Raw genomic sequence first — 866874 nt, 5'->3', positions numbered from 1 at the left:
AGTTACTAGTAATCTCTGAAAATTACTTATTATATTTATAAATTAGAATTAATATATTTAAATATTAATATATAAATTTATATCTAGTTCTTATTCTTATAATTCTTATATTTAAGATAAAATAATTAATAAGATTATTAGACTAGCTAGTATATAATTTTAGTTATAAAATTAGCTTATAATTCTTATATAATAATAATATTAGCTTATAAGATCTTAGAATCCTGTAAAAAAATTATTAAAGTTTTTTTATAAGTCTTATATATATTATATTAGATAATTTATATAATTTTAGATATTATTATTAATATTATCTAGATATTAGTATATTTGTTCTTATAAGACTTTATAATCTTAATAAAAAGTTATTAATTTATTAATTTTTTTTTAAATATTTATATCTACTTTTTATAATAGAGAGTCTAGTAATTTAAATAATTTATATAATTCTAGAGTCTCTAGTACTAGAGCCTAGTAAATATTAAATTATATTATAAGTTTATAATATTATTTACGTAGAGATTCCTTATTTAAATAAGTTTTTTTATACTAAATTCTTTTTAGAGACTTTCCTGTGATTCTAAAAGAGTTTTAAATTTATTTTCAAAAAATATTATATATAATTTACTTAAAATTTAATATTTATATAATCAAGGGCCCTAAGTAAGTTAATTAAGTTAATTAAAATTAATTAATATTAATAATAAAATTTATATAAATAAATTATTATACTAGCTCTAGCAGGCCTCTTTTGAAAATAATTATATTTAGTAATTTATTTAAAAATATTATTATTTTCTAATATAAAATTATTATATCAAGTAACTAATTTAAAGTTAGAAATAATAGTATTAAAATATTTAATAAAGCTTTTAATAAGATTATAAAATTTAAGATTAGTAATTATTTAATTAAATACTTAATTATTAAGAATTAACTTTTTATAATCTATATTTACTTAAAAGAATTAACTTTTATTAAATATATAATTTCTTATAAAAATTACTTAATTTTTTAATAATACTTATATTTACTAGATATTTTATATAATATATTTAATTAAGTAACTAATTATAACTTGTAATTATAATTTAATTAATTATATAATATTAATAATCTAAATATAGATTTATAGCTTTACTTTTTTAAGTTTAAAATACTTAATTTTTATATTATATAATTAAGATACTTAAAAATTCTCTTATAAAGTATTTTATAAGAGACTTTCTAATTAAATAAATAAATAATAATATTAATAATTTCTAGTTAATACAAGATCAGGATTCATAAGACTTTTTAAAAAAGATATATTTTTATAATAATTATACTTTTTAATCTTTTTATAAAAAGATTTTACTTAGATTAATATAATAGTAATTAATTATATTAAAAATCTTTTTTATTATGAAATTTATTGAATTTATTTAATAGAATAATATTATTATTAGAGTAAATAATCTTTAAATAAATATTAAAATAATTTTCAAGAAGATTAATAATTACTTTAATTAAGTAAATAATCTCTAATTTCTATTAAATATTAATTTTATAATAGTATTTAGTAACTAGGTAATATATATAACAATATATTACTTATTATTATATACTTTAATTATATAAATAAGATCCTAATAAAGTATTTTAAATAGTTAATTATTAATATTAATTAATAATCTTAATATTTAATATTTTAGTTAGAAATTAAATATATAAAATAATATTTAATTTCTTTAATCTTTTTTAAAAAAATTTAGTTACAGTACTTCTATTACTTTAGGAAAATAATTAATAATTTATTTAAATATCTTATTGAGTGATATTAAAAATATATAAAAGTATCTAATTAATTAGATTAGACTTTAAAATAATAATTAAAAGAATTTTTTAGTAATAGCTAAAATATAAAGATTTTTTATTATAATTAAAACTATTATTTAAGCTATAATTAAAAAGAATAAATAATTATTAAGTAACTAGTTTACAGGTAAGTTTTATTTTATTAAAATAATTTTATATAATTATTTAATTATATAAATAGCTTTAAAATTATATATTTTAAGATAATTAAAATATTAATTAAAGAAAATATCTACTTATTTATCCCTGCTTATAAATATAATATTAATATAAAAATTAAATATATAAATATCTAAATTAACTTAATAATATTATAAAAATATTAATAAGTTAAGATTGTCTTAATAATACTAAAATCTTTAATTATTAAGATTATATTACTAATATAAATAATAAGATTTAAATTATTTACTAGATAGTATTTAGTAAATAAATTTAAGTTATTATAAATATAAATAGTAAATATAATATTATAAGCTTATATATAACTTAAAATCTTTACTTATAATTAGTTTATAAAGAATATAATAATTATAATAATATTTTCTATCTTTTTCAGCTTTTAGAATTTATTTAAAACAATTATATATAACTTTAAACTTCTTATAATTTTAGGCTTTATTAAAATAATTAATTATCTTCTAATTTTTAATAAAACTAGTTACTTTATTAAGTAATTTATTAATATAATAATAGTTTTTAAATATATAATAATTAGTATTAGATTCTTTTTTATAAAAATATTATTGATTCAAGAAGAAAGTTAAGAAATTAAATTATATTTTTAATAATTATAAATTATTTAATAAATTAAGTTTAAGTAAATTTTAAAAATACTTACATAGGAAATAAAAAAACAATATTAGTTTATTATATAATTATAAAGTACTTCAAAATATAATTAATTAAATTAATAAAGTTAATAAGTAATCTAATTAAAATCCTATATTTTAATTATATCTAGCTCAATAATCTTTATATAAATATTTTCTTATTAACTAATCTATATATCTAGTAACTAATTATAATTATAATTCTATAATAAATAATATTTAATAATAATATTATATTTTTAAGCTTTATTAATAAGTACTAGCTTGTCTTAAAGAATTTAAAGAATTTAATAAGTAAATTTAATATAAATAATTTACTATTAATTATTAATTAAAAATAACTAAGATATATATATAATAATATATAATATTCTAGTCTAAATTTACTTATACTTTTTTATTTTAAACTTATAATCTTTTATTATATCTTATTATATTTTATAATAATTAGCTAATAAATTCTTGATAATAATTATCTTTTTATTAAATAATATAATATTAAGATACATAGATTTAATAAATATAATATATAATATAATTACTATAGGATTAATATAATCTTATATTTTTTATTCTTAATAATAAGTTAAATATAATTAATCTAGAATAACTAATTCTTTAATAAATTTAAAATAATATTTAATTTAGGAATACTTATAGTTATTTTAATAATTTAATAATTAATAAGTAAATAAAAAGATAAGAGTAATAAGTAGAATAATTATTAATAAGAAAATTAATAATTCTAGGAAAAATATATCTTATAAATTAAGTAAAAAAGAATTTTTAAAAAAAGATAGTAAAGTAAATAGCTAGACTTATAATTATCAGATCTTATAATAAATAAAATCTATAAGAAATAAATCTTTTTAGACTAGATTTAAAAAGAATATAACTTAACTTAATTTAAGTAAATAAATTAAGTCAAGTAATAAGAATAAGACTAGATAATTTTAACTAAATTAAGAAGAATAAAAGAATATTTAAAAAAAGAAAAAGAGCTCTAATTTTTTATTTTTAGGAAGCTAGTAATTATATATTTAAGAAATAATTAGATATTAGTAAATAATTAAATAATAATTAAATAATTTGTCATATAAATTCAGGAATAGAAAGAAATAATTATTAAGAGATCAAGTCCTCTGATAAGCTTGTTTAGATTAGTCATCACAGGGAATTCCAATAATTATTTAAATATTAAAAATACTATCTAGAGTGATATAAGTATCTAGTTATTATAAATTTTAATTTAATTATATTAACCTATAAGAATTTATAAAACTTATCTTAAAATATCTTAATAAATATCAGGCTAGATAGATTAAGCTACTTAGTATATATAATTTTATAATAAAATACTATCTAGAAATAAAGAATCTTATAAATATATTAAGTAAATAACTAGATTATCTCTTTATATGGAAAGAGGTAGAGTAGAATAATATATTACTAATTCTATAAAATAAGCTATATATAATTATAAGAAATTAGACTAATATATCTAAAAAAATAAAATTACTAGTTACTAGGTTCCTATTTCAATCTATTATTAGAAGATTTATAATAAAATTATTAATTATAAGCTTTATAAGAGCATAAAATAAAAATTCTTAAAAAAATAAAAAGAAAAAAGAGAAAGAAAGCTCTATAAATTCTTATATAATTAATACATTTATAAATAAGAGCTATACTACTAGTATTACTAGGATTCTAGATACTTAAATACTGTAAATCTATACTTATAAAATTATAAAGTCTAAAATAGCTTATTTTAACATGTAAGAGTTTATAATAGACTTTATATATGAATTATACTAGAGTTATAAAGACATATAAAAGATAAAAGCTAAAATTAGCTAAAACTTAGAAAAATATAATAATTTAACTTAAAGAATAAATATAAATAGTCTTCTTAGATATAAAGACTATATATATATTCTTAAGAAATAGGTAATATATTATAAAATTATATAAAAGAATTATAATAACTCCTAGAAGAGATACTTTAAGACAAAATATATATATAATAATATCTAGGCTAAGTATTATTAACATAATATTACTTATAATATAAAAGAATATATAAAAATATATAATATATATTAAAGAATCTAGATATATAGGTATATATCTTATAAGATACTTAAATTATCACTAATTCTGAAGCTATCTAAAAAAATATTAATTATAGATTTTATTACTAGTTTATTCCTGAGCCTGTGGCAAGAGTAAGTATATAATATTATTCTAATAATAATAAATATATTAACTAAGTATATATAATATATTTCTTATTAAAAAGATATAAATATATTTATATTAGCAAATATCTTTTATCATAAGATTATACTAATATTTAGAATATCTATATATATAATAAGTAATAAAAACTTATTATTTACTAGTTAATATTAATTAATACTCTACTATTACTTAGGATTAAAAAGAAAAGTATTTACTATATTTTATTTATAAATAAATAATTAAATAAAATATTAAAATTAAATTCTTAAGTATTATTCACAGGTATATTATAACTTCTTATAAAATAATTAAATAAGATAACTTTTAATAATATAAATTATATATAGTATTATAATATATTTTTTAATAAAGATTAAGCCTGCTGAAGTACTAATAAGATTAATTTAAATTTATAAGTAAATATTAATCTAGATAATATAAATATAGTTTTAATTATAATAAATTATATAAAGAAGCTTGATAAATAGTAAGAATACTTAAAGATTATATTAAAAAAGACTAGAAATATAATAATAAGATAATATAATAAGTCCTGGGTAGAGTAATAATTAAAATTAGTAATAAAAATATTCTTATAAAGAGATATCTAGTCTAGATATTCTTTATTTATAAGAATATTTTTATTACTAATTTTAATTATTACTTATACTTTAGTCTTCCTAGAAGAATCTTATAAATAATTCTAATCTCTTTCTATCTAGTTATCTAGATATATTATAAGTAAATAGAATAAGCAGGAGGGTTAGAATTATTAGAAAACTTGCTAAAAAAGGACCTGGGGTCTAAAGAACCCACAGGAGTAATAATAATAATAATAATAATAATCATAGTAGTAATTATAATAATAATAATTATTATAATAATAGTAGTATAACTAGCACAAGTTTTAGCTGCAAGGGCCTGGTAAATAAGAATAGTCTAAGAAATATATAATATTTAAAGTGAATTATAAATTAGTAAATTAGAATAAAGTACTTAGTCTGATAAAAAAATAATTAAAAAAGAGCTGAAAGAAGTATAACTTAAGTATAAGAATTAAAAAAAGTATACTTAAGAGTAACTAGTAGGTAAAAATAATTAACTAATAATTAATTAGTCTCTTTATAAATTGAAATATTATAAAATTATTTAATTATAAGTCTAAAAACTTTAATAACCTGAATATAATAAGTATAAAATTATTTATAACTTTTATTTTAAGAAAAAAGATATACAGGATATCTAGAACTAGAAGTAAGATTATACTTATTATAAATAATTATAAGAGAGAGAATTATAAAAGAAAAAAAAATTCATAAAAAAAAGATCTTATAAAATCTCTTATAAAAACTTATTATTTACTTGATATAACTTTAAATAAGTAATTAAATATTATTACTAGTAAAAGGCTAAAGTAATCTAGCTATTTTTAATAAAGAAGACTTTCTAGATAGATTACATATAATTTTATATAATAAAATATTATAAGTATATCTTATAAAAAAATAATTAGCTAATATAAGATTCTAGAATCTAGAGTCCTAAAGAAGAAAGATAATTATTAAATATAATTTTAAGATTTAAATAAGTAATGAAAATATAATAGTCTCAGGTAACATAGGAATCTTAGATATTAAATAATAAATTAGAGGTATGAAGTCTTCTTGTATATATAACTATTATAGCCTGCAGAGTTTACAGGGCTAGTAATTAGTTCTTTAATAACATACTCTTATATATTCTCTTATATAATCTTATACTATTAAAATAGAAGTATTATTTACTTATATATACTTATACTTCTTTTTTTAATATTATTTATATTTTAGTCTTTTTAAAAGAATTTTATAAATAATTCTAATCTCTTTCTATCTAATTATCTATATATTATAAGTAAATAAGACAGGCAAGAAGATTAAAATTATTAAAAGTCTTTTTTAAAAGAACTCAGGGCTTAATTAAAGAACTCACAGGAGTAATAATAATAATAATAATAATAATAATAATATTATTATTATTATTTATATTGATAATAATATAACTAGTACAGGTGTTAGCTACAAGAGTCTAATAAATAAGAATAATCTAGAAAATATATAATATCTAGAATTAATTATAATATAAATTAACTAATTAAAATAAAGTATTTAATCTTATAAGACACATAAAAATATATATAAAAAAATAATTAAAAAAGAGTTAAAAAAATATAATTTAAGTATAAGAATTAAAAGAAATATACTAGAGAGTAACTAGTAAGTAAAGATAATTAATTAATAACTACTTAATCTCTCTACAGTCTAAAATATTATAAAATTATTTAATTATAAGTTTGATTTAATTATAAGTTTAAAAATTCTAAAAACTTAAATATAATAAGTATAAAGTTATTTATAACTTTTGTCTTCATAAAAAAAATATATAAATTATCTAGGACTAGGAGTAAGATTATACTTATTTTAAATAATTATAAAGCAAATAATTATTAAAAAAAAAAGAGAAAAGAGATTTATAAAGAGATTTTATAAAAATCTCTTATATAAACTTATTATCTAACTTAGATCTAATTATTATCTTTATAATCTCTATATTTATAATTAAATATTTAATAAGATTACTAGACTAGCTAGTACATAATTTTAGTTATAAAATTAGTTTATCATTTTTATATAATTATATATAAAAGCTTAAGATCTTATAACAAAGTTATTATAAATTTTTTAAAAGTTTTATATATATTATACTAGATAGTTTATATAATTTCAGATATTAATATTATTTAATTATTAATATATCTCTTTTTATAAGATGTTATACTGATAATAAAAAGTTAAAGACTTATTTCATTTTTTTGTAATTTTTTCTTTTGAAAGATAAATATAAATAATTTTAAAATCTTTAAGATTCTTAATACTAGAAGATACTATATATTAAATTATTTTATAAGCTTAAAATATTATTTAAGACTTCTTATAGTTAACTAGATATTAGGGGCAGCCTCAGGATATAGGCAAGAAACTAAGATATAGTAATCTCTGGTAATATAAGAGCTTCGGGTGTTAACAGGAGCTTCAGGTATTAAATAATAAGTCAGGAGTATCAAGCTATTATATAATATTCTTGAATACCATACCTAAGGGATAGTTAGGTAACATGCTAGATATATATAAATAAGATTATATAAAAGAATATATAAGAATATATTATTCAAAAACTAATTACTAGCCCTGTAAACTCTACAGGTTATAATAATTATATATAAAAGAAGCTTAATACTTTTAAATTATTATTTAATATCTAAGTCTCTTATATTACCTAAGATTACTATATTTTAGTTTCTTATTTAGATCCTAAAATTATACTTAATAATTATCTCTCTTTTTAAGACTCTAGACCCCTAGAATCTTATATTAATTAATTATTTTTTATAGAGTATGCCTGTAGTACTTTATTATATAGAATCATATATAATTTATTTTTAGTCTTTTTTAGAAATAATTATATTTTTTTAGTCTTTTACTAGTAGTAATATTTATTTATTTAGAATTATATTAGCTACTATAATAATAATTAAGAAATATAAATGTATTAAATAAAGAAAATAAATAATATAAATAAAAACTTTAATAAGACTTTATCCTGTATCCTATATCTTATATTTGTTATAAAAATAATTTTAATTATTATACTAGCTCTTATAGCTCTTAAGATGTTATAATTTTATATAATTCCATATCTTATTATTATTCTTATAATTATTATTTTTAATTTTAGTATAATTTTTATATTATTGATTTATTTCTTTATATTAGACTTATATCTTATGATATAATTATATAATTTATACTTATTGATTTATATTAATATTTATAAGAAATCTAGTCCTATAATTATTACTAGATATATTTTTTAATTTTTATTATACTTATTATTCTTTATTTATCTTTATTTTATAATCTTTAGTATAATAAAATTTATTATATGAAATTATTTAAGGAGGCCTGTCTTAATTATAAACTTTATTATTAATATAATTATTTTTAAATTATTAATTAGTTTCTAGAATTATATATTAGTAAAGTCTTATAATTAATTAAGCTTATAATATATCTTAATTTAAGATCTAATTGAAGATAAATAATTTATAAGAGTATATTATAAGATTTAATTTTTTAAGTTATATTTATATTATATAATATCTTATATTTCTATTTAAAAAATGATATTAATTTAATCTAAATCTTCTAGTATAAAATTATATAAGTATAAGGAATATTATTTTTTAATATTTCTTTTATTATTTAAGTATTTAAGTTACTTAATTGATTAATTAATTTTTATTCTATTTTATTCTATTTCATAGATCTTATATCTTTGTATAAATTTTTTATTTAATTATAATTTTAAGTTATTTTAATTTCTAGTAATTTTTTTTACTTTAAATCTTATTTTTTATTTTTATATACTAGTATAGCTTTATATTAGAATAAATTTTTATAAAATAACTTATTTAATAAGCTTATTTATTTTCTTATTTCTAGAAATCTTCTTATAAATAAGAGTCTATTATAAGATTACTTAAATTTTCTACATCTAGTATTAATATAGCTTATTTAAATATATTTATGAAATTATCTAGCTAGATATTATATAAGATTTAAGTAAGATTTTTAATGTTATCTAGTTATTTAATTATTTATTCATATCTTTTATTAAATAATACTAAAATAATATTTAATTATACTTAAGATTATATTATTACTTAAAGTTTTATTATATAAATTATTATAGTTGTCTTTAATTTTAAGTAAATCTTAATATAAATTATAAAATAAGAGATTATAATTATAATTTTTATATAATTATAATATTTATTCTTATATATATAACTAGTTATCTCTTTTTTTTAGTCTTCTTAAGAGCTTTTTAAATTTTTTTTTATTATTTGTAATGATTATTATTATAAGAGCTAGAGAAATACTTACTTATTTTTTATTATTTAATCTAGAAATTTGAAAAAGCTTTAAGTATTTTTTTATTTTTATAAATTTTATTTTTATAAGAATTATATTTATTAATTATTAATTATTCTAGAATTAATTTTGTTATTTAAAATAAGAAAAAGCTAATATTAATTTTATTTAAATATAAATCAAAATTTTCTTAATAATCTATTATATTTAAATATATATAAATAATAAATATTATTATATATTAAATAATTTAATTAGTTTAAAAGATTCTATTAATAATATATATTATATATTTTTAGATAAAGATAAACTAGTAAATTATTTATTTGTAATTTTTAATAATTATAAATTCTAGTTAATATTATATAATTATTTTTATAAAATATTTATAAAATTATTATTACTTAGTGAATTTATTATATAATTATAAAAAAAGATTTCTTATAAAAATCTAATAAGATTTTATAAAGTTATTAGACTAGTTCTTAATTATAATTTTAATCTAGTATTTATAAAATATAAGCTTTAAATTAAGTTATAAGTCTAGATATTACTTTATTCTAGTATAAATATATATAATAATTCTAGCTAGTTATAATAAGGTAAATTTAAAAATTATATTTACTTATAAATGAATAAAATATAAAAACTTACACTTAAATCTAGTATAAATATTAAGATATATTATATAATTTATAAATTTATTTTAATATAAGTAGCTTATAACTTTCTAAATATTTTTAACTTAATTTAATTTATAATTATTATAATAATAATATTTTTTAAGCAGGTTATTACTAGATATATATTATAAAATAAATTTAAATTGAAGAAAAAAGAAGATTTTTATAAGATTTTTATTAATATTAATATTTTGTTAAAAATTCTCTTCAGTATATATATATAAATACTTTATTTAATCAATAATAACTAAATTTATAAAACTAAAGTTATAACTTATATTATTATATATTCTTATAATATTAAGTAAATAATATATTAATTAATTAAATTATTTTTATTTTATATCTTATAAATAAAGTCAAGCAGGATTTACATAATATAATCAATAAAAATATCTTAATAATTACTAACAAAAATTAAGAAGAAAAACATATTTCTTAATTATATAACTAATTTAATATATAATAATAACTTCTAGTATCTTTTTTAAAGTATTTAAAAATATAACTAAATAATAGGATTTAAGCTACTAGTAATCCTATTTCTTTCTTTTCTTATAAAATATTATAATAATAAAGGGAAAGAAGTATTTATAGTTATATAATATATATATATATATTGAATATATTCTTAAATCTATTTTCTATTTTTAGAATATTAATAATTTTATATTATAAGTTATTTAAAATATTATTATTTCTTAATTTTTTATTTATTATTATAAAAATAATTATAATAATCATTTTATAATATATAATAGATAAGAATTCTATAAATATAAGATATAATTCAATATTAATATTAAATAAGTCTACTAGCAGGAATTTAAAAAAAAAAATCTTAATAAAACTTAATTTTTTTTATTAAGATTTTTATTAGGATTTTATCTAAATTATAAACTAAAAAAATAATCTTTGATTTATAAATATTCTTTTATTATTATATTTACTTAGCTAAGTATTATATATTATAATTATAAATCTTTTTATCTTTTATTATTATTATTTCTTTTTAATAAAAATTCTACTTAATTCAGTATTTTTAAATTAGTATTTTATTACATAAATGTTATAAATATATATTTAACTAATATATTAAATATATATATATCTAGATTTTTAATACTTATAATACAGCTCAAATTATATCTTTTTATAAAAATAATTAGTATCTAGAACTTGAGACTCCTAGAAAATCTTTTAATTAACAATTTGATTATTAAAATTAATTATTATTAAGTCCTTTTACATATTATCTTATAACTTAACTAGTTATTTTATCTAAATAATCTTTATATTTAATTCTTATATATTCTAGTTTATTTTAATTTTAATATCCAGAACAATTAAGTTTTTAAAATAAATTATAATTTCGTAAGTTATTATATTTTATATAAATATATAAATAAATATCTTAGGTCTATAAGTCTTTATTTAATTTTTTATATATTATTTGATAATTTTTATTTTAATATGGCCCTAGATCTAGTAATAGAGATTACTTAAGAATAATTAATTAATTATATTAAAAATAATTAAGACTAATATTATACTTATAATCTTAATAATTATAATCTTAATAATTATAATCTTTTAAAATTTTAAAATTTTTATTTTTTATTAAATATTTTAATTTATAAAACTAGTCTTAAATTTTTTAATCTTAAAGCTTAATTATTATATTATAATTTCTAACAAGTTTTTAAACTAGTATTCTAAAGATAAAAACATAATCAAAGAATTTTGATGCAAAAAGAATTATAATATATAACCAATTTTAATATTCTTAAATAATCTAAAAGCGTTATTACTAAGTTATTATAATTAATAAGAAGAATAATATATCTAATTATTAAATATTTTACTTAATATTAGTTTTAATAGACTTTATAAATTTTTTTATAATAATATAATAATTATATAAACTAGTATTATTTATTAAGATTTATTCTAAAATAATAAAAACTTTATTTATAATTATATAATCATCTTAATAAATAATTTTAAAAATATTATAAAAGAATTCTGGACTAAAATCATCTAAAATTATTACTAAATTACTTATATTAATATAAAGTAGTTATTTAGCTATTATATCTAGTTTTTTTAATATAATAAAATGATAATATAACTCTTTAAGTACTCTTGCAAGTAATTCTTAAGTTATAATCTAAAAAAATTAATTAAGCTTATTATTATCATAATTAAATAATTTAATAAATTAGTATTAAATATTAGTAAATAAAAATATAAGTAACTATTATTATTATTATTGTTATTATATTCATACTCGCGTCTGTTAGTCTAAAGCTGAGTAGTAGAGGTTGTCTATTTAGCAGCCAGGCTACTGCTGATATGGCTACTAATATACAAAATAATAAAGTTAATCTTAAGATGTTATAAGAGATAATTAATATATTAATTATTTATATAATTAATAAACCTAATCTTTAATTACTTATAATTCTTTAAGAATCTTAAGAATCTCTTAATCTCTTAAGACTAAAAGAAGAACTATATTTTAATAGAAATATAATTAATTACTAAAAAACTAAGAATATTAGTTATTTCTAGTTTAACTAGTCTAAGAAGTTAGACAATATTACTAAAGATAGAATATATTATTAAAATATATATATCTTTATTAAGTAATTTCAAGATATTATTATATATAAGAACAAGAAAATTATCAAGATAAATTTTTATAATTATTTATATAATAAGATCTTAGAATAATTTATTACTAAGTTAATATTATTAAAAAAAACTAAATTATATATCTTTTTTCTAGAAAATTAATATTTCCTATTATTAATTAAATAATTCAAATTATATATTTTAAAGATATTAGAAGATATTATGAGAATAATATATAATTAAAAGAATATTTAAAATCAAAAGATATTATAACTTTTTATGTAATAAATATTATAATATTATTATATTACTAATATTAAAGAAGTATATAATTAATTAATTATAACTTAAATCTAGTTAGATATATATTTATTTTTTTATTCTTAGAAATTCTTTTATAAGTAAGAATTTATTATAAGATTATCTAAATATCTTATATCTTATATTATTATAGCTTATTTAAATATACTTATAAAAAGACTTAGCTAAATATTATATAAGATCTAAGTAAGACTTTTAGTCTTATCTAATTATCTAAGAATATAATAATCTTTTTATTTACTCTTACTTTTTACTAAATAATATATTAATATTACTTAATCATGCTTAGGGCTATATTAATTACTTAAAACTTAATTATATAAATTATTATAACTATCTCTAGCTTTAAATAAATCTTAATATAAATTATAAGATAAGAGATTATAATTATAATTCTTATATAATCTTAATAATTACTCTTATTTATATATATAATTAATTAATTATTTTTTTTAGTCTCTTTAGAGGCTTCCTGTACTTTATTTTATTTTTTAATAATTATTTCTAATAATAATTATTATAAGAACTAGAGAAATACTTATATACTTTTTTATTATTTAATTAAAAATTCTAAAGAAGCTTATAAGTATTCTCTTACTTCTATTATTTTTATTTTTATAAGAATTATACTTTCTAGTTATTATTTACTATATAATTAATTCTTTTATATAAAATAAAAAAAAAGCTAGTACTAGTCTTATTTAGATATAAATAAAAGTTTTCTTAATAATATATTATATCTAGATATATATAAGTTAGTATTTAGTACTTTAGCTAAAATTATTTAAAAGACTTTATTAATATGATATATAATATATTTTTTGATAAAGATAAATTAATAAATTACTTAATTATAATTCTTAGTAATTATAAATTCTAGCTAGTATTATATAATTATCTTATAAAATATTTATAAGATTATTATTACTTAATAAATCTGCTATATAATTATAAGAGAGATTTTTTATATAAACTTAGTAAGACTTTATCAAGCTATTAGATTAGTATCTACTTTAATTATAGTCTTACCCTAATACTTATAAAATATAAGCTTTAAATCTAGTTATAAGCCTAGATATTATTTTATTCTAGTAAAAACAGGTATAATAATCTTAATTATAAAAAGCTAAATTTAAAAATTATATTTATTCTAGGATTAATAGAATATAAGAGATTATACTTAACTAGTATAAATACTAAAATATATTATATAATTTATATATTTATTTTAATATAAGTAGTCTGTAGCTTCCTAAGTATTTCTTATTTAATTTATCTTATAATTATTATAGCTATATTATTTATCTAGCTAAATATATTAGTATTACTCTTTAAGTAAGTTATTACTAGATATATATTATAAAATAAGTATAAGATTAAAGAGAGAAGAGACTCTTATAAGATTCTTATTAATATTAATATTTTATTAAAGATATCCTCAGGTATATATATATATATACTTTATTTAATTAGAAATAACTTTATTTATAAGACTAGCTATTTAAGTTATAACTTATATAAATTATTTAGTAAATACTAGTAAGCTATATTATTATATATTCTTATAATATTAAGAAGTAAAATATTAATTATTAGATTATTATTATCTTATATCATGTAAATAAAGTTAAGTAAAATTTATATAATATAATTAATAAAAATACCCTGATAGTTACTAAGATAAATTAGAAATAAAAAAGAGTATTTCTTAGCTATATAACTAATTTAGTAAGTAATAATAACTTCTAGTATTTTTTTAAAAGTATTTAAAAATATAATTAAATAATAAGACTTAAGCTACTAGTAGTCTTATTTCTTTTTTTTTATAAAGTATTATAATAATAAAATACTAGAAATACTTAAGATTATGTCTTATATAAATATATATATTAAATATATACTTAAGCATGTCTTATATCTCTAATAAATTAATAATCTTATATTATAAATTATTTAGAATATTATTATTCTCTAGTACTTTATCTACTATTATAAAGATAATTATAATAATAATTTTATAATATATAATAAGTAGGAATTCTATAAGTATAAAATATAATTTAATATTAATATTAGATAAATCTACTAGTAGAAGCTTTAGAAAGAAGATATTTTAATAAAACTCAATTTTTTTTATTAAGATTTTTATTAGGATTTTATCTAGTCTATAAAATAAGAAAATAACTTTTTATTTATAATAATTTTCTTATTATTATATTTATTTAATTAAGTATTATATATTATAAGATCTATTCTTAGTAATCTCTTATATTTAATAATAGTAATTTTATTATAAGATCTTATTAATTATCCTTTTTTTATAATTTTAAGTTATAATATATTATTATTATATAATTAATATATAAAAATAAGTATATTTCTTATAGAGCCTATATACCTACTTTATTACTTTTTTATAATTCTTATTAAAATTAAGATTAGATTAATTATAAAAGCTAGCTTATAAGATAGATATATTAATAATAATCTATATTATAATTATAAATACTATGATTTTAAGCTTAATTTAGTATTTTAAACTTTTTATATAATTATTAGTCCTTATACTTAGTAAGACTATATATAATTAGAGTCTTATTAAGATTCTAAGTTATATCTAATAAAGAAAGATTAAAAAATATTAAATTAATTATAAGATACTTAATTAGGGTCTCCTATAAAAGCTTATTATTAATAATTTTTTAATTATAATATTTTAAGATCTAGCTTAGAAGTACTTAGATATTAAGTATTATATATATTAATTAATAGTTTAAATTATATTATATATTATTAACTTGCTATATATAAATAAGTTAATTAAAGAATATATTAAATATATATATAAGATTAATTATAAAGTTCTACTAATTTTTCTTTTATATTATTATATTTTTATTTATAATAAGTATAAGATTAAACTTATTTATAATTTTTAATAATCTCTTTATATTATAATTAATCCTGATTTTAAGATCTTTTTATATAAGATAATAAATATTTATATTCCTAATAATTATATAATTAATAATTAAAGAGTAATCTTAATTCTAAGATATATATAAGATTATAAGCTTGGTCTAGAACTAGTTAATTATAAGACTTTATAATTAATTATATATATTATATATTTATTTCTTTATATTATATTAATAAATAAGTTTAAGTTATTAGTAGTTCTTTAAGATTACCTACTATATCTAGAAACTAGAATTATTATACTTAAATATAAGTATATATATATATATCTTATTATTACTTTTATAATCCCTGTATTTAAGATAAAGTAGTTAATAAAATTACTAGGCTAGCTAGTTTATAATTTTTATAAAATAATAATATTTACAGGATCTTGGGATTTTATAAAAAAATTATTATAATTTTTTTATAAGTTTTATATATATTATACTAGATAATTTATATAATTTTAGATATTATTATTATTTAATTATTAGTATATTTCTTTTTATAAGATCCTGTGATTCTAGTAAAAAATTAATAACTTATTAATTTTTTTCTAGGTATTTATATCTACTTTTTATAATAAGAAGTCTAGTAATTTAGATATCTTAGATAATTTCTAGATCTTTATTACTAGAAGCTAGTAAATATTAAATTATATTATAAGCTTATAATATTATTTACTTAGGAGCTATTTATCTAGCTAGATTTTTTTATATTAGATTCTTTTTAAGAATTCTCTTATAATTCTAGAGAAGGTTTAAGTCTACTTCTAGAAGATCTTATATATAACTTATTTAAGATCTAATATTTATATAGCCAGAAGTCTAGAGCAGGTTAATTAGATTAATTAAGATTAATTAATACTAGTAATAAACTTTATATAAATAAGTTATTATATAAATTCTAGTAGGCCTCTCTTAGAGATAATTATACTTTTTAATTTTAATAATTATTTATAAGACTTAAAAGTAAGTATAATAATTATAATTATAAGTTTTTTTATTTTTTATTATATTATTATCTCTTTTATAGCCTGGTTTATAAGAGATTCTAAATCTAGATTTATAATAAGTCTATAATTTTAAGTCTCTTCTAGTATAAGCTCAGATCCTGTTATCTCAGGTTTTACTAACTTAAGTTTTACTAAGTTAAGTTTTACTAGCTCAGGTTCTATTTATATATATCCTACTAATTTAAGACTAGTTAAAATATAATTACTAGTAAGATTCTTAGGTTCCAGGCTCTTAATTCTATTTATATAATTATAATCTTTAAAAATTAGTAATATTAATTCTTATTAAAAGACCAGAATTACTTTAGCTAGAATCTTTTTTCTTAATTTTAGGCTCTTTAATTTTATAAAGCTTTTAGAACTTTAGATAATACTTAGTCTAAGATCTTAATTAATTACAGGAGCCTAATAGAACCAAGCTTTAAACTAGATTAATATTTTATAATAAGAAGAATTAAGACAGAGAATCTTTTTTATTTTTTTTATTATAATCTTATATACAGGATACTTCAGGCTAGTAATTTAATATATTTTCTTATAATTTATATATTTTTTTATTATTACTTCTTTTTAATTAAGATCTTACTTAATTAGATATTTTTAAATTAAATATCCTGTCACACAAGTCCTGTAAATATATATTTAATTAAAATATTAAGTATAAATATATCTAGATTTCTAATACTTATAATAAAGCTTAGATTATATCTTCTTATAAAAGTAACTAGTACTTAAAGCCTGGGACTTCTAGATAATCTTTTAATTAATAATCTAGTTAGTAATTATAAGATTAGTAAATTTAATTATTATTAAACTTTCTTACTTATTATCTTATAACTTAACTAGCTATCTTATATAAATAATCTTTATATCTAATTTTTATATATCCTAGTTTACTTATAATAGTTTTATAATTATTTTAGTTATAATATCTAGGATAATTAAGTTTATATAATAAATTAGAACTTTATAAGTTATTATATTTTATATAAATATATAAATAAAGACTTCTAGCTTATAAGTCTTTATTTAGTTATATATTATTTAATAATTTTTATCTTAGTTAAGCTCTGGATTTAAAACTAAAAATTACTTAATAATAATTACTTAATAATTATAAAAACTATTAATATTAGTATTATACTAATATTAGTCCTAGTTATAATCTTTTAGACTTATCTTATTTTTTATAAAATATTAATTACTTATAACTTATAAAATTAGTCTTAGTTTTCTTAATTTTAAAGCTTAATTATTATTTTATAATTCTTAATAAATTTCTAGATTAATATTCCAAAAATAAAGATATAACTAGAGAATTCTTATAAGAAAAGAATTATAATATATAACTAGTTTTAGTATTATTAATTAGTCTAGAAGCTTTATTACTAAGTTACTAATTTTAATAAGAATAATAAGTTTACTTATTAAGTACTTTACTTAATATTAGTTTTAATATATTTTATAAACTTTTTTATAATAGTAATATAATTATATAAACTAATATTATTTATTAAGACTTATTCTAGAGCTATAAAAACTTTATTTATAATTATATTATTATTTTAATAAGTAATTTCTTATATATTACAAAGAAACTCTAGACTAAAATTATCTAGGATTATTATTAGATTATTTATACTAGTTTAAAATAGCTATTTAGTTATTATATCTAGGTTCTTTAATATAATAAAATAATATTATAATCTATCAAGCACCCTGGCAAGTAGTCTATAAGTTATATTCTAGGAGGTAATTACTATATTTACTATTATTATTACTAAATAGTTTAATAAAATTAGTATTAAATAGAAGCAAATAGAGCTACAAGTAACTAATAAGAAGTTAAGCTAAAAAGGGCTTGATTTAGGCAAGAAATTTCAAGAATTTAATTAGTGATTAAAGAGATGTTTGTTTTCTCAAGATTATAGTATATCTAATTAATAACTCAAAAATTAAGTTATTAATTAATAATAATATTATAGTCTTATATAATTTTATTCTTAATTTTAATATATATACTATTCTTATAACTAGTTATTATAGTTTAATATTTCTAGTTATTATATAAGTTAAACTAGATTATATAAAGAGCCTGCTAGTTTATATTATAATTAAAATGAAATTTTTTTTATAAAGTAAGATATAAATATTTATTTAAGTATATAAAAAACTATATAATTAAGATTTTATATTTAAATTAAAAAATCTAGTTATAATTAAAAAGTTACAGGCAGTATTTTATATTTATTTAATAAATAAAAAATTATCTTTTATTAATTATATTAATAAGTCTCTCTAGTTTATTATTATTAAAAAAAAAGACTTATTTAGAAACTCTAGATAAGATTAATATAATAAATTTATATTAAGTAGACCTAGTTATAATAAAGCTTATATAAATAGTCTATTTATTTAAGATGGATAAGATATATAATCTATAATTCCTAGAGAAGAAATATCTAGTAATAAAAAGTTATAATATTATTATGAAATATATTTTATTAAATAAATAACTATTTATAGTCTTATAGATATATCTTAATAATTATAATAAATAATTAAGAAATATCTTATTTAAAGTAAGTATCTTAATATAATTGATATATTTAAAAATAAATATATACATATCTTACTAGTTAAGAACTAGAAAGATAAGATTTCTAAATCCTAAGTTTATAAGCTTAGGAAGTATAATAAAAATTATACAAATTATATATATAATTACTTATATAAATATAAGTATTTATATTAAATAAATTAATATATTTTAATTATATCTCTTATTTTTATAACTTACTATGCCTGTAATCTTATTTTTAATAATCTAGTAATTAATCCTAATTACCTAGTAGTTAATCTATAAATAATAAATTATATTACTTAACTAAATATATACTTTTTATATATCTAGAACAAAATTATCTAGTATATATATAAAAAATAATTTATTAATATTATTAAGTTTTCCTTTTAATAGTAAATCCACCTGTAAGATTAGAATAAGATTATTATTATATCTTATAAAAAATAAGAATCTTTTAATTAATATTATATTTATAAGATTTATTAATTTTAAATCTTATATATAATATTAAATAAAAAATATACTATAAAAGTATAGGTAATAATATATAATTTATATTAATAATATAATAATTATATCTAAGATCTTAAGAAAGTATTTATAATATTTATATATAATATTCAGGACTTTTACTAATTATAATATATTAATTAATTTTAAGAAATCTTATATTAGTTTCTTCTTAATCTAATTATTAAAATAATATATTGATACTTATAATCTCTTTATAATAAAAGAATATCTTAAAATTATCTAAGTACTAAAATTCTTAAATATATTAAGATTTTTAGAATAATATCTTAGTATTACTACTAGCTATATATAATATTAGATTAAGTTTATATATAAAAAAATTCTTTATTATAAAATATTAAGATATAATTATTAAAAAATATTTTTAATTAAGGATAAGCATGTAAGACCTGAGTAATAAAAATAATAATATTAGATAATCTAAAGATATATATAATCGAAGAAATCTTATAATAAGTTTTAATAAGAATTATTTCTTTATTATTATAATCTTAAATAATAGTTATATATAGATCTTGATATATAAAAGAATACTAGTCTTATTATTATAATTTATTATCTTAATACTAAATATTATTATATAAATTTTTTAATAATATTATTATAAATTATAATTTATCTAGTTCTTTTTCTTAGCTATCTCCTGACTTTTATCAAATCTTATTATTAATTAATAAAACTTAAGTTATTAATATTTATCTAGATATTATAAAAAATATAATATCTTATAAAATCTATTTATAATTCTTTTATTATATATATAGATTATTAATTAATTATAAATATTATAAAGTAGTAATTACTTAAAATAATCTCTTTAATTAAACTAAATCTCTAAGTAATATAGATATTTATCTATATCTAATAATTTAAAATCTATATCTTTTATTAGTCTAGAAAAAGTAATATAATTATTAATATATTATTTAACTTATCTTATTATTAATTTAAGCTAGTAATATTCTTTATATTTAACTTAAACTTAATAAATAATATTATAAATAATTAAAAAAAGTCTTATCCAGAAAATTCTAAGATAAGAATATTAATTATAATTAATAAATTATTATTTATTCTTTATACTATAAAAGTCCTTTATATAATATTTATCTTTATTATATTTATAATCTGCTTAATAAATAAGTTTAAAAATTATTTATAATAAGCTTATTAAGAGAGTACTTATTCCTATATAATTTTTTAATATATAAAATGATTATCTAGGTCTCTATATAAGATTAAAAATAATATATTATTTATATATTATAATATGAATAATTATAAGAATTACAAAGATTTTAAGATATTAAATTAAGCTTAAAACTATAATATTTATAATTATAATATAAATTATTATTAATATATTTATTTCTTACTAATTTTTATAATTAATTTAATTTTAATTTAAAAATTATAAGAAGATAATAAAGTAAATATATAAGTATTATAAAAAATATACTTATTTGTATATATTAATTATATAATAATAATAAATTATAACTTAGAATTATAAGAAGAGAATAATTAATAAGATCTTATAATAAAATTATTATTATTAGATTTAAAAAATTACTAAGAATAGGATCTATAATATATAATACTTAATTAAATAAATATAATAACAAGAAAGTATTTATAAATAAGAGATTACTTTCTTACTTTATAATCTAAATGAAATCTTAATAAAGATTCTAGTAAAAAAGATTAAGTTTTATTAAAATATCTTTTTTTTAAAGCCCCTGCTAGTAAACTTATTTAATATTAATATTATATTATATTTTATATTTATAAAATTATTATTATAATTATTTTTATAATAATAAATAAAATATGAGGAAATACTAATATTTCTAATAATTTATAATATAAGATTATTATTATATTAAAAATATAAGACATGCTTAAGAATATATCTAATATATATATTTATATAAAGTATAATCTCGTACTTCTAACTATTATTTATTATTATTATTATTATTATTATTATTATTTATTCATACTCGCATCTGTCAGCCTATTGCCGAGTGGCGGAGGTCGTCCGTTGACGGCCAGGCTACCGCCGTTATGGTTCGCTAAATACATGAAGCCTTTAGGTCCCATATTCTTCCATCCCGGCCAACGCAGCTCGCTCCCTCGCAGATCCCGTTAGTAGGGGGATACCTACCAGCTTACCTTCACCTGGGTTTTCACGAGATCTAGCTGCATTAGCACCGGACTTCCACCTCCCTGCCGAGCTCGCCCGTTGCCTTGTACGGGCCCGAGATATCCCTCACTGCTGTCCTGCACCGCCGACCCCGAAGGGCCTGCGGCTCTGCCGGTCCCTTTGTGAATATAATCTCCGATTGCTCGGTAAGCCCCCCTACCCTCCTTGTGGGGCATCTACTATGTCCTCCGCTTGGTGGCCCATACTGCGGGCCTGCATGAAAACCGTGTCTTCGAGGCCCCTGAATTGGCCGAAGTACCTCTAGTATTTTATTATTATAATATTTTATAAAATTAAGAAGTAGAATTATTAATAATTTTAATCTTATTATTTAATTATACTTTTAAATATCAAATAAAATTTTTAAAATTATTGTAATTTATTAAATTAGTTATATAATTAAAAAATTGCTTTTTTTATTCTTAACTTATCTTAGTAATTACTAGAGTATTTTTATTAATTATATTATATAAATCTTACTTAATTTTATCTATCAAAATAATAATAATCTAATAATTAATAGTCTTTTCTTTAATATTATAAATATATATAATATAATAATCTATTAATGTTGGACTCTCGTGGTCCATAGGAAAGTGAATAAACTTATATTCACTGAATATATTTACTAGCTTATGTAGTAAATAAAGATCAAATTACATGAAGAGATCAGGTGATAAAGAAAGACAACTAAGATATATATATATAAAGTTAATATATATATATAAATGATCAGACTATAGTAAATAATTAAATAATAATATTTAAAGATATATAAAAGGATAATCTAGAAAAAGTTTTAGAATAGACTTAATTATTATATTTATATATAATTTATTATTCTAGAATCTTTATCTTTTTACTATATAAAAATAAGTAGAAATATAAAATATATTCTAAGATAAATAAAATAATTTTATAAATAAAAAATTTTATATCTTTTTTATAAAATAATAAGAGATTATTCTAATATACTCTCTTAATCTTAAATATATTTATATATTTAAGACTAAATAAGCTTTTTAATAATATCTATTATATTAAGATATTTTGGAAATTTTTAGTAATTTTAATAAGTTATAAACTTAATAAGACTATTTATAAGTATCTGATTAGTTAAAATTTATTTAATTTTAATATTCCTTTTTTTAATCTCTTATTAAATCTAGTAATAGTAAATATTAATATATTTTAGCTTAATAATATAAATTAAGTTCTTCTTAGTAAGTAGGTTAATAATCTAATTATTATTATATAAAATAGTTAGTTTTTATTTAGAATTAAATTAAATAGTTCTAAAAAGATATTTTTATTAATAAATTTATTTTATAATATTTAATAGGCTTAATAATTTAGTCTTAATAATAAAAATAATACTTATTTTTTACTTTCTTACTAATTAATTAATAAAATTATTAAATAATTTATATAAGTAAGCTTTAGTACTTTTTCTCTAGTAATTATTTATAAAAATTATATTATTTATTAATATAAATACTAGAATTAATATATTCTTATTAACTAAGTATTTAATTATATAATTTTTAATCTTATTTAAGTAAGTAATTATATATTTAATAATTCTTATATATTTCTTATAAGATTTATAAAGAAACTCTAAGAGAATTTAAATTACTTTTAATATATTAAGTTAAGAAATAATTATAGAATATAAGATTAATCTTATCTTTTATTAATATTTATTAATAAAAAAATTATATAATTTTTTATTTATTATTTTAAGTAATTTATTTTCTAGTAATAAATAAAGATTTTTATTAGAGAGAGGTATTCTTAGTAATTTTTTATAAATATAAATTTTATAAGTAATTTTCTTAATATAAGTATCTTAATAAATCTAAATCTTCTTATTTAAGTAGTTTCTGATTATTTTTATATTTAGGAATTAATTTAATTTATTTATATTTTTTATTAAATATTTAATAAATAATTTATATTTTAACTTCTAAGCTTATTTTTTATAATTTTTATAATATAAAAAAATTATATTATTAATAAAGATAATTAAGATTAGATAATTATTATTAAATAAGTAAGAATTCTTAGATATTATATATAATTTAAATATATTTAGAGTTTTAGTAATCTTATCTTATTATAAATAAGATACTTATTAAAATTTATATAAGACTTATTATAAAAGAAGGACTTAGTATTTTTAATTATATCTAATTAAGTAATAAATATAAACTAGCTTATTTAAATAATTATTTAAGAATATATTTATTATATTATATTAATAGGCTTCAAGATTAAATATAGTTATTAGAACTAGAATAATTTAAAGAATTTAAGTAACTAGAGTAATAATTCTAGTTTCTTAATTATTTATAATTTATAAATTATCTTTAATATAAATTTAAGCTTTAAACTTGCTTAAGTAATCTTAATTATTAAATTTATAAATAAATACTTATTTTAATAATAATATTTCTTAATTTAGAGAAATTAAGTTCTTTTTAATTAAAATAAAGATTTCTATCTTAAGTAATTATTAAAATTTAATATTTATAATTTATAGGAATCTCTTTAAAAAAGAATAACTTATTATTTTCTTTTAATTTATTAGTAAAAAAAAAATTTATTTTAATAAATCTTCTTTTAATTATTAAATAATATATTTAATAAAGCTAAATAAAAGACTTTATATATTTTTAATATATTTTTATAATTAGATAAATAGTTATAATTAGGTAATTTAGATTAATTATACTTAATTTTATAATATTAAGAATTATTAATTACTATTATTAATAATAAAAGAATTTACTTAATTTTATTTTTAATTAATTTTAAATCTATTTTTTCTGACTCTTTTAAATTTATAAAAATTATTAATTAATTTTTAAAGATTTTATCTTGATATTTAGATTTAAAATTAAATAAAATATATATAATAAATTAATTATTATAATTATATAACTTTTCTAATTCTTTTTTAATTATTTTATTAAGATAATTAGATAACTCTAAATTAGATATATTACTTATAAATTTAATAATATTCTTAAGAACTTAATTAAATTTAGTCTAGGTAAGTTATTTATATAACTTTTAATTATTAATAATTAATTTATATTATAACTTATTTTTTTTAAAGAACTAATTTTTATTAAAAATATAGTTATATATAGTAATTACTTTATTTTTAAAGAGTATTTATATTTTTTATATATTTTTTAATATATATCTAACTAAGTAACTAATAAAAGCTTATAATTAAAGATTAGCTAATTTTAATATATTAGTAACTTAAGTATAGATCTTATATCTATATTTTCTTAAGTAATTAATATAAGACTTCTTAATTATATATCCTAGTTAATTATTTTTAGAAATCTTCTTATATAAAGCTTTATAAGAGGTTTTCTATTAAAGTTACTTATTTAAGATTTAGTTAAGTAAATATATAATAATATTTATAATTTCTAGCTAATAAGAATAAGATATATTTAATAAATTACTAAGTAATTATATTTTTATAATTATTATACCCCCTGATCTCTTTATAAAAAGATTTTACTTAAACTAATAAGATAATATAATTTTATAACTAATCCTCTTTTTCTTATAATATTAATTAAATATATAAAAAAGGTTTTAGTTATTATCTAAGTAAATTTTCTTTAGGTAAATATAAAATTAATTATTAATAAAATTAATAATCTTCTTAATTAAGTAAAAAATCTCTAATTTCTTTAATAAATTTACTTTAAAATAGTATTTAGTAACTAGATAATATATATAACTAATATATTTATTACTATTAAATATAATAATTATATAAATAAGATCTTAATATAATAATTTAAATAGTTAATCTCTTATATTAATTAATTTATAAGAGATTTAATATTTTAAATTAAAAATTAAATATATTAGATAATAAGAGATTTCTTTAACTTTTCTTTTTAAAATATTTAGATTATTCACTATATCTTATAAATAACTAATAATTTACTTATTTAGATAATCTAGTTAATAATATTAGAGATATATAATTAAATTATTTAATTTTTTTAACTTGGGTAAATTTATTAAATTAATTAAAAATAATAATTTTAATAAATTTAATTAATTAGTTAAGTCATTTAATTAATAAGATTTTATATAGCTATTTAATTTTATACACTACTTTATAAACTATTATTTTTAATTAGTTAAGTTATTAATTATAGAATATATTTATTTTTTTTACTTTTTCTATAAATATAATATTTAAGTAAAAATTAGATATATAAGTAATCTTAATTAGCTTAAAGTCTTTAATATAATTAAGTTAATTAATTAGTTATATAATTATAGTTCTAAATCCTTTTATATAAGTAATTATATTATTTATATTTACTTTAAATTTCAAGTTATTTATCTTCTTATATTTAGTAAATAATTTAAGATTATTATAAATATAAATATTTAAAATAATATTATAAGCTTATAAATATAATAGTAATAAGTTATATAATTTAATTAAATAAGATTTCTTAATTATTATAGTAACTAAAGTTAATTTCTTAAATTTATTTAAAGCTCTTTTATAAATAATCTTAAATTTCTTATTTTTAATTATATTTTTAAATCTTTTAATAACTTCTTGCTTTTTAATAAAATTCTATAATTTTTTAAATAAATTATTAATATAATAATATTTACTAAATAAGTAATAGTTATTATTTAATTTTTCTTAATATAAATATTATTTCTTTAAAAAAATTAAAGTTAACTTTTAATAATTCTTTATGATTCTTAATTAATTAATTTTCTTATCTTATCTCTTAAAGATTATATATAAAATATTTTTTATTTTTTATCTTAATAAATAATCTAATTTTATACTCTCTTATTTTAAGAGATAAGCTTAATATTACTAATCTAAAGTAACTAATTATTAAATAAGTTTAAAATAGTAATTATATTTATATTTATCTTTAATTTTTTAAAAATAATAATTTTTTAGAAAAATATTTTTCTAGCCAGGTAATAATTCAGGTCTTTTTAATTAAGTATTAACTAGTAAATTTTTAGTAATAATTAGTACATCTTTTAGATATAAAGCTTCTAGAAGATACAGGCTAGGTTTATAATTATTAGATTCTTGTAATTTATAAGAAAATAAATAAACTTATATTTATTAAATATATTTACTAGCTTGTGTAGTAAATAAAGATTAAATTATATAAAAAGATTAGATAATAAAAAAAGATAATTAAGATATATATATATAAAGTTAATTTATATATATAAATAATCAGACTATAATAAATAATTAAATAGTAATATTCAAAGATATATAAAAGGATAATCTAGAAAAGGTTTTAAAATAGACTTTATTACTAAATTTATATATAATTTACTATTCTAGAATCTTTATCTTTTTACTATATAGAAACAGGTAGAAATATAGAGAATATTTTGAGGCAAATAAAATAATGTTATAAATATAAACTTTTATACCTTTTCCATGAAATAATAAGGGATTATTCCAACAATTAATATTTATTAAATAACTTATATAAATTATAGCTTAGATAGTTAGTCTTATAAATAAAGTTATTTTTAATTAAATAAAATATATATATATACATACCTGAAAGTATCTTAAATAAAATATTAATATTAATAAAAGTTTTATGAGTTCTTTCTCTTTTTAATTTTATATTTATTTTATAATATATACCTAATAATAGCCTACTTAGAAAATAATAATACTATATTTAATTAGATTAATAATATTATATAATAATTATATTATAAAATAAATAAAAAATACTTGGAAAGCTACAGGCTACTTATATTAAAATAAATATATAAATTATATAATATATCTTAATATTTATACTAGTTAAGTATAAGCTTTTATTTTTTATTAATTTAAGAGTAAATATAACCTTTTAAGCTTGAATTTTCATAATTAAATAAAATTATTATATTTATTTTTACTAAAATAAAGTAATATCTAGATTTATAACTTAATTTAAAGCCTATATTTTATAAATACTAGATTAAGACTATAACTAAAATAGCAACTAGTCTAGTAATTTTATAAGATCTTATTAAGTTTATATAAGAAATCTTTTTTTTAATTATATAATAAATTTACTAGATAATAATAATTATATAAATATTTTATAAAATAATTATATAATATTAGTTAAAGTTTATAATTATTAAAGAATATAATTAAGTAATTTACTAGTTTATTTTTATTTAGAAATATATTATATATCTTATTAATAAAATCTTTTAAATTATTATAATTAAAGTACTGTTATAGAAACCTAATGAGATTAATACCTTATAAAGATAGTATAGTCAGGCAGAAGCCTGATACTAATTAATTAATATAAGAATTAGAACTCTTGCACAAAGAGGACTATAAGTTATATAATATAATTATCTATTCTTAATATAAGATAAGAGAGTAGTTATATAATATAATTACTTACTTTATATCTACCCCCAGGGAGTAGCTAGAGGAATAAATATTAAGAGAAATATATAATTAAAGTAATTCTAGAAGTAATTATAAAGAAGTTATTACAGGAGTAACTAAAAAAATATATATAAAAATACTTATTTACTTATATTTATAATTTAATTAGTTATATTTAATATATAATTCAAGTCTGAGTATATATTTAATCTAGTTTCTACTTATTTATACTTTACTAAGTATTAAGTATATATATTTAATATATCTTATTTCTCTTCTTACTTATTAATTATCTTTAGATTATTAGATTATCTTATTAATTAGTATAATTAGTATAACTATTATATGAGATCTTAGGTTAGTCTAATCTATTATTAATAATTAATAGGAAGATCACAGGGTACTCTTTATCTTAAATAATTTAAATTATTTATACTAGTATAATAAAAACTTAAAGGAATCCTAGGGTCTTAATATATTAAATACTAGTTAATATAAGTAAAATTTTAGATTAACTTAAAATAATTTAAAATATTATTATATTAAATAATAATAAAATAGTTATACTAATCTCTAGAACTAGTAATAAAAGTAATTAAAAAGATACTAGTATAAGACTAACTTTAATAAATATTATTAATATAATTAAGTAACTACAGGTGTATATTATAATCTTAAAAAAATAACTTATAATCTATATTATTAAGATTAAATTACTAGAGATATTTAATAATACTTGTTTTAAGTTTTATATATTCCTAATATAAATAAATATATATATATAAAGATAAATAGAGAGAGACTTACTACTAAATCTAATAAAATTATATTTATTATTATATATCTAAAGAATCTAGTATTTAATTAATTTAAATCTTATATTAAGAACTTCTAGAATAATATTAAAAATAATTAAGATAATAAAACTAAGAAAGTATTTAAAAATCATAATAATTTTAAGAAATAACTCTATATAATATTTAGAGATATTAATATAATTTAAAATATAAAATAAAAATTATAATAATTATAATAATTTAAATTAATTAGCTAGTATGCTTTAGAATTTTAGTAGATTATATTTTAATTAAATTAAAATAATAATATTTATATTATAAGATTCAAGAAAGAGCTTAAACTAGAGATTTAAAAAAAACTAATTTAAATAAAATAACTAGAAACTCTTAGTAAAATAATTAAATAAGTAATTAAGATTAATGATAAATTATTTAACTTTAATATTAAGTATAAGAATTAGTTAGATAATAGATATTAAGATAACTAGAGAATAAGCTAGTATAATATTAATAATAAATAATAAGTATAGCTAAAAAGCTAAGGATATAATAATTCTTATAAATTATAATTAATAAAACTAGATATAGCTTAATATTAAGAAATCCCTAAGAAAGAAAGAGAAAGATACTAAAATAATAAAGTATATTATAATTATAATAAATAAGATTATATAATAAGAGAATACTAATTAGACTAATAATAGAAAAATAATAATAAAGAATTATAGAAGTAGTTGAAAGTTATTTATAAAAAAGCTAGAGATATTTAGACTAGTAATAAAAGTAAGAGACTTAAGATAAATCTACTAGCTAAGAAATTATATATAACCTATAAAATTAATTAGTTAAATAAACCTATAAATCTAAGTAATTATTAGTAGAATAATAATAATAATTATAATATAAAGAATCAAAGCTATTTTAATAAAAAAAAAAAGATAATAAAGTCTAATAATAAAAGTAATAAATTTTATATAAGAATAAATAGATCTAATAAAGCTATTAATATAAATAAGCTAGTTAAAAAAAATAAATTTTCTAGTATAATCTAGAATAATATTAATTTACTTAATAAAGAATTTAATACTTAAGTAAGAGACTTAAGATTAAGCTTAAAGACTAATATATCTTAAAATTCTTTAAAATTAGAGAAAACTATAAAAAAATATTATAAAGAAGCTAATATATAAGATATTATATAAATATTAATTAAGCTAAGAAAATAATTAATTATAATTAATAGAATTAAAGAATTTAATAAAATTATTAAAGTAAATATTTATAGCAGGATCAGGGATTATATTTATTAAAATCTAAAATACTAGGAAAAAACTAATAAATTATAAGAGATATACTAGTAAAAGTATAAATACTATTTAGAAATATAATATATATTATATTAAAAAAATAATATTAAGTATTATAATAAACTTGTAAAACTTAAGTATAAATAATATTTTAATTTATATAAATACTATAATTATAAATAATACTTATATACCTATTTTCGAACATACTTATAGCATAAGAAACTATTATAAATAATATACTATAATAAATATTACTAACTATATAATATAAAAAAAGTAGTATTAAAATACTTATTAAAGATATTAAAAAGTATAAATAAATAAGAAATAATATATCTATATTAGAATCTATAATATTCTTATAAAAATTACTTATATTACTTATATTATAAATATATAATATAAATATAATACTATAATAATAAGTATAAGATATACTATAATAATAAGTTTATTAATATTTATTTATTATAATTATTATTATATAAGCAAGTATTAAATTAATAAAACAAGAAACAGATTATAATAATAGAATAGAAAACTTATATTAAGTTTATTATATAAATATATAAATAAGTAACTAAAGTAATACTTAACTTTAAAGTAATAGGTAACTTTATAAACTCTTAATTATAATAAAAACTAGGTATTAAAGATATTAAAAAAACTAATCTAAAACTTATTATAAGATTAAATAATAAGAACTTAAGAAATTATCTTATAATTAAATTAGGATTAATTCTTATAATTATATTTAGTTATTTTAAATAAATAAATTTTAATATAATATAACTAGAATAATATAATATAATATTAAGAATCCTATAGCTCAGGAATTATAATCTAAAAATTAATTAAAAAATAAATAATCTTTAATTTATAAATTATAATTATTTAAAACAAGAATAAATAATAAGAATATTTAAGTTTTAATAATATACTTAAGAATAAGAGACTTAAGTATTAGCTAAGAGATTTAAAGATAAATCTAATAATAATTATATAATATAAGTATTAGTAGTAACAAAGCTAAGTTACTAAGATTAATTAATAATATTATTAAAGTAAATACTAGATATAATAATAAATTATTATAAAATTATAATACTAGAAGAAGTTACTAAGAGACTTATAAATAAAAAACTTAATACTAGTAATATTAAAATATAAATACTAGTAATAATTAAATAGATTATAATATTATAAGATTATAAGAGATTTAAGGAATTATTTAAGTAATCTAAAAACTCTAAATTATTAGTATATAGATTATATAATTATATTATTCTAATTAAAGAAGAAAAATAAGTAATATATAAAAAAATCTATTTAATATTAAAAAAAGAGTTATAAATACTACAAGTATATATTAAGAAATAACTAGTAAAAGAAATAATTTAATTATTAAAATTATTAATAGAATATAATATTCTATTTATATTAAAGAAAGATAAAAGCCTATAATTATATATAAACTATAAATTACTTAACCAAGTTATAATTAAAGATAAATATATATTATTATTAATTATAAAAATATAAGATAAGCTTAAGAGAGCTAAGATTTTTATAAAACTTAATATTATAAATATATATAACAGGTTATATATTATTAAAGAAGATAAATAAAAAATAATATTTAGATTAAAATATAATTACTATAAATATTTAATTATATTATTTAGTCTTATTAATATACTAGTATTATTTTAGAGATTTATTAATAAAGTACTAGAAGAATTATTAGATATATTTATTATTATATATATAAACTAGATTTACTTTTTAACCTGATAAAAAAGACAGAGAACTTTAACTAAATAGATAATTATTAAAAAGTATTTAAAAATATTAAATATTAACTTATTATTATACTAGTCTTAATATAATATAATTTAAAGAAAAAAATAATAATTAAAATAAATACTTTAGATTATATTATTAAAATAAGAATAACTTAATTAGGAGATAATAATAAGCTAAAACTAGTTATATTTTATTTAAGAAAATTAATCTAAGTAAAATTAAACTATAATATTTATAATAAGAAATTATTAGTAATTATTATTATATTTAAAATATAAAAAATCTATCTTAAAAAAGTAAAATAATAAGTTATTATTAAAATAGATTACAAGAATCTTATCTTTTTTATAATAATTAAAAAATTAATATAAAAATAAGTAAGATAATTAAAAATATTATTATAATATAATTTTAAAATCTAATATTATAAGAGTAATAAGAACAGCTAAGCTAATATATTAAGTTAATAATTAAATTATAAGCTAAAGAATAAAATTATTAAACCTGTAATTCTCAAGTAATATAAAAATAAATTATTAATATATAATTATTAATAACTAGCAGAAATCATGAAAATTAAGAACAATTTATTAATTAAATTAATTTATAAAATAAAGAAAGATAAAATTATTCAAGAGATATTAAATAACTTAATAAATAATAATAAATTAGTTATAAATAAAAATAGATTAGTTTATATATATAAACTTATTTATATATTCTACTATATAAGACAAGAGATTATTAGAATATATTATAATAAACTACTTTAAGAATACTTTAAAACTAAGAAAATATATAAATAAATTACTTAGAACTATTATTAGCCTAATATATAAAAAACTATATAAAATTATATTTAAAATTATAATACCTATATATAGGACAAGCCTATAAGATACTAATCTGATAAAAAGATATAATTACTAGACATACTAAAATAACTATAAGAATAGATTATAATAGACTTTATTAGATCACTACTAGAATCTTAAGGATAGGATATAATCACTATTATTATAAATCGATTAATAAAATATATCTAGCTTATATTAATAAAGAGCATAATAATAATATAAGATATAGCTTATATACTATTATACTATATTATTACTAATCATGAGATGCTGCAGAAAATTATATCAGATAAAGATAAGCTCTTTATATCAAAATTTTAGAAATCATTAACAGATATCATGAGGATTGATCACTGCTTGACAACAGCATATCACCCACAAGCAAACAGTCAATACCACAAGAAGAACAGGATTTGCAAGGAATATCAATAACAGGGCCAGTAGCAAGAATAGAGTTATATTGACAAAGGCAATTATGCTTTCAGGTATTATTATTTACTAGTATAATAATATTAGCACAAGAAAAGGATTAATAAATTTCAGAAAACTATAATTAAGAGGGAATATATTTTTATAAGTTTCAAGAATAAAATACTAGAAGAGAAAAGAGTAATATTATAGAAATCTAATAAGATTAATATCTTATAAAGGCAGCACAGCCAGGCAAAAGTCTAATACTAATTAATTAATATAAGAATCAGAATCCTTGTATAAAAAGAATTATAAGTTATATAATATAATTACCTACTTCTAATATGAGATAGGGGAGTAGCTATATAATATAATTATTTACTTTATACCTATCTCTAGAGAGTAACCAGAGAAGTAGATATTAAGAGAAATATATAATTAGAATAACTCTAGAAGTAATTATAAAGAAGTTATTATAAGAATAACTAAGAAAGAATATATAAGAATACTTATTTATCTATATTTATAATTTAATTAATTATATTTAATATATAATTCAAGTCTGAGTATATATTTAGTCTAGTTTCTATTTATCTATACTTTACTAAGTATTAAGTATATATATTTAATATACCTTACTTCTCTTCTTACTTATTAATTATCTTTAGATTATTAGATTATCTTATTAATTAGTATAGTTAGTATAACTATTATATAAGGCCTTAGATTAGTCTAATCTATTATTAATAGCTAATAGGAAGATTATAGGACGCTCTTTATCTTAAATAACCCAAGCCACCCATACTAGTACAGCAGAAGCTTGAAGGGATCCTAGGGTCTTGATAAGTACTTAATATAAAGTTATATTTATTACTTATATATATCTAGATATAATAAATAATTAAGAAAACTTTAATTTATATCTAAATAAAACTAGTATTAGTTTTTTCTTATTTTATATAAGAAAACCAATCCTAGAGTAAGTAATAGCTAGAATATATAATTCTTATAAAAATAAAAAATATAAAAATAAGAGAATATTCATAAGTTTTTTTAAGATTTTTAATTAAGTAATAAAAAAGTAAATATTTCTTTAATCTTTATAATAATTATTATTAAGAATAATTATTAAGAACTAGAAGAATATATAAAGCTTTTATAAAAATTAAAATAGAGAAATAATTAGTTATATATATAAAAGTAGTTATTAAAATTATATAAAAATTAGAATTATAATATCTTATCTCATAATTTATACTAAGATTTATTTAAGACTAGAGATAATTATAATAATTTATATAATAAAACTCTAAGTAATTAATATAATTTTAAATATAATTAAGTAATACTAAAATATTATTTAGTAAAAGATATGAATAAACTAGAAAATTATTATCTTTTTAAATAATTAAACAAAATTAAAAACCTTAATTAAATATTATATAAGAATTAAGTAAGTCTTTCTATAAATATATTTAAATAAATTATAATAATATATTATATAAGATATTTAAGTAATCTTATAATAAATTCTTACTTATGAAAAAATTCTTAAAAATAAGAAAATAAATAATCTTATTAAATAAATTATTCTATAAAAAATAATCTTAATATAAAGTCATACTAGTATATAAAAGTAAAGAATAAGATTTGAAATAAAAAGACTTATTAAGAACTAATTATAACTTAGAGTTCTAATTAAATATAAACTTTATATAAAGATATAAGATTTATAAGAGAGTATACAAGAGAAGAAATAAACTAACTAGTTAATTAAGTAAATACTTAAATACTAAAAGAAATCATAAAAAATAATATTTTTTATACTTATGTAACTTTATATAAAATAAGTTAAATTAATATCTCTCCTAGATAAAAATATAAAATATTATATAATATAAATATAATCTTAAGAACTAAATCTTATAATATATTCTTATAATATACTATTTTTAATTAAGTTTTATATTAAATTATAATATTAGCTTAACTAGCTCTAAGTTCTTATTAATATATAGTTTTAAAAGTTAATTATTAACTTAAAAATAATTATATTAATAATAAAGTTTATAATTAAGATAAGCCTGTTTCAGTAATTTTATATAATAAATCTTATAATAATAAGAATTATAAAATAAAAATAAGTAAAAAATAATAAATATAATAAAAATTAAAAAAATATATTTAATAATAATTACAGGGCTAGATTCTCTATAAGTATTAATATAAATTAATAAATATAAATATTATAATTATATAATAAGGCGCAGGTCTAATATAAAAAAATAAAACTAATAATATAAGAATTATAATAAGAAATAAAAATAATAAATATAAAAATAAGAATAAGATTATAAGTAAGAGTAAGAATAAGAATAAGAATAATATATAAGAATATATAAAATTATAATAATTATAATATCTTAAAAACTACAGGAGCTAGTATAATAATTAAAATTTATTTTTATAAGAAATATAGAATAAAATCTTATTAGAGTTTTTATTTATATTATTTATTACCTTTATTTAATATATTTATATTTCTTGATTATTATAGTAATTACCTCCTTATACAGGCCATGGGTTTCTCTAAGTAGAGCTATACTCTACTTAACCCTGCATGATAGTGTTACAGAAACCTAATAAGATTAATACCCTATAAAGATAGCACAGCCAGGCAGAAGCCTAACACTAATTAATTAATATAAGAATCAGAACCCTTATATAAAGAGAACTATAAGTTATATAATATAATCACTTACTCCTAATATAAGATAGAAAAGTAATTATATAATATAATTATTTACTTTATGTCTACTCCTAGGGAGTAGCTAGAGGAGTAGATACTAAGAAAAATATATAATTAAAGTAACTCTAAAAGTAATTATAAAGAAATTATTATAAAAGTAGCCAGGAAAGAATATATAAGAATATTTATTTATTTATATTTATAATTTAATTAATTATATTTAATATATAATTTAATTAATTATATTTAATATATAATTTAATTAATTATATTTAATATATAATTTAAGTCTGAGTATATATTTAGTCTAGTTTCTACTTATCTATACTTTATTAAGTATTAAGTATATATACTTAATATATCTTACTTCTCTTCTTACTTATTAGTTACTTTTAGACTATCAGGTTATCTTATTAATTAATATAATTAGTATAATTACTATGTGAGACCTCAGGTTAATCTAATCTATTACTAATAGCTAATAAGAAGATTACAGGGTGCTCTTTATCTCAAATAACCTAAGCCACCCACACTAGTATAGCAGAAGCTTGAAGGGATCCTAGGGTCTTAACAGATAGCCAGTTAGGTAGACAAGCTAGGACAGGATAATAAGGACTATAACTACTACTACTACTACTATTATATATTCTTATATTTATTTCTTAATTATCTTTAATTAATTATTTATAATAAATTATTTATATCAAATCTATTTATTAAATTTTTTAAACTTTTTAAGATAAACTAGCTTCTATTAATAGAATTTAAAAATATAATATTATTATTAAATATCATTTATAACAGAGTTATAATTATAATTAGTTACTAAGTGTATAGATTAATTAATAAGAAAATATTTATATAAAGATTATTAAGCTAAAAATAATTAAGATACAGGATCTAATTAGACTACTTTATAATTTTATTAATTTAACTAATTATATCTCTAAGTATTTTATAATTATATAATAAAATAAATTACTTAAGATTAAAAAAAAAAAAAAAATTAAATTTATCTTTTTATTTCCTGATTAAGTATTTTTAAAATTTATTTAAACTTAATTTATTAAGTAATTTATAATTACTAAAGATTATAAATATAGGTTTAAAAAGTTAATTTAACTTCTTAACTTTCTTCTTAAATTAGTAATATTCTTATAAAGAAATTCTAATGATGATTATTATATATTTAAGGACTATTATTATATTAATAAATTAATTAATAAACTAACTAGTTTTTATTAAAAATTAAGAAAGAACTAATTATTTTAAAAAAGCTTAACATTATAAGAAGTTTAGAATTATATATAATTAAGTCTTAAAAAAGTTCTAGAAACCAAAAAAGACTCTAAAAAAGAATATTATTATAATTTTTATAATTTTTATAGACTAACCAAAATTAGATATTCTAAATTATATATAGACTTATAATATTACTTCTAATATTTATATTTATAATAACTTGAATTTATTTATTAAATATAACCTAATAAATAATCTAACTCTTATTATTCATATTAGTAATATAAGCTTAGTATTTAAAGATTTCAATATTATTAAAATAATTCTGATTTATTAGTACTTTTATAATATTATCAACCTAACTTAAATTACATATACTAGATTTTTATATTAATATTATATCTGCAAGCAGAGCTAGATAAGCAGGTATTTTCTTTAATTAATATCTTGACTAGGTCTCAAAGGGATCTGTTCTAATCTGGATCTAGATCTATCCTGATCTATTTTTAGGGTAGATCTAGATCTAAATCTTGGATTTATAAGATAATTCTATAAATTATTAATTTATCTTATCTAGAGTAGATTAATCTATTAGATTAATAAATAAAATAAATATCTAGGATCTTATATTATATATATTTTATTAATTTTATTAATTTTAGATTATATTTTATTAATATTTAATTTATAGCTTTTTAATAATTTTAATAATATTTTTATTATATATTCTTTAAAGTAGTCTAGAAACCTCTTTTTTAATTTATTTTAATAAAGATAAATAAATTAATAATTAATCAATTTTTTTAATTAATTATAACTAAGATTCTATATAGTCTTATTTATTATTATCTTATCTTAAATATTTTAGTATTTATTTTAATATATGTTTTAAGAAAAACTCTTATTTTATAAATTTATATTATTAAATAATAAGATTTCTTTCTCTTTATTCTTATTATTAAGATTAATTAAAATTTTATTTTAAATATCTTAAATAAGTCTTTTTTTTTAAATATAATCTTACTTAAAGTTTAAGTTTATAATAATTAAAAATTGTGTAAAAAAAAAATTTTAATATTATTAATTAGATTAAATATATTCTTTTTTATTTTATTAATTTTATTAAATTTTTTCTTATTACTTATATCTCTTATATTATAAGATTTTAGATTATTATTAATTTAAGACTTTTAAAAATAATAATAATTAATATAATTAATATTAAAAAGTTATTTAATACTAGAATTAATTATTAAAATAAAAAGAATATCTTATATAAGACTAGTCAGAACTAAAAATTTAAATTAATTTTTTTTTTAAAAAAATATATAAATTAATTTTATAAGTAACTAGTAAAATATGAATAAGAAAAAATAAAAAATAATAATAAGTTATTTATAACCTTTCTTTAAGATATTAAATTAATTTAATATTACAATTAATCTAAGACTTCTAAGTATTTTATTAATTAATTATTTAATTTACAATAAAAGATTATTTATATAACTTAAGATATTTCTTAAGATTTTAATAATATTATTAATAATAAAACTTATTCTAATTCTTTTTTTTAAAAAAAAAGTTAAGCTTATTTTCTAATATTAAAATTATAATAATTATATAAAAATAATTATAAGTCTTATTAATCATTATATAATAATTTTATAATTTTTATATTATATATTTAAGAATAATTTATATAATTATTTATTATTTTTGTTTTATTAAAACTAGATAATTTTTTAAAAATAATTATAACTTAATAATTAAAAAGATTATATCCTTATTAAAGCTCTTATAAGTAAAAGTTTTAAAATAAAAATTATAAAATATTTAAGAAAAATAATTTTAGTTAGACTTAAATAAAAAAAAAACTTTTAAATATCTTATAATAATTAATATTTTCTTATATATATTTATTTAAAAAAAAAGTTTTATAATTTTTATATATTAAATAAATAATAATTTAATTATATATTTTATATATAGCTTTTAAAGTCTTATTTTTAATAATAATAACTTAAAAAATATTTTTAATAATTTATTGGTATTATTTCTTAAAGACATTTCTTTATATCTTATTTTTATATTTTATTATTAATTATTATCTATAAAACTTATTATTTATCTTCTTTATTTAGAGTATAAAAAACTTTTACATATTATAAAATTAATATATTCTAGAATTAGTAAAATAAGAGATAATATAGATAATTAAGTAAATTAATTATTATATAAAAAGATAAATATCTATTAAAATAAAGTATTAAAAGTAATAAATAATACTTTATTAAAAAAATATATAAAAAATTATTCTTAAAAAAAAAGAGTAAAAAATAAATATTTAAAAACTAGAATATTTAATTTTATAATATAATAAATAAATAAGACTTTTTATAAACTTAAGAAAATAAAAAAATAAAAACTTATAAAATTTTAAGATATAACTAATTAAGAATATAAGGTAAAAAAATTATAATAATCTAGACTAAAAATCTATTATTATTATATAATTAATATTAATGATTATAAAAATCTTATAATAAAATAAATCGAAATAAATCAATTTTAATTTATTTTAAAGAAATCTATTTTAATTTATTTTAATTTATTTTTAATATTCTTTATAAGATAATCCAAAAATCTTTTCTAGTAATTTTAATAAATATAATTTAAGATTGATATATATAACTAGATTAAAAGAAATCTATAATAAATTAAAAAAATACTTAGCTTTTAATAATTAAGAAGCTTTAAGTTTTTAATAATTAAAAAAAATCTTTATTCTAGTCTCTAATAAAAATATATATTATATAACTAAAAATAATTAGAAAGAAAAAGACAGTAAATTTTATATAAATTAATATAAAATAAATTAGGATAATTTATCTTATATCAATTTATAGAATAGATCTAGATTAAATTCTTTAATCTAGAAATCCAGCAGATCAGGATCTAGATCTAAAAATTAGATCTAGATCCACCTTATTGGGAGGTCTACTTATAATACTCTTGTTTAGTATTAAGATCTATATTTATGTCAAGACCCTAGGATCCCTTCTCGCTTCTGCCGTCCTAGCGTTGGTGACTTGGGTTATTCGGGGTGAAGAGCGCCCTGCGGTCTTCCTATCAGTTATCGACGAGGGGTTCTGTACTAACCCGAGGCCTCACACAGTGGCCGTGCTACTGTATCGATCGACGAGTGACCCGATGGTCCAAAGGTGACTAATAAGCGATAAGAGAAGTAAGGTGTGTCAGGTACGAAAACCTGATCACTTAGGTTGAGTGTGGGCGAGTAGAAGCTAGACTTGAAATGTATACTCAGACTTGAGAGTGTTATTGAACGCGACTAACTAAACTGTAGATACAGGCGAATGAGTGTTCTTATATATCCTTCCTTGGCTACTCCCGTGGTGACTCCTTTGTGGTCACTTCCGGAGTCGCTCCAATTATGTGTTTCCCTTGGTGCCTACTCCTCCGGCTACTCCCTGGGGGTAGGCGTGGAGTAGGTGATCGCATCACGTAGCTACTCCTCTATCTCACGTTAGGAGTAGGTGATCGTATCACGTGACTCGTAGTCATCTTTGTGCAAGGGTTCCGATCCTTATGTCAATCGATTGGCGTCGGGCTTCTGCCTGGCTGTGCCGCCTTTCGTGGGGTATTAACCTCGTTGGGTTTCCGTAACATCACTCCCCCCTCTTCTAGCGTTTCGTCCTCGAAACTCATAAAGGTGCGTTTCCCCCTTGATCGTAGTTTCCGAAATCCATCGATCCTTTTCTTGTGCTGATGTCGTCATGCCAGTAGATAACGATACCCGAAAGCGTAACCGCCTTCGTCAATACAACTCTATTCTTGCCACTGGCTCCGTTATCGATATTCCTTGCGAATCCTGTTCTTCTCGTGGTGTTGACTGTGTCATGGACTCGAAGAGCAAGAACTGTGCCGAATGTACGCGTCGTGGACGGAAGTGTGTGAAGCAGTTGCATAGTGAACGAGAGTGGGAATCCCTCGAGAGGGATAGGAAGCGTCTGGCCGATGATTTGGTTAAAGCCGAAAAGCAATGGCTCGAATATTCTCAAAAAATGTCGCAAGTTATGTCCAAGATCCTCCGTTTGAGGAAGCAAGAACAATTTCTAAAAGATCGTGGTGGCCGGATGCTTGGCCATGACTCCTTTGTTATGGAGCAGCTTGATGATGAGGATCCTCTAAGTGCTGAGGATCTCCAAGAGCTGGATCGTCTGGCCGATGCCCAAGACGGTGCTCAACTTGCCGCGGTATCGGACATCCCTAGTTTTTCTCAGGCGATGAACGATCCTTCTTTCTGGGCGAGTGTCGATTTGTTTGCTGGTGGTATTGCCGAACCAGCTGGTGGCAGCCCGTCAAATTCTCGATAGGCTCCCATGTGTTTTCCGAGGTATCGTAACCTTTCCATTTGACCAAGTAAAGTGGTTTTCCGCTGACTCGTTTGTCTCTTAGGATTTTCTCGACTTCGTACTCTTGTTCGATGCTTTCGTCGATTTCCACATTTGTCGCGATTTGGCTTTCTTTCGGCGCTGGTTCCAATAATGAGACATGAAAGACTGGGTGTATGCGGCGCATTGATTCTGGTAGCTTTAGCCGATAATTGACTGTTCCCAATTTCTTTTCGATGATGAATGGTCCCAATTTTTGGTGGTCAAGTTTCTGACTTGGTCGTTTGGTTTTAATATTTCTGCGGAGCAGGAATACCTTTTCCCCCTCTTTTAGGTCAGGCCCTTCCTTGTGGTGTTTGTCGTAGTAAATCGCTGCCTTCATATTCATGAAGTCGATGTCTCTTGCCAATTGCTGGTGCAGTGTTTTGAGCGCCTTTGTTACTCCTTCCGCTTGTTCCGATACGGTTTCCTTGTTCCTGGGTTCGCCGTACATCTTTGGGTGGTAACCATGATTTGCATAGAATGGTGTCTCCTGCGTGGTTGCGTGTGCTGCGTTGTTGTACGCGAATTGTGCCATTGGTAGGTATTGTTCCCAATCGTTTTGTTCGTAGTTGATGTAATGTCGAAGGTACTGCTCAATGGTCTGGTTGGTTCTTTCTGTTTGACCGTTTGCTTGTGGGTGATATGCTGTTGTCAAGCGGTGATCAATCCCCATGATGTCTGTCAACGATTTCCAAAATTTTGACGTAAAGAGCTTATCTCTGTCCGACGTGATCTTCTGCGGCATCCCATGATTGGCGATGATGTGGTGCAGTAGCACGTAAGCCATGTCTTGTGCCGTCATTGTGCTCTTCGTTGGTACGAGCTGGATGTATTTTGTCAATCTGTCCGTGATGACAGTGATCATATCCCATCCTCGGGATTCTGGTAGTGGTCCAACAAAGTCCACCGTTATCCATTCCCATGGTCGTTTTGGTGCGTCCGGTGACTGCATCTTCCCATAGGGTTGGTGCCTCGCAGGCTTGTCCCGTATACAGGTATCACAATTTCGAATGTAACCCTGTACGGTTTTTCGCATGTTAGGCCAATAATAGTTCCGAGTGATTTGTTCACATGTTTTCTCGGTTCCGAAGTGTCCTTGAAGTGGTTCGTCGTGGTGCATTCTGATGATCTCTTGTCTCATACAGTAAGGTATGTAGATGAGTCCATGCATGTAGACTAATCCGTCTTCGTCTGTGACCAATTTGTCGCTGTCTGCTGAGTTGTTCAGCATCTCTTGAATGGTTTTGTCTTGTTTTGTTTCGTGGATCAACTTGTCCAATAGATCGTCCTTGATCTCCATGGTTCCTGCCAGTTGTTGATGGTTGTATGTCAATGATCCATCTTTATGTTGCTTGAGGATCGCAGGTTCGATGATTTTGTTCTTTAGCTCATAGTCCGGTCGTCGACTCAGCGCGTCGGCTTGGCCGTTCTCACTGCCTTTGCAATGTTGGATTCTGAAATCATACTGCGATAGTGTTTCTGACCATCTTGCCTGTCTCCGCGTCAACTCTTTGGTTGTCGTAAAGAAGGTAAGGTTCTTGTGGTCCGTTCTGACGATGACTTGTTGCTTTGCTCCTTCGAGGTAGACTCTCCATGTTTTGAATGCGGTGACGATTGCCAATAGTTCCTTGTCGTGGATGTCGTAGTTTAGTTCCGCTTGGATCAATTTCCTTGAATGGAACGCGACTGGTTTTGGCTTGCCGTCGTCTCCTGGTTGAGTCATTCTCATCCCGATAGCGTAGTCTGAAGCGTCTGTCTCAATCGTTGTTTCTTTCTCTGGGTCGTGTTGCATCAAGACTGGTGCAATGGTGAGTTGGTGTTTGATGTCTTCAAATGCTTTCTGACAGTCGTCTGTCCAGTTGAAGTCCTCTGTTTTCTTCATCAGGTTGAAGAGTGGTCCTAGCTTGTGCACGTAGTGATAGACAAATCTTCTGTAGTAGTTTACTAATCCCATGAATTGTTGTAGTTCTTTGAGATTTCTTGGTCGTGGCCAGTCCCTGACTGCCTGAACTTTGTTTTTGTCGGTATGGATTCCCTCCGTGGATATCCAATGTCCTAGAAAGTCTGTTTCTGTGACGTGGAACTCGCACTTCTTCAATTTGCATCGTAGTTTGGCGATTCGTAGCTTCCGTAGCACTTGTTTGACGTGTATCTTGTGTTCTTCGAGATTCTTCGAGAAGATAAGGATGTCGTCGAGGTATGCGATGACGAACGTATCCAGTAGTTCTCCTAGTACTTCATTGATGAATCTCTGAAATGATGCTGGTGCGTTGGTGAGACCGAATGGCATGACCAAATATTCATAGTGGCCATATTTTGATCTGAATGCCGTTTTCCATTCGTCTCCTTTAGCGATGCGTAGCCTATTGTATGCGTCGGTGATGTCGAGTTTCGTGAAGATCTTAGCTCCTTTGAGTTTGTCTTGTATTTCCGTGATTAATGGTAACGCGTGTCTGTCTTTGATCGTGACTTGGTTGAGTGGTCTGTAGTCCACACATAGTCGTAGGCTTCCATCTTTCTTTGGTACAAACAGGACGCCGTGTCCTGCCGGTGATTTTGATGGTCGAATTGTTCCTTTCGCTAGTTGTTCCTCAATGTACGCTCGTAGCGTTTGTGATTCCCTTTCTGACATTGGGTAGATTTTCCTGCATGCCACTTGCTTTCCTTCTTCGATTGGAATAGTGTGGTCGTGTGGCCCATGCTCTGGTAGTTCGGGGTTTTCGGGTTGCTCGAATAGTTCCCTGAATCTTCCGTAATCCTGCGGTACGACAATCTGTTCTGTTGCCGCTAATACTTGCACTTCGATGTTGCTGGTGTTGAGTCCCTCACCCGTAGGTCTCTCGGTGACTTCTCCCAGTGTCGTGATTTCACAATAGTTTGTCGCTGTGTCCGGTGCCCACCCCGGTAGTGTTATTAACCAATCTCGGTGACTTGGCTTTGTCGCTGCCAACACTCGTGTCGCATGGTCGTCGTTAGGTTCACCTCTAAACCTCTTAGCCGATACTCGGGCTCCTTGCTCCTGAGTATGCCGTTGGGACTCAGACACCCCTGTCGTCTGTCCTTGTTTTGGGCAATTGCAATTCGTAAACTGAAGACTGCCTGTCTTCCAGTTGATTTCTGGGTTGTGATCCCTGAGCCATGGGATCCCCAATACTATATCGTACCGTCCTAACCGTGTCACGTCGAAGTTTATTCGTTCGAAATGACCGAATACAACCATAGGAGTCGGTCCCGATTCGACTGTAAGGTGGTTTCCTAAGTTTTCACCGTTCAGTCCTGCGATAGGTTCTGGGTTGGCTTTTCTGATGCCTTCGATGCCCAGTTTCTGTTGGAATTGAGGGTCCATGAAGTTGCCCGTTGCTCCGGAGTCAAGCATCACTTTGGCTGCCTGTCCGTGCACTCGTGCAATAAACTTGATATGGGTTCCCCATCCTGTTGCTGCGATCTGTTTTTTGTTTCGCCAATTTGGTGCTCGCTCGTATGGCGGTAGTTGTGGTAGGTAAGTGCTGATGAACTTGTCGTCGTAGTGCGTCCTGCACTTGTCATCGTAGCACTGCATCCATGCCATGTATTTGTGGTGTGGGTGATGCGGGTAACTCCTACAAGAACACTGTAGGTCCCAACATGGGCACGTTGTTCCCCATCCATCCACGCTCTTTGGCATTTTTGGCGAGTATCCTGACGCTGCCTTTTCTGCGTCATGCAGTCGGCAATGTTTGTCGTAGCACACTATCCATGGTAGTTCCTTGTGCCGTGGGTGCGTCCTAAAATGGGCACATAAGCACCATTCATAGTCGCAGTATCCATGTGGGTTGGAACGTCGTTTGTGCTCGAGTTTCGCGAGTTCGTCATGGTACCAGGTGTTGTCTTTCTGACACTGCGCGCACCATGTTCCTGAATGTTGCGCGTGCTTCCATCGGTGTGTTTCCCATGATTCGTTGGTTTTTTCCCAGCATTCTAGGTTCCAGTGGGTGCAATCCCTGACCCTGCTGCGGATGTTTGCCTCGATGGCTCCGTTGAGCTCTTTGATTCTGTTGGTCACAATTGATTGCTTCCTTAGCTTGACCAATGCTCGTGCGACGTCCCGTGCGTCGGCTTCTTCGCAATATCCTTCTGCGGTTTTCTCTGGTTCTAGGGGATTTTGAGGTGTATCAGTCTCTAAGCTCAGCCTTGGGCCTCTCGCTTGAGTACCGAATTCTTCGTCGAGCGGATCGATATCGTCCCAGACTATACTAGGAAATTCGTCCTTTTCGACTGGCTCATTTGTGCTGATGGCTTTATCGGACCCATCCGTTCTTGCGTGGAATTTGTCGCTTCCGCTGTTGGACTCCACCGTCCCTTTCTCTTCGTTAGGATGGCTTTGATCCTCTATGTCGTAGTCGTTGTCGTCGCTCCACCAATGATCGCTTAGATCCGTGGGTTCGTTTGACCAATCGATTTCGTAGGTTGCGCATAATTTCTTGGCTGGTGGGTCCGCCTTGGACCTTTTGCCCTTATCGCTGTTCTGAGCACCTTTGGCTCCTTCACGGGTAGCCTTCAACTGCTTCCTTGGTTCCCTATTGTTGTTTTTCTGTTGTTGGCCCGATCGGCATTCCCTTGCCATGTGGCCTTGTTTTCCGCAATTGTAGCATGCTCTGTCGTTTCGACGTCGTTCCCTTTCTTCCTTAGGGATTTCTCGGTGTTGAGCTGCGTCTAGCTCCATTGGTTGTAGCCCATAAGGATCGCTGTATCCTTGGCTCTTTGGCTGCGCTTGTCGTTTATCATTGGCGTTGTACTGACTTGTTCTCTGGTTGCCTTGGTACCTGTTGCCTGACTGATTTTTGCGCCTAATGTTGAAGTCGAATAACTTGTTGTCGATCTTAACTGCTTGTTCGATCATCTTGCTGAGGGTTCCTGGCCGTTCCATCCAGATCAGTTTCTCTTGAACTTCTGGTTTGAGCCCTTCCTCGAATCGTGCAATATAGGTGTCGTCATCCCAATCCAACTGAGATATGACCTGCTGAAATTCTGAAGCATACTGGCTGACTGATTTGAACTGTCGTAGTCGCCACAATCTTCGTTCTGCGTTTCGAACCGCATCGATGTCCCCGAATGTCGTACGGAGTCGTTCCTTGAAGTTGTTATAGCTCTTGAACACTTCTTTGGTTTCGTCGCCTCGATCGTTTTCGGTGTTGTCCTGGAAGTCCCTGATGTAGGGTTCGAACCAATCGAACGCTGGACCCTTCAGGTACGTGGCGGCGAATACAATTTTGTCGGATTCGGCGGCGAGTCTCTCTCCGTTCATCTTCATGTACATGTCCATTTGCGTTAGGAATGCACGAAGCTTAGAACGAGTGCCGTCGAATGCCTCTGGTGGTTTAACCTTGACAGTGCGGGTCGCAAGTCGCCCCTCTAAGGTTGCGATATGCGCCTGCAGTTGCTCGATCATGCCAACGACATCTGCTGGGGTTGGTCCTGCGCTGGCGTCTCCCTGACTGCTTCCACTGCTAGTCCTAGGGGTTGGCGCGGCCGTTCTGTTGTTGTTTGACATGATGGTGTTTCGATTTGTTTTTAAGTTAACCCAAGACTCTACTCGTGCTAACTGGCGTTCAATGTGTCAAGACCCTAGGATCCCTTCTCGCTTCTGCCGTCCTAGCGTTGGTGACTTGGGTTATTCGGGGTGAAGAGCGCCCTGCGGTCTTCCTATCAGTTATCGACGAGGGGTTCTGTACTAACCCGAGGCCTCACACAGTGGCCGTGCTACTGTATCGATCGACGAGTGACCCGATGGTCCAAAGGTGACTAATAAGCGATAAGAGAAGTAAGGTGTGTCAGGTACGAAAACCTGATCACTTAGGTTGAGTGTGGGCGAGTAGAAGCTAGACTTGAAATGTATACTCAGACTTGAGAGTGTTATTGAACGCGACTAACTAAACTGTAGATACAGGCGAATGAGTGTTCTTATATATCCTTCCTTGGCTACTCCCGTGGTGACTCCTTTGTGGTCACTTCCGGAGTCGCTCCAATTATGTGTTTCCCTTGGTGCCTACTCCTCCGGCTACTCCCTGGGGGTAGGCGTGGAGTAGGTGATCGCATCACGTAGCTACTCCTCTATCTCACGTTAGGAGTAGGTGATCGTATCACGTGACTCGTAGTCATCTTTGTGCAAGGGTTCCGATCCTTATGTCAATCGATTGGCGTCGGGCTTCTGCCTGGCTGTGCCGCCTTTCGTGGGGTATTAACCTCGTTGGGTTTCCGTAACAATTTATATATAAGACCAAAATATAAAGCTGTACTTAAGAAGGTACTATATTTTAAGAGTTGAATAAGAATTTTTATAAATATACTAAGTATAATAGATATAAATAATAATATTTTATCTAAATAAATTAGTATCTTATATAAGTATAACTAAAAAAATAGTTAAAAAAGAAAAGTCTTAAAAATATTATATAAATTAGAATTAAAATAAATTAATTCTAATCTATTTTATCTTCAATTATAAGATAGATTAAGATGAAATTCTTTAATCTAGAATTCTAGTAGATCAGGATCAGGATCTAAAAGTTAGATCTAGGTCTGCCCTATTTTAAGGTCTAATTAAGATTATAAAAATTATTTCTATATATATATATATATATATTATAAGATATATATTTTAATATATATATATATATATATTATAAGATATATATTTTAATATATATAAGACTTATCTTTCTAAATAAGTAATAAATATATTTAATTATTAAAACAAGTTTTAGTGCGGATTCAGATTCTTTTCAAGATAAATTATATAATACTTTATAATATCAGGTATTTTACTTTTCTAAATAAATAATTTAAGATTTTCTAATCATATCTAGATTATATATAGAGTAAGCAACATCCAGGGTAGGCTAGGTTAAGGATCCTTATCTTAACCTGACTACTGGTATATAATCAGGTTAAGCCCTAGGGCTTAATCACTAGGTTATAGCCTGTGATTAACTCTTCTTAATAACTAAACTTATTTAAGTAAGGATTTATAAATAAAATCACGAATATCTTACTTTATATAAGGTTTTAGGTCTTGTGTTTAGAATATATATATATATATCTCTTATATTATCTATTTATATAATTTTAAAGTAGATTTAAAATATTTAATTCTACCTCTCTAGACCACCTGTTTAATTAAGTAGTTATTTAACTTATTTAGGCCTAGTATAGGTATAATAGTTAACCATGGTTAACCAGTCTACTGGCGGTTAATAGAGAATCTATATCTTAATCTGACTAGTGGTGGATGATCAGGTTATGGTTAAGGTATAACAGTCAGGTTAACCCACTCTAATTATATATATAATTGTCTACTTAATTTTATTATTAATACTTACTATTACAGTTAATTATATATTTAAATCTACTAAACAAAAGTAGTGTAATATAACCAGTTTGGTTCCAAAATGCCACTCTAATTCCTACCATGTTATCTCTTTGAGTCTTTGGTGTGGTATCTAGAGTACCGCATAACATTTCCTTTTATATTACAAAATTTATAAACCAATAGGCTAGGGGATCCTCGGGGTTACTTGGCAGTTTCATCAGGATATCATGTGGTATATGTGGCATCATTTCCAACAGCCACAGCCATGCATACCAGAGTCTTAATGTGATGCGAGAGCAGAATAAAACCAGTTTGTAATCAAATGACTAACCAACCCCATTCCAGTACCCCATGCCGGCAAGTTAAATGGGAGCGAAAGAGGGTGACCAGCACCCTCGGCTCGGACTTGAGCGAGGTCCCATGTAAACTACTCCGTAGTACGGAGTACTACCGCGGTTACTGCAACGTCTTACTACTACAGAGTACTTTACTACTTACTACCCATCATCTTTTCTCCTCCCACAGATAGTGTTGTAATTGAAATTCCCGCTCAGCAGTTGGGTGCTGTTGGAAATTACGTCCTAATTGCTACTCGCTCAAACTACTTGTTATCCTTTATCATCACTGTCAACATTGTTATTATTGTGATTACCTCTTTGTCATTGCTTTTTACTTTTTCCCTTTTTCACGTGGTCAAGTGCAATATCGCAATCAATACCAAGGAATCAATCAGCGCACGAGTGACAAATAATTTTAAACATTCAATTGATTCTATCACACAATTGCAAGCAGAAGAATGTCTTTCTCCAACTTGGTCTCCGATTTGGCCTTTAAGGATGCCCGGGATGATCGGAGCTCCCAGATTTCCCACGTACGATCGCAAGCCACTGCTCGGTCGCACACAAGTACAGCTGCAACCAGTGTTAGTATATCCGGTGACATCTCGAGCCAACTTCATGCTGGATATAGTCATCCACTGAGCAGGTCATGGCAAGCGGAGCGGCAACTGACAAAGGTATCTATCCCACATATGGGCCTCGGTAACATGTGTATCATCTGTGTCTACTTGTGCATCTAACTCGTGTATAGGAAATGCTTATCTATCCTCTATTTATCACTGATAATCCCGAAGAAGAGACACCGATACCTTCACTCCCCAATCAATACCGCCGGGGTGTAAATCGCATAGTACCTTTTCTGAAGCCTCTTATCCACAAGGGGTTGCGGTCCGTCATCCTGTTTGGAGTTCCCCTCGATCCTTCGGCAAAAGATGCGCTGGGGACTGCTGCGGATGATCCATCCGGACCAGTCATACAGACTATTCGGCTCCTGAGGTCGCGGTTCCCTCAGCTTTATATTGTCACCGATGTTTGTCTCTGCGAGTACACGTCGCACGGTCATTGTGGAATCTTGAGGGACGATGGGACACTTGACAATGCCCAATCTGTTGACCGGATCTCCGACGTTGCACTGGCTTATGCTGCTGCGGGGGCGCATTGTGTTGCTCCCTCTGACATGAATGATGGCAGAGTCCGCGCTATCAAACTGAAGCTGATCGAGGCTGGCATGGCACACCGGGTCCTTTTGATGTCTTACAGCGCTAAGTTCAGTGGCTGTTTGTACGGGCCCTTCCGTGATGCCGCCGGTTCGTGTCCCTCGTTCGGGGATCGCAGATGCTATCAGCTACCCCCCGGGGGCCGAGGACTGGCTAGACGCGCGATACAACGAGATATCGCCGAGGGTGCTGATATAATCATGGTGAAACCTGCGAGCAGTTACTTGGATATCATCAGAGACGCAAAAGACCTCGCCACAGATCTTCCAGTCGCAGCCTACCAAGTCAGCGGGGAATACGCAATGATACACGCTGCTGCGAAAGCTGGCGTCTTTGATCTCAAAGCAATGGCCTTCGAGAGCACCGAAGGGATTTTAAGAGCTGGTGCCGGGATTGTGGTAACCTATTTTGTGCCGGAGTTTCTTGACTGGCTCTCATAGTCATCTGTCTACATCGCGATTGCTTTCACACAACAAGCGGATTTTGCGCCATAAGGTATCGTGAGAATGTACCTTTGCACTTGTTACCCCTTACCAATTTGTAGCCCGTGCAATATCGTGATTTGGAGCTGCCGATTGACATGTTACTACGGTTTCCAAACCATCCAACCTTGTTCCATACCCTTGGGAACCTCTATTCCATGATGAGAGATACTCGACAATCTATCTAGACAATTTTTTGTATTTGACGTTATCGACACCACTGATGTCGGTTCTGGTCTTGATGTGGGTGACAGGATGAGGTGGAGAATTGAAACGATAATCTACACAAAAAGAGAGAGAGGACCCTGAATTCCATATAGAAAGCACACCGCATCCCAGGTTGTCCAACGAAGAAACAAACTAGAGCCCATGGGGCAGACAGGAATGATAGTAGGAATAATGATATTTGCAAAGTCATGGGATACATAAACAAGAGCAAGTTCTCTCACATATAACTCGGTTTGAGGCCTTGGAATCCATATGCCACAATGTCGGATTTCACCACCTCTCCTGGGGCCACATAGGCGCCCCGCCGAAGACGAACACCGGGGTAGATTGTACAGCCGGCACCGACATAGCAATCTTCTTCTATTGCAACTGTGCGACCCTGATAGCGACTCTGAGAGCCTTTCCGTTCCTGCATGTTGGCATGGGCCATTGAGGTGAGGATGGTAACCCTGGGGCCAATCCACGTATGGGCACCGATGGTTATAGGGCAGTCATCGACAAAGAGACACTCCTCGGATATCATAGTATCCTCTCCAATATGGATATTGTACCCATAATGGCATCGGAAAGGGGCCTCAACAATGGCGCCTTGTCCAATGGATCCTGTGGAACGAGGGGTGACGCCTGAAGGTGAATTGACACCCCCATTCAAGAGCCCAAGTACTTCTCTTAACAAACGACCCTGTTCCTTGATACTGAGACCGGAGATGGGGTTGCAAGAATTGTTGAAGCGCCATAAAGCTGCTTTGCATCGTTGCCTTTCTTCCACAAGGTGAATATCAAAGGGCCTATATAGTTCGCCCAGAGTCATTTTATCCTTTTCCGTTTCTTCGTTCGAAGACGTGCGTGTAGATAGCTGATGCTCAATGCTAAGGGCCATCCGCGCCTGGGCTTGGGGGCTACTGGTGTCCACGGCACCTGGATGAGCTGGCCGCTGATCGATACCTGGTTGGAAGAGTGGTACGCTTGGTTTCCCATGCGGTCCGTGAGAGAATTCTCGTATCGGGGGTACTATCTGGTAATCTGTCTTGGGATGCCCTTCCCGAGATAGTTCATGTATTGGCGGCACTTCCCTAAGCTCCGACTTTGCCAGATGATCCGATGGATAGCTAGAATGGGCAGTATTCGGCCAAGATCGCTTCGACCATGACCCGCAATTAGAACCAGCCCCCGTGGGACTTGAGTTGAACTGTGCACTTCCGGCACGTTCATTTTCATCTATAACGATCGGTTTCATTTTGGCCGTTTCAAGCTCGGCGAGAATTTGCTGGCGTTCATGTCCCGAACCTACATCATGTACATATTGACCAGTGATATCAGTGTAGCCTTCTTTTGATTGCAGAGGGACTGGGGCTTTTGCACTCGACGGCTTCTGCCACGTGCTCCGCGACGAATAGCCTTCGCACAAAAAGCCTCCCCTAATACAGTTGTTGCCTAGTGTAAAGTTGTCAGTCAACGAATAAGGTGTATATAGCTATCCGCTTGCGTTGAAGTGTTGATCAGCTGGTACGTTGGGATTTACTCACACGCGGGATGTTGCTCGTCACATTTTTTCTTTCTCTTGCGGCAGGTCATGCATCCGGTTTTCGTTCTGTTGCTGAAAACACGCTTTCTCTTTGGGGCGACTTGAACGGTGCCAGGCGCCCGTTCTTGATGGAAAGCAGTCAACGGCGGTGACTGTTCACTCTCCGCGGACCCATCGACCGGGCGATCCATCGTTCCCCAGCTCTTTTGAGTCGCCTCATGGCCTTGGGCCTCGCGCTGGAGTGCTTCTGCTAACTGGGCGTCAGAAGGATCTATTTGTTGCGCACGTTGCGCTTGGCTAATCAATTGAGTGTCGTATTCTTGCCAAGGAGAATTTGGGTGTGCAGTTCGGGAGTCCTCACTCTCGTCCGGTCGTGTATGCAATGGCGGAGAGGGATGTGTCGCGTGCTTTACTTCATGATCATTGTGGGCTAAAGTAGGGCCATTTGAACTGGGCGGCTGTGTGAGAGTATCCGGAGCATCCTCTGCTTGAGATGACGTGGTCTTGGTGCCTTTATTGAACAAGCGTGTTTCTTCTGTATCAACTGATTCCGACCTTTTTCGCTTGCTTCTGTTTGTGACCATAGACCCATATTGCGATGGCGACCGGCGCGACTCATGATCTTCATAATCATTTCTGGCGGCCCCGTTTTCCAACATTGGTCCCTCCGACCGCGATGGGGTGTCATGTCTACTTCTCCCCGAGCTTTCTGATGGGTTTCGATGTTCTTCATTGTTCGGGGCAGCAGTGGCGGTAGCTGGTGGTACCGGAACGAGCGGATCTCTCCCGTTCACCGCCGTGAACCGGGAGGGACTATGCTCTGTCCTGATTTCCTTTTCAGGCTCGTGATCGTTCATTGTGGAGGAGAGATCGGGGAGGCCAACGATTGAACAACAATAGAACGGTTTTTCCGGCGAACGGAAACTCGGGTTAGATTAGTTTATCGATTTCGAGTCCACTGTCCCCAGAGCTGTTGTGCTATGGCGCTAGACAAGTGACCTTTCAGGGCAACGTTTGCAACCAATCGCCACAGGCTAGTTCCATTGAAAATATCAAGACAAAGGTAAGTTAGTTGACTCAGTACAATGTCCCTGAGGCAAAAACTAGAAAGAATGATTCGATTGCCGACACAGGGGGGGTTAGATGCCACTCGAGCCCATGGGCGTGATATATGGAAATAGCGTGGGCCTCACGGGCCAGGACAATTGAGCCCAACGACCTCACTCCCTGATTGTAAGGCGACTTCCAATCTATCCCACTGAACGGCGCCGGTCACGTGCTTCGCCGTATGAACGAGGAAAGAGTGCAGATGGATTCAGGGAGGATGTGTTAAGAGTAAGACCTCTCTAGATTTTCGAAGAAGATGGACTCGGAAGCATCCGACGTACAACCTGAGGTCAAATTATTAGGACGGTACACGTAAATTGAAAGTCGGCGGGCATCTGTAATTGAGCCACAAGTAGAATCCCACTTGGCCAATGGTGGGTAGCGCTCAGAAATAAATGGGAAAGATTTATCAGTTCCAGCAATAGTTAACTATGCTGGAGGATGACAGCTCCGGGGCCGAACCATGGGGTAACCATGAATAGATTAGGAAGAAAATCTCGGGTGGTTTAAAAGGGATACCACAGGAAAACCCCAGTGGTAAATCCTGCAAATGATAGATATCAACAGTACTCAAGGAGTGCGCGGGGGAGCAAGTAATTGCAGTGGAGATTGCAAAGTAATACACTCTGTATAGAGTGTGTTGGAGGGGGGGAAGCTAGAAGGGAAACTAAATCCAACAAGAAGCATGCCAGTAAGGGACATTAACATTAATATGGCGTCTTCGCCCGCCTGGGACAAGAAAGCACGAAAATAGGCTCAAGAGCAACCTAATCGTAATCATCTTGCAAAAGGACCGACCCCTCAGTCCTTCAAAATTCCAACAAAACACTAATCCAAAACTAGGAAAACAAAAGTGCCTGGAACGCTCAATTGTATCGTTATTATTATTATTATTCTTGTCATCGTCATCATTATTTATTTATCAGTTTTTCCTCCTTTCTTTCTTTTTTTTTTCCGTGTTTTTCTTCTTCTTCTTCTTCTTCTTCTTCTTCTTCTTCTTCTTTGTCTCTTTCCTTTTTTAATTTATTTTTATTTTTGTATTTTTTTGCTTTCATTTTTTCTATGATGAAAGATAATGAAAAAAAGGGGGGGAAAGGGGATGTGCTAAACAGAGAAAAGTAGAGCGGGGAAGAGGAAACGGATGTGGGTGGAACAGGCAGGTACAACTGAGGTTTTGACCGGGGGGTTTTGAGACTCCAGAAGAGATGATAACTTTCTTGATAGGTCCTTGACCATCGGTTGGCACGACGCGGCTGCCAGCTGGCTAAATTGGCGCGCGATCGGCCATCGCCGCGCTGACACGGCTTGGTGACTGGTTGGTCCCTCTATCTAGCGTCTCCGAGACATGGAGACTTGCTGGCACTAGCATAACATCAAGCTGGAGGTGTGGCGCGCTCAGGCGACCCGCCACTCTTGGAAAGGAGGGTCAGCACTCAGCAGAGTGATGCCTTGGTTCAGGTCTTTCCCACAGCTGTTTGCTCCACCCGTGAGGGAAGCGCGACGCCGTGGGAGATGATTGGTGAGTTGGACACGACTTGATTGTGAGGTGGAGTGACAACCACCCGCCGAGTTGGACTGATACATTATTTGCCGTTGGCGCTAGGTTGGACGCCCAGGCGCGGTTGCGAATGGTTGGTGGTAAGTGGTAACTTGTAATCCTGGCACGGGCGGACCTGCTGGGATCGTGCACCCGTATTGTTATACGTTATAGGGAGCCTAAGTCGTGGTCAGGAAAAGTTATGTTGGTTTTGGGACTTTTTTGCAAATTAGTAGAAGGTATAATGGATCAACCCGAGGCACACTTGTGTTAGTTAGGACAGAGGTACGGAGTACCTTGCGTGTTTGTTTTTACATCTCTAGTCACCATCTGGTGCTCCTATCCAGTATTCCTCCATGACCACGCCCTGTTGATAATATAATATGATAGTTCTATTGTCATATTAACCCACGCAGGCGTGTTCATGCCACAGCTTATGATTTTCCTGATGCTGTCTGCCAAGGGACAAAATACCACTATTTCTAATTGGACTCTTGGGTTTGACAATAGTTAATCACCTAGTGGTTTGTATAACCGCCATTGTTACCCAACTTAAATTTAGGATGCTAATTTTTATGCTCCCAATATCCAAGGAATTCAGCTCTCCAATTATCTTCAGTATATGCCTACTTAGGTAGTATGTAATTAATTGTTATGCCAGCATATCAGGCGTCTGCCTGGCGCTACGGGATATTCATCTCTCGAGTCTACCATGCATGTCATGGGCTTGTGTTGGTTTGGAGCATCAGCCCATGCTAGACAAGGATATTTTGCTGATAATCCCAGGATTGAAAGTAAATTGTCTTGTCCCGGTATTCATCCATATGGATAACATGGATTCTAAGCAAAAAGGATGAGTTGATTCACACAAAGGATCCATAAAATTAGTGTACGGTACATAGCAATTTTACGCTGAGATATTGGGTACTATTTCAGCTGCTAAGGTGATATGATAGCAGCTGCCCGGCACGGAGTACATAAAAAACTTATCCTTTACTCCCCACCTTGATACCCTATGCTATCCAGATTAGTTACAACTAACCAAGTCATTAGAGCACTGATGACTAATATAGTACACAGTGAGGTACATAGTAGTAGTGCACTAGTTGACTGTCCACGGCAGTATTCTGACCCAGTGGACTTTTCAACACTTCAAATACTCTCCTCACCGCCAGTAGCAGACCTCTGTTCATACTGTGGTTCCTGAGAATACTACCCATGTCCTAAACTAAACATCCACTTACCAAGTTACAACAGCCCGCCGCACAGTACCATCTGGAAACCTGGAATACAGTCAAGTCATACCTACTGGGCTCTGGGAAGCTTACCTCTACCTAACATTGGCGAGCCCCTCCAGCAGATTCCCTACCCCACCAACCATTTCACTTTCTTCCCGTGCGCCTCGGACTCTAGGGGATATCATTCAGCAGTAAAATATCCTCGAGCTACTCCATCATTCCATTGCCACAGTTCATCTTGGGTTCTTTCATTGTACGCCAAGCTGAGGCCCAAAACCCATCGCCAGCCCGTGGAGCGGAATGTCTGTTTCCATACAGGAGCTGGACAATACTGTCCGCGCCTTTTACGAAGGAAAAGGTGACCTGGTGAGTCTCGAAGCCCAACAAGATTGGTTTACCCTACCCTTAAATGGCCCTCGATCTTGTATACAATGGATTGCTAATTCTACCGGAACATCAGCAAAAGCAAGCACAACAGACTCTGACGGAGGTGAGCTTATTGCAATCAGTAGTATATGACCGCTTTTCGAACGCGATGCACCTAACGCTTGTCCAATAAACAGTTCAAACAGAACCCAGATGCTTGGTTGATTGTAGGAAATATTCTCCAAGAATCGACCTATCCGCAGACCAAATGTGCGATACCCGTTCCCACGCGATTCACTCAACATATTCTGATGGTGTGCAGATCTCGCCCTTCAAGTCCTCGACGATGTGATCATGACGCGATGGAAAGTCCTGCCGAGGGAGCAGTGCCTGGGTAAATTCTTCTTGATCTTCGACCCCTCGCCATCCACTTCTTTCGTCGTACCTTTGATCTGACGCTTGTTATCGGTTCATGCAGGTATCCGAAATTTTATCGTCAATTTCATCATTGAGAGCTCGCGATCGGAAGAGAAGCTACGAGGCGAGCGGGCCTTTCTAAACAAACTCAATCTGGTTCTTGTCTCTATCCTGAAACAGGAATGGCCGCACAACTGGGAGACGTTCATCAACGAGATCATTTCGTCTTGCCATACCAGTCTTTCGATCTGTGAGAATAATATGGCTATCCTCCGTCTCCTATCCGAAGAGGTGTTCGATTTCTCTCAGGACCAAATGACCTCGGTCAAAGCCAGGAGTCTGAAGACTTCCATGACACAAGAATTCTCGTCAATCTTTCAGTTGTGCTCTGAAGTTCTAAATACGGCAAACCAACCGACTCTAGTCAAGGCAACATTAGAAACGCTACTCCGCTTCCTGAACTGGATCCCGTTGGGGTATATATTCGAGACGCCTATCATCAACACCCTTCTGACGCGGTTTTTGGAAGTCCCCGAGTTTCGTAATGTGACACTCAAGTGCCTCACGGAAATCGGAGGGTTGCAAATCGGAGCTCCGTATAATTACGACGAGAAGCTTGTTCACATGTTCACGGAAACTCTGACTATTGTTTCGAAGACTATCCCACTGTCGATGGACCTGAAGCCGGTATTTGCGAAGAGCAACTCCAGGGATCAGGAATTCGTACTGAATCTCGCGCTTTTCCTCAGCTCTTTCTTTAGCGCCCACCTGAATGTAAGTCTCGACTTCCGTGGCAGAGACGGCGTTGAAAATGTGGTCGCGCTATATCTAACTTGAATAGCTCATTGAAAAACTACCGAATCGGGATTATTTGACACACGCGCACTTTTATCTTATCAGAATCAGTCAGATCGATGATAGGGAGGTCTTCAAGATCTGTCTGGAATACTGGACGAGATTGGTGCAAGAGCTGTATGAAGAAATGCAGCAACTCCCGATTACTGACATAAATCCCTTGGTGAACATGGGCGTTAGTGGCCTGTCAAATGGAGGTGCGCCTCACCCCAGCACATTAGTCAACTATCCCCTTCGCAAGCACAAATACGAAGAGGTCCTTTCGAGCCTGCGCACTGTGATGATCGAGAAAATGGTACGCCCAGAAGAAGTCTTGATTGTCGAGAATGACGAAGGCGAGATCGTTCGGGAGTTTGTCAAAGAAAGCGATACAATCCAGCTTTACAAGACGATACGCGAATGCTTGGTTTACCTTACCCATCTCGATGTTGTTGACACGGAGAACATCATGATCGAGAAGCTAGCCAAGCAGGTTGACGGATCCGAATGGTCATGGGTTAACTGCAACACCCTTTGTTGGGCAATTGGATCGATCTCGGGTGCCATGAATGAAGAGACTGAAAAGCGTTTCCTCGTCACTGTCATCAAAGACCTGCTTGGTCTCACGGAGATGAAACGTGGGAAGGACAATAAAGCTGTTGTGGCGAGCAATATCATGTACATCGTCGGGCAATACCCTCGGTTCTTGAAAGCCCACTGGAAGTTCTTGAAGACAGTGGTCAACAAATTGTTCGAATTCATGCACGAGACACATGAAGGTCGGTTTTTTGGATCATCTCAATGAGTATATATATATGTTGCTGACTTCCACTAGGTGTTCAGGATATGGCTTGCGACACGTTTATCAAGATTGCCAACAAATGCAGACGCCACTTTGTCGCACTCCAGCCGGGAGAGAACGAACCCTTCATTGAAGAAATTGTGCGCAATATGAGAAAAATCACTTGTGATCTTTCGCCTCAGCAAGTCCATACGTTTTACGAAGCGTGCGGATACATGATATCTGCTCAGGGCCAGAAGGGCCTCCAAGATCGGTTGATCGAGAATTTGATGTCATTACCGAACTCAGCCTGGGATGCCATCATTGCCCAGGCGAACCAAGATCCCTCGATTCTACAAGATGGCGAAACGATCAAAATCATTGGCAATATCATGAAAACCAATGTCGCTGCCTGTTCGTCGATTGGCACTTATTTCTATTCTCAGCTTGGGCGCATCTACCATGATATGTTGAACATGTTCCGGGCATCCAGTCAGCTTATCAGCGACGCCGTCATGCACGATGGTAATACACCCATTTCCTTTTGACCTGTGTCGCAGATTCTAACGTGCCATTCATAGGGGAAATTGCAACCAAGACTCCGAAAGTGAGGGGGCTGAGAACTATCAAGAAAGAAATTCTTAAGCTTATCGACATCTACGTGCAAAAGGCGGATGATCTGGAGATGGTCAACGCAAACATGGTACCGCCGCTTCTTGAAGCAGTCCTCGTGGATTATAACCGCAATGTCCCTGATGCACGAGAAGCGGAGGTGCTGAATGTGATGACTACCATCATTCACAAGTTACATGTAGGTTATATATCCTGCTATGTGGTTCTTCTAGGGCCCCCAGGATGAATGAATATTGCTTTTCCAGAACTTGCTGCTAACAGATCTACAGAACTTGATGGAAGACAAGGTTCCGCTAATCATGGAGAGTGTCTTCGAAAGCACTTTGGAGATGATCAACAAGGATTTCCATGAATACCCGGAACACCGCGTGCAATTTTTCAAGTTGCTCCAGGCTATCAACCTTTACTGCTTCCCGGCATTGCTCAAACTTGACGCCTCTCAATTCAAGTTTGTGATCGACTCTTGCATGTGGGCTAGTAAGCACGACAACCGCGAAGTCGAAAACACTGGCCTCACAATGTGCCTCGAACTCATGAATAATATGGCCGAAACTGATGCTCAAACATCTAACATCTTCTTCCGTCAATTCTACATCCCCATATTACAGGATGTGTTCTTCGTGCTCACTGATAATGATCACAAAGCTGGTATGTACCAGTCATATATCACATGAGCGCGAATGCTAATAGTCTTTCTATAGGTTTCAAGTCCCAAGCAATGCTCCTGTCGCGAATGTTCTATTTCATCGAGTCCGGCAAAGTGCAAGATCCTATTTATGCACCCGAGCAAGCCCCGCTGGGGACGTCCAACAAGGAGTTTCTGCAGGAATACGTTGCAAATCTTTTGCAGACTGCGTTCAAAAACCTACAAGAGTATTTATTTCTCATCCTACGAGTCTCATAGTTGGTCAGAGATGCTAATGATGCTTCAGGGTTCAAATCAAGCAGTTTGTCGTCGGACTATTCAGCTTCAATGACGACTTCAATAAATTCAAAACTCATTTGCGGGACTTCCTGATCTCGTTGAAGGAGTTTGCAGGCGACCACGCGGAGCTTTATGCGGAAGAGAGGGAGCAAGCCCTGCGTGACGCCAAAGCCGTGGAGCGTGACCGTGCCATGAAGGTCGGAGGTCTCTTGAAACCGTCTGAAATGGACCAAGAAGACGAGCTGTGACTAGAGCAGGAATTGCGCAATGAAGTTGCTCCGCCCCCTTCCGATGAACCGTCGGGGCGTTTGAAAGCGTCCGGGTCGCAGAGTCAAGATCCTCTCGACGGCTGGTCCTTCTACAGCTTGTGAATTGAGAAAAGAAAAAAGAAAAAAATGATTCTTTCCCATCGCTCGCTCCATCTACGATGTATATTTGACAGCGGTGGCAGGCTAGCTTGTTTGCGTCTCCCACTTTGTTCTATTAGTATCTGGATCATATATGAAACCGTCTCTGGATCTTTCTGGATCTTTGAGGCAGCCAATGCGACCCAACTTGAATTTGTTCAACAAGTTACATCACCGACACATGGTTCCTTAAGCTCTTGATGGCGAAGGTAGATAGGACCTGTGGCCTATATCATAACGGTGCTAGTGCTACAGTGCTCATGGTACATTACTACAGACGCCATATTAGATGCTAGTCTTCGTACACTTTCCTGCCTTTGATGCCATGGTTATTCAGTCTTCAAGGAGAATCAACAAGCCTCAGATAGTTGCATGTATTACTCGATTGAGGTCACGTAGTCGTTTATACAATTTGCTTTCTTTGAACATTCGCAACACTTCGCCATAGATGCTTTGTTGTGGATCATTTGGAAAGGCGGGCGGTGAGGCTCCCGGGCCGTGGCCACGCCTAGATAGGGACGAAGACGACGTAAGGTATAAGCCACATGGAATACTCCGTACAACCTCTCCCATTCCTTCCTGCTTCTCCACACAGGGCCTCACCGATTGCCACATTGTTCAGAACTACATTGAACTAACTAATGAAACTGTATTTCACCGATTGCCGGATATTCCTGGACGGGCTTCCATGGTAGAGCGCAATGTCTCACCACCGACAATTACCGCAAAATGCGACTTCCGGATCTCAAACTGAGTCGTCTCATTCCCACGATCGGAATGGCTCTTCTACGCCCTCAAATTTTGGCATGCTAAGGTTGCGAGCGGAAAACGCGTCCAACGAGGTAGAGGCGGAGAACGCAAGTTCAGCCAGACACATTCGGTGGAGTGAGGATGTTATCGATAATGAAGGAATGGGCAAGAAGAGCTCCAAAGGTATGTTACATATATACGGCTGCATCATCCACCCTTGGTCAATTTCTCTTGCCCTTGTTATCAATTAAGTATAAGATAAGCTAACACGGGTGCAATCTTCCACAACCCTAGTCTGCTGCATTTACCACAAAGCTCGACCTGTTGGCGAAAGCAGCTCTGAATCGGATTCCTCCGACTCCAGCTCCTCTGAGTCAGATAGTGATAGCGAAGTAGATAGTGCCCGGAGAAGCTCGAATGCTCAGCGCAGCACAAACTCACAGGACGGTCCTTCGAATCAAATACGAAGGGAGCACACCTGCTCTGCAGACCACCGCCATAAGCGGCCCAGCAAGCGGAGAAAACCGAGTCCCAACGCCTATGAGAAAATGCCCCGGACTTCTAAATAGCGATGAAGAAGAGTCATTCCCTTTTTCACGGCATGGTATTGTTGAATGACTGATGATGAGATTTTGTAATATATCTGAAATGCGCCCCATACATTTTTGCTGTACATTTTTTAAAAACGCGCACCAGTGCATCTCACCTTTGATCCTCCTTATTCTAAGTTATCTAATTATTTTCAAGACATGTTTGGCTTGGACGAAAGTCCTGACACTTGTGAGAGGACTACTGAGAAATAAAATTCGGTATCTATATCATGCCTCTCAAGTTGAATCCACCGAACAATGCATAAGAAAAAACAATTTCAACGCCTTGCCCAAGAAAGTGCTCAAGTACTCTACACCTCATAATAACATGCTTCTCCTTCTAGCAGCAGCTCTTTGTCCGCGTTTCATTTGTCTCGTCTCCGCTGCTGTGGGTAAAGTGGACTGTGAATAGATGGTCTCGTCGTGAATCTGCTTGCCGTCTTCGAACTCAGCATATCTACCCTCTAGGGTGCTGATAGCATCCAGTGCGGATGTATAGGAACCAGCCTGCATTCCCGAATTGGCCATTGATGTGTCGCTTTCATCGATAGGGTCTTGTCGAGCCGATCTAGGGTTCGAGGAATGTCGTCGAAACTGCCTCGCCCCGTCTTGAAGTTCAAAGTTGGTCTCTGACAAAGTATTGCGTTTCCTCTGAGAAACCATGCTCGAAGGTTGGGCTTGCTGAAAGGAACCGTTGTCCAAATGGTCAATTGCAAGCATTTCACGGTCATTAGAGTTTGAGTCGCGCGGTTTGCGCTTATTGCCATTGTCTTGTTTTGACGTCTCGTCCTCATCGCCCATGCTTGCTCGCGAAGCTAGGGAATTGGAGGATCGTCTAGACTGATCACTGACTGCAGCTATCAGGCCCTTTGTCGGGCGCCGCATTTTGTCTCTCAAATTTGGTTCCGCGTAGCTTACTACTGCCCTTTGCCTTCTTGTCGGCCGTGCCGGAGCGTTCGATGCCATGTCCATTGAATTGTAACCAGACAATTCCAATGATATTGAAGGGGCTTGTAATAATGAGCTTGCGTCGTCTTGAACCAAACTGGGTTCGGTTCCGCAACGCTCATGTTCGTATAGGATTTCGGCATTCTTCTGCTGGTGGCCTTTGCTCTCTTTTGCGTATATGTCATTTGCAATCTGATTCTCGTCGCTCTTGGCGTCCCCAGGAAGGGCGTTATTGTAGCTCCGGTTTGGAAAATCCGTGGCTCGACGTTTCTTCGGTGAGATAACATTTGAATTTGCGCTTTCTATTGCGTGGTCAGTCAGTGCACATTGGCATAATTGCCGATTTGACATACTTGGTTCAAGCATCTTCCTCTTTGGATGCCCCTGGCTTTTCTCCCCTAGTATCGATTGAGTTCGCTGTTTACTTGGAGAAGACTTTGGTTGAGGTGATTGAAAGCTGTCGTCCGCAGGTTTCTGGGGACAGGCGGCTCTACTGAACTGGAAACCGTCGTCATCGGGCGAGCCTACTTCAGGCTCTTCGTTTTCCTCCATCATGAATTTGCGCTTGGACTTTGCATTGGCGACACATCCTTTCTGCTCTGAAATAGAAGCGGGGCCCAGTTTATGTGATGGCCCGACGGTGGTGATTGGCTTCTTCTTTTTCCTTCTTTCGAGAGTTGGAGGGAGAGGCTCTTCATCTTGCTCCTCTGTAACATTCAGACCTACCACCTCTACGGGATCCTCTGGATGCTCTTGGCAGAGATCCTCGTGTTCCAAGTCAGGCTGAGGGGTGGAAGCCTCTAGCTCTGGTGAATCTGGGGCATCAGAGTCGTTATTGACCATTTGCTGCAACTCCTCGGGACTGATCATCCTTGCGTTAGCACTCCGAATAAAGCATATGGACACGAGATGGAACTTACTCCAAGGTCTGTCTCGGGTAGTACTTGTCCTCTAAGATGACAGGCAGTTTTCCTCCATCAATTATTGAATTCCTTTCGATATTCATAGGTCCATCGGCTGATTTCGACGACGTCACTGTTGGTTTCTCAAACGCCGTTTCATCCGAGAGATCACTGGAACGCTTAAACTTGCGCGGAAGGGCCCCCAAATCAGAGACCAAACCGTTCAATTCCAGCAATTTATTCTCCAGCTTTGTTTTCACTTCATTGACACCATCGTGGAGCAACCTTGCCGCATCAAGTCTCTCGATTTCCTGGTTGAGGGTAATGACCTTCTCTCGAAGCGATACATTCTCTGAAAGGAGGTGGGAAACTTCGGCTTCAAGACTGCGTATTCGGAGGGATTGGATTGAATTGACGCGGGCAATTTCACGGTTCTGTCGCACGAATCGTCGCTTCACTAGGGGGAGGAAGCGATACACGTTAATTCCTTGATTCTCTGGATTTTGATGAGGAAGTAAAGGGAGATATCTCAACATAGAGAGGGAGAAAAAGGGCAGCGACAAGGATCACCATATAAACTCACAAATTTCAAAAGACTCGGTCGCGGCCGTTGATTCATTCAACCGAGCCATATCTCAACACCGACGCGAGTTCTGGTGTCGCGTCCCCTTCCTTTCTTTTCTTACTAGCAAGTAAATCGGCGACGTAAATTGGTTCAATGGAAATCTCTTTATATTGTGTGCTAGAGGTTTCATAGCATGACGTGCATACTCAGCAATGCCCTGCACGGAGAGGATGTAAACAGAACCTTAGCTGGGTGTCAATAATGGCCTAGGTTGTTGACAATTATCTGGATTCGAGTTAGCGTGCCGCTAAGGCCGAAATGGGTGTAGGCTCGGGAGGGGTACTGCTATCAGTATCTACCAAGTACCAACCCATCTTTATCCATACACGCGATTGTTAACTATCAGGATAAGTGCAGCGTCACCGTCCTGCTTCGAGCCCAGCAGTGGGCCTACTGTACTGAGTTGAGCAGTAGAGATATATTCCCCCAGAGGGTGAACGATGAAAGATACGGATTTGACATGATGGCATATCCTTCGCGCCCTACCTCAATGTTTGCGCCGGGGACATCGGCAGCAGCATCCCTTCGCCAACCCAGCGGTCACCATAATATTTCTCAACAACAGTCCACTGCGCTAGCTTCTCGTATTGCTGCCAAGCAGGCCGAATTGGACAACCTGAAACAGTTACGAGACATGAGTGCCTCGCTCGCGGTGCAAATGCAGACCCTCGAAAGCAAGCTGGGCACATTAAAAGATGGCACGGAAGGTTTGTTAATAGACCATGAACAGGCCTGTCGCATTCCCAGGGCGGGCGGAGAATGAAGTGCCACTAACCTCTGCCGCTCCTTTAGCCGTCGCGTGTGTGCTTGCAAATTGGGATAATGTTTTACGGGCAATTGGGATGGCTTCCAGTAAGTTTCAACTCTTGGCTGGCCTTAAAGAAAGCTATCCATCCTTCCTTGGACCTGCCTTTGTCCTCAGATTTGCTGACTCCGTCTTCCCACCCTACAGCAAATGTTGCACATACGAAGGGGACAACGGGGCAGGCATCGGGGGCTGGGCCCAAAGATGGCACTTCCGACGGTCCTATGCCAGCCACGTTGGTCCGAATACCGGAAGCGCAACAGAACGCTTCTAACAAGCGATGAATCAGACGAATTTTTTTACCTAAACTTGTTTCCATTCATGGCCGAGTCACTTTGACTTGTTGCGATGCTAGTACACATCACACCATCTGTCGCGCACTTGAACCACGTTGGAGAAGATGGCTGGATCTATTTACACTGGACTATGCGTCTACATGTCGGCTTATTCGTCCCGTTAAAGGCGTTACCCTGGTTATATTTGACGATCATATTCAATATGCAACACAGTTTGTATATTGTATAGAGTCACTTGTCAGGTGTGGGAGCCACACAGCCTACATGTATCTTACTTCACTCGAGAATGGCGTCTTAGAGGGTGAAAAGTTTCCACGAAGACGGCTCTCTTATCCGGGGCTTTATCTCGTTGCCGATCCGCTTTTTCTGTTTGTCTTTTGCACTGAGTGGGGCGGAAACAAAGTGGGCATATGGCGTGTGTAAACCACGTATTGCCATCATACAGGGGGAATACTATCTATCATTCTATTGGTGTGGATGGCTCGGGGTAAGATACCCAAAACTGTGAGATGACCAGCGACAAGATAGGTCAGGCAACAAGTATCAAATTAAGTCCGGAGACCTGACACCCCTATCGTTCGCCTCTTGACTTTCAGTATGAATGGGGTTCCTGTACAGACGTGAATCACAGATTACATAATTAGTCAGTCTCGTTTCAGCGCAGTTATATATACAACCCAGGACTGTTTAAACAACTATTCTAATAATCGCACCTTATTATTGGATTCTCTGTTCAAGCAGGTTCTATTCATATGTCGATCTCAAGGTTGAGTGTCATTGATCCTGAGCATCCCTGTCCCCTACTTTGAAATAATCTATATGTCTACTGGTCAATGCCGATATTCTCATCAACCCAAGTTGCTACCTCCCTTAACTCAAGTTATGCAAATTGCATTATCGAATTGCGTAACACCGTGGCACTTCATGAACAGGAGGCAAATATGCGCTGGAAGACAACAGGTATGCTGACGTATCCATCCCAAAGAGAAAGGGAGGAAGAGAGGGAGCATGATGTGAGCGCCAAGTTAGGTTTCATCATGCATGATGCAGGCTGCCACTCTCAGAACCCCGCTGCCGTACTGTCCAACTATCAGGGGAGGTACTTGACCCAGGGCGCAAGAACCTGTCTCAGCCAGTAGCCGCCCATATCGATGGAAATGATCACTAACTATTCCGTACTAGTACCATGTGTGCATGACTGGAGCGCCAGGATGACCATGACCCCGCTGGAACCCTGCACTTCCCATAAAGTGGCAGGCAAAAAAAAAAAAGACTAGGCCAATGCGCTATTAATTGCATTCGAACAGTACTTAAGTCCGTTAGAAACCAAGACAACAACAAAAGTCCATCGTCCTCATCACCGTCGATGCTCTACCATCACAGTTATCAACCCACCTCCTCGCCAATCGGCCCCAAAGAGATATTGACGCTCTGTGGTCCTCTGTAACTGTCCAAGTTTTGAGTGCTACATGGTATGGGCTCCAAATGTATCAATTGGGACTGATCGTACCCGTGCTCGCTAGACCTTGCACTTGGTCCCGTACAGTCCCTTTTTGTTCGCAATGACTCGGCCGTTGGACCCCATCTTTCCTCTTCTTTTAACACAAAACCAGGTCAAATACCATGAGAAAATGACGACCCAATGGTCCCTTGACTTTTGCCTGGTCTGCGACCGACAAACCATGGGAGCTCCTTACTGCACTCAGTCATGCAGGATGGCCGAGCTAGATATCACCGTCCCTAAGTCCGGGGAATCCTCTGGCCCAAAGACACACGGCGGGTCAACAGGTGCACGGGCGAATTCAACAGCGACGAGTCTGTCAAATGCACCCGATCAACATGGTAAGGTAGTTTTCATCATACTTCTACCTCTGAGAGCTCCATGTATAAGATGTCTCTCGTCATATGATAATCTCCTGACCCTCAAATCCAACCCTTCCAAAGCACTGACAATATCAGCTCCTTTTGAAAACGAATTACGCCACTATGCAGGATGCTTTGACCAACTTCGCCATTCAAGAAGGCCCTAGCACTCCCAGATACCTGATCTTGATATCATGTTGATTTCTCGCGATCCGAATCACTATCCGAGGTGTGACTGGTTGGAAAAACACCGCTGAATTGATGCATTTTGAATGTGTTGCAAATCTATACCTCGTGCTGTATAGTTACCACCTGCCGTGGTTTCTGTCTACCCGCTATATGATGTATTGTCTTTATATATATGACTGTGGGTGCTTGTGACGGCCATGTTTGCGAATGGCCGCATACCCAGAAGAGCCTGCGGGCTGCCATGACTATGTGAGAAGGAAATTCAAGCAAGTGTGGTGAGAATTTCCAAGGAATGTGTCTGCTGTACTTGATATAGGCGAGTGTCAAGCCGTAGACATATCATTTACTTTTCACATAATTTGAGTCATTTACTTTGCTGGCGGACTAAATTTTCCGTGAGGACGTCCATTTGAATCCTCTGAAGAAGGACAGCTTATCCATCATAGAATCGGACGTCACGTCATTAGGCCAACGTATTCCTTGAAAAAAAAAAAGAAAAAAGAAAACAAGGCATGAACATCGTAATTCTGTCCTCTCGAGACACCTGACGCTATCCGAGACTCTTTGATGGTAGATATCAGTTTGCATAACTAGAAATGGCTTCGCATTCAGATAACAAGATGCCAACAGCATAAAAACCCAATATATGCCAGCGCCATCAAAGAGTTTGAGCGACGCATTCCCCCAGGTCACCAAGATCCAACGACAAATATCAAGCCAAAGCCTCAGCAAGAGCCTTTTCGTTCCTCGGAACAAACCGGACCTTGTATTTCTTGGGGATCGCCACCAAGCTGGTGGGATCCGAATTGCCCTCAATAGGGTGCCAATCAGGCTGGTCGTGTGGTTCAATTTTGAAGCTGTTCAGAGTCCGCATGAAGACGAGGTATAGTTCACGGTTGGCAAGAAGGGAGCCGGCACACATGCGGTAGCCCATTCCGTAGGTGAACATGGGTGCATCGGGCTGTTCGAACCATCTTTCTGGTCGGAATTCTTCGGGGTCGCTCCAGACTTCGGGGTCTAGGGTGAAGAAAGATTAGTATCGGAGAGTTGCTGTGTTGCTGTATCCGAGGAGGACTGGGGTTTTCGGAACAGCAAGGAATTGACTGCGACTCACCCATGTTACACGCCCAGGAATTCAGGAAGAAGACTGTCCCTTTCGGGATCAAAAGGCCGTTGTATGTGATGTCTCTGATGGATGTCCTAGGCAGCGCGAGACGAAGGACAGTATAGAACCTATATTCCATGATTAACATTCTGGTGTCTTGAAAGGCCGCACTCGAGTAACCAACCTCAAACACTCTCTCACCAAGGCAGCGACGTAAGCGCATTTTTGATCATCCCCCGAGTCGCACATCGGTTGGCCCGTACTGTACATTTCCTGAATAGCTTTGACTGCCTTGTCCTGGACATCTGGGCGCCGTGAGAGAAGACCGATGCTCCAGGCGACGAGTGTCGTAACTGTATCAAGGCCTCCTGAAAGCATAGTCAAGCTGATAGAGGTGAGCTCTTCTTTGTTGAGCTTCGCTTCCTTGTCAAGGATGACGTTCGCTTGAATGCAGGGCTTGTGGGTGCCCTTTGCCATTCGGTCGTCCAGATCACCATTGAGATCGCCGAGGTATTTGTCGCGGCGGTTTCTCATCTCCTTTGCCTTTGTCGAATTGGTGTTAAACGGGTTCAGTCGCAAGATAGGGACGTAATCTTGCAGATTTCCCGTGGTGCTCCTGAATCTGCTGATCTCCTCCTCCACTTCGGTGATCTCGTCGAACAAGTCCTCTTCCTGAGAGGCGACCCGGACCCCCCAGTTCAGGGTTAGGGCTAGGCTCAGACTGAGACGTTGTATCATTGCCATGGGATCTACCGGCGTCTTGCCACTGTTCCCATACTTTAATAGCTCTGCAACGAATGCCTTTGACTCGACGTCCAGATGCGAGACGTAGCTGTCAACCGACGGCCGGTTAAGGGCCGACGCGGCGCCCTTTCTGCGTCGCTTCAATGATTCGCTGTAAGGAGATGTGCCAATCGTGGTACCGGCCGTATTCGAGACGATCTGCGGTACGCTGTTAGAGGTATAAAGGAAAGCAAAGCCGCCTAGAAGAAGACACCGACCTTGTGAAAAGTATAGAGCTCAGGCCGTGAGCTCAGAGCCTGCGCATTCTGACCAAAGAGGACTTTCGCAGCGGCCGCAGAGTTCACGACGATAACGGGGATATTTCCCAGCTGGATCTGGTAGACGGGCCCGTATGTCTTGGACCATATGCGGTACTGTTCGGCGGCATTTTTGCGAATTTGCGCCAGGTTGCCGATGAGAGGTAGGCCACGGGGACCTCCAAATCCGGGGACGCGGGCTGAGGCGCGAATGAACTCATTCCAGATGACATAGAGTATGGGAGTAAGGAGGGTAGCTACAGCGAGGGAGTGCAATGGCGACTGAAGCAGCACCTGCTGTAGAGAGGATATAGCTGCGGAGATGGCCATGTTGTCTCTGCAGTGGTTCCTCTCGATTTAGAAAAGGATCAGAATCTCACCACCAGGGTGATTGAGAATTAACGAAGGGCCATGCATGCCTTTGTATTGGTTGAAATAAGCTGGTTCATGTGTCTTGTTTTCTCTACACTCCGTCCTTATTCCAGGCAGAGGAACATTTCCGTTCTGCGAGAGGCGCGAATAGTGGTAATTTCACGAGGTCGGCGTCAACCCCACATTTAGATTACATCCTAGGAAGAGGAAAGCCGGGGTAAGGTCAGCTAGGTATTAGATTGGAGGAATACGCGGTCCATCATTTGGTGCAGCAAGGGTACAGAGGTCGAGAGAGCAGCCGAGGAGGTTCCGCACCCGGAATAATTCCGCTTTCCATTCAACAACCTCCGCATACCTAGGCAAGCTAGGTGCCTTGGGTAGTCACTCGTTCAACTTCTTCCCTACGCTCAACATAATGAGATGCTTCTATAGTCAATTGTCATCGGTATATTGCATGAGATCCCGTGCACGCTTGGTACAGCCATCCGAAGAGAATCGGAAAAGGCGGGCCATGCGCCCGGTAATGGTTCTAATGCCATTGTACAGGATGAGTTCATGTTGTAAGATATATAAAATATATGACACGATAAGTATAGTCACGATAGATTGTACTCTATACTCCTAGCGCCTTGACCAGATCAGGGTTCTTAATGTGGGGATACGATATACACTGTGAAGTCATGTACCAGATAGTCTGCTATGACATTGGTGGAGGCCCTGAGGATAATGACGATGGGAGTCCTGGTGGCAAGGGATCTGCTGAGTCAAGGTTACAAGGACAAGGTTGTGCAGGTACGGGTACGTCACCTCCATGATTGTTTACTCCAGCAGGGCTATCAGGTCCAGATATACAAAACGTCGCGTCTCGGTAAATGACATTGTAGAATAAATATTAAAAGGTCCTTTATGCATTTGGAGATCAATGTTGACATGTTTCATCGAGTGGAAGATATCCAGCAACAAAACCGGGTTCTATGGCCACATCATCGAATTCTCTGGCCCTGCGGGTGGTAAATTGGAGCGTTGACCCACTCGTGATCTGTGCCATGATTTGAATATGGCCGCGTAATTCTTATGAATGTTCCATGGATTTACCTTCATCTATCATATAAAGTAAATCATATAAGAGAATGAATAGATAAGGGTATATAAGGATTGGCTGAGAAACTTGTATGATAGGTTATTGTTATCGTTTTACATGGAGCTAAATCAATTGAATATTAATAGTATCATACTAGATAAAAAAGAGCAAAAAAGGGAGAAAGGGAGAAGGAAGGAAAAAAAGAAAAGAAAAAGAAAACCAAAAATCTCTTCGCATTCACATGAGTACTTTAGTGGAGGCATCCTAAAAAAGAATGCATGGCAGGAAGTGGAACTCAGAGCTAAGACAGACCATACACATTCTCTGGAGGAGGAGATAGTCGGTCTCATCCAGGCCTGGACAAGTGGGTCGTCCCTCTGAGAAGTTTGACCCAAGAGCAGCGAGAAGGGGTAGGGAATCCATCCCAGGGGAAGCCCAGGGCCCCACTTGGGATGGAAAAGAAAAAGAAGGAAAATGATCTACTGCGCTTACTTTCTAGTGATCATCTCTTAGGAGTATTCACTATTGAGAATCATGGAAGGGTTTAAATGCCCTGTCACCCATTCAATTCAACCAGTCAATTGAGATACTGGTTATGACGGGTTTAAGTATCCGCACTGAGAACTGAATCAGTTATGAAGAAAGAGGACAAATCCACTCGAATAGGAAGCTCCAGCGTGGTCAGGTGATCCACTTGATTCACGTCTAGCTTGAATATTCATGTACTCGGACGGAGTATATAGATAAGGCCTTTCCCTAGGTAAGGGTTTATTTAGGAGTTTTGATTATTACCGAACTACTAGGCCTGGACTGAGTCTCTTTAATAAGGAAAGCAGAGGATACATAGTAGCGACAAAGTACCTCACTAGTACCTCTATCAGTCTAAGCCCCACTTCTAGCAAAGTTTGCTGGTCACATGCGGGCACGGAGTTCGGGGACACGACAGCGTCTGGATGAAGCATCTCCACCCACGCCCGTCGCTCCCGAGTTCATCATTGGCGGGACGCGACTAGTCTACACTGCGGATACCGTCATCGTGACCTCTTAGTAGGCTCTAGCCTGCCTCCAAATTTATTCCCGGATTCCTGTCCTGAGGAGCTCATGACGCATGAAATTTTCAGGTCGTACGTGGTACCACGGAAGTCGCATCAAGGTACCTCCTCCGTTAGGGAAGAGGCGCTGCTGCGGCTTACAGATTGGAGAAGGTTTTCCGGCATATGCATTGACTCATTGAGTAGGAGATTGGAGGAGAATTTTATTTATTACCTAGCTGGTCGCCCTATATTCCAACCAGATTCACGTCCATCAATTGGTCTTTCCAGGATCCTCACGCCCTTTTTTCCCCTCCCTTTTAATTCTCCATCCTGATCCCGACTTTCGCATCCTCTCCCACTCGATCAGATTTTAGTCCACCCCCTCCCACTTTCCCCTCTCTCCCTCGTATTCATCCCAGCTACCTGTCTACTTCTTACTTCCCCTCCCCTTCTTGTTCTCCCTCTCTCTCTCTCTTCAACCTTCATACTCCAGTCCTGCCCAGGTATGTTATCTATATCTTACGATGTCCGCTTTCGGGATGCCGCCACCAGAATGCGCCTCCGGTTTGGTAACGGTTGTCTGACTAAGAGTCGCTGGTTTAGATTTCTTGGATTTTCTTGGATTTACAGTGTTGTATTCCTGGCCCTAGGATTCCAATCTTTGGCGCAGCTCAAAATTTGCCGGCTGAGAATCTGCCGTCCTATTCGTCCTTTTCTCTGGTAATCTGAGATTTTCGCAAACACAATGGCCGCTCGTCATTCTCGTAGGTTACTACGACCTCTGCTTTACACCTCCGCCGCCGCCGCAGCAGGTGCTGGTGTCCTCTATGTTTCCTACCGTCCGCGCAATATCCCGGGATCCGAGGCTCCTGCAGTCCCGCCGCCAGGCTACCATAATGGCAAACTCGTGCCTCCGAGTTTCCCCAACATCAAATCTCGCCTCGAACAGATCCAAGACCTGAAGCGCAGTGCTGCAGGTGGTCAAGAAGAATATGATTTACTGGTCATCGGTGGTGGCGCGACCGGTTCCGGCATTGCACTCGATGCCGCGACACGAGGGTTGAAGGTGGCGCTGGTGGAGCGCGACGATTTCAGCGCCGGCACCAGCAGTAAGAGCACGAAGCTCGTCCACGGCGGTGTCCGCTATCTCGAGAAGGCCGTATGGGAGCTTGATTACAACCAGTCAGTTCCCCCGTGATCCTCGAATCTTTCTGTTCGGTCAGCCTCGAAAATGTGACGCTGACATGCAACTCGGTCTTCGACAGGTACAAACTGGTGAAGGAGGCACTGAGAGAGCGCAAGTACTTCTTGAACACCGCACCGCATCTGTCCAACTGGCTCCCTATCATGGTCCCCGTGCAGAAGTGGTGGGAGGCGCCCTACTTCTGGGTCGGCACCAAGTGTTATGACTATTTGGCTGGCGCAGAGGGCATCGAGAGCTCCTACTTCCTCCCCAAGAGCAAGGTCATCGATGTCTTCCCGATGCTGCGGAAAGATAACCTCTTCGGCGCCATGGTGTACTACGGTATGGACACAAGATCACTTTGCGCGTAACGAGCGTGCTTAACTGACTTCCTACGCAGATGGCGCCCACAACGACTCCCGAATGAACGTTTCGCTTGCGATGACTGGTGCTTTGTATGGCGCTACGGTGGTCAACCACATGCAGGTCACCGGCCTCACGAAGAACGCGTCCGGCAAGCTGGATGGTGCTTATGTCCAGGATATGGTCCCTGGGCTGGATGGCAAAGAGGCCCAGTCTTTCCCCATCCGCGCCAAGGGTATCATCAACGCCACCGGTCCTTTCACCGATTCGATCAGAAAGCTGGACGAGCCTACCGTGCAGGAGATTGTCGCCCCCAGCTCCGGTGTTCACGTGATCCTCCCCGGATATTACAGCCCCTCCGACATGGGTCTCATCGACCCCGCCACGTCCGATGGCCGTGTCATCTTCTTCCTTCCCTGGCAGGGAAACACAATCGCCGGTACGACGGACCAGCCGACGGAGATCTCGACGCAGCCCCTGCCGTCCGAGCAGGATATCAACTGGATCCTGTCCGAGATCCGCAACTACCTGGCCCCGGATATCAACGTGGACCGAAGCGACGTGCTGGCCGCGTGGTCTGGAATCCGCCCCCTGGTCCGCGATCCCAAGGTGAAGACCTCGCAGGCTTTGGTTCGCAACCACCTGATCACCGTGTCCGCGTCTGGGCTTCTGACGTGTGCCGGCGGGAAGTGGACGACTTATCGCCAAATGGCCGAGGAATGTGTTGATGAGGCGATTGAGCAGTTTGGCTTGAAACCCCAGAATGTGCTGCATGCTCCGGACATCAGTGGTGTCGGAGGCAGCGGGCTGGTCGCCGACGGAGCTGTCCTTGATGGCTCTTGCCAGACGCACCAGGTCCGCCTGATCGGTGCCCACGGATTCTCCAAGACCCTCTTCATCAACCTGATCCAGCATTTCGGCCTGGAGACGGAGGTGGCGCAGCATCTCACTCAGTCTTACGGTGATCGGGCCTGGCAGGTGGCCGCTTTGTCTGCCCCGACCAACTCCCGCTTCCCCATGCGAGGCCAGCGTCTCAACCCGCTCTATCCCTTCATCGATGGTGAAATCCGCTATGCCGTCCGTCACGAGTACGCCCAGACTGCCGTCGACGTGGTTGCCCGCCGAACCCGCCTGGCGTTCCTCAACGCCGAAGCGGCGCTCGAGGCGCTCCCCAACATCATCGACCTGATGGCTGAGGAGCTGAAATGGAGCGCGGCCCGAAAAGACGTCGAGTTCCAGTCCGGTATCGAATTCCTGAAGTCCATGGGCCTCCCTCAGGCCTTGACTGGCCTGACGAGGGCCGAGGTTGAGGCTGGCAAGGTCAAGGCCGCGGAGATTGCCACGCAGCAATTTGCCCGTACTGGTAAGCTTACAAGATCGTGACATGTGTCGTTCAGGAGACTAACATGTTTCTCTAGATCCCCCGGCCGACATGCTCAGCGGGGATATGAAGTCTGTGGCTTCTCCCCAGATGCGCGCCGATTCCCCCGCGAACAAGTAGGGTTATATAAATATATATATATATATATATGTACATTGTATTAGAGGATTATGTATGACTATAGAGTAATTCAAAGACATGGCACAATTTCTCTTCTTTGCTGCGGATTGTCAGGGAATCTGCAATATAATGGTCCACTACATGGATTTGAAAACACTCAGTAAAGTATCATGAAACCGCTGTCAGGAGATATGTGTATTTAATCCAATATAATAGCCACATATACATATGATAATCCAATCCAGAAGACATTCTGCGCCATTCGCAACACCCAACCACCCAACGCCCAAAACGCCCCATATCATCATTTTTTTTGGAATACGATTGCCGTGGCTAGTCGTTGACTCGGGCATGGCGCAGCAGGAAGATGTTTGTTTGTATGAGACGAGCGTCTAGACGTGTCTCCGCCATGGTTTGCGTGATTTGCGACAGCTGATTGATATCTCCTTCGACCTTCCGTGTCTTTGTCCCAGATATGCGCGTGGGGTTAGGCACCGGAGACTAGAAGCTTGTCGTTGCCTTTCGAGCTAGTATAGAATATCGAGATCCTAGCTCCTGTCTTTGATATACAAGGAGCCTGACCTAGTCGGGTGCTCTCATGCGCTCGCTCGCTCTGTTTTCAACAATCTGAGGGTGGGTGGGTATCGAAGTTATCGAAGGATTCGGTCTGGCGCGTTCAAAGCGAGCGAAGTAGCCAAGAGAAAGCAAAATCAAAGTTCATTGATTAAGTCTTCTGGCTAGGACTATCCCGTCGATAATTATCCCAGAACCGCGCGACAGCCCTCTGGGCGATGACGGAGCCTCGAAAGCGCTCGCGGTGGTAGTTGAACAAGGCGAACTCGTCGCGATCGAGCACGTAGCTGTCCGGCTGGCTCTGGACTCTCGACCACAGCTCGTCGATGGCGGTTTCGAGGACTTTCTTGATGTGGGGTGGGATGTTTTCGTCGTCGCGGTCTCGGGCTTCTTCTAGTGCTTGTCGGAAGCCCATTTGATTAGTTGAGTTGGGCATTCTGTGTAGGCTGTACTTTGGTACTGAGTTTGAGAGGGTGTGGTTGTTTGGGGGATTTTGTTTTCTTATTTTTTCTTGTTGAGAATGCAAATGAGAGTGAAAATCAATCCCTGGTGATATGCATCAATTGGAGCTTTCATAAATCGGAGTTGTCGATTTTGATGGGAAGAGTCGAACGGTCATGATAATGATCCATTTCCAGGAGAGAAGGGAGAGGGGATATATATAATTACACACACAGAGAGAGAGATATATATATATATGTATTATATTATTTTTAGAGACCCCAGTAGGAAGAAGGGGAAAGGGAGAATAAAGAAAGAAAGAAAGAAAGAAAAAAAAAAAATTAAATAAATTGTAATCTGAACTTGACCAGCTCCGAACCCTTTGAAATTAGTCTCGTCCGAGTGGAGCAAAGAGGGGTGATGGAGCACAATGATGAAGGACGACGAGGGATGTATGCATATAATAACCGATTTCAATTACTCAGGTAATGGGGATACTATGAGATACTACCTGACTAGGACTTTGTATTCTGGATATTAATAGTTCTGTACCCTGGAGCCTGTAGTAACCTGATAGGATGCTAGGTACTAATGATACCTGATGGCCCTTATCTTTTTCCTGCCAAACGCATTTCGGCTGTGATCGATTCAAAATATTATACTTGTCTATTCCATTAATGACCTGAGTCTATTGTATACATCTTCATATCTAGTGCAGTGGTTAGTACTCCGTACGAGAAAGCAAGAGAATCCAAGTATACACCTATATACACTAAAAATACCCGACAAGGAATCCAAAAATTCACCCCTTCTTTCCCGGACCCTCTTAAGGGGCAGTCATTCTTGATTCCGGCGTCCTTGCGAGTCACAGAGTAGGATGATGGATAGACGGTGGGGCGGTTGGACGGGCTCATCCGCCGTACGAAGTATACGCAGGGAGCCTAGAGGGTTAAGTGTAACGGTTTTTCTCTCCTGGTCATCTCGGGGGACCACTGTTAACTGTTAAGAGTATACAATCCCGGTGTCATGACCCACTCTGGAGAACCACTTGAAACATGAAACAATGATGGCCCGATAACTGACTGTTGGATCGGGGTTTAATACTAGGCTGTCTGTCTGTAATGCCAAGAGGTTGTACCTCGGAGGCAGAGGATCCGGTTGGTACATGATAGTACAGGGTATTACCTGTTTTGTGAACACTGTAAGTTTTTTCGATCTCTCAATGATACCCCCCTGTACATGAGGTCAGATCAGACGTTGAAACACATCGGTTATGACCAGGGATTGCTGGTCTTGAGACACAGCATCATGGTATTCCCCGAGGTCATTCGTTTTGTTAAGGATATGCCAGGCGTTCAACTGCTTGTTTCAGAGGCACATACCCGCTTACCCATGTCGATAACATACCCTACCTCTCGAGTCCTCGATCAATCAAAGAGTACCTACTCGTAGTACTACCCCGTAGGTAGTTGAGTTGCTAAGGTACTTTATTGGATGGATGTTGGGTGTTCCAGCATAATGACTAATCAGTTCATTGAAAACGAGGTTAGGATGAGATTGGCACAGATTAAATCCCCACATAGTGTCCCTCCCCACCATCGAAATGCTGCAGTTAGTGACCTGGAGCTCAAATTTTTCCTGGGTTGCACACTCAACAGGTTGACCCGAGGCGATTGATGCTGTTTGGTTGAGTTACAACCGAGGAATACAAGCACAGAGAAGATGGTGTATTATTTCACATCAAAGGTCGTTGAACCTTCCGCGTTCATCTACGTCGGCAAGGACAAATTCGAGAGTATGGTTACCAACATTTCATCCAAAGGTCTATGGTATTGACCTAACATTACTTTGCCAGATGAGGATCTCATAAAACATGGGTTGGAGAAGGATGTTTGGTATTTCACTCCTCCGTCGCTTTACCACTGAACGAGTCTTAACGATGGCGCCTGTATTGATTCCTTAGGGTTCGTTGCCTTTTCCTTCGCGCGACGGAAGAAACAAAACCATCTAACACCATCCTCAGTTCCACGTCGACAACTTATCCAGTGCCCACGTCTACCTCCGCATGCGCGAAGGGGAGACATGGGATAATATCCCGGAGCCGCTGCTAGAGGATTGCGCTCAATTGACCAAAGCGAATTCCATAGACGGTAGAGCTCGCCTGTCGCACTCCTCGGAGGGAATGCCCCGCGGCTAAACAACTCGATAGGCAACAAACGCGATAACATCACAATCATCTATACGCCATGGTCGAATCTCAAGAAGGACGGCTCCATGGCGACTGGACAGGTCTCATTCCATAACCAGAAGCTGGTCAAAAAGGTCCTTGTCCAGGAACGAGAGAACGCCATCGTCAACAGACTTAACAAGACCCGAGACGAGAAGTTCCCGGACCTCAAGGCGGAGAAAGAAGAGTATCTGGCGAAGAAGCGGAAAGACGAGAGGAAGACGAGGGATCAGCAGATGGCTAGGGAGAAGCAGGAAAAGAGAGAACGGCAGCAACTGAAGTGGCAGAAGGACCACGCCTATGATGATCTGATGACTGAGGAGAATCTCGAAGCAAGTAGCAACCAAGACCGGGATCCTGATTTCCTCGACGATTTCATGTGATGTCCCCCGTGGAAAGCTTCGGTCTGCTTTGCTACTGCAAGAAATTACCATGGTATATGGTTGTCAGCAATACGCGGCAGGACGAGTGTGACATTTCATCGTTGACTTGACGGATGAGGTCAGTCACATTCAAGCGGTGAAAAGCTGATAGTGCTCCCGACGTTCTACAATTAAGTAATGATGAATAATGAAAGAAGTTATATTCTCAATCTCATGGAATAATATGAAAAATGAGTCCAGAAATGGAAGTTGTACTCTTGATGGCGCGCCTTGGAAGATAGGGCAGTGACAACAACACCAAGGTCTGTATAAACACATTAGACCAGCAACCTTTACTAAGAACTTATATTTGAAGAAAGAGAGAAGTCTCAGAACCCCCAGTAGTTGATTGAATCAAATGGTGCTGCGTAGTTGCATTTATTTAGTTGACCAAATGAATTTGCGTACTAAGCAAGGAAATCAACCCAACGAATGCAAACAGCGCTAGTGTTGTTGACAACTATGGACTTGAACCTACCACCCGCTAGCTAACTCCGGACAATAACCATCATCGTTAATTTACGCGCGAACAACCTCTAGTCGTATCCAATCAAAAATATGCCTGAAGGTGGGCAATGCTGCAATCCTACGATACGTCAACAAGACCTTGTCTTTGCTGATCATTCTTGAGCAGGCGGGAAACCAAAGAGCAAGAAAAAGGGCAAGGCTGTCACGAAGGCCGGACCTCCCGATGATAAGGATTCCAAGTCACCCGGAAAGCCAACAGATGATACAACCCTGGACTCCGGAGTAAGTGACTCTCACGGGGTTCAATCGCGTTCCATACTAAATGATTAACAACAGGCCGCCCAGGCAAATCCGGACGAGACGAAAGCGCCCGAGTCCTCGGACAACACAGCGGAGAAACAGGGACAGAACAACACAGATGGCGGTTCACCGGATAAGCAAGGCGACGAGGAAAAGACGCCCCCGCATCCTGATGGCACCGCGCCCGTGAACGACGGGGCCGATGCGTCCTCCCCCGATAATCTTCAATCCCAAGAAAAGTTTGACGCGCTTGTCCGAGACCGAGATTCTCTCCGCGCCGAGGTCACAGATATGCGCAAATCGCTGGAGGAAATACAATCGAAGCACCGTGCGGACATGGAAGCCCTGCAGCACAAGCTGGATGACACCGAAAGCAAGAAAGAGCAAGCAGAGACACAGTTCCAGAAACTTTTGGAGAGGGTGAATGTCATAAAGTCACAACTAGGCGAAAGACTTAAAGAGGATGCTGTTCGTGCTGCATATACCCGACTTCAATCCAGAATATCAGCTAATTATTGTACAGGAGGAGCTTGCTCAAGCGCGGTCGAAAATCGAGGAGCTAGAAGAACAGAACGTGGCCCTAAACGAAGAGCTACAGGGTAGTAAATCCGAGATGGAAGGGTTGTCAAACGAAAATGAAGAGCAGTCGAAGGAGCTTGCTACCTTACGAGATCGGACGAACTTGTCGCAGCAGAATTGGCTGAAGGAAAAGGAAGAGCTCCTCGAGCAGGAATCATACCTCCAGTCAGAATTCGATCAAGCGAAGGAAGCCATGCACAATTGGGAGATCCTTGCAATGGAAGAGCGGTCTATCAGAGAGAACCTCGGCGAGAAGGTGATAGATCTGGAGGAACAGCTCGGCAGTCTTAAAGATGCTTACGAAAAAGCTTCCGCCGAACGCGATTCAGAGCTGGCCACTGTGGATGGACTGCAACGGGCTCTACAGGAGATACAAACAGGTAAATTCGCCTACCTCACTGTGTCCTGGGATTCATCAAAGCTGACTGGACCTAGAACGGAAACGAGAACTCCGTGAGCTTGTGGAGAGTTCTGATGCCCAACTTGAGGAACTGAAACGGTCGTTGAATGGCGCGGAAGCAAAGGCATCACAGGCCGATAAAGATCTCGCGAACGCCCAAAGTGAGCTAGAGAGAGTCCGACCGTTTGAGAAAGAAGTTAGGGAGAAGAATCTCTTGATAGGGAAGCTTAGACACGAGGCAGTGACCTTGAACGATCATCTGACAAAGGCTCTGCGGTTCCTCAAAAAAGGGAAACCGGAGGACAATGTTGACAGGTATGTATAAATTTGGACATACTTCCGCTCCTGTGTTCATTACCGGCACTTCTACCTCTCCCATCTCGTCTTATGGCTAACCATATACACAGGCATATTGTCACAAATCATCTACTGCATTTCCTTGCCCTTGATCGGTCCGATCCCAAGAAATTCCAGATCCTCCAACTTATTGCAGCGCTTTTAGGATGGAATGATGGTGAGTGATATGTACCTTACCTATTTTCATAGTACCCGACACTGACAACATATAACAGAGCAACGTGAACAGGCAGGATTGGCACGCCCAGGAACATCGAGTTCTTCTGGAAAACTGCGTATCCCAGGATCAGTCCATCGCACCCCTAGCACGTCGACACTGGCCACAGAATTTATGGACAACGGGAACACAAGTAAAGAGTCGCTGGCGGAGTTATGGTCCAACTTCCTCGAACAGGAGTCACAAGCCGCACATGAGGATCCACCATCAAAGCAATAACCACAGACTAGCGATATATAGGCGATCGTTACGTTACGTCGTTCATTCATTCATCCTGTCTGTGCGATTTGACCGAGCAGATCATTTTAGAAGCCGCATGATAAGCAGGACCTTATCAACAACTATAATCCATCCATTTAAATAGAAAGACCCTGCGGGTGTCTTCTTGCATCTGATTCTTTTCCTACTGCAATAGACTACAAGTACTCCTTAAACAGACAGAAGGCATCAGGTGGGTTAGGACTCGCCTATACGGTTTATACCTTCCATATATGGAGTAATACATGTATATTCTTCCCATTTCTCAGTCACGATGGACACGAGAGGGTATTCCAACACCACGCAAGCGATAGTATATAGATATCTCAGAGAGTTTAGTGGGATTCCTCGTCGCATTTGAATAATATATTCCCCTAACAGACGAGAATTAGGGAGATTAAGTACATGGAAAAAGTCACACCAGGATTCTGCCGCTAGTTTCGCTTTGGATTGTGTGATAAGGATATATCATGTCGAGGCGAGGCAAGCCCAAATCACTCCCGAACTAGGAGAGAATAAGATGAAATCAAACGAGGACAAAAAAAGACTAGAACGAAAAAGAAACCAGAAGTTAAAAGGATATATGTAAGAACGTGCTGGTATGAACTTGGTGGTAAAGAGGCAATAAAAAAAAAGGGAAAATAATGGGTCTCCAAGGCTATTTTTCACTGGTTTCTCCATGAAGAAACAGCCTGTACCTAACGCTCGCTTCGCTCGGTACTGCAACGCATTCTCCGCAGCTCATTTGCTTTTTTTGTGTGTGGTCTAATAGCCATTCATGGTCATCCGTTGCGAGTTGCGGCTGAGCTCCCGGTCGGCAGAGGGGCTGATGGGACGGCTTCCAGCACTGTGGCCGCCAGCGGCACTGCTCTCCTTCAGAGCCAGCAGCTGCTTAGCACGGAACGTCTCGTAGTGGATCTGGCTGGTGGTTTCGATAAGATCCTGGAGGTGAGTGCGGGTGAGGAAGTTCCTCAGGTAGACGAATTCGCAATGGTTCTCGTCCTCGACGTTGATCACACCCCAACGGTTTTGGCGACCGCGAACCTGCTGGCCGTTGACAACAATGGTTTTCTCGCTACCCACCACGGCGAAGGGGATGATGTCCTGGAGGAAGTTAGAAGCGGCCCACGGCGAGCATAGACGCAAACGGTACCTTGATCTGGACGTTGACTGCACGCTCCTCATCGTCGAGCTCCTCATTGTCGTAGGGATACATCTTCAGGTTGTGGAAGGAGAATTCCTCCTTGATTCTTTCCTTGAATGCCTGGCGCTCCTCGAAAGTAAGCGAGTCGGCCTTGGCGATCACCGGGACGACGTTGACGACGTCAGACAGCTTTTTGAGGACGACGATGTCGATCGGCTTGAGACTAAGGTATCAAAACACAGTCAGCGTTGCCCTGGATGACACAATGTTGACATCCATCGACTTACGCATGGCCTGAGGGTTGAATGAAGAACAAGCAGCAATGGATGCGGGTATCTTGGATATAGCGATCGCGCTGAGCCGTAAGCTCCTTCCGAAGGTAGGCGGAGTGTTGGTCCTTGATATATTTCACGATTGGGTCCCAGCTGAAAACCGATCGTTAGCCTGGAGGACATAGGTCTTCGTGGTGCTCGCGGTGTTCATTACCATCTGTCATTGTTGACCTGATCACCGTACCCCGGAGTGTCGACGATGTTCAGTCTAAGGCGGACACCGTTCTCCTCGATGACTGTATAATCTAGTCAGTAAAGCTCGGGAGCAGGGGCCACAACAGTCGCGTACTATGGGAAACGGTTTGGATTTCGGTGGTCGAGCGCACGGGATCGTTGGGGGTGAGGCGGCCCTTGGAGTCGATCAGATGCGACGCGAAGATGGTGTTGATCAGAGTCGATTTTCCCAGACCGGTTTGTCCTAGATGCGTCTGTGTCAATGATGCTGGCCCATGCAACCCGATGATCATGAGTCAACTTACCAACGCACATGACGTTGAACTGGAAGCCACGCTTGAGGAGTTTCCGCTCGATCTGAGAGGTGATGCTATCGAAACCAACATGGCTATGGGGAAAAACCGGGGCGGCCGTGGCCGAAGTCGAGCTTGCTGCAGCAGCCATCGTGGAGCACAAGAATCAATGCCTTGATGGGGTTTGTTTAGATCTGTCGGAAGTGGAGTGGTGGGAACGATTGACTGATGATGGTGGACAGTGGACAAAAACCGGGAATCGAAGAGGAGAGATAGATACGAGACAGGCTACCGAGACAGCGTTAGGGTTTGAAATGGAGACCTGCTGTCTATGTCTACCCCAGGGAAGTTCGGATTGTCTAACAGAAGAGGAGAGATTGCAGTTCATCGATCGCTCATCTGGACCCCTTTAATGGAGGCTGTCGCGACTCAGGGGGACGCTAACCGGTTGGGGCGTAGCGCCATCTCTCCAGACCCAAATAGCAGCAAAACCGCAGATTCGGTGCAAAAAGCTTCATTGAGTGATGCCCATTTCCCCCAACTCCGACGCTGTGACGAGACTATCACCCGTCTGTCTTTGATTACCCCCCGCCCAGGAAGATTTCCATATCCCGAAAATCTATATCACCGCCCTGCGACCCATCTCCCCCCACCGCAATGGCTTTGCGTCTTTTCCGCAGTTCGGCCTCTATCCCAGGCCAATGGTCGCAACTTCTCCAGAATGCCTCGATCGCCCCACACGCCTTTTTACGCCCTGCGATCTCATTACAAATCCCGGGAATCTTGAGCGACATCTGGGAATCGGTTTTGCGGGCTGTCCCCAAGAAGAAGACTTCCCACATGAAGAAGCGTCACAGGCAGATGGCCGGAAAAGCCTTGAAGGATGTCAAGAACCTCAACACTTGCTCCGGATGTGGCCAGATCAAGCGTGCCCACACGTTATGTCCCCATTGCGTTGAAAGTATGCAGACCTATGGCATGGAGTCCCTGGTGATCATGTTTCGTCCACTAACAATCGTTTCCTCGACAGGTATCAAGAAACAGTGGGGGAAGACCCAAACAGCCTAAAGGGAAAAAACAAGACTCTACTCTGAGTAGAACCTCGGCATATAAATGAACGAAAGCAACAGAGAGAGGGATCAACACCGCAGGAAAAAGGTCGCTGGCTCGGTTTTGGCTCAGAGTTGTATCTTTCACTGGGTTGTAAGTGTAGAATATATATGGAGCATGAACTTGGGCGTTTGGTTCTGGCGGGAAGCTTTTGTGCCTGGATATTTGTATTGGAACCTTTGATTTCCAAATTAAATGATAGAATAAAATGAGGCCATGTGTATTACTACATTCTCTGGGAGTATTATTCAATATCTTGTGCTTTTGCTGCTAGAAGCACGGAGCTTTCGCATTGGGTTGGATTGGCTGCCCTTCGGCCCCATAGATGATCTCACTCTCCAATTCGTCCCGCCATCCTTCCCCTCCTCCGCGGCGGAACAACATCACCAAAAACCACCGGGTTGGGACGCAACTAGCCATTGGAAGCATACGGTATACAGAGATGGTAAGACGCAGGGTTATCGGAGGTAAAATAAGGCTACTGGTAGGAGACTAATCTGGCAATTCAATTGATTCTAGTCGAAACAATACCTCTCTTGCGGCTCTTCGGACGATGGTACGTGCTGGTCGCCCAGCTGCCTTCCAGTCAAATTCTCCTTCCGATCTACCTGAGTGGCACTGACACCTTTTGCAGCCCATCCGTCTGATATTTTTTCGCTTGCCGTCACCGAGAATCAAATCCTGTCTGTCTCGGGAGCCTCCGCGATCAAGGTGCACTCAACCAAAAACCCCGATTTTCCACTGGTGCAGTCCATAGATGGAGCACATAGAGCCGGGTGTCATCATGTAGTGACGGACCGGAAAGGGTCGAGGGCCGTGAGTGTTGGCTTTGGGGGAGAAATTCTGGTGTGGTCTTGCCAGGAAGGAACCTGGTCCAAAGATGACAACGTCCCAGGTAATTCATGCTTTACACATCAACAAAGGCAAAGATTTTCTGACTCTTTATTTCTTAGCCGTCGATGGGAGAGGGCTATCCGATACTTGGGCGGTTGCCTTGTCCGAAGACGGCCAATATCTTGCTGGAGTCAGCCAAGACGGACACATTAGGGTATGGGATTTAAATGGCCATGCTGAGCAGATCCGTGACTACGAAACCAAAGGGAGCTTTGGAACTTGTATAGATTTGGTAAGCAGTTCCAAACCCCTCGAGACTCTTAATCGACCTACTAAGTGCCTCTAGTCTTTGGACGGCCGCTTTATTGCCAGCGGGCACGAGAATGGTAGTGTGCACATTTTCAGCACCGAATCTGGTCGCATGCCGTTCAGTCTATCAGGTACATTTCCCTTCCCACTCTCGTAATCGATGGGTAAAGGTGTGTCTGACTCTCAATATAGGACTGGTGAAACCCGTGCGAGCGGTTACGTTCTCTCCTGGAGGGAAATTCCTCGCCGCTGCGGGTGATTCCAAAGTCATCGTACTGTACGACACTTCTTCCGGCGAGCAGGTCGCAAGCCTTACGGGCCATTCCGCTTGGATCCTGTCTCTGTCTTGGAGCTATACTGGAGAGTATCTCCTCAGCAGGTGAGTCTCTTGCTTATATTTTACTACCCCTTCCCCATGGTCTCCCGGGACCCATGCCTTGACGAGACTGACAGCCTGGAAGTTCTTTTGATGGGAAAGTCAAAGTGTGGTCAATTGACACCAAAACTTGTGTTGCAACCCACTCCGAGACCGAGAAAGCCGTATGGAGTGTCAAATGGTTACCGAAAGTCGGGAGATCAGAAGGATTCGCCACGGGCGGAGCAAGCCGTAGCATATCGTTCTATCGGGAGGCCACCGGTGGCTGAGTTGGCGATCAAGTCTTGCCTTTGAAGGTGTAATGAATTATAGAAAATAATCCACTAGACTATCGATTCGGACATCAACAGAACTACTTGTCTGTGCTACTATGAAACATGCCTTTCAAAGGGCGGGTGTGAGTCTTCTGCCGTAACTGCATGTCGTGATTATTCCTATTTCAATGCCTCAACGAACAATTTGCGCATCCTTTTGAGAAATGCACCAAAATCACGATCCTCGTTCACAAGGTCGAGTTCCCGATTTAACGCGTCCCGGTCGACCTTTGGCCGTGTATGAAACACCTCATAGTCGCGGTTGGCAGTTCCAAGCTCGAACCAGGCCTCGGCCTCCCAATCCTTTTCCAGTAAATGGGTATACACAAACTTCAAGCGATCTTCTCTCCCAGCACCTTCTATGCGCATGCACAAATAGTCCTGCCAAAAGTCAAGCTCCGGTACGTTCAAACGCGACTGCGCATCTAGATAACGAGAATGAGCCTTCTGCGCTTCTGTCTTTTGGGCGATAGCCTTTTGGGTTTCGTCGATTTGTTGCTTGAGGCGGTCGCGCTTTGCAAGGCGAGCAGCACGCTCCATTTCCACGGACGCAATAGCGGCATGCATTTCAGCGGCTTCGGCGGCTTCCTTTTGCAATGTTTGTTCGTGGGTCTGCGCCTTGAGATTGAGGATTTCGATATCCCTTTGCCGCATGCGTTCGTCCTCTGTCAAACCAATTAGCCGTGGCTCTTTTTATAATCGTATGGGGGTGTCCTATCGCGTACCCTGCATCTCCACCAATCCTATCTTGAACTGGTTTCTCTCCTCCAGCACCTGCTTTCTCCCCCGCTCGATAAATGCATCAAATCGCGCGGTGAACTGCGCCATGCGACTGCGCAAGTCCTCGAATCCGAAATTAATACTGGGGAGCGAATCAGCCATGGAGGGGGCGTCGGCTGAAGTCAGTGGTGGTCGCATGCCACTTGTTGAAAGTGAGGGTTCGAAGGCACTCATGGTGAAGAGACCCTGTTGTTTCTGAATGAGGAAATCTCAAGTTTTTAGATGTTGCGCGTGTTCAGGTATGTGTGAGAGAAAGAGTTTCATGGGACACAGGCTCGAATTGAATTGCGATAAGGCTGTACTGTGTTGAAGTTGTTGTCGAAGTTCGTACCCCAAAACCAACCTTTGTTGCGCCGCAACCCGGAGGTGACTAAAAGTCTTGGCATCTGTTCTTCAAAAGTGCTTTTCTCCGGCGGAACTATACACCACCGCATCTTGAAATCAAATTCTTGCGCCTACATATGTATCGTCATATCGGGCTTCTAAAAAGCACCTGGATCTGCAGGGAGACGATTTGATCCTCTACTGCGCTTATCGTCCTTGTCTTCTCCGACCGAATTGCTTCAATTTAACCCGGAAGCATACTAGCACTTATCGCTCTCGACATGCTAAAAAGGAAGGGTTTAGTCGATCATTTCACAAGGCGTAAAGGCAGCCCCAATGGGTGAATATCTTTCAAATTCTCTGCAGTATGGGCACTTGGGAAGAGTCATCTATCAACCAGAGAGTCGGACATGGACATTTTCTCGAGTCCTGGGTCACCGTATGTTTTTGCCCGCAAAGCCGCGGGGCATCACAATTGAAAAGAAAGTGTGTACTGACGACAACAATTTTCTTCTCTAGGGCCTTCGATCTACTACTCTGGGAACACGACCACCACTGTGAAGTCGCCTCTTACCGCTCCCCAATCTTCATTGATCGAGAACAAAAATATACTACCGAAAGTATATCCCGAACTTTCCGCCTGTTGGCCATTGGCTAGCAACGAGTCCCTCTCTCATATCATCACATCTACGAGTGAGATTTGCGATCCTTTGGTTTCCTCACTTCTCGACTTTGGATATGCAGTGGATCTTGACAATGATGATTCGGGAAATCGAGTTGTTCCCATCGCCGTTATGGCGTCCGGAGAATGCGGCAATGCCATTTCCTTCCGGAGAATGGACGACTGTACCACGCAGCTGAGCTTAGACAAGACGACTTCGCTGCGGGTCCCAACAATTGGCCAGGCGGATTCTATCGAATGGTTAGCAGGGGGCGCGCCTGTTCGCCAGGTCCGTTTTGCACGTCCGGTGGAAGAAAAGGCTACTTGGGTGGCAGCCCGTTTCCACCAGTCAACTGTGGTGTTTCGACCAATCTATCACAGAAAACCGACACCCGTGCGCCTCTCCAATGACCAAATGCACATGAGACGCGCTCAGAATTCCCGCCTCGAAGCGAATCCGTTGGTAGAGATATCAAATTCACAGACCGGAGGGTTTGCTCATGCAGATGTCGCCTTTAATCCGTGGTACCAAAAACAGCTTGCCATTGTCGACCAGAGAGGAAACTGGAGCCTTTGGGAAATAACGGGACGTCACAGACAAAATAGGAACAATTGGACTGCGGCATGCGTCAGATCCGGCTCATTGCCGTCGGTTGATCCTGAGGTTGGTCATGATATGATTAATCATGCTCGTTATGACGGCTGGGCCGTCATTGAATGGGTTGGAGACTTCAACACTTTTATAGTTTCTGACCGACGCTGTCCCATGCTGTACAGGGTAGAGGATGGGCAGACATGCACATATCCAATAGAACTGGGTTTAAAACGAAAATCAGAGTGGATCTTGGATGTCAAACGAAGTACTTCCAACGTGTCACACGCCTTCATCCTTACGACGTCTCGGATTTTTTGGCTGGAGATCCCAGGCCCATCCCCAGCAAAGGGTGAAGAACGATCTTCTCTTTATCCCCTGCTTTCTTGGCAGCACTATCGAGATCCAGAGGACATAACATTGCAATTGTCGCCTCTATCTTTCCAAGAAGGTATGGAATTGACATTTATATCGGTATCCAGTTACCCAAATTGACAAGGTGTTATCCAGACTTCTATATTGTATTGTACTCTCGCCTCAGTCATCTTGCATTGGTGTTTGATATCTCTGCTCGACAACAAACCAACACGGCAAGCCTTCCGGACCCCTTCGTCATTGAAGTTCCATTGGCGTCCGATGAACCCGGGGAGGCTCAAGTCCCTTCCGATCTCACGCAGTTTGTGTCACTTGCCTTCAGGGAAATCGTTCATTCTCCGTCATCTATGAGCAAGGAGAATTATGAACCTACTTTGAGACTCGTGAAACTTTTCACCTTAGATTCTCGCCTTTCTGTCTGTGAATCAATATACGTTGCATCCCCAACTAATAGTGCGGCGAGCGAGCCGGAACCTGGAAAGGATGCTATTCATGTGAAAAAGAGATATACCGGACTTCACACACCTCAAGGAACTAGTTCCCGAGACGATTTTATAGTCGACGACGGGGACGAATCCGCCCTTGGCCCCGGTTCATTGGTGGCACCGGACTCCGGGATATCTCTTCTCGCCCCTCTTGCAATCCCTCGATGGGCCATTGATTACACACAGGTTTATGCAATTGCTGCAGGGAAATCAACTAGGGTGCCGGAAGAATTTGGAAATGAACTTTTTGAAAGGGGCTTTCAAGATTCTCTTATAGTCCTGAGGGATAAAACGGTGAACCAGTCTTCCACTCGTCATTCAACAAGTCCCACGTTGTACGAATGCCCCCCATTCTCGTCGAGGGATCAATTACTGACATATCGCAGGTTTGAGATCCTTGGAAGTGGCTCGTTGTTGGGCGATATTGACCAAAATGAACGGAGCCTTGAGGATTTGCTTTCAGAACTCGAATGCGACTCTCCTGGTAGCAAATGCCGACTAGTTTCTCAACTACAAGCCGTGACCGGCTTTCAGTCCAATGCTAAACAGCCACCTAATACTTTGCAGTGGAACTTGATAGCAACCTACGACCGCTTGGTGAACACTTGGCTAAGTGCTTTGCCCCACGACATACCAGGCCGAACTAGAATCATGAAAGAAAAAACAATTCGACGCATTACAGGTGATCTCGCTTTAACACGAGTTATCATGGCGCGTGAATCAGGTTATGGCTTGGATGAGTCCGACCCAAGGCGCGCATCGAACCAAAGAGGCGACTCGTTGGTATTTGATGGCACCGTAGGGAATCCAAGCAGTGAACCTATCAGTGGCACTGCGCCACAAAGCAGCGCAAGAACGGAAATGGGTGGGACGGCAACTCATGAGACTAGTGGTATCTATACCAGCTTATCGGCTCATACAAATTCTATCGACAGACGGACACCCCCTCAAAGTGTGGCGAGCATACTCGGCCACTGGCCCACCGGCGCCGACCCAGCCACTTATGACTGGCAGAAGATAGCATCAACGCTGGACGTCGAAGAGCCGCACCGGGCTGCTAGATCGACGACCCCAAAAGCGACGCCGCGGCCGAAGAAGATTCAAGGACAAGGGGTTGGTTTGGAATCGTCCGCAACAAACGAGCCTCCGGCTACGTTTACACCTCGGGTTTGGGGTAGTCAGACCCAAGCAGGCGAGAGCTCCAGGGCCATTCAAAGTAGTCAAGTCATGGAGGAAGATCTCCCAATGACTCAAATGGAACGCGGTATATTTGGGGGTCGCGACGCTGAAAGAAGGGGTGCTGCAAAGGCGCGCAAGAAAAAGAGAGCTGCTGGATTCTAGGGTTGACTCCAAGAGGGACATGATGATGTGATTGATGTATTATAAGACATAATAAGACTGCGCATCACCCACTGTTAACTGTATTCTTCGCTCTGATTGATAAGCACAAGCGACAAGGAATGTCAAGACAAGCATAAAATTTCAATTATCAGACATTATAAAACTAAAAACAATGCGTGATTTGCGCGCGGTATATCATCCCCTAGCAGGGGTGAGAGATTAATGCGTAGTTTCCAAAGGTATAAGTAACAGCCCGAGAAGGCCCCACATCCCCATCAACCATATCATATCATATCAGCACCTCCCCGCTCCCCTCCGCTCCCCCTCCAAATACACCCCCCTCCGTTCCTTACCCTCTTGCGCCCACAACCACCCCACCTCTCACAATGTCCGACCACACATACAATTTCAACATCTCCATGAGCTGCGGCGGCTGCTCCGGCGCCGTGGAGCGAGTTCTCAAGAAGCTGGAAGGTGCGTTGCTGTCTAGTAGTATTCTGAACTCATTGATGATTCACACCACCGGGCGGTCAGTCAGCTCACTGATAACTAATGAATGTCTCCAAAACCGCAGGTGTCAAATCCCTCGACGTCAATCTAGAATCCCAAACCGCCAACGTCGTCACCGAGCCTTCTGTCTCCTATGACACCGTCCTCGCTACGATCAAGAAGACCGGAAAGACTGTCAACAGCGGGGAGGCAGATGGTGAACCCAAGGATGTATAGATATATGGATGGATGGATATGCATGCGCCGATGACAACAGCCTACTATTACCCACTGTGCTCGCGAGTTGCTTTTATCCTCTAGAGAAGGTAGTGGGGATACCTACTACCGTGTGTTGTGTCCCGCGCGGGGAGTCGCAGCTTGAGTTTGGGCTGGGCGGGGCTCACGTATAATGAGGGGTCTGTTTGGCATGGATGGTGACCCAGACGGAGGTTGGTGAGGGATCGATCGATCGGGTTGTTCTAGTTGGGCTGCTTGGGACGACATCTCTTGTTTATATGTTCTCTATCTTCTTCTTCGTTTTTTTTTGGTCTTATCTTTGCAAACCCTGGCGGTTCAACCGACTTGTCTCACTGCATCTAGTGCATGCACCTGCCCTTATGCCGGTATGGACTGGAGGGTCTTGATTCTACACCATAGCTAGTCCACATCCTCTGCGCCGAATTGCATATACTAGGGCATTGTTGAAAGCGTTGATATTCGTGATTATCAACTGAAGTGAACAAATGCGGTTGCATAGACTATTGTCATCTAACTACGTATTGACGGACCTTGCATACATCACTAGATATGAATAGACTGTTGGGCCATTATATGTCCCAAATACTGTATATCTTGGCGATACCACAGAATCCGGGACACGCTGAAGTGGGGATGCAAGAAGTTTGTATTTCTCACTTCTATGTATGTGCGTGCATATGAGATACGCCTCCTTCACAATCCGTACCGATACGATGACATTAAGAATGTGCTCATCATCTCCTTAGAATGCCACCCCCAAGGCCATTTAGATGTAGCTAATCGACAATGACAACCGATGGATCTCGGACCAAAAGCCTCCGTGTAGGATGCTCGCTTGCCCTTGAGTAAAAATGCGGAAGTTGATCTCTTCCAGACGGCGGTTGCGGTTGCTCGTGAGTTGGCCTATGTCACATCAGCAGAGATCCGGGGATATATAGCGTTCAACAAGGGTTGGGGGTGGGGATGTGGCTGAAGGACTAAAACTAATTGTGGGCATGACCATACCGTACAGGTTGAAGAGGAGGCCCGCCTCTTCTCTCGTGGTAGTGACCTGCAGGAGACGCCTCGAAAGACCTGAGGCCACGATTATTTGCATCTCGTTCATGTACAACAGTATATGCATGACCAGCATGCCTAAGGTGGGAATCCGAATAGGTCCGCTCTTGAGGCGGCCTTGATGCTGTATTATCCGGGGGGATATTTATTTGACGTTCTTCCACAAATTGAACGTGAACCGGTTGATGATGAGTTTCAGTGTTGCTAAGCGGGAAACGATGCTGGGGGATGTATCTAGATGAGGCTGAGTCTCGCAGGTCAACGCCGCGGACGAAATCGTCGGCGTAGTGTCTTCTTCTTTCATGGACTTCGGGCGACATAGAGGTAGGAACGTTGGCCCTGATGTGCTGGGCTCGTTCATATGGTTGTGGCTTTTCAGGCGCTTCGACGGCGCCGACTTCATAACGAAGATCACTTCGGTAAAATGTGTGTTTCCCAGACTTCGGAGACCGAATAGAAATGTATCGATCGTGGGCATTATTTGCAGGAACAGGATGTCTAGCTTCAGGCAAGACGCGGGGAGGTTCTGGAATTCTGTGATAGGGATGAAGATCAGGGCGCCGTTCTTGTGTGATCGACTGGCCCCCAACATCTTCCCGTTGGGTCCGGGGTAATACGACTTCCCGCTGTGCATAAGAGTCTTGAAGGAAGGGTTCTCGGCCACTTTCTAAAGACTGCCCCATGACGTAGGATGGTGGCGCCTGAGGAACGCGCCTCTGATGGTGGATAGGGTCATCTCGGTAGGAGACCTGGCCCCGAGGGACATAGGACGGCGGAACATGATGCTCTCCTGCGCGGGTAGTCACAACAGGAAGAGTATCAACATCCTGTCGGCTGTTGTCGAGGTATAAAGGCTCACAATAAGCCACACGCCTACGCTTAGGGGCATGATCCTGGATATTGTACTCCATGGGCTGACGTGGCTTGTCATGAATAACCCAGTGCGGCGTTTCTGAGCGGATAGAGAATTCTCCAGACATCTTTCGGGTCAGTTGTTCTATTTGGCCAGTCTGTGCGCGCTGATACTCCGCAGAATAGGGGGGTTCGATAGATGGTAATACATGATCCTGGGGGTCCATATTTGTCCTGGTGCGTGAGAGACCTGGAGCTCTTGCATTATGACCGATGAAGTCACCACGTTCCTGAAGCTGTCTTGGGCCGCTAACAAACACAGGGGCATCCGGAGCACCACCTTGGTGGATAGTATATTTCTCTGGTCGTGATGCAAGGGACTTATCTGTGGTAGTGATGCTGGCGGCTGGGAACACCTCCCTCATTTGCCTGTACGGCTCAACCAATGGATGTTGTTGATCGGCCTGAGTCAATGTGGGCGGAATTTCATACCTCCCCTTTTCATCCATGGGTCTTGGTTTTGGCCAGGATGGCTGGTAGGAGGACATTCCCCGGACATTTACATAACGCTCGACTGGTGGACTGGGTACGGAGCTTCCGAGACCGGAATTGGAAATCCTGGAATGAGGCATAGAATGCGCAATGGACACATGATGGGGTTGTGTAGTCCGGCTTGAAGAACACTGTGACTCAAGATTGATATTACCGCGTGCATGTTCCTGCACGGGGTCCAAGGGTCTGCGGGGGCCCGTCGGGCCATTTCCCACTCTGCGCTGGCTGGCCTCGTTGGCTATACCCCTATACCGATTGATGGCACGATCCCAGGCTTGGTATCTGCTGAAGCCTCGGCGATCGATCCTGTCCTTCCTGGAAATTTCTGGGACAAACCGATAGCCTGGTGGCGGCTCATCCTCCTGGAGATCCAGCTGGGATTCCTGAGTGTGGGTGGCATAATTAACAGATTTTGTCCGAAGCTCCTCGGCTCGCGGGTGGCTCGAAACAACTTCCACACTATAATCTCGATCATCAGACCGGAGAGCTTCCTCTGCCTCACTCTCTTCATCGTCGGATATGACAATAACCTCACGAAAAACATCTTCGAGAACTGTCTTCCCGTTTTCATCGTCTCCCCTCCACTCTACTAATTTGGCCAGAGTGGATTCTTCGACGAGGCTTCTCGCTTCATGGAACGAGGTGGTTTTCAGAAGACGATCGTAATCCGTGTAGATATGTCGGATATGTGCTACGACCGCTAGTTGCGCACGACGGGCCAAGGGCAATTCCACGGCCGTGCCAACTTTGCGTTGACCCTAGTCAAACGTACTTGAGTTCGGTTCCCAGGTTTTTCGCTAATCCACGTACCTTTTGAAATGCTGTTTTAATTATCTGATTCAAATCATGATCTGGTATGTTGGGGAAAAGATCCCTTAGCACATCCGTCGCTTCGCTGTCAATGGTCATCTGCGAAATCCCAGAAAGATTTCGGGCATGGCGTTTCACATCACCAAACCCTTGAAACGGAATCGCTTTCCCCATCGATGTGAGGTATAGACCCAAATCCATACAGACGGAGGCTACAACAGCGCTAGGGAAATGATACCCTATCCTATGCACATGCTGAGAAAGATTGTGTGTGTTCATGTGCGGGGTCGTCTTATGTGGGAGAGAGAATCATGTATATCAGTGATACGATAGTCTGAGACGGTGGCCGATCAGGTCGAACGAGAACATAGCCAAGGATTAGCCTACCGTAACCGCAAAAACCTTCAATCCATCCTTCCGGCAAGACTCCTTGCACGCCGTTGTAAGCTGGGGATTGCCTGCGGGAATAAATGTGTATCCAGGTGGGGCATTTGCTTCGAACGAGATCTACCGTCACCGTTAATGCAGTCCATATGTAGATAGAGTCCTAAAAGACATACAACACTCCGAAGCTTCCTTTTCTCCTGGGTCACAGACTCCAAAACGACCTTATGTTTCCCAGTGTTTCTTCGAGCCGCTCGACTATGAGCCCGACTGCCAAAGGCCGAGACGGGCCTTCGAGATACCCTGGCCATAGTTTTGAAATAGTTGCACCCCTTTAGGTCACACTGTCGAGACAGCGACTGCTCATTTTCGAAGAAACAGTTCGCAGCAGATCACTAGCTCTCCCAAGCAAGATTTATGCCGATGATGACGAAGGGAGAGGGGCAAAGAAAAGGCGAATCAATGATATACCATGATTCTAAGGCGGTCAGTTCGCATGCAGGTTCTACACAGAGGACGCATAAGCTTGTTAGTCGAAAGCAGAGTTCAGACGAAGAACGACAGGGCAAGATGATATCAGCCGACTTTGGACCCAGCAGCTTCCGTGGAGAATTTAGAGGCCGGACTATTTTGTCGGCATCCAGAGAACAAATCAATAAGATGGAACCGCAAAGGCAAGCAGCTTCTAAATGGCGAATCGATTAGAGCATGAAAGAGAACCAGAGCTGTGTTGATGGAAAGATGGGAGGGCACCAAAGGCGGGTTGATCATTTGCGGCCTAACGCATGGGCTACGGAGGTTAATTTACTCCTCGTGGGAGGAGTTAAGGTGGAGTCGATGAAAGGAAGGAAGTGATGAGGAGTGTGGAGCTGACTCATGGTCCGCCAAGCCCTTTTTTCTCCGGAGATAACTTCGGGAGAGAAGAGTACTCTGTACAGTGTATGCGACTGTTTACTACCCCCAATGATTGCCTTGCTTTAGACTAACTATCCAGTTCCGAATGGCTCTCAACTAGAAACGAACTCACCCTCTTTTTGATTGATCGCCCAGGTGGTCTTTAACCTCTATTATCAAGATGAGCGCTGTCTCTCAAGTCAAGTCGCTGGCCCCGCAACAAGTTATCCACGCCTACCGTCATCTCTACCGACAAGGATTAAAAGCAATCAATTATTCGACTCCTTCGCGACATGTCCTTCTTCGGAACTTGCGCAAGTCCTTTCGCACTTCGTATCGGCAGGATTATGACCCTCAGAAAATAGAGAACACCGTGCGCTTTCTCCAACGAGCATCGGACGTGGCGGGCATGGAGCATAAGATTGTGAAGAACTTGATGATTGTTCGATATTGGGACCAGCCTCTATTGAGGAAAGACCTGCGACTGTATGTTCCCCAGCAACCAGGAAAGCATGCTACTGGAGCCAAACTGACTTTTGCATTAGTCTGAAGGGTTTAGGAGTTGATCAACGATCACCTTCTCTTCGCAGAGATATTATCCGGCAATTCAATTCAACGCTAGTCTTTCTCAATGAAAGTCTAGGGACATGTTTAAAATGAAACAAGGGAGAAGAATGATGGAGATATGATGAACAGTAGCTGGGCTAGGTACACATATCCTAAGTAGAATTTGCGGGCAAATATTCTCCCAAACCACCTTCATCAGGATCAAAAATAATGACAATGACAATGATAATTTATAGAAGAAAGGAAAACCTGAGAATCACAGTCACATCTGACAATCTATAACATGGTTTCTTGTTACATAGTTGCATAACACCAGCTATATACTCCGTATAATCTAGTAACGGTGAATCACGCAAGGTGGATTTCATTGCAGAAATCAACAAATCTCCCTAATCTAAGACGATTACCTGTGCCATCTTTGCAGAAATCCCTGGATACCCCTATTCCAGATAGCATCACCATGTGCTTTAACGAGCTTGACCATGAGAGAGTCCTGCGAATAGCAAGCGGCAGAGCAATTACGCTGACAGCACCTAGATTTCCGGTCGAATACATATTTTCCATCCCCTAAAAGAAACCATTGATACCCAAGATGACACTCTCATAATTTTCCGCTAACCTCTCAGCTGTCGAGGCCGTAATCGAAGCGCAAGTTGTCTTTGCCGACCTGGTCTTGTAGAGCATTTTGTCAATACAGGAAAATGCAAATCTCAAACATCGTTGGCTGATAGGGTCTCATCTTCCTTAGGGGGAGCATTCTCTTTCTCGAATTCCAGTAGATTGGGGGCGTGCTTGGGGACCTGGGCAGGTGCATCTGTCTCCTTGCTGGATCCGGTCACAGGGGAAACATACTCGAGCGCCTGCGGGTATACAAATTCACCCTCATCGTCAAAAAACTCTATATTTGGCCCATCGCGAGGCTCACAGGCATGGTATCGTAGAAAAAGGTTCCAAGGCGCCTCGTCCTTGCGCACGAAACTGTAGATAGGCGAGGCCCTGACCTTCAAGATACCAGACTTGTTAAATCTAGCCTGGATGAGACGTCCGTGTCGCGGTCCAAATAGCGAGATAATCAACACCTGTCGAGTTCAACAGCGCACTGGGTTAGTATGTATGCAAAAGCTCGGTAGGACCTGTGATGTCATACCGGGAAAAGCGAGGTCTTTTCGAATTCCTTCTGTTGTAAACGATTGTGAATCACCTGCGCGATACATCCTAGCTCGCAAAAAAGCAGTTCTCCTTCGATAGCAACTGCACCAGTGTACATAACGAGCATCATGTGCGGGCAAATCGTTTCTGGGCTACGGTAGTCATCTTGCCACTCGTAATCAGCCCTGACGGCCCAAGGTGGGATCTGGTTAGTCAAGGAATAGCCCCCGAGTAGTCCCAATGGGATATCTGAGAATGAGTTGCCATCCCTAACTTGGCCCCACTTCGAGGTTTTAGCAAGAGACTCGGGGTAGCGCTTGGTCTTCTTATACGAGCTCTGGTAGTGTCTGTTCAGGTAAAGGAAAGTGATTTCTGTGTTGTAGTCCATAATATCGGAAAGATGACGGCCTATCGCACCCGTGGGATATTGATACAGCTCGTCATAATTGTTGCATAAGTCGCGAGCGCCTTGAGCTTGTTTCGACACGTCTAGAGAGTACTCCATGATCTGCTCAGAAGACATAGGTTTAAAGAGGCAGGTATTCGATGTGAGAAAATTTTGATCCTCAGGATCGAAGGATCCAAGGGTAACCCGGAGCTTTGTGAGATGATTGCTTGAGTACGTGAGCTTTGGGTCGGAGCGGAGTGCCTTGAGGAGGTCCGAGACAGCTTTCTCGTACTTGGCCCTCAGGGAGGCACGGGTTGCTGCGGGGTCGTCAGGCAGTGGCTCCATCGTTGAGAGCAGAAGAGAAGCTGTGGAAATTGACTGAAGAGAGGAATCGAGTTAGGATTGAGGGCAGAGGTGAAGTGTGAAAGAGCGGACAGTTCGGGTAATTACCTAGGTCGTAAATAGAGTTAACTGTGACAGCGGGAGCTAGTCCATTCCTGGATTAGCCCTGTGGACCACAACCTCATCAAGTTAGAAGGTGCAAACAATGCCTGGTCTATACAAAAGCTTGATGGATAGGACTCGAACTTGGGCTCTGCCGCTTCACCTTGGATCTTGATATAGGCCAGTCATCTCAATGTTTTGGTGGAGGCTGGGATATTGATTCACATGGAGATAATATGGCCCTACTAATATGTTTGACTTCTATTATGTTTATGTTTTATTTTGCAGCCATCTTTTAAAGAAATGATGTTAGATCAAGAGATCTAATTAGATATCAAGAACTGTAGTGTAACAAGTTAGCCCTGCTCCTGCCAAGAGGGGGCAAGTGATTCTTGTCTTGATACCTAAGATAGTACTGTAATATCTTTTGCCTCCTTTCAAAACACCAATTTTTCCCTTTTCTTCTCAACCTACCACGGTTTTTTCTCTCTCCAGGGCGTCAGTTCACAGCTGAAATTGCACTCATCCTTCATGCCCCCCAAAAAGAAAACCCTCAAGCTAGATGAGGCGGTCCCACAGACATGGGAACAATGGGATCTGGAGGCCCAAAAGCTCCGGATAGCAACACACTCAATTCTCCAGCGAGCAAGGTTGCTCTCGGGATCTAAGATTGATCGCAACCAGTATCTTCTACTGAAGGTTCTCTGGGATGTGGAACTTCCTTGCGCTTGGGCTGTGAATGAACTCAATCTTGGCCAGTTTTATCATCAGGCTGCCAACTGGCTGGCTGCATTTGTCCCATTTCAAACATATGTAGACCACTTAGAGGACTTGACCCTGCCCAGCCCCGAAATGGGGATTTTCGAGATTCCCTACTACCAACAGCGCGAGGTAAGGAGGTTTTTTTCCGATGCACCCAAGCGTGTTGGCCTGAAGAGAATCAACGAGGAAGTCGTCAATGCCTCGCTCGTTTCCTTTCTCATGGCAATCTGCATGAAGCACCCAAAAGTGCAAGCCACATGGACGCCCCGGCGTGCCAGCCTCCTTGCAGAGTTCCGGAAAGCCACCATGGAGTGCAAGCTGGATGGGTTCCTGTACTCGAATTTGACATCCCAGACACAAGTGATCTTGGAAGCGAAGGCCAAACGCCGTGATAATCATGCCCCCGATGTATTCTGGCAGGAGGCTGCGGTGTTGGTCGCTGCTCTCCGCACGCCGCCCCCGAAGGGCCTAAAAAAGAGCCGGTAATTTGATTTACTTTGCAATCCTACATCTCTACTATAAGAAAGAGATCAAGTGCTTATTTGTAGCTTAGGGCGTTCTTAATATCCCAGGATGGTGACCTGTTATATTTCGCGGCGACCGTCCCGAATGACCAATACCATGAATTTCTGCTTGACAAGAAAGAGCCAAGTAACGAGGAGAACTTTCTTCGGATTAAGCAGTGGGGACCATGGATGATCAGTAGACGCAAGGATGTTGAGGACTTCGCAAGGCTGATTTTGGCAGTGGTCCTTCAGGCTAGTGCTGAAGAAGTGTCAGCCCAGAGTTGAGACTATTCTTCCTGATTTACTTCACGGTAGTGCCTTCAAAGAAAAGCCGTGGTCTTGATACTATGAGAGTATAGTTGATGAAAGCGGTGGTCTGAGCTTCTGATGATAGTTGCGGTCATAGTGATGAGATTGATGAATAAAGAGCCAGCGAATATAATACTGGGCTCGCGTAAAACTCGCCTGAAGACTGTGCTGAATGATTATATGGGAGCAGGTCGCTACATGTAGTAAACTATGGGTGAAGACGTGTGCCTACTTTCCATATTAGCTAGTGAGAAGCAAGGTGAGAGCTGGGCAAGGATCACTCTCGAACGCATAATCGATGTCAACTCAAAGCAGATGTAGACGCTGAATGTCTCTAGAAAATTGATACTGTGGGAGATGTCACTGCCTCTATCCGCGCCAAATTATAGATACGGTATCTTTCCACAGCCTTGACATCTTTCTCTATGCGGATTTTGCCTCTGTCCGGGTATGTGAGATATAGTCACTATTCTTAGCGAGTACTCCTTTGTGAAATACAAGTCTTGCACACCAAGAAGTGGCTCTCTTGACATGAGAATTTTGTTCATGTCAAGATACCAGTATCAACCCCAGGATGACTGATGTACAACCATGATTGGGATGATAATACCATGATGAAATAGCAATTGTTATACCGAGAGTTCCCGGTCTCCTTCATAGTGCAGGTGGAGTTTTCGACGCTAAAGACCGGATTTCTATAAACAATATTCAACGAATCACTAGGCGTACTACTAGAGAAAGAGACATCAAGATTAGGGCTTTCATATATCTTCCTAGAATAGTTATGCATGATAAAATTATATTTCATTCTTTAATTCATTTAATACTCAAGATATCTGAATTGTAATTGAAACAATTTTGAATAAGAGAATTAGACTAGTTTCCAAACACTTCCACACTAGGTTACAGAATAACATGCTTTGGTGTTGTAGAGAAGATAGTTTGTTTAGAACTTAATTTAGTTTTCTTTCATGTAAGGATGTAAAATTCAGCTCTGGTTATCTATGTATAGAGTAAATAGATTTCCAAGCTTTGAACCAATGCATGTTTACTACAAAGTCTTCCAGACTTCCCAGACTTCCCGGGCTTTCTATCGCTTACCATAGAATTTTAAATGTAAATTCCAATCCCACCGCTGTACCTATGCCTATAAAAATTAGAAGTGCAATACAGCTCTAGCTCAATCGTTTGAAGTTGCGTGTGTGCCCCCTACCTGTCCCCAAGTGAACGGTTCTGATACTACGATAGACCGCTGCCTGGGTATCCAACATATACCATTGGGTATCCAATGGATATCGGCAGTTGGCCTTGGGTACCGGGACGATTATCGACATCCGCAAATTGCGGACGTGGTTGCGGTACCCACATCCAAGTCGTTCGATATGCCGCAGCCTAGTACTACCCCTTAGCCTCACTTTGACGCTTACCCTATTTTGAGGGGCATGATCTCAGTGCTCCGTGCCCCTCTGCAACACGTCACGTTTTACTTCTTATATCACATATGCTCTCAAGACCACTAGACCAAAACGTTGACCAACGCTTGGTATAGGGCTTAACCTGACTGATATACCCAACATATGCTCTGGAAGGCCTGTTGAGCATGCATCGTCTTTTGGGTGCAGCAGATGTTATCGTACTTGTCTAATTATCGGAACCATCGCACAAATATTCAGGGGTTTAATGGCACCGTGATGCCGAGTAGACCAAGGGAGGACACGGTAAATGTAGGAAAAAAAAGGTACGACCTAAAACCAAAGATGCATTTAATCTGAAATACATATAAGAGAGAAAAACAAACATGGAGAATGCCCGCCATCTCTCGAGTGTCAGCGCCCAAACCGAAGGCACGACATGTAACATATCCGTGGAGGAACTCAAACCTTCGTCCGCTCGATAGCATGTCATGGACTAGATTTTGAGGGGTTTCGATACACAATCAAACCAGTCTTTTTGCCCCGTTTCATTTGAATAAGACTCGGCCTCGACGAGAGCTTGACATAGGAGTGCTTCCGTTAATGGAACCCCGTTGTATTCGTCGGCCACGGGCAGTCCACTGCTATAACATTGGGAGGTAGGGACTGAACAATCACTCTGACCACACGATGTGCCTGCTTCTGCATACGCCTGACTCATGACATCCGAAGTCCACCTTGGAACACAAGGGCACAGCACAACTAATCTAGTCTGAACTGCAGGGAAAAGTCGGTAGCCGTAGGTATCTATCAAACGGACCAATCGCTGGCGTTGTTCATGATCAAGAACTCTCGCTGCCAACCGAGCCGTGCCAACAGAGACCATAAACAACTGTGCTTGGTAGCCGTCAAATTGGCACTCAGAACACATTCGGGGCTGGCAGTCCCATTCCTTCTCTCCAAGGTCGATGTAGGAATCGTCGAGTTGGATGCCACACAAGGCGAGCAGTTTGGTGACGATGATCGGGACGTTATCACCGGCCACGATGGGAGCGCAGTACGGAGTGATCTGCCTGGCCGGTTTATGATATGCTAGGTCGGTGCTTTTCTCTAGGAGGTTGTCTACCCGACGTGCGAACCCGTGATGTCGCATAGCAACAAAGAAATAAGTCTGTGGACCCCAGGCATACCGCATAATAGTATCATCTCGGGTGGCTCTGGCGTTGGCGGGACCCAAGGCCTCGCTTGTCAGAGCCGTCGAGCAGTCTTTGCATACCCAGTTCAGCGAGTTGTGCTCCCTGATTGAAGCTTCTGAATCGTGGTCGACGGCCCAGCCGCGTACCATCGCACCAATGAATGCGCAAACCAGTTCGGTGTAGTCGTCAAACGTCAAGGGCCGAGGGGTGGGCCAGAACTGCCAGGATCCGTACGCAACACTTGCCACGAGCACCTTCCGAACCAAAGTATTTGTGGTACAGAGGACACCCGTGTGAAGCAGTGAGGGATCAGTGGATTCTTTGACCACTTCGTCCATCTTGGCCAGCCAGTGGGTAAATTCATTTCCGATTTCATTGCGAACTCTCCAAGAAAGCTCGAGTCCTTGGGTGGGGATCGATTCTTGATATGAGAGGTCCCCGTTATTAGCCGTAGGAGGGCTGGTGGAGTTCGAGTCGACAATGGTATTGAGTTTGGCCAGGATATCTTTGTCTTCACGGTGGGCTAGCGCCCAGTCGACCAACCAGCACAAATTTTCTTTGTACGAGACAAAGGCCAGCTTGGGATGCATCGCAGTATCAAAACACATGGCAGCATTGCATGTTATGATCTGATGATGTCCGAGGATCGGGCCCTTGACTGTCCGCAGCACGTCTTGTTTTACATCGTCTTTGGGATAGCGGACAGGCTCGACTCCATGCGGATAATCAGCGGAGGCGAGTTCACTCTGTTTGGCCCCGATATAACCCTCGGACAGAGCGTGCGCAGCGATGAGGCACCGATGGACAATCAAATCATCGCTGTCGTGGTGGAAGGCTGACACCTGCACCAGCCCAGTAACCACAGAGGCGTAATAATCGAATGCATTCAGCTTCTGTAGATAGTCTGTGGCCACATCGATCATGGGGACGAGTTCTTGCAACCCTTGTTTCTTGTCCGCTGGCCCATGAGGCTCCCTGTTCCCTCGACAAGGACGATACATCCCAGTATCGTGGAAAGCCCCTCTAGACTGGCTAGCTGGCTGCTCGAGTAGACGATCAATTGACTGGCATACCAGCTCAGTAACCCGAAGAGCTACCATCAAAGCCACGTGAACTCCCGATCTGGTGGGCGTTGGCTGTTCGGGTAGGGCATGTTTCACAACTGACCGCACTGAATCCAGATCCTGAGCGGCACAGAGTTGGGTTTGTAAAGTAGGGAAAAAACTGTCAGGCCAAGTCATACTGCTTCTTCGGGTGAATGGAATCTTGTGTTTGAGGAAGGTCAAAGATAGAGAGAATAGGGTTAGGGATTTTTGGGAGTTCGAAGCCCTCAATTTATGTAGAAATTCGGGGCCATCGAGACACTACATCCGAGTGCTACAAGAACCAACTGAAAATCCATTTCCTCAAAAGGGAATTGCCCGTGGACACTGCAGAAAGGTAACTATCCCCATGAGTCGACGTATATCGTCACCCTTCCAGCCAGGACCCCACTGTATATACAGTTCATGAGGTAATAGTACGATCCTAGTACAAGAAATGGATCTATAGTGGGGTAGCAATATTCCTCAATATGTAGAACTATACTAAAATGACCGTCTTCCTATTTAGTACTAGATTACAGTACCTAAATCTCTCATACCTAATGTTTTGTATACTAGCCTTTCGCAGTGCGGCCCACCTGAAGACGATGAGGCACGTCATTTGATAGAATCTGCAGAACCCGTTCATTCATAGCTAAGGGGCCTTCTTTGCTGCCTCTACCAAGCAATCCAAGGTTTCCTGTGTATCAGACGCCCGCTCAACCCCAGGTGAGCGTGTGTAAATTATTGCTGTCATAAGTGCCCAAAGATTCTTGACAGGATCAAGATCAGGCGACTATGGAGGTCTTACTATTACCTCTATACCCATCTTATCAAGTACATATATATTAAGACATGTAGTATGGACAGAAGTCCTAACGTGTAGAAGTATATCACTTGATCCCACTAGCCCTGGGAGCCATGTCTCATATACATGAGCGATAACCCATGTAGTAACTTCTCCACGTGCAGATTCAGGATCTCTCTCTAAAGGAATAAGTTTTAGACACTTATCAAACCCTAATTGCTTAACACCTTTTCCACAGTGTGTAGCATGGATATCATGCTTGATTGTTTGGCGACAAGGATTGTTGAAAGTATAGATGACTTGCGCGCCTTTACCGCATTTAAATGAACATTTATCAGTCTACTGGACATAATTTAATCTTCAGGTGTGAAATAAGCATACTCTGGAGCAATTAGAAAATATGAAGCCAACCGTGCCCACGTGATTTCATCTGGCAACATTATAAGTGGTGTAATTAGCGTGGTCTTGCGTGTTCGAAACATATGCATCCTTACTATAGATCCTTCCACTAACTTGTACTAAGATCGCGCTATTGCCTCGTGGACTATCTACAGTGGGACTACTTTTAGCCCTACTTCCGCCATCGGTAATCGGTCCAACTTGGTGAGAGCCGACTAGTTCAACCGGTTTACTATTGCGCGCCCCGGTTTCAAAAGCGAAGAGCAAAATGTCGTTCAAGTTCCTGCGGGATGATGTCTCCCAATTTGTCGGGTGGCCAGCGGCAGTGTATACGGACAACGGTACCTATATATTTTACAGGTACCTGGTTCCAGAATCAACTCCATAAGCTCGACGTGAAGCATGTCAAGGCCCCTGTCACGGCCGCATGGTCCAACGGTTTGGCTGAAAGGTTGGTTCAGTGTTTAGTTCCTTCGGCATTTACGAGAAGCCGCCACTGACGCACCCGAGGCTTAGGCTGGAATGGGTCGGGTTTTGCGGTCCAGGCTATGTCATCGGGCTTTAGTTCTTTCGAAATCTTGCTGGGTCTCCAACTTCGCCATGTGGAGCAGTCTCCGGTCCAAGATCTGCTCGGAGGCGCCCTACCAGGCAGCGACGAAGCACCATCGGTCACAGCGGCATGTATCAGGACTACTCGAGTCGACGAGGCACCCCTAAAATGCTAAATTATTTCCAGCGATCCAACAGTCGCAAAAAGTTGAGCCCCAACTGCTCGACATATGTGCCAACATGACGTGAATTAGCGACCTCATTACTACGGGGCGAGTCATGCGGGGGCGGGGGGGGGGGGGGGGTTAGCTGACCTGCACCCACATACGCAGTGGGGTCCTGACAGAGATATACTCCACAGGGGCAGAAGTGTCGGTGTGGTAATTACAAGATATTAGGCATGGAAGGCTTAGATACTGTTACTCTGTACTGAAGAGGAAGATGGGTATCTTAGCATGGTTTTACACGTTATTGAGATAGGGCTAGTAAGCAGGACTGTTGCGCTGCCGGCGATAGCCCCCACGATCATAGATTCAACCGTCGTAAGTTTCTTCAGACGCAACCAGCCTTGGCAACTGCCCCTTCGAACGCCGAACACATCCGTTCATATTCAAAACTTTTGCAACCTCACTATGGATCCTTGATCTGGTACTATACTCACACTAGTGCCTCGTGGACTATACATGCAGTGGGGTCCTGACCAGGAGCTGAAGACATGCTCCATAGTGGCTGAAATGTCGCTGTGGGGCCCTCACCAACAGGGAAGTTGGATCTGCAGCATAGAAGAAGGGAAAGAAAAGGCTAGGTGAGATGCTACTGTGAGACACTTTCAATACTAAACGTTGAAATCAGATATAAAAGAAACATGGCCAAAGATGATCGTCCTAAACAAGGCCAGGACTGGTGCCAAAACCAACAACATCACCCGCATTACTCATGGATATGTTCAATATCGGTATATCCGATAATCCAGCGGATTCCCCAGGCCTGGTGTCTGGTCTTGTGAAAGATACCTCGCGCTCCTCGCTGTATCTTTTGTCGCTGTGCGCATGTCTCTTCCTGGGTGGATTATATCTCCGCAAGGCAGCCAACAAACCACTCCCCCCCGGCCCGTGTCCGCTTCCGATCATTGGAAACATCCATCAGCTTCTCTCAAAGCCTCTACCCGACGCATTATCTGAATGGCACCAAAAATATGGGCCCCTGGTCAGATTCCAATCCGGCAACAGACTCATGATCAGCATCGCCTCGGACGATGTTTGCCAGGATCTGATGGTGCGGAAAGGTCCTCTCTACAACAGCCGTCCCGACATTGTGGTTGCGGGTAGGTACGCCACTAAAGGCCTACACATCGCGTTGATGCCCTCTGGCAAGCAATGGCAGGCCCACAGACGCATCCTCGCATCCCTGACCACGGAAAATGCCTCCCGCAAGTACTGACCGCTAGAGGAGGTTGAAAGCCTCCAGGTGATGATCGATTTCCTCTCATCGGACGACTTCTCAGCGAGCTTCCGCCGGTACGGCGCCAGCGTGACCAATGCCCTAGGCTACGGGCGTCGACTTACCCACGATGACGAGGCCGAGTTCCATGAAGCTGAACAACTGGCCTACCGGCTGGTGGACGTGATTGTGGCAGATTTCCACTTTGCACTGGTCGAGATCTTCCCGATCCTCGACTACATTTTGGGATTCCTTGCACCCTGGAAGGCCTTCGGCAAAAAATACTACACTGAAGCAACCTCATTCTACTCCAGAAACCTACTCAAAGCCCAGTCCACCTCATCATGGAACTGGGTCAAACACAGTCTCACTCGTCCTCAAGCAAAGAACATGTCGACTGACGGGCTCTCCATGCTCTTTGGAACCGCTCTGCAAGCCGCTGTCGAAACTATTCCTTCCATCCTACGTGTCTTCGTGAAAGCCATGCTCCTCCACCCGGAAAGCTTGGCCAAGGCACAAGCCGAAATTGATCAAGTCGTCGGCTCCGACCGTCTTCCCTCCTTTTCCGATAAGCCTTCCCTCCCCTATATCAACGGTATCGTGAATGAATGCTGCCGCTGGCAAGCCGTGCTAGCTCTCGGTTTTCCACACAGCACCACCGATGACGATGAGTACTGTGGCTATCGCATTCCCAAGGGCACGATGCTATTCGCCAATGCATGGGCCATCGGCTTCGATGAGGGCATCTATCAAAATGCCCGCGACTTCCTTCCGGAGCGGTGGCTGGAGAACCCGGAGCTTCCCAATAGTGCGGCCTTTGGTTATGGCCCGCGCGTATGCCCGGGTAAGTTCATCGGTATGGATAGTTTGTTCATCAACATTGCCCGAATGCTATGGGGGTATGAATTTGCACATGGTGAGCGGAAGGTGACACTTTGGGATATCGATCACGCTTTCACCTCTAGCCCGCGTGATTTCGATGCCAAGTTGAGTATTCGAAGTGTCAAGCATCGCGAGACGCTGGAACATGCGCAGTCAGTTACGGAAACTGATGTTGATGGGATTCTTGCAAAGATCGGGGAGGATTTTCGGGCTTGAGGAGTTACAAGTACATTGACAAGAGTAGATTGCCCGGCGGTGCAAATCAAGTATATAAAATTAAAGATGCATCACAGCTAGTATAAAGAAGGAGTGTTTAGTCAAAAGTAATAGACTCTTGTAGCCGCCATGTCAATAGTTTATCACGACAATTTGGACTATGAGTAGACGGTGCGCATCGTTATACCGAGACTTCCCGGCTTCCTCCACGGTGCAGGCGGAGTTCTTGACGCCGATCACCAAATTCCCATAATCGATACTCGAAGAATCTCTAGGTGTATCACTAGAGGAAGGGACATCGGGGTTGTTGTCTGTGGAAAAGGATACCACTCGGCTATAAAAGATATCTAGGCGCTTCTGAGCTCTGTGGGTACCCTTTTATGCACTTCTTATATTGTGACATGATTTTATTCTAGGAGGCTTACTGCTTGCAAAATATTAGAATAAGAATTAGATTATCAGATAACATTCTGACCACTACAAAGTACAAACACCAGAACTTGATGAACATCATTGACTCATGGGAAATAGACAGTAAAGAACCCATAGTCTCATTTATTCACTGAATTATCCCACCTTGTAATATCACAGAGCCACCATCAGTGCTAGTAACTTGTAAGTGGTAACATCAGACATGGATAAACAGGATAAAACAGTTAACTAGTTATCGCTTGCTCTAAGTAAACCATCTGCTATATAACTATATGTACGGAGTATTATATATATATACCAGTACCACTTCAAAGCACCCCTTGAGTCTTGACTATTATGATTATTCTGCAGTATTCAGCTAACTTTTATTCTGTTTGCCAGAGTTTTTATCATGAGGTTTATTATTCATCTCTTGCTCTTCTGGGTATGGTCTAGCGCTTCACTGCAATCTTCTGTTTCTCTTTACGAAGACTATCTATCTACTAGACTCACCATCCCTCATCTGCAAGATTGCAACCACAGACTCCTACTTGATTATCATCTTCTCATGTACTCTCATGAGTCATATCTTTTACCCTCTTCCTATGGATTCTTTTTCTGGCGTGTGTCTGTAGGCGTTTGCTAGATTTTGTCGGAGATATCTAAAACCTACAAGAGCAAAGTCACAAGCGGATTATGATCTTCTAATGATCCCTATATGATCTCACTTCTAAATGTCATATGATTACATTCCAAAACTTTCACACCAAGTCCGCCTCTATCGTGCCTTCCACCTTTGTATATCATGATTATTGACTGTCATGTCTCTTCCCAAGTCCACATTGTCACGCTGTTTATCAGCACCACCCAATATGTCGGTTACTTCAAGATCTCGAGCTTTGGCGTCCAAAGCACCTATAATTGTTACTGGACCACACAAACCCGACAGCGAAGGCCAACAGGAGCTGGACGAGACCATCAGAATAATCAAGGCCCATCTCTTAAGCCGACATCGTGAATCCAGTATAGGAATCAAAGTCGATCATAAATCGAGACACTTCGGACAGGTCACCCAGTTTCTTGACAGGACTGGTGTGAGATACGACATCGACGACCAAGATATCCTGTTTATCTATGCAATGCCCAGTTCCATTCATCAGAGCTTGGGTATATTTGCAGTTTCATGTCTCAACCATTTGAAAAATGAGATCCTGATACCAGAAGAAGCAAGAAATCTCGAAGTCGGGGTTACCTCACTTCGTCTTAGCGGCAAAATCAAAGGTAAGGGTACCAAGCGGCAAGCATCAAAGAAGACCCCCGATCAGACTTTTTTTTTCCGTGATCCACAAACCCACTGCCGCTATCGTACCGTCATTTTCGAAGCGGGCTTCAGTGAAACACATGACGATCTGGTACGGGATATGAAACAATGGCTCTTACATAGTCGTGGCGAAGTCCAGCTTGTCATCCTGGCGGATATCAACGAAGACAAGAAACAGCTTTTGAAACAACAGAAGAGCGAAACCTTCAGAGACCATGCTGCTAAAGTCCTGAAAGATTTCGGGAATCCGCTTGGAAGAAGGAAACATACCGAGATTCTGATGGCGGATAATCGTGTTTATCAGGGAGACCGAGCCAGGGATATTTCCGCCCTGGTTGAAAGACTGCATCATGAGATTGATGATGTGGTGCAAGTGGAGGATTGGATTGGTCCAATTACTGCTGATTTGGAACTTTGGGTTCTGAAGGACTCTGAACCTTATAGAAGAGGCCGTGCTGTGAGTATTTCACCCATTATGATTTCCCTATGACTGCAAGCAAAGCTGACTATAATAACATTAGCGTGTGTTCCCTGGGCTGACCGGACGTTTGCCTCCTATTTATACTGGCGATATAATCCCTCTATCCTGCCAGGGTAGCTTTCCGAATTTCGATGCGTCACGGAAGCTCTATTTGGACCTTGAGGAGTTTCGATGTTGTTTACTTGATGGTATTCGTGATGACGCTGTTGAGCGCGCATATGATTTCGCATGCCCAAACAGCGAGGATGACGAAGAAGAAGATCATCAGGAGTAGCCGCGGGCGTGTATTACTCCCTATTTTTAAAATATTACTTAACCTTAATGATGGACAGCTGGGATGGTGTTTTCCCGTATGTTGAAAATAGGCCGGGTGTGGTTATTGCTAGTCGCCCGAGGAATGCTTGATTGGCTTTCTAGCAGTTGAATCCATCAATCAATTAATGTTCTCTTAACCAGTTGGAGCCCGTCTGTTAGGGCGATAAGACTTCGATTATAGTGCATAGTCAATTTCAGATTGGTTCATAATTAGTAGCAGCCAATGCCTTATAATCACGACCTTATAATTCATTAAAGACATTATGATGGAAGTAATCGCAAATCCTCGGGCTCGCCAAGGCCGGAGGGTCTGATCGAGTCACATGTCGAGGGTTCAGTGTTCCCATTCCGGCCCTTTGGTGGGCTTCCGATCATCCCACCCATCGGTTTCACTCTCTCCTATTTATAGTTGGGAAGTCTTCTCGACCAGTTTCAACCCCTCGGTGCCCCTTTCCCCGTCAAATGTGCACCCTAGCTGTCCATGCGCGAGCCCAGTAACTCGTTGCTAGTCGAACCTGCTGTTCGATCGAACCCAACAGATTCCCCGCGGCCTTTGGAACATGATCAAACCGACGCCCATTCGAGCATCGATACCGACCACTCCTCGGCGCATATCTATGATAACAATGAGGCTAAGGACATGACTGACATGGCCTCGAACACCAGACAAGAGGAGATCCCGATCATAGGCCAGCGCCAAGGTGATGCGGGATCCGAAGATGGCGCTTACCGCTTGGTCACCTCGCCGCGGTTCAATCCGAACAACCGACCGGATCATGACACCGAAAGGTCTTCGGCATTTACAAATACCGAGGGTGTGTTTGACCATGCGTCTGCTCAACCTTTTGACGGCTTTTCAGATGCGACACACCCGAATGTTTCGACAAGACTAGACCATGACATCGATATCCCCGCCTCCATGCGAAATGCGCCCCGACAGACCGATGCAACGATGGAAAGAGCGGGGACTCGGTCAGACGGTCGTTATGGAGATAGCAACAACAGTGGCCATTATCTTCTTCCAGAGGATGATGGGATGGGTGCTTTGAGAAGCAGAATACACGCCATTCGAGACCTACACTCCAGCAGCGCTGCGAAAGCACGTATGGTCCACGAACTAATGACGGAGAATTATAATGCTGTTCGAGATTTTGATGGGGATGAACAGTCGCAAAGGGCGCAGTCACCATATGGTCTACGGAGCGCAGCGTATCCCGGTGTTACGCACTCTTGTGGGAGCCACCAACCCTTCGATCAACCGTCTCTACACCCAGCCCTTAAAGCTTCGGACGCTCCACAGGATATAATATACCATTTGACAGCAGAAGACTTGAAGCCGACTTTTTATCCTAAGGTGGAAACGGCCTATCCCCTGGACGATGCCGATGATGCCGATACCGAAGAACTCGAAGATGCCTCCCTAGGCTGTCAACATTATAAGAGAAACGTTAAGCTTCAATGCTACACTTGCAAGAAATGGTACCCCTGTCGATTTTGCCACGATAGTCTCGAAGATCACCATCTCGACCGACCCAAAACAGAAAATATGTTATGCATGCTGTGTGGACACCCCCAGCCTGCCGCCCAGGATTGCACAAAATGTGGCGTACAAGCTGCACTGTACTACTGCAGTACCTGCAAACTTTGGGATAACGACTGCAGCAAGAGCATATACCACTGCAATGACTGCGGGATCTGCCGCATTGGACAAGGCCTGGGAAAGGATTTCTTCCATTGCAAGGTGAGTTGTCAAGCAAAGGATCAAGAAATGGGAAATTGGTTTGAAGCTGACAGAACCTTAGAGGTGCAGTGTCTGTTTACCAATATCGATTGAAAATACTCACCGATGCATTGAGCGCTCAACCCAATGTGACTGTCCAATTTGTGGAGATTACATGTTTACGTCTCCCGAGACGGTGGTCTTCATGCGATGCGGCCATAGCATTCATCAGAAATGTCTCTCTGAGCACTCGAAATCTTCCTACCGTTGCCCGATATGCAGCAAAACAATCACCAACATGGAGTCCACGTTTCGGAATCTAGACCGCACGATTGAAAGCCAGCCGATGCCTGCCGAGTTCAAAGACACGAGCGCCATCATATATTGCAATGACTGCAGTGCGAAATCTGTCGTGAAGTATCATTGGTTGGGTCTCAAGTGTGATATGTAAGTCAACTTTGACATCCTTAGGCATTGAACCTGGCTGACGAGTGTTTAGGTGTGAATCTTACAACACCGCCCAAATTCGACTATTACATGGAGACGCCCTTGAGTCTTCTGAACAGGAAGTCGAGAGTGCCAATCTATCAAATTTGCAAGCCAGTTCCCCGGTCGATGCCGGTCAAGCCGGTTCACCAAGCTTGACACCGTCCCGGCTTAGTACTAGCCCTGTCCCTGGAGCTAGTCCGGAACAACGATCCAGTGCTCCCTTATCCGCTGAGCCGAGTGGGCAGTTCGCCTCTTATAGCCTTACCCGGGACCGAGCCGTTTCGCCCGTAATCAGCAACTACTTTGGCATCCCTCCCGAACGTGAATCAGAGAGACCAAAATCAGCGTCCATCTTTGGGAGACGATCTTCCAACGACGCCGAGAAAGACGACACCGGTGAGCTCCGTTTCTGGGGCACGAGATTCAAATACAAATATGGATTCCTCAGTCGAGATGAGACAGCCGACAGAACTTCGGAAGTCGATAGCGACGGGGGGAGAGAGGAGACCGATATATCCGAGGCAAGTGATACTGAAGATGACAAAGCCGTGGACGACGACGATGACGACGACGACGACGAGAGTATTGATATCTTTGGACACCGGTAACCGAGCAGATTGTACTTGATGGAAGCCTGCGTGCTGATAATCAGGCGCAAGAAAACCTCTCCTGCACGGATTCCTCACTCGATCCTTCAGATGGTCTCGAGGGCATTAACTGTCGTCCATCACCGGCCGGTGATGACCAGACATGAAATGGGGGAAAGTGAAAGCTTTCGAAAACATAACTTGCATCCAGCCCAAGGGCCGGCACACTTGGAACTACAATGATACCCACGGCCAGGAGAAGCGAGGCTGACAGGTTCAGCCCGAGATACTGCCTGTGTGGTGCTTATGTGTTCATGGACCATCCATCATTCTAGACTTATGGCATTGGCATGTAACTTTGGACGAATCCGTGGTCCATGTCGACAGGAACGCCTCTAGCGTCACCGCAGAGCTAAGCAAGACATTCTCACGACTTTATTCTTACAGACTCCCCTCATCTTCGGTTGATCTTGTTCCTCCAGGTCTCCACCTTTGTATAACGGGATCCCTCATATAAGGTTAAGGATGGCTTAAGTGGTTGCCTCATAAGTCAGACCGTCTGGGCCGTGGCTTGTTGGATTGGACAGATAGGATAAAATAAAATAAAAATAAGAATAACAAACCTAAAAACCAGACAACTGAAAAAGAGTATATATTGACCTAGTCCGGAGTACGAATGTGAATACTTTCTATACTGATCAAGTACATGCTGATCAACGCTTATCTAAGCGTCTCTCCGGTTGCGGGTTTTCCCTTTTCTTTCTCATTCTTTGGACCTTCGATTACCTTCTTCGGAGATTAGTCGGAAGGGAAGGGGAAGGTCGATCTCTGGTTGCGTTGATGGAACCCATATATCTACAATAGAAGACATTCCCGAGAAGAAAGAACCCGTTGGGGATCTTGTGTGGCCTTACTCTTACTTCCTACCTATCACTTTCCACCTCTTTCTTCTGAAACGAAGCACGGATCTCCCCGCCGACCCTATGATTCAATCCTCGTCCTCTTACTGAAGGAGTTGCCTGCGCCCCTTCATCCCCCACCACACATTCATGGATGCGAAGCTAGGTCACTAATATAGAAGAGACCCGTTCGTTCGTTTGATTGGAATTCGCCTACTCGATCTTCTCCCGCCCCCTGAACAATACGTATATTCTGGCTTTCGCGGTAGTGACACCATCGCGAACTTCCCCTCCTTTGTCCGAAACCCCTTACGCTGGGCGCCCGCCACAACAAGAAAGCACCTCCAGAACGCTAGACTATGATCCGTCGCAACTCAGACATTGAGATCCAGCTGCCCGATGCTGGTCCGGCCATCGCGACCGATCCCTTGACGGAACCAGACGTGGAAATGCTGTCGGATGAACCGACTCTGCCTCTCAGCCTACCAGTCCACCTAGCCGCCCGTTTCTCGCGCAAGTCGAGTGTCGCCCGGCGATCCTCTGCTGCATCCTCTCGTCGCAGCTCGATTTCATCCCTGCATTCCCATCATTCGAACGCGTCTTCCCATGGCGCGTCCCCTACCGACCACATCGCGCAACACCTCCGGCGGACCTCCATCTTGGAAAGCCGGAAAGCGAGGTTTGCTGACCGTGCCTTGCATGCCGAGAAGGTGAGGTTGCGCGCTGCCCTCACAAAGGCTGCTACGAAGAACCTACAGCGGGAAGAGAGAGCATTGGCGGCCCACCAAGCTCGGGAGCGATTACTGGCAGAGATTACTGCCAAGTGCGAGGAGGAAGTCCGTCGGGCGAAGCAGAAAGCCGAGGATAATCGGGAGAAAAAGGCAGCGGAACACGCTCGCCTGCGCCTGGAGATGGCGGAGAAGTTCGCCGAAGCCGAGAAGAGGCGTGTGCTTTACCACCAGAGCCACCGTCGTACCCGCACCAGTAGTCTGCCGGCTACCGAGGAGAAGAAGATGACCAAGGCGGTGACCAGGTCACTCACCCAGGATGCGGCCGCCAGGACGATCCAGAGAGTGTGGAGGGCGCACTACGCCAGGATGGTCATGGGGCAGTTCCGGGGTCTGAACTTGACGCTGGACCGAATCCGTGACATGTCATTTGAGGATGTAGGAGCTCTCCTTTCCGATGAAGGAGTCCTGGCCACCACCGCCCGGGTCCTCCAGCTTTGCGGGCTGCAGGATATGGAAAGCGGGACCATGGGCGGGAGGGGTGCCGTCCGGACATTCCTCAGCAGCTATTTGATTGTCACGCACCCCACCGAAGTTCTGAGTAGCAACGGCGAACAGGAGCAGGACCTGATCGCCAAGGCTCGCGAGTTGCTTGGAGCATTTGAGCAAGTCATGCCGTTGCTCACGTCCGGCCACTACCAATCCGTGGCCGTCTCGACCGAGCTCCAGACGCTTGGGGAGGCTTACAATGTCTTCTTTTCTGCTTTTCACGCCTGGAAGACTCATGACTCTAGCGTCTTGGTGGAGATCATGTTAGCGCAGTTCGTCGAACTGGAGCTCATCTGGCAAACGGTCAAAGATGACCGGGCCGGTGGCGCGGCCGATGATTATTGGCAAGGTATCCGACAGAACCAGATCCTGCTTTTGGCCCGGTTGAAACGGCTGGCCGGCTCCGACCGTGCGATGCAAATGGTCCGGGGCGCTCTGAAGAAAGCCAAGCGAGAGAAGAAGCGCAATGCTTCCAAACGGGCGATTCCACGATCCGCGGAAGTTGCCCCGGCGTCGACCGAGGCGCTGACCGACAGCGTGGCCTCGCCGATCAGCGAAACATTCAATAATGTGGATAGTGCTGCGTTGCAAGAGCTGGACCGACAGCGGATATCCCCACACGAGCGGTTCACCCGTATACTGACTGCTCTTCCGGAAAACAGAGCGTTGGTCCATGAACTTCTCATCAACAAGGAGTTCAAGCTCGAAGAAACGCAATACACGGAGCCACGCAAGCAGGTCATGTCGCACATATGCGACATGATGCGGAGGGATGTCGATGCTGGCATGGGGACCAATTGGACTGTGGCGATGGCCACTGTAATCCAGGATCGATTGCTACGCTCACTTCGCCCCGGGAATTCCCTCTACATCCTGATCAGCGAAGTACTTGATCCGAAGCTGGTGGAGAGCCAATGCAGGGCTGGCGCCTTTTCCTATGAGAGTTTCTACGATTTCATGAACACCATCCTCCCGAAGCTTTGCGCGCCTTACCGCGACCCCGTGCTCAAAGAGTTTGCCGAGGACCAATCCGGAGACGCCATCGACCGGCTGGCAAGGCTCATGGGGATTATTGACCTTCTGTCGCTGGATCACACGAACTTCATGATCCAGGTCGCTGCGCCCCAACTCATCCAGGAGGCGCCTGGCTACGAACAGAGGACATTCGAAAAGGGTCTCCAAGATGGATCGATGACCCTGGGGAAGAGCCGACGCTTTTGGCGGACGCATCGCAAAATCATTGTGGACGAGTTGCGCAAACGGGACCCAGAAAATATCAACGGGGAGCCTCAACCGCCTGCGGCGAAGATCTATGCCCACGGCCTTGTGGATCTCGTCCTGAGCAATGCACCGGTGTCTGACGATCTCATCCCCGAGACCCTCGAGCTGGATCGCATGCGCTTGCGGCAGCTGCACGCGCAGGCATACCGGATTGTTGCCACGGCCTCCATTCTTCTGACCGCCAAGAACCTGCTCAAGAGGGATGTGCGGTCACACTGGAAGGCCGAGGCTGACCGGATATTATCCCTGGATTTCAACGATGTCCGACCCGACCGTATCCAGTCGATCTTGGAGTCCACCCATCCGATGCCACCGAGCGCGAGTGCTCAACTTGCGGCGACCATCCGGCGAGTTTTAGCGCCCGTTGCCGCGGCTTGTGCCGTGACCGACCCCTCCACGGCCGCGCAGGTTTCTGTCGAGGTGCCGAGTGAAGGGGCTAGGCAAGATCCAGCGTCGGCGGATCCGAGCAGCCATGCCGGCCCGAGTGCCTTTGCGGGGAACGCTTCCAGCTTCAATGACCCCGTTGCACGACTCATCCTGTCCCGTCTGCGCACGCATGTCCTGTCTCGACTCAACGCGTCGAGTGCCAGCGAACGGGTGCGAGCGACAACCACTGCCAGTCAGAGCTTGGCAGGAGCAGGGATGCCAGAATTCGTCAGTGAGGTTGGGAAGCTGACTGAGCAGTTGGAGAAAGTGCGCGAAGTAGACTGGCTCTGCCATGGCATGGTGTATGGGCGGGTGCTGGGTGATGGAGTTTCCCCGGCGCCTGGTGCGTGATGTGGTTGGTGGACTCTTAGGTACTTAGGGAGGCTTTTTAATTACTATACTAGCATATATCATGTTGGCTTATTGTTTATAACGGTGTTGTGTCTGTCTCTGATTGTTTGAAGATACAGCCAACGTATCGCGTGTATGGGATCAGGTTGTTTCAATTTGCGACGCCATTGAGTACTTCCGCTGAATAATGCCAATGGTAGTTTTGAGTTCCTTACAGCCAAAGCTGCATTTCTCCAATCGTCTCATCTGTAATATCACCACCTATAAGTATAGGTGAATGTACCTGCATGATGTCATCGTACCTTTCCTCATTACTCAGTTCCGCACCAGCTCCGGAATTTCTTTCCCCCTCCCACAACCCCACCAGATAGAGTGAGCACCGCAATTCTTTCAATTCAAGAGATAAGCGTCCAACAAGAAAAGAGCATATCTAGACAACCCTTATCCTCCCTTTTCTCTTCCTCTACTTCTTTCCCTCTCCAATTTCCCTAAGCGGAAGAAGACCAATCCACCACCATGGCACCAAGAACCAACTTAACCCTCTTATCAAACGTGACACCTCCCTCCCTCGAACGCGCCTGGCTAACAGCCCCGCACCCGACCCTCCCGATCATCGCAACCTGCAGCAGCGACAAGACCGTGCACGTGTACTCGCTCACGAACTTCCGTCTCCTGTCGACCATCTCCGGCGGACACAAGCGCAGCGTCCGGACCAGCGCGTGGAAACCGCACGTTAGCGGCGAGTCTGTGCTCGCTACGGGGAGTTTCGACGCGACGGTTGGGATCTGGAGACGGTGGGATGCGTATGGACAGGCTGGGGGTGACGGTGATGCTGGGTCGGAGACGCCCAATGGTGATGGAGATGATGGAGTGGAGAAGAAGCCCGAGGGAGCAGACGACGACGAAGAAGAATGGCGCTTCGCGGTCCTCCTCGACGGCCACGACAGCGAAGTCAAATCCGTGTCGTGGTCCCCGTCCGGGATGTTGCTTGCTACATGTTCGCGCGACAAGTCGATCTGGATCTGGGAGGACCTGGACGACGGGGACAACAATTTCGAGACGGTGGCTGTGATGCAGGAGCACGAGGGGGACGTGAAGTGCGTGGCGTGGCATCCTGCAGAGGAGTGTCTTGCGAGCGCTAGCTACGACGACACGATCCGGTTGTGGAGGGAGGATATCGACGATTGGGGCCAGGTGGCTTGTATTCGGGGGCATGAGGGGACGGTGTGGTTTTTGGACTGGGAGGCTGTGGAGAATGTGCCGCGGGGGGCGGACGATGCGCTGGCCGCGCAGTGGAAAGAGAGACACGCGCTGTCCGGGCCCCGTCTTGCTTCTTGCTCCGATGACCGCACGGTCCGTATCTGGCGCCGCCAGCCGAAAGAATCGCAGCAGCAAGCTCCGTTCGGCGGGACGGGCGTGCCTAGCATTCTGCGCCCGACGGGGACAGACGAGACGTGGGAGGCGGACACGGTGCTTCCGCGGATGCACGATCTCTCTGTGTACGCCGTGGCGTGGAGCAAGCGGACTGGTCTGTTGGCGTCGGCTGGCGCGGACGGCCGTATCGTCGTCTACGAAGAGCGGTTTGTGACTGATGCGCCGACATCCGATGATGCCGGTACTGCTCCCAGCGATGGAGTTGCCCCTGGGCCTCGCACGGAGTGGACGGCGATTGTGATCCAGGACGGCGCGCACGGCGTCTACGAGATCAACCATGTTGCGTGGGCGAAGCGCGCTGACCGAGGCCGTGCGGAGGGTCAAGATGAAGAGGTTTTGATTTCTACGGCTGATGATGGGAGCGTTAAGATTTGGGCATTGGGTGAATGAACCTAGAACACCAGGATATAGAAGTATCTGTTGAGTAACACGATTGATATGAGCTATATACGCAGGTCTATGGAGATTCATGCTTACCGCAGATAGAATGGGGTGGCTGTCTTCTTTTCTTATTCTACATTTATGGGATGGTGTTGGATTACTCTACTCAATCTCCGCCCGAGTGCATAGTATATAACCAAGAAGCGTTTGAAGGTTGTTGTTACGCAAGTCTCGAATCGTGCAAGATACGATGAGATGAGTGGGCGGGCCTACTCAATGCAAAATCCGACCCCGAAAATGAAGAAGGCTAAAATAAAAGTAATCGAGGCATGCAGCTAGTAAGCCTATGATTAATGACATGTACTATATAAAAATCATCCGCCGCCCCGCGAGCGTTGCCGAGAATGCTGTCTGTGAGCATCATCCTCGTCGCTGTCGTCGCCCACCGCGTAATGTTCCCTTTCGATCCCGGGGGAGTCGAGGTGGTCTAACTCGGCTTCGTCAAAGTCTCTCGCCTCGACATCGTGTCCCGAGCGTTTGTGTTGGAATCGCTCGAGGAAGGAGCTCCCGCTGATATCTTTGTGCCACACGCCCTTGTAGCCCTGGGGGTGCTGCCGGCTGCGCCAGATGAAGAATCCCCAGACCAAGACGCCGATGATCACGACTACGAGGGCCGCCTCGCCGGACTTGGCGTATGCCTTCCATTCTGTTTCCTTGATCTTCTCTTTCGCTTGTTCCTCAGCGGCCGTGCTGTTGGGATGGCCGCCGACGGAGGTCTGGGTCAGCTTCTCCCCGTCGATGCGCGAATCCGCGGGCTTGCCGCCGATGCTGGCGATGTCGACCTTCATGAACCGATCTAACATGTCCCGACTCTGCCGGGGGAGGTCGTAAGGAACCATGTGGCTGGCGTTGTAGAACAGCACGTAGGTGAGGTTCCGCGCGTACTGGTAAATGCCAGCTGGCTCGTCTTCGAAGGTCCAATCATGACGGGGCGCCCACACGCCGGACGAGGTCTCGAATCCGGTCCCGCCGTTCCAATGCATATTGTTGATCAGATGTTCCGTGCCGATGTGGTTGCAGATGAGGTCCTTATCGCCACTGAAGAGAAGGACGGGGATGCCGGACTCAAGGAGTCCGGGAAGGAGGTTCACGGCGGGCACGGAGTTTTCTGCCAGGAAGGTCCTGGAGACCGCGCCTGAGCATTCTTGCCAGCCCGACTTCTTGTCCGGATTGATATTCAGTGCTTGGACGACGTCTGAGCGCTGCAAGTAAGGCCCCACGTCCTCCAGATCGGTCGGCCAATTCATGCCGCAAGACTCCGCATCGTCACGGAGACGAACGTCATACATGTTGTAGCACTGCTGGTCAGAGTCCAGGGTCTTCCCAAGCAGCTCCGTCAGAACCGTTTCGCAGTCATCATAGTGGATCTTGTTCTTCTTGGCCTCCATGCGGGACTGACAAACGGAATCAAGGACTTCGAGGTTCTTTGCGACCCGACTGCCTTCTGTGATCAACCCTTCCTCGTACGCGAAGGTCAGGTAGGAAGGGTATTGCTCGGCGGGAGAAATCCACCCGTTTCCGATGAGGAGACCTTTGACATTCCATGGAGCGGAGGAGCGGGCATTTTTGTTGCGCTCTTGGATGGCCCTGGCGATATAAGGGATATGTTGACCGGCGTAAGACTCGCCCGACAAGTAAATCTGTCACGAAGTCAGAGATCGGTAGTATAGAGGGGAAGGTAGGAGGGAGGGCAGGATGACATACGTCGTCGCGTTCATACTCCGGAAACAGCTCAAAGAACGTGGTCAGGAAGGTGACGAAATGGGCGGCCATCTCATCCAACTCGTGGAGATAGGCGTTGGTGTTGGCATAGCTGAAACCCGTCCCGACGGGCTGATCGACAAACAGCAGGTTGGCGAACTCGTTCCACGAACCGTTGTTGTACGTCAGGGTATGGTTGTCCTCTAGTCGATACGGACCGACTTCCATCAACGCGCCATCCATCGAGCTGCACCCCGGGCCTCCATTCAACCAGATGACGGTGCGCTGACGATTGGCGATATGACGGTTCTGGAAATGCCAGAAGAAAAGGTCCCCGTTGTTCTCCGGATCTACCTCAATGTGCCTTCAGGCGTTCATGTCAGCGACGAGGTTCCGAGGACGGGGAGGGGCCATGTTGTTCTTACCCAGCATGCATCTTCAACAGGGGCCCTTCGGGGGCACCTGGCAGTGAGCGAACATAGTAGTCGGCCGCCGACTTAGCCGACTTGGCGGCGACCACGCTCGGGATTGACAAGAGGAGTAGTAATGACGCCGTCCAGGACAATAGGCCGGCCGAGGGAAAAGAGGATGTAGAGGTCTTTTGTTTCCGCGAAGCCCCGCGGAACGGTACGGGGAACATTTTCCTAACCATCACCACAATGCGGCCCAAGGAAGAGGCCGGAAGTAGAGTGTAAACGAAGGAGGTGAGGTAGGAGTCGGCGGAAGAGAAGGGAGGGTTGAAAGAGGAGAGAGAGTCGAGAAGGGGTCCTGGGAGATGCTCAAGGACACATTGATTATGTCGATCCTGGTCCAGAATTGTGCCGATCGGGAAGTGGATTTGAAACGCGACAGTCCGTGACTAAAGGGATAAACCAGATTGAATCAACCACGAGACAGCAATCAAGACAGTCAAGTCAGTCATGAGGAGAACTTCCCATCGAAGAGACTGCGAAGAAGAAGGAGAAGGAGAAGAGAGGAAAGAAACCCCTTGCGGACAATAAGGATGAATAAGGATGAATTAGTGATGGATCTCCCTAATTAATGATGGCGTGGCCCATGTACCGTGTACGGTATGGTCACCAGCCGAGATCTGTGAGGACTCTCGGCAATACTCCTGCAGACTGGGCGGTATTGTATTGAAATCGTCTCCTGAGGCGGCTCATCCTTGCCGATTCGGGGTATCTATAGCGCTTTTACGGACATCTTCATGGATGGGATTGATTGATCTAGGTCTTGCGGTGGATCTTCTTTGTTTTCTATTCAGGTCTCCTTTCATTCAGTATCATGACTCGAACAACTGGGATAGATCCGTGGCATACTGCAGCTTCCTCTAATGCCACGGAGACCATACGCACTCAATCTGCGATATCACTAGAACAGATCGTCAATGCTCTTTTCGGCGTCCTTTTTGATCAGATCCACCATCCCCTAGAGCTTGTCAGCGAGTGTTCATGACCCAATACGGAGATCTAGCAAAACACACCGTTGGCATGATGGGCTGTCCATCGTCTCCCCGGACATAGCGGAACGGCATCTCGGTGCGTTCATGCTCGTTGATGTGGATCTCAGGATAATCGACATATTGGATTTCCTCGAGGGGCACTATAGCTTGTCAGTCGCAACCATAAAAGTTTGAATTGGACACTCTGGGACCTTTTTCATGGACCACCATGCGCGTCACTCGCACGGCGGTGTCGGTCGTCATCTGTTTGGGGCCTAATCGCCTTCCTGCGTAGCCCTTTTTCCGCAATTCCGATGTGCGGTCTAAGATGTACTCCAGTCAATGATTGCACTGCAATTGGAAACATGCGCCTGCGTGATACTTACCGCGGGGAGGATCGTCGCCTTCAAACAGTCAGATCAGTTTTTTATATGTAAGCGTCAAGGGCTGAGGTTACATACCAAGAATGCCTCCGAACAGAAACACCTCGAAGTTATCCCCATCCGCAGGGCTCAGCTCAGTGTCTGCGGACGGGTCCAGCAGGCAGACCTTGGACTTACGGTCCGCAAAAATCTCCTCGACACTACGGTGTTCGATCCCAAATCCTTGGGTCGCCGCCAGGTCGGCCGGCACCTGCAAGGAAGACGGAACGGAGCTGAGAAGAAACCGGCTACCAGAGGCGTGGGCCTCGCGAGCAATACACCCATATTCCAGGGCCGACCAGATACCCAACTCGGGATCCAGGTGCTCGACCACGATGGTCACGGGCTCCTGAGCAACCATGACGCAATGGGGGTTGAACTGAATGGAGGAACAATACAGAGAGCCTTTTACAGGTAAATCAATATCCACCCAAATCACAAGTCAATCTAAACTATGATTCCAATGGTGCTGTTAGATTGTTGGGAGACCTGATATAACCCGAGGGAAAGACTTCCTGGGTAGGTCCCACGAGGAAGAAAAAAATGGCTAAAAAAGAAGAAGAAAAAGAAAGACCAACCGACTTGATAATTCTCAATACCGGTCCCTAGCAATAAGAAACGAGCAATAGACAGAGAAATAAAGGGGGGAGGGCTTCAAATCAACCGTCAAGAATTTGAAGCTTCAAGGTTTCAAGACGAAGTGATTTTATACAATGTTGGAGACTTGAATATGATGTGTGACGGATGGAGTTTTAGATGCGGTATCAGACCGTACGTGTATTGGACCCGGTCATATATGTTTCATGCGTATCAGATCTAACAGGGAATCAGAATACAGAGAATTGGTAAGAGGAAAACCAACCAGTAATTAATATAGGATTCGTAGTATCCATAATTCCTGCATATCGACTAAAAAGGATAGAATACAATACAGGTCGGTAATGAAAGTATAATTACCGTATTCTATCATGCGTCACTCCTCTTACGTACCAATAGTTACAGATCATGAGCCCAACTTCGCCTTCTTCTCTTCTTCCTCTTGCAACCTCATTCTTTTCTCGAATCATCATTTGCTATTTACCTAGTACTATCTCCACAAAATATCCAGCTGTGAACGGTCTCTGGTTGAAGGCTGTGATCCTATTGCTGTATTACCCTCGGATATCTTGACTGGTGCCCCTCGCCCTTGGTGGGGTTCTCTGACGACACCCAATTTCAACCTCTCCCCGCCTTGTCTATTACTATTATTATTGTTATTATTATCACATCAAGTGGGACTACAACCTCTCGATCTCCCTTGGTCTTTCTAGCACCCTTTTGTTTTCTCATATCCTATTTCTTGGCTTCTCCCATTACACGCTCTCGTCAATACTGCCGCTTGACGACTACTCGCAATGAATCCTCACCAGCAAAATAAAGTTGACACCAGCGTACGTTCTGTCCTGATCATGGTCTTCGCCTCGAACCACCTGGATTAACATCAGACCAATACGTCTAGTCTCTGAGCCCAGATGAGCAACGGCTCCTGCGCATGTATGGCAAGATGCCGAACAAGAAGGACCTCCTTCAGAACAAGTTGAAGGTGGGTGATCCGCCTCCTCCATCCTCCACTTCTCTAACATACGTTGGTCATTAGGAGCGTAAATACTTCGACTCCGGCGATTATGCCTTGAGCAAAGCCGGCAAAGCCTCCGACGTCGGCGTCACCAACATCGGTTCCCAGCATCCTGTCCCCGAGAACATCCCTCATTTGACCGCCACCTCGCCCGGTGCCAACAACCCCGCTGCGGCCAGCAATGGTTCGTGTACCAGTGCCCAAGGACAGCAGATCCCTGGCAGCATTAGCGGTCATCCGGGCTCCGTGGGATTCCAGAGCAGAAGCCCCGCCAAGGAGGGCAGCTATTTGCAGCGTGAGACGAGCGCCGAAGGATTTGAGAGCGATAACAAGGACAAGGACGCAGAGGATCCCAGTGTGAGCCCGCCGCCTGCTCGTGGTGGCGTTCCCATTCGACGATAGCGAGTCCAGGAGAACCCTCCCAAAATAACCTTCTCCTATCTTCATTTGGTCGTGTGTTTTCGTTTTCTTCATTGTGGGAGTCTTTTTCTTTTCTCTTCTCTTCTATTGTGTTTCTTCTCTTCTATCTCGTTTTTTCTATCTCGCTTTTCCATTCGATCTGTGAATTTGTCTTGCCGCTTCATCCGGTGGTTAGTGGCGTCCAAACAGCCCGGCGCTCTGAATCTATCTCTTCCTTTCTTATTCCGGGGAAGGTGTTCTGCAGGACGGAGCAAACCAAGATAACAACCGAGATCAACTGCTTGCGCTTGACAACAATCCAAGCGATTCCGAGCCGCTTCTGGGCTGAACCAAACCATCAATCCTTTAGCCAAGTCTGTCTTGAGTCAGATCATGTGTTTATGCTTATTTCCATATGTTGTGGTTATGTAGTTTCTCTTCCTTTACCTTCTGTGGTCATATTCAAGTCCTCTATCGTTTTTCATCAAGATTCCATCATCTCCCAGAATGCCTTTTATGGGAAAAAAACACGTCAATTATCTCGAACCGTGCAAACCGTCTCTTTCTTTGTTTTATAGTCACGATCCAACTTGACTTTGACTTTAATGTGTGATGCCCCAATTCTTACGAGCTTGCAATTTGACTTTATATATATTTATTTACCTATTGTTCATGGTTTATGATATGTGAATCTTGTATTTATGGAAGTACATTAACCACTACGTATATGCATTTACATATCTTAACTATCTTTCGTATGGCTTGAGTTTCGAAAATGGTGAGGGGAGGAGCTAGGCTAGGTGTATTGTACTTAGTTGATGATTGCCAGACGTTTACTCACGGAGGTTATGTATATCCTTCACTCAAACAAGCCCACATACATCACCAGGAGCGTTTTACAAAGCATAGCTACATCCACAGCAAAGGTGCAATTATTACCGACTTAGTATTGCGAATCCTCGTCCCCACCCCTCATTAATCCGGTATTAGATCCAAATACAACTAAATAGAAAGACAGCAATCACGAACGACTGGGTATTATAGTAACTGGCAGGCACGGATAGATGGATGCAAGGGCGTAGGCTGGTAAAGTAGATGGTAAACATCGGTATTGTAAATTGAACTCGGCAAAATCAATGTACGGCTAAGGGTATAACAGCGAGTTTGGGATCGCTGGATCAAATAAGTGGGGGTGAAAAAGGAAAGAAAAGGAAAAGTGAAAGACAGGCAAAGTGATGGATGTGTCCATCTGTCAAGTAAGTCATTGTAAACAAGCAAGAAAGCACAAAAAGGAGATTTTGATGTTAGACTTGGTCAAACTGGGGTTAAAGCGAGCATAAGGGAGTAGCCAGATGATGTAGGGTTGAATATATGGTCCGTTGATGCAGATCGTATCGTGATTAGATTATGGCACCTGGGATTCATATTTGTCTGGGGTTGGAGATGATAGACTGTCCTAACGTAGATTGTCCACGAGTCAATCCATTCGAGTGACGGGTAATCGACCGCACTGGTCTCCAAATGGCAGTCGATGGGAACGAGCTGGATTATAAGGCGTGTGGAGAGGTTGCCGGATGCCGGACGAGCGTAATGGCAGGACAAGAATTCGTGGACAGCAAAGGGTCGATACTGTGCTGGGTTCAGAGCGAGGGCACTGGAAGGTTATGATGATGCCTTGTTTACGATTGGCACACCGGCGTGAAGGCTGAGTATCCAACCAACCACTCGCAATGATAGGCAAATTGGCCCCACCAAGGGCATCTTCTCTGGCAGGCTAGACGGAGTATAGGGTGCCTTCCATCCTGAGCCATGGCGACAGTTTCGCGCAGCTGAGACACAGCTGGTGCCGCCATATAATAAAGGTCTTGCCACGGCGTTCAATCTGATTTCCAATGGCCAGCTAGGCCCGAATCCAGATCGTCGTTTTCACCGAGCCACAGCTCGACCGCATATAAAGCCATCGTGCAAGCGAGGTTGACCCAGCGCCAGAGGTTCCCCTCTCCACCTCCCTGGCTGCTCCACCATTCCCCACTGCCGCCCATTGCTTGCGATGTCGTCGCGAAATGCTGCATCAGGAGGCTCGTGTACACGGAGATGAGGATGGACGGAGCGAAGTAGCTCAGGAGGCCGAGCAGCTGACCGGCTGCATCAGAGTCATCGAGTGAAGCTTCCTGGGAAAGAGCGCGCGCGCCAGATTCTCGGACAGCCGGGATGATGCGAGTAGACGCATAGAGGACGCAGATACGGTATACGAGCGAGATGAGGACGGATGACGTCACGGCACTAAAGACCGCGGTGATCACATTGAACAGCGCGTGGATCATGGAGGGCAGCAGAGATAGGACATGCAACAGCGTGCCATAGGACGCCATGATGATTGGTGGCAGTGGAGGGAAATCCCCCGCTTGGGAAGGGGATGGGACCTGTTCTATCGGATGCGATGGCTTATAATCGGTGAAGATCTGGTAAAGACACAGCACGACGTATGCAAACAGTAGAGAACTCTCTACCGGATTGCCACGGCCGCTGCCAATGCCCCATGCGCAAAGAATCACCGCACATGTCACGGACACGCCAATCAGAGCAGCGTCCACATTGGAGATCTCGGGGAACTGCAGAACCCTCCACAGGAAGTATACCGAGCTCGAGATGACGGAGGCAGATAATACCAGGAGACCGATCTAATGAAAACATATGATTAGCTGGTTGAGCGCACGCAACGTGTTCATATTGTAATGGCCTGTACATACCATCCAACTATCACTGCGCCCACCGCGATTGACAAGCCAGCGAGTGATCTGTCCCGCAGCTTGAATGACCAACAAGCTGCAAAACCCCTCGACCAGCTGGAAGACCGGAGTCGACCATCTCAACAACTTATCCCAGTTCCCCAGCGTGACGGACTCCACCAACCCATCGGGACCAAACACCCAGTCCTGGATCGATGAATCGTGCGCTCTCTTCCCGCTAAACGTACGCTCCACCCACCCACTGTTGTTCTCCGCATCGACCGAAAAGCGGTTCAGCGACCAGATGAGGAGGATCGGGACCAAGACCCATTGCGTGGACTGAACGAGGAACACGAAGGAGGAGCGGAACCATGAGCGCGTCGGCGTGGTGAGTTTCAGGACGGACAGCAGAAAATAGAAGGTCGCTAGCGATAGTGAAAAGGCCAGACCGCATGTCTTTCCACCCACATCAAAGGCCAAAGGGATGGAAGAAACGGTGACGGTCAGAAAAAGGGCCGAGGAAAGGGCCCGTAAGAGCCACATTGGGCGATATGAGCGCGGAAAAGCTGGGCACGGAGAAGACGCGAGAGAACTTCGTAGAGAATCGGGCGGCGCAGCAGAAAACGGCCAAGATGGTCGTGGGAGGTTCAAGAGAGATCGATCGGTGAAGAAAACAGGGTTGACTCAATAAGGATAATCAGGGCGCATGGGAAGTCCAGGTCGGTAGGTAAGAAGGAAGATAAAAAGTAGACAGGAAAACCAACTTCTGTTGTGGAGAAAAGAGGGTGGGGGTGAAATATGAAAATTTAATAGAGCTTTGACTTGCTCTGCCGCTTCTTAGACTTTGAATTTGTTGAAAATTTCGTGTCTTGGAGGGGGAGGATGGAAGGGGAAGAAGAGAAGAGTGAGTTGAGATCTTATCTCAGTCTGTCTTTCTCTCTTTTCAGCGGTGGGACGCGATGCGATTTTCACGTGTTCTCTACTCTCACAGGCTATTCTTTGTCGATCAGAACCCCGATCAACAGTTCAGGTCGACCTCAACTGGAATGACCAAGTTACAGGAACAACAGTGGACCAGACCAAATAAACACAATGACATCAAGGAATAAAACAGGGTCTCAAGGAAGAAGGGAATGGATCAGGAACGTCCAAAGGTGGCTACTTTTCTTGACCCTATCCTCTTCTTTTGCCCTTTCTACTTGATACATGATTTGATTACTGCTATATATCATGGTCATCATTGAAACCCCTCATCGTCATTCCACAGCCATTGTTTTGGTCCACAATAAACAAATCCGAGGCGGTGAAACACGTCGGTTCCAGAGGTCAACATGCGGTCAGCCTTGACTTACGCGATTCCTATTGATCTCTATATATACGCCACACTACTGCTTTGAACTTGGATAATGGATGTCTTCCTACCACTCTATCGATTGTAGTTAGGGTGTCTTGGCGACGGATGAGCCTTGCACCAGCCATTGCGCAAGAGGCTGACAACGGTGGCAAAGACCGTGATTCCACTCGAACGCGTCCAACACTCCTATCCCTCAGAGGAATCACACTACCTAGTACACTCGAACAAGACAAGGAAATAAGCAGGACTATCGATTAGCTTCAAATCCGGAGCCCTTTCTTCTACTGACCCTAACAGTAAAAAGTCCCAGAAGCATCAGCTATGCCGATGATGGATGTCCCTGGTTGCGGCCGCGTCGGCGAGTATGCATATGTACTCGCGGACCAGTGATCGTCCGATGTGTTGTGGCTGAATCGTAGATCGTGAGTGCGCCAGAAGATTGAGCTATCTTTGGCAGCCTTGCTCGAGATTGCTCCACGGACGTGCAGGGAATGCCCCACGCTGGAGATCTTGAACAGACTTTGCAATCGAGATTGGGCACGTGTTTCTCCAGCTTTTCGAAAAGGAAGGGGAAAATGATCGTCCAAGGAAATCCTCAATGGCGAATGTTCAGCGCGCTAATGTCTTCAATGCTCCCCGTTCCATCACCAGATGTCTTTGCTTCTTTTGCATCGGGATGGAGATCGGAAACATCTTCCCGCTCGCCCAAAGCGCGCTGGATCAGTTTCGCCTTGATTATAGCACCTTTCAAGCGTTCATCCACATCTGTGACCGCTTCTTCTGTGTTCTGCATGGGCAAGGACGCAGGGTCGACCAGTTCGAGGAGCGTGTCGATATTTTTAGCTAGTCTTGAACTGGGCGGGAAGTTCGCCATGCTCGCGCAGACAGAGGGATCGAGTGAAATCGCATCCTCCTGTCCACCGGCCGGCGTAGATCGAGTTTGTGTCTCCGTGGTCTTGTGGTCCGGTTTGCCCTTCTTCGATTCCGCGAGTCGTTGAGCCCAGACGAGGGCTTTGCCATAGAGTCTTCCCAGCTCGACGAATTTTTCGAAGCCCTTTTCGACCGCAAAGACACTACCCTCCGTGTACCCTGTTTGAGCCCCGTCCACGGAGCCCAGATCATATCCTTCTTTGTAGAATTGTTCCTCCAAGTCGAGGAGACTTTCAAGTAGATTACTGTCCATGACCGGAGAGTTTCGACGTAGATCACGGCTGTCAATGGAGGGGGAGAGGAGAAGAAATCAAATCGTTTGCTCGGAGAGATCTATCTCATGACACAAAGACGAGCCTGTACTATGCAATGAGGCTGGAGGAAGATCGGGGTGATCGTGGGGGAGAGTAGAAATCCATGCGGACGTAGCGTTGAAGCGGGACCGCCGAGCGATGAATCATCCGGGCCTTTTGTTAAGGAACTCAATAGTAAAAAAAAGACACTCCGCACCCAACCATCTTCCTGCCCCTCCATAACCCCGCCATCTCGAATCGACCACCATGGCTTCCGAACAGAAGATCCTGCCCAAGGATGGCGAGCGCAATGTTCTCGTGACCAGTGCTCTGCCATACGTCAACAACGTCCCCCATTTGGGCAACATCGTCGGATCGGTTCTCAGTGCCGATGTTTTCGCCAGGTGGGCTGCGACCGTTCCTGATCGCAGAGTGCGGTATGCTAACGGACCATCTTCAATAGGTATCACAAGGCCTGTGGGCGACGGACATTGTATATCTGCGGTACGGATGAGTACGGAACGGCGACGGAGACGAAAGCCTTGGAGGAGAAGATGAGCCCGGAGGAGCTGTGTTCCAAATACAACAAAATCCACCAGGAGGTCTACGAGTGGTTCAACATCGGGTTTGACCATTTCGGACGCACGCCTACGGCGAAGCACACGGAGATCTCGCAGGCGCTCTTCAAGCGGCTCTACGACAATGGCTACCTAACGGAGAAGACTGCGGAGCAGCCTTTCTGCGAAGCCCACGGGTCCTTCTTGGCCGACCGTTACGTGGAGGGCGAGTGCCCCCGTTGCCATTACGATGACGCCCGTGGTGACCAGTGCGACAAGTGCGGTCATCTTCTCGATCCCTTTGATCTCATCAAGCCGAGGTGCAAGCTGGATGGTGCGACCCCGGTTCGCCGCGAGACGAAACATATCCACCTCCTCCTTGACAAGTTACAGCCGGAAATTGACAAGTTCTTCCGCGAGTCATCCGAAAAGGGCAACTGGCCCAAGAACTCGCGGGTCATCACCGAGTCGTGGTTGAAGGAGGGTCTCAGGGACCGAGGCATCACCAGAGATCTCAAGTGGGGCGTCCCGGTTCCTTTGCCTGACTTCGAGAACAAGGTTCTTTATGTGTGGTTTGAGGCCTGTATCGGATACCCGTCGATCACGGCGAACTACACGCCTGATTGGGAACTCTGGTGGCGTAACCCGGAGAATGTCCAGTTGTACCAGTTCCTGGGCAAGGACAATGTGCCTTTCCACAGTGTCATCTTCCCCGGCTGCCAAATCGGGTCCGAGGAGAAGTGGACTAAGCTCCACCATCTCAGCACGACCGAGTATCTGAACTACGAGGGCGGCAAGTTCAGCAAGTCCCGCGGGGTTGGTGTCTTCGGAAACAACGCCAGAGAGACGGGCGTGTCTCCCGACGTGTGGCGGTACTTCCTTCTGAAAAACCGTCCCGAGACCGGCGACACCCAATTCGAGTGGCGTCCGTTCGTCGAGGCTAACAACAGCGAGCTGCTGGCCAAACTGGGCAACCTGGTGAACCGCGTGGTGAAGCTCGTGACCGCTTCCTACGGCTCGACCATCCCCGAATTCACCGTCCCCGAGAGCTTCCAGCCCAACCTCGACGACATCACCACCCACCTCCGCCAGTACATCGAAGAGATGGAAAGCGTGCACCTGCGCGCGGGCGTCAACACCGCGATGAAACTCGCGGAGGACGGCAACCTCCTGATCCAGGCCAACCGCCTGGACAACTCGCTCATCGCCAACGAGCCCGAACGCGCCGCGGCCGTCGTCGGCACCGTGCTCAACCTCATCTACCTCCTCGCCAGCGTCTTCTCCCCTTACCTCCCCGCCACCTCCAAGGCCATCAACGAGCAGCTCAACGCGCCGTTCGCCTACATCCCGACCCTCGACGACATCAAGGACGGCTGGAAGCCGCAGGCCCTCAAGCCGGGCCACAAGATCGGCAAGGCCAAGTACCTGTTCTCGCGCATCGACCCCAAGAAGGCCGAGGAATGGCGCGAGCTGTTCGGCGGCTCCCAGGCCGACCGGATCAAGAAGGCGGAAGAGACCGCCCGGAAGAAGGCCGCCAAGCAGAAGAAGAAGGACAAGAAGGCCAACAAGGGCGCCGACGCAGCCGCATCGTCGACCGGCACTTCCACCGAGGTCCCGACCCCGACCCCGAGCGACGAAGCGATCAAGAACGTCACCGACGGTGTTGCTCAAGTCACTCTCCCGAAGGACTAGACAGCTACACAGTTGGGAAAGATGAACCTTGGGGGCCGGAGATCTACTAGACCCGATACCAGAGCGATGTGATGACTTATTTTATTTTCTTCTCTTTTCTTTTCTCTTCTCATATTTCGGTTATCCTATTTTGTTGTGTTGTTTTTTGGTATTCTTTGGATTACGGTTGTTTATGTTATGCATACAAGGGGCGGGCATGAGATACGACCGACGTAGGTGCGATAGACCGATAAATGAAGTTACAAGTGACGATTATGCCTTATCCAGGGTTCATCATCGTATTGTCAAGAACGTACTTAACAGAAGAACCTGACAAAGATAACAGTTTAGAAATACTGCACATACAACAGCTACTCCAGACCCTGCATCGTTGATTCTAATCTAACATTGGAGAAAGGAAACAACCCGAAGAAGTTGACTGATTCATGAGCTACTACCTACTTTCTCTATTGATAACAGTGGTTCAGATTTGCCGTGTTCCAAGTATTTGTTCTTGACTTGGGAAATATCCATCATTCTCAGTATTTTCCCCCTCCTCGTTCCCATCCATAGGCTTGCAGAAACATAGAGACTCCGGTTACAAACGAATTCGCTCATATGCATTCCCAAGGTGATAGATAATATGTATTACAAAAGACAAGTCAAGTTCATGAGAAGGAAGCCCCATTCACAGTGGGCACGGTGAAATAGAGTGGAAGTCCCATCTTGATCAGTTTTAAAAAGACCGTTCTCATAAATTTGTCAAATTCGTGTTGAATTGGGTGAAAAGCTTCCCCCGTCACAAAGCCCATACCGTCCATTTCTGCGCCAGTGTTTTGAATTTCCCCCATCTGCTTGGTGTAATCTACCTCTTTCGGGTGCCTGGTCGGGGCTTCACTTCCTCCTGGGCCACGGGGTGGAGCATCACCTTGTTGGGCAGTTGCGGGGTGTTGGCGGAGTAGCCCTTGCTCCAGTCGTAGCTCACGGCGTAGGCGAAAATGCTGCCAGTGCGGTTGAAGGCGGTGGCGGAGATGGTGTCCCCGACGGAGGGGTAACCCTTCAGACGGTGCTTCGCGTCCTTGTCCCAGAAGTGGAAGGTGCCGTCGCTGCCGGATGTGCTGAAGGTGCCGTGGACGGGGTGGAAGGAGATGGCGTTGACGGAGTAGATGTTGTTGATGTCGCGTTGGTTTGCGGGGTCTCGCGGTGGCATTTGAAGCTGAAGTTCGAGCTGGAGTCTTTCTCCTCGACGTATTGGATCGCACAGCGGCCCTCGATGCTGCCGACGGCAAAGCCCGTGGCGTCAGCGAAGCAGCTGACTACCCGCGTCTGCCACTTGAGGGGGGACTGCATGGTCTTGTAGAATTTGGTCGGGTTATCGAGGTTGATGATGTTGATGTACCGGTCCGCGGTTCCGACCACTAACAACTTATTCTTCACGTCCATGGTGTACACGCGCTCCTGGCATTCTACCGTCGCGATGGGGGTCGACTGTCGCAGATCCCAGTACTTGACCGTCTTGTCCCACGAGCCGGTGATGAGAAGGGGGCTGTTTCCGGCCGGGTTGGGGATCATGTCGCAGCATCTGATGGGGGCATCGTGAGCGGCAACCTGCACGGGCGCGGTCGCGCCGGCGCCGAGGTCGAGCATGCGGGCGGCCTTGTCGGCGCCAACTCCTACCACTTTCGTGCCATCCTAGAGAGCGAGACGATCAGCAACCCGGGTCAAGCCGGAGCAAGGCGACTGACTGAAAGGTGGACAGCGCATCACATTATGGGGGATGAACTCACCGGAGACCAACAGCAGTTGAGGACAGGAGCCTCATGCTCGAACAGCGCCTTCCCTTCACTCTGACCTTGGTCGTTGATTTCATAGATGCGAACTTTCTTATCCCACGAGGCGACGGCGAGATGATCACTGGCGGGGGAGAATCGGAGGTCGGAGATGCTATCATCGGGAGGCGTGTTGAGGGCGACATCTTTGGAGATGTCGCCGGTGGTGTTCGTCTGACCGGCTGTCGTGGACGCGGCGCCGACGGAGCCGAAGAGACCGGACATTGAAATGGAAGCTCTTGGGCTATCTGTGACGGTGGTTGGCTAGAAGACGCAACAGCCGGGAGGGATATGATAAGGTGGGATTCAGGGCGAATCCGAGAGGAAAAAATGAGGCGGGAAAAAGGCAACTGGTAGGGGAGAAGGAAGGGGGAAAGAGGAAGCGAAATACGAAAGGGGAATGATTGGATTGAAGGGAACACTCGCTCGGACAGAACGAGAGACGCGAGAAGTGAAGGGATTCCCAGCGACAGCGAGAGAAAGGCACGCGGCTCGAGAAATGCAGGCACCACTTGGAGCCTCAGCACATTTTAGCACATTTATTATGAACTCTCTATCCTATCTTGGCTCTGAAACCCTTAGGATTCAGGCATCAACCCTCACCGCTTGCAAACCAGACAAACCAGACAAACACCATCATCTCCATCAGTGCCTGTCTCGAGGTCTGCTTATCGATTCCATACAGAGTGTTTTGTCTATAAAGAAGTGATCTTGGCTATGAAGGGTTATGAACAGATATAAATGAATAATACATAACTACTGATAAAATAAATAAAAAAGGCCATCCTCCATCCATCAACCCCTTTGACCATGGTCGGTTAATAATTCTCTACACATAGTATCACACCACGAACAGGCCATTTTGAGGGGTTCCTCACACGGGAGGGTCGATTGCAGGAGAGCGGACATGACATGGTCTGATAGGAGAGAGCAGGGATCGCACAAGCATCTCATGTATGGCATGACAGACATGACGTGTTCCCCAGTCACGTGTGGACATACATAGGTGCAAGGAGGGAGGGGCACGTGAGATGATGCCTTTGCACGCCAATCAGTGGGAGGAATTCCATCCAGGGCTATGATATCATCACTATCGTTCTATCTAACACAATCCTTCAATCAAAAAGGAAAAGAAGGAGAGTATAAGATTGACCGGAACCAGATAGCTTGAAAGCAATTTATTAGGGTTCTCAACATGTTAAATACTCCGTCATAGCAACCATGCTGGGTAGAGGTTGGTATGATCTGATCCAGAGACGGAAGCCCCAAGGTGGATCCGGGTGGGAATGCGGGGTGCAGCGTTAGTGAGTGCCACTGAGTGGGCCGCCTAGAAGCAAGTTCCCCATTGTACTTCTCCTAGTGCCAACAGGAAGCACCTCCTTCGACGTCAATCTTCTCGTGTGATCGGTTCGGTTCCCCATCCGGCTGTCCCGGATGGAATGTTTGCCTCTCAGACTAAACCCATCTTGGTCTGGACTAATGAGCTTCCTCCGATGTAGACCTGTAGCTGGAGAAGTGACATGGGGTTGAAACATTTGGTGATGTCAACTTGTCAATTCGATGTGATGTGAATGCGGAGATCCCACCCTACCTACCCTCCATCACGGTGCCTCTCCAGTGAGACAAGGCGGATCACCCAATGCGTCCTTTCCGGAAGTATTACATCGGTTGGATGATCGCAGTCTGGCCTTGTCCAATCAACAAAATGGTCCATGCATGAGGTCTCAACCCCGCCCTAGGTACGTTTGTCCTATATGAACATCAGGAGGTGTTGAACTGTATACTTTTATGGGTTGATGGAGATGGATTCAATCAATATAGTAGACAGATGACTTGATTCTTGAGCAAATCTAAATACCTAGTTAGTAAACCTCAGAGATGTAGCAGATCTAGTGGTAACAATAGACAGTGACAGTGGTAGAGTGATGATAGTAGGTAAGGAAGCAGAGGTGGTACCGCGCATGGAATGATTATTGAACCATTGATGGATGGACTGGTTGTCCCATTCAGACCAGGTCACCTGCCCACCCCCTTCCCCTCCTCTCTTCTCCTCCTCCTCCTCCTCCTCTTCTTCTTCTTCTTCTTCTTCTTTTTCTTCTTCTTCTCTCCTCTCTTCTCTTCCTCTTCATCATTCTCTTCATCTTCATTTCACTTCTCTACTTCTGAATCCATCTCCATTCGTACCACCACTTGCTATCCATCACTGTCTAAACCAGTAAGCTTCATCTACCATCTCCTGTCCTGTATTGTCTTCATCACCATCTACCTATCTATCTCTCACCTAGCTCTCTGACATCAACCCCTTTCCTCTATCCTTCCATCTATCTATCTCTTTCTGGTTCTATCTCGGTCTATCATTCATCTCCTAGTTGCTGTAGTACTCACATCTTGAACGCAGACCCATCAACTCATCCAACCATGTCTGCTGAACTCACAAAAGTCGATTCCGCCATCGCTGGCTTGTCGATATCCCCCAAGGACGAAAAAGCCCCAGACAAGGTAGAAAAGAAGTCTCATCGACGTACCTCTTCGGCTGCCGCGGGGGGTATCTGGAACATCAAGGACTTAGGTTAGTCCATTCTTCTTGGCCAGCGAATCCCTACTAATGCGAGTCTGGCTTGTAGAAGAGAAGAAGATCGAGTTGACCTTGCCGATCGAGACACAAAAGACAGGATGGTAAGCTCACCTTCTCAATGGGTTGAAGGCACCTACTGACGGCCCAATTCCAGGAAGCTCAACACATCTCCCAGCACAATTGAGGACAGGGACATTCTCAAACTGTATCTTGTCAACCCGCCAGTCAAGAAGATCGACCTGCACTTCCCGTTAGGGCTGTCCGTAGTGGCTCGTAACATGAAAGGTGTCACCGTCAAAGACGCGCTGGACGCGATCTACAAGCAATACAAGAAGAAGGTATGCCTTAGCCCATAGCCCGTTGTCTTCTAATTGATCATCACTAACACGCTTCCAACAGGCCGATGACGAAATGGAAAAGCCCTACCTCGCTGGTTTCGAGTGGGACAAGGATGAGTCCTGGACAAGCCTGATCGTTCATCAGACCAAGCAAGGTCCGCCTCAGCAGACGAGCAGCAAGAAGTCCAAGAAGAAGAAGAGTGACGCATAGAAGCAGCGCTTCCTCTCACTGGCATCCGAGATATCGGACTATCGCTTTCAAGCTGTCATTACTTTATTCATACGCCTGACTATGCCTTTCCTACCTGGCTACGGCCTTACGTCAGGGGAAGCATAGCATGGAGCGGATGCTGGTGTTGTTTTCGTCTTGCCTGTCATTTCTTCTCCGGAGTTTTTCTGTTCTTTTCAGTTCTACCACCTTCTGGCCGGTTCGAACAGAACGCAGGCTCTTCTGCAGTCATCTGTTCCTGGTTTATCCCACTAGTATCCTGGAGGTTCACTTGTCAGTGGTGGACTCTATCTTCCAGGTGTATTTCCACTCACTCTAATATGTACCCAGCATTCAAGAAACCACATTCCAATATGGTAACCGTACCTAGTATCAAGCATGTAGATACTCTGGGGCCAATATAGTTCCATCGAACCTATCAACAAAGAGGTAGGCAATAAATGCAAGGGATTGTCCTGTACAGAATTCTACACTATTCAGATCAAGCGGGCGTGTTGACTACATAATTCACATAATTCATACATGGCCCCGTGCCCCCGCCCCCATAGTTCAAAAATCTCCAGTCACAGACCACTCGAACACCCCCATCAACTAATAATCACAACCTCCCCCTCCCCCCCTCCCCAAACAAAACCAACACAATCTCATCCAAGATCGTAAACACCAAATGCGTATTCAACCGGCGGTTATTCAACGTCGCGAAGATCCTCCTCGCAGCGCCCTGCGCATTCGCCCGTCCAACAACATTCCCCGCCATCTCCGGCACAAGCGTCGCCAGCACGAGGCTCGCTTCCGTGCGGCTCTTGAGACGCTCGGAGACACTGCGGGTCTTATTCTCCCGCAGCAGGCCGTCTGGCCAGAGGGTGTCTTTTGCGAGGGAGATGTAGCGGAGGAGGGAGTCGTCTTGGATGAGGAGGCGGGCGCCGTCGCGGACTTTGCGCTCGATGGTGCCGCCTAGGAGTTGGTGGAGGACGACAACTACGGCGCGGCCGCGGAGCCAGTTGTTGCCTTTGTTGAGGTCGAAGGTTTCGAGGAAGAGGTCGCAGATGGGTTTGATGAAGGGTTCGAGTTCGCGGTCTTCGAAGGCGCTGAGCTCTGCTTCGGCTTCGGCGGCTGTGACGGCGTCTTCGGTGGTGAAGCCCGAGGTGGAAGGGACGGTGGTGGTTGTGGTTGTGGTTGCGGTGGGGATGGGGTTTTGGTGGCTAGTGGCGGCGGATATGAGATTTTGTCCCGCCGTGGAGAGCTGATCGAGGACACCGAAGTTGCCGAGAAAGTCGTCCATGCCGTCTGCGACGGAGTTGTAGATTCGGGTTACGAGATCTTTGGTGTCGCCTTCGCGAGGGGCTGTCTCGTCGCGTGGGATGATGGCCCGTTGGGAGAGGAAAGCACGGAGATCACGACTCCGGCATACTTCGGGTAGAAGCAGTAGCTTTTGTACGTAGGCTTCTAGCCCCTGTCGTCGTTTCTGGAGGAACTCCTTCTGCAGTTTCATCACTACCCGCCGGCGGGGAAATTCGAGGTGACGGACGGACGGATATCGCATGCGCAGCTTTTGGTGGAGTTCGTGGAACTCGCTGTACCGGCGGGCTACCGCCCAGGAGGCAGCGGGCATCTGCTCTCCAGCGTCTCGGTGCACTTCAACCACATCTAAAGGGAGAAAATTAGTCGGCCGTAAATCGAAGATTCAGGGGGAAGTCACGTACACATGGCAAACTCCCGGCCGTCCTCCTCCTTGCCCACCACGATGGATTGGATTCGAATAGACGACCGTCCGTACAAGCTGTTGTCACTCTCCTGGATAATGTACTGCTGGCGTTGCATTTCTTTGCGATGGATTTCCCGCTGGATGCTGGCCTTTGACTTCCGGAGAATCCTCAGTTCCGCTGTATTGTTCGTGAGCTCCGCCTTTCGAGTCAGCGTGTCCACTACCGCATCCTGGGATCCAAGCTTTTCGATCTCCACATTAAGTGCTTCTACGGCCTCCGTCAAGCCAAGGTCGCCAGGGGCCGCTTCGTGTACTTCGTCAGCCGGGTCCCTGTCGCCGATACCGACGGGTTCTTCGTATTCATCCTCGATGAACTTCTGCTGGTCTGCGAAGAGATCGTCGTCGAATACACCAAGACGCGATTGGTGATCGACCAACCCTAGCGAGGCGATACTCGGCTTGGACTTATCGTCCATGCGAGCGCCAACGCGGGCCGACTCCCCTGAGCTGCGTGCAGACGTGGGATTGCGTTCATTGCCTGGGGACGTGGGTGCATTGCTGTCCCCCCCTTTCAAGTCTTCGATTCTCCCGTTTTTCGGGACGTTGACGATGATGTCGTTCAATGCAGCCTCCATGTTCTCGATGATTTGGTTCTGATTCGGGTCGTTTTCGCTACTCTGCAAGTCTCGATCGAGACTCTGTGTTGACGCCGCCAGGGGTTCAGCATCATAGTCGTCATCGAACAAGGGACCGGATCGATCTGAATCGAAAGAGCGTCGAGGCGATTCATCGTCGTCAAGGAGATTGCCCATGCTCCGTACATCACTTGACGAGACCGCCGCGCGCCGCAGGTCCTTAGATTTGGTGACGGGTTGCGAGCGCGTGCGACTCATCAAGGGAGGTAGCGGCCGTCTTTCAGGCACCTCCGTGGGAACTGGGGGCCCATCCTGGGAGGCTGCGGATGGAAGTGATGACGAATAGGACACATGGTCGGACGCGAGGTATTTATAGTATAGGTCTGACTGTTTGAATTTGGGATAGTAGACTCCCTGGAGCTCCTCCAGTACTGCAGACTGGGTGGTCAAGACCACGGTACGAGCCTTGCGATACTGGTCCGACGTGGCTCGGCTCCCTGCGCTGAGAAATGCCCGCACTGTTCGGCGGGATTCCTCCGAGACCTTGAGTTCTGCCTGTGAGAGATAGGTTTCGCTTATGAGGGCTATGTCGTTGCGGTCCGTTTCCGTCCAGGTGATGGCACTCGGAGAGGCCTCATCGCCAAAGTCATCTTCCAGAGGGTTGCGGAAACCATCGACCACGATCCAGAACTGGACCAGGGACATGAGCTTCTGGCGATCCATAAATTCCATGAAGTAGGAGAGGCCAGCGGTGTCGTGCATGACGTCCACCAATGAGCCTTCGTGGGGTGGGGAAGAGTTCGTACGACGGAAGTGGGACACGACCGCCGAAGCGTGCGACGCATGATCGCCACTCGGTGCGGAGAGCTTCGTCACTTTTTGATCCAAAACCCTCTTTCCGGTTTCGAGCCGTCGCAGGTACGTCGGGTCCTGTCCCTCCACCATTGTCTCCCGTTTTAGCTGACTCGCAACGAGGGCGCGGAAGCGTCTAGCGTCGGACAGGTTGCTACAGCGCCGGATCGCGCGTACAAACCGTTCAAAGGCTCTTTCTGAATCATTCGGTGCGAGATGAGGGAAATAGCTGCCGCGTTTCGACCTGGGGACTGGCGAGGTGTGCTGATCCAGGGCTGCTCGAAGCTTCCGCACCGTTTTGCGATCTTGGAGGGCGGTTCGGCCGTAAGCTTCCATCAACTGATTCCAAGTATCCGGGTCCGAGAGCAGGGACACGATCGGGAAAAGTACGGCGCAGGACACGATCTCTCTGATCAGCACAGAGACGATGCGACTGTTCAGCACGCTCTCCGGGAACAACTGGGGCAGCAGGCCCATTGACATCTTCCGGAGGTATTCCTGCTCGACGAGTCGCGGGTCGGACAAGGAGAGAGCTGCGGCCGGGTGCAAGCGACCATCGCGGTATTTGGCGGCGATGGCCAGATCCAGCTCTTCAGACTCGGTCACATTTCGGGTGAGATTGCGGCCCCGGACGGAGCGCTCCGCGATGTCAAACTCATTGAGGTGCGTCGTCACGATGGGGAAGATACGAGACACGATGAGAGAGATGAGGTCCTCGGTGAGGATTCGGTCGCGAAGATTGCCGACAGCCGTCCGGATCACGCGATCCACCTCATTCACAAAGACGGGATTCGGACTGATGCTCCGATACCAAGTAGAGATGAAGTCGCGGGTGACCAGCATCAGCAGTTCATCAATACCTTCCGATACAACAAAGGATTGCGGATAGAGCGAAGAGGGGTTGTACGAGGCACGTTCCACCACCCCGCGAGCCTCATCAGGCCACCGACTGGGGGCGACGAACGCGATAGGGAGGTTCTTTGGACGAGGGAAACCGGGGCCATGGTCGTTCGCCGAGCGGATACTGAAGACGACCACCGCCAGGAACGTCGCGGAAGAGAGCGACACTCCGAGAACGAGGGCCCAGCCGAGATATCGAAGGATGGGGAGCCAGCTGACGGCCAAGCCCCACGAGATGAAAGCACCAGTGCCCAGGAGGACGAGATCGCGACGTTTCAAGGCCATTCTCCCCGGGGCATTCGCAGTGTGGGGAAGACGGACGGGTCCATGACCATCAATGAGATTCCAAGTGGCATATAACAGTGGTCAAGGGGAGCACCAAGAAACACATGATGTGATTTATATTTTTTCCCTTTCTGACAGCAGGTCCATGCAGACGAAGATCCGACCTGAGCTAGGTTAGAGGTGAGAGGAGAAGAGATAGGCGAGTGGGTTAGTTTATGTCGAGATACCAAGATGGGAAGCTGGAGAGGGGAGGATCGTCTGGGGATGCGGGCGGTGAGCCGCATTGGGGTAGTAATGACGGTACTGAAAGGTATACAACACGGCTGTAATTAACGGCTTGTAATAAACAGAGCAATAAACACAGTCCTGTACTGTATGATACTCGTTTTCTGCCGGTGGAGAAGAGGAAGACGTCATGCCGGATTCTCTCTTAGTGTCTTCACCTGTTTTGTTGTTGTTTTTCCTTCTCTCTCTTCCTCTTTCTCTCTTCAACCTCACTTCCTTCTCCTCTTCCACCTCCTCGACATCTTCCCTTCGTCCTCTCCAGCCATGGCCACTATTACGGATTTTGTGGATCTGTCACAGCCATCTTTGAAATGTACACATTTCCATCGTCATTTTCTGATCTGATTTAATTACCCATATCTTTTCCCCGCATGTGAATCTTGGACTTCCACTAATCCTCTCTCTTCCTTTTTCTGCAGTATGTGTGCTGTCGATTGCATTCAATCCCATCTTCTGGAAGTAAGTAATGGGTTCGAAACTCTTTTGGAACCAGTATATCTGTCCTGACAAGTCCCTGGCTAACCGTCCCCCCGCGAGCGGGGCTTCTAGCATTGTTGCCCGCACCGGTTGGTCTCCACTCTATCTCATTTCCCAACGCACCAAAAAGCCTCCGGATGACCGCCCTTTACCCGGTCAATGGCGATTCAATATAAGAAGGCTCATACCAGGAACCGACGGTATCGTCTTGTAGAATATCGGAATCACTTCCTGACTCGTATCTTCGGTAACAACCCTTACTACGGATGCTACTTCCTCGCATTCACCATCTTCACTCTGGGCATCGTTCGCGACCATATCTACCAACTGGCCCTCGAAGACCAACCCTACTATGACCCTGTGCACCAACCGATCCTAGGCGGCGCCCTGTTCGCCGTCGGCTCCGTCCTCGTACTCTCCAGCATGTGGGCCCTCGGCGTCACCGGCACCTACCTGGGTGACTACTTTGGCATCTTGATGGATGCCCCGGTTACCGGGTTTCCTTTCAACGTCACCGGTTCTCCCATGTACTGGGGAAGCACCTTGAACTTTTTGGGCGTCGCTCTGTACAGGGGCAAGGTCGCCGGTGTGCTTCTGTCCGCTGGGGTCTTTGTCCTGTACTGGTTCGCCCTGAAGTGGGAGGAGTAAGTTTCCTCATGCCCATGCCCATGCTTTATGCTTTATGCCCTATGCACCAATTCTCTTCCGACGAGATCAGCGATATATATACATATATATATATGTATGTATATATTTGTCATTCATAGCTGATACGAATGACACTCCCAGCCCCTTCACCGCCGAAATCTACGCCAAGCGTGAGCGCGAACGCGCAAAGTCCAAGCGGGGCGGCAAGGCCCAGTAAGCGACATTGGTCAGATTTCCCTTCTGCGCTCTGCTCGGGGCCACACGTGGTCTGTGCGAGCATGAGAAGCAGCGCCTTTTGGCACTGGAGACCTGGACTTTCAACATCCACGTGATCCGTCGGACCCATTCGGTTGATGGACAGATGTCATCCGACCCGAAGACTGGGACAGAGGGTGGTTAGTAAAGAAAAGGGGAGGAGAGGATATGAGAATAGCTGGTAGCCTTTGATTGATTGACATTCAACAAGAATTAGTAGGGAGAAGGAGGTGTGTCTGCGTGGCTTGATAGCCCAGTGGTATTCATATTGTGTTGGGTGTGAAACATGAACATGAAATATACATAAGAAACATTGACTGTTGTCTGCTACGTACTCAAGACGTTTATGCAAAGATGACTTTTATTTTCCCTCTATTTTATAATTTCGCAGGTTTGTGGGACATATCTTCTGTACAACAATACTGAAAAAGTAGATAAAAAGATATATTGGACCTGCCGAGCTAAAATACATACATACTCCCACTACATACATCCAAGAAGCCTGCACATATAACCAAACACCGCCAACTCCGCGCTGCGCTGTGGACCAAACGTGAGAAAGCTAATAAATAGGCTTCAAATATGAACAAAGACATGGGCGGGCAACAGAAAAAAGAAAAAGAAAAAAAAAAGCAAGAGAGAGAGGGAGAGTTGAAATAATGTCTTGTCCACCACATCATGCCCGTCGTCTGCCTCTTTTGTTGGCCGCCCGGCTTTCCTCGACCGTCTCGATCTCGTCTTCGTCTGCGCCCTTCTTGAGGTCTTCGTCTTCGCCGAGGCCCAGGGCCTCGCGGTCGTACCAGTCTTCTCCGTCGCTCATCTCGCCCACGTGGCCTTCGGCTTTGCACCACTCGTAGACATCTTCCTTCATGCGCGAGGCGCGGAGGAGGGAGTTCAGCATGTGTTCGAATCCGCGCACGGTCTCTTCTTGTTTCTGCACGTAGGACCAGAGCAGTCGACGGGTTTCTTCAGCTTCGTTGGGAGGGAGGCCGAAGTTGGGGTCGGGTCGGATAGAGTCCGGCACGAGGAAGAGAGGATGGGGTGTTGGAAGGCTGTTCAGTGTGTCGGACGAAGGTGACGGTGACCCGTTCTCTTGATGCGGGTTCACGGCGTTGGCTTGTGCGCGAGTCGTCATGCGCCGTGGGGGTTCCAAGGGAGATCCATCCTGCGCCTCACCGTCCAGGTCCATTTCGTCCCCTTGCGCACTGATCGGGTGCTCGGCGCCCGCATTCTCCACGCCACGTTCTCCATTGGCCTCCTCCTTTGCGTCTCCGCCGACAGTCTGATCCGGTTCTGGGACCTTATCCTGCGCAAAGTGTGGATTCTCCATCATAGTGTCACTGTTTTGTGGCGCCGAATCTCCAATTTCTCGGTGCGAAAGAAGGTCCGCCACCGGGGTATCGACTTCTTCGGACTTGGGGGCTTTCTCCAGTTCTACAGTGTCATGGTTCGCGAGTACAGTGTTGTCGTTAGAGGCATCGGTCATGTTGACATCTTTCTCCGCAGCTAGCCGCCCCTCTTGTTGGGCCGGCCGAGGTTCGCGTTCAGAGTCGGCAACCGACTTCGTCTCCTGGATCCCGTTTTCCGATGCATTCGGGCCTTCTGTGACCAACTTGGAGGCTTCTCTGTTTTGTTCATACTGACTTCTTGGTGAGGTGGACCCGATATGTGGCCACCGAGGCTCAAAGATCCGCCGGTCTTGATCGGTTTCCACGGCGCCACAGGGCATCCACGGCTCATCGCCGAGGAATTGCCTATGAAGGTTTCTGGCACGCCATAAAAGCACTCGTTCCTGACGAAGTTTGTCCTCTATTGCTTGTGCCATGTTGAAGAGGGCCTTGGATTTATAAGCGTGGGATAGCGAAGGATGGACGGGAAGTTCTGATGGGTGTTTTAAAGGGCACATGAAGTCTGTAGCAAGCCATAATCCATTAGTCACCGAGTTCCAGGCGCATACACACATGAAGATGAATCCCCGGAAAGAAGTGAGGGAGGTCGGGGAACGGAACAGGTTGGAACGGGGGAATGGAACACTCACTTTCCAGCGCAATCTCAGAAAACGGGTTTTCCTCCGCAGCCGCCGCATCGGCCTCTGAATGTTCATCATCCTCGTCAAGTTCATCACCTTCAGAATCGTATCGTACAGGATTGGGTTGGAGAATGTAACGAGTGTAGCCAGCATGTTCGATTTTCTGCAGTGCAAATATTGCCGTTAGCGCTCATTTCAACCAGCGTGTTCATGCCCAGCGCAGACAGTGATCTTGTCAAAAGAAATGGGAAAATGAAATGAGGCGAGGGAACAGAAAGGAAAGGAAAAGATTACCTGTTTAAAAAGCTCTTCCGGATGTATGTAACCAAGAGCCCCTTCCCGCACATATTTTGCATTGGCTCGCATTTTATTGCCCCGATTCGTCGGTTGCGTGATAGGGTCATCGGGTCCCGAATCTGATAAGAGAAGTAAATGTAAGGACGCATGCTCGACAGACGCAACGACAGACGCGAGTAGAGCGTAAGGTAAGGGTAGACAAGACATACAGTCATTCTCTTTTCGGAGAGCCCGTTTCATGCCGACAATCGTGTCGGCTATCAAGGCTGCCTGCGCCGCCATGATTGAAATTGGAACAGCACCAGCTAAGATAGATGTGGGGTATAGTGGCCGATGGGATGGGCAATTGGAAGTTGGTATAGTGGTTCGATGGAGGACAAGATGATGGCCGCAAAGGTTTATTTTCCGGGGGCAATTTGATTTCTCTTGATTTCAGCGGTAAGTCATTTAATCAGGTTGGAGATTCGGATCATAGGCTTGTCCACATAAGATGAAGAGTGTGTAGGGACAAGGGAAGAACACGCAGGTGGAAACGAGAGAAAGAGAGGGAATGAATCTGCGCAACGCAGCATGAACGCCGTAGAGTTACTCAGTTGATTGTCTCTCCGCTTAACGGAACGAGGAGCTGCGGGCGGCGATCGGAGTCCGACTAGTCCTCTTTGGGCCACTGTGATAAGGTCTGTCACGTGATGATGCGGGCATTGGACGGGCAGACTACTGTCGATGGACCAGTACTCTACGTCGCGTATATATGATGAGTATGAGTAGTCCTTGCAATTAATTAGGTGCATAGATCTTCTATCTAGTCATCAGCGTCAACCCACACCATGGGTCCCTTCTTGTCGGACTGCATATCTTCCGTAGGGAGGACCCTCAGCGTTTTGTTGAAGTAGGTATCCATGACGAGGAGCTGCGGTTGGATCCACAACCCTCTCTTGGACGCCAGCAGATTGTATCGGACGGTGTGTCTGCTGAGTGGGACCAGCTGCACGACCACGGTCTTCGGTCCACTGAAGGCAAAATTCTCGTTGGCCTCCATGGCAAGGTTGAAGGTGAGGAAATGCATGGATGGGTTTTCGAGAGTGTAGTCCAGGTGGATCAGTCCAGGAAGGTTCTTAGAGGCGGTCGACGAAGCGAGCACACGAGGCTCGCCCACTGGGACGACAAACCGAGGGACTGCCAGGGTAGAAGTCGCCGTAACCTGGTCGTCTGACGAATCCGCGGCATCACTAGTGCCGCCAGTTTGACTACGACGCCACTGGATTTCCAATTGCAGACTCACTGCGGTCGCTCGGCGGTCGCCTAGGATTGTCTTGTGAAGGTCCATCTGAAAATTCGACTCCCGAAGCTCCTCCGGTTGGATCTCCGATGCCTCCGGGCTGACAAGCGCCTCAGGCCCAATATCACAGACGGCACCGCCACCCACACCAAGTAACACCAACGTCATCTTCTCGATAACCAGGGGCTCTAGGGCAAAAGAGACCACTTTCGAATTGAGACACCACCGTTGCTGTAGACCAGCGGGGTCCGATCCCGACTTCGGATCCTCACTCGCAGTGAAAAAGTCCGGCCACGGCTGCGGGTGGATGCGGGGGAGGAAGTCATAATTGGCTTCAAAGGGTCGGATGATGCTCAACTTGACACGTGTAGTCGCAATGACAGGTGTCTGTACATCGGATACAAGGTTGTACACCGCCGATATTTCAAGCTCATGGTCCGATGCATCGTCGGTGTCGCCAAGTACAACCGCCAATTCCCGTTGGGTCGAGCGCTCCATGACGCCAATGGGCCGCTGAACAAGGTGCGAGAGGCTATCGGATAGGGTTCTCTTCTCCGAATCCTCGCTCTCCGAGGACGGCTCCTCATCAAGCCAGGTGATTTTAGCCGCAGACTCAGGGGGACCAAATAATCTTGCCTCGGCTTGAACATTGGCGGCCTCCTCCTCTTCGTTGTAGATGCCGATTTTCAGCACAACCCGTTCGTTGGTATAGTAAGTGGCCTTCAAATTCGGCGTCGTGATTTGGATCTTAGGCGGTTTAGGGTTTACTTTGCACCGATCAATCTCACGCTCCTGGCCCACCCTTCGTCGACTTGGACCTTTGGAGGTCTGCTGCCACCAGTAGGATTCACTCAGGGCGAGATCAGTGATCGCACACGCAAGATCAAATTTATCTTCCTCAATGGATAAAGTGACGGATGCAACACTGCAGTCCCCAGCTTCTCGGGGGATGCACCGAAGGTCGAACACTTTCGTTTGAGATGGACCAATGCTTAGATCTGCCATTCCCACTAATGGCGTTAACCAACTGGTGGGTGATTGTAAAGGCCCGTCATGCGTGGTGCTAGAATCCCGCAATGTGGGTGAAGAAATTGTGCAGGGGGTCGCTGTGTCGGCTTCTGTATTCTGATCCGACTGGAGTTTGATGGGGCGAAGGCACCCCTCAAAGACGACTTTAACCTCGGAGAATCGAATGGGTTTAGAAGACGCTTGGGTATGAGAAGTGACGGTGAGCTGGCCCTGTAGAGGCTCGCCAACATTTCCTTCGGACTTTGAAAACACAAATGATGCGGTGACTAGTAAGGTGTATTAGCCAATTATCTCCAGGGGCAAAGAGTTGGATCGAGGGTGCCTACCGCTTGGAATGACATCGTTTGCGTTGAGGACAATGGATGGCTTCGGCTTTACCGATGGAAGATCCCCAAGACTCTTGTGGATATCATACTGCCAATCAGGCTTTTCATGGAAAGCTAAATATCGTCAGCCAAACTCGGTACATGATGTTGGTGGTTGTGTTGCCAGGGAGAAAGGAGAGAAAGCAAGCGAAGCGAGATGTGCGTCTGGTGGAATGAGGTACACATGTACCAACACATGGATGATACGTACCTCGGTTGAGTAATTCCCAGTCCACCTGCAGGATTGTTCCGCTATCATGCACTCTGAATGCGCATTCTCGGAGGGCCCAGCCGAACTTTTCCATCAGCTGCCACCAGCCTGAGCGTCGCCATGTTAGGGTCGGCCATAAAGGCCGCAGGATATCGTATGCTTCGACCCATGAACCAGCACGCATGTATTCTTCCGCAATCTCCAAGCTGATCATTTCCGTCTTCCGCACCTGGCCACGCTTTAAAAACTCCTCCAACGCTGCCTTCAAAGCATCCAATATCAACGGCGAGTGATCAAATCCAGTTGCGCCTGCCTGGGGTGCCTCGATGTGGGTCTCTGGCACCAGATATGTGTCGTAGAGGTAGGATTTGCTCGCTATTTGGGAAGCTGGAGACTGCCCCGGCGGTATCCGATCTTCGACCGGGATCTTCTCGGCAAGCTCCCGTCTGTACATGGTGTGCTTCGCCGACCGGCATAGCCAGTATCCTTCGTGGTGTAGATGCTCCCAGGGCGATATTATGCCATGCTGGGGTTGGGCTTTCTCGCGTGGTACGTAGATCGAGTACTGTTCGCTGGACTGGTCCTGAGATGGACCAAGTCTAAAGTAAGAGATCTCGGCCTGGTGGATGAGCTGTGCCATCACCATTGACCATCGAGCCTCCCAAGCCTCCCACCCATAGTTATTGGTTCCTTTCCCTCGTCGATTGATTACGCCTTGCGAGTGTCTGCGGTGGTTGTTCCACGACCGTACCGCTGCGGCGGGTTGGCCACAGCGGAGCAAACAGCGAATGATTCTTAGGGCCAGAGAGTCGGCCAGCAGGCGCGCATCGTTGAACCTTGGACTCCACCCGGGTATGTTTTCGAAAACCTCCTGGCCAAACAAAGTCTCGTATGCGCTTTCATAATTCCTCAGGGCGGCATCTGTCTCCTGGCGGAATTCGGCAAATACACCTAGCTTGAACTCGTACCGGACGTTCCACCCTTGGAGTGACAACGTTTGCGACGTTCCGCTTGTCGGCGGCGCTGTTGGGGGTGGGATGGCGCTTCGGTTTCGTTTCCGTCTAGCGTGTTTTGACAGATCTCGGTAATAGTCCATCACCACTGGTTGCAATAGGGACTCGAGAGACGTCACAAATTCCTTCAGCTCCGTCGGGGTGGCATCGGCCGGCAGAAGGAAGATAGACTTCTGGTCCAAGTTTGTTGCCCTCCGTATACTCGCTATCCGCTCCTCGGCTTCCTCGACGACGGCACCGCTGTTTTCTTCCGACAAGAGGACGACAAGGAACCGCGTCTTGTACCCGGACGAAGACCATTGCTTCTTCAACCCATTGATCTCGATCTTCAGTTGATTGTCTCGCAACGAATTCATATTCGGATCCTGGCAGAACGGAAAGAAATTGATCACCACAGCAGGAACAAGGCCCTGGTGTTTCGTGACCCAAAGCGGGGTGAGAAGCCCATCTGGGAAGGTCGGGGAGCTGGGAGTCAACGGGGAGATTGGCGAGTGGAGGACAAAGTGTGGTCCATGGCCACCACCATTGTCGGGGCTAGCATTGGGGCTCGTCGGGGGCGATACAGGGGGCGGGTCAGCTTTGCGCGGGGGGAGTCTGTAGGACTATCCAGGCGTTAGCACTCGAGTCCACGCCAGGGATCGCATTCTGGACAGTCAAAGCCAAATGGTGGCTAAGAAAAGGGACGTCGGCCTTCCCCGATACCTATCACGACCAACGAACAAGATGTTGAGGGCATGAAGGGTGAGGGGCAATGTGTTTGGGAGACCTATGTATGCAACACCACGTACCCGTCCAACACTCTTGATCTTATATCCCACCCCCGCCGACGGCGCCCGTTTCTCATTCCGTCGTTCCCATGGGGCTCGAGATGCGTCCTCCTCCAAAAAGGCCTGTCGCAATTGTTCCGCGGTCGGTCCGGTCAAGGGCGGGAAGTCCGAATCGATCGTGGGGTCTCCCCTGTGGAGAAGAGGATAGTCGGAGTGCTGGTCCCCATCGGAACCGGCGTCGAGACCCGAAAGGAGAATGAAAGGGAGATTGTGGACGACATAGTCCTCGGGATATGCGTCCATAGCGGACCAATGTTCCTTGGTGGGGGGTAGCAAGTCACCGCATACCTAGGTATCGATCGGGGGGACGTATTAGCTCCGAAGTCACCGCAGGGTGACGGAAGCCGGTCGAGACACGTTATGAAAGGGCTGTAATTGGTAATATCAAAGGCAGTAGGCTTCCTGGGGTGCGCGGGGCAATTCCTGAAGATTCAGCGGTGGTGTTGAAGGTGCTTGGTTGCCAAGTCACACACCCAAATTAGTTGAAGACAGATCGATCGTGGTGGTTGGGCGATTATCCTTAGTTTAGCTTCCATGCTGCTATCACCAAACACGCCAAGACTGGTATCAGTGGATCCCTCAGACGGTCGGAATGCCGTTCGAGACTTGTCCATCTTTATATTTCTGGCGGCTTCCTACTGATGAAGTGTTGGTAGCACATGGCTATATTCAGGTCTTACAGAGATATACATCGTGCCAGCAAGACTTATATTTGCATTCTGGTGGGATCCCGCCGTATATTAATGCTCCTTCTTGACAACAATGTCACCCAAGGACGAAAGAAAAGGACAATGCTTACACTTATATATACCCTTTCGCTTCTTCATAAACTTCAACTTTGAGTTTTCACGATTGGGTAACCTCTCAGAGACTGAACTCGTGGTCTTCAGATATGACCCATCCACGTAATCATACATGCCCCATGCCACTTACGTGTATGGCCCAGAATTCTTTGAAACACGGAGATATCGAAGAAACAAAGCCCTACCTGAGAGCGCTCATTGGACAATGGGTCCATCAGTCTACGCCCTACCGATCGAATTGTAGTCGGTATTCCAACTTTCCGAGTTTTAGATAGAGCGGGTGGGTCGGCGTGGAATCGGATTCTGTCCCTCTACCATAATACCATTTGTGGTTTCGAGTCTGTTACCTATCTGGGTAATATCAGTTGTCGAGTCCATCTGGTGTAGTTTGTACACACTTCAATGCTCTGAGCGAGCAATGTATCAATTGATCACAAGACATCCTTGGGTCAACTCTTGCCACTCCCTTTTCCCAGCAGATTGGTGATATACAGTCATGGGATAGTCACCTCATCCGTGATGACCTACTTTCGACCCAAACCAAACGAACCTTGCCTTCGAAAGGCATCAAAGGCAGACTGGTTTCACCATATCCCTGGTGGAAATTGGCATCGGAAGCTTGGATGTGTCCGTGCCGTGAGTAAGATTAATTCAACCTGAGTCCTTGGGATTTGGATCTGCGAACCGTGCGGAGGGAAGTTCTTGTCAGACTTTGGGTCTGAGATCGATGAGTGGATGCAAATGCAGAGAACCGCCAGACACTAAGGCAGGGAAGCCCACCGTGACCCATATCTGACCTACATATCAAGCAATGACTGGCCCCTTTTGAACCTTTTTCGGTTTTTTTTTTTTTTTTTTTTTTTTCTCTCTCTCTCTCTCTTCTACGGAGTATTTTCCTTCTTCTTTCCATTCCACTGGCATCCAGGTCTCCCTGGTTGGAAGAGTCCAATATGAATATATATATCCCAGGTGGATCGCGTATAAGACGGCTGTACAGATGTGGATAGAGGATAATTGGAGACCAACTAAACCTCGGTAGTTTCAACGCAGCAGGTTAGATATAATATTGATTTATGTGATTCTCTCTTCCTTTTATGTATCCTGTTAGATTGTCTTTCTTTTCGCTCTCTTTTCCCATTGAATTATCGGATTCAAGGGCTTCTGGAGGTTATTTAGTCTCTCCTCCTTGCCCCTCACTCTATAGTCCTACTAACTATCTCTGTTTGACTGAGTCGGCCGATCTTGGATTAGAACCCTCCTTTTCTGTTGTTCCTTTTCCTTTTTCGATTTTATCCGTTTGGTTTTATCCTATTTTATTCAATCAATTTTTTCCCTCTTTTCGTTACGCTCTTTTAGTCCCTCCAAATGCGCGATCCCTTCCTACACGGACCACCCTCTTTTTCTCTCCCTGCCCCCCTCGTTCCTTTCTTCAGTGAAGATATTACCTGCAAGGGAGTCCCGTTCCATATCGCAAGGGGCTCAACAGGATTGGATCCTGGTTTCAATATTTTGCTTTCCTTAATTGGCACATGCAGGAAGCCCCCTCGACCCTCTATAGATTAACCACCACTCAAGGACGAACGGCCCTGCAACCTCCCGATTTCCGCTCGCCCCCCCCCCCAATCCTGACTGGACTGGACCATGCAAATGTCCAGTAAAAGCGCCTGCGCATACTGTCTGTGATTAATTGGATTCCGGCCGGAGCGCCAGCTTTCGCGACAGGGCTTGAGCATCCCACCCTTGTCAAGGGTTTTACCCCATGGATTACGCGGAGAGTTCGTCGGCGTCTAGGCTCGATGCCCCTTTCCAGGCATCTTCCGCCCTCCTGTCGCGTCGTCGCAAGGGCAACCCGTCCCGAAAACCCTCGATCAGTCCGGTGACCGACCAGGGCTCCCCCGAAGTGATATCCTCGTTGATCTCTTCGCTGTCGACCATCTCTGCCCCTCTCCAATCGCATTTCGACAGTGGCCCGCGCATTGATTCGGAAACCGACCCCACAACCCCCATCTATATCCCTCCCGAACCACATTCCATTCCCGACCAACAACGGCCACCGAGCGAGCATGGATTTGGCGTGACCTACACCACGACCCCAGTGGCGGTCGACTTCCCGCATAGTCCGTTTCTGCACCCCGACGATGCTGCGGCTGCCCCTATCATTCGCATGGCCCGGGCGCCGCCCCCTCCGAAGTCTCCCAAGTCGCCCAAATCGCCCAGATTCAAATCAGCCTTCTCCGCGCCCCCGTCCCCGGGAAGGCCGACGTCCAGGGGTTCCTACACCTCGTTCAAGGCGGGCTATGAAGACACCGCGTTTGGCATGATCTCAACGGAGCCAGGCCATCGCGCATCCACCGCCGCTAGTATCGCCTCGACAGGATCTAGGAAAAGCTTGAAAACCCCGCTGGGCTTGTTCAAAAAGCCATCGCGTGAATTCTTGTGCGGCGGCAAAGATAAAGAGGCGGAGAAACCACGGAAGTCGAATAGCTACAACGATAGCCTGAGGCAGAACATCCCGCGGAATCGCGCGAGTTTGCGCTCCATGCACTCCATGGCGAACGTGGCAGAGGAAGGACGGCAGACTTACTCCACGGAATCATCGCGGCAGCCTCCCCCTAGCTCACCTAACAGAGAGCGTTCTTCGTTCCAGAGCTTATGCGACAGTGCGCCAAGCACCCCCGGGGGCGTGGGCAGTGGGAGGGCAGCCATCCCCGCACGTGAATCGTCGCTGCGGCACAGCTTTTCCTCCGGCTCCAGGCAACGCAAAGGTTCCCGTCATGGTCGACTGCCGTCCGCAGGCAGCAACCGGGAGGCCAAAGTCGATAGCGGAATAGCTGGCGTCGGAAGCGAAGCCGAACAGGTGACGAAGAGGATCCAAGAACTGAAAAATCAACAGCAGAAAATCAAGACTGAGCTGGAAATGGACGATAGTCCTGAAATCACCGCAAAGCACCTCCCGTCTCCGAAACCGGTTCGACCGCCGCAAAACCCCGGCGGTCTTGGTGCTGGCGTCGGTCCAGCCGAGGCGCGACGGAATCGTTCATACACATTCGACGAGAGCGCTCCAGCGCCAGCAGTCATGACTGGTAAATGCAGATCCATGACGAGAACTAGCTCCCCACTTGTCTCGAAACCAACCAACGTGCCGTTTGCGACGAGGGGGTCCTTTGATAAATGCGACCAGGCTAGTATGATTCGCGCCCGACAGTCCGTGGAGTCGTCTACACCTCCACGAAACCACAGGCGCTCGCCGTCTGGACCGACTCCCGCCGGCCAGAGTGTGGCTGGGGATTATCGTCCGTCGAGCGCCGATTCCATCGACCACTTGGTGTTCGACTACATACAATCTCCCAAACTGACTCAACGTGTCCCCCATCCCACGACGGGCCGTACAATCGCATTCTCCGAGGTGGGAGATCCTAGGGGGCACGTAGTTCTGTGCTGCCTTGGAATGGGATTAACCAGATATTTGATGGCCTTTTACGACGAACTGGCGCGTTCCCTCAAGCTTCGAATGATCACTTTGGATCGCCCCGGAGTTGGTGAAAGTGGGCCTTGTGTGGATGAGTCGGGGAACCCTCTCAGTTGGCCAGGTAAGAACCCTGTTTTCTTTCTTCTTCTCCCACCTTCTCTTTGGTCCATCCTCCGAATTGACTAACGGGGACAGACGATGTTGCTATTGTATGTAACTACCTCAAAGTAACTAAATTTTCGATCTTGGCGCACTCTGCTGGTGCCATCTACGCGTTGGCAACGGCTTTGAGGATCCCACAGCATATCCGCGGCCGTATCCATCTCCTTGCGCCTTGGATCCCTCCGTCGCAGCTGTCGAGCATTGGCTCGCAGAAATCTCCCGCCCCTACCAATGCCGTGCCATACTCTCAGCGAATTCTCCGTGCGCTACCGACCTCTTTCTTAAAGGTAGCCAATTCCAGCTTCATGAGCGCGACGAGCGCAAGTATAACGACCAGTCTTCCCAAATCACCCCGGCGTTCAAAGCGCAAAGGGACTGCGAAAGATGCCTCTGCCTCGGCGGCTCCCGAAGTCAATGGACCCCAGAAACTCCAGTCGAAGATCCATCAACAGGGCGCCGACCTCCAGGCCCTACAAAACGTCCGAACCCCAAATATACCCAGCGAGGCCCGCGACAAGGAAGGTGACGCCTTCGGCCAGAATGCAGACGTCTCCGACGAGCGTGAGCGCCAATCCGATTATGACAATCGCCTGACGCACAAGATCTGGGAATTGGCCACTAGCAATGCCAACCCGGCAGTTGACTTGCTCGTGTGCCTGGAACGTCACCAGCCGATTGGGTTCCGCTACGTGGACATCACACGAAACGTTGTCATCCACCACGGGAGCAGGGATACCCGCGTCCCGGTGGACAACGTCAGATGGCTTGGCCAAACCATGCGACGCTGTGAGGTCCGGGTTCTCGAGGACGAGGGCCACGGATTGATGGCGTCTGCGTCTGTGATGGGCAATGTGATGATGGAAATTGCCAAGGAGTGGGAAGATTGGATGATTGTCGTCCAGGGCAGACGCCGAGGGACCACCGGGATGCGACCCGGCCTTATGATTCAAACATAGGGACAACCGCATAACCTTGGACTCGATACAGAATGGCAGGCTGCGCAGACGCTGCGCTCCACCGCTGCTGGTTCTGCGGATTCTTTCTCTTTTTCTTTCTTTCTGGGGAAGTCTGGCATGGATTCGATGCTATGGACGGTGGCTCCAAGCAAAACATGTGGTCCCTGGGCTAAATCCTGCATTGAACCATGACAACTCCCGCGTTATTAGTGTCATTTCATTTTAGCAATACCCGATTAGAGCATCATTTGTTTAGTATAACCCATAATCAAGATTTTTTTCATATCTCTCTTGGGACTAGAGTAGTTAAATTTGTCCGGCATGATCAAACTGAGGAAGAATACTCAGTAGCCGAAGTTGTATTCCTTTGATTAAGTAGGTGGGTATCACTGCATCCCATCTCCATAGTTGACCTTGGCAGGAGTAAATAAATCCATGGCGTAACCAATTACGGAGCAAACCTCCTGGCCGAGCTAGGCGCGCACACGCGGGCCGCTCCTTTTAGGATCATTGGCTCCCCGGGGTTGTCCAGTGTCCACCCCCACGCGCGACCATCATTCAATCAATGATTCAATCTCTCCCAACCTTCAAAAGCGGGAGTACCGCTGAGGCATCACGATAGTTGTCGATCTATCTATCTATATATATATTATAATTCTTTGTTTCCATCCTGTTTTCGCATCTGCGCAATCCCATGTCCGGTTGTGATTGGTGTTCCGCCTGCGCCGATGATCTGTCGACCCCACGAGGCTGCGACTTCGATGCGTGAAACAACCAGGTAGGTATTGTCTTTTGGGCCCAAGCGTGCATGGTATATAAGGAGGGATGACGCACTCTAACCGTTTTGTCTGAATCTCTAGGAAATCTGACCACTATACACCGTCCTCGGCAAATACCCGTTCATCATGCTGTCCCAACGGCGCATGAGGCTGCTGGCCGTCGTCGTCTTTACGTTGATCGTGATCGCGCTGTATTACTCGGTGAGCCGGCCCCCTCATTTAAATACGTCGTTGAAACCGGCCGTCTAATGTGATTCCCACTCTCAGAGAGACAGTCACCAGGAGCAGAACCAGAAGTTTTACAAATCCACTGTAGCCGCCATCGAGGCGCAAAAGGAGGCGGCGGAGTTGGAGAAGACGGCAGCGAAACAGCGACCGGCGCACAGAAAGCCCGCTGAAAAGCCGCCGCCGATCGATGACGATACGATGAGACCTGCTACGCCTAAGAACCCGGATGATACCGAGGAGATCTCCATCGCGGGGAGGACGAAGATAACTGTTCCCAAGAACAGGGACGACCCGGTACAGCAAGGATCGGAATCGCCTAGTAATCCTCAGGCGGATGACAAGACTCAGGCGGACCACAAGACTCCTCAGGCGGACGATACTCCCAAGACGGACGACGCGCCTGAGGGCGACGCGAAGACCGAGCTCAATTCTATTCTGAAGCGAGCACCCAGTACGTCACGTCCCCGTCGCATTACTATTCTAGACCGCTAACAATGCAATCTACGCAGTTATCATCTTTTCCAAATCCTATTGTCCGTTTAGCGCACGCGCCAAATTCCTTCTCCTGAACAGATATTCGATTGTGCCTGCGCCGTTCGTGGTGGAGCTTGACAAACACCCGCTAGGACCACAGCTGCAGACTATTGTGGCTGAAAAGACCGGTCGTCGCACTGTGCCTAATGTGCTGGTCAACGGGAAGAGCATCGGAGGCGGCGACGATGTGACTGCGCTCGACGAGAGCGACGAGTTGGTAACCACGCTGAAGGACTTGGGTGGGAAGTGGATTCAGGAGGTCACTCGACACGAAGCAGGGCCTTGACCTCTCAAAGACAGTTGGAGTCGTAGGCTCCCTTCGAAACTTACTTACCCCTATGGATAGTCGGCGTTTTCATTTCTTTCGATTCTAGGTAGTTGAGCTTTGTTTGTGTATATATTATACCTGAGGGGTTGGGTAGATAAGCACGATTAGTTGGATATACATGAAGGACCGATATTTTCGTTCGTCTTCTTCTTCTCTTCCTTTTTGTTTCTTTCCCCATATGCCTCATGCATATCTTATCGAACATATCTTGACTCCAAGAATAAGTCACGTGGTCCAACACTGGTGCCAAGACATTCGAGGAAGAGGCATAGCAAGCCTGGAGGGGACAGACACCTCCTTTCTCGAGAAGCAATATTCGATCGGCTCAATAGAATAAATCCAAGAGTCTTCCCTATCTGTAACTCTGTAGTATAAGTCAATGTCATCTCATAATAAAACAAACCATACTCCGAACCAACGACGCTAAACCCAATCGGTGTCAACCCTAGGCGGATAACGCTAACCCAATCCGTCGCTAAGCGACGCACAACCGGCGGGTTTCGCTCCACCACCGGAGCGGAACAGACAAGACTGGCTTTTGACGAATTTCGTTCCCTTTGAACGACCGACCGCACGACGACATCGACAATCTTCCCCTCGGACAATCCACAGCCCACGCAGTCAAGATGCGGTACATTCACTCCGAGGAACGGCTGCCCATCCCCGACAATGGTGAGCTTTCATCCGATTTAAATTCCTGGTCTTTTGAGATGGTGGCCTCGTGGTGGTCGATTTGGTGGTGATCCGGCGCGACGACGTGATGTGCGTTTGGGAACGGGGTGATACGGTGCAAAGACGTCGCGCCTGTTGCAGGATGGATTACTCGAAGGAATGAGAGCGCTGGGTGGAAAAAACAGAACAAGAGGGGGGAATCAGGGAGCGCATTGGGGAGAGGCCATTGTCAATGGACTATGTTGAATATGCTTCGACAGGACTTCATGCTAATTCGAATTTTGCTTCTAGTGAACGTTCACATTCGTTCGCGGATTGTTACCGTCGAGGGCCCCCGAGGTATGCAACACTGTCTACCTTTTTTTTCCTCTGTTAGAGGACAAGAAAAAAATTCCAAACCCCGGGCATGACTTTTGGCTACGGACAACGAAGAGTGTCCGGCTATCGTCTGTTCGGCTCGTTATTCGGCATCGTGTAACTAACATGGGTTGTCCTCGACTTTAGGCAAGCTTGTTAAGGACCTTTCTCACATCGCCGTCACCTTCGGCCGCCCCGAGAAGGATGTCATCTCCATCGAGCTGCACCACGGTGCTCGCAAGGGCGTTGCCACCCTGCGTACCGTCCGCACCCTCATCAACAACCTGATCATCGGTGTCACCCGCGGCTTCCTCTACAAGATGCGCTACGTCTACGCGCATTTCCCCATCAACGTCAACCTTGAGAAGAACGCCGAGACCGGTCTTACCGAGATTGAGATCAGGTAAGCCGGAAGCACCATGTTACGAGGCACTGGAAATTACGTTTTTTTTTTTTTTTTTTTTTTGGAAGCGTGGTTGTGGACCTATTATATGTTCGAGGTTACTGATGGATGAATCTTCATAGGAACTTCCTGGGCGAGAAGTACGTCCGTCGTCTGACTGCTCAGCCCGGCGTTGAGATCATCACCTCCCCCAACGTTAAGGATGAGCTCCAGCTCTCCGGTAACTCCCTGGAGAACGTCTCCCAGAGCGCCGCCGATATCCAGCAGATCTGCCGAGTCCGTAACAAGGATATCCGAAAGGTGAGATCTCCGCATTCGAGTGGCATCAACAATCGCTAACAATATATTTCAGTTCCTGGACGGTCTGTACGTGTCTGAGCGAACTAACATCATTGAGGAATAAACGGTTTCTGGGATTGCGTCTGGTGGGTAGCTAGGATGTCAGGGGAATATAATCTTGACCTCTTTGCATTAGGAAAACAATGCGAAGTTCAACCTAAAACAAAAAAGAATCAGAGAACCATGAAATTCAATGCCCCTTTACGTGTCTACGGGTTTGGCATGGTGTTTTCGCCAAGGGACATGGACTGTAGGAAACCAAAAATCCGGCTTCTATGAATTTACTTTTTTCTTCTTCATTTGAACATATCTTCATTTTTTATGGGTTAAGATTTGGCTAGGGGGATCGTAGAGCCGAGTATATAAGGGATCGTCCAACCTTATCGTCAGATTTCCCCTACGGAGTATATGCAAGATCGGATTCCAGGGCTCTGGTCTCCGCCTTTGCTTTGATCGCTGACAGTGGTAAGATCATTGATTGATAACGACCTGTTTGATAAATACTGGTATTCATAGTAGTAATAGTAGTACGGAGTAGTAGTCAGGGTAGTCAGGTACGATGAGATCGGAATTATATCATTGTTGCGGGAGCATGTGATTATGCCGTCCCCTCCAAAAGAAACCTCCCTTGTGATTGTTCCTCTCTGCATCATCTCCCTCTCCCATCAGTCAGATTACAAGATGCCCCTTGGGGTAATTGCCAGGGTCTTCACTATATTAGTGAAGGTATTGCAATTCTTCAGAGATGTATGTCCTCCCCATTGTCCATCGGCCCAGTCAGAATGACATGTATTAACAACGTTACACTAGGCACTACTGTCATGGTGGAGGTCGGAATCTCCGCAGTCCCAACTATTGCGCAAAATATCTACGGCTCAATCGTTCGAGGAGTGGAACGATGCTGCGATCGACTTGGATGAACTCCTGGGCGCCAATCTATGGTGAGTGGACAGACTACGACCATGACTTCGACGAATACTAGAGCTGAACATATCTAGGCGGCAGGACCCCACGAGTCCTCACTATGACTATCTCCTCATTCTAGGAAGGATGCAGGCTATCATGAACGCCCGAGAAAATGACGACATCCTGACACTGACCAGCCTGCTCCGATCGGGTCTGGTCCGCAACCTCGGCAACATAACCGCGATCCATCTCTTTCTTCATTCGTACGCAGGGACGAAGCATCTGGTGGACGACTATATCACTCAGGTGGCACTCTCCATTCAATATGTCTCAGCCCTGCCGGCGGTCCCGGGTTATAATACTGGCTTTACTGCGCAGTCAAAGCTGGAGCTATTGCACGATACGCGCCAGGCGTTCGGAAGAACGACATTGCTCTTACAAGGCGGGTCGATCTTCGGGCTATGTCACCTAGGCGTGGTGAAGACCCTCCACCTCCAGGGCGTCTTGCCTCGCATCATCACCGGAACGGCGACGGGTGCGCTTATCGCCGCGCTGGTCGGCGTACATACCGAGGCCGAACTGTTGACATTCCTCGACAGCGACGCCATAGATTTAACTGCTTTTGACCGTGTGCGTAAGAGGGACAGCAACCCGCGGTTGCCATTTGGTCTGGGAAGCACTTGGCTGGGCGTGTTGAGTCGACGAGTCAACCGGTTTATGTCCCGCGGTCATTTTCTCGATATCGGGGTGCTTGCGGAGTGCGTACGGGCCAATATTGGGGATATCACCTTTGAGGAAGCGTTCGCGCGCTCGAAGCGTGTCCTGAACATCACTGTCGCAACCTCGAATACCGGTGGGACGCCGGATTTGTTAAACTACTTGACTGCCCCCAATGTGGTACGTGCCAACCTCCAACCTCTATCCAACTTCTCAGAGCTAACCACGTGCAGTTGATCTGGTCTGCGGCTGTGGCGTCGAATGCATCATCCTCATCATTGTACCAATCGGTACCGATCTACTGCAAGGACGAGTCAGGCAAAATCGTCCCCTGGTGGGACGACCAAGACGCAGCCTCCAAGGCAGCACGTCGCACTCGTCGATACAAAGCCGGAGAATCGCCGCTAGCGCGCATCGCAGAGCTATTCAACGTCAACCACTTCATCGTCTCCCAAGCCCGACCCTATCTCATCCCATTCTTCCGCTCCGAGATGCACCTGCTTGACCGGCGTCCAACAGGCCGGTTCACCGTAACGCGCGCCATCAAAGGCCTCGTCGCGTCGGAAATCCGCCACCGACTGCGCCAACTAGATTACTTCGGCTACCTTCCGCAGGTCCTCGCGCGGCTTCTCATTGAGGAGACCATCCCGGGACCCAGCCTGACCCTCGTCCCAGACCTCTCCATGATGGACTTCACCAAGCTCCTGGAGAACCCAACTAAAGAGAACCTGAAGCACTGGATCCAGAAGGGCGAGAAGGGCGTGTGGCCTGCGCTCAGTGCGCTCAGAGTTCGGTGTGCGATTGAGTTCGAGCTCGATAAGCATTACCGGTATGTGCGACGACGGTGTCGACCCGCTGAGAGTCCCGTGTCGCCTGTTTTGCATAGTCCTTTCTTGCAGGGGACTGGACATTTTGAGTCGGTGGATACGGTGGATACGGTGGATACTAGGTGATGGCATTCTGGCCTGGACGGGAACGTCTGCAGACGTCAACAAGTGTCCAACTGTAGGAGCGGGAGGGCAAGTTTGATGCTACATACGAACTCAAGGAGTATCGAATGTTCGATCCTGGAAATATCCGATCCATTCCTCCAACTTTTGATAGAAGATCAGGGAATGGCCTGTCTACACGGAGATTGGACAGACAGCGGCACCGATCTTGGTTCGGATCAGAAGCGAAAAGACTATGGAAGTCATATATTCCAGCATCCATCTGTTATAATATACATCGAACCAACACCCTAAGGCTGACCGACCCTCCACCGATTCCACCCACCAACAACACTCTTAACACGGAAGAAAGAAAGAAAGAAAGAAAGAAACACATAGATCAATAAAGGTACACATTATCAGTATAAAGTCATGTTTCAAAATACTCTACATAATCAATAGCAATAGTAGAAGTCAAATCATAAATATGGAGGATCCTCCCTCCCCTCAACCAATATCAAAACAAACCATGCACGGATATATTCAAAACCACAACAATTGGTATAATATAATATCCAACAAACCCCACCTTGCATATAATCAGATATTACAACCCCCATCCATCCCCTATCAACCCACGAAATAAAAAATAATCAAATAGGAATCCCCTCGGACCACCAAGTCACCGGATCAAAGACAAGTTTCTGCTGCTGCTGCTGCTGTTGCTGATGTTGTTTATTTTGTTGTTCTTTTGTTTTTTCCAGCCAAGTGGTGGGTCAAGTTAGCTAGTTGATCGATGTCGACGGTCGAGGAGGATCATTATTACCCGACTGGGGACGGGAGTGGCGGCCGTGAAGCGAGTGCGAGCGCCATGAGTGAGGGCGTTTCTTGTCTGATTCGGACGGGATGTATTCCAGGGGGGGGACTGGTTGTGTTATTAATATTGTTTTCTTGGAAGGGAGATATATTCGATGTGGAGAGGGAAAGGAAGGAAGATACGTACTACTGAATGCGTAACCGTCGGCGGCACCCTCCTTGTTCTGCGGGTCGATTTCCACCCGGATAGCCACGTCCAGACCACCTGGCATGACGCCGTCGGAGCCGAACCCGTCCGCGGCGGAATTTTCAGCCCCCGCGGTGGCTTCGCCGTTGTGGAGCGGCGAGTGGCCGTCCTTGGGGATCTGGTCGATGGTGCCGCCTTCGAGACCGGTGGGGCCGTCGCCGTTGGTGAACGGGGTGTCGACCTCTGTTAGGCAGGCGTAGTTGCGGGACGGCATGGTGACCATGTTCCAGGTGGCGCTCTTCTCGATACCCCCGGGCTGGCGATCGAATATGTTCATCAGGGTCTCGTCGGTGTCGTGGTCGAGGTGGTGGATCTTGTTGCGGCGGGCGAGCAGGTTGGCGACGGCCTTGGGGGGCGGCTTGTTGGTGATGGCGGAGCTGACGACGTTGACCATGTAGCGGGGGTCGTGGCGGGTCTGGACGCCCAGCTTGGGGTTGGAGTAGAAGCGGCCGATGGCGGCGAGGTGGACGTCGCCGCCGAGGAAGGTGACGCGGGCGGAGTGGGTCTTGGAGAAGTCCTGCAGGCGCTGGATGAAGAGGCGGCGCTCGCGCTTGTGCTGGCGGGCGGTGTAGTGGTCGTCGAGGTCGTCGAGGAGATCGACCTGGCCGTCGAACTGGTTGAAGAGGCCGCCGGCGAAGCCGAAGCGCTTGTTGAGGAGGCGGATGGGCGCGATGACGGGCGAGCTGAGGATGTTCTCGAGCCAGGCGAGACGCGGGTAGGCGATGGGGACGCCGAGGAGGACGATCAGGTGCTTGATGTCGCCGTTGGCGGCGGCGACTTCCTGCTCGAGTCGCTTGAAGATGAGGTCGTAGGTGTCGTTGTAGTTGACCTGGTGGCGGGTGCGCTCGGTCCGGGCGTCGACGCCGACGAAGGCGATGCGCTTGCCGAGGCGCATGTATAGGTTGCGACTCTTCTCCTCGACGTAGGGGCCCGGGCGTTTGCCGACGATCCAGCTGTCGTCCTCGGGCTGGTTCTCGAGGACGTAGGTGTTTTCGAGCTGGCGCGGGTCGGCGCCGGCGGTGCCGTTGACGGCCTGCATGGTCTGGGGCGCGTCGGTGGTGTAGGTGGAGCGCGGGGGTGCGATGTGGTGCTGGAAGAGGCAGTAGTACTTGAAGGCGACGCCGCCGATGCCGCGGAAGACGGAGCAGCGCATGAAGTGGTCGGTGTAGGAGCCGAAGCCGTCGATGATGTCGTGGTCGTCCCAGATGTTGATCTGGGGGATACGGCCGTTGGCCTCCTTGAAGGGCTCGGTGGAGTACCAGCGGATGTAGTTGGCGTAGTAGTACTCGTCGCAGCGCTCGCGCATGGAGTTGTCGAAATTGTGGGCGCGACGCTTGTGGGGGTTGCCGATGGCGGTCCATTCGGCCAGGGGCCCGTCGACGCGGATGCCGTCGTTGTAGATCTGATCGCCGCCGCCGATCATGACATGAAAGGGCTTTTCGGCGTGGACGCGCAGGACATCGTGCCACAGGTTGGGGCCGAGCCAGGCGTCCATGTCAGTGCCGACGGAGAAGCCATTGCAGGAGTGGAACATCATGCGCATGGACTGGTTGACGGAGGGGACAACAAAGTCCCAGGAGGCGCGGCCGAGGTCGCCCTGAGTGTAGTGGAAGCCATCGATGGCATATTCCCAGCGAGCCTCGTAGGAGTCCAGGGGGAGGGCGAGGGAGAAGCGCCAGAAGGCCTTCTCGGGATCTTCGTAGAGGCGCAAACCGTCGATGGGGGAGCCGTGGTTGCCATAGAGGGGCGCATCGGCCGAGGCATCGGGGGCGGCTGGGCCAGCCTTGCGCAAAACAAGCCGCGGCTGAGGAGAGTTGGGTTTGGTCACGATCAACACACTACCACGCCAGGTGGACTCGGAGGCATTGATGTCCATGTTTTTGAAGTTGAGCAAGGGCCCGCAGATAACATCGATCTGGGGGGTGGCCACGGGTTGGCCATTGGAAGGTAGGCCATTGGGGGGTAGGCCATTGGGGGGTATTCCATTGGGGGGGTCTATGCGATCCGATCGGTTAGTATTAAACATGAGGTAGGAGGGAGATCGAGAAACCAAGGCGCACCGTATTGTTGGGCCATGATGGGACTATGGCCTGCGACTCAGAATACTATCCAAAAGAAGGAATATAACAGGATCAATCAAGGATGGTGGGGAGGCGTATATAGACGGAATGAAGTCACAACAAAAGGGGTATCAATGCACGCAGGGAGAAGATCAAGGGATCGAGTATACGACTCGAATAAAGGTAATAATACGAGAAGAATAAGAAAAGGAGAGGACGAGAAGCAGAAGAAGGGGGTTGTAGATTAAAGAGAAGTAGAGTTTTCGACCCAGAGAAAGGGAGGTTAAGAGGGGAGAATGATAACAGAACGAACATAACCCAGATAATAAGCATTATAAGGCTACCCAGACTGCTGGCCAAGAAGGAACTAAGAACTAGTCCGAATAACCTGGGTTCTGCTGCTCATGAATCGTGGATTTGCTGATCGTAATCTGTGGTATGTGGCTGCCTAGCTTTACAGGCATCTCTCTTCTTTTCTTTGATATAACTTCATTTTATCTTCATCATGACTTCTTTAACTTCTTCAACTTCATCTTGATCTTGCTTATTCCTCCTTTCTCTTCATTCATTCTCTTTCTTTCCCTTTACCTTTCCTCCTATCCATTCATTCTCCTATTCATCGGATCTCAGGGGTAGACTGTCCAATATGACCATGATCTTCACTCCAGTGATGAACAGCCCAAGTGGATCCATCTCCCCATGTCCATCATCCCATACCATCCCTGATAACTCCATCGTCCCATACCATCCCTGATAGCATCCATAAAACCATGAAGAACCATATTGGAATGTACTCTCACAAGAAGGATCCATAATCCCAACTCAAACATCCAGTTGACAAAGAAGATGCAATATAAAACATCCATGAAAATGAAGAAAAAATAGTCGAGAATCCACACTTAATCAAAAGCCGGGCTAGGAAGAAGTCGACGAACCGGTGGCGCCTCAGCTCCCGATGCCAAACTCCAGTCGTCATGCAAATATCCCATCGGGCTGACGTTAGCAAACACATCCCTCGGTGCGCGATCAATCCCCACCCCAAGCTCCAACAGCATCCTGGCAAACCCTCCTCGATTCTCTACCGTGTCCAGCTCGGGCTGCGCGTCCACGAGATCCGCCGCACGCCGGAGGAGCAGGGACAGCGGGATCCGGTCGTACTCAGTCACAGCCGACCCCTCCTCGAATCCCTCCGTCGCAGGCGCCACAATGCCCGGTGACATGGGACTCCAAGCTCGTGCGGACGCCCCCGGGCTGCTGGGAAGTGGCCGGGGAGATGGAGTCCGGGGAGGGTCCGGGGGGAACGTGGACTCCAAGACTTGGCGACTGGCCTCGGACCGCTCCCTCATCTCTTCGAACGCCTCCGCCGCCGCCGCCTCGGGAGAGCTCTCTGTCTCGGGGATCGCGAACAGTTCCTCCAGTCGCCCTTCAGTCCGCTTCCGTTTCAGGTTCCGGTCCTCGCTGCGAAGCCGGTCGCACGTCTCCAGCCCCGGAGCCCGCCAAGGCCTCCCCGCCAAGCTGCCGTCGTGCATGGACTTCTCATAGTTGTACAGATCGTTGATGTACTTGTTGACCTCCGACTTGCGCTTGTATCCGCCCGTCGACAGGTCCCTATTGGATGCAAACCACGCCCGGAACGACGCCCGCTGCAGCACCATGCGGAGCTCCTCCACGTAATGCGTGATCTCCTGCTTGAGCATGTCCATCGCGTCGTGCTGCTCTTCGAAGATCACCTCGGCAAAGTCCAGCAGCCACTGGCACAGCGAAATCGCAATGACGATCTCCATCCCGGGGTCGTCCTCCCCGCACAGCGCCACGCAGAATGGGCTCGAGCTGAGCACTCCAATCCCCACGTGCACCTCGTCGCGGAAGCTGGACTGCAGCAGCAGGAGCAGGTCCGGCACGCTGAGCTGGTACATATCGAGCCCGTCGTCCCACACCGTCCACAGATCGTCGATGTTTTCCGTGATATAGTCGAAGTGGCGCGCAAAGAACATTCGTTCCGTGCAGTTGAATCCCACGACGTAGTGTCGGCTCCGGACCGTCGTGTCATGATCCGGGATGGGGAGCGCGCAGATCAAGAATCGCGCCTCATTACCGCCATCGCCAGGAAATAGGGTCTTGGGATCCAGAAGCTCGCGGTAGGAAATGCGCCGGCATTCCATGCCATCGTACAGATACATACCGTTCCGCCTGCACCAGGTGTCTTTGTCTTTTTCCACGGCACGCAGGTACAAGTGGTAGTCGACGATCTTCGACGGGTGACTGATGACACACGTCGGGTCGTCGGCCGTCTTGCTCTTCTTGCTCGTCGGTCCGTCGGGGCCTTCATCGGAGGCTGCAGACGCCGTATCAGACCAGGAAGGCGCAGACGTCTCCTCCGGATGGTCGACCACGTCAAACGCGGTGGATGCCGTGTCCGACCAGGGTGGAGCGGACGGTGCAGCCTCAGGCGAACCCTCCGGATCGTCGCCCCCGTCGAGTTGGTCCGGGAATTCTTCTAGCTCATCCACCATGTCTCTCTGAACGAACAAGCGGGTCATCACAAAGTGTTCATCTTCGGGAACCTGTGGGCTAAGATCTTGGTATATCTGTGACAGGCTCCTCCTCATTTTGAACATGGGAGGCGGGCTCTGCCCATCCTCGAAATCTACCATATCCGACATGTTGCTCAGATATGATGGAAACTGCGTGAGAGACAGATATTCAAGTGAGTGGCAGAGATGGCGAGATGCCAGTGGAAGGTAGCCAGGATGACCGCCGAGAATGAGAGCGGACTTCTCGAATCAGACTCTCGAAGACCGATTCACGGCTGATTCCGGACTGTCTTGAAGACTGACGTGAACTAAAATCAACAGCACTGATCTACTAAACTGACTTTGATGACAGACGACGCGTTTGATATCAAAAGGATCAAAGATGATAAAAAACGATACTGGAAGGATGCAGGATAATGAAGACAATGAGAGAAGAAGAGAAGGGAGAAAGCAAGCACCAACAACAGCAGAAAGAAAAGCCTTTTCAAACCCAGAGCAACAACACGACATGACATGAGCAGTTATTGTGCTCTCCCAGACTCACTCGCCTCAAAATCAGCAAACCTGGCTTCATGTCTACTCTACAATCTACAACTGAGGCTTCACACCATCCATTCTTGGGTATAAAACCACGACGACTAACAATCCGGGGTAGACCCATGCGATGCAGTGCGTCGAGCGATGAACCGCGGGTCTACTTACGAAGCGTAACCTTCTAGAAGAGCAGATCTGGACGTGTTTTGTTGTTTTGGGGGTGTTGGTTGCTCGGCCAAATTAGGAAAGTCAGTGTTGAGCTGTGGACTACATTCACTGGTGGTAACCCTGACAAATATGGATGAATATTTACGTCATACTGGGGGGCTTGGAGTATCTCACTGATAGTAGACCTTATTTGAAAGACAAGAAAGATGTCTGTTGAAAGCATAGTGGAAGAACTGAGTATCAAAAAAGAAGTCAATTTGTCAATTAGGCAGGTTGAGACTTCTGTGGGTAGTCTAGATTTACGTCCTTCTTTCGTGATCAGATATTTACCATATTTCCACGTTATGAATAATAATAAATACAAAGCAGCACACAAACAACAGTGCCTACCTAACAAAAAGCGCCAGCTAGTAAAACAAGAGTAGAGAATGAAAACAACAACCACCAAACACATCACACCCAAACCAACAAAATCAAAAAGCAAAGTCTACTCCAGAAAAGCCCTCTTGAACCAAGGCATCTCCTCCCTCTTCCTCCTCTGCTGATCCTTATAAGCCAGGGCGAAGATAGTCCCAGTGAGATACCCGCCCAGATGAGCATAGTTGTCGACTCTGAAGAAGCGGAAGGCGGGGATGAGGTTGAGGAATTCGAGGGCCACGATGCCGGTCAGGAAGACCCAGCCGTTGGCGGACATGGTGTGTTGCCATTCCTGGGGGAGGAAAGCAATGGTGAGTTTTTGGCTATATCATTAAAGTCCGTTGGTTAGTGATGATGGTCTTGAATGGGCTTTTATTGTGGGGAAAGGAAGGGAGGATGGGGGGCGTACTCGGCGTTGAGCACGCAGAATGCGGCTATCAGGCCTGCGATGGCGCCGCTGGCTCCGAGGGATGTCACGGCTAGTTGGCCGGTTAGGGCGTGCGCTGCTAGCGAGGTGAACGAGCCCATGACACCGGCGACCATGTACAGAGAGAGGAAGTTGCCTCGGCCGATTTCATCGTGGACTTAATAGAGTCAATGATGTGGAAATAGCTGGAAGGAGGTTTTGGGAAACATACGCTTCGTGCCACTATAGTACAGAACAAGCATGTTCATACCGAGGTGCTTGAGGCTCTGGTGGCTGAACACGGCGCCGACATTGCTCAACGGGCGGGGACACGCGGCGACGCTGATGAAATAGCGGTTGAGAAGTCGCCATGCGGGCGGGACTTTCCACAGGGCCCAGATCCCCAGGTTGATGCCGATGATGGCCGCGACGGTCGCTGCCGCCGGGGGGGTATCGGGCCACATGCGATCCGCTCTCGCGGGCGGTTCGTACGTCTGGGCGAAGACGTAGCCCGCGCCGATTGTGAGGAGGACAACTGCGAGGGAAGGGAAAATTCGTCGGCTCTGTCAATTTGCTCGAGATGTCAGCAAGCTTGATCCCCTCAAACATAGCCTATGCGACTACGCCCAATATGTGTAACTCACGGTAGTGATCTTGGTCGCATCAATGGTGGTGTCCATGGCCTGTAAATGGTGCTTCTGCACCCAAGCCAGGAGAGGACGCTCAGTGGGATCCGCGCGTTGCTGAACTATAAGCCAGTTAGTGGACGCATATACATATATATACGTCAAGGCATCTTACCTCCATAAGCCGGCTCGCCGTCGGATTTCTGCAACGCCGTATGCTTTTGAACCTGCTGCTCGTACATTTGACGCTGGCGCTCTTCGCCCTCCAGCCACTCCTGTCGTTTCCGTTCCTGCTCTGCCAGCAGTCGCTTTTCGTTATACTTGCGCGCTTCCTGTAAGACACTTTTTCCCGACGGGTCCTGGGACTCGCCCAGCTCGGCCTCGTAAGAGCCACTCTGCGGCTTGTAGAGACCCAGGTCCTCGGCGCGGCGAATCAGCTTGGCTTCCTCCTCTCGTTCTTCGCGCTCCACGCGCGCCAGGATCGCGGCATCCTCGTCCATGGGGTGGTTGTTTCTCAACCATGTCAAAGCCTTATCGAGTGTCGCGGGGCGGGCGGAACGGGTGATATCGGCCGGGAGGTCCAGATCCAAAGTGCCCGCTTCGCGTCTGCCCTGAAGGACTGCCAAAACACGGTTTCCCATCTGGGGTGTCAACTTCGTGCGGGCGCCGAAGATCGCCTTGATCTCGGCCTCGCTGAAGGGCTCGGGGCGCACTGGGACGCCATGTTCCGGCGGCGGAGGGGTCGGTCGGGAGTGGAGGCATCGGACAAGAGCCGGGGGTGTGAATGGTTGTGTCGCGGTTAGGCGCGGAAGCGATAGCGGTTTGGGGACAGACGAGGAGACGGTGGTGAATAATTTTCCGGCGGGAATTCTATACAAGGACGTTGAAGAGGCGCGAAGGGCGGAGCGCACCGGCGAGAGCAAGCCTAGATGATGGCGCCCCGCGCACGGGTTCCGCCATGCTGCGCAGAAAACATTGCTCATCTCCTCCGACTGAGGGTCTGGGACCCTACTGCACGAGCGTGTCAATTAGTCAGGAGTTGGGGAGAAACAGCAGTGGGAGTAGAGCAAGTAGAGCAAGTGGTGGTTGGAGATCCAAACGTGGAGAAATTCAGGCATCCCGAAAATCAGGCCGACCTCCGGAGCGGAGAAGTTGTTCCGATGCCTCCATGCTTGGTTTCATTACATTGTTTAAATGGGAATTATTATATCTATATAGGTTTTTGTATTGGTATGCTAGATTGGTATAATAGACATAATGAGTACTACGAAATCCTCAAGTAAATGTAGTGTTGAAGTTGTTAGTCTGCATGGTCAGATGTATATATAATGGGCGGAGGAGTGGCACATTGCACATGCAACCCCTACATCACCACCACACCAAACACACCTTCGACAAGAACTGGACGTAACCACGAAAAGATCACTACACTCAAGTTATCCCTCTTCTTACTCTTACTATATTACCAGATCTGGGCCAATATCAACAGCTCCAACTCCACGTGTACAGTCACGTGCTGATAAAGCACACAGCACCGATAACGCCGACGACGTCAAAACGAGCATCATCCACGCAACCATAATTAGTTCATCCACACAGCACACAATATCCCACTACCCTTAAGCCAAACCCGTTTCAAATATCTCCCGTCCGAAAAGTATTCATCCAAAATGTCCTCAGAAGCCCTCCCCATCAGCCCCGCAGCCTTCACAGAAGCCATCAAAGAGCTACCCCTCGCCGTCGTCTACGCCAAGGCCTCCGAACTGCAAAACTCCATCGCCCACCTCCAGCGCTCCAACAGTGAACTGAAGACGTTCGTGGCCGAGTCTGCAGACACCCTGCAGGAGAAACAGGAGCTGGAAAACTACATCGCGGAGAATGAGGGCGTGATGGGCTCTATGAATGAGCGGATTGGATTGCTAAAAGCCGAGGTTGAAGGGCGCGGTCAGAAGTGGATTGAGTTGGATGAGTTGGCGCCTGATGCGAAGACGGGTTCTCCGGGGGCTAATGGGGCTGGGGCTGCTAATGGTCATGGATCAAGTGCGCCGCAGGGATCGTCGTCGGCGGCGGATAGATCGGGTGATGCGCAGGATGGGGAGGGGGAGGATGGAGTTTACCTATGAGGTTTCTCAAAGAGACACAATTCCAAAGCAACAGAGAAAAAAGGAAGAAAAGGATTCAGGAAAAAAGGAATGGTGCCAAACACAGAGGTATCCTCGTTGAGAACTGTCCGTCATCTCTTGTCTTGTCTTGTGTTTTGTTTTGGGTACTTCCATACTGCATCGTCTACATGGCGCTCTTGATTTACGATTTACGATCCCAAGACTAGGACTCACCAGCCGCGCAAGCCTTTCACACAATCTGAAACTCTGTGGTGATCTTCCTCAGCCCAGCCGTTGGCATGAAAGCCACCGTGATACTTGATGTGGGGATACTGGGTCATATCCACTGACTACTTCATACCGCATGCGCAGGGGATTGGGAACGGCATATTTCATGTCTTGTTTAATCGTCGTTCATATTCAACCACGTTTATGGAAGATCGGTATCCCCAACACAGATGGAACATCAAATAAAGATGAGAAATCAGGCGAGGAGAAAAAAGAAAGAAAATACCGAGGCTTTGAAGCCTTGCCCGCGGCAGGTGCTCCGTATCTATTCAACTACAATGACTGCGTGCAAAACATCTCGACGAGACAGAATACCAAGAGGGTATGCATCAATACAGGAAAAGTTCAAGAAAAGGAGAACAAAACGGGAAATCACAATATGCAGATCGCATGCTAAATGCTCAAGGTTTCACAGCAGTAAATGTCATGATGTGTTGCCTTGACCTTGCACAGTAATCAAAGGTAATTGGACAAACTCGGGGGGCCAAAACAAATTGAACCAAAGAAGCCAGCTCCAACGCCAGGTCACGAAGACACATTATGTGGTCGAATGCACGTAGCCATAAGGACCCACCGTCTAGCTCAGCTAGAGGCCTGCGGAGCCCAGTGGCCACCCGAGAGCGCCTCGGGAGGAATCCGTTGCTGCTTGATGAACAGGTCGATCAGAGGCTGCATGGGCTCCATCTCCTTGTCGGAGACGAGGTTGTAGTATTTGGCCACGGTGGCGAAGTGGACGAAGCACATGTTGAGCACGTCGTGTTTCGAGATGTGCCAGAACAGGATCCAGTGCGCGTGGTAGAGGTGCGCATAGCAGCGGAACATCTGCTTCATGATGCCTTGGCAGTCCTTGTAGAACGTCTGCGGGAAGCCACTGGACTTGCCGATCCACTCGTCGCCCGCCCCCGCCGACGACGGGTGAGAGGGGTCCGTCGCGGCGATCTCATTGAGCGCGAAGGTGTCGGGGTTCCCGGTGACTTTCCCCGTGGGAAACATCAGGTTGTCATGGATCTTGGCGACGACCCATTTCTCCACGCGGTTGATGAATTTCGGGGCGGGGATCTTGGCGGCACGGCCGTCCACGAGCCACGTGTAGGTCAGCCTGGACAAGACGAGAACTTAGCATGCGAACTCTTTTTTTTTTTTTTTCTTTTTGGGACCGGGCGCGGGGGGAAAGGGGGCTTACCGGCCAGCAGACATGGTCGGACAGGAGCTTTCATTGCAGATGGGAAGACCGGTCACTCCATTGACTTCCTGAATCACCTGGAGCATGCCATGCAGCAAACGGTATTGTTCGACGACTGTGGGGAATCGGGGGTATCAGCACCACACGTCCGGAAGCGCTTGCGCGGTGGGGGCACTGGAGTCGATCGCTTACTCTGGTGGGCCAGCCACTCGCCCAGTTCAACATTCTTGGGACAGGCACAGAGCGTCAAGAAATTGCCCTTGACATTCAACGGAGCATACTTCTCCTGGAAAAAGTATTTGGGGGCGTCGGGGTCGACGGGGGCGGGGTTGTCCATGTTGGGGGCCAACGCCGGGGAGTTGGGACCCGAGCCGATGTGCGGAGGCACCTGAGAAACCGGGGACGAGGCCGGACTTCCGTTGTTCATCTTCGGGGCGCTATTGTTGTTTTTATTATTGCCACCTCGGCCAAAACCCTGGCGGCTGCAGTTGATCTCATACACCAATCAGTAACCGATGCGTTGAGGAGTTTCAGGTAAAGGTGGGGGGAGTGATGAAGACGAGAGATGCACAACAGAGAGAATCGAGAGAACGAAGACGAAGAAAACAAGAGGAGCTCGATCTTGACAGAAGAAATTCAAGACGACAAAAGAAAGAACAAAGAACCAAGTGACGATGGGGTTGGTCGAGGGGAGGAGGTTGCATTTAGGGGGCTGTCCATATTTATGGTTTGCGGCGCCCAGACTATCAAAAGACCGTCTTGGACAGGCGATCCTTTTCCTTTCCTTTTCCTCTTCCTCTTCTTCTTCTTCCGCCTCTTGGCTTGATTCGAGAATTATTTTGATATTTTTAACCAATTTCTTGACCACGCCAGGGGACACGATAGAGGAGGTGTATGGGGTGTGACCGGGGATTATAGGAGATCGAAGGATGCAGGGAGCCGGAGATTGGGATGGGATTCGTTACTTACACACTTTGCAAGAAAGTCGCCATGATGACAAGTCTCACTGGGATCCAAAAGTGTCAACAAGTCGAATCGGTGGACGAGAACGAAGCGGATTGAAGGCAGGACGTAGTGGGAGAAGAGGGGAGGAAAAGGTGGAGAGGGAGAAGTGAAGATGGCGGAGGGGGAAATAGTACGGAGTTACGGAGTATCAAACTAGTCAGGAATCTGGATCTTGTTATTACTACTCTACTCTCTACACTGTATCCGGCTAGATAGCAGTCTCAGGTCCACTGGATTTGAACAATCCAGCCCAGTCCCTCCAGGAAATAATTCCCTTCTGATCTGTATCTGTATATCTTTTTCTTTCTTCGTTCTCGTCCTGGCCTTGTTGGCCTTGTTGGCCTTGTTGGTCTTGTTGGTCTTGTTTGTCCTGTTTGTCTGTGCTAATGACGCTAAACCATATCGAGACCGGAAAGGATTAACTTCCCCCCATTCCATCCGAGATTCATCTTCATCTTCATACTCGGAGACTCGACTGGACCGTGTCTTCCTTTTGCTTTGCTTCTACTCCCTCAACCTTTATTGCACTTGATCGGTGTGTATAACTGTGTGGATTAGGTTGACCGCAGCACTCTCGAACTCAACACCCTTCTTTCGCCGTTAAGACGACCACGGACAGATCCCGGCCCGTTCACCGAATTCGTTGCGCTTCCCCCGGTTTGCCAGCTCCCCTGGCCTAGGGTTACCCATCATGTCTTCATCCGATGAGGATGTGGTTCGCCGTCCGGCGCGTGGCCCAGGTGCTGGTCACCAACCCCCCAGTCCGTCCGGAAGTGAACGCAGCAATGGTCCCGCCGCTCGGGATCAAAGCCCCATGGGCTCGGACGCGCCGAACATGATTGGCGATGACGATGATGCGGACCTGTTCGGCTCGGAAGGATCAGACGCGGGAATGGATGACGAGTATGATTGATTCGGGCAAGGGATGCCGTTTACACCGACTATATGGATACTGACTCTTCTATCAGTCGACCTCAACGATCACTCGACGATCAGGAATTGGATTCGGCCGATGACGAGGATCGTTATGACCGCGCGGGAGATCGCATGGACTACGAGGGAGCGGAAGATGAGTACCAGGAGACGGTGAACATTATGGATCTGAGCCTAGGCCGCGCGCCGGAACCGCTCACTTCCAAGGATGAGGTAGGTCCGGGGAGAACGGGTGAATCGAGTCCGGATATCTCAGCCGCTTACCATGGCACACTCTAGGTCTACACCATGCCGGTACCTGGCTTTCTGTCCGTGGAGACCGAAGAATTCAACCCCGAGACCTATGTCGCACCCCCATACGCTACCGCGGCGACTTCGCTTTGCTGGCGCCACGACCCTAACGACGACTCACTCCTGCAGTCGAACGCTCGTCTTGTGCGCTGGGAGGACGGATCCATGACCCTGCAACTGGCGTCCGCGCCCAAAGAGCAATACCGGATCTCGACCAAGCCATTGGCTCCCCTCAACAAGTCCGGAGATTATGACACGAAGCTGGATTCCCACGTATACCTGGGAGCCGCCGCCGAAGCGTCATCGGTCTTCCGATTGACCTCGCACTTAACCCACGGCCTCACCGTGAACCCGACCACGATGGAGACCGACGACGCGGTGCAACGTCTCCAAGAATCGTTGGCCGCGGCCACCCGCGGCGGCAAGAAGACGGTGGACGGGTCCGCACCCGTCATCGACGTAAAGGAGGACCCCGAGCTGGCCAAACGACAGGCCGAGATGGCGGAGCGCGAGAAGCTGAAGGCTGCCCGGCGGCGCCAGCAGCTCGCCGATCGAGAGCTGGACCGCGGTCGTCGCGTGGGCGTCTCTCACCGATCCGGCGGGGCCGGTCTGACGGTGGGCGGCCTGGAAGACGACGACGGGCTTATGACGACGCGGGCAAAGAAGACACGGCGGCCCAACCGTCGGGGCGAAATCTACACGGACGACGAAGAAGATTACGACCGGCGGGGTCGCACGCGGGAAGACGAATACGACGAGGACGACGGGTTCTTGGTCGGCAGCGACGAGGAGCCAGAAGTGGCGGACGATGACGACGATGAAGACGTGCTGGAGGATGACGATATGGATGCGGAAGGCGAAGAGGAACGTGCCCCTGCTGCCCGTCCCAAACAGAAGGCATCCCCCGAGGGTGCGGCTGGAACCCCCCCGGCCCGGAAGAAGCACCGCTACATTGTGGACGACGACGATGAAGAGTAATTCCGTTGCCACTTGATTTTTCCTACGACCGTTCTACCTACCTACCTTCTTCCTCCTCGCCATCGCCATCTTCCACGTGTATTGTTGACTCCATTTCCTACACCCCGAACGATGCCATTTTGCATCAGGGTCTGGGTGTTTAATATTGGCGAAAAATTGGTCCCTAAGTTCAGGTAGGGGAATCAGAAATGAAATAGATTGAGCGCCGAAATATGCGTGTTCATCAACCATCTCTTTGACGTACATAATTCCAAATTAAAATCAGACTCCCTCCAACGCTTTTAACTTCCAAGCGGATAACCGACTCCCCCCCACCGCTCCAAGTGAAACAATATAAAATAAAGCAACAAAAAGACTCCTTCCTTGTGAGATGAATCAAACGCTTTGAAGCAAGTCGTGAGTGGGAAACTCCATAGCATTGTCCGGATGCTCAAGCTAGGCCAGCTGCGGTTGAAGCAAATGCAAGGATATCGATATTGCATAGTAGTGTAGTAGATTATATAGATAGACGAATGAGCTGCGATACGCACTCAAGCCACCACACCGTTGGGGTACTCATGTGGCTCGAAGCCGAACTTGGCGATCACTTCTCTGGCGCTCCGAGCCACTCGTATGCAGAGGAGGTTCTCCTCCTCCACCTGACAGTCCAAGTCCGCTTGATTGGGAGAATCCGAGGGAGAGAGCGGATGAGATTGGTGCCAGCTTCGTTGGCGGTTTTCCATCTCAATGATGCAGGAGAGTAAACTCGGGACCTGGGAGCATTTCACGCTGCCGGCCTCATCGCTGGGTGTGCCGAGTAAACTGGACCGCACCGTCTGTCGGAGCCAGTCCGCCCAAGCTTCTGTCGGGTTCGGGGAGTTCTGCAGCGCAGATACGTAAGCTGGGGGTGCGGCCTGCCTTCCCAGTTCTACTGGGTCGGTCTTTGATACGCGGAGCCAGGCGTCGGCGATGACGTTGAGTAGGGTCCCCGTGAACATGACGTTCTGCATGCCTGTGGCGAACCGTGTGGGACAGACCCGGCAGCGGATGACGGCCTGCGCCGTCCGCGACGCGATGAACAGCGAACACAGGGTATGCTGGGAGATGGGGAACGAGGCGAGGGAGGATAGATGGCTGAGGCAGAGATAGAGATAAGATAGACATGTACACTGCCCGCTGGGGGTCTGGGAGTGAGAGAACGGCACGGGGGGCGATTGGAGCTGTGGTAGGCCCGGCGGCGTCGTGAACGGATTCGGCATTGCTGCCGTCACGCTCGTAAAGTCAGGCCACGGGCTTGTGGTCTCTGGAACGGAGCTGAACGATTGGCCCTGTTCCAGTTGCCACGAATGATTGTGATTCTCGTCGGTCGAGAGGAGTTGATGCGACGCACTCGTCACCGGCAACGGACACCATTCTGGAAAGACACCGTGGGATGCGTTCACAGGGCCTGTTGCTCCTGGTGGTGTAAGGTTCGCGGGAGGGAAATCGGCGGGGTTGACATTCAGCCATGCGTCGTCGCCAGAGAACTCAAACGGCGGCAATTCATCATCATCTTCTCTCGCCCGTTTCTTCGGCGGTCGTCCCATTTGCTTTTGTACAGAATAATGGCACGACAGGGACTGCTTGACACAGCGACTACAGCCATTGGGCTCCCCCGAGCATTTGAGTTTCCGTTTCCCTATCCCGGGATAAGCCCATCAGCACCCAACCATGACATATCGTCATCCGCTTGAGATTGAACAGAGCACATACTACACTCGTCGCATGCCGCATGCCGCTTCAGCGGCTGGGACGTCGGAGCAGCATCCTGGCTTTGGGAATCATCAGAAGGCGTGGGGAGCGATGTGCCCCACTCAGTCTGGTTGTCCCACATCTGCCGGAGGAAGTATCGATAGCTACCTTGCTGCACGTTTTGGTAGCCTGCAATTTAGATATGTTGACGATTCAAGATTCAAGTTGATCTGATGATAGCCAGATGGTAGAGAAATGAGCCTGACAAGCAAGCATGCATTTCTCAGAGTAAAATCAGCAAAGCAACGAGGACAATAAAACAAGATGAAGGTCGAACTAATAAAAAAAAGGCCAAAAATGGATCGCGATAAGATCCGCCCAGAAGGCGGTGTGTCACGTGGGCGGTCAGCCTCGAGGCTCGGCAAGGAAGAAAAAAAAAAAAAGTTCCCCGGAAAACTTCCTGCATCAAGACTGGAAAAAAGAGGAAATCTCGACAACATCGGGGCATTTTCTTCACCATGAATCCCTCGAAAGTCTCGAAGAAGCGCAAGGCTGTGACTCGCGATGTGGAGGAAGATGCGGGGGTGTTTTCTGGCGAGGAATTGACCGCTGAGGGTCTGGATCTGTCTGATAATGCGAACGACTTGTCGAGTGACGAAGACAGTGATTCGGAGGTTGAGTTGGTGGATGAGTTCAGCGATGAGGAGGAGGATGATGAGGAGGAACTTGATAGTGACGAGATCCCGTCTGATGGGGAAGATCTGAAGAAGGCTCCTGAGTTGGATATGCCGACGATGGACAAGGAGGAGACGTCCGACGAGGAGGAGGAACTCAACTATCGCATCGAGAAGGACGCCAATGGGAATGATCGTTTCATCTACGATGAGATCAACCCGGACGACAACTCGGACCTTTCCGACGTGGATGAGGAAGCAAACACCATCGGCAACATCCCTCTGTCTTTCTACGATCAGTACCCCCACATTGGTTATGATATCAATGGCAAGAAGATCATGCGTCCGGCCAAGGGCGAGGCTCTGGACTCTCTGCTGGATAGTATCGAGGTTCCCAAGGGCTGGACGGGCCTGACCGACCCTGACACTGGCAAGCCATTGGAATTGAGCCAAGACGAACTCGAGCTCCTGCGCAGGGTGCAGATGAACGAGATTACCGCGGATGGCTACGACCAGTACGAGCCTCTGCTCGAGTGGTTCACCAACAAGAAGGAAGTCATGCCCTTGAGTGCTGCGCCGGAGCCCAAGCGCCGATTCGTGCCGTCCAAGCACGAGGCCAAGCGGGTCATGAAGATTGCCAAGGCGATCAAACAGGGCCGCATTCTGCCCTACAAGCCTCCCGCGGAGCGAGAAGAGGTGGATGAGAATGTGATGTCCTACGATATCTGGGCCGACGAAGCCGAGCGACCCGATCACATCATGAACGTTCCCGCCCCCAAACTGCCGCCTCCTGGCTACGAAGAGAGTTACCACCCTCCCCCGGAGTACCTCCCCGATAACAAGGAACGCAAGGCCTGGGAGGAAGCCGATCCCGAGGACCGGGAGCAAGAGTACCTGCCTCAGGACTTTGGTTCCCTTCGCAAGGTCCCTGGTTTTGAGAATTTCGTCAAAGAGAAGTTTGAGCGCTGCCTGGACCTTTACCTGGCGCCTCGTGTCCGGAGGAGCAAGCTGAACATCGACCCGGAGAGCCTTCTCCCCAAGCTGCCCAGCCCAGAGGAGTTGAAGCCATTCCCCACCGCCTGCGCCACGTTGTTCCGGGGACACAAGGGCCGTGTCCGCTCCCTGGCTGTTGACCCCTCGGGTGTGTGGCTCGCCACCGGTGGTGACGATGGCACTGCTCGGGTCTGGGAGTTGCTCACTGGTCGCCAGCTGTGGAGCGTGAAGCTGAGCGAAGATGAGGCTGTCAACGTGGTTCGTTGGAGACCGACCAAGGATGCGGTGGTTCTGGCCATCGCCACCGGCGACGATGTCTACCTCGCGGTTCCTCCGATTGTGGATCCCGAGGTTGAGAAGGCCAGCCTGGAACTTCTGGACGCTGGCTGGGGTTTCGCGGCGACGCGGCCTGCCCCCAACGCCGCAGAGGCAAACAAGAAGAACAATCCTCCCACTTGGATCCGCCCGTCTCCAGCCCTCGCGGATGCTGGTGTCTGCGCGGTCATTCCCCTCCGCTACATGGTCAAGTCCATCTCGTGGCATCGCCGCGGTGACTACTTCGTCACCGTGTGCCCCGGATCTTCGACCCCGGCTTCTGTCGCCATCGCGATTCACACCCTGTCCAAGCACCTGACTCAGTACCCCTTCCGCCGGCGCCTCAAGGGTGGTGGTCCTCCGCAAACCGCGCACTTCCACCCCTCGAAACCGATCCTCTTCGTGGCTAACCAGCGCACCATCCGCGCCTACGACTTGTCCCGCCAGCTCCTCGTCAAGATCATCCAGCCCGGTGCTCGCTGGATCTCGTCGTTCGACATCCACCCGACGTCCTCCACGGCCGCCGGAGGAGACAACCTCATTGTCGGATCCTACGATCGCCGCCTCCTGTGGCACGATCTCGAGTTGTCCCAGCGCCCCTACAAGACCCTCCGCTACCACCGCAAGGCCATCCGGTCCGTCCGTTTCCACCCCGGCGGGCGCTATCCCCTCTTCGCCGACGCCAGTGACGACGGCTCGCTCCAGATCTTCCACGGCAGCGTCACCGGCGACATGCTCAGCAACGCCAGCATCGTTCCCCTCAAGGTCCTCAAGGGCCACAAGGTCACCGGCGAACTGGGCGTCCTCGATCTCGACTGGCACCCCAAGGAGCCGTGGTGTGTTAGTGCCGGTGCGGATGGTACTTGTCGGTTGTGGATGTAATTGCATGTCGACATTCCAGCGTTCATCGATCACTTCCTCCGCTCCCATTGTACCCTTTATATCATGTAGGGGGCGTTTGGTGTTTATAATTAGTCTTAGATATCCATCAAAAGTTTTGATAATAATCACGTGCGTAGATTTCCTCATAACTTAGTAGGCCGAAGCAATACTTGTCGACTGGCCACAACTAGGGAGCCTGAACAGACCGGCCATTATATGGATTGAAGGGCTTTGCGCGCAAATAAGTCATGTCTCATTAACATGAAGCCGTCTAAATTTTATAACCCCCCTTCTATACAAAGCAACGAAAAACACTGGTATAAACAAGATAAAGAAGAAGAAATATATACATCTAAACAACACCACCGCTCCAATCCCTCCGCAGCTTTTCGTACTTCTTGAGGTCCGTAACACTGGGTCGGATAAAAGGTTTAGCAGTGACGAAGTCTTCGAACTTGATAGTATCCCGTCTCTTAATGGCGCAGTAACCAGCACGACGCAGTAGACTGCCCAAGTCGGCACCGCTGAACCCTTCGCACTCCTCCGCCAACCGCCTAAGATCCTCGGAGAACTCGATGGACAGGTTGCGGACGAGCGTCTGCAGGATATCAACCCGTTCGAGAGGACTCGGCAGGTTGACGAAGAGGAGGGTCTCCAGACGGCCGGGACGCAGCATCGCGGGATCGATGATGTCAGGCCGGTTGGTGGCCGCTATCACGTAGATGCCTTGACGGTCACTGCCCAGGCCGTCGAGCTCCGTGAGCAAGGTGTTCACGACACGGGCGGAGGCCTCGGAGAGGGTATCGTCGCGACGGGGGACGAGCGCGTCCAGCTCGTCGAAGAAGATAACGCAGGGGACGGACGAGCGGGCGCGCACGAAGACTTGTCGCACGGCGCGCTCGGACTCGCCCACGAACTTGTTGAGCAGCTCTGGCCCCTTGACGCTGATGAAGTTCGCGCGCGACTCGTTCGCCACGGCCTTGGCCAGGAGCGTCTTACCGCAGCCTGGAGGACCCCAGAGGAGGACGCCTGTCGGGGCTGTGATGCCGACGCGGGCGTACATGTCGGGTTCTTGGATCGGCTCGACGATCGCGGTCGACAGCTCGTCGCGGACGCCGCCTAGGGCTCCGATGTCTGCCCAGGTGGTGTCGGGGATGGTCGCGAAGCCTTCGCGCTTGGACGACGGCTGGATCTTGGGGAGTGCGACGAAGAAGTCTGCGTTCGAGACGAAGACGACCTCTGCCTCTGCTCCGATTGGGGTTTCCTTGGCGTGCGTGATGAGGCGACGCAGCTCTTTGACCTTGGGGCTCACACCATCATCTGACTCCTCGAGGTCCATTTCTTCACCGGTGTTGGCTTTGAGTATTTCCAGATATCTTTTGATCGCCGTGGAGCCGGCGGTAGAAACCAGATCGTTGAGATCAGCACCCACGAATCCAGGCGTCCGTTTGGCCAGGGTTTTGAAGTCCAAGTCGTCTGCTAGGCGCATCTTGCGCGTCAGGGCTCGCAGAATCTGCTCTCTGACCGGTTCCGAAGGCACCGTCATGTTGATCTCTTTGTCGAACCGGCCTCCCCGGCGCAAGGCTGCGTCCAAGCTGTCTGGCCGGTTGGTAGCCGCAAGAACAATCACCGGTTTCCCGTCCGTCTTCTCCAAGGCCAAGTCATCCATGCATGTGAGCAGCTGTGCGACGATTCGCTTCTCCATCTCCCTCTGCGCACTCTCTCGCTTAGGGGTGATCGCATCGATCTCATCAATAAAGATCAGACACGGTGCTATCCGCTTCGCCTCATCAAAGTGCTCGCGCAACGCCTTCTCCGACTCGCCTGACATCCCGGAAACGATCGAGGGGGCAGAGATCGAGATAAACGGCACGCCCAGCTCCGCTGCAAACGCATTTGCTATCATCGTTTTACCGCACCCGGGCGGACCGTGCAGCAACACACCGCGGGGAGGCTGCACATTGGAAGCCAAATAGACCTGTGGCCGAGTCATCGGCAGAATCACCAGATCACCCAAATCCTGGACGACATCCTCCAGTCCGCCCAAGTCGCTGAGGCTCACGTGGGTCGGAGGGGATCGATCAATCGCAGTGTCAGCCTTGCGCCGCTTGGACGAGTGGGACTCGTCGCCCTTTTGACGCCGTTTGCTCGAGGATGGGGCCGATGCGGGAGGCGCGTCGGCGCTGTTGTTTTCATTTGATTTTTGGGTCTTGGAGCCCGTGTTCCACATGCCGACAATGCTTCTGTTGAGAGAGTTGGTTTCCTGTCTCCGTCAGCGCCCTCCTAAACCTCCGTAATCCGCTTGTGACAATAACAGCGCCCTCATTTCAGAAAGAAAAGATGTTTCATACCACTGCAGCTGGATGATCCAATTGATCCTCCAGGCCCTCAAAATCACCATTCACGGAATCGTTTTCATCGTCGCCCATGTCGGCTTTCATAACATCCACCACTCGCTCAATGCTGTCTTCCAGCATTTTCTTAGGCTTCCTATTCAAGCTGGAGTTGGACCGCTTGATCGCATCAAGGATCACCGGGACCGAAAGACGGAACTGGGTATCGTCGGCATGGTCGTCGACGATTTTGCGCACAATTTGGTAGATCTGCATATAAAGCGATCAGTGAGATGAAGCGCGACGGGTCCAAAATAATCAAGAAAAGCTCACCTCTTTATCGAGGCCTTGCCTCAAGGTCGTCCTGCCCCCGCGACGCATTTCCAAGTCTCAAAGTCCCGCTTTCCTGCTGTGGATATTGAGGCCGTTGACTTACTTCCGACTCGGTCGATTTCTACAAATTTGGGCGGGACCGGAGAATTGATGAACCGACAATCATTTGCGGTCAGGACTCCACTCCTATTGGCTGGTGCGGAGGCGGTCTGATAATCCTCTGTATTATATATATTGTATGAAACCATACGTTACATACAGAATTACATGACATACTACCCCGGAGTTATCGACTTATCGATCAGTCTACCTCCGGAGTCACGTCGACTCCATACGGACTCTTGCCAGGATGCGATGCGATGGGGAACACCTCCAGCTCTCATAAGATCTCGGCTCAGGACCGGTAAGCGTCTATCATTGACTTGATCTCCACGTCTTACCTTTTGTTCCTCCCCTACGATCAAATGCAACAGCAACAGCGACCTCAAGCAGACCAGCCCGCTAATCAAACGTCTCTTCCCCAGAGCAATCCTCGACCTAAAAAACCAGCGCGACAAACTCCGCCAATACCAAAGACGCATCACCGGTCTAACAGACCGTGAAACAGAGATCGCCAAGAAATGTCTAGCCCAGAATGATCGGAGGCGAGCGCTGCTCGCCCTGCGCCGCAAGAAGTACCAAGAATCGCTCCTGGCCAAGACAGACAGCCAGCTGGAGACCCTGGAGAAACTAGTCAATGATGTCGAGTTTGCACTCGTTCAGAAGAGCGTCTTGCTTGGCTTGCAGCAGGGGACTGAAGTGCTCCAGGCGATTCACAAGGAGATGGGTGGTATCGAAGGTGTTGAGAAGCTGATGGGTGAGACGGATGATGCGAGGGCTTATCAAGAGGTATGGGATGTCTTTGTCTTATGTGAGATTGTACTAGAAACTGACTACATGGGGTGCAGGAAATCACCGAGATGCTTGCGGGTCGCCTGTCGGCGCAGGATGAGGATGAGGTCGAGGATGAATTGGCCAGCTTACAGCGCGAGAGGCAGCGCCCCGTTGATTTACCGAATGCTCCCGTGGGACAACCGGTAAGAGGGCCAGAGGAGGATGAACCTCCGGTCGAAGAAAGGGCGAGGATCGAGCCACAGGGCCCAATGCTCGCCTCATGATCGATATACATTCGTTGCGCGATTGAAAGCTTGGAAACTATAAACACCCGGTATAGATCATCAGAGCAAAGCATTTCTGGCGTTGGTTGTTTCTCCTCGATTGCGGCCTTTTGGTTTTCCTTCCTACATTTGTATACACTGGCAATTGGAGACTTGTCTGTCAATTCACCAATCACCTAGCTAGACGTCCGACTCTGCAATCCGACTATTGATATGTATTCCCTCATTCCCTTCGCTATGATATTCTCTCTCTGTCTCCCTTTCTTTCACTTTCCTTTTTGTAATTATCGGGCTTGAAAAAAATGCACCGTGCTAAAACATGATAAAAACCAGGGTATTCCATCCGGGCCTTCCCACCATTCCCTCATTGACCAGGCATAATCCTCCCCCCAATATCATTGACGCCCTGGATAGAGACATGGTCACCGGGATTCGCTGCAGCCTCATAAAGAAAGCTAATAGGTTCCCGACTCAAGGCCATGAACTGGCCCTTGAAACCAATGTAGCCGACCTTCGTTACATCCTCCTCGCCATCACTCCAGTTGTCCTCGAAGAACAGGGTCATCGAGGTGGTGGCGTTCCAATGGGCACGGTTCAGCGGTAGTTCGAAGACATCTGCCCCCGGGACAGGCTGTGGGACCTCGACGGTCTGTACGGGTTTGAGATCGGATGCCGTTGAGAAATCGAGGTCATCGCGGTTTTTGAAGAGCTTTACCGTCTTGGGGGCGGAGGATGTCGGCGCGGTGTACATGAGAAGAGAGTGGACTTTGACTTGGCCTGCAAACCTGCGGGGAGGAATTAGTGACTACTTCATTTGACAAAGGTCAGGAGCCTGTGTGCAGCCATTCTTCGATAGGATGATGTTCTTGGAATGACAGTCCCGCGGGGACAAATGAGGGGCATTTGGCGGGGCGATCCAGCATTCGCGGGCAGAAAGAACAACGCAAAGACTGATCCACAGAGGGACAGAAAAGGTATCAACATACGGGATGTACATCAGAAGCTGCTCGTCGGCATCGCTCTCGAGCTCCGGCTCATCGTTGAGCCGTTCGTTCCACGTTTTTTGTACGATCTTAGCCCCAGAATTCGGAGCGGCCTCTGCGACCTTGTTAGCAGTGTCCTTGGCGCAAAATCCGCACGTACAGGTAATGGAATTAAGTCATATGAGTGGCAGTACCATTGAGCGTGGTGATAGAATCGAACTGAATCTGTGAGTAAAGAAGCGATTGAACTGCAGGTGTGATATCATTGGAATGGTCATGGCCTTCCGCGTGGCAATGGCCGCCGTGGCCGTGATCGTGGTTGTGCCCAGACATTTGGGTTTACTTTAATAGACTTGAAGATAAATATGGATTGCAGCTCGGCCTCGAATGGATGAGCAGAAGCCTCCGAGTCTTGAGGATAGAGTGATAGTTTATAGACTGGGGGTGGAGAAATCAGTAAGATGTTCTCCGCGCCGAGAGAAAAACAATGGGTGCCCGCCAGGACCATGACGTCGGCGCTTTCTCTATCACCACTCTGTCTTCCTCCTTCCTCAATTTCACTTCTACCGACGACATCTTAGGTATCGCACTGGATAGAGTTGCTTATGAAAGCCAAGACTACCATGCTATATTCTGTAACCGAGTGGTAATTCTTCTTTCATTAGAACACACGTCAAATCGACTCTACAACAGCAGCAACGGCAATAAGGCAATTCTACAGTGCCGATTCATAGTGCATATATTTGGTGAAATTGGGGAGACTCTATCTATCGTCTTTTAATAAACGCTGGAAGTGGCTAACGTCGCAGCTCATAAACATTTAGCTGGCCAATCAAGCCGTTCTAGAGATGAAAACGATCTATAGTAAAACGCCTGCTTGCTCATCGCCTGCCAATAAGCACCCCTTGCAAAGTCAGATTAATTCACTTTATAATAGTTTGGAGCATATTCGAGTAGATAGCCCTTTTCGATCTTCGTGACATCTCGGATGAAAGTCTTCTCGCCTGTTTGCAGGATCTCGTGGAAAATGACCCAGTCGGCTTTTCGATTCTGGAAACTATTAGCAAAAAGCGGGACACACGAGCAGTGAATATATAGAAAACATACAAACATCAATGAGCTAGGGTGCGCATAGAGAGTAAGACCACCCGTGACTGTCTTGAAAGTGCCGTCGGGCTGCATCTTTGCTGCATGGGCGAAATAGCCAGTGGTAAGACATCGCTGGATCTGCTCGGATGGTTTCCCCAGATCCTTTTGCGACTGTCGGGAGAGCGTTTCGTCGACCTGGATGCCGAAGCGTTCCAGGTACCGTTTCAGCTGAGCCCTGATGCTCACTGCCCGCTGCAGAGACCGATAGTTCAGAAGATTATCCCGACACCACTTGGAGTCTTTCTTCCCTTTGGTGACGAATGCTTGATACACGTTGAGATACGTCAGGTGATCCCCTTCTTCGACTGCGAATTTCCGACGACAGCTTTCTGATGATTTTCGGTCGCCTTCATGCTGGACCCAAACGGTCCCTTGAAGGCTGACCATGGCTGCAATTGTGAGGATCTCGCTCAAGCAGCCGAAGGTTTGTGCCGAGAGGAGGACCTTGGCCATCATCGGATCAACCGCTAATTCTGCCATCCGCATCCCCAGGGGCTTGGTGAGCTTGGCATGGTCATCGACCGCACCCAGGGAGTACAGGAGCTCAAACGCGCGGATCACAAGGTGGGACGGCGGCGGCGTCAAGAAGTCGAAGCGGACTATGTTGTCTATCCCGAGGGCTTTGAGCTGCATGACCACGGGAGCCAGATTGGATCGCTGAATTTCAGGGATTGTCGCGTCTGGAAGCTGCTCGTATGCCTGCTGCGTATAAAGGCGAAAGCATTTTCCAGGCTTGGTTCTGCCCGCTCGCCCGGCACGTTGGACAGCCGCGGCCTTCGATATAGGTACGCCTGTCAAGGTCTCGATGCCTGTCGTGGGGTTGTAGGCTCGTAATTTGGCAAATCCGCAATCAACAACGTACACGATGCCGTTGATTGTCACTGATGCTTCGGCGATGTTCGTAGACACGATGACCTTGCGTGTGTTCTCCGGGGCCGGTTCAAACACGTACATTTGTTGGTCTGTCGTAAGGCCGGCATAAAGTGGCAGAGGGAGTATTGATTGCGCCTTTGGATGAAGCGTCGCCGCACGTTCCGAAATCAACTGGATGGCAGTGTCGATCTCTTCGCGGCCTGTTAAGAATAACAAGACATCGCCTTCGACTTCTTGCAGATGAATATCAAACACCGTTTTGACGGCCCGTTCCACGTAGTCTTCTGCAGGAGACTCGAGAAACAGTATATCCACTGGATACATTCGACCTTCCAAGCTGATGATGCGTCCAACGCTCCCTCCAAGGTCCTCAGAGTCCGCGTCATTTTGAAACTCGTCGCCGGCGAAGAAGCGTAGAAAATCCTCAGCTTGGAGGGTCGCACTACTGACCACGATTCTCAGCTCTGGGCGCCTCTTTATGATCTTTTTGAGGATACCCAGGAGGATGTCAGTACTGAGGGATCTTTCATGCGCCTCATCCACCATGATCACCGAATACCGTGACAACAGAGGATCCACGAGAGCCTCTCGAAGTAGCATTCCGTCCGTCAGAAATTTGATTCTGGTCGAAGCAGAAGTAAGGTCCTCGAAGCGAATCGAATAGCCCACCTCTTCACCAAGCTTGCATCGCATTTCCTCAGCCACCCTTGCTGCCACAGTGGTGGCAGCGACTCTGCGCGGCTGCGTTCATTTAGCTTGAGCTTCAATGCGCGATAGAAAAAGGGAGATAGTGGGACGAAGGAAGGGGACAGCTGACCTGCGTCACCGCAATGGATTTTCCATCTGCACACCATCCTGCCTGCTCGAGATACTGTGGTAACTGTGTCGTTTTTCCACTCCCCGTCTGCCCAACAACTATAGTGACAGGGTAGGTCTCCACCAGATAAAGTAGGCCTTTTCTATGTCTTGCTATCGGCAACAAAGCTGCAGGCTTGTATAGTGATGGGATAAAAGTAGACGAGAGGTCCATTTCGGAAGCCATTTTCTAATACCTAGCATCGGAATGCACGACAGCAGAGGTAGTATTGATCTTCCGATTCCACACGGCAATGCTAACAATCGCTTAATTTTCAACCGAGATATAATCCGTCGTCAATTAGCAGGTGCAATTGATCCATCTTGAACGCAGAGTCGACACCTGCGTCAAATCAACCGTACGCCAGAATCATGGAAGAACAGACGAAGCTCTATATCAAATGTTTCCATCCGAATATCAATCGTACTCAAATCCCGCTGAGGTAAGCACCGTTCGACATCACGTGGGCCCCAACGTCACTGCGCATCGAGAGTGGCTGAGCAGCACTAACTAGTTGGAGCTTCCCGTCACTCTGTATGGAACGGACTACTTGTTACTGATCTTCCGCCTAGATTGCCGTCTGCCTGTGAGGCTCATTTACAACCCCCACTCTGTCCTTATAGCTGGGATCTTTTTTTTTTTTACCTTTTACAACTAGGTTCAGTACTTTCTGAATACTTTCCTTTTTCAGATCCTCTTCGTTATTGTTCCGCGCTCACCATGTCGGAGGAAGATAGGAGTGTATGTTCAACCCCCTCTTTACCCCACAGCGGTCGTAATGTGGTTGCTGATTTGGAGATGATAGACCCCCAGCAAGCCTTCCGGACCGATCAGCCCTAAGCCGGAATCTCCGACCACGGCACGGCCTTTGGACTTCGACGATGAACCCCAGGAATCAGGCGTGACGTCGGGCGCTACTTCTCAGCAGAATGCCCCTCCGAAGCCACCTCGCCCATTGAGTCCCCAACAACAGGCTGAAAATACCCTCAAAGAGGCATTCCCATCTATCGAGGGGTCCGTCGTGAAGGCCGTCCTGGTGGCGAGTGGTTGGGATGTGGAACGAGCCTTCCATGCTCTACTCGGTTGGTGGTTACTTGAGCGTCAAGCCTGGGTCTTCAGTTAGATTGACCATACGCTTCTAGGGATGACCGATCCGAGTGCCGCGGATACTGCCCCTCCGAAACCCCCGCGCCCTACTGCAGCCCAAAGACAACTGGAGGCCGATGAATTGTATGCCCGTCAATTGGCTGAGCATTACAACCGCCGTGCGCCGCCGGCTCAGCAGCCATACTCCGAGAGACCGAGAAGGGGGAGTGACCTGTCGGACGAGAGAGAATACAGCTTCTTCGATGGTACTTCAATTTCCTTGCCCGTGGCCCTTCCTAGCTAACTGAACCGTCGATAGATGACCTTCCTGTGATTCGTGATAACCTCCGCAAAGGTTTCCTTGATACCCAAACAAAAGTCTCTGGCTGGTTTCAAGATCTGAAAAAGCGAATCGATGGTGAAGAGGAAGATGGCCCACAGCCTTCGCACAATTATCGCGAAGCAGAGTACAGCCGCGCGAGACGCAGTGGAGACATGGGCCGTCGCAGCGGGGACCGCGAACGTTATGATGCCGATCCGCAACTGTTGAGTGATGACTTCTCTGCGCTCGAGCTGAGAGATGGAGAAGGTATGTAGATCCTGTGGATTTGTCTTCTGTCCTCTTATGCGCCACGTGTATTGACCTCGGTTGTAGCACCTCCGCCCCGGCCCCCAAGACCGCTGGCGGGTTCGAACCTGTCCAAGCGTTCGTCGCCGTCGCCAGACAGGCGTAAGGTCTCTTTCCAGGAGGGACCCCCTACTGAGATCAATGATTGCTACAGCGCACCCGCATCGTCAAAGCAGAACCCTTCCGCTGGAGGAGGCAAATCAAGCAAATGGCAACCTCTCTCCACCGTGGAACCGTCCCCTGTTGCGGACAACGATCCGTTCAGCCTAGGCGACAGCGATGATGAAAAAGACACCAAGCCCAAGGAAAACTCTCCTGCGGACGAGGGCAGTCGTACCAAGAAGGATAACACCGAGGCCACGACCGGCGACGCTGCATCAAAGGACAATAAGACCGAAGATGCTAGCAAGTCGTAGGTCAAAACCTCCTGACCTTGTCTTTTGCTTGGCCTTCTGCGTATCGCTAGTGGATGGCTATCGGTCCCTTTTCCTTTCATATAGTCTTGATATTGATGATACCAGATAATTATGCGAGGAGGCACTGAAAGTGTGCAGCCGTTTGTTTTCAGCATGTGCTAGTAATTCAGTAAAGATTTTATAATAATTCATTTCTTTTCTTTTTTTCTTTCCTTTTTCATTATATCATCAGCGACGCATAACAGTGGGTATCTATAGAAACATTCCCAATGGCGAAAGAAGGCCCACTGGGTCTTGAAAGTGTTACGGGAACGAATGTAGGCAAGAGAAGACGACAAAACAAGATCAGTCCTGCTCATTCGGAAATCCACGGGGAGTAGGAACCGACTCCTTTCGTAGGTCCTTGATCACTGTCTACAAGATCCGGTCAACCCAGTTAGTTCCACGACTCGAGAAACCGGCCAGCATAAGAAAACCCACAGCGAGCGCATCCGGATTAACACCATTCTCAATCAAAGAGACACACAGGGAGAGCTCAGTGCGATCCAGATCGGTGTTCTATATCCGAAGTTAGCCAAGTGAAGGTATGGAGACAGCGCGCGAATCGGGAATGGGGCCGTCACGCACCAGGAGCGTTGAGATCTCGTGAAGAATGTCAATCACCTCTCGAGCGGCCTGACGCTTGTCGTCAGACTGCGGTGGCATTTTATTCTATCTTTCAGGCGGTCTATTCCAGGCCTTTCGAACTAAGAATGTTTAGAAGACGTCAATCCAGGATGGATTACAACGCGCATGAACAAATCAGACATAAGTTGGTTTGAAGGGCGGTGGATTGTGTTGCTTATGTAAGATAGTTATTCCTAGATTCATAGTATTGCGCTAAGACGGATACGGTAAGGGCAATAGCGCGCGGCATCGGAGCATAATTTATTCATTTTTGAGGTTTAATATTCATCCAGAATTCCATCGCCATTCAGTTTACCAGACCCATTCCGGAGTACTGGTTCAGACTTTTTTCCTTGCCTCCCAGACAGATCCCGTCTTGAATGTAGACCCTAGAGGGGCTCGCAGGAATGTGTGAGAACTTAATCATTTCAGACATCCATTCTTTGGACAAGGGCCAAGCATGCACGATCCTTGCTCAGATTGCACGCGTCGAGAAAAAGACCTTTCCCACGAATGAGGCGTTTCCATTTGGTGAGGAGCTCTGGAGGAAGAAGCCTAACACGAGGGTATTGTACGTGACCAACGGACCATTAGGTACTGGCCCGTCGTTGCTCGCCTATGCGGTCTACGTTCGACAAAAGGGAGCGGCTTTGCTGCACAAAATCTGTGTTGCGGAGTCATATCGCCGGAAAGGTGTTGGGATGCAGCTCATGAAGTATATCCAAGAGCGACTGCAGAAAGAGGGCTGCCAGTTCATCCAGTTGTGGGTCGATAAGGCCAGGGACCCTGCTCGATCTCTGTATGTGCGGAATGGGTTTGAGGAACGCGAAGAAATCCCCGACTACTACGCGCCTGGGCGCTCCGGAATTCGAATGATTCTCGAGCTCGAAGGTGGCTCCTGAATGGTTACCTAATATAACTCCTATGCGCCTCCTTGGGCCCTTCTGGTCCCTTTTGGTCCCTTTACACCAAGGGGGGAGGGAGGAGGGGAAGGATTCTTCCCACTGGGTGGTAAAAAGGGACTTTTCAATTTCGTACCTGTCAAGTCCTCCTTAATTGTCCCGGGGCTGAAATCCTCAGTTGTGGTTGGGCACGCGTTCTCCTTGGTTCCTGCGAGGCATCCCTTGCAGGGCCGTGCATTTCGCAGCGTGGGCTTTATCGCGTCGGAACATAGCTTCTTCAACCACGCGCTACATACTTCCCCGACGTCAAACATATCCAGGAATGGCTCCGTTGAAGGGGCTTGCACGCCTTCGTGCCGCTCCTGGGACCGGTCTCCCTATGGCGCAACCACCCTTGAGGGCGATGCACTCCTCTTTCTACGGGTCATGCCCGTTTCTTGAACCTCTGTTCAACTTCCTCTCTCCAATTTTCCCTTCTCTTCTGAAACTATCCTTTGATTTCGGCGGACCTCGTATGATCAAGAAGACAAGCGATGTGGGCGTGTCGACTTTCCTCGACTCGTTCTTCATATTCTGAAGACATGGCACGCATCGCGCTGGTAATCCTCGGTCTTCTTTTCGTGGGTGTCAACGCGAGCTTGGACCTAAGTTATCCGGTAAATGCACAACTACCTCCGGTGGCACGAGTGTCAAAACCATTCCAGTTCGTCTTCTCTCAAGGCACCTTTGGTGGAAGCGACTCGGACACTACATACGCCCTCTCCAAGGCCCCATCGTGGCTTCATGTGAACAGCAAAACCCGGACTTTATTCGGAACGCCCAAAAAAGACGATACTGGGACCGTGAAATTCGGCCTGACAGCTTCAAATGGACCAAATCACTCCGACGTCATGGAGGTCACTCTCATTGTAACGGCGGAGGATGGGCCACAACCTGGGAAGCCCTTGCTTCCACAGCTTGAAAAACTCGGTCCTACCTCTGCGCCCTCCCGGTTCCTCCTACACTCAGGCGATTCCTTTTCGATATCGTTTGACTCCGAAACATTCTCCAACACACGCTCTTCAACTGTATATTACGGAACGTCACCAGAGAATGCACCATTGCCATCCTGGATTATATTTGATGAGGCGGCGCTTAGGTTTACAGGGTCCACCCCTAATGTCGGGCCTCAGACGTTCACGTTCAACCTGGTCGCCTCGGATGTGGCTGGATTCAGCGCCGCAACAATGACTTTCGAGATGACCGCCAGCCCACATGTTCTCGCATTCAACCACAGTGCGCAGACTTTCTTTGTCACCAGGGGCAAGGAATTTACGAGTCCGGAGTTCATCGAAACCTTGAAGCTGGACGGCCATGCGCTAGCTCCCGCCGATCTATCCAATCTCGATGTGGATTTACCAGACTGGCTCTCGCTTAACAGGAAAACGTTGTCTTTCCACGGGACCCCTCCCGCAGATTCTACCGACCAGAATGTGACGATCACTGTTACAGACACCTATCAGAATGTGGCCACTATGATTGTTAGCCTGCAGCATTCCCAGTTCTTTCACGATGACCTGAAAGACTGTGACGCCGTTATCGGAGATTTTTTCGAATTCACTTTCGATCAATCTGTGCTCACCAATGACTCCGTTCATGTTGACGTTGAGATGGACCACCAAGAGCTTCCATGGCTACATTATAGCTCTGCCAACAAGTCCCTCTACGGTCAGGTCCCATCCGACGTAAGCCCGAGTAAAGATGCTATTCAAGTGATTGCTCGTGAAGGGACTGCCGAGGATAGCCGGGAGCTAGCTATCAATACCGTCGTGGAGAAGAGCTCGCATGACGAGGGCAACAGCAGCAGTGGTATCCGCGGGAAGAAGGCTGGCATAATTGCTATCTCGGTCGTGATTCCCGTGGCTTTTGTGATCAGCGTGGTGCTTCTCTTCTGCTGCTGGCGTCGCAGACGGACCCCAACGAACCCCGAGGAAGGGCAGTTACCGGACGAGAAGGGCGGGCCATTGTATGATCCGGACTTACCGCACTCCCAGCCTTTTGAAGGGACCGCCCAAGGCCAGCCTCCCGTAGTAGGAAGTAATTCACCGTCCTCGAGACCGCCGAAGTTGGAACTGGGGCCGCTGTGGAATTCGGACTCGTTTGATGACACCGCACCGCTGCGTAACCGACAGGGCAAAAAAACCACCCTTTCCGGCTCTACTATTGAGTGGGATTTCGCCCCTCTGAGGGATCCAGAACCCGAAGATGGGAAACAGGCAGACAGTACCCACGCTCAACCGAAACGCTTATCCTTCCAAGGCAGCCCGCCCATGCGCGGGCGAACCAATACGAGTACCAGACGACGGGAACCATTGAAGTCAATTCAACCTAGGAGGTCGTTGAAGCGAAATTCCGTCACGTCTTCCAAATCGAAGAGACACTCTAGACGCTCTAGCGGGTTGTCCTCGGTAGCTTCGGGGCTCCCAGTGAGACTCAGCGGCGCTGGCCATGGTGCCGGTGGATTTGGCCCACCCGGGCACGGGGTCGTTCGAAAATCGTGGCAGAATGCGCACGATTCGTTACAGAGTGACGAAAACAGCGTCGGGAACCTGGCCCCGTTGTTCCCACGACCCCCACCTCGGGCATGGGATAACCTCGACTACCCAGCGCGCATGAGCCTCCGAACCGTGGAGGCGGATAATATGACGAAATCCGAGTTCGACTCGCTGGAGGCATTCGTGCACGGTCGAGCCAAAAGCCGAAACGCCTCGAACCCCATGTTTTCGGGCCAGGTCAGCCGTCGAAACTCGTCGGGTATCCGCGCGTTAGAGAGAGCTCGCAGCAACGCCAGCCGCACAGATACCCTTGCCAGCTCGATCTACACGGACGACCATCGACGATCCGTCCACGACCGACCCTGGTCCACCGCGATGTCAGCGTCCATCTACACCGACGACCACCGGCAGTCGACCTGCCTACAGGCCCTGTCGGAGGAGTCGCCCGTCATCCGACCCCTAGGCCCAGTCCCGACAGAGCAGAGCCAGTCGAGCCTCGCCCAGAACTACTCCAAGATGATCGCGCCGCTTCCGCGGTTCCAGAGCCAGTTGAGTCTGGGTAGTGCCCGGCCTGGAGACACCCCTAGCGGGACCGACGACCCCATGAACCCGTTCTTCCACGACAGCCACCGCTACTGGTACCGGGATAGTTCTCATGTGCAGAAATTTACGGGTGAGATGGGCTCGAAACTGATGCGAAAGAGCCCCTCAGACTCGTCGATCCCGTTGGATAGACGGCTGTCTCGGGCGAGTTTGATGCGGGTGGCGGAGAGGGACCTGAGCGAGCGGCGTGGGATGCAGCGCGACTTGACAGGGGGCAGTCGGAGTGATATTGCGTTTGTCTAATATCAATGCGTGTGTTATATCCATGGTTTGGCGTATGAGACGGTCTTGCATCTTGCATCATGATATCCTCAACGGGTTACTTGGTTTGGTTGGTTTGGTTGGTTTTGTTTTGTTTTGCTATATCTTCTACTGTCAACTGCGAATATCCTCTACTACTAATACTATCGTGACGGTATACAATTACACATATCTAAGATGGCTCGTGCTTTATTCTCTAGTAAGGGCTAGATCAGAGTGTATCGTAACTTACATAGGCCTTACTAAGTCAGTAGGGTACAGTGGCTAAATACCTAGTTACCTACTACCGGGTAAGTTTAGACTACTAAAACCTAGCAAGATTGCCATTGGAAGCGCCCCGCGATTTCTTTCTTTCCAATCCTTCCTCCTTCTCAATCTTTCACCCCCAGCCATGGGTTGAGATCCCAAGGAACTCCCACCCCACGAGCCAAGGAAATGATTGGATAACCGAGGGAGGGCTTTCTCGGCGCTCTTTGACACAATACCTTGCCTACCGAAGGAACCTTGCTTTAGGATGCATTCGAGAAGAGGCAGGGTGTGGCTAGCTGACTGACTGAATGAATTTAGGTCAAGCAAGGGTGCATGTAGGTACCTACAGGTACCTAGGTACTACCTAGTACCTACCAGGCTGACGGTGAGACGGTGATGCCTACATCAGGCGGTAGATATAGATCAGATGGGTGGCTGCCTGGGTGCCTGATCGGCGGGCTGTATGTACGGTACGTGACCATACCAGGCCGAGGTCAACCCGATCTGGTTTCCATCCATGATGGAGAATGGACTGATCTTGCAAGTAACATGTTGTTGGATGGATCAGATCTCATGTCCAATATGTCTACCAGTTGAGAGGGAACCGGTCCTGCAATCTTTAGATGTAGAAGGAGTAGGGAAGATCTCATCGACCATACTGAAAACTCTGCCTGGTTGAGGCTCGTGACTGGTTTCGGTAACTCAGATCCAACCTCAGGCTCAATCTTAATCCCCTCGATCTGGGTTGATCTTTGTTCCAACCTTCTACACGGTAGGTAAGGTAATTACCAAGGCTGGGTGGTAAGTAGGAGGAGGCAGGTAATAGTGATTAAATCATCTACAGTAATCCAAGATATTCACATAGGTCTGTTGAAGAGAATGACTCGTACCATCCAAACAGGTGTAGCTCGTCATTGATTCGTTCTCTCGCTTTATCTCTTTTCGTCGCACGTTTTTCCCTCGGCCCCTCCATTTTCAAGCATGATTCTTCTGGTTCTTATTCATTCTGAGTAGTGAGTACATAGAAATGTGGACTCAAAAAATAGAAAATAGATAATTTAATAATTCCTCCTTTATAAAACAGAAAATAAAAAAGAAAAAGTCCAAGGGATCGACCGCCTGGAGAGGGAGGGATCACGCCGCCTAAACCTGCGCTGGGCCTTGTTCTCATTCTGCCCTTCTCTCCTCCCACCTGACTTGGCTTCGCTCATTCTCTTCTTTCTCCCTCTCTCTCTCTCTCTCTCTCTTCCTCTTCTCCCCCTCTTTCCTTCTTCCTCTCTCTATCCAAACCCAAACATCTCAAAGCTTTTTACTCCTGTGGACCCTCATTCCGGTCTTCTACCCTTCGTCTTCTTCTTCTTTTTCCAACTCCTCTCCTACATCCCTTCTTCCCACTTCCCCCTCCCCCACCTCGTCTCTCTTCATCCTTGGTCTCTCGAGACTCCTCAATTTCCTCACTCTCCCTCTCTCCTATACCCTCTGCGGTATATGCGCGTCGCTGGCTTGTCGTCTTGCCCTTTTTGACACTTAATTGCCATCCTTAGAAATCATGGGTCAGACCTTGTCCGAGCCCGTAGTCGATAAGGTGAGTTGTGTCCTACAAAACAATCACCCATGACAAGGGAGGAAAGAAGACGAAGAAGCATGGAAGAGGGGAGGAAGAAAGACAAAAGAAAAACAAAATCGGCGAAATGATGTCTCTGCTGCCTTCCGAATCCTTTCCTCCCCCACATTGTCGATATCAGATCCTTCCCTGCCTATCTCGCGTAGGCAGGATGTGATTTTTTCCCCTCCCTTTTTACTTCCCTCTCTTCCCAAAGATCTTTTTATTTTCTACTCTGCTATATTCCAATTCTTGTTATCCTGGTCGATTTCCCCCGAAATGCATTGTCGGATCCCACGTTGTGTCGTCGTCTCTCCCCCTCTTCTCTGAGGGGCCGCTGCGTGGTGATCCCGACCTGCGGGGTCCTCCTCCACAGGAAGAAAATTTCCCGCTCACGGCTGCGCACCGCGTGATCTGTCACCTCCAACGTGCTCACACCCACCTTTGGACTCCACCCTAGCTAACCAATCGCTTTTTGTCGGTAGACTTCCTCCGAGGGTCAAGATGAATGCTGCATCTATGGTGTTTCGGCCATGCAGGGCTGGCGGATTAGTATGGAAGACGCCCATGCCGCTGTCCTCGACCTGCAAGCGAAGTTCTCGGAGAACCAACAACAGTCCGACCCCGATAAACGCCTGGCCTTCTTCGGTGTATACGATGGGCATGGTGGCGACAAGGTAGCCTTGTTCGCGGGAGATAATGTCCATAAGATTGTCGCAAAGCAGAAGGCGTTTGAATCCGGCGATATCGAACAGGCTCTGAAGGACGGCTTTTTGGCGACCGATCGTGCCATTCTGGAAGGTTCGTTGATCGCTATCTCTGGAGTCCCCGGGGACCTTCTTTCTCCGACCATCCCACCCCTCCCTCGTGTCTTGATCCCGTATCCCGAAGCGCTCCCGAACTGACCCGGCTAGATCCGAAATATGAGGAGGAAGTGTCCGGCTGCACTGCGGCCGTCAGCGTCATCTCCAAGCACAAGATCTGGGTGGTGCGTATCCTCTTCCCGGCCTTTCTTCCCCGTCGCGGGCTGTCGCTAATTCCTCACAGGCCAACGCTGGTGACTCCCGATCGGTCCTCGGTGTCAAGGGTCGCGCAAAGCCCCTGTCCTTCGACCACAAGCCGCAGAATGAGGGTAAGCTTTGTCCTTTCTTTGGGGAGCGATTTCCCTGTCGTGTGTGGGTTTGCGATCTGACAGTGTGACTACAGGCGAAAAGGCCCGCATCAGTGCCGCCGGAGGCTTCGTCGACTTTGGTCGCGTGAACGGCAACCTGGCCCTGTCCCGAGCCATCGGTGATTTCGAATTCAAGAAGAGCGCGGAGCTGTCGCCGGAGCAGCAGATCGTGACGGCCTATCCGGATGTGACCGTCCACGAACTCACCGACGACGATGAGTTCCTGGTCATTGCTTGTGACGGTTTGTGCCTCAAGATGGAAACATGAAACTTTCTTGCTGGTGCGGTTTTGCTAACTGGTTGGTTATAGGGATTTGGGACTGCCAATCCTCGCAGGCAGTGGTCGAGTTCGTCCGTCGCGGTATTGCCGCCAAGCAAGACCTGTACCGGATCTGCGAGAACATGATGGACAACTGTCTCGCGTCCAACAGCGAAACGGGTGGTGTCGGGTGTGATAACATGACCATGGTCGTGATCGGTCTGCTGAACGGCCGCACCAAAGAGGAGTGGTACAATCAGATCGCCGAGCGGGTGGCGAAGGGGGATGGGCCTTGTGCCCCGCCCGAGTACGGCAAGTCTCTCGAGGACCCTCCGGCCTCTAGCCCCTACTGACAGAAACGGGGATGCAGCTGAATTCCGTGGCCCCGGCATCCGGAACCAGTTTGAGGAGAACCCTGATGACTACGACATGGAGAATGACCGTGCGCGTGGCTTCAGTGTTCGCTCGGGGCGGATCATCCTGTTGGGCGACGGCACCGAGCTGGTCCCGGAGCAGAATGACGAGGAGCTGTTTGACCAGACCGACGAGGACCGGGATATGTCCAACCAAGTAGACCGGCAGTCGCCCGACTCGACTCGGAACGAGCGCGAGGGCACCCCCGGGCCGCAGTCGAAGAACAATCCCGCGTCCAAATCCGAAGGTGCATCTGCCTCTGCCAGTTCCGAAGCTCCTGCTGCCAATCCGGCGTCGGGTTCCTCGGAGAAGTCTACCTCGTAGTGGAGAAGGATATCCTTTCTTTTTTTCTTTTTGCATGATTTGTTTTTTTTGCATCGTATCCTGTGTTTTTTTTTTCCTTATTCCCGTGTTCTTTCCTAATCTTTTGTCACCCCCTTCATGCCTCCTCCGCGTCTTTTTCCATTTCCTCTCTCGACCTTTGATTGGAAATGAGACCGGTGTGTTTCTTTGACTGTTCCCGCCCTGTCCGTGTTTGTTTATCTTATCTGGTTCTTTTCCCCACGACCCTGTCCTGAAGCGCCATGTTTTGTCTGTCGGATATCATTTTTTATTCCTATTTTCTTTTTCTTTCTAACTTTTCCATCTTCCTCCTGCTTTTCCCCCTTGATGATTGCAACACCTTGGGCAATGATGAAATTGGCCGACCAGAAACGAAGGCGAGGGAGGGGTGGCATCGGCGCTCCATGGCGGGGTGATGATGACTCGTCTCTTCTGCAGCGGGACGGGACGGGGTAATTGGGAGGGGTGTCTGGAGGGGGGGGAGTTCGTCTTAGGATAGGAGGGTTGTTTGTTGCTTGTTCTCTTTTTTTTCTTCATTTTGTCCCTTTTTTCTCTTGATACTCTGTTTCCTCATTACAAGCCGCGAGCGGCAGGCCTCACGAGAGTACGTCTGTTCATGCCTTCTCAGAAGATACCGCACCAAACGACCACAGTTGGTGAATCTTGCTATCTCTATCCTATTCCACGCGAAGTGTCTTCGTTCGGTTCCTGACGTCTCGTATCGGTTCTTTCTTTTTTTCTTCCCTACTATTTTCTCATCATTTTTCTATCGTTCCTTACTATATGATTAAGTTTTGTTCTGGGTCATCGGCACTGATTCCCCCGGCGGGGCAAGGGGAGGGTGGCCGCCGGGGAAATCGGGGCCGGGAGGGGCGGAAACGACCCGGACGACAGCCAGGCTGAGCTAGCCCTAAAGGTCCTTTTCTCGGGGATGGACATGGTGGACATGGTGGACATGGTGGACATGGTGGACATGGTGGGCTTGGTAGACTTGGTGGACTGAGGGGGGATGGAGGGGCAACCAGGTGGCAAGAAGCATGGGCAGCGGAGTTTCTGGAAATGTGAGCTGGATGCTAATCCTTCGAAATTCTCATGGATCACGATAGAAAATCCTCCATCAAAAGGGGAAGCTATAATCCCAAGTGATCCTTTTGAAAGCGTTGGGGTCCAGATGATCGTCATCTCGAAGCGATAGGGCGCCCTGGATAGGGGTGGACATGGTACGGGGTATGTCCGATACAATTGTATTGTGTGGATTAGAGGGGAGGGAGGGGGGAAGAACGGGGGATAGAGTGTAATGATACATACGAATACGGTATTACAGAACAAGCATTGGAGGGAGCCTTGGTACGTCTAGTACCTTACAGTAGTCACTTTCGTAAGTGTTCTTGGGATTCTCCACTGGGGTCACGATGGTGACATTTCCAGCGATGTGCCCCTTTTTTTGGATTTTCCTTATTACTATTATACTTTGTTCTTGTTTTTGTTTTTGTTTTTTTCTTTTCTATGTGTGCAGTGTTTGATCTAAAGAGGGAGACCACTGCGATTGGTGGGAGAGATAGGATCATCAGTGACCAAGTTGACACCATCATTTTCAGGTACCAGGCCGACCTCCCAGGTACGTAAGAATCCAGACGGAGTCAGGACGGAGTTGTGAGGGGTGGAGCCCTTATTGACCACTCAGTGATACTGATTCCAAAATTCATTATTGTAATCCCTAGTCAAAGCAAATCAAAAAAGAAAGAAAAAAAAAGAATAATTATTGTCGTCGTAATAATAATAATAAAAAATAAAAACCAGGAAGGATTTCAAGGCAGAGCTCGATCCTGAGAATTAATTAAATCAATCAGTCAGAAAATAGAGTAAAATCTCCCCGTGTCTTTTTTCCCCTTCCATCCATCTCTCTCTCTCTCTCTCTCCTTCTTTCTCCCCTTCAGGGCCAACATTCACTTGACTTTACCCACTTCCTTATCTTGTACTACTATCGTCTTCTTCTTTTCTTCTCTTCTTCTTCTTCTTCTTCTTCTTCTTCTCCTCCTGCTTCCTCTTTCTTCTTCTTCCTCTCCCTCCCCACATCCCCCTCCCTTTATTCATACCGCCCACTAGTCTTCCCACCTCTTATCTCTCGTTAACCATTACTCTTTTGTCTCACCCCCCCCCCCTTTTTTCCTTTTTCCCTATTTCCTGCCTTATCTCAGACAGTAGTTGAGCAGTGCTCCTCCAGTCACACACGATGGCCTCTCACTCCAACGCCGGCAAGCGGAAGCGCGCTGCCGCCCAACAATCTCCCGCTAATGCCGCCAAATCCGCCAAATCCACCACCGCAGAGACCCTACAACCCTCCTCTCGCGATGCATCCGGTGAGGATGGCGATGATTCCACCGACGTTAACACCCCCTCCTCCACCAAGCACAACATGAACCCTCCCGTTGACGTCACCTCCGCCGGAAATGCCCCCGCCTCCAAGCGCGCCCGCAAGAGCACCTCCAGCGACAACCATGTGAATGGCAACAAGGAAGACCCTGGTGAACCCTCCGAGACCACCGTCGCCAGCAGTGATATCGAGGAGGCCCGTCGGGGCCGACCGGAATTGCACGTCGAGACCCTCGATCCCGAAGAGGAGGAGGATGAGGAGTTGATGGAACCCCCTGAGCGGGCCGGCCTGCAACACCCCGTGGGCTATCGCACCAACGACCCCCCGGTCGGTCGACCAATTCGCATCTACGCCGATGGTGTTTTTGATCTCTTCCATCTGGGGTACGCTCTCCCTCTCTCCTTCTCTCTGCCACGACCCGTGGGAAATTCAGAATACTAATGGTCGATTAGTCACATGCGTCAACTCGAACAGGCCAAGAAGGCTTTCCCCGATGTCCATCTCATGGTCGGTGTCACCGGCAATGCCGAGACCCATCTGCGCAAGGGTTTGACCGTCCTCAGTGGCGCCGAACGCGCCGAGAGCATCCGCCACTGCAAGTGGGTGGATGAGGTCATCCCGGATTGCCCCTGGATCGTCACCCCCGAGTTCATCGACGAGCACCAGATCGACTACGTCGCCCACGACGATATCCCCTACGGCGCCGATGAGGGGGATGATATCTACGCCCCCATCAAGGCGCAGGGCAGGTTCCTCGTCACCCAGCGCACGGAGGGTGTCAGCACGACGGGGATCATCACACGGTATGTCGATCTCCACCAGTTGATTTCCAGCGACAGCCTCTCCCAGAATGCAGACTAATAGAAACAGGGTCGTCCGCGATTACGATCAATACATCTCCCGACAGTTCAAGCGGGGCGCGTCGCGGCAGGAGTTGAACGTGTCGTGGATCAAGAAGAACGAGTTGGAGATCAAGCGTCACGTGGGTGAGATCCGGGACACCATCCGGACCAACTGGACGACCACCGGTCAGGAGCTGGGCCGCGAACTGCGCCAGTTCTGGAACAGCCGTCCCGGCAGCCCGGCCCCGAGCGCCCGGAACAGCATGGACTATGGCAACGGCCGGAGTGGCCTGATCAGCCCGACGGGCATCAAATCGCATCTGTCCCGTGTGGAGTCACGGGGCCGACCCGAGAGCCCTGGACCGAGTGGACGCAACGAGCCTGATTTTGCGACGGGATACAGTTTGGGATTGTTCGGTGGTGTACGATCTTGGGTATGCCTCCTATCTTTTCGTTCTTTTTTTTTTTTTTTTTTTTTTTTTCCGACCCGCTAATATGAAATAGATGCGCAGCCGCCGCTCGTTGGTGGACAGCCGTGGCCACTCGCCGGCCAGCGAGGAAGAGCGGGAATCCGACCAGGAACACCGTAACGGACATGCCAGCCCGTCGGCGAAGCCGCAAGCCTCTGCGACGACAGTCTAAGAAGCTTTCCTGTTGACCCTTTGTCATCACTACGACCTTTCTCTTTTCTTTTCTTTTTCTTCTTTTTGGCTTTCTCACCCGTGTCTTAACCCATATTTCCTCGTATCACCTTTATTTTTACATTTGGTTTTCTTTCCTTTTCTTCTTTGATTTATCATTCTCCGTTGATATTATTACTCTTCCCCGTACCTATAATATATGATGTGAATTGGACGGGGGAATTGGACGCGTCGCGAAAAGAGGATGGACGGACAGAACGAAACGGAAAACGGGAACGATGACCTCAGTTGGATGGTCAAATGGATGGAGCGAACGAGGGTATATCTTTATTATGGAATTGTCGATTGTCGATTGTCGCTTCTGATTTTGTTTCTGGTGAATGGGTATGAATAGATTGATTTACCTCCAATTACTTTTATATATAGGTATGCCAATATCGGTATAGGTAGGTACCTACTGTGGAGTATCTATGTGTGTGCAGGAGGTAGGATTGATTCTGTATGGTACGTATGTAGGAAGATAGGATTATGAGATTGGAGATGCTGTAGTAGTGTGATATGATATAATATGTAGTGTAGTCAGTGTAGATGCAGTATAGTATGCAGTATGCAATGGAAACAAGACACGACGAGACGAATCAGAACGCTGAATAAATGCTAAATGAAAGAACCCCAGAAATAAGGAAGAAAGAAACAAAGAGACAAAGGGTATCGGTCGTTGATCGTGTAGGTAGTAGGTTAGTAGGTAGGTAGATAGGTAGATAACCAAGATGAGGTAGTATGTTAGGGAACGAGTCCGCTCTGCATCTTCACCTTCTCTTCCACGCACACCCGTATCAAAAGAAGTGAAGTAAAACAAGAAAGAAGAAGAAGAAGAAGAAGAAGAAGAAGCATATCAAGCAGCAGTAATAGCCAACCTCCTCCTCCCCATCTTCCCCTCCCCCCTCCTCCCATCCCTCCCCGCCCAAGAAGAAGCCCCAGCCCCAGCCCCAGCCTCAGCCGCAGCCGCAGCCTCAAGAATCTCCCTCACAGCCTTCGGCAACGTCTGGAAAAGAGGAAGCGGATCCGGATCCGGCTCAGCACAAAGCACAGCACGTAAATGATCGCGCAGCGTCCCCGCCTCTTTACACAACTCCGGTTCCAGCAGGCGCTTCGCGACGGGGTCACACCGCGCGGTGATGGCTAGATCGAAGTGTTGGATGCCGCGGATGGCGAGGAGGGGCGTTACCCAGGGTTCGTCGATGGAGAGGCGGAGGCGGGGGGTGAGGAGGGTGCCTCCTGCGGTAGCGGGTGTTGTAGGGGTGGTAGTAGTAGTGGTTGTTGTTGGGGGAAGGGGATGGGTGAAGTTCGCAGCGGTAAACCGGCCGAGGTCGATTGCCAGGAGGAGTTCCTTTATATTCGGAAGTGAGGCAACGCGCGACCAGAACAGTGACCAGAGGTGGTCATTATGCGTGTGCGTGAAGATAGAGGCTGATGCTGCTGCGGAGGCGGGATTATCTGGGTTCATCAACGGAGGAAAGATAGGCATCCAGTGGACGGTTAGACGGTTGATGGCGCGCCGGCTGGACGGGCTGATTGCGCGGGAGAACGCGATAAAGGTGTGCAGGTCATCGACGTCGAAGACGCGATCGCGGTAGAGCAGGTCGGCTGCTTCGGCGTAGATGGCGCGACAGGTGCGGAGGAGGGCGGGGGAGGAGTTGCTTAGGTTGTTGGGGAGTTGGGCGTGGGAGTGCGGGTAGAGGACTGCGTCTGTGCGATGCGCCCCTGGTTGAGGGGGTTTCCCTTGCGATAGTCGACTGTGTGGGGATGGTGATAATGAAGATGAGGCAGGCTGGTCGTGAATGCGCCAGCGCGCAGGTGTTACCGGACAACAGCGCCGGTTGCGAGCGAGCGACGAGCGGGTCTCGTGACAGCGCACGTGGCGGATCTGGCCCTTGAGCTGGACGAGATGGACGACGACGTCTTGGCCGAAGACGTATTGGTAGATGAGGAGGCGGATCTCGAGGGGTAGGCGCTGCAGGAAGGCACAGGTGGATTGGGGATGGAGGGGGCGGGCGTATGGGTCGATAGTAGCATCGTCGTTCTCCCCTGGAGACGGGGGGGAACAGATCTTGCGCTCTTGGATTAGGTCGCGGACGGTCTCTTGCCAGCGTCGGCCGGTGGAGTAGTAGTGGAAGATGGAGTAGGGGTCGCGGAGGAGCCAGGCGTCGAAGTGGCGCATTTTACTGATTGGGGGGGGTGTATATAGGATATAGGATATACTATGATGTCGATCAAAGGAGTGGAGAGAAGTGGAGCGACATACAGATCTATATATCTATCATCTATCATCTCCTGTATAGCAAGTCGGAGGACTCTTCTCCATTCAACGATCTGCTGCTCCTCTGGTTGGCTCGTGTTGGCCTGAGGTCTCGCCAGGCCCCGCCAGGCACCCAGGCGGCCAATCAGCGCCGCCTCAGGCCCCGCTCGGCACGATCCGTCATCCATTTGCGCTCTTTCTTTCTCCCTTCCTCCTCCCTCTCGTCGTCTTTTTTGTCTCTCCTCGGGTCGTTCCGGTTCGTCGAAGTAACCGTCTGACGTCGACGGCGTCCTCGTGCATCTGGCCTGATTTATTTTGCTTATTTCCCTCACCGGGGCCCCCTCTCTCGCGCCACGGCGACATACAGGGCACTCCCGATGATCAACCCCGATCCGATCCAGCTCACGATCGACAGTGTACTCCCCCACACCATCTTGTCATACAACACCGCAAACACCATCTGCGTGTACAACATTGATGTCGCTCGGGATCCGGACGAAGTCGCCGACCGTTCCTGCGGCCGGTCATCATCATCATCATCGGTCTCATCACCATCCTCCTCCCCAGCAGTTTTCTCCGATGCCCGCGACGGCGGCACGTAAGCCAACCCGGCCGTCAACAGAAACTGCAGCAAGAATCCACACACTCCCAACCCCACCAGCAGCGACCATTCCATCGGCGTCCCCGGCAGCTCCAGCGGCACCGACGGCAGCGTCAGCATGGCCACCAGCGACACTATTGTCGTGAACGACGAAAAGTACGTCACCGACACCAACGGATGGCAGCGTTGCCCGATCATCCGGATCGCCGTGTAGGCGCACGAAGCGCCCATCACCCCGACGAGGGCCATGATAGTGGCGGCCACGTGGTCCGCCTCGCTCCCTCTGTGGCTGTTCTCGATGCCGGGTCCCGCCGGCGGGGTTTGCGGCGGCGATGCGGCGGAGAACGGCCGGGCGATGAGGACGACCCCGCCCAGGGACACCAGACCGGCTACCTGCTGTTTCCATGTAAACGTCTCATTAGGGATGAAGAACGAGCAGGCGTAGCAGCTGAGGATGGGTGCCAGGAAGGTCAACACGGTCGCTTCGGACAGAGCGAGATACTGAACCGAGTAGTAGAGTCCGTAGACGCCCCAGAACCCGCCGGCAGCACGGAGCATTAGCAGGCCGAAGACGGGGCGCGTGCCGAAGGGATGCGGGACCCCCGCATACCACATGTAGAGGTAGCTCACCACGACAGTGATGGACATACGGGCGAACAGGATCTACATAGTAGTTGTGTAGTTAGTACGGGGTTATAGTCAGTATATAGCACATATAGGCAGTCCTATATGTTAATTGTGTGTAAGTGTAGGTGTGGGAATACCTGGAACGGATGCAACCCCTCACCATTCTTCCCCTTCCACTCCAACATCTGCGTCATAACATTCATCGAAGCCCCGAAGAACTGCGACAGCATCACCAACACCATGCCCTTGCTCTGGGCCCAGACGGTACTCCACGGAGCAGCCGGGGGTCGTCCCTCTCTGGGCTCTCCCAGCAGCGGTGTACGCTCATCATATTGATTCCCCGGATCGATGATGGGCGTGCTCCTGCCTGATCGATCTCGATCCTGATTGGGGGCTGAGACAGACATATCTATCTCTTCTATTGTGTACCTTAGTAGAGGCACATATGTAAACACAGGTACAAACGTATAATCCGGGGACGGGACAAAGTGGGGATGAGGAGAAACTTAAGTAAAGGCAAGGAGAAATGACTAATCCGATCGTCAGCTGGATATGACTCTTTTTTCCTTTTTCTTTTCTATTGATTATATATCTTATTACATCATATTAGGTTTGATCTTCTGATATAGGAATTAGTTTCCCATTCGTGGATCTGGGTTTGGATGGGATAATGGGAATACCTGGTTGATTCCGCTATATCACTGGATAGTATATCTACTATAGTCTAAGTATCTCCCTCATCAACATATGAACAGCTCAGGATTGTCCAGGTTGTCTAACTATCATACGCAACGTTGCAAGTAGAAAGTTGATAGAGATTATTGAAACTCGCGTGGCAATATCAGAGTGAAGCTCACATTGAGGGTAACTGTAAGATGAAGGTAGTCAATCGGCCCTTTGACTTTGATGAAAATATCAGTAGTGACTACATTTCAAGCCATATATTGAAGGTTCATTCATTCTGTTTGTGTACTGGTTGCTTTGAGATTGGGTCAATATAGAAACAATTCCTGGGATTGAACCCATAGTCCACGATTTCAAATCCTCGTGCCATTCCAATTGAGTCATGGAACTAGGAATAGTTCTCAAACTCGACAGCATTTTCATCGGTCAGTTTCAGACTGAACCGCCCCGAGTTCCCGTAGATATCAAAGATCTCAAACCACGGCTTGAACGTAAAATTGTACGGGTATTTATTCCGGACAGGATGCGTGAAACTGAGAAGTGTCACACGCAACGCGTTTGCAGCCTGATTGACCGTCATCGTTTGAGGGCGGTCCATGTAGTAACACCCAAAAGGCGCTTCCCGTCTCTGGCTGCATTCCCAGACGTAAGCGATCTGCAGGGAGTTGGCTTCCATCTTCATCCGCCAGGCGTTTCTCAGCTTTTTATCCCCAAGCTTAAGCTGCAAGTCATCCGGCGAAAAGTCGTGCAGCTCTACCTGCTTTGTCGGATGGGCTGTAGTCGAGAAGTACCAGTTATATTGTGTCCAGTCTCCCCTGTGTACGTCGGGGTGCTTCTCGCCCGTCCAGCTTCCTTTCGCCACCTCATTCTTGCGGTATTCGATGTTGTGACTCTCCGAAACCCTGTACCTGATAGGATACACCGCAGTCAGGGCGATGGAGTTCTTGGTGGTCTGCCAAGTGCCCTGACCGTTTGGAATCGTGGCCTGGATGTGCTTGAGTCCGTTTTCAGTCGTGCTAATCCACAGTATATAACTCTGACTGTCGTCCTCACGCGGCGCGCTCTCTTCGGGGGCGCTCGCGTTGGGGAATGTATCAGACCAGTCTCCGCTCTTGTGGTCGGTCTCTTGCCATGCGCTGGGCAATGGTCCATTCGTATGGTGATCCTTGAGCCTGATCCGGTCCAGCTCGTCTGGAGACAACTTGTAGGGGACTAGCTCTCCGCTTGCACTCTGGGCGGCGGCTTTGATGTTGATTCTCAGCGGCACTTGCATGCGGCCGTTGGCAAACAATTGGTCGGAGACCCTGTCACGGCCCTGCGTCAGGATCTCGAAGCTGGTAGCCTCCCACTTTGAAGATGAAGACATGCTTTCTAGTTGCAGTCGGAATAGAAGAGGACTCGGTTGGGGACAAGGCTGAAAAGGAGCTCAATCGGGATACAGGATTGATAGAAACTCGGTTGGGGATACAGGATGCAATTTCTAGATACAGAGTAGAAAAGTCTGCTCATATATCTTTGACGCTCTATTATGCAATCCTTGTACTGGCTTGGAGAACGTGTCAGGCTTCGGAGGTACAAGAGCTGAGCTTCATAGAACGGGTGGGGGCGTGGTGTTGTATTCTGGGACAGCTGCAGAAAGGTAACCCCCGATGGAATCTGCTCTCGGTCTTGATGTTGTAGATACAGGTCATATAACTCAACAAGTATATGCAGGTAATGGTTGGCAGTTGATACGGCGTGTTGAAATCGAGCACCGAAAAGGTTACGCGGGCAGAGGGGAAACAGGAATCCGTCCGCTTCAAGGCACCAGTGCGGATGAACACGATATGTGCGTATGTAGCATTTTCTTGCTCGTTGACTCCTCTGATTCAATATCTGGATATCTTCTTTTCGTCACGTAATGTAGGTGTCGATCAATGACGCGTGGATGGAGGATAATGAGTATACATATCGGACTGATGAATGGGCCCAGCAAGCCACAGTATCATTGCACCAGCAGAAGAAATGCTTTCAAGGTCCAATCAAAACATCAAAAATGGCTTACCATCGGTTGATGTATCTCCAGTGAGCTCTGATAGCCATAGAAGTGCATACTTTCTGGTCAAATAGGATAAGCCACAGAGTCACACCTCTGCCCACTTACTCCCATATGTCTAATGTAGAAAGACAATGCCTCACTTGTGATGTATTATACCGCTACACATGCTTGATGTGATGTAAAGAAACTGTCTCGTGTGTGACGCATTATGCAGTGATAGTGTGCAGAGCCTCCGTGCTTGGTGCCGAACAGGAGTAGCAAAGAACAGCCGGAAGTGCATTTCTTCCAAAGAGAGAAAGTTTACGAAATTGTTCTGAAAGGAGTGGACAATGAAAGGATACCTTCTTCCTGTCTCCTTCTACTCTAGTTCCTCATACACTGTTTACTCGATCAAGACATTCGCTTTTTATTGCCAGACCAGCCATGCCGTCTGATATCCCAATCTACACGCAGAGCTCCAACTTTGGTAGTCTTCTGGAGAAAGGTGTGGACCCTCGAACCGGTCAATACACCTGCGCAATCGACGTGTGGGGGGCCCCCGAAGAGGCTCGAAACTGTCCCTCGTTGAAATTGACCTTGAGCTTCAGCCCCATGAATTTCTTCGATTTTGGTCTGGGGAAAGGGTGGTCTTTCAATCTCACGAACTATGACAATGAGAGTAAAACGCTCTATCTCTCCACTGGCGAGCACTTCAAGGTCATCGAACTGGCCGGGAGCGTGTCCGTTCCCGACCAAAAGCTGAAGAGTTTCAACTTTACGAAATTCCAGAAGGAAGAGAATGGCAGAAAAGTCACATCTTACCAGGTGGTGTATAAGTCGGGACAGGTCGAAATCCTCAAGAATAGCAGTGGTATCTTTGACCGATTCGTTCCCTTTCAGATAGTCGCCCCCAATGGACGCCATCTGAGACTCATTTGGGAAGTCCTCAAATCGACTGGGTACCCTCTGTTGACCAAGATCGAGGAGGATTCTCAGGACCTGCTTGAGGTTGACTACAAGTCAATCGTGAAGAAGATTATTCGGTCTCCGAACACCCCGGAAAAAAGCACCCTCTCCCTTGGAGTGAGAGACAACTACCTCAAGAAGCTGGTATTGCCTCTGGCAAGCGCGCCGTCATGGACCTTCGACTATGAGCTGCATGGTCCATCATTGTGTATCACCAAAACCACCAGTCCCAGTGGCCTGCAGGAGCAACTGGAGTACAAGTTGGACGGACACAGACTACCCCCCAAAGCGCCTTACCTTTACATCCCCCATGTTGAATGGCATACAGTCTGGCCGGGCAATTTCCCACCTAAGATAAAGACCAAGTACGAGTTTTCTCCACGGGACGGACACAATTCCTATGGTTACAATGCCGGTTTGGAGTGGAATGACGGCGAAGACAACTTGTATCGTACTCGAGACGAGTACACATATAGTTCGATTGTCACGGTTCAAGGAGGTACCAAGACGACGAACACCTACAATCACTTTCATCTTTTGGTCAGCTCGCAGCAGGAGAAGGGCTCCTGCGTCACAACAGAGTCCATTTCCTACCACAGCAAGCCCTACGAGAAGTTCGAAAAGCAACCTGCCTATTGTCAGTTGCCACATACGACCATCAAGATGTACAAGGACAATAGTGGCCGCTCTCCTCGTTCCGAAACGACTAAGCAGACATACGACGAATGGGGCAACCCAACCCTGGAGATCCGACCGGACGGCGTGGAGATTCACCGCACATATTACCCAGAAGAAGGAGAGGACACTTCAGACTCAAATAACCTGGGCTGTCCTCGCGATCCTCACGGGTTTCGGCGATATATGAAGACAGAAACTGTTGTGCCTGGGCCCGGTGATTATCCGGCACCAACGCGCACGGAGAAGTACCGATATGTCAAAATACCCACAGCCCATGGCGCAGAAGCTGCATACTTTGTGGGTGCTCAGCAGCACATAACCTCTACCGGCAACCATGTTCTTTCCAGGACGACTTTCGCATACCTAGACAACCCTACAGCGACATATCACGGCTGCCTTGAACAACAGGTGACATCTCACTTAGACAAGTCTCCCACCACCAAAAAGCTGAGCTACAGTCGGAACGGCGATCTGATGACTCTCAAAGCATGCACCACAACCTTTGACGGTTCTGTGGTTGAGGAGGAGACGGTTTACTCCGCGTTGCGCGGGTTGACCATGGCACACAAAGATCAAGCCGGAGTGGAGGACTGCTTCCTGTATAATACGCTGGGGCAGATTACCAAGGCAATCACATCTGCAGGCACACCGCAAGAAGCAGTACGACAATGGGAGTACGCAGCCCTTGAGCAAAACTACGGCACGGAAACCATAGTTACTGATGCGACGGGGGTGAAAACCCGCTATGTCACTGATGGACTGGAGAGGCCCTGTCGCACCGAGAAACAGGACCATGACAGGGAGGCATATGCTGCAGGTAACACCTCAGCAGAGTTCCATCTTGCCGAAAAGCGCAACTATGATGCTCAAGGCCAATGCATCGAGGTTACCGAGGTTGACTGGTTGCGGGGCGAGAACGGGCAGCTCACGTCCCTGGAGACTAGCAAACAGCTCGAGTATGATAATTGGGGAGGAGTCTGCAAGACAACGGAAAAGTCTGGCCTGGTCACTATATCGAAATCCGATCCAGTCGATCTCACCGAAACTACAGGGATTGAAGGGGAAGGATATACGAAAACCTACCATGACGTTTCCGGTAACCCAACACTGATACATCTATGCAAAACAGACAAGACCCTTTACAGCTCTGTCAAGTACCGGTATGACGGCTTGGGGCGTCTGGTCGAAGAAGAGGACCAAGTTGGCCGAATCATCAAGTATGAGTCCGACAGCTTTGACCGGATCACCAAGACGACGTGGTCGGATTCTCGAACAGTGACAGCCGACTATGCAGAACATGGTGAGGCTGCATTGCCGGCGAAAGTCAGCCTCAACGGCGTCACCATTGGAGGGCAGTCATTCGATGGGCTAGGGCGCGTTATGCATCGGAAGGTCGGTCCACGCACCACCCGGCAGATCTACGAGGGCCATGCACCCGAGCCAAAACGAATCACGAATGCAAAAGGTCAGGAATGCGAGATTACCTATGAGCCCGCACTGCAGTACGCCCCCAAGAGCCTCACTACCAGCGATGCAAACTCCGACATTTACGAATATGATCCTCAGACTGCTTTGCCAACTAAAATGAAGGGATCGTACAGTACGCAGATCCGAGAATACACACCCTCGTCTCTCCTCAAGAAAGAGACCATTCAAGTAAAAGGGGGGGAGTCATTTTCGTCTGAATATCAGTATTCCATGGCAGGTCTACTGCAGCACTATGTCAATCCCCACCAACAGAGGCAATCGATCGAGTATGACACTTACGGTAGACCGGCATCTTTGATTCAGAGCAAGATGAGAGTTTCGTTTATATATTGCAGCAGGTCAGGTCGACTGTCTGAGTACAGTCTTGAGGATCAGGAGGATGGTGTCAAATTAACATTTCTGTTGAGCTATGATGACATTGGCCGCGAGACCAAGCGGATGGTCAAGAAAAAAGGACAGGTCATGTATTCACTCAGTCAGACCTATGGCGAAACGAGTCTTGTCGCTACGCGGGCCCTGGAGGATAATGAAGGCGTCACTATTCGAGATGAAAGGCTCACATATGACAATCAGAACCGCCTGAAAAGATACGAGTGCGATGGAAGTCGAGCTCCAGCTGATCAGCAAGGAAATGAAATCAAGGAGCAAACCTTTGAATTCGACGAATACGACAACATTGTTAAACAGACAATGACTTTTCACAATCAAGATTCCAATGCAGCAAGCTATACTTTCAGCAAAGATGATCCCACCCAGCTGATTTCGATCACCAACACAAACAACGCCTACCCTGCAAGTGTTGTTCTCGAGTACGACGCCAACGGGAGTCTGACCAGGGATGAGCAGGGCCGTAAATTAGAGTATGACAGCTTAGGTCGCTTGATCAGAGTGCGCGCTGCGGACGACAAGCAGCTTTGCGAGTACCACTATGATGCATCTGGAAAGCTGGCTTGCCAAAGTGTGCCAGACCAGCCAGACACCAGCCTCTTCTACCGGGAGGACTCCCTCATCGCCACCAAGAGCGGCGACCGTCGCGTCAGCTATGTCTCTGACGGAAAGGCCTACTGGGGCCAAATCATCCAAGACGATGGATCCGACAAACCGCAAAACAACCTGTGGGCATCTGACAGCTGTGGATCCATCCTCGCTAGCCTGGACAGTCACAGGCCAGAAGACATGCATTCTCAATCATACACGCCCTACGGATTCGGCGGCGAGTCAGACATAGCCTTCAACGGACAATGGAAAGACCCCGTTACCGGATGGTATCACTTGGGAAACGGCTACCGTGTTTACAACCCGGTTCTGATGCGCTTCCACGCGGCAGATCCGTGGAGCCCGTTCACCTCAGGGGAGATCAATCCCTACACCTACTGCCTCGGAGACCCCGTCAATCGCGCGGACCCGAGCGGCCATTTCAGCCTGTTCGGCGTCAATTTCGGCTGGAAGCGGCTCATCACTGCCGTTATTGGGATCGCAGCTAGCATCGCCGTTGGGGTCCTCACGGGCGGCGCGAGCCTAGCGGTTCAGGTCGCTCTGGGGGCTGTGGTGGGTGCTATAACTGCGCCGGTCGCAGGAGCCCTGGGCGATCTGGCAGAAGGCCGGAGCCCGACGTGGGGCAGCATGGGGAAGGACGCTCTCGTTGGGTTTGTGGGTGGCGCTATCGGACCTGCGCTAGGAAAGTTTGCTCGCCCTTATATGGATAAATATCTTGGATTCCTCACGAAGTCTGGCAGTTATAGTGTTACCAAGAGTGTCAATAACTCCATCTGGAGACTGGGTCTGCAGAAACACATCGCAGGCTACGGCATGAAGGATATTGTGCGGACGGCAACCAAAAGTACAGTGGTGTCTTTCGTGACGAAGCAACCCTTGGCTATAGGTCTTTGACGCGAATGTTCTGCACAAGGACAAACCACAGACAGCTCCACAATCCAGCTCAGGGGGTACTCGAGCAGCACAGGTTGATGTACCCTACGCCAGAACAGGATCTGCCCTCCCGAGAGATAGCATCCGGCCTCTGCTCAAGGAGGGAAGCAGTGTCTTCTCTGGCTATTCTTTGCGGGCCACCAGTTCTGCCATGTCTTCCGGTGGGCAATCTATTGCTGAGTCTCTGAATTTGAGTTACAGGTGTTCGTATGGTCTGTCGCGGAAAGGTCAGGGGGATTCTGGTGGCTCTGGGGGGTATGGTAGTCTCAGAAGCACCTTGCGCGCTTCTCCAGGTCGGCAGCATTAGGCATTGGGCAGCTTGCCAGCAAGGCTTACTTCTTTTGGGGGTTATTGGATTTAGGTCCTAGGTATCTGGCAGCAGGTCATCCTTTGTTTAACAGTTTCTTCCATTTCTTGTGCAGAGGCGTATGCGTTTGGCCAGAGTGCATTAGCCATTGCGCCAGTCAGGCTTGAATCTCTTCCTCGAGCCAGGGAGGTATTCTATGAATGATATTGTGATCCTGACAAGTATGTAAAACAAAATACTATCAAGAGATTTGACAAGTAGAACGCAACAGCGAGGTATAAAGATAATCAGAGCCTGACCTAGTGGTCAAATGGTCAGGTATATTAAAGAAAACCTCTTAACCGAAATAGGATCTAGTGTCTCATATCATCTCTCTTCTGGTATTAGTGGATCTGGGGACAGTAGAGTAGATTAAGTACTAACTAGGTACGGATACAGTAGAGAGTGGGATGGGGCTTACTTGAGGAATGATTAATCTGATCGTTAGCTGGATATGATCGTATCTCTTTCTTTCTTTTCCCTTTCTTTCTTTGGGTATGACATTATACTATACTTGATTTTATCCTATCTTTGATCTTAGTGGAACTGGTTTCCGGTTCGTGGGTCTTGTTGATTGATACTGGGCTCTGAGTTGAGTGTTCCGCTATCACAGTATAATATATCACTTATATATATCCAGTATACTCCGTACAAATACATTAATCAATCTAGCTATACAAATCCAAAGAGCTATACAGATGTAAAGGCTGCGCATTATAAAGTACTATACAATATAAATCTATAAAATAAACTATACAGTAAACTATACAAAAGTAAAAGTATCCCCCCCCTTATCCCGCAACATGTTCCCAACCCGACTACTCCCCACAACGCGCTCCAGCTTCAGCGCATCCCACCGCGAGAACAGCGCCCTCACACCACCCGCCTCAGCAGCCTCCACCACCGTCGACGGATCCGCCCCCAGGAAGCCCACCACCTCACCCCAGAACGACGGATTCTCCGGAACCCCGTACATCACAACCCGCTTGACGCCGCGGATCGGGAACCGCCGGAAGTGGTGCATACGCTCCGTGTACAGCAGCACCGAGTGTCGGCCGTTCGTGAAGTGCGATCGCGCTCGCGCTACGTCCCGCGGCTCCGTGTATTCCGAGATGGCTCCGAACGAGAGATGCTCTGTCTGGGTTGATGTCGCCATGTAGTTGCGCACGCGCACAAAGTCTAGATACGACGGGATGAAGACCAGCGTGCCGCCGCCGTTTGCTCCGCGGCCGGATGTGGCGTGTCGCACGATAGACGATAGCACTGTTGTCGTGAAGTGCTTGAATCGCGCGTCGGGGTCCTTGGCTGGGGAGACGCAGTCGAAGCGCGAGAAGGTTTGCTTGACGGGTACTGCGAGCGGGACTTCTGAGATGGCTCCCGGGTACACGCGTGTCAGCTTGACTTTGCCGGACACGTTCTGCATCTGCGATGAGAAGACCGAGTTGATCTCGGGGGTGATGAACGAGGCGGTCATGATTAGCTGCCGCACGTACCGCGCCTGGTTGTCGAGGTACCAGGTGCGCACTCGGCTGAAGTCGCATCCGTGTCCGTCTTTGGGCTGCAGGTTGAGGTGTTGCAGGATGTAGTCGACGTGGTCCCAGTTCTGCATCTGGAGTGCGTCGGCTTGGTCGACAATCACCACCTCGATCGAGGACAGGAAGTCCGAGTCACGTTTTTTGGCACTGCGAGGTCAGTCTCTATTTGTTTCTTTTTGGGCTGACATGTACTCACTCAGCCTGATCCATGATCGTGCGCAGCCCCAAAGGACTCGCCAGGATCATATCAGACGTGTAGAACGGAGCAAAGAACTTGAGGGTCTTGCGCGTAAATTTGAGCCCCAAACGGAACATGTCGTCATTGTTGCCCGCGAACAGCTCCCGGAAATCCGCCGGCTTGTTCTCCCAGGAATCATCGGTGCTGCCCGAAAAGCTGTCCATGAAGCGCTTCTTGTTCTCCTGCTGGTCCGGCTGGAAAAACCGCGTGATGGAGTCGACCGCGCGCACGCACGCTTGCTTGGTGGGTAGGAGATACAGAACCTTGGGCCGCGTGAATCCCTGGTCACGCAGCTCCAGATCCGTGTCGGGTTCCCGCGCCAGGCGCGTGTTGTTCTTCAGCACGCGATCTCGGGTTTTGAGGACGTGGTTGGCGGCGTGCACGGCGAGGATGTCCCGCATAACGCCCGCCTGAGAGACGTCGCGGGCCCCGTAGAGAACATCTTGATAGTCGAAGATGTAAGGCGCCACATGCTGGAGTTGCTTGGGAATACTCCGGATATGCTCTTTGGCCGGGGCAATCAACCTCTTCTTAAGCTATATCACGGTTAGTCATTGATAGTTATGCGATGTACACAGATAGAACCTACCTTGACATGCGACATGTTCCTCATGGGTGGAAGGACAGCCACATCCCCCTTCCCAGTGGCCGGGATCGCGCGGACAAGCTTGAGCTGGCCGTCGATCTCCTTCTTCGCATTGTTCCACTGTTTCGCTTCGACAGCTTTGACCTTCGGGGAGAGTTGGCCCTCCTTCGGCAGGGAGAAATGGGCCTCAAACGGATCGGTGCCTGTACATATTAGAATTTGCTAGATGGGGTGTAACTGAAAAGGAGAATACCATCGTCATCGTCGCTGTCCGCCTGGGCATCGATTTCCGCCTCATCCAATTTCTCGTCGGCATCCTCGCCTCCAGAAAGCTCCTGCTCCGCGAGATCGTCGCCTGAATCCGCCTCCAGATCAGCGGTCGGAGCCTCATCCATCTGCACATCTTGGTCCTTCTCTTTTCTCTTGTGATCCACCTTTCTCTTCTTCCGGGCGGGAGCCTTGGTTTCGGTAGTTGTCTGGAGTAGTTGCAGCAATTCGTTGTATGACTGTCCTCGCTTCTGGTCTTCATCTTCTTCTTCGTCACTTGACGCCGCATCGTCCGTGGGAACTGCGTGATCCAATTCGTCGTCTAGCGGCTCGATTGGAGCTCCATCCTCTGCACCGGACGATTCCTCCGACGATAATTCATCCAGTCGAGAAGTTTCAAAGTTTGATCTCTGGGCTGGTCTCTTCGCGCCACGGCCACCACGGCCACCACGGCCACCTCTGCCGCCTCTGCCACCTCTGCCGCCTCGACCGCGGAATGGAGGCATATCGTTGTAAAGTAGGAATACAGATAGACCTCTTGTCAATATCTGTAAAGACAAAAGAGAAAGATATCCAGTCGTGCAATGGTTTGTTGTTGGGCGTATTTTCTCCCCTCTGGCGGAAGAGAAAAAAGAAGTGGCTTATCTTATCTTAGCGCGTCCGTCCGCACACACAATTTGGAGCCTCGAACAAAGTCGGTTTAACCTCCGCAAGAGTCAGTCAGATTTGAGCCAGACGAACCAGAACCCAAAGAAAAATCCATCTCTGCTAATCAACCATTACCCCCACCCGCCACTCCTCCAGTCCACCACCGGGATCCTTTCGTTCTCCCCTGTGTGCGCCAATTCCTATCTGAGGAGGAAAATTTCATCGAGAAAAAGTGTCCGAGAATGGCTGATACCGATTCCTTCCTTCACCTCGCCCGCCCTCTGGGCCCCGTGGCAGTGGGGGCTCCGACGACCGCCCCTCTGAGTGTGGTTATTCAGCCTCAGGTACGATACGATATTGCTTGGATATGACTGCCTGTGCAGGGAGGCAATAGGAGGAGGGAAAGAAGGAGGGGCATGTGCTAACGAATGCCCATATTAGGCTCTTTTCTCGATCCTGGACCACTCGCTGCGTCGCAATGCCGACCAGGAACGTGTGATCGGTACCCTGCTGGGAACCCGGTCGGAGGATGGCACCGAGGTGGAGATTCGCACCACCTTCGCCGTGGGACATACCGAGACGACCGATCAGGTGGAGGTGGACATGGAGTACCAGAAACAGATGCTGGCGCTGCATCTCAAGGCCAACCCCAAGGAATTCCTGGTGGGGTGGTACGCTACCTCCCCTGAACTGAACACCTTCTCCGCCTTGATCCAGAACTTCTACAGCGGCCAGGGTGACGGCACGTGGCCTCACCCGGCCGTCCACCTGACCGTGTCGACCGAGGCCGGCAAGGACATCGAGACTCGCGCCTACATCTCCGCCCCCGTCGGTGTGACCGCCGAGCGCGCCGCCGACAGCGCCGCCTTCATCCCCGTCCCCTATGAGATCCGCTACGGCGAGGCCGAGAAGAGCGGCCTGGAGGCCGTCGCCTCCGCCCGCGACGCCGAGGAGCGGGCCACCGCCACCTTCACCGACATTGAGGCTCTCGAGCGGGCGATCGAGGAAGTGCTGGGCATGATCGACCGCGTCTCGCGCTATGTTGAGTCCGTGATCGATGAGGAAGCCCCCGCGTCGACCGCTCTTGGCCAGTACCTGCTCAACACTCTTGCCTTGGCACCCAAGGTTGAACCCGCCGACATCGAGCGTGACTTGTACGTTCCTCCCCTTTCCCGCCTTATCTTGCCTCTGTTCTTCCTTTCTTTCTTCGAAACCCGTTGTACATGATACTGACCATCACAGCAACAACCACATCCAGGACGTCCTGGTGGTGTCCTACCTGGCCAACACCATCCGGACACAGATGGAGTTGTCCAACCGACTAGCCACGGCCCAGCTCACCCTGGGCGGCGAGGGCGCCAACGCCGAGACCGGCGGTGGCCAGCGCGGCGGCCAGCGCGGCAAGGGTGGCCGTGGAGGGCAGCAGCAGCGGAACCAAGAAAGACCCACGGAAGAGGCTCGTGCTTGAAGAGAACGAGGTTCGAAACGAAACGAAAAGAAAACATGAAAAATGAAAAAAAGCGCCAAAAGAACGAGACGAGACGTAAATAAAGAAATGAATTGCGTTGGGGTTGGAAAAAAGCGGGGGGAAACCTATGAAGAGAATTGAAGATAGATTATACCTTTCTTTCCTTCTCTCTACCTGTCGTCTTGTTGACCTTTTGATCTTTTTTTTTTCTACTTCTTCTCTTGACGGTTGCTCTCAGACGTATCTCCTTTTGTTGCCCAGACCCCTCTTGCTGCTCTCTTACCTTTTCTTTACTTCTTCCTATTTGATACGTGTCTATGGTCCTATCATTGTCTGTCATCTATTTCATTTAGTTTTGTGGAAAGAAGGATTTCCTTGAGTTACCATGGTTTTCTTTTCCTTTTCCTTTTTGCCTGGTCATCATCTATGAAGGACAAAAGAATGACCAGTGTAATCACTAGTATCTACAAAGTATGGGCGTAGTATAGTAGGTATATAGAACCTAGACTGGATAAGGCAGTAGGATAAGTTCATTTACTATGGAAAGACTAACCTTCTGTTCAAGTATACTATTACTGAAGCAGTAACCATGGAACTGGAGCAGTAACTCAGCGGTAGAGTGGTAGATTGCAATGGTGTAACAACTAGCAATTATCTATAGGTCCCGTGTTCGATCCACGGCTGTTCCTTTCTTTTTTCTTTTTTTCTTTTTTATATCTATATACTTGTTTCCTTTTTGGTTCTACCTTGTATCTTGTGCTTCTTCGCGATTATATTGATTATAGATATCAATTAACTTTTACTACCTTACTCCTACTTATATTGAGTGACTTCATTTAATTTATATAGGGTTAACGGTGTATATGCCTTAAGAGACAACTATGGTACCCTCGACCATTCCATAAGCTATTTCAATATGACTGAATTCATTAACCTAGACGAACTATATCATAACGCCTCCATGCAAATAGATAGGGGTATGTAGTATGTATTTATAACGACCATCTCCCAATCCCCAACGCCAAACAAACAAAAAACAAAAACAACCAAATCCAACCCAATCAACCAGTCTTCCTCTTCTTCGGCGCCATATCATCCGTAACATCCGAGTCCCTCCTCGCCCCGCGCTTCCCCTTCCCTTTACTCTTCTTCCCATCAGCACCACCACCACCCTCCCCCACATCCTCCATCCCCTTCTTCGCATCCTTCAGATTCGCCACCTGGTCATCATTCTGATCGAACGCCTTGCGCGCCTCCTTCAGCTCGCGCTCCATGCGCAGCAGCTCCTGCACACGGCCCAGCTTGTTCGGGTCGCGGCGCAGCGCGAACCGGAAGTCGTCAACTTTGATCTTCTGACGCCGTGAGTAGCTCGCGTATTGCGCGGCGCCGTGACACATTTCCAGCACGAAGTCTGTGACGATTTCGTCGAGGACGCGCACCGTTTCGGGGAGGGGCTCGGATGGGAAGGAGGGGTGCGGGCTGGGGTCGCCGTAGGCGAGGAGGAGGAGGCGGACTGTTTGCTGTTAGCATTTCTTGAGAGGAGAGAGGAGAGAGGAGAGAGGGTTCAACTGGGTTGACGTACGCTCGGAGGAGAAGTTCATTTGGCCCTTGTGGCGGGCCATACGCGCACGGGGTTCCGCCATTTTGGCAGGTTTCTTCGGCGCAGCGGCGGATGTAGCTGTACTCGTACACTTCCCGGGGGTAGTTGCGGTGCTGCCGGCGGGAGCAGCTGTTGTATTCTGCGGCGCAGGCGCAAAAGCAGGTTTGTATCCGGCGCGGATTAGGTTCGTTTCGTGGGGATTCCACGGCCAGGCAGGAGCGATCAGACTCGACACATGGCCTGTACTAGGCTGACGGGGGGATATGGAGGACGGCTGGGATGCTCGAGGGATGTGGTTGTGGTGAGGTTGGAGCCGGTGTTGGAGATGGCGAGAGAATGGGACGGCGGGTGGGCGGTGAGGGGCGATTCTGCCGGTGGAATTGGAAGGCGGGCGGGATGGGGGAGTGGCTTTATTGCGGTGGTGGTTCATGGTGATGATCCTCAGCTGCTAGCTACCTGGTTGTTTCCGAGTTGAGCGCTTGAAGCAGTTCCACAATCAGTCAATATGGTAAGTGTTTCTAATGAGAGAGTAGGAATACTCCTGGTGGAGTGAGAGTGAAGCAGAAGTAGAAGCAAGAGGATAAAGGAGAAAGAGAGGATTGAGCTGAGCTGTCTTCAATAGAGCTCACTCACTCGACGTTCTATTGTTGAGCTGCAGTATACTTGAAAATGTCACTAACACTTGACAGTCAGCCTTGTTCAACTTCCAGTCCCTCCTCCTGGTGATCCTCCTGATCATCTGCACAAGCACCTACGCCCACTCCATGATGCCCGGGATCATGGATCGCAACCAAAACGGGTACGTGCCTCTTTCCACTCCCAGGCTCCTCTCTCGCGCCGCAAATGGTGTAGGACTATACGGTAGGACTAGACTAATGCGAACAGCTTCTTCGGGGTCTTCTGGAAGTGTGCTCGAATCGGGGAGCGGCTGAGCCCATACGTCAGTCTTTGCTGCATCTTGATGGCGGTGAGTTCCACCTCATATAACTAAACCAGGGAGAAGAGCATATCGCTGACAATGGTGTTATGCTGTGTCTAGGTTTCGATCTTCCTCGGTGGTTGATGGGGTCCTTTATCGTCGACTCTTATCTTGGCAATTGGAGTTTATCAGTATTCTAGCCGGGACTATATTTTATTTAGATCACGTTCTGTGGAGTTTATGTCATTGCCATGGTTTCTTGTTCATTGTCTTTCATATTGTACATAAGTTTGTGGTTTACACAGCAATCTGCTGGGGTGTCGAAATCTATTCTATCAGTACATGTAAAGCCCCTACCAATACCTAAAGCGAAGAGAGGTGGGAAATAAAAGTAATATAGCCAACCAGAAGAGAAGAAGAGAAGAAGAGAATAAAGATGTCAAAAAACACAGGGGTATCATAACTTGGTCGCCTGGCTCTCCTGCAAACGTCGCAGTCCTTGGTCCAGTAAATCGTCCGCTCCGCTGAGATACTCCTCGTGATCATGCAGCGGAGCAGCCACTGAGGACAAGTCCGTCGCAGGTCCGGCGGAAAGCTCGTCCAGCTCCTTTACCACCTCCCAGAGTTGCTCCGGGTCATGCAGGTAGCGCAGGCTTTTCATGGTGTACGCGTCGATGGACAGGCCCTGGGCTTCCATGGCCTTGATGGCCTTGGCGACCTCGGGGACGTTCTGCGCGTTCGCGTACCCGCTGATGATGGTGTTCCAGGTGACCATGTTGAACTCGACCCCGTATTTGGCCATCATGTCTTTCACTCTCTCTGCGGCCATTGGTTGCCGGTTGTAGGTGAAGGAGCTCAGGAGGAGCGTCCAGGTCCGTACGGTTGGTTTGGCGCGGGTCATTGGTAAGACTCCGTCGCTGTGAGTGGTGGGCTGCAGCATGTCTTCGACGAGCCGCACGGATGGCCGAATACCCTGCGGGTCTTTCCGGAAGGCGACGAGGAACTCGTTATATGTGTGGTCGGTGGCGGCCAGGGGCGCGATGATCTCGTGGCCCCTGAGAACCATAGAGTGGAAGTATTTGTAGATGCGGAGAACGTGGGGCATGCGTTTGTGGCACCGGAGGTAGCTTGCGATTATGAGGTACAACGCGATCACCGATGGGGGCTCGTTTGCGCCCCCTGGTGGGGGGGTATATTCCGGCGGAAGGATGGTGAGTTCCTTCAAGGGCGTGATGTCGTGGAACTTGGTGTACAGGTTCAACAGCGAGTAGAAGGTCGCACTGGGGTCAGCATCCTCCTCGATGTTTTTGGCCGTGAAGACAAAGTGAGCGTGGAAAGTCTTGTTCGCAATCCAGGGATTCTTCGACATCTCCTCCTGGGGCTCGATCTCCTCGATCAACGAGTCCACCAGGTGCCGGTCTCCCCGAGACACGGCATCCGTGAGCAGGGTCAAGTAGGTATAAGAGTCCGGCTTCATGTTCTGGTTCCGCATGAAATTCAACATGTCGAGCCCCAACTGCGGGTCCCCCGTCCGGAACGCGTTCCGCAATACCACGTTCATCATGTCCCGGTCCGGCCGTACGCCCATCTGGAGAAGACTGGGAAGGATGCGAAAGTTGCGTCCGTTTGAATCGTCGATCACGGAGTCGAGCGTCAGAAGTTTACAACAGTGATGCATGACGGCCGCGGAATCGATCAGAAACTCATGCTGGCTCAATCTACGAATCCGCTCGAGCACGTCAAGTGCCTTATCGACGTCTTCGAAATCCGTGAAGCGGCGCATGAAGCACAGATAGGTCTCCGCTGTGACGTACACGTTCTTGTCGATAACGTGGTCATAAGCCGCATGCAGACGGTCACGGTCGGCGACCATCAAGTACTGACGGACGCCCTTTTGAGACACCACAATGATGGGCCAATTGCTGGGGTCCAGACAGGTTTGCAGCGCCGAATCGTACGTATGCGTGCCTCGCTCCCACTGCTTCAATCGATCATCATAGAACGCACGCAAGAAGGATAGGCAATCCGCCATCATGAGGAACACCGGCCTGTGCGCGCTCTGGGAGGTCACCAGAAAGAATTCCAGGGCCAGCTCCGGAGAATCTTGCAGCAACCACAGCGACATACGCTTCCAATGCCCAGCTTTCGACTTCTTGTCTAGGCCCTCCCATGCCTCGCGAAACTGGCCCTGCCCGTCTGTTTCTAACAGACCACGTAGTTTTGCGTCCTCTCCGTTCGGCTTAAACTGTTCTGGTAATCCCCGCCGGGCGTCTCTGGCGAAATGTTTTGCCTTGAAAATTTCGGTCAAGGCCGCTCGCCATCGTCGAACATCCAGCCCACTGTCGAACCAAGTCCTCGCCATAATTTCATTTTCAAGATCCCGCGTACTTTGATCGACAAATCGTGTTCGGTACGATAATTCACCGTCGGAAACCGTCATGGTGTTGTAGGTGACGCGTGTTTTGAAACCCTTCCGGTAGGGTTTCTTTGGCCCGCCGCCATGCTCTTGTGGCGACGGTTGAGCCGGCGGCACCGGGGGGTATGATGTTCGGTTTTCAGCGACGGGGTCGGAGGTATTCGAGGCATAGGAAGTGGCAGCGGGCTTGTTGCCCAGCAGATTCGATCGGGGAATGGCGGATGATTTTAGGTCTGAGTCTCCAACCCCAGGGCCGACAGAAGACACGACACTCGCACTGGCGGCATCATTGCCAATGTATCTGGCCGCGCGAGGACTGCCTGGTCTCTGGCGAAACCAATGCCCAAAGCGCAAGCGGTGCTGCGGAACGCAGGACGGCAGTCCAGCGCTGAAGCGGGAGCGCACAAGGGATGGACCAAATGACATTCAGAATTCTGATAGAGTCTGCATTGAATGGAGGAAAGAGGACTAAAACGTGAAAGTGGAAGGAGAAAAGTGGTTAGATTGGCGGATTCAGGAGCGGACACTGAAGTCTATAGATGGGAAAAAGGCCTGGAAGAAATCCGCCCGCTCGATATTTTGCTTCGGCGCAGAGTGTGGCTGGTGGATCCGCCCGACTGTGGCGCACCTCTCCAAACTTCGGTCATGATGGATCTTGCCGGTCAATTTCACCCCGAATCAATCGGATCGCCCTGTACATACGTATACGTCTTTGATTTACTGTCGTGGGCGCTAGCTTCGAGGCTTTCTTTATTTCCTCCTCCTTCTTTTTCTACCTTTCCCCCCCATTCAAAGTCCAGTCATGTCGTCCAACCATGCCACTCTCGATGCGGCTGCCACCGACCGCAAAGCTCGTCTGGCGAAGCTGGCCGCGTTGAAGCGGAAACAACCCGAGCCGGAGACCATGGACGAGTCCAGTGCGCCGAACGATGAAGCGCAAGATAGCACCCCCGACATCTCAACGAAGTACCTCTCCGGAAGGAACTATGATCCCGAAACCCGTGGTCCGAAGCTGGGATTTGACCAGGATCCGTTAGATGGGAGGGATACCCTGGAGGCCCAAGCCGCGGAGATCGCCCAGGCCACGGCGGAGCAAGCGAAGAAGGACGAGCAAGCAGACCAACCGATCGATCTCTTCAAGCTGCAGCCGAAAAAGCCCAACTGGGACCTCAAGCGGGACCTGGATGAGAAGATGAATGTGTTGAATGTGAGAACGCAGAATGCCATTGCACGGCTGGTGCGCCAACGGATAGAGAACGCTCAGCGCGCGGCAAAGGGGAAGCAGGGCGAGGACGTTGGCATTGAGGGAGAGATGTTGGTGGAGGGCATCCACGTCCGTGAACAGGAGGGAGCGGATGAGATGGACGAAGACTGAATTACTGGACTTGTGATACCCCGGAGGTGGATAGTTGTGGGAATTGGTGTCTTTCTATCATCGCATTGTTTCTTTTCTTTTTTTCTTTTTTCTTTTTCTTTTTATTTTTTTTTTTAACATTTTTCTTTCGTCCTCAGGCGCTTATTGTTGGGATTTAGGTACATGCTAGGCGTTGATGGGATTTGCATTGTGATTCTACGGTACCAAGACCAATTTTTCATGTCATTCATAGCCGTATCATACAGATTAGGATCCAAATCATTGTCATACCAGCTTACATGGACGAGCCTTGGGGATTGACCTCTTGGGCAAAAAACGAAGAAAAAGAAAAAGGAGCAAAAGACCATCCTCGTAAAAGACCATCCTCGTACACCGGTGCGCCCAACCGCTTTTCGTGCCTTGTCTGATTAATATTATTCCTTTCCAACGTTCCAGTGCCTAACGGCTCATATTCATAGCCTGAGTCAGAGCTAGTCGCTTGCTGAAGGGGCTCAGGCTGCGTTCTCTCGGGGGTTGAGGAGGGCCAGGATCTCGACCACCGCTCTGTCGGTCCGGCCGCCCCCCGTAGCTTCTCGATGGCCCGCCGGAATATGCCCGATCGTCCATTGCGTTCGGACTGCCAGACCGTCCGCCTCGTGTCCCGCGGAACCTGTCCCCGCTGTGGCTTCGCATCCGATCTGGTCGATCACCGCCCCGAGGGATATCTCTCGCTCGACCGCGAGCATCCGGACTCGATTCCCGGCGGCGTCGTCGCGTATTCCGCTCTCCTGTCCACCCTCGGTCACGTGACCGGTTGTCCTCGCCGGACGAGTAGGATGAATACCCGGACGAGGAGTCGCTGTACCGTCTTTTCCTCGGCTTCGAGTGACGCGAGGTGGTCGATTCTGCACGCGGCTCCTGGCTTCGCGAAGAGTAATCGTCACGGCGAGGGGGGGAACGAGAGCGCGAGCGGTTGGTCGAGATGGTCGAGACGGAGCTCACTGAATGCGACGAGATAGATCTGCTCCGTTTCGACGAACTTTCCACTGGGTCCAGGCTATCGAGTTCCTTTTGCCGACCCCGTCCCTCTTCGCGCTTGGCCAGGATCTCGTCCGCCACGCCTTTCCTGCGAACCATTAACCATCGCTCGATAACTCACTACAGTAGCATCGATGCGCCAGCGCGTGCCAGTACCACCGGGTATGACTGGACTTACGAGTTCAAGAGATCATTGGGGACATCACTGGACAGTTGCGGACGTAGCCTCGGGTTCTGTAATTGCTGGGTGCGCGATGGGCGTGAGATATACGGCCGGTCCTGCGCAGACGCCTTACACTCGTAGCTATAGTGCCGTGCAGAGCAAAAGTCAGCATGGCGACATTCGAGGAGCTCAGAGATTCCGGCACATATCTCGTTTCAAGCATTTCTGGCACAGAGTACTGGCGGAGGCTTTGGTCGCGGGGGCGCGCAGCCCGGGGGCATTTCGGTAACGATTCATCCGTAAACTGTCTAGTACGGGGATACGGAAATTAAAGATCCTGGAAAATATAGTGGTAAACCTACTAAAAGATGATCGGAGGAGCGAACACTTGATTTGATATCAATCTGGTTGACTGACTGGCGGCTGTTTGGAGAGTGTGGGTCGGGCCGACCGGTCTCTCTCTCTGTCTTTCTTTCACCCGCGCGTTTAGAATTAAAAAAAAAAACGAACAAGCGAATCCCGCTTCTTCTCTCTCTTTCTTTACGCCTACTCGTTCCTTCTCCGACTCCATCCAGACATCTTCCTCTCCACCCAATTCATTTCTTCTTGGTCGTCGCCTCTGACGGCGTCGTCTAGCCTTTCCGGACGATTCGGATGCTCTTCGATCTTCGATTTCCTACTTCTTTATTCGATTGTTAAGTAGGAGACCCCTCATTCCTCTCAGCTTCCCCCTCCCCATCCCCGACTGTTCAGCGACAAGAAAGAAAGAAAGAAAGAACTGCGCCTATGGAAATCATGAACCATTTGTTCTGACCATCGTGTAAGATCAGATCACTATCTCCTTTGCCTTACCCTTCCTTGCGCTGTTCCAGCTTTGATCCTCCGCTCCGGGTACTATTACTATCACCCGGGACTTCCTCCGCCGTATCTCTCGATCCTAACGTCAACCAGCTTTCCTTATGGCGCATTACGTTTACCAGAGATATGTTGTCTTTCTTTTTGGGATTGTGTGAAGTGGGATCTTTGAGTGGCTTTATTTTCTCGATTTGAACCTCGGTTTCCGTCCTTTTTTGAGCACCCTCGCAACGCGTTGAGTTCGACCGTCCAGTTCCTCTCGCCCGGGTATCAACTTCTGCCATCCTCCTTCGTACGTGGACGATAGCGTGGGAAAAGGACGAACGTCAAGCAACAAACCGGCACTTGACTATCCTTGTGATCTTTTTCTATTTTACACCTTCTTTCTTTTTTATTCCCCTTCCCCTGAGTGGAAAGGGTACTGCGTCACGATGACATCCAAGGGTTCCGCCATCGACGAGAACCGTCCTTCCTTTGCAAAGGTACGTTTGGCTTGCACGCATCCCCGCGTGTGGTACATGCCCCCCACCCTTCTTACATGCGCACAAGATCGCCGCCATGGCCCCGCAAAGACAACCAACGGCTTCGGTCCCATCTGATACACAAGCTCGTTCACAGTTTAGCGAGGAACCGTCCTCTGTCGCGCAACAAACCTCGAATGCCGCCCCCGATGAAACCCCGAACGTGATCGACCGAAACATCGATGGTCTATCGCAAGCCGTACAGGATGCTCACATCTCCGGGAAGAAGGGGCCGGAGAGCCCCGAGCTCTCCACCGACGGCCAAGAGAATGGAGCCCTGAAACGGGAGATCTCATTTGAAGATGATCGGACGCATCTCTCGGGCTCCTCTACGAAAATGACCAGTTTCGACTCGAAGAGCATGGCATCGGTCACCACTTTCGCGATGGACGAAAAGGACTCGCTCCGCCCAGACGATAGTGCGAGTGTCCAAGCGATTGACGAAGAGGATTGCTTCTCGGGTCCTGCCTCGGGGGCTCCCAATTCCCTCACGGGCTCCGAATCGGGGGCTCGCGGTTTCAGGGATATCCAGCGGCCCCGAGCCATCCTCCATGGAGGCCCGAGCTTCGGTGATGCTGGGGGACCACGGGTCAACGGGGGCATGATCCCCGATTCGGTGTCCAACAATTTCGTCGTTCCCAACCCAGAAGGGTTCCCGGGTGGTCAACAACCGATACCGATCCAGCCATTCCCTCTGGATCCGGATGAGAAGCTCCTCGAGGCTATGAAGTCCCCGAAGGATCGTCTCCTGATTCTGCAGCTGGAGGAGAAGGTCCGGTATTTCATCCAGAACTCCAAGTAAGTCGATCATGTTTCTTCAGCTTCAATAGCCGACGTGAGTCTGACCGATTCATCAGGGAACAATCGTTGGAGCTACCCCCTTCGAATGCCTTTGGCCGACTCCTTGCCCATAAGCTGGGTGATTACTATCATTTGACCCATTTTGTTGATAACAATGTCACATCGGTCCGACTACACAGAACACCATTTTGTCGACTGTACGTGATCAACCCCCGCTTTTGGATCTCCTTTGCCTTTGGGTGACTGTTGATGTTAACTTTATGCAGACCAACGCCCCTCTCTGTCCTACATGCCACAACCAGCACCACCCCACCCCCAGCGATGCCGGCCATGAAGATCATGCGCCGTAACGATGGTGATAAGTCCGCAACCGATGACGGCATGGGCGCCGGTTCGTCGGTCCCCTCGAAGACCGGTTCGGAGGCCGGTGAAAGCGGACACGACGGAGAGCGCGGAGGCTCCTCGACCGGCACCCCCGCCAAAGACCGGTTGACCTTAACCCGAGAGGAGCGAGAGGCCAAATACCAGGCGGCCAGGGAGCGGATCTTCCGGGACTTCCCCGAGTCCAAGTCCTCGGAGAACGGCGGGAACAGTGATCCAGGTGCCATGTCGCGCTCGAGCTCGACCAGTGGGCGCAAAAAGATGCAGAGGCAGAAAACCCCGCACGACGACAGTTTTGAGGGACGGTCTCAGTTCAATGCCTACTACCCGGGCATGAACTACGCGCAAGGATCGGCGCCTTACAACAACGTCGCCATGAATGATCCGTCCGTGGCGGGACCGCCCTGCATGCTTGGCCCGGGCGTCGCACCGCCCGGCATGGGGTACATTCAGAACAGCCAAAATGGCACCATGTATCCCGCCCAGATGAGTGTGAACTCGATGTCCCAATATCCAATGCCGGTCTCGCCCCAGATGACCACCAGCAGTCCGTGGCAGAATGGTGCGATCCCTCCGCAATCGCCTTACTCGGGGTATGCATCTATCAATCAGTCGCCGGGGATGCCGTCGGCCAAACCATCACCGGCGATGGGCAGCTATCCGATGCCCAATGGGATGCCCTATCAGCCCACGCCTCCGAGCTGGCCCTCTTCTCATTTTCCGGGGGGCTATCAGCAGCCCACGGCCCGAAATCAGCCGCCCGCCCCGTGGACTAGTTACCCGTCTCAGCCTCAGCCGGTGAACCCCGCATACCCGTACACGCAATATCCTGGACAGCATCTGAACCCGGGAATGCAAGGCCCGGCTGGCTCCCACCCGATGCCCGGTAGTTACAACCGGTCTGCCTTCAACCCGCAAACCCGATCGTTCGTGCCGGGTGGAGCTCCGCTGGGACGGCATCCAAGCCGGGGCGGCCCACCTGGTGTGGGCGCATACCCTAGCATGCCGGGCGGCGTGTCGCCTCAATGGGCCGGCTACCCCGACCCCGGTCCCAATAGCCACGATCTGATGGGCCGTGCCATGCCCGCTGGTGGTCGGGGAGACTCGATTGCGAAATGGGGCACCCCGTCTCATCTTCCGCCGAAGCCGCCACCGTCGGAAGTTTCCTCCGAGTTTGACCGCAAACCTCGCAACGTGGCCCCGCCGGCGCACCCGTACGCAGGCAATAACCCGCTGCCGAATCCCACGAATGGCCCACTGGTGGTCTCGGGCGGCACGGTCGGCACGGGCGCGCCCCGTACGAACTAGGCTCATATAGTTTGGACGAATATATTTCGTAACGCAACTGCATGGATGGGCATGGGATGACGAGTGGTGTGGTATAATTTCTTTTTCCTTGTCATGTTATCTCTGGTAGATAGAAGGGGGAAGATGGGGTTGGCCAGGCCAATAATAAAAGCAACCTATGACTTGATGATATCAGCATTTGCTAGTGTAATTCATCTGCCGCTGTTGCGGGCATACATCCCCACTGATGTTACTCCATATCGCAGGGGGGCAGATTATAGACCACCCAGACTCACAATCGATCAGTCTAATCGCCATACAACTATGAAAAACTCAGTTCAACCATGTAGATAGATAGACAAATAGTTACAGTCAAAAAAGGCTATAGCAGAACTCCAGGCCATCACATCCATATCCATCTCAATCATCTCCGATGAGAATTGATAACATATGATCCGACCAACACTAGATAAAAGTACAGCGAGCATGTTGACATGCGATACAATACACCCAACAGACAGTCTCAAGTCTCAAGTAGACGACAAGGTCAAGCCTGGTGTAGGGCTTTCTTTCCCTCCCATCGAGACCTCATTCGAAGCACGTGTAGTGTCGTACAAAGAGACCTCTCATCAGACGGGGGCAAAGAAACAAGAAAATGGGGGGGGGGGAAGGAGAAATCAAACCAAACGGTATAAATAAAACAAAAGAAGTACATCTATTGACCCGCACCGGCCCCATTCCTCTTCGCAAACGCAGCCGCCTTCCCACTCTCAAGCTCCAACTTCTTAATCGCCCGCTCAAGATCATCAACGCCCTCCTTACGGTACCGGGTAACCTTGCGCACATTAAGAGTCGTCAGCTCGTTGAGCCCCTCAAAACCCTGCGAGCGACTCCGCGCAACGGTCCGAGCAGTCATCGCGAAGCGCATGTCCTTGGGCCCGTCGACGAGTTCCAGGATGGCGCTCGCGGCCTGATCGTCCTTCTTGGGCTCGACGCGCAGCACGCGCGTGTAGCCTCCTGGGCGGGTGGCGTAGCGTTCGCGGAGGGAGCCGAAGAGTTTGGGGAGGAGTTCGTGGGGGGTCTGTCGTCGTTTATTGTGTTAGTTTCTTTCTCCCTCTTTTTTTTCGCCTTTTTTTTGGCGGTGTTCCTTGGGGGATGGAAACATACGTAGAAGACAGACAGCGCTTGTTGTCGGCTCGCTCCCGTGTTCTTCTTGCCCAGGGTGATGAGCTTCTCGGCTAGTCGTTGGGCTTCCTTGGCCTTGGGCCATGTGGTGGTGATGGATTCGTGGGTGAAGAGCGAGGTGACGAGGTTGCGGAGCAGGGCCTGCCTGTGCGAGGACTTACGGCTGAGATGGCGGTACTTTGTGGCGCCCCCTGCCATTTTGAACAATCTTTATTAGAAGAGAAGAGGTATAGGCGGAGGGAAATAGAAGTGGCGGAGAGAGAGAGGGGGTGAATGCGTGAGGAGTGAAGGCGTGGTGAAAGTTGAAGGTATCCAAACGGTGCATCAATCCAAAGTTCCAGAGAGGAAGATTCGATTCTCCGGCGGCCAATCGGAGCCCGGAGTCGACCGCCGTCTCGGTCCGCAACTTATCGATGGTTGATCTTTCTTTCTTTTGCTTCTTCGTTCTTTACTTGTGTTTAAGGTAAATAAAAACCTAGTTCAATCATTGACCGTGGTTTATCTATATCGTCTCCTGGTTAATTGACGTTCCTTCTATTGGATGGTACATTCCCCGTCTAGCAGCATCCATCCCCGACCGAGCAACCCTTCCTTCGCAATTCAACCAACTTCCCCGCCAGCTCCTCATTAACCCACCAAATCTGTCCTGATCAATCGCAAAGAGACAGAAACAGCAGCATGGGCTTCTTCTCAGGCTTCGTACGCTCCCACTCCACCCCCCTCCCAACCCTCCAAACAACCACTAACAAAACCCAGTTCAGCGGCTTCGCCCTCACAACCACCGTCCTCTACCTCTCCGTCCAAGTCCACCGATCCAACCGCCTCGACCAGCGCAATACCATTCGCGAACACACGCGGATTCTCAACGAACTGGCCTCGCCCGTAGGCGCTTACGATCGCCGGTTAGCCCCGAAAGACAGAGACCTACGCGCAGTCACAGACCAGCCGGCGCAGACCCCGCCGTCCAGGCCCACGGTGCAGGCGATGTTCAAGCACCGGTGGAACCAGGAGGTGGAGAAGTTGGCGCGCAGGGCTTATGAGAGTCGGTGGGAGGATGCGCGGGATGCTGCTGCTGAGGGGTGGAAGAATGTGGTGAGGTTGGTTAAGAAGGAGTGAACTTGTGGTGAAAATTGTTGGTTTGGTTTGGTTTGGTTTGTTTTTGTGTTTGGCTCTGCTGTGTGTGTATATTGCGAGCGGATTGGCTCTGATACCCTTGTTATTATTATTATTATTATTATCATTATGTATTTCTATGACTGTTTTGATGTTCAACTCTTTGTCTTTGCCTATATTGGCTTGCTCGGTCATGGGTATACTCCACGATGTGACTAGTATGTACATGTTTCACCGCTTCTACCTCATGAATATTCCCATGTCGCGTGTCTTTGAATCGCGGGGATGCGACAATAGGTTGCCCGGGAGGACTGGTTTCTTCCGGGCTGGAGTGCTCTGCCTGGCATAATATGCTCTCTAGTAGGGGCATAGCATGCTCTCCAGCAACCTAGAGCATCGACGCGTATGCGGTTCGACCATGCGAGATATTGATAACGACCATGTCGTAGGATAGGACTGTAAGTTCAATCGGTCATCCGACTCCAAACAAACCATCAACCCGCCCCCGCATTGGTAGCAGTAGACTCCGTCGGCGTACTCGACGAGTCACTATCACTCCAAACATCCATACTCTCGCGCTCCACCGCCCGCATAGCCAGCGCAACCTCCTCCAGCCGCGCAACAACATCCAACACCCCATTATTCACCCGGTCAAAGTACCGATCATTCGCCTCGCGACGCTCCCGCGCCAGAAGAATATCCTTCTCCGTCTCCTCGTCCAGATTCCTCGGCGCGGCGCCAGCATCCGCAGTAGCCACCCCCGCCGCCGCCCCCGCCGCCGCCGCAGCAGCAGCAGCAGCAGTAGTAGCAGGCTCGGCATCTTTCCTCGACAAATCCTTAACGGCATCAGCCTTAGGTTCAACGACCTCGTCGTCCGCCTCGCTGCGAGCCCACGCCTGCGCCAACTTCAACTGCTGGGTGCGCAAGTCCTCCAGAGCCTCGGAGTGGCGTTCACCGAAGACGTGTTCGCTGGTGACGGCGCTCAGCTCGACCTCCGACAGGGCGTTCTGCATCTCCTGCCAGATGGCGTCCGTGCGGTCCAATTCGCCTCTGGACTGGGTGCGCGAGCGCGAGACGAACGGTGATAGGGAGGGTGCATCGAGGGAGCCGTAGGTTGGGGTCCGGGCCCGGGTTGGGCGGGGTTGTGGAAGCGGTGGTGGTTGCGCTCCTCCTGGTACGGGGCCGTTGGAGGTCACTGCTGCTGCTGCTGCTGCTGCTGCGGTGGGTGGCTGGAGAGAGAGATTGGAGGCGCTGTGGGAGGGGGGGCCTTGGAAGAGAACCGGGGGTGGGAGACGCTGCGTGCTGATCTTGCGCAGCTGGTCCATTTTGGGGTCTGATTTGATGTCCATGTTGGATGACTGGGGGGGTAGGTAGTTACTATAGACGGTGTAAGGGGAAGAGGACGATGCTATCATGGATAGAGCACAGAGCAGATAAGATAAGATAAGCTATCTTATCTGACGGAGAAAAGGTAATCCGACCCTCGCTTAACCGCCCAATGTGGACTAGCGCACACGACAACCGCACACTCAATTGCCCTGAAAGTCTTAGCGAGCCCGCCCGAGACCGCCTGAGAGAACGCCAGAGTCAGCCGGAAAGTGAAGTTGAGCCTTCGACTTCGCCCTCGCCCTCCTTCGACAACCATCCCCAGCCCTCCGTCCAGGCAGTTTATCTTCAGTCGGTAGGTCACACCTTTTTCCTAGTCTCGTGGATATCGATATCGCATTTTGGACCGGTCATCATTTTTGTCGACGTCCGACTATCTCGAATTCGATATCCAACCTCATTATCATTATCCGTCTATCACCCCACGAACACCGCTACTCGAAAAAAAGACGAACAAGAAAGGAACAATCAATCTAATTAATATCTTTCACAGACTCGAATAATCCGCCAAGATGGGTAAAGGAAAGCCCCGTGGACTCAACGCCGCGCGCAAGCTGGCCACCACCCGCCGTGACAACCGGTGGGCTGACCTGCACTACAAGAAGCGTCTGCTCGGTACCGCCTACAAGTCGTCTCCCTTCGGTGGTGCTTCCCACGCCAAGGGTATCGTCCTTGAGAAGGTCGGTGTTGAGGCCAAGCAGCCCAACTCCGCCATTCGCAAGTGTGTCAAGGTCCAGCTGATCAAGAACGGCAAGAAGGTCACTGCTTTCGGTGAGTTTCCTCTCTCTCTATTCGACACGCCATTGCTACGGTGAAGTTGGATATGCAGATACCATGGTATCTGCGCACCGTGCGATATATACTAATACCGTGATAGTCCCCAATGACGGTTGCTTGAACTTCATCGACGAGAACGACGAGGTCCTCCTGGCCGGTTTCGGTCGCAAGGGCAAGGCCAAGGGTGATATTCCCGGTGTCCGTTTCAAGGTCGTCAAGGTCTCCGGTGTCGGTCTCATGGCCCTCTGGAAGGAGAAGAAGGAGAAGCCCCGCTCGTAAACAACTCAACCCACCAAACGAACCGGGACGGAAAAAAATGAGGACGAAAGCGATGGAGTGGCGTTTTTGACTGGATCTTTCGAGATGGCGGTTTCGGGGTCCTGCCCTAGATGGATTGATTGAATTGAATGCATTTGGGACGGTGGGAAATCACGTCTGTGGTCTAGATGGATTTTTCATGCCCGACTCGAGAAACAGATTTGGGACGCATGACCCTGCAAATTGATATGATCTTGCAGCTACTATACGATTGTGATACTCCGAATTTCTCTTTTTCTTTTTTCTCCTCTTCTTCTTTTACTTTTCTTATTCCTCCCCATCAACAAAAGAAATAAAATACAAAAGAAAAGAAAGAAAGAAGAAAGAATGCCGCCATGATTGATTCTGGGATGGCCCCTCCAATTCAAGTCCTTCCAAAATCATCCCCTGCCTGTATTCGTATTCCGTAGACTTACGTAGTAGTACATACAGCATCCGTCATGCCATCTGTGGGGTGTATGCACTAGCTTCTAAGGCTACTTACTAGTTGCTACGGAGTACTGGTCTGTATGACATGTATTGAACTTTGATTTTATATCAATTATGTAGGTCCTCATACCATGATCCTCGTGGGTATCGTTCCTTTATTGCGTGATGACAGACCTTACGCCACTCCAGTCCACTTTTATCTCAAAACCTCTGCATCCTTTTTTTCTCTCTCTTTTTTGAATCAGCTGGTATATCGTTTTTTTCATTGTTAACTTTATTTCATTTTTTTTCTTCCATATCTTAGAAGCTAATGTCTTCCTTGCGGTAGTGGTCCGATACAATCCGGTAAAGGTATGATGGTGCATGGCCGCCCCTATATCCAGTTAGTACGGTCAAATAAAAAGCAGGAGGGAGAAAAAGAAGACATACAAATTGGTAATGTAGAGATCCACCAACTCTGCCGGCACATAGTCGTACAGCGGATTTTGCACGTCCAGCTGGTCGACAAGATCGCCGTCCTCGTAGGGGATGACCTTGCTGGCGTCGCCGTATTCGATCAACGACTCAAAGTCGAACGGGTACACGGGACTGAGCTTGTAGACGCCGCTGGCAACCACCACGGGCGTCTGATGCAGCTTGGCGGCGCGGGCGATCACCCGGGTGCCGGCCGCGGCCACCAGGCCGCCGTTGGCCAGGACCGAGTGCGTGCCCAGGATGACCTTGTTGACGCGCGACATCAGCGCAAAGACGGCCGAGTCGGGGATCAGGATGACCGTGATCCCGAGCGCGATGAGCGGTTTTTGGAACGATTCGGTGCTCATGATCTCCTCGTCGCCCGTTTCCTTGCCGCTGACGGTGGCATGGGTGGCCTCGTGGTTGTTGGGGTAGGATTCGGCGTGGATCACGGTGAACTTTCGCTTGGCGGCGGCCTTGAGCAGGAACCGTTGAACCGTCGTGGACGAGGTGTGCGTAAGGATGATCTCGTTCGAGTGGATGTGGTCGAGCGCATACGCCGCAATCTGGTCATCGACCTGACCCAGTTCATCGATGATTTCTCCAATCCCCTCCAGCACTTCGGCCCGGATGTCTTTGGTCGGCGCGTAAGGCGGGAATCTTCCGGAAGGCGAGGCGGACACGGGCGTCCCGGGGAGAGACGGCTGGGGCTCCGGATGTGAAAGCAGGTTGAACATAGAGATCGGAGTCGTGTTGATGGTGGGGAAAGGAGGGCGAGACAAGGATCGATCGGAGCCTTCGTGGACCGATGGGTCTGCAGTTCAGCGTCAGCATTGGTTACTTCGGCATATGGGCTCAAATGCGCGGGAGACTGACCATCAGTGGCACGGGGAGTCTGCGGCTGGCTTTCGGAGCCCGCCTCGCTCAAGGTAAAATCGCCTTCCCGGTCATCTTCAGCTTCATCACGAATCAAACCCAAGACCCGTCGCACAATGTTCCCGACCACCATCTCCCGCGGTTGAGCGGCGATCAACCGCCGTCCCACGCTCTGCACCCGCTCAATCAGCTTGCCGGCATCGCTGGTCCTACAGGCCGAGATCACTCGAAGAAGAAGGTAAGCCGTAGCAGTCGCGCAGGACCGAGAATGGCGAATCTGTCTCCGCTTGAGAAGTCTAAATTGGGTCAGCACTGCGATTGAGATAATTTCCTTATGTAGAGCCTCAGACGCACGAGATCAGATTATCAATGGAGGTGTCGATCGGGTTGGTCTTGAGTGATTTGAGATAGGACGACAGGCCCGGTGTCAGGGCCGCGGAGGAAGGCATTGATTCTTTCTTCTCTCTTCTTCTTGTTATAATGGGCAAGATACTATTCAGGTCTGAAGACGGAAGTAAAGTCCGCTGTTAGCAGTTGAGTCACCACAGGACAATTTCTTTTCTCGTACCTAGATGGTGTGTGTATAGACACTAATCTTCCAAAGAAGAATTTCCTATGCAGATAGACTCCAATCAAACACCCCAACTGTGAGGAAATCGGCAGAGAGGAGGAGGATACGGCTGCGATATAGGTGATGGTGGTGGAAGAAAGATCAAAGTGGGATGACAAGGCGGAGAGAAAGCGGCTTTGGCCCGCCTTAAACTGCCGTTGGGATTCTGGTATGGAGAACAACTCACTCCTCTGCTTCATCCTCCGCTTTCGCCTCGTTCCTCTCTCTCCCTCGCGATCTGGTTGATTGGATTTGTTTGTTGTCGTTTTATTCTCCTTCCCCATACTTTTATAATTTCTTCTTCCCTTCCTCTCACGTCCTCGACTCTTTTATCCGCCCACGAGAGGGCTCTTCCCTCTCTCCACCCTATCTCCCCGGCCCATTTCTTCGCATACTCCGCCCTCATCCCCGGACGGAGAGAGGTGTTCGAGTCGCTTCTGTGAAGCCTAACTCTGTTTGCATCTCATCTAGTCAGAAGAGTCGGGTAATTGACTGGCGCATTGAGGTCGGTTGCCTTTCACCCTCTCAGATGGATCTACTCGGTCGGGGACTCGAGTCGTCCTGGTGCCCCTTGGTCCCCGGGACTGACATTTTGGACTGAGTCGGAAAAGACAAGTGGTTGCTGACTTGTATGGCATGGCTCTCTAGACATCTGCGCCAGCCCGGACCCGACCGTGGCTAGAGGTGGAAGATGAACTCGCTGAACCTCTTGTCGTCTCGAGTCATTGGTCAATCTTCCAATCCGAGCCGGAACCGCCAGCGATCCCGTTCGCAGGACGAGACTCCTCCGTCGAGTTCCGCCGCCGATCTTGCCAATCTTCGCTCGTACAGTGGAAATGACTTTCCCGCTGCCTTTTCCCGCGAAAAGAGTGGTGTCGATGACGACCCCGGGGACGAGCATGCCACGGACTCCCCGTTCGATGAGAAGACCCCACTGGTTCGGGGCCTCCACAAGGACGGTTCCCTGGCGACGAGAAGCTCTTACGGATTAGTGACGAGGCGGTTCTTTGACGCGATTGCGGAAACTATCAAATTCATTCTCTCTACGTTGGCTGCGCCGGGCATCTATGTCGCCCAGCTGTTTCGCGATGATGACGGTTACTATACTCCCATGGCCCCAGTGAGGAAACTCCGGCGGTCGCTCTTTGGTCCTCCGACAAATGGTACAAGCCCTTCGAATAGGGGTGCGAAAGCAGGTGGGCGGCGAAGGCCGGGCTCGGCGCGAAAGCTGAAGGGCCATGCCTCGCGCGATTCCATCGTCTCCAGTACCTCCGAGTCCGAAGGAGACCATCGTCGGGGCATTCAGGGTCTCACCAGCAGCAAACACCGTCCGTCGAAATCAAAACCGTCAAATACTGAACAAGTGTCCGAAGAGAATACCCCTCGACGTTCCATTCGCATCAAGTTACATAATGAAGAAGCTCTGAAGCAGCAGCGGCAACGTCGGACCCAGAGCGCGGATCTCGGCCGGGCATCACATAGCCGGCAAGGGTCGCTGGACCCCGACAGTCTGAAATCGCCCACCTCCTCAGCTTCCGTCCATCGTGTCACCCGGTATCCGCACGCGTCTCCGGTCCCGCCGCGGCCGTTGATCCCTCCGCGGATCCCATCGTACCGGGCCGCTTCGCGCTCTACACCCGCTCCCCAGAAGACCCTGGTCCTAGACTTAGACGAGACCCTCATCCACTCCTTGGCCAAGGGCGGTCGCATGTCCAGCGGCCACATGGTCGAAGTCAAGCTGGCTGCCCCGATGACGACGGCCCTCACGCCCGGAGCCCCGCCCACGACGCTGGGACCGCAACATCCCATCCTATACTACGTGCACAAACGGCCGCACTGCGACGACTTCCTGCGCAAAATCTGCAAATGGTACAAGCTGGTGGTCTTCACCGCCAGCGTGCAGGAATATGCCGACCCAGTCATTGACTGGCTGGAGCAAGAGCGGAAGTACTTCCACGCGCGGTTATACCGGCAGCACTGCACATTCCGCAACGGCGCGTACATCAAGGATCTGAGTTCGGTCGAGCCGGACCTGAGCAAGGTTATGATTTTAGACAACAGCCCCATGAGCTATATTTTTCACGAGGGTAAGTCTCGCTGATCTCATCTGTTAGGCAAAAAGCTGACCGTGCTAGATAATGCTATTCCCATCGAGGGGTGGATCAGTGATCCCACCGATAATGGACTCCTCCACATCATCCCAATGTTGGAAGCCCTGCAGCATGTAACCGACGTGCGGGCATTCCTAGCCCTACGACGTGGCGAAGCCGAGTCGTAGCGTGGAATGAGGACGTGACGTACTAGAACGGATGGAATGAAGCAAACGAAGATTAGAAAGAAAAGAAAAACTGAAAAAAAAAAAAAGTCAAAAAGGAAAACGAAAACCCAAACCCATACATACATACACAGGCCCGGCTTTCAATCACCAATGTGTCTCCCCTGAAAGATGATTCAACCTCTAATAAACGCATTTCTCTCCTCCATCATCATACCAAGTGAGCTTGAGCTGTGCGTGTGTGTTTCAAGAAAGCATGAACGAAGTGCCTGTCTACTCTAGCATTCCTTCATCGTCATACCCCCCTCTATTCTATATCATATTTTCTATTACTTGCGATTATTGACTCATTCTTACTTATCTATTATCCCAGCCGGTTGGGGTATTCTTGTAATTGATTTTTCTCTTTTTCCTCTTATTCACCTATCTATCTACACTATCGCCGCTGTTTGAGCTCCACTCTTGTGAATCAGAATCAGAATCATGTTATTACGCTACACTTACTTATCGTTACCATATACTTTGGATGGAGACAGAGACGGAGATGGAGACTATGAATTGGGGTGATCCCTTTACCTTACTTCTTTCCTCTTCTTTTTTGTCCTTTAGAGAATACTGAATATATGTAGATTTTCTGTGGCTTTTACTGTTTATTTTGTATTTTTGCTTCTCTGTTTCAATGGTTTCAATGGTTTCTCTTGTTTATTGTGATTGGGACTCGTTGACATGGGTTATATACTATAGTAGGGGGGAGAGAAAACGATATTTGTATGGAGGAATGTATATATATATACCTGAGGTGGTTATAGCTATATATTAACAAAACCACAAATATAGATAGTTTTGTTAAACAAGAGTATGAATATGTAGACGTTGAATAACTAGTTATCCTAAGGATATATATATATATATACATCTATCCAGATCTGCATATATCAACTGTTGATATCCTACTACGTGGCTGATGTTACATCGCCAACCCTACGGAAGTTACGAATTCTAATAATTGCTTACTTGCTGACTCAATCTAAAGTCAGAATTAACAAAGCGGAGTACCAAGTCAATGCGTGATATTTCATAGTAAGATACAGTCCATTAATCCATTACAGTCCCTTAGCCTGCTTAGCATCGGTCAAAGCCTCCTTCAGCGCAGCGAGGGCATTGTCAATGTCCTTGCGGGCGGGGTCCGTGACGCTGACGCCCATGTGGCCGAAGCGGATGTACTTGGTGGGGCACTCCTTGTGCAGACCGGCTGCGAAGATGACCCCGCGCTTGAGCAGACCGGGCAGGACGTCGGGGGCAGCGATGCCCTCGGGCAGCCAGATGGCGGTCATGGCGTGGGCCTGGTTCTCGGGGGTAGCGGCGAGCTGCTTGAGGCCGAGGTCGGCGACGGCGGCCTTGACGCGGGCGGAGGCCTCGGCATGGACGGCGAAGCGCTCGGGCATGGGGCGGGCGGTGATCTGGCTGAGGGTGGTGTGGAGGGCGTGGACGAGCTGGGTGGCGGGGGTGGCGAAGTAGGAGGGCTTGAAGCTCTCGTAGTTCTTCATGATGGGCAGCCAGTTGGTGAGGGAGGCGTAGTAGGCGGCGGGGGGCGTCTTGCGGTTCTGGAAGACGTCGACGGCGCGGCCGGAGAGCATGAGGATGCTGAGACCCGGGGGGCAGCCGATAGCCTTTTGGCTGGCGGTGAGGACGACGTCGATGTCCCAGGCGTCGAAGGCGATCTCTTCACAGCCGACGCTGCAGACGCCGTCGACGACGACGAGGGTCTCGGGGCTGACGCGGCGGACGACCTCGGCGACGCGCTTGATGTCGGAGAGGACGCCGGTGGAGGTGTCGACGTGGGTGACGGTGACGACCTTGTAGGGCTTCTCCTTGAGGGCCTGCTCGAGCTGCTCGAAGGAGGGGCGCTCGCCGATGGGGGCCTTGATCTGCGTGGCGTTGGCGCCGTAGGTCTCGAGGCACGTGGCGAAGGAGTCGGCGAAGTAGCCGGTGTGCAGGACGAGGGCATTCTCGCCCTTCTCGACCAAGTTGGAGGCGACGATGTCCCAACCGAGGGTACCACTGCCGGAGACGACGATGGGCTGGGCGGCGGGGTTGGTGGATTGGAAGAGCTTCCGCACCATGCTCAAGGTCTCGCCGAAGGTCTTGACGAAGCCGGGGCCGACATGGCTCTCACTGTGAATTATTAGTATTTGACAATTTTATTAAATTATATTTCATTCTCCAATTGATTGGAGTTGTATGAAGCTTCTCATAACTGTGGTGGTGGGGATGTGGTGATGGAGGGGTACGGAGAGGGGTCGTTATCGGGGTGAGGGGTTGAGGAACTCACGCATAGTGCGACATAGACTGCAGGACGGCATCATCAAATTCAATGGGACCCGGGATGAGCAGGGTCGAATGCGGTGCTTGAGCAGACATGATGGTGGATATGGAAGTGTTCGGGGAGGAGAAGAAGGGAGGAGGAAGAGGAGTGGTGATGGTGGTGGAACGGTTGAGCGGGTTATATTCCAGGTCGTCGGAGGGGAGCGAATTCCTTTCGGTCGAGAATGGAGTGTTCAACTCGGGCAAAGGCAGCCGCTGATCCAGGTGTCTGGAGATCAGACTGAGCCGCTGCGTCGCCTGTTTGGTCGCCACGGTTCCGATTCCTCGGGGCTCTCACAAGGGGAGCCTCTCAAATCCACATCCACCGGGTGGGAAAAGTCGGGGATCGCCGGAGACCAACAGGGAATTGATTGGCAGAGAGTGATGACGCTTTGGTGGAGTAGATCTGGATTCTACAGAGTAGCAGAGTAGTAGAGGGGAATTGAAGATGGAGATGAAGAATTGAATGGGTTGTGAATCTGGAGAGAAAGATCGATTCGATTTTATATCTGTTTTTCTTTTTGTGTCTCCGATTTTATTCCTTTTTTTATTCGTTTTATCCTTTTTATCCTTATTTATTCTGTTATCCCTTACGATGCAGTTCGTCCATTAAACCGGATTAGGTAACCCGGTCGGTTCCTGGCGGTCCGCATCCGTGTATTTTACGCGTCCATACACGGTCTACCATAATGATTAATACGTCATGTATTGAGTATTACTCCGTATCTTGATGACCTGTCATCATGTATTTGTATAGACCATGATTGTACTCCGGATTAGACTCCATTGTATTCAGTAGATGCTCTATGGTATAGAAGAAGAAGAAGGATAAGAAGAAAGCAGAAAGAAAGTATTGTCTGAGCTATAGCTAGGGTTTAGGGTTGAGCGATAAGGCAGCCTGAGGAATGAACTACTTACTACCAGGTAAGTAGCCAGGACGGTAAGCTTCCCCCGCGAAGCTCCATCCAAGTAATTCCACCATCTAGATTCAACCTCATCCCGCTACTCCAACCCTGGTTTCGCCGACTTGTCCCCGAACGGAAGAAGACAAAGAAGAAGAGAACAAGAAGAAAGTTTGGAATGCACCATTGAGTCTTCCCGACTCATCACGACCTCCCTATCAGGATGACCTCGCGTTTGGTCCTGGTCATCGGTGACCTCTTCATTCCCGATCGAGCTCCCGTAAGTTGGATATTGTTGGAGATATGACATATATCCCACCGGAAATACCTCACGCTAATACGAGACCTTACCCTTTGTTAGGACCTCCCAGCCAAGGTACGCGCGCCGTCCGCTTCCTCGTCATCCTTTGCGATAACCCCTCCGATTGACACATACTCGTGCAGTTCCAAAAGCTCTTGACCCCCGGTAAAATCGGCCAGATCCTGTGTTTAGGCAACTTAACCGACCGGAGTACTTTTGAATATTTCCGTCGGGTCGCCCCCGATCTCCAAGTCGTCAAAGGCGATTTCGATGTCGATTCCCCGAACCTACCCCTCTCCAAGGTCGTCACCCACGGCAGCCTCCGCATCGGCTTTACCCATGGCCACACCATTGTCCCCCCGGGCGACGCCGACGCCCTTCTCATTGCCGCCCGCCAGATGGATGTCGATATCTTGCTGTGGGGCGGCACCCACCGATTCGAGGCGTTCGAGATGGAGGGCCGGTTCTTCGTGAACCCGGGCAGTGCCACCGGCGCCTTGAGTACCAGCTATTGGCCGGAGGGCGAGGAGCCGACCCCGAGCTTTTGCTTGATGGATGTAAGTACCTGTCGGAGCCCTTTGGTGACCTCAACCGGCAGATGACTGACTCGGACGGTTGCCCCTCTCCAGATCCAAGGCGATGTGCTCGTGCTGTACGTGTATCAGCTCAAGACCGATGCGGAGGGAGTCGAAAGCGTCAAGGTTGAGAAGATCTCCTATCGCAAGAATTCCGCCCCTTCGTCATGAATGATGTCTCTTCTTTTTGTTCTTGCTGTCGTATATAAGCCATAGATACTCCTGTTGTTGACTTTACCGGTGCGATCTGACGTTTACTGTTCTACTCTATTTATGAGATCATTATCATGACTATTTCTTTAATTATCAAACATCGACCGGTTCCTTTTATATCAGCTCCCTGTCAGGCCTGTAGTTGTTGGGGATTTCCCGTACCCTACTGAAATCGCTATCTGTTGTAAGACAGAATATCAACAGACTGCTACTTATCAAAACAGTATAAGTCAGCGACGTCAAGTGCTTCAAGTCATAATGAGCTGGTGGATGTTGTATCAATCGATCGATATGGATGACAAAGTGAACTAGCCGGAAAGAGAGGACAGCAACCTCAGGCCTCAAAGAGCTTCCCTCACAATCACCGTCGACCCTCGCACTCAGTCCCCGGTCGCATTCATTGAACATCAACCGTAACCTCTCAGACAGGTTCCACATATCTTTCAATCTCTCAAATTTACACCTGATCTAATTTCAATCCATCCCTCGCGATATTCTTATCCAGAAGAAAAAAACCCCTTGTCGCCCCCGACCCACCGGATTTTAGATTTTCCTAGGGGAGCTATCTTCGTAGCCCACCTGACCCGAACAGGCGGAAAGTGGCCGTTGCTCTTTGACTCGTCTCGTCATTTGTGTCCTACCATTGACGCCGGTCCGAAAACAAGACGAGGGGGAAACTCGTCGTTTGCATCACATCGATTATCATGGCTTCGGAAGGGCAGGAAATCAAGGATGAGCAGATGGAGCAGCAGCAGCATGAGCAGGAGCAGGACCACCAGCAGCAGGAGCAGCAGCAGCAGCCGCCTGTGGAGGGGGGAGACGACGAGGTATGTATGAGCCGTCCGTTGCGGTCTTGCATTTCTTTTTCTTGTGTTGCTTCTCTGGGGAAAATTTTTTTCTTTTCGTCTTTTCCCGCGAGGCCCAAGCTAACGCGACGTCCGTCTACTTTAGGAAGAGATCGCGGCGATGAAGAAGCGGGTAGCCGAGATGGAATCCGAAGCGGCCAAGCTGCGTGAGATGCAGGCCACGCTGGACCAGCAGAACGAGAACCTACGGGAAGACAAGGAAGAGATCGATGCGCGGAGTATCTTCGTCGGGAACGTGGACTACGGCGCTTCGCCGGAGGAGATCCAGGCGCATTTCCAGAGCTGCGGCTCGATCAACCGGGTGACGATCCTTTTGGACAAGTTCAGCGGTCAACCGAAGGGGTAGGTTATCTTGCGGGGGGTCAGAAATGGAGAAATTGAATGATACTGATTGCGTTGGGGTTAGGTATGCCTATGTTGAGTTTGCGGAACCGAGTCTGGTGGCTCAGGCTCTGGTGTTGAACGAGAGTGTGTTCCGTGGCCGGAATCTCAAGGTGAGCATCTCATTTACTTGCACTTCCGTTGATGTTCAGTACTGACTACGGACAGGTCGTTCCGAAGCGTACCAACCTGCCTGGCATGACCCGGGGCCGTGGCCGCGGCGCATTCCGCGGGGGTCGCGGATTCCGAGGCGCCCCTCGTGGCTATCGCGGAGGCTATCGCGGCCGGGGTCGAGGCTACGCACCCTACTAGATACCTTGTCTTTTTTCTTCATTTTCATTCCACTCGGGGGCCGAGGGTAGCACTGCGAGTGACCTAATGTGCCGACGGACGGGCGAAGCTGGTTGATTGCCCCAAGGACGTGTGGCAATCCAGGTCGATCAAAGGATCAAATCTGAGGAGAGGATCAGCCCGGTTTGATTTTCGAGGCCGACCGCTTTGGAGTTGGGGAGGGAACGGGCTGGGATGGATGGATGTATTGCTGTATGATAACCAACTGGCGCATCAGACTGGGTCAGGATGGACACCACGCGCTTGTGACTGATATCGATATATCTATGGTCTCTATCTTTGTCTCCTGTTCTATTCTACTTTTCCTTTCCCGACTTCCGTACCTCGCTATTTGTGGTATCAGATCCATCGACCGTGTCGACTGACTCGTACGGGAATGGATATAGATGCTTCTAGGGTATTCCTGTAGTATACATATATACTACACACTACCTAGGAAGTCACTGAGGATGATCTCGTCAATCCTATACACTGTCGTAGTAGTCTTTCTCCTGTACTCCGTATAGTGGTAGTAGACAGTATGCCAAGTCGGGCATGGAATGGTGCTGCCTTGTCTGGGATCATCTATTCTAGATTAAAGTTGTGACATAATCCTCCTTTTCTTTCTTCTTTCTGTCTTTCTTCTCCTTATTTCCTGTGGAGATTATAGTCAATGTTACCTCGTAGTCATACACCCAGGGTCTATCTCTCTTCTCCTATCTAGAGATTATTGAGAACCAACATGTAAAGATACAATGGTGGACTATTCCTGATTAGGATAATCATGGTATTGGAGCCTTACTAACTGCGCCTAGTAGTGTATCCTCGTACTGGACTTGATCATACGCCATGACAGCCTTGCTCGTAGGATTTGGACTGGATACTCCGTAGTCTGGTCTGCCTTGTCATTGAGAGAGATTCTGTCCTCAATTTACCAATGATCAGAATGGATAAATCCTGATCCAGCAGGGATCTTCTGACTGGTTAGATCGGGCGATGGGTGCAGTTCTGTCCACAACATCACTTCTGTGTGTTCTACTCCATACACTATAGTCATTGAGAACTCCAGAATGAATCGGTTCTACTCTGGATATACTCAGAAACTATCATACACACTATAATACCTATGTATAGATTATATAAGAATACATGACTAAGCACACGTCAAGACTAGCCAATGCTCAGTCATGCTCAGCCCCCGCCATTCTCTCTCCTACTGAACCGCCTCGAGCTACTCCCGTCCGGGTATTATACCATGAGTCCATGACCGACTCTCGCATCCTCCATCTCTCTCCATCTCCATCCCTCCATCACTCTCCCATCCCCCACTCCGCCGACTTCCTCTTTCTTTCCCCGCTAATCCATTCAAATCTTGAATTCTGGTTTCTTCTGTTCAGCCTCGCTCACTTCCCACCCTTTCCCTCTCTCCCCCCTCCCTCTCCGCCCCTCTCCCTCTCCCTCTCTCTCCCTCTCCCTCTCCCTCTCCCTCCATCATCCTCTCTTCCTATCTCTCCCCCCCGTCTCTCATTTCCTTCCTGGTCCTCCTTACTCGGCCTGGATCTGTTCGATACCGCCCCTCGGTCGGGTGCGTCCCCCAGTGGTCCTCTTGCTTTGCGGTTCATGCGGTCGTCGCGAATTCCCTCCTAGGCTTGCCTTGATCGGCCTTTTGCCTCCCTCTTCCTCAGGCCTGGTCTGCCTGTTCCGTCCTCCCTCCTCAACTCCAATATGGGTTCCAATCTGCCCGCGTAAGTCTCCCTCGGTGATTTCTGACCGTGTCTGATCGGGTCGGGTGAGATCATTGAAGAAAAGTGAACTAACCAATGTCGTTCGGGGATGATAGTCAGCCAAATCTCAGGATCACAAGTAAGGAAATGATCCGACTATCGGGGATTCCTCGAGAACCCCGTCATCCTACCTATATCCTTCGAACTTAACTAACCTCTTCTCTTCTCTTCTTCTTCCACAGTCATCGCCGCCGATGGTCTATATAAGCGCGATGTCTTCCGTATGAACCACCTCCCCATCCCACGCGGATCCTATCCCGTCCGATTCCGCCATGCTAACCACCCGGGTCCGTAGGTTTCCCCGATCCTTTCGCGGTGGCAACGGTTGGTGGTGAACAGACAAAAACGACGTCGGTCATCAAGAAGACCTTGAACCCATACTGGAATGAGATGTTCGATCTGTAAGTCGCCGGCGCGATGGAGCTTGAATTTATGGACGCTGATGGGTTCCGCGGCTAGGCGAGTCAACGAAGATAGCATTCTGGCCATCCAAATTTTCGACCAGAAGAAATTCAAGAAGAAGGATCAGGGCTTTCTCGGTGTGATCAACGTGCGCGTCGGAGATGTCATCGACCTCCAGATGGGTGGCGATGGTGCGTATCATCCGCCTTATCATGTCCACCTCGTACGGCGTATTGGACAGCTTGCTTACTCCCTGCAGAAATGCTCACCAGGGACCTGAAGAAATCCAACGATAATCTGGTCGTTCATGGAAAACTCATCGTCAACCTGTCCACCAACCTCACGGCCCCCGCCACCAACCAAGCGAACGGGATGCCTCGTTCCCACAACGCGCCGCCCCCCGCCGGCGGCTTGGTCCCGCAAGTGAACGCCCCGCACGCGCCCGGTCATGCGGACCCCCCGCCCCCGATCACGAATCCGTCCGCGAACCCCCAGCGCGTACCCTCGTCCACCCGACCGCCCACTACGATCGTCCCCGTCAACGGGGCCGCGACGGCCGCCAACAACCAACACGGCTCCCGGACCAACCTCAGCTCGTTCGAGGACAGTCAAGGCCGTCTGCCGGCCGGATGGGAGCGACGGGAGGACAACCTGGGCCGGACCTATTACGTCGACCACAACACGCGGACCACCACGTGGACCCGCCCGCCGTCGAACTACAACGAACACACGCAGCGAACGCAGCGCGAGGCCAACATGCAGCTGGAGCGGAGGGCGCACCAGAGTCGGATGCTGCCCGAGGACCGCACGGGCGCCAGTTCCCCGAATCCGCAGGATCAGCCCCCGCAGGCCTCGACCCCGCCGGCGGGTGGCAGCGCCAACGCGGTGTCCATGATGGCCACGGGAGCGACCACGGCAGGCACTGGGGAGCTCCCGCCCGGGTGGGAGCAGCGGACCACCCCTGAAGGCCGGCCGTATTTCGTCGATCACAACACCCGCACCACCACCTGGGTCGATCCGCGCCGACAGCAGTACATCCGCATGTACGGCCAGAATGCCGGCACCACCAACAACACGACGATCCAGCAGCAGCCCGTCTCGCAGCTGGGCCCGCTGCCCAGCGGCTGGGAGATGCGCCTGACCAACACGGCCCGCGTGTACTTTGTCGACCACAACACCAAGACCACCACTTGGGATGACCCGCGCCTGCCGTCGTCGCTGGACCAGGGCGTGCCGCAGTACAAGCGGGACTTCCGACGGAAGTTGATCTACTTCCGCTCCCAGCCGGCCCTGCGCATCATGTCCGGACAGTGTCACGTCAAGGTGCGCCGAAACAACATCTTCGAGGACTCCTACGCCGAGATCATGCGACAAAGTGCGTCCGACCTGAAGAAGCGACTGATGATCAAGTTTGACGGGGAGGACGGTCTCGACTATGGTGGTCTATCTCGGTATTTCTTTCTCCCCTAGTTTCTCTTTATAAACAGTTTGTGCTAATCCTCGCAGTGAATTCTTCTTCCTTCTCTCTCATGAAATGTTCAACCCCTTCTACTGTCTGTTCGAGTACTCGGCCCACGATAATTATACCCTGCAAATCAACCCGCACTCGGGTGTCAACCCGGAGCATCTGAACTACTTCAAGTTCATCGGACGCGTGGTCGGGTTGGCCATCTTCCACCGCCGTTTCCTGGATTCCTTCTTTATCGGGGCGTTCTACAAGATGATGCTGCGGAAGAAGGTGTCGCTGCAGGACATGGAGGGTGTGGACGAGGATTTGCACCGCAATCTGGCGTGGACTTTGTACGTGTTTTTCTTGTGTTTCTTGGTGGCGCGGATTGTTGACTGACTTTGACAGGGAAAATGACATCGAGGGCATCATTGAGATGAACTTTGCGGTGGATGACGAGAAGTTTGGCGAGCGTCGCACGATCGATCTGAAGCCGGGTGGACGGGACGAGCCTGTCACCAACGAGAACAAGGGCGAATATGTCGAGTACGTTTGAACCATTATGGAATGATCCGAATGTGTCGAGCTAACAGAAATAGGCTGGTGACTGAGTGGAAGATCGTCAAGCGGGTGGAGGAGCAATTCAACGCGTTCATGTCGGGCTTCAACGAGCTGATCCCCGCGGATCTGGTCAACGTGTTCGACGAGCGGGAACTGGAGTTGCTGATCGGAGGTATCGCGGACATCGACGTGGACGACTGGAAGAAGCACACCGACTACCGCGGGTACCAGGAGCAGGACGAGGTGATCCAGAACTTCTGGAAGATCGTGCGCACCTGGGATGCGGAGCAGAAGTCTCGACTGCTGCAGTTCACGACGGGTACCTCGCGAATTCCGGTCAACGGGTTCAAGGATCTGCAAGGATCAGACGGGCCTCGACGATTCACGATCGAGAAGTCGGGGGATCCATCAGCGCTCCCCAAGTCGCACACCTGGTATGTCCTTCTCTCCCTATCTTTCAGATGATCGTTCTAACGTATCTAGTTTCAACCGGCTGGATCTGCCTCCTTACAAGACGCACGACGCATTGGAGCACAAGATGTCGATCGCAGTGGAGGAGACGTTGGGTTTCGGACAGGAGTAGAACATTTTCATATAGTAATATTGCCGTAGAGCGTCCCATCGAGGATCTGTTTTGTCATTGTCATTGGACTTGATGGAGGTATCATTTATCCATTGGACTACGGAACGGATACGGATATGGATACGGAAATATCGATATATTCCCCTCTTCTTTCTTTTTTTTTCCCCCTCGCATCATATCATATCATCTTCATTCCATCTTCATTCCATCTTCATATTCACTTTCTCGGTACATGCGTGGTCAGTCGGTCGAACAGGACAAATCGTCGCGCGAGTTTGGTCTGCTTGTTTCTTTCTTTCTTTCTTTCTTCTATTTCCTCTTTTTTCTGCGTTTCTCGAATGTCTTCCATTTCATTGTGAAGGAGGAGGATTTGTATATACTCTGTATTATTGCCTACGATAACGTGACGGACTGATTGTACCGAGTTTTCTTCTTCTTCTTCCTTCTCATGACTTTGTCTGTTGACTTTCGACTTTGTTGTTTGTTATGTTAATTGGGATGGTGCGTTGAGTAGGATGGGATAGTTTCGTGTTAAATAGACAGACAGATAGTCTATCACTTAGATTATTGATGTTTCAGTGGAAGACCATATATATACCTCTAGATAGATGGCTAGATGGCTAGATGGCTAGATGAATAGATAGATAGACAGAGCATCGTCAGTACATACTAACTTCTCTAAACCCAGTATCTAAATCAACTATCATAAGCCTGTATATGGAGCTGTACTTATATTATAATATAGTTAGTACTCCGTACTAGAACAGAGAAAAAGAGAAAAAGAGAAAAAGAGAGAGAAAAGAAAGCGCCTAGACAGTCGACCCACTCCATCTACGTATAGTAAAGTACACAGCCCAGCAGCCCAGCCAGCATTCCAGTCCAGCCAGCCAGCAGCCCAAAGGTCAAAGCCAAACCCAAAGCCACCCAGTAGCCCAAAGCCAAGCACCCAGCCAAGCACCCAGCCAAAACGCCCCACCGCGTGGGTGGCGGGCGGGTGGCGGATGCGATATATACATCAAGAGTCTCGACTCTTATCTGGCAGGGATGGATGATAAAATTACGGTTTATATTTATAATAGTGGGGTGTGGGTGGGGGGAGGGGGGCAGGGACTATCCATGTTTGCTACGGGTCTTTTTTTTTCTGTGTGGCGGTAGTAGTATACTATTGTACCTATTGGTACCTACCTATTGTGCCTAGGTGTGTATGGTTTAGGTTGAACGGTGGGATTCTCGTATTGTGCAAGGGGGTGGCTGCTGTTGTTGTTGTACAGGTTTGAGGCTGGGTTCGATGGGTTGGGTCTTAGGTTTGAGTGGGCTGGGTCTGTGTCTGTGTGTCTGTATACCTTGTAGTTTTGAGTGTTTTTTAAATAGATGTTTCAATATTGTTATGATTATTTTGATATGATATGATATGATATGATATTGTATTGTTGATGTTATCTTGTGTATGTGTGATGTAATGATGATGTAAGATTGATTACATACATACCTATCGATAACTGACTATGCGATACTCGTATCTACAGTACCTTGGGTAAGTCAGTGATAGTGCAGTGCTAGTTAGGTTGAGTGAGTGGGGATGTTTGCTGGATCCCTGTACTTACATTAGTACTACATACTAGTAAATACTAAGTGTGAAAGATAAGATGTATAGATACGAAGTATGATACCATACACTGGTATAGTAGGTTGGGTAGGCAACCTGTAAACAGGACCCTATATTTATAGATTCATAACACCGTTAGTCTAGTGTACAGTATAACGCTGACTCATATAAAGGATATCGTTTATATAGGTTCGTTAGGTTCGTGGTTCGTAGCGTAGTTCGTAGTTTGGCTCGTCAGGTTCGTAGTTCGTTTTTATAGTTCGTTCGTAGTTCGGTCGTAGTTCGTAGCACATCGTATCTCATCACGTTTATCTCTACCGTTCGCTAGAACAAAGCGAAAAGGAGGAATCCAACTAGGTAATGGAGACACCCCGGCTGTATACCCGAAGCAGACGAGGTCTTCCCACAGCAGTGTCCCTCGTACGTCACATTGTTCAACCGGGCGGCGACCTCGAAGACCGACCCATTAGGCTTCCCGTAGTTGTAGTAGTCTACTAGGAGGAAGTTGGGCGGGTAGTGCCATTGCGCTGGGAAGTTAGAACCTTTGGATCCGAGGAGAGATGAACGGAGGGGACTCACTGGTACATTGGTTTGCCATTAAGCCGAGACTACTCGGCCCATCCACCGCGTTGGTCTCGACCAGGGAGGCAGTGTTAGGGATTAGCAGGTTGAGACTAGCCAGGTTGACGTTCAAGTTGAGATTATGATTAGCCATGTACAACCGGGCATCCATATCCGGCGGCGACAGACCCGGAGGACGCTGGAGTGTACAAGGGAAGGTAGGGTCCGTAGGCGAGAAAGGCGTTTCCCAGACATGGGCAAATTCCTCAATAAGCCACGGGTAAGCCGTCTGATTCGCCTCGTAGTCCATGAAGACGACAACGCGCTTGCCGGAAAAGATGATGCCGGACAGGGTGGGCCAGTCCTCGCGGGTCATGGGGATCTTGGACGGGGTGAAGACCAGATCCATGAGGCCGGAGCGCTTGACGGGGTCGACGAATTTCCCGGGGGGAATGTAGTCCGGGTTGCCGATCATGATGGTCACGATGTCGTAGGGGTGGGTGCGGACCCATTGGGCGACGCGGGTGAGGTAGGTCTCTAGCGGGCCGACGTTGAAGATGTCGCAGTTGGTGTGGCAGAGGTAGACGGTGTTGTTGACCAGGTGGGTTTGGAACTGGACTGATTTGGTCAGCTTCTGTCTTTTCGAGATGAAAATGTATATATAGATATACATACGCATGCGGATCCCATCGTCCAGCTGACTCTCCACATCGAGCGCCTGGTTGGCAGCGACATTTCCCGGTTTGACAAAGGGGCTATTGTGGGCGGCGACAATAGAGACGTTGGAGTATTTGCGAGCGCAGAACTCGGGATGGCCATTGCAGGGCTGGGTATTGATGATCGGGGAGGGGGAGGGGGAGGGAGTCGGCGTGCGAGTGGAATTGGCGGTGACATTGGTGAGGAGCTTGGTGTGCTGGCCGCCGATGAGCAGCGTCATCGTCACCGAGTCGGAGACGGACGTGACTGTGGAGGCATTGTCGGGATTGGGAGAGACGGGGTCGACTACTGTGGGTGCTGACTTGTTGGCTTCATCGTGGGATAGGGTCTTGGTAGAGGAGTAGGAGGGATGGTCTGCGGTAGGGACCTCATGGTCTGCGTGGGTGGCGGTGATGGTGCCGTCGATGGTGATGTCGTCCAGGGCGGCCACGAGGGGGAGTAGAAGGGCCAGGGCCGGGGCTAGGGCTAGGGCCAGGGCCAGGGGCCACTTCATGTTCTATCTTATATATAGTAAATAGAGAGGGAGAGAAGAATAAGAAGAAGAAGAAGAGGAAGAAGAAGAGAAAAGAAGAGAAGAAAGAGACGAAGAGTAGAGGTATAAGAAGAGAAGTATAAGTAGTCGAAGTAAAAGAATCAAGAAATGATATGTATTGATCGGTATCGATCGGGTACGGGCCCGGTATGGTATCGGTATCGGTTCGGTACGTGTTTATGACGTTTTATTTTCTTTATTATTATTTTTATGATCTTGATTATTTCTTGATTCTCTTCGATTCTTCTTCTCTTCTTATCGTTTTCTTCTCTTTTGGATCAGCGTCACCACTCCTTTTGGTCTGTGTTCTGGTGTTCCTAGTTTGTCTGAATTAATATAACTTAGCAGCCCTGCGGATCATTAAACAAGCAGGGATCGCCCTGATCGACCGGCTTTGCCTGAATCGTGTCAAGCGGAACACGCTATGAATCAATTATGGAGTAATCGATCGCTGACGCTGCTCTAGTCTAGTCAACCAGATTCTTCCCCTATAATTCCTTTCTCCCCAATCCTTCTGGATCTCTTTCATTCGAGATCTGCTTTTATGATCTCTGCTATACATCTATGATCCTACTTGAATATGGGAAAACTGCCCACCTTTTCACGGTCTCCGTCGCCCGAGTACGGCCGGCGACCGGCCACCGTGCTCTCCCATCGCGTCCTGCGCTCTCTTCTCTATTTTCTCGCTTGGATCTTTCTCCTCCTGGTCTGCATCGCCAACACATCCAATAAACCCGTCCTACGAAACACCTATTTTCTCAAAATTGATCTCTCCAACATCATCCCGCTCTCCGTCCCCAATGCCGTCCTCATCAACTCTATCGCCCGCTCTATCGGGCTGCACGATTTCTACCAGGTCGGCCTGTGGAATTTCTGTGAGGGCTACAACAGTGAGGGCATCACCCACTGCTCTCGTCCCAAGACACTCTACTGGTTTAATCCTGTCGAAATTATCCTGAGCGAACTCCTCGCCGGGGCTAGTAGTATGTTCCTCTCCCCTCTCCCCTCTCTCCCCTGGTCCAATTGGAAATCAGTAGAGAAGAGAACAGAAGAAGAAAAAAGGAAACAACTGACAATCCTAGTCGCCCTCCCCGCCGACATCAGCGATGCCCTCCAGATCGCCCGCATCGCCTCCTACTGGATGTTCGGTCTCTTCATCACCGCCACCGTCCTGACCTTTGTGCTCATCTTCCTGTCCCCGCTGGCCGTCTCGTCCCGGCCCCCGCAGAGCATCTCCCCCTCGGTCGAGACCAACGCCGCGCACCCCCCGCACCGCCGCCGCACGTTTGTCCTCCTGCGCAGCAGCCCCTTCCTCTTCCTCACCTTCATCACCGCCCTCTTCACCATCGTCGCCTCCGTCGTCGCCACCGTCATGTTCCTCATCTTCCGCAACGTCTTCACCAACTCCTCCTACGAGCTGAACATCGAGGCCGAAATCGGCACCCGCATGCTGGCCTTCATGTGGATCGCCAGTGCCTTGAACCTCATCGCCTTCATCTGGCAGTCTGGGTCGTGCTGTGCCGCCTGCTGCGGGGGGCGGAAGGCCCGAAAACAGCTAAAGGAGCATGGGTCCTCCGACTCCAACGGCTCCAATGGGTCCGATATGCGCGAGAAGCCCCAATCCCACCACCAGAGTCCGACAGGAACGACTCCGACAGAAACTGAGTAATTGGACTCAAGGCCCAAATTATAATAGCTCCTATATAGACTGCGATCTATATGCATTGTCAAGCGTGTTTTGGTGATTGGTACCTCTAGACCTGACCTTTATCTCTTTCCTTCTACTTACTTTCTTCTATTATTCCCTTTACTTATTTCCCATTTTTATTTCCCATTTTTATTTCCCATTTTTATTTCCCATTTTTATTTCCCTTCTTTATCTCCTTTATTTATTCCCTTCTTGTCATCTTGGTTCTTCCATTCTGATTGGATGTGATTGGATTATTCTTTTATTTATTTTATTCTATTTTCTGGTCTACCAGCAAACAGCGCGGTGTGCGTTGATTCCATCCAAAGCCGCAGGTTGAACTTTACGATTTCCACGATTAATGATATGATCGATAGATAGGTAGATCGTTAACAGCTGTATATCGATATAAGCTGTTCAATCTATATATTCGACATCTAATTTGAACTATCATGGAGGTTTGGCTAGTTGTATAGGTCAGTTGAGTAGGAGTAGTAGGAGTAGTAGGAGTAGTAGGAGTAGTAGGAGTAGTAGGAGTAGTAGGAGTAGTAGGAGTAGTAGGAGTAGTAGGAGTAGTAGTAGTATTTATATAGACAATCAGTCCCCCCATCAACAACCCCAATACTCACATAAAGAAAATCACAATACCCATTCGAAATGCCAGCAATATACCATACCGTATTTTACACCCCGCCCCCCGCCCCCCTCTCTCTCCCAACCATCACATCGAACATCGAACATTGAAGGAGAGGAAACGAGGGAAGAGGAAAGAAAGGAAATCAAGATGGCGGTGTCGGGAGGTAAGGGCGACTTGCATTCTTACCACCACCACCACCACCACCCAATTACCTTCGGAAGTTAATGTATGTTTCTTAGTTGAGTTTGCCAAGGGGCGGGGGACAGTGTCTGCCTGGTGAGTGTATGAATGTATGAGTGTGGTGTAGTGGTGGTTGGGTTGGAGGTTACATATAGAATATTCTTGAAATGTGTTTATTTGGATTTTTTTTTATTGTCGAGTTCTATCTGTACTTCTCGATTGAATGGTTCATTCATGAACCTACATACCTATCTGTGGTCATCCTGCCTCTGTCCAGTGTCCATCCAGTCCAGTCCACCCTAGACAAGAATATCATACAGTATGCGCCCGCTAATCATACACAATAAACAAATAAAATCAAACGCCGATCCATTCTAATGCATGTATCGTGTAAAGGGTATCATAAGACCACTAGTGTCGCCAGATCTGATCAGCCCTGTGCTAATTCTTTTTCCATTGCACGGACCATTTCGTCGTTTTCGCTGTCGGTGCGAGCATCGCTTCCATGATCCGGGGGATAACTGTGGCTTCGTTCGGGGATTGCCGTTGTACCGGATTGGAAAGTCCTGGGGGTGGACGTCGCGCGGTGATGGTCGCTGTGGTCTGTGTCTTTGAGCCACCCGTACTCCTTGTTTTGCAGCGATCGTAGCAGATCGTTGCGGCGTTGCTGTTGCTCTGGTGAAGGGGTCGGAGCGGGAACGGAATTGGGCGCCTTGATCTCTGGCTCGTCTGTCAAGTCGATGGTGACCGGGCGAGACTCGCGGGGAGCCGGATTCGCAGGCGCGGGCTGTGTGGATTGGGGAGGCGGCCCCATCGCAGGTTGCCCCCGGGATACCGGTCGACTGTGGCCCTGCGACTGTGGTTGTGAGGACGGTCCAGATGCAGTTTGTGGGCCCGAAACAGCCTGCGGCGTACCCTGCGGCCGGTATCCCTGCGGGGTCGGCGCAACCGCTGGCATGGTGCGTTGCACGTTGATCTCGTAGAGAAGATTGTTGTAGACCGTGCTGAGGTCGTAAAAGCGTTGCTTCCACTCTTCAGCCTCTTTCCGGTGCTGTTCCGCCTTCGACTGGCGCTGGGAAGACAAGCGTCGATGCAGGGCCGTCTCGTCACGCAACGCTTGCTCCCTAGTCTTGCCGGTTTTAGTGTCGGTCGTATTCCACCGAAACCAGGCGTTTCTGTACTTGGTCCGTTCATATGACAGTTGCCGCACTCGATGGTTGAGGGTAAGGAATCGATCATTGACTTGATCTTCGGCAACTTCAAGGTACTTGACATGGATCCCTGGTGCCGATGGAAGATAGCCCAGAGGCCCTTGGTAGACTGGATAAGGCGACGTGTACTCCTGCTGCGGACAAACCCGCTGGAGAACCTCACGGTTGGCATTATTGGCCAGATCTGGTGTCTTCAAGGAGAATCTCTGTTTCGTGGCTTCACTGGTAGAAGATATTTCCGGAAGTTTCTCCGTGGCGTTATCTATAATAGACTGTACCGTGTGATCTGCTATGTCGACCGGGTTTGCGTTCTCATTTTCACATTTACCCTCCGCGGGCTTATCCTCATGTGCCAAATGTGGGGCGAGCTCAAAGTCTAGCGGCAGCTCATCGTCGATATTCCCGAAATCGAAGTCTGGATCGTCGAATAAAGGATCGTAGGCATTGAATAAGGAAGACGGAGAATGTGGCGCTTCCCCGGCCGGGGTGTGGGGAGCGGTTTCACCCTGGTCGGGACGAAGGAACGACTCGGGAGAGGATAGGGAGGGTGTTTCAAGCGGTGGTTCGGTGTCTTGATGTTGTGGCAGTTCTATGTGGCGTCTCTTTCCGGAGACGCCCCAACATCCAAACTCTTCATCGAAAGCATCGTCACCGGTCCGCTTCCGGGACTCGAAGGCTGCATTGAGTTCTTGGAGGGCAGACTCGGAATCGAAGAATTGCCGTAATAGTTCCTGGCTGTTGTCCACCACGTCATCATGACTTACAGGACGAAGATCCCAATCTGGTGGCTCTAGTTGGCTTGTCCGAGATTCGCTGGCCTTGGCCGAGACGCCTACACCAACGTCTGGCAAACCACGTTCATCATCTCGTGGAGAAGCTGCGAATTCGTCGGCAGACCGCTGCTGGGACCCAGGGAGAGGTGTAAGCCCCAGATCATTCAGACGCAAGTCAGGGATAGATGGGGGAGATGGAAGATCCGCAAGGGCAAAGAGCTCCTGAGGGTCGAAAGGGCAGGTCTCAAGAGAGGTAGAAATACCTTCAACCGTGCTTCCATCCATCCCGACAGACTGGCCAGCTCAACCGGATGGCCTACTGCGATGCCCTAGGCTCCGGACCACTGTCAAGCGAACGACTAAGGGGACGTACGACGTCCACCACGTCAGAGAGTAGCAGGCGGCATGAACACAATAGAAGCTGTAGGGAGGCCAAATGAGAAACAGATCAACTAGCTTGATGCGGAGTGCTGTGTACCTTTCAGGCCGTAGTGGCTGTTTGAGATTTTTGATTTTTGATTTTTGAGTTCGGATGTTGAGGAGGTAAGATAGCAGATCGGAGGAAAATGAGGCAACTTGATAGAGAGAGCTTCCAGTACCGTCCTTCAGTCGTATCGTCCAGGTGGCAGCGTGCAGTTGTAAGTCCAAGCAAGGCTGAAGCAGATCTTCGCGATGTCGTAGTATAGTCCACCTTTGACGATGGTAAGGACAGTAACCACTAAGAATATCTCCAATAGCAAGGAGGACAAGTACAGGGATATAGACTTCTGTTCATAAAACCAAGAGAACCGAAACAACGATTCCTTGACGAGACAGGAAGGAGATCAAAAAATCCCACTCGGAGAAAACGCAAGGAAAATCAGTCATTTGATCGGAGATCATCTTTCCGCCTTTGAGACCGCCTACCACACCGCTCACGTGCGGGAAGCAGCGGGCGGAGATAAAACCGGCAGATCTACACTCCGGAGTCAGTCTTGAGTTGTTTGTCCGACGAGGTTTAATCATCTTCGGCTGCATCCTCACTTGCGATTCTCCTTTCTCAAACCTCCCCGCCAACCTCGTTCGCTCCCGTTTCCCATCGCTGACTGTATCTTCAAGATGAGCGTTATTCTCTGTACTGGTGAGTATCCCCACTACCATCTCCCGTAATCAAATCCACGGTTACTCCCGAGCACTGCTGAGTCGCTCCATGTTGAACGATTGCGATTATAGCCGGATATGACCATACAATTCGGTAAGAGCCCCGACCCAGAAAATAGTATCTAAGCGCTCATCAAGCGATGCAGCTTCTGGGAGGCGTTGTCGGGGATCTGTTCGCGCACCATCCAACATCCAGATTCCCAAGTAAACCGTCTATGCATCACCCCCGACAAGCGGTATTTGGCCGCAGCGGGGCATAACAACATCAAACTGTATGACATCAAGTCATCCAACCCGAATCCGATCATGTCGTTCGATGGCCACACGAGCAACATCACCGGCGTTGCTTTCCACTGCGAGGGAAAGTGGATGGTGACCAGTTCCGAGGACAACACGGTTAAAGTTTGGGACACGCGCACTGGCAGTCTGCAGCGCAATTATGCCCACAAGGCTCCTGTTAACGACGTCGTGATTCATCCTAATCAGGGCGAGCTCATCAGCGGCGATCGCGCTGGCATCGTCCGTGTCTGGGACTTGGGGGAGAGTGTTTGCACCCACCAGTTGATTCCGGAAGATGACGTTGCCGTGCACAGTGTGAGCGTCGCCAGCGACGGGTCTCTCTTGTGTGCGGGGAATAAAAAGGTAGACTCATAGACTGGCATCAGAATCGCATAGCACAACTAACAGTCCCAGGGGAACGTCTATATCTGGCGCATGATCCAAGACGCCGAGATCACACGCATCGTCCCGATCTGTACCTTCCAGGCCCACAAGGACTACCTCACGCGGGTTCTCCTCTCCCCCGACGTCAAGCATCTCGCGACCTGCTCCGCCGACCACACAGCCAAGGTGTGGAACCTAGACCTCGACTACCAGCCAGCCAAGCTAGCCGCAGCCGCAGCCGCTCGCGCCAAGGCCAAAGGCCTGCTCTCCCCAGAGAAAGCAGCGTCCCCCGCAGCGACCACACCAGAATTCCAGCTCCGCCTGACACCCAACGGCCGAGCCGCCGACGAACTGAACCCATTCAGTCTAATCGACGGCGCCACGCCAAGCACACCCAGCAACGAGCCCCAGCAGAGCTTCCCCGTGCAACCCGACGGGCCCCCCATGGACCCAAACACAGGAACACTGTATCTGGAGACCACACTGGCGAACCACCAACGCTGGGTTTGGGACTGCGCCTTCTCAGCCGACTCAGCCTACCTCGTTACCGTCTCCAGCGACCACTACGCCCGTCTGTGGGAGCTCTCTTCGGGGCAGATCATCCGCCAGTATAGCGGCCACCACCGCGGCGCTGTATGCGTTGCCCTCAACGATTACTCCGAGCCTCGATAGGTAGCCAGATATACCTGGTGGGATTGTCGTCACTGTGATTGTTGTTTCTTCTTCCTTTTTAATTCCTTCATTTATATGGGCTAGCATGGCGCTTCGGATTGGGCGGGAGGCACTTATATGCTTCCTTGTTTTTTTTTCCTGGTGTTCAGGGTTGTTATTACAGCTGTTTGGGGTTTGATTTTGTTTGCTGTTAGTATTTATCTACCGAGTAGGGAGTATCATATAGGGTTACACGTTCCATTTTACATTACCCGATCAACCGTTTATATATACCATCCAAGTTGTCAGACTGCTCGAACTGTTAAAGTAGTATGTCTTGACTGAATCATATCAATCATACAATCAGACGCAAGGACAAAGAAGACAAACAAAGGGTCTATTATGTATAACTCTTTCAGGAGATACACCGAAAGTAAAGTGACATATGCCGAATATCCCAATAAAAGTAACAGCGGGAACTGAAATAACAATAATACAGTAACAATATCAAAGAAAAGCCGCAACTATGCAAACCAGCTCAACACACAGCGCATATATGCACGCTTCTGACAACACAGATAGACAGATAGATACAGACGCAACAAACAATATACGACAAAGTAAACAGCGTCAACCAAGAAGCCTAGATATCAACCCTCAACCCAGCGCAAACCACGTAACGCTAATAACCACATCCAGCCCCCGCTCCTCAGCACCAGGGTACTTGAAGGTCCACATGCCGTCGCGGTTGACGTCCCAGTAGGCGCCCGAGGCGGAGTGCATGCCGCGCTTGCCGGTGTTGGAGGGGTTGCCGTCTGCGGCGGCGGACTTGTCGATGAGGCCTTGTTGGACGATGGTGCTGTTTACCGTGAAGCGGAAGGGAGGGGCGGTGTCGGCGGAGGGGGTTGTAGCTGTGATGAGGGCTTTAAGGATGGTGTTCTGGGGGTGTTAGTTTGATGTACTCTTTCTTAGGTGGAAGGGAGGAGGACTCACAATGATCTGGGAGTTCCAGTCGCCGACTTTGGCGTGCTCGTAGCCTTCTACGGCGTTGAGAGCGGTCTCGCATGCCTACGGTTAGGGAGGAGTCAGTCTGAGTCAGGGGTTCTGGCTAGGATCAGCAGGTATATAGATTGGACATACCTCCGTCGCGATACTGGTGAGCTTCTCGACGGGAATGGGCTATGATGAGAAACCGAGTCAGCGATTGAGCCCATTGGCGGATTCCCATTGGCGATTGGGAATGCGGGAATGACGTTCACCGCACGCGAGCGGTACTCACCGAGGTGGAGGAGGTTTCGGCGGACATTGTGTAGTATGGATGGGGTTCAGGTATTAATAACTGAAGCTTAGTTTAAAAAGTTAGTGTTTGCATTGGAGGCGGGGGAAGGTCTGGTGGGATTGAGTCCGGTAAACACAACCATGGACCGCCCCCGATGCGATTGAGAGGGAATGGGTGGTTGTGGGACTTGGAGAGACAGTAGGAATGGGGGAGCGGGGGAGGATAGAGCTTGTCAAGCTTACATGCAGTCAATTCGAGGATGGTAAGCGAGAGGTCAATGTGAACAATGAATGGCTACCGGGGGAATGTAGTTGAGATGTTTGGGCCGTGGCATCACCATTCGGGGGTGACAGAGCGGCGCCGCGTGTGGCTTACAGCTATTTTGGGACTAGCTCAGTAAATAGCACAGCCACCGCCACAGTAGTCCGTCAAACGGTAAAATAATGATCCGTAGACGCCTCAGGCAATAGCCTGAACACGTGGGTCATCATCATTACCTAATCCGCATACTTGAGATTAAGTTGACGAGCTAGCTCTGGTTGGAGAAATTACACTGGTTCTTATTCTCTAGTTTTTAATTCCTTCCTTAGTACTATCTGTGAGAAATCTTTAGTTTAGTTGATTGCCAAGGACCAGTCATATTTCGAGCTCTGGGCATGCACCCTTTTGACTGAGTTCTGCAGCATCCACCCGAATCCCGGAACTCAAGTCACGCCCTCGGTTCGTTACATCAACGGCTCGAGAGCTCATCCTTACTTCTCAGAGCTCTGTCTTCTATCTTTCTTTTGCACTCGATCGATATTACTATATTATCGATCAATATTTTACCTTCGAGCTGCTACAGCTTCTGATCTCCCCCCCTCCCTCTTTTCCCCACCTTCTCTATTCTCCCCACGTCAAAATGTCGAGTCAACCTCTCCTCCAAACCGCCCCAGGTAAGTCCTCCACGAAATCAATCCAATCCAAACAAACCAACAAACTAACCTTCAAAAAAGGCAAACGCATCGCACTCCCCACACGAGTCGAACCCAAAGTCTTCTTCGCCAACGAGCGCACATTCCTCTCCTGGCTGAATTTCACCGTCATCCTGGGCGGTCTGGCCGTCGGCCTGCTGAACTTCGGAGACCGCGTCGGGCGCATCTCCGCCGGCCTGTTCACCATCATCGCCATGGGGTCGATGATCTACGCGCTGGTGACGTTTCACTGGCGGGCGCAGAGTATTCGCAAACGCGGACAGACGGGGATTGACGATCGGTTTGGGCCGACCGTGTTGGCGTTGTCGTTGTTGGCGGCGGTGATTGTGAACTTTGTGCTGCGGATGAAGGAGATGTAATTTCATTCTCTCTCTCTTTTTTTCCTCCCCTTGGTTGTTTTGTTTCTTCCCGGTCTGGAACATCTCTTTTGTGACCGACCGGTGGCTGCTACGACTGTTTTTATACGACTGCCCTCTACGACTTCTCTATACATGGACAATGTACTCCACGGTCGATGCTGGCACAGGCCCACGAATGTACGCCAGCGGTCTTTGTGATTTTTGTTTGGTGCATGTTGGGAGTGGATAGACCATACGTTCTGGGGATGGGGTTGGCGATATAGATGCTCATTCTTCTTCATTGTTTTTTTATCCATTCGTTCATTCCAATGTTAAGCATGCTGTGATGTGTTTTCGATCAGATTGTACGGGACAAAATATCAACTTATCCTTGGGCTGTGGTCAGTAGAGATATTTATTTCTCTTATATAAGAGTTGAGACCATCATGTGATCGATAACGTAAGAACTTGGCATATCACACACGTGATATATATAGGATGGATAGCGGTAAGTGGCGAGTGGAGCGTCACTCCACTCTCTATCTACACCAGCGATCCACGACCTCCATTGATAGGCAAGTGGAGTCGGTGTTTCACGGGATAGATGGTGTGTTGAACATTGGTAGACTTGTTTGATCTATCCTGTATAGGAGGATACTATTGGGTTTGAGTACTGTTCCTGTCCTGTATCTTATCCACATTCGATACTAGTGAGTACTGTAAGTACTGTAAGTAAATAGTATGTATGGTACTTTCGGTCTAGAAGATAGATAATCAGTGGAAGATGATGGAGGATTGACGAAAGGTTGGGCGGGAGGTGGAGCTGTGTGCCGATCGTGTGTTATGATGTAATCAATATATGGACACTGGAGGGATTGAGACGGGGGAAGAGGGAGAGAATTAGAGGGATCTTCCCATGAGTTCTCTTTATATTTATAGTCTTGAGGATAGATAATAGAGAATGTAGAATGTAGGGAGAGTGTGTATGAGAGAAGAGAATGAAGAGAATGAAGAGAATGAAGAGAATGAAGAGAATGAAGAGAATGAAGAGCAAGAAGACAGAGAGAGTACCATGGATGAGTCCAGGCCCATGGCATCAGTGCATCACCGAAAGGGAGAAACCAGAGAATGGACCCACTTGGATACATCGGATGCATTCAGTGCTCCGGCATTGATTTGACGTGTCATCCTGGAACTTTTGGAATGGGACTGCCTAAAGCAGAGAGAAGGACAAAGAGAATCAGTCTCTTCTCTCTTCTCCCTTCTTCCTATCCCTCCTTTCTTCTCTTCTTCCTCTTCCATCTCTCCTATACGATACTCAAGAGCACTCTGTACACAGAAGTCTGATATCTGCCCAGAATAAGTTCCGATCGATTAATAATAGATTACGCCACCTGTTGACCTGTTTTGCCTCCCAAACATCCCCGCTCTTTCGGTCTCTCGCTCTCTAATCGATGAGTCTGAGACTGGTTTGACTTCCATTCCCCTCAAACCTTGTTCTTATTCCGTTATTTATTTATTTACCTTGGAATCTGATCTTACCTTTCCTTGGATCTCTAGTTGATTATTATTATTATTTTATTCTAGTTGATTGCTCTATCTATTCCATCTGTTTATCGGTCGATCGTTTCACGGTCATTCCTGTTTGTGATTGATTATTCCATTGTCTTTCAATCCATCCTTGGTTCTCTCTCTCTCTCTCCCTGTTCTTCCTCTTCCTCTACTTTCTTCTTCCTTCTTCTCCTCCTCCCTCTCCCTCTCCCTCTCCCTCCCCCTTCTCCCTTCTTTGTCTCTCCCTCTCTAACAACTTCCCCCCTACACCACCTACACCACTCCCCCAACACACTCCCCCAACACACTTCCACCTAACCTAATACATCTAATACACTGGTTTCTTCCTCGCAAACCCCTGGGTCCGATCGGCAACACCTACTCCCCCCCCCTAATTTCCCTCGACTCTCCACCTCCACACCCCATCGCTCTTCCCCGTTTCCTCAGATCCATTCCCTCACATCCGTGCCCAGATCGCTTTACATGCCCCAGTCCTCCTTCCTCCCCTAGTTGCCCCCTCCGACGTCAGAGCGCCCGGTTCCCCGTGGCTTCTAATCTCTCCGTCGTCTCTCCCAACAATATTCCTCATCCCGAATCTTACTCCCCCCTCTCGCATGGCATGTTTCGTCTGCTCCCTTGGTACTCTACGATCGGGGTCAACAAGGTGAGGCCCGAGGATTTCAAGATGTTCGCCACCTCGCCGCCCTGCGCCAACAACCTTCCCTTGCCGCCCTTGAAGCGCAAGCGCTCGGATTCCACCCACGACGCCACCGGTCGCGACGCCCCGGTCGCATCCAAGCTGCGCGTCGACAACTCACCCCCAGACCCCGCCCTCGTCACGCATTGCGCCCCCTCCCCCTCCCCCTCCCCCACTAGCGACCCAACCGCCCCCGTGCAGACCCCGCCGTCTCCCACCCATCGCCCCTCCCAGTCGCTCGCCACGGAACAGGCGCCCCGATCGGGCCAGGTCGACGTCGACCGACTGCGCGACACCCTGGGCGCGCAGCTCAGTCTCGAGGTCCTCTTGAAGCATAACGAGCTACGGTTGATTGACCAGGAGATCGCCAAGTGTCAAGTCGCGTTGGAGCAGTTGCGCCGATGCGCTGAGATCCCCTACCCCAGCGCGCAACTCGGGGGTTTGTCGCAGTCCGTCAGCAGTGGGACGGGGATGGCGGTCTATGCGCCTGGAAATGGTCCCGCGCCGCTGTCCCCGGCCCCCTGGGGCGTCACCGACGGTCCCTACACCCGACACTACGCGCGATGGCTCCTGCCCGATGCCCGCTTCGACGGAGGGGAACCCGATCCCGCCACGCCGCTGCTGTCCGCCAGTGCCGCCGGGGCCACGCCGGTGGAGGGTCGCTCCACCCGTGGCAACCCGGGCGACCTGGGCGCCCTGGCCGGCAAGTCGCGCCCCCAGCGCGGCTCCAGCATCTCGAAACTCCAGTCGCTGCCGAATGGCTATCCCGCCCCCAAGGAGAAAGCGGGACCCATGATCATCCGCCGGAAGTCGGACGGTATCATGGTCAAGCTCGTCTGCCTAGACTGTCGGCGCGACAACTTCTCGAGCACGCAAGGCTTCATCAACCACTGCCGCATCGCCCACGGCCGGAACTTTGCCAGCCACGACGCGGCCGCCATGGCGTCCGGCGAGACGGTCGAGGTGGATGAGGCGGGTGCCGCGGTGGGGGTCAAGAGCGAGACGCCTACTACTACTGCCCCTACTACAACGCCGGGGTACGTCCATCCGTTGATTCGGTCGGCCCATGGTATCGAGCCCCTCACGCCGGGTCGTTCGATGTCGTCGGCGGTGGAAACACCGCGGCCGACGGGTCCGTCTGTTCCGGCCAAATCGACGACGCCGGCCACCACGGAGGGGCTGTCACCGCACACGTTCTTGGGATCGCCCGACACCCCTCACCTGTCGTCTTTGATGCGCCATCGGGGCGTGGGGCTGGACCTCGATCGATTGGTGGGGGAGGCCAAGACTACGGTCGATTTGAGCGTCTATCCATCGGACGAGGGCGAGTCCGACAGCGAACCCGAACAATCCACCCCTCACACGGTCGGGAATTCCGGCCCGCCGCCGCCGGGCGCCGGGGTCGGCCGCCAGCCGATGCGCACGACGGTCTCGCAGACGATGTCCCGACGGCCCGGCAGCCGGAAAGGCGTCGATCCGCCCAGCCATCCGACTCCGCTGGAAACCCTCACCCCGACGCGACCCGGACCCTCCTATCCGTCGTATGGGCCCCCGCCGCTGGCGAACCCGGGCCCGGGCGATGCGCTGCGGGACGCGGACAGCATGGATCGGACGGCGAACCTGAGTCCCAACACGATGGAGTCGACGCAGGCCCCCAGTCTCGTCAGCGACGATGACGATTACGGGGTGGCGTCCGACTCGGAGAGTCCGGGGCCTAGTTCGTCGGAGGCAGGCGACCACGACGACGAGTTCAGTCACGTGGACGTGGAGGACGAGGAGGCGGCTACGTCGACCGCGACGACAGACCCGCCCAAGACGGATCCCATGGCCAGTGCCGCCGCGCATCCCCCTGCATCGCTGTCCCGATCGTTAGCGCGGGGTGGCTCGCGGGGGAAAGGCCGACTGGTGCCATCCTCCCTCGTCCCGATGCAGCGGAACAAGGACGAGAAACGGGTGAGCTTCGTCAGTCCAGACACGAGTCCGAGCAAGGGCAAAAAGGAGGACCGTCGCAAGCCGGACCAGTCATAACTTAGATTTTCTCCGTCTTTTTCATTCTTCATTCTTCACTCTTCATTCATCATTCTCCCCTCTTGAATCGAGGGCTAGACGCCTCTGTTGTAATGTGGTACTCTCTCTTCTCTTCTTCTCTTTGCGACCCACGGAGCACCTGGAACCGGTGATCTTGAGGGTCAATGTTTCGGATGGTTCTTTTTTATTCATTATTTGTACTGGCGAGCGATTCGGGATGGCTTTATTTTTATTTTATTCTATGGATATGGTTATGGATATGGATTGAGGCAATGAAGTACATGATGCGCTGTACCTGTTATGACACTGCATATTATATGTAGTCATTGATTTGTACGTAGTAGGAAGTATGGAGTAATAGGTATTTTTTACGAAGTACTTTGTATGTGTGCATGTATGTGTGTATGTTAGCGGCGGAGCATAACGGCATTACTGCCAAGCTAAATACAGATATTAATTACTTACCTAGATTGCGGACCCTTCCACCTTAATTCGCGACGACTCAGTACACACAGATACCTACTCTATCCATCCATCCATCCAATCAACCAACAACAGAATGGCGGTAACGAGACGATCGACCACGGCCTTATCTTCCACGCGCCAGAAGAGCCAGAAAGAAAGCCAAAAGGAGGAACACAAAGAGGATGATCACAAGTTACAAGAAGCGATTGAAAAAGAACCAGGTGATGAAGATAGAGATGGGGATGGGGATGGGGATGGCAGTGAGGAAGAAGAAGAAGAAGAAGAAGAAGAAGAATCACCCTATACCCCCCAAAGCATAACCCTGGAAACGTTCACGCGCCTCCTTAGTTTGTACCCTATGACGTGGGAAGCTGCTACGCGTCAGAAGCTTGCTGAGGGTGGGAGGAGGGGAGGGAAGAAGACGAAGAGTATCTCTATGGAGGAAGAGCAGGAGAGTAAGTGTAAGGGTAAGGATCAGGGTAAGGGTAAGGAAGAGCAGAACCATTTGATTGAGGGTATCATGGAGGGGTTGGGGGAGTTGGATCGGTGGAGGTATGAGCTTGTTGGTGTTGATGTATCTGGGTCTGGGTGGATGGATGATGTTGGTGATGGTGATGTTGATTTGGGTGAGGATCCGGAGGATGAGATGGTGAAGGGGAGGGTGAAGAAGGCGAAGATGAATGATTTGAAGAAGGAGAAGAAGAAGAAGGGACCTGAGGGGAGGTGTCTGACCAAGGATGATCTTGTGAGGTTGATGGAGTGGAAATTGTATGTTCCTTTCCCCTTATTCCCCTTCATCCCCTTTGGAACTGTTCGATTTATACATGCTATATACATGAATCTATTGATATGTTTGTATGTATGTATGTGCGATGCGATACCTAACAACTACACAGACAACGGGGCGTCCACCGACCCGCTCTACTAGGCATGATCAAAAGCAACCCCGACAAAACAGTCGAGCAAGCCACGAGAGCAGCACTAGCTGCATTACCTGGAAAAAACCTCTCTCAACAAAACAAACCCGCACACGGCAGCAAAAACCCAAATCCAGAAGGACAATTCCCCCAAACAAGCCTAACAGAGTTAATAAACCCCCTCCGCGGGGTGGGCATCGCAACGGCCTCACTCATACTCTCTGCCGTGACGGCCCACAATAAAGGAGGGGGAATCCCATTTTTCAGCGATGATGTGTATCTGTGGTTGTGTATGGGGGAGGTTCCTCGTTTGAGGAGTGAATTGGCGAGAGAGAGTAAGGAGAGAGTGCAGAGGCGGAAGAGCTGTTATAAGCGTCTTGGAGGGGAGTTGGCGCTGAAGTATAATGTTAAGGAGTATGAGGGGTTGTGGGAGGCTGTGCAGTTTTTAAGGGGGAGGTTGCTTTGGGGGGTTGAGGATGGGAAAGAAGAGGTGGTGTTGTGTACAAATATTGAGAAGGTGGCGTTTGTGTTAAGGCATATTGAGCTTTCTGGGTTTGTGAGTGAGGGAGGGGAGGGGTTGGTTTCTGTTGATAGGGGGTGTTTGGGTGAGGAGAAGAAGGGGGACATGAAAGAGGAGAAGCAGAAGAGAGGGAGAGTTGAGGAGAGTGTAAAGGAGGAGGTTGGAGGGAGGAAGAAGAGGTCGAGGAAGGGTTAGCTTTGTATATACTTCATATATCCATCTACTACAGAGTATGTAGTACATACTGTACACGATATCCCGTCATGTAGTATGAGATCAGTTTTGAGAGTTGTGAATCTAATCAGCGCATGCAGATCAGATCTACTATAATCTTTAGAGTCCAGGCTAGAAATTATCAATCCATCTAAAGTACTTGTAGTATACTGTATACTGTATACTAGTGAAGCCAAAAGATGTATAAGGATAATTAGCTAATCACACTAACTTGGTTCGACTTCATCTCCACTTCTCTCCATTTTCCGCTCCACTTCCTCCTCCACTTTCTCCCCCTTCCTGCTCGGCACATCCTTTGATTGTCCCGACTCTGGCTGACCCAGAATCATTCTGACCATGGAAGATCCCATTACCATGGATATCCTGCACAATGGCAGAACAGACACGCCTTCAAGACATCCCATACCTCCAGCACATCCGCATATACAACCATCGGGATAAATAAGGGATGCCAATGTATATCAAGCGCTCGCTCTCCACCGATCGTCAGGTTAATCAACTTATGTGGACGGCTTGATTGGCCTTCTTCCTAGCCCTCCCCACGTGTGTGGTTTCCACCCTCTTGGCACTTCGTCACCTTTTCCTGCCCTGTCATATCCGCCCATGGATTTGGGATAGATGGGACTCTGGTTTACGGTAGAGCTATGCAGGAACTGCTGTCACGATGTGGGCTATCTCCACTGTACTCGCCGGCACTTTGCCCCTCGAGTCCTCAGATAGGGTCGTTCCCCCGTCCTTCTCTGTGCTTCCATGCTAATGGGTAATAAAATCGGTCCTGTATATCCTGTTTTATGGAACCACTCCGTCCCGTCTCCTGAACTCCTGGGTTCGTTTTCCGTCTTAATTCTTTAATTCTAATTCTTATCTTACGTTATTTTATCTCTTCGGAAAATCTTTCTTTCCCTTTCTACTTTTACCCACCTATCCTCTACCCCATTCATTGTCTCCTTCGGCATACTTCTTAACGTCATCTCGATGGGCTGGTTGTTCCTATCGAGTCTCGTGCGTTCCCCCTCCTAAATGGCCCATATCCTCCTCTACTGGGCCTTTCTGCCGCTGCTGGCTTCGGCGTTCTCATGGCATAGCTGGTGGTATGAGATGGGCGTCTTTGGCGCCCACCCCACCCTGAAGCATGTCTCGTTTGATCAACAGGCTCCTGAGGTCAACGTGCTCCAGTGGGATCCCCGCTGCGAAGATGGCTATGTGCTGTTGAGTCCGCGGGGGCGTTTCTACCCCGAACCGGGGCCGTTGATCTATGATAACCGGGGGAATCTGGTCTGGATTGATAATAAGTTCGGAATGGTGATGGATTTGAATGTGCAGCATTACAAGGGTCAGAATTATTTGACCTTTTTCACTGGTGATGATGATGGGACGCGGGGCATTGGTTCATACTATATGGTTTGTTTTCATTTTTTTTCTCTTTTTTAGCACGTTTGGTTTCCAAATCTAACATCACAGCTCAATTCCTCCTACGAGGTGGCTCACGTCGTCTCCGCCGCCAATGGCTACTCCGGTGATGTCCACGATTTCAAAATCACCGACCAAGGAACCGCCCTCATGACGATCTACGAAATCTGTCCCATGGACTTATCTGCTGTGGGCGGCCCCGAAGATGGATGGGTGTACGACGGCCTCTTCCAGGAGATCAACATCGAAACCGGCGAGCTCCTGTTTGAATGGCGCGCACGCGACCACTACGCCGTCGAGGAAACGTACTTTGAACGCGCCGAGGAGAAAGGCACGGGCCCGACGGCCGGCAAAGCCTTCGACTACTTTCACATCAACAGCATCGCCAAGGACGCTCACGGGAATTATCTCGTGTCCTCGCGATACATACACACGGTGACGTGCATCAGCCCGTCAGGGGATGTTCTCTGGATCCTAGGTGGCAAGCGCAACATGTTCAAAGACCTATCGGACGGTTCCGCCACCGAATTCACCTGGCAGCACGACGCCCGGTGGCTGTCAGACAATGTCATCACGTTGCTGGACAACGGGGCACACGAGCACCTTCAGACAGCCGACTTCTCGCGGGCCTACATGATCGAGCTGGACTTCGAGAACTGGACCGCCAGGACCCTCCACACCTACGAGAGCCCAGGCCACTTCAGCAGCCACTCGCAGGGCAACGTGCAGGTCTTACCCCGCACAGGGAACGTGTTCGTCGGCTGGGGCAAGCCCTCGGCGTACACCGAGTTCAGCGCCGACGGCGAAGTGCTGTGCGATGCGCACTGGGGGCCATCCATGTTCTTCTGGTTCGGCTGGATCAAGTCCTACCGCGCGCAGAAAGCGATGTGGGTGGGACGGCCGTCCACGCCGCCGGACGTGGTGATGGACGGGCAGAGTCGGACGGTGTACGTGAGCTGGAACGGGGCGACGGACGTGATCGGCTGGGTGATGCAGCGGGCGAGCCGCAGCGATGCCGCGAGTGGGGAGTTTGAGTTGGTGGGATATACCTCCAAGGAGGGGTTTGAGACGAGTATCGTGGTGCCCGATGAAGCCGAGGGACACTATCTTCGCATGGTAGCGGTAGACCAGGAGGGGGAGACATTGGGAATGACACGGGTGTTCAATACTGCAGACGAGGTAAGTCCCTGTACTATTGTGAGTATTGAAGAAATACTAACTGGATAGACACCACACGTTACGTTCAGCGGTCCATCGCAGGCGAACCTGCAGCACACATTGCTGGCAGCATGTGGATTGGGGGTAGTGCTGGCTGCAGTCTGGAAGGCAAAGCGACGAATATTGATCCTGGGGACGAGGTGTGGACGATCTGTGTATGATAGAGTTTGATACCCTCCATTAGTACTGTACTATATTATTCAGTAACTACCGTCTATAACTAGTACTATATCTATAGTACTATACCATATTCTATAGTACTATACTATCCTATAGTATACCATATCCTTATCTAAGTATAGCCCAGATCAGTAAATGATGTAGTCCAGACAATCTCACTAACCCGATCGGGAGTTATGCACCGATACACCGAGCATAACACCAAAACAGTTAGCGGCTGATTACCACATCACATCATACACATGGAATTTCACCACACCATACCACCATACCTACTGTCTCGACAGTTGACACTCATATTCGACAATTGAGTCAACCACGACACCGACTCGAGCCTACAGAAACGAACCAAACACAACCCCCAAACACTCCTCCAAACATCTCCCCCGGAAACCCCCCCAAAAAGAAAGAAAAATGGTCGACATCGTCCCCCTAACCTCCTACCCCTCCTACATCGACCTCCTCCCCTCCATCCAAACCTGCAACATCACCAACCTCCCCGAGAACTACTTCCTAAAATACTACCTCTACCACGCCCTCACCTGGCCGCAGCTGAGCTTCGTCGCTGTCGTCCGCCCCAAGAATGGCTACACCCGGACTACCGGCAGCGGGGCTAGCGGCCAACCCGACCTCTCAGGCCAATACCCCAAGGTCGTAGGCTACGTGCTTGCTAAAATGGAGGAGGAGCCCACGGACGGGAAGCAGCATGGGCATATTACGAGTTTGAGTGTGATGAGGACGCATAGACGGCTGGGGATCGCGGAGAGGTTGATGAGGATGGCTCGTTAGTTCCCCCTCCCTTCTTCTTCCCTTCGTTTTTGTTCCTTCGGAACATGAGCATATAACACACAGTGAAACATGTTACTAATGTGATGGTGATGGTGATATATAGAAAGAGCAATGTCCGAATCCCACCGCGCAAGCTACGTCTCGCTGCACGTGCGCGTCTCCAACACCGCTGCGCTGCGCCTGTACCGCGACACGCTGGGCTTCCAGGTTGAAGACGTCGAGAACAAGTACTATGCGGACGGGGAGGACGCCTACGCGATGCGCATGGATCTGTCGGGCCAGTGGCTTGATTGGGAGGAGATCGAGAGGCAGGATCGGTTGCGGGCGCAGAGTGATGAGAAGGAGGGGGATGAGGGCGGGGAGGTGGGCGAGTTGGGGAAGAAGGAGGATGGGAAGGAGGAGGAGAAGATGGTTAAGGTTAAGGTTGGGAGGGGGTTGGGGGTGGGGGATTTGGTGGAGAAGAATGAGAGTCAGGCTGTTTGATTTTTCTGTCTTATTTTATCAAATCTACTCCATTCATGGTTTACTCGTTTCTTTTCAATTGCTATGTCTGGGTAGGATGTCTATGATGTACATGAGACTACGGAGTAGACGGAGTAGATATACAAGTAACAACAGAGCTATGTCTTTCGTCATTCAAAACACGCTGTAATCAACCTAATAAATAGTAAAAACCAATCCCTAAACCTAGCTAATACATGCATCCGAATCTCTAACACCGTGAGCCAATTGCTCAAACACCATGAGTTAGTGGTTAAAACAAGCAATGTGCTAACCCATAACAAGCAAAAACAGGACCCCTCCAACTACCCCCTCTGCTTCTTGTCCCGCTGCTGCTCAGTCGGGTGCTGGTTTTCTTTATTCCCCGACTTGACATCTGTGCTGCTCTCCTTGACTTCCGTACTGCCTACAGCATGAGACACCGTGCCCTCAACACGAGAAGACCTCGTACTGCCCTCCACATGAGAAGACCCCGAACTAGGCGTATCCACCGAACTGATATCACTAACCTCCGACTCCGCCCCGGACCGTCTCGACGGAAACGATGCAAACGACTGCACTGTAGACCTGCTCTCGCGGTTCGTATCCAGCTCAAGGTTCTGCACCCGCTGGTCGAGCGGGACTTCTCCCTCGTCTTTTGCTTGAGAACGGCGCTCCTGACGTCGTCGCGCGTGCTTCATCCTCCGTCGTTCGCGCTGCTCTGTCCTTGCGCGTCGGAGTACGTCCCGGAAGGCTTTCCGTGTCGCTCGTGTCTCTTCTTTTATTGCTCGTCTGTCTGCGGCGCTGCGCTGGTGTTGCTCGGGCGAGTCCCATCTGCGCCAGTGGTTGCGAGGTGGAGGTTGTCGGGTTTGTTGTCGGGACTGGCGGAGGGTGTCGAGCTGCCGGCGGAGGTCGACGGCTGCGTCGTGGAGATCGCGGCCGTGGTGCTCGTCGAGGGAGAGGAGCTGTGCGCGCACGGTTGCGAGGTCGGAGCTGCTTAGGTCGGAGGTCGTGGAGAAGGAGTCGATGGATGAGAGGGATGTATCTGATGAGGTGGAGTCTGTGGAGTTGCGACGAGGGCGTTCTAGTGGTGATGCTGGTGGTGGTGCGGTTATGGCTCGCTGGCTAGGGGTGCTTTCTACAGGGGTCTCGACAGCGATGGCTTCCGCCGGTTCAGCGGGAGCTACGGTGGCGCGCCCTGGCTCAGGATACCGGTAGCCGTAGAGGCTGGCATAGTATGCCTGGAGGCGAGCGTCGTAGTCGGACTGCGGGTAGTTATACCCCGGGTACGGATTATCCACCTTTCGACCCTGAAGCCCAGCTTGCTCCTCGATCCAGCGACCGTGCGCCATGGCCTGCTCTTCGACCTGTCGGCCGTAGTGCTGCGCCTGCGCGCTGATATGGTCGCCGTATTGCGCCGCCTGCTCGCCGATGCGTTCGCCGTACTTCTGCGCCTGGGATACGAGCGACGTCATCCAGCCTAGCGGGCCTTTCTTGGAGTCTTCCTTCGACTGCTGAGGAGAAGGCCAGTTGTATGGATACGGCTGTGGCCGCTGCGGCTGGTAGGGATACCCATGCATGGGCGCGGCGGGGGCGTTCGCGTACCCGTAAAACGCGGGGCCACTGTATGGCGCATACGGCGATGGAGGCATCCGTGGATGCGGGTAGGCATGAGCATGGGGAAAATTGCCGACCGGAGAAAATGCGGGGAGCTGTCTGGGGATCGTGTACGGCCCGGGGCTGGAAGGAGGACGACCGCGCCCAGCCTGCGGGACCAGAGCCGTCCGGTTCTCCTGAGATGCCCTCGTGGCCGCGGGATAGCACTTCGGACAGAGGGGAGAGACCGGGCCGGATTGAGGGTCAGTCACGTAGATATAAACAAGACGAGCCGCTCGCGGCTCGAAGAAGTAGTGGTTCCACTCCGTCACGACCGCTGATATTCGCATCCGTCGCTGCTCGTCCGTCTCCTGCGGCCGGTCCTTTCGATCGCGCTGGATCTCCGCCCGTAACTGTCGCGGCAGCTGGCCGGACACGGAGGCAGGCCCAAGGTGCGGCGGGAACAGGTATCTGAGGAACATGTCCCAGTCCTGCTGGGCGATGTCATCCGATCGCGTATTCCAGCATCGCGGTCGACGGGGAAAGTCCTTGGCCTGACTCCGAGGGTAAATGGTTAAATGGTGCTCCAGGACCGGCTTCTCCTCATCCACCGTGGGGACGGGTCGTTCTACAAAGTAATCCGCCGCGGAGGAGAAGTTCGCGGGCCGATGACGTGCGGTCGCGGCGGAGCCAGTCCCGACCCCAGGACTGGATAGAGAGGGTGGCGAGGGGAGATTTCCACCACGCAGACGAAGCGGATTCACCTCCGCCAATGCAGACGGAGTTCGACGGGGTTGGGCTAGTAACGGGTCAACGGCGGAGTATGGCGGCGGCGGAGCCTCCTCGGGATCCATCGCGGGAGGAAGGGGTATCCGTGGTGTTGGGGATATGACAATATAGAGTGGCGGAAATGGCAACCTAGGGTAATCAACGGTCGTCCACCGTGCTTATGACGAGGACATCACATCCGTTTCCCGGATGCACGCACGCACGCACCCACGCGCTGATCGGAAGGCAACAGGATTATGGGGAATCCACCCAAATGGGTTCGTCAGTGGTCAGGCACGAGAACGGTGGAGACTAAACTAAGGTACCGAGTCTTGGGCGTTAAGCAGTCGACGAGCAGCAAATTGCGTCAGGATGGAGAACGAAGAGCGTCAGCAGAGGCGGAGATGAAGTTGAAGATGAAGCTGAGCCCGCGGGTGCCTCAGGCGGCGGTGGCTTTGTCAGAGGGCGGCTGTCTGATTGGTTGGTGGCTGATAAGCTATTGTTATGTCAGGTGATTTCATTACTACATACGACAGGTATACGTATATCAGTATACATGCATAATATTCAATATATATAAATCAGGATCTATTGATATCAATTAGGGGGTATATACTATTCTACAGTGAGAGACTAACGAGGCTGTTCAAGCGTCCTCTCAAGACTCAATGCGACACCTTAGGCATAGTCCCAGTCCGGTTAGCGCGATCCAACAGACTAACAAACTACTCAAATCGTCTCCATCTCCATCTCCATCTCTATCAGAATATCCTCACCCATACAACCTGGCAACTCATGCGTCTGCCACATCCACCACAGATCTCACTTCACTATACCAATATTTAGCTGACTCTCGAGCACTAATACAACCCCACAGAATACACAGGCAAGTCCCATCCCATCCATCCCACTACACCCCTCACCTCCCCTCCAACCTCTCCAAAGATGCCAAACCTGGTAAAAGGTCAGACAGCAAAGACCAAGAAACCACACTTCCCACAAAGCCGAAGGTACTACTCACATCATACACAACTCAAACGTCAACAAACCCAACAACCCAACAACCCCAAACCGACCGTTCTTCAAACCCCTTCCAGAATCCCTTCTCCACACGCACCGCAACGCAACGCAGCGCAACGCGCCGCTCTCCCAAAACCACTATCCAGTCGAGAATGAACCGCCCTTGTTACTTTGTCTTCATATCTTCTTTCCGGAGTCCTCTCTTCTCGATACTTTTCTTTTTCTCTACTCTCTATACTCACTCTCAACTGTCAATCTCTCTCCCGAAAAAAAGGAAAAATTCCAAACACATGCTTAACGTAAAAGGCAAAGGACACAACCTACAAGACCACCGGTCCCGTCCTGGGAAGATCCATGTGTACAAAAAAAGTGAACTGTTCTCCCTTCTTACCCGTTCAGCCCTTTCTCCCTCCGCCTGTCCTTCTCCCTCATCATCTATCCATCTCTGGGTTGGTGGACGGATGAATGATAGAATTGATAGACGAGGATTAGTCAGACGTTCGGAACGAGAAGCACGAACAGACCAGCCACATACTGGAGTTTTCGGTCCGCTTTTTCTATGAGGAATTTCGGAAACTAATGGCTGTGGCGGACATTTTCGTGGGTTGTTTTGTTGGGTTTGGGAGAGAGAGAGATAGTGTGAGAGAGTGGGTGAGAGAAAGAGAGATTGAGAGGTGGAGAGAGGAGAGTTGGATGGAAAGAGGAGCAAGGATGAGGTAGTGAGGGTAGGGGAAGATGACATTGGATGGATGGTTCCTTTATCTCCTGTGGGGTAAGGGGAGGGGGAGGGGTGTTGTTTTGTTGTCGTTGTCGTTGTCGTCTTGCGGAGATGTGGAATCTGGGGTCGGTTTTGGGGAGTGCAGGTTTGGTTTGCTGGGGGGTTGTTGACGGGGCTGTGAGTGTGATAGTACCGCGGTGGGATGGCGTGGGTCTTGGTTTGGATGATGACCCATATTGAAACTGAAAAGACCTGAGGAGACCCCCCTTCACTTTATCGTCATTTGCACCTTGACTGTTTTGTCATTGGCTAACTTGGGAAATAGTGTTTTATTGGTGTGATCCCATCCATAGATAGATACATAGATAGCTAGGGAGAAAGTTGTTATACATCACGTTTACAGTATAGCACCCTAAATCAAATCATTCCATTCCTGTCGAGATTGCTAGCAACACATCGCTCTGACTCCCCATAGCGTAAGGTTACCCTCAATACCATCCCCACACTCCAGGTACACGTTTCACTGCCACAGCCACTGTCCACCACTCCGGCAAGTCAGCCTCAGTCTCTGCCATCCAGCCCATCCGCCTCAAGCCCGTCGCCCACTGTGCATCGTAGCGATAGAAAACAAATACAAAGATCAAAGCAAGTAACTCGTGATAGCACATGGAAGCATGCACTAATTCTGCCATACATCACTCCCAAAAGTTTGAGATCGACCGATGTGCTGGCACTCGTCTCCCGGGAAAGACCTGTAGAAGCGGACGCATGAACGGCGGGACCGCATGTCAGTCACGCCCCGGTAGCCATTCCATTCGGATCCCTCAATTCCACTGCGTAATTCTGACCGATCCGACGGTCTCATAAGAATAGCCTATACTCGATAAGCTTTTGAATCAATAAAAGAAAAAAGAAAAAAACTGACCAGTCGGATGGTAAACCTGCTGGTAGGTAGATTGTACAGATGTGGCGCGCCAACCAGTGAAAAGAGAAAAAGCAAACAAGCCAGGTCATACCCGGAAGGAAGAAACCTCGGCCGGTGGCAAGATGGGAGGTACCAAAAAGGATCAAGGATCGAGGTCACGCCGGAGCGGGTCTCGGGTTGAACCACGTGCGTCAGACTGCTGAATCAGGGAGGAATGCCGCTCGTGGCGCACCCCCTCCGCCGGAGCAGTTCATTTGGTATCATCCGTACCCTCCGACGGCGGAGGGCCCGAAGAGGCCGCGGGGGGAGCCTGCGAAGGCGCTTGAGGCCCCTGGGGCATGGCGTTGTAGCCGTTGCTGGGCGTGCGGTGCTGATGGGGCGGATACTGGTGCACCTGGTGCGGACTGGACTGGAAGTGCTGCTGCTGCTGCTGCTGCTGCGGGTAGTTGCCACGGGCCGGGGGACCTGTCAAGGGTCAGTGATGAGTGCGGGGACGTCGCATGGAAATTACGTACCGTGACCGGGCTGCTGGCCCGCGTACAAGGGCTGTCCGTGCTGCACCGGGGACATGAACATGACCGGCTGCGGCGGCTGACCGGATTGAGATCCCTGATGCATCATCATCGGGGCACCCCGGCTGGGACTGGGATAGCTGCTGTGCGGCTGGGGGGCCCATGTTGCGGATAGACCTGGGCCGGGTTGGGGGAATACATCTGCATCTGCGGCGTGTACGGAGCCATGCCCTGGGGCGCGCCCATGTAGGGTCCACTGGACGGTTGCTGGACCATCATGGGGGCCCCGCCCATGGCGCCTTGGGGCCCCAGGAATTGAGGCGCGCCCGGATATTGTCTCATGTGCGCCGCTTGCGGGCCACCCTGGTTCATGTACATCTGGGGCATCGTCTGCCCGAAGGCAATCTGCGCGTGCGGCATCATCGGCGACGGGTAGCCTTGTTGCATCCGGGGCGACGGGAACATCTGCGACGTGGACGCCGACATCTGCATCCGATGGGGGTCATCGAAATGCGGCGGACCGGACCCGTGGTGCTGCTGGGGATGGAGATGAGGCCCGTGCGGGGGTCCCGAGACAGGGGGCATCCCGGGCGTCTGGGGAAACGGGAAGGGCATGGGGGCCGGTTGGGGCGCCTGCGGGTTGGATGCAGACCGGTGCGGGGAGAGGATGGGCATGGCCGGCGCCTTGAACATCTGCTGGTAGGTCTTCTCCTCGTTGCCCGCGGGGACGTTCCACGTGGGCAGGGTCTTATAGGCCGGGGGGATGCCGCCGTTGAAATTATAGTGATCTTTCGTGTCCGGATTCTCGGCCACTTCCTTTTTGGCGCGCTTGATGGGGTTGAACTGGTCTTTCAGCGACGGCCGCTCGGCGATGGGGCGCGGCTTCTTGGCACCGAAGAAGGCGGCCGGGCTGGTGGCACGCGACACGGAGCGGCCCCGGGTAAACGGCGAGGAATTGGACGAGGCCGCCGGAGTGAAGGTACTCGCCGTGGGGTTCGGCTTGAATTCGAGTGCGCGCACGTTGAACTTGGTCGACGCGGCGGAGGTGGGGGTGTGCGTCTTGCTCGGGCTGGCCGCACCGGCGAGGTCCCCCGCCGGGCCCGTGGGCGGCAGGCGTGCCTCGTTGATGGGCAGGGGTGCGGGAACAGGACCCGGGGCCGTCCCTTTCCGCTGTTGCAGATTGTCGGCCAACCGGTGGCTCAGCATCCCCGTCGCCGGGCGGCCGAGGTGCATGTTCTGGTGCGGCGGTCGGCCGCCCGCATGGGGGCCCGTCGGCGGGAGCATCTGGCGACCGCGAGGAAAGCCAGGGCGGTCGGCCTGGGGGGCGGTGGCGGCGGGAGCAGCAGCAGCGACGGGAGGCACCGTCGCCCCGTTGTCGTGGCGCCCCGGCCCCGGGGTGCGGTTCGCAGGTTTCCGATCGGTGGGGACGGGGGAGCTCTTGGATGAGGCGGGGTTCTTCGCACCGGTCTGGGCACGCTGGAGGATCTCTTCCTGCTTGTGCGGATCCTTGGCCAGGATCGGCACCAGATCTTTCGGGATGGGCGCGTTGAGTTTGAAGCTCTTGGAAAAGACCAGGAGTTCTTTCAATTTCATCGAGCGGTCTTGGGAGGCCTGGTTTCGGCGGCGTTCTTGCAATTTCATCTTCTCCGAGTTGGCGAATTGGCGGAAGTGGTCCAGCACCTCCGTCTCCACGTTGGCCGATGCATTTTCAGCGCCAGCACGTTTGGGAGCCCCCGCTGCCGTGGGCAGGACCTTTGCCGGCGCTGATTTCTGTTCCGCCTCGGGGGCCGCACTCGGGCCGGTCGTGGATGGCGCCACCGGTGTGGGGAGTTGGGCGGCATCCCTGGACGGTCCGCTGCTTGGGGCGGCATCCTTGGGGGTGCTCACCGGTTGCTGCGCCGGGGCCACGGGCGCATTGGCATTCGCGGACGGCTGCGTCCCAGCTTGTCGGCGCGCAGGTGGGGTATACTTGTTCGGCTGTCCCGACAGCAGGGGCGGGAAATCCTTCTCGTCACGGCGCACACCGCTGTACTTGTCTTCCTCGTCACCACCAGCCTCCGCGGCGATAACCCCTCTTTCCTCTCTGACGTGCGCGTTATCGACATCGGTTCCTTCAATTTCACGGGCGATGCGAGCGGCTTCGGCTTCCTTCTCCTTATACGCGGGGTCCGAGCGGTCAATGCGGGTGGTGTATATGTTTTCGTCGTAGCTACTGGTGGCTCCGAACAGTCGAGCGTTCGTTTCGAATTGGTCCCAGCCGGCCGAATGCGAGGCGCTCTCCAACGATAGATCGACGTCCGTGTCGGCCGCGGGTTCCCACTTTTGTAAGGTCCGTTCGCGCATCGCCAGGTTTCCGGAAATGTCGGCATCGGTTCTGAAGCCAGCAGACGCGCCTGAAGTCTGTTAGAAGAAGAAAGAAAAAGAAAAATGAGATGATCGAGCCGAGCGGATGGACGGTACTCACCACTTGGGGCCTTTGCCGTGACGTCGGAAGTAGAAACATTCGGTACAGATATCTCGACAATATCCCTGGCATCGAGTGATACGCTGTGATCGGGCGCCGACCCTAGGAAGGGGGTCGCGGGCTCACTGGCCCCGTTCGTCTTGCCTTGTTCCTGCTTTGGCAAGCGCTGGACCATCTTGAAGACGAAGGAGGTCTCGCTGGGTTCAAGGGAGGAGGAAGAGAAAATCCCGGAGAATCTCTCGCCATTTTTCATGGTGATGGTGGCATGAAGTCCCTGGGTAGGATTAGCTCCGTTGACTTTCCCCTGGGATCGATGCTGGCAGAGTGTCCGCTTACAATGCAGCTGGTGACCAAGAAGACCAGACGATCATGGGCGTGAGCGTCAGCCGTATTGGACTCCTTGGACGACATTTTCCCTCTCTGTGACATATTTCCGTTCTGTTGAGAGTACGAGGCTCGTTGAGTGATTGGGTTGGTGCCCTGAGTCCAGGCCTTTTGCGAGTTGCTACGCCTGTGGGACGACCCGAATTAGTTAACGTATGGAAAGAGAGAGAGAACAGACACTGTCGGAATGATAGGAGCCAATTCGTGGATCGAGAAGAGGAGGGTGTTGGCGGTGCAAGCACCATAGTGGGACAAATGAGAGGCAGAGGGGACCCCACAAGGGACTACAAGGCCAGGCGACCTAGCCGCTCGATTGATCGCAGGGAAGGAAGGAGTGGCCAGGTCATGCTCCTGCACGGCGACCGGGGAGCCAACCAGCAGTCACGAATGGAACCCAGTGAGTTCCCAGTGCATCCCCCATGAGTACCACGCGAATCAGGAAGGGTAGACCGGGGAAGGTTATGGGAAATTGTAACCAGAATAGTAGGTAGGTAGTAGAGACAAGACGACATACCGTTGGCCAGTTTCCAGCGGGCTCCCGGACTGTCGACGGCTATCGGAGGCCTTGGGCCTCAGCGACGACCGACCGGAATTCTGCGAGGACGGGTTGCCTGACGCATTGTTGGTCGGCACAGAGTTGACGGTGGAAGCCATCTAGCTCGATGGACCGGAATCGATTGACGCACACGTCGTGGGAAAGGTGGATGAGCAACTGCCAAGCTGTAGAGGAACGATGGGAGAGGGAGGCTCCAAGCCACAACAGACACACCGCCTACGCTAGCAGAACCAGAGAAACCGGACGGGCAAGAGGGAGGGAGGGGTAGGAAACAGTGGGAAATAAAGAGGAAAGTGGGGGTAGGGAAAAGGGAATTGGGGGGGAAAGTAAATTGGGGAATTTGGAACCAGAAGATCTGTGAACCACGGCGGAGAGAGGAGGAAGAGGAGGAGGAGGGGGGAGGTCACGGGACCGGGGGGGAGCAGACACCAAAAGAGTGGAAGAATGAAGCGAGGGAGGGAAAGAGAAGAAGAGAGGAATGATCCACAGGCGAATGGAAAAGAAGAAGAACAAGAGGGAAGAAAAGGGAGGAGGAACTCAAGGGAGAGAAGAGAGTTAAGATGAAAAAGCAGAAGTAGGAAGAAGCAGTAGAAGGAGAGGAGGAGGAATGAGGGAAGTTGTGTTATACTGTCAAACCAATGGTCGGTCAGGCCATTACTGACCGTACGGGAGGAATACACAGTGGTAACGATGGCTTCTTTGACCTTTCCTTTCGACATCTCCCTTCTTTAGACTGATTCTTCTCTTTTTTCTTTCTAAAGACTGATAGAAACTCAGTTGAATCTTGACAATAATATCCCTCCATTCTTCTGCAACCAATAGGCTGGTCAATATTGATCAATGTGGCTATATAACAGGATGGATATAGTCAATATAAATAACAGATATCAAATGAAACCTCCAGTGACAATACAGTGCCTGGACCATCAACCTCTCTCTCTCCCCTTACTGAGGATTCTACTATGCATGGTGTCCAAACAGCCAGTCCACCGCCACAATCATCATGACTTGAACATGGATCATCCCTTTCATCCTGGTAGGAATGTATTATTTTATATTATACGGAGTATATTATATGTTATATACGGAGTACATATATAATATAACCCTAAGATACGACTAAAACATGCCGAATTCTCCAGCAAGGAGCTTCATCCTGCCAACACATCCCCCCCATACGACTCATCTTATCCGTGATCAGGCTGACCTGGAATGGCCGAACAGGCTGAGTAGGTGAGACAACACACTTGCTAACAATGGAAAGAGAAGGTCCCTCTCTAGGCGTCCACAGGAAATTCGAAGAGAGAATCTCATTCGGCTCCGAAGAAATTCATCGCCTCAAACTGACAGCAGTCAGACCGGGTCATTGACAAATCACAGCCATCAACCCCATCTCGAGATTACAGGGATCATCGGCGGTCTATGCCAAGGCGCGCAGGGTTGGGATCTTCTATGACTGGCCCACCCGGGATTCTGTTCCCCAGTCCCCACAGGGAAAAGATACGGTTGGATCATGGATGATGTGACAGTCAAAAACAACGACAATAACAAATTGATACAGCCTGATCGTTATGGATTTAACCCAATGGACTGATGACGTTCATCGAGATATGCATACCGGATTATTCAGAAACACGGAAGGTTATGTCAAAGTATAGAGATAGTCATCTGTCGGACATTTGTTAACCTTATTGATCAGCTTCAATTACAACGATCATCTAATTACCATTTCTCGTAACCCGACTGTTGATAAAGGGGACACTATGAGAGAGAGACATATTATTACTAACGGAATCAACCAGTGGAAGATCTGGTTACTACAGACGAGTCGGTCCCGTGGATGACTGGCACTGCAGACAAAGCAGTCCAATACCTGACAAATGGGGCTGAACCCTGCTGCCAGCCGATCTTATCCTCCCGAGTCTCACGAGTCTAACCCAGTCGCATGACAAATTGGTGGTTTATCTATGCGCAGAAGAATGAAAGAAGGCCGACTTTATGCGTGATGTTGAATTATTCGAACTATTGCGCATTGATCACCATTCTAAGCATTCTGTTGCCCCGGCATAATACAATGACCAAGAGTAGATCACTCTCAGTGAACCAGCAATCTACCTATTCCTGACTGGTACCTTTTCGTCTTCCATGGCAATGTCTATGGGATAGTAACCGTCCGGTTATCTAAGACTTACCCTGGATTTTGACGCGCCTGTCAGCTCTGATAACGTGGAATTTTATGCAAATTAGCCTCATCGATCTGACTTTCGCAACTCCCATGTGATCGATTGTCTCTCACCCTAGACATGTACATGGACCTTTCCTATATATCGCTAATCCAATAGACTAACCAACCGAGATCTATGTAGAGAGAGAAACCAAGGCATCCAAGGTATTGCGGGGTGTTAAAGATCTATGTGTTCAGACTAACCCAGATAGGCAAAGCTAACCCGAACAGGAAACGCCAAGTGACAACCTCAGGCACTGCATCCAAAGACAGGCAGAGCGCGGCCTCAGGCCAGTCGTCCTTTGGCTCCACGTTTGTTTCAGCGTCAACTTTCCTATCTTGTCTCGCTCTCTTCTTCTTCCTCTGCCGATCCCTCTCTCCCTCTTCTGCCTTCTCTTCCCCCGTCACTCTCCACTTCATCCTCATCCTCATCTCTCGACTCCCCAAACCCCCCTTACCTCCCAGCCATACGACAACCGTCAGCCCCAACCCCCTTGGTGGTTTCACTATTTTCCCGCCTCCCGCAATCATCTCCCTAACCCGACCCTACTGCTCCGTATTGCGGACTATTATTAGCGTTGACCCTCCCACGAGTTCCATCACCTCGTGCTCGACTGTTTTTAATTTAAAAAAAAGAGAACAAAAAAAAAGAAGACCAAGAAAGGCAAAGGAAGGGACAGGGAAAGGAGAAAAAAAAAGAATACGAGAGTCCTGAGTTGACTCGACACATGCATTCCTCCTCTCGCTCCCAGCGCAGCCCGTCAGCCCAACACTTCTCATCCGCCTCGGGCAGCAGTGTCGATTCCACCATGACTTCCTTATCTTCTGCGCCACGCAGTTCCTCGAGTTCGGCCAGGTCGCAGCCGTCGAGAAGTACCGTGGTGAGTGAACCCCCTCGGATACCCTTCTGACGCTGGTTTTCCAGCCACTCCTCCCGACGCGTGCTGACCTCGAGCTAATCCTCCGGTCCTTGGCACAGCCCGATAAACAAATCTCGCAGATCGAAAAGAGCGTCACCCACCTGCTGGTCGCGACGAAGCAATTGCTCGAAACGTTGACCCAGTGGTCTCGGAGACAAGCGTCGGAGAACGATGTTTCGGATATCTACGTGCGCCTAGGCTACGAATTTAATCTCGCCTGCCGTTCATTCAACGCCATCGGGGTCGATACATCCGACCTCGGCCCCGTCCCGGATCTTCTCCGGAGCATTCTCGAAGACACCCTGAGTCAGGACGCGTCCCCCCAAAGTCTGGACCGGTTCCTCCCCCGCATTCGCGATATCATCATCAACCTGCTGCATGGCCTCAAGAAGAAGCAGGCGCGTTTGCGCTCGCGGCAACAGAGGGAGGACGGTCGCCCGCTGCCCGGTCGCCAGGCCAGTGCGGGAAGTGGACAAGCCGCCATGAACCAGGCCTATGAGGAGACCGCTTCCACCGTGACGTCGCCAAAACGCTCCGTACGTCGCTATGGAAGTAGTGGCTCTGCAGAGGACTCGCCCGGGCGGCCCGAACGTCGCCGACCGCCCAACTGGGCGATCCGAGGGGATCCAGCTATTCGGAAAGGGAGGCGTTGAGGCGGGAGACCCAGAACATTCTGTCGCAACCGTCTCCGCTCGAGAGTGAATTTTCCGCCAAAGCATCGACCCCCGGCAGCGTGTCCGGCTATCCAACACCGCCGCCGCCGCCGCCCCCAAAACAAGACGATGCGCTCGGTGCCTTGCAACGGAGTGGGGAGTTGGAAAGACGCGCGTCTCGGCGATTTTCCGCGTATCAGATCCAGAAGCACCTCGGCACCTCCTCCAACGGGGTCCCCGTGCTTCCGACCCAGAACTCTCCCATCCCTAATCGAGGTCGGGACGTGCGTGAATCCCTCAACGCGGTGCGGCTCCGCGGCCCGACCACTCACGGTCGGCAGCGTTCAACCAACCGTGCCAATGACACTTCCAGCGCAAAATCCGCACCACCACCACCAGCTCCGCCGGCCGTTCCCAGCGTTGACGCGACGGCGGTGAAATCACGGAATGACTCGGTCTCCGAGCTCCCGGCCAACGGTGTCCCCGTCGCTGACGACCAGCCTCAGCCGCGCCCGGGGGGTGATGACGAGGGCAGTCCTTCCCTCAAGAAGGCACCGACCTTGCCTCGTCCGGAGGAGCCGTCCCTGGGCGAGGCGTTCGAGCCGACGAAGGAGAGCCCCTCAGAATCAGGGGCCTCCCCGACGACCCCAAAGTCCGAGCAACGACGGCCTTCTACTGAAGCCTCCACACCTCCCCCGATATCCCAATTCCCGGCCGACCAGCCGTCTCCCGGCAAGGAACTCACCCTGTTTCTCCAGTACAAGAGCAAGATCAAGAAGTACGTCCTTCCCGAAGGCTATAATGGTTTGACCATCGGCCGACTCCAGCTGGCCTTCATCGAGAAGTTCAACTGGAACACGCACAGCAACGGAGCGGATCTCCCGGAGCTCTACGTCCAAGATCCGATCTCCGGGATCCGCCATGAACTGGAAGATCTGAACGACGTCAAGGACCGGTCGGTCCTCGTGCTGAACGTCGACATGATCGATGAAGTGAAGAAACACTTTGATGACGAGTTCGGCGGAGTGCGCCGCATGATCGAAACCATCAAGGGTGCGCTGGAAGGCCAGGAAGGGATGATGCAACGGGTTTCGGACCGCCAACTGGAAGCCGCAAAGGAAATGGCCCGTCTCGCTGCTACGCCGCCCGCGCCGGTGGCGGGCGCAGCGCCGGCGGGTGCAACGACGAAGCACCGCCCCATCACGGGCAGTGATGGCCAGCTGGCGGAGCTGCAAAGCCTGCGACGGGACCTTGCGGTGCTGCGGCAGACGTATTCAAGCTTCTCGTCCGACATTGCTGGCTCGATGAGCGCCATCCGCACAAAGGCGAGCGGGATCAAGTCCGTCGCGGCAGATGTCGCCGTTCCCACCTTCGAAGGCGACGCGGGTCGTGCCCGCGTCAACTCAGGCAAGAAAGGGCTCGCCGAGGAGTCCGAGCGGCTGGTGGCCCGCGTCGATGATCTGCAGGATCTCGTCGAGGACCTCCGTAAGGACGTGGTCACTCGTGGCGTGCGGCCGCTGCCCCGCCAGCTGGAGAGTGTCAGCAAAGACATCAGTACCGTGACGAAGGAGATTCGCAAGATGTTAGACTTCCTGAAGAAGGAGAAACCTATCTGGACTAAGATCTGGGAGAAAGAGCTCCAGCTCGTCTGCGAGGAGCGCGACCAACTTACCATGCAGGAAGATCTCGCGGCCGATCTCGAGGACGACCTGGAGAAAGCATCCCAGACCTTCGCGCTGGTCGAGCAGGCCACGAAGCAACAGGCCACACAGAACAACACCACTCCCGGGCCAGGCGGGGTGGTCTTGCGCAGCACTTCCCGCAACGTGGTGATCGACCCGGCCGTGGACCCCGTCAAGGCCAAAGACGGCGTCCTCGGAGAGGTACGCGCCCTGCAGCCCAACCACGAATCCCGCCTGGAAGCCATCGAGCGGGCGGAGAAGGCGCGCCAGAAGGAGCTCGAGAACCGCCGCATCGGGCTCTTCCAGAAAGAGCTGGGGACGTTTGTCGAGGAAGGCAAGCTGAAGAAGAGCGGCGGCGTGGAAGAAATCGAACGGCTGCGGAAAACCAAGGATGACCGGATCCGCAAAGAAGTCTGGGAGCGGCAGCAAGCTCGAGCGGTGGAGATGGAGAAGATTGCCGCTGAACGGGCGGCCGCCAAAGCAGCGGCCGCACAGGCCGAGACGGACAATCCGGCGTCTGGCGACGAGGCTCCCGATGCGAAGGCCGACGAAAGTGACGACGGACCTGCGGAGAGCAAGGGCGAAGACGAAGACGACACACGGGAGAAGACATCGTCTCCTGATGAGGCCGAAAAGAAAGAAGGCGACAAGGATGAGGAATCCACGAAGAAAGACACCAACGCTGCGGACTCTGAATCTACGTGATGCTTCACTGGAATGGTGTCTGTAATCCTTCTTTCCTTACCCGCTGCCTTACCCGCTGCCTTCTTCGTTCTCGTCTTTCTTATGTTTTGGTCCTCCACGTCTTGCATAGACGAATCCCTCTCATTCATCCTTATATTACCCTTCGACTCAGTGTTTTCTTTCTCCTTTTCTTTTTTGACCTTTTCCCTTCCTCCCCGATCCAAACCCACAGCTATATTGCTATTGTTATTGCTATTGTTCTTGTTTTTGTCATTGTCATTGTTATTGTTGTTACCTTGTTTTCGATATCCCCGTTTGTCCATTTTTTTCCTGCCAACGATACCCCGCCGCCTTATGGCCTGTTATGATAACACTGTGATGACACCTTAGGGGGGTTTGTCTTTATTTACCTATTTTTTTATTTATACCTATATCGTATGACCTTATTTGCTAAAAAATTAAATTCTGTGTTGGTTTCTCTTTTTTGATAATAATTATTAATTGACTTGTCGTATTTCTTCACAGTCAGTCAGCTAACTTACAAACCCTTTTCTGTGTTTTTATCTTTCCTTTAAATCCTAAAGCCTCTTTAGTCACTGAGTCACTTTAAGGTCATCAAATTTATCATCCTCTTGACTGATTTCATCAGTCATTCCACAGGGTTCAGTCAACTTGGATATCCTCGAGGTGCAGGGCATCTTAATGCTCCCCGGCCCATATGGCTGAATAGGTCTCGGCGAGCATTTCGGCAGACATGAATTTAGAAACCAGATCAAGCGCGTCATCTCAAACTACAATGATGTCGTCAAATGTTTACAAATTTTGTACACGACTGACAGATTCATGCCTTTGGTTGAGGCCCTCTTGACTATCTAAGATAGAGATAGTTTTGTATGCATGAGATGAGTGTTCTTGTTAATGAGAAGAAGTTGCTTTTGGGAAGAGGCTGTCTGCATGAAGAAGATATTGCCTAACAACCAGAAGCTAAATATTACCTGCAAGAAGGAGAGAGTTCGGTGTTTGCGGACTGAAAGCCATCCGAGGATAGAACACTAGATACTTTATGATCTTGGATAGCTTCATGTTTGCCTGATTGACAGAGTATATGGACTTATAAGATATATAATTAGCTAGGCATTAACTGACATGCAGTGTTTTTGCTATATGAAACCAGTCCTTAGACTTTTCATATCTTTATAATCTTTTGCAATCAAATATATAATTTGAAGTTATCAATATCATCACTATTTTCCACTGCCTTGTCTTTGAACCCACAATTCTGACTCTTCATGTCAAGACAGGCAGGTGAAGCCTGAGGTCTGACAATCCTTCCTAATACAATGAATATCCTATCTGCTTTCCTTTGCTCCTGCCTCTAGATCATGAACAGCGGAATTGACTCTCTGGGTAGTGCATATAGATCACGATCTGGAATGGCACTTCCATCATGCTTTAATAATGTGCACTTATCTATCAGAGAAATCATTACTATCAGCTTTCTCATCACACACGCTTCACAAGATATAATACTTAAGTTATCCGTTCAACGCCTTTTGCCTTCCCATGAGACCAACTCACCTCGATATCCGTCGGGTTCAGAGAATATACTCAAACGACCCGGAGCCATCGGGTTGGGCAGAACTTAGAGCCCGCCTCACCAATTATACATCAAAAATATCCGCGCGAGAGAGAATCCCTCAGTATGAGAGATTAGTGAGAGCGATCGAAGAAACCTACACTGCAGGCGTCAATCCACATACACCAGAAGCTCTCAAAACCACCACTGGTTTGCTCCTACAGGTTGATACCCTGTTGGAGTCGCGTTCTATAGAGGTGGCTCTCGGCCTGCCGATCAGACTCTCGAGTGCAACTCTAGGGTCGCTTGAATGCCCGACCATCACCTGCGGCTGGAGATTGAAGGAGCAAGCCAGAGACGGAGGCTCGCCCGGGAACGGGGGGGCTTAGCCTGGGGGGAGAGCGTGTTCGGGGTCGTCGATCCTATACCAGGGTGTCCTCGGCTCGTGCTCCCGTTCCTGGCGGCCACCATTACCAGCGAGCCTGCTGACGGGACATACCAAAATCTCCTGCGTGAATCCATGTGTTATGGGGCCTACATGATCGCCAACATGCTAGAAGTCAAAAAAGCCGTCAAGATCAACGCTCCAGAGATGCCCGATCTAGTCGTGGATAGCGATTGCATCCGCGCCTTGACGCTGACAATAACCGGTCGCCGTATCGTCCTGGCTGCTCACTGGGCTGTCGAGATTGGGACTGCGCCACCAGTCTACTTTTCCCGCATCGCCAAGGCATGGGAGGCTCACAGGGCGTATGGTTTTCCAATAAGGGACGCGCTCTCGTCTATACACCTAGCCAGGGAGTGGATCATGGAAGTGAATACCGAGCGATACCACAACATAATACGGAAGATTTATGGATTCTTCGAGACTACGTGCTGCATCTGCAGCCACCAGGAATTGAGCCAGGGTCATTGCACCGCCTGTATGCACACGAGTTGTCTAGATTGTCGCATGGAATGGCAGGAACCAAACTATTGAAGCAGCCGAAGCGCTGGGGTTGTTGATATTTCGATATCGGGACTGACTGTCGCTTACTACAGCATGGTAAATAGGAGTAATGGTATTTATCAATATCCTGGTGGCATACACCGCGGCCTTGTTACCTCTAGTGAAGCATAAGAACGTGTCAACCTTATTGAGTTATATATAGTGTAAGTCTGTAAGAGATGACTCTTTAAACGTAGTACCAGACTGTTTTACCAGTTGATTATTAACTACGCTTCACTAGTCGTTGTCTTGTCATACGTTTACACAGGTCTTATATTACTTGAAGAAAGATCTAAGCCCTTGCAACTATTCAGAAGCTTTGCACAGTCCTTTATCTTGTCAATATATTGACCCTATCATCGTTCCCACATACACATGGTTTAGTCAAATTATCTATTTGGAAGTTAATATTAACTATTTTTCATGAATATAATAGTTAAAAGTCGCTAATAATTGTGTATGTAATTTTAAAAGAATGATATATAAGACGTTATGGGGAATCGAAGCCATCGTGCTAGAGGAGGCTAAGGCAGCTGACCAGGGCTGCCTTAGCAGGGCTGCCTTATTTACTCCATCTACTCCTTCCTCCTCTTCTCTGTCTCTCACCTTTCTCCTACTCTTCCTCTCACCCAACTCTGTTTCACCACTCCACCCTCGCATGAGAGAAAACACAGAGGATGGACAGTTCTATTGCACCATCCAACTAAGCATGGTTTTCTCCACCAACTACCCCACCAGCGATGGCAATGTCGTCGATTGCTGGAGGCGAGCCTCGTCTGGCTGGCCTCTTGGCCCGCCGAGCACACATCTATTTACAACATCATCTCCAACATGGTCAAATTGATGAGCTTGATCAGGCGATAGCAAATTTACAATCCGCGGTCGATCTCGCGAAATCTGGCCCCCAGAGGGAACATCTCGGATCGATGCTGAATATGCTGGGAGTCCTGTCCCTGAGACGGTACGCACGCAATGCGAATGAGGCAGTCCTGGACGACGCGCTTCATCGCTTTTCGTGGGCTTTAGAGTGCTTCTCCGTGTCTCATTCCCAGCGGGTAATTTCCTTGGCTGGGATAGCTCAGACGCGCGCAAATCGATACGACCGCACAGGCGCCATGTTGGACCTCGAAGAGGCCATCTCGCAGATACGGACTGCGATTGACATTCAGCGGCACTTCAATGACACCGACCTGCTGGCAACGATCCTCAGCAACTTGGGTTGCATCCTCTGGCGGCGGTATCAGCGCACTGGGAGTAGCGAGAATCTGCATGAGGCATTTACTGCCATAACCAAGGCGGCCGCCGCTGTCTCCCCAGATAATGCGGGACTGCTAGGCAGTATCTGGACAAATCTTGCGGGGCTGTTGGCAAGGCAGTACGAAATCACGGGGATGTTAGACCACCTGAGAAACGCCGTCTTTGAAGCACGCGAGGTTGCCCATGCGGCCCCCGAGAGCCCAGAGCTTGATTCACTGCTTAGTCTCCTTGGTAAACTGGCACGGTGTGAGCATGCCAGGAGAGACTCTGCATCAGAGAAGACCACGCCTTCGTTACTGTCCTTTTACAGTGGGACACTGATCCTATCCACCGTTGTGATCCTTTCTGTGGTAACTTATAGCCATTCCAGGACACCACTCTATCCAGTCGTGTTTCTCATTGGGGTTTGCTGCAGTGGAGTCACCAGCCAGCTGTATCGGGAAAGTAAGGAAGAAACTAGGCTATCACGGTATCTGGGTTACACACCTGAACCGTCAAACACACTTTCTGAAGCCATACCGAAGATTCTCGACCTACCACTGTTTGACGACCGTTTGTTTGAGACTATTCAAGGCGACTCGCGTTTTGAGAAAGATGTTCCCATAATTAAGCACCCCGTCAATGTTGCCCAGACAGATGACTGCACTATCACTGAGCGCGAAGATGTTTATGGGAACAATGAAAAAAATCACCACACAGGAAACACTCATCACGCAGGGAACACTCGGCACGCTCTGAATAAGAGCAATGGTCCCTCGTTCCACGACAGAGAGGCGGTTCAAAGCCTCCTAATCAAAAAGCAAAATCCCAGAATTGCAGTCTCGAAGCCAGCTCAGAAAAATCAAGCGCAGATATTGAATACAGTCCCAGCCCATATCAATATTGAGCAGACCTCGAAAGCAGACACCGCCAAAGTTATAACAGAGTCAAAATTCAACCAAACTCCAGAGCGCGTACATAATGTGAATGTAACTGGCAAATTGTCGACTGATCCATCGAGCTATATAGCCCCAGAGCAACTGAGCAGTATCCGTCTTCCTTCCGGTTCTCCAAGTAAGCAAACCGCTGGTGGAGGTGCACGGAACATAACCAGCACGAAGAAAATGCCCCATGCACCAGCTGCGTTGCGAGATGCCGAGAAGAAAGAGGTTGACAAAAAGCTTCGAAACTTTGATCTTCCGAACCTTGAGTCACAGCAAGACGCACGAGGGGAAGACCAGGAACTTATAGCTGCGAACCAAGGATATACAACTCATGATATCCACAAGAATGAGGGCAATGCAATGGGTAATCTGTTCAGTCGGAGGGCCAATGTTGTTGGTGAGTAGCACAAGGGTGCTACGCCTCTCAAGTACGTATAATCTGACACATCCGACAGGCCATATCAGCCGACACTACGGTGACAAATACGGTAATACCTCGCCTTACCTTTGAGCCCCACGAGGGAAAAAACTGATCTGTATGTCATAGAGGTGAACCACTACACGGTCTCCGGAGACTCAACAAACGCCACAGGAGCAAAGATACCGACAGCACTTTCGTCACAATTGCCACCCTCCGAGTCTTCATCTAAAGTCCCTTCTAAACCGTCTATCATCGACTATACTTCGTTGGCGCCCTCTGACCCTCTCTCCAAAGCACTGGTCCCATTCCCCGAGAGGGATGAAGAGCTCTTGGACAAATTGTCCCGCGCCGGACCTCCTCGAAAAAAGGACGCTGCCGTCTCTCCTAATGCAGAGAGGAGTTCAAAGGAGAGACCTCCGTTTGATCAAGAAAGGGAGTGGTCTTCACATGTTCGTGATAGATCACGGCCACGAAATCCCAAAAAGTGGGATCCTATGAAAAGGGATCCTGTCGACGAGTCTGCCGATTTTATATATTCTCGCATGAAATACAATGCCAGGAGAAAAGATACGGAATCCCCGACATTTCAAGCTTCTATTGTGCCTCAAGCTGGGTGCACAGAGGAGTCAGACTCGTCTATTGCCCGACACAAGCGTGTTCCTCCGCCTCCACCTCGTGATGGGAACGAGAAACTGACTAGACCTCTTGTCATTGAAAACCCGGTTGTTCGGCCGCACAGATTGAGAAGCATATCAAGGAGACCCTCCGATCATGCTGGTCCATTGGGACTATTCACGGACAGCAGCAGTCAATATGACTATGCCGAGTCCCCTGTTCGCGTTGCCCTTGAATATATCGAACTGAGCAAGGCAGCGACAAACGAGAATAGGCCGGTTCTCGGGCGACGATAAGGTAGATATTTTCGAGATCTTACAGTAACAATGCCATGAGGGTGAGGGGCTGATTCATCTTTTCATCTTTTCTTTTCACCTATTTTTTGCTTGTTGTGGTTGTTGTAGAATTGTGAGGCATGCAATCAGCCAAACGTTAACTGACTTTCGTTGTTTTCCCACATAATTTGTTGTTCTAGCTCTTCCTGTTCTTGCAATCTTTCGCAACTGTTTCGCACCTTTTTATAACTATCGATATCATCATTCTTTCGACCGTTTTCATCCCGACATTAGTCGGCCCAAAGATAGAACCATATGTTCGCGCGGATATACAATTCCATCCGAGACCTGAGGCAAAGAATATCATTGTATAATAAGAAAAAGAACACAGGGACGAACGTAGCAATCCAACGTAGCAATCCAACGCTCTACAATAAACATACTACATGTGGAAAATAATTACCCCTAGGCTACAAAAGATACCATGTCGTTTGTGCGCTTCATAAGTAATCTTATATCGCGGACACTACAATATAACCCCAGCCCCACGATGTACTAATCAATGTGGATACGAGTCGAACATCAACAAGCTTGATACCCAAGATCTCACTAAATACTATAATAAAGAAATAAATACACCATCAGCCCCATATTCTCCCATCAGATTTCAAGCACGGGAGGTTGAATTAGAAGAATAAGAACAAGAAGAGCCCTGGATGCAAACGCCCTCCGTTCCTCCACTGGAGTTGATGATCCCCATGATGACACCCGAGTCGTTTCGGATGGGACCGCTGAACTTGGAGTCATTTCGGTAGATGTAGCTTTTCTTCTGCGAGGAAAGACTTCTTGGACCATTGGCCTGGAATGTATAGAAGTCTGAGTAGTATCAACCTGGATTTACTGAGCCCGCAATCTCCTTCTATTATACTGTCCAGATGGTGTCCATGTCCATACGAAATACCTACATTTCCAATCCCAGGGACTCCATGTATGCCCGCACCGAATCGTCCACCAGGGCCTTTTTGGCTTCATCTTCTGCGTCGCCCTCTTCAGCACTCAGGGAATAGCGATCCAGCTCTCTGACCGGAGCTTTATTTCCAAAACGATCATGTTCACTGTATTTATCCCACTGCTCGTTATCTCTCCTTTCTTCATGAATGTAGTCGTTCCCGTATTCACTTTCCTCGTTCTCTTCTACCAAGGTCTTAGGAGATACATCGAGGTGTACAGGCCGAAGTATTCTCTCTGGTTGATCTTCCTTCTCATCGACATCGCTGTCTATACCCTCCATGTCGGATATACATACCCGTGGTGGGGAGTTGATGTCATCCTCCGACATCGACTCTTGGAATGGAGAGGAGTTGATACTAGTGTATGAACATCCCCCAGAAGACTTCGAAAGGGTACTGCTGGTGTCGTGGTTGGGCTCTGTAGGTTCGGTTCTGTCCACACCATATAGACCCTTGTGCACACATCGGGTGTCTAGTAAACCTTATTAGATTCTGATCAATAGAGGGTAATGTACCGTAAATATAGCTCACCGCCGTAGCTGGAATGGCCTATAAAACGTACTTTGTTAGCCTAAGGTTCTTCGCCCTTCACAAGATATCATGATGAACACACCCACAACCTCCGTTCGTTTGCCAGACACATTTCCCATAGCCAGACCTTTGTTGGTAGCCATCTTGTGTGTAGTGTCCCCCTGGTAGAGGATGTTGGTCCGTCGAAAGCTCGCCCTCTCTGTCCCGGAAGACGGAACGTCGTGCCATATCCTGTGTTCCGGATAATCGCTCTCTTGAAGAGGCTGCGTTTTCTCCTTGGGGCTTGAAGAGGACTCATCTCGCTTTCCAAGGATATCCACCGGCGCCGGATCCTTGGTGTCCCTTTGCGGTGGCTCAGGGACTTGAACCTGAGATAATAGCTGTGGCTGGTCTTCCTCATGATCTGACTCGTAGGCCTTTCCAACGGTGGGATTAGATTACTAGATAAGGAAAATTTAGGGCCCAGAGACGTACGGTATTTGCCTCCTGTGGACTGGTACTGAAGTCGCTGGGTTCCTGCGAGGGAACAAGACGCTGAGGGAGCAGACCCGCTTCTATCGTAGACAGACAAGGCTCGCGGCGCGCGGTTTCGAGGACTCCCTGGCCGGTTTCTACATGCTCACCAGCGAAGGTAATATCCGTCCTCGAATTGCGGCGCAATATCCGATGCGTGGATGTAGAATGGGATTCAGGATAGAGATATCTTCGGTCGCCTATACCCTGCATCAGCAAACACAATCAACGTGACCTTTGGAGTGATGAATTTTCATTACTATAGGTCCCCCGGCTATCTCGACAACCTTGGTCAATTCTGGTCACATTCAGGCTTCGCCAGTGCTTCGTCAAACGGTTCTGATGCTTTTGCGCTGGACGCTGTTCGAGTGACTGTTCACGTGGCTGTTCTCGACGATCATCCAGCTTCCTCGATCCGCGAAGAGATGATGAAAACGTCACTGCAATTAGTGGTGCAGGTAGGATCTTTGGGAAATAGTCGTCTGCTTTGCTGCTGCCCGTAGTTGTAGCCTTGCCAGTTCTCAGAACTGATGCAAAGGGGGGCCGGGGGAAGTTCGGATTGCCTCCACCTCGAAACACATATTGATCTACGACCCATTTGACCACGGCTCCACCCAGGAAGGTAGTTAGGGTCAAGAGTATGCTCGGGCTGATCCCCATCCAATAGCATAGTGCCATCAAGAGAAGATATGTCAGGAGAATTGCGGACCCTGGAACAGCAGGCATCCTAAACCAGGAGCCCTTGGCCGCTCTTTGCGGGAGAGTATGGTCGCGCCGATGTTCAAGGAAAGTATCCAATCCACTGAGTAGAATGCCTAGCCGGTGATTGTCCGGATCCAGTTGCATCACCTCCCGTGCATGTCGCAAAGCGCTGTCCAAGTCGCCCAGCTGCTCCACCAGACGATACCGTCGGACGAAAGCAAAGCCACAATTGATCAAGCACGCCACTCTCTCCGTAGTATTTTCGGATATACCTTCTAGTGCTTTGGAGAGGTAGAGTATAGAATCATCTAGTTCCAGCGGTCGGCCTGTCAGTCGGTAGCGTCGCCAGAGGAGGGCACCTAGATTGTTGAATAGGCTAATGTGAAGCGTCTCATCCATGGGTCTGAGCTCTAGCGATTCTTGTATCTTGCAGATAGCCACTTCCAGATCTGCAAAATCGCCCTGTCGATCGTACCGAGTTGCATGGACAGTCCCAATAGTCGTCAGCACTAGCGGGAATCTTTTGTCGTCAACTGAGATAGAATCGAGGGCTTGTCGGGTATAATACAGGGCTAGGTCTAGGTCGTCCTGTTCTCCTAAATCAAGGTGGCAGCGTAACAGTAGACTTCCCAAATTGTTTGAGAGTGTCTGAGAGAGAGGATCATCGGAAGCGCTACTACGGAGCGCAAGACGAGTCGCGGATATGGCTTCTTTCAGGTCAGAGTGGCGACCAGTCTTCTGGTGTCGAGTCGCGTGGATGTCTCCCAATGATGCGAAGATCATTGTCAGGCTCGACGGCTCACAGACGGATCTGAATGGTTCCATCGTGGTAGCTGCACCGGGTGGAAGGTATCAAACAGAGATAGTTGAACTCATCAGTGCTGATGAGCTCCCTCACGCACAGTTCCGAGACATGAAATCCTTTTCTGAAATAACATGGCTTCACGCCATACTGCGGACCAAATAATCGAAAAGTGGTCAACCCAACTTGGTCTATTTCGTCATAGAGTTTTTGAATACCTTGACTGACATCTGATAGGCGAGTTGGTCGCAAACGCGACTCACCTTGCAAGCAGCGCAGCCTCGTCTGCCTTAAGGCTCTTATCGCTTTTGTTAATCCTGACCGTTTGGCGGACCGCGGGACTAGTAGAAACAAGTAAGCGCCCCACGCCCCCTCAATGCGATAAAATGGAGCCATGCAGAGCCTATCACGCCCGAATGCAAATCAGGTAGGAAGAGTTGCATGGGCCCATCGCACCGTATTTCCGTCCTCGCCTTCCCCCAACCAGATTGGATGCACTTCTCGTATGTATGAATAGCCGACGTGGCGCAGTCCGTACAGTTCTTCAGCAAGCAGGGGCTATATTCCACACGCTGAGGGGGTATCCAGCGGTCTCTTCACCGTTCTCAACCCGTCATGTTTGATCGTGGTTCCAACACTATGTAACAGAGATGGATCATCACTCCTGTTATACTGCCAATCCCTGGGAAGACGAACTGAAAGATAGAGAAGCCTATGGCGACGTCAGCGATCCCGAGTCGCACCAGCAAACGCCGGGCAGAGAGCCTAACCCACCATCGTCAGATCAAGAGTCGGGTTCATCCGCATCCCCGCAAGAACCGAACCAGTCAATGCCAGCCCAGGAACCAAATCAACCAGCACCAGCCAAAAAGCAGCTGAGAACAGATCAGCGAGCTCCCAATCAAAAGCGAAGCCAGCCAACGACAACTCCACAAAATCTACGATACCGCTCCACAAGTGGTCTGGAAGCCATTTGGAAAAGCGTGCACGGCAAACTCGATGACCTACGCCAGCGGGTTCGCGACCTCGGAGCGGAGGTACAGCGATCGCAAGGTTTAGTGCGCGCTGTCAAGAGGCAGATGGAGGATGTCAACAATGCGCAAATCATCGAGCGAGTCGACCGCGATGCCTGGACGGGCACTACCGAGATCGGAGGTCGACTGGGTCTATTGCAACTTGAGATCGACTGGATTATACACGATCTCGTTCAGGGACGACCGACACCCAGTAACCCTCTTTTTTCGCCAAGGGGCCACTATGGTTCCCGCTCAGCTTCTCCTGTCATGTCGACATCCTCAGGGGATTCTGTATACTTCAGCGAGGACGACTACTCACTAGTACTACCCCCCATGCGAGCCCGACTCCAACAGAGGCGGAGACGCGAGGTCCCACCGCTTCCTCGCCGGAGCAATGTAATTTTCAAATCGTTACACAGGCGTGGAGAAAGGCAGTACGATACCGATGAAACCTCCGATAGAAGTATAACATCGAGTAGTGCCAAACTCCACACTATCCCCTCCTACTCTCGCAAGTCAAGAGGTGTCGCATCAGTAATCTCACCGCGACGTCAAAAGATTCGCGCTTCGCTGGAACGACCCCATGAGGTCAAACTGCATGAAGAAAGGTACCCAGGCAAATCCCAAGAACACGAGCAACAGCAACGGTTGATTTCAAAAAACATATCTGCCACCAATATAGACGATCGACCGCCAGAACCGTCAGTGGCTGTTGTCCAAGAACTACAGGAGAGGCATTCGCAGCAGGGAACCCAAGGTGTCAGTGATCAAGAAACGGGAGATGACCCGGTGAACGAAGAGGAAACACACGAGGAGAGAGAAGTCAAGAGAAAATTGGAGGAAGAGGAAGCGGTATTGCAGAAACACCTCTGTGCAGTACAGGAGAAGATTCGGTTGAAGGAACAGCGGAAACAAGTGTAGGAAGAGCAGACTCCAATGGCGGGTCCAGTGGCGACATGTGAGCAGTACGACGATATCCAAACAACCAGCAAAAATTACCCAGGGGAACAGATCGAAGATAACAACGAGAGAACGGACAGTGTCAACGATAATAATTACGACGATAGCGAAAGCAATGCGAGTCACACCAAGACTGACCGCCGACTCAGGGCTCGGTTCAGGGAAACTGCAGGACAGATCAAGTCCATACTCGCCCATCGCAAACATCCCAGAGCACCTGATGAGTTGCAATGTATCAAGGCAAGTTTCGTATCTCTTGGTTTTCACTGATTCCCAAATCTAATTGGATTTTTGACAGATCCATCGTGATTGTTGGGAATGGGATAAGGTAAGGCACTTTGCTGAGATCTTTGCATTGAGGTTTTTTCTTCCACTGACTGCCGTCTACTATAGGAAGATGACAATTATATTGTCATCAAGCAGCCTCAGCGAGAATCTAAACATCCAGAGTAGAATGAAGGATAATGATACTTAGGGAACACTGTACAAGACCAAGCTTGAACCTGTTACACTTGGATAATTGAGCAGTGCGATAGATCGTGCGTGAGAGTTCAATCCCAGCTCTGTATAACTGGTTATCATGTGGTGATTTAGCAGAGATCATACCGTAGTGGTCTTTGAAGCCTTGGAGTTGAAGAGGAAGAGCAAAGAGAGAGGAAGAGGAAGAGGAGAAAGTCACGAGCTGGTCAGGTGTCAAACCGGTTCCGGAACCGCCTGATTTCATACAACTTCATACAACATTTTGCTCGTCTACCTTTTCGTCTCTCTTTCTTATCCTCCTTCTACTTTGGATTCGAGTTTCTTCTTGTCAACATTGACAATTGATTCTTCCATTCAGGATAAACGACATTGTCGCCAAGACTCTTCCTGATCTACTTTCATGGTGGACCCACGTTCTGGCCAGCCATGGGTCCACTGACTGGATGCGGCCGCTTCTTTTGACTGGATAATGCAATTGACATTATCATATCATTCACTTAATTGGCTTTCCATCTAGATGGAACCAACGCCTAGATAATAATTACTGGGGACAGAGTCTTGGACTCCCCACAATGGAATGAGCGCGGAGTATTTAGAGGTTCGCTGGCCCTGCATCTCTCAGACTCTATTACATCCGACCACAGTCTGAGCATGGCAGGTGGCTTTCTCCCTTATCACGAGCCCGGAGGTACGTTTGAACAATCAACTGGCGTCAATCCATTGGGAAATATACTGATTGTTCTAGTCGTTGAGATCTTGATTATCATATCGTTCTTTTTCTTCCTTTCCCTCGCAAAATGGGTGTCCGCCAAAATCATACAGGCCGGAATCATCGGCCAAATCGCCGTGGGCATTATCTATGGTGTGCCCCTGGCAAACATCCTTGAGCATACCTGGCAGGAGACCTTTCTCGTGCTGGGATACGTCGGGTTGATTTTGATTATTTTCGAAGGTAGACTTGGCATTGATTCTTGGCTTCTTGGCTGGTGGATACTGACGTCATCGATACAGGTGGATTGTCCGCCCGATTGGATTTGCTCAAGCAGAATTTCTGGTTGAGTATGATTGGGGCTGCAACCGGCGTGTGCTTTCCCATTGGCCTGTCATATCTGCTCCTCTATCTGGGTTTCGGCTATGGTGTGTTGAACTGGTCCATTACGGCGTTTGTTCGGCTAACATGTTCTAGGCGCTGTGGAAACATTCATCATCGGGGCTGCCCTATCGGCGACTTCCTTAGGTGAGTGTAGTCCCCGAAATTAACGATCTTGGTCGGTCATACTGAGTCGAACAGGCACGACGTTTGCTGTCCTTGCTTCCGCATCTACCACGGTCAATCTCTCCCAGACTCGAGTGGGTTCCGTACTTGTCAGCGCGGCCGTCATTGACGATGTGGTCGGTCTTGTTATGTCAAGGTATCTAAATGTCCCAGATCCTTCTGTACAGAGCTAGAGCTTACACATTAAACAGTGTAATTGGCCGCCTAGGCGAGCTTTCAAAATCAGAAGATGTCAACCTGGGCTGGCTTATTGGGCGTCCGATAGTGGCCTCAGTGGCCATGGCAGTAGCGACGCCCATCCTCACCAAATACTGCTTTGCGCCTTTCTTCCGCCGATACATCGAATACCACTTCGCACGCTTCGACCACATCTCCAACATCATCCTCATGGTGTTGGTCTTGTCGGCCTTTGTCAGTATTTCCGGATATGCGGGGACATCTGTCTTGTTCGGGTCGTTCCTTGCCGGCACGTTCATATCCTACCTGCCGAGCAAGCACCCCGAGGGGCCGTTCGTCGTCATGTCGCGCGAGGAAGGTGAACGAGAAATAGATAAGAGCCCCACCTTTGTGCACACCTTTGAGGTATACCTCCTTGGAGTGCAGCAATACTTGATGGAGCCTCTGTTCTTTGCCAGCATTGGGTTCGCGATTCCGTTTGTTCAGCTGTGGACAGGCAAGCGGATTTGGCGGGGGATAGTATTCACTCTTTTGATGGCATTTGCCAAGGTATGTCGATCTCATACTTCCGTCTTAATTGACCATCCATTAACGAGTCCTAGTTTATCGTCGGTGTCTGGATCATTCTATGGAAACTCTACTACGGGTCCAAGGCCCACAAAGACGAAGAATCCCCCAGCAAAACCGAACGATCCGAAGGCGTCGAAGCTGAGAAACCTCCCGACCACGTCCAGCAGGGTTCAGACTGGAGCCTAACATCCAAAACCGCATTACTCCTCGGCTCCGCGATGGTCGCACGCGGTGAAATCGGCCTGCTCATCATCGAGATCGGAATCAACGAGACCCCGTACGTGAGCGAAGAAGGCTTTATAACGGGGGTGTGGGCTATTCTTTTGAATACGATCATCGGCCCGGTTGGCGTTGGGCTTCTGGTGCGGTTCTACGGCAAGGAGATCGCGGCCGGTAAGGACTGGGGAACGCAGGAGGATCCTCTCGTGGCTGCCCGCTCGGCGGCGGATGCGCATGGGGCTGTATAACCCGGGGGGGTGGATACCGGGGTTTATTTAATCTGTGGGTTCAATAATTCCTCTGTATTCACCGATGAGTATTTTTGTGTACTCTATAGATTGCTAGAAGGTTACTTTGTATGTATATCTGTTCAGAGCTACAATATTATATAGATTTGCTTTGACGAATACAACTATATTCCACATGAACGCACCCACAATAGCCAAGATTGACAAGACTTCCAGAATTCTTGAATCTAGCGGTGCCACCCTCCATCGAGAATAAAAGGAACCACTCGCCCAGTTCGTGATCAGAGTGTAAACAAAGTCATCGTCCAGACAACTCTGACTCAAAATTGACAGGTCCACGGCTTGAAATGAAGATACCTAGTACGAGGTATAAGCTCAATTTATTCCATCCTAACCGATGGACCAAGTCAACTGACATGTGGAATACATATGTCGTTGCCTAGGTACTGAGGTATACACAGTTGACTCGAGGCCACTAAAACAATCGTCCCGTGTCCCGCCTAGCCGTGATTCCGATCCGATATAATATCAACAATCACAATAATAATAATAATAGTATATTATTATCGACCCCCAAAAGACTAAATTAAAAGACAATAAGCCCAACCTAACAAGGAAGACCAGACCGCCACAACAATCAAATCCAAGCGGGGCCTCTACAGCTAGCGAGCCGGGATCTTCCAATGCCGGATTTCCGAGCACTAGACGAACAGGAAGAAGAAGATCCGACGCTATGACCTAGGAGGTAACTCGTCTACCTGCCGCTACTAACTACCAGGTAAGTACCTAGGTAGGTGGCTCCTGAAGAAGTTGGTTTCGGATCGGGTTGATGTTTTTTGTACATTTTTATGCTGGGTATAGTGTGCATAATGTATGATAGTTTGGTGGTGGCCTCGGGTTCTTCTCACTGGGCTATATTATTCATATTTAATACATCAGGTACCATTAATGAAGCTACTATGTGGCTAGGTGGCAGTACTTCGAAGCCTATATCAACCCAGTTGATGGTCTCAGTACTCACTAGTCCCTACATAGGCATACAGCGCGCACAGGAGTCATCAAGATCAGACACGAGAAACAGTCTATTTAAAGGCAAAGCTCCATGAAGTGGACGCCTGAAAAACAGACACGCTCATCCAGCCACGCAGGTATCAATCAATCCAATCAGACAAAAGCAACCACATGCAAGTAGAAACCTTCATCCTCCATCTCTGTAGGTAGGTATGTACCTAGGTAGTCAGCCGATCAGTGCTGGTAATCCTACTGTCCTACCTTCCTATTTCCTACTATGATAGCACTCATTGCGGGGTGCAGTGGGAGGGAGTTGTTGATCTCCTCACGGACTGTGTAAGTGTCAGGAGAGCAAGTCGGCCGAGCGTGTAGCATCATTTTCCATATTAGGGTTGGGGATTTACCGTGAGGTGTAGATCGTGCTACGCTACCGGTGCACTGACTGGTTGTGCTGTACATTTCCACTTAGTCTTTGGCATAATTTGGTCCCGAGTGAATAGAGTTGGCTGGCTTTCCAGTGTACCCAGTTATGCCAGAGCAAGTGAGTCCATTTCTGATGTATCCGCTGGAAGAGGGAACTTAGATTGGAGGACTAGCTCATGAGTCATACGATTATCGGAGAGAAGAAAAAAAAATAACTTTTTTTGTTACTTTCTAGTATAGGAATGCGGTGCGTGTGTATATGACCAGTGCGTGTGTATACCAAACGGCCGAGATAGCCGTATGCTGAGAGGAGTTCCTGTTCACACGGAAGGGCGCGGATGCAGGTGATTGACTGTCCTCCGTTATACCCGCCCATAGATCGTCGCTCGGATTGTCCGATGGGGATAATACGTCGCTGGGTGTCTATAGTCTATACTCTTTCCATCGGAAGTGCACCAAGGACCAGGCTGGGAGTGGGAGATAACCAGTCTCATCCCTGCTATCCGCTCAATGGTGTTGGCTTTCCACGGGATCACTAGCGGTCGGTATTACCTTGTGATTGGTGTATGGCTCTTGGTGTGATAGCTGTACAGGAGACAAAAGTAACTATCTGGGATGCAGTGGTGTTAACCTGGAGAAATGACCAGCGCCTTGTAATACGCTGGTCTCCGCAGATGGGGCGATCAGCCCACGGCCTCGCTTGGGTGGAACATCCCATGTACGATGCCGTCCGACACCACCAATCAGGCTCCGATCGCAATGGCTGGTAACTTCCTCAGTAGGTAAGTAGTCAGTCGGAGTAACGTGAGGGGTATGGATTAGTGAAACCCTGGCTGATCTTCAGGAAGAGGGGGGCGCATGAAGATTTTGACCGAAGATTCGGTGTATATCCAAGACAGCAAATGTCCAACGCTCGAGTTGACTTTCCGTATCTGTAGCGGCCGACAGAAAGGATTTGGGCCAGGCTATGTATTCAACAGGCTTAATGGGGCCCACCGACCCAGCAAGGAAAATGGGCGATGACATTGATGTCATTAAAGAAAACCAGGCTAGTGAGAGCCTGAGCGACCCCGACCCCGAGCCAAGCATCTCGGCCTCGGGTCGTCGTGGTGGTCGAAGTACAGTGGCAGGATCTTCTGTGATCTTGTCGTGGATGTCTGGCGAATCATAATCCCTGCATCGGTCGAAATGGCTATACGGCGCATACGCCAGTCACGATTAATTGATGCCTAGGCTGGGCAGTGAAACCCGGCAGGATGTCCATCTGACTCTCGGCGGTCTGACAATCTGAATAAGTTAATATCTTTGGCGGGACAGCATTCCAGAGTCAGTAGCTGGAGTAGTTCGGCTCTATCACCTTGGTCGAATCGACGTGGAGACTGACTGGAACCTGTTTGGGGAAATTATTCTCGATCAACCTGGGTGGGACTGCTTTATAAGAATTATCCTCCACTTCCTGATTTGATACATTCTTTTTCTTCCTATTTATGTATTTTATTTTGCAGTTTTTTTTTTTTTTTTTCATAAACGTTTAGTGTCATGTCGATCAGGAAGAATCAGACCCTATCAGCAACTGATCTTCTGTACCTGTTCAGGTCAGTCGACATATCGAGGTACTGATGCAAGGATGATCCAAACTGGTAGCTCAGGACAGACAGGTGGGTAACGAGAGTGGTGGTGTCATGAGATCATGGGTTTGCATTCCTCCTTCTTTTCTCTCTTCTCTCTTTGTTCTGACTGTCAATTATTAATATTATTCATGTCTGGTACTTTCCTGGGATATACATCGTAATAAAAACCCTATATCAGCATGTAGTATAGCAGTATACGGTTGACTGATGACGGGCTGACAAATTGAGAAAATACCTTAAATCCGAGGAAATATAAAGTATAAAATAATAAAATCATACTATAATAATAACAATCATCGGTCCAGACCTTCCATCGTATCGGACTCGATTACACCAGCAAGTCTCCACTGCTTGTTCCCCTGTGATGACCTCATCTCACACCATCCTCTATCAAATTGTCTTTTGCTGTGCCATGAGTGCATTTCCCCCATCCGGACACCCACGATAAGAATAGAATAATCGTACCCAACGCAGTAGTGTCAGTAGTGTCAGTAGTGTCAGTCGCGGGATTCTCATCGTCATGCACCTCCCAATAGATCAGGATCAAATCCATGACCAGCAAGAAGGGTGGGCCGTGTCCGAGAAGTGGAGCTGCTCGTTCGGCTCCCGGCGCTGCAAAGCTCCAGTTTTCTCTTAGTCTTTCAGCCTTTCAGCCCTTTCAGTCCTTTGTTTCCACGGCCTGTCGGATTCATTGCAACCTATCCCCGCTTGCTCCGAGAAATATCATAAAGTAAAATAATAATGAAAAGGTGAATAATAACATAAGACTATTATACTAAAACGATGCAAGATGAATCAACCGGTGCCACCATATATCTACCTACCCCCCTCCGTGGTACCTACAGAATACCTAGGTTTCTATACAACTCACCACCCAATACTTTATACTTTAGCCCTACCACGCCATATCCTGGGTAGCTGAGCTCGCCACCTCCACCATCTCCCCAGTCTCCAGCTCTCGTAATTGCACGACACTCACGGTCGCATCAGAGAGACGAGTAGTCCAGTCTCTTGTCTTCATTGCCCTGGAACTACCTCATCACCCCAGTTTCGGTGCAGCGCCCGCGCGCAGTGTTTTTATCTTTCGCGAGGGTAAAAAGAACAAAATCATTTGATCTCTAAATCTTAGTCTTTCGCCCATGTGGCCGAAAGCTTCACGGGCCGCGTTGGCGGCGTTCCTCTTGTTCGCTGTCGCCAGCGCCTTCCCACACGATGACCACGCCATGGGGATGGATATGGATATGAATATGGATTCCCCAATGGACAGTACGCCAACACACAGCCCCCATCCGGAACCGAGTCATCATCAACCCATGAGTTACTTTGCGTATGGGAAGCACTCGGGCACGATCTTGGCCCATATCGGGTTGATGGTGCTGGCCTGGTGCTTTGTTCTGCCGTCCGGTAAGCTCATTCTACTCCTGATACTCTAATTCTTTGTCGCCGGTATTTTAACAAGCCTAACGCACAGCCGTCATGTTGAGCATTGCGCATTCCAAGCTGGCACTGCCAACGCAATTTCTATTCCTGTTGTCCAACGCGGTGGGACTGCTGGTCGGCATCATCTACAACAACCAGACCCCAGATCTATACGAGAACAACGCCCACCACAAGATCGGCTGGATCGCGACCTGGGTGGTAAGCGCCCAGGTCATCATGTCTCTGATTTTCGCCTACACCGGCCGAGGAGAATCCGGGGAAGCCGCCTACAAGCGAGCCACGTTCATGCCGGTGTCGACCGACGAGACAGAGAGCCCAACCGCCTACCCCCCCGGCAGCAGCCACGAGTACCGCTGGTCGCGAGACAGCGGACAGGGCACCGAGAGGAACACGTCTTCCTTGCACAGTCGTCCCTCGTCTGCGTGCGCCTCCCCGACGGACGAGTACGACCTGTTCGATAAGCCGGAGGACCACATCCACGAGAAGCCCGAGCGTCGCGCGTGGTTGCACAACACGGGTCTGGGCCGGTTCCTGGCCAGTCGTCTGCCCCAGATGGTGTCTAGTCGCATCCTGCGCGTCATGAGCTTTATCTACAAGGTCATCGATCGCATTATTATGCCTTTTGGCTTCGCTGCTATCGCCACTGGCGGCGTCACGTACGGTGGACTTATGGTAAGCTTGGACCTTTCTTCCCTCGTATCATCACGTCGATCTAATCTAGTCCACAGAGAGGCAAAGAAATCTTCAACGGCCTCGCCCACTTCATCAAAGGCGGCATCTTCTTCTGGTACGGGGTGTTAACACTAGGCCGAATGATGGGCTGCTGGGCCGACCTCGGCTGGGGCTGGAACCTGAAGCCGTCGCGCTCCATCGTAGGGAAATGGAAAGCGCGCGTCCCGTCAGGGGAGTTCACGGAGTGCTTCGTGATCTTCCTGTACGGATGCATCAACGTCTTCCTAGAGCATCTATCCAACGCAGGCGGCGCCTGGTCCGCAACCGACCTCGAGCACGTGTCCATCTCAGTCATGTTCTTCGGCGGCGGTCTGTGTGGGATGTTGTTCGAGTCGCGGCGTCTCAAGCGCTGTCTGAACCGCACTGTCCTGCGCCAGCCGTTGCGCTCTGATGACCCCGCGTGGCACGCCCCCGACACCCAGGGCGTCTCGCTCAACCCCATGCCGGCTATTATCATCCTCCTGCTGGGCTTGATGATGAGTTCCCACCACCAGACGAGCATGACGTCTACCATGGTGCACAAGCAGTGGGGGAACCTCCTGATCGGGTTCGCTCTGGCCCGCGGCGCCACCTACATCCTGCTCTATCTTAAGCCTCCCACCTCATACCTCCCCTCGCGGCCGCCTACCGAGATCGTCGCCGCATTCTGCTTGATTGGGGGTGGACTGATCTTCATGTTGAGTGTACGTTTTTTCCCCTCCGCCCTTCTCTCCCTCTATATATGATGCTAACAGAACCAGACCCGCACTGTGATAGAGGCTATGGAATTCTACAAACTCGACGCCATGTTCACCCTCACGGTAGCAATGGGCCTCACGGCATTCATTATGGCCATGGTGATCGTGTTCATCGCCTTGAAAGCCTGGGCCGTGAATCGGGAGAGTCGACCCCGTCTGGCTTCTTTCCAGTTTCCGTCCGATCCTTAAATGCATAGGATTGGTTGTTCATATGGATCTCTCGGTTGGTCTTATCGACATGACCAGCCGTGACTATTGGTACATACTGAATTACTCTCCCCTCTAAACCAGAGAAAAGGTGGAAAAAAGAGAAAAAAAGAAGAAAACTGAGAAAAAGAACCGAAGAAAAAAAGATTACCACCTTATGATTATACGTTATATACCCCTTTACATCGTTGGAATTTACGATATTGCGATGAGCATAATCCATACATACGTTTTGGCAGATTGTCTGCTTGTGATTATGCATGATAGGTACCTAGGTACATACCTTGGTATCTGCTGACCTGACCCGTTGGAGTAATTATGGTGGTGGATGGAGGTTGGAACGATCTATATGTTGATGAGCTTGTTAATAGGATCAAAGTAGGATAGGATATCATGATATGAGAAATATGATTTATGCTGTATTTGCAGTATCATTATACTTGTCCGACATATACACATAGTACACATTCCATCCCTCAAAATGTATTGAACATATCGATGATGCGATAGAGAGAGAGAGAGAGAGATAATTGTATTATTCTTGATTATATCACTGTTTCCAGGATCCTTCCAAGTTACGAATGGCTCTAGCTAGAGACACTAACATTTACCAAATTCGCTAAACATGAAGTTATTTCTATTATAGATTGTACCAGCTTACAGCAGAGGCGAGCACCGCGGACCAGCTCTGGCTGGGAGCCGCGGCCAAGCGACGGGTCAGCGCGGAAGCGCCTAACACCTGGTTTTACTCCTCTCCCAGGAGTCCATGCTTCTTCAGTGACTTTTTCACCTCTTCGTCCGACTCGACCTCTTTCAGCCGTTTCTGATTGACGCTCTCGCTCGGATCCACCTGCTGCACCATCCGAATAACACAATCATCCAGATGTTCGTAGAATTCCTGCGCATTACTAAAGCTTACTGAGCAGACAGAACACCTAGCCGGTGTATCACTACTGTCACTCTGAACTTTGTTAGATGCGACTAGACCGTGTTTCCGGGTGCTCAGAGAAATATGTTCAACACCATGGACTATTGTCAAATGGCGTTTAAATAGGTCTGCTCTGTTGAAGATCTTCTCCTCTGGACCGGTGCAGAAACCACACACCATTGTTCCCTTGTAATGAGTCATCGTATGTCTTTGCTGGTCATGGTTGCGCTCGAAACCCCTGATATGATATTCACACCCAACAATAGGACACTTATTGGGCCTCTCTGACTGATGAGTGAGCATATGGGCGTTCAAGTCCGTGAAAACCCTCCCACAATCTGGGTGCGGACAACGGCCCTTTTCAGTGAATTTATCATAACCATGAGGCTGGGTGTTGTCAGTCCATGACAAACTGCTCACTGAAAGGCGCTCGGAACTGCGATCATGAATCTCAGCTCGGTCAGACATGCCACTATTGGCTTCAATGTCATCATTTTCTTCGCCACCTCCTGCTCCTCGTATCGCAAAGCATGCTATTCGGCGAAGATGGCAGGCAATGTGGATCTGAGTTGCGTCTCGGATGAGACAGAATGGACATTCACGGGTAGTCAGTGTATCCACTGTGCTGACTTCACGGTTTATAGATTGAGATTCACCAATTTCACATTCGTGGCTGGTGCTCTGGGAAGTCAACTTGTGCCTCAGGGTTTCATGCGTGACCCAATCACTGAAGCTATCGTACTGCTGGTCTGGATCACTGCAGTATTTGTAGGTGCAGACATAAGGCCTGAGATCCCGGAAGATATGTGTTCAATAGCGGTGTTAGAATATTGGACTGAAGGAAGAAGGATTGAAGCATACTTACTCCCATGCCTTGTTGGCGAGTAGTTTTCGTGGGCACATCGTACAGCAATAAGGACATTCGAACTCCTTGACATCGACATTTTTCGGTGGCGGCGGGATTGCTGCCTGGTCGCTATTTTTTTCGTCTGCCTTCAGAACAAATAAATTCGTCGATCTTATGGAAGCGTCGTCGTCGTTCTCGCTGTCGTCGTCTTTGATCTTGGACATATTCAGATATGTCACTGTCGAAGGTTGTGAGGGAGCCGCGTTGGGTATGTGCAACGCCTGTCCTAAGCCAGACGGATCTCCAGAAAGATGTTGGGAGGTTTTTTCAACAATCTCTGGTTTCGAAAATCGTTCATACTTCGTCTTCCTCTTCTTCCAATACCGGAATTGCTGTCTCCGACGAGTGTTGGCCCTCGCTAAGCGCTGGATTAGGTAGTTATGTGTACCAGCGGTGTGTATACGGCCATAAGAGCGAAAAAGCTCCTCGATATGATTAATATCCAATTTTGCATACTCATCCATGAGGTTAATCCCGGTGTCAGAATCATACTCAGTATATTGGAGAGCTTTGGAGAGTCCCATTCTCATCCTGGGATTTCGAATCCTGAACGACAGCTGATAAAGTCTGTCAATGGTGGTGACAGTATTCGCGAAAACGACTCTATCCATTGGCTCGGTTTGGTAAGAAGAGAAGTCCTCGGAATCCTCGTCACCTGATGAGTCTTCGCAATCCTCCCCATGGGACCAATCCTCTGTATGCTCTGGTAGTCCAGTCTTTCGAGCATCTTCCTGTGGTTGGTTATGATTGTACAAGATAAGCGCAACTGTGATTTCAAGCAGTTAGAGCCTGGTTATTTCTCACAATTACCGCCTAGTGGGCGGTCGAGCAGTGCACTCACGTTGGTTCAGAGCACTCTCCAAGTCCTGCAGCAACCCAAGAGCATAATAAAATAGAGTAGGCGAGTCACGAAATCGGTAGTCCAAAGAGCTATGCCCACTTTGATAAAGACCGAGATTGATGCTCCATAGCTCGAAGCGCTGAAGTTCATTCACAAACATCGCTTTGGTCACGGAAACTTCACCATTACCCCCGATCAACCCCTCAACGACACTGAATCTGCTGCTGACTCTCCGACCAACGCCGACCAGAGTCTCATAATGGTCTGATTTACTGGTCATTTTTTCATATTTCATAATGACGTGGAGCAGGTAGATCGGTACGGGATGAGGGATGTTGCCTTGAATCCACGATCAAGTCCCTTGATGATGTTGAAGTTTGAGTAGACCTGACACCTTGATTAATCGCAAATCTATCATGTTGACTAACTGGTGAGGGGCGACGATGTGTTGTCCTAATTACCCCTCATTTCATCTATCACGGATTTCTTCGATAGCATCGCTTATATAAAATTTTTTTTTTTCTCCACTTCTTCCTTTGACACACATAGATCTGTTCCGAGTACCATTTTCCCGTAATGAGTGGTTTTGAAGTAGTAGGTGTTGTTCTCGGTGCTCTCCCCATGATCATCGGCGCTATCGACAAGTATAAAGCCACGAGTCAGCGGTTCAGGTTCTTCCGATTCAAGGAACCTTTCATCGCACAATTGATCCAGTCACTTCAGGAACAGAGGTTTTTTCTCGAGACAGACCTTCAAGTGATCTTGAAAGAAACTCACCTGGAAGATGAGGAGATCGCTGTTTTGCTCAAGCAGTCGAACTCCTCGCTCTTTGAGGACCCCGAAGTTGCACACGCCGTTCAGGAATATCTTGGAGACGGATACGAGCCATATACAATAGCCGTGACTAGGTGCCAGGAGGTTCTTACAGAAATTGCCGGACATATACGTGGCTTGGCATCGGATTCGCAGGTATGCTCTCATATTTCACTTCTTACTTTGTTGGGTGAATTGAAAGTCTTCGAGACAGACTGATCTCTATGTAACCAGATCAATCTTGCCACTCTTGTACAAACACACTCTCTGAGAAAAAGGTCACACGAGATTACTAAGAAAATAAAATTCAGTCTTGAGAAGCAGGACCTTGAGAATCGAATCAATGATCTCAAGGATGCTACGCAGACATTATGCCGAGTCAGGGATTCCAGTGTTTTAAGAACGGAGGTAACTGTTCAATCAACGTCTCGGACAGTTGCCAAATTCACATCTACAATGAATGCGGTTCGCGAATACGCTCATTGTTTATATTCAGCAATATCCCTGGGATATGGGGTGGGTTGCCACCAAGAGCATAAGGCACGGCTATTCCTTGAAAGCCGAGCAAGGTTGATGGAAAAGAAAACGCAGCGTAGCTTGAAGAGATCACCAGTTGACTTCAATGTGGCCTTGGAGCCATCGGATAACCCTGTTCTGTGTTATAAAACCGACATCAAGGTCATGGAAGAAGAAGTGGCCTATTCTTGCCTCGGGTAAGCATGGAACAGCTGGAACAGCCCGTTGGTTCTGTCCATTGAAGAGATAATAACCATTCAATCCTTGCAGAGCTCCTCCAACAGATATATCCACTCCTCAAGTCACCATCAGTTTGCCTAATCAACCAGAGCCCGCGCATCCTCCACCTAGCAGAGTTCACGACCTTTGTCAGTCAATATCCCAGGCACAAAACAACGGAGAGTCTCTCGGTCTCTATCTAGCCCGGCCTGGATGTCTTTATCACCGTCATATGCCCTCAGAAACTAAAGTCGCGGCCATGTCCAAGGAGTTCTTTTCGCTGGATCAGATTCTCGATGCCCAATCGAAACCAAAACCAGACTTTCCACCTTGGACACTAAACCAGCGAATGGCATTGTCATTCAGGATCGCATCATCTGTAATGCAGTTGCTCTCAACACCATGGTTATACCTTCCCTTGACAAGTTCATCAATCTGTTTCTCACAAAATGATCAACTGGCAAGAACTTCTGCGACCCAACCATTCGCCGACATGCCCCAACCATTCATTACTCATCGCTTCTCCTGCCAAATGGTCAACTCGGGTTGTGGCTGTAACTCTAAACGATCCCTTCTTGAGCTCGGTATCATCCTCCTCGAGCTATGGCACGGACGAACATTATCCTCCTACGCCGCTGAAGTTCAGATGCCAGTTGATAACTCCTTCGGAGGCCGGTATAATGCAGCACGCAGGTGGCTTGATATCAGTGCATACTACGTCTTGCCGTTCTATCTCGAGATCGTGACCAGGTGTGTTGAGTGTACGTTCGCGACGAGCTCCTCAACACCAGATTGGAATGACCTCGTTTTCAGAAAGTCTGTCTGTGAGTATGTCTTGAAACCTCTGTGGGATAATTGTCCAATAAAACTTCGATGATACAGTCGTCAAGTGGAAGTGGTATACAGATCGCATATTGAGCGACTAGAGTACCTTATTTTTTTTTGCTAAGGAATGGTGATGTTACGCGTAAATTGTACTTCGATACACCAACAATTCAATTGCATATATCGGTGCAAAGCCAGTGAATCGACGGACGAGCTGCTGCTCAATCTGACCTATACTCAAGCGCGGTGAAAAGTATCATGTAAATCTTAAATTCGACTGGCAGCAGATTTCATGGGTGCCTCTATCCTGGATTCATCAGTGCGTGACGCTGATGGGTAATCCATTCTAATAGACATATTCCAGGTAATCATATCACCCATACATACAATCAAGAGTCTTATAGAGTCTTATATTGTGTTAGCCTGGCTGGAGTACCTGTCTAAAGTGGACTAAATCCTCGGGACGGCAACTCACCGGTAATCGGCAAGGTGTCATTCATCCCCGCCTGCAGGTACCAACGCATACGCAGCGCAGCGGGCCTACACAGTATTCTTGGTCAGTATCTACTTCGTAGGTATCTGAGAATACCTTATCGCATGGATACCTTTTCCTGACACCGATACTAATAATGATTCGTAGATGGATGGTTCTGGTCCCTCTTACATAATCCATCCTTAATAATCCGAGAGAGGAGGAGAGGGGCAAGGGGAGAAAAGTGGGGGAGTTGGAGCGGCAATTAAGCATGAGGAGAAATAAATAATGCCCGTGTCTAATTATTTAAGGCTTCCCTGCTTCTCTTCTTGTTGTCAATCTTGCCACCGTTTGCTTTAAACTTTATCCTTATCTACCTTTATCAATCCATTACTCGTATACCAACTTTTTGTTTGGAAATACTATACAATATGGCTTCCAACCCCCCCGCTGCCTGCTGCGCCTCTGGCTTCAAGCATGAGGGTAACGCCCGGGGCGAGATGAAGAACATTGACGGCAGTGAGTATTGTCTTTGCACACTGTCTTCTTTTCGAGTAATGTCACTAACAACTGGTAATAGTCGAAACCTACATCGTCCACCCCAAAAACAGCACCGACAAAGCCGTCGTCATCCTGCCCGACATCTTCGGCATCTACATCAACGCCCAGCTGCTCGCCGACGAGTTCGCCGCGAATGGCTACCTCTGCGTCATCCCCGACCTCTTCCGCGGCGATGCCATCAAGCTGAGCGATATGGAGTCTGGCAAGGCGGACTTGCCTGCTTGGCTGCCTAACCACTCTGTTGATAAGATCGATCCTGTTGTTGAGGCGTCGATTAAGTATGTTCGGGGGTTGGGCGCTAAGCGTGTTGCTGGTGTTGGGTACTGCTTTGGTGGGAAGGTGAATAACCCTTTCTATGCAAGGGGGCGGTTGAAAAGGAAGAAAGAAGAAGAAGGCTAACTCCAACAGTACGTCTGCCGCTTCCTGAAAGAAGGCAAGCTCGACGTCGGATACACCGCGCACCCCTCGTTCGTCACCCCCGAGGAGCTCGGCGGCATCACGGGCCCTCTGTCCATCGCCGCGTCCGGTAAGTCATTATTCCCACTCGTGTTGATATCGATCCTAATATGGCTGCAGAAATCGACCAGATCTTCACCACCCAGCTCCGTCACGAGTCCGAGGGCATCCTCATCAAGACCGGCCAGCCCTGGCAGATCAACCTGTTCGGCGGCGTCTCGCACGGTTTCGCTGTCCGCGCTGATCTCAGCAACAAGCACATCAAGTGGTGCAAGGAGCAGGCTTTCTGCCAGGCTGTGGTGTGGTTCAACCAGTATCTATAAATAGATCGGTTGGATGGACTGTATATAATCAGTAGATAATGAGTTGATGTGGGGATACCCTTGATTTTTCCTTCCATATTTCATATTTGTTTCTCCTTATTTCACTTTATATCCTGTAGTCCAACTGTGATAATATTGTAGTGTTTGTAGTGCCTAGTTGTACTGTGGTCCTGCTTATCAGTCACGTGACCGATGATCCGCAACGAGGCCGCTACAGGAGAAACAGGTAAGCCTCATTCCACGTTCTGCTCCTGTCAACCTCGTCGAAAAACCACAACCAAAACCGGTGGGATATCCTGGCTCTGTCTGTCCAGGCATTCTCTCGTTCGACTCTTTACACCGGTTTTGATTTGATTACCCACTGACAAAAGTTGTCTCTCCTGTCCGACATTCTGTGCCGCGTGCCTTTGTGCCTGTGCCTGTGCCGGTGCCTTGAAGTCCATCCCTGCGCCGCCGTCGGCTGATGTTGGATTGCCGCTCTTTGTTATCGTGTTGTTGAGGATTGGCAGGACTTCCGAACTGTTTACTGTCCTTTACTCTTGGCCTTGTGCTTTAAGAGGCTATCGTCTTTTTCTAGGGAACGTTCCCAAAACGAACATCTCGCCTTATTCCGTCGATCTCTCCATTACCTGTGATACCTCGGGCATTTCTCCATCATATCCTCCCTCCACACGGGTCGACACCGCCATTGCAACGCAGAAACCCGTGCCACATCCTGACAGCCAGCATGGCCACACCAACCGCCCTGCCGCCCCTCCCCTTCAACCCGTCCAGGGCCCGCTCGTACCTCCTCCGCCTGCCGCTCTTTACCCGTCTGGTCCTGCTGGCGGCCCTGGTGTTCTGGCTCCTGGAGCTGCAGACGGTATGGAGCGTGGTACAATGGGGGGCGTTGACGCCCAATGAGATCAATTTGGGAACGAGTACGTTTCGAGCTGCTTGCCTGTCCCGGTGGATTTGTCGTGCGCTGGTGCTGACGGTGGAATAGTGTACCGACTCAATACGTACCCGCTGATCCACGTGGGCTTTTTCCATTTTATTTTGAACGTGGTGGCCCTCACGCCGCTGCTGGAGCGCTTCGAGGCGGAGCATGGTACTTTGACGGCGGTCGCGCTGTTTATTGGACGTGGGTGATCTCTGCCTTTTGTGTGTGGTTTATGCTAATACAGTGTTGTGTGCAGCGCTTTCGACCCTTCCGGCTGGTCTGTACCTTCTGATTGAAAAGGGTATCTTTAACCGGAATGCCTCCGTTGTGGGAGCCAGGTGAGTCCTTCCGTGTGAAAATCGGCTAGCCTATTCTGACAGTTCTAGTGTCTGGGTATTCCTTCTCCTCGCCTCCGAGGCGATCAGGACCTTCAAGTCCCACCCGTACTTTAGGTAGGGGATTGACTATTCCATGTCTGCGCTTTGCTAACTTTTCCAGCCTTGGGTCAACCAAGATCCCGACTTGGACGTCTCCCCTGTTCGTCTGTGCCGTCGTTTCCGCCCTCGTGCCGAACACGAGCTTCCTTGGCCACATGTGTGCCATTGCCGTTGGGTATCTGCGTGAGTTGGATCGACCCTTCTATCATTGTGCTGCGCTAATGCCACGTAGTCGGTCTGGGCTACCTCAAGGTCTTCGTCCCCCCGGAGAAGATCCTCCGATGGATCGAAGGCAAGCTCAACCTCCTCGGCCGTCTGCCACACTACGTCTCGGTGGATCAGAAGACATTCGGTCGCTACGGGGTGCTCCCTACCTCGGCGCCCGTGGGCGACCGACCGGTGCCCATGAGCTATCTGCCGACTGCGCAACGCCTGGGGCCGTGAAAAGTGGAGGTACTGGATGGGGTTATTTTCTTGTGGATATTTAGTATATTAGTAACATTATCATTAGTATTTAGCTAGCCAGGGCGTATAGATAGGATGGTCTGGACTAGTTTAGTTAATAATAGACAGTTGTGCGGGTGGTCTTTTCCGGCTGACGTAAATAGCACCAGAGCGCCGTCGTACCTCCGCGGTCTGTTGTCCACTTGCAGATCATCAACAACATCAACTGGGTGTATTTCCCCGACCGGCACCAGCACCAATGCAGGGAAGTCACTGACCTCATGGCTCTTAAATGTGAGTACTACTTGATTCTTCTCATGGCAGGATAATCTCCTGTCCCACCCCTCCGCTTGCTACCTACCTACCAACCTATAACCCCAGATCCAAACAAGCTGACCCGTCCCAACCAGCCGCAATCCGCAAACTGCGGAGCAACCCCCAATTCCTCTACGTGCGCCTCCCCTACCTCCTCTCGTTCCTGTGCATCGTCGCCGGCGTCGTCTGGCTCGCCCTCCTCCCCCTCGACGACTACTCCCGCCGAACGTACATCTCCGAGAACGCCCTGCTCCCGGGCCAGGTCCACGCCTACTTCTCCGGCAGCGAACAGAACGTGTTTCGCGGGTATAAGAAGGAGATTGAGAGTTTGCTTCCTGCTTCTTATCATGAGGTGCAGGAGTCGGGTGTGAGGGATGCGGAGTTTACACCGGTGTATGTTCGCCGCCTTCTTCTTCTTCTATCTACCTGTCCATTTGGACACTTGGACACCTTCTACTGGTGTAGACAGGGGCGAGGCTAATCCACGCGCATAGTGTATCCGATAAGATCCAGTCGATTCTACGAGCAGCGGGCTTGAAGGTCGCTACGCAGAACTACGAATACTCCTCGTCGGGGATCACGCATCAGGGGCAGAATACCTACGCTATTATTAACGCGCCGCGCGGAGATGCTACCGAGGCGATTGTGCTTGTTGCGGCTTGGAAGACGGCTGATGGGGAGCTGAATCTTAATGGGGTTACGCTTGCGTTGACGCTGGCGAGGTATTTCAAACGTGGGTTATTCTATATCCTTTTATTTGTTCTGAGGATGTTCTGTTTGTTTTCTTGACGATCGCATACTAAATCATGCTCATCCAGGCTGGTCTCTATGGTCAAAGGATATCATCTTCGTCTTCCCCCCCGACAGTAAATCAGGCACGCAGGCATGGATCGACGCCTACCATGACATGCAGCCGGCGTCCATCCAGCCGCTACCGCTGAAGAGCGGTGCACTGCAAGGCGGCCTGGTAATCGAATACCCCTTCGACCACCGATTCGAGTCGATACACATCGTCTACGACGGCGTCAACGGCCAGCTACCGAACCTCGACCTATTCAACACAGCCGTCGCCATCGCTGGCGGCCAAATGGGCATCGGCGCAAGCCTACAGGAAATGTGGGACCACAAGAACGACTACCGCGCCCGTCTCGAGACCATCCTCCGCGGAATGCTCAAGCAGGGCCTCGGGTACGCCACCGGCGCTCACAGCAGCTTCATGCCGTATCATATCGATGCGATCACGTTGCAGCCCAAGGGCGAGGGCTGGCAGGATGAGATGGCTCTAGGCCGTACGGTGGAGTCTCTCTGTCGCAGTTTGAATAACCTGTTGGAGCATCTCCACCAGAGCTTCTTCTTCTATCTGCTTATGCATACTAATCGCTTTGTGAGTATTGGGACTTATTTGCCTAGTGCGATGCTCGTTGCTGGGAACTTTACTATCATGGCTATTGCTTTGTGGATGCGTACGGGGTACAAGTCGCGAGCGGCCGTCAAGTCTAGTGATGAGCAGTCTAGCGATGGAAAGCCCAGTGGTGAAAAGCCCAGCGATGAAAAGTCCGAAGTAGAGCAGAAGTCCTCACAGACCGAGACAAAAGACGCAACTGGCACCACAGAGCGACAGCTCGCACTCCCACTCTCCCTCGTCGTGGGCCTCCACCTGCTAGGCCTCATCCCGCTCTACACCTTCAACAACCTATCCTACAAGGTCAGCAGCCAACATAACCCACTCCCCACAACCCAATCTAAAACCAAATACTAACCAAAAACAGTACTACACACCAGCAACATACGCCTACATCCTAGCAGACATTCTCCTCCCAATCTTCCTCTCCGCCCTCCTCACCTCCTCCTCAACCAATACCACCACAAACCCCCACCAACACCACCTCATCAAATCCTTCTCCCTCCTCCCCCTCGGCCTCTTCCTCTCCACCCTCGCCACCCTCAACTTCTCCCTCTCATTCATAATCGGCCTCCTCTGCACCCCCCTCACCTTCATCCACCGCATCCCCAAAACCGCCTCAATCCCAGCTCCCCTCCGCTACGCCCTAGCCCTAACAGGCCTCGTCCTCCTCAATCTTCTCTCCCCGCCTGTCGTCCTCCTAGCTGCCTGCACGTACTCCGGAACGTCAGTCGAGACGGTCCTCACGCAGGCTGCGTTCGGGTGGGATGTGTGGGGCATGTGGACGCAGGTTGTTGTTTGGTGTGTTTGGTGGCCGGCTTGGTTGAGTGGGGGGGCTTTGCTGGGGTGTTCTTTCTTCTAAATCTTGCTTTCGCTTTTGCTTTCTTTCCTTTTTGTTTGTGTGGTGGGGGTGTTGACTGTTTGGCTGTTGAGAAGGGTGGTAGGGAGGTGTTGAATCAAGTACCTAGGGTGCTGTGCCAGGTTAGAAGTAGGTGGGATTGCGGGTTGATGTCTATATGGTTGGTTAGAAGGTAGTGAGTGGGTTGATTGTGCTTGTTGCATGCTGTGTACCTATCTATATACAAGGGAGGTATCTATATCTGGGTACACCCTTGGACTACTGTATAATTTGACAGACAGACAGTCTTAGCTGTTGCATATATTTATCTATGTTGACACGGGCTTAGATCGCTACGCTCATTTGTTTATCCTCCTGTAGGTAGTAGTATCTTGTAGAGCTAGGTCGATCGACATCCATCAATTACTAGATTCTACCATCCGGTACCTGCGGTCATACATACATGCGTGCTTGTATCTTATTTCTCGTGGCCCGAGCCAAATCAGCAAAAGAAAAAAGTAATAGATAACTAACGGCTACGCCTATGCAGCCCACACATCCTTGCCTACTCCCTCAATCCAGTGACCCAGCTGGTTGACTCCCGCGTCCCAGTCCTTCAGGCGATTCCGCATGCCCTCGATCTGCGTCAGGTCCAGCACCTTGGGCTGCACCCAGTGGATCTGGGCGACCTGGGCGACCTGGTCGATGGCGCCCTTGAGGAGGCCGAGCGACAGGGCCTTCATGACGAGGTGCTCGATCTCGGCGGGCTGGACCTTGGTCTCGGCTGCGATGGACGCGAAGGTCAGGTTGCGGTCGTGCGGCGGGCGGCGGAAGACCATCTCTGTCAGCGCGGACAGCGAGATCTTCTGGTACAGGAAGAAGCGGTGCTCTTGGAGCAGCTGGTTCTTGGCGATGTTGCCTGCGAGGACGTCGTAGGCGGTCAGGTCGCCGCGGTTGAAGGCGAAAAGGAGGTCGCGGAGCCAGGCGTGCGGCGTGTCGGACACGGAGTCGAGGATCGGGTGCAGGAGGAGCTCGCCGAAGTTGTAGATCGAGTCGGAGATGAGGGCGGCCACGCTGAGGTTGTAGGCGCGCTCGGCGCGCTCGCGCGGGCTGAGGTCCTCGATGTTGATGCAGGCCAGGTAGAGGAGGGCGTTCTTGTAGTAGGAGGCGAATTCTTGTTTGGCCTATCGCTCTGTGTTAGTTTGTTGATTTTGACTAATAGGCTAGGCGATGACGTACGTGGTAGTATTCAGCGTTGACCTTGTAGAAGGATGCGTGCACCACTGTCTCGACCGAGTCGAATGTGTCCAGCACCTTCTGACACACCTCCAAATCCTTCTGGGCACCGTCCAAGTCCTGCAATCGCTGTTTGGCGTTGGCCACGTGGGCCAGGGCGTAGATATAGGCTTCTTGCGTCTCGGGCTTGTTGACCTTGTCGGCGAGGGATGTGAGGAAGGAAAGTTGTTCTTTGTCATCTATATTTTATCGTGTGTCAGATTTATACACAGCTAGTCTCTGGCGCAGATACGAACCGGAACACTGGGTCGATGCCATCAACCCGAGCGAGACGAATTTGAGTTGATTGATCCGATCGGAGAAGCTGAGGACAAAGGTCTTGAATATCGGTAACCGCTGCGAGGCGCTCTCTGATAGCTTGAAGAACTCGACGAGGGCGTCGGTGAGCTGATGCCATAATTTACGCTCCCAGTAGTCTTCAAAGGTGAGGAAGTAGGGTTGGCACGGTTCGGGAGCTTGCTGCAGCTGGTCGGCCAGGAAATCGGAAATCTTCTGGTTCTCCATGATGGAGATGGTAATTAAAAGCGGGTCTATATCAGAGGTAACAAGGAAGCAAATAAGAGAAGATGAGGAGAAGGAGAGGGAGGGGTTGGGCAATGATAGATGTCTGGAGTGAGATGAAGCTAAAGCTGAAGCTGGCGGTCATACCTATCGTTGCCGGTTCCCTTTGCGGAAGGCGGTGAGTGGCTGACTAACACTGACATACAGTGCTTGGAGTATACTGTATTGTACGGCTTCAATCGAATGCTTCTTCTTCATCTCCAATCTCTGATGGCTTTTTTTATTGCTCAAATATGCTCAGTATGACTCATGTCGTAGCAGTCAAAGGGGCTGAAGAGCAACCCAATCTAAGCCCAGCCAGTGGAGATCGTCTGATCCTAGAAAGTGTCCGAGATCTCTCCGAGCCATATCTGAAGTTACTATGGGGGATGGTCTATAAAAGGCTCGATCTTTCTCAAGATCCACAGCTCAACAGATTCGAGCCAACAAGTCTTTAATGTTCAACTTCCATATAATCTCTGTTTGACCCCACTACAACCAACATCAGTCCCAGACATCGCCATCATGTCCGACTTTGCGGAGAAGAACCGTCAGGTGTTCGAGTAAGCTGTCCATTGTTTGAGTCTATTTCATGCTCGTGAATCTAGCTCACACTCGTAGTAAAATGGCCAGCAGCTACAAGGCCGACTTTGCCGACGCCTTGGTAACTCTCTACCGGTTGATCCAAAGCCGGAGGGCATGGGCCAGTGCGGCGTGGACGGACACTGCAGCTGGTACCGGAAAGGAAATCAAGGCACTTGATTACGCCTGTGGACCAGGCGTGGTCTCTTTGGTAGGATGTCTCTAGCTGGTGATGAGCAGGATTGATGCTGACAGCGTCTAGGCATTGGCGCCCTTCGTCAGCAAAATCTATGGTCTGGATATCTCTGAAAACATGATCAATGAATACAAATCCAATATCCAAGGGGCCGGATATGGCGACAAGGTGGTCGCCCAAAACGGCGATCTGTTTGCCGAGCCAGTTCCAACGGAGATCTCTGGACCGGAGTACTCTGACTTTGATCTCGTGGCCGTCAGCATGGCTCTGCATCATTTTGAGGATCCTGGGTTGGCCATGAACCGACTTGCCCAGCGTCTCAGGCAGGGGGGTGTCTGTCTGATCATTGACATTATACCGGAGGAGCATCATGACCATGGTCATGGTCATGGGCATGAGCACGGACATGGACATGAACATGGACATGGAGGTCACGGTCATGGAAACCATCACGGCACAGAGCCTGAGTATGGGGCCTCGTCTACGATCAAGACCCATGGTTTTTCGGCCGAACAGATGAAGAAGTTGTATGAAGATGCCGGGTTGACTGTAGGGTTCGACTACCAGGTCATCGCAGAGCCTTTGGTCATGAAGAAGGACGGGAAGCCCCTGGAGAAGACCATCTTCTTCGCACGGGCCCAACGAGCCTAGACAGTAGGAGTCGGGATGTTTTTCAATGCGTGTTAATTTGGATGGAATCCATTAATCGAGTATGAGACATTGTCCAATCAGCGTTCGGGAATAGTCAGACGTAATTCGTGAGTTGGGCGGTGGAAGACTGTAGAGCTCGACTGCAGGCGACACCGAGCGGAATTTTGCAGACGAACTCCTTTATTTCAAAAGATTAATCTAAACAATCTCTCAAGAAAATGAACAAGTGTAGAATTGTAGACGAGGAGTGTAGAACGTAGAGTGAAGTGCATGCTAGACCTCGTCCGAATCGGGCTAGCGCACAGTCCCGTGCCCGGAGTTTCCATCTCAAACCTCGATCATCCTCAATACAGCTTAGCAGCTGCTGCTCCCTCTCCCCTCTCCAATCCAACCCATTGTTATACAGAGCCCCTCGTTCCGGATTCTATTCGGTGGTCTCATCCGACTCATATTCGCGACAGAGACCATGCAGAAGTGCCGGGCCGCCAATTCCATCCTGGGGTCCAGGGCGTTTGTCCCCGCTCCCCGGGTCCAATTCCAGCTCCAGCGCCGGAGTCTCCAGGATGTCGCCATCACAAGGACCGGAAAGCCGATTTTGAAGGTTCCGGGTGGACGGTAAGTCTCCAAAGAAAGTATGTGGTTCGTGGTGTGGACGCTAATGATCCGTGTAGGTCGTCTCTAGGAGGTACCGCAACCCTTTTCGGAACATGACGACCAACAGACGACTGACTGATTGTGCGTAGGACATACCGCTACCGTCTTCGGTGCCACCGGTTTCCTCGGTCGATACATCGTTCACAGACTCGGTTCGTCTTATACTGTCATACTGTCGGAGGAGCAAGACTAACCCCGTCCAGCTTCGCAGGGATGCACGGTCGTTGTGCCCTACCGCGAGGAGATGGCCAAGCGTCACCTGAAGCCGACCGGTGATCTTGGTCGGGTTAACTTTATTGTATGGTGCGCGTGCGATGCTCATCGAATGACGCTAATTTGCCTAGGAATATGACCTGCGCAACACCCAGTCTATCGAGGAAAGCGTGCGACACAGTGATGTGGTCTACAACCTTGTGGGCCGCCAATACCCGACCAAGTTAGTGATCGAATGGATGTACCGTGAAATATACTAACGACATAGGAACTTCTCCTACACTGATGTCCACGTCGACGGTATCGAGCGCATCGTGGAGGCCACCGCCAAGTACGATATCGACCGGTATATCCACGTCTCCTCCTACAACGCGGACAAGAACTCGCCCTCCGAGTACTTCGCCACCAAGGTTGGTTTCATAAGTCCATATCCACCGTCTCACAACTAAATATACGATAGGGATGGGGCGAGGAAGTGGCTCGTTCGATCTACCCCGAGACCACCATTGTCCGTCCGGCCCCCGTGTTCGGTTTCGAGGACAACCTCCTGCACAAGCTGGCCCGGATGACCAGCTTGTTCACCGCCAACCACATGCAAGAGCGCTTCTGGCCGGTTCACGTATGGACCTCCTAGTGTCACAACGTCACAACCAATGCTAATCGATGTAGGCCATTGATGTCGGAACCGCTCTGGAGCACATGCTGCACGACGACTCGACCGCGGGTCAGACCTTCGAGCTGTACGGCCCCAAGAACTACTCGACCGCCGAGATCGCCGAGCTGGTGGACCGCGAGATCATCAAGCGCCGCCGCCACATCAACGTGCCCAAGACTCTCCTGAAGCCGTTTGCGTACTACATGAACAAGCTGCTCTGGTGGAACGTTGGGTCCGCGGACGAGATTGAGCGCGAGTTCATCGACCAGAAGATCGATCCCACCGCCAAGACCTTCAAGGACTTGGGTATTGAGCCTGCCGAGCTGGAGAACCTGACTTTCCACTACTTGGTATGTTTTCTTCCTCTAGTAGACAGGTTCCTGGACAGTACTAACAATCCTATAGAAGGGCTACCGTAGCGCCAGCTACTACGATCTCCCTCCGGCGACGGAGCAGGAGCGTGCGGAGGAAAAGAAGTACCTGCACGTTCTGGACACTCAGTAGTTGTTTTAATATGTACATAACCGTTAGAATTTGATCTTTCTCAGGTATCTAGTAATTTTGTAGTCATGAAGAAATTGTAGATAATTGATAATATTAATAAGAAGATCCACAACATCACCCCGCCAAGTACACCACCAGATACCACCACCCAACCCATATCATTAGACCCTCCAACTCCCTCCCCTACCTTACCCAATACTAAGAAGAAAAAAAGAAAAAGACAAAAGAAAATGTCCCCAAAATACCCCTTCGCAACCCAACCAACGAAACCACCCATCCTCCTCCTCAAAACCCGCTCCTCCCCGAAAGACACCTACGAAGAGTACTTCTCCGCGCGCGGATACAACCCCGCTTTCGTTCCGGTTCTCGAACATCGGTTTCGGGGGGAGTCTCTTGATTTTATCAGAGACGTTATTGAGGGGGGTGGTTTCACTACTGGGAATGGAAATGACAACGGGAGTAGTATTGGCAATGGGAATACTAAGGTAGAGGGGGGTGGTAATAAGAAATATGGCGGCCTCATCTTCACCAGCCAGCGCGCGGTGGAAGCGTTCGGGGCTGTATTGGGGGGAATGGATCGTATGTTTCTTCCTTCTCTCTTTCTCTCTCTCTCTCTCTCTCTCTCTCTTTATAGAGAGATAAATCACCAGTGTCTAACAATTGATCGTGAAACAGAAACAACATTAACATCCTCATTCAACCCACCCACCTCTAACCCCGCTCAATCCCTCCCAATCTACACAGTCGGCCCAGCGACCTCGCGCGCCATCTCAGCCCTTACGAATACCTACCTCCCGAACACAAGCGTCCTCGGCGAACACTCTGGTACGGGGGATGTGTTGGCGGGGTATATATTGGAGCATTACAATAACCTTCATTCCCAACACCACCAACATGACCTCCAAAAGAGTGAAAAGAGCGAAAAGAATGAAACGAAACCCCCCCTTCTCTTCCTCGTAGGCGAACAACGCCGCGATATCATTCCCAAGACACTTATGGGTGAGGCGACGCCTGCTGGGCGCAGGGTTGGGGTTGAGGAGGTCGTTGTCTATGAGACGGGTGTTATGGGGGGGTTTGAGGGGGATTTTAAAGAAGCTGTTGATTCTGGGAGGGAGTGGATTTCTTCGTCGCCGTCTTCGAAGAAGGAGGGGGTGGATGGGGTAGATGGGGTAGATGGTACAGATAAAAGGAATGGAGGAGTATGGGTTGTGGTATTCTCGCCTACGGGGTGTGATGCCATGGTGCGAGTCCTCGGCTTGGACGAATCCGGGGAAAGCAAAAGAAAGGAAGGGTTCTATATTGCGACGATCGGCCCGACCACGCGAGATCACCTGTTGAATAAGTATGGTGTTAGGGCGGATGTGTGTGCCGAGAGGCCTAGTGAGGAGGGGGTTTATGAGGGGATTGAGGAGTTTATGAGGGATCGAGAATCTTCTTGATCGTTTCATCCTGTGGCTTGTCATCTTGTGAGATGCTATTGTGGGATACGGTTGTCTGTATATATGTATATACCCTTTATGTTATTGTTATGTGAATCATCAATTGGCTTAATTGCTCAGATTATGTCCAGATATGCTCGACTGTCCCATGCTTGAATACGGACTCGAGCGAAAGATCGGCTGTACGATCTCTTGCACACGCAGATTACCCCTTATCCCAGGCTACTTCCACTCGGTACCGCGTCATCTACCGCATGATCTCCTCGTAGATCAGGACTATTCATGATTAGTCTCCGTCAATGATACTATCGCTCAGGGGGTACATACTCTTCAACTGCTCCTTGCTGAGCGCATCCTTGTTCTTATCGAAATCGAAGAACCCGTCTGGGATAGGCGGCGCGGTGGGCTCGTCTTCGGGATCGTGGTACGGTTCCAGATACGGATGGCGGAGCGCTTCTTCGACGGAGATACGCTTGGCTGGGTTGAACGCCAGCAGCTTCTCCAGCAAATCCAACGCCAGGTCGTTGCTCTTCGGGAACAGCGCCTTGAACGGGATCTTCTTCTTAAACGGCAGAGACCGGATGTACTCCCGAGCCCGTCGGGACTTGATTCCGTAGTAGTCTTCCATCGTTGGTGTCCCCAGGACGTCCAGGATGAGGGTCAATTGGTGGTGGTCTACACACATTAGCTTGTTGCTGGCCACGGATGCATGGTTGATACGTACAGTCTTTCCCTGGAAAAAGAGGCTTGCCGCTGAGCATCTCCGCCAGTATACACCCCACGCTCCACACGTCAATCGCTTTGGTGTATTCTTTAAATGTCAACATGATCTCCGGGGCGCGGTACCACCGGGTGGCCACATATTCCGTCATGAAGCCCGAGTTGTCGTCGGTGGAGGCCGCGGAGCGGGCCAGGCCAAAGTCGCAGACCTTGAGATCGCAGTTGGCGTTGAGGAGCAGGTTGGACGGCTTGAGATCGCGATGCAGCACGTTGGCGGAGTGCATGGCTTTGAGCGCCCGCAGGGTCTGGTAGATGAAGTACTGGCAGTGATCGTCGGAGAGATCTTGGGTGCGGATGACGCGGTGCATATCGGTTTCCATCAGTTCCTAAGTAGTGAGTTTCCGTTCAATCAACATTGAACCAGGAAGGAATACCTGAATGAGATAGACCTCGTTGAAGCTCTCGTAATTGCGAGGTCGCTGGATGTCCAGAATGGAAATGATGTTCTCGTGGTTGAAATATCGCAGCAGCTTCATCTCACGCAGGGTTCGCAGGCAGAACATGGAGTGATCAAAGGGGGTGATTTTCTTGATGGCCACTCGTTGGCCGGAGGGTTTGTGGACGGCGGAGCTAATAATCAGCATGGGGTCATATTCAACCGGAGAGCAACCTACCAGACAACGCCATAGGCGCCCTCGCCGATGACATCGGAGATTTCATATTGGTCGGAAACGTTGAAGGAGATCTTGCGCGAGCCCCCTTGAGGAGGCAGTTGCTGCACCATTTTGACTATGGTTGTCAGTGTTAACGGATGTTTAAGGCGCACCACGGCGGGGTAGTCACTCAGGAGACCGTGGCGGGGACATTGCGCAGTGACGAGTATGTAGGCGAAACGGGTACTCCAGAAAGAAGATAAGAAAACACTTACATGGATCCCGCAGTAGTGTTCACGGGTGTTGAGGGATCAAGCAATGCGCATGCCCAGATGAGCGAATGGGTTGAGGATGGCGGATGCGGGGTATTACCGGCGATGTGACGAGTGCGGTTGATCGTCAGGCGAGTGGGAAGATAAGACGATGCGAGGAAAGGCGTCGACAGTATTCGATCACAGTAATTCGATCGGCTAGGATTATGGGTTGGTGGATTGGATTCGACGTGTACTGTAGGTTGCCTTTGCCGTACGCTTCAATAAGTCCACGGTGTTAGAGAATAAGATAGGGAGGGAGAGTCTTCAGGAGAAAGTGTGCAACAAGCGAAGGAAAGCCAAAAATAGAGTAAAGAATAGGATAGAAGAAAATAAATCAAGAAAAGGGGGAACATACCTCACGCCCGACTGTCTTAAGAAGCCCGATGGGTGTTTCACACGCTTTGTTCTATTTTAATATCTCGATGGCTGTTCTAGTGGTCTGTTGTCAGTGTTGGAGACAGTACTGGTGGACAACGAGGGTGGGGGAACGAGAATGAGAACGAGGAACGAGAACAAGAGAACGAGAGAATGACAAAGAGAGACAGATCAGGAAGAGAAATCAAGAGAAATCAAGATGATGATGCGGAGGGGCTGGAGAAAGCCAGTTGGGTAGATTGTCAATAGTAATAAGCCGGGTGGGGTGGGGCAGGAGGGGATGTACTTTGATCAGTTGGGTCCAGTCAACGTGGAACGAATCGAGTCAGGATGATTTACAGATAGATGGAGAGAACGTGGAGTGAAGATGATGGAGTGAAGGAAAGAAAGATGAAGTCAAAGAAGAGAGAAGAGAGAGAAGAGAGAAAGAAAGAAGAGAGACAGATCACGGGATCTGGTTGAATATAAGACAGTCCCCAACTCTTGACGCTCCATATCAAGGCTTCAATCCCTCAAATCAACACGATAAATACTAACTAAATATTGTAGGTACCTGACCAACTGGGGCGCATCGCCCAAACTACGTCTCAACCAGTGTTTCAATCTCCCCCAAACCCACCAAAACCGCCAATCATCCTGGCGCTTAAGTCCCACTTTTCTTCTCCATCCCCTCTCCTTCTCCTCCCCTCTGACACGGTGTATTCCTATCTGTTTTTCTCGTGAATGTCTCTCCCCTGGTTTTCTCCGTGGACTCTAGAGTGACATATGCTATCAGACCATGAAGAGGGGCAGTGTAGCGCTAACAGCCTGTCGACCCAAATTGATCACACAGCCCGTCACAGCTCGTCCGCGCCGCTGATTTGCTCTGGCCTCTCTTGGCGGCGTCGTCTAGCTGGGCATGCTAAGCCGTGATCTAAAGTCTACACTGCATGATCGGCCATACAGACGCCCGGACCAATGCAGGTTGTGGTCCAGTTAACACGAGCTGGATGGGGAGGGGGACGGAAATAGGTGGGGAGATATTACAGGGGAAAGAAATAAATGAAAATATGGGAAACAAAGTACTAAGCTTGGTGTATACCATGAGGCTATCGCTTGGCTTGGTGATAGATGGATGTTAAGATGGGGTATGACCCTGGTCGGAGAATAAATAAATAAAATAAATAAAGTTGATTGTTGTATCTCTCATATAGTACCAAAATCGACCAAGCTATTACTGAACAACCTGTAATGGCAATATCGTCAGTCGATGTCATAATCGAGACGTAACGACGCAAAAATACCAAAGAAGAGAAAAAGAAGAAGGGTCAAACCTTTTCTCGCAACATCCCCATCCACTGCGCCAGGCTGACACTCTGGTCCGCCCGATCCTCCACCAGCATCGTCAGCGCCCACAACCGCAGGCCCGGCTCGCCGTCCTCCTTGACCACGTACAGGTGCGGCACCACAATGCTGCCCGCCCCCTTGGACCGGTGGTCCGCGCTCTTCTCCACCACCGCCCGCACCCGCTGGTTGAAGTCGTTGTCCAGGTCCGGCAGGTACTGCTTGCCCACCCGGAGCTGCGACTTGTCCGGCAGCCCGAACACGTCCATGATCAGCTGCGGCACCGCGTCCCGTCCCACCCACAGGAACTGCGTCTGTCCGTCGTCGATGAGGTACAGTCCGAACGGCACGATCCGCTCCGACGTCAAATTCACCGGCGGCGGGAGCACGATCTTCATCTCGCCGGTGACCTCGTCCGGTCGCGGCAATCCCGCGTCGTCGGGCATGTCGTGCAGCGAGTACATCCGCGGGTAGATGTACTGCATCAGCAAGGGGAGCGGCAGGGTCGACAGCTGACACAGGGCCGCCGATCGCATGTCCGTCGGGATTTGGGCGGATTTCCGAAGGGCCAGCTAGAAAGGTTAGCCTGGTTTGAACTGTAAGGGGGAGGAGGGAGGAAACATACATTCTTAATCATGGCGAGGAACAACACAGGAAGGGCGCGGAGGTTGGCCGGGAACTGAAGTCCCCCGCCGCTCACACTCCCACCGGCCAGTTCCTTGCGGTACGTCGCCAGGAGCTCGACCAGCTTGGCCTGGAGGGCTTCACGAGCCGGTTCCAGACCGCTGCCCAGAGCCCGCTCCACGGCCTTGTGGCTGAAGTAGGTGGCGATCGCCTGCTGGTCCGCCGACGCGTACAGATCGGCCAGGTTCTGGGTGGTCGGCAAGGCCAGGGTCAACACACGGATCCGTCGCTCGCCGTTGCACGTGGTGTGCAGCACGGCCGTCTGCATGCACACGACCGGCTTCGTGACGGTCTCGTCGATGGCGACCTCGACGACGTAGGCCTGGTCGCGGGGGAACGCGGGGAACGCGCAGAGGTCGGAGCTGCGGTTGAAGAAGTTTCCGTAGAACGTGTTCATGCGCAGGCCCGTCGTGGCGCGCACACGCAGCACCGCCTCCAGCCCGATCTCCGAGGACAGGTAGTCGGAGAACTCCCGCGCGAACTTGATGGCATCCTCCCCGCGGGCCGCGTTCCACCCCGGGTAGAAGTACGTTTGCCCGCCGGTATACCGCGGCAGGTTGCTGAGCGACGCGACGTCCTGGTATTGCGACGAGAAGAGGAACATATCCACAGAGACCTGGGCTTTGGAGCACTCGACGGCGAAGCTCTTGTAGAAGCTGTTCGCCGTCTGCAGCAAACTGTTCTCCTTGCTGGTACCCAGGACCTTCTTGTCCTCCCGCATGGTCAACGCACCGTGTCCAATGTTGGGCAGCGAGGCGCTGAGCACCGTCATCTTGCCGCCGACGGGGGCGATCAGCTTGTAACCCGCGCGCAGCGCCGATCCCATGGCGCAAGAGTTGCTCTGCGTGTTCTGGAACATCTCCTGCAACTTATCCAGGAAGATCTCGATATTCTCGCGGCACTCGCTCAAGGTGACCAGAAGGTCGGTGGGGATGGGCAGGAACGGTTCGTCCAGGTCGCTGACGACCAGCATGCGGGGATCCGAGTGCTCCGAGCCGTCGCGCGGGATCGAGAAGTAGTGGAGGCTCGAGTCCACGGCCACGAAGCCCAGCCGGGTCCGTCGGTCCGCGTTGGGGATGCGGTCGAGGCTTTCCTTGATGCAGCGCGCGCTCGTGGCCAACAGGCCGTTGGTGACCGAGGCGTAGCTCACGTCGATCAGGAAGAGATAGACAAGCGGCTGCGGGGGGCGGACCATGTATTCCTGCGGCGCCACGAACTCCACCACGGACTCGTTCAGATCGGCTCGCAGCGCCCGGTCGGCGGGTTTCTGCAGTGCGGTGTCCCAGTCAAACGCCTGGGGCACGTCGTTGGTGAGGTTGCACATGTTGCAGCGCCAGCGATGGCCATGGTCGAGGAAGGTGACGAAGGGGTTGATGTAGGATCGGCAGCGACGACAGCGCGAGATGACCTGGTCGGGGATGACGGGGACGGTGTCCTCGGAGTCGTGGAGGGCGGCATACGGCTGAATGACGAGGGCGAACGGCAGTTTGGACTTCTTCAGGAGCGAGTGGGTGGTGGGCACGGCGTTCAGGGTCGAGCGGACGTACTTGGCGGGGCAATTGGCGTGGGGAGAGGGGTACACACTGGTCTAGGAGAAGTCAGCAAGAGTCCGGTTTTGCGTGTAACCAAGGTCGGACGGCTGGTGCAAGCAAAGCACATACCCCGGGGGGAAGGATGATCGGAGGCGGGGGGAGGTCCAGTTCCGCCACGTTGAAGGGCTGGGTGAGGAGGTCCGTTGGGACGAGCTGGTTGAGAGGAGCGGCCCGCGGGATCTGGGGTTGAGCCACGGGCTGCGGCGGGGGCACGAGATGCGGGTCGGTCATGCCCATTGCGCCGAATTGCTGGGTCATCTGGGCGACGGGGGCGACAGGGGCCGCATAGCCGGGGGCTTGCATGGCGGCCGGGTCGGCGCCATACATGGGCTGTTGGTATCCCGCAGCTACTTGCGGTTGCGGTTGCGGTGGATATGCCCCATAGCTTCCTCCAGCCGGCAACTGACCTCCCAAAGCCGCATTGGCGCCGGAACCGAACTCAAACGCTTCTCCTGCATAGGCCCGCTTCTTGCGTCCTGCCGCATGGCCCTGAGCAGCGGAGCCGGGGGCATGTCGGGCTGCTGCTGCTGGACGGGAGATCCTCCATAGCCGGGCTGAGCGTACCCTCCTTCCTGGGGCGGATAGCCCCCTTGTGGTGATGCCATCAGGGGTGATGTGGGGGGTCGATGAATGATCTTTGATGGGCGATTGCGAGACTGCTTTTCAGGGTTCGAGAGGTAGGTAGTATGGTAGACCAGGTCGTGTCAATCGTTACCGGTTCACTAGAGGCATCGGCGGTCAACACTGGACACAGACTTCCTGATGTGGGAGGGGCAGGGGGGTGAGGGAGAGGGATAAATTGGAACTACCAGATGAACAATCCGACAATAAACCTGACATGTACCACACGTCAAAGAAAAAGCGGACCAAGAAGCCACAGTCAACCAAGCAGACTGGTTGTGGGGATAGATGACAAGGGGACGGAGGTTGAACTGACAGACAGTTGTGATAATGATGATGATGCTGGTGGATCAGTCAGCCGCGGTTTGGTCTACGGTGGCCTTTGCGGCGGCTGCCCTGGACCAATCAGAGGGCGGGTTAGCCGATGTACCGGTACTTAAGTATTGGTAGGTACCTGCAAAGTACCTCCAACAGTACCTCAAAGTATATAACGTACGAGGTATGATTGAGGTACTTTTCTGGTCTCCGATGTACTGGGTACCTAGTATATTCCGATGGTCTAGACACTGGCTACTACATACATCATCACCACGCAAACCATGAGATGGAAATACAAGACCGCTCTCAGCGAGAAAAGCTTCGCACCTGGGGCAGCATTCCTCGACGGTACATCGTGTGTGCCCCGGGCCACAGGCCGTTTACTGTCGCTATCACCGCTCGCAGCTCGGGATTGCTTGATGCCGGCAAGATAGGCAGCAAGCCCACGTCTCGGACGTTTCTGGCGAGCGAGAGACAAGGCGGTATCGCCATCGTAATCTACATGCTCGGGGTCGCAGCCGTGCTGGACGAGAGTACGTGCAATATCAGCGCTCTGCGCGAGATGCAGTGCCGTCTGGCTGTGGTGGTCAACCTTTGAGACCATGTGCAGGTTGCTCTGCGCGAGCAGCGCTGAGACAACGTCTCGTTGGTTCGCGGCGGCGGCGACGTGTAGGACTGTGTCCCCTGTCAAGATGTCCCTGTGTGCAACATCAGGTCTTGCGGCTATGACCAGGTCTTTCAAGAGGGTCCAGTGGCAATTCCTTGCGAGAGTTAGCGCAGGGAGATCGGTGATTGGTTTTGTTCGGCTGCTGTGTATCGCTCTCGGGGAGAAAGCTGTGATGACATTGGTCTGGTCCGCGAGGAAGGCTGTTTCGTACGGGGTGCATCCCCTCACGTCGACTCTGTCAGGGTCTGCGCCGATATCGAGCAAGGTCTTTGCAGCGTCGGCCGCACGGGTACTTCGTGAGAGGCTTGCGTAGTGCAGCGGTCTTAGTCCGTCCTCGTCTGGGGCGTTGATGTCCGGTGTGCAGCCCGTTTTCTGGCCGAGGGCAACGTGGAGGTGGCGGATGATCTCTGGGTAGGCCGCCGCACTTGCGAGGTGAAGAATATACTTCTCAGATGTAAGATCCAATGAACCAGTATCCAGTAAGGCCTTGACTGCTAATGAGTTGCCGGTCGCAACTGCTAGAGCTAGGACTGTTCTTCCGGTGCTGTCTCTTGTATTAGGGTCGGCACCCTGCTCCAGCAACAGGTTCAGCATAAAGTCCCCTCTCGCTTGCTTCAGAGGCCTTTGAGAGCGATACCAGCTTCGCTGTTTATAAACAGCGTACGATACGGCAGTGCGGTCATCAGCGTCGCGGGCGTCAAGATCAATCGCGTCGTTCCTTAGCAGGCACCGTACGAGGTCATGATGGCCGTTTCGGACGGCTACCATGAGCGCCGTTCTGCTCTTCCTGCCCACCCTGGCATTGACGTTGACCTTTTTTGTCTTGAGAAGTATGTCCACAATCTCGATCCGTCGCTTTTGTTCCTCGTCCAGGCGCGGTGCCTTTGTCCGGGGTATCCCTTGGATACTATCAACGAGCGTCACATCTTCTATCGCTACGCCTAGTTTCAAAAACTGCTCTACCGTGTCGCTATGTCCCTTGAGGCAGGCATAGCGCAAGGGAGAGCACCCATGTCGAGGCTCCTGGGCGTCCAGATTGTCGCCTTTCAATCTGCACACCAGACCTGCCAGGCCGAACCAGGCACAGAGATGAGCTGCGCTGACACCTTCGTGGATAAAGGTGCCTAAACCCTTCAGCCCATGACCGGCCCGAGTAAGCTTTGCGACGAGCTGAGTATCCTGCAATAAACGCCATGCCTTGCCCTCGAGTGTGGAATCGCCCTCCAAGGCAGCCAAGCGAACATGGTCCCCCCAGTGCTGCAAGGCATAGACCAAGAACGGATACGAGTCGAGGCTCTCACAGTGGGCATCAAACTGCTCGTGGCGGAAATAGTCCATGCAAAGCGAGGCCATTGCAGAGTTTGCATTCTTCAAGCGCGGCTCATGTTCAAATTCGCGGAAGACCGGCCTCAGCGTATCGTGAAGCAGCCGCACGAACGAATGTTCCACGTCTCCCTTGTCTACGGTGATCAACCCGTTCGTCGCGCGCAGGATATACGTCCTCGGATGTAAGTTCAGGTTCCCGATGTCGCCGGAATCGCTCGTCAGTGCTAACGCATGCTGGATCGCGAGGAGCGGCAAAGCCCTCAAGGCGACGGCAACGTAGGTGAGCGTCTGGAATGCAACCTCGAGCTCGGGTTCATCTTTGTACAGCTTCAAGGTCTCGATCCTTCCTTTGCAGTACCCTTTTAGATGACCAAATGGCATGTAGTCTAGCTCGTCGAGCAGCTGCTGCTCGGTCTTTGGCTTCACGGGCAGACTGAGCAGCTTCTCTGTCCAGAGTTTCGCGAGGAGGAACTTTCCTTGTGCTTTGGATGCAATATTCTGTGCCACTTCGTGGAGCAGATCGGGCTTATTGTGCAGATAGCCGACTGCTGCGGGCTCGTGGGGCGGAAAGTGATGCAGGCGCGCGTCACGAAGGTCACCGCACGACCTGGGGATGTGTTTCAGTCTGCTCTGGCAGTATAGACCGAGTTCCTCGTCCCGAGCGCGTACTTCTACCCGAACAGTATCGTACTCGGTGCCCTTGTGATCCTGAGGGCAGGCTTTCCCCTTGTCCTTACACGCCAGACAGATATCAAAGTCGCCATCGTTGCAGTCACAGTGGAAGTAGACAGCGATATTTTGCCGGTTGCAGATATCGCAATTTACCACCGCAGTGGTCTCTCTGTAGCCGAGCGATGTTGTGAGAAGGCTTAGCCCAACTCCATCCTGGATAAGCTTCATCGGATAGATTTTCGCAACGTCAACAACCTCGGCGGAGCACTGATTGAGGCCGTCCACGATCAGGTAGGTCCGTTCAAACTTAGCTAGGAGCTCCTCGAGGATCTGTCTGAGGAATGCCTCCGTCCGTGATGCGTGGCTCCCGTGTGCGTCCGTGAGCGTTGATGGGAGGTCGACTTTGGGGTTAAATTGGATCAGCTGTCGGACTATGTAGCCTAAGATGGCGTCTGGTGTTTGCATCTTGCGTATCCTCGGCTGATCACTCAGATATATGGCGATGACAGGACGCGATGGGAAGGATGTTCGGAGGTGTTTGGCAATATTCGCACATAGATCGGTCTGTTCAACAAATCTTAGTATAATGGGTTTGTTTATGTTTCTTTTCTTTTCTTTCTTTCTGTTCCGCAGATTCAATGACCGTGAAGACATGCCTTGCCAGTTCCAGCCTCACCACAAAGTCTGAGCTGCCAGCGACCTCCATCAGTCCACCGTTTAAACTCTTCCGACTCCATTAGCCACTGCCCCGTAGCTACGAGATTGCGGTTCTCCGTCGGGGTCTCTAAAGGCGAAAGCCATTCTAAGATCTTGCTCCGTTGAGCAGCATCAAGAACCGTTTCGATTCTATGCATGGTATCTTTAACTATAGGCTCAACAATACATGATCAGTGGAACTTCCCGACCCAGACAACGCTCGTGGCTTCTCATCGGCGCCCTGCACATGGAAATGCAACGTACACTGCTCCGATTCCGATTCTTCCACCGCCTGGGGCGAGATCACACCAAGAAGATCCCTGGCGTACGCGGCCGCCGTCACAGCAGCATATGGCTGCCACTGCTTGTTCTTATGAGTGTCCGCATAGTCCGCGATCCCGCAGATCGCAAGGCAGGGGAACCTGTTCGCGAGGCCTGCCGCCTCCATCTCGAAGCAGAGAACCTCGTGTCTCTCGTGCATCTCATCGCGCAGCTCGCCGTCACGCAGGAGAGTGTCCGCCGATGCGACAAGTCCGTAGTGCACGGAGGGCGCTGTTCTTGATTCGCGGTTCGTCACCAAGTGTGTGCGATCGCATTTGTCACAGCAATTGATAGAGCTGCCGGCGGCGTGGTGATAGGGTGTTTCAAAGAGCAGATCGCGCTCGCGACCCGGGAAAGAGAAGTATTCCTCTCCTTTGCGGATTTTTGCTATTGCCTGGGCGATATACTTTTGCATCTTCCCTCTCCCGTCGTCGTGGTCCAACTCGAGCTTTCCAGTGGCAGATATCAGCAATGTCTGGGGCCGGTTCAGATGCGACTTGATCTCGTATCTGCCGGGGTATTTCGTGCCCTGGTCATACTGCAAGATCCCGCCTGCGAGCCATCCCCATGCTCATTAATATCTGCCTGTGATGAACAGACCATGAGAGCATGGCACTTACCATGGCCACCATCTGGTCTACTGATCACCACATCGCCCAGGAGAATATCACTGGGAAAGCCGCGCGGATCGGTGGCATTGACAGCGCCGCCGGCGATTCCTACCTTCAACCCGAAGCGGATCTGCTTGAACGTGCGGATCATGTTGACGGCGGCTTCGGCTAGAGAGGCACGGCCCTTGACAACCACCCCGACGATGACAATGTTGTGCTCTCCCATGCGGCCCAGAAAGTACGAGTTTTCGTCATAGGGGGTGTTTGGTGGGTTGTGCTCTTCGTCGAGCATGGCTCTGGCCGCCTGGACCTCGACCCGGAGAACGCAGAACCACCCGACGGTGTAGGCGTCGGGGCTGAACGTGGCCATGTTTGAGAGCCTTCTTGTCCCTCCTGCACCGTTTTATTGCTTCTGGTGTATGAGGGAAATTAAAAGGGGTCAGAGAGGAAAAGCCAAAGACCAGGCTGAGACTCTTCGCAGAGTCAAGGGATGGGCGGGAGACGAAGCAAACGACGAGGCTGAGGGTGCAAGGGTTGCATCTCAAGCAATCCAATCAAATACGAAGCGTCACAGTCAGATACAAGAATGTAGTTGGGGGTATGTCACTGCGTCTAAACCGTTTCCATGTAGGGGTTATTGACATCCCCGGCCCGATACTACTATTCTAGGTAAAGTGGAGTGAGCGTGGCACCGAGAGGTAGAGGCAGATCTCCCACGATCTACAATTCTTTCTCTGTAGCGTTCTCGGCAAAACCGCAACTCGGGAGCCAACGGGCCGTCAACGAGGTGTACCGAAGAGAGGGTGTCCCTGGACAAGCAAATCATGCCGCAGGGGCACCGGCGAGGCTGTGAATCGCGCATGTCATTTTCCCACTACGAGGTCAAATGCAAGGTAACCTCGTCCTAGTGAAACATTTCCCACTCGAGGCTGGTGCCCGGGGGCTCGAGAACCCTGAAAGAAAAGCAACAAGGGTTACGTCCGGGAGATGAGGCAGGCTGAGGTTGGAGTTATAAAAGACAGTGCGCGATGCTTGCTAGCGATGTAACAACACTCCCAAGATATCGACGAGATAGGAGCCCATCATGCGCAGTCTTCTTTTTTTGCTGAGCCTTACACCGGTGCTGGTGGCATCGGCACCTTCCAGCACGTCTGCTGCTACTCCCAACCCAACCGTCTGCGGTGATATTGCCAAGAGAACATGTAAGTCGTCCTATCCACAACCCTTCAGGATGCCGAGCTGACGACAGTCCCACCAGCTGGTGGTGTGTTTCCCGCAAGAACGGTGTACGATTGCCTAACAAGCGTCCCCTTCAATCCGGCGGTTGGCAGTCGGCTGCTCAAATACGTCAACGACACGATTCAGTTCCATAGCACGCTTGCTTACCTCGCAAACCCCCCACCGGGCTATCAGCAGCCCGGTGTTGACTTGGTGGCAGGGATTTCTCAGCTTCAGCGTAATATTGACGAGGGGGCTTTCGCGAACGAATACGACTTCGAGGCAGCGCTTCACCGGCTGCTCCGCGCCGGCCATGATGGCCACCTGAGCCTGGCCGGCGGGATACTTTCTCCCTTTGCCTTTGGCTCTCCGCGGGCAATTGCATCCGTGTCCCTGGATGGAAAGGAGCTGCCCAAGGTCTACTTCACTGGTAGGTGGCTGTACCTGGGTCCACTGGTCTATCTCCCAGCGCTAACGGGATCATGCCCTAGAGGACCTCTTTGCTTATGAAGCAAGTGATGGCTCAAGCGAGCCCTCCGCTATTGCAACCATCAACAGCCAAGACGTTGTCGAGTACCTGACAGAGTTTGCCGCCGTCAATGCCGCCGGCAAGCTCGAACCGCACGCGGAGTGGAACATGCTGATGCAGAGCGGTGCACTGGACATTCAAGGTTACTACGAAGTCTTCTACGGCGGCGCGGCTTTCTATCCGGGCGAGTCGATTACATACGGCCTCGAAAATGGAACAGTCTTGGAACCTGAAGATTGGGACGCACTCTACTTCAGTCCTGGCAACACCGGGCCGCTGGAGACCGGGGGCGATTTCTACAACTTTTTCGTCCTGAACCGCTTACCGGCCTCCTACACAGAGATGCCCGAGCCACCCAGCTCGAGTACCCCCATTGCAGAAGACACCACCTCCTCATCTGCCGCACCGGCTCCAAGTCCCACGGAGTTGCCGGACACAGCGTATCCTCGAGAGCCAGATGTCATGCAGCCCGGCCACTCTATCGACAACCAAGGGCTACTCAGAGGGTACTTCTTAAACGAGTCGTCTCTAGCAGTGCTCACTATTCCCCAATTTGACTCGTACGTCGGGAAATCTAATTCGTTCATCGACACGGTATGGCAATTTCTTCAGCGCAGTCGTCGGGCAGGTCTGCGGAAAGTGGTGATCGACCTGCAACAGAATTCCGGCGGACATGCTCTTCTAGCATTGGAAATCTTTCGGCTGGTGAGTTGAGCCTTCCCTGATATGTACCCTGTGCTCATAAGCTGCGAACAGTTCTTCCCTTCCATCGATCCATTGGCAGCAAGTCGTCGACGCGCCCATCCGATGGCGGACGCTCTGGGATCTACTTTGACTCCGTACTGGCAGAACCTGACAACGAACCACAGCGCCTACTCTACCCTGTTGACCAACGAGTGGGTCGTCGCTAGTCGGTTGGATGCAGACACCGGCCAGAATTTCACAGCGTGGGACGATTATTTCCACTCGCCAGCCTCCTACGGTGGTGATCACTTTACGAACTTGGAGCGATACGATCCATCAGACCGCTTATTTGCCTCGGAGGCAGCCGACATCACCACCGACAATCTCAATTCCTCGCATTCCACCCAGCCGTACCAGGCAGAAGACATCATAATCCTCACCGACGGTCTCTGCTCGTCGACATGCGCACTCTTCACGGAAATGATGCACCATGAAGCCGGCGTCCAGACCGTCGTAGTAGGCGGCCGGCCCAACCCCGGACCCATGCAAGCCGCCGGCGGCACACGCGGTGCAGCAAGCTACAGCGCCAGACGTCTCGACCGCGACATCTCCACGGCCCAGAACATCGACCGATCCACGCGCGGGCAGTTTCCAGACCGCCGGTATGACTTTTTTACCACCGGATTCACAATCAACCTACGAGACCAGATCCGCTCCGGCGATGACGAGGAATCTCCCACGCCGCTGCAGTTCCAGTACGAGGCAGCCGACTGTAGGATCTTCTACACTCCGAAAACGTGGTACAACTACACTAATCTGTGGACATATGCCGCGGATGCAATCTGGTCGGATCCGGGACTCTGCGTCGCGACCTCCACGGACAACCATACCCACCCATCGCCCCACCGGCAACCCTACACTGTCGATACCACCAAGCCAGGCACATCTAAGCCTGCCGATAATCCTCCACAGAGCAATGATCCCTCCAACGACATCTTCTCTTGGACGGACAAGTTTGAACACTACAATCTACGTCCCTGCAACAATAACAGGGACTGCGCAGCGGGCGGCCACCACTCGTGCCGAGAGGTCGAGGTATGCCAGAATGGAATCGTCAAGCCCTTGAAGCGCTGCCTCCGTTATTGCTCAATCGGAGATAGGTCATGCGGTGACGATAAGTGCGAGCTCGATAGGCTCAGCCGCACCTGCAATAGACCCAGTAAGCTAGGCGAAAGATCGAAAGGTTGTTATGACCCTGGCTATTGTCACACACCAGTGTATCCGGGGTGTCTTGACATGGAGCCTGACAAAGAGATTTATAAGGGAATGTTTAACAAGCAGGAGACCTATTGGTTAAGTGTGGCCAACGACCGAGGGTTCGATGCTTGCGATTTGTATAATGAGTTCGATTATTGCTACACGTTGGATGGGAGGGACAGCGACAGGAAATTCTGGAGGAGTGATTATGATGAGGAGGACGAGTATGATGAGGACGAGTAGATGAATTGGATTATGTTTAAGGAATCATGTATGTTCTTCGAGGTTTCTTGAATTCGAGGCAGTCATTGTTTTCTCATCCTGCAATATATACTCTTATATTTCCTTTCTGTGAGTCGATGAAGATTGAGACTCGATATCGAAATATTCTATCAAGATATATTGAGGGTAAAGTGGTTACCGGGCCAACCGCATTGACCGCCACGGACCACACAAGCAAACCATCCCTGTCAGCTTCACGACGCCAGTTTTGACGTCTTTGACAACCTCATCTCTTGTCTCCGGGTCCAGCGTTGATCAGTTCGGTTTTCATTCTTCTTGATTTTTTTTTGCTCTTTTCCTTTTTTCTCCTTTCTTTCGGTACATTGGTTGTTCAAGTTTTTCGGCTTTTTATCGTCTTTCTCCTACGAGCCAAGCAGTTCAGGTCTGTCCGTGGTCAATAATACTTGGCACCGAGCTGTCGACAAAGCTTGAATTTATATCACTGGAAGATTTTTCGATCACCTTCGCCGGACTGCCGTTTTCCATGCGACAGTCTTAATCCCAACCAGACAGAAGGTCAGCGTGGGAGGTCATCCAGGCATCAAACACGGTCTCGGTTCCCCGGAAGAAAGAATATATATCCTATATAAAATGAGCGTTCGCGTCGTCGCGCGGGTTAGGCCGCTTCTCAAGTCGGAACGAGAGTTGGACATCATCTTGCGCACCGATTCGTCCAACCAGACCGGTCCCAAGAGCGACCACACGACCTCCGAGGACAATGCGGCATTGAAGAAACTGAGAGATAGAAACACGGTCGTGCGGATACCGAACCCCAAGAACGAGGGCGAGGAGTACTCCTTCCAATTCAATGCCGTCTACGACGCCGACGCGCCGCAACAGGAGCTCTTTGACGCAGAGGGTGCGTGTCGAGAATGCTGTCAACCCCCGTGGTGTACTAACCATCTCTATAGTGGCTCCTACGGTCAAACACCTATTCAACGGACGCGATGTCACCTTGTTCGCATACGGCGTCACAGGGACAGGGAAGACGCACACAATGCGAGGCGGTAAAAGCATGGCGGATAGGGGCGTGATCCCGCGTCTCCTGAGCACCATCTACCGACGCAGCCGGAAGATCGAAAAAGACAGTCATGGGGAGAAGTCCGTCCAGGTCTCTCTGACCTATTACGAGATATATAATGACAAGGTTTTTGACCTGTTTGAGCCGCCTGAGAAGAGAACCCTGGCAGGACTACCGCTTCGCGATAATGGGGGGAGAACGGTGGTGGTGGGGTTGACGGAGCGGCCGTGCTCGAACCTGAAGGATTTCGAACTCCTGTATGACCAGGCGAACACGAACCGCTCCACGTCGGCAACCAAGGTGGGTGTCCTTCTCGCTGTTCATGAACCTGTGCTGACTATCTTGGTTAGTTGAACGCCCACTCGTCGCGATCGCACGCGATTCTCGGCGTGAAAGTCGCAATTAGCTCCGAAGAAGAAACCCGCGTGAGCACAGTGTCGGCGATTGACCTGGCAGGCTCAGAGGACAACCGTCGCACAGACAATGATAAGGAGCGCATGGTCGAGTCGGCCAGTATCAACAAGAGCCTTTTCGTCTTGGCCCAATGTGTCGAGGCCATCAGCAAAAAGGCCCACCGCATCCCCTATCGCGAGTCCAAGATGACCCGGATCTTGTCCCTGGGCCAAAACCACGGCCTCACCGTGATGATCCTCAACCTGGCCCCTTTGAAGTCCTACCACTTAGATACGCTAAGCTCTCTCAACTTTGCCAACCGCACCAAAAAGATCGAAGTGCGCGAAGTCGAGAACGAACCCATGTTCAAGGGCCCTCCGAGGCCGTCGATGCGGCCTTCTCTGGCAGCCCTGCGTCAACCCCTGCGGCCGCTGACAGCGTCTCTTAACGCCAATCTTGGCGCTACAGCCGGCAAAGACTCGGAAAAGCCTGGCGAAAAACCCGTTAAGGCATTCAGTGTTTTTTCAGACAGACAGAAAAGGATCTCTGCCCAGTTCAAGAAGCCCGAAATCCCGAAACGGCCCTCGCTCAGTGCGGATGCGCCTGCGCCTCGTCTACCGAGGGCCACTCGACTTGGTCAGCCGGTCCTCCAGCAGAGGAGCTACGACGAGATCTCGTCCGCCAAGATCGAGGAGATGGTGGAGAAGAAGGTCGAGGAGATCCTAGCGGTGCGGGCAGTCAGCGAGCAATCGCGACAAACCCAGGTCCGGGAGTTGAACGAGCAGATGCGCAAGCGACTGGAGCAGCTGGAGCAGCGCATCGAGGGCTCTGAAGACGCCCGAGCCGAAGGCCTGTCCTACCTTCTCATGGCAAAACAGCACCAGGGACGCGGGGAAGACGCATCCGCACTACGGATGTACCAGCTGGCACTGCCCTTCTTCCCCAACAACGAGAAGCTAGCTCTTAAGATCGCGAAGCTGAAGGCGCGCACCCACGGCCGGTGCGTCTCAGAGACCGACTCCACAACCTCATTAGCCCCACCGAGCACCAAGAAAGCGCTGGGCAGCATGCTCTCCCTCAACAAGCAGCCCACCAGAAGCAGCAGCCTCAAACGCTCCGCCTCGGTCTCCGACGCAGACTACGAAGAGGCCGAAACCTTCTCCCATCTAAGCGACGACGACGTCCAAGAAGTTACCCGCTCGCACCGCCCCAAACGAAACAAGACTAGCCCATCCGTCGCAGACGAGGAATCCGCGCTCGCAGACGACGAACCGGCTCCTTCGCCGCGCACCATTCACCTCCTCTCCGTCATCAACTCCCGCGACGTCAGCCAGATCAAGTTACTCAAGGGCGTGGGGGCGAAAAAGGCCGAAGCGATCGTCGACTGTCTCTGCGAAATGGACCACAATGAGGATGAGTCGCAGGCTCAGTCGCAGATTGAGATCCGCAATCTTGTCGAGTTGAGTAAGTTGAGGGGTGTGGGTGTGAAGAGCGTGGAGACTATGAGGAGTGGGTTGTTGGCGTAGCTTGACTCTTCTTGTTTGGTCGGTTGATTGCTTGAATGCTTGGTTGGTCGGTTGATTGGTTGGTTTATTCATTGTTGCGTTGATTGCCGGATTGGTTACTTCGTGCATCATGCATTTGACGCGGGATATATATGCATTGTTGATAGCGAGGGTGTTGGGGTGTTCTTTTCTATCTATCTTCTTCCTTTTTCTAGCTTTGGTTGGGTGTGTTCCCAACAAGGAACATGCTTATACTCGCATGTGCAGTACAATACATACCATTTATGCATCCAATTTCTCAGTTGATATGTTTACCCGACACAACTCTTGGATAGTAGGCCATCATACTCATACTCATCACCGGGTCAAACCAAATCAAAGTATACCATGTTTATCAAGATTGACAGGATGTAATACAGAAGGGAAAAAAAAAAAGAAAAAGACGGACAGTCGCATGCGATTAACACAACCCATCTATAATACATGATTGAGCCTGCAATGGGAGATTTCCCAAAAAATAAAACCATGCATCAAACGCACGATGAATCCACAGCCCATATCTACTGCGCCTTGCCCGGCTTTTCAAAAATCACATTCCCGTCCTTGGTGATATCAGCGATCCGTTGCGCCGATCCCTTGATTTCCATTTCCACTTCCTCGATCGTCCGTGGCGGGACGGGTGCCACGCTGATGTCTCCGACGATCTTCTTGCCTTCCGTTTCCTGTTCAGACTTCGGGCCGGTGGTCAGTCCGCGCGGGGTGTCGGCGATCTCGTTCACCTGCTGGGGGGTCAGGATGTCGTTGAGGCGGGGCCCGCGCGTCTGGATGAGGATGTTGGTGGGGCCGTCGAATTGGAGGAAGAGCTTGTTCACGGTGAGTGTTTTATCTTTGGTAGGATACTAGTATGGGACAAAACCTACTCTGTCGCCCCAGATGGTCATCCGCGACCAGGTGCGGAGGGTGTGCAGGACTTTCATGGCTGTCTTCCAGCTGTCAGAGTCCGACATCGCCTGGACGAACTTGGACTTCTGGATGAAACCGGGCCAGTTCTTGAGTCCCGGGATTTGGAAGTTCAGTGTGGTGGACTTGAAGCGGTAGGGACGAGGGGGGTTCGAGCTCATGGTGTATGCGACGACGTTGCTGGTATGTGTTAGTTTATACTATGGATTCTACGGCGTGGTCATACCTAGGATGAGCGATGTATTGCTCCCCCGCCTTCAGTTCGACGTTGTATAGTTGACCGTTGCCAACCAGTGCCATGAGTCCTCGCCCTGTGACCTCGGAGTTGCCCCAGTGGGCCAGACTCTTCGCGGAGTTAGTTGAGACTCAAATGGGGTGTTCTAAAGGTGTCAAACAAACCAGATTTGTGTTCAGAGTCGGTCGAATGGTGAGAGACCGTCCGGTCCAGGCCAGCAGCGCGCGTCGCTGGGCCACGATCCAGTCCACGGAGCCATTGAGGTGAACGACAGCAAAGGACGTGTTGGGAGAGCGAACCGAGACCAAAGCCGTCACCGGGCTGGCCGAAGAGACCTTCTGGTACAGGAACGGGATGCCCACGGCGGCTCTCCGAAAGGGCTCCAGCGCGCTCAAAGACGAAACCACCTGCAGCAATTGCCCATTAACGACCAATCGTAAACCATTTCATGAAAGAGCTGCATACGTTATCCGCCTTTCCGCTTAACCCAACCAGCGTCCCCCGTCGTGTGTATAGTTTTTGTGAGGCGGATAAAGAAACCGATAGTAGCGAGTATGGCGCACCGACGACATCAAACCGAGCATCTGCATTCTCCTGTTAGCAAGGTCTCTTCGTTTCCCGCGCTCCGTCCCCCCATTCCATTACCACCGCTAAGGCAGACCAAAGTATAACATACCCGCCGACTCAGCCGAAGCAGGGGTGCTCGTAATAGGCAACCCGTTGCCGCTCGTCGCAGGCCGTTCCGAGGGCGTCGCGCGAATCTGGATGGACCGGGACTGCCACCCGCGGCGCGCCCATGTCCCTTGTCGCACGCGGGGAAGAGCCCGCACGCCACTCCGCAAAGATTGACTCTGACTCATTCTGGCAATGGAAGCAGAGAGGGAGAATGGATTGGCGGGAAGGGGACGAAGTTCACGAGAATGAGAGATTCAAGATCGTAGGCGGTCGGGAGGGGCAGATTGTTCGATGAGCTCACTCGTCACCTGATTGGGGATAGTGTTGTTTGACGGTAGGGCACGGAAGTAAACAATGTTTTTCAACAATTGATGAGATTGTTGGAGCATATTGTATGTTTTTTAAGTGAGAAGGGAGTGTTCAGGACTACCAGGGCCTGTTTGATGTACTACGTGGACATACATCATTCTGCCATCACCGGGGAGATCACTCATGGGAAGTGTAGTATTGGTTTATTGGTGTCATTATATATATATTGGAGTAGATGATCATTAAAGGAAAGAAATAGAGGGAGAGGACTTGTGAAGTATGGCTAATGGCAGTCAACCACGAGCATATGTTAATTATTTTTATAACCATCATACTCGGTATAAGGTTAGATAAACCAACACTACTCCGTACTATAACACCCAAAGTCAGGATCGCACTTCTTTAGTATCAAAAATTGTCAACTAAGTATGATCATCATGAAATCTGGTAAACTTAGTATTCTTTACCAAACCTTTGATCCTGAGTGAACCTGTACCAATGGTTTATCGATGATCTTGTAGATGGTGAACGGCCTGTCCAGTAGCCGAGAACCAGAATGGAGCGTCAAGAGCTGTTTGAGGTGAGCTTTGCAGAGGTGCTCCAGTAGATCTCTCGTGGTAGATATCCGTGTTTCCTAATTCCAAGTAGACACGATGGTCTGCATAAAACTTGACCACTTGACCGGATGGCGTTAGATTGGACTAGCTTTGAGATACCAGCGGCCTTCCGGGCCGGGAGCCTGCTGTGGTCAAAGCAGACAATAGAACTAATCAAAGGTATAATTTGGAACTTATTGGGGCAGACTGTCTGCAAGTCAGGTGATCCATGGAGTCAATAACAGTCATGCTGTCCAAAATCAGCAGCATGTCCCTCTGTATGAGAAAGTAGCTAGGAACAGAGTCGATAACCTTCTTACTATCATCACTAGCTGGTTCTAGTCAGGACTAATCCGATCAGGCTAATGACGGCAATGGTGACTTCCATCTCATCCGGGAGTCACGGATCCCTAGTACCTACTAGTAGATTGACCCCTTTTCGTGGATGAACTTGGCATGAACTCCCATCAATCAAGGTAGCAGTATGATGCTTCCTCGTTTGATGAGTTGACGATATATAACGAATGGGCGGGGTTCGTCAGAAATTACCCTCGTCACTTGCATAATCAAGTGGAGTGGCTTCACCTGCTGAATGTGCCACGGGGATTCCTCGACTCCCAAACATGACCCTCTAGCGGGTCTAGATCCTACGCTTGGACGCACATATGCAAAAGCGAGTTTGCCATGCAAGCAGGATAGCAGGTGGGTCTGACAGAACCATGGCAATGTCATCGCCCAGTTGGGAAACCATGTGGCGGTGATCTGGGAGTCTCAAGGAATGGATGCCAGGGTAACCAATTCATACTATCCATGTACGACCTAGCCATTAGTAGGAAGGATAACCTCGAGAATAGTAATAATACTCAAGAAGAAAGAGAATACTCATGATACTAGAAGAAAGAAGAGTTCATCGGTTATCAGAAATTCCCGCAGGTCCCCTGACTAGACCCGATATGATCTAGCGTGACAGACTATGTGCAGGATTAGTGTCTGGTTAGTGCAGACTTAGTCAGGATGCACACGCAACCAGACCGAAAGCGGCAACTTATCAGAAGAATCCCCGCTTTCCTTTACACTTCTTCGTCTTTCTCTTCTTCTTCTTCTTCTTCTTCCTTTCTCTCACTTCTGTCATTCTTGTCTGTCTTTCTTCCACATTCGTTACCGATTAGATCCATTCGTTTTCTCTCTTCTTTACTCTCGTTTCTCCCCACATCCGCATTTCCCCACTGATCCCGACTCACTCGACTCACTCGACTCACTCGGCTTATCTGGATATCCTATTAATTACGGTGGGCCATTGCCATTCGACCAGCCTTCGCTCCTTTTAGTCCTCCCCCCCCGATCCAATTTATTCGCCCACTATTGTCCCCCCGCTCCTAGACCTGCCTGGTGCCTATCAGTGTCCCCGTGCGCCCCCCGTTTCCCACTGTTTCGGTTCCTCCGTGCTGGGTTACACCGGATCGGATCTCTTTGTCTCTCACCTGCTGCGACCTCGATTCCTCTCTGTGATCTCCCCCATTTCGTCGACAGACATTCAATTGTTGTGACCGTACTCTCCACGTCATCAAAAGTCAATTCGGAATCAATCCGCCAGAGGAATCCCTCCGCCATCGCACAATGGGTTTCATCGATAAGTTGCAAGCCAGTGCGTCTTACCCACCGTGGATCTCACCCTCCAACCGCCATGGTCGCTAATCATTGCTCTAGAGATCGAACTCTACCGCCTGGAGCAGCGCTACGCTCGTCGCAAGCATCGCAGCACCTTCTCCGATGTCCACTACGTTGATGGCGAATATGTCTACTCCAATGGCTCGAACTCCCCGACGGGTACCGTCTCCAAGAACTCCACGGGAAACCACTGGAAGGCGTCGACATCGAGTTCCGCTGACTCCCGATGGCGTTGACCCGATGTGATTTGATCGACCCGCGATTTCCTATTTTCTAGCGCTCTAGATCCTCGGCGTTACGACTCGTGCAGAGGATGTCACGACTTGATTATTGATTGGCTTGTTCATCCATGGGTTAAGACTCAACGAAAAGTTCACTTTACTCTTCTTTCTATCGACAGCCGCAATTGGATGCGATCTACCCGAGCCCAATGTGGCTGCGAGTTCCCCGGGCTTGACGTCTCCTTCCGAGCCCGGTCACCACCTCAGTCTCTCCTTGATCTCGAGACGGTGGTTAGGAGGCATTCTCCTTATCTATTCCCTACGATTTATCTGATGTTGGGTGGTTTCTCCTGGTACCTAGCTCTATCCTCCTCGAGGCCGAGTCAACTCACCAGCTCCTTTCTTGTTTGTTGTTTATCTTATCTTTGACTGCACATTAGCGAGTCCTCATGACTTGTGGAGTTATTTCTTGTGGATATCTACGTTTACATTTCTGTATATAGACCTAGTACATGCTTCAATGATTATACCTTACCTATATCGAGAATTACTCTACAAACCACTAACAGATCTACCCACCTCAGACCTCGGAAGATGATAAACACAACCAACAACCTCATCAACCACGCTAAATCCTAAAGATAAAGAAAGAAAGAATAGTATCCCTATATATAACTACCTATACAATCACTTCTTCGACCTCCGACTCCCAATCCCCAACCTCCCCAAATTCGACAAACTAGACTTATGCTTCTGCGGTCCTCCACTTCCACCAGTACCACCACCACCACCAGACGCACCCCTCTGCAGTACCCCCCCATCACGCCCACTGCCTCCCCCACCAGCACCGCCTTCATTAGTCGAAAGTCCAGGCCCACCCCTCGGCGCATCAGGCAATAATCGATCCCGATGACGCGTCTGCTCCGCCGCAGACAGCGCCGCAGAAAGCGAGGTGGAATGGCCGAAGGGGCCCGAGTCAGCCGAGTCGTGCTGGTTATGCTGGTAGTGTTGTTGGGGGTGGAGGGCGCGGCGGGAGCGCTCTTGCACGGTCTTGAACTTGTCGAGGAGGTCGATCCACTTGATGGAGGGCTCTTCGCGTTTGAGCCGGCTGCTTGTTGGCGGGGTTGGGGTTGTTGAGGAGGAGGTGGAGGATGTGGAGAGGGAGGAGGTTGAGGTTGTGAGGGTTGGTCTAATTATAGGGTCAGTTAGTTTTATTTGGATAGGAGAGAGAGGGGGTAGAGGAGGATTTGGGCGATAGGGATGGGGATGGGATTGGGGATGGGATTTAACATACCGTAACCCCGTATGTAAAAGACCAATATTGCTAACGCTGTTGAGGCGGTTTTTGAGCGCTGCAAAGGCCGAGCTCTGCGGGAGGAGCATGAGCACGCCGTAGAGGCATTTGTAGAGGTAGGGGTAGCGTTCTGGTTCGAGGAGTTGGAGACGGAGGTCTGATAGCGTATATTAGTACCAACTGTATGGGCCAACTGTATGTAGGTGATCGCTCGTTGGGACAAGCCATGTCTACTTACAAGTGAACACCGGTGACTCCAGCAGCTGGACCAGCTTGTCGATCTGGATTAACATGTTGACTGTCATTTCGAGTTCGGCGCTGCGCGCGTTAGTGTTTAGTGGCTCGAGTGGCTCGTATGTGGTCTTACAAAACTTGGAGGAGGTTGTAGGCCTGCTCGTAGGCCTGAGCGAGCAGACACAGGGAGAAGGTAGACACGGCGTTGTGGCACCATGATCGGAAGAGCGCCACGAAGAACATTTGGCCTTCCTGCTCGATGGTTAGGATTTAAGTAAAGATGATCAGATGGATACGTACTCTAGAGTCCAAATTGCGCAGTCGTTTGCGCAGGTCGGAAAGCTCCGGCGCCGTGATTAGGTTATTATTCAGGTTTTGAACCATAATGCTGGCGAATTCAATGTCCTAGATGTCCGAGTCAGTATGACCACAACCTATTACATTACTAGGTAACGACGAACCTCCTCCTTCTCTAGGCAGTCGGCCAGAGTCCTGTATATGCGCTCAGGGCTGAGATTCGTGCAAAGCTGTCGGATGATGAGGTTCCCGCGAACTTCAAGTAGGCCCCGATCCGTGGAAAACAGCTGGAGCAAGTTCACCATGAAGGATTTGAAATAGCTGTCATCGCTGTTTCTCGATATCTGCGAGAGGAGCTGCAGGTCTTTGGTAACGACCGCTTCGGCTGGATCTGACAGCGTCTTGAGCAGAGCAGGGAACGTCCCATCGTTGAAAGCGACCACCTTCTTAGGCGCCTTGCGGTGAAGCATGATGAGCCACGAGAGCGCGGCTACCCGTGTGGCTTCGTTCTCGTTCAGAAATTGTAGGGTCAGTGAATTGACGGCTGCGGCGTAGTCAAGGTCTGTCGGCGGCACTGGTGTAGATATTATACTGCTTCGGGGTGTTTGAATGTTCGAGCCTTCTTGCTGATGTGTCGCTTTTTTGGGCTCGTTCGGTGATGCATCGGGTCGACTTCCGGGTGTAGACGATCGCCTTTCGAACTCTTTACTGGTCGTTGCCGCTTTCGACGATGCAAACTGGCGCGGTTCGTCCGACATGTCCTCCGACAATGATACGATGTACCCCAGTAGAGACGTGTTGACTCGGTTTGCGGCCTGTCGTACTTGGTCCGAGCCGCTGGACATCGCTGGTAGGACCTGAGTGAGGAGACGTGGAACAAAGGGGAGGATGTCTTCGGGGTTAATGTCGAAGAAGCTGTCGATCCATCGCAGGGCCGTCAACTGCATTTCCTCGACTACATCGGTAAGCATATTACATGTTGCCCTTGATGTTGATGCTTACCAAAAGACGTGTCGACAAAGCCCACGAGAATGTCCAATATCCTGGGATAATCGATCTGGACATCCTGTCCAGGGATCCAGTCCCCGTCGGTATGTATCACCTCTTCGATAATTGACCCCGATTCCGAATCATCTATGGCGTTCTCACTAGCCTCGACCTCGGCGCCTATCGTGTGCTCGGTGGTGGTGCTGACACTCCCGCTGGCTGTTGAGCGACGGTTCTCATTGCTCTGGCTTTTCTGGCTTTCTTCGATCCCCTTCTTCAATCGTTCGATTCTTTTGATTTCTGTCAAGAATTTGTCGAGCAGATCTTGAGTGGCGACATTCACGTCCGTGTTCGTATCTCCCAGGAATTTGATCAGTCCACCAAGGAATTCCGGCAGATACGCAACGAGTTCCAGGTCCGGAATGGTGTCCAACAAAGCCAGCCATGACACCAAGAAGTTCCGTGTAAAAGGGCTTATAACGTGTATTCGCTCCTTGAGTAGCGGTATAAATTTCGGGAGGGAAAACGCCGTCGGAAGGTCCGCATCCTCCAACGTTTCCGTGTCTGATGCTTGCTTGTCGGAGAGCTGGAGGACCGAGATATACGAAGCCGCCGATTCTGAAACGATATCTTTAACAAGCCTATCAAGAAGCTCGGCGCCGTTCTTCACCGACATTTCCGAATCAGAAGCTAACTAGGTTAGAGTTAGTGTGGACGCACTCAACGGGACAAAAAAATGTAGACAAGTGCAAAGCACGGTAAAATGGAAAATATGGTTGTACGCGATCAAGAAACTCACCTTGCTGAGATCGTCAAAAATCTCATTGAAAAACAGTAGTATCTCCCCCTTTGCGACTTTGGCGATGTTGTACATGCTCTCGCAGGCATAATATCGGACCCGCGCATCCTGGTCTGAGAAACAAGCCAGTACGGGCGGCACAATTTCCTTGAGGTAGGGCGCGACACCCTCCTAGTATGCGCGTCTCAGCACCACTCGAGAGGCGAATGTTCCCAGTAAACTCACAGATCCCAAAGCTATCGAGGCCGCGGCCAGCCCGATGAGGCCTCCGTTTCGCGCGTGCGGTTGGTGGACGGCGTAGGCATAGTCATGGCATAGTTGGTCGACGACTTTCCGGATTTCTTCGTGGTCGCCTTTGAATGCGGCATCGCGAACGACTCTCTCGAGTCTGTAGAATGCGAGTCCGCGTTAGCATGAGGTAGCTAGACACGGGTCATGAGGGATGATCAGACGTACTCCAACGCGCCCTGCTTTCTCCGATCGTAGAGCTTGTCGTTCAGCAGACGCTGAATTGTATGATCCATCTCAGTCAAGCACAGACAGTAATCGGTATCGGACTCCGTGTTGTTAGGAAAAGTTCATGGTGGAAGCCTTGTCTCGTCTGTCGGTCTGATTAAGGTGGGGGCTGTCAGCGGGTTGATCAGTTATTCCCGCGGCATCGGGCCCGGTTGGAATTCGGAATAATATACAGTTGCCACACGGAAGAATGGGGCGCAGAGGAGTAAACAAAACAATAACAGTTAGTAGCTCCACCCTGGTTCAATAGTTGCAAGCTCGAATAGTAGGGTTGCGGGGAGCGTTCCAGGCAGATGTGTTGGCAGCGTTGACGGGCGTCTCGGTGGACTCGAAGTGACGTAGTGTCAGCGGTTGGGTCGAGACTACTGACCGCCCTGGCATCATATCCAGTTCCTAATGGGGGAGGGATCTTCAACATCAATGATCATGGTCTATGGAAATGGCTTTCTCGTCTGGTCCAGAAGATCAAACTATGGATTTCGCGAGATTGTCGGACATAGCCAGAGCTGGCATTACAAAGCTCTTTGTGAAGAACAATCAGACCGGCTTGGCTCGTGGAAACAATTCCGTTTCTGGACTTGGTTTTGATATATAAAAGTCATGGCCTTGAGCTATATTATGTCAAAAGGCCAATGAAAACAGTCAAGTATTGATCAATTGATGATTCTAAAGACTCCGAACAGGCCACGAATAGTTGCAAGATTACAAGAACGCATGAAGAGTCAAAACCAAAACTATGTAGTTCAAGTTAATTAACATGTTGGCCGATTGCATGGATGACATTTGGCTCAGGGTGGTGATTATCAGAAACATGGGAAAAGATGCAGAGAATATACTGACCATCGGTAGGCACAGTAATCGCACGATTGACGACAGTTGATTCTTTGATCAGGACTAGGAGCGTTCGCGGGGGAGGGATTACGATGGAATCGTGAAGCCCAACGCTCACGAAGCATGACATCAGCTGCATCATACCCAAGTTAAATTTGACATGATATCAGTCTATACTCTCACAAAGATACTCACATGATATACTCCAATCCAGAGGGTGGTCTGTGACATTTATCTGGTCTAACTCTCTATTCACCCGGATAATCTGGACGCGATTGGGTCTTCCATTTCGGAGTCTCCACAGGAGAGAACAAGAGAGTAAACTAAATGATTCAGCGCGTTGAAGTATCATTAGTATATACTCAATAAGTGGAAAGTATACTTAGGACTTACCTTTTTCCACACACCTGCTTTCTGATACTGATATTGTGTGTATCAGACACTAGGATAGCGCCAAAGTGACCTATTTGCATATGTTTCCAGTACTATGAGTAGAATTAGTATAACAAGATTAGCATTAGGAGATAATAAATAAGAGCATCTAATTTTTAATGTATTCTAGATGGAAGAAACAGCAATCTTCACCAGGGAACCGAGAGGTTTCTCAAGATGATCATCTCATAGGTCCACCAAGTTGAAATGGTCTCGAGCAGCCGGATTTTTGCAGATCTTGGTCTTCCAAATCGTTACTTTGGTAGTAATTCTTTCCAAACAATGAACAGGCATATAGGGTACGGCCGCGACCTTCGATGACGCGAAAATAGACCCATTCACAAAACATGTCCGCATCCTGGACCATCATACTATGAGATGCGTCCTTGCTCTATAGCATCGGTATGGACATCGCAGCTTCGAGTGTTGGTGTAGAACATTAAGTAAATGAGCGAGCAACAGGGCACTCATGAAGATTTGACATAATTTCTGCTTTATCCTTCAAGCTGGAGATACCATGCTGTTTGGTTATCATGGATGTTTCCATGTTTGATGACGGCCACTGCAACAAAATACTGAATTGGTATTTCGTTAGGCTTGATATATCGATATCCTCACATCAAACAGTGGGTTTGTAGGAGCGATAGGAGATTGGGGGGGGGCGGGGGGGATAAGACCAGCTGGTAAGGGAATTAAAGAGCCTAAAGAGATAAAAACATAGGTGATTGACGAAAACCACCTTCACCTGAAATAGAAGTGGTTAAGGATCGCTTATTACCACGTGAGAATATATCAAAGTAATTGGTATCTATCCTAATGCAGATAACTCCCGTCCATAATCAATCGCAAAAAGTCCAAATCCACGCCGAGCATAAACAATGGTCCAAAGATATAGATATAACAACAGATCGTAACAGTGAAGCATATTGCTCAGTGGCTGATATATTGGAACACAGCAGATACGTCCCTCTCGCCAGTCTCCTGGCGGATCAACAAGTCCTGGATCTTGCTGAGCGCGCCGGTCTCCCCGTCATTCACAAAGTGATTCCAGGAGCTGGTGTCACCATACAGCATAGCCGGGGCCTTGACAAACTGCCCTCCGTCGGGCCGGCATCGCTTGCATTTGAAGGTGTCGTGTGTGTCACTTCGGGTTTCAGGCTTGAACTGGAACAGTTCTCGGAGCGACTCTGCGGAAAAGTGCCGCTCGACGTCTTCCGCTGAGTCTACCACGCAAGACGAGAGAGACTGCTTGTGCGACTGACGCTGGAAGATCTTCTCCTCGATCGACCCCGTGGCGATGAAGCGGTATACGAAGCAGTCCTTTTTCTGCCCGTCACGCCATACTCGAGCCAGCGCTTGCTGGTCCGCAGCGGGGTTCCAGTCGGGGTCGAAAAGCACGAGGCGATTTGCGCCGATCAGGTTCAATCCGCACCCGCCGGCTTTGCTGCTGAGGAGGAAGACGAATTCCTCGCCGTCGGGGTTGTTGAATTTGTCCACTAGCTTCGACCGTTTGTTCACGTTCATGGTCCCGTCTAGTCGTAGGGACCCGTAGCCCCTCGTTCGACAGAGCTTCTCGAAGAGATCGAGCGTTTGGGTGTAATTGCTGATAAGAACGATTTTGTCGTTCGTGTCTTGGCGAATGCGAGCAAGCATTCGGTCCAATACCATCATCTTCCCGGAATACCATGATTTGATGTCGCGATCGCGCCCTCGTGCTTCCGGGGGGACGTAATCTTCTGGGTACGTATACTCACATCCTGGTAAATCGCTGGAAAGATTGAGAAGGTCTGGGTGGTTGCAAAGCTTCTTTAGAATCCCAATGGCCTTCAGCGGCTGACTGCCTTTGCCTCGGAGGAGGCTCCTAATTTCCGGGCTTTGGATGAAGTGATTATACAAGCCGACTTGGAACTCAGAAAGACCACAAAAAACGACATGCTCGTACTTGACGGGCAAGTATTTTGTCAAAATGTCATTCGTCCGGCGAATGATGAATTTGTTGACGATGGTGGAAAGCTCCGCCAGACGTTCATCACCCTTGGCGCGTTCTTCTTCGGTTCCGGCTGCATCCCTCCCTCTGAGAATCGGCAGCTCGAACCGCTTCCGAAACTCGGCCTGGGACCCTAGCAAATTGGGATTCGCAAAGTTCAGCAAAGCAAAGTACTCCGAGAGGTCGTTTTGGATAGGCGTTCCGGACAAGATGACCCGGCGTTGTACATTGAGACTGTCGAGGGCCGTCCAGGTCAAGCTGTCTTTGTTTTTGAGTCGGTGGCCCTCGTCGCACAGAAGTAAACCAATAGGGCTGTCCTTCAATGTCTCGACATACATGCGGAGAGTCTCGTATGACACGATGAGCACAGGCCTGACGACCGAACGTCCGGAGGAGATCGCCCATTGCTTGATTTGGGAAGTCAACTCGGTCTTTGAGGCCTTGCCATCCACTGCAAACGGCGTGATAGTGCCCTGCCCCAGCCATTTGCCTATTTCTTATGAGATACTATCCAGTGTGCGATGTTCCGTGCGGTACTTACCGAGTTCGTTTGCCCAATTGCCTACCAAACTTGACGGACACGCAATGATGCATTTCTGGATGGTTGTCTTGCCTGCTTCTGGCGACTGCCTTAGAAGCGTCCACATCAATGAAATGCATTGAAGCTGTCGTTGTTAGTTTATATACGTATAGCATAGATGTAACTAGACGTACCGTTTTCCCTAACCCCATCCCGTCTGCCATGATGCAACCACTTGCATTCTTGTCAACCATGCCAGTTGTACATCGATAAAGAAACTAGATCACGTCGTTAGTTGCTTTACCATAAACGTGGAGAATCCTCTTACCTTGACGCCCTCCACTTGATGAGGCCGCAGAACCTTTGCCAGTCGCGGATCAATAACCACGGGAACCCTAGGACGCTCCTCGACCTCTTTCTTTATACCCAATATATCCGCCAAGCTTTTATGTACGAGCGGTTCATCCAACTTGGGTTTCTCGCTCTCAGCCTGTTCCTCATCCTTCTTCGGAGCAGGTTCATCGACATCATCCACAGTCGGATCATACAACACAATCGCAAACTCGCCACTCGGATCATGCAAAGGCTTCACGACAAACGTAGCACCCTGCCTCATCCCCAGCGTCGGCGCAGGCCGGGCCCCATCAAACCTATCAGCCGATTTATCAATCAACGGTATCATGAACCTCTGTCTAAAGGCCACATCTTTGTCTTTAGGCTTGAACACGGGGAATCTATTGGCGTCTCTGGTCGCGAGCGCGAGGCGGTCCTCGTTCGTGTACGGCTTCGCATTATCGTCGTCTCCCCCTCCATCCGCGCCAGTGTAGTCCACCTTCCGTCGCTTTCGGGCTGGTTTGGTCGATGCTCGTGTGAAAGTTGCGGAACCGGGGCATTTGAATGGCTTTGCTAGTCGGTCGGTGGGCTTCGCGGACGGGGTGGTTTGGCCTTCAGCCCTTGCTGCTGGCCGGGGCCGATACCTTCATAAGTCAGTGGTGGTTGTGGTAGCTGTATCAAGATAAGTAATCCTTACATCTGGGCGCCTTTATTCCAACTCCCGCTTCGTTGTGTGTATATGTGTATGTCTGGCTCTGTCAAGGCACTGACCTGTTGACGCTGGCAGGCAGACACGCGCTCCATCGGCTTGGCGCGTTGACCGCCGTCATCAGAACACCAAAGTAGCACGCCCTCACGTGATGATAGCGGCCCTCCATTGCCCCGCCATGAAGGGGCGTTCAAACCCAAAAAGATAATAGTACATAAATCGAGACAATGATAGTCCCACCTCAATCAATTGCAGATTGACGTCGGGTTTGATGGCGTCGGACTTTTGGGCTGGGTACATCAGCGGTGCCATTGGCATTGTCATTGGGAACCCGCTGGACGTTATTAAGGTTCAACTGCAGGCAGGCCAGGCTGCAGATGGGGTTGCATCATCGTCGTCTCGTCCTACCGGCCGATTTGAGAGGACCACCTCTTTGGCGCGAGGTTTGTTTGACCCTGTGTAACGATGCATCGACTATTAAAGCTACAAATCTGCTGACATTAATCAACACTCATAGGTGCCGCCGCCCCCATCCTCGGATATGGCGCCCTCAACGCGCTGCTCTTCGTCGCCTACAACCGGTCCCTGACGACGCTGGATCCGTCCGTCTCTGACCCTACAAACCCACAGACCACCTCGCTATACAAGATTTGGCTTGCAGGCGCCGCGGGCGGAGTAGCCAGTTGGGCGATCTCATCTCCGACAGAGTTCATCAAGTGCAGAGCGCAGCTGGACACGCGACCCGGCGTCTCGTCGTGGACGGTCGTTAAAGATATCCTCCGCAACCGTGGGTGGACCGGTCTCTACTACGGAGGAGGAGTGACGTGCGCCAGAGACTCCATTGGTTATGGGTTTTAGTATGTGACGCTTCCCCGGGTTTTTGGGCTGCTACTTGTCCGACCTGTGTCTAATTTTGTGCAGTTTCTGGTCCTACGAGTATTGCAAGCGGCTCTTGGCCTCTGAAGATGATGATCCGCAGAAGGTTGGACTCAAGGTCCTTCTCTGTGGTGGCATTGCCGGTGTCGCCACGTGGGCGTCCGTCTTCCCGCTCGATATGATCAAGACACGGTTGCAGGCGCAGACCATTGGAGTGTCGCCTGAGGACCGATCGTTATTGCGATCGCAGCCCGCCCAAGGCGCCCGACAGCCTTTAAATGCCTACCAGCTTGCGCGACAGGCTTACCGGGAAAACGGACTCCGAGTGTTTTACCGGGGCCTTGGAGTCTGCAGTATACGAGCGTTTATTGTAAACGCTGTCCAGGTACGTCTCGACCATCTACAGTGGCTATACGGAAAGACACTAACTATACAACTAGTGGGCAACCTACGAGTGGCTCATGAAGTATCTCCAAGAACCACTGAAGATCCCCGACGCAACACATGCAGAAGCATTGTAAAGTACATAGCCTACTGTAATTAACCTCTGGTATTAAAGCTTGTAAATAAATTTCACCCGACAAGTTCAATGTGGGACCGCAACTATTTACAACTCCGAAAAGCGGCGAATTCGGACGGGTCACCGCGGGACGAAACCAGCGGGCGTCGGCAAAAGCGCAGACAACTGGCGGTTTTCGGCGCATGTGGTTTCACGTGCGGGGCCTGGCAATAAGCCGATCGCTGATTGGATGAAAAGCTCTGTTTGAGATATCAACCAATCATATCGCTGGAAACACGACGACATGCGATATGAAAATTTTTCTATGATGTTGTCGCGCGCGTTGAGGCCGTTGGCTGTTGGTCGGGCTGTTGTCGATGGAATTCGAATTGGGAATTGGTATTCGCTGCTGCATGGCAGGGAATTGCTAGGCGACAGGGACCTGGACCTGAACCTGGACTATCCAGTTTAACCCGGCTTAAGCTTCCATGTCGACGACCATTTCCTGCGAGCGCACGCCGTTGTCGGTGCGCATGCCCACGGCGGCATCCGCTGTTTTCTGGGTGTGCGATTCTTCGCGTAGGATTTTCACTCTATAATGTAGATCAAAGGTCAGCGTCGATAGATTCACACCGAGGAAAAGGCAAATATCCCAGCGCGACAGCACGCGACAAGTTGCGCCGACTGATAGATTGATGGAACTAACCTCCGCTTGTGGTTCTTCCCCTTGGCATGGGCAAGCAGGTTGTGCTCGCTTTCAAACCATTTCGAACACTCGACACAATAGTGTCGACCGAGACCTGGGAGGTCTTCGGGGTCCTTGGTATCTTTGTATTGCGCCAGGTGCTTGGGCGAGTCGATATCCGACTTGACTTGATCGTAGCCTCTATATATGTCGCGTGTTAGAAAACGTCTCTTGTATCGCAAGATTGAAAGCAAACAAGCAAAATGAAAACATAAGGGATAAACATACCTAGTCAACCGCTTCGTCTTGAGCCTGCGCACGGGGGCCATCTTCAATATGACTATCTACCTAGATCGTATATCACAGGGCTCGATGCTATCGGGTAACTCTCGTTCAGGTAAGCCTTGCAGAAACAACGATTACTCCCGATATCCGGAACAACGGGCGACAAGCGGTGGTCGGGAAAGCGGGTCAGGTCGACCTCGAAAATCCCGCCCTTTGTGCGCAGTAGAGAAATCGATGCTAACCAGGGCGTGGTGATTGGCCCGAGGGAGCTGGGGGTTCTTGGCGTCCGGCCCGTGGACTTTGCACAGTGCCATCTGTCGGTAGGCCTCGGCTCAGGCTCGGCTCCGTAGGTGGTAATAGCTAGGTAGGATTATGAATACTAGGCTGATTAACATCGGTATTGGTTTTGATACGTATTTTTGATTATGACGTTTCCATTTATTTCGTTTTGGGTTAAATTTTTTTTTTTTTTTCGGCACAGGCTCCGGATGAGCTTCGTCCAGTTACATTGGGTATAATATAATCTCCTCAGCTCCGATAAAAGGCCTTGACAATGGAATGGCTGTTCTATCGGATAGAGATGATTATCACCATACAATTCCATGATTATGCTGTCTCGCTCAATCAAGATGCGATACTAGTAGGTATATACAACTGCTCCTTTCTCCGGGGTGATGGAGCTACTAATCCAGTGCTAGGACTAAGACAGTCCATGATGTAGTAGAAGTCATCCTTACCGGACCGTAGCATGTAATGCACACCGTCTGATTGGCTCTACCAGAACCAGGTTCACATGTAATACCTCATTGTGGGCACGTCCGTCAAAATTACCACCTTTTCTGTAACAGTGGTAGCATAAAAATAAAAGAGTTAAAAAAAAAAAATAGGCTTGGCCCCGTGGGATATAGCCACCTGATGATTTTCGTTCACCTCCGAACAACTGAACCATTAACAGCGAAGCCTTTTCAAATAATGTAGCCGGGGAAAAGGGTTCATGATGGGTCTTTGGGTCTTTCAGGACCAAAGGGTGGACTCGCAAGCAGTGTAAAACATGTATTGTGACGGTAAAGAAGGGGGCCCCCATAGTCACTTCCTTGTCTCCGGTCGGTATGCTTTTGCCGTACTCAGGCAGTAAGCCCGCATGCGTCTCGTATTGTCAGAGTCGGTTACGCTCCTTGACCGGTGGTAAAACAAGAATCCATTTTCCCACTTAGTAAACGCTCCTCTCTCTCCAAAGCTGCTGGTGCTTTTTTATCTACTCCATTTTTCCCTTCTCCTTCTTCCATTCTCTTCCTCTCTCTCTCTCTCTCTCTCTCTCTCTCTCTCTTCACTCTTCCATTCTCCACTCCACCCCCTTCTATCCTTCTTGAGTTGTGGTCAGCTGTTTGCTGCTGCTCTCATTATTTGATGTGTTGAGGCCTTATACCCCTCGCATAGAGAGCTACCATCATGATCTCCACCCGCTTTGCGCGCATGGGTGCGCTGGTAAGTGCCGTTGTTTGGACCCGATTCCGTTGTTGAAGGTGAGGTTGGTTCGAGTTTCGACCTGGTCGGACTCGGAGATGCCAGCCTTCTTCAATTTGGAAAAAGAAAGGAAGGCGATCGATAGCTAACTCGCTTGTCTCTATAGGCCCCAAGTCCCGTCTGGTAAGCCCGTGACGCCCGGCTGCTCGTTCTTTATTTCTCTGGGAGAAGGAGAATCGAGGGCCGTCAGTATAGTCGGATGAACGAATTATTAACGAGCTCTGTAGTTCCTCGGGGCTCGGGGTCTGGCCACCGCCGGTTCCAACCCCCTCGACCGCAAGGTCGAGATGACCAACTTCGAGAAGGTGAGTGGTCGTGATGCCCCGTCGTGACCTCGGGTAGCGGCGGGATTTCCTAAAGCGGAATGGACAACGTTTGCTAATCAGGTGTCTGTAGGGCAACTACATCAACTACAAGTACGGTTTTACCTTGGGTCCATACCGCGATTGGAATATCCGAAGCAAAATATGGAATTGCCATCGCGCATTGGCTGGTCGGACTGTGGCTAATATGCGTTTCACTCGTTTAGGAAGATGTCCGAGAACCTTGACGTCGTTCGCCGTCGTCTGAGCCGCCCTCTCACCTACGCCGAGAAGGTTCTCTACTCTCACTTGGACGACCCGCACGGACAGGACCTCCAGCGTGGTGTCTCCTACCTGAAGCTCCGTCCCGACCGTGTTGCTTGCCAGGATGCCACCGCCCAGATGGCTATCCTGCAGTTCATGTCGGCCAACATGCCCTCCGTTGCCACCCCCTCCACCGTCCACTGCGACCACTTGATTGAGGCTCAGCTTGGCGGTGACAAGGATCTGGCTCGTGCCAACGACATCAACAAGGAGGTCTACGACTTCCTTGCCTCTTCCACTGGCAAGTACAACATCGGTTTCTGGAAGCCCGGTTCCGGTATCATCCACCAGATCATCCTGGAGAACTACGCTTTCCCCGGTGGTCTGATGATCGGTACCGACTCTCACACCCCCAACGCTGGTGGTCTCGCCATGGCCGCCATCGGTGTCGGTGGTGCTGATGCCGTCGATGTCATGGCTGGTCTCCCCTGGGAGCTGAAGGCCCCCAAGGTCATCGGTGTCAAGCTCACCGGTGAGATGTCCGGCTGGACCTCGCCTAAGGGTAAGTTACCCCCCTCAGCTACCGCGCCGAGGGACTGTACACTGACTGTTTCTTAGATATCATCCTGAAGGTCGCTGGTCTCCTGACCGTCAAGGGTGGTACTGGTGCCATCATCGAGTACCACGGTCCCGGTGTCAACAACCTGTCTTGCACTGGTATGGGTACCATTTGCAACATGGGTGCTGAGATTGGTGCCACCACCTCCATGTTCCCCTTCAACGACCGCATGTACGACTACCTGAAGGCCACCAAGCGTACCGACATTGGTAACTTCGCCCGCGACTACGCCAAGGAGCTCCGTGAGGACGAGGGTGCCGAGTATGACCAGCTCATCGAGATCAACCTGTCCGAGCTGGAGCCCCACGTCAACGGTCCCTTCACCCCCGATCTGGCTACCCCCATCTCCAAGTTCGCCGAGGCCGTCGATGCCAACGGCTGGCCCGAGGAGCTCAAGGTCGGTCTGATCGGCTCTTGCACCAACTCCTCCTACGAGGATATGTCCCGTGCCGCCTCGATTGCCCGTAACGCTCTGGACCACGGTGTCAAGTCCAAGGCCCTGTTCACCGTTACCCCCGGTTCCGAGCAGATCCGCGCCACCATCGAGCGTGATGGTCAGCTGCAGACCCTGGAGGAGTTCGGCGGTGTCATCCTGGCCAACGCCTGCGGTCCCTGCATCGGTCAGTGGGACCGTAAGGACGTGAAGAAGGGTGAGCCCAACTCCATCATCTCGTCCTACAACCGTAACTTCACGGGCCGTAACGACGCCAACCCCGCCACCCACGCCTTCGTCGCTTCCCCCGACCTGGTCGTCGCCATGTGCGTTGCTGGCACCCTCAAGTTCAACCCCCTCACCGACAAGGTGAAGGACAAGGATGGCAACGAGTTCCTGCTCGCGCCCCCCACCGGCGACGGTCTCCCCAGCCAGGGCTACGACCCCGGCCGTGACACCTACCAGGCTCCCCCCAAGGACCGCGAGTCCATCAGCGTCGCTGTCTCCCCCGAGAGTGACCGCCTGCAGATCCTGGCCGGCTTCCAGGCCTGGAATGGCCAGGATGCCAAGGACCTCCCCATCCTGATCAAGTGCGAGGGCAAGACCACCACTGATCACATCTCCATGGCTGGCCCATGGTTGAAGTACCGTGGCCACTTGGACAACATCTCCAACAACATGCTGATCGGTGCCGTCAACGCCGAGAACGGCGAGGCCAACAAGGTCAAGAACTGCTTCACCGGCAAGTACGACGCCGTGCCCGCCACTGCCCGTGACTACAAGGCCCGTGGCATCCAGTGGGTTGTCATCGGTGACTGGAACTACGGTGAGGGTAGCTCCCGTGAGCACGCCGCTCTGGAGCCCCGCCACCTGGGTGGTCTGGCCATCATCACCCGCTCCTTCGCCCGTATCCACGAGACCAACCTGAAGAAGCAGGGTATGCTGCCCCTGACCTTCTCCGACCCCGCCGACTACGACAAGATCCAGCCCGAGGACAAGGTTGACCTGCTGGCCACCGAGCTCGAGGTCGGCAAGCCCGTGACCCTCCGCGTCCACCCCAAGGATGGCAAGACCTATGACATCTCGCTGAGCCACACTTTCAACGAGTCCCAGCTCGAGTGGTTCCGGGACGGCTCCGCCCTGAACACCATGGCCCGCAAGGCCGCTGGCAACTAAAGTTGTGATTGCTGAACGCAGACGCAGCCGTTGCTGATGGGATTCTTTGTACCATATGCTCACTCTGCTTCGGTCCCTCCAGACCGGGACAGATCCCGGGGTCCGTCGTCTCCACGGCGGTCTCCACAGCGACTGCGGCTTCTTGTCGCGGGTGAGATCTTCCAATGAAGGGAGCTGTGGAGTCAGTTGTGAAAAATTTCTTAACGATATTCTTTTGATGGCACTACCTTTTTTTATTTCCTTGTTTAATCCGTCGAGAGTTTGGGTGGGGCTACCATGGATATAGTCCTTGTGTTTTGTTTAAACTATATCATCTCTTGTATGTTAGGGACTGCATGCATTTTTTCATTGTTCATTACTAGTATTACTTTTGGTAAACTGTAGATTGTAAATTCTAGAAAGTAAATAGTATGACCGGTGTACTCCATACTTGCATAACAGACATCAAGAGTCTGACTAGCCATGTGTACATGAAGTGTACCCCGCCCCGACTCGACGAGCATGAATCTTCAAAAGTGGCAAATCTAGTTCATAACTACAGTCCTTCAATATATACATTGTAATGATTGAGACAATATTTCCCAAGTTTCCCTCCAACAAGTCAACTAAAGAGGACAACCACTTTCGAGCGTGACAGGATAAAGTCGCTGATTAAGCAGATACCCTGCAGAATCAACTACCGAGGCAGTATCGCATACCCCGGAGTGACTTAGGTTGCATAGACCCCTCACTTGCTTATGAATATCAATACCAATAGATCTACGCGTGCACGTTGACAACTATACATAACCGGCGTCTACGTGCATAGGCATCTGCAGCCATCAGTTGTACCCCGTACCTACTACTACCGATTGCTTGATTTACACGCATCGCGCATTGTTTGCTAAGGTAGCCTGCCTATCTGGATTAATTGTCTTCGATTGTTTGCTCTGTCTGACATTATGATACAGTTTTGAAAGTATCATGGGCTCGCCGCTCGTTCCCCTGCCGGAGGTGGAGAGACTCAGTGCGTCGGTTATTAGGATTTTGGCGGGGAATCCTGGAAAGGTAAATATTGCTTCGTTCCCTTCTTAAGGATGGTGTTGTACCAAGGATGGTCCTACAACACCGTCCATAACACTATATACAAGCTAATCACTATTACTATCACATAAAAGTTCACACTACAAGGTGCGCAACCAGCCTCCCCCCCCCTCCCCCTCAAATAACCCTACTAACCAAGTACGACAGGCACAAACACATACCTAGTCGGCCGAGGCCGCCAGCGCATCCTAATCGACACAGGCGAAGGCAAACCCACCTGGGCATCTAATCTGCAAACAGTCCTCGCCCAAGAAAACGCCACCGTGCACCAGGCGCTGCTGACGCACTGGCACGGGGACCACGTCCATGGGGTGCCGGATCTGCTGAGACTGTGTCCCCAGGCTGCTGTCTTCAAACATGATCCTGAGGATGGGCAAACAGGGATTGAGGACGGGCAGATGTTTGGGGTCGAGGGCGCGACGTTGAGGGCTTGTCATACGCCGGGACATACGACGGATCATGTTATGTTTCTTTTTGTGGAGGAGGATGCGCTTTTTACGGGTGATAGTATGTTCCATCCCCCCCCCTTCTTTTTCTTTTTCTCATGGAAAAAAAAAGGGCGAAGGGAGAAAGAAGAAGAAAACTAACGTTAAGATTAGACATCCTCGGCCACGGCACCGCCGTCTTCGAAGACCTCCGCGACTACCTCTCCAGCCTACACCGGATGCAAAACCGTGTCGCAGGCCGTGGCTACCCCGGCCACGGCCCCGTGATCCCGCACGCGACGTCCAAAATCACCGAATACATCCAGCACCGCCAGCAGCGGGAGGACGAGATCCTGCGGGTCCTGCGGTACGGCAAGCTCGACGTCCGGGAGGACGAGCCGTCGCCGGATCGGAAGAGATCGTGGACGCCGCTGGAGCTGGTGCAGGTGATTTACAAGAATGTGCCGGAGAGTTTGCATCTGCCTGCTTCGCATGGGGTGATTCAGGTGCTGAATAAGCTGGAGGGGGAGGGGAAGGTTGTGCATGATGGGGTGTCTGGGGGGTGGAGGGTTAGTGGGAGGCCTTCTTTATAATGGCTGGGTTTTTTATTGATTCTTGATTGTATGGCATGGCATGTTGTGTTATGTTGTGCCATGATCTACAATATGAAGGGATGGGACGGGCGGATATCGTATCCGATCTATTATCAGATGATATTATACTATTTTCATACCGTTGTACAGGGAATAGAACCTGCCGAAACAGCCGTAGATGAAAACAGGAATTCACCGGTCTATTCATGGCCAGCCACCGTCAGCTTCTTGTATCTTCAAAAAGAATTAAAGAAGATAAATCCTGGTGGGTGTGATCCCACCAATAGAAATGGAAAGAAGACCTTAAAAACAAGGCAATCTGCATTTCGTCGTCAACCTGACGTTCTCTTCGACTCCAGATCAGACTGTTTTAAGCAGACTGTTTGGAGAGAATCAACTACAATAGGCAGTCGTATTTACTCAGTAGACTCCGGGGAAGACGTGGGGAAACGACAATCAAGAGAAAGTGAAGAGTGAGCATCATCGACAAGGGAAAAAAAGTGGACTGATTGTTTCCAGATCGTTGACGATCTGACCTCATCACCGCCTCAGGCTGCTTCCCCTCGAACTTTTCTCTTCTTCCTTCTTTTCCCCGCTTCATCGTTTCTCTTCATCTCTCTCTCTTACTTTCCCGCTGAATCATTCTGTTCAATACAACAACAACCAATTCAATTACAAACAATAACCTACAGAGAAAGAGAACGAGAAGAGAAGACAAGACACAAGAAGAACGATCTCCAGTCGATGAACTTGCTAGTGAGGAGCCTGGGTGGATCTTCCGCAACAATCTTCTTGCCCGAACTTGGGTCGCTTGGCCCGCGCGTCGCTGGCTGGTTGAGACTCTGACCTCACTCGGTCTCATTCTGTTTGATCTTTTATCTTTTTTTTTTTTTCATTTGGTTTGATTTCCCTGCTTTGTTCCAGTCTGGTGTGGTCCGCTTTTCTCCCGCCGGGTTTCTCTCTGTGAAGTGATCTCTCCCGGAGCTTTGGGCTTCATCTTGTCATATCCTACACTCTTGTTGTTTTTTATTCTATTTTAAAATACTCCTAATTGGGGATATTTCTTGTTATTTTATCATTTCATCTTCTATTCCTTTACCTTTTATTTATCTTTTGATTGATCTCTGATCAAGGTTGACTCCCGCCATCTCACATCCTGGTTCAAGTGGTGTTTGACGTCAGTCCCACTCTTCTCCCCCTCCTGCAACTCTTGCTCTATTTACCCGCTTCTTCTTTTTCTTCCTTCGCCCTCGTGCTTTGTCCTTGTACAGCACACATATTCCTCCCAATTGAATCCCTTCCTCCCTGCAATCGCCATTTACAGGCAGGCGTCTTTGTCCGCTGTGGCTCTCGTCACGTCCGCCTGTCCCCTCGCCGCGTCTAGACCCCACCGAATTCCCGAACCGCCACCATGCCCTCCTTGGAAAAAGGCCCCTCCAATGAAGCCCGATTGCTTCTAGTCTCCAACCGTTTGCCCATCACCATCAAGCGCTCCGAGGATGGCCGTTATGATTTTTCTATGTCCTCCGGTGGACTGGTCAGTGGCTTGAGTGGCTTGTCCAAATCCACCACTTTCCAGTGGTATGGCTGGCCCGGCCTGGAGGTCCCCGAGGAGGAGATCCCCATCGTGAAGAAGCGTTTGAAGGATGAATATGGTGCCGTGCCGGTGTTTATCGACGATGAACTCGCCGATCGCCACTATAATGGATTTTCCAGTGAGTTGCCATCCCACCCTTGGAGGGTTTCAGAACCAAGGGTCCCCAGCGCAACATGTACTGACGGTGGGCGGTTGATTAGATTCCATCCTGTGGCCCCTCTTCCACTACCACCCCGGCGAAATCACCTTCGATGAATCCGCCTGGGAAGCCTACAAAGAAGCCAACCGGCTTTTCGCCAAAGCCGTCGCGAAGGAGGTCCAGGACGGCGACCTCATCTGGGTCCACGATTACCATCTGATGCTGCTTCCCGAGATGCTCCGGCAAGAGATCGGAGACAGCAAGGTCAACATCAAGATTGGCTTCTTCCTCCATACACCCTTCCCCAGCAGTGAGATCTACCGGATCCTTCCCGTCCGAAACGAACTGTTGCTGGGCGTCCTTCACTGCGACCTCATCGGGTTCCACACCTATGACTACACACGGCATTTCCTCAGCGCCTGTTCGCGATTGCTGTACGATATCCTCTTCCCATGGCTCAACGGTGTTCGTTCACGACCGGCTAACATAATACCAGTGGTTTGCCAACTACCCCTAACGGAATCGAGTTCCAAGGGAAGAACATTGCCTGCGGCGCATTCCCGATCGGCATCGACCCGGAGAAGTTTCAAGAGGGCCTCAAGAAAGAAAAGGTCCAAAAACGCATCGCCATGCTGGAGCAGAAATTCCAGGGCGTGAAGCTCATGGTCGGCGTTGACCGTCTGGACTATATCAAGGGTGTCCCGCAGAAGCTGCATGCCCTCGAGGTGTTCCTCAGCGACCATCCGGAGTGGGTGGGTAAAGTTGTCCTGGTCCAGGTCGCGGTTCCGAGTCGGCAGGACGTGGAGGAATACCAGAATTTGAGGGCCGTGGTGAACGAACTCGTGGGCCGAATCAATGGCAAATTCGGTGAGTGACCTTCCAAGCTCTCTGGTGACGTAGCGCTCACATCAACAGGCACTGTGGAGTTTATGCCCATTCATTTCCTGCACAAGTCCGTCAACTTTGACGAGTTGCTCGCGCTCTACGCCGTCTCCGATGCGTGCATCGTGTCCTCCACCCGAGACGGGATGAACCTCGTCGCCTATGAATATATCGCCGCGCAGCGAAACCGCCATGGCGTTCTAGTCCTCTCCGAATTCGCGGGAGCCGCTCAAAGTCTCAACGGCAGTATCATCATCAACCCGTGGAACACGGAGGAGCTGGCTGCTGCGTACCAGGAGGCAGTGACCATGAGCGATGAGCAGCGGGCTCTTAATTTCTCCAAGCTCGACAAATATGTTAATAAGTACACAAGGTAAGATTTTCTTGTCTCTCGACTCTTGATCTGATCGCAGACTAACCCTTCCAGTGCCTTCTGGGGCCAATCCTTCGTCACCGAGTTGACTCGGATCTCCACGCAAGCGGCGGAGAAGTTCCAATCGAAAAAGGCGGCCTTGTCTAATAATAATACGAATGGCTCCGAGTACGTCCGTGGATTGGAGGTTTCCAGCCAGAGTTGATTACATTCTTTTTCCACTCCCAAAGAAAAAGACGAAGAAAGAAAAAAAAACATATTCTATCATGCGTGAATGAATCGCTCCATGTCTTTAGTTACGCTGTTCATGCCCCGAACACTGGCGTAACTCTTTTTCTCCCCCCACTCTTTCCCGGTTATTCCTGTTATTTTCTCTGGTTCTTTTCGGTCGCTTGCATGAAACACGAGGCGTACCTGTTAAGCTTCGGTCGGGCATAGGAGATTGATGGTGTTGGTGGCTTCCATGTATATGAAATTCGGGTTAGATATCTATGTCACTTGAAGCATCTCTCCATATTATTGGATTTTGTGTAGTCTGTAATTTGTGAGGTATTATAAACTGTCGTGTAGAGTTAGATATCTAGATATCTTGTGGATATAGATAATCCGGATGAGTGGTGGTGGTGCAAACAGTGCAAACTCCGGCACGAACAAATTCTTGGGTTGTTCCGAATCGCTTCGAGGTCTTCTCCGCGAGCACAAACCACAACTCCACGGATCAACGTTGTGTCTAGTGGATTCTTGCTTCAAGGTGCAGCTGCATACTCGCAAAGAGATTCGCCGATACAATACCACAATTGATACCTGTATATCCAAGACGCCAATTGCCTGACATCCCGGTCAAGCCGCATCTCCGATAAATCTCGACTTCAGCCGACCTCCGGCTTCCCAGACCAACAAAAGGAAGATAAAGAAAGAAGGGTGCCCGAACACGCAGAGTCGTTATTTCTACATCACCATGTCTCCCCGCTATATCCTCCGGGCTATGCAGCCCTTGCGCGCCTCCGTCCTCTCGCGAGCGACGCCAACAACGACAACCATCCACCCTCTCCTCCCCTCCACCAGCTCAATCCTCAGCCCCCTCCGGCGTCTGAATTCCACCACCACCACCACAGAAACCCCCGACCAACTCCGCACAGCAGTGGCCGAAGCAGCCGCCGCACCATCAACCACCGCGCCCCCCTCCCTCCGCAGCTACCCCTACAGCACCAAGCTCGGCACAGTCGTCTCCGTCGGCAAAATGCAACACACCGTGCGCGTCAGCCACCGCCACACCGAGTGGGACGCGCACCTGCGCAAGCCGTACCCCAAGATCACGAACTACATGGTGGCGGACCCGCGGGACTCGCTGCGCGAGGGCGACGTTATCGAGTTCACGTCCGGTGCCCCCCGTGGCAGGAACGTGCGACATGTTGTGGAGCGCATTGTGGCGCCGTTTGGGTCGGCCGTTGAGGCGAGGCCGGCTGTTATGAGCCGTGCGGAGAGGGAGGCGGAGAGGGCGGCGAAGAGGGTCGCGAAGTGGGAGAGGAGGGAGCAGAGGTTGGTGGATAGTGGTGTGCCGGTTGAGGAGGCGAGGAAGGAGAGGATTGGGAAGGTGAGGAGGCTTGTGCAGGAGAGGGTTGGGGCTTGGGCTTAGGTTTTGGAGATGGTGATGTGTGGTTGATATGTGTGTTCTCCTTTTTCTTTTGTTGTTGATTGTCTGAAGGACGTTTCTTGTTCTGTATTTGGATGTATGTTGATTTGGGTCTGTATTATACTCTATTATTGTCGGGCATTTGTTGCTGGCAGTCAATCTAGACTTGATGATGTCTTATTCTTTCTTTCTTCTTTTTATCTTCTCTTGTATCAAACCAATATTTAAGAGAAGTAGGTAGTTTGGAATAGATTTGGAATCGAGAAGCCTGTCTATATATTTAGTTTTCATCATCTCAGGCTTATATTATACTGTCTTATCTATATTGGTGGTTCAGTTGACCGACAAGGATATATATATATTTGTATATAGCACCAACTAAATTTCACAACTACCAATACACTCTAATTAAACACAAATCAAGACAATACCATTCTATACTACCGTCCATTCCCTCCATTGTACTCCGTACTCCATATACTCGTAGTTTGATATGTAGTGTTGAATGGTCAACCAGAGCCCGATGCGTCACCGCCAAGCCACACTCACTTTTGGGTCGCCAAAGTCACCCCAGCGACTTGTCCGTTGTTTACTTTTTATCTTCCCCTCCACTCCACCACTTACTTACTTACAACCACTCTCTCCACCACTCCTTTTGACCGATCTAGATTTTGCTTATTCTTGTTATAATCTGCCGGCGATTGATCACATCGGTGGGTTTTGCATTTACGAGCCGACCCAATCCAGTGCATCCCGACGTTGCGCTGAATCAACAAGAACCGGTCACCCCTCGTCGCGAATCACCCCTCGACGAGATCGGCACCGCGGTCTGCAAGTGAGGTGTGTAGACTATCCTAGGGTGTTAGGTGTTTTTGACGTCTTCCCGATCTTGTCATTATCGACAGGATATACCCCGGTCGGACTCGCTCAACCCAGCGATCCCGCGGATCGGACTGCCGCGGTCTATCCATGCAAACATTAACCATGCTAACGATGATGGATCTCATTTAGACCGCTCAACCGCCATAATGGCTGACCCAGGGGAGGATTTTTCCGCCTTGCCATTACCCGATCGATTTTCGCACAAGGTTCGCTAGTCCACCCCCGCAATACACCGCCGATTGCTTCAATCCCCCGGACGATACTGACGTCTGCCACCGATAGAACTGGAAAGTCCGCAAGGAGGGCTACGAAGATGCCAAACAACAGTTTGAAAAGTCGCCGGATGAGTCCGATCCTGTTTTCGCGCCGTTCATACAGGATCCTGGCTTGATGAAGGGCGCTGTGGCCGATTCGAATGTCGCGGCTCAGCAGGAGGGTCTTGGGGCTTATTGTTCGTTTTTGAAATTTGCTGGGGTGCAGGCTTGTACTAGGTATGTTTCTGCTTCTATGAGTTAGGGAGGGGAGGATGGATAGTCTGGTTTTCGTCGCTAACATGTTCTGAAGAACCCGCCAGTACACAGTCCCTGCTATCGTCGAAAAAGGCCTCCCCCAGACGAGACCCGCGGCCAAGGCGAGTGCCATCGAAGCACTTCTCCTTCTGGTTGAACTGGAAAAGTCCGACCCCGTTATCGAAGAAATCCTACCGGCGCTGTCACACAAGGTACCCAAGATCATTGCTGCGACGCTAGCGGGACTACGGGCCATTTACCACAACTTTGGCTGCAAGATTGTCGACCCCAAGCCGGTCTTGAAGGCTCTGCCTAAGGTCTTTGGCCATGCCGACAAGAATGTCCGCGCGGAAGCACAGGGCCTCACCGTTGAGCTGTACCGGTGGCTGCGTGAGGCCATCAAGCCGCTCTTCTGGGGCGATCTGAAACCGGTCCAGCAAGCAGATCTGGAGAAACTGTTCGAAAGTGTGAAACAAGAACCGTCTCCCAAGCAGGAGCGACTGACCAAGGCGCAGCAGGATGCGATGGCGACTGCCAGCGCTGCTCCGGACGGGGGCGAGGTCGAAGACGGCGGGGAAGAATACCCCGAGGAGGAGGAAGGGGACATCGACGCGTACGATCTCGCGGAGCCAGTGGACGTCTTTTCCAAGATCCCGAGTGATTTTCAAGAGCGACTCGCGTCGTCCAAGTGGAAAGACCGGAAAGAGGCTTTAGAGGCCCTGTACGCCGCGTTGAACGTCCCCAGAATCAAAGACGGCCCGTTCGACGATATCGTTCGCCCGCTGGCCAAGTGCATGAAGGATGCGAACATCGCCGTCGTGACCCTTGCGGCCAACTGCGTCGACCTCCTCGCCAAGGGGCTCAAGAACGGATTCATCAAGTATCGATCCACGATCATGTCGCCGATAATGGAACGGCTGAAGGAGAAGAAACAGAGCGTGGCGGATGCGTTGGGTCAGGCGCTGGATGCGGTCTTCATATCGACGAGTTTGACGGACTGTCTGGAGGAGATCCTGGAGTACCTCAAGCACAAGAACCCCCAGGTGAAGCAGGAGACCCTGAAATTCCTGATCCGCTGTCTGCGCACGACGAAAGACGTGCCCGCCAAAGCCGAAGTCAAATCCATCGCCGACGCCGCCACGAAGCTCCTGACCGATTCGAACGAGGTCAACCGTGCCGGAGGCGCCGAAGTACTGGGCACATTGATGAAGATCCTGGGCGAGCGCGCGATGAACCCTTACCTCGACGGCCTCGATGAAATCCGCAAGACGAAGATCAAGGAGTTTTTCGAGACGGCACAGGTGAAGGCGAAGGAACGACCGAAGCCCGTCGCCCCCCCACCCAAGGCCGCCCCCAGCGCTGCCGGCAAGAGGGTCGTCGGTGGCAAGAAGCCGCTGGGCGGAATGAAGAAACCCGCCGCGGCGTCGGCTCCGCCTCCCGAAGACCCCCCTGTGCTTTCGTCTCCCAAGCCCGCGACGCGATCGATCCCGTCCAAGCTCGCCGGTCCGCCCAAGGCCGGTGGTCTCCCGACCCCCGGGTCCAACCTCAAGAAGAAGCTGGGAGGCCCCGGAGGCATCGCGTCTCCGCAGCGTCGGGTGGCCTCGCCCCCCACCGAAGACCAACCGCCCCCGCCTGCGGGGCCCAAATTCGGCCTGGGGCGCGGGCTTGCCGGCCGTCCGATTGCGAAGCCGGCCGCCGCGAGCGAACCGGCCCCGGCGCCAGCGGCACCACAAGTGAGCGGGATGACCGCCGCGGAGCGAGCGGAGCTGGACGAGCTGCGCGAGGAGAAGGAGCGCTTCACGCGAACAGTGGAAGATCTCAAGTACGAGCGGACCAAGTTACACTCGCAAATCACGGAACTGCAAAACCAAAACGCGCAGCTCATCGAAGACCACACGCGGGACGTCCTCGGCATCAAAGCCAAGGAAACGCAGCTAGTCCGAGCACGCAGCGACGCCGAGACATCAGAACAATCCGTCCAGAAACAACAGCGCGAGATCGAGCGACTCAAGCGCGAGCTCGCCCGGGCCCTCCGCGCCAGCGCCATGAGCCCACCCACCGTCCTCTCCGACGGCACGAACATGTCCACGCCAGACATGGGCGCCATGTCGCAGGACAACAACAGCCACGGGCCGATGTCGCGGACGAGCGCGCACATGGGATCCCGCTTCGACAGCACCCGGCCGCGGAGTTTCGCGTCGGCGAGTCCCAGCGAAGAGAAGGAGAACACGGGGCTAGAATCCCCCGGCCTCGGCAGCAGAGACAGCGGCATTGGCCGGCGGAAGTTCAGCCCGTCGTACGGGGCGGGCACCGGCGCCGGATACTCGGGGCTGGGCAGTCCGACTCGCTCGGCGTTTGGCTCTGGGAGTGCTTCTGGCGAGGAGCCGCAGCCGCGGAGTGGAGAGCCTGCTGAGAATTGGAAGCGGGCGGCTGAGGTGACGAGTCAGCTGAAGGCGCGGATTGAACAAATGAAGGTAATTATTTTCCCTTTACATTATTTTTACTTTTTTCTTGGGTCTGGCAGTTGATACTAATGATTATGATAGGCACGACAAGGTCTCTCTCGACCACCGCCTTCTCAGCGTTAACATGGCCTTTCTGTGTTAATTCACGCTTGGAACCTTTATTCCCTCTTCCTCCTCATCCACTGGATACCATCCTATCCCACCTACCTACCTACCTGCCTACCTCTCATACATATCACATCAAACCATATCACGACGACTAGCACTCCTACAGGTTAGCGGTGTGATTTCCCCTCCCTTCTTTTTCATTATTATCTCGATTGCAGAAGAGCAGGCTGGCTAGTCCTGCTCATTGGTTTCATTATTCTATTTCGTTCATTGTTTTATTCTATCTTATATTATTGTTCGGTTGTGTGTTCTACAGAAGGAGTTGTTTGTTTTCTGTTCGTCTTACCTATCAATATCCTGGGAATTGAATTATTTTATGGTCTTACTTACTATCTATCTATTTATTTATCTATTCGCACTTATATTGGAAAGGAAAGAGAAAGGAAGAGATGATTTCGATAAAGGATGGGGTTATTTTCCATGTGTGTACTCTGTACTATATCGTCATTAGTGAAATCAGGTTGACGCCACAAAGATGACATTGGTTTTGCAATCCCACCAAGACCGAGTACTTACTACCTACAGATTCTTGGGCTGGTGAAACAGCGAGCAGCTAAGTAACACCTGTAACGTTCTTTTCCTATTCCCAATCTTGCAAAGTGAGTAGTTATATACTGTACATGACTGTACATGGGTTTTCAGTCTCTTTTCACGATCCGATCATTCTCCCGTGGAGAGGGAGGGCTATACAGACAGAAGGAGTGCCAGTGATGAGCCTTCCAAGGAGACTAACTAGACTTGGAGATCTTGGACGACATGTGTACTCCAGGGTGTGTTACATGTTGCATCACGACTTCGTCTATGGGTAGTATACGATATACATTGTTTGATATTGATGTTTAGGATCACTCTGAGCGGTCGATCTTGTTTCTCGTATGAGACATGGCACCACATGCAGGAAGCTAACCCTGTTAGTTTCGAAACGGGATAAATAGCCTAAATGGTGTCTGGTTGGTATAGATGAGTCGGCAGTTTTGGATGGCTTCTGCCGATAGTAGGACGGAGAAATTAGATACATGACTCCGGTGGGGTGCCGGACTCAATCAGTAACAATATACAGAGAATAAAAATAATACAACACTATTACTTGCTTGATAGGCTTGACTATACAGAATAGCAGTGACCGATATACACAGATCACGACAAAACAAACGACCCCAACACCACACTCCCCCCCGTCTCAGCAGTCGCAAAATTAAAGATCCCAAACCGATACCCCATAAAGAACTCCCAATCACTGCTCAGCTCATACACATCCCCCAACTCCGTGAACGTCTCTCCATCAAGACTATACGAGAACCGACCGGTGCCCGCATGCGGCGCAATGTCCGCCTCCACGCGCAGCCACACCTCACTACCGGCGAACTCGGCCGTCGCGCTCTCCGTCCCTGTGGACACGGTGTTCCAGTCTGCGTCCATCTCCAGCCCTGTGGTGACCCCGATGTGGGAGGCGCCGCCGTCGTTGATCACGCCGATGTAGGCGGAGGATTGCCGGAGGAGGGAGAGACCTGCGCGGTCGCCGCTGGACATGGAGCTCGTGTCGAGGTGGATTGTGGCTGTGGATTTGGGGCCGAGGATGCGGTGCGTGAGGGTGTTTTGGGCGGAGTAGAGGTCGTCGGTTACGGTGGCTGTTGTGAGGGTTACTCCCTTGTTGAGGGTCCATTTGTCGTTGTTGGGGTTGTGGTTCCATTCCCACTGCGGGGAGAGGGTGTCGCCGGTGAAGTTGTCCGTGTAGGGCTCGAAGGAGGAAATGGGTGTAGATGGGGGAGTGATATCCGGCGCGTCGTAGGTGGCGCTCCAGCCGCCGTCGACTAGGTCGACCGTGGGCCAGCCGTCGCTGCCCCAGGTCAAGGGGGCGAGAACGGGGATGCGTCCGCCGGGATAGGCATCGATAAAGGCCATGTAGTACCAGTCTCCGTTGGGGGTGTCCACGATACCTCCCTGGTGCGGGAACCCTGTGTCCGCGACGGGGCTGCCAGCATCTGAAATCAGCAGACGGCGCTCGTAGGGGCCGAATACGCCGGAGGTGGACATCAGAACGTGCTCCTCGTTGGCGGGATGGACAACGAAGATGTAGAAGTTCCCGTCGCGCTGGTAGAAGCGCGATCCCTCCAGATAGTCGGCATCGTCTTTAGGGAAGACCATCTGCGTGCTCACTTCGCTCAGCCCGTCCTCGGAGAGCTCGGCGACGGAGATCCCGCTGTTGCCGTACGCGACGTACATCTTGTCGTCGTCTGTGACGAGCAGGCCGCAGTCGTAGTAGCATGTGTCGATTTTGGAGGCCTGCTCCCAGGGCCCTTCGGCCTTGGGGGACGTGTAGACGTATGTGGTGCCGTCGATGCAGCCCATCCAGTAGAAGGTCGAGGTGCTGGGTCGGTAGTTCATTGTCGAAGCCCATGTACCCTTGACGTAGGCCCGGTCGCCACCTTCAAGGTAGTAGTTTGGGCCGAATGCCAGCTCGGGGATCGAGTGGCCTGCGAACTCCCAGTTGAGGAGATCGTAGGACCGGAGAATTGGAGCACCGGGTGAGTAGTGCATGTTCGACGCCGAGTAGTAGAACGTATCATCGGCGCGAATGATGTCGAGGTCTGCGAAATCCGCCCAGAAGACCGGGTTGGTGAGCTGGGATACTATCGGGGTGGCCATGCTCATCAATGAGCCCCAGAGGAGAAGATTGCCTTTCATGGTGGCTTGTGAAGATCCTCTGGATCTGTGAAGAGAGATAAAATATGCCTTTCTAGCGCTGGGCTGTCAGCATGCACTGAGACTTGGAAGTACATCTGGTTATATACTCGCGCAGTTCGAGGGATAGGTGGATGAATAGCAACGAGAAAAATTTCCGCTCTCGCTTGAGCCTTCCAAAGACCAATACGGGTCCTCCGTACCAGTCTTCTGACACTTGACAGCAATCTATCTCGAAGGGATCATCCGTGCAACAAATCGGTAAAGAGCTGTAGAAGAATGAATATGCTGTCCATAATTGGTGGGCGTAAACACATGGGCGTCGCAACGTTCCTTACCCCAGATAAACCCCACCCATGGCGCAGGCTGGATGCAAATCTCCTTGCAGATATCCAACAGGCATTACGACAAAAGAGGAAAATGTCCGATATGGCTCCTGTGGGGTGCATATACCGACATACCCTGCGCTCGGGTGTCAGGGCAGGTAGTATGGAAATAATCGGAGGATGAGACGCACTAGCGTCTGATATGTTTCGCATTTTAGCCGGTACTATGTATGAAGAATCAACTCCTGTTCTCCTTATTTGTGATTCAAAACATGATTCAACATGAAACTGCCAAGAAAACTCTTGACCAAGCGCTGCACGGCAGTGATACTTGCATCGGCGCGTCCATCGAGCTACAGCTGAACCTCGACTGGTGCGCTTGCACGGCTCAAGTCAAGATGGGCTGCTGTCAAGGACTCGGGCAGATCTCGTTGTATGTTTGAGAGCTGTTATAGACATCGCCTATCGATAGGGCCCTCCATACTCCCTCAAGGCACCATGTTATACCAAACCAGGCTTCCATGGAGTCCATCTTCGAACCGCGAGAAACTCTCATGAATAAGAACAGGGGTAAAAGAGTCCAAAGAGCCCACGTCGGAAGGAAGTAGCTCATGGTCCCCATCAAAAGCTACCCACTGGACAGAGTGACCGTACAATCTGTCACAGTATGCGTCCCACTGCCAGCTGCAGGCTCAGGGGGACTCGTTGCATCCCACCCATTCACCTCCACATCGTGATCGCCCAATGCACGGACAATTTCAATGCCCAGAACGATGGTCCAGAGATTCTCTCCACTCTGACCAGCATGGTGAATCTGGCATCAACTTTTTTGAGCCAGAGATGATAGAATGAAGCCGAGCAGCTACAATTGCAAGTCATGAAGATTAACAAGACTATGCTCAGAGCCGAGTATCCTTACACTCCGATCAGCATAACAAACCTAGTATCAATCTTCTAGAACCATAGATCATCTAATAAAGCCAAGGAGCTACAGATCCAGACTCATGATGCTGGTATCAGTATTATTCCGTGGTCGCCAGTAGCGCGTAGTCTTCTCACGCGACCTTTCAACACCGGCAGAACAGAGCAATGCTTGCGCGAGGCAACTGATGTCTTTTCGCAATGATTGATGGCTCAAGCACGAATATAGATATTTCAAGATCAATTGCGTAGAAGAAATTGCCAAGGAAAAGGGTTGGAGCATGGCGCAAGTTGCTACCATGTGGTGTTTGAAGAAACGCGTCAATTCTATTCTCGGTTTGTCTAGGATCCAGAGGGTCGACGAGGCTAAGAATGCTGTAGCACTATACGAAGGTGATTTACTAAATGACGAAGACATCTAATACTCGTTGTGCGAGCCTGTCGCGCCTGGACAAAATGTGATAGAAATGGGGGTGACTGGTGATCTAATAGATATGTGGAGCCGATGGATTCACTACAGTAGTTATGATAACACAGTAACTTTGTAGCATATGCCTCATATTAGAGTAGGCCTGTGAATTGGTGTCGACCTTACTATATTTTCTTGATAATTTCATATTGATTTTGGCCCTGCTGTAGGAGAGAGGGTTTAAGACCCACCATCTAAAAGCAGTCATCTCTATATACAAAGTTATGCGAATGGATACCACCACCAATGGTCATTGGCATACTGGTAATGCAATCATGATTATTAACTTGACAAGAAGACTCGAGGGCTTGTCTTGTTCCTACCATTGTAGTTATCGTGGGAGCAATGCCTGTTCCGTGGTTGTTATCCGTACATCCTATACAGATCATCTCCGGCGGACTAGGATATCTAGTATTTTGTCAAGGGTATTATTGCTAATCAAGTTCGACATCTTTGACACCAGGCACGCGAAAGCCGATCTTTTCGCACTCGGTCTCCCATTCCCAGTGCTTCGGCCAAGGCCCCCCCAGTCGGAGGACCCACGGACACTTAATCGGAGGGTTGCTGATTGCCATGCCTGGAGCCCTCCGAAACCATCGGCAGACCCGAGTCCATCGGCAGAGGTCCCCGGCTAGCGAGATACACCTATACTATGTAGTGTTTGTTGTCTTGATCTTCTTACCACGCTTATTGCATATTGATATGAAAGGTGTATTCCAGTATACGAAGTGAGCCACCATCTACTGCCACTGTTGTTGTAACACCACATTATCGCTTGAGCTTAGGGAGACTAGGAAACCCCATTCTCTTTCATTCACAGATCAACGTCCAAATAGGTGTAACGAGACGTATAGCACACAGCCAAGCATGTCACCCAACGAGCCCATCGCCATCATTGGCACCGGCTGTCGATTTCCAGGTGGTGCCAGCTCTCCCTCCAAACTTTGGGACCTCCTCCACAGTCCCCGAGATGTTTCCACAGACCTCCTTACCGCAGGTCGATTCGATCCGCGAGGGTTTTACCACCCAAAACATGACTTCCCCGGCCATAGTAACGTCCGCCGGTCATACCTGCTCCAGGAAGATGTCGCCAACTTCGACGCCCGCTTTTTCAACTTACAGGTCGCCGAAGCAGGCGCCATGGATCCCCAGCAGCGCATCCTCCTAGAGACGGTGTACGAAGGCCTTGAAGCAGCGGGGCAGACACTGGAGGGCCTCAAGGGCTCAGACACCGGTGTTTATGTCGGTATGATGTACGGAGATTATGAGTCCCAGCAGTATAGGGACTTGCAAAGTGTCCCCTTGTACCATGGCACGGGTAAGATTGTTGACATTGCCAGTCGCTGATTGGAATCTCGTATGCTGACTGCGTCGGATATAGGCGTTGCTCGCAGCATGGTGTCCAACCGAATCTCCTACTTCTTCGACTGGCACGGCCCCTCACTGACCGTCGATACCGCGTGCTCCTCGTCCCTCGTGGCACTGCACCAGGCAATACAGTCCCTCCGGTCCGGCGAGGTTACTGTGGCAGTGGCGGCGGGAACCAATCTTCTGCTGGGACCCGAGCCCTACATCTACGAGAGCAACCTGAAAATGCTGTCCCCCGATGGACGCTCCCGTATGTGGGGAGACGATGCGAACGGATACGCTCGCGGAGACGGTGTCGCAGCTGTGGTGCTCAAGACGTTGAGCCAGGCGTTGGCAGACGGAGACCACATCGAGTGCGTTGTTCGCGAGTCTGGCGTCAACCAAGACGGCCGCAGCCCTGGTATCACCATGCCCACGGCCAAAGCGCAGGTCGCATTGATCCGCGACGTGTATACTCGGGCGGGTCTTGACTTGGCCTCACCGGCAGATCGATGCCAATACGTTGAAGCTCACGGCACAGGAACGCCGGCGGGAGATGTAAGTTCTTGTCCAGATAGCTGGTGTCTCATACGCTGACCGCATCCGCAGCCCATTGAGGCGGAAGCTATTCATACCGCCTTCTTCCAGGACGAGAACGGTGGAGCTATCAAGACTCAGGATGCTGACGAGATCGTCGTGGGATCTATCAAAACGGTCATCGGTCACACGGAGAGCACTGCGGGAATCGCAGCCATCATCAAGGTGGCACAGGCCTTGAAGCACGGTCATATTCCACCCAACGGCAACCGTATATTAGACGGAAAGGTCTTGGATTTCACAATGAATCCGCGCGTCGAACCGTGGTGCAGTAACCTGCGCATAGCAAATGAGCTCACCCGCTGGCCAGAGTTGGCCCCGGGACAATGCAGGCGTGCAAGTATCAACAGCTTTGGGTTTGGCGGGACAAACGCCCACGTCATTCTAGAAAGCCTGGGGCAGGAGACGCTGGTCGAGCAGGCAGGGGAGGATAGCGGAGATGAGCTGATGCGGTCTTTTGTCTTTTCCGCGCAGTCGAAGCAGTCTCTGATCGCCAATCTGGCCGCCCACGCCGCCCATTTATCGGAGCATCCGGACACGCGACTGGACGACCTTGCCTGGACATTGCGCTCGCGACGGTCGCGTTTCCCACTTCGGGTGGCCTTGTCGGCGTCTTCAGTTGAGATGCTGCGCACCAGTCTAGAGGAGATCGCCAGCAGCGAGCTCAACAAGCTACAGCTGGACCAGAGGCTGAAGCTTACAACCACAGGGTCGTCGGCTGGCGGAAATGAGCGCAAGACCAAGCTCTTGGCTATCTTCACCGGACAGGGGGCGCAGTGGGCTCGAATGGGAGCCCAGCTGGTAGAGAACTCCAAATATGCGTCTGACATCTTGAGTAAGCTGGACGCCGAACTGGCTAATCTCCCCAACCAAGAAGACCGCCCCGACTGGACCCTTCGCCAGGAGCTTCTGGCAGATTCGTCCCAATCGAGGGTCGGCGACGCTGCCATCTCTCAGCCTTTGTGCACCGCTGTCCAGGTGATTCTAGTCGACATCCTCCGTGAAGCCGGGGTGGAATTTGCCGCCGTTGTGGGCCACTCGTCGGGCGAAATAGGCGCTGCCTACTTGACCGGTCGTCTGTCTGCGGCCGACGCCATCCGGATCGCCTACTATCGCGGCCTTCACTCCACTCGCCTCGCAGGAGGGCCCGACGGCACACAGGGTGCCATGCTGGCCGTTAGCACCAGCATGGAAGACGCCAGCGAGGTCTGCAGCGACGAGTTCTTCCAGGGACGAGTCAAAGTTGCGGCCTGCAATTCCCCCAACAGCGTCACACTGTCGGGGGACAGTGACGCCATCGAGGAGATCGCTGGGCTCTTCGAAGACGAAGGAAAGACCGCTCGTCGGCTCCGAGTCGACAAGGCGTATCACTCGCACCACATGATACCTTGCTCTCAGCCATACCTGGAGTCAATGCAGAGCTTTCAGCAAACTTCATGTCAGGCCGGGGTTCGGTCTGATTGCGTGTGGGTCTCTAGTGTAGTCGTCGAGTCAGACACAGCGGCAACCGAGTTGGAGGCGTCATACTGGGTGGACAACCTCCTGTCACCGGTCCTGTTTAAACAGGCTGTTGAGCGGGCGGTGATGGAGCTGGGACCTTTCGACGGTATTGTCGAAGTTGGACCGCATCCCGCGCTCAAGGGCCCAGTCCGCCAAATCCTTGAGGAGTTGAAGACTGGCCCAATGCCGTATACTGGGCTCCTGGAGCGAGGCACCGAGGCAGCCACGAGCTTGTCCACGGCTCTTGGATATCTCTGGACCCATGTGGATGGAATGTCCATCAACTTCGACCAATATGAGAGCGCATTGAGTGGACCAAGGTCATTCAAGAGGAGGTTCGTGGCGGGTCTACCCCTTTACCAATGGAACCATAGCCGTCACTGGCATGAGTCCAATACGTCTCGTCGCCTCCGATTCAGGAACTCTGCCGTCCATCCGCTTTTGGGCGATATCTGCAGCTCCAGCTCGCCCCAGAACCTTTCATGGAAAGCTGTCTTGCGCCCCCAGGACATCCCGTGGGTCCATGACCACCAGATCCAGGGCCAGAGCGTGTTCCCCGCCGCTGGCTATGCGGTGACTGCGCTCGAGGCGGCTCCTTTCTTAGCCGATGGGCAGACGATTCGTCTGATCGAGGTGGAAGACCTTGTCATTCACCAGGCCATGGTATTCGACAACGACGATTCCAGCATTGAAGTACGCTTCTCGGTTGGTGGTGTCAGCCGTCGGCGTGACGATGCGATGATAACGGGCCATTTTACCTACGAGTATCACTCGTCCAACGGATCCCCGGAGCTCGCCGCAAGTGGCCAACTGCGTGTCATGCTCGGCGAGCCTCGCCAGCACACCCTGCCCGCCACCGATACGGGGCGGGACTCTGGCATGGTCAATGTCCCGACAGACGTTTTCTATTCCTCCCTCTCAGAGATGGGCTATGGATACACAGGTCCCTTCAAAGCCTTGTCGGGGCTGAGCAGAAAGCTCGGAAAGGCCGTGGGCGTAATCGACACAACGTCGGCCGAGTACGATGATGCCAGCAACTGGCTGGTTGTTCACCCTGGCATGTTGGATGCCGCCATCCACTCCGTGATCCTGGCGTACAGCTACCCGAGGGACGGAAAGCTCTGGTCATTGCATCTGCCGACGCGTATCAAGCGACTTCGAGTGAACCCGGCACTTTGCGAGGGGCATTGGACAGCGGAGTCTGTCCCGTTCGTGTCGACTATCGCCGATGACCAAGTCCATACTGCAGACCGGTCGTCCGGGTTCCATGGGGACGTCGAGATTCATAGTGGAGTTGGGGCGTACTCTGCGATCCAAGTAGAGGGTCTGCAGGTTGTGCCCTTTTCCGCCGCCACCTCGCGCGATGATCGGACGATGTTCTATGTGACACGCTGGGTCAATGCAGAGCCAGACGCTGATATCCCCGGTCCATTTATGGCGACCCCCGAGCAGCGCAGGCTGGCTGAGATTCTCGAGCGAGGCCACTACTTCTATCTGCGACAGCTCGAGGAACAAGTTCCTGCTGACCATCCCGGACGGTTGGACCAGTTCTACGCCGCTTACCTGCGCTGGGCCACGCATACCCACCGTCTCGTCACAGAGGGCAAGCACCGCTATGGCAAGCCGGCCTGGGTTCATGATACATTGGCAGACATCAAGGCGCTAACAGAGCCGTATAATGCACTGCCCGAGGTCAAGGCGATGCACGTCGTGGGCGAACAGATGCCGCGAGCGATTCGCGGGGAGACCACCATGCTACAGCATCTTATGGTCACTGGGCTCCTGAATGACTACTATACCAATGCCCTTGGCATGCGGCAAGTGACAGTCCTCGCTGATACCGTTCTGCAGCTTACCCGCAGGTACCCCCGAGCGAATATTCTGGAGGTTGGCGCTGGCACTGGAGGAGCGACGCGGGAAGTGCTGAAGCTGACTGGGAAGAACTTCGGCTCATTCACCTTCACGGACGTATCGGCGGGATTCTTCGATGATGCCCAGGCTGAGTTCGCCCCTTACCAGGATCAGATGTCCTTCCGGGTGTTGGACCTGGAGCAAGACACCGCGCCGCAGGGCTTCGAACAGCATTCGTATGACGTCGTGGTTGGATCCCTGGTCCTGCACGCGACGAAGAACCTGGAAAAGACGCTACAGAGAGTGCGATCACTGCTCCGGCCGGGCGGCTACATCGTCTTTTACGAGATCACCAACGTCGACTTGATCCGTCACACAGCCCTGTTTGGCTGTCTCCCCGGATGGTGGCAGGGGGTGGATGAGGGCCGGACCTGGTGCCCCGCCGTCAGCGAGTCCAAGTGGGATGCGATCCTTCGCAAGACGGGCTTTTCTGGAGTTGACACCATGACGCCAACCAACGATTCGATGCCGTTTTGTAACTCGGTCCTGGTCTCCCAGGCCGTGGATGACTGGGTCGACTTGGTCCGACAGCCGCTCATGGCATCAGTCGGCGGGTCGCTGTTTTCCACGAAGTCATCGAGTGCGTTGTTGGAGAAATTTTTCATCGTCGGAGGCCAAACCCTCCACGTCTCTCGACTCATTGACGCCGTACAGAAGATTATCCGGCCGTTCTGCGGCGAGACGGTGACGCGAGTTGACCAGCTGGAAGACCTGGACCACGACCAGATCGACAAGTCGTCCACCGTTTTGGTTTTGCAGGATCTTGATAGCCCGGTATTTGATGACATGACAACGGCGAGACTTGAGAGCCTGAAAGCCCTCTTCGGATCCGAAAAGACGATCGTTTGGATCACGCATAACCGGCTCGTCGACAACCCTCACGCCAACATGGCCCCGGGATTCGTGCGCCCATCGATCTGGGAGGCACCTGAGCTTCGCTATCAGTTTGTCGACTTCCAGGACGTTCCTGGGTCGAAGATTGATGCCCGCGCCCTTACGGAGGCAGTTCTGCGCTTCCAGGCGCACATCCAAGGGCCGCCCAACACGACCGCCAACGCGCTGTGGTCGGTGGAATCGGAGATTATCATAGGTGCAGACGGGGCCCAGTATATCCCCCGACTGAGCCCTCTGGACGATGCAAACGCGCGCTATAACTCCTCGCTGCGGCAGATCGAGTCTCACGGTGGATCTCAGCAGACTCCGGTTCGGCTACAAAACACGCGAGGTCGTTATATGCTTCGGAAACAGGAGCCTCTGAGGCTTGACGTCTCGACATCGTGCTTGAAGATTGAGCAGTCGAGTCTTTTTGCCGTCCGGACTGGATGGGGAGATGTGTTCGCGGTGTCTGGGGCTTGCGAGGCGACAGGGGTCCACTACTTGGGACTGACATCGTCCGTAACATCGCGGGCCACGGTGGCGACGTCCAACCTGGTGGAGATCTCTGACGCGGTCGCTCAAGGGGCTTCAGGGCCTCTAATGCTGACATCGGTTGTCTGCCACCTCGTTCTCCAGGCAATGGAGGCCAAGATTGGTGAACATCGGGCGGTCGTGGTTCACGATGCTCCACCTATTCTGGCAGCGTCTTTGGCCCGCTCGTCAAACGGAAAGAACATCACGTTTACGACTTCGACGCGTGATCATGCAGCGACTAACGACTGGATCTATATTGAGAAGTACGCTAAGCAATCGGACTTGGAGTTGCTGTTTCCTCTCAACGTCTCCATGCTGATCGATTTCGCGGCCGAGACTCCGGAGGCGTCCGTGCTAAAACACTGCTTCCCTATCGATGTTGACATTCTCGCCAAGTCTAGCCTGTTCACTGCCGAGTCATCCAGGCCTCTAATTTCTTCTGCGGATTTGAAGGATGTGTTGCAGACGGCTGTGGCGCTCGCGTTGAAGGAAGCCAACAACGATGGCGGAGACAGGATGATTGTAGACGAAGTTGATATCGGCGCATTGATCAGTGATGAAGCCAACCTCTCCGCTCATTCTACCACAACAGTGGTCAATTGGGCCGATGCTGAGACATCACCTGTCACCGTGCAGCCTGTCAGCGTCTCCCTCCGAGAAGATCGGACATACTGGCTGGCGGGACTCTCCCGAGACATGGGACTCTCTCTCGCAGACTGGATAATTCGCAATGGCGGCAAACATATTGCTATCTCGAGTCGAAACCCTAACATCAGTCAGGCCTGGCTTCGTAATGCAGCTCGCAAAGGCGCCACTGTCTTGGTCATTAGCTGGTGAGTGGTGATTCTTTTTTACCTCCCCCCCTTCCCTTCATGAATGTTATACTGGCAGAGCTAAACACCAAACCAGTGATATTACGGATTACGACTCCGTCGTCGAGGCTCATGCCAACATCCTCAAGAGCCTACCTCCCGTTGCGGGTGTCGCCCAAGGCGCTATGGTTCTCAATGATACTCTGACTCGGGACATGAGCTTGGAAGATCTCAACAAAGTCCTGCGCCCCAAGGTGGCTGGTAGCATCAACCTCGATCGCCTCTTCCATGACTCGGCACTAGACTTCTTTATCTTCTTCTCCTCCGCCGCTAGTGTCACGGGAAATGCTGGCCAAGCAAACTACTCGGCCGCGAACTTCTTCATGGGTGGGCTGGCGCAAAAGCGACGCCGCCGCGGTCTCGCCGCCTCCGTGATAGACCTGGGCCCCGTCCTCGGCACAGGGTACATCACCAGAGAGATTGGCGACGCCTTGACGCGTCCGTTGGCGGAGAGAGGTCTGCTCGGAATGTCTGAATCTGACGTTCACTGCTTGTTTGCGGAGGCGATCAACGCCAGCCCTGTGACGCCTAGCTCTGAGGTGGGATGGCACATCACCACGGGGCTGATCCCACTACCGGCGGATGCGCCGAACCGACCTCTCTGGTACAACTTCCCCCATTTTGCCAGCCTCACGATTAGGGACTCTAGTGCGGGTGATCCGAACAATCCATCAAATTCCGCCGCGGGGGCTGTTGTGTCGATCAAAGATCAGTTGGCCGGGGCTAAGACGAAGGAGGATGTGCAGAATGTCATCACTGGTAAGAACTCACATCATGATCCTGTTTCCACCTTCTAACCTGGCTGCTCGATAGACAATGTTCTCAAAGAAATGTGCACCATGCTTCATATGGACGACGACTACGTAATGACACCAGCCATTTGTACAGACGAGCTCGGTCTAGACTCGCTCGTTGCCGTGCGCATACGCTCGTGGTTCCTCAGTCACTTCCAAGTGAATGTCCCGGCGCTGAAGATTATCAAAGGCGTTTCTCTTCAACATCTAATTGACCTGACCCTCAATGAAATTCCCGCTGGCCTGACACCCGGCTTGGTCGGTGCAGGTTCGTCCACCGACGGTTCCGAGATGCCGTCAGGGCCGGAAGATGAAAAGTCATTATCCGATACTTCATCGTCGGCGAACTCCCCTGATGGGCAGAGTAGCGCCACGTCGGAGACTGGCGAGAGTGAGATCATGATGACTCCACCTCCGGAGAAAGAGTTGGAGATAGAGAGGTTCGGCCCCCTATCCCATACACAATCCGTGTTTAGGTTTGTCCACGAACTGTTGGAAGACAAAACAACTCTAAACAACACAGGCATGGTTCATCTTAGTGGTGAAATCCGGATACCGGACCTCCAGGCAGCGGTGCACATCCTCGGAAAGCACCATGAGAGCTTGAGGACGTGCTTCTTCACAGAGGATGGCGTTGCCATTCAAGGTGTGCTCGCAGAGCCGACCTTGGAGCTCGAACATCGCCGCGTCTTTACCAAGTCCGACGTGTTGAGTGAGTACGATGCTCTGAAGAACACGGTCTTCGATTTGCGCGGAGGCCACACGGCCAGAGTGTTGCTCTTATCCTACTCCCCTACCGACCACTACTTCGCCCTGGCCACGCATCATATCACCTTCGATCGAGCCAGCACCGACATCTTCATGTCGGACCTTGCTCGAATCTACAAAAACAAAAATGAATCTTTACCCACTCCCCTTCAGTATCTAGACTACTCCAATGAGCTACATGAAATGCACTCACCGGGCAAGTGCATAGATGCGATGAACTTCTGGCGCCGCGAATTTGCCACAATTCCAGAGCCTCTTCCCCTCCATCGAAGTAGCCTCGCAGAGCGCCGCCCGCTCGAGAAATATAGCTCTCGCACGGGGCTGCCAGAGTGTGAGTTCCGTCTTGACAGCCAGCTCACCACCCAGATCCGCCAAATCGCGCGCAAGTATAGGTCCACCCCCTTCCACTTCCACCTGGCAGCTTTCAAAGTGTTGCTCTTGCGCTGGCTGGGGACGGAGGACGTTTGCATCGGCTTTGCCGACGGCTGTCGTCGGGATGAAAGAATGTGGACTGGAATTGGCCCATTCTTGAACATGCTGCCCCTACGCATGAAGGCACGGAGGGCGCAGTCCTTTGCGGATGCCATCGCTGAGGCACGGGAGAAGAGCCACGCGGCCCTCTCCAACGCGCTCCCTCTTGAGGTCATCCTCAACGAGCTTAAGGTGTCTAGGCAACCCACCCACTCCCCACTGGCTCAGGCATTTATCAATTACGCTGAGACCAGCGTCGAGAGTGGCCGGGAGTTTTTGGGCTGCGGCTGCCAGATGATGAAAGAGGACCAGGCTGAGCTGCCCTACGATATAGCTTTTACAATCATTACCAACACAGCCCCCGATGGTGACGCAGACACAAAGATCATCCTCAACGCTCAAACCTCTCTTTACAATGCCACAGTGGCCCGAATTCTTGCGACTGGCTATCAGGAAATTGTGCGGGAATTTGCGGGACGGCCAGAGAACCAGGTGAATGATGAATGGGAATTCGCGCCCTCCTCTCTGTCGAAAGCGATTGCAGTTGGCCATGGTAGGTCGCCAGCACCCAGATACAGAGTTTTTGATCAAACTGACTGGATAAAAGGTCCCGACTTCCAGACCACCTGGATGAAGACGATCGTACACCGACTGGACGAGATACTCCCCTCCATCGGTCACCGGGTCGCCGTAACGGACGCCGTCAATACGCCAGTGACATACCAGGAGCTTTCAAACCAGATTAACAGCATCGCCTCGACACTGCTGCGAGAGGGAGTTACTGCGGGCTCTAGGGTCGCTATTTGCCAGCATCCCACCGTTTTCTGGGTTGCCTCTGTTGTGGCGGTCCTCAAGGTTGGCGCAGTCTACGTTCCCCTTGACGCGGCTACTCCGCCTCCCCGCTTGGCTCTCATGGTTCAGGACTGCAAGCCTGCCGCTGTCTTGGTGGATGAGTCTACTCGAGAGATGGTAGAGGATCTGGCACCTGAGGCGTCCCTGATTGGCGTATCCAGCGCCCTTGATACCGCAACCGAATCTCTTCCCACAACTACGCTGGTCGATTCACCCGCCATGATTCTCTATACCAGTGGCTCCACCGGAACCCCAAAGGGTGTAGTCCTCAGTCACGAGAGCCTACGACACGAATTTGAGCACTGCCAAGCCGTGTATGGGCTAAGCGAGGAGGACGTAGTGCTACAGCAGAGCGCCTGGAGCTTCGACCTCTCTATCACCCAGTTGTTCCTGGCACTCACAGTGGGCGCGCGGCTTCACGTCGCATCCCATACTTTGCGAGCTGATGGGCGTGCTATGGCGGCGCTCATCCGCGATGAGGGTGTGACGGCCACGTATGCCACCCCGACAGAGTACAAGACCTGGCTTCGTGATGCCCATGTGGATGTCCTTCGACAATCACCTTGGAAACTAGCGTTGGTGGCCGGAGAGGCTGTCACCGTTCCGTTACTAAAGCGGTTTGGAAATCTGGACAGAGCAGACAGCCTTCGTCTCTTCAATGTGTACGGTCCGACCGAGACAACCTGTGGGTCGACCAAGCTGCAGCTTGATTATGCTCATCCGGAAAAATATGCCGACGCCGTGCCTGTGGGCCGCGCATCTGCAAACGAGTGCTTCTATATTCTCGACACCAAGCAGAATCCACAGCCTCTCGGATTAAGTGGTGAAGTTGTGATTGGCGGCGTCGGAGTTGCCAAGGGCTATCTGAACAACGCAGACCAGACGAAGGTGTCTTTTGTTCACGATCGTTTTGCAACCCCTGAGTACACCCAGCGAGGCTGGACTACCATGTACCGTACCGGTGATGCCGGCTACTTGAAAGACGACGGAACGTTGATCCTAACAGGCCGCTTGAGCAGTGACACGGAGGTCAAGCTGAATGGAGTCCGAACCGATCTGAGAGACGTGGAGCAGACGATACTGAAAGCGGGCCAAGGTCAGTTTGCCGATGTGGCAGCATGTGTGCGCACCAATATGTCGATGTCCGAGGATGGAGATCAAGTCGCATTGAAGTACATGGTCGCTTATTGTGTCCTGTCTACTGAACGGATGGTGGGCGAAAGCTCCAACCCAGGATCAATCCTACAAACCATCCTGAACAACCTTCCTCTGTCGCGCGCAATGCGGCCATCCGTTCTCATCCCCGTTGATGATCTTCCGAGAACGACAGCCGGAAAACTGGACAGGCGTGCCCTTGAAAAATTGGAGATTGCCCAAGCACAACTGGGTAGCGTTGGGGGCGCGACCACGACTACCTCGACATCGACACTCTCAGATGCCGAGGCCAGGCTTCTCAGGCTGTGGCAGAGCGTTCTCCCAGAGGAAGCGGTTCGGCTCGTCGACATCCGCGCCTCATCTGACTTCTTCAGCGTCGGTGGCTCGTCCATGCTGTTGGTACAGCTGCAACATAAAATTACCGAAACATACCAGGCCTCCGTTACACTGTTGGATCTGTTCAAAGCGAGTACTTTGAGTGACATGGCCCTTGTTCTCCAGCGCGCCTTGGGACTGGAGGCCAATGTCCCGGACGCTACATATGGAGCTCAGTCCAAGTCAATTGATTGGGCGTCGGAGACGGCGTTTCAAGTAGGCGTGCCGATGGAAGATACAAAACTTTCATCTCCTACAACGCCCCCTCGAGTAATTGTTCTGACTGGTGCAACCGGGTTTCTTGGTCAGCATCTGCTTCGCGGGCTTCTTGAGCAGGACCAGGTCGAAAAGGTCATATGCATCGCAAACAGGAATATGACCGAGGAAAGAAAGAGAGAACTTCTTTGTTCCCCACGAGTAGAGTGCTTGGACGGCGACCTGTGTGCTCCTAACCTTGGTTTGAGCCCGGATGACGCGGATCGCATCTTCGGCACCGAAGCTGACGCTGTTATCCACAACGGGGCAGACGTATCCCATCTCAAGACATACGCTTCTCTGAGAGACCCCAACGTGAACTCGACCAAGGCGCTGGCTCTGTTATGTCTTCAAAGACATCTGCCTCTGCACTACGTCTCTACGACGGGAGTGACCATGTACACGACGTCAAGCACATTCCCAGAGATATCCGTTCGTGATTCACCGCCCCCATGCGACGGCACATACGGATACATCTCTTCCAAGTGGGCCAGTGAGGTGTATCTCGAGAACGTAAACTTGCGGACCAAGCTCCCAGTCTACATCCACCGGCCATCTAGCGTGCTCCGGCCCGACCTGGGAGAGGAGACACCAGCCGCAGATGTTTTGCAGAATATGCTCACCTTCTCGCGACGGCTTTGTGCCGTGCCGATTGGGCCCCTTCTAAAAGGATTTGTGGACCTTGTCCGCCCTGAGACTGTCACGGATAGGCTCTTAGGAGCGGTCATGGCTCCATCCCGTGGGGAGGATGTCGTTTATGTTCACGAGTCGGGCGATATTGAGCTGGAGATATCTCACATTACGAGCTATCTGGAGGTGGGTATGCCTATCCAGCAACTAGAGTTGGATGAATGGGTCAAGAGAGCCGAGGAAATGGGGCTGTCGAGCGCCATGGCGGCCGTGTTCCGGGGGCTTGGAGCGGAAGACATGTTAAACTTCCCGAGATTGCTGAGGAGTGTTTGATTTTGATACAGAGGACGTTGTATTGACAGCATTCTTCCTTTACGTTTTGATTTCTGTCTTTTTGTCTGTCTTTATTTCAGTCTTTTTGTCTGTCTTTATTTCAGTCTTTTTGTCTGTCTTTATTTCAGTCTTTATTTCAGTCTTTCTTTCAGTCTTTCTTTCTTTATTGTATATATGTACCTGTACTTGGATGGATATCGCCGCAGCCGTGCGTCTGGCTACCTGGCCATGACTGCACCCTCTAGAATTGTACACCGCGAGCTGAAAATAACTACCAGATTTCTGCTCTTCAGAGCTCTACGCATCTTCTAGTTGTAGTTTTCTTCGTAAAGTTCACCAAGTTTCGTTCATATACATAGACCCAAAGTAAATTTCCCGGATACATATGATCCCGTGATTAGGGCTTTCAGAAACACCAGGTTCTTTCCATGCTAATAGCCTTACACAGGCCAAGGACAGATCTTGGGCGTCCTGATGAGCACTTATGAAATTGATTATGTTTATAGCTATGTAGTAATAATAGCAGTGAAATTGATTGTTCATTTTTGCGCTTAAAGAACCAAACAGGTCACGTGGACGTTCCACTCTCCGACAGTTCTTGGACAAAGAACACTAGAACAAAGAAGGCAGAGTGATACCCTGTTTGCTGATGCCTACAAAAGAGATAATCCATCTAATCAAGATTGAATCAGCAACTAAAACCGACTGGGAGCCACGACCCCGGAGGCCGTAGCGGATAGCGGGGACTCGGAAGGAAGCCGGTAGGATGGTCGGAGGGTTTAGATCGGCACGAAGACGGGGCAACGTTGATCACTATATTCGGAGGAATAGGTATTCATGATACTCCCATCCACAGGCTGCCCAAGTAAGCACAAAGTTGACGGAGATGAGTTTGGTCGTCGGGAGGGGTGATGCCGCTCCATAAAACTTACACGCGACGCAGTCCACGGGGTAGCAAGCCAATCTAACCTTCATCACAATGAGCCCTTTTCTCCAGCAGACCATGGACTGCCTCGTCCAGTCCGATTCCGGACAAGCAGAGACGGCAGTCCGTTCGCGGCCCGAAGTGAAGGCGCCCCACGACGTCGTAGTCCATGTCTCTGCCGTGGCCCTGAACCCGACGGACTTCAAGTCCCCGGAGTCCAACCCCACTCCGGGGGCCATCATGGGTTGCGATTTTATGGGGTCTGTCATCTCGGCGGGCACGGCGGCGGACAAGGACCTCCCCCCTACCACGCGAGTTTGCGGATTCGTCCACGGCTCTAACCCCGGAAACCCAGAGACGGGATCCTTTGCCGAGTACCTGGTGACGGATTCTCGCCTGCTGATCCGAGTCCCCGATAGCTGGACCAATGAAGATGGAGCCGCCCTCGGAGGCGTTGGCTGGGGTACTGTCGCTCTTGCGATGGAGATCTCGCTGCAGCTCCCTGGGAGGCCGTCTAAGCCCGCGGCTCTACGAGATGACGGCTCCAGGACGCCCGTACTGGTTTACGGGGGCGCTACGGCCACCGGAACAATGGCTTGCCAAATCCTATCAATGTACGGAGATCATTTTCATTCTTACCGTCGGAAGACAGACTCTCATGCTAATTTTACTCCCAGGTCCGGCTACCGGCCCGTTGTCACAGCGTCCAGCAGCAGCTCAACTCTGGTCCAGGACTATGGGGCTGTCGCAGTGGTACCGTACTCGTCGCCCACCTGTGGTGAAACTATTCGGGACGACCACACTGGTAAGGCCTTGCGACATGCGCTGGACTGCATCAGCTCGCCCGAGTCTGTGAAATGCTGCTTCACGGCCCTGGGCCGCATTGGAGCGCGCTATTCCGGTCTCGATTACGTTCCAGACGATTGGAGAACGCGCAAGGCCATCAAGGTCCACATGCCCCTGACGTATGCCCTCCACGGCCACGAAATCAAGTTCAAGGGTCCGTATCATCGGGATGCGGATCCGGCTATGTTGGAGCTCGGAGGTCGGTGGCGGGACGAGGTGCAGGGCCTGGTAGATGCGGGACGTCTTCGGCCGCATCCTGCTCGGGAGGTTAAAGGGAAGTGGAGGGGGATTATCGACGGCCTGGAGATGATGAAGGCGGGAGAAGTCAGAGGCCAGAAGCTCGTGGTAGCGCTGGAGGGGGGAGCCTCTCCTTGAGGTTTGAAACCATACCAGTTCTGTATCCTTGAGGATATCTAGTGAAAACTACATAGGGGCAGCCGTGTTATCAAGTATCGCTTGATAGTATACTGTTAAAGAGGTCATGTTGTAAGAATTTGTTCGCCTGTGGGTCCGCACTTGACGGCAGTCTTTATTCAACTTGCTAGTTCCTTGGGCATGGCCCAACTGCAGTCAGAAACATTGAGACTTTCCCTTCTTTACGAACTATCAGATTGCTACTTCGACATAGATATCCTTACTGGGGCTTGGATAACTGGAGATGAATCACATATAGATAACTGCATCACAGGCCATGAAAAACCTAGGTTGATACCCATCTAGACATTTTCTTTGCTATTGCCTGAAGATTACCAAGCTACTACTTAATTGAGAGTTCTCTTGTTTGGGACAATCCGAATGTCAAAGTCGGTGTCATCGTTGGCACTCGACAGATTGTCCAATACGTCCATGAAGTCATTGAGTCCTCTCGGCCATCGCGTTGTCGCCGCCGCTTTGATCTGCTCGTCCATCGGCATGCTGTCCATCTTTGCCTCGGCGTTGAAGTAAGAAGGTGTGCAACCAGCCATGGGCGCGAGGGAGGCAGCGCCCGAGAGGACGCGGAGGGCCCACGACGCCTCGGCCTCAGAGGTAGGCTCCACAACGACGACGTGCTCAATCGCTGGTAGTCCGCTGTTCGCCTTCTCGAGCCTCTTTAAACTCCGGGAGACTATAAAGGCCACATGCTTAGACACGGCGTCTAAAGTGGGTGTGAAGATGGATGCGATCCCCGCCTGGTCGCTACTGGTAAAAAACATGTTGGGGAAATCCCTGCTGCACATCCCATGGAGAGTTAGGGATATCTGACCGTCCTCGGTCTTTGGATCTTTCCATTTCTCGTCCATGGATCTGCCACCGCGACCGAAGACCTGCGCTCCGCAGCGACGTGCCGGGCTGCCGAACGTGCCGGCCTCGAAGCCAGTGGAGAAGACAATGACGTCTAACTGGTGAGTCGTTCTATTCGCCACGATTCCTGTCTCAGCAATCCGGTCTACACCTCGGCCATCTGTATCGATCAGATGCACGTTGGCTCTATTGAACGCCTCCAGATACTCGTCGTGGAATGTGGGGCGTTTGCACCACCCCGGGTACCAGGCCTTGAGCTTTGCGGCAGTGCTTCTGTCCTTGACGACGTTGTCGACGCGCTCGCGGACTTTGTTAGACCGAGCCAGATCGATCTTATGCATCTCCGAGACGTACTCGGCTGCCGTGTCCATGGTCACCTTCGCTGTTGCGGGACTTCCAGTGAGGACGCTATAGGATGGGAAGCTGGTCCACGCATCCGATACCATGTCGATCGGCTCGCTTGGCTGGGCGTTGGCCCCGAATGACAGAAAGTTGCGACAACGGGTTTGTTGCCAGCCCGGGCCTGTGCGTATGCTGTTCGTCCACTCGGCACTATCCGTCTGTCGCTGACCGCGCACGTCAACCGACGCCGGCGTTCTTTGGAACACGTAAAGCTGGTCACACCATTCTGCCAGCGCCGGCACTATCTGCACGGCAGTGGCTCCAGTCCCCACAATGCCGACTTTCTTGCCCCGTAGGCGGTCGAGGTGCTGACACGATGGGCTGCCTCCTGTTGCCGCGTAGTCCCACCTAGCTGCGAGGAAGTTCGGCCCGTTGAAGTCTCCTAGGCCAGGTAGTAGAGGCAACTTTGGTCTGTTGAGCAGTCCCGGGGATAGTATGACGAAATCGGCAACGATGGTACCGGTTGTAGATGCACCGTGTGCGCACGGCAACCGCTGTGTCAGGTCAAGGTTCCATTCGGAACGGTCGTCATTCCATGTGCATCGTTGTAGCTCTGTCCTAAACATCGCTCGGTCTTCAATTTTCCACTGCTTGGCGATCCGGTCTGCATGCTCGCGCAGCTCTTCTCCGTATGCGTACTTGTGCTTTGGCATGTAACCGGTCTCTTCCAGGAGCGGCATGTAGACGTAGCTCTCAGTATCGCACATGATGCCAGGGTAGCGATTCCAGTACCAAGTTCCTCCAAACCCGGCCGCAGTGTCGATGATCACTAGATCTTCGGGGTTCAAGCCCGCGTCCGAGTCAAGCAGTCGGGCAGCATACAGTAGCCCTCCATACCCAGCGCCCATAATGGCTACCCGATATCGATCGCCGGATTGGAGGCGAATCGGCGATTCATCGTGCTGATCCCACGGATCATCCAGAAACCCTTTCAAACGGAGGTCACCGGTGGCGTTCAGGCTGACATATTGATCAACCCCCTCGGACCGTAGACGTTTCGACCTCTCCTCGGCGTACTTTTGACGGACTCGTTCAGCTTCGTCCAAGATGGAACGGTCGGCACTCGGGAGACTCTCGAGAGATGGGACCATGGTTGCGGATTCAGCTGTGATAGTATTGGGTAGTAGCGCTCAATGGCTGGCTACTTGTGCGGTGATGGAGACGGGGAGCGACAATCACAAGTGGTTTATTTTTTTTTTTCTTTTCAGTGGACTGGGGCAATCCAGACCATTCGCAGCTTATTCGGACGCTTACTGCTCTGTATCGGAGAGATTGCCATTCACTGCATCGTTCAGTCGATCGGAAATCGGCTAGGGCTAAAGGGCTCGGCATGCCGATGACCGTCGGCTATCGGAGGATTCCGTCGGAGGGTTTTTGTCGGCGGTTGGGGCCTAGATCTCATAGACAAGGAAACAGAGCAGAATGTCGCTATCTAGTCGAGCTGGCCCGTTTGTTTTTGCAAGTTACAAGGCGAAAGAAACTGCACAGTACGCCTACTCGATTTGGTTCACGTTTATCTCCCTAGCGATACCCGTTGATAGCATAGCTCACCCAAGATGACAAAGGTACCAACGCAAGACCACCCGCACACGGCGTACAGTGTCCAGGGCAAGGTCGCCATCGTGACGGGCGCTGGGTCCGGCATCAGCCATGCCCTGACCAAAATCCTACTGCAGCAGGGTTGCTCGGTCGTCATGGCCGACCTCACTCTGCGACCGGAGGCAGAGCGAACACTAAAAGAGGCCGCCACCGTGTCTGGAGTTAATGGACAGAAATCAGCCATATTCCAGAAGACCGACGTATCGGACTGGGCGCAGCTTCAGACGTTGTTTGACAAGGCGCTCGAGACATATGGCACGGTCAACATCGTGGTCAACGGCGCCGCCATCTACGAGCCGCCCTCCAGCACGTTCTGGCACCCCCCCGGTGTGTCTCCTGCCGCGCAGGACAAGGTGGACTGCTCCCCGGGCGTGTACCAGACCTATGCCACCAACGTCATGGGGCCCATTCGGTTGGCGCAGATTGCCCTCAACTACTGGTTTTACCACCCCGACGAGGAGATGAACTTTGACGGGAACTTGATCTGGCTGTCGAGCGTCTGCGGATACGTCCATCTGATGCAGTCGCCCCTGTACTTCAGTAGCAAGGCGGCCATGAACAGCATGGTTAAGTGTCTGGCCCCGCTGCGGAGGATGTTCGGCATCCGCAACGCTGCCGTTTGCCCGGGACCGGTCAAGGCAAGTTTCCGAGTTTTCACCGTTTATATATCTTGGTTACTGTCGTGCTGACGGGCCTATCTTATATAGACGCCAATCTTTGATGCTGATCACTGCAAGGGCCAGCTTCTGCCTACAGAGTGCGTTTGACTCCGTCGTTGCCCAAACATTCCAAACTAATACTATACTCATCACAGCATCGGCCTTACCGCCGAGCAAGCCGCCGAGCAAACATTCAAGGTCATGACCGAGCCACAGTTCGGCGATGGAAATATTGTCGAGGTTGTGGCTGCCCCGGAAGAATCGGCCGCAGAACGCGTCACTGTGCGTGTGCGTGAGACTCCCCTCGAGGCGCTCTACCCGGACCCTCCCCTGGAAGGCAACCACTTCATGGAGGAAGAGCAAAAGTTCATTGAAATGCTGAAGACGCTGGTATACGTCGGCTAGACTGGTATCTTTGATCCCGTGGTTACCAACGCTGCGAGACCTTGGTCAAGGCTGCGTGTCAAGCATGCAGCGGCGTGGTATAGAATACTGCCTGATCTCTGGATAGTCACTCGAGTGGGAAGATCTCTTTGTTACTGTGATCCAAAGTAATTTCTTCAACAAATTTATAGAGACCTCCTCGTGCATCTTTGGCATATTGGCCATTGGCATGTCGCGTGACCTCTGTGGGTATTGGTTGTTGAACAGCAAGAATGATTTTGCACCGCTGCTCTTTTAGCTATCATCCATGCCGTTGGTTCTCCTCAACGATATGAAGAAACCTCTTCAACATAAGTAGAGGTGTAGTATGGATATTGTAGACTAGTGGCGACTGTTGGTATCCCCATTTGCCTCTCGCCCCCATTTGCCTCCCGAAGATCTTCAATGCTACATAAGCCTTTTCTCTTGATTGGGTCCCGAGAAGCTGAGAAAAATAGCATTTCTCATACATTAGTAGTTGTAAAACCAGGATAATATAGAACGGATTGTGCGATGATTGGCGTGCCGCGTATCTGATTCTTCAAACCGAAGAAAAAAAAGTTAAAAAAGCACATCTTAATCCGGCTGTTCCTAGAGGCGCGCCGGGCCGGGTGCCTATACAATCTGAGAATAGCCACCAGGCGTTGGTGTGGGGGTGATGGCAATATCAGACGGCTTACTTTTCCATATTCACTCGATGTCGACTGGGTTTCAGAGTCCCGGTGACGAAAACCGGTAAAGGTGATTTCTGATACCGAGACACTAAAACCTGACGGCATCCCCACTGTGACCCTTTACTCCGAATAAAGCCCAGCACGCAATGGTGCGAGCCGGGGGGATGTCAGACCGAGCTACTTTAGCTACATGCACCTATTATGCTATCCATCACGTCGCATGGTGCGGCATTACGCCTTTCCAGCCTACTGGTGGATAGGTCCAATGACCCCACCATCTTATTTATTAGCATTCGAATTGGATATTGGGTGAATAAATGTGGTAGGGTTATGCTGGGCGCTGTGTTGGAATTGGGTTAGTGAACCTCCTTTGCTTTTCAGCTAGTCTGACCTGCAGATGCCCGGGGTGTATTCACTAGCCGCCCTTGAATCATCTCTGCAGTCTGGACTCCATGGCGGACGGAGCGTCCTGAAGACTGCACGCCTGATCCCCGATCGATGAGCCTCTTTCATCCTTGGCGGCGGTTGATGTAGCATTCAAAGATATATGGGGGGAGGGGGGGCCCGACGCCGTTAGCCCTAAGAGGCTCGAACATAAGGGAACTTGATAGCGGATTGAATCTGGCCCCATTCTTGTATACCGATAATGGCCCCTCCACATGCCACCGACACTGTTGTCATGACCAACAATGCTAAAAGATACGCGTGCGACCGGTGTAGGGACCTGAAGCTTCGGTGCCCGCGGAACTGCGAAGATGCACCTTGCGACCGCTGCCTGCGCGTGGACGCTCGCTGCATCACAAGCAGCGGTCGACCGCTGGGTAGGCCGTCAAATCACAGCGAGTCGCACGTCGACATGTGTCGCGCTAATCATCACACGCAATACAAACGAAAAAGGGCGGCCGGGGTGCCCAAGACCATGGTCGTTTCTAATGCTTCTGGGATACCACCCAATCGCGGCCCGGATAAAGCGATCGACGCGTCCTATGTTCCCACTGATCTGGGTCCATCTCCGTTCGACGGAATGCTGACCATGGAGCTGGACGGAATCCACGGGCCCTATGATCTCCCAGAACCGAGCGCGGGTCTAACATATCCCAGTGGCCTGGGAAGCGGCTTCCCGGTGACGGGCTCTGGGGATTCGCTACATGTTGTCGACTCGCCCCGGTGGTGGGCCGCCGGCCGCGATTCCCCGGACAGGGTTTACACCGACACCAGTGACATCTCCAACGGACGAAGCATCCCGGTTTTGGATGAGTTCTGCGATTATGACCTCGGACCTCCTGACATGGTGCCGAGATTATGCAGAGAGCCGTCCGGCAGCGATTCCGCACCGCCAGACATCGCCATCACGAATAGCAACCACAGACACAGCAACGACACGAGGTCAGCCGTCGGGCGGCCCAACAGCGACTGGACGCCGCCCCTGATGAATGCACTCGGGAGAATCTCACACCAGCTAGCCGAACTAAGGGCTCAAGCATGCGACCTCTCCTCGCAGCCCGTCGGGGCCTGCACGTTCCAAGGCATCACGCCGAACTTGGAATTTCTCGACACCGAGCTTGGCGACGACGCCTCTGACGCCTCGTCTCTGCGGATCAGGCTTCTGGGGAAGGCAGTGGTCGCCACCATGCGATTCACCCTAGTGCTACAGATGATGGCGCCGTCGCCGGTGGACTGGGCCAGCTTCGTGGGCGACGACCACTCTTCTGGCTCGGCAGAGGATGCTACCTCTCGCCCCGTGTCTAGCCGCTCATCGCCTACTCCGGCAGCCGCGGCCAACTCCTCATCGCAGGTCACTTTGATCACCCTGTCGACCTACCTGCAGCTAGGGGAGCTATTCGACATCATCCTGTCTCCGACTGTTCAATTCCTGGACAGCTTAGCCAATGCGACCCTAGGCCCCAGCGAGCCCACGGGGAAGACCGCAATGTTACCGACGCCGTCGACTCTCTCGCAACGCTCGTCTGGAATGAGCGGCACGGAGGCCAGCTCGTCCGCGTCGGCGTCTGGGGTCGCCCGGCCGCGCAGCCAGGACATCCTGATCACAATCCGTGTCGTCGAGCATCAGTTACATAATCTGGAGAAGGTCATTGGTCTTCCCGCGGAATATTGCATCGTGGGGCGCCAGGATATGCCATCTAAGGTCATGCGTGGCGGCGACGCGTCCGTCCTGGCCAAGGCGGTGATGCGACAGGCGCTCGATACGTTGCGATCGCTAAAGAAAACCTTAGACTGTATTAAGACGGCGGTGCAGCGCCAGCGAAGCAGGCGGCTCGCTTAGGTAGTCTATCGCATTGTATTTACCAAGATCCACGTTGAACTATATATAAATACATCTAGTAGGTAAAACATGGTCTGGGATCACTGTATACAGATCCATAGGCGCGCACTACAGTAGCACGACCGTCCATCGACGACAAGGTAGGATTCACAAGCTTTGATGGAATTTCTATTAGGGCAAACCAGCTCCTACCTATGTGTTCGGTACTTCTTGACGTATGTTGTAGTGCTAGTAGCGCACTAGAATCCTACGAAATCAGTATGTCAACACCCGCGTCCGATTATGTGACTTATTTTTATGTAATTATCTTGATCAATCCTAATCATCCTTCCCTGTTCTTCAACGTCGGGTGGTTCGTGCTTACGGGTGATAGATGCATGTACCAATCGAGTAACAGAACAGGGATAGCAGTTTGCCTAACGGCTGGGTTGTCGCTCCTACTGTTAATCATACTAAGCCCAAGGGAGCCTGTTACAGCGCCGTATCGCGTCCATTGGTGGAAATCGATGTTTATAAATCGGTGTTGGGAGCGTGGCCCGACATGGATCAAAATGTTGGGACATCAGTCAGGTTAGCCCTATGCCAACAGTTCGTCAACGTTGTGGCGTAGCGGTCGTGAAAAAGCCCACGGAACGGTCTCGTTCCTAACGAGTAGCTCTGACGGTAGTTTGATAGTGGGAGGCATGATAGTACTCCGTAGTATTCGTGTTGTCTCAGCAAGCGCTTCCACAACTGCTATGCTAGGATGTGCCCCAAAAAGGCCACTTCCTATCTATCCTATTTCCATATACCCCAGCGCCGAAATAAACACCGCACAAACGAACATATGTACGTCCTATAATCTGACCCCGCCACATCCAAGCACGGCATCCTCTCTAAACGATTTATGCTTGCGAGTAAATTCAACAGAAATCTAATCTAACGCGGTTCGCATGAATAGCCGGGGGGGATGCATGGCTAGCCATGTTAGGCCCTCTCGAAAAATCATGTCCCCCAGTCATTCCAGAAGCTCTGTCACCGTATAGCTGACCAAGTCTCATCTCTCCACTCGCCATTATTAAACTTGGCGTTTTCGCTGAACCCAAGATCTGTCTCACTCGCAGACGCCCTCTTGCTGACAAGACCCTTGGCAACCCACGCCGTCGATGGGTCCGATCCCAATTGTTCAAAGCAGGTACCCTGGCTACTTCAATGCAATAGTACATATCCGCATGTAATAATAGATAATGCAAATGTACTGAAGAAGAAAATCCGCGAATCCCAGTCGCGATTTCTACATCGTGGTGATAGCTAGCCAGGTGAGTGGTGAACGACCACCCCCCCTCCACCTCAGCTTCCCACAAGCGACGTAGCATTATAAGTAAGCCACGCATACACACTTTACGGAAGTGGATTTCTTCATGCAGGGTGTATGCCTTCGGTATCACCGATAGGGAGAGAAACGCGTGAACCAAGGCAGTTGCCTACAGTCTCACCACCCACCCCAGGCAGCCTGCCTATTCTACCCTCGTTCAATCGTTCTTGAAGGCTAGTGTGGGGGCACATAGGCGTGCATTTGAGGGCCTAATAATTTTCATTCTGGTTGTAGGAAATCTTGTTTGATAAACTTTCGGCTGTGACCCTCCGTTCCACTAGATCTCCCTAGCGTGAAGAAATCTTACCCCCGAACTCGGGGTATTATTTCCGAAAGCTCCAGCTGGATCCCTCAACGGATTATTTTTAGACTATTCAACCAAACAACCGCTGGGTCCTGATTTGTGGAGAATAGCCCTTGACGTGTTTATCTGCGGGTTGAACGGGTGATGTAGATCGATCCTGGGAAGAGTGTAGATACTGTACCTCTCTATTGATCTGAGAGGAGGATGCGCCGGGATTATGTGTTAGCATGTCTTATCTTGACCATTCGACCAAAAACACCAATTGGCGAGTAGTAGGGTCTTGATATCCAACATTATGTATACTATGTAGTGTCACTGGCAATTGACGAGCAGCCCAGCGTTCCCACCCGCTATATATCAACCTTGCGAAGACGCACGAAACACCGCCGCGGCTTGTTCACCACCGCGAGGCACCCTGCATAGCCAGACATCGCTTCGGGGCACTTGAGCAGCTCAAAATGCCAGATCATCATGATCAACATGATTCGAAATTCGACGTACGCGAGCCTCCGTCCAAAGCATGCCCTAACGCCCAGACCAAACGGGATGTTGGGCCCGGCATTGGAGTCAAACACCAAACTGGTGTCGTCGCTATCGTCCTGGCTTTTTGACACCAGCCAGCGCGCCGGCCGGAACTGCGCGATATCCTCGTCCCCCCAGCACCGTGTCTGCCCGCGTTCCTTTGCCTCCAGCGTGCGCGGGCTCCGCCGGCTATCGTCTACGTCCCGCGCCGGCAGAAGCATACTGTGGCTGTTGTGTAGGAAGAAGACGAGCGTGCCTTTGGGGATCCGGTGGCCCAGCAGCGTCGTGTCTCTGATCGCCTCGCGGTCCCCAATCGGCACGGTACCGCCGCAGCGGAGGATCTCTTCCATGGTGGCGTCGAGCAGAGGCACCGACGTCTGCATGATCTCCTCAACCGTCGGAGCGCGCTTCTCCGCCGCCGCCGCGCCAAACGCCGCGAAGAGATCCCGTCGCAGTTGCGACTGAGAGTCGGCGTGATCAGCCAGCAGCTTGACGCCCCAGCACAGCGTCGTGCTCATCGTGTCATGACCCGCGACAATAAACCCAAACACCTCGTCCATGACAGCCGCCGAGAAGAAATCGGGCTTCCGCCCTTCCCTCCGCGCCTGGCTTTCCTCCTTGTCCACGATGCGGTCAACCGCAGATCGCTCCCACGCGACACCCTCGCTGGAACGCTGGTGCCGCCCACGCGCCTCGACGGCCTTTTCAATCTCCCGCCGGATACAGGCGTCCTTGATGCGGGCCCAGCGCTTGAATGTCGGCGTCGCCTTGACGTACCACCACTTCATGCGGGGCGATGGTGCGCTCTTGACCTGCTCCATGGCGTCGCCTAGCTCGAGCATCGACTCGATGGCCTCGTCGATTTTCGCGTGCGGGAAGTGGACCGCCTCGTCTGCGTCTGCCGCGTCTCCATCCGAACGGAGTTCACTCGCCAGCAAGTCCTTGAGCCGGTTTGTCTGCGGATCCGTGGCGTTTTGCGGGAATGAGGGCCCAAAGGAAAAGGCCAGGACGGCGTCCAAGGCCGAGTAGAAGATATCCTCGGTGGCAGAGAATGGCTGCCCGCCCGCTAGCTTCTCCTTGATGCTCCAGAGCTCCACGAAGCGTCGGCTGCTGGCGTAGATGCTGGGGGCGGCCACTTTGCTGAGGAAGGCTGGCGTCATGGTGTCCTGGACGAGGCGGCGGTGGAATTTCCACTCCGGGCCGGTCTTGAGCGTGAACTGCTGCCGGTTGAGCAGCCCGCCGAATGTCTCTGCCGTTAGGCTGGTGCGGTCGAAGTCCTTGATGCGGTTGACCATTACGTCTCGGGCTTCCTCGTAGTCGCTGACTAGTAGGATGGGTTTGCCCATCGGCCGGATGAAGATCTGGCTGATGACTGACTTCGACTTGAGGTTCTGGTCGCGCAGCCAGGACACGATATCGCCTGTCTTGGATACCTCTTTCATCATGTCTGGGATATCTCCCAGTAGTCTGTGTCTGGAGGCCGCATTGTATGGGATGTCGGGGAGTGGACTCGGTAAGGCTGCCCAATAGCCTAGGTAGAGTAGAGCCAACAGAAGGAGGACAATGGCCGTAGCCGTGGCTGTAGACATTCTGGGAGTGTTGGATTCCTTTTTTTTCCCTTTTTTTTCTCCCCTATCGATGTGTGTTTGTCTGTGAAAAGGTATAATCTGTAATCATACACAGCACCTGTATCTTTTCGTAGATGTGAAGCTGCGGCTTTGTTAAGAGATAGCAGTATTCCAGTGTCCCAAACGAGTGACCGCGGAAGACAAGAGGCTCGCATCAACATCCCATGCTACTGCAAGTAGAGCACTGCAGGCACGGAGAGTTATCTTCGGGAGTTTAGACACAAACCCTCCGACACTCCGAGGCTCCGAGTCCATGAAGGCTTGTCCAATTTGTCGACAGATGGTGCGGGCGCTGCCAATCAGGTATTCCATGGTATTCTTGATTGAGGGCCAGAAAGACTCTTTCAGTTATGTAGTGTTGTATAGTGAGTGAAGCGTATCTGGCATTGAGTCTATATCTGCAGCTACCAACAAATTAGGCTGAATTATGAATATGTAGATCTATTTTATCCCGATGTCACCTCCTTACGCTTTCATCTAAACCCCGGTGGCGCCTGTCCGTAAAAAAGAAGTATTGATTGCCTCGCTGATTCGTACAATATATTAGCTCTTATCATCCTGCGCACTGAAGCGGCTCTGCTGCTCCGAGTAGGCGCGTTTCCAGACCTCTACCTCCCCGCCCCCGTAGAGGACGCCCACGCGCATGGTAGAGAGCAAGTTATGGGCGGCGTTGGAATGCTGGTAGACCCCGCCGTTGAAGGTGGCGGTCGCGTCCTTGCCAATCGCCGAGGAGATGAACGCCTTGCCCCCCGGATGCTCGTTGATAAAGGAGGCCACGTCGTATACAACCCCGGCGATGGCCACCAGGGCTCGTCCGTCGGCCGTGGCCGACTGGGTTTTGAAGTCATCCCAGGTTATCACGGGCAATTGGGACAACGGCGTGCCCCAGTCCAGCTTGGAGCGTTGGATATCGAGCTTTTTCTGCTCCTGCTGCAGCCTGCCCTTTTCGATCTCGTTCTGTCGGAACTCCTTCAGCTCGGAGGCCAGCCCTAGCTTCTTCCACGTCCAGATCGCCCACTTGGTCGGGTCGTACTGCCACCACTCGATCGCGTTGCGGTAGTCGGACGGGAACTCGTGGTGGAAGTTGTGGTAGCCCTCGCCGAGTGTCACCAGGGCGGTGATGATATGGTCGCGGGGCGAATTCCGATCGTCAAAGGGCTGCTCGCCCAGCCAGTGGGCCAGGGAGTTCACGCAGAAGGTCGCCTGCTGCACGAACGTGGCTCGGACGATGCCCGCGAAGATGAACCCGCCCATCCAGTCGCCCCAGCCGATCCCGCACACCAGCGTGGGGAAGACAAGACCCATGAACAGAACCGCCTTGATGTAGTGTCGATGCTGGAAGATGACAATCGGGTCCTCGTTGAGGTCGGTGATATCGGCCCGGCCGATGTTCTTGGGGTTCTGCTTCATCACCATCCAGCCGAGATGGGAGTACCAGAAGCCTTTGCGCACGGAATAGGGGTCCTTTTCGGTGTCGGTGTAACGGTGGTGGGCGCGATGGCCCCTGGACCACCATCGGATGGAGCCTTGGACAGCCCCGACGCCGACCGCCGCCAAATAGATCTTGAGGGGAGTGGACGCTCGGTAGGAACAATGGGCCCAGAGACGATGGTATCCTATAAGGTATTAGGAGTCAGCGTTTCTCTCGCCGATCGTCGATCGTCGATGAACGGGGTGGACCCACCGGCTGTAATACCCAACCCGGTATTAAAGTAGTACACAATGGCGAAGATGGCGGTGGCACGTTGCAAAGGATGAAAAGAAGCCGCGACGAAGCCCATAAGCGGGACAATGAGTATGAAGAAGACGCTCAGCCAGTCAATAAACCGGTACCAGTTCGTCCATGTTATGGGCGTCTCTGTGATGTGCGGCGTTTTCGTGTTGTAAGACGACTTGGATCTTCGTCTGCTCCGTGTCCCAGACTCAGGATGTGTGGACGCCATTGTGTGTGTGTGTGTGTGTGTGTGTGTGTGTGCGTATATCTGAGGGAGCGTCCCTTGTTGAGGATGTGCTGGACGTAGATGTGGTCAAGGTAGAATGTTTATATCAATTATTCGCTCCACTAATGTTGACATCGAACATGGCCTGAGGAACAGAATATCACTTGAGCACATGCAAATGTCATGGACAAAAGAAAAAAAACCTGCATTTGCGAGGTGCGTATTTGGTTGAGTCTGGCATTGTTGACCTGTTTTGTTGGGAATGCCCCCTGCATGGATATCAATAGCCAGCCGATTGGACGGGCGTAGTCCCAACAGCCACACATCACGTCCACGCTGACATCTGACATCGGACCATTGAATTAATTACTGTACTATCAAGCTCTTTGATTCGGGGGTGACGCTGTCTTTCCTCTGAAGATCATGAGATTTGCTTAACACATGTGGATCTATCAAGTAATCTTTAATCTAGGGGGTTTGCAATGGTTATTGCCCTGTCATCATGTCTTCCGTACTTAGTCGCTCTGGTGTCTATACAGTAGAGACCTAGACACTGTGGATAGCTCTCGTAGGATCTACAGAGTAAGCTTGCTGTATAACACAGATATATATTTAGATCCATCCGAGGCTCAGGAAATACAAGCTCATTTATCTTTAAATTCCTTTTTCACAAGACCGTCACACCAAAACGTTGACCATCGCTTGGTATAGGGCTTAACCTGACTAATATCCCAAAACGTTTCAAATCCGGATGTGTCTAAATAGCAAGTGGCAGGTTACATTCTGCTGAAAAGACACACATACTTAGGAAAACTCAAGAAAAGCCACAGCACAAATGAATTCCAACTAACCCACAGTCCCAGTCACCAAACTATACACCTTCATCTCATCCGTATCCGGCAACCCAATCATAACATCCCGCGTGACGTGAATACTCTCCGGCGTGGTATTATAAATCTCCAAATCAAAGCGACGGATCAAGGTCGCAAACACCTGGTATAGTTCGGCATAGGCCAAGCTACGCACGTCAGTCAGCGTTGGTCAACCACTCCACAGGAGATGCGATGCTGCTTACTTCAGGCCGACACAGATCCGAGGGCCCTTCGTGAAAGGGACGAGATATCTGTTGAGGCGCTCGCCTTTGTCGGTGGCTTCGATCCAGCGCTCGGGTCGGAAGGTTTCGGGACTGGGGAAGACCGTTGGGTCCATGTGGACGAAGTAGATGGCTTGGCTGACGGAGGTCTGGGACTGTTAGTGCCTTGTGTGTAGGTGGGTCGTAGGGCACGGTACGTACTCCTGGGGGGATAGTGTAGTTCTTGTATTGGAGGGCGGTTGGTAACACTCTCGGCAGTCGGACTGTTACACTGTGTGAGACGCGAAATGATTCATTGATTACTGCCGTCTGTGGTTTGTTAGTGCGGTGTATGTGTTCACTGTCTTGGGGGGGAACGTACCAGGTAAGGCAATTTCTCTAGCTGAGCTAAAGAAACCCTGTCTGTCGGCTGGGGCATGACTTGCTTGATTTCATCCCGGAGTTTCTGCAGGATCGATGGATCGCGGTAGATGTGGAAGAAGCCAATAGTCAATACTCGTGCCGTGGTCTCTGTCCCCGCGGCGAGAATCACTAGTGCTTCGTCTCGTATCCTGTCGAGAGTTCGTTCTTCGGCAGGCAGTGACGGGTCGCAGAGCGTATCGAAGATGGTCTTCTGCTTCCCTGTGCCCTTGCTCTTCTCGCCTTTCCAAGTATCGAGGATTGTCCCCTCTACCGAGCGTTTGATATCGAAGAATCCCTTGGTCCTCGGATTGATCCACTCTACAAAGCGCGGAACGGTGGTAGACATAAATCCAACGAGGGACGAAAAGCGAGCGACGTGAGCGAAGCTAGTCGCGGCGGTCAAGGCGTCCCGGAAGTCATTCCGTAAGTCCTCGGTGTCGAGGATACCGATGCTCTCGCCGAAGGTATACTTCGAGATGACATCGGCCGTGAGCCCTGCAAACAGCTCGTCCAGGGACACCACGGTGCGGTTCACTTGGGCTTTTGTAAGGTGCTGGCCCACTTGGTCCACTTTGTCCTGCACGAGGTGCTCCAGACCCATGACAGAGCGCTTCGAGAAGAAAGGGTTGATAAGCTCCCGGCGGCGTCTGTGTAGCTCATGGTGAACCGTCGCGGCACTTGACAGTGGAACGGAGAGGGATCGGACATGATAGGGATCCTTGTCCTGTATTCTCGAGATGTAGATTTGGTCGTAATAGTCCGAATCTTTGATGTGAATCTCCCGGGGATTGATTCGCACGATGGGGCCTACTCTTTAGGTTAGAACAGGGTACGTCATGGGCCAAACTTGGTCTCACCATATTGCTCATGCATTCGCTCAATCTCGAACAAAAACTTCCCGCTCCGGATTACATTGTAATAGAACTCATAGAGACTTGTAAGTGCCGCGAGTCTCGGCCCTGGGAATTTGCGAAGGGGATGAAAGTAGAGACGATAGATGCTTTGGAGTAAAACGTAGCCAACGGTGGCAGCACACCCGAGCCACAGTATGTGCGTGTCCATGATGTCGCACGACTGGTGGCCAACACAGTGGGGTTATATAATGCGTCAGCAGTTGAGAAGTTTGACGAAACAACTCAAAATATCAATTGCGAGCCGCAAGGCCCTTTAAACCCTGGTATGGTGCGGGGTTTTGACGACCAAGGATAAGGCCCGTCGAGTGGTGTGAGAAACGTGCTAATGCAATGTCTCCAAGCCTGCTTCTCGGCAAAACACACGAATCCTCGCTAGCCCGTGGAGTAGGCCTATTGTGAGCCAATGCGCCCTGCGTGGTAAAGTCGATACTTGATGTGCATCATGAGTGGCAGAATGTCAGCACCCGATGCATTAACGGACAAGTCCATCTAGGCCATCGTAGCCATCGGATAGAAAGTAGCCCTAAATATACGCGGCCCCAGCAGAGATGCCGCGTCATGAGTACAATGGCGCAAGAGCACTTGCGTCTCTCATGCTATCGAATCGGTCCGCCATAATTAGAGTTGAGAAACTGGCCGGTTGTCGGAACATCGGAGTCCAAGACCAATAAGTGTCTCGGCCCGTTGCGGAAGGCTGAACCTTTTAAACCCTCCGATTGTAGTAGATGCTTACACATGGAGGTGCCAGTTCGCACGGCTGGCCCTTGCAGGTTTTCTAAGGCTCAGCGCTTGGGCAACACGACCTGTCGATTCCATTCGCTGACTGCACCGCGAGGGTGGAACATCGGAGCCCCTCTTTGTCAGAAAGTCGACCTTGACAGGCGACAGTTCTAGCGGATTTAGCCGGGCCTTGAATAGGGACTGACAACATTTCCAATCAACAGAGGGGAAAGAATATGGGGAAGTGATGGTTATCTCATGGAGGGCAAGTAATTTCGGGAACCGCAAGATGATTTACTGACTCTCCAGTTCTTTGTCGCGACAATAGAATCCTATTCTCTATACGGACAACTCAGCAGACATACAGCCTGAGTCAGCAATGATATTGATCAGACCCATCCCCCTAGAAGTGATCGATTCACTGTCTCTGTTTGGCTTCCGGTACATGGAAGGACTCGTCAGGCATCAACAGTGATATGGCGGGGTACACGTGATCTTACCAGCCCCACCAAATTGTATATTACCGTATATTACCAGCTCTTAGTGGTAGGTATCCCACATCCACGTACCGTCACGAAATAGCTGCCTGGCCCCGTTTAGTTTCCAAGGCGGCGGTGAATTGGACACATGTACTCCGGACACCCAAATGATCCTGCATCAACTCTGGCTCAACCATCATTTCAATAGTCCATACCCCGGTCGAGACCAGGTTCCACCCAGGATATATTTCAAGACCAGAACTATACTAGACAGGGCCCAAAATGCCTTCCAGTGATCGCCTCCAGCGCCACCTGGCCTACCAGCCGCAACCCCTCAAATTTGGCACCAGCGGCCGTCGCGGCCTAGTGGTCGATCTAACCCAACTGGAAATCTACATCAATGTCTCTGCGGAGATCCAGTACCTGCAGTCTCTACCGCCGAGAGAGGGAGGAATCCTGCTCGGGGATGACTTCTACTTTGCGCACGATCTGCGGCCGAGCTCGACCCAGTATGTCGAGAACAGCCGGGGGGGCCTCTGCCAGGCGGTGGAGCAGGCCTTGAAGGACGGCGGCATGCGCGCCATCAACCTGGGCGCCATCCCCACGCCCGCCTTGACTGCGTTCGCCCTCCAGCGGGGCAAGGGCAGCATCATGGTCACGGGAAGTCACATCCCGTTTGACCGGAACGGGTACAAGCTCAATACCTCCAAGGGCGAGCTGTCCAAAAAGGACGAGCAGCCGATCAACGTCGCCGTGGAGAAGACCCGGGAAAGACTCCTGGCGCAGCCATTCGCGGAGTCGCTCTTCGATGAGCAGGGCATGCTGCGCAACCGACCACTCGACATTCTCCCGGCGACCGACGAGGGCCGCATCGCCTACATCCGGCGCTACCTGGAGTTCTTCGAGGGGCAAACCCTCGAGGGGACGAGAATCCTCGCCTACCAGCACTCGGCCGTCGGGCGGGATGTTCTCGTCGAAATCTTCGAGAAGCTCGGCGCCCAGGTCACCCCCGCCGGCCGCAGCGAGACGTTCGTCCCGATCGACACCGAAGCGATCGACCAGGCCCAGCTCGATACCCTCCAGGGTCTCTGCGACGCGACCGGCCAGAAGTTCGACGCAGTGGTCTCCACCGACGGCGATAGCGATCGTCCGCTGCTGGTCGCCCCCGACGGGGACAACCTGCGCTTCTTCGGCGGGGACCTCCTCGGCATGGTCGTCGCGGGGTACCTCAGCGCCGATGCCGTCGTCGTGCCCATCAGCTCCAACGACGCCATCGACCGGGGCTCCCTGGCGTCTGTCACCGAACCCAAGACGAAGATCGGCAGCCCCTACGTGATCAGTGGCATGGAGCACGCCCTCTCCAAGGGCGGTCGTCGCGTCTGCGGATGGGAAGCCAACGGCGGCTTTCTCACCGGCTCCGACATCCAAGTCGATGGCAAGACGCTGACCGCGCTGCCCACGCGCGACGCCATGCTGCCTCTCCTCTGTGTGCTGTTCGCCGCCCGTCAGCGCCAACTCACCCTTCCCGCCCTGTTCGAGACGCTCCCGGCTCGCTACAGCCGCGCCTCCCTGATCCGTAACTTCCCCCGTCCCACCAGCATGAAGATCGTGCAGCGCTTCTCGCCCCCAACGGCCGACACCCAGGAGGTCGCCTACGAGAGCGACGGCACCATCACCGTCTACGACAGGAACCGATCCGCGCGCACCGTGACGGCATCCGACGCCGCACAGCTCGGCCAGATCCGCGAACAGCTGCAGACCGTCTTCTCCGCCCAGTACGGCTTTGCAGCCATCGCCCGGCTGAACTACACCGACGGCGTCCGCATGTGCTTTGCCAACGGCGACGTCGCTCACATTCGCCCGTCCGGCAACGCCGACGAGCTCCGGATCTATGCCGTGGCGGATGCGCAGGCCCGCGCTGACGAGATTGTCCTCCACGGCGTTGCGGAGCCGAGCGGTCTCCTGCGCCAGCTGGAGGCGATGGTGTCGCGTTGATTTTGAACATTACATAGAGTGCTGGTCACGAAATCATATAAATCGTATAAATCATATAAATAAGATGTGTTGACATATATTTGAATCAATGACGTTCCTGCACGAATATCCGGAGCTATCGAGCTATCCGTCTCTTGTGATAGTATGATCATATGATACTCTCCGTTCTGTAGTGGATGTAGTCAGAATCGTGGAGCGGCAGTTTCTATAGTATAATAATTTGAATTATTATTTACTTGAAATAGTCCTCCCGGACAAGGAATTAAGAGGAAACACGTGACAAGCGCAGAATGCTCCACCCGGACCAATGAGAGCGGTCGATCTTATCGGCATGACCGGCATATCAGTCGGGAAGAAAGTCCGGGGTAAACTCCGTCGATCAGATCTGCTCCTGGGGACAGGTCATTCCGGATCCATGTTAGAAGTCGATCCAGATTGAGAACTAATCATATCATGGGTCCGCAAATAGGAGACATCCAGGGGCTGGAATGCCCTGGGATTCCGTCCGGACCAGCACCCGGTCCATGCAGGTGGAAGAATGACTGGAGAAACCTTACCCGCGGGTAAGACTTCACCCGCCCCGGCATGGGGCGCTTACTTCATCCGTCATTGCGCCATTGCGCGCCATCTCCATCTCCACCGGCACGTCGCATCACCAGACTGCCCATCCTGCCAGACTACCCGATGGATTTGCCGTGGCCGTCCTGACGGGCGTTGGAACGCTGCCGGTCAGGGCTATATCTATCCCTCCCTCCCCCTCCCTGTATCATTCGTCCTCAACTCAAGTCCATCATCTCACCCTAGATTCACATCAGCCATGTCTTCACAACCGCAAACCAACTCCCAGCCTTCCTCCGCCAAAATGCCCAACCGCCAGTTCGACCCCAACTTCACTCCCTACGTGGTCAACGCTATGGGTCCCAAGACCCCCGAGCGGGCTCGTGTCATCCTGGGCTCGCTCATCAGACATATCCATGATTTTGCGCGCGAGGTCGAGCTCACCTCTGCCGAGTGGATGATGGGTGTCGAGTTCATCAACTCCATCGGCGCGATCAGCACGCCCATCCGCAACGAGGGACACCGTATCTGTGACGTGATTGGTTTAGAGTCGTACGTTTCCCAAACATTATAGGGAAAAAAAAAAAAAACAAAACAAGGGAAGCAAAAACTAATCACCAAATAGGCTGGTCGACGAAATCGCCAACAAAATTGTCACCGAAGACGGCGTCTCCCCCACCTCAAACGTCATCCTCGGCCCCTTCTGGTCCCCCAACGCCCCCTTCCGCGCCCTCGGCGACAGCATCATCCAAGACGAGAACCCCCACGGCCGCGTAACCTACATGCACGGCGTCCTGCGCGACATGGAGACCGGCGCGCCCATCGAAGGCGCCGTCCTCGACATCTGGCAAGCCTCCGCCAACGGCCAATACGACTTCCAGGACCCGACCCAGACGGAGAACAACCTGCGGGGCAAGTTCCGCTCCAACGCCCAGGGCGAGTTCGACTGGTACTGCTACCACCCGACGCCGTACTCGCTGCCGACGGACGGTCCCGCCGGTGTGCTTCTGAACCTCATGGATCGCTCGCCGTTCCGTCCTGCCCATATCCACCTCATGATCACCCACCCCGACTACGCGACCGTTATCAACCAGATCTATCCCTCCGATGATCCCCACCTGGCCATCGATTCCGTCTTCGCTGTCAAGGACGACCTCGTCGTTGACTTCAAGCCCAAGTCGGGAGATCCCAAGGCGTCGCTCGACCTCGAGTATAACGTTAACATGGCGCTGAAGAAGCACCACCCGAACCCGAATGCGGCGCCGCCGGCGTCGTCGTTTGAGCGCTTTAATAAGGCCGAGAAGGAGAAGCAGGCTCGTTCGCAGCTGTGATTCTTTTTTGTCTCTTTTTGTATACGATATGTACATAGTTCAATACCAGATATGACTTACGTTTTACTATTGTTTTAGTATGTATAAAGATGGTGACTGGAAGATTGTGACCGGGTATTGGTTGCAAATGCACTGTTCTAGAAGAATACCGCAAAATAACTTACAACAATGTCTGACTGAAACAGCACAAAATGACCAGTAACAAGCCACAGCTCATATGCAAAATTCTAGTTCAGACGGCTATCCCTAATTCAGATTTGCCAATATCTATTCCATCACGATTCAACCGTCTCATCGGTCCATACTCAACACGATGCACCAATACTCCCCATCGAAGATCTTCCATCCATTGGACATCCCTTCTGGAATTATTCGCGTGATATCACATGCAAGCCCACCTCTACGGTGAGATATCGCCTTCCAGGACATTCAACATATACCAGGCCCAAAGTGGAGACTTTACTACAAGACAGGTAAAGACTAACAGCCTGGAAACACAACCTGGGTAAATGGCAGTACATGCCACTATTATCGGCCGCAGGCCCTTCCACACATCATCCCTGGCAATGAGACACCCCTGTGCTGCGCCCAAAACATCCACTCCGTCCTGACTACCGACTGCCATGTCGACAACCCTCCTCCATCGTCGCAATTGATATCTCCACCAGAAGGCGAATCAACGACCCAAAGCGGAGCAACCGAGCTACAGAGTCCAGGCCTTCTCGCTCGCAAGCAGACATCCCAAAGGCTAATAAAGCAACCCCAGGAACCCACCTCTTTAAGTCTCTCCCGTTTACCTTGGGCGTAAGACCTCCGTCGCATAAGTATGACCCATGTGAGAATGGAACTATGTACGTCGCTCGTGAAGCGAATGAAGGAAGCCTGGAGCGTCTAGCGACAGTACTATGGAGCAGCCTTTACGCCTTACATCATATAGATAACGCCAATCTCTCCAAATACAACTGACTGATTGTTGAAATTAGACTTTGTAGTTATCATGTGGACTCATCATCTCCAGATAGAAAGCAAACAACCAAACCACCACCACCAATATCAACACCAATACCAACACCAATACCACTATCAATATCAGTATCAACCTCCAATGTAACACCAAAACACCAATAACCTAAACCATTACCCACTTAATCTCCTCCATCCACAATTAAATCTGGATCAACCCCACCAACAAAGCTCCCACAACAGCCCCCATAGATATATCAAACGAGCCGGCAGCACCGCCCGGCATAGTCGGAGCAGCAGACGCACTACTCGACGAGGAACTCCCGCTTTGAGTCTGCGATCCAGGGACAGGGATGAGAGGTTTGCTCGAGGTGGAGCTCGCTGGGGGGGTTTCCACGGGGCTGGTGCTGGGGCTAGTATGGGGTGTGTGCGGCGGAGGGGCATGAGTAGGGGTGGGGAGGGGAATGGGACCGCCTTGGTTTGCGCCTGAGGAGCTGGGGGTGGCGGGGAGGGGTGTCGAGCTGGGAGCTTCTGAGCTTGGTACTTCTGAGCTGGGGACTTCTGAGCTGGGCACGACGGGGATTGGTACAACCGGGCCGGGGGTTTCAGCGGGCGGGGCTGAGCTGGGAGATTCAGGAGTGGGAACTTCAGAGCTGGGAGCCTCTGAGCTAGGGGCCGGTGTAGCTTCAGAACTAGGGGTCTCAGAGCCGGGGACAGGGACGGGAGCTTCAGTTGTGGGGGCTTCAGTGGGCGTAGGGCTAGCCTCAGACACGGGAACGTCAGGACTAGGATCCTCGGCACCAGGGGTAGGACTGGGAGCCTCCGAAGCGGGAGCATCAGAAGGAGACTCCTGAGCAACAGGCTCTGTGGAAATCGCCCCAGGAACAGCAGCCCCGCTCGTACCATTCAACGGCTCAATACTTCCATACGACCCCGTCATATCACCCCACGCGTACCACTCCGCGGGGTAATAGTTAACGACGCTCACAGACTCCAGATACATAGTGAACGGGGCATCATTGTAGTCCGTCTCGCCGCCGGCCCAGGAGATGGTTCCCGGGGCGTTGCTGGGATCGCCGCCGGCCCAGATGCCGATGCGGATGCGCATGGGCGTCTGCGGGTAGTTTTGCCCGCCTAGGGCGTCGTAGTAGCCGAGGGTGCGGACGACCGTGCCGTCTAGGATCCACTCGATCTGCGTGGGGGTCCAGTTGACGGTGTAGGTGTGGAAGGTCTCTTCTGGGGAGGAGACGGCGACCGTGGTGGCGCGGTCGTAGGAGGTGGTGTTGCCTTTGCCGAAGTAATTGGTTTGTATTTGGTCGTCGAAGGTGCTGACTTGTTCCTTTGTGGTGTTAGTTAGGTATCAATCAGGGGATATAGATAGGTGAAATACCCAGTCGATTTCGTCGAGGTCATCAGACTCCAGCACAGTAGTGCTGATGATACCCGTGCCGTTGGCGGCGCGCATCTTGACTTCGACGGAGCCAAAGAAGATGTAAAAGTCGGATTCGATGGTCGGTGCATCGCCCTGCTGGTTGATGATGAAGGCGGCCCCCAGTGGGGTGCTAGTCACCGATCCGGCTGCGGTGTCCCAGCGCTCGAAGGCGTCAGGGCCGCTGGTGAAGTCGGTGAAGTCAGTGTAGGTCGCGAGACCTGGATTAGGAGGGCAATTTTCTACAAAGTTATTAGCGGTGGAATTCAGAGTAGGTATACCAGGGAATGACTGACCTTCCATGGGGTTGCATTCGGTATAGGTCTGCGCAGTGACGAGCTGGGCTCCCAGAGCCAGGGCCGCAGCCCAGTACATTTTCGACGGCATCTTGTCTGAAAGAGGGGAATGTTGGTGAGCGGGGAAGAAAAGGCAGTGGGAATTGTTATTTATAAGAGACAGGAGGCAAAAGTGTAGAGACTGACATGGCTCAGTGAGTGAGACAAGGAGATCGTACCATGGTAGCGGCGGGCTGTGCATTGTCTCGTTGGTCTTCCCACACCTCATTCACCGGCTCATGGTCACGGAAGCCAGGAACTTGAACTCTAGTCCTAAGTGACTGGCTGAGATATCAGGGAGTGCCATTTAGAAGCTTCACTGATTACGTCCGAGTATTACCTGCGAGAATCTTCTCCCAACCTTTTTTTGTTGAGCCAGTTGGTGAGCACTATGTGGTCATTATGACGAACATGCCCGCTGTAGTTGATTTAGACAGCAATTGTCTATTATCTATATACTTTCCGACTGGTCCCGTAACAGAAAGTGAAGACTTATCTATTGAAGAATATTCTGGAGATGATGAGAGGTTAGGGCTAGAGAGTCACGTTTACCTAAACCATCCCGAGGTAAATCATTGACACTGAGACAGGACCCACATCGCTTTGTCTTCTTGCATCCTGTTCTATTTTTTCTTTCCCTTCTGACTTTCGGGAAATCCCTGGAACCAAAAAGCGTCATGTACGGTGAATGGTCAGCAGTGCCATCAAGTGGGGACTTCGTATATCACTCAACTGTAGCCCATCATCTCGTCTGATATGATCTTATCAAGGAACTAAGTGGGATTGATTATGTATGATTCTTCAATGCAAAGTATGTTCTTTCTTTTTAGTATAATGTTGATATCTAATGCGTGTTGTGTGTTTGAGATCGGGGATTTCTCCCTCCTGCTCGCGTATGGTTCGCTAATGTCCATCTCAGTGCATGGCTGGTCTTTATGCAACACGATCCTCGTCCGTGAAATTTGAGATTGTGTATTCCAATCCTACAAGAAGCATGTACGTCGAGATCTGCACTTAGTCAGTAAGAACTAGAAATATATCCTTTCTACAGTGTGACATGGTGTTATATATCCAGTGACTCCAGTCCACTAGGGCATTCCACGATTTACACACCCAAGAACCCCATCACCTTCTCAACCAAGATCCGCCTCGGTATGGCCTGATCATCATTACTCAACGCATGCGACGCATTCGGAATCAAACCACTGCGCTCATGATCCCAAATGGGCGGTCCTTCACCATCAGTCGCCCGCCTCCACCTCGCCAACAGCGCCTCCTTATCCACCCACTCCGGCACCGACTGGTCCGCCCCCGACATCAACACCATCATCCCACCCCTCAGCAACCCCTCTCCCTCACCATCCCAAAGGTCCCCCTCAGCACCGCATCCCCAATATCCGAACTAAACAGATCATCCTCTCTCGGCGTAGCCGGACTCTCAGGACTAACGAGGCTCAAGAACCGCCGCCCGCTCACAGCCGTCAGCCCAGGGTAAATCACACTCGTCAACTCCAGCGGCAGGACAACATCCTCCCCACCCACACCACGCGCCTTCTCCGCCTCGCGCGCCAAGCTCACCATCTTCTCATAAACCCGCCGACACTCCTCCGCTGACCGATCCCCGATACCACCATCTAGAACGCACTGCATCGCCTCACGATCCGACACCGCCGCCTGCATGATGGCCCCATCCACAGCGGGTCGCACCACATTGACCAGATCCGGATCGAACGCCGGCGCGGGTCCCGCGTGCGGATTCTCCCGAGACAGATAGTGCAGCACGCACTGGCTGCCTGTGGAATGGCCCATGAGGACGACTTTGCCCCCCTTGTCGCACGGGAGTAGGTCACGCTTGTATGACTGGATGTACTGCACGCACTGGGCGATCTCGTTGGTGTCGCGGTCGAGGTGGCCGAGGCCCCAGCCTTGGTGGGAGGATGTTAGGTTTAGGGTGAAGAGGGACCAGGTTGTTGGGGCGAGGGCCCGGACGAGATCTGCTGTGTAGGAGGTTGTGGAAAGGCCGTCACCGAGGCCGCCGATGAAGATGAGGCTGTTGGGTTTGGGGGTGGGCGTGCTAGTGTATTCGAAGGTGACGAGGGTTTCGGTCTGGTTTAGCGTGGGTTAGCTTGAGAGGGCTTCTCCTAGAGATGTAACTGTCTACGATGAACTGACATAGTGGTGTAGGAGGCCGGGGAGGCCGCCTTTGGGCCAGAATTTGGAAGCCATTGGGTCTGGGATGGAGTGTGATGGCAATGTGGGAGGATGAATGGGATGCTGGTCAGTGAACAAGTACGCAGTGGAAGTACACTCAGGGTGAAAAATAAAAGAGAGCATTCTATGCTCTCCGAGACCGGCTGATTCAAAATTTGATCCTTCGATATTCACCAACCTCGGAGATTGATTGATTGGATGTGATTAATATAATGAGACTGGCCGTGTCGTCAATCACGGTAATACGCAACGGGGAATATACCGGCGTAATGGGTACACTGTAATACACGGTAATACCTGGTAATATAGCCGCTAAGCGAGGCTTTCGAGCGGATCAGATAAGTCGGCTTGGCCCGCCTTATCAGATTAGATGTCTCGCCTGGCTGTGGGCCGGTTAGAACGGCTCGGAATTTACCTGCTAATGGGATACGCTGAAGCGTGTGGATCCGGAGGAGATGTCAGTAGTTATTACTCATAGCTATTGTTCGGGGCAGCAAGCGAAATAAGGAAGAATATCGACTAAGCAGTCGCCATAGAACCGGAACCAGGAAACGGTAGACGAGGATAGAAACAAGAAAAAAAAAAAAATTATATTAGAAAATAAAAAATAAAAACCGTGAAAATAAATAAATTAATTACAATTTCGCGTCCCATGCCATCCGGTCAGAACTCTCCAGTGGCCGGTCCCGCCCATCCCAGAACATCGGACAAAGCTGGAACCACTTTTCCCGGCTGCAGCAGACATGCACCGAGCGCTTGTGGCCAAGATCCACATACTTCTCGACGCTCAGCCCCTGCGCATTTTCGTAAGACAGCACCGTGGTGCCAGTTGCTTTCGGTTCTCCAACCACATTCATTGTGCGCGGCTCGTCTAGGAAAACGTAGTGGATGACGCTGGACCACCACGCGTTGACGCGGTATGCGCCGCGGATGCGTGCCTCGCCGACGAGCGAGTGGCGCCCGCGATCGTAGTCGCCTGCGTCGTAGTGCGCGCCGTAGTGATCTTCCTGTACGTTTGTTAGCGTGAATGAGTCCTCAAACATGGTGTGAGGGACGACGAGGAGGAAGGAACGGACCTTTGCCCAATAAACCTCGAAGTAAGCAAACTTGAACTCGTCAAACCGCCCAAACAGACAGAGCACATGCTTGTCCTCGTGCAGCCGCCGCAGATACTCGCGATGATGATCGATCGAGCCACTCTCGTTCCAACCCCGCGCCACCCGCGGGTCATTCTGCCACTTGTGGAACAGCCCCAGATGCTCCTCGTTCTGCCAGTCGACGACCATGAGAGAGAAGTGCTGGTCTAAGTGCGGGATGTAGCGGCTGTAGACGAGGGATCCGGGGGCTGGCTTGAGCGGTCGGATGGGATGGCGCGCGTAGATGCGCTCCTCGGGGAATTTCATGGTGAACTCGTAGTTCTGCGCGAGTGGCGGGTAAGCGCTTGTTGGGCGTCTGTGGGAGTTGTTTTGCTCGATGGCCCAGATCGGGCGGGGACCGAGGGGTGAGCCTGCGCCTTGCCAGAAGGATGAGCGGAGGAGAAGGATGGTGTCGGTAGAGAGGGGCTCGCTTTCGCGGCCAAAGGGCTCGCGCGGCGAGGGGAAAGGAATGGCTAGGCCGGTGCGGAGACATTCCTCGCGGATGATGGAGTGGTCGGATCCTGCGAGGTCGAGTCGAATTATCTCCTGTTGTGGGTGTGTGAGGAAGGTCGCGTGGATAACATTCCATATTTGGCCCAGACTGGGGGCCTCGTTGTCAGTCCAGTGGAGGGCGGTCCCTGGGGCGCGGCGAGCACGCGCGTATGGACTGTTGTCTTGCAGTGGGATTGTCGGGGCGGCTTCCTCCCAGGAGAGGTCGGTGTAACAGAGGGAGCTGTTGTGGAGAGGCTCTAAAAGGGGCTGTCCGATTGTTGAGTCGTGGAGTCGCAGCTGCAGCACCTTAGGGCTGGCTGAGTCTGCAGAGATGGCATGGATGGCGTATGTAGTCAGGTAGGGATGGGGGAGCTTCACCCAGGGGTAGATGGGCGTTTTGTCATGGGATGACAGATCCGTGACAATCTTTTCCATGCTGTGCATTGTTCCTGATGGATTGGAGACCGATTTGAATGCACTGGGAGAGTTGACCTTTGACTGACTACTTAAACGATACCAGGGCAGCCCTAACTCCGGAGCCGAGGTCTGTGAACTCGTCGGGTTCCGGTGGGGAGACCCAAATGGAGTCGCAGGGTCAATATCTGGGATATATATAAGTCCTTTCAAATAAGCACGACCCGTACTTGTCCACTAACTCAACTCACTGTATCAAACACCATGACAGCCACCTATTCGCATCCATCCGTTGAAGGATGTCTAGTGTCCTTCCCGACTCCGCAAATACTACTACTCACCCTCAACCGACCCGAGCGACGAAACTGCATTCCCCTCGCTACGAGCGCTGAAATACAAAGTCTCTGGGAATGGTTCGACGTTGAGCCCAGCCTACAGGTTGCCATTATCACAGGCACGGGCGAGTCTTTCTGCTCGGGCGCGGATCTAAAAGGTACGACCCAATCAAGCCTAGAGAAAAAATTCCCAAATCATACGATCTAACAACCAGCAGAATGGAACCGTCTGAACTCGCAAGGCACGGTTAACGAGATGACAGCTCCCGGTCTAGCGGGTCTCCCTAGACGACGGGGCACTAAGCCCATCATCGCAGCAGTCAACGGCCACTGCTTAGGCGGGGGATTTGAGATGGCGGTGAATTGCGACCTAGTCATCGCCAATCCACAGGCCACATTCGGACTACCCGAAGTACAACGCGGTATTGCAGCAGTAGCGGGCTCTTTGCCTCGGCTGGTGCGCATCCTGGGCAAACAGCGAGCGGCCGAGATCGCGCTCAGCGGCCGGAGCTTTCCGGCCACGCAGCTGGAACGTTGGGGCCTGGTGAATCGCGTGGTGGAGGCGAGTCGGCTGCTGGATTCCGCAGTGGAACTGGCCACCATTATTGCCGGTAACAGTCCGGATAGTATCCGCGTGACTATGGAGGGGCTCCATCTCGGTTGGGAGCAGGCCAGCGTCGAGGATGCCAGTACTAGGCTGGTGGATGGGTGGTACGGGAAACTGATTGCCGGTCCCAATTTCCACGAAGGAGTGAGAGCGTTTGTGGACAAGGAAAAGCCCCGCTGGAGAAGCAGCAGCTTGTGATTCTGATCATCGTGTCCACCTTTTTTGGCGTTATCAATCTGAGACCCCTAGCCCTATACCAGTCAAAGTGACTTCGTCTATCCGGTAGTGGGGATTACGCGCCCTACGTAAAACACTGTAAAACACTGTATTTCGGAACCATGACGACGAACCCGTAATACTGATACCATACCGCTCATACACGTTTCAGCCCTGAAATACACCAGACCGACCTGGCATTCTCAGGATCCGACTATCCTAATCAGGGCAACTGTGGATGGGGTACAGGCCCACAGTAGTATCCGCTGCAATGCGCGATTTTGGACATACCGATATTGGTTTCCCATGCGCGGTCCATACACATGGTCGGTTGCTGTCGAGACATTGTATTTATCCATATCCTGTTGCTAGGAGTCACTCAGTCAAAGACAATTTCGGTCTAAAGGCCATAGTACACCATGGGCCCGATCAAGGCAGATAACGACGGCTGCCAATGCTCCCGTGCGGTTCAGTGGGCGGATGACGTGAGGATGAAAGACGAGGCTGTACTGCTGTCATGGCTGATTGTGCTCCTGCGCGCCCAAGACGACGTCCAGATTCGCTTCCAGTGGGCGTACAATGACGGGTCTAGCGAGCCAGATACCAAGACCCTCAAAATGGAGGTGGTCTTTCCTGATGGGCTCCAAACCACCGTGAGCACAGCAATCGAGAGCATATCCAAGCACATCGCAACGGAGGCGCAAGCCGGACAGTCGATGTTGGAGTCCGGCAGCCTCCTCCTCAGCACGGGGTCACTATCGACCTCCTCTGACAACGTCAATGAAGAGCCGACCCTCTACATTGAGGTCAGTTTTCGAGACCAAAGTCTGGAAGTCCGGCCCGCGTGGATGTCCAACAACATGCTTCCCTTCACAGTCACCCGACATATCGACACCCTCGTGCACACCGTCCACGCCGGCCTATCCAACCCAAACACCACCATCCAGTCCTACTTGCACACCATACCATACGATCTGGACAACATCTGGCGCTGGAACCACACCCTCCCGCCGACTTACAACTTCTGCATGCATGACATGGTCGCCGAGCGGGCTCGCCGTTCCCCGACAAAAGTAGCAATCTGCTCCTGGGACGGCGACCTCACCTACGCCCAGGTAGACCAGTACTCGACCCAAGTTGCTTACACGCTGCAGCAGCAACTTGGCGTCCGCCAGGGGGACATCGTCCCCGTGTGTTTTGAAAAGTCCCGCTGGACCGTCGTCGCCATATTAGCCGTCATGAAAGCCGGGGCGACCTTTGCAATGATGGACCCATCGCTGCCACTGGGACGGCTGCAGAATATGGCCGTGCAGGTCGGTGCAGCAACCATCTTGACGTCACGAGACCAGCACGACCTGTCCGTGGAGATTCTGCCGTCCGGAAACTACTTCGTCGTCGAGGCGGATATCTTCTCCGCCGCCGTGGGCCCCACGACGGCTTCAGGGGCAGACCTACAGCCTGTGACACCGTCAACTCTCATGTACATCATATTCACCTCCGGCAGCACGGGGACCCCCAAAGGAGTGACGGTGTCGCACCAGACGTACACCAGTAGTGCGGTGCCCCGCGCCCAGGCCGTAGGGTACAGCGAGACGTCGCGAGTTCTGGATTTTGCGTCGTACGCGTTCGACGTCAGTATTGATAGCATGCTGCTGACGCTCGGGAACGGCGGGTGTCTGTGCATCCCGTCCGATGAGGACCGGCTGAACGATATCAATGGCGTTATTCGCAGGATGGAAGTCAACTACGCGGGGATCACGCCGTCGGTGGCTCGCATCCTGGAGCCGGACGTTATTGCGTCGCTCAGCAGCGGCCTTGGGCTCGGCGGGGAGGCTGCTTCGTCCAGGGACGTGACGATCTGGGGCCGGGATGCGCGGATTATCATCGGGTATGGGCCGTGTGAGTGCACGATCGGCTGCACCGTGAACAGCAGCGCAGCAACGGGGCGAGACTACATTTCCATCGGGCCTGGCAACGGCGCTGCTATTTGGATTGTGCGCCCTGACGACCACAACTCGCTTGTTCCGGTGGGTGCGGTGGGCGAGCTGTTGGTGGAGGGTCCTATTGTCGGCCAGGGATATCTCAACGACCCGGAGAAGACGGCCGCGGCATTTATCGAGGACCCTCCCTGGCTGACGGCAGGGCATAAGAATCATGCGGGCCGCCGAGGCCGTCTGTACAAGACAGGGGATCTGGGGAGATACGATCCCGATGGATCGGGGGGTATTGTCTTTGCTGGACGAAAAGATACCCAGGTTAAATTGCGCGGACAACGCGTGGAGCTTGGCGAGATCGAGAGCCAACTGAAAGCGATACTTCCAACCAACACTGTGGTCATTGTGGAAGTTATCAAGACCCTGGGGCAGCCGACTTTGGTGGCGTTTATTGCCATCTCTCAATCGACGGGAAACCAGGGGCGTCCCTGTGAGCTCCAGTCGGCCGACTTCACGGCAGAGCAGCATGGTATGCTCACGTCGGCCGATGCAGAGATCGCTAAGGTCCTGCCTCGGTACATGGTTCCCACGACATACATCCCCGTGAACCATATCCCCGTTCTCATCTCCGGCAAGACCGACCGGAAACGTCTTCGGGAGTACGGAGCCACTGTCGACCTGAGACAGCTCGATCAGAAAAGTACCAGCCAAAACATGGCTCGGGAATTGACGGTGACCGAGCAGCGTCTACGCGATGCGTGGGCCAGCGTGCTGCAACTCAACGCGACCGGTATCCGTCTTCAAGATAACTTCTTCGCGCTTGGAGGCGATTCGTTATCAGCCATGCGACTAGTTCCAGTATGCCGAGCGCATGGCCTCGACCTCACGGTTGCGGAGACGTTCAGTAACCCTACCCTCTTTACAATGGCGAGCATCATAAAAGCCTGCACGGTAGAAGACGAAGTTCAAACCCGCGCGTTTTCCCTCATCATGGGAGAGACAGAATCCGTCTGCCTCGAAGCGTCGCAGGTCTGTGGGGTCACCCGAGCAGCAGTCGAAGATATCTACCCTTGCACGCCCACCCAAGAGTCACTTTTCACATTCTCTCTCAGGTCCGCTGAGCCATATATTGCTCAGCGAGTGGCATGTATCCCACAAAACACCGATTTGGATGCGTGGAAGAAAGCGTGGGAGCAGGTCGTCGCGAAAAGTCCCATATTGCGGACGCGACTGGCTCAGCTGCAGGGGGAGCCGGGTCTCCAGCAGGTGGTGCTTAACACAGGCCAGATCCAATGGAGAGAGGCTGCAGACCTGGAGCACTACCTGGACATCGATCACACGGAGACAATGGGTCTTGGACAGAGTCTCGCCCGCTATGCTATCATAACGCCACCCGGTGATATGCAGCGATATATGGTGTGGACGGTCCACCATGTTCTCTACGACGGGTGGTCTGAGCCGCTCATTCTGAAACAAGTGAGTGATGCTTTACAGGGGATGGTCGACACGTCGTCAGCGGCACAGATCCGGCAGTTCGTAGGCTATGTCCGCGACATCGACGAAACCGCCATGCAGCAATACTGGAGAGGGGAATTGCACGGGGCCGTGGGCCCTCAGTTCCCGCGTCTCCCATCCCGCGATCATGTGCCCAACCCTGACGCCATGCGGGAGCGCCACATCTCGCTTCCAGATGCTAGTCCCGGGTGGCCCTTCACGGTGGCTACCCTGATCCGGGGCGCGTGGGCGCTGTTGGCGTCACGCTATGCTGGGAACGACGACGTCGTCTTCGGTGAAACACTCACGGGTCGAGACATCCCGTTAGCGGGGGTGGAAGACATCGTCGGACCGTTGATCGCGACGGTTCCTGTTCGAATCCGTGTGTCCCGAGCGGACACCGTCGGCTCGTATCTGCAGACCGTCCAACAGGGGCCTCTCACCCGAACGCCCTACCAGCATATGGGGATGCAGAATATCCGCAAGGTGAGCGATGATTCGCAGCACGCCTGTGAAGCTCCCACTGGGCTGGTCATCCAGCCCGAACCGGAGTATGTCGGGGGCGAGCTCGGGTTCACGCACGGAGATGTCGTCCGGGAGGCTCTTCATTTCAACCCGTACCCCCTCATGCTGGCCTGTGGGATCCAGAAGACGGGCGGTTTCAGAGTCTGCGCCAGCTTTGATAGCGCGATTATCGAGGTTGCTCAGATGGAACGCATCCTAGCGCAGTTAGAAACGGTTTGCCATGAGTTAATGGGCAACGGCCTTTCGCACAACCTAAACGAGATATCCTGTGTTCCGGAGGTGGAATTGAACCAGATCTGGCAGTGGAACAAAACACCGCCTCTGTCCATGGACGATAGTACTGCAACGCCGCGTGCGAATTCCGCGATAACGTCGGGATCGGAGTATCCCCCCGCGGCGGTCCCGTGGGTCTGTGATCTGCGCAACCCATCGCTCCTCTCACCGATTGGTAGCCCCGGCGAGCTTTGCCTCGAGGCCGGTTTTCTCCAGGGCGATGATGTTGTCGAATCGCCAGAGTGGCTCGTGGCTGGGAGCTCCATCTGCTCGGGCCGTCAGGGTAAAGTCCAGCGTACTGGTGATATAGTGCAGTTACGAGATGATGGGACGGTTGTGTTCATTGGCCGCAAGGAGAACGTGGTATCGCTACACGGCCATGCCGTGAACCTTGCTGACCTCGAGGATCTCTTCGCCCAGTACCTCCCAGCCACAGCACGGGCTGTCGCCGTGGTTAGCGAAATTCTGTCGCAAGAGGAGGACCTCGTGGTTTTTATTGAGTCGCCAGGGTCAGAGACGGAATGCGTCACGTTGATATCCACGGAGCACTATCTGGTTATGGAAGGCTCTGAAAGCGCAATCTGCTCCCGCATTTCGATCCACCTAGCAGCAGCACTAAAACGATTAGACAAGTTTATCCGGGATTCTCTGCCATCATACATGGCCCCTACCTGCTATATTCCTATTCAGAAGATGCCCACCAACGGAGGGCAGGTTGATCGCGCTATACTCAGTCACCTTGCCTCGGACGTTCCGAGGACGACCAAGCATATATTAACAGAAGCCCTTCAGACTGCATGGGCACAGGGCTCCACACACGCCGACCTGACAGTAGCGCAGAAGATCTTACGGTCTGCGTGGGCAACGATTCTCCGAGTTCTCCCGGACGAGATTGATGTTGACGACAATTTCTTCCGACGGGGTGGTGACTCCGTGCTGGCCATGAAGCTCGTCGCTCTCCTTCGAGCCGATGGTCACCGGCTGACAGTGGCCGATATCTTCCAACACATGCGACTGGGCGATGCTGCGAAGCGTTTGAAGATGGACAGTTACACCTTGCGACCGGCGCCAGTTCAATCCTACCAGCGGTTCTCCACGCTTGACGAGTCGAGTGTCGAGCAGTTCTGCCAGGGGACGGTCAAGCCCAAACTCGCTGATCCAAGCTGGGGTATTCAAGACGTCTACCCCGTGACGGACTCACAGGGCCTCGACATTCGTGGGACTGTCCATTCCCCGCGCACATCTTTCCAGTACACCACGCTTTATTTCGATGAGCAGATCGACGCCGCACGCCTCATTCGGGCCACAACCGAGCTGATCCAAAAGCATGACATCCTGCGGACCGTCTTTGTCCAGCACAAGGAGAGCTTCCTTCAGGTTGTTCTGGATCGGCTGGACGACTCCGTGGTAACCACTCAACACGCTAGCACCGGCGACAACTTCCAGACATTCATCAAACAGCTCTGTAACAAGAACATTGAGTTGCCCTTCACACTGGGATCCCCGTTCCTGCGGATCTTCCATGTCCAAGACAACGCCAGTCGCCACCACTGCCTTGTCCTCGGTCTCTCGCACGCCCAATATGACGGTATCTCACTACCCCTGCTCCTCCGGGACCTAGATACCCTCTACACCAACCCTCAACAAGCACTACAGCACGTTCCCTTCTCCCACTACATCTCGCGCATCCACGATACAACCCTCCAAGCAGAAGCCACCACCTACTGGCGCAGCGTTCTCCGCGACTCCACCCTCTCCATTCTCCCAGGCCAAACCACCCAGCCAACCGACCGCGCAATCTTCCACACCCAACCCGTATCCCTATCCCACGACCCCTCCACGCAAGAAATCACACCCGCAACCCTCCTCACGGGCGCCTGGGCGCTTGTCCTCGCCCGCCGCCTGCAAACTGCAGACGTGACGTTCGGCGGCGTAACCATGGGCCGCCAGGTTGAGGTCTCACTGGCGGGGACGGAGACCGTCGCGGGACCCTGCTACCAGCTGACGCCCATTCGGGTCGTGTTCCAGAATGGCTGGACCGCCCGCGATCTACTGCGGAGTGTGCAGCGACAGGGTGCCGAGTCGGCCGGGCACGATTTCCTAGGCTTCAGGCGTATCCAGGACGAATGTACGCGGTGGTCGAAGGACGCGATCGGGTTCGACTCGCTCGTACATCATCAGGATTGGGAAGATTTTGATGCGATGGATTTTGCGGGGGCACGGTGTCTGGTTGAGCAGGAAGATCCGCATGGCGATGCACCGGCGCCGATGAAGATTGTGTCGTTTGTGAGAGAGGGGCGTATGCATGTTGGGGTTGTTGGGAGTGAACGGGACAGAGAGTTGGTGGATGAGGTGTTGGGTGAGCTGGGGAATGCGGTGGAGGAAATTGGAGGGGAGGGAGGTGTTTTAAGAGTATAGGCTGTTGGGATCGGGTTCTTGTCTTGATATTGAAAGGGTGCAGTGGATGGTTGAAGCAGCTGGAAAAAGATGAGGTTGAAGAGAGAAGAATCAGTCTGATCCAACCAGGCATGAAGGCAACCACCTTCATAACATCTTCAACTCCTTCTGTATAGATTCACGGTAGGTAGTATATTGTTTCCAATACTCTTCCATCTACGTTGGATACATAAATCAACATGGTGATATCTCAGCCAAGGCACCTAAATACCGGGCTTGATATGGGATATCATATGAGTGTATTTTCCTAGAATGAATATATATAACCATTATCGACTATAATACCTGGATTTCTCACAGTACCTAACCTATTTGTCATTCACTTAAACAATCTTCTCCAAGACCTGTCACGATTTTCAAATCCAGAAATTGAACTGTATTATTTATCTAGTCTATATTATAAAGAATTAACAGTCTAAAAGGTTCGATCATAGTCAAGGGTCACCCACAAGGCCAATCACGTGGGAAAGCAGCCCTAAGCAACACGCTCAACAGAACCAAAGACAAAACAAGAAGAGTGAGATCCACTCGATAAAGCAAAGTATACAAGGAAAATTCAACAAGACCAGGAGGAAAAGTCAACCTACGTCGCAACAGTCTGATGCAAAACATTCGCCCGATAACTGTCCGACCTCCCCAACAGCTCCGAATGACTGCCCGAATCAACACACACACCCCCCTCAATCAAGAAGATCACATCCGCGCGCTGAATCGTCCGCAGCCGATGCGCAATTGCAACAAGCGTGATGCCCTGCGCCGCCATCTCCAGCCCCTGCTGCAGCAACCGCTCGCTCTCCGCGTCCAGCGCACTCGTCGACTCATCCAGGATCAGCAGCCGCGGACGCCGAACGAGCGCCCGCGCAATCGAAAGCCGCTGCTTCTGCCCGCCGGAGAACTGGCTCCCGTTCGGTCCACACATGGTTTCGTACCCGTCCGGCAGCGCCTCGATCGTCTCGTGGATGTGCGCCAGCTTGCAAGCGGTGATGATCTCCTCCTGGGACGCGGCGTGGCCGGGTCGCGCACCTAGCCCGATGTTGAAGGCCACTGTGCCCTCGAAGAGGACGTTCTCCTGCGGCACGAGGGCAATGGTGTCGCGGAAGTGGGGGTCATGGTTGGGACGGGTGACGTCGACGCCGTCGATGAGGATGGATCCGGCTTGTGGGGTGTATAGGCGCTCGATGAGCGCGATGATGGTGGATTTGCCGGCGCCGCTGGGGCCAACGAGGGCGCAGAATTGGCCCGGTTGCACGGTGAGGCTGAGACCGTGGAGGACGGCGGTGTCTGGGCGGGCGGGGTAGGCAAAGTGCACGTTGTGGAGCTGGACGCTGGCGGCGGCGGCTGGGGCGGCGAAAATGCCCGTGGGTTGGCTGGAGATGGCTTTTTCGGGGTCGGAGGGGGTGATTATCTCCCCGTTGAGGGCGGCGGGGGTCGGGATGTGTCCTTGCATGCCGTCGGAGCCGGCTTCGATCAGGGTGAGGATGCGCGCCATGGCGGCGCGGGCGCTGGAGAGTTCCGGGGCGAGAGCGAACATCTGGCTCCATAAAAGGGCGCTGACGAGCAGTGAGAAGACGACGATGAGAAACTGGGTTTGGGTGTATGTGCCGGCAATGATTTGCTTCGCGCCCCACCAGTAGGCCAGGGCGTTGACCAGATTGCCGAGGAAGTAGGTCATGGCTTGCCAGAGGGAGGCCTGCATTGTGACGGCGCGGGTCTCCTTGCGGGGGCCCCGAAGGGAGCGCCGGTAGGTGGTCAGAGTGTCCGTTTCGAGAGATAGCGCGGCGATGGTCGTGATGGATGTGATGGCCTCGACGCCGATGTCCACAGACTTAGTGTATGCGTTCTCATGGCGGTCTTCGAACCGGCCGAGCACGCGCAGCTCCATCATACCGGCGCCCAGGAGCAGCGGCACCAGCGCCAGACAGACGAGAGCGATCTTCCACGCGATGATGTGCGTCAGGATAATGGCCGCGATGAGGTTGACGGTGATAGAGAAGAGCGTGCCAAGGACGGAGCCGCTCAGCCCTGCCAGCGCGCTGCCATCGCGCGTGATATACGAGAGCAGCAGGGCCGGCGAGCGTCCCTTGGACTGATGCCACTGCAGGTCCTGCTCAAACAGCGAGCGGAAGGAGAGGATACGCACCGTGCAGACGATGCGCTCCGACACCCATCCGAACCCGGACCAGCTCACCACGTTGGCGAAGAACTCAATGATGGCGAGCACGAAGAACAATAGTCCATAAAAGTTGCCGTCGGACCGGATTGCTGACGGGCCCTTGCAGGGATTCAGACTGCCGACGGTGTTGCCAAAGATGACCGCTTCGCCCGAGAAGGCCCCACCGACAAGGCTGGCGCCCAGCAGGGCCAGGGAAATGACCAACAGATGCGGTCGCAGTGTCGGCGCGTACCCACGGGCCAGATCCCAGAGGGACTTGGGCGGCGCGTGGGGCTCTTCATCGTTTGCGTCCGCGGTCTCCAGGTCCGGAGCCATGCTCATCGCGGACGTGACGATGTTCGCTTTCTTTTCGGGGTCAACAGCACCCCAGGAGGCGTCGTCCGCGTTCTCTGCAACGAGAGAAGGATTCTGGCCCGACTGGCGGCCGGTGTCGACACTGGAGGCCTCTGCGTCCTGTTCCGGACTAGATGTCAGTGTTTGCAGCCTTACCATCTCCGCATACGTGCCATCCTTAGCCATGAGAGAGGCGTGGTCTCCCTGTTCAACGATATGTCCGCGGTGCAGAACGATGATGTTATCAGCGCTGGTGATGGTCGACAGGCGATGCGCAATCGTAATCATAGTTCGGCCACTGGCTATACTGGAAATCGCATTCTGGATGCGCTGCTCACTGCGGGAATCGAGCGACGCCGTCGCTTCATCCAGGACGAGAACCTCCGGATCTTTGACGAGGGCACGAGCCAACGACACCCGCTGTTGCTGGCCCCCACTGATGAGCCGGCCGCTCGCGCCCACCGACGTTCCGTATCCCTGGGGCAAGGCGACGATGAACGCGTCCGCGTCCGCCAGCGTCGCGGCCGTTTTGACCAGATTGACGATCTCAACAACGTGGTCGCCACGCTTCTGGGCCGCGGTCGTTAGGTCCGCGCCGTCGCGCACCTCGCTCGCCACTTCGGCCAGGTCGGTGCTTAGCAGCGCCGGGAGCAGGGATACATGGGCCGGGTTCTTCGAGTTCACCAAGCCGTGAGCGATGTTCTCCAGGAGTGATCGGTCGAGCAGCGAGGGTTCCTGCTGGACGAGACTGAGGAACCCGCGCAGGTCGCGGGTGTTGACATGGCGCAGGTCCTGGCCGTCGAATAGCACTCGACCCTGGTTGGGATCATACAGCCGGGTGACGAGACCAGCGATCGTGGACTTGCCGCTGCCTGAGAGACCGACCAGCGCCGTGTGTTTCTTGGCCGGGATGGAGAGGCTGACCTGGTCGAGCACGGTGATCTCCGGCCGAGAGGGGTAGACGAAAGATACGTTCTCGAGCTCGAACGCGCCATCCGCCTGTGTGAGACGAATACCGGCGTCTGTCGTACCGTCGATAAGAGGCTCTCGGTCGATATCGCCGCGCAGCTTGCCGTAGGATGCGACTGCGGCGGTGAACAGATGCAGGAAGGGGGCGACTTGGCTCAGTAAAAGGGTTGCTGCCAATCCGTCAGTCTCTTTTGCTTAGTCTCCATACCATCGCAGCAAAAAAACACACCTTCAATGAGAATAAAGATGACGGTGAACGTGGAGCCCACCGTGGTCCCATTGGACTTGGACTGCACGGCGTCGGCGATCCGTTGACTCCCCTGCCAGAATGCGAGGCCGTTGGCGGAATATGCCACAAAGTACAAGACACCGGACTGGATTCCCACAGCGGTGGCCTTCTTCAAACCCTCCTGCTCGGACGACTTGAGTGCCTTGGAAAACTTTTCCTCCAGGCGCGTGTTGGCACCAAACGATTGCACCACGATCAGGTTGGACAACGCCTCGGAGGCGATGGAGGCCGCCGAGGCCGCATAGTCCGACATGCGCGCGGAGTACTTCTCGATGTAATGACTACCCACAAAGGACATGATAAAGTAGGCAGGAATCAGGGAGAGGAGCATCGCGGCTAGGATGTAGTCTTTGATAAAGGCCACGATGTACGCGGTCACGAAGAAGGAGAAACTCGACAGACAGATGCCGACTTTCTCAGACGTCCCCGAACGGATGGCCTGAATGTCGCCATTGAGCCTGGAAGCAATCTCGCCCGGAGGCAACTTGTCAAAATAGGATGGCTCCTGACGAAGCAAATTCTTCAAGTAGCTCTCCCGTAGTCTCTGCGCCAGTCGCGCGCCAGTCAGACTCCAGCAGGTCAGGTGGAGGTAGATGGTGACGAACTGGGCGATGGCCAGATACACGATCAGCAAAATCTTGCCGTTCATATCGCTCTGAGCTTGTGCATCAGATTCTGTCGTTGTCTTGCTCTCCTGACAGGTCACTGCGTTGAAATCATCCAGCAGCTGGCCGAAGACGATCCCGATCAGGGGAAACGGAACCCCAGACGCGATGGCGCAAACGACACCCAGGAGCAGCATGCCACGGTCGACCTTAGATGGCTTGCCGGCCAGCAGCATGCTAGGGTAATCTAGCATCTTAGCGAGAAACTTCATGGTGCCGCCCTACTTTAGAGTTATTGGGGGGGTGTAGGTTGTTCGAGGCGTGGTCGTTTATCCAGGTCTAGGAGGCATAGGTCTTTGTTTTTTGCTCTCCTTTTCTCTAAGGTTCTCATTTCTCGGGTGAAAGACTTCCGCCCAGACACACGGAACGACAGGTCCCAAGGACTGACGCTGAAGTGGAGCCAATATCGCTACGTAAGAAGTGGGATTCTGCAGGGTCTGATCTATTTGATCTAATCAATCTAAGTGGGCTCGTATTACTGCAATACATGATACTGGATTACATACAAGCGTAAGTAATGCGTAATATACACCAGTCCCGGTATTGATGAAGGATCAAATCTTATCAGATAAAAATCAGCAGGACGCTAGTCTATTTCTCGTAGTCGCTGTCAAATTATGACACATGAACCAGAGTATTGAGTGGATTGCCGGGCCGGACTCCATGTGCTTTGAAGTGGTACGAGCAGGAAACCGAGCTTTTCGCGTGGTTGGGGCCGTCAGGGCGGATTTCAGGTGAGACAGCTCTCGGACGTATGCCGGCCATGTCACCTGTGGCTACTTGTTGGACTCTTTGAGCCTGTGCACATGGTAACTAGCCCCCATTAGGCTGTCTGCTGGTGTATACTGACTGTCCTATCGTCCTTTGTCGGTCATGGAGGTTAAAAAGAGTGTGCTGAGATATTCTGCTTGATGAAAAAGCACATGCATTACGGCCAACTCTTTCTAGAACAAGCTTGCTTAGGAAATACATAAACAACATTGAATAAACCATGTAAACATTAGTACTCTTGATTTTTCCACCATATCATCACCTTTTACACTGCGGTGACCTTCCCTTCCCTTCCCTTCCCTTCCCTTCCCTTTCCTCCCCTCCCGCATCCCTCGGTAGTATCTCGACAGCATCACTACTTAAACAATGCATCTATGTAGCTACACCGAACCGTAACCCCCCTAAAACACCATACCCTTAACCTGTTGTACCTTGGCAAGATCAATATTGCGTATCAGAAGGATCCACACAAACGCGAGGCCTATAACCCCCGTCCCGGCCGCCAACATGCGCGTCTGCGCATAGGCGTAGGCCTCCTGGATAGCCAAACGTGTAACGCTCCCAACGGGATACTCCAGCTGGGTATCGAGGTTCTCATAGATACTGTCGAGGTTCCCCATTTCTGACGAAGGCAGATCCCGGATGAGTGCCTTCTTGAAGGTATTGGTCCAGATGGCGCCGGAGATATTGGAGCCCATGGCGCCGCCGACGGTGCCGACGACGTTGAGGAGGGCCAGCACGGCGGCGACGTGCTGGTGGTCGACGGCAGCGAGGATGGCTAGCTGCTGGACGATGATGAAGACGCTGCCGCCGATGGATATGAAGATCTGGCACATAACCAGGTAGCCGACGGATTGGTTGGGGCGGCGGAAGTAGATCATGAGGCCCTGGGCGAAGACGTATAGCGGAACGGAGATGTAGAGGAGCCATTTGAAGCGGCCGGTGCGGGAGATGAGGAACCCCACGATCAGGAGGAGAACCCCCGAGACGACGTCAAAGGTGTTCATCACGTAGCCGGACTCCGCGAGGGTCAAGTCATTGACGACTTGCAGGAAGGAGGTGTAGTAGTTGGCCCAACAGGAGTAGGAGATCTGGTAGGTAGCGTCTAGAAGACAGGCGCCGATGACCGTGCGGTCGGAGATGAAGCTGAAATTCAACATGGGCGCGGGGGCCAAGAAGACTTCATGCAGGATGAAGATGATGAGCATCACGAAGCCGACCACGATCATTGCAATGACGTATCCGGTGCTCCAGCCGTGAGGGGCGTCGCCGGCAATCTCGAATGGCAAGAGAAAGACGATGAGACCGGCGGAGAAGATCACAACACCGAATACTACGATTGTTAGCCGGTGCATTTCGGTACAACGCAGCGGATGCGGAACAGACTCCAGAACACGCCATTAGAGAAATGTAAACGTACGATCAAACTCGATAATATAGTGCCAAATCTTCTGCAAAAATGTCCGTCCACTGTCCCCCTTGGCGGTCAAACCCTGCTTGACGGCCTTGCGGAGGTTGAACTTCAACATAAAGTACAGAGGCGCCGCGACAGCCGGAAAGATAATAGCAAAACAACCGAACCCCCAGCGCCAATTGACTTTGTAGTAGAAGTCTTCTGCAGCCTTGGGCCCCGCAAATGCTGTGATGATGTAGGGCGACGACGTAAAGGCATATGCCAGTCCACGGTTCTTGAGCTTCGATGCGTCCGCGGTGATGACGTCCATACAGTACGTCATGCCCCCGAAGCCAATACTGTAGAAGACCTGCTGCGAGTGAGCTTGCTATCGTTATCAGGGCTCTCATAAGGACCCCCACTCTAAGTTCTGCAGGGGGGAAATCTTACATAGGCAGCGCAGAATGTGGGAAGATTCTGGCAGCAGGCCATGATGACCAAGCCAACCGTCGCAAAAACGGTCATGATCAGGAATCCCTCCGCTCTGCCCCAGAGATCCATGATCTTAGCCAGCGGGATATAGGTGGCGGCGCACATGGCGTTCGACACCACGTAGATAACATTCAGCAACGAGTGGGACTCAAATTTGCTGGTGACGAACGGGAGGAGGCTGGAGAGGATGGTCGACTGGAAAGCGTTGACGAGGTAAAGAAACCATATACTGGGGGTCCATCAGGTTAGTGATTGGTCTGCTGAACGATGGGAAACAAGACCGTACTTGATGAAGACCGCAATGAGGGTTCTCTTGGACCATGTCAAGGTCAGGGCCTCAACATTGTGCACACCACGCTGGGTGTCTTCACTGGGCACCTCTGTTTGTGCCTCATCCTGATTTTGTGGGACATCGCCAGCAGCGCCCTCGTGTTTGCTGTCCACGACGGTTCTTCTAGTTACCATGACCGAGTCATCCTCTGTATTCCCAGCCTTGAAGAGCGCCCGGAGCCTGGTGAACTCTACCATAATGACGGGTGAATAGAGTGAGGGTTTACTAGGTGGGACATAGAATCACCGCAGTCACTGGAAACCATGCCGTTAACTACAAGTGATTGACAAGGCTCTCCGAAAGTCGGACTACCTCTCAGATTAGGGCACGGCCATGATCCAAGGAACACAGTCTTGTCATTTGTCGACGCAAACGTAAAAAAACTGGGAAAGTGGTGGCTTCACCCTCTACAGGAAGACGACGAGCCAATGAGGACGGACAATATGGAGAACTTGGGGTGTGTCTCATATCAGCTAGAAGCACTTAATCCTACCAAGGGTCAAAGCAGTGCTGTAGTGTAGTCGGTGGGTCGACTAGCTGTCATGCGAGACCTTTGAAACAGTCTTCATCTAGACAGCCGGTATTTGGGGGATAAATCGTATTTATGGTTTTTTTGATCTGATAAATTACCAGACGAAGCCATTCGAACTACCAGGCATGGATCCAGAACCTGGTGGTCAACGTATCCACTAGAGCGGAGTAAGGCTTGCCCTTTTTGAATTAAGCGAACTTTTCCCTCATATCCTTCTGATCACATTACGTGAGGGTAAGACAAGCACCTCAGGGGTTAGACCATGGCCGTGACTGATACCGGTCACACGCAACCCCGGTCGAGGAAACATCCGGGCGATACCAGACAGACCATCAGAATGCTGGCGGAGCATACCCAGCCCGTCATACTCCTTCACCGACTACTCGCTCATATATTACGACCTTGGATAGGAATGCATGGTGCCTATCAATTTAATGTTGAAGCCTTGTAGGACGCTCCAGCTACGGCACCGGACCAGGATGTAAGCAGATTCAATCAAACTACTCTTTGCTAATAGACTATAGTTTGCCAGGAGATTGGGTTTCAATTGCAGATACTGCGATCCCCGGCCTATCTTCTCTCCTCGGCTGGACATGACTAGCGGCAGGCAAAGACAGCTAGTATCTCCGGTAGCATCGTGAGACTACAAGACCATCTGCCTCGGAACCTTCCACCTTCCAGCCCCATATATCCCTCCTCGTGATTCCACGTTGTTCCGGCCCACACTCCACCTGCCAGGCGTGCATTAATACAACCAGGCAGCGGCTTCTCTGCAAATGGGAATGAGGCTCCACGCACAACTCCACCTGCCAATTCGCCGAGTAGATGGGAGGGATACGACCGGCGGAATGTTCCGCCTACGATCAGCAGTGTTGAAATTTCTATCCTTGGAATAGTCTGGGTCGGTGGCGGATTTGTCTCAAAGAGCAGTTGACTTCAAGAAAAGATTGATAAATAAAAAGAGAAAAAAGTATCCACCCTCATTATCTGATCCGCTTGGACCGCTTTATCAATCTTACAGTGTTTCTTACAAGAAACTTTCGTTTAAAATACCAATACCTATGGTAAGTTACCACAAAACATACCAGCGATACACGCGGAAACGAAGATCCATATCCTCTCTATAGACTCGCGATCCATGGGAGGTGTTGGAAGTGCTCTAGTCAGAGATACAAGACACTTGGCTCGGATGCCCCGGCAGAGGACATCACATCATGGTCAGACGCTTAGATGCAGAGCATATCTGGAGTAAATCCGCCTCTAGTCCTGTTGTCTCGAAACCATACACAGAGGAGAAAGCAAACTCCCACCATACTCGAGGCAGCCAGACATGACGCAAATCAGTGTCCAGGAGCGTCTGCAGCAGACGCTCGCGCACCTTCAGCCAGTTTCCGCTCCTACTCAGCTTTCTATCGTGCAAGGTCCAACCGACCAGCCTCTCTGGAATACCACCCTTGGCCAGTTGCTAGAGCGGCAGCGAACCCAGTACGGCAGTCTCGAGTGCGTGGTGTTCCCCTGGTCGGGTGTCCGGTGGACCTATGCTCAACTCGATGAGCAGGCCAATCGTCTGGCGAGGGGCCTGCTGGCCATGGGAATATCCAAGGGAGACCGCATCGGCATCATGGCGGGCAACTGCGAGGAGTACGTCGCTGTCTTCTTTGCCGCTGCCCGCGTGGGAGCCATCCTCGTCGTGCTGAACAATACGTATACCCCGTTGGAGTTGTACTATGCGTTGGACCATTCCGGTATGTTGCTTCTCGCCTTTATTATGTCACGCTGGTCTATGCTCGTACGCTGACGCTGGTTGTGCCAGAATGCCGACTTCTCTTCCTCACGCCCCACATCGGCCGTCATTCTCTCCACGAAGCCCTAACTCACCTCGGCCCCCGTCCAAAAGACACCACTGCATCTCAGGCCCTCGAGGAGGTCGTCCTGCTCCGCGACAATGATACCAACAGCAGAGACTACCCGACCTTCACTCGGTACAGCCAGGTTCTTCAGCGCGGCGAACACCTGCCCACAGACGCGCTCGTCCTCCGCGAGAGCGAACTCAGCCCCGACGACGTCTGCAACCTGCAGTACACGAGCGGATCAACCGGGTCTCCCAAGGCCGCCATGCTCACTCACCAGTTTGTCTTCCCATAACAAATAACCACACCATACTTTCCTCCTACCTCCTCCTCTCCACCCATCGCTAACAGAACCAGCAACCTAGTCAACAACGCCCGCTTCATCGGCGACCGCATGGCGTTCACATCCCTCGACATCCTCTGCTGCCCGCCTCCCCTCTTCCACTGCTTCGGGCTCGTGCTCGGCCTGCTCGCTGTGCTCACGCACGGAGCCAAGATCGTCTTTCCCGCAGAGACCTTCGACGCGTCCGCTGTCCTGCGCGCCATCTCCGACGAGGCGTGCACCGCCCTTCACGGCGTGCCCACCATGTTCGAGTCAATTCTCGCCCTCCCCAAGCCGGAGGGGTTCGTGTCGATGCTGCGCACGGGGATCATTGCGGGCGCGCCGGTGCCAAGGCCGTTGATGGAGAGATTGCTGGGGGAGTTGAATATGTCGGAGTTTACGAGTAGTTATGGTATTTATTTCTCTCTCTTCCCCTTTTCTTCTAAATTCCATTTTCATACTCGCTCGATGGAGACATATCCAGGTGAATGGGTCGACTAACGATAACAGGCCTCACGGAAGCATCCCCCACGTGCTTCAACGCCCTCACAACAGACACGATACCCACACGCTTGGAAACAGTAGGCCGGGTGATGCCGCACGCGCGAGCCAAGATCATCGACCGCGCCGGCTCCATCGTCCCCGTCGGCCAACGCGGCGAGCTCTGCATCGCAGGCTACCAGCTGAGCAAAGGGTACTGGAAGAGCGAGGCCAAGACGGCGGAGGCGTTCGTGACAGACGCGCAGGGCTCGCGGTGGATGAAGACGGGCGACGAGGCGCGATTCACGGCCGACGGGCATTGCACGATCACGGGCCGCTTCAAGGATATTATTATTCGCGGCGGGGAGAATATCTATCCGTTGGAGATTGAGGAGCGGTTGGGGGAGCATGCGGCTGTGGTAAGGGCTGCTGTTGTGGGCGTGCCGGATGGGCGGTATGGGGAGGTTGTCGGGGCGTTTGTGTTGCTGGGGCGGGGGAGGGCGAGGCCTGGGGAGGAGGAGCTGCGCGAGTGGACGAGGATGACACTGGGGAGGCATAAGGCGCCTGTGCATTTCTTTTATTTTGGGGAGGAGGGCGTGGAGGAGGATGTGCCTGTTACGGGGAGTGGGAAGGTGAGGAAGGGGGAGCTGAGGGATATTGCTGTGAGGGTGTTAGAGGCGCGAGGACAGCTTGTCTGTCAGATATGATGTTTTGATTTCTGGTTACGGTGTTGATTTGGTAGTCTAGTGTTTATGCTTTGTTGGATATCAGTATACTGAGTTTGATCTGAATGTTGATTTGGTATTTGGTGCTTTTCATCAATGTTTCTCCGCAAACAGCCCTCTTGGTCATTATCCATGTATGGAGTTATCATATCATGAAACACGGATTATAGAAGCCAGGATAAATCACTCCATTGTAAAAGCAAATCTCTATATAAATGCTTCAAGAAATCTGCTGATGTATGATATGTTTTGTTGATCGGGATTGCGGATTCTACATATGATATAGTAGAAATTGCATATCAATGCTAGAAGATATATGGGATCTTCTGTAGACTTTTCAATGGAAAAAGAACATGTAGATATCTCATGTATTAGGACGCAAGAAAGTATCATACCGGGTGTTCGAATGCTTTATATACTGCTACGCGTAGACAACTACCATGACAATATGGAGAGATGATATATTGATCCTAATCAAGGAATACTATATAAGCAAGGGAAAATCACTAAGACAGCAGAAACACGTGGATGAGACATGATACAGCAGAATTAATTCTGGATGAACCCAATGTTCCGTAGTCAGAAGCCAGAAGTAGATTCGGGTAATCACGGCAGTTGGATATGCGGGGTCTGATACGGAGAGAATAGCTCCAAAACCCTCACCAAAGTCTAACCAACCGAGGAATTCAGGTAACATCGTCCCCTCCAGCCGTTCTTGGCAGCCTCTTGCGTACTCGACTGCTATCGTCCTGATAAATTCAACGAATCCCTCCGTCAACCATAACGTGGATTCACTGGTCCATGCGATCGGGGCGTCGCTTATCATCGCGCCTCAATATCGTACTTCTCGAATCACTGCATTCACACACATCCACACAAAGAATCAGGGTCAGACGGCGTCCTCCGGACCTTAACACCGCCGGTATCAAACCGCCACCGACATGGGTTATCTTCCTCCAGGGATGGCTGGTTAGTCTCGGTCGGGCATGGGTAGCCTGGCTGGTGTGACAGTCAGCTAGTACCCATGTCCTCTAGGGCTCCAACAGGACACAAGCTGCGATCAGGATGTGCGATGAGTGGTTTCGCGTCCACATGGCGAGTGCCTCATCCTCTCTCTCGCTTCCGATAATACGGTGGCTGCAGGAAATCCGGCGGAACAGGACCCTCCTTCCACAATCCTGGCCCGATGGCAAATTTCCCCTCCGGTGATAAGTCGAGACTCGATAACAGAGTTGCATCGCTAAGACTCCACCCCCTGGTCCCTTTTCTGCCACCAGATTGGCGGCTGATCAGCGGACCGTGGCCAGTCGCGTCTCGTTGGCTGAGATCGACCGGGGGGGGGTTATCCAGTTGCAAGGGGGAAATATGCAATCTGGACACTCGGTTGGATCAAGGTGGTATCGATTGCTGAACTCCGTCCATGGTGGATGGCATTCTTACCCCAGAGTTTGAGCATTTCAGCATTCTGGATGGGGCCATTTCCTTGATTTGGTGTGTTGTGTGGTCAGTGCTGCCGACAATGATCATTCGATGGGATGGAGTATACGATCAATGGTAATAAGTACTCCGTACAATCGATCAAAAATCATAAGCCAGACCCAATCAAATCAATCAAAAGATCGATCCAATATCGAATAAATGCCAGAAATAAGTCCCCTCGTTGTAACCCTAGCATCGTGGCAGCTGTGTTGATATTAAACATTCGACTATCTCGACTGGCTGTATAGACTTTCTCCCCGCACGGATAATCCACGACCTTATCTGGACTCTGTTCTGTCCGACTTCAAGCCCTTAATTTAGTCCATTCACCGTCTCTTCCCTGTCCTCTGGTTATCTTTTCTGTTGGGTTGTTGGAGTTTATTCTTAATTTTATTTTTTTACCTTTTCCTTCGTCTCCCCTTCTTCCTCCCTGCAGTCCTGATCTTCCTCTTTCTCTCTCCCATCCATCTGTCGATCATCTTGACCCGCGACTTCATCTGCTCTAACAGTCAAATTCGAGCCTCGCCAATGACGGTCTAATCGAACAGTTGACAGTCTGGTTGTTCTGATTCCACCATGGCCACCGAAGAGCCAGATCATTCCACCCCGGCCATTGCGCCCTCGCGCGACGCGCCAGATGGGACAGACCTGGAACGAACCCCGTCTGAGAAACATCCCATCCAGGAAGCGAGCTCCGTGGACAGCAATGGGCGCAATAAGAGCGACAGGGAGGTGGAGGAAGCCGGTGAGGTGTCGTCGCGGTCCTGGCACCGTCACCGATTTTTCAAGCACACCCGACATGTAGTATACGCCGTCATCTGGTTGCTGTTTACCGGGTAGGATCATCCTCGCTTTCTAGTTGTCGAAAGGGTTCTGTAAATCGTTGACTTCGACTGACTCTCTCCAGGTGGTGGATCACGGGCCTCATCCTCCATCGCTATGACCTGGGCTGGTTGATCCCCTTCCTCATATATCTGGCCATCACCCTGCGCATGATCTTCTTCTATCTCCCCATCGCGACGCTCACCCGTCCCGTGTACTGGGTGTGGAATCAGACAGCCTCGCGGATCGTCGGCATCATTCCGGAGAAGTTCCGCGTCCCGAGCGCCGCCCTGTTGACCATTGGCGTCATCCTCTTGGGCTCCTTCGTCACCGAAGAATCGGACGACAACACCCGGGCAAACCGCGCGGTGAGCCTGTTCGGCCTGGCGGTCTTCATCTTCGTGCTGTGGGCCACCTCGCGGAACCGCAAGCGCATCAACTGGCACACCGTCATCGTGGGCATGCTGGTGCAGTTCATCATCGCCCTGTTCGTGCTGCGCACCAAGGCCGGGTACGACATCTTCAACTTCATCTCCTTCCTGGCCCGCGAGCTGCTCCATTTCGCCTCCGAGGGCGTCGACTTCTTGTTGGAACCGGGGTTCGCGCAAAAGCATGCCGCCTGGTTCCTCATCAACGTCATCCCCGCCATCGTGTTCTTCGTCTCCCTCGTCCAGCTGCTCTACTACTCCGGTGTGCTGCAGTGGGCCGTCGGCAAATTCGCCGTCTTCTTCTTCTGGTCGATGCGCGTGTCCGGCGCCGAGGCCGTCGTCGCGGCCGCCTCGCCCTTCATCGGACAGGGCGAGTCCGCCATGCTGGTCAAGCCCTTCGTGCCCTACCTGACGCTGGCCGAGATCCACCAGGTCATGTGCTCCGGGTTCGCCACCATCGCGGGCTCCGTCCTGGTCGTGTACATCGGCATGGGGATCAACCCGCAGGCACTGGTCTCGTCCTGCGTGATGAGTATCCCCGCCTCGCTGGCGATGTCCAAGCTGCGGTGGCCCGAGGAGGAGGAAACCCTGACCGCCGGCCGCGTCGTCGTCCCCGAAGACGAGAGCGAGCGGGCCGTCAACGCCCTGCATGCCTTCGCCAACGGCGCCTGGATGGGCATCAAGATCGCCGGCATGATCGGCACCACGCTGCTCTGCATCATCTCCCTGGTCGGCCTGGTCAACGGCCTGCTGACCTGGTGGGGCCACTACCTGAACATCCGCGACCCCGAGCTCACCCTCCAGCTCATCCTGGGTTATCTCTGCTACCCGATCGCCTTCCTCCTCGGTGTGTCCCGAAACGGTGATCTCCTCAAGGTCGGCAAGCTCCTCGGCACCAAGCTGGTCATGGTACGTCCTTCTCCTTCTCCATAACCCACCGAGCCAATACTAATTCTCCCCCCAGAATGAGTTCGTCGCCTACGATAATTTGCAGACAGGCGAGGAATTCCAGGACCTGTCGGACCGCTCCCGCTTGATCGCCACCTATGCGATTTGCGGGTTTGCCAACATCGGCTCGATCGGACAGCAGATCGGTGTGCTGGGACAGCTGGCACCCGGTCGATCGGGCGATGTCTCCCGGGTGGCCGTGAGTGCGATGCTGACGGGCGCGATCAGTACCTTTACCAGTGCGGCGATTGCAGGGATGTTGATTACGAACGAAAAGCAGTATTTTACAGAGGGTTGATCTTGTTTATTATTATCCGACTGTGTTGTTTTCTTTGATTTTTCCTCTCCACTTTTTATATAGCAATATTCGAGGCATCTCTGTTGATATATATCCCGGCAGTTGGCGGACTGTGTTACGAGGCGTATTTACCACGAACCCTCAATAATGGAACATGACCGACAATTCTCCTTGTATTATTTTAATAAATTATAAATATCATGACTCCAGTAATTGATCACGACAGATGCTTGACACTGTCCGATGAGCAAGTCAGGTGGAGTGGGCGGGGTCCAACCGATATTGGTTCGTTGCCGGGGTTCTCGGCGGTAAACAAAGACCAGCTCGATTCATTTCGCCCTTTCAACTCTTTCTCCTCTTGTCTCTGGTCTCTTGACAATCCACGATCGCCCATCTACTCTCCTAAATTCTATACTATACTCTCCTCAGCTTCTCTCTTCCACCGGACATTCCTCCCTCTTGTGGTCCTCTCGCTCGTCTGATTTCGATCGCCTGGAGTTCGTGACTGTGGGTCCAGCCAATCTTGCCTGCATCCGGCAACCGTCATTCCAGCACCAACAACCCTGCTGCGACCTCGACATTCCCCTCTTTTCTTTCCTAGTCCTAGTTTCTCCAACGAACCATCCTTTTACCTTCTCTCCTCTTCTCTCGCTTCGTCGGAATGGACTACGCCATGGAGGATACTCAGAACGCTGCCCCGGAGGCCCGGGAGTCCTCGAAGCTGAGCTCGGGCGCTCAGAAAAATGATACCCAGAGCGTTACGAAGCGGTTCGTCTTCTTTCTTTCTTTCGTTCATATGCTAGCATCTACTGACGTACTACTACTGCAGTCTCCAAGCCGAGTTGATGCAGCTCATGCTGTCCCCCTCCCCCGGCACGTCCGCCTTCCCCGACGCCGACGGCAACCTGCTTTCCTGGACGGCGACCATCACCGGTCCCACGGAAACTCCCTACGAGGGCCTCACCTTCAAGCTGTCGTTTACCTTTCCCAACAACTACCCCTACGCTCCGCCCACCGTCCTCTTCAAGACCCCCATCTACCACCCCAACTTTGACTTCTCCGGCCGCATCTGTCTGGATATCCTGGGCGAGAAGTGGAGTGCTGTGTATAATGTGCAGAGTGTTCTCCTGAGCTTGCAGAGTCTGCTGGGTGAACCCAACAAGTATGCCTTCTCTCACACTGTCTCCACCGTTGATCGCCTCACTAACTTCCCGTGCAGCGCAAGCCCCCTCAACGCCCAAGCCGCCGAACTCTGGGACACCGACAAGGAGGAATTCAAGCGTCTGGTCCTATCCCGACACCGGGACATCGAGGAGATCGAATAATCGCATGGGGTTGGGTTGGCTTGGTTTTGTTTCATCCGGCCGTGGCGTTCTGGACAGACCGATTTCACTTTTCACTTTGACGTTTTTGGGGCATTGCATGAGCAGGATCCGTTGCGACTTGTTTCTTGTCGGGCTGTGAATGCGGCTCGATGCATTACGGACACTTCGGGTTCCGGGAGTTGGTGTGTTTTTTCTATTAGTTTCTGTCTGCTAGGAATGGTTCTCGTTGGTGCCCTGCTTTCTGGGTAGTCTTCGTTACGTCTTCCAGTAATTGAACTTTGTGTTCACGTCAGTTTGATTCATTATCATTATATTTGTATTGGAATTGACATGATGATTTGGATCTCCTGCGATCGTCAGTAGTCAGTCTATATCGTCTATTAGCCGTATCCATGACTCGTCCTGCATAGGCCTGCATCGAACATGCGGCGATCCCTGCGTAGTCATGACGCGCATGACGAGTCACATTAATTCCATCTTGAATGTACATCCAATATGTATTTTCTGTAGAGTACACTACTCTACGCCGTATTCTGCAGTGACAGTGAATTACGCATCCGGTACAGCGCGCCTAATCGGGGACAGCGCTTGTTGCCGCTTGGCATGTTGGTGCGTGCGTGGTCTGTGAAGAAGATCCCTCTCTCTCTCTCGGATCATGGCGATCGCCCAACGCTCTTTTCGCGTTCTTCAAGGCGACAGCTAGCATGAGGTGTTTCTGCTATTAGACTTGGTAGCTCGTATGTCTTTAACTGTCTTGAGACGTTTCTACTATTAGACTACTCGGTTATGTCTTGCATTTCACCATCTCCTTTGCCATAGCAGGTTATGATTATTATGCTTTGCTCCTGGGAATTAATCTCATCTACCTTGATCTTATTCATGCAGATTACAGCTGTGTAATACACTCTCTCTATACTAAATCAGCTCCCTCTCATAATGACATCCACTGTTGCGGTGCTTTCGTGAACAGATCTGGTTACGCTATCCAGCGCTGATCTAGTTTGTATTACATCCTACTACAACCATGCAAATACCTGTCGCTACATATCTCCTGTTACATTAGTCAAAACAAGCGTGGCCGCTACTCCTGAAGGAGATCCTTATTATCTATACTCTCTATACTACATGGGGACTTGCTGACTCCAAGGGACTGACAGTACCCCAAAAGGATCTCTAGTAGCATAAGAATAGAATAATAACAAGATGTAATATAGACTAGTATCAGACTACTTCTTCACGACTTTAATATAAGACTATCTTCTCTTTTGTATACGAGTCTGGACTCGGTGGCCAGCAGGCTAAGACAGTCTCAGGGGATCTTGGCGCCTTTAGCAGGATGTCGCAATATAAAATTGGCCATGGAAGAAGATCCACCGAGCTCAGAAGTGTCTAGATATCTTTTGTAGCCGAGTGGTCTTCTTTGCTACAAATATCTTCCTACCATGTACTCTCTTGGCTACTCCATGGGGTAGGAATGAAGTCGATAATCATAGTGGCATAACCGCACCGCAAAATCCTCACGGCGAGGGTAGAATCCGCTGCTAGAAATTCAACTAGAATTAGCTTGATTTGGTCCTTTCAGATTAGGTATTAACGTAGTATTCTGCTATCCTATAGCATCAAATATATAAATACATATAGATCAGCCTAGTACGCTGGTTTACAGGTAGATTAGTCTGTTTGAGGCCTAAATCTTAGACCCAACTAGTCTATTTAGATAGAAACCTGCCTATTCTCCGATCATAGCTTAAAACCCGCACTAAACCATAAGAACCCGTGTCAGTTCGGGGGCGAGATTCAGGGACTGAATCCGCAACAAGCTGCATCCTACCTGCCCTGAACCCGCCCTGAACCGCACTGAACCGCACCGAATGAGACTCTAATATTGAAAATTTTTCAATCGAGCAGATTCCTGATTTAAGATAATTTAGAGTCTGTAATCTAGATAAGTTCTGCCAGACCTTCGCGGATCCTGACCCTAGCCCTAGCCCCCAAACGGGGTTTGAAGTCTGACCCCCGCTCCGGATTGGGGCGGTCCGGGCCGGGGGTTCGGGGGGGAAGTCCTGCCACTCTACCCTTAAGGATTGCAGGTTGATCAAAGCTATAATGCGTGAATCTTGAGGCACTAGTAGCTGCTAGACTTCGTATCTGCACTGGGTTCATGCTGATGGGATTGGTAGGTTCGTATTAGTCTGACTACCGAGTCCCCCTGCCCAGCGTCGCCTGGAGAGAGAATCCCACCAATCACGTGCTCTCGTATCTTGTTTCGACCAGGTATCAGGGTCTAAGCAGGGCCTGACATGCTGGTAGAGGCTCATGACTATTACAAAGGATACTACTTGGCTACAAAGATATCGAGATCCGTCGGAGCTTTGCGGGTACCCTCTTATACACGAGCTTATATTACAACATCATGTAACCCCGTACTTCTTTGTGTGCATGGATCTAGATCCCTGATTAATTACTTGGCTGGCTGGCTGGCTGCCTTCCTAGGGTATTATTCCCATTGGGTTTTGCGCCACAGTGATCCGGTCCGGCGGGGTGATGTTACTTGATTTACCATGCCTCCCCTCCTCACTCTATGCTGCAAGAGCCTGTTGTCACGAAATTGTGCCATCTCCTTGCCATTGCTGATTTCACCCGCAGTCCGTCCGTTCACTTCAGGTCCAGTCTGTCAGCTCATCCGATAAATCTCAAGTTGATCAAGCTGTTCGGCATCAGAAATGGACCCTCTTACCCCACAGGCTGAATCGGATACCGGAAATCGGAATGTGAGGCCATTCCGACGTCACGCCTGTGACCGCTGTCGCAGTCAGAAGCTCCGTTGTGATCGCACGACCCACCAGACGGATACGTCGATCGCGTGCGATCGCTGCGCTCGCAGCCATCTGACCTGTGTCACCAGCGCTCCCATGCCCATGGGTCGACCGCGCTCCCTGAATCCCAAGCCCCGGTACCGCCACAAATCCAGCAAGACCTCCGATGAAACGCGATCCAACGGCCGGGGGGCTGACTCGTCGACGCCACCCTCTTGTACCGCCACGCACCGATTGCCCGACCTGGTCATCGCCGGAATGGATGCGACCAATGAACTCCCAGACCTGGGCTTCGACCAGGGAGATATGGGCTACGATCTTGACTTTCCAAATATCAATGTCTTCGACCCGTCGACGTTCGCCGATCTGGGCATGGGCTCGCAGTCCGACGCCCCCGGCCCGACCGACTTTACAGCGGTCAACCCCCAGGAGCAGAATATCGCGCGCTTGTGGAAGCTTCACAGCACGCTTCTGGAATACGTATATCGGATCGAAAGTCAAGTGACCGACCGCAGCGACACCTGCACCAATGGCTCCACGCCCGACACGGAACGGCTGGGCGCGCGCTTGCCGGACGTGACAGACACCCAGAGTGACCACCTCACGCACCAGATGATGCGCTGCTCCCAGACCTTCCTCGAAATCATCCAATCCTTCGTCTCGTCCTACCGCGAGTCCGTCTGCAGCATGCCAACTCCAGATCGTGCTGCCACCGACTGGTCCCGAGATTCCGACGACGAGGAGTATCATGGAAACAACTATCGCCCAGACTCAGCCCCAGCCCAGGACACGTCATCCTGGTTCACCCTCCCAACCGTCGACAGTTCCTCAACAGCCGCGCCGCCCAACTCCTCCAGCACAGGACGCCATCGCGCCTGGTCCCGAGGCGGCCACGAGAACCGCAGCAGCAACAACAGCCAACCCCCCGACAAGCGACGCCGACGACTACAACCGACCCTCCCCCCCGCTTGCCAGACCCAATTCCCCATCTGCCTCACCATCACAACCTGCCACGTGCTGCTCATCCGTCTGCACCGCAGCGTCCTCACCGACCTGTACGCGTCCGTCCGCGCCCTAGTCGCGCGCTACACCCCAGCCGGCGATCTGACGGGCCCGCTCGCCGTCCTGGACAACTTCTCGGGCTCCGCGCCCTTCTCCAACGTGCAGCTGGACGGGTCGACGCTGAAACTCGACGGCGTCCTGCAGATCACCATGCTGCTACAGCTGAGCTGCGATCTGCTGGAGCGCATCGACCGCGGCGTCGAGATCCTGCTGACAGGCGCGGGGCACGTCCTGTCCGCTCCGGGGACCTACATGTCCGTTCTGGAGGCCCTCGCGCAGCAGGAGGCGCGCAGTGGCCGCGGTCCGGCCACGCCGGACTGGACGGATTCCGCCGGGGGCCGTGCGGCGCGCTTGGCGCCGTTGCGGATGCTCGTCAGGAAGATCCGCAAGTGTATTAACGATACCTGTTTGTGAGGATGGTAGTGGAGGATGAGAAGATCTTCAATTCAGGCTGAGACGAACATTCCTATGTTACTTATCTATAACATCTATGTCGTAATCCCCTCATTACTTAGAATTACGTGGTCACGATGCCGTTGTTATTGTTCGGGCTTGTCATAGAGACGGCAAATTCTGGTAGACTTCTATGGGAAATGGCCGATTTAGACGTCAAATTGATGATATGAAGTTTTCTGATTCCAGGACAGTTGAGGCCGAAATTCAAGCAGTACTTATATATAGGAAGATTCAAAGAGGACCGGACTACGCGCAGCGAGGCCTCGATAATGGCAATCAGCCTTCATAATGGCAAACAAGCAGGCGACGATGGCGGTGTAGCGGGGCAGAATACACAATTTCAATGGGGGATATTGGCCTGTAACATTCACCTAGTAGGGTTTTGTTTGTTTGAAAAATGAAGCTGTCTATCACTTGTACGTACGTGGAACAACGATCTGGTCGTGACCGAGAATGTAGATGTGGCTCCCGATGGAACTACCAAGCGGTCTGCTAATACAAAACAATTAGGAGGTAAGGCAACAACCAAGTAATCTAGGGAATTCAACTCCGAGACATATCTAAACACAAAACCAAGCGGAAAACCAACATCTTCGACAATCAAACAGAAAACAAAGTAACAAAATCATCAAGAAAGCAACACCAAGGGCAAGAAAATCGCCTCCTGCTGCGCTGCCAACAAGTTGAGATACTCTCCAACCATGGGACTCATCCCCGCCTGCACCGCCTGCTGAACCCAGTCTGCGAGCTCCAGTGTCCGAATCTCCTCCCCAGTCTCTTTCGCCAAATGATCGTGGAACCCTTCCACGGGCACCACCACGTCCCCTGCGTGATGGTGGAACTTGGCCAGGTTTCCATCCGCCTGCGTTGCGTGTTCGTCCCGGTCGTGGTCGCTAGACACCGACGCGAGGATCCGCCGAGCGACGTTCTCCACATCCACGAAATCAAGCCAGCCCGCTAGAAGGCTACGCAATACAGGAACTGCTCTCATCTCCCGCGAGAAGCGCACCACGTTGGGGAAAATGTCTTGCTCTGGTGTCCCAGCGCCCGTGATGGCCGTCGGCCGGTGGATGTGCACGTCTACGCCCCACTGCTGACTTGCCTGCTCGAGGTACATCTCGCTCACCCACTTGCTGGCTGCGTAGCCTCCGCTACCCTCGGTGGTTGGTGGTAGGAAGGCTGCCACGGAGGTAGCGGGGAATCCTCGGCTGGTTTCTGACGACGGGGCGAATTGGATCACGCTGGCTGTCGAGACGAAGTGCAGGGCTAGGTGGTGAGTGCGGGCCTGGTGCGCTAGCCACTTTGTGGAGGCGACGTTGACGGCGTGCATGGTTGGGTAAGTTTTCAGGAAGTGCACGTCTGCGCCGTTGTGGATGATCGTGTCTGCTGAGGCAAAGATGTGGTCGCTGGTTTCGGCGTCGAGGCCGCAGAGAGGGAGGCCGAGGTCGCCTGGGTGGATCATCACCCGGGACACGGAGTCTGGGGAGATGCTGGCTAGCAGGCGGGATGGGGTTCGGACAGCGATACAGTGGATCATTTTTATGGTCGGGTCGGCGAGGAGTTGTTGGAGGAGGACTTGGCCGAGGAATCCGGTTGCACCTGTGAGGATGATGGTTTGGGCTTGGGGATTGCGGCGTGGTTTAGGCTGTGGGAATTGAGCTTCCGTGGGGTCTGCGTCGAGGGCGATTTCTTTGGCCCAGTCGATCCTGCCCCGGGTTTCGTCGCTGGCATTGGGACTGGTGATGTACGCGGCCATCTGGGCTAGAGTTGCCCGCTCGAATAACTCGACCAACGCGATCTTTCGACCAAAGGCTTGAACGATGGATTGCTGAAGTTTAACGAGGAGTATTGAGTTACCCCCCACGTGGAAGAAGTCTGACTTGGGGCCGATTTGATGCAGCTGGGCTACTTCAGTGGGGAGGACCTGTCTCCACAGTATCCGGAGATGCTCCTCTTCTTCAGTGAGACTGGGTTCAGTGTCGGAGGTGTCGATCGGGATAGTGGCATGATAGGGTAGGGCCTCGATCGCTCGTCGGTCTACCTTGCCATGTGAGTTGACGGGCAACGAGTCGGCAATGATAACCGCTGCCGGCCACATGTACTGGGGCAAAGGCAAGCGCGGCGTGAGAGCATCGACGAACGCTCGTTGCTCCTCCGAGCTCAACTGCTGTTGCTGTTCGCGATGAAACACCACATGCGCTAAGAGGTACTGCGCGTCAGTGTCTCCTCGAACCGTGACGATGGCCGTCGTCAGTCGTCCTTGCCCCGCCTCAAGTAATACGTGTTCGATATCGTTCAGGTCCATGCGCAGGCCTCGGAGCTTGATCTCCGTATCTCCGCCGATCCGGCCTTCGAAATCCAACATACCGTCTGGTCGCAACCTGCCGCGATCACCGGTGCGATACCCTTGCACATCACTGTCCCTGACGCCCACGGACCTGGATCGCGGAAGCGTGAACCGAACGAATCTCTCACGGGTCAGGTCCTCGTTATTCAGGTATCCGAGCGCAATTCCGGGACCGGTGATGAGGATTTCGCCCGGCACCCCTACCGGCACCGGCTTTAGATTTCGATCCACCGCAAAAGCCGAGTAATTCATATTGACAGGGCCCAAAGGCACGGGGTCATTGGAAAGTGAACGGTAGTCGACCTCGAACGAGTGCGAGAAAATACTCACCTCTGTCGGCCCGTACACGTTCTGCAAGTGCAAATCGTGCTTGTTTAGCGTCCGGAGCTCGCGCTTGAGGCTGTCGCTGATCTTTTCACCACCCGAAAAGAGAACTTGCCATTTGGACGTAGCAAGGGCGGACGCTTGCTGGGGCTGGGAGTTGGCGAGTTGCAGCCAGCTCTCGTACTCCGAGGGTGTTGCCATGGTATGAGTCAGTCCATGTTTTAGGATCCGATCGAGGATCGCGGCTGGGTCGCTACGGTATTCCCTTTGGAGTAGGAACAGGCGCCCACCATTGCATAGGGCCATGAAGGCCTGCGCAACGGACATGTCGAACGTGAGCGCACTCTGCTGAAGCATTGCCACCTCTGGTCCGAGCGCGAACATCTGGCTTGATGTTTCGATCTTATGGGCAATTGCCGAATGAGAGAGGATGACTCCCTTGGGTTGGCCTGTGGAGCCACTTGTGTACAGGATGAACATGGCCGAATCTGGCTTTGATTGATTCGCGACCGTAGTTTGGTTCCTCATCTGCGCCCCACCGACGTCAATGGAGATCACGTCGGGCTGCCCTGCTAGCAGCTCAGGCACATTCTTGGCGGTAGCTGAGTGGAAAAGAACGACCTCCGGCTTGCAGCTTTGGGCGATTCGCTGGAGTCGGGGGAGTGAAAGCTTTGGGTCAAACGGGACATATACCGCTCCTATCAGGGCGACTGCCAACATGCAACAGACCCAGTCGATGGTAGGCTGTTGGAACACAGCCACTTTCCAACCGGGGACTGCACCGTGCTTCAACAGGAGTGCAGCGATGGCGTGCACATGGGCAGACATCTTCGCGTATGTCAAAGATCGCGAACCGTCCTCGAGCGCGGGCCGTTCGGGGAAGCGAGCAACCATTTCGTCAACTCGGTCAACCAGGGTGCCTTTCCACTGCAGCGCATATTTCGGGCCCTGTGACAGCACCACGGCTTTATCAACATCCTCGGCCGCGTACAGCTGCGCTTCATCTAGCGGTGTTTCGGCATCCTGGCTGAAGGCGTTCAGCAGCTGCTTGAAGCTGGCCGCCAGGACCTCAGTCTGCTCCGCCGAGTACAAATAACTCTGCGTTACAAGCATGATCGTAGCATCAGACTGCGCGTTCTCGATCACATCCAAGCTGATGTCGAACCCCGTCTTCCCGATTTCATATTTATCGCCTTCGAGGCGGCAGTCCCCAAAGGGCAGACTTTCCTCCGCACCTTGTCGATAGTTCACAAAAGCCTGGAATAAAGGAGTGTATGAAGATGATCGGGTGATCCGCAGCTCATTGTATAGCACGTCGATGGGGACTTGGGAATGCGCCAGGGCCGAATGCGCTTGGGTACGTGCCTCTTCAAGGGTCTTCGCGAATCGACTGTGGCCATCTGCGCGCAAACAGATTGGTAGAAGGTTCAAGTAGAAACCCACACTGTCGGGTGCGCCACTGAGATGGTTTCTGTTGCCGTCTGCCACTCCGATAACAAGGTTGTGACTCTCTGAGAAACGGTACAGCAACGCCTTGAATACGGACAGATAGAAATGGAAAGAGGTCGCCCGATGTTTGCGTGCGACTTGTTTGATCTTCGCCCCGAGAGACCGCGGGACCTTGAAGTCCACGCGATGATGCGCATATCGCAGCATTGGTTGGCGTGTGGACCGTGTAGAGACAGATAAGATGGGGAGGCAATCCGGCATATCGCGCAGTTCATTGCGCCAGTACTCGATATCTGATCGAGAGGTGTTGCTCTCTACCTGTTGGTACTGCCAGGTTGAGAATTGGTGATATTGAAGTGGTTCGGACCCCAAAGCCCTTCCGCTGTAGACCGCTTCGAGATCTTTCAGGACTACCTGCAGACTAATCCCATCCATGTTAATGTGGTGGTATCCTATGAGGATATAGTGGGTCTGAGAGGGACCCGACAAGAACATGATGCGCATAACTTCACCCATGGTGAGGTTGTATACGTGCGCGTGCATGAGATGGAATTGTTCAACGGCCTCATCATAGTTCCGGACGGAGCCCATCTCCAATTTCAACGTGGATTCGGGCAGAATGCCTTGCCACGTTTCGCCTTCCTCTCCCTCGAAGAAGCAAGTCCGCAAGGCGGTATGTCTGTCGCCGAGTGCGTCGACGGCTCGTGCCAAGGCGTCCGTAGAAGGAGCTCCGGTGAGTCGGATCAAGCAGGTGATGTTGAACGTCGTCCTGTCTTCGAGGTACTTGGACAAGAACCAGAATCGACGTTGCCCGTACGACATGGGCTCACGTTGCATGACAGGCGGTAGGTCAGTCTTGGTGGTGTATGGCTCGCTGGTGGCCATGGACAGAATCGACCCGTCCAAAGGAGTAGATATCATTTCGGCGTCCGAGCGCTCAGTGGAGTTCATAGATGCAGTCTCCTCTTCTATTTGCTTGGGAGTTTCCTCGACCTGCTTCGAAGCTTCGTCAACCAGCTCCAAGGCCTTCTCGGGTAGTTCAGTAGCACTCGCCTCAATGGCTGTAGGCTGGAGCTGCTTGACCGCGTAAGCGATCAAATCGGTGATTGAAGTGCCTCCCATAATCTTCAGCACAGGCATATCCACCCGCAGCTCACGCAGCCACCACGACCGAATGTCTACCGCGACAAGGGAGTCAACCCCGAGCTCATCCACACCCTGACTGAGCAATCTGGCGCGGGCCTGCACATCCTCGAGATCCGGCAAAGACAGAGTCATGACAAGTTTACTCAAGAAGGCATCCTCCACAATCTGTCGAATCTCAGTCTCGTCAGCCGCCTCAGCCACACGCGTCGTAAGGGGAACCATTGACTGCGCCTGTCCCTGGGCAGAAGATGAGACCGACTCGGTCGGCAGGATACAGTGGGAGAAGCGAGGATTCTGCGCCCACTGCACGGTATTCAACTGATCCCGGCGACAGAGCCGGATGCCCGCCAATACCTGCGGGTTCTCCAGCGCGTTGTCCGGCCGGCCGGCCAGAATGGCTTCGGCGAAGCTCTGGTGGAAGTCGTACTCAGACATCCACAGATAGCCGTAGTCGCGCAGTTGTACCTGCAGGGCGTAGCTACGGTCACGCACCAGCACGCCCACACCCATCATGGCCCCGATATCGATTACTGAGCCAGCCAGGCCCCGCTCTTTGCGTTGCGCTGCAAGCCCGGCCATGAACATGTTGGCCGTTGTGTAGTTGGCTTGCCCACTATTGCCGCAGGCACCCGTTAGAGATGATAGCATGATGAAGAAGTCGAGAGGGTGGCGCGCTGTGAAGATGGAATCGAGGTATCGGCTGCCGTCGATCTTGGGGCGCAGCACCGCGCGCATCTTCTCGGCATCCATGTCGTAGATCGAGGAGTCCCGAAGAACCATGGCTCCGTTGACCACGCCGGCGATAGGTGGGCCTGTCTCCTTCAGCTGCTCGTATAGTGTCTGTATAGATTGGCGGTCCGTGATGTCGCTAGATCCTGGTTGTTAATGCCGCTCTGGCATGGTTTTTGGGAGTGGGATGATCACTTACCTGGCAATTACCGTGACCACTGCTCCCTCGCGACGCAGGGATTGTATCCACTTCTCATCCACCTTGGGCTTCCGACTGGTGATGACTAGGTGTCGAGCTCCCAGTCGGACCATCCACTCACATAGCGACAGTCCCAATCCACCGGTAAGACCTACGAGCATATAAGTCCGGTCAGCGTGGAACAAAGGCTGTGCTTCAGCGGGTTCCAGTTGGGCCACGACAGATCGTGCCTGCCAGTCGATAAGGACATAAGGAGAATCGATGGTCGGCGGCAACGCCGCGAGATTAAGAAGATGCCCGGAGGATGAAGAAGCATCACCAGCCTTGTCGATGTGGAACTGCTCGTACGCTTGCTGGAGTGCTGCCACGCCGTTGTTGTGGGGAAGAGTAAAGGATCCTGCGCTTCGCAATTGGTGCACCTCAATCAGCCGGCAATCATACATGGCCGAGAGACGACGGGCCGCAGAGTCATATCGGGGCGATTGCGAGAAATCGAGAACGACTGATGGTCGGGTAGGGATTGCTGCCTTCAACTCTCGATCATTGGCTCTGCGATGAAGAACGGCGTCGTCTGGATTACTCGTCTTGGCGTGCGTGGCCCAGACCATGTTATATCCATGAGCTTGAGCAAGGCTGGAGAGAATGATTCGAGAACTGGGATCGGTGTCGAAAGCGATGACGCTGCTCTGGGGAACAGCGTTCTGCAGGCTGCTTTGGATGAGCAGACGCTTTGTCAAATACTCAGTAAGGACGAGGTCAGCGGGGATGACCTGCTGGTCCTTATCTCCATGGACAATGCAAAGTCCTTTCTCCACAGCGATCTGACTGGCTAGTCTAGGAGCCAGCGTAAATAGCGTCCTGTTCGAAACGTTGCAGCGGCCAAAGACGATGTACCAAGTCTCGCCAGACGCTAGAGTGAGTGGTTGCGCGGCGGAATAAATAACGTTGACCAGTATCATATTGTCCGCTGGCGACAACTGCGGCAAGTGGTCCAGATGAATAGTAATCTCGTCCGAGGTTCTTCGCAGGCAGACTGCAGTCTCGGAAGGGTTGACAGACTGGGTCACCAGCCGTCTTGATGTGTTATACCGATCGTTCTGGGCCTTGTGTGGAATAACACGAGGAATCAATACCTTGCCATCTTTTATCAGAAGCTCAGGCTCGTTCGACCAGAGCACAGACGAAGCACTGGCCGGATCCTGCCCCACCTCACTAAAGAGACAGAGACGCAAAGCATGCTCTGCGATAACTCGCGCGTCGGCTGCCTCGATATCATTCCCTATATCCAACAATTGGAGGTTCACATGCGGCATTTCCAGCCTCGCAGTCCGCCCAAAGCCGACAGTAGCGTTACAGTATGGTTCGCTGCTACGCGCCCCTCGGAGTAGCCAGAGGATATTCTGCGATTGGTCGAAAAGCGTCTTCAGCGTGTTCCATGCATCGTCTTGCAGATTCTTGAATGTGGGACTATCCAAATCGCTGAGACAGACGATTGTGCTGAGAGCATTGATTGGGTTGTCGGCCAAGTCATCCAAGGAGTCGCGTCTCGTAATTCGGGAGAACTTGGAAGATAAATGGACAGACAGATCCTCAATCAGTCTGAGTGTGGACATCTTCGTACCTCCAATTAGAACGACTTCTGAGTGGCCCAAGTCGGATGAAGTGCTGAGGAGCGGTTGGCGCAAGAGCGCGACTCTCTCATTTGTTGCCTGACTGACAATGACACTCAATGGCTGACCAGCAGAGGATGAGTAAAGTGCGTCTATGCCAGCGAACCCTTGTTGTCGAAGCTGACGATGCCATTCCGGAACTGTTAGCGGCATCGTCTCCGCGTTATCACCCAGGATATCAAAGCGTGCCATTTCTCCCACGACCTGCAAGAAAAGATAGCCCCCAGGGCGGACCAAGCGCCTAGCGGTCTTTAGCATATCATCAACGGGGACATCGCTAAGTACCAAAGTGGCTATAATCAGGTCGGACTGATTGGCTGCGAATCCCTGCTCCTCAAGTTCCCTATTGAACTCTATCGCTGAGATGCTCATCCGTGCATTAGAGGGCGCGATCTCGTTGAAGACCTCCATGCGAGACTTAGGCGTGGCGAGGGTATAAGATGAAAAGCCTGGGTTGATGTCTCGCAAGAGTGATTCTGTCAAGCTTAGGTTGCTCGCATCTGACTGGGAGTTAGCTTCCTATCCGGGGTCGTGCTTCACCCTCAGGCCAGTGATAGACTCACTGAGTTCAACAACATTCATTGCCGGATAGCGATGAGATAAACGACGAAGCAACCGGCCCAACAGACTGTTGGAGCTAGTCACCCCCAAACCTTGTCGAAAGTATTGGGAAAGAATATCGGTTCCCCAGAGTCTCTGCACATGGCTAGTTGTATTTTCTGGGACACCCTGGGATAGGGAGTTGACAATGTCACTCAAGATAGTTAGATCGATATCCCCAGAGTCGGACCAATTGGATTGTTCAGCACCGGAGTCTGCTCCCTCGATTGAGGTAGAGCCCTCCTCCTGTGACTTAGCAAGTACATGCAGGTGGCTCTTGATCCTGGCGATACCAAGAGAATATTTATCCGTGGGCTCATCGAGGCTACAGAGGTCGACAAGATACTTGTTTGCGGCTGCAATGATCTCCCTTCCCTTCTTCTCCTCCTCAACTGAGGGTGGCGAAGAGACAAGGGCCGGGTCATTAAGGTCAGAATTCTCCCAGATTTCACTCGCGAAGAGTGCTCTGTCGTCCGCAGGCGTAGGTGGGACGACTGGAACGACAGTGATCTGCTCGACTCGAATAGCGGCAGGCTCATTAGCTGTGCGCGACAACGCGATATCTCCATTTATGGAAGCCTTCGAGCCTTCCTCAGACTCGGTGTGGAAGTAAAGCTTCTTCACGGAGGTTGCACACAATGCCGGATTTACCTGCACCTTTTTGATGCTGGTCGGTACGTGCAGCGACGAAAGACGGCCATCTCCCGGCCAGCTGTATGCCAGAAACACCGACTGGAAAGAGGCGTCCAACATTGCAGGGTGAACAAGCACGTCACCAAGACTTTCGGAGTCAGATGTAGGCTGATAAACAACACCGGTGCTGAGATTGAGGTATCGTGCCAAGTTATCTAGTGCTCTGAAGGGCCCAGTGTACTCATAGCCGAGCTCTTTCAACCCGTCATAGAACCTTTCCTTGTCCACCTGGATAACATCCTCAAACACTTGGCGTGCAGAAGGGAGGGTCTCGTCGTGAGGAGTGTCCAGTGTGACACAGACGCGGCCATGCGCTGCCATGATGAGAGACTTGGATCCCCGACCAGCAGTGATATGGCAGTTGAACGTGGCGGTCAAGAGTCCAGAGCCTTCTTGTGATTCACGTGTGATGTTTGCGAGTGTCACGACAACATCTGCGCCAGCATCACCCTCGTCGAATGTGATGGGCCGCTCGATGATGAGGTCAAGAACCTCTATCAGGGATATGCTATGCTCGGGCCCAGCAACGGACCTACCTGCTTCAACTGCCATTGAAATGTACCCCGAGGCCGGAAAAATGGTTTGCCCCTGCAAGGAGTGTCCCTGTAGCCAAGGGATCTCTTTGACGGATAGGATATTCCGCCATTCAACATGATCCGGGTTGCTTGTTTGACGATTGCCCAGCAGGGGATGTGGGAAAGAGTCGCGAAAAAGCTCATCATGTATAACGCGGGATTCATGCCAGAAAGGTCGACTATGGTCCCAGGGGTAGGACGGCAGATACCGTACGAGCTGGTATCCTTCATCGTTGTCCGAAAAGGCCGCTTGCAGAGTGGGAAGCTTCAATACATCACGTCCAAACCGACCCCATATAAAAGTCATGGCATCGGCAAACGCTCTTGTATCATGGGAATTGCGCTGCAGCAACCCTGTATAGGGGAGCTCCCGTTTGAGGGCGTCCTGGATAGTCGTAGTTGCAGGTCCCTTCAGCGCTGGATGCGGACCCACCTCGAGAACCAGATGATAAGAATCATCGGACTGTTGGACTGCCTTGGTGAGTGCCTGTGAGAACAACACCGGTCGGCACATGTTCTCGACCCAATATTGTCCATTGAGGCCTTGAGAGCAGGTTATCAGATCGCCGTCATACACACTCGAATACCAAGAGCAGCGAGGCTCCTTCACCTGGATCCCCAAGGCCTCCAAGGAGCTCCCATAAGGACCCGCACAAGGGCGCATATGGTGAGAGTGATAGGCTTTGTCGACAATCAACGAGCGCGCGAACTTTTTCTCATCCTGGAAGACAAGTTGTGCGTGTTTGATAGCATCCACATCGCCCGACATTGTCACGCTCGCCGCGGAGTTGCTAGCAGCGATCGTCAGTCTGCCGGCAAAGGTGGGTAACTCGCACAGCTCTTGGGCGTCTTCCATAGATGTTCCGACGGCAAGCATACCTCCCGGCTCTCCCTGTCGGCCACCTGCCTGGGCCGTGTGCAGTCCGCGATAGTACGCGATCCACATGGCCGCCTCGCCCGAGATACACCCGGCGGCATATGCTGCTCCGATCTCGCCAGACGAGTGACCGACAACTGCGGAGAACTCAATCCCGGCTGCTTTCAAGCAGTCCACAAGAAGAATCTGGACTGCAGTGCACAACGGCTGGGATAGACGCGCTTCTCCAACCTTGGCCGCAGGAGATAGCATTTCCTCTTTCAGCGACCACGTCGGACGATCCTCCTCGGGTAGACGGGATAAAGCGTCTTCCAACTCGTCCACGCGACGCTCTAGCCAAAGGGAGTTTCTGATAAGTTCGCGCCCCATCGCGGGCCACTGAGCTCCTTGTCCGGTAAAGACGCCTAGCACACGTGGCTGCGCTTGGCCGATACTGAGAGGCTTCATGACAGGGGACTGACTGCCAGTCCGAATCTTATCCGCGCTGATATGGAGGTTATTAGCCAAATCCGTGGCATTGATCCCAGAACAGCCAGCTCGGATTGGCCACAAGCTCCGACGCAGGTACAGTGTCCACGCAAGGTCGGCGAGATTGGTATCGGGGTGCTGTTGAAGATGATTGGCAAACCTTTCCATCACGTCGGCCAGAGCCGATTCAGTCTGTGCGGAGAAGACAAATGGCATTATGACAGAGTCGGTGTGTTTGAGACGCTGCTGCTGAATATTTGAATAGCTCTCTAAGACTGCGTGCGCGTTCGTGCCACCGAACCCGAAACTGTTGACGCTGGCTCGACGAATTAGGCCTGAGTGGGCTGGCCACTGTTGCAGCTCAGTCGGAATACGCAGGCGCGTCCAATACGGCTCAATCTCGGGGTTCAGGGTGTGGAAATGCATGTTGGGAGGAATCTGAGCATGTTGAAGTGCCAAGGAAGCTTTCAAGAAACCGGCCAAACCGGCAGTACCCTCCGTGTGTCCGATAATCGTCTTAATGGAGCCAACTTTCAGACTGGCATGTTCGTCCGCGTCTGCTCCCGGTCCAAAGAAGGCATTGAAAATAGCCCTCGCCTCTTGCGGATCTCCTGCTTTGGTGCCCGTGCCGTGGGCTTCGAAGAATTGCGGCCGGTCTTTGACGATATCCAAGCCACCGGTTTCGTATGTTTTGCGAATCAATTCAGCTTGAGACTCGCTGCTAGGCATGGTGATACCCTTCGTCCGCCCATCCTGGTTGACACCTGTGGCTCTTATCACACATTCAATATTGTCGCCATCCTCCAGTGCCGTTGATAGCTTCTTCATAACGATCGCAGCGACACCGTCACCACGGGCGTAACCATTCGCACTATCATCCCACATGCGGGATCGACCGTCGGGTGAGAGCATTTTCAGGTTGCTTTCGGCAATGTACGGCTCAGGTCCAAGAAGAAGATTCGAACCAGCAGCCACGGCAACGGAAGACTCGCCAGCCCGGAGAGCCTGGATTGCTTGGTGAACGGCGACCAAACTGGATGAACATGCGGTATCTATCGTCCAGGAAGGGCCATGCCAGTCAAACGCATACGAGACTCGATTTGCCAATATCGCACGGGAGGTTCCAGTTGCAAAGTAAGTCGGAAGTGTATCCATATCGCGCGTAAGAATGTCGTTGTAGTCAGCGCACATCTGTCCCACAATGATAGCGGTATTCGACCCCTTGAGGCTCTCTACCGGCAAACCGCCGGCTTCTAGAGCTTCGTAAACAACCTCAAGCAGGAGCCTCTGTTGGGGATCGATAGCCGCCGCTTCGTTGGCGCTGATCTGGAAGAAGCTGGCGTCGAACTTCCGTACATCCTCCGTCAACGTATAAGCATGTCGAACGTTGCTAGTGCCATGATGCAATCCGTCTGGATGATAGAATCCATCTGCATTGTAGCGATCCGCGGGAATCCCGCGCAAGACGTCTCGGGGCTTTGATAGTAATTCCCAGAGTTTGGCGGGTGAATCCGCCTGTCCGGGAAATCGGCAGCCACTGCCAATGACTGCGATGGGCTCAGTAGACATGTTATCGATCCCTGAGCGAGCTTTGCGGGTTGATTTGTTCTCGTTGACATTCTCTCATCCTAGACAGCAAATCGCCATCATTCTTTATATCAGGGCCCACTCGTTGAAACATTTCGTGATCGGGTAATTAAAGGTCGGTGCAATTGAGTATCTTTCCGATAACTCACTAGGTCGATGACTAGATTGATTACTCGTGTTGAATACGGTAGGCCGGATGGTGAAGTCTAAGGTGTCTGAGTTGTGAGAGTTGGTCGAGAGTAGCCAGTTAGATGCCTGAGGCATTGACTTCGGGGACATTTCCGCCCATCGACAACATTCGACATCCGGACTCGGAATCTGCACTCTGCAAAATGTCCCCGAACATCTCAAAAAGATCGCGGAGATGGATTTTCTCAAACCTTTTGCTCTGCGTTCGTTTTTCCTGGGTTGCAAAGGATTCATAGCTTTCATTACGCACTCCGGCCTGCGATTCATCGAGCAACGCGATGGAGACCGGAAACTCTCCCCTCGAGTCGGTTGATACACCACCAGTCGAGGTCTCGGGCGACGCGTCAAAGCCGACCTCCAAACACGATCTTCGCTTTTGGCTGGTCTTCGTTGCGCTGTGCGTGACTTCTTTGCTGGCTGCTCTCGAAGGAACTGTCACGTCCACTGCTCTTCCGACCATTGTCGCGGAACTTCACATCGGCGACGATTACCCATGGGTATCCAACGCGTACTTTCTGACTACGTATGTGGAATAACATCATTGCGCAAGCTGGCTTGCTGTTAAGTGCAGTGTCTAATCTGGTTGACCATACTTAGGGCATGCTTTCAACCGCTCTATGGACAACTCTCCAATGTCCTGGGTCGGCGTTATCCCATGATCTTCTCCGTCGTTCTCTTCATCCTCGGTAGTGGGATTTGTGGAGGTGCCACGAGCGCGGCCATGCTTATCGCTGGTCGTGCAGTTCAAGGAATTGGAGGAGGCGGCATCAACATGCTCATCGATCTCATTATCTGCGACCTGGTGCCCCTGACTCAGCGCGGCGCATACATTGGGCTGCTGTTTGTCGTCTTCGCCGTCGGCACATCGCTGGGCCCCTTCATTGGTGGTGCTATTGTCAACAACACCACCTGGCGATGGGTCTTTTACCTCAATCTTCCGATCGGAGGAGTGGGTCTGATTCTACTGATCGCCTTCCTGCAGGTGAACTATAACCGCGAGATGTCCATAGGGCAAAAGATGAAGCGGGTGGATTACCTCGGGAACTTGCTGCTGGTGGGCGCAATTGTCTCTATTCTGATTGCGCTGAGTTGGGGCGGCACTCGTTATCCCTGGTCCTCGGGCCATGTCCTCGCACCTCTAATCATCGGTCTCCTTGGAATTCCAGCATTTGTTCTTTTCCAAGGAAGCGCGCTTGTCAAAGAGCCGACCACCCCGTTGCGACTGTTCAGCAACCGTACCTCCGTCATAGCCTTCTTCAACACCTTCATGCACGGCCTCCTCAGCTTCTGGATCCTATACATGCTTCCGGTCTACTTCCAGGCGGTGCTGCAATCCTCCCCCGAGCGCGCCGGTGTACAGCTTCTGCCAACCGTGGTCTCGATGATCCCCGTCGCCGGAGTCTCGGGCGCGATTCTCTCCAAGACAAGCAACTACAAAATGCTCCACATTGTTGGCTTTGCCCTCCTCACCATCGGCCTCGGCACTTTCACAGTGCTAGGGCCCCACTCCTCCACAGCAGCCTGGACGCTGACGCAGATGGTCGCTGCGTTTGGCGCCGGAGCGGTTATGCCCGTCCTTTTGCCCGCGGTCCAGGCTGGGCTCGAGGAGAAAGACACGGCCACCTCCACCGCCCTATGGGCTTTTGTCCGCAGCTTCGGCATCATCTGGGGTCTGTCCGTGCCCGCAGCCATCTTCAATAATCAGTTCGACAAGTTTGCCCCATCCATTAGCGACAGCTCGGTGCGTGACATGCTTACCGGGGGTAATGCATACGCTTACGCGTCGAGTGCGACCATCAATGCGCTCCCAGCCCAGGTACGAGCTGAGACGATCGACGTGTATTCCCGCAGTCTGCGGGTGGTGTGGCAGGTCTCCATCGCTTTCTCGGGCCTATCATTTCTGCTCTGCTTCTTGGAGAAGAACATCAAGTTGCGGTCACATTTGGAGACGGATTACGGACTGAAAGAAAAGGAAGTAAAGAAGGATTCGGATAGCACTTTGCCGCCTGCCTGAATCGCATGTTAAGGACAACCGTATGTGGTCACAGACGTGTTACGGCCAACGTGAGAGATGGCTTGGTTTCATGGTAGTGTTATGCTGCGGGCCCCAAGTAAGGATGGTTATGGTACTCCTCCTATGGGCGGTTAGCAAGGCACGAACATGGTCACTATGTATGCAGTATCCCTGAATCCAGCACTTTAAGATAGAGAAAAAAGACAGAGCTGAATTACCAGAATTTGTCTTGATATTACAATTTCATAATACCAAATTGAATTACATTCTTACTTCCCCTCTTTAACTATGGATGCCTTCAATCCTCCGCTTCACATCCAACTGTTCATCCAAGAATTGAAACAACCTCTGCTGAAGAAGACACCACGCACCGACCTTACCCTGCAACCCACCATCGCTTGCATCTCTCGCAATCCAGAGATGCCGTTTCTCCTCGGGCAAATGATCTAACGCCTGCTCGATCCTCAACGTACTAATCTCCGGCGCAGTGTAGATAGTCTGCGCTGCCCCACTAACCATAACACCACACTTCACCTGGCGAAGATACTCGCCCGATTCCCCATCACCCTTCAGTGAATACCTCTGCATCTCCCGCATAGCCGCTGCCGGGGACGACTTCCCAAAGATCCACATAACATGAGTCAGCTCCCATTTAAGCTGGAAATTCCACCGCGACAACATGCGCCACGTCGCATCGAACATCCCGTCCGTAACCCAGCCCGCGAGCCAGGCCCGAATAAACCAAGGCGGCATGCGCGACGTAGCCAGGTCAAACATGTCGTAGAAAGGATCCACGGCGACGCACGCCGAGATGCGAGGGTCCACAGCCCCTCGCAGCGTATAGTACGCCCCCATGGACAGCCCGGCCAGCGCAATCCGCGACAGATCCAGCGACCACTCAGGATGCTCCTCCGCCAGCTGCCGCGCATGATCCAGCACACGGCTCGTCACCTCCTCCCAGTCCGGGCGCATGGCACTCCTCCCTTGGCGCAAGCTGGCTCCCTGCCCCGGTCCATCGAACAGCAGAACCGCATAGCCGCGGTCGCATCCGCTCGCCCCAAAGAGCAGATACAGCTCCTCCGAAGTCGAATCCGCTCCGTTTATACACACAATGACGGGAATCTTTCGACCAGTCTCTTCTCCCTGGCGCGGTAAAAACAGATACCCTGGCAAATGCGCATCTTGGTATGGGATCTCCAGGATGTGCGTCCGGTGCCCCAACATCGGAATTGCCTGACGGAACGCATTGACGCTCCGCGAGGAGATCTCTGACACGCGCGGATCCGGGCTCCACGGACAATCATTGAACATGTATTGGCTGGCGCGGAAGTAATTGGCGGCGCGCAGGAAGGCATCGCGAGCCGCAATGCTATCGCCATGCTCCACAGCCTCCAGGGCTAGAGCGTGTGCCTTCTCGGCCTGGATAAGCCATCCCCGGTGCCAGCTCTCCGGGTCGTCACTGGCGATTTGCGTGGCTGCGTCGAGACATTCGGCGAGATCGGCGCCGCCGAAGGCGATTGTGCCGACAACTCGTGTGAACTCGAAGTTGAAGAAGGTGGAGCGGGGGAAAAATTCATGCATGTTGAGTGGAGGTCTGTTTTGGGGAAGTGGTCATATTGTGTGCGTTGATTATGGTGGTCATATAGTAGCGGTTCTTGTATCGGAGACATTTTGCCTCGAGGAAGGCCGGGCTGGGCAAGTCTCGGACAATGTACGGGTGTCTTCTGTCTTTCGTCGCGTATTTTCGTCGCGTATTTGCACTCATGATCGGTGTCGGGGGTATTCGATACTCGGAGCATTTTGTCTACTGGTATGCTCTATATAATGAGATAAAGACGTGTTCCCCGGTTCTTCTCCTCATCCACTCTTCAAAGCCCTTGTTCATCTCCTTCCGTCTCCCAGATCTCACCGAGGCCCAACATGTCCGGAATCGAATACAAAAAAGTCCTCCGTCTGGCAGGCTCCTACTACAAACTCCCTGAGGTCTCCGAGGAGGATTTCCATGCCTTCATTTCGAGCGATCACGCCGTCAAGGCCGCCAAGATCCACGAGAAATACGGGATCCTCGACTACCAACTGGTTCGTAACTCACACCCTTTAACGTACATGTAACAGTCGGACTCAAGATGGCATTCATAGGTGATTGGAAACAGCCACACTCGAGAGCTGGCCTACGGCCTGAAGCTTCCCTGGAAGATCGACGACCATGACGTGACCATCGAGTATTACTTCAGCGATGTGTCTGCCCTCCTCGCTGTGTCTGCCGATCAGGAATTCAAGGACCTGCACGTCGACGCCGAGAAGTTCGTACGCCTTGATGCAACCACTGTGGCCGTGACCTGGGTAGAGGTGTTCCTGAAGGATGGGAAGCTGGTGAATATTGGCGCGAATGGAGAGTCCCAGCACCCGCCTTTTGCGGAGCGGATTAATTTCGCGTTGCCAGAGACGCCGGCAGCTAAGTATTACTAGTCTTTTGTACTTAGAACAGGTAGTTTCAGAGAAATGGTGTTAAGCTGCTAAGTGGTCCTATGAACTATAACGGTTTGGAGTTGTATAAAAACCCTATCTCATAGCGCGGAGCTTCATCGATATCAATCAATCTGAGTCGTTTGTCGATTCCATGTACGGCGACTGAAGCAGAAAGAGCAAGTAAAGGTGAACGGGCAACTGGAGGCAGACAGAAACGGTCTGAGCACCTGTAGTAGATCTAGAAAACGGTAGCTCTATTCCAATCTATAGACCCGTCTGACGCTGATCAACAATATACACTAACTTCTGCCCCGAGACCTTCTTCGCTTTCAGCAAAGCCAGTCCCTGAGGGATATCCTCCCAGACCTCATTCATCACACGGACTGGATGGGGTCTCAGCTCTTTACGTTGCAGCATCCGCTCCACCTCCTCAAACATCTCCCGACCCAACACGCGATGCTTGGGATCTGCCTCCCGGCCGTAGCCCCTATCGAGTGCGATTCGCTTGCCAAAGATGCTCAGTGCCAGTACCCATGCCATGGACACCGCCTTACGCGAGCGTAACTCATCGGCAAACGCCTCGAGCGCGCAGTACTTGCCCCCCGCGCGACCGATACTCCTCAGGCAGAAATCAACGGTGGCCGGCTCGGTGATGCAATCCAGAACGTAGCGGAGGCTGTTCTTGGTGTAGCTCCGGATCTCTTCGGCGGATCGTTCGGAGTGGTAGTCGAAGACGGACTCAGCGCCGTAGGAGCGGACTAGGTCGGCGCTCTTGGGCGAACAGGTTGCGATGGCGCGATAACCGGCTCTGAGATTCAGGTCAGTTATATCCCATCCCGGCTAAGCCCAGCAGTAAAGAGTAAAATGAATGAAGATAAAAAATAAATAATAAATTTGGAACCACTGACCTACGTAGAAACTGCAAGGCCATCGTCCCCGTAGCGGTACTTCCTCCATAGACCAGCACGAACTCGTCCTTTCGCTCAGAGGACGCATCGAGTGACAGGCCCAGCTCGTCCCGGAGAGCCAACGCCATTGTCGCCGGACCCGCGCCGCCGATAGCAGCGGCATCTGTAAATGACAGATCCGGGGGGATGAGCGCCAGAATGTCTGCGGTGGCTCCGACGTACTCGGCAAAGGCTCCAACAGCAGGGTCGAGTGGGTTCGCCCCATGCACTCCACCGCACACGCGATCCCCAACCTTGAACCGCTGGGTCGCTGCTGCGCCCACAGCAACTACTGTGCCAGCGAAATCACACCCGGAGATGGCCCCCGGGGTCGGGAAGTTTTCGACCATTTTGTGGTCAGTCGGGTTGAGCGCCACCGCAGCCGTGCGCACCAGCACCATGTCGGGGGCTAAGGGGGTCACGGGCGCGTCGCGGACATGGCCCAGCTGGCCATTAGGCAAACATACGATTGCGCCTTGCAGTTGAGGAATCTCGATAGATTCCTTGTAGCCCATTGTTGGTGTTGTAGGTTCGTTGGGGGGGACGATATGTGGGCGAGTTGCGATATCGTTAATTTCTGTCGATCACATAAATGAAGTGAGGCTGGGGAGCATACCTTGAAGATATAATGTACCTGAATTTCTACAATTACCGGATATATCTATAGGGGAGCTTTCAAGCCCACCGTATATTTGGGACTTGATGCATGGATTGAACCGATATTGCTACATGCAAAATGTCCCCGGTACCGTCCCCGAGCATGGCCCAAAAGTCCGCGAATCCGCCCCGAATTTATTCAGCCTACCGTAACCTGGCCCATGTCTCTTTAATGAAGTTGTTGACTGACATCGACACGCTATCATTGCGAAACTGTCTCTATCGCACAAGTGGAAGCAGACGCAAGTTCCCGTTATGGCGTCCAAAACATTTCACGAGTTTCAGCCCGTCGACAGTGCGTATCTCCGAGGGCCCGAATGATTCCTCTTGATACTGACGCATCCCGTCCTTGAAGGAAAGGGCAAACCCTACCCTCTTTCTAATCTCAAAGGCAGAGTGGTCTTAGTGGTGAACACCGCCTCAAAATGCAGTTTCACCCCGCAATACCGTGAACTCGAGCAGCTATACCAGCAAATCAACGAGAAGTACCCCGATGAATTCGTCATCCTCGGATTCCCCTGCAACCAGTTTGGCAATCAGGATCCCGGAACCAACGACGAAATCCAGACTTTCTGTCAGGTGAACTACGGGGTTAGCTTTCCGGTGCTTGGAAAGGTCGATGTGAACGGTCCGAATGCGGACCCGTTGTGGTCGTGGATGAAGGAGAAGCAGCCGGGAATCTTTGGCTTGACACGCATCAAATGGAACTTTGAGAAGTTTCTCATTACGGCGGATGGACAGGTTGCGGGGCGTTGGTGGAGCATGGCGAAGCCACAGTCTTTGCATGATACCATCGTTCGGGAGATAGAGGCTGGGAGAGGCTGACTTTAATGTGTGTACATGTTATAACGGACCATAAGTTTATAAGCATTCGAGTTAGCGTCTTCGAGTTCTCTGGGTTCTTCCTGTATGGAAAGTTACTGCTTTAGCATTGGACTTTGGACAAGCTGCATCATTGAAAATGGGGAAGGCTTCGCTTGTTTCGGAGACTTTATGCAGTCCTTCCGACTATCATCTCCGATATAAATCGTATGATCTGACCCTCTTCAAGGCGCACACTCCATTCTCGATCTTTTTGCGTCTGCTCAAAATTCATATAACACCAGGACGTCCTTGCTGCTGTATTCTAACAATCCCAACCAACCATCTCCATTCCAACGTCTGCCGCTGCCAGACCACCAGCCCTTCCCCAAATGGCTTCACGTGTAATTTTCGATCCCCTCATCGCCCTCCGCCTGGCTCCCCTCGTGAGCTCAACCTGCAGCCTCTGGTTCGCCTGGGACCAAAACATTTTTTTCGGAAACTTCATCCACCCCGCCAACCGGACCGCCAGCGATCGCATCCTTCCCACCTACTTCCAAACCTTCTTCCGCAGCGGCGTGATCTGGGTCCTGACCCTCCTCGGCCTCTCGCTATCGACAGCCGGCATCAACATCGTCATGGACCCAGCCTCGCTCGCCCAAAGCCAGTCCCTCCGTTGGTACGCCGCCGGCGCCGCTTTCACGGCCGGCCATGCCTTGTACGCGCCCATTGTCGCTCCCATCGTGCGTGCCATCTCCGAGGACCGCTCCAAGGGTCATTCCACACGCGACCTGGAACGCTGGCTGTGGTGGAACACTCTTCGGATGGGGACGGTGGATCTGGCGGCTTGGGTGTGTTTTGGGGTTGGGGCTATGCGTGGCATGAATCAAGGCTCGATCTAGTGGACAATAGCAGCTTAAAATACACAATCTATAATCAGCGAAGACCCGCATAAAAAGAAAGAGAATTTTTTTTTTAAACCCTTTTTTTTGCTTGATATAAAGTATGTGATTATTTATTAGCTCTGTAAAATTACCCTGTGTTTTATTATCAGGCTACTAAATAAAGATATTCTAATTAGTATCCTCAGGTAATATCTTGTTTTAAGGCATGTTAAGTATATTGCACACGTAAAATCTTCCTTAAGGAGACAGAAATACAGAATCTCCAATATTATATGACTTCTTAGAAATAAGGCACATTGAATCATAGATCTACAAGGCTAGGTCCGGGTCTTATATGTTCTTGTCGACTTATATAGTATACGCGCCGAGTGTATAAAAGCACACCAATGTCTACAACTACAGCAATGGCCCTAAAAGAAACAGGGTATAGGCTATCTGGAATATTCAAGGCGCCAACACACAGCACAGAAAGACATTTCCGCCATCACCGACTATTACTCCGTATATCGGGACCATTTAGCGTAACCAGCTCATTAGGCAGATCTAGCGGATCAACACATTACCCAAAGAGGATAAAGTGCAAACCGCCCGCGGCCTCCCGCGTCCTGACTCAACGCGCCCCCCGTCTTCCTCTCTTTCGGCTCGCGATCGACCCTTGCATTTCAGCCTCCCACGATGGCTGGTTGATGATAGTCACTCTTTTCTGTTGTGTCCTTTTTAATTGTGTCTTTTTCTTCACATCCACTCTTTATTGTACTCCGTACGCTTCTCAGGTCGCAATGCACCACTCTCAGCTGGCCCCGCTGCCAGACGACCTTCCCTTCCGCATCGTCTCCAAGACGATCGGGCAGGGGGCATACGCCTGGTACGTTCATTGTATCCATGAGATAATCTCCAATAATCATTGATTAACGAGTGTAGTATCAAAAAAGCCACCCCCACGCACACAGACCACCCCATCTTCGCCGTCAAGTTCATCCACAAAGAGTACGCCGCTCGACATGGCAAAATCAGCCCGCGACAATTGCAGATGGAGGCTACGGTGCACAAGCACATCGGCGACCACAATAATATCATCTCCTTCTTCCAGACGGGCGAGGACGATGTGTGGAGGTGGATTGCGATGGAGTTGGCCGAGGGTGGAGACCTCTTCGATAAGATCGAGGCGGATGAGGGTGTGGGCGAGGATATTGCCCATGTGTACTTTTCGCAGCTGATTAGCGCTGTGGGGTATATGCACTCGAAGGGGGTGGGACATCGGGATATCAAACCGGAGAATATGCTTTTGACGGCCGATGGGAATTTGAAGATTGCGGACTTTGGCCTCGCCACGCTGTTTGAGTACAAGGGCGTCACGAAACTCTCGACGACATTCTGCGGTAGCCCGCCCTACATTGCCCCCGAGGTCATTTCCTGTAGTGGGAAAGGTCAGTTCAGGGGCACAGGGTACCGCCCCGACCTGGTGGACATCTGGTCGTGCGGCATCGTCCTCTTCGTCCTCCTAGCTGGCAATACACCCTGGGACAGCCCCACCGACAACAGCTACGAGTTCCACGAGTACGTCGCGACGAATTCCCGCACAAGCGACGAGCTCTGGCAGAAGCTGCCCCCCGCGACGCTGTCGCTGCTCCGCGGCATGCTAAACGTCCAATCCGAGAGCCGCTTCTCCCTCGAGGACGTCCGCCGACACCCCTGGTACACCAGACAAAACAAGTACCTGTCCGCAGACTGCCGCCTCCGCGACCCCATCAACCTAGCCACCACCATGTTCGAGGCCCTCCACATCGACTTCTCGCAAGACCCGCTCCTCCGCCGCACCCGCGGCGGCAGCTTCGGCCTGCCCGAGCGTCCCGACATCGACATGGGCGACGCAGACACCGACACACCCGAACAGCGCATCTCATCCACACAGCCCGAGATACCGCGTCCAGACATGCTCGTCGACTGGGACACCCCCCACCTCAGCGACGTCTTCTCCGCCACCCAGCCTATGCATCGCCAACCCGCCCTCCTCTCCGTCGACCCCTCCCTCCTCGCCGACACCCTCGAAGACGAGCCCTCGCTGTCGCAATTCTCCGCCGCCCCCTGCGTCCCCCTCAGCCGCACCCAGAAGGCCCAGCGCTTCCGCGACATCGTGCCCCCGCGCCCCATGACCCGCTTTTTCTCCACCTGGGAACTCAAACTCCTCATCCCGCTTGTGTGTGAAGCCCTCCACCGTTTGGGCGTTCCCGTCCCGTCGGTCCCGGCCGTTGGTCCCGGCGACACATCCGCTATGATCCGCGTCGTGACCCGCGACGGCCGCATGTGCACACTCCAGGGGAAAGTCCTCATCGAGTGTGTTTCGGAGGGGATCTTCGAGATTGAGTTTATAAAGGTCAAGGGCGATCCCCTTGAGTGGCGCCGTTTCTTCAAAAAGGTTGCTGTGCTTTGTAAGGATGCGGTTTATAAGCCTGATTTTTAATTCTTCCTTTTCTCTTCTATCTTTCTTTGTTGCTTGTGCTTTGGGTTTATATTTGGTTGCTTGCTTGGTTAGATTATGTGCTTTGTCTTAACTATTATGTATGATTAATGTGATTTACGATGGGTCGGATTGGGTCTGGATGGATGGATGGATGGAGGGATACTGGTTATATAGGTTCTGTTTCTTTGATGTTTGGTTGATTGTCTGTTGTTTTTCTTCTCTTCTCTCTTGCTACTATTGACTATATATTACTGAAGTACCTATTTATTCTGCTGATCTTTAACTCTATGTATGATAAACCCGATTCATGGAGTCATACACATGATGCCAGTTTAGGCTTCATATGGCGCAAATACACCTCATATATGCTTGTCTTCGTGTCATGTGGCTGATTTCGTAGGTGATGCTCTCTTCGCGGTGTGTATGCTTCGTGTGTGATTGGCGGGTTTCTTGTTTATTTCATGTATGTAGACGAGACGTGAGAGCTGCTCAGTGGTTATTGTAGGTTTTTGAGGCTGGTTTGTGAGAGGTGGAGTTAGGAGTATGATGGGGTGGCTTTCAGGGACTGTGCTGGAGGGAGGTAAGGTTGGTAGCTGTTATATAAGGAAGTATATATGGGTTTTGAATGCGATACAGTATGTTTTGACTATCTTTCTTCCAGTCTCTCCCTTTTGTGTGTTTTGTTATATTTTATTGTTTTTCTATCTTATACTTTAGCTGTTTGTTGTTGATGTTTTTCTGCATTTCTTGTCAAGTACGGCTGGATATATCTTGTCGTCTCTAGTCCATGCTTGACGGAGGCATACATAAGGTTCAAGCGCAATCTTATCCAAGCCACATATCAAAGCGCAATTGACAACCAGACGGCACTTGTGTACTCATCTACTAATCGAGTCATCTATATCACTCTTTTGTAATGTGGATGATGTTTGCTCCCACGTGACAGATCTAGACTCGCTGATCCGCGGGGAAGATCGCTTGCTTGCTCTGCATCCCTTTGATTTTTACACCTTCTCTCGCGGTCTTCAGAAAACAGATTCCTCCAATGTGTTCGATGAACTTGCCATCCGCACCCCTGTCGCATCCATGGACAAACTCCCGGTAGAAATCCTCTCCAAAATCATCGACTGTGAGCCCCTCTCTCCCCCCCACTAATGCCACCCAACTGACGCATGGACCTCCTAGATCTCAACCCCCGAGAGCAGGTACAGCTCCAATCCGTTAATAAGCGACTCTTCGGTCTCGCGCGCGACAACAATCGCTGGCGACTCCACTGCTATGAAGCCTCATGGACCGCAACCCAGGCCGCCCGGCCGGCGGGACGGACCCCCGAAAGCCTCGTCTCGAACACCACACCGCTGAGCTCCCTCGGCCAGACCTCCCTGCGCTCCCTCATCCAGCCGCATATGGCCGGCGTCGACGAGGTCGCCTCCTCTCCGTCCTTCAGCGAACGCACCAGAGCCGCCGTGGAGTGGGATCCCTCCGTGGAAGGCGAAGACAGGGACTGGTACTCGGAATACATCGCGCGCAATGGGCCCCTCTCGTTCAGCTGGCTGCAGCAGCCTTTCTCGCGGAGTAGTAGCAGAAAGGACTTTCGCGAGGTTAAAGGCATGGCGCTGCTGCGCGATTGGAGCTCTGCGAGGGAGAACAAGGTCGTCGCCCCGCTGGATGATGGCAGTGTGTGCATCTGGGACCTCAACCATTCGCATTCGATCGGCTCCCAGGCGACGAAAGGCAGGGTCCTCGGTGTTAGTGCGCCGGGCATCTTGATGGCTGATTTGTCCGGACGCGCGGGGAAACAATCCCCTTCGCAGCGGTTTATCAATCTCGGAGAGACCATGAGCGTCGATTCGATCCGTCGTCGCGCGTACATGGCCGTTGGCAACGTCCTCAACGAGGTCGACCTTGAAACCCTCAAGGTCGTGTCCCAGCAGCGCTACGTCTGGTCCATCTCGGCCCTGTCTCAGGAAACGGACTACTCCGCGCCCCTGACGCTGGCCACCACGCTCGAAGTGCACATCTATGACGCGAGGATGTCCGCCACCGAAGAAGAAGAGGCCATCCATCTGCGCTGCGAAGAGCCCGTCACCCCGCTCGTCCCCGAATCCACCATCTACTCCCCACCGGACTCCCCCCTCCTCCAACTCCAGCCCGACGGGCGCCCACCCCAGCGTATCCGCCGACCCGGCCCCCCCGAAAAAAGCGACCACTACGCGCCGCTCTTCCAGCCCAGCCCGCTCTCCCTCCTGCACCCCCCGCCCCCTACGTGAACTCCATCTTCCTCGCCGGCCGCTTCCCCAGCATCCTGCAGTACGACCGCCGCTTCTTCCCCCGCCTGCAAAGCACCGTCCACTCCGGCGGCAGCCTCTGCGGCCTGACCTCTGTCCCGGCACCCCAGTTCCCCGTCTCCTCCGGCGGGCCGTACCCCTCGTCGCACAGTGTCGTCGCCTGCGGGGAGTACAAAGGCCGCGGCTCTCTCGAGCTGTACAACCTCGCACCTTCGCCCTTCCCATCTCCCTCCTCACCCAGCCCATCCGACTGGTCCTCGCACCTCTCCCCAGCCTACCAAAACCGCCAAAGCGCCGCCCGCTCAAAGGTCCTCTCCGTCGAGTCCCACGGCTCGCGCATCGCCTTCTCCGACGGAGACGGCAACATCAAATGGGTCGAGCGCAACGGCCGCTCTGAAATCCGCCGCTTCAACCTAGCATCTGCGCCTCCCCACCAAGCCTCTCACTCCCACATCTCCGACAACGATGGATCCAGCAGCAGCAGCGGCGGCGGCGGCATCTGGACATCCCACTCCGCCCCCGGCGACGTCGCGCAGAAAATCCTCTCCACAGGCGGAAACCTCACCGGCGACGAGCTGCTCATCTGGACGGGCGAGCGCCTCGGCCGTATTCGCTTTTCCGCGCCGTCGAAAACCCCCCCTTATCCTTCTGTCGAAGACGAGGCCAGCGACAGCGACAGCGACAACAGTATGGACGTTAATATGGACCCCCTCGCGCGCGAAGAAGCCCGCAAGCGGAAGCATGAGTACGCGCGTCGCGAGAGGGATTATTCGCGGGCGATGAGGCGCGCGCTGGAAAGGCAGGCGGATGAGGTGAGGAGGATGCAGGGGTTGGGTCTTTAATATATCTCTTCGGCTTTTCTATCTCTCTTTTTTTCTTGGGTTTGATGTTTTGTTGTGATGTTTGGGGTATAGTATGTATTTTTGGGAGATTGTTGTTTCTGGCGTGTTTGGTTTGGTTTATACTTGCATTGGGTGGTGTTTATTTGGTTGGAGAGTTTATACTATACTACAGCATACTAGGTAGATAGTTTTCATTAATTGTCTGATATTTTGGTTTTCGGTTTTTGTTGAGCCGTTGGTGTGACTGATTTGTTTAAGATATGATAGGATTTAGGGATGGGTTCGCTACTTTGGTGTATGACTATATCTGGGTATCTATTTATGGATCAATCCGGTTGTACTTAATGTTCTAGTACGATTTCTTGAAGAAAAGGAAAGAGAAAGAAACAAGTAAAGTGTAATCATTTTGGGTATCTGTCAGATGTAGATCTGAGTATATAGTATTCTAACATGGGAAGTACTTCCGGTGGAACGAAACGATAGTCTGTTGTTCACTGCCAGTAATAATCCCAGTATACAAACCTTTTAACCGTAACGCCGTGGATGCTTCAGTCTTTTCCCCTGAGTAATAAAGAGATGGAACATCAAAGTAAAAATAGGATCACCGCTTCAAATGAGAGTAATCCCGCAACACCCCCATCATATGAGTGTTGGTCGTCTTGCCACTCCGCCGCGGTTTCTTCACCTTCTTGTGCTCGTAATTCGGCCGCATCTTGACAACCTTGTTCTTGCTAGTCGGCGTGATCCCGGCCTTCTCCAGCTCCTCCTTGACAGTCTGCTGGTCCGGCACGCGGATCTTTTCCCAGATCTGGCGAAACTCGTCGTCAAAGTGCTGAATGAGCGACGGGTCGTTCGCCCACACCATCTTGGCATGGTCGTCCTTCTTATTGCGCGTCACGAGCACCTTCCCCGCCTTCTCCAGCGAGTTGATCGTCTCCTCCACAGCAGGCCACCCCTCGCGCAGCTCGCGCACGCTCATCCCCGCCCCCGACGTCTGTGCCTGCAGTTTCGCCAGCAGCTGCTCCGCGCTGCGGATATTATGCGGCGGGCGGAAGCTGAACGTGCCCTCGCCGTTGGCCCCAGACGCATCAAACAGCACCTTCTCGTGCATCTGCAGGATGCTCCGCAGCGCCTGCACATACCCCTGGTCGTGGGCGCGGTGCTGCAGAGACAGGTACGACACGATGTCGTTGAACTTCAGCGGCACGCCCTTGTTCTTCATGTGCTCGATCGCGAAGATCACCTGCGTCATGATGTCCTTGCCTGTCCCCGTGTTCGCCGGCTGCGAGTACACGATGTCGCCGTCATGGCGGCGCCGTTTGCTCGGGTCACTGCCGCCGGGTGTGGGCGTCGACGGCGTCGATGCGCCGACCTGCGAACTGGTGCCGGAGTTCGTGCTCCCTGTGCCGGCGTTGTGCACGAACCGTCGCTGGGCCGGCATCTGCCGGGCGTAGTCCATTACGCCGGCGTTGAAGCTCTTCAGCTGCTGTTGGAGGTGCGACATGATTGCGGTGGATGGGGGTTCCGTATAAGAGGGAGGAAAGAGTGATGCGGCGTTCTTCCGGAGGCGAAGTCGGCGGAGAAGGTCCTTAGAGCTGCTGAACGGAGCTCTAGCCGTGTGTGTGATGGAGCATATGAAGCGCCGTGTAGAGTCGAAGCCAGGAGTGGCGGTGGGCAGCGACTGGACCGAACCGTCAGTGAGCGTGGATGGTCGACGGAGGGATGTCAGAGTGAGACGAAAGAGAGTTGAGGCTCATTATTCATGCGGGCCTGAGGCTGGGGCCATCCACGTGACACCCAAACCAGGCTAACCGCATCGGGACGAGCTCCAGCTCAAGCCGCGTCTTTCATCTTCGACGGTCTTGATTGTTCTCTCTCCAACCTTCCCCTCCCATTTGGCCATTTCCTTTCTTCCATTCTTTTGCCTTCTCGCTATTTGGTCGTGGTACACGGGGCTCTTTATTTCCTTGCCCTTGTCATGACCTAGTGGCTTTGCTTCAGCGTTGTGCACTCGTCCTGGCCAGTGCATCTCGCGCCCAGCGACCGGTATCCGACCAACACACCGACCTAGCTACGCACCGACTAACGCAAGCTATATTGCTTACTCGAATCAATTGATCCGCCTTTTTATTGACTGTATACATTATTCCGACTGCAGCGAAGGCTGCGGGAATCGATCTGAGCCACCATGGCGGCGGCCACTGTTGAGATCCCTTACCTAGCCTCGCATTACTCAATTGCCGAGTCGACTCTCTCGACCCTCAGCCAAGCTCCCACCGTTGAGCTCGTCAACGAGCTTCTCCAGGCTATCACTAAGAAAGCCCGCGAGTACGATGAACTCAAATCGGACAAGCTCCACATTGAGGTTGAGCTCGAAAATGCGGTTCGCACCAGCGACTCCAAGATCAAGGTGTTGAAGAGCTCGGTCGAAAAGGGCCATGCGGAGGTCGAGGAAACCAGAAAGAAACTACACGAGTCGGGTAAGACTCTGCCCCGATGACTGGCTGTGTCCGTCGAAGCACCGGCTTACAATGTCTAGAAAACGCCCGATCTACCCTAGAATCTGAAATCGCCTCCCTCAAGTCCTCGTCGACGTCCAACGAGTCCGAAGTCAGCTCGCTTAAGTCCCGCATCTCGTCGCTGGAAGCGTCCAACCGAGATACCCTCGCTCTGCTGGAGTCCAAGTCCGGCGCGTACGATAAACTGGCGGAGGAGCTCTCTACACAACACAAGAAGACTATCGAGCTCAGACGGGAGCTGTCCACCGCGGAGCAGAATCTGCAGGCGGCCAACTCGGCGTCTGCGAGCGCCAAGTTCCGCGAACAGAGCCTTCAGCAGGACTTGGACCTCACCCGCAAGAACAACGAGTGGTTTGAGACGGAGCTGAAGACCAAGTCGGCCGAATACCTGAAGTTCCGCAAGGAGAAAAGCGCACGCATTTCCGAACTGCAGCGTGAGAACGAGGAGTCCGGCGCCAACGTTGACTCCCTCCGACGGAGCGAGAATTCCCTCAAAGGCCGCTTGGACGAGGTGGAGCAGCGTTACGAGGAGTCCTTGTCCAACATCCAACAACTCAGGGAGGAAGCTATTCAGGCAGCAGAGTCGTTTAGAATCGAGCTGGATAGCGCCAACCGCCTGGCTGAGCTCCAGGGCAACGCCGCGGAGACTGCGAAGCAGCGTGTGCAGGAATGCCAATTGGCGCTGGACAAGGCTCGGGATGATGCGGCCGAAGAGATCTCGCGTTTACGCGTGGAGATGGAGACGGAGCATTCGGACAAGCAGGCTGCAGAGCGTCGCGTGGCGGAGCTGGAGCTTGCTATTAGCCAACTCGAATCGGAAGGTCCGCGGGGTAGGAGATCCATGAGTCCAGCCGTTGGCCTCAATGGTGGACCGACCACCCCCATGCGCGCTTCCACTCCGGTGGGCACGTTCTCGCCGAGGGCCTCCCGCACCAAGGGTGGTCTCACTCTCACGCAGATGTACACGGAATACGATAAGATGCGCACAATGCTCGCCGCTGAGCAGAGAACCAGCCACGAACTACGCGCTACGCTGGATGAGATGGTGCAGGACCTCGAGGCTAGCAAACCTGAAATCGACGAACTGCGCGCAGACCATAGCAGACTCGAGAATGCCGTCGTGGAGATGTCGAACATTCTGGAGACGGCTGGGAAGGAAAGAGACGACGCCACGAAGGAAGCACGGAAGTGGCAAGGCCAGGTGGACGGCTTGTCTCGTGAAGGTGACATCCTGCGCCAGCAGTTGAGAGACTTGAGCGCCCAAGTGAAGGTGCTCGTGTTGGAGGTAGCGATGATGAAGGAGGGGGAGAACTACGACCGGGAAGAGCTCGAGAAGGTGGCTCGCAAGGAAATTGAGGAGTCGGCCGCCGATCTGAGCCCCACTGGACGCTTCATCAGTCAGAACCTGATGACGTTCAAGGATCTGCATGAACTTCAGGAACAGAACGTCACCCTTCGCCGGATGCTGAGAGAGCTTGGCGATAAGATGGAGGGCGCCGAAGCCCGCGAGCAGGATGCCGTGCGCCAACAGGAGCGGGAAGAGTTGAAGGAGCTGAGAATCCGTGTGCAAACGTACCGGGACGAAATCACCAACCTGGTTGCTCAAACCAAGAGCTACGTCAAGGAGAGAGACACTTTCCGGAGCATGCTGACCCGTCGCCGTCAGACCGTTGGCGATGCTTCTGTTTTCTCCCAGTCTTTGCCTCTGGGCGCTACGCCGCCCACCGACGAAGGCGTCACGGACGCGACCGACAATGCCGACTTGCTGCGCAAGGTGCAAGCCCACTTCGACAGCTTCCGCGAGGAGACTGCCACCGATCACTCTGCCTTGAAGCAGCAGGTGAACGACCTGTCTCGCAAGAACAGCGAGCTTATGAGCGAGATCAGCCGCTCAAGCAGCCAGCTTGGTGCTGCTACCCAGCGCGCCGAGCTTCTGCAGAGTAACTTCGTCATGCTAAAGAGTGAAAACTCGGAACTCCAAAAGCGCTACGCAGCCCTCTTCGAGAATGCGAACCGACAAGACTTGAAGACCCAGCAGGCCGCCGAAGACCTCGTCGAGACCAAGGGTCTCGTTGAAAGCCTGCAGCGCGAGAGCGCAAACCTTAAGGCCGAGAAGGACCTGTGGAAGAACATTGAGCGGAGACTGATTGAGGATAACGAAACCTTGCGCAACGAACGGGCACGCCTCGACTCATTGAACGCCAACCTGCAAACCATTTTGAACGAGCGCGAGCATACCGATGCCGAGAGCCGTCGGCGTCTCCAGTCCAGCGTCGAGTCCCTGGAATCGGAGCTGCAGTCTACGAAGCGGAAACTGAACGACGAGGTGGAGGAATCGAAGAAGGCGGCACTCCGCAGAGAGTATGAGCACGAGCAAAGCCAGAAGCGCATCGACGACCTAGTGACGAGCCTGGGCTCTGTGAGGGAGGAATTGGTGGCCGCCAAGACCACCCGCGACCACCTGCAAACCCGGGTCGACGAGCTCACCGTGGAGCTTCGCAGTGCCGAGGAGCGGATTCAGGTCGTCCAGTCTAGACCCAGCGTTTCTGCCGCCCCCGCGCAGGAGCCTGTCACCGAGACCACCGGCCAAGAGTCCGGTCTCACGCGCGAACAGGAGTTGGAAATCCAGGTTTCGGAGTTGAAGCGGGATCTGGAGCTAGCCAAGGGTGAGCTCGAGCATGCCAATGAGCGGGTGGAAGATTACAAGAGTATCAGCCAGGAGACGGAGGAGCGGATGCAATCAATCACCGACACGCATGACCAATACCGGGAAGACACGGAGAATCTCGTTGAGGAGAAGGATAAGAAGATCAAGGACCTTGAGCAGCGCATCGAGGATATCTCATCCGAGCTTTCGACGACGAATGACGAGCTCACTAAGCTGCGTGATGAGCAGGGCGAAGTCGCTCGCCGCCTCGAAGAGCAGAAGTCCACTCTCGAATCGGAAGTTACGCGACTGAAGGACGAGAACGAGCGCCAGATCGCCTCTGCGCAGTACCACCAGGAGGACCTGAAGGCACAGGCCGAGATCGCCCAGCATGCTCAGCAAAACTACGAAAGCGAGCTCGTCAAACATGCCGAGGCTGCGAAGAACCTGCAGATCGTGCGCTCGGAAGCCAATCAACTCAAGCTTGACGCCGTTGAACTACGCACCCAGGCCGAGACTTACAAGAAGGACCTGCTGCAGAAGGAGGAAAGCTGGAATGAGATCAAAGCCCGCTATGAGGGCGAAGTCTCGGAACTGAACAAGCGCCGCGAGGAGGTCCTGCATCAGAACTCTCTTCTCCACAGCCAGCTCGAGAACATCACCAACCAGATTTCGTCTCTCCAGCGTGACCGCGCTAACATTCCCGAGGATAACGAAGAGGGCGGAGCCACCAACGCGAACTTGGAGGGTCTCCAGGAAGTCATCAAGTTCTTGCGCCGCGAGAAGGAGATTGTCGATGTACAGTATCATCTGTCGACCCAGGAAAGCAAGCGTCTCCGTCAACAACTCGACTACAGCCAATCCCAGCTCGACGAGGCCCGTCTCAAACTCGAACAGCAGCGTCGCGCAACTGCCGATAGCGAGCACTCGAGCTTGACCAACAATAAACTCATCGACACGCTGAACGAGCTGAACCTGTTCCGTGAGAGCAGCGTCACGCTCCGCAGCCAAGTCAAGCAGGCCGAAACTCTGCTCGCCGAGAAATCTGCACGCGTGGATGAACTCGTGAACCAGGTGGCACCTCTAGAGACTCGCATCCGCGAACTCGAAGGTGTGGTGGAGACCAAGGACGGAGAGATGCAGCTTCTGCATGCGGATCGCGACCGTTGGCAGCAGCGTACGCAGAACATCCTGCAGAAATACGACCGCGTGGATCCCGCAGAGATGGAAGGACTCAAGGAGAAGCTTGAAACGTTGGAGAAGGAACGGGACGAGGCTGTGTCTGCTCGCGACGTGCTGCAGGCTGAGGTTACCTCGTACCCGGAGCAGTTGAAGCATGCGGAGGTTCGGGTGCAGGAGCTGCGGACGAAGCTCACCGAGCAATTCAAGGCTCGATCGAAGGAGCTCACGGGGCGTATCAACGCTAAGCAGGGAGAGCTGAACACCGCTCTGCAAGAGAAGGAGGTTATCCAGGAAGAACTGAACACGACGAAGCAGGAGCTGGCTCAGTTGAAGACAAATATGGCCGACCAGCCGTCTGCGCCGGCACAGCCTGCTGAGCAACCCGTTGCTCATGGAGTTGACGCAACTCCTGCCTCTCAGTTCCCCACCTCTACCGTCCAGGTTCCTGTCAGTGATGATGAGCGAGTGAAGGCGCTGGAAGAGAAGATACAGCGTCTGGAGGCTGCCCTTGCTGAGAAGGATGCGCTCCTGCAGCAAAAGGATTCGGCCCTTTCCGCTAAGGATGCTGAGCATGAAACCAAGCTGAAGGAACGCATTGAGAAACTCAAGGAGACCTACAACGGCAAATTGGCCGAGATTAGAGCTGCGCACCGACAGGAAGTTGAGAGGCTCAGCGCTGGCCAGCCTGCGTCGCAGCAGCCCGCCCAGCAGGAACCTGGAACGCCGAAGACGGATCAGCCGCCGGCGACCCCGGTCAAGACAGACGTTGCCTTACCGGAGCTCACCGACGCCCAGGCTCGGGCGCTGGTTGCGAAGAACGAGACCATTCGAACCATCGTGCGCAACAACATCAAGGCCATGATCGCCAAGGAGAAGGAGAAGGACAAGGAACAGGCGGCTCAGGTATCGGCTGGAGCCAGCCAGGAGGCTATTGCCGAGGTGGAGAGGAGATTCAACGAGGAGAAGGCGGCCCTGAAGAAGTCCTACGAGGAAAGCCTGGAGGAGAAGATCAAGTCCGCTGTGGAATTATCCGACAAGAAGACGCTGGTCAAGGTCAGCATGCTGGAGACTCGGTCTCGGACCGCCATGGCCAAGATCGAGGTTGTCCAGAAGGCCGCTGCTGAGACGCCGCAGAAGGCCGTTGTGGAGGTGTGGGAGGTGGCCAAGACTACCAAGGCACCCCCTGCTCAGGCGCAGACTCCTAAACCCCCGGCCGCGTCCCCTGCGCCTACACCCACGCCCGCACCTACGCCCGCACCAACCCAGCAAGCACCACCGACGCCCGCACCGCAGCAGACCCCTGTCGCTGCCTCTCCGGCGCCTCAACCTGCAACCCCGGGGCCAGCTCAGGCAGCTCCTGCAACCCCGGCCCGGCAAGCGGCGACCCCAGCTCAGGCTCAAGCGCAGCCTCAGGCTCAACCTCAGCCGTCGCAGCCAACCCAGCCAACTCAGCCAACGCAACAAAATGGTCAACAACCGCAGACACCGCAGAAACAGCAGCAACCAGTCAAGGCCCCCACGCCTGTACAAGCCAATGCCCCCACACCAGTACAAGCCAACGCTGAGAATCCGTTTGGGGTGACCCAGAACCAGAATCAGCAGCAGGGGCAACAGCCTTCGTCGTTGCCCAGCAAACCCCCAGCCGGTGCCAACACTGGTGCTATCCGGGCTCTCCAGTCGGCACTTCCCATTGCCCGAGGCGGTCGAACGGGCGGCCGTGGCGGTCAACAAAATCCGTTCGGACCGCAAGGTCAGCAAGGCCAGCCCCAAGCCCAAGGCCAGCAGCAGCAACAACAGCAGCAAACGCAAGGCCAGCGGGGTTCGGGTCTTCCACGCGGTCGCGGTGGCCGCGGTGGCCATCGGGGCGGGCACCAACAGGTGCAGACAGCCAATATCCCTCAGGCACAGGGCCAGGCGAGTCCAGGAGGCGGACGCGGCGCTCTGAACGCTGGAGCGCGTCAGTTCGTGCCGCAAGGCAACAAGCGCGCTCGCGAAGACGGCAGCGATGCAGGACAGGATGGAGCTGGAGGAAAGCGGATGAGGGGAGGTGGTCAGGCACGGGGATCGTGATCATCTTTTTGATTTGATATGTACGTGTATGGGGCTGGATGTCATTTCGACAACAAAATCTTCGATTTATCTCCTTTGTTATAGGTATATGGGTAGAGCGTTCTTCTTTTCTTTACTTTTGTGTTCTTTTTTTTTTTATCATTCATGTCATATTAAATAATACATCTGGCTCTGGTATGATCTGATATTATGCTATGTTTTTCAGACCTGATATGGAGAAATGGGTATCGTAGCTCGCTGTATAACAAAACAGCATTCTCCGAAGATGAAGGAAAGCAAAAAAAGAAAAGAGACAGATAAATCACTTCTTGCGCGTATTCCCTGCAGCAACCAACTTGGTCAACGTCTCCCTCTCCCTCTGCAAGACAACCAGTCTCGCCTCCTCAATGACCTTCCCCTCCAGCGTAGCAGCAGCAGCAGCAGCATCCTGATCCTGACCCTGAGCAGCAGCAGCAGCAACAACAACAGGCGAAGACTTCTTCCCCCTCGCCCTCCGCCTCCTCTGCAGCGGCCTCCCCACACCCCCCCAAACAACCACCCACTCCGGAATCCTCACATCAGCCTCAACCACACACCCGGCACAAACCCTCGCATGAGAACCAACCACACACCCGCCGCTCAAAACAGCAAGACTCTCCACCGACGCCGCCGAGCATATCGTCACACCCGGGAAAACAGTAACGCCGGCGGCGAGCGTCACACTCGCTGACACGCGAATCTCGCGGTCCTGCCCATTGCGCAGCCCTATTTGAGCCGCGACGTGCGAGTGTTGCGCTGGTGGGAGGCCGAGGACGCACTTCTCGGAGATGATGCACGCGTCGCCGATTGTGATGGGCCCGTCGAAGGAGTAGAGCTTTGCGCGTGGGTGCACAATGCTGCCGACCCCTATTGTGATTGGGTGTGTGCCCTGGAAGGTTGCTGTGTCGGAGATGGTTGCTGTTGAGTGGGCGTGGACGGGGGCGCGTGGTGGTGGTTGCGGACGGGGTTGGGCTGGGATTGTGGTTGGGAGTGGGCGGAGGGGCGGGAGGGTGGGGGTTTGAGGTAGTCCATTTCTTGATTCTTTTATGGTTCTGTTCTTTCGTTCGGGTTGAGTTGAGCGTGTTGGGTGGGTTCGTAGGGTCGTGGGTTGTTGTGTGGTTGTGGTGGTAATAGTTGTGTGTGAAGTCGGAGTCAAGGAGAAGAGTTGGAGATGTGGAGCTGGTCCGATCCCGCTGGTTATCGCTTATCGATATGAGAGCCTGCAAGTTATAGCATAGACTTGCCAGTAGTATAAAAAGGAAAACTTGAAGAAACTGCGAATTGCAAAATGTGAATGACAAAAAGAAAAAGAGATAGAAGAAATAGAAGAAAGAAAGAAGAGAAAAAAAACATGGTCTAAAGTCATACAAATCGGATATCTAGCAAAACCAACAGAAACCACAGAACCGGAATCACCTCAGAAAAAAAGGACGAAGGGATATACATGGGAAAAGAAGACGAAGTAAGAATAAAAAAAATCAAACATCAACCTCCACATTCTCAGTATTCGCCGGCTTAATCCCATTTCTACGCCTCCAATCCCAAACCCCCCGGTCAATCTCCTCCCTCGTCACCCCATCGCGGACCAAGCAAAACGTAACCCCCAGCTCCGTCTCCACATTGCGATTCCTCGCCTCGTCGTCGAAAAACAGCATATCCTCGAACCGCACCCCACTCGCACTCTGGATCTTAGCGAAATGCGCCGTCTTACTCGCCGGGAAGATCTGCACGTAGTCGAAGTAGTCGAGCGAGCGCACCGACCGCGGCGCGCCCCTCGCCGCCGCCAGGTTATCCGAGAACGTAGGGATCACATGTAGTGCCTTGAGCATGTCGCGGGCGAGGTCAGGCGTGTGTGTTCGGGAGGCCAGCGCAAGAGGAATCTGTCGTGCTTTGCAGGCGTAGAGGATTGACGAGACGGAGGGGTAGAAGGCGAAGGACTCGCCCCATCTGTATCACATTACACATTAGTCCAGTGCACTCGTCTGCCAGCTGTGGGGAAGACGTACCGGTCGATACAGCGCGAGTTATTGTCGCGCGGCTTCACCGGCGCGCTGACGTGCGTGTCGACCCAGAACGGCCACAGCGTGTAGTCCAAATCGAAGGCGATCAGTTTCGGGAGGGGCAAGTTGTCCGTGAAGGTGGCGGGCGCTGTGGAGGCGTCTTCCAGGGGCTGGGTGTTGGTTCTTTTCGCGCGCATCATATTCATCGTGTCTATCTGTCTATCTGTCTATCTGTCTATTAGGCAGTTCTGTCGGTCTATGGGCGTTGGTGGGGAAGTGGGGATGAAGTTGAATCGCATCGGTTATCTATACAGATCGCCGGTCACGTGGACTACGCCTCTACTACTATCTATCTACTGGATATACCGGATATCGACATCATTCGCTTCATTTCTGTCAAACAACGCCATGGACAACTAGAGCAGCAGGTCTGCCTTGCTATGTACAAAGCCACCTGTCAACCTCCACGTCATCTCGGAATCCGCCATTGTTTGCCTTTTTTTGGTTTTTGTTCGTTTTGTGGTCACTTCCCCTTTCAAGCGTCACTCGGTCAATCCCAACGTCCCAGGTCAAGTCCATCCAGTGGTCCAATCGTCTCGGCGACGCACTCATGATCCTGTCATTTGCTCAGGTCCAACCAGAAAACAACCTTCAGACAATGCGGATTGGTAAGCGACAATGCAGGGGAGTGAAGAAATAAAACAAAACAGAAATGGGACTGAACAATCTTCTTCTCCTCCATCTCTCTAATCCCCATCAAAGGGTACCGTAATCCATCTCCACTCAAATGGTGCCGTAAATAAAACATCCCACAGTCTCCAGATACTTCCAAATCTGCTGGTGATTCTGCGCTCCGCCGATGCTGATCTCCTGTTTTAGGCAGTCCCAATCAGAGGCGTGACGGATGATGCGAACCTGCTGGGCAGTGCTCAAAGTGCCGTCCGCGTTGACAGCTTCAGCGATGATCTGACGCCACTGATCCAGCGAGAGTCCATATCGCCATTCCTCCTTCTGAGCTGGGCGAGGTGCTGACTTGCGACGGTTCGCGTTCTTGGGGCGAGACTCTTTCGACTGCGGGGAGGACTGCGTGGTTTTTCCAGCGCTGCCTTCGTTGGAATCGTCGTTCGAATCCTCTTCTGAAGACTCCGATTTGGAGCTCTGGTCTTCGCTCTCTTGGGGTACGGCCTTCGGGGCGCTGTTCAGGCTGGGGAAGTTTTCTTCAAAGCCCCTGCTGCCTGGCTGGAATGGACCAGCATTATCACCCACCCATGTATTGTGGCCCGCAATGCTGGCATAAGTCACTCTCACCGGGGCCGGAGGCGGCGACATAGCCAGTGGATTAGCGCGCTGCGGCAAGTGAGCAGGCGGGAAGGTTGGCAGAGTCCCTACCGACGGGTGCGCCGCTTCCGCGTTCCTCATCGCTCTGTATCTGGCAGCAAGGGCTTCTCTGCCAAGAGCAACCGCTGCTTGTACACGGTTTTGGTGTCCCGGTCTGCCCACGATGGGATCCACTCTGGCGGCCTGTGCACGGTTTTCATCCTCCGGTCTGCCAGCGATAGGCTCGACTCTGGCAGCCTGTGCACGGCTTTCGTACTCGGGTCTGCCCGCGAAGGGATCAACTCTGGCGGCTTGTGCGCGGCTTTCGTACTCTGGTCTGCCCGCGAAGGGGTCCATCCTGGCTGCCTGTGCTCGGCTTTCATACTCAGGTCTTCCCGCGAAAGGATCCACCCTGGCTGCCTGTGCACGGCGTTCATACTCCGGTCTGCCCGCGAAAGGATCCACATTGGTAGCCTGTGCATGGCTTTGGCTCTCAGGTTTGCCCGCAGCAGGATCCACATCCGCAGGTCGACTGGCCAGATTGAGCCTCGCGAGTAACTGCGAGGTAGGCGAAAGAGGGGCTTCGATCTGTCCAGCTTCTTCGTGTCTAGCAGTCTTAGGGAAGAGACCGCTTGTGCCAATTGCGTTTGCCGCATCGCGTCTCGCCGAGACGGCCTCGTTGGATGGATCCCGAGCCTCAACAGGTCTGGCGTTCCCATGTTCAAGAACAACTGGGTTAGACCCAACCACACGCCAATCGTCCGAGCGACTAAGCGACTCGTAAGTGGGAGGGGGCGTCAACGACACATTATGTTCCTCAGGGGGCTCATAAAGAGGCAACGTGTCCACGTCCGAGTCATTTTCCTCCGAGTTGTCTCTCCTGATTGTCTCCCGTCGGACGTACGGGGTGGGTGGCCGGAACAGCGGGTTGCGGTTTATATCAGACAATCGTGGCAGCGGGGCCAGAGGGAAGAATGGCATTTGGACCTGCGCAGGTTGCATGGGTTCCATGGGCATAGTGTCCGGGTTCATGGTGGTGAATCGGTTAGCAGGCTGTGGTGGGAAGAGGCCTTGCACTGGCGCTGGGGCCGAGACCCCTCGTGCAGTCTCCGCAGCCCGAGTGACGAGATTGTTGGCGAAACGAATGTGTCCGGGCTCTTGCTGCGTCTGATTTTGGTATCGGTGGAATTGGTGGCTCAATAATCTGTGCGTCATGCTTTGCCGCCACTGAATGGGCCGGGGACTGGTAGAGTTCGCATCTCCGTCTTCGTCGGAGGAGAAGTTCGTCTCGACGCCGCCAATGATAGTAACGGCTCCCGGCCGCTCTGCAGACGGCGAAAGCACATCCTGAGGTGACACGTCCTGAGATGACACGTCTCCAAGAGATTCCTGGGTTTCCAATTGCTGCTCCTCTTGTCCCGACTCTCTTGGTTGTTCATGAGCTTCAGACGTTTCACCCATCTCTTCGGAAGCGCTGATTTCGGGAGTGTTTTCGACGACTCGATCTTTGTCCTCGAGCAGCAAAGCACGCGATACAGCATGCATCAACAGTGTGCGAGACCACAACTCAGATCCGGTGATCCCTGCCTTGAGTAGAGCGTCCAAGCGAACCCTCTTGGAGAGCCTCTCATATTCCACCTTGAGTTTATCACGCTGTTTCTGCTCCGCGTCTGCGTCCCCGTACTCCGACCCCTCCGACATATCATCGATATCACTGATATCTGATGAGCTGCCGCTGTGGTTCAATCTGGAAATAGTCTCCGACACCTCGAGAAGACGTTTCGCGTGATCAGACAGCGCATCGTTCGGAAGCCAAATCACGCTTCCTGTGTTGCCGTTCTCAGCTTCCGGAACAGCGATTGCTTTACCCTGGGGGAGAAAGGCTAGGAGATGTTCTGGGGTCTGCTGCATGGCGAGCATGCTTTCCAAATGAATTGCGCCGGTGCTCGACAGCTCGATGTCGGACAGAATAAGGTATGGAATGGAGCGCAGGCCGCGAGTGCATGCGAACTTCCTGAGCTCGTGAGGCGAGATTACATGGGCAGATGCTGGAGAATAACAACCGTTAGCTGCGATTCCATCAGGAGCAGAACTGGCTTGAAACTTACCAATATTTCTGCTAGCAGACGCCCTCTCCCTAGGCTGGCCCCTTCTTCCATGTCCAGACTGTCTAGAGGAAGACTGAGCAGATGACGATCCAGCAGAACCCACATCCTGTTGAGCAACGCCCGCCCCACCAATAACATCCTCCGCATCCTCCTCCACAAAGTCCAGCTCACTCTGAACATAAGCCCTAGCCAGCACCTCAACACCAACAGGCCCAATCTCATTCCCACTCAAATCGAGCTTCCTCACAAGAAAGCAATTCTGAAACGCCTCTAGAAACTTCCCCCAAACCCTCTTATCCTCAGCGGACTCAACCCGGATATCGTTCTGAGAAAGGTCCAACTCGCGGAGATCAGCAGCACTCAGCTTGACAACCTCCGTCAGATTTTCCAGCGCGCGCACAGTGAGCTTGTTGCCGCGCAGACGCAGCTCCGTTACTTTGACAACGCCGTCTGCATGGCCCTCTTCCTTGTACTCGATGCAGCGGATCAAGTCGCCGATGAACTCCGCGAGGCCGGCGTCTTCGAGGTCTCTGCCTGTGGCGTCGATCTCGAGATGGGGATCGCGCGCCGCGGTGCTTCTTGAGCCTGGTCTAGACGGGATTCGTTTTTTCTATACTGCTGTTAGTGTATACTCTCTACTAGGGTCGGACATGTTGTGGTTCCACTTACCAGGTCTTTGGAAATGGTCTTGCCAGCTTTGATGCCGGATATTCTCCTCTGGTATGATGTTAGCTTGCTAACTCTTGTTGGTAGGGGCTTGATACATACAGAGGAGTAGTTGAGTTTGCCCATGATGGGCGGGTCACATGTCTACCTCTATATCAGCTTATTTCGTATGAGATTATGCACATCAACAAGGCATCCAAGAATGATGATGGGTCAGAGGGACAAATATTCAAGCAAGCAAGTATGCCAAACGCATATACGCATTCAGGAAGACACGATACTCATCATTTCGCTCTTTCACGAGCTTTGATGTGAAGAGGTGATATGATATGCACGGATAAGAGATGAAGTGTACTTACAAAGACAAGATATGATGAGAAATAGTAGTGTGTGATAGAACGCGTGATCGCGAGGTTAGTTCGAGCGAGCTGTGAACAACTGCTATTGTGAGATGGGAAGACTGCCGCAGTATCAATCTGTTAGATACTTTCGTTTCTTTGTAATGAAAGAGGTATAGTATGATATGCAAGTGTGAAGTCTCAAGTGGGTTTAATACTTACATGTCTTTCTAGATGGAACTAAACAAGACGTCATCCACAAGACGACGACAACAACGATCAACGATGTGGATGGGACAATGAAATGGCGAGAGGTCAGATAAGGAAGAAAGGAAGAAAGAATCAAGCAGAAGGATCAAAACAAACCAGAATTTATAAGACAAGAAAAGACGTGACCAGCAGTGAAGCACCGCTATCAAAACAACCATCACTGTCGACCAGGCCGGTACTCTACATGTCGATTTTGGGGTTAGCGCCTTAATTCATCGTGCTGGGTGGCCGTGTTTGGGTGTGATTGCGGTGATTGTAGATGGGTGTTGGTGCTGGGTGCTGGGTGTTTGTTTATGACGTCGTCAGATCAGGTCTGTAGTGTTGCTTTGTTTCTTTCTTTCTTTCTCCCTGGGTTAAGGATATTGTTGTTGTTTTTTGCTTGCCATCGATGGATAGGATTAGGAGTATAGGATATAGGCTAAAGCTAACTCAGTATGTATACAGCTTGTTTGAAGACAACAACATGGAAGAAAGCATCAATATCAAGCAAATGCAACATATCCGCCTTTCCATAAGGTACCATATATCATCCTTCCATATGGCTCAGAAAAAGTCAATGATATCTTTGAACTCGTTCAGCAAAGATGGGTCGATACCATGCCACTCGGTGGTTGATTCCAGGGGGAGGGGTGACGTCTCTGCTACATCCCAGTCACCGTTTCCCAGGTCAAGAACGGGGGTTGTGTGTAACTCGGTGGTTGTTCTCTGTGGTAAGGTCTCCTTACCAGGCTGGTCTTCTTTCAGCCTCTTTCTGGCTTTATAGTTGGGGGCGCGAGTATCTGAAGTCTTCCGTTTCACTCTGTGATGGATGTCGAGAGGGGATGTTTTAGCTGAAGTAGGGGCCCCCTTCTCACTGTTAGAGAAATCAGTATGGCTGCTGGTTTCTTCTATCATCTCCCTTTCAATCACTTCAGAGTATCGCCCTCCATCACGATCCAGTGTCTCTGACGCAGGTTGTACTTCTACTGCCTGCTGTGTGCCGCCAGTAAACGTAGACAGCGACGTCATCCACACCTCGTCAGATAGAAACGTGTCATCTACTTCCGCCATTGCTGTTCCTTTTTCAAAAGCTTTCTCTTCCTGTCGATCCTCGCATGACGTCGATGCTTTGATGGCGGTACACCCCAGCATCAACTCCGACGGAGACGGGTAATCGTCAAAACTGTCATCCCCATACTCGCTCGACGAACGGATGCTGTAAACATCCACCGTCCTCGTCTTTGGGCAATCTTTCAGACCTTTACCCTGACCAATATCCTTCCGAAGTGTCTTTTCTACGTCCTTTCCAGCCATTCGATTCTCGGTACGAGAAGTGTAGCCCTCCTTCTTGGTCAGACTCGCCGACAACGTCAACTGACTGAGTCCGCTAGAGCGTGGGTCAACGTCGGGGGTATTCCTTTTTCCTCCTTTGGGAGGCTTGTCAAGTCCGTCTCGGCAGCAGAAGTGTTTGCATCTACGTCTCATTGTCAAAATTATACATGAATATTTGACTGGGGTGGGGGATCTTACGTCGTCTTGTCCTTGCACCTGTGGTTGCACGCCCATCGACCATTTTCCAGTCTGGTTGGGCCTTCTACATCTTTCTTTTCGTCACTATTTTCCGGTTTGTGGTTCTCCTTTCGCCCTTTCTTCGGTGGCTGGCATTCAGGTGGATCTGGCGCAGAGTCCTCCATCCATGGCCTGCTTGCGTTGAGATCTTCTCCTGATAAGCCAGAGGGATTTCCACCCATAAAGTCGTCGAACAGCTGGTCGTCACTATCAAGTATATCCACGTCATAGCTTGTGTTGGGCTTTGCTTTGGAAGAGTCGATACTACGCGGTCGAGAAGTGTTCATTTCGTGTCTCTGGCTTGGCTTTGCCTGTGGATTCTCGCGCAGATGGGACGGGAATAAAGAGGGAGGCAGGTTTGGTTTGAGATCTGCGGATCTGAGGGTTCCAGCTTGGATCTGTCAGTGAACTTTCTGTCCACAGAAAGATCAAGAATGCGCATCTTACCAATCTCATCACACATAGCGTAGCATGTCACATATTCATCTGCACGCTTGACCTCCACACTTAGCAGGATCTCTAGGCTGTTACTCAGTTTGCTGGCGCTGGGATCTGTTAGATCTGACTACCACAGATAAGCTGGTTTCCTACCTCAACCGTCGAAAATCCACTATCCATCCGTCTGATCGCTCCGCTAAAAAGCACACATATATAGGCCGTCTCTGAAAAAAGGCGGGGCATTTCTCGTTCATAAACCCAATCTCAGCTTTGAAGAAGACCTTCACCGACTGACCAGCTTTGACCTCCTACCTGGCGTTAGCAAACCCTCCACACACATGGAACATACACCCACCTTCTTCACAAGCCTGGTCGAAACCCGAAGCTTCGGAAAGTCTGTCAGACGACCTAACAGTCTGAGCCCAAAAGGCGGGTTCTTGCTGAGAATCATCTCAATCCGGTGCGCCTCCAGCTGTCCCAGCTCCTCGATGCTAGCAATTCCAGCCGCAGCTAGTTTACGCACAGCGACTATCCCAACCTGATCGATCTGTTTCATCTGCAGTGGAGTATTGTCCCACACTTTAGCCCCGAAGCTCCGCGCAAGCTCCAGCGCATTCCTAGCCGCAATCGAGTCCTCCAGCGCAATCTGACAGTCAATTATGCAGCGGATGAGACGGTTCACGTGGGAAAATACAATGCCTTTGTCTTGCTGGAAGGCGAACTTGTGTTTCTGGAATTGCTCGCCGTCGGGAAAGTCAACCGCGCCCAGTTCGGCCTGGATAAGCAGGGATATTTTGTGCGCTGGTAGTGCTATATCAACTTTCACGGGGAATTTGACGCTGCTAGCCCGGTTTATCTCTTTGTAAAGGGGCTTTTCGCCGGCTTTGAGACGCACTTCGCGGAATTCGTCTGCATGGGCGATTACGGAGAGCTTAAACTGTTAGCTGATTTTGAACGCATAATGTAAGTAAGCCCATCTTACTATGTGAGAAACGGTGGCATGGCGTTCCAAAGACAGAAGCCCTTTCATCGTCTCAAATCGCACGTAATACCGGGCCATGGCATCCCCGAACTGCGTCGACTTGAGGCACCCAGTAGTGACCAATCTGCATTCCTGCAAGAGCTTGATATCCTTTTCACAAATCTGGCGGAGCATCCCATCCTCGTCATCTCTATCTGCGCCCTCTTTCAGGTCATAATGAGTCGGATTTCTCCGCAGCCTGACGAACAGAAACGTCCCAGCGAGCCACTTGATAGCAGACTCAATATCCGTCACGTTGCCTAGGCCAATTTCGGCATTCAAATGGTCGATTAGGTTCAAGTGAAGACAGCTTTCTAGGCTCTCGGATCCTGAAACAAGTTTCTCGTAGTGTGATACACGCTCTTTTCGAGTCAGAATCACGGCGGTAGCGCTGTCGTCGAATTGGGGACGGCCTGCGCGGCCGAGCATCTGCATAACTTCAAGGTCGGAGTACTCTTTGCAGCCACCGTCTTGCCAGCCTACCGTGTTCTTGATTACTACCAGATGGCAAGGCAGGTTGACTCCCACTGCGAGTGTTGACGTGCAGCATATGATGCTTATGTGTCCCTGGAGAAAGCCTGTCTCGACGGTGTGTCTGTCGGCGGGGTCCAATCCAGCATGGTGAAAGGCAACTCCTGCGGCAATGGTGGCTGTACGGCAATTAGAATTCATTCCCACATGTATAAGGATTCAAAATTAATACTTTTCAGATCAACATTGTGAGCCTCTAGGTTCCTATTCGGCCCCGTCCAATTCCGTGCTGGAGGGTTGGACGTCGACCACAGCTTAGCAAGCTCTTTCGCCGTCGCCATCGACGAATTGCGCGTGCAACAGAATATCATAATTGGCTTTCTCCGAGAGTGCGTTGCTATAACATCAGGCAGCCTGTTTCACTCGTGAGTAGATACTCTAGACAAGAGCAACACTCACTTACTTCGAGTTACACATCTTATCAAAAGCGAAATCATTCCCGTGAGACTGATAGCCGTACACAACCTTCTGCAGTTTAACCGGACGAAACTCCTCTCCAAAGTGCTCTCTATGAGCCGGAACATGCTGGTTCGTGGCATCCTTTCCGAGCCACGTAGCCACGTCTTCGGAGTTTGGGATAGTCGCGCTCAGTGCCACAAAGCGCACGTTGGAGCCTATGGACTTCATGCGGGAAACGACCGTTTCCAGTGTAGCCCCGCGGGCTTCCTTGAGAATGTGCACCTCGTCGATGAGAAAAAGCTTCACGAGCTGCATCAGCCGGGCGTGGTCTTTCCACTTGCGGGTCATGCTGTCCCATTTCTCAGGCGTTGTTATAATTATCTGGCTGCTTTGGACGCTCCTAAGCTGCGAGTGATCAGTGTCCCCTGTTAGTTCGGCACACTGGAGGCCCAGCGAGTGGAACTTCCTGTTCCAGTCCCGGAAGCGCTCCGAGCAGAGAGACTTGGTGGGCGCTTGGTAGACGACTTTGAAGCGCTCATCCTTCAATTTATTGAGCAGTCGGCAGATTGCCAGCTCCATTATGACTGTCTTACCGCTTCCAGTGGGTGCGGAAAGGACAATGTTATCGTCCCCCTTATAAACAGGGTTGAAACATTTCGACTGAACAGCATTGAACACAGGGAACGGGAAGAGTGATCTGTAATTGTCTGGGAGTTCATGCGCAGACACCAGCACAATGCCTCGTATCGACATGGGTATACTATCCTGGAAAGGGTTTCCCATCTGATCGTGGCTGGCAGCGGCCGATAGCGTAGGACTGGTATGGGAAGGCGACTCGTCCAGCTCCGATGACACGATCCGGTGTCTACTAGGACCGGCCCTTATATCAGAACGCCGAGTCCCGGTTGCTCTCTGGTTCTGGATTCTGGCCAATGGACTCGAAGGCGATGTTAGATCGGCCTCTGAGATATTCGACCCGAGGGTTCGTCGTGGAGTGGCACTCGAACCTGCAGCCATTCCATCAGTTCATATAAAGTATAAACCCTCGTCCCAGCCCCAATGTGAGTACTAACTTTGAAAGAACCGTGAGACTTGTATACTATCTTTCGCCTGCGACGGTGGATACGGTATCGAGTCATCACTAAACGACCCAAGCTGGTTGTGCTGCGAAGACCCATTGGCCTGCGCCAGGAGCTCCAGATCTTGATTACCCTTATCAATCTTATCCATACCTCACCATGTCAACTTGAGTCACTCACCAAAAGCATCAAACTGCAACCCCTCCCCCCGAGGGGAGAAGTCCATCTCGTGAGCCCTATAATGTCTACCTTCACCAGACTGGCATCTGATAGGTGGACTGCGTGACCCTTCAACAAGCGCCTCGTCGACGATGGCACTCCCACAGGATTGGAATACTGCAGGGCGGGTGTCTGGCCGTCGCCAACGGGCAGAGGAGAGGGGCTTGTGGGTGTTTTGCCGCATGGTAACTGTAGGCTGGACTACGTGAGTTTAGAGCTCACGCAATTGATACACCAGGCCTTGAGTTCGCGAGACAACCTCGGCTCGATGAACGTGGGAAGCTATCGGGTTGTGGTCACTTGCTGGTTTGAAGTTCACGATCATCGCACGTGCATCCCGTCTCTACGCCTGAGGCATGATGTGCTGCATCTACATCCTATCTCGTGAACTTGGCGTTGTAGAGTCAATCCTCAAACCGATCGCTGGTATATTACAGCCCATATATAGAGGTCTATCTCAAGATACCTAATGCATGCTCAGAAAACACACGATCAAAAATGCACAGAGAACAGACTAAAAGTACAGACGCCGGCATAATAGATCAAGAAAGAAGCACCCCCCTCCACATATACTTATTTACTCCCCACGCGACATAATACAATGTGGGACGTTATATTCACACGGTAAATGCAAGTTCGTATCCATCTCGTCAAATCACTGATCTCGTCAATGCTTGTCGAAGTAGCTCCCGCTGCTCACAGTGCGCGAGGTACTGACTCCCGCGTAGCCCGGCGAGGTAGGCCGAGACGTTGACACGCCCGAGTCGGTCAAGAACGGTGTCGTGGGGAGCTTGATGGAGAATTCTTTCGGCTCCGGTGACGCCGGTGAGGTCGTGTCGCTCTTGGCGTCTTTCTCGTATCGGTCGATCTCGAGCGGCGGTGGACGAGAAACGCTCTGGCGCTTGCCCTGGCCATGGCTAGGACCTGTGTCTTCGCAGAGGTAGGTGGCAACAAGAACGCCAAAAGTCCCAACAAGGAACTGCAGCGGGAAAATTGTGAGTATTTCTCCGGAAAGACGAAAAAGTCCAGACTTACAGTACTAGAAAGCTCCAAATCAAAACACAAGCTACTCCCCAGCGTAGTAAAGATAATGCTCGTGGCGGTTGCCACGTTCCGCATATCACTGTGGGCATAACGGATGCAGAACGAAGTAGTGATACCCACGACCGCTTGGACGACAATCGCTGACCACACGGTCCAGTTGTAGCCTGCAAAAACCCCGTTGCTCGAAATTTCCTCGCCGTCCAGGAAAATAACCCCGATGAAAAGCGCGGGGAAGACAGAGTAAACAGCCAGTTGCACGTTACGAATCCAAAGCGAGGTCATTTTGGCACTGTCTTTCAGCACCTTCTCGAAATAGATACCTGCCAGGCCGGATGCGACACTGGCCCCGACGGTGGCCAGGAGGCCGATAGCGCCGTTCATGCGCGGGTTGGCCGTCTGCAGGTCTTCCTCGATGCCTTCATATGTCGCAGAGCGTTTATGTAGACCCCCGTGGTGCGATTTCGCGGCTTTCCATTCTTCAAACGACCGGGGAAAGGCATGCTGCGCGGCTTCATCGCTCAAAGACACCACGTCGGAGCTACCATCGGGCACTTGAACAAGACAGACGCCCACGAGCAAAAGCAGCAATAAACCCCACTTGCGCGGCGACACCGACCTCTTCAGCAACAGCAGGCCAAAGATCGCGGACACAATCATCTTCAATTGATAGGTCGCCTGGAAGGTCGCCGCCTGCAGATTCGACAGCGCAATATATTGCAGGGAATTGGCGAGTGTGTAGAGACAGGCTGGAATCACCAGCTTCCAGCTGTCACCGGAGAAGACGGCGGAGGCGAGGGAGGAGAGGAGGGACGTTGCGGGGACAGTCGGAGGCGCGGATCGCGAGACTTCGTATAGTGCCATGGTCAAGCATATTCCCAGTTTCACAACCTCATTGAAGAAGACGGCGGTGGACGTGAGATACCGTTTGCCGCCCGTCGGCGGCATCACCCTCGAATAGTGCAACAACTATAGCAAACGAACAGTCAGGGATCCGTCCTCCTCATCGACAGTCGAACGGGAAACATACCAGCGCGAAAGTGGTATACTGCACTGTCAACTAAATCCATAATCCCGTTAGCAAAGAACCCCAAACCACCCGGGCTCGCCTCCGGTAATTATTGGAGGCCTTACCAAAACCCAAGAAAATTGTTTCCAGGTTGCACCTAGTCCTGAGGACTGCCGAGGCGCGGTATCCCCCATATTGACAGTCGTTCAGCTTTGTACACTCCCAGAAGCTAAAACTGAAAGGTCCCCCTATTTCTTGACTTGTAACCTTTCACTCTCCGCGGACGGCGTCCGGCCGTCCTGCAGCTTATGAAGGAACCCGTAACACACTCGTATCCAGCTCAAAAGGGGGGGTTGGTTCGCCGAGGATGTTTCATGTGGTGGCGCGTGTGAAGTTGCCAAAATGCGGATAGTGCCCCCTGCTCTTATTGGAGTGGTCACACACACGAGCCCGGTCCGGGGTCTGGGCGAATCAAGGAGGGGAAAGGAAGAAGCGTCGAAAAGAACTAGTGCCAAAAAAATATTAAAACGAAGAAATCAGAGAGCAATGACGATGATTAGCCCCGTCCGATCCAGGAGCGCTGCCCAACCCCCCGGGACCCTTAAACTAAGGGTAAACGTTTCGGCTTCACGGACAGGATTGGTGGGACCACTTCAGGGATTTGACACGTTAAGCGGGGAAAAGAGCACTAGTCGGTAGAGTCGTATCTCGGAGATTCGACGGGTTATAACTGTCATGGACAGGCTGAGGCTCCTAGTTCATCATAAATTAAGTAAGAGTCTGGGCATTCCAGGGAACCAGCGGAGCAGAAGATGGAAATGTTTGGTTCAGCCGATGGGCGGTGTGGATCGTTCCTTAAATTGGGCGGTCAAGGCGGCTTTCCCTTCCAGTCGTTCCGCTTCACATCTTTCTACTTTGCCTACAGGCTACGTCTGGAGTTTTATAGTATATCTTTGTAATCGGTTGAGGGGATCTCGAGAGACCAGGTCGATCAGGTCAGCAGCTGACGTCAGGGTCAGACATCCAGATTGGCCACTTTTGTCCCCAGGAATCCTGGTTCATCACAGCCACCAAAGGCTTGCAAGGGGTACGGATGTTGCTATTATTACCCATCCGCAGAAGTTCAGCATTACTGCGCCCTCACAGCCTTATTCGATGCAGGTGCCGTTTCACCTCGGGTGCGAGATAGATTCGATGCATGTGTTTCGGGTCTCGAATCCAGAAGCGATCATAACAGATGACATGTCTGAATCAGATAGTCTTTAACAATAAGTATTCAATTGCGTGACCCGTCTCTAATTTCGGTCATCACTATTTCAATATCATATATAATATACATTAGACGAGAAAGATGTTCTCATAGAGCTTCTATTGGAAGCTTCGTATAATAGAGTGTGCGCATCGAGATTGGTAAATGAGAACACAAAAGGAGAAGGAAGTGAGTGTAGTGCGCCAATGATGTAAATGCCGATTGTCAACCTTGCCGTGCTAAGTAACCCAAAACAAATGGAGAAATTGATGAAATGAATGGAACGGATGAAAGAAAAGAAAGAGAGAGGGAGAGAGAGAGAAGGAAAATAATAAAGAAAGGAGGATGCAATATGCAATGCAAAATCCAAGTTCACAAAAATCAATGCACAGGCGTCAGGTGGGATCCATGGCTCCCATCATCATTACTCCATCCAAGGGCCCAGATGGGAAAGTCGTGTCGGTCCCTGGATTCCCCGCTCTCGCCCAGCACGATGGCCTCGCTGCTGTCCGTGCGTCGCCGCGAGTGTTGCCTCTGAACCGTGGGGACGGCGGGGGGAGGATGACGGGGGTGGGGTTTCTGTGATGGCAGTGGTGAAAACCGGTGGATAGGGAGGGTCGGGGTTAATGGAGATGCGCTGCTGGTGGCGGGAGAAGGGAGGCTTTCCGTATACACCAGGCTAGTGCGAGGGGACGCGCTGACCGGGGTGGTTTTCTGCTCAGTGTCAGATTCCACGCCCAGGGAGTTGGAAGGAGCGCCTTTGTCATGGTGTGTTGCACCTTGGTCTGCCAGAGCGGTATTGAGAGGAAAGGCGCCGCTCAACCGCAAGAAGGATGTCTCCGAGCCGTAGAAAGATTCCCGCGAGGGAGCTGCCGAATATACGGACCCCCGGTCGGGTTCGGGAATGTCTGCGTCGCCTCGGCCGCCGGGGAAGATACTCGGGGTGATTTTCCCCCTGCGCTCGCGGATGGCGGCCAGGAGATCTTCTTCTTGCCTCGTGACGGCCATCACTCGACTTCTCCGGTACATTTCCTTCTGGGAGAGAGCGGGCTTGGCCGAACTTCGGGCCCCGGTGGGGAGAGGCTCCCCGTGGGGTGGTTCAGGCTCCATGATGGTTGGTACGAGGCTTGATCGACGTGACTGGCTCTGTGGTGTTGTCGCCGGTAACCCCCTGGTCGACGGGGCTCGGCGGAAGGATGGCTGTCTTTGAGTCGAAGCGGATCTCTGGCTGCTCGATCTATGACTGCCCACCGAGCCAGTCGGTTCTGCCCGTCTCTGTACTCCCTTCGTCATTTGGGCCGCGGAAGCTGTGCCTAACTCGGCCCCAAAATCGCCGTACATCGCGACGCTATCTCTCGGACCCCTGTGGATGCCGCGGTCCTTTGGTAAGACATGATCCTCCTCTTCGTCCTCATCTTCCGACGAAGAGAGGCACAGCACACTAGACATGGTGAGGTCGGAATCCTTCAAGGTGCTACCGCGACTCTTCTCCGACGTAGAACTGTGCGGCACAGAAGATGCGCTGATCTGTCGCGGCCGGGTGGAATTCGCGAGGCCATTTGCATGAACTCGCGAGCAGTCTCGAGGCGAAAGATGGGTCTCCTTGCTCCAGCCACCTATAGAGCTATTCGAGGGAACCTTGCGCAGATTTTCCGCTGGGGGGGCACTCGCTTCGAGCTCTTCTCGGCTTCGCGGGCGCTGGAGGAAGCGGCTGGTACGCTTGGGATCGGGGTTCTGCAGGGCCATGTCCATTTCGATGGTGCGCACCGTCTTTTCCAACGAGGGGTCAAACCAGTTGTCGTTATTTTTCTCAAAGATCGTGGACGGTCCGCGGACCGTATTGGCGTTTTGACGACTCCGTGGCTTGGCCGGGGGTGTCTGCGTCGGCGCTGCTTTGGTCTGGGGCTTCGCAGCAACGTGGTGATCAGGCGTCTTGGGAGGCGCAGGAGCCATTCCCGAAGCGATGGAGACAGGAGACGGCGACTCCACCATGCGCTGCGGCGAGAGAAGGGGAGCCGCTTCGGCGCGCGGTTTCGGAAAGAGCAGAGAAAGGTCAATGCGTGGGGGTCGTATCTTCCGCTTCGATTCCTTCGCCGGCCCCTTGGATTGTTTCAAGCCAAAGTCCAGCGAGGGGTCTGGTTTCGCATCACGGCCCCGGCTACTGCCGCGCCCGCTGCTCTTGCGTCCGCTTTCCGACCCCGCGCCTTGGTCGCTTGTGGAGTCTCGGAAGTTGAAATGGGAATATAGAGCCAAAGCAGAGCCCGACTGATGGAGCTTTCTTTTGGGCTCCGGAAGCGGGGGGGCGGCGGTATCTCGCGCTCGATATTCTTGACCCAGCAGGGGAGAGGACGCTCGAACACGGAGGTTCTGTGGTGGTATGCTTGGGTTTGCGGGCGCCACGGGGAAGGTCACGAAGCCGCTGCTCTTCTTGGATTTGGTTTCTGGGGACCGCATAAAGGTTGGCCGGCGGGTTCGCCGTTTCTCCTCACGGTCCATGTTGATCTGCTGCAGCGCAACTTCAGACGTTCCTAGTATCTTCTGCGCTTTGGATGTCCTGTGTTCCTTCAGGTTATCCTGGCTCGGCTTTGAGGGGAGCATCTCGGGTTTCAGCGCGTTGGCGCTCGACGTTCTTGAGGGAATGGAAAAGGGCTGATGGGACATGGTCGGGACCCCACTCCGTCAGATCGGGGCTCTCGCCCTGGGTATGTATGCGCAACCGGGATCGGTCGGAACGAATGTGAATGGCGTGAGTAGGGAGAATGTGAATCTCACGCTCTCCTGGGATCGGTAAATTGTGAAACAGTTTCTGGGACTTGCACCCAGTGGGGATTCCCTGCGCCGAGTGGTCGAGACAATCTACGAAGCTGGTCACGGGCGGTTTGGTTTGCCAATTTTCGCTGAGTCGCGTGGCAATGATCGCACGAGGGTCCGATAAATCGGCAGGGAGGAAAAGGAAAGACTGTGGCAGGGAATGTGAAACTCGTCAGGCCGAGGAGGGTTGACAATGGTTGAAAAAACGATCGAAGAAGTAGAAACCGCGTCCGGGTTCTGGCTTGGTGCCCAAGACGGGCATTTAACAGTAATAATGACGGGGGCAAGGGAATGATCGGAGCCTTAAGGCCAGCCCGTGCGCGCGTAGGAATGAATGGGGCACGATTTAGTGGATATCGAGAAATTTGGAATTATTACATTGGTGAGGAGAGGGGTTGGAAAGAACCCAATATGAGGGTGGGAGGGAGAGGGAGAGGGAGCGAGCGAGCGAAGCCTTTAGGGGGAGTGGTGGAAATTGGTCTCCTCCCAAGGGTGCCTCAGAATCCGCATTGGCCAATACCATTGACCATTAGCGGTGTGGGATGGGGAAGATGAACACAGAGGATCTGCGACCAAGTGCCATCATCTCGACAGTCTAAATTGTGTCTCAATTGTGCTGTGTGGAGCAGACGGGGCACCATCACGGACGGGCTTGCCCCTCGAGCGAGGGAACTGCCAACGCTGCAATGAAGAGGCACAGCTGGCCCAGTCGAGTTAAGTTTTGGTGTCAACAGTTTTAGCAACCCAGTAGCGTTGTCTTAGTCCGTCTCCGAAGCAGTAATCATCGACAGGCACCTGCCGTGGTTCCATTTGGCGGAAGTGGTTCCTGGTGTCTTGGTGGCTGGTTTCGGGGCATTTGGAATCATTGTGAGAGTTCTAATAGTGGAAACCGTGGCCAAACCAGAAAGAACTTTGTGATAGGTACGGAGTAGTAGGGAATGGAGAAAATGATCCCTGTTGCAGAGTGGATGGAGAGAGGGCAGGGAGGGGCAGAGATGAAGTCCGAGGAGGAAAAAATGGGGATGAGTGACAGGTTGGCCTGAGGTTGCTGCATGCTGTAAGGGACTGTCTGTCATTCTTCATATTGATTTTTCACTTCTAATCTATTACTTTAATAATATAATTATTATTATAATTATTATAGTTATTATTGTACAATACTATTGCAATCCACATTGCAATCCATTCATCTACTGGTCTATTGACTGATTATCAGCACCGGTAAAGGGGGGAAGGGGAGAAAATGTTAGTGGACAATAGTGCGTTTAGCACTCCGTACAGAGTATTGATTCCCTGAAAAAACACGTGCGGGCCACGCGGAGGACCAAAGTGAGATCTCACAATCTCACAATCTCACACGGATGTCAATAAATCTCCTGTTCTTCATTCTTCATCCCATCTCATTTAACTTTCTTTTCCTCCCCTATCAGAAAAATTAGAGAGCCCTGATTGTTTGGTGTTCCACTTACGTGGCTGATGAAATTAATCAAACATAAACAGAGCTAAGAAAAGGAACTAGACAAGACTAGTACCACCATCAATGTTTCTCCACGGGTTCTGAGCCACCGTCATCGCCCACTCGATCTCTCCTCTGGACGGCTCGATCCTGAGCTAAAAGGAAGAACTATGGAACTCCCTCGCATCTCCCCGCCGCTCAGCCGTCTTTGGACCTCTCCCAATTCCAACCCATGTCGATCATCATCCGGTTCTCCAATGTCTTCCTTCTCCGTCCACTGGAGTGGGGGCGAGCCCAAGCTTGGAATTCCAATAGTCATCGATCCAGGAACCCCTTGTGCTGGTTTTCCATGATCACCACAGGACGGCTGGACTATCAGTGTCCACTCATCAGTTCTATACCCATATCAGTTCAATCAGACGATAATGCCCTCCGTCGCTCATCCGAGGTTCTCCATCCCGTCGGAATCAATGGATTGCGTCTCTCCAATAGTCATACGCACATCAGTCCACCCGGGGAAATAGACAATCCAATTGATCGCCACAATAGCCATCCCGTCGATGAACGCTTGTCCCGTGGGAAATACTCCAGGAAATTTCCGACTTAACCCCGCAGGGGCATGCGCAAGCGCTCGATGGTCACCAGCAGTGGTGGTTTCAAATTGACCACTTCTGCATACGCACTGACATGGATACTTGTTCCACGGCGGTAAGCTTGTGCATTGCATACCCATGTCCAGACGAGGGTTACACACAGCCTCTCTACAGTATTGACACCTGACAAGTCGATGTAACTTTTCTGACAGAAGCTAAAAACTCACCACATCACTAGATAGTAAGACGGTCACTCGCTGAATAGCAAGGCTGACGGCTTCCAGGATCTCCTATCAGTGCAGATCGGCGCCAAGCCATCCAATCACCCGTTTACCGCATTTGCGCTGGTCACGGGTCCATCGTTACCGAAAGAGTTTGGTTCGCAAGGTTCGTACCAGACAAACATATAGCGATCGGCTGAGACATGCCAAATCGAGGATATTGCATATCGCGCTGGATGGACCTGTTCAGTGGTAGGCTGAAGTACGGCTGATAGCCTGGACCAGACTTAGGAATACATGATGAGCTACATGTCTCGACTGATCTACCAAAAGCAGAATGATAGTGCAGTGGTGATCAACGTGTGGTGGGAATCTAGATCTTCGCTATCATCTGTTGGCCATGCAGCCCCTTTTGATGCGCGCTATAACCTCACCCACCTACTCAGACTCCTCACATGCATACATGCAGGTCCTCTCTAAACTTTATCATCAAGGCCCTTAAGTAGCCATTCCCTCAATACCTACCGACACTAACCGGCAGTCAGTCAGTATGTGCCAAAATCCTCAATATAAACAAATCTACATCATGTCAATCTCTGGAGGATCCAGTAGTCATCTTCATCTACCAACTAATCAATCGATATATCTCTTCCACACTAGTTCTACCAAGATCCGGCACAGTTATATTTATACACCGAGTACCTTGGTAGGTAGTAAGACACAGACCCACCCGCATCCCGTACAAATAGAACCCACGGACAGCGCCACGCACTTTTACAGAGAACGAGGTCTAAAGAGAGAGGACTTTGTCAATTGAATTCGCCCTCTATGATTGTGTCGAACTCATTGCTTTGCAGGGGGGTAAGCTAATGGCTAGGTAAGACTAGGTAACTAGTTGATTGGTTTGGGGATTATAAGATATTGGGTTTTGTAAAGATGTGGTTTGTTTTCTAGGAGAAAGCTTGGTTTAGGCTGGGAATTACTTTTTCTCGTCAGACTGGTAGTGATATTGCTTTCTTGGGAAAGGGGATTTTCCTTGACGCCATGCTTGAGAGACGCATCCGATGATTATAAAAGAATATAAATCAAGTGACCCGGCTGTCTGTTCCAGCAGATAACCACGAAGCCCGCCGTCTGGATAGATCAATCAATCTGGATCGTTCTTCTCACTGTGCAGTCCTCCCCGGCTGAAACCCACTATCATTGTCGCTCGTGTCCGCCCCGACATCAATCAACTTCGAAAAGTTGCTGACCTTGCGTCGTTTGCGGTGGCTGCGTCGGGGACTATCGCCGCCTGTTTCTTCGGAACTCTCTGGAATATTCTGCGATGTGATGAGGCGGTCGTCGGCGGACATGCCTGAGCGACGGGCGGGTTTCTTTCCAGGCTCAGGCCCGTTGGGAAGGCTGTGGTTTGGTTGAGTTGCTTGGGGCGTGATGTCGGTCTTTTCGAGGTCGTCCGTGCCGGATGTGTCGTCGGGTATATCTGGGGTTATTCTTCTTTTGCGGGTTTGTGGCTCTGGGGTTGGTGGTTCGGATCCATTGGTGTAAACTTGCGGTTTTTGAGCTCCCTCTTCGCCAACGGGTTGTTCGTTCTCGCGCGGGATGAAGTTGTCGATGGAGGGGTTCTTCGGGGTATTGGCTCGATCTGGTGCCTCGACGGGTTTGTCTGGCGCGTTCTGGTTATACTATGCCTGTCAGTATCGAGGTTGCCACATGCACATGAAAGTAATCTCACATGCTGCCCAATCTTGACCATCGGGTCCATGATTTCCTTGTGTATCCGCTCGCGGACATCGTCTGAGCTTGGTATATAGAATTTCGGCAGCCCTTTTCGTACAAACCCCTTCATTTTGTACCCCTGGGTTGGCAGCAGCAACTTCTGTTTCTTCAGGAGATCGGTGATTTGGACGACGGTTTGGCCGTTGCAGTCTGTCCGTTGTCAGCACCCATCGGGTCATCGGTTTGAGTCACTTACGGAGCTTCTGAGTAAAGGCCGATGTCGTGCTGGGAAATCCTTCGTCAATTATAATTCTAAGCGCCCTTCGTAATAACACCTGGTTATTCATTTCTCGAAGCAACTGCGGCTCGTTCGGCTCCAGCAGGCATTGGTAGCATGCGTGCACATCAGGTATGCGTGGATCGGTTGGACCTTCGAAGCCATAACACAGCGCATGCTGTTGGGTATGGCAGAAAGAACATCGTACCTGAGCAGGTCAGTCCCTATCTTTGTGACACGGTTTAGGGTGTTACCATTGCTTTCTCTTCGCCCTCCCAGCCACATTGACACTTGACGGAGGCTTGATCTTGTTCCTGATTGCCCTGGCGGTCACGTATCTGCCCGCGGGCATGCTCTCTGATCTTGTCGACTTTGATTTGCTTCAACCTACTCTTGTTTTGTTCGACCGGCGCAGGGGTGTCCTTTTCAGACAGGATATCGGACTGAATTGGCTGTGTAGGGATAAGGGCACTATCGGGACCAGGAGCCTCTTGGGTCTAGGCTAGTTAGAATAACAGAACGACAATCTATATGGGTAGTTGACACTTGCCGGCAACATCATCTGCAGTTTAATCCTTTCCGCCTTATCCTGAGTTGCCTCCTCCGAGTCGAATGACTCCGGGGGTATCTCGGGTCGTGTTGGTGACATGCTTTCCACAATTTTCTGACCGGCTTGTGCTGCTTCCTGGGAACTCTGTTCTTCGTGGGGTGACTCCAGTTCCATCTGCTGGTCTGCACTTGACTGCGAGTTATCCTTGGCGGAGGCGTTGGTCGGGCTCTCTTTCCCACGGGATACATCCTCGGGGAATCCAATATCATCGGATCGCTGCGCGGTATCACTGTACTCCATGTCCATAGGTACCTGAGGCGGTGCTTCGAATGCGCCCGGGTCCGGGCCCGTCCATTTCAGGGAGGTTACCTTCAGACCCACACTGCATAGATTAGACAAGCCGTCGCAGGGTTCGGTAATCACTTACGTGTGCCATCCGCTGTCCATTGTGCCGCATGGCTGAGATTCCTTATGCCAATTCTCACTGAATGGATACTTAATAGTCTCATTGCGCCCTCCAACAAAGCCAGGGGGCTCGTAGTCACTCGGGCAATCCTCGGTATAGAACAAGTGTACTCCCAGGTGGCGCTTGTCTGCGTCGACGTTAGAATCGTAGGTGGTTTGGAGATAGTTTGGAGCAGTACTTGGCAGCGTGGGAAGAAAGGCACTTAGCGTGATCAGGCGCCTGATGATGGTTTCCAGGCCGATGCGGGCCGTCTGTGCGGTCTTCATGTCGGCGACACAGCCCACCGGGTCAATCGACAACCTTTCTAGACGGCTGTTCATGTCGCCGGCAGCACCGGTGTACTTGAAAGAGAAGGTGTAGGACTCTAGTACATTTTCGGGGGTGTCCTTGTCGACCAGGATGGTCAATTGGACGGCTTCCAGCACGTTCTTACGCAGCGCGTCAAAGATGCCATTTTCCTAGATCGGTCAGCGTACCGTTACGGGATTCCCGTCCACGGACCTACCAAGAGGTTTAGGATCATTTCCGCGTTGGGATCGGCCCCTCGGACGATGATCTTCAACGGCTGGCCCCGCCTCCCCGCGCCGAACGGGACTTCGGGACGACCTTCCGGGCTGTCCTGGGTGGGGGGTTCGTGAATGAACTCGCTGTATGAAAGTTCATTCGTCTTCTGGGCTTTCTTCAGATCTCGGTCATCGAAACATGGAAGCGGTAAGAGCTCGCTGTGACAGGTGTCAGATCGCCATGACCATCAATCCCGACAGGTCCAACATCCAACGAACCGCAGATAGAACAATGTTCCGAGCTACGGATTTCATTAGAGATAACATTTACTTCGTAGAGTCTTCCAGGGTTAAGTGACCAAGTGACACTTACCGATACGTGCAGCATGATCTGGACCATCTCCAGGCTTTGCTGCTGTTGGAGAGCCAGGGATTCATGGGTCGTCGTCAACGTCGGCGGTGCAGCGACCTGGGTTTGGGCCTTGGACCGCGGTGCTATCTTACTTTCTGCAACGATGGGCTGGATCAGTTTGACGGGCTGCAACTGGACCGCCGAAGCGGGGCCAGTCGGCCTGGTGCGAACCATGTTGGGGGGGTGGGAAACTCGAGGTGAGGACAGCACAGGGAGAGACAATCGCAAAGGAAAGGGATAGAAGGATGAAAGAAACAGTATAGAAGGCTAAGAGGAATCCACAGCTATGGGTGAGCGAGCAGGGACCGGGATCATGAAGGAGGAAAGAAAAGCCTGGACGGAGACGGGTCAGTCACGGGAGAGGAGAGGTCCGATTCTTGCATATGGAGTCGGTTCGGAGTCGGCAGCTGTTCCACCTTCAAGCCATTATAGATCACACTCTCATCTTCTCTGGTTCTCTTTTAATCTGTCTAATTTCAGGCCAAAATGGTTTCCTCTCGACGTCTGTTATGTCACGTTTAGGTAGATGGAATGTACAAGAATCCAATCAATTCCATGATGACTTATCTAATTTCTTATAAATCAATCCATTACACCAAACTGGTCGAGTATACGTTCAAGCCCGGTGACACTGATACAGTCTATCAACAGAAGATGAGACATGCTAGCTGATGGGTATATCGTCCTTGCATCTACAAGATGTCTTGACGATCATTCGCAGGTTATATATATTGGGAGCTACTAGATCGAGATATAGAAGCTCACGACTCGTCACCCAGAGTCTACATCTGATTCTCACAACGTGCCGATATCTCGAGAGGAGTAATAAAATAGGACAATACAAGAGAACAAGAGAAAGAAGAGAGATAAAATGTGTCAACAGCATCAGGTCTATCGGCGTGATCGTCAATCTTGCCGGGTGATTAAAACGACCCACGTGACACGGTACGCTCCACTGGGGATCGCCTTGTACACTTTAAATCCACCTGGGATTGAGCCGACAAGTTGACACTGGGTAGTAAAGACACATGCTGGGCATGTGTTGGGGGAGGACCAACCTAGCACATGGAATGTTCTCAAGTGGTTGGTAGGTCGACAACCCCGTCATGATGACCATACTACCTACTACCATCGGCATGGAATCCATTACAAATATCCCACCCTCCGTCACCGTCACCGCTTCCCCGCAATTCCCTTACTGGATGGCTTCCCCTCGTCACGATTCCATACTAACAATTTCATTTCGTACTGGTCCGATACTACGGTCCGAGAAGCAAACCACACCTGAAAAGACTACCGAAGTGAGCATCGACGGATTATATATCGGCCTGACCCAGGCTGATCCAGGGCTGAGAAGATCACAGGGGAGAAAACTAGTCAGGAAAAAAGAAACAAGAGGTCCGTCTGGCCCCACATATCACGTGCAAGGGCGAGTGGCGATGGTAATTCGATCCTTGATACCGTGTGGGAATCTCGAAGCAACATGGTCCATCGAGATGCATTCCAGTATTGACAGGATTGGACCGAGGGCACTGGAAGAAGGGATGATGCAAGTGGACAAGGTGCAGATTCTGTCAAGGAATGGTTTCAGATGATCCTGGGTCATTTCTCTCTGGGGGGTTTGGAGTTGATCAACGTCGCAATATCCTTTGTCGATTGATCTGATCCGTACCAAACACATCTAGCCTGGAGGGGAATGCCTAGGGTGGGAGAGAAGGAAAAATACGATCGCACATTGCCACTGGTCGGGATGTTCCTTGTTTACGCTCCATCGGGACTGCCGGGGTAAACAAGGAGAAATCAGTGAAATATATATCAAAAGAAAAGGTCAAATAAGATAAAGAAAAAGGAAAGAAGAAGAAGAAGAAGAAAGAATAAATTAAATCCATACCAGTGGAGTCGATATTTTCCATGATAGTTGCTTTGATATAGGATATCCAAGCTAACGCGGTCGGTGGATGAACCAACCACCTTCAGCTCCTTCCCTTCTCTCTCTCTCTCTCTCTTCTCCCGCTCTTCTTCTTCCTTGTCAGCAAACCCGCCACACTCTTCACTCTTCCACCACTTCTCTCTCTCTCTCTCTTCCCCTCCTCTTTTACTGATTATTCCTTCTTTGTCTCTTCTCTTTTTTTTCCCCTTCCACTTCTCCCCCCCTTCTTTTTTAACTCGGTTCCATTTATATCATCTATACAACTCTCAACCGTCCCCACCGTCCCGGCCATGCTCTAACGAGCCTCCACCTCTCGTTCCTCCCCGTCTCCCTCTCGTCTCCCTCCCCTTACGTGTTGGGCAGTCAGATGGTCCTTGCCGCCGTACATCGTGCCGAACACTCCCTCACCACCTCCGGTTGCTTCTCGGATTGGAAATCCTCTAGCACACTCGGTTGGATGACCCTTCCAAGTCCTTCGTTGGTCCAGTTCGGATAAGACCCGGACTCCTTATCTCACTCCAAACGCGTCTTTGATCATCCACCTCCCTCTCGTGGCATACCGACCCCCCACAACACCGGACACTCACCCAACCCACGATGGGTGATCACGAACAAACGAGCGGCTTTGGCCACGAACAATCCGACAGTGCTATAGGACAGTTCTCCTTCGCCCCCGCGACCCGGACCACCGTCGTCACCACGACCACCACCACGACAACCACCTTTCCTCCGTTGTTTATCAACCCCCCTCGCGCCACCCGGGATCTGGACCCCAAATTATACCCCCTGGCCTCCTCGCCCACCCCATCAACCCTGAGAAATGTCAAGTTCGACCTGGGAGGACAGTCGGTGGTCTACAACGAGCCCGAAGACACTGCGGACGCGGTCACTGAGGTACGTGCGAGATCGCCCTCAGGGGAGCTCTCCCGCTTGCCTCTCGTCGCCCCTATCCCCCTTTTCTTGTACTTTACTCGATGTGTCGAAATCATCTGCTGACGACAATTCTAGTTACGCGAAAAGAATGAAGCCTTGAGGGCCTCCAACGGTCTCGTCCGATCGGTAGCGTCGTTTACCTCGGACGGGACCCAGTTACCCCGACGCTCCGCCGCGCCCAAGCCGTCGAACTGGCCAGCAGCACTCCCCTCGATCTCGAAACGTCGTTCGTCTCGACTTCCAGAATCCCAGCAAGGTGCATCGCGGTTCCGTGTGCCCTCGGAACCTTCTCTACGCTCGATTCGCTCCCTCGGCCCGAACCCAACCCATTCCGTCGCTCCCGGCCTGGCCACCCCGGAGACCGAAAGCAGTGCGTACATGACCGGCGAGGTCGCGGTCCCCCGGCGTCGCATTCACAGCGTTAACACTCCCCGCCGCGAGACGCTCCTCCGTTCGCCTCTATCCTCCGAGGTGGAATCCCAGGGACCCGCCCCTACCCTCGCGGATGGGATGAGGGCGACGGTGCCCGACGGGATGGGCCACCTGGATCGTCAGGAGACCGACGGCAGCCAGTCAACCGTCCAAGAGGACGCAACCGAGAGCAAGACCGATGATCTCCCGGACATGACGGCAACTCAAGATACCGGATATGCCTCACAGGAGCACGCCCCGCCGGTGTCCGGCGTTAGTCACGTGGCCGCCCAGGACATGTGCCTGCCGAGCCCCAGCTTGTCGCCGGTGGCGGCCATGAATGCCCTGCACGCGGATTCGTCGTTCGAATCGGCCGAGGATCCCGAGCTGGACACGGACTCGAGCCTCGACAACGACCGTCGCGTGTCGAGTTCGGTGCGCCCCGACGCGTCTCCTGTCCGGAAATCGGGCGGTCTGGCGGCCGGTCCCCGTGGTCCCAAACCCGCCTCGTTGATGGACATCCCCGGCGTGCTGGACTTCTTCGATACGGTTCCCGACGGGATGAAGACGTACCTCATGTACCAGCTCCTGAGACGGTGCCCCAAGCCCACGTTGCACTTTGTCGCCGACGTGGTCAACCCCGCCTTGAAGTGCGATTTCCTGGCTCTCCTCCCGCTGGAGCTGAGCCTCAACATTGTCAAGTACTTCGACGTGCAGACCATGTGCCGGGCCTCGCAGGTCTCCAAGAAGTGGCGCCATATCGTCAACTCGGACGAAAAGACGTGGAAGGAGCTCTTCGATCGGGACGGGCATCTCCTGCCGGAGGGAGAGCTGGAGCGCGCCATCCGCGAGGGCTGGGGCTGGCAGTTCCCCAACGGCGACGAGGATTGGGAGAAGGACCTGAGCGGGTCGGCGTCCATCCGACCCGAGTCCGAACCGACCCCGCTGCCGGGCTTCTCATCCCTGGCGGGTTCCGGGGACCGCGCATCGTCCCTGCATCGTCGACCCAAGCGCAAAGCGTGCACCCGGGTGGTCAGCCGCAAGCTCGCGAAGCGGAAGATCTCCTCCAGCGGCACCGACCATTCCGACTCGCCCGATTGGCGGCATCACGTCTCCGTCTCCGAGGGCCCCTACGCCGCCGCCAATGCCGCCGCCGCCGCCGTCCCGTACCCGGACATCGGGTTACCGTCCCTCCGCGGCCTTCACCTCTACAAGTCGCTCTACCAACGGCATCACTCGATCCACAAAGCCTGGATGGCCCCCAGCGCCAAACCAAAACACATCGCGTTCCAGGCGCACGACCGTCACGTGGTCACTTGCCTGCAGTTCGACACGGACAAGGTGCTGACGGGGAGCGACGATACGAACATCAACGTGTACGACACGAAGACGGGGGCCCTGCGGGCGACCTTGGAGGGCCACGAAGGTGGGGTGTGGGCCCTGGAATACCACGGCAACACCTTGGTCTCCGGATCCACCGACCGGTCGGTGCGGGTGTGGGATATCGAGCAGGCCCGATGCACGCAGATCTTCCAGGGTCACACCTCCACCGTCCGGTGTCTGCAGATCGTTCTGCCCGTGGAGGTGGGCCGCAAGGCCAACGGCGCGCCGGACATGATGCCGCGGGAACCGTTGATCATTACGGGCTCGCGGGATTCGAATCTCCGGGTGTGGAAACTGCCCCGGCCCGGGGATCCCGGCTACTACCAGAGCGGACCGCACGTGGACGACACCGACTGCCCGTACTTTGTCCGCGTCCTCACGGGGCACCATCACTCCGTCCGCGCCATCGCGGCCCACGGCGATACGCTGGTGAGCGGCAGCTACGACTGCACCGTGCGGGTCTGGAAGATCTCCACCGGTGAAACGCTGCACCGCCTCGAGGGTCACAGCCTGAAGGTCTACAGCGTGGTTCTGGACCACAAGCGGAACCGCTGCATCAGTGGGTCCATGGACAACATGGTCAAGGTGTGGTCGTTGGACAGCGGGACCCTGCTGTACAATTTGGAAGGCCACGCGTCGCTCGTCGGCCTCCTCGATCTCAAGTGCGACCGACTCGTCTCGGCGGCCGCGGACTCCACCCTGCGGATCTGGGATCCGGAGAACGGCCAGTGCCGGAACATGTTGAGTGCCCATACCGGGGCCATCACCTGCTTCCAGCACGATGGGCAGAAGGTGGTCTCGGGGTCGGACCGGACGCTTAAGATGTGGGACGTGCGCACCGGGGACTGCGTCCGTGATCTCCTGACCGACCTCAGCGGCGTGTGGCAGGTCCGATTCAACGATCGGCGCTGCGTTGCGGCCGTGCAGCGCGACAGTCTGACGTACATCGAGGTGAGTAACTTGGTTGATTTCAGCAGATGAACCATCAGATCGCTAACTTTCTCAGGTGCTCGACTTTGGCGCGTCCCGCGACGGGGTCCCGGACGATCAGCTCGGACGACGAATCATTGTCAACCGATGGGGACAGGAAGTGAGCGATGTAGACGAGGACGATGACCTCTCTGACGCCTGATCCATCGCCCTCGACCGCCATATCATTCGCTCACCGATAGGACTGTCTTTTCGGAAACCCCCAGCAAATGTCTTCTCCTTTTTTCCCTCACCTTCAACCTTTCACTTTATACCTCTTGTCGATTTCTTTCCACGGTCATGAAACATGCACGATACCCCTACATACCAACTTTTCATTTTTCCTTTTCTGTTTTCAACGCAAGGACATGCATAGCGAGGTGGCACCTTTGACGTGTGGTATTATGATGGGCCGGCGTTCTGGCATGCAAAATAAGTATCTATCGACCTGTTTATTTAACATATTTTCTATTCCCTGCTCTATCTCCGCATTTTGTATTTTGATCCGCATTAGCTAGATATCTGACTAGCAGATGTGACTGTCTTTGATACATGCCAATAGAAGTGCAATATACCAGTGTAACGACTCCGTACGGATACTCCGTATGCCAAGCCAAGTGCCAAGGCCGATACCTGCCCTAGCCCTATCCACGTGATCCGATCGATCCGGTTCGGCGGAATGGTTTCTCCGCTAGCGCACACGAAGCGACCCGCCCGACTTCTTTTTTCTCTCCGTCTAAATTCCCCTTTGATCTTCTTCTCTTCTCCTTCGTCAATCCCGTCAACCACCACAAACCGCGGACGCCTCCAGACGACACAATGGTAAGCTCATGACAACCATGATCTAGTTTGATCTCTTTTCAATTCCAGTCCGAATCTCCTCATCTCGATGAGAGCGAAGAGGGTTTAAAGTCTTCGGTGACCTCTGCGAAGATGGCGTGAGACGGACATCCCTCGAGCTCCATTTTCGCAAGTCGTCGAAGCATATTCCGTGGGTCGCACAATTCCTGTAAAACGGATGCGAGCGCCTGCGATGATTTGGCTGGAGGCACAGGAGACCTGGTCGGCAGACCAGATCTCCTGCTGCACTCTTTAGAGTTCAAGGAAGATGCAGCACATGGTGGAACCGATTTGCTGATCTTCTTTTTCTCAATGATAGCCCCCCAAGACCGGTAAGAAGACTGCTCCCATGCCTTACCCCCAGGGTAAGGCTGGTGCCAGCAAGAAGGGCCCCAAGGTAAGCCTCCTATCTTCTTTTGTCTTGGTTGGGTTGGAGAAAAGAAGATGCTAATAGCCCATGGTAGAACCCTCTTATCGAGCGCCGCTCCCGCAACTTCGGCATCGGCCAGGACATCCAGCCCAAGCGCAACCTCGGCCGTTTCGTCAAGTGGCCCGAGTATGTCCGTCTGCAGCGCCAGAAGAAGATCCTGAACATGCGCCTGAAGGTTCCTCCTTCCATCGCGCAGTTCCAGAGCACTCTGGACCGCAACACCGCCGCGCAGACCTTCAAGCTCCTCAACAAGTACCGCCCTGAGACCAAGGCCGAGAAGAAGGAGCGTCTGCTCGCCGAGGCCACCGCCGTCGCCGAGGGCAAGAAGAAGGAGGATGTCTCCAAGAAGCCCTACCACGTCAAGTACGGTCTGAACCACGTCGTCGGTCTCGTTGAGAACAAGAAGGCCTCTCTGGTTCTCATCGCCCACGACGTTGACCCCATTGAGCTGGTTGTCTTCCTGCCCGCTCTCTGCCGCAAGATGGGTGTCCCCTATGCCATTGTCAAGGGCAAGGCCCGTCTGGGTACGGTCGTCCACAAGAAGGTATGTCTATCACTATCTCCTAGTCTTTTTAGGCATGTAAACTAATAAATGATAGACCTCCGCCGTCCTGGCTCTGACCGAGACCCGCGCCGAGGACAAGGCCGAGTTCGCCAAGCTCCTCTCCGCCATCAAGGAGGGCTACACCGACAAGTACGAGGACTCCCGCCGCCACTGGGGTGGTGGTATCATGGGCTCCAAGGCCGTCGCCCGCCAGGAGAAGAAGCGCAAGGCCATCGAGGGTGCCATCAAGATCTAAATTTAATTATGATCTAATCGTACGACCTCATGACCAACGCTGGGGGACAAAAAAGCGGAACAATTCGGGATTATCAACACTGCATGGAGTAATATCCATTGGAGTTGAAGGCGGACTCATCTTAGCTTTCGAATCCCAATTCCATTTTTGTGGTGGCCATACCTACACTCCCCTTTTTCTTTATCTTTTTTTTATTTGCAGATACCCAACACCTACCTACCTACAACGCATGAATGCATTCTCATACTTCATTCCCTTCCTTAACCTTGCATTCCCCTGTCACGATGTAGATGTTCTACACGTAGGAGATGCATTCATGTTGTGGGTTGTCTCTGCTTTTGATTTATTCTGCAGTATCGACTTGTAATGGGTGGCCTAGTAGCTGCCATATTGTATTTCCCAGTAGAGTATGTACTTGTATGTTCCACGGGCATGCATGGACAGACATAGATGGCCATGACAATGCATACATAACCTATCCATAAACCATGCACGATCGACTATATATACTCTGATCGACATGAATCAATCCATCTTGCCTATTCTATGTATACCTATACCCATCACAAATATCAAGCATGTCAAGCTCAACGGTCTGACTTTTCAACAAGACGCTTGGATGTTTGTTTGTATTCATTTGCATCTATCCATCTATCATTTATACATCTATCATCTGTTCAAACACACGCAACCTAATAAAGCAAAATCAAAAGTCATACATACATAAAAAAGAAAATGGCTCATCCTACTAGTTGAATATCGTAATATCCACAGCAACAAAAGTATACCATGCTAATACTGCATGAGTATATGTATGTAGTGTATATATATATATCTATATCCGTCCTCCTGAGTCCTGGGTCCTGGGGTTTAAATCACGATGCTAATTTACTCAATATATATGAAATATATATATCTCTCTAATACCATGACACAACATATCTCTAAACCCCGGATTGTCACATATTTTTCTTATTCAGGTACTTTCTCTCTTCTGCTGCTAACCGCTGAGTTATACTGTCTTACTCTTCTTTAACTATCTCTGTTCTAGTCAGCATATCATATTCAATAGTATGTATATTAAAATCGGCAGAGATTTACTGTATAAATTTCTCATTTACATTAATTTCATATCCACTTTACTCAATAATCTATCTCCTAGGAGTCTCTAGTAATAGTGACTGCTTTCGAAGACTTTCAAATTCTATACTAGTACTAGTACTTTCGGAGTCTCTACACGGGGACTTTAAGGGCTCTTTGCAGGGGCTTTAGAAGTCCAATATAAGTGCTTCGAGGGATTCTACGCGGGTGCTTTAGAGGGCCTTACATATGAGAGTGCTAGTGCTTTCGGAGATTCTACGTGTTTGTTTGTAGAGTCTTTGAGAGTTCTATGTGGGTGTTTCGAACGGCCTTATATAAATACTTTTGGAAGTCTTACATGGCTGCTTTACGGAGACTTTGGGAGTTCTATGCGGGCGTTCTAGGAGTTCTAGGTGGGTGCGTTTGGGAATCCCTACGGCTGCTTTTGGGGTCCTACATGGGAGCTTTACGGGTGCTTTGCAGGGCTTTTAGGAGTCCTACACGGGTGCTTTTAGGAATGCTGCGGCTGCTTTTTAGGGGCCCTACATGGGTACTTGAAAAATCCTACACAGGGGCTTTGCAGGACTATATCTTACTACTTTACAGGAGTTTATACAATGAATAGTTAGTTATTTAGTTTTTAGACTGACTGATAAGCACTTTCAATCACAAGTCACCGAGCACAGCGAGGGCCTACATCTTGTATATATAAAAAACTATCAATATCATCTTTGTTTTGAAAGAAGAGCAGTTAGTTCTCTATCACACACTTGATTGTTTCATATTTTATAATCTGCGACTACTCTGCAAGCTTTCCGTAGTCTGGATATTATGGAAATCATTCTTCCTGACATGTTTCCTCCCCTATTTCCACAAGGGCAATGTAGGATCCTACGCGGGCTATACATATCTACGTTAGCTTAGTTAACACGTATATATATGGACCATTCAACATCTCAAGCAAGATCAACCAGAAAATAAACACTAAACCATAACCACTATCTAAAAATAACAATCAATCAGATAGAGAATTCATTGCAAGTAAGAAAAAAACCAGAGTAAATAAAAAAAGGGATTGCCCCCACACGGGATCGAACCGTGGACTTCATCATGTCACACACAAGAAACTTGTACGAGTGATGCGGACTACCACTGTCCCATAAGGGCTTATTAATGGCTGGGGCGACTATTTTGGTTTATGATGGTAAGCCACATGTTGGGGATTACGGGATCTCGAGCCCTAGTTGTTGGCTACCACGACGCCTTGTATAGGATTCTGGAAATTATTGAGTTAGGGGTATTTATGTTGTGTGTATATGTGATATCGTGTGTAGATATATAGCTAGTTGTATAATATCGCATTGTTGCTTACTCCATCTAACAGTCTTAATTGAGAATCGAGATAGACCAGGAGTAGGACATAGAGGTTTAAAACACCAAAGACCACATGATAATATACTTTTACTATATTCAGATGCTGGAATACACATAATGTCTCACATACAGACAAAGACCTATTCACCACCACCCAAAACAACACAAGCATCCCCACTAGGTCACCAACCCAGCAATCAACCAACCGTAAACGTCCCATCAAGCCTCACATCCCGACTCGACGACCCCACAAACACCTTGAACTCCCCCTCGGGAACAACCCACTTCTGGCTCTTAACATCCCAATAACTGATGTCGCGACGGGTGAGCTCAAAGCTCGCGCTGTCGCTCTTCCCTGCGGGCACAAGCAGCTTCTGGAAGCCCCGAAGCTGTCGCGGGGGAGTTTCCGGCGCAGACTCCGGAAAACCGAGGTACAGCTGGGCGACTTCGGCGCCGTCGACGTCGCCGGCGTTTGTGATCGCTGCGGTGATGGTTCCGACGGGGTCGTAGAGGTCGGCTGCGCCGCCTACTTCGACTTTTCCGGTGGAGGGGCCGGGGGTTGCGTCGATGGCGATGTCGAGGGTGGCGTATTCGAAGGTTGTGTAGGCTGACTGTGTTAGATTTCTCTCTTTTATTAGTCTTATATATAGGAGAGGGGGACATACACAATCCAAATCCAAACTCATATCTCGGTTCAATATCGTCCTGGTCAAAATGGCGATAATCGATAAAGATACCCTCGGGGTATTCATCGTCTCCTCCCCCAGCAATCCACTCCGTGCCATAGTCTGATTCCTTTTTGGCAATCGTGTACGGAAGTTTCCCGCTAGGGGCAACATCGCCGTAGAGCACGTCAGCAAGGGCATTGCCGCTCTCCTGACCCGGAAGACCGGCCCACACGACGGCGACGACGTTAGGCTGAGCGAGGATGGTCTCCAGAATGATGGGGCCAGTACTGTGCACGACGACGATGGTCTTCTTGTTGGCGGCTGCGACGGCTTTGACGAGGTCGTTGCCGTTGTGCCACGGGTCCAGGTCGTTCTTGTCGCCTTCGTTGTCTTCAACGGTGATGTATCTGATCTTGTTAGTTGTGTAAGTTTAGACAGGGGAGAGGGTTACACACTCCTCGCCTGAGTCCGAGGTTATGAACACGATGGCGGTCTCGGCTGCCGCGGCTGCTTCTGCGCCGGCCGTGGCTTCGTCGGTGGTGCTGGTGATGATCTCGGTAGCGTTGCTTGACTTTCTGTTCTTGATGCCGTCCAGAGGGGCAATCAGGTACTATCTATGTGTTAGACGCGATCAACTTATGAATGGGTAGGGCCACATACCGGAAACTGGGCAGTTCCACTTCCCCATCCCGACGCCAGAGTGCCCACATTGCACCCACGGTCGGTGCAAGCATTGGGACCGTCAGGGTTAACAATCGCATCGGACCCGATAATCGCCAGCGACTTGGGGCTCTTCAACGGCAGGGCGCCATCCTCGTTCTTTAGAAGTACGATAGAGTCTCTCGCGACAGCACGCGCCACATCGGCATGATCAGCCGTGACGTCGACGTTGGCTTTGCCATCATCCCACGAACTAAACGCCACAGGCGGATACTCCCCATCTTGCTCAACGAAGTACCACGAGGCCAGAATGCGGGTGACCATGTCGTCGAGACGAGCCTGAGGGACGGATCCATTGGCGATCGCAGCAGCCAGGTTCTCACCCCAGTAGACCGATCCGGGAGGTTCGTTCAAATCACTGCCCGGCATGGTCATGTCCAGACCGGAGTTGGCGCTTTCGACGGTGCTGTGCTGCGCGTTCCAGTCAGTCATGACATACCCGGGGAACCCGAGCTCCTCTTTCAGCAGCTTGTTGAGGACTTCGTCGTTCTCGCAGGCCCAGGTGCCGTTGATTTTGTTGTACGAGCACATCACGGAGGCGACGTTGGCTTTGACGGAATCGTAGAACGGCCAGAGATAGATCTCGTGCAGGGTGCGGTCGTCGGGGTTGCTGCTCATTGTTGTTCTGGCGTGTTCTTGCTCGTTGAGGATGTAATGCTATGCTGGTGTCAGTTTCTCGTCTAGCATTTATCATAGCTAGCTGGTGCACTAACCTTCGCACATGCCTGCACTCCCGACTCCTGCATTCCTATAATGGTCTCGCTCATGCCAATCCCACTGAGATAAGGGTCCGACGCGAAGCCCTCCCAATTGCGCCCTCCCGTAGCGAACTTCCCCAGCGGACCAGTCGCCGGGCCCAGCTGCACATGGACACCCAATCCCTTAGCTTCAGCCCCCATGGCTGCTCCGCGAGCACGTATCAGCTCCCTGTCCCAGGTAGAGCCGGCATTGATACCAGCCGGAAAGGCAGTGACGGGATTTGCGAAGCGGATGCCCAACGGCCCGTCCTGCAGACACAGAGACGGGTAGGGGATGGACTCCGGGGCGTAGGTGTTGCCGACGCAGGGTCCAGACATCCAGGTCACTCCCGAGACCATGCCGACTTTCTCATCTTGTGAGAGGCTCGCGAGAGATTTCTCTGCTTTGCCGTAGGCGGCGTCCCAGGTGGAAACCGCTTGGGATAGCCCTGCTGTGGCTAGCACGGAGGCTGCCGTCTGGAGGGAGAAATGCATGGTTAGCTCTAGAAATTTGGGGCAGACGGGGAATCTTCAAGGAATCACCATGTGGGATCCTCGCCTTTTAATAACAATGGCCCTCACCCTTTAATAACGAACGACCGGTTATATGCAAACCCTGGCCGAGGGCACCCGGTCGCCCCCAAGCACAGAGAAAGTCATGGGGACAGGCCCGACCGAACCGAACAGCTACGTTACGGATTGATCGTCAGACATCAGTAGCAAATACGGCCAAGCAAAGCGGGCACTATCGTGGTTGGCGGAAACCGGCCAGGGGCAGTCCAGATTGAAGGAGAGTTCGATCCTGAGATATATTCCGACGGGGAATTTGCATCACTAGCTGTCTGCATTGAATCACACCCGGTCGGGCCAAGTGATTTCAGCTCTTGGTATGTCTAATTTGGTGTGGATCGGGTCCTACTCCGTCCTGTATGGAGACGCGATTGAGGCTAAATTGATGCCGAAATTTTGCCATCATCCCTGCTCTGGAATGCGGGTAAATTGGACTTGTGATCTACATAAGACCAGCATAGAAAATAATAGAGTGAAGAAAATAGAAGAATAAGGAAAAAATGCTAAATCAAGCACGGGGTGTATCATACAGTTTGATATCGTGTCGGGAATGGAGGAGCGGGGCTGCTCACAAGGCCAAGACGAGGCTTGATCCATCACTTGTCTTCCCCTCGTCCTGCAAACACACCTTCTTACCAACGACTGAGAGAAGAGACCATCAATTGGTCTACATCACGCGATGGATCCCCAGCCCGTCCATCCCGGACACCCGATGTTCAATCTCCCCCTCGAGCTTCTGCTGACGATTTTCGAGTACATAGACCTACACACCAAAGCTTCACTGCTCGACAACAGACTATTCCTGCCGGCCTGGATCGTGAAAGACAAAGACTTAGAGACCCAGGATGATGAAGGAAATGCACTGCTCCACATCGCCGCAAAGCATAACTACCTGAAAGCAACCGAGTTCCTGCTGTCTGCTGGCGCTTCGCCGTGTAGCAAGTCAAAGAGAAGAGCGAACGAGCTCTACCGCACTCCATTAACGATCGCAGCTGAGCATGGTCATGCAGATATTGTCCAGATGCTCCTCGATAGCGGGGCCCGCAGCAACGACTGCGATGTCCGTACGTACCCACTACACTACGCTGCCGAGAACGGCCACATTCAAGTCGTCCAGCTTCTTCTCGATCACGGCGCAGAACAAATCTACTCCGAAGGGAGGACGCCAGTGCTTCTCGCAGCGGGCAACGGCCACGCCGAGATAATCGATTTACTAGCCTTCCGTGGCGCGGATCTGACGCGCACGGAATTGGGGGTTGGCTCTCTCCAGATCGCTATTTACTACTGCCATGTCGAAGCTGTCCGCGCGCTCCTCAAGGCGGGAGCTATGACCGCTGAAGTGACCATAGCAGAGAATAGCCCCGTGGCGCCCCCATTGATAATAGCCGCTGGAGGGCGTCACTTCTCCTCGGCGTGTAACCTAGTCGGCCGCGAAGAGTATCAGCATCAGTTGTCGAGGTGGGACTGGAACCCGGGAGAAAAGGATTCATATGTTGAAATGCTCCAGCTCCTCCTTCAACATGGAGCGGACCCTTGCGTAACATACGCTGCAGTGACCGCTCTTCAAGTGGCGACGCTCGTCGGGAACGAACAGGCAGTGAAGGTCTTATTGGATTCTGGGGCAAATGTGCACACGAAGACACGGTCGAGGATGACTGCTGCTAAATTTGCTCGTGCTGGTGACAATCCTCGTATTACAGAGATGATTCTGGAAGCAGAGAAACGACAGCCCTATCCAGGTCATCGCACTAAGTGAGCTGGTATGGGGCAATATCATCGGGAAAAAATCCATTTCGATCTTGAACTGAAACTCGGGGAAGGCTTATGGACATGAGTTAATGATAATAAGCCTTAGATAGCTCTTGATTCTAAGCCTAATCTACACGGTTACAGATCAGCTTTACTGGAAAGACAAGTCTAAAGTGAATAGCGTAGAAACTTAGCGTACCATCCACTATAATCCATAGATAGCCATTCACCAGAAGAGACTGGCATGAATGGTGGACGACCTTTCTTCTGGTGATAACACGCCCATCAGAAATTCTTGTCTGTTTCTACTCCCGAGTATTCCAGTGACCATTCCATTTATGTCGCTATCAACACCAGCATGATGGCCGACTCAACCAACTCGAAACATTGAACGGTGGGATATCAACCATACCAAGCTGACCAAATATGAATCCAGCATTTTGGCAGTGACTGTCAAAGCCTACTGGGCAGAACAAAGAAAGACCCACAGAATCTCTCTTTCAACTATCTAGCGGTCACTATAAATTCCAGCCAAACCACGCCAACGTGTAAATCGACCCTTTCCCCCTTCCACCCACTCGCACCCAACCTAGCTCCATGATCGTGCCATAGAGTATCTTTACTGGTAAGATGTCAGTCATATCAAGCCCGATCAAAGACCGATTCAATATTTTGGTGCAGTGGCTGTCATATACACACTTTCATCGACATGACCCGGCAAGAGATTGTATCGCAATACACTGCACGAGGACGATGGAATATGGACGTCCCGGCTTGCCATTCTGCTCTGAGAATAACCTGCTATGAAGGTAATGTCGCCTAATGATAGAGACCAAGTCATCCTCCACCAGGAAACATCTATCATATGGTGCATGTGGCCCGCCGAACAAGTTCACGTCGCTACTGTACTCAAAGAAGTCGGTATCAGCATGGAAGTGATACGCGGGGCCGTCTACGCTTGTTCGATCTATACTGGCGCCAGAGAAGGACAGAGCCAGGCCGTACGTGACTAACGACCTCCGACGGGGAAAGCCATTAGGCTGACTGGTTTCAAAAACTATATACACCCCACATGCTCTGATGAGTTTTTCACCAAGGATGTTCCATTAACGACGGCATCGTCGCTGGAATCCACCGTGTGCTACGCGGTCTACAAATCTTCTGTCTCGGCATCTTATGCAGAGGCTTGCCCTCACGCGTATCCATGGAAATACCGTCAAAGTGGCTGCGACCCACGGCAGCAGCGCTGCGGCGGCTCGACCTGTCGCTTCTGGGGGAGCAACTCGCCTGGTCGATCTTCTACGTGTCGGACTTGCACTTCCCGCAGCTGAGATCGCTCACGCTGAGGGGGTGCACGTTGAACCCGCCTGGTCGGGCTTCAACATTGACCATATCACGCCCAAGTCTTATATCAGAGATTAAAGCCAGGCTTGAGAGAAGCTTTGTTGGGTTATCAGTCATATCAAGCTTGACCAAACGTATCAAATATTGATTCGGCATTCTGGGGCAGTTGCTCGAAAATCCATTATTGGATTTGACACTATCTCTGCAGCTGCCCGTGGTTGCGAAGGTCTGTGAGACTGTGCCGGAAGGAGTGAACTTGGAAAGAGGATGGTAGATTTCCACTTGGTTTCAGAGCTGGTAGTTGATGTGGTTCAATTGATAGATCGTCTATTTGATGATACTGTTGGCAGGATAAGCTGACGAGGCTGGATACTGTATTACTTAGGATTTAGAAAGATTACGTGGGAAAGGATTACCACTCGGCTACAAAACATATCGTGACCCCTTTGCGCTCTGTGAGTAGTCTCATAACCTTATATTGCAAGATGTTATTATCTTCGTGTGGTTCGTTGAGGCGTCTGCACGGGAATACTGGAGCTTTGATGACTAGATAAGTATTTTATTTCTCTTTCTCTCTCTCCCTTTGGAAAATTCTTGTCTTGCATCACTGGTTATTATGAGGTCTCAAAATTAATACCTGTATAACAGATGACAAGCTCAATGTACTAATCCACCGGCAGAGATGAGTATATGCTCAGAATATAGGAACAGATCTATTGCCGACACAAGACAACAAAATAGTCTGGAACCGCATCCAACACGTTCTATGCCAAGCATCTCCCAATATCTAACTTAGGATGTTTCTCCAAACGTGCCCCATCTAATACAGCACACCTTGGTTTGTCCTAGTTCCGGGGTAGGTATATCTTGATCTACCCACGAGCTCGGTTTAGTACAATCTGGAAAGACGCTTCAATCGGCGAGAGGCGTCGGATGGGCATATTTGACTTGGATAATGTTTTATGTGGTTGGATTAGGAGGAGTGTGTTGACGCGAGATCTGAGGAGGTTGGAGACATACGTGGAGCGGTGGAGCAGTGGAGCAGTGGCGCGGTTGGATCGATGTTGGGTTGTTGTATATCTAGTAATATCACATTGTTGATAAAGTTGGTAGATTTATGGAACATATACTTGTGTTTATGGTCAAGGTACAATGCCTTAAAGAATAGGGGCATTGAAAATATTCTGTATCATATATAGATGTATATCTGTGGCTGATGTTGTATGACCAGTCTGTAACAACCCATAAGAACTATAGATATCCGTCCAGATCTGATCAACCATTCTCATTTCTATTTATATTGTGTATTATCTCATATTATATTATAACCCTTATCAGTAAGACGACAGTATCTCAACAAGAGAAACGATCAACCACGGTAAACACAACACCGGCTTCAACTCCAGCAACCAAGCCCAAAACCCGTTCAGATCCCGAAAATCGTTTCAAACCACTAGCCACCTTACCCTCACCGACGACGCAATATGTAGGTAGCCCTCCAGCAATGAAAGTGGCTCAAGCAGAGCAGCAGCAAAAGTGACCCAGCAATTATTGTCCTGATCCACCCCAACGCACATCTGCATTCCCGATCTGGACGCCCAGTTCCCAATCGGGTCACGATATGCATACTACCTCTGCCGCATCTCATGCATACATACATATACCGGTGGGGCATGGCTGGAACGGGACGTGTTCTTATACTCCTGCATGCAGGTCGGTGTGGATGCGAGTGGTATACATATATAAGGGCGCCTTGCTTCGTGTTGATCCCGCCACTTCGTGGACAGGTATATAAGTGGTCTTATCCCGGGAGATAGATACCAGAACATCAACCACTTCCAAGCTCAGTCTTCTATAGACAAATAGCACAGCACAAACCGTCTAAATGAAGCACTTCGTTCCTTGGCTTCTGGCTCTCGGGCCTGCCCTCGCCGTCGAGCGAATGGTCTGCTACGAGGAACCTGGCGAAAACCTCGTGTCTCCGCCCCCTCACCAGGTACGCCCTCCTCTAACTATATATTTCATCCACCCACCTCACACCAAAACTAATAATCATAAAAAGACCAACGCAACCACAGCCGTCCCCTACGCCCCAACAGGCGCCGCCTATGCACACCTCACTTCAACCGGCGCAACCCACAAAACCAGAGTGATCCCCGTCGTGCGCGACGGCAAAACCTGCCCCAAGTACACCGAGCCCGCTGCCGAACACGGCCGCGAATGCATGTTTGGCGCGCACACGGGGTCCGTCCCCAACGGCGTCTCGGGCAAATGCTGCTTCCATAGCGGACAGCACGTCTTTTTGTATAGCGTCTTCGACAATAGCGGTACCAGCCCTTCGGACACAGAGTACATTCTCGACGGCCGGCCTTGCTGCACGGACGATACGTGGGGTACGGCTGTGACGGAGCATAGCCACCACAACGGGAGCAGACAGTGCCAGTACGGAAAGCATGTTTTGGACGTGCCTAGCGCGGAGTACCTGACTAGCTGCTGCTGGGATGCGAACGCGTCGCAGTTTAAGGTGCACTTGCGTGGCTTTGAGCCTGTTGTTACGACCTCCGTTGCGAAGGAGGTGTCGAAGCAGGTGCTGGAGTGGGGTCCCTTCCGCGAGACTGTCGGTCTGGAGGTCTACGAGGTCCGTCTGTTTGGGTACTATCTTGAGGTGAGGGGCAAGCTGTGGGCGTCTGGGGTGGTCGATTGGAGCGAGCAGGATACGTTTTATCTCCCGCTGGAGAGACGGTGGAAGGTCGCGAAGAGCTGGACGCCTGGGACGTCGGCGACGGGTCATGTCGGGATTGATGCTACGAGCAGGTTGAGCGAGGATCGCTCCGTCGAGGTTATGCTGCATGTTACCGGGTCGGGGGCTATCTTGGGTAACTTGGATGGGATGGTTGGGCCGTTGGTGGTGGATGATGCGAAGATTAAGCACGCTTTGGCGTGGACTCCGAAGTCGTGTTAGATATAGTTTGAGGCCTGTTTGATGATGTGCTTAGTACCTAGATTTGGATTGTCGGGGGGTGTAGAATAGTGTAGTAGATATATGTCATAAAATTGTCTTGTCAGAGTCTTCCTTCAGTATACCTATTGAACTCCTCTTCGAGCCTATCATCAGGAAGCATTTGAACTCTTGTTATTAACCTGCTAGACACGAGGACAGGAGAGAATGAGTCCAAGCAATATTGCCATATCGCGACATACCATGGTTATAAGGGAAAAATATGAGGTAGTTCAATAAATGGTCAGCCCTATAGATATACTCTGAATGATCTACAGTCATTGTAAGCTGTGGACAGACGCAATATTTCATTGACTTTAGATGATGCCAACATACGGACATCGGTAGAGGCCATGCTTGGATGTAGAGCACTGGGTGTCCTTATGATGTACGGCCTATACGGTCTTGTCTTGATTCTAAATTGGCTAGTATAGGATGGGATTCTGAGTATCTTGTGGTGTATTGGACTGGTGTCATTCAATATAGAGTATACAATCTTTCAAGTGGCCTATGTAGATGTCCTCTCATGAACCATACTATAAATAGATCACATAAGTGATTAGATCAAGTATCATTGACTGTGGTGTATTTAGTGATAGGAAGGAACTCCTGTCACTGACTTCAATATCTATCAGTATAAATACTCTGTCTTTCCCTTCCTCCCCAGACCATCATCACATCCAATTCAGCTTTCCTCCAATCATCCAACCATCTAATCATTCTTCCATTTCATCTATCTACAATATCAAATCGGCAAACCATCAACCCATCAACCCATCAACCCATCAAATCATTCTACAATCCAACATCTACTCCATCAGGATGACACCCTTAGCCACCCTCCCCGAGGAGATTCTCCTGCTCATCTTCGACTTTGCTGATCGTCCCTCCCTAAAATCACTTCGTTTTACCTGTCGTCCTATCTCTACGGCGGCCACCGAGAAGCTATTTCAAAAGATACTGCTGTATCCACACGACAAGAGCATTGACAGGTTCACGAGCATCGCTAACAGCGACACCCACTTGTCCCAACTCCCCCGTCACATCCACTTTAAACCGTATCAAGAGGGTCACTACGTTATCCACGTAAGTCATCATATTCGTTCTGCCATACCCTGATCCACTAACGTCGTCTAGGACTTGGATGACCCCAACGCACCCAACTGGGGCACAGTCAGCTCACAGTTCTGGAAGCTGCCAAGGGTGGACAGTGCTACGCTGCATTTCCCAGAGAACTGTGACGAATCATACCACAATCAGTTAGACATGGGATATCATTACCTCCGTATGAAGATAATTGACGACTTCTTCGCGGCAGTGGTGGAGATGGTCCCGACCCCGCGCAAACTAGCTCTCGGGTTTATTTATGAGACTCCCGTTGAAGACGACCACTTCACTCGCATCCGCCGTGTGCTGGAAGGGCTGCATACCTTCCGTCTGGGGATCTTATACAGAATATTACCCTCACGCATATCCTTGGAAATACAGTCGAAGTGGCTGAGACCCACAGCGGCGTCTCTGCAGCAACTTGACCTCATGTTCAGTGCGGGCCAGCCCGCCTGGTCGATTTTTAATGTGTCAGACATGCATTTTCCGCAGTTGAAATCGCTCACGCTGCGGGGGTGTACCTTTGCGGCCGAGGCGCAAATGGAGTGGATCGTGAGCCACGCCGATACTCTCCAGGAGGTGGTACTGGAGAACTGCCGCATCTTGATTCTCGTGGACATCCGCGGGGGTAGCATTGCGAAGGCTTCTTTCAAGGCGGTGGGGATGAAGTTGAGAAGGAAAAGCGGATATCCGAGCCGCAAGGAAGGCGGATACAGCGCACGCTGGAAGGACGTGTTCGCGCTGTTCGGAGAGCAGCTGGGACAGCTGCTTCGCTTCTGCATGGGGTGGCGGAAACGCGGTTCAGACGGGTGGTGTGCTGATACTGTGCCGGTGCGGAATGTGTTGCATCAGTGTCGATATACGTCGTTCTGTGAGTGGTATAACGACCATGATGAGCAAATGCCATACAGTACTACTGGTATTGGGAGGTTTGGGAGGATGGGAATCCACTGGTCTGCTAACGAGGAAAGAACATTGGCATCGAGCCAGTATCAGCAAGACCATGAGGCATTGGCGGAGTTGTTGCGACGGATTGGAGATGGGGGGGTGATTGATTAGACATGATTTGTATTGGATTTGGCAGCTTGAAATGTATCTAGGATGTAATTCTTATCAATACATTAACAGTATTAGGTCTACATACAGAGCTAACGATGTAGGATGTAGGAGTACTCATGGCAGCTCAAGACACGCTGATTATTACCCTAATAATCTAGCCCGACCTAGTGTCTGAGCGAATCGATCGACTCCACACTAAGACTATATAATCTCTCCTCTTTCTTTCATTCCATATCACTCTCTTCTCCCAACTATTCCGATCGACTGAATCAACCAAAATGAAGCCCTCCACTCTCCTCCCCGTCCTTCTCTCCCTGGTTGCATCAAGCACGGCGCAAGACCCGTCGGTCTCGGCCTCCAAAGCGAGCATCAACTGGTCTGCTTTGCGAGCGACTCTGTATGCCTCCCCCCTTCACCCTTCTTCAAATCCAATCCAATCCAATGCTGATAAAAATACAACAGAGCCTCCCTAACAGACATCCCCATCCCCACCAAAGCCGCCAACCTCGAAAACATCTCCCCCCGCCCCGCACCCTCATCCCAGAGCTCGTCCACGCCATCCCGGCCTCTGCCCTCGTGCAGCTCATGGTCCCCGCCCAGCGCAGTTCCCTCGTCTCGGACTTCAAAGCCGGCTCGACGCCAGCGTGGTACGCGTCTCTCCCGTCGGACGTCAAGAGCTACGTTTCTGTCGTGAGGAGCCAGATTAAGGAGGGCGCGCTTACGAAGACGAGTGATGTGCAGGCGCAGAAGACGGGCGATGCGAGTCCGTCTTCTGGGGAGGCTAAGGCGAAGGAGAGTGAGGGAGGGGCTATGCCGGCGCAGGCTACGGGGGGAGTGTGGGCTGTTGGGGCTGCCGGGGCGGCGGGGTTGATGGGGGTTGTTTTGATGATTTAGTTTATTACTTTTTGGTTCGGTTATTTGGTATGAGTGTGTTCGGGTATACTTATTGTGTCAGATATACATGATAGTTGATATGAATTAGGTATGATGGCTGATTTGAATATATGGATATATGGATGGATACTAGTATACGGATGCGGAAACAAGTCCGAGTTAGCACGTCAGTGGCGGAAACAAGAAATATGAGACATTAATCTATTCAATCTATTTCATATGCTTGTCTCTTATACCCCGTAGTCTTGGTATTTATCTTGTGATTGTGTATCTTATATGTTAGCGATGTTATATGTTAACCATATGTTACATGTAGATGATCCATCTGTATATGTTTACCTTGTGCTAGATAGAGTTATCTCCAAACAAACAACCATCCATTCCAAACGACAGAAAAACCAAGATTCACATGTCCCTCGGACTAACCAGTTCCAAGTTCCAACCCAAAATGTGACTCAATGAGCAATCAGATCGACACATCCAACGCGGGGATCCGCATCCTCCACAAATCCCCACGCGCGATCCAGCCGGTCCAGCCACGGGGAAGAGATAGATTCCCCTCACCTCCATTCTCCAGACTGCGGAACCCCAATCCCACACGGGATATATATTAACATGGAGACAACCCTATAGTGGACCAAATTACAGGATGGAGATACTTATATTAATGGGCACCTTCACATGGGTTCGGATTCGTGCAGTGGCGACAGAGAAGCTTTTCGCCTCGGATTTGGCTGCCAGCTGGGTGGAGACTCTGATGGCCGTGTCTGACACATGGCCAATGGGGGTGTCGTTGGGGGGGTCTGGTTAAGCGGGGTTTATCGTGGGAGAACGAGGCGGAGGATATATCACGTATGAAACGTTGACTTGATATTATCAGGATTTAAGTAGGACTGGGAAGTGGATGGAGGATAGGCGAGATTTGTTACTGGGTGAAATGTATATATATCGGTCGATGTATTTAGTAGATCGGTAGACGACGACGATCAATCGATATCTTTTTCTCATTCATCTTACCATTCCATCTCTCTGTACCTATCTTTCTTTCCTATCTACCAACAACAAAAAAAAAAAAGAAAGAAAGAAATAATCAAGATGAAGCTCAACCTGAAATACCTCCTCCTCGCCCTCCCCGTCCCCCTCCTCGCCACCCCCTCCCCAGGCCTCATCGACGAGCTCCCCGCCCTGCTCGACGGCGTGAAAGAGCTCCTCACCCCGGAGACCCTCGACGACCTGCAGACCATCGTCAAGGGCGGCGCGATCCTCCTCGGCGGCGACACCCCCAAGAACCTCCAGCGACTGCTGACCAGCAAGAATATCGACAAGCTGCAGGGACTGGTTGATACGGCTGATCAGCTGCTCACGAAGGATTTTGTCAATGATACGAGTACTCTTATTGGGGATGCTGCTCCGGTAATCCTTTCTTTTCTCTTTTTCTCTACGATTACGTTGAGTGGTGCTAATCTATTGATATAGCTGGTCGCCAGTGTGTCCAAGTTGCTCGGGGGATTGATCGGATCGTTGGATTAGATAGATAGATAAATAGATAGGTACAATCATGAAAGGTATGAAGTAAGAAACAAATCAATGCCAACAACGTAGCTAAACAACACGAAACAAACAAGATAGAAAATAAACCAGAAAAGATGAAAACAAAAGAAAAATTACACCTTCAAATGCTGCCTCAACTGCCCCAGATAATACTTCAACGGATACGACCGCGTCGATGTCGGCATTGCCGGATAAACGGCAACCACGAACCCCATAGTCGTCCGGTACAGACCACGCGACCCCATCGTCGACTTCAGCCCGTACGCCTCCCGCAGCGACGGGGGAAGCATCTCGATGGTAATCACCCGCATCATGGGCTTCAACGGCGACACCCAGCGCGGCACAGCAGTATGGTGCATGAGCTCCTGGGCGAAGCGATGGCCCTCGTCAGTGACGACGAGCTGGTCGATCTGCTCGTCCCAGTAGCGCCAGAAGGCGTGGCGGGTGGGCGGCCACGACCCCGACGGCAGGCCCAGGCTGTGCATGAGCACCGTGAACTCGGCGTAGGCGGCTTCGGCCGTGCGGTAGTTGACGCGGCCGTAGATGCGCTGGTAGAAGTCGGTTGCGGTCGCGTAGAGGGTGGCTGCTACCCAGAGGTGCGCGGGCGTGTTCTGGCGAATGGACTCGCTGGCTTTGAGGGGTGGGTGGTTGCGCGCGAGGAGACCCAGCAGAGTCTGCTTTTCGGCGCGCGTGCCGAAGACGAGGCACGAGATGTAGCTCAGGGTTGCTTGGAGGGAGTCGACTAGCTCGGTGGCGAGCTCGCCGTTGGATTCTCCGTGGCGGATGCCGGGGTAGGCGGCCTGGAGGAGGAGGGCGGACCCTGCGCCTGCGAAGAGGGCGCCCTCTTGCAGGATTTGAGGGAGCATCTCGAGCTGTTCGAGTTGGTCGAGGCGTTTGGTGGAGCTGGCTGAGTCGGTAGAGGCCGTCTGAGAGAGCTGGGGGGTCTCCATGTTTTTTTCGACTTCGGCCATTTTTATTTATTTATTTCCTGATTTCTGTATTTGTTGATGTGCCTGTGTTGATTTCTGGTTGATATAGTCGGAGAGTATAGTTGGGTATGATAGTTGGTATAATAGTCAAGTGAGTGAAGTTGTAGGGATATAAAAGACGAGGATGGATATGGAGAATAAAATGATCACTGAACACACCGATTGGCAACCCCCGCATTACCCCGTGTTCAACACATGCCCAACATGCATCCGAACTCAACTGAACCTCCGAGAAAAAAAACAGGCCAATCTCTCAATGCAGTGGGTCCCTCCTTTCCTCCCAACTTGCAGCGATTTGTCCCAACTGCGCACCCGATGATCGTTGGTCAACCGCGGCTCCCGATAGTTCCAATGCCGATCGTCATTCCTCGCCCTCCGCATGTGAACCCCCATCAGCTCACCGGTACGGCTTCATGGTTGGCTCAGTGTGGTACTATCCCGACGATCTCCCCCCGAGACATGACCTAGTGGGAAAACTAGTCCGACACCGTCTTGCCCCGAGTCTCCATTTCACGGCGTTAGTGGCAGCCGAGCTTGAAACCGATCCATCGTCTGGACGAAAATACGGCGACACGAAAAAAAACAAGCGAAAATTCAGCTATCTAAAATGAATATCCCAATGCCCATCATCCTCCACCCGAACGTCAGAGGCAGGGGTTAGACGAGCTTAGGGGACCAGATTAAATATGGTCCGGCGTTTCCCCATAATCTCTCTTACCCCAGGAATCCCCTCCCCAGCTCCCCAGATATTGATATCTTGTCCTAGCTTTTGTCAGAGGCATTGAAGGATATCATATCGCACCATGGAGACCGCTCACCATCTCCGTGACAAGGCTGCCAAGTACACGCTGGGTCTGCATCGTGGGCCTCTCCCGCCGCCCAATGCTACCGGTGATGACCTCGAGGCGCTCGAGCAGGTCGAGACGGCCAAGACCATCACCTTGGAGAAGATTCAACGGACGCCGACGCAGAAGTTGGCTCGTCACTGGAAGCGATTCTGGTGTTGTTATCTGTTTTGGAATGTGATTTTCCTTGCTATTTTCCTTCCTATCTTGTATGTCTCTTCTCTTCCCCTATCTAATGCCTCCTGTCCCTCCTATCCCCTCCCTATCAGGACATATAGATATGAAGATGTCAATACTAACAGATAAGCTTCCTAATCTGTATCCCCGCCATCTCCCAACGCGTCCTCAATGACTCCGACCTCGTCCTCGTCAACGCCCAAGTCATGCAACCTCGTCCCGACTCCATGATGCTGAGCCTGCAATCCGCGCTCAAGCTCCCCATCGGCGTCCCCGTCCGCATCGAGCCCATCACCCTCGAGCTATTCAACCGCCGCAACCCGGGTAACAACACCTGGGCCAAGGCCTACCTCCCGTCGGCTATCGTCGACGGGAACACCACCTTGGGAGTAACTAACCAGTTGACGCCGCTGGATGCGAAGCAGTGGATGGACTATGTCAAGAGCGTTGTGTTTGAGAAACACGCGCCGCTTTCGGTGAGGGGTGGGACGAATTCGTTCCTGGGCAAGTTGAAGTCGTACGTTGTTATGGATAAGGATATTGAGCAGAATAGTATGTTCCCCCCCTCCCCCTCTCTATGTTAAGGAAGGAATGGAAGACTGATACGAAGCAGCCCTGGACGAATTCGCTGGCTTCGCCATCAAAGACTCCACCCTTATACTCCCTCCCAAGGAAGACGGCACGAACCTCATCGCCAACGCCACGCTTCCCAACCCCTCCGTGCTGACTCTTGAAATTGTACCTCCCCTTCCTTCCCCAAAACCAAGTGAAACAAAACTAACAGTTAAAAAAAGGGCGACACAATCCTCGACCTCAAGAGCGGCGACCTCGTCCTCGGCAACGCCACAATCGACAACCTGGTCCTCAAACCCGGCAACCACTCCAACCCCGTCCACGGCATCCTGGACCTCAAAACCATGATCTCCAACCTGGGCCCCATCCTCAAGGAGCAAGCGCCCAACCTCAAAAACGGCGTGCTCTCGCTGAAGACGGTGGGTAAGCTTGTCACGTACGAGGGCGTCAAGGTCCCCTACTACACGGACGTTATGAAGTCGCTGGTCCTCACGGCTGATGTCCCTGTGGGCGCTTTGCTGGGGAATACCCTTAAGGGGTTGATTGGGCCGAATGGGAGCCTTGGGGACTTGATTGGGAAGGATGGGAAGGATGGAAAGGGTGGTGGATTGTTGAGTAGTCTCTTTGGAGATGGTGATGGTGGGAAGGGTGGACAAGCTGTGAAGGATGCTATTGAGGAGTTCAAGAAGAAGAAGGGCGGTGATGATGGTGGGAGTGAGGGTAAGGAAGCGTCTGGTAAGCTCAGTGAGCTGCTCGGACGCAGTCTCGACGACATGTTCAGCCCTGAGAAGCTGCGCAAGAGAGACAGCAATGGCAAGGACTGGGTGGATGAGTTGGTTGAGGGGGGCCCCTTGCGAGATAGACTTGTCAGGACTTTGGAGCGGTTTGCTTGAGCTGTTTTCATCTGATCTGATAGAGTAGATGGTTCTGTTTTCTTGTGTTTTTCCTTGTGTTTTGTTTCTTTTTGTTGATCTTTGTTGTCTGGGGAGGTGTTGATGATTGATGATTACCCACTTACACTACTAACATACTATACTATACTAGATGTCATAGATGATACTAGATTAATGACCCATTTATTATATATACAGTTACTGTAGTAGTATTGGATTAGAGTGTTGAATTGAGTTTACTATCTATCTGTAGTGCGACAGTAGATCACGATAGTTCAGTCCGTCTGCCAGATCATGTTGATCAATGTATGATGATGTAGTCATGCAGTAGAGTGAAGGACTGGCTATTTACTGCTTTTGTTAGTTTCCCTCCTCTCTATCTTCTTTACTTTTACATAAAAATGTACCGCACGGTGAATGGTGAACATGGACTGGTGTTTATATCATATCCACCTAACTATGTTATACTTTATCAGCTGTTTGGCTATATGAAATCGAGGGAATTATCAATCCTATATAACCGATACCATCTTATCCGTATGTATCAAACCTATTGAAGTAGAAACTCCCATCTAATTTCTTAAATTGATAAACGTTGATAATAAAGTCTATTGATATCTACCAGGTAAGTACCCTACCAATGACATATCCCCCCCTCACTATCATCAGCCGCCCATGTCCCAGACAGCCCCACAACCTGCAACCCCCCATCGTGATTCTCGCCCACCTTGCTCAGCGCCGCAAACCGCCCGTCCAACGGCCCCGTGCTGAGCAACCTCTTCGCCCACGCGTCGATCGCCGGCTCGCCCGTCTCGTCCCGCGCCTGCTTCAGGAACGGGATCAGCGCCGTCCCGCCCGTCCCGCGTAGCGGTTTCTGCTTGCCTTCTGGCGCGCTGGCGAGGTTGCGCCCGCGGGGAGGGACGGTTGATGTGCGTGCCTCTCGTGACGGGACGAGGATGTATCGCGCGACGATCTGGATGTGTTTGTCGCGGAGGGCGCGCAGCATTGACAGGCTGGCGTCGTAGGCGATGCAGAGTCCTTTGTCGGAGCGGCGGCTTTCGACGTATTCGCGGATGTTGGCGACTGCGCTGACGTGCGAGAGGAAGCGTCGGTGCGGGCCGGGCATGTAGCTGCGCATCTCGTGGATGAAGCTGTGATGCGGGGCGCTGGTGGATAATCGCGACGCGGGGTTATCCGAGTCTGAGGATGCGGGTCGCGCTTCGCCGGTCGGTCGGTGCTCTACGCCGAGCACGATGTCGAAGAATTGGATGAGCGAGCTCTGCGCGTTGCTGCCGCCGCCGTACTGGCGGTATTGCGGCTCTGGATCGAGGTCGCCTGTGTCGTAGAGGAGGCCATGCGGAAGTCCTGCATCGCCCATGTTCTTGCTACCCGCGAGATAGGGCCGGATGCGGTGGTAGAACACGTGCGGATCGCAGTGCTCGTACATGAGTTCGAGGGTCGTGCCGAGGGAGTCGAGGATCTCGGCGAACTGCTGCAGGCAGTCGGTCACGACGAGGCTGTTACCTGCCCGGGCGGCGGCGATGGCCTGTAACATGAGCGGGACGGCGGGCCCGCCGCGCGCCTCGATGGCGACGGACACCATGTAGAACCATTGCTCATCGAGGGACCCGGTGATGGTGTTCAGCGGGGTAAGGTTGGACAGGTCGAGTTGCGCATCTTCCGGGAAGATGGGTTTGTAGTTCCACAGGCAGACGCCCGCGAAGGTGGCCACGGGGGGAAGGTCCAAGTGCTGGCAGATTGCGAACAGGGGAACTGTCAGTTGGGGAGGAATTCTCTGTTTTGTTGGGCCGTTTGTTAGCCGTGCGTCTGGGTCATGGGAAGATAGTACCCACCTCTGCTGGAGCCCGCCCCCCCCACACGTATGCATGCAAGATAAAGCCCAGCACGACATAGGCACGTCTCCACTCTGGCTCTGTATTTAGGTATGATGTGGATAGTAGCGGCATCCGGTCGATTGAGTCACGGATGCGTCGGCTGGTCAGGAGGGCCTGTAGATGACCGACGATCCACTCCCAGTCTGCATAGTAGGGATCGGGGAGGAGGTCGAGGGGAGGTTCGGAGGGGAGGAAGCCGTAGTGTGGGGAGATGCCGTAGTCGGCGAGTACTGGGATGGGGGGGAGCATCGTAGTAGTAGTATTGATAACGTCCTCGTGGCTCTGGAGTGATGGTGGGCAGTAGGACAAGATCAGGAGTTGAGAACCCCAGTCACATTCGACTGATCTGTGGGGTTGGATCAGTGAGATCGCGTCTGTATTAGATCTGGTGAGATCCCTGGGTCAACCAGTATCCAGCTGTCGCGACTGTGGGGTAACGGCGGTGGTGTTGATGTATTCAATCGCCGTTTATGGTGATATAGTAGGTGCGGACACGTCCTGCTGGGCGGACAGACTAGAATAGAATATTGTCTGCACTGGATGTAGTTCTTTCCAGGTCGCAGTAACAGATAATCGTCACAAGAGGCGATGAATTCCAGTCCTCAGGAATCAAGGCAAGAACCCGATTCGGTCCGGTGGCGAGTCCTTCCCAATACCACGGTCAAGACCACGGTCTGGAGATATAATCCGGAGAAACCAAAGCTAATGGTAGTACTGGTAACTACCTTGTACCACAGATCTAGCAAAGTCAAAAGGAAGAAGATGATGGAAGAAGAAAAGGAGAAAGACAATCAGTCGAGTGAGACAAGAAGACAGAGGGAGAGAGACAATTAATCAGCTGGATGATTATTCTGCCATCACGCCAATCCCAATTCTCATACCGAAAAACAGGCCGTCCCTCGGTCACCGTCGGGTGCATTTACCTGGTAGACAGGGGGCGTTCTCGTGCTGGTGGACCATTGTCCACGGAATAAATGGCCTACAGTAGTATATGGGAGAGAGACGATAAGCCAAGTGCTTAAGGAGATCAAGGCGGATGGACGAGAACAAGAGGGGAGACCGTGTTTTGAATGAGAAAAGTATGTAGAAGGTGTTGATTAACATCTCATCGACATCTATTGAAAACCTATTGATATCCATCTATATCTGATTGATATCTGATCGATCGATATAGATAGAGAGATGCACCGGCGATAGAACTGGGTGCGAGCGAAAGGGGTGTGGGGCTAGCGTCGTGCTAGAGAATGAGCCGGTCAGTCTTCACTTGGGTGGAATTCCATGACCTTCAGATTAAGCGAGACGCTAACCGGATTGAGTGATTCTCTGGTGGGTCTGTCGTTACTCTATATGTAGCTGGTGAACTGGGTGAATTGGATGTTTACAGCTTGGAGAGCTCACCCAGTGAGGATTTTATAATATACTCTTAGTAAGTACTCATTATGTATAGAATATCGACTATGACTGTTCTGTATAGTAGTATAGTTAGATCTATCAAATAGTCTCTAGGCTATTCCCCTCGATCTACAGATATATCTATTAGAATAGACATGCCTGTGTGATTATTATCTTGCAGTATGTAGAAGAGAATCTTCTTGTATCTGTAACCTACGTTGTTATACTCTATATCTTAGGAATAAATAAGGCAACAAACCACCTACACCCTACAAAGTAGTGCACTGGTTATGCAGGCACGTGTCCAACGCTGCCCTACTACCTTCCCCTCCGAATATCCCTTCTCATCGAACTATACTCCTGTCGTGTCCCTTGGAACGCCTGCAAAAGCATATCACTCCCTGTCTGTTGTCCTCCCCGCGACATACCAGCCACGGTAAACGTGCACCGCAGATCCAAATTCAGCGCCCCAGCAACAGCATGCCCAGCCTTCCCACTGGCCCCGTACCCCGACGACGATATCGCACTGGGCTTCTACATTCGAAGACCCCCTACCGCACTCTCCCCGTCCCGCATAATAGGCCGAATAGAGTCCCTCGTCCCAGCTGATCCTTGTGCCGAACCACCGGCACTCGAGGAGCCTCCACCGCTATCATCCAGCATTTCGTAGACAAGCCCCGTCGACGAAAGCTTCCCCGGAAGATTCGGCATGATCACGGCGTTGGTGACTCCCTCCGTGAAAACCAGCCCCTCCGCAACTTCCTTGACAACCTTTTTCAGCCCGGTCTTCTTGACCGTCTCCTTAACAGCCTGCTTCCCAGCCTCCTTCATCCCGGTCTTGACGCTGTCCCCCGCAAGCTTCGCCACGGCCTTCGACCCTTTATCTAGCACGAACATTCCCGTCGCGGAGACTGCTCCTGTAAGTGCGCCCACACCCGCACTGATACCCGCTTTGCCCCAGTCCACAGGTTTATGCTCGATAAGGTCTGTCGCGACGCTCACACCAAATTCAGTCGCTGCGCCAACGGCGAGCCCGATCCCGATTTGAACAGCTAGGCTTGCACCACCGGTTAGCATGCCCACCGCGACGCTGGCTACCACGCCGATGGCCGTGGTAACGATCTTCTTCCACTTCTTCTTCAGCCACCCGAAGAACCCGTGTCCGCTGGGATCATCGCGGTTAATAGGATCGCCTAGACAGTACGCGTACGGGTTGGTTTCGCCGGACGTGAACGGACTCCATGGGTCTGGCGTGTGGAACCGCTTAAGGACTGGGTTATACACCCTGTACCCGTTACCCAAGTGGTACCATCCTGTGACGGGGTCGCGCCACTGGCCGTTGAACCCGATGGAGGGTCTTCCCTGACTGGGACTGGACACGCCGTAGGGCGTGTATTCCTGGTGGTGTACTTCGTCGCCGTCTGCCCAGAAGAGGAGAGAGTCGTGGCTGTCACTTGCCCAGAGCTGGGTTTCTGTGTTGGAGCCGTTTTGCACCGTTTGGCCAAAGTAGTCTTGGCTGTCGGATATGTAGCTGATCTTGCGGTCGCCGGTTTGCACGGCGATGAGCTTTTCGTCTCTGTAGAAGAGATGGTGGTCGTCTTGGCCGGGGATGCTTTGACAGGCCAGTCGGCCGCCTGCGTCGTAGTGGTATTGGCTGAGGAGTGTGTCATCTGCATCGCGAACGGAGATTAGTTGGTTCTTGCTGTTGTATTCGAGACGACGGCCTTGCTCGTCTAGGGTTAGACAGCCGTTGTCATCGTAATCGAGAAAAACGGTCTGGCTGTCATGGGATTTTGTGACGGCGGTCAGCTGCGTCGGATCCTGACGATTGTACGAGTACGACGTGGTGTTCTTGCTGCTATCGTGGAAGTGCGTCGTCACCTCGTTGAGGTTGTCGTGGTCGCCAAACACGAAATGCTGGCTTTTTAGCTGCCGGCCCTGTTCGTCTGTCGGGGACTGGCTTCCCTCGGAGGTATAGTGCACCAGATGTCCATCATCGTCGTAGTCAAACGTTTCGTCGCGGAGGGAGGTTCCATTCCCATCTTCCAGATGGCGCGCCTCCACCAAGCCGGTCTTAGTGTACGATTGGGTGAGCTTGTATAGCGTCTTTCCGCCCTGGCGGACAATCCGCTCTTCTTCCCGGCTGAAGTCATCGTACTTCAGACTGGTCGTGAGACTGGTGTTGCGCGCTGTATCCTGTACTTCGATGTCTGATGGGCGGTTGATACTATCGTATGTGAATGAGACTTTCATCGTCCCTTGTGCCAGCGCTTCTACTCTATCGAAAGGATCGTATTCCGTTTTATACTCCTGCCCATGTACATCTGTATAAGCCTGCAGCTTGCCATTCATGGAATACACAGAGGCTGACGAAAACGTCCTCTCATCATTAAGCGTGACAGTCTCCCCCTTCAACAGCCCGGAGGGGAAAAATCTCAAGTCCCTAGAGCTATACGCATTCTCGAGTTTGAATGGAACACCCGTCTTGGGGTCGTACTCGATTGTATCAGCTGCCCCATTGATGGACGTGGCCGTGACAGCGTGTCCGAGCGCAGGCTCGTACGTGAAGTTGAAGCTGTCCCCTTTGTGGGTTTGAATCTTGCTCGGCTCAGGCCCATTACCCTCGTATTCGTGCTTGACCGTGCATGTACCGACCGTTTTCGTCTTCACGCGATTCAGGCCGTCGAAGTCTTGCGCGCCCATGGTAGCGCCGTTCTCTGACACGGACACCGGCAACGTCGCGTCGCTGTGCGGTGCATAGTCGGTGGTGACCTCCCGCCCGCTCGGATAGGTCGTCTTGACGACCCGGTCGAAGGCGTCGAGCTGGAATCGGCTCTTCCGACCGAGTGCGTCTTCCTGCTCTACGAGCCGGCCGAGCCCGTCATAGAAGTATTTGAACTGGCTGTACGGCGTGCCGTCCTTGCGGAGCAGCTCGGTCAGGATGGGAGCACCGGACTTGTTGAGCGTTGTCTTGGTCTGTCCTTCGCCCTCGATGCCTTCGATGCGCGTGCGTGCAATCGGATCGGTCTCGGATATGCTCACCACCCCTGTGTTATCGGTCGTTTTGTAGACCTCGCCCCAGTCGTCGTACTCCAGTTTCTGCGAGTTCCGCTTTTCTACTGCCCCGCTGTCTGAGCGCAGCCAGTCGATCTCTACCTTTTCAATGCACTGATCCAGCGCGTTATACTTGCATTCCTGCACTTTGCGAGTGGTACCGGCTGCGGTTGACGCATCGCTGTCTTGCTTCTCAACCTCGCAGAGCCGTTCTAACCCGTCCGTGATGTACCGCGTTTCGAACCCCTCGGTGTCTATCACTGTTTTCTGGCTCCCGTGGCCGTCTTCCGGGATGCCGTATTTGTTCTCGCGCGATGTTTCGTACCCTGTACCCACAGCTGTTGTCACTTTGAGGATCTGACCGAGCTTGTCGTACTCGAAGCGGTCCTGGACCTCATCTTGGTCTTTATGGGACATGGTCAGGCCGGAAGAGAGGGATATGTCGGTCTCGTCACTGACGGTCAACCCGTCGAAGCTCTTTGTCGTGATCGTTTGTTTCAGTTGATTGCTGCTATCCGAGTACTTATACTCCCATGTCTGCGTTGTAGGATGCTGTTCAGCCAGCTGGGTGACCTGGCTCTCTGCGCGGCCGTGGTCTCGAGAGTCCGGCTTGTTGATAGTGCTATACTCGGCTGTGCTCACGCAGGTGTCTCCCTCGAGGACTCTCGACTGCTTGACCACCACAAACTTGTCGACGCGTGCATCCGTCGCCGTCGGAAGCTCACAGTAAGTGTAGTGCTCTGTCCGTGGTAGCGAGGGATAGTCACTCTCCGCCGGGACCGTCGTCTCGGTAGCCTTGTACCGCTGAAAGCCGTGCGGATCAGCAGGACAGACTTCCTCCCCTGTATCCGGATCCGTTGCGCCTGTCGGGGGGTAATACGTGCGCAAGACCGCTACGCCATCGGCTTGAACATCTTTCGTCGGATTGCCCCATTCGTCGAACTCAGATGTGCTCGTCTCCGTCCGGGTCTGCTTGCTCTGTGTGTCTTCGTAGGTCGTCGTCACGCTTTTCGGCAGCAGATACTGCGCCGGCTGTTTCTCAAACGCGGTATCCGCAAGCGCATAGTACTCCGTCGTCTGCGTCATCAGCTTAGTTCCCTTCTTCTGCGTCGTTCTGATCGGCAGATGGAACTTGTTATACGTGTACTCGGTGGTGGAACCGCCGTCGATAGTCACAGTCGACGTATACTTGTAGTCCGCAGGCACGCGATACAAATTATCCTCGCCATTCTCCCAGTGTCGACCCCCACCGTAGCCGAGGAAGTTGTAATCGGAGTAGCTGTATGTCGTCTTGATCCGCGGCTGCTGGCGGCTTGGGTAGGCCATGTGGGAAACTACGTATGGGATTCTTTCGTCTAGTGGCGCGCCGGACGGCATCTGGTGGCCTACCGCGTTGTATGCTATCGCTTCGACTAAGCCCGTGGGGCTGGTCACCTCGGTGATACAGGTTAGGTCGCCGAGCTTGTCGTAGTCGAACTTCCATGGGGGCATGGCGGACAGCGGCGTTGTGATACTGGTCAATCGTTCGCTCTTCAGGCTGAGAACGAAGGTGTTCGCCTCGGGGGTATCTGGGGCGCGAGTTATGCTGACTTCCCCAGACACATCGTAGTTGATTGATAGCAGGTCTTCAGACCCGTCTTGGATCTTAATCAGTCGGGGCTGTCCATTGTAACTTTTGTACTCCAACTGCAGAGAGCGACCGTTGGGAGCATAAAGCACGGTGGGGAGCGATCTGTCCCAGCGTTTTTTGTCGTTAGAGAGCACCTCGATCAATCCCGATTTGTATATAACCTCATAGTCCCCGTCTCCTCTCTTGATAGTGAAACTTTTAAGTTTCTGATCATCGACGGAGAAAAGACTGCTGGTGTCCGTAACTTGATAGTTCTCACCCGTGGAGAGAAGCAGCGTGCGTCGACTGTTGTGCTCGTATGAGGACAGACTGAAAGACCAGCCCGTGCCGAGCCCGGCGTTCTGGCTGTTAAGGGGATTGAATCCGAGCGATAGCTTGAATGGAGGGCAGTTGCGGACTTGTGATGGCGTCTCGTAGATTTCGATGCTGCAGGTGTACTGACCCGTGCGGGGATCGACGCCTTTCTGGAGAAAACTGCCGTAGTTGAAGCTTTGGGAGTAGATGTTGCTTTGGCTTGAAGACATGGTTTGATGGTTGAGTGGGGCAATGTGAAGTGTCTAATTGAAAGAAGCCAAGCACATTGCCAATGTTAACCTGTAGATAAATCAGGATTGATCTGTAGGCCGAGATGGATTGATAGATGAGGGGATACCTGATATAGATCACTGTCAAACCAGGCGAGCAAGCAGAGAACCATGGGACAGGCAGAGGGGTACTTTGGCAAGGCACTTGTCTCAATGACTGCGTCATCTAGGACCTAACCTAGCTGCATCTAACCACGCATCAGCAAGAAAAGTGAAGCGAAGCTGCAGGATGGTTGATACTAGATGATTCATGTCCAAAGTGGGGAAGAAGAAGCTGGCAGGCTGCAGTAGTGGGATTAGGGTTGGTGATTCTTCAAGTCGAACAATCAATCAATCATAGTTTAAACAGGTGAAATGGACTACAACGCATGTCATCTGAAAATCTCTGTTCCGATTCCTGTATAGACGTGTCCATTCTGCCAACACATAGTGTTGCCAGGCTGCACAGAGTTGCGCCCCGATACCACCTGCGTCACCGACATCTGTATAGTGTGCATGATTTTTGGTTGCGGCATTTCCGCCATTTGTTCAAGTACCAGCATGCACTTATTATACTTGCAGAGAACATACATCAATCTACCTTGGAAGGCTGGCTGAAAGAGTGGACCGTATTCCAGCCGAGGTGGCTGCAGGTCTGCACAATCCATTGGGTAGACCATCAAACGAACAACGATAACAGGCGTTAAATAAGGATGACCGGTTCAAAGACCTGGTCAAGTACCGGCTCTAATCCTTTTCACTTACACTTGCCCCAAACCTGCCAAAATACCCTCCTTGCGAACATTACCCATCCCAACGTGCCAACCACAATGGCTATATCCTGGGAAATTTCCAGCCTAAAAGTCGAAACCAGCAGACCAGGCTACGTCAACGACAGCCTATTCGCAAATGGTCTAATGCAAGTCCCAGTCTACGTCTTCATCGTCGCAAAAGACCCCGACACTGGCGACGAGTACAAGCTCTCAGCCGCAGAGCTCGACGAAGTCCGGCTGGTGGAATACCACTTCCCCGAGAAGTTGCCAGACGGCTGGGAATGGGACAAAGAGCCTAACGAATTCGACCACTACGCGCCGGGCACTTTGGGCGAGAACCGTGCCGAGAGGCCGTCCCGTGATGATTCGACTCTCGGCCATCAAATCCTTACCTGCTGGGTTAGGACCGAGAGAGCTGAGAACCGCTCTCTAGCAGCCTGGATCCAGCAACCGGATGGCACGATCGTCCACACTGCAGGAGAAGGGTTCGAATCCCGCGTGACGCTGACGGGGATGACGCCCGCGCGCCTCTACCGGAAAGACCTAATCGTCGACGTAGAAACAGTCGGGTTCAGCTCGTGGGCGCTTTACTACAAGAGATACTACGTGTCCAGCACGCGCGAGACGAAGCTCATGCGCTTCGAGATCCACGAATACCACGGGGCCCACGAACCGAACACCGAACAGGGCAAGTTCTACTGCTTTGACTGGATAAACGCCGACAACTATGGGGCGTTCCGGCATATTTGGCCGCTTGACGCGCCTCAAACCGTCGAGATCGGACAGGAGGGTCACTATGTGGAGCTCGAGATCAATGGGAGGAAGGATGACCTTTGTATCACTGCGGCTGTTGTGTACAGAGGACCTAGTGACAAGCCGTGGGATGACTCGTTTCGGCATCCTTGCTGGTTTACGGCTGTTGATCGGTATGGCAACTCGAGCGATTTCTATGTTGAGAGAGAGGATCCCGCTGTTGGTGTGGGTCTTATTATCAAAGATCGATAGAGTTGGTATTGTTTATGTACTATGTCTATTCGATTTGGACAACACTGGCGGTGGGCCTGATATGTTTATTAGGGTAACAAGTAGAAGTATATCCAGAGGGCCACGAGTTACTCTATTGGCTGTTTGAAGGGGGGGGGGGGCGATGGCAACAACCAGAATATTGATATTGATGACTCCTAGGATCATGGAAAGGTTGCGAGTGTTGCAATCTGGGAGAAACAGCAAGAGTCAAAAAAAAAAAAAAAACAACCGGTAGGGGAAAGGTCTGCAAGTCTGCGGATGTTGGCTGGTTGCATGCATTGAGCAACTCCCAGATTGTATTTAAATACACCAATGATGTCGAATAGTCCGCTCCATGATAGACATATTACATACAAGGGAAAATGAACAGCGTTTAGCTCTGGTTCGGTGTGTTTTTCCAAGACTCCTGTATAGTACTTATTCCCCACTAGCTTCTACTCAGTGATTAACCAGGGCACTCAGCGTACTCCGTCTACGTAGTGAGCAAAGAGGCAAGTGAGCAGTGCAATAAGAGAGTGCCGGAGCTGTCGTGCCATCCTATTCCATATTTACGATAAAAAGATCGTATACTACTCGTAGATGGTAAGGTAGATTCATTCTAAAAGCTGTACAAATCATAACCCTGGTGTACATGCCCAACGCCCGCCCTGATATCATACATGTACACGCAAAAAATGGTCACGCCCAATATTATACTTTTACCCCCTCATTCCTCACAGACAAAAGATGGCTTGAGGAAAGATGCGTCTAATGCTGACTCCACTCGATCGTGTTCAGATCAATGCCCTCCTGCACCAACTCCCACAGCGGACTCAGCTCACGCAGGAAATGAACACGCGCCTGCACAGCCTGCAGCACGTAGTCGATCTCCGCGTCCGTCGTGAACCGTCCGATGCCGAATCGGATACTGCTGTGGGCGCTCTCGTCGCTGCTGCCCAGGGCGCGCAGCACGTAGCTCGGTTCGAGCGATGCAGACGTGCACGCGCTGCCTGACGAGAGTGCGATGTCCCGCAGGGCCATCAGCAGCGACTCGCCTTCAATGTACGCGAACGATACGTTCACGCACCCGGGGTAGTGGGCATCCCGGTCACCGTTGAGAGCCGTGTGCTCCATCGACAGCAGACCATCACGCAGTCGGGTCGACAGTCGCTCGATATGCTTGGTATCGTACTACTCTCAGTTAGCTACCGCTATGCCACGTGAAGGCGTGAAAAACAGTCAACCAGGCCAACGACTCATTACCCCTGCTATGTACACCATTCGGTCCCGGGAACACGCATTGCGTGCAGCTACCCCCGGGGCCGTCAGAGGTGATACGATTATAGCTTCTAATCACCGAATGACCAAACCTGGGGGGCAAAAAAATTCAGAGGGGGCGAAGGGAAAAGTAAGATGCTCACCTCCATTTCCTGGGACGCGAGACGGCAGGCCTCGCCAAAACCGACCACCAGATGAGGCGCCAGCGTGCCACTGCGCAAACCACGCTCCTGACCACCACCGGTGATCAGGGGGTCGAGACGGACACGCGGACGACGGCGCACGAAGCAGGCACCAATGCCCTTGGGCCCGTAGATCTTGTGACTCGAGATGGACATCAAATCCACGTTCAGCTTATTCACGTCCAGCGGAATCTTGCCCACCGCCTGGGCGCCGTCCGTGTGGAAGAACACCCGCTTGGACCGGCACAGCTTGCCGATCTGCTCCATCGGCTGGATCACGCCGATCTCATTGTTCACGGCCATGATACTGACCAGCGCAGTCTCCGGACGCATGGCCGCCTCCAGATCCTCGATGCGGATCAGCCCGTTGCTCTGCACCGGCAGGTAGGTCACCTCGAATCCCTCGTCCTGCAGATGCCGGCAGCTGTCCAGCACGCACTTGTGCTCCGTCTGCGTCGTGATGATATGGTTCTTCTTTCCTGAGCGACCGAAAAACCGCGCCACTCCCTTGATGCTCATGTTGTTGCTCTCGGTCGCGCCACTCGTGAAGATGATCTCCTTGGGATCCGCACCGATCAGCTTGGCGATGTTCTCGCGCGCCTGTTCCACCGCTTTCTCGGACTCCCATCCGTAGGCGTGCGTCCGCGAGTGCGGGTTACCGTAGATGCCCGTCATGTAGGGGAGCATAGCGTCGAGCACGCGCGGGTCGGTCGGGGTCGTTGATTGCATATCCAGGTAGATGGGGCGAGTGCCTTGGTCCATGACGGTCGCCTGCTTCAGGATGCCGGCGGAGGGGCTCATCGAGGCGTCCCCGGCGATGCCCGAGCCGGGCAGCTCCACCTTCGACGCTTGCATGCCGGTTTTGTTCATGAAGTCTTTCTGTTCTTGCTTGATGGCCTGGTCAACGGAGACCTGGGCACTTCCGGCCTTGGTCTCGGAGACATAGCCGCGGACGGGTGCCCGAAAGCGCAGGGCACGAGCACCCTGTGTCGACGACAGTCGACGAGCGTAGACACGCGACGCCTGTCTCAAAGCTGGATTCATGGACGACATGATGGAATGATGCCACGAGATGATTAAACGGGTGGCAATAGAGGTCCTTGATGACGGAGAGAGGGAAGTGTCAGGAGCGGGAAACTTGTTTGGTCCGGTTATATCATTTGTTAGTCAGCATTTCTGGATGACTCAGCTATAAATTGCCGAGGAATTAAATCCGATCGGATTCTGGTTATGTCCGATCGATATGCACATAACTATGAGGTTATTAATGTGTATTGTTTATACAGATATACTGGGCATTAATGAGTTATGATGACATCATCTTACATTATTCTTACATAGTCTGGAACGGGCAGTTTATTGTCAATTCACCATAGTATAGTATGTTATTTCTTCAATTGTTCAGTCGAAGTGTTTGTGTCTTGCATGATCCGTACTCTGACACTTCAGTACTACCCAACTATATATAATCTCTAGACATACAGTTGTATGATCGGAATCGAGCGGACTCAGCGGACAGCCGAAGCCGTCTTACGTCAGGCATCTAAGATCTTCACGCCTTATCGATCGACTCTCGACCTTCTCCATCCTGCGTGATAATGGCGCAGCCTGGTCAGGTAGGAATGTCCATTATATCCGGAGGGATCCAATCTGAATGGGGATTCTGGGTGCCTAATTCCACCCACGGAACTAACAGAAAGGCCAAGCCTGCGCCACATTGACTCCTTTTCGGCTACGACGATTTGTCGTAATACCTACCGAATACTGATAGATAAAGGGGATTTCCCCAAGGCTGGTACCTACCAACCTCCTTGCCTGATCTATCTCGATCTCGGCGAACCCATCTACGGAGTACTAATTGTATTACAATTGGCTGGCACAATCCAACTTGAAGACCGACAAAGCAAGGGCAACCCGTCTGATGTCATAGTTGAGCCACCCAGTCTAACCGTCACCGACTTAGACCACCTTAGTATTCCCGACTATCTACTCATCCAGCCAAATCAAGCCAAACCTTCCCCACTCTGCTTTGTTGCCGTCTTGAACTTTTTTCTCTTCTCTTCTTCTCTTTCGTTTTCTCCTCCTTATTCTCCCCTACATCTATATTACCCTGGTTCAAAATGAGTTTCAAAGGTTTCTCGAAAGGCGTTGTGCGGGCCCCTCAAAATTTCAAGGCCCGCTTCAACATTGGCGAGCACACGAAAGATGCCGTCTATATGGATGCCGAGAGGCGCTTTCAGGAGCTAGAACGAGAGACGAAGAGACTGCACGATGAGTCGCAGAAATACTTCGGCGCAATTAATGGTACTTTATCCAGTTTGCCGACATTCACCGGATTCACCGGTTGGAACAGGTCGGGCTAATATAACGTAAAATAGGCATGCTCAACCACCAGATCGAATTCTCCAAAGCCATGACCGAACTCTACAAACCCATTTCCGGGCGCGCCTCCGACCCCGATTCATACGTGGTGGAAGGAAACCCCGAGGGCATCCAGGCCTGCGAGGAATACGAGGCCATTGTGGCCGAACTACAGGAATCGCTAGCGCCCGAGCTGGAGCTGATCGACAGCCGCATCGTCAGCCCGGCGGACCAGCTACTTGAGGTGATCAAGGTGATCCGGAAAGTGGCGGTCAAGCGGGATCACAAGAAGTTGGACTACGATCGCCACCGCACCACGCTGAAGAAGCTGGAGGAGAAGAAGGACAAGTCGCTGAAGGACGAGAAAGCCCTGTACCGCGCCGAGAACGACGTCGAGCAGGCGACGCAGGAGTTCAACACCTACAACGACCTGCTGAAGGAGGAACTCCCCCGGCTGTTCCAGCTCGAAGCCGAGTTCATCCGCCCGCTGTTCCAGTCCTTCTACTACATGCAGCTGAACATCTTCTACACGCTGCACGAGAAGATGCAGGGCATGAACATCAACTACTTCAACCTAACCCTGGACGTCATCGAGGCCTACGAGGCGAAACGCGGCAACGTCCAGGAGCAGGCCGAGGCGCTCGTCATCGTCCACTTCAAGACCAAGGGCCTGGGCCGCCACAACCCCAAGCTCGCCGGCAAGGGCAAGCTGGACGACAAGGGGAACAGCTTCGCCGGGCGGCGGAGAGACTCCGACGGCGTCGACAACCCCCCGCCGCCGTATACCGCCGCGACCGCCGCGTCCGTCACGAGCAGCCCCTCCGGCAGCTTCAGCGGCAAGAAGCCCGCCCCGCCACCGCCGAAACCCAAGCCGTCCCGTCTGGCGCAGCACACCGAGACCGTCACCGCGCTGTATGACTACGAGGCGCAGGCGCATGGCGATCTGAGCTTCTCCGCTGGGCAGGTGATCCAGATCATCCACCGCACGGATAACACGAATGAGTGGTGGACGGGTAGGGTTGACGGACGGGAAGGACAATTCCCAGGTATGCCCTTCTTACTCTTTCTCCCTTTTATTCGTAGATTGTATGCTAACAAACCTAGCCAACTACGTTCAACTCAACTAGAGTGCTCTTATATCTTTCATCTGGGACGGAGTTGGATTGGGCTGATGGTGCGGGCTAGCATTGGCTTGATAGAGCGTTGCATGATTGGTGTATATATTGGTTATGAATTTGACGATGTTTGGTTTGCTCGATTTACTGCTGTAGTCTCTTCTACCGACGAGCTGTTTTCACCCGCCCTTACTCATGGAGTCACGGATCTATCCATATATCATGAGACGCGACACTCAGCTAACATTCTTCCACACACCGGTATATCCAACCCCCACCTGATGTACAAAAACAATTAAAAAAACACCCAAGAATCAACACCCAAACCCCATACAAATTTTGATCCTTCAGATCAGATCAGATCCACCGATCGATCGCCGTGGGCCGACGATGGTACTAGCACCACTATATAACCTGCATGGATCAACAACGCTAGTTCCCATTCCAGACGGGTGATATATATATCCCTGTGAGGATGAGACGCCACCATGCTTGTCGATTTTGTTTGTTGTTTATTGGTTGTGTTATGCGCTACGCACCTTCCTTAGTATCTATGTCGCTGCTAGAGGTCGTAGTATATAGGTGGGTATTACTATGCGTTGGCTGTTTTGTTTGATGGTTTCTGTGTGATTATGGCTTTGGTTCGTTGCATGACTTGAATGCGCTTATAGAGCTAATTTGGAAAAATGAGATGCATTGAAGGGAGTCAATTGATAGAAAGTTACATGGAAGAGAAGGAGCAGTGCTGGACTGTCATCTCCTGCAGATGTGATTATCCTTCTTCCACTTGACAACTATACTCGCATCTCTCCTTTTTATCTTTTTATAAATTCACATCCTCAAAAGCCTTGTCGACCACGTGGTTCGACCCTCCAGTTTTGGATACAACTGAACAGCCCGGTCTATCTGTGTAGGCTAACCTGGCTGAGGCTATAGACGGCCAGATACCTGATGTGATAGGTACGTATTGCAATCGCAGCCTTTCTATACTGTCAGAGGCGTAAATAGGTTTTATGAAGGGTGATGCCTAACATTTAAATCTATATAGGCAACTGAAAACAATCAGATGATTGTCGCGGCCTCAGTCGATGAACCGGGTCATGCGTTACTCGCAACGTGCCCAGATCGAAAGTTCTGTATAGACATGGATGTGACTGTAAAAGAGGACGCATTGCTTGCGAATTACTATATCGATCATGTACGGAGCATCCCACCCGTGGAACCAACTATCCATCCCGAGTCGCTCCATGGTAACCCCTGACGCCATGGCGTCATGAGTCTATCTCTATCTTTCTACGGCAACCACGTTAAGCCATAAGGTCGATCGCAGTGTCTGGATGGATAGGCAGATGGTGGTGCTATATAATACAGCGCAAGCTACTAAATAAGCACGCAACATGGACAACCCCCTATACAATGTATCTGGACGATCACGGTATCGATAGAAACTCCACAATCTCACGCCCCGTTACATACGGAGTGGTTTCGTTCATCTCCATATCGCTCTACAACGTCCTTGAGCTGAACTTCCTCCTCCTCATCACCTTCAAGCGCCACAACGGGCTCTACTTCTGGAGCTTCTTCGCGTCGACATGGGGCACAGCAATCTACGCCATCGGTTTCCTCCTCCGGGACTTTCACATCTCAAGCAAAATCACCTACCTATACGTGACGCTCATCGCCATCGGCTGGGTCGCCATGGTAACCGGGCAGTCGCTGATTTTATTCTCGCGTCTGCACCTCATCGTACGTCAGCATCTCGTTCTCCGCTGCGTGCTGGCAATGATCATCTTCGACGCGATCATCCTGCAGATTCCGACCATCGTACTCTTCTACGGCGCCAACTCCCACCAGTTTCCCCGCTTTGTGGACCCGTATGCGATATTAGAGCGTGTCCAGGTGACGATCTTCTTCGTCCAGGAGACCATAATCTCGGGCTTGTATATGTATGAGACCTGGAAGATGCTGTACGCGGAGGGGTCACTCAACGAGGTCCACGGCCAGGTCGGCCGTCGTCTGCTGCAGCATTTGGTATACGTCAATGCCATCGTGGTGCTGCTTGGTATCGCGATAGTGGTGCTGGAGTTTACGGGGCGCTATGCGTCGCAGACGGCCGCTCGGGGGTTTATCTACAGCGTGAAGCTGAAAGTGGAGTTTGACATTTTGACGCGGCTGGTGGGACTCGCGCGGAGGGCAAGTGATACTGAGGCGGGGTGGGCTTATACGACCGATTCGCCGGGCGGATTCTGGGATAGCCAGACGGGCGACGGGCAGGGGAAGGACGGTAACTTGCGTCGCAAGTCGGCGTTTTCCTGTCCTTGGTTTGTTCTTGCGAGAAGGGCTCAGAGGGAGGTGAATGGGCCGCCTAGGAGTGAGAGTAGGAGTAGGAGTAAGAGGGGGGGGAGGTCATGATACTATATTGGAAATGTTCCAGCTATGCTTAAGTCAGGTTCCATATGGAGTTCATACACGGGGTGTGTTTTTCTTATCTATAAAGACATACTCTTTCTATATAGTAAGTTTATACCTATCAGATAAGACCCTCAGACTTCTCAATCTCTTCCTTACTCAAACACCACTTCTTCTGCAGGTCCCGGTCGAGACTCATCGCGTACACATCCTTCGGCCACCACTCCCCCCAACTAGTCAAGAAGATCTGTTCGGGGTCCGACGGGACGTCAGCAGTGATCGCGCGGAGAAGATTCTGGGCACCTGCGAGCTGTTAGCCATATGCGAACTCTCCACCGAAACTGAGAACCCACCCTCGGGAATGGTTTTGGCATCCGCCATATTCATCGTCAGCCCCATACTCGACGCAAGCTTGGTATCAGGGATGAGACCCGGTGAGACTGCTACCACCGTGCATGAGGGCAGCTCCCGGCGCCAGTAGTGCGCGCCTAGCAGCTGCACGAACTTGGAGGCGCTGTACACTGCGCGGACTCCGGCGTTGGAATTCGCTTTCAAGTCCACGTCGAGGGTTGCTGTGCATACATCCGTCAGTACATTATTCTATATGTGCGCCACAGCTAGACCAAAATGAGGGAAAGGAAGAAAGAAACATACCCGGATCCTGGTTCCTCACACTGCGAATAGCGCCCGACGAAACGACAACCACGCGCGTCTTCGACGCCTCCAACGCATCACGAAGCAAATGCACCAAATAATGCTGAGCTATAAAACACATTAGCACACATCCATCCACCCATCCCACCCCACTACATCAATACATAATACATACCCAAATGATTAACCACAAACCCCTCACACCAAACCGACCCATTCGGCCCCGCCCCACTCGCACCGTCTAGCACGCCCGCCCCGAGGAATAAATAATCCAACTTGGTGGAGCCGAGCTGTGCGAGCGCCTGCCCTGCGAAAGACTGCGCGCTGCGCAGGGAGGACAGCTCGAGTGGCAGAATATGGACACTGTGCTTGGTGGTGTCGTATTTAAGGGAGTCGTATGCGGCTTGGGTGCGGGCTGTGTCGCGCGCGCCCATTATGAATGTGTAGGGCTCGGACTGCGAGAGGAGCTGCTTGACTAGCTCGAAGCCCTGGGTGGGTTAGCTTGTCGGCTTTCGTGTGTCTAGTTGGTGTGCATTGTGGATATGAGATGGGGGGTTTGAAGAGTTGGATGATGGGTGGGGTGGAAGATGAAGATGCGCAGCTTACCAGGCCGGACGAGGTGCCCGTTGCGATGACTGTTTTCGCCATACTGGAGAGAATGGATAAAATGGAGACAATTGAAAGATTGGACTAGGATAGGCAATGGTGGTGTTCATTGCGTGTTGGAGTAAATCAGCCATTATATCGTCTTCATCCCTCGCTTACAAATTGGGGAAGCTCACCTGTGACGTCATTACATGCAGAGTCGTGTATAGTGTATACATTAAACATCTATCTCCCTTGCTTGGGCTTCACCCCAACACAGTAGGGTTCAAGCTCCAAGTATTCACTACGTTATAGAGTTTAAAATGTGATTCAAGAGGTATGAGACTAGTTACACTGAGTCAGATTGCCTCGTTTTCACCTCTCTTTGGCCTATCCTAAACTCCATCTAGATCATATAAACGCTAAGATGTAGAAGGACTTATATTATATGTTTATATATTACAACATGTCTAGTCTGACACTCACTCCTCCCCTCTCCCCTCTCGCGCAGCTTTCAACTCAAGCAATTCGTATTTCTCCGCTATGGTCTTTCGTTCCAGCGGATGCTGCGTCACACTGATCGTCTGAAGGCCGTCGATAATCCGATCGCACAGTTGTATAGCGTCATCGTATCGTCCCTGTAGCCTATAGCACAAAGAAAGCTGAATCATCGCGCTCAGCCGATCGGGATGGTTTTCACCGCGGTAGGATGAAATGTTTCGCAGCATCTCTATCACCCGGAGGAGTGTCGCTTCTGATTCTTCGAACCTGGATTGATGGGCGAGCACAGCGCCTAGCCAGGTTCTGCCCATGAGTGTCCCGATGTGGTCTTCGCCGAGGTTGCGGTCCGCGATGGCTAATCCACTGCGAAGTAGATCTTCGGCCTCGTCGTGCCGACCCAGGCCGATGTTGATTCTTGCCATGCTTGCCATTGCGAAGAGGGTAAACGGGTGCTCCTTGCCCATGTTCTCCTTGCGGGCTTCGAGCACTTCCTGCATCATCTGTGACGCAAGAGACAGGTTGCTGCCAACTTGCAGATTCAGCATGGCGATCTCTTCTTTCACTTCCAGCGTCTTGGAATGTACAGGGCCGAGGGTTTCTTTTAACCCGGCATATGAATCTTCGAGGAGCTGGAATGCATGGTCGTAGTTCTCGTAGAACTTGCCCAGCGTCCGGCCGAGATACCCCATTGCGGTGAGCGTGTCCTCGTGCATTCGACCCCGTGATTTAAGCAGTCCGTCAACGGCCTTTTGCTGGAGTACTTTCGCGTCGCTGAATCGTCCCTGCAGCCATCGGGATTGACCGAGGACGTCCATCGTTGTCAGGGTGTCGACGTGGTCCGGCCCCAACGAGGTTATGCACGCGTTCAAAACCGCTTCTTGGAGATCCGCTGCCTCGTCCCCGCGACTCTGGGACCGATACGTGCTCGCCAAGGCAAGCGTGATCCGCCGGGTGGAAGCGTGGTTTGGTCCGAGGAAAGCTTCCAGAGAATCTTTAACCCCCGTCTGAAGCTCCTCGGCATCTTTCAGGCGCCAGTTCTGGAGGTACACCATGCTGAACTTGGCATCGCGCAATGCCTGCGCTCTGTCGAACGTGAATCTCACCCAGAACCAGTCGAAGAGTCCGGGCTTCCGGCTCTCCAGGGCGTTGCGCCTCGCTGCTTCCTGTACTTTGCGCACGTGGTCGACATGTGGGAGAACTCGGATCCGAAAGAGCTCCTGGTCTTCGGTGTTGCCGAGAGGAGGGAGGAGAAGCGCATAGACGAGAGTAGTCGCTGCGGCATGCGACCAAACAGCCTGTTCTGCTGAGCTCATGGCAGGCCGTTTACTCGCCCATTCGTGTATGAGGGGGTGCATGGAATAGCTGTCGTCTGATTCATCATGCGTGATCAGAGACATTTGAGTGAGCTCCCTTAGCGCATATCGTATCCGTGGAATGTCAAGAGTCTCGGACTCTCGCCCCTGCCGTATGAAGTCAGGCAATATCGGAGGATCGCGTCCCTGTGTGAGATAAACCAACAGGAACAATCGTAGATTGTTGTATGTCTCGTACCAAGATACTGGCTGATTCTGTTCGTCCTTTGCCGCCGTTTCCTGCTGAATCCTTTCCTTCTTGCAATTCTCAATTGCTTTCGTCAGGATGTCGAATCGGATTTTCTTGTAGTAGAAACACGAAAACAGCTTGAGTAATTGGATGGCATCCTTGGAGGCCTGTGTCCCCTTGTCTTCAATGCCCTTGTAGCAGACTTCGTACGTAGCGTGTACGCTCGAATACTTCTCCGCATGGTCCACACCGACAGATTGTCGCCGTAAAAGGCGAAGGTGCTCCCATTCTGCGTCGTGAAAGGCGAGATAATTCCTCAGCGTGCACAAGCCATTTCGAATGGCACTACCGGCCTGGATCAGAGACAATGCAAGGTAGCCCAGCTGCCGGGCGATTGTCTCCGCCCAGGACAAGGAATCCGTGTCCCATGGCTCCGCCATTGTGGTCGCCCGGAGTAAAAGGGAGTTGGCGTCGTCGCTGCTCAGATCCTCGAACCTGAAAAACCCAGGTCCGATGTTCCCGTGCCCCTTATGGGATGGGTTTCGGGTGGTTATGATGACATGACCTCTATCGCCTCGGGGGAAGTACTGGTCGAGGGAAATCGATGGGTCGTCGGCGTTGTCCATTATCAAGAGCCACCGACCCTCTTGGTTGGAGAGCCAATGCATTGCAGCTGTGTGGTTTGCCTCCACCTTTCCAAATTTGCCAATCTGTGCATAGGTTTGCTTGATCCGTTCATGCGAGGTGGCATCAATCCAAAAGATGCCCCAATAGCTTCAGCGTGACGGTAATCAGCAACGCTTTTGACAAGGGGAGGCGAAGATGTTCAAGTACCTCTCTCGGTTTTGTTCTGCGAATTTGCAACAAAATTGTGTCTTTCCTGCACCCCCCATGCCGTAGACAACAAAGCGTTGCTGCCGTGGGTCCTGCTCGTCGGCCGTAGAGGCCACAAGTATATTCTGCAATTCTTCCAGGTACCGGGCTCGACCTGTGTAATAGCTGCTGACCGGCTGAGGGATATCGAAAAACTCATTCGGAGTGCGGGTCGAGACAGCCGTGACAACCGCTCGGATAGACCGTTGTAATCGCTTTATCCTCGACAGCCTTGTGGCATCCATCTGCTCATGGTCCGGGTCATCACTTTTGGGTAGCGCTAGGCGGCTCTCAAGTGTAACGATGACTGCCTTGAGTGAACGTACGTCCTCGTGTATGTGATTCAGCGTTCCTTGGGAAGCGTTCTGGTTGTGCCTTCCCAATTTCAGCACTATTATAGCAGGGTAGCAGGTCTGAAAACTCACAGGTTAATCCCATCCAGCAGCAGTGTCAGATTGTGCTTTTCAGCGGACAGCTCCATACGCAGCCTTGCGAGGTCTGCATTCTTGTCCCGCCTACGGAATTCCTTCCTAAGCCCATCGAGCTTTCCAGTGACCGTCGACCCAGATTTCCCGTAGACCTCCTTGGTCAGTTTCTCGAGTCTCGTTGCGAGGTCATAGCAAGCCTCGATGCTTGAGCGGAACTTGCTCGATAGATCTTCGAGATTGGTGGCTTTCAGGAGGGATAACTTGTCGGGGTTTTCTATATAGCCATCAAAGGTTGTTTGAACCGAATTTAGAACGGCTCTCAGGGTTTCCACCTCTGTAATCAAGACCTTGATCTCCTGTTGGACAGACGCAACCGCGTCTGGGATGTCTTTCAAGAAGATGACGACACGCAGGAAGATATCAGCAATCCCAGTCGCCCCCGCAATAATGGAAAGCGGATCCATTTTAGGCAGGCGGGGTCGCCAAAGGACACTCGGTGGGCGTGTACAAACCCGTGGATGAAAGGGGAGAGAAATTAGAGGACTGTTTTACGGGAAAGTCTATAATCTGGCTGTCGGGTTTACTGGAAGATGTATCAGACACGTGTGGCGGGATGGATGGCTTCGCAATCTTCTATGCCAGGTTTAGCGCGAGGATCTCGCTTACCTGCAAACTATTGTACTTTCGGACGAACCTGCTGAGATACCCCTCTTTATCTGACGAAATCGTATAGCGCGGAAGCTGCAATGTTGATTCTTCGATCAACATGGTGAGGCTATCTACCGTGGGCCAACAAGGATAGCCCTAACGTTGGCCTACATGTGCACCCCCTCTGCTCCAGGGCTTGATACTTTCGAAGAACAGACCTTCTCATCTCTTGAAGAGCATGGCTGCCCATGTTATCCATGGCGCAGTCGCTGAGAGGCGTTTGCTAACTGCAACTGCCAAGGCCTTACGTGTGATTGCTGCAGCCACCTCGGCGTATCACTCCTTCCAACCCCTGCACCTTACGCCCCAATATGGGAACGAGCGTTGTAGAATGAGGCGTCCCACTCGTTTCCATACCATGGTGTATATATGATGGCCCACCACTCTGTCACGCAAATCTTGGTTTATTCTAGTCTAAGTCTAATTTCCAGATGCTAGAATCTTATCTTGTTTAAGCATCATGATATTCTCAATTCCTCTACTTCTCAACCTCGTTGTTGGCTCGTTAGCGCTATCCCTGATATACAGATTCATAAAGTCTCAGAATGAGCGGCGAGTATGTTAGGGGGGTTTTTTTTTTTTTTGAGCTCTACTGGGGTTCTAAACCCAGAAAGCTTTCATTCTGACTGCTCATAGATTGATGAACAATTCGCAGCAGCGCATGGATGCCAACCACTCAAGCCGTGGACTTCAAAATGGCCTCTAGGGCTGGATCTACTCTTCAAAGCTTTCGAGTACGATCGCAGACAGCAGATTCTCCAATTCTTTCTGGACGTAATATCCGAGTCGGGAAATACCTTTGAGCAGAAGCTCCTGTTTTCTCGAGGGATCGATACAATCGAGCCCCGAAACATTGAGGCTATCCTTTCATCGCAGTTTTCCGGTATGATCAACTTCCGAAACAGTGTGTGTCTTATTCTTTCCCTCTGCTGACGAGAGCTGAAGATTTCGATCTCGGACTACGACCGGTGCATTTCGACCCTTTGATGGGCAGCGGTATCTTCACTCAAGATGGGGAACAGTGGCAGCGCTCGCGCGAGCTTCTCCGGCCGCAATTCATGAATAACAGGATGGAGAACTTCGAACAGGTGAAGTCTGCAGTGGACGCCCTTATCGACTGCGTTCCTGGAGATGGAGTCGTGGACCTGCAGCCGCTCTTCTTCCGCCTCACATTTGAGACCACCCTATTCCTGCTCTTTGGACAGCATCTGCCCAGTTTGAAGGCCGATGGAATTACAGGTCTTGAATCTGAGTTCGCGGAGGCTTTTAACCGAGGTCAGAACTATCTTGCTCAGCGAGGACGGCTCGGCGATCTGCACTGGCTTGTAGACGGAAAGGACTTTCGGAGAGTCTGTAAGATATGCCATGATTTCGTGGATGGTGCGGTCAAGAAGGCCTTGGATCGCTATGTCCCGTCCAAGTCGACGGACTCACGTGAAGCGTACACTTTTGTCGATGCTATCATGGAGAATACTAGGAGTCCAAAGATTCTGAGAGACCAATGTCTGAATATCCTTTTGGCGGGGAGAGACACGACAGCGTGCTGCCTCACATGGACACTGTAAGTCAGAGCATTGTGCACTCCCGTCCGGCTCAGATGCTAACGTTATCCCAATGAAGACGCCTGCTTGTTCAACATCCTGAAGTTCTTGCCAAGCTACGGCGCGAGGTTGAAGATACGGTTGGCGTTGGTCCGGGAGCATCAGATCCCCAGATCCGTCAAATCAAGATGATGCCATATCTATCGATCGTGATCAAAGAAGGTATCCATGGTCCCTCTTATCCCTTCTGTCTGGATCCAACAATCTAACTCTGCTTCAAAAGTCCTCCGATTATACCCATCCGTCCCCGTAAACTCCCGCGCAGCCACAAAGACAACAACCCTTCCCACAGGAGGAGGCCCCGACGGAACAGCCCCCATCCTCGTCCGCAAAGGCGAAGGAGTCGGATACTGCGTGTACGCCATGCACCGACGAAAAGACCTCTTCGGCTCTGATGCCGACCGTTTCCGTCCTGAGCGCTGGGAAAATGACGCGTTGAAAGATATCGGATGGGGCTATGTGCCTTTTAACCGGGGTCCGCGCGTGTGTCTGGGTCAGAACTTTGCGGAGCTGGAGGCTGCTTATACTGTTGTTCGGTTGTTGCAGACGTTTGAGACTATTGAGATGACGGAGTATAAGCCGTTTAATATGCCGGTTGGTGAAGAGAAGCAGGTTCTTACTTTGGTTGTGTCGAGTGGGGATGGTTGTTGGGTGAGGATGAAGAGGTATGAGGTTCGAACGGCGTAGCCGTTTTTCCTTTTGCTTTAGTACTATTATCATTACTATTATATATATATATATAATCTGGGGTCAGAATTGGCAAACTGATATACCATCAAATCATACTGTATCGCCTTGTCGCGCTCAGTCAATCGTACCCACGCTTACTATAAACCCTAGCCTACTGATCATAATAGGGTGCTAGAATCGTCCTACGGGGAGGCGAAACGATGAATATGACTCTATCAAACAGATTGCAGCTGAATCAACCATAACATAAACCAGTACTGCAATATAATGATTGATGGACAAGATCGAATAGTTGAGACGACTGTATAGATCCATCAATATCAACCACGTGACCATAAACGCGGGACTTTTCCACGCCGATCTTCAATCTTCACATCCCACTCGACCCCACCGTCACTCTTTCAACCCTCAATTTCAATCTCCATAATACAGACAACACAATCTAAACAATACAAACAACACAATCCACCACAATGTCCACACCAACAACAACAAAATATACCCCCCGCCCCTCCCAACCCCCTTCAACAACACCAACCCCCCACCAACCCTCCTCACCCAAGGCGCCGAAGCCCGCCTCTACAAAACCACCCACCTAACGCCCTCCACCCCCGCCGCGCTCAAAGTCCGCCCCTCCAAACCCTACCGCCACCCGATCCTCGACCGCCGCCTCACCCGCCAACGCATCCTGCAGGAAGCGCGCTGTCTCGCGAAGCTCGTCCGCGAGGGCGTCCCTGTTCCCGCTTTGCTGGCGCTTGACTGGGAGGGTCAGGGCGTGGACAATGCTCATGGGGGGGAGAGCGGTGTTGGGGGCGCTTGGTTGTTGATGGAGTGGGTTGATGGGCTGGTTGTGAGGGTTGTGCTTGAGAGGTGGGAGAGACTTGTTCGTGGGGCTGGGGGATAGTGGAGAGTGGGGAGGAGGAGCGTGTGCGCGATCTTATGAGGAGGATTGGGGTTTCGGTCGGGGCGCTGCATCGCGCGGGCGTGGTGCATGGGGATCTTACGACGAGTAATTTGATGTTGAGGCCGGAGGGGCCGCCGAGGGGGGAATCTGAGGAGGAGGCGGAGGATGATGGACAGGTTGATATGGATGGGGAGGTCGTGTTGATTGATTTTGGCCTCGCGGCGCAGAGTGCACAGGATGAGGACCGCGCGGTCGATCTGTACGTTCTTGAGCGCGCGTTTGGGAGCACGCATCCCCACACGGAACAGTTCTTTGAGGAGGTACTAAAGGGGTATCGGGAGAGTTTCAAGGGGGCTGCTACTGCCTTGAAGCGGTTGGAGGATGTGCGCTTGAGAGGGCGGAAGAGGAGCATGATTGGTTAGGAGTAGTATATACTGGATTGTTAATTGTGGAAGATGATGTGGACATGATCGTCATTGAGCAACGCCGCGCTGTGAATGCATTCTGGATATAGACAAACAAGAAGAAAAAAACAACGAAAGACATTAGACGACGGGGCTACTCCCGCGGCTTCACGCAGCTCCCCATGTCCGCCAACGCAAAATACCCCTTGTTCTCAACCACCCCCCGGTCCTTGACGACAGCAGTATACTTGACCACCCACTGCGGCTCAACGTCCCCCTCAATCCCATCCTTAGCATTTGACGTCGAAGCCAAAATGCCCGCCCCAGCAGGACCCAGCAGCTCGCGCGTAGTCCCAACCGGCAAGATATCATTACAATCGTTATGAGTCAGCAGCTGGATCTTCTCCTGACGCGCATACAGAATCAACGACTTAGGTACCACGCAGCAGTCCTTGAGATTGATCTGGTCGACAGAGGGCTTGACGCGCGTATGCGGCAGGAACCGAGCAAGCCGGTCGCTCCCAAACTCTGCGACGCCCAGCTGCGCAATCATGCCCTTCTCCTGTAGCGCCTCCAGCGCCCGCCACGTCTGGATCATGCTGTCGAAGTCGTCGGGCTCCTCGCTGCCGTTGTCGGACGACCGCGTGTCCTCCTCCTCGTCGCTGTCGTCCTCCGCGTCAAACAGGATCCCCGGGAACGAGACGATCAGCAGGTCGATCGAGTCGACCCGTAGCTCTTTCAGGACGAGGTCGATGGCCTCCCGCGTGTGCGCGCACCGCCGCGACGCAGGGATCCCAGGCAGGTAGAACAGCTTCACGGTGATATCGTACTCCGCGCGTTCTTCGGCGAGGCCCGGCGATGAGGGGTCCAGCGCGGGGATGTAGAGGGCGTCCGGGCCTTGGTGTGTCCAGGCGGCCGCGGGGCGTCGGTCGGTGGGATCGGCGGTCGGCTGTTGCGAGGCTTGGAAGTTGGAGCGCAGGGAATTGATCAGTTCGACGTTGGATTTGGCGGTTGTGACGGGGCGGATGACGGACGGGCCGCCTACCGTCATGATATTTCTATGCTGTTGTTAGTTATGCCCTGTAAGTGTCGGTGGGGGGGAATGAGGGGCAGGCTTACGATGTGGACAAGATCAACTTCATGGCGCCCAGGGGCCTTGGTAGGGGTGGGTGATTGAGTGACCGAGGGAAGGTATTCCAAATAAGTTCAAAGGAGGGGAAAAGTACCAAGGACGAAGAGGAGTACGGTGAAGAGAGAAAGTTGCAGGAAGAATAGCGGGAATAGCGGGGTGAAGCGGCGATGATTTGGTTGCATTCGGTGGATTGCTAAGCAGCGGCGGACCGTCAACTGGCGAATTCTTGTCCGTTTGATACTAGGATTGATCATATAATTGTAGAACCAACACATTATATTGATAATTTGTGACATTATTCCGAATAGCTCAAGTTGATCGCTTTGATAGGAACATATGTATTTATGTATAGATCACACTGACAGATTAGACACCTGCTACAGACGCACGCCCTATATCAGAAAACCGAGTACCATGAGACATATATAGAATAGTAGTTCTAACGCTTGTTCTTTACGATTTGAACAAATGCTTATAATTATTCAGGTCAAACCTAGTCGGATTATACTGTATACAGCATAAGGCATGAATTCGGGATACGAACATATGGACGCACTGGGCAGCATCTACATGATATACACTTGCAGAACCTCTATAAACGTAGTAACTAACGTGATATATAACATTGCGATCTTTCAGTTATACCCACTGTACATCAGATCACAATGATCTTATCATATACATGACTACGCTAGATGACTCAATCATCATCCACCGTCGGATCCCAATCAGTCGGTTCATAAATCCCCGTCTGCAACGCCTTCATATCCCCCTCGTCCAGCTCGAAATCAAACACCTCGGCGTTTTCCCTGATCCGACTAGGCGTTATGGATTTGGGTAGGGGGACGAATCCCTATGAATATCAGCTTTTCCTCCTTTATCCATACAGAGAAAAAAACAAGGAAGGAAAGAAGGAAGGAAAGAAGGAAGAAATAAGGAAGCTCACCCTCTGCAACCCCCACCGAACCATCACCTGCGCCCCCGACTTCCCATACTTCCCTCCAATCTTCCTCAAAGCAGGCTCATTCATGCGCTCCCCGTGAGCAAGCGGCGAGTAAGCCTGCACGGCGATCTTTCTCTTCTGTAACCACTCTGCGATCTCGGGTCGATCGCACCACGGATGAAGCTCGTATTGTCCAACATCTATCTTGCTTCCTCCTCCTCCTAAGATATACGCTTCCAGCTCATCCAAATGGTGGATCCCATAGTTCGACACCCCGATGGATCGGACCTTTCCAGATGCTTGCGCCTCGACGAGTGCGCGCCACGATCCCAGACGAGCTTCTTTTCCGCCGTACGGCGCGTGGATCAGGATTCTTTTGGTCCGCACATTAGCCACCGAGCTGTTTCTCAGTCTGGGAATGAGGAACAAGGGTCAATACAAATCAAAATACTCCTGCTCCGCCTCCTTCAAACTCGTGTCAATCGCCCGCCGAGTGCGCTCATACCCCATCGAGTTCGGAGGAATCTTCGTCGTGAAGAAGATATCTGAGCGAGACACGCCCGAGGCGTTGATTGCGCGACCGCAGGGCTTCTCGTTGCGGTACATTATGGCGGAGTCGATCTGCCAGCGATGTGGTTAACTACACGTTTGGGTTGGGATTATGCTGGGTACGGGGGTCGTACTTGGCGGTAGCCGACATAGAGGGCTTCGCGGACGGCTTTCTCGGTTTGAGATGACGGGCTGTGTGAGTTAGATCGGTTCTATGCTACTTGTCGCTAGGTATTGGGTTAAGTGTAGGTTGTGGCGTACATCATGTAAACCTGCGGAGGTTAGTCAATACTGAGTTGATTGTGTCTATGGTGAAGGTTCGTGGCTTACCCCGTATCCAAGAACAGGCAGCTCATGGCCTGAGTTTAAACGGTGGGTAGCCTGGAGTCCTTTCAGTGCTGTCATTTTGGCGGTTTGGTTTGGTGTAGGTTACTACGAGTCCAGACTGTAGAGAGATATGGACAAGATGATGCGGGGCGTGGATGATATCATCGTGGGTCCGCGTAGATCCATGCATGCATGCATGCCATATCCCACGTGAACCTGTCTAGAAAGAGCCTCTCTACTCTCTACGGAGTAGCCTCTACTCGTCTAAATAAGGGTAAATAATTATAAAAACCAAATCAATTAGGCAGATCTCGCTAACCAAGCCTACATAGACCAACGCCAAGAATGCGACTTTTTATGTCCAAAGCCAAAAGTCCATCAAACAGCCCTCCAGCATCAACAATTACAAACACATATTATTTCGGCACCCGCTTGCGTCGCTTGACAGGGGCCGTATTGTCCTCGCCCCACGCATCCTCGAACGTAGTCTTCTTGGGCCCAATCTGTCCCTCGTAGAAGTTCATCCGTCGCACGACCTCCATGGCCCCCGTGCCCAGCGACACCGTCTTGCCCATAATGATACACTCCGAGACACCCTCGATCATGTCGGCGCGGCCGCCGCCGCCCGCGTCGAACAGGTGGTCGGCTGTCTTCTCGAAGGACGCTAGCTGCAGCACCGAGTCGCGCATCTTCGACAGACCGAACCGCGTGATGCCCAGCACTTCGCCCTTGTAGGTCATGACATCGGCGAGCAGCTGCATGTGCCGCGGGTCGATGTCCATGTCTTTCATCACTTCGCTGATTTCTCGTACGATTGTTGACCGCGCCGCTTCGATGCCCAGCACTTCTTTCATCTCCATGATGTTGTTGGTTGTTGTGCGCAGCCCGTCGACGCCGAGTGTCGTCATGCATGGCTTCAGCCCGTAGCCTTCGACCAGGAGCGTGTTGTACGTTGAGGTCTCGTCCGTGCGGATGATGGCCCGGTATGCCTGCGGGTGGCCCAGCACCTGGATGTCGGGCAGCATGCGCTTGAGGTGCTTCAGGCGCAGGAAGGGATCCGCGCTGGTGGAGGCGATCTCCGTCTTGGACAGGTTGGACTTGCTCGACGGGTCCAGGTCCATGTGGATGTGGATGTGCGTGCGCGAGTGTCGGAACTTGAGGTCGTCCGCCTTGAACCGCCGGTGGTTCTTGATCGCCGACAGGATGTTGTGGATCTTCAACTCCAGCTGCAGGTCGTCGATCGTCTTCCAGTTGATCTTGACCGTGATGAATGCGTCTTTGCCTGTCCACGTCTCGCGCACGTAGTGGATGATGTCCCGCAGGTAGGTCTGTTCCACGCGGCCCTTGACGATCCGCGCGGCGACGATGTTCGTGTTGTTGACGAGCTCGCATGCCACGACGGGCGTACTGATCTCTCGGGACGCGTTGATGATTTCCTTGATACGCGGCACACCCTGCGTGATACTCATGCCGGCGACACCAGCGAAATGGAATGTCTTCAGTGTCATCTGCGTACCCGGTTCACCGATGGACTGCGCACCGACGGCGCCGACGGCGTGGCCCGGCTCAACCTGCGCCCGCTTGTATTTCGTCAAACAAGCGGTGATGAACGCCCGAAGCGTCCGGTCGGTCAGTTTGCCCGTGTGGTGCAGGCCCTTCTGGCTTCTCTCGTCGGTTTCGTTGTTGTCGCCACCCCGCGAGATGAGCCGCTCGGCCTTTGTCGACACATACTGCAGAATGGACTCGAGGAAGTCACGCGCACTCTCGTACTGGTCAATGCCGTGATCGCTCCGGTCCATGTAGCCCAGCGACTCGCCCATCAGGTCTTTGCGCTGCAGCTTGGCACGCTCCTTAGACAGCATCTCCTCGGAGACATCCAATATCTGCGCGGGCAGCAGACTAGGCTCGTCGTTCTTATACGTCGTCGACTCGCAATGGATGAAAGTCCGGTCAAAGTGCACCGGCTTGGCTTTGCCCTCCATATCTACCGGATCCAGCTTGTCGTCACCGTACTGGAACTGCACAATGCTGGACGACGAGTTTCGCACCGTGTCGTCGTACCGAGTCGACAGATCTTCCAGCGACTTCATCAGACGACGGGACATGTAGCCTGTCTCGGCTGTCTTGACGGCCGTATCGACCAGACCTTCACGACCGGACATGGCGTGGAAAATGAACTCGGGCGGCTCGAGACCCGAGAAGAAACTGTTGCGCACGAAACCCTTCGACGGCGGCTGGCGCGCGTTCTTCGGGAAATGGGGCAGTGTCCGGTCCTGGAAGCCGTCTTGCACACGCTGTCCACCGATAATCTGCTGTCCGACCAGCGCAACCATCTGCGACACGTTGATGCTGGAACCCTTGGAACCGGACGTGGCCATGATCAGGGGCGAGTTGTACTTGCTCAGCTGCGCGATACACTCGTCACCGGCCTGTTGACGGACTTTACTGAGAATACCGGAGAGCTGGTTCTCCATGGTCTGCAGTTCGTCGCAACCGGGGTACTTCTCCAGAGTTCCGGCCTTGTACTTGGCAATGACTTCGTCACACTGGGCGTAGGCCGTCTCGACCAGGTCATTCTTGGACCGCAGCAGCTTCTCACTGGGATAGACATCGGTGATACCGATGGAGAAACCCATGTTGGTGAACCAACGCGCGGACAGCCTCGACAGGCGGTTCATGCCCTCCGCAGCGGCCGGCGGGCCAAAATCACGCAGCATAATGTAGAACACGTTATCCTTCTTACCCGAACCGACGGTCGACTTGTCCATCACGCCGCACATCACCTCCGAGTTGCGGACCACGAGCCAGGCGTCGTTGGGATCCAAGTCCTTCGGGCGGCCGTCTTTGGGGGCCTTGAACTGACGGCACGCAGCGTCCAGGTTGACCATCACGGGGTCGTCGTTGTTCGGGCGCATGAGGATGTTGAAGACTTGCTTTCCGGTCCAGAGCATCTGCGGCTTGAGCACGGACGGCGGGGGCAGATCAAACCGGGTTTCGGGGCCGAGCATGTACAAGCACAGCTGGGTGAAGTCCCGTCTGTTGAAAAAGTTGTCCTTGCCACTGAGAATGAACGCAGCACTGATGAAATCCTGGATGGCCGAAATGATGGGTTCTCCGTTCTTGGGGGTAGCCAAGTTGTTCTTGACGCCCATCAGCTCCATGGCTTCCGCGCGGGCTTCCTCCGTCTGGGGCACGTGCAAGTTCATCTCGTCTCCGTCGAAATCGGCGTTGTACGGGTTACAGGCACATTCGTTGAGTCGGAACGTCCGATGCGGACGGACCTTGGCGAAATGGGAGAGGATACTGAGCTTGTGAAGGGAGGGCTGTCGGTTGAACAGCACGATGTCGCCATCCTCAATGTGTCGCTCGACGACGTCTCCTTCCTGCAGCTGGTCGGCGATCATCTTGAGATTACCGTACTTGAGGAAATTCTTGAACGTCGATCCTTTCTTCACGAGATAGTTCGCGCCGGGCCATTTCTTGGTCCCGTTGCGCACCCGCTCCCGTAGTTTCTCCTTGTTGTAGCGTGTGACGACCTCTGGGTAGGTCATGTTCTTAGCCACCAACACTGGCACGGCGACCTCGTCCACCCGCAAGTTGGGATCGGGCGAAATGACCGTTCGACCCGAGAAGTCGACACGCTTGCCGGACAAGTTTCCACGGAATCGCCCTTGTTTACCCTTTAACCGCTGCACGAATCCACGAATGGGCTTCCCAAGATCCGCCTTGTTGAGACCCGGGACATCGCTGTTGATGTAGACGGCGATCTGCAGCTGCATGTAATCCCAGCATTCCATGATCGTCTGGACCGGCGCTCCCTTCAGCAGGGCATTTTTGAGGTTGATGTTACTCTGGACGATATCACCCAGCTTGGCTGTCAAATCGTCCTCCGTCGACGCCGCATCCTGACCCACCGAAGGCCGGATACAGACCGGCGGGGCGGGGATATACTGCCAGAGGAACATCTCCGGTCGGGCCTCCGTCGGGTTCAGTCCCAGCAGCTCGCAATCGGTGTCGGTGATCTTCTTGAACAGATTGAGCACCCGCAGCGCATTCATATCATCCGAGGCCTTCTTGTAATGTTTCTCCACCTCGGGGTTGGAAGTCCGAGCCTCTTCGAACGAGCGGTCGAAAACAATCTTGGAGGGAGGCGGGATCTTCTTGACGGAGGTCGACGCGTTGAACGCGCGGAATTTATCGTGGGCGATCTTCAGGGCGCTCGTGCCGGCCTTCTTGACGACGCCGTTGATCGCCCCGCAACACTCGCAGATGCGGGTTTTGCGGCACCGTTCGTTGATCCGTTTCGCGATCTGCATCCGTCGCAGATTATCCAGGCCCGGGCGTCGCATTTCCCGCAGAAACGCTCGTCGGTCGGCCTCGGGGAGGAGAATCCGGGAGCATTCCTTGCACACTTCCTGCAGGATGGTGATGACGCGCTTGAAGTATCCCACGTGGAAACTGGGCAATACCAGCTTCACATGGCCGAAGTGTCCGTTGCACACCTGGAGTGCACCACCGCAGGTTTGACATGCCCCCGACTTGCTCGATATACCCATGCGCGAATCCAGGGGACCGTGCGGGACCACCGCTCTGTCATGTTCGAGGTCGAAGAATTTCCGGTCCGAGACTTCCACGACACCTTGGCTCACAATGTCATCGTTGGACCTACGGAGGCGACGGTTAGTGTCATCATTCGGTCCGAGCTCTTCCTCACGTCCACTCACAAAACACCAAATTTCAACTGGCTGATCACTTTGGGAACACGGTCGATGACCTGGGCCTTGCCCAGGTCGACCTGCACACCTTCTGGAGGCTGCATTGCCGGGATCAAAGGTAGAGCATGGCCCGGTATGACTCAGAAGGAAATCGATGCGACAGGAGAATCTCAAGTGGACAGATTGGTGTGGTCGACGCAGGCACTCAGTCGAACCTAATGTCGAACAGCAAGAGTAACAGACTAGAGCAGACAGCAAGCCAGAAAGGAAGGGAAGAAGATGTGGATGAAGAAAGATTGCGGCGGGGTCGGCGACGAACTTCAATTTTTTGCGCAAAAAGTCGCAGCTCCCGCCCCTCCGCCCCGCCGGCCAATCACAGAGGGCCCTGCATGCGGAATCGCCCGTCACGGCCAATGGAAATTGCAGAATTCTTACAAAATACAGATCGAAAAGCTTGACATGATTGGGTATGATGGATTTGGATAGATATTTGTATTGAAAAATACACTGGACTGACAGATGGAGTGCCTCATGTAGGCCTTAGAGGTAGGTACTTATATAGTCTGGAATATACTACACATATCGCAAGTGAACTCAATGAAAAAGGAAACTCCAATATAATACACACATATACACTATTTGGCCAAAAATGCCTGGAACGCCTTGTGCTCAATCACGACATTCCCAACTGCCCGCAGTCTCTTTCGGCCTTCTTTCTGCTTCTCCAGCAACTTCCGTCGTCGACTGACATCGGCAGCGTGCAGCTTGGCGAGAACGTCCTTCCGGTAGGGCTTGATGGTTTCCCGCGCCACGACCTTGCGGCCCACGGCGGCCTGGATGACGACCTCGAAGAGCTGTCGGTCGACATGCTGCTTGAACTTGGTCACCCACTGCCGTCCCAGCCGGTCGACCTGGCTGGTGTGGACGATGCGCGCGACCGCGTCGACGGGGGCCTTGTTGACCAGGAGCTGTAGCTTGACGATATTGCTGCGCCGCCACCCGGACTCCTCGTAGTCGAGCGAGGCGTAACCCTTCGTGGAGCCTTTGAGCTTCCCGAAGAAGTCGTCGACCAGCTGCGCCATGGGGAGCTGGTACTTGAGGATCACCTGCGTCGAGGTGAAGTACTCCAGGCTCTCCTGTTCACCGCGGTTGGCCTCGCACAGCTCGATCGCCTTGCCGAGATACTCTTCCGGAAAGGTGAGAGTCGCCAGAACGTAGGGTTCTTGCAGTTCGGCCACCTTGGCGCGCAGGTCGTCCTCCTCCGGGAAGCGAGCGGGGCTCGTGACGATTTCCTCCTTGCCATCCTTCCAGATGACCTTCACGGGCACTGAGGGCGGGGTGATGATGATGCTGGCTCCGTGTTCCTGGCGCAGACGGTCTTCAAACACCGAGCAATGCAGCGTCCCCAAGAATCCCAGTCGGAATCCGGCACCGAGAGCCTCGGAGGACTCCTTCTGCACGGTGATACTGCGGTCGTTCAACATGAGGTGGGTGATGCTATCTTCCAGGTGCTCAAAGTGGTCGGCGTCCACGGGATACGCGGCCACAAACACCATGGACTTGGGCTCCTCGAAGCCGGGAAGCGGCTCGACGAGCTTTTGCATCCCGACGTGCGTGTAGGTGTCCCCGATCTTCGCCTCCTGACTCCGTTTCATTCCAGGGTTGAAGTAAATGTATCCCACCTGGCCCGCGCGGAGAACCGACTGGGGAGTCTCGTTGGGGTACATGATGCCCACCTCTCCCACGTAGTACTTAATGCCTGTGACGAAAGATATGATGTGGTTACCGGCTCGGATTTCGCCGTCGAATATGCGGACCAGACAGATCACGCCTTTGTACGGGTCATACCACGAATCGACGAGGAGCATTCGGAGGGGTTTGTCGAGGTGACCGACCGGGCTGTACAACTGTCAGCTCACGAACAAAGTCGCATTGTTAATTCAACGCCAACATACGCAGGGATCTTTTCGACCACTGTGGGAAGCAACTGCTCGACATTCAAGCCCGTCTTCGCTGACACCATCACCGCGTTCTCGGTATCCAGCTCGAAAGAGGACCTCATCTGCTCCAGGGCCCGCTCCGGATCCGCTGAAGGCAAGTCGACTTTGTTAATGACCGGGATCAATTCCAGATCTTGCGCAAAAGCGAGGTAAAAGTTCGCGACCGTCTGTGCCTGGACACCTTGGCTAGCATCGACCAGCAACAAGGCGCCCCCGCAACTGGCGTAGCTGCGCGACACCTCCGCGCGAAAGTCCACATGCCCCGGCGTATCGACGAGATGCAGGAGGTAATCCTCCCCGTTATGGTTGTAGATCATAGAGCATGTCTGCGCCTTCACCGTAATCCCTCGTTCGCGTTCGACGTCTAGCTTATCGAGGACCTGTTTGTTCGTGCCAGGTTGGATCGTGCCCGTGAGTTCGAGGAGTCGGTCGGAAAGTGTACTTTTCCCATGGTCGACATGCGCCACGATACAAAAATTCCGGTATCGTTCGATAGGAATCTCCGCGATGCGGTGCTCCAGGTCAGAAAACGAGTGACTACTCGAGGATTTGGAGGATTTGGATGTTTTCGAGGCCCAATAAGCAACGGAAGTGGTGAAAGGCCGAGTGTTGATACAGCCGGATGGCGCCTTAAAAAGGCTCGCAGCTGGGCGTTTGGGCGCTGCGCTCAGCCATCTGGCTAACTGCAGGCATCCTCGCATCTGGAGTTCTGCAAGTGCATGGGAATCGGGGGTAATATAGGAGTCTCTTCAACGAAAGCAGGCGCGTTGATTGAATCGGTTAGTGTCCATCCGGCAGTAAAATTGTTGCGGCGGAGAAAATGCCTGGCGGTGTGGGTGATTGCTGCAGCGACTATCGTGGTAAACAAAGCTCCCTCTTTCTTAGACTCATTCAACGCTTCCTTTATACAGTTAGAAATCGTACTTGATTCACACTCGGTTCATCATGTCTTCCGCAACCAAAGACAAGTCCAAGGTGCACAAGCTGTCACTCAAAGGTACGAGTATCGCTGTGGGCCTGTATGATGATCGGCAAGCTCACTCCCAGTAGGGTCGTCCAAGCTGGTGTCGGAATTCGTGAGTATACATGCACCCGTTTAGACACGACTGTCAGGCTAATTTGTCAGTTTGAATACTCGATCAACTCGATTCTGTAAGGATTCAGTGGTGGCATATATGGACTCTACTTACAAAGGTTAGCTTCCAGCGCGGAGTTTACCCGCCAGAGGACTTTACGACGTCAGTACTATCCCGATCAACCCTTACTCGCAGAGAAGCTAACTATAGTCAGAGTCAAGAAATATGGCCTCAACATGCTTGGTTCGTCTCCAGCTTTGTTTCTATCCTACCCCACTGACGGAACCAGTGTCCTCGGACGACCAAGTCAAGGCGTACATCAAGAAGATCATGTCCCAATTGAACAAATGGATGGCGGGGGGTAAAATCTCCAAACTGGTGGTGGTCATCACAAGCAAAGAAACCGGCGAGCACGTGGAACGATGGCAGTTCGATGTGGGTGTCCTTCCTTGCAGGCCACTGCAGCAGCTGACCAGCCCAGGTCCAAATATTCGGAAAGCACAGCAGGAGCAAATCGTCCCAAAAAAGCGGCGACAAAGAAAACGCGGGCCCAGAGTTAGTCTACTTCATTCCTGCATCTCTATGGTTCACTAACGGAAATGGCATCTAGTGAGGCAGCCAAGACCGTACAAAAGACCGAAAAGGAAATCCAAGACGAAGTCCAGGCCATCTTCCGCCAGATCACCGCCTCCGTGACCTTCCTACCTGTCCTCGACAGCGACTGCACATTCAACGTACTCGTGTACGCGGACGCCGACTCGGAGGTACCGATGGAATGGGGCGACAGCGATGCCAAGGAGATCAAGGATGCTGAGAAGGTGCAGCTGCGCAGCTTCAGCACGAATAACCACCGCGTGGAAACGCTGGTCAGCTACCGTCTTGCGGATTAGCTGCGGAATGGAAGGTTATAAGGCGTTCGGATTGGGTGGTTCAGGATCTATGATTTCGGGTGTATCGACATCACGCATGCTACACAAATACAAATGACTCACGAATAACATAAACAATCTCTCTAACCTCGTCTCTATTATCACGCAAACCCCATCTCCTCACAAGCAGATCACGAACAAAACCACTCAAACCAGGGCAACCCTTCCAACCTCCCAAACCACGCCCCCCATCCCCATCCCAACAAACCAACTCCTCCACAACCCCCTCCAACCCAACCCCAACAAACACTCCCCTCTCCATCCCACCCACCCACCCTCTCTTCCTCCTCTTCGCAGCCAGCTCCCCCAAAACCCCATATGGATCATTCCTCCAAAGCCCAATCCCGCTGTTCTCTTCCCCGGCAAGTAGCCCTTCCAGCGGCGCAATTTCCTCGGGGGGGTTGATGCCGATGACTCTCACTAACGCCTCTAGTCCGCTATCATCCACGCCTGCTCGCCCCTTCCCATGCACACCAGTAGAAGTAGAAGAGGAAAACACCGGCCGCAACCCAAGAGCCGGGAAATGCCACTCCATGAACCTCCGCCGCTTGAATTCGTGCGTCACGACGCTGATCCGTCGGGGATAGACGCCAGTCACAAGTCGGAAGTGAAGGAGTGAAAAGAGCACGTTTTGGTAGGAGTCTACGGCGTGGATTTCGGGGTGGATTTGTGAGGGGGGGACGTTGAATGAGAAGAGGCTGTTGTCTTTTGCTAGGTTCTGTTTGTGTTAGATTAGTGTTTGTATGGTTGTGTAGCTATCTAAGTGTAGTGGGTAGGAGAATAGTAGGCAGGGGTAGGTGATAGCACAGGAATTATGCACTAAAAGCAAATGATAATATATTTCGACAACATCCATAATAGGACCCTGGAGTGGTAAGAGGAGGCTCAACTTACGAGGTATGACTCCCCCTCTGTCAACGCCGTTCGGTCTTTCTTCGTGGCGCCTCTGAAATACAGTCAGTCTCTTCCTGCCAAAATTATATCTAGGTTCTCCTTCAACAATCCCAACAGAAGACCCAACCCAACCCTACCACTCCAACAGCCAGACATATATACACACATGTATAGCGAGAGGGTCAGAAATAGATGGAAAGAACTCACCCTGAAAACACAAGAAACCCTTCAGGATCACCGTCTAACAACTCCAACCCAGCCTTAACATGCTGGGTATAAGTAGGTGTTTCGCCCTTCTGGAAGGACTCTATTAACCTATTTGTACCAGGGGTCCCTTACATTAGCGTGTTGCTTTCTGCTGTTTGGTTTATGATGTATGCTTGGGGATCAAAAATGGGTATGTGTATATGTCTAGATATATATAGAGTACGAGAAAGAATTGTTCAGTTTACACACCATTCATCTTCAGAGGCGCCCTTGGTCGGTCCCCCGAGGTATATCGCGTGGCAGCAGACGATTATCAGGTGTGTGCAGTGACTGAGGTCCATTTTCAGCGTTCGTCCTTGTTGGCGTAGTGTATGCCGGACCAGAACTGTTTGAAGTATGCTGTGACGAGGTAGACTCGTCGGTGATGCTAGATATGTAGCAGTATGGATGATTGTAGGAAACATATCAATGCCAACAAATTCCTACTTGGGTACTGATCCTGTTTCAAGATATTACCTAATCAGCGTGAATCTGGAGCGTCGATGAGGTTCAACGTACACATTTTAGTACCTATTTTCTGTCTATTGTATATACATCACAGGCAAGGACGGTTCATGTAGTAAGTGGCCTATAGAATATCCCTGCCCCTTTATCGACTGGCGCAGCTTGGTTGGTAGTCAAACTACTACTACTGATATAGTGTATGAAACATGTGTAGTCAGAACAGCATAGCCGCTACGCCAAAACGTTGACCAGTGTCTGGTAAATGGCTTAACCTGACTGATATTCTAACAAATTAAGAGATATAGAGATAAGTAACTATATGATCAAAGAATATAAGAAGAGATATAGAGATAAGCAGCTGCATGATTAGACGATGCAAAGAAGGAGAGGTGTAGAGACAAGCAGCTGCGTGGTAGAAGAATGCAAAGGAGGAGAGGTGTAGAGACGAGCGGCTGCGTGGTTGCTTTAGAGATTTATCACCCATAGCTCATAGTAGTACCAGTAGTGATAGGCAGATGACGAAAACCCCCGCACGAAAAAATCATGTCAATGTCAGACCAACAGACCAACAGACCCAAGTGGTAACTCCTGCCGGAGGAATTTATCACAATCGCTACGCCCAAGCATTGACCAGTATTTGGTATAGGGCTTAACCTGGCTGATATCCTAACAATTCAAGAACAAAACAGACCAATGGTAGTAATAGTAATAGTAATAGTAATAGTTATAGTGATAGAGACCTGGATAGTAATAAGTCCTGCAAGAAGAACCCATCGAAAAAGAAAAAAAAAAGGAAGAAAACAAAACAAAGCAAAACAGACCCAAGTAGAGTAGTAATAAGACCAAGTAGAGTAGTAATAAGAACCCAAGCAAAGAACAAATCCAAGAAACAAGAGAATCCCAAGAGTCAATGCACAATACTGGCTCGCCGGCACAGCAGAAACAAAACGCCGCAATACACTGCCATTGAAGAACATTCTAAAGAAAAAAAGAAAAGGGTATCAGAGATGTATAAACAGAAGGACAAGGTATGCCAGATCAGGAGGGATCATGGCGGTAGGTGCAATCGTTGCCTTTGCGGCATTTGCCAGACGCCCAATACCGGCATGGAACCAACCCCACTTTCGGGTGTTGCTTGTTGGGCGGATTCGGCTTGTTCCGCTTGGAGTACCTCTCATCGTCCGTGCCATCAAAGGCCGTCTCACGCATCCGTTTGCGTTCGGGGTCCTCATGCAAGCCGTGGGTTTGGTAAGAGTTGACTCCGTTCTGCTGGTTTTGACCAGTAAACTGACAGATGATAGCGGCGAGATTGGGCGGAATGCTTGGCTGCTGTGGCGGAGGGACTTGCGGCTGCAGGGCTGGCTGCGCCTGCTGCTGGGCATTCATGATAGCAAGCATCGCCTGCATATCAGGGGTAAATTGTGGCATCGGCATCACAGGGGCCGGCTGCTGTTGGGAGGCTTGCGGTGGTTGCTGTGACAGCAGGCTCACCGTCCGCTCCAGGTCCGACATTGCAGTCTGGGCGGGTTGGGGTGGCGGCGGTGGGGTGGACTGTTGCTGCTGTCCACCGAGCATTCGAAGCAAATTGGGGATGTCAATTGGGGCGCTTGGGGTGCTTGTCTGAGCAGGGGGTGGCGGCTTGGGATGGACAATCGAGTAGTACCGTTCAGAACGGGCCTTGATAACCATGTTAGATGCTGGAGGAAAGGGTGGGGAAACGGCCCAAAACAGAGATAAATGAAAGACATACCTTGATATGATCAGGGACTTCGCCAAAAGGAACCACTTCCACTGCAGGCTCATCATCACTGGGCAGTGGGGGCTCTTTAGGTGAGGGCGGCACATCCCCAGGTGCGTAAATCTCCATCAGTGTGTTGGCCTCCCGGTGTTCCTGGGCCTTGTTCTCCGGGCTGGTAGGCTGCTGAGTACCACCACGTTTGAGAAAATTCCTGGCTTGATCCTCCAGTCCGATCCCGATGTAATCAATTTCTATAGCAGTCAGTCAACATGCTTGCAAGACGCAAAAAGAAAAAGGAAACAAAAGTAAGATGAAAGCAGATCTTGAACACATACCGGACGGCTCAAAGTAGTCAAGCATATTCTCTTCACGAAGGCTAGTATCGTCGTCTTCGTCCAAGTCAAGATCCCGGTGGAGCTTGAGCGCGCTGCCCTCACCCCTGAGGTCGCCCACATCTCGCGAGCGGTCGCCGGGGCCAAGCTCTTCTTCCGGATCGTGAGTGAAGAAACGAACCTCGGTGAGCTCGCTGTCTGACTTCCATGAGACACGTAATTTCCGTCGAGCCTCTTTACGCAGCCTCTTCTCGCGTTCTTCCTCCGTCTCAGGGGGTGTATCCTCAGCTGGCTCCTCCGGAGTAGGGTCCTTGGGCTTGCTCAGGCCCGCCATGATATCACCCAGAGAGAAGGGTGGGGGACACGAGTTCGGAAGTGGGCGGCGCTTTTTGTTGGGGCCAGCGTTCGTCTTGGCCGCAGCAGCAGCCGCTCTCTCTGCGTTCGACGTCCCTGGCCTCTTGGAAGCCGAGCTCAAAGTTCCAAACAGGTTGGTCACCTTGGGTGCCACGACCTGCGCTTTCTGGGTACGGGCGGCCGTAGGTGGTTTATCGGCTGGCCCGGCTTCTGGGCGCTTGGCAGGACCATTCGGCGGGGCATTTGACGGGGCCTTAGGAACATTCTTGGCCTGGGAAGTAACCACCGTTCTCTTAGTCGCTGGCTGACCGTCACTCTCGCTCTCCCGGGGTTGTTTCGACCCCGCCTGCTCGGTCCCAGCAGGGGTGGCACTTTTGGTAGGAGACCCTGATTTGGTACTGGACTTGGCAGTCTCCTGCTTCTGCTCTGTGCGCGCAGCCGCATTGTCGAGTACTTTCTGTGCAAGTTCCTTCACCACAGGACTACCTTTCTTGACATAACGCGACAGTAACTTGGCAATATTTGTTTTGGAAAGAACATCTTCGTCCATCGTCACAAAGCGAGAGAGCAACTAAAGCGATGGTGAGCTCATGCCACAGCGGACTGGGGGAACTAGGGAGAGGGGCAAGCCAAGATTTACCTTGAGAATGTTCACGGTCAAGGGACAGTTCATCTTCGAAGCCTGATGTTGGTCCAGGAGGAAAGAATAGAGGGAGGCCACGATCATAGGATGTTCACCCAATCTGTATTCCACGTTAGCGACATGGTCAGATCAGGGAGGGAAAGAAAAGGAGGAAACATACTTCTCGACAATGAGTGGATGACCCTTGTCTAGCGTCGTAGTGACGACTATGTCCATGTATCGCCGCTGGTTTTCCGCACTCTCCATCTCCAGCTGCGCCCCACAAAGGAGAGCATGGTTGCTCAGCATTTGCCCGGGCGATGAGGCCCGCTCCGCCCGTAGCTGCTCCGTACGTTTCAGGGCCTGCATATCTGCCCGCAGCTTATCCCGGATCGACTTAACCAGTTCTTTGTATCCGTCGAGTGCGGATCTGACCTTGTCCGCCTCGGGCTGTCTGTTCCGGGGGAACCACACGATTTGGAGGGTGTCATATTCCACCCCAGGCTCCGGTTGGGTCGGACGAGCCGGAGGGATCGGTGACGGCTCCTCAGGCTCTACAATTTCCAGGTCCGACTCGTCCGATTCATCGTCAGAGATAAATTCCTCTTCAATCTCCTCCTCGATGCTGGGTAGTGGCGACGGTACGGCTGCGTTTCGCCTCTTGGGCTTACGGGGTTTCTTCTTCTTCCTGGCATCCAATAACTTCTTTGGCGGCGCAGGTGGCAGTCTAGGATGACCTATTTGTCACCGTTAGTAAACGAAGGCGAGCCATACGGGATTCGGGGCATAGATACCATGCATGACCGACGGAGCGACACCCAAGCTGGACGTCGCGGTGGGCGTTGGCTGATGGTTGGCAGCGGGCGCTGGCTGATGGTTGGCAGCAGGCGTCGGCTGATGGTTGGCAGCAAGCATTGGCTGATGATTGGCAGCAGGCACCACAAATTGCAGATCATTGCGAAAATAATCGAACGGTCTGACGAATCCTGTCAGCTCAGAAGCTCCATAGATAAAGCGGGAACAGAGGGATCATAACATACCTGGAGTCCTCCGGACGGTCGAAGTCGGAGGGGTTGCCGTAAATGGAATGGTTGTGAGAGTTGCCTGGTAGCTGGGGAGTCCCAAAAAATAATGGGTTCATAGCAGACTGGTCCGAGACGCCCGAGACGTCCGAGATGCCAGGGACGCCCGAGACGCCCGGGAGGCCTCTCAGGCCCGCGAGGCCCGAGGCGCCCGGGATGCCCACGATGCCCGAGATGTCCGTTGCCGTCGACATCTCGCTAAGGTGGACTTGGCGGGGGGGGTTTACGGAGCTCTCGTCCCCGAACCCAGGCGGGAGGGTGTAATCAGATATGGAATTCTGATGTCCCGCCGGCTGTGAGAAAGACATGGAGTGACCCGGCTGTGGTTGCTGCGCCGGGGGAGAATGTGACTGTGAATGTGTCGGTGGGAAGGTGTCGGGCACCGACAGATGCTGGCCGTGATAAAGACCAGACGACGAGAACTGCTGCTGGAACTGTGGGATTTCCTGTGCGTTGAACGTCACGGGCGTATGGCCCTGGGAATATTGGGGCCCCTGCCGATACTGTGCCGGCAGGCCAAACCCCTGGGGGGTAGAGGGCATCAATGATGCTTGATGTAGCGGGTTTTGTTGCCAACCCTGGTGGCTTGGGGCCGGGTATAGCCCATCTTGTGCGCTTGGTAACGGACTCCGCCGCGGCTGTGTAGGCTGCTGTTGCGGTTGCTGGCCATGGGGCTGGTTAAAAACAGCATGGTCCCAGCTGATACCTAGGGCCGGTTGCTGATGAGCTTGCTGATGATCTAGCTGATGATCTAGCTGATGAGGTTGCTGACGAGCTTGCTGATGATCTAGCTGATGAGCTTGCTGATGAGCTTGCTGGTGAGCTTGCTGGTGAGCTTGCTGGTGAGCTTGCTGACGAGCTTGCTGATGATCTAGCTGATGAGGTTGCTGATGATCTAGCTGATGAGGTTGCTGGCGAGGTTGCTGACGCGCTTGCCGACGAGCTTGCTGACGAGCTTGCTCATGAGTATGCTGATGAGGTTGCTGATGAGGTTGAAGAGGTGGTTGAGGTTGTTGAACAGGCACTTGAACAGGTAATTCCGGTGAAATACCATGCTCTTCAGGGTTGCTAGTGATGAAGATCGGTTCTGGAGGATGCCAGAAGTCAAGTGAGTCGAGTGACAAGGCTGTCGGTCGTCGACCGATCGGCAGATTCATGTCGGGTAACGAACGTATGTGATTATGAGAATCGGAATGGTTTTGCTGCATGGTGGTGGGAAAGAACGAGGGAGAGAGGGGGAGATGTCGTTGCCCTGGTATATCAAAACGAAGGACACCGCCTTCAAGTAAAAAGAAAAACCGGCAGAATGGCCTGACCGAGGCAGAAAGTCAAAGGCGGAGTGAACCGTGGGTCCGCTTATCGGTCTGCAGGTGCTGATTGGCCACTAAGCCCAGTAACCACTCAGGGTGTTTGGGCGGAATTAACAAATCAATTCCCGCTCCAGTCGTCTGGTCGACTTCAACTTTTTTAAAGTTCTTGTTGATACAGAATTTTCAGTCTTCAAACTCACGGAGGATCCGGTCGAATAGAAAAAAGAGGAGGTTGGGAGGTTGGGAGGATGCGAGGCAGCAATACCTCTAGGTAACACCTTAGGGATACTACCACGATAGAGAGTAGTAGGAATAGGTAATGGCAGACTCTCAGGAAGACCGATGGTGTTTTGGCTTATTGCTGTTGGAGCTCTTAATCCATGTAGAGTCCACGCACCATCTGCCTGGAATTTCTCGTTTCTCTTTGGTTCCTTCTGTCCTTGTCCCTGTTCCTGTTCCTGATCTTCGGGTCCGGCTGCCTTAGGCGGATATTTTTAGGAAGCCGGTCTGTTCTGCGATCCCGTTCAGGATGCAGTTGCGTCTGGGGGGGTGATAGGGCTCCCCTTTAAGATAGACAGGGGCCACTCCAACGCTTGAACACAATCAACGATCACCTTAGGACCTTAGGATTCGAGATAGATGGCTGGTCAACTACCCGTTTTTCGAATACGCCGACCGACCAACTACTCTGTAACAAGTAGACGTAAAATAGACTCAAGGAAACAAGGCAAAAACAACAGGAAATATAAGAAAAAAAAGCAAAAGAAAAAAGAAAGACAGGGAAAGAGTCTCTGAGACTCTTCTTTAGGCTTTCTTTCTTTCTTTCTTTCTTTCTTCTTCTTTCGGACGTTCCTTCAATCTTGTTGTTGCCTTAGGTTCTTGATTCCTTTGCGCTCCCGCGTTTGTCCTATATCCCAGACAAATTTTATTCTTCCTCGTCCCTGATCCCTCGCGCTGTAGTTCTTTTCTGATTCTTCTTCTGTTCTCTTTTTTCTTCTGTTGCTTCTTCCTCCACGTGTATCCCGTTTGCTTTATGTGTAAGAGAGCCTAGAGAAAATCCCGGCTGTGCTGCCTTTTCCGGACGTATCGTTGCTCCTAAGACAAACTTCAAGAACGATATTAACGAAAGGATGGTTTTTCATACACAGAACCAAACTGAACCGCTGTACCACAGCATGATCATTCGCTTTACGAAAGGTATAGGGGGGTAGATGATGGAAATGGGGGCAGTTGGGAGGAGAAAGGGTGACTGATTCGATAGGGAATGAGGAGGGAATGAAAGGTCGTCAGGTTACCGAACGCGCCAGGCCAAGAGGCGGGGGTCACGTGGACGGGGTGCTGTCGTTTGGAGTGTTTGTTTCGATGATAGTCATCCTGATAGATGCCAGGTGGAGCAGCGGGACTATCTACGAGAGACCTCCTTACGCTTCAGTTCGATTTGTTTGGTACATGTTGTCTTTCACCTACTGGTAGACATTTGTTGCACAATTCCCTCTACTCGTTTCTCCCTCTTTACTCCCTCCCTGTCATGAGTTTGAGCCACGCCCCGTAATTCTCATCCCACTCCAGAGGCGTGGTGCAGACTTCAGCCACCATGACGTCGCAATCCTTGTCTCTTCGCGACCGTCAGGTCGGTAGGTTCTGGTCCTTTCTGATGATGGAATGATAGAAATGCAGATGAGAATGGGACTGACAGTGTCGCAGCCTCGATCCAGAAGATCCTGAATTTGAACCACGATACCCTTCCCGCGGAGGACTCCCACGATGCCTCAGGCCAAGGCCTCGTCTCGCAGTCCACCCCGGTGCTGAACGAGGACGGCGATCCGATTTGGAAGATCTTGGTGTTTGATAATCTCGGTCGGGATGTCATCAGCAGTGTACTCCGTGTCAATGACCTGAGGTCCTGGGGGGTGACGATTCATCTGTACGTATCACTCCATCGTCTGATCTGTCGTATGCATGCCTAACGGCCCGCTCCAGGAACATCAACTCCACTCGCTATCCCATCCCCGATGTCCCTGTCTTATATCTCGTCGAGCCCAATGCCGAAAATGTCAAGTTCATCTCGGAAGACCTTTCCCGCGGCCTCTACTCCCCCGCCTATGTCAACTTCCTCTCGTCCGTGCCACGCCCGCTCCTGGAAGATTTTGCCTCGCAGGTCGCCACGTCGGGAGCGTCGCAACACATCGCGCAGGTTTATGATCAGTACTTGAACTTCATTGTCGCCGAACCCGACCTGTTCAGTCTGGGTCTAGGCAAGGATGCGTACTGGAAGATCAATAGCGCTCAGACCAGCGATGAGGATCTGGATGCCATCGTCGACAGGATCGTGAGCGGACTGTTCAGCGTCAGCGTCACCATGGGTATGCTTTTTTCCCTTCGTCCTTTTTTTTTTCTGGTCTTCCCCTATTAACAACCACAGGTGCAATCCCCATCATCCGCTGTCCCAAAGGTGGAGCCGCAGAGCTGATCGCCACCAAATTGGATCGCAAACTCAGAGACCACATCCTCAACTCCAAAGACAACCTGTTCTCGACCAACAAGAAAGACGCTTCGGGTGTCCCCGCCGCGCGACCCGTCCTCATCATCGTGGATCGCAATGTGGACCTCGTCCCGATGCTGTCCCACTCGTGGACTTACCAGTCGCTGGTGCAAGATGTCCTCCAGATGCGTCTGAATCGCATCACGCTGGAGACCCCGGTGGATGACACCAACCCCGCCAAGGGCGTCACCAAGAAGTCATACGACCTCAACGCCAGCGATTTCTTCTGGAAGCGCAACGCGGGCGCGCCGTTCCCCCAGGTGGCCGAAGAGATCGATGCGGAACTGACGCGATACAAGGAAGACGCCACCGAGGTGACTAGAAAGACCGGCGCTTCGTCGATCGAGGACCTCCAAAACGACACCAGCGCATCGGCACAACACCTCAAAGCGGCGATCACCCTCCTCCCGGAACTGCGGGAACGCAAGGCGATCCTGGACATGCACATGAACATCGCCACAGCCCTCCTCAAGGGCATCAAGGACCGCCAGCTGGACAACTTCTTCGAGCTAGAGGAAAACATCACCAAGCAGACCAAGGCGCAGATCATGGAGCTAGTCAACGACACCACCAAGGGCAACGACCCCATCGACAAGCTGCGCCTCTTCATCATCTGGTTCCTGAGCACGGAAACCGAGGTGTCGCGCGCGGACATGACACAGTTCGAAGAGGCCCTAGCCCGCGCAGGCGTCGAAGACGTCAGCGCCCTCGCATACGTGCGCCAGGTGCGCGAACTCACCCGGATGACAATGATGACAACCGCCACGCCGCAACAGGGGCAGCAGTCCCAGTCATCAGACCTCTTCCGCGGCTTCTCCTCGCTCTCCAACCGCCTCACAGACCGCATCACCTCAGGCGCCCTAGGCGCCAACTTCGACTCGCTCATCTCGGGCGTGAAGAACTTCCTCCCCGTCAACAAAGACCTCACGCTGACCAAAATCACCGAATCCATCATGGACCCCCAGTCCGCGTCCAGCTCCGCCATCGCCAAAACCGAAAACTACCTCTACTTCGACCCCCGCTCCGCCAACGCCCGCGGCGCCATCCCCGCGGCGTCCGCCTCGCGCAACACCCAGCCCACCAACCCCCTCGGCGGGCCCAGCCCGGGCCAAACCGCCAGCTTCGGCCAGCGCCGCCAGGCCTTCAACGAGGCGATCGTCTTCACCGTCGGCGGCGGCAGTATGGACGAGTATGGGAATCTGCAAGACTGGGCGCGTCAAACGGACGGATCGGCAGGCGAGGGCAGCGCCGCACAAGGCGGTCGCGCCGCGGCGTCGCTGGGCCCTCGACGACGGGTGGTGTACGGTAGTACGGATGTGATGAACGCGCACGACTTCCTGATGGAGTCGCTGGCGAAATTGGGGAGGGAGACTTGAGTTGAGTTAAGGTTGTGTGATAGACTGGCTGTTTAATAGCAATAATGGATGCATTGGAAATTCTTCTCCTTTTTTTTACTATTTATTATTGTTCTCTTATTTATTGAAATTGGCAAGGATGCCTGGCTACTGCTAATTCGTTACTAGGAAGGCGCGGGTATAACTAAACGAAGAACGAAAGACGAAAAAAACAGAGTTTACAAGAAGGAGCATGGTATCAGCATCGCAATACAAAGCGCCATAATAGGGAAAGAATGGATCTGCCTGTGAGAGAGCAGTCAAGCTGATCAGAAGAATGGACAAGAAAAAAGGGCAGGTGTGGCTGAGGTCGTTCTTGCGCTGCTGTTATGTCTGTCGGCCTGATCGTGTATTACGCGGGCAGGGACGAGGAGGGGGGTACGCAGTTGACTCTTCGAAAGCACCACACAAAAACGAAAATAAATCCCGCCTAAGAAAGAAGAAAGGACACATAAAAAAAAAAAGAAAAATCAAAAGGAAAGAAAACAAAACAGAAAAAGAAAAAAGAAACGAGAGAGAAAAGTTACACCCCAGCAGCCCCAGCCCTCCCCCCCCGATAACTCTCCTCCACCGAAATATCCCGCGCAACAGAAATCCCATACCCAACAGGATCCTCGCCCGCCCGCCCCGAAGGAAAATCCTCATACTGCCCCGCATAGCACGTCGTATTCTGCTTCGAGGCGGCCGTCGCGGCTGTGGAGGCCGTGAACGACGACGAAAGCGATATGTCCTGCTTGGACTGCGCGGCGTGGGACCTTGATGCTGTCGCGTTGGGGGAGATTGAGAGGAGGTTCCAGAGGTTGCGGCGCGAGGAGTTGCTGTCGGTTGAGGAGCGGTGGTAGTCTAGGGTTACGCCGGCCCAGATGGAGGAGAGGGGGAGGGAGAGGGTGACGAGCGTGAGGACGTTGGAGGCTAGTTCGGGGACGCCGACGAAGTATTGGAGGATGGAGAAGAGGGCTGTTTTTCTTTATATCAGCATGGGCTGGTCGGGTTTATGGGGGCAGGATTGGGGAAGAAGGACAACACAAGGAGGAGACAAACCTGGGATAACGAGCGTCTGACACCCCATGACGAAGATAGCTTTCATAGGGCCAAACTCACGCACGCCGAGTGACTTGCGCATGCGGATGGCGACGCCCAGCTTGCCGATGAACACGCTGCAGAAGAAGCAGATGCTGACGGTGGTGACGATGTTGGTCGTGCTTTCCAGCCACTGGACGTGGTGGGCGGTGGATGCGTCGACAATCGCCTTGCAGTTTTCGACCATGAAGCCGAATCGGAACCCGACGGGGGTGAGCGCCACGGCAATAGATACAGCCAGGAGCAGATGGCGATATCTGCGACGGATGGTGGCGCAGACGACCTGGGTCTGCAGGACGAGGGAGGTTTCGACGCAGATGAGCAGCAGGGTGGCGAGCACGACGCCGAGGATGGACTCTGCGTAGGCGGAGGTCGGGACGCGCGAGAAGTCGCCTGCGAAGTAGGGGTAGAAGTGGGCGAAGGGCGTGGTGAAGAAGACAGATTGGCAGAGGAGCCGGCCGGCGTTGAGGAGGAGGGCGGCGGCATTGAGGATGAAGACGCTGGAGGTGCGTTTCTCTGGTCTGGTGAGGAGCAGGAGGATGAGGAAGAGGACGAGCGAAGCGCCCAGCTGCGCGCCGTAGTTGATGCTGATGCGGATGGCGTATTGCGCATACTCGTCCACCATGGGGACGGTGATGTTGATGGGGATACCGTCTGTGGTGTATATGGTGAAGGCTTGGTTGAAGGGGTCGAAGGACATCTTCGCGCCTTTGTCTTTCTGTCGCTCTGTAGTTCTCTGTTGGTTGTGCTATTCAATCCGAGTATCTTGTATCTGGTGAGAATATCAGCAAGAGAGTAGTTCGAAGAGTGTCGTCCAGAGAGAGATGAAGACGTAGAAGTACAAGGTTGCAGCAGGATGGCCTCGAACCCTAACTCGAGTGACCCTGACAAAAGCGCCGCTGCAGTGCAACGCCCGAAACAGACAATAGCGAGGCTTTGAAAGAGTACGAGTGTAACAATCATAATGGCAACGTCTGTCGTAGACAATGACCCCGTAGACTGGCCTCTGTGGAGCTGCCACCCTGGATCCCGGTTGTTTGTCGTCACTCTCCAAGACAAACAATGGAGATGAACAATATCAAGACGGGCAATCCCCTCAGCCACTTCCAACCAACATTTTACCCCCATTCACTGTTGGGTTGGTTTCGTCTATATATAGGATTACTCTTTACAACTCCGTTACTGCGACTACGGCTGTTTCATGCCAGAGCCACCAATTTGGTAGAATTGAATCGATAGATTTGATATAGGACCAGTATAGACCCAGCCACCCATGCACCAGTCAGACCTAACACCATTCCCAGAGGTTACCATTCACAGACATACAGTGTATCCATGTCTAAACGGTTAATCTAAATAGCTGCAGCCCAGACCGGCGTGGAACAGACAAGCCTGCCATTCTGTCCAGCTGAGCTGAACGGGTTTCACGAGCGGGTGTGAGAGGTTCTCCCATATCTATTATATCCCGTTCCCCGCGTTGAAGAAGTGGTTCAGTTGATTTAGTATAAGGCTTGTAGGAGTATTTGTTTCATGAGCCTGGGTAATTCTACTGTCGATTGTAGAAGCAGGCCAGTGAGTCACTAGAATGGTATCCAGACTGCGAGCAGCCTTGGAGAGCAGTCTGATTTCAAAGATAGCTACAATATATAGGATGCTGTCTCTATATAATTTCTGCATTCTACACAAGCCTCAGGACAGCCATCATTGATATAATCGAATGAAGAGGTGAGAGATGCGACGTGTGAAGTACAGGATGAAGTGCAATGATATATACATCTGTTAGGGTTAGATCCCACGGCAACTCCATATATAAACAGCTGTGCTAGATATTATACGTATATACTGTACAAATATATCAAACTATATCGTCTATCTAATTCCTTAATTGAACATACCATCTACTCTACTATCAAATCAATTCAAGAACAAATCAACTCTATCAATCAAGGTGCATAGTTATGACTGCAAGTTATGCCGATCTGCTGAGTCAGCATGCGGGGGAAAGTCACGATGTCACCGAGATTCCTCAACTTCTCCATCTCGCTACTTGTCAGTCATTTGGTCCGTCGTCATGGCTGCTGTGCCCCAGAGGACCCTGAATTGGCTGTACAGCGTGCTCATCAGGGTATTTTCTCTTGTGGTTCTTTGTTCTTTGATCCTATCTCGCTGACCACTCCAGGACCACTACGATCCCCGCCAGACCTATCAAGACCCCAATCGCACCTACTACGATGTCGCCAACGTCCTGGCTCAGTATCCTTCCCTGTCTCCTCGCACCGATGTCTACAGTGAGTCTTCAGCACTACGTGTGTTTACTGGGCAGCAATTGATCATCGTCAGCATTCGAGTCCGGTTTCTCCGCCCTCCTCCTCCAGCTCTCCGGAACGGTACCCGTGACGTTTCGCGGCACCATCTACAAGTTTCCCATATCGCTATGGGTCCCCAGTACCTACCCTCACGAGCCCCCGATCGTCTACGTGACTCCGACTCAGGATATGGTCGTCCGTGTTGGTCAGCATGTGACACTTGAAGGACGGGTCTATCACCACTACTTGGCGCACTGGGCAGACGCATGGGAGGTTAGTAGCTCGCCATGTATACGCGTCTGAAGCTGACCAACACACTATCAGAGGTCCTCCCTATCCGATCTGCTCTCCATCCTCCGGGATGTCTTTGCAAAGGAGCCTCCAGTCAAATACAAACAGCCGATAATGCCTCAAAGACCACCGGAGCACGCACAGACACCACCCCCTCGACCTCCACTACCCGCCGAACTGGGGCCGTCCACCCGCTCGCCGCCACCGAGCGCTCCCTCTCCGCACATAACGGGCCAGGTACCACCGCCGCCCCCGCCGAAACCAGGACAGGTGTCTGCTGGGCAGCCGTCCCACGGGCAGCAGAGCGCAGGTCCCCCGGTGCCTCCTCTTCCACCCAAGGAGGGCGGGCCGCGATCGTCCTTCCAACCTCATGCAGCTGCCCACAACCCAGAGCCTCCGCTGCAGTATGCGCCGCAGAGTGGCGCACCAGAAGTACTGAGCAGTCCATACCATGCGCCGCAGTACCATGCAGCCCAACCGGCAGGATATCCTCCCCAGCCACCGCCCCATCCGTCCATGCGCACACCCGCCGCCCAGCTCCCTCCCCAAGCCCCCCAACAGCCATATGCGCCGCAAGGCCCACCGCACCCAACGACCCAACCGCCCAGCTGGCATGCGCCGGCATCCTTCCAGCCGGCGCAGGCATCGCCTCACCCAATGACCCACCAGCCCCCTCCGCGGCCCAAAGCAGAAACTCCCGACCTCCTCACGTCGCCCTTCGAAGTGGAGCTCCCCACCATCACGCCCTCCGGCCCAGCACCACCCATCCCACCCAATCCCGAAAAGGACGCCCTCCTCCAAGCGGTATCGAAGACCCTCGCCGAAACCCTGCAAGCGAACGTCACGCAGTCCGAATCCGCGGCGCACTCCCTCCTCTCCCAGTCCCAGTCCCTCCACGCCGCCGTCGCCACCCTCCAAACAGAAGCCTCCTCCCTCAACGCCCTCAACTCCACCCTCGAATCCAACACCTCCACCCTCCAACAATCCCTCCACCGCGCCGACGCCGTCATCGCCGACGCCCAGTCCCGCATCCCATCCTCCACCTCCCCCTCCGACCCCCACCCCCCAGGCCTCCCCCCATCGACGACGTCCTCGTCGCCCCCACAGTCGTCGGCAAACAGCTCTACGACCTCGTCGCCGAAGAGCGCGGCATTCACCAGGCCATCTACGCGCTGCAGTCCGCGCTCGTCAAGGGCGTCATCTCCGTTGAGAGCTGGTCGCGGCACACGCGGGGGCTCTCCCGCGAGGCGTTCCTCAAGCGGGCGCTTATTCGGAAGATTGCGGACGGGATGGGCTTGGATGTTGATGGTTGATGGTTGATGGTTAGATTTTTGATAGTATACCCTCGTTAATAGTACTCTCTCTCTCTCTCTTTTTCCTCTTTATTCATCCAAATATCTATTATGATATATATATATATATATATATACACACACACTATATTGAATGAATAATGTAGAAAAGTCCATAGACAGTAACATCATTAACATGTCCTACCCCTCTCTATCTGCATTCTAGTCAGTCATAATAATATATAAAGAGCATAGAGAAGGTAACCATAATCATAACCAAACTCAACCCCAGCTATACCCTCACTTACTATAGTCAGTGTATATAATATACTAGGTACAGAGTACGCGGACCATAAAACAAGCAGAAAGAGAAGAACGAAAAAGTCACCAGGAGGAATGAACTGGTCTGGGCTGTTTTTGCAGTGTTGTTTGCGTTGTATGTATATCTTGCTTTATTTATTTACGTAAATGAATGGTGGGCTGGTGATATGTATGATCAACTGATACTCATACGGCTGACGACTAAACGCTGGGCTGGTTGGAAGTGTGTCGTTTGTTCTATTATATGTATAGATTTATATATATATATACCCAAGTCTGGATTATGAATATGGTCAAAGTCACTACGTAGAATCATATCATTGTGCAAGTAAAATAGTGCAAGCGGTGCAAGTGCAAGTCAATCAGATGATAATCTTAGATAGTGCAGAACAGATAAGACCGAGTCGAGTCATCAGTCTCATCAACATCCCTAGTGAATAACAAACAAAGAAACAAGATCCACGGATCAAAAACATAGTCGTCATAGATACAAAGAAGCCAGTGTCAAAGAGGGGGAGATAGCAGCTCTATCGAAGGAGAGAGAAAAAAAAAAAAAAAAAAAAGAACAGAATTGAATAGAAGAGCAAACACCCGACTCCATAATCGCCTGTGCAGAACAAACCCAGTGAGATTCCCAACGTGAGACCCTAAAAGCCAAAAAAAAAAAATACAACAGCTGCTCATTTGACCTCGTTTAGGTCGGAAAATGGACTTTCGACCCGTGGAGGTGGAACGCGACTGCTGCGGTTTGACCGTGGCTCGTCGGTCTCCAGGAAGGCCGAAGTGCGCACGTGGGTGTCCTCGCGGGACGGCGGCGCGGGGTGGGCCTGGTCCTGGAACGGACCCTGGTGGGCGGCCGGGGAGTCCTCAATGACCGTGGAGGTGCGGGATTGGGCGTCGCGCGGGGTGGCTGCAGGAGGCTGGTTGCGGATGGTGCGGGCATCATCCTCGTCCTCCTCGTCGGAGCTGGCGTCGAAGCCCGAGGTAGGGACGTCGGACGTCTTGCTCGCGACGGTGGCGTCGGGCGAGGGGGCGTCGCTGCCGGCTTTGTTGTGTTTCTTGGCCTTGACCATGACGGGCTTGGCGATGACGGTCCGAGCGACGATCGAGCTGTTGCTGGTGGACTCGGGCACGCCGGCCCTGGCGAGTTGGGCGGGGGTGATGGCGGGGACGGCGGGGGCGTCGGGGGGCATGGGGGCGCCGTTGCCGCCGTGGATGCTGACGACGGCGGCGCGACTGCGCATGGCCTGCTGGGCGGGCATGGGGCTGACGATGGCGTTGTCGCGGTAGATGGTGGTGGCGACGCTGCTGCGCAGACTGGGGGCGATGCTGCGGTGCTGGCTGGAGGCGTCGGTCCAGGAGGAGTCGCGCAGGTCGCCGGGCATGAAGAAGTGCTGGTCGGGGGAGGAGCCGGGCAGCGGGGGCACGGGCGGGACGAGCGAGCCGGGGGTCTCGGGCGGGGAGCGGTTGGTGACGCCCGGGATGTAGGCGATCTGGATGACGTTGGAGGCGCGGGTGAGGACGGTGGAGGCGATGGACTGGGTCGACTTGCGCGCCTGGGCGTTGCGCTTCTCGGCCGATGCGCCCGGCTGGGCATACGCCTGGCGCTTCTTGCGGATGACGAACCACCAGACCAGGAAGGTGACGATGGCGACGCAGGCGAGGCCACCGACGACCCCACCGGCGATGGCGCCGGCATTACTGCCTCCACCACCGTCGCCGTCATCGCCGGACGAGCCCCCGGAGCCGGAGCTGCCGCCGGAGGAGGTGGGGATACATTTTGTGGTGGGGCACGAGTCGCAGGACTGGCTGATCATGGTACAGGTGGTGCCCTCCTCACATTTGGGGCATGGGGGGGCGGCGGACTCGCATTTGATGCAACGTTTGAAGATGGAACGGGTGGAGAGGACTGGATGGTCAGTTCAGTAGTCTCGTGAGATGGGGGAAATGCACATACGGTGGGAAGAGAAAGACGGGTCGGTTTGATAGAGCGCCATGATGACGTGGAACGAGTGACAGGTGGATCGTCAGGAAAGAGGAGTGGTTGATATAAAGGAGAAAAGAAGGTCGAGCCGGTCAACGGCGTAAAGAGCGTGAGTTGGTGGAGGGGCAGAAAACAATGCTGGTGAAAAGAGTGGAATGCTCGTCGACGTCAAGTCGGAGCGGGAGAGGGCGGGGGGGGGGATGGGAGGATCAAGCGAGAGAAGGGCGGGAGAGAGCGAGGGTCATAGTCCGTCGAACCCGGATGGGGAGTCAGGAAGCAGGGACCGGCGAAAGGATAGCGAGTGAGTAGGAGGGACAAGTCAGCAGCGATGCATTGGGCATGCGGGTGTACGAGGGAGGTCGGAAGCGACGCGTGTGGCTGTAGGATTCAGGGGAGAGGTTGAGATCGGCTTGACAGGACAGAAGTGAGGTAGGGGAGGGTAGAAAGTAAGAAATGAAGTGGAAGTGGAAGTAGAAAGCAGGAAGGATGGAAGAGATGAGATGAGAAGGGAAAAAGGAAGGGAAAGAGAAAGAAAGAAGAGATGATTGATGTTGGGATAGAGAGAGAAGTGAGTAGGAAGAAGAAGAGTGGAAGTGGAAGTGGAGAGAGAGAGAGAGAGAGAAAAAGAGGAGAAACAAGAGAAATGAAGAGACTAGAACTAGTGCCGGTGGTATCCCCACGCACTGGTATTGCCACGGATTAGTCCCTGTACCTGGACTGGACACGGGATGAAAGAACCGGTTCTTTCAGGTCCTCCTGGATAACCTCGAGTATCTGCATGCGTCGGAACATAGAGATGCAGCTGGAGGATGTGATTCCATCCTTGCAGATTGTCTCAGGATCGTCATACCTCCAGGCAGTGAAAGGGATGGTTGAGTGCGTGTCAGTAACCACACCTACTCACTAAAGGCACGAAGGACTACTGAGTCCAGACCGATCCACGTTGGGACGGGAGATTAATCCCTCTTTCCATTCATCTGATGGATCTTCTTATAGAGTACTAGGTATACCTCGAGTTGGTAGGATCTTACTTATATATTATATATATATTGGACACATGTGGTAGATAGACAGTAGAACAATATAGATCAATAAAGTTATTCAAATCCTTGAATCCCCATTACATCAAGACTATCGCATGATGCACTGCATGTATCTCCTACTCCTACCGACGGAGTATCGTGCATGGACTGAATAACGACCAAGCCATCTTCCGCATGGCGGGCTTTGTTTATTTCTTTTTCATATTTATCTACCTATTTATGTTGACTTCTCCCTTATGGTTATAATTATTATATCCACTTGAATCTGATATTGGACTCGTTTATATATCTTATCATATATTTATATTACTATCTATTCTATTATATATATCTCTCTTTCTATACTCTTGTCACTGACACTGTGTGCCGCCCGGGACAATTCATGCTCATCACTGCCTGGGTGGGTGGAGGAATCCGATCCATGGTCGAGCTGGAACGGTTTGATGTCTGAGCACAAGACATGGTTCTCATTTCTATTTAATTTACTTCATCTGATTTAATCTTGATCGATTTTACTTTATTGATCTTATCTTACTTTATTCTATTGATCTTACTTTTTCCCTTATTTGATTTCCAGTAATAAGGTATACAGCCACTATGTATGTACCTACTCAACCAGCCACTGTAGACTCCGTCAACCCACGGAACCCAAACAGTGGCTCAAATCGTGATCTAAGAATAGCCAACACTAGCGGAGACGGTGCCAGTCTAGTACTCAGTAATCCGTACTAGTCCATCCTAGGAGAAAGATGGGTTAGTGTTATCCAGGCCAGCCGTCTGAAACGACCATCCACCATTCAGCTTCCCTCCGTATTCTCCTTTCTCTGGATTTTTGATTTTTTTCTTTATTTCCGGACTAGCGGGGATGACTGACCAACGGTTGATTAACACGGTGTCTTGACTCTGGACTCTAGACTAGGGCATCCCACAGGGCTTCTCCGATGTGGAGGAGGATCCAATTAGTGGATGGAAGCGTGTCGGACCATCCCCGTGGCGTTTCTCCTTATTCTTTGGATTCGTATCTGTCAGATGAGCATAATGTAGTTTCTTGCTTGGTTGATTGATGAGTATGTTAGGTGGATCGGATGCTGTGAGGGATGGAATGTTACCAGAGGTATAGAGTCTTCAGCTTGATCCCTTGATTTATTGAAGAAGTCAGTCCCGATGACAGTTCTATCGGGTACTGGGGAATAGGAGATACAATACAATACAATACAACATACAGAAATACACCACTGTCTCAGCTTCAGCTGGTGCAGCAGCAAATCAATAAGGGTCCACCGTCTCCACCGGGGGCCTGAATAATTAGACCCAGACCGCAAGATACTTTGGAACTGGGGTGCGTTCTGTTGACTTAGTTGGACTGTTTGATTTGACCGTTTGATATCATACTCTTACTTTTTAGTAGTATTTACTCCTCCATTTCTGGACCTGTACTTCTACGGAGTACTTCGTATTCTGTACTTCTATCCTGACATAGGATGAAGTAACAGTGACAATACCGTACAACCCCTGATTTCAATCTATACACCTGGATGAGTCTAGCTATTTACCCTGTTGATATTTGATTATTATAGATTCATATAATAGCATATTTGTATATTTATATATCTATATATTCGTGATATACATGATATTCGTGATATTCATGATTTCCTGATCATGATATTCTGTCCATCACTTACTGAATGAATCCCTGATCCACCGCTACTGCTATCTCCGCGCCGTACCAAACCATCCTATGACAGACCGAATAAAAAACCACTAGAGGGACGGTTGATCCATCTCGGATTCTTCGTGTTTTCTCAAGTATTCTACTGGGTATTCTACTATTCTATCCTATAATCCTGTATTTCTCCGTATTCTCTGGCAATTTTATTCTATTTATTCTAGTCTAATTTTACCCTTTGTATGTTATTTTCATTATATGATTTTAATATTTTTTTATGGGTTCCTCTCATCGTCGCTGCTAAAACAACAGGTCCATCGTCCATCTGTCGCTTTTCCTCTTTCTATCTAGTCATTGTTTCTTCTTTCTTTCTTTCTTTTTCTTTTCCCTCCTTGGATCTCCCTCTGGCTTCATCTTCTTTCCATCTCTCCATCTGTCCGTCTGGTCAATCTTCCCTCCGTACGGTTCGGTTCACTCGAGGACCTTCTTCAGCCCTGGTGGCCGCTTATTGTCCACGTTCCTGCGCCCCTCCTGGCTTTCTTCCTGGTTGATATCAATTTCCAGCCTTCGGATTCTTGCCTTCTCTTCCTCCCCTTTCTCTGTGCGACGACCACCGGTTTTTCTTTCTCCCCCGTCTCTCGCATTCTCGCGACCCCGTGGTTCTTCCACTTCTTCCCTCCTGTCACCTCCTTACTCCCCCGCCTTTCTTGATACCCCTTTCCCCCGTTTGCCTTCTACTCGGCTGCCTCCTTTGTTCGCCTGACCTCTCCACGACACCACCCCCTCCCCCCTCTCACGGGTTAATCACTTGTATTATCCGTGATCATGGCCTACCAAGGCTCTGGCCCTCACCCGCCTGGCTACGAGGACCATGATGGCATGCGCCTGCAGGATGTCCCTCAAGGTGCTACCGTAAGCTTTCCCTCCACCATCCCCTGTCGCGTCCCAGACTGATCCAGAATCCCCTCCCCCCCCCAACAGTACGAAGAAGAAGCCGCCAGGGGTCTGCTCGCTCACCAGCAAGCCGGATCGCCCTTCGATGACCCCCATCAGCGGGGTCTCTCCCCCGGCGCCAGACCGACCTCGGGCTACAGTTTGACCGAGACCTACGCGCCTGACGCGTCGTTCCAGGACCCTTACAGCGCCGGTGGCTCCGTCTACTCCGGTCACTCCGGGGACAACCCCGCCGCCGCCTTTGGCGTCCCCGGCCGCGTCGCCTCCCCCTACGCCCGCAGCGAAACCTCCTCCACCGAGGCCTGGCGTCAGCGACAGGCCCCCGGTGGTCCCTCGGGCGGTGGCGGCGGCGGCGGTGGTCTGCGCCGTTATGCTACCAGAAAGGTCAAGCTGGTCCAGGGTTCCGTCCTCAGTGTCGATTACCCCGTTCCCAGTGCCATCCAGAATGCCATCCAGGCCAAGTACCGCAATGACCTGGAGGGTGGAAGCGAAGAATTCACCCACATGCGATGTGAGCTCCGTCTTTGAACCCCTGATTCTTCCCTCCCACCAAGTCTAACCGTGACAGACACCGCCGCCACGTGCGATCCCAACGAATTCACCCTCCACAATGGTTACAACCTGCGTCCCGCCATGTACAACCGTCACACCGAGCTGCTCATTGCCATCACCTACTACAATGAAGACAAAACCCTCACCGCCCGCACGCTCCACGGTGCCATGCAGAACATCCGGGACATCGTCAACCTCAAGAAGTCCGAATTCTGGAACAAGGGTGGTCCCGCCTGGCAGAAGATCGTCGTCTGTCTCGTGTTCGACGGTATCGACCCCTGCGACAAGGACACCCTCGATCTCCTCGCCACGGTGGGTATCTACCAGGACGGAGTCATGAAGCGTGACGTCGACGGCAAGGAGACGGTGGCGCATATCGTACGTTGTCCCCAATCCCGTGCATCGCGCGCGGTGCTAACCAGACCAGTTCGAATATACCACCCAACTGTCCGTCACCCCGAACCAGCAGCTCATCCGTCCCACCGACGACGGACCCAGCACCCTCCCGCCGGTGCAGATGATGTTCTGCCTGAAGCAGAAGAACACCAAGAAGATCAACTCCCATCGCTGGCTGTTCAACGCCTTTGGCCGCATTTTGAACCCCGAAGTCTGTATCCTTCTCGATGCCGGTACCAAGCCCGGTCACAAGTCGCTGCTGGCCCTCTGGGAAGCCTTCTACAACGACAAGGACCTGGGCGGTGCCTGCGGTGAGATCCACGCGATGTTGGGTAAGGGGTGGAAGAACCTGATCAACCCGCTGGTGGCCGCGCAGAACTTCGAGTACAAGATCAGTAACATCCTCGACAAGCCCCTGGAGAGTTCGTTCGGTTATGTCAGCGTGTTGCCCGGTGCGTTCTCCGCCTATCGATTCCGTGCCATCATGGGTCGCCCGCTGGAACAGTATTTCCACGGTGACCACACCCTCTCGAAGCAGCTGGGTAAGAAGGGTATCGAAGGGATGAACATCTTCAAGAAGAACATGTTCTTGGCCGAGGATCGTATCCTCTGTTTCGAGCTGGTCGCCAAAGCCGGCTCCAAGTGGCATCTGTCCTACGTCAAGGCCTCCAAGGGTGAAACGGATGTCCCCGAAGGTGCGGCCGAATTCATCTCCCAGCGGCGACGTTGGTTGAACGGTTCCTTCGCCGCCGGTATCTACTCGCTCATGCACTTTGGCCGTATGTACAAGAGTGGGCACAACATCATCCGCATGTTCTTCCTGCACATTCAGATGCTGTACAACGTGTTCACCACGCTGCTGACGTGGCTGTCCCTGGCGTCCTACTGGCTGACCACGACGGTCATCATGGACCTGGTCGGTACCCCGAACAAGAACAACGGAGACACCGGGTTCCCCTTCGGGAGGACCGCCACCCCGATCGTGAACACCATCGTCAAATACATCTACCTCGGGTTTGTGTTGCTGCAGTTCATCCTCGCGCTGGGTAACCGGCCCAAGGGATCCAAGTTCACGTACCTGGCCTCCTTTGTCGTTTTCGGTGTGATCCAGATTTACGTCGTGGTGGACGCCCTGTACCTGGTGGTGCGTGCCTTCAGCGGCGGCGCCGAGATGGACTTCGTGACCGACAAGGGCCTGACGGAATTCCTGAAATCCTTCTTCGGGTCGAGTGGTGCGGGTATCATCATCATCGCCCTGGCCGCTACCTTTGGCCTGTACTTTGTCGCCTCGTTCATGTACATGGACCCGTGGCACATGTTCACCTCGTTCCCGCAGTACATGGCGGTGCAGTCGTCCTACATCAACATCCTCAACGTCTACGCGTTCAGCAACTGGCACGACGTGTCGTGGGGTACCAAGGGTTCGGATAAGGCGGATGCTCTGCCGTCCGCTAAGACGACCAAAGACGATGGGAAAGAAGCGGTGATCGAGGAAATCGACAAGCCGCAGGCGGATATCGACAGCCAGTTCGAAGCGACGGTGAAGCGGGCGCTGACTCCGTATGTGCCTCCGGTGGAGCACGAGGAGAAGAGCTTGGACGATTCGTACAAGAGTTTCCGAACCCGCTTGGTGACGCTGTGGATCTTCAGCAATGGATTGCTTGCCGTGTGCATTACCAACGAGAGCGTGAACAAGTTTGGTTTTACCGTACGTCCCCCCCCCCTCCTTTCTCTCTCTCTGGTTATAATACTGATGATATGTAGAACTCCGCTACCGAACGAACCTCGAAATTCTTCCAAGCACTGCTGTGGTCGAACGCGGTGTGCGCGCTGTTCCGATTCATCGGCGCGTGCTGGTTCCTGGGCAGGACGGGACTGATGTGCTGCTTCGCGCGACGGTAAACCGGACCGTCAACCGGTCACCCCAGCCGGGGCTTATGAAAAGGTGTGATGGTCAAGGGACCGGACGCGGAGTTATTCTTGGCACATTTTTTGACACCATCTTGTATCCTACATACGCAGTTGTTTCCTACTAGGTTGGGTTGGACTATGCGGAAGGGGGAGGGAGGGTGATGTTATTCAGTTGAGCGATTAGACCAATGCATGTTATAATAATATAGACTTGTACGGAGTATTTGACCTAACCAGACATTTGTAGCTGTGAGGTTGGAATGTATACAGTATGAAGTGAAATGAACGAAAGAGAGAAATCTGACTAAATGCGGCTCTCAAAGGCGGTCGGTCACCACCATATGGCGTCAGGTTACTGTTAGTGTAGTAGTCAGGTTAGGCTCTCCGCCTCCACCCCATACCTACCCATCCATACCTATTCAGCCTCACACTTTTCTTGTTAAATCTCAGACAGCAGAACAGTCGGTCTTTTCCTTTATGGGTACGTACATGCGATTCAATCACAGGTGAGATCCTATTCTATTTTATATTTTCTATTTGTTTGTTGGGGCTTGGTACGTGGTGGATTGTGTGGAATCTACCCCACCCCGCATCGCAGTCAGGTTGGATTTGAGGGTTCGTTTGTTGTTGCTGATTTGGGTAGATTCATTTCTTTATCTTGTTCGACGACTGGTTGATTGACTCGACAATTTGATTTGGAGAGATTCGACTTGACTCGACTCGACTCGACGGAGAGACTCGACTGAGACACGGACGCGAACACGAGCACAGACGGACGAACGAACGAACGACGGTTGAACAACGGACTCGAACATACCTACCTACCTACCTACCTACCACCTCGATACACACGGCAAATCATACTCCATTGCTGGGTTCAAATAATCCACTCGGTTCATTCATATCAGAGAAGAGAGAAGAGATACGGTCAAGATGTTAAAGATTTGGTCTATGGTGTGTCTCTTCATTACCTACCATGTTGGTAGACATACTGATAATCAGTAGAAACAAAAACAACAGCAGGCTGAAAATGCCGAAGGCGCTGACGGGAAGAAGAAGAAGAAGGTTACTGCGGCGCAGTTGAGGGTGCAGCGGGGTATTTCTCCCCTTTCCTCTCTCTCTCTCTCTCTCTCTCTCTCTCTCTCTCTCTCTCTCTCTCTCTCTATCTTTCCATCATAGAAAAAAAGAAACAAAGCTAACAGTGTATAAATAAAGACCTGCAAGAACTCACCCTAGGCAGCACCATGAAAATGACCTTCCCCAACCCCGACGACATCCTCAACTTCACCCTCACCATCGAACCCGACGAGGGCATGTACAAAGGCGGGGCCTTCGCCTTTTCGTTTACTGTCAACCAGAACTTCCCGCATGATCCGCCCAAGGTCAAGTGCACGCAGAAGATCTATCATCCGAATATTGACATGGAGGGGAATGTGTGTCTGAATATTTTGAGGGAGGATTGGAAGCCGGTGTTGAATTTGAATGCGGTTATTGTTGGGATGCAGGTATGTACCCTTTTATTTTGTCTCCTTGGTTTGTTTGAGGGAATGTAGCATGTGCCACGATAGATATGGTAAGGAATACTGACAGGATAGTTCCTCTTCCTCGAACCCAACGCCTCCGACCCCCTCAACAAAGAAGCAGCCGACGATCTACGCACAAATAGGGACGCATTCAAGCGGAATGTGCGGACGTCTATGGCGGGGGGAACGGTGCGAGGGGTGCAATTCGACAAGGTTTTGCGATAGTCATTTGATTAATTGATTACATGGGTAGTATTGCATGCTGTGCTTATTTTATTAGGATTACCATTAGCGACTGGATAGATTATTCCCTGCTGGCTTACTTTATTTGATCCTGCTTACATCTTACTACCTAGTATACTAGTGTAAAAGTCTACGGTATTGAAGTAGACAAAAGAAATTGCGACAGCAGTCAAGTACAGTACATATGTACAATACACAGAACCCTTTATTGACCGTGACTACCAACCGACTACCTAGCTAACCAGATAGTAGCTAGCTACCCAGTAGTCCAACCAATCAATCCACATCTATCCACCGTAGCGAACAACAGTCGAAAGCGAAAGGAAGAAGTTGTTTAGGCCTTGGCAGCCTCAAGACGCTCGGTTTCGAGGGCGTTGTAGTAGTTGTCGCGGGCGCGGACGCGGGGGAGGTGGTATCCTATTCTTTTATTAGACTTGCGTGTATATAGTGTTGTATCGTGTGTGGATGATAGGAGGAAGAGGGAGGTGTATCAAAGAGGGTAGAGGTAGAGGTAGAGGTAGAGTGAGTATACGTACCGTACCACCAGAGGTAGCCGAAGGTGGTTCCGAAGCCTGTGAGATGGTTAGATTGTTTGTTCTTCCCTTCGTTTTGTCTTCGCTTCTCTTCTCTTCTTCTGATTCTTCTTCCTCTCAATTGGGTTGGTGAAGGTAGGTAGGTAGAGCTAGGTAGGAGGTATGATCGCATCAATCCTGCTCCAATCCCACCTCCTCCCCAATCACCCCCCATATAATGTCCCACCCCAACAATCCCCCAAGAATATATAGGAAGACCTACCAAAAGCAGTGCTCAGATCGAGCACAAGACTCCGGCGCAGCATCTGTACTCAATGTCAGCATTGACCCTTGCCTTTTCCTTCCATTTTTCTCCCCTCATTTTCTCCCTCTTTCCTTTTCCCCCCGTCATTCGCAAGACGGGTCAATGAGGGGATAGACAGATAGGTAGACATACACCGGTAATAGGAGCAATAGCGGCCATTTTGATTGAATCAATTGGTAGACGCAAGCGACAGCGACAGGTGAGCGAGGTGGTGAGAGAAGGGCGGTGATGTCGGATCGGATGGATGAGGTCGGGTGAGGTCCGGCTTTCACGTAAGCGACTTTGGAGTGGCCTGACTGGTGGATCGGCGTGGGTGTGTCCGTCGCTGCGAACAGCGGGTTATTCCGGCTTTGCTTTTCTTTAGGTGTCTTGTTGTTTGGTATTATCTACTGAGGACATATATAGCATCTACTATCTAGATGATTGTCTTTTTACTCTTTCTGAGGAGTGAGTCTGAACTGCAACAGCATAGATAAGGCAGGTGTATTGAGTTGGTATCACGTGACCAACGTTGTAGTCCAGCTTATGCAAGGATCTATGCATGTATTATGTAATACAATACATCTAAGATTCATTCACTGTATAACTTCTGATACTCTTTCTCACTCTTAGGAAAACTGATTACTCGAGCTTAACACTGACCTGGACTGGAATTGAAGTTCACGTCCCCGTTCAAATGAAGCTGAACTTGTCGTTACAATCTCAATCAAGGGCTTCAACCTCATATCCACCACTGTCATGATTTATCAACCATGAAAAAGAGCACTCAGACCCCTCGCAGCATGCACTCCAAGATCATCCAACGACCCCATCCCCATCATCTCCAACACGTTGATATTAAACCCGAAAACGGTCCTCCACCACTGTCGAACCTCAATAGCGAACAGGGAATCCAATCCCAGCTCGCTAAGAGAGCAGGATGTGCGCAATTCCTCTTCAGGCTTCAGCAAGAGACTGAACACCTTTTTCCCAATCTCCCGAGCAAGGAAATGCGCGGAATCGGCCTGCTCCAGTAAAGCAGGGTCGCTTCTCGCCTTGGCGATGAATGTCTGTAGGTCGTTGCTGGTGCTGTCTTGGGCCGTCTGGCCGGCTTCTTCGCCGTTGTGGAAGGCCGCCATGCGGATGTCGCCTTTCCAGGGCGATCGCTCTCCGGGGTTATTCAACCGCATGCTGGAGCGCACCCCGACGTAAAAGTCCTTTGTTGAGGTCGTGGCTGCCCCGATGGCGCTAAGAAGCTCCTGTTCGGAAATAGTCCCGTCCGAACCCACCGTCTGCGTAAACCGCTGCTGGACGGACGCGTTCTCCGCGACGTAGCCCACGTCCTCGACGACCCCGATCTGGATGGCGCAGGCGGGCAGCCCCATCTGCCGACGGTATTGCGCGAAGGCGTCCATGAAAGTATTGGCGCCTGCGTAGTTGGTCTGCCCGGGCTGTCCGACGATGCCGTTGATAGAGCTGAATAGAACAAAGAACTCGAGGCCTATGTCCATGGCCAGAGCGGCATTGTGGAGGTTCCACGTCCCTTGCACCTTGGGATCGACGGCAGTGTCCCACTCGGCCTTGGTCATGCGTGGGAACCCCCGGTCCCGAAGGACCATGGACATCTGCAGGATCCCCTTGAGACGGCCATGGGCGTGATCAATGGCCCGCGTGACGTCTTCGATCCGCAAAACAGTCCCCTGCACGATGTCGACGCGACAGCCCATGCTGGAAATCTCTTGGCAAAACTCCGAATGCGTGTTGGTTGCGCCTGCACTGCGGGAGAGGAAGATAAGGTGGCGGGCGCCTCGTTCGACCATCCACGTAGAGACGGACCGACCCAGGCCTCCCAGACCACCGACAAGCAGATACGCCGCCGAACTGTCAAACGTTGTGTCTTTCCTTTGTTTCACCACGCTGTCCTCAGCCACAGTGGACTGGCCAGTTGCATCGCGCATCGACACGACAATCTTGCCCAGGTGGACGCCCTGCTGCATGTACCGAAAGGCGTCCACGATACGATTGGAATCAAAGACCTTGATCGGCCGAATAGGATGGATGTGACGCTCCCTCACGAAGTTGCCGATTTCCGTGAGCAGTCTAGATGAACTATGTTAATGCCCGCGCCTGTAGCTGAGTACTGACCACTTACTCCTTTGCAATGGCCGGCCGTTGGAGACTAATCTTATCCAGATCCACGCTGCAGTAACTCCGATTGTCCAAGAAAGGGACCATGTCCAGTTTTGTGGAGCCGATCAGGTCTCTCTTCCCGATCTCGATCATCTTGCCGAAAGGCGCAATGCACCTCCACGTCGCATGGAGAAGCTCGCCGGACAGTGAATTGAGCGCCAGGTCAACGCCTCTGTTGTTGGTCTCTCGCATGATGTCGTCGGCGAAAGTGGCGCTCCGAGAGCTGAAGATTCGGTTTCGAGGCAGGTTCAGCATGTCTGTGAGGTGCTTGACCTTTTCTTCATTGCCGACAGTTGCGTAGATCGCGGCTCCTGCCATCTGCGCAAGCTGGATGGTAGCAAGCCCAACTCCACCGCAGGCGCTGTGGATCAAAATAGACTAGACGAAGGTCAAATGAATATTCGGTCAAACAAAGAGAGAGAGAGAGAGGTTTACCTGGCCCTTCTTCAAATTACCAAGATGGAAAAGGGAGTAGATGGCCGTGGCAAACACAAGAGGCAGGGTAGCCGCGTCTTCAAAGCTCAACCCGTCTGGGATCTTCTCGCACAGACTCTCTGGCAGCACTCGGCGGGTGGAAAACATGTAATTGGACAGAAGCATAACACGGTCGCCAGCCTGGAGAGTTGTAACGGTGGCACCAGTGCGGCGCACAATGCCCGCGGCTTCTTGACCGATTCCACCTCCAGAGGCCTCGACAATGCCCATGGCGACCAACACATCCTGTCCTTGAACTTAGCGCCGTTTTGATATCTCAGGTTATGATCATCTGGTCGGTCAGACTTACCCTGAAGTTAAGGCCAGTCGTATGTATGTCGACCTCCACATCCCCGTCTTCCATCTCTTCGATATCATGGGCCATCCAATGTAAATTGGCGAGGTTACCAGGTTTGCTGGTACGGAGAGCAACGGATTTGCCCATGTCTGGCTCCAGAAGCTCGTCATGTACGGAGAATGTATGGATGCGTCCGACATACACAGCATTGTTCACGATGGCGTATTCCATCTCAGGCCGGAGATTGTCGCGAACCTGGCGCGTCTGAAACTTCTCAAACACGTCAACAATCCTGTGCACAGACAAACCGACATCGTCAACCTCGCACGTGGCAAAATCGACCAGCATCTCAGATCGCATGACCCGCGCAATCCCGGTGATCTGGCCGTACCGTGGGTCCTGGCACTGGACTTGCGAAAGAGCTGTCACCCAGAAAATCCCACAATCCTTGAGCTCGCCCACCAAGGCCTTGAATGTTTCAAACCTTTCCTCGTCGATGTTTTCGAAAAAGGGCCCATCCGCGTCAAGCAGGGCAATGACATCCTGGTCGGCAGGGAATGGTCCTTGCAGCCCCCGATGGTCAATCGCGTACCCTCTGTTGGCCAGACTGTAGACGATGGAGCGCACATTGTCGGAATCGGAAAGGGTGAGGAGAGTGACCTTCTTTGGAGGGTCTTGGACAGCTGGCCGAGCTAGGTAGGTCGTGTTGAGTTGATGCGGTACAGGTGAGTCAAGGACTGCAGCGTCGGGCGCACAGAATCCAGCAGACATCAACTCTTTCGTCCACCGGTCGGCGTCGACGTATGGCTCGTCCGCCCGGCCGTCGGCTTCACCATACCACCACCCCGCTAGGGTTCCGAAGATATAGTTAGGCCATCTCGCAGACGGGTTGAGCTCGTGGAGCAAGAGTCGACCGTTGGTGTCCAATAGCTTGTGGATGTTCCCTAAGCTTTCACGGAGGCTTTTGGTAGCGTGAAGGACGTTGGACGCTAGGATAAGGTCATATTTCCGGCCATCGAAGCCCTGCTCCAATGGGTCCTTGCTGATATCTAGTGGAAGATATTCGATATTTGGGAAAGATTTGAAACGTTCCTTGGCGGCGACGAAAAATCCCGAAGAAATATCGCTAAAGGTATACTTCGAGTAGAGAGGATTCCCCCCCGGGGTCAACAGCCTCAAAATATTGACAGTAGAGCCACCGGTTCCAGCGCCGATTTCGAGAACCCGTAGGTTAGGCTTGCTGTGTGTCAGAGCTTCCATCAATAGCCGAGTCTCGTCGCATTGATCCAAATAGTCATAGATGTTGACCAGGGTATTGTCCGCAAGAAGGACTTCCAGTGGCTCCACTGTCCCCGTGAAGATACTTTCTATGTTGCCGCCGATCTTCCAGATACCCATCGCAGCATCGGCAGCTGGGGTTTGCGAAAGCTCTCTGACGATAGAAACCGCTCGGAACTCAAGGGCCGTGTTATCAAGATGATCAAGGCGCTGGAGCTCGACTGTGGCCCACTCACGATTGATCCATGATTTGTACTTGCGCATGTGGTTGATCGGGCTGTCTAGCCCCTCGAGTGTTCTCTTTGTATGCAGCATACACAGGCGCTCCAATTCCACCAGGACGGGCATCTCGCTGCTGCGGTCAATGAACGGCTTTATCAGAGTCAGAGGATCCAAAAAGTCAATATGCGGGCTCCATGTCGCGCGAGCGGTAGCTATACCGCCATTTCCGGGGCCCTGGTCGTCCAAAACCGACCGCTTGACGCCAGAACTGCGGAAAACTATCCTGCCGTCAACGGTAACGCCTCGTGCACCACCGATAATAGAACCGTCTCGGGTGTAGGATGCAGAAGCTTGGATTCCGACGTCCTCAGTACATCGGGTGATGCTCAGTTCTTTCACCTCCGTCGGGATCAACATCTTGGTCGTGCCATTAACCTGCCCTTTGGAGACGGCTGCACTGAGCATCTGCAATGAAGCATCGACAACAGCCGGGTGCACGTGGTAGCCGATTCCGTCTTCGGGTTTTGCAGCGACCTTCGATGTCGCATCTGTTGTGACGGTGTCTGATCTAATAGCATCAAGCCGTTGAAAAGCAGGACCAAGGTGGATACCCGACTTGGCCAGATACCTGTAAAAACGAGGAGTTTCGACCTTGCGCACCAGCGGGTCATGCCTCTTCGCCTCTCCCAGGTCATCTTCATGTGCACGCACCTCCCCCGAGCAGTGTTTTAACCAGGAAGTTCCGTTGTAGGATGCAATGGTGAACTCCCACCATTCACTGTCGAGGGAATCCGTCAGTCGCTGCCGCTGCAATGTCGTCACCATCTCGACAGGAGAGCCTTCGTTTAACACGAGAGCAGCGCTGATGAGAACCTTGCGCAACGTGAACGACTTATCGATGTCGGTCACTTGTCTAGCAGCTTCGCCGATCATACCCACGTACCCAGCTAAAGGAAAGACGATGTCTTCTCGGACCTTGTGGTCACGGATCCACGGGGCGTTGTCCAAGTGGAATATATTCCGGAAAAGGACGTTGAAGTGAGAGCTCTCCGCGACGCGAAGACCCAATAGATCATGGTGGGCATGCTTCCGATGGCGCCACTCTTTACTGAGGCGAGACTCATACCAGAAACTCTGCGAGTGGTCCCATGGGTATCTGGGCAGATCGGGCAGACACGAGCCGCTAGACACCACCTTCTCTAGCTGCACGGGAACATTCAAACTATATAACGTCCCGATCAATCGCAGGAACGTTTCCACATCGTTCTGGTGGCGGGTCAGTGCAGACACATAGGGTGCATTGTTGGAGCACTCGGCCTGGATCTGCCGTAGGGGACCCGCGAGGGCCGAGTGAGGTCCAACTTCGACCATGACCATGTTCTTTGACTGCTCATGCTGCATGATCCACGACATGACCGAATAGAAGCGCACCGGGGACTCCAGGTTTTTCCGCCAGTACGTGGCGCCGAGGTCGCAGTCAGGATCCAGTAGCTCGCCTGTGACACTGCTATATACGAACCTCTGGGGGGCTTTGGCAGACACCTCATGTCGAATTAAGTTCTCATACTCACCCCCGATTTCAACCATGTGGCTCGTGTGGTACGCCTTGTCCACCCGCAGCAGTTTGGCTAGGATACCAGGCTGGGCCTCTTGGATCCTGGCAACGACCAGTTCAACCCCTCGTATGTTACCCGCAAGGGTGACGCTCTTCGGTGAGTTCTCGCAAGCAACGACGACCCCCGGCTCGAGATACTCTTGTACATCTTTTGAACCCAAGCCGATAGCTGCCATGGCTCCATTCTTGATATGCCGTGTGACAAAGCCACGATAAAATGCAACCGTGATGGCCGCGAATGGCGAGATAGCCCCAGCTGCGTATGCCGCCACGATCTCTCCGCTGGAGTGTCCCACCACCGCAGTGGGCTGCACTCCAATGGAGGTAAGACAATCCACCAGCGCAATCTGGATTGCTGTACATAGTGGCTGGGCTAGTTCGGCTGAACCAAGCCTGCTACTGCTGGCGGGCGCTTCCAGCTCGGTTTCAATAGACCACTTGGGCGCATGACGGAGGGTTTGCAGATGTGCGTCGAGCGACTGAATCCGTTTCTTGAAAACCGGGTAGGAAGGGTCATTGAGCAAACAATGCCCCATCTGTGGCCACTGAGCTCCTTGGCCTGTAAATACCATCAATATAGCGGGCGGTTCCTGAGACCGCACGGGAGGGGATGTAGTGAGAGAGCCCCCGGGGCTTGCCACCGCGAACGCCCGATAAGGCAAATGCTCTCTCCTGTTAGCCAGCGTGAAAGCCAGGTCGCTCACCGTGTCTTGGTTCTCCTGAACCCAGGCCTGGTAGGCGACGGTCATCCTCTCCAGGGACTCTTTGGTATTGGCGGAGTAGAGAAGCAGTTCAGGCGAGGTGAAGGGCCGCCTGGCGACAGGCGGAACTCCGCAGCTGAGAGCGGAATCCAGAACGACGTGCGCGTTGGCGCCCCCAACTCCAAACGAATTCACACTGATCCGTTCCTTTCGTCCCTCAGGCCATGGCATTGACTCTGTTGGGACGGAGAGACCACAGGAATCCCACGGGATCTTAGGGTTGGGCTCGTGGAACTTGATGTTCGGGGGAATGACGCGGTGCTCCAAGGCCATCACGGCCTTGACAATCGATGTGAGACCAGACGCACCTTCGGAATGACCAACGTTGGCCTTCACAGATCCAATCTGGACCCCGCCAGTGGGGCCAAAGACTCGCCCGACAGCGCCGGCTTCGATGGGATCGCCAATCGAAGTCCCTGTACCGTGACACTCAACGAAGGCAGTCTCCGCAAAGTTGGTGATGCCCGCCATCTGGTACGTGCGTCTCATCAGAGCTTCATGGGTCACTCCGTTGGGAACCTGGATACCAGCGGCGGTCCCCCTCCCATCACTGTTGGTTCCTGTCCCGCGGATGACAGCTCGAATGGGGTTACCATCACGAATAGCATCAGAGAGAGGCTTGATAAAGATGGCGGAAATTGCGTCGGCTCGAGCGTAACCATTGGCATCCGCGGAGAAGATTTTACAGGATCCATCGGGAGACAAAGCTCCTTGCTCGGACACGGCAGCGGTCATACCGGGGTGCAGTATCAAGTTGACGCCGCCAACGATGGCACTCTCGCAGTCCCCGCGGGAGACAGCGACACACGCTTCGTGTAGCGCAACCATGGATGCCGAGCAACCCGTGCGGAGTAGTATGCTGTGTGTTTTGTTTTAGCCCAGAAATATACATCGCGGTCCTCTCCCGGGTGCTCACAAACCTTGGTCCTGTCAGATCCATCTCATACGAGACGCGGTTAGGCAGCATGAAGTCGCCGTGGCCGGTTGCTCGATAACTGCCGTAGGGCTGTGTCTCCTTGGCGAACATTTCCACCCAGTCATCAGCAAAGCTGCCAATGTAGCAGCCAATGGGTCGCCCTTTCCAGTTGGTTTCTCCAGCATCCTCCAAACATTCCCTGGCCGCTTCCAGCATCAGACGCTGATGTGGGTCTGCTCGCTCCACCTCGCTTTTTCCCATGTGGAAAAACGATGTGTCCAGAGCCGAAATATCGGTGCTTTCATCGAGGAAGTACCCATATTCCGTTGCCACTGTGCCCGGCTTACGTCTGTCGGAGTAGTGTGCGGAAACATTATACCTAGACTTCGGAACGGGGCCACGGGCATCGCTCTTTGAGAGTATGAAGTCCCATAGCTCTTGTGGTGAGCGCAGGCCTCCCGGAAGACGGACCGACATGCCACATATGGCGACCGGAACTTGGGCAGCTGGTTTTGCGATATCGTCGCCATTCACCGAGGCCCTATCCTGACTGGATATAACCGGGGGCTCGTTGAGGGTGGCATTGTTGGATGCCTGCATACAGACACTGTCTGCACATGGAGTAGGTTGCGCCATTGCTTCGAGGGGTGTTGTGGGTGTATCGTGGTCTTTCAGAGGGTTTGATGAGACTGATACCACTGTACCCATGGCAGGAGGTTGTACTTATATCTATAGGTTCTGTCTGGCATTGCGTATTCCAGTCAAGAGCTGACTGCAAAGTGATATCACTCTTCTCCACCCCATTATACATTTCTCTCTCCCCTACGGCTCACTGCATTAGCAATGATATCAGCGGAAAGATCACGAATATCTGATATCTTGATTCTTGATTCTTGATTCTTCCCTGTCCTGCATGCGACTAGCCCCTCTTATTCCACCAGACACTGTTATAGGGTTACACTCAAAGCGATCCATTAGTATCTGATACCTGGTTCTCTCCTGTCTCTCTATGTTTTTGTTTTCATAGATCTGGCCTCGTGCTCTGTTACACCTTCAGAATCCATAGGATAACGGACCGATCTGAGACTTGCTTCGACTTTCATTCTTACTCTTTGATACGCCCGCTGCAAGTTGTGTTGGTTTCATGGTGCTAATATGCTCCAGACCAAAAGCAGTCATTTACATCATGATCTACAGTCTGAATTCCTCTGTTACTGGTAATTCGCAGGGGGCCTAGGCTGCACCAGTATATAAAACCAGTAATAGCGGTGAGCCTTCTAGGGCTCTCACTCTACAGTGCAGAGGATACCTTAGACTTCTAGTACACAGAAGATGCCGAATCAAGTTCATCCATGATATATGGCCAGATCTCCAACTACCATCTCTATCTGGACAATCCAGCCCAAGCATATACACTACCGCCTTGTAGGACTGGTAGATCGGGTATAGATACAATGGAATGACCATTCTAAACTCCATATTCATATTACCGATGCCCCAGAATGTGATCAGCAAGGGGTTGACTCTGAAGAATAGCGGCGTAAACTAGAACAAAAGAAACGCACCTACTGGAGGGGTATGATAATCCCACTGGCTGAGGACTAGTGGGGATGCGGCGGCACATGCAGGTAGGGAACGTATTGTGGAGAACAACACCACCGAGCATAGTCGCCTGACATGCCCTGCTATGTCGGAGGTTTCCTATCTTGGAGGAGGAAGAAGTAATGGAAGACAGATTGGTCGAATGTCTTGTTTGGACTGGGACTTGCCTATCTAGGTGGGAAAGGTGGGGAACGCGCCTTTTGACGACAAGGCAAAGATCAACCACTGGGATCCTGTTGGTGGATTGAAGAGTGATTGACAGAGTGATTTGGGATGTTAATATGGTATAATTATGTTAATCTTAGCGTTGTAGAGTAGGAGTCGATTTAAACAGGAAGGGAGTCTGGGGATATATTGACCTACTTTGGTGGTAGTGTTTCGTCAACCATAATTTCCCTGTCTCTGTCGCTATGCTCAAATTGCAGGAAAGAAGAGCCTGAAGAGTTTCTGTGTTCTCTGCAATGATAGAAATTAGATGGCATAGACTACTACAATTAGAGAGTAAGGCAAACGGCCCTGGTAATCCCAAAGGACGGTTATAAGAGAGGAGAGAAGGAGAATAGCTTGTTCAGGCGCCGCTGCAAAAGGACCCAATCAAACGAGATATAAGTACTAACAAGTGATCAAATCAGAGTACAATTGCCCGAAGTGTTCTGGATGGGATCAGTATAACTTCAATCATCGAGGCGTTGACTGACAGTTGCCTCAGGCACACACGCCACGTGACCGCCCGCCCATGTTTGTCCGCCGTCATCCCAACAACTTCATCTCCTCAAGCAACATCATGGTCTCCTCGGAACAGCCACCTTCGTCGCTCAAGCGATCCTCTTCGCTGCTGGATCAGCCTGACTTCACCGATACTAAGCGACCAAAGCGACCCTACCACCACCATCACAGCCTACACACCCCCGTCGTCCAGACCCTGCCCGAGCCCGCCATCACCGACGATGCCACCGTCGACCATCTGATGGACCGGTCCATTGGGCTGTATCTCCGAGAATGTGGCTTTGACATAGCGGATCCAGCGGCGCTGGATAGTTTTCGCAATGCCACGGGAGAATGTAAACACGTCCCCAGCTTCCCTTACGGGCTATAGCTCTGTTTACTGACGCAACCGTTTTAGACATCCTCCGGTTCGCCTCATTCATCCGCCAGGCCATGCTCGTCAGCCGACGCACGCAACCCATCCCGCAAGACTTCGAGCACGCTCTGCTCCGACACCGTCTCCGCCTCGACGATCTCATCCCTCACCTCAAATCCCCCTCGTCCATCGACCCCATCCCGACGCTGCCGCTCACCCCTCCGCCCGTCGATGCCCCCTTCAAGACCCTCCCGTCCCTGGGCCCCCAGCTCAGCGGCGAGACCGACCGCGCCCACAGAGCCTACATCCCCACGCACTTCCCCGAGTTCCCGAGCAAGCACACATACCGCCACACGGCGGTCTTCACTGAGCGCGAGCAGGACCCGCAGCGGATCCGCGAGCGCGCCACGGAGGACGGCCGCCACGGCGAGGAGGCGCTGCGCAAGCTGGCTCGCGCCGCCTTCACAGACACGCAGGCCGGGACGTCGTCGCGCGACAAGAAACCGTGGGGTCGTCGCACCGAGACCATGGACAGCATGTTCGAGAAGACCGTCAGGAGCCTGGCTAAGAAGATGCAGAATGCGCCGCCTACCGCGCCCATGGAGATCGAGTTCGGCGCCGCGGCCGACCCCGAGGTCAAGCCGGGGAGGAACAAGCTGGCGCTGAATATCGACCTGCCGCCAATTATCAACTGCGAGCGCGACTTCTGGCGTCGGTCGGGAGGCACTCGGCGGGAGTCGAAGCCTGCCCCGAAGGAGGCGACTCCTGAGATGTCGCGGGTGGAGGGCTGGATCGCTGGATAGGTAGCATGCATGGTGGGTGGGATGGCGTTGGCGTTGGTTGATTTGGTCTGGTTGACTTTGATCTGGACTTGTATTATAACGTTGAGATACGGAGATACCCATTGGAGTAGAATTAATATGCATTCATGATTTCCTATAGTACAATTGACTTCCGTAACGCCGACTCCATGCTTTGATATGTTCTGTAGCCTGTCCAACGCAACTCCCCTATGGAGTTGACGCCTGTACCCGCTGTCTCGCCTCCTTCTCCTCCGCAACCCGTATAGGCTCCCACGCCGTCGTCTCGACTGTTAAACCCTCGGCACACCTATCCCAGCCAGTCAGCACTCATCATCCACCCACCCTTGTAGAAAATCACGACCGATGGCACATACCGCCTAAATAACCGCACAACAGGCTTGCACACCACAACACCCGGCCTCGGAACCCCCTCCTGCGGCGGATTACACGAGTACTGGGTCATTTCGAAGAGCGGACATTGCGCGAGGTCGACGGGCCCGCCTTTGCGACGCTTTTCTTGGAAGTTGCGCTGCACGGTGTTGACGTGGTCTGGGAGGGAGGATGCCGAGAAGATGGGGACTAAGGGGGCCATTGCACTGTCTTCCTCTTTGGTATTTGTTTAGTTTTGTTGTTCGCTTGTTTGGTGGTGGGTTGTTGGAGTGGATTGGGTGTGATGGTGGTGATGATGGTGGTGGAGAAGAAGATCGGAGGTCGGCGTGGGCGGAGCGGAGTTTGTTATCGTTTATCTCCGCATTTCTTCACCTCTCCATCCTACATCTTTATTGGCAGGACATTGTCTACCCTTTGGTATAAACTAAGTCTTCACACCCATGAATCCTCAATATGGCTGCCAGTTTTGGGGAGAATTTGCTAAAGGAGATCCACGAGGAAGGGCTAGATGAGGTAGGTTGCTTATCCCACTAAAGACTATGCTCTACTGATTGACGGACAGATCTTCTGCGATTTGCGAACTCTACTGGGACCATCCCCACGATTAGGAGCAGATGCGCTGGATGGCTTAGTTGAGGTCTTTATGCCTGTTGGTCCTGTCCCCGCTGTGGAAAGGACGGTTCCTGTTGGCCAGGATGAACAGGAGGAAGTACAGCCAGAGGCTCTATCCAAGAAGCGCCATGATCCCGTCGTGGAAATCTCCAGCGCCTCGTCGGCAGCGGGGAAGTCCCAGATCTTGTACTATCTGACTGCGATGGCAGTCTTGCCATCGACGTTCAACGGCGCGTCTCTAGGTGGATGCACCGCTGCCGTCGTCTACATCGACACGGACGGCCGGTTTGATGCTGAACGGCTACAAAGCGTAGCCAGAGGTATTGTTAAGCAGAAAGCCGGTCAGTCAGATCACACTGGCATAGAAACAACTATTGCAACCACCCTACAGCACGTCCACGTGTTCCGACCCCAGTCATCCTGCTCGCTCCTCGCTACCTTACAAACGCTAGACACCTACCTGCTGGACCTCACACGCCACCACTCCGCTCCCCGACCCCTGCACGCGATCTTCCTCGACAGCGCAAGCGCCTTCTTCTGGCCAGACCGGCTGCGCGACGAGGTCGCCCGCATCGAGGACATCGGCCGGCCGTACGCGGAGCTCGAGCGCGAGCGACGCATGCAGCAGAGCTTCCATATCTCCGACCTCTACGCTGCACTCGTTGCTGAGCTCAGGCGTCTGCAGCGACGGTTTGGTTGTACGGTCGTGTACACCACTACGGTTACTACAGGGCGGCCGCCTGCGTCTAATCCAGCGTCTGGCCCATTCGACCTGTACAACCCGGGAGAAGAACGGAGCCGTAGTCGTGTCCGCGCACCGTCGCTGCGGCCCCTGCTTCCAGGATGGGGTGCGTTTCCGACGCTGCGACTGGTCGTTGGTCGGGAGGCCGTCCGGGCCTTTCCATCGGGGACGACAGTGCACGGGGCGCAGCGGGCCGCAGACGCACGACAGGACGCGGTCCGACGGGGCCAGTTCTGGGCGAGGGCTAACGCATGGGGAGAGGAGGATTGGCCGCAGCGGGTGGTGGAGCGGATCCAGCAGAAAGGGGGATTTTCCTTCACGATCACCGAGGGAGTCGTCACGATTTAATGTCTAGCACTCAACTACTATAGTCAAGAGAACAGCTTCCCAATCGCCTCTACCGTCGTGTTCCCCCCGCTAAACACAACTCCCACATCCCACCCCACACTCCCCGCCTCCCGCTCCACCATCGCCCGGAACTCCTCATTATACAGACAAACCGCCAGTCCAACCACCGCACTCGGCTCCACAACGACCTTCATCCTCTCCAGAACGAGCCTCAACGCCGCCTTGATCTGCTCCTCCGTCACCGCATACACACCCGCCACCTTCCGCGGATCCGACAACACCTTCCAGTTCAACACACCCACCGGCGTCCTCAACCCATCCGCAATCGTCAACGACTTCACAACCTCCACCCTCTCCCTCCCCTCACTCGCCAACCCCCTCCGACAATCATCCGCGCCCTCAAAACTCGGCTCCGCCCCAAACACCCTCGTCCGCTTCTCGGAGAAATAAGTCGCAACCCCCGCATTCAGTCCACCCCCACCAACAGGCGTAATCACCGCATCCAGCTCTTTCCCCTCATCACCAACAAGCGCCTTATACTGCGCCTCCAGCTCCAACCCCGTCGTGCCCTGTCCGCAGATGACGTCGAAGTCGTCGTAAGGCGGGACGAGAATCGCCCCGGTCCGAGCTTGCACTTCCCGCACGACGGCCTCTCGCTCTGGTGCCGTCGAGCCGCTGAATACGATCTCGGCGCCTTGCGAGCGCGTCCCTTCAATCTTTGAGACTGTGCTGATCCGTGGCATCACGATGTAGGCGGGGATGTTGAGCGTTGATGCTGCGAGGGCGAGGGCTTGTGCGTGGTTGCCTTTACCACGTTAATATCAAAGATAAACCATAACACAGACACACACACACACACACATATCCATATATGGAATAAAACGAAATATTGAATCAAAGAAACTCACCAGAAGAATGCGTAACAACCCCACACGCCCTAAGCTTCTCCTCCCCAACCCTCTCCAACAACCTCAACAGCGCATGGAACGCCCCCCTCGCCTTGAACGCCCCAATGCGCTGGTAATTCTCGCATTTGAAGTAGAAGCGCAGCGTGGGGCTCGCTGCGTCTGCGACGCCCGGTTGTGGTGTCGAGGCGAGCGTGTTGAGAGTTTTGCTGGTTAGGAGGGGCGTTTTGTGGATGTGGGGTTTTATGAGGGTGTGGGCGGAGTGGATTGCTGCGGGGGTGAGGTTTTTGGCCTGTTCGGAGGGGGTGGGTTTTTCGGTGGATGTCATTTTCTATCTTCTTTTCCCCTTTCGTGCTTTTGGGTTGATTCTTTGGAGGGGTTTTGGGCTGTGTATTCTGTGTTGTTAGATGGGTTGGGGTGGTGGTGGGGGATGGTGGGGAGGGAATGATGGGGACAGGAGTCATCTGAGGACTGGAGAGGGTTTGAGCTAGTCTTGCTAGTGTTGATTGGACTATGCATGATTTAGTGACTCATAAGCTAGTAGACTTGATACTATAGTATTGCTGTCCTGCAGTATCTGTCTGAGTTTACTATTATCTTGTACAGTCCCAGTCGAAGTGATAAATATACAATTAAGCCAATGCGACGTGAGGAAGGATCAATTTTGGAAAAAAAAAAAGTGAAATAGATTAAAATAAAACTTTGATATCATAATACATAATTTTTTATTTATTTCTGGTTCTCGGGACGCAGCGAGCGCACGGCCTTGCCGGCACGCCAGATCTCGAGATCACGGATGTCCTGCATCTCCTTCTCGTACTTCTCGCGGTAGTCCTTCTGGGAGTTGTAGTCGAGCGAGCGCTGGGTCTCGGTGCCGTCGCGGACGCTGTCGTACAGCTCGTTGAAGAGGGGCTTCAGGTTCTCGCGGAAGCGCGACGACCAGTCGATGGCGCCGCGGCGGGCGGTGGTGGAGCAGGCGGCGTACATCCAGTCCATGCCGTTGGCGCCGATGAGCGGGTACAGGGACTGGGTGGCCTCCTCGACGGTCTCGTTGAAGGCCTCGGAGGGGGAGTGGCCGCGCTCGCGGAGAACCTCGTACTGGGCGAGGAACATGCCGTGGATGCCGCCCATCAGGCAGCCGCGCTCTCCGTACAGGTCGGAGTAGACCTCCTTCTCGAAGGTGGTCTCGTACAGGTAGCCGGAGCCGACGGCGACACCCATGGCGATGGCGCGCTCCTTGGCCTGGCCGGTGACGTCCTGGTAGACGGCGATGGAGGAGTTGATGCCGCGGCCCTCACGGAAGAGGGAGCGGACGGTGCGGCCGGAGCCCTTGGGGGCGACGAGGATGACGTCGACGTCGGCGGGGACGTCGACCTTGGTGAGGTCCTTGAAGACGGGCGAGAAGCCGTGGGAGAAGTAGAGGGTCTTGCCCTTGGTGATGAGGGGCTTCAGGGTGGGCCAGGTCTCACTCTGGGCGGCGTCGGAGAGCAGGTTCATGACGATCGTACCCTTCTGGACGGCCTCGGTGACGTCGAACAGGTTGCGGCCGGGAACCCAACCGTCCTGGATGGCCTCCTTCCACGAGGCACCATCCTTGCGGACACCGACGATGACGTTCAGACCCTGGTCGCGCAGGTTGAGACCCTGGCCGTGACCCTGGGAGCCGTAGCCAATCAGGGCGAGGGTGTCGTTCTTGAAGTATTCCTGCAGCTTCTCACGGGGCCAATCGGCACGCTCGTAGACGACCTCCTTGGAATCGGCAAAGGTCATAGTCTTCAGGCCACGGATGGGAGTGACGGGGGTGGCCGTCACACGGGGGATGGCATTGGCAGCGGCCTTGGCCAGAGCCGGACGAGGAAGGGCGGCGGTGACGACGGAGCGAGGAGCGGCGACGCGGGCCACACGGAGGGCACGGGGAAGACCACGAGAAGCCATTGTGAGGGTGGTGAGAGAGGAGAGGGGAGAGATGAAGTGATAGATGGATGGATGGGAGAGAGAAGAAAGAAAGAAGGAGAAAGAAGGGAGAATGACGACTTTTATAACGAGCGAATCCTGAAAAAAAAGGCGGGAAAACCGGGGGGGGGTCAGGTGACCGGAGTTGGACTCAGGCTCCCCGGCCGATGTCGGTGGATCATGTGATGTCCGAATAGGGATTAGCCTCAGTTCGTGATTAGACCGGATCGGGACTAGCGCTATGTAGCAAATTATGATGGATCGATGCAGATGACTCATCTCTGCATCATCCCTGCCTCAGGCTCCCTGCTCTCCAGTCACGTTTCCATCGCAAGACGCGATCGTCACGATCCATCCTGCTTCTGCTTCTAGTCCTGATGCTGCGATGGACTGGCGGGGATCCTGCGCCACAATCCAATCAGAATGTGTGATACAGCTGGTGCAGATCTGGACTATCTGGTGAATCGAACTGATTAGACCAGTCAATTCTGCATCTTTCTCGTTCCCACTCCTTCCCTCACTCTTCTCTCTAGCTTTCTCTACCAACAGTCTCTCCACCGGATTGTCGATACTCCTCCTATATATATACATATCAATCCCGACTATCATGTTACGATGAGTTTCCCGTCTTTCGGCAATCTGCCCGCCATCCACACCAGAAAGGCTCTATTGTTGCTGGACTTGCAGAACGATTTCGTCCGTCCTTCAGGCGCCCTGCACGTCCCTAATACCTCGGACTTCCTCGACTCCCTCGCCCCCTTGACCACTGCCTTTCGTCGCAACGGGGATGTCGTCTGGGTCCGCTCGCACCAAGCCGACCGTCGCTCGCTGATCGGTCTTGACGCTCAAGAACTGGTCGTGCTCGATCGCCCCGCCAAGAAAGCCACAGACCCTCCGTCAGAACCCCCGTCCGATCCCGGTCCCATCCAGCCCATCACCCCCCTAGACGAGGAGGCCTTCCTCTCGGTTGATCCCCCGCGCTGCTGTTACCCGCACACTGCGGGCGCTCAGTTTCCCGCCCCCGTCTTGTCCGCCGTCGACCCCTCCGACACTCTCATCGATAAATCCGACTATTCCGCCTTGCAGGATCAGGGCCTCATCCTTTCCTTTCGCACTCGTTTCGTCACTGAGATCTACCTCTGCGGCTCCCTGTCCAACGTCTCCGTCTACGCGACCGCCCTCGACGCCGTGCGTCTCGGCTTCTCCGTCACCGTCGTCGAAGACTGTCTCGGCTTTCGCAGCTTCCAGCGCCACGAGGAGGCCATGCGACGCATGGCCGATATCCTGGGCGCTAACGGTATTTCCGTCCAGGAGTTACTAGAGGAGTTAGATTGGGAGGAGACCGACGCTATCGCGCGCAAGGGCGACCCGCAACCCGCCCGGTGGGTGACCCCCACCGGAATTGAGACCGTCATGGACGAGCTGAACGTCCGGCGGAACCGCAAAGCCGCACGCGATTCCGCGGAAGGGTCGGGGTCCGGCCAGCAGCGGATGGTCCAAGACCTACTAGCTGACGCGTCCGACGACGAGGATGGCAACTTACTGGAGCTCGCCAACCTCGTTCGCGCCAGCGGCCGCCACCGTCGCCCGGAGCAGCCCCCAGGATCTCCAGAAAAGAAATCACACGCGCGGGCCCGTCGCCCGCGACGACAACACGACGTCAAGCCCGATGGCAAGTCCGAGGGCAAATCCGACTCCGGCCCCCGTTCATCCTACCGCCGCCCGTCCGCGCCCAACAAGATGCCCGAGGTCTGTCGTCCCGGCGACCGGATCGGCGAGGGCGACTCCCGCATCCTCTACGAGCTCGACTTGCCCCCGGAAGCCTTCGAACAGATCCGCGACGAGGTCGCCTGGCAGAAGATGTACCATCTCTCCGGGGAGGTGCCGCGTCTCGTGGCCGTGCAGGGCCGGCCACAGCCCGACGGGTCGATCCCCATCTACCGCCATCCGGCCGACGAGTCGCCGCCGTTACTGCCGTTCACGCGGACAGTTAACGAAGTCCGGGTCTTCGTCGAGCGCATTCTGGGCCACCCGCTCAACCACGTGCTCATCCAGCTCTACCGCGGCGGGGACGACCGCATCTCAGAGCACTCGGACAAGACGCTCGACATTGCACGGGGGTCGCTCATCTGCAATGTGAGTCTGGGGTGTCAGCGCACCATGGTCCTCCGCACCAAGTCGCACGAGACAGACGGGGAGTCGGGTCGGGTAACGCAGCGCATCCCGCTCCCGCACGAGTCGCTGTTCATCCTCGGCGAGCAGACCAACCGACGCTGGCTGCACGGCATCCGGCCTGACAAGCGGCCGGAGAAGGAGAAATCGCTCGACGAGCGCGCGTTCGGCGGACAGCGCATCTCCCTGACCTTCCGTCGTATCGCCACGTTCGTGAACGCCCAAGGCGACATGATCTGGGGCCAAGGCGCCGTCTCCAAGGAGCAGGGCCTAGGCCGACCTGTAATCCACGGCGATCCGGCCGAGACGGAGCGGCTGATCCGGGCGTTTGGAGAAGAGAATCGCAGCGTCGACCTCGACTGGGATAAGGTGTACGGGGGCGGGTTTGACGCAGTCAACTTTGTGACATCGTCGACGGCGATGCTCTCACTCGGCACCGACGACATCGCCAGTCTCCGGGTACGACTGGCGCTCGACGAGAACGGTGTGCGGTACGACATGCCAGACACGTCAAAGACGCCATCTCATGCCCAACCCTTATTCACCGCCAGCGACGGCACAGAAGTATCAGGCGACGTCAACATCCTCACATACCTCGCACGAACGCCGCCCCGCCCCGGAGTCGCAGCCCTCCAAGGGGGTGATCAACTCGACAAGATCGACCAGCTCCTCGCCAGCTGGGACCAATACCAAGCCCACGATGGCACCCCAGGGGATCTCTCCGAGTGTCTCGAAAAATGGGACAAGACCCTAGCCGGCCAAGCCTACCTCTGCGGACCAGCACTAGGAATCGATGACTGCGCGCTCTGGCCCATCCTACGGGAGATGGTGGTGCAGGGAGTCGTATCTACCAAGACCCACCGCAATGTAGCGGGGTATTATCAGCGAGTGGAGAAGCGGTCGATAGTGAAGAAGGTGCTGGAAACATGAACATATTCACATACACATACCCAATAATATTATGATGAGGCGTTAGCTTTAGTGTTTATGAGGGGCTGTTTGAATTGTTTGGGAGTCTAGATATGAATAGATCAATTGCATATACCGGTCGGATGGATTATAGTATGGTTGAGCCTGCTATATGAACCTATCGGATACTATGTTACCAGATACTGTATATGGGGTTGCTATGAGTCTTAACCCAGTATTATATCGTACAATTCCCCTTTTGGAGCCTATATATAGATGACATCCGAGGTACGCACACAATGCAGGCATACCACCCACATCTACAACCTAAGTCACACCAAATACCAACCAAAATAGTCCAACCAGACAAGCCAATCCTATATAGTATGTGTGTACGTATAGTATGTACGTGCGGAGTAGTGTGTATATAAGTTCATCGCCATGAGACAAAAAGACAATAGAAAAGCTTACAGCTTCTCAAAAGTCGGCTTCCGCTTCTGAATCCCTGATAACATTGCCGCGGACACATCGTTGGTCTGTAACGCGGCGCTGTTCCACACTGCGGTGTATCGGAGACCTACACCTTAGTTAGCATCGCCGAATCCATACTTATCTCAAGGAGAAAAGAAGGGAAGGAAACATACCCTCATTCACAGGATGATCCCTCGACCAATTCAAAATATCCTTCGTCCCCTGCACAGCAACAGGACTCTTACTAGCAATCAACCCAGCGACCTCCAACGCACCCCCCACCAACTCCTCCTTGCCGCCAAACACGCGACTCACGAACCCAACCCGCTCAGCCTCCTCAGCCCCAAACACCCTCGCGCTCAGCGCAACCTCCTTCACCCACCCGTAGTTCCCCACAACCTTCGGCAACCGACTCAACGTGCCAATATCAGCCGCAAGCCCAATATCCACCTCCTTCACGGCGAAGCGCACGTCGCGCGCGCAAAGCCGCACGTCGCATGCAGTGGCAATATCAACGGCTAGACCGAGCGCGAAGCCGTGCATCGCGGCGATGACGGGCTTCTCGCACCGCTCGAGCGATGTAATGCAGTCTTGAAATGTCCCGATGTAGCGGCGGAGTTGGGCCGCTTTGCGCGCGGTATCGGCGTCGCCTTCGGCGGAGAGGACGCCGCCTTCTGAGGCCGCTTTGACGTCTAGGCCGGTTGTGAATGCTTTGGGGCCCGCGCCGGAGAGGACGATGGCGCGCACGGAGGGGTCGGTGGAGAGGGTGTCGAAGAGGTGGCGAAGTTCGAGCCACATGCTTTTTATGATTGTTAATTGATTTTGTATATTATTGGTTGGAATATTATTGGGTTGGAATTGCTATTAGGGGGATTAGGATGCGTACGCTTCGAAAAAGGCGTTCATCTTGTCGGCGCGGTTGATCTCCACGTGGGCGACATATTGGTGCTCGGCGGGGAAGTGCACGTTGAAGTGCTTGAGGGAGGAGTAGTCGGGCATCTTGAATATAAAGTTGTTTGTAAAAATATAGCAGTGAGGATGAGATAGGGAGGGAGTGTAAGATGTAGGTGTAGAGGAGAGGGTTTATTGTAAACAGCGACGACCTGCGCGGTGATTACTTAGAGGTCGGCCGAGCCGAGGTATTTACCCGATGTGGAGATGTCACGGCTTTGGTCTACGACACAGTGACACATCCAACAATACTGCGAACACTGCTTGAATAGGTTTGAAAGAGATAATTCGTACTTGATGGAATAGATTAGCTACCTCAGAGATATAATGTTGAATGATTTGTATATTGGTGAGGGGATTGAGTATGTGAGGCCGGCTTCACATGCCTCGGCCCGATGGCATTATATATCTGGATGCTGGATGAGTTTCGATAGATGTTGATATCACCCATATCAAGCTGACTGAATAATGATTTGGTGCTTTGGTGCAACGGTCAAAAGAAGAGTATGCGTTATACTACGATATGTAATTCCAATTGTATAGATATGTCGCGCGGTTAAAGGGGGATCGCACATAAGGTTGTAGGATGTAGATAGGCCTTTTGATATGGTTTTATAAAACGTATTTGATTCTTATATATAACATAACAAGCTCATATTTATATTGATTATTTCTATCATTAGATGATAATAACAATCTCGACTCTGACTGGCTCAGATTACTTTATCCACTCTATATTAGTATGGCTGAATTGCGCCGTCCATTGATTCGAGGTTCTAAGAGTGAGATGCTCTTTGGTAGGTCCTGCATTGTACAAGTCGACGGGATTACGCATCTTACATGATGAAAGAGAAATGTAGAGTTTAGTAACAATCAGAGCAACCTTTGTATTTGCATACTAGAATAGGCGAACCCCCACTAGGCCAAAGACCTATACCAAGGTGGAGTGAAAGCTGATACAATGCGTCTAGCACTGTTGGTGAGAATATCAATGAGTAGGATCCAGAGCCATTATCCATCCCTTGACGGAGACATTACGTACAGTGGATATTACTGATTGCGGCAGACTTCCTTCCGACCCATCCAGAGACTATCCTCGGGTCCTTGGGTTTGTGAGGGCTGGGGTGAGCTACCTGGCACGCTAGTAGCCCATAGACGGCAATCTTCGTGTACATGATGTTGGGTATATCAGTCAGTTTAAGTCCTATACTCACCGTTGGGTCAACATCTTGGTGTAGTAGTCTTGAGAGGTTATAAGCCCGGTCTTTAGAGATCTAGTATTCTCTTTTTATTCTGAGTAAGCTAAATATCTATAAATCAAGAAGTTCACTAGTAACTAAATTACAATCTAGTTATTCTCGAGCTAGTATCTAAAGAAGGATCAGTCTATCTATACTAGAAGTTGCCTTGATAGAACTTAAGAGAGGTGTGTTAGGTATATCAGTCAGGTTAAGCCATATACCAATCATTAGGTCAACATCTTGGTGTAGCAGTCTTGAGACATGATTCGCGAGATGTGGATCACCCAAAGCAGTGAAATCACGGTCTTGCTCCCCGGCCTAACTCCTCGCGTGCGTAGTGAGACATAGTGTGCTGGTTTCTGTTTCCAGCTTCTGTCATGTGGTTTCCTGGCGTGTCCCTTCATATGAATCAGGCTGATTTAATAAAGACCGTATAGAAGATAGCGCAATTACTAGATCACTGAAGCCACCATATCACTTTCGGGTTTTGTTGTTGGTAATTCTGTCTTTATTGCGATAGAAGATGTCCACAAAGGATTCCCACCCGGCTACAAGGATATAATTGCATTTTCTGGCCTTCGTAAACAACCCTATTTCCAATGCGACGAGACATATGTGGATGAGCTGGAAACAGATTCTCCAATGGTATAGCTGGGGTTTTACGTCCCAGAGAAGAACTTAGATGTTTAGGTGGCTGAGAATAGGCAAATTGCAACCAGAAATGCTAGGTGAAGTCCTGGAATGTGGACACCATGGAGTTTGATACTACACCCTGAAACGGGTATGTGGTGACCCATAAATGTTGGTCGAAAGCTAGACATGCCAGCAATGTTAGAATTCCACAATGAGTGAGGTATGCTAGGATAAGGACACACGATTCCCTGGGTTCTAACAATTGTGTTGGATTGGTCTTACTTATATCGCCTGACTATTAGAGATATTTCGGTGAGAGAAGTAAGAGAACAGTACTACAAGCCCTTATATAAAATAGTAGTTAGACATTGATTGAGTAACTCTTACTTAGAACTCATATATATCCTGATCTCTATGTATCTGGCCCTGCATGTCTTAGCCTTATTTGTCTTAGCCCTATTTTCCTCTAATTATGCTCTCACTCCTTGCTTATGTACTTACACATTCACCTATTTTTTTATCTCTTATTTGAATCACGCGTATATACAAATCACCCTGCATGCCTTCTAAATCTGGACACTAGAGCCTTTCATATTTATCTTCAGGTTTTCTCATTCAATCTGTCAGAGTCGTATCAGCCTCTTCTTTGACCGGTCATATCCATCTCCAATTTATTCTTTCCCTCGTATCTCCAATATCTAATAGGTTCAGAACATGGAAGTTTACCATCCTACCAGGCTGTCCAAGCCTGGAATCCACAATGTGTACACATTCCAGGAGAACAACTAGTACGTAAGAATGGTTCGAGCGCAACCATATTAACTTTATCATCATGAGTTGGATCCGACCTGATCTCTTCCCAGGGGAAACTAGGAATGAGGGGATGCAAGGATCGGGAGTAGCCTGTCTGGTATGGTAGGTCACGGGGTTATCAGATACCCTAACGCCGGTGATCATGCAGAAAGAAGCTTTTATGATTACTGGAGTATTCAATATTGGGATTATGAACCGCCCTAGGAATCCATGTACCCAGTTTGAGAGAACATACCAGGTGCCTTAGCTAAAAGCTGGACTTCGTCGGCTTAGTCTAATCTGGTTCATCGAGTCTAAAACAGATCACATTGTATGCAAGCAGTCTTACCGATAATATGCTCAATCCCGTATATAAACCCCCGAGACATTAATTTCATCTACCAGCAATGCATAATAATAACAATACTGGCACACGCATATATAAAAATCTCAAAAAATCACCCTCTCAAACGCCTCCCCAACCCCCTCGCCCCCAACCAAGCCTCCAAAGCCTGCATATCGCCCCGATTCGCACGCTGCCCACTCCTCTCGCCCAGCGAGTCCGTAATCTCCTGCATGTCGGCAAACACGCGCTCCACGGCCTCTGTCTGCCGGAACCGCTCGCTGACCTTCTTCTGGTGGCTGGGGATGTCGCCCCACGAGTGCGTCTTGATGTACTTCATGTAGGCGTCGATGCGCGCTGACTCCCCCTCTAGACAGAGCACGCCGGGTTTTCCGGCGAGGACGAAGCCTGTTAGGGAGTAGGACGGGGCTGTGCGGACGAGGTCGTCGCGCTTTTCGCGCGTGGATAGAGAGGGGAAGTAGAACCAGGCACGGATGATGGGTTGGTTTGGTTGATTTGGGTTGGAGGTGGGGTTTGTTGACGATGATGATGAGGTGAGGTGTGCGCATGCTGTGTCTTGGATGTATTGGAAGGCGGAGAGGATGTCATCTGTGGGCATGTCGGCCGAGATGGAAGCTAGTTCGGCGCGTGAGAGCCACTCCGGCTGGCGGAGGGTGTAGCTGAGTGGTGGGGGCTCGTCGAGTTCGGTTTCTGAGCTGGTGTGCTGGAGGGGCACGATGATGTTTACTTGGATGATCTGGTCGCTGGATGGGATGGGGAGTCGCACGGCGAGGTCGAGTCGGGCTGGTGTGTCTGGGGGTGCTGAGGAGGGATCTTCGCACCAATTGCGGAGTCGGTCGATGCAGTCTGTTGTGGAGGTTGGGATGTCGAGCTCGCCTGGTGTGGGGAACATCGCCGTGAGGAGGTCGATGGTGGAGAGTTGGAGGGCCATGATATCCGGTGGTAGAATGGAGGCCATTTTGTTGCTGCGTCGGGGGGTTAAAATGGGGCAATCGCAAGCTGTAATTGTCTCAAAGTATGATGATATATCGATCTACTGGTGTAGTGCTACTCGAATTGGTGGTGAGGGTTTAGGGCTGAGGATGTTTGATTTCCATGTATGTGAACATGAAGCCATCCATGATAGACCAATCGCAATATTTGACTGGTTTGTCATGCCGGTATCGGAACATCCATCATCCATTGGTATTGGGGGTGCAGGAGACCCACATTCCATGCTTCCTCCACACGGGGTAAGAATTATGGAGTACTACGTGAGATATGCGATTCTACGCGAGGAATGTAATACACTGCTCAAATATGGAAACTCAAAGAAAATCTCGAATTGATATTAAATATTTCAGCCATTCACGTTATTAGTACAACAAACTTGGAAAACCGCAAAACAATCCATATCCCACTGCTATGCTAGCGCAAAACCATCAATCGTAATTAGAGTAGAAGCCGCAGACTTAATAAACCTTAATCAAATCAGAGCAAGTTGCAAGCTCAATAACCATCAATCGTAATCAGGACCGAAATTAGAAATTACTCGATAGTAATCTTCTTCGAACCCGAAGTAGTCGCCTTGGGCACAACAATAGACAGCACGCCATGCTTTAGACTGGCTTTGACGTTGTCCTGATCCACGCGGTTCGGGAAATTGAAGCTGCGGTGGAATTCACCGACCGAGCGCTCGCTCACCCAGAAGCGGTGGTTCGACTTCTTGACACGCTTCTCGCCGGCCTGGGCGTTATCGTCGGTGTCGCTCGGGTTGCTTTCTTGATCGGAGGGCTCGCTGTGGTACTGGCGTTCGGTGCGGCCCTTGACCACTAGAGTCTGGTGGTCGGAGAACTCGATCTCGATGTCCTTCTGGGCGATTCCTGGCAGCTCGCCATCTAGGAGGTATGCGTCTTGCGATTCGCGGACATCAAAGCGAGGCGAGAAGGAGCGCACCGGCGTGGTTTGGCCTTTTCCGGAGCGGTGGACATCGTAGTCATCGAGGAGACGGAAGAGAGGGGCGAAGTCGCCGCCAGTGGGCATGGTGCGGAAGAGAGACATGTTGGATTGAATGTGGAGTATGAGAGTATTGAGAAGAGGATTGATAGTTGATAGTGAGATGTGTTGTGGTAGACTTGTTGTCTTAGATTTGCTTGCTGTGTTGTTGTACTGCTGTTTCTTGGTGATGGATGAGATCAACTCCACGGGGCTGGAGGCCCTTAATATACCTGAGAGACATGATTCCAGAACTTGCGAGAGTATCACAAACAACTTATCCTGGCGTATCTGGAGATGTCTCGAAGGTTGGCGAAAGTGCTTGCTGATGATACCAGTTGGTGCTCGATATGGCTAGTGGCTTCTAGCAGCTTCCGTGGTCACGTGACGTCGAACGCGCATGGTCAGCAGTGACACTGTCACCAAGACTCGAGCACATGGGATCACACAATGGCTGCTACCTTCGCTCCCTGCTTAGCTCAATCACAGTCCCATCCACCCAGGAGGAGCAAAGACTTGATTAGTATGACGTCACGCGTGCAGTTTCCCATGAGCTATGCTATTGAAAGGCAGACCCCTACACCCAGAGTATCTAGATGATTCTCCTGCTTACGCGAGTGTAACAAACCGAACGTGAGTGCCACTAACGCAAGCAATCGGACACAATTGCTCCGCCCACCCAATATACCGAAACAGACAGCTCTACCTCACGCGGAGGAAGTGTGTAGTACCGAGCATGGCGGAGGGGAAGGGTGGCGAAACTAGAATACAGAGGCAGCTTTCTTCAAGTCGACGGTGTTCGTAAGTGATTATTCCGACTCCGACTCGTCAGGCTGCATGACCTTGTCATCCAATTCCTAGACACATCAGCAACAGCACGCGCATCCACATCTCCATGCAGCATACCTTTCCAAGACGGTACTTGAGATTCTGCAGCTGGCTCTCCTTGATTACGAGGTGGCGGTCGTCGTCCAGATCTTCCACGATATAGTCGTGTCGTTCTTCGTCGTATTTGAGGATGATGGCTTTGACGGATGGGTCGCACTCGATGAGAACCCCTAGATGAGAGGGTTAGCTTAGCTTGGTTTGTTGAATTGATGAGGTGTGTGGTGTACCCCTGACTGCGCGTGGCATTTTGATAGGCTAGGTAGAAGTAATTGAGTTGAATGACGAAAGCAGAGGACAAACAAGGGTGATCTTTGGACTATCGCGGAATTCACGATGGTGGAGAAGAATGAGATGGACTTGATGGATCATTCTAGCCAAGCTTTGATTGGTTGATAGATAATTACATAATCTTGTTGCCTTTCTGCCTGACAGGTACGTGAGCTTCTATATCACGTGACATTGTATATAGAGAAGAGGATTACATCAATCGATTCGATGTTATGTGGAGTAGAAAATGCCATTGTGATAATGGTAGCCAGTATCGTATTATAAGAGCCAGCATAGATAACTTAACGCTACCAAAATTTGGTAGTTTCCCCAAACATATTCCAACAGGTGCAGTAAGTGAGCAGTGAGCTTTAGCTTTTCGCTTCTATACTACCTCTAAGGCTTGAATTACCATAGTTATAGTTAATACGTATATCAAGATAAAGAAAGCTTACTCCACAATACCACTTTCCCCATCCTCATCTCCTCTCTTGCCATCTTCATAAGAGTAAGGCCTCCAACCTGTCCCAGCATGAGCAACACCAGCCACAAGCGTCAACACACAACCCCCAAGTAGCAACGTCCTAACAGCACTCTCGTACCCCTCAATAGCGACCGTCCTCTCCACTCCCGTCAAGCTCCCCACAAGCGCAGGACTGCCCAACAGCATCCGAAGAAGCGCCTCGCGACCGGACAGGCCGTACCGCGCGAACCCATCCTCCAGGCTGCTCTTCAGCTGGCGTTGGAAGAAGCCGCCGCCGATGGCGGAGCCAAAACTTCCTGCAAAACTCCGAGACATGCCGAGGAGGGAGCTGACTATGTAGTGCGATTGGGGGTCTGTTAGGTGCAGGACGTGCGTCAGGCTGTAGTTCATGAGGGCGCCGGCGGAGAGGCCGTTGAGGAAGGTTGTGATTAGGTAGGCTGCTGTTGGGGAGGTGGGGGTCGAGAGGATGGATAGGGCGAGACTGGTTAGGGCGAAGAGGAGGTAGACGACGAGGTTGGATCTGTAGAAGTTAGTTACTTCGGTTTTGGCTGCTTTCGGCCGGGGAGTGGTGTACATGTAGTAACTGCTGGTGCTGCGGATATGAAGCCAGCCTACTAGAACCCCTCCGAGACCGAAGCCGGCGTTTGTTGGTACTAGGATCAGGCCGGCTGTTGACGATGGCCAGGTGCGAACGGCGCTGGCATATACGGGTGTGAAAAATAGGATAGCCCAGCGGGACATCATGGAGATGAGGCCTGCGAGGCAGGTTAACACGACGCTTCGCAGTTTGAGAACCTGGATTGGGATGATGGGGTCCGTGGCGTATTTGGATTCAATGAGAAGGAAGATAGCAAAGACGACTGGGCAGAGAATGATAGGCGTGATTGTGATATCTGTCGACGAGAGGCCGAACAGGAGTAGGAACACGGAGAGCGCCTGGAACTGGTCAGATGAGGTCGACGTCTCTGGTTGATGACCATACCAATGTGAGGGCACCCGCGTAGTCAACTTTGGCTAACTTTGCCACCGGGGAATGGGAGAATAGTCCTTCATCTCTGTCCGGCGGGGGGAGAGAAAAATATAGAATGGGCCCTAATATAAGCGAGAGAGGGGCTTGGATCCAAAAGATGAAGCGCTGAAGCACGTTAGCCTGACTCGTCGATGACGGAGAAACATACCCAGCCGTATAGAGGAGTGAATATTCCTGCTAAGACTGCACCAGACGCAATTCCGGTGGTCGCCCCTACGTTGATAAGCCCGATGAAGATGCCCCTTCGCTTTTTGCTGGGCAGATCAAGGGAGAGGATGATTGCTGTTATCAACAAGCCGCCTCCGGCGCATCCGGATAGAGCTCTTCCCAAAAGAAAGACACTGAGTCTAGGAGCGGCCGCCGTGACGAACAAGCCTACAGACAAGACAATCGAGGAGAATAACACATAGATGCGGGGGGTAAATATTTGACAGAGGCGGCCTGCGAGAGGAGTGACACTGGACATTCCGATCTTCATTGATCAGTACCATAATTTTTAGAAACTGTTGGCGTGTATAAAAGAAGGTAGAGATACCAAGTAAGCCGAATTAAACCAGGTAGTGGCGGAGAAGGCGTCGAGGTCTTCGGAAATAGCCGATTGCGCCGTGGTCATCATCGACACATTGGTGCCTGAATTCTGTCAATGCGCCTTCCACACGCCGGAGACCCACTGGTACCTTGAATGAAAAGAAAGAGCCCCATTGTCAAGGTTATGACGAAGCCTCTCGCAAACGTCATTGGAACATGGTCGTCTTGCAATTCCTCCGAGGCACGTCGGATGAGAGGTGTGTCCTCGGAGGGTGACGGTGCTCTCTCATGGGTCGTTGCTGTCATTGTGATGGATATAGAATATTTGATGTTGGATGGCTGTATCCATTGGATTCAACAAGTGAACAGAACCACAGAAGTGGGAGAATTGAGCTAGAAACTTGGAGGATCTCAGTGGAAGAATGACAGCGCAGTCGATTTCTAATCATGATCAAGCTGTTCATTGCCGAGCTAGACAGTCCGGGGTCCGGGGTATCCAACCAATCACTGCGGGGTAATTCTAGCATGGCCGGCATTTGGTTTCCGTATCTCGCTATACCTGCCTGGTCTACACTTGAGTACCTGATAGAGACCTGTTGATATAGTTGGTAAGTGTGCAACTTCATATCACAGCGGGACCTTGCAATGTAAGTCTGGAAACAGTCCAAAGCGTGTGTTGTGATGGTTGTGTCTGGTGGTATATGCCGATTTAGAATCAATAGAGGAGGTACACCCGCTAGTAGCCTAGATAATGAGCCTAAAAAGAAGACAACGGGTCAGAATATGGGTGAAGCAGAATCCATTCCCTTTCAGACTTCATTGTTGATACACGGATGCTGCTGTGGGTCGTTTGACCGTGTCAAATTCCTAGAATTGTCACAATATCGGGAAAGCTTGGAAGGATTTTGAGTGATTATTTCTTTCATCGAACTACTTGAATAGATATTGATCTATAAATTGGAAACACGCGAATGAATGGGGTTATATTTGGGTGGGTAAGATCAAGCGAATTGGAGAAGTTATAGATCAGATCAAGTATCATACTGAGTGGACGTGTGGGCCAGGAACCCGAGGTCAGCGGTATATGGATCAAAGTGGACATGCTGATTTGCCACGATTCATTGCGGAGAATCGAATTCTATAAGGGGGATTTACCGCTTGAACAACTGTCATCATGTAGGATTTTACACAATGTTAAATGAACCGCATGATGGTTGCAACTGCTGTAATCGGAGGTCCCTTGCTGGGGCATAACAAGCCATACTACCATCATCCTGCAGTTGCATTGATCCTGGACCATGTGAGTGTGATAAAGTCTGACACTGGACGAATCACAGATGATGAAAGTAGATGATTAAAGTACTCCTTGCAGCGCCACCCGCAGTTGCTTGAGTCGTGAGATTCTTAGGTCAACGGATGCTTATTTTCATTCTCGGGTAAGTTCCCGCTGAAGAGATAGACTGATACTGGATTTACCAACTCCATGACTCTTTCAACACCCCAATAGTTTCCTTTATTAGAGCCTCCAAGTAAACTAAGACAAGAGTAGTGAAAGTGGTCAACGATGGAGCATGAAAGCTCTCTACAGTACCTAGTACCTCAACATAGGATTCAGCTTGCGGACCAATCGAATCCATCTCTCGATGGAAGTGAGATTTTAGTATTCGAGGTATTTGTATTATTATTAGTAACAGTAGACATATATTGCAGATCACTTTATCCTTCCGATATTTACTGGAATCCACTTCCAGACAGACATGTATCACGAGTAAGATGTCCCGGATATCCCCACAGGTCGGGATTTATCCTCTTTTAGGGCTTAGAGTGCCGGTCAGACAATATATCGCCAACATCATTGACAGACCCAAACTCCATGGGGCAAATGCCACTTCACTTTTTTGAGACATCTACGACCAGATATGACGCTGGGGGGCATCAAGGTACGGACCATAAGCATTAACACTGAAACAGGCGGCGATCACTGGGTCCTGAGCAGCCATTTACCTTGCTGGTTGTCTCGGGCCGCAGTTTTAGTGTCTATTGCATCGCCTCATTACCGACTATCGACGACCAAGAATAGAACACATCGAACTCATAAATAGAGATACTCGAGATGCACGTCGCACGAAGAAGGGATATAAATATGCTATTGATTCCGTGCTCCAAGCAATACAGCATCCAACAACCATACGATCTCCATTCAATAACCAATCCCCATTCTATACCCAACTCTTAACTCACTATCAACAACAAAATGTTCTCCAAAACTCTCTCCCTGGCCTCCGTCCTGGCCCTCACCATCTCCGCCTCCGCCTTCACCACTACTTGCTACAGCGATTCAGGCGACCTGAAGAGTCTCGGACTCTCTAAATACGAGAGCACTGAACTCTGCGGCGTAGCGTGCCGCGACCGTGGAGCCCCCGTCGCGGCTGTCTCAGGCGGCAACGAATGCTGGTGCGGCGACGAGGTGCCCTCGGAGGATTCAAAGGTTGATAAGGAGAAGTGCAATACCAAATGCGATGGCTGGCCCGAGTCTACTTGTAAGTTTCGTACATACATGTTTCGATATATAGGAGAGACTGACTGTGTCTAGGCGGCGGAGATGGCTTTTGGGAGGTTTGGTTGTCTAAGGCTAAGGTTTCTGATACTAAGTCTGTACGCTCCGGTGTTCGCGCTGAGACTTTCGTCGCTTAATTGGGTGGATCGTCTATCTTCTGCTTGACCGGTTGGATAAATGATCAAGGGTGTTGTTTACTGTGTTTATATAATTGTTGGGACGGACGGATTTCCCTCGAGATAAGACGACTACGGACTGATGGACGGCGACTTTGAGTCCTCCTAGTTTTCTCTACTGCACGATTCATACGCACCGTTGCCATAGCATGATGCATTCCTCAATCGTTAGGTAGACTCTATAGCGAGCAACAGGTGTAAAAAAGACGAACTCATGCCTGTAATTGTAGTAAGCATCCTAAGGCATTTGAAGTATGGACAAACTCATCGATTTCCAAACTCTCAACCATGACATGTAATACTTACGGACTGAATCACTATTGATCATACTAAACTTCAAGAGTCAATACATATATAACCCTTCGGAGGACTGATCGTACTTTGAATATAGCCAAGAGGCTGACGAAGGTGTTGGCAATATGGGGCTACACCGATTATATACCTACTACATCAGGCAACAGTAGCATATTATATTAGACAGGCAGTTCCTGGATTTGAAAAGGAAGCGCTGAAAGAAAACTTGAACCCGCGAGCATAATTATAGATCAATTATATAGAGCGTCGGAATATCATAAAGATTGTACTGTGGCCCAAGGATTGGACAGGAGCCCAGACCGCCAATGATTCCATCAAATTAGCCAAGGAGTCATCCGCTCGTCCCCCCATCATTTCCTTCATTTAAGATAAAAAAATTATTAAGATAATGGATAACCATGCATCCAATCAAAGTTAAACACCGATGCAGACATAGTAATTCACCCACAAGTTGGTGCAGCCCGCGTCAATCTGGGTGTTCCAAGAGCGGAACTGGTCGAGGGTGATACCCGCCGCAGTGTCGATCGAGTAACAGTTGTCACCCGCCTTGACCTTGTGGAACTTCTTGCAGTTGCTCACAACGCCCGGCATCTGTGGTTGCGGGGCAGGGGGAGTGGGCGTAGGGTCGGGCACCGAGGGAGTGGTCGTGGCCTCCGGGATGTGCACGCAGACATAGTAGTTCAGCCAGAGGTTGGTGCATCCTGTGTTGGTATTTGGTTAGTTGCGAATCTGGAGCTGGGGTAGTAGGGAAGAAAATACATACCTTCGTCAACGTCGGGGTTCCACGCCTTGAACTGCGCGTCGGTGATGCCGTATTTGGCCTCGATGGTGTCGCACTGGTCGCCTGATGCGACGAGGTGGAATTTGTCGCAGTTGGCGGGGACGCCCGGCTGGGTGGGCTCGTACTTGGACGAGGAAGTGGTGGTGGTGGCCTTTGTTGTGGTCTTCAGTGTAGTCGTGGTGGTAGACGTAGGAGCAGGACCTCCGGTTACGGTGCCAATCACGCAATACTTCCGACCCTCTGTGAGGTCGGGGCAGGAGACACTGGGGTTCAATGCCTGGAACTCTTCAACGGTCGTGCCCCAGGCTTTGACGAAGGACTCGCAGGTATCGCCCTTGGAAGCTGCCGCGGACATGTCGCAGACAATGCTAGCGGAAAGTAGCTGCGGGAGTAATCCCAGGATGAGAGCGGCTTTGTAACCCATGTTGAAGATTTTATACTACTTTCTAGCGAAAAGAGAGAGAAAGGTTGAGTGGATGATGGTTTGCATTCGTACGGTCCTTTGCCTGCTTTTATATCCATTTCTTGACGTAGTAGGCGGTTCTTCAACTTCTATCAATTAGGGAGGTGTATTTGACTCACCCAATATGCGACCAGTTGACTTATCGGCTGTTATTGCCTTATGGTTCATCTTGCAGAGTGACTTTGGGGGATGTCTCACTTGGGTGTCATTTGGTGGTGGGTGGCGGGCCGTTAACCGTGATCCAACCAGACGGGGTAATAAAACCATGCCAATAGTGCAGCCACTCCAGCCTAGCTAGGCCCCAATTGTTACCATATCAAATCAGAGCCTCACTATACCTTAGATCGAGCTGTTTTCTCTATCGTGTAATTGTTATCGCACGCTCGACCAGCATGGGATTGCATTCGAGCTGGCTGCTTCTGACTCTATCGCAGGCCTTCCCTTCGGCAGCCGAGGCACAAGATTACACCACTTCGGGCATTGTCGAGGAGGATGTCGTATTTCCGCGGATTGGTACATTTGCTCCCTCGGCACCGACACCCATTGTCTTTGCCGTGCAGAACTCGCCTCTCGTGGGGTGTCTCAGCCCGAGGATCTCGTATGATCTGGAGTTGGTCGACCACAGCACCCAGTAGAATGATCGCGTCTATGTCAGGAGCAATATCAACCCATCCTCAATCGATGCATCTATTGTCAACCCGTACCTTGACTATACAAGTACCAGGTCTATTGTCATATAGACAACCTGGTTCTTCGCCTGGGACATCTCATAGAAGGATTGCCCTCAGACTCTTGGGAAGGAGGGCATCACGAACACAACTAGACACTAGATGCGCGACGGTTGCTACTCCACCACCAAAAACGGCTTCCCGCAGCCGGACTTCGTCACCGCAACGGACGACGGCATTTGCCGCAAGTAACAGCCTTGAATAGAACGTCTCGGGTTTTTTGACGCCCAGGACAGAATCTACAAGCACGCCTCGTGTGTAGTAATTTCGCCCCTAACTTCCACTGCCAATACCTGCAAGGTCAAAATCAACTCCACCGCTGCATGGAGTGTGTCCGCGGCTCTGACGGCAACGGCTTGTCTTGCTGCGTCGCCCGAAGTGAGCGGTCCGGCCGCCAACGATGCGGCCACTGGAGCATAATTCCCAGTCGGAGGGGTGTGGTTGTCGGTGCTGATTGGATGGCTTGTATATTCTTGCATGATTTGATGCTTTTGGCTTTGACTTGTCTCACTTGCCTTTATGCAGTAGTATTATCCATTGACTTTCTGGTGGGCTTCGGGTTTTTTTGTAAGAATTTAATTTTCCCGGGCCAAGTGACCGGTGAAATTTTGAGTACGCCAGGCTAGGTAGATATCCAGGTGACTAGCTGTAATCAAAAGACGTTCACCAGTGGGCGGAACGAGTGGACTGTGCTAGGTAAGCATTGAATCCATGCTCTACTTCCAAGGAAATACTAACTGGAACCAGCCTGTGAGCCACAAGTCCTGATATTGTTGTTGGGATAGTAGTGCTCCACCCGATCATGATCTGAATCGACAGATACAGATCGGCGTTGAATGTTGATCCGGGGGGATCCGTAATACGGGCCAGCCCTACTAGGAGGGACATATTCCCAGCGGGCGCATATCGAGATATACATGCTCCAGCTTGACATACTCTTCTGTGGGATCGTGGCCCAACGTACATAATGGACGTCCTGACGTACTGGAGTTAATGGATCATCAATTGTCATGAGATTCAACCATATCATGGTCCAATTTCCCCTCCCTACCATCTCAGACTAGCAGCGCAACCCTGTCATCTGTATCATGGAAGTGTGAGTTACTAGCTAAAACGGATGGAAATATACCGGACTCACTTGGCATTGACTGCCTGCTAGTCAGAGCTAGATCCAAAGGGACATAGTGCATTAGTTAGTATAGGAAGAGGAAAGTTGCCTGGCATTTCCTCTCAACGGGGAAGCCACCCGAAGACCCCGTGACCAACTTAGGCTTCGGTGCCTGAGGGGCGGACGGAATGACCCGCCGAAGTGTGGAACCGTTCCGAACCATCTGCATGATCACGAGATGGTCCCGTTCGCCTTCATTTTACCCGACAGCATCACAACTCTCTCGTCTTGATTGAACGGTCTTGGATCGACTAATCTCGGTGGAATCCTCCTGAACGTTTTTCGACCCTCTTGCTCATTGGCACACTGACCTTGATGGTAGTGCCGAGCCAAACTGTCGGAGCGACTACCTGACTCAAGTGATCTCGAATACACACACCATTACCTCACGCCTTACCTTTGGACCCGTGTGAATGCTATCATTTCGAGCGGTCATATAATTCTCCAAAATACAGTTCAGAGGCCCTATTCCCCGACTTGTAGGGATAAATTGCCACTGCGCCACCAGAGACGCCATGGGGGGTTTCTAGAATGACAACCCTGTCGGGGGAAGATTACTACAGTCAAAGTCACGATGGTATATCATCTATCACAATAGCATTGTCAATCTACTAACTGTTCTATTATTCTTAGTCAAACGGACCAGTCAATTGGTCGACAGAAACGAACTAGAATCATGTGAAATGAGGTGGATGTTACCATGGCGGTGGGCGTGCTGACATGCGTCCACGATGTAACTCCTCATCTCCGCTTGATTCAAGTATCGTTGATGCCAAGTCCTGGCGGCATACCCTTCCGGGCCTGGATGAAGTCCTGCCTTGAAGCTAAACCGTGCCCCATGAAACTAGTGTCAGTGCTTTGACTGCAATAATTTGCTATAGAGCATGAGGCTCTTACAGCAGGCTTGATCAGCTATATCCGGCAAAACGGCGATGGGTGGCGCTCATGAGGTTAAGCGATGTATGATTACCTCCTTGAGACTCCAATATGCACAATCCTGTCCAGATGACGATTGGTTGAAATATAGCCGGCAAATTCTTGCAGCGGACCCTAGGGCCGATATCAACGAAGAGAGTACAGTCAGAACGCTAGATGGATTGATGCGAAAATATCCTTCGACTAGCTGGAGAACAAAATCATACAAAAGCCGCGAAGAAACCACATCGAAGGTGATGAGAGACCAGGCCCGTCGCCCGCATCGCTTTCACTATTTTCTGTCCAGCCGGACAATTCCATTCTTTGGTTGTTCCTCTTTCCGTTGCATTCATCTTTTACCACATTCTTTCAATACCCATCTATCAACGGCGAGGGTGTCGCCTAGACACAATGACTCCGGCCTGGCTCAGTACAGCCGCCTGGGCCCTAGGGCTCTTACTATATGTCGAGGGTGGCTCGGCGATAGGAACTCCCGACCTCAGAAAGCCTGCCAGCCCTGGATATCGTGGTTCAGACCCCTGTCCCACATCTTGCCGCATCACAGGTCCCAATCCATCCAATTGGTCCGCATACCATAACTTTGAGCAGTTGCAGTCCTGCAAGCAGTCCTTGTTTTACGAATTCTCCCTGTATGATAAAGTGGATGACCCGGAGACCCTTCACCGTATTTACGCCTGCGCATCAAATGGCGAGGATTGGTACAATCTGCCACAATCACAAAAGAAGGTGAAGACCACTGTCGAGTCTGTAGACTCTACCTACCAGATCGGGTGGTGGGCCGACGGGGCATTATCTGCAACCGGCATCAGTGCGGTTTTGGAGCAGATGCGCCGCTACCTAAAAGTCGATCATGCAGCAAGCAAGAACAGCACATTCTTGTTTGCCCGCTTAGGCTCGGCTTCGGTTGGCGTTTACATTGGCAAGGGGCTGCAGAAGGAAAGTGTCAGCTCTTTCGCCCTCAGGACTGCGGAACATAATATCGCCAAGCTTCCTGTCAACACTGGAACCGTGGCTATGCAGCTATGTGACCAGAATAAGGACAGTGGGTTTACCTTTGGGTTGATTGCCTCGAGCAATGGCACCTTTGCCTCCGTGCAAGATGCCATGAAGACTTGGGCCAAAGGAGGTTGTCTCTCATTCCATGATAGCAAGAACATCACTGGCACGGCGGCCCTGACTACGCCGCTGTTCAGCTCAACCAAAGCAACCAAGTCAAAGCTTGTTTCCAGCTCAATATCATCCCTCGGTGCGAAACAGTCGGCAACACTGCCGGACCTTGCGCCCAAGCCTGGTGCGGATGGATCGTGTGCCACGTATACAGTTCAACCGGATGACAACTGTTCCAACCTAGCTGCTGCGTACAGCTTGACTATCGCCGAGCTGGAAGAGTTCAACAAAAACACCTGGGGCTGGAACGGATGTTCGAACGTTTGGAAAGGCACCGTTATGTGTCTCAGCACGGGAACGCCGCCCATGCCAGCCCCCTTGGAGAACGCGGTCTGTGGCCCTCAAATGCCCGGCACTCCCATCCCGTCAGATACGACCAATCTCACCCACCTCAATCCATGCCCGCTGAATGCCTGCTGTAATGTTTGGGGCCAGTGTGGTATTACAGATGAATTCTGCATCGACACGAGTACTGGTGCACCTGGGTCGTCTGAACAAGGCACAGCTGGTTGCATCTCCAACTGCGGCACCCAGCTTGTCCGCAGTGATGCCCCCGAGGTCTTCCGGAGTATTGCATATTATCAGGGTTACAGTTTCAATGGTCGGCAATGTCTGTACCAGGATGCCCTACAGATTGATGGTTCGAAGTACACGCATCTGCACTTCGCGTTCGCCACACTCACCGATGACTACGAGGTCGTGTTCGAAGATAAAATTATGGAATATGAGTTCTCGAACTTCCTTAAAATCGCAGGCCCTAAGAAGATCCTCTCCTTTGGCGGCTGGGGCTTTTCTACTAATCCCGACACTTATCACATTTTCCGTCAGGGCGTCAAACCAGCTAATAGACTGAAGTTTGCCACTAACGTCGCCAATTTCATCGAGGATCGCGGCGTTGATGGCGTTGACATCGATTGGGAATATCCAGGAGTGAGTTGTCCAGGCAGCAAGATACACACATGTTTGCTAATATATTTAATACAGGCCCCTGACATGCCCGGTATCCCCCTGCCGACCAAGACGACGGCGAGAACTATCTCGCCTTTCTCGTTGTCCTCAAAAATCTGCTCCGGGGGAAGTCGGTTTCAATCGCAGCGCCGTCTTCGTATTACTACTTGAAAAGCTTCCCAATTGAAACCATTGGCAAAATCGTCGACTATATCGTCTATATGACTTACGACTTTCATGGACAAGTAAGCGTACTTTACTGGCCGCTTTAGGATTCCAATTGCTGATTATCGTGCGAAGTGGGACGCAGGAAGCAAGTATTCACAAATTAGTTGCCCTTCAGGCATGTGCCTCCGCAGCCATGTCAACCTGACTGAAACTATGAGTTCAATGGTCATGGTAAGCATCCTCTAGCGTGATATATCATCACAGATTGTACAAAAAGCTGACAAGGACTCCGCACTCGTTTAGATCACCAAAGCAGGCGTTCCCTCGAACAAAGTGGTCATCGGGATGACAAGCTATGCTCGATCGTTCGCCATGGCCGACCCCGAATGCTACGGCCCAGAGTGCTTCTTCACCGGAGCCCCTACCGACTCACCCGCAACAAAAGGCGTATGCACAGCCACAGGAGGCTACATCGCCGATGCGGAGATAAACGAGATTATCAGTAACTCCAGCCGAGTCAATCAGCAGTATACCGATTCAACCAGCCATAGCAGTATCCTGGTCTACGATAATGACCAATGGGCTGCCTACATGAGTCCTGCGATCAAGGCCGCGCGGAAGACTCTCTATAAGAACTTGAACATGGGCGGGAGCAGTGATTGGGCCACGGACCTGCAGGAGTACAATGATCCGCCCAACAATGGTACTACTTGGGCCGACTTCAAGGAAATGGTCAACAATGGCGAGGACCCATGGGAGGTCGAAAACTGAACCAGCGACTAGTTGGATGTGCGTTGTATGGACCAAGACCAACTGGCCGTGGATGTTTACAACATGCCACCATGGGAGCTGAGAGGGGATGGAAAGCTATCACGCATGGGCTGACGCAATTAATGTATATACGAAGATATATCGACCTAATAAGACTAAGGAGAAGGTGGGCCAAAGCTTCTCATTCAATCGCGCACGTCATTTAGGCGCCGCCATAGTCAAGCTGTGGGATCTTGCTGAATACTGCTAACAACAGTCCCGTAGATTAGACTGATAAAAGTTTAGCCTCGTCAAACTCCGCGAATATAGAATTTCCAGCTTTGGTGATCAAGAGGCGCTACTTGTTTAAACCAATGAACAGTGATACAATCCAGACTACCAGTTCGTCCACTAAGCACATGCTTATTTACTCGCCCGTAGACGCCCAAAGCAACAGGTGGGGTCAAGATCGCCCAACCCCAGCCTCACAGACCGACCTAGAAGCCCCATCCCCAAACCTTAATGCTGCGGCAGCTGGGTTGATGTACATGCAGCATCATTATCTGCCTATCTGCCCTATGTACGGAATCAACCATGGGCAGGCGGGATTGGGTTCAATGTGTGCACCGCTCGAATAGGCACCCCGCTGGCTTTGACTGTTGCCGGATTCAGCACTCGCCCCTGGAATGTGCGCGCGGCGGTGATGATGATGCCATAGATGTGGTCTAGCGAATCTTGTAGACGAGGTGTTGGATAACACGTAGCTTTGCTTTCGCTTTGCGACTGATTGGTGGACTGTAGATTGGGATGCCTCCTGCTTGTATTGGAGTTCTGTGCACTCTCGCGGTGCATGTTGTGCTAATATGTTTGGATGTCGGAGAACCCCAGCAACATTAGTGTCGAACTTGTTGGGTTTAGCGGTCAGTCCAACGAGCGTGAAAGCTATTATGCAATCAATCAATATTGTATGCGTTTGTTTGACGCCCTAGAGGCACTGCCACGTCGAAATATTTTACCCATTGCACAAAAATGTCGAAACCACATTTTGGTTAGGCTTGGTATGACTGATGACCTGATAAGATCTGCGTGTCCTGTAAACAGTGGGCTCAGTCGAAGTGGGGGATAAATATCAGATAAAGACGTCCTGGGGAGAATTGAATTGTTGAATGAAGGATATCGACGTTGCGATAACATCGCCGGAGCTGAGCCGTACCCGGACTTTCGTTCATCTGGTAACAACCTCAAGTCAATAGTTCAACATGTCTCCTCAAAGCCCCACCCTATCGCCAAAGCCAAAGAAGTCGGGGACCGTTGACGCGCAAGCTGTGAAAGACTTTTTTACTCAGCTGAAGGTGTTGGCTTCTGCTGTGGGATTTGATGCCGTTGTATCCATTCATAATGAAAACAACAAATTGCGCGACCAGGTATCAACCAAAGACCAGGAGATTGGACGACTGCAGAGCGAGATTGCTGCGCTGGAAAGGCAGAAGACCAAAGAGTTAAGAGAGTTGGCTGAGACCAACAAGGAGAAGATGAACGAACGAGATAAAACGAATGGAATAGCGCTCAACGTGATGTTTGAGCATAATGAGAAAGAGAAGACCAGCCACAAACAAACTCAGGACCGTGTGCACTCTCTTGAACACACCATCAAGGAAAGGGAGACGCTCATTTCCCAGCAGAATCGAAACGCAGATGAGCTCAAGGAGCAAGTGGACAATCTCAAATTGGACAATGCCAACCAGAGAGGACAGCTGTCAAAGGCTCAAAAGGACTACAATATCTTGCAGCAGCAACTCAAGGAGAGAGATGCCACCATTGACACGATGAAGGCGACAGGCGCAGGCTTGGAAGGGAGATTATCCGCCTCGAAGAAGAAGGTCAAAGAGATGGAAGACGAGTCACGCAAGCTGCAGAAGACGCTGGCAGAAACCAAGGCACACCTGGCGAAAATTGAAGGGTTCGCCGCTGGACACATGGAAACCAACGAGGATACGTTGTAAGTGCATACGATTGGTTGGACTTCCAATGCGACACACTAATCTCGTTAGGATTTCAAACTTCCTGGGGCTCTGGGAATATGCGAAGACTGAACTGTATTCGCAGCTGAAAGCGGACCTTCCTAACGATGCTCTACGCGTAAGTACTCGCACTGTTCCATAATAGAGGAACGAAATGGGGATTGACAAACCAATCGAATGGCAGAACCTCACAGCATGGGATAAACTTCGGCAGACTGAACTGGCTCGTGAGAGCCAAATTCCCCTCCCATGCTCCAACACGCCAGCGGCAAAGCAAATGCGGCTTGGTTTCATCCTCGCCGTACTGGCCCGAGAGATTGACAAGTACATCTTCCAGCCAACATTCATCGCAGCAGCGAACGAAGACAACGGACTCCGAAAAGCCCTCAACAACCAGGCTGCGAGCAACAGCGAAAAAGAATCATTTTGTCGATCAGTTCTCTTATCGATGGATAGAGATACCCAGACAAGGGCATGTTTGGAGAACGTCCAGATCGTGGTGCGAAATGTGCTCGCATACGTCGATGCACTCCTCTCCGAAGACCAACGCTACACATTCCATAAAAGCCTCAACAACGTCGTGCAGAAGGCGTCTGAAATTTGGAAACCCATCCAATGCAGCCGCCGCCGGTATGAGCCAGATTTCGAGCCGCCTCTAGCTGACGACGAGTGGTCGCCGTTTGTATTTCCCGGGTCTGATAAAACAACTGCGGAGAATGGTGCCAGCAAGAAAACCGCAAACTGCCATTCGATTTCTGTGTTCCCCCGTCTGTCAGTCATAGAGAACGAGATTAGTATCGCATACACCCCTATCTACCAGTTGAGAAACTCTCACGACCAGTGGGTGGCTGCGAGCCGGGAGATGGTCCAGGAGCCGTCCAGTCCTACGATTGGGCGGGGTTTCTTGCGACGAACAATTGCAAACCAAAAGAGTCTGACTATCCCGCACGGAAGTTCGAAGAAGGGTGGAGGATAGAATGTGGAATGCACGATAATGGGGTTTGCGAGTTGAGCACGTGATGAGTGTATCTTGGTGGCTTCAATTGTCCCATGGTCAAAGATGCTGTAGACATTGAACCAAATGGATATATTGTTAGTGAAATTGATGAAATCTCTGGGAGTGGAGGCTGAAGGTTTCTGCATCATATCGGATACGTAAAATAGTAGTCAGATGATATGTGCTCTTCCAATTGCGCTCACTGGTGTCTACCTTTGGACTCTACAATGTATATTCCCCAGATGTCTCTGAGACGAAAGGTCCTGTCACATGGACAAAGTATAGGCTGGTGATATAGTTGAACATAGGCTCTTCGATGAGTCTATCAGCGGTTTTCATTTCTACCTCCCCCAATTAGCATGCACTATCGTTCTATCTGTAAGCTGATCAAGAGAATCTCCTGTCCATGGCCATGATATCTTCTCATATCGACCAAATCAGCTTCATTCTCTTTTGAAAATTCTAGTCCACACACGCCTTCTATTCGAAATTTTAGCCCAGTATCAGACCGACCAACACGGAATTATCCGCATATGGAAAAGCAGCGTTCAGGCCTTTGAAGCCAAAACAGAGGGTACCTCCCCTCCAGCGGTTCGGTTGCGCGCTGATCGCAGAGCCCCTTGAACCCCGAACTGCGTCTCGATGCCCTCCACGCGATGCGTCGAGTTGATGTTCTTCACGAGAGTGATTTGGAAACATGTGGCGCCGCCCTGTCGTGATGTGATGGTTGAGGAGGCGAGGAAATATTCCCAGATCTAGTTTGTTAGCCACAACCCAAGATATAAGACAGAAAAAGAAGGAAAGAAGAGGGACGAGGGAGGGAAGTAAGGAAAGAAGGAAGAAAGGGAAAAACTCACTCTGAACCACCGCTTTCCATAAGCAGCCTCCACCTTATCCCGATTCCCTAGCCAATTCCGATACCACCTCCAAATCGTAGCCGAATAGTGCACACCAACAGTATCCACAGCCTTGACCTCAAACCCAGCAGCCTCCAACTGATCAACAGCCCACGCTAGCGGCGTGCTGGCATCCGCGCCCGGAAAGACATACTTATTCATGAAGAGACCCCACACGAGATCCTCATACTGCCAGCACCTCCGCAGACCTGAATACTGCATATAGAATACCCCGTCGTCATCCAGCATATCATACACATACCGCAACCAGGCGCGGAACTGCCGCACCCCGACATGCTCTGACATTTCGAGGCACGTGATCTTCTTGTACCCGCCGGTCACCTTCGGTGCATCGCGGTAGTCGAGACACAGGATTTTGCTCTGTGATGCGCCGACGCGCTCCAGTGCTGTGTTGCCCCAGGCGGTTTGGTTCTGCGCGAGAGTCACGCCAGTGACGTGTGCGCCGTAGTGCTGCGATGCGTACTTGGCGAGTGAGCCCCACCCGCAGCCGATGTCAAGGAGTGTGTCGCCTGGTTGGAGGCCGATCTTCTCGCAGACGACGGCAAGCTTGTTGCTTTGGAGCTCTTCGAGGGTCTCTTCGCGGTTTGGGTCGCTGATGATTCCTGATGTGTAGATCATGCTCGGGCCGAGGAACCAGCCGTAGAAATCGTTGCCGCGGTCGTAGTTGTCTCGCGTTTGGCTTTTATCTTGGAGATGTCAGTTATTGAGCTGTGGTCTTCTTAGAAGGATATGGAAAAACACACCTTGGGCACGCGTGTGGAAGATAAGTGCAGGCAGGAACCGAAACAGAAATTGCTTGTACAGCCCCATCGTGAAGCGGAAATTAGCCCAGTCGTGTCTAAACTCGAGACACTCGAGCGCGTCTCCGATGAAGTCGACCTCGCCGTCGAAGTACTTCTCGTAAAAGGTTTCCATGGGAATGCGGTTGCGGCCGTGGTACCGGGCCCTGTCGACTTCGCTGTGGAAGCGTAGGTAGTGCTCTACTGGGCGGCCTGCGTATCTCGCTTTGGTGTTTTTACGCGGTGCCATGGCGGAGGCGACGGTCCAGAAGCCCATCAGGATGGGAATTGTTGTAAAGACGGCGAGGAAGAGCATCGTCCAGATACCGCCTCCCAGGGAGTATGAGAAGTAGCCTGGGACGGCGACGAGGGCAAAAATCATGGGGGCCAGCGGGAAGCTGTCGTTGCCGCCGGAGTCGGCTGGTACAGGGCCATTTTTGATCGTAGGGTACTACCAATGTCAGTGGTTTTGGTTTGTGCAAGCTTGATGTCCAAGGAGATATACATTGGTCGTCCGCACACCGCAGTCCTCCGCCGGGGTGGTACATGCCGCAGGCGGAGTTTGGATGAACTCGAACTTGTCGGGATCGAGGTTCGACATTGTCGTGAGATATGCCAGACGGATTCAGCCGAGTATGGCGTCCGTTCAGGAGGAAAGGAGGTTGAAGACAAGTGACCTCGAGTGAGTGGGTGTTTAGAAGAGTATGTGATGCCTCGGATTCCGGAGTCCTCGGGTCCCGAGATCATCTGCAAGGGCGATTGCCTTGGGTGGATTATCTGATCTGTCGATGCTGATATAGCCCTGCATATTGTCCGGTGAATATTGTGTGCTACAGCAGCCTTAATCCCGATTCTCAATTCGCTAGTCGAGCTATACCTAGTGCTTCATACTGGATCATCTCCAGTATTACATGAACTGCACTTATCGACGTGAAAAGTAATTACTCAGGGGAAATTCATCCGATCGCTGTATTCGTAAATGGCCATACAGGGATCGTTCGGCGGAACATGACTAATATCATATTATGATCCATCTTACAGCAGTATAGGCTCCATCAAATGCCCACAGAGCTCTCCAAGCTGCCGATCTCGGGCTCCGTGGGACCCGAAACCTTGTATGACAACAAGACCGCTTCTCTGTGAGTGAAAGTATTGCAGCTTACAGTAATAACCCCATGCTGCTAACGCATCACATCTTCTCTGCGATAGTATCACCAGGACCTCCAGAATGAAGGAAGAGTGGTGTGAGTTGATCGGAAAGTCAGACAAGGCGATCATCAGCCCAGATCATTATTTATGAACTGCTTTGATGTGTCAGCTGTACTGACACATGACACTGCACATCCACTAGTCCTATTCAAGTCTAGCGGATATCTGCGGACGCCGATCATAATATATAATTGGTCCATTATTTGTTACCACCAGGGATATACTTGCGATCACATGCAAATCAATGACGATTTTCTTGATATTCAACACAACAACACAACTTCAAGAGTCTGAAAAATAAGAAAATAAGAATCAGAAGAATGCAGTTCAGGGAAATGGGTTCATCATTACATTAATCACATAATTAGGAAATAGGTCGTTACAAAACTCTAAACATCATACCCGCGTCAAGCACGCTGCCATCAAGACAGCCTCTATACTTTCGTTCATGATCACTGGATCCAGCCCATCTTTATACCTCCTGGTGGCTTTAAACTTCCTGGATTTCCTTTGTTGGTGCAGTAGACGGGCGCTCACTGCGCAGAGCAAGGAATGATTGGATGGTTGTCACTGTGAAGAGAGCACTACATCCATTGTTAGCTGTGTTTCTTGTGTCTTTGGATTTCTATAGGGACAGAAATATGGTATGGAGAGTGGGGTGGGTGCATACAATTCGAACGCCCCAAACAAGACAGCAACCTGAGAGGCATGGCAGCCGGCAAAGTTGCACTGGTCGGCAGGAAGAAGCTTGGTCGCGAGCGCGATAAAGGCCGCCAGCCAGAGCAGCGTGGTCAGGGTTTCGACGGCGGGGATCACGATGTGCTTCGCGGCGTGGTCGAATCGCACGGGGGCCAGAGACAGGTAGGGCGTCGCGAAGAAGGCGGACCAGATACTGACGGCGAACATGTAGATCGCGATGTCGTCGAATTGGTATGCAACGAAGACTGGGTGAGTTAGTGGGGTCTCTCTCTAACCACGTCAGAGGATAGAGTGACGTACGGTAAGCAGTCAGGCCGAAGACCACCAACGCAAATAGCACCTGCGTGATGCGCAAGATGCTTCTCCCGGGGATGTTGGACGCCATTGTAAAGGTTGTGAACGGGGTGATTATTGATGATAGGATCGAGCTTGCGGGATAGATGCGTAAGTTTGGGACGTAAAACAAGTTAACAAAGAAAAGTCGTTATGATAATATTCATCTACCAAGCCATTGAGTCTCCAGAATGGGTCCAAAGCTTTATATAAAAAATGATAGCTGTTGTATGAGCTGGTCTGCAGATACACAGACCCGGCCTGTGATCCTTTCACATGCCGCCGATCCTCTACCGGAAGGAGTAGGGTCTGCGAATATCGACAATTATTGCCAGCCAGCTAGCTAGCAGATCAACTACAGGAGACCATGGATATAGTTTAGCGGCTAGAGTTTTCCGCCTGATGTACCGGGCTCGCACTAATCTTGAGATTGCGCCACTCGGGATGGGGCACCAAGGATTGACCCTGAGACCCTGGCCGAGTCGGTTCATTCAATCTCTCCCTCGGCCTCTCCGGTTCGGAAAGCCGTCCGTTTATCGCTGGCCTTATCGGGCCCTCTCTCCCCTGTCTCCGACCCCTGTCAATTCTCCCTATCGATATTACTGTTGGCCCGATCGAGTAATTGCCGAGGTAGACCGAGCCGCTCCGGGCTCCTTTGCGACATTTACCATTCAATAATCTCTTTCAGGGATATCATTCTTTTGATTTTCTGATTTTTGTTTATCCTTCTATTTCCCGTTTGGTGACAGTCTATTACTATCTATAGGACACAGACCCCAAAGTATCTTATATCTCGGCACATGTCAAGAGACACTAATTTGAACTCGTGGATCATGCATAACGTCACCCGATGCCCGGCAGATGAGTCACCGTGACATAAATATGATTTATGCTGCATGCACTCGCAAGCCCTACCTCTTGGGTAAGATGGCAAGGATGCATGCAGAGTAGCCACTCCGTCAGATCCTTCCCTGTCTAGTGTATCAACTGTCCGTGATGATAACGCATGGTCTTTTCAAGCTGTACCAAGCAACTGCCTGACGATGGATCGCCACGAATCACGATTCTAACTCGCGTCTATCGTGAGCCCATCATTTGATCGCTCTGGTCGATCGGATTCCATCGATCGTTCTAGTTCACTTGTCTTCCGTATTCCGCCGTGCAGGCTGTTGTGGTCGCCTTTTTATGTTTTCGTCATGCTGAATATCAGCTGTAGACTGGTCTCGATCTTTCGGACGTCGAACACAAGGGTATTGTGTCATTGACCACGCTGATATGACGCGTGTCATGCCACCGTGGTCGCTCTATCATCGGGTTCTGTGTCGTTGGGATGATCGAATACTACTGCTGATCATCGGATATTCTAGGATTCTGAACTGGTTTGCAAACTGTAGTTTGCTGAGGTCGAGAAGACGGTCTTATCAATGTACTTCTTGCGCTGCGCTGTGATGTGTCGGAAATATGGCGGAGATCTCTCGCTATCATGAGCGTCTCCATTATAGCCCTGAGCCCACTTGGTTCGTGTCGGTGGGGCTATCTTCGGTCCAGGGCGATAGGGCACAGGATATTGTAATCTAGGGTCTGATAGCTCTTCCACATTGGTTCTGCACCGCTATGAACAAATCAATATTAAACTCTATAGTTGATGGCATCTCCGCGGTTTGATTTATTGAAGTAGTGGGACTGTGAATCAATGTGGGGTCGAAATAGGTATTCTGTTTCGATATTACCGTTGATTCACTCTCTTGATTCGGTCAGACGCCGAGGAATTTGCCAGGGTGAGGTACGGGCGTCGTTCTGCTAAGGAAAATCTTCGGGGTTACAGCGCATCAAAACCTTTGTGGCAAAGAATACCGCTCAGCTACAAAAGATATCTAGACACTTCTGAGCTCTATGGGTACCCTTATATAGCCAATCTTATATTGCGACAATCTTTGATGAATATTTGCGCTTTAGTACCTGCTCTAGCTTTTATCTCCAGCATTTTCTCAGATCCAGCTACTAATAGCGAGTTTATATAGTGGGTGAATGTTGTGTTGTGAGTTCTCCTTTAAGATATAGGGCTAGGGCTAAAAGGTCGATATTATGGGCGAACTGCGAAACAGCTCTTACAGTTAGACCAGAGTTTAGATAGAGCTAAATGTAATTATCAGCAAAATTAACATCATTTCAAGTGAGAGAGACTTTAACTTCAAGGCAAGGGAAATATCATTGCCTGCGTAGTGGAAAGCAGGTGTCGATATATATAGTGGTCGTGGTTATCCATATAAGCACTTAAAAGTCTGTTAGTCTGTTCGGAAGCCTATGATTATACTAATCTATTCTAAGGTAGTATAGATCATGGCTATTTTAGTGATATACCTATTATTCTATAAAATGTTACGTACTAGCTGTGCAGTCAGCGAAACTGTCTGTCGCTCACTGTCGATACCAAGTCTCCGCACGTGCGCAGATAGCCCCAACCCACTCTACTTGACCCAGTCACTGGACACAAACATCACCAAGTTAGTATAGAATGTAAACACCCTCTTTACAAGTGAAAGAGTACTTGTGATTTAATAAAGTTATATAAATACCAGACCTACTCATGTGTTGAATGGGATTATGCGCGACCCTCCGCGCACTGCTATCATCTGACCTCCACCATCCAGATGACCGTATCTACATAGCAGCCCAGATGACAACCATGGCTGACTCCCCAACGAGGATAAATAAATATGTGTCCTCCAGTACCAACTTAATATTCCTCAATATTTTTTGCACCTATCCCAGTTGTTACATCCACCCTATACTATGAAAACTATCAGCCTTGCGACGCTCATCCTCGGTGCATCGGCAGTGCACCACCAGGCTACATGTAGGTTTTGTCTCCATCCAAACCACATTAGGCTGAATGGAACAACTAACAGAGCTTTACCAGCGCTGAAAAAGACATCGGATAGCGCCAGGATCGAGCCCCTGAGTACCGATCAGTCGGTTTTCAGTCCGTTGGACGTGGACGACAGTCGTGAGTTTCCTTTCCTATCCTTATCTGATCCACGTTTTCTCCAAACGAGGGTTCGAAGACTGTTTATAATTGATCTGACATGTTCAGGCTGCTATGTGTGCTCCTCGCCTTGTTCGGGTGCTGTGTGCTGCCATGGGGCTTTTCCGCAATGTTGCACTGATGGCGCGTATTGCTATTGCTGTGGGGATTAGTTTGGGACTGGGTTGGGGGATTATCTATTTTTGATGGTTATTTGTTTGTTCCACTGCTGAGATGTTGCAGTTCTGTTACTTTTTTTATTTACTCTCTGCTAGTTTCAAGTTGGTTATATAGAATGATTTACAAACCATATGGTATACACACTGACCGTCACTTGTATCCCCACACTATACCCAGGAGCTCTGTGAATGATTGGATAGTGCATCTCGTTCTATGGCTGGCATACGTACTAGTAAAACCCTCTTTTCTATTTTGGATGACCACCACATTCCGTGTTATGACTGTTGGTTTTGTAGGTGGCATTTGCTAAATGCTAAGGCAACTCTTACTATCTATCAATATCCACGGATTGCTTGATCAGGGGAAGTTGCGACAGTCACTTCTCGTAGAAAGAGTCACCTGACTGTATCTGTTGTTCTGTGAACCCCCCTGCCTCCATATCCTTTTCTCTTCTCATTCTCTTCTATTATGAGAACTATTGTTTCTAGTGAAGATGATTCTATTTTGATCATGTCTTTTTTCATCTGATAGCGATGCCATGGTCATGCTTCTTTTAGGTCGGGTATGGGAGCATGAAACCACCTCCTGAGAAACCATGGCCGACACGAGAGGTCTAGAGGTTTTTGAATGATGCCAATCGACAGGCGGTAATGTGGGCTGCCAACGACGTCGTTGAAGGGGCGGGGATATTCCAGAATCGGTCATATTTTGCGCACTTGGCCACTTGTATGGAAAACAATCCCATGGATGAGTATCAGGCCATGACTCTGAGACAGGAGGCTTTGACCACCATGAATTGGGGTCCCGCCATGACCTCTCTACGGACTTGCAACAAGCCCATGATGGCTGGGCGGTATTCTACATCTATGCGTTAGAAAAACATGGTAAAAAGCCGTCTACACATACGTACTGGCTACAATGTAATCCACACCACCGTGCCATAAAAACAATGCACCAACCAGAACTGACGGCCTCGGCCGTATGTGAAGTCAACATATATTCTTCAAATTATGCTAACAACCTATACTAACTGCGGCCCCACACCAAGGGATTCACCTAGAGAGTAACCGTTCGACACCCGACAACAGCACGTCGGAGGGCTCGAGGAAGTCTGCACCAGGCCTGCGAGCTGCCCGACCAAACGGGTACACGGTTCCTGGGACATCAATCGGTCTGACCCGAACACCTGCACGTCTAGCCCAGTGGCGCTCGGGAAGACGAAGGCCCAGACATCGCGCTTGACGGGGTATCATGAATGGGACGCAGGCGAACGCTCCCATGGTGACTCCTGCTGGGCAGCGTGTGACGCGCGCGGAAGCACGCGCGAAAACAATGGAAACCACACCACAGGGAGGGATGTGCGCGTCGCCGGCTGCCAGCATGGTGGCTACAGCCGACCTGGCACGATCAGACATTTGAAACCTCCTAGGCGGTCCCGATCCAATTGCTCCCCCCGAGGGAGGGAATACACACCAACTGCCATCTTCGCAGCTCTTCCCACGCGCGTCGATTGCGTTCGTCATAGGTCATACTTCGGCAATGAACATGGACCGCTTTCCCAAGACGGGGGCCGACTGGAAAATGGTTGGTGCCTTCCCGAGGCCGTACGGGTGTCTCTGGGAGCCCCCCGTCAGTTGCTCGGCAAGCTCATGGTCACAGATGACCCCGAGCGGCGGGTGAAATGGACGGATATCGAGGAGGAAGGCGGGTGGGCTGCCCAGAGTTTTTCTGATGTCCGCCAGAACAGAATCTATCACCCGTCAGTAGGACGGTATCAAGCGTCTACTCCCAGGGAGGTTAGTGCACCAAAGTGTTGTCGTGGATCACCTCGCTTCAATATCTCATTGATGGTATGGAAATGTCCCCACAAGGGGCTAGGCTTCGGTTGGGGCCAGCCGGCGTGCTGTCTGATGCGAAAGTAATGGAGCCTTTCGAAGAGGGCAGCCGCTAGGACAAGATAGTCCCTATGATAACTCCGATCATGTATAATTCATTCAGCTAGGCTGTTGCCAGGGATAGAACCGTGTGTTACTCGACTTTGGTTTACAGGTAGATATATAGATAGATGGAGGTTCTTCTCATGAGGGCTACATATCTGGGCAGTACATACACGTATGCAGATTACAATAACTCGTCCTCAACGGGCGGTAAGCCAGGAGAGGTAGACCGCCTCCTACATCAGGAATTTGTACCAAGCTCGAAATATTCTATGCTCGATTCTGATACGATGTATTATCGACACTGCTGAGGTAATATAATAGAAGGCGGCAGAATTCTAGCATAGTGTATTATATACCTATCGATACAGCCCATACATATTAGCGAACCACCATTGTCAGTGCTGCTTGGGTCATAGAAGATATATACCTCTTCCTGGAAGGTGGTGGTGGATGTTAATTCTGATGGTGAGGCTGTGGCTAAGCACTAGATGTTGCATATTGCGCCGACTAACCATCTTTATACTAATCAGGCTTGGCATGGTTCGGCAATTGAACCGGTATCAAATGTGTTAATTTGCTGCTTTCTCACAGACGAAGTTGTGGTTATGATAGCGATTGGTGCAGAATCTGGTAGTGACATATGCAGTTATTCAACGGACGAGATTCAACTCCTACAATGTTAATGGTGACATGGTGTTGGGTGTATGGATGCTGCCTCAGGCAGCTCCTCAAAGGATTCCTTGGATTCCAGGCCCACAGAAGCGTGACTGGCTGGTTCATTGTGGTGGCGCTGTCAGATGTCGATCACTTCCTTGTTGTTTCTTCTTCATTCTTTATCGTTGTCTTTCTCCGTGTTTTTTCTTGCCTTGTTCGTGACAAATCAGATAGACATAGCAGGGAGTTCCTTTTAGAGTTCTCATGGACCATGGCAAGTACTTGATACCCCATGAAGTATCGGAAAATAACTGTTGCTGTAGTGGAGACCGTCAACCGAAGGGACTGGAATGCGGCGCCAGGACCCACACGGCAAAGCCCCCGTTTCCCTGCGAGGCTGGAGCCCCTAATATCGTCGGGAATAACAACCAGCCTGATTCCAAACTGTCCTTAACTCATGTTGCAGGTGTCAGAAGATCATCTCTATTGTCCAGCTTCCAGCAGAGACATCTCCACGAGGACAACTGAATGCGCTGGATATATCGGCTGGGATGACGTTATAAACTCGCCAGTTGCTCCACCGTCGGTACTGGCCCCGTGACCGCAGATTCTCCGCCCCTGCCGGCTCCTCATTCTATTCTGGTCTTTATTTTACTTTATTGTATTTTATTGGCTTTATTGATTTCGATTCTTGTTTGTATTTGTATACGCTGGGATTGAGAATCCCTCCCCTCAATATGGCCATCCGGCTGTCGCGACGTTGGATCACGGCCCTCATCCTGTTGTGCGGCTTTACCGTCACCACCACATTCCTCCACCTGGGCCTCAGCGGCTCCTCCCTCATCCCCTCCGACCTCTACCACCATGTCACCCCCGAAAACGACGGCCCTCCACCTCCCGACTATTGGGAATGGGAGACATTCACGCGGTTTGCGCCCGCGCCACGGACTCCCCCAGGCGCCGGCGCCAGCAACGAGAACCCAGATGACCACCTTTGCGACTCCTTCCCGACCGAAGTCCTCTCGCGCGTCCAGGTCGTCCTGAAGATGGGCGCCTCCGAGCCCGCCGACCGCCTCAACCCGCAGATCGAGACCGTCACCCGCTGCATCAAGAACCTCCTGATCGTCTCCGACCGCGAGGGCGAACTGCGCGGTCACCGCGTGCACGACATCCTGGCCACCCTACCTCCCTCCTTCCGCGTGAACACCACCGACTTCGACACCTACGAGGCCGCCAAGCGCGGCGACCCAGCCTCCATGGCTGATACCCAAAAAGGATGGAACCTCGACCGCTTCAAGTTCCTCCCCATGGTCGAGCGCGCCTACGACGTCAACCCCACCGCGCAGTGGTTTGTCTTCCTCGAATCCGACACCTACGTCGTCTGGGACAACCTCTTCCGCCTCCTCGACCAGTTCAACCCGGACCGCCCACTTTACTTCGGATCGCCGTCGCCCGGTCGCGTTACCGGCGAAGGCGAGGTCACCTGGTTTGCGTATGGCGGTGCGGGCATCGTCCTGTCGGCGGGCGCCATCGACAAGGCGGTGGAGCGGACTACGGGCGCGATGGGGGATCTTATCCAGCCGTCGCTGAGTGTGCAGTTCGAGCAGATCATCAAGGAGGACTGTTGCGGTGACTCGGTGTTGGGCTGGGTGCTGTTTGAGAAGGGCGTGCGCTTGTCCGGGTTGTGGCCCATGTTTCAGCCACACCCGCTTCATGGTGTTCCTTTCGACGGCGCATATTGGTGCCAGCCTGTCATCACCATGCACAAGACGTTGCCGGCTGACATGTACGGGTTCATGCAGTGGGAGAATAGTCGAGACCGATCGGTATGTTTTCTTTTTCTTTTCTTCTTTTTTCTTTTCTCTTTACTTTTTGTTCTGTTCTCTTCCTTCCTTTCCTTCTGTTTATATATTGTTAAAACCATGCTAATCCTGTAGGAACCCCTCCTCTACTCCGAACTCTACGAATACACCAAACTTGGTACATTCGACCACCGCACCGACTGGGACAACGGCGACTGGGGCGGGTGGCAGGAACCGCCCGAGGCCCCGGGCCACGCATCCTTCGAGGCTTGTGGGACCGCCTGCCACGACCATCCCGAGTGTAAAGGCTACACGTACGACTCAACCGGCCACTGCATCTTCATCCGGACAATGCGGTTAGGCTCGTCCAAGAAGTTACTCGGCACGACAGCCCGCCTATCGGCCGGGTGGGATGTGGGGAAGATGAAACAGTTACAAGAGGAACTGAACGCGGATTGTAAACGACCGCGCTGGGTGAAGCCCAGTATCACGAGAATTTTCTAATATTTATTTGATATATGGTACGATGTGGATGGATATGGATGACGTCTGTTTTCTAATTTTTTCTTTATAATGTTGGGGCGTTGGATACATACCCTGTATTTACATCATGAGTTGCACATATTCTTGCATATATTGCCTTGATTCGTGGGATACAACAATTGTCTTGGTTGGATTGGTTACACAACATGACAATGGATTGTCTGACCTTATTCTGTCGGTTCTTCTTGACTGATTCCATCTCCCCTGTATCGTCCATGAAAAGGATAATGTTTTCCTCTCCTGAGGCACCAATCATAGTGACGATGGAATCATTCCGCGTCTGGCCCAATCGAGCAAGTCCAGCCGAAAACGTCCAACTTACGCCAGAGGATTCAGGCACCGGGGGAATCATTCCGACCCCGCACGTGTAGATAAGCATCTGTATATATAGAGGATTCCTAGATCATATTCCCACAATCCGACATCATATTTACATCTACAACTTGTACGAACAAACAAGAGACAATGCCTCACCCCCTCGCCATACTCTCCGAAGAGGAGACCAATATCGCACGCGAGGTCGTCCTCGCCGCGCATCCAAGCACAGTCATTGACTTCCGGGAGATCTATCTCTGGGAACCGCCTAAAGACCAGCTGCAGGAGTTCCTGGCCCTCGAGCATGCAGGTCGATTGAGTCCGACGACGCCCCGTCCACCGCGTCAAGCGTTGTGCCAGTATGATGTCATTGGGGGTGACCGCATCCCGTCGTACGAGGAGTCGGTCGTTGATGTCGGGTCGCGACGGCGTACGCATCATGAGGTTGTAGGGAAGCAGCATCATGCTGCGCTGACACTGTAGGTTTCCTTTCATCTGATCATTCCTATGTGTTGGGGTGATTATTCAGATCAAGCCGCCGAAAAGCTGCCCAGCATGTTGGTGCTGTCGTTCGAAGTATACGACCATGCAGTGAGCGCTGACCAAGACCTTAGAAATGAGTTCGACGTCCTAGTCGAAAAATGTTTCGCCTCCCCCCTCTTTCAACAAGCCCTCTCCGATTTTGACCTCCCCCCCGGCTTCGAGGTCGTCATCGAACCCTGGCCCTACGGAGGCCGCGACCACACTGACCCGAACCGCCGCTTTTTCCAAGGGCTGTGCTTCGCCCGGGACACCACCAAGAACAACCCCGATGCCAACTTCTACTCTTTCCCGTTGCCCGTCATCCCCGTCATAGATGCGTTGACCTCCGAGATCATTCGCGTCGACCGTCCGGCCACAGGCGGGAAAGGCGAGGCGCTCGATGCGCAGACTTTCTCCCGCGATATCATCGGCCACTGCAAGTCGTCCGACTACGTGCCGGAGTTGTTACCCCAGAGAACACGCAAGGATCTCAAACCGCTCAACGTAGTCCAGCCCGATGGCCCATCCTTCCGCGTCACAGACGAATCCCTCGTCGAATGGCAGAAGTGGCGCTTCCGCGTCGCTTTCAATCCTCGCGAGGGCGCCACCATCCACGACGTATGGTACGACGGCCGCAGCGTCATGTACCGCCTCGCGATCAGCGAGATGACCGTCCCCTATGCGGACCCCCGGCCTCCCTTCCACCGCAAACAGGCGTTCGACTTCGGCGATGGTGGCGGCGGCAACATGGCTAACAACCTCTCCATTGGGTGCGACTGTCTCGGGGTAATCAAGTACTTCGATGCCATGGCGACCGGCCCTGACGGTCGCCCGCAGAAGCTCCCTAACGCCATCTGCCTGCACGAGCAGGATGGCGGTATCGGGTGGAAACACTCGAACTGGCGGACTGGCCGCGCGGTCGTCACGCGCAACCGCGAGCTCGTCGTGCAGTTCATCATCACGCTAGCTAATTACGAGTACGTCTTTGCGTACAAGTTCGACCAAGCGGGTGGTATCACCGTCGAGGCGCGCGCGACAGGCATTCTCAACGTAGTCAACATCGACGCCAACAAAACCTCCGACTACGGCACGGTAGTGTCAGGCGGCGTGCTCGCGCAAAACCACCAACATCTCTTCTGCGTGCGCATGGATCCCGCCATCGACGGCGCGCGCAACTCCGTCCACATCGAAGAGTCGCACCCCGTACCCCTCGACCAGGCCACAAACCCCCATGGCAACCTCTACCGCGTGCAGTCGACACCTGTCCCCCGAGCCGCCGCCCTCGACGCCGCGCCGCACCTCAACCGCGTCGTCAAGATGATTAATCCGCACAAGCGCAACCCTATCTCCCAGAACCCTGTCGCCTACAAGTTCACCCCGCTGGCTACGCAGACGCTGCTCGCGGATCCGCGGTCTATCCAGGCCCAGCGCGCCCAGTTCGCTCAGCACCACGTGTGGGTTACGGGGTACCGCGACCATGAGTTCTACGCTGGTGGGCGGTATACACTGCAGAGCCAGGTGGAAGCTGACGGCGTGGCGGATGCTGTCAAGCGCGGTGATGTCGTCGAGGATGCGGATGTTGTAGTGTGGAGTTGTTTCGGCATTACGCATAATCCACGAGTGGAAGATTGGCCGGTCATGTATGTTTTTTTCTTTACTTCCCACAAGTCTCCCTTTACCCTTTTCCCTCCCATACCGCTGTTCTAGAATGAAACTAACGAAACAGGCCCGTCGAAACCTTCCAGCTCTCCATCCGCCCTTCGGACTTCTTCACGGAGAATCCCGCACTGGACGTCCCGTCGGATCGGAACGGATCGTCGGTGGTGGTGGGGGGGAGTGGAGGAGGGAATTGTTGCAAGCCGGCACATCTGTAGCTGAATTTAATATAAACGATATGCATTTGGCACGGTGTGTATCCGATTGGTGGATTGTGTTTCATATTATGGAGTAGGTATCTTGCGTATATTAATTGTAGGTAATAGCTCACGGGGCGCGTGTGGGGTTAATCTACTCTCGGTTGATATTGTTTCGTGGTGACTTTCCGGCATTGGTCGTTTCACTATGGAACTATGTTTATATGGTATGAGAGATATAGGTTAGGGCTTCTCCTGTTGGTGGATTATCTTCTTGCATCGGTTTAAATCAGACACTAGTCTAATTATCTACCGCGGTAACGGTATATAACTATTATCTCCACATTTCTATGTGTGTATATATACTCCATATCCTAGCCGCCAGATCTACAGCCCTAACTAGTACCTACAAACGTCATCAGAGTCGATCACAAGTTGATCACAATGCTCTCCTTCATCCCCACACTCCTCCAACTCTCTTGTCTTCTCATCCCCTCCATCCTCCCGGTAAATGCATACCCCGCTCCCGGTGCCTGCAGCGGCCCCTGCAATGTTCACGACCCAGCCCTCATCCGCCGCGAAGATGGGACTTACTTCCGCTTCTCGACGGGCAACAAGATCTCGTATGCGAGTGCCCCTGCTGTAGAAGGACCGTGGACGGCGCTGGGGAGTGTTCTTCCTGACGGGTCGATTATTGACTTAGAAGGGAGGGATGATTTATGGGTTTGTCTTTTCCTCCTTCTTCCCTTTCCCTATCTGCCTACTCAGTAAATATCGTACTAACTGGAGAAACAGGCCCCAGATATAGCGCTTGTTAATGATGCCTACCACCTCTACTACACAGTCAGCTCATTCGGCACGCAAGCCTCAGCAATCGGCCTAGCCACCTCCCCCTCAATGGACCCAGGGTCATGGACAGACCACGGCGCAACAGGCGTCTCCTCCAGCGAAGGATCACCCTACAATGCCATCGACGCGAACCTGTACATAGACGGCCAAACCCCCTACATGACCTTCGGCTCCTTCTGGACAGACCTCTTCCAGGTTCCTATGAATGCGGATGCCACACTGTCCGCAGGCGAGCCGTACAATGTTGCGTTTGAGCCCGAGGGAACGCATCCCCTGGAAGGGCCGTTCTTGTTTAGGTCTGGGGACTGGAATTATTTGTTTTTTATGTGGGGCGTTTGTTGTGGGTATGATGGGACTATGCCGCCGGCTGGGCAGGAGTATAAGGTTAAGGTTTGTAGGTCGGAGAAGGTGGATGGGGGGTTTGTATGTTATTCTTTCTTTCTTTCTTCTTTCCTTTTCTTGGTCAACTCTAACAGAGTGGCTGCTGTTGATGAACTGATACTAATGGTATGACTGAATGAATAGGTCGACAGCGACGGCATCCCCTGCACTGAAGGCGGCGGGACAGTCGTCCTCGAAAGTCACGATACAGTCTATGGACCAGGCGGACTGTACGTTCTTACCTTGCATCCCCTATTCATATTTCTGTTGTTGAGCTAACTGAACAGTGGCGTCTATGATGATCCAACCCTCGGCCCCATCATGTACTATCACTACGTGGATACGAATATTGGGTATGCGGATGGACAGAAGCTGTTTGGGTGGAATGCCTTGGACTTTTCCAGTGGATGGCCTGTTCTGTAGTTTCATTCTCTTCTTTCTTCCTGTCTATCCGAGAAGTAAAGGATCGTTTGAGATGAGCTGATGGTAGTTACGGTTACGTGTATTAGGGACGGGATGTCTGATAAGAAATGTTATGCAAGCATCTATCTATCTTTATATCTTGCATCCATGCATCAATACTAGCCCTAATGACACTATTATAAATACTGCCTACTACTAGTGAAAACTACATAATAATATAAAATGTCCTTACTCCTCAATCTTTGTCTGACCGTCTCTCGACCCCAAGTATCTAACATAACCGCCTATGTCGAGGTACTATCAACTGGGGCAATATATAATAGAGACACACCCTTGGTATGATGGCCCTTCTCATGACATTCAGAGTCTGACTTGACAAAAAAACAGTCCATCTCTGTTAGTCTTCTACCTCATCTTGTCAAATATCCGGGCGCCTTTGAATATACTAATACTCTATTACTGTTTATAATAGGGAGCAGTAATATCAGCATCTACTAATATCTAGACATAGTTCCTATTAACCGGCCCTGATGAATATTGAAAATAGTACCTTAGTTAACTTGCGGCTATCCCAGAGTATCTTAAATACAGGGTATATACCTGGATCATTTATCTTAAGCGTGGCCGTGAGAAAGATAGTGTATTTTCTATCCTCTGACAATCACAACAATAGTAATGACAGCAGCAGCGCAGGATCTGGGGAAGACCAGGCCGTGACTAGCTGTTCAGCCTCGTTGATCCACCTGAGTTACAGCATTATTAGTGCCGTGTGGTCAACTGACTCGGCGCAGTTGCATAAGCTGAATATGGCGCAGTCAGGGCAGGTGGTGTCTGCGGGGAGTTACTCGGGGCGGTTTCTGGTCAATGGTAGCATGGAGTTTAGCAGATCGGCAATAGAAATAAGGTTAGAAGATGGGCTGTGATGTCCGCTGTCCAATTCTAGAACGGTCTAGGCTTCTTCTTTTTGTTTTTTACCTCTGGTTTGTGCTGGAAACGAAGCTTTTATGTACTTAGTAGACAGTGTATAGTTGTATACTCAATTTTCAACACTTCCCCATTCCGTTTAGCGTTCATCCATTGTTGTTTCTTTACCCACAGAGAACTTAAGCAGATTACCGAGGAGTGGCTGAGCAGAGGAGTGAGTAGCTGTATATGCATAGTGTTACTTTGTCAAAACATAATCTATTTTAGAGCAACACAAGTGGTTATTTCTTTTCTTTTAGCCCTTCTAATTGTCATCTGGTTTTACTTAGCTAATGAGAAAGTGATTTATCAATAGACTAGTAGGACACACCTTGGTACGGAGTACATAGTAATAGCTAGGGTCAAAGATGGATCGACAGCAAATGCCTAATCTAGTAACTTGTATGCTCGCACAGCCTGATAGATGAGTTGATGATCATTTTCTTATAGTAATCCAGTCGTGCTGTTGCGTGTCGAGATCCACCATCGCAGCCTTGTAATAAGCCGGTGCTGATCTTTGCTTTACTAGACAGGAGTTCTCACATTTATACTTTACTCAACATGTGCTAGGATACAACAGGCAAATGGACTTGATGATCCCAGCATGTACCCCAATACATAGCCACACATACTTTGTTCCTGGGGTGCTGAGATGTCTCTGTCGTGAAAATGACTCCAAATGGTAGAATTACTGTTCAACCATCCTTCCAGGTTGTGCTGGTCTTCATGAGGTGAGTACAAGATAATATGTAGAGTAGGCTGTGCATTCTCGCCCTCCTCTGAGCCGTAGTTGGTGTGTCTTCACTGCTGATCTGTATTCTGCCAGCCTGAAAAGTCTGCGAGTTGGCTTGATTTCTGGCGTCTGAGTTGCTGATCCATGGAGAAGAAAGGTATAAAGAGTCTATCCTCCTCGCTCGATTCAATTCCATTATCAGTTTCAGATCAGGCTTTGAGTTCATCCAGGTCCAAAACAGCATTTCTCTAGACGATCTCGATTTACAAATCCAATCCGACTGTCACAATGATCAACATCAAAGCTTTTACCCTCGCTGCCTTGGCCACCTTCTCCTTGGTGGCAGCCGACCCTTGCACAGACAAGGCATTCTACTGCTCTGATAAACTGCAGGGAATGGGTATGTCTTTCCCGTATGATCATAAATGGAGAAGATCAATTAACACATTTTAATTGAGCACAGGTGATTACGGCGCGGCCATTGACGAGGCCTTGAACAAAGCCAATCAGCCTGTTGATGATAAGACCCGGAACAACAGTCTCTTCAAATGCGACGAGCATAGTAAATTAACCTGGATGCTCACCTGCGATCGTGGCTGCACAAACTCCGTTGCATACAATCATTACTGTTAATGACTGGTGATTAGGAGATGAAAGTGTTCTTCCTGGTTGCCTTTAGTGGGCGCGTGCTGGAGGGATTGTTGTTTGCATATCACGATTTGTACTTAGACTTGGGATTTACATCTATTAGTTGGTTTTGATAACAAACTCAGCTGACTAGACTGGACCAGGCCTGGGTGGATTTAGTGAAGGCGGCGATTGTCAGTGGTCATTTGCACGGTTCCCTGATCAGTGTTGATATATCCTTTTCCCTGCAGCTTCTGCAGATTGTATTCACTCTTGATAGTCCAACTCACAATCATTGCCACTTCGTGGATTTTGCCAAAAGTAGTAGATCTGGTCAATCGCAGCTTCTCTGGTCAGCTTGAAGAGAATAACCTGTATAATATTGTGGGAGACCGACGACCGCAATAATGGCGGTACCACTCTAAACCTTGCCGGGCCTGACAGCTGTATGCACCATTCGGTTTAAAGCCCTTGCGTAACTTCCATGTCACGCCTTAGCTGGTGATGGAAGGCACGCGTCACCGCGTTAAAGCTCTGTGGATTTTTGGGGCAATAATCGTATGGGAACATTTGTGGGTAGTCCAGAATTTCGCGGCTGACTATCGGAACGTGTAAGCATTGCTGAAAATGCCATGTATAGGAAGATAGAGCGTCCGAATTACAAACCCCTGCACCTCCACAGGAATGTACGGAATCCCTCGTGCAGCCCAAACTACCTGATAACTTTGTCGACCTGGACAAGGAAACCCAAGCATCATATTGCTAACAATAGACCCATGCAAAACTTGCAAAGGTGTACAACGTGTCAACATTCCTTGAAGACCGTCCCGTCCCTTCCGCGAAATGCTTATTTGCTGTGGAGAAGTGTCTAATATCAATGTGATTTGACTCTGCGCGTGCCTGATTGAATTTTCGAAAACTGGTCTGGTCTGGGATTTCTCGGACGGTGTCTGTTTTCCTTGAATGAGAACAAGCTTGTCGAGCATGAGAGACAGTTCATGAAGTATCGACGGTGGGATGAGATGCACCAGCTTGTGTGGGAACCTCTTGATACAGATACTGAGGGCTATGTGGCGCGCTGGATGGCCTGTCAAGATGGGGGCATCCGAAATATCCAACTTAATCATATATGGACGGGATGAGCGATACAGATATTAGTCTGATCTGGCAGAATTTAAAGGACACTCAGTGACGTAGACTGTATGTATCTCTTTGGTTTCATTAGAATATGATATTGACTGTCAATATACACTACATGGATGGCCATTAACAGCCACTGCACCAAAATGCTGACCAGCAATTTGGGAGCGCTTGAAATGACGAATATCCCCAACACGCATAAAGTAGATAAGTCACAGCTTTCCTTACTATAACACCCTGTTTGTAAAACTGTAATACAGAAGTTACAAACAGAATTTTTCCAAAATGAAGCGGGAGAAGATGATGTAAAACATTCAACAAGGTGTTTCGTCCAGAGTCATATAATTTCCACCTTTCAACACCGGTGTCATATGTGCGTTGTTTAGGCAATCGTTCTAGACAGAATCATCTCAACTAACATCAGCTACAGCATACAAGTCATGCAGCATTGACGGATTGTTTAAATCAAAACCAACAGCAGCATGTGGCGTACTTCCGAGTGAGTACGCCGTCAGCACTAGCTGGTCTCTGTACAACACAGCAAGAGAGTCATCTGCTGATACAGTACTGACCCCTTCCATAGCAAACAGCGGCGTGTTCAGAGCTGCCCAAAAAACACAGTCCATGTGACAACCGCCCGACGGACAGATCAATCGTCAAAGTGATAGCTGCACCTCGCCTATCTTAACCCCCCCGGGAAAGCTAAGAATAAGCACTGCATCTACCAATAAGAAGAGCCACGCTACTTACTGCATCCGAATTAACGCCATCTCGTATATCTCCTGCGAGCATGCCGCAATCCGAGGGAATCTCAGTCGATTGGGTGTCGTTCCTCGCGGGTCGGCGTGTATCACCTGGTTCGTTGCGGCTGAGTCTGTTTATTCTCCTTTCTTTCTGCTGCTCCCTCGTGCTATGTCCTTGGACTCGCGATGTCAACCGGAGTGTTGTGAGAACGCAGTAGATCGGAGTCAAGATGGTATGAGCCTTGCAATCCAGGTCCTTTCTCAAGACTGATATCCAGATAGAACCCAAACGTGGAATATGAGTATCCCTTTCTTGAGGAAGTCTTCACTCCGCCAGAGAATTCAAAGATCGAGTATTCCCCCTGATCCCCATTGTCTATCCGCACATCCTGAGAATATTCAGCTTCATCTTCGTCCACGGTCTCAACCCCCGTGGTCGAAATGACCACCCCTTCGAGACATGGACTCATCCCAACGGGACGTTCTGGCCCCGCGACTTCCTCCCGCTGGATGTTCCCCAGGCTCGAGTCTTCGTTTACGGATATAACTCAAATATTACGAATCCGCAGTCAATGTCCACGGCGAGTGTTAAGGACCATGCGAATACCTTACTGAATTTGTTGGATATGGAGAGGAGTCCGCAGATGGTTGGTCCTCCTCTTTGCGGTTCTTTAAGGGATGCGTTCCTGTGGTTGATAAAGAGGATGGCGTGGTAGAGGTGAATGTATGGCTAACGTGAAGACTGATAGAACACACGACTGCCGAAAATCATCTTCATCGGACACAGTCTAGGGGGCTTGGTCATCAAACAGGTAAGCCATGCTTGCATCCCCTCTACGGAGCCTCCCACGACAGACAGAGGTGCTAAGAAATAGGCCCTCCTGAACGCACAAGAAGACCCCAAATACGGCACTATCCGCAGAGACACAGCCGGACTGGTATTCTTCGGCACGCCCCACCGCGGCACAAAAGGTGTCGAGCTGGGGAAAATCGCAGCCAAGGTCGCGCGCTTCGTTTCCAAAGGCCATGCCAGCAATGACCTCCTCGACTGTCTAGAGCAGAACTCGCTCTTTACCCGCCAGATGAGCAGTCGCTTTTCCCACCAGCTGGAGGATTATAAGGTTATTTCATTTGTCGAGGGGAAAGAGGTTATGCTGGGTGGGGCTGGACCGGCTTCTATTAGCCATGTATGTATATCCCATTCCAAGGTATCGGGCTGTACTAATTGTGTAGCTCGTCGTTGACGAGGAGTCGGCCGTCCTCGGCCTCCCCGGAAACCGTGAAACACGCCTCAAACTCGACGCAGACCACTCGATGATGTGCAAGGTCAGCGCCCGCGGGGCCATGTACCGACTTATCAAAGGCAACATCAAGCAAATCGCCGACCAGGTGCTTGTCACCGAACAGGGTTTTATCACCCAGCCGAGTTCGGCCGCGCCGCAGAGTCCACCTCCGCTGCCGCCTCGCATAGACGCAACTAACAGCAGTACGTCGTATCCAGCTGCTCGCACGCCGCTGCCTGGCGCCGTGCAGCCGCGCGTCACGGGCGTGTTATACCCACCCACGGACAGCGACCCCCGGTCGATTAAGGCGGCACAGTTGAAATGTGAGTGGAAGTGGGACGAGGCCCGACAGGTTGAGTATGCTCTTTTTCAGGAGCATCTGCGCACGCTGGGTGCGGACCACCATAGCACGCTACAGGCGGGATACAATCTGGCCGAAATTGATGTCGAGTCCGGTTATCTAACCAAAGGAGCGGAGTGGGCGGAATGGGTGTCCAACAATAGCGCTCGCGTGTTCGAGCGTCGCCACCCCCTCGCGATGAAGGCCGAGAGTCTGATGGGTGAGATTCTCTGCGCGCAGGGCAAGTACCAGGAGGGAGAGTCGGTCATAGCCAATGTGCTGGCCCGCCAACAGATGGCCCCTGGCGTGGGCGAACAGGACCTTGACACTCTGGAGACGCGCCGTCGGCTGGCAATGGCATATGACAATCTCGAGCGGCGACAAGAGGCGGTGCAGATGGGCGAGAAGTACCGTCAGAGTTTGGTCGCTCTGCTGGGCGATACCCATATTCGGGTCATTAAAGCGGGGCTGTATAGCGCAGAGCTGGTGATTGAGGCCCATCGCGCCGAGCATGGGGGTTCACAGATGGTGATGCGGTTTAACACCACCGTGCAACAGTCCTGCGCATCAATCTGTCAGATTGCACGCGATGTGGTCGCGCTTCTAGGTGCGCGCCACCCGCTGTCGATCTATAGTTTGAGAATCGAGGGTGCTGCACAGATGGTCGATCATAGCTGCGGCGAGGCGTCCGAAACTCTCCGCCGCGCGCTGTCCTTGGCTGAAGAAGTCCTGGGCACGGAGCACCCAGAGACGCTGGCTATTGTGGCACACCTGGGTATGTCCCATTATGAAATTTGGTCCTCTACAGCCATGTGCGTTTAACTAACAGACCAAGGAATCATGTACGCCTCACAGGACAACGACCCACTCTCGTTCAACAAAAGCGCCGCCGGCTTGAAACTCGCCGTTCCCTGGATTGAGCGCTACCTGCGATGGGCGGAGCACCGCAAGGGCCAGGGGAGCCCAGAGGTGCAGGCCTTGTTAAAAATGCTCGCTAGTCTGTATTTCGCAAAGCAGCAGTACGTGGAAGCGCAGGGATACTACGAACGACTGGAGGCGTCTCATCGGGCGAGTGGCACGCCCATGCCGGACGAGGCGGCGAATTTCATGCAGCTGTGCCGCATGAATACTCGGTATTTGACCCCGGCGCGGTCCCCCCGGGCTGGGGGGTTTGAGAGCATGTTGGCGGCCTTTCAGAAGCGTCTGTAGTCAATTATCTTTGATTTCTTCTGATTGATATGGAGTTGACATGCATGTTCTGCGTGATGCGATTTGAAGCGATTACCGACTGAGTTGTCATTTTCTGGCCAATTTTATGTTAATATCCACTATAATGTCCATGAAAGTAGGATATAGCCATGGTACTATGGAGCTACTCGTGTTTTGAAGTAACTTTGTGACCCGTGGACGGGCTGGCATGGTTAGTTAAGCTTTGATATCACTACCCTTGTGTGATGCCGCCGAGCCAATCCTTGTATCGCGGAAGGGGCATATATCTGAATATATGACGGAAGTGGAGAAACACTGCAGTCTATCGATTTAATCAGGACGTCGAGAGATGCTGAGGGTCAAGCCTTGTGGATCCTTGGCCGTGGATGGATAGAATAGTGGACAAGGGGTGGTGATGTCATGCATTATCTTCCTAACATTTGGCTCGACCACATTCTTGCCATATGTTCGTTTCGCATCAGCTATGACAGCATGTAAACTATTGTCAATTTCATTACCAAGGTCGTCTATTCGAAATTAGTACATGAAAACCGTCTGTGGCTGTGATGGCCCCCGGGGTTGGCGGTATCTCGTGTCCTAGAGCTTGTGATTGGGTTCCTTTCCGAAACATCTGGCTGTGGCGTCGCAACCAGTAATCATGTTGGCAATAGACTTTGATCTGCACTTAAACTGAGTTGTTATCTAACCTTATGTCCAGAACCGTGGGTGCAGCCCATCCTTTGCAGCGGTGTCGCCTGATGCCCGTCATCGACCAATGTTCATGAACGTACCTTTCATAGCCATCTCTAGACCTACCCCTCGAGGTGGCGATGATATATCGATGAAAGCATTCGATCCACCCACCACATCGACCTATCCCCGGTGTTCCGGTTGGCCCAGCTGGTTGTGTCTGCCATGGCGTCGTACATATGAACCCTCGAGCGGCCATTGCAGCGGGCACTGTGCTTTTCCCCGCAAGCAACCATGAAGATCTCTTTGGTAATTCTCACGAGCGTGGCTCTCGCCCACGCTGCGACGGTCGACGTCTTCCCTCGTGCGTTTCCCAACGCCCCAGACGGCTATACACCCGCCAACACGACATGCCCGGCTGTCAAACCGAAAGTTCGATCGGCGAGTCGACTCTCGCGCGATGAAACGAAATGGCTCAAGAAACGCCGAAAGGAGACTGTCGACCCGATGAAGGAGTTTCTTGGCCGGCTTGACCTCGGTCCTTTTGACGCAGTGTCGTACATTGATAAGACCGCTAAAAATGTCACCGATCTGCCTAACATCGGCTTTGCAGCCAGTGGTGGCGGTTATCGCGCTATGCTGAACGGCGCAGGGGTCATAAAAGCCTTCGACAATCGCACGGCAAATGCCACTGCAAAGGGCCAGCTCGGCGGGCTGCTGCAGTCGTCGACTTATGTTGCTGGACTGAGTGGTGGTGGCTGGCTCGTTGGCTCCATCTTTGTCAACAACTTCACCACGATTAGCGACTTGCAGAAAGATAAGCGCGTGTGGGACTTACAGACGTCGATCCTGGAAGGACCAAACTCCAAGCATTTCCAATTTCTGTCGTCGGTTAATTACTGGGAGAACATTGATAAGTCGGTCAAGGGCAAGAAGAACGCAGGTTTCGACGTCACCCTGACCGACTACTGGGGTCGCGCTCTCTCCTACCAGCTGGTCAACTCGTCGAAGGACGATGGCGGCCCGAGTTATACCTGGTCGTCCATCGCCCTGGGTGACCACTTTAAGGATGGCGAGATCCCCATGCCACTCCTTGTCGCGGATGGGCGCAGGCCTGGCGAACTACTGGTAGGCAGCAACTCGACCGTGTATGAGTTCAACCCGTGGGAGTTCGGGAGCTGGGATCCCACGATCGCTGGCTTCGCGCCGCTGGAATATCTCGGGTCGAAGTTCGACAACGGGATGTTGAACGACACCTGCGTGCGAGGATTCGACAATGCCGGCTTCGTCATGGGCACCTCGTCCTCCCTATTTAACCAGCTCCTACCGCGCCTGAACAGTACCAGTATGCCAGACATTTTGAAAAAAGCCTTGGAAGACATCCTCAAAGATCTCAGCAGAGACGACGAGGACATCGCTGCTTATGCACCCAACCCTTTCTACAACTACCGCAACTCGACGGCCACCTATGCCACCACAAATGAGCTAGACCTCGTCGACGGCGGCGAAGACGGCCAAAACATCCCGTTGCACCCGCTGATTCAACCAGAGCGCCATGTCGACGTCATCTTCGCCGTGGACTCCTCTGCCGATACCGAGAATAGCTGGCCCAACGGCACCAGCCTGGTGCAAACGTATGAGCGTAGCCTGAACAAGACCGGCATCGCCAACGGGACCGATTTCCCCAGCGTTCCGGACGTGAACACATTCGTCAACCTCGGCTTGAACAACAGACCGACTTTCTTCGGCTGCAACGGCTCCAACTTCACTGGCCCCACTCCCCTGGTGGTCTACCTCCCGAACGCGCCCTATACCGCAGAGTCCAATACGTCCACTTTCCAGTTGTCGTACAAAGACTCGGAGCGAGACAATATTATTACCAACGGTCTGAATGTGGCCACCATGGGCAATTCGTCTCTTGATGCCCAGTGGCCGAGCTGCGTCGGGTGCGCTATCCTGCAACGCTCCACCGCACGCACGGGAACACCACTGCCAGATATTTGCAAGCGTTGCTTTGCGAGGTACTGCTGGAATGGAACTGTCGATAGTCATCCGCCCAAGCCGTACCAGCCCTCGATGAAGTTAGGCTCAGCGGGCTCCGGAAACTCTGCTAGCACTAGCTCAGGGGCAGCTGCAGGTGCGGCGAGCACGGGCAGTGACTTGGTGAGCAGCGCGACGGCGTATGCGGGCGCTGCTACGAGCATCTTGGGAGGTTAGTTTTGCGATTTTATGTAGCTGGCTTTGGAGAATGTATAGTCGTGCGTTTGTTGGTGAGACATGGTCGGGTCCAAGGTTGCTAGGTACGTAGGCCAAAGTGACATGTACATGAATGATTCGCCCAGCGCCCGGTGTTCGCAGGACGCTATTCAAAGTAATGACCGGGGCGAAACAGAAAAGTCCCACTGTTCAAGTAACAAATCACACAAGGAGGCTGCCACTCTGCGGAGTAGGACGACCACGTGGCAGCCTGTTTCTAGAAGTTTTCTGTGCCACGAATCCTGTGCGCTCCACTGATGATCCGAGCCTTCTGGACGATGAGTGGTGGTGTTTGGGCACGGCCCGCAAGGGCCCATGCCGATCGGGCGCGCTGTCGTGCCGTCGCTCCACTTCTAGGATACATAGTCAGTCCCTGGCCCCCCAACAAGCCGTTGCATTCCCACACACGGCGCTCATCAATACCTGCAGAGGAAGGACAACCATGGAAAAGCATTCAACGGGCTCGGGCGTGGGCCAGCACCCGAAACTCCTCACCAGGGACGCTCCCCAGAAGAATAAACGCTTCGAATACTACGAGTCACGGAAACAAATGGCTCATGCGAAACGACGCTCCAAGGAAATAGACCGCTCCCTGAAGGAAGATGCCCGCAAGCGCCGCTCCCAGTACGTCGTCTCCATCGACGGTCTCCATGATTCCGGCCCTCGCTTCGCTCGTCAGCTTCAAATCCTCATCTCACACGGCCTCCCTCGCGACCAGCGCCTCTCCCACAAAGACAATATTCGACGATCTCTACTCCAGGCCCTGTGCAGTGCCGCTACTGCCGCCCGCGATGAAACCAAGTCTCCAATTACCACCATTACCAAGAAAACCGCAGAACAGATTCTCACACAGCTGCCCAATCCCAGCGACCTTGAACCAGGGTGGCGGCCATCCCGCGACACGGTCGCCGCAGCGCTCTCGCTATGGAGCGACGAAGGGTTGCGAGAGACATTAAAGAGCAAACGAGAGCCATGGGTACCAGGAATGGATAGCTACGACAGGTATGCCAAGCCCTTCCCCCCTTACCAGTTGACATAGGTGGTCCCGGAAGGTGTCTAACACGGGCCACGAAGCTCTGTATTTCTCCCCGAAACATGTTACTTCCTCGCCCACGTCGCCCGCATCGCAGAAGCCGCGTACATCCCAACGGATGAGGACGTCATTGCACATCGCACCCACATCCGTCCGAGGGTCCTCGATCTGCTACCCGGGCTGACCATCAACAGCTTGACGTTCCAGCCTGTGTGCATGCGCGATGTATGCAACCCGTCTCGCGGCCGCAACTGGCCGCATCTGTCTGCGATCGATGTTAATTTGTACGTAATTGATTTGAGTTGTTATGGGAGCGATGATCCCGACGGGTCGGTCGGTGGGACGTATCTGCCGTTCAAGGAGGCCCTGGTCACAATAGAAGATATGGCTACCACCCGGATGGAGGGTCCGCGGGTCGTGTTCGTGTTCGTGAACGTGGGGTGGTTCCGAGCAATGCAGGGGCGGGTCCCCTTAAGTAGGTATCTCGATGGATACCGTGGACGAGGCGGCGATGAGGCGGTCGAGTTTCTGGAGGCTCATTGTCGGGGATTAGGCCGGGACTCGAGTCGGAAGCGAAAGGTGGGTGTAGTCTGGATGGAGGATGCGTTGGATACCCGGGGTGTATATAAAGTGATGCAAGAAGTAAAGAGAGAGGTGTCTAAGGAGGAGACGTCATGGAGAAGGAAGTTGAAGATGCAGTGAGGGTGACGTCCAGCTGGTCTCGATGTCACTGGATACAGATTGCCTGAACAGGCATCAGGCAATGAGGCAGTCAGGCACCATCGCGATAAGATAAGATTAGATAAGCCATGGTCTCTTTCTCCCCGCTTGTCACATCATCTTCCCCTCACGAATATCATCCTCCTTCACCCCCGCGCACTATACTCCTATTCCATGAACAAGATTACCATGGGTTCTGTCTCACCGTCGTTTACGGAAATTCCCGTTCTAGACTACGCTCTCTCGACGCAGCCGGCGACGCGTGCCCTCTTCGTCGACCAGCTCCGCAATGCCCTCGTCCACGTGGGCTTCTTCTATCTAGCCAACGCCCCTATATCTCCGCACATCAGGGATGAACTGGTCAAGAAGACAGTGGAGCTATTCGATCTCTCGCCCGAGAAGAAACTTGAAATTGAAATGATCAACAGTAAGCATTTTCTAGGCTATTCGCGCCTCGGTGCGGAGGTTACGGCCCGGAAGTTAGACCATCGCGAGCAGTTTGACGTACGCCCAGCCTTACACTGACTTGATGGTCTGAGTCTGTACTGATTGAATACACAGTTTGCCACGGAGCTCCCTGTCCCAGGGCCAGACGAACCCGCGTATAGGAATATTCGCGGCCCAAACCAGGTACGTTGCCGTATCCCCATCGCGGATATTAAAGACCGACGGCGAACAAACAACATAGTGGCCCGATGAATCCGCTATTCCCGGTTTCCGACAAACAATTGAGGGCTATCTTGCAGAGCTCCGTCCCGTGTCCGATGCATTCGAGGAGCTCATCGCCGAGGCCCTGGGGCTGTCCCCAATAGCGTTAAAACCGTATTTTGACACCCCGCGCCAACACAAACTGAAACTCATCAAGTATCCACGCCCAACCACAGACGATGAGAGTCAAGGCGTAGGTCCACACAAGGACTCGGAATTTCTGACCTTTCTATACCAGCCTACAGCGCACCCGGGCCTGGAGGTCCAGAACAAGAACGGCGAATGGATTCCTGCTCCCCCCATGGACAACACGCTAGTCGTGAATATCGGTCGTGCGTTGAGCGCGATTACGGGGGGCGTGTGCACCGCCACTACACACCGCGTCAGTCTCGCACCGGAGAATTTCGTCGCCGGTGGCAAGGAGCTAGGACCGCGGTTCTCTATCCCCGTCTTTCAGGGTATGAGCTTGGAGCTGTCAGCTGGGGACATCACGCTGGATATTCCGAGTCATATTCGAGATCTGGTCAAAGATGACCGTGTGCGGTCGGATGCGGAGGGCACGTTTAATCAGAAGTTCCATGGGAAGACGGGTGAGGGCACGCTTGTCCATCGGGTGATTAGCCATCAGGATGTAGGGAGACGATGGTATCCGGAGCTGTTGGCCTGGGCGTTAGAACAGCAGAAGTAGTCAACAGTATATAACCAACAATACTGCAACAAGCCTCTAGATATAGATTATCTAAAGGTGTTCTAGACCAAAAATGGACTGTCAAACACGGTCGGAAAATTAAGACGAGCGGAAATGACATCCGACTTGACCGGAATATATTTCTCCGCTAATATTCCATCAATGGCATCAAGGGCATCAACAGCGTCAACCGAGCATTTTATATGAATAAGTATCACCATGATACTTCACAATCACAGAACTTCTACACAGACGAGCAAAACAACAATGTATTACTTTCTTAGGGCGCTAGCAGTGGCACTCCCCCTCGCCCAAGCGGCAGATATATACGTCTCGCCCACCGGCGCAGACACCGCAGCCGGGACAATCGACGCGCCGCTCCAGTCCATCCAAGTTGCAGTCGACCAGGCGACTCCGGGAGACACTATATACCTTCGGAAGGGGACATACGCCCCATCGTCTAACATCCAAATCACGAAGAGCGGCACGGCGTCAGCACCATACACGCTTCGTGCTTACAAAAGCGAAAAGGTGACTATCGACGGGGAGGATCTTCCTGGGTGCGTGAATACCCTTTACCTTCTACAATACTGCCCTACTGACTCAAGGTACAGCACACCCGCCGACCTAGACGCTTCTCTCCCAAACGAAGACCGCGGCATCATCCACGTCCAGGACGCAGAATACTGGGTGATTAGCGATCTCGTCCTCGTGAATGGCCCGTACGGAGTGTATGCGCGCGATGCGTCGAACAACCGCTACGAGAGCCTCGTCACGGCGAATAATTACGAGACCGGGTTCCAGATGCAGGGCGCGTCCGCGAATAACACCGTGCTGTATCTCGACTCGTACGGGAATCGCGATCCGCGCAAGAATGGGGAGAGCGCGGACGGGTTTGCTTGTAAGGAGGGGGAGGGCGAGGGGAATTTGTTGAAGGGGGCGAGGCTGTGGCATAATGTTGATGATGGGTTGGATCTTTGGTTTGTTCTTTCTTTCTATACCCTTCTTGCGCATGTTTGGTCGACCGTTGAGACAGGGCTAATTGCATGTAGGGAGTTCAAGTCGGCTGTGACGATTGAGGATACCATCTCATGGGGGAATGGGTTCAACCGGTATGATCATGCCAAAAATTCCCCTCCTAGTTGCTGTCATCTCAAAGTCATAGACACTGACGTACATAGATGGGATTTCACCCCCTTCGAAGGCGACGGCAACGGCTTCAAGCTCGGCGGGGGCGACGACGCAGACATCGGACCGGCGAACCACGTCATCACGAACTGCTATGCGTTCAACAACGCCAAAGATGGATTCACCGATAATTCACAGCCCGGAGATTTCAAGCTGACGCGCAACACCGCATGGAATAATGCTAAGGTAGGGTTCAAATTTGGGACGGCTGTAGCTACACTGACTGGGAACGTCGCGGCCGTCAATGGGGAGAAGCCGACGTCGTTGAGTGACGGGCAGGTTTCCCAGGGCAACTCCTGGGATGGAAGTGCAAACTGGGGCAATAGCAGTTTCGTCACAGTAGACAGCGAGCTGGTGAAGGGGGCTCGAGACGCGGATGGCAAGATCGCCAGCAGCCCGTTCTTGGTGCCGGCATCTGGGGAGGAGATTGGGGCTCGGACAGATTGGGCTTAATCGGAGATATTGTGGCTTGGGACATGTCATAGCGAATGGGATGGGTTATTTATCCTTCAGTGATCTTGCATATGCGGGGTACGGGGCTCAGTCTGTCAGGCGTACTGCGCCCTGCATGATCTGTCCATGTGGTGATGGTCTCGTGGGACTCCTTGGTGTTTTGGCCAGTAGTTGAAAAAAAGCAGCCACTGGATCTGGTGACATATAACCGTAATTTCCTGGAGGATTGATTATAACGACCATTTTGCCAGGGAGAGTGGCTCTTTCTATACTACACTCACCTATTTGAATTCTAGTTGTCATCTACGTATATTTACCCATATTTCGCTTTCTTCTATGATCCCTGCATTCCATTAGTCCGTTCAGAAACTCTACTATTTCAACTGATATCCTTTAACCACCATGACCCTGACCACACGAGGCAACAAGTTGTCAAGCCCTTCATCTCGGGGGTTTGCACGAAGCCACCAAATTATACGAGCGCCAACCAGCAGAGGTTTTACCGACTATTGAACACTAAAATACCGGATACGACCGTGCAAAGTTCAAGTCTCCCAATGCCCAACAAGGCTGAGTCCTTGGCCGAGGCACGCTAACCTGTGGCTCGGGTGTTTTGACCCAGGCTCGCTATTAATAACCTCGTATTAGCGACTAGTCCCCTAGACTGGGCCAACCACATTCCGGTTTTGCTGCTGATCCTGGTCAAGCGTTTGTGTTGCGAGCCTCATTACAGAATTCTCTGTTGAGGCGCAATTTCAGAGGCGAGGCTGTTCGGCGGCCGTGGAGCCTCACTGGACGGTATATTACGGGCCTGCACCCCGGACGCGACCATGTTTCCCTAAAATTCCACATCTTGGCCTGATCCTGTCCCACAGAGTCTTCAACCCTATCTTCCCTGCGCAAAATGGCTCCACGACGAGGTGGTGGTGGAGGATATTCCTCCGGTTCCCTCAGCGACAGCTGTCCTGGTGGTTTCGAGACCTGGTATTCCCAGGCCTCGATCGCTTTCCCTGCGCTCTACTGCGTGGTTTTTTTGGTGTTTTTCTTTGTGACAGGGCGTCGGGCAAGGAAGGCAAAGGCTAGTGGTCTGGCCCAATTTCTGACATATCTGTCTCTCACCTTCGCTTTCGTGTATGCATCCCCACCGAGTTTCCCTTGGATCAAAGGACTAACCTCTGTAGCCACGTGGTCCTGCAAATTGTCCTCATCGCCCTGAGGCAATGCCGCCGCATTGACTCCATCAACTACATGGCCGGCTCGATAGCCAGTACTTGGATGATTTCGTTGATGTTTTACTCTCTCTTCGTGCTCATCCTCGCTCCCATATGCAACCGAGTGAACAACGGGTCCCCCCCCGTCAAGATTGTCAGCATCATATTTCTGGCATTGCTGGGTGTCGTTATGATCGTCTACCTGTCCATCAACACCCGGCTCTTCCATGGTGAGATGACCGGTGACCACGACGTGGAGATCGAACTCCTCGTCCATAGTGTACGACTTGGTACAGCTTACAATGCGGTCGAGCTGGTCGCGATGCTCGTTGCCGCAGGGCTAATCCTGTCCGCGATGTCTCGCGCCGCCCATCTGCGCGCCAAGGTACGTCAGCTCCCAGCATCGCAGTGGAAGAGACTTTGTTAACCAGATTGATTTCAGCCCATCTTCATCTCCCTGGTCGCTCTTGTCGTGTCCGCCGTCGGCGTCGGCGCCATCAACTTGGCAACCAACATCACCAACAACTACACCCGGAGCTATTATTGGACCGAATCGGCTGTTGCATCGTACATGGCTCAGGTGTTTCTCCAATATTTCTTCTACTCGTGCGCGTTGCTGAGCGCGGTCTACGTGTGGTCGTCGGATCAGCTCGATGGTGCGCGGTTCAGCGTGCCTCCTCCGCCCCATCCTCCTCAGTATCCCGGGGACATGCGGGGTGTCTAAGGGCACTTCCATTTAGAGCATATTTTCCTTTATCTTTGATTTGTTTCTCTGCCTATACCCCATATGCATGAGGACATGTGATTTTGTCCACGATTTACGTATCTGTTTAATTAATTCAATAATATAGACACTGACATTTAATATATTGTGTTCTTAAACCCTACCCTACGACACGTGCGAGACGTACTATCATGTGGTAGGAAGAGATGTACTGTTGTGGCAATTGTCAAGGTATCTTGGTGCAGTGGCTGTCATGTACCAAATATATATATCCACACCACTTCACACACTGACCCTACTGTATGTCCTACTTTCTTTGCCCCACCATCAGAAACAACGCCCTTCAAACGCGATTGGATCCACGATGACATGCCATACAATTTAGCTGAGCTCGCAAATCTTTTCCGATGGCCGCTACAGACGGGCATCCATCCCCGTAACGCCCCTGCTCACATGACGAGACGAACCTTTATGTTCCAACTTCTTTCCCAGCAAGACAGTAAATAAATCGCTCAATCCTACCAGCCTGAAAACAGCCACCTCGTTTTTCTACGGTGATATGGGATGCTTCATCGCTATCTGCAGAACCTGGTCGCGCATGACCCACCACGAGGCACCATCTCTACCCCTCTCACGGCTTTGTTCGGAGGCTCTTCCAGTGGTGGAGTTCAGTTACGGAGCTGCCGGAGATCGTCTATGGGGTATTTGCATATGTGCAGTCACCACATATCATTGTGATGGATTTCGGCCTCAGTTGGAGTCCGATAGCATGGAGCTATCTTGAATTGATGGAGTAGGTCCACTTTGTGAGGAGGTGTGTGGAGCATACATGATATACTAGTGGCAATGCTTTCTGTGGTTGTTCTGGACTGTTGATGCGCAATATTTACTCTAGATAATTAGTTCCATCTCCATGACCAGGAAAGTGAATGCTGTGCGCCTGAACCCTTGGCCAAGCTTGCTGCCTGTTGCGGTCGACCACCGCGTGTATTGGACTCTGTAGGAACCCACACCTGCGCTGCAGGCAGGGTATGTGCATTGGTTCGAAAAGCCTGCATATTTTCGGAAAAGTGGAATGGGATGGTGCCCTTCGTATTGACCGATGAAAGGTGGAATGTGTGATAAGGCAAGATACTGGCTGTTTATTTTACTGTATATGGTAGGAGCATATGACAGCCTGCAGAATCCTGTTTCATCCTTGTTGTTTTTGCTGCGTTAGGGCTGGCTGTCACTATTCACATGGAATGTGATTCGTTAGAGAGGTGAGGGGAAATCTAATTCTGCAGATCAGAGCTCATCGTCTGCTGTCAACGGCCATGCTTGGCTCCGACTAGCTGCATTCATATGTGATTAGCGTCTGGCAGAGTTAAGGGCTGCTGACGAAATTCAGATCATCCTACTCGGGGGAAAAAGAGCAAAGGAGACAAGACATACGGACAAGGTGACAAAAGTAAGTCTTTCAGCCCGAGTAGTCAAATCGAACCAAACTACTACGGTCACGATACCAGCCAAGCCCTAATTTCCCTCTGGATGAAGATGGACTTCTGGGGTAAATCTTTGCCAACTACGTTAGTTTAATCCTGTGCCCGGCTTGTCCACTTATATTGTCTATCAGTCTCCACGCATCACACGCAGCCATAGTAATAAAAACAAACATCGATAGAATGCCCCTGATTGGAAGTAACAGCAAATCAGTGACGAATCCGCAATTTTAACAGGGCTCCCTCCACCAGCCATGCGAAGCAAGTAGAACAAGCTAAAAAAACCTGGACTGCCGATTCTTGACGAACCAGAACCTCTCATACTTCTATTTCTGCATGCCGAGGGATACTACATCCGCAAAGGGTAAACACCCCGTCCGCCCCGTTATTCCCCACAGCGGCCCGGACCCGCATCCGCACCTGTCAAACCGGTCTGGGCCTGAGGGGTATGCAGATGTGATATACCATTTCTGTCCTAGAACAATTCCATCGTATAGATGGATACGGAGTCGTCGCTAGTACAAGAGAGGTCCCATGAACTAAGCGATGGAGATGGGCTGGTCTTCGCCATTGGCTTGGACGGGGTACACGCGATAGCGCTGCTCTTTGTCGGGGAACTGCTAGGAGGAGCGGGGCATGTTTCCCCTCATTGAGAGCCTCGATGAGGTGGTATATATATACCACGTTATTCTGCCATGTGCGTTTCCGAGACAAGGGACATCACATCGAGAAAAAAAGCCACTGATAATGGACATCCCGCGCGTGTGGATCGCGGCCATCGGCCTCGGCACGTTCTTGTTCGCAAGGGCGGTTTATCGAGTCTTCTTTCATCCCCTCCGCAAGGTCCCAGGCCCTACCCTTGCGGCTGCTTCCTATCTCTACGAATTCTACTACGATGTTGTTCTCGGAGGACGCTACATCTTTCAGATCGAGAAGTTGCATCAGACATATGGTAGGTGTGTCCATGGACCGTCCCTGGATAGAACTAACCGGTTCTGATGACTAGGCCCCATTATCCGCATCAACCCCCACGAGATTCACGTCAGTGACCCTCATTTTTACGATCAGATCTATGCCCATAGCTCGCACCGTCGAGATAAGGATCCCTGGGTCGTCAACGGGTTCGCGGCCCCCCACTCGATGGTGAGCACGGTGGGCCACGACCATCACCGCTTCCGCCGGAACATCCTGAACAGCTTTTTCTCGAAGAAGCGTGTTCTCGAGCTAGAGTCGCTCGTCGAGACCAAGATCAATCACTTGATGGAACGATTTGAGGAGTTCCGCCGCGAAGACAAGGTCGTCCAACTCGACGACGCCTTCGCGGCCCTCACAGCCGACGTCATCACCTACTACTCCTACGGCAAAAACTGGGGCTTCCTTGACGACAAGACCTTCCGCTCCGACATTCGAGTCACGGTGGGCGAGCTCACAACCATGTGGCATTTTTCGCGCTTCTTCGGCTGGGTCATGAGCGCTATATTGTCGTTACCGCCCTCCGTTATGTGCTGGGTCATGCCGGGCAAGGCCATCCTCTTCGACTTCCAGAAGTCTATCTTCGAGCACTCGGCTGACAGCATGCGCCCGGGCCTCGGCAAGGGCGTCGGTCGAAACATCTTCAGCAAGCTGGCGGATCCGTCCTTGCCGGCTGCGGAGAGATCGCTGGCGCGGCTGCAGCAGGAGGGGCTTGTCGTTCTCATGGCCGGGACAGAGACAACGGGGCGTGTGCTCAGCGTGGGCACCTTCCATCTATCGCAGGATAAGGAGTTTAGGGAGAAATTGCGGGAGGAGTTGAGACAATCTGGCGCGAAGAGCTGGACGGAACTGGAAAAGCTGCCCCTTCTGGTGAGTCTGCCTCCTAACCTACCGTGCGGCCCTCTACTAAGTGTACCAGACTGCGTTCATCAACGAAGCGCTCCGAGTTAGTATCGGTCTGACGGCTCGCTTACCGAGGTCGGCGCCTACTGAAACCCTCATGTACAAGGACATTGCGATTGCGCCGGGGGTAAGTAGTCATGTCGCGCTTGTCAACGACGAAGAATAATCTGCTAACGGTTAGAGTAGACGTCCATGTCAAGCTCCACCTACATCATCCATCGCGACCCAACTCTTTTCCCCGATCCAGATCGATTTTACCCTCAACGGTGGATCGAGGCCTCGGAGCGGAACTTCAATCTGACCAAGTATCTCGCTACGTTCACTCGGGGCAGCAGAGCTTGTATTGGAATGAAGTAAGTCTTGTTCCCTCATAGATTGCCCCGTGTCCGCGTTCTAACCCTTCCAGTCTCGCGTATATGGAATTGTACATGACCTTTGCCGAGTTAGTCCGCCGCTTCGACTTCGAGATGTATGACACCACGTATGAAGACGTGCGCGTTATCAAAGATTTTGCGATCGGCTATACGAGAAACGGAGACATGAAGATCCTGGCCAAGGTAGCTAAGGCTTATTGAAGTAATCGTTGGGATTTAGGCTGTGCTTGATTTGCTGTCGGAATGTGTTAGTCGATGGTGGTATATTGGTTGGGTGAACGGGTGCTACATTCGGGGTCACGAACAAGGTATCTCATTAATTCAATCTAGTCATTACTCGTGTCATACAGATACAAAACATTCATCTAGTCGTAAAGTGCTGTGGCAACTCTTCCATCACAATACCCCACCTGTGATATATGGCGGTGATTGGCGTGCCCTAGTCTGTTTATCGCCTCGTTGCTCGCCGTTTTGAAATGTGTCTGACCGTGGCTGGTTGGTTGTCTTCCGGCACGTGTGCTCGTTTCCTACAGTTCCTGGCGAAACAATCCCCACCATCGAGGTCGAAGGAATTGTTCAGGCTGGCGGGACTAGACGCCACTAGTATGGAGGTGAGCCGCGCAGCGAAGGTGTCATAAGGCTTGTATGGGAGTTTTATCCTCCTGACAGTGGGCCATTCCACGGAAGTATTGGCATGCGTCGGATCTCTCAGCACATCCAATAGCTCGGTGGTAATTCCAGCCTCATAGAACACGATGTATTCCCGATTTAAAACGTTAGTAACGAGAAGACGTGACTAGAGACAGATTAGCGATTTGAATGGAGATAGTAGCTAACGCGATTGACGAGACATACAGTGTAAGTGGTTGGCTTGGTCAGATTCAGCGTACGATCCTGGTGCTGGGCAAGTGCCAACAAGTGACACACGAAATAGGGATCTTCGGTCCAGTCCTGTGGGCTGGTCTGGGCCAGACGTTTGTTACAAATCGCGCCGCCGATCCAGTTCAGCGTGCCATTTGGCCCGGGGCAGGGCTCGAACTGTCGTCTGCGATCCCCGTTGACGTCTGTGTAGTGTACGTATCCTACTGGTATTGGTGGGGGAGTGCCATTCGCATTGCTATGGAAGACGATATACCTAGGTCGGTGGACAGGCCCACCATGGAAGTAGAAGGACGGCCCTTTGCTGCCACCGAGCTGTTAGTCAATTATACCAGGAGTGACTATACAATGCATAGGAGTGCTTACCTATGGCGTGCAAAGGGTTTTTCTCTCCCTACTAAAATCCTGATAAGACACTCGCGCTTTATGATGGCGAAGATATCCATAGCGAGTGTCTCCGCATCAGCTGCGGCCTTGGGATGAGACGTCCGCCCAATGCCATCCCCGTTGTCGCGTTGATCCGATTTAGTGTCCGAAGGAGTCGTTGCGACCTCTTCGAATCGACACCCCACTAGCTCGAGATGGCGCGACGTCCATTGAAGAGGGCTCACAAGAAAACCATTGTTTTGGCGCACGATATCGCAAAACGAACCCGGCGCAAAATCCGCCGTCATTATAACATCGATGGCATGCGTGGCGTAAATGTTCTCAGGACTGAGAAGAGGAGCGCGTGTTCACCGATAAGCCAGGCATTAATCTCTGACCGCCCTCGTCTACCACGTGACGTTTCATGCACGCTTAGTCAGGTGGTCACATCTCTAGTTGCACTTTCCTATTTTGCTATAAAATCCTCGCATAAATCTTTTGAAGTTTTCAGGTTACGTGTTTACATATGATGTCAAATTCATCATCAGACACTTTTGAGTATTGACCAGCATGTGCAGATATAATAGCTATTGATCATCACTAGATGCAGCTATTCAGGGAATGACACTAGTGCCTGAGACAAGTTAGGTTGGCTTGTCTAGAACAAGACAGGAAGAAGAATCCATTCTTTTAATATTCTTCTCAATGATATACGCAGGTGGTGACCTTAAAAAGAAGGCTAGTCCAGTTTTACTTGCAGTGACTATTTCATATGTTCCATGAACCAGCTTGTCTGTAGGCTTGATCATGTAGCTTGAACTTCCCTTGTGTGGAAGAGAGTGAATGATAACTTATTAGTGATCATATCAGCTAATTCACACGGCCTTCTCACATGATTCATATTTTCCCTTGTCTCTGCAATGTTAATCTATTTGGCATTTCTTTCATGACTGTCAGATTTATCAAGTTCATCATTATTTCCAACCATTTCATCGGCCTTTCCACACCTTGTGGTGGGGCAACCGTTGGGCAGCGATGGCAGATCCCCTATATTGTTTGTCTGTATACACAGCGTCGTTTGGATATCTTCCATCTTTTTACTTTGGTATATCTTAGCTACCGCGTCATAATATTTGATCGGCAATTTGATCGGGCTTGCTGTGACCAACACTGCATCAATCACTATGGCTCCCACTCCCTATTTCAGCAGTGTCATCTCAGAGTCCGCTTTTAAGGCTCGTTTCCAAGCCGAAAATGGGGTAAACTTCTGCCAGCTACCTAACGCATCCGCTAGTTATTGGGGACGGTTACATCTACTTGCATGTCGTGTAATACGGCGAGAACCACAGCGCCGTTTGCTTCCGATACTATCAGACTACGCAAAATCCTCTGACCTGCACCCAGAATCGATGGAGATCAGAGCGTTTTTAGAGGGTCCCACCGCAACACAAATGGCCCAAAGAGAACACTCTTTGGTGCGTAAATCTGACTGTGGCATCACTCTAGCGCAAACATGGGCGGCAATGGCAATGTTCAAAGGGAGCACGGATCGACACACCGCAGATATACCCTCTACACCGGAAAGAAATGAAATTGGAAATGTAAATGAGGATGAGCTACGGCAGTCAAAGCGTCTGAAGCGCGATACTTTCCAGCCAGACTTTCAAGACTCCAGCGGGATGCGAGTTGGTTCGAGCAGCCCACCACAGGAAGGCTTTTATAACGGGTCACCTGACGGGTCAAAAGTCTCGTCTATTGGCTATATCGATTCCGATGCACATTTCGCAAGCATGACAGTAGAAGATGACACACTGCGACTCGCGTCTTGCGTAATTCGACACATTCTCTATTTTGCCCCGCCGCAAGACTCGCCATCCCTGCCAGTTGTTGTCGAGTTTCGGGATGCTAAGAGCAGAATCGCTGCTACGACACCCGCTGAACGAAAGCAGATCATCGCGATTGATGACGGTGGCCTTTGTTTGAGACAGAAAAAGCCATATGGGGGGGTTGTGCTTGCAAAGAAGCACGTAGCACTCGTGGAGGCGAAGACGCAGTTTCAATGCCTGGAGGAGGGTAGACCAATCATTTCAGACAGGAATTTGGCACAGATGGTGTGCGAGGCCTTAGCTACCAGACTATCCAACAGACCCGATCGGTCACTACACAAGTAGGTTGGACCATATCCATGTATCGCAAATACTTGAGACTTTGGATAAATCCCTCAGGGGCCTGCCTTCCTTGAATTACCAGCTGACTATTGAAGCAGCGTCATTGTTATTAATGCCACCCAGCACTACATGTGCTTTCTCCAGATGGACATAAGTGACGATTACCTACTTGACTTTGAGGTGACGACACCGAGACATATGCTATATGTCAGCTCTACGCCCTGGTTCGACATAAGCCAAAGAAGTGGGAGGGAGAGTATCTTGGCCAACCTATGTGGAATCATGCGGCGTGCGATGAGTTTGGCCGGGGCACCCTCTTCAGAATAGAGCGTCTGATTGTATTATGCAGTACAACATGTGCCTTGTTAACTTGTTCTGTCTTGGCCACTGCATCAAAATACTCAATGGGCAATTGATTAGGCTTGATATGACTGGTATCCCCGCTGGCACCGTCCTAGCCCAGATCAGGATCCCAATGTGAAAATGTGTGCAGGTGGCTAACATGGGCTACAATTTTTAGCCATGTTACCCAGTATTTTGGCTTAAAGCTATGAGCTACTTTACTGGGTTCAATGGACACAGCTCGCTCCATGTTCAAGGGTGTTTGGCGCGCTGCCACAATTACGAAAAGCAATGCTTATAGCCTGTACCATAAACGGAGAAAGGTGACAGGACAATAAAATTCTGAGCAATTCTTAAGTAATGTTGTAAAAACATGATGAGATCCACTATAATTCAGTAGCATAACTGAATACTGAAAGTGTTCGATAGACAAGAAACAGGTGATGAATTATGAATAAAATGAATAGACGATTACAGTTAGTATAGTCCTGGTATGGTAAGATCGCTTCCCAACCTTGACCGAAGCTTTGGTGATGATATTTAGAAAATAATTCTCACAGGTACAAGGTTTATATATTACCGAAAGCATCTAGCAGTCGACGTTATTTCAAGAAGCCCCCGGGCCCATTACAGCTTTATTAATTTCAGGAAGGGACCGGTCAATCGCGCAAAAGTCCATGGTAAATTCACGTCTAATGCAAGAATCTTGTAGTCGAAGAGAAACCAACCTTATAGACATTGCTCGCAACACGCTCATTGGCTCTTCCCGCCGATAATCTCGGAAGGCATCCCGAGCCCGATCATCACTTCGTCCGCGCTATAAATGGCACCTCCCCACATGGACCCCGCGGTGAAGATTTTCCCGGTAATAAAACAATGGCAAAATCTCGCGTGCTATTAATCGGCTGCGGCGGAATCGGGACAGTCGCAGCCCTCAATCTGCAAACCGGTCAACAGGCAGACGTGTCGGTTGTTTTGCGGAGCAACTACGCGGCGGTCCAGGCTGCTGGGTTTCGCATCGATTCGTGTGATCATGGCGTCCTCGAGAACTGGAGGCCGGCTGCTGGTATACTCCAGCGACGTACCCGTTGAATATCAATAAAGTCTGATGTCGACCTGTAGTTCTGAATTCCGTACCGGATACAAGCGCTGACCCTGCCACGCGCTTCGACTACATCGTGTGTTGCACCAAGAACATCGCCGACAGCACACCCCAACTGTCGGACATCATGGGCCCAGCCGTTACGCCCGGACACACAGTGATCGTCCTCATTCAAAACGGACTCAACATCGAACGCCCAGTGCAGGCCAGGTTCCCCAGCAATATCGTCCTCTCCGGCGTCAGTCGCACCGACGCCCACGAGATCGCCAAGGGCGTCATCCAGCACAAGCAGTCTGACAATCTCAACATCGGCGCCTTCAACCACCCAACGATTGACCCCACCGAGCTCACTGCCGCAGCGGAGCACTTCGTCCGGATCTATTCCGCTGGGGGCAAGACCGTTTGTCGCCACGAGCCAAATGTGGGGTTGGATCGGTGGACCAAGCTTGTCTATAACGCTACGTTGAACCCGATCTGCGCGCTAACGGGGCTTGACACTGGGTCTCTACAGACGGATGGGCGAAGCTTGGATGCGCTCGTTGTTCCGGCTATGAAAGAGGTGGTCGCTGTTGCTGCGGCTAAGGGATATCTTCTGCCGGAGCACATTATACCTAGAACGATCGCTAGTAATCCGGTGGACAAGAAGATTTCGCCGAGTATGCTGGTGGATGTACGGAAGGTTAGTTCTCCCTCTCTCTATTTATCTATTTGGTATATTTAAGTTACTGCGTTGCTAATTGAGTCTAGGGGAATTTGATTGAGCATGAGAATATATTAGGCGAGGTTGTCCGGGAGGCCGAAGCATTGGGTATCGCAGCCCCGATGTTGTCGATGCTGTATCATCTCTGCTGCGGGGTACAGCTACGCCTGAAGAAGGGAAACTAGGGTTGGTGAGTGGAAACTCGTGTTTGCGGCCTTCGAGATTAGGGTCTCACCTTCTGGGATAGAGGCGTCCCACTCCCCTTCTTGGAAAGTGTTCACATTAAGATTCATAAGGAAGTGGCCCGAAGGCAAGGCATACGGCAGTGGCTTCTTTCTTGTAATGTACGTTTTCTCCCCCGTAGTGAAAGTAGTAAGCGGCATCATAGATCTGCCCGAAATTGTCCATCCTCTTGAGGTCCGAATTTAGGTCACGACACCTGTGACACACACCAAGGGTCTCAAACCGATCTCACGAACCAAATTCTGCTGGACACTGCATGGGGCGCTCCTGGTGGACTGTTTTCACTGGAGCTTGAGAATAGACCGGGGGGAAATATGGTATCATGGGGATTTGTGTGGCTGAGTTCGTGTTAATGGATAATGGTACTTGGTGTATACAGGAGTATCAAAATAGCCAACCCCCTAACCGTCCCTAGCCCTAGCGACACGTGAGCCCAACAACAATACTATTTATAATATTACATGATAGAGACGGTCGGTGCGGTACCTTGCATTATGACGAGTGATCGATTGATTCATTGCTGTTCACCCTCGCAATATATGTTTCTCTACAATTGGCAGCCGAGGTAGCCTCCGCGTTGTCAACCAACCGGGCCTTAATTTCAGTCCACGATAAAGGTGTGAAAGCCTCCTTCCAAGCGCCCCGTCGAGTGAGATTGGGATATTCTACCACCCACATGCGATTACTATGGGGCACGTACAATACCCTGCCCCGTTCCGATCGTTGTAACGTGGCGCATTGCCGGAAGTAGAGCACCCGGACAAAGCAGATGATATACAGCGCGACCAGTTGTCCGAAGCCAAAGACTGAAAGCACAGTTACGCCGCTCACCCATGATGAGATTTCGCGGTCGCTTCGTTTCTTGGTCCGCCCTTGTCCGAGCGGCATGCCAATGAGGAAGCCGTTGACGACTGTGAAGAACGCGATGACGCCGTACCGCGCAGCGCAATTTCTGAGAACTTGGTAGGTCCAGTTCCCTTTCTGTTGGACGCCCCTTGGGTCGGCGACTTGGGTGTTATACTGGTTCATGCGTAGCGGAAGAAAAGGGAGTCCAATCCCGAGAACGACTGGAATCGTCAGCATGGCGGCTCGAGTGGGAGAGACGATCCAAAGACGGCTGCTTACAGGTGACGACAGAGTGGCCGTACGTGTATAATGTCAAAACAAAGCGCTGGCCTTCGCCATGTGTGGCGATTCCTGGGATGGATGCGACGTAGAGACATGTAACCAGAGCATGGAGGGCAAGCCCCCCAGAGGGTGTTCCGAGGCCGTCGCCCTCCCTTCGGCCCCAGCGGGAGCTGGTGCCAAAGAACTTGTAGAACGGAATGAGGCGGTAGCGTGCGATATCTCGGGCCACTGAATCTTTTTGTTAGCCGGTGTACTTTCACTCGGGGAACGCTCTGCTGCGTCTGCTCGGGGCCAGGGGGCTCTATGTACCGCGCGCGTTTGTGAAGATGACACCAGTGAGATTACCCAGAGCCGAGAGAGCAATGCAGATGCAGATCGCCTGCTTCGTCGCTGACCATTGCTTGCTACCAAAGGCCTGGATCGGTTAGAGAAGCGTACCACCGTTGACGGGGTTGCGAATATACCAATTCCGCAAACTTGACTGGGAAGAGATCCGGTGAATCTATAATCACATTCCAATCTAGGAGGAAATACTAAATCCGATGAGCGAAGGTTGGCCAGCGAAGATCGGGGCGAACAGAACATACCGCCGATAGGTTGAACAATATATAAAGGCAGTTGACCACGCCAACAGCAATCAGCGCCCCTCGCTTCAGCCTTGCCTTGTCATTTCCTTTGATCTCCGACGTGACATAGTCTGTACATTCGATTAGTCGTTCCGCCGGCATGGTGGCGAGGAGGACTACGAACTCGCATTTTCCCAACCATGGTAGCTGTACAGCACCTGCAAGATCGCCAGCGTCACATTCCCTTTTGACAGCCGCCCCGCGGAATGGGTGGACACATAATCATTCAGCCCGGCTAATTCGCCCCGCGCTCCATTGCGGCATGTCGCAATCAAGCCGGCCACCCCTAGCACTCCCAAGAAGATCACCTTGTACGCGGCAAGGAAGTTATTTGCCTGGATTCCAATATTGACCATCCGATAGTGGAGACAGGCCACGGCCAGAACTGCCACGCACGCGATGAATTTGACCATCCATTCGTCGGGATGCTCGATGTCGTTGGGGTTGATGTACTTTGCGAAGGTGATGGAATTGTTGGTCGTGGTCGCGAAGAGGACGAAAAACCAGGCAAACGCGCTGGCAAAGACCATCGGAGGGACGGGGAAGATCTTGGCTAACTGGACAACGCGTTTAGGTGCGTGAGCCGTGAGGCCGGCGACCGATCCGCGGAGATATTCGTCGGTTGGGGGACTTACGTAGAGAAATTCACCGCCATTGTACGGCCAGGCCAGGCCGTATTCCAGATATACGTACATGCTATTGTGGGATGAGTTGGTTGGCGCGTTGCTAGTTGTGGGGAACTATCAAACATGCAAGATTACCTGCAGAAGGAATAGATGCCGCCGAAGACCCATAGACAAAGCGCGACAAGCTTATTGCCTGTTAATAACACGACGTGACTGGATGACACGAAGATGCCGCCTCCAATCATTTTATTAATGATAAGACAGGCCACGTCGATGGTGTTTAGCTCTCGTTGCTGTTTCCATTTCCTGGCAGGTCGAGTATTCGCATTGGGCTGGTCATGTTGTGTTGGCAACGGGGCCATCTCGATAGTGTCCGCACTCATTTGTTGCGGTTAGTAGCTAGATACCAACATGGATCAATTATCAAGAACGACCGTTTCACGATTTAAGTAGATTTGGATTAAATTCACAGATGAACTATAGCCGTGTACGTCGTCTGGACCAGGCCTGTTTTGATAGAACCCGAGAAAAAGGGAAGGGTTGCAGAGAAGACCCGGACAAGATAAGAACCACAAATGACACGACGATCCTCTCGGAACGGGTGTGTTAGTAGCGAGGAACAGTGTGCCTCACCCTACTGTGATTAGCCTCTCTCCTCCGGTGATCTTTGCCAGAGCCGACACGGCTGAGTGGAGACTGTGGACAAGCCACGAGGATCAACAAGGCACGCGGGTCGACGAAGGTATTAGGCGCAAGTGTGTGCCCAATGTCCTAGGTGCCCAGAAGCGTTCAACAAGGATGGCTTCAACGAGGCTGGAGGGGGAGGAGGCTCTTTGGCGCATATGTGTGGGGCTATGCTGGGGATAAATATCCAACACCATCGGATGGGCTGTGGGGGCATAGACATCGTACCCCTTCCATGACCCCAGGTGGACTCAAGTCAAAGCCTCATCCTACTACATTGCCACTCCTCCCAACGACACTCTCGCCACCATGACGGTCGAGATCATCCCGGGGCGCTACATCGAGGTGGGAACCCTTGGCGAATATTTGAAACGCAAATTTGGCGCCGACAAATTTCACGTCACTGTAGGTGATTGATTCCTGTAGCGGTGAAGGTAAAGAGCCCCCAAGACACGTATATACTCATTCATGTGGTCCAAATTAGGCACCCGACGAGATTCAACAGAGCTGGAAGGTCGAAATCCCCCGGCGATTGAGCGAGGTCCGTATCGCGTTGGAAATATTGTGATCACGAGTCATGACGAATACTAACCTTGTGATGGTTTTAGGAGGAGAAAAAGGAACTTCAGAATATGTTTAACAAGCGCTGAATGGGGAAGGGCTGCGCACTCCCTCCCTTGTCCAAGCCTGCCAATCAACTAGCCTACAAGCCTACAACTCGATAGGATTCGCGCGCTGATCTCTACCAATTGTGGTTAAAAAAATACAGAGTGAGGCGACATGGAGATAAGAAATTTTCAAACGTGTCAGAGCCTGAGCGGGGCCACTTCCCAGGGAGACACAGCCTTGTTGTTGATCTCACTGAGGACAGATTCCATCCTACATGGTACATATATCATAGCCCGTTCTTTGGTGATATTCTTTGGTGTAGATAGCAACGCCAATTTTATTGACTATGGCAAAGCAAGATAATTCCTTTGATGGCTGGGAGTCCTACCCACAGAATCTACCACTGTCCCCGGTGGAAGTGTGTACAAAAAGCTATGATGAACGGCTGTCGCTGGTAGGAAAGAGGCTGTTTGTTGAACCTCATGAAAGTGAAGTGCGGACTATCGAGCTGGGGTCTGTTCGGCGAGGTCAGTTTCCAATGATAGAACATACAATACTTGGGAGGCTGGGATGATGGTTAACACAAAGTAAATATAGACGGACTCAGGGACGTCGAAAATGGGATCATCGGCTCGAGTGCACAACTCCGAGCGTCCTTTGAACGGGAATACCCGGACTGTATCTTGTATTGAGCGCGTTCCGTTGACATAAAGACAACATCCTGACATTGACGAGCTTGCTCCATCAGAGTTATTCTTGGGGTCGCTTGCAGGTATCGGAGACGATTCTACGGGAACTATTCACGGGCCTGCAAGTCCATCCGGAATTCCTCGAGATCCTGTTCCTTTTTGGCGAAAAGATTGGGCCGATCGAGGAGTCGTTCAGTTCTTTTTGCTCCCACTGTCGGCCCGTCGTAACAAGTCTACCTTCCCCTGGCCCTATGGGTCCCATGTGTTCTTATGGTATGCAGCTCCCCTGATGAAACCGGTGATATTCGTGTCCCTCTGACGACCCCACGAGGGTAAAAGATATCGGTTATAATATCAAATACGCGGCTCCTCACATGAGAACATTCCCAAAGGATCCCTATTCGCTACGTGAGACCGGAGTCTATCACGCATTCGACGCCCGGGCACAGAAGGCCAAGTGGGTCTTTATACAATCGTCAGCCCCTCTAGAAAACCGTCTGAAAAGATGTTTCTCACATCCCTTAGATACACATGATACGTTGCAATTCAAGATACACGGCGTCATCCTCCAGACCGCATTGGACGGGTGGCGTGATTACCTGGTCTACCTGGAAGATACATTCTCCAGACTGGTCAGTTTATCCCCCACGACTCAAGCAGAGGTGACTCGAGAACAGTGAGCATGAGACTGACGAGCAGTTAGTCCGATCAAGGCTTTCACACGAGAGTCAGTGGGCCGCGGGGCGAGGATGACCTGGATGTTGACTTCTCTGACATACGGAGCCTCCGGGCGTTGACCGCTAAGATGCGAAGGCTTCTCCAGATCATCAGTCTGAATGTAGCGGTGGCCGAACGAATGAAAGCCTGGACGCTGCGTGTAAAGTCTCATTCGCCACGCAGGCTGTCGGACGCATTTGATGACCTCGGTTCGACGATACAAACATTCATCTTGTGCAGTAACACACACAGCAGCCGCCTGAATTCCATGATGGACCGTGGTCGCGGAATCCAGGGGTTGGTAAGTCTTTCAAATCCCACAATTGCCAGTCCAGTGTACCAAGATATTCTACATGTATTAACATGAAGCAAACAGATTCAAAGCATGCTCGAATCTAGGACCAATGAAAGCAGCAAGATGTTGAATAATCGGATGGCACGACTGGCCGAGATCAGCGCCGACGAAAACAGGCTCATAGCGGGACTGACGTACCAGGCTACGAGAGACACAAGGGTCATGTCCTCGATCAGCTTCATATCTGCGATATTCCTCCCCGCAACATTCTTAGCGGTAGGAACCCTACTGACTAGCTTCGCGTGGTGATCGCTAATATGATTTAGACAATGTTTGGGATGAACTTCTTCGCCTTCGCGGGAGGGAGGATTATAATCGCCACCAACTTTTGGATATATATCCTCATGGTGGCTTGTAGTTCAGGAGTTACTGTTGCGGCGTGGTACTGTTGGCAGCGACGTATCAAGTCAAACGCACCGTCGTACCCGCCTACTCTTGCATCCGATATGGTCAAGATATGAAGTCTGTTTACTGAACTATTGTACTTTCTACGCGGCATTCTTGCTCGTATAGGTCCTGCCATACTTCCTGGAACGAGGTGAAGTCCTTCTGGAACTTGTTGGCGTTTTCCTCTGCTGTTTGACTTGAATCGATACCCGTTCTTCCTGGTGTCGGTTGCAACGGTGCACCGCGAGTCTCCCCCAGCGTTAATCTTGCCTCTTTGTATGTATAATAACGGACGGGTGGGGAAAATATATCCATCGGTATGCCGGGGTTGAGGACGATCTCACCGACCTCCACCTTTTCCAACAATATTTTGTTTCCACCTGGCTCGGTCGTGTCGCGAGAGATAGCTGGCTCGGATTTCACTGCGCGTAAGAGGTAAGCCTTGCGATTGCTGGTATTGCAAGCGAACGAACCACCGTATGCCGTATATTGACACCAAAGACACTGGTAGCGCAAATGTAAGGGAGGTCCTGACCTTTAATAAGGAATAGCATCTGCGTGTCCATGTGTAGGATCGCCACATGCATCCGCGGCGTAAGCGGCCAATTTAAACGAGGCCAATGTGCCCGTTGGTCTGGCAGAGGCCCCTCCGACCATAGCTGAGCCACGGCATTGTTGACCTCTACTCCAGGCTTCGAGAACAGGCGCTCGAGGCGACTCCTGACTAGTTCAAAATGATGCAGGTGGTAGAGGTGGCTACGCCACGGGTTAGCCAGTACGGTCCACTATCGGCGGTGCACTTTGGACCTACGATTGATATGTGTGTTGATCCGTCATTGCAGCCTGTAGATTCAAGGCATCTGGATAAGTGTCAGCAAACAATCCGCCACATTCACATGCGATATAACCGACCTCGAGGATTAGGAAATCTGTAGCTGTCCGAGCGACGGTCTGCTTGGATTAATGTGACCTGAATGCTCCGTTCCTGGGGCATGTTTACCGCATAGTCGGGCCTCACGCTTGGAATGTCCTGGCCAATTCGCATGACTAGATTTGGTTGTTAGAAAAATTCCGACAGAATGATGCCATGTCCGAAGGGCAACCTACAAGATTCTCGAACGTCATCTATCCCCCTCCTCACAGGGTCATACGTCCAGCGATGGATCAGGAGGGAGTCGGTGGATTGGTTGCGATCCGGCGCCCTCAAAAGCAGCCCACATTCAACTTCTTGGTCCCCATAGTATCCTTGCCTAGACAGAGTTTAAAATTGGCTTGGTGCTGGCGCGGGGGGTACCACTTACAGTCTGCAATTGGGATATACTCTGCCATAGGGCCGCAACGCCGCTGGCATGGCCATTGCCATGTCCATCACCAAAGGCTTGGTACTGTCTTCCGCCTCGTTGGCCGCCTGACAATAAAGCTCATATAAACGTGAAGCGATGGTTTCGGAGGGGCATGGTTCGTTCCCATCCCAAAGCATCTCTTCCATCAACCCAAAAAATGAATCCGTGAAGAAATGTTGCTGAAAGGGGTGAAGCTCAGCCCGGTTTTGGCTTTGTCTACTCTGGTCGACCCTGTCTCTCAACTCTCGGTGTTTCTGTCGCACCGACTCTTTCATCCGGCCATTATTGTGAAATCGTTTGGAAGATAACCAACACCATCCTCCCTCTTCTATATCCTGTAACCGCTCACTGCGATATCGGTCAATGCCTTCCTTCTTTTGCAAATCGAAGGTAGCAATTTCGGAGATGATTGCGCCAAGGGACCACACATCCATCGCACGCGTATAGGTTCTGTCGCTATTTTCCGGAGCCTTATAGATCTCACTGTGACCCGGATCCCGACCGGGATAGTCGGATAGTGTGTGTGCCGATCGGTCTTGGAACTGGGCCAGACCGAAATCTGCGATCTTCATCACATCACGAACAATCAAGATATTTTCGGGTTTCAGATCCCGATGATATGCGAATTGATTGTTTCCTATGCCATGCAAGTGTGCTAGCCCCTCTGATACGCCGTGGACTTGTTTCCATAACTCCCTTGGGGTGAACCTCTGACCATCGCTTTGCAAGTATTCTCCCAGTGTTTCTGTGGCTTCTTCGAAGAGGATGAAGAAGTAGTTTCCGTGTGTGAATGCCCCGAGGGCGGGCATCAGGTGCTCGTGACGTATTCGATCGACGTGTAGCAGGTTGAAGAATTCTATGAGTCCATCGGTGTCATCTCTGGTGCGAAAGATCTTCCGCGCAAATCTCACGATCTAGATACATTTGGGTTAGTAAAGGTGTCGCGGCTCACGGACACGGGGCAGAGTAGTATACGAACATTATAATCACGCAATGATTTTCCACGGTATTCATCGTAGGGTATGCAAAATGCGAACACCTCGCCAAATGCCCCTTCTCCCCTATGTTTCTCATCCTCAACTATTGGCAAGACCTCCAAGGGAGAGATGGTCGTCAATTGGCGGCATTTTTGCACGGCCCTCACTTGAAAGCTATACTGATCTCGTAGGATCCCGTCTCGGATGCATTCATGCGCCGCAACGCCAAAGTCTCGCAAAAAGAGCAGGTTCTGGTCGTTAAGGAACGTTTTGCCGTTGAGGTTGACTCGCTCACTTCGGAACAACTGAATCAACCCCGACCGACGGTGCCAGATGAGCAATGCATAGATTCTCATGTAGGGCTCCAGATCGGCGGCGTCGAAGAGAACCTCCCTCTCTCCCAAGGTGCGGGCGGAATCTCGGGTACAATCTTTACACTGGCACAGGAACACTTTCTTTAGGCACTCATCTATCCCAAATACTCTGCGGATCTTACTCAGGGGGAAGTACCGCACTGGTGTCCCCTCTGGAAAGAATGCCGATTTTGCATGGGCTGAGCATTGGGAAATCTCTTCACGTGCTCTTTGGCAAGCCGAAAGTGCCATGCTGTGAGTCAGGTAGATAATCGATCTGACGCCGACTCTGAGAATGAGAAATGGCCTGGGGAGCGTGTTTAGGGACACAGGAACAACAAAGCAGGGGGGGATTGACTGCGAGATTTGGAAAAACAGTCTAGTCCACCCTGCCATGGGGCTTGCATGAAGGACAATGTGGAGAACACTATCCAAGGCTCGAGTCCTTATCGGTAGCCTAGCAAAGCCGCTCTCTGGACAAGACCAGGCCGTGCCACGTCATTCTCTCATTGGAGTTTAGCCCTGTCCCCAACCCAATAGCCTGGCTGAACGACCCAGAGCCTTGGTGAATTTGACGGTACTTACACTAGTCTTATCGGTTGTAATAGTCATCACAGTAAATACGGTGGATGCTGAGCAAAAATGGGTTGATGTGATGGCCGGTCTTTGGATTGAACCTTATCTCGCTGTTGTCCGTTCGACCCACTCCGTAGACGCGCCGCTCAACAGATCATGAACATGCTGGGCTGTAAACCGTAAAGAGGGGATCGCGCCATCTTCTCCACCTCGAACTTTTCCAATTAAGGTTACCGTCAGTCACGGCGTCAAGCCTAAGGCTCCAAGTCATGGGCACGGGCGCTAAAACGTGACTTCATTGACCGATGCTACCACCGCCTTGGGGTGGTCCCCTCTCGGGCGGATCAACTTGCCCCGAAACGTGTACATTCCACCTCCTGGGGAGCGTTGATCGTGGAAGTCTATCGCTTATTGTATCCTGTAAACGTGTTAGGAGGTCGAGAGAATAGTGGTCTAATATCTCAGGTTTGTGCTGGTGTATTTTACCTGGGTTCCCAGGTCCACGTACTCGACCAATATCACGCCCTCGCCCTGACACGAACCACTTCTAGCTCGTCGTCACAGCGCCTTGCTGCAGGGAGACATGTCATTTTAGCTGAAGGGGATCTTGACGATCTGTCCTCCATTGTGCGGGTTTTTCGCCAGGCGCGCCACGATACTCCCGACGGTCAGGATAACGGAACCTAGAGCGTGTTTATGGTCCTCGCTTTTTCAGGACTGAGACAGGATGCAGACGAGGACGAAGCACAGGGCAAGGTAACGTCATCATGCTAAAGGCTAAGCTCTATCGCGGACTTTGACGCTGGTAGATGGTTAGATGTCGCCTGCAAATACGGCGTCAATGCGTTTGTATATTCATCGGCCCTTCCGTCTGGAACTAAATACGATGATCAGCTAAGGCTTTCGGGGGGAGCAAAAGGCCGCGTAACGCGATACGCCCACGCCGCGGGGGACTGTGATCTGCCTTGGGGATAAGCCGCCTTTTCGTGTCGCGTATGCAGCCTGCGATGCTAACAGTTCGCTTGGTATACTCAGTATTGTCCGACCGGGGTTCTTCAAGTAGAATTTTACAGGGGTGTTGGGGTCGCTGGCAGTGAGGTTGCTGCAGTCTGGGTTGAAACCCGAGACGAGACTTAGATTAGTGGTGAGGATCGATTGTTTCCCTCGGAGATGGATCGGCTTTCTGACTGTCAACTTTCCAGGCAGCTGCAGATACTGGTCAAGTCGTGGCACGAGTTGTCAAGGTAAAGACGGGAGTTGAAAGAACGTTCGTCCCATGGGCTGACATTCTCGTACTAGTATTCTGATACATGCTCGGGCCACGAGCTAGTGATAGTTTCGGAATCCTTTACGCCCGGTGAGATCAGACACGAATACTACCACCTGACTGTTTATTGGTACTCGTACCTTTCTCGTGCTGTTGGGTGGTTAGTATCTGCGATTAATATAGAAATGAAGAATCCGTACGATTTCGACCATTCTCATGGGAGTTGAGCCCAAGGTCCCCCGCTAACATATGGTAGGATTCAATCAATCAATGACACCTATGATCGTGGCGCTCGAGGGGACTATCCCGGGCTCGAATCGGAGGTACAAAATGCGGTGGTGTTTTTGGCCCCAAAGGACAAAGTTTCGACAGTGGCTTCGGATGACTTCCACTAGCCAGGAATCAATGTCTGGATGGAACGGCGTCAGCCTTTGGAGCTTATTGTCTGGGCGGTTGTGATGGAACTGTCTTTCCATCATCCGCCTAAAGCCAGATTCTGCCTATCAACGGATGGCGTTTGGCAAAGCGTCATATCCATGACACATACATCTTTGGGCTGTTCGGATCATATGATATTGCGCGACTTTTTCATCCTGCCCGCCATTTGCATAATGGGTAAGGGCGTGACGATTTCATGTATTTGCTATCCTTTGATGTGGTGCAGAGTACCCGCAGCTTGCAGTATACATGCAGGATGAGGAACAGGGACATCCGCGCAACCCCTGCCTGCATCCGCCACCGATGGGGTGAACAAATAAACAGGCACCATGTCACCGGTACATTGTATTCTACCCCACTCGACTCGGATTTCAGCCAGCCCCTCTACCTCCAGCTACAAATAGCGAGGTGGCCCCCATCGAGCATTTCTGCAACATGTGCCAAGGTTTCTGCAATGATGAAGTGTTCTCCCATGATGTCGACCATGGTCGGACCGTGATGTGCAGTTGGGTGTGGCTTGCATGTTCAGCTCTGCCTGCCGTGCACGGTACTTCCGCTCCAGGACTCAAACTCGGGACTTCAATGGCCACTGTCATACTAGGCATAAGTGTTCAGCTGCACGGTATGAACGCGGTGACTTTTTCAGCTGATGCGGGGCAAGCCAGGCTCGGCCTGTGAATCCACTGCTTCAAATCTATTTAAGTGAGGAGGAAGTACCGTGGATGAAGAAAACATTCGACAAGGCCTTATCTCTCCAGTATCCTTCAAAATCATCTAGGCTCACACCAAACCATTCATCATGGCGGCCCCCGAAGATTTCAGTAATCCATTCTGGACTCCTGCTCGGCAGGAGGCGCCACAGGAAGGGCCCCAGGGGGAAACACGGAAACAGTATTCTTCCAAACAGCCAATTTACCGCATTGAAATGGATATCGGAGGTCTGGGAACCATCTCAGCCAAGTCGAAAACAATGACACTACTGGAATTTGTTGTCAATCCCGAGTCCCCCGGTACTCAGCCAACCTTGAAGCTCACCATTACCCCATCAAGCTGTATCTTGCAGATGAGGAACAAATACTCGGAAAGTTTCAAAAATGTCCCCGGTGTTGTGTACCCTAAGCAGCCACCCGCCGCTCATCTCAACACCCTATCCAAGAAGGATCCCACCGTGTATTGGATCTCCGTCGACCGAAGCAACAAGCGCTTCCGGTACGGACAACATCTCACCAATTTCTCGTTGACGTATCTGGATGTGGGTCTCGATGGCGACAAGCCGTTTCCGAACTGGATGGACACACTAACCTCGACGGACGTGTTTCAAGATGGCGACGTAAGTCATGTTCTCCCTTAATCTAATTATTGAATTGTAAGTAACAGCCCGGATAGAGTGTCCCTACCGGCGACCTCGCATACGACCCGCTCCCCGTCACTATGGACAAGCCTCCTCTCGTCGTGACAGACCAGGAGATCTCCCTGGAAGACCTGGAGAAATATACTCGCACAACTTTTGCCAACCTCCCCCCTGGTTGCCAGACTCTCTACCACAACGTCGCCGGCCACAACATCACGCTCGAGTCTCCCGACTTCCCCGACCTTGGTGATGCGATCGACGCCAGCTGTAAAAATCAGGAGCTGGTCTGCGGAGACATGCTTCAGAAGAAAGCCGACGACAACGAATTTGGTGATAAGGATGAGACGTACTTGCGCATTACCATCGGCAACAACCTAGTGAGTCTAATACAGCGTTTCCAACTTCCCCGTTTTCAGTTCTAACCCGTTCCCGACCAGGGCAATTCCCCCGGTATTCCGTACGTCATGGAGATCTGGCCCCCGGGCCACTCCTCGCCCATTCACGACCACGGCAAGGCGTCCGCCGTCATCAAGGTCCTGTACGGCAGTATCCAATGCTCATGGTATGATGCCGTTCAGGATCACCGGAAGCCGATACAAGTGGGAAACTCGGTCATACTGAAAAAGGGCGATGTGACGTGGCTGGGCCAGAAGCAGTACCAGATCCACAAGTTGGAGAACCCTGGAAAGACCGTGTGTATCACGCTTCAGTGTTACCAGTTTGAGCAAAGTGATAAGGTCCACTACGAGTACTTTGACTACCTCGATCCGCACAACAACAAGAAACCATTTACCCCTACCAGTGACATGGCTTATGGAAAGCTTGTTGCTCAGCTCAGACAGGAGTGGAAGGGGAAACATGCTTGAGCGACTTGACACACTTTGTGGTATTACTAGTTGGTTCACACTGTGGTCGCTGTGCTCTCGTTGAATTTACGTCCTTCGATAAACATACCTGATGCTATTCTTTTCCTGAACTGTTGCGCATATGGACGGGATGACGTTGGATACTATCGAGTCCTAGGAATATATATTTTTCAACCAACCAAGTGTCTATATCCTGTATGAACTCAATCGATTCAGGGACTGGCATTTTGTGGAAACCACAACAAACTTTGGTTTCGAAATAATATGATCAGGATGATTTTCTTCTATACGTGGAGCCCATAGCCTCATACTGATCGACCGTAATCAACGACCACCACAATCACGTGACTGACACTTGTATGTAGAGGGTAGGCAATCAACCCATCCATATCTCCGTCGGAAACAACTCCCCGAGCTCTATCAAATGGACCAGTTGTTGTGATCAGAGGCTCTGCCGGATCCCGCGTGCCGTCTATTCGCAGATTTGGTGCTTAGAGCGAACTCTCATGCCGATCATAACACAGCCTAGCAAGCTTTATCGGCGAATGAATCGGTGGGTCACTACTATAAGCACCGTCTGAGCCAGTGGAGCTTTCAAATTACGATCTCCCAAAAAGGATCTGGTTTCAGGGACATCGCCATGCCTTCGTCATCAACTTGAGTCACGATCAGTCCAAAAATAATCCATTCCCAGCGGATAATACAACACGGAGGCCGTCGGGTCCCCCTACCGATCCGATCGCGGGTGATGATGTCAGGGATAGACGCGCATCCAGAACCGCGACTGTGGGTTCTCGTCCACCACTGCCCCTTCTAGTGGTCGATCGAAACGTGCACGGACGAAGTAGGTCCTCAGTTACCTACCCCTTGTCAGCCTCATGTCTGATCTAGTGTGCCGATAAAGGGTATAACATAGCTCGCCAGTGAGTAGACATGCCGGCATCAATAGCTGTGTTCAAACCCCCAATATGAAGGCGTTCAACCTTCTGTGTATGGTCGCGGCCATGTCGGGTGCCCCGGCTTGGTCGCATCGCGTTAGTTTGAATGGGAGGGCCAACTTGCACGCGCGCGATACTCCCCAGCCCCCCGTGGAACTCACTGTCTGGGACCGTGGCGGAAACGAGTCCAGTTCGCTGTTGTATGGAATCATGTTCGAGGTGAGTTGTCGTATTTTTTGCAGGAAAACTTCGGGCGCTGACATTTTTAGGAAATGGATCAATCGGGTATGCGTGAATCAACCGTGAACATGTCGCATTGAGCTAATCAAACAGGCGATGGGGGTATCCACGGCCAACTGCTCCGAAACAATGGCTTTCAGGGCGACGAGCCGGGTCTTCTGGCGTATGCGCCCATTGGCGATGTGGATATCGACCAAGACTCGGACAATCCTGTCAGCGACGCAATCACCTCATCGTTGAGACTCTCCGTGCTTGAGGGGGAAACTGCCTTTGTGGGGTTCGCGAACCAAGGCTATAATGGGGTGCCTGTGATGAACGAGACCTATACCAGCGAGTTCTGGATGAAAGGCGACTATGACGGCAACATCACGTTGCAACTGGTTGGATCTACGAGTGGGGAGGTATATGCCAACCATAACCTGACGGTTCATAGTACTGCGGACAAATTTACGCAGTGGGAGACGACTTTCAACTCGACTGCGTCGCCAGATGGTGAAAATGAATGGCGGTTGCTTGTGGATGGGTACAAGGTGGCAGGACGATCAATGAATTTTGGACTCGTTCAGCTGTTTCCCCCCACGTTTCACTCACGGTATGCTTCATTCTTTGCTCCCTTGATTTTGCGCCCCTCTGCCTTGATGCTGATAAAGAATAGCAAAAATGGCTTGCGGGATGACGTCGCCAAAGTCGTGGAGGACCTCCGTCCATCGTTCTTGCGCTTTCCAGGCGGCAACAATATGTAAGTCCCAACCAAACTTTTCCTCGCGGTCAGTCGCTGACAGTTCGCAGTGAAGGTCTGGAAGTGAACAACCGGTGGAAATGGAATGAGACGATAGGGCCTGTGGTGGATCGTCCTGGACGGCAAAGTAAGTTGTCTATCATGAGATGCGCCGTCAATAGCTAACCTCGACAGGCCCGTGGCATGTCCCCAATACAGATGCTCTGGGTAAGCATTGCTCCTCGCTATCAGGAACCTGGTTCTGACTCCATAGGCCTCGACGAGTACATGTACTGGTGCGAAGACATGGGTATGGAGCCATTTCTCATCCTCTGGAACGGGAAATCATACGATGAGATCCTCTCGGGCCCCGACCTCGACCCATACATTGAAGACGCACTGAACGAACTCGAGTATCTAACCGGACCCCCGGATAGCATATACGGCAAGCTCCGCGTTCAGAACGGCCGCGAAGAGCCTTGGAAACTGACGTACGTTGGCATCGGTAACGAGGATGACTACACAGGTGGATGCGAAACTAATCCCGAACGCTTTACCCGATTTTACAATATCCTGCGGGAGAAGTACCCCGATCTTGTCTTGATCAGCAGCACGATGAAGCCAGAGTGTCTACCCGAGGAACTCCCGAAGCCTCTCATCCTAGACCAACACTACTACCGCAAACCGGATGAGCTGGTGGGTATGTTTGACTACTGGGACAACCAGCCTCGGGACCAGCCTGTGATTGTCGGCGAGTTTGGGGCCCGCAATTTCACCGACCCCGATGGCGTGTTCTGGACGTTCATGCAGATGGCGTGTAGTGAGGCGGCGCATATGATTGGTATTGAGCGGAATAGCGACATCATCAAGATGGCCGCCTACGCCCCGTTGCTGCAGCACTATGGCTTCACGCAGTGGTCGGTAAGTACATCTATGTCGGGGGTTGGTGACGCTATTGTATATCGTTCTAACAGACTAGCCTACGATGATCGGGTTGGACTCGAGCCCTGGCTCCCTCACCCTTTCCACGTCCTACTACGTGCAACAGATGTTCTCGACTAACCGTGGCTCCACCATCCTCCCGGTCAATACAACGAGCCCTTTTGGACCCCTGTACTGGGGTGCGTCCAAGAACGACGAATCATACATAGTCAAGCTTGCCAACTACGGGGACGAGGAGCAGACGATCGCGATCAATGTGCCAGAAACGACGTCCGGGAGGTTGCATAAACTTGAGGGCCCCAAGGAGACGGCCAACCTGCCGCACGATGTGCAGATTCTTCCGCAGAAGCAGGAAGTAGATAATCCGGATGGAATCTATGAAGTCAAGATGGCCGCGTGGGGCGTTGCCGTTTTGGTCGTATCTTGATGCTTTTTATCTGATAGAGTACATACGAGTCTGTACATACATATGATAGACATGTCACTATTTATATTGATCGAAAACCATTCATCTATACTGTTTGAACCCACCAGCCTATTCACTGACACTAGACCCCTTCGGTAACTCCGCCGTCGCAGCTGTCGTCCCCCCATCAACAGGCAAGACCACCCCGGTCATCCAGCGCGCCTCATCGCCCGCCAAAAAGCGCACCGCACAACCCACATCCCAAGCCGTCCCTTCCGTCTTCAACAAGCTGCGATTCCGCCTCGCCTGCCTCGCCTCCTCACTCATACCCCCCGCATACATCATCGGCGTATACACCATCCCGGGACAAACACAGTTGACACGTACCCCATCTCGCGCATGCTGTGCCGCCTGCGCGCGCGTCATATTCACAATCGCCCCCTTACTCGTCGGATACAGCAAGTGCGGCGTGCCCCCCTGCAGTCCCGCCACAGACCCCATGTTCACAATACTGCCGCGGTACCCCCGCGCGTTGTCGTTGCGCGCCATTACCGGAATGGCATATTTAGCCATCAGCACCATGCTCGTCACGTTGGTGTTTAGTCCTGCCGTCCACGCAGCAATGTCCACTTCCACGGCTGTGCCCTTTGGGCCGCCCACCCCTACGCAGTTGAATAGGATATCGACCCGTCCGTAGGTGGACACTGCTGTCTCTACCACCTTCTCGCAGTCTGCAGGCACTGTCACATCTGCTTGGATGGCCATTGCCTGGGCGGACGCGTTGTCCTCCAGGATCATGTCGACGGTGCGCTGTGCGAGGGCGAGGTCGCGGTCAACGCAGACTACCGCGCTGTGGTCTTCTGCGAGGAGGATTGCCGCTGCGCGGCCGTTACCGATCCCGTCTCTCACTGCGCCGGCGCCTGTGACGATTGCGACGCGGCCGGCTAGAGTGCGCTGAGGGCGGGCGGGAGGAGGCTCCGCTGTGCTTGCGTCTGCTGTCATAGTGTTTTGGGGCCTTGGCTTTGTTTCGTTTTGTCTTTTGTCCTTGCTGGTTGAAGTGGAGGATGTGGAGGTGGGGTGTGGGGAAGTGGAGCTCCTATATACGGGGTTTGGTGCGGATTTCCCCGCTTGTCGGCCCGAGGCTGATATACTTGTCGGTTATCGTGGGCCTGGTATGGCATTGGCTATATTGGGCATGGTGGGTGTGTCTTTGGTAGATTGCCATGGTATTGTCCCGCACATCTTCAGTCTTTACCGTTTGGTCGACATTCTGGTAAATTGGTACAGTGGGAACAATTGGACGAGGGGCGCAATGAAGCTCAAGAGACCTGCTATGCATGCTTTACCATACAGCCAAACCCTATTCCTCTCCATGGCTTAAGAACTGATATATCCACATCCAAAAACAATCACCCTATTCCTGCCGACCATCAGGGAAACATCGGAACGCGTACAGCAACATGCCCTCTATACTGCATCCACCGCATCCGCCATCTCCCGTAACGTCCCAAACCGCCAATCGAACATCTTCTCTTCCATATTCCCCATCGTCGCCCCCTCCCTCTCAATCCACAGCGACTTGATTCCTACCTTCCGTGCCGGATGATGATCATGGTACTGGCTCTGCGCCGTCTGCAACACCTCCCCCTTGGCCACTCCGAACTTCTCTTCAACCGCGCGCAGCATGTACTCGAAGTTGCGCACATCTGGCTTATAGGACCCGATGTCTTCCGCGGTGATGATTAGGTCGAATGGGAACCCCTGCAGACTGCCCGCGTTGGTCTTCGCGAACGATGCTCGGTCCACATTAGACAGCACAACTAGCTTGTACCGCTTGGAGAGACGACCCAGGGCATCCACCGTGTCGGGGAAGGCAGGCCACGTGCCGATGGAGGCCCCGAACGTGGCGCTGTCGGCTGCTGTTGGGGGCGGTGCGGAGAATGACTTGGCCAGACCGGGGTGAATCGTCGTTAGGAGGGTGGAGTAGGCCATGTCTGGGGTGAGTGCTTGCTGTTTGCTTTCGTGCTCTTGGTAGATGGATAGGGTTTGTTCCCGGGTGAAGTTCAAGGTGCTGCGGGAGAGGAGCGGGGATAGTGCGGTGAGGATCCCCGTTTCCCAGTCTACGAGCGTGCCGTACACGTCGAAGGTGAGGAGGCGGTAGTCGGTGAGACGAGACATTTTGTTTGTTAAAGTTTGGTATGTTGGGTGGTGGATAGGATCTGGGATGAGTTTTTTCGCTGATCGATATTCGATCTGCGGGGTGCTGCAGGGTTCAAAAGACCGAGCTTGTCCCAATCGGGTCGCCGCTGGCAACTGGTTAGCATGTTACTATTGGTCCCGGTTATCTCCACCATATAATACAATTCTAGTATGATTCTATACAACGTCTATCCCCGGACGATATTGTTTGAGTACTCAAATCGCCTCCAGTAAAGAAAATCAGCTGGATCGGAGCTTTGTCCTGGACATGAAAGCTACGAGTATCTGAGCCATGCCATTGTCAACACAAAGGAATAGTCCTTAGTCTTTCGAGTCCCTTTGTTCCAGATGTAAGTAAAGAACAATCATCGATATGCAATGCCATTCCATCTCTATGCTACAAGTATAAATACCCCAATACTCGCGCCTGGAAAGTATGAAAAGTATCCATCTACCACCTCAACCCAATTCCAATTGTCCTGTGAACCATCCCTTCATCCATTCTAGCAGATCGCAAGCGAGTATTCAGTATGTTTATCTCCCTTCCACAACACCATGTATGGGACCCAGAAAAAGCCCTAATCATCGAGGCTCATACCACCCTAAGGCTAAATATCGGTCTAAAGGTCCCCCATGACCCCGGGAACCAGCGGTGTCTGGTGTTTGTGCCGATTACCGGCAGTTTCAATGACCTGACCCATCTTGTCAGGGAGATGACTGTATATATCCAGTTCAACCGCGCCACCCACACCAATGTGCTCGATGAGAATCTTCTTGGCGGGGTCTGGTTCAAGTACATCGGGGGAGAAGACATTGTGAAGTTGTCCTCGTATGCCATTGGCGGCCTACAAGAGTTTCATAGAAATGCTAAGAATGACAATGTCTGAACGTCGGACGATTTTGCCGGGCCGCGTTTTCTGTGAGAAGAGTGGGTTATCTCTTCGCTATACTGATAGTGCTACAGAAATTTGGATGATGATGTGTCGGATTATATCATAGACTAGAATGATTGCAGTTCATGTTTAATCTGAGAATATTCCAACATCAAGAACCCTATGCTTGCTCCAAATACAATGCAGACAACCACCAGTATAATCAAAGACATAAGATACCACATGATGCCGAATACTTAACCCCTTTTAGCCCACCTAGTAAGGCACGTAGTCTTGAACTCCTTGATATACAAGGTATTAAATAAGTAGGTATAATATAGATTGTCTACCCCCCTGTCCAGGTGCTCTGTCGCTAATACTCTAGCCTTGCACATTAGATATCTGATTTATATGTTCCAGTAACCATTTCACTTCCCGGGAAATATGTCTAAACAGACATGTAGCAGCTCATATGATTGATTACTTGAATTAATACACGACAAGCTACCTGTTTTATCAACTAGCCAGGTAGTGACCTGTTGTGGTGTACAAGATACCTTTCAAGTGAATTGACCAAGGGTCTATCACGATAACCTAGGTGATGAAAACTGTACTTATTCTAGTTATGGTCTATAGCATGAAGTCATTACCCACCCTGAACTTGATGTATTCTTAATTTCACTCCTTGTGGGATATCATGTGCAGACTTGTTTAAATTTTGTTTGTCTGGATGCCCCTGTTACCAGGTAGCTCTTTCATCCAACAAAGAACTGACAAAAGATAATCTCTTTGTTTTATTAATTAGTCACTTTTATGTTTGATAAATTAATGAATACTCTACAAAGGATGTCATCCTATCCTGTAATAGTATCACTGTGATGAATAATGACAGCTCTAATAATTCTTTATTATCCAATCCTTTATCTAGTGTTTGAAAGAGATTATGTATTCTTCTATACATGCCCTCGCTGAGTGATAGTATAAATATCATCACTCCCACCAGTCACTGCTTTATTAGTAACTCATTTCACTCCTATGCCTATTACCAAAATCTTAGACATCACTAGCTGATAGCTAAAACATCAATATCAGAATCCAATCCAGCAGACCCCACAAACAACTACTTACAATGAACGAGCTGCCCCTGTGTCTTGCACCCGGCTTGCTGGGAGACATGACCATTGAAAAAGAAGAGATCGTCAATCTTAATGTCATTGAGCGAATCAAGTATCCTGGCTTTGAACGACGCTTCGCATTCGTCCCGCTGGTCGGTACCTACTCTCAGTACCTGCTCCTTCATCACATGATCAACGAAGTTGAAGCAGGCAAAGCGACTCTCACAAACCAAATTGATAACGAGCGTCACGGTGGCATTTGGTTTGAGTATTTTGATAATGATAAGTATCCGGAGCCCAAGGCTTGTGCTGTCGAGTATCTGCGCGAGTATCTTGACGTGTGCTGCGAGCAGTGGAACTTGAAGTCAGTTATACTTTCACCCTTCACTAGTAGTTATAGTAGCTAAGAAACTATAGACATCGGGCTTTCTAGGGTTTGGTGTTAAGGTGTTGTGTGACAGTACCAGGAAATCTTCGGAATAGGGTGTGGTTGGAGTTTTTCGTCATTTTTAATTGAAAATTGGAATATTGTTGAGGATCTTTTAAACGCTATGAAAACGTTATAGATAGTAGATCGCTATGTCAAATTGAAGTGGGATAATCCATGCTCAAAGACCGTTTTTACAGCACTGGAAAACCAGTGGTAGTAATGAGCTCAACCCATCAACCAGACTGACGCAGTAAAACCTTTCCTTCCGTGTGTCCTATAGAGTTCCATTCCCTTGTGAGTTACCACTCTTCGCAAATAGCAACAGGACAGACGGCAGAAAGATTATACCCAGCCAATCGATCAGATAAGACGAACTGAAGTATTTGGGATAGGATCCAACACGCTATGCACCAATGACAACCTATTTCGTTTTTTATGACGAATTGGCCTATTAGAATTGCTGATTCCGTACCTCCAATCAGTAGTCATGAAGCTATCCAAACATATGATCTCTACATGGTGAACCTCGATAGTCGCGATCTTAAAGAGCTTGTATGTATTATCTACATAATCAAAACACTGATCGGTTTGGTCGATTTCGCTCGAGTTTGGGGGCGCTCTCACAACGTCATTGTCCTCTTTCATACATATCCTTTGATCCTGTAATCCAAGGCTTTGATCATTATGCCGTTACCAATGCCAACAGTGGACTCGACAGCTTCCTTTGTATACCCCGTCACCTGTATCAAGGCCATCAATCCATCCTATTGTCATTATAGAGAATCATCTTCGACAAGTTGGAATAACAAAGAGCATTGATACATCATGATGTACCTACCCCGTGAAACTATAAATACCCTCATTCCCAATTGTCTTAACAATATCAACACCTTGCATTGCTTCAAGTACCTGCCTAAGCCATTTCATCGATACAACCTCGCGAGATTCCAAAACACCAGGCTGTTCATACATACCAAACTAACTCCTAGCCCAATCAAAAATATCAACCACAAATAACCAACCACAATGGCTTTGGTACTGAACCGCCCGTCCGAGCCTAACTCGGCCTTCAGCATCAATCCTCTTACCATAATCGAACTTAATATTCATCATGAATTACATTCTCCTGTGCTGAAAAAAGGGTTTGTGTTTGTCCCCATCCTTGGTTTTTACAACGATCGGCGTCACCTTGCCGACAATTTGATTGAACAAATCAACAAAGGCAACGCCGCCTGGAAAGACAGCGTTGAGAAGGAGTATGTTGGTGGGGTCTGGCTTCAGTTCTTTTACCATCCCATCAAACCTAGTGCTGTTGATGATGCTATCAAATTTGTTAACATCTATGCCGAGTAGTAGTCTACGCAAAATTGTCCCATGTTTGGCTAACAGTATGCACAACATAGCGGATTTCAGTGATGGCGGATTATGGATGGACTTTGCAGCGCTAGTTATACCATCTTTCATGTTACCTTCGAGAATAAATAGATTGGTTATGGTATAAAATACACTCTATTCTCGCAGTAGTAAAGCAGAATCTAAAAGACACCTGTAGAGTCATGGGTTCAGGAGCAAGTCATGTAAAAAGAGTACCACACGAACTAGTGTGTGTGGTTCCTACAGCTACCACAGACATACTCTCAAGACCGCTCCACCAAAACATTGACCAACAGTTGGTATAGCGGTTAATTCAAATGATATCCCAACACATACTATCATCGAATTGATTTAGTATTTAGGAGGTCAGTAGAACAGATCTTGGGGCTCTGGCACTCAGCTTGGCTTGAGAGCCTTATCTTGATAATTTAACCTAGAATATATGCCACCAAACATTGATAGTAGGCATGATTATGATGCATATCAACTTCCCAGCGTGTCTTTATTCTTGATTCCATATCATATACTTGGAGTTACTGAGGGATGATACTCGCTATATTCATTATACCAGCTTGGTTTGATGGATTCTAGTGCTATAACAGGGTCCTAAAATCATTCCTATAGCTTATTATTATCCATCTTCCTCAAGTATAACTGGTGCTGTTGTCTCTTTTATATCCATGATTCAACGATGATGACACCTAAATCACTTGAGACAGGCCATCACTCATAAATACATGATCAGTGATGAGTAGTTAAAACAATCACTTGGTGATTGATAAGATCAAGCTTTATATAGCAAACATATGATCCCCTGGGCTTTGATCTAACAAAGAAAAAGCGCTTTTTGACATAGACATGACCTCATAGTATGCACTATCATCATTCATTTATTCTATCACTGGTATATATAACTATCCATAGCTTATTCCTGAGTGATATCCATCAGCATACGTTCTGTATAGCTTCGTCACATTATCTGGCCTTCCTACGAATATAAATACCCCCATCTTTCCTTCGATATGACTTTCTTCTCCATCCATTCCACTTCATCCACTTCTACCTGCTTCATCCTGCTTCAATCTACTACAGTTTGCTTCAGTCAGTCTACGTTCGTCTATCCACTACAATCAGTCCACTTCAGTCTTACCAAAATCGTCCACACTCAACCATCTACTACAATTAATCCATTTCGGTCTTACCATCTTTATCCACATCAATACAAACAACCATCACAATGTTCCGTCGCATGCTGAACCGTGCCTTTGACTTGGAAGAGACTGTCAGTCTTGGCCCGTATGCCGTTGTCAGATTCGGCTTCGGCAATCGTCTCACTATGCACACCCATCGGATGTTTGTGTTCATTCCAATTGTCGGCCTGTTTGACGACAAGGCTCATCTTCTTGAAGCGTGTATGGAGATTGTCAGAGAAGGAGGAGCCCATTTTACTCACCATCTTGAAAACGGAATGGTTGGCGGCGTCTTGCTTGAGTTCGTCGCCGGAGACAACATGAGTTACGAGGGTTTGATCAGCCGTACTATTCGGGAACTTGGTATCCACTATCAACGGTACACTGGCGTCCGTGTTGTTTGAATGCGGGTTATGTCTTGATATTGCCCCTGATGGATGGCATAGTGGAGGAGAATGGGGATTTGAACAACAGTTGTTGAAATCGGTGAGTTCGGAATTCCAACAGTCTTTACTTGACTTGACAACTGATGTCATTAGGTTGCGGATTACGAAATTGTCTTGGGGATTTTTTGAGAGAGAGAGAGGGTGTCGAATGGGATAGGGACTTTGAAAACTGATGGGTGGAATGGGGAGTTTGAAATGTCAATGTTCTGTTTTATGATAAGACATGGAGGGATGGACCTTGGGGATACAAAATTGTCGTTGGATTTAATGTGTTATCAAATTAGTGATACAGTATCAACAATCAACAAAATGAGGGTTTAATTTGGGATCCAATCAACATACCAACTGAAGTAGCAATTACAGTAGGGTCTCGGGTAGTATACAACGTCACCACCCAGCCTTTTCTCGAGTTATATACAACCGCAAGTAGTCTCACTACTAGCACTAGGCAAATCGTAAACAGCCCCAAATATATAGAACTGAAATGTAAAACTCAACAGTTGTAAGACGCGCGTCTCCGATCCTGGTACCAGTTAATCACCCACATCATTGCTTCATCATTGCGCTTAACTGATGTTGCATGCCCATACAGGCCTCATTCCCCTCCCACCCTACACAGCTGTATTTGGGGCCGGGATGGAATGTAATTATTCTCGGCTCCTTTCTCGAACCTAACTTCCATTGACTTCTTTATTTGCTCGAGGTATGATGCGCTTTAAAGGTGGAAGTCCATCTATCTCAACTGTCTGCACTAACAGATTTGTTCTTTTGTTCTTCAAACCCGCGAGAGACAACGAACACATCTCTTGTCTCATTGTAGAGATCTAATTCTTTGGACATTGTTATGCCAGACAATGAACTCAAACACACGACCTCGATGGCAGTCTTTGTTGTTTTGTCTCCCGAGACAAAGACGGCTCAACCCATCATTGTTCAACAATGCAATTATTCACGTCTCTTTATTATCTATGCCAATTATACGTCGCTTCATAATGCGCTCACCCCCTGCCATACTATAAATACCACAGTTGGTCCCCTCATGATAATCAATATTCATTACTTCCATCGCTCACCCAATTTTCTCCACCACACCCCAAGAACTAGGTAAGTAAACCCCACCCAGTTTCTGACAGAACGCAGCATCCAGTCATTATGGGTCTACGATACGACTTCTATGATCCGAACCAGTCCTTTGTCATTCACCCAACTGAAGTAGTCAAAGTGCGTCTCGAGGCGCCTAAGGAGAGCGATGATCTGACAAAATATTTTGCGTATTTCCCCATCGAGGGTCTGTTTAACGGTCTCGGCGACCTTGTTGATGACTTGGATTCAATGTTTCTTCAAGACAGTCTCTTGATCAAGGACAGCGCCGAGTATTTTGTTGGCATAGAACCAGGCGTCTTGCTTGAGTTCTATGTCGCTCCCGGGGACCGCGGCCCTATCGAAGGATGTAAGAAAGCTCTTTCGGAGCTCAGAGTTCTGGTCGCTTCCGAAGGCATGATTGGAAGTACGGTATCGATAAGTTACTAATGGTAGGTTCATTTCCTTGTAGACATGGTGGTGTCGTTTGGGTATCCAGGTACGGTCTTGGTGAAGAGGTTTGGAGTAGGCGTTATGTTGAACATGGAATGAAGTGTTGATTTTCTTGCATTAATGAAGTCCACTGTCTATCGGAGGTGTGGTAGAATTGATAGTCGGCGGACCTTGTAGGGCTACGTTGTGTCACGGGGTCCGTGCGACCAACAGTAAGAACCACACATGGTGAATGTCAACTACATAATCCATCCCAATACATTGATCAAACTCTCGAATGCAATTGCAATCATTTTGTCAGTGAAAAGCCTAGGTAAATACACGTAATCAATCCCTGTCAAGAACGACATTTGCAAAACGCCAACCATCGTGACACCATCACGCACCCCAATTGTGTGCGCACTAGCCTAACCCGCCATCCGCCCTTATCGATTACCCCAACACCGGAGGTATGAAACATTGCAACATTGGATGTACGCTACGCGAAGAGCTCAGATAGCTGTCTGATGGCGTGCAGAGGGGCTGTTAATTGGGGACACAATCAGACGACGTGGCCCCGCATGGCCTGGCAGCACCTCGGACTTTCCCCGCGGCAACCGACATCATTATAAGGCTGGATGGTAAAAGTCCAGCTGTCGCGCGACTACTTTGGTTGTGCTCAACTTTCAAGGTTAACTATGGGTTCCATTGAAACACTTGCGGTTGAAAAGCCGCTGTCTCTAAATACCAAGGGCGCTTCTCCCCTCAATCCAACTCAATCAGATTCCGCTGGTCTGCCGGCTGCAGCTACGAACGGCGCTTCACGCAATCATGTCCAAAAGCCCACGTTTGAACTAGAAAACCATCCCATCGACCGTGTCCGCCCGATCAAAGTCGGCATCATTGGCGCCGGCATTGCAGGCATCACTGCAGGCATCCTCCTTCCCGCCAAATTACCCGGTCTGGATCTTCGGATTTATGACAAGAACCCAGAAGTGGTATGTTTTTACAGACTCGCTCATACAATTCGCTAATAAAGTAGGGCGGAACATGGTATGAGAATACCTACCCCGGCGTGCGATGTGATATTCCCGCCCACGTCTACCAATCCGGGTTTGCGCCGAATACACAATGGACGGAGGAGTTTGCTCAGGGAAAGGAGATCCGCGAGTACTGGCAGGGACTTGTGAAGAAGTTCCAGGTAGATCAGTATTTGCGACTGGAGCAGAAAGTCGCGGGGACGGTTTGGATCCCTGAGGAGGGCAAGTGGAGAGTCACCTTGCAGGATCTGACAGACAATAACAGAGTATGTCTCAAGCTATCCACATAGACAAGTTATCTACTAATCCTTCAGCAATACGACGAAGACCTGGATATCCTCATCCCCGCTATCGGCCACTTCAACGCCTGGAAACTCCCCGACTATCCCGGCATGGACACTTTCCAAGGTGCACTTTTCCACTCCTCCAACTGGGACCACGCCGTCAACCTAACCGACAAGCGCATCGCCCTCATCGGCAATGGCGCGTCTGGTCTCCAAGTCCTACCCTCCATCCAACCCATCGCTACCCACGTCGACCACTACGCCCGCAACCGCACCTGGATCGCCGATTCCTTCGGCAACGCCGCTACGGGAGTACGCCGTCTCGAGCCCAACCTCATCTCCCAGGACCAGCTCGAGGCCTTCCGCGACCCCGACACATACCTCCGCTATCGCAAGTCCATCGAACAGGGCTACTTCTCGCGCTTCGGTGCCATCTTTAAGGACTCCCCTGAGAATGAATCCCTGCGTGAAAATTGGAGCCGTCTGATGGTCCAACGTGTTGCCGACAAACCCTCGCTCGCCGACAAACTCATCCCCGATTTCTACCCCGCCTGCCGTCGAGCCACCCCAGGCCCAGGCTACCTCGAGGCTTTGACCAAGCCCAACGTCGACTACATCACCGATCCCATCACCACCTTCACACCCACCGGCATCGTCGCCGCGGACGGCACCCACCGCCCCGCCGACATCGTGATCTGCGCAACCGGCGCCAACGTCGATCACGCGCCCCCGTTCAGCATTATCGCCAATAATATCGACCTCAAATCTGCCTGGACATCAAACGGCCTGTTTGGCTACCCATACAACTATCTCGGCGTCGCTGTCCCGGGCTTCCCCAACCTTCTCTGGATCGGCGGCCCCCAGTCCACTGGTCACGGTGGCAGCGTCCCCAACAGTTTGGAAAACCAAATCACCTACATCGCCAAGGTGGTGCGCAAGCTCCGCGGCCACGGCATTAAGTCTATGGCGCCGTCGCGGCAGGCGACAGATGACTTTGTGCAGTATGCGGACGCGTTCTACCCCAAAACCGTCTGGACCGCCAACGATGATTCCGCGCCCGGGAAACGGAACTGTCGTTCGTGGTATAATGGTGGAAAACCCGGAGGGCGCGTCCATGGTCTGTTTCCTGGCAGTGCAGCGCATTTGAATGCTCTTCGCAGGGATCCTCGCTGGGAGGACTGGGAGTATGAGTATGTCAACCCGAGTGGGAATCGGTTTGCGTTTATGGGGAATGGTTGGACGGAGCGGGAGATGCAGGGCGAGGAGGTCGATCTCACGCCTCATTTGATGAAGCCGGGAGATGTAGATTTGCGGACCTATCTGGAGGGGTGGTGGGATGTTTAGACTCTATCTTCGTAGCAACTAATATTTTCTACGGGATTTATATTCGAGCAGCATAAATAGACACCGTCGCCATTCGACCATACCTAGAGTATTCATGGTTCTTCGAAACTATGTATGTGGGTTCCTCCAACTTAGGCAAACTTGAGCACGAATATAGCGATATCATAATAAGTGTATCTTATATTACCGTCACTATATAACATTATCCTTAGGCAGCATACTTCGGAACAGCTTCACCACCCTTCCAGAAATACGTCGCCCCCGGATGGGTCTCCGGCAACCGCGTCTTTCCCTGCACCCCATACATATTCTCACGCATACTCCCCCCGGGCACCTCATAGTCCGTATGGAACACCCCTCTCCGCTGCAATTCCGGAATCAAATACGTGATGACATCGTCAAACGTATCCGGCACACTGGCATAGCTCAAATTGAAGCCATCCACATCGCCCACGGACACCCACCTCTCCAACTCATCTGCCACTGTCTGCACACTCCCAATAATCTTGCAACCATTTCCCCCAAGCACCAAATACTCCGCGATGGTCTTCTTATCCCACTTCTTCTGCGTACCCGGCACTGTACTCGCCCAGTGATTCACCATGCTTCGCACAGCCGGCTGCTCCACGAACCGGAAATCCTCATCATCTCCCCACTTCGACAGATCGTACCCAGTCCACCCCCCAAACAACGCCAGCGCGCCTTCGCGATCCCCATATTGCGCCAGCGCGTCGAACTTTGCATGCGCCGCCTCGTCCGTCTCAGCAACAATCACTAACACCCCAGCAATCACCTTAATTGCTGCTCCGTCGCGCCCAGCCTGACGCGCCTGCTCCCGCACACTGTCCACACTGGGTCTCACCAGCTCCGGCTGCTGCGCATGCAAGAAGATCGCCTCCGCATGCTTCGCCGCAAACGCCTTCCCGGCACTCGACGTCCCGGCCTGCAGCAAAAACGGCGTGCGCTGCACACTCGGCTCGCACAGATGCGGCCCGGGAACATTAAAGTACTTCCCAGCATGGTTGATCTGCCTCACCCCGTCGGGATCCGCATACCCCGATTTGCCATCCTTAGGCTGCACGGCATCGTCCCGCCACGACCCCTCCCACAGCTTGTATGTCACGTCCAGATACTCATCTGCGATGCGATACCGCTCGTCGTGTTCGATCTGCGTGTCTAACCCGAAGTTGCGTGCCGCGCTCTCGAGGTAGCTCGTCACGATGTTCCATCCGATGCGACCGTTCGTTAGGTGGTCGACGGTCGAGAAGCGTCGGGCCAGCGCGTACGGCGCTTCGTATGTCGTCGACGCAGTCACTCCAAAGCTGATTGTCTCGGTAGCGGCTGCCATGGCCGGGACTGAGTACAGTGGGTCGTTGATGGGGAATTGTGCGCCGGCTGGGATCGTCGGGTGCAGGTTGCCTGGGCCACGGTAGACGTCGTAGCCGCCTAGGACGTCGGCGAAGAATATGGCATGGAATTTGGCGGCTTCGAGCTTTTGCGCCAGGCTGATCCAGTTTTGGATGTTTTTGTACTCCCGGCCTTTGTCGTTGGGGTGCCGGTGGAGGCCGGGGTTCAGGTGCGAGGGGGATTGCATCGTGAAGGCATTGAGGATGAGTTGTTTTTTGGGTGTGGAGCCCATTGTGCTTTCTCTTTCTTTCTATATTTCTTTTGTTCTTGATATTCGTAGTGGTTGGAATTAAAGAATTGATGTGCGGATTAGAGCAAGGCATGTGGTACTGGGGAGGCAAGTTTATATATATAGCATTTCAATGATCTGGAGTATTAAAACAGAAATTCTACACGTTAACTCTCCAATAACTTCAGACACCCCACTACAATGTCGACATCGGTCTCTTGTCCGACTGATAGTAGACAAGCCTTGGTTGGCTGCATCTCCTGCCGAAGACGTGCGAGACATGCGCGATTGCGCCAGTTTGGCCAGGATGATGAATGGCGGGGTACTGTCCTATCCTTCCATCTGTACCTATCCTCAAACAGTAGAACATACGCTGGAACAAAAGTTGGAGCATAAGTAATTGGAGGAGTTGGAGATGATCCTTGTCATTTATTCTGATTTTGATTGTATTGATTGTTGTTCATGGTTTACTGCCTGAGGCTGCTGGGCGTGACCTGCGAAGCCCTATTTTCTTTCGTTACCATCAAAACCCATAATGCAAAATATTAATCCTCACGATAGTATGTAATAAATAGTATGATTCATTCATAATACTCATCTATCATAACCGGGATATCACAACACCATATACACCATAAAGATCGTCAAGAAAGCAAAAGAGAAAATGGAAAAGGAAAAAAAAGGATCACTGCAAATCAACAACCACCCTCTTCCCGGACGCCGTCCCATCCTTCAACATCTCCAAGGAAGTATTTACACTGCCTAACCCCCCAGGCGACCGCACAATCTCCGGCAACCGCAACGTCCCATCCCGCAGCAGACTCTCCAGCCACACGACCATACTCTCCCCAACCTCGGGAGACAGATGGAACAGTTTGATGGGCACAGTATGGTAGGCAATCCCCGGCTGCCGCTCCTTAGGTAGTCCCGTCAGGCCAAGTAGGTGCGCTTTCGCGTCCCCGTTCGTCCCGTCCAGTGTCCGCTCGAGCAGCGTGGCGGTCTCGCGCCCGACGAAGTCGATCGCGTACCGTAGCCGCCCGCCTGTCACGCCCCGGATGATTTCGACGGCCCGCTCTGGGTCCCGTCGGTCGATGAGAATGTCGGCGCCTGCGCCGTGGAGTTTGCGCCCGTGGGCGGCGACATCGGCTACGCAGATGACGTGTAGGCCCGCGAGCTTGGCTAGTTGGAGGGTGATGTAGCCGGTGGTGGTGGATGCTGTTTCGGTTAGTTTCGTTCGAAAGGACGGATGAAGAGGGAGGGAGAGGACATACCACCCCAGATGGCGAGCCAGTCACCAGGTTGGGCGCGGTCCGCACTGGGCAAAGTACAGGAGAAGGTTTCGTCGAGGATGTCAGCGGGGATGTTGTCGCGGTTTAGACCGCGGATGGTGCGGACCAGGTCGGGGCCCTGGCCGGTGAAGTTCTTCGAGAAATCGATGCCGAAAGAGACACCGAGAGCGAGGACGGAGGCCACAAAGGCCACGCCTAGGGAGGCCGACGCGTAGACGCACTGCGAGGAGGGGATGCGGGCGGCATTGTAGGCTGTCGCAATGGCGTATTCTTGGAAGGCTGCCTTCCGAATGTCTCGGTAGTCGGTGGAGGGGACTAGCACCAGGTCGCCTCGCTGTACGCGAGATGACTCGTCTGTGGGGGAGACAACGACACCGGCGAGATCGCGCCCGTTGATCCAAGGGAGACGGGGGATGCCAAAGTTGAAAGCCCTGAATTGATTAGTATGTGTCGACGACGCAACGTATTGGGGACAGGACATACGGGCCCTTCCAATCGACGGGGTTCAATCCGATCGCCACAATCTAATGGATATTAGCCTATGGCCGGGGAAAACAGCAATGATTGGTAGGATTATAGAAGGGATAGATCAGATCACATACCTTGACGAGAACCTCCCCCCGGGCTGGGTCTGGAATGGCATGATCGTGCACCAGGGTGTACTGCTCGCGCGCTGCCTGCAGCAACAGTGCACGCTGGGTGGACGAAGATCGTCGAGTAGGATCGGGCACGATGTACCGATCGTGTGGTTCATAGATCTCCTCGTGGACGACCGAGGGCTTCTCGAATGAGGAAAGCGTATACGTTGCGGTGGTCATGATGTATATTAAGACAGTGAATCAACTCGTTTAGCACGCCATGGAATATTGCAGTAAAGACCATTGTGGCTTTTCATGCGCGGTGGGCGATATATCTGGGAAGTTATTCGGCCGAATAACGACAGGTGGCCCAGGCTCAGCACGTCCTACTCCACGCCCTAAAATAAAAACAACCCCGACGGATGTGATTCGCGGAGAGAGGGGTTTCCCAGGGCCTGCGTAATTGGCAGGGCCGTGCAGGAGTTGGTGACGCTATTCGCGGCGAAAGGGCGTTGCTGAGCATTGCGCATAGCGGGGTGGGATGGCGTGATAGAACGAGACCATAGAGGATCATGGCATAATCGGGCCCGAATGGTTCGTCAGTGGATAGCAAAATACTAGGGGTAAATTACGATGCGATCGAGTTGGGTTGACCCGGTGGGCAAGAAATGGAGGCGATGATGTGATTGAGGGTCGGGATGATCTGACAGTGTCGATCATTAGGGTTACGGGTAAATGGAGCAACCATCTCACTTCTACTAGAAAACTATTGCTGGCCGCATTGATTGGTTTCCTGGTAGTTATCAGTATCACAGTCTTGATCAAATAGATCAGACACTTTGCGCCCATAATGACGTGCCTGCATTCTTTCTCACATACCAACACCGTCGATATGCGACAACCCACCGCGCCGTGCTGGTCGGATTCCAACCCACCCCCAACTTGACAGAGAAACACCACATCCATGGACCAAATAGAACGACAGCCGCTATTAAACACCATCCAGCATGTACCAAAAGCCACCCTGACCCCCGCGAGCGCATACATTCTCGTCATCTCCCGTGTCATCGGCAGCGGCATCTTCGCCACCCCCGGGTCCATCTTCCGCTCCTCTGGTAGCATCGGACTGTCCCTTCTGATATGGGTCGTCGGTACGGTCCTCGCCGCGTGCGGCATGGGCGTCTCCATGGAATGGGGGACCATGTTTCCTCACTCGGGAGGTGACAAGGCGAGTGACGGACTAGGCAGAATAGGACTTGGAGTTGGATTTCAACTACAACGCAGACACTGACTCTGTCGCCGTCCAGGTGTACGTCGAGTATGCGTTTCCCCGACCGCGATTCCTCGCGTCAACTCTCATCGCTGTCCAGGCCGTTCTGCTGGGGTTTACAGCCAGCAATTGCATCGTATTTGCAAGGTATACCCTGTTTGCCCTGGGCGCGGCCCACTCATCCGACGCGGGGGTGAAAACCCTCGCCATAGGGCTCCTCACGGCCATTACGCTCTGCCATGGCTGTTTCCCACGTGTCGGTATTGCCGTACAAAACGTGTTAGGCTGGGTCAAGATCGTGTTGATCGCAGCTATGTCCCTGACCGGACTGTGGGTCATCCTATGGCGGCCTGCGGCTCCCCGCCAGACTCCCATCGCGTGGCACTCCCTCTGGGAGGGCTCAAATTGGAGTTGGAACCTGATGTCTACGTCCCTCTTCAAGGTCATCTACTCCTACGCGGGTCTGAACAACGTCAACAATGTCCTGGCAGAAGTCCATCGCCCAATCGAAACACTCCGCATCGTCTGTCCCGCGGCGCTGATCACTGCCGCTGCGCTATACCTGCTCGCCAACGCGAGCTACTTCCTCGTCATCCCCCCAGAAGACATCAAACAGGGCGGGGAGCTCGTCGGTGCGCTTCTTTTCGACCGTCTCTTTGGTCCCCACATCGGCCGCATCGCCTTCCCGCTGGCGATCGCCCTCTCCGCAGGGGGGAACGTCATGGTCGTCGTCTATGCTTTGGTATGCATTATCTGTCCATCCGCTTGACGCCTATTCTGACGTATCAGTCACGTCTCAATCAAGAAATTGCAAAACAAGGCTTCCTACCCTACTCGCGCCGCTTCTCCTCGTCCAAACCCTTCGGATCTCCCCTCGGCGGCCTCATCGTGCACTACGTTCCCTCCATCCTAGTCATCGCTCTCCCTCCCCAAGGAGATATCTACAATTTTATTCTCGACGTGGAAGGCTACCCCGCTCAAATCCTCGCCCTGGCTGTCACAGTCGGTCTGCTCTTGCTGCGTCTACGGGAGCCCGCGCGCCTTCGCCCCTTCAAGGCTTGGTTGCCTGCCGTGTGGCTGCGGATCCTTGTGTGTATTGCTCTGCTTGTCGCGCCGCTGATCCCGCCACCGGATCGGAAGGGGGACGTGCAGTTCTTCTACGCCACGTATGCGATCGTCGGGAGCGGAGTGTTGCTGTTCGGTGTTGTTTACTGGTATATTTGGACGGTGCTGCTCCCGCGCCGTGGGGGGTACCGTCTCCAGGAGGCAGGGGAGGTGCTGGATGATGGGACGAAGATTACGAAGTTAGTGCGAGTATGACGTGATTTGCGTATGAGTCAACGGTTAGAGGTGATGATCATATATGTTTCATGCGAGATGATCAATTTGCTGGGAGGTATATTGGCAATACACGGTTCTTGTATAGCTACTAAAATATAATAGTCAGCGCAGCCACTTTTTAAGTAGCTAGACTCATATAGTCCAGTACGAGGTGCTCTAGTATCTTGACAACATCAACCTAGTGGGTCTAGTCTTCTTGTCATACGATAATAGTATCAGGTGAACTATTCATTCATCAAGCACGGACCAGGCTAATACAAATCGAGAGGCATTTGAGACACACGTCTGAGTATAGCCCCCGAAGATACTCAGCATGATCACCCCGGATTTGCACCGAGGAGATAACCTCTTGACCTCTGGTCACCCGCCACTACTGCCCACTGGCTTGCCTCCGAAGCTCCCGGAAGACAGATCGAATAATAGTGCTTACAGATGGTGATAAATGATGAAAGTATTCGCTGCCAAATCAATCTCCTCCGCGTCTCACTTGAGCTAGTCCTTCATATCCTCTCTGATTGTATAATCGTCAGTTGATTGATCAGCCTGCTTACGCGGATGGCGTGCTCTGACAAATGCATGTCTATGTACCTGAATGTACCTCAACTCCCGGAGGCTATAAAATGGGCGAGCTCTGTAGATACAGATAGGCCTTAGAATCATCGTCGCAGTCATCTTGCAGTCATCTCACTGTAAACCATCATACCGTGATACCATGGCTTCCGCTCAAGTCCACCAACCTTCCTCTGCTATCTCAACATCAGTCCCAACCGCCGGGCCCCCTCCGCCCAGAAACCGCACCATGTGCACACGACGCTGAACTTTATCCGGGAAATGGAAGACGGGTCCCACCTTGTCCCCAACAACATCGGAGACCTCAAGTCCTACCACGAACGTCCCATTGAGGCCGTCCCCGTTACAGTCCACGACGTCAGCGGCCACGAGCTGGACTACGCCCTGGACACCCACGGCTTCCAATTTCATTACCACGTCAGCAACGAGAAGACCTTCCTCGATGAGGATCGCATCAAAAGCGATTACTACGCCGAGACAGAGCAGCTCTTGAAGGATGTGTGAGTGGTGGCCGACCCCGCCCTGTGAAGTCCGCTAACACGAAAATAGAACCGGTGCCTCCCGCGTCTTCATCTTTGACCACACCGTCCGTCGTTCGTCGATCATGACCCGTAATAAAGATGGCAACAGAGCCCCGGTCCAGGGAGTCCACGTCGATCAGACCCCCGCGGCTGCCAAAGATCGCGTCGAGTACCATATCCCGGAGGACGCCCCGGAGCTGCTGAAGGGCCGGTACCAGATTATTAACGTCTGGCGACCGGTCAAAACCATCAAGAAGGACCCCCTCGCGGTGGCGGATGCGCTCTCCGTGCCGGATACTGACCTCATCGCGATTAAGCTGATCTATCCGGAGCGGGTGGGCGAAACATACTCGGTGAAGCAGAGTCCCACCGCTAAGTGGTATTATCGCTATGGGCAGACCCCCGATCTTGTCACGTTAATCAAGTGCTTCGATTCGAAGACGGACGGGCGCTCACGCCGGGCACCCCATTCGGCCTTTGTCAATCCCGAGACAGAGGGCGAGGACACACGTGAGAGTATCGAGGTGAGAGCGCTTGTATTCCATCCGGAGGATCAGGATTAGCCATCCTGTGTGGTGATGGAACGCATGACGAATGTTTCTGATGGTCTTTGTTATCGTACGAATTTGACGAATTTTTCCTGTTTTTGATGAGCATTATTGGGCATCAATTACCGTAGACAAGCTAATCATGTAGGAAACTAGTAATTTTCAATAATCCCTACATCAATGATAATCAATGCTGGAATCGTAAATCCTTCTTCTCCAACGTTGCTAAAATGCCGTGCGAGCACGTAATCTCCCCGCGAATCGCAACATCGCGTGCGACAGGGATCCCACGACTGGCTCGCGGTACCTGTCCGACAGGGGGCATTGCCGCCTCCGAGCGCATTAGCTTGGCCTATATATACTCATACATAGCAGCGTTATCAGCACTATGGATATGTGTGGCGTGGAGGTGATACATCGACACCATGACACTCGACAAGAACAGCATCCAGTCGACGGATGAAGAGGTCCCCGGGCCCAGACCCGGCCAGCACCCTGTCAAATGGTACCGATCGACATACTATAACGCCCTCATCCTTGGGATATGCAACTTCCTTGCACCTGGTATCTGGGGCGCCATGTCCAGCCTAGGGGGCGGTGGGCAACAGGAGCCCTACCTAGTCAACGCAGCCAACGCGCTAACTTTCTGTCTAATGGTCGTGTCGTGCTTCTTTGGCAGCGTCGTCGTCCGCTACATCGGCATCCAGTGGACCTTGATCGTTGGCACGTTGGGATATGCTCCGTATGCCGCAGGGCTGTACGTTAACAACCGCTTCGACAAGGAATGGCTGACCATATTTGGCGCCGCGCTGTGCGGCCTCTCCGCCGGCCTTTTCTGGATGGCCGAAACCGCCATTGCTTTGTCCTATCCAGAACCGTATACTCAGGGCCGCTTCCTCGGCTTCTGGCTCAGCTTCCGCGTCGGAGGCCAGATCTTAGGCGGTGCCATCAACCTGGGCCTGAATGCCGACCGCTCTGAGGCGGGAAGTGTCTCCTACGCCGTGTACCTTGTGTTCATTGCCTTGCAGGCACTCGGTCCGTTTGCCGGCTTGCTGCTGACGCCCCCAGACAAGGTCCAGCGGACAGATGGTCGCCCAGTGCGCTTGCACATCGCGAGCAGCCCATCCTTCGAGATAAAAGCCATGGCGAAGTTGTTCATTCGACGGGAATTCCTTCTTATTGTTCCGCTCATCGCCCAAGCGGTCTATACTGAGGCGGTCATGTTCACGTACCTGTCCCTGTGGTTCTCCGTGCGTGCCCGTGCGCTCGGGTCCTTTCTGGCTGGGGTCGTGGCCCTCATCGCCGGGAACATTCTCGGTGCCTATTTGGACCGGACCAGGATAGCGTTGAAGTCGCGCAGTCGAGGCGCCTTTGCCACGATCATGACGTTGCAAGGGGGCTGGTGGGTCTGGGCTACGGTGATTGTTACTGAATATCACCGGAATGAGCCAACTTACGATTGGGCGGACCCGGGCTTTGGTCGGGGGTTTCCCTTGTATTTGTTTTGGGTCGCTGGGTTCCAGTTGAATTACATGTTCCTGTACGCTCTCCTGCGTTCACGCCCCCCGATGGACACAACTAATGAGATAGGTATTTCGTCATCGGGAACCTCGCTCGCGACCATGAAGAAGTCGTCCGTCTAGCTGGTCTGCTGCGGGGGACGGAATCCGCTGTACAAGCCGTCTCCGTAAGTTCTGTGGTGACCTTCGCATCCGGTATCGTACTAACTGGACTAGTATGGTCTTTCGAGTGTACCCATCATGGCGTCCGTCGGTAGCATATACTTGAACTTCGGTCTCTGGGCCATCGCACTACTACCAGCGTGGTTGGTCGTCAAAGAAATCGGGGTCTCGTTCCGTGATCAAAAAGTCGCCCGGGAAACAGACTCGGAGTGATGAGGCCGTGACTGTAAAAGAGACAGGGAAAACTTGTAACATATTTCATATGGTTGATCGTGGTCCATGAATTGGAAGACAGAACATCGGCCGTGCCATGACTCAAAATCCCACGTCGTCCTCAATTCAAACCCCCGGCGCCCCCGTAGCAATAGGATTCAAGCGACCAGGCATATCCTCCCAACAAACCCTATCAGAGACTAAACAGCCCGCTGCGCTTCTTTCCTCGCGGATAGACAACCAGGGCTGATAGGAACAGTCCCACGGTGATACTTAATGCCGTCTGGACCATGCTGTACCCAAGAGCCGAAAGGGTTTTCTGCAACGATGCCTGCGATATCACATCTATCCCAGCGGCATTGTGCTTGACGGCCTTCGCATAGGCCAGTCCCGACACGATCGACCCGCTCGCAGCAAGACCCGACGAGACTTGGGTGAAGATTCCAGGGACAATCACCACGGCGGCATGTCCGTGCCACACTCTGCTGTAGATGTTGGCCAGTAGTCCAATGGTAAACGCGCCGATGGTGCTTCCCAGTCGCGAGTCCAAGTACTTCGTACCTAAGTAATTGGTAACGTAGCCGCAAGTTCCCAAGAAGCTGGTCGTTGGTATCTGCTTCCACTTGGCACGGTGGGTCAGGGCCGCGAATGCGCAGTAGATGGGCACAAAGGCAAAGTGTTGGATGTATTCATTCCCATATATTTTCAAACTCGCCGCGGAACAGGTGGCTTCGGTCGTGGCGTTGTTATCTATGAGGCCATACACTGTGATGCCGACCGTGACCCCGTATCCGAGAAACAGGGAGTATATGTACGTGTACACCAGTCGTATGGAGCCGGCCACGATCTGGTGTGACTGTAGCTCGAGACTGCTGCATAAGACGGTATAACCTGGCAAAACCAGGGCGATGGAGGATTGAACAATCGCCGAGAAGCAGAATACCGGATGACCTCCTACCCGAATGCTGCCAAATCCGCGGGCAATGAACGTCAACAGTACCGCAGCACTCACCTCAAAGACGTTTGCATAAAGTTTGCTCCTGGGAGACAGCCAAAACTGCATGACGCCCATCAGACAGCCGAGCACGAAGATGATGGGCATGTCGACTGGCCGCCCGTTAAACGCCCACGGAGCAACTGTAACACTAAAGAGACCCACAAAGATGCAGCGCAGCCATAGTTGATGGTAGCGGGGCGGGCTCCGCAGCATCGTTTCCAGCTCTTCTGTGGCCTTTTCCGCCCCCAACTTGTCGTGTACCACGCGCTTGTACACATTGTGGGTGTCCGCCATACGACCCAGGTCCAAGCCTTGTTCTTCCCGGACGATCTCGATGTCGGTGGTGCACGTGATCGGGTCGTCAAAGGACATTATCATACACCCGGGAAGATACAGGAAATGGGCCTGGATATCCAACTCTTTGGCTGTCATATGCATGTACTCCTCCAGCCGATGTGTCGGTGCGCCATATTTCATGAGAGCGCGACAGAGTTTTATGATATACCGTTCCCGCGTTATGATGGTGGCGATTGCTTGTCTCAGCCGGGCACGCCTATTGCGTTTCCTAGCCTTCCGACCTTCCTCGGTGTTGTACCATTTCTCCCTGCGCGGCTTCTTTCCTTTGCCCGAAGAAGACCGTGACTCAGGAGAGATTGTCGAAATTGCCCCATCGCTGACCTGACGACGGTGATATTTGGGCCTTTTCAGTAAATGGGACAGTATACCACCATCAGCGGTGCTGTCGTCCGTCTCTTGTCTCTGCATTGAGGTGCGACTGCCCACCCCCAGAACACCCATTAAGAGCTGTGCACGGGACCCCAATTCCTTTTGCAATTTTGACTGATAGGCATCATTGGTAAGCTCGTGGTCGCCTTGGAGCAAGTCGGTCATCTGGATGTCGTCCGTGGCGCCATAGTCTTCGGGATGATGCGCGGCATCCAGCGCCTCGCCTTCGTCTGTCGGTCGTCCCAAGCGATCGGCGACATCACTTCCAGCCTGGCTGATCTTGTGTGAAGCTCCTAGAATTCCATCCCACCAGCTGGCCTTGGGTGTTGGGATTGGTTCAGACTTGAGAGCGTCGGGCCTCGCCGATGGTTTATTGTGCACCGAATTTGCGTCGTGTCTTGGATGTGGCATCTCGTTGATGCTTATTCATTCAACCAGGATCCCTGCTGTCGATCAAAATGTCACAGAAGCCCAACGCTGCGGCATAGAAGCTATGCATTAGACCCTTTCCCCTCCGGCCATCCGGTTTCTGGGGGAGACCAATGACCTGAACTAAGCCCGCAGACGGCGACCATTAAGTGAGATAGGCTTAAGCGAACACAAAACCCAGAGGCCAAGACTTTTCACCTGTCGTGGCGGGGAACCTCATCTGCCTGGCGCGAATCCACGCTGGCCCGCTTGGGAAGACAATATCACAGGCTGTCATGAGATGTCCAAAGATAACAATAAGAGCGGTTGTATTGCGGGGGTATTCCCGTCGCTCTCTCTTCCTTCTCCCCAAATCTTTCTCTGCCATCTTGCAAATTCTCCTAAATTCTCCTGTCGCCTTTGGCCGGAACCTTCGGGGTTGCTTTGTTGATCATCCGGCTAGTTGCTTATCACTCGGCGCATGGCAGGTTATTGGGCAGAGTGGGTCGCTATACAACCAGGCCATTGGTCTTCGTGGGTAGTCGGTTGTCAAACCAGCCATTCACACGACATATAGCTGAATAAGTGGGTCGATTTTGTTGCTCCTGGTTATCCCACGGTCACATTATCTTTCTGTGCCTGTGTTTGTCCTAGATCTTGAGAGGCCGCATCCTGATGTCTAGGCGGACGCCCTGGCCTATGGTCTAGCAGTAACATCGTCATTTGGAAGTATCGCATATAATAACAATAGGAATTGTGATCGAATGGCCTGTCTGATAGATTTACGGGGAGAAAGAACGGAAATATGAAGTGCAAAGAAAACACAAAAGCAGAACGCGTCCTGCACGTGACCATCTCGTCTCTAACCACTTGTATTTCTCTCTCATGCTTTGTTTCTCCCATATGTCTTTCTACGCATATCTCATAGATTGTGACAGTCTATAAGCGTCCTCGCCTTGTTCGAATTCATTCAGTCTTTTCTTAGCAGTATTGCAACTATCATGATGTTCTCTGTTCCATCCCCCACGACATATATATATCTCGACCAACAAGTATGTCTATTATGCCGATTCTTTTATTAAGCCTTAATACTTGGTAATTAATGTATTTTGCTATCATTTGGGGCATTTCCCAAGCATTGTTATCACTTCTAATCTTCGTCTTATACTCGACCTAACCAACGGTCTTGAACGGCACTGTTTTGAGACCAGGCTAGAGTATCTAATATTCCATACTACGAGAGCAGCTGAAGACCTACCGTAGATCCTTATTATATCCCTCGATTGACATTTGCAACATATCCAGAGGGAGCTGACCTTATAGATATCATTATCTCTGCGCTCTTTTTTGAAAGTGGATCGGCTCTTCTATTGCAACTGCAATGCGAAGGTGCTATTTACGCGGCAGGTCCGATTTTCACAATAGTCCCTTCCCATTGTGCCTCATGGACTAGCCCTATATCAACCCATGGCATCTTCCACCCTCCACCACACTCCATCATTAACTATAACATCACTACCTTTGTCGAATAGCAAACTATAATCTTATCACACTTTCGGTCATTTTTTCTCATTACTAGGTTTGGATTGTTGACCCCCGCGAGACTCATGATTCTGTGGGAGATTTTCATGAACTTTGTGATATTCTACGTAGTCTTCGCCAATTTGATACTACACGCGGCTTTCAACATGAACTCAAGTCTGGCTCTCAGGGAGCGTCGCCGGAGTCTATGGGCCGAGTTTCACTCTCTGGCGGAGACCCATGCCCCAACGTGTCGCTTCCCCGAAATATCGAACGCCGTTGAGCGTCGGGAGTTCAGCACGGATGGCCGGTCACGACCAGATATGATCGCAAATACACAGGTGATAGAAGCATCGATGAAGGAAGCGCATGACGGGTTTGTTCACGGCATTAAGACTACGGAATACACCCAAGTCCACATCCCTGGAACCGAAGGCATCGTGTCCAGTACAACCAAGACTTACCTGCCCATGTTCCTGGCGTCCCTACGCATGTTGCGATATACGGGCTGTACTGTACCGGTTGAGCTGTTTCTGTCAGATGAATGGAATTACGACGGGCATCTGTGTGAGAGGGTGTTGCCTCTGTATGACGCCTCCTGCATCGTGCTGTCCAGGCTCTTCAACTCCAGCAACAAGGTGGACGTTCAACATTCCCAACTCAAGGCCTTCGCCGTCCTGTTGTCTTCCTTTGAAAATGTGATATATATGGACCCTTGGAGCCTCCCGACTTATAGTGCGTCCACGGCCCGTCCTTGCGCCGATGACAGCCTCACCACCTGGCCGGGCCACTGGGCCTCCACCGTGAATCCGATCTACTATAATATCTCTGGCCAACCAGTCCCCAGCATGGCGGCGCGCCCGGCGTCCGATACTTCGGCATTCTTCGTGTCGAAGCGAAGCCACCTCACGACGCTGTTCCTAAACGCGTACTACAATTACCATGGTCCGTCGTACTACTACCCCCTCTTCGGGCAGGGGGGCCCGGGAGACCCAGGGGGCGACTCCCTTCTACTCGCTGCAGCAGCGCTCGGACAAAGCTTTCTAATGATTCAGGACCCGGAAGCTGATGTGGGTTACCAGGCCCTGGACGGTGAGTTCTACTCGTCCGCCGTCGTGCAAATCGATCCGCAAAACGTCAATTTCCATCGTGTAGCTTGTTTCCGAAACACCGAGACAAACCGACAATCTTTCTTCAACTACACCGAGAAACAACTCGTTCGACGGGCTGACCAGCCATTTTCGTTCTCATGGTCAGGGCTGACCAGCAACAACAAGCTATACCGCCTACGGACCCAGTGGGTGACGCCACAGGGCGAACTGTCGCGCTTGACGGAGGGTCCCGAGTGGGATTATTGGAAGAACATCCAGTCGACCAACTGTCTCCTGAAAAGTGCGGTCAACGTGTGGAAGGCTGCCGCTGCCGAACATTGGAAAGGGCTACAGAACGATATCTGCCTCTTGGCCCTGTGGTACTGGAAGATGGCGTCTCGGCCAGTCACGATTTCGTCGGCTACATCGCACGGTTTGCCTGTTGGTTCACCGAATAGTATATTGGATACAGCTCTACCTCCTATTTCCGAGAGACGCGAGCCTGTCACAAACTCGTCTGCTGTCTCACTTGATTTGACTACTTCCTCACGGAATAGCATGCCGTATTCAACCCTCCCTTCTATCCCCGAGGTCCCCGAGCCCGACAGTGTTCCACCGTCTCCCCGAGAAGGTAGTGTGGATGACCACTGTCTCTCCTGCTGTCGGGGCGCATATCGTCTTAACGGTCCAGGGGTATTTTGAGTGACCCTTCTACAGGATCTAGGTTATTATTATTATATTGCTTGGACACGACTGTACAGCATGCTAATAGTTCATAATGACACATGTCGATCGCATACCTCCAGCCCGTAAACACCCCGACACCTACTTCATTCTCATAAAATACATAATCCGTGATCGAATCGGAACCATCCGCCGCGACGAATCCCACCCTCTCTCAATCCCCGCCTGCACTAATTCGCGACCGTCACAAACTGATCCTTGTCTATACAGGTCGCCTCGTGCGTCCGCAAGCTATGCTTCGCAAACCGGCTGCGCGCCCGGATTTGCGGCCCGTATCGGACAAACAGCGGCGGGATGAAACAATACACCGTTGCCAACGAGGCTAGCACGGACGTCGCCACGTTCGCCCCCAGAGACGAGAACATGTGGCCCGCGAATAGTGGAAATACTGCTGAGAAGACGCCCCGCAGCAGCGCCACGGCGGCGAGGCCGCTCGCCGCGTAGCAGAGGTAGCTGTCTGCGAGGTAGCCCAGCATGACGGTGAGGAACTCGTTCAGGGCGAACCCTAGTAGTACGAGCGGCAGTGTCGGCACCATCCAGTGCAGGCCTTGAATGCGCGGCGGGATGGTCCACCCGAACCACCAGAGGCTGATTGCTAGCATGGGCGTGCCGACGCAGAGGCCGGTCAGCTTGTGCTCTGGGAGCAGGGTTCGCCCGCTGTTGATGCGGCGGCGGATGATGACTCGGTCGACGAGGCGCATGCCCAGGCTGAGGATGACCCCGATGGCCATGGCGATGAAGGGAAGCGAGGCTTGTGGCTGTGCGAACCCCATGTTTTCGTATATCGGGAGCAGCGCGTCGCTGAAGAGGTAGATGAGTCCGAAGGTCGTCGAGTTCATGAGTGCGACGCAGCAGACGATCGGCTCGGTGTACAGCTGAATGGGGCGGAGGAGGGTCGTTCGCGCGAATGTGCGGAAGTCAGGGCTGTGGTCCGGGTTGAGGGGTGGCGGGGTGTCGAGGCCGGTTGTTTGACGGAAGAGGGCGACTTCATGGGCCAGCACAAGGGCGGGTCGTGATTCTCGGATGAACATACACAGGCCCGCTAGGATCCCGGTGATGATGGCCATGATGTAGAACAGCCATCTCCTACGGATTACTATGAGCGTGGCTGTGACTTTGTGGGGGACGGGCAAGGGATGACTGACCATCCTAGGTCCGTCGTGATGTACACTCCGAACAGTGGTCCCAGCACCAACCCCAGATTGGACGCCACGGCTATCATGCACATCCACCAAAGCCGGTCTTGACTGTTATACATGTCCTCGAGGCTTCCCGTCAACACGTTGGCTGGAATCGAAGAGACAAACCCCGTTACCCATCGCCCGATGACCACCGCCGCTAGGGACGGCACAGCTGGAATGATGATGCACCCGATGCTAAAGATGGCCGTGCTGAGAACGTACAATCGCTTGCGACCAAATGTCTCGGAGTAGGAGGAAAGGATTAAGGAGCCAAGGACCTGGCCCATGAGGGAACTATCGAGCGTAAGATGGGTGTTGTCGTCAAGGGCCGACAACATACACTGAAACAAAGCAGAATATTGCCATCGTTTGCGATATTCCGAACTCCACATGCGCTGCTTTAGCCGCGGCGGTCTATTCGACACCAAGTCAATATCGTTATATGCCGTTACTAGGAGGAAGGATCGAGACGCTTACCCCTGCGCTACTAGCCACTGTACTGCCAATGATGTTAATTACTCGCAGCGCAAACCCGCCCATGAATACACTCACACAAAGAAATCACACAGATGAATAACGATCAGGTCGTAGAACTTGCGGGGTGTCGACCAGTTTCGGGGATGCCGCGGGTTTTTCTCCAACCATCGAACGAAGCTTCCATCTGGTGCCAGTCCCAGTCCGTGGGCAACAAGCACATTGTGCAGCGAGATGTCGCGACTCTCCTCACTGGAGGAACTAACGGCCGGGGGAGACTTTTCCATGTCCAGCGTCGGGGTATAGTGCGCTATTCAGTGGACAAGGTAAACGGTAGCCCGGATACATATAAGGGAGCAGCCGTTCCTCATGTTATAGAGGGATGCAGATTCACCGCCATCCTCTTGATGGCTTCATAATCATGCGGCCTGTTAATCAAGGGGTTCAGCAGCCCCCCTACCGGGTACTGACGGCCAATGAATTGCAGGAGTGCGCCGGGGATGGATCTTCGCATTCCAGCAGAAACGTCTCCTCTTGGCTCAGTTCTGCCCCAGACACGTAATGGAAGCGTGTCATTGGCGCGATTTCAAGATACTGGGACCCATGAGTTGATCCAATAGCCCTAGTGCCAAATGCACGGACTCCCAAAGGGGTTTTTCCCTACGAGGTGGGCGATCTTCTCGGGGGATTAGGATGATTCTGCAGTGTTGTTACTCCTTCTTGGGAGAGCTTATCAACTGGGCAACATGCCAAACCAGGCCCAGCCTTCATTCCACCTCGGACAAGCTTCATGGAGTCACTTTCCGAGGCAGAGTCGCCACGGACTGAAGGAACCGGTTGATGCCATTTCTTACCACGTTTGTCAATGGGGTGCATTGTGCAGCCGTCAGAGTCTTGCCTCGGATATCGGAGATACACCATGTGTTGGAACCACGACGACAAGTTGCGTACCTCCTATGGAGATGTGAGTGACGTAATTTCGTTAGTCCTGATTGATCGAACCCTCGCTCGCCTCTTCCAGTCACGCAGCATTCCTCCCAGGTTGGTCGTGATCGATCTCCGACAATGACCTGATAGGAGCCCTCTCCGCAGACCCTCTACAACCCACATATTCAGCCTGGGGAATGGCCGCGTCACAGTAATTTTGTTCGTTCGTCAGAACCATAGCGGAGAAGTGGACCTTGGGGCAGAAATACCCTAAAGCCACCCCACTGGGCTTAAAAGTTGCGAAGCTAGCCTCCCAAATAGCAAGTCTTTGCATTCATCACTAAGATTGGGTCAATGGATGATGAACTGTGCCATCGCCTTCGGATCGGGCTGTCTCTATAACCAGTCCCGGACTTACGATCTATCACGCCACTCCACTGGAGATTTTCGGTCCAACACCAGTTCAGGCAAATAGACAATGAATCTGGGTTTCACATGCTATCATCCAATCGTGAAGACCACCAATGAGGCAGATCTGGAGTTCGGTCCAGAGAAGCGAGACGGGCAGTGGGATTATTGGGCTAGGTGGACCACAAGTCAAGGAGTCCTAAACGGAATCTGCTGGCGTAATCGGCAGACTAATGCATCATCTAATACTCAATCTTAGTTTCAGTGCAAATCCACTCCGGACCATTGAGCAGCGTTGTTGACGATGATTTTCTCGCACTCTGGGAGCGAGTCCGACTGGGACCCGCAATTCGGCGGTTTTCATCCGCATTGAATCTCCTCCGACCGGTCCCTTACTTCATAACTTGAAGATGTGGAGGTGTACCATTGTCGAGATACTCCATGCAAACCAGGCCATGATGATCTCTGACTGCCGGTGCTCGTGATGACAATCATTGCGGCGTGAAGGGTCTGAACATGCCGTGATGCTGATCTGCGCTCGATAAAACACAAGAACTCATGGGATAAAGATCGAAAGGCATGTTCCAAATCCCCGACAGTACTCGGCTTCATACCAGGGGGAATGTCTGCACAAAGCTTGGCATATACCGCAAACCCCATAGATCGGTGAGACAATGCAGGCGGACAGTGTCTCACATTTACAGGGATCAAGGAATGGACCCGGGGTTCAACATGAGCTACCCTTGTACCACTTGTCTCAACTTTAACATGACTTTATACCTGTCGTCCTAGTTGTTAAATGCTCGAGGTGTCCCACGCTCGCGATTATTATCATTGGTGACGCTTTGCTCCCCAGCGACGAGATCGTACCTATCGAAATTATTTCAATTCGCCAGCCAAAATAGGTAGCGATCGACGGCCTCGCCCCTCTTACTCGCGTCAAGTCCTCCCCTATTTGCCGGTCGGGGGCCAATGAGGAGCATGAAAGCGTCACAGGTGTCCACTTGGACGATACGGGTTTGGAAACGGACTTTGAGTCAGCTCCTCGCTTCAAGCCACGCTCATATATGTTTGAGCGTCGACACGGGTTACCCGTCCCACGAGCTCTGGGGAGAGGAAATATGCGAACAGCCCAGCTACTATTTTCTGTCGTTTTTTGTTTTTGGTGAATGCAAAACAGGTAGGGGATGTGAGGTGAGAATATGGTTATTCTTATACGCGGTTCACCGCGTTTGTTGTCGGGGATTAATTCGCAGCCATCGCACACTGATATATATATATATCAGCTTGATATAACTCCATTGTGAGAGCTATACTATGTAGCTCCTCACACGAAGTACACTGTAATATTGATCAGCACCATTCGATGCATCTATCTTGTTTGAATGAATTACCACCCTCCTACACGAGGTAGCATGGCACTTTCGGTTGTCGTAAGCAACCCTATGTTCGGTGGGACAAATTGTAACTTCGTCGCAGCAAGTTTACTGGCAATTTCTTGGATTGATGTTTGTGTCCCTCGTATTTGTAAGGGATCCATGAATTTTGTGCCATAGCTACACGAAAGCGATGGTTTGGATACGGGAAACAAGACAATCTTACCTTCCACGAAGAAAACTCCCCCTCACTTCAAACTACCAGCGTGCGTTGGCGCGCATAGTGCGGGGAATACCAAATCTAACACACTTCGAGATAGATCACCCACTCCACTCCAAGCCCGACACGAGTGACGCAAGCTAGACGCCTTGGCCAGATCTCAAGCAGGGCTTGGACCCCTTATGGCGGGAGCTCCCGCGCCGTATGGCGAACAGCATTATTAGAGGATATCCGATCCTTGGTATCTTCTTCTCTTACTGGCCATCATGCGTGATCCCTGTCAGTGTGTTAATGGCGGACTGTGCGGTGCAGCGAGTGAAGGCGGGGATTGACACACCGCCAAGCAGCTTGTGCTGCGGATCCACGGCGTTTCGGCGGCTTCGTAATCCTCGTCCGTTTGCGGTAGGGATTAAAACTGTGAAGGAAGTCACTGCAATCTGCATTAGAGTATTAATTGAATTTCAAAGGCCTAGGCCGACAGGCGTGACCTGTTTTGTGATAACCCCGCTGCGAAGCTGGACAATCCATGCCACTTACATATAGCACCCTTGGTCCCTCCAAGAGGATGTAGGAAGCAAGGCTAGAAGCCGATCGAATACGCAGCCCAAAATGATTTCGCACGCTCGCCAGGATGGAAAAAGTCCAACAGGCACGTGCCAGATCATACCAGAACAGCAGTTTCCTTCCGACGACGCGGTTGACGAATTCGCCGATGAGAAGGCCACCAAAACCCTCAATCAGCGGCTAGTCCGTAAAATGGACGCTGCCTTTCTCTCGGTCATGGTCCTCGTATTCTTTTTCAAGCGCGTGGACAAGTCTATCATCGCGTGGGTTGCGATTTTGGGGAATATTCTAGGAATTATCCAGCTGACGGTTCGTGTAGCAAAGCCAAGCTTAGCAGTTTCGAGCGCGATCTCGACCTACACGGCACGCAATTCAATACAGCGGTATCGATGGCGGCGGCGGGGTGGGCATTGTCCACTGTGCCAATAATTTTCCGCATTGTCGCTGACTTTTGCCTATAGATATATCATAACCATAATACCCAGCAACATATTGCTGACGCGAGCTCGGCCGTCCATATACCTTCCATGCTGCGCATCTCTCTGGGCAATCGTTGCGATGGCCACGGCAGCGGCGCAGAACTACCCGCAAATCGTCGCGCTAAGGTTCTTGCTCGGTCTTTGTGAGGGTCCGTATAGCCCGGGGTGCATTTTCGTGCTTTCTTGCTGGTACACGAAAGAGGAACTGGCCCTGCGCAACGCCATCCTCGCCATAGCCACTCCACTATCCAGTGCCTTCGTCGGTTTGATTAGCGCAGGGGTATTTTCGAAGATGGAAGGGCTTCACGGCTGGGCAGGGTGGCGCTGGCTATTTCTGCTCATGGGATGCATTTCCCTCGCGGCAGCGCTCACGGCCTTCGTCTTCTTCCCAGATTATCCCGAGTCGTCCACAGGATCGACACAGTGGCTGCTGACTCCAGTCGAGCGGCGGTGGGCCATCGAACGCATGCGGCGGGACCGCGTAGCGCACCCTAAGTCCACTGTTTGGGCTGGCTTGAAGAGTGCTGTGCTTGACTACCGTGTGTGGTTGTTAGTATGTACCCTTGGGAGATAAACTGGAACTTACGCCTTCGTCTACCGGGGAAGACAACTGACCGTCGTTCTAGGCTCTGGTCGCCTGCTGCCACCGATCGGCCACTGGGTACTCGACTTTCTACCCATCAATCGTCAAGGCCATGCACCTCGGAAACACGTATATCACGCTGCTTTGCACGGCCCCGCCGTACCTCCTCGGCGCCATCGTCAGCTGCCTGGTATCATGGTCGAGTGACCGATTCCACGACCGCAGTGGACATATTATGGGAACGATGACGGTGGTGACTATCGGGTTCATCATCCACATCGCTGTGGAAAATCGGCCCGTCCAGTATTTCGCCTCCTTCCTTTACATACCTGCCGACTCAGCGACAAATGCCCTCCCCAGGGCCTTGATCGCAACGGCGGCCGGCCAGACACCGGAAAAGCGCGCGTGTGCCGTAGCGATCGTCGAGGCTATCACGTCGCTGAGCGAAGTCTGGTCGTCCTATTTTTTCCAGAATAACGATGCCCCACGCTATATTAAGGGCATGGCGATCCTGGTGGCGTTTTCAGTCGTGTGCATTCTCTCGGCGGGGCTAATGCGGTGGATCCTGTGGAGGGACAATCGGAGACTGCAGGCCAGGTTCGCGGGCACGGACACGGTGCCTATCCTGCACCCACTATAGTGGGTGAGTGAGCAGGGCAATGTGTGTGATAAAACAACGGCGTCAGGATGGATCTCTAGTGGAGACTGGGGGCACCTGGGGGGCGGAGGTGGAGAGATCAGCGGGGAGAAGTAGATCGCTGAAGACATGCGTATCACGTGTCTAGTCATATCCTGCGTTATTCAATCGAGAGATGCATCTGGCTCCACAATGACTGTGTCTTGTAGATGGACCGGAGGTACATCAGATCATGTCCTTCCCCTATTTCCGCCATTTTGGTGGGTGGCCGCCAAACACATGCAGGTCAACGGGTATCAGTTGATTATTATACTATACTAATTATAAGAACAAGACGTCGTAATCATCATAAACCGCATGAGCGCATACTTCCCAGTATGGGACTACCGCATAGCCATACTGGCAATCAGGACACTGGTCATATGTGACCCGGTCGCCGCATATCGATCCCTCCCGGGCAAGTTCTCCTCGCCTTGTCGCCGAGGCTCGATCTCTAAGCTCTGGTCATACGTGTCATCCAGTTTTCCTGCGTTCTGTAGGCCTTTCTGGATCATGTCCTGAAGCTCGGGGACGGGGAGGAAGTAGTGGGGTGTGCGTTGGTGGTGCTGGATCTCGCGCAGCACTTCCGCGACTTTTGCGCGTTTGCCGAAATTGATAACCCCTGAGGGCGTCTGGTTGGGAATTCCGTCCTCGAGGAAGACGAGGTCGGTGAGAAAAATACCTGCAGTGCCACCGTGTGGTTAGTGAATGCAGGAAGATACACACTTGGCAGAAACGCTTACCAATAAACGGGATGCATGGTGGCGGGGACGTTCTCAAGCTTTCCCGGTATCGAACGAAGTTCCTCTCGCTGGACATGAGATGTCGCAGATTCTCCAATGAGGCCATTGCCTTCCGACTGACTTGGTTCCAATGCAGGTACAGCCGGAAAACGGGGGTTGTACCCAGGCCGGAGATGATGGACATTAGGGTCGCGTAGTTGTTCAACTCACGGCATTTCTTCTCTGATCAGCCTGGGGCGAATCGTGTGTGCTGAGACGGTAGTGCTTACCTCCGCTACTTGAATAAAATATTTCATCATGCCCACTCGCCGTTTCATGTCACACTGTCCCAGGATGACCTCCACTACCCAGTTGGCCAGCTGGTTCGAATGTAGAATCATGGCATTGATTCCTGTGTGGGCCTCTGTGGTCCACGCCTTGTTCAGCCAGTCCAGGTGTCGTATTCGACAGTACAGCTGCGACTCCAGGATTGTCAATTGACGGGCCATCTCGGTGGGATCAATTTCTCCCAGCTTCATCTTCTTCATACTCTTGGGCGTGATCGGGGACGGGGGTTGTGTGTTGGACGGCGGCGTCACGACCCGTCGAGTGGGCTCATTACCGGTCAGTCGTTGTTCCATGGCGGCCAGCAGCCGGGACGAGGCCGCATTGTCCATAATCTCTGAGCATTGTTGAACCTGCCCATGCATGCGACGAAGCTCTTGAGTAGTCTCTGGACTATTGGACTCGCCCCAGTATCGTTCGAACCAGCTCGTCAGGGCCGCGATGGTGCGGGTCCGTATGACTTCCTGGGATCGCTGATCAAACTGCGTCTCCCTGGCACGTTCAACTAGAATGGTGAAGAGCTCCGAGGCCGTCGTGAAGGTGCTGTATGTCAGGAAGAATACATCGCTAAACGTCGGCTCGCTCCTTTCCGGGTCTGTCAGATGATCTACCAGGGTCCCGAGGTTGCCTTCTTTGATAATATCGTGCACGGCAACGTCGTACACTAGCTCTTCGGAGCGTCGACGAACGTGCTGCTCCTTCATCTCATCCAAATTGGGAGGTTGTGGACCAAGGTGGAATGCAGCGCCCAGCGTCTCCCCGTGCCAGGAGTGATTCCAGCGACGAGAATGCCGCCTATGCCTCAGGAGCTCAGGCATAACAGGCAGGTTTCCAAGCTAACGCTATATACGACACTCTAGATTCCAACGTCACACCAACCCTGTGATTGTCATGACAGACAGATGTCAGAAAGGCTAAGCAAGTGACGTCCCTCTGTTAGGGGTGCCCCCACCATCCGACATCGCTTTATCAATCTTATCATCAGGCGATCGCTACTCCATGAGGTCAGCTTCACTAAACGCTAGTGGATGCGGTGTCGCTAGTGTCCCCGTTTTGAGTTCTCGGCACCAAACCTCGCGCCTGAATGACTGAAGCGGAGCACAGCTCCACCCATGCTCGCCTAGTCTGCTAGATGACGTTGCGGTGAGCGCGTGGGACCGAAAAAAAGCGCGCACTGGGAAGCGGTCAATCATGGGCTGAATCCCAGGTGTTTGGTACGGAGCAAAGTATCGATTGTGGACTAGACCCTCGCAGCTCGAAGACGTCCGACAGACGCAGCAAGCCTATGCAAAGTATCTCGGAAACAAAATCTGGAAAAGGAACAGACACTAATTCATCTACCAAATTTTATCATGTCATGTCTTTAATTTGTGTCGTTGATCGTCATATCACATTCCCTTTACTCTGGTCGTTGTCGGGATCGTTGTCCACCCGGAAATTGCGCCAGCAGGCAACGGCCGGGATGGCCAAGCCCATAATGGCAACCGCTGCCACACATCCCCAGGTCATGTACACACCATACGCGTGACTGATGGCAGCACGTATTTCCGAGCCTACGGGATATTGCAGCTGTTTAGTGTATCCCCCTTTGTAGATCGCCAAGTACTCGTCCTTGTGCGCGGCCGGAAGCGCCTCGCGTAGGGAAGCAGGGAACGTGTTCGTGTAGATTCCCGAAGAAACAGCCGACCCGATCGCCGCGCCAAGTGACGAGAACAGTCCGATGAGCGATAGCATCATCGGAATATATTCCCGGTCAGCCGCGGCCATGACCGCCATGTCTTGCCCTATTTATGTCGTCAGTAAGCAACGGTTTTCGCAGAAGGGGCATTATGCTTACCGATCACCAACGTGCCTCCACCAATCGCGATGAAAACCTGGCACATCACGATATAACCGATCCCGCCACTTTCAGTGCTGCGGAAGTGGATCATCAACCCAGCTCCCAACAACACCAACGGCAGACCAAACCCTAGACAGGTATACTTGAACTGTCTCGTCAAATAGACCAGGATTCCAAACACGGCCGACCAAAAGCAAGACCCAACATTGTAGATCTGCCCAACATAGCCTGTCATGCTGATCGACAGGTCATACACGACCATGCAAAAGTTGTAGAAGTACAGTTCCCAGCAGTAGTAGCTGAAGAAAAGGGCGCAGGTAGAGACGCAGGCCCCGACGACAGATCGGTTGTTAAACAGGGACCACTGAATAAAGTGGGAGGAAGCGTAGTACCGTTCCCACACCCCAAATGAGCTAAAAGCAACAACGCTGGCGGCGAGCATCCCGATGAACGTTCCACTCTTGTATGCAGTGTGTCCGACACTAGCAAGGCTGAACGGCAGAAGGAGAAGAACGAAGGCTGCCATGAGAAAGAACGCGCCAACAACTGCAAAAGCACAATGGCGAGGTTAGCGCTATCCGGGACCAAGGCATGGAATGACCGAGCCACGTACTGTCAAATTCACGGGCATAATGGATAAACGACTCCACAGGCGTGCGGCCACTCGGCTGTGGGCAGTAGAGCGTCATCCGCTGGGCCTTCTTCTGGTAGAAGCGAAAGTGGGCAGCGAGGGGCAACATCACGGCCGGCGCGACGATAGCAAAAGTCCCATAGGCCCAACGCCAGGAGGCTGTTTCAACAAACGATTGGGCGGCCAACGGACCGGTGAACGCCGTACAGATAAACGGCGTACTGGCAAATCCAAACGCAAAGGCTCGGTTTCTCATTCCACTGGTATCGGCGATAAAAACATCCAGAATCAAGTACAGCGCATCGTACCCAACCCAGTACAGGACGTAGCCCACGCTATACGAGGCGGGGCTGTTGCATGCCGCGAGGATAATGAGGCCCAGGACGTAGACAACGATGAAGAACAAAAACCCTTCCGTTCGGCCCCATATACTCAGCAAACGACCTATCGGAAGCTTCAGGACCCCGCTAATCACATTCGACAGAATATTGGCGGTTCCAACCGACGGGGCGTCTTTGAACGAGGCATAGGCGCTGTGTATTACGTTGCTGCTGATGGCGGACTGCAGAGCCAAGATAAAAAACGAAACCCAGATTCTGTGGGATAGGAGTTAGCGAGGCGCCGTTTGGATTTAGCGATGCTTGCCTGACAGTGCATAAGTCATGTAAGCCGTCTGCTTAGACCAGGCCATCGCGGCAGCCTCTGCCTTCTGGACACCCATCACCGCTCCTGGGTTGACATGATGTTGTTTCTGCGGCAGCACACTGTCGACGGACTCGCTGTCCTTGGTCGCGGAAACGTTGACCTCGTAATGGGCGCGGCGGAAGTCGATCCCGGAGGTATACTCCGCCAGGCGAAAGTCGCTACGCCCTCGTACCAGATTCGCGATGCCCATGGTCGGAGAGCCGTTGGCCAGTTGGTGGGGTGACCGGAACGCGTGCGGTTTCTATGCTTGTATTCGTTGGATTCACCAGTGCCGGAGTGCGTCGGTCGGAACAAGATTCCGGCATGGTATAATGATGGGGGGAGGGTAAGGTTATCAGTACGCAGCAGTTGGAACGTGAGGGGAGGAGCTTGTCGGTAAGACCAATACCGGCTCTACCCAACATTGTGCGCAAGGCGCACTTCACAACGGCGATCGTTGCGGTATATAATCGTCGGGCCAATAACCGCCTCAACCACGGCATGGGCCGGATTTAACTTTGGACTATTCGGATCAGATAACTCTGCTGGGACAGCAGATTTTGATGGCGGACACCATCATGACACATGGCTATTCGGAGGATGCCCGCCCATTGGTGTCTGGATGTCTCCATCGACATTGTCCCACCCACACTATCCGCAGACGAAGAAAAACAAATCCCACGCGATTTCAACTCCACCCGCGTCTCTATTGGGCAGTGGGAGCATCACAGGCAAATCGGAACGGGAACGGATGAAAGACTTGGCTCCAACCAACTACCTGCCTGGCTCCCGAAGAAAATGTCGCGTGGGATTCTGCATGGGCATCCCGATATGAAATCGACATTCTGCAGGAAATTGGAAGTGTGTACCTCGCATGATGCACCCGCCCACGGACACCAACCCATCCGGCGCACTCGGGTTGGGATCAGCGTATAGCAAAACAGTATAGCCCATGTCGATCAGCGACGAATGTCGTTATCCAGTGCCCACCGGGTCCTCGACGTCGACACCGCTCGGGACCGGTTCGGGCGATCTGCAAACGTGTTTTTTTTTTTTTTTTCTCGGGCATCTTTTGGCTTTTTCCGACACCGTCGGGCAGGCTCTGGACGTGCAAACGAAAAATAGGAGAGAAAGTAATAGCCAAACCAGGGAGATGCCGCTAATGATGTCAACCGCGCCGATCTTTCGTTTCCCAGCCTATGGAGATGGGAATAGGTGGTCTGCACCGTTCCTTTTTGCACTTATGTATGTTTCATCTTCGTAGAGGGACGGATTGACTTGTTGTCGTTGAGCGACCACCTTAGCGGGAGAGTATCCTCGTGAAAGGGCATGGAGGGTTCTGCAAAGAGTCGGATCAAGCCTCCTCACTCACCGTATCCCAAAGTCCGGTTTTCGGCGAGTGTTGTGGTGGTCGGACGAAAGCTTTGAAAGAAGTAGCACCGAAGCATTGATAGTTAGGGAAATCTCGGCTGGATTCCACGAAGAAAGCCACTGTTTTCGCTTTGGGACAAATCCAAGACCAGAGATGACGTTGGTTTGATCAACTCTCCTCACGTGGTGTCGGTCGATCTGTTGGTTGGTCGGCCTGATGGACGCCTCCCAAATCAGGCATCCATCCCTTGCTATACCTGGGTATATATATGGAAGCACCAGACACGCGCATGATATATCGTACCTTTATCGCTTGTTGTCGCCCACAGTCTGTCGTTCCCGGAAGGCTCATAGATTCCAAGCATGGCACAGTCGTGTGTCTCAATAATTTATTTATTAGCCACAAAGTAGCCAGTGTCAGGTGAAATAATCTTCCTTGCCATCTAGCATTCCACATAGCGAAGTCTATGGTCCTGACATTCACATTAAACATTGGACTACAGAGGTTCAGAATAAGGCAGGGCAAATCCAGACATTCATGTTTCATTCTCGGAAAGCTACGACATGAGAGGGAAGCGTGCAACAACCACCTGGTTCCGGGCATCGAGCACTTCCACCGATGAAAAGTCTTCCCAGAACAGCGCCCTCCAGAGTTTAGTGTCCGTGACTTTTATCCTCAACTTAGCAAATCAGGCTAAGTACGGGGCGGGTTTCTGTAAGGGCAACTTACCGTAGGGTTGCGGCATCGTCGTGCGGCAGTCAATCATCAACCAATCTCGAAGCCACCCGTTTTTAATCCACGGAGTATACGTTCCAGCGCCGACAAATTTATCACAGTCGACTCCAATCCATCTTCATTAAGTAATAGCTTAATGCCCCGACCAACAATCGTGACCTGCATTCAATGTCTCCGAGGCCAGCACCCGACCACTCGCTGGACATATCTGTAAAAAGCCCCGACAGATTGTGTAGGGGACCATGAGCTTGTCGTGATATGTAGCTTCAAGTGGTCTGTCCACACCATGCGGTAGTGCGTAGTATGATCCCAAGGCTCCACCGATTTCTCTGAGGCTCTGTCTGCATCCAAACGTTGATAAAACAGCCTTGTCGGTAGATTGTCTTTCTCCGGTTGGATTATTGCGGTCTCCAGGCTAGCAATCGCCTTGCCTCTAAAACCTTTTGCTAGATTCCTTCCCAGAAGACAGTAATTCTAGGAAAGTGCCCATTAATAGTGTGGCAATAAAATCTGGGAATCGCCACCAGTCTAAAAAAGATGTACGACACTTTTGGGCTTCGCAAGTGGCCCTATCTTCAGTGTAATGATTATCCTCGCTATTGTTTTTTGTCGGCAGTAGTACTCGTGGAGATCTTGGGCCAGTGTTGTTTTCCAGAGGCTGGTGTCCCTCGCACATATACGACCGTCTTCTCATCTCATATCCTAGCCAGGTGTTGAACTGTTCCAGTTCAAGACATTGCGAGACTATTTCGCTGTTAGTTCATAGCAACGTGGCAGCGAGCCAACGGCGTTCCTTTCGCCTACCCCCAAAGCAAGGACAGGAAGACCATAAATCGACATACCCATGGTGGTTCTAGAACAGTAATTCAGTCATCGTCATCGACAAGTTGAGCAGCCAATGAAAATGTTGAGGATTTTCATTGCGTGTCAAGGTTATTAACCACTGCACCAAAATGATAAGCAGCATTATGGGAGGGCTTGATCTGACTGATAATCCCAACCAAGGCCCTGGGCTTCAGTATTGGTGGAAGAGGGGCAATGACAAGTCAAGATTCGGGGAGATGTAAAATAACAAAAGGATAATTTCTTTCTTTGAATTTAGTACATGACACTTAAGTCCACGCCACACCGTTATCCACTAATCATCTGAGTATCTAACAGTGGTTGATTTTATCACTATATAGACATGTTACAGGAGTCCGCTAGTCCAGTGTTTCAGCAATGTATGCAATGCGTTATCATCATGGAAGGAATAGCCTCCTGGGAATGTTCCTTGATAATACAAATACAATAAAAGTAGCTCTCGCTACAGGGCGCAAATTTGGCTTATCTTGGCAATTCCAAATAAGTGCCATGATGAGAATCCCGGCACTTGTCCCTGTCCAGCTGGAATGAAGTGAACGTTGTTATATCAGTGACTATTGGTTTAGCTATCTATTGCCCATTAGTGATTGCAAAGCATAATCATAGGTGTTGTTTGTCAATTCTGCCAGGAATTCGACCGCTGTAGAAGAGAAATGATACGCTTTATGTAACAATACTCACTTGATGATGATAATATATATCCATGCCTAGTAAAGTCACAAGACCAGTCAGTAAGTAGCAAGAAACTGACAGACCAGCACACATTATCAAGGTGCTTTCTCAATTCAGTAGAACAAAAGCCAAAAGAAAAGAAAAAGAAATCATCCCACGCGTCTGCAGTGTGTGGATACTTTTCGACTGCATCCTCATGCTATCCGACACTAATTCAGAACATTGCGATCATCAATCATCAATCCAATCAACAATCCGCTCGAGTACATCACATTGATCTCCGACCACGGACGTCGTCAGTCGCTCCCTCAAGCCAGCCACACATCTGCCGCAGTCTTGTAGAGGATTCCTTGTAGGGAGTACTTCCGCGCTTTGCGTGATTAATATGTGTCAATCAAGCACCGTGCTGATCTCTCAACCATGCACACGACAATACGAGCCAATCAATACCAATTCCGGTATCTGAAACTGGCCGACTAGCGGATTCTATGTCGGATTTCGCTCCAATGCTGTACAATACCTAATGTAGCTTACGGCACCAGGACGTTATGTTCGCAACAGCCAAGTTGACGAATAAAAGTTTTCTTGGTCCATTGACCAGTCATCCAGGAGTAGAAAGCTCTTGCGGTCCAGGAAACACTTGGATTATGCTTGTTGGTATCCTCATTCCGTAGTGGTCTGACATATGGATGAGTTACTTCCGACCCCATTGGGATCAATATGCCCGGACGGAAGAACCAGCAACAGAGTAAATGAAGCCCACAATAGTCAGTTGAGATGCAAAACTCCCAGGACAAATGTCAGCTTTAATCGTGTGGTCTTTTTTCCTCACAGGCCAGCGATGGCACACTTACTAGCAGAGAACGGCGTGGAGCCTTCTTGTACAGGGGCATGCACATCTAACGTTTCGCTGATACTCTTCTTACCCCTATACCATTCTTCTCTCTTCTATAATTCTCCGTATGTGTCCTCTCTTTCAATGATTTCTATCTATCTAAAAGTTTCATTCCTGTCCATTCTTGTCTTTATGGCCCTGTTTATGATCACTTGGCTTACTAGGTGGGTGAGAGAGAGTTTTATTCACACATCATATCGAACGACCGTAGGGAAAGATAGGAATCATGACTTCAGATACACGATGGTCGAATATTTACAATTTCACATGCACCAACCTTCTCCCACCATCGCAAGGAATGTCGACCCCATTAATATAGTTGGCTCCCGGGCTGGCCAGAAACAGCATGGTCGCCGCAATATCATCCGGCACCCCCAGTCGGCGACGGGGATTCTCCTGCTTGAGCTCCTCCTCCCCACCAAGAATGTCGATCAGCCCGTTGGCAAGCTTGGAGGGGAAGAAGCCGGGGGAAATGCTGTTAACCGTGATGTTGCGCGGGCCCAGCTCGACGGCCAGATTGCGCGTCAGATGTTGCGCTGCAGCCTTAGACACCGAATACATGATGGTGCCGTGCTCGCCGACGTGCGGGACGGTGCTGCCCGCGGTCGAGCTGACGACGATGATGCGCGACGGCGATGAGGGCGTGCCAGCCTTGGCAAGCAGGGGGGTGAACAGCCGAGCGAGGTTGAAGACGCCTTTGACGTTGAGGTCGAGCACTTTCTCCGTGGCCCGGTCGGGGGTCGGCTCGAAGGGTCCACCCCAGGAGGCGCCGGCGTTAGCGACGAGGATATCCACCTGCGGTTCGTGCTCCTGGACGTCGCCTACGAGGCGCTGGATTTCCTTGGTATCCGCCACGTTCGCAGCAATGCCGATCGCCTTGCCTTTGATGCCAGGGAGCTTGTTGAGTTGGTCTACAGCGGCATTGACGCCCTCTGCTTTGCGCGCGGTGACAAAGACGGTCTTTGCACCCGCTCGGAGGAAAACGGTGGCTGCATGCAGTCCCAGGCCTCGAGATCCTTTGATGGTCAGCGATAACCGTGTGGTGAGGAGGGGATACTAACCGCCGGTGACAACGGCCACCTTGTCGGCCAGGTCGAAGTAGGTGTTTGGGTTTTGTAATTCCGACATGGTTGAGTTACGGGGCGAAATGAGAAACAAGAAGACAAGAAGAGGGAAAGCGAGAAGATATACCTGCGGAGCCAGAGAATAGGCCGAGGTAAAGCCAGGGTTCGCGTGTTATGATCCGAACCCCGCATGAGGCTGCATGAGGCTGCATGAAATCACATCTCATCACCGCGTCAAAATCGACAACACCTTGCAACCTCCCAGAGCCGTCAAGATGGCATTGCAATCGATGTACCCCCCGCTGGACATTCCCCAGACCAACGTGCTGTCCTACCTCTTTCCCCCTAACCAACCCATCTCTGACCAACCTATCTGGATCGATGCCGCGAACCCAGCTCACTCGCTCTCCCCCCGGCAGATACACTCCTGGGTGCGCCGGCTGGGCTATGGACTGGACTGTCTGGGAGTGCCTCGAGGCGCGGTTGTCATGATTCTGACACCCAACCATATATACGTCCCCATCGCCTACCAGGGCATCGTGGGCGCAGGACGCATTTTCAGCGGGGCCAACCCTATCTACACGGAGTCAGAGGTCGAGTACCAGATGCGGAACACGGCAGCCAGTGTCGTCCTCGTGCATCCATCACTGGTGCACACCGCGGTCGCGGCGGGGCAGCGCGCGGGGGTCTCCCCCGACCGCATGTTCCTCTTCTCCGATGACCCTCCGTCGGCTCCTATCGAGGGCGTGCACGACTGGCGCGAGATGGTCGGCACGGAAGAGGAGGGCGCCTCGTGGCACTGGGATGAGCTGGGGGACAGGGCGAAAACGACCGTCGCGACGGTCAATTACTCGTCTGGCACGACCGGCCTCCCCAAGGGGGTGTGTATCTCACACGCCAACCTCATCGCCAACGTCGAGCAGAACATCTTCATGCGCGACCAGGGGACGCCTTTGGCCAGTTCCACCTCCCCATTGGCTTCTCGACCTAAAGAGCGATGGCTGGGCTTTCTCCCGCTCTACCATGCATACGGTATATCCTCCTATTCCCCACTACCATATTCCCAATTTCTAACACCACCAGGCCAACTCTTCGCCTGCCTCGTAGCCCCCAAACTAGGATTCCCGGTCTACATAATGCGCCAATTTGCCTTCGAGGACTTCCTCGCCGCCATTCAAACCTACCGCATCACCCACCTCCAAGTGGCGCCCCCCATCCTCATCATGCTTGACAAACGCCCCGAAACAGTTCACTACGACCTGTCCAGCATCGAGGCCATCCTCTGCGGCGCCGCCCCTCTCTCCCGCGATCTGCAGAACAGCGTCCAGCGCCGCTTCGGCCTCCGCGTCGTGCAAGCCTACGGGATGACCGAGCTCACCTGCGGCGTCATCCATGTCCCGGGCGGTGCCTCCGACGACACCGGCAGTGTAGGCCTCCTCGACCCCAACTGCGAGTCCAAGCTCATCGCCCCTGACGGAAGTATCATTACTTCCCCCGGTGAGCCGGGCGAGGTCTATATCCGCGGACCCAACGTCTGTCTCGGCTATTGGCGCAATGAGGCCGCCACCCGCGAAACTATCTCCCCCGACGGATGGCTCAAAACCGGCGACGTCATGGTTGTTAGGGACGGATGGTTCTGGATCGTCGATCGCAAGAAGGAGCTGATCAAGGTTAACGGCTTGCAGGTGGCCCCCGCAGAGCTGGAGGCCGTCTTGCTCGAGCATGACGACATCGCCGATGCGGGTGTCGTCGGGGTCCCGTTCGGAGATGGCGAGGAGCGCCCTCGTGCGTATGTCCTCCCGAAGGAAGGGCGTCGTCTGCGAGAGGGTCAGATCGAGGCCTTTCTGCGTCAGCGTGTCGCCAAGCATAAGTGGCTCGTTGGGGGGGTCAGGGTCGTCGACGAAATTCCGCGATTGGCAAGTGGGAAGATCCAGCGGACTGTCTTGCGAAAGTGGGCGAGGGAATCGGCCGTTAGTAAGTTGTAAGCGCAGATACGTTGTAGGAATGCAAATGCAAGAATCACTGGTCATAGAATTGCTATATTCGCTCTATCCCAATTTCCGCAGCTGAAGGTAACTGTTTGCTCCGACTTTTCAGTCCGTAGACCTGCAACACTCCACCACTCCGATTACAATATACTATCGACAAAGGAAATAAGACCACAAATTGAAGAAACGCGGCGGCATGCCAACCGAATGAGAACCACCAGAAACGAAAAGAATTTTGGACAACCCCCTCGCACAGGCTTAGACACTCTCGTCTGACCTCTCGTCCGACCGCTTCTCACCTTCCACGACTCCCACTGCCCGTCCATGCATCTTACGAGTCACCTCGTCAGTCAGATACACGCCGTAGTCAATGGTCGTGAAGCTGAGAATGAGCGCCAATCCGGCAAAGGCAATCACCGCGTACCAGACATAGCGCCACGCGTCGGCGGCGCTAGCGCTGCGCACAAGTGACAGCTGCGCCGCGGCTTCCATATCGACACCCGGCACGCTGATAAACATGCCGGTCGCCAGCTGGGCAACGACACCTTCGATCTGCGCGGGTGACAGGTCCAGCTTCTGCGCCTCCCGCATCACCGCCGGCGCGACAATCGCCTTCACCTTGTTGTTGAGAATCGTCGACAGCACGGCCGTTGACACAGACCCGCCCGCCGACCGGATACTGCCCAGGGCGCCCAGCGCGGCGCCAATGTCCTCGCTAGGCAGCGACAGCGGCGCCAGCGACAGACTGCACGTCTCGATGATGCCCACCGAGAACATCGCCATGATCATCAGCCCCACCCACTTGGAGGACTCGCCCGCCTCGACGGAGGTCATCGCCGCTGCGAAGGCCACCAGCATGGAGCACGACCCGATCATGATCCACCGCGATCGGTGCACGTACTGCGACAGCCAGCCTGCCACGATCTGTCCCAGCAGGCAACCTGACCCCACCGAGCAGGTCAGCCATCCAGCGTGGATGACCGACGGCGACGGGAAGAGGAACGCCACCTGCTGCGGCGCCAGCACGTTCATGCTGTAGTAGACAGAACTGCCGCCCGTCGCGGCCGCCACCATGGCCAAGTAGCCCGGCTTGCGGAAGAGGTGAGTCGGCAGCAGCGGGTCGCCGTGGATGCGCGGGTGCACGTAGGCGTCGTACAGGACGAAGAGGACGAGCGCGACGAAGCCGACGACAATAGTGGCGATGACGTGCGCTGACCCCCACGGGTACATGAGACCGCCCCAGCTGAGGCCCATGATGAAGAGGAGCAGACCGCCCGTGAAGAGGATGAAGCCGACTAAGTCCTGTCGGCGGAGCTGCTGCTTGAAGGAGCGGTTCATGTGCAGCAGGGAGAAGGTCGGCGGGTGGTAGAAGAAGAAGAACGCGACGACGGCGAGACCCGCGCAGATGATGTTGAGGTAATAGGCCCAGCGCCAGGTCTGGGTGGTCGTCGACACGATCGACTGCGAGATGACGGGGCCGAAGCAGGCGATCTGGAAGCTGGAGAAGAAGATGGCGACGATGGTCGACGGCCGGTACTTGTTGGGCACCAGCTCTGATACGGCCACCGTGAAGGAGATCTGCACCGCTCCACCCAGGCCCATCAGCAGGTCCGCCGCGATGAGGGTCTCAACGTCTTTGGCGGCTGCGCCGACGATGCCACCGATCAGGGAGAGCGCGTTGCCGCCGATGAAGAACCAGCGTCGTCCGAAGATGTCACTCAGTCGTCCTACCAGCAGGAAGCCGACACTGAGACCTAGACTGTACGACAGGGAGACCCAGGTAAGGTTGGGACTGGGTCCAATATCCTGGCCGATGAAGGTGAGCATGTTGGCGGGGAGGATGAAGCTGATGAATTGCGAGATGTTGCTCATGCAGAAGGCCTATACACGTCAGTCCGTCTGTCTCTGCTTCTCCTAGACTTGCGGCAGAACATACGAAGATCGTTCCAATGAACCCAATCGAACGATAGTAGTTCGGAGGCAGGTCATTGCCCAGGGCTTCGGCCTTGATGGCGAAGGTGTCATTCTGGATGATGGGCTCGTTGGAGTTTTGGCTGACCACCTGAGTCGGGGGCAATTCCTTGTCCTCCATGATGACGGTACAACGATATACTCAGAATACCGAGATTGAACAAGAAAAAGAAGAAAAAGGTAAATCGTGAACAGAGCGCGGTGGACAGAAACGGACGACTATATGAGGGGCCCTGGTCTCATCCCCCTTACTAAAAGGATTGACAACGGTTTCCTGTTTCTGGCTCGACCTTATCCCGACCTGGCTACTCCCTCCGACTATCCATCGACGGGGCAGATGATTGCTTCTAGTCGGGCTCGGGATCGATAGGGGGGTCTAGCCCTGCATAGTGAATGGCGAGCTGGATACCACATTGGGTATAGAGGGCATTCGACAATATGGGTTGATTGGGAGCAGCAACACGTCTGACATCCATGCAGCACGTTCTCCCCGGGGATCGGTGGACACTTGCCGCCGGAGTCTGCCTCTCAACTTCGTTCCGAACCTCAACCACATCACATGGCAGGGTGACCCTTGTGCACAGCGGAGAGGGGGAGGGAAGCGGTTTCACGACATGGATAACGGCGATCCTGTTAAGACTTCCCTCACGTCGAGAGCTGTCATGGACGCCCTAAGCGAGAACGGCCCCTGCTAAAGTCTCTTAGGCGGGACTATCATAATTACATCCTGTTCGATGGTCCCTCTAGGAAAAATTCGAACGGACCAGTCTGGCGTCTGCACTGACCGTCAGCCCTGGGGGTTCCCCATATGATTGGGAAAATGAGGATGAGACCCAGACGGAACCCCATCCGCGGGAAACCGTTCTTTCGACCCGCTCTAGGGTGGTCTATGATATCCATGCTCTCCATTGGGACTTTTTTGTGGAAACTAGGATACCAGGACTTCTGGTCCCCGATCCAGACTCCCAAATCCCCCTAATCCTGCCAGCCAAGCCGACTGGTATTTTTCTTGCATTTGACTATCATGATTATTATTTGTATGAAATTTCTAGGCGGATCCACTCCCGTGGTTTGACCCTGGTTTGGTCCTGTTTTGGCGTCGGTTTGGCGTCGGTTTACTGAGACATGGTGGGTTTCGCCCCCAGTCTAGCGCGGGAGTGGATCCCCGCTGTCAGATAGCACCGGCAAACTTGGGTCCAAGGGTTCTGTCAGGATTAGGTCGACTGGGGTGGTATCCTGGGCGGACTTCAGATCAAGCCAATCTCAAGAGCGGAGAAGTTGGAAGATTGTATCAGGGGACACCAAAATTCAAGGGGCGACGACTCATGCGATCTAAGGGGAGTGGCACACACTGAATCCTTTGACTTGTTGATCTCCTTGTTAGGGTAAGATCGGTTGACCTTATAGCGTGGACCAGGCCGCGGGTAGACGGGTGGGGGACGATCCATATTAGATGCCGCAGACTCGCAGCATTGGTACTTGGACGGACTGTGAATCTAAAGATGTGGGTGGTGGACGAACGGTGACCATTTCTTGGACACTTAAGAGATAGGCAGTGAGGACATCAATCCGGCAACACCCTACATCTCCGGCCCGGTGATCCACCAGTCCAGTAGCTTGATGGACTCATGGCGTCCTACCTAAAGCAGCCAAAGCTCCCTCTTTCTTGCAAAGTGCATGCAGCGGGATGGTTTATTAATCGTGGTCCGTGGGCGATCTTTTCACCAACAGGCCAATAGTCGGGGTTAGTGCTCCATCGATGGCCGCAGGATGATTGGTTCCATGGCTCTAAACTCCATGGGGAAACACCACCTGGGAAGGACGTCCACGTCTGAATCAGTCGAGACCATCTTGAGTGTCCTCCATGCAGGGTCTGCGTGGCACAGGTGACGACCCCCTGACTCAGTCGGTTACCATGGACAGGCATGGCATGTGGTCAGCATCAAGATTATCCCTTTAGCCAGCACTGAACCCATCCTCATGTCTATCTTGCAATATTCATTCATCCAATCCTGATGCTCGTGCTGTCGCGCGGTGGGTCATTAGGGTTAGGGCTATACATGACAGTCACGTGACAAACTCTGCTCTGCTCGCCGGATCTCGTCGTCCGGTTGAGTGGCTACTCTCTCATCGAGCTTGAGGTGGCTATCCGGAGGATCCAGCGTGTGTTGACTGACTTTCCCTGGAACTCAAGGGTTGGGGGTGGTGGCCGCGGCAGTTAAGTGCAGAAAACGCCACAAGGCAGGGATGGAGCACTAGTGAGAATCCTGGCCGTTAATTACCATTATTATTATTCAAGCCATACCACCCTTCGCCGAGCATGGCGGAAAAACTTCCCCGGCCTACCATATCCACAGCATTCTATCCTATCGTGGTCTGCCTATTGGTAGTTCCACCAGGCCCGAGTTTGAGGGATAGAGACTTGCCCAGTAAACCTGGCTACAGTATAAAATAAGGATCCACAGGTCGCGCGATATCGGTCACGTTACAAGTCGTGGACACGGCTGATTATTTGACTACACACTGAAGAAACGGCAACTAAATGCTGCTAGTCTGCTAATCTATCTCGAAGGATTGGACATAAAATAGGTACCAGGAAAAATTCAAAACGATCTAATATCCCGCCCGTATAGAATCGAGCTACGATTGGTCCGGCAGGTGCAGGCACGGACTGCCGGACAGGAATAGCGCCACCAGCGCCGGAGCCGGAGTCCAAGGGATGCAAGCACATTTCTCTTCTAAATCCTCCCTGCCGCATTCAATAAGGATGGCGGGGTCGGGATACCATGCTGGGGAAGCACACCCCCCCGTTCCTATCTGGTTCTGATGATGGCCGGAGGGGGAAGGACAAAGAACAATTAGGATGAAGATAGATAGTATCCAGGAGTGGACAGAACAGGACAAGGAGCCGAGTGTGGCATTACCCCTCTGTCCCACCCCTGCCCCTGGCTACTGTAGACGAAGGAACAGGATCGGACGGCTGTCCCATGTGGCCATCCTTCTCGTTGATAAATCGCACGTGGCTGTCAGGGGATTACCAGTCACACCCAAGGCTCAAATTATGCTTCGCGCGATGACAGGGGCATATTGAACCATGTCAAGTTGTTAGGCTGCGTGGGTCCCTGGGAACTTTACTGGATGACTTTGTGTAGGCTTTGGGGCTGTTGCTGTACCCTGACCTTGATTATACGAAAGCGTGGACTAGACATCATGATGATTATCGAACGAAGGGCAGACACAGCCAATCAATTGATAGGTCCTACTGTACTGGTATATATGATAAGGGTATAATGAAGGACAAGTCGGCTACCTATAATAAGCGTATCAATGCTCGAGTGGAAAGAAGACATTGTTACTTATATTCCTGTTTCTAATATATAACTGGGGTTGGACACATGCAAATCCTTGGCTAGAAACCTATATGATATATATCAAGGATGCGAGTCACAGGATAGGGTCCTATATTCAGAACATATCAAGGATGCGAGTCACAGGATAGGGTCCTATATTCAGAACATATCAAGAGCATATTTCATACGCCCAAGAGTCTCGTTATGCGCCTCTCCCTTTGAATTATCTATTATGGATTTGCCAGAAATAATATTACACCATGACACGTTTCGAGCCATGGGGTTACTATATCTTGGCCGTAATCATTTCACCATGCCCCCATAAGCACTATTTGGGTTAGCTGCATGCTTTGGCTTTCTCCCCTGGATAGTGAGCTTTGCTTGTTTATATATGGAGGTCACGGCATGAATCGTTGGGGATGTTTACCTCGATTCTCAAGTTGGTTCAATCCATTGCCATGGGTTGGTACGCAGTCCGGGTAATTCGACCTCATTATGACATACCAGTTGGCCGACGCTGGGTTTGTTGATCCCGGACACGCTAAATATATTACCGTCAATCACTATGCCGACAGAAGCACAGCCCCGAGTTATTCGGAGGTAGTGTCTATGTGAAAACAATACCACAACCTTTCAGGAAATTATGAACCTCTACCAAGGACTCCACCTTCAACGAGCAAATAAGTCCAAGTAACATAGTCGCGGGCCGGACCGGAGAGATGAACACATGCGGCGGCGACCTCCTTCAATTCTTGCCACACCCTTGCTGGCAGGATCCGATCCAACTTTTGGTTCAACCTCCTCGTCGTATCGTCTCTCCGTCATCTGAGACTCGGTACAACCGGTGCGATGAAAATGACGCAGATCCCACGACTGTTCGAGCCAACCTTGCTATGCTTACAACACGCACCAACAGTATTAAGCAGAGACATACCGCGTCCCCCTTGCTGGCCGGGTACGGGACACACTTTGCATCGCCCCGGAAGCTGAAGATGATGGCGAAGTTGATCTTTTGCAAATACGACGGTCGCTCGGGTTGGTTCTCGCAGTGTTTGATGGAATCCCGGGCGACGACAACACTGGTTGTTGTGTTGATGCGAAGAAATCTGTCTATTTCTTCGATTGTAATGTCGGATGTGCGCCCCATATTTGGATCCCGGCGCAGTGAATGGTAGTTAGGGGATTATCCGTGTTTATGATGTAAGGACATTAACAATATCCTTGGGGAGCTAACGCTATCAGCATCGAGTGTACCTCTTGCATGACCGGGGAACTATTACCTAGATTTTGACTACCATAGGCCCTGGCGCTTGATCGAGGGAGACAACGTCGTCCCTAGATTCAACTAGAGCACCACTGGCTTCCTGGCCCTTGACCCCGGCAGCCCCAGTGACCAGGGCGGCTCACCCCTCGAGCTAAAGATCGTTTATGGAGGGAGAGGATGAAGATTACATCCTCTCCGGTGTGGTGAAACAGTTGATGACTTGCCTGCTACTACACAATGCTAACAGTCTCAAACGATCCGACTCGGGCGAGGTCTGCCCTGAGAACAAGCATATCCATACAACCAGAGGTCTGTCATTAGAGCGAAGCGGCCCGGAATACCCAGTGACTGACAATCCTGGATCAGAGATCACCATCGGAAGCCCCGTACGGGGTTGAGGTTTCGAGCTCAAAGTTCATAGGCACGTTGTTAACCCACCACACCAAACCAAGTCTGGGATGGCTGTCCCTCTGGGACAGGGACCTAAAGTTATAGCCGTACGACCGTATGACTTTATCTAATTGACCGCCCGTGGATGTAAACAAATATGTACAATCGTGTTCCGAGGACTGAGGACTGTTGGGGGTTTTCTCGCAAGACAGGACCCTGGACACAAACCCATACTCACATCCTCGAGCATGGCAGATGCTCTAGTCATATTATCATTGACCGACATGCATGTACGGAGTACTCTGCCCCGTCAGATGGTGGTATCCCAGGCGGTAGAGAATCACGCTGTGTGAAATCAGGCGACCCAAGTCGGAAGCCCATCACGCTTGAGCCATCAATTCTTCTTTGTTACCGAGATCTATGCCCAAGTATTAGTAGAGACAGGCATCTTATTGCAGCCGACGATAGCCTACTTTTTCACCTATGTCCCTGATATGCCGGTATGAGTTTCTATGGGAACTTCCAAATAGGTCATGCTCGTAGTTGGGTCGAATCGGTGACCACTCCGGTCGTGTATCCCGAGAACATGGTTTTTGTTAACAGAAACATCGCGTTCAAGGAAGTTGTTGAACGAGATTCATGCAATGGTAAATAAGCAGCCCTCCAGTCGAAACACAGCTAGGCTCAATCTAGCAACCGAATGGTATCGGGGCCGGACCCTTACCGGCCTCCTGTTGCACATCGAAAAGGGATGTGTCCCATCATTAGCCCATCGTCAAAGTGTTAGAAGCTCTCGAGTTTATGATCCTGAGGACAAATGCCCGAGGTTTCTCTTCAAATGGAGGAAGGCTTCCAAACCATGCCACGTTGAGTCAAGAATACAGTTTGAATGTCCTTGTTGAGTAATAATTCTCCACCATCAATCGTAGCTTCTGGTGCCAGCTACTGACGAAAACCAGGACCACATCTGCACGAGACGGTGGGGCCCTGAAAATCCTTCAACAACAAACTTGTTCCTAGACTATTCTCATTCTGTTCTCGCCTAGTAGGTTAAGATTTCTTGCGCCCAGATGCGTTCGAGCCACTGGTGCTCGCTGACCATACCAAAGTTCAACCAGTCTAGTCAGTTCCACCGGAACGCTGGGCCCCCCTAGCCCATCAAATGGTAGATAAGATCTTCCATCGATAGGACAGCACACTACCATCGGCATCTACAGCTTGATAAGCGACACTATACATCTCTTCAACCGCTATGACCACGCCATCATCAGCCGTGCATGGGGATCCACCAGAGCCTCGGTGTTTATCACAGTGCAGCCAGAAGCGGGGTAGCGTTCTCGGCCGTAGGTGGTAAGAATGATCGGGAATTGAGTCGCAGTCCCTCATGCAGACTTTACTTCCGCCAATTATCTTGCCTCGTATATGCTGATCAACTAGTAGACTGCATCTGCATTCCGATCTGGTCATACCAGTCTGTTGTCCCGTCAGCCTGGAGACGTCGATCGAAGTGAGCGACAGGAGCCGTGAGCATCTCATCTAGAGACTTCCAGGAAACAAAAAGTAGCACGCGAAGCTATATCAATGGTTTCATGGTCAATAGTACTTGTCAAACATTGTTTCGTCTCAAGTCAACAAGCGGGATCATGGTAGCTACGATGATGTTAGTAAAGCCTGCCACCGCGCGCCCCCGTCGAGCTTTATGGTTAATAGCAGGAGCCCCTTGATCTTTCTTGCGGTCTGCGACGCTTCACCCGACAGGTGTGCACTGTATGGTCCCAAAGCCACAACTGTGGAGGCCTTCTAGTTGAGGGCCAGCGCCCCCCGTCTGTCGCCAATAGACATTGTTCCGCAATCATTGCAGGAAACTTTCTAAGATAAAACCGCAAGTATAGGGCTGCCTCCGCCATTCCTGCCCAAATTTGAGACATCTTTTTGCCACTTCGGCAGTCCTTTTTGTCCCCGCGCCTTGGATGGACGAGGGGCAGCTGGAGCATATATATTTCAAGAAAAGTCACGGAATTACTACGAGAGAAAAGGTTTCATCAACAGGGTCATTTTCTGAAACAATAAGATCAACACTGAAGAACATCATCCCTCACGAGTCTTGAATATGTCTTCATCCAATGGGGTCGTCAATCCCCACCATGTGATCAGTTCTTACTTCATTGGCCCCAGAGCTGAGAACCTCCCTGACTTCAAAAACAATCTCGACACTATCCTGGATGAGCTAGAGAAGGCGCGAGAGGCTTACCACGGAAGCGATGGTGTAAACTTGCCCCCAGCTACCTCCGCACAGGCAATAGCTGACTTTGTGATAGGACTTCATTTCCCAGGAAGTCCGGGACTCGGCCACTTTCAATGAGATCCGTGTCAACTTCAATGCCGCGGTGAGGAAGGCGGCCCAGCTCTTGGGAAAGCACTCCATCCCGTTCTGGCACCCTCGGTATCTTATCCATCCGCGGTTTGGGGGCGTTCTTGAAGGGCATACCTGATCGTGACCCCTAGCTACGAGTCGCACATGTGCACAAACTTGACAATGCCCGGCCTCCTCGGTTACGCCATGACTAATGATATACAACCCAAACAATGTCACTGTCGAGGCAAGTCCATTTACGACAATGACAGAGCTGAAAGCAGGACAGCAGCTGTGTGAGATGTTCGGGTATAACATCAACCCCAAGAAGGAGGATGTGCCAACCGCGTGGGGACACATCACTTATGATGGCACGGTAGCTAACTTGGAATCCATCTGGGTTGGTACGTGTCGCGTGTCCCATGGCTTTGCTCAGCTACTGACAATGAGCAGCACGCAATCTCAAGTTCTACCCTCTCTCGCTGTACCAGGCGATGAAGGAAGACTCGCTCTGGTTCATCGCCGATCGCTTCTCGGTGACCACTTGTGTCGGCGAGGAGAAGCTATTTCGCGACCTCAGCGTCTGGGAACTCCTTAATCTCCCACCCAAAGTCATCCTGGGAATGGCCGATACTTTGTATCAGGACTTTGGGATTACGAACAAGTTCCTGGGGAAAATCCTGACTACGTACAACATCCAAACCGTTGGCAAGGACGCCCTTGAACGCCGTTTCAACATCCAGAAGCCAAGAATGTACTTCCACGCAAAGACCAGCCATTACTCTTGGCCAAAAGGCGGTGGTATATCTGCACAATTCCCGATAGCGAACTATATCTGACCACAACAGCCATCGCGGGCATCGGCGCCGGAAATATGCACGGCATTGAACTCGATCTGGATGGTCACATTGATATCGATGATCTTCAGCGCGAGTTGAATCGATGTCTTGAGGAGCGGCAGCCAGTATATGCAGTCGTGGCCATTATGGGCAGCACGGAGGAGGGCGCGGCCGACCGACTGAGTTCGATTATTGATCTCCGCAAAAAGTTCCGCACGAAGGGATTGTCGTTTCTTGTTCATGCAGATGCCGCATGGGGAGGCTACTTTGCCACGATGATCCCTCGAAAGGTGATGAAGGAGCCGTACTGGGGCGGCGGAGGCTACAAGGCCGTTAAGACGGTTCCGTCCCTTGCGCTCCGTGAAGATACCCTGACGGACTTTCTGGCCCTGAAGAATGCCGACAGTATCACGGTTGATCCCCACAAGGCCGGGTATATTCCGTATCCGGCCGGGGCTTTAACATATCGGGACGGTCGCATGCGATTCCTTGTCACCTGGACATCGCCGTATCTGACGCAGGGATCCCTGGAGAGTATCGGCGTTTACGGCGTTGAAGGTAGCAAGCCCGGAGCGGCAGCGATGGCGACATGGCTGTCCAACAAGACCATTGGCTTGAACGAGACAGGAACGGCCGACTTCTTGGAGAGGCCGCTTTCATCAGTGCTCAGGTAGGCAATATCGATTCTACCCTGATTAGTGTCGCGGATATCACTAACGACCACAGCTCTCTGCACACTATGCTGCCATGCACCACGCGCAGACTGAGAAGCGTTTCATCTGTATCCCGTTCAACCGCCTTCCGCTGGAAAAGCTTGGGTATGACTCTCTGTCTCCCGAGATGAATGAGCGGCGACAGGCAATCCTCGAGCATATCATCAGGAAGGACAATGACTACATCAGCCAAAACGCGAATATCATGACATACATCCGGGAGTTGGGGTCGGATCTGAACATCAATGCCTTCGCCCTGAATTGGTATAGAGAGGACGGCACCCTGAACAACGATATCGAGGAGGCAAATCACCTGATGCGACGCGTGGTGAACCGACTCAGTATTACTAGTGTGGACCAAGACCCCCGAAAGATCCCCCTGTACCTCACGTCGACCCAATTCACCCCTGAGCTTTACGGAAAATGCGCGCTGCATTTTATGAAGCGACTGCACCTGGACCAAGCCCCGCAGGACCTGTGGGTACTACGAAATGTGGTCATGAGCCCCTTTCCAACGGAGCGGGACTTTATTGGGCAGTTGATGGGCTACTTCCAGGATATCATCAAGGACGAGGTGGTGAAAGGATGCTGGCCGAGGAATAAACCAGGTAACGACAAAGTTGCGTTTTTGCTGCGAGGCACCGACGAGGTGTTCCTCGATTTTCTGGCCTGCTTCCACCAGGCTACGCAACGGCAGCAGATTATCTTCTCTGCCGAGTTGAACCCCGCCACCAAGGCCAGCTATGTGAAATTGAAAGAGGAGAATCCCGAGGAGAATATCACCCTTGTATCTGTGGAGAACATCCACCTAGAAGATCTAGTGAATCGGGCGTTGAAGAAGGAGAATCCCACCCTTAAAGGTTCCATCGGCGTTAAGAAGTATGTCCCCTCTCCCAATTATACCCTGTACGGTGACAACGCTGACAAGATCAGCACCCCCGGTAGCATCTCCTGCGATGTGACGGTGACGCGCGTGATCAATAGCCGACCGCTGAACTCGGCCAACCGCGAGCCCGATTACCCTCGTCATTACATGCCGTTTATATCTCTACGGGACGGCGGAACAGAAACATCTCTCTCACATGCTACTAAAAGCACCAAACGCGGCCCTCTCGGCGAGCAATGTCCGTCTCGATCGCGACCTCTCCGCTGTGGTCGACGAGCATTTGTCCGAGGGCCTGATCCTGACGCTGACCGAATTCCGCGAGGTGACGATGCAGCCCTTCCCGACGACCAACGGGGCAATCGACCTCACGACATTCTTCTTCAGCAAGGGCCGAAAGTACAGTGTCAAGGTGTACTGCGACCCCAACAGCGCGTCGGCGGCCGGCCCGGGGCTGCTGGAGTACCTGGGCAGTCCGATCGGGCAGGGTACCATGGAACTACGCGACGACGTGCATATCGACGTGGAGGGTCCCAACAAGGACCCCTTTGATCACGCCCCGGAGCCCATGGAACCGTGGGAGAAAGAGCTGGATCAGATTGAGGCAGTCTTGAATGGGAAGCGACCGAGTGCGGTCTGATCAATCCTTCGGCCCAACAATGGAGCCGACCTCGTAGCCGCTGTTTACCATCCGCGGTGTTATTTAGCCAATGGAATACGTTCTATGTGCATCCACAACCCCCGTCGTCCCGTAAGATGCGGGCGTAGACTTTGAGGGGGAGTGTCTGTGGGTCGGCCAGGGGGGCGCTGGCAAGACCGTGGAGTGGGTCCCGACCCATCGGATTCAACAACTGCACGGCGGTGGTTGGTCTCCTTGATATCCTTGTATTGGCAATGTTGATTTTCAGGACTGTTAGGGCTTAGCAGCGGTGGACCTGGCCGCGCATCCTCCACGATCATCCCAATACCTGCCTCACACAACAACCCGACTTGATCACCGTGTCTCAGGGGTTAGACGACGCTTGATCTTTCTAGTGCTCTGTCGAATTGTGATTATTTTCGTGGAACTCCGTTTACTTTCCTGGATAGGACCATGATCTGACCCGTCGTTTCCTCTTCTTCCATCGATGGAGTCGGTCTGCCGAGTGGCGAGTGTGATTGGGTATTGCTGGGTCCATCCTTAACTCTACGGTCGAGATCACTTACTCCATCGGGCTTTAGTAGTGATGATAGCGTCCCGACGGAGGCGGAGCCTCTCAGGACCAGCATCTTGATTCCATGAGAACTATGATGCTCTAATAATAACAAACACAATTACCACGACACGCCGCCTCAGCCTCTTGGCAGGGTGATCTCAGGCAATCCTGTTTGTCGATGGCTACTTAAAGCCGCATCCCCCGGCTCTCCTCCTTCTTCCTTTTCCATTCCTCTCCGTGCCTTCAGACAAGAGACTTCCAATTCAATTTAAAAATAAAACAAAACCCTCTCTCAAATCACCACCCCACCTCAACAACCATCACCATGCATTTCAAGACTGTCGGTACCATCCTCCTCGCCTCTTCCGGCCTGGCCTTCGCCCAGAGCCAGAGCGGCCCCAGCGGTAGCTCCGCCAGCCAGGAGGCCGGCGATTTCCTCGAGGGACTCGACCTGGACATCTCCCCCGAGGAGTTCGCCTCCGAGGTGCCTGCCCTGGCCAGCGTCCCCCCCAGCATCGAGTCGGCCTTCGCCACCGCCGTCCCCTCCTCCGTCGCCGCTGCCTTTGCCGACCCCGAGAAGGCCGCCTCCCTCTTCAGCCAGTGGCCCAGCAACAGCGCCCCCGGCTGGTACTCTAGCCTGCCCACCTCGGTCCAGGCCTACGCCTCTTCCGTCGTCGACGAGGCTACCTCCGCTTTCCCCGAGCTCGCCTCCGTCCTGCCCACTGAGATCTCCGAGTCCGAGGGCGGCTCCGCCGACCCCGCTGACTCCAAGGAGTCTGCCTCCGCCTCCGACAACGCCGCTGCTGCCCCCACTGGCATGGCCGCTGGTGTTGCCGGTGCCGCCGGTATGCTGGCCGTTGTCCTCGCCCTCTAAATGGGTTGATTTTTTATGGCCAGCTCGCATGGACGCGTGACGAACAATCATAACGTCAGCGATCTATGTGATTATAATGGGAACCTTTTCTTATGTTGCTCTGTTTTCCTTGGTTTCTAAACTTGATCTTTGCATGATGCACAGTGTATCGATATGACTTAATACAAATAAATATATTACTATGACACCATAACAATCATCTTGTATACCATACCATCCAAGTTCTTTGGTCGGGAGGGAGATCGCGATGGTGCAATTAAGGCGGAAATGACGGCAGTGGCTGCGCTAGGCGGCTTGTCGGGCCACGCGGTCGCCTCGGCGTGTCTTCTTGGCGCTGATCGTCCCTGAATTTACCGGTTGTGGCGGGCCTTGGCGTTCGTCATGTCCCATTATTATGTATCTTTTATTTAACGACTACGGGGTATGGATCGTGGTGCCGGTTGGGTGAATGGCGGGGTGGATAGTGTTGTCTATTATTATACTTTAGTATTCCAGTAAATTTTACATAATTTATCCTGGTACCGATCTCAAAAGCAAGGATGTTATGATCCATGGGTGTGGATCGGGTCAATATATATAAAGCAACCATGGCTCACCAATTCACGATATAGTGGAATCACGACCTGGTAGCCCACGACTCAAGATCCGAAATAGATTAATAGTAATGTCGAACTATTCTACCTTGCTCTCGAGTACACCGTCCACACCCGATGTTGATCTAAATATAACCCCCAGACTTAAACCGCGCAACAGCCTTGCCTGGTGTGCAGGTGGCGGAGTCTATCATATGCCCAGCCTGAGGCCCGACCACCATCCGACTGGCACGAAATTGCCCATGTACCGGCTGGCTTATGCAGGCAGCTTTATTTAGTCCGGAAAGGCAGACGCGTACGCTGGTTGAACTCACATCCCTTGTATGTATTCTGTGCGTAGTATCGGTGTGATGCAGGAGTGGTGAATTGATCCCGCGGTGGAGTCGGCTACTTTCCCTGTTTGGGGTATGATATGTCATTGCTCTGCTATGGATGTCAATAAACTCCTTTCCTTGTCTTCTTCTTCTTCTGCTTCCTCGCCTTCTGCTTCTTGTCGTTTTTGATTGATGTAATTCCTTTCTTATCTGTTTATTTATTCATAATTTTCATCATTCAACCTTTTTAAATTTTTTTTTTTTCTAATTTTTTTGGGTTTGGATTGCCTACTTTCCAAATCACCCACCACAGCTCTTGAAACTCGAAAGTAGCAGACAAGGCTACGCAACGGTAAGACTAGATTGCTATGATTAGGCACATAAACCATTGCTAAGATCCTGATTCTTGATACTCCTGCCTGCAGGAGGTCTGTGAGAGCCTTGTTAGTGTCCCATGAACAACTCCCCAAAAAGGGACTGCCTAGAGATGAACACAGCCCCGTGATCGGATGGGCGTTACGCTCCACCATTTACTTCATGGAGCAAGAACAATGGGGTATCAAAGGTGAGGCAGCGTTGGGCTTCTTTTCTGGCGATCTTTTGGACAGAGGATACGGCAAGGCTGCTGGTTGCTTTCAAGCCTGATCCCAGTCATGTCAGTGACTGCTCGCGCAGGAGGTTAGAATCCCATAGCAATTACAACGTCCATGACATAGAAAAATATCCAAAAATCCCAAAGAAATTTTGAGATGTTGCTAGGTAACTGCGCAAGCATTGAACAACTCCATGGAGAGCACGAGGGTGGCGCCTAGGACCACAAGCTTATTCGAACCTCACTCGTTTCACTGTCCCGAGTAGTGTCGGTGACGGCATTGGAAGCCACTATAATGATTATTATCCTCGGCACCAAAATACCAAAGCAGCATTTGGTCGGGCTTGATGTGGCTGATATTACACTAAGAATTGACAATCATACGCTCACAGCCGACCTGCACTGCCATGATAATTGAGGCGTGGATGTAAGCACCACAGCCTGATATCCTGGTGGACAGCTACAAATAGATAACATTGACGCATGCATGGCTGAGACGAGCCAAATTTGAATCTATCATACCAGAGCTTCGTGACCATGCTGAAACCTTTCAATCTTGCCCTGTTTTCACTTTGTCTCCCGAGTATCGGGTCCGCGGCCCCGCAGCATCAGGAACCTTGCGCCCTGCTGGGTGACCTCATTGAAAGGGCCGCCAAAGAGAATCAGAGTAGGTTTGCCTTTTCTGGTGCCATTATGGGCTGCTAATGGGTCAGCGTCCCCAAAATTCCCCGGCAATGTGGCCTACGATTGCCTCCAGTCGATCCCGTTCAAACCCGACCCAGCTGTGACATTTCTCGACCAATACAGGAAATGGCTAGAATTCCAGTCGAATATCGACATTCTGCGAGGTAAGCAGTAGATGGAAACGGGGTGTTTACCGCGTGCGGCTCATAACTTACAAGCAGACCCTCCTCCCGCGTATCCGGTGCCCGGCGTCGATCTCAAAGCCGGATTGGACGATATCAAGAAGAAGGCAGTGGGGAATGCCTACCAGAGCCAGTTTGATTTCGACTCCGACATCGTGCAGCTAATCCTAGCCGCACGCGATGAGCATCTTTCTGTCAAAATGTGCTCGATCAACGTTGTCCAGTTCACCAACGATTATCCTCTTGTGTCCATCTCGAAGGACGGGATCGATCTCCCCGAAGTATACACACATCGTGAGCTACCCCAGTCCGCAGTGTACTCGGACAGGGATCGCTAATGTCACTAGACGATGGCGAGCTCCAACGGAACGGCGTTGAGCATGTCTCTCCGGTGACGTTCATCGATGGAGTGGCCGTGAGCGAGTATCTAGCAAAACTCTCTCAAGTCGTCCATTACAATGGTTACAACGCGCACGACCCGGACGCTCAGTATGTTTGTCCTTGATTGCTCTCCCGAAGCACCAAGATACTAAAAATACTAACACTATCCAGATACAACAATCTTTTCCCGTCCAATGCCCACACACTGGGCGCCAGGTCCAATGGGACCGGAGGCTGGGCACAGAACCGACTGTGGCCAGGTTCATCTCACACGTTGAAGTTCAAGAACAGCACTGAAATTACGGTGGAGACACACGCACAACTTCTGACACCGCTCACCCACTTTCCCTGGCGAGACGGCCCCTCCTTGTACGATAAGCTCTGCGTGAATAGCGACGAGGCCACGCAGGACTTTGCCACATCACCTGAGTCGATTAAGTCAGCAAAAAGGATGCCGCTAGATGGATATCCAGAGCCTTTCACTCGTTCCAAAGGAGATGAAATTACTGGGTACCTCCCCGATCATCCGGCTCTCAAGGACGTCGCCGTACTGTCGGTCCCAACGTTCGGGACAATCTACACAAGAAGCTTCTCCCGGGCAGCTAAAGACCTTATTAAGAATGCGACGGCTCGAGGTAGAAGCAAAATCATCATTGACATATCTAGCAACACCGGCGGGGTCATAACTTCTGCGCTTGATCTTTTCAAGATGTTCTTCCCGGAAAAGCTGCCTTACACCGCTAGTCGATACCGTGCGCACGATGGCCTCAACCTTCTCGGAAAGGTATATCCGAACGGGGATCCGGACGACGGGAGGGTCGAGAAAGACGGGCAATTTGTATACTGGGCTGGAGAAGCCGTGACGCCGGATCTGGAACATAACATCACGTCCTGGCAAAAGCTCTACGGGCCGTACGAGACGGTTGGAATGAATTCAACGATGCTGATATCTACGACCAATACGAAGCTGCGGTCGACAGAGGAATCACCTGTTAGTGGATATGGACCTATTCCGTTAGATCCGAAAACCGCTCCTTTCAAGGCTGAAGACATCGTTATTGTATGGTTCCGCGTTCATGAAACCGCGTGTAGGGCTTCGCTAACCTCAATAGGTCTCCGACGGCATGTGCGGTTCGGCCTGCGCCATGTTCGCCGAGCTCATGCTCGAGCAAAACGTCAAGAGTATTGCCTTTGGTGGCCGGCCCCAGAAGGCCGAAATGCAGACCATCGGTGCCGTAAGGGGTGGAATTCTTGCCAGCCTTACAGGTCTGTCGCGCCTGGTCACTCGGTCTTATGAAAAGGCCGTCGGCTCCTCTGGCACCGACTCGCCCCTGTTGACCAGGGGTGAACTACAATCTTGGAATGAGACGCTTCCAAACATACCTTTCAGCCAACTCGGCGTGGCGTGGGAAGCTGCTGTGAATATCCAGAACGCCTTCGCACAAGATGATGACGAGCTGCCGATGCAATTCACCTACGAGCCTGCGGGATGTCGGAGGTTCTATACGGCGGAGAATGTGTTGTCGCAGGAGAGTGTCTGGGCTGATGCTTCGAAGGCGGTGTTTGGGAATGGGGGTTGTGTACACTGATGGCCCGGGGATGAGAAGTCTGTTTAGCCGTTGATCGTGCCTCATAGGGCGTGAAATTCTCTCATGGTTGGATTTTCTGTTGTATTAGAATGTTTCGTAATGAATGATACTGGGGATGGTTCTCAGACTCAGATATACCAAGACAGATTCGTCGGAAAGGATATTGCGTAGGAAGAGATGTATAAAGTTTTTCAATTATCTTATGGCCACTTGTCCAGAGAAGCGGAACTGAGCGGAGCCAGGAGTAATACATCGCCAACAATAGTATAGAAGCCAAGCGACAGGTAAAGACAGGCGGTTTTGAGCTTGATTGGAAATAATGTCATGTTTTGCTCTCTGACATTGAAGCTCTAGGACTCGGGGTGAGAAGATGCTCAGCACCATTTCATGACACCACCAGTAGATTCACATTTGGAAATAAATTGAGGGAACTTCGTGCTACATTTGAAAACGTCACTATTGATGGCTTTCTATTACCTCACAACCTCCCACCGCGGATTTGTTGAACAATGATCATCTTCGTAGGTGTTTAATTAGAGTGGACGTAACCCTCTCGTTGGTCTTAGGCCTTACAGGGTAGCAGAAATGCGAAGCGCCCCCTAGGCCTGATAGACTAGAGAGGCATATATTGGCCCTGTCCCCTATCAAACTGTCCCTGTTCGTATAGAAGCCATCATAATCTATACTTTAGTGTTCCAAGCCACTCATTAGAACGTTGTACTCCCTGGGCTTTTAGCGCCGGCAGATGCTTGTGAATTGTCAAGGATTGATAGTAAGGCGGCTGGAATGGCTTCAATTGTGATGTACATAACAATGTGTCGGGTATATCATATCCTTCGATCTGTCATACCGTAGCGAGTTCTAGTTAGTTAGTTAAATAATAACAATCGTTTGCCATCTTATACCGTGCCAGAGGTATATTGTATATTCCCGGTCTATATACTACATACCTACAGTACACAGATAGTATAATGCAGGCAATGCCACAAAATGATACAAAGGAGGCACCTTTCAGAGAAGAAAGACAGCACACGCGAGACATGATGACGGTCATAAACCATGGGTATTGGAGAAACATTATGATAGTCATCGGTGACTTTGGCTGCAAAAGAGGAACAATAGATCAGCCATACATCTTATAAATATGAAAAGATACCAATAATTATAATGAAATTGGACAGCCGTAGATCGTCAGGATGTGTGGGATAAGGAATAAAGCTGAGGGTATATGGAAAGTTAAAGCAAAATCACCAGAGTGAGATAACCAGTTTGTGTAGAATTCAAGTCTAGTGTTGATCAATTATCCTAGATAAGTGAATCGAACTACTCTGTACCAAGCCGTGTTCTATTCACTTCTAATCAGGTTTGTCTAGTGGGTCATGGAACATAGAGGTAGATATTCGATCCAAAGGAATGTGTTATCCACTAACCAAATCAAGACTTATTGGATAAGATCAAAGGTCTAAAGAGTCTGGCCTGGGACTAATATTATATAGCTCTTATTTTAAATGAAAATTTACGCCAGTCAGGATGCAGGTAAGTGAACCTTGAACCACCTGTTCTCATGAGCCAGGACCAAATCTCTTGCATACCAGAATACTCTCCCTCTCGTACGGAGTACTTGCAACACCAATGCTTCCAGGGCTGGTAGACTCAGCTGTCCCTCTTTTAGTTGACTCCGGGACATGCTGGAATCTAACAGCCCGAAGGCTAGCGTGGTCACCGTCATTGACTCTAACTGATCCACAGTGCCGATTCCAACGCGGACTAACAGCATTCCCCGTACACTGTATTCCAACGATGGTAAACGTGTCCTGAGACAGTTGGAGCCCACGCCTGTAGAATAGGGCATATGGAAGTGTCCGTGGTCGCTAGAACTTTTGAACCCGAAAGCCCATCCTGGTATGGTTCCTTCATTGCGGCCAAACAAAGAAATGCTAATGTCAGCTCAGCTCCCAACAAAGACAGAACTAATGCGGGCAGGACGTCGATCCTGGGCATAGTTCTAGAGACGGTCTCGGAGAGTGGGACTGCCCTTCTCCACCCCTTCGACCGGGCGAGGTACTAGAGCACTGCTTCGCCAAGATCAAGTTCCCCGAGCATCAGTGGTGCCAAGCTACCAGCCTAGGATGAAAAGACTTCCATGTGAGATATGCATAAATGTCTTTCGGATCACAACCCTGCGAGTCCAGCACCGGCACTCATTCAACCAATAGGTCTACTAACTCATTTACCATAGCAGGAATGCCCAAATCCACGTTAAACTGATTCATTCTGTTGATCGTTCGAGCAGGGGACTCACTTACTGCACGTGGGTTGTAATCCTCCTGAGTTCGCGACCAGAGCGGGTGGGGTGTCTATCATCACTCTTCAAGGTAACACTCTGTTCCCAAATATATGAACTTTCAGCCTATCCTATTCGTCAAACGGCGCCATCGGGAAAAGCAAAAAGGAAAATGTGGGGCGTGAAAATACCCGACGACAAGCCCTTGTCTCCTGCCTCTTTGGCATCCAGCGTTTGTCAAAAGCACACGCACGACAGCCCATCTCCTAGTTCCACTAGCTGATCCTACTCACATCGAAAATCTCGAGTATGACTCTGAAATTTTGACGCACACGTGGTTAAAGTATTGGCCGTTTGCGAGGAGTCCAGGCGACCCCGTTGACATAGGCGTCACGACTCGTGAGACTCTCACGCCGGACGGTCCCAACGTGGCGGAGTGACCGTCGGGAGAGCCCACCTGGCCCGCTCGAGTCTACCAATCATAAGATGGGCTACGGGGGTGGCTATTATGTCCGTCTCTCGGCGATCTTGGAACACGATAGACTTCGCTCGCCGCTAAAAGGGACGGCCGCGTTCCGACAGGGCAGTATTCAGACTTCCACGTTGCCCGACAATGCTTTAAGTGGAGGATTGGGAACAGAACGCCATCGCGTCGACCTAAAAAGAGCACTAATTTGAGAATCCGACGCTATCGACGATTGGATCGATGGCTTGGTCAAGGCCAGCCTGGAGAGACGGCGCCTGGACGTCTGGTTATGATAGCCCAACAGGGAAGAATTTGGTGATCTCAGAATAATGTTGCCGGCGTCGAGTCACTTTTATGAGACGGAACTGTTTTATCGCGTGGAATGGCGGTTGGGGAGGAGATCGGGGGAAGACACTGGGCATGTGCCGCTGCGTACGGAGTAAAGCTTTCTCGAGGTCCTATAGACCGGGAGCGATATGCCAAGTTTCCCGGCGAGCTGAGTCCTGGGATCCAGTCGAGTATTTCGAAAGTAGGAAAAGTAGAAGATACAAGAAACAATGCGAGTAAGTTGGTGTGCGGAGAGCACCGGGGTTTTGAAGTTGCATTGGCGGTGATTGGCGCTCTGTTCGCGCAATAGGTAACGCAACAAGTATATGCTTCAATATCCGGAAGCCTGACTTACTTTGGGACTTCGTTAGGTCAAGATGCTTTCCTCACCTGATGAAGCCACACTTTGACCAAAACACATGAAAACAACCAATCACTTGTGCGCCCTTTATTTCGGGGATTCCGTTCCGTCTCTCCACCCGAGACTGAACGGCGGGGACACACGCCAACTCCTCTATTAGGCAATGATTGACTAATGTGGATCTCTAGACAGGTCATATCCTGTCCGGACCGGGCTGTCACCATAGCTTTGTTTTTTGTGACAAAAGGTCTTAATCCAGTGCAACCAACCATTCCTAATGAGTGTACGGGAGTCCAAGATGGTGGTGTCGTTGATCCCCATACAGATCTGGTCAAGTCCGGTCGCGTAATAAGTGGCAATAGCTCATGGTGCGCAACCCCGCAGTGATTCCTGCCGTGGTAGCTATGCCCGTAGTCAGGTCTGTCTCCTTGGACGAAATATTCCACTGCCCTTCGAGCCTTTTCTCAATACTCAACAACCACTGGGATTGTAAACAACCGCCATCATGTCACCCATGATCACGGTCGCGATCACTGCCGTTGGCCTGTATTTGTTGAAATGGCTTTTCCAGGCATCCTTCAAACAGAAAGCGACATTGGGAAAGCTTCCTCCAGGTCCTCCTCGGAAGCCCTTTGTGGGAAACTTGAACGACTTACCATCCCATGAAGTGAAGCCATGGGAACACTGGCTCAAGCACAAGGACCTCTATGGTACGGCGACCGATATTCCTAACTCAAGCTCATAAACTCACGGCGACAGGCCCCATCAGCTCGTTGACAGTAAGCGGTCAAAACATTGTGATCGTCAATGACATGCATCTCGCCATTGAACTCCTCGAAAGACGCTCCCTGACCTACTCCTCCCGACCGCACATGAACTTTGCCAGCTTGTAATTCTCTCCCAGGTCCCAAATGGCTGGCGCTAACTGGTCCCAGAGCGGGTTGGGATAAGATGCTTGGCTGTGTCGAATATTCCCCGCGATTCAAAGCGATCCGGAGGGCCATCCATCGCCAAGTCGGGTCTAATGTGTCCGTTGCGGGTTTTCGCTCAGTGCAGGAAGTCGAGGTTCGGCGCTTATTGTATCGACTGCTCGAAGATCCGGCGAACTTGACGAAACATATACGCAAGTCAGTCTGCCCCCGCCTTTCGTCCGGCGCAGTGTCTGACACATATTAGGGAAGCCGGTGGGATCGTGCTGAAGATCGCATATGGTTACAATGTCGACCCACATCAACCTGATCCTCTCGTGGATTTGGCGGACAAAGCCATGGATGATTTTTCATTTGCTTTCCTTTCTGGCACTTGGGCCGTCGACTTCCTTCCCTTCCGTATGCTATGCCGCCTCCTATGCATTCATGATATCATCGGCTAATGAGGTGTCTAGTCAAACACGTCCCCGCCTGGTTCCCCGGCGCACAGTTCGCACGAGTGGCAAAAGCGTTCCGAGCGCGCGCGCACGCATTCAGCACCGTCCCGTATGACTTCACAAGGAGTAGAATGGCGAAAGGCGATTACACGCCCTCCTTCCTCTCCAACTTACTGGAAGAGGGTGTACCGAAGCCCGGGTCGGAAGAAGAGATCGTTGTTAAATGGGCCAGCAGCGTGCTTTATGGCGGGGGTGCTGACACTGTGAGACATTCACCCTTACTCTTGTGCGTCACCAAAACAAGGCACCCGTTGCTGACTGATATAGACGGTGTCAACTATGAGAGGCTGGTTTCTTGCCATGGCCATGTTCCCCGAGGTCCAGCGCCAAGCGCAAGCGGAGATCGATCGCGTTGTCGGGCCCGGCCGTCTGCCTACCTTTGAGGATCGCGAGAACCTGCCCTACATCAACGCGATGATCAAGGAAATCATCCGCTGGCACCCAATTCTCCCAATGGGCGCTGCCCACACGTCGATCCGCGATGATGTTTGGGGGGAATACGTGATCCCCAAGGGAACTATGGTCATGCCGAACACCTGGTATCTATCCCCGCTCACTTGAGCAGAATAATCGCGCCTGGAGCAACCCCGGCTAACAAACCATAGGGCTTTCACCCACGACCCGGTCACCTACCCCGATCCTGAGGCATTCAAGCCCGAACGATTCCTGCACTCGGAAGGCCATGTCCCCGAGCAGGACCCTTACTATCTGACTTTCGGACACGGACGACGCGTATGTCCGGGTCGCACGCTGGCGGACGCGAACCTTTTCCTCAGTATTGCCCAAGTCGTAGCTTCCTTCAACATCACCAAGCCCATCCGCGATGGTAAAGAAGTGGATCTGTCCCTGGAACTTACCAACGGTATCATTGTTCATCCGAAGCCGTTCGAGGTCGACATTAAGCCCCGGAGTGCTGCTTATGCGAAAATAATTCAAGAGGGGGACCTTCAGTGGGAGGATAGTAACGCCGACGAACTCTCCGGGCTTCAGTAGGGGAATTTACCTCTATGGGTTGTATTTAGAGCAAAACCTAGCCTAGGCCATCGTCTTGTAGTGGGACGCTAATGGAATTGATGAAATTGATGAAATCGATGGCATGCATGATGATGATAATAATGATGATAGTGATGATGAGGAGAGGGGAGAGAAGGGTTGGGAAGAAAGTTGAGTTGGCAAGAAGAAGAAGAAGAAACGACCGACAGCCTCGCAGTCAGGTGACAGAGTGCACCCTAAGAGAAAGCCCCCATCAAGACAATAACTCCTGGTCCAAAACCATCTCCATCTCCTGCAAGTACAGTCCAACATCTGTCATGTTTTCAAATCCCTCGTTGAAACAGTACCTCAATCGTAATTGATCCCGAAACGTATAGAAGAATATCATACTCATCCTTAGCACGACTTCCACACCCACTGCCAGGTTCTTGACGACCACGCCCTTCCCATATTCTCGCTGCAGATATCTCTCTGCGATTCCTAGGCTGCTCACAAGCGCGTCAGTCGGCACCGGGGCTGCTAAGTACTCGGGTGTCTGCACGATGTTGCAGAGTGCGCGCGTGATGTGGCCGTTGAGCTCCAGCAGCGGCCGATTGCCCTTGTATGAGGTGGAATAGTAGTGATGCAGCGCGTGGGCCGTCTCCCAGAAAGTCGACGGTAAGGCGATCGTGAACGGATGGGTCGCATAATACACTGCAACGCCGTACCGATCCGTGCTGTACGGCTCGGGGAGGTATGGACGTAAATTGAACTGGTTGGCACTGACGTACCGCGTTGTCTGCGAGTTTGGGTCCGCGTGTTTCGTGAGCGCCTGGATATATGCCGCATGTAGGGCCGACGTGACCGTGACGCCGTGCGCCTGGCAAGCCCGGACGATTCGGTCCGTCTTCGCCATCGAGAAGGTTAGGTCTGCAGTCCGACTGCGTCCGGAAGGCGCGGACCCCACTCTGGAGGTGTGGCCGATGCCGGGGACGTTGTTGATGTACTCTGAAAGCACGCCTAGTGCTTTCTCGTCTTTTTTAGACGATTGGCTCTCAAGGCCGAGGATGTCTTCCATCACGGGAGCCAGTCTGGCCGGCTCGTCGCCGAAGTCGATTGGCTGGGTAGGAGACGTCAGCGCGCCGAGATAGCGGTGCCAAAACAGCAGCACCCCTGTGCCGTCGATGTTCTGGTGGTGGGCACGGAACACGAGCTCCGACGATCGCGGGAGCCAGTATAAGGTCGATTGCCTGAATGGGGTTCCCTGGAGGTAGAGCTCATCGGAGCCCCCAGCGTCGGAGACGACAAACGTCAATCCTAGCCAGTGGCTTAGGGCGGTCTCATCGGGAACCTCGTACACAAAGTTTGTTCCCTCCGCTGTCGTGGCGATCTGAGGCTGTTCATATCGCATCTGTTTCCAGGCATGTCGCAAGGCCGGTTCCACGTCTACGTAGTCCAACTCGAGAGTAAGCGTGGAGAAAATGCTGTAATGCTCGCGGCCGTCGCAGGCCGACGCTGTCGTTTCACCAGTGACACAGAAGTACCCTTCCATGCCACTCGTAGGGCGCTCCCATCGGCCAGGTGAAACTTCCGTCCATCGCCTCTCCATGCTTCAGCGACGGAATGGGTTGGTCAGGCTTCTTTGGTTCCAAGAAAAAGCGTAATATGAGTTGATATCCAACCGAGTGGAATCCCCGGCAGGGAGCAGTGGGTATTGGTCATTTACATTTGAAGCAGCGATAAGCACTAATGTCAACTAAAAGATACCACGGGACGACTCGGTTAAGGTTCCAAGTGTGGTGGTTTGGTGTTGATGACTCCGTAGTCAGAGCCTGATGAAAACGGTTACTTTATGACGATCTGGGAGCAAGATGGTAGTAGGGAGTATTATGACGAAGATGGATGATTTCAGAGGATCCCCGAGGGAAAAGTCCCCACGGGGTTAAGTTACGAATTACTGCCGCCCGTTTCCGCCTTTGCCATCCCGACAGTGCGGATCTGCGGATGTTGTTGGTCGCAACGCCATGGGCACGAACCGTGCTGGATGGGAAGTTATCCGAATCAAGACAACGAAACTAGAAAAGATGAGGCCAACAATTCATTCATACTGCTGGCTTACTGTGTCAGGACATCTTCTGCTGATTTAACAGGAAATTATCAATCAGGTATTCAATCACCGCCACGAGGACTATGTCAAGAACCACTATAAGATGACACGGGCAACTCTACATCACGGCCATAAGCGCGGCCGTTGCATGGGAAAGGATGATTCTAGATCTGGAATCCAGCCTGCATTGTACTAATACTTGCAACATATATAATGGGCTCAGCAGGCAAATTCTAGGGCCGTCGAGGACTTTCACCACTGAAACTCGAACTCGAACTCGAACTCGATTCTTCAGGCGCAGTGTACGGCTTCGTCGTCAAGTCAATGTCATATCCCACCCTAACCGCATCAACGTGCTTCTTGAGATGTGAATACAGCCGCAGCATCACATCAGCGCATTTGATATGGGGGGATGTAAAGTACTCCACCCAGACGCCTCCTCTTTCGTCCTCGCTGTACACCGTGTCCGGCACCTCGTCGATGTATTGAGTATGTGATACGCAATTAGCCATCAAAGTGAGGATGTCAACAGTATTAAACTGTCCTTGGATTGGCACCCATACATACCATACTTTGCCGTTTACGAGCTCCGGGGTGAGAACAGTGTAAAAGTATCTGGTTTCAGGGCCAAACGTGATCGTGGGAGCTCTGAAATCCGACGGCTCTGGGGATGTGGATGATTCGTCAGACATCTTGATTACCTTTGACAGCAATTTGTCCTGAATCGGGGGCTATCTTAGCTAAAATTGAATTGACGATCAGATTGGCAGATGGAATGGTAGGTTGGAGGGAATAATGTTTGGTGGTATAGGTGACGTATAGATAAGAAGGGCTGAACACGAATATTTATACTAGAGGAGCAAGTCTTTGTACAGGGCGGCTTGCTATGTATCAACAAGGATCACAGCCTGCTCAGGACAAAGGGCCAAGATTTAGATGAACACAAGGTATTCTTAGAACAAACCCCATTGATCATGTTGTTCATTATCAACCCCAGAACGCGTCCTTTGCTACATTGAAGGCCAGTGCGAGTCAATCCCGCAAGCTACTGATACCACTAAGATCAATAATAGGCATAACTTGTGTCATTGACTATGTGTTCTTTCATGCTGTGTGAACTACCCAGGTTTGACAGGTCATTATACAGCATGTTCATACATACCACACAATGACATAGATATCATCCCTGGCAATTTTTCCGTTAATATTCTTGGTGGCTATGTTATTTATAATCTTTCAATATAAAGTTGGCTTTGCCCACTGGTGATAATTGATCCTAGTTGTCCCCTCTGGACGGCTAACCTGAGGCCCATTTCCTCGCGTATGGGAGTTCCCTGGATCTTAGCTAATGAAAGCAACATGACCAATAAGGACGATCGCTGATCCATCTTATAATATCCAAGTCTTTGATCGACCACTGAGGAGTAAGTAAAGAACTAGGCTGAGATTATGGAGAAGATTATGCTTGGATCAATTACGTCATTGGTTGTGGATCACCTGCATGTCCCATCACAGTCACGTGGAGATGCTTCTTCTCCCTCCAATTCCATCATTCTCTCCTTGAATTATCTGTGGAATGTTGGACCGTCTGATCGAGATTTCCTCCACTGATATCGTCCATCCCCTGCATTTCCCCTCCTTTGTTGGATGATTTCATGGGTCAAAGGGTGCGACCCGAATCCAAACCAAGACCCGAACCGACTGGGGTTGATCCACCCAGAGGGGACATTTCCTGCCTCGGTATGGATTGTCCGACGCAAATGACGGCAGTGGTTCCTTGGGACATGATGTCATGCACATCCGAGCCAAAGAATGGCAGCGATATAATCTGGATGGGCAACACGCCCCCCCCAATGGATTCAGCAGCAGTGGCTGAAGATTTCTCGTTTTCTCTGATCTGTGATCATCGACTATATCAGCCCTATCACTAGTTTACCGAGTCCCTATCACTAGTCCACCGAGCGGTATTGCAGCTCGACAACGCCACCTCCCCCACCGATCGGTGTATGGTGGTTCTCCGGACAAGATGATTCCCATCGCAGGTCTGGGTGGGCAGTCACGTTTCCGATCCGCTCAGGAACGTGAGTTTTTCAAGTCAGTTGACCGTTGTGGCGCGGAAGCATGATACTGTGGGGAGAATCCATCTAACGGTACTCGACAGATACGTTCCCAGTGACGAGTCCTCCTCCCATTTCGCTCCGATCGACGCGGCCGGCAGAACCACCTTCACGCCGGTACCCTCTCGCGACTCTGCCTTGACATCCTTCGCCCAGTTGGGTGCCTTCCGCTTAGGTACCCAGCGGGCGATTATCTCTCTTTTCGATCGGACACACCAGCATGTTTTGGCCGAGGCTACCCCATCCTTGAGCCTCGTCGGGGGGAAAGTGGCGAACGATCAGGAACATTTGCGACTAGGATGTTGTGTCTTTCCGAAGGCGCGGGGCCTTTGCAACCTCGTGTCCGGCCTGTCGTCTTCCACGCACTCGCACGAGGGCGTGGTGATGGATAAGAGTGCAGTGGTCATATCGGACATACCTCATGACGATCCTCTCCGGTCGTCCCTCCTGGCTGCACTCTCCGACGTGCACTTTTACGCAGGGGTGCCGATCATAAGCCCCAGAGGATTCATCATCGGCGCCTACAGTGTGATAGATACACGGCCACGCCCAGCTGGCGTGGATGGGCATTCAATCCAATTCATGAAAGACATGGCCGCAACGGTGATGGAACATTTGGAAATGCAGCGGTCCGAACACAAAAACCGCCAGGCTGAACGGATGATCGTTGGCTTGGGGAGCTTTGTGGAAGGCAGGGCCACCCTGCGCGATTCCTGGCGCGAAGCCACCGCACAGCAGAAGGCATCGGAGCATTCGGGAGAGAAGGTGGAAGGCCAGTTAAACATGCGCCAGCAGGGCCTGCAAGAAGCGGCAGATGGCGGTGTTCCAGTCTCATCATCTCACCGTGATTCCGCGAAAAAGTCCCAGGATGCCAACGGCCAGAATTCCTCCAACGATCGAAACACATCCTCAAGTCCCGATCAACGCGATGAGACCGCAGTGCCATCCCCCCAAAATCATCCAATTCGGGCCCGGTTCTCCGGTGACCCCCCAGAGGAGGATTCGCTGACAGGGATCAAGCTTATATTTTCACGGGCGGCCAACCTCATCCGCGAGTCGATCGAGGCGGAGGGTGTCGTCTTTCTGGGCGCGAACAGCCAACGGTTCGGGAGCGTACTCGACCGCACGAGTCGGCAGGTGTCTGGGATCGAGGATGGTGATTCGACCTCAAGCGGGGACGAGAGTACTGATGTGGGCTCTGCGGTGTCGAAACCTAAGAATGACGGGGGTAGCAGCGCTTTCACCTTAGGGTATGCCACCTCCCGAACCTCGAGTATCAATGATGAGTCCGCCGCTGGTCGCGAGGGGGCGGTGCCGGAGCTCCTTCTTACGCGTCTACTGCGACGTTACCCCCATGGACAGATCTTCACATACAACGCCGATGGTTCCGTATCCGATGACAGCGACAATACATCTGGGCAGGCGTCGGGATCGGACCCAGCAAAGACAGCGTCCTCGACCGGCTCTCCTTTCGAGAAGCGATCCCTGACTAGCAAAAAGCGGGGCCGGTCTAAATTTCGACAAGACGCCCTGAGTCTGATCCGAATGTTCCCCGACGCCAGACACATATTGCTTGTACCTGTTTGGGACTTCGATAGAACCCGGTGCTTTGCGGGATCCTTGATATGGACGAACACTCCGGCCCGTGTCTTCTCAGCTGAGAATGAGCTTGTTTACGTTTCATCATTCGCCAATAACATCATGGCGGAGATCCGTCGTCTCGACGTGGAAATGGCGGAGAAGGCGGAAACCAACTTGGTTAGCAGCATCTCTCACGAGCTCCGGAATCCCCTGCATGGTATCCTGGGCACGGCGGACATTCTCAGTGATACGGCCATGAACGCTCTGCAGCATGGCATGGTACATACTATCGAATCATGCGGTCGCACGCTACTCGACACCATCAATAATCTCCTGGATCTGACCTTCATCAACAAATTCCAAGCGAAAGCGATTGGCTCCGGGAAAAACGAATCAGCCGGTTCCACTGATAATCAAATGAACAAGTCTAACGACGCCGACAAGTTCCGCTCATACTCACGGGTGAATCTGGACTCTGTCCTCGAGGAGGTGGCCGAGTGTGTGTTTGCGGGGTATAGCTTCTATCATCACCCACAACAACCCCCACCGGCGTTAGTCGATTCGTCGTCTCGAACAACCAGTGGTATGATGGGCTCGAAACCGCTTGACAATCAACTCAACGAGGTGACTGTGATCTTTGACATCCAGTACGGCGCAAATTGGGAGTTCTTCACCCACGCGGGTGCGTGGCGTCGGATTTTGATGAATGTGCTTGGGAACGCTCTAAAATACACCAACTCTGGCTACATATATCTGGGGTTGAAATCATCGTCCAGGGACCAACCTAACAGTGCTGCGAACTCTGATTCAGGCTCGGCAACGGAACAGCTTGATCAGGATGACGTGGTCCTCACGGTCAAAGATACCGGCAAAGGCATCAGCCCCGAGTATCTGCAGAATGATCTCTTCCGGCCTTTCTCGCAAGAAAACCCCCTTGCAGCCGGGAGCGGATTAGGTCTGAGTATTGTTCGACAGGCCGTTGGGTCGATTGGGGGTTCTATAGACATCGTTTCCGCCAGGGGAGAAGGGACGGAAATGACCATCCGAACGGCGCTCCGGCGCTACCCTGTCTCCGACTCCCCTGAGAGCTCCCCTGAGACTTCCCCGAGATGTCGGCATTCAGCGCGCTTCGCCGGGAAACGGTGGACAAGTCTATCGGGATATTAGGGTTCGGCGCCTCCCTTTCCTCTCAGCGTGACATCACTTTGTACGAGGCCCTGGAGCGGATGTGTCGGGAGTGGTTTGGCTTGAAAGTCACCTCGGTGTCTCCGGTCGGCGATGAAGTTGCTTCGTTTGACTTTTATCTGGCCGTGCAAACCGAGCTGGATAGCGAGGACCCCAAGGGAAGAGACCTGTTCAGCCTCGCTGAACACACCGGTGGTGGCGTGGGCCACGAGTCCCCTGTGGTGGTGATCTGCCAATATCCCGAAGTAGCGCACAATATGTTCGTGGCTGCCAAAGTCCGCGAGCAAACCGGCATCTTCGAGTTTATCAGTCAACCGTGTGGCCCTCGGAAATTGGCTCGAGCCCTCAGTCTCTGTATCAAACGCCGCACAGGGCAACAAACCGGTGGGACAAACCCTAGCGAACATACTCGGTGGGTTGAGATGCCAGAATCCTCCCGTTTGCCATTGGACATTAGCGCGGCGGATGCGCCGAGCAAAAGATTGCCGATTCATAAACGGCCGACCACGGACACGATGGGGACCCTCAATCCGCAGTCCGCGGCTGCCACGGACACTCCTACGGGTGAATCACATCAACAACTTCGGGTGCCTTCGTCCTCTGTGGAGCCCGCACAGCAGAGGGAAAATGACGGGCGAGCGGCACTCCTGGTGGATGATAACGACCTCAACCTGCAATTACTCACAGCCTACGCCAGAAAAGAAAATCGTGAGTATATGACAGCTCAGGATGGGCAAGAAGCTGTGGATACGTACAAGGCCCATCCTGGAAAGTTCTGCGTTGTTTTGCTCGGTAAGTCCCCGACCCGCACAGTGCTGTGGTATAAATTCACTAATCCAATTAGATATCTCCATGCCAGTCATGGATGGCTTCGATGCAGCCCGAGAGATGCGCCGATTCGATCATGAACGTCTCGAGCAGATGTCCGAGTCAGATCGCCAGTCGGTTCGACGCACCATTATTGCAGGCTTGACCGGCCTAGACGGTCCGGCTGCTCGGAAAGAAGCTGCTAGCGCTGGGATCGACACGTTTCTCGTGAAACCGGTCAAGGGGCCGGATGTGCGCGCGATATTACGGCAAATTGACCAATAAGACATGATAGCCCTTGGGTTAACAAGAGTTGGTGACAGGCTTGACAGTGCTATCTTCCTTCACTTGGTATGCTATTGAGGAGGTCCAGAACATAACGCCGTATATGCGTATATACCCTTTACTGTATAGAACTACATACGAAGAAACGAACACAATATGCCTAACTTGTTAGCCCATTCATGTGTAGTTTGGACACATCCTGCCATGAGGCTAGTGACTTCTTCACCAAGCGCTTGCACTCCCCCAAACGGCCTACCGTATCTTATCCCAGCACCTGTCGCACCACCCGTGCCGTTCTCTCCACAATCAATTCAATGTCCGCCCGAGTCGCATTGTACGGCGGTGCGATTTGAATAATATCCCCATTCTTCCCATCGGCGACTCCCGTACCCGGGATGAAGGAAATCGAGTGATCAGCCAGCCCGGTCTTGAACACCGTCGGCGCGACCCGTTGCTCAACTGGAAATGGCTCCTTGGTTGCTTTGTCCTTCACGAACTCCACCTGTTGGTGTGGTCAGCTACGTCTAGTATATAAGGAATTGTCTTGTAGGAACAGGAGCTGACTTACCCCCCAAAAGAACCCCCTCCCTCGGATATCGCCGACGTGTGGATGGTCGCTCAGCTTGTCCTGCAACAACGTCCCCATGTAGGGTCCCAGTCCGCGCACATTTTCTAGGAGATTCTCTTCTTGCATGATCTGCTGCACTTCGTATGCGGCTGCGCATGCCACCGGGTGGCCCTGGTATGTCTGGCTGTGGATGAAGGCCCCCGAGCCTTTCTCAAGCGCATCTATCACCCTTTTGTTGACCAGCAGGGCCCCGATCGGCGCGTAGCCGCCTCCGAGGCCCTTGGCTACGGTCTGTAAGTCTGGCACCACCCCTTCCTGCTCCCAGGCGTGCAGGGTTCCGCATCGGCCCATCCCGGACATCACTTCGTCCATGATCAGGAGAGCCCCGTGCCGGTCGCAGACTGCTCGCATTGCTTGGAAGTATCCCGGTACGGGAGGGACGCAACCGAGTGTCTGTTTAGTTTTAGCATTGGCATGATTCGATAGTAATTGTTAGGCTGGTCGACTTACGGTGCCGGAGACAGTCTCCGCAACGAATGCGCACACTTTGTTCGGTCCGACAGCCTGGAATTCATCTTCCAGTTCCTGTGCGAGTCGTGCGACAAAATTCTCGTCGCTCTCGCCGGGCGTCTTCCCACGGTAGGCGTAACATGGCGAGACGTGGGATACATTTCCCGTCAGGAGGGGCGCGTATGGCGCCCTGCGGCCAAAGTGTCCTCCCACGGATAGCGAGCCTAGCGTGTTCCCGTGGTAGGACTGTCGACGGGCGATGAAGTGGGCTCGTTCGGTTTGAGGTTCGGGGAGTTCTAGGAAGTACTGGCGGGCCATCTTGAGGGCGGCTTCAATCGCCTCGGTGCCTATTTCCAGGATCAGCGTCGATGCGGTCATGTCGTGAACGGGAGAGAGATGCTACCAGAGCTGACGATGAAGGCCTTTGCCATCTGATTCTGCGTGGAGTCGCTCAGGGCTCTCGCTAGCTTCTCGGATATCTTGCTCGTGAAGAACGGCGAGTAGATGTAGGCGAAGCTGTTGAGTTGGCTCATGATGGCCGCGTTGACTCGCGAGTTGTTGTGTCCTATACATGCCACGGCTGCTCCGGTGCTGGCATCAACGATTTCGCGTCCGTCTTCTGTGATTAGGTAGATCCCTCGACTGTTGACGATTGTTGGTGGGACGGTGTCGAGTTTGGCGTGGAGGATGGCCGTTTCGGTCTTGCGGTTTGCACACAGGGTGTGGTCATGCTGGCCACCATTGGCCGATGGCTTCACTTGTTGGAGAGACATTGTGCGGAGAGAGAATCGACGCAGTGATTTCCGCTGCCACCGTGTTGCCTGCTTAAGAGATTGCTGAAGGAAGAGTCGAGTCATGGTGGACGATAGGGACAGTTTTATAACGGTGAAGAGGGGAATAATGCTATCAGCATGATAAACAGTGATAAGTAAACCCCAAGCGTTTGAGTAGCCTGCCCCTCATTCATCTTGAAGGTGATCGACATGATAACCAGTCGCTGATCCTTGCTAGGCTGACTAGCAACGCCGATTTGCCCAAGCGCCGAGGGCGAGTGGGGTCGGATAGGCCATCCAACCCGAACCATCGAGTGGCTGCAGAACAAATCTTGATAACTATCATCTATGCATCGCACTTCGTCCCGACGATTCTGTTTACTCTAGATAAGGGCGAGAACAAGCATGGGCCGCCATTGCCTGAAACTACCGAGTATCGAAGGAGAGACTAGGGCAACGTCTATCCCATGACCATTGCTAATCAGGGGTGTTGGATATCTATAGTTAACTCTAGGAAGCCATGCATGATAGGTCGTATCCCCCGGCAAGTACTTATACCAGTTGACATTGATGAATATTAGAGAAGTGCGAATAGGGTAGCTAGCTATATAATCCATTACTGTGGGAGCCAATATGGTGGGTGTGGCAGTTCCATGCTTGATTTTACGTACATGTATCATGGTTGGTTTGTGGATCAATGACAAGGTCCATCGATGGATCTGTGAGTCTTTAAATTGTAAAACCTACTCTGATACATGAACACCTGGTAATACTATGCCGCTATTTCTTGCTTCTATCTTGCCGGCGTTGGGGCCAGCATCCGGCCCTCGACGGCCAGAATCAAACATAGACTCAACACGAGACCCATTCCAACATATCCCTAATAACAATTTGATCGCATTACAATTTGGTCGCATTTGGTCAAGGTTAGTAGACGAAACCAGGCTGATCATGACTTGTCTATACAGAGATCATATACGATGTCAGTGAGCTGCGTATATTGGTACTCTCTGACGCTACTATGTCGGGCTGTCACTATAATGGACGCTCCTATACATATTCATGGAAAGAATGGATCATGCATGTAATTCACCATCCGTAGTGGACTAAATACCAATAGCATAATTTCACCCTTCATCGGTCACAAAAAGGAATATAATGGAAGATCGAGAGTGTAAATATCTGTGGAATCCATCCACACCGCGAACACGAGCCATTCTGAGGTGGGTCAGTAAGGGGGGCGTCAGAGAATCCAATCACGGCTCAGATATGGATACAATTGCTAGACATTCAGACCTCTGAGGAATCCAGGTATACATGTTTCAAAGATCAACCATGCAGAATTGAAGGTTGGTCAATCACACAGCACGCCTAACGAAAAGGCAGGTTTGCTTTTGGGATGAACCAAGGTTTTCTATATTGAGATACAGCGTCTACTGGACACATCATATCTATAAATAGGACGGTCTTCACATTCTCCATGTAGCAGCCACAGCTTGTTCAAATTATACCAAACGAAGACGATAAGGCCAGCCAGTCAGCAATCCTTCGCGATCACGACTTGGACATGGTCCACCACGAGTGGAGCCAGCCGCTTCAGCCCCCTACCTGTCTCATACCTGGGACGTCGTTCCCTTGCATTGTGGATTGGAGTTGACCTGGCGGAAATCTAGCTGGGCGACCCACATGGAATGTGTGATGGCCTATCGGATCGTCCCATCCTGCCCTACCCCGTATTGTAGCCCTCGCGATTTGTCGTGCCGCGCCTCCCCGTCGCTGGGAAATGTCGATCCCATGGGCGGCCTGACGGCATCGACCATCATCTATTTGTGGTGGTAGGAGGCCTTGATGGGGACGATTGTCACCCTGGTATGGATAGACATTTTCTAGACAGCGAGATGGCAGCACAACGCAGTCGAGCTGGCAGACCGACGACGGGTATAAAGCCCGTCATTGCACCTGGGCTGAAGATGGTCTCCTATGCCAACCACAGAACTGACAAACTTCTACCATCGCCAAAAGATCCAACTCCAGAGTATCATTTACAATGAAGACCTCCGTCATCGTCGCTACCATCGCCTCCCTGGCCTCCCTGACGGCCGCGTTTGACGTCGCTGTCACCTTCCGCGGCGGCCGTGGAGAACGGTTCGGCCAGTCCTTTCCCACTGATGCCTCTAGCCATGCCATTAGTAGGTGTTTCCCTTCCCATGTATACCCACGTGGTATGGAGCAAAAGACTAACAGTTTAGCCAATCCGATGATCGTCTTCGAAATCTCCTCTCCCGGAGGAGGATTCTGCACCTTTGTCGGTGCCGAGGGTGAAACCGTAGTGATTTACGCGGAGGACAGGAAGAAGCTGAAGAAGCCCCAGCGAATGGTGCGCGGATCGTGCGACAATGTTTAGTTGGTCTTGGATGATGTTACACAACAGACATGGATAATGTCGGCGATGGTGTATGAGACTGAATCGCGTTAATGGGTGCATTAGGATGATTTGAAATATCAGTCTAGTGCTTTGCTACTTTGCTCACTATCTTCCGATCACTCTCAAGACCGTTCGAAAACCGGTAAAATCATTGTGGACCCTTAGTCTCCTACGGCAGTACATATCCCCCGTCAATAATCACGTCACTCCCCGTCATGTACGTAGAGGCATCGCTAGCCAGATACAAATACAGGCCTTTAATTTCCTTGGTGTGGCCCTGACGTCCCAGCACCGTCATTCGGTACGCCTCCTGTACCGTCTCTGTGCTCGCGCCCATCTTAGTGTCGAAGAATCCGGGGGAAACAATATTGACGCGGGCGAATTCCCGCCACTCCCGAGCGAGAGACTTGCCGAAGTGCGTGATGAACGCCTTGCTGGCGTTGTAGACGGGTTGGTCCACCGGGACGTTGACGATCTGGGCGCTCATGCTGGACGTGATGATCAAGTTGCCGAAGCCCTGGCGCTGGAAGACTTCCCCGGCGTATTTGGCACAATACAGAACGCCATCAACTGGCAGAGTCAACTGATTGTACCTCATGGGGGTCGTAGATAGTGGTACTTACCATTCACCGACATCTGCTTGCGGTATTCCTCCAGAGTTTGTTGCAGAAGTGGTTTCGAGATTGCCATCCCTGGATAACATATGAGTACAGATATAGTATCCTGGGGAGAGATGGTCCTTGCCCGCGTTAGCGATAAAAACATCCATTTTCCCAAAATCATTCACAACTTCCTGGATTTTGCTTTGGACAGTGTCGGGATTTGACACTAGACACCTGTTAGTATGGCTACCAAGCGATTGAAACCCAGGGTTCGGCGACTCACCATCCACCTTGTACGCGGTGGCCTTGACATTATGTTCCTGGGACAAGGACTGGGCCTTGGAAACTGCCACGTCGTTGCTAACCACGTTATTCACTGCTGAATGGAAGGCCATGGATAGACATACGAGTTATACCACATGGCAAGGTCAGCCCCCGCTTCAGCCATGGCTTCGGCCACAGCATATCCGATGCCATCGGCGGCGCCCGTGATCACCACCACCTTTCCCCGCAGGGAGAATTGTTCCAGGACGTTGGTAGGGGTGTTGGGGAAGGGTCGGGGAAATCCCTCCCTCACAGTTACACAATCTTGCAGGGTCATAGACATATTGATCAGGGTACTTCTCACTGGCAGGGGAAGTCAAGGAATGAAATAATGAGGATGGGTTGGTGAATGCGGGGATCATGCATCACCAAACATTGGAGATGCCCCACCATTGCTCGGAAGAATGTCCGCCGCCTGACCCCACCATGGTTGAACACTCTTTTTCCCCTGGATAGTTTGACAGCGGAGCATGCGTCTGGTTGAGCACAGTAGTCACCAGTTTACTGGAACCAACCGAGTCACCTTCAGACCAACCGACCGTCGACTAGCGATGGCTTATACAGTGATCTATCCCTCACCAAACCAACTTAGCAACAAAAGATGCCGTCGCGCTCAATATGGGGTTACTCACAAAGCTGGAAACTGTGATAACATGTCCTGTAGTTGAGTGGTGATTCTCTTCTTTCAGCACGACAGATGTACTCCACGCACCAGGTGCCTACCAGATGACTATTTATGGATGGTGTTATGTTACTAGCCATCGTATACGTAGAGCGCTTTGCAGAGGGACGTGATGCGATTCTAAGATGGGGTTTTTTATTGATAAGAAGTTTCTCCTATATTATGACTCTCAAGAGAGATACCAGGGAGAAGGCCATGTGTGTCCCAACCTCTGCTCTGCTTCTCTTGATCATCCTTTTCCAATGGCGTGACAATTTTGCCATCCAGAGTGTTACACCCTGTGAGATTTCCTGCGCCAGGCCCTCAATAAGGACTATTGCTAGACTCTTAACTTGGCACATGGACCATCTGTGGGAAGAGAACATTGGATGGTCATAAGCATCCGCCCATCCACGCTGTCTCAATGGATCTTGAGGCAGCCCTTGATGAACGCCGTGCACATGTGGCGTTCCGTGGTTAGACCTTAATGTCCACGCCGGAGTCATCATTTGATGGGCTCCGAACGGCCGTCAACATGCCTGTCTTTAACCCTTCTGGAATTTCGCGAGCCGCAGCATAAGAGATAGTGAACCCCTTGTTATGTAGAAAATCCTGTACCTGTTCTCGACAGCCGTTGAGGCCGGTTACTTCGACCAGCACATGGCGCACTCGCCACCAATCTGCCTCGTCTATCCCCCGAAGTACCGACATTTCCGATCCCTCCACGTCGATCTTCAGTAGGTCGATAGCGTCTCCTTTGTCCACATACCTACCCAAGCAGTCTGACAGCCGGTGAACGGGAACTTCAACCTCGACAGGGTCTCGAAACCAGCCTTCCACCTTAACGACTCCAAAGTGTTCCCGCAGAATCTCTTGGTCGCGCACCTTGTCCATGGCCCGCAGCGTCGAGTTGCCCGGGACGTTTGGATAGTACGTTAGCGTAGCCGTGTGCCTATCCGCTCCAAGCGCACAACGATGTGCTGCGACGCCGGATGCCCCATGTAGGTCGAGATTGCGAGTCAAGACATCGAAAGTTTCAGGGGCTGGTTCGAAAGCTAGGATCTGTGCCCCTGGGTGCCGTTGTTTCATGTATAGAGAGAAGAGTCCGATGTTGGCACCGACGTCGACAATCAGCGGTTCTGATGGGAGATCAGGGCCTCCGTAGCTGCGATCTTGAAAAATCTCTCGGTAGATGAAGCGCGCTTCGTCCACTCCACTGGCGTAGCAGTGGAAGTCGCCACCCAAGTGGACCAATTCCGGAGCCATGGTGTGAAGTGCGTCGCGAGGATGCGACTTGTGCTTGAGAGAATGCGACTGAGTATGCACTCTGACCCCACAAGATAGGCACGCTTTGTAATTGTGTAATCTAGAGGTTTCGCGCCGTTTGCGATGTGGTACAAGTTGCTTGGTCGGATTGGTAAGCCCTGGAATTAGTACCTCCAACCCAGACTGAGGTCGTACAAAAGAGAATCAAGAGTGACAGTTACAGGGCTGCTGTGGGAAGAAACAAATTATCGGTCAGGGCGTTGATGGTTGATAATGAGCAAGAAGGCCTGTCACCTGACTACTGGGTAGGATGACTCCTGCTCTTCCCTCCTTTGCAACTTCCAGTCCTCTTCTCAACACATCTGTTCGGTCAATCTTACCAACTGTTCTGACGGTATCTCAGGCATGTTATCCAGGAATTTGAATACCGCGTGATGAAATGAAAAAAAAAAAGGTTTCAGGATGTCAACTGAGTTCCTGGTGGATATTCGTCGTCAAGAAATCATGCAATGTAAAGCAACATCGGACACAAGAAATATAACTCGGGGCAAAACGCCAATACGGCAATAACATAGAACTATCAGCGACTAATAAGCCTCTTGGCAGGTCCAGCGTGCCTTAAGACGACTCATAACTCGGTACAGAGATGTCGATACGCAATAACAGATGGGAACGGGCAAACATCAACCACACTCCGTACCCTCCCGAGAAAACCACATATATCCCAGCTCATCAGTCAACTAACTCGAACTTGACTGACCTGTCCACTCCAAACACGTCCTTCCAGTCGTCCCAAAGCTTCTCCAACTCCACCCGATATTGAAAGTGTAACTCCTCGATATACTTCTCATCCGGGTCATATCGTTGCTGCTGAACCGGAATTGGCTTCCCGACAACCACATTGAGCGGCTTACGATGAGGACAGAAGATATTGAAGCGCCCGGTAGAGAACGCGACCTTGTGGCCGACCGACCACTCCCATAGTTTGGCAAGGGGAATGAGCAGTCGCGACGATTTTACGTCAACCCGGTCGAACAGCTCATTCTCGCCGAAGCCGATGACTGGAACCAGCTCCGCTCCCGTCGAAACCGCCACTCGGATGAAACCCTTGCGGATCTTCACTACGACCCCCATTGTTCCAGGCTCCGCTATGTTGTATTCGCGGCTGCCGCCCACCGTGATGGTGATAGCGCTGCCCATCCCACGTCCATCGTGCCCGTTCTTCGTTAGGTGGCGGATGCACGAACTCCGCGACACACCACTGGCTCCAGCTCCGAGCAGGTATTCCCGGAGGAGGGGCTGGTAGAAGAACTCATCTTTGACCAGAAGGGTGTTGGTAATGCCAGGGAACAGCTGCGAGAACCCCGCACAGTCTGCAGCCAGCGCCCCCATGGCTCCCCGGAACGCCACACCGTGGGGGTGATATCCAAACACGTACCGTTTCCCTGGGGACAACTGAGTGGATCGATACAGGCGCAGAGGGAAGTAAGCGGCAAAAGCTTTCCAGATCCACGACGTACGGAACGTGTCATTTCGTAAAGGGAGGGTGCCTGTGGTGTGTGCCTTCGCCACAAATTTAATGTAAAGAATATAGAGCAGGGCAATGAGTCGCAGACGGGGCACCAAAAGCATCGAGTACCCGATGAGAGGTAGCATGCACCATGTGTTGCAGAGAGCGGTAACAAGGAGAGTCTCGGCAATGTCAGTGGAGAAGGGTCTGTATTCGTCAGTCTCTGAGCTAGGCACAGTATAGAAAGGGGACGGACTTTGACGAATCTTTGCCTACGGGCTTGGGAGGATCGACCGTTTGGAGGATCATGCCGGCATTGTTCTTGACCTCGTACAGCTTGCACTGAGGGTCGCCAACATTGAGCTTAGGCATGTCCATGGACATTTTCTCCGGGTTCCGCGCGATTTCCACGATCTTTTCCGCCCCGGCCACACGTCCCTCCTTCTTGTGGCACAGCTTCGACAGTTCCACCGACTTTTCCTTGTACGCCTTGTTGCTCATCACTTTCAGCAATGCCTTGCTAAGCTCTTTGCCGTCGATGTTGGGAGCCCGAGACCGGTTTCCATATACGCCGACCCCCAGCCATTCGGCTCGAGCGGCATTCTCGTAACAGTCTTGCCATGCGGGAAGGATCACGTGGGGGACTCCATTTCTGTATGGGTTAGATATTGGGGATGATGTAGACCAGCAGGGAAGGGGAAGGGAGACATCGCACTCACTGGATAGCTTCATACCAGGAATTGGCACCGCCATGGTGGACGGAACAGATGATTTGGCCTGTCCGTAGCATGGCCATAGGTTCCACTTGAAACCACGACTGGATGCGCGCCCGATCCTCATCCACTTCCTTCTGGAGAATTTGAATTGCCCGGTGATATATACCATCCTCATCGTGCGGGTGCGGGGGTAGTTTCCATAGGACCTGGGTCTCCTCTCCCTTCCAAGAATCGAAGAACAACTTCAATCCAGTGGCAATATTTTCCGCCACGTGGGGGTCTGGTGCATACAATGTGCCCAAGTTCACCAAGATTGTGGGACCTCGATTTAGCCATGTGGCCATCTCCGGGTCCTGCTTTTCGACAGACGCCGTGGGCAGGAGGATCGGCCCGCAGGGCATGATGTTATCTGGCACATCCATTGGCCAGTCGAGTTCCTTCAATGCGGGCGTCAGGTGGAACCGGTCTGGCCGCCAAGAGTCGGCAAAAGGGAATCGACCGTGAATCTTGTTACGAATACGCCAATCGCGAATTTCGCGTCGACGTCCGCTGCCGTGATACATCTTCGCTGTTTTAAGGGCGGCGAGGGTGTTGAACGGAATTTGATGCCATGGGAGGGGATAAGGGAAGCCAGTCCCGGGGCTTGAGGGTGTCAGTAAAATCATTGAAAGAGAAAGTCCAAGAACTTACAGAGGGTATTTCCACAGGGCAGCTGAGCCCTTTTGCAGCCCCAGCACGATATGTGTGAGAGACGTGGTGTTGATCAGGATGGCTGTGTATCCCGCATTGAACGCCGCATCGCGGCCCATCAGGAAGAAAAAGTCCGACGCGATAACCGACGGCTGCACGCTCTTGATGACTTCGATGCAGCAGTGGTATATGTCGACATATTCCTCTTCGGTCCATCCCCAGATATCCTCGCACAGCGACTGGAAACCAAGAACTGCGCCGTGGTAGCCAGGAGGATGGAACGCCCCTCGTTTACCGGTGCGAATGAAGACATCCGTGTTTGAGGGACCCCGGAGCGGATGAAAGTGAACTCTTGATCGAAAAGTGTCATTGTATGCGTCAGAATTGTCGTTCAACAGCTTTTCCAACCGTTTCTCCAGTACAGGAAACGAGGCAATGTGCACGTCCACATCCCCGCGCACCAGTAGCTCATGAGTCATGGCCAGAATGATGTTTGTCTGACCATGCTCGCTGTTGGCGAGAAACAGAACGCTCACATCGGCCATTGTGGACGTAATTGATGGGTAGGAATGGAGTATGTCAGTGACCCGCCTATTGGCAGAAAAGCGCTACCACAAGAAGACCCGATAAAAAATGTGGTTTAAGATGCCCGATATTTGGGCTTGCTGACAGAAGGGAAAGAAAAGCCGAGAAATAAAAAGCAATGGAAAGTTAGATCAGGGGAGGAGGGGAACGGGCCACAACTACCAACTATATTCATCTGTCGCGTCGCTATCAATGACCTTGGTGCAGATCGTTATGTCTAATAAATGGGATTAGGAACCTTCACACCTCCAGATCGCCGACAGAAATCTAATAAGCGATGTTTCAACCTTCTGACAACCGAGAAGACCCGACCCATGAGCCGATTCATGGCAGGATCCTGAGGCACCTGGTGTACGCCGAGGCTGTTTCGAGCACTCGCCAGGAAGGTGAATGACCCACCTGATAGTCGGAGGGGAGGTGAACAGCGTCCGTTCGGAGTAGGTGATGCCCTGGTTTGACTACGCCTTGGCCCTTGTGAGAGGGGAGGGGGGTTGATGGGGTAGATGTGATATCCGTTGCGAGATAAATAAGATGGCAAACATACCGTTCGAGGGCAAGGACGAGAAAGAAAACGTACACCCCACTATACCAATTGCTGCTATCAGTATGGTGTTTCTTGCTGTGGCCCTTCCTTCGGGGCAGATGCCCGAGTTCTATTATCCCTCAACTACTATCACCTATGCAGCTATTGCTATATTCGTGGTATGTCAGGCACACCTTTTACAGCACGTACTATGGTCATTTCGTTGAATTAACATGAGGCCAGGGCATGTCCCTTCTGTCCCTTTATGTCCAGCTTCTGCCAAAGGGACCCGTCATCAAGGACGTTCCGGGTTCGTTCCTGGATCTCTTTTTCTGTGGCGTAAGTCCCCACATGAGCCAAGAAAGCACACCTTCTCACATACATTGGCATAGGTCATTACCAAAATATCATTCGTGACCGGGAGGAGCGCTCACCATTTCCACTCTCTCCATCTATCCTATGGTGATAAACATCCCCACCGTTCCTCAGAACCCCGCTAACTGTGAGCAGGGAAGATCGCACGGTTTAGTCCAGGGCAGGCCACAACAAACACGCTCAAGGCCCTGCGAAACATTTACGGTGGCGGGTCTGGAAAATCTACACCGTTCCTCAAAACAGGGTTCTACAAGAATATCTCGCGACAGAACATATTCACTGCCTCGGACACTAGATATCATGGGTCAGTGCGCAAGCTGTTCGGGCCCTCCCTGACCCCTGGAAGCATGCAAGCACATGGGGGAGTGATCCGTGGGTGTGTGCTGCGCCTGCATGACGTGATCCAGGCCAAATTAGCGGCAACCGATACACTGACGCTCAATGAACTGTTCTACTGCCACTCGGTGGATACGGTGTCCGAAGTCCTGCTAGGAAAGCCGCTAGGATGCCTGCAGCGGGGCAAGCCTTACTTCTGGACAGAGCAGCTGCCGCGGATCTTTTTCTGGGCAACTATCCGAGACCAATTCCAAGGATCCGGGGTCCCCACGATGATCAAGTGGATGCTGCGACGTCTTCTACGCAAGGGAATTCGTGCCCGCAGCGAGCAGGCACGGATGCGGTTGATCAACGAGTAAGCCGATGTTCATCTTCCCCCGCATCCCCGGCCAGTCGGTCTAACACATGCAACTTTTCAGACAACTACGTGCATCGCACCATCGCCGCGATATCATGGTTGAAGTGATGGAGCGTGCAGGGACCAGCGACCTCCCCGAAGCGGAGATAGCGGAGAACTTTAGCGCTATCATGTTGGCTGGCTTCCATACTACCCAGAATGCCCTCTGTGCCGTCATCTACTTCGTCCTGACACACCCGGAGTCTCATGCAAAATTACTCCGGGAATTGCAGACCGCGTTCCACTCGGCAGAGGATGTCTCCTGGGAAGTGGCCCAGCAACTGCCGTACCTTGACGCGGTAATTACAGAGGCGCTTCGGCTGTATCCCCCCGTTCCCATGGGTGGACCGCGTGTGTCGCCAGGGGCGTATGTGGATGGAACATACATCCCTGCTGGGGTAAGTTGCTTGTCCGACCTCACCTCGCTATCACTAACATTTGTACCACTACTGCAGACGGAAGTTGCCACTTCCTTGTTCTCCCTGCACCACAATCCGGAGTATTTCAACGCACCATACGAATTTATTCCGGAGCGTTGGACGGAGCCAGGATCGACAGATCGCAAGGAAGCGGTCCAGCCGTTCTTAGTCGGGAGTCGGGCTTGTATTGCCAAATACTTTGCCAAGCAAATGCTCCAGTTGACCCTGGCGGCCTTCTTTCTGGACTTTGATGCGGAGTATGTGGGGAAGGTGAAGGACTGGCAGCGCCAGAGCCCGTGCTACGCATTTTGGGAGCTGCCAGATTTGCGGGTGAGATTGAAGCGCCGCGAGAGGGCCGCCTGAGTCCATCGAACTCAGCCGGTGCCATGGTCGAAACCGACCCACTGTTACTTTACTCCGCATTGCTTGTTAGATCTCTGAGTTTCAAATTGAAATTGACCTCTGTTTTGGCCTCGTTCGGCAATTGTGATATTGGGGCACAGGTCGGTTGACAAGACGATGGAAACGGGAGAGAAAATCATCATTGGATCGTAAAATTCCTGCCCTGTTTGAAACATTTACCCTGCCCTGTAGAAACTAGATTGGTGATTATCGTCCCCTTGCTTCGCTCGGCTGGGGCATGGCTGGGGAAGGCGATGCAGGTTAGAGCACGATACCCTAAAGAGAACGCAGTGCGCGAGTGAAGAGCGGAGAAATCCTCAGTCTAGACTCTTCATGGCATCGACCCGGCACATGAAACGCGTTACAATCGCCGAGGAACGTGCTTGACCGGCCCCATAATTTGATTCTCGGTATATCTAAGGTTATCATTCGCCGCGCTATCGGTCGATCCCTTCTCCCTTGCCCCTGACCCCGTCTTCCTCGGCCATCGGACTCCACGGGAGTTCCCTTGGCTTTTCACTATCCATCGTGCCAAACTTAATGTTTCCGCTACCCCGGTAGTGAGTTTGATAAGGAGTCCCACCCTGGTCGTTATGAAACCTTGTTCCTGCAAAGTCGCTCCGAAATGTCCCTCACCCCTCACTATGTCGATCCTTCACGTGCAGATCCTGGGATCGCTGGAGTCGAGTTGAAACGCGAGGAACCACTAGGAAAGCCAAGGATATCAACACGAAGCCAATTCGGTTGCGGCATCATAATATGGCTTATAGAGAAACACCAGGATGCAGGAGCCGAAGTTTCGCGGGATAGATGTGATCCTTCCGAGGATATTGGGGTGTTCACGTCATGAAGGCCTCATCTTTACCGCTGCCCGGGACTTCGTGCATTGCCCCTGAGCCATGTGATGATTCCAATCCCCATTGGGTGCATCCTTCGATAATGTCACCTACACACTGCCATCAAGGACATCCGAGCGGCCGCCGTCCCAACCGCGCTCCATGTAGGTGCTGTTCCCACATGTGGTAGGGTTCCCGTCAACTTGTCATCTTCACCTGGGCGAAGCTTTCCCCCCTATCTGTCCGTGCACTGGCCATACTCAGTTCCTAGTGACTGAAGCGGCCGATGTATGATGTGTTCGATAGAACTGTAGAGATTCCCCGTAATCGAAAAATGGACGATACGGAATGGCCCTCGTTTATGGGGCTCCAGCAGGTATGACATGAATCCATTGCGATGGATCCACAATGGCAACTAACGACGTCCAACAGTCCACCAAGCCCAACGGCACAAGCAGCGAGAGTGCCATCCTAGAAGCCCAAATTTCCGCCCCAGTGTCCAAGGTGGGCTTCTTTGGTATATACCGGTATGCCAGTCGAGTGGACCTAGTTATAATAGGTTTCAGTTGCGTCTTTGCCGTCGCAGCGGGCGCTGGGCTTCCTATCTTCACGGTACTGATCCCTCTCTCGCTGTTGCTGTCATGGAATAACTGACCGCCACGCTCAAGGTTCTATTCGGAAACCTAACCTCGACTTTTCAAGACGTCGCTACGCATCAGATGACTTATGATGACTTCTATGATGAACTGACTACCAACGTTGTATACTTTGTTTACCTTGCTATTGGGGAGTTCCTCACTGTCTGTCTTGCGACCGCTGGCTTTGTATACACCGGCGAACATGTGTCGCAGCAAATCCGCATCCAATATTTTCGCGCTATCCTACGGCAAAATATCGCCTTCTTCGATAACCTCGGAGCCGGAGAGATCACCACGCGCATCACCGCAGATACCAACCTAATCCAAGACGGCATCTCTGAAAAGGTCAGCCTGGTCTTGTCAGGGCTCGGGACGTTCGTAACCGCGTTTATCATCGCATATATCGTGAGCTGGAGGTTAGCTCTGATTTGCAGCGCCACCTTGGTTGCCTTGCTGTTGATAATGGGCGGTTGTTCTGCCGCCATGCTGGTCTACAGCAAGGTTGCGTTGGAGAGTCAGGGGCGCGGCGCCAGCTTGGCGGAGGATATCCTGGACTCTATCCGGACGGTCGTGGCGTTCGACGCCCAGGAAACTCTGGCTCGTAAGTACGAGTCCTATCTCAAGGAGGCGGAGCGACCAGGCATGAAGTCGCAGTTGACTTTCGTCGCCATGGTCGGCGCCATGCTCTGTGTGATGTACCTAAACTACGGTCTCGGCTTCTGGATGGGATCCCGATTTCTCGTCAACTCGGAGAATCACGTCAAAGCCGGAGACATCCTGACTGTGTTAATGGCGATTATCCTGGGGTCATATAACCTGGGGAATGTCGCCCCACATGGACAAGCACTATCAACGGCAGTAGCCGCTGCATCTAAGCTGTATACGACCATCGATCGTCACTCGCCCCTCGATCCATCTTCGTCAGTTGGAATCAAATTAAACACCGTACTCGGAGACATCACCCTACGCAACGTTAGACACATCTATCCCTCCCGCCCCGAGGTAGTTATCGCCGATAACCTAAATGTGGACATCCCCGCGGGGAAGACAACAGCTTTTGTCGGGCCCTCCGGGTCAGGCAAGAGTACCATCATTGGTCTCCTCGAGCGGTTCTACAACCCCGTTGCAGGGACCGTTTCCCTCGACGGCCATGACATCGCGACGCTAAACCTCCAATGGCTGCGACAACAAGTGTCCCTAGTGTCACAGGAGCCTCGCCTATTTGCCGCCACCATTGCTGAAAATATCCGGTTTGGCCTGGTAGGCTCCGGATTAGACACTCAGCCCATGGGACAGGTACAGAAACATATCGAAACGGCGGCGCGGATGGCTAATGCGCATGACTTTATCTTGGCGCTTCCTCAGGGGTATGATACCCACATCGGGCGTTGCTCGCTGTCAGGGGGGCAAAAGCAGCGCATCGCCATTGCGCGAGCCATCGTGAAGAACCCGAAGATCTTGCTGCTCGACGAAGCGACATCCGCTCTCGATACTAAGTCAGAGGGACTAGTGCAAGCTGCACTCGACAACGTCGCCCAAGGCAGAACGACCATCATGATTGCACACCGTCTCTCCACGATCAAAGATGCACACAATATCATTGTCTTGCGCCACGGGAAAATTGTCGAACAGGGTCCTCATCAGAAATTGATGGAGCAGGATGGCGTCTATCGTGACATGGTTGAGGCGCAGCAGATCAAACACAGAAATATGCCTCCCTCGCCGAACCGGCTGACGGCCAAGTTCCGGATGAGCCGCTCGTATCTCCAGGACGATGACGATGATCTGAGCGATGACGCCTACGAGATGATCTCCATGAGAACAGATGACGAGTCAGACATTGGCTTGCAAGGGGGCAAGAAGGTAGCGCGCCCGGTTTCTAGGATGTCCTTGCCATCCTTTCCACATGGGACAAAGAGAACAAGACCGTATTCCATTTGGACGTTATTTAGATTCCTCGCGTCATTCAACAAGCCTGAGAGGCCTTTCCTCGTCCTCGGACTCTGTGCGTCCGTTCTGGCCGGTGGGATCCAGCCGTCGCAAGCAGTGTTGTTTGCCAAAGCCATCACCACGCTAACCCTTCCCGAGTCGCAATACGGAAAACTCCGCGATGATACGAACTTTTGGTCACTCTTTTTTCTCATGATTGGTCTGGTGACTCTAATCCTGTACAGTTTACAAGGGGCCCTGTTCGCATACAGCTCCGAGCGCATGGTATACCGTGCGCGAAGCCGAGCCTTCCGCGTCATGCTACAACAAGACATCCCTTTCTTCGACCGACCGGAGAACTCCACAGGTGCCTTAACGGCGACCCTTAGTGCTGAGACGAAACAGTTAGCGGGGATCAGTGGTGTCACGCTGGGGACGATCTTGATCGTCTCCGTTAACCTCGTAGCATCGCTAGTGGTAGCCCTGATCATGGGATGGAAGCTGGCCCTCGTCTGCATCTCCGCGGTCCCAGTACTATTAATGTGTGGATTCGTTCGCGTATCCATGCTCGATAAATTCCAGCGACGCGCAAAAAAGGCGTACCAGCAATCCGCCAGCGCAGCCTGCGAGGCGGCCAGCGCCATTCGCACGGTAGCTACCTTGACCATGGAGAGTGAGATCCACCGGTCCTACGAGGTACAGATCCGCCAGCAGTTACGAAGCGACATTCTCCCTATCATCAAATCGTCCCTTCTCTACGCTGCTTCCCAGTCTCTCCCGTTCATGTGCATGGCGTTGGGCTTTTGGTATGGCGGGACCCTTTTCGGCCATCATGAATACTCCCTCTTTAAATTTTACGTCTGCTTCAGCGAGGTCATCTTCGGCGCCCAGGCTGCGGGGACGGTGTTCTCCCATGCGCCCGATATGGGCAAGGCCAAGCATGCGGCAGCGGAGTTCAAACAGCTATTCGACAGTGCCTCGGGGATTACTGCCCACCATGCTGGCACGCATGTGCGGGAAATGCAGGGGCTCATTGAATTCCACGAGGTGACCTTCCGCTATTCCACCCGTCCGGAGCAGCCTGTTCTGTACAGACTAAACCTGACGATCAAGCCGGGCCAATACGTCGCGCTAGTTGGCCCAAGCGGGAGTGGAAAGAGTACAGTCATCGCGCTCCTCGAGCGGTTTTATGATGCCACCAGAGGGAGTATCTGCGTGGATGGTAGAAATATCCAGACAGTGGACACGGCGTCGTACCGGAACCACATCGCCTTGGTGGGGCAGGAACCGGCCCTATTCCAGGGGACCATCCGTGATAATATCCTGCTGGGATGTGGGTCCGCTGATATCACCGAAGAGACCGTCATCAAAGCTTGTCGGGAATCGAACATTTATGATTTCATCGTGTCGTTACCGTTAGTCTACCTCATTCCATCCCATTCCATATACTCACCAGTAGCAGACAAGGGTTTAATACGATCGTCGGCAGCAAAGGGGGCATGCTCTCCGGCGGCCAAAAACAGCGCGTTGCCATTGCCCGGGCCCTCATTCGCGATCCCAAAATCCTCCTCCTCGACGAGGCGACCTCAGCGCTGGATTCCGAGTCCGAGAAAATTGTCCAAACCGCTCTAGATGCCGCCTCTCACGGGCGCACGACGATTGCGGTCGCTCACCGACTTAGCACCATTCAACGTGCGGACGTGATCTACGTGCTGGACCAAGGAGGGGTCGTCGAGTCCGGGACGCATACGCAACTTATGCGACGGCGTGGGCGATATCACGATTTGGTAAATCTTCAGAATCTGACTTGATTTTGGCGGTTGGCGTTGGGATACATTGCTGTTAGGGGTCTTTTTTGAGCTATCGCTTTTGATTTGAATGGCATACACTTTGATTCGGAATAGGACATATCACACTTTCCGCTATGGATTTTGTCGCAGCCATATGGTAATAGCTTTGTTTCATTCAAACAGCCATAAAAGTCCTCCTATTTAAAAAAGCCTCATCCTTACACCTCTCGTCAATTCCTGACCATTGGTCGGTGTGTATGACGTCATCGTTGGCACGCTACCCTTACATCATCCAGCGTGGTATTTATCCTGACTTCTCTCGAGACTGTTTCAACCCCAAACCGTTTCTACATCCTCCTAATAGCCAACTATCATGGCTCGCATATTCATCACCGGCTCCAGCGACGGAATCGGTCAGGCCGCTGGAAAGATCCTCTCAGACCGCGGCCACTCCGTTGTTCTCCACGCTCGAAACGCAGACCGCGCCGCCTCGACCCGCCAAGCCGTTCCCAACGCCGAGGCGGTCTTGGTCGCTGACCTACGGTCTATTTCTGAGACGAAAAAACTCGCCGAGGAAGCGAATGCCTTGGGCTCGGGGTCGTTCGACGCCGTCATCCACAATGCCGGAATTGGCTACGGCTCCACGTCTAGCCGTGAGATTACCGCCGACAAGATCTCGGCGGTCTTCTCCGTCAATACCCTCGCGCCATATATCCTCACCTGCTTGATGAAGAAGCCCAAAGAGCGCCTGTTGTACATGAGTTCCGATAGCCACTATGGTGGGGACGAGTCGCTCCGGAACGTGACGCAGTCGCACTCGTACAGCGACAGTAAACTACACGCTGTGATGTTGGCCAACGCCTTCTCGCGCCGGTGGACCGATCTCCAGGTGGTGAGTATGCACCCTGGTTGGGTCCGCACGAAGATGGGAGGATCGATGGCGCCGGGTGGGATGGACAAGCCGGCCAAAGCGCTGGCCGATTGGGCCGCGGGGCAGGGGAGCCTGGCGAGTTTGGAGAGTGGGACGTTCTTCACCACCCGAGGTGCCGAGGCGCCGCACCCCGGGGCTGGCAATGTCAAGCAACAAGAACAGCTCTTGACTGTCTGTCAGGAGGTTTCTGGGGTTTCCATCCCTGGCGAATAGATAGCTGGAACGGTGTCCCAGCCACTTGATACTAGATGTTTCTAGATGATTAATGCCATCACTCTCTGTCGTTCTCGACTGTCAACAACTTACCAAGCTATCTGAATCTAGTCGGAGACGTCTTTTTGCTCACTGGGGCCATTCGGGGGTTCATTGCCTGTTGCGCGATAGTTGGAATGGGGGAAACGAAAGGCAACCATTCCACAAATATAAAATTGCTGATTGTGAATCATATGCTCAATCCACTCGCGTTGTAGGGTTTGGCCAACGTTGGTGGATGTCCCGGGCAGCGTGAAGCGCGAACCGCATGCCCATCCCTCCTTCGGGATCTGCGTTCGCGAGCATATTTCACTGGAATCCCCAGTCATGGATAAGGATTTGCAGACAAACAACCACACAGAGCACCACAAAACAACAACATCTTTGTCTCGGGTCAGCGCGGGTGATATAGGGTGGTATGGGATGGTAAGCCATCTCCCACGAGGCCCCATTCTGGTCTCACCCGGTCAACACTCATCCCCTCACTATCACTGTCTTATTGACGACAAATATTCCCAGTGGTTATTCTGCGATGTAATAGCGTATCTCCATGCGTCGAGGTCACAAAGGAACCTGCGAGTAGTATCGAGTGGTGGCCTTCCGCGGGCCGCAAATGGGTATCAATAGGATGATCGCCAACAAAGACTTGCATCAATAGCACTTGCATTAGACTAGGACCACCCCGGTATGGATCAACGACTTGTTCATGGTGATCAAAAGCTTCAATTCCGGCTGACACCCTTATGCTCGCACAGTGGCCGGGATCTCCGCATGGGCACCACGCCGTAATGCGCCACCGGATGTGGTCAAAGAGTCGCTGCATATCTTGTCGACGGCAGCGGTTCTTCTAATATATAAATAACACCTTTTTCTGGACAAATCCTCCATCGTGGACAAAACACTCCCTGACCGATTACTATCTTTTTCCCTTCCAATCTGTCAACGTGCACTCCGCTGGACCGGAACTATGCAACTCAATCCATCGATCTTGTTCGCGAGCGCGACCCTCTTCCTTGCAGTCCAAGGACTCCGGTGTAACAACAGTCCGGAGGATGGCGACTGCTACTGGGTGGGATCCGCGCCCAACTGTGGCAGCACCAAATTCCAGATTTACGAGGTGGACCAGTGGGACATGCTCCTTGAAACGACCGAAGACATGAATGAGCGTAAGCTCATGAAGAATGGCCGGATTACCCGCAGCTGTTACAACGCATATGGGAACATGTGTTTTTCTGGGTACAAGCGACTGTGGTGCTCGTAAGTGTCATTCGGAGCGTCTTGAATTGGGTGCGATGCTGACTTGGGTGTCCACATTCAGGAAGTATTAAGCGTCATGGTCGACGGATCGCCCAGGCACTAGGTCTTTGCATGCTTCCCATCTTCTTCCACACCAGTCTTCGTTGGGGGCGCGATTTCTCACTCTCTGTCTCTCATTCAGCATTTCTTATTGGAACCGAGTCCGGATGTGGGGAATGCAGGCCATGTGGAGTTTGTCTGGGGATATGACCCACCCAGGTCCACCCCATGGACTTTGGCTATGTGGGTTTCGACTTAATATGCAATAATGTTCGCACCGCGTCTCGGCTCCGTTGCTTCTTTCGCAAGGGGATCCACCTTGCACACTGCCATGTTATTCTCCCGAGTGGCTGACCCTGTGATGGGTGGCCGGTGGAATGTTTTCGTCCTTTGTATGCTTTCCAATTTCTAATGTATAGAGACGTGTTCTCGGTAATCGTAACATCAATGTCGGAATAGGCTGATCAGAGCATTTCCCTCCGCGGGACCATTGCGTATCGTCCATCAAAAAGGTGTGTGTCTCAGTGTGATCAAGAGCCTCCGACAAAACCAGGGATCGGTGTAGGGGTTGCCTGAGATGCCGAGGTAGGTATCGCCACCGGGTCCAGCACACACTAGTCCCGAAGAGGCAGGACTGCAGGGTTGAAGCACGTGCCACTTGGCCGACATCGGAAGAGGCACGATGCCTAGTCTGAATGGAATTCCTATGGTTGAGAATTTGGTGTGAATTGTTGAGTGTCTATTGATTAAGTTTGCCTCCTGAGCGCTATACTCTTCAGAGTTCGTAAATACTAGGTTGATATGGGTTTGGGTTGTAGAAGTTGTTGATAGACCTTTGGTTATGGTAATCCCTGGCAAATATATATTTCTTCATGGCGCACTCAATAACCACCCAAATTAATTGTGATTGGCCCTTTGTAGGAGACCAAAATGGTCACAGGTCTTTAAATACGTTACCCGTTTAGGAAGAGAAGTAGGAATATTACTGGATTGATTGACAGGACTGACCATAATTTGGGAGATTGGAAAATGGCAATGATTGTGATGACCGTGAAGAGATATTAAGAAATCCAATAATTAGCAATATAAAGAAAGGAGGGGAATTGTATCTTATGGCTAGTGGATTTCGGTCATTGCAGCCGCATCTATATATATTGAAGTTGTCTTAAACCGACTGTTAGTGCCTTGCTCTATAGAGGTCACCTCACTCATTTACTACGGGCGCCTCGCCAATGAATACATTCTCAATTTACTCCCATAAACCATAGACTTGAACAAAAAGGTATCTTTGGCACTAATTGACATCAAATCTATACAAAATCAAACCACCGCCGCAGGATCGCGATCAACCCGTCCCCGCTGCCTGGCATCTGATGCAGTGATATCAGAGAGACATCTACGAGTTGTCCGCGCACGACCACGCGGCCGATCCGCCGGACTTGGCATAACTCTCCATGATCGTGATGATCGACCCGTAGGTTCCTCCAATCATCAGGAACGTCCCCGACACGATGACAAAGACACACCAGGCGACCATCAGCTTCCATTGCATCGACTTGGGCCCCGGTGTATGCCAGTTATCGTAGAGCCACATACCCGCCATGGGTTGGAAACACATCGGCGTGCCAAGCAGCGCACCCACCAAGGACACCAGGTCGCTGAACACGGGGATCGCGCTGGCGATGATGTAGGCGATCAGGGCCACGCCAGCCGTGCAGCTGATCCACACCACCCAATGGGTGAGCGTGTTGGCAGCCAGGTGGCGCGTGCCGCTGAGGATGCGCACGAAGACGTACTTGGCCGTGATCTGCACCCGGTCCTATTAGCACTGATCGTCACGACGGAGCGGAAGAAACTTACGTGGACGAAGAGAAGGGTGCTCGCCAACAGCCCCGGCAGGGCGAATCCGTAACTGACGATCTTGATCGTGGCACCGCCCGAACCCAGCGCGGGCGAGGCAACGTACGAGCCGCAGAAATAATACATGACGATGCCGATGATCAGGTAGAAGGCCGTCACGACGACTTGGCACATAATCAGGGCGCGGTTGTAGTGGGTCGGGTCCCGCATCTCGGACGCGATAGAGAAGAAGGCCGGGGTACCAGCGTAGGCAAAGACGATGGTGGTGAGAGCCGTGATGGCTTGCGTGAAGGTCGCTTCGCTGTTGATGATCTTGTAATCGGAAACCCAGACGCCGTCGTGAGGTGCCGACGCCGGGCGGTCTTGGACGCCGACCGCGATGGTGACGATGAGGACTAACTCTGTTAATGTGGATCGAGGGGAAGTGGGATCAGGAGCACTGACTGGAGGCCAGAATGGAGAACAGACCCAGCCACGCCAGCCAGGAAATGCGCCCGAGGGTCTGGATACTGCCGAACATGAATCCGAAGATCGCGGCAATCGCCACCCACACTGCCGTACAGGTCGCGTGGCTCGAGACTGTGTTTAAACCGATGGAGAGACCCAGCATGCCGGAGCCAGCAACAAACGTCCACCCTAGTTAGGAGCAGTCAGCACATGGTTGGGTATTGATTTCCTCCCCCCGGTCCCACTCACAGAGGCAGAATGCGGCGCCCAACACGATCCGTCCCGTTTTCCCAAATAGCAAGTGTCCCACATCATCAATACCGTAGACCTCGGGATGTCGGAGCTTGAAGACGCCGATAATGTAGTCCGACCATGTGGTGATGCCGCCGATGGCCAACAAGCAGATCACTCCTGGCACAATTCCCAGGGCATCGAAGGCGACCGGTATCGAGAGGACCCCAATACCGATCTGGGATTTCATCATGAGCACGGCCGAGCCCAACCATCCAACCTAAGTAGACTCCTGTTAGCGACGTCGAGGCGTGCATGAGATCCGTGAGCCTTACACTCCGATAGTCAGGACCGTCCTCGCCCATTTCTCCAAAGACGGCATCGTGGGAATAACCCGGCGCGTCCGCCATCTCGCCGTACTTGGGGTCCATGGGACCTAACGTCTCGTGCTCTTTCTTTTCTGACATGTTGGCCGACGCAGGATAAGGAGGAAGGAGGGAGAAGAGAAGGAGCAATGGTGTATTCACAGTGACATTCTGACACTCTGCGGGGGAGAGGTGGGTGCTGATCCTCTTAAGTATGCACGACAGTCAATTTGGGAATCCCCACCGGGCCGGTCACCAGACGCAGTGCAACCAAACCGGTCGGTCGATCTTTCTTGAGTTGGTCAGTCCCTTGGGGGCCCCTGTCAACTCCGTCGACTGCTGGGCCTTCTGCAGGATCCGAACGCGGAGGATGCCGCGTGAACTGGAGGACCATCGTGGATTCTTCGTCTCTTCCATGCGTTCGACAGCACCCTTGCATTCGCTGGTATTCTCCCCATTGCCTGGATCCTGGGCTGCTTTTTCTGGTTCAGCCCCTGCGTGGCTTCGCTTTCTCCAGCGGTCAGCGTGGGATTCGGGTCCATTTCTCCACCGACCCCCGTCTGCCTAGCAGCGTTATCCACTTGGTGCGTGTGGAAGGAGCAGACACGCACCAACGCCCTGGGGTAAATAGTCAGACTGCGATAACTATCGTGGTCTGCAATGGCCATGCAGGCAGCGTTGTTTTGCCCCCCCTCCATTTAACACTAAATTGTGGGTCCCCACCGCGCCCCAAATGGCTGACTGACGATTGGACCCTGGGCAAGTGCAAGACTAACCCCAGACTGCGCGAATTTCCCCACCCGCCACCGACTGGGATTCGAAAGTGGTACGATCAACGGACAACACCGTGTGGAATCACGATGAATAATCCGGGCCCTGTCGGTGGTCCATCGTCCTCGGGCCTCAAAACCACCGTAGTATCGATGACAAAACCCCGGATGGTGGTCAGAGCCAGCCAAGAAGAGTCAAGACCGGCTCGTGAAGCCACCCCAGACAGGGAACCAGGATTCCCACGTCATGTTTTGCCCCTTTTCAGGCTCGTAGTCTAAGCGACCCCAATCAGCATCGACTGCGGATGAGGCTGGCGCCGATAGCGGCTTGGCGGAGAATGGGGGGTGCCGGGAGACCGCGCGATGGGATTGGTCTCCGGCGGACCCAGTGCTGGGGATATATTATCGTCGCCGCCTTTTCCTGACACGGGGGCCCCTCATCTCGCTTCCTCCAAAACCCGCTCTTGGGGTTGAGGGCCTGAAACGCCTGATCAGGTAAATTTGCCGCCCTGTATTCCGCAGTGACGACAAAAGAATTCGTTCTTCGTTTAATCGCTCATATTTGGTAAGAGCCGATCTCCGCGTGGGAGAGGACCGACCCACTCTGGGCCGATGTCACCGATCGGGTGGTCACGGTTCGAACACAATATCTCGATAACATGCTTGACCAGAACGAGTGGTATGAGAGGTACCTCTAGGCCCGAACATGGGACGAAGGAACCAGGATCTCTCCCAGTCTGTGGCCTCTGCTGTCCTTGCTGACAGTCATTGGCTCGAGCGGTGATCCTGCGACCAGGTCTTGACCCGTGAGATCAAAGAGTTGGCCAGAGCGGTTGAGGGCTCACCGGGCCGTGTGTGTCCCAGGATCCGAGGCAATAACAGATGCACGAATATTGTCGCATCCAGGGCGTTCTCGACGGATCAAAGGATAGCAAACACGGCTGGACAGGAGGGCGACGATCTTACCAAAACCGCACCGCTTTGTCTCACCCATGTCTTTGTTATCTTGACTCGGTTTCTTATCAGTCCCTTGGCCCACTTGGACCTGTCACGGTGGAGAATGGGCCCCACAATAGATAAACCGGTGTTGCTTGAATTTTTACGTTGCTGAATTGAATATACGAGAATCTCAAATCCCCGCCTGCATATGAAGGTTCGCGTTAAATCAATCAAAGACAGAGGAGCAGAGTATGGAAACTAACCACAATAGCGGAGAAGAAGCGCTATATAATGGTTGCCTGCTCGCATGTCAAGACTACCAATGCAACAGTTTGGTGGGGATTGGTCCGCCACGGCGAGACTGCCACTCGGATATTCGGGATATCCGTGGTCGAGGATATTACCTATTATCTTCGGTGTCTATTTAAGCCCTCCTGCTGTTCTGGTGGTTGATAAGCCGTGCTGATCCCGGTTGCCCTCCGTTATGCATGACCGATCCGGCTTGCCGACACGTCTCCAGAGCTTATCAGTAGGATGGATGTCCAGTGTTTCAGCTGACATAGATTGTACACCTTCTCTCCAATCATTAAAGAGGAGAAAATGGGTTGATCCCTGAAATGTTACTGGTCCGGAAGCACAGTCTTGTTATCTAACGGTATGTTATCAATGCTCACTATGCTTCTCTGATTGTGTATTACTAGCGTCGCTTCCATCATGGAATCTGTTCAAGACATGAAGTAGTCCCAAGACCTCGAGAGTAACCCTCATGTTAACCCGAGAAGTGCTTGTAATCTCAGACCAAACGGCAGCACTTTTGAGTTGGCCATCCCAAGCTGAGTGAGATTTTTACAAGGATGTGAATGCCAAGTCTGCCTAAATAATAGATCGGCATTTTGGTGTAGTGGCTGAGAACTGCTATTTGTTACAAACATGACACGCCTCCTTTGAGGCTGGAGCTGGGGCACTCTACTCGTCGTCAAAATGTCAGATTTGGTAAAGGGTCATTAGGGTCAGCAGCGCTTAGACGCTGATGGCTTAGCCGCTCCTATTATAAGCCCTCCGAACCTGCCCATTTCCCTTTCTCTTTATTACCCCCTGGCGGTTTCGGAGCATCCCAAGGAGTATGAAGGAAAAAATGGGGTTTCCATATAACAAGCTTGACACCGACCAGAAACAGATTCGTCTGTTAAGTATCATCCCCGACACGAACACCGACGCTATAGTCAGATGTACTATACAGTCCGTGTCGCTGCGAGGGCAGCAACCAAAATACGAGGCACTCTCCTACGTTTGGGGTGATCCTAATGCGACGGAAAGTGTCTTGGTAGAGGGATACCGATTTCCCGTCACACATAACCTCTTCGCGGCATTACGCATGCTACGTCGGCCCAAACAGCCACGTACCATCTGGGTCGACTATATCTGCATCAATCAGACAGACACGGATGAGAAGAACACCCAGGTCGCCATGATGGGGGACATATATCGCGAAGCCCGGAAGGTTATCGCTCTCCTAGCCGACAAGTCGTTACAGTACATGGGCAAGCCCGTTTCTTTAGATTTGTTGCAAATAGGAGTGACCTGGACCATGAGATATGTTGGTAAGAAATTCAATCGGCAGACAATGTACTGGTGGAAGCTTGACATCACAAGTCGCTTTTCTACGCGAGCCCGTCGGAAAAAGGAGATCTCTCTTGTCCGTGCGAGCAGTGGCATCCTGGACTTAGTGAAGCTGCCATACTGGAACCGGATGTGGACCTACCAGGAATACCAAGTGGCGACGCAAGACCCAACCTGCATCTGCGGTAATGTCGCTTTCAAAATGTCGCTCATTGACCCCGAGAGAATCAAGCAATTGCATGTCGTGGCGGATGAGATAAAACGGAGGAATGTGCCATCAGCAGAGCAAGATAAAGAGACCAGGGCGCATTGCCAGCAGGTCCAAGAGACCACTATGAGTATCAATGGTAGTGATGATGATATTCGTGGTATTTTATCATCACCGCAAGATTACCAGCGACAGGACCTCACACGGGTTCCGTTCGCCTGGAGCCTTGTTTTGACCAACCACCGCCAGTGTTCCGATCCCCGCGACAAAATCTATGGTTGCTACAGTTTCTCCCCCCAGGTGCAGAAGGTGTACCCGCCGGACTACAGGAAGCCCGCTGAGCAGGTTTTTCTAGAGACAACGGAGTACCTCGTCAATCGTGAGCGCATGGGTACTATGTACCATTTCCTGTCTCTCCGGGGTGATCATCTGACAGGGAGCCTGCCGTCATGGCTTCCTGATTACACGAAGTTATCCTACCGGATGATACAATCACAGACAATCCCTTGGGAGATCCACGATGACCTTTGGGACCCGGTCAAGGGCTGTCTGCCGCGCGTGTCACATGATCTATCTACTTTGCATCTGTGGGTACGCAAGGCCGGATACTGTACAGCGGTATTCAAGTTCGGGTCTGATTTGGAGACGGTTGCTTCGCAGATTATTGACGCCATTACTGACGAACGCCATGTGCTGTGGATAGAGGCCTGGGAGCCAGGATCTGTTCACAGGAGGTTCATCGATGCTTGTATCTTCAATACCAACCGATACGGAGACTTCAAAACGGAAGAAATCCTAGAAGCTCTACACCAGGTCGCTCGGGGGTTTAGACCTGAGCGGGACACGAGACAGAGGCTATGCTCGGATATGTTAAGAAATCAACTCCCGGTGAATTACGGAAAGCTCGTGCTACAGGTACAGGACTCTTGGGGCCGTGCCTTTGCTATTAGTGAGCCAGAAACACGGGACGGGGATCTGGTGGTTGTGGCAACCTCAACATTGCAACCGCTTGTCCTTCGAGGGGTGTCAGAAAGATTTCAATTGGTGGGTCAAACATATCTTGATGGAGTGCTAAAGGCACACACGGCCAGTCCTCTTTACAATTGCTTAATGAGGCAGTCATTTGAGGAGCTTCTTGTGATATGAAACATGTGCATTGATAGAAACCACAACAAGTCAAGGATAGCCCTACTTCAAGTTTATTGGACAAATGACAGGAATTGGAAATTGTTACCTCGCACGTCTTTGCGTGTCGCCCGTAGTCTAGATAGACCAGGCTACCATGTTAGACTTCCGTGTTTGACATCCCCTGACACTGTTATCGAGGCGTAGGCCTGTAGCTCTGTTTCATGTAAGCAGATATAAAGCCAGAATACACGGTGTCTGATAGTAAATCATGAGATTCCTGTCTCACCAGATAGATAGACAGATGGAGCGGGACACAATCATAGCCACCGTAGTTCCCACCTCCAGGTTCCCAAAATATCGATGTTAACATATGAACAAACTCACACACTTCAAAGCCAACAAGACAAACGTTCTTCCCATAGCCGTTGAAGTCTGCATATATCATTAGACCCCGTTCCTGAACCCCATCCGCGATGGCGATCACATCCACCTAAGTCTTGGGCTTGCCGGTATTGGTGATGTTCTACATATTCTGTTGGAACCTCGATGGAAAGGATGAAAAGGGGAGATAGACTCGTATTAGAGGCTATGTAGAACTATGGAGGACTATGAAGGCTATCTAGATGGGAAGCGAGGGAAAGGCTCTGGCAAGCGAGGCGTTAGGCCTAATTAGGCAGGTGTCGACATATTCCAGTGTCCCTCTGCTGAACTATCATATCACCGAGTAATGTACCCAGCCTTGTCGGCGCCGGTGAGGTTTGCAAATCGCCGCTTGGTTTCCGGCCCGTCGACCTCGGTCCCAACAGCCGTCCATTGTTTTGAGGTGCGGCCACCGTCGCTTGGTTGAGGTGTGGGACTTTCATCCCGTAACAGTGAAATATCTCAGTGACCGATACACCAAAACGTTGACCAATTTTGGATATAGGGATAAATCTGACTGATAAACCCAACAAGCCCCTTTTAATCTCTATTGAGCCGATACTCAAAGACCTAGGCACTGGCTATCTTCAATACTGGTACTGACTAGCACTTGCGTCTGGCACCTTGGAATTGGTTCTCATCACCTGCAGACACTAAACTATCTAGGTACTGATAAGTCTAGGGCAGCTAGCAACAGCGACTGGTGGCATTATCACAGGTGTTTAGCTTGCTTAGGGTGAGAATTATACACATGACCTCGGAAGGAAAGGCCCGTAACCTCATAGCGGCTACGCCGAACCGCTGAGCAACGTTTGGTATAGGGCCTAACCTGACTGATGGCCACAACAAGTAATAATTCCAGTGCTATTGCTATCTTGACAACTACCTTGCCAAAGACTAAAATATCGTTCTGTAGTTGACGTGATCATTTGTAAAAACCACCGATCGGCAGCTCTGTAGAGAAGCTAGGTCTAACAAGCTGGTCTCGGCATTGCAAAAATGCAATTTTCAAGATTCCTAGCCCACAGCGTAAAAGCAAGTGAAACACAACCCCCGATTTACCCCCTCTTCGTCGCAGACCAGAACTGCGTAACTGCCCGTCGCATCAGCAACCGCCCTCACTTATCCCAAGGAAACGGCAGACACTCACCATAAGTGAACTTTAGCAACGTTTCCGGCTGCTCGGCATACAAGCTTTCAATGTCCTTCCTTGACGTATGGTCCACATCGAACCCGAGCAGAACTGCTAGGTCAAGCACTTCCTCTGCGGAGAGCTGGATAGCGCTGTAGGACCCCCATTTAAGCGCTGTATCCACGTCAGCCCAAGTGCAGCGGTCAACGGCAGTACAAAAAAAGTATGAATGTCAGTTGTTAAGAGATGGCAGTAACGTACGCCCAAGGTTGATCCACACCCCACCAGGTTTTAGCAGCCGATGTATATTGCTCAGGAAGTCAATCACGTTATCGGACATGTCGATGAAGAACAGTGTAACGACGGAGTCGAACTCACCGTCCCGGGGGAACATCTCCAAGAAGTCACCCTCGACGAGCTTTACAGCCTTGTTGGGCCAGTGGTCCGGCACCGTCGAGGTGGAGTAGCGCGAGGAGGGGTTGGCCTGATGCGCCCATTTGGTCACGAATGGCTGCAGGGTGTGCTGGTGCAACGAGTGCGTGTGGTTCGTTAGTAAGTGATAGGCCAGGATGGACCCGTAGTCCAGCTCGTTGGCCGTGACGTCGTACCCTGCGCCTATGTGAGGCCGTGTTTTCAACTCAATGAAGTAAGATGGACGCACCGAGATCAGCGATATCGCTTGCCAGCCTGCCCATACCGCTTCCGGGCACAAGCACCTTGTTACCTCTTCCGTTCCCACCAAAATGTCGCTCCAGCGTATCCAGAATAGGGGGAAACACGGCCTTCCTCTCCTCTGCGCCCTGCGAACTCCAGTCCCGCAAAAGATGGCCAAACGCCAGGTCCACAAGGCCGAATTCCGCGTCTTCTCTGCCTTCCAATGCCTGCGGGCCGGTGTGGTAGTCCTCTCTCCCAATCAACGCGATCTTTTCCGAGAACTGGGCGTTCACATCGATCCCTTTCCTAGCTTTCTCGAAGTGTGCAGGATAGCCGAGCTCGTTGCTTATCGCTTTCTGAGCGGGGTCCTGCTTGGAATACCGTGCATGCTTCCGCTGGAGCCCTTGCTCAGCAAGGAACGAATACTGCTCGAAGGAGTTGATACAGTGCGCCAGTCCATCGGGTAGGGGCTGGTATCTCTTCCTTCCCCCGTCTTCGGGCTCGCGCACGGTTTTGGCGGGCTCGGCAGGAGGATCGAGGGATTTTTTGGAGACTGGTGCTGGAGGGGCAGCGAGCGGGGAGGTGAGCCTGACCTGAAGGGCTTCGACACGCTCGGAGAGAGAGGAGAGAAGAAGTGCGATGTCGGACAACGAGGCGGAGCCACGAATGGCGAGATAGAGGGGGAAGGCGACGCAGAGGAGGAGAGCAGGGAAGCGGGAAAGGGAGATAGAGGTGCGCATCATTGTGCTTGTGACTTCAAGTTGGATAGGGGGCGAGTTGGCTCTTGCTGTCAGTAGCATAAGAGGAGCGCGGAGGGGTGGGAAAGCCACCACGGGCGGAGGGTACAGTAAGACACTGTAGCGCTACGGCAACTTAGAGACCATTTCGTGATATTGGAGATGTTTGCTTTCAAAAACCCAGAGAATACAGGCTCGAGGCCCTTACGGGTCAGTCTAAAGGTCGGTTGTGTCTGCTCTGCATCAATGGTATGCTGACTGGGCGCCTTCTTCCATTGATGCATAGGAAACTGACTATTTATTTGGGCTTTTATTTGGTACTTCGACTATTACGAACTCTCATCTCTTTCTGCTTGAATGATAACCATGGGCTGTTGGATGCTATTTCTCTACGTACTCGCCGTACTCGCCGCCCCCCCCAACGCCGGCCTCTCATATGCGTACGAATGGAACAACGGACAACCACAAAAGTGCAGCAAGCTTCTAACACGCAAAGAATGGCGGACGCTGACGCATAGTGAGAAGGCCGAGTGGGTGGGAGCTGTCAAGGTGCGCCCTCCTTCCTCCCCGTAGTTAACGCGTACGTTGCTTATGCCGAGTAGTGCTTGGCAAACGTACGACACGAACGGCTATCCTTGACGAAGGACCAGACGGTACTTCAGGGAAAGAGAAGCCTGTACGATGACTTCTCTTACGCGCACGCATCTGTGGAGCACAGCGTGCACAGGAATGCTTACTTTTTGCCCTGGCGTATGTTCTGTCTCTCCTTGCCTTTCCCCAGCACATCCTTACCTGACCGCAGACCGCTGGTTCACCTACCTATTCGACACCTCCCTCCGCCACACGTGCGGGTACAGCGGGCCAACACCATACTGGGACTGGTCGCGGGATCACGCAGACCTGTTCGGCTCGCCAGTGTTCGAGAATTCGGCGGAGTACGGGCTGGGTGGAACGGGGGACTGCGATTCATCTCGCGAGGCGGACTGTACCGTCACCACTGGTGCCTTTGCCTCGTCTGTAGGGGACTTCGAGCTTGCCTGGCCAATCCCACACCCGCTTCGGAGGAACCTGACCCTCATAACTGGCTGGTTTGCAGATGAGCGGCCTCAAAATCGTACTCTCGGCCCAGACTTCGTGCGAAACCTGACCGAGCAAACCACAGGCGACTTCTTTGGGTTCCAGCGCGTCATGGCACAAATGCATGATCACATACACAACTTCATTGGGGGAGATTTGGCGGGTGACTGCCCAAAGCCCCTGCTGGAGAAGGACTGCCAGGGCATGGCAGACAGCTTCACGCCCAATGACCCGCTCTTTTGGCTGCATCATGCGCAACTTGACCGGCTGTGGAGTGAGGTGCGCTCCCGAACCCCATGCTACCTTCCCATTCTATACGCCTACAGCGATACAACGTTACTGACATGGGTCATACAGTGGCAGCACTACCACCCATCCAACTTCGCCGCCTTCTCCGGTATGCCCCTAACGCCACACAATATGACCGACCTAGACTACGACCTTGACGCGCACGCAGATCATCAGATGCCCTTCGATGTTCAGAGTGTACCCGTGGCGCCGAGGAGGGTGTTTGATACGGAGGCTTGGCCGTTGTGTTATCGGTATATAGATGAGGAGTGAGCGGTACTATACTAGACCGATACCATCTTTTGGGGTCCAGTCGCATCAGGGCCACATTCACTCGTGTTATAGCTCTGCTCCACCTTGCTTCACCACGACCGCTTACCTAGCTTGTCATTTTTGGTGACGGGAAAAGAGAAGCAAGGCTCCCTTCTCAACTGGTTCTGTGCACATCACTACGTACTTTCCTACACAACGGCCAAATAATCGCTGTCTAACTCTAATGACAATTGATCCTTGTTCTAACCCTGTCCAGAAATAGTATCTGTCTGTTCTTTCGCCTGTTGGTGGTCGTCATATTCAATCTCTTCTCCAAGTTCTTGTGGTCTGTCAGGATGCGGAGTCCTGGCAATCCTTGCAACACATTGAACCATTTTTCTGGTGCGTATGTATAAACCCTCGGTTATCCCTAATGATACAAGGGGTTACGCCATTCCCGTATCTTTCCAAGGGTTATTCTCATACCAATATGTACTGTATGCTGGTTCTGTCACTGAGTCATCATCATGGTCTCCTTACCTAGTCATCCCCTTGTCTAGAGTGTATAGACCCTGTCAATGTGATAGCCAATAGCTCGCGGTCATATGTGTCATATTTTTCTCGGTGGGTGTCAAAACTCGTAAACAGATTTCGGTCGGGTTGCCACTTTGGGCCAGCCAAGAGCTGATCGTGAAAAGTGGAGCGTCAGTGAGAAGCTTGCACTGGTTAGACCATGTTCGTATATGTCGAGTATCCGAGTCCCGGTGCAAGGAGGGATGGTCAGATTTTGGTGAGGAATGATCGGCGTTGGGTCGGGTTCCCAGGAACGGGCCGTTCCGAAATCATCTTATCTGATGGAGCAGGGGTCTATTATCCACGTCTGTGGGTCAATCCGTAGTATGTGATCTCTTGCATTTCCAGATTGTTTTGTGCTCATCTAGTATCAGTCCAGTGTCTCATAGGCTTCCTTTGTCTGCATAAATTCATCACAATTCTTCTCTTGTAGTCACATATACTAATATATCTTAGAGGTATATTATTGTCCAAGATATTTCTATATTACATGTTTGATAATATCTTGGAATTGCCCAGGAGGGTTTTGTAATTAAAACAGCATATACATGCATTTAAATAGTTCAAATTTTGTACAGAGTTCTGTCTTCGAAATATCAAATTATATCTGTATGTGAAAGTACAGTTCTTCAATGTCATATTGCGTAAACCAACACTATCATATTATACATGAACAGTATGCTTAAGACAGGGGCGGTCCGTGCATGTATTACTTCATGATCAGATTTGAGAGTGTGTAATCTTGGCAGCGTTGGAGTTTGCTGGTGCCCTTCTGAGAGACTTGTATTATCTCTACTAAGCTTCACGCTGTCAACGGTCGTATGTATTCTCGATTCATGTTCTTCTTGATGTACTTGAATTCGTGTTGCTCTTTGACCCAACTCAATGCCCTGACTGTCGCTACAAACCTCTGTTGTGCTGTTGTCTCTATCTCGCGATTTACGCCCCTCTATCAGACCCCTTTACTCATGGTGACACGTGGCCAAACTGGATGTCCTAGTCCATTGGTTTGCTAACCACAAGGTTCTAACTACCCCACCCCCTCTTTTGATGTCCCCGAACTTGGTAGTTGCGGATAGGGACAGGTCGCAGCTCAAATTCAGTGATGTTTCCCGAAGGACATGATTACCCACCTTCCAGGCGCAAATAATGAGTACGCCGACAAGGAACTCAGCAGTGAAGAAGTCGCTCGACGTATCCGCTAGCAACAACCGACAGATTGACGCGAGCCCTGGATTCATGGACACGCCAATGACGAAGCAAGAAGAACCATGAATTGCGCACACCGCATTGAGCCACCCTATACCCACCATATCATCAACTAGCCTCCTCAACCCTTTCATACATGTCCGGTGTCCACTTCTCATGATCGCTTTCCAGCCAATCATAAACCTGTCTCCAGTCCCGGCAGGTATGCACGGTTCCATCGCCAGTAGCGACTGTATTCCCATTAGCCAATTTCTTCATTGTGCCGCCCGACTCTAGGGTTGTGTCGGCGGCGCAGAGAATGCCCTGCCGTAGATAATGGAAGCAGTGCGCCGTATGGTCCGACCCATCGTCCCCGTAGACAAGCACCGCGCGTATGTGGTTAAGGCAATGCATCTGGTGCCACATCGACACACCAAATGCGAAGTGCTCCTCCCCCAAGAAAACGTAACCCCTCCCAGGAGGGCGAATTTCGTTCCATTCAGCCGTGGCAGTGATGCCTTCCATCCCGTAGTGGGAGGGATCGTCGTGGAACGCGGCTTGGATAGTGCGAACTTTTAGGGGGAGCTCGCGAGGTCGGTCTCCGGCGAGGTAGGCTTCTGTGTGTTAGCCATGAGTGCAAGGAGAAGTTGGGATATGGCGTACTATATTCCCTTGAACCGCGCGTTAGGATGCGCAAAGAGAAGAGGAGGGCACCCAAGTTCAGGGCGAGGCATACGCTCAGCACTGCGAGCAGGCCGAGGGCAACTCCGCGTAATTGGGGTGCCAGGGACTTGGGGGACATCTCAGTGGGCTGGTCGGGTGGTGGGTTGAAAGGAGCAGAGACAGATGGGATTTTGATCTGTATCAGAAGCGGGCTAACTGTGTTTGACACATCTATGCCCGTATGTGCTCTCACTTAGATGGGCAAATCATAATGGCCTAAAGGAGCATGCAAGGTGGGCCGACTGCTGCGATGTTCTGATCATCAAAGCGGTTATTCAAATGGTTTTGTTGATGACGTGGCAGGTGTCAGTACGCGGAGAAGCACACGCAAGGAGAGGTAACTTCCGAGATACCATGCTAACTACAGTCATTATTCAAAATTTATAAATGACGTGGGTAGTGGTAGTAAGTAATGAAACACACGCAAGGCAGTTTGTAGCTTCGCATATAATACCACGCTACTCATAATGAAGGTAACTAGAAAAACACTGGGATAGGCCTTGAGTCTATTGATGACTACCCCCTGCTTTGGGCGTCCTGGTCGCCAGGTAGCTATTTAATGAAGCTATTGGGGGTACGCATAACGGATTATCGTCTCTCCTTACATTTAAGACCCAATAGGAAATTGGTAGGAAGTAGGTAAGATTTGGGAGTAACGCTGACCTTATCTCTACCCTCCTAGTAATCCAGCGGATCACACCATATGCATTACAACCAAAGAATACACTACGCCGTGTTTTAGTAGTGATGATTGACTAGACGAGGGAAAAATCTCAGTTGGCGCTTCAACCCACTCCTGAAGTAAGTAAGCAGATTTGTGGTCCTTCAGAACAGGAAACATATAAATCCCCAAGGGCATAACACGAACTAATAACATTTCATCACCAAGTCACCTCTTCAACAAGCACTCAAAACATCTCATCAACAAGGCACCTCTTCACCTCGCCCGACAAAAGCATCCACTGACCACCGGACTCCAACAATGCATTTCACCACCCTGCTCAGCCTCGCCAGTCTCGGCCTGAACTTTTTCCCTCTCCAGGCTGCAGCGGCTCCCACCGCTGATTTGGCTGCACACACTGAGGAGTCAATGAATCAGTTCCATCCCTCTGACATGGTCGAGAAGCGCCACAAATACGGAATCAATCATGACGAGATGGCGCACGAGAAGCGCCACAAATACGGAATCAATCATGACGAGATGGCGCACGAGAAGCGCCACAAGTACGGAATCAATCATGACGAGATGGCGCACGAGAAGCGCCACAAATACGGAATCAATCATGACGAGATGGCGCACGAGAAGCGACACAAGTACGGAATAAACCATGACGAGATGGCACATGAGAAGCGCCACAAGTACGGAATAAATCATGACGAGATGGCACACGAGAACTGAGACCATGCAAGTTGAGACACGCTCAGCTACGGATACCTGAGATCTCGCCGCATGAATCGAGCTTCACAAACATCTATGACATGCTTTGCAGGTTCCGGAGCCCGTAGCCTTTGCTTCCTCTTTGAGCTTATTATTTTCACCACGGTCGTTACATAGCAGTATACATCTATATGAAGCGAGAATATCAAGCAGTATCTCGATTGCCTGTTTTGAACGAACGTGTAATATGTCCAGTCTCTCTTCTCCATGCACAGCATGCTAGAATCTGGCGACTCAGACCTGATTGCTCCCTCCGTTGACTCTCTCCACGAGCAATCTGCTTTTGCTATGATGCTGTTTCGCTGGCCTTACCAAGGCTATAAATCCACCATGCATCTATGTGGGTTTATGTCGAGTACATATCTCACGATTATCTTGTTTTCTAGATAAGTAAGCTTTCTCAGTTTCGCTTACAAAATCACGACGGGCTGGTGCACCAGGGCTTTGACTCGTCCATTCACACTATGCATAGCTGTAGCACTACGAGGACCAATCTGAAAATGATAGAACCAAATAGAAGAGCTAGCAAGCTGAATATCTGCTCTATTTAAAGCTACGCAAGCGCTGTGGCGTTGAGCTATCGTATGTTACGATGAGGGAGGAGCACAAGTTGCACGTTGATTAGAGGGGAACTACACATGATGATTGCATGGCATAACAGCTCTCCAGCCTGAATTCACAGGTACTCATCCGGCATCGGGATAAGCGTCTCGTTGTTAGCCGCACACATAGCCGGATGCTCCTCCGGAAGGGCCTCGTCGTCATCCATCTTGACGTCGGAGCACTGTCTTTGTATCAGTAACAGCTCTACTATTTGCATGCCAGAACAACTGACGTGGTATTCCACATTCCCTGTCTTTGGGTCCCTCGCCTCAAAGTACATGACTCCCATCTCGTCGACCTTGGTCTGAAATGTTATCGTGACGTTCACACACAGTTGCCCCGAAGGCTGAATGGGCACATCCTGCAGGATGGTGTAGGGGAAGTCCTCTCTCTTCTTTGGCACTCGATTTCGACTATAGAGAGTTGTCACAAGGTCTCCAGGATGGCCGGAGAATGACAGGAAACTGCGGGAGCCACGGTAGTAACCTTGGGGGTTATGAACTATCTCCCCTTCTTTGTATCAGCCTATGCTGCTGCTAGACCGGGGACAGAGAGGGGCATACTGCAGAAAGGGCTGTACTGATCAATCTCTGGCCGGGTCTTGGGCTTTGGACCGCGGGTCATCGATGGGAACTGGACGTGAAAGCCGGCATGCGCGGCAGAAGTGAGGTTGATTCTGATGCTGAGGGTAAATAGGAACGTGGTTGCGGCGAGGAGGAAGGGCATGGTCAATAAAGGTCAATTGCAGCACCGTACACAGAGCGAGGGAAAGATCAAGTATGCTGAGACAGTCTAATTCTGTTGGATCCCTTCATACCTGCTAGATGGAGCTGTCACCATCACACCCCAGAAATGGCCAGTCGCCGATTCAGATAACATCAGGCGGTATCAATGGTATCAATGGTATCAGCGGTATTACGGAAGACAGTTATAGAAGTCGACCTATTCCTACCTCCTTGGCCACGATGCGCACAAATGCGACCTGACTGATGCATGAATGCACGGGGTGTATTTGTCCATGTAGAAAGGCTAGGTCTTAGATGGAATGTAACCCTACTATCTCTGGCGAGCGCGGTGAGCGGCAAGGCGTACCAGGCGTTCTGCAGTCTCACTTCCTGGACAATTATCTGGCACAGGTGCCACCGTCTGCTTTAACATTAGTTGCTTCCACCCACAGCGCGCCCTCTCTCAACCTCTCGCTCGCTCTGTTCTACTCTTTACCCCCCATCTACATGTCCACCTCCAAAGCGATGTCCAGCTCTTCCCAGTATGCGCCTCTTCCGCTACACGACGATGGTGAGGGCTCCAGCTCCGCTCTTGAGAAGCGCTCCTTCTCCGAGGATGACCACTGTGCCCCCTTGCTGAAAGCCTCGGACAACCTCCCCGCCCACGAAACATCCAAGCCCTCTCCGCTGCCCCAGCTCATCTTCTACTTCTCGTTCGCCCTAGCGCTGTTATCGGCCGTGAACATTGCTCTCTTTCCCACTACACTATCAAAGTACCAGGCCTACCCCTTTTCTGACTCCGAACTCGAGGCTCTCCCCTATGGCGACGCTAGACTGGGGCTGCACAGGGTAGCGGAATCCATCCCCCCTCCCCTGGTCTACCACCACGCTTGGCCAGATAGAATTGCACGGGTGAGTCGGAAGCTGAAGGATGCCGTGTGGGGACAGGGTGTGCAGGTTTATGTTACAGTCGAGGTCCGTATTCCATACTTCCTCCTTTCACATTCCCTTCAATTCATCCACCTGTTCTTAGTGTCTACCCCTTTGTGTGCAGCTGCTAATACGAGAGAAGGACTCTACAATCATGCGCTTCCCTATTCCCTCCAACGGCGTCAATGCCTGCGCGCTCTCCTGGCGGCCGCCTCCCGAGTTTTCTGCGCGTGTGAACGACATCACCACCAAGGGGGATGTAACGGAAATTGAAGTCTGGCAGCTTATTGCACCCTCGGCCACTTCATCCACCGTCTCTTTCAGTATGGACGAGCTCGATTATGACACATTATCATACTCGACCCTTCCTGTGCGCGGGGAGTTGCTCGGCGTGCTGGATCTCACAGCCAAGCCAAACAGCACAACAGTGGAGTTCGCCTGTCCCAGCGGAGCGGAGAGTCTAGTAGTAGAGATGAGGTGCCAGCGCGTGGCATGTCATGTGAGCTTTATGCAGATTAATATAGTGCCGAGAATGGGATTCGAGTTGATGAGAAGGAGAGAATAGGGGGAGTCGGGTAGGGAAACTACTTTCTGTCAGAATTCTTGTTCCTGTATAATGGATCCAGTCTCTAGGTATTCCTCGTGACTCTTCTTATTAGTGATCACCTGTAGTCCTAGTACTCTTGTCTAATCACGCGGCCTGCTGCGCTGAGAGCGCTTCCACCCACGGAATTAAAGCTATATACTTAAAAATAGTAAACTAGCATGATCTGTTAGACAGCATAATATCTGAATTTAGAAGACGCATGCCCCGGGGCAGGGTCTCCGGGAGTTGGGGTTATCTTTGTTGGGACTGGACTGCCATAAAAAAATCTCACTGACCAATTGCTGCAGCACTTTGATTACCGCGCCACGGCCCAATTCACCTGGGTCGACGGGCTGTGAAACTCGTGAAGAAATATCATCCTGCCTCTGTCCCATGCCTCCCCAATAGTGCTCTACTCCGTGCTGGCTATGGTCTTGGAGGACTTGGCCCACAAATATTCGATTAGTCATACATATGCCCAGCAGCTCCATGGGTGGTCGGGGCATTACCGCGATACTACACTATAGTACCTCTCCCAAGGACTGGTCACCCTCCGCCAGACCACGAATATGATCGCGGACACCGACCAGGCGCGAGATCATCTGATAGAAACTCTAAGCAGCTCGTCGCTTTCTCTACAAATACTACTTCACATGTAACTTTATTGGCATTATAAAACTTGATCGCACAAATGATATTGAGGATGTCATCCCTACTGAAGGATAGTCTGACCGTTTTCAGCGATTTCAGTGGCATCATGCACACGGCCACCCGCCGAGAGCAGTTAAACTATATCCTATGCCTGACGGGCGACATCGCGCGAGTCAAAAATCTGGAATAAAAAAAAAGATTGAGGGCGCCTATCGCCGCACGCTTCATCTCGGTCACGCTATTGAGTTCATCTCACCCGATGGTTGGCGCGACTTTTAATGCCTGGTGTCTATGTATCATAACACCACGTTGATCTATGGCCACCGCGCAGTATCCGACCCCGACTCTTCGGAAGCTTGCACCCTAGTCTCGCGAGATACAATCATGGCATTTATGGCATAGATCCTGCACCTCTCCCGACAGGAATCGGTGGAACATGACTTGCTGTGGCCCCAGCGGGGACCGGGTGTTTCGACATCCCGCGCATGCACCAAACCATCGAGCAGGCGATGATTAATATCATGCAGATTAGCGGCAATCTCGACCAAAACCGCGTGCTGTTGTTTCTCTGCACGTTCCGGTTCGTTTATCTGGCCCCAGGAACCACGTGGATTGACTATGCCCGACCCAGGTCGATCAACTTTGAGGTTTCTGATCATTGTTCCACCCCTCCTCAGCTGTCTTTGATGGGGATATATACATGACAGCAATTACAGATCGCCCCATGATGGTCCATGGAGATTGAATTATTCTTCGGGATCTATTTCCCCACAAGCATGTTATGACTGGGCCTTTTTCAAGCCCTGCTGCATTCAACTCCCCAGGCTGGCCACAACCATCGGCTTCATTTGTGAAAGTTAATAGGACTTGATATATTTTTACCAGTACAAGATTATTGTACCACAAGAATTATTATCAAGGGTGCTATCAGTATCTTCAAAAAGCTGATTATTGAGCTCGGTATTCTGGGTTATGGAACAGGAAGTATAGGCATGAAAATGAGGAAGAAGGGCTTTCACCTGCATCTTGAGCCCTGATTAGATGGAAAAGGTTGTCACACTCACCCGCTCTAGAGGGCTGTATGTGATTGCCCTATCAGAATCCACCCAGGGAGAGTCCAGCTCATCTAGTAGAAGACTTCATTAAGAGATAAAGACCAGCTGAAATTACTCAGTGACACCCATTATTTGGACAGTTTCAAAGATAGTACTGAAATAGGGCAATATTACAAAACACGGTGGGGTATAGAAACATATGTGTGATGTATTATATGTTGAAATGACAGCCACGTTAAGCCCCATACCGATTATTGGTCAACATTTTGGAGTAGCAGTATCTTGATTATCCATAGATTGTAGTTAAAAGAGTAGTGCTAGTAACGAATTGGACTAAAACTGAACCAGTTTGATTTAGACCAGTTTCAGAGTCACTTTTTAATCTCATTAATGTGACTCTAGGCGGCACAATAACTCTTATCAGTGGGCTAGAGCGCGCCTTTTTCTGTTAGATTACAAGTCTGGACCGCAAGATCATTGATGCCAGGGATTCAGAACCAATCGATGCTGTTCAGGTCTTATTAGCTTCTTCTGGTTGACACTTAAGCGAAAATCTGAATGAAGAAAAGACAGACCAAGGTGCGGATCTGATAACACCCGGGTAACTCGGCTACCGATCAGATAAGGCAATTTCGCTGCGGGCCCAAGCGATGGGGTCCACCTCTAGGCTCTGAAAGGCTATGGATTATAATTCTTAGCTTTGGCACCGCTCTTCGCCTCTGGTGAAATCCCACCTTATCCCAAAAGCACCGGATCAAATTCGAGTAATAACCCGAGCCGATCGCTCAGCTAGGCGGAGTCTGGCCATTCATGGTATTGCCTGTAAAATCAGTCAACAGGGTAAATTCTGCCGATCGTCATGTTAATTTGTCCGTCCACCGAATCAGTCAAGCATGCGGCCCGTTCTTTGCGTTTCTCGTTTCTCTCTTTCTTTTTTTCTCCGAGTCTCCCCATGTCTGCGCAGTATAATGGTATATAAAGATAGGCCAGGCGCGAGATCTACCCAGTTCTTCTAGAAACCCACCAGTCGATCTAGTGTCGGAAAGATGTTCTTCTGTCTTGTGGCCCTGTTAGCACCCATGTTGTGTAGCGCCGCCTGCCCCTATGCGAATTTGGCAGATACCAAGGATCTTGATACGAGCATCAACCCGCACTCGGGTGCAGTGGTCCCTCGCGCCGCGCTAGGAAAGAAGGGTGTGATGCTGATGAACCGCATCAATCCCTCATCATCAGAACTGTACATTGCGAATGCGGACGGTTCCAACGAACGCTCTTTGCTTGGCGACGACTCCGTGTTCGAGTACCACGCATCATTCTCCCCTGACGGTGAAAAAGTTATCTTCACCACTGAACGTAATGGTGACGGTAACTCCGATGTCTACATGGTCAACATCGACGGTAGAGGCTTGAAGCCAGTCGCTACTACACCCTCTGTTGAAGACGCGGCGGTGATTTCACCCAATGGGAAGTTTGTCGCCTACGCGTCTACCGCCGGCGTCTACACCTCCAACATCTGGCTCATGAACCTTGAAACAGGTGTGGCTCGAAACCTTACAAATCAAACCGGCGTTACGGGGAAGCCTGAATCGCCGAACGGGTTCTTCGCGCCGGCCTGGTCGCCCGATGGAGAATGGATCATCTTTTCCTCGGACCGAAATACCGCGTGGACCGGTCACGATGATGGCTCAGGCTGGGAGCATACGCAGAAACTGGCTCTCTATGCCATTACCCCCGAGGGCACTGGTTTTCGCAAGGTGTACGGGAAGTCGGATCATACCTACGGATCGCCCCGATTCTCTCCGGACGGCAAGCGTGTTGTGTGCTACGAGATGACATTGCAAGCAACATGGGACTCGAGGACAGCTTTCAGCGTCAATTCATCGGAAAGCCAGATCGTTTCACTAGATTTCAAGTCCGGCAACGATTTTGTTCGACACACCAATACATCTGGTGTGAAGATCTACCCGCAGTATGTCTCCAATACCGATATCGGATACCTGATAAAGGGCGGAGATGCTGGGGGGATTCACTATACTTCGAGCTCAAAAAAGATTCTCGGCGGTATGCGTTCCCCGGCGTGGTCTGCCGACGGCAAATACGTTGTCTACGAGAAGACTGGGTGGGATATTCGGCCATTGCAGAAGGAGCTCTGGTCCTGGGATTCCGAGTGGGATTACCGCTTCATCGACGTGTTCCCCCAACTCTCCCCCCAAGGAAAGCTGGCCTTTACCACCAAGCAGACCGGCAATCCTGGAAACAGCTCAGTGGCGGTCTCGGCGCCTGACGATCCCGACTTTGTTATTGCGTTTGATACGTACGAACCAGGCGTCCTTGACCCAGACACGGTGGCCAGGGGTGGTGGTGGGGCCTTTCAGCCTTCGTGGTCGATGGACGAAGAGTGGATCACGTTCGGTTTTGGATATTGGTTCCAGAGCCGTGACAAGGCCCCCGGGTGGATCTTCCGGACCAAAGCGGATGGGTCGAGCTACGAGCAACTGACCTTTGGAAACTCGACCAACAAGGGCTACCCCAGCTTCTCTCCCGACGGAAAAATGGTCGTCTACCGCGAATGGATGCCCGGTCTCGGTCTGCGTCTGCTGAATCTGGAGACCAACAGGACTATCACTTTGACCACGGAGCGCGATAACTTGCCGTATTTCTCCCCGGGCGGTGAATGGGTGCTATTCACTCGCAACATCACCGACTTGTCCCGGGATGAGTTCTCGAACTACGAGGTGTGCATCATTCGTCCGAATGGAACGGATCTCACTATACTTACTACCTCGTTTGCCAACGATGCACACGCCGTCTGGACTGTCGATGGTCGCATTTTGTGGTCGAGTGGGATGTGGGGATTCCAGGCAGAGCCCGCGACCTACGATAACACGTTCCAGCCTTATGGCCAGATCATGATTATGAATGTGGATGGCTCAAACATGACGGTCTTGACGGATAGTCTCTGGGAAGATGCCATGCCAGTTTACGTACCCAACGGCTTTTTAGAACAGTAAGGCAAGGGCTGTGGCTGGATGTCAGTTGGGTGCCAGGTAGACATCCTAGAAATAGTGTACAGAAAAACCAAATTCAAACATTGCAGTTTGTCTATTTCCATGTGGTATCTATGCACACTGCTGATCCTGGGTTGGGACTGTGCAAAGGATGGAAGAAGGAGATTCTGAATAGGATAGAGAGGCATGAAGCCTCCGAGAATGGAAGAGTAGAATGGTTGGACTCTAAGTTCGAACAACGCGTTTTCGGATAGATGTTGACAGGGAGATCAACGACAGTAATATCAACCGGCCCCAGATAAACTGAACCAGCCGTAAGGTAATTTACAGTGGAACGTATAAATACAGTAAACACTGCTACAAGAGACAATATAAAACCAGGCACTGATATTACTCGGTAAAGGCGCCCATCGCAGGTTACGCCAACCCTCCGCCAGTGGGCAACCCGATCCTGCCCCTGGCTTCGCGGGCAGACCTCGATAATGGCACTGATAAGGGTGACAGCGGTTTGCATCGGTTCTTACTATCTGTTAAGCTGCGTGTCCTCCAAGAGATAGGTGGTCCTCTTCTCGCGGCAAATTATCTTGAACAATCTCTTCATGCGTCTATTCCGCCTAGTTCTCCACCGCCTTTCATATGCTAAATGCGCGCGAGACCCTAATGACCCTAATTTTCAGTGATAAATTCCGCCCCGTCAAAACACATGTTGAGCAACGTGTGGTTATCGCCCAATTGTGGCCAGTGGTCATACATTTTTTCGTGCCCGTCGTTTGGGGGTCCAAGCTTGCAATGAATGAGATATAGTATGGATGAAATGCACGGAACGCATGGTTGGGTAAGACCCCGAAGACCGCTTGGTGGATGTCACTCCCATGGAATGTCCCAAGAATCAAGGTGCCATAATTGTAAAAGCTCATATAAGACCAAGTGAAGAGACCAGGGTTTAGTGATTTAGATGCGTTTGGAAAATTTCGGTGAGCAAGTGAAAACTCATAATCACCAATCATTGCCGCCAGCCGGTTGAAATCGGGATAGATGCTGTTGTTCTTCCCAGTGTGGAATGGCGTGCTGTTCTTATGGGTGTCGGCATACAGTACAACAAGCTGCTTGATAACCCTCTTCGCGCTGTGTGGAAAGAGAACCCAACCCAAATACTCTCAAGACCGCTAGATCAAAACGTTGACCAACCCTTGGTATAGGGTTTAACCTGACTGATATACCCAACACACCCTTATTAAGCACTATTGAGTGGACTTAAGGATCTAGACACTGCTCTGGCCCTCTCTTAGCACAGGCAGAAACACTGACCTCTCCTGGGTACTAGTAATTCTAGAGTGACTAGATCTCAAACTAGTTACTAGTAAAATTATTTATTTATAAGTATTTAGCGTGCTCAGGGCAAGGATCAAACTAATAATCTGAGCCAGGCTTATAATCTCTCAAGACCACTAGACCAAAACATTGACTAATGCTTGGTATAGGGCTTGGCCTGACTGATATACCCAACAAATAATCTAGGAGCTCGGGTTCGGTGGTAGTATTGAATGGATATGGTGCAAACAGTGTACGTTCGTCCTACTGGCTGCCAACGATATGGGCACTTTGCGACAGCGTTTTCCAGAGGCCCAGTCACTGGGTCTGGGGTAGGTCTGGGTTATAAGCTTTTAACTCAGGCCCAGACTGGGTTAGATTTTAGGTCAGGGCCTTTGACCCAAGATGGGTTGTGTGAAAGACTACTCTCCTATTTATCTTATTTATTAAGCTAGTAAATCCACTTTATCTAAGATAAATTTAAGATTTATAAAACTATTGAATTCTTTAATCTAATCTGTTTTAAATCAAGATTAAAACAGGTCTGGATCCAGATCAGAGCAGATCCTTTTGAGGCCTAGTCTAGGAAGCTGAGCCCTCCTTGAAATTTTTATACCGTGGTACATATCCTAGTCCAGCCTTGCTACTTTCTTTACGCTCCTTGTCAATAATATCGAAATGTGAAACGTATATTCAGGTATCTTCAGGGATACATAGGTTAATATATGTATAAATTAGAGCAACAAGGCATCCTGAGCAAGGTTGCTCAGTTGACTTAGAAGTCTAGTTTGATGGTATACCAGAATTCTCTCGTGTGCGGTATGATAGTTATCTCTTATAGAATTGATGGACATGTCAATCATGATAAAAAGACCTATTGGACACTATACTAATGATAGGTATCAGTGAAGCATTCAATACTATCTTCACAATCACTGGAAATTCATGCTCATTCTCTTTACCAGCAAAACAAGAGTGTTGATAATATTGTAAAGTGAAGCGGTCCTTGGCTTAATTTCAACACCAGTTCGAAAACTTTACATTATTCAGACCATTACACCTAACAATGGCAGCCTCTGAACACACTTCTGGAGATAGTCATCTATCCTTCCAACATCTCCTAACTCTGCGACAACTCCCACGTAGCCATCCGGACGGACTACGGCAAGCACGCCTCTCTTGTTATCCACCCCAAAAATCTGATATGCATCATCGATCTTGGAGCCGTCATAAAAGCTCATCTCGCAATACTGTTTCACTCGGCTGGGAAGGGCATTGAGATTCAATCGACTAGGCAAACCAGGATGCACCGCCACCATCTCTATCGTCGAAGGTGCATACGAAGGGAGCAGTGACTCGGTGAGATATTTGAGTGTTTGGGACGAGGTACCCTGGGGGTCAAGAAGATCGCTTGACGCGAGTACAAGGATTCTAAAGCGCCCAGAAGATTGAAAGCCTGCGGTATTAGCTTGTATCAGCTTAGCGGCCTAACACGCCTTATAAAATGACCACTTACTATCGTGTAGATCTCGCGGTGATCCATCTGCCTCCCTCCTCAATTTGACATTTAAAAGTCTTCTTCCCGGACGCAGGATGCCGGACGCATAATCAGTCCCACTGATGGGATTGTTATTGTCCGCTGTTATCTGAACAGCTATAGATTCCTGATACTCAATTCCGCATCCTGACATGAATGCACTTCCTTCTTTGAAGTTATCGATGAAATCCTCTGAGGTGAGAGTGTTGCCATTGCTGTCTCTGGCTGCTGTTACCTTTCCCGAGGCCATCAAAGCTGTCACCCGGTCAAACTGCATAAGCTGTTTGGCGATTGGATAGCGCTCGGTGTGATATGAGTCAAGCAGAGATTTCGAGGACGCTTTTGGAGTTAGACCGTTGATAGAATACATGAGCTTCCAAGCCAAGTTGTAAGAGTCCATCATTGACACATTCATGCCCTGTCCTGCCATAGGGCTATGAACATGACAAGCTATAAGAGATAATTAGCTTATCTCAGTACAAGTATTCAAGCACAGTGACAGGGATTACCATCTCCCACAAAGAATACACGGGGTGTGCCGGCGGAGTCTGCCACAGTGAAGTGGCTCAACATACGCTGGCTGATCTCGTAGACAGCCCACCAATACACTCCACCGTGTGGTTTGGGACTGATTTTGAATGGCCTGAAGGCAGCAGCGGCGTATTGAAGAATATTTTCCAGTGTGAATCCATTCCGTTTGGCCTTTGTTGTTTCTTGGGTATCCCATGTATTTACCTTTTCTGGAGTCTGAACATATAGCCGGGTCAAGTATTCACCTGACTCAACTTGTTCGCGTGGAATAACTAACACTGACCCAGTTGACGAATGGATGAAGCTTGGCCTGCGAATATCAGGGAAGTCGGTCTCAACGATCAAGTCTATGACACCCCATATATAGCCAAGCGAATCGCCTTCTAGCTGGAGCTCCATGCAACGCCGCACGCTGGAATGTGCTCCATCCGCACCCACGAGATACTTGCTCCTCACAGTACGCCGCTGTCCTTTGTCCTCTATTATAGCTTCAACGGGGAAACCTGGGTCGTCACTTATTTTGACATCGCTGAGTCTCGCACCGCGCTGAATTCCCTGTTTATGATAGCGCAGAAGATCATTCTCAATAAAGGGCTCGATCTTAGAGAGATGGAGGGCGAGGTTAAATGGGTAGCGAGCTGCAGTCGATATAAGCGGATTAACAGCGGTATGTTCGATGACATTCTTTTGCGTTGGCGAAGGGTCCCAGACGGCAGTCTCCCACAATTGATACCCCTGTGTTAGTGATAAGCCATCATATACCTCATATACAATTTATCCTATGAAAGGCATGCTCGAATCTTTTGAACTTTACGTACTGCATTGATAATGTCGTCAGCAAGTCCCAAGGATTTGAGCACCTCGAGGGTCCTTGGTTGAAAAGCGTCGGCGTGGCCAGAGCTTTGGCCACTCTCGTTGTTGTCTATACAAAGGAGAGAAGTCTCGTCCAGCCCATAACGAGCCAGAAGCAAGGTGAGCATCATTCCTGCTGGTCCACCCTAGGCTAGGAGTCAGCTTCCGTTCTCCTGTTTTTGAAAAAGTAACTTTGCAATCACGTACACCAACAACAATAACCTCATACTTCGCTTCGCCATTCTGTTCGAAACTCTGGGTCAGACGAGGTAGGGGAGGTGATAGCAAGTGCTTTCCCTGTGCCCTTTCCTGTTTGACTGTATATCCAGTATGGACGGTCATTTCCCCACTTGTACAAATGATCTTCCCACGACTGATTGAGCAAAAGCAGTGTACATGGGACACATATATATATAGCTTAATGGGCACCGTTGCATCTTGAATTATTATTCACATGATACCATGATAAATTACATCGGATGAAAGCGCCCGCAATTTTTCACTGCTTTGACTTTGAGCAGGTCGTGCCAATCTATCATGTATACTTGGCACATGAAAACGCAATTTCACCTGAATCAGCATGCAAGGTGTGTTGCAACCTAGGTAAACACAGCATTGTAACACTAATCAACTGTTTGTCCTACTCACATTCTTGATTACCTGGAGCCCTGAGAAAGCAATCCTACATCAGGTAAGGGTTCCAACAGATGGCTGAGACACTAGATAACTATTCATCCAACCGACATTCTTGGCTACCTTGGGGTATGATAAAAGAGCCCTACTTTGGGTAAGGGGTTTAACAGACCAGTGAGACACCGAAGATACAGTAATAATGGTAAAACACAAACATAGGGCGAGAGAAGTGCCTATGTTCAGCTTACTGTATTGATACAGCTAATACTGCTGCTGCTAGCGCCACAAAGTCTGTTCATACACCACTGGACGTACTAGAAACAAGATTATACGTCTATAGGACCAATTGCGAGTCGAGAAATACGAGACAGCTGTCCCTCACATCACTTGCTTCACCGGATTTCTATCCCCAGGTAACAGACGACGCTGTAGATTGGCCACAATCATCTACACCACTAAGTATGTGCAAAAGAAAGTCCACGCTGTTATACCAGGCTCTTAAATACCGCGTCCTCCCCCGAGCAAAATATGTTGAAGCAAGCTATAATACTCAATTCATCAAAGTCATAATTACACACTCTGTTCAATTGCTTATAGAACCACAAACAACAAGAAGAGATGACGGTTCCTGTTATCGACAATGGTGGAGATCCACACCTGCCAGTACCAAAGTCTATCAATCCCGGGGGCACTCCACAGCCGTCATGTCGATCCCATGGGTCAATGCATAACCTCGCCCAATTACTTGCTAGAGCTGCCGTGACCAATGAAGGGTTGTCTTTCTATACATCTGCGGATGAGAGCGCCAAGCCCTTTCATGTCTCGTACGCTGAGCTTCAACAACGTGCATTGCAAAAATCCCGCTTACTGAGCATGATTGATCATGTATTGGATTCGTCCATTGTGTTATTGCATTTCGATACTCAGCTCGAGATAATTGAGTGGTTTTGGGCCGCAACGCTCGCGGGACTTTTACCGGCCATATCCGGCTCCTTCGTCCACGACGCGGCCCAACGGATCAAGCATCTGAACCACCTACAGAAGCTCCTGAAGCAGCCTACCATCCTTACCTCCGAGAGACTTCTTCCTGAATTTCAAGGGGTGGAGGGTCTTAGCCTGTGCACCATAGAGTCATTGATCAGCAAAGTTACCAATTCTCCGGCTGATACAGGGACGATCCCTGGGACCACGAAATGCGCAGATGATCCGGCTGTTCTCATGTTGACATCTGGCAGCACTGGTAGCGCCAAGGCCGTACCACTCCGCCATGGGCAGTTGTTGACCGCGGTCCAAGGCAAAAGTACGCATCATCTAACCCAGCCTGGAGATGTGTTCCTAAACTGGGTTGGGCTGGACCATGTCGCAAGTCTGTGTGAAATCCACCTACATGCCGGGAAGTACCCTTGCAGTCCGCCCTTCTGAAACAAATTCACTAATATCGAGCAGTGAGTCTCGGGGCTCAGCAAGTCCACATCCCCGCGACGGTACTCTTGCAGGATCCGCTGCGGTTCATACGCCTGCTTGATACTCACCGAGTCGCGTACACCTTCGCACCCAATTTTTTCCTGAATCAGCTGCGGAATGCCATGCTAGCACACCCGCCTGTTAATATTGATCTCTCCTGTCTCAAGCGGATCAACTCAGGAGGTGAGGCCAACCCAACGGCGACATGTGATTCTATATCGCGCGAGCTATGCAATCTCGGGGCCCGCGGGCCGGTAATCAGTCCTGGTTTCGGGATGACAGAGACGTGTGCGGGCGCTGTTCATGCCCAGCCAATCCTTGATACTGCAAAGGAACTGGAATTCGCGAGTCTGGGAAAGTGCATCCCCGGAATGAAGATGCGGGTGATGAACCGAGAATCGAAAGACAAGGAAGTCCCGTGTGGTGAAGTAGGGGAGCTACAGCTTACCGGACCGGTTGTGTTCCATGGATACTTCAACGACCCGGCTGCTACAGCTGCCGCATTCACCGACGATGGGTGGTTCGTGACAGGCGACTTGGCTTGGCAGGACCAGGTGGGTAATTTGAACCTTGCCGGTCGTATCACGGACATTATTATTGTCAATGGGGTCAAATGGAGTGCTACGGAGATTGAAACCGCCATTGAAGAAGAGGGTATTCCTGGTCTCATACCCTCATTTACTGTCGCTTTCCCGCACCGCCCCGCCGGGTCTCCCACGGAGGATATCGCTGTTGTCTACTCCCCAAGTTATGCATCCGACGATGATGCTGCACGTTTTGCAACGGCCACTGCTATCTCAAAGACCGTCGCGGCTGTGACAGGCCGGAAACCTGGGCATTTAGTGCCGCTGCCAGTGGAGATGCTTGTTAAAACCTCCCTTGGTAAAATCCCTCGTTCCAAGGTGCGGGCTGCATTCCAGCGAGGCGACTATGAGAGCTATGAAAAAAGAGACAGAGAGGCTATCCGGGTATATGGTCAATCTAAGCTACGCCATCCTGAGACCGAGAACGAACGGAAGGTCCAAAGCGTGCTAGCACAAGTCGTTAATGTTCCTATGGAGGCCATTAGCTCGGATTCGTCTATCTTTGATTTGGGTATCACCTCATTTAACCTCATCCTGCTCAAGGCCCTGATCCAAGAGGCCGTGCAAGCACCGATTGACATTCCCATGTCAGACATAATGATGGAGTAAGAAAATGACATCCACCCAACCGCTATTCCCTTTCCCCTAAGGCTAATATAGATGGCAAAAAACAGGCCCACGGTTGCTGGCATCGCCTCATCTGTTGATCGACTCCTTTCGCAGCCTCCTGTCTACAATCCTATTGTTCCACTACAGCTGCATGGAACCAAGATCCCCCTTTTCTTGATCCACCCCGGCAGCGGCGATATCCTCGTTTTCATCGCACTTGCAACACATTTCCCCACAAGGCCTGTCTACGCACTTCGCACTCGCGGTTACAACGCCAACGATTCTCTTTTCGAGACAATGGAGGAGACCGTCGACACTTACGTGGAACATATCCGTAAAGTGCAACCCCACGGCCCATATGCGGTAGCCGGATACTCACTCGGGTCCACGCTTGCCTTCGAGGTAGGTAAGAAGCTAGAGGCTCAGGGGCAGGAGGTCCGCTTCCTGGCCAGTATTGACTACCCACCCCATATTGCGCAATACGTCCGAGGCCAAAACTGGCTGGACGTGCTTCTGCATATTTCCTTCTTCCTTGAGCTCATCGACGATGAGATCATGGCGCGCGCCACCGTTCACATGCACAGCCATGACATGACCCGCGAGGAAGCCCTGAAATATGTACTGTCCATCAGTGACCCCCAGCGAGTTCAGGCTCTCCATCTCACTCCCGAACTGCTAGAACGAATTGGTGATATCGGGGAAAATTTCAGGGTCCATGGGGAGGCATACGAACCCGTCGGCAGTGTTGATCATTTGGATGTTTTTGTGGCTGATCCGCCAGGATACGCGGCATTAAACCGGCAAGACTGGAGAGACAACAAACTTGGACGGTGGGTTGACTTTGTGAGGAGCGATGCTGAGTTCTATGAATGCCCCGGGATCCATGCAAATATGCTCAACCCCGAGTATGCTGCTGCGTTCGTAAAGCATTTCAAGGCAGCCATGAAATTGAGAGGGGTATAAAGGTCATTTCGACGTGGGACGGCATGGGTAGCGACTTTTGCTAATCGAAATTGCTAAATCAGATCGTTAAAATGAACCTTGATTTTACATGCTTTAGTCCAATTTATACATGCTTTTGAATTATTGATACCCTATTCAATGGTAGTATAGTTCTACGCAATAAGTCTACATAATACTGCTACAGTGCCAAACACCCTCCTCACCAATATTACTTCTAGTAATAATTTTTTTATACTTTTTAAGAATAAAGATATATTTAAATTATTTTTTTTTATATCTAATATTTATCTACTCTGACAAGTATTAGAAGTTTATTAATATTAATTATTATATAATAACAAGTTAGTTGAATTAGTTATGCCTATCTAAACTGCTAAAACCTCTACGCGGGAAAACAGCAGCTGTGGGTCACGTGAAAAGGAGGCGAGCCAATCATATCAACAATTGGTATCTTGGCTCTTTTCCAGGGTGCTGTAATATTATAGGCTAGCTTTTTTATAAGTCTCCGGAGGATCTGTAATCGAGGTTGCGAGGTCTCTATGGGAAGACTTCTGATAATTGACTGGAGGTGTTTAGCAAGGGTATTTGGTACCTCTGCCCATCTCTTCTCACCACACACCTAGATAATAAAGTAAGGCTTAAACTATATAATAAATAGTTGTGTCAAGACCCTAGGATCCCTTCGAGCTTCTGCTATACTAGTATTGGTGGCTTGGGTTGTTCAAGGTGGAGAGCGCCCTGTGATCTTCCTATCAGCTATTAATAATAGGTTGTACTACCCTGAGGCCTCATATAATAGCTGTGCTAATTATATTAATTAATAAGTAATCTAATAATCTGAAGGGAACTAATAAGCAAGAAGAGAAGTGTTACAGAAACCTAACAAGGTTAATACCCCACGAAGGTGGCACAGCCAGGCAGAAGCTAAATACTAATCAGCTGATAAAAGGATCAAGAACCCTGCACAAACAAAGATACAAGTCACATAATATAATATACTTGAGGATCTACTTTAGAAAGTATATAATAAAGTATACAGGGATAAATATATTAATTAGATATATCTTGTTATCTACCTTAGAAGGTATATAGAGAAGTATAGGAATAAATAATATATAAGAATACTTATTTACCTGTATCTATAGTTTAGTTAGTTATATTTAATAATAATTTTAAGTCTGAGTATATATTTAAGTCTAGTTTTTACTTGTCTACACTCTACTAAGTATTAAGTATATATACTTAATACACCTTACTTCTCTTCTTACTTATTAGTTATCTTCAGATTATCAGGTTATCTTATTAATTAATATAATTAGTATAGCCACTGTGTGAGGTCTCAGGTTAGTCTAATTTATTATTAATAGCTAATAGAAAGATTACAGGATACTTTTTACTTTAAATAACTCAAGCTATTAATATTAATATAATAAAAGCTTGAAGGGATCCTAGGGTCTTAATATATTAAATACTAGTTAATATAAGTAAAGTCTTAGATTAACTTAAAATAATTTAAAATATTATTATATTAAATAATAATAAAATAACTATACTAATCCCTAGGACTAGTAATAGAAGTAGTTAGAAAGATACTAGTATAGAACTAATTCTAATAGATATTATTAGTATAATTAAGTAATTACAGGTGTATATTATAATCTTAAAGAGATAACTTATGACTTATACTATTAAAGTTAAATTATTAGAGATATTTAATAATACTTATTCTAAGCCTTATATATTCCTAATATAAATAGAGAGAGACTTGTTACTAAATCTAATAAAATTATATTTATTATTATATACCTAAAAAATCTAGTATTTAATTAATTTGAACTTTATATCAGGAACTTCTAGGATAATACTAAAAATAATTAAGATAATAAAATAAAAAAAATATTTAAAAATTATAATAACTTTAAAAAGTGACTCTGCATAATATTTAAAGATATTAATTTAATTTAAAATACTAAATAAAAGTTATAGTAACTATAATAATTTAAGTTAGTTAGCTAGTATATTTCAGAATTTTAGCAGGTTATATCTTAGTTAAATTAGGATAATAATATTTATATTATATAATTTAAGAAAGGGCTTAAACTAGAGATTTAAGAGAAGCTAATCTAGATAAAATAACCAGGAACTCTTAACAAGATAATTAAATAAGTAATTAAGATTAATAACAAGCTATTTAACTTTAATATTAGGTATAAGAATTAATTAAATAATAGATATCAAGATAACTAGAGAATAAGCTAGTATAATACTAATAATAAATAACAAGTATAACTAAAAAGCTAAGAATATAATAATTCTTATAGATTATAATTAATAAAGCTAGATATAGCTTAATATTAAGAAATTCTTAAGAAAGAAAGAGAAAGATACTAAAATAATAAAGTATATTATAATTATAATAAACAAGGTTATATAGTAAGGGAATACTAATCAGGCTAATAATAAAAAAATAATAATAAGAAATTATAAAAGTAGTTAAAAGCTATTTATAAAGAAGCTAGAGATACTTAGAATAATAATAAAAGTAAAGGATTTAAGATAGACTTACTAGCTAAGAAATTATATATAATCTATAAAATTAATTAGTTAAATAAACTCATGAATCTAAGCAATTATTAATAAAGTAATAATAATAATTATAATATAAAGAATTAAAGCTATTTTAATAAAAAGAAAAAAATAATAGAGTCTAATAATAAAAGTAATAAATTTTATATAAGAATAAATAAGTCTGACAAAGCTATTAATATAAATAAGTTAGTTAAAAAAGATAAATTTCTTAGTATAATTTAGAATAATATTAATTTACTTAATAAAGAATTTAATACTTAAGCAAGAAGTCTAAGGCTAAGCTTAAAAATAAATATATCTTAAAATTCTCTAGAACCAGAGAAAACTGTAGAAAAATATTATAAAAAAGCTGATATATAAGATATTATATAAGTATTAGTTAAACTAAGAAAATAATTAATTATAACTAATAGGATTAAAGAGTTTAATAAAGTTATTAAAATAAGTATTTATAACAGGATTAGAAACTATACCTACTAGAATCTAGAATACTAGAAAAAAACTAATAAATTATAAGAAATATACTAATAGAAGCACATATAATATTTAGAAATATAATATATATAATATTAGAAAAATAACACTTAGTTGTCAAGACCCTAGGATCCCTTCTCGCTTCTGCTGTACTAGCGTTGGTGACTTGGGTTATTCAGGGTAAAGAGCACCCTGTGGTCTTTCTATCAGCTATCAACAAGGGGTTCTGTACTAACCCGAGGCCTCACATAGTAACTATACTACTGTATTGATTGACAAGTAACCCAATAATCTAAAGATGATTAATAAGTGATAAGAAAAGTAAGATATGTCAGGTATAAAAACCTGATCACTTAGGTTAAGTATAGGTGAGTAGAAACTAGACTTGAAATATATACTCAGACTTGAGAGTGTTATTAAATATAACTAATTAAACTATAAATACAGGTGAATAAGTATTCTTATATATTCTTTCTTAGCTACTCCTATAGTAACTCTTTTATAATTACTTCTAGAATTATTTTAATTATATATTTCTCTTAGTACCTACTCCTCTGGCTACTCCCTAAGAATAGGCATAAAGTAGATGATTATATTATATAATTACTTCTCCATCTCATGTTAGGAGTAAATAATTATATTATATAACTTATAGTTATCCTTATGCAAGGGTCCTGATTCTTATATTAATTAATTAGTATTAGGCTTCTGCCTGGCTGTGCTGCCTTTTATAAGATATTAATCTTATTAAATTTCTATAATATTACTCTCTCCTCTTCTAGTATTTTATTCTTGAAACTTATAAAGATATATTTCTTTCTTAATTATAGTTTCTAAAATTTATTAATCCTTTTCTTATGCTAATATTATTATACTAGTAGATAATAATATCTAAAAGTATAATTACCTTTATTAATATAACTTTATTCTTGCTACTAGCTCTGTTATTAATATTTCTTATAAATCCTATTTTTCTTATAATATTAACTATATTATAGACTTGAAGAGCAAGAACTGTACTAAATATATATATTATAAATAAAAGTATATAAAGTAGTTACATAGTAAACAAGAGTAGAAATTTCTTAAGAGGGATAGAAAGTATCTAGCTAATAATTTAGTTAAAGCCAAAAAGTAATAGCTTGAATATTCTTAAAAAATATTATAAATTATATCTAAGATTCTCTATTTAAGGAAGTAAGAATAATTTCTAAAAGATTATAATAACTAGATACTTGGCTATAACTCCTTTATTATAAAGTAACTTAATAATAAGAATTCTTTAAGTTCTGAGGATCTTTAAGAGCTAGATTATCTAGCTAATACCTAAGATAATACTTAACTTGCTATAATATCAGATATCTCTAGTTTTTCTTAGATAATAAATAATCCTTTTTTCTAGATAAGTATTAATTTATTTACTAGTAGTATTACTAAACTAGCTAGTAATAATCTATTAAATTCTTGATAGGCTTTCATGTGTTTTCTAAGATATTATATTCTTTTTATTTAATTAAGTAAAGTAATTTCCTGCTAACTTGTTTATCTCTTAAGATTTTCTTAACTTTATATTCTTATTTAATACTTTTATTAATTTTTACTCTTATTATAATTTAGCTTTTCTTTAGTACTAGTTCTAATAATAAGATATAAAAGACTAGGTGTATGTAGTATATTAATTCTAGTAGTTTTAGCTAATAGTTAACTGTTTCTAATTTCTTTTTAATAATAAATAGTCCTAATTTTTAGTAGTCAAGTTTCTGACTTGGTTATTTAATTTTAATATTTCTATAGAATAGGAATATCTTTTCTCTCTCTTTTAGATCAGGCTCTTTCTTATGATATTTATTATAATAAATCACTATCTTTATATTCATGAAGTTGATATCTCTTGCTAATTACTAGTATAGTATTTTAAGTATCTTTATTACTTCTTTTACTTATTTTAATATAGTTTCCTTGTTCCTAGGTTTACTATATATCTTTAGATAGTAACTATAATTTGTATAGAATAGTATCTCCTGTGTAGTTACATATATTATGTTATTATATATAAATTATATTATTAGTAGGTATTATTCCTAATTATTTTGATTATAGTTAATATAATATTAAAGATATTACTTAATAGTCTAGTTAGTTCTTTCTGTTTAACTGTTTGCTTGTGGGTGATATACTATTATTAAGTAGTAATTAATTTTTATAATATCTGTCAATGATTTCTAAAATTTTAATATAAAGAGCTTATCTTTATCTAATATAATTTTCTATGATATCCCATGATTAGTAATAATATAGTGTAGTAGCATGTAAGTCATGTCTTATACTATTATTATGCTCTTTATTAGTATAAGCTAAATATATTTTGTTAATCTATTTATAATAATAGTGATTATATCTTATCCTTAGGATTCTGGTAGTAATCTAATAAAGTCTACTATTATCTATTCTTATAGTTATTTTAGTATATCTGGTAACTATATCTTCTTATAAGATTAATATCTTACAGACTTGTCCTGTATACAGGTATTATAATTTTAAATATAACTTTATATAGTTTTTTATATATTAGGCTAATAATAGTTCTAAGTAATTTGTTCACATGTTTTCTTGGTTTTAAAATATCCTTGAAGTAGTTTATTATAGTGTATTCTAATAATCTCTTATCTTATATAGTAAGGTATATAAATAAGTCTATACATATAGACTAATCTGTCTTTGTCTATGACTAACTTATTACTATTTACTAAGTTATTTAATATCTCTTAAATAATTTTGTCTTCCTTTATTTTATAGATTAACTTATTTACTAGATTATTCTTAATCTTTATAGTTCCTGCTAGTTATTAATAATTATATATTAATAATTTATTCTTATATTACTTGAGAATTACAGGTTTAATAATTTTATTCTTTAGCTTATAGTCTAGTTATTAACTTAGTATATTAGCTTAGCTATTCTTACTATCTTTATAATATTAAATTCTGAAATTATATTATAATAATATTTCTAATTATCTTGCCTGTCTCTGTGTTAATTTTTTAATTATTATAAAAAAGATAAGGTTCTTGTGATCTGTTCTAATAATAACTTATTACTTTATTTCTTTAAGATAGACTCTCTATGTTTTAAATATAGTGATAATCACTAATAATTCTTTGTTATGGATATTATAGTTTAGTTCTACTTAGATTAGTTTTCTTAAATAAAATATAACTAGTTTTAGCTTATTATTATCTTCTAATTAAGTTATTCTTATCCTGATAATATAATTTAAAGTATCTATCTTAATTATTATTTCTTTCTCTAGATTATATTATATCAAGACTAGTATAATAATAAGTTAATATTTAATATTTTTAAATATTTTCTAATAGTTATTTATCCAGTTAAAGTCCCCTGTTTTCTTTATTAGATTAAAGAGTGGATCTAGCTTGTATATATAATGATAGATAAATCTCCTGTAGTAGTTTACTAATCTCATGAATTATTATAATTTTTTAAGATTTCTTGGTTATAGCTAGTCCCTGACTACCTAAACTTTGTTTTTATTAGTATAAATCCCCTCTATAAATATTTAGTATTCTAGGAAGTCTGTTTCCATAATATAGAATTTATATTTCTTTAATTTATATTATAGCTTGGTAATTCATAGCTTTTGTAGCACTTGTTTAATATATATCTTATATTCTTTAAGATTCTTTAAGAAGATAAGAATATTATTAAGATATATAATAATAAATATATCTAGTAATTCTCCTAGTACTTTATTAATAAATCTCTGAAATAATACTAGTATATTAGTAAGACTAAATAATATAACTAAATATTTATAATAGCCATATTTTAATTTAAATATTATTTTCTATTCATCTCCTTCAGCAATATATAGCCTATTATATATATTAGTAATATTAAGTTTCATGAAGATCTTAGCTCCTTTAAGCTTGTCTTATATTTCTGTAATTAATAGTAATATATACCTATTTTTGATTATAACTTGGTTAAGTAGCCTATAGTTTATATATAATTATAAGCTTTTATCTTTTTTTAGTATGAATAAAATATCATGTCCTACTAGTGATTTTAATAATTAAATTATTTTTTTTACTAGTTATTTCTTAATATATACTTGTAGCATCTATAATTCTCTTTTTAATATTAAGTAGATTTTTTTACATGCCACCTGTTTTTCTTCTTTAATTAAAATAATATAATCATGTGGCCTATGCTCTGGTAATTTAGGATTTTTAGGTTACTTAAATAATTCCCTGAATCTTTTATAATCTTGTGATATAATAATCTGTTCTATTATTATTAATACTTATACTTTAATATTACTAGTATTAAGTCCCTTACCTATAGGTCTCTTGGTGACTTCTTTTAATATTATAATTTTATAATAGTTTGTCACTGTGTCCAGTGCCCATCCTAGTAGTATTATTAACTAGTCTTAATAACTTGACTTTATTACTACTAATACTTATATTACATAGTTATTATTAGATTTACTTCTAAATCTCTTAGCTAATACTTAGACTTCTTACTTCTAAGTATATTATTAAGACTTAAATATCTTTATTATCTATTCTTATTTTAAATAATTATAATTTATAAACTAAAGACTACCTATTTTCTAATTAATTTTTAGATTGTGATTCCTGAGCCATAGAATCCCTAATATTATATTATACTATTCTAATCATATTATGTCAAAGTTTATTTATTTAAAATAACTAAATATAATTATAAGAATTAGTCCTGATTTAACTATAAGATAATTTCCTAAGTTTTTATTATTTAGTCCTGTAATAGATTCTAGATTAGCTTTTCTAATGCCTTTAATACCTAGTTTTTATTAGAATTAAGAGTTTATAAAGTTACCTATTACTCTAGAGTCAAGTATTACTTTGGCTGCCTGTCTATATACTTATATAATAAACTTAATATAGATTCCTTATCCTGTTACTATAATCTGTTTTTTATTTTACTAATTTAGTGCTTGCTTATATAGTGGTAGTTATAATAAGTAAGTACTAATAAACTTGTTATTATAATATATCCTGTACTTATTATTATAGCACTATATCCATACCATATATTTATAGTATAAGTAATACAGGTAACTCTTATAAGAATATTATAAGTCTTAATATAGGCATGTTATTTCTTATTTATTTATACTCTTTAGTATTTTCAGCAAGTATCCTGATACTACCTTTTCTATATTATATAATTAGTAATATTTATTATAATATACTATTCATAGTAGTTCCTTGTGCCATGGGTGCGTCCTAAAATAAGTATATAAGCACTATTTATAGTTGCAGTATCTATATAAGTTAGAATATTATTTATACTTGAGTTTTATGAGTTTATTATAGTATCAGGTATTATCTTTTTAATACTATATATATTATGTTCCTAAGTATTATATGTGCTTCTATTAGTATATTTCCTATAATTTATTAGTTTTTTCCTAGTATTCTAGATTCTAGTAGGTATAATCCCTGACCCTATTATAAATATTTATCTTAATAGCTCTGTTAAGCTCTTTAATTCTATTAATTATAATTAATTACTTCCTTAGTTTAACTAATACTCATGTAATATCTTGTATATCAGCTTCTTTATAATATTCTTTTATAGTTTTTTCTAGTTCTAGAGGATTTTAAGATATATTAGTCTTTAAGCTTAGTCTTAGGCCTCTTACTTAAATACTAAATCTTTTATTAAGTAAATTAATATTATCCCAGACTATACTAGGAAATTTGTTCTTTTTAACTAGCTTATTTATACTAATAGCTTTATCAGACCTATTTATCCTTGTATAAAATTTATTACTTCTATTATTAGACTCTACTATTTCTTTCTTTTTATTAGGATAGCTTTGATTCTCTATATTATAGTTATTATTATTACTTTACTAATAATCACTTAGATCTATGGGTTTATTTAACTAATTAATTTTATAAGTTATATATAATTTCTTGGCTAGTGGGTCTGCCTTGGACTTTTTATTCTTATTACTATTCTAAGTATCTCTGGCTTCTTTATAAATAGTCTTTAATTATTTCTATAGTTTCTTATTATTATTTTTCTGTTATTAGCCTGATTAGTATTCTCTTGCTATATAGCCTTGTTTTCTATAATTATAATATACTTTATTATTTTAATATTGTTCTCTTTCTTTCTTAGGGATTTCCCAGTATTAAGCTGTGTCTAGCTCTATTAATTATAACTTATAAGGATTACTATATCCTTGGCTTTTTGGCTGTGCTTATTATTTATTATTAGTATTATACTAGCTTATTCTCTAGTTGCCTTAGTACCTATTGCCTGACTAATTCTTATACCTAATATTAAAGTTAAATAGCTTATTATTAATCTTAACTACTTGTTTGATTATCTTGCTAAGGGTTTCTAGCTATTTTATCTAGATTAGTTTTTCTTAAACCTCTGGTTTGAGCCCTTCCTTGAATTATATAATATAAGTATTATTATCCTAATCTAACTAAGATATAACTTGCTAAAATTCTGAAGCATACTAGCTAACTAATTTAAACTATTATAGTTACTATAATCTTTATTCTGTGTTTTGAACCATATTAATATCCCTAAATATTATATAAAGTTATTTCTTGAAGTTGTTATAACTCTTAAATACTTCTTTAATTTTATTATCTTAATTATTTTTAATATTATTCTAGAAGTCCCTGATATAGAGTTCAAACTAATTAAATACTAGACCCTTCAGGTATATAATAGTAAATATAATTTTATCAGATTTGGCAGCAAGTCTCTCTCTATTTATCTTTATATATATATCTATTTATATTAAGAATACATAAAGCTTAGAACAAGTGCTGTTAAATATCTCTAGTAATTTAACCTTGATAGTATAGGTTATAAGTTATCTCTCTAAGATTATGATATGCGCCTGTAATTACTTAATTATACTAATAATATCTACTAAAGTTAGTCCTGTGCTGGTGTCTTCCTGACTACTTCTACTACTAGTTCTAGAGGTTAGCATAGCTGTTCTATTATTATTTAATATAATAGTATTTTGATTTGTTTTTAAGTTAATCCAAGACTTTACTTGTGCTAACTAGTATTTAATATATTAAGACTCTAGGATCCCTTCTTACTTCTGCTATACTAGTATTAGTGACTTGAGTTATTTAGGATAAAGAGTACCCTGTAATCTTTTTATTAGCTATTAACAAGGGGTTCTATATTAACCCGAGGCCTTACACAATAGTTATATTACTATATTAATTAATAAGTGACCTGATGGTCTAAAGATAACTAATAAGTAATAAGAAAAGTAAGATGTGTCAGGTATAAAAATCTAATTACTTAGGTTAAATATAGGCAAGTAAAAACTAGACTTAAAATATATACTTAGACTTGAGAGTATTATTAAATATAACTAATTAAACTATAGATACAGGCAAATAAGTGTTCTTATATATTCTTTCTTAGCTACTCTTATAGTAACTCTTTTATAATCACTTCTAGAGTTACTCTAATTATATATTTCTCTTAATACCTACTCCTCTGGCTACTCCCTGGGGGTAGGTATAAAGTAAATAATTATATTATATAGCTACTCCTCCATCTCATGTTAGGAGTAGATAATTATATTATATAACTTATAATTATCCTTGTGCAAGGATCCTAATTCTTATATTAATTAATTAGTATTAGGTTTCTGCCTGGCTATGCCACCTTCCATGGGGTATTAACCTTGTTAGGTTTCTATAACAGATATATTTTATTAATCTATTTATAATAATAGTGATTATATCCTATTCTTAGGATTCTAATAGTAGTCTAATAAAATTTATTATAATCTATTCTTATAGTTATTTTAGTATATTTAGTAATTATATCTTCTTATAGAATTAGTATCTTGCAGGCTTATTTTATATATAAATATTATAATTTTAAATATAACTCTATATAGTTTTTTATATATTAAGCTAATAATAGTTTTAAGTAATTTATTTACATGTTTTCTTAGTTCTGAAGTATTCTTAAAGTAATTTATTATAATATATTCTAATAATCTCCTGTCTTATATAGTAAGATATATAAATAAGTTTATATATATAAACTAATCTATTTTTATTTATAACTAATTTATTACTATTTACTAAGTTATTTAGTATCTCTTAAATAATTTTATCTTTCTTTATTTTATAGATTAACTTATTTAATAAATTATTCTTAATCTTCATAGTTCCTACTAGTTATTAATAATTATATATTAATAATCTATTTTTATATTACTTAAGGATTACAGGTTTAATAATTTTATTTTTTAGCTTATAATCTAGTTATTAACTTAGTATATTAGCTTAGTTATTCTTACTATCTTTATAATATTAGATTCTAAAATTATATTATAATAGTGTTTCTAACTATCTTGCTTATCTTTATATTAATTCTTTAATTATTATAAAGAAGATAAGATTCTTATAATCTATTTTAATAATAACTTATTACTTTACTTTTATTAAGATCCTAGGATTCCTTCTCACTTCTGCTGTACTAGTATTAGTGACTTGAGTTATTTAGAATGAAGAGCACCCTGTAATCTTCTTATTAGCTATTAATAAGAAGTTCTGTACTAACCCAAGGCCTCACACAGTAACTATATTATTATATTAATTAATAAGTAACCTGATAGTCTAAAGGTAATTAATAAGTAATAAGAGAAGTAAGGTGTGTCAGGTATAAAAACCTGATTACTTAAATTAAGTATAAGTAAGTAGAAACTAGACTTGAAATATATACTCAGACTTGAGAGTATTATTAAATATAACTAATTAAACTATAGATACAGGTAAATAAGTATCCTTATATATCCTTTCTTAGTTACTTCTATGATAACTCTTTTATAATTACTTCTAGAGTTACTCTAATTATATATTTTTCTTAGTACCTACTCCTCCGGCTACTTCCTGGGGATAGGTATAAAATAAATAATTATATTATATAGCTACTCCTCTATCTCATGTTAGGAGTAGGTGATTATATTATATAACTTATAGTTATCCTTATACAAGGGTCCTGATCCTTATATTAATTAATTAGTATTAGACTTCTACCTGGCTATGCCACCTTCTATAGGGTATTAACCTTATTAAGTTTCTATAATATTACTCTCTCCTCTTCTAGTGTTTTATTCTTGAAACTTATAAAGATATATTTCTCTTTTAATTATAGTTTCTAAAATCTATTAATCCTTTTCTTATGCTAATATTATTATACTAGTAGATAATAATACCTAAAAATATAATTACCTTTGTTAATATAACTTTATTCTTATTACTAGCTCTATTATTAATATTTCTTATGAATCCTGTTCTTCTTGTAATATTAACTATATTATGAACTTAAAGAATAAGAACTATACTAAATATATATATTATAAATAGAAGTATATAAAGCAGTTACATAGTAAATAAGAGTAGGAATCTCTTGAGAAAGATAGAAAGTATTTAATTAATAATTTAATTAAAGCTAAAAAGTAATAACTTGAATATTCTTAAAAAATATTATAAGTTATATTCAAGATTCTCTGTTTAAGAAAGCAAGAATAATTTCTAAAAGATTATAATAACTAGATACTTAGTCATGACTCCTTTATTATAAAGTAGCTTAATAATAAGAATTCTCTAAGTCCTGAGAATCTCTAAGAGCTAGATTATCTAGCTAATACCTAAGATAATACTTAACTTATTATAATATTAGACATCCCTAGTTTTTCTCAGGTAATAAATAATCCTTCTTTCTAAATAAGTATTAATTTATTTACTAGTAATATTACTAAACTAGCTAGTAGCAGCCTGTTAAATTCTTAATAGGCTTTTATATATTTTTCAAGATATTATATTTCTTTTATTTAACTAAGTAAAGTAATTTCCTGCTGACTTATTTATCTCTTAAGATTTTCTTAACTTTATATTCTTATTTAATACTTTTATTAATTTCTACTCTTATTATAATTTGGCTTTCCTTTAACACTAGTTCTAATAATAAGATATAAAAGACTAGGTATATATAATATATTAATTCTTATAATTTTAGCTGATAATTAACTATTTCTAATTTCTTTTTAATAATAAATAATCCTAATTTTTAGTAGTCAAGTTTCTGACTTGGTTATTTAGTTTTAATATTTCTATAAAGTAAAAATATCTTTTCTCTCTCTTTTAGGTCAGGCCCTTCCTTGTGATATTTATTATAATAAATTACTATCTTTATATTCATGAAGTTAATATTTCTTACTAATTACTAGTATAGTATTTTAAGTATCTTTATTACTTCTTTTACTTATTCTAATATAGTTTCCTTGTTCCTAGGTTCACTGTATATCTTTAAGTAGTAATTATAATTTATATAGAATAGTGTCTCCTGCATGGTTACATGTACTGTGTTATTATATATAAATTATACTATTAGTAGGTATTGTTCCTAATTATTTTGATTATAATTAATATAATATTAAAGATATTACTTAATAATCTGGTTAGTTTTTTCTGTTTAACTGTTTACTTATAAGTAATATATTATTATCAAGTAATAATTAATCCCTATAATATCTGTTAATAATTTCCAAAATTTTAATATAAAAAGCTTATCTCTATCTAATATAATCTTCTATAGTATTCTATAATTAGTAATAATATAATATAATAATATATAAGCCATGTCTTATGCTATTATTATGCTCTTTATTAGTATAAGTTAGATATATTTTATTAATCTATTTATAATAATAATAATCATGTCCTATCCTCAGGATTCTGGTAGTAATCTAATAAAGTCTACTATTATTTATTCTTATAATTATTTTAGCATGTCTAGTAACTATATCTTCTTATAAGATTAATACCTTGCAGGCTTGTTTTATATATAAGTATTATAATTTTAAATATAACCCTGTATAATTTTTTGTATGTTAAGCTAATAATAATTTTAAGTAATTTATTCACATGTTTTCTTGGTTCTAAAGTATCCTTGAAGTAATTTATTATAGTATATTCTAATAATCTCTTATCTTATATAATAAGGTATATAAATAAATCCATGCATATAAACTAATCTATCTTTATTTATAACTAACTTATTATTATCTACTAAGTTATTTAGTATCTCTTGAATAGTTTTATCTTTCTTTATTTTATAAATTAACTTATTTACTAGATTATTCTTGATCTCCATGATTCCTGCTAGCTATTAATAATTATATATTAATAATTTATTCTTATATTACTTAAGGATTACAGGTTTAATAATTTTGTTCTTTAGCTTATAATCTAGTTATTAACTCAGTATATCAGCTTGGCTATTCTCACTATCTTTATAATATTAGATTCTAAAATTATATTATAATAATATTTCTGACTATCTTGCCTGTCTTTATATTAACTCTTTAGTTATTATAAAAAAAATAAGATTCTTGTGGTCTATTCTAATAATAACTTATTACTTTACTTCTTTAAGATAGACTCTTTATATTTTAAATATAGTAATAATTACTAATAATTCTTTATTATAAATATTATAATTTAGTTCTGCTTAGATTAGTTTCCTTAAATAAAATATAACTAGTTTTAGCTTGCTATTATCTCCTGATTAAGTTATTCTTATTCTAATAATATAGTCTGAAGTATTTATCTTAATTATTATTTCTTTCTCTAGATTATATTATATCAAGACTAGTATAATAATAAGTTAGTATTTAATATTTTTAAATACTTTTTAATAGTTATTTATCTAGTTAAAGTCCCCTGTTTTCTTTATTAGGTTAAAAAGTAGACCTAGCTTATATATATAGTAATAAATAAATCTCCTGTAGTAGTTTACTAATCCCATGAATTATTATAGTTTTTTAAGATTTCTTGGTTATAGCCAGTCCCTGACTACCTAAACTTTGTTTTTATTAATATAAATTCTTTTTATAAATATCTAATATTCTAGAAAGTCTGTTTCTGTGATATAAAATTTATATTTCTTTAATTTATATTATAACTTAGTAATTTATAGCTTTTATAATACTTATTTAATATATATCTTATATTCTTCAAGATTCTTTAAGAAGATAAGAATATTATTAAAATATATAATAATAAATATATCTAGTAGTTCTCCTAGTACTTTATTAATAAATCTCTAAAATAATACTAGTATATTAGTAAGACTAAATAGCATGACTAAATATTTATAGTAATTATATTTTAATCTGAATACTATTTTCTATTTATCTCCTTTAATAATATATAACTTATTATATATATTAGTAATATCAAGTTTCATGAAGATCTTAGCTCCTTTGAGCTTATCTTATATTTCTATAATTAATAATAATATATACCTGTCTTTGATTATAACTTAGTTAAGTAATCTATAATTTACATATAATTATAAGCTTCTATCTTTTTTTAGTATAAATAAGATATTATATCTTATTAGTAATTTTAATAGTCAAATTATTCCTTTTACTAGTTATTTCTTAATATATGCTTGTAACGTCTGTGATTCCCTTTCTAATATTAGATAGATTTTTCTGCATGCTACCTATTTTCCTTTTTTAATTAGAATAATATAGTTGTGTGGCCTATACTCTAGTAATTTAGGATTTTTAGATTACTTAAATAATTCCCTGAATCTTCTATAATCTTATAATATAATAATCTATTCTATTACTATTAATACTTATATTTTAATATTACTAGTATTAAGTCTCTTACTTATAAGTTTCTCAGTGACTTCTTCTAGTATTATAATTTTATAATAGTTTGTTACTGTGTCCAGTACCCACCCTAGTAATATTATTAATTAGTCTTGGTAACTTGACTTTATTACTACTAATACTTGTATTATATAGTTATTATTAGGTTTATTTCTAAATCTTTTAACTAATACTCAGGCTCCTTGCTCCTGAGTATACTATTAAGACTTAGATACTCTTATTATTTATCCTTATTTTAAGTAATTATAATTTATAAACTAAAAACTATTTATTTTTTAGTTAATTTCTAGATTATGATCCCTGAGCCATGGGATCCCTAATACTATATTATATTATCCTAATCATATTATATTAAAGTTTATTTATTTAAAATAACTAAATATAACTATAAAAGTTGGTCCTGATTTAACTATAAGATAGTTTTCTAAGTTTTTATTATTTAGTCCTGTGATAAGTTCTAGATTAGCTTTTCTAATATCTTTAATACCTAGTTTCTATTAGAATTAAGAGTTTATAAAGTTACCTATTACTCTAAAGTCAAGTATTACTTTAGCTATCTATTTATATACTTGTATAATAAACTTAATATAAGTTCCTTATTCTATTACTATAATCTATTTTTTATTTTGCTAATTTAGTGCTTGCTTATATAATAATAATTATAATAAGTAAGTACTAATAAACTTGTTATTATAATATATCCTACACTTATTATTATAGCATTATATTCATGTTATATATTTATAATATAGGTAATACGGGTAACTCTTACAAGAATACTATAGATTCTAATATAGGCATGTTATTTCCTATTTATTTATACTCTTTAGTATTTTTAGCAAGTATCCTGATACTACCTTTTCTATATCATATAATTAGTAATATTTATTATAATATATTATCTATAGTAGTTTCTTGTGCTGTAGGTGTGTCCTAAAATAGATATATAAGTACTATTTATAATCACAGTATCCATGTGGGTTAGAATATTATTTATACTTAAGTTTCACAAGTTTATTATAATACCAGGTATTATTTTTCTAACACTACATGTACTATATTCCTAAGTATTACATGTGCTTCTATTAGTATATTTCTCATGATTTATTAGTTTTTTCCTAGTATTCTAGATTCTAGTGGGTGCAATCCCTGACCCTGCTATAGATATTTATCTTAATAACTTTATTAAGTTCTTTAATTCTATTAGTTATAATTAATTACTTTCTTAGTTTGACTAATACTCATGTAATATCTTATATATTAGCTTCTTTGTAATATTCTTCTATAGTTTTCTCTAATTCTAGGGGATTTTAAGATATATTAGTCTTTAAACTTAGTCTTAAGTCTCTTGCTTGGGTACTAAATCCTTTATTAAGTAAATTAATATTATCCTAGACTATACTAGGAAATTTATTCTTTTTAACTAGCTTATTTATACTAATAACTTTATTAAACTTATTTATCCTTGTATAAAATTTATTACTTTTATTATTAGACTTTACTATCTCTTTCTCTTTATTAGAATAGCTTTAATTTTTTATATTATAATTATTATTATTACTTCACTAATAATTGCTTAAATCCGTGGGTTTATTTAACTAATTAATTTTATAGGTTATATATAATTTCTTGACTAGTAGGTCTGCCTTAAATCTTTTACCCTTATTATTATTTTAAGCACCTCTAGCTTCTTTATAAGTAGTTTTTAATTACTTCTATAATTTTTTATTATTATTTTTCTGTTATTAGCCTGATTAGTATTCTCTTATTATATAATCTTGTTTTTTATAATTATAATATACTTTATTATTTTAATATTATTCTCTTTCTTTCTTAGGGATTTCCTGGTGTTAAGCTATATCTAGCTCTATTAATTATAGCTTATAAGGATTACTATATCCTTAGCTTTTTGGCTGTGCTTGTTATTTATTATTAATATTATACTAGCTTATTCTCTAGTTATCTTAGTACCTGTTACCTGACTAATTCTTGTATTTAATATTAAAGTTAAATAGCTTATTATTAATCTTAACTACTTATTTAATTATCTTGCTAAGAGTTCCTGATTATTTTATCTAGATTAGTTTTTCTTAAACCTCTGGTTTAAGCCCTTCCTTGAATTATATAATATAAATATTATTATTCTAATTTAACTAAGATATAACTTGCTAAAATTCTGAAATATACTAGTTAATTAATTTAAATTATTATAATTACTATAATCTTTATTCTATGTTTTAAACTACATTAATATCCCTAAATATTATATAAAATTATTTCTTGAAGTTATTATAGCTCTTAAATACTTCTTTAGTTTTATTATCTTAATTATTTTCAGTATTATCCTAGAAGTTCTTAATATAAAGTTTAAACTAATCAAATACTAGACCCTTCAGGTATATAATAATAAATATAATTTTATTAGATTTAGTAATAAGTCTCTCTCTATTTATCTTCATATACATGTTTATTTATATTAGGAATATATAAAACTTAGAATAAGTGTTATTAAATATCTTTAATAATTTAATCTTGATAGTATAGATTATAAGTTATCTCTCTAAGATTATGATATATACCTGTAGTTACTTAATTATACTAATAATATTTACTAGAGTTAGTCCTGTACTAGTATCTTTCTAATTACTTCTATTACTAGTCCTAGAGATTAGCACAGCTATTCTGTTATTATTTAATATAATAATATTTTAATTTATTTTTAAATTAATCTAAGACTCTACTTATATTAACTAGTATTTAATATATTAAGACCCTAGGATCCCTTCTTGCTTTTACTATACTAGTATTAATAACTTAAGTTATTTAGAATAAAGAGTACCCTGTGGTCTTCTTATTAATTATTAATAAGAGGTTCTGTACTAACCCAAGACCTTATATAATAACTATATTATTATATTAATTAATAAGTGACCTGATAGTCCAAAGATAACTAATAAGTAATAAGAGAAATAAGATATATCAGGTATAAAAACCTGATTACTTAGATTAAATATAAGCAAGTAAAAACTAGACTTGAAATATATACTTAGACTTGAGAGTATTATTAAATATAATTAACTAAACTATAAATACAGGTAAATAAGTATTCTTATATATCCTTTCTTAACTACTCCTATAATAACTCTTTTATAGTCACTTCTAGAGTTACTTTAATTATATATTTTTCTTAGTACCTACTCCTCTGGCTACTCCCTGGGGGTAGGTATAGAGTAGATAATTATATTATATAGCTACTCCTCTATCTTATATTAGGAGTAGATAATTATATTATATAACTTGTAGTTATCCTTGTACAAGGGTCCTGATTCTTATATTAATTAATTAGTGTCAGGCTTCTGCCTGGCTGTGCTATCTTTTATAGGATATTAATCTTATTAGGTTTCTATAACAGATATATTTTATTAATCTATTTATAATAATAGTGATTATATCCTATTCTTAGGATTCTAATAGTAGTCTAATAAAATTTATTATAATCTATTCTTATAATTATTTTAGTATATTTAGTAATTATATCTTTTTATAGAATTAGTATCTTGCAGGCTTATTTTATATATAAATATTATAATTTTAAATATAACTCTATATAATTTTTTATATATTAAGCTAATAATAGTTTTAAGTAATTTATTTACATGTTTTCTTAGTTCTGAAGTATTCTTAAAATAATTTATTATAATATATTCTAATAATCTCCTGTCTTATATAATAAGATATATAAATAAGTTTATATATATAAACTAATCTATTTTTATTTATAACTAATTTATTACTATTTACTAAGTTATTTAGTATCTCTTAAATAATTTTATCTTTCTTTATTTTATAGATTAACTTATTTAATAGATTATTCTTAATCTTCATAGTTCCTACTAGTTATTAATAATTATATATTAATAATCTATTTTTATATTACTTAAGGATTACAGGTTTAATAATTTTATTTTTTAGCTTATAATCTAGTTATTAACTTAGTATATTAGCTTAGTTATTCTTACTATCTTTATAATATTAGATTCTAAAATTATATTATAATAGTGTTTCTAACTATCTTGCTTATCTTTATATTAATTCTTTAGTTATTATAAAGAAGATAAGATTCTTATAATCTATTTTAATAATAACTTATTACTTTATTTCTATTAAGACCCTAGGATCCCTTCTTACTTCTATTATACTAGTATTAGTAACTTAGGTTATTTAAGGTGAAGAGTACCCTGTAATCTTCTTATTAGCTATTAACAAGGGGTTCTATACTAACTTGAGGTCTTATATAATGATTATACTATTATATTAATTAACAAGTGACCTGATGGTCTAAAGATAATTAATAAGTAATAAGAGAAGTAAGGTATGTCAGGTATAAAAACCTGATCACTTAGATTAAGTATAAGTAAGTAGAAACTAGACTTGAAATATATACTCAGACTTGAGAGTATTATTAAATATAACTAACTAAACTATAGATATAGATAAATAAGTATTCTTATATATCCTTTCTTAGCTACTCCCGTGGTAACTCTTTTATAGTTACTTCTAGAGTTACTTTAATTATATATTTCCCTTGATACCTACTTCTCTAGCTACTCCCTAGAAATAGGCATAGAGTAGATAATTATATTATATAGCTATTCCTCTATCTCATATTAAAAGTAGGTAATTATATCATATAACTTATAGTTATCCTTGTGCAAGGGTCCTGATTCTTATATTAATTAATTAGTATCAGGCTTCTACCTAGCTATGCTGTCTTCTATAGGATATTAATCTTATTAAATTTCTATAATATTACTCTTCTCTCTTCTAGTATTTTATCCTTAAAACTTATAAAGATATATTTTCCCCTTAATTATAATTTCTAAAATCTATTAATCCTTTTCTTATACTAATATTATTATACTAGTAAATAATAATACCTGAAAGTATAATTATCTTTATTAATATAACTTTATTCTTACCACTAGCTCTGTTATTAATATTTCTTATAAATCCTGTTCTTCTTGTGATATTAACTATATCATAAACTTAAAGAATAAGAACTATGCTAAATATACATGTCATGAATAAAAGTATATAAAATAATTATATAATAAATAAGAGTAAGAATTTCTCAAGAGAGATAAAAAGTATCTAGCTAATAATTTAGTTAAAGCTAAAAAGTAATAGCTTAAATATTCTTAAAAAATATTATAAGTTATATCCAAGATTCTCTGTTTAAGGAAGCAAGAATAATTTCTAAAAGATTATAATAATCAGATACTTAGCTATAACTCCTTTATTATAAAGTAACTTAATAATAAGGATTCTTTAAGTCCTAAGAATCTCTAAGAGCTGGATTATCTAGCTAATACTCAAGATAGTACTTAACTTACTATGGTATTAGATATCCCTAGTTTTTCTTAAATAATAAATAATCCTTCTTTCTAGATAAGTATTAATTTATTTACTAGTAATATCACTAAACCAGCTAGTAATAATCTATTAAATTCTTGATAGACTCCTATATATTTTTTAAGATATTATATCTCTTTTATTTAACTAAGTAAAATGGTTTCCTACTAACTTATTTATCTCTTAGGATTTTCTTAACTTTATATTCTTATTTAATACTTTTATTAATTTTCACTCTTATTATAATTTAGCTTTTCTTTGGCACTGGTTCTAATAATAAGATATAAAAGACTAGATATATGTAATATATTAATTCTGGTAATTTTAGCTAATAATTAACTATTCCTAATTTCTTTTTAATAATAAATAATCCTAATTTTTGGTAATCAAGTTTCTGACTTAATTATTTAGTTTTAATATTTTTATAAAGTAAAAATATCTTTTTCCTCTCTTTTAGGTCAGGCTCTTTCTTGTGGTGTTTATTATAATAAATTATTATTTTTATATTCATGAAGTTAATATCTCTTGCTAATTACTAGTATAATATTTTAAGTATTTTTATTACTTCTTTTACTTATTCTAATATAATTTCCTTATTCCTGGGTTTACTGTACATCTTTAAATAATAATTATAATTTATATAAAATAATATCTCCTGTGTAGTTGCGTGTGCTGTATTATTATATATAAATTATATTATTAATAAGTATTATTCCTAATTATTTTGATTATAGTTAATATAATATTAAAGATACTACTTAATAGTCTAGTTAGTTCTTTCTGTTTGACTATTTACTTGTAGGTGATATACTATTATTAAGCAGTAATTAATTCTTATAATATTTATTAATAATTTCTAAAATTTTAATATAAAAAGCTTATCTCTGTCTAATATAATCTTCTGTGGTATTTTATAATTAATAATAATATAATATAATAACATATAAGCTATGTCTTGTGCTGTCATTATGCTCTTTATTAATATAAGCTAGATATATTTTATTAATTTATTTATAATAACAGTGATCATATCTTATTCTTGGGATTCTAGTAGTAATTTAATAAAGTCTATTATTATTTATTCTCATAATTATTTTAGTATGTCTAGTAACTGTATCTTCTTATAAAGTTAATATCTCACAGGCTTGTCATATATATAGATATTATAATTTTAAATATAACCCTGTATAATTTTTTGTATATTAGGCTAATAATAATTTTAAGTAATTTATTTATATATTTTCTTGATTCTGAAGTGTCCTTGAAGTAGTTTATTATAATATATTCTAATAATCTCTTGTCTTATATAGTAAGATATATAAATAAGTCTATATATATAGACTAATCTGTCTTTATTTATAACTAACTTATTATTATCTATTAAGTTATTTAGTATCTCTTAAATAATTTTATTTTTCTTTATTTTATAGATTAACTTGTTTACTAGATTATTCTTAATCTCCATGGTTCCTACTAGCTGTTAATAATTATATGTTAATAATTTATTCTTATATTACTTGAGAATCACAGGTTTAATAATTTTATTCTTTAGCTTATAATCTAGTTATTAACTTAGTATATTAGCTTGGCTGTTCTTACTACCTTTATAATATTAGATTCTAAAATTATATTATAATAATATTTCTGATTATCTTGCCTGTCTTTATATTAACTCTTTAGTTATTATAAAAAAGATAAGATTCTTATAATTTATTCTAATAATAACTTGTTACTTTACTTCTTTAAGATAAACTTTCTATGTTTTAAATATAGTAATAATTACTAATAATTCTTTATTATAGATATTATAATTTAGTTCTGCTTGGATTAGTTTTCTTAAATAAAATATAACTAGTTTTAGCTTACTATTATCTCCTAGTTAAGTTATTCTTATCTTAATAATATAGTCTGAAGTATCTATCTTAATTATTATTTCTTTCTCTAGATTATATTATATCAAGACTAGTATAATAGTAAGTTAGTGTTTAATATTTTTAAATATTTTTTAATAATTATCTGTCTAGTTAAAGTCCCCTATTTTCTTTATTAGGTTAAAGAGTAGACCTAGCTTATATATATAGTAATAGATAAATCTCCTGTAGTAGTTTACTAATCCTATAAATTATTATAGTTCTTTAAGATTTCTTGATCATGGCTAGTCCCTAATTACCTGAACTTTATTTTTATTAGTATAAATTTTCTCTGTGAATATCTAGTATTCTAGGAAGTTTATTTTCATAATATAAAATTTATATTTCTTTAATTTATATTATAACTTAATAATTTATAGCTTCTGTAGCACTTATTTAATATATATCTTATATTCTTTAAGATTCTTTAAGAAGATAAGAATATTATTAAGATATATAATAATAAATATATCTAGTAATTCTCCTAGTACTTTATTAATAAATCTCTGAAATAATACTGGTGTATTAATAAGACTAAATAGTATAACTAAATATTTATAATAACTATATTTTAATCTAAATACTATTTTCTATTTGTCTCCTTCAGTAATGCATAACTTATTATATATATTAATAATATTAAGTTTTATAAAGATCTTAGCTCCTTTAAGCTTATCTTATATTTCTATAATTAATAATAACACATGCCTGTCTTTAATTATAACTTGGTTAAGTAACTTATAATCTACACATAATTATAGACTTTTATCTTTTTTTAGTATAAATAAGACACTGTGTCTTACTAGTAATTTTAATAATTAAATTATTTCTTTTACTAGTTATTTCTTAATATATACTTATAATATCTGTGATTCCCTTTCTAATATTAAATAGATTTTTCTATATATTACTTGTTTTCCTTCTTTAATTAGAATAATATAATCATGTAGCCTATACTCTAGTAGTTTAGAATTTTTAGATTACTTAAATAATTCCCTGAATCTTCTATAATCTTATAATATAATAATCTATTCTATTACTACTAATACTTATACTTTAATATTACTAGTATTAAGTCCCTTACCTATAGGTCTCTTGGTGACTTCTTTTAGTATTATAATTTTATAATAATTTATTACTATGTTTGGTGCCTACCCTAGTAGTATTATTAACTAGTCTTAGTAACTTGGCTTTGTTACTACCAACACTTATATTATATAATTATTATTAGGTTTATCTCTAAATCTCTTAGCTAATACTTGGGCTTCTTACTCCTAAGTATATTATTAAGACTTAGATACTCTTATTATCTATTCTTATTTTAGATAATTATAATTTATAAACTAAAGACTACTTGTCTTCTAGTTAATTTCTGGATTATAATCCCTAAGCCATAGGATCCTTAATATTATATTATACTATTCTAATTATATTATATTAAAGTTTATTTATTCAAAATAATTAAATATAATTATAGGAGTCAGTCCTGATTTAATTATAAGATAATTTCTTAAGTTTTTATTATTCAGTCCTGTGATAGGTTCTGGGTTAGCTTTTCTAATATCTTTAATATCTAGTTTTTATTAGAATTAAGAGTTTATAAAGTTACCTGTTACTCTAGAGTCAAGTATTACTTTGGCTGCCTGTTTATATACTTATATAATAAACTTAATATAGATTCCCTATCCTGTTACTATAATCTGTTTTTTGTTTTACTAATTTAGTGCTTGCTTATATAATAATAATTATAATAAGTAAGTACTAATAAACTTATTATTATAGTATATCCTGTACTTGTTATTATAGCACTACATCTATACTATGTATTTATAGTATAAGTAATATAGGTAACTCCTACAAGAATATTATAGGTCCTAATATAAGTATATTATTCTTTATTTATTTATACTCTTTAATATTTTTAGTAAGTATCCTGATACTACCTTTTCTACATTATACAGTTAGTAATATTTATTATAGCACACTATTTATAGTAATTCCTTGTGCTGTGAGTGCGTCCTAAAATAGGTATATAAGCACTATTTATAGTCACAGTATTTATATAGATTAGAATATTATTTATACTTAAGTTTTATAAGTTTATTATAATACTAGATATTATCTTTCTAATATTACATATACTATGTTCCTGAGTATTACATATACTTCTATTAATATATTTCTTATAATTTATTAGTTTTTTCCTAGTATTCTAGATTCTAGTAGGTATAATCCCTGACCCTGCTATAGATATTTATCTTAATAACTTTATTAAGCTTTTTAATTTTATTAATCATAATTAATTATTTTCTTAGTTTAACTAATACTCATATAATATCTTGTGTATTAGCTTCTTTATAATATTTTTTTATGATTTTCTCTAATTCTAGGGGATTTTAAGGTGTATTAGTTCCTAAGCTCAGCCTTAGGCCTCTTACTTAGATATTAAATCCTTTATTAAATAAATTAATATTATCCTAGATTATACTAGGAAATTTGTCCTTTTTAACTAGCTTATTTATACTAATAACTTTATTAGACCTATCTATTCTTATATAGAATTTATTACTTCTACTATTAGACTTTATTATTTCTTTCTCTTTATTAAGATAGCTTTGATCCTCTATATTATAATTATTATTATTATTTTACTAATAATTGCTTAGATTCATGAGTTTATTTAACTAATTAATTTCATAGGTTATACATAATTTCTTAGCTAGTAGGTCTGCCTTGAACTTTTTATTCTTATTATTATTTTAAATATCTCTAGCTTCTTTATAAATAGCCTTTAACTACTTCTATAGTTTCTTATTATTATTTTTCTATTATTAACCCAATCAGTATTCTCTTACCATGTGACCTTGTTTTCTATAATTATAGTATACTTTATTATTTTAATATTATTTCCTTTCTTTCTTAGGGATTTCCTAGTGTTAAGCTGTATCTAGCTTTATTAATTATAACCTATAAGAATTACTATATCCTTGGCTTTTTGGCTGTACTTATTATTTATTATTAGTATTATACTAACTTATTCTCTAGTTACCTTGGTACCTGTTACCTGACTAATTCTTATACCTAATATTAAAGTTAAATAGCTTGTTATTAATCTTAACTACTTGTTTAATTATCTTGCTAAGAATTCCTGGCTATTTTATTTAAATCAGTTTTTCTTAAACCTCTAGTTTAAGCCCTTCCTTAAATTATATAATATAGATATTATTATCTTAATTTAACTAAAATATAACCTACTGAAATTCTGAAGCATACTAGCTAACTAATTTAAATTATTATAGTTGCTATAATCTTTATTCTATATTTTAAACCATATTAATATCCCTGAATATTATATAGAGTTATTTCTTAAAGTTATTATAGCTCTTAAACACTTCTTTAGTTTTATTATCTTGATTATTTTTAGTATTATCTTAAAAGTTCCTGATATAAGGTTTAAACTAATTAAATACTAGATTCTTTAGGTATGTGGTAGTAAATATAATTTTATTAGATTTAGTAACAAGTCTCTCTCTGTTTATCTTTATATACATGTTTATTTATATTAAAAATATATAAAGCTTAGAATAAGTGCCATCAAATATCTTTAATAATTTAACCTTGATAGTACGGGTTACAAGTCATCTCTTTAAGATTATAATATACACCTATAGTTACTTGATCATACTAATAATATCTACTAGAGTTAGTCCTGTGCTAGTGTCTCCCTAACTACTTCTACTACTAGTTCTAGGGGTTAGCATAACTATTCTGTTATTATTTAACATGATAGTATTTTGATTTGTTTTTAAGTTAACCTAAAACTTTACTTATATTAACTAGTATTTAATATATCAAGACCCTAGGATTCCTTCTCACTTCTGCTATACTAGTATTAGTGACTTAGATTATTTAAGATAAAGAGCACCCTGCAGTCTTCCTATTAGCTATTAATAAGAGATTCTGTACTAACCCAAGGCCTTATATAATAGTTATATTATTATATTAATTAACAAGTAACCTGATAGTCCAAAGATAACTAATAAGTAATAAAAGAAGTAAGGTGTGTCAGGTATAAAAACCTGATTACTTAGATTAAGTATAAGTAAGTAGAAACTAGACTTGAAATATATACTCAGACTTGAGAGTGTTATTAAACATGACTAACTAAACTATAAATATAGGTAAATAAGTATCCTTATATATTCTTTCTTAGCTACTCTCATGATAACTCTTTTATGATCACTTCTAGAGTTGCTCTAATTATATGTTTCCCTTGGTATCTACTCCTCCAGCTACTCCCTGGGGGTAGGCATGAAATAGGTGATTACATCACATAGCTACTCCTCCATCTCATGTTAGGAGTAGGTAATTATATTATATGACTTGTAGTCATCCTTGTGCAAGGGTCCTGATCCTTATATTAATTGATTAATATTGGGCTTCTGCCTGGCTGTGCCACCTTCCATAGGGTATTAACCTCATTGGGTTTCTGTAACAACTTCTTCAAGATAAACTCTCTATATTTTAAATATAATAATAATTACTAATAATTTCTTATTATAAATATTATAGTTTAACTTTACTTGGATTAATTTTCTTAAGTAAAATATAACTAGTCTTAGCTTATTATTATTTTCTAGTTAAGTTATTCTTATCTTAATAGTATAGTCTAAAGTATTTATTTTAATTATTATTTCTTTCTTTAAATTATATTATATCAAGACTAGTATAATAGTAAGTTAGTATTTAATATCTTTAAATATTTTCTAATAATTATCTGTTTAGTTAAAGTTCTCTGTTTTTTTTATCAGGTTAAAGAGTAGATCTAGTTTATATATATAATAATAAATAAATCTCCTGTAGTAATTTTTGGGGTCATTAGGGTCTTATTAGGGTCAGGGTATTAGGGTCATTAGGCATAGGTCATTAG

At 49.5% G+C, this 866874-nt stretch overlaps 297 protein-coding genes and 2 non-coding genes across 299 annotated transcripts; 165 read left to right on the top strand and 134 right to left on the bottom strand.

Annotated features, from left to right (window-relative positions):
• The first annotated feature begins 50677 nt into the window (after positions 1–50677).
• Positions 50678–52730, top strand: P168DRAFT_275625 (porphobilinogen synthase HEM2). The gene is made up of 2 exons (XM_024835506.1): positions 50678–51294; positions 51369–52730. Exons 1-2 carry the CDS (start codon positions 51076–51078, stop codon positions 52272–52274), a joined length of 1125 nt encoding a protein of 374 aa, XP_024689560.1. The 5' UTR covers positions 50678–51075; the 3' UTR covers positions 52275–52730.
• On the bottom strand, positions 52518–54935 carry P168DRAFT_336072 (putative Zn(II)2Cys6 transcription factor). The gene is made up of 2 exons (XM_024841721.1): positions 54071–54935; positions 52518–53978 (listed from the first exon to the last, which is right to left on the bottom strand). The coding sequence occupies exons 1-2, from the start codon at positions 54924–54926 to the stop codon at positions 52762–52764; spliced, it is 2073 nt and encodes a 690-aa protein (XP_024689559.1). The 5' UTR covers positions 54927–54935; the 3' UTR covers positions 52518–52761.
• Positions 54936–57888: 2953 nt separating this feature from the next.
• P168DRAFT_293346 (exportin CRM1) lies at positions 57889–62638 on the top strand. The gene is made up of 11 exons (XM_024837794.1): positions 57889–58317; positions 58412–58441; positions 58515–58587; positions 58640–58711; positions 58796–59508; positions 59576–60347; positions 60404–60874; positions 60931–61160; positions 61252–61630; positions 61684–61855; positions 61915–62638. Exons 1-11 carry the CDS (start codon positions 58252–58254, stop codon positions 62153–62155), a joined length of 3219 nt encoding a protein of 1072 aa, XP_024689558.1. The 5' UTR covers positions 57889–58251; the 3' UTR covers positions 62156–62638.
• Positions 62639–62877: 239 nt separating this feature from the next.
• P168DRAFT_313272 (PPP1R11/YPI1 family protein) lies at positions 62878–63865 on the top strand. Its single transcript, XM_024839649.1, has 2 exons — positions 62878–63247; positions 63359–63865. Exons 1-2 carry the CDS (start codon positions 63016–63018, stop codon positions 63631–63633), a joined length of 507 nt encoding a protein of 168 aa, XP_024689557.1. The 5' UTR covers positions 62878–63015; the 3' UTR covers positions 63634–63865.
• Positions 63866–63868: 3 nt separating this feature from the next.
• On the bottom strand, positions 63869–66282 carry P168DRAFT_67755 (shugoshin family protein). Its single transcript, XM_024842096.1, has 4 exons — positions 66088–66282; positions 65523–65961; positions 64956–65464; positions 63869–64904 (listed from the first exon to the last, which is right to left on the bottom strand). The coding sequence occupies exons 1-4, from the start codon at positions 66134–66136 to the stop codon at positions 63973–63975; spliced, it is 1929 nt and encodes a 642-aa protein (XP_024689556.1). The 5' UTR covers positions 66137–66282; the 3' UTR covers positions 63869–63972.
• Positions 66283–66592: 310 nt separating this feature from the next.
• On the top strand, positions 66593–67194 carry P168DRAFT_217355 (DASH complex subunit DAD2; the record flags this gene model as incomplete). The annotated part of the gene is made up of 3 exons (XM_024833087.1): positions 66593–66836; positions 66922–66981; positions 67082–67194. Coding segments are annotated over 3 exons (417 nt in total), but the record flags the coding sequence as incomplete, so codon positions are not given.
• Positions 67195–68861: 1667 nt separating this feature from the next.
• P168DRAFT_275613 (uncharacterized protein) lies at positions 68862–69260 on the top strand (the record flags this gene model as incomplete). The annotated part of the gene is made up of 1 exon (XM_024835505.1): positions 68862–69260. One exon carries the CDS (start codon positions 68862–68864, stop codon positions 69258–69260), a length of 399 nt encoding a protein of 132 aa, XP_024689554.1.
• Positions 69261–69994: 734 nt separating this feature from the next.
• P168DRAFT_243225 (cytochrome P450) lies at positions 69995–71757 on the bottom strand (the record flags this gene model as incomplete). The annotated part of the gene is made up of 4 exons (XM_024833842.1): positions 69995–70299; positions 70397–70515; positions 70572–71329; positions 71389–71757. The coding sequence occupies 4 exons, from the start codon at positions 71755–71757 to the stop codon at positions 69995–69997; spliced, it is 1551 nt and encodes a 516-aa protein (XP_024689553.1).
• A 2697-nt stretch (positions 71758–74454) lies between these two features.
• P168DRAFT_67648 (glycerol-3-phosphate dehydrogenase GUT2) lies at positions 74455–77055 on the top strand. The gene is made up of 4 exons (XM_024842095.1): positions 74455–75096; positions 75180–75439; positions 75498–76823; positions 76879–77055. Exons 1-4 carry the CDS (start codon positions 74660–74662, stop codon positions 76959–76961), a joined length of 2106 nt encoding a protein of 701 aa, XP_024689552.1. The 5' UTR covers positions 74455–74659; the 3' UTR covers positions 76962–77055.
• A 630-nt stretch (positions 77056–77685) lies between these two features.
• P168DRAFT_243163 (uncharacterized protein) lies at positions 77686–77970 on the bottom strand (the record flags this gene model as incomplete). Its single annotated transcript, XM_024833839.1, has 1 exon — positions 77686–77970. The coding sequence occupies one exon, from the start codon at positions 77968–77970 to the stop codon at positions 77686–77688; it is 285 nt and encodes a 94-aa protein (XP_024689551.1).
• Positions 77971–79571: 1601 nt separating this feature from the next.
• P168DRAFT_293339 (putative DUF814 domain protein) lies at positions 79572–80764 on the top strand. The gene is made up of 4 exons (XM_024837793.1): positions 79572–79770; positions 79831–79870; positions 79998–80125; positions 80185–80764. Exons 1-4 carry the CDS (start codon positions 79698–79700, stop codon positions 80583–80585), a joined length of 642 nt encoding a protein of 213 aa, XP_024689550.1. The 5' UTR covers positions 79572–79697; the 3' UTR covers positions 80586–80764.
• A 372-nt stretch (positions 80765–81136) lies between these two features.
• Positions 81137–83333, top strand: P168DRAFT_330247 (putative Golgi matrix protein). The gene is made up of 7 exons (XM_024841562.1): positions 81137–81192; positions 81259–81374; positions 81429–81860; positions 81916–82351; positions 82407–82686; positions 82779–82885; positions 82944–83333. The coding sequence occupies exons 1-7, from the start codon at positions 81183–81185 to the stop codon at positions 83162–83164; spliced, it is 1602 nt and encodes a 533-aa protein (XP_024689549.1). The 5' UTR covers positions 81137–81182; the 3' UTR covers positions 83165–83333.
• A 195-nt stretch (positions 83334–83528) lies between these two features.
• On the bottom strand, positions 83529–85520 carry aspD (septin aspD). The gene is made up of 6 exons (XM_024839100.1): positions 85159–85520; positions 84969–85097; positions 84834–84915; positions 84635–84772; positions 84357–84570; positions 83529–84307 (listed from the first exon to the last, which is right to left on the bottom strand). Exons 1-6 carry the CDS (start codon positions 85295–85297, stop codon positions 83969–83971), a joined length of 1041 nt encoding a protein of 346 aa, XP_024689548.1. The 5' UTR covers positions 85298–85520; the 3' UTR covers positions 83529–83968.
• A 153-nt stretch (positions 85521–85673) lies between these two features.
• P168DRAFT_313265 (SKI complex subunit WD repeat protein SKI8) lies at positions 85674–88171 on the top strand. Its single transcript, XM_024839648.1, has 6 exons — positions 85674–86107; positions 86891–87151; positions 87210–87382; positions 87437–87530; positions 87592–87778; positions 87861–88171. The coding sequence occupies exons 1-6, from the start codon at positions 85804–85806 to the stop codon at positions 88042–88044; spliced, it is 1203 nt and encodes a 400-aa protein (XP_024689547.1). The 5' UTR covers positions 85674–85803; the 3' UTR covers positions 88045–88171.
• A 1-nt stretch (position 88172) lies between these two features.
• P168DRAFT_275588 (kinetochore Spc25 family protein) lies at positions 88173–89165 on the bottom strand. Its single transcript, XM_024835504.1, has 2 exons — positions 88815–89165; positions 88173–88754 (listed from the first exon to the last, which is right to left on the bottom strand). Exons 1-2 carry the CDS (start codon positions 89041–89043, stop codon positions 88210–88212), a joined length of 774 nt encoding a protein of 257 aa, XP_024689546.1. The 5' UTR covers positions 89044–89165; the 3' UTR covers positions 88173–88209.
• Positions 89166–89379: 214 nt separating this feature from the next.
• Positions 89380–92661, top strand: P168DRAFT_275587 (uncharacterized protein). The gene is made up of 4 exons (XM_024835503.1): positions 89380–89632; positions 89713–90897; positions 90957–91641; positions 91693–92661. Exons 1-4 carry the CDS (start codon positions 89530–89532, stop codon positions 92645–92647), a joined length of 2928 nt encoding a protein of 975 aa, XP_024689545.1. The 5' UTR covers positions 89380–89529; the 3' UTR covers positions 92648–92661.
• A 374-nt stretch (positions 92662–93035) lies between these two features.
• On the top strand, positions 93036–93680 carry P168DRAFT_293334 (copper metallochaperone ATX1). Its single transcript, XM_024837792.1, has one exon. The coding sequence runs from the start codon at positions 93200–93202 to the stop codon at positions 93371–93373; it is 174 nt and encodes a 57-aa protein (XP_024689544.1). The 5' UTR covers positions 93036–93199; the 3' UTR covers positions 93374–93680.
• A 350-nt stretch (positions 93681–94030) lies between these two features.
• Positions 94031–97825, bottom strand: P168DRAFT_330241 (DUF2293 domain-containing protein). The gene is made up of 5 exons (XM_024841561.1): positions 97225–97825; positions 97052–97171; positions 96665–96955; positions 94400–96612; positions 94031–94297 (listed from the first exon to the last, which is right to left on the bottom strand). Exons 1-5 carry the CDS (start codon positions 97357–97359, stop codon positions 94171–94173), a joined length of 2886 nt encoding a protein of 961 aa, XP_024689543.1. The 5' UTR covers positions 97360–97825; the 3' UTR covers positions 94031–94170.
• Positions 97826–97997: 172 nt separating this feature from the next.
• Positions 97998–98763, top strand: P168DRAFT_259752 (DUF1763-domain-containing protein). Its single transcript, XM_024834640.1, has 2 exons — positions 97998–98428; positions 98488–98763. Exons 1-2 carry the CDS (start codon positions 98124–98126, stop codon positions 98600–98602), a joined length of 420 nt encoding a protein of 139 aa, XP_024689542.1. The 5' UTR covers positions 97998–98123; the 3' UTR covers positions 98603–98763.
• Positions 98764–98856: 93 nt separating this feature from the next.
• Positions 98857–100442, bottom strand: P168DRAFT_293330 (uncharacterized protein). The gene is made up of 3 exons (XM_024837791.1): positions 99657–100442; positions 99362–99588; positions 98857–99181 (listed from the first exon to the last, which is right to left on the bottom strand). Exons 1-3 carry the CDS (start codon positions 100389–100391, stop codon positions 99124–99126), a joined length of 1020 nt encoding a protein of 339 aa, XP_024689541.1. The 5' UTR covers positions 100392–100442; the 3' UTR covers positions 98857–99123.
• Positions 100443–101021: 579 nt separating this feature from the next.
• On the top strand, positions 101022–102043 carry P168DRAFT_285086 (uncharacterized protein; the record flags this gene model as incomplete). Its single annotated transcript, XM_024836180.1, has 2 exons — positions 101022–101734; positions 101806–102043. The coding sequence occupies 2 exons, from the start codon at positions 101022–101024 to the stop codon at positions 102041–102043; spliced, it is 951 nt and encodes a 316-aa protein (XP_024689540.1).
• A 2203-nt stretch (positions 102044–104246) lies between these two features.
• Positions 104247–105598, bottom strand: P168DRAFT_330237 (uncharacterized protein; the record flags this gene model as incomplete). The annotated part of the gene is made up of 2 exons (XM_024841560.1): positions 104247–104256; positions 104343–105598. The coding sequence occupies 2 exons, from the start codon at positions 105596–105598 to the stop codon at positions 104247–104249; spliced, it is 1266 nt and encodes a 421-aa protein (XP_024689539.1).
• Positions 105599–108378: 2780 nt separating this feature from the next.
• On the top strand, positions 108379–110076 carry P168DRAFT_313258 (cytochrome P450; the record flags this gene model as incomplete). Its single annotated transcript, XM_024839647.1, has 3 exons — positions 108379–108394; positions 108487–108837; positions 108961–110076. 3 exons carry the CDS (start codon positions 108379–108381, stop codon positions 110049–110051), a joined length of 1458 nt encoding a protein of 485 aa, XP_024689538.1. The 3' UTR covers positions 110052–110076.
• Positions 110077–110986: 910 nt separating this feature from the next.
• Positions 110987–112750, top strand: P168DRAFT_293326 (uncharacterized protein). Its single transcript, XM_024837790.1, has 2 exons — positions 110987–112240; positions 112305–112750. The coding sequence occupies exons 1-2, from the start codon at positions 111335–111337 to the stop codon at positions 112536–112538; spliced, it is 1140 nt and encodes a 379-aa protein (XP_024689537.1). The 5' UTR covers positions 110987–111334; the 3' UTR covers positions 112539–112750.
• Positions 112751–113228: 478 nt separating this feature from the next.
• P168DRAFT_242953 (RING finger and CHY zinc finger domain-containing protein) lies at positions 113229–115396 on the top strand (the record flags this gene model as incomplete). Its single annotated transcript, XM_024833832.1, has 3 exons — positions 113229–114320; positions 114382–114746; positions 114799–115396. 3 exons carry the CDS (start codon positions 113229–113231, stop codon positions 115394–115396), a joined length of 2055 nt encoding a protein of 684 aa, XP_024689536.1.
• A 792-nt stretch (positions 115397–116188) lies between these two features.
• On the top strand, positions 116189–119827 carry P168DRAFT_293324 (IQ calmodulin-binding motif domain protein). The gene has a single exon (XM_024837789.1). It carries the CDS (start codon positions 116634–116636, stop codon positions 119607–119609), a length of 2976 nt encoding a protein of 991 aa, XP_024689535.1. The 5' UTR covers positions 116189–116633; the 3' UTR covers positions 119610–119827.
• A 54-nt stretch (positions 119828–119881) lies between these two features.
• Positions 119882–121646, top strand: cia1 (iron-sulfur cluster assembly protein CIA1). The gene has a single exon (XM_024839646.1). It carries the CDS (start codon positions 120126–120128, stop codon positions 121431–121433), a length of 1308 nt encoding a protein of 435 aa, XP_024689534.1. The 5' UTR covers positions 119882–120125; the 3' UTR covers positions 121434–121646.
• Positions 121647–121716: 70 nt separating this feature from the next.
• Positions 121717–124173, bottom strand: kexA (serine-type carboxypeptidase kexA). The gene is made up of 3 exons (XM_024834639.1): positions 123611–124173; positions 123189–123549; positions 121717–123124 (listed from the first exon to the last, which is right to left on the bottom strand). Exons 1-3 carry the CDS (start codon positions 123835–123837, stop codon positions 121799–121801), a joined length of 1914 nt encoding a protein of 637 aa, XP_024689533.1. The 5' UTR covers positions 123838–124173; the 3' UTR covers positions 121717–121798.
• A 383-nt stretch (positions 124174–124556) lies between these two features.
• Positions 124557–125729, bottom strand: P168DRAFT_330229 (SAM-dependent methyltransferase; the record flags this gene model as incomplete). The annotated part of the gene is made up of 6 exons (XM_024841559.1): positions 125627–125729; positions 125088–125500; positions 125013–125030; positions 124839–124949; positions 124669–124787; positions 124557–124613 (listed from the first exon to the last, which is right to left on the bottom strand). The coding sequence occupies exons 2-6, from the start codon at positions 125407–125409 to the stop codon at positions 124557–124559; spliced, it is 627 nt and encodes a 208-aa protein (XP_024689532.1). The 5' UTR covers positions 125410–125500; positions 125627–125729.
• Positions 125730–126442: 713 nt separating this feature from the next.
• P168DRAFT_243243 (endosulfine family protein) lies at positions 126443–127065 on the top strand (the record flags this gene model as incomplete). The annotated part of the gene is made up of 3 exons (XM_024833844.1): positions 126443–126478; positions 126547–126630; positions 126685–127065. 3 exons carry the CDS (start codon positions 126443–126445, stop codon positions 127063–127065), a joined length of 501 nt encoding a protein of 166 aa, XP_024689531.1.
• A 1874-nt stretch (positions 127066–128939) lies between these two features.
• P168DRAFT_243176 (ICE2 family protein) lies at positions 128940–130334 on the bottom strand (the record flags this gene model as incomplete). The annotated part of the gene is made up of 2 exons (XM_024833840.1): positions 128940–129743; positions 129813–130334. The coding sequence occupies 2 exons, from the start codon at positions 130332–130334 to the stop codon at positions 128940–128942; spliced, it is 1326 nt and encodes a 441-aa protein (XP_024689530.1).
• Positions 130335–131740: 1406 nt separating this feature from the next.
• P168DRAFT_243288 (Yae1 family protein) lies at positions 131741–132328 on the bottom strand (the record flags this gene model as incomplete). Its single annotated transcript, XM_024833852.1, has 1 exon — positions 131741–132328. The coding sequence occupies one exon, from the start codon at positions 132326–132328 to the stop codon at positions 131741–131743; it is 588 nt and encodes a 195-aa protein (XP_024689529.1).
• Positions 132329–132635: 307 nt separating this feature from the next.
• On the top strand, positions 132636–134617 carry P168DRAFT_243251 (methionine--tRNA ligase MES1; the record flags this gene model as incomplete). Its single annotated transcript, XM_024833847.1, has 2 exons — positions 132636–132772; positions 132832–134617. 2 exons carry the CDS (start codon positions 132636–132638, stop codon positions 134615–134617), a joined length of 1923 nt encoding a protein of 640 aa, XP_024689528.1.
• An 844-nt stretch (positions 134618–135461) lies between these two features.
• On the bottom strand, positions 135462–136650 carry sonA (putative nuclear pore complex protein (SonA); the record flags this gene model as incomplete). The annotated part of the gene is made up of 3 exons (XM_024840526.1): positions 135462–135793; positions 135859–136288; positions 136384–136650. 3 exons carry the CDS (start codon positions 136648–136650, stop codon positions 135462–135464), a joined length of 1029 nt encoding a protein of 342 aa, XP_024689527.1.
• A 1568-nt stretch (positions 136651–138218) lies between these two features.
• P168DRAFT_67267 (uncharacterized protein) lies at positions 138219–138763 on the top strand. Its single transcript, XM_024842094.1, has one exon. It carries the CDS (start codon positions 138392–138394, stop codon positions 138716–138718), a length of 327 nt encoding a protein of 108 aa, XP_024689526.1. The 5' UTR covers positions 138219–138391; the 3' UTR covers positions 138719–138763.
• A 31-nt stretch (positions 138764–138794) lies between these two features.
• Positions 138795–139939, top strand: P168DRAFT_293315 (uncharacterized protein). Its single transcript, XM_024837788.1, has 4 exons — positions 138795–138994; positions 139050–139101; positions 139155–139338; positions 139400–139939. The coding sequence occupies exons 1-4, from the start codon at positions 138844–138846 to the stop codon at positions 139547–139549; spliced, it is 537 nt and encodes a 178-aa protein (XP_024689525.1). The 5' UTR covers positions 138795–138843; the 3' UTR covers positions 139550–139939.
• A 226-nt stretch (positions 139940–140165) lies between these two features.
• Positions 140166–144372, bottom strand: rgsC (putative intermediate filament protein (Mdm1); the record flags this gene model as incomplete). Its single annotated transcript, XM_024839645.1, has 2 exons — positions 141271–144372; positions 140166–141214 (listed from the first exon to the last, which is right to left on the bottom strand). The coding sequence occupies exons 1-2, from the start codon at positions 143942–143944 to the stop codon at positions 140166–140168; spliced, it is 3723 nt and encodes a 1240-aa protein (XP_024689524.1). The 5' UTR covers positions 143945–144372.
• Positions 144373–144459: 87 nt separating this feature from the next.
• P168DRAFT_293312 (bifunctional phosphatidyl-N-methylethanolamine N-methyltransferase/phosphatidyl-N-dimethylethanolamine N-methyltransferase) lies at positions 144460–145958 on the top strand. The gene is made up of 5 exons (XM_024837787.1): positions 144460–144542; positions 144649–144688; positions 144779–144795; positions 144921–145350; positions 145496–145958. The coding sequence occupies exons 1-5, from the start codon at positions 144494–144496 to the stop codon at positions 145569–145571; spliced, it is 612 nt and encodes a 203-aa protein (XP_024689523.1). The 5' UTR covers positions 144460–144493; the 3' UTR covers positions 145572–145958.
• Positions 145959–146061: 103 nt separating this feature from the next.
• Positions 146062–148505, bottom strand: P168DRAFT_330220 (RXT2 domain-containing protein). The gene is made up of 4 exons (XM_024841558.1): positions 148145–148505; positions 147933–148054; positions 147648–147801; positions 146062–147520 (listed from the first exon to the last, which is right to left on the bottom strand). The coding sequence occupies exons 1-4, from the start codon at positions 148215–148217 to the stop codon at positions 146286–146288; spliced, it is 1584 nt and encodes a 527-aa protein (XP_024689522.1). The 5' UTR covers positions 148218–148505; the 3' UTR covers positions 146062–146285.
• Positions 148506–148691: 186 nt separating this feature from the next.
• Positions 148692–153224, bottom strand: P168DRAFT_330219 (uncharacterized protein). The gene is made up of 4 exons (XM_024841557.1): positions 152621–153224; positions 150820–152434; positions 150570–150683; positions 148692–150509 (listed from the first exon to the last, which is right to left on the bottom strand). Exons 1-4 carry the CDS (start codon positions 152900–152902, stop codon positions 148738–148740), a joined length of 3783 nt encoding a protein of 1260 aa, XP_024689521.1. The 5' UTR covers positions 152903–153224; the 3' UTR covers positions 148692–148737.
• Positions 153225–155221: 1997 nt separating this feature from the next.
• P168DRAFT_275530 (alpha/beta-hydrolase) lies at positions 155222–158295 on the top strand (the record flags this gene model as incomplete). Its single annotated transcript, XM_024835502.1, has 2 exons — positions 155222–157052; positions 157127–158295. The coding sequence occupies 2 exons, from the start codon at positions 155222–155224 to the stop codon at positions 158047–158049; spliced, it is 2754 nt and encodes a 917-aa protein (XP_024689520.1). The 3' UTR covers positions 158050–158295.
• A 346-nt stretch (positions 158296–158641) lies between these two features.
• P168DRAFT_307339 (glutaredoxin) lies at positions 158642–160028 on the top strand. Its single transcript, XM_024839099.1, has 4 exons — positions 158642–158827; positions 158910–159029; positions 159096–159507; positions 159566–160028. Exons 2-4 carry the CDS (start codon positions 158955–158957, stop codon positions 159874–159876), a joined length of 798 nt encoding a protein of 265 aa, XP_024689519.1. The 5' UTR covers positions 158642–158827; positions 158910–158954; the 3' UTR covers positions 159877–160028.
• A 478-nt stretch (positions 160029–160506) lies between these two features.
• On the top strand, positions 160507–161981 carry P168DRAFT_293305 (60S ribosomal protein uL6). The gene is made up of 5 exons (XM_024837786.1): positions 160507–160590; positions 160882–160929; positions 161095–161350; positions 161473–161650; positions 161703–161981. The coding sequence occupies exons 1-5, from the start codon at positions 160545–160547 to the stop codon at positions 161751–161753; spliced, it is 579 nt and encodes a 192-aa protein (XP_024689518.1). The 5' UTR covers positions 160507–160544; the 3' UTR covers positions 161754–161981.
• Positions 161982–162357: 376 nt separating this feature from the next.
• On the top strand, positions 162358–164662 carry P168DRAFT_275522 (triacylglycerol lipase family protein). The gene is made up of 4 exons (XM_024835501.1): positions 162358–162436; positions 162500–162630; positions 162688–163492; positions 163546–164662. The coding sequence occupies exons 1-4, from the start codon at positions 162371–162373 to the stop codon at positions 164263–164265; spliced, it is 1722 nt and encodes a 573-aa protein (XP_024689517.1). The 5' UTR covers positions 162358–162370; the 3' UTR covers positions 164266–164662.
• A 1-nt stretch (position 164663) lies between these two features.
• On the bottom strand, positions 164664–167666 carry P168DRAFT_313240 (uncharacterized protein). The gene is made up of 3 exons (XM_024839644.1): positions 167365–167666; positions 165245–167299; positions 164664–165166 (listed from the first exon to the last, which is right to left on the bottom strand). The coding sequence occupies exons 1-3, from the start codon at positions 167378–167380 to the stop codon at positions 165027–165029; spliced, it is 2211 nt and encodes a 736-aa protein (XP_024689516.1). The 5' UTR covers positions 167381–167666; the 3' UTR covers positions 164664–165026.
• A 233-nt stretch (positions 167667–167899) lies between these two features.
• P168DRAFT_293302 (uncharacterized protein) lies at positions 167900–170358 on the bottom strand. Its single transcript, XM_024837785.1, has 2 exons — positions 170251–170358; positions 167900–170071 (listed from the first exon to the last, which is right to left on the bottom strand). Exon 2 carries the CDS (start codon positions 170025–170027, stop codon positions 168264–168266), a length of 1764 nt encoding a protein of 587 aa, XP_024689515.1. The 5' UTR covers positions 170028–170071; positions 170251–170358; the 3' UTR covers positions 167900–168263.
• Positions 170359–170513: 155 nt separating this feature from the next.
• On the bottom strand, positions 170514–171340 carry P168DRAFT_66779 (uncharacterized protein). Its single transcript, XM_024842093.1, has one exon. The coding sequence runs from the start codon at positions 171052–171054 to the stop codon at positions 170614–170616; it is 441 nt and encodes a 146-aa protein (XP_024689514.1). The 5' UTR covers positions 171055–171340; the 3' UTR covers positions 170514–170613.
• P168DRAFT_330212 (rhomboid protease PCP1) lies at positions 170925–173127 on the bottom strand. The gene is made up of 5 exons (XM_024841556.1): positions 172225–173127; positions 172068–172171; positions 171656–171986; positions 171427–171601; positions 170925–171340 (listed from the first exon to the last, which is right to left on the bottom strand). Exons 1-5 carry the CDS (start codon positions 173030–173032, stop codon positions 171088–171090), a joined length of 1671 nt encoding a protein of 556 aa, XP_024689513.1. The 5' UTR covers positions 173033–173127; the 3' UTR covers positions 170925–171087.
• A 304-nt stretch (positions 173128–173431) lies between these two features.
• On the top strand, positions 173432–174576 carry P168DRAFT_66752 (uncharacterized protein). The gene has a single exon (XM_024842092.1). It carries the CDS (start codon positions 173720–173722, stop codon positions 174170–174172), a length of 453 nt encoding a protein of 150 aa, XP_024689512.1. The 5' UTR covers positions 173432–173719; the 3' UTR covers positions 174173–174576.
• A 445-nt stretch (positions 174577–175021) lies between these two features.
• P168DRAFT_243338 (Mob1/phocein family protein) lies at positions 175022–176049 on the bottom strand (the record flags this gene model as incomplete). Its single annotated transcript, XM_024833854.1, has 3 exons — positions 175022–175538; positions 175623–175737; positions 175815–176049. The coding sequence occupies 3 exons, from the start codon at positions 176047–176049 to the stop codon at positions 175022–175024; spliced, it is 867 nt and encodes a 288-aa protein (XP_024689511.1).
• A 1068-nt stretch (positions 176050–177117) lies between these two features.
• On the top strand, positions 177118–179088 carry P168DRAFT_275510 (Paf1-complex subunit LEO1). The gene is made up of 3 exons (XM_024835500.1): positions 177118–177530; positions 177596–177773; positions 177840–179088. The coding sequence occupies exons 1-3, from the start codon at positions 177319–177321 to the stop codon at positions 178827–178829; spliced, it is 1380 nt and encodes a 459-aa protein (XP_024689510.1). The 5' UTR covers positions 177118–177318; the 3' UTR covers positions 178830–179088.
• Positions 179009–180855, bottom strand: P168DRAFT_275506 (Zn(II)2Cys6 transcription factor rglT). The gene is made up of 2 exons (XM_024835499.1): positions 180561–180855; positions 179009–180486 (listed from the first exon to the last, which is right to left on the bottom strand). Exons 1-2 carry the CDS (start codon positions 180679–180681, stop codon positions 179360–179362), a joined length of 1248 nt encoding a protein of 415 aa, XP_024689509.1. The 5' UTR covers positions 180682–180855; the 3' UTR covers positions 179009–179359.
• A 162-nt stretch (positions 180856–181017) lies between these two features.
• On the top strand, positions 181018–183509 carry erb1 (ribosome biogenesis protein ERB1). The gene has a single exon (XM_024837784.1). The coding sequence runs from the start codon at positions 181058–181060 to the stop codon at positions 183401–183403; it is 2346 nt and encodes a 781-aa protein (XP_024689508.1). The 5' UTR covers positions 181018–181057; the 3' UTR covers positions 183404–183509.
• A 246-nt stretch (positions 183510–183755) lies between these two features.
• On the bottom strand, positions 183756–186157 carry P168DRAFT_259679 (putative AAA family ATPase/60S ribosome export protein Rix7; the record flags this gene model as incomplete). The annotated part of the gene is made up of 3 exons (XM_024834638.1): positions 186070–186157; positions 185755–186006; positions 183756–185666 (listed from the first exon to the last, which is right to left on the bottom strand). The coding sequence occupies exons 1-3, from the start codon at positions 186115–186117 to the stop codon at positions 183756–183758; spliced, it is 2211 nt and encodes a 736-aa protein (XP_024689507.1). The 5' UTR covers positions 186118–186157.
• A 231-nt stretch (positions 186158–186388) lies between these two features.
• Positions 186389–187462, top strand: P168DRAFT_293293 (ESCRT-III subunit protein VPS20). Its single transcript, XM_024837783.1, has 3 exons — positions 186389–186472; positions 186594–186957; positions 187017–187462. Exons 1-3 carry the CDS (start codon positions 186429–186431, stop codon positions 187224–187226), a joined length of 618 nt encoding a protein of 205 aa, XP_024689506.1. The 5' UTR covers positions 186389–186428; the 3' UTR covers positions 187227–187462.
• On the bottom strand, positions 187402–188666 carry P168DRAFT_293291 (PITH domain-containing protein). The gene is made up of 3 exons (XM_024837782.1): positions 188404–188666; positions 188213–188324; positions 187402–188011 (listed from the first exon to the last, which is right to left on the bottom strand). The coding sequence occupies exons 1-3, from the start codon at positions 188540–188542 to the stop codon at positions 187591–187593; spliced, it is 672 nt and encodes a 223-aa protein (XP_024689505.1). The 5' UTR covers positions 188543–188666; the 3' UTR covers positions 187402–187590.
• Positions 188667–188954: 288 nt separating this feature from the next.
• P168DRAFT_259670 (putative ATP dependent RNA helicase) lies at positions 188955–191455 on the bottom strand. Its single transcript, XM_024834637.1, has 3 exons — positions 191049–191455; positions 189317–190972; positions 188955–189259 (listed from the first exon to the last, which is right to left on the bottom strand). Exons 1-3 carry the CDS (start codon positions 191271–191273, stop codon positions 189128–189130), a joined length of 2013 nt encoding a protein of 670 aa, XP_024689504.1. The 5' UTR covers positions 191274–191455; the 3' UTR covers positions 188955–189127.
• A 209-nt stretch (positions 191456–191664) lies between these two features.
• Positions 191665–193406, top strand: P168DRAFT_293289 (uncharacterized protein). The gene is made up of 5 exons (XM_024837781.1): positions 191665–191828; positions 191893–192169; positions 192230–192439; positions 192493–192762; positions 192829–193406. The coding sequence occupies exons 1-5, from the start codon at positions 191808–191810 to the stop codon at positions 193215–193217; spliced, it is 1167 nt and encodes a 388-aa protein (XP_024689503.1). The 5' UTR covers positions 191665–191807; the 3' UTR covers positions 193218–193406.
• Positions 193407–193419: 13 nt separating this feature from the next.
• On the bottom strand, positions 193420–193982 carry P168DRAFT_330201 (mitotic-spindle organizing protein 1). Its single transcript, XM_024841555.1, has 3 exons — positions 193845–193982; positions 193698–193775; positions 193420–193631 (listed from the first exon to the last, which is right to left on the bottom strand). The coding sequence occupies exons 1-3, from the start codon at positions 193920–193922 to the stop codon at positions 193563–193565; spliced, it is 225 nt and encodes a 74-aa protein (XP_024689502.1). The 5' UTR covers positions 193923–193982; the 3' UTR covers positions 193420–193562.
• A 308-nt stretch (positions 193983–194290) lies between these two features.
• Positions 194291–194785, top strand: P168DRAFT_243212 (GNAT family N-acetyltransferase; the record flags this gene model as incomplete). The annotated part of the gene is made up of 1 exon (XM_024833841.1): positions 194291–194785. One exon carries the CDS (start codon positions 194291–194293, stop codon positions 194783–194785), a length of 495 nt encoding a protein of 164 aa, XP_024689501.1.
• P168DRAFT_66621 (uncharacterized protein) lies at positions 194700–195174 on the bottom strand. The gene has a single exon (XM_024842091.1). It carries the CDS (start codon positions 195097–195099, stop codon positions 194806–194808), a length of 294 nt encoding a protein of 97 aa, XP_024689500.1. The 5' UTR covers positions 195100–195174; the 3' UTR covers positions 194700–194805.
• Positions 195175–195366: 192 nt separating this feature from the next.
• P168DRAFT_330200 (putative transmembrane glycoprotein) lies at positions 195367–198238 on the top strand (the record flags this gene model as incomplete). Its single annotated transcript, XM_024841554.1, has 1 exon — positions 195367–198238. The coding sequence occupies one exon, from the start codon at positions 195367–195369 to the stop codon at positions 198163–198165; it is 2799 nt and encodes a 932-aa protein (XP_024689499.1). The 3' UTR covers positions 198166–198238.
• A 1445-nt stretch (positions 198239–199683) lies between these two features.
• P168DRAFT_275484 (PP2C family serine/threonine-protein phosphatase) lies at positions 199684–202203 on the top strand (the record flags this gene model as incomplete). The annotated part of the gene is made up of 7 exons (XM_024835498.1): positions 199684–200017; positions 200521–200836; positions 200950–201023; positions 201083–201167; positions 201242–201448; positions 201517–201781; positions 201822–202203. The coding sequence occupies exons 1-7, from the start codon at positions 199982–199984 to the stop codon at positions 202201–202203; spliced, it is 1365 nt and encodes a 454-aa protein (XP_024689498.1). The 5' UTR covers positions 199684–199981.
• Positions 202204–202704: 501 nt separating this feature from the next.
• Positions 202705–203469, bottom strand: P168DRAFT_293284 (uncharacterized protein). Its single transcript, XM_024837780.1, has one exon. It carries the CDS (start codon positions 203401–203403, stop codon positions 203026–203028), a length of 378 nt encoding a protein of 125 aa, XP_024689497.1. The 5' UTR covers positions 203404–203469; the 3' UTR covers positions 202705–203025.
• A 635-nt stretch (positions 203470–204104) lies between these two features.
• P168DRAFT_293283 (choline-phosphate cytidylyltransferase) lies at positions 204105–206488 on the top strand. The gene is made up of 4 exons (XM_024837779.1): positions 204105–204978; positions 205048–205398; positions 205466–205871; positions 205942–206488. Exons 1-4 carry the CDS (start codon positions 204455–204457, stop codon positions 206077–206079), a joined length of 1419 nt encoding a protein of 472 aa, XP_024689496.1. The 5' UTR covers positions 204105–204454; the 3' UTR covers positions 206080–206488.
• A 485-nt stretch (positions 206489–206973) lies between these two features.
• Positions 206974–208336, bottom strand: P168DRAFT_275476 (uncharacterized protein; the record flags this gene model as incomplete). The annotated part of the gene is made up of 1 exon (XM_024835497.1): positions 206974–208336. Exon 1 carries the CDS (start codon positions 208297–208299, stop codon positions 206974–206976), a length of 1326 nt encoding a protein of 441 aa, XP_024689495.1. The 5' UTR covers positions 208300–208336.
• Positions 208337–208705: 369 nt separating this feature from the next.
• On the bottom strand, positions 208706–210262 carry P168DRAFT_275475 (DMT family transporter; the record flags this gene model as incomplete). Its single annotated transcript, XM_024835496.1, has 2 exons — positions 209743–210262; positions 208706–209641 (listed from the first exon to the last, which is right to left on the bottom strand). Exons 1-2 carry the CDS (start codon positions 210010–210012, stop codon positions 208706–208708), a joined length of 1206 nt encoding a protein of 401 aa, XP_024689494.1. The 5' UTR covers positions 210013–210262.
• A 415-nt stretch (positions 210263–210677) lies between these two features.
• On the bottom strand, positions 210678–211655 carry P168DRAFT_285046 (uncharacterized protein; the record flags this gene model as incomplete). The annotated part of the gene is made up of 1 exon (XM_024836179.1): positions 210678–211655. The coding sequence occupies one exon, from the start codon at positions 211653–211655 to the stop codon at positions 210678–210680; it is 978 nt and encodes a 325-aa protein (XP_024689493.1).
• A 1080-nt stretch (positions 211656–212735) lies between these two features.
• On the top strand, positions 212736–217729 carry P168DRAFT_330195 (uncharacterized protein). The gene has a single exon (XM_024841553.1). The coding sequence runs from the start codon at positions 212751–212753 to the stop codon at positions 217326–217328; it is 4578 nt and encodes a 1525-aa protein (XP_024689492.1). The 5' UTR covers positions 212736–212750; the 3' UTR covers positions 217329–217729.
• Positions 217730–218250: 521 nt separating this feature from the next.
• P168DRAFT_307318 (UTP25 family protein) lies at positions 218251–220913 on the bottom strand (the record flags this gene model as incomplete). Its single annotated transcript, XM_024839098.1, has 6 exons — positions 220326–220913; positions 220076–220275; positions 219445–220022; positions 218543–219395; positions 218439–218452; positions 218251–218317 (listed from the first exon to the last, which is right to left on the bottom strand). Exons 1-6 carry the CDS (start codon positions 220843–220845, stop codon positions 218251–218253), a joined length of 2232 nt encoding a protein of 743 aa, XP_024689491.1. The 5' UTR covers positions 220846–220913.
• A 145-nt stretch (positions 220914–221058) lies between these two features.
• Positions 221059–222840, top strand: P168DRAFT_259644 (eukaryotic translation initiation factor 3 subunit F). Its single transcript, XM_024834636.1, has 3 exons — positions 221059–221331; positions 221429–222141; positions 222230–222840. Exons 1-3 carry the CDS (start codon positions 221230–221232, stop codon positions 222453–222455), a joined length of 1041 nt encoding a protein of 346 aa, XP_024689490.1. The 5' UTR covers positions 221059–221229; the 3' UTR covers positions 222456–222840.
• A 212-nt stretch (positions 222841–223052) lies between these two features.
• Positions 223053–223144, top strand: P168DRAFT_t152. The gene has a single exon. It is a non-coding gene; the product is annotated as a tRNA-Cys (tRNA).
• Positions 223145–223377: 233 nt separating this feature from the next.
• Positions 223378–224485, bottom strand: P168DRAFT_330192 (putative transcription initiation factor TFIID subunit 13; the record flags this gene model as incomplete). The annotated part of the gene is made up of 2 exons (XM_024841552.1): positions 223378–223968; positions 224038–224485. 2 exons carry the CDS (start codon positions 224483–224485, stop codon positions 223517–223519), a joined length of 900 nt encoding a protein of 299 aa, XP_024689489.1. The 3' UTR covers positions 223378–223516.
• Positions 224486–224510: 25 nt separating this feature from the next.
• P168DRAFT_275462 (protein kish) lies at positions 224511–225314 on the top strand. The gene is made up of 4 exons (XM_024835495.1): positions 224511–224563; positions 224745–224854; positions 224941–225022; positions 225095–225314. The coding sequence occupies exons 1-4, from the start codon at positions 224561–224563 to the stop codon at positions 225116–225118; spliced, it is 219 nt and encodes a 72-aa protein (XP_024689488.1). The 5' UTR covers positions 224511–224560; the 3' UTR covers positions 225119–225314.
• A 117-nt stretch (positions 225315–225431) lies between these two features.
• Positions 225432–227414, bottom strand: P168DRAFT_313216 (pentatricopeptide repeat protein; the record flags this gene model as incomplete). The annotated part of the gene is made up of 1 exon (XM_024839643.1): positions 225432–227414. The coding sequence occupies one exon, from the start codon at positions 227412–227414 to the stop codon at positions 225432–225434; it is 1983 nt and encodes a 660-aa protein (XP_024689487.1).
• A 682-nt stretch (positions 227415–228096) lies between these two features.
• P168DRAFT_293278 (CCDC12/cwf18 family protein) lies at positions 228097–229045 on the top strand. The gene has a single exon (XM_024837778.1). It carries the CDS (start codon positions 228193–228195, stop codon positions 228763–228765), a length of 573 nt encoding a protein of 190 aa, XP_024689486.1. The 5' UTR covers positions 228097–228192; the 3' UTR covers positions 228766–229045.
• Positions 228996–230349, bottom strand: P168DRAFT_293277 (uncharacterized protein). Its single transcript, XM_024837777.1, has 3 exons — positions 230155–230349; positions 229961–230096; positions 228996–229870 (listed from the first exon to the last, which is right to left on the bottom strand). The coding sequence occupies exons 1-3, from the start codon at positions 230240–230242 to the stop codon at positions 229204–229206; spliced, it is 891 nt and encodes a 296-aa protein (XP_024689485.1). The 5' UTR covers positions 230243–230349; the 3' UTR covers positions 228996–229203.
• A 446-nt stretch (positions 230350–230795) lies between these two features.
• P168DRAFT_293276 (putative R3H domain protein) lies at positions 230796–233973 on the top strand. Its single transcript, XM_024837776.1, has 4 exons — positions 230796–231282; positions 231419–232119; positions 232179–232319; positions 232389–233973. The coding sequence occupies exons 1-4, from the start codon at positions 231232–231234 to the stop codon at positions 233809–233811; spliced, it is 2316 nt and encodes a 771-aa protein (XP_024689484.1). The 5' UTR covers positions 230796–231231; the 3' UTR covers positions 233812–233973.
• A 159-nt stretch (positions 233974–234132) lies between these two features.
• Positions 234133–235258, bottom strand: P168DRAFT_275450 (mitochondrial 54S ribosomal protein bL17m). The gene is made up of 2 exons (XM_024835494.1): positions 234958–235258; positions 234133–234871 (listed from the first exon to the last, which is right to left on the bottom strand). The coding sequence occupies exons 1-2, from the start codon at positions 235171–235173 to the stop codon at positions 234506–234508; spliced, it is 582 nt and encodes a 193-aa protein (XP_024689483.1). The 5' UTR covers positions 235174–235258; the 3' UTR covers positions 234133–234505.
• Positions 235259–235438: 180 nt separating this feature from the next.
• On the top strand, positions 235439–236221 carry P168DRAFT_330185 (MICOS complex subunit Mic12 family protein). The gene is made up of 2 exons (XM_024841551.1): positions 235439–235674; positions 235732–236221. The coding sequence occupies exons 1-2, from the start codon at positions 235654–235656 to the stop codon at positions 236089–236091; spliced, it is 381 nt and encodes a 126-aa protein (XP_024689482.1). The 5' UTR covers positions 235439–235653; the 3' UTR covers positions 236092–236221.
• Positions 236222–236255: 34 nt separating this feature from the next.
• On the bottom strand, positions 236256–237503 carry P168DRAFT_313211 (DUF5315 domain-containing protein; the record flags this gene model as incomplete). Its single annotated transcript, XM_024839642.1, has 2 exons — positions 236256–237421; positions 237467–237503. 2 exons carry the CDS (start codon positions 237501–237503, stop codon positions 236583–236585), a joined length of 876 nt encoding a protein of 291 aa, XP_024689481.1. The 3' UTR covers positions 236256–236582.
• A 195-nt stretch (positions 237504–237698) lies between these two features.
• On the top strand, positions 237699–238951 carry rps23 (40S ribosomal protein uS12). Its single transcript, XM_024837775.1, has 3 exons — positions 237699–237769; positions 237968–238245; positions 238352–238951. The coding sequence occupies exons 2-3, from the start codon at positions 237987–237989 to the stop codon at positions 238528–238530; spliced, it is 438 nt and encodes a 145-aa protein (XP_024689480.1). The 5' UTR covers positions 237699–237769; positions 237968–237986; the 3' UTR covers positions 238531–238951.
• Positions 238952–239298: 347 nt separating this feature from the next.
• Positions 239299–240776, bottom strand: P168DRAFT_243140 (translation initiation factor eIF2B subunit beta; the record flags this gene model as incomplete). The annotated part of the gene is made up of 4 exons (XM_024833837.1): positions 239299–239371; positions 239428–240265; positions 240328–240623; positions 240682–240776. The coding sequence occupies 4 exons, from the start codon at positions 240774–240776 to the stop codon at positions 239299–239301; spliced, it is 1302 nt and encodes a 433-aa protein (XP_024689479.1).
• Positions 240777–241353: 577 nt separating this feature from the next.
• nemA (Nem1-Spo7 phosphatase catalytic subunit NEM1) lies at positions 241354–243553 on the top strand. Its single transcript, XM_024842089.1, has 3 exons — positions 241354–241442; positions 241586–243024; positions 243073–243553. The coding sequence occupies exons 2-3, from the start codon at positions 241629–241631 to the stop codon at positions 243213–243215; spliced, it is 1539 nt and encodes a 512-aa protein (XP_024689478.1). The 5' UTR covers positions 241354–241442; positions 241586–241628; the 3' UTR covers positions 243216–243553.
• An 831-nt stretch (positions 243554–244384) lies between these two features.
• On the bottom strand, positions 244385–246035 carry P168DRAFT_293269 (alanine--glyoxylate transaminase; the record flags this gene model as incomplete). Its single annotated transcript, XM_024837774.1, has 2 exons — positions 245545–246035; positions 244385–245387 (listed from the first exon to the last, which is right to left on the bottom strand). Coding segments are annotated over exons 1-2 (1092 nt in total), but the record flags the coding sequence as incomplete, so codon positions are not given.
• Positions 246036–246444: 409 nt separating this feature from the next.
• Positions 246445–247675, top strand: P168DRAFT_293268 (vacuolar protein sorting-associated protein 29). Its single transcript, XM_024837773.1, has 4 exons — positions 246445–246758; positions 246840–246854; positions 246923–247336; positions 247409–247675. Exons 1-4 carry the CDS (start codon positions 246702–246704, stop codon positions 247523–247525), a joined length of 603 nt encoding a protein of 200 aa, XP_024689476.1. The 5' UTR covers positions 246445–246701; the 3' UTR covers positions 247526–247675.
• Positions 247676–248307: 632 nt separating this feature from the next.
• P168DRAFT_243346 (polyadenylate-binding protein) lies at positions 248308–249126 on the top strand (the record flags this gene model as incomplete). The annotated part of the gene is made up of 4 exons (XM_024833856.1): positions 248308–248394; positions 248519–248775; positions 248840–248927; positions 248983–249126. 4 exons carry the CDS (start codon positions 248308–248310, stop codon positions 249124–249126), a joined length of 576 nt encoding a protein of 191 aa, XP_024689475.1.
• Positions 249127–250139: 1013 nt separating this feature from the next.
• On the top strand, positions 250140–251088 carry P168DRAFT_66240 (uncharacterized protein). The gene is made up of 2 exons (XM_024842088.1): positions 250140–250889; positions 250985–251088. Exon 1 carries the CDS (start codon positions 250294–250296, stop codon positions 250789–250791), a length of 498 nt encoding a protein of 165 aa, XP_024689474.1. The 5' UTR covers positions 250140–250293; the 3' UTR covers positions 250792–250889; positions 250985–251088.
• Positions 250965–253921, top strand: P168DRAFT_299750 (NEDD4 family E3 ubiquitin-protein ligase; the record flags this gene model as incomplete). The annotated part of the gene is made up of 9 exons (XM_024838365.1): positions 250965–251007; positions 251111–251149; positions 251224–251329; positions 251388–251521; positions 251590–252781; positions 252837–253130; positions 253186–253323; positions 253377–253772; positions 253822–253921. 9 exons carry the CDS (start codon positions 250965–250967, stop codon positions 253919–253921), a joined length of 2442 nt encoding a protein of 813 aa, XP_024689473.1.
• A 1545-nt stretch (positions 253922–255466) lies between these two features.
• On the bottom strand, positions 255467–257298 carry P168DRAFT_313203 (PLC-like phosphodiesterase; the record flags this gene model as incomplete). The annotated part of the gene is made up of 4 exons (XM_024839641.1): positions 255467–256054; positions 256107–256706; positions 256764–257001; positions 257032–257298. 4 exons carry the CDS (start codon positions 257296–257298, stop codon positions 255852–255854), a joined length of 1308 nt encoding a protein of 435 aa, XP_024689472.1. The 3' UTR covers positions 255467–255851.
• A 311-nt stretch (positions 257299–257609) lies between these two features.
• On the top strand, positions 257610–259462 carry P168DRAFT_275419 (SUR7/PalI family protein). The gene is made up of 2 exons (XM_024835493.1): positions 257610–258320; positions 258420–259462. Exons 1-2 carry the CDS (start codon positions 257918–257920, stop codon positions 259004–259006), a joined length of 990 nt encoding a protein of 329 aa, XP_024689471.1. The 5' UTR covers positions 257610–257917; the 3' UTR covers positions 259007–259462.
• A 644-nt stretch (positions 259463–260106) lies between these two features.
• P168DRAFT_66199 (uncharacterized protein) lies at positions 260107–262353 on the bottom strand. The gene is made up of 3 exons (XM_024842087.1): positions 262304–262353; positions 262089–262246; positions 260107–261951 (listed from the first exon to the last, which is right to left on the bottom strand). Exons 2-3 carry the CDS (start codon positions 262104–262106, stop codon positions 260272–260274), a joined length of 1698 nt encoding a protein of 565 aa, XP_024689470.1. The 5' UTR covers positions 262107–262246; positions 262304–262353; the 3' UTR covers positions 260107–260271.
• A 495-nt stretch (positions 262354–262848) lies between these two features.
• P168DRAFT_275416 (WD40 repeat domain-containing protein) lies at positions 262849–264522 on the top strand. Its single transcript, XM_024835492.1, has 4 exons — positions 262849–262945; positions 263038–263059; positions 263112–263607; positions 263659–264522. The coding sequence occupies exons 1-4, from the start codon at positions 262924–262926 to the stop codon at positions 264298–264300; spliced, it is 1182 nt and encodes a 393-aa protein (XP_024689469.1). The 5' UTR covers positions 262849–262923; the 3' UTR covers positions 264301–264522.
• A 152-nt stretch (positions 264523–264674) lies between these two features.
• P168DRAFT_293260 (dynein light chain Tctex-type family protein) lies at positions 264675–265667 on the bottom strand. The gene is made up of 4 exons (XM_024837772.1): positions 265559–265667; positions 265420–265458; positions 265273–265347; positions 264675–265218 (listed from the first exon to the last, which is right to left on the bottom strand). The coding sequence occupies exons 1-4, from the start codon at positions 265583–265585 to the stop codon at positions 264937–264939; spliced, it is 423 nt and encodes a 140-aa protein (XP_024689468.1). The 5' UTR covers positions 265586–265667; the 3' UTR covers positions 264675–264936.
• A 499-nt stretch (positions 265668–266166) lies between these two features.
• Positions 266167–267266, top strand: P168DRAFT_293258 (putative vacuolar transporter chaperon Vtc1). Its single transcript, XM_024837771.1, has 2 exons — positions 266167–266493; positions 266554–267266. The coding sequence occupies exons 1-2, from the start codon at positions 266460–266462 to the stop codon at positions 266889–266891; spliced, it is 372 nt and encodes a 123-aa protein (XP_024689467.1). The 5' UTR covers positions 266167–266459; the 3' UTR covers positions 266892–267266.
• Positions 267267–268122, bottom strand: P168DRAFT_66158 (uncharacterized protein). Its single transcript, XM_024842086.1, has one exon. It carries the CDS (start codon positions 268025–268027, stop codon positions 267578–267580), a length of 450 nt encoding a protein of 149 aa, XP_024689466.1. The 5' UTR covers positions 268028–268122; the 3' UTR covers positions 267267–267577.
• Positions 268123–269106: 984 nt separating this feature from the next.
• On the top strand, positions 269107–273243 carry P168DRAFT_243418 (uncharacterized protein; the record flags this gene model as incomplete). Its single annotated transcript, XM_024833861.1, has 4 exons — positions 269107–271084; positions 271905–272227; positions 272330–272379; positions 272508–273243. The coding sequence occupies 4 exons, from the start codon at positions 269107–269109 to the stop codon at positions 273241–273243; spliced, it is 3087 nt and encodes a 1028-aa protein (XP_024689465.1).
• A 751-nt stretch (positions 273244–273994) lies between these two features.
• On the top strand, positions 273995–276125 carry P168DRAFT_66131 (arylsulfotransferase family protein). Its single transcript, XM_024842085.1, has 3 exons — positions 273995–274683; positions 274744–275871; positions 275920–276125. Exons 1-3 carry the CDS (start codon positions 274303–274305, stop codon positions 276079–276081), a joined length of 1671 nt encoding a protein of 556 aa, XP_024689464.1. The 5' UTR covers positions 273995–274302; the 3' UTR covers positions 276082–276125.
• Positions 276126–276504: 379 nt separating this feature from the next.
• P168DRAFT_330168 (peptide alpha-N-acetyltransferase complex A subunit ARD1) lies at positions 276505–277362 on the top strand (the record flags this gene model as incomplete). Its single annotated transcript, XM_024841550.1, has 2 exons — positions 276505–276874; positions 276983–277362. 2 exons carry the CDS (start codon positions 276505–276507, stop codon positions 277360–277362), a joined length of 750 nt encoding a protein of 249 aa, XP_024689463.1.
• A 144-nt stretch (positions 277363–277506) lies between these two features.
• P168DRAFT_293254 (uncharacterized protein) lies at positions 277507–280105 on the bottom strand. Its single transcript, XM_024837770.1, has one exon. It carries the CDS (start codon positions 279807–279809, stop codon positions 277686–277688), a length of 2124 nt encoding a protein of 707 aa, XP_024689462.1. The 5' UTR covers positions 279810–280105; the 3' UTR covers positions 277507–277685.
• A 203-nt stretch (positions 280106–280308) lies between these two features.
• Positions 280309–281397, top strand: P168DRAFT_66088 (uncharacterized protein). Its single transcript, XM_024842083.1, has one exon. The coding sequence runs from the start codon at positions 280392–280394 to the stop codon at positions 281304–281306; it is 915 nt and encodes a 304-aa protein (XP_024689461.1). The 5' UTR covers positions 280309–280391; the 3' UTR covers positions 281307–281397.
• P168DRAFT_66089 (uncharacterized protein) lies at positions 281398–281809 on the top strand. Its single transcript, XM_024842084.1, has one exon. The coding sequence runs from the start codon at positions 281489–281491 to the stop codon at positions 281699–281701; it is 213 nt and encodes a 70-aa protein (XP_024689460.1). The 5' UTR covers positions 281398–281488; the 3' UTR covers positions 281702–281809.
• A 63-nt stretch (positions 281810–281872) lies between these two features.
• Positions 281873–282425, bottom strand: P168DRAFT_330165 (uncharacterized protein). The gene has a single exon (XM_024841549.1). It carries the CDS (start codon positions 282151–282153, stop codon positions 281950–281952), a length of 204 nt encoding a protein of 67 aa, XP_024689459.1. The 5' UTR covers positions 282154–282425; the 3' UTR covers positions 281873–281949.
• Positions 282426–282636: 211 nt separating this feature from the next.
• Positions 282637–282962, bottom strand: P168DRAFT_321923 (uncharacterized protein; the record flags this gene model as incomplete). The annotated part of the gene is made up of 2 exons (XM_024840525.1): positions 282637–282851; positions 282902–282962. 2 exons carry the CDS (start codon positions 282960–282962, stop codon positions 282637–282639), a joined length of 276 nt encoding a protein of 91 aa, XP_024689458.1.
• Positions 282963–283006: 44 nt separating this feature from the next.
• P168DRAFT_321922 (uncharacterized protein) lies at positions 283007–286400 on the bottom strand (the record flags this gene model as incomplete). Its single annotated transcript, XM_024840524.1, has 4 exons — positions 283007–285291; positions 285363–285636; positions 285699–285873; positions 286261–286400. 4 exons carry the CDS (start codon positions 286398–286400, stop codon positions 283007–283009), a joined length of 2874 nt encoding a protein of 957 aa, XP_024689457.1.
• A 2935-nt stretch (positions 286401–289335) lies between these two features.
• Positions 289336–292812, top strand: P168DRAFT_307290 (formin-mediated actin nucleation enhancer; the record flags this gene model as incomplete). Its single annotated transcript, XM_024839097.1, has 3 exons — positions 289336–289407; positions 289452–289966; positions 290014–292812. 3 exons carry the CDS (start codon positions 289336–289338, stop codon positions 292484–292486), a joined length of 3060 nt encoding a protein of 1019 aa, XP_024689456.1. The 3' UTR covers positions 292487–292812.
• Positions 292813–294351: 1539 nt separating this feature from the next.
• On the top strand, positions 294352–297720 carry P168DRAFT_321920 (uncharacterized protein; the record flags this gene model as incomplete). Its single annotated transcript, XM_024840523.1, has 4 exons — positions 294352–294964; positions 295768–296517; positions 297295–297606; positions 297665–297720. The coding sequence occupies 4 exons, from the start codon at positions 294352–294354 to the stop codon at positions 297718–297720; spliced, it is 1731 nt and encodes a 576-aa protein (XP_024689455.1).
• Positions 297721–299349: 1629 nt separating this feature from the next.
• P168DRAFT_65712 (tetratricopeptide repeat protein) lies at positions 299350–302319 on the bottom strand. Its single transcript, XM_024842082.1, has 6 exons — positions 302297–302319; positions 300835–302228; positions 300536–300774; positions 300144–300477; positions 300062–300079; positions 299350–300002 (listed from the first exon to the last, which is right to left on the bottom strand). The coding sequence occupies exons 2-6, from the start codon at positions 302099–302101 to the stop codon at positions 299482–299484; spliced, it is 2379 nt and encodes a 792-aa protein (XP_024689454.1). The 5' UTR covers positions 302102–302228; positions 302297–302319; the 3' UTR covers positions 299350–299481.
• A 409-nt stretch (positions 302320–302728) lies between these two features.
• Positions 302729–303438, top strand: P168DRAFT_330161 (uncharacterized protein; the record flags this gene model as incomplete). The annotated part of the gene is made up of 2 exons (XM_024841548.1): positions 302729–303233; positions 303290–303438. 2 exons carry the CDS (start codon positions 302729–302731, stop codon positions 303307–303309), a joined length of 525 nt encoding a protein of 174 aa, XP_024689453.1. The 3' UTR covers positions 303310–303438.
• A 1264-nt stretch (positions 303439–304702) lies between these two features.
• On the top strand, positions 304703–307157 carry P168DRAFT_293249 (cation:proton antiporter). Its single transcript, XM_024837769.1, has 7 exons — positions 304703–305222; positions 305280–305486; positions 305546–305671; positions 305721–305771; positions 305826–305946; positions 306002–306536; positions 306590–307157. Exons 1-7 carry the CDS (start codon positions 305186–305188, stop codon positions 307022–307024), a joined length of 1512 nt encoding a protein of 503 aa, XP_024689452.1. The 5' UTR covers positions 304703–305185; the 3' UTR covers positions 307025–307157.
• Positions 307158–311370: 4213 nt separating this feature from the next.
• On the top strand, positions 311371–313432 carry P168DRAFT_293247 (Ytp1 family protein). The gene is made up of 4 exons (XM_024837768.1): positions 311371–311493; positions 311556–312201; positions 312258–312944; positions 313002–313432. The coding sequence occupies exons 2-4, from the start codon at positions 311566–311568 to the stop codon at positions 313185–313187; spliced, it is 1509 nt and encodes a 502-aa protein (XP_024689451.1). The 5' UTR covers positions 311371–311493; positions 311556–311565; the 3' UTR covers positions 313188–313432.
• Positions 313433–313950: 518 nt separating this feature from the next.
• Positions 313951–316161, bottom strand: P168DRAFT_285012 (uncharacterized protein; the record flags this gene model as incomplete). Its single annotated transcript, XM_024836178.1, has 3 exons — positions 313951–314920; positions 314999–315806; positions 315882–316161. 3 exons carry the CDS (start codon positions 316159–316161, stop codon positions 313951–313953), a joined length of 2058 nt encoding a protein of 685 aa, XP_024689450.1.
• Positions 316162–316457: 296 nt separating this feature from the next.
• On the top strand, positions 316458–318306 carry P168DRAFT_299736 (uncharacterized protein; the record flags this gene model as incomplete). The annotated part of the gene is made up of 3 exons (XM_024838364.1): positions 316458–316850; positions 316929–317407; positions 317481–318306. The coding sequence occupies 3 exons, from the start codon at positions 316458–316460 to the stop codon at positions 318304–318306; spliced, it is 1698 nt and encodes a 565-aa protein (XP_024689449.1).
• Positions 318307–319157: 851 nt separating this feature from the next.
• Positions 319158–320066, top strand: P168DRAFT_243270 (dienelactone hydrolase family protein; the record flags this gene model as incomplete). The annotated part of the gene is made up of 4 exons (XM_024833849.1): positions 319158–319245; positions 319307–319626; positions 319696–319813; positions 319864–320066. The coding sequence occupies 4 exons, from the start codon at positions 319158–319160 to the stop codon at positions 320064–320066; spliced, it is 729 nt and encodes a 242-aa protein (XP_024689448.1).
• A 727-nt stretch (positions 320067–320793) lies between these two features.
• On the top strand, positions 320794–324448 carry P168DRAFT_321913 (GPI-anchor transamidase subunit GAA1; the record flags this gene model as incomplete). Its single annotated transcript, XM_024840522.1, has 11 exons — positions 320794–320986; positions 321052–321189; positions 321245–321326; positions 321375–321440; positions 321487–321608; positions 321658–321824; positions 322034–322163; positions 322280–322577; positions 322679–322917; positions 323003–323889; positions 323954–324448. 11 exons carry the CDS (start codon positions 320794–320796, stop codon positions 324446–324448), a joined length of 2817 nt encoding a protein of 938 aa, XP_024689447.1.
• A 384-nt stretch (positions 324449–324832) lies between these two features.
• P168DRAFT_275381 (proteasome regulatory particle lid subunit RPN9) lies at positions 324833–326323 on the bottom strand. The gene is made up of 3 exons (XM_024835491.1): positions 325957–326323; positions 325664–325899; positions 324833–325608 (listed from the first exon to the last, which is right to left on the bottom strand). The coding sequence occupies exons 1-3, from the start codon at positions 326222–326224 to the stop codon at positions 324967–324969; spliced, it is 1146 nt and encodes a 381-aa protein (XP_024689446.1). The 5' UTR covers positions 326225–326323; the 3' UTR covers positions 324833–324966.
• Positions 326324–326622: 299 nt separating this feature from the next.
• Positions 326623–327840, top strand: P168DRAFT_307282 (class I SAM-dependent methyltransferase). Its single transcript, XM_024839096.1, has 3 exons — positions 326623–326823; positions 326882–327053; positions 327105–327840. Exons 1-3 carry the CDS (start codon positions 326786–326788, stop codon positions 327687–327689), a joined length of 795 nt encoding a protein of 264 aa, XP_024689445.1. The 5' UTR covers positions 326623–326785; the 3' UTR covers positions 327690–327840.
• Positions 327841–328055: 215 nt separating this feature from the next.
• P168DRAFT_313183 (NAD(P)-binding protein) lies at positions 328056–331267 on the top strand. Its single transcript, XM_024839640.1, has 11 exons — positions 328056–328304; positions 328361–328374; positions 328433–328495; positions 328547–328641; positions 328688–328779; positions 328825–328966; positions 329017–329175; positions 329226–329561; positions 329617–329711; positions 329930–330294; positions 330391–331267. Exons 1-11 carry the CDS (start codon positions 328156–328158, stop codon positions 331152–331154), a joined length of 2274 nt encoding a protein of 757 aa, XP_024689444.1. The 5' UTR covers positions 328056–328155; the 3' UTR covers positions 331155–331267.
• A 134-nt stretch (positions 331268–331401) lies between these two features.
• Positions 331402–332658, bottom strand: P168DRAFT_299729 (mitogen-activated protein kinase; the record flags this gene model as incomplete). The annotated part of the gene is made up of 5 exons (XM_024838363.1): positions 331402–331430; positions 331482–331829; positions 331879–332260; positions 332309–332504; positions 332549–332658. 5 exons carry the CDS (start codon positions 332656–332658, stop codon positions 331402–331404), a joined length of 1065 nt encoding a protein of 354 aa, XP_024689443.1.
• Positions 332659–334234: 1576 nt separating this feature from the next.
• Positions 334235–337748, bottom strand: P168DRAFT_293238 (COPII subunit SEC24). Its single transcript, XM_024837767.1, has 6 exons — positions 337625–337748; positions 337349–337537; positions 336885–337304; positions 335165–336811; positions 334524–335111; positions 334235–334441 (listed from the first exon to the last, which is right to left on the bottom strand). Exons 2-5 carry the CDS (start codon positions 337418–337420, stop codon positions 334524–334526), a joined length of 2727 nt encoding a protein of 908 aa, XP_024689442.1. The 5' UTR covers positions 337421–337537; positions 337625–337748; the 3' UTR covers positions 334235–334441.
• A 333-nt stretch (positions 337749–338081) lies between these two features.
• On the bottom strand, positions 338082–342417 carry P168DRAFT_330150 (ankyrin; the record flags this gene model as incomplete). The annotated part of the gene is made up of 4 exons (XM_024841547.1): positions 338082–340983; positions 341178–341265; positions 341325–341988; positions 342057–342417. Coding segments are annotated over 4 exons (4014 nt in total), but the record flags the coding sequence as incomplete, so codon positions are not given.
• A 714-nt stretch (positions 342418–343131) lies between these two features.
• P168DRAFT_285003 (uncharacterized protein) lies at positions 343132–345978 on the top strand (the record flags this gene model as incomplete). The annotated part of the gene is made up of 5 exons (XM_024836177.1): positions 343132–343249; positions 343306–343695; positions 343757–344499; positions 344551–345697; positions 345755–345978. 5 exons carry the CDS (start codon positions 343132–343134, stop codon positions 345976–345978), a joined length of 2622 nt encoding a protein of 873 aa, XP_024689440.1.
• Positions 345979–346266: 288 nt separating this feature from the next.
• On the top strand, positions 346267–349223 carry P168DRAFT_307277 (kinesin family protein). Its single transcript, XM_024839095.1, has 3 exons — positions 346267–346876; positions 346929–347338; positions 347389–349223. Exons 1-3 carry the CDS (start codon positions 346609–346611, stop codon positions 348955–348957), a joined length of 2247 nt encoding a protein of 748 aa, XP_024689439.1. The 5' UTR covers positions 346267–346608; the 3' UTR covers positions 348958–349223.
• A 154-nt stretch (positions 349224–349377) lies between these two features.
• On the bottom strand, positions 349378–350991 carry P168DRAFT_313178 (AIM24 family protein; the record flags this gene model as incomplete). Its single annotated transcript, XM_024839639.1, has 6 exons — positions 349378–349799; positions 349857–350076; positions 350123–350241; positions 350296–350538; positions 350597–350715; positions 350808–350991. 6 exons carry the CDS (start codon positions 350989–350991, stop codon positions 349497–349499), a joined length of 1188 nt encoding a protein of 395 aa, XP_024689438.1. The 3' UTR covers positions 349378–349496.
• Positions 350992–353328: 2337 nt separating this feature from the next.
• On the top strand, positions 353329–353615 carry P168DRAFT_321903 (uncharacterized protein; the record flags this gene model as incomplete). Its single annotated transcript, XM_024840521.1, has 2 exons — positions 353329–353356; positions 353419–353615. The coding sequence occupies 2 exons, from the start codon at positions 353329–353331 to the stop codon at positions 353613–353615; spliced, it is 225 nt and encodes a 74-aa protein (XP_024689437.1).
• Positions 353616–354287: 672 nt separating this feature from the next.
• On the bottom strand, positions 354288–362863 carry P168DRAFT_299722 (uncharacterized protein; the record flags this gene model as incomplete). Its single annotated transcript, XM_024838362.1, has 15 exons — positions 354288–354789; positions 354895–355051; positions 355133–355212; positions 355262–355380; positions 355429–355533; positions 355590–356380; positions 356428–357106; positions 357212–357382; positions 357437–357592; positions 358564–358671; positions 359954–361467; positions 361519–361642; positions 361692–361775; positions 361826–362419; positions 362780–362863. The coding sequence occupies 15 exons, from the start codon at positions 362861–362863 to the stop codon at positions 354288–354290; spliced, it is 5268 nt and encodes a 1755-aa protein (XP_024689436.1).
• A 632-nt stretch (positions 362864–363495) lies between these two features.
• On the top strand, positions 363496–364007 carry P168DRAFT_65161 (putative mitochondrial carrier protein). Its single transcript, XM_024842079.1, has one exon. The coding sequence runs from the start codon at positions 363594–363596 to the stop codon at positions 363957–363959; it is 366 nt and encodes a 121-aa protein (XP_024689435.1). The 5' UTR covers positions 363496–363593; the 3' UTR covers positions 363960–364007.
• A 385-nt stretch (positions 364008–364392) lies between these two features.
• On the bottom strand, positions 364393–364928 carry P168DRAFT_321899 (putative C2H2 finger domain protein; the record flags this gene model as incomplete). The annotated part of the gene is made up of 3 exons (XM_024840520.1): positions 364393–364507; positions 364621–364800; positions 364888–364928. 3 exons carry the CDS (start codon positions 364926–364928, stop codon positions 364393–364395), a joined length of 336 nt encoding a protein of 111 aa, XP_024689434.1.
• Positions 364929–366163: 1235 nt separating this feature from the next.
• acoA (aconitate hydratase ACO1) lies at positions 366164–369557 on the top strand. Its single transcript, XM_024837766.1, has 6 exons — positions 366164–366369; positions 366514–366531; positions 366636–366713; positions 366805–366824; positions 366938–367536; positions 367593–369557. Exons 1-6 carry the CDS (start codon positions 366334–366336, stop codon positions 369200–369202), a joined length of 2361 nt encoding a protein of 786 aa, XP_024689433.1. The 5' UTR covers positions 366164–366333; the 3' UTR covers positions 369203–369557.
• Positions 369558–370065: 508 nt separating this feature from the next.
• P168DRAFT_307271 (putative metallo-beta-lactamase domain protein) lies at positions 370066–371481 on the top strand (the record flags this gene model as incomplete). The annotated part of the gene is made up of 5 exons (XM_024839094.1): positions 370066–370249; positions 370360–370372; positions 370433–370792; positions 370885–371279; positions 371461–371481. The coding sequence occupies exons 1-5, from the start codon at positions 370166–370168 to the stop codon at positions 371479–371481; spliced, it is 873 nt and encodes a 290-aa protein (XP_024689432.1). The 5' UTR covers positions 370066–370165.
• A 1233-nt stretch (positions 371482–372714) lies between these two features.
• P168DRAFT_321896 (glycosyltransferase family 20 protein) lies at positions 372715–374499 on the top strand (the record flags this gene model as incomplete). The annotated part of the gene is made up of 5 exons (XM_024840519.1): positions 372715–373018; positions 373101–373473; positions 373536–373906; positions 373955–374294; positions 374349–374499. 5 exons carry the CDS (start codon positions 372715–372717, stop codon positions 374497–374499), a joined length of 1539 nt encoding a protein of 512 aa, XP_024689431.1.
• A 498-nt stretch (positions 374500–374997) lies between these two features.
• Positions 374998–376107, top strand: P168DRAFT_293229 (nucleic acid-binding protein). The gene has a single exon (XM_024837765.1). The coding sequence runs from the start codon at positions 375253–375255 to the stop codon at positions 375928–375930; it is 678 nt and encodes a 225-aa protein (XP_024689430.1). The 5' UTR covers positions 374998–375252; the 3' UTR covers positions 375931–376107.
• An 848-nt stretch (positions 376108–376955) lies between these two features.
• Positions 376956–379906, top strand: P168DRAFT_284992 (putative spindle pole body component; the record flags this gene model as incomplete). Its single annotated transcript, XM_024836176.1, has 4 exons — positions 376956–377015; positions 377092–377300; positions 377374–379792; positions 379865–379906. 4 exons carry the CDS (start codon positions 376956–376958, stop codon positions 379904–379906), a joined length of 2730 nt encoding a protein of 909 aa, XP_024689429.1.
• Positions 379907–381088: 1182 nt separating this feature from the next.
• Positions 381089–382636, bottom strand: P168DRAFT_330138 (putative xylosidase/glycosyl hydrolase; the record flags this gene model as incomplete). The annotated part of the gene is made up of 1 exon (XM_024841546.1): positions 381089–382636. One exon carries the CDS (start codon positions 382634–382636, stop codon positions 381089–381091), a length of 1548 nt encoding a protein of 515 aa, XP_024689428.1.
• Positions 382637–385216: 2580 nt separating this feature from the next.
• P168DRAFT_330137 (beta-ketoacyl synthase domain-containing protein) lies at positions 385217–397630 on the top strand (the record flags this gene model as incomplete). Its single annotated transcript, XM_024841545.1, has 6 exons — positions 385217–385667; positions 385731–386254; positions 386306–391947; positions 392024–392745; positions 392800–394572; positions 394627–397630. The coding sequence occupies 6 exons, from the start codon at positions 385217–385219 to the stop codon at positions 397617–397619; spliced, it is 12105 nt and encodes a 4034-aa protein (XP_024689427.1). The 3' UTR covers positions 397620–397630.
• A 684-nt stretch (positions 397631–398314) lies between these two features.
• On the top strand, positions 398315–399923 carry P168DRAFT_259515 (zinc-binding alcohol dehydrogenase family protein). Its single transcript, XM_024834635.1, has 2 exons — positions 398315–399158; positions 399222–399923. Exons 1-2 carry the CDS (start codon positions 398599–398601, stop codon positions 399763–399765), a joined length of 1104 nt encoding a protein of 367 aa, XP_024689426.1. The 5' UTR covers positions 398315–398598; the 3' UTR covers positions 399766–399923.
• A 228-nt stretch (positions 399924–400151) lies between these two features.
• P168DRAFT_284988 (flavin-containing monooxygenase) lies at positions 400152–402164 on the bottom strand (the record flags this gene model as incomplete). The annotated part of the gene is made up of 1 exon (XM_024836175.1): positions 400152–402164. One exon carries the CDS (start codon positions 402162–402164, stop codon positions 400152–400154), a length of 2013 nt encoding a protein of 670 aa, XP_024689425.1.
• A 465-nt stretch (positions 402165–402629) lies between these two features.
• P168DRAFT_284987 (NAD(P)-binding protein) lies at positions 402630–403736 on the top strand (the record flags this gene model as incomplete). The annotated part of the gene is made up of 3 exons (XM_024836174.1): positions 402630–403304; positions 403380–403429; positions 403487–403736. 3 exons carry the CDS (start codon positions 402630–402632, stop codon positions 403734–403736), a joined length of 975 nt encoding a protein of 324 aa, XP_024689424.1.
• A 1338-nt stretch (positions 403737–405074) lies between these two features.
• Positions 405075–406712, top strand: P168DRAFT_335821 (Zn(II)2Cys6 transcription factor domain-containing protein; the record flags this gene model as incomplete). Its single annotated transcript, XM_024841720.1, has 1 exon — positions 405075–406712. The coding sequence occupies one exon, from the start codon at positions 405075–405077 to the stop codon at positions 406710–406712; it is 1638 nt and encodes a 545-aa protein (XP_024689423.1).
• Positions 406713–408720: 2008 nt separating this feature from the next.
• Positions 408721–410481, bottom strand: P168DRAFT_321887 (cytochrome P450; the record flags this gene model as incomplete). The annotated part of the gene is made up of 1 exon (XM_024840518.1): positions 408721–410481. The coding sequence occupies one exon, from the start codon at positions 410479–410481 to the stop codon at positions 408721–408723; it is 1761 nt and encodes a 586-aa protein (XP_024689422.1).
• Positions 410482–411063: 582 nt separating this feature from the next.
• On the bottom strand, positions 411064–412463 carry P168DRAFT_321886 (acyl-CoA desaturase; the record flags this gene model as incomplete). Its single annotated transcript, XM_024840517.1, has 2 exons — positions 411064–412136; positions 412205–412463. The coding sequence occupies 2 exons, from the start codon at positions 412461–412463 to the stop codon at positions 411064–411066; spliced, it is 1332 nt and encodes a 443-aa protein (XP_024689421.1).
• A 608-nt stretch (positions 412464–413071) lies between these two features.
• P168DRAFT_259503 (cytochrome P450) lies at positions 413072–415509 on the bottom strand. Its single transcript, XM_024834634.1, has 5 exons — positions 414813–415509; positions 413915–414762; positions 413755–413862; positions 413536–413702; positions 413072–413478 (listed from the first exon to the last, which is right to left on the bottom strand). The coding sequence occupies exons 1-5, from the start codon at positions 415015–415017 to the stop codon at positions 413307–413309; spliced, it is 1500 nt and encodes a 499-aa protein (XP_024689420.1). The 5' UTR covers positions 415018–415509; the 3' UTR covers positions 413072–413306.
• Positions 415510–416247: 738 nt separating this feature from the next.
• Positions 416248–418108, top strand: P168DRAFT_293222 (Phosphoglucomutase, first 3 domain-containing protein). Its single transcript, XM_024837764.1, has one exon. It carries the CDS (start codon positions 416351–416353, stop codon positions 418061–418063), a length of 1713 nt encoding a protein of 570 aa, XP_024689419.1. The 5' UTR covers positions 416248–416350; the 3' UTR covers positions 418064–418108.
• Positions 418109–418925: 817 nt separating this feature from the next.
• P168DRAFT_243409 (putative catechol dioxygenase) lies at positions 418926–419952 on the top strand (the record flags this gene model as incomplete). Its single annotated transcript, XM_024833859.1, has 2 exons — positions 418926–419173; positions 419247–419952. The coding sequence occupies 2 exons, from the start codon at positions 418926–418928 to the stop codon at positions 419950–419952; spliced, it is 954 nt and encodes a 317-aa protein (XP_024689418.1).
• Positions 419953–421117: 1165 nt separating this feature from the next.
• Positions 421118–422731, bottom strand: P168DRAFT_284980 (concanavalin A-like lectin/glucanase; the record flags this gene model as incomplete). The annotated part of the gene is made up of 3 exons (XM_024836173.1): positions 421118–422254; positions 422306–422586; positions 422641–422731. The coding sequence occupies 3 exons, from the start codon at positions 422729–422731 to the stop codon at positions 421118–421120; spliced, it is 1509 nt and encodes a 502-aa protein (XP_024689417.1).
• Positions 422732–423612: 881 nt separating this feature from the next.
• Positions 423613–424905, bottom strand: sidJ (putative siderophore biosynthesis lipase/esterase; the record flags this gene model as incomplete). Its single annotated transcript, XM_024836172.1, has 3 exons — positions 423613–423687; positions 424039–424785; positions 424852–424905. 3 exons carry the CDS (start codon positions 424903–424905, stop codon positions 423613–423615), a joined length of 876 nt encoding a protein of 291 aa, XP_024689416.1.
• A 620-nt stretch (positions 424906–425525) lies between these two features.
• On the bottom strand, positions 425526–426967 carry P168DRAFT_313159 (GNAT family N-acetyltransferase; the record flags this gene model as incomplete). Its single annotated transcript, XM_024839638.1, has 2 exons — positions 425967–426967; positions 425526–425897 (listed from the first exon to the last, which is right to left on the bottom strand). Exons 1-2 carry the CDS (start codon positions 426960–426962, stop codon positions 425526–425528), a joined length of 1368 nt encoding a protein of 455 aa, XP_024689415.1. The 5' UTR covers positions 426963–426967.
• Positions 426968–427196: 229 nt separating this feature from the next.
• On the top strand, positions 427197–428072 carry sidH (enoyl-CoA hydratase/isomerase family protein; the record flags this gene model as incomplete). Its single annotated transcript, XM_024836171.1, has 2 exons — positions 427197–427425; positions 427486–428072. The coding sequence occupies 2 exons, from the start codon at positions 427197–427199 to the stop codon at positions 428070–428072; spliced, it is 816 nt and encodes a 271-aa protein (XP_024689414.1).
• A 509-nt stretch (positions 428073–428581) lies between these two features.
• sidD (nonribosomal peptide synthase SidD) lies at positions 428582–434734 on the top strand (the record flags this gene model as incomplete). The annotated part of the gene is made up of 1 exon (XM_024833836.1): positions 428582–434734. One exon carries the CDS (start codon positions 428582–428584, stop codon positions 434732–434734), a length of 6153 nt encoding a protein of 2050 aa, XP_024689413.1.
• A 622-nt stretch (positions 434735–435356) lies between these two features.
• P168DRAFT_321877 (ABC transporter ATP-binding protein) lies at positions 435357–439414 on the bottom strand (the record flags this gene model as incomplete). The annotated part of the gene is made up of 2 exons (XM_024840516.1): positions 435357–438418; positions 438478–439414. The coding sequence occupies 2 exons, from the start codon at positions 439412–439414 to the stop codon at positions 435357–435359; spliced, it is 3999 nt and encodes a 1332-aa protein (XP_024689412.1).
• Positions 439415–440389: 975 nt separating this feature from the next.
• Positions 440390–442386, bottom strand: mirD (putative MFS siderophore iron transporter; the record flags this gene model as incomplete). Its single annotated transcript, XM_024834633.1, has 4 exons — positions 440390–441306; positions 441394–441754; positions 441865–442087; positions 442145–442386. Coding segments are annotated over 4 exons (1743 nt in total), but the record flags the coding sequence as incomplete, so codon positions are not given.
• Positions 442387–443820: 1434 nt separating this feature from the next.
• Positions 443821–446163, top strand: sidI (putative long-chain-fatty-acid-CoA ligase; the record flags this gene model as incomplete). Its single annotated transcript, XM_024839093.1, has 5 exons — positions 443821–444466; positions 444535–444850; positions 444929–445305; positions 445404–446005; positions 446116–446163. Exons 1-5 carry the CDS (start codon positions 444052–444054, stop codon positions 446161–446163), a joined length of 1758 nt encoding a protein of 585 aa, XP_024689410.1. The 5' UTR covers positions 443821–444051.
• A 1740-nt stretch (positions 446164–447903) lies between these two features.
• P168DRAFT_275307 (NupC/NupG family nucleoside CNT transporter) lies at positions 447904–450248 on the top strand. The gene is made up of 3 exons (XM_024835490.1): positions 447904–448413; positions 448485–449736; positions 449792–450248. Exons 1-3 carry the CDS (start codon positions 448154–448156, stop codon positions 450071–450073), a joined length of 1794 nt encoding a protein of 597 aa, XP_024689409.1. The 5' UTR covers positions 447904–448153; the 3' UTR covers positions 450074–450248.
• Positions 450249–450444: 196 nt separating this feature from the next.
• P168DRAFT_330124 (putative ubiquitin conjugating enzyme (UbcK)) lies at positions 450445–451728 on the top strand. Its single transcript, XM_024841544.1, has 3 exons — positions 450445–450841; positions 450903–451235; positions 451293–451728. Exons 1-3 carry the CDS (start codon positions 450735–450737, stop codon positions 451396–451398), a joined length of 546 nt encoding a protein of 181 aa, XP_024689408.1. The 5' UTR covers positions 450445–450734; the 3' UTR covers positions 451399–451728.
• Positions 451729–453890: 2162 nt separating this feature from the next.
• Positions 453891–455920, top strand: P168DRAFT_293216 (Zn(II)2Cys6 transcription factor domain-containing protein). The gene has a single exon (XM_024837763.1). It carries the CDS (start codon positions 454122–454124, stop codon positions 455688–455690), a length of 1569 nt encoding a protein of 522 aa, XP_024689407.1. The 5' UTR covers positions 453891–454121; the 3' UTR covers positions 455691–455920.
• A 440-nt stretch (positions 455921–456360) lies between these two features.
• Positions 456361–468378, bottom strand: P168DRAFT_275300 (uncharacterized protein; the record flags this gene model as incomplete). The annotated part of the gene is made up of 3 exons (XM_024835489.1): positions 456361–461866; positions 461927–464096; positions 464160–468378. The coding sequence occupies 3 exons, from the start codon at positions 468376–468378 to the stop codon at positions 456361–456363; spliced, it is 11895 nt and encodes a 3964-aa protein (XP_024689406.1).
• Positions 468379–468734: 356 nt separating this feature from the next.
• On the top strand, positions 468735–470810 carry P168DRAFT_259473 (MDR family MFS transporter). The gene is made up of 2 exons (XM_024834632.1): positions 468735–469108; positions 469183–470810. Exons 1-2 carry the CDS (start codon positions 468864–468866, stop codon positions 470597–470599), a joined length of 1662 nt encoding a protein of 553 aa, XP_024689405.1. The 5' UTR covers positions 468735–468863; the 3' UTR covers positions 470600–470810.
• Positions 470811–470881: 71 nt separating this feature from the next.
• On the bottom strand, positions 470882–472191 carry P168DRAFT_313152 (alpha/beta hydrolase family protein; the record flags this gene model as incomplete). The annotated part of the gene is made up of 1 exon (XM_024839637.1): positions 470882–472191. Exon 1 carries the CDS (start codon positions 472178–472180, stop codon positions 470882–470884), a length of 1299 nt encoding a protein of 432 aa, XP_024689404.1. The 5' UTR covers positions 472181–472191.
• Positions 472192–472475: 284 nt separating this feature from the next.
• Positions 472476–473097, top strand: P168DRAFT_307249 (EthD domain-containing protein). Its single transcript, XM_024839092.1, has 2 exons — positions 472476–472678; positions 472739–473097. Exons 1-2 carry the CDS (start codon positions 472520–472522, stop codon positions 473066–473068), a joined length of 489 nt encoding a protein of 162 aa, XP_024689403.1. The 5' UTR covers positions 472476–472519; the 3' UTR covers positions 473069–473097.
• Positions 473098–473320: 223 nt separating this feature from the next.
• On the bottom strand, positions 473321–474561 carry P168DRAFT_275292 (zinc-binding alcohol dehydrogenase family protein). Its single transcript, XM_024835488.1, has 2 exons — positions 473977–474561; positions 473321–473876 (listed from the first exon to the last, which is right to left on the bottom strand). Exons 1-2 carry the CDS (start codon positions 474528–474530, stop codon positions 473333–473335), a joined length of 1098 nt encoding a protein of 365 aa, XP_024689402.1. The 5' UTR covers positions 474531–474561; the 3' UTR covers positions 473321–473332.
• A 366-nt stretch (positions 474562–474927) lies between these two features.
• Positions 474928–475606, top strand: P168DRAFT_275289 (glutathione peroxidase; the record flags this gene model as incomplete). The annotated part of the gene is made up of 2 exons (XM_024835487.1): positions 474928–474967; positions 475028–475606. 2 exons carry the CDS (start codon positions 474928–474930, stop codon positions 475495–475497), a joined length of 510 nt encoding a protein of 169 aa, XP_024689401.1. The 3' UTR covers positions 475498–475606.
• Positions 475607–475643: 37 nt separating this feature from the next.
• On the top strand, positions 475644–476450 carry P168DRAFT_293212 (uncharacterized protein). Its single transcript, XM_024837762.1, has one exon. The coding sequence runs from the start codon at positions 475866–475868 to the stop codon at positions 476373–476375; it is 510 nt and encodes a 169-aa protein (XP_024689400.1). The 5' UTR covers positions 475644–475865; the 3' UTR covers positions 476376–476450.
• A 707-nt stretch (positions 476451–477157) lies between these two features.
• On the top strand, positions 477158–478839 carry P168DRAFT_284964 (putative serine/threonine protein kinase; the record flags this gene model as incomplete). The annotated part of the gene is made up of 2 exons (XM_024836170.1): positions 477158–477243; positions 477300–478839. The coding sequence occupies 2 exons, from the start codon at positions 477158–477160 to the stop codon at positions 478837–478839; spliced, it is 1626 nt and encodes a 541-aa protein (XP_024689399.1).
• A 666-nt stretch (positions 478840–479505) lies between these two features.
• Positions 479506–482157, top strand: P168DRAFT_307245 (uncharacterized protein). Its single transcript, XM_024839091.1, has 3 exons — positions 479506–479968; positions 480025–481011; positions 481068–482157. Exons 1-3 carry the CDS (start codon positions 479926–479928, stop codon positions 481967–481969), a joined length of 1932 nt encoding a protein of 643 aa, XP_024689398.1. The 5' UTR covers positions 479506–479925; the 3' UTR covers positions 481970–482157.
• Positions 482158–482364: 207 nt separating this feature from the next.
• On the bottom strand, positions 482365–483687 carry P168DRAFT_293210 (transcription factor TFIIE subunit TFA2). The gene has a single exon (XM_024837761.1). The coding sequence runs from the start codon at positions 483471–483473 to the stop codon at positions 482571–482573; it is 903 nt and encodes a 300-aa protein (XP_024689397.1). The 5' UTR covers positions 483474–483687; the 3' UTR covers positions 482365–482570.
• Positions 483688–491466: 7779 nt separating this feature from the next.
• P168DRAFT_275276 (Mg-dependent acid phosphatase) lies at positions 491467–492658 on the bottom strand. The gene is made up of 2 exons (XM_024835486.1): positions 492412–492658; positions 491467–492352 (listed from the first exon to the last, which is right to left on the bottom strand). The coding sequence occupies exons 1-2, from the start codon at positions 492609–492611 to the stop codon at positions 491884–491886; spliced, it is 669 nt and encodes a 222-aa protein (XP_024689396.1). The 5' UTR covers positions 492612–492658; the 3' UTR covers positions 491467–491883.
• Positions 492659–493188: 530 nt separating this feature from the next.
• On the bottom strand, positions 493189–496897 carry P168DRAFT_275272 (uncharacterized protein; the record flags this gene model as incomplete). The annotated part of the gene is made up of 5 exons (XM_024835485.1): positions 496599–496897; positions 496500–496547; positions 495095–496440; positions 493550–493693; positions 493189–493507 (listed from the first exon to the last, which is right to left on the bottom strand). The coding sequence occupies exons 1-5, from the start codon at positions 496620–496622 to the stop codon at positions 493189–493191; spliced, it is 1881 nt and encodes a 626-aa protein (XP_024689395.1). The 5' UTR covers positions 496623–496897.
• A 1329-nt stretch (positions 496898–498226) lies between these two features.
• On the bottom strand, positions 498227–502523 carry P168DRAFT_243143 (putative DEAD/DEAH box DNA helicase (Mer3); the record flags this gene model as incomplete). The annotated part of the gene is made up of 10 exons (XM_024833838.1): positions 498227–498557; positions 498614–499043; positions 499100–499197; positions 499244–499398; positions 499446–500021; positions 500073–500761; positions 500815–500996; positions 501046–502048; positions 502115–502243; positions 502301–502523. Coding segments are annotated over 10 exons (3816 nt in total), but the record flags the coding sequence as incomplete, so codon positions are not given.
• Positions 502524–503006: 483 nt separating this feature from the next.
• On the bottom strand, positions 503007–504583 carry P168DRAFT_243233 (putative UDP-galactose transporter; the record flags this gene model as incomplete). The annotated part of the gene is made up of 4 exons (XM_024833843.1): positions 503007–503318; positions 503375–504349; positions 504411–504440; positions 504515–504583. The coding sequence occupies 4 exons, from the start codon at positions 504581–504583 to the stop codon at positions 503007–503009; spliced, it is 1386 nt and encodes a 461-aa protein (XP_024689393.1).
• A 1070-nt stretch (positions 504584–505653) lies between these two features.
• On the bottom strand, positions 505654–508470 carry P168DRAFT_275266 (uncharacterized protein). Its single transcript, XM_024835484.1, has one exon. It carries the CDS (start codon positions 508297–508299, stop codon positions 506020–506022), a length of 2280 nt encoding a protein of 759 aa, XP_024689392.1. The 5' UTR covers positions 508300–508470; the 3' UTR covers positions 505654–506019.
• Positions 508471–511691: 3221 nt separating this feature from the next.
• On the bottom strand, positions 511692–514961 carry P168DRAFT_275263 (putative meiosis specific protein Hop1). Its single transcript, XM_024835483.1, has 10 exons — positions 514608–514961; positions 514514–514536; positions 514237–514453; positions 513910–514189; positions 513693–513858; positions 513266–513647; positions 512970–513212; positions 512695–512923; positions 512455–512648; positions 511692–512404 (listed from the first exon to the last, which is right to left on the bottom strand). Exons 1-10 carry the CDS (start codon positions 514818–514820, stop codon positions 511886–511888), a joined length of 2466 nt encoding a protein of 821 aa, XP_024689391.1. The 5' UTR covers positions 514821–514961; the 3' UTR covers positions 511692–511885.
• Positions 514962–515661: 700 nt separating this feature from the next.
• P168DRAFT_64620 (uncharacterized protein) lies at positions 515662–516294 on the top strand. Its single transcript, XM_024842077.1, has one exon. It carries the CDS (start codon positions 515753–515755, stop codon positions 516239–516241), a length of 489 nt encoding a protein of 162 aa, XP_024689390.1. The 5' UTR covers positions 515662–515752; the 3' UTR covers positions 516242–516294.
• Positions 516295–516787: 493 nt separating this feature from the next.
• Positions 516788–520840, top strand: P168DRAFT_259437 (putative cell division control protein Cdc4). The gene is made up of 3 exons (XM_024834631.1): positions 516788–517470; positions 517585–520254; positions 520310–520840. Exons 1-3 carry the CDS (start codon positions 517174–517176, stop codon positions 520433–520435), a joined length of 3093 nt encoding a protein of 1030 aa, XP_024689389.1. The 5' UTR covers positions 516788–517173; the 3' UTR covers positions 520436–520840.
• On the top strand, positions 520394–520850 carry P168DRAFT_64639 (uncharacterized protein). Its single transcript, XM_024842078.1, has one exon. The coding sequence runs from the start codon at positions 520503–520505 to the stop codon at positions 520788–520790; it is 288 nt and encodes a 95-aa protein (XP_024689388.1). The 5' UTR covers positions 520394–520502; the 3' UTR covers positions 520791–520850.
• A 168-nt stretch (positions 520851–521018) lies between these two features.
• P168DRAFT_293203 (60S ribosomal protein eL8) lies at positions 521019–522788 on the top strand. The gene is made up of 3 exons (XM_024837760.1): positions 521019–521509; positions 521577–522086; positions 522142–522788. The coding sequence occupies exons 1-3, from the start codon at positions 521462–521464 to the stop codon at positions 522340–522342; spliced, it is 759 nt and encodes a 252-aa protein (XP_024689387.1). The 5' UTR covers positions 521019–521461; the 3' UTR covers positions 522343–522788.
• A 1710-nt stretch (positions 522789–524498) lies between these two features.
• Positions 524499–524589, bottom strand: P168DRAFT_t151. The gene has a single exon. It is a non-coding gene; the product is annotated as a tRNA-Thr (tRNA).
• A 282-nt stretch (positions 524590–524871) lies between these two features.
• On the bottom strand, positions 524872–527416 carry P168DRAFT_275256 (beta-glucosidase; the record flags this gene model as incomplete). Its single annotated transcript, XM_024835482.1, has 5 exons — positions 524872–525403; positions 525462–525871; positions 525920–526074; positions 526125–526841; positions 526898–527416. The coding sequence occupies 5 exons, from the start codon at positions 527414–527416 to the stop codon at positions 524994–524996; spliced, it is 2211 nt and encodes a 736-aa protein (XP_024689386.1). The 3' UTR covers positions 524872–524993.
• Positions 527417–528982: 1566 nt separating this feature from the next.
• On the top strand, positions 528983–529249 carry P168DRAFT_293201 (uncharacterized protein; the record flags this gene model as incomplete). Its single annotated transcript, XM_024837759.1, has 1 exon — positions 528983–529249. A coding segment is annotated over exon 1 (254 nt), but the record flags the coding sequence as incomplete, so codon positions are not given.
• Positions 529250–532469: 3220 nt separating this feature from the next.
• Positions 532470–533546, top strand: P168DRAFT_321851 (uncharacterized protein; the record flags this gene model as incomplete). The annotated part of the gene is made up of 2 exons (XM_024840515.1): positions 532470–532580; positions 532647–533546. The coding sequence occupies 2 exons, from the start codon at positions 532470–532472 to the stop codon at positions 533544–533546; spliced, it is 1011 nt and encodes a 336-aa protein (XP_024689384.1).
• Positions 533547–534404: 858 nt separating this feature from the next.
• On the top strand, positions 534405–535748 carry P168DRAFT_284950 (F-box protein; the record flags this gene model as incomplete). The annotated part of the gene is made up of 2 exons (XM_024836169.1): positions 534405–534668; positions 534720–535748. 2 exons carry the CDS (start codon positions 534405–534407, stop codon positions 535746–535748), a joined length of 1293 nt encoding a protein of 430 aa, XP_024689383.1.
• Positions 535749–536026: 278 nt separating this feature from the next.
• P168DRAFT_307235 (uncharacterized protein) lies at positions 536027–536642 on the top strand (the record flags this gene model as incomplete). Its single annotated transcript, XM_024839090.1, has 2 exons — positions 536027–536145; positions 536225–536642. The coding sequence occupies 2 exons, from the start codon at positions 536027–536029 to the stop codon at positions 536640–536642; spliced, it is 537 nt and encodes a 178-aa protein (XP_024689382.1).
• Positions 536643–537004: 362 nt separating this feature from the next.
• P168DRAFT_293199 (uncharacterized protein) lies at positions 537005–537454 on the top strand. Its single transcript, XM_024837757.1, has one exon. It carries the CDS (start codon positions 537101–537103, stop codon positions 537254–537256), a length of 156 nt encoding a protein of 51 aa, XP_024689381.1. The 5' UTR covers positions 537005–537100; the 3' UTR covers positions 537257–537454.
• Positions 537455–537518: 64 nt separating this feature from the next.
• P168DRAFT_307234 (oxygenase MpaB family protein) lies at positions 537519–539255 on the bottom strand (the record flags this gene model as incomplete). The annotated part of the gene is made up of 4 exons (XM_024839089.1): positions 538404–539255; positions 537759–538080; positions 537660–537694; positions 537519–537570 (listed from the first exon to the last, which is right to left on the bottom strand). The coding sequence occupies exons 1-4, from the start codon at positions 539162–539164 to the stop codon at positions 537519–537521; spliced, it is 1170 nt and encodes a 389-aa protein (XP_024689380.1). The 5' UTR covers positions 539165–539255.
• A 733-nt stretch (positions 539256–539988) lies between these two features.
• On the top strand, positions 539989–541337 carry P168DRAFT_220973 (DUF3712 domain-containing protein; the record flags this gene model as incomplete). Its single annotated transcript, XM_024833098.1, has 4 exons — positions 539989–540236; positions 540335–540756; positions 540818–540942; positions 540999–541337. Coding segments are annotated over 4 exons (1134 nt in total), but the record flags the coding sequence as incomplete, so codon positions are not given.
• Positions 541338–542304: 967 nt separating this feature from the next.
• P168DRAFT_299670 (indoleamine 2,3-dioxygenase) lies at positions 542305–543814 on the bottom strand (the record flags this gene model as incomplete). The annotated part of the gene is made up of 2 exons (XM_024838360.1): positions 542305–543465; positions 543524–543814. 2 exons carry the CDS (start codon positions 543812–543814, stop codon positions 542305–542307), a joined length of 1452 nt encoding a protein of 483 aa, XP_024689378.1.
• A 1677-nt stretch (positions 543815–545491) lies between these two features.
• P168DRAFT_321844 (RHS repeat protein) lies at positions 545492–550165 on the bottom strand (the record flags this gene model as incomplete). Its single annotated transcript, XM_024840514.1, has 1 exon — positions 545492–550165. The coding sequence occupies one exon, from the start codon at positions 550163–550165 to the stop codon at positions 545492–545494; it is 4674 nt and encodes a 1557-aa protein (XP_024689377.1).
• Positions 550166–551034: 869 nt separating this feature from the next.
• Positions 551035–551982, top strand: P168DRAFT_321843 (uncharacterized protein; the record flags this gene model as incomplete). The annotated part of the gene is made up of 1 exon (XM_024840513.1): positions 551035–551982. One exon carries the CDS (start codon positions 551035–551037, stop codon positions 551980–551982), a length of 948 nt encoding a protein of 315 aa, XP_024689376.1.
• A 604-nt stretch (positions 551983–552586) lies between these two features.
• Positions 552587–554654, bottom strand: P168DRAFT_293198 (IscS subfamily cysteine desulfurase). Its single transcript, XM_024837756.1, has 2 exons — positions 553404–554654; positions 552587–553173 (listed from the first exon to the last, which is right to left on the bottom strand). The coding sequence occupies exons 1-2, from the start codon at positions 554493–554495 to the stop codon at positions 552751–552753; spliced, it is 1515 nt and encodes a 504-aa protein (XP_024689375.1). The 5' UTR covers positions 554496–554654; the 3' UTR covers positions 552587–552750.
• A 908-nt stretch (positions 554655–555562) lies between these two features.
• On the top strand, positions 555563–556930 carry P168DRAFT_321841 (amphiphysin; the record flags this gene model as incomplete). Its single annotated transcript, XM_024840512.1, has 3 exons — positions 555563–555746; positions 555821–556849; positions 556908–556930. The coding sequence occupies 3 exons, from the start codon at positions 555563–555565 to the stop codon at positions 556928–556930; spliced, it is 1236 nt and encodes a 411-aa protein (XP_024689374.1).
• A 1085-nt stretch (positions 556931–558015) lies between these two features.
• P168DRAFT_293196 (uncharacterized protein) lies at positions 558016–559435 on the top strand. Its single transcript, XM_024837755.1, has one exon. The coding sequence runs from the start codon at positions 558335–558337 to the stop codon at positions 559328–559330; it is 996 nt and encodes a 331-aa protein (XP_024689373.1). The 5' UTR covers positions 558016–558334; the 3' UTR covers positions 559331–559435.
• On the bottom strand, positions 559367–560697 carry P168DRAFT_293195 (putative short-chain dehydrogenases/reductase). The gene is made up of 4 exons (XM_024837754.1): positions 560157–560697; positions 559982–560089; positions 559681–559899; positions 559367–559630 (listed from the first exon to the last, which is right to left on the bottom strand). Exons 1-4 carry the CDS (start codon positions 560413–560415, stop codon positions 559449–559451), a joined length of 768 nt encoding a protein of 255 aa, XP_024689372.1. The 5' UTR covers positions 560416–560697; the 3' UTR covers positions 559367–559448.
• A 351-nt stretch (positions 560698–561048) lies between these two features.
• On the bottom strand, positions 561049–564374 carry P168DRAFT_275238 (uncharacterized protein; the record flags this gene model as incomplete). Its single annotated transcript, XM_024835481.1, has 3 exons — positions 561049–563383; positions 563444–563857; positions 563908–564374. 3 exons carry the CDS (start codon positions 564372–564374, stop codon positions 561049–561051), a joined length of 3216 nt encoding a protein of 1071 aa, XP_024689371.1.
• Positions 564375–565078: 704 nt separating this feature from the next.
• Positions 565079–566906, top strand: P168DRAFT_313129 (cytochrome P450; the record flags this gene model as incomplete). The annotated part of the gene is made up of 5 exons (XM_024839636.1): positions 565079–565174; positions 565255–565501; positions 565564–566179; positions 566239–566381; positions 566443–566906. 5 exons carry the CDS (start codon positions 565079–565081, stop codon positions 566904–566906), a joined length of 1566 nt encoding a protein of 521 aa, XP_024689370.1.
• Positions 566907–567242: 336 nt separating this feature from the next.
• P168DRAFT_335663 (uncharacterized protein) lies at positions 567243–568239 on the bottom strand. Its single transcript, XM_024841719.1, has one exon. It carries the CDS (start codon positions 568223–568225, stop codon positions 567581–567583), a length of 645 nt encoding a protein of 214 aa, XP_024689369.1. The 5' UTR covers positions 568226–568239; the 3' UTR covers positions 567243–567580.
• A 36-nt stretch (positions 568240–568275) lies between these two features.
• Positions 568276–569476, bottom strand: P168DRAFT_275231 (putative gamma-cysteine synthetase regulatory subunit). The gene is made up of 2 exons (XM_024835480.1): positions 569337–569476; positions 568276–569275 (listed from the first exon to the last, which is right to left on the bottom strand). Exons 1-2 carry the CDS (start codon positions 569357–569359, stop codon positions 568372–568374), a joined length of 927 nt encoding a protein of 308 aa, XP_024689368.1. The 5' UTR covers positions 569360–569476; the 3' UTR covers positions 568276–568371.
• Positions 569477–569953: 477 nt separating this feature from the next.
• P168DRAFT_293193 (aldo/keto reductase family protein) lies at positions 569954–571307 on the bottom strand. The gene is made up of 6 exons (XM_024837753.1): positions 571172–571307; positions 571103–571113; positions 570976–571033; positions 570732–570913; positions 570296–570665; positions 569954–570202 (listed from the first exon to the last, which is right to left on the bottom strand). The coding sequence occupies exons 1-6, from the start codon at positions 571244–571246 to the stop codon at positions 570050–570052; spliced, it is 849 nt and encodes a 282-aa protein (XP_024689367.1). The 5' UTR covers positions 571247–571307; the 3' UTR covers positions 569954–570049.
• A 164-nt stretch (positions 571308–571471) lies between these two features.
• P168DRAFT_330092 (DNA-directed RNA polymerase III core subunit RPO31) lies at positions 571472–576146 on the bottom strand. Its single transcript, XM_024841543.1, has 2 exons — positions 575893–576146; positions 571472–575833 (listed from the first exon to the last, which is right to left on the bottom strand). The coding sequence occupies exons 1-2, from the start codon at positions 575985–575987 to the stop codon at positions 571585–571587; spliced, it is 4344 nt and encodes a 1447-aa protein (XP_024689366.1). The 5' UTR covers positions 575988–576146; the 3' UTR covers positions 571472–571584.
• Positions 576147–576435: 289 nt separating this feature from the next.
• P168DRAFT_313125 (GTPase GUF1) lies at positions 576436–578642 on the bottom strand. The gene is made up of 2 exons (XM_024839635.1): positions 577839–578642; positions 576436–577782 (listed from the first exon to the last, which is right to left on the bottom strand). Exons 1-2 carry the CDS (start codon positions 578582–578584, stop codon positions 576519–576521), a joined length of 2010 nt encoding a protein of 669 aa, XP_024689365.1. The 5' UTR covers positions 578585–578642; the 3' UTR covers positions 576436–576518.
• Positions 578643–578772: 130 nt separating this feature from the next.
• On the top strand, positions 578773–579958 carry P168DRAFT_259398 (spindle checkpoint protein MAD2). Its single transcript, XM_024834630.1, has 8 exons — positions 578773–578880; positions 578934–578959; positions 579010–579035; positions 579083–579121; positions 579174–579202; positions 579249–579394; positions 579441–579514; positions 579570–579958. The coding sequence occupies exons 1-8, from the start codon at positions 578829–578831 to the stop codon at positions 579847–579849; spliced, it is 672 nt and encodes a 223-aa protein (XP_024689364.1). The 5' UTR covers positions 578773–578828; the 3' UTR covers positions 579850–579958.
• Positions 579929–581330, bottom strand: P168DRAFT_242881 (DUF218 domain protein; the record flags this gene model as incomplete). The annotated part of the gene is made up of 5 exons (XM_024833831.1): positions 579929–580308; positions 580363–580606; positions 580783–580834; positions 580990–581097; positions 581239–581330. The coding sequence occupies 5 exons, from the start codon at positions 581328–581330 to the stop codon at positions 579929–579931; spliced, it is 876 nt and encodes a 291-aa protein (XP_024689363.1).
• Positions 581331–582222: 892 nt separating this feature from the next.
• Positions 582223–586302, bottom strand: P168DRAFT_259395 (uncharacterized protein). The gene is made up of 7 exons (XM_024834629.1): positions 585580–586302; positions 585334–585515; positions 584721–585276; positions 584558–584660; positions 583567–584488; positions 583244–583482; positions 582223–583170 (listed from the first exon to the last, which is right to left on the bottom strand). The coding sequence occupies exons 1-7, from the start codon at positions 586161–586163 to the stop codon at positions 582532–582534; spliced, it is 3225 nt and encodes a 1074-aa protein (XP_024689362.1). The 5' UTR covers positions 586164–586302; the 3' UTR covers positions 582223–582531.
• A 2025-nt stretch (positions 586303–588327) lies between these two features.
• Positions 588328–591302, top strand: sly1 (syntaxin-binding protein). The gene is made up of 4 exons (XM_024835479.1): positions 588328–588565; positions 588636–588855; positions 588912–589294; positions 589354–591302. The coding sequence occupies exons 1-4, from the start codon at positions 588526–588528 to the stop codon at positions 590847–590849; spliced, it is 2139 nt and encodes a 712-aa protein (XP_024689361.1). The 5' UTR covers positions 588328–588525; the 3' UTR covers positions 590850–591302.
• An 88-nt stretch (positions 591303–591390) lies between these two features.
• Positions 591391–592647, bottom strand: preB (alpha-factor pheromone receptor STE2; the record flags this gene model as incomplete). The annotated part of the gene is made up of 2 exons (XM_024835478.1): positions 591391–591824; positions 591894–592647. The coding sequence occupies 2 exons, from the start codon at positions 592645–592647 to the stop codon at positions 591391–591393; spliced, it is 1188 nt and encodes a 395-aa protein (XP_024689360.1).
• Positions 592648–594018: 1371 nt separating this feature from the next.
• Positions 594019–595899, top strand: P168DRAFT_313120 (putative endosomal sorting complex protein TSG101; the record flags this gene model as incomplete). The annotated part of the gene is made up of 5 exons (XM_024839634.1): positions 594019–594072; positions 594127–594235; positions 594288–594526; positions 594578–595566; positions 595614–595899. The coding sequence occupies 5 exons, from the start codon at positions 594019–594021 to the stop codon at positions 595855–595857; spliced, it is 1635 nt and encodes a 544-aa protein (XP_024689359.1). The 3' UTR covers positions 595858–595899.
• A 938-nt stretch (positions 595900–596837) lies between these two features.
• On the bottom strand, positions 596838–598154 carry P168DRAFT_321826 (uncharacterized protein; the record flags this gene model as incomplete). Its single annotated transcript, XM_024840511.1, has 2 exons — positions 596838–598066; positions 598115–598154. 2 exons carry the CDS (start codon positions 598152–598154, stop codon positions 596838–596840), a joined length of 1269 nt encoding a protein of 422 aa, XP_024689358.1.
• A 3524-nt stretch (positions 598155–601678) lies between these two features.
• Positions 601679–604657, top strand: chsG (chitin synthase class III; the record flags this gene model as incomplete). The annotated part of the gene is made up of 5 exons (XM_024833833.1): positions 601679–601765; positions 601835–602318; positions 602376–602737; positions 602787–604463; positions 604520–604657. 5 exons carry the CDS (start codon positions 601679–601681, stop codon positions 604655–604657), a joined length of 2748 nt encoding a protein of 915 aa, XP_024689357.1.
• A 782-nt stretch (positions 604658–605439) lies between these two features.
• On the top strand, positions 605440–606527 carry P168DRAFT_64221 (NEDD8-conjugating protein UBC12). Its single transcript, XM_024842074.1, has 4 exons — positions 605440–605620; positions 605672–605762; positions 605882–606171; positions 606262–606527. The coding sequence occupies exons 1-4, from the start codon at positions 605600–605602 to the stop codon at positions 606412–606414; spliced, it is 555 nt and encodes a 184-aa protein (XP_024689356.1). The 5' UTR covers positions 605440–605599; the 3' UTR covers positions 606415–606527.
• A 237-nt stretch (positions 606528–606764) lies between these two features.
• P168DRAFT_330081 (cytochrome c oxidase subunit VIIa) lies at positions 606765–607428 on the bottom strand (the record flags this gene model as incomplete). The annotated part of the gene is made up of 4 exons (XM_024841542.1): positions 606765–606849; positions 606969–607004; positions 607228–607270; positions 607402–607428. The coding sequence occupies 4 exons, from the start codon at positions 607426–607428 to the stop codon at positions 606767–606769; spliced, it is 189 nt and encodes a 62-aa protein (XP_024689355.1).
• A 587-nt stretch (positions 607429–608015) lies between these two features.
• P168DRAFT_275204 (reducing polyketide synthase sphB) lies at positions 608016–615951 on the bottom strand (the record flags this gene model as incomplete). Its single annotated transcript, XM_024835477.1, has 5 exons — positions 615007–615951; positions 610219–614945; positions 609874–610169; positions 609401–609816; positions 608016–609348 (listed from the first exon to the last, which is right to left on the bottom strand). Exons 1-5 carry the CDS (start codon positions 615708–615710, stop codon positions 608016–608018), a joined length of 7476 nt encoding a protein of 2491 aa, XP_024689354.1. The 5' UTR covers positions 615711–615951.
• A 1437-nt stretch (positions 615952–617388) lies between these two features.
• P168DRAFT_275201 (TBP-associated factor 8 family protein) lies at positions 617389–618622 on the top strand (the record flags this gene model as incomplete). The annotated part of the gene is made up of 2 exons (XM_024835476.1): positions 617389–617665; positions 617728–618622. The coding sequence occupies 2 exons, from the start codon at positions 617389–617391 to the stop codon at positions 618486–618488; spliced, it is 1038 nt and encodes a 345-aa protein (XP_024689353.1). The 3' UTR covers positions 618489–618622.
• P168DRAFT_313115 (uncharacterized protein) lies at positions 618621–619209 on the bottom strand. Its single transcript, XM_024839633.1, has 2 exons — positions 618863–619209; positions 618621–618795 (listed from the first exon to the last, which is right to left on the bottom strand). Exons 1-2 carry the CDS (start codon positions 619078–619080, stop codon positions 618696–618698), a joined length of 318 nt encoding a protein of 105 aa, XP_024689352.1. The 5' UTR covers positions 619081–619209; the 3' UTR covers positions 618621–618695.
• A 122-nt stretch (positions 619210–619331) lies between these two features.
• P168DRAFT_330077 (putative Rad51 family DNA repair protein) lies at positions 619332–620580 on the top strand (the record flags this gene model as incomplete). Its single annotated transcript, XM_024841541.1, has 2 exons — positions 619332–619391; positions 619441–620580. The coding sequence occupies 2 exons, from the start codon at positions 619332–619334 to the stop codon at positions 620578–620580; spliced, it is 1200 nt and encodes a 399-aa protein (XP_024689351.1).
• Positions 620581–620603: 23 nt separating this feature from the next.
• Positions 620604–621908, bottom strand: P168DRAFT_307212 (threonine/serine dehydratase; the record flags this gene model as incomplete). Its single annotated transcript, XM_024839088.1, has 2 exons — positions 621489–621908; positions 620604–621385 (listed from the first exon to the last, which is right to left on the bottom strand). The coding sequence occupies exons 1-2, from the start codon at positions 621811–621813 to the stop codon at positions 620604–620606; spliced, it is 1107 nt and encodes a 368-aa protein (XP_024689350.1). The 5' UTR covers positions 621814–621908.
• A 142-nt stretch (positions 621909–622050) lies between these two features.
• P168DRAFT_293182 (Ketol-acid reductoisomerase) lies at positions 622051–623457 on the bottom strand. Its single transcript, XM_024837752.1, has one exon. The coding sequence runs from the start codon at positions 623418–623420 to the stop codon at positions 622215–622217; it is 1206 nt and encodes a 401-aa protein (XP_024689349.1). The 5' UTR covers positions 623421–623457; the 3' UTR covers positions 622051–622214.
• A 371-nt stretch (positions 623458–623828) lies between these two features.
• P168DRAFT_293181 (isochorismatase family protein family) lies at positions 623829–626673 on the top strand. The gene has a single exon (XM_024837751.1). The coding sequence runs from the start codon at positions 624054–624056 to the stop codon at positions 626538–626540; it is 2487 nt and encodes an 828-aa protein (XP_024689348.1). The 5' UTR covers positions 623829–624053; the 3' UTR covers positions 626541–626673.
• Positions 626674–626882: 209 nt separating this feature from the next.
• Positions 626883–628051, bottom strand: P168DRAFT_275191 (enoyl-CoA hydratase/isomerase family protein). The gene is made up of 3 exons (XM_024835475.1): positions 627877–628051; positions 627164–627789; positions 626883–627096 (listed from the first exon to the last, which is right to left on the bottom strand). The coding sequence occupies exons 1-3, from the start codon at positions 627987–627989 to the stop codon at positions 626987–626989; spliced, it is 849 nt and encodes a 282-aa protein (XP_024689347.1). The 5' UTR covers positions 627990–628051; the 3' UTR covers positions 626883–626986.
• A 3014-nt stretch (positions 628052–631065) lies between these two features.
• Positions 631066–632174, bottom strand: P168DRAFT_275188 (DUF1115 domain protein; the record flags this gene model as incomplete). Its single annotated transcript, XM_024835474.1, has 1 exon — positions 631066–632174. Exon 1 carries the CDS (start codon positions 631927–631929, stop codon positions 631066–631068), a length of 864 nt encoding a protein of 287 aa, XP_024689346.1. The 5' UTR covers positions 631930–632174.
• Positions 632175–632498: 324 nt separating this feature from the next.
• On the bottom strand, positions 632499–633011 carry P168DRAFT_299642 (Hsp20/alpha crystallin family protein; the record flags this gene model as incomplete). The annotated part of the gene is made up of 1 exon (XM_024838359.1): positions 632499–633011. One exon carries the CDS (start codon positions 633009–633011, stop codon positions 632499–632501), a length of 513 nt encoding a protein of 170 aa, XP_024689345.1.
• A 743-nt stretch (positions 633012–633754) lies between these two features.
• On the bottom strand, positions 633755–634079 carry tfb5 (TFIIH complex subunit TFB5; the record flags this gene model as incomplete). The annotated part of the gene is made up of 3 exons (XM_024840510.1): positions 633755–633802; positions 633852–634003; positions 634061–634079. 3 exons carry the CDS (start codon positions 634077–634079, stop codon positions 633755–633757), a joined length of 219 nt encoding a protein of 72 aa, XP_024689344.1.
• Positions 634080–634551: 472 nt separating this feature from the next.
• On the bottom strand, positions 634552–636448 carry P168DRAFT_243476 (putative MFS multidrug transporter; the record flags this gene model as incomplete). The annotated part of the gene is made up of 6 exons (XM_024833863.1): positions 634552–635104; positions 635159–635520; positions 635567–635719; positions 635763–636086; positions 636150–636244; positions 636292–636448. 6 exons carry the CDS (start codon positions 636446–636448, stop codon positions 634552–634554), a joined length of 1644 nt encoding a protein of 547 aa, XP_024689343.1.
• A 1948-nt stretch (positions 636449–638396) lies between these two features.
• P168DRAFT_307206 (WSC domain-containing protein) lies at positions 638397–638836 on the top strand (the record flags this gene model as incomplete). The annotated part of the gene is made up of 2 exons (XM_024839087.1): positions 638397–638682; positions 638736–638836. The coding sequence occupies 2 exons, from the start codon at positions 638397–638399 to the stop codon at positions 638834–638836; spliced, it is 387 nt and encodes a 128-aa protein (XP_024689342.1).
• Positions 638837–639604: 768 nt separating this feature from the next.
• On the bottom strand, positions 639605–640395 carry P168DRAFT_243248 (LysM peptidoglycan-binding domain-containing protein; the record flags this gene model as incomplete). The annotated part of the gene is made up of 2 exons (XM_024833846.1): positions 639605–639891; positions 639954–640395. 2 exons carry the CDS (start codon positions 640393–640395, stop codon positions 639605–639607), a joined length of 729 nt encoding a protein of 242 aa, XP_024689341.1.
• Positions 640396–640826: 431 nt separating this feature from the next.
• Positions 640827–641582, top strand: P168DRAFT_321808 (uncharacterized protein; the record flags this gene model as incomplete). The annotated part of the gene is made up of 3 exons (XM_024840509.1): positions 640827–641048; positions 641265–641350; positions 641399–641582. The coding sequence occupies 3 exons, from the start codon at positions 640827–640829 to the stop codon at positions 641580–641582; spliced, it is 492 nt and encodes a 163-aa protein (XP_024689340.1).
• A 2074-nt stretch (positions 641583–643656) lies between these two features.
• On the top strand, positions 643657–646320 carry P168DRAFT_321807 (glycoside hydrolase; the record flags this gene model as incomplete). Its single annotated transcript, XM_024840508.1, has 4 exons — positions 643657–645363; positions 645418–645538; positions 645725–645780; positions 645853–646320. The coding sequence occupies 4 exons, from the start codon at positions 643657–643659 to the stop codon at positions 646318–646320; spliced, it is 2352 nt and encodes a 783-aa protein (XP_024689339.1).
• A 3545-nt stretch (positions 646321–649865) lies between these two features.
• P168DRAFT_243262 (cyclopropane fatty acid synthase) lies at positions 649866–651614 on the bottom strand (the record flags this gene model as incomplete). The annotated part of the gene is made up of 4 exons (XM_024833848.1): positions 649866–650072; positions 650175–650920; positions 650978–651464; positions 651519–651614. 4 exons carry the CDS (start codon positions 651612–651614, stop codon positions 649866–649868), a joined length of 1536 nt encoding a protein of 511 aa, XP_024689338.1.
• Positions 651615–652530: 916 nt separating this feature from the next.
• Positions 652531–653405, bottom strand: P168DRAFT_330066 (MARVEL domain-containing protein). The gene is made up of 3 exons (XM_024841540.1): positions 653222–653405; positions 652893–653166; positions 652531–652806 (listed from the first exon to the last, which is right to left on the bottom strand). Exons 1-3 carry the CDS (start codon positions 653304–653306, stop codon positions 652713–652715), a joined length of 453 nt encoding a protein of 150 aa, XP_024689337.1. The 5' UTR covers positions 653307–653405; the 3' UTR covers positions 652531–652712.
• Positions 653406–656007: 2602 nt separating this feature from the next.
• On the top strand, positions 656008–656662 carry P168DRAFT_63908 (uncharacterized protein). Its single transcript, XM_024842073.1, has 2 exons — positions 656008–656111; positions 656175–656662. Exons 1-2 carry the CDS (start codon positions 656048–656050, stop codon positions 656450–656452), a joined length of 342 nt encoding a protein of 113 aa, XP_024689336.1. The 5' UTR covers positions 656008–656047; the 3' UTR covers positions 656453–656662.
• Positions 656663–657408: 746 nt separating this feature from the next.
• On the top strand, positions 657409–658707 carry P168DRAFT_284908 (uncharacterized protein; the record flags this gene model as incomplete). The annotated part of the gene is made up of 4 exons (XM_024836168.1): positions 657409–657438; positions 657548–658255; positions 658462–658482; positions 658525–658707. The coding sequence occupies 4 exons, from the start codon at positions 657409–657411 to the stop codon at positions 658705–658707; spliced, it is 942 nt and encodes a 313-aa protein (XP_024689335.1).
• Positions 658708–658828: 121 nt separating this feature from the next.
• P168DRAFT_63892 (uncharacterized protein) lies at positions 658829–659653 on the top strand. Its single transcript, XM_024842072.1, has 3 exons — positions 658829–659327; positions 659377–659467; positions 659520–659653. The coding sequence occupies exons 1-2, from the start codon at positions 659040–659042 to the stop codon at positions 659461–659463; spliced, it is 375 nt and encodes a 124-aa protein (XP_024689334.1). The 5' UTR covers positions 658829–659039; the 3' UTR covers positions 659464–659467; positions 659520–659653.
• A 137-nt stretch (positions 659654–659790) lies between these two features.
• On the top strand, positions 659791–661359 carry P168DRAFT_242876 (glycosyltransferase family 31 protein; the record flags this gene model as incomplete). The annotated part of the gene is made up of 2 exons (XM_024833829.1): positions 659791–660879; positions 660991–661359. The coding sequence occupies 2 exons, from the start codon at positions 659791–659793 to the stop codon at positions 661357–661359; spliced, it is 1458 nt and encodes a 485-aa protein (XP_024689333.1).
• A 484-nt stretch (positions 661360–661843) lies between these two features.
• On the top strand, positions 661844–664126 carry P168DRAFT_259351 (putative copper amine oxidase). The gene is made up of 3 exons (XM_024834628.1): positions 661844–662192; positions 662328–663875; positions 663962–664126. The coding sequence occupies exons 1-3, from the start codon at positions 661864–661866 to the stop codon at positions 664107–664109; spliced, it is 2025 nt and encodes a 674-aa protein (XP_024689332.1). The 5' UTR covers positions 661844–661863; the 3' UTR covers positions 664110–664126.
• A 406-nt stretch (positions 664127–664532) lies between these two features.
• On the top strand, positions 664533–665741 carry P168DRAFT_243422 (arabinan endo-1,5-alpha-L-arabinosidase; the record flags this gene model as incomplete). The annotated part of the gene is made up of 4 exons (XM_024833862.1): positions 664533–664811; positions 664878–665360; positions 665463–665548; positions 665606–665741. 4 exons carry the CDS (start codon positions 664533–664535, stop codon positions 665739–665741), a joined length of 984 nt encoding a protein of 327 aa, XP_024689331.1.
• A 4086-nt stretch (positions 665742–669827) lies between these two features.
• Positions 669828–672975, top strand: P168DRAFT_293171 (LipA and NB-ARC domain protein). The gene is made up of 7 exons (XM_024837750.1): positions 669828–670180; positions 670230–670300; positions 670351–670594; positions 670697–670759; positions 670823–671134; positions 671181–672345; positions 672406–672975. The coding sequence occupies exons 1-7, from the start codon at positions 670178–670180 to the stop codon at positions 672777–672779; spliced, it is 2232 nt and encodes a 743-aa protein (XP_024689330.1). The 5' UTR covers positions 669828–670177; the 3' UTR covers positions 672780–672975.
• A 702-nt stretch (positions 672976–673677) lies between these two features.
• Positions 673678–675720, top strand: P168DRAFT_259344 (lysophospholipase family protein). The gene has a single exon (XM_024834627.1). It carries the CDS (start codon positions 673764–673766, stop codon positions 675684–675686), a length of 1923 nt encoding a protein of 640 aa, XP_024689329.1. The 5' UTR covers positions 673678–673763; the 3' UTR covers positions 675687–675720.
• Positions 675721–675997: 277 nt separating this feature from the next.
• P168DRAFT_63829 (uncharacterized protein) lies at positions 675998–676869 on the top strand. The gene has a single exon (XM_024842071.1). It carries the CDS (start codon positions 676168–676170, stop codon positions 676762–676764), a length of 597 nt encoding a protein of 198 aa, XP_024689328.1. The 5' UTR covers positions 675998–676167; the 3' UTR covers positions 676765–676869.
• Positions 676870–677642: 773 nt separating this feature from the next.
• Positions 677643–678903, top strand: P168DRAFT_293169 (isopenicillin N synthase family dioxygenase). Its single transcript, XM_024837749.1, has 3 exons — positions 677643–677982; positions 678040–678108; positions 678167–678903. Exons 1-3 carry the CDS (start codon positions 677668–677670, stop codon positions 678872–678874), a joined length of 1092 nt encoding a protein of 363 aa, XP_024689327.1. The 5' UTR covers positions 677643–677667; the 3' UTR covers positions 678875–678903.
• A 238-nt stretch (positions 678904–679141) lies between these two features.
• Positions 679142–680515, top strand: P168DRAFT_284902 (putative pectate lyase; the record flags this gene model as incomplete). The annotated part of the gene is made up of 4 exons (XM_024836167.1): positions 679142–679434; positions 679489–679854; positions 679927–679986; positions 680056–680515. The coding sequence occupies 4 exons, from the start codon at positions 679142–679144 to the stop codon at positions 680513–680515; spliced, it is 1179 nt and encodes a 392-aa protein (XP_024689326.1).
• Positions 680516–681373: 858 nt separating this feature from the next.
• Positions 681374–682570, top strand: P168DRAFT_307197 (uncharacterized protein). Its single transcript, XM_024839086.1, has 3 exons — positions 681374–681646; positions 681697–682111; positions 682169–682570. Exons 1-3 carry the CDS (start codon positions 681420–681422, stop codon positions 682448–682450), a joined length of 924 nt encoding a protein of 307 aa, XP_024689325.1. The 5' UTR covers positions 681374–681419; the 3' UTR covers positions 682451–682570.
• Positions 682571–682819: 249 nt separating this feature from the next.
• P168DRAFT_284900 (uncharacterized protein) lies at positions 682820–684003 on the top strand (the record flags this gene model as incomplete). Its single annotated transcript, XM_024836166.1, has 6 exons — positions 682820–682949; positions 682987–683151; positions 683248–683264; positions 683354–683479; positions 683841–683900; positions 683959–684003. The coding sequence occupies 6 exons, from the start codon at positions 682820–682822 to the stop codon at positions 684001–684003; spliced, it is 543 nt and encodes a 180-aa protein (XP_024689324.1).
• Positions 684004–684678: 675 nt separating this feature from the next.
• Positions 684679–686381, top strand: P168DRAFT_243359 (cytochrome P450; the record flags this gene model as incomplete). Its single annotated transcript, XM_024833857.1, has 5 exons — positions 684679–684883; positions 684938–685773; positions 685823–685933; positions 685993–686159; positions 686213–686381. The coding sequence occupies 5 exons, from the start codon at positions 684679–684681 to the stop codon at positions 686379–686381; spliced, it is 1488 nt and encodes a 495-aa protein (XP_024689323.1).
• A 122-nt stretch (positions 686382–686503) lies between these two features.
• P168DRAFT_307196 (uncharacterized protein) lies at positions 686504–687757 on the bottom strand. Its single transcript, XM_024839085.1, has 3 exons — positions 687426–687757; positions 687036–687363; positions 686504–686976 (listed from the first exon to the last, which is right to left on the bottom strand). The coding sequence occupies exons 1-3, from the start codon at positions 687731–687733 to the stop codon at positions 686629–686631; spliced, it is 984 nt and encodes a 327-aa protein (XP_024689322.1). The 5' UTR covers positions 687734–687757; the 3' UTR covers positions 686504–686628.
• Positions 687758–688433: 676 nt separating this feature from the next.
• Positions 688434–689920, top strand: P168DRAFT_275162 (uncharacterized protein; the record flags this gene model as incomplete). The annotated part of the gene is made up of 2 exons (XM_024835473.1): positions 688434–689580; positions 689692–689920. Exons 1-2 carry the CDS (start codon positions 688610–688612, stop codon positions 689918–689920), a joined length of 1200 nt encoding a protein of 399 aa, XP_024689321.1. The 5' UTR covers positions 688434–688609.
• An 891-nt stretch (positions 689921–690811) lies between these two features.
• Positions 690812–692239, top strand: P168DRAFT_313098 (ketopantoate reductase family protein; the record flags this gene model as incomplete). The annotated part of the gene is made up of 3 exons (XM_024839632.1): positions 690812–691001; positions 691058–691716; positions 691785–692239. The coding sequence occupies 3 exons, from the start codon at positions 690812–690814 to the stop codon at positions 691920–691922; spliced, it is 987 nt and encodes a 328-aa protein (XP_024689320.1). The 3' UTR covers positions 691923–692239.
• Positions 692240–692472: 233 nt separating this feature from the next.
• P168DRAFT_275158 (APC family permease) lies at positions 692473–694743 on the bottom strand (the record flags this gene model as incomplete). The annotated part of the gene is made up of 8 exons (XM_024835472.1): positions 692473–693047; positions 693106–693336; positions 693418–693523; positions 693573–693641; positions 693696–693805; positions 693859–694287; positions 694366–694430; positions 694496–694743. 8 exons carry the CDS (start codon positions 694741–694743, stop codon positions 692473–692475), a joined length of 1833 nt encoding a protein of 610 aa, XP_024689319.1.
• A 1643-nt stretch (positions 694744–696386) lies between these two features.
• P168DRAFT_243397 (uncharacterized protein) lies at positions 696387–697663 on the top strand (the record flags this gene model as incomplete). The annotated part of the gene is made up of 4 exons (XM_024833858.1): positions 696387–696615; positions 696682–696974; positions 697046–697360; positions 697436–697663. Coding segments are annotated over 4 exons (1065 nt in total), but the record flags the coding sequence as incomplete, so codon positions are not given.
• Positions 697664–698220: 557 nt separating this feature from the next.
• P168DRAFT_243277 (protein kinase family protein) lies at positions 698221–700726 on the bottom strand (the record flags this gene model as incomplete). Its single annotated transcript, XM_024833850.1, has 6 exons — positions 698221–698518; positions 698613–698661; positions 698714–698848; positions 698909–699051; positions 699103–700058; positions 700124–700726. 6 exons carry the CDS (start codon positions 700724–700726, stop codon positions 698221–698223), a joined length of 2184 nt encoding a protein of 727 aa, XP_024689317.1.
• A 2828-nt stretch (positions 700727–703554) lies between these two features.
• On the top strand, positions 703555–704972 carry P168DRAFT_243412 (cysteine dioxygenase; the record flags this gene model as incomplete). Its single annotated transcript, XM_024833860.1, has 3 exons — positions 703555–704085; positions 704142–704483; positions 704544–704972. 3 exons carry the CDS (start codon positions 703555–703557, stop codon positions 704970–704972), a joined length of 1302 nt encoding a protein of 433 aa, XP_024689316.1.
• Positions 704973–705940: 968 nt separating this feature from the next.
• Positions 705941–708237, top strand: P168DRAFT_313095 (alpha-N-arabinofuranosidase A; the record flags this gene model as incomplete). The annotated part of the gene is made up of 8 exons (XM_024839631.1): positions 705941–706006; positions 706055–706133; positions 706232–706742; positions 706806–706889; positions 706940–707016; positions 707064–707096; positions 707143–707789; positions 707848–708237. 8 exons carry the CDS (start codon positions 705941–705943, stop codon positions 708235–708237), a joined length of 1887 nt encoding a protein of 628 aa, XP_024689315.1.
• Positions 708238–708314: 77 nt separating this feature from the next.
• P168DRAFT_335534 (SDR family NAD(P)-dependent oxidoreductase) lies at positions 708315–709218 on the bottom strand (the record flags this gene model as incomplete). Its single annotated transcript, XM_024841718.1, has 1 exon — positions 708315–709218. The coding sequence occupies one exon, from the start codon at positions 709216–709218 to the stop codon at positions 708346–708348; it is 873 nt and encodes a 290-aa protein (XP_024689314.1). The 3' UTR covers positions 708315–708345.
• Positions 709219–709553: 335 nt separating this feature from the next.
• On the bottom strand, positions 709554–710438 carry P168DRAFT_293163 (putative haloalkanoic acid dehalogenase). Its single transcript, XM_024837748.1, has one exon. It carries the CDS (start codon positions 710392–710394, stop codon positions 709684–709686), a length of 711 nt encoding a protein of 236 aa, XP_024689313.1. The 5' UTR covers positions 710395–710438; the 3' UTR covers positions 709554–709683.
• Positions 710439–710945: 507 nt separating this feature from the next.
• P168DRAFT_321784 (uncharacterized protein) lies at positions 710946–711302 on the top strand (the record flags this gene model as incomplete). Its single annotated transcript, XM_024840507.1, has 1 exon — positions 710946–711302. The coding sequence occupies one exon, from the start codon at positions 710946–710948 to the stop codon at positions 711300–711302; it is 357 nt and encodes a 118-aa protein (XP_024689312.1).
• Positions 711303–712416: 1114 nt separating this feature from the next.
• On the top strand, positions 712417–713049 carry P168DRAFT_284889 (uncharacterized protein; the record flags this gene model as incomplete). Its single annotated transcript, XM_024836165.1, has 2 exons — positions 712417–712740; positions 712969–713049. 2 exons carry the CDS (start codon positions 712417–712419, stop codon positions 713047–713049), a joined length of 405 nt encoding a protein of 134 aa, XP_024689311.1.
• Positions 713050–713858: 809 nt separating this feature from the next.
• On the top strand, positions 713859–714185 carry P168DRAFT_284888 (uncharacterized protein; the record flags this gene model as incomplete). Its single annotated transcript, XM_024836164.1, has 1 exon — positions 713859–714185. One exon carries the CDS (start codon positions 713859–713861, stop codon positions 714183–714185), a length of 327 nt encoding a protein of 108 aa, XP_024689310.1.
• Positions 714186–715149: 964 nt separating this feature from the next.
• On the top strand, positions 715150–716156 carry P168DRAFT_330051 (uncharacterized protein). Its single transcript, XM_024841539.1, has 2 exons — positions 715150–715882; positions 715936–716156. The coding sequence occupies exon 1, from the start codon at positions 715444–715446 to the stop codon at positions 715798–715800; it is 357 nt and encodes a 118-aa protein (XP_024689309.1). The 5' UTR covers positions 715150–715443; the 3' UTR covers positions 715801–715882; positions 715936–716156.
• A 1896-nt stretch (positions 716157–718052) lies between these two features.
• On the top strand, positions 718053–720022 carry P168DRAFT_243002 (flavin-containing monooxygenase; the record flags this gene model as incomplete). The annotated part of the gene is made up of 3 exons (XM_024833834.1): positions 718053–718352; positions 718397–718660; positions 718709–720022. The coding sequence occupies 3 exons, from the start codon at positions 718053–718055 to the stop codon at positions 720020–720022; spliced, it is 1878 nt and encodes a 625-aa protein (XP_024689308.1).
• Positions 720023–720230: 208 nt separating this feature from the next.
• Positions 720231–721661, bottom strand: P168DRAFT_299620 (LLM class flavin-dependent oxidoreductase; the record flags this gene model as incomplete). The annotated part of the gene is made up of 1 exon (XM_024838358.1): positions 720231–721661. The coding sequence occupies one exon, from the start codon at positions 721659–721661 to the stop codon at positions 720231–720233; it is 1431 nt and encodes a 476-aa protein (XP_024689307.1).
• Positions 721662–722343: 682 nt separating this feature from the next.
• Positions 722344–723765, bottom strand: P168DRAFT_313093 (zinc-binding alcohol dehydrogenase family protein; the record flags this gene model as incomplete). Its single annotated transcript, XM_024839630.1, has 4 exons — positions 722344–722873; positions 722930–723378; positions 723431–723471; positions 723550–723765. 4 exons carry the CDS (start codon positions 723763–723765, stop codon positions 722344–722346), a joined length of 1236 nt encoding a protein of 411 aa, XP_024689306.1.
• Positions 723766–724489: 724 nt separating this feature from the next.
• On the top strand, positions 724490–727790 carry P168DRAFT_330049 (putative methionine permease; the record flags this gene model as incomplete). Its single annotated transcript, XM_024841538.1, has 5 exons — positions 724490–724745; positions 724810–725537; positions 725585–726099; positions 726898–727206; positions 727256–727790. The coding sequence occupies 5 exons, from the start codon at positions 724490–724492 to the stop codon at positions 727788–727790; spliced, it is 2343 nt and encodes a 780-aa protein (XP_024689305.1).
• A 181-nt stretch (positions 727791–727971) lies between these two features.
• On the top strand, positions 727972–729767 carry P168DRAFT_63658 (DUF895 domain membrane protein). Its single transcript, XM_024842069.1, has 3 exons — positions 727972–729315; positions 729366–729462; positions 729512–729767. The coding sequence occupies exons 1-3, from the start codon at positions 728201–728203 to the stop codon at positions 729668–729670; spliced, it is 1371 nt and encodes a 456-aa protein (XP_024689304.1). The 5' UTR covers positions 727972–728200; the 3' UTR covers positions 729671–729767.
• Positions 729768–729863: 96 nt separating this feature from the next.
• On the bottom strand, positions 729864–731804 carry P168DRAFT_243345 (threonine/serine exporter family protein; the record flags this gene model as incomplete). Its single annotated transcript, XM_024833855.1, has 1 exon — positions 729864–731804. The coding sequence occupies one exon, from the start codon at positions 731802–731804 to the stop codon at positions 729864–729866; it is 1941 nt and encodes a 646-aa protein (XP_024689303.1).
• A 146-nt stretch (positions 731805–731950) lies between these two features.
• On the top strand, positions 731951–732394 carry P168DRAFT_63650 (uncharacterized protein). Its single transcript, XM_024842068.1, has one exon. It carries the CDS (start codon positions 732098–732100, stop codon positions 732341–732343), a length of 246 nt encoding a protein of 81 aa, XP_024689302.1. The 5' UTR covers positions 731951–732097; the 3' UTR covers positions 732344–732394.
• A 1095-nt stretch (positions 732395–733489) lies between these two features.
• Positions 733490–735115, top strand: P168DRAFT_284879 (uncharacterized protein; the record flags this gene model as incomplete). The annotated part of the gene is made up of 1 exon (XM_024836163.1): positions 733490–735115. One exon carries the CDS (start codon positions 733490–733492, stop codon positions 735113–735115), a length of 1626 nt encoding a protein of 541 aa, XP_024689301.1.
• A 212-nt stretch (positions 735116–735327) lies between these two features.
• Positions 735328–737099, bottom strand: P168DRAFT_243035 (MFS multidrug transporter; the record flags this gene model as incomplete). The annotated part of the gene is made up of 5 exons (XM_024833835.1): positions 735328–736243; positions 736303–736632; positions 736679–736752; positions 736816–736837; positions 736891–737099. The coding sequence occupies 5 exons, from the start codon at positions 737097–737099 to the stop codon at positions 735328–735330; spliced, it is 1551 nt and encodes a 516-aa protein (XP_024689300.1).
• Positions 737100–740352: 3253 nt separating this feature from the next.
• Positions 740353–742009, top strand: P168DRAFT_284877 (MFS general substrate transporter; the record flags this gene model as incomplete). Its single annotated transcript, XM_024836162.1, has 4 exons — positions 740353–740570; positions 740627–740710; positions 740769–741339; positions 741413–742009. The coding sequence occupies 4 exons, from the start codon at positions 740353–740355 to the stop codon at positions 742007–742009; spliced, it is 1470 nt and encodes a 489-aa protein (XP_024689299.1).
• A 380-nt stretch (positions 742010–742389) lies between these two features.
• Positions 742390–743816, bottom strand: P168DRAFT_243282 (Ras-GEF domain-containing protein; the record flags this gene model as incomplete). The annotated part of the gene is made up of 3 exons (XM_024833851.1): positions 742390–742727; positions 742789–743005; positions 743058–743816. 3 exons carry the CDS (start codon positions 743814–743816, stop codon positions 742390–742392), a joined length of 1314 nt encoding a protein of 437 aa, XP_024689298.1.
• A 679-nt stretch (positions 743817–744495) lies between these two features.
• P168DRAFT_284875 (siderochrome-iron transporter) lies at positions 744496–746478 on the bottom strand (the record flags this gene model as incomplete). Its single annotated transcript, XM_024836161.1, has 4 exons — positions 744496–744896; positions 744950–745498; positions 745566–746179; positions 746234–746478. 4 exons carry the CDS (start codon positions 746476–746478, stop codon positions 744496–744498), a joined length of 1809 nt encoding a protein of 602 aa, XP_024689297.1.
• A 986-nt stretch (positions 746479–747464) lies between these two features.
• On the bottom strand, positions 747465–748003 carry P168DRAFT_284874 (uncharacterized protein; the record flags this gene model as incomplete). Its single annotated transcript, XM_024836160.1, has 3 exons — positions 747465–747606; positions 747640–747889; positions 747943–748003. 3 exons carry the CDS (start codon positions 748001–748003, stop codon positions 747465–747467), a joined length of 453 nt encoding a protein of 150 aa, XP_024689296.1.
• A 3057-nt stretch (positions 748004–751060) lies between these two features.
• On the bottom strand, positions 751061–751933 carry P168DRAFT_275128 (SDR family NAD(P)-dependent oxidoreductase; the record flags this gene model as incomplete). Its single annotated transcript, XM_024835471.1, has 2 exons — positions 751061–751821; positions 751867–751933. The coding sequence occupies 2 exons, from the start codon at positions 751931–751933 to the stop codon at positions 751061–751063; spliced, it is 828 nt and encodes a 275-aa protein (XP_024689295.1).
• A 211-nt stretch (positions 751934–752144) lies between these two features.
• P168DRAFT_313086 (acyl--CoA ligase) lies at positions 752145–753939 on the top strand (the record flags this gene model as incomplete). The annotated part of the gene is made up of 3 exons (XM_024839629.1): positions 752145–752901; positions 752953–753843; positions 753902–753939. 3 exons carry the CDS (start codon positions 752145–752147, stop codon positions 753937–753939), a joined length of 1686 nt encoding a protein of 561 aa, XP_024689294.1.
• An 8-nt stretch (positions 753940–753947) lies between these two features.
• Positions 753948–755949, bottom strand: P168DRAFT_335502 (trichothecene efflux pump; the record flags this gene model as incomplete). Its single annotated transcript, XM_024841717.1, has 2 exons — positions 753948–755738; positions 755794–755949. The coding sequence occupies 2 exons, from the start codon at positions 755947–755949 to the stop codon at positions 754116–754118; spliced, it is 1779 nt and encodes a 592-aa protein (XP_024689293.1). The 3' UTR covers positions 753948–754115.
• Positions 755950–760112: 4163 nt separating this feature from the next.
• Positions 760113–760605, bottom strand: P168DRAFT_307178 (uncharacterized protein; the record flags this gene model as incomplete). Its single annotated transcript, XM_024839084.1, has 2 exons — positions 760459–760605; positions 760113–760407 (listed from the first exon to the last, which is right to left on the bottom strand). A coding segment is annotated over exon 2 (213 nt), but the record flags the coding sequence as incomplete, so codon positions are not given.
• A 2337-nt stretch (positions 760606–762942) lies between these two features.
• On the top strand, positions 762943–766260 carry P168DRAFT_299608 (pyridoxal-dependent decarboxylase domain-containing protein; the record flags this gene model as incomplete). The annotated part of the gene is made up of 7 exons (XM_024838357.1): positions 762943–763098; positions 763151–763275; positions 763438–763589; positions 763639–763986; positions 764034–764686; positions 764751–765762; positions 765833–766260. The coding sequence occupies 7 exons, from the start codon at positions 762943–762945 to the stop codon at positions 766258–766260; spliced, it is 2874 nt and encodes a 957-aa protein (XP_024689291.1).
• Positions 766261–766618: 358 nt separating this feature from the next.
• Positions 766619–767007, bottom strand: P168DRAFT_63587 (uncharacterized protein). Its single transcript, XM_024842067.1, has one exon. It carries the CDS (start codon positions 766887–766889, stop codon positions 766674–766676), a length of 216 nt encoding a protein of 71 aa, XP_024689290.1. The 5' UTR covers positions 766890–767007; the 3' UTR covers positions 766619–766673.
• On the top strand, positions 766729–767877 carry P168DRAFT_293158 (uncharacterized protein). The gene has a single exon (XM_024837747.1). It carries the CDS (start codon positions 767142–767144, stop codon positions 767688–767690), a length of 549 nt encoding a protein of 182 aa, XP_024689289.1. The 5' UTR covers positions 766729–767141; the 3' UTR covers positions 767691–767877.
• A 1741-nt stretch (positions 767878–769618) lies between these two features.
• Positions 769619–772084, top strand: P168DRAFT_335489 (uncharacterized protein). The gene is made up of 6 exons (XM_024841716.1): positions 769619–769856; positions 769903–770037; positions 770095–770349; positions 770403–770544; positions 770608–771496; positions 771549–772084. The coding sequence occupies exons 1-6, from the start codon at positions 769727–769729 to the stop codon at positions 772023–772025; spliced, it is 2028 nt and encodes a 675-aa protein (XP_024689288.1). The 5' UTR covers positions 769619–769726; the 3' UTR covers positions 772026–772084.
• Positions 772085–775968: 3884 nt separating this feature from the next.
• On the top strand, positions 775969–777882 carry P168DRAFT_321763 (cytochrome P450; the record flags this gene model as incomplete). Its single annotated transcript, XM_024840506.1, has 7 exons — positions 775969–776173; positions 776223–776352; positions 776399–776590; positions 776640–776791; positions 776848–777092; positions 777157–777428; positions 777495–777882. The coding sequence occupies 7 exons, from the start codon at positions 775969–775971 to the stop codon at positions 777880–777882; spliced, it is 1584 nt and encodes a 527-aa protein (XP_024689287.1).
• A 253-nt stretch (positions 777883–778135) lies between these two features.
• On the bottom strand, positions 778136–779470 carry P168DRAFT_284865 (uncharacterized protein; the record flags this gene model as incomplete). The annotated part of the gene is made up of 1 exon (XM_024836159.1): positions 778136–779470. The coding sequence occupies one exon, from the start codon at positions 779468–779470 to the stop codon at positions 778136–778138; it is 1335 nt and encodes a 444-aa protein (XP_024689286.1).
• A 731-nt stretch (positions 779471–780201) lies between these two features.
• On the bottom strand, positions 780202–780660 carry P168DRAFT_321761 (uncharacterized protein; the record flags this gene model as incomplete). Its single annotated transcript, XM_024840505.1, has 1 exon — positions 780202–780660. The coding sequence occupies one exon, from the start codon at positions 780658–780660 to the stop codon at positions 780202–780204; it is 459 nt and encodes a 152-aa protein (XP_024689285.1).
• A 1334-nt stretch (positions 780661–781994) lies between these two features.
• P168DRAFT_299605 (putative sensor histidine kinase/response regulator) lies at positions 781995–785943 on the top strand (the record flags this gene model as incomplete). Its single annotated transcript, XM_024838356.1, has 4 exons — positions 781995–782062; positions 782130–784734; positions 784776–785643; positions 785696–785943. 4 exons carry the CDS (start codon positions 781995–781997, stop codon positions 785941–785943), a joined length of 3789 nt encoding a protein of 1262 aa, XP_024689284.1.
• A 262-nt stretch (positions 785944–786205) lies between these two features.
• On the bottom strand, positions 786206–787794 carry P168DRAFT_321759 (putative aminobutyrate aminotransferase; the record flags this gene model as incomplete). Its single annotated transcript, XM_024840504.1, has 4 exons — positions 786206–786445; positions 786512–786964; positions 787022–787368; positions 787425–787794. 4 exons carry the CDS (start codon positions 787792–787794, stop codon positions 786206–786208), a joined length of 1410 nt encoding a protein of 469 aa, XP_024689283.1.
• A 1560-nt stretch (positions 787795–789354) lies between these two features.
• P168DRAFT_330037 (uncharacterized protein) lies at positions 789355–790314 on the top strand. Its single transcript, XM_024841537.1, has 2 exons — positions 789355–789983; positions 790044–790314. Exons 1-2 carry the CDS (start codon positions 789842–789844, stop codon positions 790196–790198), a joined length of 297 nt encoding a protein of 98 aa, XP_024689282.1. The 5' UTR covers positions 789355–789841; the 3' UTR covers positions 790199–790314.
• A 74-nt stretch (positions 790315–790388) lies between these two features.
• On the bottom strand, positions 790389–791509 carry P168DRAFT_259294 (NAD(P)-binding protein; the record flags this gene model as incomplete). Its single annotated transcript, XM_024834626.1, has 5 exons — positions 791229–791509; positions 791105–791181; positions 790964–791047; positions 790843–790911; positions 790389–790789 (listed from the first exon to the last, which is right to left on the bottom strand). The coding sequence occupies exons 1-5, from the start codon at positions 791426–791428 to the stop codon at positions 790389–790391; spliced, it is 831 nt and encodes a 276-aa protein (XP_024689281.1). The 5' UTR covers positions 791429–791509.
• A 476-nt stretch (positions 791510–791985) lies between these two features.
• P168DRAFT_293153 (FkbM family methyltransferase) lies at positions 791986–793107 on the bottom strand. Its single transcript, XM_024837746.1, has one exon. The coding sequence runs from the start codon at positions 793070–793072 to the stop codon at positions 792284–792286; it is 789 nt and encodes a 262-aa protein (XP_024689280.1). The 5' UTR covers positions 793073–793107; the 3' UTR covers positions 791986–792283.
• A 363-nt stretch (positions 793108–793470) lies between these two features.
• On the bottom strand, positions 793471–796533 carry P168DRAFT_275115 (Diacylglycerol acyltransferase family; the record flags this gene model as incomplete). Its single annotated transcript, XM_024835470.1, has 4 exons — positions 793471–794789; positions 794839–795234; positions 795302–795940; positions 795989–796533. 4 exons carry the CDS (start codon positions 796531–796533, stop codon positions 793805–793807), a joined length of 2565 nt encoding a protein of 854 aa, XP_024689279.1. The 3' UTR covers positions 793471–793804.
• A 646-nt stretch (positions 796534–797179) lies between these two features.
• P168DRAFT_242879 (cytochrome P450) lies at positions 797180–798986 on the top strand (the record flags this gene model as incomplete). The annotated part of the gene is made up of 6 exons (XM_024833830.1): positions 797180–797272; positions 797340–797435; positions 797489–797558; positions 797604–798162; positions 798227–798602; positions 798660–798986. The coding sequence occupies 6 exons, from the start codon at positions 797180–797182 to the stop codon at positions 798984–798986; spliced, it is 1521 nt and encodes a 506-aa protein (XP_024689278.1).
• Positions 798987–800195: 1209 nt separating this feature from the next.
• On the top strand, positions 800196–804415 carry P168DRAFT_335456 (putative ABC multidrug transporter; the record flags this gene model as incomplete). Its single annotated transcript, XM_024841715.1, has 4 exons — positions 800196–800237; positions 800294–800473; positions 800530–803843; positions 803891–804415. The coding sequence occupies 4 exons, from the start codon at positions 800196–800198 to the stop codon at positions 804237–804239; spliced, it is 3885 nt and encodes a 1294-aa protein (XP_024689277.1). The 3' UTR covers positions 804240–804415.
• A 176-nt stretch (positions 804416–804591) lies between these two features.
• On the top strand, positions 804592–805362 carry P168DRAFT_321752 (NAD(P)-binding protein; the record flags this gene model as incomplete). Its single annotated transcript, XM_024840503.1, has 1 exon — positions 804592–805362. The coding sequence occupies one exon, from the start codon at positions 804592–804594 to the stop codon at positions 805360–805362; it is 771 nt and encodes a 256-aa protein (XP_024689276.1).
• A 1006-nt stretch (positions 805363–806368) lies between these two features.
• P168DRAFT_321751 (uncharacterized protein) lies at positions 806369–806729 on the top strand (the record flags this gene model as incomplete). The annotated part of the gene is made up of 2 exons (XM_024840502.1): positions 806369–806658; positions 806720–806729. 2 exons carry the CDS (start codon positions 806369–806371, stop codon positions 806727–806729), a joined length of 300 nt encoding a protein of 99 aa, XP_024689275.1.
• A 1364-nt stretch (positions 806730–808093) lies between these two features.
• P168DRAFT_299598 (uncharacterized protein) lies at positions 808094–809702 on the bottom strand (the record flags this gene model as incomplete). The annotated part of the gene is made up of 5 exons (XM_024838355.1): positions 808094–808504; positions 808558–808958; positions 809002–809193; positions 809254–809515; positions 809571–809702. The coding sequence occupies 5 exons, from the start codon at positions 809700–809702 to the stop codon at positions 808094–808096; spliced, it is 1398 nt and encodes a 465-aa protein (XP_024689274.1).
• A 2709-nt stretch (positions 809703–812411) lies between these two features.
• P168DRAFT_330027 (HET domain-containing protein) lies at positions 812412–815411 on the top strand (the record flags this gene model as incomplete). The annotated part of the gene is made up of 2 exons (XM_024841536.1): positions 812412–814086; positions 815368–815411. Exons 1-2 carry the CDS (start codon positions 812433–812435, stop codon positions 815409–815411), a joined length of 1698 nt encoding a protein of 565 aa, XP_024689273.1. The 5' UTR covers positions 812412–812432.
• Positions 815412–815708: 297 nt separating this feature from the next.
• Positions 815709–817211, bottom strand: P168DRAFT_335452 (methyltransferase-like protein; the record flags this gene model as incomplete). Its single annotated transcript, XM_024841714.1, has 4 exons — positions 815709–815778; positions 815836–815991; positions 816079–816432; positions 816515–817211. 4 exons carry the CDS (start codon positions 817209–817211, stop codon positions 815744–815746), a joined length of 1242 nt encoding a protein of 413 aa, XP_024689272.1. The 3' UTR covers positions 815709–815743.
• A 354-nt stretch (positions 817212–817565) lies between these two features.
• On the top strand, positions 817566–818846 carry P168DRAFT_243331 (tyrosinase family protein; the record flags this gene model as incomplete). Its single annotated transcript, XM_024833853.1, has 4 exons — positions 817566–817757; positions 817811–817958; positions 818011–818564; positions 818643–818846. 4 exons carry the CDS (start codon positions 817566–817568, stop codon positions 818844–818846), a joined length of 1098 nt encoding a protein of 365 aa, XP_024689271.1.
• Positions 818847–820440: 1594 nt separating this feature from the next.
• Positions 820441–821393, bottom strand: P168DRAFT_307165 (uncharacterized protein). Its single transcript, XM_024839083.1, has 2 exons — positions 821250–821393; positions 820441–821200 (listed from the first exon to the last, which is right to left on the bottom strand). The coding sequence occupies exons 1-2, from the start codon at positions 821386–821388 to the stop codon at positions 820716–820718; spliced, it is 624 nt and encodes a 207-aa protein (XP_024689270.1). The 5' UTR covers positions 821389–821393; the 3' UTR covers positions 820441–820715.
• A 699-nt stretch (positions 821394–822092) lies between these two features.
• P168DRAFT_330025 (uncharacterized protein) lies at positions 822093–822708 on the top strand (the record flags this gene model as incomplete). Its single annotated transcript, XM_024841535.1, has 1 exon — positions 822093–822708. The coding sequence occupies exon 1, from the start codon at positions 822292–822294 to the stop codon at positions 822706–822708; it is 417 nt and encodes a 138-aa protein (XP_024689269.1). The 5' UTR covers positions 822093–822291.
• Positions 822709–823423: 715 nt separating this feature from the next.
• P168DRAFT_321743 (uncharacterized protein) lies at positions 823424–824076 on the bottom strand (the record flags this gene model as incomplete). Its single annotated transcript, XM_024840501.1, has 3 exons — positions 823424–823531; positions 823583–823860; positions 823914–824076. 3 exons carry the CDS (start codon positions 824074–824076, stop codon positions 823424–823426), a joined length of 549 nt encoding a protein of 182 aa, XP_024689268.1.
• Positions 824077–824390: 314 nt separating this feature from the next.
• P168DRAFT_330024 (uncharacterized protein) lies at positions 824391–825950 on the top strand (the record flags this gene model as incomplete). The annotated part of the gene is made up of 3 exons (XM_024841534.1): positions 824391–825050; positions 825148–825504; positions 825900–825950. The coding sequence occupies 3 exons, from the start codon at positions 824391–824393 to the stop codon at positions 825948–825950; spliced, it is 1068 nt and encodes a 355-aa protein (XP_024689267.1).
• A 2426-nt stretch (positions 825951–828376) lies between these two features.
• P168DRAFT_335444 (TolB family protein) lies at positions 828377–830336 on the top strand (the record flags this gene model as incomplete). Its single annotated transcript, XM_024841713.1, has 1 exon — positions 828377–830336. One exon carries the CDS (start codon positions 828377–828379, stop codon positions 830306–830308), a length of 1932 nt encoding a protein of 643 aa, XP_024689266.1. The 3' UTR covers positions 830309–830336.
• A 2326-nt stretch (positions 830337–832662) lies between these two features.
• Positions 832663–834878, bottom strand: P168DRAFT_243245 (putative phenol monooxygenase; the record flags this gene model as incomplete). Its single annotated transcript, XM_024833845.1, has 5 exons — positions 832663–833072; positions 833133–833603; positions 833663–834419; positions 834503–834682; positions 834744–834878. The coding sequence occupies 5 exons, from the start codon at positions 834876–834878 to the stop codon at positions 832663–832665; spliced, it is 1953 nt and encodes a 650-aa protein (XP_024689265.1).
• A 909-nt stretch (positions 834879–835787) lies between these two features.
• Positions 835788–838831, top strand: P168DRAFT_313076 (non-ribosomal peptide synthetase; the record flags this gene model as incomplete). Its single annotated transcript, XM_024839628.1, has 3 exons — positions 835788–836577; positions 836616–837822; positions 837892–838831. The coding sequence occupies 3 exons, from the start codon at positions 835788–835790 to the stop codon at positions 838787–838789; spliced, it is 2895 nt and encodes a 964-aa protein (XP_024689264.1). The 3' UTR covers positions 838790–838831.
• Between the last annotated feature and the right edge of the window lie 28043 nt (positions 838832–866874).

This window comes from Aspergillus campestris, assembly GCF_002847485.1.
Source record: "Aspergillus campestris IBT 28561 chromosome Unknown P168scaffold_13, whole genome shotgun sequence".
Taxonomy (NCBI): domain Eukaryota; kingdom Fungi; phylum Ascomycota; class Eurotiomycetes; order Eurotiales; family Aspergillaceae; genus Aspergillus; species Aspergillus campestris.
The sequence above is the reverse complement of the archived record's forward strand: the minus strand, read 5'-3'. Positions and strand labels throughout refer to the sequence as shown.

Bases quoted from the DNA above. Each gene is read 5' to 3' on its own strand.
- erb1 (XM_024837784.1), top strand. From the start codon at position 181,058: ATGAATCCCTCGAAAGTCTCGAAGAAGCGCAAGGCTGTGACTCGCGAT.
- cia1 (XM_024839646.1), top strand. From the start codon at position 120,126: ATGGCACCAAGAACCAACTTAACCCTCTTATCAAACGTGACACCTCCC.
- P168DRAFT_293196 (XM_024837755.1), top strand. From the start codon at position 558,335: ATGTATCTGGACGATCACGGTATCGATAGAAACTCCACAATCTCACGC.
- P168DRAFT_293302 (XM_024837785.1), bottom strand. From the start codon at position 170,027: ATGTCGGATATGGTAGATTTCGAGGATGGGCAGAGCCCGCCTCCCATG.
- rps23 (XM_024837775.1), top strand. From the start codon at position 237,987: ATGGGTAAAGGAAAGCCCCGTGGACTCAACGCCGCGCGCAAGCTGGCC. The intron at 238,246-238,351 runs GTGAGTTTCCTC...ATACCGTGATAG, and splicing joins CAAGAAGGTCACTGCTTTCG to TCCCCAATGACGGTTGCTTG.
- P168DRAFT_313115 (XM_024839633.1), bottom strand. From the start codon at position 619,080: ATGGCCCCCTTAGTCCCCATCTTCTCGGCATCCTCCCTCCCAGACCAC. The intron at 618,796-618,862 runs GTATGTGCCATC...TGGCTGGGATAG, and splicing joins GTTGTGCGGTTATTTAGGCG to GTGTGCCGAGGGTTTAACAG.
- P168DRAFT_293268 (XM_024837773.1), top strand. From the start codon at position 246,702: ATGACCTCGCGTTTGGTCCTGGTCATCGGTGACCTCTTCATTCCCGAT. The intron at 247,337-247,408 runs GTAAGTACCTGT...GCCCCTCTCCAG, and splicing joins CGAGCTTTTGCTTGATGGAT to ATCCAAGGCGATGTGCTCGT.
- P168DRAFT_259344 (XM_024834627.1), top strand. From the start codon at position 673,764: ATGAAGATCTCTTTGGTAATTCTCACGAGCGTGGCTCTCGCCCACGCT.
- P168DRAFT_66131 (XM_024842085.1), top strand. From the start codon at position 274,303: ATGGCCCATATCCTCCTCTACTGGGCCTTTCTGCCGCTGCTGGCTTCG. The intron at 274,684-274,743 runs GTTTGTTTTCAT...CTAACATCACAG, and splicing joins GCATTGGTTCATACTATATG to CTCAATTCCTCCTACGAGGT. The intron at 275,872-275,919 runs GTAAGTCCCTGT...CTAACTGGATAG, and splicing joins TGTTCAATACTGCAGACGAG to ACACCACACGTTACGTTCAG.
- P168DRAFT_275510 (XM_024835500.1), top strand. From the start codon at position 177,319: ATGTCTTCATCCGATGAGGATGTGGTTCGCCGTCCGGCGCGTGGCCCA. The intron at 177,531-177,595 runs GTATGATTGATT...CTCTTCTATCAG, and splicing joins GACGCGGGAATGGATGACGA to TCGACCTCAACGATCACTCG. The intron at 177,774-177,839 runs GTAGGTCCGGGG...GGCACACTCTAG, and splicing joins CGCTCACTTCCAAGGATGAG to GTCTACACCATGCCGGTACC.
- P168DRAFT_293169 (XM_024837749.1), top strand. From the start codon at position 677,668: ATGGGTTCTGTCTCACCGTCGTTTACGGAAATTCCCGTTCTAGACTAC. The intron at 677,983-678,039 runs GTACGCCCAGCC...TTGAATACACAG, and splicing joins ACCATCGCGAGCAGTTTGAC to TTTGCCACGGAGCTCCCTGT. The intron at 678,109-678,166 runs GTACGTTGCCGT...CAAACAACATAG, and splicing joins ATATTCGCGGCCCAAACCAG to TGGCCCGATGAATCCGCTAT.
- P168DRAFT_64620 (XM_024842077.1), top strand. From the start codon at position 515,753: ATGATGACCATACTACCTACTACCATCGGCATGGAATCCATTACAAAT.
- P168DRAFT_275506 (XM_024835499.1), bottom strand. From the start codon at position 180,681: ATGTGGGACAACCAGACTGAGTGGGGCACATCGCTCCCCACGCCTTCT. The intron at 180,487-180,560 runs GTATGTGCTCTG...ATCCCGGGATAG, and splicing joins TGCGGCATGCGACGAGTGTA to GGAAACGGAAACTCAAATGC.
- sly1 (XM_024835479.1), top strand. From the start codon at position 588,526: ATGACGTCGCAATCCTTGTCTCTTCGCGACCGTCAGGTCG. The intron at 588,856-588,911 runs GTACGTATCACT...GGCCCGCTCCAG, and splicing joins TGGGGGGTGACGATTCATCT to GAACATCAACTCCACTCGCT. The intron at 589,295-589,353 runs GTATGCTTTTTT...TAACAACCACAG, and splicing joins CAGCGTCAGCGTCACCATGG to GTGCAATCCCCATCATCCGC.
- P168DRAFT_293158 (XM_024837747.1), top strand. From the start codon at position 767,142: ATGCATTTCAAGACTGTCGGTACCATCCTCCTCGCCTCTTCCGGCCTG.
- kexA (XM_024834639.1), bottom strand. From the start codon at position 123,837: ATGGTTAGGAAAATGTTCCCCGTACCGTTCCGCGGGGCTTCGCGGAAA. The intron at 123,550-123,610 runs GTAAGAACAACA...GAACGCCTGAAG, and splicing joins CTGTTGAAGATGCATGCTGG to GCACATTGAGGTAGATCCGG. The intron at 123,125-123,188 runs GTATGTCATCCT...ACTTCGTGACAG, and splicing joins CGGAGTATGAACGCGACGAC to ATTTACTTGTCGGGCGAGTC.
- P168DRAFT_293222 (XM_024837764.1), top strand. From the start codon at position 416,351: ATGCCTTCCAGTGATCGCCTCCAGCGCCACCTGGCCTACCAGCCGCAA.
- P168DRAFT_293339 (XM_024837793.1), top strand. From the start codon at position 79,698: ATGGTGTATTATTTCACATCAAAGGTCGTTGAACCTTCCGCGTTCATC. The intron at 79,771-79,830 runs GTATGGTTACCA...TTACTTTGCCAG, and splicing joins CGGCAAGGACAAATTCGAGA to ATGAGGATCTCATAAAACAT. The intron at 80,126-80,184 runs GTAGAGCTCGCC...ACAACTCGATAG, and splicing joins CAAAGCGAATTCCATAGACG to GCAACAAACGCGATAACATC.
- P168DRAFT_66752 (XM_024842092.1), top strand. From the start codon at position 173,720: ATGTCCTCAGAAGCCCTCCCCATCAGCCCCGCAGCCTTCACAGAAGCC.
- P168DRAFT_293330 (XM_024837791.1), bottom strand. From the start codon at position 100,391: ATGGAGCCACTGCCTGACGACCCCGCAGCAACCCGTGCCTCCCTGAGG. The intron at 99,589-99,656 runs GTATGACATCAC...TGAACTCGACAG, and splicing joins AAAAGACCTCGCTTTTCCCG to GTGTTGATTATCTCGCTATT. The intron at 99,182-99,361 runs GTATGTTTCCCC...ATGCTCTACAAG, and splicing joins GTATACCCGCAGGCGCTCGA to ACCAGGTCGGCAAAGACAAC.
- P168DRAFT_293181 (XM_024837751.1), top strand. From the start codon at position 624,054: ATGAGTTTCCCGTCTTTCGGCAATCTGCCCGCCATCCACACCAGAAAG.
- P168DRAFT_293238 (XM_024837767.1), bottom strand. From the start codon at position 337,420: ATGGCATCACCACAAGGGGGCTATCCGCCCCAGGAAGGAGGGTACGCT. The intron at 336,812-336,884 runs GTATGTGCTTTG...GACTTCTCCTAG, and splicing joins CGATCATCCTTCCCCCCGGG to ACCAGTGTGTACCCCTCTCC. The intron at 335,112-335,164 runs GTATGTTTCCTC...TAACCTTTCTAG, and splicing joins TCCTCGCCATGATTAAGAAT to CTGGCCCTTCGGAAATCCGC.
- P168DRAFT_275381 (XM_024835491.1), bottom strand. From the start codon at position 326,224: ATGGAGAACCAGAAGATTTCCGATTTCCTGGCCGACCAGCTGCAGCAA. The intron at 325,900-325,956 runs GTTCGTATCTGC...GATAAAATATAG, and splicing joins GGCATCGACCCAGTGTTCCG to ATGACAAAGAACAACTTTCC. The intron at 325,609-325,663 runs GTACGTCATCGC...ACAGAGCGATAG, and splicing joins TCAACGCTGAATACTACCAC to GCCAAACAAGAATTCGCCTC.
- P168DRAFT_293258 (XM_024837771.1), top strand. From the start codon at position 266,460: ATGTCGAGTCAACCTCTCCTCCAAACCGCCCCAG. The intron at 266,494-266,553 runs GTAAGTCCTCCA...CCTTCAAAAAAG, and splicing joins TCTCCTCCAAACCGCCCCAG to GCAAACGCATCGCACTCCCC.
- P168DRAFT_63892 (XM_024842072.1), top strand. From the start codon at position 659,040: ATGCAGTTATTCAACGGACGAGATTCAACTCCTACAATGTTAATGGTG. The intron at 659,328-659,376 runs GCAAGTACTTGA...CTGTTGCTGTAG, and splicing joins TAGAGTTCTCATGGACCATG to TGGAGACCGTCAACCGAAGG.
- P168DRAFT_66240 (XM_024842088.1), top strand. From the start codon at position 250,294: ATGACTAAGCACACGTCAAGACTAGCCAATGCTCAGTCATGCTCAGCC.
- P168DRAFT_275276 (XM_024835486.1), bottom strand. From the start codon at position 492,611: ATGAATATGATGCGCGCGAAAAGAACCAACACCCAGCCCCTGGAAGAC. The intron at 492,353-492,411 runs GTACGTCTTCCC...AATGTGATACAG, and splicing joins AACTCGCGCTGTATCGACCG to ATGGGGCGAGTCCTTCGCCT.
- P168DRAFT_64639 (XM_024842078.1), top strand. From the start codon at position 520,503: ATGTCTTCTCCTTTTTTCCCTCACCTTCAACCTTTCACTTTATACCTC.
- P168DRAFT_313272 (XM_024839649.1), top strand. From the start codon at position 63,016: ATGTCTCACCACCGACAATTACCGCAAAATGCGACTTCCGGATCTCAA. The intron at 63,248-63,358 runs GTATGTTACATA...CCACAACCCTAG, and splicing joins GGGCAAGAAGAGCTCCAAAG to TCTGCTGCATTTACCACAAA.
- P168DRAFT_63908 (XM_024842073.1), top strand. From the start codon at position 656,048: ATGAAAACTATCAGCCTTGCGACGCTCATCCTCGGTGCATCGGCAGTG. The intron at 656,112-656,174 runs GTAGGTTTTGTC...GAGCTTTACCAG, and splicing joins AGTGCACCACCAGGCTACAT to CGCTGAAAAAGACATCGGAT.
- P168DRAFT_313240 (XM_024839644.1), bottom strand. The intron at 165,167-165,244 runs GTACGTATCTTC...TAACACAACCAG, and splicing joins CGACGGTTACGCATTCAGTA to TCCCCCCCCTGGAATACATC.
- P168DRAFT_275292 (XM_024835488.1), bottom strand. From the start codon at position 474,530: ATGGGCTACAAGGAATCTATCGAGATTCCTCAACTGCAAGGCGCAATC. The intron at 473,877-473,976 runs GTCAGTGGTTCC...CCTGAATCTCAG, and splicing joins GCCTTGCAGTTTCTACGTAG to AGCCGGTTATCGCGCCATCG.
- P168DRAFT_307277 (XM_024839095.1), top strand. From the start codon at position 346,609: ATGAGCGTTCGCGTCGTCGCGCGGGTTAGGCCGCTTCTCAAGTCGGAA. The intron at 346,877-346,928 runs GTGCGTGTCGAG...CCATCTCTATAG, and splicing joins GGAGCTCTTTGACGCAGAGG to TGGCTCCTACGGTCAAACAC. The intron at 347,339-347,388 runs GTGGGTGTCCTT...TATCTTGGTTAG, and splicing joins GCTCCACGTCGGCAACCAAG to TTGAACGCCCACTCGTCGCG.
- P168DRAFT_313265 (XM_024839648.1), top strand. From the start codon at position 85,804: ATGGCTTTGCGTCTTTTCCGCAGTTCGGCCTCTATCCCAGGCCAATGG. The intron at 86,108-86,890 runs GTATGCAGACCT...CACCTTTTGCAG, and splicing joins ATGTCCCCATTGCGTTGAAA to CCCATCCGTCTGATATTTTT. The intron at 87,531-87,591 runs GTACATTTCCCT...CTCTCAATATAG, and splicing joins CATGCCGTTCAGTCTATCAG to GACTGGTGAAACCCGTGCGA.
- P168DRAFT_293195 (XM_024837754.1), bottom strand. From the start codon at position 560,415: ATGGGCGCGCGCGACACAGCCCGCACCCAAGCCGCATACGACTCCCTT. The intron at 560,090-560,156 runs GTATGTATTATG...TGTGTTTTATAG, and splicing joins GTTTGTGGTTAATCATTTGG to CTCAGCATTATTTGGTGCAT. The intron at 559,631-559,680 runs GTGGGTTCTCAG...AACAGCTCGCAG, and splicing joins TGCCAAAACCATTCCCGAGG to GTGCCCAGAATCTTCTCCGC.
- P168DRAFT_66089 (XM_024842084.1), top strand. From the start codon at position 281,489: ATGGATGGTTCCTTTATCTCCTGTGGGGTAAGGGGAGGGGGAGGGGTG.
- P168DRAFT_293283 (XM_024837779.1), top strand. From the start codon at position 204,455: ATGGCCTCTCACTCCAACGCCGGCAAGCGGAAGCGCGCTGCCGCCCAA. The intron at 205,399-205,465 runs GTATGTCGATCT...TAATAGAAACAG, and splicing joins ACGACGGGGATCATCACACG to GGTCGTCCGCGATTACGATC. The intron at 205,872-205,941 runs GTATGCCTCCTA...AATATGAAATAG, and splicing joins TCGGTGGTGTACGATCTTGG to ATGCGCAGCCGCCGCTCGTT.
- P168DRAFT_293171 (XM_024837750.1), top strand. The intron at 670,760-670,822 runs GTAAGCCATGCT...GCTAAGAAATAG, and splicing joins GGGGCTTGGTCATCAAACAG to GCCCTCCTGAACGCACAAGA. The intron at 672,346-672,405 runs GTATGTCCCATT...TAACAGACCAAG, and splicing joins GGCTATTGTGGCACACCTGG to GAATCATGTACGCCTCACAG.
- P168DRAFT_293289 (XM_024837781.1), top strand. From the start codon at position 191,808: ATGTCGGAGGAAGATAGGAGT. The intron at 191,829-191,892 runs GTATGTTCAACC...TGGAGATGATAG, and splicing joins TGTCGGAGGAAGATAGGAGT to ACCCCCAGCAAGCCTTCCGG. The intron at 192,763-192,828 runs GTATGTAGATCC...CCTCGGTTGTAG, and splicing joins CGAGCTGAGAGATGGAGAAG to CACCTCCGCCCCGGCCCCCA.
- P168DRAFT_307249 (XM_024839092.1), top strand. From the start codon at position 472,520: ATGTCCGGAATCGAATACAAAAAAGTCCTCCGTCTGGCAGGCTCCTAC. The intron at 472,679-472,738 runs GTTCGTAACTCA...TGGCATTCATAG, and splicing joins GGATCCTCGACTACCAACTG to GTGATTGGAAACAGCCACAC.
- P168DRAFT_293277 (XM_024837777.1), bottom strand. From the start codon at position 230,242: ATGAATCGTTACCGAAATGCCCCCGGGCTGCGCGCCCCCGCGACCAAA. The intron at 230,097-230,154 runs ATATGTGCCGGA...TTTGCTCTGCAC, and splicing joins CCAGAAATGCTTGAAACGAG to GGCACTATAGCTACGAGTGT. The intron at 229,871-229,960 runs GTAAGTCCAGTC...AATGGTTCGCAG, and splicing joins CCCAATGATCTCTTGAACTC to GAAAGGCGTGGCGGACGAGA.
- P168DRAFT_330219 (XM_024841557.1), bottom strand. From the start codon at position 152,902: ATGGACGCATATCCCGAGGACTATGTCGTCCACAATCTCCCTTTCATT. The intron at 152,435-152,620 runs GTACGTGGTGTT...ACGCCTGGATAG, and splicing joins AGATCAAGAGTGTTGGACGG to TCCTACAGACTCCCCCCGCG. The intron at 150,684-150,819 runs GTACGTATCATC...GACGATATTTAG, and splicing joins CTGGGAATTACTCAACCGAG to CTTTCCATGAAAAGCCTGAT.
- P168DRAFT_259515 (XM_024834635.1), top strand. From the start codon at position 398,599: ATGAGCCCTTTTCTCCAGCAGACCATGGACTGCCTCGTCCAGTCCGAT. The intron at 399,159-399,221 runs GTACGGAGATCA...TTTTACTCCCAG, and splicing joins GCTTGCCAAATCCTATCAAT to GTCCGGCTACCGGCCCGTTG.
- P168DRAFT_275587 (XM_024835503.1), top strand. From the start codon at position 89,530: ATGGGTGAATATCTTTCAAATTCTCTGCAGTATGGGCACTTGGGAAGA. The intron at 89,633-89,712 runs GTATGTTTTTGC...TTTCTTCTCTAG, and splicing joins TTCTCGAGTCCTGGGTCACC to GGCCTTCGATCTACTACTCT. The intron at 90,898-90,956 runs GTATGGAATTGA...GGTGTTATCCAG, and splicing joins GCCTCTATCTTTCCAAGAAG to ACTTCTATATTGTATTGTAC.
- P168DRAFT_293247 (XM_024837768.1), top strand. From the start codon at position 311,566: ATGTTGAGCATTGCGCATTCCAAGCTGGCACTGCCAACGCAATTTCTA. The intron at 312,202-312,257 runs GTAAGCTTGGAC...TCTAGTCCACAG, and splicing joins TCACGTACGGTGGACTTATG to AGAGGCAAAGAAATCTTCAA. The intron at 312,945-313,001 runs GTACGTTTTTTC...TAACAGAACCAG, and splicing joins GACTGATCTTCATGTTGAGT to ACCCGCACTGTGATAGAGGC.
- P168DRAFT_330195 (XM_024841553.1), top strand. From the start codon at position 212,751: ATGCCGTCTGATATCCCAATCTACACGCAGAGCTCCAACTTTGGTAGT.
- P168DRAFT_330201 (XM_024841555.1), bottom strand. From the start codon at position 193,922: ATGCCACCGCAGTCTGACGACAAGCGTCAGGCCGCTCGAGAGGTGATT. The intron at 193,776-193,844 runs GTGCGTGACGGC...CTTCGGATATAG, and splicing joins ACGAGATCTCAACGCTCCTG to AACACCGATCTGGATCGCAC. The intron at 193,632-193,697 runs GTGGGTTTTCTT...CGGATCTTGTAG, and splicing joins TTAATCCGGATGCGCTCGCT to ACAGTGATCAAGGACCTACG.
- P168DRAFT_313125 (XM_024839635.1), bottom strand. From the start codon at position 578,584: ATGCGAGGATGCCTGCAGTTAGCCAGATGGCTGAGCGCAGCGCCCAAA. The intron at 577,783-577,838 runs GTATGTTGGCGT...ACAGTTGTACAG, and splicing joins GTGGTCGAAAAGATCCCTGC to CCCGGTCGGTCACCTCGACA.
- P168DRAFT_293182 (XM_024837752.1), bottom strand. From the start codon at position 623,420: ATGGCTTCTCGTGGTCTTCCCCGTGCCCTCCGTGTGGCCCGCGTCGCC.
- P168DRAFT_330051 (XM_024841539.1), top strand. From the start codon at position 715,444: ATGTTCCGTCGCATGCTGAACCGTGCCTTTGACTTGGAAGAGACTGTC.
- acoA (XM_024837766.1), top strand. From the start codon at position 366,334: ATGATCTCCACCCGCTTTGCGCGCATGGGTGCGCTG. The intron at 366,714-366,804 runs GTGAGTGGTCGT...AGGTGTCTGTAG, and splicing joins AGATGACCAACTTCGAGAAG to GGCAACTACATCAACTACAA. The intron at 367,537-367,592 runs GTAAGTTACCCC...ACTGTTTCTTAG, and splicing joins CGGCTGGACCTCGCCTAAGG to ATATCATCCTGAAGGTCGCT.
- P168DRAFT_275522 (XM_024835501.1), top strand. From the start codon at position 162,371: ATGCCCCTTGGGGTAATTGCCAGGGTCTTCACTATATTAGTGAAGGTA. The intron at 162,437-162,499 runs GTATGTCCTCCC...ACGTTACACTAG, and splicing joins TATTGCAATTCTTCAGAGAT to GCACTACTGTCATGGTGGAG. The intron at 162,631-162,687 runs GTGAGTGGACAG...GAACATATCTAG, and splicing joins CTCCTGGGCGCCAATCTATG to GCGGCAGGACCCCACGAGTC.
- P168DRAFT_293291 (XM_024837782.1), bottom strand. From the start codon at position 188,542: ATGTCTGGGCACAACCACGATCACGGCCACGGCGGCCATTGCCACGCG. The intron at 188,325-188,403 runs GTACTGCCACTC...ACAAGGTCGCAG, and splicing joins TTCTATCACCACGCTCAATG to AGGCCGCTCCGAATTCTGGG. The intron at 188,012-188,212 runs GTATGTTGATAC...TCCTCCCCGCAG, and splicing joins CAGCTTCTGATGTACATCCC to GTTTGCAGGCCAAGTCAAAG.
- P168DRAFT_307197 (XM_024839086.1), top strand. From the start codon at position 681,420: ATGGCTCCACGACGAGGTGGTGGTGGAGGATATTCCTCCGGTTCCCTC. The intron at 681,647-681,696 runs GTATGCATCCCC...TAACCTCTGTAG, and splicing joins TCTCTCACCTTCGCTTTCGT to CCACGTGGTCCTGCAAATTG. The intron at 682,112-682,168 runs GTACGTCAGCTC...GATTGATTTCAG, and splicing joins CCGCCCATCTGCGCGCCAAG to CCCATCTTCATCTCCCTGGT.
- P168DRAFT_275588 (XM_024835504.1), bottom strand. From the start codon at position 89,043: ATGAGTGCCTTCGAACCCTCACTTTCAACAAGTGGCATGCGACCACCA. The intron at 88,755-88,814 runs GTACGCGATAGG...TTGGTTTGACAG, and splicing joins AGGATTGGTGGAGATGCAGG to AGGACGAACGCATGCGGCAA.
- P168DRAFT_275266 (XM_024835484.1), bottom strand. From the start codon at position 508,299: ATGTCCCATCAGCCCTTTTCCATTCCCTCAAGAACGTCGAGCGCCAAC.
- P168DRAFT_67755 (XM_024842096.1), bottom strand. From the start codon at position 66,136: ATGGCTCGGTTGAATGAATCAACGGCCGCGACCGAGTCTTTTGAAATT. The intron at 65,465-65,522 runs GTAAGTTCCATC...AAGGATGATCAG, and splicing joins TACCCGAGACAGACCTTGGA to TCCCGAGGAGTTGCAGCAAA. The intron at 64,905-64,955 runs GTATGTCAAATC...ACCACGCAATAG, and splicing joins GAGGAAGATGCTTGAACCAA to AAAGCGCAAATTCAAATGTT.
- P168DRAFT_293249 (XM_024837769.1), top strand. From the start codon at position 305,186: ATGGCAGGTGGCTTTCTCCCTTATCACGAGCCCGGAG. The intron at 305,223-305,279 runs GTACGTTTGAAC...TGATTGTTCTAG, and splicing joins CCCTTATCACGAGCCCGGAG to TCGTTGAGATCTTGATTATC. The intron at 305,487-305,545 runs GTAGACTTGGCA...TCATCGATACAG, and splicing joins GATTTTGATTATTTTCGAAG to GTGGATTGTCCGCCCGATTG.
- P168DRAFT_275416 (XM_024835492.1), top strand. From the start codon at position 262,924: ATGAGCGTTATTCTCTGTACTG. The intron at 262,946-263,037 runs GTGAGTATCCCC...TTGCGATTATAG, and splicing joins GAGCGTTATTCTCTGTACTG to CCGGATATGACCATACAATT. The intron at 263,608-263,658 runs GTAGACTCATAG...TAACAGTCCCAG, and splicing joins TGTGTGCGGGGAATAAAAAG to GGGAACGTCTATATCTGGCG.
- P168DRAFT_293210 (XM_024837761.1), bottom strand. From the start codon at position 483,473: ATGTCGCACCTCCAACAGCAGCTGAAGAGCTTCAACGCCGGCGTAATG.
- P168DRAFT_65161 (XM_024842079.1), top strand. From the start codon at position 363,594: ATGATCAAGACACGGTTGCAGGCGCAGACCATTGGAGTGTCGCCTGAG.
- P168DRAFT_275191 (XM_024835475.1), bottom strand. From the start codon at position 627,989: ATGCCCGACTACTCCTCCCTCAAGCACTTCAACGTGCACTTCCCCGCC. The intron at 627,790-627,876 runs GTACGCATCCTA...AATCATAAAAAG, and splicing joins ATGAACGCCTTTTTCGAAGC to CATGTGGCTCGAACTTCGCC. The intron at 627,097-627,163 runs GTATGTTTCCTT...ACTAAGGTGTAG, and splicing joins GGATCATCCTGTGAATGAGG to GTCTCCGATACACCGCAGTG.
- P168DRAFT_293216 (XM_024837763.1), top strand. From the start codon at position 454,122: ATGGACCCTCTTACCCCACAGGCTGAATCGGATACCGGAAATCGGAAT.
- P168DRAFT_65712 (XM_024842082.1), bottom strand. From the start codon at position 302,101: ATGGAACCATTCAGATCCGTCTGTGAGCCGTCGAGCCTGACAATGATC. The intron at 300,775-300,834 runs GTAATGAAAATT...TGCAGGGTATAG, and splicing joins AGATAGCCGGGGGACCTATA to GCGACCGAAGATATCTCTAT. The intron at 300,478-300,535 runs GTACGTCTCTGG...ACCGTTGGAAAG, and splicing joins GTCCACAGGAGGCAAATACC to GCCTACGAGTCAGATCATGA.
- P168DRAFT_313183 (XM_024839640.1), top strand. From the start codon at position 328,156: ATGCAGAAGTGCCGGGCCGCCAATTCCATCCTGGGGTCCAGGGCGTTT. The intron at 328,642-328,687 runs GTATGGTGCGCG...TAATTTGCCTAG, and splicing joins TTGGTCGGGTTAACTTTATT to GAATATGACCTGCGCAACAC. The intron at 329,712-329,929 runs GTAGTTGTTTTA...GAAGAAAAAAAG, and splicing joins CTGCACGTTCTGGACACTCA to AAAAAGACAAAAGAAAATGT.
- P168DRAFT_259752 (XM_024834640.1), top strand. From the start codon at position 98,124: ATGAGCGCTGTCTCTCAAGTCAAGTCGCTGGCCCCGCAACAAGTTATC. The intron at 98,429-98,487 runs GTATGTTCCCCA...CTTTTGCATTAG, and splicing joins TTGAGGAAAGACCTGCGACT to TCTGAAGGGTTTAGGAGTTG.
- P168DRAFT_259644 (XM_024834636.1), top strand. From the start codon at position 221,230: ATGGCTGATACCGATTCCTTCCTTCACCTCGCCCGCCCTCTGGGCCCC. The intron at 221,332-221,428 runs GTACGATACGAT...TGCCCATATTAG, and splicing joins GTGTGGTTATTCAGCCTCAG to GCTCTTTTCTCGATCCTGGA. The intron at 222,142-222,229 runs GTACGTTCCTCC...TGACCATCACAG, and splicing joins GCCGACATCGAGCGTGACTT to CAACAACCACATCCAGGACG.
- aspD (XM_024839100.1), bottom strand. From the start codon at position 85,297: ATGGCTGCTGCAGCAAGCTCGACTTCGGCCACGGCCGCCCCGGTTTTT. The intron at 84,916-84,968 runs GTACGCGACTGT...TAGATTATACAG, and splicing joins AATCCAAACCGTTTCCCATA to TCATCGAGGAGAACGGTGTC. The intron at 84,571-84,634 runs GTAAGTCGATGG...TTGATACCTTAG, and splicing joins ATTCAACCCTCAGGCCATGC to TCTCAAGCCGATCGACATCG.
- P168DRAFT_293293 (XM_024837783.1), top strand. From the start codon at position 186,429: ATGGGGAACACCTCCAGCTCTCATAAGATCTCGGCTCAGGACCG. The intron at 186,473-186,593 runs GTAAGCGTCTAT...TCTCTTCCCCAG, and splicing joins AAGATCTCGGCTCAGGACCG to AGCAATCCTCGACCTAAAAA. The intron at 186,958-187,016 runs GTATGGGATGTC...CATGGGGTGCAG, and splicing joins ATGCGAGGGCTTATCAAGAG to GAAATCACCGAGATGCTTGC.
- P168DRAFT_330185 (XM_024841551.1), top strand. From the start codon at position 235,654: ATGGGCTTCTTCTCAGGCTTC. The intron at 235,675-235,731 runs GTACGCTCCCAC...AACAAAACCCAG, and splicing joins TGGGCTTCTTCTCAGGCTTC to TTCAGCGGCTTCGCCCTCAC.
- P168DRAFT_293276 (XM_024837776.1), top strand. From the start codon at position 231,232: ATGACATCCAAGGGTTCCGCCATCGACGAGAACCGTCCTTCCTTTGCA. The intron at 232,120-232,178 runs GTAAGTCGATCA...CCGATTCATCAG, and splicing joins TATTTCATCCAGAACTCCAA to GGAACAATCGTTGGAGCTAC. The intron at 232,320-232,388 runs GTACGTGATCAA...AACTTTATGCAG, and splicing joins AGAACACCATTTTGTCGACT to ACCAACGCCCCTCTCTGTCC.
- P168DRAFT_67648 (XM_024842095.1), top strand. From the start codon at position 74,660: ATGGCCGCTCGTCATTCTCGTAGGTTACTACGACCTCTGCTTTACACC. The intron at 75,097-75,179 runs GTCAGTTCCCCC...GGTCTTCGACAG, and splicing joins TGGGAGCTTGATTACAACCA to GTACAAACTGGTGAAGGAGG. The intron at 76,824-76,878 runs GTAAGCTTACAA...ATGTTTCTCTAG, and splicing joins GCAGCAATTTGCCCGTACTG to ATCCCCCGGCCGACATGCTC.
- P168DRAFT_293212 (XM_024837762.1), top strand. From the start codon at position 475,866: ATGGCTTCACGTGTAATTTTCGATCCCCTCATCGCCCTCCGCCTGGCT.
- P168DRAFT_293284 (XM_024837780.1), bottom strand. From the start codon at position 203,403: ATGACGATCATCTGGACCCCAACGCTTTCAAAAGGATCACTTGGGATT.
- P168DRAFT_63658 (XM_024842069.1), top strand. From the start codon at position 728,201: ATGACACTCGACAAGAACAGCATCCAGTCGACGGATGAAGAGGTCCCC. The intron at 729,316-729,365 runs GTACGCTCTCCT...CTAATGAGATAG, and splicing joins CAGTTGAATTACATGTTCCT to GTATTTCGTCATCGGGAACC. The intron at 729,463-729,511 runs GTAAGTTCTGTG...TAACTGGACTAG, and splicing joins CCGCTGTACAAGCCGTCTCC to TATGGTCTTTCGAGTGTACC.
- P168DRAFT_259398 (XM_024834630.1), top strand. From the start codon at position 578,829: ATGTCTTCCGCAACCAAAGACAAGTCCAAGGTGCACAAGCTGTCACTC. The intron at 579,203-579,248 runs GTTCGTCTCCAG...TGACGGAACCAG, and splicing joins ATATGGCCTCAACATGCTTG to TGTCCTCGGACGACCAAGTC. The intron at 579,515-579,569 runs GTTAGTCTACTT...AATGGCATCTAG, and splicing joins AAAGAAAACGCGGGCCCAGA to TGAGGCAGCCAAGACCGTAC.
- P168DRAFT_293326 (XM_024837790.1), top strand. From the start codon at position 111,335: ATGTCGGTTACTTCAAGATCTCGAGCTTTGGCGTCCAAAGCACCTATA. The intron at 112,241-112,304 runs GTGAGTATTTCA...TAATAACATTAG, and splicing joins CTTATAGAAGAGGCCGTGCT to CGTGTGTTCCCTGGGCTGAC.
- P168DRAFT_330124 (XM_024841544.1), top strand. From the start codon at position 450,735: ATGGACTACGCCATGGAGGATACTCAGAACGCTGCCCCGGAGGCCCGG. The intron at 450,842-450,902 runs GTTCGTCTTCTT...CTACTACTGCAG, and splicing joins ACCCAGAGCGTTACGAAGCG to TCTCCAAGCCGAGTTGATGC. The intron at 451,236-451,292 runs GTATGCCTTCTC...CTTCCCGTGCAG, and splicing joins CTGCTGGGTGAACCCAACAA to CGCAAGCCCCCTCAACGCCC.
- P168DRAFT_259503 (XM_024834634.1), bottom strand. From the start codon at position 415,017: ATGGACACGCACATACTGTGGCTCGGGTGTGCTGCCACCGTTGGCTAC. The intron at 414,763-414,812 runs GTGAGACCAAGT...CCTAAAGAGTAG, and splicing joins GCGAATGCATGAGCAATATG to GCCCCATCGTGCGAATCAAT. The intron at 413,703-413,754 runs GTACGTACCGTG...TAACAGTCCCAG, and splicing joins ACTACACTATCCCCCCAGGA to ACCTCCGTCAGCCAAGCCAT.
- P168DRAFT_293334 (XM_024837792.1), top strand. From the start codon at position 93,200: ATGAATGTCTCCAAAACCGCAGGTGTCAAATCCCTCGACGTCAATCTA.
- P168DRAFT_293199 (XM_024837757.1), top strand. From the start codon at position 537,101: ATGAGCAATCAGATCGACACATCCAACGCGGGGATCCGCATCCTCCAC.
- P168DRAFT_259351 (XM_024834628.1), top strand. From the start codon at position 661,864: ATGCCTCACCCCCTCGCCATACTCTCCGAAGAGGAGACCAATATCGCA. The intron at 662,193-662,327 runs GTAGGTTTCCTT...CCAAGACCTTAG, and splicing joins CATCATGCTGCGCTGACACT to AAATGAGTTCGACGTCCTAG. The intron at 663,876-663,961 runs GTATGTTTTTTT...CTAACGAAACAG, and splicing joins GTGGAAGATTGGCCGGTCAT to GCCCGTCGAAACCTTCCAGC.
- P168DRAFT_259670 (XM_024834637.1), bottom strand. From the start codon at position 191,273: ATGGCTTCCGAAATGGACCTCTCGTCTACTTTTATCCCATCACTATAC. The intron at 190,973-191,048 runs GTCAGCTGTCCC...AAATGAACGCAG, and splicing joins AATCCATTGCGGTGACGCAG to CCGCGCAGAGTCGCTGCCAC. The intron at 189,260-189,316 runs GTATGTTTTCTA...AATAGTTTCCAG, and splicing joins ACCCTAGCTCATTGATGTTT to AATCGAAAAGCCGACTGGGT.
- P168DRAFT_275307 (XM_024835490.1), top strand. From the start codon at position 448,154: ATGGCCACCGAAGAGCCAGATCATTCCACCCCGGCCATTGCGCCCTCG. The intron at 448,414-448,484 runs GTAGGATCATCC...GACTCTCTCCAG, and splicing joins ATCTGGTTGCTGTTTACCGG to GTGGTGGATCACGGGCCTCA. The intron at 449,737-449,791 runs GTACGTCCTTCT...TTCTCCCCCCAG, and splicing joins TCGGCACCAAGCTGGTCATG to AATGAGTTCGTCGCCTACGA.
- P168DRAFT_330247 (XM_024841562.1), top strand. The intron at 81,375-81,428 runs GTAAGTGACTCT...GATTAACAACAG, and splicing joins ATACAACCCTGGACTCCGGA to GCCGCCCAGGCAAATCCGGA. The intron at 82,886-82,943 runs GTGAGTGATATG...AACATATAACAG, and splicing joins GCTTTTAGGATGGAATGATG to AGCAACGTGAACAGGCAGGA.
- P168DRAFT_293254 (XM_024837770.1), bottom strand. From the start codon at position 279,809: ATGGATCCCGAGGAGGCTCCGCCGCCGCCATACTCCGCCGTTGACCCG.
- P168DRAFT_293153 (XM_024837746.1), bottom strand. From the start codon at position 793,072: ATGGCTCCGGAATTGGTCCACTTGGGTGGCGACTTCCACTGCTACGCC.
- P168DRAFT_259395 (XM_024834629.1), bottom strand. From the start codon at position 586,163: ATGCCCTCTACCCCCCAGGGGTTTGGCCTGCCGGCACAGTATCGGCAG. The intron at 585,516-585,579 runs GTATGTTATGAT...AGGATTCGTCAG, and splicing joins GACCGTCCGGAGGACTCCAG to ACCGTTCGATTATTTTCGCA. The intron at 583,483-583,566 runs GTATGTGTTCAA...TGACTGCTATAG, and splicing joins TGACTACTTTGAGCCGTCCG to AAATTGATTACATCGGGATC.
- P168DRAFT_259473 (XM_024834632.1), top strand. From the start codon at position 468,864: ATGGAGACCGGAAACTCTCCCCTCGAGTCGGTTGATACACCACCAGTC. The intron at 469,109-469,182 runs GTATGTGGAATA...GACCATACTTAG, and splicing joins AACGCGTACTTTCTGACTAC to GGCATGCTTTCAACCGCTCT.
- P168DRAFT_307339 (XM_024839099.1), top strand. From the start codon at position 158,955: ATGCTGTCCCAACGGCGCATGAGGCTGCTGGCCGTCGTCGTCTTTACG. The intron at 159,030-159,095 runs GTGAGCCGGCCC...TCCCACTCTCAG, and splicing joins TGATCGCGCTGTATTACTCG to AGAGACAGTCACCAGGAGCA. The intron at 159,508-159,565 runs GTACGTCACGTC...CAATCTACGCAG, and splicing joins TATTCTGAAGCGAGCACCCA to TTATCATCTTTTCCAAATCC.
- P168DRAFT_330037 (XM_024841537.1), top strand. From the start codon at position 789,842: ATGAAGACCTCCGTCATCGTCGCTACCATCGCCTCCCTGGCCTCCCTG. The intron at 789,984-790,043 runs GTAGGTGTTTCC...CTAACAGTTTAG, and splicing joins TGCCTCTAGCCATGCCATTA to CCAATCCGATGATCGTCTTC.
- P168DRAFT_335663 (XM_024841719.1), bottom strand. From the start codon at position 568,225: ATGCTCCTCTTCCGCCCTCTCAAGCGCACATCCTCCAACCGCTTCAAG.
- P168DRAFT_63650 (XM_024842068.1), top strand. From the start codon at position 732,098: ATGAGATGTCCAAAGATAACAATAAGAGCGGTTGTATTGCGGGGGTAT.
- P168DRAFT_293260 (XM_024837772.1), bottom strand. From the start codon at position 265,585: ATGTCCGCCGAAACCTCCTCCACCTCG. The intron at 265,459-265,558 runs GTGAGTACCGCT...TTCTCATCATAG, and splicing joins CCGAAACCTCCTCCACCTCG to CCCATTCCCGTCGAGAAGCT. The intron at 265,219-265,272 runs GTGAGTCCTCCT...TAACACCCCCAG, and splicing joins ACTGGAACTCCCAGATCATT to AACACCATCCTTAAAGCCCT.
- P168DRAFT_275450 (XM_024835494.1), bottom strand. From the start codon at position 235,173: ATGGCAGGGGGCGCCACAAAGTACCGCCATCTCAGCCGTAAGTCCTCG. The intron at 234,872-234,957 runs GTATGTTTCCAT...AAACGACGACAG, and splicing joins AAGCGCTGTCTGTCTTCTAC to ACCCCCCACGAACTCCTCCC.
- P168DRAFT_66779 (XM_024842093.1), bottom strand. From the start codon at position 171,054: ATGTGTTTGGTGGTTGTTGTTTTCATTCTCTACTCTTGTTTTACTAGC.
- P168DRAFT_293193 (XM_024837753.1), bottom strand. From the start codon at position 571,246: ATGACAGCACTGAAAGGACTCCAGGCTACCCACCGTTTAAACTCAGGC. The intron at 570,666-570,731 runs GTATTGACCCTT...GCGGACCAAAAG, and splicing joins GAGCAGGAGTATTTTGATTT to AATCCTGATCCACGCGCCGT. The intron at 570,203-570,295 runs GTGAGCTTCCTT...TGATATTCATAG, and splicing joins TTCGGTGGGGGTTGCAGAGG to GGATTCGTCCCCCTACCCAA.
- nemA (XM_024842089.1), top strand. From the start codon at position 241,629: ATGAACTCGCTGAACCTCTTGTCGTCTCGAGTCATTGGTCAATCTTCC. The intron at 243,025-243,072 runs GTAAGTCTCGCT...TGACCGTGCTAG, and splicing joins GAGCTATATTTTTCACGAGG to ATAATGCTATTCCCATCGAG.
- P168DRAFT_293278 (XM_024837778.1), top strand. From the start codon at position 228,193: ATGTCGTCCAACCATGCCACTCTCGATGCGGCTGCCACCGACCGCAAA.
- P168DRAFT_330212 (XM_024841556.1), bottom strand. From the start codon at position 173,032: ATGAGCAATGTTTTCTGCGCAGCATGGCGGAACCCGTGCGCGGGGCGC. The intron at 172,172-172,224 runs GTAAGATGCCTT...ACTGGCTTATAG, and splicing joins CGGCGAGCCGGCTTATGGAG to TTCAGCAACGCGCGGATCCC. The intron at 171,602-171,655 runs GTATGTTTCCCA...GACTCTATTAAG, and splicing joins GTACTATAGTGGCACGAAGC to TCCACGATGAAATCGGCCGA.
- P168DRAFT_63587 (XM_024842067.1), bottom strand. From the start codon at position 766,889: ATGCTGGTCCTGAGAGGCTCCGCCTCCGTCGGGACGCTATCATCACTA.
- P168DRAFT_275625 (XM_024835506.1), top strand. From the start codon at position 51,076: ATGTCTTTCTCCAACTTGGTCTCCGATTTGGCCTTTAAGGATGCCCGG. The intron at 51,295-51,368 runs GTATCTATCCCA...ACTCGTGTATAG, and splicing joins CGGAGCGGCAACTGACAAAG to GAAATGCTTATCTATCCTCT.
- P168DRAFT_275263 (XM_024835483.1), bottom strand. From the start codon at position 514,820: ATGGTTCGCACCAGGCCGACTGGCCCCGCTTCGGCGGTCCAGTTGCAG. The intron at 514,190-514,236 runs GTAGGTCCGTGG...TGACCGATCTAG, and splicing joins AAATGATCCTAAACCTCTTG to GAAAATGGCATCTTTGACGC. The intron at 513,213-513,265 runs GCAAGTGTCAAC...TAACTAGCCTAG, and splicing joins AACTGCAGATGATGTTGCCG to ACCCAAGAGGCTCCTGGTCC.
- P168DRAFT_307245 (XM_024839091.1), top strand. From the start codon at position 479,926: ATGGACAAACTCCCGGTAGAAATCCTCTCCAAAATCATCGACT. The intron at 479,969-480,024 runs GTGAGCCCCTCT...TGGACCTCCTAG, and splicing joins CCTCTCCAAAATCATCGACT to ATCTCAACCCCCGAGAGCAG. The intron at 481,012-481,067 runs GTATCCGCCGAC...CCGCTCTTCCAG, and splicing joins CGACGGGCGCCCACCCCAGC to CCCAGCCCGCTCTCCCTCCT.
- P168DRAFT_330241 (XM_024841561.1), bottom strand. From the start codon at position 97,359: ATGGCCAGGGTATCTCGAAGGCCCGTCTCGGCCTTTGGCAGTCGGGCT. The intron at 96,956-97,051 runs GTAGGCTAATCC...CTCCCACATAAG, and splicing joins TGAAGGTTTTTGCGGTTACG to ACGACCCCGCACATGAACAC. The intron at 94,298-94,399 runs GTATGGTCATGC...GATGTGACATAG, and splicing joins CCTCCTCTTCAACCTGTACG to GCCAACTCACGAGCAACCGC.
- P168DRAFT_307282 (XM_024839096.1), top strand. From the start codon at position 326,786: ATGTCCGACTTTGCGGAGAAGAACCGTCAGGTGTTCGA. The intron at 326,824-326,881 runs GTAAGCTGTCCA...TCACACTCGTAG, and splicing joins AAGAACCGTCAGGTGTTCGA to TAAAATGGCCAGCAGCTACA. The intron at 327,054-327,104 runs GTAGGATGTCTC...GACAGCGTCTAG, and splicing joins GACCAGGCGTGGTCTCTTTG to GCATTGGCGCCCTTCGTCAG.
- P168DRAFT_336072 (XM_024841721.1), bottom strand. From the start codon at position 54,926: ATGAACGATCACGAGCCTGAAAAGGAAATCAGGACAGAGCATAGTCCC. The intron at 53,979-54,070 runs GTGAGTAAATCC...ACTTTACACTAG, and splicing joins TGACGAGCAACATCCCGCGT to GCAACAACTGTATTAGGGGA.
- P168DRAFT_63829 (XM_024842071.1), top strand. From the start codon at position 676,168: ATGGAAAAGCATTCAACGGGCTCGGGCGTGGGCCAGCACCCGAAACTC.
- P168DRAFT_66621 (XM_024842091.1), bottom strand. From the start codon at position 195,099: ATGTTTGACGTCGGGGAAGTATGTAGCGCGTGGTTGAAGAAGCTATGT.
- P168DRAFT_259437 (XM_024834631.1), top strand. From the start codon at position 517,174: ATGGGTGATCACGAACAAACGAGCGGCTTTGGCCACGAACAATCCGAC. The intron at 517,471-517,584 runs GTACGTGCGAGA...CGACAATTCTAG, and splicing joins CTGCGGACGCGGTCACTGAG to TTACGCGAAAAGAATGAAGC. The intron at 520,255-520,309 runs GTGAGTAACTTG...TAACTTTCTCAG, and splicing joins ACAGTCTGACGTACATCGAG to GTGCTCGACTTTGGCGCGTC.
- P168DRAFT_293324 (XM_024837789.1), top strand. From the start codon at position 116,634: ATGATCCGTCGCAACTCAGACATTGAGATCCAGCTGCCCGATGCTGGT.
- P168DRAFT_293203 (XM_024837760.1), top strand. From the start codon at position 521,462: ATGCCTTACCCCCAGGGTAAGGCTGGTGCCAGCAAGAAGGGCCCCAAG. The intron at 521,510-521,576 runs GTAAGCCTCCTA...AGCCCATGGTAG, and splicing joins CCAGCAAGAAGGGCCCCAAG to AACCCTCTTATCGAGCGCCG. The intron at 522,087-522,141 runs GTATGTCTATCA...AATAAATGATAG, and splicing joins GTACGGTCGTCCACAAGAAG to ACCTCCGCCGTCCTGGCTCT.
- P168DRAFT_66088 (XM_024842083.1), top strand. From the start codon at position 280,392: ATGCGACACCTTAGGCATAGTCCCAGTCCGGTTAGCGCGATCCAACAG.
- P168DRAFT_275462 (XM_024835495.1), top strand. The intron at 224,855-224,940 runs GTACGTGCCTCT...TAATGCGAACAG, and splicing joins ATGGATCGCAACCAAAACGG to CTTCTTCGGGGTCTTCTGGA. The intron at 225,023-225,094 runs GTGAGTTCCACC...TGCTGTGTCTAG, and splicing joins TTTGCTGCATCTTGATGGCG to GTTTCGATCTTCCTCGGTGG.
- P168DRAFT_293305 (XM_024837786.1), top strand. From the start codon at position 160,545: ATGCGGTACATTCACTCCGAGGAACGGCTGCCCATCCCCGACAATG. The intron at 160,591-160,881 runs GTGAGCTTTCAT...TTTTGCTTCTAG, and splicing joins GCTGCCCATCCCCGACAATG to TGAACGTTCACATTCGTTCG. The intron at 160,930-161,094 runs GTATGCAACACT...CCTCGACTTTAG, and splicing joins TACCGTCGAGGGCCCCCGAG to GCAAGCTTGTTAAGGACCTT.
- P168DRAFT_335489 (XM_024841716.1), top strand. From the start codon at position 769,727: ATGCTGAAACCTTTCAATCTTGCCCTGTTTTCACTTTGTCTCCCGAGT. The intron at 769,857-769,902 runs GTAGGTTTGCCT...CTAATGGGTCAG, and splicing joins GGCCGCCAAAGAGAATCAGA to CGTCCCCAAAATTCCCCGGC. The intron at 770,038-770,094 runs GTAAGCAGTAGA...ACTTACAAGCAG, and splicing joins GAATATCGACATTCTGCGAG to ACCCTCCTCCCGCGTATCCG.
- P168DRAFT_275231 (XM_024835480.1), bottom strand. From the start codon at position 569,359: ATGAAGTTGATCTTGTCCACATC. The intron at 569,276-569,336 runs GTAAGCCTGCCC...ACAACAGCATAG, and splicing joins AAGTTGATCTTGTCCACATC to AAATATCATGACGGTAGGCG.
- P168DRAFT_293315 (XM_024837788.1), top strand. From the start codon at position 138,844: ATGTCTGCTGAACTCACAAAAGTCGATTCCGCCATCGCTGGCTTGTCG. The intron at 138,995-139,049 runs GTTAGTCCATTC...TCTGGCTTGTAG, and splicing joins CTGGAACATCAAGGACTTAG to AAGAGAAGAAGATCGAGTTG. The intron at 139,339-139,399 runs GTATGCCTTAGC...CGCTTCCAACAG, and splicing joins ACAAGCAATACAAGAAGAAG to GCCGATGACGAAATGGAAAA.
- P168DRAFT_330092 (XM_024841543.1), bottom strand. From the start codon at position 575,987: ATGCAGCCTCCAGAAGGTGTGCAGGTCGACCTGGGCAAGGCCCAGGTC. The intron at 575,834-575,892 runs GTGAGTGGACGT...TCGCCTCCGTAG, and splicing joins CAGTTGAAATTTGGTGTTTT to GTCCAACGATGACATTGTGA.
- P168DRAFT_307165 (XM_024839083.1), bottom strand. From the start codon at position 821,388: ATGTCCCCCAAGTCCCTGGCACCCCAATTACGCGGAGTTGCCCTCGGC. The intron at 821,201-821,249 runs GTACGCCATATC...AACACACAGAAG, and splicing joins GCGCGGTTCAAGGGAATATA to CCTACCTCGCCGGAGACCGA.
- P168DRAFT_307196 (XM_024839085.1), bottom strand. From the start codon at position 687,733: ATGACGGCGGATTTTGCGCCGGGTTCGTTTTGCGATATCGTGCGCCAA. The intron at 687,364-687,425 runs GTAAGCACTCCT...GCTCGGTGGCAG, and splicing joins AAACCCTTTGCACGCCATAG to CAAAGGGCCGTCCTTCTACT. The intron at 686,977-687,035 runs GTATGTCTCGTC...ATCTGTCTCTAG, and splicing joins CCAAGCCAACCACTTACACT to TCACGTCTTCTCGTTACTAA.
- P168DRAFT_66158 (XM_024842086.1), bottom strand. From the start codon at position 268,027: ATGCATCCGATGTATCCAAGTGGGTCCATTCTCTGGTTTCTCCCTTTC.
- P168DRAFT_293198 (XM_024837756.1), bottom strand. From the start codon at position 554,495: ATGTCGTCCATGAATCCAGCTTTGAGACAGGCGTCGCGTGTCTACGCT. The intron at 553,174-553,403 runs GTGAGCATCTTA...AACTGAGAGTAG, and splicing joins TCGCGTCCCAGGAAATGGAG to TACGATACCAAGCATATCGA.
- P168DRAFT_293312 (XM_024837787.1), top strand. From the start codon at position 144,494: ATGGCCACTATTACGGATTTTGTGGATCTGTCACAGCCATCTTTGAAA. The intron at 144,543-144,648 runs GTACACATTTCC...CTTTTTCTGCAG, and splicing joins GTCACAGCCATCTTTGAAAT to TATGTGTGCTGTCGATTGCA. The intron at 145,351-145,495 runs GTAAGTTTCCTC...TGACACTCCCAG, and splicing joins TTCGCCCTGAAGTGGGAGGA to CCCCTTCACCGCCGAAATCT.
- P168DRAFT_293163 (XM_024837748.1), bottom strand. From the start codon at position 710,394: ATGTCTCGTCTCACCGACTACCGCCTCCTCACCTTCGACGTGTACGGC.
- P168DRAFT_293229 (XM_024837765.1), top strand. From the start codon at position 375,253: ATGTCTCCCCGCTATATCCTCCGGGCTATGCAGCCCTTGCGCGCCTCC.
- P168DRAFT_67267 (XM_024842094.1), top strand. From the start codon at position 138,392: ATGATTATTGAACCATTGATGGATGGACTGGTTGTCCCATTCAGACCA.
- P168DRAFT_330220 (XM_024841558.1), bottom strand. From the start codon at position 148,217: ATGGCGGCGCAGGCAGCCTTGATAGCCGACACGATTGTCGGCATGAAA. The intron at 148,055-148,144 runs GTATGTCTTGTC...TTCTCTTATCAG, and splicing joins TCTCCGAAAAGAGAATGACT to ATTCGGGACCCGATGACCCT. The intron at 147,521-147,647 runs GTGAGTGTTCCA...GGCTTGCTACAG, and splicing joins TTCTGAGATTGCGCTGGAAA to ACTTCATGTGCCCTTTAAAA.
- P168DRAFT_64221 (XM_024842074.1), top strand. From the start codon at position 605,600: ATGTTAAAGATTTGGTCTATG. The intron at 605,621-605,671 runs GTGTGTCTCTTC...GATAATCAGTAG, and splicing joins TGTTAAAGATTTGGTCTATG to AAACAAAAACAACAGCAGGC. The intron at 606,172-606,261 runs GTATGTACCCTT...CTGACAGGATAG, and splicing joins CGGTTATTGTTGGGATGCAG to TTCCTCTTCCTCGAACCCAA.
- P168DRAFT_293346 (XM_024837794.1), top strand. From the start codon at position 58,252: ATGTCTGTTTCCATACAGGAGCTGGACAATACTGTCCGCGCCTTTTAC. The intron at 58,318-58,411 runs GTGAGTCTCGAA...CCGGAACATCAG, and splicing joins ACGAAGGAAAAGGTGACCTG to CAAAAGCAAGCACAACAGAC. The intron at 59,509-59,575 runs GTAAGTCTCGAC...TAACTTGAATAG, and splicing joins TCTTTAGCGCCCACCTGAAT to CTCATTGAAAAACTACCGAA.
- P168DRAFT_275419 (XM_024835493.1), top strand. From the start codon at position 257,918: ATGGGAAAACTGCCCACCTTTTCACGGTCTCCGTCGCCCGAGTACGGC. The intron at 258,321-258,419 runs GTATGTTCCTCT...TGACAATCCTAG, and splicing joins ACTCCTCGCCGGGGCTAGTA to TCGCCCTCCCCGCCGACATC.
- P168DRAFT_330066 (XM_024841540.1), bottom strand. From the start codon at position 653,306: ATGGCGTCCAACATCCCCGGGAGAAGCATCTTGCGCATCACGCAGGTG. The intron at 653,167-653,221 runs GTACGTCACTCT...TAACTCACCCAG, and splicing joins CTTCGGCCTGACTGCTTACC to TCTTCGTTGCATACCAATTC. The intron at 652,807-652,892 runs GTATGCACCCAC...CAATGGATGTAG, and splicing joins TTGTTTGGGGCGTTCGAATT to TGCTCTCTTCACAGTGACAA.
- P168DRAFT_330165 (XM_024841549.1), bottom strand. From the start codon at position 282,153: ATGGCAGAATTAGTGCATGCTTCCATGTGCTATCACGAGTTACTTGCT.